The sequence below is a fragment of the Geotrypetes seraphini genome, chromosome 9, assembly GCF_902459505.1.
Source record: "Geotrypetes seraphini chromosome 9, aGeoSer1.1, whole genome shotgun sequence".
Lineage (NCBI taxonomy): Eukaryota > Metazoa > Chordata > Amphibia > Gymnophiona > Dermophiidae > Geotrypetes > Geotrypetes seraphini.
The window spans coordinates 119,028,364-119,995,187 of record NC_047092.1 but is presented as its reverse complement, the minus strand read 5'-3'; the positions used below and the strand labels follow the sequence as shown (position 1 = coordinate 119,995,187).

The 966,824-nt window shown below is 43.4% G+C and overlaps 2 protein-coding genes and 3 long non-coding RNA genes across 8 annotated transcripts; 1 reads left to right on the top strand and 4 right to left on the bottom strand.

Annotated features, from left to right (window-relative positions):
• Window positions 1-36,132: 36,132 nt before the first annotated feature.
• Window positions 36,133-663,208, bottom strand: KIF1A (kinesin family member 1A). 3 transcript variants are annotated; one of them, XM_033958697.1, is made up of 49 exons: window positions 663,099-663,208; window positions 597,124-597,283; window positions 532,955-533,031; window positions 532,052-532,231; window positions 526,462-526,527; window positions 520,694-520,872; window positions 501,779-501,890; window positions 499,336-499,413; window positions 479,842-479,907; window positions 479,640-479,657; window positions 477,585-477,660; window positions 465,098-465,176; window positions 443,906-444,048; window positions 434,977-435,003; window positions 428,568-428,701; window positions 410,269-410,348; window positions 409,752-409,827; window positions 405,149-405,228; window positions 401,025-401,125; window positions 392,277-392,360; window positions 391,640-391,820; window positions 391,179-391,251; window positions 379,324-379,417; window positions 379,014-379,162; window positions 368,780-368,958; window positions 367,003-367,140; window positions 366,029-366,256; window positions 277,960-278,078; window positions 269,411-269,496; window positions 254,152-254,287; window positions 249,813-249,981; window positions 240,208-240,298; window positions 228,009-228,127; window positions 222,947-223,002; window positions 205,997-206,105; window positions 192,756-192,822; window positions 192,559-192,643; window positions 188,473-188,578; window positions 120,520-120,634; window positions 115,098-115,231; window positions 100,288-100,349; window positions 96,238-96,383; window positions 95,449-95,661; window positions 90,176-90,253; window positions 86,169-86,293; window positions 78,299-78,448; window positions 57,405-57,597; window positions 53,258-53,376; window positions 36,133-40,700 (listed from the first exon to the last, which is right to left on the bottom strand). In XM_033958697.1, exons 2-49 carry the CDS (start codon window positions 597,227-597,229, stop codon window positions 40,658-40,660), a joined length of 5,325 nt encoding a protein of 1,774 aa, XP_033814588.1. In that variant the 5' UTR covers window positions 597,230-597,283; window positions 663,099-663,208; the 3' UTR covers window positions 36,133-40,657. The 3 variants fall into 3 exon arrangements, with proteins under 3 accessions (XP_033814588.1, XP_033814586.1, XP_033814587.1); XM_033958695.1 differs by lacking the exon at window positions 366,029-366,256; XM_033958696.1 differs by lacking the exons at window positions 366,029-366,256; window positions 434,977-435,003.
• Window positions 663,209-722,323: 59,115 nt separating this feature from the next.
• Window positions 722,324-896,646, top strand: LOC117366348 (allantoinase, mitochondrial-like). Of its 2 annotated transcripts, XM_033957620.1 has the most exons (14): window positions 722,324-722,514; window positions 766,745-766,915; window positions 770,920-771,077; window positions 773,449-773,600; window positions 795,382-795,496; window positions 803,316-803,462; window positions 826,659-826,704; window positions 837,256-837,349; window positions 849,002-849,188; window positions 864,231-864,369; window positions 880,117-880,289; window positions 880,663-880,695; window positions 894,238-894,375; window positions 895,590-896,646. In XM_033957620.1, exons 2-14 carry the CDS (start codon window positions 766,906-766,908, stop codon window positions 895,956-895,958), a joined length of 1,761 nt encoding a protein of 586 aa, XP_033813511.1. In that variant the 5' UTR covers window positions 722,324-722,514; window positions 766,745-766,905; the 3' UTR covers window positions 895,959-896,646. The 2 variants fall into 2 exon arrangements, with proteins under 2 accessions (XP_033813511.1, XP_033813509.1); XM_033957618.1 differs by lacking the exon at window positions 766,745-766,915.
• On the bottom strand, window positions 730,730-905,940 carry LOC117366350. The gene is made up of 3 exons (XR_004540564.1): window positions 905,862-905,940; window positions 901,514-901,521; window positions 730,730-730,808 (listed from the first exon to the last, which is right to left on the bottom strand). It is a non-coding gene; the product is annotated as an uncharacterized LOC117366350 (long non-coding RNA).
• On the bottom strand, window positions 731,156-731,907 carry LOC117366349. The gene is made up of 3 exons (XR_004540563.1): window positions 731,831-731,907; window positions 731,632-731,696; window positions 731,156-731,213 (listed from the first exon to the last, which is right to left on the bottom strand). It is a non-coding gene; the product is annotated as an uncharacterized LOC117366349 (long non-coding RNA).
• A 12,595-nt stretch (window positions 905,941-918,535) lies between the features above and the next one.
• Window positions 918,536-920,044, bottom strand: LOC117366550. The gene is made up of 4 exons (XR_004540607.1): window positions 919,993-920,044; window positions 919,807-919,841; window positions 919,259-919,346; window positions 918,536-918,632 (listed from the first exon to the last, which is right to left on the bottom strand). It is a non-coding gene; the product is annotated as an uncharacterized LOC117366550 (long non-coding RNA).
• Between the last annotated feature and the right edge of the window lie 46,780 nt (window positions 920,045-966,824).

The following is a 966,824-nucleotide window of genomic DNA, read 5'->3' as shown; positions in this document are numbered from 1 at the left end:
TCGTAGTAAAATAAAATTCTATCGAGAACCTAGCGCAGGAAAATTGCTGCTGGCTTATTCAGATTAATGAGTGTGCTAACTAATGCGGCTTTAATCTCGCTGCAATAATTTGCTTCTCAGAAGTCTGGCTTGTTTACTTGTGTGCCTGTCACTGACTGGCTCAGACACTGATAGGAAAATTGGCAGTGATATATATATATATATATATATAAAAGAAAAGTCCTCCATTGCAACCTCTAATCAAACCCAACCAATCGCCTGTTCCCCTCTTCTCCCCCCCCCCCCCCACCCGCAAACACATTCCTGTGGTCCAATGGACCTCCGAGCATCAGCCCAACTCTTCTTTAACCCCCAAATTTAGTAAATGCCCTGGTGGAACCTCAGACCCCCCCCCCCCCCCACAAATAAAAAAAAATGTCCTGGTTTTCTAGTGGCCCCTGACCCCCAAAACTTAAAAAATTTCATTGAGGCCCAGAACCACCCCCTCACCCCCAGCTGCAGTTATGATGTCCATTCACTCTTTAGGCTGTAAAGCTATTTCTACCTTCTATCATATCCTGCCAGATCATCGCTACACTTTCACCCCTCAATCCATGAAACACTGGGAAAATATGCTATCTACACCGTTACAAGATATTGTAACTATTATGGACAATGACCAATAGACCCTTGATGTCTTCTAGAATCTCACAATCCATGTTTTATGTTATGTGGCATGCCATTTGGACTCCATTCCGCATGTGTAAGGCCAAACTCAAACCGGATCCCAAATGTTGGCATTGTCTCGAAGCTGATGGCACAGTTGACCATATGCTTCTCCATTGTAAAAATGTCCATCCCTTCTGGTCCTGTATTTGGACCACCATCCAAGATGTCACATCTGTCCCTGCGACTTAACTTTTGATGTGATTATTAGCCAATCTCAACATCCGTGTTTTGCTCACTCTGATTGCCCTTCAAAACTGATAGATGCTATGATCGTAATGGCTATTATGCTTATATTGGAAATCAGCCTCCTTATTGAACTATACCTTTTGGTGGAGTTCATTATGCCTTTATAATAAGTATGAATCTTATGCTTTTGAAAAACGCTGTATTTCTAGATTGTCTCTTCAATCCTTTCCTCCACCTTCTCCTTGGAAATTCCTGGATCGTTTTATGCAATCTAGTTAGTCGACCACTTCTGTTGCTCGCTGCCTCTTTCTTTCTGTACTCTTTTCCTTCTCCTTTTCTTTCTTTCCCCTTCTCACATAGTTTATTTAGCCTCCTTTGAATTTGAATTGAACTTCCTTTGAATTTGTCTGATTACTAGAGGCTAACTACACAGTGGCTTGTAACTGTTTTTTTTTCCTAATTGCATTTTTATTGAACTGTATTTTCACTGTTCTTTGTGGTTCATATTTTTTGTTATTATACCCAAAATTCCAATAAAAATTTTGAACTAAAAAAATAAAGAAAATAAATGATCACTTGCTAGGCTCAAGAATCTCTGATAGAACATATATTGTAGCTCTGTAATTTTTTATAGCCATACACCATGTAAAATAAGATTGTAACTGTAATTTTGTATAATCATATAACCACGTAAGATAAGATGCCTCTCCATGCATAGTTCCAAGAGTAATCTTATGCAATTGTGCACTGTAATGCTATGACTACTGAACTGTAACCTATTCTGAGTTCTTTGGGGAGGACGGATATAAAATTAACTAACTAAATAAATAAATCTGCTCTGCGTTAAAGATTCTTATTTTTTTCTAGAAGCTCCCCTGTGCTTCATAGGCTCCCAGTAATCCTAGGAGAGGATACATACTTTTTAGTCTGTAGCTGGGAGGGCCACTCTTTTGAAGGAGGACCTGTCTAGGGTTCCCATATTTGTGAAGCCCAAAAAGAGGGCACATGGCCCCAACCCTTGCCCCTCTCCTCCCCTTGGCAGTTACCTGCTGTATGCAGTCAGGGTCATAGCAAGTTATAATTGCACTCCGTTTGACTTGCCATCCATGGTGCACCCATCCTTTCTTGTACTGCACCCATGATATATCAAACTTTCAGTTGTGAGTCTATAAAATACTAAGTGGAGTGGACCAACCCTTGAGTTGATAACCATGTGGAAACATTAAACAATCCTCCAGCTATAACATATCCAAAGCATATGGGGCAATTGCAAACACCAACTAAACACCAAAATAACAGGCTCTGTGGCCTTTATTTCAAAGCCTAGCCAGGGAAACTAGTTCTTTTTCATGACCATAGTCAAGTTCAGTACCTCACTCTCCCAACCTATTAAAAAAAATGGTTACATATAGCAAACAGCCTCAAAGGTATCAGCAACACATGCAGAGCACAAGTTACAGATTGTGACCTCCCCCTCCCCCCCCAAAAAAAAACCAACAACACCCCAAACCAACTATACTTATCTTAAATCTGTGGAGGGGCATAATTTAAAAAAAAAAAAAAAAAAGTTTAAATCCCCTTTTGGCCTAAGGCCTTAAACGGAAGTAGAAGTAGGAAAAATGTCCATTATAAAAAAAAAACGTCCAAAAGGAGGTTTTTTAAAAAAAATAATGGCCTGCCTCTACGTTCAGCTGTTTAAACGCCCAAACCACCACTACGTATAAACTTACACCAAATAATCAACCTAAAAAAAGCCTAAATCTCAAACGCCCAAAACAAGGGCTTTTAGGCGAAGGAGGAGCCAGTCCTTCGCCTAAAAGCTGGATTCTGTAATCGATGTCTGTCAAAAACAACACCGGTTACAGAATCAACCCCACCCCCACCCCCTACAACGATCGGGGCAGGAGGGAGCCTAAGGCCTTCTGCCCCAGAGACCCGCGACCCCTGCCAACAACATCGGGCCAGGAGAGAGTCCAAGCCCTCCTGGCCCCGCTGATTACGATCGGGGCAAGAGGGAGCCCAAGCCTTCTTGTCCTGGCGATCCCAAACCACCCCCCTGCCAATTACAATCGGGCAGGAGGGAGCCCAAGCCCTCCTGCCTGGTGGCACCCCCCCTGATTACGATCAGACAAGAGCAAGAGGGAGCCCAAGCCCTCCTGCCCGGCGAACCCCCTACCCCCACTAAGATACAGGCAGAAGGGATCCCAGGCCCTCCTGCCCTCGACGCATCCCTCTCCCATTATCCCTCCAAACCCCTGATCCAAACCCCCACCGACCCCTCGACCTCCCCCCCAATCCCACTCCCCATACCTTTAAACGATATCCGGCCGGACGGGTGCCAAGCCCGCCGTCCGGCAGACCAGCCATCTCACGAATGGCTGGCCTTAGGGCCTGATTGGCCCAGGCGCCTCAAACCCCGCCCACAGGAGGGGCCTAAGGCTACTGGGCCAATTCCGGTTGGTCCAGGTGCCTCAGGCCCCACCTGTGGCCAGGTTCTAAGTCGCCTAGGCCAATCAGGCCCTAAGGCCAGCCGATCGTGGGAGGGGTGTGTGTCGAGGGCAGGAGGGCCTGGGATCCCTCCTGCCCGTATCTTAGTGGGAGTGGGGGGTAGGGAGTTCGTCTGGCAGGAGGGCTTGGGCTCCCTCCTGCACGATCGTAGTCAAGGGGGAGGGCTGATCACTGCAGTAGATCTCCTGCCGCAATGGTGATCGCCAACCCCCCTCCCAACTGCGGCATTTCGGGATGAGGATTGCCGGCAGGGGAGATGCCCTGCCGTGATGCTCACCCCTAAGTGCCACGGTTCAGAGGGGGGTGGGCGATCACCATCGTGGCAGGGGAGATGAGCCATCTCTCCTGCAGCGATAGTTGCAGTAGGCGTTAGGCAGGTTGCTGGGGCCACTGAGCTGCAGCGATCAGCTCAGCGGCCCCTTTTTCAGCACTTATACCTGTTTTGACTTGGTCTAAGTCAAAATGTATAAGTGCCGACTAGACAACCTGCCTAAACTTTTGGTTATACCTGCTGTACCCCTAGGTGTAGGTCGGCCCACCTCCCGCTCACCTCCTGCCCTTTCCCCTCCTCTAAAATCGCCTCTTTTCGCTCTATGCGTTTAGAGGCAGGGGAAAGGCCTAAGCTGGTTTTTGATACGTCTAAAACCAGCTTTGATTATGGGTACTTGGACGATCAGGCTTTTTGATCGTCCAAGTACCCATTTAGGCCACTTTTTAGATGTTTGGTTTTTTTAAAAATTATGAGCCCCATAGCATCTGTTCCATTGGAATTTATTTCTTGAGGAGTTGGCAGCCTAACCAGAGCCTTTTCTTTTTCTCTTTCCCAGGGAACAGGCAATTGGTAGGAACATCCTGATAGCATCCTCCTTTCTTTGGTTGCCCCTAATCTTAGGACAGCATATTTTATTTTGTACCAACTTTAGGCTAACTTGGGCAGCAGAACACTGGTGTATTTGCATTGTCTATGCAGTAAGTCTCTCCTGGGCCCTGAATGGCCTCTTGACTCTTTCCTCCTCTTCTCGGGCCTCGGCAGATGCCGGCTATGTGCAGTGCAAAAGGTCAGTGGATGTGTCAGCACAGAAGGATGTGGCTTTCGGTTATTCAGTGCTGGTTGCAGGCTCATCTGTCTTAGCCTAGATTCAAGGGACTGTTTTGGTACCCTTCAGCCATAAGGAATCGGATGCTGTTTGCACAGGAAGGAAGGATTAGGTTCTTACCTGGATAATCCTCTTTCCTATATAACAACATATGATTCCTTATGCCCCGCCTTGTCAGATGTCTGTTGCATTAGATTCTAGTGTGTATTTCTACTACTACTACCAGTGTTCCCTCTAAGCGGGCGGGTGTTGTGAGCAAACTTTTTTCACCGTGAGCCAAAAATATCGGGCGCCAGCAAGTTATGAGCCAACTCGCCCGATTCTCCTCTCGCCGCCCTGCCATCTGCCGTACGCCTCTTCCGATTGTGCGCTGTGACGAGAAACGTGTGCGCTGCGATGTAATATTTTGTGCGCCAGCGCAGCTTAGCGGGAACACTGGTTCAAATGGTTTTATTTATTTCCCCAAATTTATTTTTGTTATACGCATTGAAAATATTTGATATTGCGTTTAAATCAAAATCTCAATAAACTTGAAACGAGTGCCCGTGAGATTGTGGGAGGGTTAAATACTCAAAACTTAGAAGTTTTTGCTACGCCAGCTTTCTGGTATCTTTACATACAGTGGCGTACCTAGCATATGTAACATCCGGGGCCCATCATTTTTTGGCACCCCCCCCCATCTGTAAGAAAAACATGATTTTTAGTAACAAACCACACGTCACACATGAGTACCTAGGAAAAGGCAGCATCTTACATATTGCAGTGAGCAGTACATCAATACACCCATTGTAAAACTAAACAAGCCAGACCAGCACAGATCAATCCTACACCGTCAATCCTAACAGAAAACACACAGAACACAGAAAACACCTTCGCCTAGTAAGGAATATGTAATCACAAACTAACCCCTCCCTCTTTTACAAAACTGTAGTGTGGATTTTAGCTACGGAGGTAACAGCTCTGATGCTCATAAAATTCTGAGCATCAGAGCTGCTACCACCAAGGCTGGTGCTATAAACGCTTCACAGTTTTGTAAAAGGGGGGATAAAATAAAAATACATAGACAAAGGTTAAATTGAACCAGCAAGAAGCTGGACTCTGCATACAATGCTTCACAGAAACAGTGACACATGTCTCCTAAAGCAATAAATAAATAGAAATTTTTTTCTACCTTTGTCTTCTGTGGTTTCTCCTTTCCTCATCTTCTTGTAACTCTCTTCCTTCCATCCACTGTCTGCCGTCTCTCTTCCCCTATATTGCATCTTCTCTCCTTCTATGCCCCTTCCAGAAACTGTATGCCTCCCCCTTCCATCTCTCCTTTCACCCCATTGGTCTGGCATCTCTCTCCTCGCCTTCCCTCTCCCACACCTCTCCTCATAGTCTGGTATCTCCCCTTCCCTGATTCTCTGGCATCTCTCTCCTTTCCTTTTCTTCCATCTTTCGCTCCCCCTCCATGCTCTCACATCTCCCCCTTCCTTTTCCCTTAGACTGGCATACCTTCCTCCTACGCTCCAAGCCCTGGCATCTCCTTTAATTCCCTCCCTCATCTTCCTTCTCCCTCCAGCTGGGTACCGCAACACTCTTCCCTGCAGCTCTGCACTTCCCCACAATTGCCATGCTTCGGTTCCTCTTCTTCCTTCCTTCCTCCCCCCCCCCCCCCCGCGGGACCCTGCGGCACCATCAACTCTTACTCCCTCTAATGTCGGCCCTGCAGCTCCAGACTTCCTCGCACCTTCTCCCCTCCCCCTTTGGATCGCTATTATTTTAAATGTTATAGCCGCGGAGCTGTATCCATCAGTGGAGATGTCTAACCTCGGCCTGCCCCGGAACTCTTACTGCAACAGTGACTTCCTGTTCCTGCCTAGACGGGCGGCTGCTGCAGTAAGAGTTCCGGGGCAGGCCGAGGTTAGACATATCCACTGATGGATACAGCTCCGCGGCTATAACATTTAAAATAATAGCGATCCAAAGGGGGAGGGGAGAAGGTGCGAGGAAGTCTGGAGCTGCAGGGCCGACATTAGAGGGAATAAGAGTTGATGGTGCCGCAGGGTCCCGCGGGGGGGGGGGGGGGGGAGGAAGGAAGGAAGAAGAGGAACCGAAGCATGGCAATTGTGGGGAAGTGCAGAGCTGCAGGAGCTGTTATAGCCGCGGAGCTGTATCCATCAGTGGAGATGTCTAACCTCGGCCTGCCCCGGAACTCTTACTGCAGCAGCCGCCCGTCTAGGCAGGAACAGGAAGTCACTGTTGCAGTAAGAGTTCCGGGGCAGGCCGAGGTTAGACATCTCCACTGATGGATACAGCTCCGCGGCTATAACATTTAAAATAATAGAGATCCAAAGGGGGAGGGGAGAAGGTGCGAGGAAGTCTGGAGCTGCAGGGCCGACATTAGAGGGAGTAAGAGTTGATGGTGCCGCAGGGTCCCGCGGGGGGGGAGGAAGGAAGGAAGAAGAGGAACCGAAGCATGGCAATTGTGGGGAAGTGCAATCCCCCCAATGCGTCCCCTTACCTTACCTCCCCTTACCTTTGCGACGCGTGTGTGCGCTGTGAAGAGAAACTTGTGCGCTGCGATGTAATATTTTGTGCGCGAGCACAGGCCAGCGCAGCTTAGCGGGAACACTGATACTACTACTATTTATTATTTCTATAGTGCAGAAAGACATATGCAGCGCTATACATTCTAACACACAATAGACAGTCCCTGCTCAGAAGACCTTACAATCTAATTTAGACAGGACATTTCAGGGTTGGGGAGATTATAGTGGGTGTTACTGTGAAGTCCCTCTCCTGATTTTAAACCTGCTACCCTTCTTGCTTGTTACATGTGTATTCTCTGTGTCTGCTGTAGTTGCCCTCTGTTCTTCTTTGCAGTGACTCGTCCCTTCGCAAAGGCGCATTCTCTAAGGCGAGCGCCTTTATCTCTCGCCTTCGACATACGCCAAATGGCTGAGCACCATTGGCTCCTCCCCTATTAAGGGGGAACTCCAGATCAGTGCTTGGCTGATGTCAGAGGGGTGGGCGGAGCTACCGCTCACCACTGTTGCCCCTCACTCTCACCTGCCCTGCTTCTCTGTTCTTTCCCCTCTTACTCCTCTGTCTCCGTGCCCGATTCTGCTCTTTCTCCTGCTCCCCTGCCTCCCGACTTTCTCCTGCCTGCCCTGCTCTCTGGGCTCAGCTGTTAACTCGTCATTTGCTCCTCCCCTATTAAGGGGGAACTCCAGATCAGTGCTTGGCTGATGTCAGAGGGGTGGGCGGAGCTACCGCTCGCCACTGTTGCCCCTCACTCTCACCTGCCCTGCTTCTCTGTTCTTTCCCCTCTTCCTCCTCTCTCTCCACTCCCGATTCTGCTCTTTCTCCTGCTCGCCTGCCTTCCGGCTTTCTCCTGCCTGCCCTGCTTTCTGGGCTCAGGATTGGTTTGAGGTAGCCTAAAAGGCAAGAAGGAACTTATTCTGGGGCTGTCAAACAAAGCCAAAACTAGTTGGAACACTTGATTTTTGGAGAGCTGCACAAGTGTTAGTGCAAGTTGCACACAGATAGGTGGCTTGTTTGATTCCACCTTATTTATATTATGTTGCAATGGTTGTTTACTTCTTTTTGTTTTACTATTGTGGAGCAGATCAAAATAACTATGATTGGGGAGTTCCCTGAACTCCTCATTGTTATTGTTTCCTCTTATAGGGGTTATCACATGCTTTGGTACGAACTGAAGAAAAACGGCACTACCCAGAGAGGCCCAACCCGACCATGTGCCTCAGGCCGCGCCCCCAGGTGGGACCTAAGGCTCCAGGGCCTATTCTGATTGGCCCACGCGCCTTAGGCCCCACCAGTAGGCGGAGCTTTAGGATGGATGGGCCAATCCGGCCTCATTCCTTCGTTGGCTGCCTGCCGGACAGGCGGGTTTGGCTCCCGTCTGTCCGGCCAACTACCAAAGGTACGGGGAAGGGGGGTGGGGGGGTCGTGGGGGTCGCCAGGGGGGTCGCGGGTCGGCTGGGGGGGCGGTCGGAGGTTCTTGGGGGGGGCGGTCGTTGGGGGGGAGGGGGGTTTGCGTCGAGGGCAGGAGGGCCTGGGATCCCTCCTGCCCGTAATGTAGTGCGGGGTGGGGTTAGGGGGTCGCCGTGGCCAGGAGGGTTTGGGCTCCCTTCTGGCCCAACTACCAAAGGTACGGGGAAGGGGGGTGGGGGGGTCGTGGGGGTCGTCAGGGGGATCGCGGGTCGGCTGGGGGGCGGTCGGAGGTTCTTGGGGGGGGGCGGTCGTTGGGGGGAGGGGGGTTTGCGTCGAGGGCAGGAGGGCCTGGGATCCCTCCTGCCCGTAATGTAGTGCGGGGTGGGGTTAGGGGGTCGCCGTGGCCAGGAGGATTTGGGCTCCCTCCTGGCCCGATATTGTTGGGGAGTCGGCGGTCCTTCGGGGGGAGGGATGTATCGGACGTCGGGGGGGGCATCAGGCTTTCAGGATGGGGACAGACCTTCAAGGGGGGACAGTGCACGGAAGTCAGGGGGGGTGAACGGAGAGTCGGGACAGCGCACGGAAAGTCAGGGCAGTGCACGGAAGTCAGGGGGGGGGTGAACGGAGAGTCGGGACAGCGCACGGAAAGTCAGGGCAGTGCACGGAAGTCAGGGGGGGGGTGAACGGAGAGTCGGGACAGCGCACGGAGAGGCGGGGCAGTGCACGGAAGTCAGGGGGGGTGAACGGAGAGTCGGGCAGCATGCGCGGTATAATCGTGAGCGCGTTATACCAAAGTTTTTGTGCTTATCATCGTGATTTCTGCGCGCTATACACGTGTGCGCGTTTTATACGGGTGCGTGTTATTTGCGTGAAAATACGGTACTCAAAAGGGTCCAAAGAAGAGCAACTAAGATGATTAAGGGGTTGGAGGAGCTGCCGTACAGCAAAAGATTAGAGAAACTGGACCTCTTCTCCCTCGAACAGAGGAGATTGAGAGGGGACAAGATCGAAACATTCAAGGTACTGAAGGGGATAGACTTAGTAGATAAGGATAGGTTGTTCACCCTTTCCAAGGTAGGGAGAAAGAGAGGGCACTCTCTAAAGTTGAAAGGGGATAGATTCCGTACGAACGTAAGGAAGTTCTTCTTCACCCAGAAAGTGCTAGAAAGCTGGAACGCTCTTCCGGAGGCTGTTATAGGGGATAACACCCTCCAGCGATTCAAGACAAAGTTAGACAAGTTCCTGCTGAACAAGAACGGGCGCTGGTAGGGCTAGTCTCAGTTAGGGTTCTGGTCTTTGACCAGAGGGCCGTCGCATGAGCGGACTGCTGGGCATGATGGACCACTGGACTGACCCAGCAGCGGCAATTCTTATGTTCTTATGATAAGTAAGGTGTTAGATCTGGTTTGGAAGGCTAAAAAGGAGGGAACAGAATGGGTGGCAGTCTCGGTCGATGCTGAAAATGCATTCAACCGACTAGAATGGAAATTTATGGAAGCAGTGTTAAGATATATGGGATTTGGGAAAAGATACATGGATTGGATATTTACATTATATAATAGTCCATTAGCATGTGTTAAAATAATGGGCACTATTCCCCCATATTTGAACTTCAGAGAGGGGCAAAGCAGGGGTGTTCGTTGTCCCCCTTGATCTTTGCACTAATGATCGAGCCCTTGGCACAGAAAATCAGACAATCTCAACAGAATAAAGGTATGAGGGTGGCTAGTGAAGAAGAAAAACTATCTCTGTTTGCTGATGACATTTTGGCTATTGTTAAGGCTTCAGAGATGTCTTTGATTGCCCTTAAAGATGCTTTGGGTGAATATGGTTAACTATCATGATTTAAGGCTAATTTATTTAAGACGAAAGTGATGAATATATCAGCATATTCGGAAAAGCTTAAGGAATTGTAGAAATCAATGTCTTTGAGATGGGTAAATGGACCTGTTCGCTACCTAGGAATAATATTGGGAATAGATTGGACACTCTTGTTTCAGAAGAATTATATATCATTGGTAATGGGTATCCAGAGGGATTTAGAAAGGTGGAATAAGATGTTTATCTCATGGCTAGAACGTATGGAAGTGTTTAAGATGATAATTTTTCCCAGATTTTTGTATCTATTTCAAGTATTACCGATAGAAATTCCAAAACTCTACTTTAAAAAATGGAATAATATGATAATGAGATTTATTTGTGGAGGAAAGAAGTCAAGGGTCGGAAGATATGCAATGTTTAAGTTTAAGATGGAAGGAGGATTAGGTTTACCTTCTTTGGAAAATTATTATAGAGCAGCTCAATTGAGAGCGAAAGTTGAATGGCATTTGAACCCACCTAAATTATGGGTAAGGGTAGAACAGGGAATGTTAGATGGAATAGAGCAGTGGTCTCAAACTTGCGCCCGGGGGCCACATGCGGCCCGCCAGGTACTATTTTGAGGCCCTCGGTATGTTTATCATAATCACAAAAGTAAAATAAAACAGTTTCTTGATCAAAAGAACATAAAATTTACCACTGCTGGGTCAGACCAGTGGTCCATCGTGCCCAGCAATCCACTTACGCGGTGGCCCTTAGGTCAAAGACCAGTGCCCTATTTGATTCTAGACTTACTTGCGTATGTTCTGTTCCAATAGGAACTTATCCAACCTTGTCTTGAATCCCTGAAGGGTGCTTTCCCCTGTAACAGCCTCCGGGAGAGTGTTCCAGACCTCCACCACTCTCTGGGTGAAGAAGAACTTCCTTACATTTGTACGCAATCTTTTCCCTTCTAACTTTAGCGAGTGCCCTCTCGTTCTCTTCACCTTGGAGAGGGTGAACAATCTCTCTGTCTCTACTAAGTCAATTCCCTTCAATATCTTGATATCTTGTGTCTTTAGCTATAAATTACAATATTATTATTAAGACTTAGCCATAAGCAAAGATTTATAAACTATAAAGAGTTTTACCTCCTGCAAAATTGTCATTTCTTTAATAAGACATTAATTTTTTATTTTTTTTGAGGCCCTCCAAGTACCTACAAATATAAAATGTGGCCCTGCAAAGGGTTTGAGTTTGAGACCACTGGAATTATTAGGGATTTGAAATATCTACCATGGGTTTGGAGGGATAAAGAAATAATGAATATAAGTAATCCTTTTAGTAGATGTTCTATGGGAATATGGAAAAGTGTGAGGAAAAAACTTTTAGGAAAAGAAAAAAGTATTTTTTATTCTCCTATACTATATGCGCAAGATTTTATACCTGGAAGGGAGGACTTAGATGTTTTGGCCAATTTATGAAGGACGTCCACCACCGAAGCTCCGCTTTAAAAGGGGAGGGGCCAATGAAGCAGAGTTGATCTGAGTAGGAGAGAGCAGGAGAAAAGCAGCTACAGAGAGAGGCAGAGGGAGAGAGAAGCCAAAGGGGGGAAAAAAGCCGATAAAACAGCAGGAGAGAGAAGCAGAGGCAGGAGACCAAGAGGGGAATTGATGAGTTAGCTCCACCCCCCCCCGCCCGACGTCCACCACCGAAGCTCTGCCTTAAAAGGGGAGGGGCCAATGGAGCAGAGTTGATCTGAGCAGGAGAAAAGCAGCTACAGAGAGAAGCAGAGGCAGAGAGAACAAAAGGGGGAAAAAGCAGATAAAAGAGCAGGCGCAACCACAGCAGACCCAGAAGGCATCCGCAGCAGACTGGCAAGCAGACAGCAATGGAAGCAGCAGATGGAAGCAAGATGTTGAGCTACCCAGTTTTCTGCATCGTCTGCCATATGTATGATTACCTCCCCTCTGGGATGCAGTCTTACGTATGCGCCCGATGCAGAGAACTGGAGAGCCTGAAGAGACAAGTCAGACTCCTGGAGGGCAGAATATTGGAACTGGAGGCACTTCAAGCAGGGGAGGAGGGAGACAGAGATGCAGAGAACGTCCAGACAGAGGAAGCAGAGAACAAAACAGAAGACACCATTGAGGAAGAAGTCCGAGAGCTGGAGAAGTTCATAGAGGAGGCATACAGGGAGGCCGTGGAAAATCACCAGGAACAGTGGAATTGCCGAAAGACACCTACAGAGAGTGTGGACCACCCGACAGACAACCACCAGGAAGAAATGGGTGATACAGTAGCAAGAACGAAGGATACGGACCTGCGGCAGGAGAGATGGACATACACCAGGGACACGGACCTGAGGCTGGAGAATCAGGAGAAGATAGAGAGGACAGCAATCGTCATGGGTGACTCCATCATCAGACAAGTTGACAGCCACATAGCGGGAGGAAGACTTGATCGGCTGGTGACCTGCCTACCGGGAGCCAAGGTAGAAGACATAGTGAGCCGCATCGACAGGATCCTCAATGGTGTGGAAGAAGAAGATACGGCGGTGGTGATCCAAGTGGGGACGAACAACTTGAGCAATAGGAACTACAACAGGGAAGTACTGAAGGACCAGTTCCGGATGCTAGGAAGGAAGCTGAAGACCAGAACGCAGAGGATAGCATTCTCGGAAATCCTGCCGGTACCCAGGGCAGATGAGAAGAGGCAGATGGAACTGCAAGCAGTCAACGCGTGGATGCGGCGCTGGTGTGAGGAAGAAGGATTCCACTTTGTGCGCAATTGGACAACGTTCTGGGGGAAGAGCAAGCTCTACAGGAAGAATGGACTCCATCTCAGCAGAGACGGAATGAGGCTACTTGCAAGCAACATCAAGAGAGAAGTGGACAAGTTTTTAAACTAGGAAGAAGGGGAAAGCCGACAATCGACAGAGAGAGAGAGTCGATGGTTCGGGAACTGGTATACCCAGAGGATACCGTGCAAGAAGAAAGAGGGAAAGACTCACCGGATTACAGGCAAGAGAAATCGAAAAAGACACAAGAGGGAAGGAAATGCAAGAAAGGAAAAAGCTGCAAACTCAAGTGTATGTACACAAACGCAAGGAGCCTTACAAATAAGATGGGTGAATTAGAAGCCATAACACAAAAAGATAACGTTGACATCATAGGCATCACCGAAACATGGTGGACTGAGGAAAACATCTGGGACACTGTGCTACCGGGATACAAACTATACCGCAGAGAAAGAGTGGCTCAAAAAGGTGGGGGCGTTGCCATATACGTCAAAGAGGAAATTGAATCTGCTGGAGAGAACACGCCACCACTGACGGATAAGTTAGAGTCTCTATGGGTCAAAATTCCAGGAACAAATGGCCTGGAAACAAAGATCGGCATCTACTATCGACCCCCAGGGCAGTCCAAAGAAATTGATGGAGGAATGACAGATGAGATTAAACGCAACTGCAAGGAAGTTATCATGGGTGACTTCAACTATCCAGGAATAGACTGGAACCTAGGCACCTCCGTTTGCATTAGAGAGACCAAGTTCTTGGATGCTGTAGGCGATTGCTTCCTGGAACAACTTGTCAAGGAAAATACTAGAGGAAATGCAAGTCTGGACTTAATTCTAAATGCCCTGCGAGGATCAGCACAAGATGTACAAGTAGAAGGGACACTGGGAAGCAGCGATCACAATATGATCCGCTTTGATCTGGACGCAGGGGAGAAACATCGGTCCAAAACGACAGCCACGGCACTGAACTTCCGAAAAGGGAATTACGAAGGGATGAGACTCATGGTAGGGAAGAAGATTAAGAAGAGGATAAGTACTGTAAAAACGCTAGAGCAAGCTTGGTCCCTTTTTAAGGACACAGTCACCAAGGCGCAAAATATATATATACCGCTATCAACAAGGAATCCAAGAGGAAAAAGAACAAAGAACCGGCGTGGCTCACTGTAGAGATGAAGGAAGCGATCAGAGACAAGAAAACTTCATTTAAGGAATGGAAAAGGTCAAAAATGGATGAAAACTGGAACAAGCACAAACAACATCAACACAGGTGCCATAAGGCGGTAAAAGGAGCCAAAAGAGACTACGAGGAAAAAATAGCCAAGGAGGCGAAGAACTTCAAGCCTTTCTTTCGATATATTAAAGGGAAACGACCCCCAAAGGAAGTGGTGGGACCATTGGATGACCATGGAATAAAGGGAGCACTAAAGGAGGACAAAGCAATCGCTGACAAACTGAACACATTTTTTGCATCTGTATTTACCGAAGAAGATGTACACAGCATACCGGAACCCATCAGGTATGCTGGAAACGAAGACGGAAAGCTGACAGGATTGACGGTTAGTCTAGAGGAGGTATGTAGGCAGATTGATAGGCTTAAGAGCGATAAATCCCTGGGACCGGATGGCATCCATCCGAGGGTTATCAAGGAACTGAAAGGGACCATAGCTGAACTGCTTCAACTAATAGCCAATCTGTTGATCAAATCGAGAAAGATTCCGGAAGACTGGAAGGTGGCGAATGTTACACCGATCTTCAAGAAAGGTTCGAGGGGAGATCCGGGGAATTACAGACCGGTGAGTCTGACCTCGGTACCGGGAAAGATGGTAGAGTCACTGATAAAGGACAGCACGGGCTGATGAGGACCAGTCAGCACGGTTTTAGCAAAGGCAGATCGTGTTTGACAAACTTGCTGCACTTCTTTGAGGGAGTAAACAGACAGATAGATAAGGGTGATCCAGTCGACACTGTATATCTGGATTTTCAGAAGGCGTTCGACAAGGTTCCGCATGAATGACTACTTCGAAAATTGCAAGCCATGGAATTGAAGGTGAAATACTCACATGGATTAAAAACTGGCTGGAGCATAGGAAACAGAGAGTGGGGGGTAAATGGACAATACTTGGACTGGAAGAGCGTCACCAATGGGGTGCCGCAGGGCTCGGTGCTTGGATCCGTGCTCTTTAACATCTTTATAAATGATCTGGACATAGGTACGACGAGCGAAGTGATTAAATTTGCAGATGATACGAAGTTATTCAGAGTAGTAAAGACGCAGGGGGATTGCAAAGATCTGCAACGTGACATAATCAAGCTCGAGGAATGGGCATCGCCATGGCAGATGAAGTTCAACGTGGATAAGGGTAAAGTGATGCATGTTGGTAACAAAAATCTCCTGCACGAATACAGGATGTCCGGGGCGGTACTTGGAGAGACCTCCCAGGAAAGGGACTTGGGAGTTCTGATCGACAAGTCGATGAAGGCGTCCACACAATGTGCGGCGGCTGCAAAAAGGGCAAACAGAATGCTAGGAATGATAAAGAAGGGGATAATGAACAGATCAGAGAAGGTTATCATGCCGCTGTACCGGGCCATGATACGCCCTCACCTGGAGTACTGTGTCCAGCACTGGTCGCCGTACGTGAAGAAGGACACGGTACTTCTCGAAAGGGTCCAGAAAAGAGCGACTAAGATGGTTAAGGGGCTGGAGGAGCTGCCGTACAGCGAAAGATTAGAGAAACTGGGCCTCTTCTCTCTCGAACAGAGGAGATTGAGAGGGGACATGATCGAAACATTCAAGGTACTGAAGGGGATAGACTTAGTAGATAAGGACAGGTTGTTCACCCTCTCCAAGGTAGGGAGAACAAGAGGGCATGTAAGGAAGTTCTTCACCCAGAGAGTGGTAGAGAGCTGGAACACTCTTCCAAAGGCTGTTATAGGGGAAAACACCCTCCAAGGATTAAAGACAAAGTTAGACAAGTTTCTGCTGAACAAGAACGTGCGCTGGTAGGGCTAGTCTCAGTTAGGGTGCTGATCTTAAACCAGAGGGCCGCCGCGTGAGCGGACTACTGGGCATGATGGACCACTGGTCTGACTCAGCAGTGGCAATTCTTATGTTCTTAGATCTCCAGGATCAATATCAATTGGAAGCAAGAGATCTTTTCCCTTATTTACAGGTGAAAAATTATATTATGACATGTAAGGGGACAGAAAAAGAAGGCCTAAGGAAATCTGAATTTGAAAAGGGTTTGGGGAGCCCAATTGCTAAAGGGTGCATCTCCTGGTTATATAAAGTTATACATGAGAATAAGAATATGAAAACAACTTATATGAGAGCAGCTGCTCTGGTGGAAAATGCTATTAAACTTTTAGCAAGATGGTATATCACTCTGGTTCTAATTAGTTAATGTACTAAAGAGAAAAATGATCTTTGTTGGAAGGGATATGGGGAAAGAGGTACATTCTGTCATGGTGGCAAGTCAAATGCACGCAAGACAAATGTGCGCATGTGGTGAGAATGTTAAAAGATCCAGAAATATTGGGAGCAAGTATTTTGTTATGTGAGTAAATTAATCCAGATTCCTATTGATATGAGTGCTGACAAGGCATTGTTGGGAATCGGAGTAGAGGGTCTATCATCCTCTTAACTTAAACTCATGGACTTGACATTCATAGCTGCTCGACTAACATTGGCCCAGCAATGGCGTACCCCAAATATACCCACTATAAGAGATATAAGAGATTGCTTAGGAATGGTATGTGAAAAATATAGATTGTCGGCACTTTTATCAAATCAATGGGCGAAGTTTACAGATATAATAATAATAATAATAACAATAACAGTTTATATACCGCAGTACTGTTCTATGCGGTTTACAAAAGATTCAAAGAAGGATACAAATTGATTGAACTTAAAAGAGGTGAAAGATGATGGTTAATAGGTCAAGAGAACCATTATTGAGGAGGAGGAGATGTACGGGTCAGCTGTCTAGATACTTCAGGAACAGATGTGTGTTTAGGCGCTTCCTGAATTCCTCATAAGTACTGGATGAAAGCAATTGTTCTAGATCTTTACCCCATAATGCTGCCTGATGTGAGAGAAGGTGATCATGGTGTTTTTTCAGTTTATAACCCCTAACTGGGGGGAACACGAAGTTCGAATGTGAGCTTCTCTTGTGTCTGTTGGCTGAGAAGGAGAAAAGGTCAGTTATGTATTTAGGGGTATAGTACTTTAAAGCAGAGGCAGGTGAACTTGAACATTACGCGTGCTTCCATCGGTAGCCAGTGCAACTGTCGATTGTAAGGTGTCACATGATCAAATTTCTTTAGCTCAAAGATTAATCTGACCGCTGCATTTTGCATCATTTGTAAACGTTGCATATTCTTTGGGGAATTTGCTAAATAGGCGATGTTACAGTAAACAAGTTGACTTAGAACGAGAGATTGTACCAGGATTCTGAATGCTGATGTATCAAAATATGATTTAATGGATCTAAGTTTCCAGAGAGTGTAAAAACCCTTTCTGATTAAGGAGTCCACCTGGTCTTTCATGGTTAGGCATTGACCCAGGGTTACACCCAGTATCTTCATGGTAGACTGAATAGGGTAACTAAGTTCATTGATGCATAGTGGTGTTTTGGTGTCGAGCGGATGTGGCGAAGCAACGAAAAATTTCATTTTTTCTGAATTAAGTTTGAGCTTGAAGTCAGTCAACCATTGCTCCTTCAAATTTATAGCTTCAGATACCTTGGGAATAGTTTCCGAGATGAGTTAGCAAATTACATTACATTACATTACTGGCTTATATTCCGCCTGTACCTTGCAGTTCTAAGCGGATTACATCAGAAAGATAGCTGGACATTTCCAGGAAGAGAAATACAATTAAAGAAGTTGGACCTAGTACAACAAAGAAGATAGCTGGACTTTTCCAGTAAAAGGAATACAGTTGAAGGCGTAAGGTCTAAAGCAATTTTGATGAGATGAATCTAAGAGGGGGTAAGAGGGGAAAAGGGAGGGATTAGGACGTTTGGGTGAATTTCTTGAATAGTAGGGTCTTGATTTCTTTGCGGAAAGCCTTGAGGTCAGTTGAAGCTGTCAGTAGGTTGGTGATGGTGGGATCCAATTTAGCTGCATGTGTTGCTAGTAAGTTGTCATACATCTTTTTGCGTTTAGTTCCTTTAAAAGGGGGGGTAGGAGAAAGGGGATTGGGTTCTCCTCTGTCTGGTTGAGAGGTTCCTGTTAAGACGGTTGTTTAGGTGGGCGGGTGCCGTTCCGTTTAATGTTTTAAATAACATGCAGTCTAGTTTGAATTGGATGCGGGCTTGTATTGGAAGCCAGTGTGAGTCTAGGAAGGCGTTGGTGATGTGGTCAAATTTTCCAAGGGAATAGATCATTCTGAGGGCAGTGTTCTGCACGGTCTGTAGTTGTTTTATTAGGTAAGTGGGACAGGAAAGGTAGAGGATATTGCAATAATCCAATAGACTTAGGATTAGGTATTGGACTATGAGTCTGAATTGTTCTTTTTCAAAGAATTTTCTGATTTTGCGAAGGTTGCGCATGGTGAAGAATGCTTTTTGTGTGATTTTGTTGATTTGCACCTGAAGAGTGCAACCTCTGTCTACTGTTACTCCAAGGAGTTTGAGAGTGGGTTGTAAGGGATATTTGGTGGTTTTTATTTCTAGCTCAGTTATAGAAGGGGTTTTGTCCTTTTCAAGCAGAAATTTAGTTTTATCTGGGTTGAGCTTCAGTTTGTGTTCTGTCATCCATTTTTCCACTGCTTCTAGAGTTTTTTCCAGGATGCCTGATTTGGTGGGGTCTTGTGTGTCAAAGGGGAGGAGTATGGTGATATCGTCCGCATAGCTGAATGAAGTTACTTTGAGTTTGTCTAACAGGGTACCGAGGGAGGAAATGTAAAGATTGAAGAGCATGGGTGACAGTGGGGAACCTTGGGGTACTCCGCAGGGATTGGTCCAAGGCTCCAATATAAGATCCTTTGTTTTTACTCTGTATGTTCTTGATTTAAGGAATCCTTGAAACCAGTTGTATACTTTGCCTGAGATCCCTATTGCTTCTAATATCTGAAGAAGTATAGTGTGGTCGACCAGGTCAAATGCGGCAGAGAGGTCGAGCTGAATTATCAGCATCCTTCTTCCTTTGCTAAGGTGCTGTCTGGCTATATCTAGAAGGGAAACTAGCAGTGTCTCAGTGCTGTGGTTTGATCTGAACCCCAATTGAGTTGGGTGGAGTAGGTTGTGGTCTTCAAGGTAGTTGGTGAGGTATTTGGCAACCAGACCTTCTATTAGTTTAACATATAATGGAATTGAGGCAATGGGTCGGTAGTTGGAGGGGGTGTCTATTGGTCCTTTGGGATCTTTCAGTATTGGGGTGATTATGATTTCCCCTAGGTCTTGTGGGTATTGGCCTTCCGTGAGAGTTGTTTGGATCCATTGCAAGAGGCAAGCTCTAAATTTGGGGGATGCATTTATCAGTAAATATGAGGGGCAATTGTTCAGGTCGCATGACGCTCGACTGTATTTTCTGTAGAGTCGGTTCATGTCCATCCATTGCACCTTTGTAAAGTTGGACCAGTGCCTGTCAGCTGCAGTGGCTTCATCTGTTGTAGGGTTTATTATGATCTCGTCTAGGAGGGTTGGTGAGTTGTTGAAGGAGGCTCTAATATTGGCGATCTTGTTCTTGAAATGGTCCGCTAGTTGGGTGGCCGTTGGAGGGTGGATTCCTTGAGTGGTTAGGAATGGTTGAGTGTCGGTGAGGTTCTTCACAAGTTGAAAGAGTTTCTTTGTGTCTAAGGATTCTGTGCCTATTAGTTTGGAGTAATAAGCTCTTCGTTTTTCCTTAAGTTTGATCTTGTATTGTTTTATTAGGTTTCTCCAAGCTACTTTGGTTGGTTCTTGGTTCTTTTTTTGCCATGCTCTTTCGAGTTGTCTGCAGTGTCGTTTTAGTTGAAGAAATTCTGTGTCGAACTATTTGTCTGAAGATCTGCAGAGTTTGTGTTTTGTCTTTTCTGGGGCTAGTCCGTTCAAGGTTGTTTCGCTCAGGGAACGCCACTGGTGAATGTGGTCTACGGAGGCGATTGAGGGGTCTACTGTGGTCCAGAATGTAGAAGGGTCGATTTTTGGTCGGGTTTTGAAGGAGGTTTTGTGGGTTTCGTGCTTGTTTGTGCTTTGAGTCCAGTTGATGTTGAAGGTGAATTTGAAGTGGTCTGACCAGAGGGAGGGGTGCCAGGCCCCCTTGGAGATATGAATGTTTGGTGCGTGGGGGTGTTGGGACATGTAAGCTGCAATATCAAGTTGGTGGCCTTTTTCATGAGTGGGTTGAGGATACAGAATTTGGTAGGAGAGTGCATTGAGGTATGAGATTATGCCAGCAGCTTGTTTGGAGAAGGTGTTTTCTAGGTGGAGATTTATGTCTCCGAGGAGCAGGTTGTGTGTTGAGGTTAATGAATTCCGGAAGATGAAATCTTCAAGATCGTGTTTTGTGGTGTTCCATTTTCCTGGAGCTATATAGCAGAGGATGCAGGTTAGGGTGTCTTTGAGTGAGTTACTGGAAAGTTGGACGGCAAGCAGGTCTGATTGTGGGGTGGAGTGTTTGTCCAGGACAGTGATGGTAAGGTTGTTTTTTACTAGGATGGCCAGACCGCCCCCTCGCTTTTTTCTCGGCAGACTAATTCAAGTTTGTTTCTCTTGGGGCAAAATTCTTTAATGCTTGGGTCCGAGTAGCAGGATAGCCAGGTTTCGGATAGGAAAAGGCAGCCTAACTGTTCATTAACTATCCAGTCTTTTATTAGGTCTGCCTTTGGGCTGATTGATCTTATGTTCATGTACGCACAGGGGATTGAGAAACGATGTTTGTGATAGTTGGGGCTAATCTGTGGGTGAAGGAGGTTCTTGGGTGTATGGGGGAGTTTGTGACCCGACTTCTTTGTGTTGGGGGGTGGTTTTTGTCCCCGTGTGGGTGGGATGCTTTCTTGTGAGGCTGTTGTGCATTCTATCAGGTTTCTTGTCTGGTGAAGTTTCTTGGGTGATTGTGTCTGCCTGTATGTTGTTGTCACTATTGGTATTGGCGAAAAGTGGTGGCCTGCTGTTCTCCAGTTTGTTGAGAGTAGGAAGAGAAGTAATAGGGTGCATAGGAGTTTGGTAGTGGGGGGTGACATGTTGGTTAGTGGCTGGAGAGTGACTGGAAGGTTCAATGCAGGAGCAAAGAGGAGAGCTGAGGGAGAGCTGGAACTGAGGACAGTTGAGAACCGGCCAGTAGCCCTTCTCTAGTTGAAATCCGCGTGGTTTCGTTGACCTGGGGGGGGGGACAGAGCTGGCTCACAACACCCAGTTAAAGTTGGGCAGAGGCAACCAGATAAGAGACCTGCACTGGCAGGAGGCTTTCGGCGATCCCCGGTGGCTGGAGGAAGCAGGGGCTCTAAGAGAGCAGCGTCCTCCTACTTGAACGGCGTCGGGCGGAGGAAGGAGGGACAAGATGGCAGAAACTTCCTCCTTCCTCTGCCTAGAATGTCGCTGGGGGGGAGAGGTTTTTGGTGGCCCTCAAGGGCTGAAGAAAATCTGACGCTAAAGTCGGGCTGAGTCGGCAATCCCCGGTGGCTGGAGGAAGCAGGGGCTCTAAGAGAAGAGCAGAGTCCTCCTGCTTGAACGGCGTCGGGCGGAGGAAGGAGGGACAAGATGGCAGAAACTTCTTCCTTCCTCTGCCTAGGAAGTCGCTGTGGGGAGAGGCTTTCGGTGGCCCTCAAGGGCTGAAGAAAATCCGTAAGGGGTAATAAGTGGCAATGAGAAACAATGAATCAAACTTGGTAGCAGGATATTAACACGTAGGGGTAATAAGTGGCAATGAAAAACAAAAAATCAGAACAACTGGAGATCAAGGTAAAAATTGGGTAAATAGGCAACTGGATGATGTAAAGTCATCTGCGTAACTGAATAATTTTATCCCTAGCTTAGTTAATTGCACACCCAGTGAGGACATGTAGACATTGAAAAGCAATGGGGATAGTGGTGACCCTTGCAGCACACCAGAAGGATTGCTCCAGGTATTAGAGAGATCATAATTGAAATGTACCTGATAGGTACGGGACATAAGGAAGCCACAAAACCAGTTCAACACCTCATCCCTGATACCGATAGCGTCTAGGCATTGTAGCATTTTCCCATGGTCTACTAGATCAAAGACAGAGCTCATATCAAATTGCATGATCAGGGCATTGAGACCCTTGCTAAACAATAGACACAGATTATCTAAGATAGCCGCAATTACTGTCTCCATACTGAATAAAGGTCTAAAACCAGATTGGGTTTCATGTAGGAGAGAGAACTGATTAAGATATTCCATCAACTGGGTGTGTACCAATCCTTCCATGATTTTTACAATAAATGGAATGGATGCTAGTGGTCTATAGTTGGTTACTAGAGCTGATGATTCTTTACTATTTTTTAGGATTGGGGTTATTATTATGTGACCGTTATTAGTGAGGAACTTCCCATTTTTTAGGTTTTGGGCTAAGTAGTGCAGCAACAATAGTTTAAATTCTGATGGTGCCGCTTTCTTAATTTCCGGGGGACATGAGTCCAGAACGCAATATGATTTAGAGTATTTGTTATATAGTTTGGTATAGTTATTCCATTCTAAGTCTTGAGAGGAACTCCAGATCATATCTGCTGGTATTTCATTTCCTTGTATGTGAGTTATTTGATGAACAGTTTGTTGAACAGTTGTTTGTTGAACAGTTGTTCAACAGTTGTTTGTTGAACAGTTGAACAGTTGTTTGTTGAACTGTTCATTTGTTGAACAGTTGTTTCTTAGGTTTTTAATTTTTAAATCGAAATGTAGTGCTAAATCATTCGCAGAGAGAAACTTAATGTTGTGTACGGGTGAAGTTAGTGAGTGGTGTCGAATAAATTCATGATCAAGTTAAACAGCTCTTTTGTATTGATTCCTTGAGAACCGTTGCAAGATAAGTTGATTTTAGTGGAGTAGAATGCTTTACGTTTGTCTTTTATCAGTTGTTTGTAAATTTTTATGTTAGCTCTCCATTTGTTGAAATCTGCCAATTCTCCTGTTTTTTTCAAAATTCTTTCGAGTCATCTAGCTAGTTGCTTCGTTTTTAGAAGTTCGGTGTCAAACCATTTGTTATATTTGTTTGCACTACTTTTTCTATTACGTTTAGGGGCAATTTTATCTAAAATGGATGTGCTGGTTGTCATCCAGTGATCCCAGAAATCAACTCGTTCATCTATCTCCGCTTGCAGTACATATTGTGACCAGTATTCTTCTGGATTAATATAACCTCTTGTTTGGTGTTCTCTTTTTATCATCGGACGTGTTTTAGAGTTTCGATGAGACCAGATTAACTTGAAATAATAAGTAAAATGGTCAGACCAGATATCGTGACACCAGGTGCCTTCGGGTAGAGAGATGACAGGGTCTAGGATTTCCTTTGTGAACAAGGCTACAACATCTAAATGATGGCCTTTTTCATGTGTTTGTGTGGGTAGTTGAGTAGGGAAAGAAAGTTTTTAAATTATTTCGTGTCTGTGTTGTCCTCTTCATCTAGGTGTATGTTTATGTCTCCTGCGATGATATTGTAGGAAGGATCAATTGAATTATGTAGGGCAAATTCACAGAAGTCCTCTTTGGCTTTTGGCCAGCTTTTTGGTGGGACATAGAATAGTATTCAAGATAGGGATTCTTCTAGTTGATTGTTACTGATTTTACAGGCTAAAATTTCTAGTTGTTTGGTCACTTTGGAATCTAATAGTTCAAACTCAAATCCTTCTTTAAGAATAATTGCTAATCCTCCTCCTTTTTTCCCTCGCAGTTTAGCGTAAGGATTTTAAAATTATCTGGTAGGAGATCAATTATTATTGGATCATCTTCATTGATCATCTTCCGACAATAGCCATGTTTCGGTTAGAAAAAGGCAGGCTATTTGCTTGCTGATGATCCAATCTTTAATTAGGAAAGCCTTATTCCTGACAGATCTAGTGTTAAGATATGCACAGGGAATAGATGCGGATGTGATAGGTTTGGTAGAGGTAGTGGTTATGATAGGTTTTACTTCCCTTATTCTTTTTTTATGGGCTCGTTGATGTCTTCTTTTGTTTGAGATAACATTAATGTGATTTATTGTTTCTTCTTGTGGGTTAATGATGTGCATGATTGATAGATCAGGGTAGTGGATTGATTGTAATTGTGGGTAGAGTGAGTTAACCTCTTTGATGCTACTGCTTATCAGATAGATCAATAAGATCAGAAGGAGATTCATGTTTGCAGGGTAGTGTGTCTCTTCCTGTCACAACAACTGTATTAGTTTCCCTAAAAATCTCAATTTATAGTTTATATGGTTATTAGGCGGGTTCATATGGTTCTTAAGATGACCTAAGTGGATATAGTTCTTAAGATGTAGTTAGAAGTTGGTAATGGTGGTAGATATATGGGAAAAATATATTGAATTGGAAAAAAAGATTTTTGAAAGATCTGTTGTCTATTATTCTATCCTTATGGTTGAAGCACTGATCAAGGATAGCATAGTCCGGCACCTAGATACACACGACTTGATGAAACCCAGTCAACATGGGTTCAGGAAAGGGAAATCATGTTTGACGAATTTACTTCAATTTTTCGAGACCGTGAACAAGCAAATTGATAGTGGAATGCCGGTGGACATAATATATTTGGACTTCCAGAAAGCATTCGACAAAGTTCCACATGAAAGGCTTCTCAGGAAACTACAAAGCCATGGAATAGAGGGAGATATACAAAGGTGGATAGGCAAATGGTTGGAAAACAGAAAGCAGAGAGTGGGCATAAATGGAAAGTTCTCAGACTGGGAGAAAGTGACTAGTGGTGTGCCCCAGGGCTCCGTGCTTGGGCCGATCCTATTTAATATTTATATCAATGACCTGGAAGACGGAATATCCAGTGAGATCATTAAGTTTGCAGACGACACAAAGCTATGCCGGGCAATCAGATCGCAGGAGGATAGCGAGGAACTCCAGAGCGACTTGTATCAGTTAGAGAAATGGGCAGATCAATGGCAGATGAAGTTCAACGTGGAGAAATGCAAAGTAATGCATTTAGGTAGTAAGAATAAGGAATACGAGTATAGAATGTCAGGCGCAACTCTGGGTAAGAGCGAACAAGAAAAGGACCTGGGTGTACTGATAGATAGGACCCTGAAGCCGTCGGCACAATGCGCGGCAGCGGCAAAGAAAGCAAACAGAATGTTAGGCATGATAAAGAAAGGAATCACGAGTAGATCGGAGAAAGTCATAATACCGCTTTATAGAGCAATGGTCAGACCACACTTGGAATACTGTGTCCAACATTGGTCTCCCAACCTAAAGAAGGATATAAAACTGTTAGAGAGGGTGCAGAGACGAGCAACGAAGTTAATAAGAGGTATGGAGAACTTGGAATATGAGGAACGACTCAAGAAACTAGGACTGTTCTCCCTTGAGAAGAGAAGGCTGCGAGGGGACATGATCGAGACGTTCAAAATGCTGAAAGGCATCGATAAAATAGAGCAGGAAAATAAATTATTTACATTGTCCAACGCGACACGGACAAGAGGACATGGTTTGAAGCTAAGGGGGGACAAGTCCAGGACAAATGTCAGGAAGTTCTGTTTTACGCAGCGAGTGGTAGACGCCTGGAATGCTCTCCCAAAGGAGGTTATCAAGGAATCCACTGTGCTGGGATTCAAAGGCATAGAGGCATGAGAGGCATAGAGGGATATGGGTGACTAAAACTACATCAGGTGTATACCTGACTGGGCCTCCGCGTGTGCGGATCGCCGGACTTGATGGACCATGGGTCTGATCCGGAGATGGCAGTTCTTATGTTCTTATGTTATGAAAAGAGATACCAGGCCTCCTGAAGGCGGGGAGGGAAGAGGTAAGGGATGGAGGTGGCTTTTATTTTTAATGTTTGAAGGCTAAGATATATTATTTCAAAATGTATTCATCTATGAATTATGCTATTTATGTTAATGTAATCTACCCGTGCCGAGACCGACTCTCACCAGAGCTCCCGGCTACCTGCTTCTTACTGGGCCAGCCGTGTGAGCTTGCTCTCCCCCCCCCCCCCCTCCAGTACCTGCCAGAAGAACCTATCTTAAATTTACAACAGCAGCAGGAGCCATCTTCAGGCCTCGCTGCCCTGCCTCGCCAACGACCCGCACCAAGACCGACTCCCACCAGAGCTCCCGGCTGCCTGCTTCCTACTGGGCCGGGTGTGTGAGCGTGCTCCGCCCGCCCCAGTACCTGCCGGGAGCACCTAACTTAAATTTACAACAGCAACAGGAGCCATTTTCAGTCCTCGCTGTTCTGCCTCGCCAACAACCCGCACCGAGACCGACTCCCACCAGAGCTCCCGGCTGCCTGCTTCCTACTGGGCCGAGTGTGCTCCACCCCCCAGTACCTGCCGGGAACACTTAAATTACAACAGCTGAATGGCACGTCGCCGTTCAGCGTGCCGTCTAAGGCACACGACAAAGGTGCGTGCCTTAGCATGCGCCTTTGCGAAGCAACCAAGCGGAGCGCAAAGAAGCCTCATAACACCATGCCACCTCCCACCCAGCTACCAGATCCTGCCCTATGTGGCCATAGGAGCCTACTGCTGATGACCGACTTCAAACACCCTACCTCCTGTTCTGAAGATCCTATCCGTAGCTCTGACTGGCCAAGCAGCTAAGTATTTGCATGCCCGACTAACTCAAGTACCTGCATGTCTCGATAATATTCTAATAACTTGCATGACTCCAGATAATCAATTGCATGCCTCTAGTTAGTCAGGACAACTCGAATACTGACATGTCTGGATAACATACTATTTACTTGCAAGCCACCAGTTATCTCAAAGCTATACTAAGTTCCTAAATGTCTGGCTATTCTATTAACTAGTTAATTCCAATAACATCTGGTCAATTCTATTAACTAGTTAATTCCAACAATTACTGGTCAATTCCAACCAATACTTGCAGGGCCAACCAACTACCAGCTCCATTAGTTTTCTTCTAGCCCTGACCCAACGCGTGGCCATCTTTCTCTCCAGCTCTGTGAAGGGTAGGGCAACCAATCCGTTCCCCTATCCTCACAGAATATAGCCTGCTCCACTTCCCATCGATTGGCAAATTACATAGCTCCATTCTCTTTAATTCTTTCTTTCAATCACAGGGCCAACATGTCCGACTTCACAGGAAAGCTTATAGCCTTCCTCCTTCTCTACCTACTTAGCACAAGAAATTGGATCTCCAGAGCCTTAGCATTTGAACCTATCCCAACCTACTTCATATGGGACAGAATCACTGGGCCTGAAAAATCACTTCGCCCCCCTCGTATCCTCCATGACTACATAGAATCAGGTCCCTTACCAATCTCCCTGGTTAATGCCACCCGAAACTCCTCTAGACTATCGCACAAAAGAAAACGACTTCTAAAAAACTTACAACGCACTGAGCCCTCAACACCTTCCGAACATCACATTATTTCTGGTGCATATCTGAACATCTGCTCAGTTAGGAACAAAGCTCAATTGATCAAAGACTGGCTAGAAGAAACCCACCTAGACATCCTACTCTTAACCGAAACATGGCTAATATGCGATCAAGACGCTATCATAGGTGACTTACTACTTTCAAATTACAAAATTATTCCTTTATCAAGAAACTCAAAGAGAGGAGGTGGTTTAGCAATAATCTTCCGAGATCACTTCCAGTTTTAAACTCTTGACTCTAAATTAACTATTGACCTGGAAATTCTCACCTGCAAAATATCCAAAGAAGACTGTAAAGATAATCTGATCGTTACAGTATTCTACACCCCCCTAACAAATGGAACTTAGCAAAAGAAAATCTCTATGAATTCCTTCTCACAAACTTGGTAGCTGGCGCCTACAATCTTCTAGCCGGTGATGTCAATCTACACCTCGAGCAGGAAGAGAATTCCAACAGTGCAGATCTACTTTCCTTCCTCATATCTCTAGGCTTTTCCAAACCACCTCCGACAAAAACCCACAGGAAAGGTCACCATTTAGATTTGATCACATTTCTTTCAAATGCCCCAGTATAAGCGTTAAAGATGAAACCTGGGCCAACACCCCCTGGTCAGACCACCTATGTAATTTTAGCTTACACTGGCTCAAAAAACAAACCAAAAGGCAACCAAGGATCAATCATAAAGAAAAATCGATATGGACAAGGGGACAACTAAACCCAGTAGAAACTTAATATCCATCCCTGACCTAGACCCAAATTTCATCATAGGATGGAAAAACTTCAGCAATCAAGTTCTAAACAACATTGCACCATTGAAAGTATGTAAAAAAAAAAAGACACTGTTTGTCAGCCTGCTGGTATGATACTTACCTATCAGCATTAAAACGAGAAGTACATAAACTAGAAAGAATATGGTGTAAATCAGGAAAAGATAATGACAGATACACTTGGCGACTAAAAGTTAAAGAGTACAAAAGAATGATCAAAGATAAGCGTTGCAAATATTACTCACAAACAATCAATTCTCCTTCACTGAACAGCAAAGAACTCTTCAGAATAGTCAATGCCTTTATTTGATACTAGTGTTTAAGCCCGTTAGTAAAGCCTCCTTCCCTCACATGTCCCCTATTTTCAGCCCCAGCTCCAAACCAATTTTATCCCCCCAGCCCCCTTCTCCCCCGGCCCAGTAGCACCTCTTCCCTGCTCCCACTGTACCTCTTCCTTGGTCCCCCGGCCCAGTAGCACCTCTTCCCTGCTCTTCCTGTCCCTCTTCCTTGCTCCCCCGGTCCAATAGCACCTTTTCCCTGCTGCCCCTGTCCCTCTTCCTTGCTCCCCCAGTCCAGTAGCACCTCTTCCCTGCTCCCCGTCCCTCTTTCTTGCTCTCCCGGTCCAGTAGCACCTCTTCCCTGCTCCCCCTGTCCCTCTTCCTTGCTCCCCTGGTCCAATAGCACCTCTTCCCTGCTCCCCCTGTCCCTCTTCCTTGCTTCCCCGGTCCAATAGCACCTCTTCCCTGTCCCTCTTCCTTGCTCTCCTGGCCCAGTAGGACCTCTGCCGTGCTCCAGCAGCACCCCTTACCTGTTTCGCCGGTCCAGTATGTAGCGTTGTGAGCATTGCGGCCGGCTTTTGTGAACCTCGTAGGCCGCTCTGCTCCTCAGAAGTACATTCCCTCTGACGCGATCGCATACGTCAGAGGAAACTTCTACTGAGGTGCTGTGCGGCCTGCGAAGTTTAGTAGAGCCGGCCACGAACCCTCACTGGAGCAGCGCCCGACCCTCAGCGGCTCGAAGCCCTCCTCCCAGCAGCCGCCGCCAGCACCACTGCACAAAGCCTTCCTCCCGGCAGCCACCACCAGTGCCACTGCACGAAGCCCTCCTCCCGGCAGCCGCCGCCAGCACAGCTCCACACCGCCTCCTCAAGCTGCCGAATATGGCTGGCTTCCTCCAGCGGTTGGTGAGTGAGGGCGGGAGGAGGGGAGTGGCCAGAATGTTCCCTGCTGCTGGGTTCTAAAATGGAACACGGCCATGGATCACACACCACAGCGGCAGGGATCACGCTGTTTTCAAAGCGCATGTGCCGGTAAGCTTTTATTATATAGGATAGATCTACACAAACGTTCCCACACAGATCTCCCACCCTCGGCTGCAAACCTAGCCAACTACTTTGCCACAAAAATTCATAATTTGAAAACGTCTATCGCAGCTACAAGCACAGACCCATCAATCAATCTACCTGCTCTAGAAAACGAAGGCTCAACTGCTGACATGATCTGGAATCTTTTCGAAAACCCGGATTGGAACCGATTCCTCAAGCTCTACTCCAAATATGCTAAATCCAACTGCCTGCTAGATAACTGTCCACCGACAATCATGAAAACAGCCCCCTTCCCATTCAAAGCTGAACTTTTCAACTGGGTCTCTTTTTGCCTTTGACCTCGTCGACCATCACATTCTGATCAGATGCCTCGATTCTATAGGCATTTTGGGGCAGGTACTAACCTGGTTCACAGGCTTCCTAAAAAACCGCACCTACCAGGTCCACAGTGATGGAACCTTTTCCCATTCTTGGAGTAACCCCTGCGGAGTTCCACAGGGCTCCCCTCTCTCCCCTTCTCTGTTCAACATCTACATGGCATCACTGGGACATATGCAATCTGATTTAAAATTGTAATCATACATATATGCAGATGACATTACAATTATCATCCCCATAACCTCACTGACACAAGAGACTGAACAACTCACCTCATCTATTCTCACTATGGTAGAACAATGAACTACACAGTTCAAACTAAAATTAAACCCAGAAAAAATTAAGCTTTTCCTCACAAGTCCCAACCACAAACTAACGAATACCTCTCTGAAATTAAACGGGCTAATTTACCCTATCAATTCCACCATTAAAATCCATGGAGTCATCCTGGACCGATGCCTGACTTTTGAAGACCATACGAATGCTCAGGTTAAAAAATGTTTTTGCACCCTCTGGAAACTCCGTACCATCAAACACTACTTTAACTTCCTCTCATTTCGATTGCTGGTTCAGTCTCTAATCTTAAGCACCTTAGATTACTGCAATATCATATATTTGGGATCCTTCAAGAAAGTCATCAAACATCTGAGAATCATTCAGAACACTGCTGTCCGTCTCATTTATGGTCTTAAAAAGTCAGATCATGTAAGCCTGTTCTACAGAAAACTTCACTGGTTGCCAATGGATGCAAGGGTCATCTTCAAGTTCGCCTGCCTTTGCTTTAAAACCTTAACGGGTTCATCCCCAATTTACCTGTCGCGCCATTTTGTGTTTCCAAGCACCACTTGCACACGTAGTGCCTATCTGTTTGCCTTCCCCTCCCTGAAGGGCTGTGTCTACAAGAGATTCCTTGAAAGAACACTGTCATTCCAAGCTGGCAACTGGAATAAATGCCTAACCACCCTCATTTCAATTGCACCCTCCTACCAATCTTTCAGGAAATCAATTAAAACCTATCTCTTTGATAAATTTCTCTGACTCCTTCCTACTTTGTTATATCACTTAAATACCTGCTGTATCTCTGACATTTTTCAAAATTATCAAAAGAAAAAAAAAACAACAACCATACAGTCTTAGGTATTTATCTTCACCTCCCAGAAGTGCCACAGTTTCTACAAGCCTCTGGCTAGTTCTATATATTGCCAGGAAAAACCAGGGAGTGATAGGTTTTGCACACAAACAGTCATTAGTTTGACTCTCACAATTCCCACCCAGGATAACAGCAAAACCTCTCCCCATTAATCACTCCCAAGCTTGTAAAAAGAAAAAAATAGCCAGAACACAAAAAGAAAAAACATTCTCTAAACAGTCCAGCATCCAAAATCACACTCACTGTTTAGAAATGGAGGCAAAGTCCACCTGCATTGCTTCAGGGACTTGAGGAGCAAATTCTGACCAACCTTCCTCCAATTCCATAGGTAGCTCTCCAGGGAACACAGGATCTTCAACCTGACCTTCCTCTAGCACCTCCATTGGAACGGGGCCATTGCTCCTGCTTGGCTGAGAGGACTCTTTAGGGAGGAAAGGATTAAACCTCCTCCCTAGCTGGCTTCCCTCTCTGTTCTTACACACAGGTTTAAGTACCTTGGGGAAACGCCCTGCTTTGTCAGCCCTGGCAGTGTTCCAAGGGCCTCTTGGGCTCCCCCGGTGGACAGTGTTATTATTATGTTCAGGAACTACCTGTCCCTTCCCAATTCCTCTCCAGGATTTCTTTTCTTCTCCTTTCTCCTCTGTCCTAACTGGGACCTGAGCAGGGAGAATATCTGGCTGGTCACAATGTGGAGGGACAGTATAAATAAGAGATCATTTAGAGATTGCAGTGTTCTAGAAGGGGCATGTGCTTTCAAAGAATTAGAGAAATAAGCACGTGTAAAGACTTAAGGAGCAAATTCTATAAATGGCATCCCGATTGTAGGTAGCAGTAGGCGGCCTACTGCTGTCTAACCAGCCAATCAGGATACACGTTAAAAAAACAAACAAGCAAACAAAAAAAACACCCCAAGGCAGGCTGCTTACATTGTAGGCATCTTTGCGAGCCTAGGGAGTCGCATAAGGCTGTCTAAGCTCACCCATGGCTAGGTGTGGGTGTGGTTTCACCTGGAAGTGGCCTTAGGTGAACTTAGGCAGCCCTAGGCATCTCCCTAAGGCTGCGATAGGTGCCTGAAATATAGGCCAGCAAAATGCTGCCCTACATTTCAAATAGACGCGACTGCTGAACTGATCGCAGCAAGGGAATCTCCCTGCCACAATCAGTTTAGTGGCCACGGCAGGGAATCTGTCCCCCCTGCAAAGGCTACCAGCAGGAGGGATGCCCAGTCCCTCTTGCCGGTCCCCCCACCCCACACACACACACACACAAATCATCAGCAGGAAGGATGCCCAGTCCCTCTTGCCAGTCCCCCCCCCACACACACACACACAAAAATCATCAGCAGGAGGGATGCCCAGTCCCTCCTGCTGGAAACCGCCCCCCCTCCGAGATGGCTTCTGGCACTCCGACCCCGCCCAGCCTACCTGAACCCCTCCAGTACCTTCTTTAATTGGCTGGCCGGAGAGATGCCTACTCCCTCCAGCCGGCAGGCCTGCCTCCACTGAATGGCGGGCCTTTCCCTTTCCTGATGCATTGTGGGATGCACTGGGAAGGGCTTAAGGCCCCTCCCATAGGAGGAACCTTAGGCACCTGGGCCAACCGGAATCTTAGGCCTCTCTCCCAGTACATTCTGGGATGCACTGGGTGTGCCTAGGATTCCGATTGCAGACTAAGTCAAAAATAATAAGAGGTGAAGAAAAAGCTCTCAAAAATATGCAAAAGAGAGAAGTCAAAATCAATGACAAAAATATAACTAGAACCAAGACTTCTCAATGAATGAATAAAATAGTGAAACTTAAATATGAATGTTGAAATTGTAAAATAAACCAATTTTTCACATACACTCAGATTTGTGTAATCCAACCAAGAGCTGTGGCTCCTATAGCCGAACCCACCGTCCCATGACTTTGCTATACAAACAAGTGAGTGAGGTTACGTGCTCTATTGATTATTAACTTTGTTCTCAATGGCAATAAGAGGAAAAACCACTCCATTTAGCTTTAAGATGTATTAGCAGGTCCCAACATGGACCATGTTTCAAGGGTCTGTTTCAAGGAACCCAAAGGAGAAATGCAAAACTTCAAATGCCAGAGAAATAGTTGCTATGTGATTCGGACAACAGCTTGTGTTCATAATTATGAACACAATTTGAAACAGCTTGTAGGGCCTGAAAGCAGAGGTACAGCATTAGTAGGAGAGGAAAAGAAGAGATATTAATGGTGTGAACTAGCTGGAAAATAAAATGGAGACTGGTGAGGACTAACTGGGGATGGGAAGAGAGGCTGAGGAGAAAGAAAGGGAGAGAAAGAGTCTGAAATGTGTGGGATCTGGTGGGGAAGAAAGATAGACTGCTGGGAACTGGCTAGGGGTGAAAAAGACAGACACTGATTTAGACAGGGAATGAGAGGGAGATAGAGGGCTGATGTGTGCAGGCTTGGTGTGACGGGATGGGGGTCAAGGAAGAGTGGTAGGAATGAACTATGGCCATAGAACATTATAGAAAAAGCAAGGAACCCCTGCTCCATAGTGCATCACACTGATGAAGCTGATTTTTGTGGTCAGAGGCTAGTAGATGCATACTTGCCAAGTCTCCCTGCTTTGCTCTCTGGTCCTCCACCCTCCAACATGCCTTTAGTTGCTGGTGGTGACAGCATTCCATGCAGCCTTTCTTTGGCCGACTTGTGGAGCCTTTCCTCTGTGGCTGTGAACCACCTCTCTGAAGCAATTTCCTGTTTCCAGTGGGTGGTTTGCCGTTTGCGGCAAAGAAAAGGTCTTGCAGACTGGCCAGAGAAAGGTTGCGTGGAGTGCTGTTACTGCCAACAACTGAAGGCATGTTGGAAGGTTGCAGGGGATGAAAAACAAAGCAGTGAGAGTGAGAGATACTGGAAAGGGGGAGGGGTGCAGAGACCACAAGAAATACTGGGGGGGGGGGGGATGACAAAGCAAGGAGAGTGAGAAATGCTGGAGGAAGGACAGAGAGCAAAGCAGAAAGAATGAAAGATGCATAGCTGGGGAGGGCTGGCTGGTTGGCTCAATGGAGAGGAGATATTCTGACACTGGGGTGGGGTGGTATGGTGAGAGAGGAACAGAAGGAAAGGATATATGCTGGTCCTAGAAGGGTGAAGCAGTGTCACAGAACTGGAAAAAGTGAGGGGATAAACTGGACATTGGGATAAAGATACAGAGGAGCAATGCTCAACATGGGGAGGGTGGGTGCAGAGAGGCAATACTCAATATGGGGAGGGGAATAAGGATAGCAAGGAGTGATACTGGACATATTGGGGGGAGCATAAGGACACAGAGGAGTGACATGAGAGGGATAGGAATACCGAAGAGCAGTGCTGGAGAAGGCAAGAAGAGAGAGAAGGTCAGAGATTAGAAATGCTGAATATGGTGAGAGGAAATGGGTAGAGACACAGTGGAGGTGCTGGACAGGATGGATAAAATCACAGAGGGGGGATGAATGGTGAACATTGAGAGAGAAGAAATGCAAAATGGACACAACCACGACAAGAGAGTTAAGAAAAGACAGAGGAAAACAGAATTTAAAGAGTGAGACCAAAAAGATTAGAAAAATAAAATGACGAGACAACAAAGGTAGAAAAAAGAATTTTATTTTCTATTTATTGATTAGAATGTTAGTTTATGGAAACCATATCTTCTAGAGCTGGTGGCAGATATTAGAAATGGCTGGGTCCTGTGAAAAAAAACCTTCATTCATAAGAACATAAGAGTTGCCATATTGGGACAGACCAAAGTCCATGAGGCCCAATAGCCTGTTTCACACTGTGGCCAACCAAGGTTACAAGTACCTGGCAAGATTCCAAAGAATAAAACTAATTTTATGCTGCTTATCCTAGGGATAAGTAGTAGATTTTCCTAAGTCCATCTTTATAATGGCTCAAGGACTTTTGTTTTAAGAAATTATCCAAACTTTTTTAAAAATCCCTGCTAAGCTAACTGCTTGCACCACATTCTCTGGCATTGAATTCCAGAGTTTAATTACTGGATCCCTGTCTGCCTCAGACAAATTGCTTTTAGCTGTACCCTTCTCCTCCACTTTCAGTTCCAGACTTTGTTCATTTCAGTGTACTGTCCCGTATACATGGAATAAACTATCTGAGTCCCTCCGCTCCTTCCCTTATTCAAAAGTAGGCTGTAAACCTACCTTTTTGAGACAGCTTTCAACTCATAACCTTACTCCTCTCTGCTCACCACCTTAGCCAGAAATTTAACCATCCCCTCTAACTGTAACCCCTACCCTGGAATCTTGCTTGTCTGTCTAATTGTTTAAATTGTAAGCTCACTCAAGCAGGGACTGTCTCCTTTGTGACTGTATAGCATTGCGTACGTCTGGTAGCATTCCAGAAATAATTAATAGTAATAATAGTAGTAATTGGTCATGCCTGTTGCAAGTCCCTATTGACCATTGCATGTTGTTTTTGGTGTGTCTGGTAGCTACGGATTCCCTGTGTGGTAACATGCATATTCTGCTTGTCCTTGGAGAAAGAGAAGTTACTCAATGCAGGCATTCTCCGAGGACAGCAGGACACATATTACTACGTTCCCTCCCACTTTCCCTAGGAGTTGTATTTTCTAAACTTTTGGAAGTCAACTGCTGGTCATATGTGACTGAGACAGGCAGAAAAGCATGCAGTCGGGGCTGTAGAACGCTTGGCAAGGTCTGCACTAGAGCTCCATCAGTGATATCATCCACATGTGGTAATGTGTGTGTTCTGCTGTCCTAAGAGAACACTTGCTAAAGGCGAGTAACTTCGCACTTGATTCTTTACTTATGAAATCCTAATAGATCCTATCCCAGCCCTAATAAAGGAAGTATTCAGTTTTTAACATCATGGAATTCTATGATATTCAACCCAGCTGTATGTAATATTTTAGTGATACCAGGATTTAACTGTGTCCAACAACTACACCACAAAATCATTAATAATTAAAATACTAAGCCATGAATGTCCAGTAATTGCATAAATGCCACATTTATTTAATAAATGAACAATGCCTTAGGTGTAACAGTAACAGTTTTAAGACCCTAACTTTCAACATTTAAGAATTTTCTAGAAGACATCAAGAGAACTAGACACATCACATTGGTATTGTTCTTAATGTCGCACTAGGGATAGGGAGGGCCGTACCCACAGCAATCACATATATACAAAGCAAGAGAAATGATCGTGGCATTTGGGGGGTGGCATCACAGGAAGAACTCTTGGACGAAAATTAGTCAATGGAAGCACAAGAGAAAAAAAAATAAACCACAGCCTTGTTTCATTTCAAATTGGAACAAATTACAACTTATAGATTAAAAATAAATTCTTGACAGGAGAGCTATGAATGCAATGAGATTTAAAGGAGAGAAGTGTTATATTTAGGCTTACTGTTCACAATTTTATATGTAGCAACACCCATCACCACTCTACCTCCAAGCAACACTTTTGTTAACAGGCAGGATGGTCTTTGGCCTCGTTTTTCATACAGTACATGTATCTCCCACAAAAGCTGCAAATTTAGTGAATGTAACAGTTATATTTTTAGTATACACATATTTAAATACATGTGTGGCATACAGAAATGGTACCTAAACACACTCTCATCACTCAATGTGTTACCCAGTTCTTAAATTGGTCCTTAGTTCTCCAATAGCCAATCTGGTTTGCAATATATCTATAATGAGTATGTATGCACTGCCTCAACTGTACACAAATATACTGTATATATCATGCTCATTAGCAATTTCCCTCTCTTCCCCATCCTAATTCTCAAAATATCTGAATTCTTTTACCTTGGTCAATACTTCTTGCAGTCAGTTTTGAAAGCTCAATAGACTCCTTAGATCTACAGTATAATGATAAGATAGCCAGCTAATAGACAATGCTGGTAATGAACTATCATAGCCTTTCAGGATGAGTTCTATTTTTCCTTACCCTGACTACATCTTAGATCACTCTCTCAGTTAATGATATGCTCTGTAGGTTGATTGGCCCCAGGCACATCCTGACTCTGATCTTTCAGAATCAGCGGCTTCTCTTTTCCCATGACCATACTCTAGGATGGCTAACCTAAGGCATGGTCCATAATATTTAATTCTTAGATACATTCTTAAGTAATAAAGGCCCTTAATCTAATCTCTATTACCATAAAGTTTCAGCTTTTGGCAGTCTATATATACTGTATAGAATCTCCTCTTAGCTTTCTTAAACTATAGGTAAAGGAAAGTGATATGCTGTTTCTTTTGGTATTTTGAACCTCTCTCTCCTTTAATGCTCTGAGATAAACTCTGGGTTGCAAAGTATTACCTGGCAATGCTAAAGATGGTGCCAAGCTCTATTTCATATGAATTTCACACGCCAAAGAAAGAAGGGGGATTCAAATTCCAGACACCTTTGTGTGTGTGTCATGCAAATGTTTGCTTATAAAGTATAGTTCTTGTCCTATGGAGTTTCTGTTTCCATTTAAAGAAATTTAACTAATGTTTAATATATAGGAGTATAATGAAAGCAAGTTTCTTTGTTAAAATGCAGGATAAAGAAGCATGTTGCCATCTAATGGTACAATATGACATTTTTTAGTGGACATATCCTACTACATTATCTTCATGACCAAGCCAATAAAATGGAATAAAATGAAGCAGGTATTTAGATAAGGAGAAAAAGAAGGTGATGGGTTTGAGATATGCCCCAGCAGTCTATTGCATTGTACTCTACAGTGAACTTAAAAGTGCTAATTTTTTGCAGTGCCTTGGGAATCAGAGAGAAAACATATTTACTTATAACATGGTCAGATATCTTCTGCCCAATGTCCTTATTATATAGACTCTACAGTATACCACCTTCCCAGTGATTCATATGTTTCAGTCTTTCAATTCTTCCTCCCTTTGCTAATTTTACATATATAGAGACCAAAGTGCATAGCTCACCTGCACTGAAAACCAAACATACTATACAGGACTTGACAAATATACAATAAGAGAGATTAAGAAAGTGCCAAGCGGAATCTATGTACAACTGTGAATTTAGTTTTCAATATGTGCTGTTATATTACATATCAAGATTGTATTTTCATTGTTTAGTTTAATCTGCCTTGACAAATTGCCCAAAGCAGGTACAAGTCTAAGTAAGTAAATAAATAGCTAATTGTTAATCAACAGCAGATAGGCATACCTTTTGGAGGTTCTCTTATTGGCCTGTAATATTCAAGAGACTGAGGAAGTCTATTAGTGCTTTCTGAAGAAAGGGGCTGAATTAGCACAAGTTGGAAATGTATGAGCAGCAGCAGCAGCTTTTTTGTGTTACACACACATCAGGTAGGGCAGGCAGAAATTCATAGTGACAGCAGTCATCTGCTAATTATTTTGGGACTTCAATTATGCTGAAAATTTAGGACGAGCTAACTGAATAACCAATTTTTTTGCATTGAGGAGTTGGTTAACAATGTTCTTACTTGGAGTGCTATGAAAAAGCCCTGTTCCTTAATGAAAATAAATGTGTCTGATCATAGGTAGTGGGCAATGCATTTAGAAGTACCTCCTTTCTGTGGTATAACCAAAGTGGTTTACATATTATATACAGGCACTTTCTCTGTCCCTAGTGGGCTCACAATCTAAGTTTTTGTACCTAGGACAACGTGAAAGATAAGTTAGAGAAGATGGTAAGGATATGTTATTCTAGAAAGTTAAAAAAAAAGTCAAAATGTACTCTACCCATATACCATGCATGCCATAAAAATCATATTATCCCGCCCCTGCCCCATTTTCTCAGGCGCAGTCCAACTGCTTTAATCTCCACCTCATTGCTTGGAAAAGGCAAAGCCCTTAGAAGTGAGTCAGCCAGACGTTTTAGAAAAAAGATAGAAATGTGTTTATGAAATTCAACTGTTTAACACAAGGTTAATCTTTCTTGACTCTCCTCCTTTGGGAAAACAGATACAAATGCAAAAGCACATCAGTTGGTATAGGTCCTAGTACAAGCAACTCATATTCAAGGGCCTTGTTCAGTCAGGCCAACTGAGCCAAGGAAGTGGTGTGCTTAATGCTGGGAAAGGTTGAAAGATAGTGTATGCTATTGCAAACACCAAAGTAGCAGTACTGAAGTTAACTTTTGGAGGAAATGTTCTGCCCTCCTGGCTAGCAAGAGTATTCATGTTACTCAGGCATGCCGCTTCAGAGGAATATAGTATCTATACAAAGGGAACGTATGAGAGATAAAAAAAAATATATAAGAAAATACTTGTACCACAGTGTAAGCATATTTATATACCTGTGCAATGATAATGTGATTACATATGTGTGCGACAATATATCTGTGCTAGTGATGTGCATTTGGCTGGTTAGCATGCCTTAAAAAATTAGTGCACTCAAAACTGATTTAAAATGTGCAATAAATTATGAATTTATATGTGTACACTCGATTTGAGTACTTAAAATTTTTTTGTTAAATCAAATGTGTGAATTAAAAAAAAAAAAACTTTGAAAATTTCCAAATATTTAAAAAATACCTTTTGGACATGCACATCCCTACTATGTGCCGCTGCACGAGCACTTTGTGATTCTATATTTGCAAACCTGAATAAGTTTGTGCATATGTGTGTGTAGATAGCACTTAATAGCACTCTTTATATCACTTAATAGCATTGTTTGTGAGCAACTAACTGACTGCAAGTTAAAAGGAATATAGTGGCAATCTAACCTTCCTCTCAGTTTGATTTAAATGAGGGATATAAAAGAGCAGCAGTTAGTGAAATGTTATATGTGCAGCAGAGCAAACACACTTGTGTATATGTGTGAATAACCTTACACATTCACCTATAGGGCTGTGAGAAGGGGATGAGATTCTGAGAATACAGTTGGACCCTCCTTGTGTTTCCAGTTCCACCATGTCCATATTCCAAGATGGACTCTTGCTCTACAAAAATGAAGTAGGTGATTCTGCATAAAGCAATAAAACAGGATTAAGCAGCTCTAAAGCTTTTATGGAATTAAATATAAATGTACTTTATAAATATAACCTTAAATTATTCCATCTTCTTTTCTAATAGTTTAGAATTTGGTTATAGTGACCGGTATTCCATAAGTTATATAGCGATTTGTTTACGAGTAGAAGCAGTTCCTTGTGACCTGTACCTTCTTTGGAATGTCCTCAATTTCTCCTAAACCTGAAGGTCCCTGCTGTCAACTTCTCTCTTCTTGTCATGTGACACTATCACCCAACCATGGATTAGAGAGAACATCACGTGATCACACGAGAGATGTTCAAGGCAACTGTCACAGGTTTGGCCGCAATAAATGAAATTAATTTTCTCTCTACATGAAGTGTACAGCATGAGTCCTCCAGTAGATTGGGTGGTAGGGGACAGGAAGGCAATGTGGTAAATTCAAAGTTAAGATGCTTGATGGGATGTTGTACAAAGTCAGGCTTCTGGATGCCACTGGCAGATGAAAGTTGGAGTGGTAGAAGATGGGGCACAGACAGTTTCCTGCTAGATTCTCATCTGAGCTGTTCTCCTTCTGGATAGTTTGGATCTGTTTTTGGAAACAGAGGAAAGAATTCAGTGGTTAGTTTAAAAATGTGCATTTATGAGGTCTTGATATATCAGAGATAGAACTGATGGAAAACAATAACACTAGGAATTATAACTGTCAAATATAGGTCAAAGTATGAAAAGGGATAACTAGAGAAAGAGTAATCAGACCATAATTATAGGGTTATTAGATGCAGAAAAAAATCCTTAATATAGTTACACGCAGTCACTGCAATAATTCAAAGGTTTATATTTTTCTTAAGACATAATTAAATACTTTATGTAGAAAACCAAATTCTAAAAACTAGAAAATGTGTAAATAGCGTGTGATCCATAATGTCTGAACAGTACCATTAATCACTTAGAAAATCCCACCAAGCTCTGAATATACCTTGCCTAAACCTCTGCATATGCTTCTACATTGGTGGCCATCCATCTACAAGTTGGTCCCTCATTTACCCTGGACACAAACATTATTAATTAACCTCCTCCTTTATTAATGCATAGTGTGGGTTTTAGCGCCGGCAGTAGAGGTAACTGCTCCGACGCTCATAGAATTCTTATGAGCTTCGGAGCAGTTAACGCCGCTGATGGCGCTAAAACCCGCACTACACGTTAATTAAGGAGGAAGTAAGTTATTTATGCATTATTAATTAAATGATTTATTTATTTCAGAAAATATGGTGGTAAACAAAAGGTATGTGCAACAGAACAGACCTGTCAATAGTAAGCACCGAGGCCTTGAAGGAGAAAGAGTAGTAGCACAACATCTACTGATGGTTTCTAGGGACACTGTGACCTTACAAAACCCAGGGATCACACAGTACCTAGAAATAACACATGCGCCAAATGATCAGCATTCTTCAGCCAGTGTGCTGCTCCCAAATGTGCCGTGGGAGTTTTCTGCCACTCCTGTCCTGTCCCCAGCCAGCAACTCTGAATTATAAGATTTCTTCTGTAGTGGTCAGCGGCAGCAAGAAGTAGTTCAGACAGCTTGCTAGCACCAACCCTCGAGTTTTCTCTCTGATATAACTTCCCACTTCCTCATAGGCAGCAAATATCACAGAGAGCTTGGGTTGGCACAAGCAGGCTATCTGAATTGTTGCCTGCTACTATTGCTGTTGCCGCCCACTACTGTCGCTGACCATTACAGGAAAAAAGTGAGGGAAAACCAGACAGGTTAAATTCCCTAGTCTGTGTACTCAGATACCATGAGGAAGTTAATGGAACCTTCATACTAAATATACTTAAATTTGGCCATACATTATTAACTGGAGACAGTACCTTCAAAAAAGATATAAATAGGATGGTGTTAGTCCAGAGGACGGCTACATTAATGGTCAGTGGTCTTCATTATAAGGCATACAAGGACAGACTTAAAGATCTCAAAAATGATTGCTTTGGAGGAAATGCAGGAGAGGGGAGATATGATAGTTTAAAATACCCACATGGCATATGAAAAGTTCTCAGCCCAATCAACCAACTTCTCAAATTCTGAGCGTTATTTTGCCACTGTAGTTGAAAAGAATGTTATCTTATTTTGTTAAGTGCCAATTTGTAAAAACAAAATTCTATGTTTTGACATTGCTTCATATCCACATCATTCTCTTCTTGGCTGGGCTGAGAACTTTTCAGCACCCCTTTGTAAATGTACACGAGGCAAGTATCTTTCAATTGAAAGGATGAAAGTGAAAGGGGGTAGACTCAAGTAACCTCATAAAATACTTTTTCACGGAAAAGGTGGTAAATGTTTGGAATGCGTCTTGGCGGAGGTGGTAGAGACAAAAAGTGTATCTGAATTCAAGAAAGCTTGGGATAAGTATGTAGGATCTTTAAAGGAGAAAAAAGGATAGTAGATGGCATGGTTAGGCAGATTAGATAGGCCATATGGTTTTTATCTGCCTTCATTTTTCTTTGTTTCTTAACTGGCTCAATCATAGCGAGTCCTTGAGTTTGATGTGTGTGTTCCTGTGGCAGTTTGCTAGTTCTCATCACAAATTTTAAACCAGATTATTACATAGTGAAAATTGTATAATGCTCAGATTGTGTCCATTTGGCATGATCTCATTATTTTGGACTAGATGCACTAAAGATACTGACTCGATTGCTCTTGGCCGATTCTCTGGCCGATTCTCCAGCAGCGATCGATGCACTATCAAGATTGCATGCAAATAATTTGCATTCACACGCGACCGATCAATCGCTCAGTGAGCGAATGACACATGCACAGAGCCCTAACAGCAGTGACAGGGGAAGCAGCCTCCTGTCACTGCTGTTAGGGCTTTTTTTTATAGCACAGATATTGTGGGTGTGTTACACATGCACAATCTAACCCATTAAAAAAAGAAAAAAATCCCCCCCGTGCCATGCTCCCCCCTATGCCAGGCACCCTCGAGCCATGTCATGCATGGGGAGGGGCCTAAGGCCCTGATTGGCTCAGATGCCTCAGGCTCCTTCCCTTGGGAGAGGTTTTAGGTGTCTAAGCCAATCAGGGCCTTAGGCTCCTCCCCCTTGTATCCGGGATACAATGGAAGGAGCCTAAAGAAGTCCCTGATTGGCTTAGATCCCTAATACCCATCCCAAGGGGAGGGGCCTGAGGCTTCTGAACCAATCAGGGCCTTAGGCCCCTCCCTAGGCATCACATGATGCACCAGGAAGGGAAGGCCCAGCATTGTAGACTTTTGGTCTGGGCAGGGCAGGATTAACCAATAGGCCAAGTAGAAACATGCCTAGGGCCCAAAATGGTCAGGGGGGGCCCAATGAAGGAGGGCATCAACATTGTTTTTTCCAAACGGCGATGGGCCCCTCCAGCATTGATCGGCAACGCGGCCCCCCTGATCAGGACGTCCTGCGTGATTGTACGTGGTGAGGGTGTTGTCGAGGCAGTGTCTGACTTAGGAGAGGAGAGAGGTGAAGTCGCACATGCTCATTCAGGATGGCGGCCGGTTTAGATGGGAGTTGGAAGAGCGCTGACGGACGACAGAGGCATTGCCGAAGCAGGAGGGCAGCCGCATGGGGAACCCGAGGCAAGGAAGGCACCACTTTCGAATCGCTGTGAAGCACACGTAGGCAGATACCCCTGGGCCACCATTGCTAAGTGCTCGTTTATTGGGGCAGTGCTCGGTTTACGAGACAAAAGTTTGCTGAGTGTTTTGCTCGTCTTGCAAAACGCTCGCAAACCGGTGCACTCGTAAACTGAGGTACCACTGTACTAAAAAACCCAAACAAAACTAGACAAACGTAAGTATTATTCCGAACAAATCGGAAAAGGAAAACCAGATTTGAAAATTAACAACCAAATCAACAAATACTCCAACAGCAGATGAACTGGCAACATTTTTCAAAGCAAAAGTAGATCACATCAGAACTGACGCTACCATTAGAAGTAAAGTGGTACCTTAGTTTAAGAACATAATTCCTTCCAGAAGCATTCTCATAAGCCAAAGCACTCGTATATCAAAGCAAAGTTTCCCATAGGCCATAATATAAACCCAGACGATTCATTCCACAACTAAGGTTTGCTATGGTAGCCCAGGGGTGGGTACCTGCCTGTGGGTGCCACAGTCCCTTCAGCGGAGTGGCTTCCTTCCCTCGGGGTCCCCATGAGGCTGCCCTCCTGCTTGGGGTGATGCCTCTGCTGTCCTCCAGCGCCTCCCGGCTCCCGATCCAAGCCGACTACCATGCTGTGCAAACATGCGCACAACCTCTCAGCTCCCGAGGCAAGCTGGCCGCCTCCCCGACATCACGCATGCCACATGCAAGCACACACAACGTTCTGTGCTTATCAACGTTGTGCATGCTTGCACATGGCGTGCGCGTTGTCAGGGTGGCGGCCGGCTTGGCTCAGGAGCTGAGAGCTTGTATGGATGCTTGTACAGGATGGCGGCTGGCTTGGATCAGGAGCCGGGAGGCGCTGGCGGATGGCAGAGGCATCATCCCAAGCAGGAGGACAGCCACACGGGGACCCCCAAGGGAAGGAAGCTACCCTGCTGAAGGGGCTGCGGCACCCACAAGCAGGTACCTACTCCTGGGCCACCATAGCTGAGAGCTCATTTAGCGAGTCAATGCTCAGTTTGCGAGTCACAAATTTAGCAAATGTTTTGCTCATCTTGCAAAACACTCACAAACTGAGGTTTGACTGTACTAGGAAACAGCACAAAATCAAAAGAGAGAGAATACCCACCACAAACAAAATGCCCAGCAGATAGGTACTGGAAGAAATTCTCCCCAATCATTGGAAAGAGTTAATAAGATTATTACCTAAATATATCAAATCTCAATGCTCATTAGATGTATGTCCAATTATTCTACAAAAAATCAATTTAAAAAAATCAAAAATATACTACAACTATCTATTAGACTGGCTGACTGACTTTCTAGAAAAAGGAATATTCTTCAAACACCTAGAAAAAATAATTCTAACACCCATCCCAAAAGATCAAAAAATAGAAATGAACAATACCAAGAATTACAGACCAGTAGTTTAAATCCCACTTCATGTCAAGCTATTAGAAAACATGGTAACAAATCAAATCGCAATGTACTGGAACACCATAAACTACTACACACCACACAATCGGGTTTCAGAAAACATTATACGTAGCACTGAAACACTACTCAGTGCCCTGGCATCCGAGATTAGAACACACATGCGCACTGGACAGCAAGTCCTTGCACTACAATTCAACTTAGCTAGTGCATTTGATGTGGCAAACAACACCCTTTTGATCTTTCCAATTGCCCCACATTATACACTTCTCACTCCATATTTGCAGTTTCAGCATTCGTTGTTTCGATTATTCACGGTTTTTAGCTTGCTGGCTCCTCCCCCCAAAATTACATCAGCTTACATAGAGAAATCGCTGATTCCAAGCATTTACTGAGAAAATTGCTGATTCCCAGCACTTTCTTCACCGTGTTTTGCCTCTTCTTCAGGAACAGGCCAGGTCTCCCACCATATTATTCGTGGTTTCACCATATTCACAATGGTTTTTAATAGAAAACAGCGAATAACATACGAGAAAGTTATTTGCGGTTTTTCTGTATTTGCGGTTCTGTTAATCCCCTCTATCACAGAGAATACGGAGGGAGAAGTGTATAGATTTAGCCCCTCTTCAGTCTTGTGTGTCTATTGTTGCAGATTGGTTGTCATTTCATGGTCTAGTTATTAATGCGAAAAAACCTACTAACTGTTAGATTAGTGGAATGCTTCCTGCTTCTACAGATCCTATTAAATTATTGGACGTCGATTTGATTCCAGTAAAGACATTCTGTTATGTTGGAATTAGAGAATGACACGAGGACTGCAGTAAACCGTGGTCACCGCAGTAAATCCACAGGAATGGGGACAAGACCTTTTACCGCCCCATGGGAGCGGTGAAAAGTCTTGCTCCTGTGATAAAAAAAATTGTGCCCTTGTCAGATTCGGCATCTCCTCCCCAGCTCCTCTTGCACCTATTTTACCTTCAGGAGCTAGCCATGCCACGATGAAGACAGAAGGAACCCAAAACCAAAGCCTGAGATCAATGTGATTTGAAGAATAAAATTACCAGACAACAAAAGGTAGAAAAAAAATAAATCTGTTTTATATTTTGTGATTAGAATAGTTCAGATTTGAAATATATTATGTATCCTGCTAGAGTTGGTATTAGACTAAGTGAACATATGTCCTGTTTTGAATGGGACCGTCCTGTTTTCAGACACTCCCCCTTCCCGTTGTACCCACACACATCTTCGGGACACCGAAATGTCCCGTTTTCAGGGACAGCGTCCCGAAGCTGTGCACTTCCTGGTCCTCCCTGTCGCGCAAAAAAAAAAAAAAGACTTCCTCCTTCCTTTCCCCAGGTCCGCTGCTGTCTTACCTCCCTGCTGCTGCTGCTGCTAATCACTGACAAGAAGTCTTCTTTCCGACGTTGGTGATTAGCAGCAGCAGCAGCAGCAGAGAGGTAAGACAGCAGTGGACTGGGGGAAAGAAAGGAAGGAGGTTTTTTTTGCGCGGCAGGGAGGGAAGGAGGTAGGCAGGCAAGCTGGCTGGCTGGCTTTGGGGGTGGGGGGGACAAAGTCTGGAAGGCAGTGAGAGGGACATAGGAAGGAGGCACTGGGGGCACTAAGGATAGAGGGAGGGAATAGAAAGGGACAATTGTTGGACCTGAGTGCAGAAAGAAAGAAATGAAAAAAGATACACAGTCAGAAGGAAACTCAACCAGAGATTCATTTTCTCTGCATATAGTGTGCTTTCTAGTTTTTAAAAAAATTTTATGGTTACCATTATGAATTAATAAGATATTATGGAGCTCATAATTAAAAAAAAAAAAAAAGTCTAAAAAAGTGGCCCAAATGGGTACTTGGACGATCAAAAAGCCTGATCGTCCAAGTACCCATAATCAAAGCTGGATTTAGACGTATCTAAAACCAGCTTAGGCCTTTCCCCTGCCTCTAAAGGCACAGAGAGAAAAGAGGTGTTTTTAGAGGAGGGGGAAGGGCGGGCGGGAGATGGGCCAACCTAGACCTAGGCATGCAGCAGGTATAACCAAAACTTTAGGCAGGTTGCCTAGTCGGCACATACGTTTTGACTTAGACCAAGTCAAAACAGGTATAAGTGCCGAAAAGGGGCTGCTGAGCTGATCGTGGCTGCTGCAATCAGCTCAGCGGCCCCAGCAACTTGCCTACCCCCTACAGCAATGATCGCGGCAGGAGAGATGGCTCATCTCCCCTGCCGTGAACCACCCTTCTACCCCCCCAGACAACAATCAGGGCAGGAGGGAGCCCAAGCCCTCCTGCCCTGCGGCATCTCTGAACCCCCGATGAATATTGGGGCAAGAGGGAGCCCAAGCCCTCTTGCCCTGCGGCACCCCTACCTCCCCGACACTATCGGGGCAGGAGGGAGCCCAAGCCCTCCTGCCCCAGGCACCTCCAAACTCCCCAACAGGATCGGGCAGGAGGGAGCCCAAGCCCTCCTGCCCTCGACGCAAGGGCCCAACCCGGCCCATGTGCCTAAGGCTCCGCCCACAGGAGGGGCCTAAGCCTACTGGGCCTATTCCTGTTGGCCCAGGCGTCTCAGGCCCCACCTGTGGGCAGGATTTGAGCCGCCTGGGCCAATCAGGTCCTAAGGCCAGCCATTCAACGGATGACTGGCCTGTCGGATGGACGGGCTTGGCACCCGTCCGTCCGACCAACGTTATTGAAGGTACGGGGATGGGGGGTCGTGGGGTCGTCGGGGGGGGCAATCTGGGGTTCAGGGGGGCCCTTGCGTCGAGGGCAGGAGGGCTTGGGCTCCCTCTTGCCCCGATGTCGTCGGGGGGGGGGGGATCGCGGGGAAAGAGGGCTTGGGCTCCCTCTTGCACCGATGTCATCGGGGGTAGGGGGGTGGATTCTGTAACTGGTGTTTTTGACAGACACCGGTTACAGAATCCAACTTTTAGGCGAAGGACTGGCTCCTCCTTCGCCTAAAAGCCCTTGTTTTGGATGTTTGGGGCTTAGGCTTTTTTTAAGTTGAATATATGGTATAAATTTAGACGTAGTGGTGGTCTGGGCATTTAAACAGCTGAACGTAGAGGCAGGCCATTATCAAAAAAAACCCTTTTGGACATTTTTTTGATAATGGACATTTTCCCTGCTTCTACTTTCAACATTTAAGACCTTAGGTCAAAAGGGGACTTAGACCTTTTTTTTTTTTTTTTTTATTATGCCCCTCCACGTGTACATGAAAAATGAATGGAAGAAATTGGGGTGGGATTGGGGGCGGGGCTAGGGCAGGATTGGGGTGGGGCTAGGGCAGGGCTAGGGTGGGATTGGGGGCGGGACTGACAATTAATAAATGCCCCTTTTGATGAAAAAAATAAATGGTCACATTATATTAGATATAATTGGGGACTGCAAAGCCCAGGCTGTGCTTCTTTAGCTTCCTGCTGGCTTAGGGCTCATTCTCTCTGACCAGGGAGCAGTTGCCCAAGTTGCTCTCCCCTAACACTATTCCTGCCATGTGTGACTGAAGTATTCTGTTAGCTTGATTTTTCTGTGTAGCATTCTGTAGTAATTTGGTTTGTTCAGTTTTCACAATAGTGGAGGGGATATTTGTGAAAAGGAGGGGAGACAGGGGTTTTGTTGATCCTTGCTCTGTTTTATTTGTGTTTATAAAATGACAATTGTACAGAATATTGTCTCTTTTTATACTTTAATAAAATAAGTTCAGTATAAAATCATAACTATTCGAGGCTTATGTGGATGAGATTTGACAGTTTGCAGGGAAGGGACGGGACAGGGATGGGGCCTGAGCTCACGGAGACAGGGCAGGGACGGGAACTGAACTCGCAGGGACGGGGCAGGGATGGGGATGAGTTCATGGGGACAGGGCGGGAACGGTGATAAATTTTTTCCCTGTGTCATTTTCTACTAGGAATCTTATTTGATAATAAACTTTCCTTTGAACAGCAGATAGGCCAAGTATTAAAGAAAGGCTATTACTAGCTTGACATATTCGTTCAGTCAGCAACACTAGCGGCTGCAGCGCGGTAACAGCCCCAAAGCCCATAGAGATTTAAAGGGCTTCGGGGCTGTTGCCATAAGGCAGCCGCTAGCACTGCTTTGTGAAACAGGCCCTTAGTCATTGATTCCATTCATACATTAATCCATGCCTCTGTATAATCAAGGTTGGATTATTATAATTCAATGTACTATGGAATCAATGCAGCATTATTACATAGGCTACAGACATTACAAAATTCAGCAGCCAGGCTTCTTTTTAAGGCTAAAGTATACGATCATGCCACCCCTTTTGATAAGTTTGCATTGGCTGCCCATACATTTATAGACTTAAATTTAAAATTTTTTGTCTGACTTTTAAAGCTTTAGATTATGTAGCTCCACCTTACTTGGCTGCTATAACCATTTCATACACTCCAACACATACATTACAGTCAGTTGACTCTCGGAGATTGGTACTTCCTTCACCAAATGTGGCTCATTATGAATCAACTCGTAATTCTGCTTTTATCTTTTTATCTCCATTCTTATGGAATAACCTTCCACAAATTATTCAAAATGAACTCTCATTTCCAAAATTTAAGTCTTTTATGAAAACTTTTAAATTTGACTTAATTTTAGACATCGCGGGCATCCCCCCAGCTTTCCCGTAAACTCTCCTATCTTAAAATGTTGGCCAGCCGGAGGCATCCTTCCTGCCTCCAGCCGGCTGGCCTGCCTTCTCACGAATGCACCGGGGAGGGGCCTTAGGCACCTAGGCCAACCGGAATCTTAGGCCCCATTCACAGTGCATTCTGGGATGCACTGGGAGTGGCCTAAGATTCCAGTTTGAAATAGTCAAGCAATTGTTAGTGAATCAATCGCTTGACTATTTTGCATGGGGCTTTACTAATTTGCATGGGAGGATCGGATCGCTACAGGCGTTAGTGAATGGAGGGAAATTTGGTCGCAAAGGGCTCGCAAACCGATTGGTACACAATCAGTTTGCTTAGTGAATCTAGCCCCATATCCTTATACCCACCTAAAAGGTATTTCTATAACATAAGTGCCAAAATTTATGTGCCAATTACATGCATAAATGTATAAAATAGAGTATTTTCATACATGTGTATACATATGCACTTAACGGCCAAAATTTTGCCCGTGCCATTCTGTAAATGCCTACTTAACTCACATTGTATGTATTTGCAAAGGGTGTACACATGGAGGCAAAATCTGAACAAGATTAAAAACAAAAATTACTGAATAAATCAATTGTGGAAATTAGATATTAGGATCATATTCTTCCTCTTTAAGGTATTAATCATTCAAGGGTCAATTCTATTCCTTCAATCCTCTGCCTACTATGATCCATGGTGAACATGAGGTTGGTTTAATGCACCAACCAGTGGCGTACCAAGGGGGGCGGGCGGTCCGCCCCGGGTACCAAGCCCTGAGGGGGTGCTCCCGGTCCGGTCCAGTTCCCCCCCCTGCGCCGGGTGTCGCGTCTGGAAACAGCCTGCAGCAAGATCGCGATGCCAGAGATCTTTGCCTGCTTCGACTGTTTCCTCCGCCACGGTCCTGCCCCTCCTCTGATGTCAGAGGAGGGGCGGGACCGCGGTGGAGGAAACAGCCGAAGCAGGCAAAGATCTCTGGCATCGCGCGATCTTGTTGCAGGCTGTTTCCCCAGGGCAGTAGCGTACCAAGGGGGGCGAGGGGGAGGTCCATCCAGGGTGCCGCCTTAGGGGGGGGGGTGCACAGCTGGCCCGGTCCCTATCGCGCTCCTACCCTCCCAGCGAAAGCAGCATCGACGCCATTATCGAAAAAGGTAATGGCGCCAGGCCTTGGAGCACCAAGGCAGACCGCTTCTCCCCCCTCCCAGCCGAAACCCCGCTGACCATCCTATCTCTCCTCCCCCAAGTGAACCTTTCCGACCCTCCCAGCGAAAGCAGCAAACCTCCCTCCAGTAGCGTCGGCTTTCTCCTCCCTCTGCCACATCACTGATGACGTCATCAGTAACGCGGCAGAGGGAGGAGAAAGCCGCGAAGGAGGTTTGCTGCTCTCGCTGGGAAGGTCGGAAAGGTTCACGGGGGGTGGGAGAGATAGGAGGGTCAGCGGGGGTTCGGCTGGGAGGGGGGAGAAGCGGACTGCCTCGGTGCTCCATTACCTTCTTCGGGCAGCAGCAGCGTTTACAATTCGCTGCTGTTGCCGGCTTCAGGCCTTGTTCTCTGCCTGGTCCTGCCTACTTCCAGTTTTCATGAAGACAGGACCCGACAGAGAGGAAGGCCTGAAGCGGGCAACAGCAGTGAATTGTGAATGCTGCTGCTGCCCGATGAAGATCAGGACATCGGGGAAGGAGCAGGGAGAAATCGGCTGCTGGCTTGGGGGTGAGGGTAGGGAAAGAATCGTGGAAGTGGAGAAATCGGCACGATGGCTTTGTGCGGGCTAGGGGGAGAGAGAAAGAAAGGAAAAAAATAAAGAGGGGGGGCCAGGGGGAGAGAGAAAGAAAGGCAGAAATAAAGAGGGGTCAGGGGGAGAGAGAAAGAAAGGCAGAAAGAAAGAGGGGGACCAAGGGGAGAGAAAGAAAGGCAGAAATAAAGAGGGGGGCCAGGAGGAGAGAGAAAGAAAGGCAGAAATAAAGAGGGGAGCCAGGGGGAGAGAGAAAGAAGAAGGACCAGAAGAAGGACCAGAGACTCATGAAATCACCAGACAAAAAAGTAGGAAAAATGATTTTATTTTCAACTTAGTGATCAAAATGTGTCCGTTTTGAAAATTTATATCTGCTGTCTATATTTTGCACTATGGCCCCCTTTTACTAAACCGCAATAGAGTTTTTTAGCGCAGGGAGCCTATGAGCGTCGAGAGCAGCGTGGGGCATTCAGCGCAGCTCCCTACGCTAAAAACCGCTATCGCAGTTTAGTAAAAAGGGAGGGGGAATATTTGTCTATTTTTGTATAGTTGTTACTGAGGTGACATTGCATAAAGTCATCTGCCTTGACCTCTTTGAAAACCCGCGGAATATAAATGATAATTAACATTTTCTCTGCGTACAGCGTGCTTTGTGTTTTTAAAATTGTATTGTTGGTAGATCATTTTGACTTGGCCACAAAGGTAAGGGGGAGGGAGGGAGGGGAACTGCTGAAAGACATCTAGTAATCCTTGCAGGCTTGACTGCAGGGAATTATTTTTGTAAAATCATGTTTTGTTATGTGACTGGCATTATCTAGACTTTAATTTCTATGAATGAATAGAATGAAAATGATATAAAATTACTTGCTTGTTTTTATGTGCGTGCGCTGAAGGAAAGTGGAGAGAGAGTGGGCTGAGGATGCTGAAGGGAAATGGGGAAGAGAGTGGGGAGAAGACGCTGATTTATAAATTGACAATTGTACAGAATATTGTTTCTTTTTATACTTTAATATAAACAATTCAAGGCTTGTGTGGATGGAATCAGGTGGTTTGCGGGGATGGGGACCGAGCTTACGGGGATTAGTCCAATAAAATGGTATTTTTTTATTTCTCATTATTTGTTTTATTTTTATTTGTTAATTTATAAAGTGGTGATTGTTATGTATCAGGTTTTTCAAATTTACATCTACTGTCTTTATATTTTGCACTGTATTAGAGGACATGTGTTACTGTTTTTTGTGGTGTTGCATTGTATCCAGGGTCTGGTTTCTTGGTGGATCAGTTTAACTTTTGTCTACATATTTCTATTTTTAGTTTGTGATTATTCCATTTTGGGCGAGGGTGTATCTCTGTTCTGTGTGTTCTGAAAAAGACATAGTTTTCAGTTGGCATTGACTACAGGACCAATTGACTGTGCGGGATCTGGCTTGTTTAGTTTTACAATGTATGTGTTGGTGTTCTAGTGCTCACTGCAATGTTTAAGATGCAGCCTTTTCCTAGGTACACTCTTGTGGTACGATATGTAGATTGGTACTAAAAATCATATTTTTCATATAGATGGGGGGGGGTGTCAAAAAATGATGGGCCCCGGGTGCCACATACCCTAGGTACGCCACTGGCACCAACTATCATTATGAGCAAGTTTATTTCATGTGAAGTCACAAGATGGACAGAAACTGCTGCTCTTACCGTATTGATCCAGCAAGTAGGGGATTAAATGCATACAGCCAGTCATGCATTTCTTTATCATTGCTTGCCTGAAGAAGGATTCCACGATGCTCTGTGCAAACTGCAAATGTATTGGGGGTCTGTAACAGATAAACTCCATGTCAGAAGGACAATTTTTTTTCAGGATATGACTAAGTAACTGTAGAGCCAAACAAATGGAAGGAACTCTGCTTCTTGCGAGCATCTTTTGCAGTCTGTTGAAACTCAGGCAGCAGTTAAGACATCTTTATCCAGAAAACTGCTTTATGGTCCTTGATATATTCTAAGGCTTCAGAATAAAAAATATTGGGGCTCATTTTCAAATCAAATAGATGTCTCAAAATGGTCAAAAAAAGACCATCCCCCCAAATCGTCCAAATTGTTATTTTGGAATGGCAGAATTTGGATGTCCTATATTGAAGTTCATCCAAATAGCAAGGGGGCAGGTTGTGAATATGTTGTGGGTGGGATTAGGGAGGGCCCAAAATTAGGATGTCCAGCAATGATAATTGAAGGGGAAGAAATGTCCACATTTTTTAAAAAGGATGTTATTATTTAGACCTGTTTTAGACACATCCCGGTTACAAGATGGTGCTCTAATTGAGCAGCTGATCACTGGAAAGATTAAGGCATGACCCCTCATGAATTCCCCCCTTTCCCCTAAATGTGAAACTGTAAAGGAATACCAGGCTTTATGATAGCTTGGAAAAATATCCCTAACTGTCCAATAGGTTCACAATCTAACTAAAGCACCTGTATTTACAATTGCTTACATACCAAGAATACAAAAAAGAATACCAAAGAACAAAACTGAATTAAAATAAAAACAAAAAGAATTAAAGTTGAATAAAAATAAAAATAAGACCCTGTTAGATTAAAACTACCCACATTCAGTTTCTAGTTTCTTTTAAACAAGCCGTAAAAGAGCCAGATGACAACCAGAAACATGATGTGACAAGGATTCTCTATGCCAGCTCCAAGCAGTCCAACCAGAGCCATCTCTACCTCCTTGAAGATCTATCTCAGCGCAAAACAATAAGATATTTATATAATCATAATTAAAATGTAATTGGATAAATAAACTAAATATTAATAAATTGATTAATAATTAAGAGGATTTTAAAAAATGTAAAGAAACAAAAGGATACTTAATAAAGCATACAAAATAATACTATACCAACCCTATGAAACAAAATAGAGACAAAAAAATTCAGATAAATTAACAAATAATCATTAGTCCATGTCCACCACGAGCAGGCTTTAATGTACCTAATGTACCTAAATATTTGACACCTGCAAGCCTTGAAGTGGTGTTCAGTCAGGTACAGTAGGTATTTCACTGTTCCAGGAGGACTCAGCATTTAGCTGAAGGGGGATACGAACCTGGGTGCCCTGATTTGTAGTTCACTGCACTGACCATTAGACTGTCCCTTTGAGCTGCAAAGATGTTTGTGTGGCCATTTTTGAAAAAAATGCTGCCAGACAACCTTATCTCTGTTTTTTTGGCATTCATAATTTGGATGTTTCAGTTTGTAAAATGGCTTGGAAGTTCTCACATATTTTTGAACACAAAATCCTGACGTATTTCCTGTTCCAACATGGCTGCGAGATTAACTTTTTATTGGACTTTATGAGCAGGATGCTCTTTTGAAAATACCAGTTATTGTCTCCCTTCCTTTTTCATCTTGTTAGTTTCAGTACGAGGGGCTGTTAAAAAGTTCTCAGACCAACCACGAAGAGAATGATGTGGAGCCATGAAACTTACAAGTTATTCCACACTTTTCTTGATTTTTTTTTTCATTTTATAGCATTGAAACAAAAAGGCCCTGATTCTCTAAAGTGCGTCCCGATTTTAGGCAGCTGTAGGCATCCTACAGCTGTCTAATCAGCCAATCGGGATGCACTTTTTTAAAAAAATGCTCCCCAGGCAGGCCGCCTATATTGAAGGTGCCTCCAGGAGCCTAGGGAGACCCGCAAGACGCCTAAGGGCCTTAGGCGAACCTAGGCGGCCCTACGCGTCTCCCTAGTAGAGGAAGAGATGCTTACAATGTAGGCCAACAAAATGCTGGTCTACATTGTAAGTAGATGCGGCCGCTATACTTATTGCAGCAAGGGATCTCTCTGCCGCTATAAGTATAGCGGGCCACGGCCCCCTGTCTGATTGCAGGCAGGAGGGTGCTCAAAACCTCATGCCGAAAGATGCTCCCCCCTGACACTACCGACTTCGGCGGGATGGGCCAGGAAGGGGCGGGCCCACCTCATTTCGACGAGGCGGGCCTGCCGGCTGGACGGGCAAGACCCATCTGGCCAAAAGAAAAGGTTAGTTTGGTGGGGGGAGGTTTGGCGTGGGGGGGGGTGCATCTTCGGGCAGGAGGGATTGGGCACCCTCCTGCCAGCGATCGGTAGTGTCGGGGGGGGGCATCTTCTGGCAGGAGGGTTTGGGCACCCTCCTGCCAGATCGGTAGTGTCGGGGTGGGAAGGAGATAGGTAATGTCGGGGGGGGGCGGTCAGTAGTGTCGGGGGGGGGGGGCGGTCGGTAGTGTCAGGGGGAGCATCTTTCGGCATGAAGTTTTGGGCACCCTCCTGCCTGCAATCGGACAGGGGGCCGCGGCCCGCTATACTTATAGCGGCAGAGAGATCCCTTGCCGCGATAAGTGTAGCGGGCCGTGTCTAATCTAACCCGATTCTCTAACCAGCGTCTGTAACATGGACGCCGGTTACAGAATCGGGGTTTAGTGTAGGCCCGATTCTGAATAGGACACCTCTCCCGGGCATCCTATACAGAATCAGGGCCAAAGTGTCTAGAAAAGTATAGAATAACTTGTAAGTTTCATGGCTCCACATTATTCTTTTTGTGGTTGGGCTGAGAACTTTTCAGTGGCCCTACGTATATATACCCTAACCTTTATCCCATCTCTCATCATGTCAGCTGCATTCTACCTGTCTGAAAAGGTTAAAGATGGGTTTTCTACCTTAATTTTTGCAATGCTGTCTCCAAACACTTTGAGGTCAATATTGATCAAAATTTGTGAATTCTACATGTATATGGATATTCATAAGAACATAAGAGTTGCCATACTGGGGCAGACTGAAGGTCCATCAAGCCCAGCATCCAGTTTTCAATAGTGGCCAATCTAGGTCATAAGAACCTGGCAAGATCCTAAAAGAGTAAAACAGATTTTATGCTGCTTATTCTAAAAATAAGAAGAGAATTTTCCTAAGTCTATATTAATAATGGTTTATGGACTTTTCCTTTAGGAAATTATCCAAACCTTTTTAAAACTCTGCTAAGCTAGCTGTGTTTACCACATTCTCTGGCAACAAATTTCAGAGTTTAACTACATATTGAGTGAAGAAATATTTGTTTTAAATCTACTACTTAGTAGCTTCATTGCATGCCCCCTAATCCTAGTAGTTTTGGAAAAAGTAAACAAGTGATTCATGTCTGTTTCATTTCACTCAGCATTTTATATTAAATATCCAGGTAGAGTTATCCAGGTAAATTTACTAGATCACTTTAGGCTGCTATTTAGAAAGACCAATTCTTTTTTACAGAAATTTAATTAGAAAGTACTCAGTATGATGATATCCAGCTAAATAATGCCCCCCCCCCCCAACACACATACTTTTATTAAGTGGCGGTGGAGGTTTATACCTTGGCCTGGAGAGCTAAATGCACCAATTCTATGAGTGTTGGAGCAGCATCGGGGCATTTAGTGCTTCGGGCTGCACAGTATAAGAGGGGGTGGAGGAGTAAAGTTAGCTCAGCCTCATCCTTTTTTGGTTTGGGTAACTTTCACTGCACAAATTTTTGTTCAGGAAGTTAATCAGACAAAAATGGTGAATATTTAAAGGACAAGATTATCCTCTCCTTTTACAAAGCTGCATTAGGCTTTTTTATTGCAGGCCATGGCAGTATTAGCTCCAATGCTCATAGAATTCCTAAGAGCATCAGAGCTAATACTGCTGCTGCCAGTGATACAAAAAAAAAGTCTAACATGGCTTTGTAAAACGGAGGGGGGGGGGGGGGGGAAGTATGTGATTTAAAATTCAATTGTAGTCACATAAATCTTTTGAATATGGACTTCTTAGTTCTAAGTTCATATGGTAGTTATGTACTCTTCCTTACCTTAAGCATAGCCTGCTGATCCTCACTGTATTCCACCTGAGCTGTTGAGAGGTTGAGGATAGCCCTCTCCACAGAGTCCTTGTCACTATTGTAGATGTAAACATAGGGTCGTCTAACTACAACATATCGTTTTACCCAGCCATTGGTATGAGGCTCTAGGAAATGAAGGGTTCCTTTCTTTGAAACAATTGGGCTGAAGGTGAAAATGAGATAAAGATAGAAAGAATAATAATTACATCATATATGATAAATATGTGATAAATGCAATTTTCTAAGAAAAAATCTAGCAAAACCAAACAAATGTTAAAACAAGACTTTAAACTAGGCTAAAAACTTTGTCCACATTGTAGGCAAGACCTTGATGCAAAGTTGGAAGAAATGGAAGGTTCTCAATCTATTTCTGGTAGTGATGATCCTATTAATAATAACTTTATTCTTGTATACCGCAATACCATGGAAGTTCTATGCGGTTAACAATAGAAGAGACTGTACATTTACAGCGAAGTTACATATTACAGCGTTGTTACATTTACAGCGATGTTACATAAATGGCAGTGAAAATTAACAGCGAAGTTACATACATTTACAGTAAAGTTACATATTACAGCGTTTTTACAATTAAGGCGATGTTGCATATATGGCAGTGAAAAGGCATGTGCTAAGAAGAGGCTGTACATTTACAGTGATGTTACAAATTATAACGGTGTTACATTTACAGCGAAGTTGAATATAAGGCCATGAAAAGGCATAAGCTATGGAGGCCTGAGGGGCCATTAGGTCTAAACCGAGATTGGGTAAGAGTGGTCATATCAAGGTAGGGAGGGAGCAGGGAAGGAGGGAAGGCAGAGTTAGCGGAATTTGTCGAAGAGGAAGGTTTTTAGTGACTTCCTGAACAGGTGATAAGGCGGGGAGTTGGAGATGAGGTCAGTTAGGCAATTGTTCCATTTGCCCGCTTGGAATGCTAGGGTTCTATCAATGAATCTCTTATAGAGGCAGCCTTTTAGGGAGGGAAAGGTGAATAAATGGGCGTTTCGTGTGCGGGAGGGGCCTGCTATTTCAAGATGCTCAGACAGGTAGATTGGGGAGGAGCCAGTTAGAGTTTTGAAACAAAGGCAGGCGAACTTAAAGATGATCCTTGCCTCAACTGGGAGCCAATGGAGTTTGGTGTAGTAGGGGCTGACATGGTCATATTTTTTGAGATCGTAAATGAGGCGGACGGCTGCATTTTGGACTATTCTTAGACGTTTGATGGTATTTTTATAGGTTCCGAGGTAAATAATGTTGCAGTAGTCTAATATGCTTAACACCAGAGATTGAACGAGTAGTCGGAAGGCTTGGTGGTCGAAGTAGCGTTTGATGGTGCGCAGTTTCCAGAGGGTGCAGAAACATTTTTTCACCAGGGCACTGGTATGGTCATCCAAGGTTAGAGTGCGGTCCAGGATGACTCCAAGGATTTTTATGGTGGGTAGGATAGGGTAATCTAGTCCATTCAGTTTAAGGGAGGTGTTTGTTAATTTATGGTTTGGACTCGCTAGGAAAATTTTGGTTTTTTCAGGGTTCAGTTTTAATTTGAATTTGGAGGTCCATATTTCTAACTTGGTGAGAATAGAAGAGATGAGTTGTTCCGTTTCTAGAGTGAGTGAGGTGATGGGAACAATGATGGTGATGTCGTCTGCATATATGAACGATTTTAGGTTTGAGTCAGCTAGGGATCGTGCCAGAGGGGCCAGGTAAATATTGAATAGGGAGGGGGAAAGAGGAGAGCCTTGTGGGACTCCACAAGGGTTACGCCAATGGTGGGAGAAGGCTCCATTACTATGGACCTGGTAGGTACGGTTAGTTAGGAAACCTGTGAACCAGTTTATTACTTGTCCGGAGATGCCGATGGAGTCAAGGCACCGGAGCAAAATTTCGTGGTCGACTAGGTCGAAGGCGCTGCTCAGGTCAAATTGGAGTATCAGGGCGCTTTTGCCCAGCGAGAACAGGTGGAGGAGGTAACTTGTCAGGGCAGTTAAGATTGTTTCAATGCTATGGTTTAGTCTGAAACCGGACTGGGAGTCGTGAAGAATGTTGTACTTGTCAAGGTATTTCGTGAGGTCGTTGTTGACTAGGCCTTCCATGAGTTTTTGGAAGAGTGGTATGTTGGCGATGGGTCTGTAGTTGGTGATGGAAGAGATTGGTTCCTTGGGGTGTTTAGGGATAGGGGAGATGAGGATGTGGCCAAGTTCAATCGGGAAGTGTCCAGTGGATAGGCATAGAGATACCCAGTTGAATAGTTCAGCTTTGAATGAGGGGGGGGCGGATTTCATGATGGTGGGAGGACAGGTGTCTAATAGGCAGTTGGAGTTGGCGTATTTAGAGTAAAGTTTGAGGAATAGATTCCAGTCAGGATTTTCAAAGGAGGTCCAGGACATGTCGGCTCTTGAACCTTCAGTATCTGTTGTAGGTAGGTTGAGTGGAGGTTCGGGGCTGGGGGTTATAAGAGACAGTTTTAGAGTGTGGATTTTGTTGGCGAAGTGGTCGGCTAGAGTGATAGCGGAGGGCGGGAGGACGGAGATGGGGCGTTTGTGAGAGTCTATATCGAGTAGAGAGTTAACTAGTCTAAAAAGTGCTTTACTGTTTAGAGAAGGGGAGTTTATTAGTTGGGAGTAGTGTTTGCTGCGCTTATCGATGATCAGTTTTTTGTATTCTTTGACTTTTAGTCGCCAGGTGAGTCTGTCTAAGTCAGTCCCTGATTTACACCAGGTTCTTTCAAGTTTCCGAACTTCTCGTTTTATGGTCAGGAGGTCCGCGTCAAACCAGCTGTTTGAGGGGCGAGTTGTTTTCGAGCGAAGTCTAAGAGGAGCAGTGGTGTTAAGGACTTGGTCGCTAAATTTTTTTTTTTTTTCCCAGTTTAGGTGGAAATTGGGGTCTACGTCGGAGTCGGAGATGAAAGTGTAGTGTGACCAGAAGTCTGCTGGATTTAGTTGTTCTCTTGTCCATATGGATTGCTTTATATGGTTGGGGTTAGGCTTTTTGTCAGGTTGTTTTTTGTGCCAGGCTATATCAAAATTGCACAGGAGGTGGTCGGACCAGGGGGTGTTTGACCAGGTTTGGTCTAAGAGAGTTATATTGGGAGTGATGTTGGAATTGGAGAGAAAGGTGATAAGGTCAAGGTGGTGTCCTTTGTTGTGGGTTGTGGTTTGGGGGGGTTTGGTGAAGCCTAGCGATGTGAGGAAGGAGAGAAGATCAGTGACGTTTGAATTTTCTACCTGTTCTAGGTGTAGGTTGATGTCTCCTGCTAAGAGATTGTAGGTGCCTGCGGAAGAGTTCGTGAGTAGGTACTCATAGTAATCCTCTTTTGCTTGATTCCATTTATTAGGGGGTATGTAAAATAGCGTGACGATTAGGTTGTCTATGCATTCTGTTTTGGAAATTTTACAGGTGAGGATTTCTAGGTCGTTGGTTAATTTGGAGTCTAGGACTTGGAAGTGAAGGTGGCTTTGGAGAATGATAGCGAGGCCACCTCCTCTTTTTGAATTTCTTGAGAGAGTGATAATTTTGTAATGTGGAGGCAGAATGTCTCCTATGATGGTGTCCTGGTCGGAAATGAGCCATGTTTCGGTTAGGAGGACCATATCTAAGCGAGTTTCTTCCAGCCAATCTTTGATGAGCTGGGCCTTATTTCTAACTGAGCGGATGTTCAGGTAGGCACAAGGAAGAATGGTTTGTTGTGGGGGGCAGGAGGGTATCGTACGTTGCAAGTGTTTTAGAGATCGCTTTCTTTTAGGTGATGGTCTGGGAGGGTGGCGAGTGGTGTTGATCACAGGAATTGGGAAAGGACCTGCTTCTGAGCAATCATGTAAAAGTCGGTGGGGGCGGAGGAATTTGTCAGAGCCGGGGATTCTATTCACAGTGGAGTAGGTTGGGATTGGTTCAAATGCTAGAACATTTGTGATTAAGCCTCTTGTGCTAAGCAGGTAGAGGAGGAGAAGGGCAGTGAGATTATGAGTGAGGCTGGTCATGTTGGAAATTGTTGGTCTGGGGTAGAGGCTTAGTGAAGGGCGGAAGAGGAAGGCCTGGGAAGTGGGAGAGAGAGGAGAATAAAGGGGTACAGCGGGATGGCAAGGAAGGATAACTCAGAGGAGAGCTGTAAGCTTATGGAGGTTATACTATGTTCAAGGAGAACTGGGGCAAAGGGGGAATTCAAATATAATTCTAAGACAGGAATGAGATATAATTATGGCCAAGTATTAAATGATGATGGGCCAAAGTTAAATGAGAAAGGTTATCAATGAAAATAAGAGTCAAAATTATTTGGTCAAGAGTCCGCGGGTGGTAGGCAATGACTCTGCTAGTCCATGGGTGGTAGTCCAGGGGATTGCTAGGAGGCCCTAAATATTCTAGGAAAGAGGAACTCGGGCCGCTGCTGCTGAATCTCTCCCCCGCAGGTTCGGGGGAGGGGTGAAACGGCACTCGCGTGCCTAGTTGGAGCGGGCTCCCAGGAAAATGGAGCTCGGGCCGCTGCTGCTGAGTCTCTCCCCCGCGGGTTCGGGGGAGGGGTGAAACGGCACTCGCGTGCCTAGTTGGAGCGGGCTCCCAGGAAAATGGAGCTCGGGCCGCTGCTGCTGAATCTCTCCCCCGCGGGTTCGGGGGAGGGGTGAAACGGCACTCGCGTGCCTAGTTGGAGCGGGCTCCCAGGAAAATGGAGCTCGGGCCGCTGCTGCTGAGTCTCTCCCCCGCGGGTTCGGGGGAGGGGTGAAACGGCACTCGCGTGCCTAGTTGGAGCGGGCTCCCAGGAAAATGGAGCTCGGGCCGCTGCTGCTGAATCTCTCCCCCGCGGGTTCGGGGGAGGGGTGAAACGGCACTCGCGTGCCTAGTTGGAGCGGGCTCCCAGGAAAATGGAGCTCGGGCCGCTGCTGCTGAATCTCTCCCCCGCGGGTTCGGGGGAGGGGTGAAACGGCACTCGCGTGCCTAGTTGGAGCGGACTCCCAGGAAAATGGCGCTCGGGCCGCTGATGCTGAGTCTCTCCCCCGCGGGTTCGGGGGAGGGGTGAAACGGCACTCGCGTGCCTAGTTGGAGCGGGCTCCCAGGGAAATGGAGCTCGGGCCGCTGCTGCTGAATCTCTCCCCCGCCGGTTCGGGGGAGGGGTGAAACGGCACTCGCGTGCCTAGTTGGAGCGGGCTCCCAGGAAAATGGAGCTCGGGCCGCTGCTGCTGAATCTCTCCCCCGCGGGTTCGGGGGAGGGGTGAAACGGCACTCGCGTGCCTAGTTGGAGCGGGCTCCCAGGAAAATGGAGCTCGGGCCGCTGTTGCTGAATCTCTCCCCCGCGGGTTCGGGGGAGGGGTGAAACGGCACTCGCGTGCCTAGTTGGAGCGGGCTCCCAGGAAAATGGCGCTCGGGCCGCTGCTGCTGAGTCTCTCCCCCGCGGGTTCGGGGGAGGGGTGAAACGGCACTCGCGTGCCTAGTTGGAGCGGGCTCCCAGGAAAATGGAGCTCGGGCCGCTGCTGCTGAATCTCTCCCCCGCAGGTTCGGGGGAGGGGTGAAACGGCACTCGCGTGCCTAGTTGGAGCGGGCTCCCAGGAAAATGGAGCTCGGGCCGCTGCTGCTGAATCTCTCCCCCGCGGGTTCGGGGGAGGGGTGAAACGGCACTCGCGTGCCTAGTTGGAGCGGGCTCCCAGGAAAATGGAGCTCGGGCCGCTGCTGCTGAATCTCTCCCCCGCGGGTTCGGGGGAGGGGTGAAACGGCACTCGCGTGCCTAGTTGGAGCGGGCTCCCAGGAAAATGGAGCTCGGGCCGCTGCTGCTGAATCTCTCCCCCGCGGGTTCGGGGGAGGGGTGAAACGGCACTCGCGTGCCTAGTTGGAGCGGGCTCCCAGGAAAATGGCGCTCGGGCCGCTGCTGCTGAGTCTCTCCCCCGCGGGTTCGGGGGAGGGGTGAAACGGCACTCGCGTGCCTAGTTGGAGCGGGCTCCCAGGAAAATGGAGCTCGGGCCGCTGCTGCTGAATCTCTCCCCCGCAGGTTCGGGGGAGGGGTGAAACGGCACTCGCGTGCCTAGTTGGAGCGGGCTCCCAGGAAAATGCAGTTGAAAACCTCAATGCCACTCTACCAGGATGAAAGAAGAGTATAAGGCTATCTCTTTAGTCTTGGAAAAGTTAAATTACCAAGAACATCAATGGGTGATTTGTATAGATGAAGATGGTTAATTTTATTCTTGGTCAACAAAGTGGCTACACAAGTATTCTTGCTTTTAATGCCTTTGGGATAGTAGAGCCAAACATGAACATTGGGCAAAAAAAGATTGGACTCCTAGGGAATATATGGTAGTTGGAGGACAAAATGTAATCAATGAACTTTTGGTAGCACGAAATAGAATCATACTGCCACCACTACATATAAAGCTAGGTATGATGAAACAATTTGTAAAGGCTTTGAATAAAGACGGTTTGTGCATTGCAGTTATCTGGACTTACCATGGAAAAACTGAAGGCAGGAATTTTCAATGGTCTGCAGATCAGACAACTTATAAATGACCCACATTTCAAAGCACCAATGAATGAAATCAAATCATGTGCCTGATCTTCATTTGTTCTTGTTGTGAAAAACTTTCTTGGCAACAAGAAGGCAGACTACACACAATTAGTAGAGGATATGCTCTTTCATTTCAACAGGCTTGACTGTAACATGAATATTAAAGCCCATTATCTGCACAATCACTTAGATTGCTTTCCAAAGAACCTTGGTGACAAGTGAAGAGCAAGGTGAAAGATTTCACCAAGACATAAAAACAATGAAAGCCAGATATCAAGGAAGATGGGATGCACAAATGATGGCAGACTATTGTTGGAATCTTAAGCGGGATTGTCCTGGCAGATCCCAAAAGGAGCTTCTTATGTGCCAAATGACTGGAAAGTTTGTATCATAAACTTGTGCTTTTGGTATGAAATAAGTAAATTTTCATGTTCTACACTTTTCTTTTAATTTTTAATATGCTTCCTTCATGCTTAAAAGAAATGAATTTAAACAGTACATTAAAATATCCCGATTTTTTAATGGGCAAGCAGAGAGAAGAGTAGTATATGGCACATGTTCTTTATCTTAAACACTAGAGCTGATAGGAGAAAACTGGTGCCATTTTTGGAATCAGCAGGTAAAATATACCCAGAAACATTTGAGGCACCAAAATGAGTGTTGGCCAGTGAATCAGTTGGCTACATAAGCATAGCTTTCTAGTTTTTAAGCACTTTGCGATTCTGTGTAATCACTGCAAACACATACTTTCACTTCTAGGGTAGAATATACACAACTATTTCCATAGTAAATGAGAGACCGGTCTCAAACAAGTCTGCCCATTCGAAGAACACTCCCTCAACAAGAACCCTTCCTCTGAGACTTTCCTGGAGTGAAACCACTCCAAGAACCCTTCCTCAACAAGAACCCTCTTTTTTAAGCATTTCCCCAGAGCGAACCTTCATGTTTATCTCATCATCCCTTGAAGTCGAATATGATACTGGCCTCAACTACCTGATGTGGAAAACCATTCCATCGATCAACCATTCTTTCGGTGAAGAAGTATTTCCTGATGTCACCATGAAATCTTCCACCCTTGAGTTTGAGCGGATGCCCTCTAGTTGCCGTGGGACCCGTAAGGAAGAAGATATCTTCCTCCACCTCAATACGGCCCATAAGATATTTGAATGTCTATCATGTCACCCCTTTCTCTGTGTTCTTCGAGATAATATAACTGCAGCCTGCTTAGATGTTCTTCATATGGTAGATCCTTAAGTCCTGAGACCATCTTAGTGGCTATACGCTGAACTGATTCCATTCTCTTCACATCCTTTTGATAATGTGGCCTCCAAGGAAACAATTTGTTTTATTGATGACAGTACAGAAAACAGTGAAAGAACAACAATCGACATAATACAGAACTCGTCATCCAGTTTTTCTCCCCCACACCTGGCAACCCCCCCCCCTTCCCAATAATATAAGGCTAAAGGCAACAGACCAAAGCAAACCAAAGTCCCGGCTATAATCAGAAAATACCCCCCAAAACACCTACAAAACTAACTAGAAAAAGCAGTACATAACCAGTATCCAGTCACCTGGGTAGTAGCATGGAGAATCAATACAACAAGTGCGTTTGCTACTGCAACTGAACCCAGGCCCCACCCACTCAGCCATAAGTAAAGAAATGAAAGATAGGTTCCAAGACTCTGGATTCTTATGAGTCCTGGAAAAGCCAGCGGGCAGGCTCGAAAACTGGCCACCCAGCTTCAAATTGTAGCGAGCCGGGAATACTATGGTTCAAAATGATAAAGAGAAGAATCCCCCCCCCCCCCCCAAGAATGAGAACAAGAAAATAAGAAAACCCCAAAAGGAACCAGAAGGAAAAGAAAAGGAAAAAGAAAAGAAAGAATGAAAAGGGAAAGGAATCTGCATCTCCCGTGCACTCCCCAAGAACCTCCCCAACCAACCCCCCAATGTAACAAATCAAAGGACATTAAGGATATCACTTCGAGCCCGGGGACTCAAAGATTGAATGTAGGGGAGCCAGATGGATAGAAACAACTTTGTCCGCCTAGGGGTAGTACGTGCTCCCAAAAGGAAGGAAGGGAATCTCCAACCCACACGGAAAGCACTTCTTTTTTCCCCAACACTCCCACTTTCCTCAAACACATTGAGGAAAACAAAAAGCCTCGTATTTATCCAATAATAGCCCTGCAGCTGATAAGGGGATACGCCGGTTCAAAATGCTGGCAACATACTCAGTAATCTTTTTCCAGAAGATCTGAATTTTGGGACATGTCCAAAAAGCATGAATAAAAGAATGGGTGCCCAAACTGCATTTCTGACAACCAGAAGACTCACTATAGCCTGATTTATGCATGTGTTCTCTGGTAAAATACGCCTTATGCAATACTCGAAATTGACATTCCCGAAGATCAGCATTAACTGAGATTTCCAGCATATGACTAAAATCCAGGGGAGTGACCGCGATACCAACCTCCACCCTCCAATAAGCACATAAAGTGTCACGGTCCACCCTAGGGACCAAATGTTGAAGAGATTTATACAAACCCAACACCTGAAAACCATCGTCTAAGAAAGGTTCCACAAATTCCCTAAGTTTCTTTTCAATGGGAAACAACAGATCCTGATGATCCAAAGAGCGAACATAATGTTGCAGTTGCTTATAGGCCGAAAAATCCCCCAGTTGAAAATGGTAAGTTTGACAAAAATAACCCCAAGAAAACAATGTACCATCTTCCTGAAAAACCTGGGAAAGCGTCCGAACACCCGCAAGAGACAATCTGCGAAAACTAACATTCTCCGTCCCTGGTAAAAAGTATAGATTTCCCAGAATGGGTAAAATACCTGTGGATCGACTATTACCCCGCCACAAAGCCACCAGCTCCACCCAGGTCTTTCGAAGAGACTGCAACAATAGGCTAGACTTCGCTGAAGAAGGCAATGCAGTAAACAACACCTGAAGAAGAGATAATATACTCCAGGGGGCCCAAAGAGCCATTTCGAGAGCCTTGGGGGTGAAATCCTGATGATCGGAAAACCATTCGCCCAAACAACGCAACACACAAACCAAATTGTAGAGGCGAAAATCGGGAATACTCAATCCCCCCCTTGACCAATTCCCCATCAAATATTTAAACGCTAACCACGGCTTTTTCTTATTCCAACAGAATCGCGAGAACATCGAGTGCAACCGACGGATATCCCTTGTGTTCAACCAAAGTGGTAACAGCTGCAAAGTGTAAAGCCATTTGGGAAATAAAGTCATGGCAAGAAGCTGGATACGGCCATGAAGCGATATAGGCAAGGGGGCCCAGCGAGACAAACACTCCTCCATATATCGAAACAAGGTGTCTGTATTCCGTTTATATAAAGTAGAGACAGAGGCGGTAAGCTGGTTACCCAAATAATAGAAAAAGCCTGAGGCCCATTTAAGTGGGAAAGAACCCATCCAATCGCTCTGTACCCTTGGCATGGTAGCTAATGCCATTGATTTATCCAAATTCAGGCGAAACCCTGAATAATCACCATATTCCTGAAACGCTTCCATGAGACTAGTCAGGGAGTCCTCCGGATTCCGCAAGTGAACCAAAAGATCATCCGCAAAAGCAGAAATTTTAAATTCCGAAGCACCGATCGAAATACCCTGAATATCTGAACTAGCGAAAACATCTCGAAGCAAAGGATCTAAAGTTAACACAAATAAAAGAGAGGACAAGGGACAACCCTGCCAAGTGCCACTTGCTATCAGGAAAAGCGAAGAACTGAGACCATTCACCCAAACCAAAGCCTGAGGCGTTCGATATAACACCCGAATTGCCGATTGAAAAAAGCCAGTAAGACCATACTGGTCCAAAACTGAAAACAAAAAATCCCAGGAAACCCGATCAAACGCTTTTTCGGCGTCAAAACTGATAAGTAAAGAAGGGAGCGCTTGCCGTTCAACAAGTTCCAGGGAGGCTAAGATCATACAAAGATTTTTGGTGGCATGTTGCCCTCGCACAAACCCAGCCTGAGGAGAAGCCAATAACGCTGGTAAGCTGCCAGCTAGTCGGTTGGACAAAATATTTGCAAACAGTTTGGTCTCTACATTGAGCAGAGAGATCAGGCGATAGGAAGCCGAATGGTCTGGATCTTTATGTGGTTTCAGTAATACAATGATTTTGGCAACATTAAGAGAATCCGGGAGTTCCCCAGATGACACAAAATAGTTAATTGTACGGGACAAAAGAGGAGCTATGGACTCCTGGAGCAATTTGTAAAATTCTAGATGAAAGCCGGGAGCCTTAAGCAAAGCACCCGAACCAATAACCATGGATACTTCTGCCTCTGAAATAGGTCTATTCAACTGAGCCCGATCCTGCTCAGTTATCTGGGGCAAAGAAAGATCATCCAAATACACCCCTCCATCCATCAAATCAGACGGCTCTGAATACAGCGCTCGATAGTAATCATAAAAGACCACATTAATAGTTGTATCAGAGCGGACCTTCGCTCCCTGAGTAGAATGCAGTTGCAGAATATAACTTGGTCCTCTCGTTTGCTTGACTGCATTAGCTAACAAGCAACCTCGGGAATTCCCAAACAGATGATATTTATACTTGTAATAAGCCAAAGATTTACGTGCTCGAGCATGAAGCAGTGCCTGTAAAGCAGTCTGACTGGCCACCAGCTGAGCTCTATTTTGGGAGGTCAGACACCTATAATAACTCTTACGATCATCCTTAAGTCGAACCTCCAACCAGAGGATCTCGGCGTCTCGCATGTTTTTCCGGCGACTCGAATATGCCAGAATCCTGCCCCGCAATACCATTTTTGCCACTTCCCAATACAGGATAAGAGAGTCCCAATGAGGTGCATTATGAAACTGGTAATCTGCCCATTTTTGCAACAAAAATTCCTTAAATTGAGGATCCGAATACAAATAAAGCGGAAACTGCCATCGAAAAGACCGCTGCACAGTTGGATCCATCTCAAGCATAAGAAGAATCGTGGCATGATCCGATGCATCAAACGATCCAATCTCTGCCGAGTGTACTGCAGAGAAAAAAGACCTGGAAATCAACCAATAGTCCAGTCTAGACATCGTACCGTGAACCCGAGAAAGATGGGTGAAGTCCTTTTCTCCAGGATGTAGCACTCACCACACGTAATGAGATCCAGTGCTCTTCACAACACAGGCAGCCCACAGCAAGCACTCATGCGCTCTGTGGGCGAGGGGTGATATTTATCCACCATCGGATCAAGGACCCAATTGAAATCTCCCCCCAACATAAAAGGAAGATGTGAATATGGTGCCAGCAGTGTGACCAGGGTATTAAGAAATTGCTGATCATGGTTAGCCGGAGGATAATGTGGCCTCCAAAACTGAACACAGTACTCCAGATGAGGTCTCACCATCGACCTGTACAACGGCATGACTTCAGGCTTACGGCTGATAAAACTTCTCCATCTGCAACTTAGCATTTGTCTAGCCTTGGCTGAAGCTTTCTCTACCTGATTGGCAGTTTTCATATCTTCACTAAAGATTACACCCAGGTCTCGTTCTGCGATGGTTCTTGTTAAGTTTTCACCATTCAGGGTGTATGTTCTACAGGGGTTATTGCTACCAAGGTGTATCACCTTACACTTTTTGGCATTAAAACTCAGTTGCCAAGTATTAGACCATTGTTCCAGTAAAAGTATGTCCTGCCTCATAGTGTCTGGCACGGTTGCGCTGTCGGGTTCGGTTGTGCTGCCCACAATGTTGCATAGTTTAGCGTCATCCGCAAATAACGCAATTTTACCTCAAAGTCCTTGAGGTAGATCCCTTACAAAGATATTAAATAGTATCGACCCAAAACCGAGCCCTGTGGCACTCCACTGGTCACTTCCAACATTTCCGAGGGAGTACCATTTACTACCACCCTCTGAAGTCTGCCACTAAGCCAGTCTTTAACCCATGCAGCCAATGTATCTCCCAGACCCATCGTATTCATCTTGTTTAATAACCTATGGTGTGGGACACTATCAAAAGCCTTACTGAAGTCTAAATACACGATATCCAGGGATTGCCCCCATCCAGTTGTTTCGTTACCCAGTCAAAGAAGCTTATCAGATTGGTTTAACAAGATCTTCCCTTTGTAAATCCATGCTGGTGGGGATCCCTCAGTCTTTCGTCGTCCAGAAACGTATCCAATCTGTTTTTAATCAACATTTCCATACTATTGATGTGAGACTCACCGGTTTGTAATTTTCAGCCTCCAACCTGCTTCCCTTTTTGTGAAGCGGAATGACATTAGCAGTTTTCCAGTCCAAGGGGACTTTTCCCTTGCTTAGGGAAAGATTGAAAAGCGTGGCTAACTGTTCCGCCAGGACATCTTTTAATTCCCGAAGTACTGTGGGGTGTAGATTATCCGGCTCCATGGCTTTGTTTACTTTTAGCTTCGATAGTTCGTGATAGACGTTGCTCTTGGTGAATTCAAAATTTCAGAACGGGTCCTCCGAGCACCCCCTTGTCTGTAGCTGCGGTTCGAATCCCGACGCCTCATGGGTAAAGCCCAGTAGTCATAGTTCACAGCACAGCTTTGCATAGTACAGAATCTCTACTACTGGAACTAATATCTAAGGCAAAATCTTATCTAAGTAAAGGTAAACAGACTGTACTAAGTACTGCGCTTTGACATTTTGGCTGCATTTGATGCAGTAGACTATTCACTAATACTTCATAAATTTAGTGAATTAGGCTTACATGGAACAGTATTAAAATGTTTTTCAGAGTTCCAAGAGAAGAGATCATACGAGGTAAGAAAGGGAAGGTCTGTGGTACTTTGCATCAAAGTGGACTGACAGGTACTGTTCCCTCTAAGCTTAGTGTGAGTTCTCCACCAACATCAGTAGACCACCAGTGGGTGGTGCTATTTCACTGTACAATTTTCAATAGTGAGGGACAGGCAAGCTCTGCAGGACTCCAGGAAAACAGCCTGTCCCTAGTGATTTAAAACATGATAATGAATCATTATCTTCCACTGGCAGTTGCAAAACTCCTCAATTTAGAGGGAACAGTGCTGACAGGCAGCAATGGAATATAGTGGCTGTGTTGTGTGCACCCTCATGCTTGTACTTACCTGCATTATGCTGCACTGTTATATGGCGGTATGCTTAGTATTAAATTAGTATTTAAAATTACATGTGTAAGCCTAAAATCTTTTGGTGGCCCCCCAGAGCTTTCTTGTGTTCAATTTGTGGCTCTTTACATGGAAAAGGTTGGCGAACAATGGCATAAGCTATAAGCTCCTTCTGAACCTCTCTATCCAGTTGATACTCTGTAGAAGCTTGCAATTAGTTTATGGTGCAATAACTATTCAAAAGCTTTTAATTACATACACATATAGGGTCACAGTTCTCAGTTCAAAGTAGGCACAATATGGTCCAGTCCAATATCGGAATATCCAATAACCAAATGTACAACTCATTTCAGCACCAAGCCTCAGATTTCTTTATCTGATTTCTCTAGCACAGCTCATTAGTCCTCAAGTTGCTGAGAAAATTTTTTTTGTCCACAGCAATACCCTTCAAAGGCTTTGGGATTAAACTGGTTCCTCAGGGGCAAGTCTATGTTCCTCCCAATGAAGGATGAAAGGGGGTAATTCTATAACAGGGTGCCTTTGTTTGACAAATTTATTTCCTAACCAGATTTTCTCCCCCCGGATCAAAGCTACCGCTCATCATACTAAATTCATTACTCCTCATTATCACTACTCTGTATTCTTTGACTGTACAATGTCTTCCTCACAATTTGTGCTCAGTTATGCGCTGACTTCTAACCATATGCAATGTAATCTGTCAAAATTATATTGTAACCTATGTAAATCTACCTCACAATTTGTACTCAGTTATTCACTGACTTCTAATGATTTGCAATGTAACATGTCAATATTATATTGTAACCTTTGTATATCTTTCTTCTTGCCAATTTGCACCATGTAATCACTGACCGCTCAGTGACCTCTTCTCTATTTGTACACTGTAATTCGCTGACTGTACAGCTATTCTTCATTGTGAACTGCCTAGAAGTCGTAAGATTATGGCGGTATAGAAAAAATAAAGTTATTATTTTATTATTATTATTATTTACATAGGTGCCTATTCTATAAAGAAGGTACCTACTTTCTTTCATTCAGAGGGATCTAGCTTAAAGAGTGTGGTGTATCCCTATTCTAAGGGAACAAACCTCGTACTCTGAATCCTTCATGGGAATAGAAGATCCTGATCTGAGTTATAGGTGTAAACAAAAGTCATTGCAGAAGAATTATGTGTCAGATGCCTTTCCAAAGGAACCCAGCCATGCGAAGGAGAAAGGAGACATAAGAACATAAGAAACGCCATCTCCGGATCAGACCTTCGGAGATCCGCACACGCGGAGGCCCAGCCAGGTGTACACCTGGTGTAATTTTTAGTCACCCATATCCCTCTCGTAAGGAGATGTGCATCTAGTTTGCTTTTAAATCCTAGGACGGTTGATGTTGGGAGAGCATTCCAGGTGTCTACCACTCTTTGTGTGAAGCAGAACTTCCTGATATTTGTCCTGGACTTGTCCCCCTTTAGCTTCATTCCATGTCCTCTTGTTCGTGTCAAATTGGACATTGTAAATAATTTTTTTTCCTGCTCTATTTTGTCGATTCCTTTCAGTATTTTGAAGGTCTCGATCATATCCCCTCGCAGTCTCCTTTTCTCAAGGGAGAACAATCCCAGTCTCTTAAGTCGTTCCTCATATTCCAGTTTCTCCATACCTTTTACTAGCTTCGTTGCTCGTCTCTGCACTCTCTCCAGCAGTTTTATATCCTTCTTTAGGTTGGGAGACCATTATTGGACACAGTATTCCAAGTGTGGTCTGATCATTGCTCTATAAAGCGGCATTATAACCCTCTCCGATCTACTCTTGATTCCCTTCTTTATCATGCCTAACATTCTATTTGCTTTCTTTGCACCGTCGCGCATTGTGCCGACGGTTTCAGGGTCAAATCTATCAGTACGCCCAGTTCCTTTTCTTGTTCGCTCTTACCCAGAGTTGCTCCTGACATTCTATACTCGTGTTCCTTGTTCTTTCTGCCTAAGTGCATTACTTTGCACTTTTCCACATTAAACTTCATCTGCAATTTCTCTGCCCATTTCTCCAACTAACACAAGTTGCTCTGGAGTTCCTCGCTGTCCCTCTGCGATCTGATTGCCCGGCATAGCTTTGTGTCATCAGCAAACTTGATGATCTCCCTGGATGTTCCTTTCTTCTAGGCCATGCTCCACCAAATAGCCATATACAGACACAGACTTCAAGTCTGCCCAGTACTGGCCTTAGTTCTTCAATATTTACTATTATTTTCTGATTCTAGATCCTCTGTTCATCCTACGCTTTTTTGAACTCCATCACCGTTTTCATCTCCACCACCTCTCTCGGGAGCGCATTCCAGGCATCTACCACCCTCTCCGTAAAGAAGAATTTCCTTACATTGCTCTTGAGTCTACCACCCCTCAACCTCAAATTATGTCCTCTGGTTTTACCATTTTCCTTTCTCTGGAAAAGATTTGTGTTCTACGTTAATACCTTTCAAGTATTTGAACATGTGAATCATATCTCCCCTGTTCCTCCTTTCCTCTAAGATATACATGTTCAGGGCTTCCAGTCTCTCCTCATACATCTTTTGGCACAAACCTGCTATCATTTTTGTTGCCCTGCTCTGGACCGCTTCAAGCCTTTTTGTGTCCTTCACCAGATACAGTCTCCAAAACTGAACACAATACTCCAAGTGGGTTCTCACCAACGACCTGTACAGGGGCATCAACACCTTCGTTCTACTGGTTACACCTAGCTTTTTATACAGCCAAGCATCCTTCTGGCAGCAGCCATCGCCTTGTCACACTATTTTTTCGCCTTTAGATCTTCGGACACTATCATTATGTTCTTTCTGCCTAAATGCATTACTTTGCACTTTTCCACATTAAACTTCATCTGCCATTTCTCCGCCCATTTCGCTAACTGACACAATTCACTCTGGAGTTCCTCGCTATCCTTCTGCGATCTGATTGCCTGGCATAGCTTTGTGTCGTCTGCAAACTTGATGATCTCACTGGATGTTCCTTCTTCTAGGTCATTGATGAAAATATTAAATAAGATTGGCCCAAGTACCGAGCCCTGGGGTACACCGCTAGTCACTTTCTCCTAGTCTGAGAAATTCCCATTTATGCCCACTCTCTGCTTTCTGTTCTCCAGCCATTTGCCTATCCATCTTTGTATATCCCCTTCTATTCCATGGCTTTGTAGTTTCCTGAGAAGTCTTTCATGTGGAACCTTGTCGAACGCTTTCTGGAAGTCCAAGTATATTATGTCCACCGGTTCTCCACTATCAATTTGTTTGTTCACGGTCTCAAAAAATTGAAGTAAATTCGTCAAACATGATTTCCCTTTCCTGAAACCATGTTGACTGGCTCTCATCAGGTCGTGTGTATCCAAGTCCCAGACTATGCTATCTTTAATCAGTGCTTCAACCATCTTTCCAGGGACAGATGTAAGACTCACAGGTTTGTAGTTGCCCGGTTCTCCTCTTGATCCTTTTTTGTAAATTGGCGTGACATTCACTGTCTTCCAGTCTTCCGGTATCTGTCCAGTTCTAATTGACAGGTTGGCAAATTTTTGCAGTAGTTCTCCGATTTCAACCTTCAGTTCTTTTAAGATTCTCGGGTGAATTCCATCCGGTCCAGGAGATTTGTCACTTAAGTTTGTCGATCTGGTAGTATATATGGCCCAAATCCACTTCTACTGTGGTGAGGCTGTGTTCTATTACTCCTTTGAACACTTCCACTGCTTCTGGCATTTTTGCGGTGTCCTCCTTCATAAAGACAGATGCAAAGAAGGAATTTAGTCTGTCTGCAATTTGTTTGTCTTCCTTGATGTACCCTTTTCTTCCCTGGTTGTCCAGCGGTCCCATCGCCTCTTTTGCGTTTTTTTTCCCTTTTACGTATCTAAAGAAGGGCTTGAAGTTTTTGGCTTCTTGCGCTATTTTCTCCTCATAGTCCTTTTTGGCATCCCTCACCGCCTTGTTACATTTCTTCTGATCATCTTTATGTTTGTTCCAAGCGTTGGTTCTTTTCGTGCGTTTCCATTTTTAAAAGAGTCCTTCTTTTCTTTTATGGCTTCCTTCACCTGTCTAGTAAGCCATGCCGGTTCTCCTTTGCCTTTAGTTTTCCTTTCTGTGGAAATCCGCGGAATGTAGAGATTTTGTGCTTCCGTGATAGCATTTTTCAGTAGGGACCATGCCTGATCTACTGTTTTAACTTTGTCCACCTTATTTTTGAGCCGTTGTTTCACCATGGCTCTCATGCTATCGTATTTACCCTTTTTAAAGTTTAAGGTCGTGGTTAAGGTTTTGGTAAGAACATAAGAACATAAGCAGTGCCTTCGCCGGGTCAGACCACAGGTCCATCCTGCCCAGCAGTCCGCTCCCGCGGCGGCCCAAACAGGTCACGACCTGTCTGAATCACCAGAAGGGGCCCCCTTGCCACCTTGGTTTCTCATTGAAGTCCTATCTTCCCATCGAAGTCCTAACCCTCCAGTCTTGCACATGCATGTCCTGGTTGGGTTTCTATACTTATTACCTGGTTAGCTTTTTATACTTGTGTTACATCCCAGTACCTCTCTCAGTATCCCACGATCCCTTTATCCCTCAGGAATCCGTCCAATCCCTGCTTGAATCCCTGTACCGTACTCTGCCTGATCACTTCCTCTGCTACGTTTCCCTTTCCCGATGTCAAGTTGATCATGTTGTAATCGCTCGTCCCCAGCGGGACCGTGACTTCTACTTCTTTTGTCGGTCCCATAAGGCCATTTAGGTCCAAGACAGCTGCTTTTTAGCCAGTACTTTGTTCAAAGAAGTGCAGAACAGAAAAGGAGAAGGAAGTAAAAAGAAGAGCAGAGAGCAAATGGATAAAAGTTACCACAAAAGTTTCTTGGGGGAGCTTAGAGTATAAAAGGAAAGTGACCTAGAACAATGTTCTTCAATCGTCGGTCCGTGGAAAATTCCTGCCGGTCCGCACAGGGCCAGTGAGATCAGATTGGGGCCATCAGCAGCGTCTGGGCTGCAATGGTGATGAGCAGCATCGGCGCCCCCCACGACGCAATTCAAGATCGGCAACGGGCCCCCCCCTGGCACTCAAGACCGGCAACGGGCCTCCCCCCCTCCCATGACAGCACTCAAGTTCGGCAATGGGCCTCCTTCTCCCCAGCATCAATAGCACTTCAGATTGGCAATGCGGTGATCATCCCAAAGCTTCCCCTCTGACTCAGCTTCCTGTTTCTGCCCAGGCAGTTCGAGTCAGAGGGAAGCTTTGTACTGAGCACCGCATTGCCGATCTGAAGTGCGGTTGATGCCCAGGGGAGAATGAGGCCCGTTGCCAATTTTGAGTGTCATCACTGGGGGGGAGGGGGGGGCGTTGCCGATCTTGTTGCCGATCTTGTTGCCAAATTCAGAAAGAAAGGTGAGAGGAATGGAGAGAAATGGGCCTGTGGTGAATGGAGAGATTGAGAGAAGGGGGAAGATGATGGAAGTAGGGAAAAGAGAGAGAAGGGGCAGATGATGGAAGTGGGGAGAGAGAAGAGGGCAGATGATGGAAGCGAGGAGAAAGAAAAAGGCAGATGATGGAAGTGGGGAGAAGGGGCAGATGATGGAAATGGGGAGAAGGGAGAGCAAATGCTGAATGGAAATGGAGAAAGAGAACACATACTGGATGGAAGGAGGGATAAAGAAAAAGGACATATGTTGGATGGGGGAAGACGATAGAGTTAGTGAGATAGTGGAGGGGTAAAGGAAAGGGGTGGCATGCTGTGGGTAGACATAGTGAAAAGAGGGAAACTGAGGACTGCATAGTAAGAAAGAATTTAATTTAGACAGAGGCAGAAAATAAAGAAGGAAGACCAGAGAAGGAAAGGGAAGAGAGAGAGGAGAGAGAGATGCCAGAGAACGGGGAAGGAGACAGAGATATCAGATCTGAGCAGAGGAAATGAGAAGAGAGAGATGGGAGGAGAGGGAAAGAGAGATGAAAGGAGAAGGATGCCAGACCATGAGGGAACAGAGGGAAGATGATGGATGCCAGACCAAAGGGAGGGGGGGGGGTCTAGAGGAGAGATGGCAGGGGGAGACAGTTTCTGGAAGGGGCAGATGCTGGAATGAAGAGACAGGGAAGACGCTGGAAGGAAAAGAGTGAAAAGAAGATGAAAGCAGAAACCAGAGACAACAAAAGGTAGAAAAAAATCATTTTATTTCTATTTTGTCATTAGACTATATCAGATTTGAAATATATATCCTGCTAGAGACATAACTGGGGACTGCAAAGCCCAGGCAGTGCTTCTTTAGCTTCCAGCTGGCTTAGGGCTCTCTCTGACCAGGGGGCACTCCCCTAACACTATTCCTGTCATGTGTGACTGCAGTATTCTGTTAGCATGATATTTCTGTGTAGCATTCTATAATAATTTGGCTTGTTCAGTTTTCTTGATAGTAGAGGGGATATATGTGAAGGGGAGGGGAGACAGGGGTTTTGTTGGTCCTTGCTCTGTATATTTGTATTTATAAAATGACAATTGTATAGAATATTGTTTCTTTTTATACTTTAATAAAATACGTTCAATATAAAAAGGCTTGTGCAGATGGGATCAGATAGTTTGCAGGGACCGAGCTCGTGGAGACGGGGCAGAAATGGGTTTTTAAAAATTTCAGTCTTAGATTAGTAGTTTGCCGGTCCGCAAAATAATTTTTTTATTTCTGCCGGTCCACGGGTATAAAAAGGTTCAAAAACACTGACCTAGAAGAATATGCCAGCAAATATTATAAATTCCTATTCTACTTTGTAACAATATCCTGTGAAACTTGCAACTAATACTTTTACCACGGCCTTTTTCTATGAAGAAATTTGCCCAGTAAAGGCGTCTATTTTGGATGCCATTCGAATCTCCTAGCTTGCCTGAATTTCTACCAGAGCTGTCTTGTAGCTTGGAGTCAAAGCACTGGCCTCCCATCTAAGCAAGTCCTTAGTTCAAAGCTAGCCAGAGCCTTGACCTTACTTAGAGTTTAGTGGGAGTCCTGGTGCATGGCTCCCTGATGAGTACTATCATTATAATGACTGCACTAAGTGAAAACTCCTTCAATTATTGCACTTGAAGTCTCATGGTACTAGATCTAGTCAACCTGTAAGCCTTAAGGAACTGGAGGATACAGCCAAGTCACATAATAGAATTAAAATATTCAGCATTCCTCTTGTCAGTTTCTTCATTTTGCCCTTTCTGCTTTCATCATTGAAGCTCATGGACCTTTCACGTTATTGGCCTCTTACTTCAGTTTCTTTCCAAGTCCAATGTCCCTACCTGACGCGGATCTCTTGAATATCAGGGACAAATATACGTTGAGAGCTTTTTTCATCTTCATTGCTCATAGCTGGGGATTTTTTCTGGTCTCCATCCTGTACCACCAATTCAAGTTCTGGACTAGCTGCTCGAGAACAGGAATGAGGGCTTCTAAAAGGAAGAGAATAATAATGTAACTTTCAAACTTATACCTTGACAGCATCAATATGTTCGAAACAACCTTGGTTCATATTAGGGATGTGCATTTGTTTTCTAACAAAATGAAAAGCATAATGAAAATTAATTTTATTAGAGAATGAAATGATAATAAAACCCTTCTGATATTTTTTTTAATTCCTTTTATTTTTAAGGTTAAAAAATGTTCTTTTTCATCCACCAGAGCAGTCGTGAACTGACAGGTTATGCCCAGTAAATGGAGACAGAGCCTAACGAGCGCCAAACTTCAGCCTAAAAAATGCACCATGTCTCCAGGAGATGGTGATGTATGCCTCGTGCCTGGCAGGGTTGCTTTGAAGAAGGCTCCTGGCTGAGAGGGAGCTACATGGTTGTGAGAAGCTGAGTGACTTCTGCCCCTCCTCCACCCCACCCCCCTCCCAAGACATTGTGCTGGGAGAAGCTCAGTAGCACTGGTAGGAGTGTGACAGGAAGGAGTGCTGAAGCCATACAGGAGAACTCAGGATGCCTCTTGTGATGGGGGGTCGTAGCATGGCCTCAGCTAGCTTTTGGCAGTAGGACTGACCAATGGGAGTGGCAGGGAGGCATGAAGGGTTTGGGCTTACTCTCTGCAGAGCTGAACTCCAGAATCTGGATACAATGGAGGAAGTGGGTCCTAGATGTGGCACCTTGTCAGAGGCACCAGTAGACAGTTAAGCTGGGTCGCTGTTGCAGGGATCGCCACAATAATGGAAGTGATTATGATGCCTGCCAGGATGGCCCTGTGAAGCCCTTATGAGCAGGGGCATGGCTGTGGCCATGAGAGTTCACCATCATTTCTTCCTCTGGTTCTGAGATGGCTCTTCCCCCCCATGCTTACAACTCTCGGCTACTCTCTATGACAGGCCTCTCCCTATGACCTCCTTCCCCCAAACCTTGCTTACCCTATCTGTGAGGTTGCTAGTCAAAATAGGATAGAAAGCAATCCCTAGTCACTCCTATTATGCTGGATCCCATTTTCAAAGAGGTGGTTGTTGCATTTTCATGTACACCCCCCCCCTCTTTACGAAGCTGTGTTAGACTTTTTTATCGCTGGCTGCAGAGGTATTAGCTCTGTTGCTCATAGAATTCCTATGAGTATCGGAGCTAATACTGCCATGGCCAGAGATAAAAAAACTTAATGCAGCTTCGTAATACAAGAAAAAGGCATCATTTTGAAAACGTGGCGCAGAAGTGACTATGACAGCTTCATGGATGGGGTTAAAGTCTAGAGCAAGAGAGGAAGCATAGGGGAAGGTCTTTTGTTTAATTTAGATTTCTCTTTTTCTTTTTATGGATGGAGTTAACTTTTATGTATATCTCTTTTTTTTTTTTTAATAAAGTTATAGAATAAACATCCACCAAGATAGAACAAGAACTTTATTCATGCGCAAAATCTGGACCAGCTAGTATATCAAAGGGCATTTCTATAAATTATAGAATAATAGCACTTGTATGTGTGATTGGAGTTGGCGGGTGGGGGGCCAATCAGGGGTTCGGGGGCGATCATGGGAGGGGGTGCATTGAGGGCAGGAGGGCTTGGGATCCCTTTTGCCCATATCTTAGTGGGGGTAGGGGGGTCACCTGGGCAGGAGGACTTGGGCTCCCTGCTGCCCAGATCGTAGTTAGCTGGGGTGTGGGTCACCAGGCCAGGAGGGCTTGGGCTCTCTCCTGGCCTGATCGTTATCAGCCAGGGTGGGGGTCGCCAGGCCAGGAGGGCTTGGGCATCTCTCCTGCCACGGGTCATGGCAGTTCGGGTAGAGGGGTGATCGCCATTGCGGCAGGGGAGATGAGCCATCTCTCATGCCGCGATGGTTGCTGTTGGGGGGTGGGTAGGTTGCTGAGCCGCTGAGCTGATCGCAGCAGCCGCCATCAGCTCAGCGGGCCCTTTTTTGGCACTTATACCTGTTTTGACTTGGTCTTAGTCAAAATGTATAAGTGCCGACTAGGCAACCTGTCAAAATCTTTGGTTATACCTGCTGTACGCCTAGGTCTAGGTCAGCCCACCTCCGGCCCTTTCCCCTCCTCTAAAAATGCCTCTTTTCGCTCTATGCATTTAGAGGCAGGGGAAAGGCCTAAGCTGGTTTTAGATACATCTAAAACCAGCTGTGGTTATGGTTAGGCCACTTTGTAGACTTTTTTTTTTATTATTATGAGCCCCTAAATGTATAAATAAAATAAATCAAGGATATTTTACAGTTAAAGGTATCACTTACAATCACAAATAAATCAAAAGCAAGGATATTATATAATTACAATGTTCCTTGTAATCAAATCATAGATTCAACGGGGACTAAGGCATCTATCTATGTTGTCAATCCAAAGTTTGTATAAAGTCATTTATTCACAGACAGTTATAAAAACTCCATACAGACCAGCTATTAGATCATATTTTGATCACAAAAACCTACTAAGTTTATTTATTTATTTATATAATATATTGTTCATAATAAAACCAGTTGGAAAATATTAGATTGAAAAGAAAATTTTTTATTGGTGACCAAATTTTATTATATTTGAAGCTTTTGTTTCCAATTTACACACATAACTTATAGAATGCTATCTTGGCACCCATATACCATTATAGAACTGACAGTAAGACCCCAGACCCCGCTCACCTCTGTGGGCAGGGACGGACTGACCATTGGGACAATAGAGTGATGCTCAAGGGCCAATAGCAGCAGGGGGCCACTCTCCCCTAGCCTCCATTTAGTTTAGTCACGTTTGAAAAGTGGTTAGGGGCCCATGATCCTTATTGCCCAGGGGCCCAGATAATTGTCAGTCCATCCCTGCCTCTAGATCTATCTGGTGAAGTCTTTGATGGTCTAGGGCAGTGTATCGCAAACTGTGTGCCTCCTAAGAATCCAAGTGTGCAGTGGCACACTGAGGAGGAAGAAAAGCGCCGGCCAGCTGACTTGCCTCTCACTGCGAGAGGCACCTCCAGAGGCACGCCAGAGGTTCCCGTGCCAGTACTGCATATCTACAGGCAGCATCTTCCTACTGTCGTTGCATTTCTCTCTGCACTACCACCCTCCCTCCCTGACCAGCAGCGGCAGCTCGGTATGCTTTTAACTTGGTCACACAGCTGTCACTAGGATTAATTTAGATGCAGTTTCATCCAGGAACATCGGGGCCTTTGCTAGGCCGACCCACCTTGACAAAAGAGGAAGTTGCATCATCGAAATGGGCCAGCCTAACAAAGGCCCCGAGGCTCCCGGATGAAACCACATCTAAATTAATCATAGTGGCAGCTGTGTGACCAAGTTAAAAGCACACAGTAAGCTGCCGATAGAGACAGGAGAAGTACTACTGGACAAGGGAGGAGGGAAGGGAGAAGGGGTACTGCTGGACAGGGGGAAGGGGGAGGATGGAAGGGAGAAGGGGTATTGCTGGACATGGGGCAGGGAATAGGAAGGGAGAAGAGGTGGTGCTGGATCTGGTAGAAGGGGAGGGAAAGGAAATATGCTACACACTGGAGGGGAGGGTGGAGATGGTGGATGGGGAGAGAGCATATTAGCTGTGAGTGGGGTTGGGGGGAGGGAAGGAAGGAAATTGTTACAAGAGGAGTGAGTGATGAGAGGGAGAAATAGACATGGGGTGGAAGAGAGGGAGAAATTATGCATAGGGAAAGAACATGGGTTGGGGAGTGGGAAGGAAGGATATCACTTGAGGGATGAAGCAAGGAGAGAGAGAAAAAGTGTGCAGGAGGCAGAAAGGGTTGGACTCATGGAGAGAGTGAGATGGATGGGGAGGACAGAAAGGAGGGAAGGAGAAATGTCACACTCAGGGTAAAGGATGAGAGGGCAGAGAGTGAAAAGTTGGACTTACAGAGAGAGAGAGATGTTGGTTAGGGGAGGGAAGGAGGACCGGAAGAGAAGACGCATGCAGGAGGAAGTGAGAAAGAAATGTTGGACTGGTGGAAAGGAGGAAGAAATGGACTGGGAGCAGGGCCAGAAAGAAGGAAGAGAAGGGAGATGGACTGCAGGGGGCAGAAAGGAGGAAGGGAGAGAAAAATGTTACATTGGGGGGGAGGGAGGGGGAGAGGAGAGATGACTAAAGGAAGGGAGAGATACCAGACCAGGGAATAGAAGGGAATGTTAGCAGTCTGGTAGCGCTATAGAAATAATAGTAGTAGTAGTAGAGAGAGATGCCAAACTGGGAAGGGGGAAAGGAAGGAGAGAGATGTTAGACCACTGGGATGAGGGAGGGAGGAGACAGATGTCAGACTACAAGGGGGAAAGGAGGGAAGGAGAGAGATGTCAGACCATGGAAACGGTCTGAGAGAGAGGAAGGGAAGGGAAGACATGGAAAAGTAGATTTTGAGAAGAAAGCAGAAAAATGGAAATATTGAATGTTAAGTTAATGCCAAAGATGGATGAAATCCGTGGGAGTGTCTATTTGAATATATGAGCTGCTTTAAAGATTCAAATCATCTTCTGCTGCCTAGTATATTCTGTTTAATGCGGCTGGACTCTAAGCTGTTTGGTTTCCTGAAGCAGGAGCACGAAACGTGTTCATGTTGAAACCAAGAAACCAAGCTTTAAGTTAAGAACTTTTGAACTTTTTGAATTGTTTGCACTAATTTGGAATTAATTTTGGCATAAATTTGGCACTAATTTATGCTTAAAAGTATGGAAGATCTAGCAATAATTGGGTGGTGAGTTGTTATAGGGATTTTTCCTTCTGCAAAACCCCTCCATGTCTCTGAGCTGATCTTTACATAAGTATAGCATTATTAAACACTCTTCAGGGTGTAGTGTTCTTTGACCATACAAAAATTCCTTCACTCCCACTTTTTGTACTAGTGGTATATATATATATATATATATATATATATATATATATATATATATATATATATACCCTTTCCCTGTATATATTTTTGATTTAAAGATGGATGCAAGGTAGAAAGTGAAGAAGGAGAGAAAAACAGTCAATGGATAAGAAGGCACTGGAAACATTGTTGAAACACAGATAAATATAGTCACCAGACAACAAAGGTAGGATAGTGATAGAAATGTGTCAGTTTTGAGAATTTATATTTGCTGTGTATATTTTGAGTAAATGAAAAATGAATGGAAAAAATTGCATTACAATTAGTAAAGGGGGTGGGATCTGGGGAAGAGCTTGGATGGGTGGAGCTTGGGAGGTCTGTGGTTGGTGTACTCAATTGATATTTGTTAGACTTCCATGCCCTGCTGGCATTTCAGGGCCTGTCTGGAGGGCCTCTGTGCATGCATGGATGTCGAAGTGATGATGTCACACATGCACATGATGTCATCATGGTGACTTCCATTCACTTCCGGGCACCTCAAGCCGAGGCCACTACCTTTAGTTTGCCCTAGCTTGAGAAAGTTTGAGAGGGGAAGGCTGAGAAGTAAGGAATCAAGATGGCGTCGAGGACAGATGCTTGAATGGGAGGCAGTGAGTTGTGGAGCTTCTTTTTTGCCTTTAGGCCACTTACCACTAAAGCACAACTCTAACCCGGCATGGGAAAAAGAAAGGGGACTGTTCACTCTAACCCTCCGGTGTCCAGGACCCCGCAGTGCATGATTCAGCTGATGATATTGGCTGCCTTTGCCTGTTCAACCATGGAGACCCACTCTACTTCGGGGGTGAACCCGGAGTTTTCGTGGCATCTTAGCGCAGGAGCTGCCCGGGCATTTCTGAGCCCGGAGCAGAGGTCAACTCTTCCCCAACCCGGTAGTTCGTTGGTGCAAGGAGCTGCAGGAGCTCAGCAGCCCAGTGAAGGAGGACTGGACTCCAGCAGAGGAGGGACACCAGCACTGGAGTCTCAGCAGGACGGTGCTGGAGATGTTGGCCAGATAACCCCTATCACCATGGAAGGAGAGATGAGAGGAACTTCTGGAGGTAGAAACATTAGTTTTGGGGAACTGAAAAGACCGGAGAAAATTGATATGGAGGCGCTTTGGCAGGCAATATCTATCATGGACGCCAACCTTAAATTGAGTCTTTCAACTATTAAAACTGACTATGGAATTATCTATTCCAAGGTGGAGCAGCAAGGAGTGCAACTAGCTAAACTAAGTGAGGAATTGGAGAAACAAGAAGAAAGTTTGAAGGAAGTAAAGACTGTCTAATTGGAATTGGTTAAGGAAAGATACTTTATTTCTTGTAAATTGGAGAACTTTGAAAACTCACTTAGGAAAAATAACTTAAGGTTTTTGAATTTTCCTAAATGTCCTGTCATCTCTCCAATTGAGATGACGAGAAAATATTTTCAAGAAGTCCTTGCCATTCCATTGGAAAATTTACCTCCAATTGTTAGGGCTTATTACTTAGATATTAGGAGATCTCAGGGGGAGTCTACTCCTAAGGAAAAATCTAAGATAATGTTGATTTGTCTTTATTTCTAGAAAGTTCTCTTGAGGTAATTATGGATAGAACCACTCTATTATTGACTCTAGCCTTGGAAAGTGATAGGGAATATGTTTTACGTTTATATTTCCATCATATCAATGACAAGTTTTTGGGCTCAAATGTTAGAATTTTTCCAGATTTAGCTCAGAAAACCCAGAAGCGCAGAAAGGAGTTCCTGGCCTTGAGGCCAAGAGCCCTAGCACTCGGGGCTACTTTTTTGCTTAAATTTCTAGCAAAATGCTTTATTTCTTATCAAAATAAAATTTTCTTTTTTTGAGCCCAAACAGCTATTAGATTTTATAGGACCAAAGAAAGGGTTGGTTTCTTAGGGCTCCTTTTTCAAAGATGCGCTAGCATTTTTAGCTCATGCACCGGATTAGCACGTGCTATAATGTGCGCTAGCCGAAAAACTACCGCCTGCTCAAGATGAGGCGGTAGCGGCTAGTGTGCGCTATTCTACATGTTAAGGCCCTAACACGCCTTCATAAAAGGAGCCCTTAGTCTATTGATGAATGACCTGTTAATTGGCTGTAGGATGGATAACCATTACTGTTACTCTAATCTGAATAATTTTGTTCAATTTATAGAAATTTATTTCCTTTCTTGATTCCAATATTATGGACTAAATAATAGATAGTATTTCTAAAATACACTTTTGTGTATTTATATGTTAAACTTTTTTTCTTATATATTCTGATCTTTTTCAATATTGTAATGCTTGATGATTGTAAAAGCTTATAAATAAAAAAAGAAAAGAGAAAAAAAGATAGTTTGAGAGACACTGGTCTAGGGGGAAATCAGGCAGGAGCAATTCCCACTCATTCCTGCCAGACACCGGCCTGAAGTCCAAAATGTCTCTATTGAGCCAGACAACCTGATATCCAGCCAATACTTAACAATTACATTTAAGAGGGAATTCGGGACATTCTGGGAACAGAATGGATCCAAATAACAGTGATATGCAGTTGCAATTTAGATAAATATATTCATTTAGGGGACTGTATAAATAGGAGTATTAACATTTAAATTTAGCACTGCATATTAGCAGTTGTCCTAAACAAGAGCTGCTGAATATTACACATAAAGATAAGCAGATAGCTTTGCATACTGACCCAAGTATCTTTGTGAAAGACAGAGTGTTATGCTGAACAGCTGAACAGCAAGTCACTCATTTCTTGCAACTACAGTGTGACTGCATGCAGGATTTTGCCAGTATATCTATAGGAGATAAGTCTTTTTTCATTCCTTATATGTGGGGCATTGAACTGTAGGGATTTTTTTTTACTTTGTCTTTTACCTGAGCTCATTATTAGTATATCTTCCTTCCACCAGTGAAGGGCAGGTGGATGAGGGTGTGAGGGTGGTCATGCTTAGAGCAGGAAGTGAGGGATCCCTCAGTAGGGTTACTGACATCTCTGATAACTGCAAAACAAGTACACAATATTTTATTGCTAAACATTTTGATAAGATAAAGCATGCAAGATGTATGTTTTCAAAATGATAACAGGACAACACAATAAATTGTCTACTGATAAAGCCCACCGCCAGAAGCATGATTGTGTAAGTAATCTTGGAGGTATTAAAGGGCATTAGTTTTAACATCTGTATTAAAGCAGACATTAGTTAATGCATGTATAATGTGTTTTTTAAAGCTTGTTAGCATCTTTGCTATTTCTACAACAGTAATAGTAATGTGCCTGTTGGCATCTAAATACTCAAAGACTGAACTCATGTACCCCAGCTACAGTGCATGTGGAATGCAAGACCTACTGCAATTTATGCAACCAATGTTAGTTAGGCAATGTTTCCATGGTTACCTTAAAGAAGGTACGGTCATGGGAACACTGATGCATTCTACATTTCATTATTTTGTGAACTGGGCGTTAAAGACCAAAGCATTAAAAACCAATGTAACACTAACATTAAAACCAGGTGGTAACAGACGAGTTCAGTTCTTGAGGCTGCAAACTATGTTCTCTCTAAGCTGAGCACATGAGCAATCGCTCATATATTTTAGGAACATTGCTCTCAGATTTTACATCATTGCTCTCAAAAATACTTGCAAATCTGGAAAATTGTTGGTTTTTAGAACTTGTGGCTCACACGAATATGTTTTTAGAACTTGTCGCTTAGATGAAAAAAAAAATTGGCATGTACTCGGCCAATTCTTAGAGGAAGCATTGAGAGCAAATTGGTTGAGTTTTCAGAATACTTTAAATGAATATGCTTGAAATAGATTTGCATGAAAATGAGGTAATAGGTATGCAGATCTTTGTCTTGCATATTTATTAAGGGTATTCTGAAAACATAACCAGTTTGTGTCCCTGAACCTTTGCACTCCTGTACTAGAGAATGGAGGTAGCAGATAGAAGCAGATGGATTCCAGATGTCAATCCCAATGAAAGAATGAAAAGAGTGTGGGCAATAAGTAGATTATGAATTTTTATTATCTGCAGCATATTAGAAGAAAATTAATGAGGTATGAAACTATACAGAATATATGTTTGAGTTCCTGAATGTAAAGACCGCTCAGACAATCTCGATGATAGGTGGTAGATAAGTAAAAAATAAACTTGGAAACTTGTTTAAAAAAAAGTCTTTATCTTTTATCTTTATTGGAAGCTTCTATACTACCACTAATGACTGGGCAGTCAATTCATAGCGGTTTAAAAAGACATCTGTAATGGATTTTAAAATAACAGATTCAAATGGATTCCATTGTGATTGTTGTCAGTCTCCTAGCTGCTTCACTAGGGTACCACGGTTGCATTTGTATTATTACATTATCATATATGTGTACTATGTTTACACAAGATTACAATTAACCCTTCTAAGGGCTGAATGCACTAAAGTTTCCAATCGTCTAACGATCGTCACTAAACCAGTTTGACTGGTTTAGTGACTCATTGTATTTGCTGACCCAATGCCCAAAAAGGCTTACCACGTGGTTTTCTGTGCAGTCCTACATTCTCTGATTCATGCAAATAAGGTCATTAATATTAAAACCAGGCATCCGATCGATGCCCTAAACTTGCATGCCAGAATTGGGTTGATAGGACTGATCTGGAAAAGCTGACAGGTCTAGACCTGTTGGCAACTGTGTTACTGATAGGTTTGCCTGTTTTTTTTCATTGTTGTGTGCCCATTAAAAAAAATGTCATGCTGTGCCACCGACCCCCCCACCACCACCAGATGAACAACCCAGGTATCAAAAAATCAGCAGGAGGGATGCCCACTCTCTTTTGTACTCTCTGTTGTATGTTTAGTGATGGCAGAGAGTATTGTGTTGACCACCAGAGGCAGGAATGAATCTCTATCCTGCTCAGGCAAAGGGTACAAATGCACCATCGACTTAGCTAGGTGAAAAGGAGCATTAGGAGCATTCCACTGGGCCTGTATGATATCCCTAATATCCTGATGTAATAGGAAAGAATGAGCAAACTTCCTGATTCCCTTAATCAAAGGATCCACTGTGTGAGGAGCCTCCAGAGGACCTTTCTCAAAGACTAAAGACACCTGACCAATAAGCTTCTGCAGCTCATCCCTGTGAAGCACATGTACCACAGAGGAATCCTCGCCACTGGAATTTCCTCACTCCAATTCTCCACATCTTGAAGATCCATGGGATAATCCAACTGTCCTCGCGCTTCTCCTAGCTCTGAAGATGGGGAACCGGACTCCAAAGGGTCCTTCTCCATCCAGTTCAACTTCAGTCTCTTGGGGACTGATCCCAGAGACCGAGGAGGTAGGGGAGGGGGTGGGAAGGAGGGAGAAAAGGAGAGAAAGAGAATGCCGAGACCCTAGCAGGTCCCCTAAAGCTGAATCCTTCCCCTGTTTGTGTATACAAAAAGCAGAATATTTTACTAAAATAAAATTAGGGGGAAACTCGCAGAAAGAACCTTGTGGGCTCTGAACTCCGGTGGTAGAACTGCTGACATAGGACTCGGGGGGAAAATACAGAGGATGATCAGATGCCGATGCAGCAGCCAACATGATGGAAGTTCTCGCCAAAACTTCTGACTCAGAGACCACAATGGCACTAGAAATTGAGGCCTCCCTGTGTAATTCTACCTGCTGCTGCCCAGAAAACAACTCCACCACTACTGCAGAACCCTCTCTAGATCTGACCCTCAAACAGTCAAATTTATAGATTCCAGCCAGATCAACACCATGACAGGAGCAAGCAGGGCACTTTTTCAGACTTTTGCGGTCTGAACTCATTGTGACTGGGTTTTTTGTTTTTTAAATCAAATACTCAGGTTCCAAGGAAAAAAAAAATCCAAACAGTGCTGCGGCGGGGGTGTGGGTGGGGGCTTTACCACTTGATCTCCAACACTGCACAGACAACTTCTCTACTCTCTTAGATTTATTTTTTAATTGAATAGGCAAGAGCAATCCACACAGGCTTTCTAGACCTGCTGTCTGTTTCAGCAGCAGAGGAGCACAGTTAAGGCACACTGACAAATCCCTATGGGAGAGGGGCGAAAGGACCTGGCCACCCAGTTTGACACCCCCAGGGCTAGAGAGACCCCTCTAGGCCTCAATCCCAGTGCAGCGCAAGTCTGTCAAAAAAGGGAAGCTGAGGATGGTATGGGCAATAAGTTCCTCAATTGGGGTTGCAAATTTGTACCTGACTGGAACTGCACAGATACAATGTCTACCACCTGCTGGAGACTGAGAATAACTGGCTGGCTCAGGGACTGCACAACTTGTATATAGCCAGGATTCTCAATTTAGTTTATTCTCAGTCTCCACTTGCTGGTCGAGGGCACATACCCTATCATTTGCCTTGGTAGGTCACTTGTCTACTGTGTCCATTACCTGAGTTAAAATCCCATACTGGGATTTCTGTTAGGTAGCCGGCTTCTAGCTTGACTCAGCCTCTATTCTGTAAATGAGTACTCAGTTTTAGTTGGGGGTGGGGGAGGATATACATGACTGTGTAAAGCAATAGTAAACCACCCTTCTAATAGTCTGTCAACAAAACATCATGCAAGTGGCAGCCCCCTTAAGTCATTCATAACCTGATACTGGCAAATATTATGCTTCTTGATATCAAGCTTTTTGTACTATAAAATATATCACCCATACTATTAAGTGTATCAACTGTTGAAAAATTAAGCAACTCCATAAACCTGCTATCTAGTGGAAATTTGAATTTCAGGTGAACCTCCGCCTAGAAGCTTTTCAGAAGTTGAAACTATATATTTCTTTCTTTAATTAACATATGCAAGTTTTGATATAGTGTAAGACATTATATGAAGTTGGAATTTGTAAGAATGCCCATTAGATTGACCATCTTACCTTACTCTCACTGGCACTGACACAGACATGGCTATGACTGTACTCTCGGTTGAAAGTATGTGTGAGTAAACGCAGGCACTGAATAAGAGAAGGGACAGGTTGTAAATTCCATTCATGTATTTGTGTTCACTGTAAAGAGACACTAACAGAGAACAATAGCAAAAGGTATAAAATGATAGAACACAGAAAAATACTTTAGCCAAATCTTAACTGACTAAGGGGGGGGGGGGGGCAATTCTTTAACTAGATGCTTCCATTTAGGGGCCCCATGTACCAGTGCCTATTTAATAATAGAACCTAGGTGCTTAAGTTCCATGCTAGAAACTAGCATAACCCAGAATTGAATACCCTTAACATTTAGGGGTCCTTTTATCAAGCCGCGCTAGCGGGGTTAGCGCGTCGGACAAAATCTATTAAAAAAACCCAATAAAAGAATAAAACAGTAATTCAAATTAACAGAACCAAGTCAATTATTGCTAAATCCTATAGTCACAGTTTGCTTCCATAATATTGCTGAAATAATTCTGTTTTCAACCGCTTACAAAATGATAAATATGACAAATCAAAGAATTTGTGAAACAAAGAATTCCATAACGCATGACCTACATAAGAAAAAGCTCTGCTTCTTGTGAGAGACAACTTTATGATACCTAAACCTGGCAATGAAAATAGCTCTGTGCTTCAAGAGCACAAGGATGTCTGTTGACTATATCTTACCAACTTGTTTGCCAAATACAATGAAGATTTCAAATGCCATGCCTTGAATATTATACACCAGTGTTTCTCAACATGCGAGGGTACGTGAGCCGCTTATTGGGGATACGTGGTAGTGCTGCCTGACTCAAGTGAATGGATTCGTTCCCCCCCGAATCAGCAGCAGGCAGCTTGTGAGAATTGCTGCTGATATCGCGACAAGATTCAATGCTGATTCAGCCTGCCCCCTGCCTCCTGCCTACACCTCCAACCTCTGGCTCTGACCTAAAGTAGCAGCTCCTGGCTGCTCCTGGCCTGCCTGCTGGGGGTCTTCCCTCTGCCGCATCACTGATTACATCACTGTTGACACGGCAGACGGAAGCCCTGGCAGGGAGGCTGATGAGCAGCCTGTTTGCTGCTGCTGCTTTAGATCAGAGGCGGAAGCGGGTGAATCACCATTGAATCGGAGGCGGGGGGAGCAAATCAGCACTGAATCTCATTGCGGTGTCGGCAGAAATTCCTACATGCTGCCTGCCGCTGACTCGGAAGTCTCTCCGCAGCAGAGGAGAGACTTCTGGGTTAGCGGCAGGCACATGTGAGAGTCACTGCCGATGCCGTGACCTGAAGAAGCAAGCCTTGGAGTACAGGGAAGGAGAGGAAGGATATCTGATGTGGAGGGACAAGGGAAGAGGAAGAAAATCTGGTGGCACAGGGGGAAGGGAGGGTGAGAAGAAGGGAAGTTGGGGGAGTAGATGGAGACATGCATGTGAGGGGAGAAGATGAAATTGTAATTAATGGAGGAGAGGAAGGGAAAATGGTACATGGAGGGGGGTAGAAAGATCTGGCACAGGGCACAAGAAATGGAGAAAGAGAGGTGTTGGACATGGGAGCAGATGAAAGGGAGGGAGAGAGAGATACACAGGAGGTGGAAGAGAAGAAGGAGGGAGATGTTGGATCCAGGAGCAGAATGAAGTGATGGAGAGATGCACAGAATTCTGTCAGGAGTAAACAAAGAGGTAGAAAGGGGTGAGAGGGAGAAATGTTGGATATGGTGGTGGAGAGGAAACAGAGACAGACTGAAGTAGATGCAAGGGGGAGGAATGTTGGACATAGTGATGGAGGGAGAGATGTGGCATGGTGATGGAGAGGGGTGAAGAAGGAAAAATTGGGTTGGTGGGCAGTGGTGAAAGATGCTGCATATGATCTGGGGAATGCGAGAGGGATAAATGTTGGACTCATGAAGGGACAGAGAGAGATGTTGGTTGGGGAAGGGAATGAGGTCTTGGGGAGAGGAAGTGTGCAGGAGGCATAAATAAATAAATAAATATTGGATGCACAGTCAGAAGGAAGTGCAACCAGAGACTCATGAAATCACCAGACCACAAAGGTAGGAAAATGATTTTATTTTCAATTTAGTGATCAAAATGTGTCCGTTTTGAGAATTTATATCTGCTGTCTATATTTTGCACTATATTTTTCTGTTTTTCTATAGTTGCTACTGAGGTGACATTGCATATTTTATAGTAATCTGCCTTGACCTCTTTGAAAAAACAAAACCGAATATAAATTATAATTAACATTTTCTCTGTGTACAGTGTGCTTTGTGGGTTTTTTTAATTTTGTGGTTACCATTATGTATTAATAAGATTATATTGTGTGTACCGGTATATGAAATATGGATGGACAAAATTGCATTACAATTAGTACTATTATTATGTGGGTGGGGTCAGGGGCGGAGCCTGGGCAGGTCTGGGGCGGAGCCTTGGCAGGGGTACTCTCTTGATATTTGTTAGACTTAGGGGGTATTTGGCTTGAAGAAGTTGAGAAACACTGCTATACATAATAGTTTGAACTTAGGGCTCCTTTTACCAAGGTGCGCTAGGGCCTTAATGCATGTAATAGTGCGCATTAAATTCCCGAGTGCACTAGCCGCTACTGCCTCCTTTTCAGCAGGCGGTTGATTTTCGGCTACCGCGCACTATAGCGTGTGGTAATATTGTGCATGCGCTAAAAACCCTAGCGCACCTTTGTAAAATGAGCCCTTAATGTGTTGGGCTATAGGTAACCAATGAAGTTTATATAGAATCGAAATGATATGGTCTTTTCTTTTGTTACTTGTTAAAAGCCTTGTGGCAGTATTGTGATCTAACTGAAAATGATGTACATTGGCCTGACTTAATCCTGAATAAGTGGGGAGTTCTGCTCATGCGCTGGCAAAGAGAATGCTTATATTGCAAATATGCTTATAATGGTTATAATATGCTTATAATGCTTAATATGCAACTAGTTGCATATTTACAGAATAGTACTTAGGCAGCATCAGTTGCTTACCTGGAACTCAGTGGGCCCTCTCCCACCCTGCCGGGGGATGTATCAGGGTGGTGGCGGCAGGAGGAATTCAGCACTCCTCCTGCTGCAGACATTTGGGGGTGGGGAGCTTCAGGGGTTCCAGCAGGAGGGAGTGGGCATCCCTCCTGCCAGTCATCTTCGCTGGGGGGGATGAGTTCCCTGTTGTAGCTGCTAAACTGATCGAGGCAGGGAGATTCCCTTACTGCGATTCTCTAACCTGCGCCTGTGATGTGGATGCCGATTAGAGAATTGGAGTGGTTAGACGTATGTCCATCAGGACAGACATGATTCTATATAGGACACCTGTGTGCAAATCTCAAAAGCTGCTTAGGCAGCTGCTGAGACCAGGCTTCCTATATAGAATTCGGCCCTGTGGGCTCTAATCTCTGATTTCCCATTGCTTCTTTTATTATTTGTTATGTTAAAGCTCAATGCCCATTATTCGTATTCAGTATTCATATTTTAACAAATTTTTCAAATATGTGCACCTACTTTCCAGAGTGATTTATAAAACAGGTATAACATATGTCTATGCACATTTCATATCAAATTGCCCCGTCATAAGATTAACCTCTATGTGACTGCTTACAACTTCTAAAAGACATCCCATGTCGTTGTCCAATTAGTTAATTAAATCTCCATTGCTTTAAAACAGGTACTCGTGTGATATTGTCCAAGGTTAGGGTAATGGCAGCATGGTCTGATATCGAGATTTCCTCAGTGGAGGCATCTTTTATAAATTGAAAAAGAGAATGGCTGGCGATAAACATGTCAAATACGTGAATACAAACAGTGTGGTAAAGAGTAGAATGAGAATTCTTTTTTTAATGGATGGAGAAATTGCCATATATCTTTTAAATCAAGGTGCAACATAATGTCCTCAAGCATAGACCTGGCCTTGGATATTATGTAGGTCGCATTCGATAATCTGTCTAAATAAGAGTTCATTATTATGTTATAATCACCAGCTATAATATGATGTAAAACATTAGAAGCAACTAGTTTATTAACAATCTAAACTAAACTAAACCTTAAGTTTGTATACCGCATCATCTCCGCAATCGTAGAGCTCGGCACGGTTTACAGGAAAAGGTGTAGAGAAGGAACTCCAATGAGGGTAACAGGACAGTAAAGAGAAAGTTTAGAGGGACTTAGTAAAGTAAAGAGGAGGACATATTACATTTTTGAGAATAGCCAGGTTTTCAGATGTTTTCGGAAAAGTTGGAGGGCGCCCAGATTACGAAGTGGGGTAGAAAGGTTGTTCCAGAGCTCAGTGATTCTGAAGGAGAGGAATGACCCTAGTTTTCCAGGATGGGATATGCCTTTTAATGAGGGGAAGGATAGTTTGAATTATTGTGTGGCTTTGGTGATGTTAGGATTCGAGGAGTTCCAAGATAGAGGGATAAGGGGAGGAAGGATGCCATCTTGAAAGTTAGGCAAGCGCATTTAAAGTGGACCCTAGAGACTACTAGAAGCCAGTGAAGTTTGGACACGAGTGGGGAGACATGATCAAATTTACTTTTTGCGAAGATTAGTTTGGCCATGGTATTCTGAATCCGCTGAAGTCTTTGAAGGCTTTTCTTTGTTAGGCTTAAGTAGATGGAGTTACAATAGTCCAATCTGGAAAGGATGATGGATTGTACGAGGACAGCAAAGTGTTGAAGATAGAAACAGGATCTCGCTTTCCTCAGCAGGTGAAGGCTGAAAAAGCATATTTTTTTACCAAGGAGTTGAAGTGGTCATCTCCTTGAAAAACTCTGGGGAGTCAATTGTAGGAGCGTAAATGTTAGTTAAGGATATGATGGAATTATTTATACTCAAGATAATATGAACCCATCTGCCCTGAAGATCATTGGATGCAGATAGAATTGTAATATCAGAGTGTTTTTTTGACTAAGATATAAACACCATTCTTGATTCCCACTGCTGGAGAAAAAAAGGATTGATGAGCCCACCCAGGGTTTATTCTAGCCGCCTCAAATGCATTGAGGTGAGTCGTTTAGAGTTTAGATAACTTCTAAAATCAATTGTACATTTTGTACATTATCAACCTCAGTTCGACAGGTTTTGCACATGTAAAGGAATAGCCTATACAAATCAAATAATGGACAATAAGGATGTGTGCATTAAACTGGAATGTTCACATTGAATGCATCCAAATGAAATGACTATAAAATGATAGGTAGTAGAACTCAAATCATCAAAATGGATGCAGACTCTTGCTTTGTTACCTTAGCTGCCAACTCTTTCTGTCGGTCACTGGGACTCTCCTGGGGAGAAGGTCTGTCATCAAGAACACCATCCCCAGAGAGATGGGAAGAGAAGGAAGATGTACTGTTTGTTTCTGAATCCTCACTGGAACAGGGGGATACAGAATCAACTCCCAGTCTCAGCGTCATCTCCAGCTTCTCCCTTAGGAGAAGATAGTGCCTTGTTTTTTCAACCTATAGAAGGAAAATAGCAAGAACAAGATTATCAAAATTCCACACATGCTGCTCCCCTCTCATTGCAAATGTTTCATCATTTCCTGAACCTATTTTGTCTCTCCTCTTGAGATCTATTTACTTACAGTCAATTGCATATTGTAAGGGGCCTTTTATTCACATGACAGTGTTTCCTCGCCCCTTGGGTCTCCAGCTTAGTTTGAACCAGGAGGCTTAGGGAACGAATGGAATGATTGGAACCCAGGTATGAGGCTCTCTCTCTCTCTTTTTTTATTTTTACTATTTGTTGTTACTGTTTGTTATATGTTATTTTGTATACTGAGATTTTGATTAGGATAATGTAATTTGGTTTTAATGGCAACTTTTGTGAATTGCTCTGATTTTGCAATAGAAGACTTGTATATCAAGTACAAGAAAGAAAGAGGCTTGGGGAAAGATTGGAGCCCAGTATGATCCCTTCCTTCCTTAACATAATCAGAGCTGGAATGATAGCAGTAGATCTGATTTTCAAAATTAGAAACTTTAGATGCTTAAAGTTTTCTGGTGAAATGCAAAGATTTATAGATTTTGACTTACTTCTTGCAGGAGACTCAATTTCTCCAATTCCCACTGGTGATCCAGAATGAGACTGTCACTACGGGGTCTCCAGCCAGCTAAATTCTCCTCACCCCGCACATAAGCAACAGATGTATCCAGCACACGCCTGCGTCTCCTCTGCATACCTGAGAGAAAACCACCATATCAAAGAGAACAATTGAGTTTTACATTGTGTTTTGTCCACATTATAAAGACTATAGAGTGGTGCTGTGCCCTCTGGACATGCTATTTGCAAACACTAAAATCATGGTGTTCCTGAAGCTCACATTCTAAGCATATTCCATCAACAAACACAAAGTGATCTCTCTCCTTAATGCCATGTAGAAATACCCTAGCAAAGGCGATCATTCTATTGTTAAAATCACCTATTGTAAAATACTATTAAGACGAACATGGTACAGATTTTCAAAATCTGAATAGCCTGGTTAGGGAGGTGGGTTAAGAATCAGGAAGACAGGTTTCAGATCGCACTGCTGCTCTTGGGCAAGTTACTTAGGACTACTTTCAGCAAATGGTGCCCAAATTTGGGTGCAGAAAAAAAATGCACATTAACACCCAGATTCTCTAAATGGAGCTGTGGCCAGCGGCCGCTGATCGTATGTCAATCACATGATGGTGCATTTAGAGAATTGCGCTTCCGGGAAAGATAGGCATCAGAAATGTAGGCCAGGGTTTTCAAGACCTACATTTCCGGCACCTACCTATGACATGAATCACACCTCTGGAAGTGCCTACTGGTGCCTAATGCCACTTCCGGTGTTAGCCACACCTACAGTGGTATTAGGCGTGATTCCAGCACTGTTTGTTTAGGCACCTTGAAATTTTATTTAAGTACCGTTTAAAACAGCATTTTCCTCCTAACTTAGGCACCAATAGAGTGGCTACCAGCGCCTAAGTTAAGGCACTGTTTGTAGAATTTCCGCTTTAGTGCCATTCTATAAATGGCACTCTGAGTTGGGCATCATTTATAGAATAGTGTGTAGTGCTGGAATCTATGCCCAACCTCAGATGCAAGGATTTACACCAACTGAAGCATGGTGTAAATCCTTGTGCGTAAATTAGTTGTGGATCCTCCCTAATTCTATTATACTGAACACATTTTTAGTGAATGCCCTGACATGCCCATGGCTATGCCCCCTTTTCAGTTATGCGCTAAAAGATTTATGGAAGCATCTTTATAGAATAGCGCTTTGCAAGATGCACATGCAAATTCAAATTACTGATAATTAATTCACCAATAATTGATTAACACCCAATTATTGACACTAATTGACTCACTACTTGATTAAATTGCGTGTGCACCCAAATTTGTATGCGAAACTTTGGGCACCAATTATAGAACCTGAGTGTTAATCCTTTCTTGCCATAGGTACAGACTTACCACCACCACCCCTTTTACATAACCGTGCAAGAACTTTTTAGCATGCTGAATGCTCTGTGCTGGCGCTGCTCCGATGCTCATATGAACTCTATGACCGTCAAAGGTGCACAGAGCATTCAGCATGCTGGCGCAAAAAACCTCTTGCCCAATTTTGTAAAACAGGGGGGGGGGGAGTTAGATAGTAAGCCCTCCGGGGATTTGAAATACTATACCTGCTGGACCTAAATATTGCTTACCTTAAATTTCCACTGTAAGAAAGAAAGGTGTGTACTAATTCTTATACCAGTAGATATGCTATTCTTCAGAACGTTCGTGAAATATAAAAAAAACCCAAGAAGAGGAGAGCAGAAAGGACTACAGGGTGAAACTGAAAGAAGCCAAGAGAGAGATACGTCTGGCGAAAGCACAGGCGGAAGAACAAATGGCTAAAAATGTAAAAAAGGGAGATAAAAATTTTTTCAGATATCTTAGTGAAAGGAGGAAGATGAAAAATGGAATTGCTAGGCTAAAAGATGGGAACCAATATGTGGAAAGTGATGAGAAGAAAGCGAATGTGCTAAACAAATACTTCTGTTCTGTGTTCACAGAAGAAAATCCTGGAGAAGGACCGAGATTGTCTAGCAAAGTTACACGAGAAAATGGAGTAGATTCTGCGCCGTTCATGGAGGAGGGTGTTTATGAGCAACTTGAAAAACTGAAGGTGGACAAAGCGATGGGACCAGACGGGATCCATCCCAGGATACTAAGGGAGCTCAGAGAGGTTCTGGCGAGTCCTATTAAAGACTTGTTCAACAAATCTCTGGAGACGGGAGTGATTCCTGGGGATTGGAGGAGAGCGGATGTGGTCCCTATTCATAAAAGTGGTTGCAGGGATGAAGCAGGAAACTACAGGCCGGTGAGCCTCACTTCAATTGTTGGAAAAATAATGGAAGTTTTGCTGAAAGAAAGGATAGTGTACTTCCTTGAATCTAATGGGTTACAGGATCCGAGGCAACATGGCTTTACAAAAGCTAAATCGTGCCAAACGAACCTGATTGAATTTTTTGATTGGGTGACCAGAGAGCTGGATCGAGGACATATGCTAGATGTAATTTACTTGAATTTCAGCAAAGCCTTTGATACAGTTCCTCATAGGAAGCTGTTGAACAAACTTGAAGGGCTGAAGTTAGGACCCAAAGTGGTGAACTGGGTCAGAAACTGGCTGTCGGACAGACGCCAGAGGGTGGTGGTTAATGGAAGTCGCTCGTGGGAAGGAAAGGTGAGTAGTGGAGTCCCTCAGGGATCAGTGCTGGGGCCAATCTTGTTCAATATGTTTGTGAGTGACATTGCTGAAGGGTTAGAAGGAAAAGTGTGCCTTTTTGCAGATGATACCAAGATTTGTAACAGAGTAGACACCGAAGAGGGAGTGGAAAATATGAAAAAGGATCTGCAAAAGTTAGAGGAATGGTCTAATGCCTGGCAACTAAAATTCAATGAAATTCAAAGAAATGCAGAGTAATGCATTTGGGGATTAATAATAGGAAGGAACCGTATATGCTGGGAGGAGAGAGGCTGATATGCTCGGATGGGGAGAGGGACCTTGGGGTGATAGTGTCCGAAGATCTAAAGGTGAAAAAACAGTGTGAAAAGGCAGTGGCTTCTGCCAGAAGGATGCTGAGCTGTATAAAGAGAGGCGTAGTCAGTAGAAGGAAGAAGGTGTTTATGCCCCTGTACAAGTCATTGGTAAGGCCCCACTTGGAGTATTGTGTTCAATTTTGGAGACCGTAGCTGGCGAAGGACGTAAGAAGACTTGAGGCGGTCCAGAGGAGGGTGACGAAAATGATAGGAGGCTTGCGCCAGAGGACGTATGAGGAGAGACTGGAAGCCCTGAATATGTATACCCTAGAGGAAAGGAGAGACAGGGGAGATATGATTCAGACGTTCAAATACTTGAAGGGTATTAATGTAGAACAAAATCTTTTTCAGAGAAAGGAAAATGTTAAAACCAGAAGACATAATTTGAGGTTGAGGGGTGGTAGATTCAAAGGTAATGTTAGGAAATTCTACTTTACGGAGAGGGTGGTGGATGCCTGGAATGTTCACCCGAGAGAGGTGGTGGAGAGTAAAACTGTGACTCAGTTCAAAGAAGCGTGGGATGAACACAAAGGCTCTAGAATCAGAAAATAAGATTAAATATTGAACTAAGGCCAGTACTGGGCAGACTTGCACGGTCTGTGTCTGATTATGGCCGTTTGGCGGAGGATGGGCTGGGGAGGGCTTCAATGGCTGGGAGGGTGTAGATGGGCTGGAGTAAGTCTTAACAGAGATTTTGGCAGTTGGAACCCAAGCACAGTGTTGGGTAAAGCTAAGAAGAAAAACATTTAAAAATTTAAATTGAATCAGGTTGGGCAGACTGGATGGACCATTCGGGTCGTTATCTGCCGTCATCTACTATGTTACTATGTTAACAGTGTTAAATGGTGTTTTCTTTATAAGTATACAGTATCTCTGAAATGCTGACCGTGGTATTAGTGGGGAGGAGTTAAATACTGGGCAAAAGTAAATCAGATAACTAGATTTAGATTCGTAGGCAATCTGTGACTGTGGTTATAGTTTAGCCAGGTAACAGTATAACACTATTCAGACTGAATTAATATTATGGATCCCACCTGGACTGCCGGCATCAGCTACATGGCACAGACTGAGCTCATAAACCCCTGTTACACGGTTACTGCAATAAAACAGAAACCATTGTAGGAACATGTTAGCAAAATGCATTCATTTGTTTTCCAACGCATTCAAAGAAAAAAGAAAGATTGTTAACTGGAGATCTCGACCTAAACACTGGAGCATCCACATTTTTTTACAATAGTGAGCCATATGTTCAGAATACCATGAGTGTGAAAGCCACATGAATAATTTTATAGTGACAATGACTGGAGACGAGTCTTTATTGACCCAACATGAGCCGTGTTTTGGTGCACAGAACCTGCATCAGGAATCAACCACAGTGTGGCAATTCTTATGTTCTTACTTTGCACTAAAGTGTTGAGAGACTGAATGTAAATGTTAGCGTCCCGATTGTATTACTCTCAATGCTTTACATTTAATGATCAAATTTCAGAGTTAATGAGAAAGAGTTTTTGTGTTCTCTAATTGCTTCATTTTATTATTTTGATAATAAAAATGTTCACACACTAATACTTGCTTTTCTCATTTCTAGAATTGATCATTGAAATATTGTTTATGCTGGATTATCTAAGTTTAATATTCGGCGGCTTCAAACGTTACAAAATACTGCAATAAAACTTCTTGGTCATAAAAGCAAATTTGATCATGTTACACTGTTGTTTCTTTTTTTCATTGGTTATCAGTATCATATAGCAGGCATGTCCAACTTCGAACAGGTCATGATCTACTTTTTCCGGCCAAAAGTGCTGGTGATCTACCAACTTGAAAATTAAGTTTCAAATTAGTTTAAAATTAAATTTTAACCCAATAAAGTTGGAGGTTTTCCCCCCACCCCCTTTTTTTAATAAACTTTCTGTCATTTGCTTGGATGTGATCAGCTGTTAAGCAAATTAAGCAAAAACAAAACAGAGAGACGAAGATCCAGTAAGAACTGCAAGGGGAAATGGAAAGAACATTTTTTCTTAAAGTTTTATTGAGTATTAACGTTCTTTAACTATCTTAATAACTTTCTTTAACTTATATTGAATAATTTGTGTTAAATTTAGGTCAAGTATTGATCCAGGCTGATCTTGTACAATCTTTAATATTTCGCTCTTGCTTATTAGTGAGATGTCTGAGCCTACATTTCATCCACCAGCTTTTGGAAGTTGGGTGAGTATTGCGTGAGGGCCAGTTTCAGGGAATCCTGGAGATGTTCATCTGTCATATTGGAACGTTGTAAACTCTTTGTCATTTTCGGATGGGAAAACGCAGATTCACACAAATAAGTTGAACCGAAACAGGAGTGTACAGCTTCACTGCATCTTCTCAAATTGGGAAATTTGTCTCGAGGCACTAGCTTCCAAAATGATTCTTGCTCAGCACGGGTCTTGAGAAAAATGTCATTTTTAAGGGTTAATATTTCGTTTTCAAGAGATGGCTTGTTCAATGAGTAATTTTTACTGATAAAAACTGCAGTTTCTTTAATGTTCACATCTACTTTGAATCGGTATGGCAAGTACTCCTCAACTGTTTCAATTTTTTGGAAATCACAGAATCTATTTTCGAATTCCTGGATAACAGAACAGATTTCTGTCACATACTTCTCATTCTGAAAAACAAAATTTGGATATTGTCCCAGATGGTTCTGCGTATTAGGAAAATGATCAAAAGTGTTGTTTGCAAGGTCAGTCATCATTAGCTCAAATTTGCTCTTGTAGGATGAAACTGTACTCATCTTCTTGCCAATGCATTTGTTTTTACTTTGTAGTTCAAGGTTCATATCACTTAGGGGTCCTTTTATCAAGGCACGGTAGGGGTTTAACGTGCGGAATACCATGCATTAAACCGCCTGCTGCACTAGTCGCTAATGCCTCCATTGACGAGGCGTTAGTTTTTTCGCTTGCCGCAAGGGTTAGTGCGTGATGAAATGTCCGACGCGCTAACCCCCATAGCGCGCCTTACTAAAAGGAGCCCTTAGTTTGCCTGTAAAGTCAGCGAGAAATGCCAGATCACATAACCATCTCTGTTTGGTCATCGCTCCTCTCCTTCAAAAAATTTCTTATTTCATTCTGCAAATCACAAAAACTTTGCAAAAATTTGTGCCTACTTAGCTACCTTACATCTGTATGAAAAATGATTTCCACTGCCTCTTCATTGCCTACAAATCTAAAGATTGAAAAGCCGTCTTTGAAGTGATCTTCCACGAACTGAATTTACAATTTTGAAAGTGATGTTCATGACAGTCTTTGTATTGAGTCTCTTGCTTGCCAAAACTTGCTGGTGAATGATGCAGTGCTAAGAAAGGAAATCTGGGAAGTCGTCATGCTGTCTACAGAGGGCTATGAAACACTTAACCTCACCTGTCATTGCTTTTACTCCATCAGTAGTGATGGAAACAAGTCTATGCAATGGAAGATTACACTTTGTCACAAAAGAATGGAAAGAACTGAATATTTCCTGACCGGCAGTTCTCCCTTGCCAAAAAATCATTCAAAGTAGTTCTTCTTTAACACTGGTCTTCAAAAATCATCTGGATAAAGACTAGTAACTGGGCTATGTCTCTTATGTCTGTAGATTCATCCAGTTGGAGTGAGAAAGCAACACAATTTGAAACATCCTCCAACAATTGTTCAGTTGTATCTCCACCAGTGGCGTACCTAGGGTATGTGGCACCCGGGGCCCATCATTTTTTGACACCCCCCCCCCTCATGTAAAATATTTTTTTTTTTTTTTTTTTTTTTTTGCAATAACCATGAAATGGAATAAATGGTCAGAATAGAAACAGGCAGTGAAAATTTTCTTTTTTTTTTTTTTTTTTTTTTCCAAAGTATTTTTATTGAGAATGGCAAAAGGTCCAGACAAGCAACCATGGTCTGTACAGAAACTTATACATTATCAAAAAGAACACAGAATGAGAGTAACAGCAACAACAAGCATGAACAAGCCTCTCCCAAGAGAAAATTGCCAATGAGAGGCATAGCAATACACAACAAAAGGCCAAAACTTGGGGCAAGCAAACAAATCCCACCCCAGAACCCACAAGAATAATAAGCCGGACTAGACCCTCAGCCATATTTTATAATGAAAAAAACCCCCACAAGCAACAACACCCAGACCGCTCACCAGACACACCAATCCGCACAACAAGCACCCAAGAAACACCCAGCCACCACCCAGACAAAACTACCAGACACACCTACCCCACCAAGCCCAGACCCAACCCCCCCTCCCCAGAGAGTGCAAGCGCAAAGTGGACCGTGAAAAGGGCAGCTGCAGAAGTGGAAAGCCCCAGATAAGTAGGTTAGCTAAAGAAAGCCCACAGACAGAAGAAATCAGGATAACAGAAGTTCCAACAAATGCTCCCACAGAAAATTTTCTTTTATTGAACCTCATTTATGTAACCATTATTCCAAACATAACATAACATAAATTATGTCTGAATTGTCATGACATCAGAAGTACATATGGAGTAGTTGCAGGTGATGCTTGGGACAGTTCTGATTATGTTAGTTTGGTTTTATGTGTTTTTTTAATAGAAGGGCTTTTATTTCTTTTTTTAAGGTTTTGTAGTTTGTGGTCGAGGTCAATAGGTTGTAGAGTTGGGGGTCAAGTGTTGCAGCTCGAATGGCTAGGAGGTTGTCGAACAGTTTTTTTCTTTTGACGTTTTTGGTTGGAGGGTGTGTGAATGGTGCGTGAGTTCTCCTATGTCTGTTTGAAGTGGATTGAATTATTTAGCTGAAGAAATTAGTTACCCCCCCCCCATTCCACACACATTAATTCTCTTCCATTTTTGTTCCCATTATAAAAAAACACTGATAAGTTCCCAGGAAAAAAATACATTAAAATAAGAAGTGAAAACAAAGGCCCCTACAGATGAGAACATAACATAAGAATAGCCTAACTGGGTCACACCAATGGTCCATCATGCCCAGTAGCCCATTCTCATGGTAGCCAATAGTGCTGCCCGATTCAGAGAAAAATATTTCATTCGATCCGATTCACCCTGTTGAATCGATTTTTCGATTAGATTCACTGTTAATGACACCGCTTTTTAAGTTTAAACAAAGTATAACAATAAATTTCACAACAACAATAAATTTCACAAAGTACTTAAAAAAAAAAAAATCACATTTTTCCATTAAAGCAGTTCTGGAGACATTTGCTTGAACAGTCTTTTTTCCCAGTCCATAAGCAAGCAATATGAAAAAGATTTCCTTAATTATCTACTCAAACATTTTTGCTATTTACTTTCATTGTACCTATACTATTATTCAGTAGAAAAAATGGACTTAACTGTGCAGGAAATGAATCTCCTCATACACCCACCATATAGTGCAAAAATGTGCAAAGGTCTGTTTTTTTCTTTCGATCACTACATAGCCTAATGCCACACAAGCAGCGCTGTTACAAACATATTCTGAAGGTCAATGCTAAGGTTGACAAAGTTTCCTTCCTTGGACCAGAAGGAGATACTGACAAACCACTGGAAGAGATTCTAAAACAACTACCCAGAAATAACACCCAAAGACCCACTCAGTGTGTGAACCAGTTGAGTGGAGTGGACTAACTGGGGGTGGAAATGGGCCCAGAGTTTGCTCAGCAGAATTTCCCAGACTACCTCTTCCTCTCAACACACTGACATGCTACCACCACCACCAACACTAGGAACACCTCACCGAGTATGCCAGCAATGCTTATAAACTTTATAAAACACATTATTATATTTTCTTATAAAGCATATATTTTAACTGAACTCAGCCTTGCCATTCACAAAAATAGAAAAGTTCCCATTTCAAGCTGTCTCATGTACACTTTTCAAATCTAACATATTGTAATCACAAAACAGAAAATAAAATTATTTTTTCTACCTTTTGTTCTCTGATCAATATTCAAATCTTGTTGGTCCCAGGCTCTTGTTGTCTTGCTTGCCAGGGTCTCCTTTCTCCGTGCTAACCATCCGTCTGCCATCTCTGTTCTCCCCTTCCGTTTCCCTTCCCTCTCCCGGAGATCTGGCATCTTTCCTTTTTTTTGTCTCCATCCACAGATTCACCTTTTCTCAACTCCCCACCACCCCAGGATCCACCATCTCTCCCTTTCTGTTCCCAACTATCCTCCTATCCAGTATCTCTATCCCCCCTCCACACCATCCCCTGTTTCCAAGTTCTCTCCCTTTCTGTTCCTTCCCTCCCTAAATCCCATTATGCACCATCTCTCTCCCACTCCTCTGTTTTTAGACCCATTATTTCTAACCTCCAAAGTCTGGCATATGCATGTATCTTTGAACCCCCCCTTCCCTCTCTCCCTCTGTGTACTTTTACACCAGGACCCCCCTCCCCCGAAGGTCTGTCCCCCCTCCGAAGGGCTACACCCCACCCCTGAAGACCTGCACCCCCCGAAGGACTTTACCTCCCACCCGAAGGTCTGTCCCCCTCTGAAGGCCTAAACCCCACCCCTGAAGGACTGCACCCCCCCCCCGAAGGCCTGCACTCCCTTGAAGGTCTGCACCCCCCCGAAGGCCTGTCCCCCCCTTGAAGGCCTGTCCCACCCCCTTGTAGGCCTGTCCCCCCTTTAAGGCCTGCCTGCCTGCCTTTCCCCCCCTTGAAGGCCTGTCTCCCCCTTGAAGGCCTGCACCCCCCTTGAAGGCCTGCACCCCCCCTTGAAGGCCTGCACCCCCCCTTGAAGGCCTGTCCCCCCCCCTTGTAGGCCTGTCCCCCCCCCCTTGTAGGCCTGTCCCCCCCTTGAAGGCCTGCCTGCCTTTCCCCCCTTGAAGGCCTGCACCCCCTTGAAGGTCTGCACCCCCCCGAAGGCCTGTCCCCCCCTTGAAGGCCTGTCCCACCCCCTTGTAGGCCTGTCCCCCCTTTAAGGCCTGCCTGCCTGCCTTTCCCCCCCTTGAAGGCCTGTCTCCCCCTTGAAGGCCTGCACCCCCCTTGAAGGCCTGCACCCCCCCTTGAAGGCCTGCACCCCCCCTTGAAGGCCTGTCCCCCCCCTTGTAGGCCTGTCCCCCCCCTTGTAGGCCTGTCCCCCCCCCCTTGTAGGCCTGTCCCCCCCTTGAAGGCCTGCCTGCCTTTCCCCCCTTGAAGGCCTGCACCCCCTTGAAGGTCTGCACCCCCCCAAAGGCCTACACCCCCCCCCCCCGAAGGTCTGCACCCCCCTGAAGGCCTGCCTGCCCCCCTTGAAGGCCTGCACCCCTTGAATGTCTGCACCCCCCCCCGAAGGCCTGTCCCCCCTTGAAGGCCTGCCTGCCTGCCTGTCACCCCCCTCCCCCTTGAAAGCCTGCTTGCCTGCCCGCCCGCCCCACCCTGAAGGCCTGATGCCCCGACCCACCCCGAAGGACCGCTCGCCCCCCTGGCCTCCCCGCACCACCTATGAACAGCCGCAGCAGGATCGCGAAGTCAGCGTCGGGTACCAGCCCTAAGGGGGTGTTCCCGGCCTTGCCGTTCAGTCCCCCGCCACCCCCGAAGGACCGCTCGCCCCCCTGGCCTCCCCGCACCACCTATGAACAGCCTCAGCAGGATCGCGAAGTCAGCGTCAGCGATCCCTGCTGCTTCCTGCGCCACGGTCCCGCCCCTCCTCTGACGTCAGAGGAGGGGCGGGATCGCGTCGTAGGAAGCAGCGCAGGGATGCTGACGCTGACTTCGCGATCCTGCTGCGGCTGTTCATAGGTGGTGCGGGGAGGCCAGGGGGGCGAGCGGTCCTTCGGGGGTGGCGGGGGACTGAACGGCAAGGCCGGGAACACCCCCTTAGGGCTGGTACCCGGGGCGGCCCGCCCCCCCCCGCCCCCCCCCTAGGTACGCCACTGATCTCCACACATCTTTTCTATTCGCTGCACAATGGTATTTCATGACAATTGTACATCTTGAATAGCAGCTATGACCTCTTTCTTATTTTTAAATCCTTCAAAAAGACTGTCAACTGCTTCAAGAAAACATTTTTTTACAAATTCCCCTTCAGTGAAAGGTTTGCATTTCTTTGCGATCAGGTTGCTAACCTTGAAGGATGCTATGGTTGCATTGACCGAATGTGACTTTGGCTTCGCCATCAATTGTTGCTGAGCAGCCAATTTCGATTTAAGTTCTTTGAGCTTTAGTTTACGAATTTCACTTTTGGATGGGAAATAAGCATCAAACTTATTGCTATGCAGAGCCTTATAATGACGTTCCAGATTACCCCTTTTTGGGCAAGAATACTGGGACATTACAAATTAGACAACAATACTTGTCTTTCACCATGATGAAGCAGTCCATTTCCCATTCATCATGAAAGTGGTAGGTTTTGCTCTTCGTTATACTGAGGTGGCTGGATGTAAGAAGGCCAAATCTGCTAAGTTAGTATAAACACTGGCTGAATCTGGTCCAAAACTGTCACTGTCCCAAAGTATTAAAGATCAACAGAAACTGAAGTCCTCTAGATGGTGTGCAATACAAGGACTGGAGATGCCAAAACCACACATGCAGTTCTAAAAGTAAAAATAAGAATTCATCATACTGGCACCAATAATCAAATACCACCAAATAATCATCAAAAAAATTCAAATACCTGTCCAGCAAACCAGATAAAATCAAATACCGCCAAATAAGTTCAAATACCACCACATGCAATTTAATAAATTCTGCACACAGTGTAGAATCAGCGCAAAGGCAAGGCAAAATAAAATTGCAGTGTAGAATCAATGCAAAGGCTAGGCAAAATAAAATTGCAGAGGCAAGCAAAAGTCACAGTGGTTTGAACAAATTCAAAGGCAAGGTATAGGCAAGTTGGAACAAAATTGGAAAAGCCCACCCAAATCACCAAATTCTTGACACTTTGTTGTGTCTGCCTGAAAAAGTTTAATGAAAGTAAACTATAAAGCGACCAACGACTAGCACATGACACAACTAATACAGTAAGTGTATTCAGGTAATGACCGGGCGAATGGATATTGCCCGGTATATAACACACTTCTAAGGGGTGTTGGGGCGGGGACAGGAATAGGTGATTCTTAGAGGCAGGAGACCAGGTATGATGCTGGGCCTGTGGTATATCGTCACGGGTCATGGGCGGCAGCCCTCTGGGGTACCAACAAACTATTGGCATGAAAACAACAAGCAATATACCTGCAGACAGGGAAAAAAGACAGGCAAAGGATCAGCAGTGGTGGCAAGCCCTCGGCAGATGACCTACTGGCATGAGCTCTCTCCTAGCAACGGGGTGAGCTGCTGGAGAGATGGAGCCAAGTGGGGCTGGCAATCTACCTCTGAGCCCTCCGCAATCTATCTGTTGGACATGCCTGTCATTTAGGGTTCAATTTAAAATCTTGATGTTGACACACAAAACATTTCATTTGCAATAGCCAAGTTATTTAAACTCCTTAACTATTCCATATTCTCCATTATGCACATTAACATCACTACAAGATAATATGTTGCTAATACTGGATTAAGTGGGATTTTACCCATTCCAAGGCTTTTTTCTATCTAGCACCTAGTTTATGGAATCAGCTTCTGAGCCAGATTTGCTTGGAATCAAATTTAAAGGCCTTTAAAACACTCTTGAAAACGTATTTTTTTTAGTTTGGATTTTGGACATGACATTCCACAAAACGATCATATTTACTGATCTTTTTTGGTAACTTTAAGGGATTAATCTGAAAACATAGCAAGACAGAATTGTATTTCTTTGTTTCAGTTAGGTCTGTCCTAATGAAGTACTTTTTTTTCTTTATTAATTTACACTTTTATATCACCAATGCTTTGGAAACAAACAGAAATTCTTGAAAAAAAATAAAATAAAGTTGAAAATACAATAATAAATAATTAACACCTTTCACCCACAACATTTAGGTAATTGTGATCCAAAATTAGGAAAAGGAAAATAAATAAATAAAGGAACACAAATGCATTGAAAGGTCGCTCTGAGACCCTACCCCTCGCCAGTCTACAGTGAAAGTATGGGGTTTACACTATGACATTAATTTCTTCTCTAGGATTTAAAAATTCCTCAAGCTGCTTAGGGTCAAAGAATTGAAATTGTTTGCCTTCTTGAACAATATAATAATTATAAGGAAATCTTAATACAAAGTTAGTAGATAAAGCCTGAACCCTAGAAACTGAGAATCCAAATATCTAAAGGAAAGCTTCAAAACATTGTTACGTTATTTTTCTTTTTCATATATTTTATTGTAAACTGCAGTTGTATGCTATATTTTATTGTAAACTGGTTGTATGCAGTTGTATGCAGTATATCAAATTGTAATAAACAAAAACAAATATAATGTTTGGTTATTCACCACATATTTTTGTTGGCCATTTCTATATACTAGAAATTTGTGGTTAGCCCATGATGCAGGCACTGTGCATCGAAACATGGCTCAAATTAAGGTCAATAAGGACTTGTCTCCATTCAATGAAGCACTTTGGGCATGATTCTGTATAGTTTCAAGTTTATTAGGATTTTATATACCGCCTATCAAGGTTATCTAAGCGGTTTAAAATCAGGTACTCAAGCATTTTCCCTATCTGTCCCGTTGGGCTCACAATCTATCTAACGTACCTGGGGCTATGGAGGATTAAGAACATAAGAACATAAGAAGTTGCCTCCGCTGGGTCAGACCAGAGGTCCATCGCGCCCAGCAGCACGCTCCCGAGGCAGCCCATCAGGTCCATGACCTGTAAAGTGATTCTTTGTCTGAAACCCTTCATTCCCTTTTTTCCTTCTATCTATTAACCTTCATAGTTCTATCTCTACCCCTGTCTGTATTCCTCAATCCCTGAGTCCTTCAGGAATTTATCCAATCCCTCTTTGAAACCCTATAATGTACTCTGTCCTATCACATCCTCCGGAAGTGCATTCCAGGTGTCCACCACCCTCTGAGTGAAAAAGAATTTCCTAGCATTGGTTCTGAACCTGTCCCCTTTCAATTTCTCCGAGTGCCCCCTTGTTCTTGTGGTTCCCAATAGGCTGAAGAATCTGTCCCTCTCCACCTTCTCTATGCCTTTCATGATCTTGTATGTCTCTATCATGTCTCCTCTGAGTCTCCTCTTCTCCAGGGAGAAGAGCCCCAGCCTTTCTAACCTGTCTGCGTATGAAAGGTTTTCCTTACCTTTTATCATTTTTGTCACCCTTCTCTGAACCCTCTTAAGTATCGCCATGTCTTTCTTTAGGTATGGTGACCAATATAGGACACAGTACTCCAGGTGCGGGCGCACCATCGCACGATACAGCGGCATGATGACTTCCTTCATTCTGGTTATGATACCCTTCTTAATAATACCCAACATTCTGTTTGCTTTCTTTGAGGCTGCTGCACACTGTGTCGTTGACTTCATTGTTGTATCCACCAGCACACCCAAGTCTTTTTCAAGGTTACTTTCCCCTAGTACTAATCCCCCCATTTTGTAGCTGAACATCGTTTTGTTTTTCCCTATATGCATGACCTTGTATTTCTCTGCATTGAAGTTCATCTGCCATTTGTTCGCCCACTCCTCCAGTTTGTTCAGGTCCCTTTGTAGGTCTTTACATTCCTCCACGGTTCTAACCCTGCTACAGAGTTTAGTGTCATCCGCAAATTTTATAACTTCACACTTCGTCCCTGTTTCTAGGTCATTTATAAATACATTGAACAGCAGCGGTCCGAGTACCGACCCCTGCGGAACACTGCTCGTGACCCTCCTCCAGTCCGAGTAGTGTCCCTTCACTCCAACCCTTTGCTTCCTGCCTGCCAACCAGTGTTTAACCCATCTGTGTACATCCCCTTCCACCCCGTTCCACAGCTTCCTGAGTAGCCGCTCATGAGGTACCTTGTCAAAGGTCTTCTGGAAGTCGAGATAAATGATGTCTATGGGTTCTCCTTTGTCCATCTGGCTCTTTATCCCTTCAAAGAAGTGCGGTAAGTTCTTCCTTTGCAGAAGCCATATTGGCTCGCTTTCATTAGTCCATTTTTTTCTATGTGCTCACAGATGCTGTCTTTTATCAGTGCTTCTACCATCTTGCCTGCAACTGAAGTCAAGCTTACCGGCCTGTAGTTTCCCGGGCCACCTCTCAATCCCTTTTTAAAGATAGGTGTAACATTTGCTTTTTTTCCAGTCCTCCGGGATCTCCCCAGTTTTCAAGGATAGGTTGCAAACTCTTTGGAGTATTTCCGCTATTTCGTTTCATAGTTCTTTTAATACCCTTGGGTGGATTCCATCCAGGCCCGGTGATTTGTCGCTTTTCAGTCTATCTATTTGTTGGAGGACATCCTCATGGCTTACTTCTATTGTCGACAGTTTTTCTTCTTAAGTGACTTGCCTAGGGTCACAAGGAGTAGCGCGGGTCTCAGAAACTGATGGGCGTCCTATACAGAATCGCGCCTACAGTGAACCTAATTCTCTAACTGACGTCCATGTTACAGATGCCGGTTAGATAATCAGGTTCACTGTAAGTGCGGACACTGAGCTTATTGCGGCAAGGGATCTTCCTGCTGTGATAAGTTTAGCGGCTGCACCTATGGCTGCCAAATGAACACGGCAGGAGGGATGCCCAATCTCTCCTGCCAGAAAAACCCCCCACCCACCCCTTGTAGATCGCCGGCAGGAGGGTGCCCAATCCCTCCTGTTGGGACATCCCCTGCCCTCCCCTTTGAAGATTGTGGCAGGAGGGATGCCCAATCCCTCCTGCCTGAAACTCCCCACCGTAGATAACCCAACGCAAATGATTTGCACCTCTGTGCAAATCATTTGCATGCAAAAAATATAGTGAATAAATCGCTGTTTTAAAATTGGCCAGGAATCAGCCAACAGTGATTGACTCCCTATCTTTAGTGAATCTGGGCCCAGGTTAGCACAGTTTCTATAACACCTATTTCTTGAAGATAAATCAAGATAAATCATTAAGACATTCTTAAAATGATCATATGCTTTATGAATGTAAGATGTAATACCTATCAAAGCAGTTTCAGTGTTATGATGATGGCAGAAAGCTGTCTGTTGTGGATGTAAAACATATGTTTTATCCACAAAATCTTGTAATTGTAAATGTACGATAGCTTCCACAATTTTTGACATGAATGTGAGATTAGCAATAAGTCAATAATTACTCAGATCTGATACATTCTTTGAGTCATTCTTTAGTTTTGGGCATAAGAATATATGTTTTTATAAATCTGGAAAACTACCTGTCTGAAGACTAGATAAGACCATCAAATGTATAAATGGTAATAGTGATTGGAATGATTGTTTAAGAAGATTTTATGGAATAGGATCAGCTGGGGAAGTTGTAGTATGAAGTTTGGATATACCGGTAACTCTAGAAAGTCGTTGTTGAGTTTGTCCTGTTACATTATCTTATGAACCTAATATCTGAGAATTAGCTCAAATCCTCTTCTTTATATTTTTTATTTTATTTAGGTAGAAATTTGCTAGATCTTGAGCAGTCAGTAGTAGTTTATTTTGTACTTTAATCTCATGATATATTGTAAAGGTTTTTAAAGTCTTCTATAAAATTGATGGATATGGCGCTTTTTAAAATTTTATTTGAATAATAAGATTTTTTTGCTATCTTAATAGCTTTATTATATGAACTGGCTGTCAATTTAAACAAAAGAAGTGTACACTGAGTTTGATGGTGATGCCATTTATATTCTGCATGTCAAACTTGTTTTTTTCAAATCTTTTTTTTTTTATATATATATAATTTTTATTGAAAAAGTAGCCAAGACAATGAAAAAGCAACAACAATTATGGTATATGAAAATTCAAGAGCAATGCAAACAACCCTGGAAGGGGAACAAGGAGTCCAACATGGAAACAACAATCAAGAATGATCAGCATATACAAGGCCCACAGAAGGAAAGATTTTGGCTATAATCTACTGATTATTAAGTAAAGCCACAGATGGTAATGGCCAAAAGGAAAACATTGAGAAGTCACCTTCCTGGAAAACCAAGAAGGGCTGCAATAACCTTCTTTTAAAATAAGAAACACAAATTCCCACATGCATTCCCATCCATACCATCAGACAGCATCCAACAAACCATACCATACCATCCACACCAAACATACCCCGGACAGATCACATACACACACCAACCATAGCGTCTTGAGAGTAAGCAAACAATGAGGATCCCTGGGAGCCCAGCAAGACAAAGTCACCGCTGGGCAGCAGAGATAGCTGCCTCGGCTGCTGATAAAAACGCCCACCCCAGGGACACATACAATCTTTTATCGCTAGATAGAGCAGAGAGGTGAGTTTGGATCTCAAATGCAGCAACCTCCTTCATCTTCTGTATCCACTGGTGAAAGGACGCAGAGGTCGGCTCTACCCAATGTTGTAATAAGAGCTTTTTCCACTAACAGGAGGCTAATGTATAGTAACTTCCTATGTAGCAGAACAAATCCCCTTTGAAGGAGGTCCTGTTGATCCCCTGTGGTCCCCGGGCCGTGAGTTTGAGACCACTGTCTTAGATCAACCTTCTTAGATAGAGTTGCTCCACAATTACCATGTGCAGAGCATCAGACACAAATCTTAGAAACCCATGGTTTACAAAAGTTCTAATAGATTTGAAAAAAACAAGCTGGGAGTAAGGCTTGTGTTTTTTTCAAATCTAATAGAACTTTTATAAACCATGGGTTTCTAAGATTTTGTATCTGATGCTCTGCACAAGGTAATTGTGGAGCAACTCTAAGGTTGATCTAAGACAGTGGTCTCAAACTCATGACCCGCTGCCCCCCCTCCCCAACCTCCCCAAAGCATTTATGAAAAGCAGGTTTTCAAGACTTCCTCATAAACTTAATTCCAGGAATAACTAACAGAACTTCCTTCTGTGAGTGCTGGGACCTCTTTGGAACATGAGTGGTCAATCTTGACACCAAATAGTTTGGCACCTGATCGTACAAAATCTTAAAAAACAATCTGAAAACCTTAAACAAGGTTTGGAATCAAATTTGCAGCCAATGTACTTGGATTAAGGCTGGTGTGACATGATCTTATCAATTCAACCCTTTAATATATTTTGCCACGGTGTTCTACACCTATTAAAGTCACTGCACATCCTTGTATGACAAACCTAGCAAGAATGAATTACAATAGCCAAATCACAAAGAAATTAAAACTTTCATAACCTGTTCCACATTTATTTCCAATAGATGTGGGAGTAACTGCCAAATGTGACCCAAGACCAGGAAAACTCTGCACACTAGCCTAGAAATATGGTTTCTCAGATGCAAACCCACAAACGCACAAAATTTGCTGAGTGGTTACACTAAAAAGTTTGTAACACTGCTGTGTTTAAAGATAATCTCCTTTCACTTACCACATACATGTAGATAGTAGGTTCCATATGTGACTGCACTGAACCCAGAAATTCAATGTCGGTGGTCAGATACGGCCCTGGCATTGAATATCTGGTTTTACTGCTGACAGTGGAAGGTAGCTTTGCTGCCTCTTGTGGTCTAAATATCGGCCCCTAAGATTTTGTGAACTTCAAAAATAGCAGAGGACATATTGTACATGTTGCTAAAGATCACTAATCCTGTGAATTGATTCTCCCATTCCCCAATGTGTTACTGGATATAATGTGAATGTTTACAGCCTTGCAATTTGGACAGGTTCCTACTCAATCATCTATACAAAAAATCCCCAGTTAACTTAAATTTGTTAATGCTTATTGTCTTCCTCCAGCCAGAGGTTATTTTATTTATTTTGAATTTCTTTTCCATAAAATCTCAAGATGCATTATTACATTGAATAACTATGGCAGTAAACATTGATTTCTTGAAAACTTCTCAGAACTGCCATTCCTACTTCTTTCACCCTTGCATTATATACAAATTCTTGATAACCCAGTCCTTACCTCTCTGAGGCCCTCAGGCTCCCACTGCCAAAGAGGTTACGGATAGAGCGAGAGGCTGGCAGTTTTGCATCTCTGGAGTAAAATACCATGCAGAAATCTTTGGTGATTACAGCAGGTTGAGTGCAATTGTCCATCTGAAATAGGTGAGAAGGAGAAGCAGAGGAAAGAGAAGTCAAACTAAGGAAAAGACACACGCAAACAAAAAAATTAGATATAAGATCTAAGAAGAGTTTAACTCATGCCTTCTTAGTACTATAACTGCAGCATTACAAGTAAAACACATTGGTAATCAACCTATATGATTAAAAGTCTTGCCTATCTATATGCAAATAGATTGGAAAAATAATTAGTTTGGAAGCAATCATGATCACATGGCTCTGTAACTTCTAACCCATGTACTGCTCATAGTAACAGCAGAAATCTGTCTTTGTAATCGGATCATAATCCATAATCCACAAAATCTGCCTTTGTCCCATGCTTCTCATTTCTCATTCAGTTTGTCTGAGATTTGTTCACCATGAATGTCTACTTCAAAACATGGCGAGCCATGGAATCGAGGGTGAAATACTCATGTGGATTAAAAACTGGTTGGCGGATAGGAAACAGAGAGTGGGGGTAAATGGACAATACTCAGATTGGAAAAGTGTCACGAGTGCCGCACTGGAAATTGGTATGACGAGCGAGGTGATTAAATTTGCGGACGATACAAATCTATTCAGAGTAGTGAGGAGACAGAAGGATTGCGAAGACCTACCAAAAGACATAAACACACTCGAGGAATGGGCCGCAAAATGGCAAATGAGGTTCAACGTAGATAAGTACAAGGTGATGCATGTCGGCAACAAAAATCATATGCACGAATATAAGATGTCTGGTGCTGTACTCGGAAAGAGACCCCAGGAAAGAGACTTGGGAGTACTTGTAGACAATACAATGAAACTGTTTGCGCAATGTGCGGCAGCGATGAAAAGGGTGAACAGAATGCTAGGAATGATTAAGACAAGGATCACAAACAGATCAGAGAATGTTATCTTGCCGCTGTACCTTGGTGTGCCCACACCTGGAGTACTGTGTCCAACACTGGTCGGTGTACATGAAAAAGGACATAGTACTGCTCGAAAGGCTCCAGAGAAGAGTGACAAAAATAGTTAAGGGATTGGAGGAGTTACCGTACAATGAAAGGGTAGAGAAACTTGGCCTCTTCTTCCTTGAGAAGAGGAGACTGAGAAGGGACATGATTGAAACATTCAAGATATTGAAGGGAATTGACTTAGTAGAGAAAGAGAGATTGTTCACCCTTTCCAAGGAGGAGAGAACGAGAGGGCACTCTCTAAAGTTAAAAGGGGATAGACTCCGTACAAAAGTTCTTCTTCACCCAGAGAGTGGTAAACATCTGGAATGCTCTTCCAGAGGCTGTTATAGGGGAAAGCACCCTACAGGGATTCAAGAAAAGGTTAGATAAGTTCCTGCTAGAATAGAATATACGCAGGTAAAGCTAGACTCTAGAAGGGCACTGTTCTTTGACCTAGGGGCCGCTGCGTGAGCTGACTGCTGGGCACGATGGACCACTGGTCTGACCCAGCAGAAAATCTTATGTTCTTAGGTACTTTTTCAGGTCAAAACCATGCATGTAAGTGTGCCTTCTTCAGCCCAATCCTGTACACAGGAATACTTTTGTGGTTTGCCAGTAAAAGGACAAGTACTTTTTGGATGTGCATCCTATTAACATAGAGCATGGACAATATTCAAAAAGATGAAGTTTGCTTTTAAAATACTTCTTAACCAGAAGAAATGATGTTAAACATTGCCCTGTCTGCTAATAAAGGGATCAGTATTCAAAACCATTTATCCTGATAACAGCACCTGATTGTTGAGATATTCAGCAGCACTATTTGGATAATCCCTTTGAATATTCTTACAGATTGCCCCAGCACTATCTGTTATTTGATATACAGCTTTTTTCTACATAGCAATCATGATGGTTAACATAGTAAAATAGCATAAAATCCATTTTACAATCATAAACATTAAGGGGCATGCTTACTAGAATAAAAATGGCTTACCATGGGGTGCGCTGAAGCATCTAGTGGTAATTTTTGGATGTGTGCATTTATTTTTTAGTGCTGGGGGCAGGTCTGGGGCAGAGAGTGGGATTGTTCTGTGCTGTTTAGCAAGTGAACATTGCTGTGCACAGGCATTGCCATGTGCTAACTGATTAGCATAGATTTAGCGCATGAATCCCTATCACCTAACCTGGTGGTGTTAGGAGCTCACACACTTAGGGCCTGATTCTGTAGACCACACAAAACCTAATGGCTCCTACAATGTTAGGCGCCTACCCAAAAATTGGTTTTTAATGGTGCTATTCACTTAATAGAGCAGATTGATCCAATTAAAAAGTTAAGGGCCTCTTTTATGAAGCTGTTTAGCATGGGTCACTGTGGTAAATGCCCCAAAGCACATAGGGATTTAAAGGGCTTATGGGCTGTTGCTGTGCAGCTTTGTAAAAAAAGGGAGGGGGGAGGGTAAGTTAGGCACCTAGATTGGCTAGGTGTGCTGATCTAGGTGACTAACAGTAGATACTTTTTATAGAATCAGGTCCAAATTCTCAAAGCTGCGCTAAAAGTTAAGCAGTTGTAAGTGCCCACCACCTAACTTAAGTGGTTTAATTGGTGCTACACGATGCGGTATACCACAATTATGAGTTTGGTGCCGAATTCTTAGGGCATCTAGTGATGCCTAAGTCAAGGTGTCATCTGATGCCTACCTGAAAATTAGGCATGGTTAGGAGTGGAGAATAGGTATGGTTAATTTAGGCGTTGATAGGTATCCAAGTTAGGTGCCAGTAAATTAGTCCTAGTAAAACCTGGCCTAATATACCAGCAACCACCTCCAGGACACCTAGCAATGCCTGGGCACCACTAGGCCGGATTCTATAAATGTCACCTAGCGGGATTTATTTATTTATTAAAAAAAAAAAATTATAATCTGCTTACAACCTAAGCAGCTAACAAGCAAACATACACAATCATTAACAAAAATATATAATAAACTTTACAAATCATTACTGGACCCAGCAAATAATAAAATCAGGAGAAAAACCATCCTTCAAATCTTGTTTTCCTTTCTTCAAAAAGCAGGATTTGCAGGTATTGACATATCTCACTTCATCTCTCTTTCGTACATCTAGGAGCATACTATTTTCTGATCTTGGTTTATACATTTCTTTCTCCATATTCGCGGGGGTTAGGGGCAGAGCCAACCTGCAAATATGGAAAAATTGTATACCACATCATTTAACACCAATTAAAATCTAATTTAAAAAAATGTAGGTGCTTGCAAGTACCTACAAACGATGGTGGACAACTCCCATCCACAGAGGCACCTAGCAGCGCCTACATCTAAAATAGGCATGCTTTATGACGGAAGTTGAAGTAAGCACCTCTATGACATGATTCTCAGCGAAAGTAGAACCAGAAATGTAGGCCTGTAAAACCCTGGCATCTACTTTCGACGTGGCCACAATTCTCTAAACGGTGCCGTTGCATGATTTACATGTGTTTTTCTAAGCAGCTGCTGCTGGCGGTGCTATTTAGAGAATCTGGCTCTCAAGGTCTGAGTGCCACATGGCCCATAGGTATAAAACAGAATGTGCAGCATTTAGCGTGCACTATCGTTCATTAGTGCAGGCTAAACATTAATAAAAGGGCTCCTTAGTTCTACTAAATAAGAGGCAGTTCCATGTTCATTTTTTACAGGTCCCACACACTAATGGAAAAATTAGTGCAGGGACTTTTATAAAAACAAAACCCAAATTTTGTAACTGCCATATTAAAGCTAAAACAGATACAAGACCAAAGTTATACTTTTGACAAAGCAGAATTAATTTTAAATTCAGCTCATACTTCCTAGTTTTGTTAGGAAGAAGGTAGATATTGTGAGATGATATGCAGTACCATGTTCATTGATGAGGCCACATTACAGGTTATAGCCGAAAAAGTACCCTTCAGGTGATAAGAAAAGATAACCATGTTTTCATTGTAGTTGGGATATGGTCAGCTATTGTATGTCATACAATATCATCTAGCCATTTCTCATATGTGATGGATATAACACTGTCTTCATAGTCTTCCTTGCATAAGATAATTTTGAACTGAAATAATTATTTTGTCCATATACTGTGTTTTTAAATCAGCCTTCCAGCCTATAGATTTGGACATAGCAGTAATGACATTCTAACTTTAGCTTTTTATCCTAAGGTTATAGCTTTGGGCATACCCATATACAGCATTTTGTTCAGTTCATTAGCCTTAATTCTACATTATCAGTTCACTTAAAAGGCATATAGCTAACACTTTAAGGACAATTATATAAGCAGGTGTCATACAGTTAGAAGTCCCTTGCAGGCATTATTGGCACTTACACATGCAAGTGCACTTAGGCCTGAACTCTCTACACAGCGCCAATATTGGAAGCTGCCTAAAAAGCAGCAGCTGAGCGCTTGTCAATCACAAGACAGTGCCATATATAGAATTGCGCCTCTAGGAAAGATAGTTTTTTTAAGTTTTTTTTTTAAGTTTATTAGGATTTTATATACCGCCTATCAAGGTTATCTAAGCGGTTTTACAATCAGGTACTCAAGCATTTTCCCTATCTGTCCCAGTGGGCTCATAATCTATCTAACATACATGAATTATGTCTATGTAGGTGCTTTATGGCATCTAATGCCACTTCTGGTGTTAGCTACACCCATAGTGGCATTAGGCACTGGTAGGTACCTCCAGAGGTGCGATTCTGGTGCTTTTTGTTTAGGCGCCAGTAGGCACTTTAAATTTAATGTTAATTACCATTTCAAATGGTGTTTCCCAATTAACTTAAGTGCCTAAATTTAGGCGCCATTTATAGAATTTTCCTCCCTTAAACTGCACTTACACGTGCCAACTGGTATTAATGAGCATGTCTAAGGGGAGAGTTGTCAACATAGGCTACCATTAAGTTTGGTTATTTTACCACAAGTCATACTATTTTATCACAGAGTCTCATTGAATACAATAGCTCAATTTGTGGTAAAATAACTTCTCGTAATGGTAATGATACCTTCCCCCTTAAATGTTGGCACGTTGATGTTGACTTACTGATAGCCTTCTATAATGGAATCTTGGTGCTAATATGCTGTTGTAGAACTGGCGCTTGGTGAATGACCTGAGGTGCCTACCTTAAATCACCAAGTTATACAATTGCCTCCTTCGTCAATACCTAAAAAAACATTGATTGCATCTTCCTCTTCAGAAGTCTTTTAAGCTGTTATTTTTCCACAAGTCACTGTGGGCAAATATAATAGGCCTGCAATCATGTCTGCTTAGTCCTGTTGAACAGATACACCCACACTAGTTATAGAGAAAGACTAAGTATCTAGTTTTACCTCCACATAAGCAGAGAGTGTTATATAGATTTTTTCTCGGTAAGGTGTAACTCGATTCAACAGCAGGGAGTTATGCATGGAGCTGTCCCATGCAGCTTCAAACCGATAAAATGTCCTGAAAAGAAACAGGAAGAGGCCTTTAGTAAAATGTTTAAAAAGTGTATGATCATATACATACCCAAATAGGCCACAACCATACATTGTATACACAGCAAGACTACCAAAGGATACAGCCAGTCTGGAGTATGTGGGAAAGAAATACAAAGCCCTCTTGTCCTTCAAATTAATATGAACAAGGAGGTAAGAAAATTCTTCCCATGTCTATAATTTCAATCAGAAATTCTGTCAGATAAGTTCTAGCAAATCTACCACATTTGCACATGCTATTCAATAATTTTTATTATTTAACACTGCATTAGAGAAGGAATGGGAATAAGGGAAGGAAAAGAAGGTATGGGAAAAGGGCATATAATATTGCAAGAGTAAAATAAATTACATAAAAGGCTAACAAAAAGAGTGAAAAGTAAATAAAAATGTTATGAGAAACAAAATACCAAAATATTAAAGGGAGCATTTGAGTGGAAAAAAAAATCAAACAGAAAAGGAATACATAGAAGAGGATTAGAAAAAAAGAGAACTTAAAGTGAGTATGAAAAATGCACAAAGGCTTACTGGATGTATCTGATAGAATAGTTGGATGAGTTAGAATAACAGTGCCATCTACTGTACATTATACAGTGTCACCTGTAAGGCATAAAATACTCTAGTGGCTATACCTTTCAGTAAAACAAAACAAAAACGTCTCAGGGAACAAGGACTGTTTATGTGAGCATGTTCAGAGCAGAATGGGGAAAGGATGATGAGAAAGGCAAACAGAACTTCTCAATGTTACCAGATAACCAAAGGACAGATTTGAGGGTACTTTATTTTATTGTTTTAGATAGCAACTAAATAACCCTGATTCTTCTCTAATGCTACAGGAAATTATTCAATGCTGTCTCCTCTGTATCTTTGAAAACAAAAACTGTGGATACAGATGTTCTGGAGATAATTTATTAAACACTGACATATAAAACCATGAAAATTCAATTAAAAAAGTACAATGATAAAAAATACTGTGATAAAAATACAACCAGACCCTACACAGTCTGTGTTTCGGCGAACACGCCTTCCTCAGGGGTCCAATGGTTTGCAACCTCACATATAAAGAATTGGACTGAAAACAGTCTATTGTCTTTAAACATGTGAGCAAAGAACACCGCAGAAAATCTAAAATATTTTCTGATGACAGGCTGCTGTAATGAGCCACACACTCCACTGTGTCCCATTCTCTGGAGGACTCTTTCACAATTTTCAGGAAAATCTTTTAGGCATAAAAATGATACTCTTCAAGAAATCACTGAAACACTCTTAACATCACAAATACCTTCCCTCCTCCCCCTTTCTTCCCGCCCCACAGATACTACCTGTTCTTCTCCTTAACTTCTCTTGAATTCACCAATGATCTTCCATTGTAACCCACCATTTATAACTCTTTTGTAATCCGCCTTGAACCGCAAGGTAATGGTGGAATAGAAATCTCTAATGTAATGTAATATAATAATATAATAATGCATTCCATCAGATCTGCTGTTTCTCACTTTCACTTTTTCTGTCAAAGGATACTGCTGGATGGGAGAGGAGAGACAGAAATAGTAGGAGTGGAGATGGGAAGGAGAGAGCGGGGTACCTGTGTGTGTGTGTGTGTGTGTGCAGGGGGGGAGGGGGGTTGGAAGGAGAGAGATTGAGAAAGAAAGAATGAAGTACCCACAGGAGAGGGAGGTTGGAGGGAGAGAAAGAGAGATGCAAATGTGGGGGAGGAGTGTTAGAAGAAGGGAAAGAGAAGCACTAAAAGAGTACAGAGGATGTGAAGGGGGACCAAGGAAATGGGTGTAGAAAATAGTATGCTCTGAGATCCAACAGAAATAGGCAAAGACTGTGAAAGTGAAGATTTGGAAGAAACCTGATAAGAACGTCCCTAGAGAAAACCACATAACACTATACCACAAATACTAAGACTGGAGATGGTGACGGAATGACCAATATGATCAAAAGCAGCAGTTAAATCCAATGATACTGAAATTATAGAACAGGATTAGTCTAAGCCATTCTGATTTAATTTGATAGGATGATCTGCAGAGATTCTGTATTATAATCACATCTAAAGTCTGCATGCCTTCCCAAGAAGCCAGTCAGAATGTGCTTGTAGAAAACTGTCCTGGACAGTTCATCACACTCAATAGTACAAATGTCTGAGTAAAGGCCATGAGATTTTTTTTTCTTAAGGTGTCTGTGTCAAGTAGTTTTCAAAAGATCTAGCAAGAGATTTTCTAAACTTGCCTGTCCAGAAAGAGTAAGCCCAAGCTAAAAGCTGACCTTAAAGCCTAAGGCAAAGATCCATGGAGCTTACCCTAGACATGCTGCAGGGCTGGCTCAAATCAGATGATATGACTTGAAGCAGGGACAAATCTAACCTCCACTCCCAATTTAACTACACAAGAACCTGAAAGACTCAACTTGTGAATCAAAGGAAGTGAACATGAAATAGGTGTTCTGATGCCTTGGCACGTCTCATTGGCGCATGGCTCAGCAGATACACTGAAGCAGCAGTGCCTATAGGATCATCCAACCTTCTGTAATAAGAGAAAACTGGAATCTCAAGAGTCATCCACCAGGCTTTGCAAATATCTCTGCTCAGATATCTCAAGAGGCAACCACCATGCTTTGCAAATATCTCTGTTCAGTTATCAACATTGCCATTTGCGATGCATGAACAAGGTATATAAGATAATTATTTGACTGATAACTCAGAGGCTCCAAAGTACATACGAGTACCTCAGTTCATGTGGGTGGATGGCATTACCTACTTCCAGTAACATCACCATGTACATGAGGCACATTGATTTGGGTCTTCACATCTGCACTATCCTTAAATACACTAAGGGGCTCATATAATCAAAACATAAACATATCTAAAAACCTACCAAAGTTGGCACTTGGACGACCTAAAAGACAGGAAAAAGGAGGCATTGATGCCCCTGTATAAGACTTTGGTGAGACCTCATTTAGAATATTGTGTGCAATTCTGGAGACCGCACCTTCAAAAAGATATAAAAAGGATGGAGTCAGTCCAGAGGAAGGCTACTAAAGTGGTATGTGGTCTTCATCATAAGGCGTATGGGGACAGACTTAAAGATCTCAATCTGTATACTTTGGAAGAAAGGCGGGAGAGGGGAGATATGATAGAGATATTTAAATAGCTACATAATGTAAATGTGCATGAGCCGAGTCTCTTTCATTTGAAAGGAAACTCTGCAATGAAAGGACATAGGATGAAGTTAAGAGATGATAGGCTCTGGAGTAATCTAAGGAAATACGTTTTTACAGAAAGGATGGTAGATGCATGGAACAGTCTCCCGGAAGAGGTGGTGGAGACAGAGACTGTGTCTGAATTCAATAGGGCCTGGGATAAGCATGTGGGATCTCTTGGAGAGAGAAAGAGATAATGGTTACTGTGGATGGGCAGACTAGATGGGCCATTTGGCCTTTATCTGCCATCATGTTTCTATATTGCCCTGAACTTAATCATCCTGCAGGGATAATTGAATGTTTTACTAGACATCCTGGACGAAACTTAAACGTGAGTTAGACAATGTAAAAACAGGTATAAGTGCCGAAAAGGTATCCAAAGTGATCAGATAACCACTGCAGAGACAAAGTAAAGACCCACACACACTCCCTCAGTGTTTGATAACCCCCTCACACCCGAATAAATATCAGAATAAAAAAGTACATACCTGTCTCCAGAGCATCAGCACATGGTATAGGAAAGCCTAGTAGAGCTGCATACAGATGTCTTAAATAGTCTGGGGGGTTGGGGGCTAGTGAACTATAGAGAGGAGAACCAAGACCCATAAGCCACTCTAACTACTACATTTATGGTGGAACATGTGCGCCCACCAAAACCCCCCAAAACTCTACTCTCTTGCCATATAGGTGCCACCTGTAGCCATAAGGGCTATTGGGGTTGTAGACAGGTGGGTATAGTGGGTTTTGGAGAGCTCACCATAACCTATAATGGAGTTCTGGTGAGATGTTTATCTGGCACCCTTTTTGTAAAGTTCACAGTAGTGCCCCGAATGATGTCCCACTGTTCTGTTGCCATTACATGATTGGCCCCTCCCACATCCAAATGGTCTTGTTCTTGGTGTTTGGGACGTGGACAAAATTTAAGCAAAAAATGTGGTATAATGATAGACATCCTGGCGGTCTGGACGAACAATAGCCTGGACATTGCTAAGGCAGTCAAAGATAAACTAGCTGAGCCTAGGAAACCCAGGCAAAACAGGCAAGGGAAGCCTGCAGTGAAACCAAAGCCCATCCCCCTCTACAGGTTGAAGGGGATTGGCTGTGGGCTGATTAAAAGCAGGCTGAAGCAAACAGCAGGGGGAGGAGAAAGTGACTGGGCTGAGTCAGTCCAGCAGCCCAGAGCAGAACAGGAGCCATAGGATAAGGAAGCAAAGACAGAGGTCCCAGATTGGCTAATGCAGGAGGTGGAAGAAAGCCTCCCCACTTCTGCCTTCCAGATTCCAGAATGTGTGGAAGGGATGGAAATTCAGGAAGCTGGCCCTGTTCCAGAGAACCAGACAGAGCTTATGGACATTAACTGAAAACAGTGAGTAGCCAGGAAGCAGCTGGTGTTTTTTTTCTGAGCCAGAAAATGCTTTATGTATTTGCTGCTTGCCTGTGAGCTAACCATTATTTTTGGTTCAAGAAGTTTACTTACCTGCGTGGTGATAACCTGCTTTTTTAAAGTGAAGTTTGGGTAAAAGAACCTGTGAGCTGTATGAATGGTTTTTAGTTTAAAACCTTACTGTGTGTGCCGTTTGCTGGTAATACAATTACAGGATCCTCCTCAGCTGTGTTGCCTTCCAAGAGGAAGCTACAGTGTTAGTCAGCCCTGTGCAAAGTTGTGCTGCTGCTTGCTGCCTAAAAGAGTATATAATCTTTGCTGCTATAAGAGTTATCTGGACTTTATATGAATGCTGGGAATCTCTCTTTCATGCCTCTGAAACAACTACTGCTGAGAGATAGTTTGTTTGTTTTTGTTTTGAATACCAATATGATTTCATTGCTGAGCCAGAGTGAATGAACTCAGGCAAGACAAACTGTATGTGGTTTCTTTTGTAACTTTATTTTTCTTTGAAGCTGGATTTTCTTTGGTGAAATGCTGCAGATATTTGCCTATGTGTTACACCTTTTGGACCGCTGAAGTCAAAATAAAACTATTAATTTTTGAAGAATTCTGTCTGAGTTTTGGTGATTTGAAGCCAGTACTTACTCTTTCTCTCCCAGGCCTAGGCAGTTTCCCAGGGCCAATCAAAAGCTGAGGATACCCTGGTCGTAGGGCACACCAGGGCATAAGGTTTGTCACGGTTTAGCTCCGCTCTGAGGAGTGTTTATGACAACATCCAGATAAATAATTTTCAAAAAAATATTCTAGATGTATTTTTCGAAAATGTGCATTTTCCCTCTGCCGACTTTGGGAGTCTAGCACCATATGCCCAAATAAAATTTTAACATATGTTTTGATTATTCCCCTTAATAAAATTAATTGCATCATTGATCATCACTCCCTCAGTTCTGCACAGGCTTGTAATTACATTTGTGCACTTGCACCTGCCACCATTTATTTAGCCTCTTGAAAAATTAGAGTCAGATGAAACTATGGCTTTGAATATAATTCCACCGACAGTGTTTCTGATGAGAACTCATCTCCAAACTACTCTTCAGAGCCTTTTCATGACATCAGGGAATTGTTGTTTCCACAGAAGTTATTTCCTTGTCTCATTAGCTTTTCCTCTTCTCTAACATATCACAAAGAATTCCATTTATTTGGAAGTTTCAGAAGAATCCAATACACCTGTAATTGGCCTCCTGATATACCCTGATGCACCTAGGAAGATGGTGGCATGCTTGGTTACCCTATTCTCCAGAACAACCAAAAACCACTTGTAAGATAGACAAAAATTTTAAATCCAGGCAACTCCAGAATTCAATCATTCTAAGGCCCCACATTAAAGCATGGGGGCGGGGAGGGGGGGGGGGGGTAGTCAAATCTACTTTCAAGAAAGACAAGTCAAACAATTTTAGTGGGGTAATTAAAAAGTAATAAAAACTGTTACCCAGATAAAATGGGGAAGGAACTGGAAATTGTTCTCTTTAAATTAAAAAAGGATGAGTCTGGGGTTGGGAAAGAGGGCAAACATGACGGACAATGCATAGAGATTTAGGGCCCGATTCACTAATCTGCTCGATCGTGCCCGATCTGTGTCTGATCTGTGGCAGGCCGACCAATTCAGTACAGGCTAATATTTAAATGGGGGCAATTGGAGGAACGCCCACCACCGATCGCACGTCTCGCTACTGAGCGATCCTGACGCATGCGCAGACCATCTCTTTCCATGTCGATGGTCTGCGCATGCTCTCTCCGTGCAAGGAAGACACTTTTGCAGGGAGGAAGGCAGGCAGGGAGGAGGGGGAGCAATCAGCCAGAACATGTGAATCCTACTAAGCCTTAACCCACCTGACTCTCCTACTCTCTGCCGCCTTCCTTGCAGTGCGAGCCCGCGGGTTTAAAGTGGGGCTGCACAGCGGCATGTTCTGGAACATGCCATAGTGCAGCCCCGCTTTAAACCCGCAGGCTTGCACTGCAGGGAAGGCAGCAGAGAGAGCTCGGGGCAGAGAGCAGGGCATGATCAGGACAGAGAACAGGGCAAGATCAGGACAGAGAGCAGGGCTGGAAGATCGGGGCAGAGCTTGGGTCAGAGAGCAAGGCAAGATCGGGTCAGAGATCAGGGCAAGATTGGATCAAAGAGCAGGGCTAGAAGATCGGGGCAGAGTGCAGGGTGGTAATGGAATAGGAGAGTCGGCAGGGACATGTGCGACTGGTCCTCAGCAGTCACTTCTTCTGTTGATCGGCCAGCCTAGTTGGTATCCCAGATTTGTTTAGTGAATCGCGTCCATGCCTACTTTGCAAGCCGTTTCCCCTCATTTGAATGCACGGATCGGATGCAGATTGGAGGAGAGGTTAGTGAATCAGGTTGGAGGGAAATTGTGTCGCAAAGGGATCACAAACTGATCAATACACGATCGGTTTGCTCAGTGAATTTAGCCCTAAATTCCGAAATTCTCATGCATAGTTCACATCTGTAGACATCTTCTTACTGCAAAGCAGGTGCAAAGACCATGGGTACTGATGTACCCATGATGCAGCCAAGCTTTTTAAATTCAAAGGGAAACTGTTTGGGGGAGTATGCCTTTGAAAATATGCTTGCAGGCCCTGTGTCTGATTTTAAAATTTTACCCCCCCCCCCAATATAAAAAAATTCCAAGAAGACTAGGAGGTGTGCATTTATACTTCTATTTATCCAGTGGTTTCCACCTCTGTCCTCAGGGACCACTCAACCATTTGGGTTTTCAGAATATCCTCAATGAATATGCATGAGATATACTAGCATGCATTTCCTCCATTGGGGGTATTCTGAAATCCCAACTGGCTAGGTGGTCCCTGTACCGATCTGATTCCGATCCATGCATGCAAATGAGAGGAAACGGCATGCAAAGTAGGCAGGGACACGATTCGCTAAATTTTTTTCTTGAACACCGATTGGCTGGCCCATCAAAAAGAAGCGACTGCTGGGGACCAGTCGCTCACGTCCTTTCCGACTGTCCTGCCAGCCCTGCAGTACTGAAATAAACTCTGCCTCCCCAACTCTCTCTCTGGCTTCCCACTCTCCTCCTCTCTGCCGTGACTTGCTCTTTGCCTCCCCCGACTCTCCTGCTCTCTGCCGCCCTTTCCTGCAGTGAGTAAAAAAAAGTAAAATAAAAACCAGACAGCAAACACATGCGCAGACCATCTACAGGCAAAGTAGATGGTCTGCCCATGCGTCGGGATCGCTACCTAGTGATCCGTGTCAACGGATGGGGGCGTGCCTCCAATCACCCCCATTAGAATATTCTGGCTTCCGGAATCAGTTGGCCCTGCCCGGATCGAACACTGATCGGTCACAATCAGGCAGGTTAGTGAATCAGGCCATTAATATATTAGACATTACTAGGAAACTAATGTTTCTGAAAATTCTTTGGGCAATTTTGAAACTAATCAGGAAGCTTTAAAGCAGGGCTGCCCAAGTCCAGTCCTCGAAATCTATGGCAGGCCAGGTTTTCAGGATATCCACAATGAACATTCCTGAGAGAGATTTGCATACCAAGAAGGCAGTGCAGGCAAATCTCTCTCATGCATATTCATTGTGGATATCCTGAAAACTTGGCCTGCCAGTAGATCTTGAGGACCGGACTTGGGCAGCCCTGCTTTAAAGTAACCACAGATCTGCAAACAAATTTTCAAAGGAAAATGCCTAAAGAAGACAACATTGAAGATGTGAAGGCTGGGTGTTTTTTTTATCTCATTGATTGGGGGGAATTCATCAAGGGGTGCTAACCAATTTAGCACACACTAACAATTAGTGCATAATAAATGCTAAGACCCATTAGAACAGGGGTCTCAAAGTCCCTCCTTGAGGGCCGCAATCCAGTTGGATTTTCAGGATTTCCCCAATGAATATGCATGAGATCTATGTGCATGCACTGCTTTCAATGCATATTCATTGGGGAAATCCTGAAAACCCGACTGGATTGCGGCCCTCAAGGAGGGACTTTGAGATCCCTGCATTAGAATAATGGACAGCTTAGCATTTGGTATGCGCTAATCATTAGTGTGGGCTAAAACAGTAAACATCCCTTGATGAATTCCCCCTAGGTGTTGATTGCTTATACGTAGGAGCTAAATATTTGTAGTGTTATATAACTAGGATGTATTACATTCATATGACTGACTTGGATGTCATGATATGGGCTAAGTTTTGGTTTGCGCATAAACTGATGTGTTGTTTGAGCTCAAGAACTGTTTGAGTTATTTTTGGTGACATGAATCCCCCAAAAGCAGGTCTGAGGTACCGAAACGCTAATTCACTATATAGCGGGAATAAAAGCTTCTAGTGAACATCAGTGAATGCCAGTATCGGGAGTGCAAATATAAACCAGCGCTGGAGTCCTTTTGGACAGCTAAGTGGTTGCTTAATTACTCAGTGAGTTTTGCATTTTTTTGAATATTGGGATTTAATCACTTGGTTTATTGACAGTTTATTTAAAACTATGAAGGTTGAAAGCCATATGATTGAAGACTTGGACTTTTTTTGACCAGCACCTAGAATAACTGTGTTATAGGAGACCCTGTGATCTATTAGGGCCAGATTCACTAACCTGTCCAATCGGACCCAATCCGGGCCCGATCCAGGCAGGTCCGACGAATTCTACACAACTTAATATGCAGATGGGGGCGATATACAGATGGTCTGCGCAAACCTCGGCAGCGTTTTCTGTTTTTGTTCTTTCCCTTACAGGAGCGGAGAGGCAGAAGGGAAGGCAGGAGGAAGCAGCCAGAGCAGGCTGTTAGACCGGGGTCGCGGCGAGAGTTAGCTCCGCCCACCCCCACCCGCGTCACAGGTTGCATCAGGCCCAGGCTCCCCCTTTAAGAAGAAGGGAGCCAGGGCACGAGGCAAACCTCGGCAGCGTTTTCTGTTTTTGTTCTTTCCCTTACAGGAGCGGAAAGGCAGAGGGGAAGGCAGGAGGAAGCAGCCAGAGCAGGCTGTTAGACCGGGGTTGCGGCGAGAGTTAGCTCCACCCACCCCCACCCGCGTCACAGGTTGCATCGGGCCCGGGCTCCCCCTTTAAGAAGAAGGGAGCCAACGGCACCCAGCCGTTCGGCGCACGGCGAAGGCGAGCGGCAAAGGCGCTCGCCTTAGCAAGAGTGCCTTTGCGAAGGAGCCTTGAGAAGGAGCCCAGGCAGCAGCAGCAGCAGCAAAAATCTGACCTCTTAAAAAAAAGGGGACTTTTCTTCTCTCTCATTACTCTCTTCTCTCTCTACCCTTTCAGCTAGCTGCACGCCGGACACCACCCATACACACCGAGGGAACATAGGAGCAAGGAAAAAGAAATGGAGGCTGCAGGAACCCAGCGGAGCTACCCAGTGTACTGCATCGAGTGTCACATGCATGACTACCTCCCCTTCGGGAGGCAGGCGTACATATGCGGTCGATGCCAGGAACTGGATAGCCTGAGGAAGGAGGTCGGAAGACTGCAGGCCAGGGTCCAGGAGCTGGAAGGACTGTGCACCTTAGAGGGACCATGCTGGACAACGGAGGATACCACCGGAGAGAGTCACGTCACGGAGCAAGTAAGAGAGCTCGAGAAATTCATCGAGGAGGCCTGCAGGATGGTGGCGGCACAGGACAAACAGCACATCAGAGTGGAACCAACAAGTGGACGACAGAATCCACCAGACGCCATGGGAGTAGGACCTTGTGGAGGATCTGGACAGACAGAGGAGATAGTGACCCAACAGAACCCAGAGGAAAAATTAGCGGATCACGCCACTGACACGGACCTGAGACTAGAGAGACAACTGAGGAAGGGGAAGTCTGCAATTGTAGTGGGAGACTCAATCCTGAGAGAAGTGGACAGTCACATAGCAGGAGGGAGAGAGGACCGACTAGTGACATGTCTCCCGGGGGCGAGAACGAAGGACATCATTGACAGAATAGAGAGAATCCTGGACGGAGCTGAGATAGAGGAGACAGCGGTGATAATCCACGTTGGAACCAACGATGTCAGCAGGAGGAGCTACAACAGGACTACACTAACCGAGCAGTTCAGGATCCTGGGGAGGAAACTGAAGCTGAGGACAAGGAGGATAGCCTTCTCAGAGATCCTGCCAGTACCGAGGGCGGATGCTAAGAGGCAGACCGAGCTGCAAGCAGTAAACAGTTGGCTGAGGAGATGGTGCGAAGAGGAGGGTTTCCACTTTGTATGGAACTGGTCAGCTTTTTGGGGGAAGAACAAGTTCTACAGGAGGGATAAGAACATAAGAACATAAGAAGTTGCCTCCACTGGGTCAGACTGAGGTCCATCTCGTCCAGCGGTCCGCTCCCGCGGCGGCCCATCAGGTCTGCGACCTGTGAAGTGGTTTCTGACCACTTTTATAACCTACCTCAAGTTCTATCTGTATCCCTCTATCCCTTTATCCTCCAGGAACCTCCAGGATGGACTGCACCTGAGCACGGCTGGGACGAGGTTGCTGGCACGCAACGTCCAGAGCGGCATAGACTTGGCTTTAAACTGAGGAGAAGGGGAAAGCCGACAGTCGACCTGACCTCGACACATCGGACCAAAGTATCGAACAAGGATACTGAACCAGAAATTTGTAAAAGAGGGCTCGGGACTGAGAGGGATCTTTTGGGAAAAGGACACAAGGACGCAATGCGGGGAGACAATGCACAAACGAACCTAGCAAGCAGGATTAAGAGAGAACATCAGGAGCCAGAGGGTCATCCAAACATGGGGAAACAGGCTGAGGACGACATAGACACACCGCAGGATGGGGATGAATACAACAATGCTCGGGGGCTGGCAACCCATGAGGAGGTTGGCAGGGGCGCCAAACCACAAGGAGAACCAGCGGAAAAGGCAAACAACCAGGACTTAAATTGCCTATACACTAATGCTAGGAGCCTAAGAGCCAAAATGGGAGAACTAGAAGTCATAGCCAGTACAAAGGACCTGGACATAATTGGAGTCACAGAAACATGGTGGACTGATGATAACAAATGGGATGTGGCCATACCAGGGTACAAACTCTACAGGAGGGACAGGACACACAAGAAGGGTGGAGGAATAGTGCTTTATATAAAGGACTCCATACCTTCAACCAGGATGGAAACAACAGTAAGGGCGGACGACTTGGAATCACTATGGATTAAGCTACCTGGAGGAACTGGAGCAGACATAAAATTGGGTCTGTACTATCGCCCACCCGGACAACCGGAAGCACTCGACCAGGACCTGGAGGCTGAGCTGAGGCAGGTATGCAAAAGCGGAAGTGTGATGGTGATGGGGGATTTCAACTACCCTGGGATAGACTGGAGTATTGGACACTCAAACTGCATAAGGGAGACCAAATTCCTGGAAACCACGAGGGACTGTTTCATGGAACAGCTGGTCACGGAACCAACACGGGGGGATGCCACTCTTGACCTAATCCTCAATGGGCTAGGGAGACCTGCAAAGGAGGTGGCGGTGCTAGGACCCCTAGGAAACAGCGATCACAACATGATCCAGTGCAAGCTGGAAATTGGATCATCAAAGGTGAAAAGAACCACAGCGACAGCTCTCAACTACAGAAAAGGGAATTATGATGGCATGAGGAAAATGGTGGGAAGAAACTCAACGGCAGCGCAAGGAAGATGGAGTCTGTAGAAAAAGCCTGGTCCCTACTCAAGGGCACGGTGCAAGAGGCACAGAACCTGTACATCCCCAGATTCAGGAAGGGGTGCAAAAAAAACCGAACAAAAAACCCAGCGTGGATAACAACTGCAGTGAAAAAGGCGATAAGTGACAAGAAAGCATCGTTCAAAAAATGGAAAAAGGACCAAACAAAGGACAACCAAAAGGAGCACAAAGAACACCAAAGAGAGTGTCACCGTGTGGTTAGGAAAGCTAAAAGAGAATATGAGGAGAGACTGGCGGGGGTAGCAACAAACTTCAAATCGTTCTTCAGATATGTGAAGGGGAAGCAACCGGAAAGGGAAGAAGTGGGGCCATTGGATGATGGAGACAAAAAAGGAGTGGTAAAGGAGGAAAAAGAGATAGCTGACAGGTTAAATAAGTTCTTCACGTCAGTCTTCACGAGGGAGGACACATCCAATATTCCGGAACCGGAGGACATCGTAAATGGGGATCGGGATGAAAAGCTGGTCCAACTAGAGGTAAGCCAAGAGGATGTCCTCAGGCAGATAGACAGATTAAAGAGCGACAAATCGCCAGGTCCGGACGGCATTCACCCAAGGGTACTCAAGGAACTAAGGAACGAAATAGCAGAGCCACTTCGCCAAATATGTAACCTATCCTTAAAAACTGGAGAGATCCCGGAGGATTGGAAAATTGCAAATGTCACGCCCATCTTCAAGAAGGGTTCAAGGGGGGACCCGGGAAACTACAGGCCGGTGAGCTTGACCTCGGTCCCGGGAAAGATGATGGAAGCACTGATTAAGGACAGTATCTGCGAACACATAGAAAACAATGGACAGTTAAAGTCGAGCCAACACGGCTTCTGCAAGGGTAGGTCATGCTTCACAAACTTATTGTACTTCTTTGAGGGGGTAAACAGACAGGTGGATAAAGGGGAATCCATTGACATCAATTACCTTGACTTTCAAAAAGCCTTCGACAAGGTACCGCACGAAAGACTGCTTAAAAAGCTGTGGAAACACGGGGTGCAAGGGGAGGTCCACCGATGGATCAAAAACTGGCTGGCAGACGGGAAACAGAGGGTTGGAGTAAAGGGCCATTACTCAGACTGGCAATGGGTCACGAGCGGAGTTCCGCAGGGGTCGGTGCTGGGACCGCTCCTGTTCAATATATTTATAAATGACTTGGAGGCGGGAACAAATTGCGAAGTTATTAAATTTGCGGATGACACCAAACTCTACCGCAGGGTTGAAACCATGGAAGACTGCGAAGATCTGCAAAGGGACTTAACGACGCTAGAAGAATGGGCCAAAAAATGGCAAATGAATTTTAACGTAGGGAAATGCAAGGTCATGCATGTAGGGAAAAAGAACCCGATGTTCAGCTACAAAATGGGGGGATCACTGCTAGGGGTAAGTAACCTTGAAAGAGACCTGGGAGTGATGGTAGACACATCTTTGAAGGCGTCGGCACAGTGCGCCACAGCCTCAAGAAAAGCAAACAGAATGTTGGGTATCATTAAGAAGGGTATCACGACCAGGACAAAGGAGGTCATCCTGCCACTGTATCGTGCAATGGTGCGACCTCATCTGGAGTACTGTGTCCAGTACTGGTCGCCATACCTCAAGGAGGACATGGCGGTACTTGAGGGAGTCCAGAGAAGAGCAACTAAACTGATAAGGGGTATGGAAAACCTCTCGTATACTGACAGACTGAAAAAGCTAGGGTTGCTCTCTCTGGAAAAGCGGATACTTAGAGGAAACATGATAGAAACCTTCAAGATCCTGAAGGGTATAGAAAAGGTAGACAGGGACAGATTTTTCAGATTATGGGGAACCACAAGTACAAGGGGACACTCAGAGAAATTAAAAGGGGACAGGTTTAAAACAAATGCCAGAAAGTTCTTTTTCACCCAGTGGGTGGTGGATACATGGAACGCGCTTCCGGAGGCTGTGATAGGCCGGAGCACGTTACAAGGCTTCAAAGAAGGTTTGGATAGGTTCCTAGAGGATAAAGGGATTGAGGGGTACAGATAGGAGTAGCGGTAGGTTATAGGGATAGTCTGGGACCATTGCTCAGGCAATGGGCCTGATGGGCCGCCGCGGGAGCGAGATGGACCTCTGGTCTGCCTCAGTGGAGGCAACTTCTTATGTTCTTATGCCTGTCTGAGATGCGAACCTTTTTTAAAAAAAACTTTTAAGTTTTTAGCCCTGTGAGCCTGTGGTTTTAACCCACTTTAAACCCGCAGGTTAAAACCACAGGCTCGCAGGGTGGGGAAGAGTAGGAGAACAGCGATGCAGTAGGAGAGATTCGGGGAAGATTGAGGCAGAGAAGAGCAGCATTTGAGGGGGAGATCGGGGCAGAGCAGGGCGGCATGCGGGGCGAGCAGCAGGAGAGAAGTGAGGCAGAGCAGGGTGGCATTCGGGGCGAGTAGGCAGGAGAGATTGCAGAGCAGGGCTTCCAGTCGGAAAGACGTTTTCGACTGGTCCCCAGCAGTCGCTTCTTCAGTTGATCGGCCAGCCCAGTCGGATCAGATTGATTGTGTTGTGAATCACGTCCCTGCCTACTTTGCATGCTTATCTCCTCATTTGCATGCACAGATTCGAAGCAGATCACAGGAGAGGTATGTGAATCAGGCCGGAGGGAAATTTGGTCGTTAAGGGGTCGCAAACCGATCGGCACACGATCGGTTTGCTTTCTGAATCTAGCCCTTTGTCCTTTAAAGTTCTGATGCCTCTCTCTTTCTTATTTGACTATTTTGAGCCTTTTTTGACTCTCTCAGTTAAAGAATTCAGCATTCTAAGTGATCTTTAAATTCAAATGATACTGTCTCAATAATATTTATAATGTTTTGGGATTTCAGATGAGACAGGCTGTGCACATGAGTGAAACTAGGAAAGCCAGAGTTTACAAGATTTAGAGGAGACATGGAAAAATATGTTGAGAGGAATAAAGAAAAATCAGATATGTGAAATACTTCTGTTTGGTATTCACTTAAGAAGGAATTAAAGAAGGATTACCAATTGCTGGTAAGAGTGCCTATTATATGTGATGTGTGTATGAGGGTAGATAGTGATACTATGCTATTTATGGAAGAGATTGTATATATAGAATTAGTAGAACTTACTGTATATACTAAAATATAAACCAATCTGAATATAAACTGAGATAACATCCCCCCTCTTTTTATGGTAAAAATGTTAACTCGAATATAAAACAAGGGTTTATATTCAAGTACCAGCTGGCTCTGTATCCACCTACTCCTCCCCTTCCAAGACCGACCATAGGCCTCTCCCCAGGCCTATCGTAAGCCCTGGTGGTCCAGTGGTAAACCAGGACAAGAGTGATCCCTCCCTCCCCCGAGATAGTGTTGGGTTTTGACCTGCATCTACAACACCTCCACTCCCATACCCTGTGCTAGCCTCTCTCTGGGCAGACCTTAAGCCCTTGTTATCACAAAATCACCAGATCCAATAACCAGAGCAGCACATTGTTTAACATCTGACGCTCCTTAACCTCTAAAAATGACTCCTCTATTCTCCCCTCCTCTCCAGCAGTGGACGACCTAGCAAAATTCTTCAACGAAAAGGTTGCTACTATAAGAAGCTCTTTTCCATCAGCAGTCACTTACAATTCTCTGGTGCCCAACGACACTAACCCTGTCCCAATAGAAAGATCCTGGACAGTCTTTAAGCATGTATCCGAAGTCCAGGGCTCTAAACTGTGCCACATATTAAGATCCTGCAAATGTGCCCTGGACCCATTCCCTTCCTACCTTTACGAGAAAATTTCCACACAGGCTATTTCATCTCTCACCAGACTTATCAACTCAGCCTTACTATCTGGCCTATTTTCCGTACAAATGGGACACATTGCCCTGACCCCACTACTGAAAAAAGCTGATCTAGACCCATCCTCCCCTTCCAGCTATCGTCCTATAGCAAATATTCCTCTCCTGACCAAAATGCTCGAGGCTATTATATCCATTCAGCTCTCATCTTACTTAGAGAGATTCTCCATTCTATTGCCTTGCCAATATGGCTTCAGACCCAATTTCAGCACTGAATCCCTGCTGGCCTCTTTAATCTCAAAGATTCAACAACTTCAATCTCGTAATAAGTTTGCTATCCTACTACAATTCGATCCATCTGCGGCCTTTGATGTTGTCCACCACGATATCCTAATTTACCAACTTTCTGAGATAGGCATTGATTCCACAGTCATAGACTGGTTCTCAAAATTTTTACAATCCCGCTCTTACACTGTTAACATGAATGGAACCATGTCTTCTCCTTGGAGACCGCTATGTGGTGTTCCCCAGGGATCACCCCTGTCCCCTATTCTTTTCAACATTTATATGTCTTCTTTGAAATTCTTCCATCTATCTCCCTCTGAAACTCTATTTACATATGCAGATGACATCCTTGTCCTTCTCGAGATAGATTTGAACCTCATTAACCTCACCGAAAATATAATAGCTTGCATGACGAAACTCCAATCCCGGGCCCTCTCTGTACAAATGAAGCTGAATGAGTCCAAAACAAAACTACTCTGGCTTGGCCCAAAATTAGATCAGTTACCCACGCTCATTCCACTACCTTCTGGTCCCACACTGCAGATCGAATTCTCAAGAAAAATTTTGGGCATCATTATTGACTCTACACCAGGGGTGTCCAATGTCGGTCCTCGAGGGCCGCAATCCAGTCGGGTTTTCAGGATTTCCCCAATGAATATGCATTGAAAGCAGTGCATGCACATAGATCTCATGCATATTAATTGGGGAAATCCTGAAAACCCGACTGGATTGCGGCCCTCGAGGACCGACATTGGACACTCCTGCTCTACACTTTCCTTTAATGATCATCTCAACTCTATGGTTAAAAAAACAAAATGTTTTTTTAGTCTTTCTTCAATAATGGGAAACATCATGTTACCATAGCTGCTGCTTGGGTTACAGCTTCTGTCTATGCAGACAGAAAATGTTACCAAAGCAGAGGCAGTGGTTCCATGTGCAAGTTGTCTTCAGCTTGAATCTCTCATGAAGGAAGTAAAGGAACTGAAGAGAGGAGGTGGCAAGACTGAGAAGCATCCATGAGAGGTACATCAATGAAATGGTTCATGAGGCATCAAAAATTTCCAACAGTGGGAAAGAAGAGACTGTGCTGATGAAAGACAGCTGGAATCAGATTAGGAACCCTGCGAGATTGGTACTGTGACTCCACCCGCTCTTGAACTGAAGAACCAGTATGCTGCCCTGGAAATGGAGGAGATGAGAGCATCCCAGGGAGAAGAAGGACCAAAGCTTTAAATCCCCAAAATTGCTGGATCCATGACCACTAGGAGATGTAAGGTAGTGGTGATTGGCGATTCCCTTCTGAGGGGTACAGAGGCATCCATCTGCAGATAGAGGTATGCTCTCTGCCTGGTGCCAAGATCCAAGATGTTACAGAGAGTTGCCAGGACTCATCAAACCTGATGACAACTATCCAATGCTGCTCATCTGATACTGCCAGGTACTCCTGCAAATGTATCAAAAGTGACTTTGAGGCTCTGGGAGAGAAGGTGAAGCAGTCAGGTGTGTAGGTGGTATTCTCATCCATTCTCCCTGTGAAGGGTAATGGCCTGGTCAGAGAAGCACGCATCCTGGAGATGAATGCATGGCTGTATGGATGCTTCCTGGACCATGGGATGATGTTCCAAGGGCTGCTGAGCAGGGATGGTATACATCTATCAAAGAAGGGAAGAAGTATCTTCGGCAGCAGGCTGGCTAATCTACTGAAGAAGGTTTTAAACTAGAAGCAGTGGAGCAGGGTGAGCAAAGCCTTTGAGTGAGCATAAGCCCTCAGGTAAGAAAATCACTAAATACCTCTACACAGTTGGGAAAAGGGGGCAATGTCTGGAAAGCAGTATATACTAATGCTCAAAATATGGGAATCAAGATTCTGGATCTAAAAGCTGTGATGGAAGAAGGTGAGTTGGATATAGTGGTGATCATGGAGACTCATGACTCTTCAGGAAAGACAAGGTAGGAAGAAAAGGAGGAGTAGCATTATATGTCAAAGATCATATTAAAGCCATACAATTGCTGATCTGCAGGGTAAAGAAGAGGCACTGTGGTTTAATTTGGAAAGAGGGAATGATAAATATATTTACATTGGTGTGATATACAGTCCTCCTTCAGAGACGGAAGAAGTTGGCATAAATTTAATAGTAGACATTCAGAATATATCTTAAAAAGGGATTTTAACATGCCAGATGTTGATTGGGGTATCTCTATTGTGGGGTCTTCTAGAAGTAGAGAGATCCTGGATTCTCTACAAGAAGAACTGTTCCAGCAGTTGGTAATGGAACCCTTTCAGGATGGAGACATACTGAACTTAGTGCTTACAAACGGGGAAAGTGTTTCTGATGTTACAGTGGGTGATCATCTGGCATCCAGTGATCACTGTATGGTATGGTTTAATATTAAGACGGGTATAGAGAGGGCTTATTCAAAAGTAAAGGTTCTAGACTTTAAAAAAAACTAACTTTGTTCAGATGGGAGATAACGTCAAGGAATTGTTGTCTGGATAGGAATGTCTGGAAGGAGTAGAAATGCAGTGAGCAGAACTGAAAGGAGTTATTGTAAGGACAACAGACCTTTTTGTGAGGCAAGTAAGTAAAGTAAGAGGAAAGAAGGGTGCTTTGTTTCTCAAAAGTAGTAGCTTTGGTTCTCAAAAGTAGTAGCTGAGAAGGTAAAGAATAAGAGGTTAGCTTTCATAAACTACAAAAGATTGCAGAAACAGGAAGACCAGCAAAAATATCTGGAAAAGGCTGGTCAAGTAGTTAAGAAAGCAAATATGCAAATGGAAGAAAAAAAAAACAAACTGACACAGTAAAATGGGGAGACAAGAGATTTTTTAGATTTATCAGTGATAGGAAGAAATACAAAAGTGGCATTATGAGACTCAAAGGTAAAGGAGAGAAATATGTAGAAGCTAATACAGAAAAAGCTGAATTGCTTAACAAATATTTATGTTCTGTGTTCATGGCTGAAGTGCCAGGAGCGGGACCACAAAAGACAAAGGTGATTAGGAATGGAGGAGTCATAGACCCTGATCGAATTTCATAGGGTTGTATTCATGAGGAGCTAGCTAAATTAAAGTTAGGCAAAGTTATGGTGTTGAAGGAAGTTAGGGAAGTTCTGGTGGCTCTACTGACTGCCCTTTTCATAAGAACATATGAATAGCCTTATTGAGTCCGACCAATGGTCCATCTAGCCCAGTAGTCCATCCTCATGGTGGCCAATCCAGGTCACTAGTACCTGGCAAAAATTCAAGAGTAGCAATATTCCATGCTACCGATCAAATGCTTCTTTAGAGTCAGTAGTGGTACCGGAGTACTGGAGAAGTGTGGATGTGGTCTCTCTATACAAAAGTGGAAGTAAAGAAGAAATAGGAAATTACAGGCTGATAAGTCTGACTTTTGTGGTAAGCAAATTAATGGAACTCTTTTAAAACAGAGAATGGTGAAGTTTCTGGAATCCAGTGGATTACAGGACTAGAGGCAATGTTCATTCACTAGAGGTAGGTCTTGTCAAACAAATCTGATGAATTTCTTTGACTGGGTGACCACAGAATTGGATAGAGGGAATGTGCTAGATGTGGTGTATTTAGATTTTAGCAAAGCCTTTGACAGTGTTCTACACAGACATCTAATAAATAAACTGAGTTCCCTCGGGATGGGCCCCAAAGTGACGGGCTGGGTCAGGAACTGTTTGCGTGGAAGACAATGGAGGGTAGTGGTCAATGGAAATCACTCTGAGGAAAGGGATGTTATGAGTGGTGTGCCTCAAGGTTCTGATCTTGGGTCTGTTCTTTAAAATTTAATAAGTGATATTGCTGAAGGGCTGTCAGGTAAGATTTGCCTATTTGTAGATGATACCAAAATCTACAATACAGTAGACACCCAGGATGGTGTGAATAACATGAAGAAAGACCTAGTGAAGCTTTAAGAATGGTCTGCAATTTGGCAGTTAAAATTTAATGCTAAGAAATACAAGGTCATGCATTTGGGCTGCAAAAACCCGAGGGAACGGTACAGTTTAGGGGATGAAGAACTCATGTGCATGACAGAAGAGCAGGACTTGGGTATAATTGTATGTGATGATCTTAAGGTGGCCAAACTGGTTGAAAAGGTGATGTTAAGCCAGAAGGATGCTAGGGTGCATAGGGAGAGGTATGACCAGTAGGAAAAAGGAGGTATTGATGCCCCTGTATAAGACTTTGGTGCAACTTCATTTAGAATATTGTGTGCAATTCTGGAGACTGCATCTTCAAAAACATATAAAAAGGAAGGAGTTGATCCAGAGAAAGGCTACTAAAATGGTGCATATTCTTCATCATAGTGTTTTGGGACAGACTTAAATATCTCATTATGTATCCTTTGGAGGAAAGGCAGGAGAGGGGAGATATGATAGAGACGTTTAAATACCTATGTGGCGTAAATGCACATTAATCGAGTTTCTTTCATTTGAAAGGAAGCTCTGACATGAAAGGTCATAGGATGAAGTTAAGAGGTGATAGATTCAGGAGTAATCTCTTAGGAAATATGTTTTTACGGAAAGGGTAGTAGATGCATGGAACAGTCTTCCAGAAGAGGTGGTGGAGACAGAGACTGTTTCTGAATTCAAGAAAGCATGGGATAGGGATCTCTAAGAGAGAGGAAGAGATAATGGTTACTGTGGATGGGCAGACTGGATGGGCATTTGGCCTTAATCTGTCATCATGTTTCTATGTGGTCTGACAGATCAAAGAACTCTGAGGCTATTTAGCTGGCATTATGGCAGTTAGATAAAAGCAAATTTAGAGCTAGTTCAGGAAAGGTACAAAATGTGTGTTTTCTACAGGAAGAAAGGAGAATATGGGTGATGGTTTGTTTGTGGATTCTCAGATTAACATTCTCTTGTGCTAGCACAGAACAGGCTTACATGGCCCACCTGTGTAGTTTATTGGACTGATATCATTAAAGAACATCAATTACAGAGAAACAATTATGTTGGAGGAATTCGGTGTCCATATCTGTTCAAATTCAAAATTCATTAGTTTTAATCATCAATTTGTTTCACCAAATTTGAATAATTCCAAACAGAGAAAAAATGATTCCCCATATACAGTAAAATCATGTTTTTTTTTTTTTTTTCTTTCTTTTTTTTAAAGCTATCCTTTAGAACTTATTCAAGAAAAGAACTCTTGTGCTAGAAACAATAGGAGCTTTCCATTCATCCACTGTTGTTCCAATGAACCTAAACTCTCTTTAATGATGATTTTCTTCAGAAGGGAATTTAGATTCTCTGTTTATTGATTTCTAACTCTTCCATGTGTTTACTAATGGGGAGCAACTATTTTACTATCCCACATCTAGAACAAGCAAACTTAGAGGCCCTTTTACTAAGCTGCAGTGCACGCCAAGTGCCTTATGGCCCAAAGGAATATAATGGACTGCATGGCATTTAGGGGCTGACTCTGAAAGTGGCACCTCCCACAGCAGGTCATTCATGAACAGGTGCTGCTTCTAGAATCGCGATGAACAAGGACACTACGTGCCTCAAATGAAAGCTATTTTTTTTTTTTAAAGGACGGTTTAATTGGGTTTTAATAGCATGACCAATTATCGTGCCACTTAAACCCAATTAAACCAGTTACGTTAAGGCGACTTGTTTGTGAATCTGGGCCTTAGCACTTGCTAATCATTAGCACACACTAAATCCATTAGCACATCTTAGTAAAAGGACCTCCTTGTGATCAGTGTGTCCTTGATTTTCAGCTATGCACTCCACGTAGACCTTTACAAAACAAATCCTGTAGGTTTCCTTTTTTGAATAATTTTATGGTCAATAGCTTTGCCTGTTATTTTGATACATTTGTAACAGAAGATTCCATCATGTGGAAAATAGTTTAAAAAAACCAGGAGTCAGTTTGTTGTGTTACTCTGTCCCATCTTCCTGTACTCCTATTTCTGTCTGATCATGCTCAGGACAACATGGTTTACTATACAGAGATTCCTTCACCACAGTTCACACACATATACAAAAATTGAGGTCCATTCTCTTAAAAACAAAATGAAAAAGAAGAACCCTCAGTAGTATAATATCCTCATTATATCCTTGTGTTGAAAAAACATATGGGATAATTTTATAAAGCATTCCCATGTACAAATTTAGATGTAGAAAATTGCTCTTGTAAAATTATATATATGAATGTAAGAGCATACATAATTTTATACAATCTGCATGTATTCCCAGGGCATAGTTTAGGTGGAATTATACTGTACACATGTATTTTATAAAATACAGGCATACATGCATAGAATGCACAAATAAATTCTCTCATAAATTGGAGCAGGTGTTATTTTTTGTGACAGCATTTGTGGGATGTTGGGGATTATTATGGGAATCAATTTTATAAAGGCATGTAAGCAATTATCTTGCTGTTATAATATAAGCACTTTTTGAGAATTTTTTATAAGCACCTTGTTATAAAATTACCCCCATTTATGTCCAGATAAGAGGGTTCTTATTAAAACATTAACGACTCTTTTTATGTGTTTTGTTGTGACTGTATTGGGCTTAACACATTTTCAAACACTATAGTATTTATTACTGGAAACTTGAGAATTCAAGACCAGGACCAGTTTTAAACACACAATTCACAAGGGGATGGGAAAGTTTTAGAAGGAGGTGGGCTAGAGGGCCAGGAAAGAAGAAACACAAGAAAACAAGGACAGAGAGAGAGTAGTGGGTATGAGAGACAGAAGTGAGTTCAAAAAGTAAAGTGAGAGAATACCTAGTATCTGTTCCAGGTGTTATGCTACAAGTGGGTAGTAAACCCCGAGGACAAACATACACACACACACAAAATAAAAATGCAGTTGTCAGAAGGTATTATGCACAAAAAACAAAGAAGGGGATAGTCATAATGATATTTTAATTTATGTTTCTGAGAAATCAGATGATAGAGGAAGAAACATAACTTAAAAGGGGGAATTAAGTTCATATTTTCTTGCAATCCCAAACATCACTCACACCTAATTCATCAACAAAATTCTTTTCTGGCTTAAAATTGCTGGGAATGAGGATACACCAGCCTTTGAGGCTGATGTGTTAAAAGTGCATATTTTTGCACACAAGAGCCTACATGTATAAAAATGCACAAAATGGCCTGAGATGTACAGAAAGAGAAGCACTTTCAGCTTTTGTGCATTTTTACTTGGGACTCATTGGTAAAAATACATGCACAATTTGGCCAGTCCTCACAAACTTTTATGTATAGTTTGCAACACATACAAGTTTTTGAAAACCCATTAATAATGAGCTGCTGCAATACAAAAGCATTCAAAAGGAGCTCATTGTGTATCATTATTTTTTGGGAAACCAGCCCATAAAAACATCTTCACAGGCATCAAGCTTAAGTGCATAAGTTTTTTCTGGGCTTATGAACATAGAACATCTATGCACAGAAAAACAGTACTAATGCATGAAATTTGGCACACTTTGGTACACTGGCTAATTCATATTACAGGCTTTGCCAATAAACTCATCTTTGATTAGAATGAATTTTATTTTTCTGAAACAAAGTAATTGTTCACGTTGACTCTAACTAATTCCTTCTTAGCTAACAGCACCTGTCCACCTCTACACTGCTCCATTAACAGATACAACCTACTTTACAGGAACTATCTGGCCCAATATTCAAAGCCAGTTGTACATTCCCTGGCAGTCAGTGAACATTTATCTGGCTTACCTGTAGATTTTCAGACCGTCCATGGAAAGTATTGGGCTAAAAATCTGACTGAATGGCCCATACTATTCATGTAATAAAGGACCTGGTCTGAGACAGAGTGCAGACAGGCTGGAAAGTTATCTGGGGAATGGTGATATATTCAGCCGCCATCTGGATAACTTATATGTTCAGTGTAGATCTGCTGAACAGCAAGCCTAAATGGATAGGGCTGGCGAAGTGTCTGTAGTATCTGGATATTCAGTGGCACTGGAAATGTAGTTGGATGCCAATGCTAGCATTTTACTTAAGCTAGTTTGCAAGCTGACCTAAAATTTGCCTCAGTTTTCTCTTATAGTGAGAATAATTCTGCTTAACTGGGCTATGACCACTGTGTCACTGTCCAGTTAGTAGCATTTTGATGCATGGGCAGAGCTAGCATTTAACTGGTTAACTGTTATTCAGTCTGCTAACTGGTTAACTAACCCCCTCATTTACTAACACATAGTATAGGTTTTAGCGCCGGCAGCAACGGCAACCGCTCTAACGCTCATAGGAATTCTATGAGCATCGGAGCAGTTACCGCCGCTGCTGGCGCTAAAGCCCATGCTACGCATTAGTAAAGGAGGGGGTAAGTGCATAAAGGGACTGTTTACTAAGGCATACTAGCAAATGAGCTTAGTGCATCATTACATAGACCTTTCCTGCACAATATCACTAAGCCTATTTCTAGTGCTGTTGCAAAAGAGGAAATATTCTATTTCTTGAATATATGTCCATGCACTGTTAGCATTAGCATAAAGCTGTTTAAAAAAACTTACCCCCCTCTTTTACAAAGGTGAGCTAAGCTTTTTAGCCTGCGCTATTGCTAATGCATGCATGTTATCCTATGGACGCATTAGCGGTTAGCACATGTGTTGATTTAGCATGCGCTAAATCTGCGCTAAAACGCTTAGCACGCCTTTGTAAAAGAGAGCCTTAATGCAGGAGCACATACCACCTCCTAAGGGCCAAAATCTGTAACAGGCACCATTGTCGGCGGCCACCGTAAAAGTGGCCACTGATCGCGTGTCAATCATGTGATGGTGCCGGATACAGAATTATACCTCTGGCAAAGGGCTGCCAGAAATGTAGGTCAGGGTTTTCCAGGCTTACATTTCTGGCGCCTACCTTTGATATGAATCGCACATCCATAGGCACTTCAGGCCGCCTAATGCCACTTCTAGTATTAGCAATGCCCACAGTGGTGTTAGGCAGCCTAAAGTGCCTAGGGAGGCATGATTTCAGCGCTGATTTTAGGCACCGATAGGCACCTTGAAACTCAGTTAAAAGCATTGTTTAAACAGTGTATTCTACTGAGATTGGGTGTCTAAAAAATTGGCGCTGGTTAGAGAATCCTGGCCTAAGGGCTCTTACATTATGGCCTATTCCCTTCCTCTGACATGTCCACTTCCACCCCCACCCCCTCCACCAAATACAAATACCATGTGCTTAGCAAATGCATGTGCAAAACTAGAGCAGAATATTGTAGCAGTTCTGTTTTTTAGGCCATTTTTTCTGCATTAGAAACGCATCAGTCATTTATGCAGCTTAGTAGAAGGGTTCTAAAGTTAGGACAGTCAAAAGGCTGTCCTAACTTTATCCACAAAGCTAAACAATCACTGATATAAATATTGGCTGGTGCCCAGTTAACTTCCATGTGACTTCACTGACCCAGATATTCAAGGCTGAAGCCCAGATATGGCCTGGTACTGGATATCCTGGCTTAATTCAGTTTGCAGCTATCAGTGGCTTAAAAACCATTGACCACCATGGGCTGAATGAGCAAAATATTGGGCCCAGCATTATTAAAGCCAAATGTTAATGATTCCGGAACTTGGAGCCTAAGAGGATGGCTGGTTAACTGCTGAGCTCCCTCTCATAAGCAATATTTATTTGTTTTAATTAACAGATATTTCTTCAATTTAATTCAAAATAGCAGGAATGTCCTCAAATAAGCAAAAGATACCAGAATCTCAAGCTAAATCAACAGGAAAAACCAAAAGACTAAAGGAGGATCTGCAGTCTTCAAGTGAAATTCCTCTTCCTATGGATGCCCTGGACTTAATTGAGGTATTGGAGGAAATAAGGAAAGTTAATATGAATATGATAGAAATGAAACAAGAGTTGAACATGATGAACAGCAAATTTGATATATTAACTAGCAAAATGGAAAAGTTGGAAAATAGAATTGAAAAAATTGAAAATGTTCAACAAAGTAATAAAGAAGATCATAATAAACTATTTGAATTAAATAAAAGAATAATTGACATGGAGAATAGATCTAGGAATCAAAATTTAAGAATGGTTGGTTTAAAGGAAGGAATTGAGGGGAAAGACATGATTGGATTTTTAGAAGAAATAATACCAAAAATTCTTCCATTTTAAAATAAAAGGATCATTAGCTATTGAAAAAGCTCATAGAATTGGTGTGAGGAAAAATCAAGATAAAGATAAGCCAAGAACTGTTATTTTTAAAGTAGTTAGATTCCAACATGTATTGGAGATTTTGAAAGCAGCAAAAGAAATAAAACAGGGGTGTCCAATGTCGGTCCTCGAGGGCCGCAGTCCAGTTGGGTTTTCAGGATTTCCTCAATGAATATGCATGAGATCTATTTGCATGCACTGCTTTCAATGCATATTCATTGGGGAAATCCTGAAAACCCGACTGGACTGCGGCCCTCGAGGACCGACATTGGACACCCCTGAAATAAAAGATGTGTTATATAAAGATTCCAAGCTTATATTCTTTCAAGATTTTGCAAAGGAGACTGTTCAAATTAGGAAGCAGTTTTTACAATATAGACAACCATTGAAAGAAATGGGTGCTAAGTATGGACTTTATTACCCTGCGCTAATGAGAGTCACTTATAAAGAAAAATTTTATCAATTTGAGGATCCAGAGAAACTTAAACAGTTTTTATCATCACAAGAAGTACCCATGAACTAAAAATTATTTATGATAGAGAAATAAAATGTTAGGTAATGGGTAGGGAATTTTAAATTTTCCTTGAATAGTGTGCATGAAAGTTTGAAACTAAATGAATTAGGGACTTCCGGTTTGAGCTTAGACAGCATGGCTGCGTGAGCTTTTAGCTCCCACTTCCTGTTCGGTTTATCGCTATTTCTCGCTGATACCGACTACTATTTTGATCTTCCTGCACATAGAGAATCACTTTACGGTGCATTCCGTATATTATGGCTACAAAAAAAAACAAAACTGAGGCTCTACCATCAAATAAACGCCTCAAATCCGCTCCACCTTCCCCGGACAAGAACAACTCTGCCTCAGACCTCGTGGAGGAGTGTGACCCGGTTATGACAGAATTACAACAAATTAAATCATTGATGAAAACACATCTTGATATATCGAAAGATATGCGTACCGAGCTTGAAACTATTCACTCACAACTGGCCGCCTCACAACAGCACTTCGACTTACTGGCTAACAGAGTCTCGGCAGTGGAAAAAGATGTCCCGACGATCCGAGCTAACTCTACGGCCATTTTGAAACTTTCGACGGAGCTCGAGGATATGGCTAACCGTAGCCGAAGATCTAACTTACGTATTCTTGGAGTACCGGAGGGGGCTGAGGGAAGCGACACACTCTCCTTTATAACATCCTGGCTTCCTAAATTCTTGGACCTTGACCTCAACCCAGCTTTGGAACTCGAGCGGGCTCACCGCTCGCCTTCTACCCCCCAACAAGGTGCCAGACACCCTCGGCCTATCATAGTTAAAGTGCTCCGTTTCCAACAGGCACTGCTGATCCTGACAACATCTAAAGGAAAAGCCTCAATGCTATACCAGGGTAGGAAAATAATCATCGTTCCGGATCTTGCTCCTGCAACTGCCGCGAAACGCAAAGCCTTGCTCGCCCTGCGCCAAGATCTCAAAGATTTGGGTGCACAATACGGCCTCTATTATCCGGCCCGGCTCAGAGTAACTTACCGCAACAAGACTGATAACTATTCTGATCCTGAAGTTCTGCGTTCCTGGATCCATCAGACAAAGATGGGGTGAACTGTGTTTTCTGCCGCTTCAACCCCTATCTTTTCTGCAGTCGAAGAGGCATCCCCACAGTCCTTGCCTGTATTAGACTTCGTAGATGATCGGCTCCTGCTTGGGACTTCTTTTCTGAACGTCATTTTTTGCTCCATCAACAACGCATTTTTTTTTCTTTTTCTTTAAGTTTTTTTTAAGTTTTTAAAGTTTTTTTAAGTTTTAAGTCTCATTTAACAAACCTCCCTCTCCTAATAAATTGATTGCAATTTTTTGTATATCTATTTCCTCTACATTGGATCTCTTCTCTCTCTTTGATCTCTCTCGGCTTTGTTTCTGTCCCAATACTACGTGTCTCCTCGTGCTTTGTCTGTTTGCTGTGTTGTATATGCAGGCTACGCCATCTTTCTTTTACATGTGCTATCTTCTTATTTCATTTTGTACTGCTTACACTTTATAACTTTCTGTTCTCATGATGAAATGATATTAACCTTCTTGATATGATACTGCATCTTTCTTCCCTCTAGTTTTGCTTGTACCTTTGTAATGAAATGTCTATATTCTATTGATTCTCCATTTAGATTCTCTCTATGATTAATAGCAACCGATTAACTATACCCAGTTCGTTTGACAAATTATTCTTTTATGCCCTATTACCCTAATGAACTGTACATCTTAATATGAACTTTGCTTAGATCCACGTCCTGATTAATTGCTCTTTGCTCGATTGATGAATTTTTTTCTTATTACTAACGTATCTGTCTGCTTTTACTATGAACTCTTTCTTCTGCCAAACTATACTCTATATAATCGATGTATCTTATTTATTAACATGCTCCTTTTAATCCCTATGCGATATAAATTGTCTTTACCATTTTTCTATGAAGTTATACCCAATCTGATTGACCAATTGTAAATTTGGGTTTTATTACCCTAATGTATTTTCCTTTTTATTATGATCTCTGCTTAGATCCATATACTGATTCATTGCACCATGCCAGACTGATGAACTTTCTCTTATTATTTTGCTTCCATGCATTTTTGGCATAATGAATTGTTAATTCTTTTTATGAACTAAAGCTTAGCTCCTTCCTCTGCTTAACTGTATTTTCTACAATTGATGGATTTTATTTATTGCTATGTTTCTTTTTTCTCCTTGGCATAATGAATTGTCCTTTTCATTACTCTTTTTTGTTTCTGATCAACTTTACCCAATTCATTTGATGAATTGTATGTTTGTATCTTATTACCCTAATGAACTGTTTATTTTATTATGAACCTTGCTTAGACCTACGCATTGATCAATTGCACCTTGCTATAATAATGAATTTTCTCATTTTAATGCACCCTCAATGCACTTTTGACATAATTTATTGTTAGCTTTTCTTATGAACTAGTGTTTGCTTTTTCTTCTGCTTAACTGTATTTTATACAATGGATGGATTTTATTTGTTACCATGCTCCTCTTGTACCCTTAGCATACTGAACTGTTTTTCCAAAACGTTGATGGAATATTTTTTCACCCCCTTTTCTTGTCTCACGTTTGTTTTGCATATGTGATAGGGTTATCATCTACATTGACAATTGACATGCTTTCTACTTGTGGGGATTGCTTCTAGTGATTGTTATGTTCTTTTACATACTAGTTGCTCTCCCTCTGTTCCCTCTTGCCGATGTATCTTTATTGTTATATAACACATCAATCTTTTTCTTATTGAAATGGTTAAATGTTTTTTCCCTTTTCCATGCTCACTTGACTGTTACCATACCTCCCGGGTTTGGAAGGTATTTCATTATCATACTTACCATTGTTGGTATTTACTCAGTTCTCCTACACAATTACATGGTTAAGATTTACTAATTTTTATGCAACTGTTTAATATGTTGTTTCTCCTTTACTTACCATTGTTGGTATTAGTGTTACTCTCTTTGTCTTTATAGTGGGTGGCTTGTTCCCTCGCCACTGCTTCTTCGACAAACGGGGGGGGGGGGGGGGGGGGGGGGGTCGCCAGGCCAGGAGGACTTGGGCTCCCTCCTGGCCCGATATTGTCGGGGAGATGGGGAGTCGGCGGGGCAAGAGGCTTGGGCTCCCTTTTGCCCCGATCGTGTTGGGGAGTCGGGGGGGCAAAAGGGCTTGAGCTCCCTCTTGCCCCGATCATGTCGGGGGTGCCACGGTTGGCTGGGGCAAGAGGGCTTGAGCTCCCTCTTGCCCTGATCGTGTCGGGGAGTCGGGACCGCCAAGAGGAAGCAGCAAGACACCGGTAGGAGCTTCTACATGATGGGGGGGGGGGGGTCGGGAGGCTGTGGGGGTGCGAATGGTCCTTCAGGGTGGGGGTGCAGGTGCGAGTGCGTGCGAGCGGTCCTTCGGGGTGGGGGTGCGAGCGGTCCTGCGGGGGGGGGGGGGGGGTGAATCGGACATCAGGGTGGGCATCAGGTTTTCATGGTGGGGACAGGACTTCAAGGGGGAGAGGAGAGTCGGGGCGGGCGAAAGGAGAGTCGGGGTGGCCAGAGGAGAGTCGGGGCGGGCGAAAGGAGAGTCGGGCGGTGACGGGAGAGTCGGGCAGTATGCGCAGTATACGGGTGTGCGCGGTATATAAAAATTTCTGTACATAAATCTGTGTTTTTCGCGCGCTATACCCGTGTGCACGTTTTACACAGGTGCGCGTTATCTATGTGAAAATACGGTACTCTTATATTCCACATTTTCTCCAGAAGATTCAGTGTGGATTACATCAAAGAGGTCTCTAACACTAAGGGCTCCTTTTACGAAGCTGCATTAGCGGCTTTATCGCACATGACTTTTTATCAAGCGCTAACCCCCGCGCTAGCCAAAAAACTACCACCTGTTCAAGAGGAGATGGTAGTGGCTAGCGCGGCCAGAAGTTTAGCGTGTGCTATTACATGTGTTAAACAGCTAACATAGCTTCGTAAAAGGAGCCCTAAGAGATATAGCACAGCAATAAAAGAAATTAACATGTCTCAAATAGTTGCTCATCACTTGACTTGAGAAACCCCATTTATAAAATAGATATGTTTTTAAAAAGTTTATGGATAAGATGTAGACAATCTAATAAGAATGGGCAAGCTATTCCAAACTTTTACTCCATAGTAATTAAATGACAATTGATAATACTTTTTTTTATACTTTACCCCTTTCATTGATGGAAAGGATAATATATTTCTACTAATAAATCGCAATTCATTACATAAGAACATAAGAACATAAGCAGTGCCTCCGAAGGGTCAGACCATAGGTCCATCCTGCCCGGCAGTCCGCTCCCGCGGCGGCCCAAACAGGTCACGACCTGTCTGAATCACCAGAAGGGGCTCCCTTGCCACCTTGGTTTCTCATTGAAGTCCTATCTTCCCATCATAGTCCTAACCCTCCGGTCTTGCACATGCACGACCTGTTGGGTTTCTATACTTATTACCTGGTTAGCTTTCTATACTTGTGTTACATCCCAGCTCCTCCCTCAGTATCCCACGATCCCTTTATCCCTCAGGAATCCGTCCAATCCCTGTTTGAATCCCTGTACCATACTCTGCCTGATCACTTCCTCCGGTAGCGCATTCCAAGTGTCCACGACCCTTTGGGTGAAAAAAAACTTCCTTGCATTTGTTTTGAACCTATCTCCCTTCAGTTTCTCCGAATGCCCCCTCGTACTTGTTGTCCCCTTCAGTCTGAAGAATCTGTCCCTATCCACCCTCTCTATGCCCCTCATGATCTTGAAGGTCTCTATCATATCTCCCCTGAGCCTCCTTTTTTCCAGAGAGAAGAGCCCCAGCCTATCCAACCTCTCGGCGTATGGGCAGTGTTCCAGCCCTTTTACCAGTTTCGTTGCTCTCCTTTGGACTCTCTCAAGTACCGCCATGTCCTTCTTGAGGTGCGGCGACCAATACTGAACGCAGTATTCCAGATGTGGACGCACCATCGCTCGATACAATGGCATGATGACTTCCCGCGTCCTGGTTGTTATGCCCCTCGTTATGATGCCCAGCATCCTGTTGGCTTTTTTCGAGGCTGCTGCGCACTGTGCAGATGGCTTCAGTGATGCATCCACCAGCACACCCAAGTCTCTCTCAAGTCTGCTGTCTCCCAACAATGCCCCCCCCCCCAATTTGTAGTTGAACAACGGGTTCTTTTTCCCTATATGCATGACCTTGCATTTTTCTACGTTAAAGCGCATTTGCCATTTGTTTGCCCAGTCTTCCAGCTTGTCCAGGTCCCTTTGCAGGTCCTCACACTCCTCCCTGGACCTAACTCTACCGCACAGTTTGGTATCGTCTGCAAATTTTATAACCTCGCACTTTGCCTCCTTTTCCAGGTCATTGATAAATATGTTGAAGAGTAACGGCCCCAGCACCGATCCCTGTGGCACACCGCTCGTGACTCCCCGCCAGTCAGAATATTGGCCCTTCACTCCGACCCTCTGCAGTCTACCCGACAACCAGTGCTTGATCCATCTGTGCACATCCCCTCCCACCCCGTGGTTCCACAGCTTCCTAAGCAGCCTTTCATGTGGTACCTTGTCAAAAGCCTTTTGAAAATCGAGGTAAATGATGTCTATGGGTTCCCCATTGTCCACCCGACTGCTTATTCCCTCAAAGAAGTACAGAAGGTTCGTTAGGCACGACCTTCCCTTACAGAATCCGTGCTGGCTTGTTCTCAGTAGGCCATTCCTCTCGATGTGCTCGCAAATGCCGTCCTTGATCATAGCTTCCACCATCTTCCCTATAATTGAAGTCAGGCTCACCGGCCTGTAGTTCCCGGGGTCACCCCTCGATCCCTTCTTGAAGATAGGTGTGACATTCGCCAATTTCCAGTCCTCTGGTACCTCACCAGTTTTCAAGGATAGGTTGCAAACATGCTGGATTGTGCCCGCTATTTCTTGTCTTAGTTCCTTCAGAACCCTTGGTTGGATCCCGTCCGGGCCCGGTGATTTACCGCATTTTAACCTGTCTATCTGTTTGAGGACATCCTCCTTACTTACCTCTATGTGCTCCAATTTTTCGGCCTGTTCCCCACTCATGAGCTCCTCTGAGTCCGGTATATTAGATGTGTCTTCGCTCGTGAAAACCGACAAGAAGAACGTGTTCAACCTCTCAGCTACCTCTTTATCCTCCTTAATCACTCCCTTCCTATCCCCATCGTCCAACGGCCCCACCTCCTCTCTCGCTGGTCGCTTCCCCTTTACGTAACTGAAGAATGCCTTGAAGTTTTTCGCCTCCCTGGCCAGCCCCTCTTCGTATTCCCCTTTCGCTTTTCTAACCTCTTGGTGGCATTCCTTTTGGCATTTCCTGTGCGCCTGGTGATTTTCCTCCGTTGGGTCCTTTTTCCATCTCCGTAAGGATACTTTTTTGTCATTTATTGCCCTCTTTACTTCAGTTGACATCCAAACCGGGTCCTTTGATCGCTTGTTCTTGCAGCCTTTCCTGAAACTGGGGACGTACATTCTTTGTGCTTCCTGCAGGGTGTCCCTGAATAGGGTCCAGGCGCTTCCCACAGTCTCCATCCTAAAGATGTTTCTGAGCTTCCTCCCCACCATTTCCCTCATAGCAACATAATTCCCTTTCTTGAAGTTGAGCGCAGTTGTTGCGGTCCTCCTTACTATGGGTGTCCCCCTTTCTAATGTGAATCTGATCGCGTTGTGATCATTGTTGCCTAGTGGTCCTCCCACTTCTACCCCTCTTGCAGGCCCTCCTAATCCGTTTAGGATGAGGTCAAGAGTAGCACCCCCACGCGTCGGTTCTTTGACTAGTTGCTCCATGAAGCAGTCCCTCACAGCTTCTACAAATCCTGTTTCCCTAGTGCAGTTGGAGTGACCCGTACTCCAGTCTATTCCCGGGTAGTTGAAGTCCCCCATCACTGTTACACTTCCAGTCCTGCATTCCTGTCTCAATTCCGCTTCCAAGTCGTGTCCGACTCCTTCTGGCATACCAGGTGGGCGATAGTACAGCCCCAGTTTTATGCCTGCACCCTTGTTTCCCGGCAATTTGACCCATAGCGATTCCAGCCCCTCTGCCTTCGTTGCCATATCCATCCCGACCGAGTGGATAGAGTCCTTTATATATAGTGCTATGCCTCCCCCCCTTCTTGTGGGTCCTGTCCCTCCTGTAGAGCTTGTACCCCGGCAGCGCCACATCCCATTGATTTTCCTCTGTCCACCAGGTTTCTGCAATTCCAATTATATCTAGGTCCTCCCCCTTGGCCACGACTTCTAGTTCACCCATCTTGGCCATGAGGCTTCTTGCATTTGTGTATAAGCACCGCAGGTCCCGTAGGTCCCGTCGTTTTTCCTCCACCTCTGCATTTACCTGGGCCGCCTGCCCTTGGATTTCGGGCAGTTCTCCCATTCCCTGTGCTTCTGCTTTGCCCTCAGCCTTTACCCTCTTAGCTTTTAGCTTCCCCACATTCCTGCCACCCCACTTCCCCGCTTTTCCTCTGGGTTTTCTAGCCCTACCGGCCCCCTCCTGGGCTATCATCCCTTGAGCCTCTGTTTGATCCCCCTCGCCTTGTGGTACCTCCTATATTGCCCTCAGCTTTCGCCCTCGTGCCACCCAGTCCCCCTGTGTCACCATGCCCCTTAGTCTTCTCCCAGCAAGCTCCCTTTACCTGATGTTTCCCTCGCTGTCTGATCATAAGATCCTCCGGTCCCTCTGCTTCCTCCCTGCAGTCAGCCCGTTCAGCATCTGTTCTGGATACTGTTGTCCGAAGCGTCAACATCAGATCAGCTGTCGGCTTTCCCCCTCTCCTCAGTTTAAAGCCCTCTCGATCTCCTTCCTCACATTGGCTGCCAGTAGTCTAGTTCCCGCTGTGCTCAGGTGCAGGCCGTCCCGCCGGTAGAGCTTGCTCTTTCCCCAGAAGGACGTCCAGTTCCTCACAAAGTGGAAGCCCTCCTCCTGGCACCATCTCCTCAACCATGCATTCACAGCCTGGAGGTCTGCCTGCCTCTTTGCATCTGCTCTCGGTACAGGCTCTCCGAGAATGCTATCCTCCGTGTGCTCCGCTTCAGCTTTCGTCCCAGGACCCTGAACTGGTCAGTCAGTGTGGCCATGCTGAAGTTCCTCCGGCTCACATCATTCGTTCCAACGTGGATTATTACCGCAGTCTCCTCTGTCTCTGCTCCGTCCAGGATCCTCTCGATCCTATCAGTGATGTCTCGTGTCTTGGCCCCTGGGAGACAAGTCACTAGCCGGACCTCCCTTCCTCCAGCTACGTGACTGTCTACCTCTCTAAAGATCGAGTCTCCCACCACAATAGCAGACTTCCCTTTCCTCAGCAACCTCCTCTGCCTCAGGTCCGTGTCCTTGGTGTAGTGCGGTGTCTCTCCCTCGGGGTCCCGGTGAGTCGCGGTCTCCTCCTCTTGCGTGGTTCCTCCGCTAGGTCCTTCCCCGGTGTCGCCTTGTGGATCCTGGGTCTCGTCTGCCGACATCCGTCTGTGCAGCTGCTGGTCCCGTTCCTCCACCTTCCTATAGGCCTCCTCGATGAATCTCTCAAGGTCTCTCACCTGGTCCACAATGGGGCCTGCTCCGTCTGTGTTCTGGGTTGACCAGCTCGTCTCCTCTGTGGTGCGCAGTCCCTCCAGTCCCTCCAGTCCCTCCAGTCCCTCCAGTTCCTGGACCCTGACCCTCAATCTGCTGACCTCCTTCCTCAGGCTTTCCAGTTCCTGACACCGACTGCATATGTACTCCCGCCTTCCCAAGGGGAGGTAGTCGTACATATTGCACTCTGTGCAGTATACCGGAAAGTACCTCTGGGATCCTGGGTCCTCCATCGCTCTCGTAAAGTGCTGGTGTGCTCCTGCTGATTGGAGCCTGTTATTTTGTTAACTTCAGAATCCAACTGTCGTCACTGCAGGCTTTTTATAAAGGTGCGCCGAACGGCTGAGCGCCATTGGCACTGTGCTCTTTTAAATGTTCCCTTTCGGTCAGGGAGGGGGGCGGAGCAGGGCTCCTACGCTGCCTCTCTTCGGGAACAATCTGGATACAAGCTGGTACAATTTTAGATAAGATGACAATAGTTACTTATAACAGATGGATTTTGTGCTGACAAAGAGTTAAATACAATACAAGCAATCTTAAATATTATTCTAAACTGAATTGATAACCAATGAAGGTCTTTCAGAAGAGGGAAAGCTCTATCAAACTTTTTTGCCCTACATATTAACCTTGCTGCCATATTCTGCTCTGCAGTCTTCTTTGGCATTTCAAAGCAATGCCTTCATACAAAGAAGTGGGGTAACACTGTAAAATAGCTTGAGAAATAGTCTGAAAGCTAGAAGAATCCAGATAATTAAAAAAAATAATAATAATTTAACAAGAGAATTTATTTGATCTGCCATAGACAATTTGGAGTCCAAAATAACCCCCCAAACTTTGGATTTATTATAAATCTGAAGGATTACCCCAGTACTCAGAGTAAAATTGTTTCATGGGACTAAATCATAATTACCAAACCAGACAACTTTAGGCCTCCTTTTATCAAGCCGTGGTAGAGCATTTTAGCGCTGGCCAGCAAGGTAAATGATCCAATGCTCATAGGAATTGAATGAGTGTCGGAATGTTTACCTCTCCGGCCTGTGCTAAAACGCTTTACCGTGGCTTGATAAAAGGGGGTCTTAGTTTTCTGTTCGTCTAGGTGTCTACTACATTTATATTATTCTATAGTAATTCAAGGGTTAGAGAAAAGAATCTAATACTGGTAGATGTAAAATAGTAGTGAGCACAGAGGTGAGTCCTGTGGCACACCACAGTGTGGGCAGAAGAAGTTGATAAATTGTATCAAAGAGAAGGCCAAAGAGTGGTGGCTCTTTTAACATATCTTTCCTGAGAAGTTGAACCTTTGGATAATTGGGCTGGGGATGATTAGGAAAGAAGGTATTATCAGCCTTTGTACTGCATTTGTTGGGCTTTGCCTGAGCACTGCTATTAAACTATGATGGAGGGTATGTTTTGACTAAAAAAGTGGGAATGGGTTGAAAACTGTGGTTTGTATTATATGTATCATGGGGTTGTTTTGGAGGAGGAAGGGATGGGGACCCCAGGGTGCTGGGGTATGTGATAAGATGGACTGTGATGGGGATGGGATATTTTTATATTATTTTGGCATTTCATTTGTATTATCTTATATTATTTTTCTTGCAATGTCTTTCATTTATTAACTAGTATTGTAATTGGTTCAAGCATTTTTCAGTAAAGTGTGTAGTGAAATAAAACAATAAAAAATAGTTTAATAAGAACTGAATTTAGCAGGAAGAGGTAATTAAGATAGCACCTTAACTGAGATTTACCCAAGCTTGACACTAGGGGCTCCTTTTACAAAGGTGCGCTAGCGGTTTTAGCGCGTGCTAGCCGCTACCGCCTCCTTTTAAGCAGGGGTAATTTGTCAGCTAGCGTGCGCTAATACAGTGCGTGCGCTACAAACGCTAGTGCACCTTTGTAAAAGGAGCCCTAAAAGAAAATACCAGGACAACCAAAATCAAAAGGTACAACAAACAACAAAAGATTGATCAAATGGGCAGGGAAATGGATTCCCAAGAAACTGCATAATCAAATTCTACTTTCAGGATTTGAAGTAATTGTAGGCTTGAACTAGTGATCACTTCTCTGGTTTCTAAATTTTGCTATCTAGTATTTATTTGATATATGTATATATGCCAAATCTTAAGCAATTGACCTTTATTTTAAGAGCTTCTTCAAAAGTTAAGTCTCATTCTTTAAGGAAAAGTTGAATGGCCATCCACACAGCTGTCCTTGAATTTTCCAGAAGCTGTAGAAAGCTTAGGAATACTCTTTGGGCTCCTTTTACAAAGCTGCGGTAGTAGCTGCTGCTCCAGTAATCGCTCTGACACCCATATTGATTTAATGGCCATTGGATGTTTGCCTCAAGGCAGATGCAACTGCAGCTTTGTAAAAGGGGGGAGGGGAAGGGGGTTATGAACATGTACAGAATGTCTGTTCTGATGCCAATGTATGGGAACACCTTACATTTGTTTACATTCATGATGTATATTTGAAGCATTCCTTTTTTCTTTATACTGCATTAGTTTTGAACTTGCTGCATGTTATAATCTGTATTATAGCACATTGAGCTGAAAAATTTTAGGGACAAATTCATCAAACTGTGTTAGGATTTTAAGTCAAATTATTTGTCTCTTAATGTACATAACATAAGTACATAAGTAGTCGCCTCCGCCGGGGCAGACCAGAGGTCCATCCAGCCCAGCGGTCCGCTCACGCGGCGGCCCATCAGGCATATTGCCTGATCAGCGGTCCCTGTCTAATTTTATGCCTACCTCTACACTTATCTCTAAACCTTCCACTGCTCTTATCTGTACCCCTCAATCCCTTTGTCTTCCAGGAACCTATCCAGGTCATCCTTGAAACCCTGTACTGTGCTATTTCTTATCACGGCCTCCGGAAGGGTGTTCCATGTGTCCACCACCCTCTGTGTGAAAAAGAACTTCCTTGCGTTTGTTTTAAACCTGTCCCCCTTCAATTTCATCGAGTGACCCCTTGTTCTTGTGGTTTCTTTCAAATTGAAAAATCTGTCTTTGTCAACCTTTTCGATGCCCCTCAGGATCTTGAAGGTCTCTATCATATCTCCTCTGAGTCTCCGCTTTTCCAGGGAGAACAGCCCCAGCTTCTTCAGTCTGTCAGTGTATGTAAGGTTTTCCATACCCTTAATCAGTTTAGTTGCTCTTCTCTGGACTCCCTCAAGCATTGCCATGTCCTTTTTGAGGTACGGTGACCAGTACTGTACACAGTATTCCAGATGCGGGCGCACCATAGCCCGGTACAGTGGCAGGATGACTTCCTTCGTTCTGGTCGAGATACCCTTCTTAATGATACCTAACATTTGGTTTGCTTTCCTCGAGGCTGTGGCGCATTGTGCCGACGCCTTCAATGTCGTGTCTACCATCACTCCCAAGTCTCTTTCCAGATTACTGACCCCTAGCATTGATCCCCCCATTTTGTAAGTGAACATCGGGTTCCTTCTCCCTATATGCATGACCTTGCATTTCCCTACATTGAAGCTCATTTGCCACTTTTTCGCCCATTCTTCCAATGTCGTAAGATCCCTTTGGAGATTCTCGCAGTCAACCGTGGTTTCAACCTTGCTGAATAGTTTGGTGTCATCTGCGAATTTGATGACCTCGCATTTTGTTCCCGCCTCCAGGTTGTCAATGAATATGTTAAACAGGAGCGGTCCCAGCACCGATCCTTGAGGAACCCCGCTCGTGACCCCTTGCCAGTCCGAGTAATGGCCCTTTACACCAACCCTCTGCTTCCTGTCTGCCAGCCAGTTTTTGATCCATCGGTGGACCTCCCCGCGTACCCCATGATTCCATAGCTTCCTGAGCAACCGCTCATGTGGTACCTTATCGAAGGCATTCTGGAAGTCTAGGTAAATTATGTCTATGGGTTCACCTTTGTCCACCTGGTTATTTACCCCCTCAAAGAAGTACAACAAGTTTGTGAGGCACGACCTACCCTTGCAGAACCCATGCTGGCTCGACCTTAGCTGTCCATTTTTTTCAATATGGTCACAGATGCTGTCCTTAATCAGTGCCTCCATCATCTTTCCCGGGACCGATGTGAGGCTTACCGGCCTATAGTTTCCTCGAACCCTTCTTGAAGATGGGCATGACATTAGCTATTTTCCAGTCCTCCGGGATCTCTCCAGTTTTTAGGGATAGGTTGCATATTTGCTGAAGTGTCTCTGCTATTTCATTCCTTAATTCCTTGAGCACCCTTGGGTGAATGCCGTCCGGACCTGGCGACTTGTTGCTCTTTAGCTTGTCTATCTGCCTGAGGACATCCTCCTGGCTCACCTCTAATTGGACCAGCTTGCTATCTTGATCTCCATTTTCTATTTCCTCTGGTTCCGGAATGTTGGATGTGTCCTCCCTCGTGAAGACCGACGTAAAGAAGTCATTTAACTTGTCAGCTATTTCTTTTTCCTCCCTCACTACTCCCTTTCTATCCCCATCATCCAAGGGCCCCACTTCCTCCCTCGCTGGTTGCTTTCCCTTTACGTACCTGAAGAATGATTTGAAATTTTTTGCCTCTCCCGCTAGTCTCTCTTCATATTCCCTCTTTGCTCTCCTAACCACTCGGTGGCACTCCTTCTGGCTTTCCTTGTGTTCCTTTTGGTTGGCCTGCATTTGGTCCTGTTTCCATTTTTTGAACGATGCTTTCTTGTTACTGATCGCCTTTTTTACAGCTGCCGTTATCCATGCTGGGTTCTTTATTCGATTTTTCTTGCACTCTTTTCTGAACCTGGGGACGTACAGGTTCTGTGCTTCATGCACCGTACGCTTGAGCAGGGTCCAGGCGATTTCTACGGACTCTATCTTCCTTGTGCTGCCGTTGAGTTTCTTCCCCACCATTTTCCTCATTGCATCATAATTCCCTTTTCTGAAGTTGAGCGCTGTTGTTGTGGTTCTTTTCACCCTGGATGATCCCAGTTCTAGTCTGCACTGGATCATGTTGTGATCACTGTTCCCCAGTGGGTCTAATACCACTACTTCCTTTGCAGGTCCCCCCAGTCCACTGAAGATTAGATCAAGAGTAGCTTCTCCTCGTGTAGGTTCCGTGACCAGCTGTTCCAGGAAGCAGTCCCTCGTGGCTTCCAGGAATTTGGTCTCTCTCTCGCAACTTGAGTGCCCGATACTCCAGTCTATCCCAGGGTAGTTGAAGTCCCCCATTACCACCACACTTCCATTCTTGCATACCTGCCGCAATTCCGTCTCCAGGTCCCGGTCGATTTCTTCCGATTGGCCAGGCGGACGATAGTATAGACCCAATTTGATGTCTGCTCCAGATCCTCCTGGTAGCTTAACCCATATTGATTCCAAGCCTTCCGACCTTACTGCTGTTTCCATTTTGGTTGAGGGTATGGAGTCTTTTATGTATAGCGCTATTCCTCCACCCTTCTTGTGTGTCCTGTCTCTCCTGTAAAGTTTGTACCCTGGTATGACCACATCCCATTTATTGTCATCAGCCCACCACGTTTCTGTGATTCCAATTATGTCCAGGGCTTTTTGACTGGCTATAATTTCCAGCTCTCCCATTTTGGCCCTGTGGGGGAGAATGTGGTACAGTGGCTAAAGCTACCGCTTCAGCACCCTGAGGTTGTGGGTTTATACCCACACTGCTTCTTGTGAAACTGGGCAAGTAACTTTATCCCCCCATTGCCCCAGGTACATTAGATAGATTGTGAGCCTGCCAGGACAGACAAGGAAAAATGCTTGAGTACCTGAATAAATTCATGTAAACCATTCTGAGCTCCCCTGGGGGAACAGTACAGAAAATTGAATACATAAAGATAACTTAAAGGACTCTAATGCAGCCCAACTTAATTTCCGACAGTGATATTTAAGATGCATGTTTTGCATCTCATTACAATTCAAAAACCCTAACACATTAGTGCCCCCGAAAAATCATAGTAAAATAACCCAAGCGTTGTGCTGGGGTACTTTCAATGCCTTGCCCCCTCAAAGGAGTCTTTAGAACACTCATAGTCCAGGAGGTTCTTGGGTAGGAGCGATGAGTTGGACTAACTGGACAGTCTGGTGCAGCTGCAAAATGGCACCCCTTGCTTGCTCGACTACTACTCGGGGCCATGTTTCCTTATACGAAAAATATTTGTGAAATGCAGTATTTAAGATCACTAAACTTTGATTAATGATGTCTGTGTATACTTTTCATGTTCTCATGAGCCACAGGTTATCCACCCCTGCTTTATAGGATACTAGCATTACTAGGCTTATACAGACATACAGTGGAGTGCAAAGGTTAAAAATTTATATCAGGTGTGGATGTTCAAAACAGAGCTGACAGTGGGTCATTTTTTGTGACCCATAACCCATGTAACCCAAAATGCCTTTGACCAATGACCCATACCCATGAATCGTGGTGTCAGCAGTTAAGGCTAGAATTGACAAATATAGGCCTCTTGCTAACTGGCACTGCATTGTTAACTGCCAAACAAGTTCTAATTGTGACAGCAATGGTGCAAGTTCTCTTGTTTTATTTTTATTATTTATTTTTTATGATTGCTTACTGTATGCTAGGTCCATCCATTCATAAACGGCAGAAATGTACATCACAACTGTAATGGTCACAGTACTACTACGTGCGAGTTGTGTATCATGCAACTGCAATAACAAATATCTGTACTGTCTGCCTGAGCCAGTCACTGTTCCAAAATCACTTGATCAACTTATTTTTGTACCCCTCAAACACGATCGAAATAGCCTCAACAGATTTAGGATACATGCTACTATGCCATAATTATGTGTGGAGCATTGAATGCACTGAAGTGTCTCTCACATTCAGCTGAAGACAATGGAATTACATAGTCTTCATAGTAACATAGTAAATGACGGCAGATAAAGACCTGAACAGTCCATCCAGTCTGCTCATAAGTTATACTCATTAAAAATACAGTGGAACCTTGGTCTGCCAGCATAATTTGTTCCAGAAGCATGCTCGTAAACCAAAGTGTTTGTATATCAAAGCACATTTCCCCATAGAAAACAATGGAAACGTAGGCGATTTGTTCCACATCCCCCAAAAAACTCCTTCCCCCCAAGGCCACTAGCGCACTTCTACCCTACCCCACCTCACCACATCCCCAAAAGGCTCCCACACCCCCGAGGCCACTGGCGCGCTTCCACCCCACCCATGCCGGTGCCCAAAGAGCCTTCCACCTGCCGCTTGCTGCTGATTCTGCTGGGCCTTGAGCATCTGCGCATTTGGCATCTGGCTCCCGCTCTCTCCGAGAGGCCAGAGCAAGCAGTAGATTGGTGATATTGCTCATGCTGGCGAAGAACCAAGCATGCACGGACCTCCTCCCTGCTCGACACAGCTTTTCAAAACCCGGACAAAGTGCCAGGCTTTGAAAAGCTGTCCGGACCCCTGGACATGTCCTCAAAAGGAAGACACATCTGGGGAAATCTGGACGTCTAGTAACCCTACCTACAACGCATATTCTCAAATACTTGTATACACACACACACCTACTACACACAAAAAAAATTACATATATCCCTGATTCCAGCGATGTTTCATAACGGAAACATCTTGCAACAGAGACCCCATCACTTCAGTGCATCAAAGTGAGGTTGAAGTGGGTTCGCTTCTCTCTCATAATCTCTCATTTCTTCGCCAACTCAGTTCCAGTATGCACCAGGATTCTTGGGTCATGTTACCGGCACTATACGTATACAATAAATACAAGGGGACTGATTTTGTATAGGACACTGGTCTCAGTGCCCACCCAAGAAGCGGCTGAGAATCACATACTGGCAGAATTGCATCTGGCAGAATTGCATCTGCCCTAACATAACATACCCCTAACCTCCTGATTCTCTAACCAGCGCCCAGAGCTAGTTAGAAACCTTTGTAAAAGTAGACGTAGCCAGTTGAGCTGATCGCGGCAAGGGAATCCCCAATCAGCTGATCTGGCAGGACTCCCTGAAGCTGCGGCTTCAGAGTGGTGTCAGCTCAGCTGATCGGGGGAGAAATACCCCTGCCACGATCAGCTCAGCCAGCTGCGGCAGAGTATCCCCCAACACCAATCCCCTGAAATTGGTAGGAAGGATGTCCACTCCCTCCTGCTGTTGGCCCCCCCACACTCCTGACACCCCTGAATTGCCAACACCCCCCAAACCACAATACCCTTCCCGACACCCCTGAACCCCCTACTCTGACACCTCCAAACCTCAACACCCACCCCAACACCCCTAAGCCCACCCAACCCCCCACCCCTACCTTCTGTACCTTTCAAAAGTAAGGAGGGCCGCCTCTTCAAAATAGGAGGAGCCTTGGGCACCTGGGTCAATCAGGGCATTAGGCCTTCTTCCCAGTGCATCCTGGGATGCACTGGGCATGGCCTAAGACTCTGATTGGCCCAATTGGCCAATTGATCCTTTGTCAGTTGTGCATGGTGTATCATCCAAATTCAGTCCAAGTTCTGTGAGAGTAGTGTCAGTGAAGTTCTCTATGTTCTTTGCTGTGTGTTTCTCAGGAAAATACTCACAATTATACATTGCATAATGCAGAACCCAGTTAATAACCCAAAACAGTGAAATTGCTGTAAGAATTCTTGATGATATCATCAGTTGTCATATCTGTGCAAAATGACACAGCTTTATGGACAGAACTTGTCATAACTTGTTTCTTGATCTCCTCATAGCATTGCTTCATTTTTTGGGGGAGACGGCTTCCCTTACTGTTAGGTGTCCATACAATACATTTATCAACACTTATATTTTCATAATTGCTGCCTATTAAAATAATTTGCTGGGCAAACCAGTGGTGTACCTAACATATGTGACACTTGGGGCTCATCATTTTTTGACACCCCCTCATCTATATGAGAAACATGATTTTTAGTAACAATCCACATATCGCACAACGAGAGTGTACCTAGGAAAAGGCAACATCTTAAACACTGCAGTGAGCACTAGAACACCAACACACACATCGTAAAACTAAACAAGCTATACAAGCCAGATCCTGCACAGTCAACTGATCACATACAATCAATGCCAACAGAAAACCATGTCCTTTTCATACACACAGAACAGAGATACACCCTCGCCCAATATAGAATAATCACAAACTAAAAATAGAAATATGTAGAAAAAAGGTAAACTGAACCGCCAAGAAACCAGGCTCTGCACACAATGCAACACTACAACACCACAGAAACAGTGACTAATACTGTGCAAAATATAAAGACAGTAGATGTAAATTTGAAAAAAACTTATACTTAACAATCACCACTTTACAAATTAACAAATAGAAATAAAACAAATAATGAGAAATAAGAAAATACCATTTTATTGGACTAATCCATTTTTCAATTAGCTTTCAGAGGCCAAATCTTTCTTCAGAACAGTACAGTATACTGCTGTTATGGTATCCTGTCCTGACCTGAGGAAAGGGGTTTAGTCCCCAAAAAATTGCCTTATTTCCATTTCCTATTTATAAACTTTTATCAATACAATTACAATACTACCTGATTCTAAATAAAGCAACAAAAAAATCTTTCTACCTTTTGTCATTTCTGCTTTAATCATCTTCTCTTCACTCTCTTCTTTCTATACAGCGTTTGTCCTTTCTCCCTTTCATGTAACATCTGCCCTCTCTTTGCCCCTTCCAACCAGCTTCTGCCCTCTCTCTCTCTCTACCCCTTCTATACACTGTCCACCCTCTCTCTCTTCTATATAGTATCTTCCCTCTTTCTATGTCCCCTCAATAAACTGTATATCCTGTGCCCCATCTCTCATTTGTACATAATTAATTCAGCTTCCCCCCTCTCCCTTTTTCTGTCCTACCCCCTCCCCAATGCTCTGGCATCTCTCTCTTCTCCTTTCCTTCTTTCCTTCCTTCCCACTCGACCCCATGGTCTGGCATCTCTATCTCCTTCCCCCTTCCCCATGCCCTGGCATCTCTCTCCTTCCATGCTCTGGCAACTCCTCTCCCTCTGGTCTGGCATTTATCTCCTTAGTTTCCCTTCCCTCCCCCCATGCCCTGGCATCTCTCTCCTCTCCTTTCAACTACCCCTCCCCTTCCATTATCTGGCATCGCCTCTCCTTCCTCCCCCTCCCTCCTTCCTTCCTTTCCCCTGCTCTGGCATCTGTCTCCTTCCCTCCCCCGCCATGCCCTGGCATCTCTCCCTTCCCCTCCATGGTCTGGTATCTCCTTTCCTTTCCCTCCCTCCCTCCTATGAACTTGGTATATCTTGTTTCTCTCCTCTCCCTTGTCTTCCTTCTCACTCCTTCCCTTTCTCTCCCCAATTGGGTGCAGCAGCAGCAGCATTACTCTTTCCCCTTCCTCCTTCCCTCCCTGTCTCACACACTTGTCGGCCGCGCAGCATTAACAACTCGCTTCTCTTGCTTGCTTCAGGCCTTCCTCGCTGCCAGACCCCACAACTTTCTGTGTCCACAGAAGAAGGCCCGAAGCAAGCAAGCAAGAGCAGCGAGTTGTAGGTCTCTCTTTCTCTTCTGTGCCTTCCTCTGGCAAGTGTTTAGTTTCTGGATGGCTCCCTTGTAGCAGATTTTCCATTCAAAGACGCAGGTGGAGGTGGTGGCTCTTCGTGCGATACGCAGCTGTATCGGAAGCCTTCTCTCTGATGTTGTAACTTCAGAGGGAACACTTCCGATGCAGCCATGGATCGTGCAAGGAGCTGCCACCAGCAGCTTTGAGCGGAAAAACAACTGCAGCAAGGGAGTCAGCCAGAAGCTAAACACCCGCCGGAGGGAGGCACAGAACAAAGGAAGAGAGAAGGTTGTGTTGGGACTCGAGAAGAAGCACAAGCTGGGCCGTGGGCTGGACATCCCTGATTTAAAGTTTACTTCCGCTGCTGCTGGTTAAGGAAAGCAGCAGCAGCAGAATATGGAGGATGGTTCCAGACCGGTGGGCCAGCTGTACACCCCTTTAGGACGTACCATTCGGACAATTTCATACCCGAACTTTCAACAACAAAGAATGATGATTCATCATCCTCAACAACTAGATAGATGCATTTCAGCACTCTTCACAGCAGCTCTATCTCCTGGTGAAATATTTGTACCAGGAACCTTTGTTACAAACTGATCAATCAGCATTTGCCCGCCTAGTCTGATGACAGCACATGACTTCATATGATCTGTCATATTTTTAGTCCTATACTGTTTCATCGATCCTTTGACCTTAACTTAAACAGTAGACAACTCAAATTCACGCAGGCCACCCAGCCAAAAACCTGCTCACTATTTGCAGTTTCAACCAATTTGAACATTTTCCAACGTTCAGTTTTGCTGTCTGCATTTTCTTTCAGAACAGAACCTTTTCGAATCACGTTATACATACTATCTGATATCCACAATTGAGATGGTTTAGACATCTTGACTGATATTTCACTACTCTTACACACAGGGCCAGACTTTCCCAAACCCATTCAATCTCACATCAGACCAACAATTGGATTCCTACCCGCAGTCAGTCCAGTCCTACACAGCTGCACTCAGCAACAGCCACCAGTGCACAGAACCAACGTTTTTACTGGAAATTGGGGAGTATACGTCGGCGTTGGGTTGTGCCTGCTCAGGCGTCTCATCATGGTTTTCTTTCTCCCCATGGGCACGACTAAGTTGTGCAGGCCATTATCTCTTTCTCTCTCTAAAAAATCCGACTTGCCTATCTCAGGCTTTCTTGAATTCAGACACAATCTCTATCTCCAACACCTCTACTGGGAGACTGTTCCATACATCTACCCCCCTTTCTATAAAAATATTTCTGTAAGAGTCTATCACCTCTTAACTTCATCCTATGCCCTCTCATTCCACAGCTTCCTTTCAAATGAAAGAGACTCGACTCATACCTATCTCAGGCTTTCTTGAATTCAGACACAATTTCTATCTCCAACACCTCTACTGGGAGACTGTTCCATACATCTACCCCCCTTTCTATAAAAATATTTCCGTAAGAGTCTATCACCTCTTAACTTCATCCTATGCCCTCTCATTCCACAGCTTCCTTTCAAATGAAAGAGACTCGACTCATACCTATCTCAGGCTTTCTTGAATTCAGACACAATCTCTATCTCCAACACCTCTACTGGGAGACTGTTCCATACATCTACCCCCCTTTCTGTAAAAATATTTCCGTAGATTACTCCTGAGTCTATCACCTCTTAACTTCATCCTATGCCCTCTCATTCCACAGCTTCCTTTCAAATGAAAGAGACTCGACTCATGCGCAGTAACATTATGTAGATCTTTAAACATTTCTATAATACCTCCCCTCTCTCACCCTTCCTCCAAAGTATACAGATTGAGATCTTTAAGTCTATTCCCATACACCTTATTGTGAAGACCACATACTATTTTAGTAGCCTTCCTCTGGAGCAACTCCATCCTTTTTATATCTTTTTGAAGGTGTGACCTCCAGAATTGTACACAATATTCTAAATGAGGTTTTACCAAAGTCTTATACAGGGGCATCAATACCTCCTTTTTTTCTACTGGCTATACCTCTCCCTATGCAACCTAGCATCCTTCTAGCTTTTGCCTTCACCTTTTCAACCTGTTTGGCCACCTTAAGATCATCACATACAATCACACCCAAATCCCGCTCTTTTGTTGTGCACATAAGTTCTTCACCCCCTAAACTGTACTGTTCCCTCGGGTTTTTACAGCCCAAATGCATAACCTTGCATTTCTTAGCATTAAATTTTAGCTGCCAAATTTCAGACTATTCTTCAAGCTTTGCCAGGTCTTTCTTTATGTTATTCACACCATCATTATTCTTTCCTTCAGCAACATTTACATTATTTTTCGAATAACTGAAGTGAGGCTTACTGATCTGTAGTTTCCCGCTTCATCTCTGCAACCACTTTTGTGAAGAGGGACCGCATCTGCTCTTCTCTAGTCCCGTGGAACCTCTCCTGTCTCTAAAGATTTATTGAACAATTCTTTTATGAGGATCCGCCAGAACCTCTTGGAGCTCCCTCAGTATCCTGGAATGGATCCCGCCTGGTTCCATAGCTTTGTTCACTTTCAGTTTTTCAAGTTGTTCATAAACAGTTTCTTCCATGAATGGTGCAGTATGTACTCCATTCACAAATGTAACTACTAACCAATCGAGGTCCTTCTCCCATGTTTGCTTTCGTCCTCATCATTCTCCACATAGCTTCTTTCAGTCTCGTAATTCCATTTTTTGTCTTTGTCCTTTCACTAATATATCTGAAAAATTTTTTGTTTCCTTTTTTAAAATTTATAGCCATTTGCTCTTCTGCTTGTGCTTTTGCCAGATGTATCTCTCTCTATTTTTTTTTTTATATCTTTATTCATTTTAAAGCTAAAAATTAAGTGCAACATAATATACAGTTTACACTTTAACAGCACTTAAATTCTATCAAATTATATTTCATAACAAATATCATCCCCCCTTCTATATATCCAACAATTGCACTTAACCATAATTCAATTAAAAGTATTTTCCCACCCACCCTGGACGTGTATGTTCAAAGAACAAAATTAACAATCACTTCTTACAGAATTTTATCAATGGCTCCCATACATCCTTAAATATCTTATAATGTCCCTGTTATATGGCAATCGTATGTTCCATCTCTCTCTTGAAATCTTTCAGCTTCATCTGATATTCCTTTCTGTACTCCTCTTCTTGAGTTTTTTTTATATTTCACAAACACCAATTCTTTTGCCTTTATTTTTTCCACCATTAGTTTGGAGAACCATATTTTTTCCTTTTTCTCTTATTTCTCTTTTTCTCTTAGTGGGAGAGTGTGACGCAGTGGTTAAAGCTACTGCCTCAGCACCACTGAGGAAGTCACTTAATCCCCCCATTGTCCCAGGACAGAGAGGAAAAAATGCTTGAGTACCTGAATAAATTCATGTAAACCGTTCTGAGCTCCCCTGGGAGAATAGTACAGAAAATTTAATACATTTATATTTATTTTCTTCATATAAAGGTCAGTAGCTCTTTCTATTGAACCTTTCAACTTGGACCACTGGATGTGCGCTAGATGTGTATTTAGATTTTAGTAAAGCCTTTGACAGTGTTCCACACAAACGTCTAATAAATAAACTGAATGCCCATGGGATGGGTCCCAAAGTGATGGCCTGGATCAGGAACTGGTTGAGTGGAAAGAGAAAGAGGGTAGTGTCAATGGAGATCGCTCTGAGGAAAGGGATGTTACTAGTAGTGTGCCTCAAGGTTCTGTTCTTGGGCCTGTTCTTTTTAACATTTTTATAAACAATATTGCTGAAGGGTTGTCGGATTAAGATTTGCCTCTTTGTGGATGATACCAAAATCTGCATTAGAATAAATATGCCAGATGGTGTGAACAACATGAAGAAAGACCTGGCGAAGCTTGAAGAACGGTCTGAAATTTGGCAGCTAAAATTTAATGCTAAGAAATGCATGTATTTGGTCTGCAAAAACTCGAGGGAATGATACAGTTTAGGGGGTAAAGAACTTATGTGCACGACAGAAGAGCGGGACTTGGATGTGATTATCTTAAAGTGACCAAGCAGGTTGAAAAGGTGACGGCGAAAGCTAGAAGGATGCTAGGTTGCATAGGGAGAGGATGGCCAGTAGGAAAAAGGAGGTATTGATGCCCCTGTATAAGATTTTGGTGAGACTTCATTTAGAATATTGTGTACAATTGTGGCGGCTGCACCTTCAAAAATATATAAATAGGATGGAGTCAGTCCAGAGGAAGACTTCTAAAATGGTGTTTGGTCTTCGTCATAAGGTGTATGGGGACAGACTTAAAGATCTCAATCTGTATGCTTTGGAGGAAAGGCGGGATAGGGGAGATATGATAGAGATGTTTAAATACGTACGTGGCGTAAATGCACATTAGTTGAGTCTCTTTCATTTGAAAGGAAGCTGTGGAATGAGAGGGCATAGGATGAAGTTAAGAGGTGATAGGCTTTGGAGTAATCTAGGAAATATTGTTTTACAGAAAGGGTGGTAGATGCATGGAACAGTCTCCCAGAAGACGTGGTGGAGACAGAGACTGTGTATGAATTCAAAAGGGCCTGGGATAGGCATGTGGGATCTCTTGGAGAAAAAGATAATGGTTACTGCGGATGGGCAGATTAGATGGGCCATTTGGCTTTTATCTGCCATCATGCTTCTTATGTTTCAGATACTCTCCCGTGCTACTAAATTCTGTACGTTTGAAATCCATATTTGAATATGTTTGAGTTTTGAGTCGCCATCCTCCACTTTTGGCTGCTATATTAAACCAAGCTGTATGATGATTGCTACTTCCCCTACTCGGACAATAGACACACTTTCTCCATTTGTGAGCACTAGATCCATTATCACTTTTTCCCTTGTGGGTTCCATTACCATTTGGCTGAGCATAGCCCTTTGAAAGGTATCCACAATCTCCCTACTTCTTTCCGATTCCACAGATGGAACTTTCCAGTCCACATCCGGCAGGTTGAAATCACCCAGCAAGAGCACCTTCCCTTTCTTTCCCAACTTTTGTATATCTGTAATCAGATTTATATCAATTTGTTGTGATTGAGTCGGAGGTCTGTAGACAACACCCAAGTGGATTGAAGTTCCATCTTCTCTTTTCAAAACAATTCATATTGCTTCTTCCTTTCCCCAGGCCTCCTGCATTTCAGTCGCTTGGATTTCTGTTTTTACATAGAGAGCTACTCCTCCACCTTTTCGACCATCTCTGTCCTTCCTAAAAAATTATAGTCTGGTATGTTAGCATTCCATCAATGGGAATCACTAAACCATATCTCTGTGATAGCAACAATATCCAAGTCTGCCTCTAACATCAGGACTTACAGATCCTGATTTTTGTTGCTTAAACAGTGTGCATTTGTGTTTATTGCTTTCCAGGTACTATTCCTCATCAATCTCATTTTTGTATAGTTTTTCATTTCAGCTCATTTCCTGTTGCATCACTAGGAAGTAAATTGCTAATATTGTTGTTTTCATTGCTATCTTTATAATCTTGAAACCTGGGGGTTTATGCTGGGGGTAGCCACCAGAAGTAACCTCCATACATGCGCCACCCCCACCTCGTAGTTTAAATGCCTAGAATCATATTTCCTGATTTTCTCAGCTAGGATTCTTTTTCCTGCCATGGTAATGTGCAGCCCATCATTACAATACAGTCTCTTATTTTTCTATGTATTGCCCCATCCTCCTATGTACCTAAAGCCTTCTTGATGACACCAGGCTTTGAGCTACCCATTGAAGTTCTTAGTATTTTGTACTTTCCTCTCCCTTTCCATAAGTAAGCAGACTAGGAATTTATTTGTTACCCTACCTAGGCAACTGGCTACTAAAGAGCATACCAAAGGAAGGGGTACAAGAATCCATGTGTAGAATTATTTGGGTGCCAGAGCTACTATCCTATCCCATCTAAACCATATGGAAAATTGCAGTTCATATGACTCAGGACAGAGTTTATTTCCCCAGTCCATCACACAAAAACCTTAATTTCCATGCTGCTGAAGGTTCAGCAAATGGTGAGCTTGCTGGCCACATGGTCTAAATTATCCATGCTATACCCATGGCATACCTCCATTTGAGGACAGCCCAATGAAATCTAGCTTTCTAGTTGTCCCAGGCCATGGGGAATGTAATAGAAACATAGAAACATAGAAACATAGAAGATGACGGCAGAAAAGGGCTACAGCCCATCAAGTCTGCCCACTCTGCTTACCCACCCCCTTTCTATGCCCTAATGACCCAATTTCCTTATCTTGACCCTCGTAGGGATCCCACATGGGTATCCCATTTATTCTTAAAGTCTGGCACGCTGTCTGCCTCGATCACCTGCACTGGAAGCTTGTTCCAATGATCAACCACTCTCTCTGTGAAGAAATACTTTCTGGTGTCGCCATGAAATTTTCCGCCCCTGAGTTTGAGTGGGTGCCCTCTTGTGGCCGAGGGTCCCTTGAGAAAGAAAATATCATCTTCCACTTCGACACGTCCCGTGAGGTACTTAAATGTTTCGATCATGTCTCCCCTCTCCCTACGTTCCTCAAGAGTGTAGAGCTGCAATTTGTTCAGTTTCTCTTCGTACGAGAGACCCTTGAGCCCCGAGATCATCCTGGTGGCCGTCCGTTGAACCGATTCAATTCTGCGCACATCTTTACTGTAATGTGGCCTCCAGAATTGCACACAGTATTCCAGATGAGGTCTCACCATGGCCCTGTACAACGGCATTATGACTTCAGGCTTTCGGCTGACGAAACTTCTATTGATACAACCCAATATCTGCCTTGCCTTAGATGAAGCCTTCTCCACTTGATTGGCAGTTTTCATGTCTGCACTGATGATTACTCCTAAATCTCGTTCTGTTGAAGTCCTAGTTAAAGTTTCTCCGTTCAAGAAGTACGTCCTGCATGGATTTCCGCTTCCGAGGTGCATGACCTTACATTTCTTAGCATTGAAGCCTAGCTGCCAGGTTGAGGACCAACTTTCCAATGTAAGCAGGTCCTGCACCATATAATTCTGTAAACTGCATTCACTTACTATATTACATAGTTTGGCGTCATCGGCGAATAGTGTTATTTTACCTTGAAGCCCTTGAGTCAGATCCTCTATGAATATGTTGAAAAGGAGTGGACCCAGGACCGAGCCCTGCGGCACTCCACTGGTCACCTCCGATGTTTTAGAGAGGGTGCCATTAACCACCACCCTCTGAAGTCTGCCACTCAGCTAATCATTGACCCATGCAGTTAGTGTCTCTCCTAACCCCATCGATTCCATCTTGCTTAGCAGCCTGCGGTGTGGGACACTGTCAAAAGCTTTATTGAAGTCCAGGTACACGACGTCCAAAGACTCTCCCAAGTCCAACTTTCTTGTTACCCAGTCAAAGAAGCTGATGAGATTGGATTGGCAGGACCTACCCTTGGTGAATCCATGCTGACTGGGATCCCGAAGATTCCCTTCATTCAAGATCGTGTCCAATTTGCTTTTAATTAGTGTTTCCATGAGTTTGCACACTATTGATGTGAGACTCACCGGTCTATAATTCGCAGCCTCTGCCCTGCAACCCTTTTTATGCAGAGGAACGACATTAGCTAATTTCCAGTCCAGGGGAACTTTCCCCTTACTTAGGGAGAGATTGAATAGCTCAGCCAACGGTTTCGCCAGGACATCGCTCAATTCTCTGAGCACTCTTGGGTGCAAATTGTCTGGTCCCATGGCTTTGTTCACCTTGAGTCTTGCCAGTTCACTGTAAACTTCACCTGGTGTGAACTCAAAATTCTGAAACGGGTCTTCTGTGCTTTGTGTTGCCTTCAACTGCGGACCGTGTCCCGGTGCCTCACAGGTGAAGACTGAGCAGAAGTATTCATTCAGTAGTTCGGCTTTATCGGAATCTGCTTCCATGTAACTTCCGTCCGGTCTTCTAAGGCGTACTATCCCGCCTGTGTTCCTTTTTCTGTCACTAATATACCTGAAGAAGGATTTGTCCCCCTTTTTAATGTTTTTTGCCAGAATTTCTTCCACTCGAAGTTTTGCCTCCCTAACTGCCATTTTGACAATTCTACTTTTGCCTCTTTTCTCCGTGCGCTTGTAGGAGAGAAACGCTTTTTTCTTCTCCTTAATGAGGTGCGAGATCTCCGCGGTGAACCATTGGGGTTTATTGTTTCTTTGTCGTTTATTTACTGATTTACTCTTTCCCTCAAGTGATCTCTGTCTTGGTGGCTCATTTGCAGCAATATGGCCAAGGAACTACCATTCCAAATTCCTTCACCTTACAAGACATTGATGATGATGATGCATCTAACCTACACTGGGACACTTATGTAAATTGGTTCCATACCTAGGGTTAGTGGTCTATTCAGAAGCGACAACACCAAAAAGTGTTAAAGGCCATAAGGAGCACTCTGAAGGCTTTCAGAAATAGACTTCATCAAAATTTTCTCATTTAAACAATCAGATGCTAATGTCCCCTCAGAATTTGCTTTTGTAACCAGGACATTGATATTTTGACATTTACCTTTTTTGCAGAACATTCCAGATTGATTCCAAGCTAAGTAAATTTAGGGGCCCTTTTACTATGGCATAGTAGGGTTTTGCCTCAGTGATCTGGCGCCTGCCAGCAGCTGTTTAAAAATCTGAGAACTGTTTCTAATTCCCCCTTGTGCCACGAAAGGGGAGAAAGGGAGGCAGGGGGAAGGGGAAGGAGGAAGCTTTGCTGTTTGTCGTGCGCACCTCAGCCCAGTTCCAGGAGAAGCCTGCCTCACGCGCGCACACGCTGCACTCTGGGAGCCAGCAGGGTGGGTGAGCTGACGTAAGCTCTTTGGATGTAGCCAATCAGAAATGGAGAACCAGGGCTGGAAGGGGCGTGATGACACCAATTGGCAGTCACCCTAGCCAATAAGATGTCAGCACTCCGGGACTAACTCCGTGACAGGAAGGAAGAGGGAGGGATGAAAGGCTTGACAATCGGAGCTTCCTGCAAGCCAAATGCAGGAGGAACAGCATGCCCTCTGACAGCCAGGCCAGGGAAAAGTAGGTTCATTGCTGTGGGCATGGGGCTGGGGCGGGGGAAAGCCATCAAAACAAAAACCACGAATAATCAAAATTGTGAGTGTAGAAACTGTGAATACAGAGGGAGATGTGAATAGAGATCTTAAGCCCACCAATTCAGTTCAGTTCCAACTGTCTAACCCCCTCTTCTACAAAGGTACGCTATGATTTTTAGCGCTATAAATATTGCACGCTAAACACGCGCTAAACGTTAATGCATGCATGTTATCCTATGGCCGCATTAGCGGTTAGCGCATGCGTTGATTCAGCACATGCTAAAACACGTGGTAAAACGCTTAGCGCACCTTTGTAAAAGGAGCCCTAAGTGGTAACATAACTGCATTGTTTTAGATGTCATACAGAGGCTACAAACATCTGGCAGATGCGTTTTGCTATGTATGCAGCTAATTTATCAAGACAAGAGGGAAAAAGTATTCCATAGAAGCATCTGCTAAGACATGTGATGCCTACAAGGCATATTTCGGCAAACTTGTTGGGGATCAAGACAAACCTTGGGCACCTCACTTCACATGCAAGTACTGCCAAAAAACTCTGGAAAGTAAAACAATTTTATTTCTCATTAAGATGGTGGAATTTTGTGCTAAAAGATTTCTTTAAATTGTTTAATTTTTAAAAAATATTTTCATTTAAAAATTTTCAATGTTATTTGATAATATATCATATATGAAATATGTTGAAAATATTTCAAAATATGAAATATGTTGCGAGAATCTCATACACATTAATCATAGGTGAAATAAATTTATTGCATTCATTACCGCAATTTCATTTTGTTCTTCTACAGGATGCTACAGAGGGGAAAAAAGAGCCATGAAGTTTGCTATCCCATGAATTTGGCAGGAACCCACTAACCAAGTTTCAAGTTTATTTGGGATTTGATAAAATTACAAAGTGATGAACCACTAAAGTAACTGCTATTTCTGCATGGTGGACCCTTCTAAATGTTGAACTAGAAACATGCATCTACAAACATATTTCTAGACATTCCTTCATCCATTGCCCTGGTGCCTCATTGCCCTGAGCTCCCCATATCCATTCACCCAGAGGGAGCAGCTGTCTTCAGAAGAGAGCAGCAAGTCAGAAAGTGAGGGAGATGTCATTGTTCCAGTTTACAATATCAATGGTGCAGTTATGAGAGAAACCTATACTATCCAAACCAAAAATACCTTAACAACTCTTTCAGAGATCTTGGTCTCACCATATCCATTGTCAAGTTTTTGACGTCTAGGCTTAATCAGTGGAACTTGGATGAAAGTGTGCAAGTCACAGAGCAGAGGAAATGTCACCAAGCCTTATCCACCTTCGTCATCCATCAAGATGGGCTCTGATTCTGCCACAATGTAACCAGTCTGTTTGAGGCAATTGGAATCATCTGTAACCCAAAAGAGTGGCATCTCTTGACAGCTCATCCAGAAGCATCAAAGCCATGATGCTCCATAACAGGAACAAGTACCCATCTCTACCACTGATTCATTCAGTGCACTTCAAAGAGGATTACAACAGCATCAAGACCTTACTAGGCACCTTGACATATCATGAGTATGGCTGGGAGGACAACGGAAACTTCAGAATGGTGGCATTCTTAATGGGTCTCCAAGGTGGTACTATTTCTGTTTCTCCCTACAGTGCATCTTTGTGACCCTGCTGTCCCAAAGGCAGTGTCAAATGGGAACCACTGGTGAACCTAAGGAATGTGCTGATGCCACAACTGCACATCAAATTGGGCCTAATGAAACAATTTGTAGAGTTCAAGACATCTTCACTAATCTGGCTGAGGCAGAGGTCAAAGCTGGTGTCTTCATCGGACCACAGATAAAGAAGATCCTGGAGTGCAAGGAATTTCCCAAGAAGTTAACTAGGAAGAAGAAAGTGGCTTGGAACAGCTTTGTCACAATGGTTCAAGCCTTCCTGGGCAATCACAAGGCTGAAAAGTAAGTGAAGTTGGTTGAGAATCTGGTGAAGAATTACAGTAAAATTGGCTGTAGGATGTTTCTTAAAGTCCATGTCCTTGATGCTCATCTTGTGACATTCAAGGAGAACTTGGGAGCATACTCAAAGGAGCAAGGTGAATGCTTCCACCAGGATATACTGGACTTTAAATGCTGCTACCAAGGACAATATAATCAGAACATGATGGGAGACTACCTCTGGGGGCTGATTCATGAAAGTGACTTACAGTATGATTTGCATAATCTCAAATTTCAGAAAACTACTTACTTTTAAATCTTTTGTGGTCATCTTTGTATAACTTCAATATAAATACATGTTAATTGTGATTCATATGTTGCTTTTTATGACTTCAATAAGAATGAAAATATAAAAATTTGGTCTTTTCACATTTTAAATAGGAAAATTGCAAAATCTGACTATCCTGGTCACAAAAGCAATGTTTTATGGAAATAACAGACATTCTCTATACTTTTTAGGCATGAGCAATTAGGAAATTACATTTACTTCCCAGGAACAAAAATTGTGTTACATAGGGCTCCTTTTACTAAGCTGCGCTAGCGGTTTTAGCGCGCGCTGTATTGCCATGCACGCTAGATGCTAATGCCACCATTGAGCTGTCATTAGTTTTTACGCATAGCGCAGGGGGCAGCATGCACTAATCTGCAGCTCGCACTACAAACGCTAGCACACCTTAGTAAAAGCAGCCCATAGTGAAGCTGTTTCTGCAGAAATGAGCTTTTATAAAGCTGTGCTCCTAATGTACAGGTGCATAGAGACCAGTGGCGTAGTAAGGGGGGAGGGGAAGTCTGCCCTGGGTGCAGTCTTGGTAGGGGCACCGGCACCTGTCCTCCTCTCTGCCCCCCCCGCTCCTTAACTTGCTGCCCATGTTGGTGCTGCCTTTCTCTGATGTCACTTCCAGGCCCTGCGCCTAGGAAGTGACATCAGAGGTATAGCTGATGCGACATAGACAGCAAGTTGTTGCTCCTGCCTGGAAAATTAAAAAGATACAGGGGAAGGAAAGGGGCCATGCGCACAGCAGTAGGGGGTTGGGAAAGAGCGGGTGATGGGGTGGAGAAGAGGGCGGGGGAGGGGTGCCACTGCCCTGGGCACCACTTGTCCTCACTACGCCACTAATATAGACTATTGGATGTCCTTCTAAATACTATAAGTGGCAATATTCCTGAGGTAGGTTTGGGAAGGGTTTTACACTTATACACATCATTTTTCAAAGTTGAAGCATATGTGAGTATGCGTTAGTGGCTGCTGCATGGCAAACATTCCGATGCCCATTAAATCCTTATGAGTATCAGAACAAAGGCTGCAGTAGCAGCCACTGCCATGACTTTGTAAAAGGAGCTCTATGTGCACCAAATAGCAGATGTCTATGGGTAGAGTTTTTCAGGGATAATTTTCAAAATAAACTTACGTACATATTTGTGCTTTGAAAATCCAGCAAAATTTGCATAACAAAGAAGACACATGTACTGCTTGCTGATATGGCCAGTCATAAATTACATAACATAGTCCCTATTATGGTTATGAAGTAAAGAAAGAAACAAATGACATTTTGGAAACTTTAGGTTTGCATACTTTTTACATTAGAATTAAACTACCCCCAAATATAGCTCTTCTAAGACTATATTTTGAATTTGCCACTGGAAACCTTATATGCCATTGAAAAATTATGATTCAGATAGTGATTACACTAACTTCTTCAAATAGAAGGAAGAGCCCTTGGAACCAGGCAGCTATTGTGTGGAACTCAAGGTAGTTATTCTAGTTTGTTTTCTACTGGAAGTTTGCTTTGATAGCATTTCAGGATAGTTTGTCAGACCTTGAACCAGCATGGGAAAAGTAAACTAGGGTTACCATATGGCTTCAGAAAAAGGAGGAAGGACTGAGGCATCCGGGTTTTACATCCATTGAAAGCAATGGAAGTAAAACCTAGATGTCTCAATCAGTCCTTCTTTTTCTGAAGCCATATGGTAACCCTAGACGAGAAAGGTTTTATCCTGTATCATGCTTTAGCAGAAAATCAAAATATGACCGTGTCAGATTAGATAACAGTGAAAAAGGTCATCACACTTACAACATTCCAGTTCTGTACTAATGACAAACTTATCAAGGTAGATTTAGAATACAGTTCATGTATCATAGCATTGACGATCACAGGGCTCCTTTAATGAGGTGATATCATTATAGACTAGACTACTGAATTGGAAACTAGACAACTGAAAGAAGATCCTCCTTTCTAATATGGTAAGAGGTGATCATACTGGATTCTAAATGGAAAACCTGACAATAGAGCAGACACATTACTGCTGACAAAATCTTGAAGATGTCTGGGGGAAATGCCTAATGGGCTTAAGAAATTCTTCTATATTTGTTTCACAAAAGTTAAGTAATCATAAGACCATATGAATTACTATACTGGATTGAACTAAGGGTCCATCTAGCCTGGTATCTTATTTCTAACAATGACCAATCCAGGTCAAAGGACCTAGTAGAATCCCACAAAGTAGCAAGATTCCATGCTCCTTATCTCCAAGGATGAGCAGTGGCTTCTCTGAGTCTAAATTAATAATGGTTAATAGGCTTGATCAGCCAATACTTTTTAGCTTTATCTTCCCTCTCAACCTTTTCACTTCTTACCTATAGTTTCCCATTATATTATCTCAGCAACCCAGTTAAGCTCATAGACACTAAGGGTTTCTTTTACTAAGGCAAGCTTAGAATTAGTGTATGTTACTTGTCATGCAGGCCATATGTGTACAAAGGGCTGTGTGGCATTTAGCATACTCTAAATCTGTTGGCATGACTTAGTTAAAGGACCCCTAAATAAGCTAGAATTGTTTATGGGACATGGCAGATGCAAGGATAGGAAGGGAGGTGTTGGACAGAGAAGATGGAGGGAATAGAGCACACCTTGGCAGGTGGAGCAGAGCATGTCTTGGAAGGTGCGGAGAGCATGTCTGAGTATATGTCAGAATACTGCAACCACAGCAACAATCAATGTTAAAGGAAGAATGTAAGAGGCATATAAAAAAAAAAAAAAAAAAATGAAGAGAATAAAGTTTGAGCTTATGATAAATAAAAACAGAAACATCACAGAAAAGAAAATAGGGCAAAGGCATGGGAAAGGATGGGAGGAGGCAGGGGAAAGGGAATAAAAAAAATGCACACAAATAAATTATACCTAGGCATATCCGAATCAAGAAACTGCCTGCAAAAACAGAAAATAGTCACATGGTTAGTGGGTTAGAATGAACGGCAGCAGCAGGCAGGCAGGAGCAGCAGCAGCACTTTCCCTATGATGTGATTTAGAGGACCCTCCTGCTGAAAATGGAGCACAGCAAAGCATCAGTTGGTACCAACTCAGATAGGAGGTCGCTTAGCAATGGAGGCCCATTGGGCATCCTGGGCTTTTCTCAACTTCCCACCTGGGTAATAATGTACAGTAAATGTTACATATGTTCAGATTTATTAAATAACTGAATAATTCATACATCATGTCTGACATATACCTTGCTTGACTTTAATTAAGCACAAGGATAAGATATACATCTCTCTCCCCTACTGTAGAAAAGTCTCATGTCTTATTCATCATTATCCCCCTTTTACTAAGCCACGATAGAGATTTCTACCATGGCCCAGAATGCTAAATGCTGCTCCAACACTCATAGAATTCCATGAGCGTCAGAGCAGCATCGGAGCATTTAGCACCCTGTGATGCGGAAGAAACCTCTACCATGGCTTAGTAAAAGGAGGCCTATAATTGTTACTTCTCTGTAGTGCATTAGAAATTTAGTAACAATTTAGAAACATCTCATTCAGACAGTCACATCTGAGGCATATGCACATCATTTTTCAGTAATTGAGTACTGTGGACATTAGGATACAGATGCTGTTTCCATCAGGTTATATACATAGAACCACAGGAGACAATTTATCATGCCAAGAGTCAGAAGTAGTAGTAGAGCCAGGAGGATCTAGGGGGGGGGGGGGGGAGCAGAAGCCTAGAAATCAAGATAAATCTGGGACCTTGTTCTAATTTTAATATTAACTTGATGAGTCATTTTTTTCTTCTTGTGCTATAATTCACCTAACTAGGTAACAACTATCTTTCCTATCTTTGGAAGCTGGCATCTGTGATTCACTGGTGAACCTTCAACCCAAGAATTGGATACATGCATGTTTCTGAAACATATACAGCACAAAGGCATTTTGTTTGGGATGATAGATGCCTTATAAATTGAAGTTCTGATTTATGGCACAAAGAGCCTATGCTCAGTAATGATCTATAAATCATAAGGAAGCAATTGCTTTGGGCACCAGTTCTGATACAAAGGAATTCAAGATAAATGGAGCATCTTTGAATAGTGCATGGAAATTGGGGGGGGGGGGGAGGGGGGGAGGAGGTAATTATATAAGGGGCTACCTAGTTTTAGGTACCAGAAATATGTATAATTCCCCTTATAAAATACCTCCTAGAGAAAACATTACACACCATGATTTTATAGTGTGCATTTTGCTGGAGGGCGTGTGCAGTGTAATATATGAATACTCATTGTTAATATTGAATCTTCTTTAAATGTTATCTGTGGTATGCTGATAATTGGAGAGGGGAGAGGAGGGAAGTGTTTAGCATTATTTAAAAGCAAATTTCCAATAAGAGCTTATTGTCATAATCCCTCTATTTCTATAATGTTAAAGGTTCAATATTCACACTGAATACAAATATTAAACTTAGAATAGGATTTGTAGACTTTCTTAGGTTGGCAATGATTTGTCTCCCTGACAGTATGTTTGCATCTATGCTAAATCTGCTTGAAACTGCCCTTAAACAGCATTATATAAAGGAGAAGGCTGTTGGATCTGATTATATTAATTTAATGTATTCAGTCACTTGTACTCGTAAATTCAGACTGTAATATGTGTAGGGAGCTTGAAGGATAGAGAGGATGGTGTTTTGTTTGACCTGCTATCTGTGATGGAACCTGAAAACAGAAGAGCAAAGCAGGTGGGAAGAAAGCAGTTTATAAAAAATGCTCAGATCAGCCTCTACCCCACTCGATCACCTTCCTTCTTAAACTGCCCCACCCTCCCAGTAAGCCCTCACTACCTTCCCATTGAAATTTAAGCTAAAAGCCATAATCCTTGTGTGCATATGTGCATGATTTCTTCAGCTGTCATTTTAATCCCTGTTTTGCTTGTTACATTCCTTTGCTCTTACTGGGCCTGATTCTATAAACAGCACTTAACTTCTAGGCGCCAGTTGGCACAGCTGTCAATCAGCCACTAGGCACCACTTATAGAATCATGCTTAGGCATCACTAGGTATCCCTCTGGTAGGCATCAGTTTATTAGGCCAGGTTTTACCTGGCCTAATGTACTAACTCCTAACTACAGCACCTAAGTCAACTACAGCTATTCTCTACCCCTAATCATGCCTACTTTTCAGGTGACACCTACTGTTAGGTGCCATAGGATGTCTTGACTTCGGTGTCACTAGTTGAACATTACTGAGCCATTTAAACCAATTAAAAACAATTTAGTTCTACACAGAATTAAGTTAGGCGTCATTAGGCATCTGTGATTAGATTGCCTAGCAGTGCCTAGCCTAGGTGCCGTTCATAGAATCAGGCCCACTGTGCTTTCCCCTTATGAGATGTGCCTGCAGGAAAAAAAAAAAGCAATGCCAAAACCTAAGCATTACAGTTATGCCCAAAACAAAGTAAACATGAATGTTCATTCTAAATCTAAAAAAGAACTCCAGTTACAACTCAATTTTGGGACTACAACCAAAGGCTGTAAAGTGATTCCGTCTTATCCCTGTACTCTTCTACTGCCTCCAAGTAAAGGCCAATGTCCTTCCCCTGGAATAGTGCTTTTTAACCCTCTCCTGGAGGCATACCTAGCCAGCTGGATTTTCAGGATTGCTATAATGAATATGCATGAGACACATCTGCATACAATGGGCCTCCAGTATATGCAGACTGATTCCATATGGTGATCCTAAAAACCTGACTGGCTAAGTATACCTTCGGGAAAGAGTTGAGAATTAGAATACTCCATAGTAGTGCTTCTCAACCCAGTCTTAAGGACACACCTAGCCAGTCAGGTTTTCAGAATATCCACTATGAATATGCATAAGATAGATTTTCATAAGATAGATTTGCATGCACTGCCTCCATTATATACAAATGTATATTGTGTTTCCTGGAGGTATACATACTGAAAACCCAACTGGCAAGATGTGTCCCTAGGATTAGGTTAAGAACCCCTGCTCCATAACAATATATTAGCCAGCCATTCACATTTCCATATTTTGGTTATATTGTTTCCTAGATCATGTGCCAGTATATTTTCTGTTATATCTTTTATTAGTCACAGGGAGGGAAATAGGCAAAAAGTAATTAAGAATGGGTAAATTTCTCAGGCTGAAAACTGCCTTCCCTTCAGAGGCAAAAAGTACACATTATTTCATAATGCATAGATTTCTTGCCATGCAGGAGGTTGAGTTAGGATGGGGAAAGTCAAGTGTGCATGGAGATTTCATTTTGAAATCTCCGCACCCACTGCACTGTTCTTACTTTGCAACTGCTCTAAAGCTGATGCCAAGTTTGCAGGTACAGTGGTACCTCGGTTTACGAGTGCACCGGTTTGTGAGTGTTTTGCAAGACGAGCAAAACATTTGCAAAATTGGCACCTCGGAAACCGAGCGTGGCTTGATTTACGAGCGCCCCCTCCCCCCACGATCCGGTATCCCCCCAAAGTGATCTGGCACCCCACCCGCCGCGATTGGGCACCCCCCCGCCGCGATCGGGCTGTGATTGTGCACCCCCGCCGCTTCTTAGAGTCATCTGGGCACCGGCACCGGCATGTCATGTGCTTGGTGCCAGTGCCCGAATATCGGCCTTCTCTTCTGCTGGGCCTTGAGCATCTGCGCTCTGAACGTGAACTCGCAGGCCTTGAGCATGCGCAGATGTTCGAGGCCAATCTTCGGGCACCAGCACCAAGCACAGGACATGCCGGTGCCGGTGCCCAGATGACTGTAAGAAGCGGCTGGGAGGGGTGCCCAATCGCAGCTGGGAGGCGTGCCCAATCGGGGGGGGGGGGGGGCGTATCACGGGGGGGAAGGGTGCTGGATCACAGGGGGTGCCTTCGGGGGGAGCAATGCTGGTTCTCGGGGGGGGGGGGGAACGTATCAAAGCGAGTTTCCATTATTTCCTATGGGGAAACTCGCTTTGATAAACGAGCATTTTGGATTATGAGCATGCTCCTGGAATGGATTATGCTCGTAATCCAAGGTACCACTGTATTTTGCATCCATGGTCTCTGCTGGTCTTGAATTTTCATGGGACATTCCTTTTGAAAATTAGCTTGCAGACCAGCATCCATGGGTCAAAGAAATCCCTGCAAGATATAAAATCCCCCCCCCCTAGTCTTCCTGTAACCTTTGGTTCAACATACTAGGCATTCCTGACAACTGTCCTACCTCCCAGCTCATTACAATTGTCGGTTTTTCAGGTAGCCACAGTAATAGTCACTTGCTGTTTTCATCTTTTTCCTTCCCCTTGACTCATTTGCTAAGTGTCAGGAATGTTACATATTCCTTCCTACTGACATTGTAAAACAAGGACAGTTAAATGATCTATAGCTTCTGCTGCATGAGGCTACTAAAACTTCAAAACTCTATGACAGACTTTGCACTTGACTATGATCTTAGACTGTATCATCTATAATTGGAAAGCACTGTTGGTGTACCGCTAAAGAAGAGAATTGTGAATACAGTAGCTGAAAGCCAAAATGGGAAACAATTCAATGCTCCTTAATATCAACAATGCAAAAATGGCAATTAACTTATACTGGAGGCTAAAGCCTGGGAAATGATATCATACTTCTTCCTGATCATTAACGCCCCTTTTACAAAACCACAATAGCGTTTTTTAGTGCAGGTCAGCACGCTGAATGCTCCGTGCTGCTCCCGACGCTCATAGGAACAGGAGCAGTGCAAAGTATTCAGTGCGCTGGCCTGAGCTAAAAAACACTATTGCGGTTTTGTGAAAGGTAGGGGGGTGGGGAGGTAAAACAGGTAAACAATATTTAGGACACTTTTTCATAGTTTATCAAAACTAATAATTATCCTTTGTAATCATCCATTTTGCAATTTGGACACAGCACACTGCAATATTATCTCTGACTTCAGAGGCACGTACTTGTATTTTTCACGGAAAATGTCTAGATAGATCCTGAGAAAAATCTCTTTTCTCCTAGCTCTTACATCTTGATGCTGGCTTTCAATATGGCCAAAAGTCTTCTTTGACCACTTGGCATTCTCTAATAATACTGAACTGAGCACTATTCAGCAGTTAGCAAGAAGAAAGCAAGGACAGATCCAGAAAACCCATGAAACATTTTCAAGATTCATGCCACCAAGAAAAAGATTGAAAATTTCAAAGTTTCTGGCAGTTCCATGCACACACTGAGGTCAGTGTTGAAAGTGCAGTGAATGGGATATGTCAAAATATGCTCCTCCTATGTAGAACTGTGCTTTAATATATAGAGATATTCTTATTACATAAATATTATAATTTGGCCAAGGCTTATACAAGAACAAACTAGCCTGTGTTGATTTCTAAAATATGCCTTTATTTAGGAGAGAAATATTAGATATTGTGCCTAGAATTTTTGTCTTGGAAGTTGTAAACTAAGGCTGACCAAATCTGTCCTGGTGACCCCATGTTTAATTATTTTTCAGTGTATCAACAATGAATATGTATAAGATAAGTTTGAGCATATTAGGGGCTCCTTTTACAGAAGTGTGCTAGAGTTTTTAGTGCATGCACAAGATTAGAGCGCGCTATAGTGCGTACTAGCTGAAAAATTACTGCCTGCTTAAAAGGAGGCAGTAGCGGCTAGTGCGCGTGGCAATTTAGCGCACGCTATTCCGCGCGGTAAGGCCCTAACGCACCTTTGTAAAAGTAGCCCTTGGTCTCCAATATATAAAATGAACATAATGCATATTTGTTATGGACGTCCTAAATACCTGATTGTAGAATGAAATTGGATAGGTTTAAGAAGCCCTGATGAAAACAATGGACTTATCACATTTACTGGGTTTGAAACCTGTTATATTGTGCAGTAAGAAAGAGCTCTTATGGTAGACGACTACCCAAATTTTATTAAGTTGGATCTGATGGGGAAAAAAGGACAATTACCGGTACAATAAATTACTATCAATATTTTGCATAGGATTTGTCTTATAAGAACTAACGCTGGGTTTTACTAAGCCGAGGTAGAGGTTTCTGTCGCAGCCCAGAGGGCTAAATACTTCAATGCTCATTGAATTCCAATGAATGTCAGAACAGCATCAGAGCATTTAGCACTCTTGGCCACGGTAGAAACCTCTACTGTGATTTAGTAAAAGGAGCTCTAAGTTAGATTACTGTTAAGCATAGTTAGGAGTCTTCATCATTCCCAGATTATATATATATAGCACCCAGATTTAGGCACCTAAATTTGCATGTGAACCCAAGATGCACATGCAACTTAATTGGCTATTGAGCTGTTAACGAGCAATAATTGGCTTTGTCATATATTACAACGCATGATGCTCCAACCCATCGGGAGCAACTCAAAAGGGGGCATGACTATGTGAGAGGCAAGGGCATGTCAGCAGCATTCCTAAAAGTTGCAAGCGTTGTTATAGAATAATGGGTCTCCATGCCCAACTTGGGTGTCAGTGTTTACACCAGGTTTCAGCAGCTATATATCTGGCACTCAAAATTGGGGCGCAGAAAAGATTGGCACTAAGCACAATTCTATAGAGGGCATACACCTTTTTTAGAATCACCCTAAGCGCTGATCTTTTCTCGCACCCTTTTTGAGTGTGATTTATAGAATCTGGCTGCCTATTTATTTATTTGGATTTATGTATTCAGAGAGTTGATAAGCAAAGATAGGAAAGCCTGAGTACACTGAACTGCATAATATATTAGAAGCATGCTTTTTCAGTAACTCGAGGTAGTATAATGAAATGTGAAGAGCAATGCCCTGATGGCTAAAGTTAAGCATTGGTATCGATAGTGGCACTTAACACCTCGTAAATAGCTTTAATTGGACTTAATTGAAAGTTAAGTATCTGACTCGAAAAGCTCAATTCTATAAAAAGTAGGCACCTACCCAAAGCACCTATAGTGCACTAAAAGTGGGCATGGTTGATCATGGGCGTGTTTTTGAGTTAGGCGCCTCTTTCTGAATTAGAAGGCGTTAGGCTCCAATATCAGCACCTAACTTTAGGTGAAGAAACCCTGGCATAAATATGATGTGCCTAAATGTTCGAATGATTCGTGTCACCTAAGCACGCTCAGGCGGTGTTAAGCATGATTCTATAATGGGTGCCTAACTTTTATATAGAATCACATTTAGCGCTGCACAAAATGGTGCAGCTATCTATGTCTAACTTTAGGCAGACTTTATAGAATCAGGGCCCAAAAGCCAATCTGATCTAAAACATGATAAGCTTTAAATACTGGAGGGGGATATAGGGTTTTGTCCTCTTACCCTCTTATTTAGGAAGTTTCACTCTTGTTGGTTTCTTTAATCTGACAGAAAATACTCATATCCTTAAAGACCCCTAAGGTCAACCAAAACCCAGCTTGGAGGCAATTTAGCTGCTATGTTCTAGAGAAAAAAACTGAAGAACAGATGTATAGTCAGGAAGAAAACTCACCGATCATCCTGACTAGGACGAATGTATCCAGATGATAGGATGTTCAGTGACAAGATATTAGGGTCAATAATAGACTCATCTGCTTCTGGAGTGTTTCGGATCCGACCTGCAAAGCATAGAAAGCAAGATATCTTCAGATGGACAGTTTTATGTACCATAGGATGGCACCTGCAGAGGCTGTGAACCTGGTAAAGAAATGAGAACATGCAAACTTTTCTGTTTTGTCAAAAGATAGTTCGATGATATTTAAATTAACGTGGGGTCCATTGACAAATTTTGTTAACACTGATTAGCTGAATTATCCTATTTGATTTGCACATCCGGGGGTGGGGTGGGGGTATTATATTTTATTATACTAATTGACCAAATGAAAGAGTTCAGGTTCATGAATGGGGGGGGGGGGATGTTTTGTAGTACTCTATTTCTTTGAACGATTGTAAGTGCCATCTTGAAGTCAATTGTATGTATAATTCAACGCACTGTTTTCATATGGAAAATTAATAAAGACATTAAAAAAAAAAGAAAGAAACTTCAAGACAGTGTTCAGGGATGTTTTGATGAGACCTTTTTGTTATGTATTTGCAACAGTGTTTTGTTGTGTGAACATTAGAAGAATCGCTTTTCACAACAAATTTGTATATTGAAGGGGGTCATTTTATAAGCCAGGAAAAACAATGTTTATATGCAGAAATATGCAGTAATTGCCTAGAGGCTATATACTGGTATAAGTATGTACTAAGCCTCTCAGCACATTTACTCAGTATGAGCATGTATGTTCCTGGAAGTGGAACTAACACCTTCACACATATTTATGTTTATTTAAAAAGCTTAATATACCGCCTGGATTGATATACTCTAAAATGTTTATTTTGGTTTTTTTTTAAAGATTCAGAAGGTCTAAGGAGGGGGGAAGAGAGAGGGAATAGTGCCACTCTTACACCACTGGCCCAGAGGAAATGGAGAAATAACCAAGATACCTCTGGGTATTCCTTCAATCTGGCTCTGAGAATGGACCCTGAGATCCGTTCTATCTTTCTAGCCCAATTAGTTAACTAGTTATCTAACTGATCCAGGAGCTAAACAGTCCAGAACCTCATCCATCACAATGGACCCTTCAACTCTCTGTTAAAGACTGAAAAATACTACTGAGCTGCAGTTTTCACGATGCCCTTTATAGGGCAGAGCTGGCAAGTAATTGGCTTTGCCTCCCATAAACTGGTTAGCAGGTATAATGCTTGTTCTGAATGGTCTGCTAGTGCAGATAATGAATTCCACTTTTAATTTTGAGGACTGGACCATTGGTTTGACCCAGTAAGGCTATTCTTATGTCTTATGATTTTAAAGAATAAAGTGAATCTTATTATAAAGTACACAACTGACCTTACTGGTCAGACCAATGGTCCATCAAGCCCAGTAGCCTGTCCTCATGGTGGCCAATCCAGGTCACTAGTACCTGACAAAAACCCAGAAAGTAGCAACATTACATGTTACAGATCCAGGGCAAGCAGTGGCTTCCCCATGTCTTTCTCAATAACAGACTACGGACTTTTCCTACAGGAAATTGTCTAAACTTTTCTTAAAATCAGCTACGCTATCTGCTCTTAACACAACCTCTGGCAATGTGTTCCAGAGCTTAACTATTCTCTGAATAAAAAAATATTTTCTCCTATTGGTTTTAAAAGTATTTCCCTGTAACTTCATTGAGTGTCCCCTAGTCCTTGTAATTTTGGATGGCGTGAAAAATTGATCCACTTGTACCCGTTATAATCCAGGATTTTGTAGACTTCAATCATATCTTCCTTCAGTTGTCTCTTCTCCAAGCTAAAGAGCACTAAGCTTTATAGTCTTTCCTCATATGAGAGGAGTTCCATCCCATTTATCATCTTGATTGTTCTTCTTTGAACCTTTTCTAGTGCCACTATATCTTTCTTGAGATAAGGAGACCAGAATTGAACGCAATACTCCAGGTGAGGTTGCACCATGGAGCGATACAGCGGCATTAAAACATTCTTAGTCTTATTAACCATCCCTTTTTAAATAATTCCTAGCATCTTGTTTGCTTTATTGGCCTCCGCCACACATTGGTCGGAAGGTTTCATCGTATTGTCTACAATGACACACAGATCCCTTTCTTGGACATTAACCCCCAAGGCGGACCCTAGCACCCGGTAACTGTGATTTGGGTTATTCTTCTCAATATGCATCACTTTGCATTTGTCCACATTAAATTTCATCTGCCACTTGGACACCAAGGCTTCCAATTTCCTAAGGTCTGCCTGCAATGTTTCACAATCAATGTTTCACAATCAATGTTTTAACAACTATGAACAGTTTAGTGGCATCTGCAAATTTAATCACCTCACTCGTCATTCCAATTTCCATATCATTTATAAATAAGCTAAATAGCACCAGTCCCAGTTCAGATCCCTGCGGCATTCCACTGTTTACTCTCCTCCATTGAGAAAAATGACCATTTAACCCTACATTCTGTTTTCTATCTGATAACCAATTCCTAATCTACAACTGAACTTTGCCACCTATCCCATGACTCTTTAATTTTCTCAGGAGTCTCTCATTTGGAACTTTGTCAAAAGCTGTCTGAAAATCTAGATACACTACTTCAACCGGCTCACCTTTATCTGCATGTTTATTCACACTTTCAAAGAAGTCATGCAACTTGGTGAGGCAAGATCTCCCTTGGCTGAACCCATGCTGACTCGGTCTCATTAAACCATGTTTGTCTATGTGTTCCACAATTTTATTTTTTTATAATTGTTTCCACCATTTTGTTCGGCACTGAAGTCAGGCTTACTGGTCTGTAATTTCTCAGATCTCCCCTGGAACCCCTTCTAAAAATCAGCATAACATTGGTCACCCTCCATTCTTCATTGATGAACTGATAAAGAGTGGACACATGAAACTTAAAGCAATGAAAGACTTGAGCTTTGAGTGGTGTCGCTAAGGTTCATTAGAGTTGGAAAATAAATTTGATAGGAGGGCTAAATATCAAATATGCACTGTTAAAGAATACATTTGCATATTTACACTGAGGTGTGAATGAGATATCTCAAGTAAACTATATAGCCTAAGTTGAATAATTGCTATATTTCTTAAAGCAGGTTGTTCTTGTATATGTACTTTTAAAATCTAATAAATAAAAAAGTAAAAAAAAGAATAATAAGCCAATTAGCTGCAAGAATTGGCCACTAACAATCAATTATTGGCGCTGACTGGAAACAATTTACATTTATGCATACATCTTCCTAGTCGGTATTCTATAAAGATACTTGTGTAAACTTTCAAGCAAGGATCTTAAAAGGGGGTGTGGCCATGGGAGGGACATGGGTAGGTCAGGGGCGTTCCTAGCATTTGCACACAGTGTTAAAAGATATGGCAGATCCATGCTTAATTTATGGGCGCAGATCCCGACGCTATGTGCTATTCTATAAATGGCGCCCAAATTGGAGCTCCATTTATAGAATAGTAATTAGCATTCTTTTTTTTTTTCAGTGCCCCAATTTAGGAGCCATTTAATGAATTTAGGCCAATGTGTGTAGGGCTGAGCCCTCTTCCATTTTGTTTATATTTGTATAGGTTTATTTGTATAATTATTTCTAATGTATTGTTCATTCTCTGCATAAAACTTTTGGGATTTGCAGGTTTTTAAATTTCCAAAATAAATTAAGGGCTCCTTTTACAAAGGTGCGCTAGTGTTTTTAGTGCGTGCTGAAGATTAGTGCGCGCAAACTATGTGCTAAACAAAAAATACTAACACAAGCTCTATGGAGGTGTTAGCGTTTAGCACGCGCTAAAACCGCTAGCGCACCTTAGTAAAAGGAGCCCTAAAAGAAATGTTCTTCATCTTTTCAGTCACAGGTAACAGTAGTTTTATCAATATTGCTCACTCATAGGACAAACCACGAAAATTACTCTGATAAATTTGATCAGGCAAAAAAAGGAAGGACAAGTGGAAAAGAGAAGACACAAGAAAAGAGGAGGGGAAAGGTAATAAGAGAGGGAAAGAAAGGAAGACAGATAGGAAAGACATTTTCAATTTTAATCACATCAAGAGAGTTTTCAACTTACCCACCACCAGCTCTTTCACTTCTTTCCAATGAATATCACTTCCAGATTCATGCACTAGAGTGACCGTAATTCGTCTCTGGATCCCCTTTGTGTAAAAAGGAAAAAAAAAGGCAATGAGATAAAGCCCAGAGATTTAACCTAGAATGCAGAAAATGCATGCATAGAGAGAGAAAATAAATAAATAAATAATGCAGTACCTGGTGCAGCAAGAAAGTCCCATGACATGGCATCCCTCCACGATGATCCACAACAGCAGGGATATAACTGTGAAAAAGAGAATGAGACACAAAAGCAGCAAGAGTAAAAATCATATCACAAAATCTGCAGAAAATAAGCTAAAATGGATTCATCGAGAACATACTATATAGCTTTCAAGCAATATGAGAGGGTGCTGAAATTTATTTATTTATTTATTTATTTATTTATTTTATTTAAAAAATGTATAATCTGCTTAAGTCCTAAGCAGCTTACAGATAAACATACACAATTATAGTCCAAGTTTTACAGTACACTTTACATTACATTACAAGACCTACATGTAATAAAAATGGGGAAAAAAAACATCTGCCAGCCTTATTTCCTTTCTTTAGAATTCTGAGTGTTATTTTGCTACTGTAATTAAAAAGAGTGTTATCTTATTCCTATGTGCATCGGAGCTTTTACTGCCATGTCCTGCGATAAAAAAATCCTAATACAGCTTGATAAAAGGGGGCCTTCATTAAGTGCCAATTTACAGAAATAAAATTCTCTGTTTTGACATTGTTTCAAATCATTGATTGAAGTATATACACATCATTCTCTTCTTGGCTGGACTGAAAACTTTTCAACACCCCTTCGTAAGATGTGCTCAGAAAAAAAAAATGTTCATTACTTTGTTTCATTTGAGGGATTATTTTAATTGTGTTTTAGTGCTTGACATTTTGCTCTAGCACATACTAATATAAAATAATTACACCAACTATGTGCTAACATGAATATTGCATGTTATTTCATTTTAGTACATTCTGAATGACATAATAAGAGATAAAATGAAACAAACTGAGCAGAACGAAAATGCCCAGCCCTACAAATCGATCTATTTATAAAGAAGCACTGTAAGTACAAGACAATTCGTTGTAATGCAAATGTGTGCTTTCTATTGCTATTCATTTAAGCAATTCATTTTAAACTATTATGCAGAGCCTTTTTAACTAAAGCCACAAGCTCATGACATTTTTGAATACTCATTTTTTTTAAAAACTTCATTTTAATGAGCTACTTTGCACAATTTTGCACCACAGTAACTCATTTAGGGAGGAAATTCATCAAAGGGTGCTAGGCACATTAGTGCACACTAACCACTAAAGATGCCCATAGGAATATAATGGGCATCTTTAGTGGTTAGTGCGTGCTAACGTGTTACGTGCATTAATGTGATTGCACACTCTTTGATGAATTCCCTCCAAGTGTGTACTAGACCTTGTATGAAAAATTTATAAAATGATTGTAAAACTAAGGGCTCCTTTTACTAAACATAGAAACATAGAAATATGACGGCAGATAAGGGCTACAGCCCATCAAGTCTGCCCATACCATTGACCCCCTTTTAAGTCTACTGGCCCCCTTAACTCTACTGACCTGCTCTATTAAGTCTATATCCTAGCGACCCTATTCATTGGTATGACTCTCGCAGTGATCCCATTTATTCTTGAAGTCTGGGATACTGCGGGTCTCGATCACCTGTACTGGAAGCTTGTTCCAATGCTCTATCACTCGTTCCATGAAGAAGTACTTCCTGACGTCTCCACGAAACTTCCCTCCCCTGAGTTTGAGCGGATATCCTCTTGTGTTCGAGGGTCCTTTGAGAAGAAAGATATCTTCCACCTCGACCCGTCCCGTGATGTACTTAAATGTCTCAATCATGTCTCCCCTCTCCCTACGCTCCTCGAGAGTATAGAGCTGCAATTTGTTCAGTCTCTCTTCGTACGAGAGACCCTTTAGCCCCGAGATCATCCTGGTGGCCATCCGCTGAACCGATTCAATTCTGAGCACATCTTTACGGTAATGTGGCCTCCAAAATTGCACACAGATGAGGTCTCACCATGGCTCTGTATAATGGCATCATGACCTCAGGCTTCCAGTTGACGAAACTTCTCTTGATACAACCCATCATCTGCCGTGCCTTGGATGAAGCCTTCTCCACTTGAGTAGCAGTCTTCATGTCTGCATTGATGATCACTCCCAAGTCTCGTTCTGCTGTAGTCTTAGTCAAAGTTTCTCCATTCAAGGTGTAAGTTCTGCATGGATTTCCATTTCCGAGATGCATGACCTTACATTTCTTGGCGTTGAAGCCCAGCTGCCAGACAGAGGACCAACTTTCTAAAGTACGGAGGTCCTGTTCCATAGTATTCTGCAGATTGTAGCCGTTTATGATATTGCATAGTTTGGCATCATCAGCGAATAAGGTTACCTTACCTTGAAGCCCTTGAGTCAAATCCCTAATGAATATGTTGAAGAGGAGTGGACCCAGGACTAAGCCCTGTGGCACTCTGCTGGTCACTTCCGACGTTTTGGAGAGGGTACCGTTAACCATCACCCTCTGAAGTCTGCCACTTAGCCAATCTTTAACCCATGCAGTTAGTGTTACTCCTAACCCCATCGATTCCATCTTGTTCAGCAGTCTGCGGTGTGGGACGCTGTCAAAAGCCTTGCTGAAGTCAAGGTATACGACGTCTAAGGACTCTCCCGAGTCCAGCCTTCTTGTTACCCAGTCAAAGAAGCTGATAAGATTGGACTGGCAGGACCTACCCTTGGTGAATCCATGTTGACTGGGGTCCCGGAGATTCCCCTCATTCAAGACCGTATCTAATTTATGCTTAATTAGTGTTTCCATGAGTTTACACGCTATTGAAGTGAGACTCACCGGTCTATAGTTCGCAGCCTCAGCCTTGCAACCCTTTTTATGCAGAGGAATGACGTTGGCTGTTTTCCAGTCCAACGGAACTTTCCCCGTGCTTAGTGAGAGATTGAAGAGCACGGCCAACGGTTCCGCCAGAACATCTCTCAATTCTCTAAGCACTCTTGGGTGTAAATTGTCCGGTCTCATGGCCTTGTTCTCCTTGAGCCTTGTCAGCTCACTGTAGATGTCTTCAGGTGTGAACTCAAAATTCTGAAACGGGTCTTCCGCAATTTGTTTTGCCTTCAACTGTGGTCCGTGTCCCGGTGCCTCACAGGTGAAGACTGAGCAGAAATATTCATTTAGTATTTCGGCTTTTTCAGAATCCGCCACTGCGTAGTTTCCGTCCGTTCTTCTAAGGCGTACTATGCCGTCTGTGTTCCTTTTCCTATCACTAATATACCTGAAAAAAGATTTGTCCCCTTTTTTAATGTTTTTTGCCAAAGTTTCTTCCACTCAAAGTTTGGCCTCCCTAACTGCTGTTTTGACCGCTGCAGACCTGGTCTTATATTCTACTTTAGTTTCCCTTCTCTGCGTACGTTTGTAGGAAAGAAATGCTGTTTTCTTCTCCTTAATGAGGTACGAGATCTCCTCAGTGAACCATTTGTCTACCGATTTTATGTAGCGATTAGTAGCTTCGTGTATGGATGATTTCAGGTACGATCACATAGCTTCCACATTACCGGTCTCTGCTTGGTCCTGCAGCGTCTGATGGATGAAATCTCCCATGCGTGTGCCCCGGAAGTTAAGTATCTTTGTTTTTGTGATTGATTTAGGGAATCCTTTCCTAAGGTTGAACTATACCATGTTATGGTCGCTGGAGGCTAGCGTATCTCCTACCAAGACCTCTGAGACGCTTTCCCCGTTGGTGAGTACCAGGTCAAGGATCGCCTGGGCCCTAGTGGGCTCTGTTACCATCTGTTTTAGTTGTGCACCATTTATGGAGGCCAAAAGCCTCTTGCTGCTACTGGTGGTTGCTGAAAATGTGTTCCAGTCTGCATCAGGCATGTTGAAGTCCCCAAGCAGTACAGTGTCGCCCCGTAGAGTGATATTCTCTATGTCCTCAATTAATTCTAAGGTGCGCTAGCGTTTTTAGTGTGCACTACATTGCCCCGCACTCTAACTCTGCGCTACGCGCCAAAAACTAACGCCAGCTCAATGGTGGCGTTAGCGTCTAGCATGCGGCAATGCAGTGCACTAAAACTGCTAGTGCAGCTTAGTAAAAGGAGCCCTAAGTCTCCCATGAAAATAGGACAAATCCCTGAAAATTTGGTGGGGTTGTGCATTTGTGGTCGTTTTGCATTATTTTCTACATACGGTCCATCTTTGTGAAGCCACTTCACACTTCACTACATCAGCCTTTGAAATTTAAATCTTGAGGAGCAATTAGTACTTAAAACATTTGGGAGCTCTTTGCAGATTCTTAGGGGGAAGATTATCATCATGGGCTACCATTAAGACAGGTTATTTTACCACAAATTATGCTTTTTTAGCACAAATCCCATTTTATACAATGAGACCTCATTAGTAATAACCCAGGTTAAAGTTAAAATAACCTATCTTAATGGTACCCCATACTGATAACTTCCCCTATAGTCACTTCTACTATTCTGAATCTAAATAAAACAGGATACTCTTATACTGAACCTCACTGGAACCTTGTGAAACATCGCACAGAAATGTGAATAAATACTGAGTGAATTTAGCAAAGGCAAGTTTTAAATTTGGGATCAAAGCCATAAATATCATAATTTAATTAGATTAAAGGCAGGGGCATAGTTACCATTGAGCAAGCCCAGAAGAATGCCCAGAGCTGCCCATTGGTAGGGGGCCACCTACAGATGAACCCCCCCCCTTCTTCTCCCACCCTGTGCTCAAGTCTGCTGTTCCTTATTCACCCACCCATCAGTCCTCCTAAGGCTGCAGTGGGTCATGGTAGACAGAGGCTGAAAGCTGCCTCTCTATGGCCAGAAGGGATTTTTCTCTGTACGTCTCACCTCTCTGATGTAACTTCCTGTAGGTGGGACGTGGCAGAGGAAAAGTTCTGTTGGCTAGATAGAGGCAGCTTTCAGCCTCCTCTATACCACAACTCACTGTAGCCTTAGAAAGACCAGCAGGTGGGTAAAGAGGAGCTACAGCAACGTTGGACCCAGGTGCAGGGTGGAGGGGACCTGCAGTGATGCTGGGCATGAGGAAGGGAGTAGCTGAAGTGATGCTGAGCAGGTAGAGGAGCTGGAGCTGGAGTGATACTGGGCTGGGAAGCAGAAGAAAGTGAAAGAAAGAGAGACCGTGACCAAAGGAGAGGGGGAAAATTCCCTGCGCTAAAAACTGCTATTGTTGTTTAGTAAAAAGGGAGGGGGGTATTTGTCTATTTTTGTATGGTTGTTACTGAGGTGACAGTGCATAGAATCATCTGCTTTGACCTCTTTGAAAAAACCCCGGAATAGGAATGATAATTAACATTTTCTATGCGTACAATGTGCATTGTGTTTTTTTTAATTTTATTGTTGGTAGATCATTTTGACTTGGTCATTTTAAAAGTAGCTCGCGAGTCAAAAAAGTATTGGCACCCCTGACCTAGATTAAGGAGAGAGAGAGAGAGAGAGACACCGAGACCCTGAATCAAGCCTTCAGTCTACCTGTGATGCAGCATTTATTTTGTATTTCACTGTTTCTTTGAAATGCTCTTCCAGTTTTGCTTCATAAGGAATCATCTTTAAAAAAAAAATCAAAACTTTATTAAAAACTAATTTTTTTCAGAAGGCTTTCAGGGACTTTCTCGGATTGTTGGACTCTTAGGAGTTGTAAGTGATTTATTAGATTTTAACATTTGTCCCCCTGTCCAACCTGAGGCAGATCAGTAGTGGCAGGCAGCTTTTGGCTCTGGTCAGCTCTGTGTCTGGAGGTCAGTATTCCCTCTGCCCGGGAAGTCATTCCTTTGTTGAGTGAATGTGGCAGGCTGTGTTTAATTTATGGTAGGAAGGTACGAGAAGAATGTGTGTCGAACTCATCCAGCCGGCTCTCACCTCTGTGTGAACTGTCATTCTTAGAGAGAAATAATTCATTTGGTTATTGGTCATGTGAACTCTGGACATGTCCAGAAATCCTCTTCTGTAATCCGCCTTGAACTGCAAGGTAATGGCGGAATAAAAATCACTAATGTAATGTAATATAGTATGATTGTTCTCTTTGGTTGTGTGATAAATTTTATATATGAATTATGATGTTCCTTTCTACTCTGCTTTTTATTTTAATATTTTGTATACTGCTTTGGCCTGCTTGTCAGTAAAAGCAGTATATAAAGCATATATAAACATAAACGAAGAGGTGGGAGGCAGTGGCGTACCAAGGGGGGGCGGTCTGCCCCGGGTGCCAGCCCTAAGGGGGTGCTCCTGGCCTTGCCGTTCAGTCCCCCCCCAACCCCCGAAGGACCGCTCGCCCCACTGACCTTCCTGCACCACCTATGAAGCAGCCCGCAGCAGGATTGCGACGTCAGCGATCCCTGAGTTGCTTGGGCGCTGCTTTCTGCCCCGCGTTCCCGCCCTTCCTCTGATGTCAGAGGAGGGGCGGGACCGCAGCGCAGGAAGCAACGCCTAAGCAGCGCAGGGATCGCTGACGTCGCGATCCTGCTGCGGCTGCTTCATAGGTGGTGCGGGGAGGCCAGGGGGGCGAGCGGTCCTTCGGGGTGGATCGGGGCATCAGGCCTTCAGTGTGGGGCGGGCGGGCAGGCAGGCAGGCTTTCAAGGAGGAGGGGGGTGACAGGCAGGCAGGCCTTCAAGGGGGGGGCAGGCCTTCGGGGGGGTGTGCAGACCTTGAAGGGGTGCAGGCCTTCAAGGGGGAGGGACAGGCCTTCAAGGGGGGGGGCAGGCAGGCCTTCATGGGGGGGACAGGCCTACAAGGGGGTGGGACAGGCCTACAAGGGGGTGGGACAGGCGTTCAAGGGGGGGGACAGGCCTTCGGGGGGGTGCAGACCTTCAAGGGGGTGCAGGCCTTCAAGGGGGGACAGGCCTTCAAGGGGAGGGGACAGGCAGGCAGGCCTTCAAGGGGGGGACAGGCCTACAAGGGGGGGGACAGGCCTACAAGGGGGTGGGGCAGGCCTTCAAGGGGGGTGCAGGCCTTCAAGGGGGTGCAGGCAGACCTTTAAGGGGGGACAGGCCTTTGGGGGGACCCTGGTTTAGAAATACATGGAGGGAAGGGGGTGTTCAAAGAGACGTGCATATGCCAAACTTTGGGGGGGGAAGAAATAATGGGTCTGAAAATAGAGGAGAGGGAGAGAGATGATGGACCATGGGATTTAGAGAGGGAGGAAAGGAACAGAAAGGGAGAGAAATTGGACACAAGGGATGGTGTGGAGGAGGGATAAAGATACTGGATAGGAGGGTAATTGGGAAAAGAAAGGGAGAGCTGGTGGACTCTGGGGTGGTGGGGAAGGAGGGAGAGATGCCGGATGAAAGGGTAGTTAAGCTATCCATACAAGCACGAATCCAATTCAAATTCTACTGCCTGATATTCAAAACATTACACGGCTCTTCCCCCTCCTATCTAAACAACCGCTTAAACCAAATCTCCACCTCAAGACACAGAAGAACCTCGAACCCTTTCGCCTTCCCCCCACTCAAAGGCACACAACGCAAGAAAATGTTTGACAACCTTCTGGCAACACAAGCAGCAAAAATCAACCATTCCATCTCCAATCTTATGACAATATCAGACAACTTCAAAACATTCAGAAAAGAAATCAAAACCCTGCTTTTCAAAAAATTCATCCAAATATCTTAACCCCTCCTCTTTTACCTCCAGAAGATTCACCTACCTTCAGATAACCTTCCCCCAAATTACCCACCTTAACACCTTCCAATTAAACAAATACCATAAATAGATTGTAACCTACCCTCTCTAACTGCATTCCATATGTATTTTTCATACAGTTCTTCACTGTCAGTTTAATTTCCATCCTATAAGTTCACATAGAATTTTTCTTTTTTCAACCATCTTTATTTTCTCTTCTTTATTAATTTCCAGGTACTTTAGTTAGATTGTGAGCCTTCGGGACAGTAAGGGAATTTTTTAAGTACCTTCTTACTTCTCATTTATAATCTTAATGTATATTTTCTTCAAACCGCTTAGAACCTAACGGATGTAGCGGTATATAAGAAATAAATTACATTACATTACATTACATTAAGAAAAGGTGGATCTGTGGAGGGAGATGAAAAAAAGGAAAGATACCAGACTTCCTGGGGAGGGAAGGGAAATGGAAAGGGAGGACAGAGTTGGCAGATGGATGGTTAGCATTCAGAAAGAAGAAAGAAGGAGACCCTGGCAAGCAAGTTATCAGAAGAAAACCAGAGCCTTGGACCAACAAGATTTGAAATATAACCAGACAACAAAAGGTAGAAAAATTAATTTTATTTTCTGTTTTGTGATTACAATATGTCAGATTTGAAATGTGTATCCTGCCAGAGCTGGTGTTGGACTGCAAACGTGAGCTAGGATTTAACAGAGAGAGGAAAAGTCCTTTTTGTTTCTTTATTTTATTTACACCACAGCGCCAGTGTGGTTAGGAGAAGCCAAAGGTGGTGAAAAAGCTATAAAACCCACCAGGAGTTTTGAAAAAAATCACCCTACTGGGCAGGAAAATCGAATTGAAAAACCAATTCAATAGGCTGAATCGAATCAAAATTTTTTTCCCTGAATCTGGAAGCATTAGTTTGCGTTACTGTCTTAGACTTTAGGACCTGGGATTGGGGAGAGATGGCATCCTCAGTACTTTATAATGCAAGTGAAACGAGGATTTGGTCAGACTTTTGAAGGGTCTGCAGAAAAAAAATATTGTATAGGCCGGGGACATGAGACAGCAGGAAATGGGAACTTTTCTTCCTTCTATTTTTGTGCATGGAAAGGCTGAGGATGTCAGAGAGTTCAGTTAAAATATGTGCTTTATAAGAAAATATAATAATGTGTTTTATAAAGTTTATAGCATAGCTGGCCTACCCAGTGATGTGTTCCTAGTGGTGGTGGTGGCAGCGTGTCCATGTGTTGAGAGGAAGAGGTGGTCTGGGAAATTCTGCTGAGCAAACGCCGGGCCCATTTCTACCCCCAGTTAGTCCACTCCACTCAACTGGTTCACACACTGAGTGGGTCTTTGGGTGTTGTTTTGGGATCTCTTCCAGTGGTTTATCAGTATCTCCTTCTGGTCCAAGGAAGGAAACTTTGTTATCCTTAGCATTGACCTACAGAATATGTTTGTAACAGCGCTGCTTGTGTGGCATTAGGCTATGTAGTGATCGAAAGAAAAAAACAGACCTTTGCACATTTTTGCACTATATGGTGGGTGTATGAGGAGATTCACATTTCCTGCACAGCTAAGTCCATGTGAAGTTACCTTGTGCTGTATTTGACATCTAGCAAGGTCTCTGTTTGAAAGGAAAGATCTAAACTTAAAAATGAAGTGGCCAGAAGTTATGGTAAAAGCAGATAGTGTAGCTGGTTTTAAGAAAGATTTGGACAAATTCCTAGAGGAAAAGTCCATAATCTGTTATTAAGACATGGGGGAAGTGTCTGCTTGCCCTGGATCGGTAGCATGGAATGTTGCTACTCTTTGGGTTTTGACCAGGTATTAGTGTCCTGGATTGGCTACCATGAGAATGGGCTATTGGGCATGATGGACCATTGGTCTGACCCAGTTAGGCTATTCTTATGTTATGTTCTCATCTGTAGGGGCCTTTGTTTTCACTTCTTATTTTAATGTATTTTTTTTCTGAGAACTTATCAGTGTTTTTTATAATGGGAACAAAAATGGAAGAGAATTAATGTGTGTGGAATGGAGGGGTAACTAATTTCTTCAGCTAAATAATTCAATCCACCTCAACCAGACATAGGAGAACTCACACACCATTCACACACCCTCCAACCAAAAACGTCAAAAGAAAAAAAACTGTTCGACAACCTCCTAGCCATTTGAGCTGCAACACTCGACCCCCAACTCTACAACCTATTGACCTCGACCACAAACTACAAAACCTTCAAAAAAGAAATAAAAACCCTTCTATTCAAAAAACACATAAAACCGAACTAACACAATCAGAACTGTCCCAAGCATCACCTGCTTATGTACTCCATATGTACTTCTGATGTCATGACAATTCAGACATAATTTATGTTATGTTATGTTTGGAATATAAGAAAATTTTCACTGCCTGTTTCTATTCTGACCATTTATTCCGTTTCATGGTCATTACAAAAAATATTTTTTTACATGGGAGGGGGGGTGTCAAAAAATGATGGGCCCCGGGTGCCACATACCCTAGGCACGCCACTGGTGGGAGGAAAGAAAGAGAGAGAGAGTGAACTGAGACCCTGGACCAAGGAAGAGAGAGAAAGAGAAGGGAGTGAAAGAAGAGATGCCTGAATGTCCCTTTTGAAAGAATCACACGAATCCTGCAGCACATCCATATGTTCCTCATTTATCCATCTCTTCCTGCCGCTCTTTGATGGTCCCAGTTTCCTGTTTGATTAGGCAGTCCTTTGTACTCAGCAACTGTGCTGTAATCATCTTCTGATTCCTCAGAAAGTATTGGCAACATTTTACCCTCACACAGCTGCAAACACCACTCAAATCGCTAATGCTGAGCTCACCCCAAAGAAGCAGTCCACACTTACAACTCAAGTTTCAAGTTTATTATGTTTTGATATACAGTCGACTCCACCCAAGTGCACGTTGGTTAAGCGCACGCTTTGGTTATCCGCAGCCTATCACAGTCCCATTTTTCTTACATTAAAGTCAATGGACGTAAATTCTGGATATTTACAATTCGGATAAGCACACAATCTGCTTATGCGCACTGATGTTATAGATTCAACCTCTATTCTTTCATGTTACGTTCACTCTGGTTAAATGAAATCACATTCTGACTGGGAATGGCTAGGCTTTACACAGCAGCTTAAGTGCTGAGACAGCTGGGAAAGTGAGTGCTCCACTTCCACTCAAGCTGTAGGGCATAGCTTTCCTGTACTTTAGGCCCTCGCGCCATATTTAAACTGAGCCGACTTAACTACAGCCTCCCCCTACACTCCCCCCCACTCCTATTAAGCACACGTGGAGACCCAGTCCGAAGGGTGTGCACTTAAGCAGAGTCGACTGTACCGCTTTAATACCAAAGCAGTTTACAACATAAAACATTTTTTATAATAAAAATGATTAAAAACAAGGGAAAGAACATATATATGTAAATTTGAATTGTCACAAGAGGAAAAAAGGGGAGGGTTTCCAATTTATAAAATAAAAAATTGAAAAGGTAATGGGAAGAACAATATGGAGAAGGGGAAGAACAATATGGAGAAGGGGAAGACTTAGGTAATCCATTTAACTAAATCTCAAAAGCATCCTTAAAGAGAAAGGTTTTAAGGTTAGTTTTAAAATGATTAGAGGTAGTTTCCAGTCTTAATGCTAAGGGGACGGCATTCCATAGAGTGGGAGCGACAAACATTGTCTTTTCTCCTTGATTGACTTCTGTGTTGGCGTAATTCTCCCTGGTTATGTTTGTCTAGAGTGGCATGAACTCCAAAAACAAAAGTTCTTCATCATCCCAGAGGACAGTTGCCATGGCTTTGTCTGCAGATTTTTCTGTCTTGAACTTTTTTTGGGGTGGAGGATGACTTGTACTTCCACTGCATTGACTCCATTTTGGACTCAGGATCTCTATGATAGACCTAAGTCTTATCTCCAGTCACCAAATGATGAAAAAAAAAAATTCACTTGGTCTTCACAGAGCATCTCCAAGTTCTCCTGACAGCACTGGAGCCTTGTAACCTTCTGACATGGCATCATCATTCTTGGAACCCATCTTGCACTAACCTTGGACATGCCCAACCTTTCATGAATTATTTTCCAAATTGTACCTGCCAAGATGCCCATTTCTTCAGCTATTCAGGAAACCTTAATTTGTTTGTCTGACAAAATTAAATCCTGCAGTCATGCATTCATGGATCTCCTTTGGTTTTTTTCCCTTCTTTTGTGAGAAATTTTAACAATGAATGGTGTTCCAAATCTAGCAGTTTCTTACTTGATTCACACGAGGACTCTCTTGACATCCAGTCTCTTGGAATGTTAGACTCGAACTGAGTTGCAACTGTGCATGAGTAACCTTGAGACATGTCACAATATACACAGACTTGTTTCAACATGCTTGCTACATTCTTTCATATGAGAATTCACGGAGCCAGTCAAGAAGCTGCTCAGCACCGAGCAGGAGTGCCAAAGCGCGCTCCTGCTCAGTGCCACTCAATGGCTGAAGAAGCCAGAACTCAGGGCAGCCACGGAAGCGACCGACCGACCGGGTTAGCAGCGGGGCAGGAGTGCGGAAAGCTCGCTCCTGCCTGCTGCACCTCAAGACCACCAAGGATTCCAGCAGCAGAGGAGGTAGGACAGACAGGGTGCAGATTTCATAATTTAGAATATCATAATTTAGATAATCGGCGTATAAGACACATCCCTTATTTTAAGTTTATTTTGAGGGGAAAAAAGTGCGTCCTATATACCAGCAAATATGGTACTTATCATCCTTCCATCTGATCTCACTTTCATTTCTAGCATCTCATGTTTCCCATGAGTTCCTTATACACATTTACTCTTTTAGATTGCACTTTGTCCTTAGCATTCCTCATTATCTGTACGCATTCACTCTTTTAGTTTTTACTTCGTCCAGATTGATAACTTCCCCCCTAACTGAATATATTGACTATTGTTTTTGCATATGATTTTATGGCTCTTTCAATGTACTCCACTTAGATCAGGTATTAGCTATAATAATAATAACTTTATTTTTCTATACCGCCATAGTCAGACGACTTCTAGGCGGTTCAACATAAAAAAAAGCTGGACATTCAGCGAATTACAAATGCATGAGGGGAAAGTTACCGAAGAAAGGGTTGTAGTGGAGCTGTATTGGCAGAAAATAAAATGAATAAATGATATACTGTATAATGTGCCAGTTCTTGGGCCGCATACTGATTCCATCACTGATTGACATTGCTGCAAACCTTTTCCAAAAATTCTGCTGTCTGAAGATGTGTGCCCCAAAGCTTCCTATACCCAGTGGTATAGTAAAGAGGGGGGGAGGGGGGGCAGGACCTCCCTGATCACTGTCTTCACAGAGGACGCCGATGCTTCTCCTCCTCTTCGCTCCTCTGCATACTTCTTTACATGTTTGCCGGCATAAGCAGTATTGTTCAGTTGCCACACTGGTGAACATGTCAAGCGGTACGCAAGGGGCAGGAAGCACTCAAGAGTGGGAGGGGCGCTCAAACGGCAGGGAAGAGTGGGATGCATGGCGCAGTGATGCCGGGTGCCATTACCCTGGCTGCCAACCCCCCTTTTTAAGCCACTGCCTATATACCCTTCCACTAATTCAGCTCTGCTAAGGTGTTTCCCATCTGCACGATGAGCAGGAGATACAACGTTCTGGAAAGGTGATAAAAGTCAATGGAGAAACTGATACTCACTCGCCGTTGGCTTCCAGTTCACAGATCTCAAAGAACACCATTAGGTCATATTTGCAGTGGCAAGGACCGACATTGGGACGAGTCATGTTGCTCAGTTTTGTTGCAGGCACTGCAACAAATTTAAAACAAGACTTATGATAAGAGAAAAAGCAAGACAGGATTCATAAGAAAGAAAAAAAGAGAGAAAAAAGAATAGCAAACATCTAACTGCAACCCACACAGAGAGAATATTCACAGACATCATTATGTGTGTACTGTATAATGAATGTGTATAGAGTAGGGCTCTTATTTTTAGAAGTCCTGGTTACAGTTTACACATGTATATCAAATAAATGTTGAAATGTGAGATTTATGCAAGTAAATCTGCAACATGCACAAATGGCAAGGGGGCAGGGCTGGGCGTATGTGAATTCTCCATTTCAGAAGGGGCATGCATGTCTATGATCAACAAGATGTTGAGATTTACAGCTGCACCTGGGTATATAGAGGTTTTGTGAAAGTGCTCACTTTAGGGCTGATGCTCAAAATCTAACACTGGCACTAAAAACAATTAGCATCAGCATTGCGCACCAACTAATGCTCTAATGGTTTCAGCGCAGACTGCATTTAAATGCAGTGGTGTAGCGAGGGTAGGAGATGCCCGGGGCAGCAGCATGCCCCTGCCCGCTTCTCTGCCCTCACATTCCTTCCCCACCCACCCCCACCCCCGCCACTTGTGCACCTTTCCTTTCCCTCCTGTACCTCTTTGGCTCTTTGCCAGCATGCCAGCCTCGGCTCTCCCTCTGACATCACTTTGTGTCCCACACATACTTGATGACATCATATGCATGTGCGGATGCCTTCCAGATGCAGTCCCAAGCTCAGGCAGAGCAGGGGCCTTTCCTGACGCCTCCAACCATTGCCAAACTAGTCTCCAGTGGCTTGCAACAGGAGTTCTTGATCCTGAACCAACTGATGTGTCTCCACCTGTGGGTGACCCCCATTGCCTCCTCATTACTCCCAGGCCCCCCCCTGAAGGTAAAACAAAATTTAGGCTGGACTCAGAGGGAGTCCAAAACCCAGACAAACTGCCGGGTTTTAGAAAACTGTCTGGACACCAGACAGTCCTCTCAAAAGAGAACATGTCTGGGTAAATCCAGACGAATGGTAACCATACATAGAGCAGGCAGGATAAACCGCTGTCTTGTATCCAATTTTTTCTGCATTGCTTTAAACATCTTAAGACCAATACGCATAAGAATTTATGCAATTATCTTTGGAATTAACTGCATAAATTGGCTCAGTACTGCAGATTAGTGACTTGTGCATTAGATTTCATTTTGCATTGCTTCAGCCAACAACACTGTGCATTCCTGAAAGCAGCAACACAATGACATGGTAGGTTACCAGCTGTCCAGATTTCCTCAGACATGTCCTCCTTTTCGAGGACATGTCTAGGGGTCCGGAAGGCTGCTCAAAACCCAGCACTTTGTCCGGGTTTTGACAAGCTTCCTCCACATCGCGTCGGGCAGGAGGGCATCTGCGCATGCCCTCCTGCCTGACGAGAGCAGGCAGCAGGTGGCAGGCCTGGGTGGGGCTAGGGCGGGATTGGTGCCGGACTGGGGCATAATGGGGTAGGGACGGGTGGAACTGGGCAGGCCTGGGGAGGGGGGGAGCGGGTCTAGGAGTCCGGGTTTGACTAATGTAAAATCTGGCAACTCGTCAGGCCTACTATTTACAGTGACAGTATTGTGAGTCAAATAATTTCCATCCTCCCTAAACAATTCCCTACATCTCCAAAAGTTCCAATAACAAGCCCATCCCTGAATTCTACTTAATTCCATGCCCCCAACAACAGCCCCTTTAGCACATCCTCCTATTCCACTGATGTCAAAGCATCTGCTGGGAGTTTCATTGGCTAGTGGGTAGGCAGAAGAAATCCCCAGCTACTCCTCTTGCCTTTCATGTTCCCAGATTCAAAGCGGCATCACTCAATCCTTCAAAACAGTTTCAAAATACAACTATAGGAAGCAGACAGACCTCCAAATCATAACAGGCCATTTGCGATTGGATATCTCATATGAAACAGTCTTCACTTTTGCAGGACCATACTTAAGGAATTCCCTACTATTAGAAATTAAACTGGAACTCTCATATCCCAAATTCAAAAAGCATTAAGAGCAGGTTGAAGATTGGTTATTTCAACACACTTTCAAAACTTAAAGAGTAGTTATTCTTCCCACTTTTTTTTAAATTCCAAAACTGCATTTTTGCTTCTTTTATATTTTTTCTCTCTCTCTTTCATTATTTCTTCTCTTCTCTAGAATCTCTAGAATTGTAAACTTCTTAGCTGCATTAGTAATATGATTGGTGACATATCAAACTTTTATACATAAATAAAAAATAAATACAACTTGCCTGATTGATACACAATAGGGATTAAGGAGGATTCTACTCTTAACCCCTCCTGTAAGGGGTTGTCTGAATTCAGCAATTCTGAAAAACTGGACCATGAAAAGAAGCAACTGCAAATCCTGATGCTGAAATATTAAGACATACGAGTGCATTCTCTTTCTGAAATAGCAAATACATGTGCAGATTTTGGTGCTGTCTAAATCCCATCCAGGTCCTGCTCAAACTAAATCCCCTTGCAATCTACATGCAATGTGAATGGCCAAAAGTTTCCGCACTTTCATATTTTGGTGGAAAATGGTTGGGGCAGGAGAAGTGATAAAAGGGCACATTGTAGAATGTCATGTGACTAGTCAGTCAGGCAAACTAGCTCACTTTGCAGGTAGTGATGTAATTTGCTTTTGAGATATTTAATAGTGTTTAAAAAAATAAAAGTGTGGAAACTTCTTGAAGATCCCTTGTATAAAGTGGCTTTCTGAAATTGGTATGTACTAGTGCTGCCCGATTCAGGAAAAAAAATTTTGATTCAATTCAGCCTATTGAATTGGTTTTTCGATTTGATTCAAATTTGATTTTCCTGCCCAATTGGGTGGTTTTTTTTCAAACATCCTGATGGGTTTATTTTATAGCCTCTTCACCTCCTTTGCCTTCTCCTAACCACACTGGCGCTATGGTGTAAACAAAATAAAGAAATAAAAGGACTTTTCCTCTCTCTGTTAAATCCTAGCTCACGTTTGCAGTCTAACACCAGCTCTGGCAGGATACACATTTCAAATCTGACATATTGTAATCACAAAACATAAAATAAAATTAGTTTTTCTACCTTTTATTGTCTGGTCATTATTAAAATCTTGTTGGTCCCAAGCTCTGGTTGTCTTCTGATAACTTGCTTGCCAGGGTCTCCTTCTTTCTCCATGCTAACCATCCATCTGCCATCTCTGTCTTCCCCTTCCTTTTCCCTTCCCTCCCCAGGAGGTCTGGCATCTTTCCTTTTCTCATCTCCCTCCACAGATCTACCTTTTCTTAACTACCCTTTCTCCAGCATCTCTCCCTCCTTACCCACCACCCCAGGGTCCACCATCTCTCCCTTTCTTTTCCCAACTACCCTCCTATCCAGAATCTCTATCCCCCCTCCACACCATCCCTTGTGTCCAACTTCTCTCCCTAAATCCCATTGTCCATCATCTCTCTCCCTCTCCTCTATTTTCAGACCCATTAGTTCTTCCCCACCCCCAAAGTCTGGCATATGCACGTCTCTTTGAACACCCTGCTTCTCTCCCTCCGTGTACTTCTACACCAGGGCCCCCCTCCCCTTAAGGTCTGTCCCTCCTGAAGGCCTGCACCTCCCCCTGAAGGCCTGCACCCCACCCCTAAAGACCTGTGCCACCATCCCTGAAGGCTTGTTTCCCCCTTGAAGGCTTGTCCCCCCCCTTAAAGGCCTGCATCCCACCCCTGAAGGCTTGTCTGTCCCCCATGAAGGCCTGTCCCCCCCCTGAAGGCCTGTCCCCCCCTTGAAGGCTTGTCCCCCCCCTTAAAAGCCTGCATACCATCCCTGAAGGCCTGTCCCACCCCCCACCCCGAAGGACTGCTCACCCATCTCTGGAAGGCCTGCGTTTCCCCTGGCCTCCCACTGGTATCCGGCTTTCCCCCTGGCCTCCCCGCAACGTTTACCTTTGACGAGAGCCTGCAGACAAGATTGCGGTGCTAGCGATCTTTGCACTGCTGTTTCCTCTGCCGCGGTCCCACCCCTCATCTGATGTCAGAGGCAGGATCGCAGTGGAGGAAACAGCTCTGAAGCAGTGCAAAGATCGCTAGCACCTCGATCTTATCTGCAGGCTGCTCCTCAAAGGTAAACGGTGCAGGGAGGCCAAGGGGGGAAGCTGGACGCTAGGGGGGGAAGCCGACAGCAGCACTTCCCGACTGACCCTCCCCCCTCACCCTCTAAAGCAGGTGCAGCAGCGGCCGGCCAGCAAGAGCAGCGCTGCCGCTCCTGCTTTAGGGGGCAGGGGGGGAGGGTCAGCCGAATCGGGAAGCCAATTTTTTTTTGTTTTGAATCGATTCAAATCGATTCACCCATAATGAATCGGTGAACCGATTCGAATTGTGAATCGGGCAGCACTAGTATGTAAATGTGTATTTCATGTACATGTAAATGCTACTATTTATACACAGAAATTACAAATAGGACTTCTAAAATAAGGACTATAGAAGAAATGTTTAAAAAGATTCCTAGTTTATAAAGGCTACCCATAGACTCTGTTTCTAGACGGAAAATAGACCGTAAGTTAGTTTATTTTCTGAATGTACCCTATTTTGATGATCTAGCTAATATCCCATGTCTATTACTGTATGTATATATGTGCCAGAGAGTGAAGGATATGTTTGGATGGTCTGATTACACTTTCTCTGGGCGAATTGGGATCAGTTGGATAATTTATAAAGGAAACATGAACACACATGTGCTTTTATAAAATAAGCTTTGAGAACTTAATGTTTATATCATATCTTTTCAGTTTACAAATTCTCTCACACAAATTTTCATCTGCTCCAAAGGTGTATGTGTGTACAAATGCATAGCAAAATGTTGTCTTACATCCATTAAACAACACACCTAGGTCCACCTAAATGCAGATCATGCAATAGTATGTGTTGTCTGGTCAATACATATCTTACCTGTGCATATCCATGCACAATTTTATAACCAATTTTCACATGCAAAAGATGCTTTATAAAATTATCCCTATACTAAACAAAGACTGAAGATCTCTAAGGGAGAGTCGATGACATTGATGGGCAAACTGGATGGTCCATATGGTCTTTATTCACCTTCATATTTCTATCTTTCTATATTAAGAGTAGACACATGGGGACCGATATTCAGACTGTAGGAGGCAGCCTAGCTACCACCTGCAGTCAGCAGTGAACCCAGAAATTCAATGCCAGGGTCACATCTGGCCACTGACATTGAATTTCCGGTCTACGTTCAGCTGTGGTAGACACAGTTGGTCAAACTGATATTCATTGGCCAATATTCCTTGACCAAAGATAGACCTTCTATTTAGGTGGGTCTATCTGGCCACTAGACTTAGCTGGTCAGCCAATGAATATTGGTGCTGACCAGCTATGTCACTGACTGGATGCTCAGCAGGAGATAGCTATTTCCTGCTGGATATCAGCAGTTAGTTGACTTAGCGCTATTTAGCTGACCAGGAGCCATTTCCAGCCAGTTAAATAGCACTGAATATCAGATGACTGCTCTACTGTACAGTTTATTGATTCACAGTTCCTCACGAAGTTCATCTGTTTAATACAGATCAGGCTTTCAGGAGGTCTGATTAAAGCATGATTACTTCATTGGGTTTTTAATTAAAATGAGCTTTATGGTTTTAGGTGATAATTTTTTAAAGGTATTTCCATGTTGCATGCATAGAAAAGAGAATTTATAAAATTATGCAACTGTTTACATGTTCACTAAAAGATATGTGGTCTTACACAGCCAGACTTTAAATAGACATTCTCTGAATCATGTTCAGGTTGATGAAGAAAATTAATACTCATACATAAATTGGATGTTCAAATTTATATGCATTATTTTACATTGAAATTTCACTCACTTAAAAAATAGATATAAAATCCATGAGTACTTTATATTACATGGACAGTTGGGTGTATATTTCCTTTGAAAATATGTATGAAATTTTGAGGTATATGATAATGACCTTGTATCTTGGAATACAATTGAAAATTGCTCCTTAAAGGATCTGTTCACTGATGAGCAATTTTGCAATTTCAAACCAAAAGCATGCAGAGATGTGAAAAAGTTATCACACAGTTCACTAGCATATTATCAGGACATTCCTTTAGACAACAAAGTTTTGGAGCAAACTGAAAACATAAAAAATAAAAATAAAAAACTGACGTAACTGAAGGGAAATAGGCTTATTTGTATGCAAATGAATCTAATGAAATTACACATTCATTTGGTATTCATTAAGCCATGATATAGCCGAGTACACTAAAAAAATTGCAAATTTTCCATAACATTTTTTCTCCACCTTGAAGTAGATAAAAGTGCGTGGATAGTGTATTTTTAATGGGTAAAAATGATTGTGTATTCTTATCAAGAAGATGCAACAATGCAAGCATGTCTTTGTATGGTCATCAGATCAAGCAGAGCAAGAAAAACTTTGGCAAGCATGGCACACAAACAGCATTGAACCACAACAAACTGAAACACTGCCAAGGAGAAAATGTCCAGGCACTTGGGTATAGCATATGCGCATGAAAAAAATGTTTATAAAATTACTTCCCTAATGAGCATGCTTTTTCTCAAATCCCCGGTGCTGACTAGACAAAAACAAAGGAGCCAGTTAGCACAAGTAATTTCATTCCCCCAACCCCCCATCAAGAATGGAGGCCATGAGCAAGGTCTTTAAGATACTCTCCAGATATTGCACAACCCTTGCTGAGATAATCCTGAACTATTAAAGGAGTTCCAACCTACCTCTAAAATAACCTTGATTCCCTCTAAAACAGCCTTAGCCTCCCCAAAGTCAGTCCCATCACCCAAATATACCCCCTTCTTTTCACTAAGCTGCGGTAAAAGTTTCTACCACAGCCCAGGGCACTAAATGCTCTGATGCTCATAGGAATTCCATGAGCGTTGGAACATTTAGTACTCTGAGCCACAATAGAAACCTCTACTGTGGCTTAGTAAAAGGTTATGGATAGTGGTAGTATTTTTTTTTTTTTTTTCAAATTTAAATATCATTTCAGAACCATTTAAGACAAAAATGTATTACAGAACAATATTTGATAGTTCATCCTTAAACCCTGGATAATTCGTGCTATAGGAATCAAATCTCTTTGATTAGCTTTGCTTAAGAGTTTCATGTGCAGGATTAAAATGGCTTTATAAATAATAATAAAAATAAGACCACTAAGGGCTCCTTTTACTAAGCTGCGTTAGGGCATTAATGCGCGGAATAGCGTGTGCTGAATTGACGCGTATGCTAGACCTTACCGCCAGCATTGAGCTGATGTTAGTTCTAGCTGCGTAGCGCACGGTAATATCCTGCATGAGCTAAAAACACTAGCGCACCTTAGTAAAAGGAGCCCTAAGTTACATTTTATGTGTGTTTGATCTATATATTTGTGTTTATGATCTATATATTTCAAAATAAATTAATTCAGTTGAAAATTGAAGGTCATGATTTTGCCCCACAGTTGTGCAAAAGAACACCATAAGGTTCATTTTAACTAGCAATTCAAATATAGTTTTGTATCACCTTAACTGTAGACTTGTAAAATCACAAACACAGTTAATAACTGAGTTGGATCATAGTCTTATTACCTGAAGTTGAATATAAATAAAATGAAAGTATTCTGTTGTGGCCCTCCCTCCAGAGCGATGGAATTGTTATTCATAAGAACATAAGAATAGCCATTCTGAGTCAGACCATTGGTCCATCTAGCCCAGTATCCTGTTTTTACAGTGGTCAATCCAGGTCACAAATACCTGGCAAAACCCATATAGTAGCAATATTCCATGCTACCGACTCTCATTTCTGTCTCAATAGCAGACTATAGACTTTTTCTCCAGGAATTAGTCCAAACCTTTTTTAAACTCATCTACATTAACCGCTGTTACCACATCCTCTGGCAACAAGTGAAAAAATATTTTTTCCTTTTGGTTTTAAAAGTATTTCCCTGCAACTTCATCGAGTGTCTCCTAGTCTTTGTAATTTTTGAAGGAGTAAAAAAAATTGATTTACTTGTACCTGTTCTATATCACTCAGGATTTTGCAGACTTCATATCTCCCCTCAGCTGTCTCTTTTTCAAGCTGAAGAGCCCTAACCATTTTAGTCTTCCTTCATACGAAAGGAGTTCCATCCCCTTTATCATCTTGGTTGTTCTATATCTTTTTTGAGAAATGGCAACCAGAATTGAATGCAATATTCAAGGTGAGGTTGCACCATGTAGCAATATAGAGACATTATAATATTCTTAGTTTTATTTATTGTCCCTTTTCCAATAATTCCTAACATCTTCTGTGTTTTTTTGGGGCCGCCAACGCACATTAGGCAGAAAGTTTCAGCATATTGTTTAAGATGACACCTATATTTTAGAACTTTTTCTTGGGTGCTGAATTGGATTATTCTTCCCAGTGTACATTACTTTGCATTTGTCCATATTAAATTTCGTCTGCCATTTGTATGCCCAGACTTCCAATTTCCTAATGTCTGCCTGCAATTTTTCACAGTCCGCAAGTGTTTTAATACACTTCCCCCTCAGTATTCGCGGTTTCCGTATCTACTGATTCGATTATTCGTGGTTTTGTAACAAAAAATGCTTTTTTCATTTTTTGGGCAGTTAAGCCCTGTAAGCCCCCCCTTAAGCCTTACCTGGTGGTCTAGCGGGTTTATGGGGCAAGAGCAATCTTCCCACACTCCTGCCCCATGCAGATCGCTCACAGGAAATGGCTTGAGAGACTACGGGAACTCAAGGCAGCTATTTCCTGTGAGCGATCTGCACAGGGCAGGAGCGTGGGATGATCGCTCCTGCCTGAAAACCCACTACACCACCAAGTAAGGCTTAAGGGGAGGGGGCTTTCAGGGCTTAAAATAGCCGGGGGAAGCGGTGGTTAGGGGAAGAACCGGCCCAAATATTATTCACGGTTTTTAATATTCGTGGGCTGGCTCTGCCCCTAACTTAGAAAAAGAGAGCATTTAAGACTATCACTGGTCCTGCTCCAGAGAAAATTAAACAAGCAGAGAGAAAACCCACAATGGGGAAAAAACTCTCCAGCTAAAAAAACAGGCTTATATAGAAGGCTTAAATCATTAAGGAGCCCCTGCATTAAGGCATGAAATTATCAGGAGGTAAGTAATCAAAAAACAAAATTTCCAAAATAGCATCTAAACATCAAACTGGCAATGAATGCTGAAAGATTTAGTCTTAGCTTTACTGCAGATCTTATCGGCTGTCCATTCAGTGTAGTATGCCGCCTCTTAACCACAGACCAGCTGTAGGCTGCCAAAAACCAGGGTGTACTTTAGTTCTTCAACAAGAGAATCCTTGTTTCGCCATCTGGTTGCTGCATCAGGAAGAGCCAACCTCTTTGGTAATCACTGCACTAAGGGCTCCATTTACTAAGGTGCGTTAGTGTTTTTAGCTCACACAGCAGATTAGTGCACGCTAACCCCACGCTACACAGCTACAACTAATGCCAGCTTAATGCTGGCATTAGCATCTAGCATGTGCGGCAGTATAGCGCGCGCTATTCCATGCGTTAATGCCCTAACACAGCTTTGTAAAAGGAGCCCTAAGTGTGGGAGAAGTGAAACGTTGTAAAAAAAAGCCCAGATGATGTTGTTGAGGCATGAAAATTTCAAATAAACTTAAAGAGACAGAGATCTACAAAAACATACCGAAAAAGTCCTCAAGGTAAAAAATGGTTTCAAAGGAAAGAGAGCCACTGCAAACAGACCCTTAAGGATAGAGCCCAAAAAATCCAACTTTTTATTTTATTTTTTATTTCATTTTGAGTCATTTTTATTTATAGTTTTTAATTTTTAAAACATTCTGACCCACAAAAGGGAAATATCAAATAACAAATCCAAAAAGGAAAGTATCATTCCATTCTATCATCATGTTTAAATCATATGGTTCTGTAGTTTGTAACTCAAAAATTAATCTTTGTTCTTTTCTACGTAACCATTTTTTAATGTCAACCCCTCTTTTTGACATCCATAATTGTTGGAGGATAGTACATCGGAGGTAATCAAATTTGTGTCCTGACTCTAAATAGTGTCGAACCAGCAGGGCCTCCAACCTTTCTCTTCTTATGCAAGAATGATGTTCTATCATTCTTGTATTGAAGGAACGAGAGGTTTGGCCAATGTAGGCCTTTTCACTAGGGCATTTAATCAAGTAGATTACATTCTGTGAATTACAGGTAAAAGATCCTTGTATCCGACTACTTTTATCGCCGTGTGACCAGACAACGATCATACCTTCAATGGTGACATGGCAAATGGAACAATGGCCACAGTTCTTAAATCCCTGATAATCTTGGTTAACTCTCGGAGTCCAAACATCAGCATTGCATAGATGGTCTGTTAGATTACTATTTCTTGCATAAGTAATCATGCAATGATGTTGGGCAAGCAGAGGGTGACTAGAAAACATCCTCCAATGTTTACGAATGATGAAAGCAATTTCATGTGAGGATGAAGAAAATTAAAGGTTGCAGGTGAAATTAAGATGATCTTGTGATCTAGTGCAGGAAGTTAACAGAAGATCTCGATGATTATTCAATGCTCATTTATAAGCATGTGAAACCACTTTCTTAGGGTACCCACATTGTAAAAAAATTTGTTTCAATCCTTCAGAGGGGGGCTAAGGGATTTTATTAATGCCATTTGTATAGAATGATTGAAATTTAATTATTGTACTTCTACTTTTGTTTCTTCATGAACTCAAGTGGCATGTTTGAAGATTTCACTTTAATTGCACAGAGCAATTTTGGTTTATTTTTGTATGGGATTATACAAGGGTTAAAGGAGGGTTTTGAACTTGACACAATTTTGAACATTTTGTTGTATGTGGAGTTTTTTCTTGACCTATGATAGAAAGTGAGTCTGCCCTTTCCAGTTCACCTCAGAATAAACCAAGAAGGGGAAGGCCTGCCATTTTCAAGAGGCGGGCCTGCAGGCAGGAGGGAACTGGCATCTCTCCTGCTGGTCATCTAAATAAGGTAAGAGGGGGGCAGGTTGGTGTGTGTGTGTGGGTCCAGATGGCCAAGGGAGGAGAGAGTGGACATCCCTCCTGGTGATCTTCACAGTGGTGGTGGTGGGGGGTACGTGTGGCCAAGGCATGAGTTAAGATGGAGTGGGCATCCCTTCTTATAATCTTCACCGGATGGAAGGTGTCATAGCGAAGTGGATTCTGGGTGACTGAGGCAGGAGGGAGTGGGCATCCCTCCCGCCATTTTTTTAAGTTCAATAATAATAATAATAATAACTTTATTTTTCTATACCGCCATAGTCAGGCGACTTCTAGGCGGTTTACATTATAAGAAGGCTGGACATTCAGCGAATAGCAAAAATCTTAATACAATACAACATCATAGATCCACTTACAATACAATACTGTGAGTCTAAATACAATAACATATAATACAGTCTAAATACAATAGTATATAATACAGTGAGTCTAAATACAATAACATATAATGAGTCTAAGTATGATACCGTACCAGGAGTCTTAATGCAGTACGATAGTCTAAATGGGAAACTTACGTGTTAAATTGGAGATCTATGGGCAAGGAGTATCTGAGAGATTTAGGACATCCATAAGTTGGAGTTCTAAGGGTAGAGGGGATCTGAAAAAGAGGGGCTTCTTGAGAGAGAGAAAGGCGTTTGTTGGGGAGGGGAGTCCTAGTGGGGGAGGGGACTGTTTTAGTCAATGAATTTTGCGAATAGGGCGGTTTTGATCGATTTGCGGAATGCATTATAAGTCGTATTGGGTTCGTTTATGTGGTTTTTCAGCCAGATTTGCTGTCTGTTCGCTTGGAACTTAAAGGTTCTGTCCAAGAAGGATTTGTATCTGCAGCCTGTAGTCTTTGGGTAAGCAAAGATGTTTTTGTTTCTGGTCGTTCTAGTGGGGTTGTGTAGGCTGAAGTGAGTTTGTAGGTATGATGGTGCTAGTCCCCAGGCTTGCTTGAAACAGGTGCAAGCAAATTTGAAAAGAATTCTCGCTTCTATTGGAAGCCAATGCAGCTTTTTATAGTAGGGGCTGATGTGGTCGTTTTTTCTTAGTCCGAAAATTAGGCGGACGGCGGTGTTTTGTATTAATCTCAGTTTTTTTATTGTCTTTTGTGGGATGCCCAGGTAGATGATATTGCAGTAGTCAAGGAGGGATAGGGTCAGTGCCTGTACCAGCAACCTGAATGATGTAGGGTCGAAGTATTTTTTTATGGTTCTTAGTTTCCATAGCGTGTAAAAGCATTTTTTCACTAGTGAATTTGTGTGGTCAGTCATAGTTAGGTGAGTGTCAAGAGTGATACCCAGTATTTTTATGTTTTTGGAAATTGGGTATTCGTGGTTGTTTATTTTTAGCGATGTTCTTGTAATAGTGTCATTAGGACTAGCCAGGAAGACTTTTGTTTTTTCTGCGTTTAGTTTTAGTTTGTAATTAGTGGTCCATTTATCGATTTCGGTCATTGTGTTTGAGAGGTTATCTACAATTTCTTTTGTGATGTCGTTTAAGGGTATAAGGATGGATATGTCATCCGTGTAAATGTAGTGTATTAAATTTAGTTTTAGTAATAGGTGACCTAGGGAGGCGATATAGATATTAAAAAGAGTGGGTGATAGGGGGGAACCTTGAGGCACGCCTGATGGGTTTTTCCATGGTTTGGAGAAGTTTCCATTGCTGATTACCCGGTAGGATCTGTTTGTTAGGAATTCTTGGAACCATTTCTTTGCCTTTCCTGAAATTCCCATTGCTTCAAGGCACCGTAGCATGATTTCATGATCTACCAGGTCGAACGCGCTGCTGAGATCTAATTGTAGGATGGAGGAGGTGGAGGAGGGGGCAGTTGTTGGGGTAAGGGCCTGGCATAACTTTTAATTTTTTTTTAATGGGCACAAATGTTGTACATGTGTAACATACACACATCTGTGCCCATTATAAAACAAACAAACCTACTCTTCCTGCCTGAACAGCTCAACAACAGCAGATTGCTTTGGGGTTTCCTCTGCTGGCTCTGTGCATGTGCGGATGACACAAAATTATTCAGAGTAGTGAAGACGCAGGGGGATTGTGAAGATCTACAATGTGACATAATCAGGCTTGAGGAATGGGCATCGATATGGCAGATGAGGTTCAACGTGGATAAGTGTAAAGTGATGCATGTCGGTAACAAAAATCTCAAGCATGAGTACAGGATGTCCAGGGTGGTACTTGGAGAGACCTCCCAGGAAAGGGACTTGGGAGTTCTGATCGACAAGTCAATGAAGTAGTCTACGCAATGTGTGGCGGCGGCGGCGAAAAGGGCAAACAGAATGCTAGGAATGATAAAGAAGGGGATCACGAACAGATCGGTGAAGGTTGTCATGCCGCTGTACTGGGCCATGGTGCACCCTCACCTGGAGTACTGCATCCAGCACTGGTCGCCGTACATGAAGAAGGACACAGTACTACTCGAGAGGGTCCAGAGAAGAGTGACTAAGATGGTTAAGGGGTTGGAGGAGCTGCTATATAGCGAAAGATTAGAGAAACTGGGCCTCTTCTCCCTCGAACAGAGGAGATTGAGAGGTGACATGATCAAAAGATTCAAGGTACTGAAGGGGATAGACTTAGTAGATAAGAACAGGTTGTTCACCCTCTCCAAGGTAGGGAGAACGAGAGGGCACTCTTTAAAGTAGATAGGGGATAGATTCTGTACAAACGTAAGGAAGTTCTTCTTCACCCAGAGAGTGGTGGAAAACTGGAATGCTCTCCCGGAGGCTATCATAGGGGAAAACACCCTCCAGGGATTCAAGACAAAGTTAGACAATTTCCTACTAAACAAGGACATACGCTGGTAGGGCTAGTCTCAGTTAGGGCGCTGGTCTTTGATCAAAAGGGCCGCCACGTGAGCAGACTGCTGGGCATGATGGACCACTGGTCTGACCCAGCAGCGGCATTTCTTAGGTTCTTATGTCAGCTTCCCCTGCTGGCTCTGCATATGTGTCAGTCACTTTCTCCAATGACTGATTGGATGGGATTATGGCGGACCTCTGCAAAACTCATTTGCATGTGAAATTGTTTCAACATTGATCACCATTTTCAAATCAGAGAATTTACTGGCACCACAGCGACCCACAGGATTTTAATGGTAATTTTAGAGCATCTGGCTTTTAATACCATTTGCATGTGCTAAACTTTAGTAAAAGGGCCCCTTAGTTCTCCTCACATCCATATCTGGATCACAACTATGCTCCTATCGACTGACCACATTCAAAGTACAGTCAAAGCATATATTTTAGTTTTCAACTGAAAATAGACTTTAAAGTGTTCCTTTTTGCAACGAAGGGTCATAATTTAAAATTCATATAGTTGTCTTTCTGCTTATGACATTTGGCAATATTAATAGGCTATCTGATGTTATCAGCAGGGACAGTAGAATGTGAAATTTGCCTTTTTTTAGTTTCTAGGAGAAAATACAAGAGAAAATGATATTAACCAATGAAATATGAATATCGCATAGCAGTGCATCTATTTTTTAGAGGATGGATTTTATTCTTATTCATCAAATGTATTCAACAAGAGAACTTGTTGAACCTACAGTATGAAATGTTGTAGAAACCCAAGTGCCTGGCCACCTTTTCCAATAACGAACCATTAATCTGTGCTTTTTTCACAACACAGCTCATGATAGATGGCAAGGGGATGAGTGTGGACTCCTCTTCTGCTTCACTTAGCAATGAAGTGGCCAAATTAGTGGCAAATAAGGCATGCCCAGACAACACATCAAGCAGAGAGTCATTCAAGACATCAGGCAGCAAGTGTTTAAGCATCTGAAGGGACTTCTCATGATCTTCAGGAGACAAATTGGAGATCAAAGCAAACAAATATCACAATGCAAATGCTACATAGAAAATGCAAATGGCATCAATGGGAAGATCAAATGCTGTTGCCCTGTATAAAATGCAAAGTTAAGGAAGTACAAGCTACACAAAGAGGGAATAAGATAGACACAATCAATGAAGGCCACCTATATCTTCTATGAAGCAACCTAAGCTAAGGGATGTATAGTATAAAAAGCAGCCTAAGCTAAGGGATGTATAGTATAAAATCTTGTTCCAGGTCATATGACTGATATAGAGAAGATTTATTCAGGTAACTTTGGGAGCTACTTTTAATTTTGCTTATCCCATCCAGTGGTGTACCTAGCATATGTGGCACCCGGGTCCATTGTTTTTTTTACACCCCCCCCTCCCCATTTGTATGAAAAACATGATTTTTAGTAACAGTCCAAACGTCACACAATAGTATACCTAGGAAAAGGCAGCATATTACATACTGCAGTGAGCAGTACATCAATACACCCATTGTAAAACTAAACAAGCCAGACTAGTACAGATCAATCCTGCAGTCAATCCTAACAGAAAACTATGTCTTTTGAACACAAAAAACACAGAAGACACCTTCGCCTAGTATGGTAGTGTGGTTTTTAGCCATGGTGGTAGAATTCTGAGCATCACAGCTGCTACCATCACGGCTGGCACTAAAAAACGCTCCACAGTTTTGTAAAAGGGGGGAAAAGATAGAAATACATAGACAAAGGTTAAATTGAACCAGCAAGAAGCTGGACTCTGCATACAATGCAACACCACAGAAACAGTGACACGTCTCCTAAAGCAATAAATAAATAGAAAATTTTTGTTCTACCTTTGTCTTCTCTGGTTTCTGCTTTCCTCATCCTCTTGTTACTCTCTTCCTTCCATCCACTGTGTTCCTTCCATCCACTGTTTCTCTGCTCCTATATGGCATCTTCTCTCCTTCTATGCCCCTTCCAGAAACTGTATGCCTCCCCCTTCCATCTTTCCTTTCACCCCCATTGGTCTGGCATCTCTCTCCTCTCCTTCCCTCTCCCATAACTCTCCTCTGCAATCCCTTTCCCTTTTTTCCATCATTTTCCTTTTCAATTTATTTTCTGCATCCGTCTAGATTCCTTTTTTACTGTCTACCTACAGCTCACCACCTCTTTCCTTCACCTCCTCCAGTATTTCACTAATTCAATCCTTTTCCCCCATCATGTGCCCTCCTTTTATTTATACCCTCCTTCCATCATGTGCCCTCTTTCTCTACCCCTTCCATCTAGTACCTTCTCCTCTCTCTGTCCACTTCCATCCAGCATCTGCTCCCCTCTTCTCTCCTCCCATTTCCTTCCTGCATTTGCTCCCTTATCTCTCCCATCCGCACTTCCATCTAGCATAGGCTCCCCCTCTACCCTCCCCACTACCATCTAATGCCTGCCCTTTCTCTCTCCATCCACCCCTCTTCAATTAGCATCTACCCCCTTTCTTTCCCTCCAATCCAATTCCATCCAATATCCTTTCCCCTTATGCCTCTCTTCCCTTTCCCTGCACACCAATTCCATCAGTACCACCCTTCCCCCTTTCTCTCCCTCCACCACTCTTGAAGGCCTGCTCTCTTCATGCAGCAAGGTCCTGCGATGAGTACGTCTGCCGGCTCTGCTCCGGAAGAAGTAAGTTACGTTGGAGGGGGTGGACCCGGCAGATGCAGTCATTGCAATTCCCTGCGTCTGCCGGGTCCACCCCCTCCGAAGTAACTTACTTCTTCCGGAGCAGAGCCGGTAGACGTACTCATCGCGGGACCTTCCTGCATCTCAGCGCAGCTGCCGACTCTGCTCCAAAGCATGTGTTTAGTTTATTTTTATGATATGTTTGATTGTATTCATTGAGGACAATGTCAGAATCTAATACATTAATTCCTTTCTTATTAATATAAAGCTTATACTTTATAGAGAAATGGTTATGATCTACCTGGTTTAGAGAGTGGCATCACCCGAGGGAAGTGACGTCGGGATGGCCTTAGTGGACTGTGTAAAAAAAAGCAATACTATGAATAAAAAGCTAACATTTCATATAATGCAATTTAATAGAAAAGTCCTACTTTGAATTTGATAGAATATTTATTTCTTACTGAAAAGTTTCAATGCAGTGAGATTTTGTCTAATCAGAAATATAACAAAGTTACTTATTGATGACAGATGTTCTTTGAAGACAGCAGGATCGCATAGGGTAAATCATCTGACAGTACTGATCCAAAACATTTCAGATAAACCTCTGGAAAAAGCTTATAAAAACTATACCTAGCATATATGGATATTCTTGCACATCCTTATCAATCCCCTCCTTTCTAGCTCAGTATCATATACAGTACTAACAAAAACCATAACCATATGTGTAGAAGGCCACAAATTTCCTCTATGTGGAAGATGAGGAAAATTCTGAAGCCACTACTTCCAGCTATCAGATCAGAGTGATATAATGGGGAAGGGTTTGTGTGCTTATATAAGAAAGTTGATATTCCCAGTTTGATTTTTGGAGAGAACTTTAAAAAAGTGTTGCATTGAAGCCTAATGGGGGTTTGGATTTTCTACTACTTAGGGGCAGAAGTGGGAATTTCTTCTTTCCAGGGCCATCTGGGCCTGGAATACAGAAGGAGGTTTCATAGCGAGCTAGGCTTAGCTATAGTGAAGGGAAACTAAGAGGAACATAGACCAGAGATGGTCTGTAAGTATGCCCATCCAGGGAAGCTGAATAGTTTTGGAGCCAGTAAGAAATTTGGTAAGATATCAAGGACATCTCAAGGAGGATTAGTGATGTCACACCTGGAAGAACTGAAATCCTGTGATAATTAGAATTCCTTTTCTTTGTGCCAATGGCTTATGCAGCTCTTGTCTGTCGTAGGTGCTCAGGCAATCAGAGCAGGCTGTCCAGAGTTTGTACCTGCATCTTGCTCCAATTTTGCTTGAGGAAGCTTTCAGAAGCCTATACAAGTGTTTGAAGGATGTTCCTGGTGACAGTAGGAACACCCCAAAGTAATTTAAGCTCTTGCTTTGCCAGCCAAAATTACCTTTGGTACTCTCAAGCCTCTGACCTTCTATTTTATTTTCCTGCCAAGCCTGCCACAGATTTTACTTTTTCTTTTTTTTTGTTGAGAATCAGCTTGCCTAAACCTCCACGGGAGGTCAAACGAAGGCATTTATTTTTGGAACAAGGATTCAAGAGTTCCTGGGCCAGAACCAGAACTAACCAAGTTGCTGCCTGACACTGTGTAGTGGTATGGAGAACCAATGCACCACAAAGAAAACCAAGAAAAGGAAACAGAGAAACAGGATGGCAGATAAAGGCCAAATGGCCCTTCTAGTCTACCCTTCTGCAGCAGCCACTATCTCCTCCTCTCCCTAAGAGATCCCAAGTGCCTGACTTGAATTCAGACACAGTCTTTATCACCACCACCTCTGCCAGGGTACTATTCTACACATCTACCACCCTTTTTGTAAAAAAGTATTTCCTTAGATTACTCCTGAGCCTATCACCTCTTAACTTCATCCCATGCCCTCTCACTCTGGAGTTTCCTTTCAATTGAAAGACACTCGCCTCATGCATATTTATACCACATAGGTATTTAAACATTTCTATCATATCTCCCCTCTCTTGCCTTTCTCCAAAGTATACATATTGAGATATTTAAGACCTTTAAAAATGCCTTATAATGTAGACCATCAAACATTTTAATAGCCTTCCTCTGGATTGAATCCATCCTGTTTATATCTTTTTTTAAGGCGTAGTATCCAGAATTGTACACATTAGTCCAAATGAGATCTCACCAGAGTATTATACAGGGGCATTAATACTTCCTTTTTCCTACTGGCCATTCTTCTTCCTATATACCCAAGCATCCTTTTAGCTTTTGCCGTCACGTTTTCAACCTGTTTGTCCACCTTAAGATTATCACATATTATCACATCCAAGTCCTGCCTCTCTTTCATGCACAAAAGTCCTTCACCCCCTAAACTGTACCGTTCCCTCAGATTTTTGCAGCCCAAATGCATGACCTTGCATTTCTTAGCATTAAATCTTAGCTGTCAAATCTCAGACCATTCCTCAAGCTTCACTAAGTTCTTCCTCATGTTATCCACATCATCAGGGGTATCTACTCTATTGCAGATTTTAGTATTCATCTGTAAAAAGGCAGATCTTACCAGACAGCTCTTCAGCAATATCGCTTATCAAAATGATAAAATGAACAGGCCCAAGACCTGAACCTTGAGATACACTACTGGTAACATCCTTTTCCCCAAAGGAAAAGAAGATTTATTTAAGCAGTTCATTTGCATCTAGGCTACAGCTATTTTTCAAAGATGCCTACAACTTCTGATTACTTCCATTTCAATTAGAGTCCAAGCAGTTTTATTCCATGCAGTTGGTTATATTAAATTAAAATACTTCTTTTGAAGCAAACACTACCCCACCCTCTTGTTTCAATCCCCTCCCTCTTTTGGGTTTTTTTTTTAATCCCGATGTATTTATTAACGTACCAGTTCCTACCTCTCCCTTATTGGTTCCAGTAAGTCAGTTTGTATTGTTCTCCCTTCTAAATTTCTTTTTATTTTTTTTTAATAACATTGATAATTGTTAACCGTTTAGGTATATATTTGATAAACGGTATATTAAAGATTAAATAAACTTGGTTACATCTCAGGCAGTGGGAGATTTATTTTCACTGTTCCAACTATGTTAAAGGCAGGCGGCTTATCAGTTACATCTGACTACTTGGAAGTAATCATCATTGCCAGCTGTGTTATCCATGAAGGTACAATCTCTACTGAATTGTAACACCTGTAACTAACATCTTTAAAAATATTTCTGTGCTGGAGAAAAGGAGAACTGGTGTAAATATTTGGCCACATGTAGTTTTTGAAGTTGCTTCATCAATTAAAAGTAATAGTAAAATTGTGCTTGGTTCAAGATAAAGGGCCCCTTTTACAAAGCTGTAGTATCGATTCTCCTATAGTAGATGCACCAAAGCCCAAAGGAACTTTGGTGCATTTATCGTTGGGGACTCACTACTACAGCTTTGTAAAAGGAGCTCAAAACCAGGAGCCTAAAACTTCATGCAGGAGTTACTAGTCCGATGCCAAGCTTGTCTGGCCTCTCGCAAATCCTGATTCCAGCCTTAGTGCTTAACAAATAAATTATTTGTGTCCTTTCATCCCACCATTCTGGGCAGTGACTAGACAGTCACCTCATCTACTTCATAACAAGGTTTGGGGTTTGTTTTTTTACATAACCTTTACCCAATGAAAATGTGCATTTTGGCGAGTTGTAACCATTTAAAAGTGCCTCAGCAATTTTTTTATTTTGGGGATAACCCTAAAATATGTGAAGCCATATGGTTGGTTTTACTGGCCAATACAGAAGACTAAAACCCTAAGGGGCTTATAATCGAAAGAGAAAAACGTCCAAAAACCAGCCTAAGTTGGCACTTGGACGAACATTTCTCAAAAACATCCAAGCGCCAATAATAAAACCGGGTTTTGGACATATTTCTAAAAGACTTAGGCCTTCTTAGTGCCGCTCAACGTCCAAAGCTAAATGGGGTGTTTTGAGAGGCGTGTCGAGGGCGGGAGTTGGGCAGGACATGGGCCGGCTTAGACTTAGTCGTACAGCATGTATAACCGAAAGTTTAACAACAGAGCCTAGACGGAACTTGGACATTGTGACTTAGACCTTGTAAAATATGGTCTAAGTCACAAAAACCCACCTAAACTCAACAAATAAGCACTGAAAACACATAACACAGACCCCCACACACACTACCCCAGTGATCACTAACCCCCACACCCCATAAAAATGTTATTCACAACTTTAAAATTCAGCCTCCAGACCATCATCACCTGGCCGCCTGGCATAGGAAAGCCCAGAGGCAGCTTAAGTTGTCTTGGGGGTGGATTAGGGACCCATAGAGAATAGGACCCATGCCCATAAGCCCCTGTAATCACTGCATTGATACTGAAACATGTGCACTGCCCTATACATCATCAAAACCCTTTTTTACTGGCATATAAGTGGCTCCTGCAGCCATAAGGGCTATTGGGGTGGTAGATAAGTGGGTCTAGGGGATTCTGGAGGTAGTTTGGGGGGCTCACCGTCACCTATAAGGGAGCTGTAGTGAAGAGAAGCCATGGCACCCTTTTTGTGAAGTTCACAGCAGTGCCCCGTAAGGTACCCCACTATTTAGGTGCCATGTCTGGGTGTGCAGTCCATCACTTTGCAGACCCCTCCCACTGCACTAAGTCGGGCCTTACCAATCAGGAGCTGCTTTGACACGCAGCTCCTGATTGGTAAGACCCGACTTACTGCAGAAAGAGGCAGCCAGAGCATACAGCGCACTCGCCGGTGCTCTGGCTGTTCTCTCCTGCCTCTCCAGCTGTCCTCTCTCCTTGTTGGCGGTTCGCCTCTCAGCTGTTCGGGCTTACCCTATTGGCTTTGCACATGTGTGTGAGTCACTCTCACAGTGATCCATTGATTGGAGATTCAGGGATTACGGCGAACATCTGCATGAATCATTTCCATGCAAATGTTTTAGTGCATTAATAGCTCTTTCTGAATTGGCCAAAAAATCAGATCGGGGCAGATCCACACGGTGTTACCGATCCTCTTGGGGCTCCTTTTACTAAGGTGTGCTAGCGGTTTTGGTGTGCGCTACAATGCTGTGCACACTAGACGCTAACATCTCCATAAAGCTTGTGCTAGTATTTTTCATTTAGCGCGTGGTTTGCGCGTGCTAATCTTCAGCGCAGGCTAAAAACGCTAGCACACCTTAGTAAAAGTAGACCTAAATCCTCTAATGCCTCAGATACTTGCTTAGATAGTAAACCCTCCAAAGACAGGAAAATATCTAAAGCTACTACTGAAAAAGGTGTGAGCAAAATTAATAAATAATTAAAATCATTGATAGTACTGTGTCAGAATAAGTCTATGTCCTTCTTTCCACTCATTTTAAATGACAGTGTTAATATGAGAATTTAGTTACCTGAGAACATCCTTGCAGAGAGGAGGAAATGGGTGCTGCTGATAATGCCCAAAAACCTCAAACACAATTGGCTGACTTTTAATGTATTCAACAAAAGACTTTGTTACCTCCACAGCAATCTGCAAATAAGAAAATTCCACATCATCACCAGGGAAAAAAATAAACTACTGTACTATCATCTCTAGAAACTATGAAAATCCCAGTCTAATTTTATCACTAAATAAATATTGGTGTTTTACAGGCAACAAAAGACACAAAAATTGTTTGGATAGTCTAATATATAGAAAATCTAGGGGACTCTTTAATAAGATCCATTAAGGAGCTAGCAGTGGACACACATTAACAGCTACCTCATGTTAAAACTAGTCAGTGTGTAAAACCTCAAGCTTGCTGCTTAATGCAGGCAACAGTGGACTGTGTACATGACAGAGGTGGGAAAGAGTCGTGGCAAGCTGTGATAGCTAGTACACAAGTCAATGCTGTGATAGCTGTTATGACTGCTGATATCGATAACTGTCAAAAAATATGAAGCCATGGTGGCAGCTATTCGCACCCTTCTAAAATCTGCCTAGAACAAGTACTCCTTCTTCTGATCTCCCCCCTGTCAGGCATTCTCCCTTCTGATCCTCTCCTGTCAAATATTCTACTACTACTACTACTACAATTCTGCAAATTTTATAAGAAATGTGCTAACTCTTACTGCAGATTAGATTGCTGCCCCCCAAACATTATGAAAGTTGCCCTAGTTACCTTCAAAGCCAAGCTATATGATCGTGTCTCTTCTTTGTTACTGGCTGGCATATTTCCTGAGGATCTAGGCCGGATTTTGATTACTCTGATTGTAAAAAAAACCCCCAAGGAATCCATTAAGTTGACATCAAACTACAGACCTATTGCGAGTATCCCCTTATTTGTCAAACTGATGGAAGGAATGGTTAACTTATATCTAGTAATGTATTTGGATAAATTCAGTATACTACAAGATAATCAATCAGGCTTCCGGCCTGGTTTTAGTACTGAAACAGTTATTGTATCATTACTAGACTTTCTTCTTAGTCTGTTCAGTCAAGACACAAGTGCTCTAGTTTTGCAATCAGATTTAAGTAGTGCCTTTGATCTAGTTGATCATATTATTCCGATTGACTGCTTGGAGTCAATTGGAATTTCCGGTAATGTGTTGAAATAGTTTCAGGGTTTTTTGGGTAAACGATCGTATCAAGTTTGCATTGATAATAAGCAATCCCGCAGTTGGGTAAACTCTTGCGGAGTTCTGTAGGGTTCTCCTTTATCCCCTACTTTGTTTAACATTTATATTGCCTCTTTAGGGAACTTATTGCAAAGTTTAAAGGTAAAATTTTATATCTATGCGGACGATATCACTATAGCTATAGGACAGATGAGCCAGCCAGTGGAGAACCAGGTTCAAATTCATTGTTGGGTAAGGCAGCCGCAAAGGAATAACTATAGTGATATCGTCCGTATAGATATAAAATTTTACTTTTAAACTTTGCAATAAGTTCCCTAAAGAGGCAATGTAAATGTTAAATTATTATTAATTATTTCTATAGTGCTACCAGACGTATGCAGCGCTGTACAGAGTCACAAAGAAGAAAACAGTCCCTACTCAAAAGAGCTTATAATCTAAACAGCCAAGACAGACATACAGGATGTCATGGATACGGTTAAGGGGAATGGTTAATCGGTTGGCAGGCAGTGGAGGGAGGGTTTGTGTAGGGAACCCCCGCAGTTAAGTTAGTACTGTTTGTGCTGCCGTTGGGTGGGGAACCTCCCATTATAGAGGGAAGAGGCGTTTTTCCCTTTTTATAGGGAAAAACGCCAATTTCTTTTGTAATGTGTGTGTGTGTGAGGGTCCGCCCCACACTCCCCCCATGGCAGCAGCCCCATGCAGATCTGCTTCCTGAATGATTGCTGTGAGTTCTTGCAGCAACCTTGTGAGTTCCTGTCATCTTGCGGTTGCTGTGAGAGCTCGCATCAGCCATTTAGGGAGTGGATCTGCATGGGGCAGGAGCATGAAAGATTGCTCCTGCCTTGGTTCACTGCTGGACCACCAAGGAACTGAAAGGTACACATGGGAGGCAGGAGGGAGGTAAACATTGTCACAGTCGGCCAGGACAGGAGGCGGGATGGATCTCTCCTGCCCTGGCCCACCACTGGATCACAATGGAACTGAAAGGTACACGGGGAAGGGGGGAGGGAGGTAAACATTGTTGCAATTGGCTGTCCAAGCCCACCGCTGGACCACCAGGTCTTATGTCAGGCCTGTGGAGGTCTGCAAGGCATCGGGAGGGAGAGGGGACATGGGGCAGAATACAGGGCAGGGAGGGGGAGGGAGGGGGGATAGGGAGCAGAGCCTAGCATAGCAGGGAGGGAGGGGAAGACTGCAAAGCCTGGCAGGGGAGGGAGGGAGGCTGGTGCAGTACCTTGTAGGATAGGGAAGGGCACTTGAATATTAACCCTCCAATTTATGTCTGAGTCAACCTTTTTTCTTCCTTTATAGGGAGAAAAGGGTTATCTCAGTTTATATTTGGGTCAGCTTATATTCGAGTATATACAGTAGTTTCTTGATAACTTGACATGACCCAGAATGTGGCTTAGAAATTAGAATTTGGCCCAGCAAAACCTTCTGTCATAGATACATATATGCCGAGTGACCAGACATAGACAGTCTATGAAATAGGCAAGGGAACCCAGACTACAAACAGCCAGAACCATTAGGGGGGGTTGGGAAGTGGCTAATATGAAAGCCAATGTCTGCCAGATATGGAGTTGTCTTGCATACACCAAAATAGAACTGCATATCACCTTCAGAGAGAGAGAGAGCTGAGTACTACAGATGAGGATGGAGCAGCACTCCACATATAAAGATACAGAGATAGAGTGGTACTTTATATATAGAGAGAGTGGCTCAGTGGTTAGAACTGCTACCTCAGCACACTGAGGTTGCAGGTTCGATACCTGTGTCATACCTTGTAACCCTGGGCAACCCTTGGTTGCTCCAGGTACTATAGGTAGATTGTAAGCCCAATGGGACAGATAGGGAAAAATACTTATACAGTATCCAAATGTAAAAGCTGCCTTGATGGTCTAGTGAAGGGTGATATATGAGTACCTTAATAAACATAAGCATACTAAGCCTATGGGTAGGAAGTCCAGAGGAGGTTTCAGCTGTGGTAGCATTAGGAATAGCTAGCTGCAATTGTATTGTATTGAATTTGATATACCGCTTGAATATAAGTATTAAGTGGTTTACAACATAGTAACATAGTAAATGACAGCAGATAAAGACCCAAATGGTCCATCCAGTCTGCCCAACCTGATTCAATTTAAATTTTTTAATTTTTTTTTCTTAGCTATTTCTGGGCAAGAATCCAAAGCTCTACCCTGTACTGTGCTTGGGTTCCAACTGCCGAAATCTCCATTAAAACTTACTCCAGCCCATCTACACTCTCCCAGCCACTGAAGCCCTCCCCAGCCCATCCCCCACCAAACGGCCATACACAGACACAGACCGTGCAAGTCTGCCCAGTATTGGCCTTAGTTCAATATTTTATATTATTTTCTGATTCTAGATCCTCTGTGTTCATCCCAAGCTTTTTTGAACTCAGTCACAGTTTTATTCTCCACCACCTCTCTCGGGAGCGCATTCCAGGCATCCACCACCCTCTCCGTAAAGTAGAATTTCCTAACATTGACTTTGAATCTACCACCCCTCAACCTCAAATTATGTCCTCTGGTTTTACCATTTTCCTTTCTCTGGAAAAGATTTTGTTCTACGTTAATACCCTTCAAGTATTTGAACGTCTGAATCATATCTCCCCTGTCCCTCCTTTCCTCTAGGGTATACATATTCAGGGCTTCCAGTCTTTCCTCTTCTATGTCTATGTCTATGTCTTCTTGCGCAAGCCTCCTATCATTTTCGTCGCACTCCTCTGGACCGCTTCAAGTCTTGTTATGTCCTTCGCCAGATACGATCTCCAAAACTGAACACAATACTCCAAGTGGGGCCTTACCAATGACCTGTACAGGGGCATCAACACCTTCTTCCTTCTACTGGCTACGCCTCTCTTTATACTGTTTTTTCGCCTTTAGATCTTCGGACACTATCACCCCAAGGTCCCTCTCCCCATCCGTGCATATCAGCTTCTCACCTCCCAGCATATACGGTTCCTTCTAATTATTATCATGCTTTTTCAGCCTTCACATGCTGAGGAAAGCTAGATCCTACTTCAGCCAACAACACTTTGCCATCCTTGTCTAATCCATCATCCTCTCCAAACTAGATTACTGCAACGCCATCTACTTAAATCTATCAAAAAAAAGTATTCTAAGACTCCAGCTAATCCAGAATACTGCAGCCAAACTGATCTTCTCAAAACGCAAGTCTGACCATGCCTCCCCACTCCTTGCCAAACTTCACTGGCTCCCAATAATCTCCAGAATCCATTTCAAATGTTCCTGCCTGGCTTTCAAGATCATTCATGGAATCCTGCCTCCTCTTATTCCACTGTCTTTCAACTCCTCCAGTCCCGACTCCTCCAGAACTGCTCAAAGGCTTAAACTAGCCTTCCCTTCTCCACGCGGCATCCACTATTCAGGCAAACTGGAAAAATCCCTTCTCTTCAAAATCACAGGTCTTTGGAACGACCTCACCACCCCGCTGCGGAACCTGAGCTCCCTTCAGTTATTCCGCAAACAACTGAAAACCTGGCTTTTCAGCAAATTGTAGCTCTATCCTTCCCCCCTTTCTCTCCCCCTTCTACACATAAGTTCATGTAATCCTTTTTCTTCTTCTCTACCCACTATTTTAAGTTCTTGTAAACCGTGTCGAGCTCCATTCTCATGGAGATGATGTGGTATATAAACTTAAGGTTTAGATTAGATTAGATTAATCCCCAAATGCATTACACTGCATTTCTTTGCATTGAATTTTAGTTGCCAGGCATTAGACCATTCCTCTAACTTTTGCAGATCCTTTTTCATATTTTCCACTCCCTCTTCGGTGTCTACTCTGTTACAAATCTTGGTATCATCTGCAAAAAGGCACACTTTTCCTTCTAACCCTTCAGCAATGTCACTCACAAATATATTGAACAGGATCGGCCCCAGCACCGAACCCTGAGGGACTCCACTACTCACCTTTCCTTCCTCCGAGCGACTTCCATTAACCACCACCCTCTGGCGTCTATCCGACAGCCAGTTTCTAACCCAGTTCACCACTTTGGGTCCTAACTTCAGCCCTTCAAGTTTGTTCAACAGTCTCCTATGAGGAACTGTATCAAAGGCTTTGCTGAAATCTAAGTAAATTACATCTAGCATATGTCCTCGATCCAGCTCTCTGGTCACCCAATCAAAAAATTCAATCAGGTTCATTTGGCATGATTTACCTTTTGTAAAGCAATGTTGCCTCGGATCCTGTAACCCATTAGATTCAAGGAAGTATACTATCCTTTCTTTCAGCAACACTTCCATTATTTTTCCAACAACTGAAGTGAGGCTCACCGGCCTGTAGTTTCCTGCTTCATCCCTGTGACCACTTTTGTGAATAGGAACCACATCCACTCTTCTCCAATCCCCAGGAACCACTCCCATCTCCAGAGATTAGGCACATTGAACTCCCATCTCTGTTCCAAATGGGCTCACATTCTAAATTCAAATGCCTGAGAAAGAACATCACTTATATAAAAATGATAAATAGAAAGAAGGAAGAAGACACCCTAGAGAAACTTCAGAACAATTAGTAACAAAGAACCCAGAAGATCCAAGAAGAATAAAAATATATATATAATACCTGGAGTGACATCACAAAAGAAATCTACTGTAGAAACATTTAATTTTTGAAAGGCGACTATGATAAAGTGAAGAAAATGGTTAAAAAGAAGCTAAAAGGATCAGTTGCAAAGGTTAGGACTATAAACAAGGCATGGATGTTATTTTAAAACACCTTCGTGGAAGCCCAGACCAGATGTATTCCATGTATTAACAAATGTGGAAAGAAGAGGAAACGAAAGCTGGCATGGTTAAACGGTAAAGTGAAAGAGGCTATAAGAGCCCCCCAAAAAAATTCTTTAAAGAATGGAAAAAGGATCCAAATGAAGAAAATATTAAAAGAAACAAGCACTGTTAGATGCAAGTTAGATGCAAAGCATCTTAGATGCAAGTTAGATGCAAAGCACTGATAAAGAAAGCTAAGAAAGACTATGAAGAGACACTTGCCAAAGAGAAAAAACTAGTAACAATTTGTTTTAGATGCATCAGAAGCAGAAAACCTGTGAGGGAATCCATGGGACTGTTGGATGATCAAGGAACAAAAAGGGCACTCAGGAAGGATAAGTCCATAGTGGCGAGACTGAATGAATTCAAGTTTCAAGTTTAACCTTTATTTGATGAATCGCTTATAACAATATCTAAGCGATGTACAGTTTAAAAACCATCAGAGTGTGGTAATACATTTAGTTTACAAAAATCACTTGAAGGACAGACATACATTTAGTTTACAAAGATCGCTTAAAAGACAGACAGAGGAGGACGAACAGGAAGGGTGGGAAGGAAGGGAAGAAGTTACAATTTTGTTATCTGTTGGAGTTTGACATCAAAGGGTAAACCACATTGGGTAGTAATGGGTTAAGATGAGAAAGAATGAATATGGTAACCTAAAAAGACTTTATTTCATAAGTCAAATGCGTCTTGGAATAAATATGTTTTTAAAATTTTCTTAAACGCAACGAGGTCTGTTTCGTTTTTGATAAAATTTGGAAGGGAGTTCCACAGTGTAGGGGCTTTCACAGAGAATATATCGTTACGTCTTGTGCCTATGATTCTTAGCGAAGGGACTGAGAGTAAGTTTAATGAAGAGGATCTTAAAGAACGAGAAGATTTGTGTGGGACAATCATTTTTGCCATATGTTGAGGTTCATTGAAGCTCAATGTTTTGTAAACCAAAAATAATATTTTAAAGGTAATTCGATGGGTTATAGGGAGCCAGTGTGATTTGATTAGTAAGGGGGTAACATGGTCAAATTTCTTTGCATTGTAGATTAATTTGACTGCTGTATTTTGGATGATTTGGAGACGTCTATTTTCTTTTTGGGTTATGTTAATTAGGAGAGAGTTGCAATAGTCCAGTTTAGAAATAATAAGAGAGTGAACTAAGATATTGAGTGATTTAGCATCCAAAAAAGTAGAAATTGAACGTAAGAGCCGTAATCTGTAAAAGCAGGATTTAACTATTGCGCTGATATGGTCGTGAAAAGATAGATCAACATCGATTATTACACCGAGGATTTTCAGCTTAGATACCGTTTCTAGAGGAGTGTTATCAAGTATGAATGGTATTTTTTGAAATATGTCTCCTTTCCAAGTGAAAAGCATAGTTTTTGTTTTTTGGGTGTTTAAAGCCAGTTTGTTATTTTTTAACCAGTTTTTCATTTTTTCTAATTTGTCATTGATATTTTTTATTTCTTCTATGTTTTCTGGGTTTAACGGGTGCAGTAGCTGAATGTCGTCAGCGTATGAAAAAGTTGTAAATCCTAATGACTGTGACATGGTGATAAGTGGGGATAGAAAAATGTTAAATAGAAGAGGGGATAATATTGATCCTTGTGGAACTCCAAAAGATGAAGAGAAGTTTTCAGAGTAGGACTCATTTAATTTTACTCTCGAGATACGATTCGATAGAAAGGATGTTAGCCACTGTAAGACTTGGTCCTCTATCCCTAGTGATTGCAAACGATTGAGAAGAATTTCATGATCTATGGTATCGAAAGCTGCGGATAGGTCTAGAGAAAAGAGTGCTACAGATTTATGATGGTCAAGAAAGTAATGAATATTTGTAACAAGACCGATCATAGAATATTCAGTGCTGTGATGTTTTCGAAAGCCTGTTTGGTTGGGATGTAATGCGTTAGAGGATTCGATGAATTCTGAAAGCTGTTCAAAAACTAGTTTTTCAGTCAGTTTCATTAGGAATGGTAAGTTTGAAATGGGGCGATAATTCTTTACTTCGATCTTTATGTTAAAGGCGCTCTTTACGTTAAAGGCGATCTTTGCGTTAAAGGCGCTCGCCTTAGCGAGAGTGCCTTTGCGAAGGGGCTTTGAGAAGGGACGAGCCACCACTAAGGAAGACAAGATGGAGATGCAGAGGACATCTAGCCAAAGAGACCCAGCAGGTAAAGAGGCACACAACCAGGCAGACACAGAGGACATAACAAGTGTAGAGGACAGCCACAGCAGGCACAGAGGACACACAACTAGGCAGACACTGAAGACATAACCAGGCAAACACAGAAGACACAGCAGGCACAGAAGACATCCACAGCTGACACATAAGATATCCACAGCAGACGCAGAAGACATCTACAGGAGACTGGCGAGCAGGCAGCAATGGAAGCAACAGACAGAAGCAGGAAGTTGAGCTACCCAGTTTTCTGCACTGTCTGCCATATGTATGACTACCTCCCTTCTGGGAGGCGGTCTTACGGATGCGCTCAATGCGGAGAACTGGAAAGCCTGAAGAAGCAAGTCAGACTTCTGGAGGGCAGAATACTGGAACTGGAGGCACTTCAAGCAGTGGAGGAAGAGGACAGAGATGCAGAGATCATCAAGACGGAGGACACCATCGAGGAAGAAGTCCGGGAGCTGGAGAACTTCATAGAAGAGGCCTACAGGGAGGCCATGGAAAGACACCAGCTGCCAGGATATGCCTTCAGAGAGTGTGGACCACCAGACGGACAGCCACCAGGAGGAAATGGGGGACACAGCAGCAAGATCTGAAAACAACGGAGGGAACCCACATGAAGATGAACGTCAGGATGAGAGGAAATGGATAGGAACAAAGGGCATGGACCTATGGCTGGAGAGATGGGCATACACCAAGGACATGGACCTGTGGCTGGAGAATCAAGAAGATAAAGAGGACAGCAAACGTCGTGGGGGATTCTATCATCAGACAAGTGGACAGCCAAATAGCGGGAGGAAGACTGGATCGACTAGTGACCTGCCTACCGGGAGCCAAGGTAGAAGACATAGTGAGCCGCATCGACAGGATCATCAACAGTGTGAAAGAAGATTTGACAGTGGTGATCCATGTGGGGTTGAACAATGTGAGCAACAGGAACTACAACAGAGAAGTACTGAAGGAACAGTTCCGGATGCTAGGAAAGAAGCTGAAGACCAGAACGCACAGAATAGCATTCTCGGAGATCTTGCCGGTACCCAGGGCAGATGAGAAGAGACAGATGGAGCTGCAAGCAGTCAACGCATAGATGCTGCGCTGGTGTGAGGAAGAAGGATTCCACTTTGTGCGCAACTGGACGGCGTTCTGGGGGAAGAGCAAGCTATACAGGAAGGACGGACTCCACCTCAGCAGAGACAGAACAAGGCTACTTGCAAGCAACATCAAGAGAGAAATTGAGAAGTTTTTAAACTAGGAAGAAGGATAAAGCCAACAGTCGACAGAGAGAAAGAGTCGATGATTCGGGAACCGGTATACCCGGAGGATACTGTGCAGGAAGATGGAGGGGAAGACTTACCAGATCGCAGACAAGGCAGACCGAAAGGGACACAAGAGGGAAAGATGCGCAAGAAGGGAACAGGCTGCAAGCTTAAGTGTATGTACACGAATGCAAGAAGCCTCAGAAATAAGATGGGTGAATTAGAAGCTGTGGCACAAAAGGATAACGTTGACATCATCGGCATCACAGAAACATGGTGGACTGATGAAAATGTCTGCGACACGGTTCTACCAGGATACAAACTATACCGCAGAGACAGAGGGACTCAAAAAGGAGGAGGCATTGCCATATACGTCAAAGAGGGAATTGAATCTATTGGAGAGAGCATGCCACAACAGACAGATAAGTTAGAGCCTCTATGGGTCAAAATTCCGGGAACAAATGGACCGGAAACGAGGTTAGGCATCTACTACTGACCCCCAGGGCAGTCTGAAGAAATTGATGGAGAAATGACGGATGAGATTAAACGCAACTGTAAGGGAAGCAACGCAGTTATCATGGGCGACTTCAACTATCCGGGGATAGAAATGGAACCTCGGCACCTCCGGCTGTGCTAGAGAGACCAAGTTCCTGGAAACTGTAGGCGATTGTTTCCTGGAACAACTTGTCAAGGATAACATGAGAGGAAATGCAATTCTGGACTTAATTCTAAATGGGCTGCAAGGTCCGGTGTAGAAGTAGAAGGGACGCTGGGAAACAGCGATCACAATATGATCCGCTTCAATCTGGAAACGGGTAAAACAGCAGTCCAGATCGACGGCCGCAGTGCTAAATTTCCAACAACACGCTCACCATGTACAAGCATGCAAGACGTCGTGCTTGTACGTGGTGAACATGTTGTCGGGGCAGTGGCTGACTTAGGAGAGGAGAGGTGAGGTCATGCGCATGCTCGCAAAGGATGGTGGCCGACTTGGATCGGGAGCCAGGAGGCGCTGACGGACGGCAGAGGCATCAGCCAAGGCAGGAGGGCAGCCACATGGGGACCCCAAGGGAAGGAAGCCACCACTTTGAAAGCGCTGCAGCACCCACAGGCAGGTACTCGCCCCTGGGTCACCATTGCAGACTTTGGTTGTGGAAAGAATCTTCTGAGTTTGCATTAGGGTCTATGGGGAACTTTGCTTTGATAAACGATCGTTTTGGATTACGAGCATGCTCCTGGAACGGATTATGCTCGTAAACCAAGGTGCCGCTGTATATATATATTAATACTGTATATATTGTGACAGGTCTCTGTTCCCTAAAAGAAACTTTAAAGGTGGCCCAGAGCCCTGACAAAGTTAAGAACCGGGGAGGAATTGAGAACCATCATTAAAAGAGGGTGGTGTAGGTTCCTTATTCCCCTGCCTAGAACCCAGCGGGTTAACTTGGGGAAATACCTTATTCAGGGAGTCAGGTGCTATTACTTCCTGGAGTGCCTTTAAACCTGCAGGCTGTATTAAAAGCCCTACAGAGAGAGAAGGAGAGTGGAGTCAGTGCTGGGAGGCCACCAGGGAGTCCTGGATTTGTGAACTCTAAAGCCTAAAAGCAGCAAGGATTGAGATACAAGTGGCAGTTGGACTTTGCCTGGCTGGAAGCCGGTTTGGACATTTTTTTGGTTTTTATTTCTTCTTTTGTTTATGCTGGCTTCTTAGAAGTGTTTATCAGAGAACAGAATTGGGACTGACCTAGGCAGCTGCCTAGGTGACTTGTATAAATGGAATATGCAATGTCTGCTAATAAAAAACATTTTTTGCCACTACCTAATTTTATTTTATTTTTCTGCTGCCACTATTCAGTGGTCTCCATAAAACCACTCGGCTATGCGCCTGTGATGGGAGCTGGGATGAGGGAGCGCTAACCAAATTCCTCAGCCCCGTCACAATATATAATATAAAAAACTTCTACATAGCACAACAAATATCAGAATTCTTACTTTCATCATAAATGCAGAGCAAGTGGGAACTTCTTTCTCTCTTTTGCCATTGAAAATTAGTTGAGCATTTGAACAGTATGTTCATTTCAAGCTCTTTTTCAAAATAAGTCATACACAGTGATGGGGCGGTGGGTTTGGCTGTAGGAGCTAACGCTCTTGGTCAAATTTCACAATTCTGAGTGTATGTGAACACTTTACTTACTTTATAAGCCAGATATATATTTTGCTTATTTGTATACTGAGAAGTTATAGAGTACAGTTATACAGTATTACTTTTGACTTCCTTGCCCTTTAAGCTACAACAACTCACACCCTCTACTATATTCAGTGTACCCAGTAGATGGTGCCAATAGACATAGAATCGAGAAAAATTGAGGATACATGCAAAGAGTCTAAAAAGGGTCCTGTCATCTGGCACATAGGGCTCCTTTTACTAAACTGTGATAGCATTTTTAGTGCGCACTAAACCCGCGAAACGCGGCTAGAACTAATGCCAGCTCAATGCTATCGCAGCTTAGTAAAAGGAGCCCAAAGTGGATAAACAAACCCGATCAAAGAAAATGCTGCGATAATTGGAATCGCCGCTAGGTGTATACTTGTGCAAATTTTAACTGGAATTTTACATTTCAAATAAACAAAGTTATCCACACAGTGGTTTGACCAGTGTCTCTTGCCCATTTCCTTTTCTGTTCTTTCAGTGTATACAGGAACCATGAGCTCAATGATTAGCATTAAATTTGACTCAAGAAATACTCACATTCTGCACATGGTAAAATCCAAGAGGAGGTCCCCGGCCAGTGTTTTTTAGGGGCTCTGTGGAGAAGGCCTCATCATGACGGTGAATAAAGCTAACAAAATAAATTTACATTTAAAAATAGTCCTGGAACATCAACAGAGTAGTTTATAAGAATAAATTAAAAATATACACAAATGAAATCAGAGGAGTTACTCAGCCCACTATGGATATTCAGCACTGGTTTGAGAAGCCCTGTTTTATCCTATAGAATTAATGTCAAGAGCTAGCGATTACAGATGGCGTGTTGGAATGGTCAGGGGCATTTTTGAGGATTTTTTGGGTGTGCATAAAGGGGAGGTATCAACAAAGAAACAACTGCAGCGCAGGTGCCTCAGGGGTTGCTCTTGTCCCTCGTGATTTTTAAGATAATTTTATGCAGCTGATGTGAGTTAGTGGAGTTTTGGGGGTTTTTTTGTATGCAGATGAAATGTGGGTAGTGTTTCCTTTTGGAGGTAGAGCAGGATTTTCTATTGCTAAGCTCAGTACTGCCTTTGAAGCACTTGTGGATTGATTGCATAAAAGTATATTAATATTACATATACACTTCTCCCTCCGTATTCGTGGTTTCAGCATTCGTGGTTTCGATTATTCACGGTTTTTAGCTTGCTGGCTCCTCCCCCAAATTGCATCCCTTGCGTAGAGAAATCGCTGATTCCAAGGATTTACAGAAAAAAATTGCTGATTCCCAGCACTTTCTTTACCGTTTTTTGCCTCTCCTTCAGGAACAGGCCAGGTCTCCCACCATGTTATTCGCAGTTTCACCATATTCACGATGGTTTTTAATAGAAAACAGCAAATAACATGTGGAAAAGTTATTCACGGTTTTTCTCTATTTATGGTTCTGTTAATCCCCTATCACAGCGAATACGGAGGGAGAAGTGTAGAAAAAAAATTAGATGTGTCCTACTTATTATGGAAATGTTGGCCCACCACAAAGGTATAGAGACTGCAGGAATAAATACACAAGTCACAGTAGACATACAAGACTTAGGGGTCATATATTAAAGACACATGTCTCCCAGTCCTTGCTGGGTACTAATGGGGGAAGAAGCAGGGAAGGACTCAGCCACCCAAGTTTAACACCCCCAGGATCCTCAGCTCCAGTCAGTAAAGAGGGTACGGACAGAGCACAAGCTAAGGTACAGAATTTGTCTTTTCATTTGTTTTTATTAATGCAAGATAAAGGGCAGAAATAGAAAAATAAAGAAATCTTAGAGACTAAAGGGCTCACTGCATCCACCAACTGCTAGAGACTAAGAAAACTGATTCTAGCAAGGACAGTGCAGGGTTCTTATTGGCTCACTCAAGAATCAGATTTCTCAGTCTCCACCTGCTGGTAGGTGTGAACAACCCATCAGTTTTCTCTGGGCCGGTCTGGAGGAACGCAAAGGAAAGGTCTATTTTGGATAGGATGTTTATAGAACAGATAAAGGATGCCCAAATTTTACAAAAGTGAACACCAAAGCTTTTGTAAAATGTATATAAGGATTCACATGAATGTATGTGTATTTGCTGATACTTAAGCTATAGCAGCCATTTTACCTAAAAAAAAAAAAAAAGGCAAAGAAAGAGCAGCTTCATTTGAGAAATTACACAGATAAGTGGTAGTACTTAACATGTTAAGTACTGATTATACAATATTTGGTAAAGCTACTTGTACAAGAGGAGCCAATTAAGGAGAAGAATTCTAAAATGTAATGTTTTTGACTTTTTGAGGTTTTTTTTTTATGGCCAGAGAGATAACTACATTTGCTTCTTCACTCATTCCTGGAAACCCCAGGTCTGCATGAGATTGGCCTTAGGAATCTGGCCAATTGGAGTTGTAGTCACTCCAATAAGTCACGCCCAGTGCATCGCAGATTGCACTGGGAAGGAGGCCTAAGATGCCAGTTAACCCAGGTGCCAAAAGCCCTTCATATGGAAGGGGCCTTAGATGCCTGGGCCAATCAGGGCCTTTAGCCCCTCCCTAGTGCATGCCAGGATGCACCAGGAAGGGGAAGGTCCGCCATTCTGAAGAGGTGGGCCTGCCGGCCAGAGGGAGTGGACATCCCTCTGGCCTGCCTTCCAGATAAAAGTATGGGGTTGGGTCCGGGTAGGTTTGGGGGGATGGGGTGTTTGGAGGGTGCCAGCAGGAGGGAGTGGGCATCCCTCCTGCCAGGGATGTTGTGAGGATGACGAAAGGAGGGATTGGGCATCCCTCCTGCCGGAGTTGTTAGTGGGGAGATAGCGATGGGAGGAAGTGGGCATCCATCCTGCCAGCTGACTTGCAGTAGGGTTTGGGGGTTCCCTGCCGTGACTGCTCAGCCAATCGCAGCAGGGGAATCCCCCTCCCACCCCATCAGCTGAGTGGCAGGGACTTCCCAAAGCTGTGATTTTGTAACCAGCACCCTAGAATGATTGACAGGCAATCTGATTTGGGCGCCAGTTACAGAATCGTGGCTTTGGGGAGTTCCTGCTGCTCAGCTAATGGAGGAGGGGGGAATACCCCTGCCGCGATCGATTGCTGCGGTCTAGTGGCAAAGATAAGCAGCTGAAATGTAGGCAGGGTTTTCTAGGCCTACATTTCAGCCACCTATCCTAACTGAATAGGCACGATTCTGTAATCAGCGCTCTTGAATGCTTGACAGGCGATTGACGGTTACTTTTATGGCAGCCACCGACTTGGGCACCGGTTTCAAAATCCGGCCCTAAATGATTTATTTTGTCCCCATTCTGCGTTTTTGATTTTGCCTTAATAAAATAAATTTGGATATTGGCACTTTTTGGAAGTCTCATACTGGTGCACTATTATGAAATTAGCCCCCACGTATATTGTTTGAGACAGTTTTAAGCTGCATGGAGCTTTTAAAATTAGTTTCTTATACCATCTTGAATCTGCTCATAATGGAAGCCAGGAAAGCAGTTTATTATCTATGCCTGATTTGTGGTACATACAACATGCTGTGACTACTCACAGTTGTTTTTTGTAATTAAGGCTAAGCTGTGGAATACTCTTTCAGTGCCTCTAGCTGCTGCATTTCCTTTCTGCACTCTAAAAAGCTGTTAAATACACATTTGTACATAAAAGCTTTTCTATTGGCAGACTAAGCATCTCAAGACTGAAAGAATCTATGCAAAAGATATGTTAAGTTGTAAAATGAATTTTTGCTGTTCTGTTTTTCTTTTATTATGTATGTTCATATTATACGCCATTTAGTTATAGATGAGTTATAAATGTGAAAAATAAATAAATGAAATGAAATAATGCAAGAGGGAAATGGCATACTAAGGGCTCCTTTTACTAAGATATGCTAACGGTTTTAGCGCGTGCTACAATACTGCGCATGCTAAACGCTAACACCTCCATAGAGCTTGTATTAGTATTTTTTGTTTAGCACGTGGTTTGCACATGCTAATCTTTAGCTTGCGCTATAAACGCTAGCGCACCTTAGTAAAAGGAGTCCTAAGCTTTTACTTATAGGCTTAACAGTCAGCTTGCAAGCTAATCTATGAAAAGCAATTCTGTAAACTGGGCATGCATTCTGCACATAAATATACAGAATACTGTCATATACACACATACTGAGTTTACTGGAGAGAATATGCCGGAAATGAAAAATAAGGTAGAGTCTCTATGGGCCAAAATTCTGGGAACAAAAGGAACGGAAACGAAGATCGGCATCTACTTCCGACCCACAAGGCAGTCCGAAGAAATTGATGGAGAGATGACAGAAGAGATTAAACACAACTGCAAGAGAGGCAATGCAGTTATCAAATGCGGCAATTCAATTATCCGGGGATAGACTGGAACCTAGGCACCTCCGGCTGCGGTAGGGAGACCTAGTTCCTGGATGCTATAGGCCAGTGATGGCTAACCTTTTTGAGCCCGAGTGCCCAAACTGCCGCACAAAACCAAAGAATTTCCTTAAAGTGCCAGCACGTCAATTAAACCTTAATAACAAGATTTTAGTATCTAAAAACTCTTTATAAAGTTGCCTGAACTATGTAACATCATTTTTAAAGGTTGGAATCTTTGTATTGTCAGAGAATTAATTTGATTCACAATCCTTTGGTTTTCATTTCAATTTATTGGCAATTTATAATGTTTTAATGATTTCATTCATGGGCCGAATACACACATACTTTTCTCTGTCGCCGCACTCTTTGACCAAAAGATTTGTAAGCCTGCAACCCCGTCAAGGTAGACTCTTTCAGCAGCTCCCCTCCCTCCCCCTTACCTTTGTGGCCAAGTCAAAATGATCTACCAACAATAAAATTTTAAAAACACAAAGCACGCTATACGCAGAGAAAATGTTAATTATCATTTATATTCTGCGGGTTTTCAAAGAGGTCAAGGCAGATGACTTTAGGCAATGTCACCTCAGTAACAACTATACAAAAATAGACAAATATTCCCCCTCCCTTTTTACTAAACCGCGATAGCGGTTTTTAGCGCAGGGACCTGCGCTGAATGCCCCAAGCTGCTCTTGAAGCTCATAGGCTCCCTGCGCTAAAAAACGCTATTGCGGTTTAGTAAAAGGGGACCATAGTGCAAAATATAGACAGCATATATAAATTCTCAAAACGGACACATTTTGATCACTAAATTGAAAATAAAATCATTTTCCTACCTTTGGTAATTTCATCAGTCTCTGGTTGCACTTTATTCTTCTGACTGTGCATCCAATATTTCTTCCCTTTTTTCAGCCTCCTGTATGCTTTCTCTCCTCCAGACCTCATTCCCTCCCCAAACTTTTTCTTTGTTTCACCCTGCCCCCTTCTTTCTTTTTCTCTTTCTCCATACCCCCTTTCATTCTGTATGTCTGTCTTTCTCTCTCTCTCCGTGCCCCATTTTTCTTTGTTTCACCCAGCCCTCTTTCTTTTTTTTTTTTTTTGGCTCCCTGTCCCCCCCTTTCTTTCTTTCTCCTTGCCCTCCCCTATACCACCACCATTGGGAAAATGCTGCCACCGCCACTGGGGAATAGGCTGCCACTGCCGCTATCGGGAACAGGCCGGCGCAGAGTTCACCCTGCTTCTCTTCCCCACGGGGCCGACCAACTCTCGCCACTCGACGTCAATTCTAACATCGGAGAGGACGTTCTGGGCCAGCCAGGCAGCGATTGGCTGGCCCAGAATGTCCTCTCCGACATCAGAATTGACACGGGTGGCGAGAGTTGGTCGACCCCACAGGGAAAAGCAGGGAGAACTTGGCACCGGCCTGTTCCCAATGGCGGCGGTGGCACTCAAGTGGTTAAAGAGACGCAGTTTGCCAGCCTAGGGAGAACACTGGAGGGTGGCCAGCTGTGCACCCTCTTGGGGCGTAAAACCGGGGCAGACCGCCCCCACCCCCACCTTGGTATGCCACTGTCTGTACCTCACTCCCTCCCTATGACCAGAAATTCTCCTTTCTTCTATTCCCCGTGTACACAACCATCTCTTTCCCTCCCTTTCTCTCTCCCAAGTCCTTGCCTTCTGTGTCCAAAAACCCATTCCCTCCCCCACCTCAGCATCTCTTTCCCTCCCTTCCTCTCTCCCAAGTCCATGCCTTCTGTTTCCAAAAACACATTCCCTCCCCCACCTCAGCATCTATTTCCCTCCCTTCCTCTCTCCCAAGTCCATGCCTTGTGTCCAAAACCCCATTCCCTTCCCACCTCAGCATCTATTTCCCTCCCTTCCTCTCTCCCAAGTCCATGCCTTGTGTCCAAAAACCCATTCCCTCCCCCACCTCAGCATCTCTTTCCCTCCCTTCCTCTCTCCCAAGTTCATGCCTTGTGTCCAAAAACCCATTCCCTCCCCCACCTCAGCATCTATTTCCCTCCCTTCCTCTCTCCCAAGTTCATGCCTTCTGTGTCCAAAAACCCATTTCCTCCCCCACCTCAGCATCTCTTTCCCTCCCTTCCTCTCTCCCAAGTCCATGCCTTCTGTGTGCAAAAACCCATTCCCTCCCCCACCTCAGCATCTCTTTCCCTCCCTTCCTCTCTCCCAAGTTCATGCCTTCTGTGTCCAAAAACCCATTCCCTCCCCCACCTCAGCATCTCTTTCCCTCCCTTCCTCTCTCCCAAGTCCATGCCTTCTGTGTGCAAAAACCCATTCCCTCCCCCACCTCAGCATCTCTTTCCCTCCTTTCCTCTCTCCCAAGTTCATGCTTTCTGTGTCCAAAAACCCATTCCATCCCACACCTCAGCATCTCTTTCCCTCCCTTCCTCTCTCCCAAGTTCATGCCTTCTGTGTCCAAAAATCCATTCCCTCCCCCACCTCAGCATCTCTTTCCCTCCCTTCCTTTCTCCCAAGTTCATGCCTTGTGTCCAAAACGCACTCCCTCCCCCTTTTGTGTTCCCCGTTTGTCTCCCAGCCCATCTTAGCAACTTTCTCAGCAAAATGTAGCTCGAGCTGCGTAGGCTTGTCTTCTATTTCCTGCCTGTCCCACCGCGCACACATAGCCGATCGGAAATCTTCACCGACTTCAGCGCTGACGTCGGAGGGCGGGCTTTGCTTAAGCCCTCCCTCCGACGTCAGCGCTGACGTCGGGGAAGATTTTCGATCGGCTGTGTGAGCTGCAGGGCAGTCGGAGTAGAAGACGAGCCTCGCGGCTCGAGTTATATTTAACCCTGCGGGTCCCCCATTGTCCCCGTTCAGCTCTCTCTCCTGTGCACCCCCTGGTAGTACTGCCCTGATGGCGGCCCTGCGCGTGCCAGCTGCAAGGCCTTCGCGTGCCTTCGCCATCGCTGCTATAGGTGATTGCTTCCTGGAACAACTTGTCAAGGAAAATACGAGTTGCCTTACAGTGAGAGATTAGAGAAACTGGGCCTCTTCTCCCTTGAAAAGAGGAGACTGAGAGGGGACATGATAGAAACATTCAAGATAATGAAGGGAATAGACTTAGTAGATAGAGACAGGTTATTCACCCTCTCCAAAGTAGAGAGAACGAGAGGGCACTCTAAAATTAAAAGGGGATCAATTCCGTAGAAATGTAAGGAAGTTCTTCTTCACCCAGAAAGTGGTGGAAAACTGGAACGCTCTTCCGGAGGCTGTTATAGGGAAAAACACCCTCCAGGGATTCAAGATAAAGTTAGACAAGTTCCTGCTGAACCAGAATGTACGCAAGTAAAGCTAGTCTCAGTTAGAACACTGTTATTTGACCAAAGGGCCGCCACGTGAGCGGACTGTTGAGCACGATGGATCACTGGTCTGACCCAGCATCGGCAGTTCTTATGTTCTTATATGCATACATACCCACATATACATCAATAATCTGCCTCTGCTAGTCTGTAAATGTGCAACTATCTTGCATAGTGGGCATTTGCAACAGAGGTGTACACATAGGATGTCGCATAATAAAGGAAGGGGTAAACCATCCAATGAGCCATCTTGGTGGGAGCACCTGCACCACTCTGCCCCTCCCCCATGCCATGCTCGTACCCTCCCTTTGCCTACACCATAGCCCTTTATAATCTTCACCAGCACAAGCAATTACTCTAGTGGGCTGCTCGCACTGGCCTGGCTCCCTTTGAAATCACTTTTGGGTTGCGGGACCAGGAAGTGCCATCAGAGGGGAAGCCAATGCCAGCACGAGCAACAGGCCAGATAAGCTGCTTGCACTGGCGAAGATTTAAACAGGTATGGGATGGGAAGGGAGGGCGCAAGTGTAGCATGGGGGCAAGGAAGAAGCGGAGGGATGGCGCAGAAGGAGTGAGGGGGTGGAGAGGGCGGCACCACCACCCCAGACGCCTCCTATCCTTGCTATGACACTGCACATAGGCAAAGCATGGACCAGACAAAGGTAAGGCTCCCACTTACCTGGATATCTTACAGAATATTGTAAGTTACATATGTCCTTGCTGCATTTAGTGCTCACAGTTACGTAAGCTCTATGGCTGGTATAAGTGTAGACATATAAATGATGGATGTGCCAATAGTAGGGTTACACTAGCATTCTATAATGAACCTAGGTTCCTACCACCCAACCTCAGAGTGTCTGAATTGTTTTCTTAGTGCAAAGGCCCATAAAATGTCAGCCAGTTGCCAACAGAGGAATATGACAAATGGTTTAAGAAGCATTCAGGGCCTGATGCTCAAAACCTAAAACCAACTTTAGAGGTACCAGTAGTTAGCACCAAAACAGTGTGCATGTTAATGTGCACAGATTGTTCAAAGGGCACAAGTGCGGTGATCAGTGTGTGCACAAAAGATAGGCACAACTTGTATTTAAATGGATGTCAACAGGTCATTAATCATAAACTACTGACACTGGCCTAAAAGACCATGCACTCTGGATTTCCATTTTACTTAGTTGCTTTTCTTATTCCTTATAGACCCAACCGCTCCCTTTGTTCTTCAACTGCTCATCAATTGGCCATCCCTTCTGTTCATATGGTGAGGCTTGTTTCCACTCAACATTATGCTTTTTTTGCAAGAATTCCCTTTTTTGTGGAATGTGCTCCCTGTAACCAATTGCACAGAACTCTCCTATATAAAATGTTGTGCCCTTCTTAATATCTATCTTTTTTCTTTGGCATTCTAATTGAAGGGCTGAGACTATTGCTGCCATGGGAATGCCGGTGTTCTGACAATTATTTTTTATTTTTACCTGTTTCTGTCTTTTTATTATTGTAGTTCTTTTCCTCCTTTGAAGTTTTGTGAACCCCCTTGATGTTCCCATGAGGGGCGGTACATAAGCATTTTAATAAACATAAACACAACCATTCAGTATTCCCTCCCAATGCTAAAAAGATGGTGTAGAAGAAAATACTGATCTTAATGCTGAAAATGTCCTGCAGAGATAGAATTCAAAGTTTCAAGGACAGGATTTCTTCTGTATTATGAGGTGACGCTGTAAAGTTCTCAGCCCAACCAAGACAAGAATGATGTGGAGCATTGAAACCTGCAAGTTATTCCACGCTTTTTCTTGACACTAGTGCTGCTCTTCCTATGAAACTTTGTGCACATGTGCCAGACACGTCCCTCCTCCTCACTTTCAGTTTACTAGCACACATACAATTTGAATGCCATTTGTTTTAAGCACTGGAGGTATAGGTTTCTGCATTGTTTTTGCACTATTGGGTTTGTACTGTTGGTTTTGCACCAGAGCTTAGAGCATCGGGGCTTCAGTCCAGAATGAGCCTAAGTGAACTGATTGAAATGAGTATACAGAGAAATTACTACTGTATAACAATGTCGCTAGGGTTACCAGACGTCTGGGAAAATCTGGACATGTCCTCTTTTTAGAGGACTGCTTGAGTTCCCGGACAGACGTTCCAAAATCCGGCAGTTTGTCCAGGTTTTGGAAAGCCCCGACGAGCTCCAGCCGCATCTGGAGGGCCTCTGAGCATGTGAGGATGACTCATACACATCTGTGCATGCGCAAGGCCCTCCAGATGCAGCTGGAGCTTGTCGGGAAAGAAGATGAGGCTTTGAGGGGGCGAGGCTGGGGTCAGAATTGGTGGGACTTGAGGCGGTACTGTGTGGGGCTGGAGGCGGAACAAGGCAGGGATGGGGCAGAATGGAACAGGGCCATGAGTCCAGGTTTGTGAGGCTCCAAATATGCTAAACTTACCTATATATGACAAAGAAAAAAATAATTCACTTACTTGAACTGACAAAAGATGTCAGCATACTCTGCTGAAATACTGGAGGCCTGAAGAACAGTCACTCGAAAAGTAAAAATGCTTCCAAGTTTCAAGTGATCCAGAGCCATCTCTACAGATCCATCTAGGAGACTTTTGTCTGGACTGTCTAACAGAAGGTCTTCAGGGGTTACTAAAGAAGATATCAAAAAGTGAATGATTCCAAAATATTCATAGAGTTAACATTAGGCATGATACCAGTTACATGGTGGTAATTCTATAATTGTGTACCTATTCTATTAAGGAAAGTAGACATTAACTTTCCCTCAAAGAATATTAGGGAAACCAGGTACAGTCAACTCCGCTTAAGTGTACACCCTTTGGACCGGGTCTCCACTTGCTCTTAAACGGAGTGTGCACTTAATAGGAGTGGTAGGAGGAGGCGGTAGTTAAGCCGGCTCAGTTTAAATATGGCGCATGGGCTGCTGGAGCCTAAAGTATAGGAAAGCTGTGCCCTGCAGCTTGAGTGGAAGCAGAGCACTCACTTTTCCAGCTGTCCCAGCACTTAAGCTGCTGTGTGAAGCCTAGACATTCCCTGTCAGAACATGATTGCATTTAACCGGAGTGAACGTAACATGAAAGAATAGAGGTTGGACCTATGACATCAGTGTGCATAAGCGGATTGTGTGCTTATCCGAATTGCAAATATCCAGAGTTACGTCCATTGACTTTAATGTAAAAAAACCCAGGACAGTGGTGGTAGGCTGTGCGCTTAACCGACGTGCACTTAGGTGGAGTTGACTGTGGTGCAAGCACTTATACCAGACATTCAGCTGACATTAATACCAGAGCTATACATGTAATTCACCTAGACTCTGCCTTTCTGTACTACACCTGTAAACTACACACTATGGAGTCATTTTACAAAGATTTAGCATGAATTACATGCTAAGAAGCCCATTATATACCTATGGGCTTCTTAGTATTTAGCACGCACTAAGGATTTTAGCAAAAGGGCCCTTAACTTTGAGCATATTTTCAGTGTAACTCTTAGGTGGGTTTTTGACATTTATATGTGTATGCATACAAACACACAGTTGCATATGTTGTATTTATTCTAATAATTTATGTAACATGGAGTGGAATTTTTGATGGTGCATCTCCAACACTCCTCCAAAACCTACAGTATCCACCTGTCTCTCAATAACCCTTATGGATGCAGGTGTCATTTATATGGCAATACAGTACATTTTGTGTGTGTGTTGGTGGGCTCATACTTTCCAGCATAAATGTAGTATATGGGAATCAGACAAAGTTGTTCAATCTCTCCTTTTCTTTTCAATATTGCATTAGAACCATTTTTAATAGCTATTCGATCTCCTGATATTAAAGGTTTTTAGTATTAATCATTTTGATATTAAATTGTCTGCATATGCAGATGATGTTTTGGTGTTCATTACTGAACTGAAGTTTCTCTCTCTAAATGTTTTCAGTTGGTTGATGAATTTTCTTTAGTCTCGGGATTCAAAACAAATTCTCAGAAAACAGAAATTGCCCCATATAATCTTGCCCATATAATCTTGCTTGGTCTTCTAAATATATAAAATACTTAGGAAATATTTACAGTGGCGCTTATGAGCGGGAGGAGGAGGAGCACTGCTGCGACTCCTCGGTGTCAGTGAGCGTGAGGCGGACAGGGACGATGCTCAGTATTAGGCGCGCCGAGTGATATGGAGCCGGAGTCGATCATCGATGAACACTGCAGTAATTGAAGGGTTGTCCGAATGATTTAGGGCTCCGAGGGCACACTGAGAGAAAGAGCAGAGATAGAGAGGCACCCTCACAGCTGCAGTCATCACGGGACCTTGGTGGTTTGGAGGGAGAAAGAAAGGAGCATAAAAGGTTGGTGGAAGGAGAGAAAGGGGGCAGGGTGGTATGGAAGGGTGGTGGAGGGAGAGAAAGGGGACAGATGCTGATGGCATTGGTATGCAGGGAAAGGGGAGAGAGACATAAGAGGGAAGAATACTGGAAGGAAATGAATTGGAGGGAAAGAAAGGGGGCAGATGCTGATGGAAGTGGGAGGGGGAGGGAGAGGAGAAAGTGAAATGCCAGACCATGGGGATGTGGGAGAGGGAAGGGAAGGAGAGGAGAGATATGCCAGACCATTGGAGAAGGGAAGGGAGAGATGGAAAGGGAAGGCATACAGATAGTGGATGAAAGGAAGCGAGTGACAAGAAGATGAGGAAAGCAGAAACCAGAGAAGATAAAGGTAGAAAAATAAATTATATTTATTTATTTTTTGCTTTAAGGGACGGCATGCGTCACTGTTTCTGTGGTGTTGTATTGTATACAGAGTCCAGCTTCTTGCTGGTTCAGTTTAACTTTTGTCTACGTATTTCTATTTTATCCCCCCTTTTACAAAACTATTGAGCGTTTTTAGTGCCAGCCGTGGTGGTAATAGCTCTGATGCTCAGAATTCTTTGAGCATCTGAGCTTTTACCACCGTGGCTAAAACCCAGTTTTGTAAAAGGGGGAGGGGTTAGTTTGTGATTACATGTTCCATACTAGGCGAAGGTGTTTTCTGTGTTCTGTGTGTTCAAAAGATATGGTTTTCTGTTAGGACTGACTGCAGGATTGATCTCTACTAGTCTGGTTTGTTTGGTTTTACAATGGGTGTATTGATATTGTACTGCTCACTGCAGTATGTAAGATGCTGCCTTTTCCTAGGTACACTCTTCTGTGACATGTGGATTGTTATTAAAAATCATGTTTTTCATACATATGGGGGTGGTGTCAAAATTCTTACACATGAGGGGGTGTCAAAATATGATAGGCCCAGGTGTCACATATGCTAGGTACGCCACTGGGCTATAGGCATAAGGGTAGATAGGTGAGTACAGTAGGTTTTAAGGAAGATTTGGAGGACTCACCATATAATGTTCTGGGGTTATGGTGAGATATGTACCTGGCATCCTTAACGTGAAGTTCACAGCAGTGTTCCCTAGGGTGTCCCACTGCTCTGCTGGTATGTCTATGCAGCCAGTCCATTAAAAATGATGGCCCATCTTACATGCAAATGGTGTTTTGGACGCTTTTAATTTGGACATTTTTTCAATAATGGCAAAAAAAAAATTAGACATCTAGGAGTCTGTGGTAGAGTTACTATATTTTTCTCCGGGAAACCCAGAATCATGACCTCGAACCCATTCTGCCTCCACCCCCACCCCGTTCTGTCCCAGCCCTGCCTAGTTCTACCTCCAGCCTAACTTAGTTCTGCCTCCAGCCCCACCCAGTTCTGCCTCCAGCCCCACCCCTACAAAGTCTCCTCTCTTCTTCCATACGAGTTCCAGCTGCATCCAGAGGGCCTGGAGCATGCGCGGATGTGTGTGATGTCATCTGTGCAGAGGCCCTCCAGATGCGACCAGAGCTCGTTGAGGTTTTCCAAAACCCGGACAAATGCCGGGTTTTGGAAAGTCCGGCCGGGAGCCTGGCAAGTCCTCTAAAAAGAGGAAATATCCAGGTTTTCTCGGACATCTGGTAACCTTAGTCCATGGTAGGTGCTGGTAAACTAGGACAGGAAAACCCTGGCCTAATGTACTGGCGCCTATTGTTAGGATGTCTCACAAAATACTATTTTAAGCGTCATTAGACACTTGTTAACACCTAACACAACTTAGTGAAAGGGCTCCTAAGAGTATAAAATACTATTCTATACACTCAGGTCACTTATAAAATTCTCCCTTCATGCAATAAGGACTACTCTGCAATTTAGCTGGTACAGTTTTATTTCAATTTCTAAAGTAAATTGTGGGCCCAGTATTCAAAAGGGTTTAACCAGGTGTATGCGCGCATTTAAGTGGGTAATGTTGCTGAATATTGCCTGTGACCACTGCAGCACTGTCCATTTAGTGCCAGGGAGGTCGGAAGCACAGCCAGCACTTCACTGTTTAAGTTAGTACATAAAAATAGGACAGCAAAAAGGCTTTATCCATCAAGCTAACTGAGTATCAGTCTCAATATCAACTGGTGTCTGGTTAATTTACCTGGATATTCAATATATGGCTCACAGCAGTCAGTGGCTTATAAACCACTGACCACCAGTGGGCTAAATATCAAGCCCTTTATAATTGCACTCTGGTAAATATAACTCTGTTTTGGATCTCATGCTTTCTAATGGATAACTAAAATTAAGTTTACTTTCTGGATTTATTAGGTGAAAGTTTTCTTGGGCGCCTTCACAATTTTTTTTTGCGCCAGTAGGGTTTACATAGGGTGAATTAGATAATAATGCACATCATTTCCTTTCAATTTGAAACACACGTTCCTCTTCTACCACTGACACACACTGTTATTGCTCTCTAACCTGCACAGGTGTTGTTGTTGACTTCATCTGCTGATGGTCCAATATCCGTGGTCTGTCCTTGCCCTTCAACAATCCGCAGCTCTTCCTGTGAGGTCCCCGAACGGGACATTCCTGTGGAGCAGGACTCGGATTGGAACTGTATAAAGTGAAGATTAAATATAAAGAAATATAGACCTTTTTAAGAAGATAAATTTTATAAGGAGGCACCTATTATATGCTTGAAAGGAGGTGCCTTAGTAAATAGGCACCTACATAGTACATACTTAGGACCTCTTTTATGAAGCTGTTTAATGTGGGTCAATGAGGTAACTGCTCCAAAGTCCATACGGATTTAAAGGGCTTTGGGATAATTGCTGCATGGCTTTATAAAAGCATACAGCATACACTTTCAATCCACTTATGCAGTGACTTTTTGCATGTTTGATACAAGAAAAAGAGAAAATTTATCATCATATTTTGAATTAGTGAAAAACTTTCTAATTTTACTTTGAATTACCCAATCTTTGAGCGTGATCAAGAAATATTTATGAAATTGCAATGACTGGAAGGTGAACTCTTCACACAGGGAGGTTTTTCAGCCTTCCCTTCAGAGTTTCATATCTCTGAGCGTTTTATAGAGTTCTCTGATCACCCTCTATAGACAGTTTATTTTCAAGGGTCAGTTCTTTTGTTTATAAAGATGGATGTAGGGCAGAAAGTAAAGGAGAGAAAAAGCAAATCGATAAGCAGGCCCTAAAACAGAGTTAAGGGCACAGACAGAAGGAAGTGGAACCTGAGTCAGGGAAAAGATGTGTAGAATAATAAAATCACCAGACAACAAAGGTATGAGAATTGATTTTATTTTCAATTTAATGATTGAAATATGTTGGTTTTGAGAATTTTGTACTGTTCAGGAAGAAATGCATTTGTTTCTATTTCTCTGGTGTTGTACTGCATGCATGCAGAGTCTGGCATTAGGGTTTCATCTGTGTTTATTAGGACTTTTAGCTTGTGGTCTTGCGTTTGCATAGGGTTTATCTGTGTTCTGCATGTGTGATCAAGGCGCCCTAACATGCATAGGGTTTATCTATGTTCTGCATGTGTGATCAAGGCGCCCTAGAATAATTGACAGGCAATCCGACTTGAGTGCTGGTTACAGAATTGCAACTTGGGGAATCCCTGCTGTTCAGCTGATGGGGGAGGGGGGAATTCCCCTGCCATGATCAGCTGCTGTGGTCTAGCAGCAAAGATCGGTAGCTGAAATGTAGGCCAGGGTTTTCAACCGCCTATCTTTAGCTTGCCTAGCGCCACTTCCGGTGTTGGCCATGCCTACTTTGGCATTCCGCGGCAACCTAGTCACGATTCCAGTGGCCATTTCAGCTACCTTTTATTTAGGCATTGGTAGGTGCTTCAACACTGCCATTTCTGACTACATTTTTCAATTACTTAGGCATTGTCAGGGCATCTAATGGTTATAAAATTTTCCCCTAACTGTACAGGAAGGGTCTGTACTAATCTGGTTTCTTTAGTTTTCCAATAGGTTTATTGATGTTCTAGTACACATTGTAGTGTTTGATGCTGTGTTTTTCTAAGTAGGTACTTGTTACGTGACTCATGGATGCTACTTCTATTATGGTGTAGTAGAATTGCTCTTCAGATCCTGAGTGACATTTGTAGTGTTCTGTTACTTCATAATATGCCTTTTACTGTATTTTGGGTTTAGATTTAGATCACACCTTTCTCAGTAATAGCTTAAAGCAAGTTTCATTCGGGTACATTAGGTATTTTCATTATCCTGGTCCTGGATAGCTTACAATTTAAGTTTTGGACCTGATTCAATGGATGGTTGAGTGACTTGTCCAAGATTTGAAGGAGCAACAGTGACATCCCTGGTTCTCGGCCTGCAGCTCTATTAGATACAGCTCATACAGAGAGCACATATAATCTGTACCTAATCTTTGGTAACTCAACCCCTTACTAAAGGCTAGCAGAGCTGAAGCCTGGTGGCCATTTGGCAACATACCAAAAACACTAAGGTTTATGGTTGCTAGTAACCTCAGGATTTTTGGTTAGTACTGCCGAAATATCGCTGTTTACATGGTTAACAGGAAGACGCTGGACTGGCAAGCTAAGGGGTCCTTTTACTAAGGCGCGCTAACTGATTTAGCACACATTAACTGATTTAGCGCACACTAAATGCTAAGGTGTCCATAGAATATAATGGGCGCCTTAGAATTTAGCGCGTGCTAATTATTAGCATGCACTAAATCGGTTAGTGCGCCTTAGTAAAAGGACCCCTAAATGTTAAAATATCCCCAAATATTTCCAGAATACTGCAAATATTATTCTTTTCAAAATGTTGTTTTTCTGTTCATTGTTTTGACTTTTTTTTTTTTTTAATACATAATTCCTTTGAGTGCATAATTCAATCAGTAACAGAAGTACTGTCCCATTTTTTTTAAAGAGTGGTGCTCATACAGGGGGGAGCAGTATTATTTTTAATCTGCACTAAACATCCAGTATCTGAATTTTATTTAGAGTAACTATAAACTACATACAAATAAGTAGGGAAGCATGCAGAGTATGGCATTCTTTCCAATTTCCTTGCGAGTGTTTATATCTATCTATTTAAAATGTTTATTTGCAATGCTCTAGGCTCATAAAATTGCATAAAATCATGTGGAAATTGCAGAAGAATGGGATTTGGGAATGGGTTGAAAATTACAAGGTGATGATACATTTCTAAATTGTCCTGGGATGTGAATTTTTGTGGTTTGATTAACCAATGTTTTTGAGCACTGAAGATACTATTGTATTTTGTGTTTATTGTTTAGCCAAGGGTGTTGTAACTTTTTGTTTATTATATCATTTGGTTATTGTTTCTCATCTTGTTGTTCTTTCTTACGCAAAATATTCCCATACATCTTATATATGGCTTTAACTTTTCTAATACTTAATGTTAAAGGTCTAAATAATTTGATTAAAAGAGGGAAGATTTTGGTTATATATTTAAATTCTATCCAGATATAGCACTAGTACAAGAAACATATTTGTCATTTGTTAGTAACATAGTAAATGACAGCAGATAAAGCCCTGAACGGTCCATCCAGTCCACCCACCAGTCATACCCATCAAAAATTCATGATTAAATTAACTTGTCTCTTCTTTGATATGTCAGGAAAACAGACTGCAAAGTCCAGCAACATCCCCATATTCCAAGTTAGTAGAGTTCCCATTGATGCTCTCCCCAGCCCATCCCACACCAAATCACTACACAGACCGCACAAATCTGTCCAGCACCAGCCCTAGTTCCTTAATTTACATCCTTCTTTAATTTACATTCTTTGTTCTCTAATTATAGATCCTTTATGTTTATCCCATGCTTTTTAGAATTCCATCACCGTTTTCTTCTCCACCACTTCCCTTGGGAGGGCATTCCAGGCTTCTCCCACCCTCTCTGTAAAAAAAAATTTCCTAACATTGCTCTTGAGTCTTCTTCCTTGCGACCTCATATTATGCCCTCTAGTTTTACCATTTTATCTTTTCTAGAAAAGATTTGGTTCTATATTAATTCCTTTCAGGTATTTAAACATCTGTATTATATCTCCCCTGTCCCTCCTCTCCTCCAAAGTATACATATTTAGGTCTTACACTCTCTTCTCATACTACTTTTGGTTCAAGCCCCTTACCATTTTCATCTCCTTCCTCTGGTCTGCTTCAAGTCTTTTTATATTCTTCACCAGATATGGTCTCCAAAACTAAACACAATACTCCAAATGCAGCCTCACCAAAGACCTATACAGGGGCATCAACACCTCCTTTCTTCTGTGGGTTATTCCTCTTTCTATACAGCCTAGCATTCTTCTGGCTACAGCCACCACCTTATCACACTGTTTAGATGTCTTTAGATCCTCAGACACAATCACCTCAAGGTCCCTCTCTCTGTCAGTGCTTATCAGCCTCTCGCCTCTGAGCACATATGGTTCCCTCAGCTTTCTACCCCCAAAATGTATCACTCTGTACTTCTTCACATTGAATTTTAGCTGCCAGACTCTAGACCATTCTTCTAACTTTTGCAAATCCTTTTTCATATTTTCCACTCCCTCCAGGGTGTCCACTCTGTTACAAATCTTGGTATCATTCACAAAAAGGCTAACTTTACCTTCTAACCCTTCAGCAATGTTGCTCACAAACATATTAAACAGAATCGATCCCAGCACTAATCCTTGAGGCACTCCACCAATCACCTTTCCTTCCTCCGAGTGAATTCCATTAACCACCACCCTTTGGCGTCTGTCCGTCAACCAGCTTCTAATCCAGTTCACCACTTTGGGCCCTAACTTCAGCCTATGGAGCTTGTTTAAGAGTCTCCTATGAGGAGGAACCAGAACCAGTGAAGATAACTTGTGAAGATAAGCACCCCAAAGCACATATAAAAAAGCTCAAGATAAAAGAACTGAGAAGGAACCAGAACCAGTGAAGATAACTTGAGAAGTAAAGCACCCCCAATGCAAAGGATAGTGAAATTTTTACAATCTAATGGGCTACAAGATCCGAGGCAACATGGATTTACTAAAGGTAAATCGTGCCAAACGAATCTGATTGAATTCTTTGACTGGTGACCAGAGAATTGGTCAAGGACATGTGCTAGGTGTAATTTACTTAGTTCTTTTATTTTGAGCTTTTTAATACGTGCTTTGGGGTGCTTAACTTCACAAGTTATCTTCACTGGTTCTGGTTCTTCCTCAGTTCTTTTATTATGAGCATCAGAATGCTCCAGTGGAGCAAAGGGATTCTTTAGGAGCAACAATTGTGAAGGTAGATGTTTCTGTGTCACATGCCCAGTCTACCTGAGCCTAATCTATTTTTTCTGGGTTGTATTATTCTTTGGAGTAGTGATGGTAAATTGGTATATTTGTGGGGGTGATTGTAGCTGCTTTAATTGCCTCAAATTCCTGCTTAAGTTTACAGAGCTCCTCTTTGATACTAGGAAGTTGAAGACAGATGGGGCAAGCCTTGAGCCTCCAGATGGTATGCCTGGGAACTAAAACACCACAATGATTGGGAATTGGGATTGGGAATGAATGGCTGGAATTGGGATTGACATTGACTGAGACTTCTTGATTATTGGGCTGTCTATATATGAGTTGCAGACCCTGGGGAAGGTGGGGTGTGGGGCAGGTGGCAGGGACTAAAGTCCCAGTGACTCACCAAGATTCCTATCAGCAGTTCTATAGGAGGGCCTAGCAATTGAAACACTATGATACAATTTCTGCTGGATCTACCTATTTCCCTTTTTTTAAAAAACCTAAATATTCCCAATAAATCTAGCTAGCAGCTTCTGAGCTATAATCTCCAACTACAGATTAAAACTTAAGTGCTTTCTGGTCTGACAATGTAAAATAAAATAAAATAAACCTTGCCTGCAGTATAAAAGACAAGAGTTAGTCAGAAGAGTTCTAAGCAGAAAAAGAAAAGGAGGGAAGTATTGGGTTTTATGTGTTTTGTTTTGTTTATAGGTGGGGGGAGGGGGGCCTAGATTAGAAGACAGAAGAGTTACACCACACTATAGACAAACAAAATGGTCATTGCCAGTTTATTTTTCCCCAGCTGATGGTATTAAGAACAGGGTTGCTATTTTAATACGGGATCATCCAGAGATATCTAATCACAATGATTTACATGGTAGATGTATTAAAGTAAATTAGCTAATTAAGGAAAAAGCAATTTCAATCTTAAATATATATGCCCCTAATGGGGATGACCCCATTTTCTATGAAGATATAGCTAATGCACTATTAGTTGATAATGAGTCGTCATTAATTATAGGTGGTGACTTTAATACCATTTTGGATCCAGCCTTGTATAGAAAATCTCATTGTCCATTTAAGAAAAATCGATCTTGGCAGAAGTTACAAGATTTACTTGTGCAATTCAATCTGATTGATCCTTGGAGAACTATTTATCCTGTTGAGAAGGAATTTACTTTCCAATCTATCCCACATGTAACGTTTTCTAGAATTGATTTTTTTCTTGATTAGCAAATCTCTAACATTTTAAAGATATTTTAGTGTCTGATCATGCTTTAGTACTATTGCAGCATAAAGGGTTATGTAAAATTCAGGCAAGAGGCCCTTGGAGATTTGATGCTTCTCTAATTCTTCAGGAAGATTTTGTTACTAAAATGAAAGATGCAATTCAGAATTTTTAAAAAAATTAAACAAGCCTTCTGACTCTCCTTGGCATTTTATTTGAGACTCCTTCAAGGCCTACATTAGAGGGATTATCATTTCTTATTCAGCATTCTTGAATAAAGAAAGCATTAAGCATTTGGATAATATGGAGATTCTTATTAAAGATTTAGAGAAACAATCTCAAGTAAACTCAAGTAATATTTTAACCAATTTAGCGCACGCTAAATGCTAAGGTATCCATTATATCCTATGGCCATCTTAGCATTTAGCACACACTAATCTTTAACACGCACTAAGATGAAAGCAATTTGCAGGATAGTATGTTTACTGTCTAGGACCTTCTTACGTTGGAAAACTGGTCCTCGACATGGCAGCTGGGTTTCAACGCTAAGAAATGTAAGGTCATGCACCTCGGTAGCGGAAATCCATGCAGAACTTACACCTTAAATGGAGAAACATTAGCTAGGACCTCAGTAGAACGAGATTTGGGAGTAATCATCAGTGCAGACATGAAGGCTGCCAAACAAGTAGAGAAGGCCTCATCCAAGGCAAGGCAAATGATGGGATGTATCAAAAGAAGTTTCGTCAGCCGGAAACCAGAAGTCATAATGCCACTGTACAGAACCATGGTGAGACCTCATCTGTAATACTGTGTGCAATTCTGGAGGCCACATTACGTAAAGACGTGCTTAGAGTCGAGTCGGTTCAGCGGATGGCTACTAGGATGATCTCGGGGCTCAAGGGTCTCTCGTACGAAGAAAGACTGAACAGATTGCAGCTCTACACTCTAGAAGAATGCAGGGAGAGGGGGGACATGATTGAGACATTTAAATACATCACAGGACATGTCGAGGTGGAAGATGACATCCTCTTTCTCAAAGGACCCTCGGCCACAAGAGGGCATCCGCTCAAACTCAGAGGGGGGAAATTTAGTAGTGACACCAGGAAGTATTTCTTCACGGAAAGAGTGGTAGATCACTGGAACAAGCTTCCGGTGCAGGTGGCCGAGGCCACCAGCGTGCTTGACTTCAAGAATAAATGGGATATCTATGTGGGATCCCTACGAAGGTCGAGTTAAGGAAATGGGTCATTAGCATTCGGACTTATTGGGGTGGGTCGGTAGAGTGGGCAGACTTGATGGGCTATAGCCCTTTTCTGCCGTCATCTTTCTATGTTTCTATTTTACTAAGGCGCGCTAGCCAATTTAGCGCGTGCTAAATGCTAACATGTCCATAGAATATAATAAGTACGTTAGCGTTTGGTGCATGCTAAATTGGCTAGTGCGTCTTAGTAAAAGGCCCCCTAATTGATTCGGTTAGCACACCTTAATAAAAGGATCCCATAGAGGTTTTGAATCGATTACAAAAGGGAACTTATTCTTACAATTTTGCTCTTGCCAAGAATGCTAGTTGACAAGTATTTATGCATCATGCAGCTTATTATACAAATAATAATAAATGTGGACATCAATTGGCACAATACCTTAAAGCTAAAAAGATCACCACTTATGTCCATGCTATACAAGATAAACAAGGAGTAAATCGGACTCTGAAATATTGCATTGTTTTGGGGATTTTATCAATCATTATATACTTCTGAGATGAATGAGAATATTGTTCCCTCTACTTTTCTTGAAAATCCTGAGCATGTCACATTGTCTGACAAATTCTGTGAAATGTTATCTAAAGATGTGAATAGCGAAGAAATTTTTGAAGCTATAGGAAGCATGGGCAAAAGTAAATCTCCTGGTCCTGATGGCATAACCTCAGAATTTTATCTGCCATTTCATGAGTTGATAACACCCCATTTGGTAGCCTATTATTCGTATCTATTTAACACTGGGGTAATTACAGGTACATTTACTAAGGCTAATATCATTGTGATACCAAAGCAAGGGAAAGATAGTTTACAGGTTCAAAATTACAGACCCATATCCCTCATTAATGTAATGTAATGTAATGTAATTTATTTCTTATATACCGCTACATCCGTATGTAGATGCTAAAATATATGCTAAAGTGTTAGCAAATAGACTACAGAAAATCCTGTCTACTTTGATTCATACGGATCAAAGTGGTTTTATGACTAGAAGGTTTTCTTGTGATAATACATGAATGTTCACCAATATAACATTGCATGCATCTATGAATAATACCCAACGGTTATTAGCGATGAGGCTCAATACTGAGAAAGCATTTGACTGAGTGGAATGGTCATTCATTTTTGAGGTATTGAGGTGCTTTGGTTTCCCTGAGAAATGTATCCAGCTGATTAAAATTTTATATACTGCTCCAATCACTAAGATATGTATCAACAATAAGATGTCAGATCCCATTTATCTGACTTGGGGTATGAGACAAGGCTGTCCCCTCTCACCATTGTTGTTTAACTTGACCTTGGAGCCTTTATTGATGACAATTCACAGTAGCTCTAATATAAAAGGAGTACATGAAATCAAATTTGCAGTGTATGCTGACGATGTACTATTGTACACTTCTCCCTCCGTATCCATGGTTTCCATATCTGTGGATTCGCTTATTCGCGATTTTTCTGAAACTGACTCCGCCCCCCCAGAATTCCATCATCATTTAAGTTCTTTTTCCTTTTACTGTACCGATAAAAAAGTGTTATCACTTACCATTCACTCTGAAAATCGCTGCTACCATACTTTCTCCCACAAATTTGCTGTTTCCATGCTTCCCAGTGTGCACTGAGAAAAATGCTGCTTCCCAGTATGCCTGCCCAGAAATCGCTGGTTGCTTGCCTGCCCAGAGATCGCTGGTTACCTTCCCAGAAATTGCTGCTTGTTTGCCTGCCCAGAAATCGCTGGTTGCTTGCCTGCCCAGAAATCGCTGCTTGCTTGCCTGCCCAGAAATCGCTGGTTGCCTGCCCAGAAATCGCTGGTTGCTTGCCTGCCCAGAAATCGCTGGTTGCTTGCCTGCCCAGAAATTGCTGCTTGTTTGCCTGCTCAGAAATCGCTGGTTGCTTGCCTGCCCAGAAATCGCTGGTTGCTTGCCTGCCCAGAAATCACTAGTTGCCTGCCCAGAAATTGCCGCTTGGTTACCTGCCCAGAAATCGCTGGTTGCCTGCCTAGAAATCGCTGGCTGCTTGCCTGCCCAGAAATCGCTGCTTGCTTGCCTGCCCAGAAATCACCGTAGAAAAGTTATTCACAGTTCCAATAATAAAAATGGAAGGCTTTTTCTAAAAACTGCAAATAACATTTAAAGTTATTTGCGGTTTTTCCATATTTGCGCCTGTGGTCCGCCCACATCCCCCGCGAATATGGAGGGAGAAGTGCTGAATTTGATATAACATATCCTGAACATTATTGGCAGTTTTTAAATTAAACTAAACTAAACTAAACTAAACCTTAAGTTTGTATACCGCACCATCTCCATAAAGATAGAGCTTGACACGGTTTATAGGTAATTCAATAAATGAGGGAAGGACATAATAAGAAGGTTATGAAGAGGATAGCTAGCTTTAAGTTTTGGAGAAAAGCCAGGTTTTCAGATGCTTTCTGAATAATTGAAATGAGCCTAGGTTCCGCAGCGGGGCAGGGAGGTTATTCCAAAGCTCAGTAAATTTGAAGAAAAGAGATTTCCCTAATTTACCTGCATACATGACAGTTTTTCTTCTGTTTCTGGATATAAGTTGAATACTACAAAAGCTGATGTTATACCTTTAAATTGTCCAGATGTGGAATATTTGATTAAGGCAGACATTTCAAACTCTGGCCCGTGGGCCAAATCTGGCCTGCGGTGTGTTAAAAATTGGCCCGCCAGACATTTTAAATTTTATAGTAAATTTGGCCCGCTGGCACTGTCGCCACTGCTGCTCTTCACTCGCGTCTGCCTTCACCTGATCTCTTCTTCAAAGCAGCCTGCTGAGGATTACTGGCTGGCTGTAGCGAACCTCGCAGGCTGCTGTCCACCTCGGTAGCATGTTCCCTCTGATGCGATCCTGTACGTCAGAGGAAGGACGGGATTGTGGCAGAGGGAACGTGCTACTGAGGTGGACAGCGGCCTACGAGGTTCGCTACAGCCGGCCAGCGATCCTCAGCAGGTTGCTTTGAACAGGAGGCCAGGTGAAGGCAGACGCGAGTGAAGAGCAGCAGTGGTTCATGCCGGCAGGCCAGAGGAGACCAGGAAGCCGGGATGGAGGGAGGGTAGGAACGGTGGGCCAAATCTGAAGGTGAGACCGGGAAGAAGAAGGGGGGGAAAATACAGGCCTTCGGGACAGGGGCTGGCCCTGGTGTAGAAGTTCCTGGAGGGAGAGAAGAAGGGGTCCAGATGTGCATATGCCAGACTGAGTGGAGGGTGGGGTGGTGTCATGGTGGGGTAAAATAGACACAATCATGATGATGGTCATGCCTGTAATCAAATGCACCCTTAGTATGCTACCCGTTTTATTAGAAAGATCAATATATCATAAGATGGAAAGCCTACTTGCAAAGTTTCTATGGAATAATAAACCTCCTAAGATAAGTTTAAAGAAACTAAAGTGTGATAAGGATTGGGGAGGAGTAAACTTTCCAAGTTTTTACAAGTATCATTTGACCTTTATTCTTCGGCAAAGTTCAAGGTGGATATTACTAGAGTTACATATATTATTGCCTGCTTGGATTAAGTATGAGGAAACAGTGTTCAAAATACCATTATGGCTGATTCCATTTACAACAATTACAGGGGATTTGTGTATGAACCCGATTATCACTGCTACTAAATCTGCTTTTCAAAAATTCAAAAAATTGGTCAGTATTAAATGGAATGAAACATCTTGGGCTTCAATAGGGAATAATCAAATATACAAGATACAAGGGTCCATTCTTAACTGGGAAATTTGGAAAAGAGCTGGTATCTTTTTTGTTTTTATTTATTATTTTTTTTATTTATTCAATTTTCTATACCGTTCTCCCAGGGGAACTCAGAACGGTTTACATGCATTTATTCAGGTACTCAAGCAGTTTTCCTTGGCAGGTCAGGCAATTACTTCATCATCAACCCCCCTCTTCTACTAAACCGTGCTAGCGTTTTTAGTGCGGGGAGCCGCGCTGAATGGCCCGCGCTGCTCCTAACACTCATAGAGTTCTTATGAGCATCGGGAGCAGCGTGGGCCATTCAGCATGGCTCCTTGCGCTAAAAACGCTAGCGCAGTTTAGTAGAAGAGGCCCCAAGACTGGATACCATTTTCTGATATTGTAGAGAGTTATGGACTACCTAAACACCAATACTATTGAAGGATCCAGCTTTTACATAGTATTAAATCAGTTTACCCTCAAATCAGGTCACAGGAGGGGCAATCGGATTGCAAATTGCTTTGCTCTGCATTATTAAACAGTAAAGATGCAGCTGCCCAATGGTATAAGCATTTGAAGTTGACCATATGTAAGGCTCCTATAAGGACTCAGGGAACTTGGGAGTTTGATTTGACTAAGCATCTGGATGAGTCTCAGTGGAAATTAGTTTGGAAATCTATCACTACTTTATTACACTCAGCAAGTTTAATAATAATAATAATAATAATTTATTTATAACCCGCTATAACTTAACAGTTCAGAGCGGTTTACAACAAAGAGAATTTGCCAGAAGTAAATGAAATACAAATAGATTTATATAACTAGTATGGATGGGTTTCTTTAGCCAAAATTGTCATACAAAAGAGATTTCACAGGTTTCCTTAAACATTTGGTATAGGAAAGAATTCACAGAAGAGGTTTCTCAATCAAATTTGTCATACAAATAAGATTTCAGATTTCCTTTAATGCAATCTTCCTTCTTTTTAATGCATAAGGCGCTATGGACCCTGATTAAATTATCAAAAATTACATCAAAAGGGAAATTCTGTTGGTCTTGTAAAGATGCAATTGGTACATTGGAACATATGCTATTTACATATTCTTATGCAGCTTCTTATTGGGGTAAAATTTGATCAATAATTTCAATCTTGCTTTCTTTATCAGAACCATTAACTTATCTGATAATTATATTGGGGGGTTTGGGGTTAAAGTCTACATTAAGTTCTTATAAAACACAATTATTGGAGAATTTACTTATGATAACAATGAAAACAACTTTAATTGGAAGGTTTTTTTTCTAAATTAGATTATAATATGTGGTGGAAGAAAATTAGATTATAATATGTGGTGGAAAACGTTATGTCTGTACAGTAAATATGACAAAACTTTTTCACTTAAATGTAGTAATTTGAGGAAATTTAGGAAAGTATTGGATTGCTTACTTAAGTTTAAAGATTAAATGATATTGTATTTAATTTGGATTATATGTTTCAACACCCTATGACTTATTTTTTCTTTTTCTAATATTGTGTTGATATTTTTTTGTTTATTTGTGATGGATTTTCTTCAAAATTTCAATAAAATATTTATGAATAAAATAAAATCATGTTTCTGCTTTGAGCGGGGAGAAAATTAAAACTGTGGGATCGGGGAGGGGATGGGGTTGAAAACTGTGGGGACGGGAAGGGAACAGGAATGAAATATGCACTTCACTACGGGGACAGGGAGGGGATAGGGATGAAAATGTGGGGACAGGGAGGGGACATGGATGAAGTTTTGTCCCTGCGTCACTCTACTGTAAATCTTGTAGCTACAGGAGGTAAATAGATAAAATATAATCCTTCTGTGTAGTCTCTAAAACAAGAGACACACTTCTTACATAGCTCTTTCATAAGAACATAAGAATTGCCGCTGCTGGGTCAGACCAGTGGTCCATCGTGCCCAGCAGTCCGCTCACGTGGCAGCCCCCGGGTCAAAGACCAGTGCTCTAAAATGAGTCCAACCTCACCTGTGTACATCCCAGTTTAGCAGGAACTTGTCCAGCTTAGTCTTGAAACCCTGGAGGGTGTTTTCCCCTACAACAGACTCCGGAAGAGTGTTCCAGCTCTCCACCACTCTCTGGGTGAAGAACTTCCTTACGTTTCACACTTTTCTTGATATTTTTCATTTCAATGATATGAAATGAAACAAAATGTGTCGAGAAAAATGTGGAATATTTTGTAAATTTCATGGCTCCACATCATTCTTTTCTTGGTTGGGCTGAACTTTTCAGTGACCCCTCGTAATTAGCACGACTTTGCTGGAGCTTGCTTCTAAATTATAGTCCCAAAATTTATTAACTTGTAATTCTTTTCATATCAACAAAGGACTTCAGTTGTTCAGGGACAAATAAGACATACATATTTGTTTCTGCCATGCCTAACCAAACACTCGCACAGGTAAACTAACAGAAAAGATGCACCAAGACTTAGGGCTCCTTTTACTAAAGTGCGCTAGCGTTTTTAGCTCATGCATGAAACTACTGTGCACTATACCGCGCGGTATGCTTCTAGAATAACGCCAGCTCAATGCTGGCGTTAAGGTCTAGCGCGCGTGGCAATTTAGCACGCGCTATTCCCTTAGTGCTCCTTTTACTAAGGTGTGTTAGGGCTTTAACGCGAGGAATAGCATGCGCTAAATTGCCGCACATGCTAAATTGCCGCATGCGTTAGACCTTAATGCCAACATTGAGCTGGCATTATTCTAGAAGCGTACCGTGTGGTGTAGCACGTGGTAATTTCGTGTGTGCGCTAAAAACGCTAGCGCACCTTAGTAAAAGGAGCCCTTGTGTCCTCTCTTAAAGCCAGAAAAAAATCTTTTCTACATTCTTGTGTGGTTTTCATGATAGCTGAGTAAATCCATATTCTTTGACCATAGAATAAGGTTTGAAGATTACAAAAATAAAATTTCATAACAGCATTTAAGTCTTACGCAAATACAAAAGCAACAAGGTATCTCTTACAGCTGTATCAGTTATGGATTCCTCTAGTATCACTGATATAGTCACAACATCAATTTGGGTTCCTTTTACTAAGGTGCGCTTGCTAGCAAGCCTTAGTAAAAGGACCCCTTTGTTTTTGTTGTACTTGACCCAAATTGTTCAGACTCTGGGATCATTTAGAGGTAACTGAAATATACTTTATTTAAAGGGGGAACAGCTTCAGGGGAATTTCAAAATTTCTATCAAGTATTTTTATTTTTTTTTTACATTTTTGAAGCAGGGATCCCTGTGGCTTTAGGAACATTCAAGACCCAAAGATTCTAATTTAATACCTAAGCTGTTATATTCAGTTACTAAGGGGCCTGTTTTCTGAAGTTTAGCACATGCTAAATTCTAAGAAGTCCATTTTATACCTATGCATTAGTAAAAGGGTCCCTAAATATGTAAATCAGGTGGCACAAATAGACATTACAACTTATATTTGGACATTTGAACTTATATGTGAATATAAGCAAGATTACAGAATACATGTGACTGTATAGGCCCCCTTTTATCAAGCTGCATTGGGTATTTTTTATCACTGGCCACTGAGATAGAAGCTCCGACATTCATAGAAACATAGAAAACATTAAAAAATGACGGCAGAAAAGGGCCACAGCCCATCAAGTCTGCCCACCTAACAGACCCACTCACCTAGGCTTACCTTCCCAGAGATCCCACTCATAGCATCGGAGCTTTTACCGTAATGGCCAGCAATTAAAACCTCTAATGTGGCTTGATAAAAGGGGGCCATAATTTGAAACCATCTAACCTAGATGTTAAATTAAACATTTTCTTTGTGGCTACCTGTGTCTGTGCTGCAACTTTTATGCGTATATATTCCCCAGGGAGATTTTACAGAAACCTACTTGTGCATGTAAAACACTGTTCTAAATACTCAAGTCACTTATAAAATGACCCTAAAGTAAACAATTTTGTTTTCTTGCTATCATCCATTTTCTATTAATTTAGGGGGATGTATAAAGACAAAGTAGTGTATTTTATGCCAGTATATGCTTTTTATTACCATCATGACAAAAGCAGAGCATGAGAAAATACCGTATGTAAAGGTCATCACTGCTTCTGAAAATACTAAGCAGAGAAGAACCAAAGATTTCCTTATAAGCCTCATATTTAGCACTTCTGCTGAAATATTGCATCCAGAGCAAAGTGTTCACAAGTGACGACAGACTTGATCATTCTATTCACTTTATACTGTATCTCCAATTTAAATAGGACAGCTCTTTAGAATTTTGATGGTATTTGTACCTTTTCAAAATGTTGATCCTCAAAAGAAATTTTTGCAGTTCCTGACTGTCGAACTCCTGAGCCATAATCTGGAGCTTCTTCATCAGCTGAAAAGAGAAATATAATGAATAAAAACACACATTCCTAGATTCTGTAGAAGAAAGTACAATGAGACACTGCCATCAGAACTTCATTGGCATCAATGTTCCAGGAATGCTCAGGTAGTTATGCAAGTCAAATGTACAGAGAACAAAAATATATAGATGAGAAGTTATAAAGCTGCATTAGGGTTTTAAGTTGCATTATGACCCCTACAAAGCAACTTAAAAGGTCCTGACATGGCCCAACTTAATTTCCCATGGCAAGATTCAGTTGCCATGGATTACATGGCATGAGATGCAAAACATGCAAATGCATGTTTTCACCTCATTATTACGCAAATACAATAACATGACTTGCAATGAAACATTACAAGTCACATTAAGGTCATAAAATCACAGTAAAATATTATTTCCACAGCTAGGAGTATCAGAAGTACTGGGCCATGGGAATAACTTGGCTTGCAAGCAGTTATTCTTTTAAAACAGGATTCAGAAACCTTCTGTACTGAGATCCTGAAGGTTGCTGAATATGGTGGTAAATCAAGGTGCAGTAAGAGGCGATCTTTTACCCCACACTGACTTATATTGCAAAAGACTCTATGAATGATGGGACCATTTATGACACATTAGGAGAAAGAGTTACTATGTTATGAAGCTCTTGCATAGAAAATATACATGCTACACAAGAATAGGAATTATTTTGTCCTGAAATAGCCACTTTGAAGATAATCAACATCACTGCATGCAGTTTTGGCATGCTAAATCAGAGAGCTATATAGATATGTTAAAAGACCATACAAGAATCTCTCATTTAAAACCCCAGAGCTCTAGCTTTATAAATATGCTTTTTGTCTTGCTTAGGTGTTTGTCATAGCTGTTCAAGAAGTGGCAGAGACATGACACTTGACCTATTTAATAAACATTATAAAATTTGACTTTTAATCATACAAACTTCAGTTGGGATAAATGTGTATTTTGAATAAAGGAGGTCATTTTAGAACAATTGTGTGGCATTTGCATGTGTAAATGGTACATACATTTACACTGAAGAAAAGCCCAAAAGGCCTCTACGAGGAAAGCAGCAAGACAAACCACAGAGTCATGAGGAAGAGATGTTAGTTACTCAGCTGTGGATTGTTCAGGATACACTTTATTGATAGAAGCAATATGTAGACTCAACACTGACAGTGTTTCTGCTTAAATGCCTTTGTCAAGAGTCAGATATAAAATGATCCTCTGACAGAAGGTCCTCTCATAAAATACTAAGGTACAGACTAAATGGTGTAAAATAAGGTGGCTATGTAGTAAAAGAATCCTCTTCTGACCGAAGCAAAGTTTAGAGTCAAAAAGTGACACAGCAGAGGAAAGGCCATGCTAGGGCTGGCCAGACGCTGTCTGTTTAACGGCGCTTCCTCTGCTTGCTGGCTGCTGCTACTGCTTCAGATGAATGAGGGAGGGAGGGATTGAAGGTGGTTTGTCAGGACACTCTGCTTCTTTGGGAACAGAGGATTGTCAGGACCGGCTCTACTGCTTCGGGAACAGAGGGAGGGAGTGGGAGGGAGAAGGGGAGGAGAGAACGTGGGAAAGAAGGGGGGGGGGAGAGGAAGAAAAGAAGAACAGATGCTAGACCTACAAGTAGGGGGATGATAGAGTGAGATGGGAAGGTAGACCAAACTTAGTGTTACAGTAACTCAAGCAACCAGAAACTACAGTTATCTGGCATCTACCAATCCCCATTGGTGCTGGATAACTGAGATTCTACTGTACTGTATATCACAGTTCTTCAACCGCCGGTCCGCGGACTGGTGTTGGTCCGCAAAAAAATCTTGCCGGTCCGCAAAGGATTCGTTCCCCGCCGCAACGAAAGGCCGGTGTCAGCTGACTTGTAACTTCCTGTTGCAGTCGCTGTGCCGGGACTCCTGCCTTCCACCGCGTTTGCCTCCTGCCTTGTGTCCTCACCTCCAGACCACCAGCAGCAGCTCTGTGTGCTTTTAACTTCAGCACAGAGCTGCCCCTAAGCAGTAGTTTAGCGCGGTTTCATGAGGCAGCCTCGGGGCCTTTGCTAGGCCGGCCCACATCACATCATCGAAGCGGGCCGGTCTAGCAAAGGCCTCAAGGCTGCCTCATGAAACCGCGCTAAACTACTCCTTAGGGGCAGCTCTTTGCCGAAGTTAAAAGTACACAGAGCTGCCGCTATTGGTCTGGACTCTTGGGCCGCTGAAGGAGGGCAAACAGCAGCTGTCCTGGAGGTTTCCCTTCCTCTCGCCTTTGCAGGTCCCTTTTTTCCACCTTTTTTTTCCTTCAAAGGCCAAGGGGCCCCAGCATTGACATCAATCAAGTAAGTTCAACTGTTCCTTGCAAGCGGTTCTGCTCGGCCAAAGCTTCCCTTCTGACATGAGCCACCCTCAGGGGAAAGAAAGTGACCCACAAAGGTGAGGGGAAGGGGGGCAGATGATGGAAGTTGGGGGGGGGGAGACAGAGAAGGGGCAGATGATGGAATGGAGGAGATGAGAGAGAGAAGGGGACAGATGATGGAAGTGAGAAGAAGGGAGAGAGAGAGAGCAGAAGGCAGATGGATGTCAGTTGAGAGGGGAGAGCAGATGCTGAATGGAAGTGGGAAAGAACACATACTGGATGGAAGGAGGAGATAAAGGGGGAAGAAAATAGTAAGATAATGGAGGGGTGAGGGAAAGGGGTGACAAGCTGTGGGTAGACACAGTGAAAAGAGGGAAACGGGACTAAATAGTAATAAAGAATTTAATCTAGATGGAGGAAGAAAATAGAGAAGGAAGACCAGAGAAGAAAAGGGAAGAGAGAACAGAGAATGATATCAGATCTGAGTGGAGGAAATGAGAAGAGAGAGATGCTAAAAACCACAGGGGGGGGGGGAAGGACAGAGATGCCAGACCATGAGGGGAACAGAAGGAAGATGATGGATGCCAGACCAAATTGGGGGGGGGGGGCAGGAGGAAAGATGGCAGGGAAAGACAGACAGTGAATGGAAGGGGCAGATGCTGGACTGAAGAGACAGAGAAGGTTATCATGCCGCTGTACTGGGCCATGGTACGCCCTCACCTGGAGTACTGCATCCAGCACTGGTCACTGTACATGAAGAAGGACATGGTACTACTCGAAAGGGTCCAGAGAAGAGCGACTAAAATGGTTAAGGGGCTGGAGGAGTTGCTGTAACAGCGAAAGATTAGAGAAACTGGGCCTCTTCTCCCTTGAGCAGAGGAGATTGAGAGGGGACATGATAGAAACATTCAAGGTACTGAAGAGAATAGACTTAGTAGCTAAGGACAGGTTGTTCACCCTCTGCAAGGCAGGGAAAATGAGAGGGCACTCTCTAAAGTTGAAAGGGGATAGATTCCGTACAAACGTAAGGAAGTTCTGTGGTAGAAAGCTGGAACGCTCTTCCAGAGGCTATTATAGGGGAAAACACCCTCCAAGGATTCAAGACAAAGTTAGACAAGTTCCTGCTGAACAAGAACGTGTGCTGGTAGGGCTAGTCTCAGTTAGGGTGCTGGTCTTAGACCAGAGGGCCGCCGCGTGAGCGGACTGCTGGGCATGATGGACCTCTGGTCTGACCCAGCAGTGGCAATTCTTATGTTCTTAGGGCAGACACTGGCTGGAAGAGAGTGAAAAGGCAATGAAAGCAGAAACCAGAGACGACAAAAGGTAGAAAAAAATAATTTTATTGTGATTCAAATATATCAGATTTGAAATATGTATCTTGCTAGACATAACTGGGGAGTGCAAAGCCCAGGCAGTGCTTCTTTAGCTTCCAGCTGGCTTAGGGCTCTCTCTGACCAGGGGGCAGTTGCCCTAGTTCCACTCCCCTAACACCATTCCTGTCATGTGTGACTGTGGTATTCTGTTACATGATATTTGGGTAGCATTCTGTAATAATTTGGCTTGTTCAGTTTTCTTGATAGTAGAGGGGATATATGTGAAGGGGAGGGGAGACAGGGTTTTGTTGATCTTTGCCCTGTATTATTTGTATTTATAAAAGACAATTGTATAGAATATTGTTTCTTTTTATACTTTAATAAAATATGTTCAATATAAAATCATAACTATTTGAGGCTTGTGCGGATGGGATCAGATGGTTTGTGGGACCGACCTCGCGGGGATGGGGCGGCGATGGTTTTTAAAAAAAAAATTTCGGTCTTAGTAGTTTGCCGGTCCACGAAATAATTATTTTATTTCCGCCGGTCCATAGGTGTAAAAAGGTTGAAGAACACTGCTGTATATGATATGGTCCATAATGCCAAAAGCTGCTGATAAATCGAGCAGTACTAATACTAAGGCAAATCCCTTGTCTCAGTTTCTGTGAAGATCATTTAGGTGGGATACAAGGTCTGTCTGAATCTAAACTGACATGTTAGCTGATATGTGTGACTTGCAGCAGGTGGAAATATAGACAAGCAATTTTTAAAAAATATACATTTATTAGTTTTTTAGCCCATTACATTAGTGGGTGCTAGAATAGATGTGTAAACTTAGGCATTTCTTTCTTTCTTTCTTTCTCTCTGCCCCTTGTCTGTCTGTCTTTTTTTTCTTTCTGTCTCTCTCCCCCTGCATGTCTTTCCTTCTCCCTTACTTTTACCTCCCCCCTGTCCAGCAGCACCCCTTCCCTACTCCCCCTGTCCAGTAGTACCCCTTCTCCCTTATCTGTTCACTGTCCAGCATCCGCTAGGCTGGGCATCTTCGGGGCTTTTGCTAGGCCGGCCCACCTCGCATTATCGAAGTGGGCCGGCCTAGCAAATGCCCCGCAGCTGCTGCCACTGCTGGTCTGGGGGTGAGAAGGAGAGGCGTCGGAGATCGGGGCAGGAATGTTGCAGGGGAAACCGCCGCAACGCATCGCAAACCGCTGAAGGCTCCTACTGCGCATGCGTTGGCATGGAGCCACAGATCATGGGTCAGGGATCACAGCTGCACAGAGTTTCAACTGTGCATGCACGCTAAGGGTTTTATTATAGCAGATGGCCATTGCAAAGTAGGAATCAAGACACAAAGAGCCGGATTCTACAAATGGCGCTGGTATCAGTGATCGCCTAAAAGATGGCCGCCAATCCCATGTCAATCATGCAACGGCACTGTTTGTAGAATCACGGCTACCTCAAGCATAGGTGCCAGAAATGTAAGCCAGGGTTTATGAGGCCTACATTTCCGCCACCTATATTTGAGGTGAATTGCATCTATGGTGGTGCTTATGAACACCTAAGGTCGTTTCTGACATTAGCCATGCATACTTCGACCTTAGGCATCCTTAGGTGCCACAGTAAATGTGATCTAGGTGCTAGTTTTGTAGATGCCTCTAGGCACCAACATTTTAGGTTTTAAACAATTTTAAGGTTACTTTTAAACAGCTTTGCTGCTTAAGTTAGGCTCTGATTGGACGCCTAATGGCACCTAACTTATGGCCCTGTTTATAGAATATGGGTGATATTGTATTTTTCAGGCCTGCCCACACCATGCCCCCTTTAAAACTGTACGTCATGAATATACAGTACACCAATAAGTTTCCAACTTTTCTAAAATTGTTATTAGACTGTTAGGGCCATATACATGTCTGCACCCACTATTTACTTGTGAAGATGTTGCACAAACCTTCTGAAATGACCTACAACACATTTAGAGCAGCATTTTAGAAAGGTCACACAAAGGAGACTTGAGTTGTTTAGGTCAGGACGCCCCAAGTTCTGCTAGTTTGATTTGATTTATGGACTTTAATGTATATACTGCTCTTTGCAAAAACAAGTATCTTTAGAACAGAATCTGCAGACACAGAGCTTGTTCTAAAATACATGAAGAAATGGATGTTTATGCACCAGCTGCGTGTGGCAAGAACATCCATTTTAGAAAAATGGATATTCCAAATATCAATGGGGAAAGTTGGAGCATGAACATCCCTGTGGCAGCACATGGACAGACATTCATGTTCTGAAATGGCAACAAAAATCTATGTTCTGGAACATAAATGTTCATCATAAAAAACTGTCTCCACAAGTTTACTTCTATAACTTAATTTACATAAATAAATAAAACTACAAAAATCCTAAATAAAGTGCACTGAGTGCTTTCAAAGTGTTGTAAAAATATCACAAAGTTCTCAGTCACCAACCAAAAAATGCAGTAGTACCATCAGATGTACCAGCGCTGGTTGTAATGAGGGGAAACAAAAGCAGAGCGGAAAAACGCTTTTGTTTCCCTCTTTGAGGTTTCCGCGGTTCTACTGGCCGCTTAAGAAAGTTTATATATATACTTTTAAGTGATTTTTTTATTTTTCTACTTTGACATATTAAGATTTCCATGATAATAAATTAATAACATTTAAAAGTTTATGAGTTTTTTTAACCAAGAAGTCAGAGTTTATAGCTAATGTTTTTTGTTTTTTTACTTCCTTTAGTGCCCCCTTCCTGACGACGCTGTTGTGAAACTCGAGTCAAAGGGAGGCCAGCTTTTAACAAAACACGGGGGTTGTTTTGAGCATTCATACTTTAATGAACTGAATGAATTGGTTTCAATGTTGTACCATTGCCTCCAAACTTGAATATCTTCTGTTTTAATCAGATAAGTAATGAAAGTATTTTACAACAATACATTACAGTATATTTATTGTTTTCTGATAGGCAGTAAGAGGGACTTTATAGTGCAATGATGGTCCCTCATTACAACCAGCGCTGGTACATCTGATGGTACTACTGTACTTTTTGGTTGGTGACTGAGCACTTTATGATATTTTTACAGCACTTTGAAAGCACTCAGTGCACTTTATTTATGATTTTTGTAGTTTTATTTATTTATTTAAATTAAGTTATAGAAATAAACTTGTGGGGACAGTTTTTTTTATTATTTATGATCTAACAAGTAATTACAGTAGTTGCTCCTTGAGTTGTTTTAGTACAAAAATGTTCATGTCAACCATTTTGGAAACAAAAGTTTATTTTTCTTGAAGCTGTCACAGAACCCATTTCCCTTGCCAGGGTTGCTTCTAGGGAGCATATCAAGGAGGGAGTATTAAGGAGGTGAACTCTCCTAATCCCTCCAGTGGAGCACTGTTCAATAGGAGCATTTTCTGACACTTAGGGGTGGGTTACCATTAAGACATTATTTTATTGTTAATTCCACTTATTAGTAAAGGTATTATTGCATAAAATGGGATCTGTGCTAAAATAGCATGAGTTAGTGATGAAATAACATGTCTTAACAATAATCCATGTTAAGAACTTCAAACAGAGCTCTCAGGTAGCAGGTCTAGAGCCCAACATCCATCATTTGGGACATAGATATTCATTTCCCTTCTGTAATATGATATGGAAAATTCATTTTATAGGCCCACCCAGAAATGTTGACACATCTTCTTGCCATATGGATGTTCTTTAGTTTTAGATGTTCATATTCCAGCTTTGTAAATTGACAATTGGACATTCATGCACTATGAACATCTAAATGCCAATTTATGGATGTCTAAAACATGAATAGTGCATCTAAATTAAGCATCTTAACTAAATAAATCACTTGATTCAGTCCTTTTAAACTATTTTAAAAAACCCAGCCTTTCTTATTACCAGTACATGTTTCCTATTATTGTTAATGCTACAGGACAGGCACTCAAAGAACTATCTAAGGTGCAGTTAGAAGAGCCTACCTTCAAACAACTAGTATTAGCATTTAAACGCTTTCATGACATGACACCTGACTATGTAGTGAGGAAACTCCCAATATACCACTCTCAATGACCCCTCCGTTCACAACAGGAACTCAGACTTTCCAACCCTCCAGCAAACAGTCTGAAAGCGATCATATTCCTATAGCATACCTAAATTATAGAATCAACTCCCTCCTGCCATTAGGGCAATTGATAACCTACTACCCTTCCAGAAAGCAGTAAAGATGCTTCTTTTCATGGACCGGATCAATTCTGGTCTCAAACTTTAATAGATCTTGCTTCGATGTACCTTACCTCAGAACACCTGTGCCTGCCAATCATTTCTTCTACGTTCACTGCAAATACGTTAATACCCATTCATGACTCTATGGTTTCATTTTCTTAGATTCTGCAAAGCATGTGTTTCTTAGTCACATTCTCTATAACAGTGGTTCCCAACCCTGTCCTGGAGGACCACTAGGCCAGTTAGGTTTTTAGGATAGCCCTAATGAATATGCATGGAGCAGATTTGCATGCCTGGCATCTCCATTATATGCAGATCTCTCTCATGCATATTCATTAGGGCTATCCTGAAAACCTGACTGGCCTGGTGGTCCTCCAGGAGAGGGTTGGGAACCACTGCTCTATAGGTTGTAAGTTATTGATTCTCTAGCTTTGTGACTTGATCCTGTAGCATGATATTGAGTCTGTAGCATACGTAACTCTGTTCCTGAAAACTCTGTGTACGTATCCTTGTAACCCATTCTGGGCTCCTGGGGAGGACGGGCTATATAAATGAATAAATAAATAAATACCTGAAATTGCTTGGACTGCCACACGGAGAAACCCTTTCACTTCTCCCTTCTCACTGACAATAGCAACTCGGTGGACCAGAGGCACGGGATAAAGCAGGTTACTGAGGTATACAAAAGCTCTGCAATATAGAAAACAGCAAAGTGTTCACAAATGAGGCCTCTGCTCTCCAAATACCTGCTGGGCGGCATGTCAGGAACAGCTGGGCTCACATCACAACATGGAGCTGCAAAGCAAAACTAAAAGGGAAGGCAGCCAGGACCAGCCAAAGGGGGGCAGCCGTGCTCAGAGTAAGGAGCTTTTGACAGAAAGCAAAGTCAACGTTTGGTGCAGCTTCCACAATGGAATGAAAGTTGTGGTGAGTTAGCAGACACAAGCAAAACCTTTCAGTCTTTGATCGCTCAAAAACAGCAAGTGTCAGTGGTAGAAGGGAAAGAAAAGGGAGACTGCACAGCTTAGACATGGAAGCTAAAAGAGCTACACTTCTCTCATTGAAGGTTCTTGGACCAGTGTTTCTTAAATGTGGTCACTAACAGAGTTTTATGGATGAAAGAACCAATCAGAGTTAACTGACTTTGGGGGAAATTGTCAAAGTGGTTACCAAGAAATTTGTTATGAGAACCTCTATCCTAGGGCTGCAGAAGTCATAGAAGAAGGATGGGTGACAGAGAAAAGTCAATATGTTTAAAAAAGGATAAGAGAAGATTCAATGTTATTTATCATTTTTCATCAACAATTTTTGAAAACTTAGCCAAACATATACCGGAGGCAATGTACTATTCCAGACATGAAGTTTAAGTTCTTTTTCAAAAATAACACTGATGCTCTGCACTAGTTCAGATCTTCAAGGGAACTGGATATGTTTTAGGCTTATTTGAGGTAAAAAGAACTTTAGGAACTCATAGAGGACAAAGACATTCAGTCAATGGAACAAAATGATGGTACTCTAATAGTCAAAATTTGTATCAATAATCAGGTTCACTGATGGCTCCTCAGTTGGTAGAGCCCTTAGTCAGAGGAGAATGATGTCCAGCTAGAATGGCATTCAATTATTATTTTTTTCTTCTACATATAGACTTAGGGAATTGTTAAGGCTCAGGCAGAAGTACAAAAATATACAAAAAGCCTACAAGATTGTACAGTTTAAAAAAAATACATAAATTGGCTATGGTTTTCATTTCTTCAAACTAAGAAATACAAAATAAAAAATCATTAAAAATGTACAAGATAAATTGTTCCATAAAAATACTGTTGAGAATAGAGGTTGCCTTAAGAGCCAAATTCAAAGTTATTTTTAAAATAAATTTTTAGTATTTTGACATTTTTTCCTCTCCAGATGTTGCAAGAAATTTGGGCAAAATACTTACTACTTCAACATTGTGCAAAGGACGGATGTGGAAGATCAGTGACAGTGTTGTGCGCTATCATGTGGAGGGCCTAAGTTCAGTTCCTGGTTGGAGTAGGAGATACTACAGAAATAACATTCACAGCTCTTGGGGGGGGGGGGGGAGTCTCATTTTTACAACACTTAAGTGGCCAGATTTTGGGTCCACAATTGCAGAGATCTGAAGGGAATCCTGATGCATGTTCTGTGGCTGAGGACTGTCACAGTAATATATTGAATTGGGAGGGGGGAAGGGAAGATAAAACAAGGAGGAAAACCTCTGCATGGTTGAGAGTGAAGGCACATGGTATCACATTCTAACAGAGGCCAATTTTCAGTTGATCTGGAAGGAGCAAGAAGAAAGAACTAGCTCTTTAAAAAAAAAAACAACCCTATGCAAAGTGACTTGCAAGATTTTTGCACTTTGTAGCCTAAAGGCCATATTCTATATATAATGCCTAAAAAATCTGCGCCTGAAAGGATGGCGCTTAGCACAATTCTATAAAACACCTTTGAAGTTAAGTACAGTTTATAGAATCATGCTTAACACCCATACACATGACTAACATTTAGGCATGCCCATTTAGACCAATGAAAATCAGGCCTACATATCTGCATCTAAACTGTGTACAGATCAGGCATATTCTATAACAATGCGCCTAACTTTTAGGAATGCTCATGACCCACCCATTCTCATTTTCTGGCCATGCCCCCTTTTGAGATCTGCACATTAGCATTTATGCTTATGTTTAGAGGAGCAGTTAGAGCAGCTGCCTCAGCACCCTGAGGATGTGAGTTCAATTCTCCTTACCCTTTATGTTTATTTATATGTACCACTTTATAGAATATGCTTAGAAAGTTGTGTGCGTAACTTCTAATTATTGCCAATAATTACTTACTTGCCAATTATCAGCACTGATTAGTTTGTTAAACAATTAAGTTGCACTTGTAAATTGGCAATGCGCACAGATGTGAGCACACAACTTTGGTTGTAATATGGTGAATGAGTAAGGTAACCATTTATTTTTTTCATCAAAAGGGGACATCTATTAATTGTCAGTCCCACCCCAGCAATTGCCTGGCCCAGAACGTCCTCTCCGACATCAGAATTGATGTCGGAAAGAAGACTTCTTGTCGGCGATTAGCAGCAGCAGCAGGGAGGTAAGATAGCAGCGGACCAGGGGAAAGGAAGGAGGGAGGCTTTTTTTTTTTTTTGCACGGCAGGTAGGGACAGGAAGTGATCGCCTGTCCCGTTGTCCCTGAGCACAGTTTAGGGATGCTGTCCCTGAAAACAGGACATTTCGGCATCCCGAAGCTGTGTGTGGGGACAACGGGACAGGGGGGGGGGTCTGAAAACGGGATGGTCCTGTTCAAAACGGGATGTATGTTCACCTTATGAATGAGCAGCAAAATGCCAATCACACTGAATGTTAGTTTGCTTTCTATGTTTTTCAGATGTGTGAAACTGGGAAGTAATTTGCAGTTCAAACTACAGCCAGTGGCATAGTAAGGGAGGGGCAGGGTCGGTCCGCCCCAGGCGCCCAGCAGCACCCATCCTCCTCTCTGCCCCCCGCCTCTTCCCATTCCTCCCACACCCTCTTCCCTTCCCCCACACCCCTAGCTGTTCCCCATCACGAGCAACAACTTCAATGTGCTTCTCATGACCACGTTAGAGAATGACACGGTGACAAAATTCATCACCGTTCCCGTCCCCGCGGATAACCGCGGGAAATAAACCCATGTCATTTTCTAGTGTCTATTTCATCCTCTGTCCTTCTACACCAGCATTATTCAAAGCAAAGCTTGCAGGTCAGTGGTTGTGGCCATTCATACTCTGATTCTTCCCTCTTTCCTTAAAGAATGACATGAAGATGATTTCCCGCGGTTATCTACGGGGACGGGGACGGTGATGAATTTTGTCACCGTGTCATTCTCTACACGTCATCTCTCCTGCTGATGTCACTTCTGGGCGCCGCACATAGGAAGTGACATCAGAGGGAGAGCTGATGGGGTTGCGAGGAGCATGTTGAAATTCTTGTTGCTCGCACTGGTGAACAACTAGAGGTATGGAGAAGGGAAGGGGGCATGCAGGTGGCAGGGGGGATTGGGGAAGGAGCAGTTGGGGGGCGGAGACGAGGGCAGGGGAGGGGTGCCACTGCCCTGAGCACCTCTCACCTTCACTATGCCACTGACTACAGCATGTCTATATTCAGCTGGTTTCCAGCTTTCAATTTTAATTTACTTTTGGAATCAAGCAGATTGAAAAACCATTAAAGAAATGAGAAGCCACATTAAATACTTTGCTACAACACTCCCTCCCCTCAAAAAATGTTAAACAACTGGGGAAACAGCATTCTTTTTCACTTAATTCTATAGCAGTGTATCACAAACTGTGTGCCCTGACACGCTAGTGTGCCCCGGCAGATTCCAGATATGCCCCAAAATGCTAGTGAAGAGAAGAGATGCCGGCACCGGCTAACTGCTTGCCTATTGCGGCGAGAGGCGCTTGTGCCTCTCCACCTCTGCAGCATACACCCCTCCCCCCGGTGGTAATAGGAGGGTCAGGGCCACGGCTGGAGGACATCAATGCATTTCTGGGTGCCCTCCAGCCGCAGGCCCGAGATTAGTGTGCTGTTCTATACCACTCTAATGGTCTGCAACAAATCTAAAAGTGCATACAGTTATAAAAAAAGTGCATACAGTTATACAGTTATTTTTACTATGTAAAAATTCTAGGAGGGATAATTTGAGATTGCCTTAGATAGCCCAGGTAGAATCAGTGGCGTACCAAGGGGGGGGGGGGGGGGGGGGCGGTCCGCCCCGGGTACCAAGCCCTGAGGGGGTGCTCCCGGTCCGGTCCAGTTACCCCCCCCTGCGCCGGGTGTCGCGTCTGGAAACAGCCTGCAGCAAGATCGCGATGCCAGAGATCTTTGCCTGCTTCGACTGTTTCCTCCGCCACGGTCCTGCCCCTCCTCTGATGTCAGAGGAGGGGCGGGACCGCGGCGGAGGAAACAGCCGAAGCAGGCAAAGATCTCTGGCATCGCGCGATCTTGTTGCAGGCTGTTTCCCCAGGGCAGTAGCGTACCAAGGGGGGCGAGGGGGAGATCCATCCCGGGTGCCGCCTTAGGGGGGGTGCACAGCTGGCCCGGTCCCTATCGCGCTCCTACCCTCCCAGCGAAAGCAGCATCGGCGCCATTATCGAAAAAGGTAATGGCGCCAGGCCTTGGAGCACCAAGGCAGACCGCTTCTCCCCCCTCCCAGCCGAAACCCCGCTGACCATCCTATCTCTCTCCCCCCCCAAGTGAACCTTTCTGACCCAGCGAAAGCAGCAAACCTCCCTCCAGTAGCGTCGGCTTTATCCTCCCTCTGCCGCATCACTGATGACGTCATCAGTAACGCGGCAGAGGGAGGAGAAAGCCGCGAAGGAGGTTTACTGCTCTCGCTGGGAAGGTCGGAAAGGTTCACGGGGGGGGGGGAGATAGGAGGGTCAGCGGGGGTTCGGCTGGGAGGGGGGAGAAGCGGACTGCCTCGGTGCTCCATTACCTTCTTCGGGCAGCAGCAGCGTTTACAATTCGCTGCTGTTGCCGGCTTCAGGCCTTGTTCTCTGCCGGGTCCTGCCTACTTCCAGTTTTCATGAAGACAGGACCCGACAGAGAGGAAGGCCTGAAGCGGGCAACATCAGTGAATTGTGAATGCTGCTGCTGCCCGATGAAGTTCAGGACATCAGGACATCGGGGAAGGAGCAGGGAGAAATCGGCTGCTGGCTTGGGGGTGAGGGTAGGGAAAGAATCGTGGAAGTGGAGAAATCGGCACGATGGCTTTGTGCAGGCTAGGGGGAGAGAGAAAGAAAGGAAAAAATAAAGAGGGGGGGGCCAGGGGGAGAGAGAAAGAAAGGCAGAAAGAAAGAGGGGGACCAAGGGGAGAGAAAGAAAGGCAGAAATAAAGAGGGGGACCAAGGGGAGAGAAAGAAAGGCAGAAATAAAGAGGGGGTCAAGGGGGAGAGAAAGAAAGGCAGAAAGAAAGAGGAGGGCCAGGGGGAGAGAGAAAGAAAGGCAGAAAGAAAGAGGGGGACCAAGGGGAGAGAAAGAAAGGCAGAAATAAAGAGGGGGGTCAAGGGGGAGAGAAAGAAAGGCAGAAAGAAAGAGGGGGGCCAGGAGGAGAGAGAAAGAAAGGCAGAAAGAAAGAGGGGGACCAAGGGGAGAGAAAGAAAGGCAGAAATAAAGAGGGGGGTCAAGGGGGAGAGAAAGAAAGGCAGAAAGAAAGAGGGGGGCCAGGAGGAGAGAGAAAGAAAGGCAGAAATAAAGAGGGGAGCCAGGGGGAGAGAGAAAGAAGAAGGATCAGAAGAAGGACCAGAGACTCATGAAATCACCAGACAAAAAAGTAGGAAAAATGATTTTATTTTCAACTTAGTGATCAAAATGTGTCCGTTTTGAAAATTTATATCTGCTGTCTATATTTTGCACTATGGCCCCCTTTTACTAAACCGCAATAGAGTTTTTTAGCGCAGGGAGCCTATGAGCGTCGAGAGCAGCGTGGGGCATTCAGCGCAGCTCCCTACGCTAAAAACCGCTATCGCAGTTTAGTAAAAAGGGAGGGGGAATATTTGTCTATTTTTGTATAGTTGTTACTGAGGTGACATTGCATAAAGTCATCTGCCTTGACCTCTTTGAAAACCCGCGGAATATAAATGATAATTAACATTTTCTCTGCGTACAGCGTGCTTTGTGTTTTTAAAATTTTATTGTTGGTAGATCATTTTGACTTGGCCACAAAGGTAAGGGGGAGGGAGGGAGGGGAACTGCTGAAAGACATCTAATAATCCTTGCAGGCTTGACTGCAGGGAATTATTTTTGTAAAATCATGTTTTGTTATGTGACTGGCATTATCTAGACTTTAATTTCTATGAATGAATAGAATGAAAATGATATAAAATTACTTGCTTGTTTTTATGTGCGTGCGCTGAAGGAAAGTGGAGAGAGAGTGGGCTGAGGATGCTGAAGGGAAATGGGGAAGAGAGTGGGGAGAAGACGCTGATTTATAAATTGACAATTGTACAGAATATTGTTTCTTTTTATACTTTAATATAAACAATTCAAGGCTTGTGTGGATGGAATCAGGTGGTTTGCGGGGATTGGGACCGAGCTTACGGGGATTAGTCCAATAAAATTGTATTTTTTTATATCTCATTATTTGTTTTATTTTTATTTGTTAATTTATAAAGTGGTGATTGTTATGTATCAGTTTTTTCAAATTTACATCTACTGTCTTTATATTTTGCACTGTATTAGAGGACATGTGTTACTGTTTTTTGTGGTGTTGCATTGTATCCAGGGTCTGGTTTCTTGGCGGATCAGTTTAACTTTTGTCTACATATTTCTATTTTTAGTTTGTGATTATTCCATTTTGGGCGAGGGTGTATCTCTGTTCTGTGTGTATGAAAAAGACATAGTTTTCAGTTGGCATTGACTACAGGACCAATTAACTGTGCGGGATCTGGCTTGTTTAGTTTTACAATGTATATGTTGGTGTTCTAGTGCTCACTGCAGTGTTTAAGATGCAACCTTTTCCTAGGTACACTCTTGTGGTGCGATATGTAGATTGGTACTAAAAATCATATTTTTCATATAGATGGGGGGGGTGTCAAAAAATGATGGGCCCTGGGTGCCACATACCCTAAGTACGCCACTGCCTGCAACTACTCCATATGTACTTCTAATGTCATGACAATTTAGACATAATTTATGTTTTGTTATGTTTGGAATAATGGTTACATATATGAGGTTCAATAAAAGAAAATTTTCACTGCCTGTTTCTATTCTGACCATTTATTCCATTTCATGGTTATTGCAAAAAAAAAAAAAAAAAAATTTTTTTTACATGGGGGGGGGGGGGGGGGGGTGTCAAAAAATGATGGGCCCCGGGTGCCACATACCCTAGGTACGCCACTGGGTAGAATAACAGGTTTTTATTTATTTATTCTATTTATTATCTACTTAAAAAACCTAAGCAGCTTACAATAAGACATATACATATACAACTTGACATACAACTTGACAAACTTAAAAATTACCTAGCAATTTTGACCCTCTTATTGCTGTCTATAAACCCAGTTCTAACAACATATCCTGTCATACTTCTGTAGAAAACACATTCTTATATAATATTAAGTACAACTCGTGAAAGCTTGTATGGAAAAAATTAGTTTTCAACAGTCTTCTAAATTGCAACATATTGATCATGGAATGGTATTCCATAATACAGGTCCAATAGCAGAAAATGCATCTTTTGCAGTATGTTTGTATCTCACTTCCTGACTCTTCCTGACTTCTAACAATGCAAGGTTTTCAGATCTTAATATCCTTTTAGCCTTATACTAGCACAGGAATCCCTGCAAATAACTAGATAACTGACCATAAACTCCTTGGTGAACTAATTTTAAAAATTTATGCTATACATGACTGTGTATTGATAACCAATGGAGGTTCTTAAGTATTGGTATTACATGTTCAAACTGTGATAAATGTGGAGCAGAATTTTGCACGATCTGTAAGGCTTGCCTTCAGTGCCTAGAGTCCTTGGTAGCTGCAATTCTATCATGGCGCCTGTCTGTGATTGACATAATGTAACCACGGTTAAAAGTTTAAAAGTTATCTGAGTGAGAAAACCAGGGTTTAAAGAAGATTTTAAAGCAGTTTTTGAAGCAGAGAAGATCTGGAATGTAAGAACTGTGTTTTTTTCCCCTGTTTTGAGAGGTTTGGTTTGTGTGTCTTTTGTATTGGTGCAGTTTTGGTTTTCTGTTGTTGATTTACTGCACAGGTTCGCTGTCCTCATGCAGAGATCAGCATCAGCTGTATGAACATTCTAACTGTCAGATTTGACAGTTGGGAGGGTGACTTGGATCTGTATGGAGGTGTTTTGGTTTATCCCAGAACAAGCAGGCAGGTATTCTCACATATGGGTGACGTCATCGATGGAGCCCGGATGCGGACGCCTCACAAGCAGACTTGCTTGAAGAAACTCGAAGTTTTGAGTTGCCCGCAATGCGCATGTGCGAGTGCCTTCCCGCCCAGCGCAGGGTGCGTCTCCTCAGTTTTCAGTTTTCCGCGGAGCCGAGAAGTCCATCTTTGACTCTCTGCACTTAACTTCATTACTTTGTGCCTTCTCTGAACCACGGTTTGTATTTTTTTCCTCACAAATCGCTGTTCTTATTTTATTTCTTTCATTTTCAGTTTAAAAAAAATATATATTTTTTTCCCTCTTCCATCCGTTTCCTGGGACAGGCCGCTCAGCCGCAGCCCGAGGGCTTCGATCTTGCAGCGGCTATTTTTACTTCTATGTCCCGACCTGTCACGGGCTTCAAGAAGTGTAGCAAGTGCCAGTGTGCGATTTCTCTTACGGACCCACACCGTCGCTACCTCAAGTGCCTTGGGCCGAAACATCATCCGAGATCGTGCCTGCGCTGTGCTACGCTTCAGCCTCGAGCCTTCAATTGTCGTTGTATTTTGGTGGACAAGCTCTTTGAGATGGATTCTTCTTCTGATCCCTCGACTTCAAAGGCGACCTCGGCCTCGACTCCTACCGAGGTTCCTCCTTCTTCTACTGCTTCCACCTCAAGCCTCATCAGACCTTCGTCATTTGCAGCGGCTCTTTCTTCTACGACATCTGCTGTATCTTCCCCTGTTTCCTCAGGTCAGATAGCTCAGCAGACAGTTCCAGCGGTAGTGATTAAAGTGCCTAAGACTTCCAAGTCGAAGCACACTCACACTACCTCGAAGGAACCTCCAGCCAAAGCAGGTGGTCTGGTTTCAGACGCGTATCCATCCTTGCTGGCTTCTTTCCAGACCATGTTGGAGAAGCAATTTATTCAGTTCCTTACTAATATGGGACTGAAGCTTCTTCCTCTTATCCAGCCTGGGCATTCAGCAGACTCCCGCGAGGTCGAGCCGCTTCCCCTGCCTTAGTCTGAACTTACACACTCTTTGCAGGGAGCAGAGTCTCTGTGAGTGTCTGGTCTGGTATCCAAGCACTTACAGCAAGGAGCAGAATCTTTGCAAGTGCCTCGGAAGGAATCCTCACACTCTATACATGGAGCAGAGTCTTTGGGAGTACATCGAGGTTCCTCCACCAAGCCTCTGGAGCTTCGATCTACATCCTCCAGTCATATACCTTCTCTGATACCATTGGCTGCTTCTGTCTCCGAGGCGAAGTCTCCTCGAACTTTGAGATCTGCTTCCAGGCACAGTTCTCATTGACGATCGAGGCCTTCATCGAGGCATCCTTCCAGGCATAGTTCTTCTTCTAAAGAAAGACTTTCTTCAACTAAGCCTCGATCTACCCCAACTTCGACTAGACCACCGACTCCTCGTTTGAGGTCTCCAATGCCGGACCTCGAGGATGTCCCGGTTTCGATTGCCTCGTCCAAGTCACCATATTCCTTTGATGCCTTTTTTCCTGCCGAAGCTTCATCTTTGACCCAGGCTGCCTCGACGTCCTCGAGTCCTTCTCGAGGCAAAGCATTGGCAGATCAGCTATCTTTCTCATCTTTTCTTCGTCAGATGGCTGTGGACTTGGATCTTCAATTAGATACTGGCTCCAAATACTCTAAGGAGTATCTAGAAGTCATGCATCTTCCTCAACCTCCGGCAGCGTCACTTAAGCTTTTTCTATACCAGCTGTTCCAGGAAAATTGGACTCTAGGTAAAAAACTGTGCCTCACAAAGGGTTTGACAACTCACAGTTATCTCATCAATCCCTGCTTGTCGAGTCTTCCTTAAAGAGGTCCCATCCTTCCAAGGTTTATGCTACAGTTCCTCCTGGAAGGGAAGGGAAAACGATGGACAAATTCGGATGTCACATCTATCAAAATGCCATGATGTCCTCTAAAGTCCTCAATTATAATTTTCAGTTTATTACTTATTTTGAATTCCTCATTTCTCTTTTACCAAAGTTCTTGACTTATTTGGATACTCAAAAGCACTTTGAATTTCAAGAAGTCCTTGCTTCTTTATCTCAACTCAGATTACATCTCCTACAGTCATCTTATGATGCCTTTGAGTTGTCTGCCCGAGCAGCTGCTTGCTCTGTAGCTATGCGTCAAGTTTCAAGTTTATTAAAATGTTTGTTATACCGCTTATTCAAATTTCTAAGTGGTATACAGCAATAAAAAATAAAAGTTTATAAAACAAAACATTTAGTATTAAAATATTAAAAACAAGACAGTGTTAATCTAATAGGGGTTGAACAGAGAGCACGTAAGTTGACTACACACAGGAGGGAAGGAGGGAAGAACTCCAATATTTTAAGTATAGAGAACATTAAAGGTAAAAACACAAGGTAGGTAGGGAGACTGACATAGTTTAATCCTGAAAAGGACATTTTTATCCAAAGGCATCCTTAAATAAAAAAGTTTTGAGGTTTGCCTTAAACTGCTTTATTGAAGATTCCATCCGTAAATGATGAGGCAGTGAGTTCCATAGGGTAGGCGCGGTGACAGGGAAATTATTGATTCTTAAAGTATTGATAATTTTGAGAGATGGAACAGTTAAGAGATTTTGTGATGTAGAACGAAGAGATTTGGCAGGGTAATAGGGAATAAGTAGTCGGTCAATAAATTCTGGTAGACTGTATGAACGAGTGGTGAAGATTAATAGTAAAATTTTATAGCTAATTCTATGTTCGACAGGTAACCAGTGGGCATTAATTAGAAGGGGGGAGACATGATCGTATTTCCTCGCACCGTAAATGATTTTAATAGTAGTGTTTTGTATAACCTGGAGACGTCTTATTTCCTTTTAGGTGATGCCCTTGTAGAGGGTGTTACAATAATCTATACAAGTAATTACTAAGGAATGAATTAGTATATTAAGAGATGAAAGATTTAACAGTTTGGAAAAAGAACGTATCATCCTGAGACGGTGAAAACATTTCTGGACCACTGTACTAATGTGGTTATGGTAGGAAAATTTACAGTCAAAAGTAACTCCCAAAAGTTTGAGAGTAGAGACTACTTTGATTGGAAGTGATTCAAATTTCAGGGGTGCCTGAAGAGTTAGTCCCTCTTTAAGGGGGAAAATCATCAGTTTAGATTTGTTAATGTTGAGTGACAACATGTTGGTATCGAGCCATAATTTAATTTTTTTGAGTTTTAGGTTAATAGAGGCAACTTTGTCAAAATTATTCAGATCAATGTGGTGTATTAGCTGCACGTCATCAGCATATGCGAAAGTGGTAAAGCCAATAGATTGGCCCACCGTCAAAAGGGGAGACAAGAAAATGTTAAAGAGGAGACAAAATAGATCCTTGTGGAATCCCATATTTAGTAGAAGAAATGGAGGAAGAATCATTAACTGGCCTGGCTTTGTACCATTGACATGGATCCTAATCTTTAAGACCACTTGGCTAATATCCCTTGTGAAGGCAATGACCTCTTCGATGAATCCATCGAGGCAGCCACCAAGAAATTGTCTGACCATGAAAAATCCTTTGCTTCTATTGTCAAACCCAAGCCAAAGCCAGCTCTTGCCAAACCTGCACACCCTGCTCCTATCTATCAGCGGCGTTTTGCTCCAAGGACGGCTCCTTATAATCGCCCTCCTCTAAAGAAACAGCAGTCTCAGAAGCAACAAAAACCTTAACCTTCTGCTGCACCTAAGGCTACTCAGCCTTTTTGACTGTTTAAAACAGAACATAACCTCCACCGTTCTGACTCTGTCTTCTTTTCCCCCTATAGGAGGTCGTCTCCATCTTTTTTTACCATCGATGGATGACAATTACATCCGATCTCTGGGTACTTTCCATCATCAGGGATGGATACTCTCTTCATTTCTCTCAGATTCCACCAGAGCTTCTTCCAAGAGAGTATCCTTCCAAGCCATCCCAGACCACCCTTCTTCTTCAGGAAGCTCAAGCTCTCCATGCCATCGAACCAGTTCCCTTGGAACAGCAGAACAAGGGGTTTTACTCCCGTTACTTCCTTGTTCCGAAGAAGATGGGCGATCTGCGGCCCATTCTGGATCTCAGGGCTCTCAACAAATTTCTAGTCAGAGAAAAGTTTCGAATGTTGTCCCTGGCATCCCTTTATCCCCTTCTCGAGCAGAACGACTGGTTATGCTCTCTGGATCTCAAGAAGGCCTACACTCATATTCCCATTCATCCTGCCTCCCGTCAATACCTCAGATTTCGGGTGGGGAACCTGCATTATCAATACAGAGTACTACCCTTCGGCCTGGCCTCGTCTCGCAGAGTGTTCAACAAGTGCCTGATAGTGGTAGCAGCAGCTCTAAGGAATCATGGTCTTCAGGTATTTCCCTACCTCGACGACTGGCTCATCAAAGATTCCACATCTCAAGGGGTTATTGTAGCGACCTAACGGACTACCTGGTTCCTACAAAGTTTGGGATTCAAAATCAACTTTTCCAAATCTCAACTTGAGCCCTCACAGAATCTACAATTCATTGGAGCTGTTCTAGACACTGTCCAACTCAAAGCATTCCTTCCACAACAACAAATGCAAGCTCTTCTTCAACTCTGTCATACAGTGTCTTCCCGCTCTTCCATCTCAGCGAGACACATGATGGTACTTCTGGGTCACATGGCCTCCACAGTACACGTCACTCCTTTTGCAGACTTCACCTCAGAATTCCTCAGTGGACTCTGGCATCTCAGTGGACGCAAGTTTGCGACCTCTTTCTCGACACTTATCAGAAGCTTCTAAAACATCTCTTACAGATGGAGAAAACTGAAGAGGGGTTATGTTGAGAGGTACCAAGCTGTCAGGTGTAGAGACTGCAGGTTGGGATGTAGCAGACATCCTTGACTCTGTGTAAGCAGAGAAGGAAAAACTGGTAGAAGGTATGGCTTCCTGCTGCTGAGTTGAAGTAGAAGGGAGTACCAAGGTTGTCTTGGCCACCGAGGAGCAATTAGAATCATGGTAGCATGATCGTTCTTTAGCTTGACCAGAGTCTTGAGAATGAGAGGGAATGGAGGGAATGCATAGAGGAAGAGATTTGTCCATTCCAGAAAAAAAGCATCTGCCTCAAGGCAATGATGAGAGTATATCCTGGAGTAGAATTGAGGCAGTTTGTAGTTGTGGGGAGCTTCAAAGAGGTCTATCTGAGGCGTTCCCCACTGTGAAAAAATGTGATGAAGAGGGGAGGAATGGAGTGTCCATTCGTGAGGTTGCAGTAGACGACTCAAGTTGTCCGCTAAGCAATTCTTCACTCTTTGAATGTAGACAGCTTTGAGGAAGGTGTTGTGGTGGATTGCCCAGTCCCAAACCTTCAGAGCTTCTTGACAAAGGGAGGATAATTAGCTCCTGCCCAGTTAAATCACTAGTGACTGCTTAAGTGCTCATATTCAGTGACCTTTAACTAGACAGTGGCACAGAATATCAACATAGACTACCCCTGCACTTTCTGGTTGCTGCTAGGCAGAGTTTGGGCGAAGCCTGGGAAAATCTGGCATTTAAAAAACAGTTAACAGCCATATTCAAACCACTAATCAGTGGCTAAAATTAAGACAGTAAAAAGGCTGTCCTAAGAAGCTGCTAACTGGAAATTGATCTCAATTTAGGTCAATACCAGGTTAATTTCTGGATTGTGGCATCAGCTTTACAGGTGTCCTTTCCTTCTCCCTCTCCCTCTCCCTTGATCCAGATTTCCCCCCCCCCCCCAGCCTACATAATAGAGTCTTCATAGTCAATGTAGTGGGATCCAAATGACAGAAGCAATGCCCTCGTTCATGCCTGTCAAATCTCCTTTTACAAAATGACTGTCATGACTTCTACTGGTAGTTTCAAGTTATTCTGCAGCAACAATTTTATGAAAGGAGTCACTAGGGCATAAGAACATAAGAATAGGCATATTAGGTCAAACTAGGGTTGCCAGATTTTCCAATCAGAAAATCCGGACCCCTAGACCTGCCCCTTTCCACCCATCCCCACCCTGTAATGCCTTAATCCCACCCCCAATCCCATCCTAGCCCTGCCCCTGCTGCCTGCTTTTTGTCAGGCAGGGAGGAAGTCTGAGCATGCATGGATGTCATGCAATGACGTCATGCACACGTGCACATGACAAAATTGTGTGACATCCGCGCATGCACAGACTTCCTCCCTGCCCTGAGTGATTTGAGGAGGCTTTCAAAACGCAGACAAAGTGCCAGGTTTTGAAAAGCCATCCAGACCCCCGGACATGTCCTCAAAAGGAGCACATGTCCGGTGAAAATCGGACGTCTGGTAACCCTAGATCTAGAGATACTGTTCTTTTGCAAGTTGAACAGTGTTTGATTCATGATCTAAACACCATACATCCCAATGGTCTAAATACAGATATTGACTAAAGCAGTATTCTTCAACCACCGGTCCGTGGACCAGTGCCGATCCACAGAAATTTCCTGTCGGTCCACAGGGCCAACACATGCATCAGGCCCAAAACAGTGTTCTTCAACCGCCAGTCCACGGTGTGATCGATGTGGCGTTATCTTCGAGCCAGCTCCATCTTCCTCACTGATTCAGTGTGCAAAGCCACGGGCAGTGGTTACTATGCGCGTCCTGCGCCTGGACTGGAAGCCTTGGCTTCCTGATGAGGCATGGGACGCAGAAGGAGCTGCTACCCACAGTTTTGTGCACTGCATCAGTGAGGAAGAGGGAGCCGGCCTTAAGATAACACTGGGGGAGGGGGGGGGGGCGGCGGCGGCATAAAATGGCCAGAAGGTAAGGCATAGCATGGAGGGAGGGAGGCAAGAAAGGTAGGGGGGAATGATTTTATTTTTGAATTTAATGATTGAATTATTTCAATTTTGAGAATTTACATCTGCTGTCAGTGTGCTTTGTGTAGTTTAATTTTGTGGTTAACCATTATGTCTTGTTAATAAGATTATATTGTGTGTCTCTATGAAAAATGAATGGAAAAAATAGTATACAATTAGTACTATTATGGAGGCGGAGTCTGGAGTGGAGATTGGGTAGAGATGGGTGGGGTTTGGCCCAAGACTTAGCCCAGTGTTCTTCAACTGCCAGTCCGTGAAATAATTATTTTATTTCTGCCGGTCCATAGGTGTAAAAAGGTTGAAGAACACTGGACTATAGTGTTTTCTTATGAACTAATGAACATCTCCATTTATGTTGCCACCTTCATAGGGCCTTTTGATTGTATACATGTACCTTTATATATGTCTGTCATGGTATATGTATATCAGAAATGTGTACAAGGTACTGTATTTTTATATGCTTTGCACATGTTATCCATTACCTTTGCAAGGTTGTTTTCGATTGTATACATGCACTTGATGCCATACCAAACCGTATATGGTTTAGTATATCAGAAGTGTATATAAGGTATTTTTATATGTGTACAAGGTTTTTTTTATATGCTTTGAACATGTTATTCATTACCTTTGCAAGGTTGTTTTCGATTGCATACATGCACTTTATGCCATACCATACCATGATACGTTCCTTGGTTGTTCCATTCAACATTGTATCAGAATTGTATATTTATTTCTTTGCCCCCCTTTTTTGTAACAAACATGATATTCAATATCATATTGTTTTCGTCCCATATACCATTTAATATTTTTCTGTCGTTTCCTTACTTGTTTTTTTTTCTTCTCATTGACATATACTATCGTACACACTTTTTATATGGTTGGTTTTCTCATTTTATATCTCTCAGTTCCCCATTTGAAGATTTTTATGTGATCTACCCCGTTCTTTGTTATGTAGAACTCAGGGTTTTTTTCAACTTCAATCTGACTCATTTGTTCAAGTTTCCCTTCTCTCAATCCTATATGGCCTTGGTGCCGTTTTCTCCCCAACGATGTGCCCATGTGACTTGTGCCAGTTTACCACTTTCATGCCACTTCCGCCCATGTGACCAGTGCCGGGTATTAAAACTCTTCAGTTTTGCATCACTTTTACTTTTTCTTTCACAGCCTTCAGCTCATCACGGATCTTTATCTCTGCTTTAGGTAAGGACGCATCCCCCCTTTTCAAGTTTGGTTGGGTTTTTTTTTACACTCTTGTTTAGTTTCCATTTTGCTTTGGTTTTTTAATCTTTATTGAGTTTCTAAAGCTAACAAAAATGCAATATAGTATCTATACAAATAATAGTAATCATATATGCACTTATAATCAATCAATCAGAATTCATACAACATTAACCTCCCCCCCTACCCAACCAACATTTTCTTAAGGGAATAGAACCATACAAAAGAAAATACCCCCTCCCTCCCCCTGGGTATGTATGTATTATACCAACAGAAATAAAGGAAAAGACAACTATAATGAATCCATAAAAGACGTCAATGGGCCCCAAATTAACTTGAATCTCTTAGTATGCCCCAGCATATCTGCATTGACATTGACATATGAGGTAGTCATATGTGGGATGATATTACATCTGAAGTCCTCATTGGACAGATATAAAGGTCAGCTTTTCCGTTTAGTTTCCATTTTGACTCCGGCACCATTTCCCTCTGTTTAAACATACTGTTTATCTTGCCTGTTCCTCTTTACTTTTTGATTAACGTATATTTCATGCTTAATTTTATCACGATGTTCTGTCATACCACCACCGTCCCTTTTAAAACCTTATAATTTCTCCATGCCATTTTTACTTTTATATTTATTTTTCAATCTGTCCTATAATGATGTGCACACAATTTTTGTCGTTCAAGATAGCATTTTAATATTTTTTTCTCCTGCATCTTTTCTCTGCTCTTTATTTTGTTTGCTCTTTATTTTGTCTTATTGTATAATTCAATGTTCCAAAACAGACTGTGAGGTTATGATTGATCCCATTATCATCATTTTCATCAGCTTTTGTTATATATATATATATATATATATTTTAATGGTACATTTTTTTTAACAATGTATTCTGGTGTACTTGTTTTATATATGGAATTGGTTATATACTGTTTTTCGCTTTTTATGTACATTAGCTTATGTTTTTCTCCTATTTTGGTTTTATGTTTTACATATGTTATTGGTTATATTTTGTTCTATGCATTTGGATTTCCATGTTTTCCCAGTTTTGTTCTTATGCTTTTAATGTACATTGGCTAACACTTTTTATCTATCTTGGAGTCATATTATATATATGTTTTGGGGCTATTGGACTATTTTTTGTTTTATGTATTTGGTCTCCCTTGGTTTTAAAATACCATTTATGCATGCATCAGGTTTTTCATTTATTTTGATATTGCGCTTTGTTATTTATTAACATATTGAGCCATATCATTAATTTATATATTGTTTCATGCATTGACTTTTATGTCTTTTCCCCATATTTCCCCATATTTGCATGATTCTTTTTCGTCAGTGCTGCTACCTAATCTTTATTTGTGTTTATGATGTTTATATTATATTATGCTTTCTTTTGGCACTTTTACTAGTTCTTTATGTGTTCTTTTATTTGGTCTATGTCTATGATTATATCCTCTATTGTCATTTTAATATGCAATTTTGTTCTTATGATCTTATATGTTTTTATATGCTATTTTGTTTTTTATGATATTAATGTGTTCTCTTTAAGTTTCAAGTTTAAGTTTCAAGTTTATTAGGATTTTTATATACCGCCTATCAAGGTTATCTAAGCGGTTTTTACAATCAGGTACTCAAGCATTTTCCCTCTCTGTCCCGGTGGGCTTACAATCTATCTAACGTACCTGGGGCTATGGAGGATTAAGTGACTTGCCCAGGGTCACAAGGAGCAGCGTGGGGTTTGAACCCACAACCCCAGGGTGCTGAGGCTGTAGATCCAACCACTGCACCACACACTCCTCAACATTATATGTCAACATTTAGGGCTCCTTTTACTAAGCTGCGATAGCGATTTTAGCATCTGCTTAGTGCGCGCAGAATTGCCGCACGTGCTAGTTCTAGCGCCAGCATTGAACTGGCATTAGTTCTAGTTGCGTAGCGCAGGTTTAGCGCACGCTAAAATTCTGCGCACGCTAAAAACACTATCGCAGCTTAGTAAAAGGAGCCCTTTGTGTCCCCTGTAGAAGGCGTTTTTTTTTCAAACACCGAAACTGGGATCCTTGTTGAGATTTTTTATACATTTGGTTATTTTAATAAAGACTTATTTTGGTTGATTTAGACATCCCCCTTGTCTTCTTTTTGTTGTTTCATCTTTATCCCAAGACAAGGGGTTCTTCTTTTTTTGCCTGCTTGTTCTTTTAACCCTAGATCAGACCAATGGTCAATTTAGCCCAGTATCCTATTTTCACAATGGCCAATCCAGGTCCCAATACCTGGCAGAAACCCAAATAGTAGCAATATTCCATGCTATCAATCCCAGGACAAACAGTGGCTTTCCCCATGTCTGTCTCAATAGCAGACTATGGACTTTTCCTCCAGGAACTTGTCCAAGCTGTTTTTAAACCCAGTTACACTAACTGCAGTAACTGTTGTTACTGCTTCCTCTGAGTTGCAGAGCTTAACTATTCTTTGAGTTAAAAAATATTTCCTCCTATTTGTTTTAAAGGTATTTCATGTAATTTCATTGAGTGTCCTTTAGTCTTTGCAATTATTGAAAACTGGTTTACTTTTTAAAATTTTTTTACACCAGTTGGGATTTTGTAGACCTCAGTCATATTTCCTGATCAGAAGGGTTACCTTCAGAAGCTAATTAAAAATGCATTAACCCCCCCCCCTCTTTTACAAAAGTGCAGAAGAGGTTTTTAGCGCCCACCGGCGCGTTGAATGCTCTGACCTGCTCTGACGGTCATAGAGTTCCTATGAGTGTTTGAGCAGCCCAGAGCATTCAGCATGCCAGCTGCTTCTAAAAACCTCTTCCACACTTTAGTAAAATTTGGGGGGAAGGAGGGGTGGTAAGCTAGTCCAATAAAAAAGGTTATCACCTTATTTCATTTATTTATGCTATATTTCTATATTTTACCCAACCATTTTATGCTATAATGGAAAATTTGGAATTCAAGAATGATAAAACTCTTTTTTTTGTTGATGTGTAGAGTCTGATGGGTACTCATAGACTATTAACACTTTTTGGAGCTGAATTACTCTATTTGGGTCTTGTTATGGGGTTGTCTCATACTGAGCAAGGATTATATTTGTGTTGCTTTATTACTTTGTAAGTCTACTATACAATGTATATCAATCTGTAAAGTGTGATTCAAACACAATTTATATTAAGGAACAAAAGCATCTACTTGTCATCTTATTTAAGGCAGTCATCTACTTTGGCAATGTAGGTTTTAACACTCCTAGGTTCTTAATTAAGTATGAATAAGTAGCATAGTAAATGACAGCAGATAAAGACATGAACAGTCCATCCAGTCTGTCCATAAGTTATATCAATTAAAAAATACATGATTAAATTAACTTGTCTCTTTTTTGATATTTCTGGGTCTCTTCTTTGATATTTCTGGGCCGTAGACTGTAAAGTCTGGTATTATCCTAGGTTCCAAATGCTGAAGTTGCCGTCCAAGCTCACTCCAGCCTATCCAACCATCCCATTGTTTGCAGGATATCTACTGCAAAGTCTTGCCAGTAATATCCTCCTGTTCCATATTAATGGAGTTCCCATTGATGCCCAAGCCATTCTACACCGAATCACCATATATGGGACACAGACCATGCAGGTTTGTCCAATACTGGCCTTAGTTCTTTAATTTACATCCTTCGTTTTCTAATTAGAGATCCTCTATTTTTATCCCACAATTTTATGAATTCCATCACCATTTTCCTCTCCACCATCTCCCTCAGAAGGGCATTCCAGGCATCTTCCACCCTCTCTGTGAAGAAGAATTTCCTAACATTGTTCCTAAGTCTTCCTCCCTGTAACCTCAAATTATGCCCTCTAGTTTTACCATATTTTGTTCTCTGGAAAATATTTGGTTCTATATTAATATCTTTCAAGAATTTAAACATGTATCATATCTCCCCCTATCCCTCCTCTCCCCCAGAGTATACATATTTAGGTCTTCCAGTCTCTTCTCATACTTCTTTTTGTTCATACCCCTTACCATTTCGACGCCATCTTCTGGACCGCTTCAAGTCTTTTTATATCCTTCACCAGATACGAACTCTAAAATTGAACACAATACTCAAGTGTGGCCTCACTAATGACCTATACATGGGCATCAACACCTCCCTTCTTCTGCTGGTTACTCCTCTTTCTATACAGCCTAACATCCTTCTGGCTACAGCCACCACCTTATCACACTGTTTAGATGCCTTTAGATCCTCAGACACAATCACCCCAAAGTTCCTCTCTCCATCTGTGCTTATCAGCCTCTCACCTCCCAGCACATATGGTTCCCTTGGATTTCGACCCCCCCCAAATGCATCACTCTGCACTTCTTTGCATTGAATTTTAGCTGCCATACTCTAGACCATTCTTCGAACTTTTGCAAATCCTTTTTTCATGTTTTCCACCTCTCCGGGGATATCATCCATACAAAAGCTAACCTTACCTTCTAACCCTTCAGCAATGTCGCTCATAAACATATTGAACAAAATCGGTCCCAGCACCAATTCTTGAGGCACTCCATTACTCACCTGACCCTCCTTTGAGCAAATTCCATTACCACTACCGTCCGTCAACCAGTTTCTAATCCAGATTACCACTTTTGGCCCTAACTTCAGCGAATTTTGGGGGAGTACTATATTGTCAGCACTCCATGTTTGTCTGTTTTGATTTATTAAATTATACATCGCTTAGTAAATTAAATAAGCGATCCATTAAATACCAATAAAAACTTGAAAACTTGAAACATGAAACTTGTTGTTTTCATTGCTATCTTTAACATCAGATCTTGTCTTTTGCTGGTGGTGGCCACTGTAAGCAATTTCCATACATACACCACCCCCACCCTCTAGTTTAAATGCCTAGAAGCATATTGCCTAAATTTCTTAGATAGGATTCTTTTTCTTCACATGATAAGGTGCAGCACATCATTACAATATAGTCTCTTGTCTTTCCATGTATTGCCCCATCTTCCTATGTACCTAAAACCTTCTTGATGACACCAGGCTTTGAGCTACCTATTGAAGTTCTCAGTGTTTTGTACTCTTTCCACACCCTTTCCATTAGTAGGCAGTACTTCTGAAAAAGCTATAGTCTTTACAAAATGTTTTAACCCCTCCCCCAGATCCCCAAAAGCTTTCTATACTGCAGGTAGGTTATTGTTGGCTAGGTCATTTGTTCTGAGGTGGATAACAACATCAGGGTTCAAAATATTTGCTTCTTCCCTAATTACAGTCAATATTTGTCTGGCATTTGTGGGAGCTGAGGATCCTGGAAGGCATTTCATCTCTTTAAGTTCCTTGTCCTGTGTTCCAAGGTTAATCCCTAGCAGTAATATTTTTCTGGTTAGAACTTTTTTATATGTGCTTTGGGGATGTTTTTCTTCACAAGTTTTCTTTACTGATTTTAGTTCCTTCTCAGTTCTTTTATCATGAGCTTTTCTATATGTGCTTTGGGGTGATTTTTTTCAGAATTTAACTTCATTGGTTCTAATTCCTCCTCAGTTCTTTTATCTTCAGCATCACACTGCTTTAATGGAAGATTCTTTAGAGGCAAAAATTGTGAAGGTGGATGTTTCTGTGTCATATGCCAGTCTACCTGAGCCTACTATGATCCATTTATTCCTGGGTTGTTTTATTCTTTGGGGGATTGTGGGGTGATTGTAGCTGCTTCAATTGCCTCCAATTCTTGGTTAAGTTTAAAGACCTCCTCTTTGATAATATCAAGTTGAAGACAGATGGGGCAAGCCTTGAGTCTCCAGATGGTGTGCCTGGGAACTAAAGCACCACAATGATTACACTGAATTAAATTCATCTTGATTGCTTGGAATTGGGATTGACTGAGACTTCTTGATAATTGGGCTGTCTATATATGAGTTGCAAATTCTGGATGGGGAGGATGGATGGGAGAAACTAAAGTCACAGTGAGTCAGTAAGACATAAGAGCATATGAATTGCTGCTACTGGATCCATTGTGCAGAGCAGTCCGCTCACGCGGCGGCCCTTTGGTCAAAGACCAGTGCTTTAACTGAGACTAGCCTTCAGCCTTCAAGTTCAGCAGGAACTTGTCTAACTTTGTCTTGAATCCCTGGAGAGTGTTTTGACCTATAACAGCTTCCAGAAGAGCGTTCCAGTTTTCCACCACTCTCTGGGTGAAGAAGAACTTCCTTACATTTATACGGAATCTATCCCCTTTTAACTTTAGAGAGTGCACCTTGGAGAAGGTGAACAACCTGTCTTTATCTACTAAGTCTATTCCCTTCATTATCTTGAATGTTTTGATCATGTCCCCTCTCAGTCTCCTCTTTTCAAGGGAGAAGAGGCCTAGTTTCTCTAATCTCTCACTGTACGGCAACTCCTTCAGCCCCTTAATCATTTTAGTCGCTCTTCTCTGGACCCTTTTGAGTAGTTCTGTGTCCTTCTTCATGTACGGCAACCACTGCTGGATGCAGTATTCCAGGTGAGGACATACCATGGCCTGGTACAGCGGCATCATAACCTTCTCCAATCTGTTCATGATCCCCTTCTTAATCATTCCTAGCTTTCTGTTCTCCCTTTTCGCAGCCGCCATACATTGCGCGGATGGCTTCATTGACTTGTCGACCAGTACACCCAAGTCTCTTTCCTGGGGGGGTCTCTCCAAGTACTGCACCAGACATCCCATATTTGTGTATAAGATTTTTGTTACCGACATGCATCACCTTACACTTATCCACGTTAAACCTCATTTGCCATGTCACGGCCCATTTCTCAAGCGTGTTTATATCATGTTGCAGGTCTTCGCAATCCTCCTGCATCTTCACTACTCTGAATAACTTCGTATCGTCTGCAAATTGAATCACCTCACTCGTCGTACCAATTTTTAGGTCATTTATAAATATGTTGAAGAGCACGGGTCCAAGCACTGAACCTTGCGACACTCTACATATGATGTTTTTCCAGTCCGCGTATTGTCCATTTACCCCCACTCTCTGTTTCTTATTTGCCAGCCAGTTTTTAATCCACGTGAATATTTCACCCTCGATTCCATGGCTCGCAATTTTTCAAAATAGTCATTCATGCGGAACCTTGTTGAACACCTTCTGAAAATCCAGATATACGATGTCGACCAGGTCACCCTTGTCTATCTGCCTATTTACTTCCTCGAAGACGTGCAGCAAGTTCGTCAAGCAAGATCTTCCTTTTCTGAAGCCGTGCTGGCTGGTCCTCATCAGATTGTGTCCATCAAGGTGATCAATGATGCAGTCCTTTATCAGCGCCTCTACCATCTTTCCTGGTACCGAGGTCAGACTCACCGGTCTATTGTTTCCCGGATCTCCCCTCGGACCTTTCTTGAAGTTCAGTGTAACATTTGACACTTTTCAGTCTTCTGGAATCCTTCTGATTTGATCGACAGATTGGCTATTAGTTGAAGCAGTTCAGCTATAGCCCTTTTCATCCGGTCCGGGGATTTATAATTTTTAATCCTATCAATCTGCCTGCATACCTCCTCTAGACTACCGTCAACCCTGTCAGTTTCCCATCTTCGTTTCCTGCGTATAGCCTGTTGGCTTCCGGTATGTTGTGTATATCCTCTTCAGTAAATACAGATGCATAAAATGTGTTCAGTTTGTTGGTGATGGCTTTGTCTTCCTTTAGAACTCCCTTTAGTCCATAGTCATCCAGTGGCCCCACTGCTTCCTTCGCGGGTTTTTTCCCCTTAATATATCGAAAGAACGGCTTGAAGTTTTTTGCCTCCTTGGCTATTTTTTCCTCGTAGTCTCTTTTGGCCCATCTTACCACCTTATGGCACCTGCTTTGATGTTGTTTGTGCTTTTTCCAGTTTTTGTCCGTTTTTGACCTTTTCCATTCCTTAAACGAAGTTTTCTTCTCTCTGATCACTTTCTTCACCGCTACAGTGAGCAATTTCGGTTTCATGTTCTTTTTCCTCTTGGATCCCTTGTTGATACGTGGTATATATAGATTTTGCGTCTCGGTGACTGTGTCCTTAAAAAGTGACCATGCTTGCTCTAGTGTTTTTATAGTTCTTATCCTTTTCTTAATCTTCTTCCCCACCATGAGTCTCATCCCTTCATAATTCCCTTTTCAGAAGTTCAGTGCCGTGACCATTGTTCTGGATCGATGTTTTGCCCCTGTGTCCAGGTTGAAGCGGATCATATTGTGATCACTGCATCCCAGAGTCCCTTCTACACCTTGTGCCGGTCCTCGTAGTCCATTTAGAATTAAGTCCAGAATTGCATTTCCTCTCGTATTTTCCTTGACAATTTGTTCCAGGAAGCAATCGCTTACAGCATTCAGGAACTTTTTCTCCCTACCGTAGCCGGAGGTGCCTAGCTTCCAGTCTATCCCCGGATAATTGAAGTCACCCATGATAATTATGTTGCCTCCCTTGCAGTTGCGTTTAATATCATCCATTATTTCTCCATCAATTTTTTTGGACTGCCTTGGGTGTCAGTAGTAGATGCCGATCTTTGTTTCCGTTCCATTTGTTCCCAGAATTTTGACCCATAGAGACTCTACCTTATTTTTCATTTCTGGCGTGTTCTCTCCAGTAGACTCAATTCTCTCTTTGATGTATAGGGCAATACCCCCACCTACTCTATCTCTGTGGTATAGCTTGTATCCCGGTAGCACAGTGTCCCAGACTTTTTCCTGAGTCCACTATGTTTCTGTGATGCCAATGATGTCAAGGTTATCATTTTGTGCCACAGCTTCCAATTCCCCCATCTTATTCCTTAGGCTCCTTGTATTCGTGTACATACACTTGAGTTTGCGGCCTGTTACTTTCTTGCATTTCCTTCCCTCTTGTGTCCCTTTCGATCCGTCAGGATTTCTGTCTTGCCTATGATTTGATGAGTCTTCCCCACTATCTTCCTGCACATTATCCTCTGGGAATACCGGTTCCCAATCTAATCGACTCTTGGTCGACTGTTGGCTTTCCCCTTCTTCCTAGTTTAAAAACTTCTCAATTTCTCTCTTGATGTTGCTTGCAAGTATCCTCATTCCATCTCTTCTGAGGGGGATAGGAAAGGAGTGGTAAAGGAGGAAAAGGAAGTGGCGGACAGATTAAACACGTTCTTCTCATCGGTCTTCACAAAAGAGGACACATCCAATGTTCCGGAACCGGAAAAATTCTTCAAGGGGGACCAAGAGGAAAAATTATCGTGCATGGAGGTAAGCCTCGAAGACGTACTCAAACAGATAGATAGGCTAAAAACTGACAAATCGCCAGGCCCGGATGGAATTCACCCAAGAATACTAAGAGAACTTAGAAACGAAATAGCGGAGTTACTGCAACAGATTTGTAACCTATCCCTGAAAACAGGGGTAATACCGGAAGACTGGAGGATAGCAAATGTTACACCTATCTTCAAGAAAGGAACCAGAGGCGACCCGGGGAATTATAGACCGGTCAGCTTGACCTCAGTTCCGGGGAAGATGGCCAAATCATTGATCAAGAACAGTATCAGTGAGCACATAGAAAAAAATAAGCTGATGAGAACAAGCCAGCATGGTTTCTGTACTGGAAGATCCTGCCAAACAAACCTACTGCACTTCTTCGAGGGGATAAGCGGACATTTGGACAAAGGTGACCCCATAGATATAGTATACCTAGACTTCCAGAAAGCCTTTGACAAGGTACCTCATGAGCGCCTTCTAAGGAAACTGTGGAACCACGGGGTGGAAGGGGACATACACAGATGGATCAAAAACTGGTTGGCAAACAGGAAACAGAGGGTAGGAGTAAAGGGACACTATTCTGACTGGAAAGGGGTCACAAGTGGCGTCCCACAAGGGTCAGTGCTGGGACCGCTGCTATTCAATATATTTATTAATGACTTGGAAACAGGGACAAAGTGTGAAGTTATAAAATTTGTGGATGACACAAAACTCTCCGGTAAGGTTAGATCTGTAGAGGAATGTAAAAAACTCCAAAGGGATCTGGACAAACTGAGTGAGTGGGCAGATAAATGGCAGATGAGTTTTAATGTGGAGAAATGTAAAGTTATGCACATAGGGAAAGGGAACCTGATGTACAACTACATGATGGGGGGGATGACATTGGGAAAAGGCAACCTAGAAAAGGACTTGGGGGTTTTGGTGGATAAAACAATGAAACCGGCAGCACAATGCGCAGCGGCCTCAAAAAAGGCGAACAGAATGTTGGGCATTATCAAAAAAGGTATCACTACCAGAACCAAGGAAGTTATCCTCCCGCTGTACAGGGCAATGGTGCGACCGCATCTGGAGTACTGCGTCCAGTACTGGTCGCCGTACCTAAAGAAAGATATGGCGATACTCGAGAGGGTCCAGAGAAGAGCGACAAAAATGATAAAGGGCATGGAAAACCTCTCGTATGCTGAGAGGCTGGAGAAGTTGGGGGTCTTTTCCCTGGAAAAGAGGAGACTTAGAGGGGATATGATAGAAACTTATAAGATCATGAAGGGTATAGTGAAGGTAGAGAGAGACAGATTCTTCAGACTGGCGGGGGCAACAAGAACTAGAGGACACTCAAAAAAATTGAAGGGAGATAGGTTTAGAACAAATGCTAGGAAGTTCTTCTTCACCCAGAGGGTGGTGGACACCTGGAATGCGCTTCCAGAGGGGGTGGTTGAGCAGAGTACGGTTTTGGGTTTCAAAAAGGGATTGGACGAATTCCTGAGGGGTAAGGGAATCCAGGGGTACAATTAGAGGGTTACTATACAAGACAAAATGCTCTTGAGTAATAGATCACTACAGGTCATTGACCTGGGGGGCCACCGCGGGAGCGGACTGCTGGGCATGATGGACCTATGGTCTGACTCGGCAGAGGCCATGCTTATGTGAAAGGTGGAGTCCATCCTTCCTGAATAGTTTGCTCTTCCCCTGAACGTCGTTCAGTTGCGCACGAAGTGGAATCCTTCTTCCTCACATGAGCGCCTCATCCATGCATTAACTGCTTGCAGCTCCGTCTGCCTCTTTTTGTCGGCCCTGGGTACCAGCAGGATCTGCGAGAACGCTACCTTCAGCGTTCTGATCTTCAGCTTCCCTCCTAGTATCTGGAACTGGTCCTTCAGTTCTTCCCTGCTGTAGTTTCTGTTGCTCACGTTGTTTGTCCCCAAGTGGATCACCACCGCCATATCTTCCTCTGCCATACTGTCGATGATCCTGTCGACGCGGCTCACTATATCGTCTACCTTGGCTCCTGGTAGGCAGGTCACCAGCCGATCCTGTCTACCTCCCGCTATGTGGCTGTCGACTTGTCTGATAATGGAGTCCCCCATGACGATTGCTATCCTCTCTATCTTCTCTTGCCTCTCTAGCTGCAGGTCTGTGTCCCTGGTGTATGACCATCTCTCCAGCCGTAGGTCCGTGTCCTCTGTGCACTTCCATCTTCCCTCATCCTGGCATTGGCTTGCACCGGACTCGTCTTCCTTGTGGTTGTCCTCCAGGTGGTCCTCACTCACTGTAGGTGTATCAGCAGTTCTATAGGAGGGTCTAGGAATTGAGACACTATGATACAAATTCTGTTGGAATCTACCTTTTTTCCCTTTTAAAAAAATTCTATATAGTCCTAATAAGTCTAGCTAGCAGTTTCTGTGCTATAATCTGCAATCAGATTAAATCAGATTAATCCTTAAAGCTGCTTTCTGTTCTGACTGGCTATGTAAAATAAATTTTACCTGTAGCATGAAAGGTAAGAGTTAGTCAGAAATGTTTATCCCCACTAATGACAGAGCTAAGTAGAAAAAGAAGAGAGAGAAAAAATAGGGAAGGCTTTGGTTTTTTTTTTAGGTGGAGGTGAGGTGGGGGGTTAGGTTAGAAGACAGAAGAGTTACACCACATTATAGATATTCATTTAAGTTGAAGTCCCAACAATTAAACAATAAAGTTTGTGCTCAGGTCTAGAGAAACAGTCAACAGTTTTAAATCTCAAAATTAAATAAATACTAAGGTTTGTGCTCAAGTCCAGAGAAACAGCAGTTTTAAATCCTAATAATTTAAATATTAAAGTCAATGATCATCTCTAGAGTAAAAATATTTCATTTAGCAAAAACCTATTTCCAATCAGTTGAGATAGTTAAGAATAAAATCAAAGGCACTTAGCAATTTTCCAGTTCAGCTCTTAGTAGAACAGCACATAGAGGTCAACAACTTCAAGGTATGCTTTGTTTCACTGTTCAGAGATAATTCTGAGATAGGTAATTCCATTGTCTAAAATAGTGTCTATTATTTTGGATTAAATGGTCTTCTCCTTTTAAATAAAAGCTTCTGTCTTGGGTGAGGCAATACTCAGAGTGGAGGTTTCTATCAGACGTCCTGGCTGAAGGAAAATCTTGTAGAAAAAAAAGGTTTCCAACTTTATCTTTAGGGTTACAGTATCTAAGTGAAGATCTCTGAATGCGGTCTTTGGCAGAAGTTAAGATTGGCAATTTTCTCTCATAAACATTAATCTAAAATTTTCTCACTTTTATTTATTTACTTGGAGACCCAAAATAACTCCCAGATTTTTGCTCCATTAATACTGAAGGGCGAAAAACTGCTGTACATACAAGAGGAGTTCAAGTGCTGTGCAAAATAACTGCTTTTACAAAGCTACGCTGCAAAACAGCGCACACTAAAAGATGGACCACCCATAGGAATAGGTCAGGCACCTCAGTATTTAGGCCTGGATTCTGTAATCGACACCTATGTCGGTTACCTCCGCTGATCACGTGTCAATCACTTGACAGTGCTGATTACAGAATCGCGTCTGACCTACATTTCAGTGCCTATCTATGCTGCTGCAGGATCCTAAAGCCAGCCCGCAGCCATAAAATGATCACGGCAGGGGTAGTTATCCCTGATCAGCTGAGTCAGCAGGGTTCCCCAAAGCCGCAGCTTTGGGGAGTTCTGCCGTCTCAGCTGATCAGGGGGAAAATACCCCTGCTGTGATCAGCTTATGGCTGATGCGAGTTGGCTTTAGGATCCCGTGGCAGCATAGATAGGTGGCTGAAATGTAGGCCAGGTTTTTCCGGCCTACATTTCAGCCATTTATCTTGCCATGAATCGCAGTTAAGTAGCCGCCATAGCCCACCTAATGCCACTTTTGTTGTTGGCCATGCCTACTTTGGCATTCCGCAGCCTAAAGCAGCTACCTAGCAGCGATTCCAGCCACCTTTTATTTAGATGTCAGTAGGTACTGCTGGTATTTTTCAATTAACTTAGGCATCGGCAGGGTGCCTACTGATGCCTGAGTTTAGGTGCTGGTTATAGAATTTCCCTGTGAGCGTGCACTACTCAGCAGTACAGCTTTGTAAAAGGGCCTGTCAATGAATTATTGAGGTGGTGTTAGCCACCTCAAAGGTTAATACAATTGCTCCTTCAATCACTGGTGGAGACCATAGATCAAACAAACAGGTAACTGGTACAAAAGTCAAAGTGGTCATTTTTAAAATTTTACATGAATTCCCATTGTAAAATAGGAACCACACATACAAGTACAGTTTTTTGAGTTTGCCCAATCTATTCCCCTTTTAATCTCTATTTCTCAGAACATCTACACCTGTATATAGCAGTTTTCTGAAATAGACATTCCCACATTATGCAATCCACAAATGTAAATAGTGCTGTTTTCACATGGAGCTGCTTCTATAGATTTAGTCACTACAAAAAGCTTCCTAAAAGGGTCACTTTATCAGATTTATGGGTGTCTAATAAGAAAAGTGCAGATGTCAATGACATGGGGCTCCTTTTACTAAGGTGCGCTAGCGTTTTTAGTGCGCGCTACAATGCTGCGCGTGCTAATACCGCGCTACATGGAAAATGCTAATGCAAGCTCTATGGAGGCGTTAGTGTGTAGCGCGCGCTAAAACCGCTAGTATACCTTAGTAAAAGGAGCCCATAGTAATTTATTAGACACAATCAAATGATATGGACATGCCTTAAGGTGTTACATGTCAAGTGAGAGATCTGGCCTGGGAACAACCCATTTAATAAAATTAAATAGATTAGAATGGTGAAAGAGCGCCCTCAGTGTGGGCTTCCAAGCTCTAAAGGGCCACTACAAGAGTAGCTCTGGTGCTTTATACAGGCAGAGCCAGCAACGCCAGCTGCATACCATCATCAGGGCACTCCCATGTGAAAATTAATGTGATTGTAACTAGTGAAAAAAATGTTCACATAAAGTGCCAAAAATAATAAAGAATCTCACTTGGCATGTAAAGCCTCTAGTGTAACCCCACCCGCAGACCCAAGGCAGTAAAAATTAGAGAATGACACGGGGAAAAAATTTGTCCCCGTCACCGCCCCGTCCCCGGCCGACTATCCTCTGCACCGCCCCGTCACCGCCATTCCCTTCACCGCCATCCCTTTCACCGCCCCGTCACCGCCACTGCCATCCCATTCACCGCCCCGTCACCGTCACCGCAGCATGCATAAAAGCCTCAAACAGGTATGATTTTATATACTTATCTTTATTAACGTATAAAGGAAACATTCTTTACAACTAAGTTAACTATACAAAAACAAAACACAACCCGTACTTTTAATTGTCCTTATTTTTTAACCCGTGGATGAACAACAAATCATCTGCACAAGTGGGTTAAAATGCAAACCTGCTACCATGAAATCTGATTTTTAAGGGCATGCATTCGTGCAATTGTGCCACAGCAAATGGACTTTGGTGCATTTGCCAAGGGAGAATCGCTACTATGGCTTTGTAAAAGGGGCCCTTACTGAGTGAAGTCCATAGTAACCTAGACCAGTGTTTCTCTCAACCAAGTTTCCCAGGCCAATCTCCACCCCTGACCCCCATCCCCATCATAATAGTAAATAGTACTAATTGTAATGCAATTTCTTCCATTCATTTTTCATGTACACTACTGTATAATATTAATTCATTATGGTAACCACAAAATTAAAAGAAACACAAAGCACACTGTATGCAGAGAAAATATTAATTAATATTTGTTTCATTTTTCAAAGAGGTCAAGACAGATGACTAAAATATGCAATGTCACTTCAGAAACAACTATAGAAAAATAGACAAATATAATGCAAAATATAGATAACTGATATAAATTCTCAAAACTGACACATTTTGATCACTAAATTGAAAATAGTCATTTTTCATACAATTTTTCTATCACTAATCTTCCCCCACCCCATATATATTCCGCAGGTTTTCAAAGAGATCAAGGCAGATGATTTTATGCAATATCACATCAGGAACAACTATACAAAATAGACAAATATACCCCCCTCCCCTTTTACTAAATCACAATAGATGTTTTTAGCGCAGGGAGATGCGCTGAATGCCCTGCACTGCTTTTGATGCTCATAGGCTCCCTGTGCTAAAAACCGCTATTGCGATTTAGTAAAAGGGGGCCATAGTGCAAAATATAGACAGCAGATATAAATTCTCAAAGCAGATACATTTTGATCACTAAACTGAAAATAAAATCATTTCTCCCACAAGTGGACATACTCTATGGCTGCTTTAACTGTAAGGCGCCTGAATCTAAGGCTATATGCTACCATTCTGTAATGGAACCTGGGAGCCCATTCACTGCTATAGAATAGGCATTCCCTGTACAGTCTCAGGGTGCCTATGAGGAAGAACCCACTTGGAAAATTGCCCCTTATTTTTTAAGGATTATAAAAACAGAAGCAATAATATGAAAAACAAAACCCAGCCTTAAAACAGGCTGAATTAATTTGTGAACCATTATTTAAAGGATACTCAGAAAAAATTTGTGAACCATTATTTAAAGGATACTCAGAAAAAATGAAATAAATATATTCCTATCCATCATTTGACTATAGCTAAGAGCAAAAGAACCTCATAGAGCTGCAGTGAAATAGAAAAGTGGTTTTGTTTTACTGTAATCTCTGCATTAAGTAGATTTGCACACCCCAAGCTCCTTAAATCCTGATGCACTTCTAGCTTTTCCTGTATCAGACTTTGCAAGATTAATAAATGGAGCATTCTTCTGCCTGCCAGTTAAAGGATGAAAAAAAAAAGCCTATAAAGTTCAAATCACAGCTTGACTAAACTCGAACTTTTTTGATTTCATTCTTCCTGGCTGACCACAATAAGCACCAAGGTTGGGGAAGGGGTAAAACGCGGACCTCATGGACCTGACGGACCTCGCGGATCTAAACCCGTACCGCCTTAAAAATCTGAGGTCCATGTCGGTCCGTGTCCATGGCGAGAGCAAGCAGAATCAGGTCCGACGTCCATGCGTTTTTTTTCTCAAATGGTATACCACTACACTTGCTGCTTTTACTTGCTTCGGGCCTTCCTCGTTGCTGGGACCTGCCTACTTTCTGTTTCCGCGAAGGCAGGACCCGGCAGCGAGGAAGGTCCGAAGCAAGTAAAAGCAGCAAGTTGTAAGCTTCCCTCCGGGGCTCTATTGTGTGCGTGCTGGCTTCCCTTCTCTTCCCTCCGAAACCAGAAGTAGCGACCCGGGGGGGGGGGGGGGGAAGAGAAGGGAAGCCGGCACGCACACGATAGAGCCCCGGCCCGGAGGGAAGCTTACTACTTGCTGCTTTTACTTGCTTCGGGCCTTCCTCGCTGCCGGGTTCTGCCTTCGCGGAAACAGAAAGTAGGCAGGATCCGGCAACGAGGAAGGCCCAAAGCAAGTAAAAGCATGCTGGCAAAAAAAGGCAGGCGTCAAACAAAATTTTCGGCGGCAAGTTAGCCCGGGAAGGAGCATCGGCGGCAGCAGCAGGATTAGCTGGGTGGTCATCTAAATCAGCCGGGGAGAACACTTACTTGTACCTGACGAAGTGAAACGAGTGAATCCAAGCGAGGCAGCGACTGCAAACAAAATTCAAATCCTGGGCTTGGCTCCGAAATCCAATCGCTATTGCTGCACTACAACCCATTAAATATCAGGTGTGGCAGTAGCGATTGGTCCCCTTCTTTGAGCAAAAAGAACTGACCAATGAAGAGCCTATATATTAGGGGGCAGAGTCAATGCGGCAACATGCAAGTCGGGTAGAGACTAGAGAGTTGAGGAGACAGACCACGCGGAGACAAACATGGCCGCCGGAAAAAATCTGATACCCGGTCCCGAACTAAAGACTCACGGTGAAGACAAGGTAAATAGCGGTACATAGAAAGGGGTACATTTGCCTGCGGGGACAAATCTTTTCACCGTTTTTGCGGGCGGTGAAAACTTTTGTCCCCGTGTCTGCGGCGATTTGGCTATGGAGTCTCCAAAGCCCGCAGCCAAACCGCAGCCATGCCGCGGCTCCCTGCGGGGATCGCTCCCCGTGTCATTCTCTAGTAAAAATAGCAATAGAATCAACAAGTGGCAAAAAACCCCAGGTATTTAGCTGAATGCGCTGTTTCAATCAACAGTTGCCGTGGAAAGTCAAAAAGTCCTCAATGTTTCCAGATTAAAGAAGGCAATCATTCCTGGACTGTAGGAATGATTGCCTTCTTCAATCTGGAAACATTGAGGACTTTGTGACTTTCCATGGCGACTGTTGATTGCAACAGCGCACTCAGCTAAGTACCTGGGGTTTTTTGCCACTTGTTGATTCTATTGCTATTTTTACCACCTTGGGTCTGCGGATGGAGCTATACTTGGGGCTTTACATGCCAAGTGAGATTCTTTATTGGATTTGGCACTTTGTAACTATTGAAAAAAATGTTCACATAATCACATTGAGGTATATCTTCATAGTCCACATATCTCATGTTTGTTGGTGGTCAGTTTCACCTGGAATCAGATTTGGCCTTCACATTTTTTTTATAGATATAAAAATGTGTTGATTGTTAATTTAAAAATTAAACTGCTTCTTGAAATTCAGAAAAGAATGAATGTGTTTCTTCAATACCAAAGCTTTACAATTAAAAGTTGTTTTATATTTACAATTTCTGTTTAAATATACGGTATTTGTTTGTATTTAGCTCACATCGTTCATTGATAGCTCAATGCCATTTACATACAGGCATGGTAAGAAGGGGTGCTGAAAAGTTCTCAGCCCAACCAACCAACTTCCTAAATTCTGAGCGTTATTTTGCCACTGTAGCTGAAAAGAGTGTTATCTTATTTTGTTAAGTGCGAATTTATAGAAATGAAATTCTATGTTTTGACATTATTTCAGATCATTGCCTGAACCATATCCATGTCATTATCTTCTTGGTTAGGCTGAGAACTTTTCAGTACCCCCCTTGTAGGTAGGTACAATGGGTTTATTTGCTAACTAAGGGATTGATTTTATAGAGGAATTTTGTGTGTACTGTATATCTCTTTAGAAGGCATGTTGGGACATACAATTTGGGTGGAATGCAGGTGGAATCATAATTTACAGATGTACTTTACACATGAACATTTACAACTACTCCCAAGCGTGACTAACCCCCTCTTCTACTAAACCGCGCTAGCGGTTTTAGCACGGTGAGCCATTCTGAATGGCCTGTGATGCTCCCGACGCTCATAGAAACTCAATGAGCGTCGGGAGCAGCACAGGCCATTCAGCGCGGCTCCCCACACTAAAACCACTAGCGCAGTTTAATAAAAAAGGCCCTAAATGTTTGTGACTTAACTATAGCTGCAATTTCTGCATCTATGGGGTAATTTTGCAAATATACATCCAGGGTCAGATAAACATTATATTGGGCCCCAAGCAAACATATTTGTGGGCTCCCTACTGGGATTTACCCTCCCCCCTCCCAACATTTCATTTCTCCAAAAGTAGCAAGGAATGTGCAGAGCCTGTCTGTGGACATGGTGTCAATAATTCTTTGTGGGTGAGCAGGAGGACCCTGCCAAGCATATGCCTCAAATGGAGAGGCTTAATGGTTAGAGCTACTGTAAACAGCTGTCAAGTTACTCAATTCCAGGAAGGAGATTTTGAACTAGTTCTGTATTTCTGCATCCTTATCCTGGTATATTATGAGAGGAGATGGTAAGCTTGGAGCAGAGCAAAGAACAGTCACTACTCCCTAATCCAGCCTTGGCTTCCTGGCTCCACAGTTCCACTTCCTTTTTATCTACAAATTAAGCCCTGATAAAGAATGTTAGTTTGTGCTCATTTTATAATTATATAATAATTTTTATTTTTGTATACCGCCATACCCAGGGAGTTCTAGGCGGTTCACAACAGATAGATGAATTACATACAGTGCGGTTGAAATTGAAGAACATAACAAAGCAATCATAGAGTCAAACTAGTTTACATTTACAATTAAGGTGAGGGAAGGACTATATACAGAGCATATACAGTGTATACGGCAAGAGAATACAATTGAATTTAAGAGAAGGGAACAAAGCATATTAGATGAGTGGAGGGAGCAACAATCTTAGAAGGGTGGGGAGGGAAGAGGTGGAAAAAGTTAAGGAAGAGGTGGGAAGTAGAGAGTTGCGCGGGGACAGAAATCCCACCCGTCCCCACCCGTCCTCGCCAAAGTCCCACCCGTCCCCGTGAGGACTCCCACCCGTCCTCACCCGTCCCCGCGAGGAATCCCTCCGTCCCCACCCGTCCCCGCGAGGAATCCCCTCCGTCCCCGCCCGTCCCCGCGAGGAATCCCCTACATCCCCACCTGTCCCTATAAACTACAGAAATAGTTATTTCATTTAATTATGCTACTGAATTAAAGGCTCTGGTAGAAACCCATTTTAAAATAAGCAAAAAGACTTTATTAATTTGGAAATATTAATTGGGAAGAATACATACTTTGTAAACGGGTTTCTACCAGAGCCTCTAATGTTTATAAATTTTTATCAACACAACTAATATACTACTTTATCCTTAAGCAAAAAAAAAAAAAAATAATAATTTTTTTCCTACCTTTATTGCCTGGTTTCTGCTTTCTTCATGTTCTCATTCAATTCCTTCCATCCACTGCCTCTCTTCTATCTGTGTCTTCCATTTGCTCTGTTACTGTGCCTCTCCCTTTCTCCCCCCTCCCAAATTGGTCTGGCACCCATCTTTTTCCCTCCGCTCCCCCCATAGTCTGGCACCTCTGTCTTCTTCCCTGCCAGTGTCTTCTTCCCATTCCCTCTTCCCCATTTCCTTTCAGTGTCCTTCTCCCCAACCATCTTCCCCATGTCCTGTCAGGCAGCATCCTTCTCCCCTCTCTGCCTTCCCCATGTCCTTTCAGCGGCCTTCTCCCCCCTCTGTCTTCCCCATGTCCTTTCAGTGGCATTCTCCACCCCTTTGTCTTCCCCAGTGCTTTCAGGGTCCTTCCCCCCCCTTCCTCCCGTTTACCCCATGTCCTTTCAGCGGCCTTCTCCACCCCTGTTTTCCCCATGTCCTTTCAGCGGCCTTCTCCACCCCTGTTTTCCCCATGTCCTTTCAGTGGCATTCTCCACCCCTTTGTCTTCCCCAGTGCTTTCAGGGTCCTTCCCCCCCTCATCTCCCGTTTACCCCATGTCCTTTCAGCGTTCTTTTCCACCCCTTTGTCTTCCCCAGTGCTTTCAGTGGCCTTCTCCCCCATTAAGCGTCTTTTCTTCTCCACTCCACCTTTCCTCCCTCCCTGCCTCCACCTTTGTGGCGCTTTTGCACCCGACCGACAACAGAACAGGCCCGGTCGGACAAATCTCCCTGTCCTGTAGCCGCGAATCTAAATTACCTTCTTACAGCAGCTGGAGTAGTGAAGCTGCTGTAAGAGGTAATTTAGATTTGCGGCTACAGGGCAGGGAGATTTGTCGGCCGGGCCTGTTGTCGGTCGATCGGGGGACCTGACCGGCTGTGCACATTCTTCGGGGTGGACCGCCCCCTCCCCCCTCTTTCGTTCGCCATTGCCTTCTCCCTACCTGCCCTGCCGCACACAGCCGACCGGAAGTCTTCCTGATGTCAGCGCTGACGTCGGAGGAAGGGAGGGCTTTGCTTAAGCCCTCCCTCCGACGTCAGCGCTGACATCGGGAAGATTTCCGTTCGGCTGTGTGCTGCGACAGGGCAGGTAAGGAGAAGGAGACTACCCTCGCGGCTCGACCAACCCCGCTGCGATCCAACCCCGCAGGAACCCCGCGACCCTCGGAGGCGTCCCCACGGGATCCCCGTGACCCTAGGGGGCGTCCCCACGGGATCCCCGTGACCCAAAGGGGGAACCCGCGGGATCCCCGCGGGTCCCGCGGGATTCCCGTCATCCCCGTTCCCGTGCAGCTCTCTAGTGGGAAGTGTTGAGGAGGGGATAGGGAGCGTTAAGGATTTGGTCTGTTGCAAAGAAGAGTTTTGATCTGTTTTCTAAAGTGGAGATATGAAGAGGCGTCAAGTATAATTTGGGCGAGCCATGAGTTTAGTTTGGCCGCTTTAAAAGAGAAGGTTCGTTCAAGGAATCTTTTATAAATAGATATTCATTATGCTTAGACTTTTTCCAATATATCCTAAAGCTATACATTACTGTAATGATTTATATTACCTGGAATTCAAAATATACCAAAATAATTTATAAATATATCTAAAGAAGAGGTCTCACATTAATATGGCTTAGTTTACTGTAATTTTACTGTATATTGATTAATGCAGGAATATAATGTGGGGTGATTTAACTAGGTGGGCGCGACCTCGCCTACAATATTGCATTCAATTCTGGTTGACTTATTTCAAAAAAGATATAGTGGAACTAGAAAAGGTTCAAAGAAGAGCAACCAAGATGATAAAGGGGATGGAACTCCTCTCATATGAGGAAAGATGAAAGAAGTTAGGGCTCTTCAGCTTGGAAAAGAGATGGCTGAGGGGAGATATGATTGAAGTCTACAAAATCCTGAGTGGTGTAGAATGGGTACAAATGGATTGATTTTTTACTTCATCAAAAATTACAAAGACTAGGGGACCCCAGAGCTGCCCGATTCAGGAAAAAAATGTTCAATTTGATTTTACCAATTGAATCGATTTTTCAATTTGATACAATTCGATTTATTTCTATGATATAGCTTTAAAATTATCTGGTGGCTGTATTTTGCAGCCTCTTCACCTACCCCCCTCCCTTTCCCTCTCCAACCCCAATACAAATCTCCAAGCCAGATTAGTACAGATCGATCCTGCATAGTTAGTGCCAAAAAAGAGTATTTTTTTTTTGCATACCCAGAGCACAAATACACTCTCACCCAATACAGAATAAGTAACTGCAAACTAAAAATAGAATATGTAGACAACAATGAAACTGAACCCTAAAATACCAGATTATGCATACAATGCAGCTCCACAGAAATGGTGGTAAATGTCCCCTAATACTGTGCAAAATATAAAGACAGCAGATGAAAATTTGAAAAGACTGACAAATACCAATCACCACATAGAAACATGTATTAGTCTAATAAAATGATATCTTATTTCCATTTTTGTTTTATTTCTATTAACTTTCAGAGGCCAAAATCTTTTTCCATAGATAAGTACTGTATACTACTGACCTGAAAAAGCTAGTCAAAAATATATTAAAATTAATCCAATTAAAAAATCACCTTATTTCCATTTTCAAATTATAAACATTTATTGACACAGCTATACTACTACCGGTACTTTATCCTCAAGCAAAAGCAAAAAACTTAACTATCTTTGTCTCTGGGTTTCTGCTCTCCTCATCTTTTCTTCACTCTCTCATTCCTTCCAGTGTCTGCCCTGTGTTCCTAACTATCCTCTTTTCAGCATTTCCACTCTGTATCCCTCTTGCCCCTTCTCTTCTCTGTGTTACTGTTTGTCTCTATTTTTAGCTTATCCCCTCTTTCCTTGTTTCTGCATCCTGTAGTCAGCATCTTTTCAACCTCCCTCCTCCACCCAGCGTAGTATGATATCTTTACCTCCTCTCTCTTTTTCTCTCCCTCCCCATGGTATGGCATCTTTCCCGCCTCTTTCTCTCCCCCCCCCCTCCCACGCAGAGTCCTGCATTTGTTCCTTTCCCTAGCACCTGCACCCACACCCCTTTCCCTGCGGCCCTCTTCATCGACTCAGTGGTAACGATTAAGACAGGATGCCGGTGTCGGGGCCTTCCCTTTGTGAGTCCTGCCAGTTTTGATTCAACTTCCCTTTTCCATGTAGGTGGGACTTGCAGAGGGTAGCTCCCGATGCCAGCAACCTGTCTTAATTGCTGCCACTGCTGAGTTACTGAAGAGGGCTGTGGAGAAGGAGTAGGGGGTGTGGGTGCAGGTGCAAGGGAGAGGGAGAGGGCCAGATATAAAGGCTGACGGAAGAGGAAGGAGCTCCTGGAGCACAACACTGACCCCAGAAGCACACCCATACAGTCTGCACTCGGAGCGGTCCGCCCCCCGGTGTGTCACTGGTGACAGCAGAGAAAGTAGAATCCCCTGCATGGGTCCAATAGTGCAAGTGGCGCAGGCAGTGCCCCCCTGAGGGTCCGACAATGACAGCAGAGGAAGCAATACAGCGCAGTACAGCATCTCACTCCGGCAGAATGAAATCCTGAATTTCTGAGTCTGATTTTTTTCCAAAATAAACCAATTTGAATTGATTCAGCCAAACTGAGTCGGTGAATCGATTAAAATCGTGAATCAAGCAGGACTAAGGCACACTTAATGAAGTTTCAGGGAAATACTTTTAAAACCAATAGGAGGAAATATTTTTTCACTCAGAAAATAGTTAAGCTCTGGAATGCTTTGCCAAAGGATGTGATAAAAGCAGTTAACATAGCTGATTTTAGAAAAGGTTTGGACAAGTTCCTGGAGGAAAAATCCATAGTCTGATATTGAAACAGACATGGGGGAAGCCACTGCTTGTCCTGGATCAGTAGCTTGGAATGTTGCTATTATTTGGGGTTTTGGCCAGAAACCTGTGACCTGGATTACTTAGGCTTCCTAGTCACTGTATGTCCAAAGTTTTAGAGGCATGTTATGGGTGAGCTTTGGGCAGGCTTAGCAGTTGGACATCTGGTGGTGATAATAAAACCTTTCCCAAGACATCCAGGATGCAACTTAAGATGTTTGGAGCTAGACCTGTCTTAAAAGCGTCTAAGTGTGTGACAAACCTAGCTCTCATACAAGCTTTGTCCCAGGATTTAGTAAAAGGAATTGTAAACCCCTGTGCTGGAGAGCTGACCAGGTTAGCCCTGCTGTGTATAATAGCGCTGACCTCCCTTGCACTAGTGAAGATGAACCAGAGAGAGATTGCCAGTTAGAGCACAGACAAGCTATAACACAGTATTTTAAGCCTGTTTGCAGTCCAGCTAAAACATTGGAATCTAAAAGACTGCATGTCCCAGTAAGGTAGAGAACCAGCAGGAAGATGACACTAGAGCATTCACAGCTACAGAGGGAGCTTTCTCCCTTTCCCCTCTCCAGGTTGGGGAGGTGTGGTTTGGAGCCAGTTAAAGTGAGCGAGTGAGAGCCATAGGAGAGGAGGAGCAAAGAGGGCTGAAAGGAGAGCCTCAGAGAAAGCAGTGTTTGTCTCCCCAGCTGAACTCTGATGAGGTGGAGAAAGACTGGGAAATGGTGGACGTTTAGGATGTGCCTTATACTACAGCTGAGAGGCAGCTAGAAGGCTTTGAAGCCATGGACATTGGTAAACCGTTTGTTCCAGAAGGGAGAATGGAAGCCAAGGACCCAAGCTAAGAAAGGTTGTGAGTGTTTTTTCTGTTTTTGATTCTTACCTTTTGCCTGGAAGATTTGGGCCCTGCCTTATTTTTGTATCCTGAGTTGTTTGAACTTCCCAGAGCAAGTCTCTGAAGAATTAAATTGCATAGACTTAAGCCTTGAATTGTTCAGCATTTCAAAATATGTATGCTCTGCTAATCCCAGCGTTTTTTAGCCCAGCTGGAGGCTGATTAGCTAGTGATAAGCAACTGCGGGCTGAACTAGGATACCTAATGCACTGTGGATTCCATTTGAATGAGTTCCCTACTGTATGCATTCTGTGTGAAAAGATTTAGAGTTAGTAAACTCACTTGCTTAACAAAGCTCTCCTAAAGTCTTGTCTAACGTGACCATTTATTTTTTCATCAAAACGGGACATCTATTAATATTCAGTCCCGCCTCCCCCAATCCCGCCCTAGCCCCGCCCCAGCTCCACCCCCAATTTCTTCCATTCATTTTTCATGTACACATGATATCTTATTAATTCATAATGGTAACAATAAAAATTTTAAAACCCACAAAGCACACTATACGCAGAGAAAATGTTAATTATCATTTATATTTGGGGGGTTTTCAAAGATGTCAAGGCAGATGACTTTAAAATATGCAATGTCACCTCAGTAACTATAGAAAAATAGACAAATATAGTGCAAAATATAGACAGCAGATATAAATTCTCAAAACTGACACATTTTGATCACTAAATTGAAAATAAAATCATTTTTCCTACCTTTGCTGTCTGGTGATTTCATGAGTCTCTGGTAGCTTTTCCTTCTGACTGTGTATCCTTTCTTTCATGACTTTCTTTCTGCACTCAGGCCCAACAATTGTCCCTTTCTATTCCCTCCCTCCTTCCTATGTCCTCAATGCCCTCAGTGCCTCCTTCCTATGTCCTTAGTGCCCCTTCCTATATCCTTAGTGTCCTCAGTGCCTTCTTCCTATGTCCCTCTCACTGCTTTCCAGCCTTTGTCTCCACCCCCTCCCATATGCTTTGGCATCTCTCTCTTCTCCTTTCCTTCCTTCCCACTCCACCCCATGGTCTGGTATCTCTATCTCCTTCCCATCTCTCTCCTCTCCTTCCATCTCCCTCTCCCACTCCATTATCTGGCATATTTTCTTCCTTTCTCTCCTTCCTTCCTCCTGGTCTGGCATCTGTCTCCTCTCCCTCCCCCCATATACCCTGACATCTCTCCCCACCCCTGTCCATGTTCTGGTAGCTCCTTTCCTTTCCTTCCTCCCATGGTCTTGGCATCTCTTTCCTCTCCTCTCCCTTCCCTTCCCTTCCCTGGTCTTCCTTCTCCCCTCTCTCTCCCCAATTTGGTGCAGTAGCAGCACCTCTCTTCCCCTATCTCCTCCCCCCTTGGGTGCAGCAGCAGCAGCTTTTCTCTTTCCCTATCCCCCCCTTGGGTGCAGCAGCAGCAGCTTTTCTCTTCCCCCGCCCCTTGGGAGCAGCAGCAGCCTTTCTATTCCCCCCCCACCTTGGGTGCAGCAGCAGCATTTCTCTACCCATCCCTCCCATCATCAGAGTTGCAAGCTTCCCTCCATCGCTGACCTATCTTCCATAGGTCAGCGACGGAGGGAAGCTTACAACTTGCTGCTCTTCCTTAATTTGGGCCTTCCTCCTTGCCGGGTCCTACCTTCGTGGAAACAGAAAGTAGGCAGGAGTCGGACCCGGCAGCGAGGAAGGCCCAAAGCAAGTTGTAAGCTTCCCTCCGTGTCTCCCTTAGATTCCCTCTGTCGCTGCCTGTAGCGAACTCCTGCTCCGGGGCTCGAACGTGTGCGTGCCGGCTTCCCTTCTCTTCTCCTCCCCCTGGGATGTAACTTCTGGTTTCGGAGGGAAGAGAAGGGAAGCCGGCACGCACACGTTAGAGCCCCAGAGCATGGGTTCAGTTTGCATGCTGGAGTCAGCCTGGGAAGGAGCATCGGCAGCAGCAGCAGGATTAGCTGGGCGCAGAGAACACTGCGGGGGTTTGACGCTGGAGGGACCATTCCCTTGTCCTCGTGCACAGCTTCGGGATGCTGTCCCTGAAAATGGGACATTTCAGCATCCCGAAGCGGTGGCTCGGGACAAGGGGACGGTCGGTCCAATTCCAATAACGGGACGGTCCCATTGAAAACGGGACTTATGGTCACCTTAGTCTTGCCCCTTAAAGGGGAGAATCTGTCCAAGAGTTTCTGGAGAAGATTCCTTTTGCCTTTTGTAAAGCTTTATTTTTTTGCAGCATGTATTTTGTTTGCTCCTTTTTCCTGTTCATTTACAAAATGAGAGTGATGCTAAGACAATCCTAACCGTACTGGGGCTGGTGAAGAGAACTAGTAAAAGGAAGACTGAAAGTCCAGTCACTGTTTTGTGTGGTTTTTGTTTTGAACTAGAGCCAGGCTGTATAGTGTGTGAAGCCGGTGTGGCCAGGTTGGCTCAGAGCTTTATTTTTGTTCTTTTTGCAACTGTATTGAAAAGGTACTGCAACCTGCTGACAATATCGGGGCAGGCTGACCAGGGGTCAGAAATAAAAGTACTGTACACATTTTTTGTGCATTCCTGGGTGTGTTTTTTCCTTGCCTGTTACGCTATGGTCATTTACCTGACATTATTCACCATAGGCTGGTGCCTAGAGAAGAGTCTGAAGGGTTCCTTGGTAGGAAGAACACGCCAAGACAGTATCTGTCGCAAAAAGCCCGGTTCGCTGCACTTATCAGGAGCCGTGGTTGCGACAAGTGCCAAAAAGGCACCCAAACTGACCAGATGAACACTGGAGAGATTAAGTAATGACCTCCTACACTCCCCCAGTGTCACTGACCCCTTCCCACCCCCCAGTGCATACCTGTCTTTAGAACAGTAGCACCTGGTATGAGAAATCCTAGTAGCGCAGTGCTCTGTTGGGATGTTTATGCGGTCATTCCATTACAATGCTGGATGTTTTGAACTTGGACGTTTTTGTATTCAAAAATGCCCCCAAAAGTTATGCTTCCTAAGGTTGGACGTCCTGTTGGCCAAAATGTCTAAGTAGGTGATATTCAGAAAAAAAAATCGGACATCTAGTAGCTTCAAAAATGGGCGTTTCCCTGCCCCTGCTTTGGACATCTTGCGGGAAATGTCCAAAGTCGAACTTAGTTGTCCTATCTAAAATAGCCCTCCACATTATTCTGTCTAGGCCAGAAGCAGATACTCAGGGACACATAACTGGAGAGTGCTGCAGAATAGGTGCTCTAACCACCGTGGCACTCTCCAGATAGTGCCAAACAGTCCAGGGTTGGAGTTGGAGCAGTCCCTGAAATTATCCAGGCACCAGCGGTATTCAGTTTTGGTGCTTAGTTAACTATCTGAACAAGTAGGAGCACATGAATAGCAGTTCTAAGTGCCTTGATAATTATCCAAATACCAGTGAATATTGCCAGTACCCAGACTTCTGTGAGATGGTGGATAGGGGCTGGCACCTAATATTCAGGCATAAATCTGCCCATTATGGTCAGAATTTATGAAAATACCAACACTAACTGAATATTGATGGGGTATATCTTCAATAAAACATATTTCTATTCTCTGGTATGCAAAGTACCAGTTTCTGTCCTAAGGCTAAGGACTTAATTTTTATGACTGTGTGCACTGATAAAAAGTACCTTCATACTTGTCTCTGTGCAAAGTTTGTCAGATTTTCAAAGTATATCTACACATGTACACCTGCTTTGAAAATATGGGGCACACAAGTTTGCTAGGCTAGATTATGTGCATACTCTAGAGCAGGAGTTCGTAACCTGGGTCCATGGACTCCTAAGGGATTCATGGATGGATTTCAGGGGGTTTGTGAGGGTCAGATAAAAATTAACATTTATATTTGCAGCCCAGTACTGCTGACTTTTCGTGCAGATAACGAAAGAGTAGATGAAGTAGCAACATATTCATAGGAGACCTGATGCAGGGGCTTCAAGGTAAAATAGCATTATTCACCGACAATGCCAAATTATGTAACACTGTAAGTAAAAATGATTTGTCAGACAGCATGAAGCAAGACCTGCTTTTACTAGAACATTGGTGCACGACCTGGCAGCTGGGCTTCAACGCGAAAAGATGCAAGATCATGCACCTTGGCAACAATAATCTGTGCAGAACATACACACTGAATGGAGAGACCTTGGCTAGGACCACAGCAGAGAGGGATTTAGGGGTGATCATTAGTGGAGACATGAAAACAGCCATTCAAGTGGAAAAGGCTTCATCCAAAGCTAGACAAATGCTGGGTTGTATCCGTAGAAGCTTTGTTAGCCGGAAGCCAGAGGTCATAATGCCATTGTACAGAACCATGGTGAGACCTCATCTGGAGTACTGTGTGCAATTCTGGAGGCCACACTACCGTAAAGATGTGCTGAGAGTTGAGTCAGTTCAGCGCATGGCCACCAGGATGATCTTGGGGCTCAAAGATTTCTCATACGAGGACAGGCTGCATAAATTGCGGCTATATTCTCTCGAGGAGCGCAGGGAGAGGGGAGACATGATTGAGACATTTAAGTACATCACTGGTCGCATAGAGGTGGAAGACAACATTTTCTTTCTTAAAGGTCCCTCGGCCACAAGAGGACATCCGCTGAAAATCAGCGGCGGGAAATTTCATGGGGATACAGGAAGTACTTCTTCACAGAAAGAGTGGTAGACTATTGGAACGATCTCTTGGAGCAGGTGATCGTGGCCAGCAGCATACAAGATTTTAAGATTTTAAGAAAAAAATGGGATGCCCATGCCGGATCTCTACGAGGGTAGTGTAGAGGTGATGCCACCTGTGCGTGACCTCTTGGAGGGTACTTTAGGGAGAGATAATAGAATGGGCAGACTTGATGGGCTATGGCCCCCTTCTGCCGTCATCTTTCTATGTTTCTATGTTTCTAATGATAGTAGAAAACGTAGTAACAGAAGATCTGTTTTAATTTGCACAAGAAGATTGTATTAGAACATAAGAATAGCCTTACTGGGTCAGACCAATAGTCCATCAAGCCCAGTAGCCCGTTCTCACGGTGGCCAAACAAGGTCATTAATACCTGGCCAAAATTCAAGGAGTAGCAATATTCCGTGCTACCGATACAGGGCAAACAGTGGCTTCCCCAATGCCTTTCTCAATAACCGACTATGGACTTTTCCTCTGGGAACTTGTCCAAACCGTATCACCATCCAAGATTAAACATGACCAAGACTGAGCTCCTTATCTTTCTACCTAAACCCATTTCTCCTCTTCCCCCTTCTACCTAAACCCATTTCTGTGAACACCCTCATAAGAATAGCCTTACTGGGTCAGACCAATGGTCCATTTAGCCCAGTAGCCAGCCCAGGTCACTGTATCTTGCAAAAACCCAAAAGGCAGCAACATTCCATGCTACCAATCCAGAGCAAGCAGTGGCTTCCTCCCATGTCTGTCTCAACAGACCATGGACTTTTCCTCCAGGAAATTGTCCAACCCTTTCTTAAAACCAGCTATGTTGACCATTACTTTTTGCATGAGAGAGTGTTTTTTAAAAATATTTTTTTACTTTAAAGTTTAATAATACTTTGTGTATGTCATATATGCTTGCAAAGTTGTGTTTGTGAATATTTCTGGGGCAGAGGTCCATAGCTTCCATCAGATTTTTAAGGGGTCTATGACTCATAAAAGGTTAAGAATCACTGCTCTAGAGATTCAAAATTCTGTACATAAGTGAAAAGCCCTCCCTAATCCTGCCCTTGGGAACATCTTTTCAAATACTGGGCAGCGGTGCAGAGCAATTTTGTAAACTAAGTGCTAATATTTATGGCATTAAAAATTGTGTTTGCAAATTTGAGCACATGCCCAATTTGCGTACACAATGTAGTTGAATAATGAGACAATTAGCATTGATAATTGAGCTCTTAATCAATAATCATTGCTAACGTGAATCAATCAAAAGTTACCCTCGCATGTTTACATGCCCAGATCTGCACATAAGTTTTTCGCATGGCTCCAAAAAGGTGACATGGCTATGGGATGGTTATGAGCAAATCGGGCATTCATGTAAATTATGTTCACTATTCTAGAATAAGAGAGATCTGTGCCATTAGGTGCAAGGATTTACACCATGGTTTATTGGGTACTGGACCTAACTTTAGGTGTAGTTCCCGGCACCAAATTCTCTAAACAGCGCCTAATAGTGTTTGGTTTTTTTAGTCAACACTGATTTTTTGGCGCCATTTATAGAATTCAGTTCTATATGTATAAACATTTAGAGTACTAATATTTGCATGTATATATGTGCATGTATGTACATAAATGCTAAGGTGTTGCCTACTATTCTATAAAAGATAACATTGGAGCTTATGTTCCTATTGAATAGGCTCTTAATGCAAGATTTCAAGATGCATAGAATTATTCCCTATATGTTCATAAGTTACCCAACATTTTGAGCTAGGAATTAGGCTATACAGTACTGTTTCACTAAAAAAAGCCTTTGAAATATACACTGTAATAATATAATTATCAAATGTTTTATGCATACATGGAATATGATACTGCTGTGATTTTCCAGGAGAGAGACTTTTTTTAATCTGTCTTGAATCTGAACAGTCACCCTAATGCAATGTGGTGTAACATTTTGAGAAATTCAGCATAATAAATGCATGGAATTATCCCTGCTGTTCCTATTTTTTTTTCCCTTGTGCCTATTTGCTATGCGGCCCTGTTTGCATAGGTGCTCAGCCAATGAGAGCAGGTTTCCTGGACTTGGTGCCTGCGTTTTTTCTTCCCATTTTTAAAAGCAATCCTAAAGCTACTAGGATTTCCTTTTATGAACTTTTAATCTGTTGTTTTTCCTGTGCTTCCTGCATCTGTTTGAAAGCTCAGACCTTCTGGCATCAGAATCTTTTGGAGGTTGGGGAAATCTACAGAGGCTTATGGAAGTGAAGTGAGGGTTTGAGCTTGAGTGATGTTCCTGGTAGCAGAAGGAACACCCCAAAGTAATTTAAGCACCTGCTTTGCCTGACAAAATTGTCTTTGGTACCCTCCCGCCTCTGACCTTCGATCTCGGAGGGACAGCCTAGGGTTACCATATGGCTCCAGAAAAAGGAGGATGGTGTGTGGTCTTCGTGATAAGGCATATGGGGATAGACTTAAAGATCTAAATCTGTATACTTTAGAGGAAAGGCGGGAGAGGGGAGATAAGATAGAGACATTTAAATACCTACGTAATATAAATGTAGTCCTATAACATTTAAATACCTACATAATATAAATATAGTCCAATAAATGTGCATGAGTTGAGTCTCCTTCATTTGAAAGGAAACTCTGCAATGAGAGGGCTTAGGATGAAGTTAAAAGGTGATAAGCTCCGGAGTAATCTGAGGAAATACTTTTTTTATAGAAAGGGTGGTAGATGCGTGAAACAGTCTCCTGGAAGAGGTAGTGGAAACAGAGGCTTTAATTCAAGAGGGCCTGGGATAGGCACGTGGGATCTGTCGGAGAGAGAGGCTATGTCTGAATTCAAGAGGGCCTGGGATAGGCACATGGGATCTGTCAGAGAGAGAGAAAGAGATAATGGTTACTGTGGATGGGCAGACTCGATGGGCCATTTGGCCTTTATCTGCTGTCATGTTTCTATGTTTCCAAGACATCTGGGTTTTACTTCCATTGCTAGGAATACCACATGTCTGGGAAAACCTGGGCATGTCCTCTTTTTAGAGGACAGTTTGTCAGGGTTTCGGAAAGCCCTGAGCTCCAGCTGCATCTGGAGGGCCTTCAACAAGCAAGCGTGGATGACATCAAACACATCCGCGCATGCTGGTGGCCCTGCAGATGTGGCATGGAGATTGGCAAAAAAGAGACAAGACTTTTTGGGGTTGGGGCTGGAGGCAGAATGAGTTGGGGCTGGAGGCAGAATAAGGCGGGCTTGGGGGCAGAATGGGATGGGGCCATGCGTCCAATTTTTCCCCATCCTGAAATATGGTAACTCTATCCATTGCTTTCAATGGAAGTAAAACCCGGATGTCTCAATCTGTCCTCCTTTTTCTGGAGCCATATGGTAACCCCAGGACTGCCCCTATTTTTATTTTTCCGTTCAAGCCTGCCACTATTTTGCAGTTTTTAAGAATCAGCCTGCCTATACCACCATGGGAGGGCAAACAAAGGCACTTGTTTTTGGAACAAGGATTCAGGAGTTCCTGAGATCATAACTAACTAAGTTGCTGCCTGGCACTGCATAGTGGAATGCGGAGCTACTGTAAGCAATGCAATTTAATCTAGACATCAGCCTTTTTCATCTAAAAGACTGGTTTTATCTAAGGTAGCAGAGGCATTTCTGTTTATGTAAGCCTAAGTAAGGGAAGTTTAAAATGACTTCAGTTGATTCAGAATATGGCGGCAAAGCTGATATTTGGAAAGAGAAAATTTGACTATGTATTTCCTTTGCTGAGACAACTCCATTGACTCCCAGTTTACTTTAGAATTTAGAATACAATTTAAATGTGTTTGTGTAGTATTCAAAATCATACATGATATATTTGCATTCCTATTACCTCTATCTTTGAATGCACAATGATCTGTTGACTCAAGGTTCTTCATCAAAGTATCCCATCCTACTTTTCAAATCTGATACAAATTTTCTTTTCCATCTTTTAAGGGAATAAAATCAATCGGTAAGATTGTTTGATCTTATATACTGTATATACTGTAGATTCACAGAAATCTGGAATGAAATTCCATCTGCTATTAGAATTCTTGTTTCCTTTCAGACCTTTTGTAAATCTATGAAAACATTACTATTCCAACAGTATTTAGATAACTGTCTCAGGGAAAACAAATAATTTTGTTCATCAGTCGACAGTGAATCTAACAGGAAATCTTTGACTAATTTAGTTTATTCAATTCACAGACATCTGTCTTGTCTGATGCTTATTTTGTTAACTGAGTCAAGCTTCTTTTCAGGAGATGATATCGTATATAAATCTAAGTTTTAGATTAGTTTAGACATTTAATTTACTGTTTCAGCAAAGCTATATACTGGTAGCAGATCCTTTACATCTAACTATTGGGAGTTATCATTATTGCTGGTTGTGTGTTTTTCCATCAAGGTACTACAATACAGAACTGTAACATCTGTAACTAAAGGAACATTAATATAACATCTTTTAAAAGTATTTTTGTGTTGTAAATAGTTGGCCATATGTACTGAACTGTTTTTGGAGTTGCTTCATCATTTGAAAGCAATAGTAAGCTTGTGTTTGTTCAAGGTAAAACTTGGTGTGGACTACTAAGTTTCCAATGAGTTAACAGTCTGATGTCATGTTAATCTTGATCCCAGCCTTGATCCTCAACAAATAAATTCTTAGTGTCCCTTCATTCCACTATCCAGGGCAGAGACCAGGCAGTCACCTAACCCATATAATAAAGTGGCGGGGTGGGGGGGGGGGGGTTACAGTGGTATTTATACTCCCCGATTCTACCCACAGTGCATCAGGGCACTGTAGTTAGAAATCCATAACTAGCTTAAAATCTCCATCCTGGCAGCTGTGTTTGAATCTCCATCTTGGCAGCTGTGTTTGAATCTGATATGTTATAGGATTACATAGCACTGCTAAAATAGTTTCATATGTACAATGTAGTTATGAGATCTGCAGCAGCCATTTTGACAAAGCAGCCACTAGATGCAGGAACGAGTGGGCTTTGCTCCTGACCCTATCATCCCACTGGACCACCAGGGAGATCAGGAAGGCTGGGAGATAGGAGCAGTGGCGTACCTAGGGGGGGGCGGGCCGCCCCGGGTACCAGCCCTAAGGGGGTGTTCCCGGCCTTGCCGTTCAGTCCCCCGCCACCCCCGAAGGACCGCTCGCCCCCCTGGCCTCCCCGCACCACCTATGAACAGCCGCAGCAGGATCGCGAAGTCAGCGTCAGCATCCCTGCGCTGCTTCCTACGACGCGATCCCGCCCCTCCTCTGACGTCAGAGGAGGGGCGGGACCGTGGCGCAGGAAGCAGCAGGGATCGCTGACGCTGACTTCGCGATCCTGCTGCGGCTGTTCATAGGTGGTGCGGGGAGGCCAGGGGGGCGAGCGGTCCTTCGGGGGTGGCGGGGGACTGAACGGCAAGGCCGGGAACACCCCCTTAGGGCTGGTACCCGACGCTGACTTCGCGATCCTGCTGCGGCTGTTCATAGGTGGTGCGGGGAGGCCAGGGGGGCGAGCGGTCCTTCGGGGTGGGTCGGGGCATCAGGCCTTCAGGGTGGGGCGGGCGGGCAGGCAAGCAGGCTTTCAAGGGGGAGGGGGTGACAGGCAGGCAGGCAGGCCTTCAAGGGGGGACAGGCCTTCGGGGGGGGGGTGCAGACATTCAAGGGGTGCAGGCCTTCAAGGGGGGCAGGCCTTCAAGGGGGGAAAGGCAGGCAGGCCTTCAAGGGGGGGACAGGCCTACAAGGGGGGGGGGACAGGCCTACAAGGGGGGGGACAAGCCTACAAGGGGGGGGGACAGGCCTTCAAGGGGGGGTGCAGGCCTTCAAGGGGGGGTGCAGGCCTTCAAGGGGGGTGCAGGCCTTCAAGGGGGGAAAGGCAGGCAGGCCTTCAAGGGGGGGACAGGCCTTCGGGGGAGGGGGGGTCCTGGTGTAAAAGTACACAGAGGGAGAGAGGGAAGGGGGGGTTCAAAGATACATGCATATGCCAGACTTTGGGGGTTAGAAATAATGGGTCTAAAAACAGAGGAGTGGGAGAGAGATGGTGCATAATGGGATTTAGGGAGGGAAGGAACAGAAAGGGAGAGAACTTGGAAACAGGGGATGGTGTGGAGGGGGGATAGAGATACTGGATAGGAGGATAGTTGGGAACAGAAAGGGAGAGATGGTGGATCCTGGGGTGGTGGGGAGTTGAGAAAAGGTGAATCTGTGGATGGAGACAAAAAAAAGGAAAGATGCCAGATCTCCGGGAGAGGGAAGGGAAACGGAAGGGGAGAACAGAGATGGCAGACGGATGGTTAGCACGGAGAAAGGAGACCCTGGCAAGCAAGACAACAAGAGCCTGGGACCAACAAGATTTGAATATTGATCAGAGAACAAAAGGTAGAAAAAATAATTTTATTTTCTGTTTTGTGATTACAATATGTTAGATTTGAAAAGTGTACATGAGACAGCTTGAAATGGGAACTTTTCTATTTTTGTGAATGGCAAGGCTGAGTTCAGTTAAAATATATGCTTTATAAGAAAATATAATAATGTGTTTTATAAAGTTTATAAGCATTGCTGGCATACTCGGTGAGGTGTTCCTAGTGTTGGTGGTGGTGGTAGCATGTCAGTGTGTTGAGAGGAAGAGGTAGTCTGGGAAATTCTGCTGAGCAAACTCTGGGCCCATTTCCACCCCCAGTTAGTCCACTCCACTCAACTGGTTCACACACTGAGTGGGTCTTTGGGTGTTATTTCTGGGTAGTTGTTTTAGAATCTCTTCCAGTGGTTTGTCAGTATCTCCTTCTGGTCCAAGGAAGGAAACTTTGTCAACCTTAGCATTGACCTTCAGAATATGTTTGTAACAGCGCTGCTTGTGTGGCATTAGGCTATGTAGTGATCGAAAGAAAAAAACAGACCTTTGCACATTTTTGCACTATATGGTGGGTGTATGAGGAGATTCATTTCCTGCACAGTTAAGTCCATTTTTTCTACTGAATAATAGTATAGGTACAATGAAAGTAAATAGCAAAAATGTGTGAGTAGATAATTAAGGAAATCTTTTTCATATTGCTTGCTTATGGACTGGGAAAAAAGACTGTTCAAGCAAATGTCTCCAGAACTGCTTTAATGGAAAAATGTGATTTTTTTTTTTTTAAGTACTTTGTGAAATTTATTGTTGTTGTGAAATTTATTGTTATACTTTGTTTAAACTTAAAAAGCGGTGTCATTAACAGTGAATCTAATCGAAAAATCGATTCAACAGGGTGAATCGGATCGAATGAAATATTTTTCTCTGAATCGGGCAGCACTATTGGCTACCATGAGAATGGGCTACTGGGCATGATGGACCATTGGTGTGACCCAGTTAGGCTATTCTTATGTTATGTTCTCATCTGTAGGGGCCTTTGTTTTCACTTCTTATTTTAATGTATTTTTTTCCTGGGAACTTATCAGTGTTTTTTTATAATGGGAACAAAAATGGAAGAGAATTAATGTGTGTGGAATGGGGGGGGGTAACTAATTTCTTCAGCTAAATAATTCAATCCACTTCAAACAGACATAGGAGAACTCACGCACCATTCACACACCCTCCAACCAAAAACGTCAAAAGAAAAAAACTGTTCGACAACCTCCTAGCCATTCGAGCTGCAACACTTGACCCCCAACTCTACAACCTATTGACCTCGACCACAAACTACAAAACCTTAAAAAAAGAAATAAAAACCCTTCTATTAAAAAAACACATAAAACCAAACTAACATAATCAGAACTGTCCCAAGCATCACCTGCAACTACTCCATATGTACTTCTGATGTCATGACAATTCAGACATAATTTATGTTATGTTATGTTTGGAATAATGGTTACATAAATGAGGTTCAATAAAAGAAAATTTTCTGTGGGAGCATTTGTTGGAACTTCTGTTATCCTGATTTCTTCTATCTGTGGGCTTTCTTTAGCTAACCTACTTATCTGGGGCTTTCCACTTCTGCAGCTGCCCTTTTCACGGTCCACTTTGCGCTTGCACTCTCTGGGGAGGGGGGGTTGGGTCTGGGCTTGGTGGGGTAGGTGTGTCTGGTAGTTTTGTCTGGGTGGTGGCTGGGTGTTTCTTGGGTGCTTGTTGTGCGGATTGGTGTGTCTGGTGAGCGGTCTGGGTGTTGTTGCTTGTGGGGGTTTTTTTCATTATAAAATATGGCTGAGGGTCTAGTCCGGCTTATTATTCTTGTGGGTTCTGGGGTGGGATTTGTTTGCTTGCCCCAAGTTTTGGCCTTTTGTTGTGTATTGCTATGCCTCTCATTGGCAATTTTCTCTTGGGAGAGGCTTGTTCATGCTTGTTGTTGCTGTTACTCTCATTCTGTGTTCTTTTTGATAATGTATAAGTTTCTGTACAGACCATGGTTGCTTGTCTGGACCTTTTGCCATTCTCAATAAAAATACTTTGGAAAAAAAAAAAAAAAAAAAAAAGAAAATTTTCACTGCCTGTTTCTATTCTGACCATTTATTCCATTTCATGGTTATTGCAAAAAAAAAACAAAAAAAAAAAATTTTACATGAGGGTGTCAAAAAATGATGGGCCCCGGGTGCCACATACCCTAGGTACGCCACTGGATAGGAGGGTCCTATCCTGAGTGGTAAGTTGGAGGTGGGGATGGGAGGAGGTATGGAACTGAAGGGACAGTATCTGGGAGAAAGGGCTATGCACTACCTCGGGGGGGGGGAGGGGTGGTGGTGGTGGTGGGGGGAGTCTATGGACCTCATCAGGGATTGGAGGGGAGGTATGAAGGAAGTGCAAACTTTTTTTTTTAGTGCCACAATATCAGGGGCTAGGCAGACACAGGTGATTTAAGTGGGTAGGAATCTGCTTGAATTACTTTGACTATCAGGGGGAATATTTTAATAGCAAGTAATAGTATTTACAGAGGCATATTTTGGCTGCTTTGAAAATTGGTGCAGTGTCCATGAGTAAAAATACTCCTTGAAACAGTTTAAAAATTGCCCCATTCCAAAAAGACTTTCCAAACAATAGTGTATAATAAATTCTAATTTGATACAGCAACACGATAAAAGGCCCCTATGATTAGGGTTACCAGACATCTGGGAAAACCCAGGCATATCCTCTTTTTTTGAGGACTATCCAGGTGCCCAGATGATTTTTAAAAATAGTGGAGTCTGTCCGGGTTTAGCCAGCTCACTTGACTCCCCCATCTACCTACTCTCCTGGGTGAGGGGGGGAAGGGAGTCAGGAGCTAGAGAGGTCATGAGGTGAAGCAGTGTGGGAGGATGGAAGGGAGGGGAAGGGGCTGGAGAAACAATATGGAGGGGGGTCTGAAGAAGTAGCATAAATGGAGGGAGGGCTGGAGAAACAGAATGAAGGGAGGGAGGGCTGGAGAAAAAACATGGGGGAGGGTCAGGGGGAAGCATGGAGAAAAGGGGCTGGAGAAAAAGGGGGAAGCATGGAGGGGTCTGGAGAAACGGCATGGAGGGGGCCGGAGAAACGGCATGGAGGGATGGAGAGAGGAAGGGAGAAACAGCATAGGGGGAGGGAGGAGGGCTGGTGAAGCATTATGGAAAGGAGAGAGTGATGGAGAAAAGAGCATGGAGTAGAGTAGTATAGGATGGGAAGGGAAAAATAGAAACAGCAGGAGAGGAGGTTGAAAGGAGACAGAGGGTCACCCACAAAGGGGGGGGGGAAGGTTGGAAAGAAAGAAACACCCACAGGAGAGGGGGGTTGGAAGGAGTGTGAGAGAGAGAGAGAGAGAGAGAGAGAAGGACCCTTGGGAGAGGAGGAAGGGAGAGAGAGTAAAGCACTAAAAGGGTACAGAGGATGGAAAGAGGGACCAAGGAACTGGGTGGAGTGTGGGTGGGGTTATGTGCCCTCATTTTTGTCTTCACAAATATGGTAACCCTACCTGTGATGGCTGACATTATCAGAAGATCTCTTGGATTTTATAAGGAATTCCTCATGCTAAGCAGGTGCTACAGAAACTTCACTGGTAAGAATGAAGGAGCAAGAGGTTGGCTGCAAGCAATGTAGTCACTGCGTGCAGACCCCACAGCTTCCATTGGTGCTGATCTGTTAGGCATGGGAAGGGAGTTTTAGAATTAGCTCAAGCCCTCACCTACCCCTCCCTGGCCTCCACTAAGCTAATATGGGTAGGGTTTGGGTGACCAGTTGTTCCTCACTTGGGCCTTTTGGGCTTGCTGCTGGGCAAGTGCCCAAGCATACTATCAAGGTTATGTGGCCTTTCCTCCTAATATTGGAGCTGGCCTGTTCCTAAACTGGACAAGGTGTATTTATAGGTAGTTTTATATGAAGATACTGTACAAATTTTCATTAGGACTACTGAAATGCTGGAAGTTTTTTCTTTTTTTTATATTACATAAAATTTGGAAGAAGGGGGGTGGGGATACTTATCCCAGTCACAGGTAATACTGATATGTATATTTTCCATCCAAAAACTCTAGTTGTGCTGGCCATACATATTGAAGAATAAGGTTCAAGAAAGACCATTCCCGGGACTGTAGAGTTCATGATTAAATGACTGATGAATTCTATAGGTAAGGAGAGGGTGAGGTGACCCAGGGAACTACAGACCGGTGAATTTGACTTCGGTTCCGGGGAAGATGGCGGAAGCGCTGATAAAAGACAGCATGGATGAGCATCTAGAAAGGAATAAACTGATGAAACCAAGACAACATGGCTTCTGCAAGGGAAGATCGTGCCTAACAAACTATTTGCACTTCTTCGAAGGAATAAACAAACGGATGGACAAAGGGGACCCCATAGACATCGTATACTTAGATTTCCAAAATGCCTTTGACAAGGTACCCCATGAACGCCTACTAAGGAAACTGAAGAACCATGGGGTGGAAGGAGGCGTACACAGATGGATCAAAAAGTGGTTGGCGGTTAGAAAGCAAAGGGTAGGAGTGAAGGGCCACTACTTGGACTGGAAGAGGGTCATGAGTGGTGTTCCGCAGGGGTCAGAACTCGGACCGCTGCTGTTCAATGTATTTATAAATGATCTAGAAACAGGGATGAAGTGCGAAATAATAAAATTTGCAGACGACACCAAACTATTTAGTGGAGTTAAGACTAAAGAGGACTGCGAAGACAAAGGGACCTGAACAAACTAGGAGAGTGGGCGACGAGATGGCAGATGAAGTTTAATGTAGAGAAATGTAAAGTCTTGAATATAGGAAACAGAAACCCGAGGTACAGCTATACGATGGGAGGGCTGGTAATGGGTGAAAGTACCCAAGAAAAGGACTTGGGGGTAATAGTGAACAAGACAATGAAGCTGTCGGCACAGTGCGCAGCGGCCTCTAAGAAAGTGAATAGAATGCTAGGTACTATCAAGAAAGGCATTACAACCAGAACGAAAGAAGTTATCCTGCTGTTGTATCGGGCGATGGTGCGCCCACATCTGGAGTACTGTGTCCAATATTGGTCGCTGTACCTTAAGAAGGATATGGCAATACTTGAGAGGGTTCAGAAAAGAGCGACACGATTGATAAAAGGTATGGAAATCCTTTCATATGCTGAAAGATTAGAGAAACTGAGGCTCGTTTCCCTAGAAAAGCAGAGACTTAGAGGGGACATGATAGAGACTTACAAGATCATGAAGGGCATAGAGAAAGTAGAGAGGGACAGATTCTTCAAACTTTCGAAAAAAGAACAAGAGGGCATTCGGAAAAGTTAAGAGGGGACAGATTCAGAACCAATGCTAGGAAGTTCTTCTTTACCCAGAGGGTGGTGGACACCTGGAATGCGCTTCCAGAGGGTGTGCTAGGACAGAATATGGTTTTGGGGTTCAAGAAGGGATTAGACAATTTCCTGAAGGAATAGGGGATAGAAGGGTATAGATAGAGGATTACTATACAAGTCCTGAACCTGATGGGCCGCCGCGTGAGTGGACTGCTGGGCATGATGGACCTCTGGTCTGACTCAGCAGAGGCACTGCTTATGTTCTTATGCCCTATTTAGAACAACGTTAAGAGAATGGCACAATGATTTCAGGAAAACAAAACAGGAGTAACAGCAGCGATAAAGCCTGGGACTATAATTGGGAAACGTTGGTAAAATTTACAACACTACAAATCTTAACAATAGCTATTTGAGAACAGCAGTATATATCAAACTTTCTGTGGACACAACCCCATTACTGAGGCCACAGAAATCCTGGAGGTGTGGGCCAAAGATGTTTGTATTTACACCTCATCCAGATTGTGTCTCCAAATGTAGGTTTTCAACCCTATTTAGAGCTGTAGCTTACAGTTTGTGAATTCCTGGAATAGAGACCTCTAAGGTTCCACCTTGTTTAGATGGTAGAGAACTTTAGTGGCTCTATTAAAGTATTGCATTGTATTTCTGTTCAATTTCTACAACATGGAACGGGCCCTTCTGATCAGTGAGGTAATGGTGGGAGGAGGTTTCTTTTGGAAGGAAACTAGAATTGGTATATAACACCAGTCCCAAAGGTAATCTGATTCTTTGGCAAGACAAGCTATTGTATCATCAAGGTGAATGTCCAGGACTGTCTACACCCGAAGCCCAGAAGGGAGTCTGTGGCTAGATAAGCCAGTGCACCTTTACTAACAGAGGAATGGAGGACTAAAGGAAAGGAGACAAATATGAAGGAGAAGCATGGAACCCTACTCATGGAAAAGAAGGAGATGTTATAGAGGATTCCCATAAATCTTGACCAGGAGCTGCCACAGCACCGCACCTGTGATTGACCACATCTGCATTTAGATTCAACTCTATGACATATTCTGGAGATGTAGGGGTTCTCTATCTGAAAGGGAGTATCCAATCATAATCAAAGTAATTGCACATTCTTTTCTCCTTTGCCTTTATTGGAGCATTGCTAACAATAAATCTTTGGTTCAGAAGAATATCTGGTTTGGACTGACTTAGTGAGAAGGTGAAGATGTAGAGTGAATTAATTTTGGTGTAGGGTTATCATATGGTTCCAGAAAAATGAGGACGGATTGAGACATCCGAGTTTTACTTACATTGCTTTCAATGGCAGTAAAACTTAGATGTCTCAATCCATCTTCTTTTTTCTGGAGCCATAAGGTAACTCTATTTGGGTGCCAACGTCCTCCCAGTTTTACTGGTCCCAGTCTGGAAAGCAGAACATATCCCCAGACAGTTAAACCTGCAAGCCAGTGCTACTTTCCTGACGATGTACCTCTGGTCTGCTATACAGCAGAAAATAGCAGCTGAAACGCATTTGTACTTTTTGCAGAGTTGTAGCTGTTGGTGATATCTCTAAATGGGATATAGTGAGATCACTTGATTTTCCTTAATTTTGGTATAAAGAAGCACTCCCATTATGACAGCATAATAGTTTCACTTATAATTTTTCTCAGAACCAAGAAATAAAGCCAGCAAACTGCACGGGACATGAGAAAGGGGTGAAAGAAAGAGAATAAAAGGCAAGCATCACTGTGTGTGAAAATAGAAAAATGAAAGAAAGGCAAATCAGGGAGACAGAGGGAAACTGTAAAAAGGAAGAGACATTAACAACAAGATTGGTGAGGTGCAAAGATAGCATGCTCAGACCAAAGAAAAGCCTCTGAAATAGAATACCAATATGAAAGAAACCCCTATTTTGCAAAAGCTTTAGAGAAAGAAAGAAACAGCAGCTAACCAACCCTACCTCTATCCCTCCCCGAAAAGTTATAAAACAAAAGGCACAGATCCAAAAAATGAATCAAAAGGAAAAACAAAAAAAAGCACACTTCACAAGAAATGTGAGGTCACAGCTGCTGCAAGAGCACAGAGAGCCAATTCTGTAAAAATAAAACATAATTAAAAATATATATTACAAAATGAAAGAACTTCCAAGGATCCTTTGGAATGATTTTACTTTATTTACCAGAGACCCCCAAGAGAAATAAAAATGGAAGAATCCAGCTCTTTCGATTTGAGACTGCAGGAAATCCCCCTCCCCACCAACCATCTCCTGCCACCCTGATCTCCATCTCCATATCTTTGACTGTCCTATTCTGATGAATAAAAATATACCTTACCTCTCTGTTCTACCATTTTAGTCTTTTGTTTTTGTAATGCAGTTGCATAAATGGTAAATATATTTCCTTTTCTTCCCAGCCAAGATCCCCTTCAAAGCAGCAAGACTAAACATAAGACTCAAAACACCATCTTGTCTACAGATTTAGTTTTTCCCACAATTAATTGTTTTCCTTGTTTTCTTATCCAGCTACTATATTTTTACGAGGGTGGTTTGAAAAGTTTAGTAAAAAATCAAGTTAAACAACATAGTCTTAATCGAGGGCTATAGACTTAATCCAGTGAGTTTTCAGTTTTTTCGTATCGTAGGAAAAAAAGCTTACGAAAAAACTGAAAACTCACTGGACTAAGGACTCTTTTCTACTAAAGTGTGCTAGCATTTTTAGCGTGTGCTGCATTGTTGTGCGCGCTAACCCCATGCTACACGCCAAGAACTAACACCAGCTCAATGCTGGTGTTAGAATTTAGCGTGCACAGCAATGCAGCACGTGCTAAAACCACTAGCACAGCTTAGTAAAAGGAGCCCTAAGTGTATAGCCTTTAATTGGAGATTATCAGCCTCTTTTAAAAGCCGCGTGTCAAAAGCCCCAAAGCCCTTTACATCTCTATGTGCTATTAGCTTATATTTCTGATGATGAACAGCACAGGAACATCAAGAGTTAAGTTAATACCTGTAGGTTGATCTTACAAATATTTTATGCAATTCTTTTAACTTAGAACAAATAAATGCAAATTGCATTTTTCCACTAAAATTTAGATTTGCTCTTGATTTAGATTGGAGCTGTCTTCCTAAATTTAGCTGCTTATTGCTGAAGATCAATACTGACTGGTGAAATTGAAATGCTATCTGACCAGATAGATTTGTGCATCTTAGTTAGTGGAGGAGTATTTACTCAGCTATCTTCTGAAGTTATTCTAATATAATTAGTGTATATGCTACTATGTAAAGGTATTATAAAACATTCATATAAATCATAGGGTTGTGAAGTTTTGTTCCAATCATCTTATTTTCCTTTTAACAAGCTCTACTTTGTTTAGCACACACTAATTAGCACATGCTTAATAAAAAAGTTATTTGTGCAAAGTTATACTGGCACTAGTTCACTGAAACTGTTTATACCAGATGACTACAACATAAAATTATTATGAAAAGGATAATTTTGTTGTACTGATTTGCACCCTAGAGCCTGGCTTATATCTAGAATTTAGTAAGACACCACCAGATGCAGGCTAACAGTGATTTGGACCCCCAGGCAATAAGAGATATGGTCCCCTAACTACCCATCCGACATATATTACTGGTTAGTAATGAGATGGTGGGCACTATTGATCGACTGGTCAGTCTACCTGAACACCACTCAGGAGCCAATATAATAAAGAGCTTTAGGCTTTGAACACAGCTTAGCTCAGCTTTTGTGCTATCATTGACACGCACTGTTAAAATAAGTTTTGTGCAAGAGCAGTGTGCAGACTGCAGTAGACAGTGCACAGCTCATTTAAATCCCAAAATAATGAAGATATTAACCAATCAATGCAAATTCAGAGAAGTGCACTGAAGACCAGAAGGCTGAGCACAGGGTTTTCTAATGCTGGGTATTTCATGCAAGGTCTGAAGAGGAAAGAAAGATTCTTCTGTAGTCAGGGATAATGAGGATTTCATGCCCGTTTCTTCTCTTTTGAGCATACGGGACCTGTAACTTTGTTTTTGCTTCATTGAAGAGAATGAGTCAAAGCAAAGGGATGAGGAGTTGAGGGGAAGGTACCTTAGAACAGAGTGCTCGAGTACAACTGTGGACATGAATGTTGGTACTGCAAAAATTGTGCTGCTAGTTGTGCAGACCCCTGTGCGCATCCAGTGAGCTCTCATCTGCTAGTGTTTTTTTACACACAGTTCACTTGCATAATTTTGGGATTGCTGAATAAAGTGCAAATCCTTTATTTTACTGGTGGATTAGAAACCCTGCACTGAGGTTTAGTACAGAGCTCTAGTGCATGGCTTTCTGCATTGGCCCTTTAGTGTCTTACCCATGCTAATAAGAAATGCTCAAATATCCCAAATATCATTAAGGGGCAATTTTCAGCAGCTTGCATTGGTGCAAAGTCCTGGGTTACCTTTGTGCTTTATAGTTAATATTAGCTACAAGGTTCATGAGTGCAAAAGTAATTCATGGATCTTGCACCTGCTACTTCTGAGAGTTGATTGTATATGCTTTAAAATATATATTTGCAAATCAAATCTATAAGTGAATTTCCTTCCTCCATCTCATCTTCAACTCGGAGATAGCCCATTTTTGTCAAGAAGCAAAGTAGCTAGATTTGACAACATTAAGGAGCCTATTAAACTGTGATAACTGTTTAATGTAGAAATTACCACACACTTAACAGGCAGCAGGGCTCCACACTATGTTAGCATGCGCTAATTCCCGTATTAAACAGCTAATGTGGAAAAAGTCAATTTGGGATGGGGAATAGATGGGTAGTACACTTTATGGCTGATACAGAGGCTGTTACTGCAAATGATTAAAATGACAGATAATTCAGAGCAATTAATATCATCTCAAGAGGTGTAGCTAACTGTATTACATAGAATGTTGAAATTTTATATAGAGAAGTTCAGAAGGTACCTGCTTGGCACATGATCTTTATAGAATCATAGAATAAGAACATAAGAATAGTCTTACTGGGTCACACCAATGGTTCATCAAGCCCAGTAGCCCATTTTCACGGTGACCAAAACCCAAGGAGTAACAACATTCCATGCAAGCAGTGGCTTCCCCCATGTCTTTCTCAATAACAGACTATGGACTTTTTCTCCAGGAAACTGTCCAAACCTTTCTTAAAACCAGCTACACTATCCGCTCATACTACAACCTCTGGCAACGCATTCCAGAGCTTAACTATTCTCTGAGTGAAAAAATATTTCCTCCTATTGGTTTTAAAAGAATTTCCCTATAAGTTCATGCATATGCACTGCTTGTACCTAGTTCTGGGAGATAATCAAGTAACATATAGTATTCTTTAATAAATAAATATGTGCCAAGCCTATACTCTACCCAGAAACTGCCCATGTGTATGGCCACCTGTAATACATTCTATCGGAGTTGTATGCATAGTTACAGAATAGTGCTTGGGTGGAATATTGGCATGTATGTTCATTTACGTGCTTAACTGGTACATAAATATTGGCACTTACTTTATTGAATTACCCTCTATCTGCCATGCAGCTAACATGCTTGATAGTAAACATAGTAAATGATGGCAGATTAAGACCTGAACGGTCCATCCAGTCTGCCCATAAGTTATACTCATTAAAAATACATGATTAGATTAACCTGTCTCTTCTTTGATATTTCTGGTCCGTAGACTGTAAAGTCTGGCATTGTCCTAGGTTCCAAATGTTGAAGTTGCCATCCAAGCTCACTCCAGCCTAACCAACCATCCTGTTGTTTGCAGGACATCTACCGTAAAGTCTGTCCAGTAACATAACAATAGCCTCACTGGGTCAGACCAATGGTCCATCAAGCCTAGTAGCCCATTTCCATGGTGGCCAATCCAGGTTCCCAGTACCTGGCCAAAATCCAAGGTGTAGCAATATTCCATGCTACTGATACAGGGCAAGCAGTGGCTTCCCCCGTGTCTTTCTCAATAACAGACTTTGGACTTTTCCTCCAGGAACTTGTCCAAAGCTTTCTTAAAACCAGCTATGCCCTCCGCTCTTACCACATCCTTTGGCAAAGGTTTATAGAGCTTAACTATTCTCTGAGTGAAAAAATAATTCCTCCAATTGGTTTTAAAAGTATTTCCCTGTAACTTCATCGAGTATCCCCTAGTCTTTGTAATTTTTGACGGAGTGAAAAATCGATCCACTTGTATCCATTCTACTCCACTCAGGATTTTGTAGACTTCAATCATATCTCCCCTCAGTTGTCTCCCTTCCAAGCTAAAGGGCCCTAAATGTTTTAGACTTTCCTCATATGAGAGGAGTTCCATCCCCTTTACCATCTTGGTCACTCTTCGTTGAACTTTTTCTAGCGCCACTATATCTTTCTTGAGATAAGGCGACCGGAATTAAATGCAATACTCCAGATAAGGTCTCACTATGGAGCGATACAGTGGCATTCTTGTATGATCCCTCTGGAGGCTAAACTAGTGGGTAGTGCATCTATTCCAGCCTTGGCTGCAGGACTTAAAAATAAAACCAACCCCCTCTGCAAGGTCTCCTGTGCGGCCACTCCCCTTGAAGTTCAGTTTGTTTCTGCAGCCTTGCTGAGAACTTCTAGTTTTCTTCTGCTCATGATTTTATTTCTCAATTTCTAGTCTTTTATTTTCTTCAGTACTGCGGGTTTGCCCACGTGCGGCGGATCAACTCTGTGCGAGTGATCCTTCAGTGGGAGATCGCAGACATTTTAAAGTTTGTCTGCTTCTGGAGGGTGCTCTGTAAGCCTGAAACTGCAGTAAGCCCTCTGGACAACTTGCAGATTGGATCGGGTCAGTGGCGTACCTAGGGGGGGGGCAGTCCGCCCCGAGTGCACGCCCCAAGGGGGTGCACAAGACAGAGCTGAACGGGGACGACGGGGGACCCATGGGGTTAAATACAACTCGAGCCGCGAGGCTCGTCTTCTGTTCCTACCTGCCCTGCCGTGCAAACACAGCTGACCAGAAGTCTTCCCCAATGAAAGCGCTGACGTCGGAGGGCAGGCTTTGCTTAAGCCCTCCCTCCGACGTCAGCGCTGACATCGGGAAGACTTACAGTTGGCTATGTGTGCGCAGCAGGGCAGGTAGGAACAGAAGATGAGCCTCGCGGCTCGAGTTGTATTTGGCTGAAAAAGTTGCTAAGATGAGGGCTAGGAGGCAAACGCGGAACACAAAAGGGGGGAGGAACTGCATTTTTGGACACAAGGCATGAACTTGGGAAAGAGGATGGAGGAAGGGAGGGAGAGAGGTTGGGGAGGGAGTGCGTTTTTGGACACAGAAGGCATGGACTTGGGAGAGAGGAAGGGAGGGAAAGAGATGCTGAGATGGGGGAGGGAATGCATTTTTGGACACAGAAGGCATGGACTTGGGAGAGAGGAAGGGAGGGAAAAAGATGGTTGTGTACACGGGGAATGGAAGAAAGGAGAATTTTTGGTCATAGGGAGGGAGTGAGGTACAGACAGTGGCATACCAAGGTGGGGGGGGGGCAGTCCACCCCGGGTTTACACCCCAAGGGGGTGCACAGCTGGCCACCCTCCAGTGTTCTCCCTAGGCAGGCAAACTGCGGCTCTTTAGCCACTTGAGTGCCACTGCCGCCATCGGGAACAGGCCGGCGCTGAGTTCTCCCTGCTTTTCCTTGTGGGGCCGACCAACTCTCGCCGCCCACGTCAATTCTGGCGTCGGAGAGGACGTTCTGGGCCAGCCAATCGCTGCCTGGCTGGCCCAGAACGTCCTATCCAACGTTAGAATTGACGTCGAGCGACGAGAATTGGTTGGCCCCGCGGGGAAGAGAAGCAGAGCGAACTTGGCACCGGTCTGTTCCTGATGGTGGCAGTGGCAGCCTATTCCCCAGCGGCGATGGCAGCATTTTACCAATGGTGGTGGCATGGGGGAGGGTAAGGCAGGGAGAAAGAAAGAAAGGGGGGGACAGGGAGCCAGAAAGAAAGAAAGGGGGCAGGGTGAAACAAAGAAAAATGGGGCATGGAGAGAGAGAGAGAGAAAGACAGACATACAGAACGAAAGAGGGAATGGAGAGAGAAAGAAAGAAGGGGGCAGGGTGAAACAAAGAAAGAAATGGGGCACGGAGAGAGAAAGAAAGACAGACATACAGAAAGAAAGGGGGTATGGAGAGAGAGAAAATGAAAGAAGGGGGCAGGGTGAAACAAAGAAAAAGTTTGGGGAGGGAATGAGGTCTGGAGGAGAGGAAGCATACAGGAGGCTGAAAGAAGGGAAGAAATATTGGATGCACATTCAGAAGAATAAAGTGCAACCAGAGACTGATGAAATTACCAAAGGTAGGAAAAATGATTTTATTTTCAATTTAGAGATCAAAATATGTCCGTTTTGAGAATTTATATATGCTGTCTATATTTTGCACTATGGTCCCCTTTTACTAAACCGCAATAGCGGTTTTTAGCGCAGGGAGCCTATGAGCGTCGAGAGCAGCATGGGGCATTTAGCACAGCTCCCTGCGCTAAAAACCACTATCGCAGTTTAGTAAAAAGGGAGGGAGTATATTTGTCTATTTTTGTATAGTTGTTACTGAGGTGACATTGCATAAAGTCATCTGCCTTGACCTCTTTGAAAACCCGCGGAATATAAATGATAATTAACATTTTCTCTGCGTACAGTGTGCTTTGTGTAAAATTTTATTGTTGGTAGATCATTTTGACTTGGCCACAAAGGTAAGGGGGAGGGAGGGGAGCTGCTGAAAGACATCTAGTAATCCTTGCAGGCTTGACTGTGCAGGGAATTATTTTTGTAAAATCATGTTTTGTTATGTGACTGGCATTATTTAGACTTTAATTTCTATGAATGAATAGAATGAAAATGATATAAATTACTTGCTTGTTTTTATGTGCGTGCGCTGAAGGAAAGTGGAGAGAGAGTGGGCTGAGGACGCTGAAGGGAAATGGGGAAGAGAGAGTGGGGAGAAGACGCTGATTTATAAATTGACAATTGTACAGAATATTGTTTCTTTTTATACTTTTATATAATAAGTTCAATATAAAACAATTCAAGGCTTGTGTGGATGGAATCAGGTGGTTTGCGGGGATGGGGACCGAGCTTACGGGGATTAGTCCAATAAAATGGTACTTTTTTATTTCTCATTATTTGTTTTATTTTTATTTGTTAATTTGTAAAGTGGTGATTGTTATGTATCAGTTTTTTTCAAATTTACATCTTCTATCTTTATATTTTGCACTTTATTAGAGGAAATGTGTTACTGTTTTTGTGGTGTTGCATTGTATCCAGGGTCTGGTTTCTTGGCGTTTCAGTTTAACTTTTGTCTACATATTTCTATTTTTAGCTTGTGACTATTCCATATTGGGCGAGGGTGTATCTCTGTTCTGTGTGTATGAAAAGAACATAGTTTTCAGTTGGCATTGACTGCAGGATCAACTGACTGCGGGATCTGGCTTGTTTAGTTTTACAATGTATGTGTTGGCGCTCTAGTGCTCACTGCAGTGCTTAAGATGCTGCCTTTTCCTAGGTACACTCTTGTTGTGCGATATGTGGATTGTTGCTAAAAATCATATTTTTCATATAGATGGGGGGGGTGTCAAAAAATGATGGGCCCTGGGTGTCACATATGCTAGGTACGCCACTGGATCGGGTCTCTAGGATCGAGAGTCATCTTTCCCCTGGTTCGTCCGCAAAGGGGTAGAGCGCAGGCTGCTGCGGTTCTGAGGAGGTACCCCGGGATCAGAACCGCATTGCGTGTCTTTCCTGATTTCCCTGAGGGGTCACAGGGAAGGTGAGGTGGTCAGAAGACCTGAAAAATACAGTTTAATCAGCTCCTGGGGTACTGATCTCCACTGTGTATTACTGACTGCCATTGAAATGCATTGCAGCACATGTCCCTGTGTTGTCTGTGAGTCACAGAGTTTGCCGATTTTTTAGGGTGCTCAAATTGGGGTTATGGGGGGTTTCCCTGCAAGCCCTGGTCCCCCCCTGTAAAATCCTAAAATCACAATTTTTCGCTTTTTCCTGCGTTTTTAATGGGCGTTTTTTAAGCAAAATCGACACCCCTGGTAGCCATCTTGGATTTTTTTTTTAAGTTTTTAAAAGTATATTTTTTGGACTTAGAAGCTTCATTTTTGCTCCAAACTTCACAGATGGCCACCTCAGTACAGGATGGCATGGATTCATGCCTTAGATACAGCGGATGGCGGCTGGATTCACGGCTGTGTATCCCGTGTGCTGTGGGCCGTGAGGGGGGGATGAGACGTGTGAGGATCCCACGCGCCCTCCTCCTGAGAGGCCCTAATGTCTTTTAATTCCACCGGAGTCGCGATTGCTGTGATTGGGGCACCTAAACTGGGTGCAGATGGCATTTTTGCGAAACGCAAGCACAGTTCTGGGAAAAAGTCTCCTTAGTCTGCTAATCCTGTGAGATCTGAGATGCACAGAGCGGTTCCGGCCGCCGGTCCTGCTGACGGTGGATTCAGCTGTGGCTCAGGTCGCCAAGCGTACCTCTTTCTCCTCAGATGGAGGGATTGTCCTGCAGGATGTTTTGATCTCCAGCATCTTTCTCTTTCCACTACGGTGGGAGGGTGAGCTGAGGCGGCCACTTCCTTGTAGCCTGGGCATTTCTGAATTTTATGCCCGACGCACTCTGTAGCATCTTGAATTAAGCTGGGAGCTTCAGACTCCGCTCGGTGAATGACTTGGATTCACCAGTGGTCGGGTGCTACTTCAGCTAAAGGCTCCGTTTAGCAGGTTCCCTTTTAAGGGTTCACTCCTATTTGGCCAGGGTTTGGATGACCTTATGGTCAGTGTTCAGGTCTGTAGCCTGAGGTGCTACCTGGCTCTAGAACTCGTCCGACCAGGGGTGTGGGATGGCTGGATTTTCATCTCTGCCAGTCACTTCTCAGTTCGCCAGACCCCTGGCAGCGGGACAGTGTTTCAGAGCTCCCTCCAGTCCTTGCTTTAGAGGTGCAGCGCACCAACAGTTTTCCTACTCCCAGCCTTCTGCCCCTCCCTAGAGAAAAATATGACACCAGGTTTCTGGTGGGTCCCTCCCCCCAGTTTTGGCCTTCCTTCCGGAATGGTAAATGGTAATCTCGGCCCAGTGAGTCCTCATCGTGCTCAGGGAAGGCCTTTGACTACAGTTTTTCCGGCCTCCACCAGAATTCTTCCTGTCCCCTCCTATGGGAATTCCGGACAGGGCCAGCCAGGTGCAAGCCACAGTGAGCAGGTTGCTGGATCAGACGGCTATAGAGCCTGTCTCAAAGGGAGACTGGGGCACCGGGAGATACACAATTTACTTCATCATGCCAATGAAGAATTCCAAAGATTGCAGACCAATTTTGGACCTGAAGGCAGTGAATGCCTTCCTGTGAGTTCCGCGTTTCCGGCTGGAAATGGTGCGTTCAGTAGTGGCAGCAGAGGCACCCAGGGAGTTTTTGGCTTCCTTGGACCTCTCAAAAGCATACCTCCACATCTTGATTTTTTTTGTTTTTTCCAGAACATCGGAGGTTCCTGAGGTTTCATGTTCTCGGGAGGCACTTCCAGTTTGCAGCGCTGTCCGTCGGGTTGGTGTCGATGCCCAGATCATTCACCACAGTCATGGTGGTGGTGACTGTCCATCTGCGCTCGCTGGGTGTGAAGGTCCATCAGTACCTCGATGACTGGCTGATCAGAGCTCCCTCTTTAAGGCCCTTGGCGCTTCGCCAAGCAGTGACTGCTGGACAGTCTCGGCTGGGTGATCCATCTCAAGACGAGTCGCCTCGAGCTGCCACAGGACTTGGAGTACATGGGAGTCCAGTTCCATGGGCAGGAACCAAGTGTTTCTAACAGAATCCTGGAAGCTCAAGCTTCAGAGTGCAGTTCGGGACATGTTAGCGTCTCCAGCCCCGTCAGCCTGGCAGTATCTGCAGGTATTGGGTCTCATGGTGGCGACCATAGTTGTGGCCATGGGCAAGAGCTCGCATCCGTCCTCTTCAGTTGTCCCTTCTGTCTCAGTGGAATCCTTAGCAGGATGCGCTGGGGTGAAGTTGCCATGATTAGCGATGGCTGACAGCTATATGGTGTGGTGGTTGAACCTGGTTACTCTGTACAGAGGGCTCCCTCTGCGCAACTTGGATTGGGTGCCCCTGGTGATGGATGCGAGTCTCTCTGGTTGGGGAGCAGTTTGCCAGTCGGTGGACTGTATTAGAAAGCAGATGGTTGTTCAAATGGCTGGAGATGCGTACGATCTGTCTGGCCCTGCTTCGATTTCAAGGGAATCGCCACGTATTCTCAGACATTGCGATGGTGGTTGCCTAAGTCAACTGTCAGAGGGGCATGAGGAGTCCCCTGCTGAGCCTAGAGGCTCGGATACTCGTTGCCTAGATGGAGAAGTGTCCTCGGCTCATGTGGCAGGGGTGGACGATGTGCCAGTAGACTTCCTCAGTTGTCAGATTCTGGACCCAAGAGAATGGTCCCTGTCTGGGCTAGCGTTCGCAGCCATGTTTCGTCAGTGGGGTCGCCCCGCCTTCAATTTGATAGCGTCCTTGGGGAACTAGAAGGTGGACAGGTTCTTCAGCCGCTGACGGGAGGTCAGCAGAGCTGGGCTCGGTTCAACCATGGATGGATGGGGAACTTATGTATGGCTTTCCCTATGGTCTATGATAGGTGCGTTCTGGGCATCTCACGCAGGTGGCCCTGGACTGGCCCAGACGTCCTTGGTACGCAGACCTGGTGCGGTTGAGCTCAATGCGGGGTCTGCATCTTCCTTGCCATCGGAGATTGCTCAAGCAGGGCCTGATAACCCTTCAAGTTCCGGACGGCTTGGTCTTGCGGCCTGGCACTGTACGCATAGCCTTGAGGGCTAGGGGGTTTCTCTTCTGCTGTCATCACCATGTTTCTTCATGGCGACAGGAATTTGATGGGGTTGGCCTCCACGAAGGCCTATAGATGCTTTTTGGTCTGGTGTGCAGTAGTTCACGTGGATCCCTTGGCCCCATCAATGGCGCATGTTCTGGCCTTCCTGTGGGCTGTCCTCAGGAAGGGTCTGGCGGTTTCTTCTTCCAGGTCCCCATTGCGGGACTGTTGTGTTCAGGTGCCTCTTCTCTTGGGGGTTTACTGTCATCTCCCCAAGATTTTGTACGCTTCTTATGGGGGAGGGAGGGAGGCTGCGGCCTCCCTTGCAACTTCCGTGTCCTCCTTGGGATCTGTCTGGTTCTCCACTCGCTGGCTCGTCTGATCTATGAACCCTTAGATGGGATTTCTTTGAGAGATGTTGCCCTCAAGACCGCTTTCCTCGTTTCGATCGCTTCTGTTCAGGGTCTGTCGGAGTTTCAGGATATATCATGCAGGGATCCTTTCCTCTGCATCACGGAGTCTGCAGTTGTTTTGAGGACTGTGTCTTCTTTTCTTCTACACGTGGGGTCAGCAGTCCACATCAACCAGGTAGTTCAGCTACCCACTTTTGTTCTGTCGGGTTCCAAGTCTAAGACCCGTGTTTTCGGTCTCTGGAGGTGTGGCGTCTCCTTTTGAGATACCTTGAGGCTACTAACGACTTCCGTCTGTCAGACCATCTGTTTGTCCTGGAGGTCCCCGTAAACAGGGATCGGCCTGCTTCCGAGGCTACCTTCTCTCATTGGATATGTGCAGGCATTTCCATGGCGGCAGGGAAGCAGCCTCCCCTTGGGGTGAGGGCTCACTCTCCTGAAGGAAGGGCTTCCTTATGGGCTGACTTGCATATGATCTGGCCTGAGGAGATTTATTGGGCAGCCATGTGGCTTTCCCTTCATCTTTTTTCCGGGTTTTACCGGCTTGATGTGGCAGCTATGGGTGATGCGGCCTTTGGCCCTTCTGTTCTGGCGGTGGATTCATTGGAGCCCCCCCTGAGATTTGGGACTGCTTTGATACATCCCGCTAGTTCAGGCTCCAAAGGGATTGTACAAGAATAAAAGATTAGGTTTCTTTCTTACCTCTGCTAATCTTCCTTCTTGTAGATCTCCTCTGGAGGCTGAACTCCCGCCCATCTTTTTTGTCCAATTCGCAGATCGCCTGCCAGTAACTGATAGGTTGGCTTTCTCTCTTTGACAAGCCTTGCTATATTTTCCCTGAGTGTCCCTGAGTGTAAGCTTATGGGGTTTAAGGGTCCTGTGGTGATGCCCCTTCTGCTCTTTAGACTGTGTCTTCTTTAGTGACCTGTTCCTCAGTTTTGCAGATGTGAAATGTTTCAATTTCTTATTAGCCTAACTTGGCCTTTTTTGGTGGTTGTTGATTATGTATTTGGTTATCATGAGCAGCATTGATTTGTAGTGGGGAGTCCCCACACCCCCCTCTCTTTTTCTTGTGTTTCCTGTTTGTATTAGATACTCCTGGCTTTGCTACCTACTGAATTTCAAGGGGAGTGGCTGCACAGGTGACCTCACAGAGGGGGTTGGTTTTATTTTTAAGTTCTGCAGCCAAGGCTGGAATAGATGCACTACCCGCTAGTTCAGCCTCCAGAGGAAATTTACAAGAAAGAAGATTAGCAGAGGTAAGAAACCTAATCTTTCATTATAACATTCTTAGTCTTGTTAACCATCCATTTTTCAATAATTCCTAGCATCCTATTTGCATTTTTGGCTGCCGCCGCACATTAGGTGGAAGATTTCATCGTATTGTCTACGATGACACCCATATCCTTTTCTTGGGCGCTAATCCCCAAGGTAGACCCTAGCATCCAGTAACTGTGATTCAGGTTATTCTTTCCAATGTGCATCACTTTCCATTTGTCTACATTAAATTTCATCTGCCATTTGGACGCCCAGTCTTCCAATTTCCTAAGGTCCACCTGCAAATTTTCAAAATCCGCATACGTTTTAACAACTTTGAACAGTTTAGAGTCATCTGCAAATTTAACCACCTCAGATCTTGTAATTCATTAGATTCTAAGAATTTCACTATCCTTTCCTTCAACAATGTTTCCATTATTTTTCCAATAACTGAAGTGAGACTTACTGGCCTGTAGTTTCCCGCTTCATCTCTGCAACCACTTTTGTGAAGAGGGACCACATTCGCTCTTCTCCAGTCCCATGGAACCGCTCCTGTCTCTAAAGATTTATTGAACAAATCTTTAAGAGAATCTGCCAGAACCTCTCGGAGCTCTCAGTTTCCTGGGATAGATCCCTTCCAGTCCAACTTCAATTTTTCAAGTTGTTCATAAACACTTTCTTTTGTGAACGGTGCAGTACCCATTCCATTCTAAGGTATAACATTGCTGACCAATTGCGGTCCTTCTCCCATGCACATTTGCTTTTTCCTCACCACTCTCCACATAGCAGTTCATACATTCTTTCAGTCTCTTAATTCCATTTTTTGCCTTCTTCCTTTCATTAATATACCTGAAAAAAATTTTGTCTTCCTTTGTTATATTTATAGCCATTTGCTCTTCCACTTGTGCTTTCACCAGACATATCTCTCTTTTGACTTCTTTCAGTTTCATCCGATATTCCTTTCTGTTCTCCTCTTCTTGAATTTTTATGTTTTATGAACGCCAGTTCTTTTTCCTTTATTTTTTCTGCCACTAGTTTGGAGAACCATATTAGTTTCCTTTTTCTCTTGTTTTTATTTATTTTCTTCACATAAAGGTCAGTAGCTCTTTTTATTACACCTTTCAACTTGGACCACTTTTTTTCCACTTCCCTTATGTCTTCCCATCCAATCAGCTCTTTCTTCAGGTACTTTCCCATGCTATTAAAGTCCGCACGTTTGAAATCCAGGACTTTGAGTTTTGTGCAACCACCCTCCTATTTGGCTGTTATATCAAACCAAACCATATGATGATCACTACTTCTTAGGTGGGCCCCCACGCGGATATTAGAGACACTTTCACCATTTGTGAGCATCAGATCCAGTATCGCTTTTTCCCTCGTGGGTTCCATCACCATTTGTTTGAGCAGAGCTCGTTGAAAGACATCCACGAGCTCTCTACTTCTTTCCGATTCCGCAGATGGAACTTTCCAGTCCGCATCCAGCAGGTTGAAATCAACCAGAAACAGCACTTCTCCTTTCTTTCCCAACTTTTATACATCCGTAATCAGATCTTTGTCAATTTGCTACAATTGAAGTCTGAGGACTGTAGAAAACACCCAAGTGATGTCAGTTTTTTCTCTGTGTTAACTACAAATGCTGGGAACTGTTAACTTGGGGTGTTTTCAATTGCTGTACATTAATTTTGGCAATTACTGTGTGGTAACTCCAATACCTTACCACATTTTAGTAAACAAGGAACCAAGGTGTGCATTGCTCACCCTGAGCATTCAAGCCACGTAACACTTTAGTTACACAGTGAAACTCCATTGATAAAAACGCTCTAAGGACTAGATTCTACAAATGGCACTGAAAAAGAGTGCTTAGCACTCTCTAGGTTCAAACAATTTTTATTGATGCAAACAACAAGAACACAGTAGCAAGGCACCCCGAAGGTGCACAATACCAAACAAATCTGCATCATATAAATAGTATAACATACAAGGACAAAACAAGAGGAATATCAACAAACTCCTCCTTCCCCCCCTCCCCCCCGCACACACCACTTAGAGCGTGCAGTGGAAGAAGAGCGGAAAGGCACCCCGAGACCCTGGACTCTGATGAGCCCCGAGGAAGCCACACCACTCCCCCCCTCTCCCTCCCTGAAGCGCTGTTTATAGAACAGCGCTTGGCACTGGGAACTGTGCTCTTTAGGCTTGGCCATTTACACCAACTGAAAAGTAAATCCTCTTGTCTAATCAGGTGCGGACCCCCCCTCTTATTCTGTAACTGCACATGTAAATTGCAGGAATGTCCACCCGTTAACATCCCATGACCATTCCCTTTTTGGAACTACATGTAAAATCTAAATGCTGATTCCAAACCTAAAACTACATGCATAAATTTTAATTCATTTTAATTATCATCAATAATTGCTTGCTAAGATCCCAAATAGGGATACCTAACAAGTAAATCTGACTCTACTATAAGTACATATAAGGACCTACTTATTAAGCTGTGCTAACTGTTCAATTCTGCATTTTATATTGTGAGAGCAAATAGCACAGCACTACAAAAACCTCAAAAACCTTTGAACAGTATAGTGACGCATAAAAAGTATGGAACTATTTCACTATAGCCATGTCCTGGCTCACCACTCAAGTATAGCATACATTTGCTTCTTAACTTTACGCTGTTCAAATACTCGTAGTTGATTAGTAAACACCCAGATCTGTTTTGCTTCAAGAAATATTAGACTTTAGGCACTGTCTTGCCTGTTTACTCAAAATTGTATTATATTCATAATTTCTAAGTTTCCAAGTTTATTGAGATTTTAAGATACTGCCTGATAAAGAACCTTTGGTAATTCAAAGGTGAAAAGGAAATACATCAGCAAAATAGGAAAACAAAAAGAAAAAGCCAGAATTAGAGCTAAGTACCAAATGCATATATAAAAAAAGGCTTCATTTAAGTTTATATAGGGAATTCTCTAAATGGAGCTATTGGAGAAGAGAATTCCAGAGCGGAAAAGTCACTAAAAAATACAGGTCCTGAAGATTTTATAATTTTTGTAGTTCAATAATACCCTTTCTCCATTAACTCAGTGGGAAAGTTTAAAAGTAGTACTGAGGAGTAAAATTCTCTCTCTACAAGTTCACCAAGCAAACAGAAGCAACTCTTCAGAAATTTACTCATTGGAGGCTTTGGGTAAGCAAAGGAGGGGCTCTAAGACTCAACGGGCAGTGTTATACAATGCTCATCTGCAATTGCATGAATTGGAGAAAGTTATTCAGGATAGGTTAAGCTGACTAAGACAATAATTTTTTGAGTTTAACAATAAAGCCAGCATAATGCTGGCTCATAAACTGAAATGTAAAGCAAAACAAAATACTATCTATACAATCGAGGATGAGTTGTTTCAGCAACATATCAATGATAATGAAATTTATCAGGTCTTCTTCATCTTTTATGAGAAGTTATACACGCCTGTGTCTTCTCCGATGGAGGAGTTGATTGACGCCTTTTTAGAATCCATTCAATTACCATCTATATCTCCTGAAAATGAGGATCTTTGGGCCCCTTTCATTGTTGATGAGGTCTCTCAGGCAATATGGCATCTCCCAACTGGAAATGCTCTGGGTTTACAATAGATGGCTATAGTAATAGGTTTTATACATGTTTCCATAAAATATTAACTCCACTGTTGGTTCAGATGTTTAATTCTATAGGAGATGCTAGCATTCTTGCACATTGTTGGCCCTTGGCAGCAGTAACAATCTCATTAAAGCCAGAAAAGACTCCGCTTAAATGTGGGTCCTACAGACCTACCTCGCTTCTAGGGGCCGATTATAAGATCTTTACTAAAATCATGGCTACTCATTTTCAGCGGGTGCTTCCAAAGGTACTTCATAATGATCAAACAGGATTTATATAGGGAAGACAAACATTCAATAAAACAAGGTGGGCGCTATATCTTATAGAAATTGCTCAAAGTATGGGGTCTTCTTCCCTGTTGCTCTCTTTAGATGTGGAGAAGGCCTTCGACAGAGTGTATTGGACATATCTAATGGCAGTTTTATGAAAGTTGGGCCTGCTGGGGCCTTCTCCGCACACGATACAGGCATTATATAGAAAACACCTAGCAACTTTAAAGATTAATGGCTCTTATACAGCTTCATTCAAGCTGAAGAGAGGCACCAGATAGGGCTGTGCCCTGTCTCCATTACTTTTTGCTTTGTCGATTGAATTGCTAGCCTGCATGATTAGAGCTGATAAGAATACAACTGAGATAAAGGGAGGGAATGGATCATTGAATAATGCTTTTTGCTGATAATATTCTGTTAACTTTGACAAAACCCTCTCAATCATTGCTATAACTTTGACGAGACCCTCTGAATTGCTGCTATCCATGTAACTTTTGCTGAAAACCTTTGGAGCGGTGTCCAGCTTTAAAATTAATATGCAGAAATCAGAGATCTTAAATATTAATGAGTCTGATCATGAGGTCTCTTCTTTATAACATACTTTCCCTTTTCATTGGGCACAATAGTATATTTGGTATTTAGGGGTACATCTTTCTAGCTCTATGAATAATCTATACAAATTAAATGTTCCTCCTAAATTAAAAGAATGGTTTCTAAAATTAGATTGTTAAAATGCTATGCATATTTCTTGGGTCAAATGAATATAAGCACTAAAAATGGCTCTACTACCTAAATTACTGTACTGTACTGTATTCTCACTGGGCAGCAGCTTCCTTATGCTTCCTTGGCCAAGTATGGGAAGAAGGAGAGCTTAGTTCTTTCCAAGAACTACAAGAGGAGTATGGTTTAGAAAATAGGGAAGCCTTTCAGTACTGACAAATAAGGGATTATATTCTCTATACAGCTTATAGTGAATTAAGTCTAGGTGAAACTTCTCTTGAAGGGGCCGTACAATCAGGCACTAGGAGAGGGAGTATCTATTACATATCTATTACATATATACAGCTCTCCTCTGAATAGCTATACCTTTAACACAATGTACTGCACCTCGCAGTACATTGTGTTAATGGTATAGCTATTCAGAGGAGAGTGGAAATTGGGGCAAACTTTTGACAATAAATAATGGCAAAACTTTTTTCAATACTTGTTAAAAATATCAGTAGTGACCCCATTAATTGAAAATGCATTTAAGATTCTTTATCAGTGGTACTATATGCTGGAGTGGTTGTTTAAAATGTATAAAGTGGGAAATGGACTGTGCTGGTGTGCATGTGGATAGAGTGGCACGCTGTACCATATTTGGTGGACATGGCTATTTGTTTCTTTTTGGAAGGAAATCATTGTTAAATTCAAAGATTGTGCATCAATACAATATCCCATAGGGGAGGAAGGGTGTTTATTACACAAGAAACCAGAAGGGTTTCTAGAGAAATCCATTGAATAGTTACTCATATATTTACAACTAAGCTGGAAAATGCCTTCTGTTCTTTCCTTAGAGAAAATGTATAAAAAAGTAGATTATTATTGCTTGATATTTCAATTAACAGCAAAAAAATATGAGAGGATTGTCCTTTATGACAAGACGGGATATCTATATGAAATGTAGAGTGTAAATATAGGTTGTGTAACTATAGGCTCCTTTTACGAAGCCACATTAGCGGTTTAACGTGCATAATAGCGCGCGCTAATTTGCCAGCCGCGCTAGCTGCTACCGCATCCTCTTGAGCAGGCGGTAGTTTTTCAGTTAGCGCGGGGGTTAGCGCACGCTAAAAATGTGCGTGCGATAAAGTGGCTAACGTGGCTTCAAAAAATGAGCCCTATGTTTTTGAGGTAAACATTCTCTGGATCATATGTGTGATATCTACTTTCTAGGGGGGGGAGTTGTTGAGTACGGGGCTCATAATTAAAAATTAAAAATTTATTTAAAAAATTTATAAACAGCTTTAAATCAAAGTGGTGTACAACATTAACAACAAAAATGGAGGAACTGGAGAAAAATATTCAAATAAATCTGCACTGGTGGCAAAAGTGCTCAATACCTTAACCCCTTGTCAACACTAGACTTCATTTTCAAACAAATATAGCTGATTCAATGAGGAAGCAGCAGCCACGTTAAGAGAAAGATAAATGCTGTTTTTTGTACTATCATACATAGCATAATACAGGGGTTGTTTCGCCAATAATAGAATGCTGGAGGGGAGTTAACGAGCAATTTAAGCTCCCCTTCATAGCTCCAGAGCAACGTGTGCCCTGCAGCTTCTGAGGCGTTTTCCCCTATTCAGCTATAATTGTTTGAAAATGAAGTCTACTGTTCACAAGGGGTTAAGATATTGAGCACTTTTACCACCAGTGCAAATTTAAACTATACCATTTGATTTATTTGTACAAAATTAACATACATAATATAGGAAAAACCATCATAAGTAGTCCTAATTCTTTGAACATCCAAGTGCTGATTTTCAAAGCTGTTTTTCTGGACGACTAGAGAAGTGTTTTGCCCTCTGTGCTTCCAAAGTTTCAGGGGACATGTTGGAGGTGTGTTATGGACATGTATAGGGCATGCTTTGAGTGTGTTTAACTTAGATGTCTTGCAGTGATAATCAAACCTTTCACAAGACGTCCTGGAAGAAACTTAGACATTTGGAGCTATACCTGTTTTAGAAACATCTAAGTGCCACAAAGGTACCCAAACTAACCAGATTGGAAAACCAGATGACCGCTGCATATATGAAGGTATGACCGCCACACACACTCCCCTATTGCTCACTGACCCCCTCCCACCCCAAAAAAATCTGAATGAAAGAGTACATACCTGTCTCTAGAACAGCAGCACTTGTTATGGGAAAGCTTAGTAGAGCATCACACAGGTGTCTTAAGTAACCTGGTGGATGGGCTAGTGAGCCATAGAGAGAAGGATCCAGGCCCATAAGGCAGTCTAACCAATACATTTTTGATGGAAAGTGTAAGGCCACGAAAACCCACGAAAACCCTACTATAATGCTGTATAGGTTCCACCTGCAGCCGTAAGGGCTATTGGAGTGGTAGACAGGTGAGTATAGTACGTTTTGGGAGAGTTTTGGAGGGCTCACCATAAATTATAAGGGGGATAAGGTGAGATGTATTTCTGGCACCCTATATGTGAAGTTCACAGCAGTGCCCTCTAAGGTGTCCAACTGCTTGGTTGGCATGTCTATGTGGCCATCATAATGATTGCCACTCCCATGCCCAAATGGTCTGGATTTGGACGTTTTCAACTTGGATGTTTCTGTGGTTGAAAATGGGGTATAAAGTTAGGCGTCCTAAGGGTTGAATGTCCTGTTGGCCTAGATGTCCAACTAAGCGATTTTCAAAAAAAAGTTTTTATGTCTAGTGATTTAGGTTTTGAAAATGGATGTTTCTGTGCTTCCAACTTTGGACTTAGATGTCCTTTTCGAAAATGGCTCTCCACATGTCTATAACTACAAAAAAGTTCTAGTATACAATAATCTGTTTGTACATTAGAGATGTTTGAAAAAATATATGTTCTGACAGTCAAACAAATATACCTGAGTGAAGGAACAACAAATAAATTTGATTGTGAGAAGTAAAGAGTATGCACAGTATGGTATGGGAGCAAGAGGACAGAGAGATAAGGCTTTTTCACAACTGCAACAATCATTCGGTATTACAAAGTCTCAAGCATATAAATGGTTGCAGTTGAAGCAGGCCATTCAGAAGGGGTTCCCTGATTGGTAAAATTTAAATAATCAGTATAGCTTGCCGGGCCTATGCTTCCAGACAAATTTATTAGGACATCAGGCTGCCAAGTGGTATAAATTAATATTGGAATATTTGAATAAAAAACCTAAAATTAGTCTAAAAGATATTTGGAGCATTGAGATTAAAGCAGATTTCTGCTACTCAATGGCCATGGATTTGGTCTTGGAGGATGAAATGTACAGTGTCAGCATCTATGAGACAAACTTGGTTTTTTTCCTGTTACATAGAGTTTTCTGGACCCCAGTTCGTTTGCAGAAGTTAGTTCTAAGTCTAATAGATTCTGCACTGTCATCTTGAAATAGGGACACTAGATCATTTATTGTTCTATTATCCTTTGATACTCAATTTTTGGAAATCGATATGGGGACATATTAATAACATACTAGAATCATCGATTCCATTAACCTATGATGTAGTCATCTGTGGAACATTATTGCAGACTAAGCCCCCATTGGACTGTTATAAAAGCTGGCTTTTCATCATTATGAACACAAGAACATAAGAATTTCTGCTGCTGGGTCAGACCAGTGGTCCATTGTGCCCAGCAGACCGGGATTGCCATGCAAACGGTTACTCAAAATTGGAAAAGCTGGGATCGGCTTAATTTTTCTTTTTGGTGGGCAAATTTATGTTTATGTTATAAGTATGAGAAAATGAACTCGGATATGTTGGGGCATAATCATTTATTCAGATTAGTTTAGGGTCCATTAACAACTTTTGTTACTTCGGTATAGTTGTCTCTTACTTTTAATTTCCTATTGATTTACACACACATCCAAGTAAGGGTGGGAGGGGGGATTTCTCTTTTGTTTTATTCCTTGATTGGATGTACTGGAAGGGAGGGGGGGGGGATATTTTGTACTGTTATTGATTGATTGTAAGTGCTGATTCTGATTATTAATGTATGTATAATTTTATGCACTTTGTATTAGCCTTGAAAATTTAATAAAGTAAAAAAAAAAAAAGACTTAGTAGCTGTAAAAGGCAACAAGTGTCTTTGGTGTATGTATATGTCTGCTTTTTAGTGTCTCTAATTTCCTGGGTAAGAATTCTTATTTTATTGGTTTCAAATGTGTAAATCAAAGTAAATATTTACTGTATCTCAGAAAATAGAATGATCCATAATATCAGTCTCATTCCAAGCCCCAAATTTCTCTGTCCACTGAGGGATCTCCTGCCAGAATGCGTCCTTAGATACTGTCAGTAACCCATTGTTGAATCGCCATGGTCTGAGACCCAATTCCACAAGCTGAATGTGGAATAAGATAGGAATTGCTCCATTGTTGGCTACCAAAATGAGTTGGATCATATCTTCCATGACCATTGGTTACAGCTCTTTGAAAATAAATAAAGTCCAATTCTGGAATTTGTTTAATGGAAAGGAAAGAAAGAGTAAAATATCTCCCACAAGGATTAAGTAGTCTCCAGAGGTCTACCCAACCAAACATAGGGACTCTTTTTTAAAAAGCTACACGAGTGCTGCATAGCAAATGCTCCAACGCCCATTCAATCCTTATGGGTGTTAGAGCATTTACCGCATTGGCCCATTCTATTTGGCTTTGTAAAAGAGAGGAATAGCTATCCAACCATGCAATACCTGGAGACCTTTAAAAAGTTCTAACCTGTATGTGGATTGCTGATCTAGCACTGGGTCTAAGGGTAAACTAAAGTTTTCAGACTTCCCCCTCATATTATCATTGTTAGGAGCATATACATTATTTTTTTTTTTTTTTAGTTCAATCATTTTTATTGAAAATTTTTAGCTTATACATACAAGGAAGGCAACAATGACCGATACAATCTAATCTAATCTTCCATTTGTGAGTCGCTCATATCTTTACAGGCTCAAGGCGACAGATCAAAGAGGAAGGGGGAAAGAAGGAGGGGAAGAGGACGTGCCTCCATTTCCTGAACTAGAGCTTTGATAAAGAACTGTTAATCCCAATGAAATGGTTTTGTCATAATTTGATGGTTAAGAAGAGCACCAAATAAAATAACCAACCAATTCTTTTTAACACTGTCGGTTCCCACTAAAACCGTAACTCTGATCCAATCCATTTTACTTAAAGACAGAAGGACTGGACTATAACAAATAAGTTTCCCGGGGTTATATTATAATTAGCAAGTTGGAGTTTAAGGTATTTAGATATTTTGGACCATTTAATGGAATTATTTAGTCCTTTAAAGATTAAGGGAGAAAATATTTAATACCATTTTATATCAAGGTGACAACCTTTTTCAACTGAGTTTGAAATCCAACAACTAAAATGTAATTTAGTGCATAACATTCACCGAAGATCAATTATTTACTTGTATTTTATTTATTGGCATTTATTAACTGCCTTTAGGATGAGATTCACCCAAGGCAGTGAATTATAGATTATCATGACTTTGTGTGTATAACTAATAATAGGGTTACCATATTGCTCCAGAAAAAGGAGGACGGGTTGAGACATCTGGGTTTTACTTCCACTACTAAATACCCTAAATTCCAAAAGATTACTCTTCAGGTTCACTTGCTCCCTGTCTGACTCCACATACAATTCAAACTCCTCTTACTGACATTCACGTATACTCACTCTGCAGCTCCTTAGTATCTATCCTCTCTTATTATTCCCTATACTTTCCCTGGGAACTCCATTCATCAGACAAGTCCCTCCTGTCAGTACCCTTCTCCTCTACTGCCAACTCCCATCTCTGTCCCTTCTACACTTGCTGCACTGCATGCTTGTAACAACCTGCCTGGCTCGTTACATCAGGCTTCATCTTTGGCAGTATTTAAATCCATGATGAAAGCCCACTTATTTGAAGCTATGTTTAAATCCTAACCCTACCAACGTATCTGTCTGTCATCCCCTCTATGGTCCCCTACCACCCCTTCAGCCCTATCTAATTCCTTACATGAGTACTAAGTTCAAACTCTCCTATGTTATTCTGTCTCATCAGCCCCTCTCTAATTCCCTATACGAGCACTATGTTCTCACTCCCCCTTTTGTCCTGTGTGTCTGTCATAATTAGATTGTAAGCTCTTTTAAGCAGAGACTTTCTCTTGCAGGTCAAATGTATAGTGCTGCATGTACCTGATAGCCCTATAGAAATAATAAATTGTTGTAGTCTTTAAATGAACATATTTCACTAAAGGATAGCCAGGTTTCAAAGACAATTGATAACGTGAATTAGTACGATTAGTTGTAAAAGAAAGATAATTATTTACCAGAAAGCAATCATGTTTTCCCTAATATTTTTAAAGAAAATCATTTTTGCAATACCCTCATCAACACATTATTGGTTCTACTAAACAAGTTACAAAAATACCTGCATTATTGAGTCAGCAAGCTGAGATGCATGCCTAATGTTTTATGCTCTTACTAGCTCACACACATTTATTTAGAAGGACTGAAACCTACGTACTGCAGTACATAAAAGCCTCATCTCTTTGGAATGGACAGCCACTGTGATCCCTACCACAGGTTTCTCTAGCAACCAAAATGAGTCAGTTGCTAGGTAATTGCCTCAATAAGCAAGATAACACACCGCTAATGTCTCTCATTTCACAGAAAACTATTTAAACAAGACAGCAGATATGACTAGTGAGAAAAAATGCCTTACTGACTACAAGTATGTATGTAACAGACTAGAATACTGGCATTTCTGCATCTTCTTGTTACATAAATCCTAGTGGCTCTTTATAAAATCACCCCTGCATGTGAAAGTTACACATGGAAGTTGGAGGATATAAGTTATGGCAATTAAGCAGGAGAATTGGACTAAACGAGCAGTTTTTCCATATCTACACATGCATGGGAGCAACTGTAGAACCTGACAGTAATATATCAGGCTATATAGGGGCATTCCATTTTTGAAATGGGGAATACGGATAGAGATTTGCATATGTAAATTAGAAAATAACAAGGGGACAAATTTGTCCCCATCCCTGCAGGATCTATCTCCATCTCTATCCCGTCCCTGAGAGTTCAATCCCTCTCCCTACCCCATCCCTGCAAGCTCTGTCTTCATCTGCACAAGCCTTGAACACTTATGATTTTAAAGTTTGTGAGGCTTGTGCAGATGAGGGCAGAACTTGCAGGGATGGGGCAGGGACTGGACCTGCAGGGACAGGACAGAGATAGAGATACTCGGGGTTGGGACAAATTTGTCCCTGTGTCATTCGCTATTGTAAATACCAACTTTCTGAAACTTGGTTTTACATGTGTATGTGATCATGAGTAGGGCTTCTAAAATAAGGGCCATTATCTATTTCCTGCTTGGATCTGGGAAAGGTCACCTTAATGTATATCTGAAAGGACCCCATTCAAACATTTGAGCCCTATAGATGTGCTAAGTTTGCCTTTAATCCTGCCCAGCTTACATCTGGCTTGGATTTTTTTTTTCTTGTTTTCTAAATAGACTTATGCCATCAGCACCACTGCCAACTATTTATTTAATTTTCTATACTGTTCTAGGGGAGCTCAGAATGGTTTACATGAATTTATTCAGATACTCAAGCATTTTTCCCTGTCACGGTGGGCTCACAATCCATCTAGTGTACTGGGACAGTGGGGGAATTAAGTGACTTACCTAGGGTCACAAGGAGCAATTTGGGTTTGAACCCACAGCCTCAGCATGCTGAGGCTGTAGCTTTAACCATTGTGCCACACTTTCTCCCTGCTCTCCCCATAAGTCCTTTTTAATATTGCCTACTAGATAATCCAAAGCAACATGATTCATAATGTATAATCCTAGTTTTTATTAAGATGATAGAGCCATAACTAATCTATATATAGTAACATCAACATATGCAAGGGCTCATAGGTGGTGCTGTGCACTGCAATACAAAAGATGCCCTTATTAGATCCCTGATTTGGGTCTTTCAATCTCCAAATTGATAGAGGATGCTCTGCAGACAACAATCACAACCCTTATGGGGGCAAGTCATGATCATTAATGCCAGTAATACCTAGTGGTTAAATTTATACTTCATAATATAGACTTCCAGAAGGAGCTGTGGTGTATGTCTCATGGCCTCAGGATCACTGCTGTGGTGGCTAGATGAAGAATAGTGGGAGGGTGCTTCTATTAAATATAATAAAAATCCCCACATTTTGTAAATGAGTGGGGGGGGGGGGGGGAATTAAAAGTGGAAGCTACTGAGCTTAAAAAAATGATGCCTAAAACAGATGAGGTACTTGTAGGGTCATAACCAGAAATGCAGTTCATTGTAATTATTGGGGCCGGTATTCTAAGTGATTTAACTGGCCAGAAATGGCTCTTGGCTGGTTAAATTGCTTGTCTGAAGCTAGCTTAACTGCTGAAAAAGACTGGCTAGTGCCTAGAGCAAAACTGTCTATTCTGGGGGTGTTTCAGGGGCGGAGTCAGCACTTGACCATTTAAGTGCCAATATTCAGCATTTAATTTGCCAAGATCACAATATAAACCGGACTACATAAAAGTCAATCTTTTCTATGTGTTGTCCCATAGCCAGTTAAATGCTGATTATTGCACATAACTGGCTATGTCATAGCCAGCTCCAGAAACCTAGAGATTCAATGCCAGAGTTCAGACATACTCCAGCATTGAATTTTTAGCCATAACATCAGTAGAGGTCAGCAAGATGCTGAGTGTCGTCGCCCCACTGTGTTTAAAGAGAACATCCTACTGTCATGTAGCATATATACCCAGTGAGAACTGAGACAAACATTACTAACGCACTATTAAGTTAGAGGTTTCCACTAAAAGGTTAAGATCACTGCACTTGAGGATTGATCCCTTCACTAACAGCTGTCAAATGAAGGAACCAATCCTCATTCAGAAATCTGTTCTGAATGGGGATTGGTCCCTTCAGCTCTGAATATCTTAATATCAAGTGCTGATACTCCTGAAAACTGTACTGGCACACAGTATTCAGACCTCTGACAAGAGGTAAGAGCTTATATGTGTGCCTCCCACTGGGCTTTTAAGTGACTTTGCAGATATAGAAGGATGTTGTGAAGCAGATGGTTAAGGGTAAGGGAAGGCAGAAGGGAAGCTCCACTATGGTGGGTACATTTTTTTCCACTGTCTTAGTGTGGCATGAGATTGAGCACTTGGCCATAACCACTTTTCCCCAGTCTTGATGGTAGAGGGAATCTGGTCATGATTACCCTATCTTGGAGAGGGGGGGGGTGGGAAATCAGATGCTCCTCCATGTATACATTTTTTCTCATTTTGGAAGGGAAAGGAAGAGATGGGACACTTACTAGGCTGCTTTTTTTTCTAATAGCTAGGAGAATATTTTATGCAGGTGAGAAAACTACATTAAGTTAACCAGCAGTTAACTTCCAGTTAACATTTAGCCCTACCCTGAAAATGCCTGTTTCCCATTCTACACTTAAATGGATAATTTTTTTCTGGTATGAGAGTATTGCAAGATTATTCCTAGGGTTCATAGGCACCATTTAGGAACCTAGAATTGAAAGAGCAGGAGCAAATGGAAATAGGGTCAGAGGGTGTGTGTGTGGGGGGGGGGGGCATGGGGGGTGAATTGTTCATACTGAAGGAGGAGTTAGATGGAAATACTTCTTGATAGTGCGAGGGGAGGGGGGACTGTGCAATTGGAGGTTTATTAATGCCACAAAGGTTTGTCATGAGTGGGATAGTTGATGCCAAAGGGAGCAGTGTGTTATGGGGGAATTACTGATGCTGTGGGAGTGATGGGGTGGGACCTGTGCAGCTGCATCTCACATGTGTGGGGTGAGGTGATACATTTTTTCTCCAAGTACAGGTCTGAATGTACTTACATGTCTTTTACAAGAGACTCTGAATTTAGCAGAGCCTTTGTAAAATACATTGGAAATAGGGACATCTCTGTTTCCATCTCTACATCCTTTCTAAAATGGGGGTCACAATGCCTGCTTTTTAATTCTATAGAGCTGTCTAAAACTAGGCAGTATGTATGCATATAAATGACAGTATTCTAGTCATGTATGCACATATCTGAACACTAATGTATGTAAATGAAAGGGAAAGAAAAGGGGATGGGACTTGATATACTGCCTTTCTGTGGTTAATATCAAAGCAGTTTACATATTATATATAGGCACTTATTTTGTACTTGGGGGCAATGGAGGGTGGAGTGACTTGCCCAGACTCACAAGGAGCTGCAATGGGAACTGAATCTAGTTCCCCTGGTTCTCAGACCATTGCACTAATCTTTAGGCTACTTTTCCACTCCATGATAATAATTTGTTGTTCTGTAAGTATGCACATGTGTTTGCTAGCACATATTTGCAGCTGGGTGTTCTTATGATCAGAGTCTGGGTTAAGTGTGGTTTAGAAACATATTTATGCACATAACTTAAGGAATAGTGTAAGTTACACACTTATATCCAGAACCTAGGGACCAGCATTTACACTAGCTCCAAGTTTGGCATAAGTGCTCATGTTTATGTTTATTAAAATTTAACAGACTGCTTACCTTGTATAGATCAAAGTGGTTTACTACAGTGGTTTTCAACTGGTCCTTGAGTACTCCCTTGTCAGTCAGGTTTTAAGGATATCCACAATAAATATGCATGAAAGAAATTTGAATATTCATTGTGGATATCCTGAAAACCTGACTGGCAAGGGGGTACTCCAGGACCAAGCTGAGAAACACTGATTTACAACACGTATAAAAACAAGTAAACAAAAAACAAACAAACCCTTAAGCCTAGCTACATACAGGAATATACATCCTAAACCAGTGTCTAGTTTCTTTTATAGAAAAGTTTTCAAATAAGTGTTCTTTAGGGGCCAAAATAAAGGCACTCCTTTATTGAACTGCCCTCCATACTTTTTAAATATTTCTGGCAGTGGTGACTAATGCTAATGGTGTCTTATATACTGCTATATCTTTTGGATTCAAAGCGGTTTACAAAGTAGAAAAGACTTAAAATGATAGGCCTTCTTTTACTAAGCGGTTCTTTTACTAAGAGGTTTCTACATTGGCTCAGGGAGCTAAATGCTCTGATGCTCATAGGAATTCTATGAGCGTAGGAGCATTTAGCGCTCCGGGCCATGGTAGAAACTTCTAACATGGCTTAGTAAAAGGGAGGAATAGATATTAATACTAAGCATCATGGATGAAGAGTAGACAACTAGGCAAAGTGGTGGCAGAATTGGCACTTATATGCAGTTTCACCTATTCTCTCTGGCCTATCCAGGCACACAATTGTACTTGGCTTGTAACAGACATAACTTTGTTAGCCTGCTTTCCCTGGGTAATTTTATATAGGCATATAGATGTATTTGTTACCTTTTTAATATAGGCAGATCTTATCTAGGTGCTTTATTAGCCTAAGTACCCTATTGTAAAATTACCCTCCATATAAAATTGCCTCACAGCATTAATTTTATGCGGCATTATTGTTTTTAAAAGTGAATTTATATATTTCCTAACTATCCCCTGTTATATTTTATTAAGAAATTCATGACTCCTGAGTTTTGTTACATAAAGGTTGATTTAAAAAAATGTCTGCCTTGAACAGAAGCTTATTAAGCACCAACTAAAAATATCCCCTATAACTTAGTGTTTTAAGAATTGGTGTCTTTGATGTAATTTGGGCAGTTACCCATACGAAAGAGCTAGTTCCTTCCCAGCATGCTCTCCTAAAACCTCACCAACCTTCCCACTAAACAGAACAGAGGGAAGCGGTCGTAAAATGGATCCTGGCCATCAAACAGCGAGCACTCCGGAAAGATGTCTTCCTCCAGGTCCTCCTCCTCCTCCTCCTCCTTCCCCTCGTGCTGCTCGTCAGCAGGCTCGGTGATGTCGGAGTCGGGGTTCGAGAAGGTGGGGGAGGGGGTGAGATCAGCCATGCGCTCACTCATGCATGTGTTGAAAAGAGGAGAGCTGTTGCAGCCAGAGATATCGGAACTGGGGTTAGTACAAGACAGAAGAAAGATTAATACAAGCTGTTCAATACATTGTTGGGGAGAGAAAGAATACTGAAATAATAAAGCCTTGAAAAAGTGCTAATAACATGGATCAGTTACTAAACCATATTCCATGATGAGAGCCTTACTGGTACCAGTGGTGACTTCCAGTTCATTTTATGGTCATGAGGCTCAATGTGCTTGTAATCTTGGAATTAGGTCCTGGTTGTTTTGGGGTTTTTTTCCAGATTGCAAAATTTCAATCCACTGCCTTTTACAGAACTGTTTTTGTTATTAAATTAGTATCTTATCAAGAAAAGTTGCTGTTTAGAAGGGAAGAACAGAACTCCAAATGTTTTTATCAACTATAATAGTAATTGTTCAAAAATGATAGTTGGTAGACAGAGCCCAGGGGTTCATATAAACTCTCAATCTGGAAGACATTAGGACACATTGCTGTAGATATGCATATGTATTAATTGACAGACTTGCATTACACAATCATACAGATGGAGATGCAACCCTGAATGATGTGGGGTTTTGAAGTAATATGCTCATGATTTGAGACAAAACACATTACCCAACTACTATATCATTGAAAAGAAGGATTTACATTACTGGTATTGTACAGTTCAGAGCCAGCCAACTTTATGATAATGGAAGGCTTGCTCATTTCTATTCTGATTTTTTTTCACCCTTGTTGCAAAGCAAAGGCAGTCTTACCTGCCAACAAGTCGGAACCATGGGAAACGGTCGTAGAAAGGATCTCCACCAGTCACCACATTGTCACAATCTTCAATGACACTAGAAGGTACTTCAGCTGCCCTGTCATACATTTCACGCATCAGGTCCAACCTTTGTCTATACAATTAAAAAGTAACAAAATAATTTATTCATTTGGATTTAGCTCACACTTTATTCAGGTATTCAAGGTGAATTACATTTAAGTATATTTAAGATTTACAATCTATGGGTGCAATTCGATATCTTAGCACCTGAAGCTCGGCATCTTGATGCTATACACTGAGCACCAATTCTACAGTATAATGGGATCTTAGCATCAAGTAATGTAAATTGGCATCAGTGTGCCTACATTTAGGCACACTCACTTATACTAGGTCTACAGTTATTCTACAGTGTACACAACATGTGGAGGGGCATTTTCAATAATGCATCTAAATCCGACTTTGGATATTTCCCACAAGAAGTCCAAAAGTCAGGGCAGGGAAACATCCATTTTCGAAAACACTAGATATCCAATTTTTTTTAAATGACCTATTTGGATGGCTTGGCCCTTAGGAAGTCTAATTTTTGGGGCCATTTTCAAATACATAAACATCCATGTTCAAAATTTCCAAATCAAACCCATTTGTACATGGGAGAGATCAACATCTTAATGGACTGGCCTTGTAGACATCCCAACAGGGCAGTGAGGCACCTTAGGGTGCACTGCTGTGAACTTCATATATATGAAAGAGTTTCTGAGGTTAAAAGTTAGAGTTTTGGCTCTAGAGGCATCTTTCTATTTGAAATTTCCATGTAAATGCTTAGTCAAACTAAAAGATGTCGAATATGTTTTTTGGGATCCTATTCAACTACAACAATTTTTAGTTGCTCGAGAACAGAAATAAGTTTAATTTTTCTTATTCAGTTTCATCACTAAGAAATGTGAGGAGAAATCAATCCCCATTACAGTAAGGAATGATTCAAGGTTCGCATAGGTGATCTGAGAATTAATTATTTTATACTTTTCTGTTGTAAATGTATCATGTCTCCCCTTTTAGTGGGATTAAAAAGGAATTACCGGTATGTATGATTGATTTATGTACTTTGTTTAGAGATCCCTTTTTTACCTTTATATCATTGGATAATGTATTATTCAAATTATAATAAAAATTTATTGAACTAAAAAAAAAAACAAAAAAAAAAACTTCATATAAATGGTGCCAGGTAAATATTTTACTAGAACCCCCTTTTAGTGTATAGTGAGCCCTCAAAAACTCCCCCAAAATCTACTATACCTATTTGTCTACCACCCCAATAGCCCTTATGGCAGCAGAAGCACCTATATGGCAGTATAGTAGGTTTTGGGTGGGTTTTGGTGGGCTCACACTTTCCACTATAAATGTAATGGTTAGAGTGACTTATGGGACTTCTCTTTATGGTTCACTAGCCCACCCACCAGCCTACTTAATACACCTGTGTGCTGCCCTACTAGCACCAGTCAAGAATTGGATATGAGAGTCTCAAAGTGACAAATTGGCTGAGAGCGGACAATAAACTAGAAGAATGTGAGTGTTTAACTGGGCGTGTTCCTCCCCCCTTTACCACTGATCCTCAACACAAACAGCGTGCATATAATTTGCATGCTGTTTGTGTTGAGCATTACCCACTAAAATAAAATCATTCTGTAACCCAGTGTTGTACTGGTTTGCAGAGTTCTGTGCATCTGACTCTAGGGGGGCAATATAGAGCATCTCACTTTGGTATTCTTCTCTACCTGAGTTTCTCCAAAGTCCAGTAGTGTGTTGCTCCATTCTTCTGGTCTTGCACCTCCACAGCAACAATGGTTCGTGGAAAGGGTCGTTTCTCTCTATCCTTGGCAGCATCAGGAGGCATCAAATCAGGTGGCAGAGGTGAGTAAAGGGTGTCAGTGAGGAGTACAAACTGGAACTGTACCTAAGAGTATAAGAATAAATTAAAATTAGGCATGCAATATATAGAGCAGTGGTGGTGACCCCCATGGAGCATCCACCCTTGTCCTGACCCCATAAGCAGGGTTTGTGACCACATTTGAGGCCCTGACCTACAGTTTGGAAAGTTCTGGTGTAGAGCACTGTTCATCAGTATAAGGTCTGCTAGCCAATGGTGTTGGAGTTGGGGTTTGAAAATGTGGGGGAGGGTGAGACTCCTATGATGGCCCAGGATGCACTAGGAAGGAGGCCTAAGACTCCAATTGGTCAGATAACCATGGGGAGGGGCCCGCTATTTTGGAGTGGTGGGCCTGCTGGCCAGAGGGTGTAAGCATCCCTCCATCCAGACTTTCTTCTATGAGGTATGGGTGGAGGGATGCTGTAGCTTTCGAGGGTTGTCGAGGGGTTAAGGTTTATGGGGTATCATAGTTTATTAAAATTTGATTAAACACTAAACATAAGATTCAAAGCATTGTACAATTAAAATTATTCATGGTAGTTCGGGGGGGGGGGGGGTTGGGGAGGCAGGAGGGAGTGGACATCCCTGCTCCTGCTGGTCTTCAACAGTGGGGCAGGGGTTTGGGAGCAGAAGGGAGTAGGCATCCCTCCTGCTCGGCTGCTTCAGGGGAGGAACAGGGTTTCATAAGCAGGAGAGAATGGGCATCTCTCCTGCCCAGCTGCTTCGGGGGGGGGGGGGGGAGTGTTGGCAGGAGGGAGTAGGCATACCCCCTGCCAATTTCAGCAGAAATTGTAGAGGGTTCCCTGCCGCAGCCACTCAGTTGATTGCAGCAGGGGGATTCCCTTGCCGCGATCAGCTCAGCGGCAGCGACTATTTGAAATGTAGGCCAGCATTTTTCTGGTCTACATTTCAGGTGTCTGTTGCAGCCCTAGGTAGATGCCTATGGCTGCTTAAGTTCACCCAAGGCCATTTCTGGGTGAAATCACACCCAAGCCTGAGTGAAACCACGCCCAGCCTTGGGTGAGTTTAAGTGTCCCAACGCATTTCCCTCGACCGCGACAAATGCCTACAGTGTAGGCATCCTGCCTCGGGGTTTTTTTTAAAAAAAGTGCATTCTGATTGGCTGCCACTGACCACAATTGGGATGCTCATTTTTAGAATCAGCCCCAGAATGGGGGCTAGGGGGAGTGCCAAAAGAAGACAGAGTATACAATAACACTACTGCAGATGAATAGTATGAAGTAGATAAATGTGGGAAGGCCTTCAAAAATAAATACTTTTATAGCAGTAATTTGAATTTTAAAAATTGAAAGCTTGGCTCAGATTCTATAAATGGCACCTGAAGTTAGGCGCCTAGATCAGCAAGCCTAGCCAATCTAGATGCCTAACTTAATTTTCTTAATTGGCTTAATCTGTGCCGTTAATTGAAACCACCATTAAAAAAATTAACAAAACATTAAAAATATTAATTAGCTAGTAGGCGCCTAAATTGATAAGTGCCTAGCACTGCAAGGCAAGTGTCTACTCCAAGGCACCTACCAGCAAGTAGGCATGGTTAGGGAAAGACTCTAGGTGGATTTGAGGTGTGCTTTGATTTAGGCGTGCTCATATAGGCCAAGAAAACCCTGGCATAAATGGGATTGTGCATAAAGTTTCAACACCTACCGATGTCTAAGACTTTTTAGCTGGTGCCAGGTGCGATTCTATAAACAGCACCTAGTGGATGATAGACAACTGTGCTCAATGGCACTGTTTATAGAATCAGGGTCTTTGTGCCTAAGTTCTGGAGTTGTTGCTTCATCTTTCTGGAATGCACTTACTGAGTAACATGATTTACAAGCTAAATGAGATTTAATTTGAATGCGAGGGATAGTAAATAAATTTTGTTGCGAGGAACATAGAACATGCAGTTGAGACTAAAGTAAAAGGTAACTATTGAGAAGTAATGGTACACCTGCATGTGAGATTTGGAGGGCAAGTAAGAGAATTTTATATATTCCAAGAACATAAGAAACATAGAAACATGACGGCAGATAAAGGCCAAATGGCCCATCTAGTCTGCCCATTCGCAGTAACCATTATATCTTTCTCTCTCTGAGAGATCCCATGTGCCTATCCCAGGACCCCTTGAATTCAGACACAGTCTCTGTTTCCACCACCTCTTCCGGGAGACTGTTCCACGCACCTACCACCCTTTCTGTAAAAAAGTATTTCCTAGATTACTCCGGAGCCTGTCTCCTCTTAACTTCCTCCTATGCCTTCTCATTGCAGAGTTTTCTTTCAAATGAAAGAGACTCGACTCATGCACATTTATATTATGTAGGTATTTAAACGTCTCTACCATATCTCCCTTCTGCCGCCTTTCCTCCAAAGTATACAGATTGAGATCTTTAAGTCTATCCCCATATGCGTTATCACGAAGACTACACACCATTTTAGTAGCCTTCCTCTGGACCGACTCCATATTTTTTATATCTTTTTGAAGATGTGGCTTCCAGAATTGTACACAATATTCTAAATGAGGTTTCACCAAAGTCTTATACAGAGGCATCAATAACTCCTTTTTCCTACTGGCCATATCTCTCCCTATGCAACCTAGCATCCTTCTAGCTTTCGCTGTCACCTTTTCAACCTGTTTGGCCACCTTAAGATCATCACATGCAATCACACCCAAATCCCGCTCTTCTGTCATGCACACAAGTTCTTCACCCCCTAAACTGAGGAGAGACTGCCGGGGGAAGCAAGAAACTTCAAACCATTCTTCAGGTATGTGAAGGGGAAACAACCAGCCAGGGAGGAAGTGGGACCGTTGGACGATGGAGACAGGAAGGGAGTGGTAAAGGAGGAAAAAGAGATAGCTGACAGGTTAAACAAGTTCTTCTCGTCAGTCTTCACGAGAGAAGACACATCCAATATCCCAGAACCCGAGGAGATCATAAATGGAGTCCATGATGAAAAGCTGGTCCAACTAGAGGTAAGCCAAGAGGATGTCCTCCGACAGATAGACAGACTGAAGAGCGACAAATCACCAGGTCCGGACGGCATCCACCCGTGGGTACTAAAAGAGCTGAGAAACGAAATAGCTGAAACACTTCGCCAAATATGTAACCTATCCTTAAAAACTGGGGAGATCCCAGAGGACTGGAAAATAGCAAATGTCACGCCCATCTTTAAGAAGGGATCAAGGGGGGACCCAGGAAACTACAGGCCGGTGAGCTTGACCTCGGTCCCGGGAAAGATTATGGAGGCACTGGTCAAGGACACAATCTGCGAACACATAGAAAGCAAGGGACAACTGAAGGCGAGCCAGCATGGCTTCTGCAAGGGAAGGTCATGCCTCACGAACTTACTGTACTTCTTTGAGGGAATAAACAGCCAGATGGATAAGGGGGAATCCATAGACATCATTTACCTTGACTTCCAAAAAGCCTTCGACAAGGTGCCTCACGAACGGTTACTTAAGAAGCTGTGGAGCCACAGGGTGCAAGGGGATATCCACCGATGGATCAAACACTGGCTGGCAAGCAGGAAACAGAGGGTTGGAATAAAGGGCCATTACTCAGACTGGCAATGGGTCACGAGCGGAGTTCCACAGGGGTCGGTGCTGGGACCGCTCCTGTTCAATATATTTATTAACGACCTGGAGACGGGGACGAAATGTGAGGTTATTAAATTTGCTGATGACACCAAACTCTGCAGCAGGGCTAGAAGCACAGAAGACTGTGAAGACCTGCAAAGGGACCTAACGAGACTGGAAGAATGGGCAAAAAAGTGGCAAATGAGTTTTAACATAGAGAAATGCAAGGTCATGCAATTAGGGAAAAAGAACCTGATGTTCAGCTACAAAATGGGGGGATCATTGCTAGGGGTGAGCTACCTTGAAAGAGACCTGGGGGTGATGGTGGACTCAACATTGAATGCATCAGCACAGTGTGCAACAGCCTCAAAGAAAGCGAACAGAATGTTGAGTATCATTAAAAAGGGTATCACAACCAGGACGAAGGAAGTCATCATGCCGCTGTATCGTGCAATGGTGCGCCCACATCTAAATACTGTGTCCAGTACTGGTCGCCACACCTCAAGAAGGACATGGCAGTACTTGAGGGGGTCCAGAGAAGAGCGACTAAACTGATAAAAGGTATGGAAAACTTTTCATACGCTGACAGGTTGAAAATGCTGGGGTTGTTCTCCCTGGAAAAGCGGAGACTTAGAGGAGACATGATAGAAACCTTAAAATCCTGAAGGGCATAGAGAAGGTAGACAGGGACAGATTCTTCAGACTGTGGGGAACCACAAGTACTAGGGGTCACTCGGAGAAACTGAAAAGGGACAGGTTTAAAACGAATGCTAGGAAGTTCTTTTTTACCCAGAGGGTGGTGGACACATGGAACGCGCTTCCGGAGGTTGTGATAGGTCAAAGCACATTACAGGGGTTCAAGGAATTTTGGATAGGTTCCTAAAGGATAAGGGGATTGAGGGGTACAGATAGAAGTAGAGGTAGGTTATAGAAATGGTCAGGAACCACTTCACAGGTCATGGACCTGATGGGCCGCCGTGGGAGCGGACCGCTGGGTGCGATGGACCTCTGGTCTGACCCAGTAGAGGCAACTTCTAATGTTCTTATGTTCTTATGTCTGTGCCAGCCCAAATGCATGACCTTGCATTTATTAGTATTAAATTTTAGCTGCCAAATTTCAGACCATTCTTCAAACTTTGCCAGGTTTTTCTTCATGTTATTCACACCATCCGGCGTGTTTACTCAATTGCAGATTTTGGTATCATCCATAAAGAGGCAAATCTTACCCGACAACTCTTCAGCAATATAATTTATAAAAATGTTAAAAAGAACAGGCCCAAGAACAGAACCTTGAGGCACACAACTGGTAACATCTCTTTCCTCAGAGTGATCTCCATTGATTACTATCTTCTGTCGACTTCCACTCAACCAGTTCCTGACCCAGCCCGTCACTTTGGGACCCATCCCAAGGGCACTCAGTTTATTTATTAGATGTCTGTGTGGAACACTGTCAAAGACCTTGCTAAAATCTAAATACACCACATCTAGTGCATATCCTCTATCCAATTCTCTGGTCACCGAGTCAAAGAAATTGATCAGATTTGTCTGACAAGACCTACTTCTAGTGAATCCATGTTGCCTCTGGTCCTGTAATCCACAGGATTCCAGAAACTTGACCATTCTCTGTTTTAAAAGCATTTCCATTATTTTGCTTTCCACAGATGTCAGACTTACCGGCCTGTAATTCCCTACTTCTTCCTTCCACTTTTGTGGAGAGGGACCACATCCGCCCTTCTCCAGTCCTCCAGTACCACTCCTGACTCTAGAGACTCATTGAAAAGGTCAGGGAGTGGAGCTACCAAAACTTCCCTAAATTCCTTCAGCACCCTCAGATGTACACCATCTGGCCTCATCGTTTTGCTACCTTTTATTTTAGCTACCTCCTCACGGACACAATAGCTTTAGTAGGTCAGCCCAATGGTCCATCTAGCCTAGTATCCTGTCTTCACAGAGGCCAATCGCAAGTCACAAGTACCTGGCAAAAACCCAAGTAGTAGCAGCTGATTCCTCCTTTTCTCTGGAGAATGTTTCTGTCCTTTGTTCAGGTTCTGTAGCCACCTGAATAATAGAGAGGGCATTCCAGGCATCCATTACCCTCTCCATGAAGTATTTCCTGACGTTATTCTTAATAACCTAATATTAAGTTCTATGGTTTTTGCCACTTCTCCATATCTGAAATAGATTTGTTTGTAGATTAATACCCTTCAAGTGGTTAGACATCTGTATCATAGCTCTTCTTTCCTTCACGGTATACATATTCAGGTGTTCAAGCCTCTTTTCATACGTCTCTTGGTGCAATCCCAATATTATGTTTATCGCCTTCCTCAGGACCGCTTCAAGTGTTCTTACATCTTTAGAAGGTATGGCTTCCAGAACTGAACACAATATTCCAAGTGGGGCCTCACCAACAACTTTACAGGGGCATCAACACTTCTCTTTTTCTGCTGGCGATTCCTCTCTCTAAGCAGCCCTTCTGGTTATGACCACTGTTTTGTTACATTGTTTCGCATCTTTGAGATCCTCAGACACTATCATGCCAAGGTTCCTCTCCCTGTTCGTGCATATCAGTTTCTCATACTGAAACACTAGACATTAGACCATTCTTCCAACATTCTCAGATCTCATGTTTTCTATTCCCTCTGGCATGTCTACACTGTTGCAAATCTTCATGTTATCTGCAACCCCCCCACACACATATTTTTCCTTCCAATCCTTCAGCAATATCACTCACATACAGTATTGAACAGAACGGGCCTCAATACCAATCCCTGAGCCACACTGTTACTCACCTTTCTTTCCTCCAAGCAAATTCCATTCACCACCACTCCCAGTCGTCTGTCTGTAAACCAATCTAATCTAATCTAATCTAGTATTTGTGTGTCACGCATACCTAAATAGGCTCTAGATGACTTGAGGAAAGAAAGGGGAAAAGGGTAAGGTGGGAGGAAGGAGTGGAGCGGGGACAGGAAACATAAAACTTAGGAGAATTAAGTAAGGTCAGGTGCTTAAGATGATCTTAGAAGAATTCATTGTCAAAGAGTGAAGTTTTCAGTTTCTTTCGGAAGAGGGTATGGTTGGTTTCCATTCTTATAGTCTCTGTGAGATTGTTTCAGATTTTGACTCCAAGGAAGGTGAACATGGACTGGAAGATTTTTTTATTCTTGAGATTTTTTGTCAAGGGGAGGTTCAGTTGGATCCTGTTGAGAATTCTGCGTGAGCTGGACCATGCATCAGTTAAAAGTTTGATGAGTGGGACTGCAATAGATGATACTGGCTGTTTTGAATTTTATATGAGTTGTGATGGGTAGCCAGTGGAGTTGTTTGTAGTGGGTTGAGATGGAGTCGTATTTTTTTCAGACCGAAGATGAGTCTTACTGCAGTGTTTTGAATAAGTTGCATTTTGTGGGTGAGGGTGGTGTTGATTCCCAGGTAGGCAGAGTTGCAGTAATCCAGTTGGGATAGAATCATCATCTGGACAATGATGGCAAAGTGATGCTGGTGGAAGTATGGCCTGATGAGTCTTAGCTGTTTCATGGTGAAGAGGGCTTTCTTTGAAGATGGGATACTTGAGGTTTCATGGATAATGTGGAGTCTAGTATACAGCCTAGAATTTTAGACTTCTTTTCTACAGTAAGTATGCTGCCCGATTGGAGCGTGATGCTTGTTGGTGCTGTTTGTTGGGCTTGTGGAAATGGAGGTCCTTGGTTTTGGTGGCATTTAGTTTTAGTTTTTGAGCGGTTGCCCATGCTTGGATTTTTTCTATATTATCAGAGATTTTCTTGGGAGTGTTAGCTTGATTTTCTGCCACCGGTATGAGGAGTAAGATGTCATCCGCGTATGACATTATGCTCTCATCTTCAAGTTGGATGTCTCCAAGTGAGCTCATGAACAGGTTGAAAAGAATAGGTGAGAGTGGTGATCCCTGCGGAACTCCACAGAAGGCCCTCCAGGTGTTGGAGTAAACGCTGTCTTTTTTGACAGTATTTTCTCTATTCATGAGGAAGTCTGTGAACCAGCACAGTACCATACCTGTTGCACCTATCTCAGAGTTTTGTTAGAAGTAATTGATGATCAAATGAGTCAAATGCTGTGGATATGACGAATTGAAGGAGCATGGCCTGACGGTCTGTACTTAGCAGTTGTTTGATTTTGGTTAGTAAGGTCAGGATGAGGAGTTCCGTTCTGTGCTGTTGTCTGAAACCGAATTGTGTCTGATGAAAGCATGAATGTTGCTCTATGTTTGCTGTTAGTTGTTTGCTTATGTGGGTTTCAAGAAGTTTGGTGAGAATGGGGATACCAGCGATAGACCTGTAATTTGAGGGAGTGGTGAAATCTGTGTTAGATGATTTAGAAATTGGGGTTAAAGCTATTTTTCCCATTTCTTCCCGAAGGCATCCTTAGTTTAGGGATTTGTTCAGGAGGGAGTTGATCCACATGATAATTTCCTTGGGCACTGATGTGAGGAGGTAGGGGGAGGGGACAGATGTCTAAGGGGCTGCATTGGGTGACCAGTTTGCCTAACAGTTATTGTGTGTCGGAGATGGACAGGGTATTGAAGGTGGACCAGATGAGATCAGCCTTGCTGGTTTCTGAGGATTGTTCAGGAGCCAGTCTGGGATGTGTTTGTGCTGGTGGCTTGCTAGCTACTTCTGTTTGCACAGTTTTGATTTTGTTCAGGAAGTAATCTGCTAGCTCTTGGGCTGTGGGGGTGTTGAGGTGATCTGTAGTGTTTTGTTTTGGGGGGAGGGGTTAGCTGTTTTACCAGAAGGAATAGTTTTTTGTTGTTGGTGATATCCATTCCTATTACGTTGGCGTAGTAGCATTTTCTGGCTTCTGATATGTTGAACTTATATTTGATTGCTGCTCTCCATAACGCTCTGTGGTTCGGCATTTTGTTCTTTCGCCATCTCCTTTCTAGTCGTCTGCATAGTTGTTTTTCTCCTCTTAGAGATTCTGTGTACCGGGGGAGGTCCAGCTTTGTATTATTTGGCGGGGGAGTAGAGGGGAGAGAACATCTAAGGCACAGGTGTCAAACTCAAGGCCTGTGGGCCAAATCCGGCCTGCCTGGCCATTTTATACGGCTCCCGGTGTGATGCCCTCAGTGTTATCTTCTGGCCAGCTCCCTCCTCCTTCTCCTTTTCTCTGGGGCTGTATTGCATGCAGTCTTGAATCTTAGGGTTTCATTTGTATATTTTAGTACTTTTAGTTTTTGGTTCTGTATTTGCATAGGGGTTATCTGTGTTTTGGTAGGAATGTTGAGAAGCATACAGTGTGCTTTATGTAGTTTAATTTTGTGGTTAACCATTATGCGTTGTTAATAAGATTATATTGTGTGTGTATATCTGAGAAATGAATGGAAAAAATGGTGTTACAATTAGTACTATTATGGGGGCGGGGTCTGGCCATGACTTAGCCTGCATTTTGGATTTCAGCCCCTTAATGTGATTGAGTTTGACACCCCCGATCTAGGGTATCGATTATGAACTTGTTCCAGTTTGCTATTGTATTCTTTGAACATCATCTCTTTTGCTTTTTACATTTTTCTCTTGGTTTCTATCTACTTTCTTTATTAAATAGAGTTCAGTTGCCATTTTTATAGCTCCTTTCCGATCGGACCATAGTCTTTCTACTTCCCTTATATCCTCCCATCCTATCTGTTCTTTCTTCAAGAATACTCTCATTTTATTGAAAACAACAAGCTTGAAATCCAGGACTTTGAATTTTGTATGTCCATGATGCGCTTTAGCTCTTAAATCAAACTATACCATATGATGATCACTATAACCAAGGTGGGCACCTGCCCAGACATTAGACACACTTTCTCCATTTGCGAGCACCAGATATAGTGTCGTCCCTTCTCTTGTTGGTTCTATCACCATTTGTTTGAACAGAGTGCTTTGAAGGGCATCCACCATCTTCTTTGCTTCTTTACGATTCTGCAGTGTGCATCAGGAAGGTTGAAATCTAGTAAGAGCAGCTCCCCTTTCAGCTTATAGATGTCTGCAATCAGCTTTTTGTGCAGCTTTTCCGTTTGTGTCAGAAGCCTATAAATGACTCCTGTGTGTATAGAGGTTCCATCTTCTATCTTCAAGCTGATCCATAATGCTTCCTTCGTTCCCTAGGACCCCTGTATTTCAGCTGCTTTACTATTGTTTTATACATATAACACTCCACCTTTTCGACCATTTCTATCCTTTCTAAAAAGATTATAGCCCATAATGATTACATCCCACTCATGGGAATCATTGCACCATGTCTCTGTGATAACAACAATATCTAATTCAGTTTATAACATCAGGGCTTGCAGATCCTGAACTTTATTAGCTAAACTACGAGCATTTGTGCTTATAGCTTTCCAACAACATTTTACTGGTATCTTCTATGTAGTGTGTTTTGCTTACTCTCCTATTCCCCTTTGTTGATGATGGTGTTAGCATTAGCTTTCCCACTGCTTCCCCACTTCATGGCAAATGTTGAAGATAGGAGCCATAAGGAAATTTCTTACCTTTTTCTTAAGTTCTACACTGATAGCATTCGCCTCCTTTAAGAAGATGGCATTTCCCCACAGCAAGTCTCGGAGTGAGGTAAATTGGTACCACTTCCATTTTCTGAAAGCCCAGAGTGCTAGTTCAAACTCCCGTTCGGTCCATTGTACTGAGAAGACAAAGATCCAACAACAATCAAATAAAATTACTTACATTTGTAACCATAATTCACTTCACATTCCATTTCTCTTCTTCCACATGTATTTTCATTTCTTGTTCCCTTGTCTCTTATTTTCATCTTTCTTGAATTCCTAACAAGTCATAGCTTACCTTCATCTTCAGGCTCCTCCTCTTCCTCTGCCACCTCTGTATAATATCTAGAATCCATCTGTTTCTGCAGTGCCTCCAGTTTACTTTCATAATCCTAAGAAATGGAACAGAAAGAAAAAGAGAAGGAATTTACAGTCAGGATAATATTTAAAAGATGTTATATATTCACCAACAGTAGGTAAATGTATAACTTCTCTATTCATAGATTTTTAAATCTTATAAGGCCTTATATTACTCTTATAAAAGGGGTCTGTGTTTGGGGTGGGCAGGGATGGTGCAATGATATTAAATACCCCTAGGGCAGGGGTGAGCAACTCTGGTCCTCGAGGGCCAGAATCCAGTTGGGATTTCAAGATTTCCCCAATAAATATGCATGAGATCTATTTGCATGCACTGCTTTCAATACATATTCATTGGGGAAATCCTGAAAACTCGACTGGGTTCCAGCCCTTGAGGACCGGAGTTGCCCACCCCTGCCCAAGGTGAACTTTTAATCTTATGTTCCCCTTGAACCCTCCCTCCTCCTCAATCCAGCATCTCATCACTCCCTCACTTTCCCCCATAGTTTAGTATTTTCTTGCTTCCCCCCACCTGTGGAGCAGAAATCCCCCCTCTTTTCTTTTGCTTTTTCCCCCAACAGTCCAGGATCTGTCCCATAATCCAGCAACCTGGGTACCCCCTACCTAGAGGTCCAACATCTCCTCTTTCTCTTCCTCTGTCCTTTGCCACTGTGTCAGTGCTGTGGCAGGAACAAGCAGGGAAACAAAAAGAAAGTATAAGGCAGGGGTCCCCAAAGTCCCTCCTTGAGGGCCGAATCCAGTCGGGTTTTCAAGATTTCCTCAATGAATATGCATGAGACCTATGTGCATGCACTGCTTTCAATGCACATTCATTGGGGGAAATCCTGATAATCCTATTGGATTCGGCCCTCAAGGAGGGACTTTGGACAAAAGCAGGCTGAAAAATTATGGGCCCAATATTCAGACAGTTTCAATCAGCATTTTGCTGACCACCACTGACATTAAACCTGGAAATTCAATAATGTGCTATGTCCAGGCACTAGCATTGAATTTCTGGAAATGGCTACCCAGAGCAAGTAAGGTGCAATATTTTGCACTTAGCTGGCTATGGGTTACCATATCAAGATAAGACTGATTTTTATGCAGTCCCATTTATGTGTTTGACTTAGCTGATTATGCTTCTTCAGGGTATAAAGCAGTTTTGTACTTATAGCCCCTTGCCCAAAAGATTTGTGTTAGAGGAAACTCTACCTCAAATACAGCGCTGAAAAGTCAGCATGGCATGCTGAGAATAATGTCGTGTTCTACACTATTTTCCTGAGTACTAATTGGCTCAGGTACTAATAAGAAAGTTGACATTTTAAAACAACAACAAAAAGAACTCAGTCACATCACTTCTACTCTCCTGCTTTTAAAATATGGCCCTGTCCCTCAAAACTCTAGCCCTGGTTTTCCAGTGGGACCAGCCCAGGCAGGCCTAGACCCTAACCTCGACCCAAGCCAGGCCCAACGTTGACACTTCGAGGCAGGCCCAGAGACACCCCAGTCCCCACCATAAGGCAGGTCTGACGATGACATCCCCTTTCCCTGAGGTAGGCCTAGAGACACCCCCCCCCCTAGTAGCCTAGATGCTCATCCCACAGCTCTGACATATCTTAACATCTTTTCCTTCTTGCTGCAGGGCGTTATCATCAAAATGGCAGCACCCAGACCCACCCTGTAAATTTACATGCACTGGGTGGAGCCTAACTACTAAATAAGGGAGTTTTTCCCTTATTTGGTAGTTAAGCCTTGCCCAATGCATCTCAGAATGCACTAGGCAGGGCAGGGTGCTGCTATTTTGATGATGACACCCCGGAGGGAAGGATGCCTTCTCCTTCCTCCCTGCCTCTGGTTTCATTAAATAAGTCAGGGCCACAAGATGGGCCTCAGGGGTGTCATAGATCATGTCTATCTCGTGACGGGTGTGCCTCAGAAACAGAAACAGAAACAGAATATGACGGCAGAAAAGGGCCTACGGCCCAACAAGTCTGCCCACTCAAATAACCCTCCCCTCTAAGTTCCTCTTTGAAATGAGCCCACGTGTTGATCCCATTTGATCTTAAAATCAGTCACGTTACTGGCCTCAACCACCTCAAGTGGAAGATTATTCCAACGGTCGACCACTCTTTCGGTGAAGAAGTACTTCCTAGTGTCACCATGGAATCTCCCGCCTCTGATTTTCAGCGGATGCCCTCTTGTCGCCGTAGGGCCTGTAAGGAAGAAGATATCTTCTTCCACCTCAATGCGGCCAGTAACGTATTTGAACGTCTCTATCATGTCACCCCTCTCTCTGCGTTCCTCGAGAGAGTAAAGGTGCAACTTACCTAGTCGTTCTTCATAAGGGACATCCTTGAGCCCTGAGACCATCTTGGTGGCCAATCGTTGAACCGATTCCATTCTTAGCACATCCTTCCGATAGTGTGGCCTCCAAAACTGTACACAGTACTCCAGATGTGGTCTCACCATGGACCTGTATAGCGGCATCACCACCTCCGGCCTTCGGCTGACAAAGCTTCTCCGGATGCAACCCAGCATCTGTCTAGCCTTAGATGAGGCTTTCTCCACCTGATTGGCTGCCTTCATATCATCACTAATGATTACTCCCAGGTCTCGTTCTGCCACAGTTCTGGTCAAGATCTCACCATTCAGAGTGTAGGTTCTGCATGGGTTTCTGCCACCAAGGTGCATTATCTTACACTTTTTGGCATTGAAATTCAGCTGCCAAAGAGTAGACCCGTGTTCCAGAACAAGTATGTCCTGTGTCATAGCGTCAGGCATGGTATCTCCGCTCACTATGTTGCACAATTTAGCATCATCAGCAAATAATGCAATTTTTCCCCGAAGTCCCTGAGGCAGATCTTGTATGAAGATATTAAATAGGATTGGGCCCAGGACCGAGCCCTGCGGTACTCCACTGTGCACTTCCGACCTTTCAGAGGGGGTACCTCGGGATGGGGGGGGTGGGACTCTCTGTGCCTGCCTTGGGGGTTGGGATCAGGATCCAGGCATTTCTGAGGGGTTTTCACTGGACCACCAAGACTAGGGCTTTCAGGGAAGCCGGTTCAGGGCAGGGTGGTCAGGTTGGATGCTGCCCCGGACCTGGCATTATTTTTTCCAGTGTCAAACGGGCCTGACAGCAATTTTTTTTTTCATGCTGTGGGATATTTAATGACCACATTTAAATGCAGTCTACACTAATAGTTTCACACCAGTTCTGAAACAATTAGAGTATTGGGCAGCACACTAACATCGGCGCTAATCGCCTTTAGTGTCAGCATTAGGTTTTGAGCATCAGGGCATTAGTTTTATATTGTCCTGTATTTCTATGAGAATGTGCACTGAATCTGATAGGCCCTTTCTTACTGCACTGTCTATCATTGGTAAGGGGCCATACTGGAGTACTGCAGAACAATGGCAAACTTATAGTAGTCAAAAAACAAAAATTCTCTCAAAAATTAAATATCAAGAACACAATACAATCAATTTATCACACGGACAAATGCGCTAGTGCTTAGGAAGAAACCTACAATCATTAACTTTTCCCATTATGGAACTGTATGAAGTACACTGAAATAAGGAGAATCTTGGGACATATTTTAGCCATGATCTGGACACTGATGGGTATAGATCAGGGGTAGGCAGTTCCGGTACTCAAGAGCCACAGGCAGGTCAGGTTTTCAGGATATCCACAATGAATATGTATGAGATGGATTTGCCTGCATTGGGTGAATAAGAAGCTATGGCACAAAAAGATAACCTTGACATCATCGGCATCACAGAAACATGGTGGAATGAGGAAAGCGTCTGGGACACTGTTCTACCGGGATACAAGCTATACCGCAGAGACAGAGTAGGTCAAAAAGGTGGGGGTATTGTCCTATACGTCAAAAAAGGAATTGAGTCTACCAGAGAGAACATGCCGGAAATGAAAAATAAGGTAGAGTCTCTATGGGTCAAAATTCAGGGAACAAATGGAACGGAAACGAAGATCAGCATCTACTACCGACCCCTAGGGCAGTCCGAAGAAATTGATGGAGAAATGACGGATGAGATTAAACGCAACTGCAAGGGAGGCAACGCAGTTATCATCATGGTTGACTTCAATTATCCGGGGATAGACTGGAACCTAGGCACCTCCGGCTGCAGTAGGGAGACCAAGTTCCTGGATGCTGTAGGCAATTGCTTCTTGCAACAACTTGTCAAGGAAAATATGAGAGGAAATGCAATTCTGGACTTAATTCTAAGTGCAAAGTGTAGAAGTAGAAGGGACGCTGGGAAGCAGTGATCACAATATGATCCGCTTCAACCTGGACACGGGGACAAAACATCGATCCAGAATGATGGCCACGGCTCTGAACTTCCAAAAAGGGAATTACAAAGGGATGAGACTCATGGTGGTGAAGAAGATTAAGAAGAGGTTAAGCACTGTAAAAATGCTAGAGCAAGCATGGTCCCTTTTTAAGGACACAGTCACTTAGGCACAAAATCTATATATACCACGTATTAATAAGGGATCAAGACGAAAAAGAACAAGTAACTGGCGTGGCTCACTGTAGCAGGGAAGGAAGCGATCAGAGACAAGAAGACTTCGTTTAAGGAATGGAAAAGGTAAAAAATGGACGAAAATTAGAAAAAGCACAAACAACGTCAAAGCAGGTGTCATAAGGTGGTAAGAGGGGCCAAAAGAGACTACGAGGAAAAAATGGCCAAGGAGGCAAAAAATTAAAGCCATTCTTTCGATATATTAAGGGGAAACGACCCGCAAAAGGAAGCGGTGGGGCCATTGGATGAGCATGGAATAAAGGGAGTATTAATGGAAGACGAAGTCATCGCCAACAAACTGAACACATTTTTTTGTCTGTATTTACCGAAGAGGATATACACAACATACTGGAAGCCAACAGGCTATATGCAGGAAATGAAGACAGGAAACTGACAGGGTTGACGGTCAGTCTAGAAGAGGTATGCAGGCAGATTGATAGGCTTAAAAATGATAAATCCCCGGTACCGGATGGCATCCATCCAAGGGTAATCAAGGAAATGAAAGGGGCTATATCTGAACTGCTTCAACTAATAGTCAATCTGTCAATGAAATCGGGAACAATTCCAGAAGACTGGAAAGTGGTGAATACTATGCCGATCTTCAAGAAAGGTTTGAAGGGAGATCTGGAAAACTACAGATTGGTGAGTCTGACCTCAGTACCAGGAAAAATGGTAGAGGCGCTGATAAAGGACCGCATCATTGATTACCTTGATGGACACAATCTGATGAGGACCAACTAGCACGGCTTCAGCAAAGGAAGATCTTGCTTGATAAACTTGATGCACTTCTTCAAGGGATTAAACGGGCAGATAGACAAGGGTGACCCGGTCGACATTGTATATCTGGATTTTCAGAACGCATTCGACAAGGTTCTGCATAAATGTCTACTTTGAAAAATTGCGAGCCATGGAATTGATGGTGAAATACTCACGTGGATTAAAAACTGGCTGGTGGATAGTGGGGGTAAATGGACAATACTCGGACTGGAAAAGCATCACGAGTGGGGTGCCACAGGGTTCAGTGCTTGGACCCATGCTCTTCAACATATTTATAAACGACCTGGAAATTGGAGCAATGAGTGAGGTGATAAAATTTGCAGACGATATGAAGTTATTCAGAGCAGTGAAGGCGCAGGAGGATTGCGAAGACCTGCAACTTGACATAAAAACGCTCGAGAAATGGGCCGTGACATGGTAATTGAGGTTTAACATGGATAAGTGTAAGGTGATACATGTCGGTAACAAAAATTCTTATACACGAATACAGGATGTCCGGTGCAGTACTTGGAGAGACCCCCCAGAAAAGAGACTAGGGAGTACTGGTCGACAAGTCAATGAAGCCACCCGTGCAATGGGCGGTGGCGGCGAAAAGGGTGAACAGAATGCTAGGAATGATTAAGAAGGGGATCACGAATAGATCAGAGAAGGGTATCATGCCACTGTACCGGGCCATGGTATGCCCTCACCTTGAATACTGCATTCAGCACAGGTCGCCGTACATGAAGGACACAGTAGTACTCGAAAGGGTCCAGAGAGGAGCAACTAAAATGGTTAAGGGGCTAGAGGAGTTGCCGTACAGTGAGAGATTAGAGAAACTGGGCCTCTTCTCCCTTGAAAAGAGAATACTGAGAAGGGGACATTATCGAAACATTCATAAGAACATAACATAAGAACATAAGCAGTGCCTCCGCCGGGTCAGACCATAGGTCCATCCCGCCCGGCAGTCCGCTCCCGCGGCGGCCCAAACAGGTCACGACCTGTCTGAATCACCAGAAGGGGCTCCCTTGCCACCTTGGTTTCTCATTGAAGTCCTATCTTCCCATCGAAGTCCTAACCCTCCGGTCTTGCACATGCACGACCTGGTTGGGTTTCTATACTTATTACCTGGTTAGCTTTCTATACTTGTGTTACATCCCAGCTCCTCCCTCAGTATCCCACGATCCCTTTATCCCTCAGGAATCCGTCCAATCCCTGTTTGAATCCCTGTACCGTACTCTGCCTGATCACTTCCTCCGGTAGCACATTCCAAGTGTCCACGACCCTTTGGGTGAAAAAAAACTTCCTTGCATTTGTTTTGAACCTATCTCCCTTCAGTTTCTCCAAATGCCCCCTCGTACTTGTTGTCCCCTTCAGTCTGAAGAATCTGTCCCTATCAACCCTCTCTATGCCCCTCAAGATCTTAAAGGTCTCTATCATATCTCCCCTGAGCCTCCTTTTTTCCAGAGAGAAGAGCCCCAGCCTATCCAACCTCTCGGCGTATGGGCAGTGTTCCAGCCCTTTTACCAGTTTCGTTGCTCTCCTTTGGACTCTCTCAAGTACCGCCATGTCCTTCTTGAGGTGCGGCGACCAATACTGAACGCAGTATTCCAGATGTGGACGCACCATCGCTCTATACAATGGCATGATGACTTCCCGCGTCCTGGTTGTTATGCCCCTCTTTATGATGCCCAGCATCCTGTTGGCTTTTTTTGAGGCTGCTGCGCACTGTGCAGATGGCTTCAGTGATGCATCCACCAGCACACCCAAGTCTCTCTCAAGTCTGCTGTCTCCCAACAATGCCCCCCCCCCAATTTGTAGTTGAACAACGGGTTCTTTTTCCCTATATGCATGACCTTGCATTTTTCCACGTTAAAGCGCATTTGCCATTTGTTTGCCCAGTCTTCCAGCTTGTCCAGGTCCCTTTGCAGGTCCTCACACTCCTCCCTGGACCTAACTCTGCCGCACAGTTTGGTATCGTCTGCAAATTTTATGACCTCGCACTTTGCCTCCTTGATACTGAAGGGAATAGACTTAGTAGATAAAGACAGGTTGTTCACCTTCTCCAAGGTCAGTGGCGTACCAAGGGGGGAGGGGGGTGGGGGCGGTCCGCTGCAGCCTTAAGGGGGGTGCACAGCCGGCCAGGTCCGGATCTGGCCGGCTGTGCGCCCCCTAAGGCTGCCATCGGAGAGGAAGTTTGGGCCAGCCAATCACTGCCTAGCTGGGCGGAACTTCCTCTCTGACGGCAGAACTGACGTCGGGGGAATGCTGGTCAGCCCGATGGTGGGAAGCAGAGAGAGCTTGGGGCAGCCGCGGCGGTGGCTTTGGGGCCTGTTTCCCCCGATGGTGGCAGCAGTGGCTTTGTGGAGGGTAGGGAGAAAGAAAGGAGGCAGGCAGGGAGACAGAAGGGAAACAGAAAAAAAGAAAGGGGGCATCAAGAGAGAAAAAAGAAAGAAAGGGCAGGGAGAGAGGAAGAAAAAGTTAGGGGAGGGAATGAGGTCTGGAGGAGAGGAAGCATACAGGCTGAAAGAAGGGAAGAAAGATTGGATGCACAGTCATAAGATGAAATCACCAGACAAAGTAGGAAAAATGATTTTATTTTAAATTTAGTGATCAAAATGTGTCTGAATTTATATATGCTGTCTATATTTTGTACTATGGCCCCCTTTTACTAAACTGCAATAGTGTTTTTTAGCGCAGGGAGCCTATGAGCGATGAGAGCAGCGCCGGGCATTTAGCGCAGTTCCCTACGCTAAAAACTGCTATTGTGGTTTAATAAAAAGGAAGGGGATATATTTGTCTATTTTTGTATGGTTGTTACTGAGGTGACAATGCATAGAGTCATCTGCCTTGACCTCTTTGAAAAAAACCCAGAATAGGAATGATAATTAACATTTTCTCAGCGTTTAGTGTGGTTTGTGTTTTTTAATTTTATTGTTGATAGATCATTTTGACTTGGTCATTTTAAAGTAGCTCGCAAGCCCAAAAAGTTTGGGCACCCCTGAGCTAGAGCGTTGAAGCTGTGTCTTTCTATTTTATCCCCCCTTTTATAAAACTGTGGAGCATTTTTTAGCGCCAGCCGTGGTGGTAGCAGCTCTGATGCTCAGAATTCTATGAGCGTCAGAGCTGTTACCACCGTGGTTAAAATCCACGCTACAGTTTTGTAAAAGGGGGAGGGGTTAGTTTGTGATGACATATTCCATACTAGACGAAGGTGTTTTCTGTGTTCTGTGTGTTCAAAAGACATGGTTTTCTGTTAGGATTGACGGTGTAGGATTGATCTGTGCTGGTCTGGCTTGTTTAGTTTTACAATGGGTGTATTGATGTACTGCTCACTGCAATATGTAAGATGCTGCCTTTTCCTAGGTACTCATGTGTGACGTGTGGCTTGTTACTAAAAATCATTTTTTTCGTACAGATTGGGGGTGTGTGCCAAAAAATGATGGGCCCTGGGTGTTACTTATGCTAGGTACGCCACTGTCCAAGGTAGAGAGAACGAGAGAGCACTCTCTAAAGTTAAAAGGGGATAGATTCCATACATATGTAAGGAAGTTCTTCTTCACCCAGAGAGTGGTAGAAAACTGGAATGCTCTTTCGGAGGCTGTTATAGGGGAAAACACCCTACAGGGATTCAAGACAAAGTTAGACAAGTTCCTGCTGAACCAGAACGAACGCAGGTAAGGCTAGTCTCAGTTAGGGCACTGGTCTTTGACCTAAGGGCTGCCGTGTGAGCGGAGTGCTGGGCACGATGGACCACTGGTCTGACCCAGCATCGGCAATTTTTATGTTCATATCCCCTGCCAATTGCGCGTACCCTTTCCCTACCCCATACCTCTTTTAACTTCCCTGGCATGAGCAGCATCACTGACTCTCTGCCCGCCTTGGCTCTCTCTCTCTCTCTGAAGTCACTTCTGGGTCCTGCACCTAGGAAGTGACGCCAGAGGGAGAGACAAATCTGACGCAAGCAGTGAGTTGGTGATGCTGCTCGTGCTGGGGAAGGGAGGCAAAGAGGGTGGGGGAAGGGTGCCACCGCCCTGGATGCCTCTCACTCTCGCTTTGCCATTGCTTGCAGGAGCTTCCTTCCACTTTGAAATTCAATCAAAATTGGCAGATTTTAAGGAGTAAATAATGAGAAATCTTCTCTCCAAACACCTCAATGCCAGCTTCTAGCTGGTGTCAGGTTTCCAGCCATCAGGACCATTTTGTTTTATGCACTATTCTCTGAGCATTGGGAAGGGAATAGGAAATGACCTAATTAGCATCCCTCTGACTACATTTAAGTACTATTTATGCTCATCTTTGGTGTGCATGTTTTTCCTGAACTAGAGCACTCTAAACATTCTGCACAGATTAACCATGGTGCTAGTCCAGTGCTAATAGGTTCTGAGCATCGGCCCATGAATCTTCTAGTCTTGCTCATAGGTTCAGTTCCAGTTCAGTCTGGAGAGTGATTAAAAGGCATTTCCATATAAAGAGCAAAAGCAAACCCTCCAGTTGTACTGCAAATGCACAGACTACAAACACACTATACAAATCTCAACAGACACTCCACAGGCACACCATCACACACATTCAAGCACGCACCCCTTATGTTGGAACTGCACCTGATGCCCCTGAAATGGGAAGAAAGAAAGAAAGAGAAAGGGAAATCAGAAAAATAGGGCGATATTCCGTTTCTTTATTTCTTTTCTGTATACTGCCAGTTGGATTTACTACTCAGTTTTGTACCTCTTCTGTGCCTTGTGTCCTTGTACTGTTGGATTTCTGTACACTCTGTGTTGCACTCGCTAATAAAAATTATTTCAAAAAAAAAAAAAATAAAAGTCATTTCCATCTGAAAGCTGCTGGATGGCATGGTTTCTGCAAGGGAAGATCGTGCCTAACGAACTTATTGCACTTCTTCGAAGGGATCAACAAACGGATGGACAAAGGAGACCCCATAGACATCATATATCTAGATTTCCAAAAAGCCTTTGACAAGGTGCCCCATGAACGTCTACTCCGGAAACTGAAGAACCATGGGGTGGAAGGAGACGTACATAGATGGATCAGAAACTGGTTGGAGGGTAGAAAACAAAGGGTAGGAGTGAAGGGTCACTACTCCGACTGGAGGAGGGTCACGAGTGGTGTCCCGCAGGGCTCGGTGCTCGGGCCGCTGCTATTTAATATCTTCATAAATGATCTAGAAACAGGAACGAAGTGCGAGATAATAAAATTTGCGGACGACACCAAACTATTTAATGGAGCTCGGACTACAGAGGACTGCGAAAAGTTGCAAAGGGACTTGAACAAATTAGAAGAATGGGCGGCGAAATGGCAGATGAAGTTCAACATTGAAAAATGTAAAGTATTACATGTAGGGAGCAGAAACTCGAGGTACAACTATACAATGGGAGGGATGTTATTGAATAAGAGTACCCAGGAAAGGGACTTGGGGGTAATGGTGGACATGACAATGAAGCCGTCGGCACAGTGTGCAGCGGCCGCTAAGAGAGCGAATAGAATGCTTGGTATAATCAAAAAGGGTATTACAGCCAGAACGAAAGAAGTTATCCTGCCGTTGTATCGGGCGATGGTGCGCCCGCATTTGGAGTACTGCGTCCAATATTGGTCGTCGTATCTTAAGAAGGATATGACGTTAGTTGACAGGGTTCAAAGGAGAGCAACACGTCTGATAATAGGTATGGAAAACCTGTCATATTCTGAGAGATTGGAGAAGCTGGGTCTCTTTTCCCTGGAGAAGAGGAGACTTAGAGGGGATATGATAGAGACTTACAAGATCATGAAGGGCATAGAGAGAGTAGAGAGGGACAGATTCTTCGAACTTTCGAAAAATAAGAGAACAAGAGGGCATTCGGAAAAGTTGAAAGGGGACAGATTCAAAACAAATGCTAGGAAGTTCTTCTTTACCCAACGTGTGGTGGACACCTGGAATGCGCTTCCAGAGGACGTTATAAGGCAGAGTACGGTACTGGGGTTCAAGAAAGGATTGGACAAATTCCTACTGGAAATGGGGATAGAGGGGTATAGATAGAAGATTACTGCACAGGTCCTGGACCTGTTGGGCCGCCGCGTGAGCGGACTGCTGGGCACGATGGACCTCGGGTCTGACCCAGCAGAGGCATTTCTTATATTCTTATGTTCTTATTTGGTCTCCGTTCAGTTTCCAATTAATTGGTATCCATAGCAATCAATCCATCATCACAGTTTAGCACTAATTGGCATTAGTGCTGGGAGTCTCACTAGAGGTGCTAATAGTTGCACAGGCATGCCCACTGAATTCATTCTGAAGCTTAGAGAGAGTCCCTCCAGAGCAGGATAATTAGGAGTGATTTGCACTATTTATTGGCAGGGGAACAACTACTGTCACAAGTGCTGCAAATTGTTCTGTATATAAACAGGGAAATCTACTTTCCAGTTCTATTAATCTGAAATCTTTCAGAGGTACCACATTTACTAAAAAATGAAAAGTTCTAAAAGCGCTCTCTTACATACCAATCTCTGCTGCTCCAGCAGGTAGGTGGCTTCCTCCCGCTCCTTTCTGTACTGGTCTTCCAGCTCTTGAAGCCTGTGAAATTTAGATGGGAATCTGATATGATCATATCAACAAAAAAGCCTAGAAAGACAAAATCTATGAGCTGATTCATTTCATAACCACAATGAAAATCACATTAGTAGGACTAAAAAAATGGACAATACCTTGAAGATTATTAGATATTGTACTCATATAATATGCATTCAGTTTTTCAAAGAGAGTACAATCATAACCATCTCGCCTGGAAAGGACTGTCATTATTCCCAATGTGTTTTCCATCATGGCAATTGCATGACATGAGAACTTTGCCAGTATCACCCTTCCAAAATTATTTAACAGCTACCACTCGCCCTCTTCCTTTCTTCTAGCTATGAAACCAAAAATATACTGATACCATTTTCTCACTCTCATTTCCTCTTACCTCTGTTCCATTTCCTGTTTCATGTCAATGCCCTGTTTCTCCAGTAGTTCACGTTGTGCAAAAGCCCAGTCTACTGGCTCAACTGGGGTTTCTGCACAAGGGGTCCTCTCTCGTTCCTGCCTTGCCTGCTCGGGGTGGTTAAATCTGAATACATGGCTCTTTCCCATAATGATACGATTTCCTATAAGGTGAGGAAGATAGAGAGCAATCAGCAGATTCCTCTGTCTTCTAATTAATGAAATACTGGACAGCTCAGTTATATGACATGTACCAAAGTGCATTACTGGAAAGGGAGACTTTCCCATTTCCCATCCTGTCTTTCTCTCATTCCTGCTCCATCACCATCACACTACAGAAGCATAGAAAACAGTCACCCAGGCTGAATTTCAAGCATCACTACTTTTGAAATGATAATACATAGAAATAAAATAAAACATAAGGAATGGAAAATAAGGTGATGCATTTTGTATTGAACTAGCTTAAGCTTTTGAAGGCAGAACCTTTTTCTTCAGGCCAGCAATAAGCAAAAGATGACAAAATTAAAATATATGTAATTGTGACATGAAAAGCATATTACATCCACTTCTTGCAAGTCATACCCATTTAACTCTTTTTACTTTCCAAAGGCATCACATACCGGAGCGCAAAATGGTGGGCTCTGACAATTTCTTGCCATTGACATAAGTGTTTGCTCCTTCACATGGTTCCAGTGTTACCACCACTACAGTATGCAAGAAGAAAGAAGAATTTTAAGACTAGGAAGCACAATAATGATTATATCACTAATTTCTTGCTATAAGATTCATCTATCATCTTTAAAGACCACATCTTTATTGAGAAAGGGGTATAAGAGAGCAGTACTTCAAAAAGACAGAAGATCTTTGAAACTATATTTTGTTTAGGATCTCAGAGATTCCATCTACCTTCTGGCCTCCCAATCCCTACCTCTGGTTATGGAAGAGCCATTACAGATTTGGGACTTGTGACTAATTATTGCTGATGTTCATACTGTAAATTAGTAGTGGATTTAGCATAATAACATGGAGTGGGATTTTAGAAACAATTTTCAACTTAGAATTTAGATGTCCAAGACTGTATGTGAGATATAGACATCTATTTCACAGGATTTCAGAACAGAATTTGCTGCCATACAGCTTGTTCTAAAATGCATGAGAAATAGACTTCCAAGCAATGGCTATGTCCAGCATGAACATCCATTTTACAAACTGTAATGTCAAAACTATGAACAGGGCAAAATGATGTCTGTGTAGCACCTTATAAATATCCTTATAAACTGGCCACTCAGCTACTCATGTGGTAAAGTAGCCTAATGGTTAGAGCAGCCAGCTGAGAACTAGATCCAAGGATCAGAAATTGCAGATTCATATCTCACAGTAGCTGTTTATAATTTCCTTTACTTTCCTTCATTTTTTTTAAATTGTGAGTCCTCCTGTGATTTTCCTTACTCTCATCAATGCAGAACTGCTCAGTTAGAGCACATTTTCTGTATCCTGCATGTGCCAAGTACCAGGTCTAAATATGGACATCCATCCTTTTGAACATAAGTGTTTCTTCCCCTTCTGAGAAAAAAGTTGGATGTTAATGTTTTGGCCCCTCCCTTGTACCACTCAAAACACACCAAGATTATGTCCCCTTGCCATATAGACACATTGCAGTTAGTGGCATAGTAAGGAGGGGGCAGACCGCCACAGGCACCATCTTGGTGGGGGCATCACACCTCTCCACCACCCCCCACGCTACGCCCTCCCTTCTCCACTCCACTGTACCTCTTTAAAATCTTCACCAGCACAAGCAACTACTCCATCCTGCTGCTTCCAGGTCACAGGGCCAGGTAGTGACATCAGGGGGACAGCAATGCCAATGCGAGCAGCAGGCTGGAGAAGCTGCTTGTACTGGTGAAGAATGTAAAGAGGTATAGGATGGGAAGGGAGGGCGCAAGTGGTGGGGTGCAGAAGGAGTATAGGGAGCATAGAGGAGGCATGGGGGGGGCACTGCCTCCCTCACTACGTCACTGACTGCAGTTTTAGATATTCATATCCTAGCTTTATAAAATTGGGATTTGGACATCTAAATGCTGGTTTTTAAATATCCAAAACAGGTATAGAGCTTCTAAAATAACCTCCATAGTAGATGATGGCAGATATAGATCTGTACAGTCCATCCAGTCTGCTCAACTCCATAAGAACATAAGAATAGCCTTACTGGGTCAGACCAATGGTCCATCAAGCCAAGGCTTCCCCCATATCTTTCTCAATAACAGACTATGGACTTTTCCTCCAGGAAATTGTCCAAACCTTTTTTTTTTAATTTTTTATAAAAGATTTTAGAAATATAATAGAATGGGGGGAGGGGAAGGGATGCTAGAGTGCCTGAGAGGAATGGCAGCCTGATTGAGTTGCTCTCCCCATGGCGTTAATAACTACTAGAACTCTCTAAGTATTCTCTTTTTGCACTTCATATTATTATTTTTAAACATCTCTACTACAAGAATGTCTGAATACCTGGGTAAGATGGCTACTAACAAAGCAGGGAAAAGGCACAAACCTGATGTGCTGAGATCTCCTTCAAAGACACCGTTGCCAAGCTCAGAAAATGGCGGCAATTCTGAGATTTTAGAGGAACTCAAGACACTGAGGGAATTATGACATTCTAAAGAGGAAATTATGAACAAAACCAAAGAAATCATAGACGAGTTGGCTAACTTGACAGCTAAAATGAGCCAATTTAAACTTCGGGTATCTGATCTTGAGGTTAAATCAACTGCCACTGAGAAACATATTAAGCAAATCAAAGGGCAAATCAAAAAAATCACGATTTCGGAACAAGAAATTGATGATGCTAGTAATCGTGCCTGAAGAAATAATTTGCGGACCCTTGGTTTACTGGAGGGAAAGGAGGGCACCAACATTATCAAATTTGTTTAATCTCTGATACCGAAGGTGCTCGGTATTACTTTCGAGTGGGAATTTGAAGTGGAATGTGCACATCGCACTCCAGCAACGAATTCTCCTAACAGCAAATATCTGAGACCCTTGATCTTGAAAATCTTGTGGTATCCACAACTACTGCAAGTAATGCAGAAGGCAAGAGAACTGCCGAAGCTTGGAAGAAATTAATAATAATAATAACTTTATTCTTCTATACTGCCATAGTCAGATGACTTCTAGGCGGTTCACAGTGAAGAGGGCTGGACAATCAGTGAATTATAGAATGCAAAAAATGAGGGTACAACATATTATATAAGAAATAGACATAAGGAAAATATGGATCTCAAGTATGTAATATGGATCTCAAGTATGCAACCCAAGGTAGAAAGCTGGGCAGTTAGCAAATTACAGAATGCAAAAAGTGAGGGTACAACATATTACACAAGAAATAGATAGATGGAAAATATAAATTTATGAATTTAGTGTGGCTTCTGTTTAGGAGATGAATCTGTCAAACAGTACAGTTTTGATTATTCTCCAAAATGCGCTGTAGGTCAGCCTGGCTCCATTGATGTAGTTACCCAGCCACTGAGGCATGGTTCACTGTGGTTAGATGTTCGTCCCACACCTAACCCTCCTATTTGGCTACAATTGGAAAAGAGTCTACACGGAAGCACTCGCCTTGCTTTTGTGCTATCCACCCCTCTACAATGAAATGATAAAAAACAACCAATCTATTATTCTACACTTGTTGTGCTGAAGGCTTACGATAACCTGATGGAAATGGCACGAGTCTCGTTGGATATTGTTGTGGCATAATGACTGCATCAAGATACAGGATGGAACTCTTAACTGGAAATCGTGGCAGAATTGTGGTATCTGGACTCTTCAGGACTTAATTAAGAGCTCTCAATGGATGTCCTTCGCTGACTTACAAGCATGCTATAACCTACCTCACCATCAACATTATCGCTGGTTACAACTGAGACACTGCTTGACTGCTCTCTTCCAAGATGTAGGGCAGTTAAAAGATATTCCAGACCTATTTTTGCAGATATCTTTAATTAATAATAACAAAAAGGGGTCGCCTCTCGATGGTATACTGCTATGTGAAAGTCTTACTCCCTCATTAACCAGCATGATGAACGCTTGACATGAAGACTTGGGCCTTTTGTTTACCACAACCCATGCCACCACTTAATATCGACCCATATCTGTTGAACTATGTTAGCATAATTCAAAGCGTATAGTTGGGCTACATCCCAATAGAATCGAATTCCCAAATAACGAATGTCCCTGGGAGCCCATCAAAATGGATAGCGCTCCGATAACTGTTAAATATCACTATCCCCCAAAGTAGCTCCTGTCCATGTTTACTTTGAAACCCGACACCGCACCAAACTCCAAAAAAAGCTCCAGTAAAATAGGAAGGGAGACCGCTGGGTCCCGCACATAAAGTAAAACATCGTCTGCAAACTCTAATCCCCAACTCTAATCCCCACAACTCCTAATGCTCCCTAATACAAATAGCCAGGGGTTCCATCGAAAGGGCAAACAAGAGTGGGGAAAATAGACAGCCCTGCCGCATCCCATGCTCTATAGGAAAGAACTCCATGTATCCCCCATTAATACGAATAGTTGCCCGAGGCGCCTTATAAAATGCCTGTATCCAGTCTATAAAATAAGACCCAAACCCATTCTGTCCATCACCTGCCACAAAAACTCCCAACTAACAAGGTTAAAAGCTTTTTCGGCATCAATAGTCAAAAAAGCTATTTTATCCGAGGCCTAACTAGCGGCCCATAACAGATGCAGAGTCCTCTGAATATTATCACTAACCTGCCGGTGCTGGACAAAGCCAAATTGATCCCGATGTACCAAGATGGGAAGAAACCACCCCAATTGTAAAGCCAAAACTTTAGCTATAATTTTAGCATTGGTGTTCAAAAGCAATATCGGTCTATAAGCACCGCACCCCAAGGGATCCTTCTCATGTTTAAGTAACAATGAAATACCCGCCTCCCCTATGCTCGAAGATAGAGATGCCCCGCACAAACCCCAATAGCTACCCGCACCAATAAAGGAGCCAAAGACTCTCGAAATTGCTTGTAAAACTGATTTATGTAACTGTCAAACCTCGGCCATTTTCCTGCCTTCAACAGTTTAATAACCCCCCAGAACCTCACCGAACAAAATGGGAACATTAATAAACTCACTATCCGCTGATGATAACTTAGGCACATTCACCGCATTCAAATAAGCGGTCAGAACCCACCCTTTCCTATGCACTATAAAGGTTAGTATAATAAAGAAAAACTCGCACAATGGCCCAATCAGTACGATGATCCCCACCTGCTGAATCTATGATACACGTAATGGTTACCTTGTCTTGGTGGAATTTGATAAATAGCGCCAGCTTCGAGCCCACCTTATTATGCCATTCATATACCGATTGCCGAAGTCGAGAACACAAAAATTCCACATATTGCATCTGCAGAAGAGAAAGCTCGGCGCGCACCTTTTGAAGCTGCGCATAAACACGAGGGTCCTGATGTCTCTGATGTATACTCCCAAGAGTCAACAACTGCTCCCTAAGGACAAGAGACCGTTGTGCTTAAAGTGCGCCCCCCATTTAATGAACACTTCCCAGTTCACCACTTTCAATGCATTCCATAGAGTAGCATCACTGACTGCGTCATTATCATTATGTTGCAGATACAGGGCAACAGTGGCATCCACTTCCCACACTACTTTGGGATCCTTTAACATAGACTCATTAAGACACCATAAATGTAGACCCCCCCAAAAAAAACCTCCCAAAATCCCACACAAGAAATCCACATTAGGGGCATGATCTGGTATCTGAATTTGACCGATCAGAGCGTGCATTACCTCCCACCCAACACACACACACACACATATCATGATGAGCCCATATGTCATCTATTTTAGCATACGATTGGTGGGCATGGGAATAATGCATATAAGTCATTTGAACAGGATGTAGTAACCTCCATCAATCCACCAATCCCAACGAGACCAACAATGAGAGCAATGCCCTATGATGGGTCTTAAAAGGCACTCTCGACCCCTCCAGTGTAGTTATCAAGATGGACATCAGGTATAACATTAAAATCACCCCCCAGATAAACAGGACCCTCCACAAATTCCACTAAAGGAGCCTTAATAGAGTAAAATAAAACCCCAGCTTGACCCACATTGGGAGCATAGAGATTAATAATCGTAATATTGCGGCCCTGCAATGAACCCTGAAGAGCCAAACATATACCATCCCTGTCACGAAACACTCGATGAACTACCAAACCCTTCCTAACAAGTATGACAAGCCCCCTTACCTTCTTACCCACCCTCTCTTCCAGAGGCGACCAAACCTGATCAAAATGAGGTGAACGCAACACAGCCTCATCTCTGGGTCGCAAGTGCATCTCCTGGAGCAAACATATATCCCTGTTCATCCTCACCAGTTCTCTGTACACAATACTTCGCTTACCCAGACTATTCAACCCATTAACATTCCATGACCCAATGTGTAGAAGTTTACCAGCCTCCCTCCCCCCCCACCCCGGTCTCCGGGTTGATCCCCACCCTTAGAGACCAGCAAGCCTGAAGAAAATGCAATCCTCTACAGAAGGCTACCCACACACAATCACTTCCCCAGTGACACTCAAAAGTAGCCCTCTCTCCCATACTTGACCCCTCCCCCCTACTATCCCACCTCTCCATATCCCAATAACAGGAAACCACACAGAACTCCTGTATAACTAATGAAAGTGGATCATCCTAGGGGGGAAAATCCAATCCCAACTGCTTCCACCCCCGGGAAATCCACGAGTAAAAGACACTTCCACATCCCCAACCCACACATTCTACTACACACCCACACTCAGTATCCCATGCACCCAACAGTAAACCCACTCAATTAACCAATACCCCAATAGGATTAACAAAGTATACAGGCAAGATCTAACATACAATACTACCACTGCAACTCTTGTCCACAATAAGCAAAGCAAAAATAGCAAAGGAACAAATCTAAAGCTTCAAGTGACAGCTTTGGCAGATTTCTTGCCCGATCCCTCTCAAGCTGGAGGTGGTAGCCACAGCCACTACATTAGAAACAGCAGGGAGATTCTCACAGCCCAATTCCCGCAATGCAGACCATGTTTCTACCACAGTGCTCACTCTTTGGGACTTGCCATTAAAAGTCAGCCATACTCCAAAAGGGAAGAGCCAACAATACTTATATCTTCCTACTCACAGAACCTGGGTAACTTCTTTAAAAGCTTTGTGTTTCTGCAGCGTAGACCAAGCCAGGTCCTGAAACACTCCCACTGCAAGATCCTTCCACCGAAAATTTGCCTGCCTCCATGCCACTAACATAATGCGCTCTTTTAGGGTATAATCCCTGAAGCAGGCGATAATATCCTTAGGGTCCTGTCCACGAGCTGGACCCAAGCTGTGATGTGCTTGCAATAGGATCACACTGTCCAGCACATCTGCTCCATCGGCCAACAGTAGTTGCTCACAAAACTCCCACACCACCAGTTTACAGTCTCGATGTGCCTCCACCTCCATTATGCCTTTAAATCGCAAATTGCAACTTTGGGATCTATTTTCGAGGTTTTCTACCTGGGCTTGATCTTGTAGTTCGGTGGACAGACGATACGTTGACTCAGGTAGGCCCAACACTAAGGTGATAGTTGCCACATGGTCCTCCGAGGTTGAAACCTGAGCCCCCAACTCGTTAACCTTGAAATGAAGCTCTGCAAGGGCTGTCTTAACATCCACGCAGACACCATCTTAGCTTTCAACTCCTGGAACCATGCGTGCATTAATTTCTTTAATGCCTCTCCCTCCTCGAGTGTGTGGTCAGGAATACCTTCATCTTCTGACTCCGAGGCTGCTGACTGCGCCTCCGCCATCTTTCTTTTTTCCACCACACCGCTAGCAACCTCTGAACTCGATTTTTCCCCCACATCTCCAGCATATTTAAATTTCTCAAGTCTTTTCCTTGTTGCTTTAGCATCACTGACCCAATAGCACCCGAAGTAAGAATTTAGCAGAGCTCTGGAAGCTATGAACACTACAATTCTCTTAAGTCTAAACGAAGCTCCCGCTCTAAGCAGCCATTCTCCAGAATAACATCACTTCCTTCTTCCAAACCTTTCTTAAAACCAGCTTCGCTATCCTCTCTTACTACAACCTCTGGCCATTACTATTCTCTGAGTGAAAAAATATTTCCTTCTATTGGTTTTAAAAGTATTTCCCTGTAACTTCATCAAGTGTCCCCTAGTATTTGTAATTTTTGATGGAGTGAAAAATCGATCCACTTGTACTCGTTCTACTCCACTCAGGATTTTTTAGACTTCAATCATATCTCCCCTCAGCCATCTCTTTCCAAGCTTAAGAACCCTAACCTTTTTAGTCTTTCCACATACGAGAGGAGTTCCATCCCCTTTATCATCTTGGTCGCTCTTCTTTGAATCTTTTCTAGTGCTGCTATATCTTTCTTGAGATAAGGAGACCAGAATGGAACGCAATACTCCAGGTGAGGTCACACCATGGAGCGACACAGATGCATTATAACATTATTAGTTTTATTAGCCATCCCTTTTCAAAAATAATTCCTAGCCTATTTGCTTTGTTACACTCTTTTATGACTGAATATAAACAGGACACTGATCAAGTGGGGAGATGAGTGAATTATAAAATTATTAATAGTTGATATTATATATTTCACACTCTGGTCATGCTTGTCTTAGAAATACAGAGAACAGGGATTCTCCAGGCCTGTGAATGGCATGTGAGGGCCCCATGGCATATCAGATTTTCAGTGCTTTTTTGAAAGTTTTATGAGCCAGACATATGCCTTTATAGATAAACCAGAGATGGGAAAGGGAGGTGGGCTCCAGATTCCTACAGTCAGAGGGTCATAAAATTCCTTTTGGTGTCAGCAGATATTTTCACATTGGGACCAGAGGTAAGGAGAAGGGAGAATTGAATTTGATTACCATGGGACCAAGGTAATAAATTGACTTTGACAAAATGCAGATGGGAAAAGGCTATAAAATTCATAGTGTGGAGCCTGGTCTTTGGTCTGGAAGAAAAAAGATTCAGCAGATTGGTTTTAATCTCCATGCAGCCCAACTCACAATCTTGGGTTTTAATTTTTTTTTTTTTTTAAGTGAATCTGGTTTTTTTGTATTATTTTGTATTACATTTAATTTTGTGAAGTATAGCTGCATAAAATTTGAATTTACTTTAAATATATGATTTACCAAAGAAAAGGTAAAGATTAGAACAGTTCTTATTAGTAACAGACCCTGAGTTTTAAATTGATTTCTTTTTCAAGGAAAACACATATTATTTGGCCATAGCAGCTGGTCAGCAGTAACAAGCAGAATGATCGTGAATACCTTCACCAGAAAGTTTGGTGTCACTCCGGAATATACAATGTTCCTCCTTTATGAAGTGTCCACTTAACACAATGTCTTGTCTCCTTTCCTCTCGGCCAACCCTACAAAAAAAGACACTGATTGTCTGGGCAATAATAACTAGCCAAGAGCCATCTTAACCACTAAGATATGTCATAATCTACTTTAGGGTCTTTTTACTAAGCTGTAGTAAAAAGTGGCCTTAGAGCGCCCTTATGTGGATTTTTCTCAATGCTAAGGCATTTTTTCTATTTTTTTCTATTAATGGCCATGCGTTAATGTTGTCAATAGCATGCAGCCATTAGAAAAAATTAGTACATGAGCCCTTATTGACACCTAGTTTGTAATTAGTAAGGGTTCACTTAATAATCCTGCACTAATCAGATAGCAAATGCTGTGCTGTGCTGTGCTAACTAGTACAAGAATGTCCACTCTTTGCTCCTAGACATGTCCTGCCATCAAAAATTAAAAAATACTTTTTAATGCATGCTAATTTGCACTGCAAGATACCTGACAGCATTCTACGGTAAGTCATTTTAAGCTACGGTTTGCATGCGCTAACGTTTATTGCAGCTTAATAAAAAGGCCCTTTTGTTATTATTTTGGGCATAGTTACTAAACATTAGCTTGCATTATGTGCTGCCACCCTCATGTTATTCCAATAAATGCAGTGGCAGATAGTGCATGCTAATGTTGAGTGAATAAATATCTTTGTATATAAAGAAAATATATAATTAAGATTCAGATCATCCTTGTTAATTGAGTCTGTAAAATGTAAAGGCACAGAGTGGCACAGCTAGGATTAAAACACGACAGTCTCACACTGCCTATTTACAAATATTGCTTCTGAACTCTAAGGGCTCCTTTTACTAAGGTGCGTTAGCGGTTTTAGCACGCACTTAGCGTGCACTACAATGCTACACGCGCTAGACGCTAACGCCTCCATAGAGCTTGCATTAGTATTTTCCGTGTAGTGCGTGGTTTGTGCGTGCTAATCTTCAGCGCGTGCTAAAAACGCTAGCGCACCTTAGTAAAAGGAGCCCTAAGCCCACACTTGCTGCAGGAGCAGGAATCTTATTGTATGCAATTCTGGTGTACCTTTCCTCCATACTGATCTATAGATAAGATGATCAGCAATTGCAAAATAGATGTGCATTTATTTGCATGTATTAGGTTTGTTTAGATGCCTAAAACTTTTAATGCATACAAATCAACAATATGTGTGTATATCTATGAATTAATATAGATAAAATGAATTTGCATATATAAATTAGTTTTAGTTTGCATAAAATTGAAAACATTTTTAGGGTGTTTTCTTGAACAACCATGACTATTTGTATTGCACAAATATGAGGGGCTGCTGAAACGTTCTCAGCCCAACCAAGAAGAGAATGATGTGGAACCATGAAACTTACAAAACTTTTCATATAGTTTCATATAATTGAAATGAAAAGTGTCATGAATAACTTATAAACTTCATGGCTCCACATCATTCTCTTCTTGGTAGAGACTTTTTTTTTTATGTACTTGTTGGATGATATTCTAGCTTCACTGAGTGAACCTATTAGCCTGTTCTAATCGTTCCAGAAAATAAAGGGTTAGTGGTATACGTACTATAGCATTCCTCACTACCCTACTCGGTTTGGAACATTATGGACCACCACACTGAAGGCTCAAGCAGCATAGTTTAAAGATTGCAAAAAGCCAATATATCAATTTTGTTATCATAGTTTGGAATTAGAATGCCATGTTAGTGTATTGGGTCTCATTAAATTATATAATACTAGAGAGGCTATGGGGCTCATTTTCAAAACAGTGGTTCTTAACCCTGTCCTAGGGGACGCCCAGCCAGTTGGGCTTTCAGGATATCCCTAATGAATAGTAGGAACGGACAATGAACACTCCAATGAAGATCACTGTTGTAAGACCAACTTGTTTATTTCAGAAAAGGACACAAGCAGAAGCTGTGGACCCGACACAGCACTGTGTTTCGGCGTCTGAGGAGCGCCTGCATCAGGGGTCACTGTGGCGTATATGTTCACAGATGAAAGGTCTGGGATAAAACAAAGCTCGGTCCAACCAACATGCCAGAGTAACTTTTTGGTGTTTACTATCCCTAATGAATATGCATGAGACATATTTTCATGCCTGTCTCCTCCATTATATGCAAATCTCTCTCACCCATATCCATTAGGGATATTCTAAAAACCCAACTGGCTAGGCATCCCCCCAGGACAGGGTTAAGAATCACTGGTCTAGATGTTTTTGTATGCTTTTTCTCTGCAGCACATCTAAATCTCAAGGGGACATGTTGAAGGCATGTTAAAGACAGGATTTGGACAAGCTTAGCACTTGGACATTTTGCAGTGATAATCAAACATTTTATAAAACATCCAGGGCACAATTTGGACATTTGGGGCTAGACTACAAGTTTTAACTATAAGTTTATTCAAAATTTGATTAAACGGCTATCTTAAATTCTAGGTGTTTTACATTAATAAAAATGGATTACAAAATTTAAAATTATAGACATGGATAATCAAGATACGCGGACTTGACATACAGTTAAACCAAATGGAAGAGGGGAGAGCTACAATATAGCAAAGAAAAAGAAACATTCAAGAATAAGGGTCAAAAAGGTATCCAAACTGACTAGGTGACCACTGTAGGGATGAAGGCATGGCTCCCCACACTCCCCCAGTGGTCATTGACCCACTCCCCAAAGATCTGAATGAAACAGTACATATCTGTTTCTATGACAGCTACAGATAGTATGGCCAATCCTAGTAAAACAGCAAGCAGGTATCTGCTGTAGTCTGGTGGGCAGTGCAGTGAACTCCAGAGAAGGAGACCCAGGCCCATATCCCATCCTAACAAGTACACTTGTGTGGGACAGTGTGAGCCCACCAAACTCACTGAAAACTTACTGTTCCTATATATAGGTAATACCTGCAGCCATAAGGGCTAATGGGGTGGTAGACAGGTGGGTCCAGTTGGTTTGGGGGTGTTTTGAAGGGAACAGTATATAATGTAAGGTGGTTCTGGTGACATGTACACCTGGCATCCTTTATGTGAAGTTTACAGCAGTGCCTCCTAAGGTGCCCCACTGCACTGCTGCATGTCTGTGTCAAAATGGTTTGGTTTAGGATGTTTTGCATTTGGACGTTTTCAATTTCGAAAATGACCAAAAAACAATAGACGCACTAAGGGCCAAAATATCTAGATAGATCTTTTTTTTAATGATAGATGTCTTGCAGTTTCGAAAATGGACATTTCCTCCACCCAAGTTTTTCTCAAAATGTCCAAAGTCAGACTTAGCCATCATATCGAAAATGCCTTGCACATTATGGACCCAGCAAACATTTTTACCCAGAAATATTTGGCACATGAGATTTCATATGTTCACATCTTCAAAGTTTTCTTTTGTTGGTCCATGCAAAGATATTAGAAGCTCCAGTGTGTCCTTCCATGAGCATACCTTTGATACAAGGCTTCAATTTCCTGTAACTTCTGTAGAAGTAGCAAAACATTTCACAGGAAAACAATTGTGCAAGCAAAAAAACCTTATACAAACAGCAGGTTAATTTCACCCAGTGAAATTAACTACAATATGATAGTACCATAAACAAGAAAAAAGTCCCCCCAAAATATAGGGGTCCTTTTATCAAGCTGCGCTAGCGGGGTTAGCGCGTCGGACATTTTATCACATGCTATCCCCTGTGGCCGGATATAAAACTAACGCCTGCTCAATGCAGGCGTAAGTAGCTAGCGCGGCAGGCGCAGTATTACATGCGTTAAACTCCTACCGCAGCTTGATAAAAGGACCCCATAATGTTCAGAAAAAAAGCTCTTTATTCAGCCTATAAACACCCTTGACTGACAAACACAGCACCCAACATGCCTATATTTCACCTATTAAGGCAAAATATGGGTATGTCAATAGAGTCAACAGGAATCTTATGGCATAAATCTTCCAGTAGGAAAATTACCCTCCCTATCTGGCCCTACATTCCCTTCTAAGCATTGCTCAATAAACTGCACTATTCATCAACTTATTCTGTCCATGTAGGATAATCAAGTTCTCAAAAACAAAATGATTTTCATACCTAGTTATGCCATCCTTAATGTAATACAAAAGGCACTCTGACATCAGTGGGTCTTCATTCAGATTGACCAGATGCGGAGTCTGTCGAGAAAAAAAACAATGTATTTCATAACAATGTATTTCATATCCTAGAAGGATTCTGCTGAATCTTTGTTGATTCAAATATTTCCATTTACTTATTTGTTGACCATAGTTTCAGATTTTTGGAAAGAGAGCCCACATCACTGGCACTCAGATTGTCCTATTGTAAAGCATCTCACCAAGAGACAATAGTAACTGAACACAACATGGGATAGTGCTGTGAGAGACCTCACTCTGTCTGAGTTATAGATTTCCTTCATAGGTCATTGTTAGAAGAAATGTCATACTTCAGAATCAAAGGCCATTCGGGTAGTTGGAGCTCTAGATTGCATGAGCGAGCATTCTTGGGCAGCCAGGAATAAGGCAGCACTTACTAACGCAGCTCACTAGCACTTTGAATTCTCAACAAAATTATGTTATTCACAAAGTAAAACCTAAGAAGGTTCTACTGTGTATATTTTGCAACCCAACCCCATGCAAAAGAAGTTGAAATATAAAGGGATGAAACTAACTCAAGCAAAGGCTAGGAAGAATAGTACAGAAGAGTTATATCCATGCCTAATACCACCACGCAGAGAGAAAAAATATCAAGAGTTCCCACACAGTTCAGAAGGATACTGAATTAACAAAGGATACTAAATTAACACAGCAGCATATACAGTAGTAGTAAATGATGGGAGATAAAATCCTGTATGGTCCATCTTGTCTGCCCAATAAGGTGTACCCGCCTCTCTGTGCAGGTTATATCAATCTCTGATTTATTGTAGGGTTGTGCTTGCCTCTCTGTGCAGGTTAGACCCATATATGCCTTAGTTTAGGGTTGTACCTGTCAGACCATTTTAGGTGTGAAGGTCATTTAAACTTTGCTTTGATTCCCCTCTCTTTCTATATAGGGATCCTTTGTATTTTTCCTACATGTTTTGGAATTCTGTCACTGTTTTTAACCCTGCCACCTCTCCCAGGAAGGTATCCATGCACCCAGCACCCTCTCCAAAAACATATTTCCTGATGTTACTCCTAAGTCTACCTCCCTGCAATCTTAATTCATGCCCTCTAGATCTACGACATTCCCATCTCTGAAAATGGATCTTCAGAATACCAGCAAAGTAGTATAACTTCAGCTGGCTGGTATCGTCATTGATCCGAATACTGGAGTGTGCAAAACATTTTATAGTTTTTTCTTTCTTTTTATATTTTTTCATATCCTTTATGTGTAGCTCCTTTACACCCATGTAATTAATTTTTCTTCATTTTACATAAATATGTTAAAACCAAGCCATGATAGATGATGATAGTACTTAGCTTAGTGCTTCCAATACTTCATCCGACGAACATTCGTTTCAATCTGCTTTTTCAGGGCTGAGGATTTTTGAAGCCGGTACAACGGCCCCTTATGACCTAAATGAGGATAATGATTGGCTAGCAGTGTTAGACTAAGTTTTCCTGGTTACCTGCACTTTTTCAAGAAGATTGCAGTGCAGGCTGCTGTTGATGAATAAATTGCTCTGTATAATCTGTCAGCTGAAGATGTTCGCGGGCACTTTGCTTTTTTAGCCGCTTGTGTGAAGCTTGTGTGAAGCTTTGCGAGGCAGGATGATTCATTATGTGCCAGCTGTTCAGTTCTTAAGTGAGTGCACGCCGTGGCCATTTTTATTAGTGATTTTGTAACAGACAGGCGGATAGAGCAACGTTATAAGGTAGGCTCTGCCTGATAGAACGATAGGTAATGAAGCTCTGGGAAGGTTTTAAATCTTACTTTATTTGCTTTGCAGCGTGTTATGTTCTAAGATTCACCTCAGCCCTGAAGAAGCAGATTGAAACGAATGTTCATCGGATGAGGTGTCGTTGCAAGCACTAAGCTAAGTACTATCATTAACTATCATGGCTTGGTTTTAACATATTTATATAAAATGAAGAAAAATTAATCACTTGGGTGTGATTTAAGGAACTACACATAAAGGATAAGAAAAAATATAAAAAGAAAGAAAAAAGTAAAAAATGTTTTGCACACTCCAGCGTTTGGATCAATGACGATACTACTTTGCTGGCATTCTAAAGATCCAGCTGAAGTTGATGCTATAGTTGCAAAATTTGAAAATCATTTTGCTTTATTTTGGTATATTTATTGATTATTTGATTTATTTTCAAAGACATCCTTTTCGAAAATGGCCCTCTAAGAATACTACATTGTGATTTTTTTTTTCCATTGGAATATGAACATGGAGTTTACCAACTCACTTCTGTAGATCAAAGGTTCTACAATTTTGTGCCTATCTCCTGAGCTATCCAGTCCCTTAGACCCTATTCAAGATCTTTTCTTCCTCTCTGATCATCCTTCTTCCCAGGTTTATTTATTGCTATGAAGATCACAGTATCCTCTGTGTATATGTTATGCAAGTCTCTACTCCCTCAATAGTTGAATATGTTAAAAATGAGTTAGCATTCATGTCACTCAAAATCAAACCCTTGACCAACCTCCTTGGGGGAATAGACCCCAACTGTTTCTGGGAAGACTTCCTTGGGTTTAACAGGAAGCTGCTAAAAATGAATAGGGAAAGACAGCAACAGACTCAAAAACTAGAGAAAACAGATCTGAGTGAAATAAAACCATATCCAAAGTAATGTCAAACACAGTGGGTCACAAAATACCAAGTCAGCATGATGATTCAGATAATGTTTTGTGCAATATTGTATGGTAGACCCTGGTTCTGACTCTGAATTGAAAAGATCTTTAACTTGCACTAGATGGGGGAAGGGACTGAATGGTGACAGAAAACTACTATTCAGATGTAGATCTTTTCCAGTTTTGATGGAGGCATTCATAGATACTGAAAATAGCTCTGGCATATGAATCTACAAAGACTAGCAGTCTGAAGCCTGGTCTTGGATAAAAAGGAAAGTAATGCCATATTTATTTTCTTATCATTTACTTGAAAAATCCTTAACTTGTGAATGATGTCAAATCCACTGGAGGGGACTCGCTGTTCTATGGTAGTCTTAATAATTGTGCCTTTACTATTTCTCCTTCATGTAGAGTTTTGTCCCTCTCAGCTGAAAGAGGAGTATGTAATGAGTTTCTTGGATTTTCCTCTACTTTACCCCTCATTCTGTTTTTCTTATGTAAACCATGGGAAAAGTCTATAAAGAATATTAACCACAACACATGCACAGCAGCTGTTCCCATTTAAAAAACTAAACTACACTAAATTAAAAAACCCTGATGCTTCAAGCTCCCCAAACCCATGCCCCATCCTTTAAAAAAAATTGGTAGGATGGATGTCCAATCTCTCCTGCCAATGGTCCATGACCCTTGACCTCCACCGACCCCCTCCCCCCCCATACACCTTATTCTGATCATAGGCATGATGGATGCCCACTCCCTCTTGCCTCTGGGGGTGCCTCTTCAAAATTGCAGCCCTGCCCCTTCCTGGTGCATCCTGGGATGCACTGTAACTTCATCGAGTGTCCCCCTAGTCTTTATAAATCTTGATGCAACAAAAATTCAATCCACTTGTACTCATTCTACACCACTCAGCATTTTGTAGGCTTCAATCCTCTGCCTCATCTTTCATTTTTGTATGTTTTCTGGTAATTTAGCTTAGTTTAATTTATTACTTATATTCTGCCCTTTCTCGAGGTAGAGTACAAAATACATACATAATTAAAATAAACAATCTAATAAAAATAAACAACACAATCTCCGATAACACAGGTTATCACTGTAGAATATAAAATATAAAGCATGTTGGAACAGATATTAACATCTTTTAAAAAAAGAACCTGTATCACGTTGCTGTTTAATCACCAAAGGAACATGGCACTTTAGTACAAGTGGGTTTATGTGAGCTAATTCATCCATTCATAAAGAGTATCAAAATAATATCTATTGTAAATGTGCTCTCACAACTTATGAGGGTCTGCTGAAAAATTCTCAGCCCAATCAACAAAGTTGGGGCAGTTTCCATTGAGGGCTATACATTTATTCCCCCTTTTACAAAACCGTAGTACAGTTTTTAGCACTGGCCACGGTGGTATTAGCTCCGACGTTCATAGAATTCCTGTGAGCAGCGGAGCTGTTATCACCGCGGCTGGCACTTAAAATTACTCTACGATTTTGTAAAAGGGGGTGGTGATTTTCCTCTTTTTTCATTCCGTCGGAAAAATATAGAATGAAAAAAGTAGAAAATCACTGGACTAAGGGGTCCTTTTATCAAGCCGCGCTAGCGGGGTTAGCGCATCGGACATTTCATCACGCTCTAACCCCCACCCACGGCCGGCTAAAAACTTCCACCCACGGCTAACCCACGGCCGGCTAAAAACTAGCACCTGCTCAATGCAGGCATTAGCGGCTAGTGCGGCAGGCAGTTTAACGCATGGTATTACGCACGTTAAACCCCTACCGCAGCTTGATAAAAGGACCCCTACATGTATAGTCCTCGATGGAGACTAGGCTGAGAACTTTTCAGTGGCCCCTCGTACTTTTACTAGATTAGTGGGAAGGGATTGGAGCAGGAAGTCCCTACCTTTTTAGGAGAGAACACACCCAAAGTGCCTCCATCTTCTCGCATTGCTACTCCCATTTCTGCTAGCAAAGCCTCTCTAGAAAACAATAGGAATAGGAAAATCAGAGATCATTAGCAAAGTGGTATGCAAAGGTCAAAAAGATCTGAAATAGGACCCAAAGGATATAGGTCACTTATGATCAGATGTCACCTGCTCTGAAACTAGAAATGTGTTTTTCAAAATTTTTAGTCATATCAAGTGAAGGATCAAGTGGTCCAAAATGGTGGGTGTTATGTAAAGATGCATCTGCACCTAAAAGATATATAGTGGGTTTGACCAATCTTCTATTGAATAACTTCAATAATAAATTATTCTATAAAAAACTAAGTATGACTTGATTTTAATCAAGCAGCCAACATGCAGAAGTGAAAAAAATAAATAAATAATGGTTATTAGCTGCATCTAAAAGGAGAAAGACCTAATAGCTGAAGATGCCTGAATACTGTAGCTGGGGGGATGCAGCTGGTTGGGACTCACCTATCCATACGGATTGCCTCTGTCCTCCTCAGTTTTTCTTCCCAGGTCTCATTCAGTTCTGCAATGATCTTCTCTGTCTCCTGTGGTACATGATATTTGGAAAATGTGAGATACAGCAAGTTCAAAGGCGCAGAGAGGACAATGCAGAAAAAATACAGTATAAAAAAGTATCCATTATATAGACACATACATAGAATATTCAGAATGACTGAAACCACTCCCATCCTCCTTGAGTTATATGGAGCACCTAAAACAGTAAAAATCCCAGTGGAGGACATTTACATACATGTCAATATTCAGCTGCTGCAGTCAGTGGATTTTTTAAATGCTCACTGTGGCTGGTGATCAAAAATATTTGGTATCACTATCTGGATACTGCCCAGTATTGAATATCTGAATAAGGTAGTCAGCGATGTAACTTTTCTGGATAATGGCAATATTCAGTCCAGTATCTAGACAACTTAGGACAGTCTTCTATCAGTCCTACATTATCTAGATTGTGGACTGAATATTGCCACTATCCAAAAATTTTAGAATGCTTCAGATAAGAACATATGATCTCTAAGAGAGAGGAAGGATAATAGATGGCAAAGACAAGCAGACACAATAAGCCATTTGGTCTTTATCTGCCTTTATTTTTCTATATTTAACTTTGCCTGGATTTTCAAAGCAACTACATTTGTAGCTGAGTTACAAAATAAATCTAACTGTACAAACTAAGATTTGAGCTCTTTGTGGGCCACACTTGGAACACAAGTTTAGCCAGTTAGCACTGAATATTTCACCAACCAGCTACCCCCTCCCCCTTTATTTCACCAACCAGCTACCCCCTCCCCCTTTTACTAAGCCACAGTAGAGGTTTCTACCGCAGCCTGGAGCGCTAAATGCTCCAATGCTGCTGCGACACTTATAGAATTCCTATGAGCGTCGGAACATTTAGCACTCCGAACCGCGTTAGAAACCTCTACAGCTTAGTAAAAGAGTGCCTAAATTTGGAAATGCAATAGAAGCCACTCTTTTGTCTGGCTAAATCTGTGCTCAGACAATTTTTATTTAGACTGGAATGGAGTAGTGAATATTTAGCTGGCTACATTTATGTAGTTAAAAGCTAATTTTGTCCACTTCAATCTTTTGGATACTTACTCATCTGTCTGGCATGCTGGATGGCCCCTTGTGGCTCATAAAAATGTATCAGAATTTCAAATTATTTATCCTAATACACCCACCCATTTACTAAGCCATGGTAGAGGTTTCTACCGCAGCCTGGAGCGCTAAATGCTCTGACGCTGCTGCAACACTTATAGAATATCTATGAGCGTCGAAGCATTTAGCGCTCTGGGCAATGGTAGAAACCTCTATCAAGATGTAGTAAAATGGGGAGCAGTTTGTGATTTTTTATGTATATCCTGCTGTTTTATAGATACGAGCAAGAAAAACAATTTAAATTGATTTTAAAAATGAAATAAATGTATTTTAATTTCCTTCTGATATTCTTTTGAATTCTTTTAACAAACAGCTGTAAAGTGAAAGTTCCATACTTGTAAAGAGATATTCTACGAAGGCAGCAGTCTACCAATCACACACAGGGTGTTACTATCCATCACGCATTTACTGGAATTAATTGATCGATTTGGCAAATTTTCGGGATACAAAATAAATTGGAGCAAATCAGAGGTTCTTCCATTAAATGTGCATTGTGTGAAAGGTTTAATTGATCCATTCCCATCCCTTTGGAAAGAAGAGGGAATAAAATATTTGGGTATAATGATTCAAAAAAACATTGGAAGACACAATGACAGTAAATGAAAAATCTTTATTGCTGAAAGTCAAAGAAATGTGTGAGCATTGGAACCCACCACATCTTTCTTGGTGGGGGAGAGTCTAAACAATCAAAATGATGATTTTGCCTGTAGTTTGTTACCAAATGAGTATGTTACTGGTTTATTTTCAAAGTTCCTTTTATATGAAATTAAATGGGATTCTTACAAAATTTATTTGGCTGGATAAAACTGCTAGAATAGCCTTAGTATCTTTGCAAAAGTCACAATCGGCGGTGGGGGGGGGGGGGTAAATTCTCCAAATTTTTATACGTATCATCAAGCCTTCATACTGGATGCCTTGGGAAAGGTTTGATTATTACCGCAAGATGTCCAAGTCTAAGCATGTCCAAATCCTGTCTGTAACAAGCCTCCACTATGGCCCCCCCCCCTTGAATTTTGGATGCACAGCAGCTAGGAAATCTAGCAAGATGTCCAGAAAGTCAGTTTCAAAAATCGGCATTTAAACATTTTGGTAATTAAGACATCCAAGTGCTAGTTTATCCTGGTTTTGGTTTTTTTTTAGTTCAAATCTTTTTATTGGAATTATATGCAACAATACAGAAAAAGAAAGCAATACTTATACAGAACAAACAAAGCAAAAAACTGCAGACCTTGTACACGATGCAGGCAGGCTTTATTATGACAAGTAAATTTAGGTTAAAAACCTTTTACCAGGTGAGGGACCCAACACGGTCCGTGTTTCGGACTAACCTTCGTCAGGGGTCCAATTTTGGTAAAGCAGAAAATTATCAAAAGAAAAAAGCCTTGGGTGATTAGCCGATAGGTGACATGCTGAAAAAACCGCCCCCTTTCCACCTACCTTTTTGGGGGTGGAAAAAGTGTGTCTTATGGTCCGAAAAATACAGTATTTCATTTTCTATCTCGCATTCCCCAGAGCTCAGAACGGGTTACAGGTTAAACATACATAATGTACAGTTAGGCGTTCCCATTTAACTGTATCCATGACATCCTGTTTGTCTGTCTTGCCTGTTTAGATTGTAAGCTCTTTCAGAAATTATAATTTAACCGGTCCCAGTTTTTCCAGTTCTTCAAAATAAGTTGTATGGCAACTCCTGTCATGATAAAGAAAAGTTTTTTGTTATGGGAAGTTATTGGGCTTTTAGTCATCAATACCGTGCCAAATAGCACCGCATCATATGTCAATTTCAATGGGACGTCCAGTATTCTATTAATTTGACCCCAAATGGATCGCCAAAATCTAAGTATCAAGGGACAAAAGAAGAGCAGATGATCCAGTGTCCCTATATCGAGATGACAGTACCAGCATCTATTTGACTTAGAACTATCTAATTTTTGTAATCTAACAGGGGTTCAAAAACTTCTATGCAACAAAAAACCCCAAGTTTGCCTCATAGATGCTGACGCTTTACATCTCATCTTCAAAGTCCAAATCCATGGCCATTGAGACACAGAAATCTGCTGCGTAGTCTCAATGCTCCAAATGTATTTAAGACCAGTTTTTGGCTTCTTATTCAAAAATTCAGATATTAATTTATACCACTTGGCTGCCTGATGCTCCAGGAAATCTGTCAGGAAGCACAGGCCCGGCAAGCTATACTGAGTTTTTACATTTTTCCATTCAGGAAACCTCTTCTGAATGGCCTGCTTCAACTGCAACCACTTATAACTTTGAAATTTAGCAATACCAAATGATTGTTGCAGTCGTGAAAAGTCAAGCAGTTTTCCATCTGGTACTACATCATCCAGAGTACGTATATCCAGTGGTTTACATAGCATATGTGACACCCGGGGCCCATCATTTTTGACCCCCCCCTCCCCTCTCATCTGTACTAAAAACATGATTTTTAGTAACAAGCCACATGTCACACATGAGTACCTAGGAAAAGGCAGCATCTTACATACTGCAGTGAGCAGTACAACATCAATACACCCATTGTAAAACTAAACAAGCCAGACTAGTACAGATCAATCCTAAACCGTCAATCTTAACAGAAAACCATTTCTTTTGAACACATAGAACACAGAAAACACCTTCGCCTAGTATGGAATATGTAATCACAAACTAACCCCTCCCCCTTTTATAAAACTGTAGTATGGGTTTTAGCCACAGTGGTAAAAGCTCTGACGCTCATAAAATTCTGAGTATCAGAGCTGCTACCACCACGGCTGGTGCTAAAAAACGCTCCACAGTTTTGTAAAAGGGGGGATAAAATAGAAATACATAGACAAAGGTTAATTTGAACCATCAAGAAGCTGGGCATAAGAACATAAGAATTGTCACTGCTGAATCAGACCAGTGGTCCATCATGCCCAGCAGTCCGCTCACGAGGCGGCCCTCTGGTCTATGACCAGCACCCTAACTGAGACTAGCCCTACCAGCGCACGTTCTTGTTCAACAGAAACTTGCCTAACTTTGACTTGAATCCTTGGAGGGTGTTTTCCCCTATAACAGCTTCTGGAAGGCCGTTCCAGCTTACTACCACTCTCTGGGTAAAGAAGAACTTCCTTACGTTTGTACGGAATCTATCCCCTTTCAACTTTAGAGAGTGCCCTCTTATTCTCCCTACCTTGGAGAGGGTGAACAACCTGTCCTTATCTACTAAGTCTATCCCCTTCAGCACCTGGAATGTTTCGATCATGTCCCCTCTCAATCTCCTCTGTTTGAAAGAGAAGAGGCCCAGTTTCTCTAATCTTTCGCTGTACGGCAGCTTCTCTAGCCTCTTAACCATCTTAGTCGCTCTTCTCTGGACCCTTTCGAGTAGTACTGTGTCCTTCTTCAGGTACGGCGACCAGTGCTGGACGCAGTACTCCAGGTGAGGGTGTACCATGGCCCGGTACAGAGGCATGATAACCTTCTCTGATTTGTTCATGATCCCCTTCTTTATCATTCCTAGCATTCTGTTTGCCCTTTTTGCTGCCGCCGCACATTGTGTGGACGGCTTCATCGACTTGTCGATCAGAACTCCCAAGTCCCTTTCCTGGGAGGTCTCTCCAAGTACCGTCCCAGACATCCTGTATTCGTGCATGAGATTTTTTTTACCGACATGCATCACTTTACACTTATCCACATTGAACCTCATTTGCCATGTCGATGCCCATTCCTCGAGCTTGATTATGTCACGTTGCAGATCTTCGCAATCCCCCTGCGTCTTTACTACTCTGAAAAACTTTGTATCATCCGCAAATTTAATCACCCGCTCGTTGTACCTATGTCCAGATCATTTATAAAGATGTTAAAGAGCACGGGTCCAAGCACCGAGCCCTGCGGCACCCACTGGTGACGCTCTTCCAGTCCGAGTATTGTCCATTTACCCCCACTCTGTTTCCTATGCTCCAGCCAGTTTTTAATCCACGTGAGTATTTCACCCTCAATTCCATGGCTTGCAATTTTCCGAACTAGTCGTTCATGCGGAACCTTGTCGAATGCCTTCTGAAAATCCAGATATACAATGTCGACTGGATTGCCCTTGTCTATCTGTCTGTTTACTCCCTCAAAGAAGTGCAGCAAGTTCATCAAACACGATCTGCCTTTGCTAAAACCGTGCTGACTGGTCCTCATCAGCCCGTTTCCATCAAGGTGATCAATGATGCTGTCCTTTATCAGTGACTCTACCATCTTTCCCGGTACAGAGGTCAGACTCACCGGTCTGTAGTTCCCCGGATCTCCCCTCAAACCTTTCTTGAAGATAGGTGTAACATTCGCTACCTTCCAGTCTTCCGAAATCTTTCCCGATTTGATCGACAGATTGGCTATTAGTTGAAGCAGTTCAGCTATGGTCCCTTTCAATTCCTTGATAACCCTCGGATGGATGCCATCCGGTCCCAGGGATTTATTGCTCTTAAGCCTATCAGTCTGCCTACATACCTCCTCTAGACTGACCGTCAATCCTGTCAGCTTTCCATCTTCGTTTCTAGCATATAGCCTGATGGGTTCCGGTATGCTGTGTACATCTTCTTCGGTAAATACAGATGCAAAAAATGTGTTCAGTTTGTCAGCGATTGCTTTGTCCTCCTTTAGTGCTCCCTTTATTCCATGGTCATCCAACGGTCCCATCACTTCCTTTGCGGGTCGTTTCCCCTTAATATATCAAAAGAACGGCTTGAAGTTCTTCGCCTCCTTGGCTATTTTTTCCTCATAGTCTCTTTTGGCCCCTTTTACCGCCTTATGGCACCTGCGTTGATGTTGTTTGTGCTTGTTCCAGTTTTCATCCGTTTTTGACCTTTTCCATTCCTTAAATGAAGTTTTCTTGTCTCTGATCGCTTCCTTCACCTCTACAGTGAGCCACGCCGGTTCTTTGTTCTTTTTCCTCTTGGATCCCTTGTTGATACGCGGTATATATATATTTTGCGCCTCGGTGACTGTGTCCTTAAAAAGGGACCAAGCTTGCTCTAGCGTTTTTACAGTGCTTATCCTCTTCTTAATCTTCTTCCCTACCATGAGTCTCATCCCTTCGTAATTCCCTTTTCGGAAGTTCAGTGTCATGGCTGTCATTTTGGACCGATGTTTCTCCCCTGCGTCCAGATCAAAGTGGATCATATTGTGATCACTGCTTCCCAGCGTCCCTTCTACTTCTACATCTTGTGCTGGTCCTTGCAGGCCATTTAGAATTAAGTCCAGAATTGCATTTCCTCTAGTATTTTTCTTGACAAGTTGTTCCAGGAAGCAATCGCCTACAGCATCCAAGAACTTGGTCTCTCTAATGCAGCCGGAGATGCCTAGGTTCCAGTCTATTCCCGGATAGTTGAAGTCACCCATGATAACTGTGTTGCCTCCCTTGCAGTTGCGTTTAATTTCGTCTGTCATTTCTCCATCAATTTCTTTGGACTGCCCTGGGGGTCGGTAGTAGATGCCGATCTTCATTTCCAGGCCATTTGTTCCTGGAATTTTGACCCTTAGAGACTCTAACTTATCCATCAGTTGTGGCGTGTTCTCTCCAGCAGATTCAATTTACTCTTTGACGTATATGGCAACGCCCCCACCTTTTTGAACCACTCTGTCTCTGCCGTATAGTTTGTATCCCGGTAGCACAGTGTCCCAGACGTTTTCCTCAGTCCACCATGTTTACGTGATGCCTATGATGTCAACATTATCTTTTTGTGCTATGGCTTCTAATTCACCCATCTTATTTGTAAGGCTCCTTGCGTTTGTGTACATACACTTGAGTTTGCAGCTTTTTCCTTTCTTGCATTTCCTTTCCTCTTGTGTCCTTTTCGCTCTCTCTTGCCTGTAATCCGGTGAGTCTTTCCCTCTATCCCTTGCATGGTATCCTCTGGGTATACCGGTTCCTGAACCATCGACTCTCTCTCTCTGTCGACTGTTGGCTTTCCCCTTCTTCCTAGTTTAAAAACTTGTCCACTTCTCTCTTGATGTTGCTTGCAAGTAGCCTCGTTCCGTCTCTGCTGAGGAGGAGTCCATCCTTCCTGTAGAGCTTGCTCTTCCCCCAGAACGTTGTCCAATTGCGCACGAAGTGGAATCCTTCTTCCTCACACCAGCGCCGCATCCACGCGTTGACTGCTTGCAGCTCCATCTGCCTCTTCTCATCTGCTCTGGGTACCAGCAGGCTCTCCAAGAATGCTATCCTCTGCGTTCTGGTCTTCAGCTTCCTTCCTAGCATCCGGAACTGGTCCTTCAGTACTTCCCTGTTGTAGTTCCTATTGCTCACGTTATTTGTCCCCACATGGATCACCACCACCATATCTTCTTCTTCCACACTGTTGAGGATCCTGTCGATGCGGCTCACTATGTCTTCTACCTTGGCTCCCGGTAGGCAGGTCACCAGCCGATCAAGTCTTCCTCCCGCTATGTGGCTGTCAACTTGTCTGATGATGGAGTTGCCCACGACGATTGCTGTCCTCTCTATCTTCTCCTGATTCTCCAGCCTCAGGTCCGTGTCCCTGGTGTATGCCCATCTCTCCTGCCGCAGGTCCGTATCCTTCGTTCTTGCTACTGTATCACCCATTTCTTCCTGGTGGTTGTCTGTCGGGTGGTCCACACTCTCTGTAGGTGTCTTTTGGTAGTTCCACTGTTGCCTCCCTGTATGCCTCCTCTATGAACTTCTCCAGCTCTCGGACTTCTTCCTCGATGGTGTCTTCTGTCTTGTTCTCTGCTTCCTCTGTCTGGACATTCTCTGCATCTCTGTCTCCCTCCTCCCCTGATTGAAGTTCCAATATTCCCTCCAGTTCCAATATTCTGCCCTCCAGGAGTCTGACTTGTCTCTTCAGGCTCTCCAGTTCTCCGCATCGGGCGCATACGTAAGACCGCCTCCCAGAGGGGAGGTAATCATACATATGGCAGATGATGCAGAAAACTGGGTAGCTCAACATCTTGCTTCCGTCTGCTGCTTCCATTGCTGTCTGCTTGCCGGTCTGCTGCGGATGCCTTCTGGGTCTGCTGTGGTTGCGCCTGCTCTTATCTGCTTTTTTCCCCCTTTTGTTCTCTCTGCCTCTGCCTCTCTTTCCATCATGTGCCCTCTTTCTCTACCCCTTCCATCTAGTACCTTCTGCTCTCCTTGTCTACTTCCATCCTCTGCTTCCCTCTTTCTCTCCTGCCATTTCCTTCCTGCATTTGCTTCCTTATCTCTTCCATCCGCACTTCCATCCAACATAGGCTCCCCATCTACCCGCCACACTACCATCCAATGTCTGCCCTTTCTTTCTCCATCCACCCCTCTTCAATCACCATCTGCCCCCTTTCTTTCCCTCCAATCCAATTCCATCCAGTATCCTTCCCCCTTATGTCTCTCTCCCCTTTCACTGTACATCAATTCCATCAGCACCACCCTTCCATACCACCCTGCCCCCTTTCTCTTCCTGCACCAGTTTTTCATTCCAGCAGTCCTGCTCCTTTCTCACGATGACTGTAGCTGCCGGCTGCCAGTCCACCCCACTCTGACGTACTAGCTCTGGAGCAGAGTCAGCAGCCACATGCTGGAAGGTCCCGCGATGACTCGTCTGCAGGCTTTGCTCCAGAAGAAGTAAGTTACGTTGGAGGGAGTTGGCCTGGTAGGAGTTTTGGGCTGAGCATCGCGTGGCCGATCTGAAATTCTGTTGATGCCGGGAGGAGAAGGAGGCCTGTTGCCAAAATTGAATGCTGTCACGGGGGGGAACGCCGATGCCACTGAGTGTCATTGCAGGGGGCGCCGATGCCGCTGAGTGCCGTCATGGGGGGGGGGGCGCCGATGCCGCTCATCGCCGTTACAGCCCAGACACTGCCAATGGCCCCAATCCGATCTTGCCGGCCATGCATGGACTGGCAGGAATTTTCTGCAGACTAGCACCTGGACCTGGCCCCCCCCCCCCCTTGGTACGCCACTGCTTATGCCCGCCTGCAACCAGTGCTTCCAGAGGATCTTAGACTCGCCAATTTGAATCTTGGAGTTCAGGGACTGACACGTGGATTTATGAATCGGAATAGAGATTAAATTATTAATAAATTTTAATGTCTGCCACGTGTCTAATAAAATTATATTGTCCTTATACATCCTAGGTAACTTGATACTTAAAATGTGACACAATTTCAATGGACATTCACACTAAAGATGGCACTATTTAAATCTATTTCATTTATGGTTGGGAATCATATAACACAACTCTCCAATGTTTTACCCAACTTCCAAAATATCCAGCGTTTCCCTCCGTAGTATTACAAATTGTTAAACATACTCTCGTGTATTTCAAATGTACCTGAGGCCACATTTTGTTACATTTGAAATACATGAGAGTATGTTTAACAATTTGTAATTCTACGGAGGGGAGCGCTGGACAATTTTAATGGAGACAGGAGTTGCCATTCCAATCTTAACCAGTCCGGAAGATTTTCCATGAGCTCGGGGAGGAACCAATACATACCCTGACGCAGTATATAGGCCTGATGATACCTATAAAAATTGAGAAAATTTACCCCACCCACCACAATTGTTTTTTGTAAAGATACTAAAGCAATTCGAGCAGCTTTACCCAGTCAAATAAATTTGGGGAGAATACTATTCAATTTCTTATAAAAAGACCCTTGAAAATAAACTGGCAACATACCCATTTGGTAGTAAACCACAGGCAAAATCATCATTTTAACCGTTTGGACTCTCCCGCATCAAGACAGAAGTAATGGATTCCAGTGCTCACACATTTCTGAGACCTTTAGCAATAAGGATTTTTCATTTACTCTCAACGTATCTTCCAGCGCTTTTTGAACCAAAATACCTAAATATTTTATACCCTCTTCTTTCCAAAGAAAAGGAAATGAGTCAAATAATCCTTTTATACAGTGTACATTTAGCGGAAGAACCTCTGATTTACTCCAATTTATTTTGTATCCAGAAAATTTTCCAAATCTGTCAATCAAGTCTAATAAATGCGGGATGTCTAGGAGCCGTTGACAAAATTCTGTAAGGAGTGACTATTGATTTTAATTTTAGCCCTTTGAATATGTACGTCCAGGGGTGGGTGGGAGGGGGTGGGGATATACCATTAATTTAACTTGGGAAAGGTTATTGAAGGAATCTATGTATTTATGTTTTTCTTGATTAGTCATTTGGGTGGGCGGGAGGGGTCAAAATGATTGCTTATGTATTTCTGTAAGATGAATGTGCATTTCTTGAATTATTATATGTACATCTACTTATTTATTGCACTGTTGATAGTTGGAAAATCAATAAAGAATATAAAAAAAGATTGTAAGCTCTTTCGAGCAGGGTGATATTTTCTTACTCTTTGTGACTCTGTACAGCACTGTGTGCGTCTGATAACACAATAGAAATAATTAATTAATAGTAGTAGTAGTACAATTTGCCATAGATTCAGTACAAATTTTACGATACAAGTTTTTATTCTAACTTGACACATACTAGGGATCTATTACCAATATACATAATATACAGTTTACAGGTTAAATTTCTCATAGTTACAGTGCAAGATTTTTTGATACCGGGATCAAGTACCAATGTACATTTCTTTGTAATCCTTTTTTCTTGGCAGGGGAATTAGATGAAGAGGTATGTTTTATTGCTTTCGTTCAGTTGAAGAGTCCTTCAAGAAATCTGATCTGTGGGGGCTTGGTATGAAGTGGGAGTAGGAAAGTCATTTGGTGGTTTGCAGTTGAAGGGTACGACCAGGGGACGTTTTGAGGTGTATTTCATCCTGGGAGCAGAGGGACCTGTTTGGCACGTACGGAGGGAGCTTGGTCATCTCGTAGTTCAGTGCCATGTCATGCAAGGATATGAGCACAAGGCCCTTGAAGACACAATGTACGGCTAAGGGCAGACAGTGAGCTGCAGTAGACCTGGGAGAAAGAGTCGTTGAAGTGGAGGCTTTTTAGAAGACTGATTGCTGCATTTTGTACATGCTGGAGATGTACATTCTTCGCCATGAGACAGTTGAATCTAGAACCTTGACCTCACACCAGTTAGCAATCTCTATCCATTTTTAACAACAAAACCTTGTAATGGATTCTCTCCTAAATGCCAGAACTACTTGACATTTCGAATCAGAGATATCATAGTGATGTTTTACTTCACTTTCAACATCCAGGTAACTCAGTTAGAATGGACTTTTTCATTATCCATACAAACTTCGAAAAAAAGGTCTTCTGGTTAATAGAGATCTGAGAGAGTTATAAATTCCTCTTCAAAACCAAGCTCCTCTGATCTGAAAGAGAATCCCTATGACTATCATAATCACTCAGGGCCAATCATCAACAAGAATCTGATACAGCCTCCTTTTCCAAGACTATTCAGCTTCAGTTTAGGGCACTAGGCACAAAGATTGATTCTCAACATATGAAGCTTGATGTCAGTATTAAGACACTCAGGGCCAAATTCTGTAAACAGCGTCTGCATATGGAATGGCTACATACACAGTGCTGTCCGCATGTCAATCAAGCTTAGGCGCTGTTAACGGAATTGTGGCACTGATTATGAGGCCAGGGTTTTAATGGCTTACATTACTAGTACCTAAGTTTGATGGAGAATCACAGCTAACGGCGCCTAAAGTCATCTCCAAACCTAACCATGTCTATTTGACCTTAGGTGCTGTTAGGTGCCATGCTTAGATGTGATTCCAGTGCTTACTTTTTTTTAACAAGCTTTTAATCAGTTTTGTAGTCAATTACTGTGCCGATTAAAACCAAATAAAGTGGGGTCATGTGATGCAGCTTGCCTGATCGGTCGCAGGTGAGGGGAGGTTCACCCCACCCCAACATCCGGGTCTCCCGTCTGGCGTCTGGCGTCCGGATTCCCCCCCCCCCCCCGGCCTCCCCGCAGCATTTCCTAGAGAAGCAGCCTGCAGCAAGATCGCAATACCAGCGATCTTTGCGCTGCTTGGGCGCTGTTTCCTCTGCCGCGGTCCCGCCCCTCCTCTGAAACAGTGCCGAAGCAGCGCAAAGATCGCTGGCATCGCGATCTTGCTGCAGGCTGCTTCTCTAGGTAAATGGTGCAGGGAAGCCAGGGGGATGAACAGTCCTTTGGGGGGGCAAGCAGTCCTTGGGGGGGGGTGGCAGCAGGCCTTCAGGGTGGGATGGGCAAGCAGGCCTTCAGGGGGGAGACAGGCCTTCAGGGGGAACATGCCTTCAAGGGAGGGACAGGCCTTCAAGGGGGGGACAGGCCTTCAAGGGGGACAGGCAGGCAGGCCTTCAAGGGGGGGACAGGCCTTCAAGGGGGACAGGCAGGCAGGCCTTCAAGGGGGAGACAGGCCTTCAAGGGGGACAGGCATGCAGTCCTTCAAGGGGGGTCAGGCTTTCAAGGGGGACAGACAGGTAGGCCTTCAAGGGGGGAAGGCCTTCAAGGGGGACAGGCCATTGGGGGGGCAGGCCAAGGGGGGGGCAGGCCAAGGGGGGCATAGGCCTTTAGGGGTGGGATGCAAACCTTTAAGGAGGGGACAGGCCTTCAGGGGAGGGGGGGGACAGGCCTTCAGGGGAGGGGGGCCCTGGTGTAGAAGTACACGGAGGGAAGGGGGAGTTCAAAGAGATGTGCATATGCCGGACTTTGGGTGGGAAGAAATAATGGGTTTGAAAATAGAGGAGAAGGAGAGGGAGAGAGATGATGGACCATGGATTTTAGGGAGGGAATGAACAGAAAGGGAGAGAAGTTGGACACAAGGGATGGTGTGGGGGGGGGATAGAGATACTGGATAGGAGGGTAGTTGGGAAAAGAAAGGGAAAGATGGTGGACCCTGGGGTGGTGGGAGAGATGCTGGATGAAAGGGTAGTTAAGAAAAGGTGGATCTGTGGAGGGAGACGAAAAAGGAAAGATGCCAGAACTCCTGGGAAGGGAAGGGAAGGGAAGGGAAATGGAAGGGGAGGACAGAGAAGGCAGATGGATGGTTAGCATGCAGAAAGAAAAAAGGAGATCCTGGCAAGCAAGTTATCAGAAGACAACCAGAGCCTTGGACTAACAAGATTTGAATATTGACCAGACAACAAAAGGTAGAAAAACTAATTTTATTTTCTGTTTTGTGATTACAATATGTCAGATTTGAAATGTGTATCCTGCCAGAGCTGGTGATAGACCGCAAACGTGAGCTAGGATTTAACAGAGAGAGGAAAAGTCCTTTTTGTTTCTTTATTTTATTTACACCACAGCGCTAGTGTGGTTAGGAGAAGCCAAAGGGGAGTGAAAAAGCTATAAAATAAACCCACCAGGATGTTTGAAAAAAACACCCAATTGGGCAGGAAAATTGAATCGAAAAACCAATTCAATAGGCTGAATCGAATTGAAATTTATTTTCCTGAATTGGGCAGCACTGGTTTGCGCTACTGTCTTAGACTTTAGGACCTGGGATTGGGGAGAGATGGCATCCTCAGTACTTTATAATGCAAGTGGAACGAGGATTTGGTCAGACTTTTGAAGGTCTGCAGAAGAAAAATATTGTATAGGCCGGGGACATGAGACAGCAGGAAATGGGAACTTTTCTTCCTTCTATTTTTGTGAATGGAAAGGCTGAGGATGTCAGAGAGTTCAGTTAAAATATGTGCTTTATAAGAAAATATAATAATGTGTTTTATAAAGTTTATATCAAATTCAACATCAGTCATACAATCCTCATAAGAAATAACATAAATTCTTAACGATCCTCAGAGGGTTTAGAATGTCCCATAGGTTCTAATGATAATAATCACCAGGTCCGGTGATTATTATCATTAGAACCTATGGGACATTCTAAATCCTCTGAGGATTGTTAAGAATTTATGTTATTTCTTATGAGGATTGTTTGACTGGTGTTGAATTTGAAATAAGTATGCTAGAGTCCAGTCTGGAATAGCCTACAATATAGATTTTGATTTGACATAATTATAAAGTTTATAAGCATTGCTGGCCTACCCGGTGAGGTGTTCCTAGTGGTGGTGGTGGTGGCGGCAGCGTGTCAATGTGTTGAGAGGAAAAGGTGGTCTTGGAAATTCTGCTAAGCAAACTCCGGGCCATTTCCACCCCCCAGTTAGTCCACTCCACTCAACTGGTTCACACACTGAGTGGGTCTTTGCAGGGCAGGATTAATTCGTCGAGGGCCCCTAGGCATACAAGTACTCTGGGCCCCCTGTCCCGCCCCACCCCACTATGCGACCAGGCGGAAACAGGAAGCTGCGTCAGAGGGAAGCTTTGGGCAAGCAGCACCGCTTGCACAATTACAGTTCCCGTTGCCTTTCTTACCCGTGTTGCTTGCTTGTCTTACTTTTCGTTGATGGGGGAGCCGTGTTGCCAATCGGGGTGGGGTCCGCGTTGCCGATCGATGCTGGAGGGGCCCATCGCTGTTTGGAAAAAACAATGTTGATGCCCTCCTTCATCGGCCCCCCCTGAACATTTCGGGCCCTTGGCACGTGTCTACTTGGCCTATTGGTTAGTCCTGCCCTAGGTCTTTGGGCGTTGTTCCTGGGTAATTGTTTTGGGATCTCTTCTAGTGGTTTGTCAGTATCTCCTTCTGGTCCAAGGAAGGAAACTTTGTTAACCTTAGCATTGACCTTCAGAATATGTTTGTAACAGCGCTGCTTGTGTGGCATTAGGCTATGTAGTGATCGAAAGAAAGAAAAAACAGACCTTTGCACATTTTTGCACTATATAATAATAATAATAATAACTTTATTCTTATATACCGCCAACAATCTTGCGACTTCTAGGCGGTTTACAATAAAGAGAAACTGTACATACAGCGAATTACAGGGTATAGCAGTGTACATCTAATAATGGGAACCTTAATGATAATAACAACAGTTCGTATGCTACAGGGCCTAGAAGTGCCATGCGGCTTACAAAGAATTAGAAAAATTCCATAAATTGATTGGGCTATTCATAGTTTGTGATTGGGGTTAACGGTTTACAAATTCAGTTTTGGGGATGATATTGCAAAGGGGCTATTGTCCTGGTTCATTACCTAGGTGTTTCGAGTACAGGTACGTTTTTAGGTGTTTCCTAAATTCTCCATAGTCGTTTGTGTGAGTAATTAGTTTTTCTAAGTCTTTGCCCCATAAGGCTGCTTGATATGATAGAAGTTGTTGGTGGTATCTCTTATATTTGCATCCTCTAGCCGGTGGGGAGACGAACTTCAGGTGTGTACTTCTCTCATGTCTGTTGGATGGGAATGAGAAGAGGTCTGTTATGTATTTAGGGGCTAGACCATATAATACCTTGAAGCAGAGACATCCCAGCTTGAACTTCGTGCGTGCCTCCATTGGCAGCCAGTGCAGGAGTTGGTAGGAAGGGGTTATGTGATCGGACTTCTTCAAGCTGAAGATCAGCCTGACTGCTGCGTTTTGGTGGGTATATGAGGAGATTCACATTTCCTGCACAGCTAAGTCCGTGTGAAGTTACCTTGTGCTTTATTTGACATCTAGCAAGGTCTCTGTTTGGAAGGAAAGATCTAAGCTTAAAAATGAAGTAGCCAGAAATTATGGTAAAAGCAGATAGCATTGCTGATTTTAAGAAAGGTTTGGACAAATTCCTGGAAGAAAAGTCCATAGTCTGTTATTAAGACATGGGGAAAGTGTCTGCTTGCCCTGGATCGGTAGCATGGAATGTTGCTACTCCTTGGGTTTTGACTAGGTACTAGTGACCTGGATTGGCTACCATGAGAATGGGCTACTGGGCATGATGGACCATTGGTCTGACCCAGTTAGGCTATTCTTATGTTATGTTCTCATCTGTAGGGGCCTTTGTTTTCACTTTTTATTTTAATAATTCTATTCAAAAAATACTTCCCATCACTCTAACCACCACCTATTAACTCATGGTTATTCCCTCGGGATTACCACCCCTATAGTAACACCTAGTCAAATCTTCAAACTAATCATCTCTTCAAACTATATCACCAACATATATTAAGAAACCTAAATAAGCAATCACCATCTGTAACTAGAAAACTTATTCCTTCAACGTTATGTCATATATTAAGAAACCTAAATAAGCAATCATCATCTGTAACTAGAAAACTTCTTCCTTCAATGTTATGTAACCATCTTCTGTAACTTGAATGTGTTATTATTCTCTACTGTAACCTGTAATATACTCACTTCCTGTTATGCAATTCTACTGGAAATGCCCAGATATCTTCTAAATTGTAATCCGCCTAGAACCGCAAGGCACAGGCGGAATAGAAATCACTAATGTAATGTAATGTAATGTAAACCGCTCAGACATTTGATGTGCAGTACAGGTATATCAAGCTTAAATAAACTTGGAAACTTGGAGGTAAATACTCCAATGCTCATAGGAATAGAATGAGCGTTGGAGCATTTACCTCACTGGCTCATGGTAAGAAGCACTTCCGCAGTTTAGTAAAAAGAGTCCATAGGCATATTTTAAAAGATCAACAATTCACAAAATCCAAAAAATAAAGAGGACAAAATAAATCATAAAATCACCAATATAGCCTGTATTGAGCCAACAATTTGCTGTCCATTTTTTGCCATTTATGAAATGTGTCCTTATTGCAAAATTTATACTGGGCAGACCACTCAACAAGTTAAGATTAGACTAGCCAAACATGAGTAAAAGGAGACAGGCTCATAGTCAAAAAACAGACGTCCAAAAAGCATCCTAAATCAGCACTTGGATATCCTAATCGCCAGGACATCCAAGTGCCGATAATCAAAACCATCTTTCTGTACGTCTAGTGAAGTGTTCCATCCTTTGTGCGCCCAGAGCATGAGATGGGCATGGTAGAGGCATTTTATGGACAGGCTTTGGGCAGTCATCATAGGTTGGTTAGACATGGACATCTTGCAGCGATAATCAAACTTTTGTAAGACATCCTGGACGTTTGGAACAAGACCTGTTTTAGAAGGGTCTAAGTGCCACAAAGGTGCCCAAACTGATCATATGACCACTGCACGCATCAATGTAAGACACCCCTACACTCCCCCAGTGCTCACTGACCCCCTCACATCCACAAAGATTGGAATACAAACATACATACCTGTCTTCAGAACATCAGCACCTGCATAGCAAAGCCTAGTAGAGCTGCACACAGGTATCTTAAGTAGCCTGGTGGGTGGGCTAGTGAACCATAGAGAAGAAGACCCATGCCCATAAGCCACTCTAATGACTACATTTATGGTAGAATGTGTGAGCCAACCCAAACCCTACCACGAGTGCTATTGGAATGGTACATAATAGGTTTGGCACAGGAGGGTATAGTAGCTTTGGCACAGAAGGGAGGAGTGGGGTTGAAGGGCTCACCATAAATTATAAGGGGGTTATGGTGAAATATACAGCTGGCACCCTTTATATGAAGTTCACAGCAGTGACCTCTAAGGTGTCCCGTTTCTCTGTTGGGATGTCTATGTGGCCAGTCCATTACTATGCTGGACCCACCCATGTCCAAATGGTCAAGATTAGTACGTTCCAACCTGGATGTTTTTCTGATTGAAAATGGGGTATAAAGTTAGAAGTTCTGGTGGCCAAGGCATCTTAAGTAACTGATTAAAAAAAAAAAAAAAATTATATTTGGACATCCAGCAGTTTGCCATTCCAAAATGGCCATTTTTCTTCCTTCAACTTTGGATGTTCAGCTGGAAACATCCAAGTTGGATTTAGATGTTTAAAAAAAAAAAAATGCCCTTCCATATACTCAAATCCTTCCTACTACACTAGTGGCTCATTATATGGAATTTAAACATACTTTTCAAAATCTGAGGTGGTTGATTACTGAATTTAGCTGTTTCACTGTGAAGAGGAGACATATTGCCCTTTAACATATAGAAAAGAGTATTCCTCACTAAATCACACCAAGGGAAAACTGTAGTTAGAATGCTGTCAGCAGAAAAGAGTATCCTTTACTTTCTGCAGAGAACAACAAACTACAACACACTGTTTTGAGTACATGAATAGAGGAATTGCCACTCAAGATAAGAAGAATTCAGAATTTTCATTAAAGCTCTGGTAACATGGCCTTTGTTAGTGCTGGTGAATGACAACATTACATCAATTACTTGCCCTCAGAGAAAAAAGATTTTGTTGTAAGAGGTGGTGGGAATAGGGTAGGGGAAGGAAAGAAGCTAATTTTATGGGTTCTTACCTTTAACCTCTCAATGGCTTCTTCACTGCCTGGAGCAAACATGATACGCTCATGGAGACTTGAAATGGAGGCAGCCCGGCTAGATAAGGCTGATAATGAAGACGATGGACTAATTCCAGTCATAGCATTGGCCACTGTGGAGAGATTGTCATGTCTTTGATTCAGGGATGCCACCCTACGATTACCATTATTGTTGTCAAGGTCGGACATGTCTACAGGGAGGAGGGAACGAAAAGGAGACAGACAGAGACAGAAAAGATGGGGAAGTAGGAAAAGCAAAAAGACAAAGAAGGAAGGAAGAGAAAATGTAGAGAAAATAGATATGCAGTTGGGACTATGACTACAAAATGTAGTGAGGAGAACATAAGAGATTACAGAACAAAGAAAATATGAATTTATGACACATATAGATTAGTAGCCGTGGAGTGTTTGCATAGCACTAGGAACCAGCAATATTCTATATACATATATTTATTTTCTTCTAACCCATTCTTTTTGTGTAAGTCCTTCTTGTCTTACATCTACTCAACATTGGTACACATTTAATTTATTTGCTTTCCAGGCATATCAATGCTAGTTTATTTTCTCCATAATTCCATCAGAATGACTGAATCTCTTTATTTGTTTCTATGCATTCATGACTGGTATGTCATTTTCATACTTTGCCAGACCATTTTGCATGACTTATCTTCTCCTCCCTTTCACCATTGGCCTTGCTTTAATCCACCCACTCTCTGTAACCCACACTACAGCTGACAATAATATATCCTTATCCACTGTTATACATTAAATTGGGGCACTTTTCATTTTTGTCTGACAGTTCTCAAAATTGTAATTTATTTTCCTTATTTTATATCTTTTGTATTTCCTCAGTAGTTTTCTTCTTTCATTGACTCCCTTGCTTGGAATTCCTAGCAATTAGGAGATGGCTGTTAGCGGTGATATTTAATATCCTTACACAGTTAAGAGCCACTGAATATTGGTGGCCAGCTAGCATGGTGAGCTGTTCGGAAAAAATGCATACTCTTCTGAAAGAGCATACACGCTGCAAATATTGCACACTTTTTCAGAAAGCTGTTCACTTTTGATGGCATTTTTCAGAAAGCTGTTCACTTTTGATGGCATGTGAAAAAATATGAACTTTCATTATTTTTTTCAGGTTGTTTTTGTTTGCCAGTGATATGAAATCACAGAAGAAATATCGTTAAGAAATTTCCCAGGCCAATAACTTCACTCAAGGGGATAAATATTCAAACACTTTCAGTTTTCTCCATTTTTATACAATAACCACCTCATATATAATAATGAAACTTCACTGAACCTCAGCGATACTACTTAGGGCTCAAAATCTTTCATGGGAGTAGCATATGGGATCTGGCCAATCGGAGTCTTAGGCCATTCCCAGTGCATCCCAGAATGCACTGGGAGAAAGGCCTAAGATTCCGGTTGGCCCAGGCACCTAAGGCCCCTCCTATGAGAGGGGCCTTAAGTGCCTGGGCCAATCAGGACCTTGGGCCCCAACCCAGTGAATCCCACATTGCACTGGGAAGGGGAAGGCCTGCCATTCTGTGGAGGTGGGCTTGCGGCTGGAGGGAGTAAGCATTCCTCTGGCTGGCCAACAAAAATAGGTACTGGTAGGGTCCAGGTGGGCTTGGGGTGAGATGGGAGCATGCCTTCTGGTGGGGGGGAGGTTCTGGCAGACAGGACTGGGCATCCCTCCTACCAATTATCTTAGGACAATGTGTGTGTGTGTGTGTAGGGGGGGAGGGTGATTCTGGCAGGAGGGACTGGGCATACCTCCTGACAGGGAATGTCTGGGGTGGGTAGGTTTCTGGCAGAAAGGAGTGGGCATCCCACCTGCTGGTTGTCTTTGTGAGGGGGGACGGACAGGTTCCCTGCTGCGGCTTCTAAACTGATCATGTCAGGGAGATTCCCTTGCCGTGATCAGATCAGTAGTAACGCGATTCTCTAACTGGCACCTGTGACATGGGCGTTGACGGACAGACACGATTCTAGATAGGATGCCTGTGTGCGATTCTCAAAAGCTGCTTAGGCAGTTGCTGAGACCGGGCATCCTATACAGAATCCATCCCATAAAGCTTAGGGCAATGAAAGATTTTGAGCCCTGTGGTGTCATTGAGGTTTAGTGAAGTTTCATTATAATATATGAAGTAATTATTATATATACTTGGGGAAAACTGAAAGAGTATAAGAACTATTGTTGACATTTTCAGTGTCATTTCAGATGAAAGCACATCCTAGTAACTAAACTAAACAAAAATGGATTCTGACTGGATTTGATAGAGCACTGAAAAAAAAAAAAAGAAGCATTGAATAAAGTAGCTTCTACCATGCAAGCGAATGCTTTGTCAGTCAGTAACTACGGCACAATATTAGTATCACTACCAGTTCAATATCCCTAAATGGATACGAACAGCAACAGCAGTGTCAATGCTAATAACTATTATAACCTGTACTGTTCACTATAATTATACACAGATACAGAAATCATAACGTAGTTAGTTAGGGGCTTCATCGATGCCAGAATTAATGATTAGCTAAAGCAGCAGCAACAGCAGAAGCAGCAATTGCAAACATAGTTACAGCATGGGGAAAGTGTCTGGAAATGTTGAACAAGACAAATAGGACACCCCAAAGTGAAGAATGACAAGTTGCCTAAGGTAAAGTGTTCCTTATTTCCAGGTAATATGGGGAAATTGTAAGCTATGACCATAAGCGATACCTTTTTAATTTCAATCTGTTATCTAATATTGAATATTGTAAAGTACATAAGCACATATGTATAAGTACTTAAGCACCATTTGATGTAACTGAAAATCTTGCCCAAGATTCCAAAGGGCACTTTGAGTCAGTGCTAATGATAATAACTACTATATGGGATATGGAAATATATTATTTATCAGGCTTAAACTATATTAGCAGATTTATTTGAGGGTTTAGTGCTAATGTAGCAAGGTTAGTGCATGTCATGCTGATGTCCAGATACAGTACTTTGTGGGGATTTAGGAATGGATTAGCAGCAGCTACCACAGATCAGAATAAGCTAGAGCTTTATGAATCCCAAAGCTGGAATTGTAGGCACTGTTCCCTCCAAGCTGAGTGGGTGACCTCCAACTGCATTGCTGCCAGTAGGGGGTGGTGCTTCAATATTGTATTTTCAATATCTAGGGTCAGGCAGGTTCCCTGGAGACCCACAGAACTTGCCTGTCCCTCACTATTGGAAATGTGATAGTGAAATAGCACCCCCCTGGCAGGATTGTAGGTGGAGGACTCCCACTCAGCTAAGAAGGAACAGTGATTGTAAGGAATCTTAAGGTTAAAACTAAGATGGGCTGATAGCACTTTGAGGGATAAAATACATGGAAGAGGGAGGTTTTACATTGCTTGATTTGATTTATTAATTTGTTATGCCACAATTGTAAAATTTCAGAGCAGATTCGATACAATATCATGTAATCATAAAATAAATATAATACAGTAAGAATAATTTGAACATCTAAGTAATCATTACATTACATTAGTGATTTCTATTCCGCCATTACCTTGCAGTTCAAGGCAGATTACATATGGAGTTATTTGGACATTTAGGAATACATAAGATGTTATCTGGACATTTTCTGTGGTATTATGGAGTGGAGCGGGTTGCAAGTGGAGATTGAGATGATTCTTGCTGTGTTAGTTTGTCTTTAAGGATTTCTTGAATAGCAGGGTTTTTATTTCTTTTCTGAAGGTTTTGTAGTCTGGGGTTGTGATCAGTAAATTGTAGAAAGAGCAAGATCCTGCTTTCTTAATAAAATGTAATTACCGTATTTTCGCGGATATAACGCGCGCGTTATACGTGATTTTACGTACCGCGCATACCCCTCGCGCGTTATATGCCTGAGCGCGGTATACAAAAGTTTTTAAACATAGTTCCCACCCCGCCCGACGCCCGATTCACCCCCCCAGCAGGACCGCTCGCACCCCCACCCCGAACGACCGCTCGCACGCGCTCCCACCCGCACCCGCATCCACGATCGGAGCAAGAGGGAGCCCAAGCCCTCTTGCCCGGCCGACTCCCCGACGTCCGATACATCCCCCCCCCGGCAGGACCACTCGCACCCTCACCCCGAAGGACCGCCGACTCCCCAACAATATCGGGCCAGGAGGGAGCCCAAACCCTCCTGGCCACGGCGACCCCCTAACCCCACCCCGCACTACATTACGGGCAGGAGGGATCCCAGGCCCTCCTGCCCTCGACGCAAACCCCCTCCCCCCAACGACCGCCCCCCCCAAGAACCTCCGCCCGTCCCTCAGCCGACCCGCGACCCCCCTGGCCGACCCCCACGACACCCCCACCCGCCTTCCCCGTACTTTGTGTAGTTGGGCCAGAAGGGAGCCCAAACCCTCCTGGCCACGGCGACCCCCTAACCCCACCCCGCACTACATTACGGGCAGGAGGGATCCCAGGCCCTCCTGCCCTCGACGCAAACCCCCCTCCCTCCAACGACCGTCCCCCCCCAAGAACCTCCGACCGACCCGCGACCCCCCTGGCCGACCCCCCACCCCCCTTCCCCGTACCTTTGGAAGTTGGCCGGACAGACGGGAGCCAAACCCGCCTGTCCGGCAGGCAGCCAACGAAGGAATGAGGCCGGATTGGCCCATCCGTCCTAAAGCTCCGCCTACTGGTGGGGCCTAAGGCGCGTGGGCCAATCAGAATAGGCCCTGGAGCCTTAGGTCCCACCTGGGGGCGCGGCCTGAGGCACATGGGCCAAACCCGACCATGTGTCTCAGGCCGCGCCCCCAGGTGGGACCTAAGGCTCCAGGGCCTATTCTGATTGGCCCACGCGCCTTAGGCCCCACCAGTAGGCGGAGCTTTAGGACGGATGGGCCAATCCGGCCTCATTCCTTCGTTGGCTGCCTGCCGGACAGGCGGGTTTGGCTCCCGTCTGTCCGGCCAACTTCCAAAGGTACGGGGAAGGGGGATGGGGGGGTCGGCCAGGGGGGTCGCGGGTCGGTCGGAGGTTCTTGGGGGGGGGGCGGTCGTTGGAGGGAGGGGGGTTTGCGTCGAGGGCAGGAGGGCCTGGGATCCCTCCTGCCCGTAATGTAGTGCGGGGTGGGGTTAGGGGGTCGCCGTGGCCAGGAGGGTTTGGGCTCCCTTCTGGCCCAACTACACAAAGTACGGGGAAGGCGGGTGGGGGTGTCGTGGGGGTCGGCCAGGGGGGTCGCGGGTCGGCTGGGGGACGGGCGGAGGTTCTTGGGGGGGGGCGGTCGTTGGGGGGAGGGGGTTTGCGTCGAGGGCAGGAGGGCCTGGGATCCCTCCTGCCCGTAATGTAGTGCGGGGTGGGGTTAGGGGGTCGCCGTGGCCAGGAGGATTTGGGCTCCCTCCTGGCCCAATATTGTCGGGGAGTCGGCGGTCCTTCGGGGTGGGGGTGCGAGTGGTCCTGCCGAGGGGGGAGAAGAATCGGACGTCGAGGGGGGGCATCAGGCTTTCAGGATGGGGACAGGACTTCAAGGGGGGACAGGCAGATCTTCAAGGGGGACAGGCAGACCTTCAAGGGGGACAGGACTTCAAGGGGGGACAGGCAGACCTTCAAGGGGGGACAGGCAGACCTTCAAGGGGGGACAGGACTTCAAGGGGGACAGGCACGGAGAGGCGGGGCGGTGCACCGAAAGTCAGGGCGGGTGAACGGTGAGTCGGGGCAACCAGAGGAGAGTCGGGGCAGTGCACCGAAAGTCAGGGTGAGTCGGGGCAACCAGAGGAGAGTCGGGGCAGTGCACCGAAAGTCAGGGTGAGTCGGGGCAACCAGATGAGAGTCGGGGAGGGCGAAAGGAGAGTCGGGGTGGCCAGAGGAGAGTCGGGCAGCATGCGCGTTATATGCCTGAGCGCGGTATAGAAAAGTTTTTGTACATATCATCGTGATTTCTGCGCGCTATACCCCTGTGCGCGTTTTACAATGGTGCGCGTTATATCCGCGAAAATACGGTAGTCTCTTCTTTCAACTCCAATGGAAGCTTATTCCAAATAATGGGCTTGAATACAAATAACTGCTTAATCAAGCTGCTTCATACTCTGAAATGTATAATTTTTTACCATCACTGTTGCCTCTCAAGTTAAAGACTGAATTCATACAATGGAAGATTAGGCAATAGTAGTACTGTGTCATGAAGAGACAGAGAGGGAGAGAGTCGACATTTTGTAACTTGACACATGAGGGAGGAAATAACTCTAAACATTCATTACATTCTTCACTTAATAAGTTGACAGGAATGAGACCTTAGAATCAGGGGAAGGGATGGGGATGACAGACAGAGGTTCCCCATGCTGTATGTATGTTCCCTCATTGAGGATTATCCTTCAGAAGCAGTGAAGCAGAGTATACCAATAAAAGATTAAATAAATACACACATTTGATGCCTTCTGGAACAGTGTTAGCTACAAGAGAACATGAAAAGACAGACAAAGTAATCATGTTTATTTTTAAGGCATAAACAAATAGCCTTGAGTATTATCCCTTTGTTGTAAATCATTGTGCAATAGGAGAGGAATGGCTGAGTTGCACGTCATAAAGTGATAATGGATCAGGAAACAGAGTGGGAAAGAAGGAAGGTTTCTTATTTACTTCCCCCCCCCCCCCCCAATATTCAGCATTATTTAACTGGTCAGGAATGGCTTCTAGTCAGTTACGAGAGCCAGCTAACCATTAATATTCAACGCGAGAGAGTTCATTATCTCCACTGAATATTTGCAGTTAGCGGCTAGCAATTTAGCCAGCTAGCTGTGAGTATTCAGCGCTGATCAACTAAGTTTAGTGGGCAAATTGGACTGCATAAATAGTAGTCCCATATTTTCCTCATTATTAACTTAACCAGGCAGTGCTGAATATTCACTTAGCTGGTTAAGTTAGAGCCATCCCCAAACAAACCCTGGACATTCAATGCCCTTCCCTGGAAACAGCCCGGCACTGAATATTCAGGTTGAGTGCTGGCATTTGGCAGAAAGCATGCTGCCCAGCATCAGCTGAAAGTCTTCTGGTATATTACTGTCTTTAAACCAGCAGAGGGGCCTTCACGAGGATGCAGCTGAATTCTCTTACCCTGAAATTCCTTTCTACTATTCCTATAATCAGAACTGATGAGTACCACTACTCAGAGAATTTAATATAGCTGTTGTGACTCCTCTTACTTCTGGCTATATCCCATCCTTCTTAAATGTAGATAACTACAACAGACATAGGATGGCAAGAGATCTGAAAAGATATAAAATACCAAAACAAACAAAAGATCTCTAATATAAATCAGCAGAGCTGATAAAACATAATTGATAGTGTTTAAATTAGAAAAGGATTTCAGAATTCTTCTCAGCCACTCTTTAATTTTTAGATGTCTGAGACTTACAGATTAATGATTTCTTTCATTGATCCTAAAAATCTCCTTGTTCAGTGAAATCAGTGCATGAAACATTTCCAAGCCAAATTTTAATAAATGTTTATAAAACTTTTATATACTGTATATGCATATATGTATTCACAGCATAATTAACAATGTAAAAATGTATATATGTATAAATAGCATAATTAAAGTCTGAACTTATCTTAATCTGATTTATTTTAGAGATCTTTTGTTTATGTTGGTATTTTATATGCCATTTTTCTGCAGTCCGATCTCTTATAGAAAAATATCAATTCTATACAAAAATCTTCTGCTAAAATGGACTTATATCTGTCTTATCCACAACCTTCCTTTGTGAAAGCCTCCGAAATCTCCCCGATATGCCGATCCACTATGTAATATCAAAATGTATGCAAAGCTAGCAACTAAAGAATATGAGAAAATAAATCAATACTAGATGAGACAATTCTGACTGTGCTAGAAGCTAATGAAAAGAAAAGGGACATAAGAAAATTACTTTTGTATTACACAATTAGAATTAGAATGTATGGATCTCCCATATCCCACATCTGCTGATACTCAATAGTCCCATTTATCGTTTTTGTAAATGTACGAAGAAACCTCTGAATGTGGGTGGCATCACAGTCATCTATGGTACTCCCTCCAAGTAACCGAAGTATTAGTCATTGTATCCCATCCAAAGGTGTTGACTATAAGAATCAAAACAAATGCCTGGCTATATCTCTCTGTGTTTTATTGCACCCTTCTCTAGCTATTGATCAACAGAACTTATATCATCAATCTCTTATCAACCTCTTTCTTCGCTATCAGGACCTGTTAATTTTAGGGGACTTTAACACCCATGTTAGCATTCCATCTCATACCCAGGTCACTTTTTTTCTCGCTTCTCTCTGAAATGAATCTGTTCCAGTGCGCCACTTCTTCTACTCATCAAGCAGCTCATATTTTAGATCTGGTTCTTTCTACTATATCAGCTACTTTTACCTATACCGCCATGTGTTGGTCAAATCACTATCTGATGTCTTTTTCATCCAGTTCAACCTGGATCTTAGGAGCCAAGCTGAATATAGCGTATTATTCATGTAGATACTACCAACCTTCCATCCATAGCATCTTCCTTCTCAACTGATTTCATGGCTCTTTCTCTTCATGACAAATGATGAGGACAAAACTATAATAAGTGGATTTCTTACTAGACCTCAAACACCCAAGGCACTACTTGTAATTCTATTTGTGTCCTTGCTGGGGTGGTGTTTTCATCATTGGTCTTAGCAAATAGCATGTGCAATAAATATTTTTGTAAATTTTCAACAGGCTCTATATAAATTATAAAGTGCATAGAGTGCTGTAAAAGTGCTCTATAGTGCTGTAAAGGAAAAGCGCAAAGATAAGTGCCTTTCCTTTACACCACTATAGAGCACTTTTAAAAAAAAAAATCTTTATTCATTTCAAATCTTAAAACAAGTACAATAATTACATTTATCAATTTAACTTTCAAATACATTTGAAATCTTACAATTGGTCCTCATATTATAAAATAATATCCCCTCCCTTATTCAATTATGCACTTTATATAATTTATATAGAACCTGTTGAAAATTTACAAAAAGATTTATTGCACATGCTATTTGCTAAGACCAGTGATGAAAACACCACCCCAGCATGGGCACAAATAGAATTACAAGTAGTACCTTGGGTGTTTGAGGTCTAGTAAGAAATCCACTTATTATAGTTTGTCCTCATCATTTGTTATTTATATCTATTGGACATTTCTTTAAGTTTCCTTATTTAGTTGATTTGTACATCAAAGAATCTTTCTCTTCATGACCAAGCAGATTCTTGGAACACTACATTAAAAAATTACCTGCGATACTTTGACTCAATGATCATCTACAACTTATTCTACCAAATTTAAACAACCCTGGTATCACACAGATTTGTGCCTACTTAAATGTCAAGTCTATCAGGTAGAACGTACTTGGAAAAGATCCCACTCTTCAAACACTCTTAAACTTTGTAAGAATCAATGCCGTGATATTAACTATCATATGAAAATAGCTAAATAACACTATTTTTCTAATAGAATCTTGAAAGCTAATAATCCCACTAGAAAACTCTCTTCTACATTCCATGCAGTGACTGGAGGTACTGATACCAAAAGTGTTTCTTCCATGCCCTCTGCTATTTGCCTCACAGATTTTTTGATAAGAAGATTGCAGTTTTGAGATCCTCACTGCTATAATCATCACCAATTTCCTTATTTCCATCTTGTTTCAAGGTAAGTTTCAACTCCTTCCCTGGTCATGTCCATCTGGGATAAATTTATTTTGCAAACAATTAATTCATTAAACACCCCTACCTCCTTTTATAAAGCCATACAGCTGAGTGTCGCATGGCAAATGCTCTGACAACCAGTCAATTCCTATGGGTGTCAGAGTATTTACCATGCCAGCCCACACTGTCGGCTTTAGTAAAAGGACCCATAAATAAGGTTCTTTCCTCTATGAGACCTAAATCTTGTATCTTAGATCCTATACCTTCACCCTGGCTCAAGTTGAGTAATTTAGAATTGTTCCCTTTCCTACTGTCTATGATCAACCAAAGCTTGAGGACAGGCTCTGTTCTGTCTCATGGAAAACAGCTGTTGTCAGACCAATATTGAAAAGAGTCACTCTTGACCCAACCATTTTTTTATTTTATTTTTTTGCATTATTGTCCAGTTTCAAATGATATTTTGTCTCAAAGATTGCAGAGAAAATTGTGTATAAGGGGGTGCTTAAATGTTCTCAGTCCAACCAACCAGCTTCCTAAATTCTGAGCACAATTTTGCCACTGTAGCTGAAAAGAGTGTTATTTTATTTCATTAAATGCTAATTTGCAGAAACAAAATTTTATGTTTTAACATTGTTTCAGATCATTGTCATGGACTTGGATGGACTGAGAACTTTTCAGCACCCCCTCGTACTTGTAACTTCAACAATTTTTAGTCAGAATTTAGACAACATTGTAGTACTGAAAGTCATTACATCATTTCTGAGTGCCAATCTGGATATAGGTAACATTTCTATGGCAATATCTCTGGATATATCAGCTATATTCGACTTTTACTTACCAGACTACAATCACTAGGGCTTTCAGATACAGTATTAAAATGGTTCCACTCTTTTTGTCAGGCAGGTCTTTCAAAGTTTTCACTCCTACTTCTGAAACAATTCTCCTGTCTGCTTGCCGACCTCAAGCATCTCCTTTCACACCAATGCAGATGATGTCTTATTACAGTATCACACTAAACCAATTCATCTAGATTTAGCTCCATTACAGAGGTGTCTTAATTCAATTGCCCAATGGCTGACTGACCATCTTTTAGTACTCAATAGAGAGAAATCAATCACTTATTGATTTACTAGATATCATCAATGCCCATCTATCCCCCTTTCAATGTTCAGTACAAATATTCTTCCTATAGATAGCTTTCGACACTTAGATATAATTGTGATCTCAACTTTCATTCACACCTCAAATCTCTTCATTATTGAAAACAGGTTTCTTGGTTCTACATCAGTTACATTTGATTTGATCATACTTCAACCATGATACGTTTCATTCCTTCATGCTTACACTACTCATAACTAGAATAGACTAAAAATATAAGAACATAAGAATTGCCGCTCCTGGGTCAGACCAGTGGTCCATCTTGCCCAGCAGTTCGCTCACATGGCAGCCCTCAGGTCAAAGACCAGTGCTCTAGATGAGTACAGCCTCACCTGCATACGTTCAAGTTTAATAGGAACTTGTCCAACTTTGTCTTGAATCCCTGGAGGGTGTTTTCCCCTATAACAGACTCCGGAAGAGTGTTCCAGTTTTCTACCACTCTCTGGGTGAAGAAGAATTTCCTTACATTTGTATGGAATCTATCCCTCAGAGAGTGCCCTCTCGGTCTCCCTACCTTGGAGAGAGTGAACAATCTGTCTTTATCTGCCAAGTCTATTCCCTTCAGTATTTTGAATGTTTCGATCATGTCCCCTCTTAGTCTTCTCTTATCAAGGGAGAAGAGGCCCAATTTCTCCAATCTCTCACTGTACAGCAACTCCTCCAGCCCCCTTAACCATTTTAGTCGCTCTTCTCTGGACTCTTTCGAGTAGTACCATGTCCTTCTTCATGTATGGCGACCAATGTTGGACACAGTACTCCAGGTGATAACCTTCTCCAATCTGTTCATGAGCCCCTTCTTTATCATTCCTAGCATTCTGTTCGCCCTTTTCACTGCCGCCGCACATTACACAGACAGCTTCATTGACTTGTTGATCAGAACTCCCAAGTCTCTTTCCTGGGAGGTCTCTCCAAGTACCGCCCCGGACATCCTGTATTCATACATGAGATTTTTGTTACTGACATGCATCACTTTACACTTATCCATGTTGAACCTCATTTGCCATGTCGATGCCCATTTCTCGAGCTTCATTATGTTACGTTGCAGATCTTTGCAATCCCCCTGTGTCTTCACTACTCTGAATAACTTCGTATCGTTTGCAAATTTAATCATCTCATTTATCATACCAATGTCCAGATCTTTTATAAAGATGTTGAAGAGCACGGGTTCAACCACCGAGCCCAGCGGCTCCCACTGGTGACGCTCTTCCCGTCCGAGTATTGTCCATTTACCCGCACTCTCTGTTTCCTATGCTCCAGCCAGTTTTTAATACACGTGAATATTTCACCCTCAATTCCATGGCTTGCAATTTTCTGAAGTAGTCATTCATGTGGACCCTTGTCGAATGCCTTCTGAAAATCCAGATATACAATGTCAACCGGATTGCCTTTGTCTATCTGCCTGTTTACTCCCTCGAAAAAGTGCATCAAGTTCGTCAAACAAGATCTGCCTTTGCTGAAAACCTGCTGGCTGCTCCTCATCAGACTGTGTCTGTCAAGGTGATCAATGATGCGGTCCTTTATCAGCACCTTTACCATCTTTCCTGGTACCGAGGTCAGACTCACTGTTCTGTAGTTTCCAGGATCTCCCCTCAAACCTTTTTTGAAGAACTGCATAACATTCAACACCTTCCAGTCTTCAGGAATCTTTCCCGATTTGATCGAAGGAATTGGCTATTGGTTGAAGCAGTTCAGCTACAGTCCCTTTCAGTTCCTTGATGACCCTCAGATGGATGCCATCTGGTCTCGGGGATTTATCGCTCTTAAGCCTATCGATCTACCTGCATACCTCTTCTAGACTGACCATCAACCATCTTCATTTTGTAGCATATAGCCTGATGGGTTCTGGTATGCTGTGCATATCCTCTTCGGTAAATACAGATGCAAAACATGTGTTCAGTTTGACGGCGATTGCTTTGTCCTCCTTTAGCACTCCCTTTATTCCATGGTCATGCAACGGTCCCACCACTTCCTTCGCGGGTCGAAAGAACGGCTTGAAGTTTTTTGCCTCCTTGGCTATTTTTTCCTCGTAGTCTCTTTTGGCCCCTTTTACCACCTTATGGCACCTGCGTTGATGTTGTTTGTGCTTAATCCAGTTTTCGTCTGTTTTTGACCTTTTCCATTCCATACATATTATTGTATAGTATTGCTGACATGTTATTTCAAATGCCTAGCCATTCTATAAAAGGCAATGTACCGTAAGTGCCTTTATTAAATAGACACCTAGAATCAGCCCTAATATCATGCAAATGCCAAGTGCAAATTTACACCTTTTCCATTGATTGAATAAATATAGGGAGAGAGTGGCCTAGTGGTTAGAACTGCTGTCTCAGCACCTTGAAATTGTGAGTTTGACCCCAGCCTGCACCCTGTGACTCTGGGCAAGTCACTTAATCCCTCCATTGCCTCAGGTACCACAGTTTTATTGTGCGCCTGCCAGAAGAGATAGGGAAAATACTTAAGAGTACCTGACTACTATTCAATGTGAATCTCTTCATGAAAAAACAGGTAGTAAAGTCCAAATAGATAATAATGCATGTACTCTACACATGTGCTTTTTTTAAAAAAAAATAAAAATAAAAATATATACATACACTGCAGTTCCACCTCTGCTCCAGCCAAACCAGACCACTGGAAATATCTTTGCATAGATTAGACAAAATTACATGCAATCTTTTTTTGCAAATAAATTTGCAGCCACAAATTTTATAAAAGCCTTTCCACATATAAAACAAGATTTATACACACAAAAAGAAAACTTTATAAAGTTACCCCTGATGGATATAGGCTTTCTGGGGCAGAGACTGGAACAATTTATACTGGCACCTACAAGCACAAAATTATTCCTGCCTTGAAGCAGGTGTGACTTTTGTGGGAGCTTTCAGGAAGGCTAATTTTTAATCATGCATTGAGGCATTTTTTGATTTAAAGACAAAGGGACAATCTCTTTGATATTCAACTTTACTTAGCCGGTTGGTTGGCTAGGCACCGCTTAACCAGGTATCTGCCAATATTCAGTGGGAGATATCCAGTTATCTTTCATTGAATATCTGATTTGTCAGATTGGCAGACTGGTGATCAGCTATACACCACCGATATTCAGCAGCTGGTCGACCAATGGTAGCAGCTAGAGAGATTCACCTAAAAGGTAAGTCTATCTTTGGTCACCATGCCTTAGCTGGTCAACTGATAGCAAAATTTGACCTGGATATTCAATGCCGGTGACTGAATACAGCCCCAGCATTGAATATCCGGGATTGCTGTGGACTGCGGAAAGTAGCCAGACTATCTCCTGGGGTCTCAATATTGAGTCCAATGTACATTTGCCTATATGCCTTCCTTGCCTGTGTCAATAATTGTATAATTGTAACTCCATGGAATCTGTTGAATTTTTAAAGCAACAATATCCCCACCCCCTCCCCAATATTCAAAGTTATTTAACTGGCCAGAAATGGCCACTGACCAGTTAAATAGAGTTTAACCGCTTAACCACAAATATTCTGCCTAAGATAATCAGTTATCTCTGCTGAATATTCACAGTTAGCAGCTAACAGTTAAACAGTTATATTACACAATAGCTGGCACTATTCAGTGCTGACTAGTTAAGTTTAGACTTAGAGGGCAAATTGGACCGCCTAAATAGAGTCTTATCTTTGCCCATTATAACTTAACTGGTCAGTGCTAAATATTGACTTAACAGGTTAGGTTATAGCCAGTTTAAAAAAAAAAAAATAAACAGATATTCAAATGCCGATCACCGGAAACAGCCTGGCATTGAATATTCAGGCTCACTACTGACTGCAGGACATAGGTGGGATGCTTCCTGCAGTCTAGATATTGGGCCCTATGAGTATACTTCCACTTTCAAAAGTGTCCTAACTTACAACTGCCATCTGGGTTGCACAATTTTTTATGGTTAAAATATCTGCCTCTATTTAAATTTTCAAAACATATGTGCATGAAGTGCAAACCTGTCCTCATCATGCCCCCCCCCCCCAGGAGTACATTCACAAATGGTAACTAAACTTCTGTATATAGTATACAGTCTATATGCATTAATGTTTACTTGTATAGTAGGTAGGCAATTTCATAATATGCTATTTTCACAGCTAAAGTATTGATTTGCCTGTTGGAAATGGTACCTCCCTTACCACAGTAAAATAGAAGTTGCCAGGGCAAAGAACAGAAAATGTATGTCTGCTGTTGGAGTCATGATGGTGAACAGTAATATAATATTGGTGAACAGGGCTAGATTTAAGATTATGGTGCCCATAAGCAGAGGACTAGTAGGGAAAGGAATCTTTCAATGACTGGAAAATGGGGAATCCTGAGCCACAGTTCTTAGTAATCTTCAGAATTTGGAGTCCTAAGTGTATACCCATGTTGCTTATGTCTAAATCCAGCTTTGTTAGTGAGTAACATGTAGAAAGAATGAAAATGAAACCCTGACAACAAGCTGGGGTGGAAAGAATGATTAAACTTTGAATAGTACATACTGTCTATGATGTCTCCCAGTCCCTGAGCATAAAGGAGGTCTCTCAGACGAGCCACTTCATCTTTCAATTCCCGAATCAGTCGGTTGTTGGGATCCTCATTAATAACAGCATTGCACCTAATCTGCTTGGCACGATCAGCATACCTACAACAAGAATAGACAGCTATTATTTTGTTATATTTTATATCTGAATTCATTGTCTGACTTTCATTTCACCATAATATCTTGTTTTTAATGTATATCTGATGCATCCAACCAGTTCGCAAAAAATTACTTAAAGGCTCTCTAGCAGAGCACATCATTGAACACCACGTGTCTTTGATGGAAATATACCAAGGTTAGATAATGAAGGACAACACATCAGCAAAAAACTGTGCAGCAAGAATTGTGCAGCTTCATATAATCTAAACAACAATACCCAGTAATGGTATGCTTCAACAAGACTATTATGTCCTTAATAAGCTTTGAATGAATGTAGAAGCCTAATATAAGGTCTTTTTCATTCATTGATCTAAAAAATTCCTTTTGTTTATAGACACTATCAACACTTGTAAAATATTTAAGAAGCCAAAAACTTTACTTAGCTTTATTCTTTACTTTTTTGTCAACACCAATTTGGTATCCCCCTTCACCCTCTACAAGCCCAGCATATGCCTTTTCCTTGTACACAGTGCCCAGGATACTCATATTACCATTATTCTTTTCCCTCTCCCTGGTCAGCAATATTCTCCTCTTTCTCTATCACAGCCTGCCACCTCTATGCCCCCTTATAATAATAATAATAACAGTTTATATACCGCAATACCGTGAAGTTCTATGTGGTTTACAAAGATTAAGAAAAGGTACAAATTGATTGACTTTAAGAGGGGAGGAAGAAAGAGGGTTAATAGGACAGGAAATCCATTTTTGAGGAGAGAGTGATCAATAGAACAAGTTAATCGCTATAGAGGGGAGAGAGAAGAGAGGATCAGTTGTCTAGATACTTTAGGAACAGGTGTGTTTTCAGACGTTTCCTAAATTCCTCATAAGTAGTGGGCGAAAGCAATTGTTCTAGGTCTTTACCCCATGATGCTGCTTGGTGCGAGAGAAGATGTTCATTGTGTTTTTATCCCAGTGCCCATGCTCTTTTTCGTCTCACACTCCAAATGCCAGTGCTAGATTAACCCTATAAGCAAAGTAAGCACATGCTTAGGCATCAAGGGAAGGGGGGCACCACATAAATTTTTTGTTGCCGAATTTATCATTTAAATTATTAAGTTTTATAGCCATTTTCAAAATTTTATGAAAAATGAATAAGTTCTGTTTATAAAGCGTTCTCTTGTGTCATCATGTTTATCCTGCAAAATAAAGTACACTGTGCTCGCAGATTGGAAGCTATACAAATTTTGAACAAGTCTAGATGCATTTGAAACAGCGCAAGTGACGGGTTATAGCTCATAAGAAGTTCTTAGTTTAGTTGCCAACTGTCACTGGTGTTAATTGCAGGTGCATTCATAACCTCTTCTTGCTTTCAAAGTCTCAAAGCCTCAAACAGCCTCAAAGTTGCTTAATGACTATTCCAATAGCACACTCAGTTCTGGCTCTTCAATCTTTAATATATATAAAATATATTTATATATTTTGAATGTGTTTAATTCTATTCTTGGATATGAACTCAGACATTTTGGCGCACTCACCTAATGGTGTCGTGTGCCAAACATGCCTTTGTGCAAAATGTGATCATGTCCACTCATGTTGCACAGTCTACTATTTCAGTACTATTTAGTTTTGTTTATCCCAGCCTTTTTTGATAGAAAATAGTTAAATTTATTTCAGTTTATTTGTTAAACACAAGTTTTACAAGTGTTTTTATTTAGGAGTATTTCTGAAACACCGATGTATTCTGAAATTCTGAAACAAAATCTCTCTTTATTAATTAAAGCACATGATTCAGCATCAGCAGTAAGCTGGGAATTAAATTGTCCGTATTATTCTGCTTATGAAATGTGTAATTATGTTGAATGCCGCATAATAATTCAAACAAAATATTATTTTTATTTCTATATTTAACAGATCCCAAGAACCAAGATGAAATGGGTTCAGTTAAGTGGTGCACAAAAACAAAAACTATCAAACAAGAAACAAGAGAAGACTTTAGAATAGAGAGTTGCGCGGGGACAGAAATCCAAAGTCCTCCAAAGTCCCACCCGTCCCCGTGAGGAATCCCTCCGTCCCCACCCGTCCCCGTGAGGAATCCCCTCTGTCCCTACCCGTCCCTATAAACTACAGAAATAGTTATTTCATTTAATTATGCTACTGAATTAAAGGCTTTGGTAGAAACCCATTTACAAATAAGCAAAAAGATTTTATTAATTTGGAAATATTAATTGGGAAGAATACATACTTTGTAAACAGGTTTCTACCAGAGCCTCTAATGTTTATAAATTTTTATCAACACAACTAATATATTACTTTATCCTGAAGCAAAAAAAAAAAAAAAAAAAGAATTTTTTTCCTACCTTTGTTGCCTGGTTTCTGCTTTCCTCATGTTCTCATTCAATTCCTTCCATCCACTGTCTCTCTTCTCTCTGCGTCTTCCATTTGCTCTGTTACTGTGCCTCTCCCTTTCTCCCCCCTTCCAAATTGGTCTGGCACCCATCTTCTTCCCTCCGCTCCCCCCATAGTCTGGCATCTCTGTCTTCTTCCCTGCCAGCGTCTGTTCCCCACTTTCTCTTCCCCATTTCCTTTCAGCGTCCTTCTTCCCCCCCATCTTCCCCATGTCCTGTCAGTGTTCTTCTCCCCCCTCTGCCTTCCCCATGTCCTTTCAGCATCCTTCTCCCCCCGTCTTCCCCATGTCCTTTCAGCATCCTTCTCCCCCCGTCTTCCCCATGTCCTTTCAGCTTCCTTCTCCATCCCTTTGTCTTCCCCATGTGCTTTCAGCGTCCTTCTCCACCCCTTTGTCTTCCCCATGTCCTTTCAGCGTCCTTCTCCCCCCATCTTCCCCATGTCCTTTCAGCATTCTTCTCCACCCCTTTGTCTTCCCCATGTCCTTTCAGCGTCCTTCTCCCCCCCGTCTTCCCCATGTCCTTTCAGCTTCCTTCTCCACCCCTTTGTCTTCCCCATGTGCTTTCAGCATCCTTCTCCACCCCTTTGTCTTCCCCATGTCCTTTCAGCGTCCTTCTCCCCCCCCCCATCTTCCCCATGTCCTTTCAGCGTTCTTCTCCACCCCTTTGTCTTCCCCAGTGCTTTCAGCGTCCTTCTCCCCCCTCAGTTTTACCTTAAGCGCCTTTTCCTCTCCACTCCACCTTTTCTCCCTTTCTCCCTCCCTGCCCCTTACCTTTGTGGCGCTTACCCGCCTGACTGACAACAGAACAGGCCCAGTCCAACAAACCTCCCTGCCCTGTAGCCGCGAATCTAAATTACCTTCTTACAGCAGCTGGATTATTGAAGCTGCTGTAAGAAAGTAATTTAAATTCGCGGCTACAGGGCAGGGAGGTTTGACGGTCCGGGCCTGTTGTCGGTCGGTCGGGGGACCTGGCTGGCTGTGCTGCACCCGGGGCGGACCGCCCCCCGTCTTGTACCACTGCCTTTTCCCTGCCTGCCCTGCCGCAGCACACAGCCGAATGGAAGTCTTCACGATGTCAGCGCTGACATCGGATGGAGAGAGGGCTTTGCTTAAGCCCTCCCTCCGACATCAGCGCTGACATCAGGAAGACTTCTGTTCGGCTATGTGTGGCAGGGCAGGTAGGGAGACGAGCCTCGCGGCTCGCAGGAACCCCGCGACCCTTGGAGGCATCCCCACGGGATCTCCGTGTCCCGAAGGGGGAACCCATGTGATCCCCGCGGGTCCTGCGGGATTCCCATCGTCCCCGTTCCCGTGCAGCTCTCTAATTTAGAATTAGAGCTCAAGACTGCAAACCTAACTGATTTCTTCACACAAGTTCACACACATGAGAAAACAAAAATGCTTCTAGGAAGCGATACCTTGTCCTTTCCTTCCGTTTTACCCTCCCCTTCTTCCTATAGCGACAACTTTCAACTTCAGGAAAGGAAACTATGAAGCAATGAGGGAAATGGTAAGGAAGAAACTTAGGAACACTTCCAAAAAATGGCAAACGGTAGAACTTGCCTGGTCTTTTCTCAAGAACATGGTGAGCGAGGCACAAAATCTGTACATCCCCAGATTCAGAAAGGGGTGCAAAAAGAGTCGAACAATGGACGCGGCATGGTTAAGCAAAACAGTGAAGGAAGCGATAGGCAATAAGAAAGATTCATTCAGGAAATGGAAAAAGGACAAAACTGAGGGGAACTGGAAAGAGAACAGGAAGTATCAAAAGGAATGTCACCAAGAGGTTCGAAAAGCCAAAAGAGAGTATGAAGAGAGGCTAGACAGGGAAGCACGAAATTTCAAACCGTTCTTTAGATATGTTAAAGGGAAGCAACCGGCTATGGAGGATGTGGGACCTCTGGACGACAGAGACAAGAAGGGAGTGGTGAAGAAGGAGAAAGAAGTGGCAGAAAGACTTAACGTGTTCTTTTCATCTGTATTTACAAACGAATACACATCCAACATACCGGAACTTGAGCAATTCTTCAATGGAAATCAGGCAGAAAAATTAACATCCATGGAAGTGAGCCTTGAAGATGTATGCAGGCCGATAGAAAAATTAAAAACAGACAAATCCCCGGGTCTGGACGGAATCCATCCAAGGGTTCTGAAGGAATTAAAGGAGGAGATAGCGGAACTACGGCAGCAAATTTGCAATCTATCCCTGAAAACAGGCGTGATCCCGGAGGACTGGAAGATAGCCAATGTTACGCCCATCTTTAAAAAGGGATCAAGAGGTGACCCGGGAAACTACAGACCGGTGAGTCTGACCTCAGTTCTGGGAAAAATGGCAGAAGCACTGATAAAAAAAAAATCGATGAACATTTTGAAATAAACGAACTTCTGATAACCAGCCAACATGGTTTCTGCAAGGGAAGATCTTGTCTAACGAACTTATTGCACTTCTTCGAAGGAATTAACAAACAAATGGACAAAGGAGACTCCCATAGACTTCATATATCTAGATTTCCAAAAAGCCTTTGATAAGGTGCCCCATGAACGCCTACTCCGGAAACTGAAGAACCATGGGGTGGAAGGAGATGTACATAGATGGATCAGAAGCTGGTTGGCGGGTAGGAAACAGAGGGTAGGAGTAAAGGGCCACTACTCGGACTGGAGAAGGGTCACGAATGGGGTCCCGCAGGGCTTGGTACTCGGGCCGCTGCTATTTAATATATTTATAAATAATCTAGAAACAGGGACAAAGTGTAAGATAATAAAATTTGCGGACGACACCAAACTATTTAGAAAAACTTGGACTAAAGAGGACTGTGAAGAACTGCAAAGGGACTTGAACAAACTAGGGGAATGGGCGACGAGATGGCAGATGAAGTTCAACGTTGAGAAATGTAAAGTATTACATGTGGGAAACAGAAACCCAAGGTACAACTATAGGATGGGAGGGATGTTTTTAAATGAGAGTACCCAAAAAAGGGACTTGGGGGTAATGGTGGAGATGACAATGAAGCTGACGGCACAGTGCACAGTGGCCACTAAGAAGGCAAATAGAATGCTAGGCATCATCAAGAAGGGTATTACAAACGTACGGACTTTAATGCAATGGGAAAGTACCTGAAGAAAGAGCTGTTAGGATGGGAGGACATAAGAGAAGTGGAAAGACAGTGGTCTAAGCTGAAAGGAGCGATAAAAATGGCTACGGACCTTTATGTGAAGAAAATCAATAAAAACAAGAGAAAAAGGAAGCCAATATGGTTCTCCAACCTAGTGGCTAAGAAAATAAAGGCGAAAGAGTTGGCGTTCATGAAATATAAAAAAAAACCCAAGAAGAGGAGAGCAGAAAGGACTACAGGGTGAAACTGAAAGAAGCCAAGAGAGAGATACGTTTGGCGAAGGCACAGGCGGAAGAACAAATGGCTAAAAATGTAAAAAAGGGAGATAAAAATTTTTTCAGATATATTAGTGAAAGGAGGAAGATAAAAAATGGAATTGCTAGGCTAAAAGATGCTGGGAACAAATATGTGGAGAGTGATGAGGAGAAAGCAAATGTGCTAAACAAATACTTCTGTTCTGTGTTCACAGAAGAAAATCCTGGAGAAGGACCGAGATTGTCTGGCAAAGTTACACGAGAAAATGGAGTAGATTCTGCGCCGTTCACGGAGGAGGGTGTTTATGAGCAACTTGAAAAACTGAAGGTGGACAAAGCGATGGGACCAGACGGGATCCATCCCAGGATACTAAGGGAGCTCAGAGAGGTTCTGGCGAGTCCTATTAAAGACTTGTTCAACAAATCTCTGGAGACGGGAGTGATTCCTGGGGATTGGAGGAGAGCGGATGTGGTCCCTATTCATAAAAGTGGTCACAGGGATGAAGCAGGAAACTACAGGCCGGTGAGCCTCACTTCAGTTGTTGGAAAAATAATGGAAGTGTTGCTGAAAGAAAGGATAGTGTATTTCCTTGAATCTAATGGGTTACAGGATCCGAGGCAACATGGCTTTACAAAAGGTAAATTGTGCCAAACGAACCTGATTGAATTTTTTGATTGGGTGACCAGAGAGCTGGATCGAGGACATATGCTAGATGTAATTTACTTGGATTTCAGCAAAGCCTTTGATACAGTTCCTCATAGGAGGCTGTTGAACAAACTTGAAGGGCTGAAGTTAGGACCCAAAGTGGTGAACTGGGTCAGAAACTGGCTGTCGGACAGACACCAGAGGGTGGTGGTTAATGGAAGTCGCTCGAAGGAAGGAAAGGTGACTAGTGGAGACCCTCAGGGTTCGGTGCTGGGGCCAATCCTGTTCAATATGTATGTAAGTGACATTGCTGAAGGGTTAGAAGGAAAAGTGTGCCTTTTTGCAGATGATACCAAGATTTGTAACAGAGTAGACACCGAAGAGGGAGTGGAAAATATGAAAAAGGATCTGCAAAAGTTAGAGGAATGGTCTAATGCCTGGCAACTAAAATTCAATGCAAAGAAATGCAGAGTAATGCATTTGGGGATTAATAATAGGAAGGAACCATATATGCTGGGAGGAGAGAAGCTGATATGCACGGACGGGGAGAGGGACCTTGGGGTGATAGTGTCCGAAGATCTAAAGGCGAAAAAACAGTGTGACAAGGCAGTGGCTGCTGCCAGAAGGATTCTGGGCTGTATAAAGAGAGGCGTAGTCAGTAGAAGGAAGAAGGTGTTGATGCCCCTGTACAGGTCATTGGTGAGGCCCCACTTGGAGTATTGTGTTCAGTTTTGGAGACCGTATCTGGCGAAAGATGTAAGAAGACTTGAGGCGATCCAGAGGAGGGCGACGAAAATGATAGGAGGCTTGCGCCAGAAGACGTATGAGGAGAGACTGGAAGCCATGAATATGTATACCCTAGAGGAAAGGAGAGACAGGGGAGATATGATTCAGACGTTCAAATACTTAAAGGGTATTAACGTAGAACAAAATCTTTTCCAGAGAAAGGAAAATGGTAAAACCAGAGGACATAATTTGAGGTTGAGGGGTGGTAGATTCAGGGGCAATGTTAGGAAATTCTACTTTACGGAGAGGGTGGTGGATGCCTGGAATGCGGTCCCAAGAGAGGTGGTGGAGAGTAAAACTGTGACTGAGTTCAAAGAAGCGTGGGATGAACACAGAAGATTTAGAATCAGAAAATAATATTAAAGATTGAACTAGGCCAGTTACTGGGCAGACTTGTACGGTCTGTGTCTGTGTATGGCCGTTTGGAGGAGGATGGGCAGGGGAGGGCTTCAATGGCTGGGAGGGTGTAGATGGGCTGGAGTAAGTCTTAACAGAGATTTCGGCAATTGGAACCCAAGCACAGTACCGGGTAAAGCTTTGGATTCTCGCCCAGAAATAGCTAAGAAGAAAAAAAAAAAAAAATTTAAATTGAATCAGGTTGGGCAGACTGGATGGACCATTCGGGTCTTTATCTGCCGTCATCTACTATGTTACTATGTTACAACCAGAACGAAAGAAGTTATCCTGCCATTTTATTGGCCGATGGTGCGTCCGCATCTGGAGTACTGCGTCCAATATTGGTCGCCGTACCTTAAGAAGGATATGGCGATACTCGAGAGAGTTCAGAGGAGAGCGACGCATCTGATAAAAGGTTTGGAAAACCTTTCATACGCTGAGAGATTGGAAAAACTGGGACTCTTTTCCCTGGAGAAAAGAAGACTTAGAGGGGATATGATAGAGACTTACAAGATCATGAAGGGCATAGAGAGAGTAGAGAGGGACAGATTCTTCAAACTTTCAAATAATAAAAGAACAAGAGGACATTCGGAAAAGTTGAAAGGGGACAGATTCAAAACGAATGCTAGGAAGTTCTTCTTTACCCAACGTGTGGTGGACACCTGGAATGCGCTTCCAGAGGGCATAAATTCTTTTAGAATTTATTGACTGGCTTAACAGTAAGGATAGTAACATCCAATTTACAATGAATCAATCTACTCTGGGGATTAATTTCTTAGACACTTGGGTTAGTATTGTGGGAAATCATCTTGAGTCTAAACTTTACGTTAAACCCACTGATACTACGAGTTTGCTGCAGTATGACAGTTGTCATCCTACTTCTCTTAAGAATAGCTTACCTTTGGCCCAATTTTTGCGCTTTAGGCATGTTTGTACCCATATGGCTGATTTTAAATCTTCAGCCAATAGGTTAACAAAAAATTTAAGAAATAGAGAGTACCCTGAAAAAGTGCTAAAAAAATCATATCGTAGGGCAAAGTACAATCATCCTGAATGGCTTTTACAGCCATCCACTGCAGCAAGTTTTGGTAATACCCAGAGGTTGGATAATACAAGCGAGCTCACTAGTGCTGAAGAGTTTCAAACATTCATTCTCAGATATAATGTAGAGTCTGAACATATAGCTAGTATAGCGCAACCACTGGAGAATAGTCCAGAGAAGTCCTTGCTTTGAAGACTCTAAACTTCGTTTGACTTATTCAAGATCGCGTAATCTCAGAGAACATCTTAGATTAAAACCGGATCCATCACCAGTAATGAGGAATAGCAAAGGGTTCCACTCAAGATGTGGTAAATGTCAAGTCTGCCCTCTAACTATTCAGGAAGATGTATTCAAAAATCCTGTAAATCACAGACAGTATCAATTGCGACACATTACTACATGCAGATCTGATAATGTTATTTACATCATTAAGTGTCCTTGCCAAAAAATTTACGTGGGTAAAACCATTAGACAATTCAATATTCGAATGGCGGAGCATAAATCTTGTTTAAAACTTCAGAGAAAAGAGGCCCCGCTAGTAGCACATTGTATTGAACATAAACATTCTTTTGACCAACTTAAATGTATGGTTATTGACAAAGTTGTGGCATCTGTAAGGGGAGGGGATAGAGGGAAAAGTTGTTACAAACGGAACAGAGGTGGATTGACCGCTTGCGTAGCTTACAACCTCAGGGTTTGAATGTGGCTATCAATTGGCAGGTCTTTTTCTGATTTGGTTAGGTCATTTATTTATTTAGTTATCTATTTTTTCATTTATTTAATCAGTACGTTTCTTTCCATTGGGCTATGACTGAATGTATGCTTGTCCTGTACTGTTTAGATTCAGTATCGCTAAGTAATGTGTGTGTGGGTGTGGGTGTCGGTTAGGTGATGCCGGTTAGGTGCTATCCGGAAGTGACGTCAGACGCTCCCAATAGTTTAAAGCCTTGCAATATGACCTTGTGCTGTTTTTTGACCCTTTAAGTTGCACGGAGCAGTCTCTTCAATATATCAGCTCAGATATCTTTGCAGCGCCAGGGGGTCAACAGGTACACTGTGTGAATGAGTCTTTTTTATATTTGTCTGTTCGCTGTGGCTAGGTCCTTTTCCAGTTTAAGTTGAGAGTTTTGGCATGTAGGTTACAAAAAATCCTTAATAAGATTCTAAATCACTGTAAAGTTTTACCCATTAGCAGCGTCTTGGAGCCCTGTTTAAAACATGTATTTAGTGCTCACTAATGTGATTGAGTACGTTAGTATTGTTTTTAATTTTAATAAAATTAAAATAATTTTAAAATTTAAAAAACATATAAAAGTTGTTATGCTTTATTTTTAGTGCTGCCTTTGGCGTTTTCCTGATGAAGCTCCTGTTTAATGAATAGGAGCGAAACGGAGATCTTCCGTCGTTGTTGAAAAGAAAATTGATATATGATACTTTCAGCCAAAGAACATGAAAGCTAAGTAATTTTCATTAAACGGAAGAGCAATATATTAGTAATTCAGCTGTGCTAAATGTAGAAAAGAGCACAAAAAAAGCATAAAAAAATATATATAAAAACATAAAAAGATAAAAACAACTATAAAATATTGGTATAGAGAGTATAAACGGGACCGATGATAGCTCACCGAATAAGCCACTAGCTTTGTAATATACATCGGGCTTCTGGCTGGGAGCACTTGAGACCCCTGGTTTCTCTCTGAAATACCTGTCTATGTGATTATATATTTGTGTGACAGCCTATTCTTATAAGATTTTAGTGTGATTCACAAATTTTGGAAAGTGGGACTATTGTAAACCGACCAGATACACGTGATGGTCGGTATATCAAAATACTAATAAACTTGAAACTTAAACTTGATATATAGATTCCGGGTCAAAACCAATCTCTGACATCAGAAGTGGACACAAATACAGCATCAGAAGTGGACACAAATACGACAAATACCACTTTGATCACTTTAGAATCAAAATGTGATGACGTTAGAATCACCAGGGTGTCACAAGCAAGTTCATCTAGCACATGTCTCATAACTGATCTCACTTTGCCTATAAATTCTCTTGATATGGATACCTCTACTGCAAATATTGATTTGAATGACTTTACAATACATTTTGGAGCTCAAACAATTGCTGAAAATGAAGGGTTAGTGGATCACGGCGATGGCAGTGAAATTATTCTATCTGTCAAAGCTGAAGAAAATTACAATTTAGCTAAAGATCCAGGGTTGTGGCTTGATTTCTCTGCTGATGATGTGGCTTATTGGATTGCTTGTGGGCCCAGTAACTGTCAACATCACAATGGGCCATTTGACAAGTCTTACCGACATTTTAGTAGTAGCAAATCAGTAAGGTATTGTTGACAGAAACTTTTTAATAGGACAAAAGCCAATGGTGAGAAATACAGAGAGTGGTTACTGTAGTCACTATCAACAGGATCAGTTTATTGTTTTGTTTGTAAACTGTTTGCTTCTAAAAATTTCTTGAATTTTGTTATAAGAGAAGTCAAAATACTACTGTAATTGATAAGCATGAGAAAAGCACTACTCACCAAGACTATTTGCTAATATATTTAACTCGCAGGCAAGGTTCGGGGTTGAAGTCATGGTTGGAGAAACAAATTCAGGAAGAGTGTGATTACTGGGAACCAGTGTTCCCTCTAAGCGGGCGGGTGTTGTGAGCAAACTTTTTTCACTGTGAGCTAAAAATATCGGGCGCCAGCAAGTTATGAGCCAAATAAATATGTTGCTTTCTACCACAGAACTTCCTTACGTTTGTATGGAATCTATCCCCTTTCAACTTTAGAGAGTGCCCTCTCGTTCTCCCTGCCTTAGCTACTAAGTCTATTCCCTTCAGTACCTTGAATGTTTCTATCATGTCCCCTCTCAATCTCCTCTGCTCAAGGGAGAAGAGGCCCAGTTTCTCTAATCTTTCGCTGTACGGCAACTCCTCCAGCCCCTTAACCATTTTAGTTGCTCTTCTCTGGATCCTTTCGAGTAGTACCGTGTCCTTCTTAAAGTACCAGTGCTGGACGCAGTACTCCAGGTGAGGGCGTACCATGGCCCGGTACAGCAGCATGATAACCTTCTCTGTCTCTTCAGTCCAGCATCTGCCCCTTCCATTCACTGTCTGTCTTTCCCTGCCATCTCTCCTCCTGCCCCCCCCCCACCCCCCAATTTGGTCTAGCATCCATCATCTTCCTTCTGTTCCCCTCATGGTCTGGCATCTCTATCCTTCCCTCCCCCCTGTGGTTTTTAGCATATCTCTCTTCTCATTTCCTCCACTCAGATCTGATCATTCTCTGCTCTCTCTTCCCTTTTCTTCTCTGGTCTTCCTTCTCTATTTTCTGCCTCCATCTAAATTAAATTCTTTCTTACTATTTAGTCCCGTTTCCCTCTTTTCACTGTGTCTACACACAGCTTGTCACCCCTTTCCCTCACCCCTCCATTATCTTACTATTTTCTTCCCCCTTTATTTATCTCCTCCTTCCATCCAGTATGTGTTCTTTCCCCACTTCCATTCAGCATCTGCTCTCCCTTCTCAACTGACATCCATCTGCCTTCTGCTCTCTCTCCCTTCTTCTCACTTCCATCATCTGTCCCCTTCTCTCTCTCTCTCATCTCCTCCATTCCATCATCTGCCCCTTCTCTCTCTCTCTCCCCCCCCCCCAACTTCCATCATCTGCCCCCCTTCCCCTCACCTTTGTGGGTCACTTTCTTTCCCCTGAGGGTGGCTCATGTCACAGGGGAAGCTTTGGCCGAGCAGAACCGCTTGATTGACAGTGGAACTTACTTGATTGATGTCGATGCTGGGGCCCGTTGCCGTTTGAAGGAAAAAAAAAAGGTGGAAAAAAGGAACCTGTAAAGGCGAGAGGAAGGGAAACCTCCAGGACAGCTGCTTTTTGCCCTCCTTCAGCGGCCCAAGAGTTCAGACCAGCAGCGGCAGCTCTGTATGCTTTTAACTTCGGCACAGAGCTGCCCCTAATCAATAGTTTAGCGCGGTTTCATGAGGCAGCCTCGGGGCCTTTGATAGCCGGCCCGCTTCGATGATGCGATGTGGGCCGGCCTAGCAAAGGCCCCGAGGCTGCCTTATGAAACCGCGCTAAACTATTGATTAGGGGCAGCTCTGTGCCGAAGTTAAAAGCATACACAGCTGCCGCTGCTGGTCTGGAGGTGCGGAGACAAGGCAGGAGGCAAACGCGGTGGAAGGCAGGAGTCCCGGCGAAGGCAGGAGTCCCGGCACAGCGACTGCAACAGGAAGTTGCAAGTCAGCTGACGCCGGCCTTTCGTTGCGGCGGGGACCGAATCCTTCGTGGACCGGCAAGATTTTGTTTGCGGACCGGCGGTTGAAGAACTGTGCTCTACACTGTGTGCGCTGCGACGAGAAACTTGTGCGCTGCGAGGTAATATTTTGTGCGCGTGCGCACGTCAACGCAGCTTAGCGGGAACACTGCTGGGAACATGTCTTGAGGCATGTCATAGCTGTTATTTGTATGTTAGCTGAACTTGGCTTGGCTTTTTGAGGAGCAGAAGAAAGGTTTGGATCATTGCAAAATGGGAATTTTTTTAGGGCTGCTTGAACTCATAAGCCAGTTTGATACATTTTTAGCAAGCCACATTTTAAAGTATGGAAATTCTGGCAAAGGAAATCCTTCTTACCTGTCAAAAACCACCTGCGAGGAACTTATTCAACTAATGGCACAAAAGGTCTATGCGTTCATTGTTGAAGAAGTTAAATCTTCTGGTTATTTTAGTTTGTCTGTTGATTCAACACCAGATCTATTACATATCGATCAGTTAAGTACTTAGGTACTTAAAAGATGGACAGCCTATTGAACGCTTTTTAACCTTTCTGGAAATAGAAAGCCACACCAGCAAGAAAATGGCAAACCAAGTGTTGCAGTACTTACATGAAGCTTATAGACTAAAATTTTAAAAATATAGGGGTCAGTCTTATGACAATGCTGCTAACATGTCTGGGCGTTATAAGGGGATGCAGCACAAATTTTTTAGAAACAAACAAGTTTGCTATATATGTGCCATGTGCAGCTCATTCACTAAATTGGGTTGGCCGAAGTGCTGTTGACTGCTGTCAAGAGGCTAATTTCTTCTCTACAGTACATTTACTCTATATCTTTTTTTCAGCCTCAACTAGCCGGTGGAAAAATTTTAAATATCGTATTAAAAATTAAAGTGTCTTAAAATCCCTCTCTGATACAAGATAGGAGGCACATGCTATGGCAGTAACAGCAATTTTGAAATCTCTCTTTGAAATTTTTGAAGCATTAGAATATATAGCCGAAGACCAGTCACAAAAGGGAGATGCTAGAAGAGAAGCAAATAATATTGCAGATAAGATGCAAGAGCTAGAATTCGTTTTTATGTTGAATTTTTGGAATAAGATTTTGCAGAATTTTCACAGAGTAAACAAAGTTCTACAAAATGAGGATGTGAGCTTAAAAACATGTGCAGATCTGTATGTATCATTAGCTGACCAACTGTGTACTTTACGAGATGAATTTGAAAAAATATTAAAAGGATGCAAAGAAAATGTTACCAGATGTTGATTACAAAGCTACAACTTGTAAACGTATCAGAAATAAGCTACCCAATGATGGAGATACACCAGAAGTATATCTGAATGCCAGAGATAAATTTCGTATCAGCACCTTTTGCACAATTCTTGACAAACTTGCAACTGAGATGAAAAGAAGAGGAGAGATATACAAAGAAATAGCGGAGACATTTTCTTTTCTAAGTGATGTGCCCAGTGGCGTACCAAGGGGGGGGCAGGGGGGGGCGGTCCGCCCCGGGTTCCAGCCCTGAGGGGGTATTCCCGGCTTTGCTGCTCATTCCCACCCCACGCCCGAAGGACTGCTCGCCCCACTGACCTTCCAGCACACCTATGAAGCAGCCCGCAGCAGGATCGCGACGTCAGCAATCCCTGAGCTGCTTGGGCGCTGCTTCCTGCGCCACGGTCCCGTCCCTCCTCTGACGTCAGAGGAGGGGGTGGGACCGCGGCGCAGGAAGCAGCTCCTAAGCAGCGCAGGGATAGCTGACGTCGCGATCCTGCTGCGGCTGCTTCATAGGTAGTGCGGGGAGGCCAGGGGGGCGAAAGGTCCTTCGGGGTGGGTCGGGGCATCAGGCCTTCAGGGTGGGGCGGGCGGGCAGGCAGGCAGGCAGGCTTTCAAGGGGGAGGGGGGTGACAGGCAGGCAGGCCTTCAAGGGGGGTGCAGGCCTTCGGGGGGGGTGCAGACCTTCAAGGGGGTGCAGGCCTTCAAGGGGGGGACAGGCCTTCAAGGGGGGGGACAGGCCTTCAAGGGGGGGACAGGCCTACAAGGGGGGGACAGGCCTACAAGGGGGTGGGACAGGCCTTCAAGGGGGGGGACAGGCCTTCAAGGGGGGGTGCCGACCTTCAAGGGGGTGCAGTCCTTCAAGTGGGGGGGACAGGCCTTCAAGGGGGGGACAGGCAGGCAGGCCTTCAAGGGGGGGACAGGCCTACAAGGGGGGGACAGGCCTACAAGGGGGTGGGACAGGACTTCAAGGGGGGGACAGGCCTTCAGGGGGGTGCAGGCCTTCGGGGGGGTGCCGACCTTCAAGGGGGTGCAGGCCTTCAAGGGGGGACAGGCCTTCAAGGGGGGGACAGGCAGGCAGGCCTTTGGGGGGGTGCAGGCCTTCAGGGGGGGTGCAGACCTTCAAGGGGGTGCAGGCCGTCAAGGGAGGGGACAGGCCTTCAAGGGGGGGACAGGCCTACAAGGGGGTGGGACAGGCCTACAAGGGGGTGGGACAGGCCTTCAAGGGGGGGACAGGCCTTCAGGGGGGTGCAGGCCTTTGGGGGGGGTGCCAACCTTCAAGGGGGTGCAGGCCTTCAAGGGGGGGACAGGCCTTCAAGGGGGGACAGGCAGGCAGGCCTTCAAGGGGGGGTCAGGCCTTCAAGGGGGGGGACAGGCCTTCGGGGGGTGCAGGCCTTCGGGGGGGTGCAGACCTTCAAGGGGGGGACAGGCCTTCAAGGGGGGGACAGGCCTACAAGGGGGTGGGACAGGCCTTCAAGGGGGGACAGGCAGATCTTTAAGGGGGGACAGGCCTTTGGGGGGGACCCTGGTTTAGAAGTACACAGAGGGAAGGGGGTGTTCAAAGAGACGTGCATATGCCAAACTTTGGGGGGGGGAAAGAAATAATGGGTCTGAAAATAGAGGAGAGGGAGGGAGATGATGGACCATGGGATTTAGGGAGGGAAGGAACAGAAAGGGAGAGAAATTGGACACAAGGGATGGTGTGGAGGAGGGATAGAGATACTGGATAGAAGGGTAATTGGGAAAAGAAAGGGAGAGATGGTGGACTCTGGGGTGGTGGGGAAAGAGGGAGAGATGCCGGATGAAAGGGTAGTTAAGAAAAGGTGGATCTGTGGAGGGAGATGAAAAAAAGGAAAGATACCAGACTTCCTGGGGAGGGAAGGGAAATGGAAAGGGAGGACAGAGTTGGCAGATGGATGGTTAGCATGCAGAAAGAAGAAAGAAGGAGACCCTGGCAAGCAAGTTATTGGAAGAAAACCAGAGCCTTGGACCAACAAGATTTGAAATATAACCAGACAACAAAAGGTAGAAAAATTCATTTTATTTTCTGTTTTGTGATTATAATATGTCAGATTTGAAATGTGTATCCTGCCAGAGCTGGTGTTGGACTGCAAACGTGAGCTAGGATTTAACAGAGAGAGGAAAAGTCCTTTTTGTTTCTTTATTTTATTTACACCATAGCGCCAGTGTGGTTAGGAGAAGCCAAAGTGCGTGAAAAAGCTATAAAACCCACCAGGAGTTTTGAAAAAAATCACCCAACTGGGCAGGAAAATCGAATTGGAAAAACCAATTTAATAGACTGAATCGAATCAAAATTTTTTTTTCCTGAATCTGGCAGCATTAGTTTGCGCTACTGTCTTAGACTTTAGGACCTGGGATTGGGGAGAGATGGCATCCTCAGTACTTTATAATGCAAGTGAAACGAGGATTTGGTCAGACTTTTGAAGGGTCTGCAGAAAAAAAATATTGTATAGGCCGGGGACATGAGACAGCAGGAAATGGGAACTTTTCTTCCTTCTATTTTTGTGAATGGAAAGGCTGAGGATGTCAGAGAGTTCAGTTAAAATATGTGCTTTATAAGAAAATATAATAATGTGTTTTATAAAGTTTATAGCATAGCTGGCCTACCCAGTGAGGTGTTCCTAGTGGTGGTGGTGGCAGCGTGTCAATGTGTTGAGAGGAAGAGGTGGTCTGGGAAATTCTGCTGAGCAAACTCCGGGCCCATTTCCACCCCCCAGTTAGTCCACTCCACTCAACTGGTTCACACACTGAGTGGGTCTTTGGGTGTTGTTTTGGAATCTCTTCCAGTGGTTTATCAGTATCTCCTTCTGGTCCAAGGAAGGAAACTTTGTTATCCTTAGCATTGACCTACAGAATATGTTTGTACAGCACTGCTTGTGTGGCATTAGGCTATGTAGTGATCGAAAGAAATAAACAGACCTTTGCACATTTTTGCACTATATGGTGGGTGTATGAGGAGATTCACATTTCCTGCACAGCTAAGTCCATGTGAAGTTACCTTGTGCTGTATTTGACATCTAGCAAGGTCTCTGTTTGAAAGGAAAGATCTAAACTTAAAAATGAAGTGGCCAGAAGTTATGGTAAAAGCAGATAGTGTAGCTGGTTTTAAGAAAGATTTGGACAAATTTCTGGAGGAAAAGTCCATAATCTATTATTAAGACATAGGGGAAGTGTCTGCTTGCCCTGGATCGGTAGCATGGAATGTTGCTACTCTTTGGGTTTTGACCAGGTATTAGTGTCCTGGATTGGCTACCATGAGAATGGGCTACTGGGCATGATGGACCATTGGTCTGACCCAGTTAGGCTATTCTTATGTTATGTTCTCATCTGTAGGGGCCTTTGTTTTCACTTTTAATTTTAATGTATTTTTTTTCTGGGAACTTATCAATGTTTTTTTATAATGGAAGAGAATTAATGTGTGTGGGATGAGGGGGTAACTAATTTCTTCAGCTAAATAATTCAATCCACCTCAAACAGACATAGGAGAACTCACGCACCATTCACACACCCTCCAACCAAAAACGTTGAAAGAAAAAAACTGTTCGACAACCTCCTAGCCATTCGAGCTGCAACACTCGACCCCCAACTCTACAACCAATTGACATCGACCATAGACTGCAAAACCTTAAAAAAAAAAAAAAAACCTTTCTATTCAAAAAACACATAAAACCGAACTAACACAATCAGAACTGTCCCAAACATCACCTGCAACTACTCCATATGTACTTCTGATGTCATGACAATTCAGACATAATTTATGTTATGTTATGTTTGGAATATAAGAAAATTTTCACTGCCTGTTCTATTCTGACCATTTATTACATTTCATGGTCATTACAAAAAATATTTTTTTCCATGGGGGAGGGGGGTGTCAAAAAATGATGGGCCCCGGATGCCACATACCCTAGGTACGCCACTGGATGTGCCATATAATGTCACTTCATCATCTACTAACATTGAAAGATATTCTCAGTGCTGTAAAAAGATGATTGATGCTTACCCAGAGGTATCAGAGGTCAATAGCAGCACTTAACTCAAGCCCAATGGGGGACTTCTGTTTCATGTATTTAAAGATATGGTGTCTGACATATGCAGCGCCATTTTTTTTTTAATGTCTTGAAGATTCAGTCATAAGTAATTAGAACGTGAGTTGTATTGAAAGTAATTTTCTCGGTTTAAGTTGAAGTACTTTTTTTTGGTCTTTGAAGGTTCACACGAATTGAAGAATATGCAGCGAGCCCTTGACAAAGCTCTAGTATGGGAGGGAAATGGAGGTCCTCCTTTCGGCTTGAGTTAAGTGCTGCTATTTTGCTTTTGTTTTGGGTGCACATTGTTTAGATTTTGAGATTGTATATTGATCACTTTGAACAAATACTGGGAGTTTTTGACCTCTGATAGAAAACTGACCTACGATTGTGAAAGGTTATAGAAAACAGTTGCAAGCCTTTCTGTGAAGTCTCTGGGGTCTTTTATCCCGTAATATATTTTTTGTTAGTAAATTAATTCCTCACAAAGCAATATTATTTTAATTTGATATTAACCAATGACCCACCAGGAATGGAAACACTCTTTTCAGAGTGATGTACCATAAGTAACCCCTTTAATAACCAGCTGCCACTGTGTGAGGAAAAGAGTTAATTTTTATAAAAACAGACCCACAAAATCTTTTTTGTGCATCTGTTATCAATAATAATAAAATGCTAGAGGCGCATGCACTCTTGAAAATTTGTGAGCGCTGGCGCCCTGAGGTGTGTTTCTGTGGCAACATTCTAAACCTCAGGGCGCATGCAGGGGCTGGAAGCGTGCGACTGTGGTGCATTTGGCGGTTTGCAGTCTGCCGCTGATTCGGAGGGGGAGGGGGGCACAGGTGCACCTGCCAGGATCTTATCACCCTCCTCACCCACCCGCCGTGGCTCCTCTCTCGAACCGCACCAGGTGAGGACAGACTCCTGTCTCTGGCTGCCGAAGCCAGAAACGAAGCTTCCCAGGGGGGGGGGGGGGAGGACGGACAGATGGCGAGGAAGGAGTGGGAGCAGGCTGCAGAGGCTGTCGGTGTCTTCAGGCCGCGGCGGCTTTAGGCAGATGTCGGTGGAGGTAAGGCTGCTGGACATGGGAAGAGGTGCTGATGGATGGGGGGGGGGGAAAGGAAGGGAGGCCTACTGCTGGACAGGGGGAACAGAAAAGAGGTACTGCTGGACAGGGGAAGAGGTGCTAATGGACGGGGGGGGGCAAAAATAGGAAGGGAGGCCTACTGCTGGACAGGGGGAGCAAGAAAGAGGTGCTGCTGGACAGGGGGGGAGTTAAAACAAAGGGAGAAGGGCTGCTGCTGGATAAGGGGACCAGTGAAGGGGTGGTGGTGGACAAAGGGGAAGAAAAAGGAAGGGAGAATGGACAGGGGGAGCAGGCAAGGGGTGGTGGTGGACCGCCGCGGAAAAAGAAAGACAGAAAGAAAGAAATACAGAAACAGGCTAAGGAGAGAGAGAGAGAAAGAAAGAAATACACACACACATACATATTCTAGCACCCGTTAATGTAACGGGCTTAAAGACTAGTTGAATATAAGTACATTAATGAGTTGCTTTACATCAGTTCGCATTAATGTGGCATTTACAAAAACTTTTATATGAAGTAGACCATGCAAATGTTTACTACAAAAAAGGCTTTCTATAGGAAACATTTTTCTGAATAGGGATTTTTGTCTTTAACACTGCAAAATTGTTAGTAGTTTTGCATTTTACTGGCATTTTTGCTCTGTTTAATACAGTTTTGCACTTTAGTACATAAACCCAAAGATGCTAAACTATTCACATTCAAAAGACTACTTTATAAATAAAATATGACTAAATGGGACATGCCCAGCAGTCCAGTGGGAGCAAGTTCATGGCTTAATGGTTAGTGTTATATTTGCATTGCCAAACAGAAGTCTTCAAGGACATAAGAATAGCTTTACTGGATCAGATCAATGGTCCATCAAGCCCAGTAGCCCATTCTCAAGGTGGCCAATCCAGGTTACTGGTACCTGGCCAAAACCTAAGGAGTAGCAATATTCTATGCTACCGATCCAGGGCAAACAGTCCTTGATTCAGTTCCTTGCTCAGTATATATCTCAAGCTAACTAGGGAAGAATCAAATTTAAGGGGACAAAAAATGGACAATGACCTGGGACCTTCTAACTTAAAAAATCAACTGTTTTTCTTGTACAGGTAGTTCTAACAGTGTCAGAAATACTGGAATTCAACTTTTCATCTAGTGTCTGAAAACAATGCATAATAACAGCTGTTCACTGGGGTAAAATATTTATGAGGTGATTTCTATTTTTATAACCTCCCTGAGGCAATTGAGGGCAAGTCACTTAACCATCCATTACTTCAGGTACAAATTTTAACTATAAGCCCTCCAAGGACAGGAAAATATCTGAATGTAACTTACCTCGAGCTACAACTGTAAAAAGGTGTGAGCTAAATTCAAATCTAAATATCTACTATGACTGGTAGTGCTGTTAAGGTAGGATGTAAAAAGCTACTGTTCTTAAAGCAACACTCAGCAGCTACAGGAAAAGTGCCTCTAAGGGGAACAAATTGTGCTTGATGGAAAATCACTGGCCCATATACAGAAAATGATGAGAGAGAAACAGGAAATCAATGATAAATGGCTGAACTTAATGGATCTCTGATGAAGGCTGGATGTGAAGGAAAGAGTGAAGAAAGTTTTAAAGTAGGGGATATAATAAATGGCTAGCATGCAGAATTCTAGCAGAACATGGAAACAGAAATGCAAAGGTCCCTATTAACTAATAGCAAGAAGTCTGCAGGCTGTCTCACCTTAAGGTGCTGAGGGTTTCATCATAGTTGATATCAGCTGGACTGAGTGCAGCTACCATTGCTGTCCGGGAGTTGCCACCTGTTCGACAAAAGTTCAGATAATATATAATTGTCTCTTTGACATCTTATTCCCTCTTTTTCATGAAATGATTTTTTTTATATGTACAATCAATCAGCCTCCCTCTCGTTTGCAATCAAATATTATTCTTGCAGTCACTTGCACCAAGATCCAGGCCTAACATATTTAATCTAGCCCAAGAGTACCCTGTTGGTTTTAGACATTAGTGTCACTGTAATCAAATGAAACAATTGGCCAATGAAAGGTCAATTCTATAAACTGGGTGCTAACATTTATGTGCCCATTGTATGTGTAAATGTTTAGGTTACTAAATGCACATAGGTATGCACTTATGCATTTATATCTCAGAATGCCGCCTAGACGCTATTTTGTAAAACATGATGTGCATTTGTGTGGGAAACATACACATGGGTTGAGCATGGACAGGACAAATGCGGGGCTCCCACTTATGTATGTAACTTCTAGAATACTGTAAGTCACGTGTCACTACCAAATTTAGGCACATGCACTTACATCAGCTCTGAGGCTTGTGTAAGTGCAGGCATCTAAAAGTTACATGTACCAATTCCAGATTATGCATCACTGTACTGGGATAACCATCAATCCCAATATCTTGTTTCTAACAGTGGGGCCAATCCAGGCCACATGTACCTGGTGATCCAAAATGAGTAAAATAGATTTCATGCTGCAGCATATCCCAGATATAGACAGTGGATTTTCCAAACTCTGCCTTAATAATGGTATGTGAACTTTTCTTTTAGGAACTTGTCCAACCCTGCAACATTAACCACTTTTACCATATTCTCTAGCAACAAATTCCAGAACTTAATTACACACTGAGAATGGTAATTTCTAATGTGGAACCTTGCATCATGTAACTATGGTTTGGGTTGCTGCTCTCTAAGTGCATCACTTTCCACTTGCTCACATTAAATGTTATCTGCCAATCATTTTTCCGCACACATCTTGTGATGAACAACTTTGAATAATTTTGTGTAATCATCAAATTTGATCACCTCACTTGTTACTCCTGTTTCCAGGTCAATTATAAATTTGGTAAAAGTAGCAGTCCCAGCCCAAATCCCAGGAGAACCCCACTATTTACCCATTTCCTTTAAATAATCTGTTAATGGTCCCCCAAACATCATGAAATTTACCAAAATATCCTTTTTGTGTGGCTAATATTCTTTCCATTTTATATTACATTACATAAATAATTCCACCAAAAACTGTAATTTAATCTGTTCCAATTTTTCCAATTAAATGTAATCTGTTGAATGGCAACTCCTGTCATAATAAGTAAAAGCTGTTTTCTATCTTTTAACCAGTTTTTTTAAAAGTAATTTTTATTGAAAGTGCCAAAGAGAGCGCCTACACACAAAGAGTCAATACAAAGCACTTCCCTAAATGGGAGGGTAAACAAAGCAGCACAGATAGACAAGATAAACAGAAATAAAGACATCTCATGTGTAGTACACCCTCTCCACACACCCATATATTTAGCATATAAGTGCAATCAAACATGCCAGCCTGGCACAAAACAAATCCCATACTGTTCAAGGGCATAGCCAACAGATACTACACACAGACATCCACCCAAGCCACCCCCTACCAACTATCTCACCCACCACCACACTCAACTCCCCCCCACCCACCCACAACACATACAAGAGACTGTAGCAGCAAGAATTAAAACAGCAAGGGGACCTCCAATTCCTCCCCTTCACTCCAGAGGTTGGCACTCTAGAAAATGAGACCAAATGAGATCTCTTAGGGTGGCGTGATGCTCGATAGGACTTTGGATCTCAAAACTGGCTAGTTCCCTCATACACGACACCCATTGACATAGGGGCGGGGAGTCCTCAGAAAACCAATGGGTCAATAGCAACTTTTTAACCAGGAGGATAGAATTGTACAGGAACATCCTTTGTGGCACAGAATAGCCCTGGGCAATTAAGGATCCCTGAAATCCCAGTAGCAAGACACCACACTCCCAGTCTACCTCCCGTCTGAGGGTAGTGTCTAAAATCGGTAGCACTCCCTTCCAAATATGCAGGATAGGACACTCCAAAAAGGAATGTATATAGTTGCCCCAGGCATCTTTGCATTTGATACATACATCCTGTGCCCAGAGACCCATTTGCGCTCCCCTGTGTCTGGTACTGTAATATCTATGCAAAAGTTTAAATTGAGTCTCCTGCAAATCGTCAGACTTCACAAACTCATAAAAATGAGAAAACAGCTACAAAAATTGAGCTTCGGGGATAGTCCGATGTAACTCAGTTTGCCATTGCTCACATAATTTAGGGGAGAAGAGGCGGCATGCATTTTGAGTTGCCTATATCCAGGGCATGATTAATTCGTCGAGGGCCCCTAGGCACACAAGTACACTGGGCCCCCTGCCCCGCCCCACCCCACCATGCGTCCAAGCGGAAACAGGAAGCTGTGTCAAAGGGAAGCTTTGGACAAGCAGCACCGCTTGCACAACTACAGCTCTCATTGCCTTTCTTACCCGCGTTGTTTGCTTGTCATACTTTCCGTCGATAGGGGTGGGGGGCCGCATTGCCGATCGAGGTGGAGCCTGTGTTGACAATCGGGGGGGAGGGGCCCGCATTGCCAATCGATGCTGGAGTAGCCCATCACCGTTTGGAAAAAAACAATGTTGATGCCCTCCTTCATCGGGCCCCCCTGACCATTATGGGCCCTAGGCACGTGCCTACTTGGCCTATTGGTTAATCCTGCCCTGCCTATACCAGTACAATAGGGAATTGAGAGCAGCCAGAGTCCTTATAAACACCTCATCCAGTCTCCCACATTCCCCCGCCCGTGCATGCATTCTACTCACAGTATGCCAGTAATGATGGATCTGAAAATAAACACTTATGGCAGGAGGACAGCCCCCATCTGTTCTAGATTTGAAAGAAAGAGGGAAAGGTGCCCAGAGAGAGCTGTAACAAGTGAGACAACATCGTACATTCTTGTGCCACCCATTCCCGAAACAGTGATCTACCCCACCTAGGAAGGAAGTTAGAATTCCCCTCGAGAAACAAAAAAGGGGAAGCCACAGCTCCTAAACCCTGCCGTCATCTCCACCATTTCCAAGCCCTCCGGAATGGAGCCACAAATCTAAATGTATCCTTATACGCCACTACCCGGCCATCTTGCGCATGGAGCAGTTGAAGAATTTAAAAGGCGAACTCCATTCCTCAATCCAGCCAGGCGAGAAAAAACCTTCACAGATTCAGCGCATCAACACATATACAGGATTTCCAGTGCAGTACTTGGAGAGATACCCCAGGAAAGAGACTTGGGAGTATTGGTCGACAAGTCAATGAAGCTGTTCGCACAATGCGTGGTGGCGGCGAAAAGTGTGAACAGAATGCTATGAATGATTAAGAAGGGGATCACGAGCAGATCGAAGAAGGTTATCATGCTGCTGTACCGGGCCATGGTACGCCTTCACCTGGAATATTGTGTCCAGCACTGGTTGCCATACATGAAGAAGGACACAGTACTATTCGAAAGGGTCCAGAGAAGAATGACTAAAATGGTTAAGGGGCTGGAGGAGTTGCAGTACAGTGAGAGATTAGAGAAACTGGGCCTCTTCTCCCTTGAAAAGAGGAGACTGAGAGGGGACATGATCGAAACATTCAAGATAATGAAGGAAATAGACTAAGTAGATAAAAGGTTGTTCACTCTCTCCAAGGTAGAGAGGACGAGAGGGCACTCTCTAAAGTTAAAAGGGGATAGATTCCGTACATATGTAAGGAAGTTTTTCTTCACCCAGAGAGTGGTAGAAAACTGGAACGCTCTTTCTGAGGCTTTTTATAGGGGAAAACACCCTCCAGGGATTCAAGACAAAGTTAAACAAATTCCTGCTGAACCAGAACGTATGTAGGTAAGGCTAGTCTCAGTTTGGGCACTGGTCTTTGATCATAAGGGCTGCCGCGTGAGCGGACTGCTGGGCTCGATGGACCACTGGTCTGACCCAGCAGCAGCAATTCTGATGTTCTTATGTTCAATATTATAAAGGCATATATCCGAGATATTCAGGCCCTCCTGAAATTGATCCAAGGTTAACTTGGTCAAGCTGAGATGTAGTGCTTTTGCTCTCCAAATGAAATGACTAATAATTGCTTTAAATTGGGATTCCTCCTATCTCCACAACCAAATTGGAATAGTTTGCAAGGGGTAGAACATGATCATTTTCACCAATGAGATGCGGCCCAGCATGGATATTTTTGTTATAATTTATATTAAGTTGGTATGATAAATTACTTTAGGGTTGGTACTGAGATAGATTTCCAAATATCTCATAGGCTTCACGGTCAGAGGGTTGGGCAACGAGGCATGCCAAGATTCCGTGGGTCCAACGCCAAGAGCATCAATTCAGATTTGCCGCAATTAACTTGCAAGCCTGATATCTTCCCAAAGTCCTTTACTATGGGCAGTGCCCACGGGAGGTGCACCTGAGCCTGATCAAGGTACAAAAGGATGTCATCAGCAAAAAGGCTAATCTTGTACTCTGTCCCCCCCACCACTATCCCCCGAACCTCCTGCGCCTGTTGTATTTTTATAGATAAGGGCTCCATGGCAAACAAAAACAATAAGGGGGGAAAGGACATCCCTGTCGAGTACCCCTCTCCAACCCGAAACTCTCCGTTAAAGAGCCGTTCACCAGTAAACGAGCCCGGGGACCATTATACAAAGCTCTTACCCACATTAAGTACATACCCTCCATCCCATATTGCCCAAGAACCCAAAAAAGATACTCCCAGGAAATACTAACAAACGCTTTTTTCTTGTCTAACTAGGCTATGGCTGACATACCTTCCCCCCTCCCTCCATGAACATGGAGTACCTTCAGCAGATTCATTTACACATATTGCCCTGGCATAAAACCCACTTGGTCAGGATGGATAATATATGGGAGCAATTGATTCAGTCTCCTTGCCAATGTGGCTACCAAGAGCTTGACATCCTGGTTCAGGAGTGATATGGGCCTATAAGACCCCACTAGTTACTGTTTTTTATCCGACTTGGAAAAAAGCACCACATGGGCCACATTCTCCCGGAGCATTACACATGTCACTAAGCGGCTGAGACAGCAGGTCTGGCATTAGTTTGTAGTACTTCGGACCATATCCATCTGGGCCCGGTGACTTCATTAAGTGTAAGACCTTAATACTAGCTGCTAATTCAAATGGGGTCAGAGGTGTGTTAAGGAGCACTTACTGGTCCTCTGTGAGCCGGCACAAAGAAAGAGTTCTGAAAAAGGAATGAACATACTCCTCTTGCAGCTCACGTTTGGCATATAAATTTTGATAATACTGCACAAACTGATCCTGGATATGGGCCGTGCAGGTATAACGCGCACCATTCCCATCCCATATCTTCATGATAAGCTGAGTCTTTTTTGGGGGAGCACACCAGATTGGCCAGAACTTTACCTGCCTTCCCTCCCCAACAGAAAAGGAGATATTGTTGAAAATAAAGGGATTGCTCCATTCTAAGTGTAAGAAGCTGGTCTATAGCTTGCCTAGTGTCCCGATATCAGATTCTATCACCCTCCAATATGGTCTGTAAATACTGTTTTTCTGAGGGTCTGTAACTGAGCGGTAAGATTGAGCGACCATCGGTCAGTCTCCCTCCGCTTCCTAGCCACATAGGAGATAATATGGCCCCTTAAGACTGTATTAGAAGCGTACCAATAGATCACAGGATCCACCACCAGGAATGCATTGTCCCTGTTATACTCCAACCACCAGGCTCACAGGAACACGTGAAAATCAAGATAATGATACAGGTGCGGAGGAAGACGCCAAGAACGAGCTTTCGTAGAAGTCATGAGAGCCAAGGACACCCCCACCATTGCATGATCTAATACAGTGTACTTATGAATCCGCGCCTCCCGCACACTAGGGAACAGATAGGAGAGGGTTATCATGCCGCTGTACTGGGCCATGGTGTGACCTCACCTGGAGTACTGCGTCTAGCACTGGTCACTGTACACGAAGAAGGACATGGTACTCGAAAGGGTCCAGAGAAGAGCGACTAAAATGGTTATGGGGCTGGAGGAGTTGCCGTACAGTGAGAGATTGGAGAAACTGGGCCTCTTCTCCCTTGAAAAGAGGAGACTGAGAGGGGACTTGATCAAAACGTTCAAAATACTGAAGGGAATAGACTTAGTAGATAAAGACAGACTGTTCACCCTCTCCAAGGTAGGGAGAATGAGAGGGCACTCTCTAAAGTTGAAAAAGGATAGATTCCATACAAACATAAGGAAATTCTTCTTCACCCAGAGAGTGGTGGAAAACTGGAACGCTCTTCCGGAGTCTGTTATAGGGGAAAACACCAGGGTTTCATGACAAAGTTGGACAAGTTCCTGCTAAACTGGAACATACGAAGGTGAGGCTGTTCTCATTTGGAGCACTGGTCTTTGACCAGAGGGCCGCCACGTGAGCGGAATGCTGGGCAGGATGAACACTGGTCTGACCCAGCAGCAGCAATTTTTATGTTCTTATGTTCTATGGCATCCCCCAAAGTAAGATGAATAAACCTCCCCCACCCACTGTCTCCGTAATTGACCATGTTCAACCTGTAATAGGTGAGTTTCCTGAAGAAATTTGATGTCAGCACGAGCTTTCTTAAGACTAGACAAAATTTGAGATCATGTAATTGGGGACCATACCACATCAACATTAAGAATAACAACCTGCAGTTCAGCCATACCCTGTAGTACTCCCCAGATGCACACAGCTGGTACCTAGATATACCCTCTGGGTCAGAGCACCCCAGCTAGACTCCCCAACACCAGACACAAATGTAGATCCATGATCTTTCCCATCAGGCCCCTGTACTGAAATCAAAGAAGAAAAGCCCCCACCTGCTCCTTCACTCAATCAAGCCCCCCACACTCGCCTTCACTCGCCAGACCTCCCTCACTCCCCCCATGCCCACCTCTTACCCCCCCCTCCGGGGTCCCCCACCCCGGTACACATACCCATGCACTCACAGAAGCACCACATCCCACAGCACTACTCGCATGCGATCTTCCCCTACCTCTCCCATAGAACCCAGCTCATACAACAAACCTTCCCCGATGCAAAATACCAAATATTTAATACAAAGTACAAAAGAATAACGAACTGCGCTGAGTTCCAATCCACACAGTAAAAGCCCCGGAGGCTAGGGCAGCTATCAGCAGTCCCACCAGCCCCACTCCAAGGTCGCAAAGCAGGATACTGGGGGCTGCAGTACTCTAAGGGTGCTCCATGGAATGCACCGCCATCATAAACACGATGCAGCTCCCCGTGGAGCCTCCACACTCAGCATACTGCCCCTCCTCCCGTAAAATGGATCACCACCATGGGGCTTCCACGGTGCTGTCAATGAAAGTGGCCATGAGGACTCAGCAAGTAATAACAGGGACCTGCCAGCCAGCAAGCCGCAACAGAACCAAACAAACAAGAGTGCTGGTGGAGATCAGTGATTGTAAGCTAGTCTGCAGGGATCATCCAATCCACATCCAGCAGGCCGTTAGTGGGGTACATTCAGGGTGGCCAGAAATGCTCAGGCTTCCTCTACTGTCTGCAAAACCGCTGATTTACCAGCATGCCACACCCGCAACTTGGCGGAAAAGAGTCTGACCTCTGTTCCGAGGAAAATGGCGGAAGCACTGATAAAAGAAAACATCGATGAACATTTTGAAAGAAACGAACTTCTGATAACCAGCCAACATGGTTTCTGCAAGGGGAGATCGTGCCTAACGAACTTATTGCACTTCTTCGAAGGAATTAACAAACGGATGGACAAAGGAGACCCCATAGACATCATATATCTAGATTTCCAAAAAGCCTTTGACAAGGTGCCCCATGAACGCCTACTCCGGAAACTGAAGAACCATGGGGTGGAAGGAGACGTACATAGATGGATCAGAAACTGGTTGGCGGGTAGGACACAGAGGGTAGGAGTGAAGGGCCACTACTCAGACTGGAGGAGGGTAACGAGTGGGGTCCCGCAGTGCTCGGTGCTCGGGCCGCTGCTATTTAATATATTCATAAATGATCTAGAATCAGGGACGAAGTGTGAGATAATAAAATTTGCAGATGACACCAAACTATTTAGTCGAGCTCGTACTAAAGAGGACTGCGAAGAATTGCAAAGGGATTTGAACAAACTAGGAGAATGGGCGACGAGATGGCAGATGAAGTTCAATGTTGAGAAATGTAAAGTATTAAATGTGGGAACCAGAAATCCAAGGTACAACTATACAATGGGAGGGATGTTAGTGAAAGAGAGTACCCAAGAAAGGGACTTGGGGGTAATGGTAGACATGACAATGAAGCCAACGGCACAGTGCGCAGCGGCCGCTAAGAGAGCGAATAGAATGCTAGGTATAATCAAGAAGGGTATTACTACCAGAACGAAAGAAGTTATCCTGCCGTTGTATCGGGCGATGGTGCGCCCGCATCTGGAGTACTGCGTCCAATATTGGTCGCCGTACCTTAAGAAAGACATGGCGTTACTAGAGAGGGTTCAGAGGAGGGCGACACGTCTGAAAGATTGGAGAAACTGGGACTCTTTTCCCTGGAGAAGAGGAGACTTAGAGGGGATATGATAGAGACTTACAAGATCTTGAAGGGCATAGAGAGAGTAGAGAGGGACATTCTTCAAACTTTCAAAAAATAAAAGAACAAGAGGGCATTCAGATAAGTTGAAAGGGGACAGATTCAAAACAAATGTTAGGAAGTTCTTCTTTACTCAACGTGTGGTAGACACCTGGAATGCGCTTCCAGAGGACGTAATAGGGCAGAGTACGGTATTGGGGTTTAAGAAAGGATTGGACATTTTCCTACTAGAAAAGGGGATAGAAGGGTATAGATAGAAGAGTATTGTGCGGGTCCTGGACCTGTTGGGCCGCCGCGTGAGTGGACTGCTGGGCACGATGGACCTCGGGTCTGACCCAGCGGAGGCAATGCTTATGTTCTTATGGCACATTTTTTGCTTAAGTCAGAGCAAAAGGGACTCATCAGCTTATGCTGGGCTGCCACCCAAACAGAATAATTGTTAAAGAGCAGTATTATGGCCCCATCATAGTCCCGTCAATACTCAGGCATCCAGGGATTTTCAGATAGCCACCCGAGTAGTAGGCTGGGAGTAATGAGGATCTCACCACCATGAGTTATACTACTCGGGTGGCTATCTGAAAATCCCTGCATGCCTGAGTATTGACGTGTTTATAGTGATATATTAACATCGATTCTTTATCATCTGTGGAAGTAATATATTTTGTGATTTGATGAAGTGAATAAGAGCAAAGTACATTGAAAAATGGCCCATCATAACCCAACAGGCCCTTCTTCCAATATGCCCCGAGGTGTTCTTCCTTCTCCCGCCAACTACAATAGCAGGCAATAGTCGGTATTGGGTGATTTGCTCCCAATTGCTTAGGTCCCACACGATGAGCTCTTTCACATCCATATTGTGCATCCACATGCTGCAAGCCAAAGGTGGTTGGCAACCACCGACTAAACACCCGATATAAATCCACATCAGCAATAGTTTCTGGTAGCCCTATAATCCGCAGGTTATTGTAGCGACTATGGTTTTCTTACTCCTCTACCTTATTTTGGAGGTCTTGCAGGGCCTTCTGGATAGTAGTAATCTTACTGGCCATGGCTGTGCTCTGATCTTCCTGCGCAAACACCCTCTGTTAGTCTCCGATTCTATGAATCAAATTTCTCATTTAATTTGTCCACTGCTGACTGGAGTTTATTAAGGCTGTCAGCCAGAGCCGTCATCTCCAATTTAGTAATTTCTTGAATCCAGTCACCCACGGGCACAGTGAATGAGGCAGCTTCAACCATTTTGGGTTGAAGGGATTTGATCTTATCCTTGGCACTCTTTGTAGATTTCACCAGCATGCCAGGTGGTATACCCCTCCAAAATCTGCACAACCAATGGCAGTACTCTAGTCGCCTTTACAACTCCAAAAAAATCATGCCGGTAGAAGGTAAACATCCTAAAATAAGCAGGTCTTTAGCTGGGGGAAGAGGAGCCTCTAAACCACACGTTCTACCAAGCAGACTGCATCACAACCCTCCCTTAACCAGTTTTTAATCCACAATAGCAAATATCCTATCCTATAACTTTTTAATTTCCTCAGGAGTTTATCATGAGGTGATTTGTCAAATGCATTCTGAAATTCAAAATATATGATTTCAACTGGCTCACACAAAATTTTCATTGGTTAAATCCACAATGGCTTTGTCTCATGAATCCATGTAATTCATTCTAATAATCTCTACCAGGTCACCTTGGCACAAATGTCAGGCTCACCAGTCTATAATTTACCAGGTTATCATCTGGGTTCCATTATATAATAGACTTTTAGGGGAAGATTCTGTATAGGACGCCTGTCTCATCAGCTGCCTATGAAGCAGCAGAGAATTGCACACCGGCATCTTATACAGAATGCACTGGGGAAGGGCCTAAAGCCCTGATTGGTTCAGATGCCTTAAGCCCCTCCCTAGTACATCCCAGAATGCACCGGGAAGGGGAAGGCCCACCATTTTGGAGTGGTGGGCCTGCCAGCTGGAGGTATCCCTCTGGCCGGACTTTCTTCTTACAGGTATGGGGGAGGGGAGGTTAGCTGGGTAGAATCAGGGGTATCGGGGGGAGTCAGATTTAGGGGGGTGTTGGGGGGTTCAGGTTTGTGTGGTGTCGGCAGTTCTGGGAGAGTATCAGGGGTTCCAGGGGCGGTTCTGGGGGGTAGCGGCAGGAGGGAGTGGGAATTCCTCCTGCCAGTCTTCAACAGGGGAGGGGGGTCTTTCCTGGGCAGTGTCGGGGCTTCTAGAGGGGTGACAGCAGGAGGGAGTGGACATCTCTCTTGCATGTCTTCAATCGGGGGGAGAGTTCGAGGGCAGGAGAGAGTGAGCATCCCTCCTGATTGGCTGCTTCAGAGGGGGGCAGGGGTTCAAGGGCAGAAGGGAGTGAGCATCCCTCTTTCTTATCTACTTCGGGGGGGGAGGTCGGGGGCAGAATGGAGTGGGCATACTTCCTGCTGATTTTGGCAGGACTTGTGGAGGGTCTCCTGCTATAGCTGCTCAGCTGATCACTATAGGGGGATTTCCATGCTGCAATCAGCTCAGCACCTGCATTTATTTGAAATGTAGGCCAGCATTTTGCTGGCCTACATTTCAAGCATCTGCTGTGGCCCTAGGGAGACTCCTAGAGGTACTTAAGCTCGCCCAAGGCCACTTCCAGGTGAAACCATGCCCATTCCCAGCCTTGGGCAAGCTTAAGCGTCCCAACGTGTCTCCCTCGAATGTGACAAATGCCTACAGTGTAGGTAGCCTGCTTCAGGTTTATTTTTAAAAAAGTGCATGCTGATTGGCTGCTAGACAGCTGTAGGCCACCTACCGCTGCCTACAATCATGATGCCCCTTTATAGAATCAGACTCTTACTGTGCAGCCTCTGGGTGCCTAAATAGAGGTACCCAGTTATACAATTACCCCATAAATGTTGTGTTATGCCATGATCTCATTCAGAGAGAGTCAGTAGGGAAAGTGAGATGTCAAATGCTGTTAACAATACATATTTGCAAAACTCCTGGAAATGTGCAAAACATCAAAATAAGAGCTTTTTGCACAGTTTTGCCTGTGTTGAATCTTATCTCAAAATGTAGTCTCTGTTACAAAACTTTTGAGTGCATTCAGCTAATGCACCAAGTTTATAAATAATGAGCTCTGTGATGCTAGAGTATGCAAAGCAGCTTATTAGGATGTGTTTGAAACTGGCACATGAAAACCGTTCATGTAGGGTTACCAGATTGTCCCAAAGGAAAATACAGACCCATGGCCATGCCCCCAGGCCCGCCCTGTTCTGCCCGCATCATACCCATCCCCACCCCCCTGTCCCACCCCTCTTAACATGTTCATGCGTCGGGACAGCATCCACGCATGCACGGATGCAACACGATGACATCGCGCTGCATCCGAGTGTTAGTGGACGATGTCCCAATGTCGGAAGCTTTTGAAAACCTGGATAAAGTGCCGGGTTTTGAAAAGCCATCCAGATCCCCAAACATGTCCTCAAAAGGAGAGCATGTCCATGGAAATCCAGAAGTCTGGTAACCCTACATTCATGAGCTGGTATTTGCAAAAATATATTTCAGTAAGATGTAGTTGTTGTTGTTGGTAGGACCAGGAACAAATTTTTTTGTAAGTTTGCTACACAGCTCATTTGAGTAGCTAACTTTTGTGTTGAAAAACTTACAAGCCTGTAGGAAATCCTGAAGGTCAGTTTATCAGCCTCTTAGTTAAGAAACCCCAAACCCAAGTAGATTTTTGCAAGTCAAAAGATTCGGGGTTGGTACTTATTTGGGGAAAGGAAGCCATTCTTACCTAGGTTTTCTCGCAGAAGCCAAGTGAGCACCGAGTCTCTATAGGGAATGAAATCATTTTTCTTTTTCTTTTTGTTCTGTAAGAGCATTTATAGAGATTATTAAGCATAAACCTGGTTTCTGTTGGGCAACAGAAATACATACAGACCAGTCATACCTTCTCTTCTCTTTCCTAAGCCACACGATGCATAAGTAAGGTGACCATGCGTCCCGTTTTGAATGGGACCGTCCCGTTTATAGATCCCCTGTCCTGTTGTCCCCACATACAGCTTCGGGAGGCTGAAATGTCCCTTTTACAGGGACAGCGCCTCAAAGCTATACACGGGGACAACATGAGCGGCGATCGCTTCCCCTTCTTCCCTGCTGCGCCAAAGCTAGACTCCCTCCTTCCCTCCCTCCAGCGCCCGATTCAATCCCCCCCACAAGGTCCGCCACTGCCTACCAGCTTACCTCCAGCATCGATTCAAACCACCACCACCCAGGTCCGCCACCGCTGCTGCATGCCGCCCAGAAGCCTTCTTCCTGACGTCAATTCTGATGTTGGAGAGGAAGTTCTGGGCCAGCCAGGCAGCGATTGGCTGGCCCAGAACTACCTCTATGATGTCAGAATTGACATCAGGGGGAGGGGTGGAAAGAAGACTTGTAGGCCTGGCGCTTGTGCAGTTCAGTCGCTGCACGCCCCTTGATGTTGCTGGGTCAGGGAAGCAGGGTGCGTGGGGTCAGGGAAAGCCGGGTGACTTGGCTTGGCTTGTCGGGGGCGGGGAAGGCAGGGTGCGTTTGGGAAGCAGGGTGGCTTGGCTTGTTGCGGGGGGGGGCCAGGGGAAGCAGGCTGTGTTGGGGAAGCAGGGTGGCTTGGGGGGGGGCAAGGAGAGAGAAAGAATGAGAAAGAAATGAAAGAGAGGATGCATAATCAGAAGGAAGTGCAACCAGAGACTCATGAAATCACCAGATAACAAAGGTAGTAAAAATGATTTTATTTTAAATTTAGTGATCAAAATGTGTCATTTTTGAGAGTTTATGTCTATATTTAGCACTATATTTAATGGGATCTGGAGGATCCGGAGGGGGGTGAGGGTGGGGGGGGGGGGAATGGATCCGGAGGACCTGTCCCGTTTTGAGGAAAAAATAAATGGTCACGTTATGCATTAGATGCATTGGGAGGGGGAAGCCCCATTATGTGCAGCATGTGGGCCCTGTGCAGGAGTGAGCTTCCCTCCATTCATTTGCCCTTCCGAAGGTACGGTGGTGGTAGTGGTGGGGCCCAGGAATGTTGGGGAGATGTAGGGGCGGAGATGTCAGGCCATGTCAGGAGAGGTCCAGGATGTGAGGGGGTGTCAGGGAGAGGATGTCGGGTATGTCAGGGGGAAGTCAGGGATGTCAGGGGAGGGGTGTAGTGCTCAGTTGATCCTGGCAGGGGGAAACCCCATCAACTGAGCCACCAGGTATCCCCAAAACTGGCTCAGCTGATGGGGATTCCTACTGCCGCAATCAGGCAAGGTAGTTGGTGGGCACGTCTACAAAACTTGCTTTTGTATGTTTTTCATATAGACGTTTTTATTTTTGAAAATGGACAAAAAAGGTAGACGTCCTAAGGACCAAAACTTATACCTAGCTCATTTAAAAAAATGAAAGATAGAAGTTTGACAGCTTTGAAAATGGACATTTTTCCTGCTGGGTTTGTGAACATCTTGCACAAAACGTCCAATCTCAGACTTAGGCACATTTTTGATTATGCCCCTTCACATCTACATATATAGAGAGAGATGGATAAAGATATATATTTTATGCTATAATTTTATGCTTTGTTTTGATGCTGTTGTATATTTCTTTATTATGCCAATGTATGTTTCAGCTGAAATCTACCTAGGGGTAGGCAGAATACAAAAGATATAAATAAATAAAGATACTATAAGAGAGTTTGCATGAATGTCTAGGATCAAAAGAACATTCTATGTTTGAGCGAATATTAGCTGAAAAGCAGTACTATTACTAAGTGGAGATCAGAGTGGCCTTATACCACAAAGTGTTCATACAGAAATTATACAAAAAGCCTCACCTTGTTTGGCCCAGAATCCTAGAAAGAAAAAAGAAGCTAGATCATCAAGAGATCACAAGTTATTGCAGAGCATGACTATTAGATCTGATTTATGCCAGGATTCATGATAGCATGTAGTGTAAGAGTACTACCTCCTGTGAACAGCACACTCCCCCTCCCCTGAAAAAAAACCCCAGCAACAAACAAACATAGGAAAGCTTACCATCTCAGCTAGTGCAGAAATCACTTTCCCCAGTGTAGTCAATGACTTGTTGATGTTTGCACCTTCCTGTTAATAAGTGAGAAAGAAATGAAAGAGTAAGAGAAAAAGGGGCAAAAAACAAATAGGAGATATTTTATAAAGTAGGCACTAAAATTTGTGTGTAAATTACTCTAGTAGATAAAACAGTTATTCACTTGTAATGGGTATTATCCGAGGACAGCAGGTAGATATTCTCACACGTGGGTGATGTCATCCATGGAGCCTGGTACTGTCACTTAAAAAAATTTTCATAGTCTTGAGACTGCCTATACCGTGCATGTGCCAGTGCCTTCCTGCCCAACATCAACTCATGGGACCATCAGTTCAGTAAGAAAGCTAAGAAGCTAACTAGGGGAGGTGGGAGGTTTGTGAGAATATCTACCTGCAAGCAGGCAGCATATTTTCACATGTGGGACTCCCTAGCTGTCAGGGTCATGCCTCTGAGCCTGGCATATGTAAAAAAAAAAAAAAAGGAATGGAGGAAACTTGGCATCTAAATGGAGAAAATATTTTATAGAACTGCTTGGTCGAACTGACTATCATGGCTGGAATGATTCTCCAAACAGTAGTGGGATGTAAAAGTATGAAGTGGCTGCTTTACAGATGTCCTCAACGAGAGTAGATGAGCTACTTAAGTTGCCATTGTTCAAACCTTATGTGCAGTGACACAGCCGTCCAGTGTCAGCCCAGCCCAAGCACAGCAAAAGGAGATAGTCTGCTAGCCATGTTGAGATGTTTGTTTGGGTCAAAAGGCTAGAACAGTTGAGCTGAAGTTCTGTGAGATTTAGAGTGATGCAAATAATAAACAAGAGTACGTTTACAGTTCAATGTGTGGAGAGCAGCATCACCAGGATGAGAATGTGGTCTTGGAAAGAAGACAGGAATGTACTGTTCAAACTGGGAAAGCTGATGTACTAGAGATTTCAAGCAGAACATGGAACTTTGAAAAATTCTACAACCAAATTTGTCTAGTGTTCTTCCCTCTCGGCCAGGTGGGTTACTGACATAGGTTCTGGAACAATTGGACTGTTTCAATGCAGATCCCACCAGAAACAGAAACAGACTGGAATGGAAAACTTGATCAAGTTCATCATTGGCTGGATAAAAACAGACTGGCTCTTAATATCAAAAAAACTAACGTTATGCTCTTTCCATGGAAGGATAGTTTTCCTCTTGTTACTCCTATTTCAATTCAAAACGTTCCCCTACAATCAGTCAAAAATACAAAAATTTTAGGGGTAATCTTCGATAATAAACTTACTTATCATGATCACATCAGTAACATTGTGAAAACTACCTTTTATAGGTTACGCAAAATTCGCTCCATCTCTAAATTTCTTTGTCCCAAAGCACTTAATATACTGATTCACTCTTTGGTGATGTCTAAAATCGACTACTGCAATTTTTTATTTAAAGGAATTGCGTTACACGAAATAAAACGATTACAAATTATACAAAATGCATCAATTAAATTAATAACCAAGTCTAAAAAATTTGATCATGTAACACCACTTCTCAAAAATGCTCATTGGCTACCAGTCATTCACAGAATTACTTATAAACTATGTATAATTATTTTTAAAACCCTATATAACAAGACCCCTGCATTTTTATTTAGGTTTCTAATTCCATATACTGAAAAGAGAATTTTACGATCTAGTGAACAAAATTTATTATCTATTCCCTCACTAAAAATTATTAATACGAGACGACAATTTATCTTTTCTTGTACTGCACCGCAGACTTGGAACGCCCTCCCTATTTTTTTACGGGAGGAGAAGGAGTTTGGGAAATTTAAAAATGAGTTAAAAACCTTCTTTTTCAAAGATGCCTTCGCAACCTAATTTTACTATTTTATTGTCTTATTTAACTTTGCTATACTTTTGTTAATTATTACCCCTTTGTATTTTCCCTTAATGTCTTTTCTTTACTTTAAGAATTGTATTTCTTCCCTCCTTACCCATTGTTTAGTAATGTTAAATTTAATGTAAATTAGCCCTATTTAAGTATTTGTACGTTTTGTTTTGTCCCCTAAACAAATGTGAATTTTAAAGTGTACATCGCTTAGAAATCCTGATTAAGCGATTAATCAAGTCACCTAATAAACTTGAAACTTGACACATTTTGATCACTAAATTGAAAATAAAATCATTTTTCCTACATTTGTTGCACTTTCTTCTTCTGACTTTGCATCCAATATTTACCCTTCTTTCAGCCTACTGTATGCTTCCTCTCCTCCAGACCTCATTCCCTCCCCCAACGTTTTCTTCCTCTCTCCCTGCCCTTTCTCCCTGCCCCCTTCTTTCTGTCTGTCTTTCTGTCTCCCTGCCCCCCTTTCTTTCATTCTCTCTCCATGCCCCCTTTATTTCTTTCTGACTTCCTTTCCCTCCTTTCTTTCTGTTTCCTTTCTTTCTTTCTTTCTGTCTCCCTGTCCCCCCTACCTTTATTTATTTCTGTTTCCCTTTCTTTCTGTCTCCCTGCCTACCCTCTTTCTTTCTCCATGCCCTCCCCCAAGCCACCGCTGCCCTAATATCTCCCTGCTTCCTGACATAGAAGTGTAGGGCTGAACAGCATTCCTCTCCACGACGTCAATTCTGACGTCAGAGAGGACGTTCCGGGCCAGCCAGGCAGCGATTGGCTGACATGGAACTTCCTCTCCGATGTCAGAATTGATGTCAGGGAGAGGAAGGCTTATTGGCTTGGAGTTTCTGCGTCCTGTTTACGGGGTCGGGATACAGGTAGAACACGAAGGCAATGTGAGTCTATCACGGAGCCTGGGATGGGCTCCACGATCGACTCGTGTTGCCTTTGCAATCTACTAGTCGATCGTGATTGACCTTTTGGGGATCCCCTTCCCTTGTCTATCTACCTGTTAACTCCCTCGATGAAGTGCAGCAAGTTTGTCAAGCAAGATCTTCCTTTGCTGAAGCCGTGCTGGCTGGTCCTCATCAGATTCTGTCCGTCAAGGTGGTCAATGATGCGGTCCTTTATTAGCGCCTCTACTATCTTTCACGGTACCGATGTCAGACTCACCGGTCTGTAGTTTCCCGGATCTCCTCTCCCCTTCTTGAAGATCGGCGTAACATTTGGCACTTTCCAGTCTTTCAGAATCCTTCCCGATTTGATCGACAGATGGCTATTATTTGAAGCAGTTCAGCTATAACTTCTTTCAGTTCCTTGATTACACTCGGATGGATGCCATCCGGTCCAGGGGATTTATCATTTGTAAGCCTATCGATCTGCCTGAATACCTCTTCTAGACTGATCGTAAACCCTATCAGTTTCCCATCTTCGTTTCCTGCATATAGCCTGTCGGCTTCCGGTATGTTGTGTATATCCTCTTCAGTAAATACAGACGCAAAAAATGTGTTCAGTTTGTCGGTGATGGCTTTATCCTCCTTTAGCACTCCCTTTATTCCATGGTCATCCAACGGCCCCACCGCTTCCTTCGTGGGTCATTTCCCCTTAATATATCGAAAGAATGGCTTGAAGTATTTTGTCTCCTTGACTATTTTTTCCTCATAGTCTCTTTTGATCCCTCTTACCACTTTATGCTTTGTTGTTTGTGCTTTTTCCAGTTTTCGACCATTTTTTACCTTTTCCATTCCTTAAACAAAGTCTTCTTGTCTCTGATCGCTTCTTTCACTGCTACAGCAAGCCACGCCGGTTCCTTTTTCCTCTTGGTTCCCTTGTTGATACGCGGTATATATAGATGTTGTGCCTCAGTGACTGTGTCCTTAAAAATGGACCATGCTTGCTCTAGCGTTTTTACAGTGCTTATCCAAAATTCTGCCTAAATACTATTCGTTAAATATGTGCATATCTTACACAGCACAAATTTAATAGATGAGCATATAAAGTATAATTTATAGAATACAATGTTATGCATGCATCTCCTCCATTTGGGCATTTGGGTAGGAATAAGTGCTTGTAACTAACTGCATATATACCCTGATAAGTGTTTACCATATATGCTCGAATATAAACCAATCTGAATATAAATCAAGGTAACCTTTTTTTTTTCCTAAAAAGGGGGAAAAAAGGTTGACTCAGTGGCAAAGTGAGAGGTAGTTTCAAGTTCAAGTTTCAAGTCAAGTTTCAAGTTTATTTTTAACTTGTTGAATCGCTTAATTTAAATTGCTAAGCGATTTACAGATAAAAAATAGATACAACAGAGTAATTATAAACGTATACATAAATTTAATACATTATCATAAAATCAAACAAACTAATTAACAGACACATGGGGAAAGAAAGGGTAGAACTACAATCGTATATATTAAAGAGAACATAAATGGAAAATACACCAGGTAGGGGAAATCACAGGGGAATAAAAAGATAAAAAAGTAAAAATTTTTATAAAAATCCTTAATAAAATTCACACATCAAACGCATCTTTAAAAAGGAAACTCTTTAAGCTGCTTTTAAACTGTTTCAGATCGCTTTCTATTCTAAGATACTGGGGTAAACTGTTCCATAATTGTGGGGCTATAACGGAGAAAATATCAGTACGACGAGTTCCAATAACTTTTAATGATGGAACCGTTAGAAGTTTTTGATCAGTGGATCTTAATGAGCGTGAAGTACTATATGGAATGAGTAATCTATTAATGAATTGAGGTTCATTTGTAAGTAATGTTTTAAAAACTAATAGTAAGATTTTAAAAGTAATACGATGAGTTATAGGGAGCCCCTCCCACACCCCTTTTCCGATCCCCCCCTGCTGTGCCTGCCCCCTTTCTCTTCCCCTGTATCTCTAGTTGTTGACCCTCATGAGCAACAACTTCAATGTGCTCCTCGCGATCACGTCGACTCTCCCTCTGACATCACTTCCTATGAGCAGTACCTGGAAGTGACATCAGCAGGAGAACTGACATGGTCACGATGAACACATTGAAATTGTTGCTCATGACAGTGAATAACTAGAGGTATGGGGAAGGGAAGAGGCAGGAGTGCAGAGGAGGAGGGGTGCTGGTGACCCCATCAACATGGTGTCTGGAGCAGACCTCCCCCCTTACTACACCACTGTCTGCACCCAGTCCCCTTCCTTCCCTCCCTGCCATGCCCTGCATGGATCTACATCCAGCCCCCTTCCTCCCCCCTATTCATCTGCTCTGCTAGGCTCTGCACCCTGTTCCCCCTCCCCTGAAGCCTTACAAACCTTTCTCCAGGCCTGCCGTAAGCTCTGGTGGTCTAGTGGTGAGCCAGGACAGGAGGGATACCTCCGACCTCCTGTCCCAGTAAATTCTAAAACATCTCATCTCCCTCATGCCTCCCAGACCTCTAGAAACCCTACCTTGAAAGCCCTGGTGGTCCAGCGGTGAACTGGGGCAAGAACGATGTTCCTATACTCCTGCCCCATGCAAGCTGCAATCTAAAATGTCTGCTGCAAGTTCCCCTCAGCAAACCTCTTGAGACCAAAGCAACTTGCAAGAACTCACAGCAACCATTTTAGACAGTGGCTTGCATGGGGCAGGAGCGTAGTAAGAACATTCCTGCCCTGGTTCACCACTGGACCACCAGGGCTTTTAAAGTAGGCATTCTAGAAATTTGGGAGGCAGGAAGAAGGGTGGGATGTTATAGAATCGGCCGGGAAAGGAAGTGGATGGGATCCCACCTGTCCCAGCCCACCGCTGGACCACCAAGGCTTACAACAGGCCTGGGGGAGGCTTGCAACAGGTCCAGGAGGGGTCGAGTAGGCACCACATTAAATATAAACAGGTACCCATTTTGGCCCATTTTTTTGGCCCCAAAATCTTGGTTTATGTTCGAGTATATACAGTAACTTTTCTTTATAGAATAGACACCCACATTAGTATCTTAAATTATATTAGAAGAAATAAAAATGGATAGACATTCTAGAAGCAACTTTCAAATAATGTGCATATATATAAAGTCTGCAAGTATTTTCCACCTGCTGACTTGACAAGTCTTTTTGAAGGAAAACATTTCTCTTTCAAAAATTACTCTGGAAAGTTATTTGTACAGATTATTCGGAGGGCCTGGGAAAATCCACTGCTTATTTCTAGGATAAGCAGCATAAAATCTGTTTTACTACTTGGGATCCAGCTAGATACTTGGGACCTGGGTTGGTCACTGTTGGAAACAGGATGCTGTCCCAGTATGGCAATTCTTATGTTCTTAATTTTTTGAATTTTGGAAATCCAAAGATCTGTGCCAGGAGTAGATAGAAGATTCTAGCACCTGTAGGTAGCCATGGGAGCCCCTGGAGACGGGAAAGTATGGGTGAGGGTGTTGGGCTTCTTTGAACTGGCACCAGTGGATGGTCCTAGAGTAAGTGCGATAGAGTACATGGCAACTTCAACATTTGGTGCCTTAGGCAGTTGACTATATTGTCTATGCCTAAATCTGGGCCTGGTTAGCACATAAGTGCACACTCTGCCTCGATCTTGTCCCTGAGAACACTTCTCTGATATGCATCTACATTTAGGTTTGTATTGCTTAGTGCAGAGTCAGTAATTTGTTGAACTTTGCACCTGTTTGTTAACATGTGAGCAAGAAACGAGAGTAAGAGGGAAAAGGACATTAAACGGATAGGTGGTAAATCTATAAAGTGGGCACTAGCATTTACATATATGGACCCTATTTATTAAGGAGTGTTAACTGTTTAACACAAGAATTTCCACATGCTAACAGCACATGGTACTTACCGCTTTTAACAGCTAACAAGGAAAATGCCATTTTGGGATGATGGGAAGGACCTGCACCTTACAATTTAATGTGGAAGCATTTGTCGCATATTAACTACTATTACAACAGATAATGCAATGCAGTTAATGCCATCTCAAGAGATGTTTCTAATTTCATTATGTATTCTTTGAGGACAAGTAGGGTGACAATATTCTTACTACTTTTGGGTGTCATCATCTGCTGGATCCTATCATGGCAAGTGATCCTCAGTGTTCCTTCTTAAAGCTTTTGGAAATGGCCTACCCCACATGTATGTTTTCCTGCTTGCCATCATTGTTTGGGAATAGCTCAGCCTTGATTTTTAGATGGAGCAGTGTGGACAGGTTCATCATCTCTCTGCAAAGCTAAATCTTGAGTAGTATTTTTTTCAACGTGTTTCACAGTTTTTTGTTAGCTAGCCAGTTCTTATGTAAGTGTCTCACAAGGGGCCGGTGCTCTTCTCCCTTTTATTTCTTTTAGTCAAGTTTTCAGCACTTTTCATCAACCTGTTTGATTTTGCCTTGGCTATTTTTCCTCATATGTTGCAGAAAACTCCAAGTAACTTTAAAACATGAACCTGGTAGAATAGGACCAAGCCCCTCAATGAAACACATTATTGGTGTCTGCAGTGCTTGGGGTCTGATCATTAGTCCCTCTTCTTGTAAAGTCCATTCCTAGATTTCAAGAAGAGATATTAGAGGTTGAGAAAAGCAGCACAAATGAATTTTTGGCACTGAGAGCCTGGTCTATTGACTTTGGCATCAGACACATTAGTCTCAATACTCCCAGAGCTGCATTGGACAATGGGGATGCATCAGCATTGAGAGGGCCTCCACCTTCTTCAACACTATGCACCAACAGTGACCATCAGGATGGGGCATCCTCCAGTCATCTTCTGAGGGCAGAGAAGGATTTGTTATTGTTCTTATTATCTCTGAAGGACTCCAATGACATGTCAGGGGGTGGCCAAAATATTGGAATCAATTCCCCTTGAGGTACGATGTTGAGAACACCAAAGTTTATCCGCCCTTCTGGGAACCAGAAGAGGCTCAATAGTTCCATCAAGCCAAAACTAGGTCACTCATACTGCCCGAAAGACTTAAAGGACTTGACCATTCCAGCCAAACCCCAGTGTTCATTGATGACAGTCCTCAATGAGAAGCTCTGGGCCATGCTCCAGGAAAAGACAGGGTGCCTTCTTGTCTGGCAAGAGGCTATGGCATTGAGAGCTTGCTTTTCAAGAGTTCTAACCAATTCTGAAGACCCATGCACTACCTGTAGGGAACACATTGACACAGGATTATTGAAAAACAATCCCAAGGCCTTTGGAAGTCTTGATGTTGGTCTCCAGTACCTTGGGGAGGGAAGAAGAAGCCTTCTTGGAGGACCAAGGATTTCCAGTGTCTCAACACTCCTGGTCCTGATCAGAATGTCAAATGTGTAAGGTAGGCGAATACTTCTATGAGTCTGATTCTGACTGCTCCTGGGTGTCTGAGGACACACCTGAGAGCATCTTAGAAGAAAGGTCCCTTGGTCTTCCCTCAGACCCCTCTCCTCTCTATGAAAGGACAAAGGTGCTTCCCGAAGAGCTCTTTTTTGATTATATAAGGGAAATGACTAAATCTGTCCCAATTGCGAGTAGTTTTGCAATCCATTTTTGAATGGTTACATAGAAACATATAAATACAATGGCAGATAAAGACTAAGTGGCCCATCCAGTCTGTCCATCCATAGTATCCATTATCTCCTCTCTCCCTAAGAGATCCCATGTGCCCATCCCACATTTTCTTGAATTCAGACACAGTCGATGTATGTTGAATTAAGAATAAAGAATGTTGTGGAATATTTAGAGTTCACCAGTCTTTCTTTGGACTTATTCACTCCATCGTGTCTGAGTGTTGATCTTGTGGATTTGACTCTCCTGTATTTTTCCTGTACCATGATTCTTGACATTACCTCCTTGTTTTGTTGTCTTGACATTACCTGAAATCTAGATTGCAGCCTTATGTCCCCAAGAACATTGCATTCTGCTACAGCTTGAAATAAAGGGGAATAGAAGCTAGGAGGGGGAATAGCATTTAGGCTGTCTTCATAGAGATAGACTCAAGTGTACAATAGCTTAATGGAAGGATCAGATATGTTAAATTGTAGCAAAGTTGTCATTGAAAATGTCAGGCAATATTTTGAATTTAATTAATGAGGTTTCAAATCTAAGGAAAGTGGGGAGCACATTCCATAATATGGGTGCAGTTACTGAAAATATGTGCTGTCATGTTATGTGATAAGTGATATGTGGTGAGGATGGGATTACTAAGAGATTCTGATGAATGGAGTGAAGCATCTTGGATAGAGCATAAGGGATCAACATATGATCTAAGAGGGATGGGGAACATATCTGTCTTATTTTATAAACTAATAGGAGAGAGGTCATGTGATGCAGTGAGGAGCACAGATGCAAAATCTGAAGTTCCCAGACCCTCGCTTGCTCCCCTATCTTTTCAACTTACGTTTAACTGATCTGCCAGAATTTTGCGGGCTGCCTTTGCCTCAGATTTTGTATGGACCAGTTTGTGTCCAAATCTAGTGGCGTTATGACCAGCAGAACTGCCAAACATGACAGAGACAAGCCACGGCCTGCAGAGGACAAAATGGCGGAGGCAGGGACCTCGCACACGGCGGAATTTACTGATGTCCAATTACAGCAGCTCACCTCGGCTGTTATGACGGCACTAGCACTGCAACTGGAAAGGCTCTCCAGCCAAATCCTCCATTTTGAAACCTTGTTGGGGACACAATCACCCGCACCACGGACCTGGAGATGCGAGTCTCCATGAGTGAAGACTCTGCACAGGCCATGGGTTACCAGCTAGCTAGTCTGACGAAGCATCTGGAGGATAGTGAATGCAAATTGGAAGACCTTGAAAACAGGTCTAGGAGGGATAATCTCCAGTTTATTAGTGTTCCAGAGACCCTATCTGATCAGCAGTTTGGCTCTGTATTTCAGGAGTGGCTTGCTGCGAAGTTCCCTTTACCAGCAGGCATGGTCTCCCTGTGCCTTGAATGGGTTCATCAGGTAGTGGTGGAGCGCCAGAGGCCCCAAGTTGTGGAAGCAAAACTCCACAATTACTTGCAAAAGGTAAAGATCCTGAGGCAATAGCAGCTCCGAAGAGATACCCTCAAATATGATGACACGCTAATCCGGATCTTCCAGGACTACTCTGTTGCGCTTCAGGACCGGCATCAGAAGTTTCAACCCCTGTGTGCTGCATTGGCAGAGAAAAAGATCCGGTTTCTGTTTTTGTACCCAGCAATCCTCAAGATTCACTCAAATGGAGTATGGAAGTCTTTTGATACCATAGAGGCTGCGCAGGCATTTATGGCTAACTTTCCCTGAAAATCTGTTTCTGGGCCTATCGGCCTTTGTTGGGCTGTTCTTCTGTTTTCCTAGTCTCTGCTGGTTTGTGCTGGACTTTGGGACTGTGAAGAGGTTGGTTCTTGCTGCTGACCTTTGCTTTTTTTCTGTGTTGCTTTGGTGTGCATCATGATAACTGGGGTATGGATTGGGGCCCTTTGCATTTTGATGACCTCTTGGGGACCCTCATGGATAGGGGACCAGTTGAAGGATGTTGCTGTTGAGGAGGTATGTGGGTTTGGGGCGAGGAGGGGGGTGGGGAGAGGGGTGAGTGTTGTGTTTGCTGGAGGTCTTGTGTAGTGTTTGCTTATTAGTTTGTGAGAGCTTTTGCTTTTGCTTTTGCTTTTGCTTGTATTGTGTACATTGGGTTTCTTGTCACTGTTCTACTCTGGGGGAGGCTGGGCTCCCAGGGTTTGTTCACTTTCAGTTGTCTCTTAGTCTATTTTTATGGACTGATGATGGGCACTCCGTTTAGACTGGTCTCCTGGAACATGGGGTGGGGGGAGGGGATATTACTTCTACACACTCACTAAAGAAAAGGACATATATAATCACTCCTCCTAACAACTATGTCCCAAATGGAAACACAGGAGACCTCAAAGACACTGCAAGGCTGAACACCCCACCCCACCCCCACAGGCTCATGCATACACAACCTGAGCACTCAAAAACAGAAAAGTAGAGAAAAAGCCTCAGTTCAGCTTCATTTGGCTATTATACAGATCTTGGTCACACAATTTGTTTTTTTTTATTTTGGTGAGCCTTTGTATGAGGGCTGCTACAGTGCTGGCTTTTCCACCTATAATTACCATCACATGTGTGCAAGTATTTCCAACCTTTGAGTGTTTTCTAGAAAGTGGAGTTTTTTGCCAAATGAAGCTGAACTGAGGCTTTTTCTTTGTTTTTTTTTTTTTTTTCTGTTTTTGAGTGCTTGGGTTGTGTATGCATGAGCCTGTGTGTGTGTGTGGAGGGGGTGAAGGGTATGTGGCCTTGCAGTGTCTTTGAGGTTCCCTGTGTTTCCATTTGGGATATAGTTGTTAGTAGGAGAAGGTATTACATCTCCCTTAAAGCGGTAGAAGATCTTAATAGCGTTGCAGCGTACTAAAGCGGATCTTTCATGCCTCCAGGAGACCAGGCTAACCGATGAGGAGCACCTCAAGTAAAAGAGATCATGGTTGGGTGAGGTATATTTATCCTCTAAAAGGATGTAGAAGATGAAAGTGTGAGGCAAATTGGAAACAACCACACACCTCACTGATTCGGGTTCAATTATAGGATGGCAAAAAGGCCTTTGACGCATTTACATCAATATGGATGACTATCCAGCTTTGGCTCATCCAATTGCCTCCTTTTTAAATGTATCTTGTTTTCTTACTGCTGTATGATTTTCTATCGTGTTTCAAAAATAAAAACTAAACAACAGCATATATTTCTTTTTTACTTATCCTTTTAATGCAGTCTCTCTAGCATGCCCTGACAGGACCCGTTTCGCCCAAAAAGGCTTTTTCAAGGGTTCATAAAGGAGCTCTTTCTCAGCGTCCTTTCTCATTTGGGGCTAGAGTTATTCTGTGTCGAAGGCCCTTTTGCCATCCTGTAATTGAACCCGAACCAGTGAGGTGTATATGTTTCCTCCCCTAAGGGACGGCATGGTGGGGTTGCAGCACTGGTCCAAAAATCTTCTCCTCTTGTTGTGCAAATCTTGGACAAAGATGCTGCTGGGTGATATTTGCTGTTGAATGTGCAGGTGGGGGACTCGCGATATCTTTTGCTAGTGGTCTATGGGCCTAATTCTGCGGAATTCACCTTCTTTCAAAGATTAATTGCGCTTCGCTCAAAATAGCCTAATGACCCTCTACTACTGTTGGGGGATGTAAACTTGGTCATGGATCCTGACCTCGATAAATCCTCATGCCCGCAGACCCCCTTGGGTCCTAAGGGTCTTTTGCTCCAAAATTTTTATTCAACACTTGATTTAATAGACCCCTGACGGCTCTCTTCATCCGGAGGTCAGAGACTATATTCATTTGTCTCGTGCTCATGGCTCCTGGTTGCATCTTGACTATGTCCTCCTATCTTCTTCCTTGTTTTCTCAAGTCACTGCAGCCCGAGTTGGTTCAGTTCACATCTCGGATCTTGCACCGGTATGGGTCAATATTTGTTTGGATGCAAGTTATGCCCATTCCACTTCTTGGCGTTTCCCAGTGTATTTGAGTCAGGACCCTGAGTTTCAAAATTTTTTGTTGGAACAGTGGGAGGACTTTGTTCAGCACAATGCGCAACACCAGGAGGACCCACTTTTGTTTTGGGAGACTGCCAAATCTGTTTTAGCTTTTACTTGTACTAGACTCGGAGGATAAATAAAGCCATAGTTACACTGGAACGGGCATTGCAGGTGGCTAAGTGGGTGCATGTGGCTCACCCATCAGCGGCCACTCGGGAACAGTATCTATCTGAGCAGACGGCCTTAAATTCTTTGCTCCACTCCCGTAATCAGTGGCAGTCTGTCTTTCGTAAGTATCACTTTCAGCGTTACGGGAGCAAACTGTGAAAATTGCTTGCTAAACTGGTATATGCCCATGTGGGTCGACGGCCTATTTTGGCCATGCGTACTCCTGAGGGGGCATTGGTCTCCTGAACAGAGGATATAGCTCGGATTTTGCATGACCATTTTGCCTCTCAATACAAGGATTCCCCTGCCTCCCCGGCGGCCCTGGTCAATGATTATCTGGCCTCGGGGATGCCGCGTTTGCAGGAGGCTGACATTTGTCACTTGAATGGACCCCTGCAGGCAGCAGAGCTGCAGAGGGCGACACAGCAGTGTCTACGAAGAGCTATCAAGACTCAAGGTGAACAAAGCTATGAAACCGGACAAACTACACCCCAGGGTGCTCAGGGAGTTGAGTGAGGTCCTGGCAGAACCGTTATCTGCGCTCTTCAATCTTTCCCTAAGTACAGGAAGAGTCCCGTTGGATTGGAAAATGGCTAACGTCATTCCACTCCACAAAAAGGGATGCAGGACGGAGGCTGAGAATTATAGACCGGTGAGTCTCACATCGATAGTGAGTAAACTTATGGAAACACTAATCAAACGCCAATTGGATACGATCCTGAACAAAGAGAATCTACAAGATCCCCATCAACATGGTTTTACGAAGGGAAGGTCCTGCCAATCAAATCTGATCAGCTTCTTTGACTGGGTAACAAGAAAGCTGGATATAGGGGAGTTCCTGGACGCCATGTACTTGGACTTCAGCAAAGTGTTTAATAGCGTCCCACACCGCAGGTTATTGAGCAAGATGGGTTCGATGGGACTGGGTGAAACATTAACCGCATGGGTTAGGGATTGGCTTAGAGGTAGACTTCAGAGGGTAGTGGTAAAAGGTACCCTTTCCGATACGATGGAGGTGATCAGCGGAGTGCCACAGGGCTCGGTCTTGGGCCCGACCTTTTTAACATCTTCGTAAGAGACTTGGCTGAGGGGCTTTGAGATAAAATTACATTATTCGCCGATGATGCCAAACTATGCAACATAGTAGGCAACCGCACAATAGATGAAAACACATTGCCCGACAAAAGCTCAATGCCTGACAGTATGACGCAGGACCTATTCCTGCTGGAGCATTGGTCAAAGACTTGGCAACTAAGTTTCAATGCCAAAAAATGCAAGGTCATGCACCTTGGCGGCAAAAATCCATGTAGGACTTACACCCTAAATGGTGAGATCCTAGCAAGGACTGTAGCAGAACGTGACTTGGGGGTGATTATTAGCGAAGACATGAAGACTGCCAATCAAGTGGAGAAAGCTTCATCCAGGGCTAGACAAATCATGGGCTGTATCCGTAGAAGTTTCGTCAGCCGTAAGCCCGAGGTCATAATGCCGTTGTACAGATCCATGGTGAGAACCCATCTGGAATACTGTGTACAGTTCTGGAGGCCGCATTATTCGGTTCAGCGAATGGCCACCAGGATGGTCTCAGGACTCAAGGATCTCCCGTATGAGGAACGACTGAGTAAGTTGCAGCTGTACTCACTCGAGGAACGCAGAGAGAGGGGAGACATGATTGAGACGTTCAAATATGTCACGGGCCGTATCGAGGTGGAAGAGGATCTCTTTTTCCTTAAAGTACCAAGGCAATAAGAGGGCATCCGTTGAAATTTCATGGCGATACCAGAAAATATTTATTCACCGAAAGGTTGTTTGACCGCTGGAATAATCTTCCACAACAGATAATTGAGGCCAGCAGCGTGCCAGATTATAAGAAAAGATGGGATTGGCATGTGGGATCTCTTCATGGAGGTAGTTAGGGGGTGGGCCATTAGTGTGGGCCATATGGGTTTTCAGAGGAACTGTACTGTATTCTTAAGACTAAACTTTGTGGTCCCCTGTTCATGTACTACAATACCACAGTGTGTACGGGGGCTTTTCCATGTTTTGCTAACCATGCCTCCATAGCTTTGATACCAAAACCTGGTAAATTGACTGATTCCCCCAGGTCGTATCGTCCCATCTCCTTGATCAATGTGGATCTTACACTTTTTTCAATCATTCTTGCTGACTTATTGCTTCTTTATATCCCCACTTTAATCCATGGGGATCAGGTGGGTTTTGTCCCGGGGCGGCAGTCAGTGTTAAATGTTCGCAAGATCTTGTTGGCCCTTGCTCATGCTCAGTCTGCAGATGTTCCGACCTTGTTTGTTAGCTTGGACGCAGCCAAAGCATTTGACAATATTTGTGGTCTTATTTATTTCACACACTGGAGTACATTGGTATCTCGGAGTTCTATCTGGCTGCGATACATGCTCTTTATGCCAATCTGACTGCCACTCTTTGGTCAATAGAGTAATCTTGGATACTTTTTCCATTAGGCGTGGAACATGTCAGGGCTGCCCCCTTTACTCTTCATTCTTACCTTGGAGCTGTTTTTGTGCACTCTGCGGCAGTTTGACGAGGTCAGTGGGTTGAGTATAGCAGGTCAGGAACTTAAAACCTTGGCATTTGCCAATGATTTAATGCTTATTCTGATGAATCTGGCCCATTCTCTTGCAGTGGCATTAGATCTCATTGCTGAATACAGGTTTTATTCGGGGCTTACTATTAATTCTCATCTGGCCCTTCGTCAACACTGGGGGGGAGGGGTACTTTTCCTTTGCAGTGTTCCTTGGCCGCCTTTAAATATCTAGGTGTGCTCATTCCTTCTGATCTTGCTATCTTATATGTCTTAAACGTGGAGCCATTAGAACATAAGAACATAAGAAGTTGCCACCGCTGAGGCAGACCAGAGGTCCATCTTGCCCAGCGGTCCGCTCCCACGGCGGTCCATCAGGCCTATTGCCTGAGCAGTGGTCCCTGCCTATTTCTATAACTTACCTCTTACTCCTATCCCTTTAACCTACCTCTACTCCTATCTGTACCCCTCAATCCCTTTGTCCTCTAGGAACCTATCCAAACCTTCTTTGAAGCTCTGTAACGTGTTCCTGCCTATCACAGCCTCCGGAAGTGCGTTCCATGTATCCACCACCCTCTGTGTGAAAAAGAACTTCCTAGCATTTGTTCTAAACCTGACCCCTTTCAATTTTTCCGAGTGCCCCCTTGTACTTGTGGTTCCCCATAATTTGAAAAATCTGTCCCTGTCTACTTTTTCTATGCCTTTCAGGATCTTGAAGGTTTCTATCATGTCTCCCCTAAGTCTCCGCTTCTCCAGGGAGAAAAGCCCCAGTTTTTTCAATCTGTCAGTATATGAGAGGTTTTCCATACCCTTTATTAGCTTAGTTGCTCTTCTCTGGACTCCCTCAAGTACTGCCATGTCCTTCTTGAGGTACGGCGACCAGTATTCCAGATGCTGGCGCACCATTGCACGATACAGTGGCAGGATGACTTCCTTCGTCCTGGTCGTGATACCCTTTTTAATGATACCCAACATTTTGTTTGCTTTCCTTGAAGCTGTGGCACACTGCACTGACGCCTTCAATGTTGTGTCTACCATCACTCCCAGGTCTCTTTCAAGGTTACTTACCCCTAGCGGTGATCCCCCCATTTTGTAAGTGAACATCGGGTTCTTTTTCCCTACATGCATTTCCTTATGTTGAAGCTCATTTGCCACTTTTTGGCCCACTCTTCCAGTGTCATCAGATCTTTTTGGAGATCTTCGCAGTCTTCCATGGTTTTAACCCTGCTATATAGTTTGGTGTCATCCGCAAATTTAATGACCTCACATTTTGTCCCCGCCTCCAGGTCATTAATAAATATATTGAACAGGAGCGGTCCCAGCACCGACCCCTGCGGAACTCCGCTCATGACCCATTGCCACTCTGAGTAATGGCCCTTTACTCCAACCCTCTGTTTCCTGTCTGCCAGCCAGTTTTTGATCCATCGGTGGACCTCCCCTTGCACCCCATGGTTCCATAGCTTCTTAAGCAGTCTTTCGTGTGGTACCTTGTCGAAGGCTTTTTGGAAGTCAAAGTAAATGATGTCTATGGATTCCCCTTTATCCACCTGGCTGTTTACCCCCTCAAAGAAGTACAATAAGTTTGTGAGGTATGACCTACCCTTGCAGAAGCCATGCTGACTCGACTTTAGCTGCCCATTTTTTTTGATGTGCTCACAGATGTTGTCCTTAATCAGCGCTTCCATCATCTTTCCCGGGACCGAGGTCAAGCTTACCGGCCTGTAGTTTCCTGGGTCACCTCTTGAACCCATTGTTGCGTTCCTTGACAGCTAAACTGCGTTTGTGGCATACCTTTCCTTTGTCCTCGATGGGATCTGTTGCATTACTTAATATGATCGTGATCCCTACTTGGCTTTATGTTTTCCAGGTGCTCCCTTCATATCTGTTGCACCGGGATGAGACTAAATTCATTTGCTTAATTCAGCATTTTCTTTGGTGAGTCCTTGCTATAAAGGGGGCCTAGGTTTGTTGAATCTTCATTACCTCACTATTGGCTGTGGCATGTGCCACATCAATGATTTTTTCCATGGCACTACTGATTTTACCAACACGCCTTTGGAATTATTTTGTTTCCAGAGGGAACATTTTAGTTTCCTCCTCCCAGTTTTCCAATATGATGTTGTGAGTCCTCTACCTGCCCTTGTCATCCCTCTTGCCTATTAGATTAAATAGGGCTTTCTTACCAGGCATGGAGGGCTCTTGGTTCCTGCGCTGGGAGGCAAGGGGGGTTGAAATTTTTGTTTCATCTGGTACAGAAGGATGGCATGATGAAATCCTTTGAGCAGCTGTGTTGAGGTCATGGTGTAGGTGGTGCAGACTGGTTTGCATACCTGCAGATCCGGCACTATGTGGTCTCTTTGCAGAAAGAAAATCTGTGTTATAGTAGGCAGGAATTGCTGTCTATGGCTTATACCTTTGGCTCCCAGATGAAAGTACCCCTCAAATTCCATCATCGGTATTTGATGGATGAGACTCCCTTGCCTGACCTAGCTAAATTATGGGACTCTTGGTCCCAGGATCTTAACGCACTTTTACCTGCCGACATTGTATTGCATTGATAAATAAGAGACTGACTGTGGTAATATTGAATACCAGTGGGAAGAAAGCCAATGACTCCTAAAAACGCTCAGAAAAGTGAAACTCTGAAAGGGAGGTGGATACCTCCCCTTGGGGCAAGAGTTTACCGTCCAATCATTGCATTTGCTTTATAGAACATCACTTTCTGGCCACTGGTAAAAACTAGTATTTGTTTGAATAATCTCTATTAAATTGACAAAAAAGTTCAAAATAATTATGCACAACTCTTGCTCATTGGAACGGTGATACCATGCACTTATCTGTACCAACTTTAAAGTTTGTAGTTGTAAGGGCTCTTTGGGGGTCTCAACGCGGCCCCGTTTCGAAAATTCTGCTTCAGGAGACCCAATGCTACAACGCTACACACTGTTAAACGTATCTGTCCAAGAGGTGATCGTTTGTAAAACTTCAAAAATTCCAATCGTATTGCATTGTATTGCAGGCTATAACTAAATTGTCCTCTTTGCGGAAATATATGTATTTTTGGGAAATGCATTATAAATTGATTTTTCGCCTCTATATATCGCCTAGAAGGGCCTGTCATGCTCAGTTCAGACCAAATGCAACTTGTGATAAATGTGGGCCATATGTTTTGGTCATGTCCAAAAGTGCACGCTTTTTGGTCCAGACTTTTTTCTTATGTTGGCAACATCTGGCAGCTGAATATTCGCTTTACACCTGCACTGTTATTTGAGATGCTCCTTTCTTATCATCCCAGACAGCTTGGATTGAGTGCCTTTCTCAGATGGTCTGTTTTGATAGCTTTAAAATGCATCTTATTGCGTTGGATGGAACCGGAGCCCCCGACCTTCTCACTTTGGAGGACTCAGATAATTGTCCTATTGACCTGAACGCAGAGGTATCTTGGACCTTTCTACTGTACAGGGCTTGTGATTCACGGCCACTTGGGAGCCCTTCTGGAACCTCTGTGGCCCGGATTCGTATTTTGAATTGCTGAGTGTGTTCTATGTTTTTGGCAAATCCAGTTTCGTTGCTTGTGTTTTCTTGTTCTCCATGTTTCCCTATACACTATATTGTAATTTTAGTGCTGGCTGGGACTCCGGATTTTTTTTTTTTTTTTGTTGGGGGGGGGGGCATTGCATTGAAAAATTGAAATTTTTCTGAGCCTTGTTGTGTTGGTTTACTGCTTTGTTTGTGTATTGTTATTGGCTCAATAAAAATTATTTAAACATAAACTAATAAGAGAATTTTGGAAGGTGATTCAGCGAGTTATTGGAAGTCAATGAGCTGATTTGAGGAGTGGTGTGATATGGTCGAATTTCCTAGATCCATTGATTAATTTTATTGGTGTGTTCTATATTAACTGAAGATGATGAAGATATATTCCTAAATCCTTGATGGAATGTGTTGCAGTAATCCAAGTGATTTATGATGAGTGACTATTTATTTGAGATCTGCTTTTTTTATTTTCAGCCCTTAATACTGTATCTAAGTAAATGCTTGGCTCTGCAAGTTATATAACTTATCTTTTCAGAAAGATCTCATGCAGGGCTATATAAAAAAAAAAATGATGTTATAACTTTAGTTTGATTTTGGGGGTAGAGTATTATCACAGTGATGAACTTTAAAGAACATTTCTTGGAGATGGCAACTGAATTTTATGATGTTCTACTGTTTAAAAAAAAAAATCCCATTTTCATATATTCAGCCTTTATGGCTCTAGAAGTGGGAGCCACACAATTTTTAGGGTTCCAAGTATATGATAGACTTGTACTACTGTGAAGACTATGTTAAGCTCCTCCATTCTTTGAATGCAATATTCAGGAAAAAGCAGTGACTTAGCGGCTGACATACGTACATACACCTTACCTTTAATCTTGTGCCCTTTGCCCCTGTTGAATCTGCTCGTTCACTTCCAGCCAGATCAACCAGGCTGATTTTGCTCACCTGTGTGAAATAAATTATAGGAAGAGGCTCATAGAGAAGAACAGAAAGCCCAGAAGTACAAAGTATCAGTGTACTGTATGCTGTAAGTGACCATGCATGTGTGATTTATATATACGTACATATAGATATATGAATGTACTGTGCAGGTCTTTATCTGCTGACATTTCCTGTGTTTCTATGTTATATTCCAGGACTTCATTTCTTAATTGGCTGCACTTATATGTACAAGTATTTGGAATACTTGCTGGCATAGTTGCTGGCATTTATATGTGGCAACAGTCAAAATCAAAACTTCCAGATATAATTGCCAGCACTTACACATGGAAGATACTGAGCAATGCTACTCTCTACATATGAATGAGTACAGATAGGGGTATGCATTCATTTAAAATGATATAGGAAATGTCAATTACCCCAAATGACAGGAAATACTATGGCGCTCCTTTTTTGAGGCTTTTATAATGTGCAACATTGTGCACTGCTCATTGCTTAATAATGCACATTATTTATCAATATGTACCTCATTGCAAAACAATGAACTCTACTGAGTAATATTGTCCACAATTTGAGCAGTAGTGTGCATTATTGTACAATAGTGAGCACTACTGATGACACTGAGCGTCGGAGCTAATATCATTATGGCTGGTGATAAAAATGCCTAATGTGGCTTCAAAAAAGGGGGCCTAAAGGAGGGGGAAATAAACAAAAATGGAAAAGATAATACCATTTTTCAATTAATTTTTCAGAGGACAAATCCTCTTTTCTCAGGTAAGTAAAGTGTACTGCTGTTAGGGTATCCTGTCCTGACCTGAGGAAGGGGGTTTTGGTCTCTGAATTAGTTAAAAATATATTACAATTAGTCCAATAACAGGATCACCTTGTTTTCATTTTCTATTTATGAATATTTATCAACACAGCTAGAATACTACTTAATCCTAAAGCAAAAAAATATATATATATATTTTTTTTTCTACGTTTCTCTTCTCTGGTTTCTGCTTTCCTCATCTTCTCATCACTTTCTTCCTTCCATCCACTATATGCCCTCTTCTCATCATTCTCTTCCTTCCATCCACTATCTGCCCTCTCTCTGCCCCTTCTATGTGGCATTTTCTCTACTTCTATGCCCCTTCCAGAAACTGTCTTCCTCCACCTTCCATCTCTCCCTCTACCCCCATTGGTCTGGCATCCATCTTCTTCCCTTCCCTCCCCTCCCCCAATGGTCTGGCATTTCTCACCTCTCCTTCCCTTCCCTCTCCCACACCCCCATCATCTGGCATTTCACTCTTTACTATCCCTTCCCTTTCCTTTTCTTCCCTCATCTTCCTTCTCAATTTATTCTGCATCTGGCCAGATTAAATTCTTACTATCCAGTCCTCAATTTCCCTTTTCACTGTGTCTACCTACAGCTTGTCACCTCTTTCCCTCACCCCCTCCAGTATTTCACTAACTCTGTCCTCTCCCTTCCCCATCCAACATGTGCCCTTTTTTATTTATCCGCCTTCCATCATGGGCCCTCTTTCTCTACCCCCTTCCATTTAGCACTTCCCCTCTCTCTCCACTTACATCCAGCATCTGCCCCCCCCTCTACTTCCATTCAGTGTCTGCGTCCCTATTTTTCTCTCTCTTCCCTACTTCCATTCAGCATCTACTCCCTTCTCTCTCTCATCCCCACTTCCATCCAGCATAGGCTCCTCCTCTCCCCTCCCCACTAACATCCAATGTCTGCCCTTTCTATTTCTCCATCCACCCCTCTTCCATCATCATCTGCCCCTTCTTTCTCCCTTCACCCCACTTCCATCAGCATCTGCCCCCTTTCTCTTCCTCCAATCCAATTCCATCCTGTATCCTTCCCCCTTCTGTCTCTCTCTCCCTGTCTCTGCACACCAATTCCATCAGCATTTGCACCCTCCACCACCCTTCCATAAGAGTATTCTGCTCCCTTCGCTCTCCCTCCACCCCAATGCCATCCAGTATCTTGCCCCCTCACCTCCATGCCACTATTGTATGTTTCTCAAATCAGCATCAGTGGCTGTAAACTTAAATGCAGTCATCATGGGACCTTGCTGCACCTCCCCATGGCTGCCAGCTCTGCTCCAGAACAAGGTCACTTCCTTGTTCTAGAGCAGAGCTGGCAGCTGTAGGGAGATTCAGGAAGGTCCCATTATGACTGAATTTAAAGTTTACTTCTGCTGCTGCTGGTTCAGGAAAGCAGTAGCGGCAGAGTAGGGTGAGAGGTTCCAGATTGAGTGTTCCAGGCTGTACACCTTCTTAGTGTGTGCATCCGGGGTGAACTGCTCCCCCCCCACTTGGTACGCTACTGGGAACAACTGTAATCATTATTCTCCGTCCTGTTTTCATAACGTACCTTTTCAGTGGTGTTGTCTGTCTCAGCATCATGACGTTTCTGTGTGAAAATAATGTTGAACACGGCATGTGAGCGGCTGCTGGTCTCATTCATATTAGTGGCAGCCACTGTCCTGTGGAGATATTGAAGAATGAGAAGAGTGTGAAACTCAAAACAGAAGCACAAAACGTCAAAATTAGAAACAAATGAGCACTTACCTAAAAATTGACTGATCACTGATTTTAAACTCACTAAGATAATATGAGGGAGAAAAATCACTGGTGAAATCTGATTGAGTTTTCAAGGTTAGAAAACAAATTGCAGAAAAAAATGGTCTCTACTGGCCTACCAATCTTCAGGACCCAGTGCCCAGGATGAGTTGTATCATTTTGTATTCCACTTTCAAACCAAACAGTAGGCAACATCATTCCTGCAAATCCAGATTACTGACCCAATATATCAGCTCCAAGCAAAAAAACGAAAAGAGGGAACTACCTCACGTTCAACACAAAGAAAAAGCACAAGGAGTGAGGTAAGGAAGGAACCAAACAAAATATTCAAGTGATGACATTTATTCCTTCACTTCATTAATTTGAAGACTCACCCTTCAGTCCATAATCCTACTCTCCACTGCCCTCCAACCCAGCCAACAGATTAACCGTTCCTCTTAACTATATCCATGACATCCTGTTTGTCTGTCTAGCTTGTAAGCTTTTTCAAGCAGGGACTGTCTTCACTGTGACTTTTCAGCACTGTGTATGTCTGATAGTGCTATAGAAATAATTAATCAGTGCCTTAGGCTCCTCCCCATGCATCAGATGATGCGCTGCGGCGGGGCTTAGGGCTGCTATTGCGCAGCAGCGGCCTGGGGAGCAGGAGCAGGAGCAGGAGGACTTTCCTCCTGCTCTCGAAGATCAGTGTAGGAGCAGGAAGGTTCAGGCACCCCTCCTGCTCCAGAAGATGGAGGAAGCCTTGTCGGAAGGAGCAGGAGGGACCAGGCACCCCTCCTGCTCCCAACTATTTTAAAGGTACCGGGGTGGGTGGGCTAGGCCCGACTGCCTGGGCCGACCAGGGGTGGGCCGGGTGTGGGAAGCCTAGGAGCAGGAGGGACTGAGCACCCCTCTTGCTTCCAACTTTTTGATGCTGGGGGTGGGTGGGCTGTGCGGGAGGTGGGCGAGGGCCGTGCTAGGAGGGGGGCAAGGGTCATGCCGGTCGCGAGGAGGGAGGGTGAGGGAGAGATCAGAGCACAGTAGGTCAGACAGGAGAGATCATGGCCTGGGTGGGTGTTGGGCAGGGCCGGTGTGTCGGGCCGGTGGGTGGGGCTAGTGTAGGCTCTCCTGCCTGCCCTGCTATGCCCCGATCTCTTTTCCCTGCTCTCCAGACTCTCCTGCTCTCTACCGCCATTCCCCACAGTGCAGGCCCACTTTAAAACCATGGGCTTGCACTGCAGGGAACGGCGGCAGAGAGGAGGAGAGTCCGGGAGCAGGCAACAGAAATCTGGGCAGAGCAGGGCAGGCAGAAGAGATTGGGGCTGAGCCGTGACAGCAGTGACAGGAGGCTGTTTCTCCTATCACTACTGTCAGGGTGTACGCATGAGCGGGGATTGCTTTCTACTGATCCTGACCGTGGGTAGGGGGCGTGTTAATGATTGTCCCCATTTGCATGCAGGCCTTTACTGAATTCGTCGGCCGGCATGCAAACTGAAACGGATCGTGCACGGTTTGGAGGTTTAGTGAATTTGGGCCTATTTTTGCAGTAGCCAACCTTTTTGATAATGCCATTTGTTTCAATATACAGCTTCTTACCAATATTTTTGTTTATTCAATGCCTCATCTATCAGAATAAAATGCTTTACTGACACATTTTTTTGAGGTTTGACTTCTGATGCAGGCATTGTTTTTGCTGAAACATCGTTGTGTTGAGTCTCCATATTCGATCATTTTCATGAAGTGTGAATCTTCAAATCATTGCTTGGACATTTGGTTTGGTTCCTTCCTTACCTTACTCCTTGTGCTTTTTTTTTTTTTTTTACAATCTCCAATGCTTCAAATCCCAAAATTGCTACACCTGATTTTCTCATGAGTAGATGGTTAGATCTGATCCTACTTTTCCTCCACAGATGATGACTGAATGCCATCAAATTCATTCCTTCTGTACCTTTCAGACAGCAGATCTGGGCACAGGGATCAGAAGTTAGCAATTCTATTCTCATCCTTCCTCCTCAGAGTCACGTAGCATGGTTGAAAATGACTGAGGCTTAGATTCTCAAAAATAAAATCAGCATTTAACGTGGTCTTTAAACTGGTTTCCGACGGTTTAGCCTTCATGTATTTTAGCGGCGCATTATCAAAACGACTTATGGCGGTCTTTTGCAAGTTTTCTTGCAGTCTCGAACACTGCCATGTAAATGGGCTCTTTAGCATTCAAACGAGCATCTCCGGTGGATTCTTAAACATAGCCGAGCCATTATCGAAGAGTGGCATCAGCTTTTGGTGATCTGTGAAAAACACATTTCTGGCATGTGTTTTGAAAAAAAAAAAATCCCAAACTGAAGTTCGGCAGGAGAGATGCCCTCTCTCCTGCTGCGTCACCACCAACCAACACCCCCAAACTCCCCTCAGCAACGGGAGAGTTGACCACGCTCTCCTGCCCAACCAACACCCTCACAGTGGGAAAGATGCCCAATCTCTCCCTCCGCCAACCAACACCTCCCAACTCCCCTCGGCAGTGGGAGAGTTACCCACGCTCTCCCATTGCCATGCAACCCCTCCCCTTGCCTCTGATGACCCTTTTTCCTCCTGATCTGATTCTCTCCCTTACTTTAGAGAGTGGAATAGCAGTCTGGTTAGTTCCAGCAGCCTGAAAACCTGGGGAACTGGGTTTGATTCCCACTGTAGCTCCTTGTGACTTTGCCCAATGCCGCTAGAGCAGGAAAGATCAGCCCTGCTTCAGCTCACTTTCTGAGCACCCTCTTCTCTCCAGCCCTTTCGAGGGCCGCCGAAAGCCTCCCCGACTGCAAGATCGATCGGGCTAGAGCAGGAAAGATCAGCCCTGCTTCAGCTCACTTTCTGAACACCCTCTTCTCTCCAGCCCTTTCGAGGGCCGCTGAAAGCCTCCCCGACTGCAAGATTGATCGGGCTAGAGCAGGAAAGATCAGCCCTGCTTCAGCTCACTTTCTGAACACCCTCTTCTCTCCAGCCCTTTCGAGGGCTGCTGAAAGCCTCCCCGACTGCAAGATTGATCGGGCTAGAGCAAGAAAGATCAGCCCTGTTTCAGCTCACTTTCTGAGCACCCTCTTCTCTCCAGCCCTTTCGAGGGCTGCCGAAAGCCTCCCTGACTGCAAGATCGATCGGGCTAGAGGTGGAAAGATCAGCCCTGCTTCAGCTCACTTTCTGAGCACCCTCTTCTCTCCAGCCCTTTCGAGGGCCGCTGAAAGCCTCCCCGACTGCAAGATTGATCGGGCTAGAGCAGGAAAGATCAGCCCTGCTTCAGCTCACTTTCTGAGCACCCTCTTCTCTCCAGCCCTTTCGAGGGCCACCGAAAGCCTTCCCAACTGCAGGATCGATCGGGCTTGACTTTGCCCACTTCAGCATCCTGCTCCTCTTCAGCCCATTTGAGGGCCGTCGAAAGTCTTCTCTCCCCTACGACTCTACAAGGCAGAGGAAGTAGGAAGCTTCCCTCCATCTTGGTGCCTCCTTCCTCCGCCTGACATCACTTATGCATGAAGGATTGGCCTTGTCTTACCACGATTAGACTTAATACTAAGCTTTACCATGTTCAACTTCTAATATGAATCTTTCTACATGTTAACTTATGCTCATTGCTTAGGATTAGGCTCAGTGCCAAGTGTTTTCTTACCTAGAAGCTAAGTTCCACCTCTGATCTCACTTTCTCACGAAACTATCAGATATTAGCAGGGCATAGCACTAGTTCTATCCTGATCAGTTGCCCAGTTCAAGCTCTCATGTGAAACTATTTTGATGTTAAGTTGTGCTCAATGCTAAGGCTGGGCTCAGTGCTAAGGTTGGGTTTTTTTTCCTTGTTTAGATGCTAAGTTCCACCACTGATTTTGCTCTTTCACGAATCTAATAGATGCCAGTTGGTCATAATGCTAAGTTTTATCCTGATTAGATACCCTGTTCAAGTTCTTACATGAATCTATTTAAATGTCAAGTTCTGCCCAATTGCTAAGGATCGGGCTCATTGCCAAATCTTTCCTTGTTTTAGATGCTAAGTTCCACCTCTGACTTTGCTCTCCCACGAAACCAAGGATCAGGCTCATTGCCAAGTCTTTCCTTGTCTTAGATGCTAAGCCCCACCTCTGATTTTGCCCTCCCACAAAACTAATAGATATTAATTAGACATATTGCAAAGTTTTACCCTGATTAGAGGCCCAGTTCTACCTCCGATCTAGCTCCCACTCAATAGACGCTTAATTTTTCACCTCTGTTCTCGTCTTATCATCAGCAATTAATTTAGGTGCCAAGCTGTCCTCCTGATTTCAACCACTGCTCAGAGATTAAATAAATCCCAAGCTCTCTCCCTGAGTTGACACTAAGCCTTTCCCCTGTTCATGCCTCCCAGCCCTCCCAAAGACTTCCCCCAACCCCCACCATAAAGCCACACCCGTGGATTTTTCTTCTCCTACTCTGCTCATCCTTCAATATCACCCTCTGCCTGAAACCTCCCTCTCCCAACTTACTCGACCCCATAAATGTCAGTAATATTTGCCCTGGCCTCAGTATCCCCACGCTATTGCGCACCAGAAGTCATCCCTTCAAAAAACACCCTTGAAGAATCAGTCATGCCTCTTTAAAGCCCATTCCCGCAGCCAACCTTCCCAACCATGCCTCTGACTCTTTCACCCCAGTCCCACTTTACTGCAGCGCCAGATCTGCAGCAACAAAACCCAAATTTTGAAGGACCTACTTGAGGATCTTGACCCCGGATTCTTATTCATACAGAATCATGGATTGCAAAAGACGACGTATTTACACAAAACAAACTCAGTTCTCACGGTTACCAAGGCCTCTTCTCCCCCAGAATTAACTGAAAAGGAGGTGGCTTGGCACTCCTCCACAAATCATTCTTCGATGTCCAGCTCCTCGAAAAGAGTAGCCATACCTCTCTAGAATATATGCTAGTCTCAGTCAATGACGAACTCCACCCTCACTCACTGGGTATCCTGCTATTATATCGTCCACCATCCCCCTGGAACAAATCCTCCGAACCTGTCCTCAAGACCATAACAAACGCCTTCCTTAAATTTCAAAGATTATTGATCATTGGGGATATTAATCTCCACCTAGACAATACCACCAGCAAGGATGCAACTGAATTCAATAACTTCCTCACTTCTCTAGGTCCCCCCTCACCCGCATACTCTCCAACCCATGAAAAGGAGCACACGCTAGACATCATCAGCTTCCTCGATCTCACCGATTACAAAACTTCAGTCGATGACACTCGCTGGGAACACGTCCCTTGGTCCGACCACTTCTTAGGGGCTTTTTGCCTCCCCATTTTCATGTCGCATCTCAGGACCCCACCCCGTACCTCAAACTTCATTACCTTCCGAAAAAAAATTGCTAGTGAATTGTTCTGGACCAAATTCCTCAACCAAATCTCTACCATTCCTAACCCTCTAAATCCTGAAACCAACTGGTACAACTGGATCACCCTCTCTGAGACCAACTACCACTCCCTCGCCCCACTATCCACTAAAACTGTCTCCTACTTCCATAAGGCCCCTTGGTACCTTCCAAATCATAGAGAACTGAAGCAGAAATGTCGAATACTGGAGCGCAAATGGAAAAAATCTAAATCCCCCACAGATCGACAGTCCTGGAGGGTCAATATTAAGTTCTACAATACTGCACTAAAAAAAGCAAGGAAAAACTACTACGGTGACAAAATTTCCAACAATCAAAGTAGTACATTGTTTAACATCTGACGCTCCATATCCTCTAAAAATGATTCCACCATACTCCCCTCCTCTCCATCTGCCGACGATCTAGCAAAATTCTTCAACGAGAAAGTCACTACCTTAAGATGCTCATTCTCACCAGCAGTCTCTTACAACTCTCTGGTGCCCACTGACTCCAACCCTACTCTAACCGTCTCCAACCATATCCCAGTTGACAGATCCTGGACTGCCTTCAAGCACGTATCTGATTCCCAGGTCTCTAAACTCTGCCTCAAACTGAAATCCTGCAACTGTACCTTGGACCCTTTCCCCTCCTACCTATACAAGAAAATTCCCGCATAGGTCATATCATCTCTCACCAAACTTATAAACTCTGCCCTACTACAAAGCCTACTAGGCTTTGTCCCCACTACTGAAAAAAGCTGATCTAGACCCCTCCATACCATCCAGCTATCGCCCAATAGCAAATATTCCTCTCCTGACCAAGATGCTAGAGTCCATCATATCTACCCAACTCTCATCCTATCTTGAGAGATTTTCCATTCTCCTACCTTACCAATATGGCTTTAGACCCAACTTCAGCACCGAATCCCTATTGGCCTCATTAATCTCAAAGGTCCAACAACTTCACTCTTGCAATAAGTTCGCTGTTCTTCTTCAATTCGACCTTTCTGCAGCTTTTGACATAATCCATCATGATATACTAATTTTCCAACTTTCTGAAATTGACATAAATTCGACAGTCTTAGACTGGTTCTCAAAATTCTTATGTTCCCGCTCTTACACCGTTAACATGAATGGCACCTCATCCTCCCCTTGGAAACCGATTTGTGGAGTTCCTAGGGTTCACCTCTATCCCCTATTCTTTTCAACATCTATATGTCCTTCCTGAAACTCCTCCAACTATTCCCTATGGAAACACTTTAAACTTACACTGACAACATCCTTGTCCTCCTCGAGACCAACTCGAACCTCACTAACCTCTCTGAGAACATTTCTTCATGTATAACGAACCTCAAATCCTGGGCTCTTACCGTACAAATGAAACTAAACGAGACCAAAACAAAACTACTTTGGCTCAGCCCAAAATTAGATCAGCTACCCACCCTCATCCCACTGTCCTCTGGAAGCACACTGCAGCTTGAGCTCTCAAGCAAAGTTCTGGGCATCATCATTGACTCTACACTGTCCTTCAATGACCACCTCAACTCCTTGGTAAAAAAATGCTTTTTTAATCTTCACATGCTAAGGAAAGTGAGATCCTGCTTCCATCAACAACACTTTGCTGTTCTCGTACAATCCATCATTCTTTCCAGACTGGATTACTGTAACTCCATCTACTTAAGCAGCGGATTCAGAATACCGCGGCTAAACTAATCTTCGCAAAAAGTAAATTTGACCATGTCTCCCCGCTTCTGTCTAAGCTTCACTGGCTTCCAGTAATCTCTAGGATTCACTACAAATGCACCTGCCTAACCTTCAAGATCCTACATGGCATCCTTCCTCCCCTTTTTCCACTATCTTGGAATTCCTCGAATCCCAATACCACCAGATCCACTCAAAAATTCAAACTATTCTTACCCTTATTAAAAGTCATATCCCATGCAGGAAAACTAGGGACATCCCTTTCCTTCAGGATCACTGAGCTGTGGAATAGCCTTGCTGCCCTGCTTCGGAGTCTGAGCTCCCTCCAACTCTTCCGAAAACATCTGAAAATTTGGCTATTCTCTAAAATGTAATACCTCCTCCCTCTTCGATATACTAAGTCCCTCTAAACTTTCTCTATACTAAGTCCTTCAACTCTTCACTGGAGTTCCTTTCTATATCAATTCCTGTAAGCCGTGCCGAGCTCTACATTTATGGAGAGGATGCGGTATACAATCTTAAGGTTTAGTTTAGTTTGATCACACTCTCCTGCACAACCGACACTCCCACAGTGGGAAAGATGCCCAATCTCTCCCTCCGCCAACCAACACCTCCCAACTCCCCTCGACAGTGGGAGAGTTACCCACACTCTCCCATTGCCACTCAACCCCTCCCCTTGCCTCTGATGACCCTAGCCCTCTCCCCCTTACCTTATTTTCAAATGGTTGGCTGGAGGGATGCCTATTCCCTCCAGCCAGCAGACCCACCTCTTCAAAATGGCAGACCTTCCTCTCCCCAGTACATTGGTCCAGGTTGTTTAAGGCCCCTCCTTTGGGTGGGGCCTTATGTGTCTCGGCCAATCAAAGCCCCGATTGCATCCAGGGAGGGGCCTAAAGCTCTGATTGGCTCATACTCATAAGGCCTCAAACATAGGAGGGGAAGGTCTGCCATTTGAAGAGGTGGGCCTGCTGGCCGGAAGGAATAGGCATCCCTCTGGCCTGCCATCTGAAAATAAGGTAAGGGGTAGAGGGCAGGGGTTGTTGGAGACATGGGGAGGGGTTGCGTGGAGGCGGGAAAGCATGGGCAACTCTCCCACAGCTGAGGAGAGTTAGGGGGGGTGTTGGTTGGTGAAGGGAAAGATTGGGCATTTCTTCTGCTGGGGGTGGGGGTGGCAGTTGGATGGGAGTTGGGGGAGTTTGGTTGGCGGCAGGAGATATTGGGCATCTCTCCCGCTGCAAGTGGTGTGTACCGGTTAGGGGTGGGAGAGCGTGGGCAACTCTCCTGCTGCCAATGGGGGGGTTGGGTATTGGTTGGTGGCGGGAGACATTGGGCATCTTTCCCGCTATTGTTGTGGTGGGGTTTTATTGTTTATTCTGCGCATGTGCCCATCGCTATAACTAGCGATGGACACATGCTAATTTAGCGAGTCTCTCTGCCAACCTCTTTTGAATGAACTTTTTTGGAGAATGACTCACTTTTTTAAAATTGCTACTATAATGGCTGCTGCCAATGGGGGGGTTGGGTATTGGTTGGTGACGGGAGACATTGGGCATCTTTCCCGCTATTGTTGTGGTGGGGTTTTATTGTTTATTCTGTGCATGTGCCCATCGCTATAACTAGCGATGGGCACATGCTAATTTAGCGAGTCTCTCTGCAAACCTCTTTTGAATGAACTTTTTTGGAGAATGACTCACTTTTTTAAAATTGCTACTATAATGGCTGCAATAGCAGCCTCTTATTTTTTAATGTGTTTTTTTTGAAAATCTAGGCCTGAGTGCTGACTTGTAAGGGGAGACATTGGATAAAATGATGCCCTAGCCATCAGTTGCTTTCAGTGCCACTTTTCCCTTTCAAGCTTGCAAGCTTACAGTTTGACAAACTGATTCAAAATATAGTCACCTCTCTTGCCTATATTTTGTGCAATGGCCCTACAGGCATGCAGAGGCTCTCTATTCCTTCCTTAGGGAAGAAAAGAACCAACAGATCCACTAAATCCTTGAACACATTGTTGTAGGAAGTTTTGCCCCCCACATTTCGCCCCCAGGCACATTTTGTCCCCAGAATTTTCACCCCACACACATTATGCTCCCGGGATCTTTGCACCTACACATTTTTCTCCTGGGATCTTTCGCCCCCAACATTCACTGCAGTACGAAATTGCAATATCATTATCATTAAGCATTATCATCATTACAATTTCTGTTGGCTTTGCTCATTTGAATATGCCTTTGAATATGCCACTTGAGTAAATTTTTGTGGCTACACAGTTTTTTTCATTGTGCACATTTCAAATCTTTTACAGTATTTTTTGACCCACAATGAAATTTTATTTTATTTTTCATCAAAAAGTCTAAAATCAAGTAACAAAATCGTAAAAGTAAAAAATACATAGTAGACATTAGGACAGTTTCATCACGGCTGTTTCAGCATGATGAACTGTCCATGATTAATCTGATTCTCCTCTCTGCCCTCAATATTGCAGCATTACCAGTGCACCCCTCCCGGTCATGTGTGTGTGTGTGGGGGGGGGGGGCAATGCCCCTACTCCCCTCAAGATATGAAAAAATTTCATTGTTATCTTATGAATGGATCAAAAATTCTGGGTCAAGTAAACAAAGATTACAATAGTATGTTCAGATGAACAAACATTTGCAAAATTAGAGGTCAATGCTGGGTCAATAATGATTACGATATTGCAATTTAGTGCAATAGTAAATGTTGGAGGCAAAATGTACCTGGGGGTTAAATGTGGGGGGTGAAACTTCTGAATGCCGAACAAATAGTAGTACAGTACTAAGTATTTCAGAGTTTCCCTCAGAAAGTGGTACAACTATGGCTCTATCATTTCAAATTAGTATCATGTGTAGTCAGCAGCATTGAATAAAAAACTAGAAGAGTCCTAATGTGTAGAGGGTAATTAGTTGTGAGACTAATGAAGTTTCTGGTAACAGACTTACAAATCTAATCACTGTTTTAACTAGATCAGTATACCTTAAGCCAGTGGTCTCAAACTCGCGGCCCAGGGGCCACAAGCGGCCCGCCAGGTACTATTTTTAGGCCCTTGTATGTTTATCACAATCACAAAAGTAAAATAAACAGTTTCTTGATCATATGTCTCTTTTGCTATAAATTACAATATTATTAAGACATAGAAACATAGAGTATGACGGCAGAAAAGGGTCGTCGGCTCAACAAGTCTGCCCACTCGAATAACCTACCCCCCCTAAGCACTTCCTCGAAGTAAACCCACATGTTTATCCCATTTATTCTTAAAATCGAGCACGTTGTTGGTCTCTACTACCTGAAGTGGAAGATCATTCCATTGATCAACCAGCCTTTCGGTGAAGAAATACTTCCTAGTGTCACCATGAAATCTCCCACCCCTGATTTTTAGCTGATGCCCTCTTGTCGTCGTAGGTCCTGTGAGGAAAAAGATGTCTTCTTCCACCTCAATACGGCCAGTAACATATTTGAACATCTCTATCATGTCTCCCCTCTCTCTGTGTTCCTTGCGAGTGTATAGCTGCAACTTACCTAGGCGTTCTTCATATGGGAGATCCTTGAGTCCTGAGATCATCCTAGTGGCCATTCGCTGAACTGATTCCATTCTCAGCACATCCTTTTGATAGTGTAGCCTCTAAAATGCTGTACAACAGCATTACCACTTCGAGCTTTCGGCTGACAAAACTTCTCCGGATGCAACCCAGCATTTGTCTAGCCTTGGATGAAGCTTTCTCCACTTGATTGGCCGTCTTCATATCTTCACTAATGATTACTCCCAGGTCCCATTCTGTAACAGTTCTAGTTAAGGTCTCACCATTCAGAGTGTAAATTCTGCATGGGTTTCTGCTACCAAGGTGCATAACTTTACACTTCTTGGCATTAAAACTCAGTTGCCAAATAGTAGACCATTGCTCCAGTAAAAGTAGGTCCTGTATCATAGTGTCGGGCACGGTACCTCCGCCCACTACATTGCATAATTTAGCATCATCGGCAAATAATGCAATTTTACCCTGAAGTCCCTGAGGCAGATCCCGTACGAAAATATTAAATAGGATTGAACCCAGGACCAATCCCTGCAGTACTCCACTAAACACCTCCGACGTTTCGGAGGGAGTATCGTTTACCACTACCCTTTGAAGTCTGCCACTGAGCCAGTCTTTAACCCATGCAGTTAATGTTTCTCGTAGTCCCAGCAAGCTCATCTTGTTCAATAATCTACGGTGTGGGACACTATCAAAGCCTTACTGAAGTCCAGATACACTACATCCAGGGACTCTCCCTTATCTAGTTTTTTTGTTACCCAGTCAAAGAAGCTGATTAGATTGGATTGGCAGGACCTTCCCTTTGTAAATCCATGCTGATGGGGGTCCCTCAGCCTCTCGTCGTCCAATGACGTTAGCTGTTTTCCAGTCTAATGGGACTTTTCCCGTGCTCAGGGAAAGATTGAAGAGCTTGGCTAACGGTTCTGCTAGGACATCTCTCAATTCCCTAAGCACTCTGGGGTGCAACTTATCTGGTCCCATGGCTTTATTCACTTTGAGCCTTGACAATTCTTGGTAGATGCTGCTGGTGGAAAATTCAAAATTCCTGAACGGGTCTTCTGAGCTCTCACTTGTTTGCAGCTGTGGACCAGATCCCGGCATCTCACAGGTAAATACTGAGCAGAAGTATTTGTATAGTAGTTCGGCTTTATCGGAGTCCGATTCTGCAAAGTTGCCATCGGGTTTCCTCAGGCGCACTATCCCATCAGTATTCCTCTTTCTATCACTACCATACCTGAAAAATGATTTATCCCCTTTTTTAATATTCCTAGCTAAATTTTCTTCCATCCGGAATTTGGCGTTTCAGACCTCTGTTTTAACAGTTCTAGATTTCTCTAGATAAACTTCTTTGGCTTTTGGTCATTGTGATTGTTTGTAGGATACAAATGCTCTTTTCTTCTGTTTTACGAGTTCCGAGATCTCCGCAGAGAACCATTGGGATTTGTTATTTCTCCGCCGTTTACTCACGGTTTTTATAAAGAGGTTGGTTGCTTCCTGTAGAGTAGATTTCAGAGCTGACCACATTAGCTCCACATTATTTGTTGTGTCTTGGTTTTGCAGCGCCTCATAGACAAAATCTCCCATACTCTCGAAGTTAGTGCCCTTAATGTTAAGGACCTTCGTTGACGTGGTCGACCTCGTGGATCCCTTCCTGAGGTAAAACCACACCATGTTGTGGTCGCTGGAGGCCAACGCCTCACCTACCGAAACCTCTGTGACGCTATCTCCATTGGTAAGTATCAGGTCCAGAATTGCCTGATCCCTGGTGGGCTCCATTACCATTTGTTTGAGTCGTGCTCCTCGTAAAGAGGTTAGTAGCCTTCTGCTGCTGCTGGTCATAGCTGAAAGTTTATTCCAGTTTACATCTGGCATGTTGAAGTCCCCCAACAGTACAGTGTCTCCACGCAGAGTGATGGTCTTGATGTCTTCGATTCTTTGTCTATGTCGTCCTGTTGTTTAGGAGGTCTGTATACAATGCCCAGATACAGGCATTTGCCATTTCCCCTGGCAAGGTACACCCAGAGGAACTCCCCTGTATACTTGATCCCTGTGATTATGGTAATTTTGATTTCCTCCTTGATATATAGCGCTACCCCTCCTCCGTTTTTGCCTACCCTATCTTGGCGGAGTAAATTATATCCTGGTATAGCCATATCCCATCCGTGGGAATCCGAGAACCAGGTTTCAGATATTGCCTAATACACCCAAAAAATTCTGTGACACACACAAGACTTACTTGAACTTATGGCTAAAGTACAAGTTCATATATCCAAAGAGAACTACAACTGATCTCAAGTGCTCACAGGCTAAAAGTCCGATGTATATTTCGGACTAATAACCCAATCGTGAGCTATCATTGATCTTATTTGTTCTCTTTTTCTGAGTTCTTTTCTCAAGTTTTTTTATGTTTAGATTTTTAAATATATTAAATTCTTATCAGTCAGTTTAACTTTTTATTTCTTATTTCTTATAAACCAGTTTCAAGCGCTGGTCTTCGGTCTTCCTTTAAGTAATAACCAATGTATCCCTTTCAAGACTAAACTTTATAAAGAACATTAACTTCATGAAAATAGGGTACTTAGCTTCATAGCATAGCTTCACAAACTACGACGGAAGATCTCCGTTTCGCTCTTATATAGTTCTCTAAGAGCTTCGTCAGGAAACCACCAGCATTCATACTAAAAGAAGACAAAAAATACTATTTAAAACCTAAAAAATTTTTCTTTTAGCTTGCACTCATATACGAACGCACTATGGTGAAGCTACGGGCCCTAAAATTTAAGACCAGAAATTTATTAGGAAACAATTCACATTAGACCTACCATATCTTAGCACAAGAATTAGTACAAGACAAAGGCTGCTCTTTAAATCCTATATTGCAGCACACCGCAAGAAACACAGTATCTTAGATCTAAAACCATTAATAAGGCATAGAAGCACTTAGTAAATTACCTCTAGGTGCTGATGGAATCATGAGGACACACACACCAGGAATAACCTGGACCTCTGAATGCGAAATGCAAAAAGACCTCTAGGGATATTGCCTCTCGATTTTATCGCCGGCTTAAATGTCCGCCCAAGCTCAAAGAAAAAGAAAGGATATCACTCGAGTTGCGGTAAATGTCAAATCTGCCCTCTCACTATATCCGGGGCTGTGTTTGTAAATCCTTTGAATCATCGACAATATGATTTATGGCATGTTACCACATGTAAGTCAGACTTTGTGGTTTATTTGATTGAATGTCCATGCCATAAAATTTATATTGGTAAAACTACTAGACAATTCAATATTCGTATGGCGGAGCATAAATCGTGTTTAAAACTTAAGAGAAAAGAAGCTCCGCTAGTAGCTCATTGTTTAGAATTTAATCACTCTTTTGTGGATTTACGATGTATGATTATAGACAGAATAGAGGCATCAATAAGGGGAGGGGATAGGGGGAAAAAGTTGCTGCGATCTGAGCAGAAATGGATTGATCGTTTGCACTGTATACAACCATATGGTCTGAATGCTGCCATAAACTGGCAAGTGTTTTTTTGATGAGTAGAATTTGGTTTTCCTTTTTTATAGAATGTTGGGTCGGTTGGTATGTCTGTTGCGGGATATGATTGATTGAGCTGTATAAGTATATATGGCTTTGCTTTTATGAATGTGTCAAATGCAGTAGATTCGTTTTAGGTTACTCTCTGTTTAAATGGGCTCCGTTGTTTATAGAATAAATTGCCCCGCTGAGCTCTGGCGATACCGGATATGACGTCAGACGCTCTCATATATTTTGAATTGAGCTTGGGCGGACATTTAAGCCGGCGATAAAATCGAGAGGCAATATCCCTAGAGGTCTTTTTGCATTTCGCATTCAGAGGTCCAGGTTGTTCCTGGTGTGTGTGTCCTCATGATTCCATCAGCACCTAGAGGTAACTTACTAAGTGCTTCTATGCCTTATTAATGGTTTTAGATCTAACATACTGTGTTTCTTGCGGTGTGCTGCAATATAGGATTTAAAGAGCAGCCTTTGTCTTGTACTAATTCTTGTGCTAAGATATGGTAGGTCTAATGTGAATTGTTTCCTAATAAATTTCTGGTCTTAAATTTTAGGGCCCATAGCTTCGCCATAGTGCGTTCGTATATGAGTGCAAGCTAAAAGAAAAATTTTTTAGGTTTTAAATAGTATTTTTTGTCTTCTTTTAGTATGAATGCTGGTGGTTTCCTGACGAAGCTCTTAGAGAACTATATAAGAGCGAAACGGAGATCTTCCGTCGTAGTTTGTGAAGCTATGCTATGAAGCTAAGTACCCTATTTTCATGAAGTTAATGTTCTTTATAAAGTTTAGTCTTGAAAGGGATACATTGGTTATTACTTAAAGGAAGACCGAAGACCAGCGCTTGAAACTGGTTTATAAGAAATAAGAAATAAAAAGTTAAACTGACTGATAAGAATTTAATATATTTAAAAATCTAAACATAAAAAAACTTGAGAAAAGAACTCAGAAAAAGAGAACAAATAAGATCAATGATAGCTCACGATTGGGTTATTAGTCCGAAATATACATCGGACTTTTAGCCTGTGAGCACTTGAGATCGGTTGTACCGGTAGTTCTCTTTGGATATATGAACTTGTACTTTAGCCATAAGTTCAGATATTGCCACCACATCTAGGTCAGCGCTCCTCATTTCCATCTCTAATTCCAGAATTTTATTGCCTAAACTGCGGGCATCAATGCACATAGCCTTCCATACTTCGTGTTTGCCAGGTCTATGTGGAGATTTTCTCGTTTGACTTAGTTTTTCCCTTATTTCCCCGTTTGAGTTAGTTTGTCCCTTTTGAGTTAGTTTGTCCCCTGCAGTACTGTCTGCAACGTAAGTATTTACCTCAGACTCAATAATGGAGTGGTTACTTATCATACTGGGATGGTTACTTACCACACCAGGATGAGAGTGGGTGCCCTCCCCCAACTCACCTAGTTTAAAGCCCTTTGGAGCAGGCGAGCTAGTCGTCTACCGAAGACATTCTTTCCTCTTCTGCTCAGGTGAATACCGTCCGATCCCTGTAGTCCTTGAAGTGCTTCTCCATGGTCCAGGAAACTGAAGTTCATCTCTCTGCACCATCCGTGTAGCCACTCGTTGGTCTTCTGGATACGATCTTCACTGGCTCTACCCTTGCCTCTCATTAGAAGGATGGAAGAGAAGACCACCTGCGCTCCCATCCGCTTCAGCTTCTCACCCAGGGCTCCAAAGTCTTCGGGTATTCTCTCCAGTGTGTTCCTGGCGGTGTCGTTTGTCCCAACGTGGATGAGAAGCATTGGATAGTGGTCTTGGGCATTTATCAGTTTTCCTAAGTTGGTGGTCACATCCTGGATCCTGGCTCCTGGCAGACAACAAACCTCTCTTGATTGTGGATCCGGTCTACATATTGGCCCCTCGGTGCCCCGTAGCAGGGAGTCCCCAATGACTATCACTCTGCGCTTCTTTGGGGGGAGCTGATCCGTTGCCCCCGGAGCAGGAGTCATCCGCTGGAAATCCTCCTGAAAGTCGTCCTGAAAGTCACTGGCTGGTCCTTCCTGTAGAAGCTGGAACCTGTTCTTTAAGGTGATCTGTGGGGTTGATGTTGATGTGAAGCAGCTCTGTTTGCCTGAAGAAGAGGAAGGTCTTCTGTAGAGGTAACCAGCTGCCAGGAGTCGTCTCTAGCCTTTTCTTGCACCCCAACCATTACTTCCAAGGATGCAGGTCTGGTCGGTTTGGGTGTCTCAAAGATGGTCTTGTCTCCTTGTGCCTGCTCGGAGACTTGGGACAGCTCCTGGAGAACACCATCGATGAAGGCCTCATCTTCCCTGATGCTTCTTAGACGCTTCACCTCTTCCCTCAGGCTCATCAACTCTTGCAGGATGTCTCTGTCAGGCTGTTGCTGGTCGACCACTTCTGTCTGTACTGAGACTGAAGACTTCTGCTGTGGTACAACTTCGGTCTGCACAGAGACCTCCATCCTCCGTCGTGGGTCATCCTCTGCCTGCACGGAGGCTGTGGTCATCCTCTGGATCTCTTTGGTGACTGGAACATCAGTCTTGATTGCAGTCTTGTTGCTTCTAGTTCTCCCTGCCATTATTGAGCTTCTCACTTGCAGGGTGTTTTCCCTGGTCCGCCTGCTAGTTGGTTAGCTTTGTGTTCTCTTGGTTAGCTTTGTGTTCTCTTGGTTAGCTGGTAAGTGTTGTAGTCTGCTGGGACCACCTACTTGCTAGGTGTTTGCTCTTGTCCGCCTGCTAGTTGACTGTGTGAGTCTGCCTGTTTGCTAGGGGTTTTGCTCTATCACTTTCTGTTGCTAGTGTGTGCGTGAGTTTCCTCTGGGGCCTATCTCTTCTTTATCCTGTGATTCCTCTGGGGCCTACCCCTTCCTTATCTTGACTGTCCTTTGCTTATCTTCTATGCCTGTCGCCTCTTTTTGTTTGTTGTGCATGTGTCCCCTCTTGGGCCTACCTCTTCTTTATCCTTAGGGCCTGATGCTTCTTTGTCTTGCTTTAGCTTGTGTGTGTGTTCTCCTCGGTGCATGCTAATTCCTTATCTTGCTGTCTTTCCCCAGTGTCCTTGGATGTGTCAGTTCGGCCCTTCTCAAGGCCCTTCGCAAAGGCGCTCTCGCTAAGGCGAGCACCTTTGCTGCGTACCTTCTCTGCACGCTGAATGGCTGCACGTCGTTGGCTCCCCCTCTTCTAAGGGGGAGTCCGGGCGATGGTGTTGCTGACGCGGTGAGGGCCGGCCGAGCTTCCTCTTGCCGCTACCCCTAGCTCTCTGCTCCCTCGCCGGCTCTTTGCTCCCTTGCCGGCTCCCTTGTTTCTCCTCTCCGGCTCTTCTCCTCTCCTCTCCTCTCCTGCCTCTGTCTCCGGCTCCCGATCGAGCCAAAAGGAAAGATTTATAAACTATAAAGAGTTTTACCTCATGCAAAACTGTCATTTCTTTAATAAGACATTAACTATTTTTTTCTGAGGCCCCCAAGTACCTACAAATCCAAAAGTGGCCCTGCAAAGGGTTTGAGTTTGAGACCACTGCCTTAGGCTATATAGATAATTTAGGGCAAAGACACTCACAAAATGTTTTGGGGTGTACAGGCAAAATGATTTCCTGTGTCATTTGTAGTTTTTTCCCCCATTTTGTTTTGTTTTTAAATATTCATTTCAGGGCAATTTTATAATTTCATATAAATAGTGTGCACTATTTCTCAACAGTGTACACAATAGGTAAACTATTTTCCGATAGATATCTATTGATCACTTTAATAGGGGCCTTATTTAGCAAAAGTGAACAGTATTATTGACACCAGAAGAAAACAATGGGCTAGATTCACTAACCAGAGATCCGTGTGCGATTGCATGCAGGCTGACGAATTCACTAAAGGCCTGCATGCAAATGGAGGCGATCCTTGGCACGTCTCCCCCTCAGACCACATGGATCGCTGGAGAGTGATCCTTGAGCATGCGCAGACCATCTTTCTTGACTGTAGATGGGCTGCACATGCGCTGGCCCTTCGTGCCTGGCAGAGCTTTTTTAAAAACTATTTGACTGTTTTTTTAACTTCACGAGCCCATGGTTTTAACCCGCTTTAAACCCACGGGTTAAAACCATGGGCTCGCACTGCGGGGAAGGGCAGGCGAGTTGGGGCTGAGCAGGGCAGGCGAGTCGGGGCTGAGCAGGGCTGGAGAGCTGGGGCAAAGAGCAGAGAACAGGGCGGCAAGAGCAGGAGAATCGGGTCAAAGAGCAGGGGTTTAGCACAAGTGACTGGTCCTCACCAGTCACTAGTTTTTTGATTGGCCAGCCAGTTGGTGTGCCGGAAGAAAGTTTAGTGAATCGCGTCCTTCCTGCTTTGCATGCCGATTCCCCTCATTTGCATGCATGGATTGGGATCGGATCAGTACACAGGTTAGTGAATCAGGTCGGAGGGAAATCGGGTCGCAAACAGATCGGTACACAATCAGTTTGCTTAGTGAATCTAGCCCAATGTTCTCATTTCCCTTGTCATTACATCCCTGGTATGTAATTCCCAGAGGCAGTGCCTTTGAAAACATGCAGGCACAATTGTCAGCCTCTCCCATTGCCTCACATACTCTTTGTCTTTACCTGGCCTTGTTTCCGGAATCCATGAGATCCTGAATGTCATTATAAGAAGTCACTGCAAGCTTGGAGAGGTCTTCAACATATGGTCCCAGGAGGGGATGCTCCCTCACCCGTAGATTCCCCTTGTTTTTGGGGTTCAGGAGGTCCCGTACTCGCTCACAATAAATCTCCATGTAGCTCACCTATCAGAGAACAAAAAAGGATAAGTGAGTCTGTACTGCCCTTTTTCTTATTGCAGAACAATCATAAGATATGAGAAATTAAATGAACTGTTGAAAGGTCACATGTGGTTGTCCAGAAGAAATCACAAATTCTTAAAAGGGTCCATGAAACCTCTTTTAAAAGCTAGGAGTTCTTCATATTTCCGAAAGGCCCTACAAAATTCAATTGTTATTGTTACCAGGAGCTTTATTATGTGGTAGCTCTATCATTGCATCATGAACTTGATTTTATTTTTATGTATTAAATAAGTTGTCTCTGAGGGGCCCTTTTACTAAAGCTTAGTGCACGCTATCAGAATTAGTGCATGCTAAATGCTAAGGGGTTTTTTTATTACTTGGCGTGCTAGCCAATTTAGCATACGCTAAATGCTAACGTGCCCATTATATTCTATGGACGTGTTAGCATTTAGAGCGCACTAAATTGACTAGCACGCGCCTTAGTAAAAGACCCCCTAAGAAAACTATAGATATAAAATTGACTTCTTAGCATTTAACAAACATTAAGGGGTCCTTTTACAAAGCTGCGCTAGCGGTTTTATCGCATGCACCGGATTAGCGTGCGCTATAGCATGCGCTAGCTGGAAATCTACCGCCTGCTCAAAAGGTAGCGGCTAACACGTGCGGCAATCTAGCGCGTGCTATTCCGTGTGTTAAGGACCTAGCGTGGCTTTGTAAAAGGAGCCCTAAGCTTTAGTTACAGAACCCCTTATTTAGTTAACTAAGGAGTACTTTTACTAAGCCACTAAAAGTGGACTTAGCACACCCTTGCATGGGTTTTCCCTGTGTGCTAAGACTATATTAACCACAGCTACAGAATGGTGCTTTTCTATTTTTTGTATTAATGGTCATGGGCTAATGTGACCATTAAATAAATTACCACATGAGCGCTTACTGCTACCCATTTTGTAGGTGGTAAGGGATTAGGTGGTAATCCTGTACTAACCAGTTAGAGCATGCTAATGGGGCCACATTCCATCCCTGACACGCCCTCTAAAAACAATAAAAAATATTTTTTAGTGCATGGTTGATCATATTCTATAGTATGAAATTTTAAGCTAAATTAGATGCATATTAGTACCTAATGCAGCTTAGTAAAAGGGGCCCTGAGTTTCAGCAAACACATAGTCCACTTATGCACAATTATTAAGAAAAAACATTCAAAGAATAAGACCTAACTGAGGGAAAGATTCTCTAATGTTCACAGTAAAATCTGACGGTCCACTATCACGGCTGCTATTATAACAGTTTCAAAAAGGCAAGTCATTCTTACAAAACCGTGCATGCAAATGAGGTTCATGGAGAGTTGGGGAGGGTTGCTAAATTTGCTGGTAATAGTGATCGACATATGTGCAGAATATGCCCACAAATATTTAGTGTAAAAAAAACCCCTAAATCGAAGATCATCAGGAGGGATGCCCACTCCCTTCTGCTGCTGCCGTCAAGCAACTCCCCTGACACACAGCGGCAGGGATGCCTACTCCAAGCAACCCACTCGACACACACACACACACATACACCCGGCACCTTGACATACACACACCCGGCACTGGGAGGGATGTTCACTCCCTCCCACCACCGCATCAAGCAACCCCCCTGACACACATACCCCCAACAGTGGAGGAATTCCCACACCTTCCCGTCACTGCTGTGAAACAACCTCCTCCAAGCACCCCCCCCAGCAGCAGGAGGTTGGCAAGAGGGATGCTTACTCCCTCTGGCCAGCAAGCCTACCTCTTCAAAATGTCGAGCTGTCCCCTCCCCAGCACATCCTCAGATGCACCAGGGAGGGGCCTAAGTCTCTGATTGGCCAAGGCACTTAAGGCCCCTCTCCAGATGCCTAAGGCACTGATCAGAAAGTAAGGCTATGACAGCTCAGACCTGCTGGAAAATTTTGCCCGTAAATGTAGGACAGCGAGGTTAGTTTTATAGCCCATCCTCCCCAGGAGCCCAGAATGACCTGGACTGCTCATTTAAATATTAATGACCTCACTGTAATACATTTGCATGGCAGAGTCAGAATCTGCCAGGAAGCTCGAAAAAGACCATGGTGAGCCCTTTTGGGAATTGGCCGGTAGAATACTTCCACACTAAACCAGCTGGTTTAGTAACCATTGTTAAAGGCATAATGGGTTTTGAGAATCTTTCCCTGAAAGAAGGAACAATCTATTTATTTATTTAGATTTTTATCCCGTCCTCCCAGTAGCTCAGAACGGTCTAACAAGTGAACATACACAATGGAGCGAAATTAGACATATAAGATATACAATAGGTTTAAATATTTGGGCATACAAGACTGTGTAGTAGTTCAAATACAGGGAGTATACAGCCATTAAGAGTAGAGTTGAAGTATAAGTAGTTTAGTTTAGTACAAGTTATTTGAGTTTGGATACAATTTATCAGAGTACAGACTGAGAGAGGGCTATACTGAGATTTAGGGAGAAGATGGACAGGAGAGAGAAGAGAGAGGTGGGGCTTGAGGGGGGTGGAAGACTGAGGGTGATCTTTAGTTGAAGAGGATGGTTTTTACCATTTTACGGAATGTCAGTAATGAGTTCTGTTGTCTGAGTTGAGGGGGAAGTTGGTTCCAGAGATGTGGAATGAAGGGGCTGTAGGATCATTTACGGGCAGTTTCTGAGAGGAGGGACCTTCCGGGGGAATGCATAAGCGTATCTCTGATTTTGAGCAGAGGGTGCGGGTGGGGGTGTAGATGGGAAGCTTGGATTTTATATAGGAGGGGGTGGTGGTATAAAATCTCTTGTGGGCTATTGCCAGGGCCTTGAAAGCACAGCGCTGGCTAATTGGGAGCCAGTGTTCAGCGCGGAGTGCTGGGGCGATGGGATCATGGTAGTTGAGGTTGTGTAGGAGGCGGATAGCTGCATTTTGGACCCGTTGGAGGCGTTTGAGATTATTTTTGGTTAGGCCATTAAATAGGGAGTTACAGTAATCCATTCTGGAGAGGACATATGCGTAGAGGAGTTGGGCGAGGTCAGGTGTGGAGATGTAGGGCTTAATCCTTCTCTTAATCTAGACTTTGGCTGAATATGGATGAATGAATTTCCCATCATTAAACATGTGAAATCTGGAAGTGAGAAACTGATTTCTTCCCACATTTTAATATTTGCTATGAAACATTAGCTGCCTAATATTCAGTGATATTTAGCTGGCCAGGAACAATTCCCAGCAGCTAAATAGCACTAAGTTGGCTAACTGTCACTAAATATCCTGCTGAATATCCCAGTTACTGGCTACATCACATGTCATAGCTGGGCAGTGCCAATATTCATTGGCTGACTAAGCCTAGCAACCAGATCGATCCACATAAAAAGCAGGTCTGTCTTTAGCTGCTATGACTTAGCTGGCCAGCTGATCAATATTGACTTGGTGGCTATGTCATACATTGCTGAACTTAGCCTGGAAATTCAGTGTTAGTGGCCAGATAGCCCTGACATTGAATTTCTGGGTTTGCTGCTGACCACGGGAGGTGGTGGGACTGCCTCCTATAGTCTGAATATTGGGCCTTAGGATTTCAGCATTGTGGAACTTAAACCCCATAAAACTAATTCTTTGGGTTTATGTTTTCTCTCTCACTGTCATCCCTCCTTTCTGTTATATTCTCAACCTATCACTCTCTATGCAACTATCACATGTTTTCAAACATGCAGTAGTTAAACCTCTCCTTAAAAAACCTCAATAGACCCTACATGCCCCTCCAATCAATGGTCTAGTAAGGGGGTGGGTGGACCACCTTGGTCACTGTTTTGGTGAGGGTATCTGCACCTCTCCTCTTCTCTGCTCCCCTCAGTACCTCTTTGGCTCTTCACCTGTGCGAGCAGAATCTCCAAACTGCTACTCATGCTAGCCTTGGCTCTCACTCTGAAGTCACTTTCTGATCGTGGGGCCAGGAAGTGATATTAGAGGGATAAGCGAGGCCAGTGCGGGTAGCAGATTGGAGATGCTGTTCACGCCAGTGAAGTGATAAAGAGGTACAAGGGAGAAGGGAAAGCATGCACATGGTGGGGGGCAGGGAAGGGGTGGAGCTGCCACCACCCCGGGCACCGCCTACCCTCGCTATGCCACTGCCTCCAACTATTGCCTTATCTCCCTCCTCCCCTTCTTATCCAAGTTTCTTGAATGTGCTGTTCACCACCATTGCCTGGACTTCCTTTCCTCTCAAGCTATTCTTGACCCACTTCAATCAGGCTTTCGTCCACTCCATTATACTGAAACTGCCTTTGCTAAAGTGTCCAATGACCTGTTTCTGGCCAGATCCAAAGACCTCTACTCTATCCTTATCATTCTCAATCTATCTGCTGCTTTTGACACTGTTGATCACTACCTGCTCCTTGATACACTGTCATCACTGGGATTCCAGGAATCTGTTCTCTCCTGGTTTTCTTCTTATTTCTCCCATCACACTTTCAGTATATGCAATTATGGATCCTCTCCACTGCTATCCCACTATCAGTTGGTGTACCTCAAGGCTCTCTCTTGGGACCTCTTCTTTTCTCCATCTGTACCTACTCCCTCGGTGCACTGATCACCTCCCATGGTTTTTAGTATCACTTCTATGCCAACTCTCAGATCTACATCTCCACCAGATATCTCTACAGGAATCCAGACCCAAGTATAAGCCTATCTGTCCGATATTGCCGCCTGAATGTCTCACTGCCATCTAAAACTGAATATGGATAAGTCTGAGTTCCTTATCTTTCAACCTAAACTCACCTCCCCCTTTCCCCCATTCTCTATTTCTGTAGACAACACTCTCATTCTCTCTGTCTTGTCATCTCACAACCTCGGGTCATTTTTGACTCCTCTTCCTCCTTCTATGCTCAGAGCCAACAAACTGGTAAAGCCTGTGGCTTATTACTAAAATCTGACCTCTCCTTTCCAAGCACACTAACAAAACCCATATCCACACTCTCATCACTTCTCACTTAGACTATTGCAACTTGCTTTTCTTAGGTCTTCCACTCAATCATCTCTCTTCCCTTCAATCCGTTCTTGTTTCTGCTGCATGACTTGTATTCCACCAGAGCCGCCATACTCACAGTACCCCTCTCCTAAGTCACTTCATTGGTTCCCTATCCATTTTCAAATACAGTTCAAATTTCTCTTATTGACAAGTGCATTTATCCTGCAGCCCCTCAACATCTCTCCTCACTTATCTCCCCTTATGCTCCACCTCGTGAACTCTGTTTATTGGGTAAGTCCCTCTTATCTGAACTCTAGACACCGTCCCTTCTATCTTGCTGCACCGTATGCCTGGAACAGACTGCCTGAGTCAATATGTTAAACTCCGTCTCTATCAGTATTCAAATCCAAGCTGAAAGTCCACTTTTTCGAGGCTGCTTTCAACTCCATTCTCTCTGTAAGAAACTCCCCATCCCCTATCTGTCCTATTTGTTCTTTCTGTCCTAATTAGATTGTATGTAAGCTCTTCTGAGCAGGGACCATCTATTACATGTTGAATGTACAACACTGCATATACCTTTCAGTGATTTAAAAATTATAAATACAAGTAGTAGTTGTGGTAGTTATATACTGTACCTCCACGGAATAGGACATGTTATCATTTGTTGTGTCACTGATTCGGGAAAAAAGATCTTCACATAGCTAAAAAATAAAAATAAAAATCTTTACATTAACATCTGGGCAACAACACTTTATGGAACAAGTTTCACTATTTTTTTGTTTGTTTGTTTGTTTTTGATATCTTAAAGATAATTTTGGCAGATGCTGTGTAAACAGTATTGTACTATACATTTCCAAAGTATCTCAGATCTGATCAGCACTGCCTTGTTCTTTCCCCATGGCTACCAGATCCTGAATTATGACAGGACTGAGCACCAATCAGCGCTCTATCAGTGTGCCTCACCCCTGTACTACAGCAGCCCCTGCTGTTCTATTACTGGACTCTTACCATACTATCAATTTACCTTATTAAAAAAATAACAGCATTCCTGGGTTTTTAGTAATTCTGTCAATCTCCCTTAATCTGAAACTGAAGCATGATCTGCTATTTCAGCACCAGTCAATCAGCAATATAGAATTTCTGCAGAATTGTAGTCACATGGAATTCCCATTTTCCTATGCAGAATCTCCTTCTGTGATGGTGTTGCTTCATCGGGTCGAAGTATTGGCAGCGATTCCCACATACTGCTTGCCGTTAATCTGGAAGCCTTTCTGTGATAGAGAAGAGGCTTCCGGATTAGCAGCAGGCAGTGTATGGGAATTGTTGCCAAAGCCACAACCTGCTGAAGCAAGACTTACTTAAGGAGCAAGAGTACAGGGGAGTGGAGGAAGGTATAATACTGGCATGGAGGAGGAGAGGGGTGGAAGGAAAGAAAAATGCTGGCACAGAAGGATAGGAGGGAGATATACATGATGAGGAGAGAGGGTAAAATGTTGCTTATGATGATGGAGGGAAGGAAGAGAGAAGTGGTGCATGGAGGGGGATAGAGAGGTTTGACTCAAGGCACAAGGCAGGGAGAGAGATGGTGGACAGTTGGAAAGAAATATAAATGTTGGATTTGGCAGTGGAAGGGAGGAAGAGAGAGAATACTACAGGGGGGGAAGATGCAAGGGAGGGAAAAAGAGAGGTGTTGGACATGGGAGTGGATGAGGAGAAGGAGAGAGATGTTGGATCCAGGAGCAGAATGGAGTGATGGAGAAATGCCTGGCAATGGGAGTGAGGGAAGAGAGTTGGATAAATACTGGACCCTGGGAAACAGGCAGGAGGGAAGAGAGAGATGTAAGTCAATGAGAATGGGGAGGGAAGAAAGAGGAAGCAGATGCTAGACTATAAGGTGGAGGAAGGTGCTGAGAACAGTAGAACCCTGAGGAGGAGAAGAAGGTGGCAAGGAAATAGATGAGGGGATAGATATTATAGAGGGCAGAAATATGGTAAGGGGGTACATTGAAGATGAAAGGGAATGGAGGGCTGAGGAAGGAATGAGATGAGTATGGGAGAGAAGATGGAAATTTGATAGGTAGCTGAAAAGTAAAAAAGAGAAGAAGGATAAGAAAGGCAGAAAAGAGCTAAAATGAAATGATCAATATGTCAGAGGCAGGTATAGTAGGGGAATAGATAGGAGAGAGAAAAAAGATAAATAGATAGCAGCTGTTTGAGGGAGAATTAGCAGATGACAAGGAAGCAGAAAAGAGAAACTGGAACCAACATAAACTAAAAGGTCCAGACAACAAAGGTAGAAGTAAAACATTTTATTTTAAATGGAATATGGATAATAATTAGTAAAAATATTGTTTAAATTTGACAAATAAACTTACAGAATTTGCAGCACTTGCTAATTTTGTGTGCAGAATTTTGAATTTTTTGTGCAGATTTCCGCCAGGAGTAAAATGTATTTAATATACTGCAAATCACAACAGCTAAGAGAGTGCAAAGTCATAAAAATGATCATCTTAAAATTTATGCTCATTACTGAAGTTAAAATACATGTATTGTTTCACAATGCACATACTTTTAGCCACATTTATGAGAAGGCATGCCTTAGATTTCAGCAAGGCTTTTAACATAGTTCCATATAGATGACTTATACTTTAAATAAACTGAGTGTCCATGGTAGAGGCTCTAAATTGACTGACTAGGTTAGAAACTGGTTGTGTGGAAGAGAGTAAAGAGTATTGATAAATGGAGTTCACTCTGAGAACAGAAGTGTTATTAGTGGTATGCTACAGTTATTCATCATTTTTGTGATTCAATTCTATTCATCATTTTTGTTGTCATGTTAGATGAAATATGCAACAGGGAAACACCCTAAAGAAGAATCTAACAAAATCTGAGGAATGTTCTGGAGAGTGGCAATTACAATTTAATGGTAAAAAAAAAAAAAAAAAATGCAGGTTCATGCTTTTGGAATGCAAAAAAAAAAAAAAAGGACTGGGATAGCATGTGGGGTTGGGGTGGGGGGAGGGAGGAAGTTTTTCTGTTCACAAAAGAAAAGTGAGATCTGGAAATGATCCTATCTGATAATTTTAAGGTGGCCAAATAGTAGATAAGATGGCCAAAAACAAAAGAAAATGAAACAGGAGGATGCTTGGATGGTTAGGAAAAAGAATAGCCAGCAAGAAAAAGGAAGTGATAACGCCTCTTTATAAGTCTCTGGTGAGGCCTAATTTGGAGTTAGAAACATAGAAACAAAGTATGACAGCAGAAAAGGGCCGACGGCCCACCAAGTCTGCCCACTCAAGAACCCTCCCTCCCTCGAGAATCCATCTATTAAGCATTCCACTTGAGCAACCCCACCTGTCTGTCCCATCGTCCCTTGAAGTCAAGCATGTTACTGGCCCCGACTACCTGATATGGAAGACCATTCCATCGATCAATTACCCTTTCGGTGAAGAAGTATTTCCTGGTGTCCCCATGAAATCTTCCCCCTCTGAGCTTCAGTGGATGCCCTCTTGTCATCGTGGGACCGATAAGAAAAAAGATTTTTTCCTCCACCTCAATGCGGCCTGTGATGTATTTGAATGTTTCTATCATGTCCCCCCTTTCTCTGCGCTCTTCGAGAGAATACAGGCGTAGCATGCTCAGACGTTCTTCATATGGGAGATCCTTAAGTCCAGAGACCATCCTAGTGGCCATTCACTGAATCGACTCCATACTCTTCACGTCCTTCAGATAATGTGGCCTCCAGAATTGAACACAGTACTCCAGGTGAGGTCTTACCATGGATCTGTATAACGGCAGTATAACTTCAGGCTTTCAGCTGATAAAGCGCCTTCTGATGCAACCTAGCATTTGTCTCGCTTTTGCTGAAGCTTTCTCCACCTGATTGGCAGCTTTCATATCTTCCTGGATGATTACTCCCAAGTCCCGTTCTGCTACAGTTCTTGTTAGGTTTTCACCATTCAGGGTGTATGTTCTACATGAATTTCCGCTACCAAGGTGCATCACCTTACATTTCTTGGCATTAAAATTCAATTGCCAAGTACTGGATCATTGTTCCAGTAAAAGCAGGTACTGCTTCATAGTGTTGGGCTTGGTTGTGGTGTCTGGTTCTGCTGCGTTGCCCACAACGTTGCATAGTTTAGTGTCATCAGCAAATAATGTAATTTTGCCACGAAGTCCCTGAGGCAGATCCCCTACAAAGATATTAAATAGTATCGGGCCCAAGACCGAGCCCTGCGGCACTCCACTGGTCACTTCCAATGTTTTTGAGGGAATACCGTTTACCATCACCCTTTGAAGTCTTCCACTAAGCCAGTCTTCTACCCATGCAGCCAGTGTTTCTCCTAGGCCCATTGCATTCATCTTGATCAATAACCCACGGTGTGGGACACTATCAAAGGCCTTACTGAAGTCCAGATACATGATGTCCAGGGACTCTCCCCCATCCAGTTTTTTTGTTACCCAGTCAAAGAAGCTGATCAGATTGGATTGACAAGACCTTCCCTTCGTAAAGCCATGCTGGTGTGGATCCCTTAATTTTTCATCATCCAGAATCGTGTCCAATCTGTTTTTTATCAATGTTTCAATGAGTTTACACACTATTGATGTGAGACTCACCGGTCTATAATTCTCAGCCTCTGATCTGCATCCCTTTTTGTGGAGTGGAATAATATTGGCAGTTTTCCAGTCCAAGGGGATACAAATCAGACAGAACTGGTCCAGAGGGCAGCCATAAAATGGTCAATGAATATTCATCATGAAGCATAAATGGACAGACTCAAAGAGTTAAATATGTACACTTTGGAAGAAAGGCAGAATAGAGGAGATTTGATAAAGATTTTTAAATACCTCAAGGTATAAATGAAGAGGAGGTGGCTATTTTTCAATAAAAATGGAATGACCAAGGGGCATATGATGAGGGTGAAACGGCCACGGTCAGACTCTGTGCAGAAATATGTCTTTAGATTAACATGTGTCTTTAGATTAACATGAAAGGAATAGTGAATGCATGAAACAGCTTCCCATTTGAGAAGGTGAAGACAATGTATGTATATGAATTCAAGAAACCTTGGGACAAGCAAGGATCTCTAATGGATAGGAAGGGATTGTAAGCTTAGTGGTTAGTGTAGATGGGCAGAGTAGATTTTTTTCTTCTTCTATATTTCTATGAAATTGATATTCAAAACAAGTCATACTTTCATCAGTGCCCAGTGAATGCATAATTTGCCTATTTGTAGATTTTCAGCTGTCATACAGATACTGAGTCAAAAATCTGTCTGAATGGCCTTATACTATCTGTACAGTATAGCGCTGTGTTTGGGTAGAACAGGGGCAGGCTTTCAAATTATCTAGGTGGAGGCTTTCTCCAGCCATTATCCAGATACATTTCAAAGTTAATTATCAGTAAACCAGCTGTGAATAATTGGAAATGTCCAATCTAGACATTTAAAATTGTTCATATACACAGTGGTACTATATTTATAACTATTGCTACCAAATATCTATGTATAAATTATTCATATCTTCTACATATAGAATATAAATATAAGACCCCAAATATTGACCTGCACTCCAATACTGTGCCTCTTGCCCCTGCATCCTGTCCCTTCTGATGACTTCCTTTCAAAAGGAGTGGGATATGCAGCACTCGAATGTGGGCCCTAGCATGATTATAAACCAGGAGAGCCTCCCCTGCCGTGCTTATCTTGTTTATGTACCATGTTCCACTGGCCCTGGGTATTTTGTCTCATGGTGAACAGTATAAAGGCCGTCTTGTAAAGATTCAAAAGTACCATAAACTCTAATCTAGTGGTCTCAAACTCAAACCCTTTGCAGGGCCACATTTTGGATTTGTAGATACTTGGAAGGCCTCAGAAAAAAATAGTTAATGGCTTATTAAAGAAATGACAATTTTGCATAGTTTATAATTTTGCATAGTTTATAAATCTTTCCTTTTGGCTAAGTCTTAATAATAATATTGTAATTTATAGCAAAAGAGACATATAATAAGAAACTGTTTTATTTTACTTTTGTGATTATGATAAATATACCGAGGGCTTCAAAATATTACCTGACGGGCCACAGGTGGCCCGAGGGCTGCATGTTTGAGACCAGTGCTCTAATCAATGACATCTAGTTTCAGTGTTTATTTATAGGATGATAAACAGGTCCTATCATCTTCCACAAATTTCTAGGCAACTACCATAATCTAGTAGCTTTATTTACCTGTGGGATGATGCCTTGTTGATCTTTCTCCTGTTTTCCCATCATGGTATAAGATTTCCCAGCTCCTGTCTGTCCATAGGCAAATATGCAGACATTATAACCTTCAAAGGCATGCTGTAACATCTCCTCACCAATGTCCTGATATACCTGCTTCTGGGATGCATAGTTAATGTCTTGAGGCTGAGAAAAACCAAAGAGAAGGAAAGAGATGATATTAGTGCTTTATTTCTTATTTATCAGCAGAACATCAAGCATAACAGGCCTGATTCTATAAATGGCACAATAGCCAATTTCTACACGGACCCTAAAATTTTTTAATTGGCTTAATCGACGTGATAATTGAAAATGCCATTAAAAGCCAATTAAAGAACAATTTTAAAATGATTAATTTAATTTCTGCATGGAAATTAGAGCAGCGCCTACATCAAGGTGCCTACTGGTGTTTACATGAAAAGTAGGACTGACTAGGGGCAGAATTTGGGTGTGGAAAGCGTTAGGCATCAGTATTTTGGCCAGGAAAACCTTGGCCTAATATACTGGCACCTAGGTTGTAGACACCTTCTGGTGCCTAACTTGATTAAGAAGCCGGTAGTCATGATTTTATAAATGGCGCCTAAATTTTATTGGCATACGGTAGGCAACATTTCCCTAGGTACCTATCAATTTACGTGCTGTTTATAGAACCAGGCCCAACAAACATACCCAAAGAATGCTAATAAGTACTTCTTCCAGTACTTCCAAATTTTCTCCTGCCAATGAAGCATGAGCTAAGAACATATTATGCTAGCTAACACCAGATTATAGATGCCATTTTTGCTTTTGACATTCCCTGTCAAGAAACTGTTAATGCAAAGCAGCTGCAGATCTGTACATTATCGCCATTTCCAATAATACTGCACTTACCGTAGTGTGGGACCAATAAGAATAGTCAAAGTTGAAACTTTTGGGTGTCTCTTTTGGCTGCTTCGGGTTTATGATGGCTAAGAAATAAAAATGAAACAGAATAGTGAGTATCCTGTCAATAAAAGACTTGAAGAAAGGAATAAGAACAGTTTCTGAGTTTTTACAAATAACACTATACTTTCCCATTGCTAACATGAGGCAGAATTCAAAAAGCCAACAAACTTCCAATTCCTTAATAAACATGAACTAGTACATGGGAGTGCGCTGGGTGACCCTCTCCCCAAAAATAGGGATGAGCTTTAAACCAGAGGTGTCAGACAGCAGACATGGAGGGTTACAAACAGGATAGGCTTTCAGGATATCCCTAATAAATATGCATTACTTGGTACTCCAACACTACAATATAGGGCACAATTAATCTAACTGCCTCCCAAGAGTAATTTAATACATATAATATAACAAGATATCAATACAATCTCTTTAATAAATAGCTTTAATTATAACATCTTTTTACTTAATAAATAGAATAAATGGAACCATATTACATTTACAATTAATCACAGTCATTAAAATCTATCTAAACCACCTAAACCAGTGTTCTTCAACCTTTTTACACCTATGGACTGGCGGAAATAAAATAAGTGAGGAAGAAGGAGCCAGCCCGAAGATAACGCCCCATCGATCGCACTGCGGACCAGCGGTTGAAGAATACTGTTTTAGGCCCGAGAAATAAGAACTAGCTTAACACAGGTTAGTCTTAGGATAGCTGTACAGGTTGTTTTACTTCCTTAGATTACTATAACTCATTGTATTACAGTATCACTGAAAGGGAATATAAGAGACTACAGCTACTTCAGAACACGGCAGCTAAGTTAATTTTCTGAGTAGGCCGATTTGAGATGGCAAATTCATTACTGGAACCCCATAGTTAAAAATCAATTCAAAAGTTGTTAAAAAAAAAGTAGACACCAGGATTGTATCTAAGCATGGCACTTAGCGGCGCCTAAGGCCAAAGTAGGCATGGTTAGGGGCAGAGCTGAACTTAGATGCTGCTATGTGCGATTCTCCATCAAACTTAGGCGCCGGTAATGTAGGCCTTAAAAACCCTAGCATACATTACTGGCGCCTAAGTTTTTCAGCAGCTGCAATGCTGTTAACGGCACCTATGCGTGATTGACACACAACTAGTACTGTAATTTGAAGATGCCGGCCAATGCAAGCTCCGTTTACAGAATCTGGGCATGAGCGAATAAGCACATGTATTTTTTTAGTTCATGCCTTTCCAGCGGTAGTTCAAGGTAAGACATTCATGTACAGAAGGTATTTCCCTGTCCCCTGAAGATTTTATATCTGAGGCAATGGAGTGACTTGCCCAAGGCTACAAAGAGTACCAGTAGGATTCAAACCCTGGTTATTCAAGCTTGCTGCTCTAACTATTGGCTATGCCTCCACACAAGTGGCAGATAGCACTAGAAGAGACAGTGTGTGTGTATAAGTCTGTCTGAGAAGTGCATAAGTATGCCTGAAGAGTGAGTGCATGTACCTGTGTATCTGAAGAGCAACCTTATGTACGTGTGTGCATATATACAGTACTGTATAGGTCTGAAGAATGAGAGCATGCATGTGTGTGTCTGCAGAGTGAGAATGTGTACATGTGAATCTTTGTGTCATTGAAGAATGAGGGAGTACATGTATGTGACTGAAGTATGAGAGTGCATGTGTGCATATATTATCATATAAATAGAATGCATGTACTAAGTGAAGGGAAGGGTTCAGCATGGGGAATTTACCCAGCAAATTATTAGGTTACCTGGGCAAACTCCATTTAAAATGATCCTAATAATGACGCCCTTTTATCTATATCCTTTCAGAAGCATCATAGGAAACTAAATATCATCTTATTTATTTATTTAATTTTCTATATTGTTCTCCTAGGGAAGCTCAGAATGGTTTACATAGATTTATTCAGGTACTGAAGCATTTTTCCCTGTCTGTCCAGCAGGCTCACAATCTAATATATTTGGGGCAATGGGGGACCAAGTGACTTGCCCAGAGACACAAGTAGCAGTGTGGGTTTGAACCCTCAACCTCAGAGTGTTGAGGCTGTAGCTCTAACCCAGTGACTCTCAAACTGTGTGCCGCGGCACAGTCGTGTGCCCCAAAGAGATTCTGGGTATGCCACAAGAGATTCCAGAATTTTACATTATTTTTAAAAATCCCCTTCATAGAATAGATGACATGTACATCACATATGCAAGAGTCTGTCAATGTTATGAGCGTCTATGTGCGTAAGGATACAATCGCCCAGACAAGCCTCATTCTTTGATGTGATTGGTCCTTGAATACTAACAGCAAGTAGTTTAATTTACTTATGTTTTTTGCAGTAGTTATTCTAACTCGAGCAACAAAGCAGTCAAGGCTTTGTTACCATTTGGATCTTCTTATCTTTGCAAATTTTGATTTTGAACTCTGACAGAAATTAAATCAAATAAAAGAGAATGACAGTAGATGGTGGATGATAAAATGTGTGTTTTTCAACTATTGCTCTATCCAAATGTATGTCCCTCTTGCACTGACATGCCATAGTACTTACATGCACCCTTTTAGAATAAAGTTTTGGGCACATACAAGTTAATTATCTCTGTATTATGTGTACAGTGGTGCCTCACACAACGAACTTAATTCGTTCCAGGAGCAAGTTTGTTATGCGAAAAGTTCGTTATGTGAAATGCGTTTTCCCATAACAATACATGTTAAAAAAAATAATTTGTTCTGTAGCATATAATATGCTAAGATGACATAAAAAAAGATACATTTTTTGTTATTATTTTTATTTAGATACATCTAAAAACATAATTTTTTTTTAAACAAACACACATTTTTTAAATTTTAAGACAGACTAAGTAGAGTCTACCGAATCTTGCACATCTTCATCCATTTTCTGCTTTTTGGCTGATGGTTTCATGAAAAACCTGTCCAAAGTCGTTTGTTTTTCTCTTTTCTCTTTTCTCCAACATCTGCCGGAAATAACGGACAAGAGTATCGGAGTAAAGATCGTTGATCCTGTTTGCTTCAGCTGAATCCGGATAGTGGGCATTGGTAAACTCCTGAACTGCTTTCCATTTGACCAGGATGTTCTTGATGTCAGCAGTTGGGATTGGTTGATTGTTTGATTGTTGCTCCTCGTTATCAGATAACGCTTCCCTTTGAGCATTGTCCTGTTGCTGGACCAGAAGTGCTTGGAGCTCTTCAGTTGTCAGCTCTTCTTCGTGTTCCTCAATAAGCTCCTCTACATCCTCTTCCTCTACCTCTAATTCCAACCTTTGGGCCACTGTGATGATGTCCTTCACCACTTCTGTGTCATCAACTACTGCTTCTTCCTGGGTCCACGAAGGCACAAGCATCTTCCAAGCAGAAATTAGGGTCCTTTGTGACACTTCTTCCCAGGCCTTCTGTATAAGTCGTATTGCCATAAGGACATCAAATTTCTCCTTCCAAAACTTTCGGACAGTCATATTGTCTCCACCAAACTCGCATTCTTCAAACACCTTATTAAAGAGGGCTCTAGTGTAGAGTTTTTTAAAGTTCGCAATAACTTGCTGATCCATTGGCTGAATAATGGATGTGGTGTTTGGTGGCAAATACTGCACCTTGATAAAAGGATAATTTTCCTGCAATATTTACTCTAGGTCTTTTGGGTGAGCAGGGGCATTGTCAAGTATCAGCAGGGCTTTGAGCGGCAGTTCTTTTTCCAGCAAGAATTTCTTCACGGCAGGAGCAAAGGTTTCCAGAATCCATTCGTTGAAGATAACTTGGGTCACCCAGGCTTTTTGATTGGACTTCCAATGGACGGGCAGTTTGGACTTAATAACGTTATTTTTCTTGAAAATTCTTGGATTTTCAGAGTGATAAACCAATAGAGGTTTGATCTTGAGGTCTCCGCTGGTATTAGACGAAAACATAAGGGTAAGTCTGTCCTTCATGGCTTTGTGTCCTGGCAATTTCTTCTCCTCTTTTGTAATGAAGGTTCTGCTCGGCATTCTTTTCCAGAAAAGACCCGTTTCATCGGCATTGAACACTTGTTGTGGGCAGTATCCTTCATCCTTAATACATTTTGAAAGTTAATAGAGAACTTTTCTGCTTCTTTCTTGTCAGCACTGCCAGCCTCACCATGCATAGTAACGCTGTGGATTCCACACCTTTTCTTAAATCTAAAAAACCACCCCTTGCTGGCTTTGAATTCTTCTTCATTAGCTTGATTGCTGCTACTTCCAGGGACGTTTTTCTTTAGATCGTCATAAATTCTCTTGGCTTTGTGACAGATAATATCTTGGGTTGTTACGTCACCTTTCACCTGCCTGTCCTTAATCCAAATTGCTAATAGCCTCTCCATTTCCTCGTGGATTGAAGACCTATGTTTTTCATGAAATAGTTTTGATACTCCTTTGGCTACTTTGGCTGATTTGATTGCATCCTTATTTGTCAAAATGGTGAAAATGGTGGTCTTGCTGAGGCCAAACTCTGTGACGAGGTCACACTGTTTTACCTCACATTCACTCCTTCTAATTATTTCCCGTTTCATTTCAACAGAAATCACCTTCCTGCTTTTTTTAGAAGCCATGATATAAAGTATATAAAAAATATTGAGTTTATCTTAACAGGACGACTGTATACAGTGAGAAAACTGGGACTTAATTTTTCTTTTTTTTTTTTCTAGCATCGGGGAAGCGGCGAGAGTAGCTCCGCCCCCCCCCCAACGCATCAGCAGTAGGCGCCGGGCCCCTCCATAAAAGGAGGCGAGCCGACGGTCCGCCACTGCACAGGGAGCCAGGCGAAGGGCTGTGAGAGAGGGCAGTTAAGCGCAGTGAGTAACGCAGCTCGGGCGACTTCGTTGTGTGAAACGAAGTTCGTTGTACGAATCAAGACATGAAGTTCGTTGTGTGCAGCGTTCGCTGTGCGAGGCATTCGTTATGCGAGGCACCACTGTACAAGGTACAGAATTGCTTTTCATGCTACTCCATTCAAAGCATGTGCTTGCCTAGGTCCCATGGACACTCACAAATACTGCAGTCACATCTGCGGTTATGCTCTGCACTTTTCCCCTGTTGCTTTTGGAAAAGTGAAATGTATGAGAAGGTCATGAATGAAAATGAGTTTGGAGCAGGGAATACAAGAAAAATGAATGTGACTCTGGGGATAGGAGAGAGAGAGAAAAGAAGTAAATGGTGGTTCACATATGTATGTTTGACTATGGATCAATCCAGGCCTGGAACATTTCTATTTGCAATGATAAAAAGTGCAAAGCAAGAAAGCCAAACATTGTAGCAAAAGAGAAAAGCAGAAGAAAGGCATTAATAGAAGTTACTCTGTAATAAGTGAGGTAAAAGGGAAGTTTCTCAAATACCAAAAGGTACTTGTAGAATTAGAAACAAGCGATGATCATAAATCCATTTATAAAATGGAAAGAACATTAGCTATTCAAAAAGGGAACTTTGATAAATTTCAGGATGTGTGGGGGCCATTATCAGAATATTGTAAAGAATAAGTATATATTTTTTTGCTCTGATTAGTACAAATGAAAATAGGGTGGGGTGGGGGAATTTATTTTTGAAAAAATGTTTTTATGAAATTTAAAAGGATGGGAGGGAAGGGGATAAATTTAATTTGTTAAGATTAATTGTAGAATTTCAAGTGTTATATATACAGTATGTTAAAATGATAATACCAATGTTGATGTAAGTTATAAAATGAATAAAGAATTAAAAAAAAAAAAGAAACAAGGAATGGGCAGCTCAAAACTTTTATTTTATATTTTTTGCCATTTCATTTGTTGCATTGTTCATTTTGGTTGGTCTTCATTTTTGTTTGGGGGGAATGTAACCTTTTTGCAAATAGTATTTTGGAAACCCCCCCCCCCCACACACACACACAGAAAGGACTCAATTCTATAAATGGTGCTGAAAAATCAGCATCAACTAAAAACCGTGCTAAGTGCTTTTAGATTAAAAAACACTCACAGTTAGGTGTCATTTATAGAATAGTTTTAATGCCAGAATCTACACCTCATTTTAGACGCAAGTATCTATATCAACTAAACCCTGGTGTAAATTCTCCTCCGCGGGCACCCACAGCTGCAATCGGCAGCAAACTCTTCTCGGAGCCGGCTCCTCCACGGAGCCTCCAGTGAAACTCCCCTCCTCCAATCCGGGCGTGTGAGCCAGCTCCGCCCCCCCCATTGGCGAAACCTAACAACTTGCCCTGAGACAACGGAGCGGCCATTGCTGAACCTGCAGCCAGCAGAGTTTGCAGCTTTCGGGCCCGGTTCTCCACAGAATCCTCCACCGGCACCCACAGCTGCAATTGGCAGCAAACTCTTCTCGGGTCCGGCTCCTCCACGGAGCCTCCAGTGAAACTCCCCTCCTCCAATCCGGGCGTGTGAGCCAGCTCCGCCCCCCCATCGGCAATACCTATCAACTTGCCCTGAGAGAACGGCGCACAGCCATTCGGCGCGCCGGCCGTGCGCCTTAGCATGCACCTTTGCGAAGCGTCTGAATGAAGTGTCCAAACCCAGAACAAACGATAAGTACTCCTTTAACTTGACCTTTAACTGTTTTTATCTACAATTAGAATCTGCATGTATAGACTGCTCTCATAGCCAGCATATATAGCCTATTACTGCATGAACAATAACTTATACTGCCTGCCCCGCACGTATAGCCAGCTTGTACAGCCTGACACCACATGTACAACGTGTAACTGCATGTACAGCTTACTATTGCATGAAAAGCCTGTGACCGCATGTATAACCTGTTATTCCAAGAACAGCCTGTTTACTACATGATCAGCTACATGTCTAACTGTATGTATAGCTACTGTATGTATAACCTGTTACTGCACGCTTAACCATTCAATACCTGTCACAACTATATACTGCATGTCCATCATTCTACCCCAGGTACAATCTATTTCTACACACACACCTTACGCCCTCCCTAAACTTAACTTGCTACCCAAGTTATAACCCACTAGATAGAACATTAGATTCTGGACTACCTGAAGGCCTCTAGTGGGTGAAGTTTTTCAGATTAATATCTCAAAGCCCACACTTTATCACATAAGCATCTGTGAACTCAGCCAAAATGAAGGCTGCAAACAATATACAAATAATACTGTGCATAGTCTACTTAATCTGTTACAGAAGCTGGTGTAACGATGAAAGGCCCCCTGAACCAATACCAGTCCATATCTCTTGGCAAAAGCCAATCAAAATGAACAAACCTACGGGTTCACCCCAATTCCTATACAACTGTTCTGAACTTGGCCCATCACAAATCCCCATAGCAAACACCATTCACAAACCTTCCAAATTGCACAGAAACAAGACCAAAAACAGAAGTAGTCTAAAAAAGTTAAAATCCACCAGAACCCCTATCTCAACACAATATAGGAACTTCAAGGGATATTATTTGAACACCCGGTCCGTGAGAAACAAGGCTCAAATTATACACGACTGGATCGAACAAATGAATCCAGACCTCCTATTTCTAACTGAAACATGGATGGTCTCTGATACTGATGTCATAATGAAGGAAATGTTACTGCAGGGGTACAAAATCGTACCACTATCTAGAAGCTGGAAAAAAGGAAGAGGTCTAGCAATAATCGTAAAAAAAATTCTTGGAACTTAGTAGAATAGATTTTAATACTACAGAAGAATTGAAAATCCTAACTTGCAAGATCACTAACACCGAACTGAAAGAACTATTACCGTATTTTCGCGGATATAACGCGCACCAGTGTAAAACGCGCACAGGGGTATAGCGCGCAGAAATCACGATGATATGTACAAAAACTTTTCTATACCGCGCTCAGGCATATAACGCGCATGCTGCCCGACTCTCCTCTGGCCACCCCGACTCTCCTTTCGCTCTCCCCGACTCTCCTCTGGCCACCCCGACTCTCCTTTCGCCCTCCCCGACTCTCATCTGGTTGCCCCGACTCACCCTGACTTTCGGTGCACTGCCCCGACTCTCCTCTGGTTGCCCCGACTCACCGTTCACCCGCCCTGACTTTCGGTGCACTGCCCCGCCTCTCCGTGCCTGTCCCCCTTGAAGTCCTGTCCCCCCTTGAAGGTCTGCCTGTCCCCCCTTGAAGGTCTGCCTGTCCCCCCTTGAAGTCCTGTCCCCCTTGAAGGTCTGCCTGTCCCCCTTGAAGATCTGCCTGTCCCCCCTTGAAGTCCTGTCCCCATCCTGAAAGCCTGATGCCCCCCTCGACGTCCGATTCTTCTCCCCCCTCGGCAGGACCACTCGCACCCCCACCCCGAAGGACCGCCGACTCCCCGACAATATCGGGCCAGGAGGGAGCCCAAACCCTCCTGGCCACGGCGACCCCCTAACCCCACCCCGCACTACATTACGGGCAGGAGGGATCCCAGGCCCTCCTGCCCTCGACGCAAACCCCCCCCCCCCAACGACCGCCCCCCCCCAAGAACCTCCGACCGTCCCCCAGCCGACCCGCGACCCCCCTGGCCGACCCCCACGACACCCCCACCCGCCTTCCCCGTACTTTGTGTAGTTGGGCCAGAAGGGAGCCCAAACCCTCCTGGCCACGGCGACCCCCTAACCCCACCCCGCACTACATTACGGGCAGGAGGGATCCCAGGCCCTCCTGCCCTCGACGCAAACCCCCCTCCCTCCAACGACCGCCCCCCCCCCAAGAACCTCCGACCGACCCGCGACCCCCCTGGCCGACACCCCCACCCCCCTTCCCCGTACCTTTGGAAGTTGGCCGGACAGACGGGAGCCAAACCCGCCTGTCCGGCAGGCAGCCAACGAAGGAATGAGGCCGGATTGGCCCATCCGTCCTAAAGCTCCGCCTACTGGTGGGGCCTAAGGCGCGTGGGCCAATCAGAATAGGCCCTGGAGCCTTAGGTCCCACCTGGGGGCGCGGCCTGAGACACATGGTCGGGTTTGGCCCATGTGCCTCAGGCCGCGCCCCCAGGTGGGACCTAAGGCTCCAGGGCCTATTCTGATTGGCCCACGCGCCTTAGGCCCCACCAGTAGGCGGAGCTTTAGGACGGATGGGCCAATCCGGCCTCATTCCTTCGTTGGCTGCCTGCCGGACAGGCGGGTTTGGCTCCCGTCTGTCCGGCCAACTTCCAAAGGTACGGGGAAGGGGGGTGGGGGTGTCGGCCAGGGGGGTCGCGGGTCGGTCGGAGGTTCTTGGGGGGGGGCGGTCGTTGGAGGGAGGGGGGTTTGCGTCGAGGGCAGGAGGGCCTGGGATCCCTCCTGCCCGTAATGTAGTGCGGGGTGGGGTTAGGGGGTCGCCGTGGCCAGGAGGGTTTGGGCTCCCTTCTGGCCCAACTACACAAAGTACGGGGAAGGCGGGTGGGGGTGTCGTGGGGGTCGGCCAGGGGGGTCGCGGGTCGGCTGGGGGACGGGCGGAGGTTCTTGGGGGGGGGGGCGGGCGTTGGGGGGGGGGGGTTTGCGTCGAGGGCAGGAGGGCCTGGGATCCCTCCTGCCCGTAATGTAGTGCGGGGTGGGTTTAGGGGGTCGCCGTGGCCAGGAGGGTTTGGGCTCCCTCCTGGCCCGATATTGTTGGGGAGTCGGCGGTCCTTCGGGGTGAGGGTGCGAGTGGTCCTGCCGGGGGGGGGGGATGTATCGGACGTCGGGGAGTCGGCCGGGCAAGAGGGCTTGGGCTCCCTCTTGCTCCGATCGTGGATGCGGGTGCGGGTGGGAGCGCGTGCGAGCGGTCGTTCGGGGTGGGGGTGCGAGCGGTCCTGCTGGGGGGGTGAATCGGGCGTCGGGCGGGGTGGGAACTATGTTTAAAAACTTTTGTATACCGCGCTCAGGCATATAACGCGCGAGGGGTATGCGCGGTACGTAAAATCACGTATAACGCGCGCGTTATATCCGCGAAAATACGGTAACTGTGACACTATTCTACATCCCCCCCAAAAAATGGTCAAGTGTCAAAGAAGAATTCTTCGAATTCTTCTCAGCCAACACCATAAGAGGTCCATATAATATGTTGCTGGGAGACATAAACATACACTTAGAACAAGTGGAAAAAAAAGGAAGTAATTGAAATCGACACTTTCCTAACTACCCTAGGCTTCATAATACCAGACCAGGAGGAAACACATGAAAAAGGACACCAATTGGATGTTGTCACTTTTTCTCACAAAGACATCTCCGTACCGAAGATCCAATATTGCATAGGTGCTTGGGAGAAATGCACATGGTCAGACCATTACATTTGCAATTTTGACTTACGCTGGAAAAAGAAACATCCATTTAAAAAACATATAAGCAATTACAGACAGAAAACAACAATCACATGCAGAAGCACCATAAACCCTTCAGAATTCTGGACGCATTATGAATCATATCCCAATCTGGAGGAAGAACAAGATTTCCCTACCAGATGGGGAAAGTTCACCAAAGAAGTACTAAACCAAATAGCACCAGCCCAAACATACAAAAAGAATAAGAGGGTATCAAAAGAGTGGTTCGATGCTGAACTACTAGTACTTAAACAGGAACTGAGAAAACTAGAAAGAATATGGCTCAAAACAGGCAAAGAGGAAGATAAAAGAAACTGGAAACAAAATATGAAAAAATACAAAACCCTGATAAAAGAAAAACAGACACTATACAGGTCCTGAAAAATAACAATGAACAGAGACCATCAGTCGACAGCCTTGCCATCTACTTCAGCAAAAAAATTTTAGACTTAAGAGCTACTCTACCAACTTCCTCACCAGATTTCGAACCCCAATTCAGACCGCAGGAAAGGGAGCCCAGTGTTGACATGACCTGGGATCAATTTGAGCCCCCTAATTGGAACCAATTCCTCACCTTGTTTAACAAATACGCCAAATCATATTGCTTACTAGACGAATGCCCATCTAAGATCATGCAAGTTGCAGTACCAGAGTTCAAAAGGGATCTATTTAACTGGACAACATCCACTCTTATAAGTGGGACTTACCATGAGGATATGGGACACATACTGATCACACCCATCCCCAAAGACCAGAAGAACTCAATCGCATCGACGTCCAATTATAGACCCATAGCGAGTACCCCCTTATTTACCAAACTACTGGAAGGGTTGGTCAACCTGGAACTAGTAAATCACCTAGATAAATTCAACCTCCTCAACGAACATCAATCAGGTTTCAGAAAAAGGGTTCAGCACAGAGACAGTCCTAGGCTCTATCCTCAATCACATATACAATCTCTTCAGTAAAGGTACCAGCGCTCTGATCTTACAACTAGATTTTAGCAGCGCATTTGACCTAGTGGATCATGAAATAATGCTGAATTGCCCAGATGCAATGGGCTTCTCGGGAAGAGCCTGGACCTGGTTCCAGGGCTTCTTAACAAAACGATCGTATCAAGTAGTCCACGATGGAAAATACTCTAATTCTTGGAAAAGCCCTTTGGGAGTTCCTCAAGGTTCCCCTCTTATTCAATATCTATACCTTATCCTTAGGTCACCTATTACAAAAGTTAAACTTAATATAGTATATATACGCAGATGACATCTCTATTCTAATTCCAGTGACTAACGTGACAAATGACACCCTAAAACAAATCTCCCAAATCATGACTGAAATAGAACAATGGACTATCAATTTTAAACTGAAACTAAACTCTGAAAAGACAAAAATCTTCTTGGCAAGTCCAAAGGAAAAAAAACACTACAACAGCAATACACCTAAATGGTCATGATCACCCAATATCTAAAACTATAAAAATACTAGTAGTCACCTTAGACACCCACCTGACCTTGATCGAACACACAAACTCGGTGACAAAAAAGTGCTTCTCCACACTTTGGAAATTAAAAACTATCAAAAAATATTTCGATCCACTATCCTTCAGACTACTGGTACAATCATTGATTCTATCCACTCTAGACTACTGCAACATCATTTATGTGGGTATTCCTAAAAAAACCGTGAGAAAACTAAGAATAGTGCAAAACACGGCCATCCGCTTAATATTCGGACTAAAGAAAAGTGATCACATTAATCCCTACTACAAACTGCTACACTGGTTGCCAATCGAGGCACGAATTCTATTCAAGTTCTCTTGCTTTTGCTATAAACTGGTGTGGGGGATGGCCCCCAATTATCTATTACTTCACTTCAAACTGTACACCCCCAAAAGGACAACCAGAAATCACAACCTCTTTGCTTACCCGAAGATCACAGGTTGCAAATATAGAACCTTTCTGGATACAACTTTCAAATTTCAAGCCGGTAAACAGCAAACCTGGCTAGTCAACTTCATTGACAGAGCCAAGTTAACCTAAGGTGCCTTTCGGAAAGAAATCAAGACCGCTCTGTTCAATAGATTTAATTCCTAGTCAGAAAACGCCCCCCCTTTTTTTTTTTTTTTTAAAGCTATTACTCTTCATGCTGATACCACGCATTTTCTCTAACTGTATTCTGTTTTCACTGTCTATTTAGTGTCTTCTTCACCATTTGTATTCTGTAATTCGCTGGCCATCCAGCCCCTTTTAATGTAACAAGTTAAGATTATACTGTAATCCATTTATATCTTTTTCTTGCTAAATTGTACACTATAATCACTGACTGCTCAGTGACATCTGCTCTATTTGTACACTGTAATTTGCTGATTGTACAGCTCTCTTCACTGTGAACCGCCTAGAAGTCGCAAGATTATGGCGGTATAGAAAAAAATAAAGTTATTATTATTAAATTAGGCGCGGATTTCCCTTATTCTATAAAGTGTACATAAATTCCAGAAATGCTCCTGATTCATCCATGACCCTCTCATGGCCATGCCCTGTTTTTGGAACATATACATACTGACATCTAAAAATACATGTGTAAATTTTAATTAATGCCAATTAACATAGATAATTGATTATTTGTACCCAATTATCTATGCTAATTGGCTTGTTATTTAATTAAATAACACTTGGAAATTGCGCCCAAATTTCCATATGCAATTTTTAGCATTGTTTATGGAATTAGGTTGATAATGTGATTTTTTTTTTTTTTTTTTGCTTATTCCCCCCCCCCCCCTTTTCTTTTATCAAGCTGCACTAGAGTATTTTAGCATGGGGTTGATGAGGCAAGTGCTCTGACGCTCATAGGAATTCTATGGGCATCAGATCATTTACCATGCTGACTCGCGCTAAAAACCTGTAGTGCAGCTTGATAAAAGGGGCCCTTTTTTTGTTAATGATATGGGATATTCATTGACATTTTCTATGTCATTGCAAATGACAGACCATCCCTATTAAAGATCAAGAAAATGTGGTTTAAAGGTACAGAAACTGTCTCAATTGTACATAGAGTGCAGCCAGCCTGAATAAAATGAAATTCCAAGTACACCTCTGCATATTATACCTTATGAACTCCAGAAGGAGGCTCTCTTCGGAACAATGCAAATGCAGAGACAAGCATTAGCAATAAATCTGAGAGATCAAGATCATCTCTAGCAGACCATGGCTTTGGAGTGAGATTCATCCTGTCATAGTATGTGAAAAACTGACTTATTTGAAGACATTACCTTAGGGAGAATTACTTCAGCATAAGAAGAATGATTAAAAAAAAAATACCTGATGCAAGTAATCAAAACTTGTATTGTGCTGGTCTGTATTAAACACTCTTTAGCAGTATTAAGCTCTTATACAGGTCTATCTGAAGGGCAGATTTTATGGATTGCATATCATAGAAAAAGGATTTGCCAGTTGCATGAAGTGCCAAAAACTTCCTATTGCCCTTGGCACTCTCTCTTTTCTATAATAGGCCCAGACAAAAATAAGTAGGCCAATAATCAACAGAAAAATACAGAACAAAAAAAAGTAGAAAATTGCTTGATACGCATTCATGTGATATCATTGCATCACATTCATATATGCTCAGAGGCTCCTCAGATGTAGCCCTGAGTTTGGGGACTTCAAAAAACCTGGACAAACTACCAGGTTTTGGAAATCTATCCAGACACATGGACAGTCCTTTAAAATAAGGACATGTCTGGGTTTTTCCAGACATCTGGTAACCCTACTTAAATGCACATGAGGTGAGTGTCTTTCAATTGAAAGAAAACTTTGGAAGGAGGGGACATGAGATGAAGGTAAGAGGGAATAGTCTAAAAAGTAGTTTCAGAAAATACATTTCACGGAAAGGGTGATGAATGCATGGAGCGGCCTCCCAATAGAGGTGGTGGAGACAAAAAGTATATCTGAATTCAAGAAAGCTTGGGACAAGTACATTGAATCTCTAAGGGAGAGGAAGGGATAGTAGATGGCATGGTTAGGCAGACTAGATAGGCCATCTGGTTTTTATCTGCCTTAAATTTTCAATATTTTTCTATGTTTATCTAGTCATGATACAGGTCAGCTCAGATGAAGGACCAAAATCTTAATCACAAAAGCTTGCATGTGCTTCTGTACAACAAAGGATAGAAACATAAACACTTTATTTTGTACCAAGAAACCATCTCCAATGGGACTGCATGGAATTTTTGATGGTTATCCTCTTATGGTAATAAGATATGAGGTAACAAGGAAGAAAGCTTTCTTTTGCCTAGCTCCAAGGTTATGGAATGACCTTCCTAAAGAATTGTGTTTAGAAGCAAATTTTTTAATAAGTTTAAAATTATGCTTCAAACTTATTTCTTTTGTCAAGTCTTCAGTGTACATGATGATTAGGTATAAAGAACTATTGATAAAATTTGCAATTGTGAAAAAGACAAATCTTTGTATGTAAATATTCCCAGATGTGAAAGAGATAGGTCTTTTCTATTTTCATTATGTTCCTTTTTTCATGTGTATTATGTTTTATTGTTAAACCAAACAAAAACTGCAGACAATGTACACGATGCAGGCAAGAATTTAGTGTATCAAAGTTAAAATGCAGTAAGATAAAAACCTTATTACCAACCAAGGGACCCGACATGGTCCGTGTTTTGGACAACACGCCTTTGTCAGGGGTCCTAATAAATGAAAATACAATACTGAAATGATATAGACAATATAAAAAAAAGTGTAAAGTGAAATAAAAGAATGATGTTGTCATACCATGCTTAAAGAGAATGTGACATGAAAGGGGTAAATAATATGTGTTAAAGGACAACAGTACAGAGTGCAAAATAAAAAATGATAAAAAATTGATACACTAAACACCAAAAAATAAACATGCAGTGAACTAAAAATTAAAAATAAAATATAAAATAAAAAGTAAGGATGAAAACTGAAAAAAGAGGAGAAAACAAAAGAACGAACAAAAGACGTGACATAAGGACAAACAAGTGAATCTCTTTATAAAAGGTGCCAATTTGTAACATTAATTTGTGATAAAAAGAGAGCACCTACCATTGTAAATAAGGTATAAAATATACAGCATGAAATGAAGATAACTATCATAAAAAACATAAGAACATAACATCATATAAAAATATAAAACCATATAAAAGCATCATATGAATATACTTAAAATAAAAACACTTTAATAGAATCAAAACATACTGTAAAAAAATGAATGAAAATCACAGCTACCATAAAAAACATAAAACATAACAGCATATAAAATGTATGACCTGCGGTTAAAATAAAAACTCATTAAGAGAAATCAAAATCATAGTCATATCATATAGTGGGGGGAAGTTGCCTCAGGTATGCTTATATTACAAAACATGTCAATAGCATAAGGAGAGTGAAAGAAGCACAAAAAATGGAAAGCAAAACATCATATCGGGAGTGAAAGACATGAATGTTGGCAATGAGAGTATATAATATGTGAAAAATTTATAAGCTGGGATGACTAATGTATAAATAAAAAATAAAAAATAAATATTGGTATGAAGTGATCTTGATGGTATGAACGCTCCTGGGGGATATTATATACAATATATAACAAAAATACTTGGGTTAGACATACGAAGCAAAATTGTAAGCAATGAGATTGACTGACAAGCCTCCAAGCTCAACTGTCTCTAAGCCACATGCTAATCGGGTGAATGAAAGGCATAAAAAAAAATAATAATAAATAAATAATAGTACAGCCTTAAAGATTAAAGGGGCGTGAGTTTGAAAAAATGAAGAAACATAGATTGTATGGTCTTATGAGAAAACCCAACACACGGCAATATGTATAGCTTAGTGTAATAAATTGCGAATATAACCTGAAAAGTAAAACGGACCACGAACAGAACTATAGTATGTGACATAACGTAATAAATAATAATGCTGCCTGAAAGTTTTAAACAATCATAAAAACTAGCCAAACGAGCCAAATTTGAAAAGGACTTACCAAAAGCCTGACTGTTGAATACGCCAAAACGCTGCCAAAAATAAAGCCACTCACAAGTGGAGCAAGTGAAAACAATGCTGCAAAACTGTTGAGATTTTAAGGGAACCCAATTGTGATGAAATGGGAGCAATGGGTGGATGGACTTGTCTGTTGAATACGTGGCTCAGAAGGCGAGAGAGTAACGCATGGGACGCAGTCTAAAAAAGGAAGAGCAAATAGGCATGCTCGTGGGCGTGTCCCAAAGATGACAATGTAGTGCTTTAAGGAACTGAACTCAATCCCATTGGCTAGCAAATGTATTACAAACTTATAAAGGGGAAATAAAAGGTTGCAAAATAAGTATGAACACATAAGAGAAAAATTTAAGTAAAGGTTATGTGGCAAATCGTGAGACTAAAAATATGGATCTATATATAGCGGAACCAGAAGCCATGATCTGATGATTTTATTATATAGCTGCTCTTATCTATGTGAAATTAAAAGTATATGTCAATAAAGAAAAATTAAATTTGTGTAACAGCTCAAAGGACAGGGCTCTTAACATTTCAAAAATGAATAGATGAATGCTGATGCGTGCTGCTGTGCCCTTGATCAAATACCAACATAAGTGATGAGATGCCATCTTTGTAATCTGGGCTACAATGGAATAAACAACAATAAATAAAAGAAATGAAAAAATAATGTACATAAAAGAAATGATATTGACATCTAATGTAAAAACAAACCATAGAAACTTCAAAGAATCATAAATAATAATAATAATGATTAAAATGTAATGTTAAAACAGCATGAAAAAGTATCATAGAAAAGGACGATAATCTATCTCCAAATTCAGACCAGCAGGTGTAGTGGTGTTGAGCTCAAAAATTGTTCTCTGTTCAGCTTGCAGCAAGATGTTATCTATATTGCCACCTCTCCAGCTGTATTTAAAGGTCTTGAATACAATGAAACGGAGGTCATTGATGGTATGGGCTAACTCTATCCAGTGTTGAACCAAGGGTGCTGTCACAATCTCCCTCAAGATGCAACTTCTGGGTTCAATAATTCTTGTTTTTATTTTCCTCTTGGTTTTACCAACATAGAGGAGATTACAGGGACAAATGATGATATAAACCACATACTGGGTATTACAATTGCTGCTGAAGTTGAGATGATACTTCTTGCTAGTGCCGGGGTGTGTGAAGGAAGTAGCTACAAGAGAATGTCGACATACTGAACATGAAGTGCAAGATTGATGTCCTGTATGTATGCTTCTCACTGCAGGAAGGGCAGAAGGCACCAATTTGTCTTTGAGGTTAAGATTCCTTGATATGGCAATTATAGGTTTCTTGCCTCTGAAGCACTGGTGTAGTTCTAGAATCTGCCAATTAGCCATAATAATACGTTTCACTTCGCTGGAGAGGTGTGAATGTTTCAAAACACAGGTAAAATCTGGAGATGTGCGAGTTTTATTTCCAGTCTGGAGCAGGTCTTCACGGTGTTAGACCCGAGATCGTTGGTAACAATGGTATATCTCAGAAAGAGGGTAATCTGTTCTTGCAAATCTATAGGCCATCTGTTGAGCTTGTTTTTCAAATTTCTCTACTGTGGTATATAACCTTTTGAGTCTAAGAAATTGACTGTAGGGAAGATTTCTTTTTAGAGGACGTTGATGAAAGCTTGAGTAGTGTAAATAATTATTTTTATAAATGGTAGTGTGGAAACCATAACGTTCTTTAGATATCATAATATCCAGGAATGCTATGTGGTTATTATGAAATTCCATTTTGAATTTTAGATTTTGGTCGCATGTATTTAACCATTCTAAGAACGAGTGAAGTTTAGGGATACTACTTTTCCACAGGATGAATATGTCATCTATGTATCTTTTGTATAATCTTACCTCATCTTGGTATGTGTATGTGGTGAGAAACTTTTCTTCGAAGTCTGCAACATATAAATTGGCAATATCGGGAGCCATAGAGGCCCCTATAGCTGTACCCTTGATTTGTAGATAGAACTCATCCAAAAAACAAAAATAGTTTTGCGTGAGGGCTATGGTTGCCGCAGTTATAATAAACCTATTAGGTATGCGTTCAGAGGTGTTTCTTTTACTCAATGTTTTCTCAATGACACTTATTGCTTCCATTTGGGGAATATTCGTGTAAAGAGATTCAATGTCAAGGGTGACGAGAATAACTTCTGTAAGATCTCCATCAAAAGCGTCCAAAGTATTAATCATATGGGATGAATCACGAACATATGAGGATATCAAAGGTACATGAGGACGTAAGAAAAAAATCTGTGAAATCAGATAGAGGTTCTAAGATAGAACCATTTGCTGATATAATTGGCCTCCCTGGGGGATCTACTAGTGTTTTATGAATTTTAGGCAAAATGTATATGGTTGGTATTACAGGGTGTTTTATTGTTAACTGCTTTGATCTGAATAAGCTAGGTGGTATATAATGCTCTTTCTGGGTCTATTGAACCTTTCAGGATCTTGTGATAGGAGAAAGGGTTGAGAGATGGGGGCAAATGACAGATCACATGCAGGGTGGGAGGAGGGAAGAGCAAAGAGAAAGATTTGTGTCCTCCCACTTTGGGCTCAGGCCTACCCATAACTGGCTGTAGGGCTATGCCACTGCTGTATAAATTGTTGCTGAGTGGGAAATGGGCAGTTATGAATCTGGGGTAAAATGGATTGTGATTGCAATAAGTCATGGAACCTTTTACTACTACTATTTATTATTTCTATAGTGCCACCATATGCATGCAGCACTATATATTAACTATAACTGTGGGAACATGTTGCATTTGTAGCCATGGGTGAATATTATGCACTGGGTAAGGAGTATATGGTGCATATGCTTGCCATGATTGCTAGTGTGGTATAAATGTTTGCAGTGCCGTAGGTATCAACTAATTGGGTGCAGACCCTAGGTTTTAGGGCTGCCTATGATAAAGGGTGATAGTATATTAAGGAGGTTTATATCAGTAACAGTGATTTAAAATGGTCACTGCTGTTTCCAGTTCCAGGTATTAGCACTACAACGGTTTGTGACAACTGGGTTTGAAAAGTCTGCACTTGAACAAGTTTGGTATGTTTCAGACATGAACATCATATGAACAGTTTGGTGTGTGTCAGACATGCTGGCTCCTGTGAAACTGCCAGGCTCTCTGTTCAGTGAGGGGGTGCTGGGAGATCCTAGAAGTTCAGTTTATAGCTAGACTAATGTCTCGCAAACTTTGCCAAGCCGTGGCACACTAAACGTGGTGGCCACGGCTAGAGGCATCCAGAAGTGTGCGGACATCGATGCGATGACATCACACGCATGCATGAAGACCCTCAAAAGGGGCCCTGAGCTGCCAGTGGGGATGCTGGAAGGGAAAACGTAAGGAGAGACACTGGCACCGGCTGACTTCCTACCGGATGTGCATCTCACTGCGAGAGGCACATCCTTTAGGCAGTTAGCTGGCAACAGTGCCTCTCCTCCTCCCCAGCATCTCGTGGCACATTTGTAATCTCGGACAGCACACTAGTATGCCATGGCACACAGTTTGCGATACTCTGAGCTAGACCAAGGTAGCTTTTGGACTCCCTGGAGGGTGATCTTGAGGAATGACCTCACACTAGAGGAGACTTAAGATCTGTCCTTGAGCAGGAGATTTGAATTTGGGGAGATACTACTACTACTACTATTTATTATTTATATAGTGCTGCCAGACAAACAAAGTGCTGCACATTAAACACACAAGAGACAGTCTGCTCAAAAGAGCTTACAATCTAATTATGACAGACACACAGGATAAAGGGTAAATCAATATATACTGCTCATGAAGGGAATTACAAAGGGATGAAGAGGTAAAAAGGGTAAGGGGGGAGGTACAGAGAGAATGAGAAACAGATAAGGTTTATTACTGGTTGGAAGTGTTAGGACTAGAGAAAGACACGGTGAGCGATCCCTGCGGGATGCCGCGGTGTGCTGCGGTTTGACCGTGGGCTATGAAGACTCTATAGCCAAATTGCCGCAGACACGGGAACAAAAGTTTTCACCGCCCGCAAGAACGGTGAAAAGATTTGTCCCCGTAGGTAAATTTTTCCCCTTCTTTGTGACCGCGATTTACCGTGTCTTTACCGTGTCTGATCCTTCTTCAAGTTTCTTCCGGTGGCCATGCTGTCTCGGCCATGCTGTCTCCAACTCTCCATCACCGACTTGCGCATTGCCACATTGACTCCGCCCCCTTCAATATACTGGCTCCTGATTAGTCACTTCTTACTGCTCAAGCAGTGAGGGGACCAATTGCTACTGCCACACATGATTTGAAAATCCCATTTAATGGGTTGTAGTGGCACAGCTATAGCGATTGGGATTTTGGAAACATTTCGGAGCTGAGAGGATTGGAGTTGCTGGAGTCACTGCCTGGACTGGAGTCACTGCGGACTTGGAGGAGCTGAAAACTTCGTTGGCGCTACAACTAGTTGTAAGAGGGAAGATGGGCTGCGTCCCCACACTTTCCTTCTGCTTGCCTGCCCAGGGTTCCCGGGGGGGGGGGGGGGGGTTGTTCATTCTTTGCTCCGGTGACCTGTTGGAGTCTGGTTGAGCTGCTCTTGCAGCACGGAGCTGGTTCTTTTTTTTTTTTTTAATCTACTAGTGTATCCATTCTCATGGGTTACTGAACACGTGGTGCAAGACTGGAGGAATCCAGCACGTGTTCAGTAACCCATGGGAATGAATACACACTGCTTTCGAGTTTTAACACGTGGTGGATCTCTCTGATCCTGTGCGATCCTGGGAGAAATTGTTGCATCCTTCCCTGCTCCCTGGAAACTTGGGTAAGGTGGGCCGCATCCCCACACTTTCTGCTTGCCTGCCCAGGATTCCCGGGGGGGGGGGGGGGGGTTCATTCTTTGCTCCAGTGTCCGGATGAGCTGATCGCAAGGGAATCCAAGATCAGCTGATTCCCTGGCATCAGCTCAACCAAACTCAGGAGCAAGGAAAGAACACCCCTCCCAACCCAAATCTAACTCCCCTTTTTGATCTTGTGGTTTGTATCTTTTTTTTTTCCTTCCTCTCCTTCCCTCCATTCTCTATGTATGGTACAGCCTACAATTGAGAGATTTCTTTATAATAATTATGAGGAGGATCTCAGATATGGCTAAGGAAGACTAATGGACTGGTTACAGTTAGAGCTGTGCTAATGATAAAGCTTATTGTATGGCTGAGAAACTGCTGATATTTGCTCTTTCTATCATAAGTGGACTAAGTAGTGATTCTTGTGTGTATTTGCTCTATGCTGGTATTTGCTCTCTCTATCATAAGTGGACTAACCCCCTCTACTTATTAAGTATATAAAATCATACCTGTTTGAGGCTTTTATGGATGCTTCGGGGACGGTGACGGGGCACTGAATGGGATGGCGGTGACGGTGATGGGGCGGTGAAAGGGATGACGGTGACGGTGATGGGGCAGTGAAGGGAACAGCGATGATGGAGCGGTGCAGAGGATGATGGGACGGGGCAGTGACGGGGACAGATTTTTTTCCTGTGTCATTCTCTAGTTAGGACTAAAACACAGCTTCCAAGTACACCTCTGCATATTATACCTTATGAACTCCAGAAGGAGGCTCTCTTCGGAACAATGCAAATGCAGAGACAAGTTTGGTATGCAGAGAAAAGAGGGCTTTGAGCCTGGATTTGAATATTGCCAGAGACAGAGCCTGGCATACTGATTCCGGCAGGTTGTTCCAGGTAGGCGGAGCAGCAAGGCAGAAGGGATGGAGTTGGGAGTTGGCAATAGAAGAGAAGGGTACAGACAAGATTCACTTACCTGAAGAATTGAGTTCTCGAAGTGGGATATAGGAAGAGATAAGAGAGGAGAGATATTGAGGTCAATATGAGGAGTTTGAACTGTATTGTGACAAACCTATGGCCAGCTTTATTTCTGTGGTTAATAAAAACAGAACACGGTCCCTGATCAGGAGAGCTGACCAGGTGAGGAGCAGGGATATAGAAATGGCTGACTACCCCTCAGAAATGGCTGACTACCCCTCAGAGGAAGAGAAAGAAAGGTATGAGCCTAAGAATAGTCCGCAGAAAATACCATACCAGTTTAAATATAATAAAAAGTATGCTAGGATTTTTACTATGAAGTGGAATCCTGATCCTGTAATGTATTCAAAGTATTGTCAGCCTAGGAGAAACCAGGTTCCTCTCCCTAGGGATTTTCAGCCCAAACCCCCTCCTAGAAGAGAGGGGTGGAACTCAGTGGCGTACCGAGGGGGCGGTCCACTCCGGGTGCACACCCCAAGGGGGTGCACAGCTGGCCACCCTCCAGTGTTCTCCCTAGGCCGGCAAAACTACGGCTCGTGAGCCGCATGCGGCTCTTTAGCCACTTGAGTGCCACCGCCGTCATCGGGAACAGGCCGGCACCAAGTTCTCCCTGCTCTTCTCAGCGGGGCCGACCAACTGTCGCTGCCCGACATCAATTCTGACATCGGAGAGGACGTTCTGGGCCAGACAATCGCTGCCTGGCTGGCCCAAAACGTCCTTTTCGACATTACAATTGACATCGGGCGGCGAGGGTTGGTCGGCCCCGCGGGGAAGAGAAGCAAGGTGAACTCGGCGCAGGCCTGTTCCCGATGGTGGCAGTGGCGGTGGCAGCATTTTCCTAATGGTGGTGGCATGCGGGAGGGGAGGGCAGGGAGAAAGAAAGAAAGAAAGGGGGCAGGGTGAAACAAAGAAAAAGAAAAAAAATGGGGCACAGAGAGAGAAAGGGAAAGACAGACATAGAGAAAGAAAGGGGGCATGGAGAGAGAAAGAAAGAAGGAGGCAGGGTGAAAGAAAGAAAGAAATGGGGCACCGAGACAGAGAAAGACAGACATACAGAAAGAAAGGTGGCATGGAGAGAGAAAGAAAGAAGGGGGCAGGGTGAAACAAAGGAAAAGTTGGGGGAGGGAATGAGGTCTGGAGGAGAGGAAGCATACAGAAGGCTGAAAGAAGGAAAGAAATATAGGATGCACAGTCAGAAGAATAAAGTGCAACCAGAGACTGATGAAATTACCTAAGGTAGGAAAAATGATTTTATTTTCAATTTAGTGATTAAAATGTGTCCGTTTTAAGAATTTATATATGCTGTCTATATTTTGCACTATGGCCCCCTTTTACTAAACTGCAATAGCGGTTTTTAGCGCAGGGAGCCTATGAGCATTGAGAGCAGCGTGGGGCATTCAGTGCAGCTCCCTGCGCTAAAAATTGATATCGCGGTTTAGTAAAAAGGGAGGGGGTATATTTGTCTATTTTTGTATAGTTGTTACTGAGGTGACATTGCATAAAGTCATCTGCCTTGACCTCTTTGAAAACCCGCGGAATATAAATGATAATTAACATTTTCTCTGCGTACAGTGTGCTTTGTGTTTTTAAAATTTTATTGTTGGTAGATCATTTTGACTTGGCCATGAATGTAAGGGGGATAGAGGGAGGGAAACTGCTGAAAGTCATCTAGTAATCCTTGCAGGCTTGATTGTGCAGGGAATTATTTTTGTAAAATCATGTTTTGTTATGTGACTGGCATTATTTAGATTTTAATTTCTATGAATGAATAGAATGAAAATGATATAAAATTACTTGCTTGTGTTTATGTGCGTGCACTGAAGGAAAGTGGAGAGAGTGGGCTGAGGACGCTAAAGGGAAATGGGGAAGAGAGAGTGGGGAGAAGACGCTGATTTATAAATTGACAATTGTACAGAATATTGTTTCTTTTTATACTTTAATATAATAAGTTCAATATAAAATAATTCAAGGCTTGTGTGGATGGAATCAGGTGGTTTGCGGGGAAGGGGACCTAGCTTACGGGGATTAGTCCAATAAAATGGTATTTTCTTATTTCTCATTATTTGTTTTATTTTTATTTGTTAATTTGTAAAGTGGCGATTGTTATGTATCAGTTTTTTCAAATTTACATCTCCTGTCTTTATATTTTGCACAGTATTAGAGGACATGTATTACTGTTTTTGTGGTGTTGTGGTGTTGCATTGTATGCAGAGTCTGGTTTCTTGGCAGTTCAGTTTAACTTTTGTCTGCATATTTCTATTTTTAGTTTGTGATTATTCCATATTGGGCGAGGGTGTATCTGTCTGTGTGTATGAAAGGGACATGGCTTTCTGATAGCATCGACTGTGCAGGATCAATTGACTGTGCAGGATTTGGCTTGTTTAGTTTTACAATGTATGTGTTGGTGTTCTAGTGCTCACTGCAGTGTTTAAGATGCTGCCTTTTCCTAGGTACACTCTTGTTGTGCGATATGTGGATTGTTACTAAAAATCATATTTTTCATATAGATGGGGGGGAGTCAAAAAATGATGCTAGGTACGCCACTGGAGGGACTATGACATGCTTAAAAACAGAGCCCTGAATCACAGTAGGGAGAGACAGGGGAAGCAAAGCAGAGGCCCCAACATTTGCCATGCCCAAGAAGGTGAGAGGAAGAGTCTCTCTCCTCAGCCTCAAAGCAGGGAGGACATAGAAATGGCAGAGGACTTGCCTAAGCAGAGACCCACTGCTGAGAGCTTGGCAGGAGAGGAGGCAATGGATATTTTTGACTTACCTCCAGATGCCAGCTAGAACCAGGCTATAATGGAGGTTAGTTCCTAAGCTAAGGAAAGGATAGAACTTGCCTTGCTAATATCAATCCTGAGGGTTTTTTTTTTTGTTTCTGTGTGCTTGATAACTCTCTGCAAGCAGGGATCAGGTGACCTTGATTAACAGAGAAAGGAAAAGCTTTTCCGTTTTCTCTGTGACTGTTCTTATATTTCTGTATGCTTAGAAGCTGTAAATTTAAACCTATGAAGTTTCTGTGATAAAGTCTCTGCAACCATAGGCCTAGATTCACTAAACATCCAAACCGTTGGCTTTTCTTCATTTGCCAGCACTAAAAGACTGATTGCTTGATTTATTATTGCCACCGTGATTGCCAGCCTGAGATGAAATTCAAGAGACTGGACTTTACAAGTTTTGGTTTAATTTGTTTTCTGGGAACTTGTTGATTTGCATTTTAGCCTCTTTGTGGACTTATGCAATGTTAGTTTATGCTTTGCCTGATTGCATCTTTCATCCTGTTTGGACTCCTGTTTTTGTACCCTGATTATCTCTAATCTGAACGGATTCTTTCCATTCATTTCTTGTTGCCTGGCTGAAGTGAAGTGCACTGAAGGAGGAGTTCCAATACCAGAGCTACATAAGGCTTCATGACTTTATCCCAGCCATCCTGAGATTTCTGAAATGGACAGTGCAATGCGAAATATCTAATGTGTTTCTCTGGACTTCCATTTTAGCCTATGAGCAAGACCTAATAATGTTTGCAATCAATCAGGTCTGCACCGTTCTAAGCCTAAAATACTGCAGTTGAAAGTTTTGTTAATTTATTCCCCTAGAGGGGTAGCTGCTTAACTGGATAAAACCATTAATTTTCAATTGTACGCCCAATGTTCAAATTTTTCAGTTGTTTCTGTGCTTAATGTTTTTGTTTGTTTTCTCTTGCTTTTATGTATTATTGTTATGGATATTTTGTTTTATATGGCTTATTCTGATATCATGAGTCCTAATGAAGCTGGCATCATATTAGATTAAGGGTGGTAGTGACGATTGCCTTCTCAATTTTACTAAACTTGATTTTTGAGTATTTCGTCCTTTCCATTTTTCTGAATGTAAAAGACTTTGTGGTAACAACAACAAACCTTATCTATACCCTGATCTTAAAGGGGTGAAGCCGTTTTAGGCTTCGAGAGGGGAATGAGGACAAATCAGGGGAGAATCAGGAATAAGATCTGCATGAAAATGTAGGCAATGAAGGAGAATCTGAAGTAAGACCTGCATGAAAATGTAGGCAGAAGAAGACGCAAGCATAAGACCTGCATATATTGTAGGCGAAGACCCCTGAAAACCCCAAATAGTTATATTTCTAAGAGAGACATTGTGCATATGAATTCAAACTTCTAAGCAGTCATTTTCCTCTCTGCTAGTAAGAGAGAGATTCACCTTTGCTCCAGAAACTAGCAGTCAGATTTCCTGACTGTGACATCACTGTTTTGGGACTTTTCAAAACAGTACAATACATGATAAGAGGTCCTCCTAAGAAGTACTAGCGAAGGACAGTGTAACTCAGGAAGGTGGGGGCTTGCTCTCTGAAGTTATTAGCCTTAGTATTGGGAATGCATTTGTCAGGGAAATATAGAAAGGTCAGTTTTGGCACAAGGTGACGTCACGCTTCAGTATGGCTCCATGATAAGTATATACACCATATAGCCAATAAAAATGCTGAATGTGATGTAATCTGTAACTAGGTGGTACCCTGGGCTACTATAAATATTATGCCAATGGGTATAATGAGAGGAGAGAGTAAGGAGTCAGACCCAAAAAAACATCAGATTGCTATTTCATATGTATGTTTTCTGTCACCTGCCGGGGTCTCCAGAAGCTTGCGAAAGACCACCGACAGGTGGCAGCATGACCCTGGCGTGGCTCCCAATGTGGAAGACCTCACTGATGTCCCAATACTTTGGGCTTCGCAACAATAAAGCACAGCGAGCCAAGTCAAATAAAAAACAATGTCCAAAGTTTAATTTGTCTCCAAAACCCAAATGATTAGAAAACCAAAAATCATATAAGGAAGCACTAGCGCATAAGCTTCTTTTTCCTCCAAGAAAAAACAGATTTTTATCTCTCAAACCGTTCAATGAAAGAACAGCAGTGTTTAGGTTAGGAAAGTTCACAGTCAAGGTTCTAGGGCTTCACCCTGCCCTGAACCACATTCTCAGTAAGAGCACACAATACTAGTCCCCCAAAAAAATCCTCAAGAATACTCTTGAGTCCTGGACTTTCAATCCAAAAATCCGGTTTCTTCACCAGGCACTCATATTTCACATTGTAAAGCACTCTTCAATCATGAAAAGAAAAAAAAAATAAAACCCTACTGCAGGCTCTTGTTATTCCAGCAATAATCAGTTTCAGTCCTTCCCACTGTTGGGCCACAGAATTGCTGGTTCCCCTTTTTATTACTCAGCTTTAGCAAGCTCCCTCTGAATCCCAACCCTCAGATCTTCGGGGCTCCTACCCCAATTCTGTAAGTCCTTGGAACTTAGATAGCTAACAGGGAAACTGCTTCACAAGCCAGAAAGCTTTCTTCAGTTTCTCTGGGCTTTTGCACAGCTGGAGTGCAGCAACATAATCAAGCTGGTGCAGCACTGCTTTGGGCTTGGTTTTACACACCAAACAAAAATAGTTTCTATCAATCTTCACCACTATATTATTATACACTTCCGTACCTGCAGTACTTCCGTACCTGCAATACAGAGGGCGAACGACTGGCTGCGAGGATGGTGCAAGGAGATGAACTTCGGGTTTCTGCACCATGGAGAAGCATTGCAAGGACTACAGGGACACGATGGGCTACACCTGACCAGAAGAGGGAAGAATGTCCTTGGACACCGTCTAGCCCACCTACTCCACAGGGCTTTAAACTAGGTAAGTCGGGGGAGGGTACAGGCACAAACAACATACCTGGCGAACTAAACTGCCAATACATTTTTGAGGCTGAGGTAAGTAATCACCGAAATTCTAGGTCTGGGTCAGGGGTGGGTGCACACACTTTCGAGTCGGGAGTAGGGTCACATCATATTTATGGGTCACATTGTAATTCCGGGTCTAGGGGAAGTACACACTGTAGTTCTGGGTATATGGGGAGTACACATTGTGGTTCTGGGTCTAAGGTAAGCACAAATAATGCTAAAGGTGTTCAAGTAGCTCAAGCAGGAATATCCCCATTGAGACGTAACAAAAATACAACATGGAGGGCTATGTACGTCAACGCACACAGTTTAGGAAACAAGATCCTGGAATTGGAAACGGAAATAAGGAATGCCGACCTGGATGTGGTGGCGATATCCGAGACCTGGCTCACAGACTCCCACGGGTGGGACATGGTCATACCGGGTTACAACTTGCTTCGCCGGGACAGGGAGGGCAGAATGGGAGGAGGTGTAGCATTATATATTAAAGATGACATTAAGGTCATGAGAATCTCAGATGTCCAGTATACTGGGGAATCCCTTTGGGTTAATTTGGCCAGAAGGAAGGACAAATGCTTGTATCTTGGCGTAATTTACAGACCCCCAAGACAACAGGATGACCTGGATATGGAAATAATCGGAGATATAGAAAATATCACCTTGCGTGGGGACACAGTATTGCTGGGTGACTTTAACATGCCTGATGTGGATTGGGTTACTCTTACCTCTGCTTCCGGCAGCAGCAGGAGGCTATTAAACTCTATGAAGGGAGCAAGACTCAGGCAACTGGTGTTGGAACTAACAAGGGATCAGGCAATACTGGACCTGATACTTACCAATGGAGAAAGTGTCACAGAGGTCTTGGTGGGCGACACATTGGCCTCCAGTGACCACAACATGGTATGGTTCAATCTCAGGAAAGGTTTCACTAAATCTACCACACTGACCAAGGTCCTCAAATTCAAGGACACAAATTTCAAAGAAATGGGAGACTTCGTTCACCAGGCGCTACAAGGCCAAGCAGAAACCGATAACGTGGAAGATATGTGGTCGACTTTGAAAGCAACCATACAAGAAGCAACAAACCGCTATGTTAAATCAGTAAGTAAACGGCGAAGGAACAATAAGCCACAGTGGTTTACTGCAGAGATCTCAGACCTCATCAAGGAGAAGAAAAAAACATTCATCTCTTACAAACAATCGGGGAAGCAGGACTCTAGAGCAGACTACCTGACCAAATCAAAAGCCGTCAAAACAGCAGTCAGGGAGGCTAAATTCCACATGGAGGAGTCTCTAGCAAAGAACATCCAGAAGGGAGATAAATCCTTCTTCAGGTATATCAGTGATAGAAGAAAAAACTCAAGCGAGATTGTACGTCTTAGGAATCCAGAAGGAGACTATGTGGAAAAGGATTCGGAAAAAGCCCAACTATTAAATGAATACTTCTGCTCAGTGTTCACCCGAGAAGAGCCAGGGCTCGGCCCTCAGCTACAGACAAGGGTTGGCTCAGTTGACCCTTTTAGTAACTTTGAGTTTACGTCCAGCAGAGTCTACGGTGAGCTGTCAAAGCTCAAGGTTAACAAAGCAATGGGGCCGGACAACCTGCATCCCAGGGTGCTAAGGGAGCTAAGTGATGTCTTGGCGGAGCCACTGTCCATGCTCTTCAACCTCTCCCTTAGTACAGGCAGCATCCCGTTGGACTGGAGGACGGCTAATGTCATTCCACTCCACAAGAAAGGCTCAAAGATGGAGACAGCAAACTACAGACCAGTGAGTCTAACATCGATAGTGAGCAAACTAATGGAAACTCTAATCAAACGCCAATTGGATAAGATCCTGGATAAGGAGAATCTACGGGATCCCCGACAACATGGATTTACTAAAGGGAGATCATGCCAATCCAACCTGATCAGCTTCTTTGTTTGGGTGACGGGGAAGCTGGATATTGGGGAGTCCCTGGACATCGTGTACCTGGACTTTAGCAAAGCATTCGATAGCGTACCACACCGCAGGTTGCTGAGCAAGATGAGTTCTATAGGATTAGGCGACACACTGACGCAATGGGTTGGGAACTGGCTTGGAGGTAGGCTTCAAAGGGTGGTGGTGAACGGCACCCCCTCCGAAATGACGGAGGTGATCAGTGGAGTGCCACAGGGCTCAGTCTTGGGCCCAATCCTATTCAACATCTTTATAAGAGACTTGGCAGGATACCTGAATCCTTAGAGAGAAGCAGACCTGTGCCAACCAGGATTCAGAGGACAGAAACCAGTATTCCACACAGAAAGCAAGGAGTAAACCTCAGGACTGAAACTTCTAATTATTCTTCTGAAGGCCCTTCTGCTTCTCTAAGGATCCGCCGCCGCAAAGCGGCGGCCCCGAAGACTCCGCCCACTTGGCAAGACCGGCCCTTCCGCTTCTCTAAGGATCCGCCGCCGCAAAGCAGCGGCCCCGAAGACTCCGCCCACTTGGCAAGACCGGTAGCGTTACCTACATATTCCCCTGTTTGCGGCGCACGCCTATTGCTCTGTTTACATGCTTGCTGTTTGCTGACTCACTTTACCCTCCTGAATCACCTCTACAGACCACTACAAACTGTTTACCTGGGATTTTGGTTTTTATAATTTGATTTTAATTATTTTAACCCGTTATATCGTTTCTGAGTTTTTGTTTAAAGATCTTACTTGTTTTAATCAGTTAAGTATTGCTTTGAACTGTTTTTATCTGTTTTTATCTGTTTTATTTGTTAACTCTTGACTCATCGTTCTCCACTTTTAATATATTAAACACTCTATCATATTTTATACCCTCTTAGCTCACCTTGCCTCTTCCTGTAATTTCAGCTCGTTTCTTGTCACTCTCTTTCTTTTTTTTTTTTTTTTTTTAATGTCTGTCCCCTTCGATTCTTACAGGCCCTTCCGCTTCTCTAAGGATCCGCCGCCGCAAAGCGGCGGCCCCGAAGACTCCGCCCACTTGGCAAGACCGGTAGCGTTACCTATATATTCCCCTGCTTTGCGGCGCACGCCAAAGGAGCGCACCTAAGGAGCAGGTCCTGCTCCTTTATGCGCTCCTTCATGCAGCTACTTCACCTTTTTACCTCTCTTCTTGTTAATACTTCTTGTTAATACTTCTTTCACTATAACAACTTTTTCTCTCTGCTCAGACTCCTACTTCTTATATTTTGCCTCTTAATCCCCTCTTTTCCAATCCTTTCCACTCATTTTCTCAGTTTCTCTCCTCTCATACTCACCAGTACAAATACAATGTCTTCTATCCCCACCATTTGGGGTCGCCGACCTCCCAAGCACACATCCATCTTTACCCAAAATGCAACACAATCCAGATATTACATCACTATACCAACATATTCTCCTTTTAACTCTTCTCTGAATCTACCCAACCCCCCTCTTAAACTTAACATAGGATTACTAAATGTACGTTCCATAAAAAACAAATACCATTTAGTTCATGATCTCATCACTCAACATAATCTCCAAATTATTTGTATCACAGAAATCTGGTTAACTCAGGGTGAAGAAGCATACATTACCCAAGCCTGCCCTCTAAACTATAAAGCATTCTTTCAACCTCGCCTTAACAAAAGAGGAGGCGGCACAGCTATTATCTATCATTCCTCTATTCCTTTACAACCTAATACCTCTAATTCATTCTCTATTACTCCAATTGAAACTCTCCATTTCACCTTAAAATACTCTTCTCCTCTTAACTTTCTCCTTATCTATCTTCCCCCGCCAGTATCTAAAACCTTACTTTCAACCCTCACCTCTATTATATCTGACTTCAATATCGCTCACCCTGATTCCATAATTCTCGGAGATTTCAATATCCATTTTAACTCTCCTAATCATCTCATCACCTCCGAACTTCTTACTCTTATTTCTGACCTATCTCTATCCCCTCTTATCTCTATGCCTACACACTCCGCTGGCAATATTCTCGACATGATTTTTTGTCCCACCTCAATTAATCACCTTTTCCACAATTTCCAATACCATTTAATTCCATGGTCAGACCACACTCTTATCACCTGGTTACTTGACCCTCAAGTCCACCCCAGCCATAACCAACAACATAAAAATACTCAAATCACTCGTAATTTTAATAACATAACCCTTTCAGCCATTCAAACCTCCTTTAATCTAAATCTTAAAGACTTTTCTTCCCTCTCTATTACAGAACAAACTTCTTTATGGGAAATATCAACAAAATCATTATTAGATTCTTTGGCATCCAAATCAGAACAAAAAATAAAAAAACCCACCTCTACCCTATCTTCAAGGAGACAACAACCTTGGTATAATGACAAACTAATTCTCCTCCGTCGACAACTTCGTTCATCTGAAAATAAATGGCGAAAAACATGCCTTAATATTCATCTTATTCTATTCAAAGAAAAAGCTATTCACTACAAAACAACTATTCAACAAACAAAAAAAGAATACTATTCAAAACTTATCTCCTCCACTCGTAATTCCTCTACTCTCTTCAATATTGCTCACTCTCTTTCGCAATATTCCAAAAAAACCCAAAACTCTCATATTTTAACTTCACCATCCGCTGACGAACTATCTCTGTTTTTTGATACAAAAATTAAAGACATCAGATCTCACCTCGGACCATCTATACCTACCCCCATCTTTAAACTCTCCTAATAATCTCTTAGAGAGCATTCCACCGTTCTTACTTAAAAAATTCTATTCCTTCTTCGGCCCATTCATCTGGGAAATGATTTCAAAATCTCTCTCCGAAAGCCTAGTACCCAAAACTTGGAAAACAGCACTTGTCTTCCCAAAACTCAAACAATACAACTCAGATCCTTCTCTCCCCAAAAACTATCGTCCTATCGCAAATCTTCCTTTACTCTCCAAAATTACGGAAAAAATCATTCACTCCCAATTAACAGAATTTCTCAAAAAAACTCACGCATTACATCCTTGCCAAACAGGCTTTCGCTCTTCACATTCTACAGAACTATCACTACTAGGCCTTATCTCAACCATACAATACTACCATGAACACCAAAAATCTGTTATTCTAATCTCTCTAGACCTTTCCGCAGCTTTTGACACCATCGATCACTCTCTTCTTATCTCTAGATTAAAAGACTGCCACGTTTCCGGTTCTGCACTCTCTTGGTTCATATCTTACTTTCAGGAACGCGGCTCTAAAGTCTGCGTAAAAAACGAAACTTCCTCAACTATATTTCAAACTTTCGGAGTCCACAAGGTTCTATACTATCTCCATTATTATTCAATGTATTCCTCTCTCCTCTCCTCACATTAGCCCAATCCATAGGATTTACAATCTTCGCCTATGCGGACGATATTCAACTTCTTCACCCTATTAACACCACCAACATCTCTGACATAAAAGATATAAATAATAAACTAGATAACATAAACGATTGGTTATACACAAACAAACTTTCACTTAACATCGACAAATCCTGTGGGCTCCTACTCCCCATCAAAAAATCCGAATCATTACTAGGAACTATCTCCATCAAATCTATCCCACTACATATGGAATCTAAAATTAAATTACTCGGCGTCATTATCGATAGAGATCTCTCCTTTCACAATCATATTAGCTCCGTCGTAAAAGTCTGCTTCTTTAAACTCCGCATCATCAGATCATTAATTTCCATACTGAATACTGACTCTATTACCATCTTGACCCACTCTTTAGTAATTTCTCACTTAGATTACTGCAATTCTCTCCTTAATGGCCTCCCTCAAAAAGAATTACGACGCCTTCAACTGATACAAAATACCGCAATAAAACTTATCTATAAGAAAAGCAAATTTGATCATGTCACTCCTCTCTTAAAGGAAGCCCATTGGTTTCCTATTTCCTACCGTATCACTTATAAAATTATCCTACTCACTTTCAAAATCAAACTCTTACATCAACCTACATTTCTTGACAAACTCCTTATTCCTCAAAATTCCACTCGTACATTAAGATCATCAGACCACAAACTTCTCTATAGTCCATCCCTAAAAGACTTCTATTATACTCGCAAAACAAATTTCGCTATAACCGCCCCTACATTATGGAACTCACTTCCACAATACCTCCGCGACGAACAACAATTAGCCAAATTCAAGATAAATTTAAAGACTTTCTTATTTCGAGACGCTTTTAATCAAACCTAAATTCTTAATCAAACCTAAATTCTTTTTTTTTTTTTCTCTCTCTCTCTCTCTTTTTTCTTTCTATCACCAGGCTAGCATTCATCATCTACACGCATCCCCTTCCCTTCGTTCAATCCCCCCCCCCACTTTTCCCATTTCTTCTATACAATGTAACTTTTTCCCTTTCCTCCCCTATTGCCCTCACACTCCAGTATGTCAAGTCTTTGTCATTTACGTTTAGACTTCTTCATGCACATTCTACTACATTTAAACTCTTTATTAATTTTATTGTTAACCGGCCAGACAATTGTTTGATGGTCGGGATATTAAAAACTAATAAACTTGGAAACTTGGCTTCGAGGTAAAATAACATTATTCGCCGATGACGCCAAACTAAGTAATGTAGTGGGCAAATGCACAACAGACGAAGATTCAATGCCCGACAACATGATGCATGACCTACTCCTACTGGAGCGATGGTCTAGGACATGGCAACTCAACTTCAATGCCAAAAAATGCAAAGTTATGCACCTGGGCAGCCAAAATCCATGCAAGTCTTATACCTTTAATGGCGAGATCCTAGCAAAAACGGTAGCAGAACGAGACTTGGGGGTAATCATCAGTGAAGACATGAAGTCTGCCAATCAAGTGGAACAGGCTTCGTCCAAGGCAAGAGAAATCATGGGCTGCATACGAAGGGGTTTCGTCAGTCGTAAGGCGGAAGTCATTATGCCATTGTATAGATCCATGGTGAGGCCCCACCTGGAATACTGTGTGCAATTCTGGAGGCCGCATTATCGCAAGGATGTGCTGAGACTGGAGTCGGTGCAGAGAATGGCCACCCGGATGGTCTTGGGACTCAAGGATCTTCCGTACGAAGAACGGCTTGACAAATTGCAGCTATACTCGCTCGAGGAGCGCAGAGAGAGGGGAGACATGATCGAGATGTTCAAGTATCTTACGGGCCGCATCGAGGCGGAGGAAGATATCTTCTTTTTCAAGGGTCCCACGATAACAAGAGGGCATCCATGGAAAATCAGGGGCGGGAAACTGTGAGGTGACACCAGGAAATTCTTTTTCACTGAAAGAGTGGTTGATCGCTGGGATAGTCTTCCACTACAGGTGATGGAGACCAGCAGCATGCCTGATTTTAAGGCCAAATGGGATCGGCACGTGGGATCTATTCACAGGGCAAAGGTAGGGGAGGGACATTAGGGTGGGCAGACTGGATGGGCCGTGGCCCTTATCTACCGTCTATTTCTATGTTTCTATGTTTCCATGTTACTTAGTGAGAAGCTTCCAAGCTCACATCCATGGCTTCCTCGATGTCAGCTTCAGGCATTGTCCATTCATCCGTGTCCATATTTTCTGGAATACCCAGCTGCCCTGTTGGCTCCTGAGCAATGGAATCCTCACACTCCATGGGTTCTTGAGCGAGGTCTGGCCTTTGCCTGGCCCAGAGAACCTTCTCTGCCAGGTCCTCGTGTGCAGCCTGTCTTACTGCCTTGGAGAGCTGCTTAAGAGTCTTTGGGCCACACCCTGTACTAGGTGTTTGTGTGCCTAGCTTTCGTGCTCTTGGGCTCCCCCCCAGGTTGCTGGGCAAAATACATCTGGGAGCCTGATTAAACCTCTTAATGTAGCTGGGGTTTTTACTGGGCCCTGGAGCTAACTTGTATTCTGGCTCCTGATCAGGTTCAGATGGCTCAGGATAGGCAGCTCTGCTTTCAGTATCCCCTGCCTGATCATTCTCGGTCAGTCTCTGGTCTCGGGCACAGGATTTAGGCTGGGGTTTCACTCTGACATGACCGTCTCGGGGAGCGGAAATGTCACATTTCCTTATAGCTAATATGCTGTACTTTGCTATTTCATGTGAATTGCCTTTTGCTTATTGCTAATAAACCTATCTTATTGTAACTGTCACTGTCACGAAGTCTTTATTATAGGCTGATGATAAGATCTGCAGCCAATCTTATCATTTTGCAGCCCCTATATTCTCTTGCTCTGCCTCCTTTCTGTGCAGCGCAAGCCTGTGGTTTTAACCAGTGGTTTAAAACCACAGGCTCGCGAGTAAAAGTAAATTAAAAAAGTTTAAAAGAAAGCATGGACAGCAAACGCATGCGCAGACCATCTACAGGCAAAGAAGATGGTCTGCGCATACGTCAGGATCGCTCAGTAGCGATCCATGCGGTCAGTGGGGGGCATTCCTCTGATTGCCCCATTTGAATATTGTCCCATCGTGAATTGGTCGGCCTGCCATGGATTGGTCACAATCGGGCAGGTTAGTAAATCGGGCCCATAGTTGGATTTTGTTAAAGCAACCAGAGTTTGTTTAAGCTAGCACCCTTTCTATGCTGAAAGAGTAAAAGATCAGTTGGAGTTTAAAACCTTTGGTGTGGTCTGCCTTTTCTTGGAGGAGAGAGAGACGGTGTGGAGTGTGCTTACTATGGCCTGCCAGCGCATAGTTGGTCATGGCCCAAGGCCCGAACCAAAAAACAAATACCGGTACTTTGTGTGACCCCTTCCCAGCTGCTGGGTAACAAGGTGCTTACATAAATCTTAAGCATTAGAATCATTAAAACTTTAGACACATTGGGCTAGATGCACTAAAGTCAGCGATTGTCACTAAACCTGTTTTCACAGCTTTAGTGACGATCACTGTTACTGACCCGATGTACAAAATGGACCACTGCGTGTTTTTCTCGTCGATTGCTAATTTTCCAATCCGGCCATGCAAATTAGCTAAAACCCCATGCAAAATAGCCAAGCGATTGATGCACTAACATTGCTTGGCTATTCCAAATGGGGTTTTAACGATTGTAAAAACTGATTTGTCTATACCTCCTGCCCCTCCAAAATGGCAGGAGAGATGCCCACTCCCTCCTGCCACTGGATGCCCCCCCCCCAAAACCTTCCCCATACCTTTTTAAAATGTTGGAAGCAGGAAGCCCATTCTCAGGCTCCTGCTTCAAGCTCGCCTGTCTAAATGCCTTCCCAGTGCATTATGTGATGCACTGGGAGGGTGTCAAAGGCCCTGATTGGTTCAGATGACTAAGGCCCCTCCCAAGGGGTGGGGCTATAGGCATCTGAGTCAATCAGGCCTTAGGCACCTCCCTCTGGTGGGGGGGGGGGGAGGCATCCAGTGGCAGGAGGGAGTGCTGAGAATATATATTTGACTGCTGGTTTTGGACTTTCAGGTATGTTTTGCAAGGCAGCATCTCTAACTGTGGAGCTGACTGTCGTTTATGCAATGAGTGTGGTTTGGGAGATATTTGGAGTTATTGGTTTGAGGGACCAGGGACCTAGTGAATGCTGTGGGCTGGTGAGGTAAGTGCTTAGACACTGATAGGAATTTTATGAGCATCAGAACATTTAATGCGCTGGCCCACACTAAAAACCTCTAGTGCAGCTTGATAAAAGCTGGCCTATTTGCCCTTTTTTTCACCATATCTCAAAACGTTTAGGGAAAATTTAGAGCAGTTGAGATTGAAGCAATGTAGACATGTAGGCCCTGATTCTATAAACAGTGTCTAACTCCTAAGTGTGGTTGAGTATGATCGTCAGTCATCTGCTAGTCATCATTTATAGTATGCCACCTAGCAGTGCCTAAGCAGTCTCAGGCACTGGTAGTCATTGAAACCTTAGGTTCACTCCCATTTAGGCCAGGGTTTTCGTGGCCTAAATGAGTACTTCTATTCAAGGCTGAACATAACATAACATTCTGCTTATATACCACAGGACCGTGAAGCTCTATGCGGTTTACAAAAGAGAAAGTTGTTACAATTGAATAGAATAACTTAGTTTCCTATATTTGTTCACCAAGTATATAGGAAACTAAGTTATTCTATTCAATTGTACCAACTTTCTCAATTGTAAACTGCATAGAGCTTCACAGTCCTGCGGTATATTAGCAGAGTGTTATGTTATGTTATGTTTAGCCTTGAGGTTTGCGAGTGTTTTGCAAAATGAGCAAAACAGTCCCACAATTTTTAACTTGCAAACCAAGTGTTGAATTAATATGCAAGCGTGTACGTCAATGAGCGCAATCCTATCTGGATATTTGGACGTCTTGGAGAATCCTGAATAGCTAACCTGCTCAGCCACACAGGTGGTGACATCACATGGACAGAGTCTCAAGGCCAGAAAGCCCTCTTCTGACGCTACTTCCTTTTTCTGGCAAAGCAGGATGCCTTATAGGAGAGAAATTGTAGCAGGCAAATGGGCCACCAGAGAAGGAAAGATGTTAAAAGATGTTAAAAAGATACCCAGAGGGAAAACAAAAAGCTCGCGCCAATGGTGCGAACAGCAAAAAACACCAACGAGGCCAGTCAGGGAGAGAAGAACTTGTCTGCAGTGTCGCAGCAAGGAGAGCTCTCGTGCACATGCCGTATCCACGAACCTTTGGCTGGGAGTAGGAACGGGATTGTCGGTGGGCAGCCTCATGTATGTCTGAATGAATGTGTCACAGATATGTAGGTGTCATGGGTCACATCCCAGGTAGTAAAAACTTCCCCCCCGATCCCCCCCCCCCAAAGTAAGCGGCTGTAGTAAAATCTGTTTGGGAGAGGGAGAGAAGGATGAAAGCTAATGTAGTCACATAACCAGTCATAGCCTATGTGTACATCTTACGCACACAACTTCTCCCTCACACCAGCTAGTTTTGGGGATGTGGAATAAATCGTCCAAGTTTCCATTATTTCTTATGGGGAAATTCACTTTGATATTCGAGCGCTTTGGATTACGAACATGCTTTTGGAACAAATTATGCTCACAAACCAAGGTACCACTGTACTCATGTAGGCCTCTCTTGTTTACATTGGTTGCCTGTACATTATAGATCTAAATTTAAAATTCTTTCTCAGACTTCTAAAGTTCTACATTATGTAGCTCCATCATACTTGGCTGCTTTAACCATGCCATATACTTCAACACATACATTACGGTCATTCGACTCTAAGAGACTAATACTTCCTTCACCAAAAATGGTTCATTATGAATCAAGTCGTAATTCTGCTTTTTTTTTTTTATCTCCATTCTTATGGAATGACCTTCCACAAGTTATTCGAAGTGAACTTTCATTTCCAAAATTTAAGCCTATGTTGAAAACTCTTTTTTAAAAAAAATTTGGTAATTTAGAGATTGTCAGTGGACATGAGAAGACTGCATTATGAGACTACAACAGAAAGAGTTTTATTTTTCTCTCCTCGGTATTTAGGTCTTTCCTATTGATAATGGCATTCTTTACTTATTTTAACTGATTTTATTGTGTTTTGTAAGCTGCATTGATCTGTTGTAAATTGCAGGATACCAAATGTTAATAAATGTAAATATAAAGTCAAACCACACCCAAAATCCACCTCAAATCCACCCTAACTACACCTACTTGCTGGTAGACGCCTCAGTGTAGACATCTACATCGAAATAGTAGGCACCTACCAGCTAATTAATTTTTATAATAGTTTTTAAATTGTTTTGTAATGGTGCTTTCAATTATCAGCACTGTTTAAGTCAATTAAGAAAATTAAGTCAGGCACCAAGATTGGCTTGGTGCCTAACTTTAGGTGTCATTTATAAAATCTGGGCCATAGTACTCCAAGACATTTCTTATCTTTACAGAAATTAAAAGATCTCCCTTAACAAAAGATTATCTCAAATATTTTCAGGCTCAAGACTTTTTACTAAATGGCGATGTGAAACAGACCCATTATCTAGAATCCACTAAATTAGAACATATTTTTTATTTAAAGATCCATTGCTCAAAATAATTCTCACACATATTTATAAGACTTTGGGGATGGAACTGGGATCTCCACCACAACCACACAATCATGCATGGGAGAAATGGCTAGGCAGATCTTTGTGGATATAGGTTTGGAAGCAAGCTTATTGGTTTATGCATCCCAGCTCATTAGTTACAAACTACCGTATAAGTAATTACAATATATGATAACTAGTCTTATAGCCCGTTACATTAACGGGTGCTAGAATATATGTGTGTGTATGTGTTTTTTTATTTCTTTCTTTCTCTCTCTCCTTAGCCGCTTTCTGTATTTCTGTCTTTCTTTCTTTCTGTCTTTCTTTTTCCTTGGCTGTCCACCACCACTCCTTGCCTGCTCCCCCTGTCCATTCTCCCATCCTTTTACCTCCCCTGTGTCCATCACCACCCCTTCACTGCACCCCTTATCCAGCAGCAGCCCTTCTTCCTTTGTTTTACCTCCCCCTGTCCATCATCACCTCTTTCCTGCTCCCCCTGACCAACTGTAGGCCTCCGTTCCTTTTTCAAGCCCATTACATTAACGGGTGCTAGTAAAGCCTCCTTCCCTCACATGTCCCCTAATTTCAGCCCCAGCTCCAAACCCATTTTTACCCCCCCAGTCCCCTTCTCGCATCTTTTCCCTTTCAGCCCCAGCCCCCTTTTCTCACCAGCAGCATTTCCCTCCCCACTACACTTCCCTGTGCAGTAGCAGCAAAAGCATACCCTCCCCCTCCATTTCCCTGTGCAGCAGCATTTCCCTCCCCCACCCCACTTCCCTGTGCAGCAGCACCTCAGCAAGTCACCAGATTCACTTGGAGAAACATTTGCCACAGTTCCTCCTCATGCACATCCCTGCCCCTTCTCGCCTACTCCCCCAATCCGTATTCATCTTAAAACCCCTTGCCTAAATCCTTCCCAGACATCATCTGCAAAGATCTCTTGCCCCTCTTCTCTGCACCCAGTGTTTCCCTGAAAACCGTTTTCTAGCCCTTTTTCTCTATCCCAGCCCCTCCTCTCCTTTGATCGAACCCCTCCTCCTTAACCCATTAATTTGGAGAGTATACTATCGTAACCCCTCCTCTTCTGACTTGTGCACTAACTTCAAAAAGCCCTCTCCTACCACATCCCTTCACACCTCCTGTGCTCACCTGGAGAAGCCCTTGCCGCAGCTCTGGCAATGTATGGTTTGCCCACGGAAAACAAAACCAAAAAAAAGAGTGAAGCCTTATATAAATGGTTTATGGTTTATTAATCTTATTATACCGCTTATTCATTTTACTGGTTCACGCAGTTTACATCAGTGGTTCCCAACCCTGTCCTGGAGGACCACCAGGCCAATCGGGTTTTCAGGCTAGCCCTAATGAATATTTATGACAGAGATTTGCATATAATGGAAGTGACAGGCATGCAAATCTGTTTCATGCATATTCATTAAAGCTATCCTGAAAACCCGATTGGCCTGGTGGTCCTCCAGGACAGGGTTGGGAACCACTGGTTTACATAATACAATCAAATAAAAACAAAATAAAAAAAGAACTCCATTGTTAGATAGAATAGACCTAACTCACACAACAACAAACATGCAGGATAAAATTAACTCCTAAATAAAACAATAATATAATATTAAGATTCCACAAGAGGGGAGTGTTGGAGAAAGTGCAGCAGGATAGGCACTTTTGAACATTTACGGTGGGTCTGTCTTTGTAAATAAAGATTTTGGAAGACTGTGTGGGAATTGGGATCATATTAAAGGGTGAATAGGGAATGATTAGAGAACTTCCTCCTGGGAGGAATTAGAAGTGCCATTACTTGCATGGAAGCCAAATAAAGTTGAAAAATTGGTATTAACCCCCTCTTTTACTAAGGTGCGCTAACCGATTAGTGCACGCTAAATGCTAACGTGTCCATAGACTAACATGCATGCGTTAGCGTTTAGCACGTGTTAGCAAGTTTAAAGCTGTCAAAACAGCAGTCAGAGAGGCCAAACTCCGAATGGAAGAGAATCTAGCAAAGAACATTAAGAAGGGGGATAAATCCTTCTTCAGGTATATTAGTGACAGAAAAAGGAACACAGATGGGATAGTATGCTTTAGGAAACCAGATGGGAATTATGTAGAATCGGATTCCGATAAAGCCGAACTACTAAATGAATACTTCTGCTTAGTCTTTATCTGCGAGGCGCCAGGGTCCGGTCCAGAGTTGCAGACAAGGGAAAGCTCGGAAAACCCATTTTGAAATTTCGAGTTTACGCCCAGCAGCATCTACTGTGAACTATCAAGACTCAAAGTGAACAAAGCCATAGGACCAGACAATCTACACCCCAGGGTGCTTAGAGAGTTGAGTGATGTCCTGGTGGAACCGTTATCCGAGCTCTTCAATCTTTCCCTAAGTATATGAAGAGTCCCGTTGGACTGGAAAACAGTTAATGTCATTCCACTCCACAAAAAGGGATGCAGGACGGAGGCTGCGAATTACAGACCAGTGAGTCTCACATCAATAGTGAGTAAACTTATGGAAACACTAATCAAACATAAATTAGATACGATCCTGAATGAGGAGAATCTACGTGATCCCCATCAACATGGATTTACAAAGGGAAGGTCCTGCCAATCCAATCTAATCAGCTTCTTTGACTGGGTAACAAGAAAGCTGGATATGGGGGAGTCCCTGGACGTCGTGTACATGGACTTCAGTAAAGCTTTTGATAGCGTCCCACACCACAGGTTATTGAGCAAGATAAGTTTGATGGGATTAGGTGAAACATTAACTGCATGGGTTAAAGACTGGCTTAGAGGTAGACTTCAGAGGGTGGTGGTTAATGGTACCCTCTCCAAAACATCGGAGGTGATCAGTGGAGTGCCGCAGGGCTCGGTCTTGGGCCCGATCCTATTTAACATTTTCGTAAGAGACCTGGCTCAGGGGCTTCAAGGTAAAATAACATTATTCGCCGATGACGCCAAACTATTCAACATAGTAGGCAAAAGCACATTGCCCAATAGTATGACACAGGACCTACTCTTACTGGAACATTGGTCCTCGACTTGGCAACTAAGCTTCAATGCCAAAAAGTGTAAGGCCATGCACCTTGGCAGCAGAAATCCATGCAGAACTTACACCCTAAATGGTGAAACATTAGCTAGGACTGCAGCAGAACGAGACTTAGGAGTGATCATTAGTGAAGACATGAAAACTGCCAATCAAGTGGAGAAAGCTTCATCCAAGGCTAGACAAATGATGGGTTGTATCCGTAGAAGTTTCGTCAGCCGGAACCCTGAAGTCATAATGCCGTTGTACAGATCCATAGTGAGACCTAATCTAGAATATTGTGTACAATTCTGGAGGTCACATTACCAAAAAGATGTGCTGAGAGCTGAATCGGTTCAGCAAATGGCTACCAGGATGGTTTCAGGACTCAAAGATCGAGGAACGGCTGAGTAAATTGCAGCTATACTCACTTGAGGAACACAGAGAGAGGGAAGAAATGATTGAGACCTTCAAATATATCACGGGCCGTATCGAGGTGGAAGATGATATCTTTTTTCTTAAAGGACCCACGGCCACAAGAGGACATCCGCTGAAAATCAGGGGCGGGAAATTTCATGGCGACACCAGGAAGTATTTCTTCACAGAAAGGGTGGTTGATCATTGGAATGATCTTCCACTGCAGGTAATTGAGGCCAGCAGCGTACCAGATTTTTTATAAAAATGGCATGTGGGATCTCTTAGTGGAAGAAGTTAGGGGTGTGGATCATTAGAGTGGGCAGACTTGATGGGCCATGGCCCTTTTCTGCCGTCATTTTCTATGTTTCTATGTTTCTAATCGGTTAATGCACCTTAATAAAACAGGGCCTAAGTCTAGTGTTAGCTGCAAAAATATTCATATCCTATTAATGGAAGGATGCTAATATCTTATTTATTAAATCTGGAAGAACATTTGTGAAGAGATGTATAATATGAAAAAATTACTACCACATTTGCAGGGGTGGGGAGGATCATGCTTCTTATGATGAAAATGGGCCTGCATTGCATGGTAATGACTTGCATGGTAATCCTCTATAATAAAATCCTAAGCATGCATGCACACTTAGGAGGCTGTGATCCCTGCCGCCATGATGTGTGCCTCTGTGGCCGCATTCCATTTGCGGTGCTTAGGGCAGCTTGCGGCGCATACAGCTTGGAGCGCATGCAGAGGATTGAGCAGTGGTTTGTCTCAACAACGACTGCGAGGTGTCCCATGCTAGTAAGAAGTGGAGGAGGAGAGGGATTGGGGGCTGCTTTTGGGGGGAGGAGTGTGCTGGGGGGCAGACAGCAGTCATGGTTTGCTCTGGGAGGGGGGGAAACAGAAGGGGGCCATAGAGAGACAGGCAGGCATGGCGCAACAGAGAAATACAGGCAGGCAGGGGGCCAGGGAAAGAGGCAGACAGACAGGGGGCCAGGGAGAGAAACAGACAGAAAGAATGACAGACAGACAGACAGGGGGCCAGAGAGACAGACAGAAAGAAAGACAGACAGACAGGCAGTGTCCAAGGAGAGAGAGGCAAATAAAAAAAGACAGACAGCAGCCAAGAGAGAGAGACAAAGAAAAAAAGGCAGACAGACAGCAGCCAAGGAGAGAGAGACAAAGAAAAAAAGACAGACAGACATACAGCATCCAAGGAAAGAAAGAGAGAAAGTCTGACAGACAGGGGGCCAGGGAGAGACAAAGACAGAAAGAATGACAGACAGACAGGGGGCCAGAGAGACAGACAGAAAGAAAGGCAGATAGACAGACAGAGAGCGTCCAAAGAGAGAGAGAGACAAAGAATAAAAGACAGACAGACAGCGGCCATGGAGAGAGAGAAAGAAAAAAAGAAAGACAGACAGATAGCGACCAAGGAGAGAAAGACAAAGAAAAAAAGAAAGACAGACAAACAGCGTCCAAAGAGAGAGAGAGAAAGAAAAAAAAATGACAGTTGTTAAAGCTACAGCCTCAGCACCCTGAGGTTGTGGGTTCAAACCCACGCTGCTCCTTGTGACCCTGGGCAAGTCACTTAATCCCCCCATTGCCCCAGGTACGTTAGATAGATTGTGAGCCTACCGGGACAGAGAGGGAAAACTGCTTGAATAACTGAATAAAAAGCATGTAAACATTCTGAGCTCCCCTGGGAGAACGGTATAGAAAATTGAATAAATGCAAAAAAATACATCTCTTCTAGCACCCGTTAATCTAATGGGCTTAAACACTAGTATGTGTTTAATGTATAAGGTATATCCTGTTGTTTGAGGATTACAACAATGTATAAATTATCATTCCCTTCTTTTAGAGGACTTAAATGTACTGGGAAGCTTAGTAAATCTTTGGCATTTAAATTGGTTGAAATTTGGAATAAGCTTCCTGACAGGTCAGTTACAACAATTCCGGAAAGATTTAAAAACTTGGTTGTTTATACATCTTAAAAGTTCATCCGCCGAAGTGCTGTAATAACAGTATATTTTATTCTTTTAGTTTTAATTTTATTTCTTCAATTTTAAGTATTAATGCTGTTTCTGGAAATGATACACCAACAGCACTGTCTCTTTTAAGCCTACTATTATGTCTTTCTAATTTTAATCAATTGTGAACCGAGTAGAACTTCTTAGGGAGATGACCTGGTATATAAACCGAAGATTAGATTAGATGTCTGTGATGACTGGGAAGGTCATAGTGAGAAAGGGTTGAGTGGAATGGGTGGGGGATGGACTGTAGGAGGCAGTGGCATACCAAAGGGGGGGCAGTCCGCCCCGGGTGCACAGCTTAGGGGGGTGCACAGCCGGCCAGGTCTGGGTCCTCCTGCCCTTCCTATCCCCTGGTCCGTGCCGCTGCAATCTTACCTCCCCTCGCTGACAAGAAGTATTTCTGACGTCAATTCTGATGTCGGAGAGGACGTTCCGGGCCAGCCAGGCAGTGATTGGCTGGCCCGGAACGTCCTCCACGACGTCATAATTGACGTCGGAAAGACTTCTTGTCAGCAGGGGAAGGTAAGATTGCAGGTGCAGCCCGGGGATAAGGAAGGGGAGAGGCGCTTTTTTTCCTTTATTCCGCAGCAGGGAGGGCAGGTTGTAGGCAGGCAAGCTGGCTGGCTTTAGCGCAGCAGGGAGGGAGGGAGAGAGATAGGTAGGCAGACAGGTAGGCTGGCTTTGGGAGTGGACAAAATCTGGAAGGCAGTGGGGGGACATAAGGAGGCACTGGGGACACTAAGGACACGGGAAGGAGGCACTGGGGGCACCATGGACACAGGAAGGAGGCACTGGGGGCATCATGGACACAGGAAGGATGCACTGGGGGCACTAAGGATACGGGAAGGAGGCACTGGGGGCACCATGGACACAGGAAGGAGGCACTGGGGGCACTAAGGACATGGGAAGGAGGCACTGGGGGCACTATGGACACATTAAAAAGGCACTGGAGGCACCATGGACATGGGAAGGAGGCACTGGGGGCACTATGGATACAGGAAGGAGGCACTGGGGGCACCAAGGACACAGGAAGGAGGCGCTGGGGGCACCATGGACACGGGAAGGAGGCACTGGGGGCACCATGGACACGGGAAGGAGGCACTGGGGGCACCATGGACATGGGAAAGAGGCACTGGGGGCACCATGGACATGGGAAGGAGGCACTGGGGGCACTAAGCACGGGAAGGAGGCACTAGGGGCACTAAGGACATGGGAAGGAGGCACTGGGGGCACTATGGATACGGGAAGGAGGCACTGGAGGCACCAAGGACACAGGAAGGAGGCACTAGGGGCATCATGGACATAGGAAGTAATTAGGGAGGGAATAGAAAGGGACAATTGTCGGGCCTGAGTGCAGAAAGAAAGGATACATAGTTATTTAATAGATGTCCCCTTTTGATGAAAAAAATAAATGGTTACATTATCTCTGACTTACTTTTTATGCAGCAGAGTCGGCAGCCGCGCTGAGGTGCAGGAAGGGCCCACGATGACTCATCTGCCGGCTCTGCTCCAGAAGAAGTAAGTTACATCAGAGGGGGTGGACCCGGCAGACGCAGTCATTACGAGACTTTGCCACAACATCTTGCGTCTGTCGGAGCAGAGCCAGCAGACGAGTCATCACGGGACCTTCCAGCATGCAGCTGCTGAGTCCGCTCCAGAGCAAGTACGTCGGAGTGGGGTGGACTGGCAGCCAGCAGCTACAGTCATTATATGACCTTGCTGCATGAAGGGAGAGAAAGGAGCAGGATTGCTGGAATGGAAGAGTGGTGGAGGGAAAGAAAGGGGGAAGGGAGGTATGGAAGGGTGGTGCTGATAGAATTGATGTACAGAGAAAGGGGAGAGACATAAGTGGGAAGGATATTGGAGGGAAAGAAAGGGGGCAGATGCTGATTGAAGAGGGGTGGATGGCGAGAGAAAGGGCAGACATTGGGTGGTAGTGGGGAGCCTATGCTGGATGGAAGTGCAGATGGGAGAGATAAGGGTGCAAATGCAGGAAGGAAATGGGAGGAGAGAAAGAGGGGAGCGAACGCTGGATGGAAGTGGACAGAGAGAGGAGAAGGTACTAGATGGAAGGGTTGGAGAAAGAGGGTACATGATGGAAGGAGGGGATAAATAAAAGGAGGTCACATGATGGGGAGAAAAAGATTGAGTTAGGGAAACACTGGAGGGGTAAGGGAAAGAGGTGGCAAGTTTTAGGTAGACAGTAAAAAAGGACATTGATGAGAGGGTAGTAAGAACGTAATCTAGACAGATGTAGAAAATAAATTGAAAAGGAAAATGAGGGAAAAAAGGGAAAGGGATTGCAGAGGAAATGTGTGGGAGAGGGAAGGAGAGGAGAGAGATGCCAGACCAATAGGGGTGAAAGGAGAGATGGAAGGGAGAGGCATACAGTTTCTGGAAGGGGCATAGAAGGAGAGAAGATGCCATATAGGGGCAAAGAGATGGCAGACAGTGGATGGAAGGAAGAGAGTAACAAGAAGATGAGGAAAACAGAGAAGACAAAGGTAGAAAAAAATTATTTATTTATTGCTTTAGGAGACATCAGACATGTGTCTGTTTCTGTGGTGCACTGTATGCAGAGTCCAGCTTCTTACTGGTTCAATTTAACCTTTGTCTATGTATTTCTATTTTATCCCCCCTTTTACAAAACTGTGGAGCGTTTTTTAGCGCCAGCCGTGGTGGTAGCAGCTCTGATGCTCAGAATTCTATGAGCGTCAGAGCTGTTACCACCGTGGCTAAAATCCACACTACAGTTTTGTAAAACAGGGAGGGGTTAGTTTGTGATTACATATTCCATACTAGGCGAAGGTGTTTTCTGTATTCTGTGTGTTCGAAAGACATGTTTTTGTGTTAGGCTTGACTGCAGGATTGATCTGTACTAGTCTGGCTTGTTTAGTTTTACAATGGGTGTATTGATGTTGTACTGCTCACTGCAGTATGTAAGATGCTGCCTTTTCCTAGGTACTCATGTGTGACATATGGCTTGTTACTAAAAATCATGTTTTTCGTACAGATGAGGGGGTAGGGGTCAAAAAATGATGGGCCCCGGGTGTCACATATGCTAGGTATGTCACTGGTAGGAGGTAGATGGGGGAGGGAAGTCTTATCTCTTAAAAAGCGCAACCAATTTGATAAAGCTATTTGTACGATTTTTAATTTATAGTTGTGCTTTTATTTTTTGTACTGTTACTTTTGTTTGTACCAAAACTGTAAGATTGCTTAATAAATACTGAATAATTAAAGAAAAAAAGGTAATTTGTCAATCTAGTTTTCCTGATCAAAAATTAATTGTAATTAAACATTAATCTAACTTTATAGCCAGGAAGGAAATTCTACCTTTGCCCTTCCCAGCCCCCCAGCACTCTTGGTGCAGGCCAAGTTACAAGGATAGTTTTTAGATGTTGTTAATAATGCTTGCATTATGCTTTTAGTTGACATGTAAAAAGAGATAAACTTAATTTGTGATATCACTAAGATAATAGTAATATCTGCATCACCACCTATGAGTGAAAAGGGTCTATGCATTTCAAGCAGTTGCATCTTTCTCCACAATGAAATCCAAGAATTTCCATTTCACCCTCATGAAAGAAAAGTTAGTTTATTTAAACTGCAATGAGATCTGCTTTCTTCAGGTATGAATTATCTCTGGTATTACATTCCCACTGGCCATGTTGTGAATTAATAATGAGAACTTCTTGTACAGGGTACAGTTGTTAGGAAATTGCGCTGAAAACTTCATAGCAAGGACAACATAAAGAAAAAGAATGGGATACTGACAAATTCAGAGTAAAGGTTTTATGAAGAAAAGGATGCAATATTATACTGTATAGCACTGGAAGGGAATGAAAGAAATTGAGGGTTTTGATCTTCTAGTGCAAAAAAAAAAAAAAAAAGCAATCACATTTTTAAATTTTGGATGTTTTGAAATATTTCTAAGGAAGTAACAAAAATATTTAGAAGTATTTTCAAATGCACTTTTTTTCAGACTTCATTATGTGGTACATATACTAAAACCACTCTATTTTAGGACTTACTGTGGGCTACTTGCCAGTAAGAGCATGCAGTAAATCAGTCTTTAATGGATGCAGAAGGTAGTTTTCTAAAGGCTCCTTTTACTAAGCTGTGTGGAAAGCATTAATGCATGCTTGCTGCATCTTAAAAGGACATATTAAAGCATTCTATGGTAAGTTTTGAATGTACACATGCAAATTGCAAACTAAGGCCCTCTTTTACTAAGCCTGGTAGAGATTTCTACTGTGGCCTGGAGCGCTAAATGCTCTGACGCTGCTCTGACGCTCATAAGAATTCTATGAGCATTGGAGCAGTTAGTTCTGAGCCATGATAGAAAGGGGGAGGGGGGAATAAAATATTTTAAAAATGTAACCGCTGGCCTCCTATAGCTGGTTATGTACACAGGTGGCAGGCCAGAAGAACACTATCAGGTAAAAAGAGGGTAACTACGACAAATAGAAATTCCCCCTTTACAAGTACAGTAAAACCTTGGTTCACGAGCATAATTCATTCCAGAAGCATGCTTGTAATCCAAAGCACTCGTATATCAAAGCAAATTTCCCCATAGGAAATAATGGAAACTTGGGCAATTCGTTCCACAATCCAAAAACTTTAATCCGAAATACTATACGTACTTGTGTTGCAAGACCTCCCTCACTCATTTAGAACAGTCACTACACGCCTGCAGCGTCAGAGAGAGAAGAACCATCGGCTCAGTTGTAATGCGTGTATACTGTACGTACTCATATTGCAAAACTTTTCTTGTTTAGAACAGTCACTACACTTTTGAAGTGTCAGAGAGAGAATCATCGACTTAGTTGTGATGTGTGTATACTGTATGTACTTGTAGTGCAAGACATTGTTTGTATATTAAGTTAAAATTTAATAAAATGGTTTGCTTGTCTTGCAAAACACTTGCAAATCCAAGGTTTTACTGTATATTCAGGGGTCTGGGACACTGATCTCCAGAGTTATATGGATAGAGATAACCTCCCTCTTAATCCTGGGTGCTGGGCATATGTTTAATTAGTTTTTGCATGAATTCTGTCCTGCTTGGCTTCAAGAAAATAACAAATTGGCATGACTCCATTTATAATATTAAGATACGATTCTCTTAATTCAAGTGTTGCATACATTCTTGTTAGGTAGACCAACATAGAGCCCCATTTTACATAGAACATAAAGACTGGACTTACATGCTAAGTTCTGAAAGTGCCAATGCAAATCCTTTTCTAAATACTTGCAGGAATGCAAATGTATTTACTGGCTTGTTCAGTGACAGCAGCAATTTTACTACAGGGGTTCAAAAATGAACAGCATGGTCATGGCAGCTTCCAGGTGGAGTTGTCATTATAGAAACTTATTTATAAAAATACTGCCAATTAAGTAGTGGGCCGATTTTAATTTGGTTTCATTATGGAGGTAGAAATAAACTACATAGGACTAAGGACAATGACTCCCTTAATCCCTCATGTAAAGCCTTGGCTAAAACAAGTACTTTTGCAAGAAACCATGTCTTCAAAATGGTGTAAAGCCCAACAAGGACACTTTTTCCCTTACATGCTTATTTCCTTTATAAAATGGGAAACATACATATAGATTTTAATTCCACCACTGCCACATCCAACTTAACCCCCTCTTTTACAAAACCATACAAGAGGTATTTATTGCCGACCAGTGTGCTGAATGCTCTGTGATGCGCTAAAAACCTCTTGCAAAGTTTTGTAAAAGTGGGTATAAATCTCCACATGTAAATGGTGGTTTTCTAAGCTTGGTATTTACACATGCATGCGATCTACATACCGTATTTAAATGCCATCTTTTACAAACAGGTATTCTTCTAAAATAAGGACTATAATGTATTTTGTTTTGAGTGTTGCAACATAACTGATCTATATTTTCATTATAGATTCTTTTTGTTTTAACATCACCAGGAAAGCGGAATCATGCTGACTGCAGGAACATTCTTCATAAAGAAAGAGTGTGCATTTGGACTATAAAGAGGGCACTTAATACTGAACATTGGAAGCATACCAAAAGCATTTTAGAAAGCTCTGAGAACAGTTAGGTTTTGTTTAAGGACATGAAATATGGTAAGCAGAGTTTAGGCTCATTTTTAGAAGCAGCCTAGTAACCTAATTAGCAATAGGGGTACACTGTCTAAAATGTTTTGGTTTTGTTTCATTTTGTTTGAGCTTAAAAATATATGCACTGATGGGGGGGGGGAGGGGGGAGCGATTATTTCAGACTAAACCCCACATGAAACACCATGCGAAATGTTATTGACATTTTCCCATATTGTTTCAAATGAAAGCACATCTCAAATTGGCAGTTGAAAGTTAACCCAAGCCTAATCATGCATAATATCGCCAGTTTAAATCAAAAGATAGGTGCCTATCACATAAGAACATAAGAATAGCCTTACTGGGTCAGACCAATGGTCCATCAAGCCCAGTAGCCCGTTCTCACAGTGGCCAATCCAGGTCACTAGTACCTGGCCAAAACCCAAGGTGAAGTAATATTTCATGCTACTGATACAGGGCAAGCAATGACTTCCCACATGTCTTTCTCAATAACAGACTATGGACTTTTCCTCCAGGAACTTGTCCAAACCTTTCTTAAAACCAGCTACACTATCCACTCTTTCCACATCCTCTGGCAATGTGTTCCAGAGCTTAACTATTCTCTGAGTGAAAAAAATTTCCTCCAATTGGTTTTAAAAGTATTTCCCTGTAACTTCATCGAGTGTTCCTTAGTCTTTGTTATTTTTGAGAGAGTGAAAAATCGATCCACTTGTTCCCGTTCTACTCCACTCAGAATTTTGTAGACTTCAATCATATCTCCCCTCAGTCGTCTCTTTTCCAAGCTGAAGAGCGTTAACCGTTTTAGTTTTTCCTCATACGAGAGGAGTTCCATCCTCTTTATCATCTTGGTCAATATTCTTTGGACCTTTTCTTGTGCCACTATATCTTTCTTGAGATAAGGAGACCAGAATTGAACACAATACTCCAGATGAGGTTGCACCATGGAGCGATACAGGGGCATTATAACATTCTTAGTCTTGTTAATTACCTCTTTTTAAATAATTCCTAGCATCCTATTCGCTTTTTTGGCCGCCGCTGCACATTGGGTGGAAAATTTCATCATATTGTCTACGATGACACCCAAATTCTTTTCTTGGGCGCTAATCTACAAGGTGGACCCTAGCATCCGGTAGCTGTGATTCAGGTTATTCTTCCCAATGTGCATCACTTTGTATTTGTCCACATTAAATCTCATCTACCATTTAGACGCCCAGTCTTCCAATTTCCTAAGGTCCGCCTGCAATTTTTCACAATCCGCATGCGTTTTAATAACTTGGAACAGTTTAGTGTCATCTGTAAATTTAATCACCTCATTCGTCGTTCCAATTTCCAGATCATTTATATATTAGTTAAATAGCATTGGTCCCAGCATGACGTCTGACACCACAGTAAGCAAGTTTAGGGGTGGTGAAAGACTTAGGCGCTGCTAGGTATGATTCTCTAAGGATGTAAGTATCTATAATGTAGGCCTTTAAAACCCTGGCCTATATTACAGGCACCTAAGTTTTAAGTTAGGCGCCACTAAACACGATTCTGTAAGTGTGATTGGTGGTGCCAATTACAGAATCTGGCCCTTAATGACTTAGAGGGTGCTAAGCAGGTGAAGGGCAATTCTATAACAGGGTAACCATATTTATATATACATATACTATAAATATAACAGGGTGGGGTAAAAAGCCACACTTGTTTATTGTAGAGAAAAACCTTAGATGCCATAGGACCCAACATGGTCCATGTTTCAGCAATTTATACCTTCCTCATGAGTCTAATCTTCTAAACATAAAATCAAACACCAAGGTTTGGAATCAGCTGGGCCACAGAGCAGCACAAACAATTACTTGGATCTTTCCTTTCTTCAGGTTAGATTCATTGTCTCAAATTTGTTTGATTCTATGTTTATAAGTTGCTGCTTAAGAATGTGTATAAATGCCAATATTGTAGTTATTTGCATGCATGTGTGACCACTGATACAGGTAAATGACCTTTTATAAAATACCAAGTAGTGGGAAAGCGCATTTGTAGGTTTCATAGCAGATACTTTCACTGGGGGCATGCAGAGAGAAAGGATTTGGGCGGAGCATAGGTAAGTCCACACTTAAGTGTCTAGGTTATAAAATTTCATTGAGCTGGTATAAATATTGTATTTATTTATTTAGTAGGATATATTTACCACCTTTTTGAAGGAATTCACTCAAGGCAGTATACAGAAAGAATAAGTCAAACACAGGCACTAGACCAGGGGTGTCCAACCCCTGGCCCATGGGCCGCATGCGGCCCCGTGAAGTATTTTGTGCAGCCCCGCTCAAGGGTCGAGGATGATGCGGTGTTTTCCTCTGCCACCCCCGGGTGTTTATCATCTTGCTGGCTCCCTCCTCTGTCTTGCTGCAGCATTTGCTCAAAGGCGCGGGCAGCGGATCCTATGTGCCTCTTGCGGCCGACCCGGAAGTATTCCCTCTAATGTTGTGACGTCAGAGGGAACACTTCCAGATCAGCCGCAGGAGGCGCATGGAAGCTGCTACCCGTGGCTTTGAGCAAATGCTGCAGCAAGTTGGAGGAGGGAGCAGGCAGGACGGTAAACACCCGTGGCACAGAAGGGAAGGAAAAGGGTGTGTTGGGACTTGAGAGGGAGGCGCTGCCTGCGGCTTTAGCAAAAAATGACTAGCAGTGAGGAGGGAGCCGGCCTGAAGGTAAACACCTGGGGCAAAGGAAGGGAGGGAGAGAGAAGAGCATGAGACTTGAGAGGACATGAGAGGGAAAGAGTACAAACTTAGGAAAAATGATGGAAGGAAGGAGGGAGGGGCATGAACTTAGGATACAGAATGAAGGGAAAGATAGAGGGGAGCATGAGCCATGAGATTGAAGAATGCAGGGAGTGAGGGAAAGAGATGCAGAGGTGAGGGAGATAATAGAAAGGGAGAATTGGGTACCTGAGAGAGGGAAAGAAATGGTGCAATTGGGGAGATAAAGAAAGAGGAGAACTGTTAGGCAAAGAGAGGAGGGATTATTGGACATGGTGATGGGAAATGAGTAAGATAGAGATGCATGGGCGCAGAGAGAAGGGGGAGAACATGTGGGCTGAGGAAGCCTCCTGGACTTTTTTTTGGGGGGGTGGATTAAAAGATTGGATGTGTGGGGAGAGCTTATGGGACCAGAAATAGAGGATAGAGAGAGAGATGGTGGGCAATGGCCTGAAGGGAGAGAAGTTGGACCTGGGTGGTGTGAAGGAAGAGGGAGATACTTGAAAGGAGAACTGTTGGGAAGAAAAAGAAAGAAATGGTGGACCTGAGGAAGGGAGGCAGGCAGGCAGGGGGAGAGATGGGATGGGGGGCAGTTGGGAAGAGAAAGGGAGATAAGTTGGATCTGGGGATAGGAGGGAGAAATATTAGGCCTATGGATGGAAGGCAGAGAGATGCAGCAACTCTCTTTTTTTTTCTCCATTTTATTGTTTAGCATCAAGGTGGGAGGGAAGAAGAACAACAGAAAAGAGAGGGAGCAAAATATTGGACCATGGAGATAGAGGAGGAGAGATGGAACCATGGAATGGCAGGAGGGAAGAGAGCTAGGATAAGATGATGCTAGGGGATGGAAAGAAAGGGACAGGGAGTTATAGCCTGGAGGGAGGGAGGGGGATTCTGAAAGTGGTGAGCAATGTGGATGAGGTCAAAAGAGAGATGACAAGATGAGTGAGAGAGCAGTGAGTACAGTGGTAGAAATGTGGTAATGGGGAGTAGATAGAAGGGAATAGGAGGCTGGGAAAGGAGTGAGATGGGAAATGAGAGAGCTAGAGACTGAGAGAAGATGGAGAATTGAGAGGTAGCTGAACATTTAAAAAGAAGAATGGTGAGAAAGAAGGCAAGATTTGAGTGGACAGAGGCAGAAAAGAAAAAGTTAAGAAAGCTGAAAGGGAAAAATCAATATGTTGGAGACAGGCATAAAAAGGAAATGGAACGAGAGAAAAGGAGAAAAAAATGGACAGCAGACACTGGAAAGAGAATTAGTTGAAGATAGAGAAAAAGCAGAAAGAGAAACTGGGACCAAGATGATGGTAAAACAAAACATCCAGACAACAAGGTAGAAAAAATTGTTTTATTTTGAATTTATTAACTGGAATATGTTAGCTTTGGGATATGTGCATCACAATTATTTTTGTATTTAGTGGCGTAGTCATATACAGCTGATTTAGGGTAGGGACTGGAGCCCAAAATTAGTGGATGGGCACCAAAGTTTCTCCCTGCCTGAGTGCAATTTATAAATACTTGAGCTAGTGGGGATTCCAAAGCCTTGCCAACTAAAGACATCTTCCTCCAGTCTGGCAACTCAAAATCTCCAGGCTTTGAAGCCAATGGCAATATCCTCAAGCTGCCCCTGCTTTCATGCATGCATGAAAGCAAAGGGGGGGCAGGGAGGAGGGAAGGCAGCAGCTCTGCAATATTGCTGCCAGCTGCAGAACTTGGGAAGTTGGAGGGGGGAAGAGGTGACTGTCAGTTGGTGAGGGAGCCTAAGCTCAAAATGGGAGGCCCAAAAAAGCAGTATTTACCCTTATTTAACGATCCTCCACGTGCGCTGATGACAGCTGATTTAGCATCCCCACTCTGATAAGGCTCACCTCTGAAGAGGCTCACCGTAGCTGTAATAAAAGTGAATGGGAGAACCAGGAGCGCACATCTCTGCTCATCAGAATGGGGATGCGGAAGCCTGTGGCTGCTCCCACTGTCAGCGGTGTACATGGAGGATCACTCAGTCAGGTTAAGTATTACTGCTTTTTGGGGTTCCTCAACACAGTGTCCCTTTAATGAAGGTTTGTTATTAGCTACATACATCTTCTATATTAGTGATTGCAAATTTGGGACCTACTCAAACTTTTTTTTGCTCATCAGCTAGTGTTAGTGTTTGTGTGGCCCCAGAAAATTTTTTTTCAGTCAATGCATCCCAGGGAAGCCAAAAGGTTGGACATCCCTGCACTAGACAATTACAGCAGTAAAAATATTCAAACAATATAAGGTATGGCATAATATGCTACATTACAATGTCAACACAATAAAACATAGATAGCACATAAGTTGTATGCAAAGATGGAACATACACACACACACACACACAGATAGATAGACAAGATAAGATTGAGTAACAAGAATAAGAAAATAAGGGAAGTTACACATGACATCAGAAAGGTGCTTGAAAATTATCTTAGCTAGAGTAGGAGTGCATAAACATTTCCCACTGTAGTATGTGCAGTCAGTGTTACTCCTTGTGTGTGTATGACTACCAAGTTAGTTACTTCTTTCATCAAAAGCCTGGTTGAAGATCAAAGCTTTCACCTATTTCCTGAAGTAGAGATAGTCTTATGTTAAGCGAAGCCTTCCAGGGGTGCATTCCAGAGTGTGGGAGCTACTCCAGAGAAAAGAGCAGTTGTGGATGTGTTACACAGAAAATTGTCACCAGACATGGGCCAATTACTAAGATTACCAGAGAGGATTTGGAAACTCTCAAACTATGTGACCATCTAAGATGAGGATGATGTCACTTCCTCCATAGTATAATTATTCATTCATATGAAACATTCCTATATTAACCAATAATACTCTTCTAACAATGGGTAGAGAGTAGTAGAATGTTTCACATTACAATTCAACAACAAAATAAGAGATCCTCTTCAAATTCTAATGTCACATTAGTGATAGCAATATAAACTACTCCACTGCTAAATACTGATGAGCCAAGGAAGGCAGGCCATTCTCCTTCAGTTCGACCTGTCTACAGTGTTTGAATGGTGAATCATTCTCTTCTTATAGACACCTTGTGAAACTTGGGATTAGGTGAGTCAGTGTTGAACTGATTAAAAAAATATTTTTTGAAATGTTGATCTTTTGTTGTTAAATTGAATGGACAACTGTCTCAATTTCAAACTCCAGAATATGGAATCCCTCAGGGCTCACCCATTACCCCCTACTGTATATTTTTTAACATCTGTTTGATTATGTTAGAAGATTGTGAATCAATATACTTGTATACAGATGATATTTTCATCCTTCGGGAAGTTAGTTTGAATATCCAGTTATCTCTTGCTAGAATATCTAGATCAGGTATCTCAAAGTCCCTCCTTGAGGGCCGCAATCTAGTTAGATTTTCAGGATTTCCCCAATGAATATGCATGAGATCTATGTGCATGCACTGCTTTCAATGCATATTCATTGGGGAAATCCTGAAAACCCAACTGGATTGCGGCCTTCAAGGAGGGACTTTGAGATCTCTGATCTAGATGTATCTCTAAACTAGAAAGGTGGTTGTTAATCTCTGAAGTTCAGCCCTGACAAGACTAAATTAGTTTAGTCAGGACCTCATTCTTCATCTTTTCCTAACAAAGAAATATTAAACAGTGACACACTTCAATTCATACTTCTTCTAAAGTTTTAGGAGTCATTCTAGATTTTATGTTAACATTTAGTCTTCAAGTGAATGATTTAGTAAAGAAGTGCTTCTTTAAATTAAGAGTGAAATGGTGTGATAGCCATATTAGTCCACTGTTTTTTTTTTCTGATCTGAAGAATAAGGGTTACTTTTGAAAGCCAATCAAACAGTGCACTGGCCCCGCCCCACCCCGCCCCCTCCTTTTACTAAGCCACGATAGAGGTTTTTACCGTGGCCCAGAGCACTAAATGCTCCAATACTCATAGAATTCCTTTGAGAGTCAGAGTAGTATCAGAGCATTTAACGCCCTGGGCCATGGTAGAAACCTCTACCACTGGCTTAGTAAAAGAAGGCCTAAGTTAGTCTAATAAAAAAGGTATTACCTTTGTTCCTTTTGTTTTATTTCTATTTAATTCTTTAAATTAAGACACTTAAGAACGTTCTGATTTTATTTTGCTATTTTAGTTCAGTCCTAGTTTTTATCATAATTAGACTATTGCAACTCTTTTCTTGGAGGTCTAGCTTTGGGTTTACTAAAAACACTGCAACTTATTAAAGTGCTCAAAGTATGACTATGCAAGTCCTTTCCTTTATGACCTTCACTGGCTACTAATCCAAGAGTGTATTACTTTTTGTTTCATTTTTTTACTTTTCAATAGATTGATTCCTGAATACTTTTTTATTGCTAGTTAATTTTTCCTCCTGAGTTAGAAAGTTTCAAAATCCTACTTTTGGACTACCACTTTTTCCTTCTTTCAAAGCAGTTCATTTAAAAAATATACTGGATGATTTCTTTTTTTTGCCAGTCTGACCATCTGGCTCTGAAACTCTCTTCTGGCCTCCATCTACCAGTCTTATCCAAACATGTCATTTTGCCATAACTGGAAGACATATTACTTAGGAAAAGGTTTGACCCTACTTTGAACTACTCTTTTGTTATAATGTTGTAAACCACTTTGGGCTCAACTCCGGGAAGAGATGGTATATAAGTGCAAGAACTAGCTAACTATATAGGTTCTTACAGGGTACATGATATGAGCATATTCTATAAAGTGTAAGTGGCTATACATGTGACTGTGCACATGGTCCTTGATATAAATGATTGCATGTAATTGATATAAATGATTGCATGTAAGTGCCATGGATGAGAGTCATACCCATGATCCATCCAGACTATCTAAGTTTATGCTAACCTGTCAATTATACACTATGCAACAAATGCATTTACAGTATTTATAGAATAATGATTAGGTATAATTTTGGCATGTTTGAGTGTATATGACAGTTTTCTAGTCATTAATGTAAAGTATTAGCACTTACTTTACAGACTTATCTCTTATGTAAAGCAAGACCAAACTCTGCAAATGTATACTCAGATGCTTAAAATATTATACCAACACTGAGTCCAAGATCAAACTGCACCATAGTCATTTTGTCTATTTCTGGTTTGTATGCAGGGTTCTTGTTTCAGCCTGAGGGAAGCAAGTGAGCGTTTTGCTGACAGGAATTTCAATGACTGCTTTTGTTCACTGAGAAACAGAAATTCTGCTGTCACCAGGTCTCCGCAATTTTCTGTAAAGAATGCTGTTATTTTTGTGAAAACTTCAATAACCAGATAAAAAAATAAAATAAAATAAAGAAAAGTCTGCAGGCAGCATACGATCAATTATATTTCTATAAGAACACTGCAGTCCAGTGCAGACCTGAGACAAAATAGTGAGTTTTATTTAGCGAAGAATAAGCTGTAAATATGACCCGACCCCCCCAATACTTTGAAATATCTAAATATCTGTATATATATGCGAGACATCTTTAATATTAAGAAGGGAGGGATAAAATGTATGCACTGCCTAAAGAGATAGATACAGTATAATGGGCATCTCAGAGACCTGGTAGAAGAAGGATAACCAATGGGATACTGTAATACTAGAGTACAAATTATATCAAAATTATAGGGTGGATCATATTTATGGAGAAGTAGTTATGTATGTTAAAGGGGGCATTGAGTCAAACAAGATAAAAAGTTCTGCTGGAAACAAAATGCACTGTATCCATGCACTTTATGGATAGAAATTTCGATATATTTGTCTTGCGCACATTTGATCAGCCACCAAATGTTACACTCCCTACCCTCAAACCACAACCATGCCATCTTGGAGGGGGGCCTCCACAGTTGGAGTAATATTCAGGCAGTAGCACAAGCTCTCCTGGTGGGCTTCAGGCAGCATTAGAATATGATTGTATTTTTTAAACCGCCTAGGAATAGGCGGGTAAGAAATTTTTTAAATAAATAAATATATGATTCCCAACTCACCTGCTGCCACAGCCCTGTACACACACAATGGTCCCATCTGTGCATCATCACTGGACCACCTCACCCTCTGTCACACACTGCCACTCATCAGGGTTCTATACTATGTCATCTCATTGATGCCACCACTCAGACCTGATTCCCTGGTGCCTGAAAAAAACCCAAATACCTGTTCCATTCTGACCTCCTGAACCTCAGCAGCACTACTATGCAACCCACGTATAATGTGATCACCCTAACTCTATGTCTTTACCACACACAGGCCAATGTAATGAGGAAATGGAGGCAGGCCAGCAGGGTGAAAGCAAGGAGGCTGAGCAGGAGGCAGCCCAGGAGGTAAAGTAGGTGGCCCATGAGGTGAAGGTAGATCGGGGTGCTGGGAGATACCAGTCCAGGCACAGATGACTCCTATGCAGATATGCCACTCCCTTGGGGGGATGAGGAGGAAGAGGTAGAGGAACCTACCCAGCCCCAAGGACCTGCTGCTGTGGCAGTGCCCCCTACAGGGCCCACAGCCCCTTATACAGCTCCTGCAGCAAGTTTCAGTTATGCAGAGAGACATGCTGCAGGAGCTGCAGCAACAAGGTCAGGTCCTGGACCAAATTGTGGGGCTCCTGTAGCAGCTGCTGTAGGTATGTCAGCAGCCTTGTTAACAAACTGGCCAGAGGGACACAACAGTGGTGAGACTGGACAGGTCAACCATCCATCGAGGGCCAGATCCTGTTTCAAACTGTGGCCAATCTATCTCACAAGTAGCTGGCAATATCCAAATGACTGAAAAAGACATCACAAGGCCTATCCTTCTCATATCCTGTGGACTTTACCAATTGCATTTTAGATTTAGTCCTTAGTGGAATGCAAGGCATAGTACAAGAGTTAACTCTGTTTGGTCCACTGGGAAACAGTGATCATAACATGATCAAATTTGAGCTGATACCAGGAGTGACGTAGAGGCATTTAATTTTCAAAAGGCGACTTTGATAAAATGAGGAAAATGGTAAAAAGAAGCTAAAATGATCAGTTGAAAAAGGTTAGGACCCAAACCAGGCGTGGATGTTATTTAAAAATGCCATTATGGAAGCCCAGACCAGATATATTTCACATATTAGCAAAAGTAGAAACAAGAGCCGGCATGGTTAAAAGGTGAAGTGAAAGAGGCTATTAGAGCAAAAATAACAACAACCAAAAACCACCCTTTAAAGGATGGAAAAAGGATCCAAATGAAGAAAATAAGAAAAGGCACAAGCACTGGCAAGTTAGATGCAAAGCACTGATAAAGAAAGCTAAGAAAGAATATGAAGAGAAACATGCATAAGAGTCAAAAACTCATAACAGTTTGTTTTTTTTATAGGTACATCAGAAGCAGAAAACCTGTGAAGGAATCCATGGGACCGTTGGATGATCAAAGAGCAAAAGGGGTGCTCAGGGAGGATAAAGCCGTAGCAGAAAGACTGAATGAATCATTTGCTTTGGTCTGTACAGAAGATGTAAGAGATCTACCAGAACTGGAAATGGTTTTCAAGGGTGATGGTGCAGAGGAACTAAAAGAAATCTCGGTGAATCTGGAAGATATACTAAGCAAATCAACAAGTTAAAAAGTGATAAATCACCTGGACCGGATAATATACATCCCAGGGTACTAAAAGAACTCAAACATGAAATTGCTGACCTGCTGTTAGTGGTCTGTAACCTGTCACTAAAATTGTCTGTAGTACCTGAAGATTTGAGAGTGGCCAATTTTACGCCAATTTTTTAAAAAGTTTCCGGGGGAGATTCGGGATATTACAGGACAGTAAGCCTGATTTCAGAGTTGGGCAAAATGGTGGAAACAATTATAAAAAATAAAATTGTGGAACACAGACAAACATGGTTTAATGCGCCAGAGTCAAAAAAACTTGGTTATTGTGAAAAATCAATAATATTGAGAAAACACTTTCACATGAAAAATGCACAATGTCTGATGGATAGAAACAGCACAGCTCAGGCTTAATTACAATGTGCAATTGAAAAACAGGAGGAAAAAGCCTCAGACTAGGGCCCTCCCACCGCCACAAGAGGTGGTTGAAGGTGGTTGGGCGTTAACCTCATGAGCAAAAAACCTCCATTTCACTGCAAAGGATAAAAGCCTTGTGCGGTGCTATTTTGTGCTAAAAGATAGAAGAAAAGACTTTCAACTTATCTTCTGGTTGATCGGTATGCCAACAGTGGCCAGCGTTTCACAAGTCTGGAGGTGCGTTTAGGCATCCCATTTGAAGCTTGATTGGATACATTACACCCTGAGGCAGCAGACTTGTGAAATGCTGGCCACCGTTGGTGTACCGATCAGCCAGAAGATAAGTTGAAAGTCTTTTCTTCTATCTTTTAGCACAAAATAGCACCGCACAAGGCTTTTATACTTTGCAGTGAAATGGAGGTATTTTGCCCATGAAGTTAACGCTTAACCACCTTCAACCACCTCTTGTGGCGGTGGGAGGGCCCTAGTCTGAGGCTTTTTCCTCCTGTTTTTCAATTGCACTTTGTAATTAAGCCTGAGCTGTGCTGTTTCTATCCATCAGACATTGTGCATTTTTAATGTGCCAGAGTCAACATGGATTCAGCCAAGGGAGATTTTGCCTCACCAATTTGCTTGACTTCTTTGAAGGTGTGAATAAACATGTGGATAAAGGTAAACCGGTAGATGTAGTGTATCTAGATTTTCAGAAAGCTTTTGACAAATTTCCTCATGGGAGGCTCATGAGAAAATTAAAGAGTCATGGGATAGGTGGCAAAGTACAGTTGTGGATCAGGAATTGGTTAGATCGGATAGAAAACAGAGGGTAAGATTAAATGGTCATTTTTCTCAATGGAGGAGAGTAAACAGTGGAGTGCCGCAGGGGTCTGTACTGGGACCGGTACTATTTAACTTATTTATAAATGATCTGGAAAGTACTCCATCAAAAATTACAAATATTAGGGAACAATCGATGAAGTTATAGGGAAATAATTTTAAAACCAATAGGAGAAAATATTTTTTTTCACTCAGAGAATAGTTAAGCTCTGGAATGCATTGGCATAGGTTGTGGCAAGAGCGAATAGCATAGATGGTTTTAAGAAAGATTTGGACAATTTCCTGGAGGAAAAGTCCTTAGTCTGTTATTGAGAAAGATATGGGGGAGTAGTAAGAAAAAAACAAAGATACAAATGGAAGAAAAAATAGCCAACAAGGTAAAATAGGGAGACAATACATTTTTTTTAGATATATTAGCCTTAAAAAGACCCTGGGCTAATCAGAGCCTCAGGCCTCTCCCTGGATGCATCAGGAAGGGTCCTAGGGCTCTGATTGGCCCAGACACCCGATAGGCGAGGCCTTAGGCATCCGGGCCAATCAGAGCCTTAGGACCCTTTCTGATGCATCCAGGGAGGGGCCTGAGGGTATGATTGGCTCAAGATGTTTAAGGCCCCTCCCATAGGAGGGGCTTTAAACACCCTGGACCAATCAGAGCTTCAGGCCCCTCCCCGGTGTATCCCAAGATGTACCGGGGAGGGGGATACCCAGTTAGATGACGCAGCAGCAGCAGCTGCAATGAGGATGTCCGTCTCTGTCCTACAGGCTCATCTTTTTAGGTAAGGGGGAGGGGTGCAGCAGAGAAGGAGAAGGGGGGGTCACTACTAGCAGGAGAGAGTGGGCATCTCTCCTGCTGCCGAGGGGAAGGGGGGGCTGTTTGGGTTAGGTCAGGCAGGATTTTTTTAATTTATTGCAGATGGGTTTTCTAGCAGTCTCTGACACTGACCGGCACCCCTGAATCAGTCATTTTTTTTAGTCTCCAAAAGCCAACGCCACTTTTTAAAAATGGCTCAGCATTTTTTAGGAATCCACCAGAGGGCTCATTTCAATGTTGAAGAGCCCATTTGCATGTTAGTGTCGGAGATTGCTAGAAACCTCGCTAAAGATGAAGATAATCTGTTTTCATAATCTGCCGCTTAACTGTGTACAGGCTAAACCGCCAGAAAAGAGTTTAACGATGGCGTTAAACTTTTGAGAATCTTGCTCTGGGTCTCTAGGCTAGAGGAAGTCTCAGAGGCCAAACAGAAAAAAGGCAATCTAGCAGTGAATTAATGCTATCAGATAAAGAAGTCATAATAATTTACTCACTGGTTGTGTTTCCTGACATCTGAATGATGCATTTGGATTCACGTCCAATCTCTCTGGAGTTAAAGGGACGCACTCGCACAGCCACTTTTACTGAAGCTCCTGCCATCTTGATAGTTGTAAAGGAAGAGATGTACAGCTAGGAGCTTTGCTCTGGTGTGCCCTGGAGGAGAGAAAAACAATATTAAAAGAGTGAATATAAATCATGAATTTGCTGTTTTGACTGTTGAGTACCTCAGATTTGGTAAATACTCACTCCCTAGAAACAATGATCTGAAGGTCTAGTGCACCAACAAAGATGATATTGATATGATATGTTTTATAAGTGAAGTAAACTACAACAGTGTGCACTCACAAAAAGTAAAGAAAACCATCCAAACTGATTTCACATGTGAGAATGAGATCAAAAGACCTATAAATGGATAAAAAATGTATAAACTTAGTACTCTGAATTCTTAATTTATTAGAGGAGAAAAGCATCTTTGAAAAATAAATCCACTAATTAGTGGAAGACATCATTAGTAAGAATACCTTTTATTAAATACACTTCTCCCTCTGTATTCACGGGGGATGCGGGCGGACCATGGTCGCGAATATGAAAAAAATACAAATAACTTTTTATATGTTATTCATTGTTTTTTGTAACAGCCAGCATTTTTGCAATTGAAACCGCAAATATCTAGAGCTGAAAGTACCTGTGAGTGTGCCGGATACCGAGTATGTGAGCAGCTCTCTCTCTCTCGATCTCGCTGGTTGGGCTGGCTTGGCTTCGTGCAGGCTCTGCTTCCGCTCCATATTGAAATGAGAGGGGATGGGACGGGGATCTGTGTGAAGGACGCGTCTGTTTTTAAAGCGCTTGGCACTTGTGTTTCCTGTGCTGTCTTCTTCAGTTCTGTGCTGTGAGAGGCGAGAGCAGCTGGCGGAGGAGATGATGTGTTGGTGGAGGAGATGATGCATTGTTTCTGGGTAGGAACTTTAATCATGATGTAATTGGGGGGGGCGGAGTCAGCAGCCAAAAAATCGCGAATAAGCAAATCTGCGGATATGAAAACCACAGATATGGAGGGAGAAGTCTACATTATTTTATAATTGGTCATAAAAATCTCCTTTATTAACTTATTTGTGAGGGAGTATATTACATTACATTACATTACATTAGGGATTTCTATTCCGCCATTACCTTGCAGTTCAAGGCGGATTACAAAAGAATTATCCAAGATGTATTACAAGAACTTACCAAAAAAAAAAAAAAAATTGGTCATTTTCAAAAGGAGTAAAAAATGGGTAAGGTTATTTGTTTGGGGTAGTTGGCTTTAGTGAGAGGTGGAGTTTGAGACTTGCGGTATTATTTCTTTTTTCAGAGTTTTCTTGAAGAGTATGGTCTTTATTTCTTTTCTAAAAGTCTTGTAGTCGAGGGATGCTGTCAGTAGATTGGCGATTTGGTTATCTAGTTTGGCTGCTTGAGTGGCCAGGAGGCCATAATATAGTTTTTTCCATTTGACCTCCTTAATTGGGGGGTATGAGAATGGGGTGTGAGTTTTCCTATGTCTGGTTGCGGTGTTGTGAATGAGGCGGATATTCAGGTAGTTTACAGGACACAACCACTCCCCCTGCTGCATACTCACTCACAGTGTCAGAGTCACCTTAAGTTCCATAGCCTCTCCCAAGGGGAAGAGACATGGGAGGGGTGGAGCCAAGAAAACAGCTGCCAGTAATATAAAAGGCAGGGCCAGATTTGGGTTAAGGAGGCCCAGGGAAGGAAGAAGTGGATCTCCCATGTTTGCTTTCACTAGGGTTACCAGATTTTAGTTAAATAAAATCTGGACCCATAGCCCCGCCCCTAGGCCCACCCAGTTCTGCCCCAGCCCTGCCCCCTCAAACTGTTCTCGTCAGTCAGGAGGGCATCCATGCATGCGGAGATGCAACATGATGACATCACGTACATAAGCACGTGCACATGACGTCACCACATTGCATCCACGCATGCGCAGATGACTTCCCGACATAGTCCCAAAGAAGAAGCTTTTTAAAACCCGGACAAAGTGCCGGGTTTTGAAAAGCCATCCAGATGCCCGGACATGCCCTCTAAAAAGAGGACATGTCTGAGTAAATCCAGACATCTGGTAACCCTAGCTTTCACCAACTATATGTAACTACCACAATTTGGCTGAGGTAAACCAATTCTTAATTTAATACTGGAAAGAAAAGTTGTGGTCTGACTGGAGTACTTAAAAGAGACTGTAATATATGTGTGGGGCCTGTCAGCCATAGGTCCTACTCAGATTTCTTTGGATCTATAGAGACCTTAATCCTTCAATCCTGAACTAATGATGTAACACTTTACCCTTCTGAGTTCATTTTACCTTTATGACTGTGTCTGGCTAGGCACCCACAGTAGACTCACCTAGGGTGACCAGCTGTCCGAATTTACCCAGACATGTCCGGGGGTCTGGACGGCTTTTCAAAACAGAAAATAAATTATTCAGAAAACAGACTGTGCAATCACAAAGAAAAATAAGAATGTAAAGTCATCCCTAATATGAAACTAATGTCTGAATGGAGATTTTACAGCCAAATCTGTTATGTAGCTCTCTGTTGCAATTTGCAAGCATTGAAAAGTCTTTTACTGTTATAACAAGACAGGTACAGTCTAGTACTAAGAAAGAGCACTACTACATAACAAACCACCTAGTTTTAGGCAACAAGAACATGTGTAAACGATGGTTCCCATATTTGAATTAGTTACACTCATTAAGGGCCTGAGTCTGAAAATGGTGCCTGTTGCAGTAGGGTCCTGCAAAACGGGAGCCTACCGCATGTTAATTACCAGTAGGTGCCACGTCCAGAATTGTGATTATTTTTTGTACAGATGCCTTAAGTCATCTGACTTGCATGTACGGAAGCACCTAGGCATGCCTACAAACACCTAAGGCCACTTCTGGCATAAGCCACGCCTATGCTTTCTTTAGGCATCTGCAGCTTGCCTAGGTGCTTCCATAGGTGCAAGTCAGATGCCTACATTGTAGGCGTTGCTTGCCACATCAATTTTTTAAAACACATGCATCCTGATTGGTCTATTAGACTGCTGTAGGACGCCTACCAACGTCTACAGTTGGGACACCGTTTTGAGAATCTCTTACAAAACACCAACCAGCCTGAAAATATGCACTGTGACAGGGAAGCTCCTGTCACGGCTAAAAAGACTGCTAGCTCAGTCAAAAATACAGCCCTCAAACCTGCAATCCCTAAAATAAAGCCTGTAGACCCTGCTAAAAGCCCTAGTTTAGTACAGAAAGAAAGAAAAGAGAAAAAGGGGTACTTGGCTTGAAGAAGTTGAGAAACTCTGGTGTAGTCAACTATAGAGATGGAGACTTAGGCCCATATCCCACTCTAACTACTACACATCTATTTTGTGACATGAAGTATGGGCACTGAGTACTTTATTTGCTGTATTTCTATGATATGTTGATGAAATTTATATATGTCTATTTTAGGTCTGTTTTGTAATATTTTATTGTGAATGTGGTATTGTAACCCACCTTGTTAAAGGGGGGCTACAACCAAATAAACCATAAACCATATGGACCTTCAAAAATTTAATCCAAATCCCACTGTACCTACATATAAGTGACACCTGCAGGCATAAGGGCTATTGGTATGGTGTACAGTCGGGTCCAGTAGGTTTTGGAGGGCTCACTATACACTAAGAAGGGGTTTTGGTGAATTGTGTACCTGGGCCTTTTTTTAATGAAGTCCCACTGCTCTTCTAGGATGTCTTGTGTATCAATTCTACTTGAAATGCTCCATTGGGTTGTTTTCTGTGATTTCTTTTGAACATATAATTTTTCAAAAATAGTTCAAAAAGATAGATACACCGAAGACAAGCACATCTAAGAAATGGCCATTTTTGAAACAAAAAGATAGATGTTTTTCTCTTTTGAAAATGGGCATGTTCACTACTGTTCTGCAAAATATCCAAACTCAGACTTCGAAAATGCCCCTCTGTATATTATCTGGTCAATATTTAGCCAATGGTGGTGAACATTTTTTTGAATACTTACTGTTACCAGCTCAGTTAGAGCAGGATAGTCAATGCTGGGTCATATGTGGGTACCAGTATTGAATATCTGGGCATGAATGAAAAGAAGGTAGCCAATGGCTATTATGCGGGTCTTAGCTGATATTCAGCTGGGCATCTGCATAAGACACTTATGGATGTCCTGGTTAAATATCATCTAGGACCTGAATAAGGGTATCTGGCCAGGTGTGCCCTCCTCCAAGATTGTGATCCTCCTTCTCCTCCCAAATAGCATAGATTCCACCAATAAGGATCCCTCATCCACTCTAGCATCCCCCCCAACACTAAAAAAGACCTTCCTAGTGATCTAGCAGACAAAAAGCAGAAATAATGCTTATTAATTTCTGTCCATCACAGTTGTTGATGAGTTGTTCTGTGGCTTATTCTTGCTTTGAAGTTTTCATTGGACTGGGTATTGGGTTGTTCAACAGGTAGGGTATTATTCATTATTTTGATAGATTTTTATTTGCATGAGGTGCACTCTCTGCATTCTTCTTTCAATCAGTAAGTCAGCCAGGCCAGAATGTAAGTTCCAAACCAAAAGGTTTACTAATACTTGAATTCTTCAGGCATAAAATAGGACAACACTGATAGAGGCAAAGAAAAATAGTTTCAACTCTTAGTGCAGGGGTAGGGAACTCGGGTCCTCAAGAGCCATATTCCAGTCGGGTTTTCAGGATTTCCCCAATGAATATGCATTGAAAGCAGTGCATGCAAATAGATCTCATGCATATTCATTGGGGAAATCCTGAAAACCTGACTGGAATACGGCTCTCGAGGACCAGAGTTCCCTACCCCTGACTTAGGGCTTATTTTACAAAGCCACGCTAGAGACTGCCGCGCAGCAAATACTCCAGTGACTTCTAACCATTTGCAATGTAACATGTCAATATTATATTGTAACCTATGTATATCTTTCTTCTTGCCAATTTGTACCATGTAATCACTGACCGCTCAGTGACCTCTTCTCTATTTGTACACTGTAATTCGCTGACTGTACAGCTATTCTTCATTGTGAACTGCCTAGAAGTCGCAAGATTATGGCGGTATAGAAAAAATAAAGTTATTATTATTATTATTAATTCCCTATGGACGTCAGAGCGATTACCACAGCAGCAGCCGCTAGCGTGGCTTTGTAAAAAGGGGTGGGGGATTTAGTTATTTAGTTCCTTTAGGGCTCTTTGTATTTTTGAGAATGCTAAGGAAATCTGAACTCCTAAATTTATGCTTAATTTAGCCTCCTTAAGTTTGGCCCTATTCTCAGCCAAACTTAGAGCCATTAAAAATCCATGTTAATTTGGGAGTTTAAAATTTATGCTCATAGATTTAGGCCTGCCAATCATTTGTATAGATTTACAGGCCTAGTTCTGAAAATCAGGCTATGCTCTTCTTTTCCTCACCCTAAATCTACCCCTGTTTTCACCTACTTTCTATGCTCTTGAATTTAAGTTTAGCAAAATTTTGAGTAAAAATGTTTGCATTCAACCCTAATACATTTATAAAGAGGTAGGGTTACCAGATGTCCAGGAAAACCTGGACAAGTTCTCTTCCAGGTTTTGGAAAGTCATGAGCTCTAGCTGTGTCTGGAGAGCCTTCAACATACACAGTGATGTCACATCTGCACATGCTGGAGGCCCTTCAGATGTGGCCTGGAGGTTGGAAATAAGAGATTCAGCTTTGGGAACGGGGTAGAGGTAGAACAGTGCAGGGATGGAGGCAGAATTGGGCAGTTCAGAGATGGAACGGGGCAGGGATGGGGGATAGAACTGGGTTGGGCCATGTGTCTGGGTTTCTCTGTCTTTAAATATGGTAACCCTATAAAATGGTCAATTTATGAGCATAACTCTCAAAGGGGTCTTTCTCTTAAGCTGCAGTAAGCACTGGAACTTAAAAATGACTTTGCTGTGAGGAGTTGGACTGCCATTTGGGCGTAGACCACCCCACAGCGCTTTTTGTTTCTTCTTTAGTGTGTGGGGAAAACCCATGTAAGGATACACTAAGGCCACTTTTTACCACAGTTTAGTAAAAAGTCCCATAAGTTAGCAGCATAAATCTTTTGAATATTGGGCCCAAAGTCTTTATCTGATGGTTCATCCCCAGAGGGGAGCTATGGTATAAGTTTCTTTATAGTGATAAATCTCAGACATCTCTCTTTTTCCCTTCTGCTTCCTGAGGTTGAATCTTCTGTAAAAAGACCTGCTCTCGATTCTTATGAAGCTTGTTGAGACTGAGGGTACCTGAGCACATTGAATGCACTACACTATGTTTATTACCCAGTGCCAGGTGTGCAATCAGTCAGTGGAAACTTTTTCCAATCAATGGAAAGTTCACCTGGGTATGTTCTAGCATGCTACACCGAAGTGCTGAGCCGGGTTAACCCACAAACATCATAATGCTCACCTTTGGACTTATAAATTAATTTTCATATGAAGATTCTCTTTTTGTATATATATATATATATATATATATATTTATTTATATCAAAAATCAATAAATATCAAATAAACTCAATAGTACCCAAAGTGCCAAGTGCATAACAAGCGTTAAGAATTCATAAACATTAAATAATGTTGTAATATATAGCTAAAGAGACATATGATCAAGAAACTGTTTTATTTTACTTTTGTGATTATGATAAACGTACCGAGGGCCTCAAAATAGTATCTGGTGGGCTGCATGTGGCCCCCGAGCCACGACTTTGAGACCACTGCCCTAAGCCTAACAAATATCAAACGAATACCTCTGCCCAAGCTCCACCTCAGACTTGCCCAAGCTCTATCCCAGACACCACCCCCATAGTAATAGCACTAATTGTAATGCAATCTCTTCCATCCATTTTTCATATACACACAATATAATCTTATTAATACATAATGGTAACCACAAAATTAAAAAAAACACAAACCATACTGTATGCACAGAAAATGTTAATTATCATTTATATTCGGCTTTTTTTTTCCAAGATGTCAAGGCAGATGACTTTAAAATATGCAATCAGTAACAACTATAGAAATATAGACAAATATAGATCAAAATATTGACAGCAGAAATAAATTCACAAAACTGACATTTTGATCACTAAATTGAAAATAACATCATTTTACCTACCTTTGTTGTCTGGTGATTTCATGAGTCTCTGGTTGCATTTCCAATATTTCTTTCGTTTTGCCTCCTGCACGCTTCTTCTCCTCTGGGCCCCATTCCCTTCCCCAAACAGCATCTCTCTCTCTCTCTCTCTCTCTCTGTCCCTCCATGAGTTCAAATTTTCTTCCTCTCGCCTCCACCCCTATTGGCAATATGTCTCTCTCTCTCTCTCTCTCTCTCTCTCTCTCCCACTGTCCATCTCACTTGAGAGATCCAGGCATCAGTGGCGTACCTAACATATGTGACACCCGGGGCCCATCATTTTTGACACCCCCCCATCTATATGAAAAATATGATTTTTAGTAACAATCCACATATCGCACAACAAGAGTGTACCTAGGAAAAGGCAGCATCTTAAAAACACTGCAGTGAGCACTAGAACACCAACACATACATTGTAAAACTAAACAAGCCAGATCCCGCACAGTCAATTGATCCTGCAGTCAATGCCAACTGAAAACTATGTCCTTTTCATATACACAGAACAGAGATATACCCTCGCCCAATATGAACAGAGATATACCCTCGCCCAATATGGAATAATCACAAACTAAAAATAGAAATATGTAGACAAAAGTTAAACTGAACCGCCAAGAAACCAGGCTCTGTATACAATGCAACTCCACAACACCACAAAAACAGTAATACATGTCCTCTAATACTGTGCAAAATATAAAGACAGTAGATGTAAATTTTAAAAAACTGATACATAACAATCACCACTTTACAAATTAACAAATAAAAATAAAACAAATAATGAGAAATAAGAAAATACCATTTTATTGGACTAATCCCTGTATGCTCGGTCTCCATCCCCGCAAACCACCTGATTCCATCCACACAAGCCTTGAATTGTTTTATATTGAACTTATTATATTAAAGTATAAAAAGAAACAATATTCTGGACAATTGTCAATTTATAAATCAGCATCTTCTCCCCACTCTCTCTTCCCCATTTCCCTTCAGCGTCCTCGACCCACTCTCTCTCCACATTCCTTCAGCGCATGCACATAAAAACAAGGAAGTAATTTTATATCATTTTCATTCTATTCGTTCATAGAAATTAAAGTCTAAATAATGCCAGTCACATAACAAAACATGATTTTACAAAAATAATTCCCTGCACAGTCAAGCCTGCAAGGATTACTAGATGTCTTTCAGCAGCTCCCCTTCCTCCCTCCCCCTTACCTTCGTGGCCAAGTCAAAATGATCTACCAACAATAAAATTTTAAAAACACAAAGCACACTGTACGCAGAGAAAATGGTAATTATCATTTATATTTCACGGGTTTTCAAAGAGGTCAAGGCAAATGACTTTATGCAATATCACCTCAGTAACAACTATACAATAATAGACAAATGTACTCCCTCCCTTTTTACTAAACCGTGATAGCGGTTTTTAGCGCAGGGAGCTGCACTGAATGCCCCATGTTGCTCTCAACACTCATAGGCTCCCTGCGCTAAAAACCGCTATTGCAGTTTAGTAAAAGGGGGCCATAGTGCAAAACATAGACAGCATATATAAATTCTGAAAACGGACACATTTTGATCACTAAAGTGAAAATAAAATCATTTTTCCTACCTTTGTTTGGTAATTTCATCAGTCTCTGGTTGCACTTTCTTCTTCTGACTGTGCATCCAATATTTCTTCCCTTCTTTCAACCTCCTGTATGCTTCCTCTCCTCCAGACCTCATTCCATTCCCCAACTTTTTCTTTGTTTCATCCTTCCCCCTTCTTTCTTTCTCTCTCCATGCCCCCTTTCTTTCTGTATGTTTGTCTTTCTCTCTCTCTCTCTCTCTCTCTCTCCGTGCCCCATTTCTTTCTTTCTTTCAATCTGCCCCTTCTTTCTTTCTCTCTCCATGCCCCCTTTCTTTCTGTATGTCTTTCTTTCTCTATCTCTCTGTGCCCCATTTCTTTCTTTCTTTCTTTCACCTTGCCTCCTTCTTTCTTTCTCTCTCCATGCCCCCTTTCTTTCTGTATGTCTGTCTTTCTCTCCCTCTCTCCGTGCCCCATTTCTTTTTTCACTCTGCCCCTTCTTTCTTTCTCTCTCCATGCCCCCTTTCTTTCTGTATGTTTGTCTTTCTCTTTCTCTCTCTCTGTGCCCCATTTCTTTCTTTCTTTCTTTCACCTTGCCCCCTTCTTTCTTTCTCTCTCTATGCCCCTTTTCTTTCTCTATGTCTGTCTTTCTCTCTCTCCGTGCCCCATTTCTATCTTTCTTTCTTTCACCCTGCCCCTTCTTTCTTTCTCTCTCCATGCCCCCTTTCTTTCTTTATGTCTGTCTTTCTATCCTTCTCCGTGCCCCATTTCTTTCTTTCTCTCTCCATGCCCCCTTTCTTTCTCTATGTCTGTCTTTCTCTCTCTCTCCATGCCCCATTTTTATCTTTCTTTCTTTGTTTCACCCTGCCCCCTTTCTTTATTTCTGGCTCCCTCTCCCCCCTTTCTTTCTTTCTTTCTCCCTGCCCTCCCCCATGCCACCTCCATTAGGAAACATGCTACTGCCACCATCACCACAGGGGAAAGGCCGCCATCGGGAACAGGCCGGCGACCATTTCTCCCTCCCTGCTTTTCTTCCCCGTGGGGCAGTGATTGGCTGGCCCAGAACGTCCTCTCCAATGTCAGAATTGACTTCGGGTGGCAAGAGTTGGTCGGCCCGCTGGGAAGAAAAGCAGGGAGGGAGAACTCAGCGCCAGCCTGTCACGATGGCAGCAGTGGCAGCTTTTCCCCAGCAGCAGCCTATTCCCCAGTGGGTGGCCAGCTGTGCACCCCCTTGTGGCGTGCACCCAGAGTGGACTGTCCCTCCACCCCCCATTGATACGCCACTGTCAGACATCTCTCCCACCCCTATAATGCCACATCCAACATTTCTCCCTCTCTCATCCCCCAGATCATGCGCAGCATTTTTCACCACTGCCCACCAGCCCCATGCCCATTTCTCCTTCTATCACCCCTCTCCAGCACAATGCCACATTTCACCCTCTATCTCTATGTCCAACATTCCTCCCCCTTGCATCCCCTTCAATCTGCCCTCTCCACCACCATATCCAACATTTCTCCCTCTCATCCTTCTATTCCCCATGCATCTCTACCTCACTCCTCTCTCTCTATGCCCAGTTTTCCTTTCTTCCTTTCCCCATGTGCACCATCTTTCACTCACACACTCATGCTCAATTCTCCCTTTCTATTCCCTCCCTCCTATGTCCCAAGTTAGTGCCCCCATGTTCATGCTCCTTCCCTTCCTTCTGTGTCGAGTTTGTTCCCCCTCCCCTGAAGCCAACCCATCCACAGAAGCTGCAGGTGCCATTGGGGATGTCTCCTTGCCTGCCCGCCAACTGCATCACACCCCACCTCTGAAGCCAACCCTGCCAAATCACCGGAGCCAACAAGCTCCATCCCCCCAGCAGCAACTCCTACTGCTGGAGAGATGGACATACACCAGGGACACGGACCTGCAGCTGGAGAATCAAGAGAAGATAGAGAGGACAGCAATTGTCATGGGGGGTCTCCATCATCAGATAACTCGACAGCCACATAGCGGGAGGAAGACTGGATTGGCTGGTGACCTGCCTACCAGGATCCAAGGTAGAAGACATAGTGAGCCGCATTGACAGGATCATCGACAGTGTGGAAGAAGAAGATATAGTGGTGGTGATCCATGTGGGGACGAACAACATGAGCAACAGGAACTACAACAGGGAAGTACTGAAGGACCAGTTCCGGATGCTAGGAAGGAAGCTGAAGACCAGAACACAGAGGATCGCATTCTCGGAGATCCTGCCGATCGCATTCTCGGAGATCCTGCCGGTACCCAGGGTTAATGAGAAGAGGCAGATGGAGCTGCAAGCAGTCAACGCATGGATGCGGCGCTGGTGTGAGGAAGAAGGATTCCACTTCATGCACAACTGGCCAACGTTCTGGGGAAAAGCAAGCTTTTCAGGAAGGACAGACTCCACCTCAGCAGGGATGGAATGAGGCTACTTGCAAGCAACATCAAGAGAGAAATTGAGAAGTTTTTAAACTAGGAAGAAGGGGAAAGCCGACAGTCAACTGAGAGAGAGAAAGTCGATGGTTCGGGTACCGGTATACTCGGAGGATACTGTGCAGGAAGATAGAGAGGAAGACTGGATCACAAGCAAGACAGATCGAAAGGGACACAAGATGGAAGGAAATGCAAGAAAGGAACAGGCCGCAAACTCAAGTGTATGTACACGAACGCAAGGAGCCTAAGGAATAAGATGGATGAATTAGAAGCTATGGTACAAAAAGATAACGTGGACATCATCGGCATCACGGAAACATGGTGGACTAAGGAAAACATCTGGGACACTGTGCTACTGGGATACAAACTATACTGCAGAGACAGAGTGGCTCAAAAAGGTGGGGGCATTGCCACATATGTCAAAGAGGGAATTGGATCTACTGGAGATAACATGCCACAACAGACGGATAAGTTAGAGTCTCTATGGGTCAAAATTTTGGGAACAAATTGCCTGGAAACAAAGATGGGCATCTACTACCGACCCTAGGGTAGTCCAAAGAAATTGATGGAGAAATGACGGACTAGATTAAATGCAACTGCAAGGAAGGCAGCACAGTTATCATGGGTGACTTCAACTATCCGGGGATAGACTGGAACCTAGGCACCTCTGGCCGTGCTAGGGAGACTAAGTTACTGGATGCTGTAAGCGATTGCTTCCTGGAACAACTTGTCAAGGAAAATACAAGAGGAAATGCAATTCTGGACTTAATTCTAAATGGACTGCGAGGACCGGCACAAGATGTAGAAGTAGAAGTAACGCTGGGAAACAGCGATCAAAACATGATCCGCTTTGACCTGGGTGAAACATCGGTCCAGAACAACGGCCACGGCATTGAACTTCTGAACAGGGAATTACAAAGGAATGAGACCCATGGTGGAGAAGAAGATTAAGAAGAGGATAAGTACTGTAAAAACACTAGAGCAAGCTTGGTCCATTTTTAAGGACACAGTCACTGAGGCGTATCAACAAGGGATCCAAGAGGAAAAAGAACAAGGAACCGACGTGGCTCACTGTAGAGATGAAGGAAGCGATCAGAGACAAGAAAACTTCATTTAAGGAATGGAAAAGGTCAAAAACGGACGAAAACAGGAATAAGCATAAACAATATCAATGCAGTTGCCATAAGGTGGTAAAAGGGACCAAAAAAGACTATGAGGAAAAAATAGCCAAGGAGGCAAAAAACTTCAAGCAGTTCTTTCGATATATTAAGCGGAAACGACCCGCAAAGGAAGCGGTGGGAATAAAGGAGGACAAAACAATCGCTGACAAACTGAACACATTTTTTGCATCTGTATTTACCGAAGAGAATATACACAGCATACCAGAACCCATCAGGCTATATGCTGGAAATGAAGACGGGAAACTGACAGGGTTGATGGTCAGTCTAGAAGAGGTATGCAGGCAGATCGATAGGCTTAAGAGCGATAAATCCCCGGGACAGGATGGCATCCATCCGAGGGTCATCAAGGAACTGAAAGGGACCATAGCTGAACTGCTTCAACTAACAGCCAATCTGTCGATCAAATCAGGAAAGATTCCGGAAGACTGGAAGGTGGCAAATGTTATGCCAATCTTCAAAAAAGGTTTGAGGAGAGATCCAGGAAACTATAGACCAGTGAGTCTGACCTCGGTAATGGGAAAAATGATAGAGGTGCTGATAAAGGACCGCATCATTGGTCACCTTGACGGACACGGTCTGATAAGGACCAGCCAGCATGGTTTCAGCAAAGGAAGATCTTGTTTGACGAACTTGCTGCACTTCTTTGAGAGAGTAAACAGGCAGATAGACAAGGGCGGCCCGGTCAACATTGTATATCTGGATTTTCAGAAAGTGTTCAACAAGGTTCTCCGTGAACAACTACTTCGGAAAATTGCAAGCCATGGAATCGAGGCTGAAATACACACATGGATTAAAAACTAGCTGGAGCATAGGAAAGAGAGGGTGGGGGGTAAATGGACAATAATTGGACTGGAAAAGCATCACCAGTGGAGTGCCGCAGTATTGACCCCTGTGGAACACCGCTCGTGACCCTCCTCCAGTCCGAGTAGTGTCCCTTCACTCCAACCCTTTGTTTCCTGCCTGCCAACCAGTGTTTAACCCATCTGTTTACGTCCCCTTCCACCCCGTGGTTCCACAGCTTCCTGAGTAGCCACTCATGGTGTACCTTGTCAAGGGCCTTCTGGAAGTTGAGATAAACGACGTCTATGGGTTCCCCTTTGTCCATCTGGCTGTTTACCCCTTCAAAGAAGTGCAGTAAGTTCGTTTGGCATGATCTTCCTTTGCAGAAGCCATGTTGGCTCGCTTTCATTAGTCCATTTTTTTCTATGTGCTCACAGATGCTGCCTTTTATCAGTGCTTCTACCATCCTGCCTGGAACTGAAGTCAAGCTTACCGGCCTGTAGTTCCCCGGGTTACCTCTTGATCCCTTTTTAAAGATAGGTGTAACATTTGCTATTTTCCAGTCCTTCGGGATCTCCCCAGTTTTCAAAGATAGGTTGCAAACTCGTTGGAGTATTTCTGCTATTTCATTTCTTAGTTCTTTTAATACCCTTGGGTGGATTCTGTCCTGGCCTGCTGATTTGTCACTTTTCAATCTATCTGTTAGAGGACATCCTCATGGCTTACCTCTATTGTCAACAGATTTTCTTCTTGGTCTCCATTTAAGATCTCTTGGGGTTCTGGTACATTGGATGTGTCCTCGCTTGTGAAGACTGATGAGAAGAACTTATTTAACCTATCAGCTATCTCTTTTTCCTCCTTTACCACTCCCTTTTTGTCTCTATCATCCAATGGTCCTACTTCTCCCTCGCTGGTTGCTTCCCTTTAACGTATCTGAAGAAAGATTTGAAATTTCTTGCTTCCCTGACCAGTCTCTCTTCGTATTCTCTTTTTGCTCTCCTAACCACTCGGTGACATTCTTTTTGGTGTTTCCTGTGTTCCTTCCAGTTTTCCCCAGTTTGGTCCTTTTTCCATTTTTTCTTGTCTCTTATCGCTTTCATCACTTCATTGGTTATCCATACTGGGTCTTTTGTTTGATTTTTTTTTGCACCCTTTTCTAAACTTGGGGATATACAGATTTTGTGCTTCTTGCACCGTGTCCTTGAATAGGGTCCAGGCTTTCTCCATGGTCTCAGTTTTTCTTGAGCTGTTTCTGAGTTTCTTTCTCACCATTGCTCTCATAGCATCGTAGTTCCCTTTCTTGAAGTTGAGCATTGTTGCTGTGGTTCAACTCACTTTTGATGTTCCTATTTCTAATTTGTACTGGATCATGTTGTGATTGCTGTTTCCTAGTGGTCCTACTACTTCCACTTCCTTTACAGGTCCCCCTAGCCCGTTGAGGATTAGGTCGAGAGTGGCATTCCCTCTCGTTGGTTCCTTGACGAGCTGTTCCATGAAGCAGTCCCTCACAGCCTCTAGGAATTCTGTTTCCCTCGTGTAGTTGGAGTTTCCAATACTCCAGTCTATCCCGGGGTAGTTAAAGTCCCCCATTACCATCACGTTTCCGTTTTTGCATTCCCGCTTCAATTCTGCTTCCAGTTCTTTGTCATTTGCTTCTTTTTGTCCAGGTGAACGATAGTAAAGTCCCAATTTTATCTCAAATCCATTTCTTCCTGGTAATTTAACCCATAATGATTCCAATCCTTCCGCCTTTGTTGCCGTATCCACTCTGGTCGAGTGAATGGTGTCCTTTATATATAGTGCTATTCCTCCACCCTTCTTGTGAGTCCTGTCTCTTCTATAGAGTTTGTACCCTGGCAGTACTATGTCCCATTTGTTTTCCTCATTCCACCATGTTTCCGTGATTCCAATGATACTAGGTCCTCCTTTTTGGCTGTGACTTCCAGTTCTCCCATTTTGGTCTTTAGGCTCCTCGCATTTGCGTACAAGCAATTTAAGTCCTGGTTTTTCTTTTTCCTGCTGTTTTTCCTTGTGATTTGCTCCTCTTGCCGTCCCCCTCATGAGCTGCCAGCCCCTGATTTCTGTTCCTTTCTTCCTCTTTCTTTGGCGCGTCTTTTTCGTCCGCAACCTGTTTCCTCATTTTCACCTGTTCTTCTAGCTCCTGCTGTTTGCTCTTCTTTTTGTTCTCCAGTTTCTCTTGTTCCTTAGACTCCTGTTGTTCGTCTTTTGTTTCTTCCCAGCATTTTTCCCGCTCAGTATCTTGTTTTGGATGCTCTCATCCGAACTGTCGACGTCAGGTCGACTGTCGGCTTTCCCCTTCTTCTTAGTTTAAAGCCTGCTCTATTCCTCTCTATAATAATACAGCTTTCAGCCACTCCAGTACTGGGGAACCAGTACTAATCAGCAAAGTCTTCTCATCAACATTGGAAGATGAAACATTGAGCTCTATATACAAGGCCACGCTAGTGATTCCTGCTTGGTAAATGCGATAAAGCTTCATCACATTTGCCACACATATCACATAGCATAACACATAGCACAGCTTTGTAAAAGGATCCTATTAACATCTATGGCTAGGCCAACAATTTAACTCTCATACAGTAGTTTACTAAGGGGGGAGCAGGGGGGGGGGGCGGTCCGCCCCGAGTGCAAGCCCTGAGGGGGTGCTCCCGGCCTTGCCGTTCAGTCCCCCCCACCCCCGAAGGACTGCTTGCCCCCTGGCCTCCCTGCACCACTTATGAAGCAGCCCGCAGAGAGATCGTGATGTCAGCGATCCCTGAGCTGCTTCGGCGCAGGAAGCAGCGCCGAAGCAGCTCAGGGATCGCTGACATCACGACCCTCTGCGGGCTGCTTCATAAGTGGTGCAGGGAGGCCAGGGGGGCGAGCAGTCCTTCGGGGTTGGGCGGGCAGGCAGGCAGGCAGGCCTTCAAGGGGGAGGGGGGTGACAGACAGGCAGGCAGGCAAGCCTTCAAGGGGGGGGGGGACAGGCAGGCCTTCAAAGGGGAGACAGGCAGGCAGGCCTTCAAAGGGGGGATAGGCCTTCAAGGGGGGGACAGGCAAACAGGCTTTCAAGGGAGGGACAGGCAGGCCTTCAAGGGGGGGGACAGGCCTTCGGGGGGTGCAGGCCCTCAAGGGGGGGACAGGCCTTCAAGGGGTGGATAGGCCTTCAAGGGGATCAGGCAGGCAGGCATGCAGGCCTTCAAGGGGGGGACAGGCAGGCAGGCCTTCAAGGGGGGGGTGCAGGCCTTCAAGGGGGGGTGCAGGCCTTCAGGGGGGTGCAGGCCTTCAGGGGGGGGGCAGTGCAGGCCTTCAGGGGTGGGACGCAGACCTTTAAGGAGGGGACAGGCCTTCAGGGAGAGGATGCCGGACTTTGGGTGGGAAGAAATAATGGGTCTGAAAATAGAGAAGAGGGAGAGTGATGATGGACCATGGTTTTTAGAGAGGGAAGGAACAGAAAGAGAGAGAAGTTGGATACAAGGGATGGTGTGGATGGGGGAGGATAGAGATACTGGATAGGAGGGTAGTTGGGAAAAGAAAGGGAGAGATGGTGGACCCTGGGGTGGTGGGGAAGGAGGGAGAGATGCTGGATGAAAGGGTAGTTAAGAAAAGATGGATCTGTGGAGGGAGACAAAAAAAGGATAGATGCCAGACCTCCTGGGGAGGGAAGGGAAACGGGGAGGACAGAGATGGCAGATGGATGGTTAGCATGCAGAAAAAAGGAAGAAGGAGACCCTGGCAAGCAAGTTATCAGAAGACAACCAGAGCCTTGGACCAACAAGATTTGAAAAATAACCAGACAACAAAAGGTAGAAAAACTAATTTTATTTTCTGTTTTGTGATTACAATATGTCAGATTTGAAATGTGTATCCTGCCAGAGTTGGTGTTAGACCGCAAATGTGAGCTAGGATTTAACAGAAAGGAAAAGTCCTTTTTGTTTCTTTATTTTATTTACAGCACAGCGCCAGAGTGGTTAGGAGAAGCCAAAAGGGGGTGAAAAAGCTATAAAATAAACCCACCAGAATGTTTGGAAAAAAAAAAACCAAACACCCAATTGGGCAGGAAAGTTGAATCGAAAAACCAATTCAATAGGCTGAATCGAATCGAAAAAAAATTTTTTTTCTTGAATCGGGCAGCACTAGTTTGCGCTACTTTAGGACTTGGGATTGGAGAGAGATGACATCCTCAGTACTTTATAATGCAAGTGAAACGAGGATTTGGTCAGACTTTTGAAGGGTCTGCAGAAGAAAAATATTGTATAGGTCGGGGACATGAGACAGCAGGAAACAGGAACTTTTCTTCCTTCTATTTTTGTGCATGGCAAGGCTGAGGATGTCAGAGAGTTCAGTTAAAATATGTGCTTTATAAGAAAATATAATAATGTGTTTTATAAAGTTTATAAGCATTGCTGGCCTACCCAGTGAGGTGTTCCTAATGGTGGTGGTGGTGGCGGCAGCAGCTTGTCAATGTGTTGAGAGGAAGAGGTGGTCTGGGAAATTCTGCTGAGCAAACTCCGGGCCCATTTCCACCCCCCAGTTAGTCTACTCCACTCAACTGGTTCACATACTGAGTGGGTCTTTGGGTGTTGTGCCTGGGTAGTTGTTTTGGGATCTCTTCCAGTGGTTTGTATCTCCTTGTGGTCCAAGGAAGGAAACTTTGTTAACCTTAGCATTGACCTTCAGAATATGTTTGTAACAGCGCTGCTTGTGTGGCATTAGGCTATGTAGTGATCGAAAGAAAAAAAACAGACCTTTGCACATTTTTGCACTATATGGTGGGTGTATGAGGAGATTCACATTTCCTGCACAGCTAAGTCCTTGTGAAGTTACCTTGTTCTTTCTGTATTTGACATCTAGCAAGGTCTCTGTTTGGAAGGAAAGATCTAAGCTTAAAAATGAAGTGGCCAGAAATTATGGTAAAAGCAGATAGCATTGCTGATTTTAAGAAATGTTTGGACAAATTCCTGGAGGAAAAGTCCATAATCTGTTATTAAGACATAGGGGAAGTGTCTGCTTGTCCTGGATCGGTGGCATGGAATGTTGCTACTCTTTGGGTTTTGACCAGGTATTAGTGTCCTGGATTGGCTACCATGAGAATGGGCTACTGGGCATGATGGACCGTTGGTCTGACCCAGTTAGGCTATTCTTATGTTATGTTCTCATCTGTAGGGGCCTTTGTTTTCACTTCTTATTTTAATGTATTTTTTTTCTGGGAACTTATCAGTGTTTTTTAGAATGGGAACAAAAATGGAAGAGAATTAATGTGTGTGGAATGGGGTGGGGTTTACTAATTTCTTCAGCTAAATAATGAAATCCACTTCAACCATGCACCATTCACACACCCTCCAACCAAAATTGTCAAAAGAAAAAATACTGTTCAACAACCTCCTAACATTCGACCCCCAACTCTACAACCTATTGACCTCGACCACAAACTACAAAACCTTCAAAAAAGAAATAAAAACCCTTCTATTCAAAAAACACATAAAACCGAACTAACACAATCAGAACTGTCCCAAGCATCACCTGCAACTACTCCATATGTATTTCTGATGTCATGACAATTCAGACATAATTTATGTTATGTTTGGATTAATGGTTACATCTATGAGGTTCAATAAAAGAAAATTTTCAGTGCCTGTTTCTATTATGACCATTTATTTTTCAAGGTTATTACAAAAAATATTTTTTTACATAGGTGGGGGGGGGGGGTCAAAAAATGATGGGCCCTGGGTGCCACATACCCTAGGTACGCCACTGCTCTCATATTTTTAGAGTATCAGTTTCATAGATTTGTTCTTTTAGAGCTTACCCAGGCTACCTCAAGTTGAGATAATATTCCCAAAGGTGGAGGGGAAAGAGAGAAAAGGACTAAGAAGTCACTAATAGGGATGCAAATCTCAGCTCCTGTGGCAAATAGCGATGAACATTTAGGACATGATATAAAATTTTTGCATACTTTTTTTTTTTTTTTACATAGGAATCCATTAGGTCCATATACCGTGGATTAGATTCCCAGTCTAAGGGAAAGCCTTCTTCTTCCACTTCTGTTTCTCCATTCTCAAACAAGACACATAAGGGAAAAATAATTATAAATCACTCGCATGACTCCATGGAGAAACAGTTAGGCACAATGGCGCTCTTTTATTAATCTGCCTACTAGTAAATTAAACTAAGAAATTGATTTTTTTTCTAATTAGAAAATATATTTTAACCAATCCCATGGCTCAGTGACTGCTATGTGAAAGGAAGACAGTTTAATTCTCAGATCTAGTCTTCTGTTTCTTCAATTAGCCATGGCTGGGGATGCTGATGAACCAGTGTTAGACTCTAGGACAGGGGTGCCCATAAAGTCGATCGTGATTGACCAGTAGATCGCGAAGGCAACGTGAGTCAATCGCGGAGCCCATCCCGGGCTCCGTGATTGACTCACGTTGCCTTCCGTTCTACCTGCTTCCCGACCCTGTAAAGAGGACACTGAAGCGCCGGGCCAACCAACGTTCCTCATTCGACGTCAATTCTGATGTCAGAGAAGACGTTCCGGGCCAGCCAATCGCTGCCTGGCTGGCCTGGAACTTCATCTCCGATGTTAGAATTGATGTCGGGTGGGGAAGGTTGGTCGGCCCAGTGCTTCACTGTCTTCTTTACGGTAGTGGCAGTGGCTTGGGGGAGGGCAGAGAGACAGAAAGACATACAGGGAGACAGAAAGAAAGGGGGGCAGGCAGGGAGACAGAAAGAAAGATGGAAAGAGAGAAAGAAAGAAAGGGGAGGAGGGCAGGGAGAGAGGAAGAAAAAGTTGGGGGAGGGAATGAGATCTGGAGGAGAGAAAGCATACAGGATGCTGAAAGAAGTGAAGAAATATTGGATGCACAGTCAGAAGAAGAAAGTGCAACCAGAGACTCATGAAATCACCAGACAACAAAGGTAGGAAAAATGGTTTTATTTTCAATTTAGTGTTCAAAATGTGTTCATTTTGAGAATTTTTATCAGCTGTCTATGTTTTGCACTATGGCCCCCTTTTACTAAACCATAATAGCGTTGTTTTTTTTTAGCGCAGGGAACCTATGAGCATTGAGAGCAGCGCAGGGCATTCAGCGCAGCTCCCTGCGTTAAAATCCACTATTGCAGTTTAGTAAAAAGGGAGGGGTTATATTTGTCTATTTTTTAGTTGTTACTGAGGTGACATTGCATAAAGTCAGCTGCCTTGAGCTCTTTGAAAACCCGCAGAATATAAATGATAATTAACATTTTCTCTGCGTATAGTGTGCTTTGTGTTTTTTTAAATTTTATTGTTGGTAGATCATTTTGACTTGGTCATTTTAAAAGTAGTTTGCAAGCCCAAAAAGTGTGGGCACCCCTGCTCTAGGAGGAGGAAGTCCCAGTCATAATTGTACAATGGTTAGACCTATGGCTGAAAAAGAGCTGTAGTCTGTAGACCCTTGTTGAGGACTATCTTTGTGATGGCTGGACTAGCTGGGTGGTTATACAATTATGAAAAATACCTAAGCAGTTTGTGAATCAAGGCTTTTGGCACCTGTGAAGAGAGGAATGTATGACACCTAAAAATCTGACAGAAAAGGTAATGAGAAATATAAAGGAAGCCTATGTCATGAATATATGAGCCTCAGGAAGGAATACAGTTTAAAGTATAAAGAGAAAACACTGGCCATAAAGGCAAGAGGAAAAGGAGTCAATGAATAGGAGGAACTGACCTCTAGCCCCACCCCTTAGAAGAAATAGAAATAAGAAGGAAGAAGAAATGGAAAGTGAGGATAGGGTACCAGAGATATACAGCTAGAAGGACCACAAAGAAGGAGTGACTGGTATTTGAGGAAAAACTCACTTCCTTTCTGCAAAACAAAGGACCATCTGAGAGAAGCCAGGGAAGGGAACTAGAGGTGAAAACCCTCAGACTGAACTGAGTCTCTACATGGGAAATGAGAAGGTTAACATGCGTAGCCTGACATCCAGTTGGCAAAGACCCTAATATGGGAAGTTAATACCTGAAAGAAGTTGGGTTTTCTTCTATTTAACATGAGTTGTATGACAGTCTTGATCCACTTAGGTGTAAGCAGATTATAAATACGGAAAATAAATATATTAATAAATAATAAAGTCCTTAAATGTTGTTATTTATTAATAAAAACTTTAGAGAGACAATGAACTGTGTGTCAAGTACCATAGTCTGTGACTTAAGAGGTATACTATAGCTACTACACAAGACTATCACAGTACCATAGCCCACTACATGGAGGTCACAATGGAATTAGAAGCTCTAAACGGTTTTAAACGGTATAGAAAATGTTAAAATAAATAAATAAAGAGTAGGAGGAATCTTCCAGTACAAATTTATGCACAGATAAATCTGCTGCAAGTGGTTCCATGCTTTGTGCCAGTAGTATGTTTAAAAATGAAAATATGTATATCCCACAGAACAGCATACTTTTATTTTTAATTTATGGTCCATGAAATGTTTGATCTATTTGATACTTCTAAATCAACAGTACCTTGAATAATTAATTTTGTTTCCATTTTCAGACCTTTAGCTAGCTGAAGTTGGGAACGCGGGAAACATTTCACTGACAAAAACAAGGGGGATTCCTTGATACAGCCAATGGCAAAACATAGTCCTATATCGGAAGTTTAGACCCCTAAGCCGCATTTTTGCATTTAAGATGAGTATTTAAATTACAGTGGTGCCTCACACAACGAACTTAATTCGTTCCAGGAGCAAGTTTGTTATGCGAAAAGTTCATTATGTGAAACGCGTTTTCCCATAACAATACATGTTAAAAAAAATAATTCGTTCTGCAGCATAAAATATGCTAAGATGACATAAAAAAAGATAAATTTGTCAAAATGGTGGTCTTGCTGAGGCCAAACTCTTTGACGAGGTCACACTGTTTTACCCCACATTCACTCCTTCTAATTATTTCCCGTTTCATTTCAACAGAAATCACCTTCCTGCTTTTTTTAGAAGCCATGATATATAAAAAATATTGAGTTTATCTTAAAAGGACGACTGTATACAGTGAGAGAGGGCAGTTAAGCGCAGTGACTAACGACTGCCTGCAGTGCCTGCGCGGAAGGATGCAATACATCGGCAGCTCGGGCGACTTCGTTGTGTGAAACGAAGTTCGTTGTGTGAAACGAAGTTCGTTGTGTGAAACGAAGTTCGTTGTGTGAAACGAAGTTCGTTGTGTGAATCAAGACATGAAGTTCGTTGTGTGAAGCGTTCGTTGTGCGAGGCGTTCGTTATGCGAGGCACCACTGTATATCTAAACTTTATAAAATAAGAATATTTATTTCAATAAGTTTGCACTATTGAGCACTTTATAACATTAAATAGAAAATATAAATAAGACCAATAACGACTTTGGTGTGTATAGTCTGCGTGTGTTGAAAATTTCTACTACACACAGCAACACCACTGAGGTCTGAAAACAGAAACAAAATTAATTATTCAAGGTACTGTTGATTTAGAAGTGTTTGTTTATGGAAGACCTTGAAAAAGTTGGAGTAAAGTCTGATGCATATATTATCTATGTTCTATTTGATGACATATGTTCTACACATTCTAATGAATGTTGTATTACTTACTTTTGTTCTATTTTGAGTAACCGATAAAGATTAAAAAAAAAAAAAAGAGAACGTATATAACATAGTAACATAGTAAATGACGACAGATAAAGACCTGAACAGTCCATCCAATCTGCTCATTAGTTATTCTATCATAACTACATGATTAAATTAACTTGTCTCCTCTTTGATATTTCTGGGCCATAGACTAAAGCCCATCAGGTATTGTCCTAGGTTCCAACTATTGAAGTTGCCATCTAAGCTCATTCCAGCCTATCCAACCATCCCGTTGTTTGCAGGATATCAACTGTAAAGTCTGGCCTGTAACATCCTCATGTTCCAAGATAGTGGAGTTCCCATTGATGCCCTCCCCAGTCCATCCTACACCAAATCACCATATATGGGACACAAACCGTACACGTCTGTCCATTACCGGCCTTAGCTCTTTAATTTATACCATTTGTTTTCTAATTAGAAATCCTCTGTGTTTATCCCATGCTTTTTTGAATTCCATCACTGTTTTCCTCTCCACCACCTCCCTCAGGAGGGCATTCTAGGCACCCACCATCCTCTCCGTGGAAAATAATTTCCTAACATTACTCCTAAGTCTTCCTCCCCACAGCCTCAAGTTATGCTCTCTAGTTTTACCATTTTCCCTTCTCTGGAAAAGATTTGGTTCTATATTAAATACCTTTGAAGTATTTAAATGTCTGTATCATATCTCCCCTGTTCCTCCTCTCCTCTAGAGTATACATGTTTAGGTCTTCCAGTCTCTTCTTGTACTTCAAACCCCTTACCATTTTCATCGCCTTCCTCTGTACCTCTTCAAGTCTTTTTATATCCTTTGTCAGATACGACCTCCAAAACTGAACACAATACTCCAAGTGTGGCCTCACCAATAACCTATATAGGGGCATCAACACTTCCCTTTTTCTGCTGGTTATTCCTCTTTCTATACAGCCTATCATCCTTCTGGCTACAGCCAACACCTTATCACACTGTTTAGATGCCTTTAGATCCTCATATACAATCAACCCAAGGTCCCTCTCTCTGTCTGTGCTTATCAGCCTCTCCCTCCCAGCATTTACAGTTCCTTCAGATTTCTACTCACCAAATGCATCACTCTGCACTTCTTTGCATTGAATTTTAGTTGCCAGATATTAGATCATTCTTCTGACTTTTGCAGATCCTTCTTCATGTTTTCCATTCTCTCTGGGGCATCCAATCTGTTACAAATCTTAGCATCATCTGCAAAAAGGGTAACCTTTCCTTCTAACCCTTCAGCAATGTTACTCACAAACATATTGAACAGAATCGGTCCCAGCACTGGTCCTTGAGGCACTCTACTACTCACCTTTCCCTCCTCCGAGCAAATTCAATTAACTACCACACTCTAGCATCTGTCCATCAACCAGTTTCTATTCCAGTTCACCATTTTGGGCCCTAACTTCAGCCCATGGAGTTTATTCAAGAGCCTCCTATGAGGAACTGTGCAAAGGCTTTGCTGAAATCCAAGTAAATTACATCTAGCACACGTCCTTGATCCAATTCTCCACGATCAAAAAGTAAAAAGTACATGAGGTCTTTATCCCAAATGGAACTAAAAATTTGATGCCACTTAATTTAATTGTATTACATTAATCAAAAGAAGACAAGCATGTTCAGAAACCTTCAGCTACCTTTAGAGGATAATTTTCAAAAGGATTCTCTGTGGATTTATCTATGGAGAAGGAACTTTGAAAATGGTACTTCATCCTTTCTGAGGGAAACTACTCATGTTCTGCATACAATAGGTAGCATTTCCCATGCAAGAGAGATGGTTCTGGGTACAAAAGTAAATTTACTCTGTAAACTATAGCATACAAATAAATCCCCTAGTACCTGCCAGCCTTATGATTTTTAAAGAGATATTCTACAGGGAGTTTCCATTTAAAATCCGCCTTTTATAGATACATTAAGTAGTATCTGGTCTGCATGCTCAAGGATGAAACTCAAAATTACCCTCTAAGCAATATTGCCTGTGTAACACAGATAATGTCTTCTGAAGATATTATTAATATCCCAAATTGAAGTTAAAGAAATTTAATAAACCCACAATAGGTGTAATCTTGTTACTTCTAAAAAAAATTAACTAATCTTTCTAAAACATTGCATTTTAAGAGTAAAATACAGTAAACACAACCTTTCAGTAGCATACCAAGAGGGGGAGGTGGGGAGATCCGCCCCGGGTGCAGCCTTAGGGGGGGTGCATAGCCGGCCCAGTCCCTATCATGCTCCCACCCTCCCAGCGAGAGCAGCAAACCTCCCTACAGTAGCGTCGGCTGCTTCGCGGCTTTTTCCTCCCTCTGCCGCATCACTGATGATGTCATCAGTGACGCTTCACCGGCAGGAGAAAGCCGTAAAGCAGGCAATGCTACTGGAGGGAGGTTTGCTACTCTTGCTGGGAGGGTCGGAAAGGTTCACTTGGGGGGAGAGATAGGAGGGTTAGCGGGTGTTCGGCTGGGAGGGGTGAGAAGCAGTTTGCCTCGATGCACCAAGGCCTGGCGCTATTACCTTCTTCGGGCAGCAGCAGCTTTTACAATTCACTGCTGTTGCCGGTTTCAGGCCTTCCTCTCTGCCGGGTCCTGCCTACTTCCTGTTTTCATGAAGACAGGACCCGACAGAGAGGAAGGCCTGAAGCGAGCAATAGCAGTGAATTGTGAATGCTGCTGCTGCCCGATGAAGTTCAGGACACCAGGCCTTGGCTGACAGAAGGAGGAAAGGGAGCAGAGGGGGAGAGAATTGGAGAGAGTGTTGCTGTACCCAACTGGAGGGAAGAAGAGACGCAAGGGCATGGAGGGAAGGAGGAAGGTATGCTAGATCATAGGAAAAGGAAGGGGGAAAGGAAGGAGGAGATGTCAGAGCATGGAGGGGGAAGGAAGAGATGAAAGAAAAGGAAAGGAGAGAGATGCCGGGAATCAGGGAAGGGATGATGCCAGACCGTGAGGTGGGAAGGAAAGAAAGGAGAAGAGGGAGATGCCAGAGCATAGGGGAGGGGGTGGTGACAGAGAGAGAAAAACGGAGAGGTTACAGAGTTGAAATCAATCATGTACAAAGGAGAGAAGGGGTACGGGATAGATAGTTTATGGAAGGAGCATAGAAAGAGGGAAGATGCCATATGGAAGAGAGAGAGAAAGGGTGCACAGAGGGCAGTGTATGGAAGGGGCGAGATAGAGGGTGAGCAGTAGATGGAAGGGGAAAAGAGAGGGAAACAGACACTGAATGGAAGTGTGGGGGAGAGGAAGGACAGCTGCTGAATGGAAGTGTGAGGGAAAGGGGGAGCAGATGCTGGAAGGAAGTGGGGAGGAGAAAGAAAAAAAGAGCACATGCAGGATTGAGGGAAGAGGATAGAGTTAGTTACTGGAAGGGGTGAGGGAAAGAGGTGGCAAGCTATAGGTAGACACAGTGGAAGAGGGAAATTGAGGACTGAATAGTAAAAAAGAATTTAGACAGAGGCAGAAAATAAATTGAGAAGGAAGACCAGGGAAGAACAGGAGGAAGGGAGCGGAGAGAGAGATGCCAGAGCAGGGGGGAAGGAGAGGAGACAGATACCAGATCAATGGGGGTGAAAGGAGAGATAGAAGGGGGAGGCATACAGTTTCTGGAAGGGGCATAGAAGGAGAGAAGATGCCATATAGGGGAAGAGAGATGGCAGACAGTGGATGAAAGGAAGAGAGTAACAAGAAGATGAGGAAAGCAGAAACCAGAGAAAACAAAGGTAGAACAAAAATTTTCTATTTATTTATTGCTTAGGAGACATGTGTCACTGTTTCTGTGGTATTACATTGTATGCAGAGTCCAGCTTCTTGCTGGTTCAATTTAACCTTTGTCTATGTATTTCTATTTTATCCCCCCTTTTACAAAACTGTGGAGCGTTTTTTAGCACCAGCCATGGTGGTAGCAGCTCTGATGCTCAGAATTCTATGAGCGTCAGAGCTGTTATCACCGTGGTTAAAATCCACACTACAGTTTTGTAAAAGGGGAGGGGTAAGTTTGTGATGACATATTCCATACTAGGCGAAGGTGTTTTCTGTGTTCTGTGTGTTCGAAAGACATGTTTTTCTGTTAGGATTGACTGCAGGATTGATCTGTACTAGTCTGGCTTTAGTTTTACAATGGGTGTATTGCTGTTGTACTTCTCACTGCAGTATATAAGATGCTGCCTTTTCCTAGGTACTCATGTGTGACGTGTGGCTTGTTACTAAAAATCATGTTTTTCGTACAGATGGGGGGGTGCCAAAAAATGATGGGCCCCGGGTGTCACACATTCTTGGTACGCCACTGCAACCTTTATTTCATTTTATTTTTCAACAGCTATGTTTTTAATGCAGCAGGATTCACTGGGCTTCCAGTATAAGATCATGCAGCTGGATCACACAACCAATTGGCTGAAAGAATTGGTTCATTGTTTAAACCGCAGCATATTGCCTGGCAGTGCTTGCACAGGGTAAGAAAATGTAAGTACTATCTTCTTAGCTAACAATCATTCAAAGTAGTTAACAATACAAGGCATTAGAATATCTTCACTGTGTTAGAAAACAACACATGCTCCTTCAACTGACAGATACTATTGATTAAAACAGATGACACTACTGCAGTGCTTCTCAAACCCATCCTTGGCACACACCCAGCCAATCGGGGTTTTGGGATATTTACAATGAAAATGCATAAGATAGATTTTCATACAATGTCTCCATAAACCTTCTCATCAAAGAGTGACACAGTAACCATTATCACGGTAATGGGGACTGTGTTGGGAACAAAGGAACACAGAAAAAGAAACATGATGGCAGATAAAGGCCAAATGGCCCATTCAGGTTGCCCATCCACAGCATCCACTGTCTCCTCCTCTCCCTAAGAGATCCCCTATGCCTGTCCCATGCTGTATCTCAAAAAGATATAACAGAATTAGAAAAGATTCAAAGAGCAACCACCTCTACTGGGAGACTATTCCATGCATCTACCACCCTATCTGTAAAAAAGTATTTCCTTAGATTGCTCCTGAGCCTATCACCCCATAACTTCATCATGTAACTTCATCATGTACTGTCCTTGCATGCGCAGACTTCCTCCCTGCCTGACAAGAACAGACAGCGGGGTGCGGGGCTAGGGAGGGATTAGGGCGGGGTGTGCATAACTAGGCAGGCCTGGGGGTGGGGCTAGGGGTCCAGATTTTCTGCATGGAAAATCTGGCAACCCTATACAGAGTCAATATCTGATGGTGAATTTCCACAGATTTCACTCCCTCTGCCCCCAAAAAGTGCACTACTGCACATTGTTCTTCAATGGTGCAATCTTGCAATGGAGCGTCCATGTTTCTGACCTTGTGGCTGCCACACGACTAAAGGCCAAGTGCTGCACTGGGCATGAACAAGCTATCCAACAAGCAATGTATGAGTATATATGTTGCATTTCGCTAGCTCTGTTCTAGTTATGGTTCAATTTAACAATTGCCTTCAATTTTTCATTTGCCCTCCTATTTGTTTAAAGGTATTTCCATGTAACTTTACTGAATGTCCCTTAGTCTGTAATTTTTGAAAAAGTAAAAAAAAAATGATTCATTTTTACCCATTCTATACCACTTGGGATTTTGTAGACCTCAATCATTTCTCCTCTCAGCCGTCTCTTGTGCAAGCTGAAGAGCCCTAACCTCTTTAGCCCTTACTCTTATGAGAGGAATTCCTTTCCCTTAATCATTTTGGTTGCTCTTGTTTGAACCTTTTCTAATTCTGTTATATCTTTTTTGAGATACAGTGACCAGAATTGAACACAATACATGAGGTGAATTCACATGATAGAGCGATACAGAGACATTATAAAATTTGTGGTCTTATTTACCATCCTTTTCCTAATAATTCCTGTTTGCTTCTTTGACCACTGTCATACACTGGGTGGACAATTTCAATGTATTTCTACAATGACACCTAGATCTTTTTCTTGGGTGCTGACTCCAAAGGTGGACCCTAGCATCTCTCCCCCCAATCCTACCTACTTTCCCTCACCTTCAAGTCTGTCTAGTTAATGTCTTTGGTGTGCACTTTTATTATTTTTTTTAAGTATTTATCTCTTTTTAAAAATTTTTTTATTGTAAACCGGCCAGACACTTGTCGATGGTCGGTATATTAAAAGTCAATAAACTTGAAACTTGATCTGATAACTATGATTTATTGTTTGTTAAAATTTACTATAAACCCATTTTTATGTATGTTTCTAAAAGATATAAACTTGCTATAATGTTATACCGCTGTAGCTAGCTAGCAGATCACAACAGTTTACAAAATAAAACAGGTAGAACAAAGCAGAAAGAAAGAAACTATATCTGATTGATAGGAAAAAATACAACAATCGAAACTGAGAACATTCATACCTAAAGATGACATGGGGGGAGGGGAGGGAAAGCAACAGATTAAGGACATACCCTCCTAGCTACCAGCAACGTCTGCAGTGCCAAATGTCTGGGTATATAACTAGGTCTTTAGTGCAGATTTAAATTTCTTACATGATACTTCTACCTGAATACTGAGAAGAAGTGAATTCCCCAAAAAACGGTGGGGCAAATTTTTTTTTTTTAAAGTACAATGTCTGGTTGATTCTAACTGAGCAAATTTTGGAACACAGAGTACCAAGCTGTGATCATTAAGTGAGCGAAGAAGGCAAACTGGTGAGTAAAGAATAGTAAGGGAGGATAGCTAAGGTGGGGAACCTGCCATATGAGGTTTAAAGATTAGTGTTAATAGCTTAAAGACAATTTGCTGCTCTATGGGAAGCCAATGATATTTTATGAGTAAAGGGGAGATATGGTCATGTCTGAGCATGGCAAAAGAGGTTAATGGCTGTATTCACTAGCGACTTTAATTTATTAAGATTAGTTTGCATGTGAAGAAATCACTGGAGACCCCTTAGAACGTTTTTCAAAAGATAAGTGAAATCTATCTAGCCTTCCAGTGATTTCTTACAGGAATTCTCAAAAATACTGACACGTTAGATTCCCAACAGGGACCCTGTTATGCGCAAACTGCCTCAGGGGAACTTCTGGAAAGGTATCTCAAATTCAGCATTCAATGATTTTCACAGGTTTCCCTGAGGCAGCATGCACGAAACAGGGTTCCTGTCGTATATAGGGGCAGAGTGTGAGGTTTTTTTTTATTTTGTTTTTTAAATAGTTTTTATTTAAGTTTTTGGTTATACATTCAACATCACAACAGCAAACTATAAGACAACAGCAGAACCAGAAAGGACTTCCGACGCAAGTGGGGATTCGTGAGAGAAGCTGCTGCCATGTCTTTAGTGTCATACCAAGGGGGGGGGGCGGTCCGCCCCGGTTGTGCACCCGCCCTAAGGTTGCAGTCGGAGAGGAAGTTCGGGCCAGCCAATCGCTGCCTGGCTGGGCGGAACTTCCTCTCCGACGGAAGAATTGACGTCGGGGGATTGCTGGTCAGCCCGGTGGGAAGCAGAGAGAGCTTGGGGCAGCCGCGGCGGTGGCTTTGGGGCCTGTTTCCCCCGATGGTGGCAGCAGTAGCTTTGTGGAGGATAGGGAGAAAGAAAGGGGGCAGGCAGTGAGACAGAAGGGAAACAGAAAAAAAGAAAGGGGGCATCAAGAGAGAAAAAAGAAAAAAAGGGCAGGGAGAATGGAAGAAAAAGTTGGGGGAGGGAATGAGGTCTGGAGGAGAGGAAGCATACAGGCTGAAAGAAGGGAAGAAAGATTGGATGCACAGTCAGAAGATGAAAGTGCAATCAGAAACTAGAGAAAGATGAAATCACCACACAAGGTAGGAAAAATGATTTTATTTTAAATTTAGTGATCAAAATGTGTCTGAATTTATATATGCTGTCTATATTTTGCCTATGGCCCCCTTTTACTAAACCACAATAGTGTTTTTTAGCGCAGGGAGCCTATGAGCATTGAGAGCAGCGCTGGGCATTTAGCGCAGTTCCCTGCGCTAAAAACTGCTATTGTGGTTTAATAAAAAGGGAGGGGGGTATATTTGTCTATTTTTGTATGGTTGTTACTGAGGTGACAATGCATAGAGTCATCTGCCTTGACCTCTTTGAAAAAAAAAACAGAATAGGAATGATAATTAACATTTTCTCAGCTTATAGTGTGCTTTGTGTTTTTTAATTTTATTGTTGGTAGATCATTTTGACTTGGTCATTTTAAAGTAGCTCGCAAGTCCAAAAAGTTTGGGCACCCCTGAGCTAGAGCGTTGAAGCTGTGTACTTCTATTTTATCCCTCCTTTTACAAAACTGTGGAGCGTTTTTTAGCGCCAGCCGTGGTGGTAGCAGTGCTGATGCTCAGAATTCTATGAGCGTCAGAGCTGTTACCACCGTGGCTAAAATCCACACTACAGTTTTGTAAAAGGGGGAGGGGTTAGTTTGTGATGACATATTCCATACTAGGCGAAGGTGTTTTCTGTGTTCTGTGTGTTCGAAAGACATAGTTTTCTGTTAGGATTGATGGTGTAGGATTGATCTGTGCTGGTCTGGCTTGTTTAGTTTTACAATGGGTGTATTGATGTACTGCTCACTGCAATATGTAAGATGCTGCCTTTTCCTAGGTACTCATGTGTGACGTGTGGCTTGTTACTAAAAATCATGTTTTTCGTACAGATGGGGGGGGGGTGCCAAAAAATGATGGTCCCTGGGTGTTACATATGCTAGGTACGCCACTATATGTAAAGATACCAGAAATCTTGCGAAGCTAAAACTTTAAGTAAATTGTTATTCTTCTAAGTTTTGAGTATTTAACCCTCCCACAATCTCATGGGGACTCGTTTCACGTTTCAAGTTTATTGAGATTTTGTTTTAAATGCAATATCAAATATTTTCAATGCGTTTAACAAAAATAAATTTTGGGAAATAAATAAAACCATTTGAACAATAAACATACAAACATATCCATAGATGATTAAAAATACATAAGGAGTACAAGGATAAACTACATTTGTTTAAAAATGCGTCCTCCGTGCCTGCTCATAAATTTGTGGAATATGTAACTTGTCGCTCATGCATATTTTTTTTTGCACACACCTCATCAATCCTTAGAGGGAACATTGATCCAAACCCCTCACCAAAGACCCCCCCCCCCAAATCCTAAACCCCCCACGTCCCCCCCACTCCTGCACTCCAGTGTCAAAAGTTCAAAGGCAAACTTCTAGATTTATGGGACAGTCCCTCCCAAACAGGAGCCCAAATTCTGTGAAACTTCCTCCAGGGACCAGGATCACCCCGTCGAACATCCAGATATTCAAATTTTAACAAAGTAAACAATTCATTTCTCCACATGGTAATAGTGGGCGCCTCAGCCTGACGCCACCACAATAGAATACATTTCCGGACCAGTAAAGAGGCTTTCTGCAGTAACAAATTTCCTTCTCTTGACAAACCCAGGGTTACAACCTGAGAAAAGAACAGAATAGCTGCCCTCAATGGAATGCGCTTACCCAATACAGTTTGTAAATATAGCATAACAAAAGACCAGAATGTCTGAATGCAGTCACAAGACCAAAACATGTGAAGTAAACTAGCAGGGGTGGACTGGCACTTAGGACACCGAGCATGAGAGGCATATTCAGAAATATATGCCCGGTAAGGAGATACATGTAGCTGCAGAAGAAACTTAAATTTCTGCTTCTGCAGTACAATGGAACGGGTCAGCCGAGGAAGATGTTTCACAAGGAGATGAATTCCATTCCCTATAACCTGTTCAAAAGGGGAAAGATCTTGGTTCCACACAGCTGCCACAACCTCATAGTCCCAAGGGGTATTAAAGCTACCCAAACTGACTTGATGAAAGAATAAACTCATCCGGGTCAATCTGGATAAAGTCAAGGTCTCACACACCATGTCCGCCTTGTCTTCAAAGTAGCAGCATCCAAAGATAGAAGATAATGAGACACCTGGCGGTAAAATAGTCAGTCTCTAGCCTCCAAGTAACCCTCCACCTGTAGATCCTGGAAAGAACATGGCACTCCTGCTGCGGATATACAAAGTCTCCGAGTGCTCCAGCGCTGCAGGTAAAGTTTGGAAGCATCAGGATCCAGGTCTCGGTTACCCTGCAATTCCTGTAAGATGCCAAACAGTACTATTTCTACCATCTCTATTTCCCCATAAGGAAAGAGTGCCGTAAACAGAGATATTTCAGGAGACCTGTCCTCCTGCCTTCTAGAAGTTAAATATTCGTACATTTTATGTGCTTTTTGTTTTTTGAAAGACTGTAGTTTATTGACAAAGTTTTTTGCACTTTGAATGTTATTTAATATTAATCTTTATTACAGATAGAGGGAAGAGGACATTCTTTTTCTGAGAGGAGAAGAGTAGAAGACATATCTTTGGGTAAGTATACATTATTTTGCTCTGAGCTTTGATATGTTTGGGGAGAAAAGCTCAATGGTAGATTCCCTTCTAAAGAAAGTTTAGATCTCAAAAGAACAAACTTTATTTAGCTAGTCTCCAAAGGATAATAGCCTTTTATAGTTCTACAGTTTTGTAAGCTTGAACCTGCTGATAGAGATAGTTTTCAGGCAGGCAGAGCAGGGTCTGGCTTAGTCTCAATTCCCTCCCTCCCACCCACCCCCTAGTTCATTTCTATACTTATAGTCTTAACTTATTGTCAATTATTCTAATTAGGACAACAGGAGAACTCTTTATATTTTATTGCTAGTAAAGGAGCTAGCTAAAATAAAGGTAGACAAAGTGATGGGGCTGGATGCTGTACATCCAACGGTGCTGAAGGAACTTAGGGAAGTTCTGGTAGCTCCGCTGACTGATCTTTTCAATGAGTCTCTATAGTCGGGAGTGGTACCAGAGGAGTGGAGAAGAGCGGATGTGGTCCCTCTCCACAAAAGTAGAAGTAAGGAAGAAGTAGGGAATTACAGGCCGGTAAGTCTGACTTCTGTGGTAAGCAAATTAATGGAAACATTTTTAAAACAGAGAGTGGTCAAGTTTCTGGAATCCTGTGGATTACAGGACCAGAGACAACATGGATTCACTAGAGGTAGGTCTTGTCAGACAAATCTGATCAATTTCTTTGACTGGATGACCAGAGAGTTGGAAAGAGGATGTGTGTTAGATGTGGTGTATTTACAGTTTAGTAAAGCCTTTGACAGTGTTCCACACAGACGTCTAATAAATAAACTTGAGTGTCCTTGGGATGGGCTGCGTCAGGAACTGGTTGACTGGAAGGCGACAGAGGGTAATGCTCAATGGAGATTGCTCTGAGGAAAGGATGTTACCAGTGGTGTGCCTCAAGGTTCTGTTCTTGGGTCTGTTATTTTTAACATTTTTATAAATGATATCGCTGAAGGCTTGTCAGGTAAGATTTGCTCTTTGTGGATGATACCAAAATCTGTAATAGAGTAGACACGGCAGATGGTGTAAATAACATGAAGAAAGACCTGGCGAAGCTTGAAAAATGATCTGAAATTTGGGAGCTAAAATTTAATGCTAAGAAATGCAAGGTCATAAAAATTGCCACCGCTGGGTCAGACCAGTGGTCCATTGTGCCCAGCAGTCCGCTCATGCGGTGGCCTTCTGATCAAAGATCAGTGCCCTGAGACTAGCCCTACCTGAGCACGTTCCGGTTCAGCAGGAACTTGTCTAACTTTGTCTTGAATCCCTGGAGGGTGTTTTCCCCTATGACAGACTCCGGAAGAGCGGTCCAGTTTTCTACCACTCTCTGGGTGAAGAACTTTCTTATGTTCATACGGAATCTATCCCCTTTCAATTTTAGAGAGTGCCCTCTCATTCTCCCTACCTTGGAGAGGATGAACAACCTGTCCTTATCAACTGAGTCTATTCCCTTCAGTACCTTGAATGTTTCGAGCATGTCCCCTCTCAATCTCCTCTGTTCGAGGGAGAAAAGGCCCAGTTTCTCTAATCTTTCACTGTACGGCTTAGAGGATGAAGAACATATGTGCACGACAGAAGAGCGGGACTTGGGTGTGGTTGTATGTGATGATCTTAAGTGGCCTAACAGGTTGAAAGGGTGATGGCAAAAGCTAGAAGAATGCTAAGTTGCATAGGGAGAGGTATGGCACGGAGGTATTGATGCCTCTGAATAAGACTCTGGTGAGACCTCATTTAGAATATTGTGTACAATTCTGGAGGCCGCACCTTCAAAAAGATATAAAAAGGATAAAGTTGGTCCAGAGGAAGACTACTAAAATGATGTGTGGTCTTCGTGATAAGGCGTTTGGTGACAGACTTAAAATCTCAATCTTTGGAGGAAAGGCAGGAGTGGGGAGATATGATAGATGTTTTAATACCTACGTAATATAAATGTGCATGAGTCAAGTCTCTTTCATTTGAAAGGAAACGGCAATGAGAGAGCATAGGATGAAGTTAAGAGGTGATAGGTTCCGATTACAGAATCCCCCCCACAACGATCGCAGCAGGAGAGATGGCTCATCTCCCCTGCCGTGATCGCAATCCCCACCCCCTGACCTGCCACGACCCACGGCAGGAGAGAGTGGGCATCTCTCCTGCCGCAGGTGGTGGCAGTTCGGGGGGTGGGGATCGCTATCACGGCAAGAGAGATGAGCCATCTCTCCTGCTGCAATCATTGTGGGGGGATTCTGTAACCGGTGGTGTTTTTGACAGACACCGGTTACAGAATCCATCTTTTAGGCGAAGGACTGGCCCCTCCTTCGCCTAAAAGGTCTGTTTGATAATCTGTTGTAAGTTTAGACGTAGTGGTGGTCTGGGCGATTAAACTGCTGACTGTAGAGGTAAGCCATTCTCAAAAAAACCCTCATTTTGGACTTTTTTTTTTTTTTTTTTGAGAATGGACATTTTCCCTGCTGATACTTTCAGCATTTAGGGCCTTAGGCCAAAAGGGGACTTGGACATTTTTTTGATTATGTCCCTCCAGTGCTCTCTATACTAGTCTAATATATTCCTTGTAGCTTAATAAGGTTAATTAATTAATCAGCTCAATAACAAGATGCAGACAGTAGTCCAGCAGCAAGAGGGTTGATATCCAGTCTTTTGCATTAAGTATCACATGTATGACTTTCTTCCGGTTGACGAGAAGTTATATGCGTGTGCTAGCTGCAAAGAGCTCCTAGCTCTCGGAGAACAAGTACGTTCCCTTGAGGCTAGAGTAGCAGACTTGGAGGAGTTGAGGGAAACAGAGATCTTCAGGGATGTTGTACAGAACCCCACCTCCAGTCTGGTAGCCCCTGCACTGCCTTAGAGGAGAGAGGTTTCCTAGAAGGACAGCAGCACCCTGGTGAAGTAGGAAATAATCCTGTAGCTAGGACCTGCCCACCAGGGAATGCAATATCCTCTCGCACCGAGGATGTGTCTCCAGGGGCTTCTGCCCAGGAGGGAAAAGTTAGAACAGCAGTTGTAGTTGGTGATTCGATTATTAGCCATGTAGATAGTTGGGTGGTTGGTGGGTGTGAGGATCGCCTGGTCACTTGCCTGCCTGGTGTGAAGGTGGCAGACTTCACACGTCAGAAAGGATTTTGATAGTGCTGGGGAGGAGCCAGCTGTCCTAGTACATGTAGGTACCAATGACATAGGAAAATGTGGGAGGGAGGTTCTGGAAGCCAAATTTAGGCTCTTAGGTAGAAAGCTGAAATCCAGATCCTCCAGGTTTGCATTTTCATAAATGCTCCCAGTTCAAAGCGCAGGACCCAAGAGGCAGGTAGAGCTCCGAAGTCTCAATGCGTGGTTGAGACGAGCAAGGATGAGGTGCAGGGATGAAGGATTTAGATTTGTTAGGAATTGGGCAACCTTCTGGGAAAGGGGGAGCTTGTTCTAAAAGGACAGACTCCACCTTATACGGGATGGAACCAGGATGCTGGCGCTAATGTTTAAAAAGGAGAGAAAGCGGATTTTAAACTGAGATGTGGGAGGAAAGCCAACAGTCACCCAGGAGCGGATGGTTCGGTGTGAAGTATCCTTGGAGGATACTATTGAAACAGGATATTTAGTGAGTCCCGGTAGATAGGTTCCAATAATGGTGAAAGAAAGCCAGGAGGGTTTAAGAGGAAGGCAGAGTAAAAGACTCAAATTTTCCCTGTCTTCTCAGCAGCCTGTAACTTCAAGGAAAAAACACAATTTGAAGTGTCTGTATACAAATGCTAGAAGCCTAAAAAATAAAATAGGAGAGTTAAAAGTATATAGCATTGAATGATGAGATAGATATAATAGGCATCTCGGAGACCTGGTGGAAGGAGGACAATGAATGGGACACTGTGTTACCTGGTACAAATTATATCTCAAGGATAGATTAGATCAAAATTGGAAGGGGGTGCATGTGCTATATGTTAAAAAGAGAATTGAATCAAATAAAATAAACATTCTGCATGACATAGATAGCTGTGTGGCATCCTTATGGATAGAAATTCCGTGTGTGAAGGGAAGGAATATGAAGGTAGGGTTATACTACCGTCCCCCGGGACAAAATGAGCAGACAGATGAAGAAATGTTTCCAGAGATTAGGAAAGCTGGAGAAGGGGGCAGAGCCTGACAGCCACGGAGAGTAGACGCAAGGGGTAATCGCTCTTCCACACTGATATCTAATTCAAGATTATTGCGGCTATTTTAGGTGTGCATTTCATTTTCAAACGATTACCTGCGATCACTTACATCTACGTTCATGACTCCTCCGAAAACTAATAAAGGCGACCCTTCTTCACCTGCTCCATCCAGCGGTAAGAGGCCTAAAATGGACCCGAGCACACCGGACAAAATGGCGTCAAAACACGAGGATTCGCAGCTCGACATCCTGATTAAGGAAATGCGCTCAGTTAAACTTGTTATGCAAGAACAAGCTGAATAAACCAAATTACTGCGGGTGGAGATAGAGGCGCTTAACTCACAGTATTTAGATGCTAGACAGTGCATTGACGCTCTTGAGGAACAGACCTTGTCCCTGCAAACAAAAATCTCCCTGGTTGACAAACACGACAAGTTACTAGTCTCCCTCCAGCATGACTTGGAAGATCTATCAAATCATTCTAGGAGGAATAACATTAGAATCATTGGTTTGACGGAGACTTCGGAGGGCTCGGATGTTGCTGCTTTCCTGTCTGATTTCCTTCCTAAAACCCTGGGCCTTACCTTCTTGTTCCCTCTGGAGATAGAAAGGGCGCATTGAGTGCCCTCAAAACCCTCTGCGCACCTGACTACAGCACGGCCCATAGTGTCGAAACTTCTGCGATTCCAGCTTGTGCTTCAAATCATCTCTGTGGCAAAATCTCACCCTCAACTACTGCATCAGGGTAGAAAATTATTCATTGTCCCCAATTTGGCTAAATCTACAGCACTCAAAAGAAAAGCATTCCTCTCTCACCATCAGGAGCTCAAAGATCTGGGCGCGAAATACGGCCTCGTACCCAGCCAGAATGAAGGTGACTTATAATAATCGTACCACTTCCTACACGGATCCCGAGGAGCTCGCCTCTTTTCTTGAATCTCTGAGAATGCAATGAACTATGTTTTTGATGATTGCATTCTTGCTTGTGTTCCATGTTCTTTTTCCCAAACCTGAATAGCCATATATATCTGCTGGTATTATTAGGTGTGGAGTTGATTTAGATTGCACTTTGTGTCTCTCACTGTTCCTGCAGAAACACCTGCATACTGTTTTGTTCCTAAGCATGATTGCATGGTCTTTTTCTCAATCATACTTTATGCTACTGTGTTTGATTTCTTTCCTTTCTTATCTGTTTCTCCTCATCTTACATTTCTTAAAAGAGTGGTTTGGTTGCTGCTGTTCATTACATTACACTCATGGAATTGTATATGTTTGATTACTTCATTGTGAAATCCTATGTCTTTGATTTACATGTTTTCTCCCTTAATGTCAATGGGCTGAACCATCCAATCAAACGCAAAAAGATTGCTCATTATATTAATACAAGGAAACTCATCTCCCCTCTGCTGCTGCATCTAAACTTAACCTCAAAGGATACTCCTCCCATCTTTTCTCTCCTGCTACTCACCGTAAAAAGAATGGTATACCCATTTTATTTAATGATAAATTACAGGTTACAATTCTATCCCATAAAATTGATGCAGAGAATTGGTGCCTGGCTCACATTGCGATGCGCTCAGCTGAATTTGTATTCTTGAATGTATATGCACCTGTTCTAGATCATCCAGAATTTTTTAGGGAGCTTCACACTACCCTATTGGATTATGGATCTTGTCCTTTGATCATTGGAGGTGACTTTAATCAAACACAAGATCTTTATTTGGACAGATCGTCTTCCTTTAAACGTCCAAATCTAAATCCTCCTAGAACTACATGCTCTTAAGGATAAATTCTCTCTTGTAGACCCATGGCGATTATTGAACCCCAAAGGCAAGGAATATTCATATTTCTCTCCTCCACACAATACATACTCCAGAATTGATTTTTTTCTTCTCTCTCCTTCTCTTACCCAAAACATAACTAATTCCATCATACACCTGATCACTCTCACAGATCATGCCGTGCTCACTTCTACCTCATCCTGGAGACTCTAAAACCACCTTCTCCTCGAAGAGATTTCTGAAAAGATTAAACTTTTTACTACCAAATTTTTTGCCCTTAATTCTAAAGATCCTGAGGTTTGTCCCTCTTTCATTTGGGAAGCGTATAAGGCCTCTCTTAGGGGTGAACTAATCAAACTTGCCTCTTGAGAAAAAAAAGCTCACCCTGCAAAAATAAAAAGATCTCGAACTCTCTATTAAACAGTTGGATCTGTCTCATATGTCTACCCCTATGAATAATCCCTTCTCATATCACCAATTTTAAAACTTAAATACGAATATAATTCTATTCTTTCTTATAAAGCCAGAAAGACTTGTTTTTGCACTCCTCAGGTCATTATATGGGTGACAATATTATAGGAAGACCTCTAGCTAAATATTACATTACATTACATTAGGGACTTCTATTCCGCCTATACCTTGCAGTTCAAGGCGGATTACAAAAGAGCTAACTGGACATTTCCAGTGAAGTTACAACAGTTTTGGGGTTTTTTGGGGTTTTTTTGGTTACAAGGGAAGAGAGGTACCTGGATTAATTCTGGAAGAACTTGCAAATTGGATATTAAATTGACTGTATGTTACTGTGTGATATAACAAATAGATTACAGTTAGAGTACAAATAAGATTACGTAACATTTCAGGGATCTGAATACTTGGTTGGTGTTTTGGGGAGGAAGAGATTATTTAAGTGGAGGTTTTGGGGGAGAAACAAAATCAAAGAAGTTACATATTTCATCTATCCAAAATTCTACTGGTCAAATTCTTACTACTCAAGATCAGATTTCCTCACAGTTTGAACAATTTTATACTAATATTTATCAATCAGAACTCTCGTCATCGAACTCAGATATTGATTTTTTTTTAGACCAAATTGATCATCCTCAGCTTTCTAACACCTCTAAATCAGAATTAGACATTCCTATCTCTGTTTTGGAAATTGAAACTGCAATTTCCTCCTTGGCTAATAATAAAGCTCCCGGTCCTGATGGATATACTAATGAGTTTTTCAAAAAATTTCACACTCTCCTAGCCCCTCATCTTCTTAATTATTATAACATTCTTCATCTGACTCCTGAAAAGCAATTGAACTTCACGGATGCTACCATTTAGTTTTTTCCAAAACCTAACAGGGACCCCACCTTTGTTAAACTTTAGACCAATATCCCTTTTGAATTTGGATTATAAGATCTTGGCGAAAATTCTCTCACTGAGACTGAACAAAGTAAGTTGGTTTCATTAAAAATTGTTACATTGGAGACAATCTACGACTTTTTCACAATATCAATGTACATGTAAAATCTATTCGGGAACCTTCTAGTGGATCTGGCCATAGATGCTGAAAAGGCATTTGATTATGTTGAGTGGCCTTTCCTGCTATGGGTTCTTCGATGGTACAATTTTGGTTCCTATTTCACCAATTGGATCAAAACTTTATTGGCAACCCTCCTCACGTATCTTGATTAATAACTCTATCTCCAATAAATTTCCCCTACATAGAGGTACCTGACAAGGCTCTCCTCTTTCATCTCTATTATTTAATTTGGCCCTCGAGCATCTTCTAGCTACAATTCAACAATGTACTTCCATCAAAGGCATCCCTTCCTCTTCTAGACAAATCAAGCTCGCAGCTTATGCTGATGATATTCTACTCTTTATTCGAGATCCTATTAACTCCCTACCTACTCTCATTGACATAATCTCAAAATATTCCTTACTTTCGGGTATCTTATAAATTGGGATAAATCTGAAATTTTCTCCTTAAATGATCTCATAACCCTCTCTGATCTGTCCCACTTCCCTTCCAAATAGTTCAATGAGGCTATCAAATATTTGGGAATACTAATTCATAAAGATCCCACCCTTGTCAAGGAACTTAATGTGTCTAAACTAAAAAAAATGATAATTCAAACAACTTAAGAACATAAGCCGTGCCTCTGCTGGGTCAGACCTGAGGTACATCATGCTCAGCAGTCCGCTCACGCAGCGGCCCATCAGGTCCAGGACCTGTATACTAGCCCTGTATCTATACCCTTCTATCCCCTTTTCCTTCAGAAAATTGTCCAAACCCTTCTTGAACTCCAATACTGTCTGCTCACGTGGTGGCCCATCAGTTCTAGGACCTGTATATTAGCCCTCTATCTATACCCTTCTATCCCTTTTTCCTGCAGAAAATTGTCCAATTCCTTCTTGAACTCCAATACCGTACCCTGTCCTATCACTCCCTCTGGAAGCGTGTCCAGTTGGGTGAAGAAGAACTTCCTAGCATTGGTTCTGAATCTGTCTCCTTTTAATTTTTCAGAATGCCCTCTAGTTCTTGTAGTTGTCGAAAGAATCTGTCTCTCTCCACTTTCTCTATGCCCTTCGTGATCTTATAAGTCTCTATCATATCCCCTCTAAGTCTCCGCTTCTCCAGCGAAAAAAGCCCCAGTCTCTCTAATCTTTCAGCATACGAAAGGTTTTCCAAACCTTTTATCAAACACATCGCTCTCTTCTGAACCCTCTCGAGTATCGCCATATCCTTCTTTAGGTACGGCGACCAATATTGGACGCAGTACTCCAGATGCGGGCGCACCATCACCCGATACAACGGCAGGATAACTTCTTTCGTTCTGCTTGTAATACCCTTCTTGATTATTCCTAGCATTCTATTTGCTTTCTTAGCAGCCGCTGAGCATTGTGCTCTATGCTTCCGTCTCAATGCAAAAAAATCTCTCTTCCAATGGATTAACATCTAACTCTCTAAATTTATTTGGAACAATAAAAAAACCTTGAATCTCTCTCACAAAATTTAAAGCCTCTAAAATTCATGGGGGAATGAACCTTCCTTACTTTTATCTGTACCAAGTTGCTTCATTTGCTAAATGTGCTCACTGGTTCCAAAGATTTCCCTCACCAGATTCTCCCAACATTTCATTTGTATTTCATACCCTATTTTTGTTTTTGCCACTGTTTTTTTTTTATGTTTTATGTTTATTTTATTAATTTGATGAATCACCTATCCATAATTTACTAAGAGATTTACAATAAGATATATAAGCATTTTTAAAAAACATACAAATAATATTAAGTAAAGTTAAAAAACAGACTCATAAACAGATGAAAACAAGAACACATAATGATAAAAGGGGAAAAGTTACATAATAAATGTTTTGAAAAGAAGAAGGGGAACATTCAAGGAAAAAACATAAGGAGGGATGACTTAACTACAGTAATTAAAAGTATTTGTGTTAAAGATTAAAAGCATCTTTAAAAAGTAAAGTTTTTAATTTATTTTTAAAGAGACTGAGTTCCTTTTCATCTCTTATGTATTGTGGCAAATTGAATATTCCTAAGCATTTTACGAGAATACACCTTGCTGAGTGCAACGCAACAAGGTGTGCGTTATCTGGATGCTACGGCTGATATATCTTTCTGTAATATGTCTATCTGGAATAACTCAAAATTCAAATATAGTGGCAAAACCTTCTGCTGGAAAAACTGGCAAAAAACTGGCATATGGACAGTAGAACAATTGTTAACCTCAGACTCGATCATTCCATTTACATCATTATGCTCTCAATTTCCACTACTTCTCAATGGTTTCTCCTAACCTCAACAATTTCCAATGTTTCACTGCTTTTCGATGATAAAGCATCGATGAACACTGTTCAATGTTGGTGCACTTTAGTACTCACCGGTGGCAAAGCTGTCTCTATTTTCTATCATATCCTACAGGATCATCACTTCACCTTCTCTGTCCAGTCTTTGAAACACTGGGAGAATATGCTTTCCATACCTCTGCATGATATCGACTGGGAGCTTCTATGGTCAGCGACGAATCGGCCCTTGATGTCTTCCCGAGTCTCCCAATCTATGTTCTATGTAATGTGGCATGCTGTTTGGACACCATTTTGTATGTGGAAGGCCAAGCTTACAGCGGATCCTAAATGTTGTCATTGCCTGGAAGTTGATGGTACACTTGATCATATGCTGTTTCACTGCAAAAACATCTTTCCATTTTGGTCCCGTATCTGGACTACCATCAAAGCCATCACGTCGTGCACCTCTGAACTAACCTTTGATGTTATTATTATCCGATCTCAACATCCATGCTTTGCTCATTCTGACTGTTCTCCCAGGCTGATTGATGCCATGCTTGTAACAGCAATTATGCATATTCTTAAAACTGGAAATTGGCCTCTTTGTTAGATTGTACCTTCTGGTGGAACTCACTATGCTTTTATAATAAATATGACTCTTATGCTTTTGAAAAACGCTGTATCTCTCGAATGTCAATTTGCTCTTCTCAACCTCTTTCACCATGGAAATTTCTGGATCGTTTTATACAATCTAGCTACTGACCACTCCTGCTACTCGTTGCTCCTTCCCTTTCATCTTCCTTTTTTATTTCTCATCTTTTTATCCCCTCTACCTGCCATATTCTGCCTCATTTGTATTTGTATGATCTAGCTCGAATTGTTTAGTTACTTGGGGCTACTTTGTGCAATGAATCGTAGATACGATGTGTAAACATTTTTTCATGTTGATTGTATTTTTTGTTTTTTATCATTCCCAAATTTTTCAATAAAAAATTTGAACTAAAAAAAAAAGGAAAGCAAATGCAGAGAAGTGCTCCTGGCAGATACCAAATGTTTAAACACAAAAGTGAAGTCAAGAATCACTGGGAATGTATAAAAGTGTGGAGAAAAAACCTCAGTTAGGTTTCATGGGTTTTTGAGGAAAAAAAATTCCACCTACACTCCAATTCTCAGTGATTCAAAAATACACTTATCTAGATTATGCATATTGATCAAACAGATAAGTTTTTAATTACCTTCTAAAAGCCTGGTAAGAAAAAGAATAAGAATTTAAGATCAAACCACTAAGGGCTCCTTTTACTAAGCTGCGCTAGTGTTTTTAGCATGCACTGAAGATTAGCGTGTGCTAATCCCCATGCTACATGGAAAATACTAACGCCAGCTCTATGGAGGCGTTAGCGTAAAATGCTAGCGCAGCTTAGTAAAAGGAGTCCTAAAACTTTTGTTCCAAAGTCTTGCCTGAAAAGATAGGGTTCTATTAAGAAATCTTTTGTTTATACAACCTTTTTATTGAGGGGAAAAAAATAATAGCGTTTATTGCCAACTTTTAGGCACGAGGATTTACACCAAGTAAAATCTGGTGCAAAGTCTCGCATCTAAATTATGTGCGGATCTCTCTTTTTCTATAAAATTGCATGTAAATTCTAGGAACGCCCTGATCTGCCCATGCTTTACCCATGGCCATGCCCCCTTTTAGTATCCATGGATAAATTTTATACGTGGATCCTGGCACCTAAAAATGCACACATATGTTTTAATTAAAGCCACTTGGTGCCCAATTCAGTGCTAATTGTCTTGTTCAGTTAAAATGTGCGCAAATTGAATCCTCACCCAAATTTCTGCATGCAATTTTTAGCGCTATATATAGAATTAGGCTATTACTAAATGTCTAAAATATTAACATAGGCATCACAGACACATAAACATGTAAACATATATGTGCTGGAAAATACATATGTATATATTGAAAAAGTAACATACACATATATGTAAAAACATATATGTTATAGGTCATATTTATCAACATGGCTACTCTTAACCTAAGTTATTAGTAACTTGGCCTCATTATGTAAAATGGGACCTGTGTTAAAATAGTATGTCTTAATGGTAGTCCACATTGATAACTCTGTCCCTATATATGAGTATTTTCCCAAAGCTGTCATAGAGCACAGGATTCCTTGATAGTTTTGCTTTCAGGGGGGACTAGGGAATTGAGTGGATAACCTCCCCTAATCCCTTCAGGGAAGAGCTCCTCAATACAAGTATTTTTCTGAAACCTATATGTAAATCACAATGTTGATCTGTTTGGACATAGATGTGCATCCCCTTCTGAAAAGGAGAACACATATTTATTTTTTTCAGCCTACCCTAGTCCTAACCACAGCACATCAAAATGTTGCCTCTTTGTCACATGCATGTTTTTGAGTTTTAGACATGTACATCCTGACTTTGTAAAATGTGTATTGCAAAATACATATCTAGATACTGGTCTATGTACATATAAATATGAATATTACTACTAAATAACTGCCATAATGTTTGCTGATGAAATAATGTGCCCACTCTATACATATACTTATGCACCTACTGTAGTCATATCGGTGCAGATATTGGACATCTATATGTCTAGCATATCTGTTTGCGCTATACACACCAGGCTACACCTGGCCATGGCATGTCCAGCATAACCAGATATGTTAGCCAATAGTGTCACAGAGAACCTCCTGTGAAGGCAAAGGAATCCTTGAAGTGCCCCAGAACTGATGAGCAAAGTAGGGAATTGTCCCAGGAGAAAACAGTAGATAAACCTAAAATTCCTCCTAGGGCACTTCCAAGAAAGAAAATGCTTTTGCATAGGAATGCACAGAAGGAGATAGACTCCTCATGCCTATTTACCTTTTTCTAAGCAGCAAGTGAAAAGCAAGGTAACAGGACTACAAATCCCATCAGGCCAAGGGCAGATAATTCCTAAAGCCAGGACTGGAACAGCTCCAGTGCCTAGCAAATCCAGAACTGATTTGAGCCAGCTCAACAAGCACCTAAGCTCAGAATTAGTCAGAACTAAGGGCACACCTGCACGCCAACACAGGCAGTTAGCCACTGAGAGAAAAAAGGGTGGGGCTCCTAGTTACAGGCAGACATTGAACCACACACTGAGCCACACAGGAGAAACCCAGCAGGGAGAGAGAAGGGAACCAGACCTTCTCTGCCAGGAAACAGAAATACGCCAAAGACTTATACTTCAGAAGGGCAGGTAGGACCTCAAGATTGGGAGGACTCATTCATAAATGAAGATGATATAGAAATGAATGAAGCTCAGAGTATGGAAGAAATGAGTGAGGATTTTTCATATGCTACTGACCCTGATTTAATGGAGTGGGGCTGAGGAACCGTAGAAAAGTTTGGAGTCTATCAAAGGGAAAATTATTGGTGAAGATTCCAGACTAGCCAGGCTGTATTATTTAAAGCCTCTGGCTGAAATAGGGTTGTTTTTTTTTCCATTTGTATGGAACTTGCAGGGAAAACTGCACAGCCTAAAGACAAGCAGGACTGAGTTTTGTTTTCTGTTATGCTGTTTGGAGCAGTGCAGGAAAATTGGTTACTTAAAGCAGTGTTCTTCAACCTTTTTACACCTATGGACCGGCTGAAATAAAATAATTATTTTGTGGACCGGCAAACTACTAGGACTGAAATTTTAAAACCCCGTTTCCGCCCCGTGTCTGCGAGCTCGGTCCCCGCAAATCATCTGATCCCATCTGCACAAGCCTCAGTTATGATTTTATATTGAACTAGTCTTTAAGCCCGTTACATTAACGGGTGCTAGAATAGATGTGTGTGTCTGTCTGTCTTTCTTTCTCTCTCTCCCCTTGACCGCTGTCTGTCTGTCTATGTTTATTTGTTTTTCTCTCCTTGGACACTGGCTGTCTCTCTGGCCCCGTGTGTGTCATTCTTTGTGTCTATGTCCTTGTGTCATTCCCCCGCCCCCCAGAGCAAAGCTGTCTGCCCCCAGCATACCCCTTTCCCTCTCCCTAACCCCCTTGTGTCTTCCCCCTCCCCCCGCGAGCAAAGCTGTCTACCCTCCAGCACACCACTGCAACAAAAGCATCCCCCTGTACCTGCAGCATTGGCATGACACCCTTCAGCCAATCGTGAGTGCTCAGACCGCGACAGGGAGCGGGGCCTGCAGCTTCTTCGGCGTCGGTGAGAAAGGAGAAGTTGGCCCAACTCTCCGCAGGGGCTTTGGGGACAGTCTTGTGCGGCTCGAAGCCCTCCTCCCAGCAGCACTCCATACTGCCTTCCTCCCGCCGCCCAGAATAGATGTCTGTATGTCTGGGGTTTTTTTATTTGTCTCTCTCTCCTTGGACGCTGTCTGTCTGTCATTATTTGTGTCTGTGTCTCTCCCTGGTCCCCTGTCTGTCCGTCTTTCTTTCTGTCTGTCTCCCTGGCCCCCCTGCTTGCCAAAGCAGCCCCCTTTCCATCTCCCCCTGTTCTGCAATGCCTAACTGCTCCGTGGCCCCCAGCACACCCCTCCCCCCAAAGCAGCCTCCTTTCCCTCTCCCCCTGTTCTGCAATGCCTGCTCCATGGCCCCTTTCTGTTCGGGCCCCCTCCCCCCCTCCATGATTGCTATTTGCACAACCCTCCCACCAAAACAGCCCCCTCTCTTGCCTGCTCCATGGCCCTTCTTTTTCCTCTTCCCCTCCCTCCAGTCACCGCTGCCATTCCTATTTAAAACGGCCTGCTGAGGTTCGCGGCCGGTTGTAGCGAACCTCGCAGGCCGCTGTTCACCTCAGTAGCATGTTCCCTCTGACGCGATCGCGTCAGAGGGAACGTGCTACCATGTGGAGAGCGGCCTGCGAGGTTCGCTACAGACGGCCGTGAACCTCAGCAGGCCGTTTTAAATAGGAATGGCAGCGGTGACTGGAGGGAGGGGAAGAACAGGAGCGGTAGCGGTTGTTGCGGGAGGGGGGGAGGCGGCGATGTGCAGGCCGCTGTAAACAGGAACGGCAGCGGCGGCAGGACCATGAGCCCTCCTCCCGCCATCCGCTGCCAGAGTCGCTCCTGTCGCGCGATGCAGCTAACTGGCGCATACGCCGTTTGGCTGTGAGTTCGGGCATGCAATGTAAGTCTGCATGTGGTTCTGTAGGGTCATGAAATAGTTAACTGTTGTTTAAAATATTGCTCTGGCCTACATAGCTGAAAACAGTGTATAATCTATTGACTGCATCTGCCTAAAATGTATGTCCCTACCTTACCACATTGTAAGCTGAATAGATAAGAGTTTGAGCCATGATGTACCCTGCCCTTCTGTACATTTAACTGTAAGAGTTAGATAGGTGTCCTGCTAGTGACCTGCTAGTGTGAGCTTAGAACCAATGAGTGTTAAGAAAAGTAACACGTGAAAAGCTTTTTCTAGAATTCAGTTGTATAGCCAGAAAAATGAATAAATATCTCTGTAACTTCCTGGTTTCGGCACTTCTGAGCCAGCTTGGAGCTCAGGGGTCCAGCATGCATGCTGTGAATAAAACTTGTACTTTCTTCACGCCTCTGACTTTGTGTGTCCAAGTGACCTTTCATTTGGCTTCCGAACAGGGACTTGAAGGTCTCTTGACCACTGGTTACTCGATTGGTCACTTGTTTCTGGTCCTACGGCTGATATGTCTGCTTAGCCGGCTGCCTTCCTTTTGGGGGGTTGGCAGACCTCAGGACGTTGGACCGCTTCAACTGACTTATCTAGTCTCAGTTTAAAGTACAAGAATCTGTATCTGTATCTGTATCTGTACCTGGAGTGGCCACTATCTGGTAAGTGGGGATTGATCATCCCTATCCTGTCTCTCGTCTCCTGCCTAGTAAGCCACGTGATCTGTCGCTGAAAAGTTGTGGGAAAGGGATTCTAGGAACTGTTATTTTCTGGTTGAGTAACTGAACTGAAATCTGTTGTGTTTTGTGTGTTTGAGAGTGTCTGAGACGTCCTTGAGGATGAAGCGAGTGTGGACCTGTTAGTACTGCGTTTCCCTAGTCCGGAGACGGGCGGGGCCAGGAATTCAGGGAAGTGTTTTTGTCCTCCATTGCACAATGGGGGGATGTCAGTCTACCTGTGGGGATCCCTTGATATGTTAGCTAATTTTAAAAAAGGAATTTGTCTTTGATTATACTTAACAAATCAACCCTTATTTGTCTGTGCCAGTTAGAATGGCTGATATTTGGTGTGGGCTGGCCCCCTCTGGCTCCCTGGAAGAGGACATAACTCGTCAGGTTTTTATGCATTCGTTTGCTGTCAGTTCCTCTTCCAGTCAGCCAATTTTTGCATTCCAATGGAAAAACCCTTCCACTGGACAAACCTCCTAAGTAACCTGGACCCGTCTACCCCAGGGCTTTAAAATTAGCCCCTCTCTATTCAGCACTGCCCTTGCTTCAGACCTTGCCAAATTCTTCCCTTCATCTGATTCCCAAGTCCTGCAGTATCCCGGGTTCTTTATGACTTCTGTCTGTTCAAATGTATCAGTGAAGTTTAAACTGTCAGTTGTTCACAGCATGAGAGGAGAGTACTTTTCCTTTTGTGCTGATAAGGGCCATGAAGTGTGTAGCACTTCCAATGTGGTTTCTCCTGAAACAGATAAGTGGTTTTGCATTTGAAGTTTTTGGCTATGTTATAAAATGTATATGCATATTCAGAAATGCATATAAACGAAAAATATGATTTCTGGAACTTATATTCCATGCTAAAAAGAAGTTCTTTGTCCAAATTTAGTAGTTATTTGTCTAAATTTAAAAGTTCTGAAAAGGACTACATCTGTAATTTGATCTCTTTGATCTTTAAGCAACTCTCTCTCCTTTGTGAAATTCTGTAGGAAGGGGGAGTAAGTCTCTACTGAGACCCATGTTGATTGTAAAAAAAAAATAAAAATGAACAATGTTTAAACTTGTGAGTACAGTAAAACTTTGGTTTGGGAGCATAATTTGTTCCAGAAGTATGCTTGTATTCCAGGGCACTAGTGTACAAAAATATACATACTTGTATTGCAAGCCCTTGCTCGTTTGGAACAGTCACTGCATTCCTGCAGCGTCATATAGAGAGGAACCATTGGCTCAGTTGTGAAAATGTGATGCTTCTATACTGTATGTACGTGTATTGCAAGACGTTGCTGGTATAGCAAGTTAAAATTTAATCATTGCTTGTCTTATAGAACACTTGCAAACCAAGTTATTTGCAATCCAAAGTTTTACTGTATATTCCAATCTTTGTTTTGTATTTCTGTATATAAAAAATGTAAGTTTAGGTATAACAATGTAATTTTTAGGAATGCTTTTATAAGGAAGTAAATATTTTTGCCAGTCAGCTGATAGTGAAGGGACTGCTGCTTTAGAGAGCGCTTGTGTCAGACTACCCTGCTTAGTGGGTGGATCCAGAACTGCATTTAGCTTAATTTTATAAGTCAGCTCTTTGGGGTAGGAACCTGATATAGAATAGGGATTGAGAACAATTCTTATGTGTTAGTACACATCTTAAGTTCAATTATTTGGACCTTCTCTAATCTTTTGTAAACCACATAGCTCTTCACGGTATTGCGGTATATAAACTGTTATTATTATTATTTATCTGAGTCTTTCAGATAGTGGGTCTGCCTTTTAAATTTTCCTGTGGCCATATTTACATTGATTTCAAGTATGCCTTCCTCGTGTCACCTACCTTGGCTTTCAAATCTCCAAGGGTACCAGGTCCCTTCCTACACCGAGGTCTAGGCTGTCTGTAGTCTCCCTGTCCCTGATAACTGCAAGGCTCTGAGCACCTTTCTCAGTATTGCAGGATACTGTCCCATCTGGATCCCTGATTTCTCTACTATTGCTCGTCCTCTGTATGATTCCACCAAAGGCGCTGACTCAGCCCCTTTTGTCTGGACCCAACTTCAGGAGCGGTCTTTTCGCTGCCTCCAAAAACTTCTGACTCAGGCCCCTGCCTTCTGGCCCTTCTGCCCAAGAAGCTGAGCTTTATGCCCTCACTTTTGCCCTGCGCCACTCTGCCTCTCAGTCTTGCAATATATATATACTGACTCCAAATATGCTTTCCTTAACTTGCATTCCCATAGGGCCATCTGGAAACATCGAGGTTTCATTATAGCCTCCGGCCGCCTGATCCATCATGCTCCCCTCATTCTTGACCTTCTTGAGGCCGTACAACTACCCTCACGTGTTTCTGTTATGCACTGCCATGCTTACAGACGCGTGATGGACCTTGTCTCTCGTGGCAATGCCCTTGTAGACCGCACAGCCCGAGCTGCCAGTCTCTGCCCCCTCTTTCAGCTCCTCTGTATACAATCATTCCTTTTCTGGATTCCCTTACACCCCAGTACGCTTCTCAGGAACAGACTTGGGCATGCATTATTTTGGGCCAGTCTGTCCTGAAAGGGGGGTGGATACAAAATGCGCCAATTCAAGTGCCAATCCAGACCCACACACTGATACTTCAAACGCAAGCACAACACCCTCATAGTTATTCCTCAACACCTGGCCCTCACGATTGTCAAAAGATGCCATGATCTGGCACACTCTGGAGAACCCGCTATGAAAATTGACTCTCAAGAGACATTTCTTTATCAATCACCTTGATCAGCTAGTCCGGAATATGGTCCGACAATGTGTTGTCGGTTCTAGAATAAAATTCCCAATCAGATGACTGCCACCTCTTGGATACCAACCTATTGGAACATATCCGATGCAGGTTCTGTCTGTAGATTTTACCCACATGCCCATTTCCCGTTCCCTCAGTCACTTCCTAGTCTTCACAGACACCCTGACTAGATGGGTCAAAGCCTTCCTTACTTGCATTGAACACGCCAGAGACGTAACCAAACACCTCCTGAATAATTCCGTGCCTTGATCTCCTTGTTTTTATAGGCAGTGACAATGGCCCTGCTTTCATTGCCGATGTTGTCCAACAAATTGCTCAGGCCCTCCAAATTGAATAGAAATTATATGCTGCTTACCATCCTGAGAGCTCTGGTCAGGTCGAAAGAATAAACAGAACTCTTAAGACCCTTCTCACAAAATGAATTGAAGAAACTAATCTGTCCTGGCCTGTCCTGCTGCCTTCTGTTCTTTTTCAGATTAGATGCATCCCATCTAAGCCCCATTTGAGCTCATGTCCGGCCGGCCACCACCCATTGTGAACCCAGATCCTGGTTCCTTTGCTACTCTGGGATCAGAGCTAAAGCCCTTTAAGAGCTCCACAAATGGGTCCTGGAAAGGGCCCCACTATCGATAGCTACACAAGTCCATGGGTATGTCCCTGTAAATACAGTATGGCTAAAACTTGGAAGTCAGACCCCCTGAAACTTAGGTGGATAGGTCCTTTTACTGTAATAATTTCTTCTCTTACAGTTGTCAAGGTGTCCAGACATGAAACTTGGTTCCACTACAACACGGATCTTCAGCTGAAGCTTTCTAAGACCTCAAAAGTTCTGAATATTTACCACTGTACTTAGCAGGTGTTCTGAATATAATTCTTTATAAGTGTTTGAGTTTAATTGACTGCCTGTGGTTCACACTGCCTTTAGCAAGTGTCTTGAGTATAACTGTTTGAAGTTTTCTAAGTTGTGCCTGAAAGAAAAATGAGCTTCCTATGTTAGTATATATAGATATGATATTTGTGTTGCCCTCACTTATGTTTCTTTCTTCTGTATTTTGTACTTAACAAGTGCAGCCCCTTTGCCTGATGTTTGTTTGCATGAAGGAGTTAAGTACAGAAAGTGTCAAACATTTGAGGGTATTTTCTGTTTCCAACCTACTGGTGATGAAGTTTAAAAGTGGGCGGAAATCTGCATTGATGATGTTGAGGGTCCACTTATCAACTAGACTCTTATTGTAGACCCCACTCGCCCGGTGTCTTTGTATTGTGATACATGTGTGCTATTTGATGTTTCTCAAGGTCATGGTACTACCCCTAATTCAGTTTTGTGTGGCTCCCTAGATTGGCAGCGTTATTATACCAAATGTGCTAAGTATATAGGTCTGTATAACCTGATGCCTTTAAGAACTGCCCCTATGAGGAAACCTTCACTAATGGTGGAGCCTGTCCTTTATGAGAAAGAATACCCCATCTGCCTCCCTTACTATAGGTCCTAGCTCCGGCCCCTTGTGTACTACAGGCTACTGTAATCCCATGGTTTTCACTATCACTGACCCATATAACTGGAATGCCAATGTCCAAGTCCAGAAGGCCAGAGACTGCATGGCATTGTATATTGATGGTAAAAGGTGAGACCCAGGTACTGATGTATATGTCCGAATTGTATCCCACTCATGTGCTCCTGTCTGTGGTGTTTCCCCAGTTTTATGAAATTATGAAAGTAGATACTAATATCCTGTAATCACTAGAAATCTGTTTAGATAGTTTGCTGAAACTATAGGTCAGACTCTTAATGTTAGCAATTATTTTGTATGAGGAGGGACTGGTATGGGAGAACAGTGGCTATGGGAGGCAATGCAACTGGACATGTTAAACCTGACTTCACAGACCCTCACTTTTACGTCAGGTCCACGACCTTCACGATGGGCCTTGTGAACCTCCATTGTTGCTTCCCACTGTCTTCAGCCCTTCAGACACTGCTTAATGGAACTTCCTATGAATTATGGTCAGCTCTTGATAGTTGATATTGGCTCTGTGATCCGTTTGCCTACTCTTGGTTGCCTGCTTAATGGACTGGTACATGTGTGCTTTGCATGATCCGTCCCAGCTTCTTCCTGTTACCGCTGGCCGATGGTGAACACCTGGGAGCCCCTGTATTCAACACCAGAGGTCGCCAAAAGCGGTCTACTTCCACCAATTCCCTTAAAATAGGTGAATGGGGTGATGACTGGCCTGCAGAACGGATCATTGCTGCTTATGGACCTGCCACATGGACCGAGGATGACACCTGGGGCTATCGGACCCCAATCTATATGCTGAACTGCATTATTTGTCTATAAGCTGTACTTGAACTGATAACCAATGAGACCTCCCGAGCTTTGAGTACCATTGGCAGAGCGAATGCTAAAATGTGCACTGCTATTTATCAGAATCGTCTAGCTTTGGACTATTTACTAGCTGCTGTGCCTGTGATAAATTCAACCTCTCCAACTGCTGCCTTGAACTTGAGTAAAGTGATTGAGAACGATGTGGATCGTATCACCAAACTGGCTCATGTTCCTGACCAGACCTGGCGTGACCTTACTGCAGACTGGATCTCTGGTACCTTCATCTCCTGGTTGCCCTCTGGTTCAGCATTGAAGATCATCTTGCTGGTTGCTGCCCTGTCTTCTCTGCTCCTTTGCTGCCTGCCCTGTATGGTCCCCATAGCCATAAAGCTGCTCCACTGAACTATGGACTCTGTTGTCAAACGTTCCACTGCTGCATTGGCCCTCTCCCAGTATCGTCCCTTACCCACTGGGGACCCCGACTTTCCTGACTCCTAACTTTATTTTGTCAGGCTTGGCTCCTTAGGTACGCCAGCCTGAAAGGGGGGAATGAAGGGTCATGAAATAGTTAACTGTTGTTTAAAATATTGCTCTGGCCTACATAGCTGAAAACAGTGTATAATCTATTGACTGCATCTGCCTAAAATGTATGTCCCTACCTTACCACATTGTAAGCTGAATAGATAAGAGTTTGAGCCATGATGTACCCTGCCCTTCTGTACATTTAACTGTAAGAGTTAGATAGGTGTCCTGCTAGTGACCTGCTAGTGTGAGCTTAGAACCAATGAGTGTTAAGAAAAGTAACACGTGAAAAGCTTTTTCTAGAATTCAGTTGTATAGCCAGAAAAATGAATAAATATCTCTGTAACTTCCTGGTTTCGGCACTTCTGAGCCAGCTTGGAGCTCAGGGGTCCAGCATGCATGCTGTGAATAAAACTTGTACTTTCTTCACGCCTCTGACTTTGTGTGTCCAAGTGACCTTTCAGTTCAAGTTGTGTGCATCGTCGGTCTGGAGGAGTGGATCGAGCTGGGGCTCCCGTGCGATATTGCAAGTTCGGCTGCGTGGGAGTTTTGGTTTTGTGAGGAGCCGGCATAGTGTTTCGGGTGGGGAAGAGTCGCGGTTCCTTTTTTGTTTTGGGCCCGTGCAGGAGGAGCTGAAAACAGGGCTGGGGGCTCGGTAGGTGGTGGAAGAAGGCTGGGGAGCCGCTCGATGGATCGCAAAAAAATGAGGAGGGGGTGGGCACTCGGAGAAGGGAGCCGTTTTCAAAGGCGCCCCCGCGGCTCCTCTCATGAGCTGCAGTTGCGTCGGAAGATGAGAGAGGAGTCGCGGTGGTGGCTTTGTGGGTCCGTAGTCAGAGAGAAGTAAAGCTGGGGACTGGCGCATGCGCAGTCCTGCGGCCACAGACCTACAGCGCACGGAACACGCAAATAGGACTTCGCATGCGCGGCTAGCTCTTTATTATATTAGATGTATTTTATTAAAGTATAAAAAGAAACAATATTCTTTACAACTGTCATTTTATACAGAGCAAAGATTAACAAAACCCCTGTCTCCCCTCCCCTTCACATATATTCCCTCTACTATCAAGAAAACTGAATAAGCCAAATTATTACAGAATGCTACACAGAAATATCATGCTAACAGAATACCGCAGTCACACATGAGAAGCATAGTGTTAGGGGAATGCAACTAGGTCAATTGTCCCCTGGTCAGAGAGAGCCCTAAGCCAGCTGGAAGCTAAAGAAGCACTGCCTGGGCTTTGCAGTCCCCAGTTATGTCTTAACACCAGCTCCAGCAGGATATATATTTCAAATCTGATATATTCTAATCACAAAATAGAAATAAAATTATTTTTTTCTGCCTTTTGTCATCTCTGGCTTCTGCTTTCATCTTCTTTTCACTCTTCCTTCCAGCATCTGCCCTCTCTGTCTCTTCAATCCAGCATCTGCCCCTTCCATCCACTGTCCGCCCTCTCCCCCCCTTCCATATGGTATCTGTCTTCTTTCTATGCCCCTCTCCCCTTTCCATACAGCCTGTGCCCCCTCTCTCCTTTTTTTACATGATTCATCCCAGCTTCACTGCTCTCTTCATTTTTATCTCTCCTACACCAGATCTAGCATCGTTGTCCCTCCCTGTTTATTTCTCTGCTGACCCCTTCCCATCATCAATCTCTTTACTTTCTCATGCCTGTCTCTCCCCTCCTCTAATCTCCCTGCCAGCCGTTTCCTTCCTTTTTTCTTCTCCCTTCCCTCCTCCTCTTGTCTAGCAGTAACTCTCTTCCCTTTCCCTCCTCCCCTCCCAGCAGCATCTCTCCTTCTCCTTCCCTCCAGGTCCACTAGCAGCTGTCCCTTTTTTTCCCTTGTCCAGCAGCTTCCCAGCCCCCAACAGTGGCTTTCTCCCCTCCCAGCAGCTCTCCTTACTTGCCAGCGCAGCGATTCACTAAGGCAGCCTTGGGCCATTTGATGGGTCGCACCACCTCTAAGGAAAGAGGAAGTTGCATCATCAGAGGTGGCCGCAACTCAGCAAAAGCCCCAAGGCTGTCTTAGTGAATCACTGCACTGGTAAGTAAGGAGAGCTGCTAAGAAGGGAAAAAGCAACTTTCGGAGGCTCCCTATGATCTTGCCGACTCGGCGCAGACCTGCTGGAAATTACATCTCGTCGATCTCGTCGGCCCTGCGTGAACCGGCAAAAATTTATTGCGAACTTGCGGTTGAAGAACAGTCACTTAAAGCACTGCTGGCCACAGGACACTGGGGAACTTTCTATTCAAAATCTAGTGGGATCTTGGTTAGGTATTTTAGCTAGGAAAACCCCAAGGTAAACTTTTCCCTAGTGAAAAGACTTTTATAAGAGATCATAGCAGAAGCTGTTTGAACAAGCCAGGTGGCAAACAGTGGCTGGGTCAGAAGGGCCTAGCCCAGTGTGGCAGGTGTAGGCCTGAGAGCCCCTGAGAAGGCCACTGAAAGGCTGAAATAGAAGCCAGTGGATGGCAACAAGCCAAATATAAGAAACAAATGGATTGTTTTTGTTTGGTATTTTTTTTGTGCTAGGACGATTGTTTGCTTGTATTTTGGAACTCATTTTGAATTGCTACTAACTTGAGTTAAAATGTACCAAGTCTGGTGTGAAATAAAGATTTCTTTTGTGGCACACAAGTATTTTGCACTATTTTTGAACTTTATTGCAGTCCTTCCCACCTACCCCTACCTCGCTTTTGCTTGGCCGTGTGGCTTAGGGTATTGGCTCCTGGACATGTCCAATCGGCCATGCCCAGCCACAATAGGCACACACCACCCAATATTCAGTGGTACTTAACTAGCTGGGAATGGCTCTCAGCCTGCTAAGTACTAATAAGCCATCTAACCACTGATATTCAGCAAAAGATAGCCAGCTATCTCCTGCTGAATATCCCATGGAGAGTGTAGCGCAGTGGTTAAAAGCTACAGCCTCAGCACCCTAATGTTCATGTAACATAACTGGTCACTGTCAATATTCATCTTATGTTTCCACTATCAACAGGGACAATGTAACAAAACTAAGAGTCAGAAAAGATACTGTGTAAACAAAAACAAACCGACTCTATAATGGTAACTCAACCCACGAGAAGGACCCGTTGTGTTAAAATTTAGCTCAGAGGTATAAAACTCTAAAGAGGAGGAGGTAACCCCCTCTTAGGAAAAAGAGTTTATTTTCCAATCATTGCTTCATAACAAACGAGTCCAACTCAAAGGTTTGAATGATTGTAAGGTATATATGTCTCGCTAATGATGCAATATGCATTCAAAACATTTTTCAAAAGATAATCAGAATTTCTGCATTCAGGTAAGCACTAAACAATTTTTGCATTCATATAGTAAATGCTCAAAAAAGGTACTTGTCAGGGTCCCGACGTGGCCCCGTTTCGGTGTCTACTTCAGGAGACCCCGTCTGGCTGATTAGCTTGCTTACAAATTGACAACCATGTAACATTTGAAAAAAGATCGTTCAGCAGATGAAAAAAGCACAAAGAATTTTTTCATCTGCTGAACGATCTTTTTTCAAATGTTACATGGTTGTCAATTTGTAAGCAAGCTAATCAGCCAGACGGGGTCTCCTGAAGTAGACACCGAAACGGGGCCACGTCGGGACCCTGACAAGTACCTTTTTTGAGCATTTACTATATGAATGCAAAAATTGTTTAGTGCTTACCTGAATGCAGAAATTCTGATTATCTTTTGAAAAATGTTTTGAATGCATATTGCATCATTAGCGAGACATATATACCTTACAATCATTCAAACCTTTGAGTTGGACTCGTTTGTTATGAAGCAATGATTGGAAAATAAACTCTTTTTCCTAAGAGGGGGTTACCTCCTCCTCTTTAGAGTTTTATACCTCTGAGCTAAATTTTAACACAACGGGTCCTTCTCGTGGGTTGAGTTACCATTATAGAATATTCATCTTATGGCATGTGGCCAGATAGAACTGCTTTTCAGTCGAGTCTATCTTTGACAGCTATGCCTAGCTGGCCAGCTGATGAATGTAGTTTGGCCTGCTAAGTCTGTAGCAGCTAACTTTAACCTGAAAATTCAATGCTGGTTGCTGGATATGGTCACAGCATTGAATATCTGGGATAGTTGCAGACTGCAGGTGGTAGCTGGGCTGCCAGAATCTTCACCTATACATAAGGTGACCATACGTCCCGTTTTGAACAGGACTGTCCCCTTTTGAGATCCCCTGTCCCGTTGTCCCCACGCACAGCTTCGAGACGCCGAAATGTCCCGTTTTCAGGGACAGAGTCCTGAACTGTCTGTGGGGACAACGGGACAGGTGATCGCTTCCCCTCCCTCCAACACCGAAGCTGAGGCCTGCCCTCCCACCAAGTCCGGCCCCTGCTGCTGCTGCCTTCCGCCGCTTCAAACACCCCCCCCCCCCCCCGGTCCGCCGCTACAGCCGACCGCCGCAACTAAAGCAAAGTAAGGTCCAGGTGCCGGCCCACAAACCTTCCCGAGGTCAGTTCTGAGGCCCAGTTTCTCTAATCTCTCACTGTACGGCAACTCCTCCAATCCCTTAACCATTTTAGTCGCTCTTCTCTGGACGCTCTCGAGTAGTACCGTGCCCTTCTTCATGTACAGCGACCAGTGCTGGACGCTGTATTCCAGGTGTAGGCGTACCATGGCCCGGTACAGCGGCATGATAACTTTCTCCGATCTGTTTGTGATCCCCTTCTTAATCATTCCTAGCATTCTGTTCGCCCTTTTCGCCGCCGCTGTGCATTGCGCAGATGGCTTCATTGACTTGTCGACTAATACTCCTTTCCTGGGGGGTCTCTCCAAATATTGCACCGGACATCCTGTATTCGTGTAAAAGATTTTTCTTACCGACATGTATCACCTTACACTTATCCACGTTAAACCTCATTTGCCATGTCATGGCCCATTTCTTGAGCATGTTTATGTCACATTGCAGGTCTTCGCAATCCTTCTGCGTTTTCGCTACTCTGAATAACTATGTATTGTCTGCAAATTTAATCACCTTGCTCGTCGTACCAATTTCCAGGTCGTTTATAAATATATTGAAGAGCACATGTCCAAGCACCGAACCCTGCGGCACTGCACTTGTGATGCTTTTCCAGTCCGAGTATTGTCCATTTACCCCTCGGTTTCCTATCCGCCAACCAGTTTTTAATCCACGTGAATATTTCACCCTCGATTCCATGGCTCGCAATTTTTCGAAGTAGTCATTCATGTCGGACCTTATCGAACGCCTTCTGACAATCCAGATATACAATGTCGATCGGGTCACCATTGTCTATCTGCCTGTTTATTCCTTCGAAGAAGTGCAGATATTTCTTTTTCGAATCACTAACTGTACCAACACTTTTATTTTATTGGCAATTGAAAATAAAATGGCACAGTACCTTCAAAAATGCTACTGGATGAGCCTGGCAACAGATACTAGAGATGCCTCTTATTTAGGGTTACCATATGTCTGGGAATACCTGGACATGTCCTCTTTTTTGAGGACTGGATGGGGATTTTGTGGGGTTTTTTTTTTTTTAATTATGGAGTGTGTCTAGGTTTGGCAGGGCCAGCTTACAAAGAATCTGGTGGCTCTCCCCCTCTTAACTCCTTGGCGCTGCAATTCTATTTTACATAAGAACATAAGCAATGCCTCCGCTGGGTCAGACCTGAGGTCCATCGTGCCCAGCAGTCCGCTCACGCGGCGGCCCAACAGGTTCAGGACCTGTGCAGTAATACTCTATCTATACCCCTCTATCTCCTTTTCCAACAGGAAATTGTCCAATCCTTTCTTGAACCCCAGTAACGTACTCTGCCCTATTACGCCCTCTGGAAGCGCACTCCAGGTGTCCACCACACGTTGAGTGAAGAAAAACTTCCTAGCATTCATTTTGAATCTGTCCCCTATCAACTTTTCTGAATGCCTTCTTGTTCTTTTATTTTTCGAAAGTTTGAAGAATCTGTCCCTCTCTACTCTCTCTATGCCCTTCATGATCTTGTAAGTCTCTATCATATCCCCTCTAAGTCTCCTCCAGGGAAAAGAGACCCAGTTTCTCCAATCTCTCAGTGTATGAAAGATTTTCCATACCTTTTATCAAACGTGTTGCTCTTCTCTGAACCCTCTCGAGTATCGCCATATCCTTCTTAAGGTACAGCGACCAATATTGGACACAGTACTCCAGATGCGGACACACCATCGCCCGATACAACGGCAGGATAACTGCTTTCATTCTGGTTGTAATACCCTTCTTGATTATACCTAGCATTCTATTCGCTCTCTTAGCGGCCGCTGCGCACTGTGCCATCGGCTTCATTGTCATGTCCACCATTACCCCCAAATCCCTTTCTTGGGTACTCTCATTCAATAACATCCCTCCGTATAGCTGTACCTCAGGTTTCTGCTTCCCTCATATAGTACTTTACATTTCTCAACGTTGAACTTCAGCTGCCATCTCGTTGCCCATTCCCCCAGTTTGTTCAAGACCCTTTGTAATTCTTCGCAGTCCTCTTTAGTCCAAGCTCTATTAAATAGTTTGGTGTCGTCTGCAAATTTTATTATCTCGTACTTCGTCCCTGTTTCTAGATCATTTATAAATATATTAAATAGCAGCAGTCCGAGCACTGAGCCCTGCAGAACACCACTCGTGACCCTCCTCCAGTCTGAGTAGTGGCCCTTCACTCCTACCCTCTGTTTCCTACCCACCAACCAATTCCTGATCCATCTATGTACTTCTCCTGGCAGCTCAGCAATGTGAGGGGACAGGCCAATGGCAGCAGGCTTCCGTTGTTGAGCTGCCGGCAGCCTGAAGAAAATAGAATTGCAGCTCTAAGGAGTAAGAGGGGAAGAGCCACTGGATTCCTTGTAAGAGGGCCCTGCCAAACTCACTTCTAAGGGGCTGGGCCTGGGGCAAGGTGATGGCAGTGCCGGGGGTGTCCTTTTTTTCAAGTTAAAATTATGGCAACCCTACTCTTATTAGAATAGTGGGCTTTAATCTAAGGGCAACTAGAGCATTTTCTTCAGAGTATTTATGTAGGAGTTTCCCATTCTGGTGTATCAGACACCAGCAATCAACCAATTCCCAGCAGGGGACTTCTTATTCCCACCCTTTTATTCTGGTGTATCAGACACCAGCCATCAACAATTCCCAGCAGGGGACTTCTTATCCCCACCCTTTTTCAGTGCAGATAGAAACAGAAGCCTCACCACAGCAGAATCACTGTGTGTGTGGAGCTGCATAGCAGTAGGGATTTCAGGAACAGCAATAGCTTTTGTATGGTATAAGATAAAACCCTAACCAAAAAAAAAAGAGCCTGTATCCTAGCACTTTTAATGTCTGATCAGGAGCATTGTCCACAGTCACAATCGGGCTGGTTTTACTGCAACACATGAGCAAGCTATTGCGTGAGATAGATTGCAGAGCTTATAATGGATATTGCTTTCACTATAAATAATTCAATAAGGTAAATGCAGCACTGAGAAGAGTAAAAAGGTTTTGACATCACCAAAGCTCAGAGTGACACTGTTAATGTAATTCATGTCATCCTAAGACAGAGACTAGAATATAATGGCAAAGGAGTCAGAAACCTGGGGCCAGATGGAAATCTCAGGATAGTATGGAATTATGTTGGGGTATGATGAGACTGGCAGGCAAAACCAGCTCATCTTAAATGTGCCACCAAGAGCTAAATCTCAGGAACACATGAGCAGTGTTAAGAACAATGGCAGAAATGAGTTTTAGGAGGATAAAGTGCAGCCCATGACATTTAAATCAGAGAAGATTTTGAAATGACAACCATCTGCCTGATCCTCAAAGTGATTTTAAGCAGGTGGGAGAGACTCTGATAGGCCATCAAAAAAAAGTGGACAGGTAAAGGAAGGGGTTGAAGAAGAGTTAGTAGATACGCAGGTGATGGCACCCGCATAAATAAGCAGACAAACTTTGGACAGCTCAAAAGTCGGGTGGGTGGGGTGGGGGAGGTCCTGTTCTGCATGAAGGAGGTATGGGAGAGGACTTGGGAATTTTGCTTGATTGAGGCAAGTAGGGTAGGGGGCTTAGTATCACTAGGGGGAGGGGGAAATCAGGACCTGAGTGGTTATGTGGCTAGAACATGTGTTATTAGCCATGAATATTCAGCGCTGTTGACTGGACATGGCCCAGTACTGAATATCTAGGGCTAATGTAACCGGTGACTGTTAGCATTTAAAAAAAAAAAACAACCCAAAATAGTGAACAGCTGGCTGCCACCAGCTGAAAAGCAGCTGGCAGAAATTTAACAGAAGGCAATTTTACAACTGAGCACCTCCATTTGAGCACCCAAAAGACATATGGTTGGAGCCTATTTTACATAAGAACATAAGTACTGTATAGCTATTCTGGGTCAGACCAATGATCCAACTAGCCCAGGTATCCTGTTTCCACAGTGGCCAATCCAGGTCAAAAGCACCTGGCAGAAACCCAAGAAGCAGCAACATTTCATACTTTCAATTCCAGGGCAAGCAGTGGTACCTGGTCACTAATGTTCCATTCTAAAATACTAGCCTAACCCTATATTGGCATGTCTAAAATTTAGACGCCCACAGTTACACCAGTTATAGACCTGTAAACATAGGTGCCTAGATTATAGAATACATCTTCTTACTTTGTGAAAGACACTGTAATGAAAAGGAAGAACATTCAGAATATCTGACGCTCACATCAAAAGAATGGAGAGTGTGCAGTGAATCAATGGCTGCCAAGAGGAATGTGTGGTACAGTGGTTAATACTACAGCCTCAGCACCCTCCAGTTGTAGGTTCAAACCCACACTGCTCTTTGTGACTTTGGGCAAGCCACTTACTCCCCCCAATGCCCTGGGTACATTAAATAGACTGTGAGCCTACCAGGGAAAATGCTTGAGTTCCTGAACAAATTCATATAAACTGTTCTGAGCTCCCTTGGGAGAATGGTATAGAAAATTAAATAAATATCCCCACCATGGTGTCACACATAATTCAGACCCTATTGGTTTGCAAGACAAATGGTAAAAATCTACATCCAATAGATTGTCTTTCATTCCTTTACATAACTCAAGTCAGGTTTTCAGGATATCCACAATGAATAGGCATGAGATTGGTTTGCATATATTGCCTCCATTGTATGCATATTCATTGTGGATATCCTGAAAACCTGACTGTCAAGGGGGTACTCCAGGACCAACTTGAGATACATTGATATACATTGCCCTTTCCATTAAAGAAGAACCCAATTTCCCTTTACTAATGAAGTCATTATCCCTCTTGATACCCAACTAGGTATCTGGTCTCAGAGGAAATCACCCTTATTTCAAGGTTGTATAACCCCTTGTGATCCCTGTCAAGAAAGTCCCATGTTTGTTTGTTTTTAAAATTTATTTATTAATGAACCATAAACAAACAGTGGAGCAACTAGCCATATATATTTTAAGGCTTTCTTTTCTTTTTTCATCAGGGAATTCATGAGTAACTCTTTCAAAATTAGCTGAGTTGATTTTTGATTCACCTCTAATTCAACCTCCCTGCTACATATCTATGAAGACTGTAGAAACAACCTGAATACACACTTGCTACCTCTTACTACACAGTCATTAACATTGTTGACTTAATTAAACAATACTTGTGATTCTTAAGTAGTCTCATATCCCCAAACCAGGACCACATGTACATGTGTATAGGTATTTGAAAATCAAAGACCTCTTTGGGGCAGGTAACATCCAAACTTTCAGAAAATATTTAAAAAATCTATTGCTCCTCGCTGTTTGCAAATGAAGTGGGATAAGAATGAAACCTACATAAAAGGTATCATACAATACAAAGGAAAAGAATCACAACCCCTACATAAAAGGTACATGCTTCTTAAAAATATTATTTAATTTCTACTCTTAATCAACGCACTCATTGCAATTCTATTGCTGGAAATATTCTCCAGGTATGGAATTCAACATCATTATCCCAGCTGGCATCAAGTGATCTTGCACCTTTAAAATGGCCGACATCAAAGATACAATCTTTAAGCCAACGTGTACACCTTGTCACCCAGATTCCCATGAAAGCTGTCTTCATGAGGACTTTCAAAACCAAAATGTGCCTTAATATTAAAAGATCTTCTCTGAATCATATACCCGTTCCTTTATAGAAAACCTTAAGAGAAACCCTAATCTATCTGTATCTTCTCAATATTACTCTTTCTCATCTCATCTTAACAGATGCAATAGACTGGTCTAACCCCAGTGCTAGACTCTTCTTTTTTTCTCCTGCTCTTTAGTAGTCAATCAAAAGACAAGCAGAGCTGTACATTGAACACAAGAAAATCAGCATACTGGGAGAGAAAGTGGTCAGATAAAAAGACGGACATTTTGAATGCATCCACTGTGTTCTTTCTGAAATGCCAAGGTGCAGGAATGAAAACAGACAATGATTCCTTAGGCACTGTAGTGCTGAATCATTCAGTGGCCTAAACACACTTTCATCCCTTTCTCTTTAAGTCCATGCCATGACTGTGCATTCTCTTGCACGCACCCTGTGCCATTTAGTCATTGGATAACAGGGAGGGGAGAGATTGTTAATTATCTTAGCAAGTTAGATTTTACAATCTGCTTTTAGCTGATTTATTTTCATACACAAGCAGAATCAGAAGGACGAATGTAAACAACATATCCAGCTTTCTCCTGGCCTTGGGCTGAGGCTCAGACATGATTTTGTTTCCAAAGGGAGAGAAAAGGTGGGTCAATGCTTTGTATAAACAGGGAAGAATAAGAGGGATAAGGACAAGCAAGATTCATAGAAAGAAGGGATAACTAGAAAGAGATGATGTTATAAAATGCAGGAGGGATTAAGGGACTAGATATTAATATAAGTGCATTATTAACAGAGAAAGCCAGCAGATTTACATTCCCAATCCAGTTTACCAAAGGAATGAAGGAGGTCACAGATACACTACCAGACTCTATTTCTCCCCCCAAATCATGAAAAAAGCAGTCTGGTAGACACATTTCACACATAAGAAAAGACAAACGGCAAAGAAATACCATCCAATTCTGCATCTTTTTATCTTTAAGAGAATATATCCTATTGCCACTAGTCTCTCGCCTTCTTCTTCTGCTAAAGGTCCGTCAATTCCACCTTAGACCCAGGTACAAGTGCAAGAAACTGACAGGTTTTTCAGTGACATCACTCATCAGCTGATCTGCTACTGTATTCCCTCCCCTAGGAACCTTGATGTCATTTGCTTAGCAATAATAATAATAAAAGGCAATTGCTATGAATATAATACAATACAAAAAGAACTGGGGGAATAAAAACCTCTCCAATCCACTTTCCGATTAGAAAATGAATCTCTTTCTGGCAAGGGAATAAAGTGATGCTAGCCCGAGAGGCAAATTCATGCAATGTGAAAAAACACAAAGGGCTGATTAAATATGACTCGCCTGCATTATTCCCTGCTGAAACAGAGCCAAGTGGAAAAACAATAAGACAAGGGAGGGGTCAGAGTAAAACATATCGAAACTGTGTGTTTTGTTCAAATAACAAAGCCATAAAATCAGTTGATGATTCCAGCCCCCGTTTCCCTACCCACCCACCTTTTTGGTGCTCTGCACCTAGGGATCTAATACCCATAGGAAGCCTGAACTGAAGGAGCTCTGAAAATAGAAGAGAGACAGATGTGACAGTACCTTGGGCTGCTTCTGGGTTAACGATTCTCAGAGATGACTGACATTGGGAAGGTTTTTGGCTCCGTACTAAGATACACTGCCTTTCTTCAGCTTTCAGCAGCTGCTGCTTCGTCCTTGCTATATTTGCATCTGTCTTTCTTCTTGTTGCCCTGCCCTGAGCTGGTTGGTTCTCTGAGGCTATGCTGTCTGGTGACAAGAGATGGGAGGAGGGACCTCTCTGAGGTGCTGGTGCTGATGATGGAGCTCTGACATCACCATATGCAGAAACTAGTTCATCACTGCAGAACTGCACACTGCCTCAGCATCAGAGAAATATAAAATAGAGATGTTTCCATAGAAAGAAAGATGCCCAGCTCTTACAGTACGTTCTCTTTCATTAACATTTCAGCAATCAGTCAGTGGTAGAGATGGGGATGACATCCCCTTTCCCTTAATGGTCTATTCCAATATTTGTATTTATCTACCAAATAATTCTAAAAACATATTCTACATTATAATAATTTGCAATACATTTTAACCACCTCTCGCCAAGGAAAAAAAATCTATCAAATTAGGCCTAACAGAGCACTCACAAATCCAGATAATTTATTCCACTCTTCTGTGAAATTTGTCTATAGGAAAAACAAAACAGCATCACTCTTTAAACACTTAGGAGGGGGAATTATCAAGTGGGCTACTGTTAAGATGTGCTATTTTACTTTTAACTGAGTTATTAGAAACTAGGTCTCAATGCATAAAATGGGACCTTTGCTACAATAACACAAATTAATAGTAAAATTACCAGTCTTAGTGATATTTTTTTTTCCTTTATTTGTTTGACCTCACTGTTCCTTTACCTGCTTCTCCTCTGCCACCACCTACAGAAAGACACAAAAGTCACTTCTAAGTATATTGTGCAGTGGTAATGCTGGTAAACGTTTTCAAAATACGTTAGTTGGCAGTTAAAATCATTAAGATTTCCCTTTATTGGGATGACATTTTAATCCAAATGAATTATCAAGGTTTAACATTTCTAAATGTTTCCTTCCACTCAGTTGCCCCCGCTCTGTGAATAAATCAGGGCACTGCTGGCCTGCTTTCCTCAGACATCACATTGATGAGGATGGTACAAATAGTTTAAGAGTGTACTCTCTAGGGAGTTTTTAAAAGTGGGAGGTAGTTATAATAATTGTTTGATTCCAAAACCGTATCTAAAAGATATTAGTAGAGAAACAGGAGACATAGTAATTAACACCAACTGCAATTAATAAATAAAAAGAAATTTGGCAGCTAAAATTTAAGGCTAAGAAATGCAAGGTCATGCATTTGGGCTACAAAAATCAGAGGGACCTCTATAGTTTAGGGGGTGAAGAATTTATGTGCACGACAGAAGAGTGGGACTTAGGTGTGATTGTATGTGATGATCTTAACATGGCCAAACAGGTTGAAAAGTTGACGGCGAAAGCTAGAAGGATACTAGGTTGCATAGGGAGAGGTATGGCTAGTAGGGAAAAAGGAGGTATTGATGCCTCTGTATAAGACTCTGGTGAGACCTCATTTAGAATATTGTGTACAATTCTGGAGGCCGCACCTTCAAAAAGATATAAAAAGGATGGAGTTGGTCCAGAGAAAGGCTACTAAAATGGTGTGCGGTCTTTGTGATAAGGCGTATGGGGACAGACTTAAAGATCTCAATCTGTATACTTTGGAGGAAATATACGTAATATAAATGTGCATGAGTCGAGTCTCTTTCATTTGAAAGGAAACTGCAATGAGAGGGCATAGAATGAAGTTAAGAGGTGATAGGTTCCGGAGTAATCTGAGGAAATACTTTTTTATGGAAAGGGTGGTAGATGCATGGAATAGTCTCCCAGAAGAAATGGTGGAGAAAGAAACTGTGTCTGAATTCAATAGGTTCTGGGATAGGCACGTGGGATCTCTCTTGGAGAGAGAAAGAGATAATGGTTACTGCGGATGGGCAGACTAGATGGGTCATTTGGCCTTTATCTGCCGTCATGTTTCTATATTTCTAAATTACTATTACTACTATTTATCACTTACATAGCCCTGAAAGACATATACAATGCTGTACATTTTGACATTTAATAGACCCTGCTTGGAAGAACTTACAATCTAACATGGACAGACAGACATGACATATAGGGTTGGGGATATAGAACCCAAGGTGAGAGGAGTTAGGAGTTGAAAGCAGCCTCAAAGAGGTGGGCTTTTAACTTGGACTTGAACACTGCCAGAGAAGGAGTACACCTTAGGGATATGGACAGTTTGTTCTAGAGAACTCCGTTCCTCAGATAAATCACTCTTAGCGTTACCCTTCTCATCCACTGCCAATTCCAGACTTCGTTCCTTTCATCTAGCTGCCCCCTATGTCTGGAATAAATTACCCGAGTTTGTCCGTCAAGCCCCTTCCCTTGTTTAAAAGTAGACTGAAAACCCACCTTTTTTATATAGCTTTCAATCCTTAACCCTTCTCCTCTGCCCTCTAACCCAGACAGCTGATTAACCGTTCCCCTTAACAGTATCTATGACATCCTGTTTGTCTGTCTTGCCTGTTTAGATTGTAAGTACTTTCGAGCAGGGACTGTTTTCTTACTCTTTGTGATTGTGCAGCGCTGCGTGCGTCTGGTAGCGCTATAGAAATAATTAATAGTAGTAGTAGTACAGCAAAGCAAGATAGAAAAGATGGAGTCTGGACTTGGCAGAGAAGGAGAAGGGACTTATCAGCTGAGTGTAGCTCATGGGGGGAGGGGTTCATAGGGGGAGATAAGTGAAAAGAGATAGTGAAGGGCAGCCGAGTGAATACACTTGTAGGTCAGTAAAAAGAGTTTGAATTGTATTCAGAAACGGATGGGAAGCCAATGAAGTGACTTTAGGAGGGGGTAACATGAGTATAGCGGCTCTCACAGAATATGAGTCATGAAGACTAATTCTGTATGGATTGAAGGGGAGACAGATGGCCAAGAAGGAGACCTGAGAGTATTGAGTTGTAGTAATCCTAGTGCGAGGTGATAAGGGCATGGATAAGGATTTTGATAGTGTGCCCGTAGAAGAAGAATCGGATTTTGGTAATATTGTAGAGGAAGAAGTAGGGTTATCAGACATCTGGATTTACCTGCACATGTCCTTTTTTTAGAGCACTGTCCGGGCATCTGGCTGGCTTTTCAAAACCCAGCACTTTCTCCACATTCACAGATACAATGCATGCATGTGTGTGATGTCATCGTGTCAAATCTACACATGTACAGATGCCCTCCCGATGCGGCTCCGAACACAAGAGATTGAGGGTGGGGCTCGGGTAGAAGTGGGTGGGCCTGGGGCGGGGCCATGGGTCCATATGTTACAATCGTAAAATATGGTAACCTTAGGAAGAAGCAAACAGGCAAATTGGTATTTTAAATAAACTAACAAACATTGCATTGCCACCATTTAATACCTCAGCTATTCAATAATCCTACCTGTATTTACGTACAATGATTAGACTACATGGTATTCTGTTCTAGTTATCTGTCCTCCTGACTAAGGTCCTCTTTTACTATGCCATGGTAGATTTTCCACCTTGGCCCGAGGCGCTAAATGCTCCGATAATTCTCTGATGCTCATAGCAGTTCTATAAGCATCAGAGCATTTAGCACTCCAGGTCACGGTAGAAACCTCTACCGCAGCTTATGAAAAGGGGGAAGGGGTATGTGTGCATTTATTTGAAACAACATTTAAAATGGCAACAACATTCTTCACATAGTTTCAAGGATGTCCGGGGTGGTACTTGGAGAGACCTCCCAGGAAAGAGACTTGGGAGTTATTATCGACAAGTCGATGAAGCCATCCAAGCAATGTGCGGCGACGGCGGCAAAAAGGGCGAACAGAATGCTAGGAATGATAAAGAAGGGGATCACGAACAGATCAGAGAAGGTTATTATGCCGTTGTACCGAGCTATGGTGCACCCTCACCTGGAGTACTGCGTCCAGCACTGGTCGCCATACATGAAGAAAGACACGGTACTACTCAAAAGGGTCCAGAGAAGAGCGACTAAGATGGTTAAGGGACTGAAGGAGTTGCTGTACAGCAAAAGATTAGAGAAACTGGGCCTCTTCTCCCTCGAACAGAGGAGATTGAGAGGGGACATGATTGAAACATTCAAGGTACTGAAGGGAATAGACTTGGTAGATATGGACAGGTTGTTCATCCTCTCCAAGGTAGGGAGAACGAGAGGGCACTCTCTATAATTGAAAGGGGACAGATTCCGTACGAATGTAAGGAAGTCCTTTTTCACCCAGAGAGTGGTAAAAAACTGGAATGCTCTTCCGCAGTCTGTCATAGGGGAAAACACCCTCCAGGGATTCAAGACAAAGTTAGACAAGTTTATGCTGAATCATAACGTATGCAGGTAGGGCTAGTCTCAGTTAGGGCGCTGGTCTTTGACCAGAGGGCTGCCGCGTGAGTGGATTGCTGGGCACGCTGGACCACCGGTCTGACCCAGCAGCGGCAATTCTTATGTTCTTATGTTATTAAGTAAAATGACCAGAAATAAATAGAGCAGAAAAATTTCATGCTTTTTCGCATGTCAATAATAGAGTGTACTCTTTCAAATGAGCACATACTCTTTCAACAGATTGAGCCCTTTATGCAAAACATGTATGAAGGATGTGCATCTTTTTGGAATGGGTGAGTACTCTTTCTAACTAGATCTTACCATCAAGACAGTTTTCCTCGTTGCGGTCACTTCTGCATGTAGAGTGTTGGAGCTTCAGACTCTGTCTTGCAGAGATCCTTTTCTCCGCATCACGGAGTTTGTGGTGGTTTTGAGGACTGTGCCTTCTTTTCTCCCGAAAAGGGGTTCCTCATTCAATGTCAACCAGGAAGTTTGGCTGCCTGCCTTCGTTACCTCGAGCTCCAAGTCAAAGGACCTTATTTTGTGGTCTCTAGATGTGCGGCATCTCCTTATGAGATACCTGGAGGTCACGAATGACTTCTATCTCTCTGATCATCTCTTTGTCTTAGCAGGTCCTGCACACCGGGGTTGGCCTGCGTCCAAAGCTTCCATCTCTAGATGGATCTGTGCGGTCATTTCCGCTACCTATGTGTTGGCGGGGAAGCAGCCTCCCCTTGGGGTGAAGGCTCACTCTACCTGAGGCATGGCTTTCTCGTGGGCAGAATTACATGCCGTTTCACTTGAGATTTGTAGAGCAGCCACATGGGCCTCTCTTCATACATTTACCAAGTTTTACGACTTGATGTGGCGGCTAAGATTGATTCCATTTTTGGGGCTTCTGTTCTTGTGATGGGCTCATCGCCCCCCCCCCCCTGATATGTTGGGACTGCTTTGATACATCCCTCAAATTCAGCCTCCAGAGGAATTGTACAAGAATGAAAGATTAGTTTTCTTACCTCTGGACGAGTTCATGAAGGAAAAGGGGATCCATGGGTACAATTAGAGGGTTACTATACAGTACAGAAGGCTGTAAATTAATAGAGTAGTAGAGAAATAGATCACTACAGGTCATTGACCTGGGGGGCCACCGTGGGAGTGGACTGCTGGGCGTGATGGACCTATGGTCTGACTCAGCAGAGGCAATGCTTATGTGCTTATGCTAATCTTCTTTCTTCTGGAGGCTGAACTCCCGCCCGTCTTTTCTGTCCAATTCGCAGGTCGTCTGTTCAGTAACTGGTAAGCTGGATTTCTGTCTTTGACCAGCCTCACTAAGAATCACATCAGTATCCTTTTATGTAAGATTAAGATGTTGAGGGATCCCTGGTGGTGGCCCCTTCTGATCCTCAGGCTGTGTCTCCTTAAGCATGAAGTTATGCTATTTTGTGGTTTATAAATGTTCAAATTTATTGTTAGGCAAATTTGGCCTTATTGGCATTTGTTGGTTGTGTATTTGTTTATCATGAACAGAATTGACTTGTAGCAGGGAGTCCCTGCACCCCCCTCTCTTTTCTTGTGTTTCCTGTTTGTACTAGATCTTCCTGGCTTTGCTACCTACTAAGCTTCGAGGGGAGTGTGTAGCGAGGGTGAGAGATGCCCCTCCCTCACCTCCGCCCCCCGATACTGCTTGCTGCGTGTGCCCCTTCCCTTCCCCCAGACCTCTAGCTGAAGTTGTTGCTCGCGGAAGTCAACAACGTGCTCCTTGCGCCCCCATCAGCTCTCCCTCTGACGTCACTTCCTTTGCACGGCACCCGGAAGTGACATCAGCGGGAGAGTTGATGGGGTCACGAAGAGCAAGTTGTTGACCGCCACAAACAATTCTTCAACTAGAGGTATGGGGGAGAGGGGATGGATTTGTTTGTAAGTTCTGCAGCCAAAGCTAGAGTAGATGCAAGAACCCTCGAGTTCAACCTCCAGAGGAGATTTACAAGAAAGAAGATTAGCAGAGGTAAGAAACCTAATCTTTCGTTAGTCCTTGTGTGTGTGCCCAGCAAGTTAATTGCTTCTTCTGTTTAAGGCTTAGGAGAAGGGCCAAGTGCGTGGTTAACAATACTCGTTGAGAGGGCCTTAGTGACCTTGGAAGTATAAAGAAGAAGATTCCTCAAGTACTCTGATCCATTTCCTTTAAAGCTTTGAAGGTATGACCTCCCCTCCCCCTTGGAAAATGCTTCTGCCGAAAAAGTAGTGGTAGTGGATGTTTTCAGGGGTCATTGAATATTGACTGTGGCTAGTGAAACTTTGTGGGAGGAGCTGGAAATCCCTTTTCCAAGGAGGGATTGGGGAAGTTATAAAAGAGATGGAGAGAGTATAAATTAGGCTTTTTGGTTGTTCCTTTCTCCCACCAAAGCCCAGGATGCTTTCAAAACATAGAAAATATTATTTACCAAGTACTAAATCTTTAGTCTTTAATGAGTCTTACGAGTAGGTTGCCAAAATATTTTTATGTTACTTTATATGCTCCCACCATATATGTCTTTTCCTAAATGTTTCTTTCTCTTTCTTTAAAGATTGTAGTTCATCCCATTCGCCTTTTGTACCAGTTTGTAATAGAACGTGAATAATTTGTTTGCAATATCTTGTTTTGTCTTCCCCATTTTTTTATTTTTATTTTTAAAACAATTGTTATACGCATTGAAGTATATGATATTGCGTAGATAACAAATCTCAATAAACTTCAACTTGAACTTGAGACTCCCAGAGAGATTTTGGAGGGACCTAACAAGAAATTGTACAAATAGTTAAATCCAAGGTAAACTGGAAGTGATAGGAGGAAATCTGTTGATGGAACCAAAGCATCTGCCTTTAATGCTGAAGAAAATACTCAATCCAGAGTGAATTGGAAGTGACAGGGGGAAGTCTGCTGATGGAACTAAAATGTCTGCCTTTCATGCTGAGTGTCTTGTAAATAGTTTGGAGACTGTTCTGTGATTAACTTCAAAAAATGTTCCAGTTTGGTTCACTTACATCTCAGACTAAGCTATCATTTCATCAGAAAGGAGAGTGAAGATTTTGAGTGGAATGAGTGACGTTCTAGAGTTGCCCATACTCTGACCTACCAGATCTGTCCTACACCTGCACCCAAGCTCAAGTGTGATCTATGAGTTTGTGAGTAAGAACATAAGAATAGCCATACTGAGTTAGACTAATGGTCCATCAAGCCCAGTAGCCCGTTCTCACAGTGGCCACTAGTACCTGGCTAAAACCCAACGAGTAGCAACATTCCATGCTACCGAATCAGGGCAAGCAGTGGCTTCCTTCATGTCTTTCTCAATAACGGATTGTAACCACCTGTGCATCTATCTGAGTTTCATCTTTTTGTGAACCCTAGTATCAGGCAGGTGAACCCCCAATCCATAGAGCTGGCCAGAGACCCCACACCATGTGGAGGTGCGGGTGGTGGGGGCTGTATGCCAGGGCTACAAAGGTCAGACACAGAGTTTTAAATTTAGTCCTGTATTGTATTGGTAGTTAGTAAAGCTTTTGAAGAAATGGTGTGATGTGGTTGCATTGCTTACAACATGCTTTCAGTCTTGCTGCAGCATTCTAAATCAACTAGAGCTGATACAAACCCTTTGCTCAGGCCAGTGTAGAGTACATTGCAATAAAATAGTGTTGATGTTATCATGGAGTGAACCATTGCGACAAGACTTACCTTCTTAATGTATGGAAAAAGGCAGCATAGTTGTCACAAATAATAGAAGCAGCTCTTGAAGTTGTTTGGATTTGGAAGGTCAGTGTAAGTGCTGAGTCTAACAGTTTTCCAAAGTTCCAGATTTGTGATTTCAGAAAGAGTTTGTATATCCGAAAGTAGATTTTGATGTCAGGTCTGTGCCCACTCATGTTAGGATCCCACAGGTGCTAATTTACTTGGGTTCAGGCAAAGTTTTTTTTCGTTTTTATCCAATTCTTGAACTGATGTTAGACAAGTAGTCAGTTTATTCAGGGCTGTAGGCAAGTCTGGTTCAAACAGTATTACTAGCTGCACATCAGCTGCATGGATGTAGTACTGAGTATCCATCAACTGAATCAGCTTGGATAGTGACTTCAGATACATATTGAACAGAATAAGGGACATTATCGATCCTTATTGTACCTCACAGGTCAGAACTTATGGAGACAATGAGGTACCACCAAACAGTATGGTCTGTTGCTTATCAGATAGATAGGATCTGAACCAAGCATATACTGTAACACTGTTATCCAATCGTGCTAGCATGGTATTGTGGTCGACAGTCTCAAAAGCTGCTGATAAATCTAGAAGTACTAACACCACGATTTGTGTGAAGATCTTCAAGTAGAAATATGAGAACTGTTCCATAACTGGGTATTAATTCAGACCAAGATAGATCTAGCCAGTTTCTCTCTTCTGGTCAATCACCGAGTTGAGCACAGACTGTTCTATAAATTTTGCTAGAAATAGGATGTTAGATTCTAGCCAGTAACTTTCAAATTTGTCCTGGTTAGTGTTCTTTAGCAAAGGATGCACCACTGCTAATTAGAAAGTTTCAAGTTTCCTACATTATTGATACACCGTCTCTCAATACCATCTGAGCGGTGTACAATATAACAATTTAATTGGGGATAAGGAAGAAATTAGAGTAAAGTGGTAGAAGGGAAGAAGTATAAAATGAAGTGGGAGGAAATGCAATATTTGATAGGAAAGAGCATCAGAAAATAGGGACGGAGAGAGTTCACACACAAGCTAACCTCATAAATGAGACATACTGCTCAACTCAATGCAGGGGAAAAACCATGCCCTTTGGGTAAAAGAAGAGTTTGTGATATAGGCATCTATAAAGAGAAAGGTCTTAAGAGTTGTTTTGAATTTATCCATGGAATTTTCCAGACGAAAAGTTGGGAGTGCATTCCTAAGGGTGGGAGCAGTTACTGAGAATATGCTGTGTGAGTTGTATCATAGTTGATGTGATGTGAAAAAGGTATTAAGACATTTTGCTGAAGAGAGCGAAGAGTTCAGGATGGAACGTAAGGTACAAGCAGATTTTCTAAGAAGGATTATCTTGAACTCTAAGATCCCTAAATCAAAATTGTTTAGTAGTTCCTACTTTTTGAGAAATATTTCTGGATTCTATACGTAATTCAATTTTTTCCATTCAGGGTTCAGAATTATGGAATACTCTTCCAAGTCATCTCAGACTTTAGATTTCCTTTGATACTTTTAGAAAAGATCTCAAAACTTTTTATTTTCCGATGCTTTTTTACAAGTATCGGTTTCTATAATCTCTAATACCAATCACAACAGATGAAGCATATAGACCGTTCCCAGATCTCGTGTGTTACCCTCCCCCTTGCTTTCCTATTATGCATTGTATTTCTTCCCCCATCCTCTTGTGTCACACATTGCTTTTTTATAATTATTTTATTTTTAACATTACTAGTTATTTGTATTTATTTTTACTGTAAGCCTCTTAGTTATTATATGATTTGCAGGATATCAAGAATTAATAAACTTGAAACTTGATGGGGTACATGTATGTCTTATTTTGAAGACTATAACAAGCCTAAGCCACTGTTATGGTACTTCAAAAGACCCAATGTAATATGCAAAGTGCAGCATATATCAATGAGAACCTGTGCTTGAAGAAAAATAACAAAAAACATATAAAGTAATATTAAATAATATTGTGAATCCTCAATGTGAGGTGAAGAGTTATGTGGAGTCAACCTCAAAAAGAGGCCAAGACTCCAATACTCCACTAGGCACTGAACTTTTTACCGGCGTGAGACCTTACTCATATTTTCAGCCACACACCATCATAGAAATTCACACATGTGCAAAATATGTTGCGATTAATGTGTAATGTGAGTATAATAAATTAACAAAATAATTTTTCAGTGTCCACAAGCACAACCCCGTGATATCAGCCCAAAGGTTGAAACGAGAACAGTGTTTTATAACAGCAGAGATGGTACTTAGCTTATGTAGAGCACTGCGTCATTGATTCACTACAGCGGTCATGATCCATTCATTAAAAATATTTTTCATGTCCATTGCTGAAAAAATTCAATGGTTCGAGCAGGCTTAGTTTCAGGTCAAAAAGCCCTTTCTTCAGAAATCCTGCAAAACAATTATTGTTCCAATAAGCTTCTCGTTGATATATATTGCACTTTGCATATTACGTATATTGGCTATTTTGAAGACTAGGAACAGGATTTTGTATGTGATTCTGTGAATAACTGGAAGCCAATGAGCAGATTTAAGAAGCAGAGTAACATGGCCAAATTTCTTGGCTCCTAAAATTAATTTCATTGAGGTATTCTGGATTACTTGCAGTCTGTGAAGATCCTTGTGCCTAACACCCTGATAAACTTATGACATGGGAATGGACCAAAATATTAAGGGCATTTATCAAGAAGTGGTGTGCGGTAATTGAGTGGATCATGTGCAGCACCTTTGTACAACTGAGATTTGCTGCTGAAGATTGAATCTTTTGTCTAGGATAATCCTGAGAACTTTGATTACTGGTACTATTGGAACTAGTGTATTCATGAGGAGAATATGGCCTGCCTGATCATTATGATTATTACCAGAAATGAGTACTGTACTTTGGATTTAGTGGGTCTTAGCTAAGTGTACAGTATATTCCAGATATCATAAGAAAGTACTGGAGCACACCAATGGTCCATCTAGCCCAATATCCTGCTTTCAGCTGTGGCTAATCCAGGTGACATATAATAATAATAGTAATAACTTTATTCTTGTATACCGCAATACCATGGAAGTTCAATGCGGTTAACAGAGGAAGAGACTGTACATTTACAGCGAAGTTACAAACATGGCAATGATAAGACTTATAATATATAGGTGTAACAAGGATAGACCATTTAGATAAACAGAATCGATTATGAGAGGCCATATAGTGGCAAGGTAGGAGGGTTCAGGGTTTGGAGGCAAATCAAGGTCAGGGGAGGGGGAGGGGAGTTAGAGGAATTTGTCAAAGAGATAGGTTTTTAATGACTTCCTGAACAATTGGTAGGGCGGAGAATTGGAAATGAGGGCGGTTAGGCAATTGTTCCATTTGCCCGCTTGGAATGCTAGGGATCTATCGAGGAATCTCTTGTAGAGGCAGCCTTTTAGGGAGAGAAAGGTGAACAGGTAGGCGTTTCGTGTGCGGGAGGGGCCTGCTATTTCAAGGTGCTCAGACAGGTAGATAGGAGAAGAGCCGGTTAGAGTTTTGAAGCAGAGGCAGGCGAATTTAAAGATGATTCTTGCCTCTACTGGAAGCCAGTGGAGTTTGGTGTAATAGGGGCTTACATGGTCTTATTTTTTGAGATCGTAAATGAGGCGAACGGCCGCATTTTGGACTATTCTTAAGCGTTTGATGGTGTTTTTATAGGATCCCAGGTAAATGATGTTGCAGTAGTCTAGAATGCTTAATATCAGAGATTGGACAAGTAGACGGAAGGAAAGGTGGTCAAAGTAACGTTTGATAGTGCGAAGGTTCCATAGGGTGCAGAAACATTTTTTCACCTGGGCGTTGGTATGGTCATCGAAGGTCAGGGTGCGGTCCAGGATGACTCCGAGGATTTTTAAGGTAGGGTGGATAGGGTAATCTAGGCCATTCAATTTCAGGGAAGTGTTTGTTAATTTATGGTTGGGACTTGCCAGGAAAATTTTGGTTTTGTCAGTATTCAATTTTAATTTGAATTGTGAGGTCCAGAGTTCTAATTTGGTGAGGATAGAAGAGGTGAGTTGTTCTGTTTCTTGTGTTAATGAAGTAATGGGAATGATGATGGTGATGTCGTCAGCATATATGAATGATTTTAGGTTTGAGTCTGCTAGAGTCCGTGCCAGAGGGGCCAAGTAAATATTGAATAGGGAGGGGGATAGGGGGGAGCCTTGTGGGACTCCACAGGGGTTGCACCAATGGTGGGAGAAGGTTCCGTTACTGTGGACCTGGTAGGTGCGGTTGGTTAGGAAGCCTGTGAACCAATCTAATACCTGTCCGGAGATGCCGATGGAGTCAAGACAGCTGAGCAGAATGTCGTGGTCGACCAGGTCAAAAGCACTGCTCAGGTCGAATTGATGTAATAGAGCGCTTTTGCCCAGTGAGAACAGGTGGAGGAGGTAATTTGTCAGAGCGGTTAAGACGGTTTCTGTGCTATGGTTTGGGCGGAAACCGGACTGGGAGTCGTGAAGAATGTTGAACTTATCAAGGTATTTTGTGAGGTCGTGGTTAACCAGGCCTTCCATGAGTTTTTGGAAGAGTGGTATATTGGCGATGGGTCTGTAGTTGGTGATGGAAGAGATTGGTTCCTTGGGGTGTTTTGGGATAGGGGATATGAGGATGTGGCCAAGTTCTGTCGGGAAGTGGCCAGTGGACAGACATAGAGAGACCCAATTGAAGAGTTCGGCTTTGAATGTGGGGGGGGGCGGATTTCATGATAGTGGGTGGGCAGATATCTAATAGGCAATTGGAGTTGGCGTATTTAGCGTAGAGTTTGAGAAATAGGTTCCATTCAGGGTTTTCGAAGGAGTTCCAGGACATGTCGGCTATTGAACCTTCTGTACCTGCTGCGTGTTGGATGAGTAATGGTTCAGTGCTGGGGGCTGCAAGAGATGATTTTAAAGTGTGAATTTTGTTGGCAAAATGGTCGGCTAGTGTAGTAGCGGAGGGTGGGAGGTCTGAGATGGGGCGTTTGTGAGAATCTGTGTCGAGGAGGGAGTTAACTATTCTAAAAAGAGCTTTACTGTTTAGAGAAGAGGAATTAATTAGTTGGGAGTAATGTTTACTGCGTTTTTCATTGAGCAGTTTTTTGTATTCTTTGACTTTTAGTCGCCAGGTGAGTCTGTCTATGTCAGTCCCTGATTTACACCAAGTTCTTTCTAATTTCCGTACTTCTCGTTTTATGGCCAGGAGGTCTGCGTCAAACCAGCTGTTTGAGGGACGAAGTGTTTTCCTGCGAAGTCTTAGAGGGGCGGTGGTGTTTAGAACTTGGTCGCTAAATTTTTTCCAGTTTAGGTGGAAGTTGGGGTCTGCGTCGGAGTCGGAGATGAGGGTGTAATGTGTCCAGAAGTCAGCTGGGTTTATTTGTTCTCTTGTCCAGGTCATCTTCTTTGTATGGTTGGTGTTAGGCTTCTTATCTGGTTGTTTTTTGAGCCAGGTTAATTCGAAATTGCACAGGAGGTGGTCGAACCAGGGGGTGTTTGACCATGTTTGGTCTGTGAGACTTATGTTGGGAGTGATATGGGTGTTGGAGAGAAAGGTGATCAGGTCGAGGTGGTGGCCTTTGTTGTGTGTTATGGTTTGGGGGGGCTTGGTAAAGCCTAGCGACATGAGGAAGGAGAAAAGGTCTGCAACGTTTGAGTTCTCTGCCTGCTCAAGGTGTAGATTGATGTCTCCTGCTAAGAGATTTTAGGTGCCTGATGATGAGTTCGTAAGGAGGAACTCATAGTAATCATCTTTTGCTTGGTTCCATTTATTAGGGGGTATGTAGAATAGTGTGACGATTAGGTTGTCTATACAGTCCGTTTTAGAGATTTTACAAGTGAGGATTTCCAGATCATTGGTTAATTTAGAGTCTAGGACTTGGAAGTGAAAGTGGTTACGGAGTATGATAGCAAGGCCACCTCCTCTTTTTGAGTTTCTTGAGAGGGGGATAATTTTGTAGTGTGGGGGGAGAATATCCCCTATGATAGTATCCTGGTCGGAAATGAGTCATGTTTTGGTTAGAAGGAGAATATCTAAGTGTGTTTCTTTCAGCCAGTCTTTGATGAGCTGGGCCTTATTTCTAGCTGAACAGATGTTCAAGTAGGCACAAGGAAGAATGGATTGTTGTGGGAGGGACAAGGGTATCGTATGTTGGTCTGGGAGGGTGGCGAGAGGTGTTGACTACAGGAATTGGGAAAGGACCTGCTTCTGTGCAGTCGTGTAAGAATCGGTGGGGGTGGAGAAATTTATCAGGACCTGAGATTCTATTCCATGTGGTATAGGTTGGAATAGGTTCAAAGGCTAGAGCTTTTGTAATCCAGCCTCTTGTGGTGAACAAGTAGAGGAGGAGAAGGGTAGTGACTTTACGAGTGAGGCTGGTCATGTTGGAATTGCTGATCGGTCGGGGGAGGGGTGGTTGAACTCAGAGGGGGGGGGCAGTCAAGAAGGGGCTGGCGTGGGAGAAAGACACAAGCTTAAGAGGGAATGTCGGCTAGGTTGATTAAGAGGGAGATTGAGTGGTGAGTAAGTTTGGGAGCTTGTACAAAAAGAGAGTCTATGAACAGATAAGAAATATAAACCTATAAGCCTAAAAAGGTAATGCTGTGGTCAAGGAGACCCGGGGCTAATATGAAATATAAGTTTATGAACAAATATGAAATATAAGTCTATGAACAAATAAGAAGTATAAGTCTATGAGCAGATATGAAGTATAAGTCATGAACAGATATGAGGAATAATACTATAAACTCAAAAGGTAATGCTGTGGTCAGGGAGACCCAGGGCTAATACGAAATATAAGTCTCAGAACAAATATGAAAAATAAATCTGTGAACAGAAATGAAATATTAGTCATGAACAGATATGAAAAATAATACTATAAACTCAATAAGGAAATGCCGTAGGCGGTGGTTTTTAAAGAAGAAACTCGTCCCCTGCTGGATCGGGGGAGGGGAGGAGCGTGCTCCCACGCTCCACCGAGAGAGACCCGAAATCCCCATTCGACTGCAGGTAGTTGGTGCGGGGGTAAAAGGGAGGAATCCCGAAGGCTGTTAAACCTGCTGGCTCGGGGGAGGGGCAGAGTGGTGCTCGTGTGCCTCTCCGGAGCTGGACTCCCGTCGAAAAGAACTCGGCCCGCTGCAAACTTTAGCTGTTTCCCCGCTGGCTCGGGGGAGGGGCAGAGCGGTGCTCGTGTGCCTCTCCGGAGCTGGACTCCTGTCAAAAAAACTCAGCCCGCTGCAAGCTTTTAGAGTTATCCCCGCTGGCTCGGGGGAGGGGCAGAGCGGTGCTCGTGTGCTTCTCTGGAGCTGGACTCCCGTCAAAGAACTTGCCCGCTGCAAACTCCCAGTACTATCCCCGCTGACTCGGGGGAGGGGCAGAGCAGTGCTCGTGTGCTTCTCCGGAGCTGGACTCCCGTCGAAAGAACTCAGCCCGCTGCAAACTTTTAGTGTTATCCCCGCTGGCTCGGGGGAGGGGCAGAGCGGTGCTCGTGTGCCTCTCCGGAGCTGGACTCCCGTTGAAAGACATATACTTGGCAGAATCCCAAACAGTAGCAAGATTCCATAGTACCAATCCCAGGGACAGCAGTAGCTTTCCCCATTTGTTTCTTAATAGCAGACTATGGACTTTTCTTCTAGGAACTTGTCCAAACCTTTTTTTTAAACCCAGAAACATTTTTTTACCACGTCCTCTGGTAACGAGTTCCAAAGATTAACTAATTATTGAGGTGAAAAATATTTCTTCCTGTTTTAAAGGTTTTTTTCTTGTAACTTCATTGAGTGTCCTCTAGTCTTAGTACTTTTGAAGAAGTAAACAATTGATTCATGCTTCCTGTTCTACGCCACTCAGGATTTTGTAGACCTCCATCATATCAAAAGAACATAAGAAATGCTGCTGCTCGGTCAGACCAGTGGTCCATCGTGCCCAGCAGTCTGCTCACGTGGTGGCCCTTTTGGTCAAAGACCAGTGCCCTAACTGAGACTAGCCTTACCAGCATACGTCCTTGTTCAGTAGGAACTTGTCTAACTTTGTCTTGAATCCCTGGAGGGTGTTTTCCCCTATGATAGCCTCCGGGAGAGCGTTCCAGTTTTCCACTACTCTCTGGGTGAAGAAGAACTTCCTTATGTACGGAATCTATCCTCTTTCAGCTTTAAAGAGTGCTCTCTCGTTCTCCCTACCTTGGAGAGGGTGAACAACCTATCCTTATCTACTAAGTTTATCCCCTTCAGTATCTTGAATGTTTCGATCACGTCCCCTCTTAATCTCCTCTGTTTGAGAGAGAAGAGGCCCAGTTTCTCTAATCTGTCACTGTACGGCAGCTCCTCCAACCCCTTAACCATCTTAGTCACTCTTCTCTGGACCCTCATCCATCTCTTTTCCAAGCTGAAGGACCCTAATCTCTTAAGCCTTTCTTCTTATGAGAGGAGTTCCATTATCTTAAACATATTGGTTGCCCTTTTTTAAACCTTTTCTAAGTAATTCTGTTTTATTTGTTTGAGATATGGTGACCAGAATTGTACACAAGACTACCAGCAACAACATGTCTCAGCCGCTGGGAATATACCTTTTAACGAACTGCTAGGAGGTTCGTGAGAGATCTCTTTCAGCCCAGGTACACTTTATTTTCTGCCCCTGCGACTTGGTTTCCAAGTAGGAAGTAGATTAATTGTGATTTCCGTTGTTTTTTGCAAGTTGGGAGGGAGGCGGAACAAGAGAAGAGGTGCAGGGAAATCTGCTTGAAAAAGGAGAGGAGCTGGCATGTCCGAGCTCCAGGCCCCTGTGAGCCTTAGAAAACATTACCACCACGAACAATGGAGACATAAACCAGGAAGCGGTTTGATCAGGACAAAAAACAAGTAGGATTTTTATTTTACAAAGAAAACAAGCACACACAAAAACAAAAGAGAAGGGAGCTTGAATCCGGCATGTGCAGCCCGTCACTAGGAGGCGGAGGAGGAGTAGCAGCGGTAACAGCCGCCCCAGGATGTTCACTCTGCCCAGTTAAGAGCCCTGTCATGGGGACTGGTGTTACTGTATTTCTAGTGCTTGAAAATTGTCTTTGAATTCCCTCCTCTCCCGAGTAAAATTTTTTAAAAAAGGGAAAAGACACATCAGGCTGGGCCCACAAAGCGAGAGAACAGCCCCCCCCCCCAAATCGAGGTGAATTTGAACCCGCCTTTGCATAACTGCAGCGGCAGCATCGGGGCCTGAAACGCGGCGAGCAAACGGCAATCTGAGGAGGGGCGGCGAAAAGAGAAGCCTTTACGGGAGGAAAAAGAAGAAGATCCTCTCGGCCCATACTGGTTGTTGTTGTTTTTATTATTTATTCTGGATTTCTGTCTTTGTTAAACACAGTTGGGAGTTATGAGTTCATCCGATCCCTCATTAGTCTCCTTCACCTTGACCGAACAGGACTACAAAACTGGCAGGGATTAGTGAGCGACTGTGGCAGATAATTATCAAGGAAAAGACGGTGTCCATGATCGAGGGCTATGTGTTTGATTCGGTTGGCTGCCACGAAGTGCATGTGGAATATGCAATAAGGCCTTAAGTAAAGAAGTGCAACAGATATTTCTGGCTGAGGGAAATGACCGACTGAAACTGACGGTTTTATTTAGTGGTGAAGATGATGAAAAGTTGTGACGTGCAGCATCGGGAGCCCTAGCAATGCTGACATTGCTCCTCCTGAGCTTTGTATAAAAACTACACAAGTTGTTCTGTTGGAGATTGGTTTGTTGTTGGTAGTGTATGGATGTTTAAGGAAAATCTATGTAGAGTGGGGTGGGGGTTGAGATGAATGGTTTTGTAAGACGGGTTGGAGGGGATGGAAATGGAATATAATGATTTTTCTTTAGTTTCTTTGGATTATCCACTCATTTAATATTAATTTATTCATTTGGGTTTGACAGTGCATGAATGTGAATGAAAGCTTTTTGAGTGATTTTTTAAAAATATATATTTATTGACTTCTACTGTTGGTTATTAATTTAAGATGATGATGATTTAATTTTGCGATGGTGATTGGAGTATATGGAACAAATTGCTTGGTATGTGGAGGACTTGTTTTGGTTGGCTGTGCTATAATAGATCAGATGCAGGGAATGATATATATTATTGGCCATACTGGTTGTTCTGTTGTATGGGGCTTGAGTGGTAGAGGTAATGTTGATAATATTAACTGAATATAATGGAGGTATATTGGAATGATATTGAGAGGGGGGGTTCTGTGGCTCTGTTTAAGGATTGTTAATTATTTATAGAGATATAGGGCTCCTTTCACTAAGGTAGGCTAGCATTTTTAGCGCACATACAAGATTAGCTGAAAAATTACTGCCTGCTTAAAAGGAGGCGGTAGCGGCTAGTGTGCACTATTCTGCACGTTAAGGCCCTAATATACCTTTGTAAAAGGAACCCATAGTTTTTAAGATTTTCAGAGCAATAATTTATTTTGGGATAAATTGATTAGTTATAAAGATTATCTCATATATATTATAAATTATTAATCAGTAGTGTCATGTGAGAAGTTGATTCATGTAGTAATCTGAAAGGGATACATGGTTGAATTTGGAAAAGAGTTTAGAGAATGCCTGAGAGGGTTCTTTGAGTTATTGAACTAAATGGGTGCTTTCAAGCATTCGTATTATATATGGGGTAGGGGGGAGGGACTATTTATAGGGGTATAAGGATGTGTAATGTTTATATAATGCTAGTAAGGGTTAAGTGTGTTGGATTATATTTTAGGGTCCCATCTTAGCTAGAATATACATGACTCTGAAATTGTTCTCACTAAATGTCAATGGCCTTAATCATCCAATTAAGAGGAAATAACTCTTAATTTCTTGAAACAGCAAGATGTAGATATATATTACATTCAGGAAATGCAATTAAATGCCTCAGAATCGAGTAAATTAGAAAAGGGATGAGTTAAACATTGCTTTTATGCTCCTGTGGTGGGCAAGATGGCGGGAGTGGCTATTTTAATTAATAAAAAATGTTTGGCTACATTTAAATTCCTTTCAGCTGATCCTTTAGGTAGATGGGTTCAAGTAAACATGAGTCTGGGGAATCATACGCTGAAGCTCATTAACATATATGCCATTAATTCAAATCAAAATGAATTTTTTAAGACTCTGCAACAGTTGATTCTACCATTGAATGCCTCTGATTTAGTGGTGGCGGGGGATTTCAATGCTGTAATGGATCCATTGCTAGATAAAAAAACCTAGTAGGATGTTAAAATCATTAGGATTGGATAATTTGATTCAATCTTGTGGATTGAAGGATATATGGCGGACTCTTCATTATAATGTTTGGGAGTTTTCCTTTTATTCCCATATTCATAAATCATTTTCACGTATAGACTATGTATTTGTATCAGATACATTTGTACAACAGATTACAAAAGCCATTATTAAGCCAATCATTTTGTAAGATCATGGTGGAGTTTGGTTTGAATTTAAAGTTGAGGAGCAAGAATATACTAGACCTGTCTGGAGATTTAATAATACATTGCTTGCAGATGCACACTTTGTTGAGTAATTTCAATCAAAACTGAAGGATTATTTTCAAATTAATGCCTCAGAGGAAATCTCTTTAGAAACAATTTGGGATGCTTTTAAAGCTACCATGAGAGGGCAAATTATCTCATATTCGTCTTATGTTAGGAAACAACTTAAATTAGAATTCTCTAATTTGGAACAAAATATCAAGGACTTAGAGTCACAATTGGCCTTGAAATGGGAACAAAATACTTTACAGGCCTCTTAAAAGTTAAATATAAATATAATGAGATTGCCTCTCAAATGGCTAGAAAAGAGTTGTTTTCTCAGTAAGCTCTGTATTATGGAAACTCGAATAAAGTGGGAAAAGTATTAACTAAGTACCTTAAAGCTAAAAAAAGAAAAGTAAAAATTGTGGCTATAAAAGATGAGAATGGGGAAACTCACTCTCCAATTGGAAATATCTTAAAACATTTTTGAAATACTATAAAGCTTTATATTCTTCTGAGCTCTATTCAAATAAAGAACTTGATGGATTTGAGTTTTTAAAATTAATTAAGAGACCTAAAATTCCTGAGCATATAAAAGAAACTCTGGAAGCGCCTATTGTACTGAAAGAATTACAAACAGCGTTGAAGTCCCTTAGAATTGGATCCATTCCAGGTGGTGATGGTTTCACTGTAGAGTTCTAGAAATCATTTCAAAGTACCCTATTACCTCATCTATTAAATTTATATCATGCTCAACTGACTAAAGGTTGCATGTCAGGTACTACGGCAGAATCTTTAACTATAGTTTTGCTGAAGCCAAATAAAGATCCTATGTTGGTTTCAAACTATAGGCCTATCTCTTTGATTAATGTAGATGGAAAACTTCTGGCTAAGTTATTGGCTTTACGCTTGGCTAAGCTCTCCCTCATATCATTGGTTTACACCAAACGGGGTTCGTGGCTCAAAGACATTCTTCAAATAACACCAGATTGGCTTTTCACATGCTAAACTTAACAAAAGCCATGGAAGATCCGGCTTTCTCTGTATCATTGGATGCAGAGAAGGCCTTTGAACGGGTAGAATGGACCTTCATATATCAAACAATGGATTGGTTTGGTATTGGTTCTGGATTTATACAAATGATTCAAAGCTTGCATAGTTCCCCTTTTGCCAGATTATATATTAATAATACTTTTCAGACAGTTTTCATCTGGAGAGGGGAGTTAGATAAGGGTGTCCGTTTTCTCCTTTACTGTTTGACATTGTTTTAGAACTCTTGTTTTTTGTTTATTAATTAAATCTTTATTGATTTTCAATTTAAGATTCAAGCATAACACTTGTACAGAAAGCAATAATAGTAACATAAAGAATAGCCCGAGACCCCCGTGTCGATGGGCGTAAGATAACACGGGGCTGGCAGGCCTGCGTGTTGCCCATCGGCTGGGGGCGGTCGGGGGGGCGGCGAGTGTGAGGGGCGGTGCGATTGGCTGGTAGGCAGGAGAGTTTTAAAATGATTGGTGGCAGTAGGAGCGCGCGGTGGGGGGGGGGGGAGGTGAAGTGATAAAAGGCGGGACCGTGGAGGACTCAACCGTCGTGGGTCCTCCTGAGTCGGTTTTTGTCTCACCTCGTGGCGTTCCGGGTCCTCCTTCCTCGTCGGGTATGGCAGAGAGATTGGCAGCAGTGGAGGAGCAGGAGCGCGACGTGGCCGAGATCTCCTTTCGGGCGGGGGACTCGTTGGTCGAGGACCCGGGAGAGCAGGTGGGTGTGGAAGGCGGTTTTGAACGGGGCAGGCCGGTGCGTCGCTCGAAATGCGATGCGCTTTCAGCGATCGCTCTGGCTGGCTCAGCGGGCCTGGTGAGTGGGCGGGCTCCGAGGGATCGGCCGGACCGCGTGGCTCCTCAGAAGGGGGCGGGGCCCAAAAAAGGAAAAGCAAAGTCGGGCGGGCAGGCGTCTGCCCGGCCTGGGGATCGCAGCTCTGCAGTGCCTAACGTAGTGCAGGAGCCGGTGAGGGAGGTGCGAGGTGCGGGGCCAGCCCTCTGTGCCGCGTCGGGGCAGGCTGGGTTTCTGGGTGAGGCTTCAGGGTCTGGACTGGGGGACTTGGCTACAGCACCTGAGTTGGGGGTTGAGGGGTTGTCCCATGGGGAAAGGGGCAATTCGCAGCCGTCGCCACAGCCTTCTACCAGCTGGGGGTCGGGTGTTTGGGGTGGGAGTCCCATGGGTCCGTGGGGGTCACCGTTTGGCATGATTCCTTGGTGTTCTGGGCCTCAGGGTTGGGGTTCAGGTTCTGTGCCCCCCTTTTGGGGGGGTAGTGGGACTCCTGGATGGATGGGTGGCTCCTGGCCTTTTGGGGTTGGGGGTTCGGGTTGGGGTATGCAAGGGGGTGGTGTTCCGGGCTCTGTTTCTGGTTGTGGTTTCTTTTCACAGAGTCCAGCAATGGTTCCAGAACACCAGCGGGGTGCTGCAGGAGCGGCTCCAGGTCCCCCTACCGGCAGCGTGGATGGAATCTCCGATCTGCAGAGTGGCGGGCGAGTTTCGGTGACGTCGGCGTTGGAGTCAGCGGCTGTTGGCGGAGGCGTCGCTGGTCCATCTTCGGGTGCGGCGGTTGCTGGCCGTGGCGTCGCTGTTGTGGAGCAACGATCGGTGGCGTCTGCAGAGGCTGCTGCGAGTGGCCTCTCCTTGGAGGAGGCTGGACCTTCAACGTCGGGTAAGGTTGCGCCTGCTGTGGTTTCTGGGGCGAAATATGGGGGGAGGAAGAGTAAGGGGAAGCGGCGGCGTAGAAGGGATTCATCATCATCGAGTCGGTCTTCCTCTTCGTCTTCTTCTTCCTCATCGGCGTCTTCTTCTCCTCGGGCCGGGGCGGTTAAGGAGGGGGGCCCGGGGGGAATGGGGGGTGTGATGCAGCAAGGGGATGGTAGAGGTGTGCCGGCCTTGGTCGCTCTGACCGAACTCTGGGAGCGAGTACCGCGCGACCTACGGCGCAAGATTAGACGACGTGCCTGTATCGACATTTTTCGTCTCCTGGAGGGTAGAGCACACCGGCGTAGCAAGAAAAAATCTAAACGTGCGGGGGGTGCAGTGAAACCGTTGCCAGTCTCACGGTCCATCCTTAATTGGATACGGGCATTCATGCGGCTAGCCAGTGTTTGGGGAAGGTACCGTCCGGAGGATTATGGTTTATTGTTAGCGTACGCTGATTCTGTACTAGATGCATATCAGCGTTTTGGTGGGTGGACCTGGTTAAACTATGACGAGGCTTTTAGGGACAAGATGGAGGAGAACACACATATGTCATGGGGCACGCAGGATGTTAATCTGTGGCTCACCCATATGTCCTCAAAAGCTGGGGCAGCCCCGGTGGGGGTGGGTCGTGCGTCAGCTGTTACTCCGGGCGGGGGGCGGCCCTTTCGGCCCGGGATGGGGGGGGGTCTGGCGGAGGTGGGCTCGGTGATGTGTGTTGGAGATTTAACAAGTCCAGCTGTTCCTTCACAGACTGTAGATTTCGACACGCGTGCTCCCAATGCGGGCAGCCGCATTCCCTCCTTAAGTGCCCCAAGAAGCAAGCGGGAGGTCCTTCAGGGGTCGGCAAGTAGTGGTGGGCCGCGAGCGGTTCCTACTCCGGTCTTGGTCGGTATGTTGCTCCCGTGGCTTCGTTGTTATAGGCCGGTGCGTGTGGCTCTGCTCTTGGAGAGGGGGTTTTCTGAGGGTTTTGAGATTCCATTTCGGGGGGAGTTGATTGGGGTTCGGGCACGTAATTCGTCCTCTGTTGCGCATTTGGGTGCTGTGGTCCGCCGCAAATTGGAGGAGGAATTGCGGTTGGGCCGGATTGCAGGTCCTTTCCGGGAGCAGCCTTTTCCGGTTATGATGGTGTCTCCTCTAGCGGTGATTCCTAAGAAGGAACCTGGTAAGTTTCGCCTCATTCACAATTTATCTCGGCCCGTTGGGTCTTCCGTGAATGATGGTATTCCGAGGGATCTGTGCACGGTTCGTTACTCATCTGTTGATTGTGCCCTGAGGCTCATTCTTAGGGCGGGCCGCGGTGCTTTGTTAGCTAAAGTGGATATCGAATCTGCTTTCCGACTGTTGCCAGTTCATCCGCAGTCTTATCCGTTGTTAGGTTTCCGTTTTGACGGTGCGTATTTCTACGATCGTTGTTTGCCTATGGGTTGTTCTATCTCGTGTTCCTATTTTGAAATGTTCAGCTCCTTCCTGCACTGGGTGGTGGTTCGGCGGGCTGGGTTGGATGCGGTCGTTCACTATCTTGATGATTTTCTGTTCATAGGACCGGCAGATTCGGATGACTGTTCGCGTTTGAAGGGCGCCTTCGAGTCCATGGCTGCCGAGTTTGGGATACCGTTGGCGAGGGACAAGTCTGAGGGTCCGGTGTCGTCTTTGGTTTTTCTAGGGATTGAGCTGGATTCGGAGAATTTGATGACTCGGCTTCCGGTGGGTAAGGTTCAACAGCTGCTTGGTTTGATCGAGCGTGTTTTGTCGGCGCGTAAAACTACCTTGCAGGTAGTTCAGTCCTTGATCGGCTCTCTTAATTTTGCCTGTCGAGTTTTGCCCATGGGGCGTGCCTTTTCACGTCGATTGGCGGCGTCCACGGCTGGGGTTAGGGAGAAGCGACATTTTTTGCGGCTGTCTGCGGGAGTTCGAGCTGATCTGTGTATGTGGGCTTGTTTTTTACGCGACTTCAATGGCTATTTACCTATGCAGGCTCCTGAGGTGTCTAATTGCGACTTGGAGCTGTTTTCGGACGCGGCTGGAGGGGTGGGATTCGGTCTGTACTGTCAGGGGGCGTGGTGTGCGGAGCGCTGGCCGCAAGCTTGGGTAGAGAAGGGTATTACGCGGAATATTACACTCCTGGAATTGTTTCCTTTCATTGTGGCCTGCGACTTGTGGGCGGATAAATTACGGGATAGGCGGGTAGTGTTTTGGTGCGATAATCTTGGGGTGGTGGAAGTGGTCAATAGACAGGTGGCGCGTTGCCTAGCGGTGAATGGGTTGGTGCGTGCCTTGGTTTTACGGTGTCTGCGTCTTAATTTGTATCTCAGAGCGCGACATGTCCCTGGTTCGCACAATGGAATTGCTGACGCTCTTTCTCGTTTCCATTTCTCACAGTTTCGTCGGCTGGCGCCGGAGGCGCACGAAGACGGTGCTTCGATGCCGGCGCATTTGTGGAGCCTGGTCGAGAGGGAGTGTGGGACATGCTCCGCCTGTCGGTAGCGCCTGCTACTTGGACTCATTATTCAGCGGGGTTCCGTTCGGTGGCTACCTTTCTCTGCAGCAGAGGCTGGACACCTGGGGACGTGGCCGAATCCTTGCTGGAGGATTTCGTGTTGGATTCCTACAGGACCCAGCTTTCCCGTCGAGTGGTTCAGGGGCGTTTGGTTGGGTTTGCCTTTTTCTGTCGGGCATTGGGCTGGTCATGTCCTGCATCGGGTTTCCTGGTGCGGCGCCTGCTTCGAGCTTTGGGGAGAGCGGTGCCTTGTAGGCCTGATTCTCGTTTACCTATTCAGCATGCCTTGCTGGTGCAGCTGTTGGCAGTCTTGCCAGATTTGGCCTACTCCCCTTATGAAGCTGGTATGTTTCGAGCGGCTTTTTCCCTTGCTTTCTTTGGTGCGTTGAGAGTGGGGGAGTTGCTGGTGAGTGCAGCTGACAGGGCTAGGGGGCGTGGTTTGTGTATTCAACATGTGCGGTTAGGTGATACCGAGGTGGAGATTCATGTGGTTAGCTCCAAGACCGATCAGGCGGGACGCGGGCAGTGGTTAGTGCTCAATAGGCTTGCGGGTTGTATTTCGTGTCCGGTGTCCTGTTTGCGGGAGTTTTTATTGTTGCGAGCGGTGGGGTCCCCGATTTTGTTCGTGCATGCTGATGGGGTTCCTCTGTCTCGGTTTCAGTTTCTAGCGGTACTGCGCCTGGCCTTAGCACGTTGCGGAGAGGATCCGAGTTGCTACGGCACGCATTCTTTTCGGATTGGTGCGGCCACTAGCGCTAGTGCCGCTGGGATGCCGGAAGCCGGTATCCGGCGGTTGGGGCGTTGGGCTTCGGGAGCCTTTCGCTCTTACATTAGACCGGCTGAGTCGGGTAGAGGGCAGAGGGGGAGACGGGAGAATCAGTAATTGGGGGAATGTTGTGTAGCACGTGTGTAGAGTCATAGTTCTGGACTGTTGCAATTTGTTGTTTGCTTTTCAGGTGCGGTCCGGAGCAGTGCGGCAGTATGGATCATTGGCCATTCCTTCATTCATTGGGCCAGCGAGAGGGCCTCGTTGCGTCCTGGAGGTCGTCATCTTGGGCTGGGACATCTGGGCATCCGGGTATCCTGGTGGGGGCAACGGGGTATGAGGTGGCATCAACTTTTGCCGTTTCTGTCTCGTTTGCGGTCATGCCCTCGTCGTCCGGACGTGCTTATCCTACATTTGGGGGGTAATGATGTTGATACATTGCCAGCTAGGCAGTTGCTCAACATCATTAAGGATGACTTACGAGTTGTTTTTGACTGGTTCCCGAGTACACGGGTTGTTTGGTCAGATGTCATTCCGCGGCCTCGGTGTTTGGCGTCTCGACGTTGGACTCGGGGACTGGCCAAGTTTAATCGGCAGATTGGAAAGTGGGTAGTGTCTCAAGGTGGTAAGCAGATTTTGCACGGATGGGTCGAGGTCGGTTGCGCGGGGCTTTTTCATAAAGATAGGGTTCATTTGTCTGCGGTTGGGTGGGACCTGCTTTTAGATGACTTTGCGGTGTGTTGTGAGAGCGTTCTGGGTTTATGTTAGCCGCGGCTTGGTTTCTTGGGGGGGGGGGCCTGTGGGATCTCAGGCCTGTGGCGGATCTCCCGAGCTACTGGGTCATTGGGGCTCATCCGGTGATGAGCGGTGGGCCGGCGGGGTGCCGTGCCTGGTGGGTCAGGTGACCCGGATAATGGGGCATGAGGGACATGCCACCCCTCTGACCCTTGCTGGGGTGGCAGGGTCGAGGGCAATGAAGTCTATGGGTAGCTCGGGAGGAGCTCTGGGAGTTTATGTTAACTATGTTATAATTGAAATTATGTTATGTTAAGTGTTTTGATTAATAAATTGAGCTGCGGCTAATTACCAACAATTGTAGTCAGAGTGTTTTTGGGGTAATGCTTGGGGAGTATGGGGAAGGAGAGTCATGGTGTTGGGGTTATAGGGCAACAGGGGACGTGTCCAGATCCCGCTGTTAAGCAAGGCAAGCAGGAGAAAGCAGAACAGAGGGAGAAACTAGAAGGACAAAAGGAAGGGAGATAAATTGAAGCTGAGAAGGGGAGAGAAGAGGCAGGAGACTAGGGGAATCGAGAGAGTTAGCTCCACCTACCCCCGACGTCGACCATAGAAGCTCCCCCTTAAAAGGGGAGGGGCCAATGACTGGAGCGCATTGCAGCTTAGCAAGGCAAGCAAGAGAAAGCAGAACAGAGGGAGAAACTAGAAGGACAAAAGGAAGGGAGGCAAATTGAAGCTGAGAAGGGGAGAGAAGGGGAGAGAAGAGGCAGGAGACTAGGGGAATCGGCGAGAGTTAGCTCAGCCCACCCCGTTGGCCATCGAAGCTCCCCCATAAAAGGGGAGGGGCCAATGGCACTCAGCCATTCGGCGCGCGTCGAAGGTGAGTGTCAAAGGCACTCGCCTTAGCGAGAGCGCCTTTGCGAAGGGCCTTTAGAAGTGATGAGCTACCTTTAAAGGAGTGCAAGAAGGGGACCACAACAGGCGCAGAAGGAGACCACAGCAGGCGCAGAGGACAAAGCAGGTACAACACACAACCAGGCATACACAGAGGGTACAGAGAACACACAACCACGTGCCACTAAAAGAGAGCAGAAGGAGGAAACAATGGACACCAGCACTAACCAACACAGAACACTACATTAGTCAACACTAGTCAAACTATTAATAGGGAAGTAGCAAACAGCAAGCACAGAAGAGAACACACACACAAGCAAAAAGATATCAGTGTAATAACAGAAAGTACTCCATAAGGCGGCAGCAATAGAAGCAGAAAGAATCCAGAAGATGAGCTTTCCAGTGTTCTGCACAGTCTGCCATATGTACGGCTACCTCTCCTCAGGGAGGCAGTTGTATGTATGCGGGCAGGAGCTGAAAAGCTAGAAGGAAGAAGTTAGGCAACTGAAGGACAGGATACAGGAACTGGAAGGACTTTACATTGCAGAAGACCATATCAGGACATCTGAAGACTTCATGAGAGAGAGACACATTGAATAGAAAGTCAGGGAGCTCGAGGAGTTCATTGAGGAGACCTACCGGAGGAGAATGGAAGAACACGAACATCAGAGGAATGATGAAGATACACCCACAAGGAATGGAGAACAAGAAGAAGATGACTCCAAGGAAGAAACCCACAGAGGATTCCTGCAGGAAGGGGAGGCAAGGTCTTGCCGATACCTAGAAGAGGAAGCAGCGAAGTACACCGAGGATGTAGACCTGCGACCGGAGCGAAAACTGTGATCCTAGTGGGAGACTATATCCTAAGGCAAATAGCAGGAGGAAGAGATGATCGACTAGTGACCTGCCTCCCAGGAGCTAGAGCAAAAGACGTCGTCGTCGTCGTCGTCGTCGACAAAATTGAAAAGATCCTAGAAGGAGCAGAGATGGAAGAGACTGCAGTGATGATCCACATCAGGACAAATGATGTCAGCAGGAGAGACTACAGTAGAAATGCACTAATCGAACAGTTCAAGATTCTGGGAAGTTGAAGATGAGGACTCAGAAGATAGCGTTTTCAGAGAACCTACCAGTGCCGAGGGCAGATGTGAGGAACTGGACAACGTTTTGGGGCAAGAGCAATCTCTTCAGGAGAGATGGACTGCACCTGAGCGTGGCAGGAACTAGACTTCTAGCAAACAACGTCAGGAGAGGAATAGAGCAGGCTTTAAACTAAGAAGAAGGGGAAAGCCGACAGTCGACCAAGTGTCGACAATTCGGAAGAAGGTATCCCGTGAGGAAACTGAGTGGGAAAAATGCTGGGAAGACACAACGGGCAAAAAAACAAGAGTTGACAGATCAAAAAGAGGATGACAAGATGATCGTAGTACAGGTAAAGGAAATAAAGATCGTAGCGCAGGCAAAGAAAAGGAAGACAGAAAAATACCATGACTTAAATTGCATGCATATTAATGCAAGGAGCCTAAGGAATAAAATGGGAGAATTAGAAGTCATGGCCAAAAAAGAGAACCTAGACATCATTGAGGTTTCTGAAACATGGTGGAATGAAGAAAACAAATGGGACATAGCACTGCCGGGGTACAAACTATCACGAAGACAGGTCAGGCCAGAAAGGAGGAGCAATAGCCTTATACATAAAGGAAAACATACACTTGACCAGAGTGGACACAGTAGGGACAACCAACAAATTGGAATCACTATGGGTTAAAATACCGGTAAGGAAAGGGCCCGAGATAAAGATGGGCCTATACTATCATCCACCTGGCAAACCGAAGCAAACGATGAAGACATGAAAGCCGAGTTGAAGCAAGAATGCAAAAACAGTAACATGATTGTTATGGGAGACTTCAACTATCCCGGGATAGACTGGAGTCTTGGAAACTCACAATGCGCTAGGGAGAACGGATTTCTGGAGGCTATACAGGACTGCTTCATGGAGCAGCTTGTCAGAGAAATGACGAGAGGGAATGCCACTCTGGATCTAATCCTTAATGGGCTAAGAGGACCTGCAAAGGAAATGGAAGTAGAGGGACCGTTGGGAAACAGTGATCACAATATGATCAGGTTCAAAGTTGAAGTAGGAATATCAAAGGGAAAGAGAACCACAGTGACAACTTTTAACTTCAAGAAAGGAAACTACGAAGCGATGAGAATAATGGTAAGGAAGAAACTTAGGAACAGCTCAAAGAAATGGCAGACTGTAGAGCAAGCCTGGTCTTTATTCAAGGACACGGTGAGCAAGGCCCAAAATCTGTATATCCCCAGATTTAGAAAAGGATGCAAAAAGAGCCGAACAAAAGACCCGGAATGGATAACTAAAGAAGTGAAGAAAGTGATAGGAGACAAGAAAAATTCATTCCAGAATTAGAACAAAGATAAAACCGGAGAGAACTGAAAAGAGCACAGGAAGCATCAAAAAGAACGTCACTGCATGGTTAGAAGAGCAAAAAGAGAATATGAAGAAAGGCTAGCCAGGGAAGCACGAAATTTCAAACCGTTCTTCAGATATGTTAAAGGGAAGCAGCCAGCAAGGGAGGAGGTGGGACCGCTGGATGACGGAGATAGGAAAGGAGTGGTGAAGGAGGAAAAAGAAGTGGCAGATAGACTAAACATATTCTTTTCATCAGTATTTACAAAAGAGGACACATCCAACGTGCCGGAACCTGAAAAAAATCTTCAAAGGAGATCAAGCAGAAAAATTAACATCCATAGAAGTAAGCCTTGAAGATGTACATAAGCAGATAGATTAAAAACTGACAAATCTCCGTTCCTGGACAGAATCCACCCTAGGGTATTGAAAGAACTAAAGGAGGAAGTAGCGGAACTACTACAGCGGGTTTGTAATCTATCCCTGAAAACAGGCATGATCCCGGAGGATTGGAAGATAGCTAATGTTACGCCCATCTTTAAAAAAGGATCGAGAGGTGACCCGGGGAACTACAGACCGGTAAGTTTGACTTCAGTTCTGGGGAAGATGGTGGAAGCGCTGATAAAAGAAAGCATCGATGAGCATCTAGAAAGGAATAAACTGATGAAAACAAGCCAACATGGATTCTGCAAGGGAAGATCGTGCCTAATGAACTTATTGCACTTTTTCGAAGGAATTAACAAACAAATGGACAAAGGGGACCCCATAGACATTGTATATTTAGATTTCCAGAAATCCTTTGACAAGGTACCCCATGAACGCCTACTACGGAAACTGAAGAACCATGGGGGTGGAAGGAGACGTACATAGATGGATGGGTAGGAAGCAAAGGGAAGGAGTAAAGGGCCACTACTCTGACTGGAGGAGGGTCACAAGTGGTGTTCCGCAGGGGTCGGTACTCGGACTGCTGCTGTTCAATGTATTTATAAATGATCTAGAAGCAGGGACAAAGTGTGAAGTAATAAAATTCGCAGACAACACCAAACTATTTAGTGGAGTTGGGACAAGAGAGGATTGTGAAGACTTACAAAGGGATCTGAATAAACTAGAAGAGTGGGCGACGAGATGGCAGATGAAGTTTAATGTAGAGAAATGTAAAGTCTTGCATTTAGGAAACAGAAACCCGAAGTACAGCTATACGATGGGAGGGCTGGTAATGGGTGAAAATACCCTAGAAAAGGACTTGGGGGTAATAGTGGACAAGACAATGAAGCTGTCATCACAGTGCGCAGCGGCCTCTAAGGCGGATAGAATGCTAGGTATTATTAAGAAAGGTATTGCAACCAGAACAAAAGAAGTTATCCTGCCGTTGTATCGGGCGATGGTGCACCCACATCTGGAGTACTGCGTCCAATATTGGTTGTCGTACCTTAAGAAGGATATGGCGTTATTCGAGAGGGTTCAGAAAAGAGCGACACGTTTGATAAAAGGTATGGAAAGCCTTTCATATGCTGAAAGATTAGCGAAACTGGGGCTCTTTTCCCTGGAAAAGCTGAGGCTTAGAGGGGACATGATAGAGACTTACAAGATCATGAAAGACATAGAGACTTACAAGATCATGAAAGACATAGAGAAAGTGGAGAGGGCCAGATTCTTCAAACTTTCGAAAACTACAAGAATGAGAGGACATTCGGAAAAATTAAGAGGGGACAGATTCAGAACCAATGCTAGGAAGCTCTTCTTCACCCAAAGGGTGGTGGACACCTAGAATGCAATTCCAGAAGATGTGAAAGGACAGAGTACGGTCTTGGGGTTCAAGAAGGGATTGGATGATTTCCTGAAGGAAAAGGGGATATAAGGGTATAGATAGAGGATTACTATTCAGGTCCTGGACCTGATGGGCCACCGCGTGAGCAGACTGCTGGGCACGATGGACCTCTGGTCTGACACAGCAGAGGCACTGCTTATGTTCTTATGTAACATTAACTATGCTCAAGTCCTCTCTCTAGATCCAAGTTTTAGAAACAGCGAAAAAAATAACAAAAACAAGGAAAAATACAATATATTATAGCAAGATGCTGGAAGATATAGCAATGAAAGTGAGGTCTCATATTAATCAAATTATAGGGTTCAAGATATTCTTCCATCCAGACGAGTCATTGACACAAAAGTTGTCAATTGAGATGGATCAAAGAACATATACTTAACAGAGCGGTAACACACAATACATTTACATGGATGTCTCAAATAAAAGGTAGCCCCCAAAGATGTAACCCCAGGTTTAAAAAGAAGAAATTCACGGCCGCGCTTCTGTGTCTCCTGTGTAAGATCGGAGAACATCTGTATTTTACAACCAAGAAAATTTTTTTGTCTATTTTTAAAGAAAAGTCTTAACAACCATGTTTTGTCTAACGAAAGTGCAACAGTTATAATCAAAGTTGCTGGTGATGCTAAGTCTTTGTCAGAGGTCTCTAATAGTTCTGAAACATTTAAAGTTTGTTGAGCCAAATTTTTTTGCTGTTCTTCACGAGCTTTAACAGGTAAATAATAAACACATGAAAATAGTGGAATTTTTAGAAGTATCAGAGGAAATGTTACCACCAAGTATCTCTTAAGTATATCTCTGGGAGTTACCATCTTAAGCTTAGGAAAATTAATTAATCTTAAATTGTTACTACGAGAATTGTTCTCAAGCATTTCAACTTTCCTTCTCAAGTTGGTATTATCTTTAATTAAAGTCTCTTGAAGTTGTTTAGACATGCAGATTTCCTTTTCAAATTTCTGTATAGAGGCATTTGAATTAGTCATTTCCTTTCTTAAATTAGTCATTTCTTTAGTATGTTCTGTAATTTTCCCTTTCAAATATTGAAATTTAGGGGTAATAGACTTCGCAAAGCCAGCAATAAGATCCCATAAGGAATCTAAAGTTACTTCAGCAGGTTTAACTAATTGGAACTGAAACTCCAGATTCAAAAGTACTCTTCGATCTTGTAAGAAAAGTCACTGACACTAAACCTTTCCTAGCCACCCAAGGAACCCAATTTCCTTCAGCCCACCACTTAGCAGACTATTTCAAGCACAAAATCACCACTATCAGAACCACCTTCAACAACTCATTAACCATCCTCGATGAGATTTTAATAAACCCAACAATGGATGAAGCCTTAGTAGCAGACAGAACTTGGTCTAACTTCCCTAAAGTACAATGGACCGACTTGAACCAACTATACAACAAATACAGTCAAAAATCATGTGATCTGAATAACTGCCCATCGTACCTGCTAACAACCCCATCCATCAAGTTCAAAGCCAGCCTCATGAACTGGATACAATCTACCCTCACTGATGGCCAGTTCCCATCAGAACTAGGCGAGATAATTATCACCCCAATACCGAAAGACCTCAAAGCCCCAACCAATAACCCAGCCAACTACCGACCCATCGCCTCAATCCCATTATATGTCAAACTAATAGAAGGTCTCGTAGCTCAATATCTCTCCAACTACCTAGAAGACCACAACATACTTCATCCATCACAATCAGGATTCAGAAAAAACCACAGCACAGAGACACTGCTTGTATCTCTAATGGATATAGCCCGACAGCACCTCAGTAAAGGAAACAGAATACTAATCATCCAACTAGATCTCTCAGCAGCTTTCGACCTAGTAGACCACTCCATTCTACTCCAGATACTAGACGCCATAGGGATCTCAGGTAGGGTGCTCAACTGGTTCCAAGGATTCCTTAAAACTAGAACTTATAAAGTAAAGTCAAAAGATCTAATATCGGACCCTTGGTCCTGCGGAGTACCGCAAGGATCTCCATTATCGCCCATACTTTTCAATCTCTTCGTATCCTCCCGAGGCACAATCCTAGACACCCTAAATATAGTATCATTCAGCTATGCAGACGATATAACAATCCTTCTCCCCTTCAACATTCAAGACCCCAACTCATCAGGACGCCTGAAAACAATATTGGAAACCGTAGAAACATGGATGACAAACCACAAACTGAAGTTGAACACGGATAAAACCAAATTCCTTCTGCTAGAAAAAGACAAAGAACCAACCTTGAATTGGTGGCAAATGCAATCAAATACTCAATACAGCCCGCGCTTAAAATTCTGGGAGTATCGATAGATTGGTGCTGCACAATGCAGATACACACCAACAAAACTATCCAAAAAGCTTTCTTCACCATGCGCAACCTGCGGAAAATAAGAAAATTTTTTGACAAAGCACAATACAGGATCATAGTCCAATCACTAGTGCTAGGACTTGTAGACTACTGCAACATCCTTTATCTACCTTGTCCCACTTACATGATTAAACAACTACAGACAGTATAGAACACAGCTCTCAGACTCATCTATTCGCTAGGAAAACATGATCACATCACCAATGCCTATCTAGACTCTCACTGGCTACCGATACGAGCAAGAACACAATTCAAACTATACTGTCTACTATTCAAAGTACTAAACGGAACTGCACCTATCTACCTAAACAGCCGCCTACACCGAAACATTTCACCCAGAATAAGGAGAACCCAGATCCCGTTCACCTACCCTCCACTCAAAGGCACCAGACGAAAAAACTATACGACAACCTACTTGCTACACAGGCGGCGAAAATTGACCCCACTATCTCCAAACTGCTGACCACAACTACTGACTATAAAGCATTTCGAAAAGATATCAAAACCATACTATTCAAAAAACACATACCAACAACATAATCTCCAATCATCTCCTATCCCCTCCGCACCTTCCCTGCAATTCCTCCCCTCAGGCAACATCTTATAAAGTCGCTATGACGATACGTCAATACATACCCGGAAACATTGAAACCACCAAATATCTCAAAATGACCGATACCTCCACCTATAAACAGAATCTAGCTCTCTGTAATGTAAAGTTATGATATGTAAAATAACGTAAGGTAAAGTTATGTAAGTACTGTAAGGTAATGTAAAGTTATGCTATGTAAAATAACGTAATGTAAAGTTAGGTAAGTACTGTAAGGTAATGTAAAGTAAAGGAATGTAAAACTACGTAAAGTTATGTACAAAAAGTCATGTAAAGTAAGGTATGCAAAATTTGTAAAGTAATGTAAAGTATTGTATTGTCATCGCCTGGAAATGACCAGCCATCTTCTAATGTAATCCGCTTAGAACCGCAAGGTACAAGCGGAATAGAAAGCACTAATGTAATGTAATTAACCAAAGAAATTGAAACTTGTAATATAGTAGAGTTCTCACCATTCTGTGGATGTTCTTCGGGGCATGCCTCCTGGCCATCATCCCCTTTTAAAGTTGAATTATCCCCAGGTATATCCATTAGGGCTCCTTGACTGTGAGCCCCAACCTCCAGACCTTCTCCTAGATCCAAGCTTGCCTTTGAGGAAGAGAATACCACGGGCTCCGGGGTTTCCTCACCCCTGGGAGAGCTGGTGATCTGAGGTTGTGGGGGGCGGCGCCCTTACATCAGGGTTCAGCGTAACATCATGCCCAGGAGGAACAGCTATGGGTTCACCTCCCTGTGTCCTCAGCAGGCCGCCATCTGATATCCGCGAGACCTCTTGCATTCGCCTCAGGAGTTCATCAAGTTACCAAGAGGGGGAACTTCGGGACGCCGCAAGGCAGCATCAGCGCTCTGGCCTCTTCTCTTAGGCATAATGGTAAGTATACAGCGTGAAGAAAATTTTCCGGCTAGAGTTGCTAACCTGACGCAAACAGCTCAGCCCGTCTAGGTTGCAGCAGCCATCTTGGATTGGAACCCTTGTTATTGGCTATTTAACAGTCAAAGGAGATTCAGGGTATTCTTTATGCAGGTCGGGAATATAAAGTCTCTGCTTATGCAGATGATATTTTGCTTCATTTGAGGAATCCTGAAACTACCATTCCACATTTACTGGATTTAACTGACCGTTTGGGCAATTTTTCTGGCTATAAAATAAATTGGAATAAGTCAGAAGTTCTTCCACTGAATGTGTATTGTCCAAAAGGATTATTTGATACATTTCCCTTTCTCTGGAAGGAAGAGGGTATAAAATATTTAGGTAGTTGGATAAAAAGTACGTTGGAAGAAACGATGAAAGTAAATGAAAAATCCTTGTTGCTAAAGGTCACAGAAATGTGTGAGCAATGGAACCTCTTACATTTATCTTGGTGTGGGAGAGTTCAAACAGTTAAGATAATGATTTTGGCTGTGGTTTGCTACCAAATGGGTATGTTGCCAGTATTTTTTCAGAGTTCTTTTTACAAAAAAATAAATAGTATACTTACCAAATTTATTTGGCTGGGTAAAGCAGCTCAAATTGCTTTAGTATCTTTACAAAAACCAATTGCGGCGAGTGGGGTAAATTTCCCAAATTTTTATAGGTACCATCAAGCCTATATAATGCATCAGGTTATGTACTGGATCATCCCCAAGCTCATGGAAAATCTTCCTGATTGGTTATGGTTGGAATGGCAACTCCTGTCTCCATTGAGATTGTGTCATGTTTTAAGTATCAAGCTTCCGAGGTTATATAAGGACAATAGAATTTTGATGGACACATGGCAGACATTAACATGTATTAAAAATTTAACACCTATTCTGATCCATAAATCCACTTGTCAGTCCCTATGGCTGAACTCCAAGATTCAAATTAACGGGTTTAAGATCATCTGGAAGCATTGGATAAAGGCAGGTATACATACTTTGGATAATGTAATATCAGATGGTAAGCTGCTTGACTTTTCACGATTGCAACACACATTTGGTCTTAATAAATCACAAAATTATAGATAAGAACATAAGAATTGCTGCTACTGGGTCAGACCAGTGGTTCCTCCTGCCCGGCAGTCCAGCCTCACCTGCATACGTCCCAGTTTACTAGGAACTTGTCCAGCTTAGTCTTGAAAACCTGGATGGTGGTTTCCCCTATAACAGACTCCGGAAGAGCGTTCCAGTTTTCTACCACTCTCTGGGTGAAGAAGAACTTCCTTACGTTCATACGGAATCTATCCCCTTTCAACTTTAGACAGTGCCCTCTCGTTCTCCCTACCTATTCCCTTCAGTATTTTGAATGTTTCGATCATGTCTCCTCTCAGTCTTCTCTTGTCAAGGGAGAAGAGACCCAGTTTCTCTAATCTCTCACTGTACAGCAACTCCTCCAGCCCCTTAACTATTTTAGTCGCTCTTCTCTGGACCCTTCCGAATAGTAGCGTGTCATAAGAACATTAGAACATAAGAAATGCCTTCACCGGATCAGATCGAAGTCCATCTTGTCTGGCGATCGGCGCACGCGGTGGCCCATTTAAGTACACCTTTTGGGAGACCCGGATTTCCCGTATCCCTCAATATGGTTTTCAAGAAGATGTGCATCCAACTTGCGCTTGAAACCCAGAACAGTACTCTCTGCCACAACCTCCTCCGGGAGAGCATTCCAAGCTCCAACCACTCGCTGTGAGAAACAGAACTTCCTGACGTTTGTCCTGAACCTGCTTCCACTCAGTTTCAGGCTGTGACCCTGTGTCCGTGTGACTTCCGAAAATGTTAACAATGCTGCTTCCTGGTCTATTTTATCAAATCCTTTTAATATTTTAAAAGTCTCTATCAAATCCCCTCGCAGTCTTCTCTTCTCTAGGGCGAACAGTCCCAGTTTTCTGAGGCGTTCCTCGTAGCTCAAATTCTCCATACCTTTGACTAGTTTCGTGGCTCGTCTCTGCACCCTCTCCAGCAGAGTTATATCCTTCTTAAGGTATGGAGACCAGTGTTGGACACAGTATTCCAAGTGAGGTCTGACCATTGCTCTGTAAAGTGGCATTATGACCTCATCCAATCTACTCGTGATCCCCTTCTTAATCATGCCCAACATCCTGTTTGCTTTCTTCGCCGCCGCCGCACATTGAGCTGAAGGCTTTAGGGTTCTGTCTATCAGTACCCCCAAATCCCTTTCTTGTTCGCATTTGGCTAATGTCACCCCCAACATCTTATACTCATGTTCTTTGTTTTTCTTTCCTAGATGCATCACCTTGCATTTATCTACGTTAAAATTCATCTGCCACTTTTTCGCCCAAGTTTCCAGCTGGTTTAGATCCTTCTGGAGATGCTCGCAGTCCCCTAGAGAGCCAACTACCCGACATAGTTTTGTATCATCTGCAAACTTCGTTATATTGCATGTTGTTTCCTCTTCAAGGTCATTTATAAAAATATTAAACAAAATAGGCCCAAGAACCGAACCCTGGGGCACGCCGCTAGTCACTCTCTTCCAGTCCGAGAATTGCCCATTTATGCTCACCCTTTGCCTTTTGTTCTCTAGCCATTTGCCAATCCATCTGTGCACTTCTCCTCCTATTCCATGGCTCAGTAGTTTTCTCATAAGCCTTTCATGCGGAACCTTGTCGAACGCTTTCTGGAAATCCAAGTAAACTATGTCCACTGGATCTCCACTATCCAATTGCTTGTTCACCTTCTCGAAGAATTGAAGCAAATTTGTCAGACATGACTTCCCTTTCCTAAAGCCGTGTTGACTAGCCCTTATTAAGTTGTGATCTTCCAAGTGTTGTACAATGTTGTCTTTAATTAGTGCTTCAATTATCTTCCCAGGAACTGATGTGAGGCTCACAGGTCTGTAATTTCCTGGTTCACCTCTTGATCCTTTTTTGAATATTGGTATGACGTTTGCTATCCTCCAGTCCTCTGGTATTTGCCCGGTTCTAATTGACATGTTAGCTAAGGATTGCAATAGTTTGCCAATTTCTATCTTAAGTTCCTTTAATACTCTCAGGTGAATTCCATCCGGTCCAGGGGATTTGTCACTTTTTAGTTTATCGATCTGAAAGTATATCATGTCCAACTCCACATTTACTTTTGTGAGGTTTTCCTCTATGTCTCCGGTGAATATCTTCCCTATGTCTGGCATTGCTGTTGTGTCCTCATTTGTGAAGACAGAGGCAAAGAATGCATTTAACTTATCTGCAACTTGTTTGTCTTCTTTGATTGACCCTTTCCTTCCTTGGTCATCGAGAGGGCCCACTGCCTCTCTTGTTGATTTCTTTCCTTTTATGTATCTAAAAAAGGGTTTGAAGTTTTTGGCTTCTTGCGCTATCTTTTCTTCATAGACTTTTTTGGCATCTCTTACCACTTTATGACACTTTTTCTGATCGATTTTGTGACAGTTCCAGGCCTCCTCCGTTTTTTCCCGTTTCCTTCTTCATGTACAGCGACCAGTGCTGGATGAAGTATTCCAGGTGAGGGCACACCATGGCCAGTAAAGCGGCATGATAACCTTCTCTGATCTGTTCGTGATCCCCTTCTTCATCATTCCTAGCATTCTGTTCGCCCTTTTTTGCCGCCGTAGCACAGCGCATTTTGGACCCCAGTTCGTTTACAGAAATTGGATAGTTCTAAGTCTAATAGATGCTGGTACTGTCATCTCGAGGTAGGGACGTTGGATCATTTACTGTACTATTGTCCATTGATACTTATATTTTGGAGATCCATCTGGGATCAAGTGAACAATTTATTGGAAAATCCGGTGGCATTGACGTACGATACCATCTTATTTGGTATGTTCATGAGAGCTAAAAGTCAAATATCTGCTCGGAATAATAAACTTCTCCTTATAATGACAGGGGTTGCCATACAGCTTATTTTAAAAAATCGGAAGAACTGGGATAGGTTGAATTACACATTCTGGTGGGAATCCCTCTTTTATATTTTTAAAATGGAGCGTTTCATGGCCATACAGCAGGGACGTTACAGGAATTTTATGGATGTTTGGGAGCCATTGGCTAAATTTTGTAAGGAATGATAACTGTTTTTATTTCATTGACCTGTAAACATACACATCTAGGGTGGGTGGAGGGGAGGGGAGGGAGAAGGGAGTTGCATTGGAATTTGATTCAGGGAATTTATGAAGGTTTTTTATCTTATTTGAATATTAGGTGGGAGGGTGGGAGAAAATATAATTGTACATTAATGTCTAAAAGTTTATTGTGCTTGTCTTGTAATATTATATGTATACTAGTCTTTAAGCCCATTACATTAACGGGTGCTAGAATAGATGTGTGTGTGTGTCTTTCTTTATTTCTTTCTCTCTCTCTCCTTGGCCGCTGTCTGTTTGTCTTTTATTCTTTGTTTATCTTTCCTTGGATGCTGTCTGTCTTTTTTTCTTTGTCTCTCTCTCCTTGGCCGCTGTCTGCCTTCCTTTCTGTCTGTCTCTCTGGCCCCCTATCTGTCTGTCATTCTTTCTGTCTGTCTGTGTCTCTCCCTAGCCCCCTGTCTGTCTGTCATTCCCCTTTCCCTGGCCCCCTGTTGTGCTATGCCTGCCTGCTCTGTGGCCCCCTTCTGTTTCCCTCCCTCCCAGAGCAAAGCATGATTGCTGTCTGGCCCCTAGCACACCCCTCCCCCCAAAGCAGCTTCCTTTCCCTTTCCCCCTGGCCCCCTGTTGTGCCATGCCTGCCTGCTCCATGGCCCCCTTCTGTTCCCCCCCCCCTCCCAGAGCAAAGCGTGATTGCTGTCTGCCCCCTAGCACACCCCTCCCCCAAAGCAGCCCCCTTTCTCTCTCCCCCTGGTCCCCTGCCTGCCTGTATTGCTCCCATTCTTACCCTCCCTCCATCCAGGCTTCCTGGTGTCTTCTGGCCCACCAGCACGAACCGCTGCCGCCCCTCTTCAAAGCAGCCTGCTGATTGCCGGCCGGCTGTAGCGAACCTCATAGGCTGCTCTCCACCTCAGTAACACATTCCCTCTGATGCGATCCCACCCCCTCCTCTGACGTATGGGATCGCGTCAGAGGGAACATGCTACCGAGGTGGAGAGCAGCCTGCGAGGTTTGCTACAGCCGGCCAGCAATCCTCAGCAGGCTGCTTTGAAGAGGAGCAGCAACGGCGGCGGCAGCGGTTGGTGAGTGAGGGCAGGAGGGGGGAATCACTGGCGTGTTATCCTTGCCTCCATGTATGGAAATCGAATTTGGCACGGAGGCAGACACCACAGTGGCAGGGATCACAAAACCCTAAGTGTGCATGCGCACTTAGGGTTTTATTATAGAGAATGGATTACTTGTTGCACAATTGTAGTTTGAAAATTCAATATAGATATACAGAATTGTACACAAAACTCAAGGTGAGATGGCACCATGGAGTGATAGAGGCCATTACAGAGGCATTATAGTATTCTTTGTTTTATTTTTTTATCCCTTTCCTTATAATTCCTAGCTTTTCTATAGTGCTGCCACTGCAGACTGAGTAAATCTGTTCTGACATTGCAGTTGTGTTTTCATCCACATGGGGATAATTCAAGGCCTCTAGGAATTCTCAACAGTCATCTTTTTCTTGTCTCTAATCTCCCTCCAAACTCTAGGAGGTGCCATTTGTTTTAGATGGCTACATAAAGAAAATGTGATTATTGTTCTGTCCATGATAGAGGCAATATTTCAATACATTTACTCCAGTATTTTAGGATGTCAACCCGCTTGTGGAAGACCAAGTCTAGTATTTGACCCTTTTCATGGGTTGGAGTGCTGTCATCAAGTTCATGAACCCTATCCTAGGGTTATTCAGGGTCACCCCTGTAATCAGATCAGATCAAGGTTATATAGATAACCAAATTTAGTAAGTGGTGCCCAAAAACAGACATCTGAAAAATCCATACTCAATGCTGTTCTATAAAGAACACTCCGCATAGAACTTCACGGTATTGTGGTATATAAGCTGTTATTATTATTATTATTATAATGTGACAAACCTAAGTCCGTTTTGAGTTTTATCTATGACAAACCCAAGTCTGTCCTGGGTTTTGTCCCAGAGATAGTGAGAAAAAACAGAGCCCCGATATAAGAGAGCTGATCAGGTAGAATGCCAATCTACAGAATTAGCTGAATACTGCTTAGATAGAGAGATTGTGTCAGATGAGGCATGGCAGGAAAAGGATGTGCAGAAAAGCTTTACTCAGTTTAAACCTGTTCCTGCCATTGCTATAGGTTTGCTACCTTTCCAGCAGCCTGTCCCTGTTAGAGCCAGGGCTAGAAAGAATCCTGCCTGTAATTAAAGGGAGCAGACTAGTATTTGGAAAGCCCTTCCTTCACCCAGGCTCAGGGGGCGTGGCTCTCCACAGCTTAAAACAAGTCTCTTCAGAACAGGAAGAGGAGAAAGACAACTGGGAGAGAGGCAAACGGGAGAAAGACAAGCAGGATAGAGGTCAGCTGGAGCTTTGCTGAGCCAAGAAGAGAATAAATTCCTCTCTCCCCAGCCAGAGAAGGCTGGTGACGCAGACTGGCAAATGACTGATGCAGAGGAGATGTCTTCTTTCTTTGAGCTTTGGGAGCAGGATCAGGGAGAAGCCATGGACATTCAGGAAAGCCCAGTAGGAACTGAGTCTTGTCCAACAGCTATGTACAGTGAAGCATAAGAGTTTTGTTTGCTGCCTACTGTCTTTGATCTTCCAGTTAAACTATATGTTTCTTTTGAAGAGAGTTTAGTATCTCTCCTTGAAAACTGAACTCTGAAATCTTACCTTAAAGCATTGGAGTGTTTGTGTCCAACAAACGTGTGTATGGTTTCCTTGCTTGTTGCCAAGCTGGATAATTGCGTTGCTCTCTCTCAGCTGTGGGTGGTTACTGCAGCAACGTTTTAGAGGGAAACGTATGTATGATACCAGCATTTAACCAGGACAGTGGTTTTGAATGAAAACTTCCCTACAATATAAGGCTGGGATAAGGTTTACAGTACCTAGGTTTCTGAGCTTTAATTCTGTTCATGGGAAAACTGCTTATGCACAAAAAAAATATGCCAAAGTAAAGCCATGTGAAATTCCTGCTTGCTTTGTTTCTTAGTCTTCTGGGAGGTTTTTTTTTTTTCTCTTCCAGTTCATTAACTAGCCAAGTACAGGTAGTGCTCTTTGAATGGACTGTGGGATAAATGTTGCAAGCCTAAAATAAATCTGCTCTGGTGAAGAGGACTGAGTTGTATTACACCAGGGGTGTCCAATATCGGTCCTCGAGGGCCGCAGTCCAGTCGGATTTTCAGGATTTCCCCAATGAATATACATGAGGTCTATTTGCATGCACTGCTTTCATTGTATGCTAATAGATCTCATGCATATTCATTGGGGAAATCCTGAAAACCCGACTGGATTGCGGCCCTCGAGGACCGACATTGGACACCCCTGTATTACACTGTTAAAGCCCAGAAGCAGGGGACTACACTTAAACCATTGCTGACCAACTTGAGCACTTTGATTTTGATGTTTTGTTCTTATATGATTTCATGGAATGTATGTTTTTCCTGCAACTGCCAGGCTGAAGCCTGTATTTTGGTTTATTGGTCCAGTGGCCAGAATAAAGCGATTATTTTGCCATTTCTGACTAGAACTCATTACCTGCATGCCCTATTGGCTTTTGCTGTTGCCTTTTCTACCTCATTGGTTATCTTATGATTTTCAGTTATGATCCCCCCTCCCAAAGTCCTGCTCTTTAATGCACAGAAGTACTTCACCTTTTCACCCCTTATGCTATACCAGTGCCTAGTATGTTTTTCAGTGAAAATACATGATCCTGAATATTTTAGCATTAAATCTTAGCTGCCAAATTCTACAACATTCTTCAGAGAATCCAGGTACAAACTCTCCTAGATATGTTGCATTGATGAACATGGGATCTCCAGATTACTTTAGTGAACCCCTAACTGAGAATTCCAAACCAGCACCTATTGTAAGCCTAATTTTTGTGAAATAGGTTTTTAGATTTAGCATCAATAAAACATAAATGCTGATGCACAAATCTATACCTGTTCCAAAGGTGTAAATTTGGGTGTGCACTCTGCATACACATGTATTTTATAAAATATGTGCACACATTGCAACTGTGCCTCTTCTCTGCTCAAACTACCCTTCTCCATACATGCAGATGTGTATGAGAGGCAACCAAAAAGTTCTCAGCCCAACCAAGAAGAGAATGACATGGAGCCATGAAATCTACCAGTAATTCCACTTTTTTTGACACCTTTCAATGATATGAAATGAAACCAAAAGTGTGGAATAACTTGTAAAGTTTCATGGCTCCACATCATTCTCTTCTTGGTTGGGTTGAAAACTTTTCAGCAGCCCCTTGAACAACCGCGCACTTTCCATGTGTGTAGAGTTCAGGGCTGCCATCAGGGCAGTACTACCAGTCCTGCATTCAGGGGCCCGGAGCTGACAGGGGGCCTGGGCTTCCCCAGGGTCGCAAACATAGTCTCCTCTCCTTCTCCTTACCTGCCCTGCCGCAGCACACAGCCGAACAGAAGTCTTCCCGATGTCAGCGCTGACGTCGGAGGGAGGGCTTAAGCAAAGCCCTCCCTTCCTCCAACGTCAGCGCTGACATCGGGAAGACTTCCGGTCGGTTGCTTGCGGCAGGGCAGGTAGGGAAAAGTCAGTCGTGTTCCGAAGGGGGGGGGGCGGTCCGCCACAGGTGCAGCCATGGGGGGGTGTGCACAGTCGGTCAGGTCCCCTTAGCCTTGTGGCGCTTCCCCCGACCGACCGACAACAGGCCCGGCCGACAAACCTCCCTGCCCTGCAGCCGTGAATCTAAATTACCTTCTTACAGCAACTTCAATACTACAGCTGCTGTAAGAAGGTAATTTAGATTCGCAGCTACAGGGCAGGGAGGTTTGTTGGACTGGGCCTGTTCTGTTGTCAGTCGGGCAGGTAAGCGCCACAAAGCTAAGGGGCAGGGAGGGAGAAAGGGAGGAAAGGTGGAGTGGAGAGGAAAAGACGCTTATGGGAAATGGGTAAAACTGAGGGGGGAGAAGGCCGCTGAGAGCACTGGGGAAGACAAAGGGGTAGAGAAGGACCCTGAAAGGATATGGGGAAGATAAAGAGGTGGAGAAGGACGCTGAAAGCACATGGGGAAGACAGAGGGGGAGAAGGACGCTGAAAGGACATGGGGAAGACAGGGGGGAGAAGGACACTGAAAGCAAATGTGGAAGACAGAGGGGGGAGAAGGATGCTGACAGGACATGGGGAAGATGGGGGGAGAAGGACGCTGAAAGGAAATGGGGAAGAGAGAGTGGGAAGAAGACGCTGGCAGGGAAGAAGACAGAGATGCCAGACTATGGGGGGAGTGGAGGGAAGAAGATGGGTGCCAGACCAATTTGGGAGGGGGGAGAAAGGGAGAGGCACAGTAACAGAGCAAATGGAAGACGCAGAAAGAAGAGAGACAGTGGATGGAAGGAATTAAATGAGAACATGAGGAATGCAGAAACCAGGCAACAAAGGTAGGAAAAAAATTCTTTTTTTTTTTTTGCTTCAGGATAATGTAGTATATTAGTTGTGTTGATAAAAATTTATAAACATTAGAGGCTCTGGTAGAAACCCGTTTACAAAGTATGTATTCTTCCCAATTAATATTTCCAAATTAATAAAGTCTTTTTGCTTATTTTTAAATGGGTTTCTACCAGGGCCTTTAATTCAGTAGCATAATTAAATGAAATAACTATTTCTGTAGTTTATAGGGATGGGCGGGGACGGAGGGGATTCCTCGCGGGGACGGGCGGGGATGGGCGGGGATGGAGGGGATTCCTCACGGGGATGGGTGGGGACGGAGGGATTCCTCACGGGGACGGGTGGGGATGGGTGGGAGTCCTCACGGGGATGGGTGGGAGTCCTCACGGGGACGGGTGGGACTTTGGCGGGGACGGGTGGAGACGGATGGGATTTCTAACCCCGCGCAATTTAAACATGCACCTTTCTTCCTCCATCCCATAACACACACAGCCTGGTGATGATGATTATCAGATTGATTCATGAATATATAATGATGTTATGAGTGTGCACCTCTTCCTTCCCATCCTCCTTAGCATGTCACATACAGCATGTTACATTACACAAAGTCTGTGTAATGTAACATGCTGTATGTGACATGCTGAGGAGGATGGGAAGGAAGAGGTGCACACTCATAACATCATTATATATTCATCCATAGCTGCATGTTAATGATGTGCTCATATGCACTTATTTATCATCATAATATATACATCATCATTAACATGCAGCTGTGGATGTGTAAGGACAGGCTGAGGAGGATGAATGGGAAGGAAGGAAGGTGCACATATCAACATATAGTACATTTTTAACATGCATGATGCAGCTATAGGCAAGCTGAGGAGGATGGGATCATACAGATGTGTATGTTCAGATATGCGCTCAGTTGTGTATGTTCAGATATGCGCTCACATATACGGTCTGATGTGTATGTTCAGATATGCGCTCAGATGTGTATGTTTAGATATGCGCACACATATATGGTCAGATGTGTATGTTCAGATATGCGCTCAGATGTGTATGTTCAGATATGCGCTCAGATGTGTATGTTCAGATATGCGCTCAGATGTGTATGTTCAGATATGTGCTCGGTCAGATATGTAAGGGTTAGCAGACACATTAATTATTTTGTCAGATCAATCAGTTCTGATCAATTAAATAATCGATTGTAAATAATTTTGCACATTTTAATTAATCTGTTTGATCAATATCGATCGGAATTCTTTTTCTCTTCGATGGTATCCGATTAGAGCAGCTAATCCTGCAACAGAGACCTCCAGTGCAATTGTGATCTACTTCTGGCCTACAAAGGTCAAAAGAAATCCTTAACTGAGATTTTACATTCAAAAGTGAATTATAGCTACTAGCACTATTATTTATTAGTTATTTATTATGCAGATGTTTGTTTGTTATTAGTTCAGTATTAGACATATGTTAGTTTAGAATAGATAGGTATAGATTAGTTTAGTTTAGGTTAGGTTAGGGCCTTGACGTGGTTGCAGGCTTACAAATCTACCTTGACGTGGTTGCAGGCTTACAAATCTTTTGGTCAAAGAGTGCGGCGACAGAGAAAAGTATGTGTGTATTCGGCCCATGGAAGAAGGGGGGGCCGGGGGGGGGAAGGGGTGCGTGGGGGGCCCAATAGGATTGCTCAGTAAGGGGCCCAGAAATTTCTGATGGCGGCCCTGGTAGAGTTTATGCATGTACTGGGTTGCACAATTTTATAAAAGTAATTTTCTCTCTGTAAAACAAGCTTTAGATGTAGAAAAAGCTTTATAAAATTATCCCTGTGTATTTAACTCAAATGAACACTTGTTAATTTAAAAAAAAAAAATCTCTTAAATGAAGGCCATTGTTTGCAAATTGATATACTTTAAGGGCTCCTTTTACTAAAGTGCGTTAGGGCTTTAACTTGCGGAATAGCATGCACTACATTGCCCTGTGCACTAGACCTTAACGCCAGCACTGAGCTGGCGTTAGTTCTAGAAGCGTAGCGTGTGGTAATTTCCTGCATGCACTAAAAACGCTAGCACACCTTAGTAAAAGGAGCCCTAAATGAAATAAGAAAACAATATTTTGGCACTTTTAAAATTTTGTTTTGAAGCCTAACAATGCCAAGCATGCCGGTTTCATTCAATTTTTTATTTCATTTGTTTTGTTTTATTATGTTTTGTTTCTCCCAATATTTTAATGGAAGAAACAATTAACAAGCTAGTCACACACATAAGGATGAATACCAGCTGCACAATTATCCACTCCTACTCTAGCTGTGATCATTTCCACATATTTTCTGATACCATGCACAATTTTTTTTTTTTTAGGTTAATCTCCCTTATCAGCTACGAGATGGTGCTAAAAGGTTCTCAGCCCAACCAATCAACTTCCTAGATTCAGGGCATTATTTTGCCACTGTAGTTGAAAAGAGTAAGAACATAAGAATATCCTTACTGGGTCAGACCAATGGTCCATCAAGCCCAGTAGTCCATTCTCACAGTGGCCAATCCAGGTCACTAGTACCTGGCTAAAACCCAAGGAGTAGCAATATTCCATGTTACCAATACGGGGCAAGCAATGGCTTCCCCCATGTCTTTCTCAATAACAGACTATGTACTTTTCCTCCAGGAACTTATCCAAACCTTTCTTAAAACCATCCAGTTTACAGAAACAAAATTCTGTTTTGACATTGTTTCAGATCATTGATTTGACCATATCCATGTCATTCTTTTCTTGGTTGAGCTGAGAACTTTTCAGCACCCCCTCATATCTAACTCCTGTTATTCTATCTTGTCTCTCTACAAGAGGCAGCTGAAAAGTTCTCAGCCCAACCATGAATGACGTGGAGCCATGAGACTTACAAGTTATTCCACACTTTTCGTTCAATGATATGAAAAGAAACAAAAAAAAATGTCAAGAAAAGTGAGGAATAACTTGTAAGTTTCATTTTCTTCTTGGTTGGGCTGAGAACTTTTCAGCGGCCCCTTATATATTTTCCTTCTCCACTTACATCCTATGCTATTATGAAGTTTTAGTGTGTATTAAGAGGTTTTAATTAGAGAGCTGCACGGGAACGGGGACGACGGGAATCCCGCGGGACCCGCGGGCATCCCGCGGGTTCCCCCTTTGTGTCACGGGGATCCCGTGGGGACGCCCCCTAGGGTCGCGGGGATCCCGTGGGGACGCCCCCTAGGGTCGCGGGGATCCCGTGGGGACGCCTCCGAGGGTCGCGGGGTTCCTGCGGGGCTGGATGTACTCAGTCGCGCGGCTCTTCTCCCTACCTTCTCTGCTTGCAGCACAGAGCCGAACGGAAGTCTTCCCGACGTCAGCGCTGACGTCGGAGGGGAGGGAGGGCTTAAACAAAGCTGGATGTACTCAGTCGCGCGGCTCTTCTCCCTACCTTCTCTGGTTGCAACACAGAGCCGAACGGAAGTCTTCCCGACGTCAGCGCCGACGTCGGAGGGGAGGGAGGGCTTAAACAAAGCCCTCCCTCCCTCCGACGTCAGCGCTGACGTCGGGAAGACTTCCGTTTGGCTCTGTGCTGCAGGCAGTGCTGGTAAGGAGGAGAGTAGCCTCGCGGTTCGAGTGGCTACCAAGGGAGGGGGGCGGTCCGCCACGCCACACCCCGCCCCGCCACGCCACACCCCGCCCCGGTTGCAGCACAGCCGGCCAGGTCCCCTTACTTTTGTGGCACTTCCCCGACCGACCGACAACAGCCCCGGTCCGACAATCCTCCCTGCCCTGTAGCCGCGAATCTAAATTATCTTCTTACAGCAGCTGTAATAAGGTAATTTAGATTCGCAGTTAAGGGCAGGGAGGTTTGTCGGACCGGGGCTGTTGTCAGTCGGTCGGGGAAGTGCCACAAAAGTAAGGGGACCTGGCCGGCTGTACTGCACCCGGGGCGGTAGAGAAGGAGTGGGGAGAAGGACGCTGAAAGGCCATGGGGAAGACGGGAGGAGGGGGGGAAGGACTCTGAAAGCACTTGAAGACAGAGGAGGGAGAAGGACGCTGAAAGCACATGGGGAATACAAAGGGGTGGAGAAGGACGCTGAAAGGCCATGGGAAGGGCGGGGGGGGAAGGACTCTGAAAGCACTTGTGGAAGACAGAGGGGGGAGAAGGATGGGGAAGACAAAGGGGTGGAGAAGGATGCTGAAAGGACATGGGGAAGACAAAGGGGTGGAGAAGGACGCTGAAAGGCCATGGGAAGGGCGGGGGGGGGAGAAGGACTCTGAAAGCACTTGTGGAAGACAGAGGGGTGGAGAAGGATGCTGAAAGCACATGGGGAAGACAAAGGGGTGGAGAAGGACACTGAAAGGACATGGGGAAGAGGGGGGGGGGTGGAGAAGGACGCTGAAAGGCCATGGGGAAGACAGAGAGGGAGAAGGACGCTGAAAGGACATGGGGAAGCAGAGGGGGGAGAAGGACACTGAAAGCACATGTGGAAGACAGAGGGGGGAGAAGGACGCTGACAGGACATGGGGAAGATGGGGGGGAGAAGGACGCTGAAAGGAAATGGGGAAGAGAGAGTAGGGAGAAGACACTGGCAGGGAAGAAGACAGATGCCAGACTATGGGGGAGCAGAGAGAAGAAGATGGGTGCCAGACCAATTTGGAAGGGGGAAGAAAGGGAGAGGCACAGTAACAGAGCAAATGGAAGATGCAGAAGGAAGAGAGACAGTGGATGGAAGGAATTGAATGAGAACATGAGGAAAGCAGAAACCAGACAACAAAGGTAGGAAAAGAATTATATTTCTTTTTTTTATTTTGCTTCAGGATAAAGTAGTATATTAGTTGTGTTGATAAAAATTTATAAACATTAGAGGCTCTGGTAGAAACCCATTTGCAAAGTATGTATTCTTCCCAATTAATATTTTCAAATTAATAAAGTCTTTTTGCTTATTTGTAAATGGGTTTCTACCAGAGCCTTTAATTCAGTAGCATAATTAAATGAAATAACTATTTCTGAAGTTTATATGGACGGGCGGGGACGGAGGGGATTCCTCGCGGGGACGGGTGGGGACGGAGGGGATTCCTCGCGGGGACGGGTGGGGACGGAGGGATTCCTCACGGGGACGGGTGGGGATGGGTGGGACTTTGGCGGGGACGGGTGGGGACGGGTGGGACTTTGGCGGGGACGGGTGGGGACGGGTGGGATTTCTGTCCCCGCGCAACTCTCTAGTTTTAATGTGTACTATGCTACAATGTGCACTATTATTAGAATATCTATTACTGTAATTGCCTAGGTCTGGCTTATTTGTGCTATATGCTGCCTTGGGAGAATTTCTTTAAAAAGGCTGTAATAAAATCCTGATAAAATACATTTCAAAATGAATGCACATCCCTGCTTTCTGGTTGGCTCAACCTCTGCTTGAGCTTGCTCCCATATCCTTGTATTCTGCAGATGCCTGAAATCCTTTTGAACTTATGTAAGTATTGCTCTCTGCTCTTCACCATTTCATCATTATTTTTGGGGAAACAGGGTAGATGCCAGATAAATATAGTTTCTGGTTGCTTGAGAATTACTATTAAAAATAGGCCTAACTGATACTATACCCCATACTATGCCATACCATAAATTGTTCCAGACAAACTACCAGACATGGGAGGCAAAACATGGGTGTACTCGGGTATGGCTAACGTGACCATTTATTTTTTTCATCAAAACGGGACATCTATTAATATTCAGCCCCGCCCCCAATCCCACCCTAGCCCCGCCCCTAATTTCTTCCTTTCATTTTTCATGTACACACAATATCTTATTAATTCATAATGGTAAACATAAATTTTAAAAAAAAAACACAAAGCACACTGTACGCAGAGAAAATGTTAATTATCATTTATGAGTTTTGAGTTTTTTTCAAAGATGTCAAGGCAAATTACTTTAAAATATGCAATGTCAGTAAGTATAGAAAAATAGACAAATATAGTGCAAAATATAGACAGCAAATATAAATTCTCAAAATGCACACATTTTGATCACTAAATTTAAAATAAAATCATTTTTCCTACCTTTGTTGTCTGGTGATTTCATGAGTCTCTGGTTGCATTTCCTTCTGACTGTGCATCCAATCTTTCTTTCTTTCGCATCCAATATTTCTTTCACAATCCAGCCCTTTGTGTCCAGGTCTCTCTCTCTTTTCCCTCTGTTACCCTCCCCAGATCCAGTGTCAGTTCTCATTTGTACCTTTGTTCCAGGTCTCCCTCTCTCTCCCTCCTCTGTTATGATCTCAAATCTCCCTGTAGGAGACCCCCCCCATTTACAATCTCTTCACCTTCTCACTCTTTCTCTCACCAGGGCAGCTCCACATCGACTCCACATCTGACTTTGAAGAACAGATTCCAGGTCTTGCAGGAAGAAACTACCAATGTGGACATGGAACAGGAACAACAGGCATCTCCAAGGACAATGGATCGGCACCCCCAAAAGAGGCATAGAGTGATAGTCATTGGGGACTCCATGTTGAGGGGCACCGAGGGACCAGTATGCAGACCGGATATGCAGTCAAGGGAGGTCTGCTGTCTACCCGGAGCCAGAATACAAGATGTGACCACCTGTCTGGATAGACTTCTCGGGCCCCAAGACCACTTCCCCATGATGCTCATTCACGTTGAGACGAACGACACTGCCAAGAACTCCCTGGAAGACATAGCTAGAGACTTCGGAGCTCTGGGAAAGAGGCTAAAGCAGACAGGAGCACAGGTAGTATTCTCCTCAATTCTTCCAGTTAGGGGCAAAGGAAGGGACAGGGATGAACGTATCCTGAAGACGAATGAGTGGCTACAACGATGGTGCCAGGAAATGAACTTCGGATTCCTGAATCACGGAGAGGCACTACAGGGACTATAGGGAACAGACAGACTCCACCTGACCAACAGAGGTAAGAATGTCTTCGGACACAGGCTAGCCCGCCTACTTCGAAGGGCTTTAAACTAGGTAAGTCGGGGGTGGGTACCCACTTTTACACCGGAGCAGTAAGTAACAATCCTGATGGGGCGAACCAAATCTCTGCTTCTAAGTCTGAGGTAAGTACCCTTGTTGCAAAACAATCACTAGGTGACACTTTAATTCAAATGGATGGCTCACTACAGGAGCCTAGCAGACAGAAAGAGTGGAGAGCTATGTATGTTAACGCACACAGCCTAGGGAATAAATTTCTAGAACTAGAAACAGAAATAGTTAATGCAGACCTAGACGTAGTAGCAATATCCGAAACATGGTTCACAGACTCTCATGGGTGGGATATAACTATGCCAGGATACAACCTGCTTCGAAAAGACAGAGAGGGTAAGTTAGGAGGAGGGGTTGCACTTTACATCAAAGAGAACATCAAGACAACCAGGATCACGGATGTCAAGTATACTGGGGAATCCATCTGGGTGAACCTGGCCAGAGGCAGAGAAAAATGCCTGTACCTTGGTGTGGTATACAGACCCCCAAGACAATCGGAGGACAAGGATACAGAATTAATCGAAGACATTGAGAATATCACCTTACGGGGGGACGTCGTTCTGATGGGAGACTTTAACATGCCTGATGTAGACTGGAACACACTCTCAACGAAAACTTGTGATAGCAGGAGGATCTTCAACTAAAGATCCCCCTCTGTCTTCTCCCCCCCTTAAACCCCCTCTCTCCTCTCTCCCCTGCCTATCTTCTCCCTAAATTTCAATATAGTCCTCTCTTAGTCCTTACACTGACAAACTGTATCTAAACTCATAGAACTGTTCTTAAACTAAACTACTTATATGTAAAGTCTACTCTTAATTTGCTTATTCTCCCTTTATTTAAATTACATCACATTCTTATAGTCCAAACATTTAAACCTGTTGTACTTCTTATATGTCAAATTACTCTCCATTGTGTATGTTCACTTGTAGACCGTTCTGAGCTACTGGGAGGACGGGATAAAAATCTAAATAAATAAATAAATAAATAAATATTAACATCCATGAAGGGAGTACGGCTCAAACAAATGGTACTAGAGCCCACTAGGGCCCAGGCCATCCTGGACCTGGTACTTACGAACGGGGAAAGCGTCTCGGAGGTCTCGGTGGGAGAAACGCTAGCCACCAGTGACCATAACATGGTATGGTTTAACCTTAAGAAAGGCTTCCCCAGGTCACAAACAAAAACAAGGGTACTCAATTTCCGAGGCACCGACTTCGCACGCATGGGAGATTTCGTCCATCAGACGCTGCAGGTTCAAGAAGTAACTGATGATGTGGAAGCTATGTGGTCAACCTTGAAGTTGACCCTTCATGAGGCAACTGAACGCTACATAAAATCGGTAACCAAACAGCAAAGAAAAAAGAAACCCCAATGGTTCACTAAAGAGGTCTCTTACCTCGTCAAAGAAAAGAAAAAAGCATTTCTCTCATACAAACACACGGGAAAAAAAGAAGCAAACATTGAATACAGGACAAAGTCTGCAGAGGTCAAAACAGCAGTCAGAGAGACCAAACTTCGAATGGAAGAAACTCTAGCGAAGAACATTAAGAAAGGGGACAAATCCTTCTTCAGGTACATTAGCGACAGGAAAAAGAACACAAGCGGGATAGTACGCCTTAGAACGCCAGAAGGAAACTATGTGGATACAGATTCTGATAAGGCCAAACTACTGAATGATTACTTCTGTTCAGTCTTCACCTGCGAGGCATCAGGGCACGGGCCACGGCTGGAAGCAAAGCAAAGCATGGAAGACCCATTTCAGAATTTTGAGTTCACACCAACTGATGTTTACAGAGAACTGTCAAGACTTAAGGTGAACAAAGCTATGGGACCGGATAATTTGCACCCAAGAGTGCTCAGAGAGCTGTGCGATGTTCTGGTGAAACCGTTAGCCATGCTCTTCAATCTCTCCCTAGGTACGGGGAGAGTCCCCCTAGACTGGAAAACGGCCAACGTTGTACCTCTGCACAAAAAGGGCTGCAAAGCAGAGGCTGCGAATTACAGGCCAGTGAGTCTCACATCAATAGTGTGTAAACTCATGGAAACCCTGCTTAAAGGTAAATTAGACACAATATTGGATGAGGGAAATCTGAGGGATCCCTGTCAACATGGATTCACTAGGGGCAGGTCATGCCAATCCAATCTTTTTTTTTTTTTTTTTTTTTTATCAGCTTCTTTAACTGGGTGACAGGTAAGCTAGACTCGGGAGAGTCTCTAGACATAGTGTACTTGGATTTCAGTAAAGCTTTTGACAGTGTCCCGCACCGCAGATTATTAAACAAGATGAAATCGATGGGGTTGGGTGAGAAACTAACTGCATGGGTCACTGATTGGCTGAGTGGAAGACTTCTTTAACTGGGTGACAGGTAAGCTAGACTCGGGAGAGTCTCTAGACATAGTGTACTTGGATTTCAGTAAAGCTTTTGACAGTGTCCCGCACCGCAGATTATTAAACAAGATGAAATCGATGGGGTTGGGTGAGAAACTAACTGCATAGGTCACTGATTGGCTGAGTGGAAGACTTCAGAGAGTGGTGGTCAACGGCACCCTCTCTGAGACATCAGAGGTGACTAGCGGAGTGCCGCAGGGATCAGTCCTGGGACCATCCCTTTTCAACATATTCATAGGGGACTTGACCCGGGGGCTTCAGGGTAAAGTAACACTGTTCGCTGACGACGCCAAACTGTGTAATATAGTAAGTGAAAGCAATCTCAAGGACAGTATGATGCAAGATCTGATCACGTTGGAAAACTGGTCCTCGACATGGCAGCTGGGCTTCAACGCTAAGAAGTGTAAGGTCATGCATCTTGGCAGTAGAAATCCATGCAGAACATACACCTTGAATGGAGAAGCACTAGCTAGGACTTCAGAAGAACGGGACTTGGGAGTTATCATCAGTGCAGACATGAAGGCTGCCAAACAAGTAGAGAAGGCCTCATCCAAGGCAAGGCAAATGATGGGATGTATCAAAAGAAGCTTCGTCAGCCGCAAACCTGAAGTCATCATGCCACTTTACAGATCCTTGGTGAGACCTCATCTGGAATACTGTGTGCAATTCTGGAGGCCGCATTACCGTAAAGATGTGCTTCGAGCCGAGTCGGTCCAGCGGATGGCCACTAGAATGGTCTCCGGACTCAAGGGTCTCTCATACGAAGAAAGACTTGGCAAATTGCAGCTCTATACTCTAGAGGAGCGCAGGGAAAGGGGTGACATGATTGAGACATTTAAATACGTCACAGGTCGTGTCGAGACGGAAAACGACATATTCTTTCCCATGGGACCCTCGGTCACAAGGGGGCACCCGCTTAAACTCAGAGGAGGGAAATTTAGTGGTGACGCCAGGAAGTACTTCTTCACGGAAAGGGTGGTGGATCATTGGAACAAACTTCCGAGGCAGGTGATCAAGGCCGCCAGCGTGCTCGACTTTAAGAATAGATGGGATATCCACGTGGGATCCCTACGAGAGTCGAGCTAAGGAACTAAGTCATCAGCACTCAGACTTAATGGGGTGGGTCAGTAGAGTGGGCAGACTTGATGGGCTGTGGCCCTTTTCTGCCGTCACCTTTCTATGTTTCTATGTTTCTATATAAAAAATGGAATTGATCTGTAGATAAGAACATAAGAATTGCCGCTGCTGGTCAGACCAGTGGTTCATTGTGCCCAGCAGTCCGCTCACGCGGCGGTCCTTAGGTCAAAGACCAGTGCCCTAACTGAGACTAGCCTTACCTTCATGATAGACATGGACATATTGGATGAAAACACAATATGCAAAGTAGGACAGTTCTTTTTTTAAATTTATTTATTTGTTACAAGATATAACACCTTCAAGCAAAGAAAACAATTCAAAGAAAATACTTCAAACTAAAAAAAATCTTATCAAGTCCACATTATAAAGGGGCTGATTATCCTGAAGGAGTCACCAAGAAATTAAAGGAATAAGAAAAGAAAATCAAAATTTCATAATCTTCAAGTCAGGCAAGAAACAAACTTCTATTTTCATGGCAGACAAGGTGAGCTGCTCACATAGAGTGGTCTTGGGAAGGCAATTGAGGTTGTGGGCCATATATGGTAAGATGTGTGTCATATGTGCACAATGCTACCACTCCTACTACTGTGTACAATTTCTATAGTGCAGAGAAGTATATGCAGTGTTGTCCATATAACATTGAAAAAGCGGTCTCTTATCAGAAGAGCTTACAATGTAATTTGGACACACATGACATCTCTGATATCATACTGAAGGCTGTTATATCAAGTGAGAAAAAAAAGGAAAAAGGTCTTAAATAGGTCTCCTCCCATTAAGCATGCATACAGAATAGATGCACATGGCTGTGTTACCAAACAAACCCCCTCTTTTACAAACGCATAATGGGGGGTTTTGTGCCAGCAGCAGAGGTACCTGCTCCTAGGCTCATGGGAATTCTATGAGCGTTGGAGCAGTTATCACCGCTGCCGCATCTAAAGCCCACTCCCTGACTCTGTTAGATTGATAGGTCATCTACAACAATTCCGTAAAATTCCAAAAACATTATTGTTTTCACAGTATCTTAATAACTTATCTTCTGAATCGACGAACTTAGTGTTTTAACACCTTCTTTTCATGTTCACATTATATGGTACCTGATTTTAATTATTTGTGAACCAAGTCGCGCTCTCCCATGAGATGAACCGATATATAAACTGAAGATTAGAATAAACTATGCATTTGTAAAAGAGGGAGAATGTGTCTGTCAGTATCAGCAACACATTTGTAAGCAGGGTGTATTATATAAGCACTTCCACCAGCAATGATTCTATTTTGCAGGATGTGTTACCTACCTACCTACATACATTAATAGCAAACCCCCCATTTTTCTTTTGTGTATTTACAACCACCAGAACACACCACCAGCCTCAGCAAGGAGAGGCAAGTGGGGAGGCAGCAGCACCAATGGGGAAGCAGAGGGGGAAGCAGCCACCACCAGCACCACCAGGGGGCAGGAGCTACAACGGCAGTCCCCCCAACCATCACTGTGTTGGCAGGGGCACCACCGGCAGCCGCACCCACCACTGTGCCGGCAGGGGCAACGACACCACCACCACCCCCAACGACCACTGTGCTAGCAGGGCCGGCAGCACCAGCATCCCCCCATGCCAGGAGCAGCACCCCCATGTGGAGGGGGAACCCCATTATGCCGCCACTCCTACATACAACATGCCTCCCCTGGGGTCAGTCAAGGGACAGCCCCCCCCCCCTTTTGGGAACCCCGGAAGGAGATTTGGATGCTGCAAAGGAGGAGCTAGGTGTGATGGAGGGCTGGTTCCCTACTCTCCCGGGCCAAATTTGTGCCCTAACGGCAAACATCCAGGCCTATCACCACCAATACGCTGCCCTCATGGCCCGACTGGACCAACATCATGTGGCCCTCAGCAGCAGCATTAATGCCCATGATGCTGCTGCTGAGGACTTCATATTGTCCCTGGAGGCCCGCATAGTGGCCCTGGAGGGTCTCATGCTAGCCCTGGATTGTCGCATGGTTGCCCTGGAGGGCCGCTGGCAACAGAGGGGCTCTCCCCCTAGCCGTAAGCCTCCTAGGGAACCAGCCATGCTCCCCCTGTGCATGGCAGGTGCTCCTCCTTGCGAGGGGGGGTATCATACTCCCACCCCTCCCTGCCCCCTCCCCTGGCCTATCCTCCCCCACTTTTTGTAAATAGTTTTTGTTTAAAAAGTTTAATTGTTTTATATTTTTAATTATATTTTTATCAGTTTTGAAACAGTGTATTCTATATTAATTTCCAAGACAAAGTGAATTCCTCCGAGTGCAGCTGGTTTGCACTCACTTGCTACACATAAACAACACTTGCCCATATATAACAAGTTTACCACAATGCAGCCTGAGGAGAAATGGGTGAGACTCTCTGAAAATGTGGCCTCCCATCTGCAAAGGCAGGCTTCCAGCTCCCTATAAATTGATCAGGGGAAAAATGCCCTACAAGTATGACCTCACCCTTTAAACCCCCTCCTACAAAAGGTTCTACCAGCTTTAAATGGCCTCTTAAGCTCCTCATTGGGTACAATCTTCTTGCAATGCCATGAATAGCAGCCCAGTTGTAGAAATCAGTAAGACTATGGGCCAGATTCATTAAAAACAAACCAAAACTGCAGACTTGTACACGGTGCAGGCAAATTTTATTTTGACAAATAAATCTTAACTAAAAACCTTTTACCAGGCGAGGGACCCAACACGGTCCGTGTTTCGGACAACCTTCATCAGGGGTCCATGGTGATAAAGAAAAAAAAGAAAAATATAACAAAAAAGCCTGGAAAGATAGCGTTTAATAGTACACCGGGGAATCGCCAAATGCAATAAAAGTTTGTCACAGGGAGGGAATTGGTTTGAGTTACATTTAGTATTGTAAAACTGACAATGGTTGCTTTATTAGAGTTTGTGACAGGGCCAGGGGTAAGCCTAGCGCTGGCAATGCGTCTCCCGCCCCAGGTACAAGAATAACTCTCTTTGGAGGACCACTCTGGAATAAGCACAGCAGAAAAAAAAATACCTCTCCACCAATAATTCACAGTTCCAAGTTTTTAGCCAGTCTACCTTGCACTGGTTCTAATACAACCACATAGGCTGAGGATGCTTGGAAGGAAATTGATTACAAACAGAAATTCTCTTTTACAGCAACTTCTTGCTTCAATCAGGAAAGATTAAACCCCAAAACATTTCCCTTTAAACAGGGTTTCTTTCTCACAGTGCTGCTGCCTTGCTTTGCACAGTTCTGGGCAGCATTCTGGTTTCAATAACTTATATACAAGACCTCCTGAGGACCAGCCAGCCATAGGCTTTAGCTGCATGCCTTCTAGGCTTCCTTATGAAAATCAGGGATGTTAGTTATCAAAAAGAGGAAGTCAGAAAGATGTTTGATATACAACAAGGAAAAACTGACTTCACACGAAAAACTGTCTATGGAGAGTGATCAATTAATTGTGTAAAATGCTCAGAGACATGAAACTCTGAAGGGAAGGCTAACAAACCCCCCTGTGATAAAAATTCACCTTCCAATCATAGCAACTTCATAACTTAATGATCATGCTCCAAGACGTGGTGAACAGTGTATATAGATTTCAAAAATGGTTTAAATCATCAAAAATGAGAGCAATATCTTCAAAAGCTATTGGATGAAAACACAATAAGCAAAGTAAGACAGTTCTAAACAGAACTTCAAAATTAGCTTTTTTTTTTTCTCCTCCTATTTATGATCCTACAATCCTAATAGAAAATCCTGTTTTTTATTCTAAGATTAAGTTGGTAAAAGATTAACTCAGAAAGTTCATCTTCTATCTGCCTGCCTCAGTGCAACAGAATGAAGGACAGACAGATCGCTGCTCTTTCTGTGGTGAATACTAAAGCCAGTGCCAGGGACCTGGACAGCAAATAAAAGGAACTGTAGAGAAGCAAACAGGCAAAGGTTGAAAGTATTTTTCCTGTCTATTGCTTCATGAAAACAGCAAGTGCGCATTTCTAATGTCTCACAAAAGACTGGACAGAAGACAGCTAGGTGAGTAATATTCTAATGTGATCCTAATGGATTAAAGACTAACACTCTGATAAAATTCTGGTAACAGTGTAATTAGTACTGTATATCTTAAATAACTTTTGTAAGGAAACTCATTGCTCATTGTGTGAATGGACAAACTAAAGGCAAAATATACTGTATGTATAGTTGAGTAAGACATGAGGAACAAGGTCTAGAGCAGTGGTCTCAAATTCGCGGCCCGGGGAACACATGCGGCCCGCCAGGTACTATTTTGCGGCCCGCAGCCTCTATTAGTGCTGCTCGCTCTTTGCATTGTCCTCTGGCTTCCCCCTGGCCTCCCACTCTTACCTTCAGATAATTACCGCAGCCTGCAGAGAGGATTGCCGGTGCTGCAGCGATCCTTGCAGGCTGCTGTGGTCCTCGGCAGCATGTTCCCTCTGCCGCAATCCTGCCCCTGATGTCAGAGGAGGGGCGGGATTGCGGCAGAGGGAACATGTTGCAGAGGCCGATGGCAGCCTGCAAGGAATATTCCAGCACCGGCGATCCTCTCTGCAGGCTGCGTTAATTAGCTGAAACTAAGACTGGGAGGCCAGGGGGGAAGCTGGAGGACGCTGCAAAGAAGTGGGGCACATGCAGGCCTTCAGGGGAGGGGAGGGGAGGAGAGGAAGATTTATAAACTATAAGGAGTTTTACCTCATGCAAAATTGTCATTTCTTTAATAAGACATTAACTATTTTTTCTGCGGCCCTCCAAATACCTACAAATCCAAAATGCGGCCCTGCAAAGGGTTTGAGTTTGAGACCACTGGTCTAGGGTGTGCATTAAGCTAGCCCAGAGGGAAAGTGACTCAGGCATTGCTTTAGAGAAGTTGTGTTCAGTGCTTTAGAAATTTAAAAGTGATAGCCAATCTATATGTGCCTTTGAGGAACAGTGAACATCTGAGGTGTCTGCTAGTATGCATCAGCAGCCTGGTAGAGCAGCAGGCAAGTGTTGCATCAGTTACACATGCAATGGTGGAGAATGGGGGCAGGAGACTCCAGATGGACTCAGAGAACTAGTGATATAGCATATGTGTACAGGGTTATAGTAAGATATGCGTGGGCAGTGTGGCCGCAAGGGAGGCAGGGGCTCCTAAACTGAGTCCTGTCCATTGCCTTCCCTGTTTGGCTGTGAGTCAGTGGGCAGGATAGGAGCTCTAGGGGGGGGGGGGGGGGTCGCACGGGGCATGTTTCCAGCATGGGACAATCATGCATGTGCAACAGATAGGGAGCTCCAAATGTTTCCCATGTGCATTGCAGCTGCTCTTTCAGGCTGTAAGCACCAAGTTTGCTAGTGGCTGCTGTTGATTTGTTGTCTGGTGACAGAAGGGAGAAGGTTGCAGCTTTGTTTGGACAATTTTTAATGTCCAGTGATTGTATCCAAAGCTGTTAATTACTCATTTCCAGACATGAACATTTTTTGGCCATTTCTGGTTTTAAACTTACATTACAAACAAGTGTGATATTTGCAGTCACTGAGTCTACCCATTGAACTCAGTGCTGCAGGTCTCATGATACATCCAAAAATCCAGGACTGTCCTAAAATGTCCCTTCTGGAACTGGATAATGTGAATGCTCTGAATAAAGGTTTAAAAAAAACTGCAAACAAAGTCAGATATATTTAATATCCAGAACAATGCAGATGGCATCTCTGTATCCAAGTGCACTGGGAACCTAAGTTACCCAGTTCCAAGCTAGAAATATTTGACCAGGCATGGTTTTAAACATACTGTACTTCTTAAAGCAGTGTGGGATTTTTAGTGCCTTGTTTAGTCCAATGAAATAAGCACTGCACGTCCCATAATGTAATAGGATGGTCAGAAATCCAGGACTGTTCAAAAATCTTGATTTACGGTCTAAAGCTTATAAATATGTACATTAGTTTATTATGTAAGAACTGCTGGAGGTACTATGTAGTTACTGGTGAGGTAACTTCGAGTTTAACTTTCACTTTTCATTCTTGTGTGCACATATTAACTTGATTATAATGTTGTGACTATTGAGTCATGAATTGGTGCTACTTAGATTTTCCTGCTCTTTTGGGCCCTAAGAGGTACATAATCAAAAAGAAAATATGTTTAAAAACCCACCTAAATCAGCACTTAGACGATTAAAAAGCCAGGCATTTTCACTGCCTCTGGGTGCCCAGAGTGAAAAAGGGCATTTTTTGAGGAGTGGGAGGTGGGCCAATCTAGACTTAGTCGTCCAGCAGCCATAATCGAAAGTTTGACGAGGTTGCCTGTACAGAACTAATACGTTTTGACTTAGACCAAGTCAAAAAAGGTATAATTTCTGGATCGGGCCGCTGAGCTGATTGCAGCTGCTGTGATCAGCTCAGCGGTCCAGGCAACTAATTCCCCCTCCCCCATAATGATCATGGCAGGATAAATGCCCAGTCCGGCTGGCCAGCTAAAAAAAAGTTAGGGGATGGGGGGTCTGGGAGGGGCTAGGAGGGTCCTGGTAGGGGTGGCCTGGGAGGGGGAGTGGAGGGTCCTTCCTGCCAGTGATCATTCAAGGGCAGGAGAGATTGGGACTCTGTCCTGCTGGAGAACTATCAGGGGTCATGGCGTGTGCTGGGCAGGAGGGACTTGGCATCCTTCCTGCTGTGATCATTCGGGGGGGGGGGGGTTGTGTCTGGTGCAATCATTGTTGGGGGGAGGTTCCACAATTTTCTAACAGGCACTTATGACAGATGCCGGTTAGAGAATTGTGCTTGTAGGCGAAGGCTGGTCCCTCCCATGCCTAAAAGGTCTTGTTATGGGCGTTTGGGACTTGGGTGATTTTTTTTTTTTTTTCCAAGAATAGGGTTTAAAGTTATATGTAGTGGTGGCCTGAGCGATTAAACGCCTGAATGTACACGTAGGCCATTCTTGAAAAAAAAAAACCAATTTGGACGTTTTATTTTGAGAATGGACATTTCCCTGCTGCTTACTTTGGGCACTTAGGGGTAAATTCTCTATACTACGTCTAACTTAGGCGTGCTTTAGACGTCCAGGAAACGCAACTGTCAATCAAACGGTGGCCGTGCTTAGATGCCAGATAGATGTCTGTACGATGTTTTTTTTGTTTTGTTTTGTTTAATTATACTGATTTTTATATACTCTTTACTGATTTATTATCATTCATTCAGCATTGTAAGCTTTCACATAATTAACCCAAAGTATAGGATGATGAAAAGGATAATCAAAACACAGTATACCATTTTGTAAACTATATATTTTCTGTAATATATGAGTTTTAGTGGGAGTTGATCTGGTAGGGAATGGCAGACAGAGAACACTGCTGTGTTGTATTTTTTTCCTCTATGATATCAGAATTGTAGAGTTTACCATTAATAGAACGTAAAAAAATATGTTATGTTTGAAAGGAGAACTAGAAGATGAAACGTACCGAGTGGGTATTCAACCTACATTATCAGTATGGAAGGTTTCAAGTTTATTATTCAAGTTTATTAAAGTTTTTGATTAATCGCTTAATCATGATTCAAAGCGATGAACATACATAATAAAAACATTTAAAATTACAATATTAAAAGTATTACCATATTTAAACATAAACATTAAATTAAACTAGACTATCTACAAACTTAACAAACAGGAATAAAAAGGCAAAGGGGATTTGAACTACATATTATTATAGAAAGAGTAGTCGGGGAAAAACATTAGGTCGGGAATTTAAAGTGCATGGTCAAATACAACATTATTAATAAAACCAAGATTAAGAATTATTACTCAAAAGCATCTTTAAAAAGGAATGTTTTTAAATTAGTCTTAAATTTATCAATATTATTTTCTTCTCTTAAATAAATTGGAAGAGAATTCCAGATTTGTGGGGCAGTAACGGAAAAGATAAATTGTCGTCTAGTGTTGATGATCTTGAGAGAAGGAATTGTCAATAAATGTTGTTCATTTATTGACAAGGTGGGAAACTGTAGATGTATGCTACACAGAAAGCTGTACAATAATGTTATACTCACCTCCTATTAGAAGTGGAAAGGATAGGACTTTGAACACCATATAGGCTTCTGATAAACTTAGTTTAAGTTCCACAAAGACTGGCAGGAAAGGCACCCTAAGTCATCCAATAAGCTTTCTCTGGATTTCCCAGAGACATTATTTCAGAGAGGATAGTTTAGAAGTGATATCTTGCTCTAAATAACACTCTCCTGGTCTTAAAACATTGCTACAATCAGCTCATTCTTCAGAACAAAGGTAAATCCCATAATTTACACTGGCCCAACTTAGAAACAGAATCAAAACACAGATCAGACCTGAATGTGGCTTCTAGTTCATAGGAAGAGGAAGTAGCCAGCAGCACAATGCTGACCTCATTGTGACATCATCAAGGTGCACCTGGAAGGTAGATATGCCACAAGTAAAAGACAAGCCTGGAGTTGAACTCACAACCTCCGGATGATCGATACAGCGCTTTTACTCACTGAGCTACAGCACCTTTCACGCCAGTGTCTCTGGCTCCCCTGTCATAGCATACCTTAGTGATGTGCTAAGGTATAATCTACTTATCTATCATCTCACAATCAGTTGCGGCAAAAGACTGGCAGCTCAATGGTGTAAAGCACTGCTGTCACGGATGCAAAACCCATATTCTTGAGTATGGGTCAATAAATGTAATACAGAGTCAAATTATGCTGTTTATTTTATCAAACCCAAGCTCAATTTTGTAATGTATTGTGTATAGTATTGCTAATGTGTTTGAGATGAAAATAAGATGCGATAGGTCTATATCCTATATAATAAAACCCTAGCCGCGCATGCGCACTTACCTGCGTGCCTCTGTGATCTCTGATCTGTGATCAGTAGGTCTGTGGCCAGCAGGAGTGCAGATGCGGCAGCCACCCAACTCGCAGATACACAGCACAGCCGGCGACTCCCCCCTCCCGCCCTCACTCACGACCAAAACCACCACCGCCAAAGCCTCCTCCTTCTGCCCAGCCGGGAGGAGGGCTCCGAGCCGCTGAAGACTGTCCTTTCCCTCATCCTCCCATCTGTCTCTCTCTCTCCTGAGTGTAGCTCTTGCAGCTCCTCCTCGTCCTCCAGCCAGGCCACAGCCAACTGCCGCCGTGGCTTGCCACAGCCAGCAGGCACTACGGTCTGCAGCCACCCACAGCTGCGGCGGCCAACATCCACTTCCAGGGATTCTATCCGAGGCTGTCTGCACCGACGCCGGCTGCCTCATCCCACCTCAAGTCACCCTGGACCTGGACCACTCCTGGCATTGCCGCCATCCATGCTGTGCGGGAAGGTGGGCTCCATGAGAATAACACTAGAATGAACAGAAGCAAAAGTAAAACAATTCTCAGCAGCCTGTTCTCTGTCATCCTAGACACCCCCTGCAACACCCCAACACACACTTCTGCAGCATAAAACCCTAATGTTATAATCAAGGTGCTTCTGGAAGGTAGATATGCCACAAGTAAAAGACAAGCTGGAAGTTGAACTCACAACCTCCGGATGATTGGTACAGCGCTTTTACTCACTGAGCTACTGAGCCCTAACCCTAACCCTAACCCTGAAAACAGCAAAGTCCACCATATATATACTCCTTTGAGAGCTAATAGGTAACAGTGCAAAAGAGGGATGGTGAGAGTGGGAGTTGAACCAGTGACCTTGAGAGGTCAGATCAGGCACATTAATGTGGTGAACCAAAAATGCTTTCTTTGAGCTGAGTGTGACATGATAGCTAATGAGATGATACATAGGCAGCTCAATCAAGTATGATATGAAAGGGCAGTGAGATGCATCTCAATAGAAGCTGGTGTAGCTTGATGGGTTAGAAGCCTGTGCTAGTCATACAGAGGTTGTGAGTTCTACACCCAGCACCTCTTTTTAATTTTGGCATACTACCTTGAAGGTGCGGCTTGATGATCTCACAATGAGGTCTGGTAGGAGACAAAACACTGCAGTTTTATATATATTGTCTTCATGATTTCAGAATTGTATACCTTCACATTATAAAAACTAACAAAATATGCTATGTTTAAAAGGAGATATATAAGATGAGTTGAACTCAAATTATCAGCATGGAAGTTTAGTTTTCATGCTACACAGAAACTTGTACAGTAATGTTATAATCAACTCCTATAAGACGTGGAAAACATCATCAAGGTGCACCTGGAAGGTAGATATGCCACAAGTAAAAGACAAGCCGGGGGTTGAACTCACAACCTCTGGATGATCGGAACAGCGCTTTTCCTCACTGAGCTACAGCACCTTTTACTCTAATATCTCTGGCTCCCCTGTCATATCATACCTTAGTGATGTGCCAAGGTAGAATCTGCTTAGCTATCATATCAGAATTAGCTGGCACAAAAGAGTGGTAGCTCAATGGTTTAAAGCACTGCTTTCACTGAACCCAAATCCATATTCTCAAGTATGGTTGAATACATGTGACATGGAGTCCAAAACTGCTGTTTTGATCACACGCAAGTTCAACTTCTCTAATGTTTTGTATCTGGTATTGCTAATGTGCTGTTTCAGATGAAAATGAGATGTGATTGGTCTGTATCTTGTAATTTTATTCAAATGAGTATTGTGTCAGCTGAAGGAGTTGAGGGAGTCAAAACCAGACCATGCTCACACACTATATACTGTGCTACTGAATGAATCTATTCCGTTTAGGCATTGCATGCGGAAAAGAGGCGTTCTTTGCGCTTAACGTTCGGCGTCCTACATGCTGCAATAATGGCATTACAGCGGATCTAGAAGCACGCCTAGGGTTTGTTTTTTTTCAGCTAAAATTCAGACTTGCTAATGACCCTGGGGAATGGAGAAATAGTTAAAGGATAATCACCAAAAGAAGAAATCAGTTTTGCCTCCTAACAAAGACACCTAAATAGCTACACAAACATAAAAATCTGATTGGCCAAACACCTGACTTTTAATCAATTCCTTCCCTTCTCAAAGATATTACTAGAAACCAGTTGTCATTTGCTTAATCTGTAGCAGCTCCGTTACCAACTTCTAAATGAAGTTCCCTCTCTAGCTCTATGCCTTAAAGCACTGCATTTGTCTTCAGTACATCAGGGGTTCAGGTCTTGAGTGTGGTTAGCGCATATTTGATATTCATTTTTCTACCAGAAAAGAGCACTTCTCAAACCCCCCTCCCCCACTCCAACACACACTCCTGCAGCATAACACCACAACCAGCCAAGCTGAAGTGAACTCTTCTATCTGTTGCCCTGTGCAGATATTGCATAGCAGGAAATCCATTCCTACCACAATGGCTTGTAGCTGAGAGCAAATGAATGTATCTGATGCACAATGCTGATGAAAAACAACAAAGTCCACATACATACATACTCCTTTGATAACTAATAAGGAGCTGTGCAAAAGAGGGATGGTGAGAGTGGGAGTTGAACCGGTGACCTTGAGAGGTCAGATCAGGCGCATTAACCTGGTGAGCCAGAAATGCTTTTTGTGAGCTGATTGTGACATGATAGATTTATACTGGTTTATATGTTTCCTGTGTGGGTTTCTCAGATGTATAATCTAACAATGAGGGTAATGTTATGCAACTGTAGCTAGATGAGGTGTAAGCAGAAGGCTATGTGTGGAACAGAAGAGTAGTGAAACCCAGGTGTGTAAGAAGGAAAATATTTCCCTACAAACCACAAGATGGAACAATACCACCTTGTCCGTCCTCCCTAGTAATGCCATCTTCTTAATTATGCTATTTGCAGGCTCTGAGGCAGGGATCTCAAAGTCCCTCGTCGAGGGCCTCAATCCAGTCAGGTTTTTAGGATTTCCCCAATGAATATGCATGAGATCTATGTGCATGCACTGCTTTCAATGCATATTCATTGGGGAAATCCTGAAAACCCGACTGGATTGCAGTCCTCAAGGAGGGACTTTGAGATCCCTGCTCTGAGGTCATGTCATTGGACCGGTGAGCAAATGGGAGACATGACAACCCCTAGTTCTCTCCCCCCCCACCATTTCTTACCTTTCCAACCTGGCCCTCAGACAAAGATCAATGTGATAAGAGTGATCCATTTACAGCGGTACCTAAGGAAATAATAATGCCTGTGCATTACTCAATGTATCAGACTGGGCCCTGGCATTTCTTTGGTAAGTAATCACAACATCCTTAAATGGTTTAAGATTTTTATTGTAGAATATCATGTCATTTCATTGACACTCAAAAGTCCAGAAAAGCGGTGTGAAATTGTAACATCATGCAACTACAGTTCGCTGAGATGTATCACAGCTACACCGGTATACAGAGTAAGCCACTCCTAGGTCCAAATCAACTCCCAGCCTACAGGAGGAAAGGGTACAATGTCAGTGCCTGTGAAATATTAAAATTTCCTCATGGTAGGGTAAGGCAGGTTGTAGGAAAAGGAAGACAGATTCAGAGATGTAGAATGTTCTTCGGTGCACTGGAAGAAAGGAAAGTAAGGAGGTCAGAGAATAAAGGCCAGAGGTTTCTGCCATAGAAGCAAGGGAAATAAAAGCCGTCCTCCTTGTTACAGAGTCCATATGTGAGCTAAGAACCTACACACACTGTTTGGAATGTTGAAGGTTAGTAGAAGTGAGCACAAATGTCTCATACCTACCTATGCACAAGTATCAGGAATACGTCACAGGATACGCCTGTATCACAGGAACAGCTTCACGATGAGATGCTAGCCACAGGAGGAGGAGGTCAGCTGGGCCCGAACACCTGCAAAAAGGGGAAGCATGTTAATACATTGGAAAAGTCCCCCACCTCAAACTGTCACAATAACTACAGTTACCCTATAGCTTCAGTTGAACTTGAAGTACCAGCATGGAGAAGGGGGGGGGGGGTGCTATAGTCTTATGCTACACAGAAACTTGTACACCAATACCATCATTAACTCCTACAAGATGTGGAAAGCTGAGCAGCATATAGGCTTCTGATAGCCATAGTTTAACATTTTAGCAGTATAGGTCATCCAATCGGCTTTCTCTGAGCTTCCACTATAGATATCATTTATACCTAAAACTAAGGGGGTGTTCAATCAACACACATGCTAACCTAACACCAGCATGTGTCGATATACGATTTGTTGTTGGTAAAACAACAAAAAACCAAGAGGTCCTAAACTGCTAACTCTTACCAGGCCATCGAGAAGCACATTACGATGCCCTTGTATGGTGACGATGAAAGTCTTGGACATCCAACCTGAAACAAGAGTATAAAAGCTGTTAGCTATTTGACATGTGGGCAATTCATCATAAAGCCTGCTAATGGAATGATATATAGGAGCAACATAGTGGATGAGGCCAAAAACAAAGATAGCTATATTCGATTCTTACCTATTATTCTACCTTTAATACTTGAGCTGCTACCAATAACTTCTTGCTTTGGTGGTCAGGGACATCTGAGCTTTAACTGCTGCCTAGAGAAAGAGGCATCATCACATTCACTCACATGAGACAGAAACAGAGACAGACAGAGAGAGAGAGAAGCTGTTTGGGGTTCACATAAATATACTCACCATTATCCCAAGAAATGGGCTCTTATTAGGTTGTCCCTGACCACCTGCCCTCTCCTACGCTCCTCTTGCTCAGGTAGAGGCCTGCGTCTAGGTTGGATGTCCTCGTCATCGTCACTGTCTTGGACCGGCTCAGGAGGGTCTGGCATCCGTCTTCTCAGTGCTAGGTTATGTAGCATGCAGCAGGCAACAAACATCTTGGACACCTTGTCGGGCCTGTACAGCAATTGCCCTCCTGAGCAGTGTAGACATCTAAAGCGGGACTTGAGAAACCCAAACGCACGTTCTACGATGGTCCTTGTGGTGTTCAGGGCCCGGTTATATCGCTCCTCCTTTGGCTGTTGGGGACGCACAATTGGGGTCATCAACCACGTTCTCAGAGGATAGGCACGATCACCTGCAAGGAGAAACAATATTAGAAAAGGGGCACATATCTGTTGTCCATTGTTCTGCATCATCCTCCAAAGTTAGCCATGACCCTGTGGTAAAATGAGAGAAAGGCGGTTAATGTAGCAAAGCTTTATCTGCAGTAGTACGTTAACTCACCAACCAGCCATCCACCGTGGATTTCACCCCTCTGGAACCTGCCACCTAGGCCGGACTGGGCCAGGATATAAGTGTCGTGGCAGGACCCTGGGAAGCTGGCACACACATCCGTCACCTCCATGGTAGCACTACAGACCACCTGCATGTTCATGGAATGATATGCCCTCCGGTTCCTAAATTGCCTTTCAGTTTCAGCAGGTGGTCTGAGTGCTACGTGTGTGCAGTCTATAGCTCCCAGGACAGAGGGGAAACGTGCCAGTTGAGCAAAACCCCACATTGTGCGTCGCCGCTCTGCCTCACTCATCGGAAACTGGATATACATAGCAATACGCCTTAAAAAGACTTCCAAAAACTTATTGATTATCCTGGATACAGACGATTGACTGATGCCAGCCCCAGCTCCCAGGGGCATTTGGAAGGTTCCTGTAGCTAAAAGCCCCAGGGCTGTAGTTACTTGTACATAAACTGGAAGGGAATGTCCCCTAAGAGTGGTGCGCTCCAAATCCACCTGCAGTTGCTCACAGAGATAAACTATGGTCTCCCGATTAAATCTAAAGAGACCAATACACCGCTCATCTGTCATATCAAGGAAGTTCTCCCTGGGCCTATATACCCTGGGGGCCTGGCGTCGGCGTCGGCCTGGGCCTCTGCCTCTAACCTGGCCATGCCCCAGGGCCAGGTCCGGACCCCTTCCTCTGCCTCTAAGCTGGCCACGCCCCAGGGCTGGGGCCAGACCCCCTTCCTCTGCGCAATAATCTATTGCGGGCAGCCACACGTACAAAACCCTCAAAGTCGTCAGCCATCTCTCAAACCAACACCAGACCAAAGACACCAACTGACAAGTACACAACAAAAGGGAGAAGATGGGGGAAAGGAGAAACAGTGAGATCACAGCACAAAGTCACAGTATCACAAATCAAGCACCAGAAGCACGAACGCATGGGAGTCTAAAGGAGACAAAATAATGCTGTTTTTTAGAGTGCCTTATATACCATGGCAGCCTAAGTAGCGTCTGACGTCATAGAAGCCGTTAGAATTTTCAAATCTGTTTGGACGTTCATTGGGTGTTCTCTGATGAAATACACCTGTAGACATTTGCAATTATTGCCCTCACTTGTCAAGTCAAAGCTTTTACCTAAAGCCATTTCTGGAGACTCTCATTCCCTAATCCCCAGCATAGCTCAGTGCTTAAGAGCACTGCATATATCTTCCAAAGGTCAGGTGTTCAAGTCCTGACTACATTTACCAAAGACATAATATTCTGTTTTTTGCACCCAAACAAACATGCATACTGTTTTGAGTTGAGCTTTCATTATCAGCAGCTATTCTCAGATTATTAAAGCAGCCTCTTGTGGCACATTTTGAAACCCCTCACCCGTACCACGAGTGCATATCCTGAAAACCTGACCTGGCTCTGGAATTCCCTACACTTATGAGAGCTGGCACACGAAAGTGCCTTAGTTAGCTAAAATATGTGAACTTCCTGAGATTATGCCTATTACTTCCCAATCTTCATTTATTTCATTTATAACTTGTCATTGTGTTTGTTCAAATGTAGATTGTGTGAACTTAAATACATGGTGGGAGGTGAAGTCCCATCAGGTTTATATGGTAAGCTTCTAAGCGTTCTGCTATACTTGTTTTGAATAACAGCGATATCGGCGTGGTATAGTGTATAATCTACAGTGTTGATGTAGCACGGAGCGGATGCTGCAAGCACACCCAAGCGGCACAAAAAACGTCATCGCGTTTTTTTGCGTTGTGACGTCATAGAATCGCCCGTTCTTCATACGCAGTTATTTCTCATAAAATGGCTGCCAGGAGACAGCCAAATTTCAGCACTGCTGTCACCAAACTCCTGGCTAGGCTGTTCTTGGTGCACGAGCACCACTATTTTGTGGTGCCTGGCCACCGCAGGTCATACCTGCAGTTCAGGGAATCCTGGACCCGCCTGACCCGGCGGTACAACAGAAGAGCCTCCTGTCCCAGGGAAGTAAGTATTCCAAGTCAGGCCCTCACAAATAATTATGTAAAAAGTAATGATGATTGAAACCTGTCTCAATCAAATTGTTCATGTTTTTGTGGGTAAATATTGATTCCTTTTTAAAACTACAATTGTGCATAATAAATCTTTTACATTGAATACTAAAATGAAAGCACATCCCAAAGGAGCTGTAGTAGGATTTCAAATGACAAATTCAGCTCCTAAAAGACATCTATTCCATTCACAACATGCACACAAGTAATTTTAGGGTCATTAGCATGGCATTTGTAATAGAAACATCTTGAAATCAACTTTGCCAAAGGAAAACAAATATATTAAAGTGCTCATATGTCATTTCAAGTACCTACAACTTTCCTTTCCCGTATGTATCAATCTGCTGGTCTAGGGAGATAGTGGCATGACGTTTAAAGTGACAGCGTCAGTACCCTGACATCAGGGGTTTCAAGCCACGCTGCTCCTTCTGACCAAACTATTTTATTGCCCCTGCTGCATGATTGTAAGCTCACCAGGACAGGAAATATTGCTTGACTAGATGAATAAAGTCATGCAAACTGTAATGTGGGGCAGTGCTGATAGGCTACAGCCTCAGCACCCTGGGGTTGTGAGTTCAATCCCACACTCCTCCTTGTGATGCTGGCCATGTCACTTCACCCCCCCCCCCATTGTCCCAGGTACAGTAGAGAGATAGCGATGCCTCCAGCACAGAAAGGGGAAAATGCTGGAGTACGTGAATGCATTCATGTAAAACATGTGGCAGAAGGGGGTGGAGGCAGGCAGCAAAGCGGATAGGGGCTCTTGGAGAGCAGCGTACTCCATTTTTATGTGCTTATAGAGGTCAATACTTAAGTAAACATGTTATGCCACAGTGCTAGATGGTAGAGAATGACACGGGGAGCGATCCCCGCAGCGAACCGCTGCGTGGCTGCGGTTTGGCTGCGGGTTATGGTGACCTCATTAGCAAATCGCCGCAGACGCGGGGACAAATCCTTTCACCGCCCGCAAAAACGGTGAATAGATTTGTCCCCGCAGGCCAATGTCCCCCCTTCTAGGAACCGCTATTTACCTGTGTTTCACCTGCACGTTGCCGCATTGACTCCGCCCCCCAATATACTGGCTCCTCATTTGTCAGATCAACCCTTCCTGCCAATAGAACCCGCCCCCCCCCCCGACGATCGCCGGCAGAAAGGTGCTCAGCCCTTCATGCCGACAGAACCAGCCCTCCCCAACGATCGCGGCAGGAGGGTACCCATCCCCTCCTGCCTACCCCAACCCCCCCCAACGGCCCTCCCGACGATCGCAGCAGGAGGATATCCAACCCCTCCTGCCAGCTCCCCAACAGCCCCCCTATGATCACTGGTAGGAGGGTGCCCAACCCCTCCTGCCGGCCCCCCCAACGCCCCCCTATATCGCCAATAGGAGGGTGCCCAACCCCTCCTGCCGGACCCTCCCCCAACAAACCCCGCCATCCCGAAACACCACCCTTAGTCTTACTTTCCAAGTTGGACCGGACAGCTCCTCGCTCGTCTGGCCAGCAGGCCTGCCTCCGTCCAAATGAGGCGGGCCCACCCCTCCCCTCCCCTGCCTAACCCACAGGATCCTAGGGCCTGATTGGCCCAAGCACCTAAGGCCCCTCCTATAGCGGGAGTGGCTTTAGGTGCCTAGACCAATCAGGCCCTAGGATCCTGTGGGTTGGGCAGGGTAGGGGCGGGCCCGCCTCATTTGGACGGAGGCAAGCCTGCTGGCCATACGTGTGAGGAGCCGTCCGGTCCAACTTGGAAAGTAAGACTAAGGGGGTTCCGGGGTGGGAGGGTTCGTTGGGGGAGGGGTCCAGCAGGAGGGGTTGGGTACCCTCCTGCCGGCGATCTTAGGGGAGGCCATTGGGAGGACCGGCAGGAGGGGTTGGGTACCCTTCTGCTGCGATTGTCGGGAGGGCCGTTGAGGGGGGTCTACAGGAGGGGTTGGGTGCCCTCCTGCCGTGATCGCTGGGGGGAGGGGAGACTTGCAGCCGTAGCCGCGGTCACTATGCTAATCACGATTAGCATAGTGACCGCGATTAGGTACACGATTTGGTACACGATTAGGTACACGATTTGCCGCGATTAGGTACAGCGGCCGCGTCTACTTACCATGTAGGCTAACATTGTAAGCATTAAAAGTACATGTCGTGTTTGTTTTTGTATAGTTATTAACTAATATTTAACTAAGTTTTAAAGTTTTAAAGAATGTTTCCTTTATACGTAAATAAAGAAAAGTATTTAAAATCGTACCCGTTTGAGGCTTTTATATATGCAGCGGTGACGGTGACGGGGCGGTGAATGGGGTTGCAGTGGCGGTGACAGGGCGGTGAATGGGGTGGCAGTGGCGGTGACGGGGCGGTGAAGGGAATGGCGGTGACGGGGCGGTGCAGAGGATGGTGAGACGGGGACGGGGCGGTGACGGGGACCAATTTTTTCACCGTGTCATTCTCTACTAGATGGCACTCATCATATCCCTCCCTCTCCGTTCTTTCTCTCTCTCTCTCTCTATAATCCAGGTTGAGGATCTCAGGAAACGGGGTTGGCTGCTGAGGCGCCAGGAGCGGGCCTTCCTTGAGGGGGTGAGGGAGGAATTGCGCGCTGAAGCCGGTGATTAATGAGTCCAGCGTGTGTTTCTTTGTGATCAGCCTACCAGAATAAATAGATGAAAATGCTTGAGTAGCTGTAAACCATTCTTAATCATAAAATCTGCAGTAAAGCTGCTATTGTGATATCATGTCACAATGGCTTTATGGTGTTCTACTTGCCTCACTTACTTACGCTACATTTTGATGTTTACAGTGGAGTAGGTGCTTTGCATCCTGTTATTAGCATTTGAAGAAAATAAAGTAGTAAAGAATGTCATGTTCAAAAGTGTTGTGGACATATCTAACTGCATCCTGTTTCCCTCTTCTCAAGCAGCAGCGCAGGCACCCCCTCAGGAGGTGGCACCAATGACCCCACCCTGGGCCCCGGAGGTGAGGGAGGGGGCTCTGCCCTGGTCGTCGGCGGAGGAGAAGGAGGAGGGGGAAGAAGAGGAAGATTCCCCTTGGCAGCTCGCTGAGCCACCCACACCGCCTGCCCCACCACTGCCCCCTGGACCTCCACCGCCTGCCCCACTACTGCCCCCTGGACTGCCTGCCCCACCACTACCCCCTGAACCCCCACCGCCTGCCCCACCACTACCTCCAGGACCCTCACCACCATCCCCTGTTGGACCTTCCCTTTCCCCCACCCATAGCCCTTCCCCTCACTCTCCTGCCCTTCCTGTTCCTGATCCCATCCCACCCCCTTTCCTTGCTGTCCCCCCCCAGGAGCAGCCCGACCAGCCTCAGGAGGGGGCGGTCAGGGATATGGAGCCCTTCTCTGCCCTCTTGGAGGAGGTGCAGTTATTGAGAGGGTGTGTGGAGAAGATGGAACATGCCCTCTTTCGGCTGGTAGCCGAAAGAGGGCATGGTTCCAGCAGCCATAAACCCTCTCAATGACTGCACCTCTTCCGCCCCCCTCGCCTGAGGTAGCTCAAGCTGCTCTTGGGAGACACCCACCCTCTTTCCCTGCGTTATATGTTATATGTAAATAGTTATTTTTACAAAAGTTTAAGATTTTAAAAGTTTTATATATTATAATAAAAAAATTGGTTTCTACTTACTTTAAACTTTCCTGTGTGTTTTTGCATTATAGCATCATCAGTTTAGTGGACAGAGTCCAAGGTAAATAGGGGTTCAGGAGGGACTGCTGAATGGGCCCTTTTCAATATAACAACAAGGTGACATATAGAAAGTTTGACAATCTTTATTGGGGTCTGTCATTCATTCTATTACCTGCTAGCCACTCTGATGTAAAATCATTGCAGAATCTAGGAAAGAAGCAAGTGAGTGTAAGGATATATGCAACTGTAGGTAGATGATGACGTCTCAGCCATGATGTGCAAAGTAAGCCAGTCCCTGTTCCAAAGTAAATGGCTACATAAGGAAGAGAATATAAGTCACTGTGGTAGATTTGTTGTTGAGGAATAGGGCTACTGCTAGTAAGAGTTGGCTCCACACCAGGAGAATCCAAATGAGACATGTGGGTTTTTCTTCCTTTCACTGAAGGTGATGGAAGTAAAGGCCAGATACCTCAATCTATCCTCCTGGTTCTGGAGCTGCACTATTTTGGTTAAGCAGGTGTGGAAACCACAAAGATGCTCACAGCTGCACTGCTCTCAGTAATACAAAACTCCATCTGACAATACCGCAGGAAGAACTACAGTTGCCTGTCCAGGACACCTGAAAACAGAAAAGAGGAGAAGCTGGTTTACACAAGGTTCACAAACAGGGCGTTCAACCCCCAAGGTCCATATCTGTCCTCCCTTCCCTGAAGCAATGTGTTAACCTCATTTATGTTGAGCTGCTTAGATGTCACCGTAGTATAGTTGTTAAAGCAATAGCCTTAACTCGCTGATGGTGTGGGTTAATATCATCTGTAATCCTCTACCGCTACAGGTCTATTACATAAAGTTGGGATAAATGTTTCAGCACCTGTTTAGAACTCATGTGAGGGAATAGACTAACTGAAAACAAAGTTTGTGTGCATATAACAGCAGGAATGCGTGCCATGGTGTTCTATGAGGCCAACATTATCAATTTACTATTGTTCCTGAAAGTCATCAAGGATACCTGTGTGAAGAGAACAATAGAAGTGTGAAACATGTTAGCTTTGTGAACATTTATTTCACTCATCAGAAGAGTGACTCAAGTGAAGAATAGTAGAGTAAGCAAATAAAGGTTACCATATATCATTCTCACCTACAACTGTTTGGCCAGGTGCAAGCTGGTGTGCTGAGCTGCTCGTCTGGTCTCTCTCTGGCAAACACACTAGGGTGATGACCATAGTCAACCTGAAATGAAGAATAGAGAGAAACATGTTAACAAAGACCTATGTCTCCAAAATTAAACACTGAAGTTGTGGCAGAACACACACCTAGAAGTAACAGAGGTGCTAACATACCTTTAGACTCCTTATTAAAAATGGCAGCTACAGCTGACCCCTTTTGATAATGCCTAACCCATTAGGCACTCATTAGGAGTTTTCCACCTGAACCATGTACACTGATTGGATGTCCACTGAATGGCAATGTTTCCCCCCCCCCCCCCAACACACCCGACCTATTCTTATCAATGAGTTAGTACACAGAACCATTCCTCACCTGATTTTAACTTGCCTGTAATTTGATTCTACAAAGAATTAACTTTAGCCCTATGAGTAAACCTTCTCAGATGTGTGAACACATCCATTTTACTTACATATCCATTTTTCTGCCAGCAAAATTTCTACCAGCATGGTCATTGTTAGTCTTATCAGTCATTTTTGTCAGCCCTGTGGAATGGAGAGTAGGAGATATCAGAAATAAAATAACTATTATAAACAATAGCACACAATGAAAGCCCATAAAGAGAAGTCAGTTCTTGCTGGTTGGTTTCTTTGGTTCTATCATAAGGACACCTAAGTAGCTTACAAAATATCATTCTCACCTTGACTTACTATCTGAGCTGCTAGCTAGCAAGCTGCTTCTAGAAAAGATAAAACAACATATTAGAATGACATGTAGCTTGTTAATGGCTCTGTGGAATAGAGAGAAAGGGGAGGCAGAGATAGGAAAGAAAATGTAAAAGACTAAGACAGAGTAAAGTCTCAAACGTCTGCATAAGCAATAGGACAGAATAGAAAGGAAACACTGCTCACCTGGACCTTCTTTTATCCATGCACGCCTGACGTCAATATGGCGGGAAAACGGTCTCTATGCTTATTAGGCGCCGTTCGGGTGCGGTTGCTTGTCCCGCTTCCTAACCACGCCCATCACACCTCATTGGGTGTCCTATGGGGGTGTGTTTGAACATGTTCTACAAGTAGCCTGAAAAGCTGGCTGCACCTTGCAACATGGCTCCAGAACGGAAATCAAATTTTTTGCATGGAGAGTTGCAGATCCTTGTGGCCCAAGTCGGGGCCAACTATGATTCCCTCTTTGGGAGGGAAGCTGATAGGAATGGGACAGAAGGCCAGCAGGCTATCTGGAGAAGAATCTGCAATAACATAGATTCAGTACACCATCAAGGCCATGATATAGAGGCTCTGAAAAAACGGTGGCGTGCTCTGCGGAGAGAGGTCCGGTGGAAGCAAGAACAGATCGATGCGCAGGGTCCTTGCGGCAATCTCCAACTGACTGTCCTGGAGAGTGAGGTGATGGACATAGTGGGTCCTGGAATAGCACCTTTTGTGGGAGGCATTGATACTTCCCTGGGCACCAAGGTAAAATCACTTTACATAGAAGCCATTGACTTGTTGGTGTTTTAACTCATATTTTATATCTTTCTAAACTATCTTTTCTAAACTACAACAGTACTATACAACCAATGCAATTCATAGTAATACAATAAAAGCCATTGCCTGTTTTGATACTCTTGGCAGCCTAACATGTGGAATAAGTTGCAAATGTTCCATATGTTAGCCTGCATAATACCTTGTAAATGACCAGATGTACAGTATTGTGACCTGTGATGCAATTCAAATTATGTTCTCAGATGTTACCGCTTTCAACTAATACCAATGTGTATTTTCTTGTCTTTTTGCAGAGGCGTCCCATCCTCCTTCTGCTGCTGATAGAGATGAAGGGGAGGAGAATGGAGGAGGAGGAGGAAGCAGTGGCTGGCCCATCGTACACCACCCCTCTTCCTCAGAACAGTTATATGCAACCTGCACCGGCGCCCCCCCTTCATCCCCACGATGACAACAGGGCAGTAGATGAGGGGGAAGAGTTGGAGGGGGAAGAAGAAGTGGGTGAGGTCGGAGCCCTGGGGGAGGAGGATTTCATCAGGGTGATGAGCTGGAGGCCCCCCCTGATGAGGTGACCCGTCAATTGGTGGAGTGGGTGACCACATCCACCAAAGACAAACTTTGTTCATCAGGGAGGTGGCTGAGATAAAAGAATCCACACATGTCATGAACCAGCACTTGGCCTCCCTGGTAGCAGAGCAGGCTGCGACACGAGCCCAGCAGGCTGCCATGTTGGAGGTGCAGGCTGGGATGCGCCGTGCTCTGGAAGACATGTGTGGCATTCTTACACACTTTCTCCCCCAGCTCATCACCCAGACTGCCTCCCCTGGGGATCCTGGAGCTCAATCCACCTCCCAGACCTCCTCCAGCCAGGCCCCCACCAGGCAGGGTTCCCCCCCGGACACCCGTGCCCGGGGTCGAGGCCATGGCCGGGGAAAGGGAAAAGGAAAGGACCCCCATTAGGACCCACTATGTCCTCTGAACACTCCCAGGCCAGTCATGCCGCATGGACCCTGGGGCTCCGCTGGACCTCCTCTGCATGTACACGCCACAGCCTCTATATCACGGTTCAGTCACTGCAGATCTTTCGTCCAGATAGCCTCCTGGCCTGAGTGCCAATCTTCATCAGCTTCAACTCCCATCGAGGGCATCATAGTTGGATAATAACTATTACACCCTTCCAAGGATCTGTAGCTCTCCAGGAGCCATGTTGCCACCTTCATTCACCACTCCAAGTGCAACCTGTGCCATCTCTTTGCACCCTGGACATTTGCCTCACTTCACCCAGCTGCTACCTGTGCCATCTCTTTGCACCCTGGACATTTGCCTCACTTCACCCAGCTGCTACCTGTGCCATCTCTTTGCACCCTGGACATTTGCCTCACTTCACCCAGCTGCTACCTGTGCCATCTCTTTGCACCCTGGACATTTGCCTCACTTCACCAAGGTGCTACCTGTGCCATCTCTTTGCATCCTGTATTATGCATTTTACCATCTATCGTGTAAAACAGCAAGCCAATGGATTGATGTTTTACAATAAAATCCATCAAATAAATGAAACCTATATAGCTGACAGTGTGTTTGTGTTTCAGCTTATATTGTATTCGTTAGGTGCTTCACGGAGCTACATTGCTGTATCAAATGGTTTACAGAGGTATGTCCCAACAGTGTCATGAACGACCACTAGGCCAGTTAGGGTTTGAGGATACCCCTAATGGATATGCATAGTGGTAGATTTGATGGCTGACACCTCCATTAGATGCTGGTCTCTCATGCATGCTCATTAGGGCTATCCCTTACAATCCTCTTATCCCACCTTTCACAACCTAGCTCCCTATGCATCAACATCTGTTCCTCTCTTTTCAGTTATTTTCCTTGATGCATACCAAGGGGGGGGGGGGGGGGGCGGGAACCTACATGCCATCTCTCCATTCCACCTCAAAACCTAGTGTTTCTCCCTAACCTCCTTCCATCCCCAGTGTCAACCTTTCACCCTTTCTGTTTGCAAATACTCTCGCATCCCTAATCTCTCCTTGCCTCCATGACACCCTCCACCTCTTGCTTTTATCTTTTCTCATTCCAGACTACTATCCAGCATATCTCTCAGTCTCTCTCCCCCCCCTCCCCCAAGTCTGGCCATTTCTAGACACCTCTCCTGCATTCAACTTAAGAATCTCATTAATATGTATCCCATTTGGTGCAGTAGCTGCCTTGGTTGATGACATATTTCCCATGTTTAAACACAGGTTCCCATCCATTCCACTTGGAGTTAATTGAAAGTTGTAGGCCCCCCTCTGCTCTTTCTTTTTGGTATACTCTGCTGATATGGAAAATGGAGGTGGGGCAGACCATGACATTATAAAAGCAGGGAGAGTGGTGGGTGTGGGCATCTGTGTGTTACCTGGCCTGGCCCCTTCTTTTCCCTAACAATTGATTCCCCTCCACACTTAACACAAAACCTAAGTCCTCAACAATCCCTCACACCAACACCCAGAAAACTCCATAAACTAAAGAAATACAGATAATGGGGGTGGGGAGGAGTGGAAAAGGCAGAAGGGAATATAAAGGAGAACAGGCAAGTCATAGTTCAAAGTTTCATCATTGAGGAAACGGAACACCACAAACACCAACTCACATGAGGGGTCTTACATAGGAAAAATGGCTTTGCCAAAGCTTTCTATATACTCAGCACGCCTAATTAGCATCTGACGTCATAGGAACCGTTAGAATTAAAATCTAATTGGACGTGCATTGGATGTCGTTTTGCCATAAACAGCTGTAGTGACGTTGTAGTCATTTCCTTCACATCTCTAAGCTTTGATACGAAGCTCTATGTTCTAAACAAAGTTACCTCTATAGCTCTATGCCTTAAGGCACTGCTTTTTATCTTCCATACATCAGGGGTTCAAGTCTTGAGTAAGGTTAGCAAATAGTTTATATTCATTTCTCAGCCAGGACACCTGGTAACTCTTTAGCCTTGCCTTTACATATAAATATTTTGCTTCAGCTTTTATTATCTGCAGCCATTGTCTAATTTTTAATGCAACATGTTCTCTCTCATGCTGAACACCCTCCCCCACCCCAACATCCCCCCCTAACTGGATCATTCTTCAACACCTGTCCAAGCCCTCTGAAGTTTGATTTAACTCATAGCTGTTGGCCAATGCCTATATTGCATCAAAAGAAACACATTCCTACTAGAATGGCTTGTAGTTGGGAACAAATGAAAGTATCTCATGCACCTGTGGCTGCAGAATGCTGATGAGAAACAGCAAATTCCACCACTTCTGAGAACTGTTAGGATGCAAGGAAACAAAAGTGAAGGTGAGGATGGGATTTGAACCAGGGGGCTTGAGAAGATGGACAAGGCGTAATAGAGCACATTAACCAGGCGATTCACAAATGTCATCTTGCTGTCAGAGGAAAGGTTTCCTCTCATCACTGCTTAGGATGTCCGAGCCATGGTAAGTTGAAAATAGATTTGCCTGGAAAGGGAAATGTGCACCTTACAAATGGCAAAGTCCACCATGTAGACCCTGTTATAATAGCTAATAGGAAGCTGCTAGGACCTTATTAAAATGAGCAAAGGTGGGAGTTGAACCGGGGAGTTTGAGAGGTCAGAACAGGCGCATTAACCTGTTGAGCTAGAAATGCTTTCTTTGTGCTTATTGTGACATGATAGTTAATGAGATGATACATAGGCAGCTCAGTCACGTATGATATGAAAGGGCGGTGAGATCCGTCTAAGCAGAAGTTGCTATAGGTGTATGGGTTAAACTCCTGTGCTAGTCGTACAGAGGTTGTGAGTTCTACACCCAGCACATCTTTTAATTGTGGCATAATACCTTGAAGGTGCTAGATAACAAAGCGTACAATAGCAGTTTTGATTTGCTTATACCGCTTCTTATAGGCAGTTAATTCTGCTAGGAGACAAAACACTGCTGTTGTATATATTGTTTCTTCACGATTTCAGAAATGTATACTTTACCATGATAAAAACTAACAAAGTATGCCATGTTTAAAAGGAGAAATATAAGATGAGTTGAACTCAATTTCTTAGCATGGAAGGGGGAAAAGTTTATTTTTCTGCTATACAGAAAGTTGTACAGTAATGTTATAATCAACTCCTATAAGAAATGGAAAGCATCATCAAGGTGCACCTGGAAGGTTGATATGCCACAAGTAAAATACAGGCCGGGAGTTGAACCCTCAAACCCCGGAAGATCGGTACAGCACCTTTACTCACTGAGCTACAGCACCTTTCACTCCAATGTCTCTGGCTCCCTTGTCATATCATACCTTAGTGAACTGCTAAGGGAAAAGGAGCTTAGCTATAATGTCATAGTAAGCTGAGACAAAAGAGTGGTAGCTCAATGGTTAAAAGCGCTGCTTTCACTGAGCCCCAAACCCATATTCCCAAGTTTGGTTGAATACATGTGACGTGGAGTCCAAAAGTGCTGGATGAGACGATGGTGCGAAGACGAAGGCTTCGACTTCGTGCGAAACTGGACGGCGTTCTGGGGAAAAAGCAAGTACTACAGAAGGGATGGACTACACCTCAACAAGGAAGGAGCAAGAGTTTTGGCAGGCAACATGAAGAAAGCAATAGAGAAGGCTTTAAACTGAAGGACAGGGGAAAGCCGACAGTCGACCACCGGTCGATGGTATGGACAACAGGATGCCCCGACGTAGGAACAAAGGACTACTACTCATACATAAGAGAGGTCGACCTCACAGCCAACAAAGGAGAACAAGCAGGAAGGGACAACTCAGACACAGGAGGGGATGACCACACAGCAAACATGGAAGATAACACAGGAGCAGTAAAGGATACCGTAAATAAAACTGTAAGGACAGCCAAGAGTAGAAGGTCCAAAAAGGTAACACGAAGGGAACTTAGATGCATATATACAAATGCTAGAAGTATAGGAAACAAAATGGGAGAACTAGAGATGATAGCAAGACAGGAGAACATGGATATCATTGGCATAACAGAAACATGGTGGAATGAAGAAAACAAATGGGACACAGTACTACAGGGATACAAACTATATAGAAGGGATCGAGAAGGGCAGAAAGGTGGAGGTATTGCCCTATATGTTAAGGAAGAAATAGATTCTGTTGGAATGATTACAACAGACAGGAAAGAGAAGCTGGAGTCCCTCTGGATCAAAATTCCTGGTCAAAATGGCGCAGATACAAAAATTGGCCTTTACTATCGTCCCCCAGGACAGGCGGTAGACACTGACTCAGAAATGATGGAAGAAATTAAACAAGTATGCAGGACAGGCAATGTAGTTATATTGGGAGACTTCAATCTCCCAGGAATAGACTGGAAACTAGGAGCCTCCAACTGCGGCAAGGAGGCCAAGTTCCTGGAGGTGCTAGGGGATTGCTTCCTGGAGCAAATGGTAAAAGAGCCGACAAGAGGCGACGCCATCTTGGACTTAGTCCTAAATGGTCTCAAGGGACCGATAACAGAAGTAGAAGTCAGGGCTCCATTGGGAACGAGTGATCACAATGTAATCAACTTTAAACTGGACATCGGGAAAAGGAAACATGCCAAAACCTTAACCACCACCTTAAACTTTAAAAAGGGTAAATACGATTGCATGAGAGCCATGGTAACAAAACGACTCGAGAAGATGGTGGACAAACTTGAAACAGTAGATCAGGCATGGTGCCTATTGAAAAATACTATTGCAGAAGCACAAGATCTCTACATTCCGAGGATTTCTAAAAATCGGAGAACTAAAGGCAAAGGAGAACCGGCATGGCTTACCATACAGGTGAAGGAAGCCATAAAAGAAAAGAAGGACTCTTTCAAAATATGGAAATGCACGAAGACAACCGAAGCCTGGAACAAACATAAAGATGAACAGAAGAAATGTCACAAAGCGGTGAGGGATGCAAAACAGGACTATGAGGAAAAAATAGCCCGGGAGGCCAAAAACTTCAAGCCCTTTTTTAGATACGTGAAGGGGAAAAAACCTGCAAAAGAGGCAGTGGGACCCCTGGACGACAAGGGAGTAAAAGGGTACATCAAGGAAGATAAACAAATCGCAGACAAACTAAATTCCTTCTTTGCCTCCGTCTTTACGAAGGAGGACACCTCAACAATACCTGAAGCGGAGAAACTGTTTACAGGAGAAATAGAGGACAGCCTCACCACAGTTGAAGTGAACTTGGATCAGATATACTACCAGATCGACAAACTTAAAAGTGACAAATCCCCTGGACCGGATGAAATTCACCCGAGAGTCTTGAAGGAATTGAAGGTTGAAATCGGAGAGTTATTGCAAAAACTTGCAAACCTGTCAATCAGAACAGGTCAGATACCAGACGACTGGAAGAAAGCAAACGTCACACCAATTTTCAAAAAAGGATCGAGAGGAGAACCGGGCAACTATAGACCTGTGAGTCTTACGTCTGTCCCCGGCAAGATGATTGAATCACTGATCAAGGATAGCATTGTTCAGCACTTGGACACACACGACTTGATGAAACCCAGTCAACATGGATTCAGGAAAGGGAAATCGTGTTTGACGAATTTACTCCAATTCTTTGAGACCGTGAACGAGCAAATTGATAGTGGAAAGCCGGTGGACATAATATACTTGGATTTCCAGAAAGCGTTCGACAAAGTTCCACACGAAAGACTTCTCAGGAAACTACAAAGCCATGGCATAGAGGGAGATATACAAAGATGGATAGGCAAATGGCTGGAAAACCGAAAGCAGAGAGTGGGCATAAATGGGAAGTTCTCTGACTGGGAGAAAGTGACTAGTGGTGTACCCCAGGGCTCGGTACTTGGGCCGATCCTTTTTAATATTTATATCAATGACTTGGAAAACGGAACATCCAGTGAGATCATCAAGTTTGCAGACGACACAAAACTCTGCCGGGCAATCAGATCGCAGGAGGATAGTGAGGAACTCCAGAGCGATTTGTGTCGGTTAGAAAAATGGGCGGAGAAATGGCAAATGAGGTTCAACGTGGAGAAATGCAAGGTAATGCATTTAGGCAGTAAGAATAAGGAATACGAGTACAAAATGACAGGTGCAACTCTGGGAAAAAGTGAACAAGAAAGAGACCTGGGTGTACTGATAGATAGGACCCTGAAGCCGTCGGCACAATGCGCGGCAGCGGCAAAGAAGGCAAATAGAATGTTGGGCATGATAAAGAAAGGAATCTCGAGTAGATCGGAGAAAGTAATAATGCCGCTTTATAGGACAATGGTCAGACCTCACTTGGAATACTGCGTCCAACATTGGTCTCCCTACCTAAAGAAGGATATAAAACTGCTGGAGAGGGTGCAGAGACGAGCAACTAAACTAGTGAAGGGTATGGAGAAACTGGAATATGAGGATCGACTTAAAACACTGGGATTGTTCTCCCTTGAGAAAAGGAGACTGCGTGGGGATATGATCGAGACCTTCAAAATACTGAAAGGAATCGACAAAATAGAGCAGAGAAGATTATTTACATTGTCCAATTTGACACGGACAAGAGGACATGAAATGAAGCTAAGGGGGGACAAGTTCAGGACTAATGTCAGGAAGTTCTGCTTCACACAGAGAGTGGTGGACATCTGGAATACTCTCCCAGGGGAGATTATTGCGGAATCGACAGTCCTAGGCTTCAAAAGCAAACTAGATGCATATCTCCTTGAGAAAGGCATATAAAGATAGGGTGGCTATAAAATAAACCAGGTGTATACCTGGCGGGGCCTCCGCGTGTGCGGATCGCCGGACTTGATGGACCGAAGGTCTGATCCGGAGATGGCGCTTCTTATGTTCTTATGTTCTTATGCTGTTTTGATCAAACGCAAGCTCCATTTTTCTAATATCCAACCCAGACCATGCTCACATGCTAATCTTCATTCTAAGCACTGTACTAATGGATGTATGACTGTAAGTAATCTGTTCCGTTCAGGCGTCATACTCGGAAAAGCGGTGTTTTTTGCCCTTAACGATCGGCGTCATTTGTGCTGCAATTCCTTAATACATATTTGATATTTGTTTTCTACCAGAAAACCTTCCAAATCTTTAGGCATTCCTTTGCTTAAACTTATTTGAGTTGATCCTTAAAATGATCTCCACGAATTCTCAGCAGCCTGTTCTCTGTCATCCTAGACCCCCCTCCCCCACCCCAACACACACTCCTGCAGCATAACATCCTAACCCTAACCCTGAAAAACAGCAAAGTCCACCATATATATATATGCTAATAGGAAGCTGTGAAAAAGAGGTAGGCTGATGGTGGGATTTGAACCGGTGACCTTGAGAGGTTGGACGAGGCACATTAACCTGGTGAGAGAGAAATGCTTTCTTTGAGTTGAGTGTCACATGATAGCTAATGAGCTGATACATAGGCAGCTCAGTCAAGTATGATATGAAAGGATGGTGAGATGGACCTAAGTAGAAGCAGCTGTAGCTCTATGGGTTAGGAGCCTGTGTTAGTCATCCAGAGGTTGTGAGTTCTACACCCAGCGCATCTTTTAATTGTGGTATACTACTTTGAAGGTGCAGATTGATGAGGTCACAATGAGGTCAGTTTTGTGCGGCTGAAGACCTCCATTTTGCAATGAGGGAAGCTGAATGTTAAGGTGTGTATCTGTTTATTCTCTTTTTAAGTGCTGAGAAATGAAGTAATGTGAGCAATAATGATATGTGTTTGCTGTTCTTTCTTTGCTTTCAAAAGAGAGACGATTGCAGTGCTGTTTGTTGAGAAAAAAAAGGGGGTTGTTTTTAAACAGGAAAGCCATGTGTAAATTATATTATTGTTTGGGCAGAAATGTAGTTTGTTATCCATGCAATATAATGTGTTCTATTGATATGGTGTCATTAAATTTATTAGGACAGAGAAAAGATGAAAATTACCTATTCAAACTCACTATTGGAATTATTGATGGAAAAACACAGCGGACGTCTAATAAAGAGCCGCAATTAAGAAAGTTGAAAGTTAGACCAGGGTTTCTTATGCCTACATTATACACGATATTTAGACGCAGTCTGCTGCTCAAGTAGCGCCTAACTAGCGCCTGCCATTGTCACGCCCATGTCACGCCCACGGCACGCCCACGTCTCCATATGAAGACGCGACTATGCTTTCTATAGACGCCTCTCCCTCGTCTAACTTTTGGGGACGTCTATTTGCCGTCTACCTACGTCTAACTGTCAATTAACACTAATTCAGACCCTTAACTCCGTAATTATTCAATTACGGTGGACGTCTAAAGCACGCCTAAATTTAGACGTAGTATAGAGAATTTACCCCTTAAAGCATTAGGCCAAAAAGGGACTTAGACCTTTTGTTTTATTATGTCCCTCCATGGATATAGATAAGGAGTGTTCTGCCCTAATGTAGTAGTTTTTGTAAGTTTAGGCCTAAGAGAAATTCTTCCATTTCTAGGATGAATCTTAATGACTGCTGACGCCTCCTGCATATTTCTCCTGCACATTTCTCCCCTAGCCCACCCTAATGCACTCAAAGCCTTTGCTCCAGGTGCCCAGTGGCGTACCTAGCATATGTGACACCCGGGGCCCATCATTTTTTGACCCCCCCCCCCCATCTGTATGAAAAACATGATTTTTAGTAACAATCCACACGTCACACAAGAGTGTATCTAGGAAAAGGCAGCATCTTACATACTGCAGTGAGCAGTACTTCAATAAACCCATTATAAAACTAAACAAGCCAGACTAGTACAGATCAATCCTACACAGTCAATCCTAACTGAAAACCATGTCTTTCGAACACACAGAAAACATCTGCGCCTAGTATGTAATCACAAACTAACACCTCCCCCTTTTACAAAACTGTAGTGTGGTTTTTAGCCATGGTGGTAACAGCTCAGATGCCAAAGCTAAAAAACGCTGTACAGTTTTGTAAATGGGGAGATAGAATAAAAATACATAGACAAAGGTTAAACTGAAGCACCAAGAAGCTGGACTCTACATACAATGCAACACCACAGAAACAGCAATGCATCTCCCATAAAGGAAAAAAAAAAATTAAAAAAAAATTAAATAAATAAATAAATAGAATTTTTTTTCTACCTTGTTTTCTCTGGTTTTTGCTTTCCTCATCTTCTTGTCACTCTCTAACTTTCATCCTCTCTCTGCCCCTTCTATATGGCATCTTCTCTCCTTCTATTCCCCTTCCAGAAACTTTATTCCTCCCCCTTCCATCTCTCCCTTCACCCCCATTGGTCTGACATCCATCTTCTTCCCTTCCTTCCTCCAATGGTCTGACATCTCTCTCCTCTCCTTCCCTCTCCCACACCCCCATGGTCTGGCATTTCACTCTCTCCTCTCCCTTCCTCCCACTTCCATCAGCATCTTCCCCCTTTCTCTCTCTCCACCACAATTCCATACCACCCTGACCCTCCTTTCTCACCCTTCACCATGATTCCATACCACCCTGACCCCCTTTATCACCCTTCCATACAACCCTGACCCCCTTTCTCACCCTCTACACCCTTCCAAACCACCCTGATCCCCTTTCTCACCCTTCACCATGATTCCATACCACCCTGACCCCCTTTATCACCCTTCCATACCACCTTGACCCCCCTTTCTCATCCTCTACACCCTTCCATACCACCTTGACCCCCTTTCTCACCCTTCACCATTCCTCCATACCACCCTGACCCCCTTTTTTCCTTCCACCACCCAAATCAGCAAGGTCCCGCGATGACTGCTTGTGCTGAATGAAGATAAATCATCATTTTAACAAAGTGGATTAAGCAACCCCTTAACCACCAGTGTCCCTGCGGCGCTCCACATCCAATGCTTACAGTCCACCCAATAACAACAAAAAGTATTTCCAAAAACCACGTGGTACCGCGCGACTCCTACCTGCCAATCAGCAGAACAAAGCGGCACAGTGTCCCACATCCCTTTCACCGGCAATCCGCAGCGCCGCAATTCCGTCAATTCTCCAGCAGGAAGAAGAAATAACCATTCCGGCCACTTCGCGTCTTTGTAGAGATCCAACCAAGAAACCTGAACTCCTCTGCTCTTAGTCCCGCGATAACTAAGGCTGCCAGTCCCCCCCTCCCCCCCACTTACCAATTCTGGAGCAGAGGCAGCAGCGCGGGACCTTCCTGCACTTCAGCGAGGCTGCCCACATAAGTGTGACAGCCGCGCTGAGGTGCAGTTCAGAGCAGCGCAGGAGGCTCCGGAGTGTGGACCCGGCTGGCTGTGCACCCCCTTGGAGCGTGCACCCGGGGTGGACCGTCCCCCCCCCCCGCACCACCCCTTGGTACGCCACTGCAGGTGCTTGCTCTTTCTCCTTCCCCCTCTTCTAACTCCATGGCTCCTGTATACCTCCTCTTCTTGATGCTGACTTTACCAATCTCTTTCTCCATCCCATACCACTGAACTCCTCAAGACCATGCCACCCACTTTTTGAATGTATCACCTCATCTTCCCTTTTGTCTTCTACCTTCTTCTCAGCTCTAAAGCTTTATCATTTTCTTCTTCTCATTCAACCATCCCCACTTTGTCTGTGTGCATCTCATGTGCAGCACAGTCATCATGTCTCTTCTACTCTTGTCCATATTCTCTTGCATCTGTTGCTTTCTGCCAGGGATATCAATCCAAATCCAGGGCCTCCTCATCAACTCTCACCGTACTCATGCAGGTGGAACCCCTGGCCTCCTATAGTACCCTATGGCTGGTTATGTGCACAGAAGGCAGACCAGAAGAACATTGTCAAGTAACAATAGGGCAAATAGTAATGATAAATGTCTTCATGTGCTTACAGAAGATGGCTCCCAAACACCAGAACATCTCACTAAGTGAACCATCTCGATTGCTTCATTCAGATGATCATGGGGATTTGTCTGTTCCCTCTGTACGGGACTTAAGACTTTCATCATATAGGAATAGTGTTTTCCTTTGTATCGGTCCCAGAAAATGGAACAAACTCCCAGAATATATTCGTCAGCAGCAAAATTTACTGGACTTTAAAAAAGTACTTCAAAGACACTTGTTCTGTATGATGAAATAAAGAGTCTGAGATTGGCTGAGGGAGGATGAGTGTTTCTGTTGTGCTGGTAACTAATGTATTCCATGGTCTGGTCTGTTTTAGAAGGTAACTTATATGTGACATGCAATTTTATATTTTGATGCACTTTACGATCTGGCCAGTTTTTAGGCTACATTGATGTTTGTCATTGAAGCGACTTGCATGGTTCATATATTTTTATATCTTGTATGTATGTGTGTATTTGCTTTATGGTGATGTTTTTGTTGATATGTATTGAATGTAAACTGTACTGTTGTATTTTGTATGTAAATGTATAACTTGCCCTGGATAAGGGCGAGGAATAAATAAACAAACAGAAATTTCCCCCTTTATCAGTATATTCAGGGTTCTAGGACATTGAACCCCAAAGCTATATGCATAAAGGTAGCCAGCTGTTTAGAGAAATTTTCTGCCAGCTCCTGCATATTAACCAGAGAGCGACAAGCTGCTTTTCCCTACTCCAAACTTCTCCCTTCTCTCTTCTTCTTCTCATTCCAACTGCAGTTCTGTCTGTCTCTACACTGTTCTGAGGCTGAAAAAAACCCCTTCTGAATTTTTCAAAACAGCAAATAGTAGCTCTCTGCTTATCCCAGGACAAGCAGGCAGCCTATTCTCATTTATGGGTGACGTCATCAGCGGAGCCCGGATGCGGAAACTCGCAAGCAAACTTGCTTGAAGAAACTCGAATTTTCTAGTCGACCGCAATGCGCATGTGCGAGTGCCTTCCCGCCTAGCGTAGGGCGCATCTCCTCAGTTCTCAGTTTTCTGCGGAGCTGAGAAGTCCGTCTTTGACTCTCTGCATTTAACTTCGTTACTTCGTGCCTTCTCTGAACCACGGTTTGTATGTTTTTCTTCACGAATCGCTGTTCTTCCTTTATTTCTTTTATTTCTAGTTTAAAAAAAAAAAATTTCAATCTTCCGTCCGTCTGCCGGGCTAGGCCGCTCGACAGCAGCCCAAGGGCTTCGATCTTGCAGCGGCTATTTTTCCTTCTATGTCCCGGCTTGTCATGGGCTTCAAGAAGTGTAGCCAATGTCAGCGTGCGATTTCCCTTATGGACCCACACCGTCGGTGCCTAAAGTGCCTTGGGCCGGAACATCACCTGAAGTTGTGCGAGCCCTTAAACATCGCCATCTTTTGGTGGAGAAGCTGTTTGGAATGGATTTTTCCTCCGATCCCTCGACATCGAAGGTGCCCTCGGCCTCACCTTCGACCGAGACTCCTCCTGCTTCTACTGCTTCCACCTCGAGCCTCATCAGACCTTCGTCATTTGCAGCGGCTCTCTTCAACGACATCTGCTGTATCTTCCCCTGTTTCCTCAGGTCAGATAGCTCAGCAGAAAATTCCAGCGGTAGTGCTTAAAGTGCCTAAGACTTCCAAGTCGAAGCACATTTACACTGCCTCGGTGGAACCTCCAGCCAAAGCAGGTGATCCGGTTTCAGAAGTGGATCCATCCTTGCCGGCTTCTTTCCAGACCATGTTGGAGAAGCAATTCATTCAGTTCCTTACTAATATGAGACCGAAGCTTCTTCCTCTCATCCAGCCTGGGCATTCAGCAGACTCCCGCGAGGTCGAGTCGCTTCCTTTGCTTCAGCCTGAGCTTACACACTCTTTGCAGGGAGCAGAGTCTCTGCGAGTGTCTGGTCTGGGATCCAAGCACGTGAAGCAAGGAGCAGAATCTTTGCAAGTGCCTCGGAAGGAATCCTCACACTCTATACAAGGAGCAGAGTCTTTGGGAGTGTATTAAGGTTCCTCCATCAAGCCTCTGGAGCTTCGATCTACAGCCTCCAGTCCTATCCATTCTTTGGTGGCATCGGTTGCTTCTGTCTCCGAGGTGAAGTCTCCTCGATCTTCGAGATCTGCTTCCAAGCATCGTTCTCACTGACTATCGAGGCCTTCATCGAGGCATACTTCCAGGCATAGTTCTTCTTCTAAAGAACGTCCCTCTTCAACTAAGCCTCACTCTACTCCTACTTTGACTAGACCGCCGACTCCTCGCTCGAGGTCTCCACTTCCGAACTTCGAGGATGCAGCGGATTTGATTGCTTCGTCCATATTCTTTTGATGCCTTTTTTCCTGCCGAAGCTTCATCTTTGACCCAGGCTGCCTCGACGTCCTTGAGTCCTTCTCGAGGCAAAGCATTGGTGGATCAGCTATCTTTCTCATCTTTTCTTCGTCAGATGGCTGTTGACTTGGATCTTCAATTAGATGCTGTTCCAAATACTCTAAGGAGTACCTCAAAGTCATGCATCTCCCTAAACCTCCAGCAGAGTCACTTAAGCTTCCTCTTCACAAGCTTTTGTCTCAGACTTTTGGTTGATGCCTGGAGACTCCTTATACCATACCGGCTGTTCCAGCAAATTGGACTCTAGGTATAAAACTGTACATCGCAAAGGGTTTGACAACTCACAGTTATCTCATCAGTCCCTGCTAGTTGAGTCCTCCTTGAAGAGGTCCCATCATTCCAAGGTTTATGCCACCGTTCCTCCTGGAAGGGAAGGGAAAACTATGGATAAATTCGGACGTCGCATCTATCAAAATGCCATGATGTCCTCTAAAGTCCTCAATTATAATTTTCATTTTATTACTTATTTTGAGTTCCTCATTTCTCTATTACCAAAATTCTTGACTTATTTGGATACTCAAAATCACTTTGAATTTCAAGAAGTCCTTGCTTTTTTCTCACAACTCCAATTACATCTCCTCCAGTCATCTTATGATGCCTTTGAGTTGTCTGCCCGGGCAGCTGCTTGTTCTGTAGCCATGCGTCACCTTGCCTGGCTTCGTACCATTGACATGGACCCTAACCTTCAGGATCGCTTAGCTAATATTCCTTGTGCAGGCAATGACCTCTTTGATGAATCTATCGAGGCAGCCACCAAAAATTGTCTGAACATGAAAAATCCTTTGCTTCTATTGTCATACCTAAGCCAAAGCCAGCTCCTGCCAAACCTACACGCCCTGCTCCTATCTATCAATGGCGTTTTGCTCCGAGGACGGCTCCTTACAATCGCCCTCTTCTTAAAAAACAGCAGCCTCAGAAGCAACAAAAACCTCAACCTTCTGCTGCACCTAAGGCTACCCAGCCTTTTTGACTGTTTAAAACAGAGCATAACCTCCACCTTCTGACTTTGCCTTCTTTTCCCCCTATAGGAGGTCGTCTCCATCTTTTTTACCACCGATGGATGTCAATTACATCCGACCTCTGGGTACTGATCATCATCAGGAAAGGATACTCTCTTCATTTCACTCAAGTTCCACCAAAGCTTCCTCCAAGAGAGTATCCTTCCAATCCTTTCCAGACCGCCCTTCTTCTTCAGGAAGCTCAAGCTCTGCTTCGTCTCCATGCCATCGAACCAGTTCCTCTGGACCAGCAGAACAGGGGTTTTTACTCCCATTACTTCCTTGTTCCGAAGAAGACGGGTGATCTGCGGCCCATTCTGGATCTCAGTTCTCTCAACAAATTTTTGGTCAAAGAAAAATTTCAAATGTTATCCCTGGCATCTCTTAATCCCCTTCTCGAGCAGAATGACTGGCCTCCCATCAATACCTCGAGCAGAATGACCGGCCTCCCGTCAATACCTCAGATTTCGGGTGGGGAATCTGCATTATCAATACAGAGTGCTGCCCTTCGGCCTGGCTTCCTCTCCTAGAGTGTTCACCAAATGCCTGGTTGTAGTAGCAGCAGCTCTAAGGAACCATGGTCTTCAGGTATTTCCCTACCTTGACGACTGGCTCATCAAAGATTCAACATCTCAGGGGGTTATTGTAGCGACCCAACGGACTACCTGGTTCCTACAAAGTTTGGGATTCGAAATCAACTTTCCCAAATCCCATCTTCAGCCCTCACAGAATTTACAATTCATTGGAGCTGTTCTGGATACTATCCAACTCAGAGCATTCCTTTCACAACAACTTCTGGAAGCTCTTCTTCAACTCTGTCATACAGTGTTTTCCCGCTCTTCCATCTCAGCGAGACACATGATGATACCTCTGGGTCACATGGCCTCCACAGTACACGTCGCTCCTTTTGACAGACTTCACCTCAGAATTCCTCAGTGGACTCTGGCATCTCAATGGACGCAGGTTTGCAACCCACTTTCTCAAAACATAGCAGTCACTCCTTCATTGAAGCAGTCTCTCTGTTGGTGGATGCTCTCTTCTAATCTTTCCAGAGGCTTGCTTTTTCAAATGCCCCCCCATCAGAAGGTCCTCAGAACAGATTCTTTGACCTACGCTTGAGGCGCTCATCTCGATGGTCTCCATACCCAAAGCCACTGGACCAGTATGGATTGTCAGTGTCATATCAATCTATTGGAACTCAGAGCAATCCTCAAGGCTCTCAATACTTTCCAACATCTTCTTCACGACAAGGTAGTCCTCATTCGGACGGACAACCAAGTCGCCATGTATTATATCAACAAACAGGGAGGGATGGCATCTGCCTCCCTTTGTCAAGAAGCTCTGAAGGTTTGGGACTGGACAATCCGCCACAACACCTTCCTCAAAGCTGTCTATATCTAAGGGGCGAAAAATTGCTTGGTGGACAACTTGAGTTGTCTTCTGCAACCTCACGAATGGACACTCCATTCCTCACCTCTTCATCACATTTTTTCACAGTGGGGAACACCTCAGATAGACCTCTTTGCAGCTCCCCACAACTACAAACTACCTCAGTTCTGCTCCAGGATATACTCTCCTCATCGCCTCGAGGCAGATGATTTTCTCCTGGAATGGATGAATCTCTTCCTCTATGCATTCCCTCCATTCCCTCTCATTCTTAAGACTCTGGTTAAGTTAATGAACGATCAAGCCACCATGATTCTGATTGCTCCTCAGTGGCTGAGACAACCTTGGTACTCCCTTCTACTTCAACTCAGCAGCAGGGAGCCATACCTTCTACCAGTTTTTCAATCTCTGCTTATACAGAGTCAGGGATCTCTGCTTCATCCCAACCTGCAGTCTCTACACCTGACAGCTTGGTACCTCTCAGCTTGACTCCTCTGCAGTTTTCTCAACCTGTCAGACATTTTGGAGGCTTCTAGGAAACCTACCACTAGACAATGCTTCACAAAAAATGGACTAGATTTTCTACATAGTGTATTTCTCATGATAAGGAGCCCCAACATTCCTCCTTATCTTCTGCTTTGGATTATCTTTTGCACTTATTGACTTCTGGCCTCAAGTCTACATCGATCCGAGTCCATCTCAGTGCAATTGAAGCTTTTCATCAGCCTATCAAAGGGAAACCCCTCTCTGCTCATCCGGTGGTTTCCAGATTCATGAAAGGACTTTTCAATGTCAAACCTCCTCTCAAACCGCCTCCTGTGGTTTGGGACCTCATTGTTGTCCTTGCTCAACTGATGAATGCTCCATTTGAACCAATTGACAAGGCTCATCTGAAATATTTCACTTGGAAAGTGGTCTTTCTCATTGCCCTCACTTCTGCTCGACGAGTCAGTGAGCTGCAAGTTTTAGTTGCTGATCCACCTTTCACAGTATTTCATCATGAGAAGGTGGTCCTTCACACTCATTCTAAATTCCTCCCTAAAGTGGTCTCGGAATTTCATCTCAACCAATCCATTGTTCTTCCAATCTTCTTTCCAAAGCCTCATTCTCATCCAGGAGAAATAGCTCTTCATACTCTGGACTGTAAATGTGCTTTGGCCTTCTATTTGGAATGCATCAAATCACACAGAACTATTCCTCAACTTTTTGTCTCTTTTGATCCCAATAAGTTGGGACATCCTATCTCTAAGCGTACCATCTCCAACTTGATGGCTGCTTGTATCTCATTCTGCTATGCCCAGGCTAGATTACCCCTACACAGTAGAGTCACAGCCCATAAAGTTAGAGAAATTGCAGCTTCAGTAGCTTTCCTCAGATCTACACCTATTGAGGAAATTTGCAAGGCTGCTACTTGGTCCTCGGTTCATACTTTCACTTCTCACTATTGTCTAGATACATTCTCCAGACGGGATGGACAGTTTGGCCAAACAGTATTATAAAATTTATTCTCTTAAATTGCCAACACTCCTACCATCCCATTTTGGTTAGCTTGAAGGTCACCCATATGTGAGAATAGGCTGCCTGGGATAAAGCACAGTTACTTACCGTAACAGGTATTATCCAGGGACAGCAGCAGCTATTCTCACAACCCACTCACCTCCCCTGGTTGGCTTCTCTGCTACCTATTTGAACTGAGGAGACGTGCCCTACGCTGAGCGGGAAGGCATTCACGCATGCACGGTGCGGTCGACTCAAAATTTCGAGTTTCTTCAAGCAAGTCTGCTTGCGAGATTCTGCATCTGGGCTCCACTGTTGACGTCACCCATATGTGAGAATAGCTGCCTTCTGTCCCTGGATAACACCTGTTACGGTAAGTAACTGTGCTTTTTGGCAGTGGGAGGAGTCTAAATAATGTACAGACAGTTTCTTTGTTGCTATGACATCAGAGGAGTGTTTGCTGAATTCTTGCACTTTGAAAGAGTCATTGTACAAGGGTTTTGTTTTGTTTTTTGTAGGGGAGGGTTTACTGAGCATGTGCGAGCTCCACCCCCTGGTTACTCAGTTATGTTACTAGCTTAGGAAACAAATTGTATAGAGGGGATGGAGGATGGGCAAATGTGGCTGCATTACCCTGCTGTCTACAGAGAACCTCTGTTACAGGTAAGCAACTTTGCTTTCTCCGGACCACAAGCAGGAGAAATGCAGGCACACTTGCTGGTGAGTCCCTAGCTTCAAGCAAAATTGGGAGGAGGAGGAAATAAATTATAGAGCAAACAAATTGCGGAGGACTGATTGTCCAAACTGAAGATATTGCACTGAACTCTGATCCAAACAAGTGAGTGTATGAACTGAGGACCAGGTTGCTGCTTTGCAGATATCTGGAATTGGGACCTAATTCAAGTTTGCAATTGAGGAACCTGTGGCTTGTAATTTCTTTGTATAGTGAGTTTCATGGGGAAATGTCCTAGTTCTGCTCTGCACCCATCATTGGAGGAGGGCTAGGAGTGTTCTGTGGATGCAGAATTTATTTGCCTTTAACACCATATGGGTGTAAGCCCCTTTTTTATTTGGGTATCTAGATGAATTCCTAGTTCCTGCCTGGATGATAGCAAAAGGGGAAAGTAAGAATTTCATTGTCAGGACCAGGGCTGGGTACAACTATAAAGTTGGTAGGCTGGACAAACTATGCATCAAACTATTCACTGTCTCACACCTCTAGGGTCCTCGGGTTCAAGTTTTAAGTTTTATTATGGCTTGACATACTGCTTTAAATTCCAAAGTGGTTTACATCAGTGTTCTTCAATCTTTTTACACCCGTGGACCGGCAGGAAAAAAAGAATTATTTTGTGGTCCGGCAAACTACTAGGACTAAAATTTAAAAATCCCATTTCCGCCCCATCTCCGCGAGCTCGGTCCCCACAAATCATCTGATCCCATCCACACAAGCCTCAGTTATGATTTTATATTGAATGTATTTTATTAAATTATAAAAAGAAACAATATTCTGTACAATTGTCATTTTATAAATACAAATAATTCAGAGCAAAGATCAACAAAACCCCTGTCTCCGCTCCCTTTCACATATATCCCCTCTACTATCAAGAAAACTGAACAAGCCAAATTATTACAGAATGCTACACAGAAATATCATGCTAACAGAATACTGCAATCACACATGACAGGAATAGTTTTAGGGGAGTGCAACTAGGGCAACTGCCCCTAAGCCAGCTGGAAGCTAAAGAAGCACTGCCTGGGTTTTGCAGTCCCCAGTTATGTCTAACACCAGCTCTAGCAGGATATATATTTCAAATCTGATATATTCTAATCACAAAACAGAAATAAAATTATTTTTTTCTACCTTTTGTCGTCTCTGGTTTCTGTTTTCAGTCTTCTTTTCACTCTCTTCCTTCCAGCGTCTGCCCTCTCTGTCTCTTCAATCCAGCATCTGCCCCTTCCATCCACTGTCTGTCCTCTCCCCCTTCCATATGGTATCTGTCTTCTTTCTATGCCCCTCTCCCCCTTCCATCCAGCTTGTGCCCCCATCTCTCCTTTTTACATGATTCATTTCAGCTTCACTGCTCTCTTCATTTTTATCTCTCCTACACCAGATCTATCATCGTTGTCCCTCTCTGCTTATTTTTCTGCTGACCCCTTCCTATCATCAATCTCTCTACTTTCTCATGCATATGTCTCCCCTTCCCCTCCTCTAATCTCTCTGCCAGCTGTTTCCTTCCTTTTTTCATTCTCCCTTCCCTCCTCCTGTCCAGCAGTAACTCTCTTCCCTTCCTCCCCTCCCAGCAGCATCTCTCCTTCTCCCTCTCCAGTAGCAGCTGTCCCTTTTTTTCCCTTGCCCAGCAGCTTCCCAGACTCCTTTCCCTCCTCCCATCCCAGCAGTATCTCTCCTTCTCCTTCCCTCCAGGTCCAGTAGCAGCTGTCCCTTTTTTTCCCTTGCCCAGCAGCTTCCCATACTCCTTTCCCTCCTCCCCTCCCAGCAGCATCTTTCCTTCTCCCTCTCCAGTAGCAGCTGTCCCTGTTTCCCCTTGCCCAGCAGCTTCCTAGACTCCAATAGTGGCTTTCTCCCCTCCCAGCAGCTCTCCTTACTTCTCAGCGCAGTGATTCAGGAAGGCAGCCTTGGGTCCTTTGTTGGGTCGCGCCGCCTCTGAGGAAAGAGGAAGTTGCATCATCAGAGGCAGCCGTGACTCAGCAAAAGCCCCGAGGCTACCTTCGTGAATCGCTGCGCTGGGAAGTAAAGGAGAGCTGCAGAGAGGGGAGAAAGCCACTGTCGGAGGCTCCCCAAGATGTCTCCAGCCCAGCACAGACTTCAGCTGTTGATCTTGCCGGCCCTTCGCGGACCGGCAGGAAATTGAAGGGAGTCAATCTTGCCGGCCCTGCGCAGACCGGCAAAAATTTCCTGCGGACTGGCACCGGTCCATGGTCTGGCGGTTGAAGAACTGTGGTTTACATCATTCAAATTCTAAAAATTCTTTTTTTTTTTTTTTAAAAAAAAGGGTAGTGACATACATAGTAAAAGTTTCTATTGACTAAACATGATACAAAAGAATAATGGGTAGGGTTACTTTGCTAATAATAAAAATTAAATGGTATAGGGAAAAACATTAGGGAGAGTGGGTTAGTCTGGGTTGTGCCCTTTGTCTAGATCTCATACGTATCTTTGAAGAGAAAGGTTTTTAACTTGGACTTGAAATTATATGTTAGTTTTCTGTCTCAGGGCTATGGGGAGAGAGTTCCATAGAGTGGGTGCAACTACTGAGTAAGTAGTTTTGTGTGTTGTCATAGAATAGCTGTCAAACAGAGGAGACTATAAGAAGATATTGTTGTGATGATTGAAGTGATCTTAAAGAGGTTTCATATGGGATCAAAAGTCTATCAATAAATTAGGGGGAATGATTACTTTGAATGCAAGAAAAATAGTTTGGAACATAATTCTATGGGAAATGGGCAACCTGTGGGCATTTTTTAGAAAAGGGGTTATATGGGTTAGTCTGCATGGCCTTAACTTGCATATCTCTTGAAACAGATACATTTTCAAGTTATGTTTGAAGCACGTAAATGAAGCATCTTGTCTGATATCCTGAGAAAGTGCATTCCAGAATGTCAGATCATGCTAAAAATTCTGTAGCATTGAATGGCATTTGGTATGCATCCAAAGGAGTCTAAAGGAGTAGGGTTACCATATTTCCTCTTAAAAAAGAGAACACCTGACCCCGCCCAGTTCTACCCCCAGCTCCGCCCTGTTCTATTCCCAGCCCTGTCCCCATACAAACCTCCTGTCTCTATCCCCAAGCTTGGGGCCATGTCTGGAGGGCTTCGGCACATGCATGGACGTTGACACAATGACATCACATACGTGCTCATATGCATGTGATAGCATTGCATTGATATTTATAATCCAAAAATATAGATGTGGATTAAAGGAAATAAGCATAAACCAGTCTTGCCAAAGATATTCATGCACTTGGTCTCAGTGGCTCGGTGAGAGTCAACACGAGGAGGAAGAGGAGCAGTAAAGTGCTGCTGTCAGGTTTGGTCAACATTTAGCCTCTGTTCATTGTTCCTTAGAGCCGTGGAATGTGGAAAGCTGCGCCGACCCCCAATCGACTGCAGCTTCGGAATAAAACACGAGTAGCTTTGGCAAGACTGCAGTCGGGTTTTATGCTTATTTCCTTTAATCCACATCTGTATTTTTGGATTATAAACTTCATTTAGGATCCCTGAGGAAAGCTTGTTCACCGAAACACGGACCATGTTGGGTCCTTCTCCTTTAAGATATACATTAAGTGGATTGTTATTGTTCAAACTTCCAATGAAATAAAGCCTGCCTCAAGAACACCTTTCTCCACAGTTTCTTTTGTTGATAGAGTTAGGACTTACATGTATATTTCTTGATTTTCCAAAGTATATGCATAAATTTTCTAAAATACAGTGTATGTTGTGCATATAGGAGGTCTAAATATATGCAAATAGTTTTAGTATAACCATATTTTCAAAGGAAATATATGCACTGGAGGATGTTACTAGCCAGACTTTACGGTAGATATCCTGTAAACAACAGGATGGTTGGATATGCTGGAGTGAGCTTGGATGGCAACTTCAGCATTTTGAACCTAGGACAATACCAAACTTTACAGTCTACGGCCCAGAAATATCAAAGAAGAGACAAGTTAATCTAATCATGTATTTTAATGAGTATAACTTATGGGCAGACTGGATGGACCATTCAGATCTTTATCTGCTGTCATTTATTATGTTACTATCCCCCTCTGTTACTAAGGTTCGCTAACCAATTAGCTTGAGCTAATCAAATTAGCGTATGCAAACGCTAAAGCATCCATAGACTAACATGCATGCGTTAGCATTTAGTGTACGCTAATCGGTTAGTGCACCTTATTATGTACAGTACTTACTTTCCCTTTGGAAACTGCACAAGATAGGTGAACTGTTATCAAAAGGGTCCTTTTACAAAGCTGCAGTAAAAATTGGCCTTATTGTGCCCTTACATGGGTCTTTTCCATGTGCTAAGGATATTTTTACCACAGCCATACAGACCTAATTTTCTATTTTTTCCATTAATGACCATATGCTAATATTCTCATATATAAAACATATATCACTTAATATGGGAAATACACTACCTAAGCAGCATAATCCTATTCAGGCCTCAGATTCGGAGCATACGCGTAGTCATATCATGGACTGAACAGTCAGTATAATGTTATAGCTCCATACTCCAGTCATAGGCCAAACAACTTGAACTTAATTTTTTTGAAACTTTTTCTTAAGTGAAGCTTAAATAATGTGATTTAAAAGTCCAATCCTATAAAATTTAAACTTTTAAACTTTAAACATATTCACAGTGCATTTCTCCCTTAATAGGCAGCTGAGTTACTTATCTCAAGCAGTTTTCATTGTTGCTTGAGCATCCCATTCATTGTTTAGTGTGATTGCCTGTTTAATGCCTGAGCCAACGCGACCAGCGTTTCGTGGACAATGTTTTAAGTCCACTGCGTCAGGGCAAGTAGCCAAAGGACATTAAGGCATCTACAACAAAATAAAATAGTTAATATCATATCAAAACTTAATTTAAACAAAAAACAGAAGAGTACTCACTGTGTGCTAGGACTGCCAAATTTTCTCAAGCATTGACAAAATGGCGCCAGCGTTCATTTTATACACTTCCGGCAACGTAGCAACACATGCGCATTCACGCATTAAAGTGACAATACAAGTACTAGTTAAAAGATATACTAGCAAAAGTATATAGCAGTTTCAAGGTAGCCAACTCATTTAGTAAAAATGTTGCCACTCTAAATTAGCATTAAGGCCCTCAGGATCTAAAGTGCCTAAACGATTTATCCAGCGTTGTTCGTGCTGGGCTAAATACCGTTTGAAATCACCCCCTCTACTGCTCTGGGTAACAACCTCAATGATAACCCCTTTCAATGAAAAAAAAACCCCATGATTTTTATCTATACAATGACAAGCTAAAGGGGCTCCTATTTTTTGATTTTTAATATTACTCTTGTGTTCCACCAGACGAGTACTGAATTTCCTCGAAGTTTGCCCTACATAAAATAAATTGCAAGGACATTGTAGGATGTAGACAACCCCTTGTGTCTTACAGTTAGAAGTTTGTCTTAATTTATAAGTTTTATTATCTCTGGGGTTAGTGAAAATATCTGTATTCATCATTATTGTGCACTTTTGGCATCCCCCGCAGCTAGTATGTCCTTGAAAAGCCTCTTCGGTGTGCTCAAACTTAGCAGATAGAGTAGAAGGGCAAAGAATTTCTTTAAGATTACGCTTCCTACGATACGCTATACGTAAGTGGAAATCTTGAAATACTCCAGAGATTTTAAGGATATCCCAATGTTTTCTCAGTGAACGGACGGTCTGATGACAGTCATTTGAATAGGTTAAGACAGGTTATCACTCGTTCCTCAGGTTGCAAAGATTTATGATTTTTTGGGATCAACAAATGTTCACGATGGTTAAAAAGAGCTTTTTTATATGCTGTATTAATAATTTTTAGGGGATATCCACGTTGTAAGAATTTTTTCTTCAATGACTTTGCTTGCTGCTTAAATTCTAGTGTAGAAGATTCTCCTGATTCTCAAAAATTGAGAGTATGGTAAACTTTTCTTTAGTGCAGGAGGATGAGCGCTTGAGAAAAGGAGGGCAGAGTTGCAAGCTATAGGTTTAAAATATACTTCAGTATGAAAGCTACCATCTTTTATTGTAATCTGAACATCTAAAAATGAAATTAACTTATTACTGTATGTGTGAGTGAATTTCACTTTCGGATGGCATAAGTTGATAAATCCTAAGAATTGCACCAGATCCTCTTCACCTCCATTCCAAATTATGAATATATCATCTATATATCTTGTCCATATTTTGATCTTATCAAAAAATTTTGAAGGATATATCCATAAACGTTCAAACTTATCCATAAATAAATTAGCCACTGAAGGGGCCATAGTGATCCCCATGGCTATACCTGATTTTTGTTGAAACAAGGAATCCTCAAACATAAAGAAACTCTCAGTAAGAACCGTGTTCGCTAATTGAACTAAAAATTCCGTAGGTACTTTAGGGCATACTCTTTTGTCTAAGGTTTCTTTAATAACATCGATTGCCTCATTGTGTGGAATTATTGTATATAAAGATCATACATCAAATATTTGTAAAACATCAAATATTTGTAAAACAAACAGCTGCTTATATTTAAGACACTACTGAATTTCTTAGAAAGCTAGATAATATCAACCCGGACCCGCAATCCATAATGGTAACGATTGATGTATGTTCTTTATATACAATAATTCCACACAATGAGGCAATCGATGTTATATGATATGCTTTTCTACTCTCTATATGCTGTCTCCCCCGCGTTGTGGCTGAGTGGCCTTACATGCTGTTTACTGAGTTGCTGATATGTTGATAACTTTATATTTTACTATATTCTGCTGTTTGAGATGTTCCTGGTGTGGGACATATTTGTTCCTCCTCTCTTCACGAGTTCACTATCCCGTGGTTAACTTCCCATACAGATAGCGAGATGATATTTCTATGTATGTTTTTTATTCTTTTTGACAGTCTCTGGTATTTCACAGTCATACTTTTCTCTCCTACCTTGTTGCAGCATGACTTATGGTTCTTGAATATTAATAGGTGGTATATCACATGCCATTACACTGTTTAACTCTTAATGTTAAAGGGTTGAATAACCCTATCAAGCAGAAGAAAATACTTGCTTACTTATCCAGATTTCAGGCAGATGTCATTTGTTTGCAGGAAACACATCTCACTGAACCAGAAGCCAAAAAGTGGTTCTTCCCTTGGGCATATCCTGTTCTATGTTCTCCTGCCCTGGGGAAGAAAAATGGTGAGATGATGTTTATAAGGAGGCGTCCTGACATCTCCATTGTGTCTCACCGCACTGATTCTGCTGGCAGATGGATTCAGGTAGTTCTTGACATTGCTGATTTTAAAATCATGTTTCTGAATGTATACGGTCCTAATGTTGATGATGTGTCTTATTATGCTGACATAGCTGACATTAAACACACATAGGGATCATCATTGCATCATAGGTGGTGACTTTAATGTCATACAGGATCCCTTGAAAGATAGAAAATCTAGTATGTCATACAAAAAGTCCAAAAATTGGTTTTTACTACAAGACATAATTTCCCAATTTCAACTTCTTGACCCATGGAGGATTATCCATCTTGATGATACTGAATTCACTTTCTTCTCCACACCTTACAATTCCTACTCCAGACTAAACTATTTTCTGGTGAGTCCTTCACTTATGAGATTCATTGATTCTTCTGATATCAAAGAAATAAGTGTGTCAGACCATGCCCTCGTGCAACTTAAACTCACTGCATTTGGTTCTAAAGTTTTTTCTTCGAGCCCATGGCGATTTAATAATACACTTCTACAGGACCCTGCCTTTATTGAATATCTATCTAAGGCGATTGAGGAATTCTTTACCTTTAATGTTTCCACTGAATCCAAATGGACCTATATTTGGGATGCTTTTAAAGCTTACGTCAGAGGTCTTATCGTCTCTTTTTCTGCTTCTAAACGAAAACCTGTCATGGCTGACCTTCTCACACTGGAGATGGAGATAAAGAACCTTGAACGTTCTCATTACCTATATCCCAATAACATGGTCATATTAGGCAAATTACAGGCCTCTCGTTATAATTACAATATTTCACTGAGCAGATCTGCTGCCAAACAAGTGTTTGCTAAATCTGCCACTTATTATGCAGAATCAAACAAGTGTGGGCATAGCCTTGCTAACTATTTAAAAGAAAGAGTTAATAAGACTAATATCTCAACGATTCGTTCTGTGGATAATCTGGTATTGACTGATCCGAAAGACGTACTTTCTACATTCCAATCTTTTTACAAGAAGCTGTACACGGCCGAAATGGACTCTGCCATGGATGCTGCTGGATTCCTTACTCATTTACCACATGGTTGTGTTGAAGACAACTCACTCTTATGTCAACCTCTCACTATTAGTGAATTACAGGAAGTTATCATATCTATGGCAAAGGCTAAAACGCCCGGACCGGATGGTCTCACAATCAAATTTTACTCAGCCTTTGCTGAAAAGATATTACCTTATCTTCTAGATTTTTTCAAATATCTCATTTCATCAGGAGATGTGTGAGGTTCCTTTACTGAAGCTTCCATTATTGTACTACTAAAACCAAATAAGGACCCTCTTGATGTTTCCAACTACAGACCTCTATCGATGATCAACACTGACGCCAAAATATACGCTAAATTGCTAGCCTCAAGACTTCAGAGGGTTCTTCCCAAGCTCATCTCTGAGGACCAGAATGGTTTCTTAGCCAACAGACTATCTAACAATAACACTCGTACATTTATAAATGTTATAGCTCGTGCTCAATCTGTGGCTGAACCTATGGTGGCAATGAGTCTCGACGCAGAAAAAGCGTTCGATAGGATTGAATGGTCTTATTTATTTCAGGTTCTGCACTGGTTTGGCTTCCCATCTACTTTTATTGACATGATCAGGGTCTTATATAAGGCTCCGACTACGTGGATATATATCAATGGTTCCTTTTCTACTCCTTTTTTTCCGGCATGAGGAACCCGCCAGGGATGTCCCCTGTCACCTTTATTGTTTAATATAGCATTGGAACCCCTGCTTATTGCACTTAAAATACATCCTAATATTCATGGAATAAAATGTGCAGAATGAGATTTCAAGCTATCGGCCTATGCGGACGATGTGTTGTTATATGTTACAGTTGACTCCATTTAATACGTATTGAGAACTATTGATTCTTATTCTAGTATTTCGGGCTACAGACTGAACCTGTCCAAAACAGAAGTTATGGCATTGAATTCACCTGAGGCCTATGATACCATTCAAAAACTTGGTCTACGCTGGATGGGAAGGAAAATCAAATATCTTGGTGTTTATTTCTCCCCTTCTATTGAAGAAACGGTGAGTTGTAATGCGGAACAACTAGTTGCTTCTGCAAACAGTCTTACTAATCGCTGGTCACTTCTCTGTCTATCGTGGTGGGGTAGACTGGACACGATTAAGATGATGATCGCTCCAGTAATAAATTATACTCTGAATATGATTCCTGTTTACTTACCTAGAGCCACCTATAAACACATTGAAACGCTACTCTCCAAGTTTTTGTGGAATAACTCAACATCCCGCATTAGTCTTCAAAAATTGAAAAAAGATAAATTAGATGGCGGCGTTCGATTTCCTAGCTTCTATGAATATCATACAGCCATGTTGTTGGGTCAGGGTTCTCACTTGATTACCAGGAGTCTTCCTTGAACAGGCCAGCCTGGATATTACTTGAAAATGACCATAAGGATGTTGACATTTTTTGTTCTACTTTCACTGAATTGACTGTGTCTACTTTCCCTGAACCACTTAATTCCACTAAATTGGCTCTTCGATTTATGGATCAATTACTAAAAACGAGGTGGGAAGACACTCTATGTCTACTTGTGGAATAATGCCAAAATTAAAATACAAGGAAAACCTGTCAACTGGTCAATATGGAAGATAGCTGGTATTGCTTTTCTCAATCATTTGTATTGTGATAGCTCCTGGATACCTTTTGACTCCTTACGCCAAACCTATAATCTACCTCAATCTCATTATTACAGATGGTTACAATTATGCCATGCTATTAAGGCAGGTTATAACCTGTCTGTATCCAAGAACATAAAACCTTCCATCTGGAGATTATTTGACTTAATGGCATGTAAACCTAAGGGTCATTATGCTGCGTGGTATGCCATCTTGAACGATTTGAAAACTAATTCAACTTTGAGCATATGGGATGCATGGTCACAAGATACTGGCCTCACCATTAATCACTCGACTAGACCCAAAATTTGGAAAGAAATTTACTCTTCACTTCACTCTTCATCAATTCAACAATCTTTGTTTTATTTAATGCACAGAGCCTTTTGGACACCTTCCAAGCTTGCTAAACTCCCTAACTCTGATGTCTCTTGTTGTTGGTCATGTAAGTCTAACAAGGGATCATTGGATCATATGATCTTTTACTGCCCTCCTGTCCATACGCTCTGGCTTAGAATATGGAGAACTGTTTCTGTGATCTTTGGATTACAGGAGGAGTTGTCCTTGGCAATAATAATATATAGTAGATATGGCTTGCGTGCTCAACTAGATGACTATGCTGCCAAGTTGCTGAGGGGTTTATTAATGGTTGCCTTAAAACTTGTGATCACTAATTGGAAATCTGTCTTATAACTGGAAATCTGTCTTATAACTTATGGTGGAATAATGTTTGCTTAATAATGAGATATGAAAGCCATTTTGCTGAAAAAAAGAGGTACTTCACGTTCTCATGATGCTGTTTGGCATTTATTGTCTTCTTACTGCGACTCTTTAACTCAACTACACTGAAGTGTGATATTGTTATTACTGGTATTTTGTGCTGCAATTGCTCATGGTCTGATTACCTGTACTATTAATATCTTGTACTTTCGACTGTTGTTTTTACACCTTTGACTGTCTTTTCTTCTTTTTTTTTATTTTATCTTGTTATCATTGTGTATGAATCGGTCAAGTATTGATTTGCTATTAAATTGAAAATAAATAAACATATTGAACGTAAAAAAAATCGATAAGTGTTAAATTTTCATGCATGTAGTTAGAAATACTGTTTCAGAGAAAAGGAGCATTAACAGAAAAAATTGTAGTCCTCATTGTGCTGATCTGTTTCAATGAGGGAACAGTAAGGAGATTGTGAGCAGTAGATCTTTAGTGCTATTCAGCTATATCAAGTTGGACATTTATTGTTGCATGCCATTATAAGTAACCAACAGCAGTCCAGGCTACAGTTTGTAATAGATTGTGACTTCCTATGTGATTCCATACATAGAAGACTTCCCTAATCCATGTTGTTTGTTTCTATTAGGCATGCCCATGATGACAGTGGGATCTGAGATCAACATTGTAAGGAGTAATCGGGTAATTTTGAACAACACCATCTGCCCTGCAGAAATCATAATAAGGAATGGAAAGATTACTAACATTGTGCACAAAAAGAGTCTAGCACCTTCCAGGGGAGAGAAGGTAATTATTTATTATTATTTCTAGAATTTATATCTAGCATTGTCAAACTTATCTATGCAGATTACAAAGGAATATACTTAAATCATAAAAGTGTACAAAATACATGGACTCTTAAAAAAATCATAAAATACAAAATCATGACATCCTGTGAGATATAACACAGTTACTTACCGTAACAGGTGTTATCTAAGACAGCCAAGTAGCACCTCCTTCTTGCCTTTCAGCTGCACTTGCTTTTTCATAAAGTCACAGGCAGCAGTTCCTACATGCTGTCCGTGGCTGACCCAGAAGCCTTCCTTCTCATGTCAGAGCTGATGCCCCTCTTTTTCTTAGTAAACACTTAACACCTTACACCCCTTTGCATCTTCTAAGATCTACTAATCACAATTGCTTGACTGTTCCTACGTTCAGAGAGATTTTTTAAGATTCTGCTAGCAGCTGTCTTTTTTCTATACAGGGGCCTGATTATGGATTTTGCTCCCAAACCATCTTAGATTTCAAATCTTGCTTAGCCTTTTTAAATAAGACCTTAAAACATTTTTACTATATTCCTGGGCTTATCCTATTGAGCATCTAGACCTTTCCTTTGTGTTACCCCTTTTATCTTTCCTATCATATATTGTAATTTTCCCCTTTTCTTTTTCCATTTTATGTTTCCCTTATTTTCCATTTTTAACTTATATTGTAAGCTGCTTAGACATACTTTGATTTGTGGGATATCAAATTATAGTAAACTTGAAACTTGGAAGGCTTCTGGGTCAGCTGTAGGCAACATGTAGGAGTCACTGTCTGCAGCTTTGTGAAGAAGCAAGTGCTGATGGAAGGCAGAAAGAAGGAGACCTACTTGGTGTCTCTGGTACATACTCACAGGAGAGGGGCATAACATTGGGACACAGAAAGAAGAAAGGGAGGGAGGGATGGGAGTACAAACTTAGAACAAAGGCTGGAAGGCAGGACGTAAGGGGCACAAACTAGGAACATAGAAGGTAGGGAGGCACAAACTTATTTTTCTGCCTCTGTCTAGATTTAATTCTTTCCTACTATACAGTCAACAGTTCCCTCCCCCCCCCCCCACCTTTTTTATTTTTTATTGTGTATACCTACAGGTTGCCAACTCTTTCCCTCACTTTGGCTCTCCTATTTCACATCCTCTTATTTTTATTTATTTATTTTATTTCCCAGTCTCTCACTAACTCTTTTCTCTTTCTTCTCCCCAACCAGCATTTGACCCTGTCTCCCACTTCCATCCAGCATCAGCCCCCTTCCATCTAGTGTCTATACCCTCTCTCTCTCTCTCCTCCCTTCCATTCAATCCCTGACACCTCTCTCCCCTCCCCTTCCAAACAGTGCCTAACCTCCTCTTTCCCCTCCATTCATCATCTGCCTCCTCTCTCCCCTTCCATTCAGCATCTGCCTCCTCGCCCCTTCTATCCAGAATCTGCCTCTCTCTCTATCTCCTTTTCATTCAATGCCTGTCTCTCTCTCCCTTCCTCTCCCCTCTGTCTACCTTCCCCTTCCATCCAGTGCCTGACCTCCTCTCTCCCCCTTTTCATCCAGCATCTGACCCCCCTCTCTCCCCCTTTCCATCCAGTACCTGACCCCCCTCCTTCTACCTTTCATCCAGCATGTCTTTCTCCAGTGGTGGCAAAGCAAAGATAAAGGCATCATGGGACTGCTCTATTCATTCTTGTGGCTGCCGACCCCACACCTTCAGCCATCACTTTTAGTTCCAGGACAGAGCCAGCAGCCATGAGGATGAATAAAGCAGCACTGGACATTTTTATCTTTGTTTTGTTGCTGCTGAAACAGCAGCAATGGTAGTGGGGTGTGGGGAGCTTTTTAGAGGTGCTGTGGCCCCTGTGGCTTCTCCCCATTCCGATGCCCATGGTTGGATGATTTCTTCTACTTGTCTGCATTATTAGTCCTGCTTTCAACAGAAACACCTGTTACAGTACATGTGAGCAACGTTACTATAAAATAAGGTGTTTGGGTTTTAATACATGAGATACATTATAGGAGCGAATTGGCCATTGAGACAGTAGGTCAGTAGCTGAAGGCCGCAACAGTAGAGGGCCCACTCTCTTCTAAATTCTATCAAGTTCAATCACTTTTGATAGGTGGTTAAGGCCTGTGATCCTTATTGCCTGTGAGCTCAAATCATTGTCCATCCATCACTGGGAAATTACCTAATGTGATTGCACAATCTTAAAATAAGTTTTAGAACTATAGCCCTAATAAATGAAATTGCCAAAATAAAGTTCACACTGCCTCTTAAGTATGTTCCACTGTTATTCTTAGATAGGAGAAAGTTAAGCTATATGCTGATTCAAAATTATGCACAATGATAAAAAAGCTATTTTCTCCTTTGTAGGTAATGGATGTGGGTGACCTAATGGTGATGCCTGGGATTGTAGACACTCATGTCCACATCAATGAACCAGGGCGTACAGCTTGGGAGGGTTTCCAAACTGCGACAAAGGCAGCAGCAGCAGGAGGAATCACTACCATTGTGGACATGCCACTGTACGGTGATGCAAAACATTAGATAGAAGAGAGTGATCGGGATGCAATCCCATTGCAAATTTTAAAAATTTAGGGGAGAAGTTACAAGATATGGTAAAAAGTCAAGCTTTTACTCTACCTTGATTTACCATGGTAGTTAGCAACCAGGGTATCAGAATCCTACAGGTTGCTGACTACCTTGTTGAATGAAAGACACCATCCTTGCAAGCAATGCTATTCTAATGGCTCAGAGCATTGGGACTTGGAGCTGTCCATGACCTGATGTTCATAGCCAGAGGCCATGGTGCTGCCACCTGATCCCCACCTAGATCAGAACAACATTTCAAGTTCCCCCTCCCTTGAGCAAGCATGATCTGTGGGGGATTTGGTCTGGGGGAGGGCTGATAAATGGTGGTCTTCATCAGAGGCTAATGGCTGGCGGGAGGTGAAAGCACCCCTGGAAGTGTTGAGTGGAAGCATCTGGCCATGGCTTTGCAACTTTTAAACTGGGGGAAGGCGGACAATCACTCAAAACAGTATGGTTTGGAACAAGGTATCTTTAAAAGATATCATCATAAAAGAGAAGACAGAACACCCCAATAGCGAGATTGCAATATAGGCAGTAGACCAGGTTTTTTTACATACAGAGCAGGCTGATTTTAAAAATTGCAAATTATCCATGCCAACTGCTGAGAAAATTGTAAATATATATGACAAACATTGTTTGAAATATTTATATGCAAATACCAGAAGCCTAAGAAACAAGATGGAAGAGTTATAATATTTTGCATTACATGAAAATAATCTATAATAAAACCAAGCGCGCATGCGTATTTAGGAGGCCGTGTTACCTGCCACCGTGGTGTCTGCTTCCATGGCCATATTGGATTTGTGGTGTGTGGGGCAGCTTGTGGCGGCTCGTGATGGCTCGTGGCTCGTGATGGCTTGAGGCACGTGGACAGATTTGATCAGCGGTTGCGGTTTGACTCCTGCGCTGCCGGGATGTCTCTTCTCACCCCCGGACCAGCAAATGCAGCAACCGCGGGGCATTTGTTAGGCCGGCCCACTTTGATAATGTGAGGTGGGCAGACCTAGCAAAAGCCACGAGGCTGCCCGGGCTTCCGAATGCTGGACAGGGGAAGCAGGGAAAGGAGAAGGCCTACTGCTGGACATGGGGATCAGGTAAGAGGTGCTGCTGGAAAGAGAGGGAGGTAAAAGGAGGGGAGAAGGCCTACTGCTAGACAGGGGGAGCAGGGAAGAGGTGCTGCTGGACAGGGAGGGAGGTAAAAGATGGGGAGAAGGCCTACTGCTGGACAGGGGGAGCAGGGAAGAGGTGCTGCTGGACAGGGAAGAGGTAAAAGGAAGGGAGAAGGACTCCTGCTGGACAGGGGGAGCAGGCAAGGGGTGGTGGTGGACAGCCGAGGAAAGAGAGAGACAGCGGCCAAGGAGAGAGAGAGAGACAGAAAGACAGACACACATACCTATTCTAGCACCCGTTAATGTAACAGGCTTAAAGACTAGTATAGATATAATAGGCATCTCTGAGATCTGGTGGAAGGAAGATAACCAATGGGAAATTATCATACCAGGATACAAACTAAATTGCAGAGATAAGGTGGATTGAATTGGTAGAGGTGTAGCATTATATGTTAAGGAGATCTTGAATTGAATGGACTGAAAATTCTACAGGAGCAGAAACACACCTTGGAAACTCTTTGGGTAGAAATTCCATGTGTAAAAGGGAAAAGGTAGTGATAGGAGTGTACTTCCATCCGCCTGACCAAGATAATGGACAGATGCTGAAATGTTATTGGACATTAGGGAGGCTTTTTTATTTTATTTTAAAACTTTATTAAGTTTCAAACAATCATAGTGCATAACAATTATACACATATATAATATTACAATAAAAACACTTTGAGCTAATAAATATACCTAAACAATCATTTTAACTCTTCCACCCTCTGATTAATAACCAACAACTAATAACCAGCTTATAATCATCCTGTAAATCCCTCCCCCCCCCTCTTCCTGGATGTGTATAATGAAATGACCAAAAAAAAGATCAATCCTTACAATAATTTATCAATGGCTCCCAAACTACCAAAATTTTTTTATAATTTCCCTGCTGTACAGCCAACACCCGCTCCATTTTAAAAAATATAACTCCCACCAAAAACTGTAACTCAATCTATCCCAGTTTTTCCAATTTCTCAAAATCAATTGTATTGCAACCCCAGTCATTATAAAAATAAGTTTATCATTGTGAGATGACATTTGACTTTTAGCTCTCATCATTGTGCCAAATAACACTGTGTCATATGTTAAAGCTACTGGATTCTCAAATAATTTATTAATTTGCTCCCAAATAGATTTCCAAAATTTGAGTATCAGTGGACAATAAAACAGTAAATGATCCAATGTCCCTGCTTCAAGATGACAGTGCCAACATCTTTTAGTTTTAGAACTATCTAACTTATGTAGCTTAACAGGGGTCCATAATGCTCTGTGTAACAAGAAAAACCAAGATTGTCTCATAGATGCTGACACCGTACATCTCATTCTCCAAATCCAAATTCATGACCATTGAGATACATTAATCTGATGTTTTATCTCAAAGCTCCAAATGTCACAAAGACCATTTTTTGGTTTCTTATTCAAAAGACCAGATATTAATTTATACCACTGAGCGGCCTGATGACCCAGGAAATTTGTAAGCTATAATAATTATTAAAATTTCGCCAATCAGGGAACCCCGTCTGAATGTCCTGCTTCAACTGCAACCATTTATAATTTTGAGATTTAGCAATACTATATTTATGCTGCAGTCGTGAAAAGTCAAGCAGCTGTCCATCTAAAGTACAAATGCCCACCTTCATCCAATGCTATATCCGCCAATTTGAATCTTGGAGTTCAGCCAAAGGGACTGATATGTGGATTTATGAATTGGAATAGATGTTAAATTATTGATAAATTTTAAAGTTTTCCAAGAGTCACATAAGATTCTATTGTCCTTATTTAACCTGGGTAACTTGATACTCAAGACATGAAACAACCTCAGTGGAGACAGGAGTTGCCATTCCAACCATAACCAATCCGGAAGACTTTCCATGAGATCTGGGAGGATCCAATACATAGCTTGGCGCATAATATAGGCTTGATGGTACCTATAAAAATTTGGGAAATTTATCCCTCCCTTCGCAATTGATTTTTGTAAAGATACTAAAGCAACTCTCGCTGTTTTCCCCAGCCAAATAAATTTGGTAAGAATACTATTCAATTTCTTGTAAAAAGACCCTTGAAAAAACACTGGTACTATACCCATTTGATAACAAACCATAAGCAAAATCATCATCTTAACTGTTTGAACGCTCCCCCCCCCCCAAGAAAAATTTAAAGGGTTCCATTGCTCATTTACTTTCATTGTTTCATCCTCTGAATCCAAACATCTAGATATTTTATACCCTCTTCTTTCCAAAGAAAAGGGAATATGTCAAATAAACCTTTTGGGCAGTGGACGTTTAACGGAAGAACCTCTGATTTACTCCAATTTATTTTATAGCCAGAAAATTTGCCAAATCTGTCTATCAAATCTAGTAAATGTAGAATGGTAGTTTCAGGATTTCTCAAATAAAGCAAAATATCATCTGCATAAGCAGAGACTTTATATTTCCGACCTGCATAAGGAATACCCTGTATCTCCTTTGCCTGCTGAATAGCTAATATCAAGGGTTCCAGAACAATATCAAACAGCAAAGGAGATAATGGACATCCTTGCCTAACCCCCTCTCCCCCTTTTAAAAAGTATTATCTACTATAACAAAATGATCAGTAGGTACCCGGCAGGTAGGAGTGCGCTTAGGGTTCTGTTTTCCTGTAAGCACACTCGTGGACCTCAAGGTGCTGTTGTTTGGTCTGGCCTGCTCCCTGCTCTAGTGCTGCCCGATTCCCGATTCGAATCAGTTCACCAATTCACTTCGGGTGAATAAATTCGAATCAATTTAAATTGGCTTCCCGATTTGGGCCCTCTCCCCTCGCCCCCTAAAGCAGGAGCGGCAGCGCTGCTCTTGCTGGCTGGCCGCTGCCGCACCTGTTTTAGAGGGCGAGGAGGGAGGGTGTGTCGGGAAGTGCTGCTGTCCGACTTCCCTCCTGGCCTCCCTGAAGGACTGCCCCCCCCCCCGAAAGACTGCGCATCCCCCCTCCCCCACGGGAAGGCCTCCGTGTTTCCCCTGGCCTCCCCAAACCGTTTACCTTATAGCTTTATCCTGCAGCCGAAGATTGAGGTTATAGCGTCTTTGCAGTGTTTTAAGCTGTTTCCTCCGCCACGATCCTGCCTCTGACATCAGAGGAGGGGCGGGACCACAGCAGAGGAAACAGCTCAAAGCACTGCAAAGACGTTGTAACAGCGATCTTCGGCTGCAGGCTAATGTTATAAGGTAAACGGTTCGGGGAGGTCAGGGGGAGCACGGAGGCTTTCCTGGGGGGGTACGCAGTATTTTGGGGGGCAGTCCTTCAGGGGGGCTGCCTTTTGGGGGGGGCAGTCCTTCAGGGGGTGGGACAGGCCTTGGGGGGTGCAGGCCTTTAAGGGGGGAACAGGCCTTTAAGGGGAAACAGGCTTTTAAGGGGGGGACAGGCCTTCAAAGGGGGGAAGGCCATGGATGGTGGCATAGGCCTTCAGGGAGACAGGTAGACCTTCGGGGGGGGGGGGCAGTCCTTCAGGGGGTGGGACAGGCCTTGGTGTGTGTAGGCCTTCAAAGGGGGAACAGGCCAGGGATGGTGGCATAGGCCTTCAAGGGGGACAGGCAGACCTTTGGGGGGGCAGTCCTTCAGGGGGTGGGACAGGCCTTGTGGAGTGCAGGCCTTTAAGGGGGGGGCAGATCTTTAAGGGGGGTCAGGCCTTCAAAGAGGGGACAGGCCAAGGATGGTGGCATAGGCCTTCAGGGGGGACAGGCAGGCCTTCAAGGGGGGGACAGGCCTTCCGGCATGGGGGACAGGCCTTCCGGGGGGAGGTACAGGCCTTCAGGGGGGACAGACCTTCAGGCGAGGGGGCATTAGTGTAGAAGTATACGGAGGGAGGAAAGGGGGGTTCAAAGAGACGTGCATATGCCAGAATTTGGGGGGGGGGAATAAATAATGGATCTAAAAATAGAAGAGAGGGAGAGAGATGATGGACAATGGGATTTAGGGAGGGAAAGAACAGAAAGGGAGAGAAGTTGGACACAAGGGATGGTGTGGAGGGGGAAATAGAGATACTGGATAGGAGGGTAGTTGGGAAAAGAAAGGGAGAGATGGTGGACCCTGGGGTGGTGGAGAAGGAAGGAGAGATGCTGGATGAAAGGATAGTTAAGAAAAGGTGGATCTGTGGATGGAGACGAAAAAAAAAAAAAAGATGCCAGATCTCCGGGGGAGGGAAGGGAAATGGAAGGGGAGGACAGAGATGGCAGATGGATGGTTAGAACGGAGAAAGAAGAAAGAAAGAGACCCTGGCAAGCAAGTTATCAGAAGACAACCAGAGCCTGGAACCAACAAGATTTGAATAATGACCAGACAACAAAAGGTAGAAAAACTAATTTTATTTTCCATTTTGTAAGTACAATATGTCAGATTTGAAATGTGTATCCTGCCAGAGCTGGTGTTAGACCGCAAACGTGGGCTATGATTTAAGAGAGAGAGGAAAAGTATTTTTTGTTTGTTTATTTTGTTTACACCACAGTGCCAGTGTGGTTAGGAGAAGGCAAAGGGGGTGAAGAGGCTTTAAAATAAACCTACCAGATGTTTGAAAAAAACACTCAATTGGGCAGGAAAATCGAATCGAATCGAAAAACCAATTCAGTAGGCTGAATCGAATCAAAATTTTTTTTCCTGAATCGGGCAGCACTACCCTGCTCCCTTACTGCCTTGCCGTAGTGTAAAGTTCTGGCTACACAGCGGGAAGGAAGGGAAGAGGGGTAGGAAGATGTGTTTAAGGAAGCTGTTTTCCTATAAGCACACTTGCGGACTTCAAGGTGCTGTTGTTCAGTCTGGCCTGCTCCCTGCGTGCCTTGCCGTAGTATATTTTTAAGTTCAAAGACATGGCGGCGGCTCCTCTCACAATCCCCATCTGCGTCGGAAGTCCGACACAGGCGGGGATCATGAGAGGAGCTGCCACCGCGTCTTTAAACTTAAAAATACACTACGGCAAGGCACTAAGGGAGCAGGGAGCAGGCCAGACCGAACAACAGGACCAACTTACAAATAATTCTGCCAATGGACTAAAGCAGCTGGCCAGACAGCGGGAAGGAAGGGAAGGGGGAGGATGTGTTTAAGGAAGCTGTGGCTCTCATTGAACTACCAGTTGGCCGGCTCCCTTGCCGGAGTTATTTTTCAGTTTACAGGTGCCACGGTGGCTCCTCTCACGAGCTGCACCTGCGTCGGAGAAGACTTCCGATTTAGGCGGGGATCATTAGAGGAGCCACCGCGGCACTTTTAAATTTAAATATAACTCTGGCAAGGGATCCAGCCAGACCGCGGGAAGAGAAGGGGAGATAGAGAAATGCTGCTGCTGCACAGGGAAATGGAGGGGAAGGGAATGCTGTGGCTGCTGCACAGGGAAGTGGGGGGAAGGAAAAAATACTGCTACACAGGGAAATGGAGGGGGAGGGAATGCTGTGGCTGCTGCACAGGGAAGTGGGTGGAGGGAAAAAATGCTGCTGCACAGGGAAATGAAGGGAGAGGGAATGCTGCGGCTGCTGCACAGGGAAGTGGGGAGGGAGACAGAAAGAAAGGAAGAAAGACACAGGGGCAGGGAGAGAGACAGAAAGACAGACAGACAAAGGGGGCTAGGGATAGAGACAGAAAAAAAAAGACAGGGGTAGTGATAGAGACAGACAGACATATATTCTAGCACCCGTTAATGTAATGAGCTTAAAGACTAGTCTAATATAATAAAATGATAGGCCGCGCATGCGCATTAAAAAAACGTGTTCCCTGATCCCGTTGCGGAAAACACGAGTGCGCATGCGCGGGTTCACGTCACAGCCACCTCACAATATGGAAGTTTCTTCACACGCTGACGATCGCCTCCACAAGCCTTCTCCCAGCCAGCCGACAATCGCCTTCACAAGCCGGGACTGGGGTACAAAGACCGCCTCCTCCCTCCCCCCGGGACGAACCAAAAAACTGATCCCGCCGCCCGGGACCCAAGTCCTTTGCCACCCCACCCTTCCCTTCCCGCAGACCCCAGGAGGAGTCGGTTTCCGTGTCGTCGTCGCCCCATCCCCCCCGGCCCACACGAACCCCTTCAAGCGGTCTGACCGCTACCCTTACTCCCTTGCCGCCCCCCTTCACACGGTCCCCACAAACCTCTCGCCTGTAGCAGCAGCCGCAGCACTCTACACACGCTGCTTCGCTGCCTTCAACTGCCCTGATTGCTCCACCGCGTCCCTGATGACATCATCAGATATGCGGCAAATCAAATCAGGGCAGTTGAAGGCCGTGAAGCAGCATGTGTAGAGTGCTGCGGCCGCTGCTACAGCCGAGAGATTTGTGAAGAGTTGCTGCTGACCAGGGGAGCAGGGAAGCGAGACCGGGGGAGCAGGGAAGATGTGCTGCTGAGCTGAGGATCAGGGAAGAGGGACCAGGGGAGCATGGAAGAGGTGCTGCTGACCGGGGGATCAGGGAAGAGGGACCGGGGGAGCAGGGAAGAGGTCCTGCTGACCAGGGGAGCATGGAAGAGTTACTGCTGACCGGGGGAGCAGGGAAGAGGGACCGGGGGAGCAGGGAAGATGTGCTGCTGACTGGTGAAGCAGGGAAGAGGGATCGGGGGAGCAGGGAAGAGATGCTGCTGACCAGGGAAGCAGGGAAGAGGTGCTGCTGACCGGGGGCGCAGGGAAGAGGTGCTGTTGGACCGTGGTGGGAGGGAGGGGCGTAAAAATGGGTTTGGAGCTGGGGATGAAAATAGGGCACATGTGAGGGAAGGAGGCTCTACTAGCACCCGTTAATGTAACGGGCTTAAACACTAGTTAATATATAATCTGGCATAAGGGAAGCTATACAAGGTTTGAATCATTTGTATAAATCCAGAACCAATACCAAACCAATCCATTGCTTGATACATGAAGGTCCACTCTACGTGATCAAAGGCCTTCTCTGCATCCAAGGATACAGAGAAGGCCGGATCTTCCTTGGCTTTTGTTAAATTTAACATGTGGAAAGCCAGTCTAGATTTATTTGAAGAACATCTACGAGCAACGAACCCCGTTTGGTGCATACCTATAATATAAGGGAAAGACTAAGCCAAGTGCAATGCCAATAACTTAGCCAACAAATTTCCATCTACATTTATCAAAGAAATAGGCCTGTAATTTGAAACCAACGTAGGATCTTTATTTGGCTTCGGTAAAACTATAGTAAAAGATTCTGCTATAGTACCTGTAATGCAACCTTTAGTTAGTTGAGCCTGATATAAATTTAATAGATGAGGTAGTAGGGTAATTTGAAATGATTTGTTATACTCTACAGTGAACATAGTAACATAGTAACATAGTAGATGACGGCAGATAAAGACCCGAATGGTCCATCCAGTCTGCCCAACCTGATTCAATTTAAATTTTTTTTTTTTTTTTTTCTTCTTAGCTATTTCTGGGCGAGAATCCAAAGCTTTACCCGGTACTGTGCTTGGGTTCCAACTGCCGAAATCTCTGTTAAGACTTACTCCAGCCCATCTACACCCTCCCAGCCATTGAAGCCCTCCCCTGCCCATCCTCCTCCAACGGCCATGCACAGACACAGACCGTACAAGTCTGCCCAGTAACTGGCCTAGTTCAATCTTTAATATTATTTTCTGATTCTAAATCTTCTGTGTTCATCCCACGCTTCTTTGAACTCAGTCACAGTTTTACTCTCCACCACCTCTCTCGGGAGCGCATTCCAGGCATCCACCACCCTCTCCGTAAAGTAGAATTTCCTAACATTGCCCCTGAATCTACCACCCCTCAACCTCAAATTATGTCCTCTGGTTTTACCATTTTCCTTTCTCTGGAAAATATTTTGTTCTACGTTAATACCCTTTAAGTATTTGAACGTCTGAATCATATCTCCCCTGTCTCTCCTTTCCTCTAGGGTATACATATTCAGGGCTTCCAGTCTCTCCTCATACGTCTTCTGGCGCAAGCCTCCTATCATTTTCGTCGCCCTCCTCTGGACCACCTCAAGTCTTCTTACGTCTTTCACCAGATACGGTCTCCAACGCCAGATACCCATCACCACCTGGAGCGGATCCAACTCTAAAGGATTTCAACGCTGCTTAAAGTTCTTTCAGTGATATAGGCATCTCAAGAGTTCCTTTTATATGCTCGGGAATTTTAGGCTCCTTGATTAACTTTAAGAACTCTAAACCTTCTATTTCTTTATCTGAATAAGACTCGGAAGAATATAAAGTTTTATAAAAGATCAAAAATTGTTTTAAAATGCTTCCAGTTTGAGAATGAGTATCACCCTTCTCATCTTTAATTGCAACAATCTTAACTTTTCTTTTTTTAGCTTTAAGATAATTAACTAATATTCTTCTCGCTTTATTTGAGGTTCCATAATACAATGCCTGCTGAGAAAATAATTCTTTTCTAGCCATTTGAGAGGAAATTTCATTATATTTATATTTAGCTTTTAAGAGGGCCTGTAACGTAGGTTGTTCCAATTTCCTGATCAATTGCAACTCCAAATCCTTAATTTTCTGTTCTAGAGTAATAATTTCCAATTTTAGCTGCTTCCTAATATATGCAGAATATGATATGAAGTGCCCCCCTCATGGTAGCTTTGAAAGCATCCCATAATGTTTCTAATGAGACTTCCTCTGAAGTATTAATTTGGAAATAATCACTCATTTTAATTTGAAATTCATCAAGAAAATTTGAATCCTCAAGCAATGCATTATTAAATCTCCACACAGGTCTACTACATTCTTGGTCATCAAACCTAAACTCAACTCACACTCCTCCATGATCTGACAAAATTATTGGTTCTACAACCGCTTTTGTTACCTGTTGTACTATATTATCCAAAACAAAAATATAATCTATTCTTGAAAATGAATTGTGAACATGGGAGCAAAATGAAAATTCCCGAGCATTATAATGAAGGATCCTCCATATATCTTTTAGTCCACACGACTGTACCAAATTCTCTAAACCCATAGATTTTTGTAACCTGCTGGGTTGTTTATCTACCAATGGGTCCATAACTGCATTGAAGTCCCCCGCTACTATTAATTTAGAAGTAGCCAGTGGTAAAATCAACTGTTGAAGAGCCTTAAAAAAATTCAGCCTGATTCACATTCCCCAGATTTCATGTCAACTTTAAGCCATCTTCCCAAAGGATCCGCATGATCAGATTTGATATAATCCCTGGATTAAGTTCACACAAGAAATTCAATACAACAGCATTTAACTTTAAAAAATGAGACCATGATAACCTGAGGAGAATGGTAAAAATGAAACTCAGAGGAGCAGCTGCAAAGGTCAAAAATTTACATCAGGCTTGAATGTTATTTAAAAATATTATCCTGGAAGCCCAGACCAGATATATTTCATGTATTAAAAAAGGAGGAAGGAAGACCAAATGGCAGCTGGCATGGTTAATGAGTGAGGTGAAAGAAGCTATTAGAATAGTAGTAGATGAAAAATCTGACTGAAAATAATTGGAATCAGCACAATTTATTTATTTATTTTTGTATACCGTTCTCCCAGGAGAGCACAGAACGGTTTATATTAATTTATTCAGGTGCGCAAGCATTTTTTCCCTTTCTGTCCTGGTGGGCTCACAATCTATCTAATGTACCTGGAGCAATGGGGAGATTAGGTGACTTGCCCAGGGTCACAAGGAGAAGTATGGGTTTGAACTAGAGAGCTGCACGGGAACGGGGACGATGGGAATCCCGCGGGACCCGCGGGCATCCCGCGGGTTCCCCCTTCGAGTCACGGGGATCCCATGGGGACGCCCCTAGGGTCGCGGGGATCCCGTGGGGACGCCCCCTAGGGTCGCGGGGATCCCATGGGGATGCCTCCGAGGGTCGCGGGGCTCCTGCGGGGCTGCATGTACTCAGTCACGCGGCTCTTCTTCTCCCTACCTTCTCTGCTTGCAGCACAGAGCCAAACGGAAGTCTTCCCGACATCAGCACTGACGTCGGAGGGGAGGGAGGGCTTAAACAAAGCCCTCCCTCCCTCCGACGTCAGCGCTGACGTCGGGAAGACTTCCGTTCGGCTCTGTGCTACAGGCAGGGCAGGTAAGGAGAAGGAGAGTAGCCTCGCGGTTCGAGTGGCTACCAAGGGAGGGGGGCGGTCCGCCCCGCCCCGCCCCGCCCCGGGTGCAGCACAGCCGGCCAGGTCCCCTTACTTTTGTGGCACTTCCCCGACCGACCGATAACAGCCCGGGTCCGACAATCCTCCCTGCCCTGTAGCCGCGAATCTAAATTACCTTCTTACAGCAGCTGTAAGAAGGTAATTTAGATTTGTGGTTAAGGGCAGGGAGGTTTGTCGGACCGGGGCTGTTGTCGGTCGGTCGGTCGGGGAACTGCCACAAAAGTAAGGGGACCTGGCCGGCTGTGCTGCACCCGGGGCGGTAGAGAAGGAGGGGGGAGAAAGACGCTGAAAGGCCATGGGAAGGGCGGGGGGGAAGGACTCTGAAAGCACTTGTGGAAGACAGAGGGGGGAGAAGGATGCTGAAAGCACATGGGGGAATACAAAGGGGTGGAGAAGGACGCTGAAAGGCCATGGGAAGAGCGGGGGGGGGGGAAGGACTCTGAAAGCACTTGTGGAAGACAGAGGGGGGAGAAGGATGCTGAAAGCACATGGAGAAGACAAAGGGGTGGAGAAGGACGCTGAAAGGCCATGGGGAAGACAGAGAGGGAGAAGGACGCTGAAAGGACATGGGGAAGATGGGGGGAGAAGGACACTGAAAGGAAATGAGGAAGAGAGAGTAGGGAGAAAACGCTGGCAGGGAAGAAGACAGATTCCAGACTATGGGGGGAGCGGAGAGAAGAAGATGGGTGCCAGACCAATTTGGAAGGGGGAAGAAAGGGAGAGGCACAGTAACAGAGCAAATGGAAGATGCAGAAGGAAGAGAGACAGTGGATGGAAGGAATTGAATGAGAACATGAGGAAAGCAGAAACCAGGCAACAAAGGTAGGAAAATAATTCTATTTCTTTTTTTTTTTTTTTGCTTCAGGATAAAGTAGTATATTAGTTGTGTTGATAAAAATTTATAAACATTAGAGGCTCTGGTAGAAACCCGTTTACAAAGTATGTATTCTTCCCAATTAATATTTTCAAATTAATAAAGTCTTTTTGCTTATTTGTAAATGGGTTTCTACCAGAGCCTTTAATTCAGTAGCATAATTAAATGAAATAACTATTTCTGAAGTTTATAGGGACGGGTGGGGATGGAGGGGATTCCTCGCGGGGACGGGTGGGGACGGAGGGATTCCTCACGGGAACGGGTAGGGACGGGTGGGATTCCTCGCGGGGACGGGTGGGGACGGGTGGGACTTTGGCGGGGACGGGTGGGGACGGGTGGGATTTCTGTCCCCGCGCAACTCTCTAGTTTGAACCCACAACCCCAGGGTGCTGAGGCTGTAGCTTTAACCACTGCGCTGATAAGGAAGGCAAAGAGAGACATCGAAAAGAAGATTGTACTGGATGCAAAATCACTAGTAAAAACGTTTTTAGGTATATTAAAAGCGTGGATGTGTGTGATGTCATCTGCGCATGCTCAGAGACCCTCTATATGCGGCCAGAGCTCGTCTGGGCTTTCAAAAACCTGTACAAATGCCTGGTTTTGGAAAGTCCATCCGGGAGCCCGGACAATCCTCTAAAATGAGAACATCTCTGGGTTTTTCTGGACATCTGGTAACCCTACCTATTGTCATCTTTCCTAAATTAACTGAAACAAAATATTTTCTGTGGAAATCATGTGATCTCAAAAATGCATATTTTTCTACAGAATTTTAAAATTTATTTGTGCGTTCCCCTAGGGATATCTCTAGAAGTTGAGATAATTACAATTATTCATGTTTTACTCAGAGAAAATTATTTTCAAATACTTGTAAACAAGATAAAGAAATTATGATTAGCCAGTCATTATTTACATAGATTAGCTGTGGTTGAACTTGGCCATTGGCTATAAGATTCAACACTATCAAAACTAAAAGGAATGAAACTGAAACTGAATTCAGATCTTTGTATCCTTCATGCAAACATGGGGCCTAATTCTATAAATGGTGCCTAACTCCTAGGCACTGCTGAGTGCAACTATCAATTATCTGCTAGGCACTATTTATAGAATCATGCCTAGTGGTGCCTAAGCGGTCTTAGGTGCTGGTAGGTGTTGAAACCTAAAGGAGTGTGCCTAAGTTAGGCACCTACTGGTGCTTAAGTCAAACCATACCCAAAATCCACCCATAACCCATTCTAAGGGTTACCAGAAGTCCAGATTTCTCCAGGCATGTCCTCCTTTTGAGGACATGCCTGGGGGTTTGTACTGCTTTTCAAAACCCGGCACTTTGTTCGGGGTTTGAAATGCTTCCAACGTCGGGATGGCATGCTGTCCCAACACACGAACAGGTTAAGGGGGATAGGGATTGGGCTGGAGGCGGGGATGAGGGGCAGGGATGGGGGTGTGATGTGGGTGGAACTGGGCGGGCCTGGGGCATGGCCATGGGTCCGGATTTTCCTTCGAGAAAATCTAGTAACCTTACCCATGCCTACTTGCTGGTAGGCACCTTGGAGTAGGTGTTTATCTCAAAGTGGTAGGTGCCTACTGAGTTAGACGCCTACCAGTTAATTAATTTTTTTTAAATTTTTAATTGTTTTAAAATTGTTTTTTTTAATGGCACTTTCAATTAATGATGCTAATTAAGAAAATTAAGTTAGGCGCCTAGATCAGTTAGACATACTGATCTAGGTGCTTACCTTTAGGTATCATTTATAAAATCGGGACAATGGTGCCTGCTGAGAATAAGGCTTCTTTGCATTTTTAAATGTTTCATGCATGGGATTTCTTTTCTCCTGTATTCATATATGCTCAGCTTTAATGTCCTTTATTAGTGAAGGTTAGAATTTCAGCTTTTCTTTCTCATCTTTGAATACAGAAACTTTTAATGTCTTTCAAGCAAGGAAAAATATTTTGCTTCTCCTGCATGTTTTACTGTGCAGTATTCAACCTGGCTTTCTGTAAAAGAAATGTAATTATATTTCCAGATTTTCCTTGGAGCTAGTTTAAAATGCTGGCTCTTCCTTTTTTAAACAAAGGCCTCTTTTTATCAAACAGCATAGGTTTTTTTTTATTGCTGGTCACTGCGATAAAAGCTCCGATGCTCCTAGGAATTCTAGGAGCGTCGGAGCTTTTAACGCAGTGGCCTGTGATTTTAAAAAAAAACCCTTAAGCAGCTTGATAAAAGGGGGCCAAAGTCATAGTTTAGGAAATTAGCCAATGGCAAAATTTTTTAGTTATCCTTTTGTTTTCACTATCTCCTCCTTTTACAAAGCTGCGTGGCAATGGTGCAATTACCGTGGGCTGCTGCAGTAATCGGCTTTGTAAAAGAAGAACTATGGCTCAGATTCACTAAAGTCAGCAATCATCACTAAATCTGTTTTCACAGGTTTAGCAATAATTGCTGCTAACCGACCTGATTCACAAAACGGCCCACCGTATGTTTTTCCTCTTGATCGCCCATTTTCTGATCTGGCCATGCAAATTAGTAAAACCCCATGCAAAAAAGCCATCCCTCCTGCCATATTCGTGCAGAGGGGGGAGCGTCTGGTGGCAGGAGGGAGTGGGCATCCCTCCTGCCATTTTTTTGGTTCGCGGAGGGGCGCTTTGTCAGAGGGGGGTGCTGTTGGGAGCCATTTTTTATTGGACAGATATTTTGCATGTGTAATACACGCAAAATATCTGTGCCATTAAAAAAATAAAAAAACAAAAACCCAGCAGAAGCCCTGGCAGCAGTGACAGGAGGCTGTTTCTCCTGTCACTACTGTCAGGGCTCTGCACATGTCTTAGTGGCTCACTGAGTGATTGAGTCGGTGGGTTTGCATGCAAATGATTTGCACTTTTGTGCAAATTATTTGCATGCAAACTTAATAGTGAATTAATCGCTGTTGGCAAATCGGCCAGAGAATCGGCCAACAGCAATTGAGTCGCTATTGTTAGTGAATCTAGCCCTAACGTCGGGGAGGAAGTTCCGGGCCAGCCAATCACTGCCTTGCTGGCCCGGAAGTCCCTCCCCAACGTTAGAATTGACGTTGGGTGGCGAGAATTGGTTGGCCCCGCGCTGGGGAAGATAAACAGGGAAAGTTAAGACCTCGGCGCGGCCTGTTCCCCAATGGTAGTGGCTTGGGGGAGGGCAGGGAGAAGTAAGAAGGGAGACAGGACACAGACAGAAAGGGGCATGGAGAGAGAAAGACAGAAAGAAAGGAGGCACGGAGAGAGAGAGAAAGAAAAAAGGGGGCAGGGTGAAAGAAATAAAAAGTTGGGGGAGGGAAGGAGACAGATGCCAGACCAGGGGAAAGGATGGAAGGAAGGAGAGGAGAGAAAGGAAAGAAAGAGATGGAAGATCATGGAAATAGGGACAGAAGAAGAGAGGGAAGGTAAGACATGGAAACGTAGATTTTGAAAAGAAAACAGTTAATGCCAAAGATGGATGCAAGGCAGAAAGTGAAGATGGAGAGAAAACCAGTCAAAGGACAAGAAGACCCTGGAAACATAGTTAAATGCACAGACAACAAAGGTAGGGAAAATGATTTTATTTTCAATATAGTGATTGAAATGTGTCATTTTTGAGAAAGGAAAGATATTAAACTTTAAATGTGAGGGCTGCAGAAAAAATAGGGTACTTGGAGGGCTGCAGAAAAAAATAGTTAATGACAATTTTGCATAAAGTAAAACTCTTTATAGTTTACTAGTCTTATAGCCCGTTACATTAACAGGTGCTAGAATATATGTTTGTGTGTCTCTCTTTATTTCTTTCTCTCTCTCTCTCTCTCCTTAACCGCTTTCTTTCTTTCTGTCTTTCTTTTCCTTGGCTGTCCATCACCACCCCTTGCCTGCTCCTCCTGTCCATTGTCCCTTCCTTTTACATCCCCTGTGTCCACCACCACCCCTTCACAGGTCTCCTTATGCAGCAGCAGCCCTTCTCCCTTTGTTTTACCTTCCCCCTGTCCAGCAGCACCTTCCTTCTCCCCCTGTCCAACATTAGGCCTCCGTTTTTTTTCTTCACCCCCCTGTCCATCAGCACCTCTTTCCTTCTCCCCCTGTTCAGCAGTAGGCGTCCCTTCCTTTTTCTCCCCCCCTCTTCCTTCTTATCCCTATGATACACTTACCTTGCTCTGCCCGTGATCAGAGGCTCCCGACAGCCACCCAGTTGCACCCATTGGAAAAGTTCCTTCTGCGGCATCCCACACTCCTCCTGACGCGACTCCCGCTGTCCCGCACCTGCCCCTGTGTCTTTCTTCTTGTCTTTCTGTGTCCCTTCCTCCCTCTGTCTGTCTGTCCAAAGCAGCATTTCCTCCCCCACCAGTTCCCTGTGCACCTGCCCCTGTGTCTTTCTTCTTGTCTTTCTGTGTCCCTGCCTCCCTCTGTCTGTCTGTCCAAAGCAGCATTCCCTCCCCCCACACCAGTTCACTGTGCACCTGCCCCTGTGTCTTTCTTCTTGTCTTTCTGTCTTCCTTCCTCCCTCTGTCTGTCTGTGCAAAGCTGCATTCCCTCCCCCCACACCAGTTCCCTGTGCCTGCATTAGCGTTTCCTCTACCCTCTTTCCCTTCCCACAGTCGTGACTACAAACGCAGGCCCGAGTCCTTTGCCGCCCCCCCCTTCCCTTCCCTTCCCGCGGGCCCGACTACACATGGCGATTCAAGCAGCGTGTGGAGCACTCTTCACACGCTGCTTCGGACCCTTCTACTGCCCTGATTTGCTCCGGACGTGCCAGAGTAAATCAGGGCAGTAGAAGGGCCCGAAGCAGCGTGTGAAGAGTGCTGACACGCTGCTTAAATCGCCAGTCGGGCCCGCGGTAAGGGAAGGGGGGGCGGCAAATGAGTCGGGACAGCGGAAAGTTGCTGGGCTCCTCGGTGGGGGCGCTGAGTGGCCGCGATCCCTCTCCTCCCAGACCCCCCCCCCCCCCGGAGGAACGGAGATCGATTTGCCGCCATTTTGAAGATCGTTCTGCCCTGCTCCTTGCCTTAGTATATTTTTAAGTTGAAAGACATGGCGGCGGCGGCGGCGGCTCCTCTCAAGATCCCCGACTGCATTGGACTTCCGACGCAGGTGGGGATCCTGAGAGGAGCCGCTACCTGGTCTTTCAATTTAAAAATATAGTAAGGCAAGGAGCAGGGCAGAGCGAAAAACATTGATTCCCATAAGATCATCCGCCTCGGGGGAGACAGCCGCCGCGTCCGACATCAGCCTCGGAGGAGGAGAGAGGACTTCAGGCAAGGAGCAGGGCAGATTAAAAAACAGCAAGGGCCGACAGCCGCCGTGTCCGACATCCGTCTCGGGGGAGGAGAGAGAGTGTTTCGGGCGCATGCGCACTCCTATCTGAGATGCTGTACATCTCAGGGAAAACGGACGCACGCAATGGAACTGCGCATTCGCAGCCTAGCGTTTTATTATATTAGATAAATCTTTCCTTTAACTTTAAATTTTTTTTCTGCAGCCCTCCAAGTACTACAAATTCAAAATGTGGCCCCACTAAGGGTTCGAGTTTGAGACCACTGATATAGTGGGAGGGCATTCCATGTCTGCGGTGCAATAACCAAAAATATGCTTTTCCTGCGTGTACCAATAATTTTTAATGATGGTACTGTAAGAAGATGTTGATCCATGGAACGAAGTGTATGTGTTGGGGTGTATGGAGTTAGTAAATTATATATGTATTGAGGCTCCTTAAAGAATTGCGTTTTGAATGTCAGTAGTATGATTTTATAGGAGATTCTATGCATAATTGGGAACCAGTGAGCTTTTTGCAAAAGAGGAGTAACGTGGTCGTACTTCTTAGCCTTTAATATAAGTTTGGCTGTATTTTGAATGATCTGAAGTCTTTTTTTATCCTTATGGGTTACACCAATAAATGAAGAGTTACAATAATCGAGTTTTGCTATGATTAACGAATGGATTAGAATGTTTAAAGATTTAGGTTCCAAAAATTTTGCTATGGATCTAATCATGTGCAGATGATAAAAACAAGATTTTGCTACTCCACTGATGTGGAACGACAGTCGCTGATCTAAAATAACACCAAGTATTTTCATCGATGACACTTCTTGTAAGAGAACGGAGTGAAATCTAATTGGTATAGGCAGAATAATTTCTTGTTTCCATGAAAACAGCATCATTTTGGTTTTGGTGACATTAAGTGCTAACATATTGTTGAGTAGCCATGTTCTGACCTTTTCTAGTTTATCGTTGATTTCTGCTATTTCGTTAGTACTGCCATGGTTGAGCGGATGTAAAGGTTAGATATCGGCTGTGTAGGCAAAGACTGAAAATCCAATGGATTGACATAGTTCAAGAAGAGGAGCCATGAAGATATTAAAGAGGAGAGGGGACAAAATAGAGCCCTGTGGAATACCATGCTTACACTCATGTGTTTCAGAATACAAGGGAGACCAAATTCCTGGAGGCCACGAGGGACTGTTTCATGGAACAGCTGGTCACGGAACCAACACGGGGAGATGCCACTCTTGACCTAATCTTCAACGAGCTAGGGGGACCCGCAAAGGAGGTGGCGGTACTAGCCCCACTAGGAAACAGCGATCACAACACGATCCAGTGCAGGCTGGAAATTGGATCATCAAAGGTGAAGAGAACCACAACGACAGCACTCAACTTCAAAAAAGGGAATTATGATGCCATGAGGAAAATGGTGGGGAAGAAACTCAACGGCAACACAAGGAGGATGGAATCCGTAGAAAAAGCCTGGACCTTACTCAAGGGCACGGTGCACAAAGCACAGAACCTGTGCGTTCCCAAGTTCAGGAAAGGGTACAAAAAAAATAGAACCAAAAACCCAGTGTGGATAACAAATGCAGTAAACAAGGCGATAAGTGAAAAGAAAGCATTGTTCAAAAAAATGGAAAAAGGACCAACAAAGGACAACCAAAAGGAGCTCAAAGAACACCAAAGGGATTGTCACAGAGTGGTTAGGAAAGCAAAAAGAGAATATGAAGAGAGGCTGGTGGGGGAAGCAACAAACTTCAAATCATTCTTCAAGTACGTTAAGGGGAAGCAACCAGCAAGGGAGGAAGTGGGACCCTTGGATGATGGAGACAGAAAGGGAGTGGTAAAAAAGGAAAAAGAGATAGCTGACAAGTTAAATCAGTTCTTCACGTCAGTCTTCACGAGGGAGGACACAACCAACATTCCGTAACCCAAAGAGATCGTAAAGGGAGATCAGGATGTTAAGCTGGTCCAACTAGAGGTAAGCCAAGAGGATGTCCTCAGGCAGATAGACAGGCTAAAGAGCGACAAATCACCAGGTCCAGACGGCATTCACCCAAGGGTACTCAAGGAACTAAGGAACGAAATAGCAGAGCCACTTTGACAAATATGCAACCTATCCTTAAAAACTGGAGAGATCCCGGAGGACTGGAAAATAGCAAATGTCACTCCCATCTTCAAGAAGGGTTCAAGGGGTGACCCAGGAAACTACAGGCCGGTGAGTTTGACCTCGGTCCCGGGAAAGATGATGGAAGCACTGATTAAGGACAGCATCTATGAACACATCGAAAACAATGGACAGCTAAAGTCGAGTCAGCATGGCTTCTGCAAGGGTAGGTCATGCCTCACAAACCTATTGCATTTCTTTGAGGGGGTAAACAGCCAGGTGGATAAAGGGGAATCCATAGACATCATTTACCTTGACTTCCAAAAAGCCTTCGACAAGGTGCCACACGAAAGACTGCTTAAGAAGCTGTGGAATCACGGGGTGCAAGGTGAGGTCCACCGATGGATCAAAAACTGGCTGGCAGACAGGAAACAGAGGGTTGGAGTAAAGGGACATTACTCAGACTGGCAAGGGGTCACGAGCGGAGTTCCGCAGGGGTTGGTGCTGGGACCGCTCCTGTTCAGTATATTTATTAACGACCTGGAGGCAGGAACAAAATGTGAGGTCATTAAATTTGCAGATGACACCAAACTATACAGCAGGGTTAAAACCACGGAAGACTGCGAAGATCTCCAAAAGGATCTGACGACACTGGAAGAGTGGGCCAAAAAGTGGCAAATGAGCTTCAATATAGGGAAATGCAAGGTCATGTATGTAGGGAAAAAGAACCCGATGTACACTTACAAAATGGGAGGATCACTGCTAGGGGTAAGTAACCTTGAAAGAGACCTGGGAGTAATAGTAGACACAACATTAAAGGCGTCGGCACAGTGCGCCACAGCCTCAAGGAAAGCAAACAAAATGTTGGGTATCATCAAAAAGGGTATCACGGCCAGGACGAAGGAAGTCATCCTGCCACTGTATCGCGCAATGGTGCGCCCACATCTGGAGTACTGTGTCTAGTACTGGTCACCGTACCTCAAGAAGGACATGGCAGTACTTGAGGGAGTCCAGAGAAGAGCAACTAAGCTGATAAAGGGTATGGAAAACCTCTCATACACTGACAGACGAAAAAACTGGGGCTGTTCTCCCTAGAGAAGCGGAGACTTAGAGGAGACATGATAGAAACCTTCAAGATCCTGAAGGGCATAGAAAAAGTAGACAGGGACAGATTTTTCAAATTATGGGGAAGCACAAGTACAAGGGGGCACTCGGAGAAATTGAAAGGGGACAGGTTTAGAACAAACACTAGGAAGTTCTTTTTCACCCAGAGGGTGGTGGATTCATGGAACGCACTCCCGGAGGCTGTGATAGGCAGGAGCATGTTATAGGGCTTCAAAGAAGGTTTGGATAGGTTCCTAGAGGACAAAGGGATTGAGGGGTACAGATAAAAATAGACGTGGGTTATAGGGATAGGAGTAGAGGTAGGTTATAGAAATAGTCAGGGACCACTGCTCAGGCAATGGGCCTGATGGGCCGCCGCGTGATTGGACCGCTGGGCGAGATGGACCTCTGGTCTGCCTCAGCGGAGGCAACTTCTTATGTTCTTATTCCTAGCATGTGTCATGCTCTGGCACTACTCCTCATTCTATAATCTGCCACGGAAAATTTTGTGACAGTTTGGTGTGCAGTTAGGTGTAATGGATGGGGTTAAATTCCATATGGCACCTAAACTGACAATTATACATGTAACTGCATTTAGCTCTATTCTTTAAGATAGCACCTAAGTGCTAGCACATGTAACTACAAGGAGGCCATGCATGTAGATGGGGCCTGGGCAGGATGCACACTTATGCATGTAACTTAAACATGTATAGAATTTTATAAGTTATGCCCTTAAGGGTACTATTTAGGCACCTATATTTATGCTTTGCTATAGACCAGACATAAGTGCTTGCACCAAAATGTTGGTGCATAAATGTTAACTTAGGCTCCATTCTATAACGGCATCTCGACCCTTAGATTGTGGGCCTAGATTAGTGTCCAGCATTTTGGTGCCTTTTTTTGGCACAGTACTGAATTTGCCCCAGTCTGTATGAATTTTCAACAACAGTATCCAAATAGTACTGCTGAAAATTCCCAGACAGGACACTCTGTTCAGATAAGTGCTTTTGAATAACAGGCCTAAAGGTTATTTTGCTTGGATTCATAAATATTAAATGGAAAACACAATATACAAACTTTGGGAAAGCTAAAAATGATTTAACAATATGCTTATCTTTGCTTGGCCTTCAGGAACAGCCTGCCTCCCACCACTACTCTTTCCAACTTCAATAAGAAGCTACAAGCTGCTGACGGAAAATGCTATGTGGATATAGCCTTCTGGGGAGGAATTATCCCAAATAATCAGGTTGGCTTTTCATGTTGAATAACATAGTGAAAATATGTTGTAAATTATCCACCCTTAAATATTTCCAAAATATAACAAGTAGCTTACATGTACGTACCATCTCTGTGTCTAAAGGTACAAAATACATTTATGCATCTAAGTGTACAATTAGAAAACATCATTTTGGTGCCTAAGTAGTATGCTACAAATTGGCACTGAAATGGCATACATGCATTTATAAAGGGAGTGTTCACATGGGTTGAGCATAGGTGGGCCATAGTCGGGACAAATATTTAGATGGGCAACTTTCAGAATACTGTAAGTCAGTGGCATACCTAGGGTATGTGACACTCAGAGCTCAGAGTTAAGGACATTTTCATGGATGTTTCAGGTAACTGTACCATCAGTTTTGCTCATAGTGACAATGACTGCATTGTTTGCTGTCACTTCTATTTGAGTATGCCAGAGGATGTGGTAAGAGTGATTAATGTAGCTGGTAATAAAGAAAGGTTTGGACAAGTTCCTGGAGGAAAAGTCCATAGTTTACTGTTCAGACAGACATGGGGAAGCCACTTCTTGCCTTGATTGGTGGCATGGAATGCTGCTACTATTTGGGTTTTTGCCAGATACTTGTGACTTGAATTGGCCTTTATGAAGACGGGATACTGGGCTAGATCGACCATTGGTCTGACCCAGTAAGGCTATTCTTATGAAGGAATGGGTGACAAGGCAAAGCTTATTTTATTTTGTTGCATGTACTCTGGAGGTCATGTGTCTGTTGCCTCTTGTATTTGGATCTACAATAATTTGCAGCTTCAGTACTACTCAAAGTATTTTTTTAATGGAATCTGCAGTTCTATACCATCTGAAGCTATTATACAGCTGGTACCCCCTTTTAGTATCACAGGGAAGGGACAACCATTACTGGGGATCAGTGGCGTACCTAGGGTATGTGGCACCCGGGGCCCATCATTTTTTGACCCCCCCCCCCCCTATGTAAAAAAATATTTTTTGTAATGACCATGAAACAGAATAAATGGTCAGAATAGAAACAGGCAGTGAAAATTTTCTTATATTCCAAACATAACATAACATAAATTATGTCTGAATTGTCATGACATCAGAAGTACATATGGAGTAGTTGCAGGTGATGCTTGGGACAGTTCTGATTGTGTTAGTTCGGTTTTATGTGTTTTTTGAATAGAAGGGTTTTTATTTCTTTTTGAAGGTTTTGCAGTCTGTGGTTGATGTCAATTGGTTGTAGAGTTGGGGGTCGAGTGTTGCAGCTCGAATGGCTAGGAGGTTGTCGAACAGTTTTTTTCTTTTGACGTTTTTGGTTGGAGGGTGTGTGAATGGTGCGTGAGTTCTCCTATGTCTGTTTGAAGTGGATTGAATTATTTAGCTGAAGAAATTAGTTACCCCCTCATCCCACACACATTAATTCTCTTCCATTTTTGTTCCCATTCTAAAAAACACTGATAAGTTCCCAGAAAAAAAATACATTAAAATAAGAAGTAAAAACAAAGGCCCCTACAGATGAGAACATAACATAAGAATAACCTAACTGGGTCAGACCAATGGTCCATCATGCCCAGTAGCCCATTCTCATGGTAACCAATCCAGGTCACTAGTACCTGGTCAACACCCAAAGAGTAGCAACATTCCATGCTACCGATCCAGGGCAAGCAGACACTTCCCCCATGTCTTAATAACAGATTATGGACTTTTCCTCCAGGAATTTGTCCAAATCTTTCTTAAAACCAGCTACACTATCTGCTTTTACCATAACTTCTGGCCACTTCATTTTTAAGTTTAGATCTTTCCTTTCAAACAGAGACCTTGCTAGATGTCAAATACAGCACAAGGTAACTTCACATGGACTTAGCTGTGCAGGAAATGTGAATCTCCTCATACACCCACCATATAGTGCAAAAATGTGCAAAGGTCTGGTTTTTTCTTTCGATCACTACATAGCCTAATGCCACACAAGCAGCGCTGTTACAAACATATTCTGTAGGTCAATGCTAAGGATAACAAAGTTTCCTTCCTTGGACCAGAAGGAGATACTGATAAACCACTGGAAGAGATCCCAACACAACACCCAAAGACCCACTCAGTGTGTGAACCAGTTGAGTGGAGTGGACTAACTGGGGGGTGGAAATGGGCCCGGAGTTTGCTCAGCAGAATTTCCCAGACCACCTCTTCTTCTCAACACATTGACACGCTGCCACCACCACCACTAGGAACACCTCACTGGGTAGGCCAGCTATGCTATAAACTTTATAAAACACATTATTATATTTTCTTATAAAGCACATATTTTAACTGAACTCTCTGACATCCTCAGCCTTTCCATTCACAAAAATAGAAGGAAGAAAAGTTCCCATTTCCTGCTGTCTCATGTCCCCGGCCTATACAATATTTTTTTTCTGCAGACCCTTCAAAAGTCTGACCAAATCCTTGTTTCACTTGCATTATAAAGTACTGAGGATGCCATCTCTCCCCAATCCCAGGTCCTAAAGTCTAAGACAGTAGCGCAAACTGATGCTGCCAGATTCAGGAAAAAAATTTTTGATTCGATTCAGCCTAGGCCCTATTGAATTGTTTTTTCAATTCGATTTTCCTGCCCAGTTGGGTGATTTTTTTCAAAACTCCTGGTGGGTTTTATAGCTTTTTCACCCCCTTTGGCTTCTCCTAACCACACTGGCGCTGTGGTGTAAATAAAATAAAGAAACAAAAAGGACTTTTCCTCTCTCTGTTAAATCCTAGCTCACGTTTGCAGTCCAACACCAGCTCTGGCAGGATACACATTTCAAATCTGACATATTATAATCACAAAACAGAAAATAAAATTAATTTTTCTACCTTTTGTTGTCTGGTTATATTTCAAATCTTGTTGGTCCAAGGCTCTGGTTTTCTTCTGATAACTTGCTTGCCAGGGTCTCCTTCTTTCTGCATGCTAACCATCCATCTGCCAACTCTGTCCTCCCTTTCCATTTCCCTTCCCTTCCCAGGAAGTCTGGTATCTTTCCTTTTTTTCATCTCCCTCCACAGATCCACCTTTTCTTAAATACCCTTTCATCCGGCATCTCTCCCTTCTTCCCCACCACCCCAGAGTCCACCATCTCTCCCTTTCTTTTCCTAATTACCCTCCTATCCAGTATCTCTATCCCTCCTCCACACCATCCCTTGTGTCCAATTTCTCTCCCTTTCTGTTCCTTCCCTCCCTAAATCCCATGGTCCATCATCTCTCTCCCTCTCCTCTATTTTCAGACCCATTATTTCTTCCCCCCCCCCAAAGTTTGGCATATGCACGTCTCTTTGAACACCCCCTTCCCTCCGTGTACTTCTAAATCATGGTCCCCCCCAAAGGCCTGTCCCCCCTTAAAGGTCTGCCTGTCCCCCCTTGAAGGCCTGCACCCCCCTTGAAGGCCTGTCCATCCCCTTGTAGGCCTGTCCCCCCCTTGAAGGCCTGCCTGCCTGTCCCCCCCTTGATGATCTGCACCCCCCGAAGGCCTGCACCCCCCCGAAGGCCTGTCCCCCACTTGAAGGCCTGTCCCACCCCCTTGTAGCTTCTCCCCCCCTTGTAGGCCTGTCCCCCCTTGAAGGCCTGCCTGCCTGCCTTTCCCCCCTTGAAGGCCTGTCCCCCCTTGAAGGCCTTCACCCCCTTGAAAGCCTGCACCCCCCCGAAGGCCTGCACTCCCTTGAAGGTCTGCACCCCCCGAAGGCCTGTCCCCCCCTTGAAGGCTTGTCCCACCCCCTTGTAGGCCTGTCCCCCCCTTGTAGGCCTGTCCCCCCTTGAAGGCCTGCCTGCCTGCCTTTCCCCCCTTGAAGGCCTGTCTCCTCCTTGAAGGCCTGCACCCCCCCCCCCTTGAAGGCCTGCACCCCTTGAAGGTCTGCACTCCCTTGAAGGTCTGCACCCCCCCGAAGGCCTGTCCCCCCCTTGAAGGCCTGCCTGCCTTTCCCCCCCTTGAAGGCCTGTCCCCCCCCTTGAAGGCCTGCACCCCCTTGAAGGTCTGCACCCTCCCAAAGGTCTACACCCCCCCCCGAAGCCTGCACCCCCCCTGAAGGCCTGCCTGCCCCCCCTTGAAGGCCTGCACCCCTTGAAGGTCTGCACCCCCCCCCAGGCCTGTCCCCCCTTGAAGGCCTGCCTGCCTGCCTGTCACCCCCTCCCCCTTGAAAGCCTGCCTGCCTGCCCGCCCCACCCTGAAGGCCTGATGCCCCGACCCACCCCGAAGGACCGCTCGCCCCCCTGGCCTCCCCGCACCACCTATGAAGCAGCCGCAGCAGGATCGCGAAGTCAGCGTCAGCGATCCCTGCGCTGCTTCCTGCGCCACGGTCCCGCCCCTCCTCTGACGTCAGAGGATGGGCGGGATCGCGGCGCAGGAAGCAGCGCCTAAGCAGCGCAGGGATCGCTGACGCTGACTTCGCGATCCTGCTGCGGGCTGCTTCACAGGTGGTGCAGGAAGGTCAGTGGGGCGAGCGGTCCTTCGGGGGTGGGGGGGACTGAACGGCAAGGCTGGGAGCACCCCCTTAGGGCTGGCACCCGGGGCGCACCGCCCCCCCCTTGGTACGCCACTGCTGGGGATCAAGGAGGTATCATGACCAGTGCTCCCTCTAAGCGGGCGGGTGTTGTGAGCAAACTTTTTTCGCTGTGAGCTAAAAATATCGGGCGCCAGCAAGTTATGAGCCAACTCGCCCGATTCTCCTCTCGCCGCCCTGCCATCTGCCGTACGCCGTGCGCTGTGACGAGAAACTTGTGCGCTGCGATGTAATATTTTGTGCGCCAGCGCACGCCAGCGCAGCTTAGCGGGAACACTGAAATGACTTAATCCCTCTAGTGGTCAGCTGTTCAAGCAGAGTACCTTTTTATACCCTGGATATGACTTAAATAGGTCTAACTTAGGATATCCTTCTTTTTAGGCTTGGACATTGCTGGACAAGTTCTGTATCACTACCACATTTCTCAAATCTATCCTTCAGAGTTAATATGGTAGTGATACAGAGCTTTGTTTCTTTACATCAATACATAAATCAAAAGGAGAAGTAGCAAATGTTATAGGTGGCTTTCAGAAAGAGACCAAGACGTGATATTGTTCAGCACAAACAGAAAGCACGTTAACCTTGGTTAAGGATACATAGTGCACTAATAGCACAGGAGTGTCCAACTTCAGGCCTCACAAGCATCTGTCTAGTCAGGTTTTCAGGATTTCTCCAATGAATATTCATGAGAGTATTTGCATACACTGCCTCCATTGTATGCAAATAGATCTCATGCATTGAAACATAGAAACATTATGGCAGAGAAAGGCCAAATGGCCCATCTAGTCTGCCCAACCGCAGTAACCATTAACTCTTTCTCTGAGATCCCACATGCCTATCCCAGGCCCTCTTGAATTCAGACACAGTCTATGTTTCCACCACCTCTTCTGGGAGACTGTTCCACGCATATACCACCCTTTCCGTAAAAAAGTATTTCCTCAGATTTCTCTGGAACCTATCACCTCTTAGCTTCATCCTATGCCCTGTCATTGCAGAGTTTCCTTTCAAGTGAAATAGACTTGACTCATTGCACATTTATATTATGTAGGTATTTAAACGTATCTATCATATCTCCCCTCTCTCACCTTTCCTCTAGAGCAGGGGTGCCCACACTTTTTGGGCTTGCGAGCTACTTTTTAAATGGCCAAGTCAAAATGATCTACCAACAATAAAATTAAAAAAAAACACAAAGCACACTGTACGCATAGAAAATGTTAATTATCATTCCTATTCCAGGGTTTTTCAAAGAGGTCAAAGCAGATGACTCTATACACTATCACCTCAGTAACAACCATACAAAAATAGACAAATATACCCCTTCCCTTTTTACTAAACCACGATAGCAGTTTTTAGCGCAGGGAGCTGCGCTGAATGCCCAGCGCTGCTCTCGACACTCATAGGCTCCCTGCGCTAAAAACCTCTATTGCGGTTTAGTAAAAGGGGATCTTAGTGTAAAATATAGATAGCAGATATAAATTCAGACACATTTTGATCACTAAATTTAAAATAAAATCATTTTTCCTACCTTGTCTGGTGATTTCATGAGTCTCTGGTTGCACTTTCTTCTTCTGACTGTGCATACAATCTTTCTTCCCTTCTTTTAGCCTGTATGCTTCCTCTCCTCCAGACCTCATTCCTTCCCCCAACTTTTCCTTCCTCTTCCCTGCCCTTTCTTTCTCTCTGCCTCCCTTTCTTTTTTTTCTGTTTCTCTTCTTTCCTTCTGTCTCCCTGCCTGCCCTTTTTCTTTCTTTCTCCCTGCCCTCCCCAAGCCACTGCCACTGCCATTGCCATCGGGGACCAGGACCCAAACGCCACCAATAACAGGCCCCAAGCTCTCCCTGCTTCGGCCAACCAGCATTCCTCTCCCCGACGTCGATTCTGCCGTCGGGAAGAGGAAGGCTGATCAGTCCAAGATCGTGATCAACCTACTGGGGGAAATGCTGCCGGGTCCTGCCTTCGCTGAAACAGAAAGTAGGCAGGACCCGGCAGGAAGAAGAACAAATGCTTCACTAACCTGTCTCCCGCATTAGCCCGTAGCGAACGCTTGCTTCAGGGCTCTCAACATGTGCGTGCCGGCTTCCCTTCTCCCTCCCCCCCCCCGGACATAACTTCCGGTTTCGGAGGGAAGAGAAGAGAAGCCGGTACGCACATGTTAGAGCCCGGAGCATAAGTTCGCTACGGGCTGAAATCTCCAAGCCGGTTTTTTGGGTTTTTTTTTAAATGTTCAGCAGCGGCAGATGACAGCTGGGCGGACCGCCCAGCTAAAAGGCCCTAGGGAGAACACTGGAGAGGAAGGCTGATCGGCCCTTAGATCAGGATGGCAACACGAGTCTATCACGGAGCCCGGGATGGGCTCCGCGATCGACTCATGTTGCCTTCCTGAGCTACTGGTCGATTGCGATCGACGCATTGGGCACCCCTGCTCTAGAGTATACAGATTGAGATCTTTAAGTCTGTCCCTATATGGCTTATCACAAAGACCACACACCATTTAGTAGCCTTCCTCTGGTGAAGGCTGAAGTTGGTCACCTCTGGTTTAGCTCATCTACTGAATCCCCTGCTACAAATACTACCACATGCCACTGACTAGGATCCAATTATATCTTCAGTAAGAGTTGAATGAGTGCCTGCTTAAGAAGCATCCTAGTCCGAGGAAACCCCATTGTTTAAGCCCTGTTTAGCCATTTTCAGTAAATTCACACAGCCTGTATCTAGGATGCATGTTCAAAATGTTAATATCTCCATTTTGGATGCTGGTTTAAATTGATACAACAAATTTACTACCAAAGGAGTGGTTAGCAGATAGATTACTCCATCTATATTGTTTCCTTTTTCAAGGCACATTGGCCCAGATTCTCTAAACCGCGCCGTGATTGACAGCTGCCCAGAAAAAACACCGATCACATGTCAATCATGTGATGGCGCCATTTATAGAATCACAGCTATGTCACAGATAGATGACTACGGAGATGCTTACCGACGCCTACGGGAACTTCCGGCGTTAACCATGCCTATTTTACCCTTTATACCCTATTTTACCATTTATAGAACTTGGGCCATTCCGTATATCATGGCTTATCCTTGGTGCAAGAAGAATTAATGCAAAAATCTTTGAATGAATTTGCTGAATTGTATTTTCAAAGAAGGTTGGCAAATGGTGCAGTTTTCACCTGTAAACTCTCAAGACCATGATTTCAAAGACTTTTTTATTCCTTTATCGTATATAAAATAATCTAAATGGTGCTAGTATTGAATACCTAGTTATTAATCAAGCATTCTTGCCCTTCTACAATTCTAGGCTGAGCTGGTGCCCATGCTAAATGCTGGAGTGCCTGGCTTTAAATGTTTCATGATTGCAAGTGGAGTGGATGAATTTCCCCATGTTAGTTGCATGGATCTGCACATGGCAATGAAAGACCTAGAAAATACAGAGTCCATCCTGCTGGTAAGAATTTTTTCTTTCTGATAGATTTCAAGCTGTATCTTACTGTAGAGCAGTAGGCTGAGAACCCAGAGAAACATGGGTATCTGCAGAATACTTTCACTAAATACAGGACACATTCAGTGGCTCCTGATCTGGATTTTTAGGAGAATATTCAGACTCTCCAAGTCACTTAGGTAATGAAAAAACATGGTACCACCTCTAAAGAGGTCTGCTCTCCTCTCCTAGAGATTCAAATATACTAAAATTGCTTTTCTCAAAGCATACAATAATAATTCCTTCTAGCAAAAGTTAAACATAACATAATGTAACTTTATTTCTTTTATACTGCCATAATCAGTAGTCTCAAACTCGCAGCCCATTGGCTGCATTCGGCCTCCCAGATCCTATATTGCGGCCCGTGATCTGTATACGATCTCACACACTGGGCAGGAAGAGAGGCTCCGACATCAGCTGACTAGAAACTTCCTGCTGCCGTCCCGTATGCCAGGACTCCTGCTGTCGCATATCTGCCGGGACTCATTATCTCCTTTCTCTAGCCTGCCGCTGCTGGTCTGGGGATGCGGAGACAAGACAAAGGCAGGAGTTCCGGCAGATATGCGAAAGCAGAAGTCCCGGCATATGCGCCGGCAGCAGGAAGTTTCAAGTCAGCTGATGTCGGCGCCAGAGCCTCTCTTCCTGCCCAGTGTGCGAGATCACGTAAAGACCACGGGCTGAAAAATAGAGGTATTGCTGGGAAGGGGAGGAAGGAAGGGAGAAGGGGTACTGCTGGACAAGGGGAGCAGGGAAGGGAGAAGGAGTACTGCTGGGCGGGGAGAGATAAATGGAAGGGAGAAGAGGTGCTGCTGGACCTGGCAGGAAGGGATGGAAAGGAAAGGTGCTACACACTGGAGAGGAGGGTGAGATGATGCATGGGGAGAGAGCATGTTGGGTTGTGGGTGGGAAGGAAGGATGCCCCTGAGGGAAAAGGCAAGAACAGAGAGAGAAAGCGTGCAGGAGGCAAAAAGTGTTGGACTCATGAAGAGGGCAAGATGGATGGGGAGGACAGAAAGGAGGGAAGGAGAAATGTTATACTGGGGAATGGGGAGAGGGCAGAGAGTAAAAAGTTGGACTCAAGGAGAGAGAGAGAGAGAGAGAGATGTTGTTTGGTTGAGGGAAGGAGGATCAGAGGAGAAGCATGCAGGAAGAAGAGAAAAAAATATTGGACTGGTGGAAAGGAGGGAGAAATATTGGACTGGGAGGGGGGCCAGAAAGGAGGAAGGGAAGGGAGATGGACTGCAGGGGGCAGAATGGAAGAAGGGAAAGAGAAATGTTACACAGGGAGGGGGGGAAAGAGAGAGATGTCAGACCATGGAAATAGGGAGGGAAGGAGAGAGAGAGATAGGAAGGGAAGGGAAGACATGGAAAAGTAGATTTTGAGAAAAAAGCAGAAAAATTGAATGTTAAGTTAATGCCAAAGATGGATGCAAGTTTGATCCAAACAGACCAGGGATTTTAAATTACAGTCCACTTGAGGGTGCAATACTTTCAAAATAGAACAAAACGCAAAAAAAATCCTCTCATCAATACTGGGCAAGTTTCTCAAATAGTATCTTCATATAACATTTAAAGGCTTTTAAATATTTAAATGTGCTCATAAGCTCTTCAGCAAGGCGCCACAGCAGCGGTACAATGTCGCTGGAAAGGTGCTTGAATTTTAATCATAACACATTGGATGGAGCAAGGATACTTGCTTCTACTGGAGTGGAAAATGTTATGGTCTACAAAAGTTGTTTAACAGTAGACCACTTATCTGAAAATCATGACTTCTTAAAGAAATTAACTATTTTTTCTGCAGACCTCACAGTTAAAGTTTAACATCTTTCCTTTCTCAGAACTGACATATTTCAATCACTATATTGAAAATAAAATCATTTTCCCTAAATCTTTGTTTCTGGTGACTTTATTTTGCTGTGCTTTTAACTGTTTCCAGGGTTTCTTGTCCATTGACTGTTTTTCTCTCTGTCTTCACTTTCTGCCTTGCATCCATCTTTGGCATTAACTTAACATTCAATTTTTCTGCTTTTTTCTCAAAATCTACTTTTCTATGTGTTATTAAAGAAATGATAATTTTGCATGAGGTAAAACTCTTTATAGTTTATAAATCTTTCCTTTGACAGTTAAAGGAAAGATTTATAAACTATAAAGAATTTTACCTCATGCAAAACTGTCATCCACTATAATAGAGCTTCAATGTGGAGAAATGTAAGATCTTGCACATGGGGAAAGGGAACCCCATGTACAGCTATACGATGGGAGGAAGGGTGCTGGGGAAAGGCACCCTAGAAAAAGACCTGGGGGTATTGGTGGATACAAAGAAACAAACAGAATGCTGGGCATTATCAAAAAAGGTATCACTACCAGAACGAAGGAAGATATCCTGCCATTGTATCGAGCAATGGTGCGACCATATCTGGAATACTGTGTCCAATACTGGTCACCGTACCTTAAGAAAGACATGACGATACTTGAGAGGGTCCAGAGGAGAGCAACTAGGATGATAAAAGGAATGGAGAACCTTTCATATTCCGAAAGGTTAGACAAACTGGGGCTCTTTACCCTGGAAAAGCGGAGACTGAGAGGAGACATGATACAGACGTATAAAATCATGAAAGGCATAGAGAAGGTGGAGAGGGGCAGATTCTTCAGACTAGCGGGGACAACAAAAACAAGAGGTCATTCAGAAAAACTGAGAGGGGACAGATTCAAAACGAATGCAAGGAAGTTTTTCTTCACTCAGAGGGTGGTGGACACCTGGAACACGCTTCCAAATGAGGTAATAGGACAGAGTACAATACTGGGTTTCAAAATGGGACTGGATGACTTCCTGGAAGTGAAGGGGATTACAGGGTATAGATAGAAGGTTACTCTATAGGACATAAGCGAAAAGCGTATGACAGTTTTAGGGTATGAGCACTATCAGGTCCTGGACCTGAGGGGCCGACGCGTGAGCGGACTGCCGGGCACAATGGACCTCCGGTCTGACCCGACAGGGGCAATTCTTATGTTCTTAGCACGCATGTGCACTTTAATCTCCACGTGCCGTGATCCATATTGCCATGCCGCCGCATGCCCAGTAGAAGGAGCCTATGGCGATTTGCGACGCGTGTGTTAGTTTCTCCAGCGGTGGTGGCAGTTTGCTATGTGTGCAGTAGTTTCCCCAGCTGAAAAAGGAGCCAGCTGAATAAGGAGCCTGCGGCGGTTTGCGTGTGGCTGTTTCCCTATCGCTAGAAGGAGCCTGCGGTGGGTCCTGGCAGAGCTGCTTCAGAAAGCACGGGAGATTTATCAGAGAGGTAAAAGTAAAGGAGAAGGGCTACTGCTGGACAGGGGGGGAGCAGAGAAGGAGTGCTGCTGGACAGGGGGAAGGTAAAAGGAAGGGAGAAGGTCTACTGCTGGACAGGGGGAGAAGAGAAGGGGTGCTGCTGGACAGGGGGAGCAGGAAAGGGGTACGCTGGATGGGGTGGAGGTAAAAGGAAGGGAGAAGGGCTGCTGCTGGACAGGGGGAGTAGTGAAGGGGTGCTGCTGGACAGGGGAGAGAGGCAGAAAGCAAGAAAGACAGACAGCGGGCATGGAGAGAGACAGAAAGAAAGAAAGAGACAGATAGACAGGGGACCAGGGAGAAAGAAAGACAGACATATAGAAAGAAAGAAATGCCTAAGTCTACACATCTATTCTATCACCCGTTAATGGAACGGGCTAGAAAACTAGTTTCATTAATAAGCCATTAACTATTTTTTCTGCGGCCCTCCAAGTACCTACAAATTCAAAATGTGGCCCTGCGAAGGGTTTGAGTTTGAGCCCACTGGTCTAGATGGTTGAGAATGACCTGGAGATCAAGATCTCTATACTTCAGATTTGGGTATTGAGTGGTACAGCTGGGATGTAGCTCTTTGGCTCTCCCTCACTCAACAGAGTAAAAGTCACTCATAAGACAGCTGGCCTAGTGTATTCTTGATTTAAGTCTTTAGGATTAGGTCTTTCCTAATTCCTCCTTCTTCTACAGGCTGTCTCATAGACAAGCTGGTTTCTAAACTATGGGTTGGGACTCCAAATTGGGTTGCATCATAAGTGAATGATGTCACAGAAACAGGGCTGCTCCCCCATTATCTGGACCTCCATTGTGACCTATGTTCAATAGTGACAGTTAGCATGGGCCTGTGAATCAGGGAATATTCACAGGCCCTTCCCTCTCCTGTTAGTCTAGTAACCCATGCAGAAAACTCTACGACAACCTCCTGGGGACACAGGCAGCTAAAATAGATTCTGACATCTCAAAATTACTGACCAAAACAACAGACATAAAAGAGTTCCGCAAAGAAATAAAAACACTACTGTTCAAAAAATATCTCCCATCACTCTAACCACCACCCAACGAGTTCCCAACCAACGACTTCGGAAACACCCATCTATACTATCTCTTTGTCTGTGACCTAAAATGTAATGTAACTCTTCTACTTTACACCTGATTTAAACGATCGAGTTGCCATGTATTACCTCTGCAAAATGCAATATCTTCTGTCATATGTAATAACTTCTGTGACAAGTATTATCTTCTGTGAACTTGAAGTATCATAACTCTTTACTGTTACTGTAATATACTCCTAACCTGAAATGTAATTCAACTGGAACTGTCCAGATATCTTCTATAATGTAATCCGCCTAGAACCGCAAGGCACAGGCGGAATAGAAATCCCTAATGTAATGTAATATATGTAAGAGAACAAGCTATTCAGGTTCCTGTGCTGACTTCTGCTACTCTTGCCTTTGCTGATGCTATCTTCATACTCTGTTCACGCTACACAGGGAAAATGTTGTAACAAAAAGTCAGTCCAAAATATATGTGATAAAATCTAAACAAGTGCTCAGAGAGTGACAAGTGCTTTATAAGGTATGCTCAGAGAAGTGAGACTCTGAAGAGGGGGTGAAAACCCTCTCTTAGGGAAAGAATCTACCGTCCAATCACTGCATACGAAGTTCAAAGTCACTTTCTGAGAACTAGGAAAAAATCCTAAAAATTTTTGTTATTCTTTTCAATACTGTATTCAAAAATTAATAAATCTCACTAGATCATAAATGTGCTGTAAAAGTATGCTTAACTTGTAAACTTGTTTCTCTGGGGTCTCGACGTGGCCCCGTTTCATGGTCTGCTTCAGGAGACCCAAAAGACAATCTTTAAAGTCCTGTAGACTGTAATACGCTGAAATGAGCTGTAAAGCGGTTCAAATGAAAAAATCCTTGACAGGATCAATGAGATGATCTGAAATACAAAAATTAATATCAGAACATAGCACAGACAGTTCTCTAAATCAGCTGCGCTTACTGGCTAAGAGGGAGAAAGGAAGCAAAAACTGTAAATTCAAAAGCATACCGATTGCAGGAGGAGTTCAAAGATTCCAAGCAACAAAGAACGCTGCCGATCCCGCCAAATTTAACCCGATGCGGGAGGGGGGAGGGGAACCTCCGTGCAACGACGCGATGATGTCATCATGTCGGCACACGAAGGAAAAACTGATTGAATGAGAGAGCCACTGTCTAAAAGGAATCTTTAAAAGTGCATGAGATTAAAGAAAGGCAACCCATTCTAGTTCATTATTCAACCCATGGGAGATAGTGTGTTCAACTCATAAATCCATTTCTGCTCTCTTCTCCAGAGCAACTTAGCCATATCACCTCCTCTCGTGGTTGATACAGTGTCAATAACTGAAAATTTAAGGTCCGACAGGTCATGTTGAAATTGAAGCCAATGTGAGACCAATGGGGCTTCTTGTATGTTGGTTCTAATCCTGCTGATATGTTCACTGATCCTAATCTTGACACTGCGGACTGTACACCCTATGTAAAGTAAGCCACAAGGGCATTGTATGATATATACTACTTGTTTGGAAGTACAGTCTGTATTTAGGGGAATATGTCTTCTCTTGATGTTAACATGCATCTGGTGCAGAGGCACACTGTACTGACACCTTTTACAGTATGACAGTTTTCATCCAAGACATTTGAGGAACAATATCCCAGTTGGGCAATTTTTGAGGCTCCGCAGACTTTGTACCTCTGTGAATGAATACATCTCTAAAGCAGTAGTTATGAAAGAGCGATTTCGGGAGAAAGGATATCCTGTTTCAGTCATTCATAAAGCTTACAAGAGAGGTCTATATGCCAATCGCTCTTTGTTACTTGAGTCTCGCCCGAAGTCTGAAGAACAACCTTTGGTTTGTATGTTACCTTATTCACATCTCGCGTTTCAAATCAAGTACATCATCAAACGTCACTGGCATATCATGCAATACCATCAAGAGTTTCAAGAGTTGCCCCGCTTTGCTTTTTCTAAGAATCAAAATCTCAAGCAAAGATTGGTTCATTCACAATTCATCAACAGATCTCAAGAAGTTATTCATACCATGGGGAGTCACAGTCCGTGTGGGACACTGTAAAATGTGTCAGTACAGTGTGCCTCTGCACCAGATGCATGTTAACATCAAGAGAAGACATATTCCCCTAAATACAGACTGTACTTCCAAACAAGTAGTATATATCATACAATGCCCTTGTGGCTTACTTTACATAGGGTGTACAGTCCGCAGTGTCAAGATTAGGATCAGTGAACATATCAGCAGGATTAGAACCAACATACAAGAAGCCCCATTGGTCTCACATTGGCTTCAATTTCAACATGACCTGTCGGACCTTAAATTTTCAGTTATTGACACTGTATCAACCACGAGAGGAGGTGATATGGCTAAGTTGCTCTGGAGAAGAGAGCAGAAATGGATTTATGAGTTGAACACACTATCTCCCCATGGGTTGAATAATGAACTAGAATGGGTTGCCTTTCTTTAATCTCATGCACTTTTAAAGATTCCTTTTAGACAGTGGCTCTCTCATTCAATCAGTTTTTCCTTCGTGTGCCGACATGATGACATCATCGCGTCGTTGCACGGAGGTTCCCCTCCCCCCTCCCGCATCGGGTTAAATTTGGCGGGATCGGCAGCGTTCTTTGTTGCTTGGAATCTTTGAACTCCTCCTGCAATCGGTATGCTTTTGAATTTACAGTTTTTGCTTCCTTTCTCCCTCTTAGCCAGTAAGTCTTGACTTATTCATAGTGCAGCTGATTTAGAGAACTGTCTGTGCTATGTTCTGATATTAATTTTTGTATTTCAGATCATCTCATTGATCCTGTCAAGGATTTTTTCATTTGAACCGTTTTACAGCTCATTTCAGCGTATTACAGTCTACAGGACTTTAAAGATTGTCTTTTGGGTCTCCTGAAGCAGACCACGAAACGGGGCCACGTCGAGACCCCCAGAGAAACAAGCTTACAAGTTAAGCATACTTTTACAGCACATTTATGATCTAGTGAGATTTATTAAGAACATAAGAACATAAGCAGTGCCTCCGCCGGGTCAGACCATAGGTCCATCATGCCCAGCAGTCCGCTCCCGCGGCGGCCCAAACAGGTCACCTGTCTGAATCATCAGAAGGGGCCCCCTTGCCACCCTGGTTTCCCATTGAAGTCCTATCTTCCCATCGAAGTCCTAACCCTCCGGTTTTGCACATGCACGACCTGGTCGGGTTTCTATACTTATTTCCTGGATACTTCTCTCAGTATCCCACGATCCCTTTATCCCTCAGGAATCCGTCCAATCCCTGTTTGAATCCCTGTACCGTACTCTGCCCGACCACCTCCTCCGGCAGCGCATTCCAAGTGTCCACGACCCTCTGGGTGAAAAAAAACTTCCTTGCATTTGTTTTGAACCTATCTCCCTTCAGTTTCTCCGAGTGCCCCCTCGTACCTGTTGTCCCCTTCAGTCTGAAGAATCTGTCCCTATCCACCCTCTCTATGCCCCTCATGATCTTGAAGGTCTCTATCATATCTCCCCTGAGCCTCCTTTTTTCCAGGGAGAAGAGCCCCAGCTTATCCAACCTCTCGGCGTATGGGCAGTGTTCCAGCCCTCTTACCAGTTTCGTCGCTCTCCTTTGGACTCTCTCAAGCACCGCCATGTCCTTCTTGAGGTATGGCGACCAATACTGCACGCAGTATTCCAGATGCGGACGCACCATCGCTCGATACAATGGCATGATGACTTCCCGCGTCCTGGTTGTGATGCCCCTCTTTATGATGCCCAGCATCCTGTTGGCTTTTTTCGAGGCTGCTGCGCACTGTGCAGATGGCTTCAGTGATGCATCCACCAGCACACCCAAGTCTCTCTCAAGTCTGCTGTCTCCCAACAATGCCCCCCCCCATTTTGTAGTTGAACAACGGGTTCTTTTTCCCTATATGCATGACCTTGCATTTTTCCACATTGAAGCGCATTTGCCATTTGTCTGCCCAGTCCTCCAGCTTCTCCAGGTCCCTTTGCAGGTCCTCACACTCCTCCCTGGACCTAACTCTGTCGCACAGTTTGGTATCATCTGCAAATTTTATGACCTCGCACTTTGCCTCTTTTTCCAGGTCATTGATAAATATGTTGAAGAGTAACGGCCCCAGCACCGATCCCTGTGGCACACCGCTTGTGACTCCCCGCCAGTCAGAATATTGGCCCTTTACTCCAACCCTCTGCAGTCTACCCGACAACCAGTGCTCGATCCATCTGTGCACATCTCCTCCCACCCCGTGGTTCCACAGCTTCCTAAGCAGTCTTTCATGTGGCACCTTGTCGAAAGCCTTTTGAAAATCGAGGTAAATGATGTCGATGGGTTCCCCATTGTCCACCCGACTGCTTATTCCCTCAAAGAAGTACAGAAGGTTCGTTAAGCACGACCTTCCCTTACAGAATCCGTGCTGGCTTGTTCTCAGTAGACCATTTCTTTCAATGTGCTCGCAAATGCCATCCTTGATCATAGCTTCCACCATCTTCCCTACAATTGAAGTCAGGCTCACCGGCCTGTAGTTCCCAGGGTCACCCCTCGATCCCTTCTTGAAGATAGGTGTGACATTTGCCAATTTCCAGTCCTTTGGTACCTCTCCAGTTTTCAAGGATAGGTTACAAACATGCTGGATTGTGCCCGCTATTTCCTGTCTTAGTTCCTTCAGAACCCTTGGGTGGATCCCGTCCGGACCCGGTGATTTGCCGCATTTTAACCTGTCTATCTGTTTGAGGACATCCTCCTTACTTACCTCTATGTGTTCCAATTTTTCAGCCTGTTCCCCACTCATGAGCTCCTCTGAGTCCGGTATATTAGATGTGTCCTCTCTCGTGAAAACCGACGAGAAGAACGTGTTCAACCTCTCAGCTACCTCTTTATCCTCCTTAATCACTCCCTTCCTATCCCCATCGTCCAACGGCCCCACCTCCTCTCTCGCTGGTCGTTTCCCCTTTATGTAACTGAAGAATGCCTTGAAGTTTTTTGCCTCCCTGGCCAGCCCCTCTTCGTATTTCCCTTTTGCTTTTCTAACCTCTCGGTGGCATTCTTTTTGGCATTTCCTGTGCGCCTGGTGGTTTTCCTCCGTTGGGTCCTTTTTCCATCTCCGGAAGGATACTTTTTTGTCATTTATTGCCCTCTTTACTTCTGCTGAGATCCAAATCGGGTCCTTTGACCGCTTGTTCTTGCAGCCTTTCCTGAAATTGGGGACGTACATTTTTTGTGCTTCTTGCAGGGTGTCCCTGAATAGGGTCCAGGCGCTTTCCACAGTCTCCATCTTAAAGATATTTCTGAGCTTCTTCCCCACCATTTTCCTCATAGCAACATAGTTCCCTTTCTTGAAGTTGAGCGCAGTTGTTGCGGTCCTCCTTACTATGGGTGTCCCCCTTTCTAATGTGAATCTGATCGCATTGTGGTCACTGTTGCCTAGTGGTCCTCCCACTTCTACCCCGCTTGCAGGCCCCCCTAATCCGTTCAGGATGAGGTCAAGAGTAGCACTCCCTCGCGTCGGTTCCCTGACCAGTTGCTCCATGAAGCAGTCCCTCACAGCTTCTACAAATCCTGTTTCCCTAGTGCAGTTGGAGTGACCCGTACTCCAGTCTATCCCCGGGTAGTTAAAGTCCCCCATCACTGTTACATTTCCAGTCCTGCACTCCTGTCTCAGTTCAGCTTCCAAGTCGTGTCCGACTCCTTCTGGCGTACTAGGTGGGCGATAGTACATCCCTAGTTTTATGTCTGCACCCTTGTTTCCCGGCAATTTGACCCATAGCGATTCCAGCCCCTCTGCCTTCTTTGCCATATCCATCCCGACTGAGTCGATAGAGTTCTTTATATATAGTGCTATGCCTCCCCCCTTCTTGTGGGTCCTGTCCCTCCTGTAGAGCTTGTACCCCGTCAGCGCCACATCCCATTGATTCTCCTCAGTCCACCATGTTTCTGTAATTCCAATTATATCCAGGTCTTCCCCCTTGGCCACGACCTCTAGTTCACCCATCTTGGCCCTGAGGCTTCTTGCATTTGTGTAGAAGCACCGCAGGTCTCGTCGTTTTTCCTCCACCTCTGCATTCACCTCTGCATTCACCTCGGCCGCCTCTCCTGTTCCCTGTACTTCTGCTTTGCCCTCCGCCTTTACCCTTGTAGCTTTCAGCTTCCCCACATTTCCGCCACTCCACTTCCCCGCTTTTCCTCTGGGTTTTCTTGCCCCCTCCTGGGCCCCGGCCTCTGTTCGATCCCCCTCGCCTTGTTTAGCCCCTATAATGCCCTCAGCTTTCGCTTTCTTGCCATCCAGTCCCCCTGTGTCTCCATGCCCCTCAGTCTCCTCCTCCTCCCAGCAAGCTCCCTTTACCTGTTGTTTCCCTCGCTGTCTGATCATGAGATCCACCGGTCCCTCTACTTCTTCCTTGCAGTCAGCCCGTTCAGTATCTGTTCTGGATACTGTTGTCCGAAGCGTCAACATCAGATCAGCTGTCGGCTTTCCCCCTCTCCTCAGTTTAAAGCCCTCTCGATCTCCTTCCTCACATTGGCAGCCAGTAGTCTAGTTCCCTCTGTGCTCAGGTGCAGGCCATCCCGCCGGTAGAGCTTACTCTTTCCCCAGAAGGACGTCCAGTTCCTCACAAAGTGGAAGCCCTCCTCCTGGCACCATCTCCTCAACCATGCATTCACAGCCTGGAGGTCTGCCTGCCTCTTTGCATCTGCTCTCGGTACAGGTAGGATCTCTGAGAATGCTACCCTCCGGGTATTCCGCTTCAGTTTTCGTCCCAGGACCCTGAACTGGTCAGTCAGCGTGGCCATGCTGAAGTTCCTCCGGCTCACATCATTCGTTCCGACGTGGATTATCACCGCTGTCTCCTCTGTCTCTGCTCCATCCAGGATCCTCTCGATCCTATCAGAGACGTCTCGTGTCTTGGCCCCTGGGAGACAAGTCACTAGCCGGTCCTCCCTTCCTCCAGCTACGTGACTATCTACCTCTCTCAAGATCGAGTCTCCTACCACAATAGCAGACTTCCCTTTCCTCAGCAACCTCCTCTGTCTCAGGTCCGTGTCCTCGGTGTAGTGTGGTGTCTCACCCTCGGGGTCTCGGTGAGTCACGGTCTCCTCCTCTTGTGTGGTTCCTCCGCTAGGTCCTTCCTCGGTTTCGCCTTGTGGATCCTGGGTCTCGTCTGCCGACATCCGTCTGTGCAGCTGCTGGTCCTGTCCTTCCACCTTCCTATAGGCCTCCTTGATGAATTTCTCGAGGTCCCTCACCTGGTCCACAATGAGGCCTGCTCCGTCTGTGTCCTCGGTTGACCAGCTCGTCTCCTCTGTGTTGCGCAGTTCCTCCAGTCCCTCCAGTTCCTGGACCTTGACCCTCAGTCTGCCGACCTCCATCCTCAGGCTTTCCAGTTCCTGACACCGACCGCATATGTATGCCCGCCTCCCGGAGGGGAGGTAGTCATACATATGACACTCGACGCAGTAAACTGGGTAGCTCTGCTGGGTTCCTGTAGCCTCCATTTCTTTCTCCTTGTTCCTACGGTCCCTTGGTGGTTGAGAGTGGCTTTCGGCTTGCAGCTAGCTGAAAGAGTAGAGAGAGAGAGAGAAGGATGACAAGCTGAAGGGTTGAGAGAGAGAGAGAAGAATGAGAAGCCTAAAAGTTAGAGAAAGAAGAAAATAGTGAGAAGAAACAATTTTTTTATTTTATTTTTTTTTTTTTGTTAAAGTTAAAGTTAGGTTTGTTGCTGGGCTGCCTGGGCTCCTTCTCAAGGCTCCTTCGCGAAGGGGAGCCCGGGCCGATGCGACCTGTGACGCGCGGGGGTGGGCGGAGCTAACTCTCGCCGCGACCCCGATCTGCCTGCCTTTGTGTCCTTCTCCCCTCTGTCCGGCTTCCTCCCTCTCCGGCTAAGACCTGCAAGAGAAAAGGAAGAGAACCCCCTCTAGAGACGCCGCCGCAGTTAATTTTTGAATACAGTATTGAAAAGAATAACAAAAATTTTTTAGGATTTTTTTCCTAGTTCTCAGAAAGTGACTTTGAACTTCTTATGCAGTGATTGGACGGTAGACTCTTACCCTAAGAGAGGGTTTTCACCCCCTCTTCAGAGTCTCACTTCTCTGAGCATACCTTATAAAGCACTTATCACTCACTGAGCACTAATTTTCAGTATAGTCAGGTCTTATTTAGATTTTATCTTCATACTCTGGGCCAAAAATAGGATGTAAAAGTGGAGGAGATAGAGAATGGAGATCAGCTGTTATGTTTTCATCATCATCTGGGGTCCTGCGACTTTTTAATTATGCAAAATAGGTTATATTGGATAAAAAGCTGAGAATCATTAGCCTAGACCACAGGTGTCAAAGTCGGTCCTCGAGGGCCAGAATCCAGTCGGGTTTTCAGGATTTCCCCAATGAATCTGCATGAGATCTATTTGCATGCACTGCTTTCAATGCATATTCATTGGGGAAATCCAGAAAACCCGACTGGATTGCGGCCCTCGAGGAGGGACTTTGACACCCCTGGCCTAGACCTACAAACAGTTTCACTAATTAGCTGGTGTTAGGCCTAGCTAGCTTAAGGGTAACAGCTCTCTCTGGACCCTCCTACAGATGCTTTGGGAGGCGGATCATTAGCCCCTAGGGACAAGACCTTTTATTCTTCTCTTCAAAAGCATTATTGTTTATTGTACAGAATTTGTTAACTCTGCTTAAAGCAGTGTCTCTCAAACTTTCTCGAGCTGGGGCACACTAAAGGTAGTGGCCAAGGCTTGAGGCACCCAGATGTGCGCAGATGTCACCATGATGACATCACACGTATGTGTGACATCATCACGTTAACATCTGCGCATGTGCAGAGGCCCTCCAAATGGGTCCTGAGACGCCAGTAGGAGGTACCAGCAGGTAAGAGGGCCAGAGAGGAGAGGCACTGGCGCCAGCTGATTGCCTACAGCAGTGTTTCTCAACTACTTCAAGCTAAGTACCCCCTAACAAATATCAACTGAGTACCCCAACCACAGACCTCCCTGGGTCCATACAAGCTCTGCCCCAGATCCCATCCCCTTTACTTTGTAATGCAATTTTTTCCATTCATTTTTCATATGCACACAATATACACAGCAGATATAAATTCTCAAAACTGACACATTTCAATCACTATATTGAAAATAAAATCATTTTACCTAACGGAGATCTTTGCTGGCCTACATTGTACGCATCTCCCACTGGCCTAGGGAGACATATATAGCTGCCTAGGTCCGCACAAGGCTACTTCTGGGGCAAACCATGACCACGCCTAGCCTTAGGCTAGCTTAGACGGGCTTGCGCGCCTCCCTAGGGGGCCTGCCTCAAAACATGCATCCCAATTGGCTGGTTAGATCAGTGTTTTTCAACCGCTGTTCCGCAACACACTAGTGTGCCGCGAGATGTTGCCTGGTGTGCCGCAGGGCCGCCATCAGGGCAGTACTACCAGTCCTGCATTCAGGGGCCCGGAGCTGACAGGGGGCCCGAGGCAGGGGCGCCAGTAGCTCGCCAAGGCAAAGTGAGTCGGTCACCCAGGACTCACTTTGTCTTGGCGATCTAATCTATCGAGCCGATAAGTCTTCTTCTCCCCGACGTCAATTCTGCAGTCGGAGAGGAAGTTCGGGCCAGCCAATCGCTGCCTGGCTGGGCGAAACTTCCTCTCCGATTGCAGAATTGACGTCAGGGAGAGCATGCGTCGGCGTCGGCTTTGGGGCCTGTTATCCATTGGTGGGTCCTATTCCCCGATGGCAGCGGCAGTGGCAGTGGCTTGGGGAACGGCAGGGAGAAAGAAAGAAAGGGGGCAGGCAGGGAAACAGAAGGAAAGAAGAGAAACAGAAAGAAAGGTCAGGGAGAGAGGAAGAAAAAGTTGGGGGAGGGAATGAGGTGTGGAGGAGAGAAAGCATACAGGCTGATAGAAGGGAAGAAAGATTGGATGCACAGTCAGAAGAAGAAAGTGCAACCAGAAATCACCAGACAAGGTAGGAAAAATGATTTTATTTTAAATTTAGCAAAGTGGAGGCAGTATTACCACAGTTTTCAAAGGAATTTGCCCAAATAACTTAATAGTTAACTGGGTAAATTCCCAGAGATGAAAACTTCCCTTCACTTACTATGCACAGTTCTGAATTTATATCTGCTGTCTATATTTTACAATATGGTCACCTTTTACTAAACCGCAATAGTGGTTTTTAGCGCAGGGAGCCTATGAGCGTCAAGAGCAGTGCTGGGCATTCAGCGCAGCTCCCTGTGCTAAAAACTGCTATTGTGGTTTAATAAAAAGGATGGAGGGTATATTTGTCTATTTTTGTATGCTATAAAAACCAAATACAGAGAGAGACTGAGAGCTGTTGACGAAGAGCTACGTGTGTGTCTTTCTTCGATTCCAGCCAGAATATCAGCTTTGTGTTCAGCCAAACAGGCCCAGGTTTCGCACTGAATAAAGTATTTTATAATTTTTCACTATTCTGTTTACTTAATATTTCATAATAAAGTAATTATAAAATACTTTCTTTGTGTTTATTTGATTCCTATTCAAGAGAATTACTTTATATATAGTCAATATAGGCACAGAGTTAAATTTTTTAACATTTTCTAATGGTGGTGTGCCTTGTGATTTTTTTCATGAAACAAGTGTGCCTTTGCCCAAAAAAGGTTGAAAAACACTGGGTTAGATAGTGGTAGGACGCCTACCGTCGCCTACAATCGAGACACCGTTTATAGAATTTGCCCCTAAGTGTACAACTATCAGGGGATATACATGCTTGCGGAACATGGGCATGCCACCAAACATCACATGCAACTTATAGAATACACTGTCACAAACCCGATTCCAATGTCGGCCTTGTGCCAGTAAAGACCCTTAAAAAACAGCCCCTGAAACTAGTCCGGGCTAATCACTTTGTCCCTGTTAGGCAGGAACAGGAACAGGAAGCACAGGCTATGTTCAGACCTGCTTTAGAACATAGCCTGGTAAAAACTGGCAGGGCCCCTTTAAATCCTCCATTTTGTAAGAGGCTGGCTAAACAGGGCAGTAGGCAGCCTCAGCTGAAAGGAGTCCAGCCCCTGAGTAGGACTGGGCGGGGCACAGCAGCCTTAGAACACTTGGAGAGCTGGCTGTCGACCACAGACGTGGAAAAGTTTGACTCAGAGTCAGACCAGCAAGCACCGGAGACCCAGGTACCAGAGGACACGGATTGCAGTTCCCTTCCAGAGCTGGAAGGTGTGGAAGCCATGGAAGTAAGCTGAACTGGCTGGGTGTGTGTTTTTCAAAGTTGGATTTTGTTATGGACTTTTTTTGTGTGCTGGGTGGCTTGCTGCAGGAACTGGGCTTAAGGACAATTAAGCCACATGAGCAAAGCATTACTGGGGAGAACTGTGAAAACCCAGAAGATTGGGAATCAGTTTGCATGACTGCCGGATAGTATGTTTGGGGGTTATATTTTTCATTTGTGCTTTGCTGTACCAAGGAGCTGTATAGGTAGAGCTCATATCCTTCCGCTCTTGTATGCCTGAAGGGAAGGGAGAAGCACGGCTACATTTTGACTGCTCAGAGTTTTCTTTGTTTGAGAGTTAAAGGCTGCCAGAGACTCTATTATATTTTGGACTGTTCTCACTACTTGCCAGTAGAACTTACCTGGGACATTAGTAAAACTGTGGGAGAATTAACCAGACCAGGCTGGTAGGCACAATATTATTTTGTTTGCACTATTATTGCCATGACTTTTTGAGACTGTTACCTTTCATGCCTTTTTTGTTTGGATCTGTTCGGATGAACAATAAATTTGAGTTCTTTCTTTTGAAACCTACCTGTGTGAAGCCATATTGTTTTTGGATACAGGATAGTTTATCCACAACAGGGTCTTTCTCCCTCTTGGGGAAGCACGCTAAAGGAATTTTGTAAGCGTGTGCCGGTTACCGCTAGTCTTGAGGGCTGGCCACGCGACAACACTCAGTTGCGTGTGTTGTATTGTGCGCTTAGGCACACGCACTTACACCAGCAATTGGATTGTTGTAAATGGGTGTGCCTACCTTTTGTTGTGCCAATATGCCTTTGTATTAGTAAGTGGCTGAGGCATGTTGTAAGTTCTGATATAAAATTCCCACTAAGCAAGCATTTTTGCAGCTTCTAAAATGAAGTTCCATTTTATTGTTTATCATTTATTAAACTTGATGTACTGCCTTCGTTGTAATGCAATTCAAGGTGGTTTACAATAAAAAAATTTTTTTATAAAAACAATAGAACAGAAACAGACAATCACACCAGAAACAGAAACATTCACATCCTGAAGCTACAAAACTACTCTCCAATAATTCTGCTTTCACAATTAATAGTAAGAGAATGCTTGTTCAAAAAGATAAGTTTTTAAGGATACATAGAACTTAGTAAAAGGTGGCTCTAAACTCAGATATGAAGATAATGATTTCCATAATGCTGGTGAGATAGAAAAAAATGCTGAATGTCTTGTTGTTTCCCATTTTGTTTTTGAGGGGTGAGGAATAACATGTCTGTTATCAGCTAACAAATGAAGGGTATGTATTGGTGAATAAAGAATAATTAATGTAGCCAGATAATTTGGAATACATAAATGGAAAGTCTTATAAGTCAAATTAAGAATTTTAAATTATATATGGTAGTATACTGGAAGCCAATGCAATTGTTTCAGTAGGTCATATATTTCTCTAGCATAAAGATTTTCAGGTGGCTATCTCATAAACATAAGTTTCATAGAAATAGGAACTTCTTCCTTATTTCAGCTAGCGACCTCTTATAAGAATCTTCTTAGGCCCTCAGCATCGCCACTCAAAACTCAAACTTATCACTGTTCTGAGCTTTATGTGACTAATCGTCACTGGGTCTAATTTTTCATTTCAGCTTTTATCAAGAGCTTCAAATACTTGTACTTTCTAAATCTTTAAATAATTTAAATATAATTTTACTTAGCTTATATTGCAGTTGTCTCTACTTAGAGATGTCTATGTCAAACAGGGTGTCACAGCCGACATGTTTCGCAGGAACCGCTTTATCAAGGCTCCACCCCCTAGAAGAAATTAGTAAGACAAACTTTCAATATCTGCTCTTGTTAAAAAGGCTGAGATATCTACCCTCTTCTAGATATACCAGACTTATTTAAACTATCCTTCTCTCTTACCCCTTTTACTGTCGACCTCCTCGAATGTTTTAAAGAGGAGCCGGCAGCGTTCTTCCATTTTAATACACTGGACCAGCTTAGAAGACAGGCCCACTTAATGACATGAGTACCTGACGTCAGAGGACGGCCCCTTACAGTATTCGAAAACTTTAATAGATCCCTCCCCCATTCAATTGTACGAGATCACACCAAAGACGTCCACTCTAGTTCTAAGTTTAACCCGTGTGGAATTACTGTATTCAACGTATAAATCCAATGTTGCTCCTTATAGTTCAAACATTCTTCTATCAGAGAGAAGGATAGTTTAAAAGTCTGGTATATCTAGAAGAGGGTAGATAGCTCAGCCTTTTTAACAAGAGCAGATATTGAAAGTTTGTCTTACTAATTTCTTCTAGGGGTGGAGCCTTGATAAAGCGGTTCCCGCAAAACATGTCGGCTGTGACACGCTGTTTGACATAGACATTTCTAAGTAGAGACAACTGCAATATAAGCTAAGTAAAATTATATTTAAATTATTTAAAGATTTAGAAAGTACAAGTATTTGAAGCTCTTGATAAAAGCTGAAATGAAAAATTAAACCCGGTGACGATTAGTCATGTAAAGCTCAGAACAGTGATAAGTTTGAGTTCTGAGTGGTGACGCTGAGGGCCTAAGAAGATTCTTATAAGAGGTCGCTAGCTGAAATAAGGAAGATTGCTTCAGTAGGGGCATTACGTGATCCAATCTTCTGGCATTACATAAAATTCTAACTGCAATATTTTGTAATATTTGTAGGTGCTTCAGTTGAAATTTAGGCAAATCTGCATAGATTACATTGCAGTAATCCAGTTGGAAATTTATAAAAGGGGAGAGTGTGGCGCAGTGGTTAAAGCTACAGCCTCAGCACCCTGAGATTGTAGGTTCAAACCCACGCTGCTTCTTGTGACCCTGGGCAAGTCACTTAATCCCCCCATTGCCCCAGGTATATTAGATAGATTGTGAGTCCGCTGGGACAGAGAGGGACAACTGCTTGAGTACCTGAATAAATGCATGTAAACCGTTCTGAGCTCCCCTAGGAGAATGGTATAGAAAATGGAATAAATAAATTAAAAAAAATAAATAAAAAAGTTTAAGTAATGATTATTTTGTAATAAGATTTAGAACTGCCCTAAGTCTATGAAGGGCAAAAACCAAAAAACCCCAACTGATTTTATCACAATGGATATTTGTGTAGCAAATGAAAGAGCTGAATCAATAGTTATTTCAAGATTATGAAATGAATTCACTGTTTGTATTGGATCATTAAAGAGGTTCAGTATTAATGAAAGGACTGAATTAGTACTTGTTACCCAGCATGTGGTGGTTTTATCTTAGGGCTCCTTTTACAAAGGCGCGCTAACCGCTACCGCCTCCTCTTGAGCAGGCGGTAGTTTTTCGGCCAGTGCGAGGATTAGCGCGTGATGAAAAGTCTCGCGTGTTAACCCCGCTAACGTGCCTTCGTAAAAGGAGCCCTTAGTTAAGGACCATATGATGTTCCTCAAGCCAGAGTTCCACCTTTGACAAATACGGTATGTTTGCAGCGGGAAAAGATCAGGAGAGTTTGGTGAAGTATAATAGAACAATAATATGTCATCAACATATGAAAAGAATCTTATGTTACAGCCAAAGGGCTAAGAAACAAATTGAACAAGAGTGGTGACAGAACAGACCCTTGTGGAAAGCCACATGTTATTTTATGATTAGATGACACATTACCAGTATGTTCCATAAAGAAAGCTCAATCTGATAAAAATTATGTAAACCAGCTTAACACTGCCTGTTATGCAGTGATGTGAGCAATCTTAAAAGTAACAAATGACTAGCTAAATCAAAAGCTGATGATAAATCTAATGAAACAAGTAATACTATTTGACCTGAATCAAAATGACCATGAAATTCACTAAGGGCTCCTTTTACTAAGGTGCGCTAGCATTTTTACCACGCGCTGCATTGCCCTGCGTGCTAATCCTGTGCTACGCACCAAGAACTAACGCCAGCTCAATGCTGGCGTTAGCGTCTAGCGCGCGCTAAGACCGCTAGCGCAGTTTAATAAAAGGAGCCCCAAATAATGCTTCTACAATAGTTTCAATACTTTGTTCTATTCTAAAACCAGATTGTCTGGAATGAAGACCATTAATGGACTCAATTTGATTTTGTAACTGGTCAAATTTCTAAAATTGCTGCCTGAGTCACTTGCCCAGAGTCACAAGGAGCTTCAGTAGGAGAAGCAGGATTTGAACCCTGGTTTCTCTGGTTCTCAGCTCACTGTTCTATTAGGATACTCCTCCATTAAGTTAAATATATTTTGTCTGTAAATTATTTATTTATTGGCATTTACTAACTGCCTTTATGAAGAGATTCATCCAATGTGGTATACAGCAGGTATAATTCAACATAAAACTTACAATTTTGTTAGCAGCATAACTGTAGTAAAAATACCAAAAATATACATAAATAAAATGAATGAGGTAAAGTTAAAATCAGTAAATTGAAACTTAATAGGACTACCTTGAAACAGTTTCAAAAATATACTTAACAGCACTGAAATTCAAATGAGAGAGATACAGTATAATACAGTGATCTCAAACTCAAACCCTTTGCACAGCCACATTTTGGATTTGTAGATACTTGGAGGGCTTCAGAAAAAAATAGTTCATGTCTTATTAAAGAAATGACAATTTTGCTTGAGGTAAAACTCTTTATAGTTTATAAATCTTTTGGTTAAGTCTTAATAATAATATTGCAATTTATAGCTAAAGAGACATATGATCAAGAAACTGTTTTATTTTACTTTTGTGATTATGATAAACATACTGAGGGCCTCAAAATAGGACCTGGCGGGCCGTATGTGGCCCCCAGGCCGCATGTTTGAGATCACTGGTATAATACATACTAAAAGGGAGCCATAATACTTATGCAGCATCTAATAAACACAAAGCAGAACATTCAGATAACATAGATATGACACTAATGCTTTTCTATAATACAGCTTATCTTATAGCCAAGGGGTCAAATTCAGATATTAGATGGGGACACGATGGGTGGTACAGAGTGCTTTGGGATAAACAGATGGGAGGCTAAACTCAAGGCAAATTGTTTATGCAGTTAAACAAAAGTATAAGGAACTGATTTAGTTAGTGTGTGTGTGGCAAGCTAGTACTGGTGCAGAATGAGTGTATAGTCAATCACTCTATGTCAGGGGTGTAAAAGTCCCTCCTCGAGGGCCGCAATCCAGTCGGGTTTTCAGGATTCCCCCAATGAATATGCATGAGATCTATTAGCATACTTTGAAAGCAGTGCATGCAAATAGACCTCATGCATATTCATTGGGGAAATCCTGAAAACCCGATTGGATTGCGGCCCTCGAGAAGGGACTCTGATACCCCTGCTCTATGTATTAAAGGCTTGGGTGAAGAGCCAGGTTTTACCTACTTCCTGAAGTGGAGGTAGTCTAGATTTGGATATAGCCCTTTTAAGAGTAAATTCCGGAGCGTGGGGGCTACTCCTGAGAAGGCTCGCTGGCAGATACCACATTATATACAATTTTTTTTGATGAGATGCTCCTTGAGAGAACCTCAGAGGTCTTGACGGTATATAAAGGTCTTTAAGTATTCTGGACCATTTTGTCTGAAGACCTTGAATATCAAACATAGATATTTAAATTTAACCCTGTAAGGTACTGGTAGCCTGTGTAGTTTGTACAGGAAGGGTGTGATGTGGTTAGGCCTCTTGCAGCCTTCTATCAGTCGTGCTGCAACATTCTAAGTTAGTTGCCGTTGATTCAAACTCTTTTTGGTTAGACCAGTGTACAGGGCATTGCAGTAGTGATGTTATCATGATATAGACAACTTTGGTCAGATTTGTCTTTTCAATATATGCAGAGAGATTTTGTAGCTGCTGAAGATGATAGAGGCAATTTTTAAAGGTTGTTTGAATTTGCAGGAATAGAGTGAGTGATGAGTCTAGCAGTATCCTGAAATTCCTGACCTGTTATTTTAGGGAGCGTTTATACTTCCCAAAAAATCTGAAGTCAAGTATTTGCCCACTTGTGTTAGAAACTCAAAAAATCTGTTTTGATTGGGTTCAGGCAGTTTGTTGTTGTTTGCCCATTCCTGAGTTGCGGTTAGACAGTTTACTCAAAGCTGTGGGTAGATCTGGTTCAATGAATAAGAGTAGTTGCACATAGAAACAAATGGCCCATCTAGTCTGCCCATCTGCAGTAACGATTATTTATTTCTCGCTCTGAAAGATCTCACGTGCCTATCCCAGGCCATCTTGAATTCAGACAGTCTATGGCATAGATAAAGAATTTTGTATGCAATGACCAAAGCAGCTCAGTCAGAGAATTAAGGCAGATATTAAATAAAATGGGAGACAAAATGGACCCCCGTCTGACAAATAGGATTTGAACTATGTAAATCCTGTGCCACAGATACCTATTTCTACCAGTCTTGTACGAATGATATGATCCACAATGTTGAAGGCTGCTGAAAAATCCAGCAACACTAGTATCAAGACAGATCCCTTGTCACAGTTTCTGTACAGATCGTCAAGAAGGAACACAAGAACTGTCTCTCTTCCATACCCAGGTTTGAAGCCAGATTGATATGTGTCTAGGCAATTACTTTCAGTTTGCCAGTTGTTGAGTTGAATAAGTTTTTCCAGGAAATAAATGTTAGAGACTGGTCAGTAGTTTTTGATATACAGTATATTTTCATTGCCGAATAATTAGAAATTAATATGAATTATAAATCACAATAACCACAGCCTACAGAAAAGTTTGTAAGGCAAAGTTCACAAAACTTTGATATATATCTATAGATAGATAGATAAAATGTGGTTATTTCGCCTCAGAATATGGAGTTATAAACCCCATCCGGGATTTTGTTGTGTAAACATACATATTCCTGTTGACGTCATGGGCAACCAACCACATCCTTATTTTAATTATGAACTTTTTTCTTTATTTTAATTTAGTAAACTACTTCAAACTGGTGTCTTTATAAAGGCAAAAGAAGCCTAATTCAGCTTGTACAGCTTTCACTCCTATCAATTGCTTTCCATTATCACAGCCTATCTAAATGTGCCACACAAATTATTTCAGTAGGGAATCGGCAGACAGTGCATTGTATATTTAGTTTAGATTATTTCAAAGCGATACTTATCTTGAAGATTCTAGATTTGAACAGTTCAGCTGTATGGCTGGTTTAAACTGGGACTGTTGCTGAAAAATTTTAAATACAGTTCAATTCACTGTTGGTCCGACACAGCCTGCATTTCGCGGGGCCGAATTCACTCCCACTGCGTCAGGGCTTTTAGTGCAATGGTAACTTAACAGCAGCAACACACCACTTCTCTGCTGATTCTAGTTAACCATTTAAATAGGGAGGTGGTTGGTTGCCCATGATGTCAACAGAAGTGTATATATACACGTCAAAACTTTGGATGGGGTATATAAAGTTTTGTGAACTTTGCCATATAAACTTTTCTGTAGGCTGTGGTTATTGTGATTTATAATTCATATTATTTTCTTAACCACGAGGAGTATTTCTATTGAATAAATAGAAACTCACACTTTTTGAGCACTCACACATATAGTCTACATCATCAGCATTAACTTTCATTTTATCTATTTTCTCTCTAGTTCCATGCAGAGGTGGATGTGAACCAAGGAAGCCCTGTGCTGGAAGGCAAGTCACCCACGATACCAGAAATGTCAAATTTCATAGAGCATTGGTGAAAGGTTTGTGGTGAAAAGTACCTGCAGACCTTGCACCTATGTGCATCATTTTGAAGACTATAATGTATATGACACAAGCCAAAGAGCTCATTTTGTTTATCCCTTCTTTCATTGTTTTCTCTCCCTGGGTCTGTTTTCCCTCTTTCTGAGTTTTTGTTCTGTGCATTTTTCTTTTAGTTTTAGTTTATCGTATGTTTACTTTTTGTAATATAGTTTAATAATTTGCTTGGTATATTTTTAGTTATGTTGTTAGTGAATACTGGCTATATTCACCTTTGTAACACTTTGGGGCCAATTTTCAGAGCATTTTAAGTGAGCTAGAGAGAGGCAATTTCGTTGTATATTGGCTCTGACTGGCCAACAAAAGTGGGCTGTCGGGGGCGGGCCAGACGGTTGGGAGGAGCCTTAAGTGTACACTGGCAATATTTGGGGCCTGCATAAGATAAGCAGGTAAATTTAGGACAGTTCAAAAGCTGCTTATCTTATTTAGGCCCTGATTGAATATCTGGCTGGGGCCTGCATAAGCATATTTTTCTAAATAATAAAAAAGACCCCTGGAGCCCCTGATCCCCTCCCAACATCCTAACAATGTTCCCTTCCACCTCTCTCCAACCCATGCCATACCCTCTCATCCCGCAAGGCCCCCCTCACCTTGCCATGCTCAGGTTGACCTCCCTCAGGACTACCTAAATACCTAGTGGTCCAGTAGAGAGTCATTGGGGACAGGTGTGCAGCCCCCTTATTCCTGTCCCTTTATTGGTGATTCCCAAATGGCTTTGCGACCTCTCATGGCAGATCATGGTACTACATGAAAAACCACAAGATGCCATGAGATGAAACGACGGTAGGGGTGAGAGTGGGGGGTGAAAGGGTATGATGTGAGCTGGGACAGGGGAAGGGAACATTGTTGGACAGGCATTGGGAGGGGGATCAGGGGGCTCCGAGGTTCTTATTTTTAAAAAATGCTTATATAGGCCCGGCATTCAACCGGGATTCGCATAACTCTTATGTGAGGACCGGTTGAATATCAGCCTAGGCATCAGCATAAGCTCTGGGCGGCCATACTGTCCAGACATATGTTCTGATATTCAGTGCCAGTGTCCAGCATTGAATATCAGGACATAAGTAAGTGTTTAAAAAATACTAACCGCCACTGGCTGAATGGGGGGGGGGGGGGGTTGCACTTAGTTTTGAGAATTGCTATGATTTTGGCACAAAATCCCCCAAAAACAATAGGAGGAAAATCTCTGCAGTGTTGAATCCAGTAAAACAGTGGTGATGACCAAGGGAAGGGAAGAAATAGCTAAGGAGTCCAAATACATGCAATCCAAACTTTATTGAGAAAAATCAGATGTTGCTGGTGTACAAATTACCCAACATAGCCGTGTTTCAGCATGGGTTCACTCATGTCACTCCTCTCCTTAAATCACTTCACTAGCTTCCTATCTGCCTAAGCTCCTATTGCTGACCTACAAGTGTGTTCATTCTGCTGTCCCTCAATATCTATTTTCTCTCTCCTTATACACTTCCCAGAGAACTCCTTTCCTCAGATAAGCTGCTCTTAGCTATACCCTTCTCCTCCACTGCCAATTCCAGACTTTGTTCCTTTTATCTAGCTGACCCTATACCTGGAATAAATTACCCGAGTTTGTCCACCAAGCCCCTTCCCTTACCTTGCTTAAAAGCAGACTGAAAACCCACCTTTTTTATATAGTCTTCAATCCATAACCTTACTCCTCACTCTCCCCTAACCCGGCCAGCAGATTAACTGTTCCCTTTAACTATATCCTTGACATCCTGTTTGTCTGTCTTGTCTGTTTAGATTGTAAGCTCTTTTGAGCAGGGACTGCCTTTTTTATGACTCTGTACAGTGCTGCGTACATCTGGTAGCACTTTAGAAAATAATTAATCGTAATAGTAGTAGTGTTTCCAGTATCAGTTGTTTGCTGTATCCAAAATGGCACATACGTATGAGAACCAGATCCAAAACACTTCTAAACATCATTTATCCAGTCAGAAAGTACAGCCACTGTTGCTAAAATAATAGCATTCTTTCAAAACTCAGCAATATGATTACTGTATGGGTTAGATAAGTGCAAAACATGTGACACCTTTTATTAAGAAATTATAATGGTTGCCTGTAACATAAAGAATTCAATTTAAATTCCTTTTGATGGTGCATAAGAATACCGTTATTTTCTCTCTGAAAATATTCATTGCTATGTACCAAGAAGGTCACTTTGTTTGGAAGACTCTTATAAGTTGGTTGTACCAAGTTTTAGGACCATATAATTGGGGTATAAGTGTAAGAGGAACTACATTATAGCAGACCCAATTAAATGGAATAGACTGCCTGTGGAGTTGTACCAGCAGAAGAATCTATCAGCATTTAAGCTTATGTTGAAGCAGCATCTATTAATGCAGGCTAATTTTCAATAAATCACAATACTTTGGACTCTTGACATTTCGGTCTGTTTTGTTTTTGTGATTGTTTTTAGTGTACATGTTCTTTTACTGTATTTTACCTTGGAATAAGGTGGGCTATAAATTTTAATAAAGAAAATGAAATGAAATTCAACAAGCATAAAAATGTAGGGGTCAATATTCCAAAGTGATTTAAATGGTCAGAAAAAGCTCTTGGCTAATTGGGCATATTTAGTGGTACTTAACCACTGCTGAGTATACACGGTTAGCACCTAAGCCAAAACTGTTATTTTGTGGATGATCCAGAGGCAGAGTCAGCACTTAGGCAGATAAGTGCCGATATTCAGTGCTTAACCGTATAAGGCAAGGAAGGGCAGCGAGGGCTGCAATCTGGTCAAGTTTTCAGGATTTCCCCATTGAATAAGCATGAGATCTTTTTGGATAGGAAAAGAACTTGCAGGTATGGGGCAGGAAAATGAGTTCCTGCGGGGATGGGGAAAAATTTGTCCCCGTGTCATTCTCTAATCGTTAGCTATTATAGCTTTTGATGGTCAAAACTTAGTTTCTTTATGAGTTAGTTAAAATGCTTGGGTAGTTCATGCATGAAGATCAAACATGGACTGGGACTCTTAGTGCATATAATTTACTTATTTGCCACTACTTTTTATGTATTTATTTAAAAATATATATACTGCATACAACTATGCGGTTTCCAAGTCACATACATAAAATCTTGTTTCCCTACGATTTCCACAAATAACATAGACACGTCTGGACATCATAGACATCTCTCCAATATAAAATATCAAAAATCAAGGTAAAACCACATGCACATCAAATCAAATGATCAATTCTAAGGTAGATAGCCACACCAATTCACATTAGCATGCAAAGCAAGTCTAATACCATCAATTCAGAAATACAACATGCTTTAAATCATACATTACTGACAGGGAAATTTAAAGAGGATATTATCAGAGGACTAAGCATTACCATTAGCATAGGAAGGCATTGGCAAATAATTGCGTAAGCATTTTATGAATTTATCAGTGGGAACAGCTTAGCTGCTATCAGGGGGCAGCAGATGCCACATTTGCTACCAGTCTGAGAAAGATGCTTATTTAAGATCCAAGCTGTGGTTTTTAAAGTGTTTTGTACTAGTAAGCCAATATATTTAAAGACAACTTTTTTCTTATTACATTAACCAGCCCTTGTGATCGATTAATGGAACATTCTTGTAGTCCTATATTTACAAGAAGTTATGAAACCATAGTGTGGCTTCAACTAAATGGAATGAACTACCATTGGACCTGAGAAATGAAATTAATCTTTTGAGTCTATTATAATTTTGTAAACCATTTTGAACAGATATTATTCAATAAGATGGTACATATAAAACTCATTAAATACATATATATATATGAAGTTTCCTTCATATGGATTGTTGTCTTCTCTAATTATTCCACGGTTTTGTTCATTTATATTCATTTACATTTTAGAGTTCTTAACTTTAGAATTATTGCTATATATATATATAATATTTCTTTATTGAGCAAACCATCAAACATAAAACAGAACAGTGCACAAGAACATCCAATAATCCAGCACAAATCGCCCAGTCGGGCGTACACAAAGCAAATGAGGATAAACACTTGGAAGATCAGATTGCTCAGAAAACAAGTGGTGCTCAATACAGTTTCCGTATAACACCCTCCAAAGTCCCCCAAGAACACAATGGGGCACCTCAATATCAAAACCCATTGCAAATAACCTCTATAACCTCAGGGAAGCCCCCCCCACCCCCTCCCCCCCCCCGTCCCTGCTCCCGACCTGTGAGAAACATATAGGAGATTTACAGAGAGGCAAGAAATAGACAAACATTGACCAATTATGTGTCATAGAAAAGTAGAAAAGAAACCTACAAGTAAAAGGAGAACTAAAAGAGTAGAAAGGGAAAGAAAAGGAAAAAAGAGACCCGTATTATGATCTACAGGAAAAAGAGCCTAAAGTGGTGAAATACAGAGGAGGACAAAGGACCCAAGAGAGACTAACAGTTTAACAGGAGACTCCGCTCACGATGAGGAAGGGTCAGCCAATACTCCTCCCAAACGTCTTGAAATCGAGACCAACTGCGTTCGTCCCTAGTGCCCGCAGTCCGTCTTTCCAAGAGAGCTAGATCATAAAGAGATCCCTGCCATCGAGAGAAAGAGGGAGCATGCGGCTCACGCCAAAAAGTCAAAATGGCTTTCTTAGCCAACAGTAGTGCCTTAGAAATCATCTGCCGCTGTCCAACAGTGCATCCCAGAAGCTCCGCCTCCTGGTAGAAAAGAGCTACACATGGGCTACAGCTCGGCATCCCCGGAAACAATGAAGACAAGTAGGACCAAACGCGCTGCCAAAAGGTTCCCACTGAGGGGCAGTCCCAGAACATATGCCCCAGGGAAGCAGGATTTGTGGAACATTTAGGACACCCCGCGTGATCTGCAATACCGGCTCGGTGCGCTCTATGAGGCGATATAAAAGCCCGGTTAATGAATTTGTATTCTTGTTCCCTATGTAACATATTGCATGAAATAGCACGCACAAGGACAAAACAGCGAGATATCAATTCAGACGAAACCATACAACCCAAGTCAGCACTCCACGCCCCTGCCAACCAATCAGCCCGTTCAGTTAGTAAGAGGGGGCCCAGAACATTGACATAATATCGAAGACGTGGTGCCTGATCCTCCCCCATCGCCAAACACTTCCCCAGGCTCCGGGCCACCTCACCGCTCAAGTGCTCTCCAGAGATGCTAAGAACATAATGTCGAAGCTGTAGGTAGCCGAAAGCATCCAGCCTATACAGCGACCCCATTTCGGCAGGGGAGAGAAGAGCGCCTCCATCAGAAAGAACATCCCCCAGTCTCCGAATTCCATGTGCATGCCAAGTCCGAAATACCTTGCTGTGACTGCCCGGTTTAAAATGCAGATTACCCACCAACGGGAGTAGAGGAGTGATATTAGAGTTGACGCCCAACTGTTTACATAGTAATTTCCAAATGTGTCTCATATAGGCCCATACAACATGTCCCCTGTAGACCAAGTCCAACTGGGCAGCAGGGGCGTGTAACAAAAACAACCCAGAGATGGGGTGTAGAAAATCCTTGTCCACAGAAAACATTAGAAAAGAGGAGCTCTCCATACACCAGTCCCGAATCAATCTAGTCCCACATGCCAGATTATAGGCGCGGATGTCTAGCAGTCCAAATCCCCCCTGCGGCTCAGGCAACATCAAAATGCGTAGAGAGAGCCGAGGCCTGCGCCCATGCCATAAGAAAGTCCTCAACGCCCCGTATAACCGAGCTAAGTCCCCGGTCCTTAACCACAGCGGAAGAGTTTGAAGCAGATAAAGCCACCTAGGTACAATCATCATATTGTATAGAAATATTCGCCCCGCAAGAGAGACCGGCAAATCACCCCACAAGCGGAGGAGTCCCACCGTGTCCCGAAGTAGGGGCTTTACATTGATCTCATAAAGTCGAGAGAGGGACGACGGAATCAAAACCCCCAAGTATTTTACCTGTTGTGGAGCTTCCCGGAGCGGGAAATCAGCCCACGTATGCGGAATACTAACATGAAGTGGGAGCGCCTCCGATTTAGATACATTGAGTTTGAGGCCCGAGAGCTCCCCAAACCGGCCAAACATCTCTAATAATTCAGGGAGGCCGGAAACCGGGTCAGTCAACATTACCATAATATCATCGGCAAAGGCCATACATCGCAAAGAGGAGTTCCCCAGCTCTACTCCCACTAACTGAGAAGTACCTCGGAGGGAAATCAACAAGGGTTCCAAAAATAAAATATAAAGGAGAGGGGACAAGGGGCAGCCCTGACGAGTGCCCCGCTGAAGCACAAAGTCCGAAGTCGCCAGTCCATTAACCAATACGGCCGCCACTGGATGAAAATAAAGGGCCCCAAGAGCTCTCATAAAAAAAACCCCCAGCCCATAGTGGCGCAACAAGGGGAATAGGAAGGCCCACTCTACTCTATCAAAGGCTTTTTCGGAGTCAAAACTGATAGCCAGCGCAGGTTGTTTCCGAGAATCACAATGAGCCAAAGCAATGAGGAGCTTCCTAACATTATGGCAAGCCAAACGCCCCCGCACAAACCCTACCTGATCTGCACCTACCAGAGAAGGAACAAACTGGGCCAGACGGTTAGCCAGGACCCGAGCTAAGATTTTGAGATCAACATTAATAAGCGAAATAGGTCTATAGGAGCTCACAAGTAGTGGGTCTTTACCCGGTTTAGGTAATACAGTAATTAACGCTCGATTTGCTCCTAGAGGAAACTGCCCAGCCTCTGCCGCACTTGCAAAATAGCCCCTCAACGGATCAGCCACATGCCCCTGTAGGAGACGATAGAATTCCCCCCCAAAACCATCCGGGCCTGGAGATTTACAAAGGGGAAGATGCTTGATAACCCCCAGCACCTCCTCTCTGGTTATAGGGGACGCCAATACATCCGAATCCGTCTTCGATAGTTTAGGTAGGGGCAACGAGTCCAAAAAGGCCTGAATCCGAGCCTCTTGGCCTACTACTTCCGCTGTGTATAAAGATCTATAAAAAGTAACAAAGAGCCGCTCCATCTGAGGCTGCTCCGTGACCATCCTTCCCCCATCATCTTTAAGCGAAGTAATTAAGGTGGCACCCCGCCTCGTCTTAGTTAACTGGGCCAACATTCTACCCGGCCTATTACCAAAGCGATATAATCGGTACTTATAATAAAAAAGGGATTTATGGGCTCTCTCATGAAGGAGTGCGTGAAGTGCTGACTGGGCCGCCTGAAAAGCATGTTTATGTGTTAGGGTAGGGTTCCGAAGAACCAGAAGTCTACTGTCCCGCACCTTGCGTTCAAGAACCAAGATTTTTTCCGCGAGCAGTTTCTTACGCCGTGCACAATAAGCTATCACCGCCCCCCGAAGCACCGCCTTAGCCGCCTCCCAAAACAGAGTACCATTATCTACATGGTCCCCATTAAATTCCACATAGTTCCGCCACTGCTGCTCCAGGTAAGGTTTAAAATCCGGGTCCAAATATAGCGCAAGCGGGAATCGCCAGTGCTTTCCTCCCCCCAAGGCTCCCCCCGAGAATCCGATGTCCATCCACACCAAAGTATGATCCGAGATAGCCAGTATTCCAATCTCAGCCGCATGAACCGCAAAGAAGGATGATCGCGAAAGAAAGATATAATCTATTCGAGAGGAGGAACCATGCACTTTAGACGTATGGGTGAAATCCTGCTCCCCTGGGTGTAGGGTCCGCCAGACATCCACAAGATCTAAGGCCTCCAGCCAAGCTGCAAGCCCATTATCGGACCTACCGGAGGTGGAAGAGGATCCCTTAGAGGAATCCAAAAGCGGATCCAATATCGAGTTAAAGTCTCCCATAAAGATTTTCTGAGACTCATGGATCAGTGAGACAGACAGCAGTACCCCCAATAATTTCCTATAGAAGGACCGCTGTGCACTGTTGGGAGCGTAGACAGACACCAAAATTACAGGACGCTGATGGAGGGAACCCTGTACAATAACATAGTGGCCTTCCGGATCAGAAAGGACCCTGGAAGCAGTGAAAGATACTGATTTGCGGATCAGCAGCGCCACCCCTGCCTTAGGTTTGGAAGAGGAGGCCGAGTAACACTGTCCCACCCAGGATTGACACAATTTACCATGTTCCCGTTCAGTGAGCTTAGTCTCCTGCAGGCCCGCTATGTCAGCCTTATGTCGAGCCAGGCATTGCAAGATCTTAGTTCTCTTGATAGGAGAGTTGATACCTGAGACATTCCACGACACACATCTCAAACCCCTCTTAACAGGCATAGGAAAGAAAGAAAAAAGAACCAGAGATACCAAAAGAGAAAAAGAGCACAAAACAGCTGCCGGAGGTCCCAGCCCACCCCCCAGCAGCCCAGTCTCCACTGTAGAGCCTCACAAGAATCAATAACAGGCACACATGTCAGGAGCCTCCCCCCTCCCCCCCTCCTGAACTCCCAACTCCCTCCTCCCACCCAAAATACCAAGGCCCACAACCACAACATCCCCCACACAGATCCCCCCAGTCCCACCCACCCCCGGACCCCCCTCCCCCCACCCCAACCCCCACTCCAAGCACCCCCTCCCCCCTCCCGCACCCTCAGACCCACACCATACCACCACTCCAGAGGGGGGAAGAACAAAGGGCCTACAGTCCCACCCCCGCCCCAACACTCCATAACATCCACCAAGCCAGAATTAGGTAAAAGAGACCCAAAGAGAGAACCCAGGTGCTTACATGTGAATCATAGAACCAGGAGAAAGAACAAAATCATACAGGACCCAGCCCGGAACCAATGTCATATAGTCTTACCCTCCTAAGGGAGGAACCACAAACCAATTACAGGCGCAACATGTGCCAAGTAACAGTACCAAAGAGGATAGCTCCCGCTTTTCGCAGGCTACCCCACTCAAATCAAACTGAGATAATAGAGGTAGTGTCAAGAACCCTCAGGTGCCCGACCCCAGATCAGGGTACCATTGAAGAACTTGCGCTCTGGCCGCTGTACTGGAATCAAAAAGATGGGGCTGGCCATTATAGATCACCCGAAGTTTAGCAGGGAACTGCAGCGTGAAGCGTAGCTTTTTCTCAGTGAGTTGCTTGCAGACAGACGAAAAGCCCCTTCGCAGTGAGGCCACCTGAGCAGAATAGTCCTGAAAGATGAGGATACGCTGGTTCTGAAATTGTAAATCCTTGCGCTGACGATAATTGCGGAGGAGAAGGTCCTTGATGGCGAAGTTCAATATGCGAAGAATCACCACACGCGGTCTGGTCGCTCCCTCCTGTCTTCTACCCAGCCGATGCGCCCGTTCTATGCGCAAGGGTCCCAGACTCCGCGTTCCCAGCAACTCTGTCGCCAACCAGGTTTCCAGCGTGATAAGCAGGTCTCCGTCTTGCACAGATTCAGGGACTCCCACCAGTCGCAGATTGTTCCGTCTGGAGCGATTCTCCAGGTCCTCCAGTTTTTCTTCAAATAGTCCCACCTTGCTTTGCAACTGCTGAACTTCAGTTTGCAGTGTATTAATGGAGTCTTCCGCAGTGCCAACCCTCTGTTCCACCTCAGTGATCCGGGAGTTAAAGTCTGATACCGTCGTGGACAAAGCATCCAGAGAACCCTGCATTTTGTCCAGGCGCGTCCCTAGCGCTAGGACAACTGCTTCGGTGAGGCGCGCAATCAAATCCGCTCCCCCTGCAGCCGCCGAATCGCCCGGGTCCGCCATCTTGTCCTCGTGGCTGGGACCCGATTTCGCCCGTTCCCGATCTTTTTTGCCTACCTTGGAGGCCATATCCACTGTTCCCTTGTGAATGTATCTGTCCATGGGCCCCCAAGGAGCAAAGGAAGGCGCTCGGTGGAGTTGATAGTCGCTGATTTTAGTGCAGGGAAGCCGGGGCAGGGGAAGAACAGCGGAGCTCAGGGAAAACGCGTCCTCCCTGCTCTCTGCACGGCCACGCCCCCCGAATTATTGCTATATAATATGGAGTAACTTTAAAATGGATTTGTATGTATTAGTATATGTGCATAAAGTACCACTTAAAATCATCCTCTACTGTACAGGTATTTGTGATTTTCACCTATGGTGGGCTTTTATTGTATGAGCAAAAAATAAGAAAAAATTGAAGATCAAAATGTACAAGATGCAGGCTATGTTTATTTGTACCAAATATTAATGCAGTTACTGATATCACCTTACTACAAACTAAGGGACCCAACACGGTCTGTGTTTCGGAGAAAAAACCTTCTTCAGGGGTCCATGATTGTTAAGGTTTAAGATAAACCGCAATGAGAAAGGTATAAAACAGAAGCCTGTGTGAATGAAACGCAAGTCGACAGTGCAATGCCAAAAGTGAAGTTAAAAAGCCATCTTTCTGTATGCTTCAGCCTTTCTTGGAAAGTATCTTGCTAATCAGAATGAATGCATGTTTAGCAATAGTTAGCATCTGTGATTCAAGAGTAATGAATCCAGTTTCAATATTCCTGACTTGTCTGTCTTCCTCCATAGACCCCTCAGAATACAATACATTCCTGAAAACTCGCCCAGACATCATGGAAGTACAAGCTATCCAAATGGTTGCTGAGCTTTGCTTGCTGTACAAGTAAGAATATATCCTTCCTTGACTTCCTCTCCCCCATTAAAAAAAAATGGATAGGTATGTTTTAATCCTTATATATGTTCTTTGAATGAAGCAGAACCTTCCAAATCTGATCAATTAAGAAGATTATTTTCAGGAAAAAAACATTACTTCTTTCAAGCAAAACAGTTTTGGACTTTTCATCTGAAGGCTTTAAGTGCCAGATTCTATAAACAGCACCTAGTGGTCCATGCTTCCTCTAAGGAGTGGCCGGATGTGTTAAAAATTTTTTCATGTGTGACAAGTACTAAAAATCAAACAATTTTTGATCCCAGTATTAGCAATACATTTCTGTATATAGTACAAAAAACCCCATCCGACATGTTTCACCCGAAGCTTTTTCAAGGATACTCTCCTATGAAAAAATTATTATAAAAATTACATTCCTTCTTACATATTTACTCATTTAACACCCCAAAATCTCATATTCCTACCAGAGCTATCTTCGTCATCCAACTTGGTTACTTAATCCAGTCAGTTTTCAGTTTAGATATAAAACTCATAAAAAAATGCTGCCACCATCTTGACTGGATTAAGTAACTAAGTTGGATGACGAAGACAGCTCTGGTAGGATTACGGGGTTTTGGGGTGTTAAGTGAGTAAATATTGTTACCGTGCGTCACCAGGCCAGGCCACACCCAAGGGGGTATGGCCGAGAGAGCCCACAGCACACGATGGCTGACCAAGCGTTTAATCAGTTCCCAATTGGAGTGGTGGATTAAGTAATAAAAATACCTGGATTGATTCCAACTTCAAGTACTTTATTGCATTTGGACCTTCAATTTTCAAAAACCCCCAAAATAACATTCATGGTTCAAAAGAAAGCTTGGCTTTCAAAGATATAGTCCAAAATGGCCTCCCTTGAGTTGTGTCACTCCTGGTCCATTCAAACGTCTGACAACAGGGACTCCTTACTCTTCCCAGTGTTATATTCAGCTGGTTTAAAGAAAAAAAATGCTTTCCTATAGTTTCTTATTCAATTTCTTTTTCAAAATTATTACTGGCAGTGTCAGACTGGATCTTGCCTCTGATCTCTTCTGAATGTAGAGATCAGGGCAGAAGGGACCTCCTCCCACAGTGATCGTTGATTAAGGTCCCTTCCCACAGGACCCACAATCCAGTCTAAATGAAAAACCAAAAAGGAAAAATATTCCAAAAAGACTACTGTCAGGGCTGTGCAGTGCAAACTGCCACAGCCTAGAAAAACTCAGATTCTTTCAAAAGAAGCTTGCAAGAACCTTCACAAGGCTTTAAGCATTACAGTAAACTTTCCAAACTTGAGTTTACTGGGGAAGCCAGCCCCTTTACTTCCTCAACAAATTAGCAAGCCATTTTAACTTCTAAGTTTGCTATTTTTGCAACGTTCCAGCATGACCTCAATTTAACCACACTCAGTTTCCATGTCTGTTTCAGTATTTCCCTCATTAAAGTCCATGCCTTCTTCAGGGTCTAAATACTCTTCATTCTCAGAAGCTTCACTCACAAAATCCTCTAACATTTCAGACTCAATATGGTTAGATCTGATCTGTGTATTCTGTTGAGGTATGCTGCTTTGGGTCTTAGGAACTGGTCTTCCTTCACTACCATGTTTTCTCTCTAGTGTGGGTTGGTTCAGTAGCTGCCTCCCTTCTGAGTAATGCTGCTGGCCCCTATAAGCCTCAGGATAATGAGCTACAGGTGCTGCTTGTTCCTGGCTAAAGTGGAGACTAGAATGTTCTTGATGTCTCCTTGAATTGGGTCCCCCATGAATGTTGTGAGTTGCCTTGTAAACCTTCCCCCTAGGAACACTATTCTCAGCACTATTAGTTCCAACTGCACCTTGTTCCCCCTTCCTTAATTCAGGTGAAAACAAATAGGTATTTTCCTGCTCCTGACTAAACCTTCCCTGCCTGGTTCTAGTTCTGGGTTGAGGTGTTGGTAGGGTTTTTCTACTTTGGGACAGTACTTTCCCTTGCCTAGCCCTAGGCACCGGCGTTTTCTCACTACCCTTCTCAGTCATAGGGTCTACCCTGTGACAATATGTAAGAAGGAATGTAATTTTTATAATTTTTCATATGGGAGTATCCTTGAAAAAGCTTCAGGTGAAACATAACAGATACTAAGCTCCCAGAGTGCTGTATCAATAAAGCCTGAAGTTAAGTAATGATTATTTCATATAGATGGAATTTTAAGTTTTGTGAAATCTCCAAGTAGAGATTGATTAAAGTATTGAAAAATTTATAATATAAAAGATAAAGGGCCAGTGATGAGATGGCACATAAAGCGTACCATTGGCTTGGTGGAGTCTTTAGAGGGAAAGTCTGCTTGTCTTTCCTTGAGACTAAAGGGTTCCTACATATCTGATGTTCTTGAAGATATTCAAACAGAGTTTGCCATCAGACAAATGATTAAAACTTTATGAAAGCTTTCTTTGTAATTGGACAGCATGACAATGATAATGAAGATACAGTACAAGTAATGAATTAGATAGATCTACCTAATGCAGATGATAATGACAATAAAGTATTTCTTTTCAAACAGAAATTCCCTTGATTAATACCTGCAGATAAAGTCAGAAGACATCAGTAATACTGCAATTTAACTTAAATTGAAGGAACTTTTTTAAAAATCAGACTGAGCAATCAACTTTGTGCTAGTTCAGTTGTTACACAACCTTTTAATTGTACTGGATTAATGAATTACAAGCACACTTGCATAAGTGATAGTTATTTCCTGAAATTTAGTTTTACTAAGAGCTAAGTGGACTGAACTTCAGAACAATAAAGTTGCTGAAATAAAAATATTAATACTTACAGTTGTATTCATTGTAGTTGTAATACTTTTACTTTTTACTCAAAAAGTAATATATTAGTCCCCTCTTTTACAAATCCGTGATAGTGACTGCTACTCTGCAAAAGATCAGAAGTCCTTTAAAACCCTATGGGCTGACCATGTTGAGCAAGATGGCGGTGGGGAGGTCAGACGCTAACTGAGCTGTTGGGTTAGTGAAGATGGGCAAGAAAAGGAAGGGCCAGGTGAAAGTGCCTACTCACCTGCCCTGGCCCAGTCTTGGTCAAAACCTCTATCCGAGGCTTTTTGTCATCTGCATCTAGTATGGAGAGTTCGGAGGACTCCAGAGCGACAATTGTAGAGGCCGCTCCAGCGTTGTTGGAAACTACAATGCATCCCGAACAACGCGAGACCTCTCTGAGACCAGGTTTCCCGGCTGCAACGAAGGGATCACCACAGAACTTGGATGCGGAAGTGCATATAGTGGCTTGTGGTGGTGGTGGGATCCCATCGCCTTTAAATGCTCCAACCTCACAAAGTCCCCTCTTGTTATCCCCTGAAGAGGTGACGAGTGGAGAGGACCAAATGATTTCTAGGGGAACTCTAGGCACTGTAACAACAGAGGATATGAGGTCTGATGGGATAACAGGCACATTAAAGAGGTATAAGCAAGATTCTGTCTTCTTAGGAGAGGTTTGTAAAGCAATTTTAAAAAATGGAGCGTTCAGTGAGTCAGGGTTTGGATAAAATTGGTGCAGGGTTGCTTTTCCTTCAAAACCAGGTTGGGAAACATCAAGAGCATCTGGATAAGCATGAGAAAATTCTAGACTGTCAGCAAGAATTAGTTAAAGATAAATTATGGATCCATCAAAAGGTGGAGACAATTGAGAATTCTAATAGAAGATTGAATTTGAAATTTGTGAATTTTCCCCAAACCCCTCTCTTGTCACCGATAAATATGGTAAAAAAAAGTATTTTAAGGAAATTCTACAGATTCCTAAGGATTCTATACCATCTTTAACCAGGGCCTTTTATTTAACCTCTGGTTTGTCGGAGAAGGAAAAAGATGAAAAGAAGAATGAGTGTCTAGCCTTGATTTTACTTTTTTGTTTTTCTTTAAAACTCTCAGTCTGTGATTATAGCTGCTAGGTTGACACTGATAGTGACTTTTGCCTTAGAATCCGATAGAAATTGGATTTTGAGACTGTATTTTTGATATAAGGATGTTAAATTCTGTGGCTCAAATGTGTTGGTTTTTCCTGATTTGTCCAAGGTAACACAGAGCAGACACAAGGCCTTTTGGGGTTTGTGTCAGCAGGTTGTATCTTTGGGTACTACTTATTTCCTTCAATTTCCTTGTAAGTGTATCATGAAATATCAAAGTCATACCTATGTCTTTTTAGAGCCATCACATTTAAAAAAATTTTCTGGAAGCTAGAGTAGCTCCAATTCCAATTGCTATTTTCTCTCATTTAGGTTGGCTCATATTGGATTGATATATACTTGCTATATGTGAATTACCAGCTAGTTCTCCTTTATGGCCTTTATGGGTTTTTTCTTCTTTTTTGAAAAGATTATCTCCATTATTCTTTTCATTTCCATCATTTTGCTCTCTTATTGTGGACTCGGACATGCATTGATATGTAATTGCAATTATGATAATTGTTTTCCTGTTCAAAGTTTTCATTGATGTAATTGTCATACAATTCAGGTGTTGACCTGTGTATTTTCTTTTGAAAATATGCAAATAAAATAAATCCCTATGGGCTTTAGGGAAGTTATCACAATGGCAGCCACTAGCGTAGCTTTGTAAAAGGGTGTGTGTTTGTGTGGGGGGGGGGGGGGAATAAGTGATAATATTTTCACTTAAGTAAAATTTTTAATGTGTTTTTCATTGTATTTTTACTTAAGTATTAACATATACATATATTTTTATTTTACTTATAAGGGAGTGCTGAAAAGTTCTCAGGCCAACCATTGGCATAGTGAGGGATGTTAGCGCTCGGGGCGGTGGTGCCCTGCATCACTGCGTCATGCATCCCCATTCTTTCTTGACGCTTGAGTGCCTCCCCCCAGTCTTCCCACCACTAGAGCACCCCACCCCTGCGTACCTCTTGAAATGTTCACTGGCATGGGTAGCATCTTCCACCTGCTGTTTGTGCTGGCCTGAGATATCTTCTGACATGAAGTCCTGGTCTTGCAACCAGGAAGTGATGTCAGAAGGGAGCGGAGGCTAGCGCGAGCAGCAAGTGGAAGATGCTGCTCATGCCAGCAAATATTTAATGAGGTACATGGGGGGATGGAGAGGAGGAGAGGTGCCGGTACCCCCCCCCCCCATAAAGATGACACAGGGGGCAGTCTGCCCCCTTTACTACACCACTGAGCCCAATCAAGAAGAGAATGACGAGGATATGGTTCAAACAATGATCTAAAACAATGTCAAAATATAGAATTTCATTTCTGAAAATTGGCACTTAATGAAATTAAAAATACTCCTCAACTACAGTGGCAAAATAACATTCAGAATTTAAGGAGTTGGTTGGTTGGGCTGAGAACTTTTCAGCACCCCCTTGTAAGTACTTTGACCTAGTGCTTTAAACAACACTGCCTATGAATCAACCCTTTGCCCTCTGCATAGAAAGTACATACCACTTAGCTACTGAAACCAGCCACGTGAGTTCTATTTTTGATCAGTCTATAGGGGCATTGTTTCATAATCTGTCTAATGGTGGATATAATTCACAGATGAAAGGTAGGAGAATCAATTCAGGGCTGAAGATCAGAGGCCTAGCAAAATATAGCAATATGAAATGTGGCCATCATATTTATTGTTGATGTATTTTTCCTGAGAATTAATGTTTTGATATGGCTGCATTATTTGAGTTGTTGAGGATGGGCAATTGATTTTTTTTTTTTTTAATTCTTCCCAACTCAACATAGTTTGGAAAGAATTATGCAAAAGGGGTCAAGAATATCATTTGTCTGTCCATCTGTTTAGGGTCAAAATAGCTCTTCAAAAATATAATAGAATGGGATGAAACTTGCCAAGTTGGGGAAAAAAATCCCAATAAAAAGAAACATCTGGTTAAAAACGTATAAAAATGGATCAGGTTCTAAAGAAATATCCCCCTTCCCAAAAATGATCCAATGCATTTCTATGGGAGCAGGTGTGGGGGCAAAATAACTCAAAAATTAGCATAGTGGGATGAAACTTGTCTTATGGGAAGAACTGGTAAAAACGTACATTGAGTTTGAAAATAGGCCATATTGGACTGAAAGTTAAAGATAAATACCCCCCTAGTCTCACAACTGCCTCACCACCCTGTAAGTTGTCCCATTAAAAAATTCTATTCCACAACTGCCCTGCATCCTGAAAATTGTCCCACCCAAAAAATAGCCCCTCAACTGCCCACCACTCTGCTAACTGCCTCTGCCTGCAAAAACTATGCTCCCCCCCCTAAAAGTAACCCCTGAAACTTCTTCTACCATCCTAAAACTACCCTGATTCTTCCCTGCAAACTATACCACAACTCTCAGCTACCTCCCACCCAAAAGCAAAATCTGGCCGATAATCAGCACTATTTAACTGGCCAGGAGCTATTCCAGGCCATTAAATAGCACACATTTGGCTAAGCGCTAATAGTGCAAAAATCTGTGAAATTTAAAGCACTAGCTGGCTATGTTTAGTGGCCAAATCAGGATGCGTATATAGCTAGTCTGTTGTTGACTTCTATAAACTTAGCTGGCCAGTGCTGAATATCTACTTAGCCAGCTAAGTTTATAATTGCCAAAAATAAATTGGATATTCAATTCCAGTCACCAGAAATGGCTCGACATTGAATATGTGTGCTCAGTGCCGACTACGGCTTTCTCCCACAGTCTGAATATTGGCCCCAATACATATAGAGGAGGATTAGACTATTGATTAAAAATGACTTGTAGTTTTACAACCACACTCAAAGCACTTTACATAAAGGTAATTTAAGCATTTACCCTATTTGTCCTGGTGGGCTCACAATCTATCTAATGTACCTGGGGCAGTGGAGGATTAAGTGACTTGCCCAGGGTCACAAGGAACAGTGTGGGGTTTGAACCCACAACCTCAGAGTACTGAGGCTGTAGCTCTAACCACTGTGTCACACTCTCTAGAGGAGCCTGGTTTAAATCCCACAGGTACTCCTTGTGGTCTTGGGCAAGTTATTTAACTCCATTGTTTTAAGTACAAAATTAGATTGTAGGCCCTCTAGGGACAGGGAAACACCTATTGTGTTTCTCCGAAAATAAGGCATTGTCTTATATTAATTTTGGGCCCCCAAAAATGCACTAGGTCTTATTTTCGGGGAAACACGGTATTTCAAAGGTAGCCATTTCAAAGGTAAATTAAAAATCTGAACAATGAAAAATTGTCAGGTGCTTCTCATAACAACCTGCTTATCTGCTTCCCCCTGCCCCACCTCTCAGCTGGTGGGGCTTGGGGATCCCCTCTAGCCATTGCAAAGGTACCGCGATTTTAGGTGAACCAGGACCCATTTGTGACTCTCCACTACCTCTCACGTCCATACCTCCCTCCAGCCTTCAACCCAGTGTCTCTATTTCTCTCATATATACCTAACGTGACCATTTATTTATTTCATCAAAATGGGACATCTATTAATATTCAGACCCGCCCCAATCCCACCCTAGCCAACCCCCCACCCCACCCTAGTCCCACCCCCAATTTCTTCCATTCATTTTTCATGTACACACAATATCTTATTAATTCATAATGGTAAACATAAAATTAAAAAAAAAACACAAAGCACACCACGCAGAGAAAATGTTAATTATCATTTACGAGTTTCGGATTTTTTTCAAAGATGTCAATGCAGATGAATTTAAAATATGCAATGTCACCTCAGTAACTATAGAAAAATATAGTGCAAAATACTATAGACAAATATAGAGCAAAATATAGACAGCAGATATAAATTCTCAAAATGGACACATTTTGATCACTAAATTTAAAATAAAATCATTTTTCCTACCTTTGTTGTCTGGTGATTTCATGAGTCTCTGGTTGCACTTCCTTCTGACTGTGCATCCGATCTTTCTTTCTTTCGCATCCAACATTTCTTTCACAATCCAGCCCCATCCCCTTTGGGTCTAGGTTTCTCTCTATTTTCCCTCTTACCCTCCCCAGATCCAGTGTCAGTTCTCATTTGTACCTTTGTTCCAGGTCTCCCTCTCTCGCCCTCCTCTGTTATGATCTTAAATCTCCCTGTTCTTCCCCAGGGTCTCTCCCCCTCTGTCTGAACTTCCCATAGTCCTGCATCTGCTTCTTGTCTTTCCCCTGTGGTCCAGGCCTTTCTCTCTCTAGTCTTTCTAATCTGCTTACCACCCCCACACTTTCTCTGCCTCTTTCTCACCTTCCTCCCTCCTTCCCTCCCAGCAGATTTTAGCTTATCTCTCTCCTCCTTTTCTCCTCTCAGATCTGGTATCTGTCTCCTTCCTCTTTTCCTCCTCCTTGGTTTGGTATCTGTCTCCTCCCTTTCCCCCTGTTCAGGCATCTCTCTCTCTGCTCCCTTCCACCTGTTCTTCTTTCTCAATTTATTTTCTGCCTATGTCTAAATTCTTTCTTACTATTCAGTCCTCAATTTCCCTCTTTCATTGTGTCTACCTATAGCTTGCTACCTCTTTCCCTCACCCCAACCAGTATCTAACTCTATCCTCTTCCCTCAATCCAGCATGTGCCCTTTTTTCTTTCGCCTCCCCACTTCCTTCCAGCATCTGCTCCCCCTCTCCCCCACTTCCATTCAGTCTGCCCCCCTCTCCCCCACACTTCTATTCAGTGTCTGTCCCTCCTCTCCCCACATTTCCATTCCGCATAGGCCCTCCTCTCCCCTACACTTCCATTCAGCGTCTGTCCCTCCTCTCCCCTACACTTCCATTCAGCGTCTGTCCCTTCTCTCTTCCACACTTCCATTCAGTGTCTGTCCCCCTCTCTCTACCTTTTCCATCTACTGTTCACCCTCTGTCTCACCCCTTCCATTCTCTGCCCTCTCTGCCCTTTCCATCCAGTGCCCGCCCTCTCTCTCTATTCCATATGATATCTTCCCTCTTTCTACATGATTCATTTCAGCTTCCCCCCTCTCCATTTTTCTGTCTCCCTATGCTCTGGAATCTCTCCTTTCCTTCCTTCTTTCCCACTCCATCCCATGGTCTGACGTCTCTATCTCCTTCCCTCCCCTCCCCCATGCCCTGGCATCTATCTCCCTCCTTTCCCTCTGGTCTGGCATTTGTTTCCTCTCTCTCCCCCCATGCTCTGGCATCTCTCCCTCCCCCTTCATGGTCTGGTATCTCATTTCCTTTCCCTCCCTCACATGGACTTGGCATCTCTCGTTCCTCTCCCTTTTCCTTCTATCTCCTTTTGTGTCCAGCATCTCCCACCTGCCTTCCTACTCCTCATGTCTGTTTTTTTTTCCTTCACCCTACAACCTTTATGTCCAGCATCTTCCTGTGTTCCTTTTTTTCTTCCTTATCTGATTTAGCAGCTTTATCCCCTTTCCTGAGCCAGCCAACCCACCATCTTCTCACATCCCATTCCAGTACTTCACCTCTTTATCCACAGGGAATCAGCCCTTAGCTTAATTTAGAGGCAAGTGTTCTAGTGCTGCTGCCAGACTGGAGGCGATTCATAGCTGCCATCAGCCCTGCCTTCGGCTGCGCCGGTAATGCTAAACTGCACTGTAAAACCAAAGAGAGAAGCCACGGGACTTTCCCACTTGCCTGCATTGCTCAAAGTTCTGCCACTCTCGATCTGCCCCTCAAAAACAGGAAGTCACTTCAGAGGGGGGCGGGATCAAGAGCGGCAGAACCTAGAGCGATGCAGGCAAGTGGAAAAGTCCTGCGGCTTCTCTTTTTGGCTTTACCGTGCAGTTTAGCATTACCGGCGCAGCCGAAGGCAGGGCTGATGGCACCTAAGTGAGCTGCCTGGATCACAGGGCCCCCTTGCCATCCCCGATAATAGGGAGGGTAATTTTGGACCTAGCAGGCCCCCCTGACCATTTTGGAGCCATAGGGAAGGAAGGAGGGAGCAGGCTTTAGCGCAGGAGGGGAAGCAATCGCCGGTCCATTGTCCCCGTGTGTTATGCCCAGGGAGTAAATGGACTCAGCATAATACGTGACATGTCTCCTCAAGTCTGCTTATCTGACCTCTTTGTCCTGAATGTTACCTTGACAACACCAAAAGGATGGCCTCTAACACCTTCTTGATAGCATCAAAGAGACAGTGCAACACCTATCCTGACTTCCTTTATTTGAGTGACAACTGGATAGCATCAAAGAGACAATAAACTGCAACACCTCCTTGCTTATTTGAGATCCTGACCTCTTTGATCTCCACAGGACAGTAAGACCAGATGGTCTCTACAATAACCTTGCTTATCTGAGATCTGACCTCCTAGATCTCAAAAGGACAGCTGAGCTAACATCCTGACCTCATTGATCTTCAAAGGACAGTAAAACCAGATGATCATCAGTAAAGACAGATGGGAAACTACATCAAAAAGAAAGGGACAGTGACAAGTATCTGCTATCTTGACCTTTTTGACCTAGGAGTTGCCAAAACAGATAACAAAAGACCAGAACCGGCTGTCTTACTAAGAGGGCAGCAGTTTTTCTCTATAAAAGAGACAAACTCAGCCCATAGAAAATGAATCCAGTTTCGTTGCAACCAAGGGACAGCCCGATTCGGTTCTCCTCTCCTATCAATCGTTGTGGATTCCCGATTGTGAGGGATGGTGATGTCCGGAAATACGGTGATGATATTCTATTTTTATATTTATCTATGCATGTAATAAAGTGTTATTGTTTAGGCTTTATATAGTCTGTGTGCTTTTCTGAGTGTCACTGATCATCCCACTTGACAGAAATACGTGGCGGAACATCGTGCACAGCTTCAGGACGCTGTCCCTGAAAACGGGACATTTTGGTGTCGCGAATCGGTGGGTCGGGACAACGGGACGGTCGGTCCCATAACGGGACTGTCCCATTGAAAACGGGACGTATGGTTACCTTATATATACCCCATACCTTCACTCAGTCTCTCTCTCATATCCCCCTACAGTCACCCTGTTTCACTCTCTTATATCTCCTTCCAGTTTTCTCTTTTTGCGTGCGTCTCTCTCATTCACACATCTCCACTCCAATCAGCCTGTCAGTCTCTTATATCGCTCTCCAGTCTTCACTGTATCTCACATACACATCACCCCCTCCCTCCAGTCACCCTGTCTCATTCTCATATCCTCTTCCAGTTTTTACCACTTACTCTCCTAACCTTGTAAATAGCGCGTTTACTTACCTCCCTGTTGCTGCCATTCCACTCCCTGTTAGCTTGAGTAGCGTGAGAAGTTTGGGCAGGTCTCGCGGTTTAGAATCTTGCGAGACTTGCCGAACTTCCTGCATTGAGAGGCTTAAGCGGTCTGATAGGATGGGAGGGAGTTATGGAAGGGTAGGCCGGGCTGGGGGGCAGGGGGAAGTGCTGCTACCGGCGAATATAGCGCTTCAACTAGGGCTTATTTTTAGGGTATGGCTTATATTAAGACCTACCCCGAAAATTATGCTAGGGCTTATTTTCGGAGTAGGGCTTATTTTCAGGGAAACACAGTAGTATACCTGAATGTAACTAACCTTGAGCTACTACTGAAAAGGTATAACTTGTTTATGCCAAACATTGCTATACCAATGATGCTTTATAAATGAGGGTGACTTGATACATCTAATTAAAGAGAGAATATTGCGGGTGAATGCAGCAAGATATTTAGTCAAATCGTTCACTTCCACTGTCATATTCACTCTTTTTCATTCTAGTGTTCGGTGCCACATTGTTCATCTTTCATCTGCTAAAGCTTTACCCATCATACGAGAAGCTCGCCAGGCAGGGGCACCACTTACTGTGGAGACCACTCACCATTACCTGACTCTGACCTCTGAGCACATTCCCCCAGGAGCCACATACTATAAATGCTGTCCCCCCATCAGGGGGAAGGACAACCAGGTAATGTAGTGGAAACAAATGATTTCAGGTAAGCTCAGACAGTGGAAGGAAGATAATAATAATAATACATTTATTTATATATACTGCCATACCCAGGAGTTCTAGGCTGTTCACAACAATTGGATAAGATACAAACAATACAAGTTATTTAAAAAGACAGCAATTAAAGGCAGATGAGGTAAAAAAAAATACATAATTTATAAAATGCATGCTGTATAAAAGAATGCGGAGATCAAGGCAACATATCCCAGTTACAGTAAACATGTTGTGGTTGGTGAAGGTATAAACCATTTCCCAAGCCCTGTCATATGAGGTTTGCCACAATGTTGTTGTTTTTTCCATTGGATTAATATAGTGAACATAGAGTTTTCTAGAAAGAAAGAAAATTACCACCTAGAGACAAAGTGGAAAGGAGAGTGGAAAGGAGAGAAGGCTGTCCCTTGCAAAATAATTTTATTTAGCCCCTCCTCTGATTTGTATTGAAGGAGCTCTTAGGCCTATGTTTCTTGCTATTATGAATTGGATAATCATAGTCAGACAAGGTTACAGAGAAAGAATATGGGGGAGTCAGTAGCCAGTATTCACTGATTCTCACTGAAGGCCATTTCTGATATACAGAAAGGGGATCTGCAGTTCACAGAAATGAAATGAGATGATCACATCATAGTTATTTAAATAACTAGAATGTATCCTATATAAAATACCTCAGTTCATGTATAATGGAATTAGCATTACAAAATGAACCAGTTATCCCAGACTTAACTACTTTTTTATTTACTTTTTAAAGCTATTTTTAGCTTTTTTCTAAAGGTGGAAAAAGGCCTCAGAAATAGTGTACGGTATATATTTTCTGGTGTTGGTATCCAGCTTATTAATCGTTCTTGCTTTCAATGGCCAAAACCACCATCCTACCCTCTTCCTCTTTATATATTTATTTATTTTTTTCTCTATTGTTTTATATATATTTTCTTATCTAAAAACTTTCATATCTGTTATTCTCAAAAAGTCCTGAAATCGGGGACAAGCCTGAAGGTAGGATTATGCCAAAGTTCTTCAACAAACAAAATAAACAAAAACAAGAATCTGCAGACAATTAGACAAGTGGTTTGACTACTCAAGACAATGCAGACAACAAGAAAGAAAATGGAGAAAAAGTAATCAAAAGCCCACTAACACAGCATGGAGAAAACTAAACCAACAATACAAACAAAAACTGAAAGAAAAAAGAACATATTACTCAAACCAAATAGGAAGAGAATCTCAAGACACAAAAAAAACCTATTCCAACTACTAAAAGAACTCACAGACACCAAACCCCACCTGACTAATAACGACACTTCCTCTCCCTCAGCCACCCTTTTGGCGGAATTCTTCAAAAACAAAATCGCAAGTACCAGGGCTACTTTCACTGGAACCCTACCCACCTAGAAGAGATCTCAATACCCCCTACAGAAGAAGAATCAGTTGCAGCAGACAGAATCTGGTCCCACTTCTCCACTATACACTGGTTAGACCTAAACAAACTCTACAATAAATACAGCCACGCAGCCTGTGACCTCATCCACTACATCCCATACCTGTTAAAGACCACCAGTACGTTATTCCGCCCCCTCCTTTTACAATGTATACAAACCTTGCTCACAGACAGCCTTTTCCCGCAGGACCTCAGCGAAATCATCATCACTCCGATCCTAAAAAACCACAAAGGAGCAATAGATCAACCCTCCAACTACAGACCCATAGCTTCAATACCACTTTACGTCAAACTAATGGAAGGCCTCATAGCTAAACTCCTAACCGTATACCTAGAAAACCACAACCTACTCCACCCTACACAGTCTGGTTTAAGAACCAATTACAGCACTGAGACACTACTAGGGTCCCTCATGTATACTGCTAGACAACACCTCAGCACAGGCAAAAAAAAAAAAGCTAATTATTCAACTTGATTGTTTATTGTTTATTTTAATTATTTGATTAAACGCCTTATCGATTCTACAAAGCGTTGTACAGAGTAAAAAAATTTTTTCCTTTAGACAAACAATATTACAATTAATACATACTTTTTTTAAAGAAAAAAAGAAAACTACAGACGAACTATAATACATACAAGGTTGTTGTGGACGAACGAACAAAAGACACACAAGGTAAAGAGGGGAGAAATACAATAGTTATAGTAAATGGAAGAGACATTAATGGAAAGAACAAAAGGGCAGGGAGATTAATTAAAAAAAGTAAAAAAGAGATTAAAATTAAGACGTCAATTAAAATTAAATTTAAGATAAAGTAAAACTTCAGTTAAAAGCATCTTTAAATAGGAAGCATTTTAATTTGCTTTTGAATGATGTTAGATTATTTTCCATTTTTAAATACAACGGAAGAGAATTCCAAATCGTTGGGGCTGTTACCGAAAAAATGGTAGTACGACGTGTGCCAATCATCTTCAGTGAAGGGATATTAAGGTTAGATTGGGTTATGGATCTCAAAGATCTTGGTGGGTCATAAGGGATCAATAATCTATCAATGAACGCTGGAGAATTAGTTTGCATGGTTTTAAATGTTAAAAGAGCAGCTTTTGACTTGGCAGACCTACTTCAAATATTAGACTCAATAGGAATCACAGGCAAAGTACTATCATGATTTAAAGGATTCCTACAATCCAGAACTCACAGAGTAAAGAAAAATCAGAACCAAGGTCCAATCCCTGTGGCGTACCCCAAGGATCACCTTTATCTCCCACACTCTTCAACCTATACATTGCTTCCCTCAGCACCTGCCTTGACAAACTAGGCCTGACCTCCTACAGCTACACAGATGACATCACCATCCTCCTCCCTTTTGACCAACCAGCACCCTCCATGACGGGCACACTGCACAGAACACTAGAAACAGTAGCAACATGGATGATAGAGCATAAACTGAAACTAAATCCTGACAAAACAAAATTCATCCTCCTTGAAAATAGCAAAACCCCAACCTTAACAAACCTTGTAATAAACTCTATCATATACCCCATTCAACCCACTCTAAAACTTCTGGGAATGCTGATAGACAGAGGCTGTACCATACAGCCACAAATCAACAAAACAATACAAAAATCATTCACAGTCATGAGAAACCTAAGACAAGTTTGAAAATTCTTTGACAGAAAACAATTCCAGCTAGTGGTCCAATCCCTAGTCCTAGCTCTACTAGACTACTGCAACATCCTCTTATCTCCCTTGCCCCGCAACCATGATAAAACAACTACAAACAGTACAAAATACAGCTCTAAGACTTATCTACTCACTGAGGAAATACGACAACATCACAGCAGGATACCTCGACCTCCCAATGCAAGCAAGAATACTCTTCAAATTCTACTGCCTACTATTCAAAGCCATAAATGGAGACAGCCCAGCCTACTGGAACAACCGACTAATTCAAACCACCACAACCAGACATAGGAGAACCCACGCACCATTCACGCACCCTCCAATCAAAAACATCAAACGAAAAAAAATGTATGATGACCTCCTAGCCACCCAAACAGCAAAACTAGACCACCAACTCTCCAATTTACTGATTTCAACCGCAGATTACAAAACCTTAAAAAAAGAAATAAAAACCCTGCTATTCAAAAACTACATAAAGACAAACTAACACAGCAAGATCCATCTCAAGCCCCATTTGCAATCCACTTCACCCTTTAGCACCTCCGAAAATGTCCAGACAACTCCTAATGTACTCCTAAATATCCTGACAACTCATATGTAATCCGCCTTGAACTGCAAGGTAATGGCGGAATAGAAATCACTAATGTAATGTAATCTATCATTTCTCAAAGTCCTTCAGTATTCTTCAAACATACAGTCATTTAACTCACATTGGTATGTATGGCACTTTTACAGACGAGAAAAGTCAGCAAAAGCAACAGTACTTATCTTATCTGTTGCATTTAGAAGTAGACCGCTATCGATTTATGTGCAGTCAGTAGCTTTCACAGCATAAGACGCCTCACAGTTTTCCAATGCAGCCAGCGTTTTGCGAGAAATTCTTTTTCATCTGCTGCATCAGGGTTTATTCATGTAGGAGCGCTAGTCTAAATCAAAGAATATTGACAATCACTTTTAGTGTTTTCCATATATTCACTGCACATTTTTATAGGTTTCACACACCTCTCAGGCTTCAGAGTGAATATTTTTTTTTAATAATATTTATAGAAAATGCTTTATTTCAAGAGAAATGCTGCAAATTAAACCTGTTTACGGGCTGTTGAGAAGGATGTGAAAGAAGATAATGCTGAGTTTGTGTGAATTGTGGGTCAGGAACTTATCTGATACCTTCTGATTTTCATGATTAATTTAGATTTCTAAACTAAGTTAGGAGTTATATTTCAAAGGAAAATTCATAAGAACTTTTAAAATATGTTTCAGAGTTTTAATTGGATTTTGTGACTCCTGTTGCTAAAAGGATATATTAAGTACTAGGAAATAGAAAATTGTAATCCCTTCACTGTGTAAAACCACTTATTCAACTCAGATTGTCTAATATTATTGGTATTCAGTGGCGTACCAAGGGGGGGGCATGGGAGGCGGTCCGCCCCGGGTGCCAAGCCCTGAGGGGGTGCTCCCGGTCCGGTTCAGCCCCGACGTCTCGCATTGGAAGGGAAGGGGGAGGGGTTCAAAGAGACATGCATATGCCGGACTTTGGGTGGGAAGAAATAATGGGTATGAAAATAGAGGAGAGGGAGAGAGATGATGGACCATGGGTTTTAGGGAGGGTAGGAACAGAAAGGGAGATAAGTTGGACACAGGGGATGTTGTGGAGGGGAGGAATAGAGATACTGGTTAGGAGGGTAGTTGGGAAAAGAAAGAGAGAGATGGTGGACCCTGGGATGGTGGGAAAAGAGGGAGAGATGCTGGATGAAAGGGTAGTTAAGAAAAGGTGGATCTGTGGAGGGAGACGAAAAAAAGGAAAGATGCCAGACATCTGGGGGAGGGAAGGGAAACGGGGAGGACGGAGATGGCAGATGGATGGTTAGCATGCAGAAAGAAGGAAGAAGGAGACCCTGGCAAGCAAGTTATCAGAAGACAACCAGAGCCTTGGACCAACAAGATTTGAAAAATAACCAGACAACAAAAGGTAGAAAAACTAATTTTATTTTCTGTTTTGTGATTACAATATGTCAGATTTGAAATGTGTATCCTGCCAGAGCTGGTGTTAGACCGCAAACGTGAGTTAGGATTTAACAGAGAGAGGAAAAGTCCTTTTTGTTTCTTTATTTTATTTACACCATAGCACCAGTGTGGTTAGGAGAAGCCAAAGGGGGGTGAAAAAGCTATAAAATAAACCCACCAGGATGTTTGAAAAAAACACCCAATTGGGCATTAAAATCGAATCGATAAACCAATTCAATAGGCTGAATCGAAAAATTTTTTCCTGAATCTGGCAGCACTAGTTTGTGATACTGTCGTAGACTTTAGGACCTGGGATTGGGGAGAGATGGCATCCTCAGTACTGTATAATGCAAGTGAAACGAGGATTTGGTCAGACTTTTGAAGGGTCTGCAGAAGAAAAATATTGTATAGGCCAGGGACATGAGACAGAATGAAATGGGAACTTTTCTTCCTTCTATTTTTGTGAATGGCAAGGCTGAGGATGTCAGAGAGTTCATTTAAAATATGTGCTTTATAAGAAAATACAATAATGTGTTTTATAAAGTTTATAAGCATTGCTGGCCTACCCGGTGAGATGTTCCTAATGATGGTGGTGGTGGCAGCGTGTCAATGTGTTGAGAGGAAGAGGTGGTCTGGGAAATTCTGCTGAGCAAACTTCGGGCCCATTTCCACCCCCTAATTAGTCCACTCCACTCAACTGGTTCACACACTGAGTGGGTCTTTGGGTGTTGTTCCTGGGTAGTTGTTTTGGGATCTCTTCCAGTGGTTTGTCAGTATCTCCTGGTCCAAGGAAGGAAACTTTGTTAACCTTAGCATTGACCTTCAGAATATGTTTGTAACAGCGCTGCTTGTAATGTAATGTAATATGAGGTTCAATAAAAAAAAATTTTCACTGCCTGTTTCTATTCTGACCATTTATTCCGTTTCATGGTCATTACAAAAAATATTTTTTTACATTGGGGGGGTGTCAAAAAATGATGGGCCCTGGGTGCCACATACCCTAGGTATGCCACTGTTGGTATTTAAAGTAAATGTTTTATATTTAATTTAGTATTCAGCTGTTTTTTTTTCTGCTGTACTGTTGGAGTGCATTCCTGCAGTCTTTTCTGATTACTAATTTGCAGAGACCTTAACCAGTATACACTCCTCCCTCTATATTTGCGGGAATCAGGGGCAAAGCCGACCCATGAATAAGAAAAATTTATGAATAACTTTAGGGCAGACTCTGACCCACCCCTGCCTCCCTTCTGCCTCCTGGACTCCTCCATTTTTAAAGCCTGGTGGTCTAGCAGTGAAATGGAGCAGGAGTGATCTGCCTAAGCTCCTGTCCCATGCAGAGCTGTGAACATAAATGGCTCCATGAGTTCCCACTAGTCTCGCAGGAACTCACAGCGGTCATTTGTTTGTGGATCTGCATGATGTAGGACATAGGAAGATCGCTCCTGCCCCACTTCACCGCTAGATCATCAGGCTTTAAAAAGTAAGTTGTGGAGGGTCCAGGAGGCGGGAGGGAGGTGGGAGTGGGTCAGAGTCAGCCCTAAGTAAGTTGTGGAGGGGTCTGGGAGGTGAAACGGAAGCAGGGGAGGATCAGAGTTGGCTCTAAGTAAGTTGTGAATGCTTTTCAAAATAAGTTGTAGTGAGGTTCGGTAGGGGGATAAAAACCGCGAATAATTCTATTTAATATATTTATAAATTATCTGGAAATCCAGGGCCGCCATCAGGGCAGTACCACCAGTCCTGCATTCAGGGGCCCGGAGCTGACAGGGGGCCCGGGCTCCCCCAGGGTCCTAGGCCACAGTCTAGGGGGAGGGGCGGTCTGCCCCACATGGACAGGAGAGAGCTGGACGGGGGACCCGCGGAGTTCAATACATCTCGAGCCGCGAGGCTCGTCTTCTGTTCCTGCCTGCCCTGCCGCTCACATATAGCCGATCGCAAGTGTTCCCCGATGTCAGCGCTGACATCGGAGGGAGGGCTTAAGCAAAGCCTGCCCTCCGACGTCAGCGCTGACGTCGGATAATACTTCCGGTCGGCTATTTGTGCAGGGCAGGCAGGAACAGAACACGAGCCTCGCGGCTCGAGATGTATGTAACTCCGCGGGTCCCCCATCCAGCTCTCTCCTGTCCACGTGGGGCGGACCGCCCCTCCCCCTAGACTGTGGCCTAGGACCCTGGGGGAGCCCAGGCCCCCTGTCAGCTCCGGGCAGGAAACAGAAGACAAGCCTCGCGGATTGAGCTTCGTTTTGCTGAGAAAGTTGCAAAGATGGGCTGGGAGGCAAATGCGGAACACAAAAGGGGGGGAGGGAGTGCGTTTTGGACACAAGGCATGAACTTGGGAGAGAGGAAGGGAGGGAAAGAGATGCTGAGGTGGGGAGAGAATGGGTTTTTGGACACAGAAGGCATGGACTTGGGAGAGAGAAAGGGAGGGAAAGAGATACTGAGGTGGAGGAGGGAATGAGTTTTTGGACACAGAAGGCATGGACTTGGGAGAGAGGAAGGGAGGGAAAGAGATGGTTGTGTACACGGGGAATAGAAGAAAGGAGAATTTTAGGTCATAGGGAGGGAGTGAGGTACAGAAAGTGGCATACTAGTGTGGGGGGGGGCGGTCCGCCCCGCCCCGGGTTTACGTCCCAAGGGGGTGCACAGCTGGCCACCCTCCAGTGTTCTCCCTAGGCCGGCAAACTGCGGCTCTTTAGTCACTTGAGTGCCACCGCTGCCATCGGGAACAGGCCGGCGCCAAGTTCTCCCTGCTTTTCCCTGTGGGGCCGGCCAACTCTCGCCACTTGCGTCAATTCTGACGTCGGAGAGGACGTTCTGGGCCAGCCAATCGCTGCCTGGCTGGCCTAGAACGTCCTCTCCGACGTTAGAATTGTCGTCTGGTGGCGAGAGTTGGTCGGCCCCGCGGGGAAGAGAAGCAGGGCGAATTCGGCGCTGGCCTGTTCCCGATGGCGGCAGTGGCAGCCTATTCCCCAGTGGCGGTGGCAGCATTTTCCCAATGGTGGTAGCATAGTTGAGGGCAGGGAGAAAGAAAGGGGGGACAGGAAGCCAGAAAGAAAGAAAGGGGGCAGGGTGAAACAAAGAAAAATGGGGCACGGAAAGAGAGAGAGAGAAAGACAGACATACAGAACGAAAGAGGGTGTGGCGAGAGAAAGAAGGGGGCAGGGTGAGAGAGAGAAAAACAGACATACAGAAAGAAAGGGGGTATGGAGAGAGAGAAAAAGAAAGAAGGGGCAGGGTGAAACAAAAGAAAAAGTTTGGGGAGGGAATGAGGTCTGGAGGAGAGGAAGCATACAGGAGGCTGAAAGAAGGGAAGAAATATTGGATGCACAGTCAGAAGAATAAAGTGCAACCAGAGACTGATGAAATTACCAAAGGTAGGAAAAATGGTTTTATTTTCAATTTAGTGATCAAAATGTGTCTGCTTTGAGAATTTATATATGCTGTCTATATTTTGCACTATGGCCCCCTTTTACTAAACCGCAATAGCGTTTTTTAGCGCAGGGAGCCTATGAGCGTTGAGAGCAGCGTGGGGCATTCAACGCAGCTCCCTGCGCTAAAAACCGCTATCGTGTTTTAGTAAAAAGGGAGGGGGAATATTTGTCTATTTTTGTATAGTTGTTACTGAGGTGACATTGCATAAAGTCATCTGCCTTGACCTCTTTGAAAACCCGCGGAATATAAATGATAATTAACATTTTCTCTGTGTACAGCGTGCTTTGTGTTTTTAAAATTTTATTGTTGGTAGATCATTTTGACTTGGCCACAAAGGTAAGGGGGAGGGAGGGAGGGGAACTGCTGAAAGACATCTAGTAATCCTTGAAGGCTTGACTGTGCAGGGAATTTAATCATGTTTTGTTATGTGACTGGCATTATTTAGACTTTAATTTCTATGAATGAATAGAATGAAAATGATATAAATTACTTGCTTGTTTTTATGTGCGTGTGCTGAAGGAAAGTGGAGAGAGAGTGGGCTGAGGACGCTGAAGGGAAATGGGGAAGAGAGAATGGAGAGAAGACGCTGATTTATAAATTGACAATTGTAAAGAATATTGTTTCTTTTTTATATTCATCCATAGCTGCATGTTAATGATGTGCTCATATGCACTTATTTATCATCATAACATATACATCATCATTAACATGCAGCTGTGGATGTGTAAGGACAGGCTGAGGAGGATGGATGGGAAGGAAGGAAGGTGCACATATCAACATATCGTAAATTTTTAACATGCATGATGCAGCTATAGGCAAGCAGAGGAGGATGGGATCATACAGATGTGTATGTTCAGATATGCGCTCAGATGTGTAGTTTTTTCTGATATATTTATTAAGCTTACAGTATTTATAAAAACACATTTAATACTTGTTACAAAAAATATTGTGCAATTGTGATCTACTTCTGGCCTACAAAGGTCAAAAGAAATCCTTAACTGAGATTTTACATTCAAAAGTGAATTATAGCTACTAGCACTATTATTTATTAGTTATTTATTATGCAGATGTTTGTTAGTTTGTTATTAGTTCAGTATTAGACATATGTTAGTTTAGAATAGATAGGTATAGATTAGTTTGGTTTAGGTTAGATTAGAGCCCTGCTGAAAGAGTCTACCTTGACGTTGTTGCAGGCTTACAAATCTTTGGTCAAAGAGTGCGGCGACAGAGAAAAGTATGTGTGTATTCGGCCCATGGAAGAAGGGGGGGTCGGGGGGGAAGGGGTGCGTGGGGGGCCCAATAGGATTGCTCAGTAAGGGGCCCAGAAATTTCTGATGGCGGCCCTGTGGAAATCAGAACAATAAGTGAAATGATTAAATTTGCACTTAGGTCCTTCCAAAATAGATTCACACCATTGACACTTTCCATATTTCAAATGCACACCTGTATCCTTACTTTGCTTAAAGGTTAAAAATTCTCCATATTGTTTTGCTTCTACGATGTGCTGTAATCGGAGGTTCAGAAAATATCTGATGTAACGATAAAACATCAGTGTTTATACACGTCAATGCTATGTTTGTGCAATCAAATGAGCTAATGTAGAATATGATATATATCCAATACAACTGCTGGGTAAGATTTAGACAAAAAAAGTTCCCAAAGGTCTTATAATCAAACCAAACCAAAATAAAGGGACAATAAACAATGAAAACCTTGTTAACCGAGAAGGTGCTAAGAACCAATGGATGATAAGAAAATCACCCAACCAGGGACAAGGCCCTGTAAATGCTTTCAAGAGTCTATCACTGCACCAACTTCAATCGGTAGAAAGGTTTAGATTGTGTTTAAATAATTGTGTCATTTTAAAGTGTCTGTTTCTTGGTAGACTGTGATTTTGAATAAATTAAAGTGCAAGCATTTTAAAGAACTTAACTTGATATTAAAGGTGAGGTAGTTAGGAAGTTGTCTCACTCAAGCGGGTCCTGAAGCGTTTCGCCAGTGGCTTCCTCAGAGAACCCTCTCATGCTGGCTGTAACAGATGAGTAAAACTCCTTCCTAGCAAAAGAAGATGGAGAAATCCATTTAAATTGTGAAACACAAGAATACTTCTAACAAACTCATGACGCTGTTGGTGGAGTACCTCACTCTTCGCCCATAATTACTATACTTCCTGTTGATGTCACTTTCAGCTGATCAGCTGGTATAAATGCTTCACTAGATGTCAATCTTCAATGCAGGAACGCCCACCACTCCACTTCGCGATTCAGTCCTGTCAGAACCAATATCTACCAATGGAAAATCTATGATTGCTCTTTTTTCCATAACCAAGCCTGCTTGTTCCCTCCTCTCTTTAAATTTGGAGCTTCCAGCACCACAAATTTAAGATCTTCTAACACAGTGTTGTTCAACCTTTTTACACACGTGGACCAGCAGAAATAAAATAATTCTTTTGTGGACTGGCAAACTACTAAGACTGAAATTAAAAAAACACATTTCCGCCCCGTCTCCGTGAGCTCAGTCCCCACAAACCATCTGATCCCATCTGCACAAGCCTCAGTTATGATTTTATATTGAACGTATTTTATTAAAGTAAAAAAAGAAACAATATGCTGTACAATTGTCATTTTATAAATACAAATATACAGAGCAAGGACCAACAAAACCCCTGTCTCCCCTCCCCTTCACATATATCCCTTCTACTATCAAGAAAATTGAACAAGCCAAATTATTTAAGAATGCTACACAGAAATATCATGCTAACAGAATACTGCAGTCACACATGACAGGAATAATGTTAGGTGAGTGCCCCCTGGTCAGAGAGAGTCCTAAGCTAGCTGAAAGCTAAAGAAGCACTGCCTGGGCTTTGCAGTCCCCAGTTATGTCTCTAGCAGGATTTATTTCAAATCTGATATATTCTATTGACAAAATAGAAATAAAATGATTTTTTTTTACCTTTTGTTGTCTCTGGTGTCTGCTTTTATCTTCTTTTTACTCTTTTCCTTCCAGCGTCTGCCCTGTCTCTTCAATCCAGCATCTGCCCGTCCCATCCACTGTCTGCCCCTTCCAGAAACTGTCTGTCTCCCCCTGCCATCTCTCCTGTAGACCCCCCCCTTTGGTCTGGCATCCATTATCTTCCCTCTGTTCCCTCATGGTCTGGCATATTTCTCCTTTCATCTCTTTCCCTCCCCCTATGGTTTTTAGCATCTCTCTCTTCTCATTTCCTCCGCTCAGATCTGATATCTCTGTCTCCGTTCTCTGGCATCTCTCTCTCCTCTCTCTCTTCCCTTCTCTGGTCTTCCTTCTTTATTTTCTGTCTCCGTCTAAATTAAATTCTTTCTTACTATGCAGTCCTCAGTTTCCCTCTTTTCACTGTGTCTACCCACAGCATGCCACCCCTTTCCTTCACCCCTCCACCATCTAACTAACTCTATCTTCTTCCCCCATCCAGCATATGTCCTTTTTCTTTATCCCTCCTTCCATCCAGTATGTCTTCTCTTTCTCCATTTCCTTTCAGCATTTGCTCTCCCTTCTCCCCACTTCCATCATCTGCTCTCTTCTCTTTCCTCCTTCTCCCCACTTCCATCATCTGCCCCTTCTCTCTCTTTCCCCCCACTTCCATCATCTGTCCCTTTCTTTCAATCCATCCACCACAGGCCTCTTTCTCCCTTCCTCTCACCTTTCTTTCCGATTTTGGAAGCAAGATCGGCAACCTCCCCCCCCCCTGATGACACTCAAGATCGGTAACAGGCCTCCTTCTACCCCCGGCATCAACAACACTTCAAATCGGCAACACGGTGCTCAGTCCAAAGCTTCCCTCTGATTCGAACTGCCTGGGTGGAAACAGGAAGCCGAGTCAGAGGGAAGCTTTGGGCTGAGCACCGCGTTGCCGATTTGAAGTGCTGTTGATGCCGGGGGAAGAAGGAGGTCTGTTGCCGAACTTGAGTGCCGTCGTGGGAGGGGGGAAGGCCCGTTGCTGATCTTGAGTGCCAGGGGGCTGTTGCCAAACTTGACTTGCATCGCGGGGGGGGGGGGGGGGGGCGCTGATGCCACTCATCGCCGTTGCAGCCCAGACACTGCCGATGGCCCCAATCAGTTCTTGCCGGCCCTGCGCGGACCAGCAGGAATTTTCTGCGGACTGACATCAGTCCGCGGACCGGCAGTTGAAGAACTGTGTTCTAACATATGAGACTTAGTTTGCAAATGTTGAGTAAGTGGAGCCCCTGAGTCACCCCGACGGATCATACTCAGATGTTCCATGACCCATACCCAAATGCTTCTGGTAGTGTGCCCTATATATAGTAACTGGCACGGACAGGAAATCATATACACAACCCCTTGTGTGTCACAATCTGTATGCTGTTTTAAAATATATATTTTGTGTAAGAGGGGATGTGTAACCTGCTGCGTCTCCATAACATAAGAGCATATGTTACAGCGGCCGCATTTGTAGTGACCACTCGGGGATGTTCGGGGCTAAAATCTACGCTTAAAAATTGAGAAGAGGTTAGCCAATCTCACAGGTTCTTATGCCTGGAATAGGCAAACGTTGGAAATTGGTAAAACCCTTTATGCACTTGTAAAATATGCCAATGGGACTTTATGATTTTCTTAATTTCAAAAGCCCTGTAAGAATATGGTAAAGGACATACTATACAAGGCTCTGCAGGAGTGGCCGCACTTGCCAAAAGGTGAACCCGTTGGGCATATAGAGCCCTTTTGTATGCCTTTTTGATGACTCCAATAGGGTACCCCCTTTCTGCAAAATGTTGCCACATATCTTTGGATCTCAATTTATACTCCTCCATTGTGCTGCACAGCCGTCGTAGCCTCAAAAATTGACCCACAGGAAAATTCACTCGTAATGTCTAGGATGGTAGCTATCAAAGCACAAAAGGTTATTCCTGTCAGTGTCTTTGCGGTGTATCATTGCCTGGGTAAGATTAATCTCAATGTCCAAAAATGAAATTTGTGTGTGAGAGGTAGACGCCGTAAACTGTAAATTGGGGTCACAAGCGTTCAGCCATTGCAAAAACAACTGAAACTGATCCACCGTGTTGGTCCAAACTATGAAAATGTCATTAATAAAGCGTTTCTATGTGTGGATGTGCTGTCGAAAATTTGAAACGTGTCAGGACCCGCTGGAGTGAGACAACTTCCTAACTACCTCGCCTTTAATGTCAAGTTAAGTTCTTTAAAATGCTTGCACTTTAATTTATTCAAGATCAGTCTACCAAGAAACGGACACTTTAAAATTACATAGTTATTTAAACACAATCTAAACCTTTCTACCAATTGAAGTTGGTGCAATGATAGACTCTTGAAAGCACTTACAGGGGCTTGTCCCCGGCTGGGTAATTTTCTTACCATCCATTGGTTCTGAGCACCTTCTCGGTTAACAAGGTTTTCATTGTTTATTGTCCCTTTATTTGACTGGGAAGTATTGACGGAGGTTTTAGCTAATTTACATTGTTTGTATGCATACTTAGTAAGTGGATAGCATAAATACTGTTATTTACAATGTTTAAGAATAATTAAAAAAATATATATATATTTTTCTGTCACTTATAGTTTTTAAATTGCAGCTATATGCCCCAATGACAAATAGACCTGGTGGACAAATGAGAAATCTAAAAATTTCTTAAGACCACTACATGCAAGAACAAATAGGAAAAATATAAAAACTTATAATAAATCAAAGAAACAATAGATATAAAAGTTCTCATGGTAACTTTTTAGTAAATTGTTTTAACTATTAAGTCTCCACATATATTCTAGCACCCGTTAATCTAACGGGCTTAAACACTAGTGATATATAAACATCAATCAATCTTGTGTCCCTTTAACTCAGGGGTGTCCAATGTCGGTCCTCGAGGGCCGCAATCCAGTCGGGTTTTCAGGATTTCCCCAATGAATATGCATGAGATCTATTAGCATACAATGAAAGCAGTGCATGCAAATAGACCTCATGTATATTCATTGGGGAAATCCTGAAAATCCGACTGGACTGTGGCCCTCGAGGACCGATATTGGACACCCCTGCTTTAACTGCATAATTCAACTTTTGTGTATATTTGACTCATAACTATACTTTTCACAGTACTATAATAGGATAGCATCTTTGCTGAAACTGTGTCAAATATTGCTTAGCTTGCAACTTAAATTTTTTCCATAGATGCACAAATTCAATGAATTTGAAAAAATTGACTAATTGGAAGACTAGCTGCTATGCATGGAATTGATGTGCAATTACAATGTTTGTATTTTAATGTAGGTGTATACTCGTATGTATGTAAACATGGGGGAATATATTTGCATGTTAATTTGCCTTTGTGTTTGTGCTTCTTTGTTTGTCTTTATATGTTTGCATGTTAGTACGCATCTATATTGGCATGTATGTCCTGTTCTGGCAGCTTCTGGTAATATGTAACTGGAAATTACATGTTGCTTTTCTGCAGGAGGCGCTCTGGGCAGCTCTTCATAACAGAGATATTGACATGGTGGTCTCGGATCACTCTCCCTGCATCCCAGAAATGAAATTGCTGGAGGATGGAGACTTTATGAAGGCTTGGGGGGGCATAGCCTCTCTACAGTTCGGTAAGAGATTTCTACACTAGCTTTTCTCAGCATTGCACTCTGCAAGTATTCATTAAAAATGTGGTAACTGCTTCATGACTGGTCCCTGGTAGCAGTGGAGGGAGGGGATAAGGAAAAAGTGATCAAGAAATAAAGAAGGCAGTTCTATAAAGTATGCTGTAAGAATAGTACACTAATTTTATGCGTGGAGGAACATTTTTGATAGAACGTCTAAGTCCGACTTTGGACATTTGCCACAAAACATCCAAAATTGGACTTCCAGAAAGATCCATTTTCAAAAATACTGGATGTCCAAAAATTTTGTTTTTTAATCGTGTAGTTGGACATCTTGACTGCCAGGACATCCAACTAGATGTCCAACTTCAGGACGTCTAACTTTATTCCCCATTTTCAACCACAATACAATTCAAGTTGAAAATGTTCAAATGAAGCCTATTTGGATGTGAGAGGGGCCAGCTTTGTAATGGTCTGGCCACATATACATGCCAAAAGAATATAGAGAAAAATTAGAAGGCACTGCTGTGAACTTCACATAAACAATGCCGGAAGTACATCTCACCATGACCCCCTTATAATGATTGGTGATCTCTCCAAAACTACCCCAAAACCTACTATACTCACTTATCCACCACTGCAATAGCCCTTATGGCTGCAAGTGATACCTCTATGACGGTATAGTAGGGTTTTGGTGGGCTCACACTTTCCATCATAAATGTAGTGATTAGAGTGTCTTATGGGCCTGGCTTCTCTCTGTGGTTCACTAGCCAACCCATCTGACTACTTAAGACACGTGTGTGATGCTCTACTAGGCTTTCCCATACCAAGTGCTGCTGTTCTAGAGCCAGTATGTACTGTTTCATTCAAGTTTTGGGGGATTGGAGAGAGTCAGTGACCACTGGGGGAGTGTGTGGGGCTCATTACTTAATCTCTCCAGTGATCATCTGATCAGTTTGGGTACCCTTTTGACACTTAGATGCTTCTCAAACAGGTCTCTGGACATGTCCAGAAATCCTCTTCTGTAATCCGCCTTGAACCGCAAGGTAATGGTGGAATAAAAATCACTAATATAATGTCTAGTTGAAAACGTCTAAGGTCCATCTAGGACATCCTGGGAAAGGTTTGATTATACCTGCAGGATGTCCAAGTCTAAGCCCACCTTAAGCCTGACTATTCTATACTCATCAAAGATTTAGCTAAGAAATACTTTCTTTCCTGCTAAACAAGCAACCATATTGTGATTTTTACCGACCCTCAGTGGCACCACTCAGGACTCAAACTTTTCATTGTCCTGAGCTTTACGTGTCTGCTCGTCACTGGGTCTAACAATCTTTTTAGAGCTAAATATTTTTAGACTTATTTATATTTTTTTATATATGTTTTATGTTTTTATACTTAGCTTAAAACTGTGGCTAAGTCTTCTTGGCTTGAGATGTCAGCGTTTATAAGGGATGTCCAAGCCGACATGTTTCGCCTAAATAGCTTTTTCAAGGCTTCATCCCTCTTCACCACCGACTACCACTGTAACCGCCAATTTGGATGAAGCCTTGAAAAAGCTATTTAGGCGAAACATGTCGGCTTGGACATCCCTTATAAACGCTGACATCTCAAGCCAAGAAGACTTAGCCACAGTTTTAAGCTAAGTATAAAAACATAAAACATATATAAAAAAATATAAATAAGTCTAAAAATATTTAGCTCTAAAAAGATTGTTAGACCCAGTGACGAGCAGACACGTAAAGCTCAGGACAATGAAAAGTTTGAGTCCTGAGTGGTGCCACTGAGGGTCGGTAAAAATCACAATATGGTTGCTTGTTTAGCAGGAAAGAAAGTATTTCTTAGCTAAATCTTTGATATATGAAGTAAGCACCTAGAGTCATATACAGTGCTTTGGGTTTGATATTCTATACTCATGGCAAACCTACCAACACACCCATTTCTACTCTGGATGCACAATGGGTAAGAAGTCCCGCTAAACATCCAAAAAAGCCCACTTGCACTTTTTGACTAGTGCCAGTTTTTGCAGCCTTTTGGATGTCTATCTTTTTTTGAATATGAGCCCTATAACTTATAAGAATAGTGATATATACAGTATACGAGCATTTAAGTACACACATATGTAAAGTAGAGGTCTGCACGGGAACGGGGATCGCGGGGTTCCCCCCCCTGGCCCACAGGACTCCCACGGGGATGCCCCCCTGACCCACGGGACTCCCACAGGGACGCCCCCTGGCCCACGGGACTCCCACGGGGATGAAAACAGCCTACCTAAATTCTGGCGATGCAGGCATGCAGCTTACAAGCCCGGCATCGCGGCAGGAAATAGCCATGCTGAGCAGTGAGCTCAGCACGTACACAGATGAAAGCCTTGCTTGCTGATTGGTCCGGCGGCCCCATGCCGCCGGACCAATCAGCAAACAAGGCTTTCATCTGTGTACATGCTGAGCTCACTGCTCAGCATGGCTATTTCCCGCCGCGACGCCGGACTTGTAAGCTGCACGCCTGAAAAAGAAATCATCCTGGCCGGGGTCGGTGTCATGCTCCGGAGCTTCTACAGCCTTCCTATCTCCCTCTCCCTTCTACCTGCTTCCGGCCACACCCCCTGCTCCGCGGCTCTCTTCGGCAACTCAGCAGCAGCGATCGACACAAGCTTCTGATGTCGGGGCCTACCCTCTGCGAGTCCTGCTTGTTTCAACTTCCTTTTTCCATAAAGGCGGGACTCGTAGAGGGAAGGCCTCGATGTCGGCAGCTTGTCTTGATCACCGCTGCTGACGAGTTGCTTAAGAGAGCCGCGGAGCAGGGGGGTGTTGCCAGGTGCAGGTAGAAGGGAGAGGGCCAGATGCAGGACTCGTGGGTGAGGGAGGAGAAGAGAGAGAGAAAGAGAGAGGGGAGGGAAACAAAAGAAATATTTCATACTGGGCTGGGCCAGAGTGGAGGGAGGGTGGAAAGATTCTGGCTACAGGATGCATTAACAAAGGAAAAGGGGGGAAAGCTGAAAATGGAGATAGTGACACAAAGAAGAGAAAGGGTAAGCAAGACCTACTGAATAAGGATAGAGATACAGAGGGGACATGAAGAGGAGGTGAAATAGAGACAGAAGTAATGCTGAAAAAGTGGGGGGGGGGGGAGATAAAGACATTGAAAGGGCAAATGGTGAACATGGGGTAAAGACAAGGACAGAGACAAATGAAGATTCTAAAAAAGTGGTGAGATAGGGATATAGGTGAGATGGACACAAAGAAGGGTGATGCTGGAAAATAGGTGGAATGGTAATTCTGACAAACACAGAAGGGAAATGCTGGATCAAGGAGAGATGGGGCTCAGGCTGGATGGAATGAGGAGAAATGCCTTGTTGGCCCGGAACTTCCTCTCCTACGTCAGAATTGACGTCAGGGAGCGGAATGCTGGTCAGCGCGACGCTTCTGCAGGGAAAGCTTGGGACAGCGGTGGCTTGGGGGCTATTCCCCGATGGCGGTGGCAGCAAACCGAGTGGCTTGGGGGAGGGCACGGAGAAAGAAAGAAAGGGGGCAGACAGGGAGACAGAAAGAAAAAGTTGGGGGAGAGAATGAGGTCTGGAGGAGAGGAAACATACAGGAGGCTGAAAGAAAGGAAGAAAGATTGGATGCACAGTCAGAAGAAGAAAGTGCAACCAGAGACTCATGAAATCATCAAACAGCAAAGGTAGGAAAAATGATTTTATTTTCAATTTAGTGATCAAAATGTGTCGGTTTTGAGAATTTATATCTGCTGTCTATATTTTGCACTATGGCTCCCTTTTACTAAACCGCAATATCGTTTTTTAGCGCAGGGAGCCTATGAGCATTGAGAGCAGCGCGAGGCATTCAGCGTAACTCCCTGTGCTAAAACCTACTATTGTGGTTTAGTAAAAAGGGAGGGGGTGTATTTGTCTATTTTTGTATTTTGTTACCGAGGTGACATTGCATAGAGTCATCTGCCGTGACCTCTTTGAAAAAACCCGGAATATGAATAATTAACATTTTCTCTGCCTTTCATTGTGCTTTGTGTTTTTTTTAAATTGTATTGTTGGTAGATCATTTTGACTTAGTCATTATAAAGTAGCTCGCAAGCCCATAAAGTGTGGGCACCCCTGCTCTTACTCTGGGGCACCAGACCTCCCTCACGGCACACACACGGCAAATGGAAGAAAGAGGAGAATTTTTGGTCGTAGGGAGGAAGGTACAGAATGTGATAGAGAAGAAAAAGATGAGAGCGAGAAATGTGGCAAGGGAACAATGGGACAGATTGAAAGGGATGCAAGAGGGAGGAATATTGGACAGTGGTGAAGGGAATGGAGGGAGAGATGTGGCATAGTGTTGGAGAGGGGTGATAGAAGGAGAAATGTTGGGCATGGGGCTGGTGGGCAGGCACGAAAGATGAGAAAGAGATAAATGCTGGACCATGGTAGGGGGAACCAATGGACAGCAACAGAAGAATTTACAGAAGATGGGAAAGCGGAAAAAAGAAACTTTATGGAAAAATAAGTCTCCAGACAACGAAGGTAAAAAACGGAATTTATTGACTAAAATATGTTAGCTTTGGGAAATGTATATGGCAGATGTCTTTGTTTTGTGTTCAAAAGAAAAGGAAATGCATTTCTGGTTTTATTTCTACAGTGTTGAAGTACTTGTTGACCCTTGCTGTGACTGGTGGGGATCCCCAAGCACCGCCAGCAGAGGACCTCCTCTAGAGATGGCCAGAACTCCCCTCCACCAAGCGCAGCAGTCGCTGGCAGCATCCATGAGCCACTGAGGTGCCAGCATCTGTGACTCAGGGACGCTACTGCTGCCTGCCAAGCTTGGCAAAAGGGACCCCCGGCCAACTGCAAAGGAAGTCCTCAGCTGACAGTTTGTGGGTTCTCATCAGCTGAGTATTTATATTTTATATTTACATTAGAGGTTCTGGTAGAAACCCATTTACAAAGTATGTATTCTTCCCAATTAATATTTCCAAATTAATAAAGTCTCTTTGCTTATTTGTAAATGGGTCTCTACCAGAGCCTTTAATTCAGTAGCATAATTAAATAAAATAACTATTTCTGAAGTTTATAGGGAAGGATGGTGATGGAGGGGATTCCTCGCGGGGACGGGTGGGGACTAGGGGATTCCTCGTGGGGACGGAGGGATTCCTCACGGGGACGGGTGGGGATGGAGGGATTCCTCACGGGGACAGGTGGGGACGGGTGGGATTTTGGCGGGGACGGGTGGGATTTCTGTCCCCGCGCAACTCTCTAATGTAAAGTCCAAAATTCTACCTTAGTTCTAGTCTATAAATATGTGCATATCTTAACATATATTTAATTAATGGGCATACATACAGTATAGGTGGAATCTGGGCAGAGCATGGTATGGATTTGTATTTATATTTAAAGTGAGTTAACAATGGCTGCTGACTGGTTTACTCGCTTGTTCATAGTTATTTGGTCATTTTCAGTGGTACTTAACCATTTGTGCCGGTGAAAATGGCTGGCTAGTGCTGAACTTGAAGCCAGCTATGTCAGGGGCATATCAGGGGAGGAGTCCTGTTACGTTCCAATATTCAGTGGTAACCGGCTAGGTTTTGCAGATAAATAAGACTTCATAAATAGCTGTCCTATTTTTATCTGCTAATCCATGGCCAACTAAGTCTGAATATTAACTTTAATTAGTCATGCGCTAGCTGTCTTTAAAATGCCTGGACAGGGCCCGACATTGAATTTATGTTTGTTTATTTGGCATTTATAGACCACATTTTGCTTTAACATCAATGTAGTTTACATAAAAACAGTAAGGAAAAAAATGCCATTTCATAAAAAATAATAAAAAAAAGGTTTAATAGTTGCAGCAAAACAAGATCTTAAAAATATCTCTAAGGAAAAGCTAAATTAAAAAGATAAGTTTTCAGAAGGTCTCTAAATTTAGAATAGTTCAGAATGGATTTCAAGTGGGAGTTCCATAACAACAGGACGGAAGCAAATAAAGGCAGAATTATGAGTAAATGTTAACTAAATGCACTGAAGACAATGACAATTGATAAGCATTGGCTGATCTCAGATTCTGGACTGGACGATATTGGACCAAAATTTATGACAAGTAACAAGGTTGGCCTGAAATTATAGCCTTAAATGCTAAAGTTAGAGCCTTATGGATTAGTCTATATGTAACTGGAAGCCAGTGGAGTAATATGGTCTTATCTATGCACATTAGTAAGAACTCTAATAACAGTACAGTCAAACCTCGGTTTGTGAGTAACGCGGTTTGCGAGTGTTTTGCAAGATGAGCAAAACATTTTCGCAAATCGTACCTCACAAACTGAGCGTTGACTCGATTTGCGAGCCCCCCCTCCGCTTGCGAACCCCCCCCCCCCTGCGATACAGCATCTCCCGCCCACGCACCCAAACACAATCCCTTACCCTGATCTGGCACCAGCACCAACCCACAGGACGTGCCGGTGCCCAATGATCCTGCCTCTTGCCTGGGCTGGGTTAGTGCTGGTGCCTGTGCCAGATCGAGGTAAGGGATTGTGTTTGGGTGGGGGATGCCGGATCATGGGGGCGTTCGTGAGCAGGGGAGTGGTGATGCCGGTTCGTGGGAGGGGGTGTGTGTGGAAGCGTGCCAGCAGCCTCAGGGGTGGGGGTGAGGTGTAGCAGCGCCAGTGGCCTCATAAGGGGGGCGGGGAACGAATCAAGTGAGTTTCCCTTACTTCCTATGTGGAAACTCGCTTTGATATACGAGCACTTTGGTTTACGAGCATGCTTCTGGAATGAATTATGCTCATAAACCAAGGTTCCACTGTATTTTGCAGAGTGTGCAATTTTTTAATTACTGCTGTTAGAAGCACGGTATAGATAATGTTACAATAATCTAGAAGTTTGATATAAGTCTGGATGGATCTTATGTTACGAAGAGAATAAAAACAAGATCTAACAACTCAAGTTATCTGAGGATGGAAAGTTAATGCATAATCTAATTGTCCTCCAAGATATCTCATAGTATTCAATAATTGAACGGGCTGGAAACATAAGAAAGGTGCAATAGATGGAGAGTTAGAAGATCCTGTAATCCACATCCCTGTAGTTTTCTGTGGGTTCAAAACCAATTTATTGTGAAGTGCTCATTCATCAATCATATCAAGACATTGTTGAAGTAAACCTAAATTAGGATTAGTAAAATTTGGGGGGAAAACCCATGAAATATCATCAACATAACTTTTAATCTGAAACTCCTGAATTCTTAAAGCAAGTGGACTTAAAAAATATTAAATAACTAGTATTTAAGCCCATTAGATTAATGGGTGCTAGAATAGAATCACTCCCTGGCCCCCTCCCCAGCACACCCCTCCCCGCAAAGCAAAACAAGATTGTTCCTTTTCCCTTACCAAGAACACCCCTCCCCTAAAAGCAAAGCAAGATCATTTCTTGCCCCCTAGCAAGCACACCCCTCCCCCAAAAGCAAAGCAAGATCACTCCCTGGCCCCCTCTCCAGCACACCCTCTTCACCCAAACCAATGAAAGATCAGTCACTGCTCCCCCAGTACACCCGCTTCCCCCAAACCAAAGCAAAATTGTCTTCTTAGTCACTGTATGTCTGTCTGTCTTTTTTTGCTGTCTGTATCCTTGGCCGCTGTCTGTCTGTCTGTCTCTTTTTTTGCTGTCTGTCTCCTTGGCTGCTGTCTGGCTGTCTTTTTTTCTGTGTGTCTCCTTGGCTGCTATATGTCTATCTGTATTTTTTTTGCTGTCTGTCTCCTTGGCCGTTGTATGTCTGTGTCTTTTTTTGCTCTCTGTCTTTTTTTGCTGTCTCCTTGGCCACTGTCTTTTTTTTTTTCTTTCTTTCAATCTCTCTCCCTGGCCCCTGTCCTTCTGTGTGTGCCTTTCACTGCCACCTTCTCTGTCAGTCTGTCAATGTCCCGTCTGTTTGGCCTCCTGACCTTCTGTGTGTGTGTAGAGATGTCCGGGGGATGTTGGGGGAGGTCCGGGATGTCGGAGGAATATTGGGGATGTTAAGGGGATGTCAATTATTGTGCCCCTTCTCCCACCTACTTTTTTTTTTTTTTTAATCAAGCGGCAAATGGCAACCGGCACAGAATAACCACTGCTGGGTAAAGTAAACCGCCACTCACAGCAAATCAAATGTGCGCACCAAATGCGCGCACACACCGAATGCATCGCACACACTGTGACCAGGCAGGCTCCGTGCCTACCTTGGTCAAAGTGGTTTCCCGGCTGTTCACCAGGAGGAGCCAGAACAAAGCTAGAACTGAGAGCCCTCAGAGAAACCAGTATCTAGGTTACCATTGGGGGAGCCCAAGAGAGGAGCATAGCCTTGCTGACACCCATGAAGGTTGATGATCCTGGAACCTCTCTACATTTAACAGCAGCTGATAGGGGACTCCCATGGAAATTCAAATGGAGCTTCCTATTGAAGGGGTATGTGGAGCCCTGGAACCAATGGAGGTGGGAGTAACAATCAGCTTGGACTAAGCAAAGGCTGTGAGTTTTTTGTGTTACTAATTTTTGTGACTGGATTCTTTTACCTGCTCCCAGTCATCTTTCTGGACTGTGTTTTGCTTGTGAAACTCAGAGAGAGTTAGGGGGGAGAAGTTTGCTGACACCCAGGAGGGAGTTTTGAAAGCTGTGTGTGCACTTTTTGGAAAGGCAAACTTAGACCACTCCTCTGTACCCAGCCCGGATATTTTATCAGGCTGGAGGTTTCTTTTTGGTTTATGGTTTGAGACCAAGAAGACTGAAAGTTGGAAAACTTAATTTTACAGGAACTGTTTGTAGTGTGGTGAACTGCACTTACCTTAGCGCTGCTTGGGAGCAGACTTAGGTGAAAAGAAAACTTTGGGGAAAGTGAGAAATCCTGAAAGCTGCCAGAGTTTTTCCTCTGGTCATTTTTGTTTTGGACATTTATCTGCTTGTTGTACTTTGAGCCATTCTGATTTGTGGAACATTATGATTATATTTTGAACAGTAAATTTTTTTTATATTGCCATTCTACAGCCGTGTCTGTGGTTTGATTTCAGTTCCTTTAGAAAACCTGCAAGGTGACTCCAGTCCGGGTCACATGCCAGTGCACGTTTTGTTAGTAGCCACAGAGAGTACTGCTGAATCTCAGCCTAGGTCTGCAGTGGGGCTAAAACAGGCACGCGCTGCACGCTTTACCAACTTCTCTGCTACAATACAATTTCTCTGCCGGTCACGGAGCTATGGACGCACGGAGCCACCAGGTTTGAAGTGCGTGCTAAGGGAATTATTATAGCGGATAAAGGGGAAAGTACTGAGCCTTGTGTTACCCCACACTTAAGTTTACAAGGAGATGAAAAAGCCGAAGAAAAGAACACTTTTAATATCCTGTCAGACAAAAAAGATTTAAACCAATTAAGAACAGTACCTGTAATTCCAAATTATTGTAAACAAGATATGAGTAAAGAATGGCAGAAAAATCTAAAGATATTAATACAGCATCACCCTGATCTAATGAAGTATGAATGTCATTCATTAAGGTTTGAAAAATTGTTTCAGTCACATGAAACTTTCAAAATCTAGATTGAAATGGATGGAGCAAATAAGAAGATTCTGAATGCCAAGACAACTCCTGGAATACTAAACAATATAATTTTAGAAACAAATAGAAGATTAGATATTGGTAGGGTTACCAGATATTCCGGAACTAAAATCTGGACCCATGGCCCCAACCCCAGGCCAACCCAGTTCCGCCTGTCCCCATCCAGTTCCACCCGAGTCCCACCCCACTCCGCCCCCAGCCCCACCCCAGCCCGCTCCCCTCAACCTGTTCACTCGGGAGGGCATCTGTGCATGCACTGGTGTGACACGATGATGTCATACGTATGCACACATGCACGTGACATCACCGCATTGCATCCGCCCGTGCACAGATGTTTAATGAATCATTTTATTTCATGTAACATGTTTACTTTTATAACTTTTTGTAAACCGCGTTGAACTTCTGGTTATGCAGTCAATAAGCACAATGTTATGTTATGTCTCAACATCCCAACTTTGCTCCTAGCTGAAAGCTTTTCAAAACCTGGACAAAGTGCTGAGTTTTGAAAAGCTGCCACTATTACTACTATTGAAATTCTCAAATTTTTATTACTATATACAGCAATATCTGTACAGTCATATTTCCAGGGCAAACAAAAAGTTCAATACTGAGAGTTCAATAAAGTATTGAATGTTCAATACTGGAATACCAGTATTGTACTGTACTGTATACAGCACAGTACTGTACTATACAATACTCAGGCAGTGTCTTCAACTTCATCATCCTGTACAAGTTACAGGAGGAGGAGCCGAAGAGGATAAGTGAGCACCAGGGGCCTCCTCATGCAGTAGAAGTGGGTCTTTAGTAGGAGGAAGACGAAGAGACAAAGGGGATGCCTCCTCATGGGTGGAACAGGTGGATTGAGAGGCACTGACTCTAGGTATCCTTGGGAAATACATTGTGATTTCTGTCTGGGTCTTCTGCTTCATGTATGAAACCTTCCGCCCAATGTGTGACTGCGGCCAAAAAAGCAAACAGGATGCTAGGAATTATTTAAAAAGGGATAGTTAACAAGACTAAGAATATTATAATGCCCTTGTATCGCGACCTCATTTGGAGTATTGCATTCAATTCTGGTCTCCTTATCTCAAGAAAGATATAGTGGTGCTAGAAAAGGTTCAAAGAAGAGCGACCAAGATGGTAAAGGGGATGGAACGCTTCTCGTATGAGGAAAGACTAAAATGGTTAGGGGTCTTCAGCTTGGAAAAGAGACGGCTGAGGGGAGATATCCTACAAAATCCTGAGTGGAATAGAACGGGTACAAGTGGATCGATTTTTCACTCTATCAAAAATGACAAAGACTAGGGGACACTTGATGAAGTTACGGGGAAATACTTTTAAAATGAAAAGGAGGAAATATTTTTTCACTCAGAGAATAGTTAAGTTCTGGAACGCGTTTCCAGAGGATGTGATAACAGCGGATAGCGTAGCTGGTTTTAAGAAAGGTTTGGACAAGTTCCTGGAGGAAAAGTTCATAGTCTATTATTGAGAAAGACATGGGGAAAACCACTGCTTGCCCTGTATCGGTAGCATAGAATATTGCTACTCCTTGGGTTTTGGCCAGGTACTAGTGGCCTGGATTGGCCACTGTGAGAACGGGCTACTGGGGTTGATGGACCTTTGGTCTGACTCAGTAAGTCTATTCTTATGTTCTTATCACCAAGCACTATAAGATTTGAATATTGAAGAGCCAAAACAGTAAAGAAAGATAAAACTGAGTCCTGAACCTGTGTTGAAAGAGCAAGAGGAATATAAATTAATAATAGAAGAAGTTCTACATCAAGGAGCCAGAAAAGCGTGGCTTCCAACAAAGGAGGCAAAGAAAGAGGTATCTGAATAACTGAAATAGCCATAGGAATCAAAAGAGCTAATCCACCACCTCATGAACCGTAACTCCTAGGAGAAGAATAAGTGGAGTAGTTATCTGGTAAACATTGAGTTAAAATTATATCCTTACCTTCCCGAAGCCAAGTTTCAGTAAGAAAAAACAAAGAATGTGGTTGACATTCCAAAATATTTTAAAACATATTAATGCTGGCAGTGGACAAAAAACAACAACTAACCGGTCCACTTCAGTTGAGTATCTGAGAATGTGTGTGTGTGTGTGGGGGGGGGGGGGGTCTTTATTACAGTTTTGATAATGAATCTAGGTCAAACTCATATTAACCCATTACAGTGTACTGTGTTTCATAAAACCATATTTGCCACTCTTTATTTTAGTTTGGATTACACAGTATGCAAGATGTGAATTTTAAAAAAATAAACAGAAATCTGAGAAACTCAGATCTTCTGGAATTTCACTGGACTAGAGTACTGTCAACCCAGAAATGTTATCTGACAGCTATGGAGCCATGGAAGGGGGAAGCAGTGGTTTTAGGATCCATTTCCTAAGCCCAATACTGTCCCCATAAGGAATTGATATGGCTTCTGTACCCATACTGTCAGAGAGAGCCTCAGACCGAGTCTGGTTGGTGAGGAGAAGAGAAGCTACCATGGGGAACCATGCAGATCATGCCATTAAGAAACTGGTATGAAGTCTGTGGAAGATGTGGTACTTATACTCCAAAGCAACAAAACCAAAGGAAACAGGGGGTCCAACCTTGTCTGCAGTGAAAAACCAACCAGGAGCAAACAAATCAAAACTGCAGACGTGTACAAGATGCAGGCAAAATTTATTGTGACAAATAAATTATATCTAAAAACTTTTTTACCAAACGAGGGATCCAACACGGTCCGTGTTTCGGACAACCTTCATCAGGGGTCCTACTAAGTACAGATATAATACAAAATATAATATTAAAATTATTTATAAAAAATATAATGTAATACAAAATATTGATACAAAGACATGATGATATTGTTTAACCATGCTATCAACAGTGATAATCTGATAACATGAAGACAAGTGTGTAGTAAATGGAAGGATTGCGTGCAATGTAAATAGACTGCATGCAGAAAGCACATGAGACAACAAACCGAATCATGGTGAATAATGATTGAAAACAATAGTAAACATTAAAATAGCTGTAAAAAAGGTGAGAAACAAATGACAACTGTGATAAACATAAATGTAGCTATGAAAAAGCTGTAAGGTACATAAATGACTGTGAAAGGGTAATAGAAAGAGTGAAAACATAAAGAATGTGACCTGAAAAGAAAAAGGAAAAGGAAGTGAAAAACTAAGAAAGAAGTGAAAAAATATATATAAAATACGTACCATGGCAAAAAAGGGAAAAAAGTATGTCACAAAAATACTGGAGAAATAACTATCATGAAACATAAAAAGGAAACGAGAAATTAGCATGTAGACTTAAGATGGTATGCAAAAATAGGCATATAGACTTAAAATGATATGCAGAAAATAAACAGATAAAAAATATATATATAACATTTATCATAAACCATATAAAATATAATATATAACATATAAAATTAATCAAACATTAATGCAGCATCATTTGACACATATATAGATACCATATACAACCTAAAACAAAGATATTAATATAAAATATATAAAACAGGTCAATGGATAGTAATTGACATAAGGAACTAACCATAGTAGATTACTGGGCAAACAAGAACCTTATATATGAAGTCTCCTACTTAATAAAAATGGAAAAAACGTATACTAACTAATAATCATAGATAAATGAGTTAATATATCATACAGCCAGAAGGGTTTGTAATTATACAAGGTCACAAGTAATCTAAGCTTGAAGGCAAAACTCTTTTAAAGGAATATGTATAGTAATATTGGCATAGGAAATGGCTATATGCACCCATGATTATCTTGCACAAAGAGAAAAAGAAAGGAATATCGTGGGTGATATGGCAAATAGACCTTATAGTCATCGGTAATAAACCTAAGAGTAAAGAATGGTGGCAATCAAAGTGTAATAATAAAAAAGGAAGCAAAAGATGGACATATGTTACATTTTGTCACATGTTGTATTGTGGATATCTTAGCAAAAAGTAAAATAAAGAAGTAGGTTAAGAAATATGTGCCGAATCGGTTTTATAAAACATGTGATAATGAGATAAGAAAATATATAAGAAACTCAGAATAAATGGTTATGCATGGTCATAATCGGCTAGAAATCAAACAATATGCATCTAAAGATGTCTATCACATCAAGGTATAATGTATAAATCTACTGATGGATCGTGCAATTATACCAAATCGGGCCTACACTATAAACTTTAAGGATATAAAAAGAGTCGTTGGTAACATATGAAAAAGAAGGGAGTTACCAGCAGAGAACAAATGCATATGTGAAATAACAAATAAATACCAGCCAACAAAATTGAATATAAAATGAAATATAAGTGAAGAAATATAATACGCTAACCAAACTGTCCATGTGTAAGTACATCTTTAAAACGGGCCGCAAAGGGAGCGAGCATGGTCGCAGCAAGGAAGGGTGTAAAATAACAATAACCGAGTGAATAAAACAAAATAAAACAAAACAAATAAAAAATGAAAAACTTACCGGAATATATGTTTTGCCGAGAGTCGCAAGCTACTATGGATAGTCACCAAAGTAAAAAATGCTATAAAGTTGCCGTGAGATATAAATAAACTAGAAACGTAAGGGAACGTTGTAAATTGTCGCAAAATGTTGAGAAATGTACACGTAAAGGGACTATGTTGGTGGAAGGGCAAGCCAGCCAATCGGCCTAAATGTGGGTGTGTCTCCTTAGCGTCAAAGTGAAAAAATATAGTGCTGAAGGATACCGGGGGGAAAAACAAATGATAAATAAAAAATAAGTAAAAACTTATGCGGTGGTTAGCAAACATTTGAAGAGTAAACAGATACCGACTTCGTATGTATATAATGAAGGGTAGATAAAATGAAAAAATAATTAAAAATGTGTGTAAACAGTTGTGTGTGACCTAATCTCTGAATGAAAAGTTATAAAAAGAGTAAAAATGTAAAGTGGCTACATAATAAAAAATATTATAGAGACTTATATATAAATTCGGAATGGTAAATAAATTTCATGTAAATAAATGAAACAAATCAAGTGTGTACATGGTATAAAAAACATAAATGACAAATGGATATATATATATATATATATATATATATATATATATAATAAAAACTATAAAAAATGTGAGACATAAGAAGCACATAAAAGTACAATAAAAAATACATAATAATAAAATGGCTGATAGGTCAAAGTTCGCTATACATAGAGTAATATCTGTAAATCAAAATATAAGCTCTAGGTGCCTGGGCCAATCAGGCCTTAGGCTTAGTGGGGATGGGCGGACCCGCTATGCCTAAGGCCTGATTGGTCCAGGCTTCTAGAGCCTGGGCCAATCAGGCCTTAGGCTTCGCGGGAAGGGGCGGGCCAGCCTCATTTCGACGAGGCCGGCCTGCCGGCTGGACGGGCAAGACCTGTCTGGCCAACAAGTAAAGGTTAGTTTGGTGGGGGGGAGGTTTGGGGTCTGTTAGCGCAGAGGGGGGTTGCGGAGGGGGTGCGTCTTCCGGCAGGAGGGATTGGGCACCCTCCTGCCAGTGATCGGTAGTGTCGGGGTGGGGAGGGGCATCTTCCGGCAGGAGGGTTTGGTCACCCTCTTGCCGGTGATCGGTAATGTCAGGGGGTTAGGGGCATCTTCCGGCAGGAGGGTTTGGGCACCCTCCTGCCGGCGATCGGTAGTGTCGGGGGGGGGATCTTCCGGCAGAAGGGTTTGGGCACCCTCCTGCCGGCAATCAGACAGGCGGCCGCGGCCGCTATACTTATAGCGGCAGAGAGATCCCTTGCCACGATAAGTATAGCGGCCGTGTCTACTTACAATGGAGACCAACATTTTGTTGGCCTACATTGTAAGCGTCTCTTCCTCTACTAGGGAGATACGTAGAGCCGCCTAGGTTCACCTAAGGCCCGCCTAAGGCCCTTAGGCGAGCTTAGGCGTCTTGCGGGCCTTCCTAGGCTCCCGGAGGCGCCTTCAATATAGGCGGCCTGCCTGGGGAGCATTTTTTTTAAAAACCTACAGCTGCTTAAAATCGGGACGCACTTTGTAGAATCAGGGCCAAAGAGCCTGGATCTGGGAAGAAATCTATAATCGGATAAGGTCAGATCCCACTTATTCAGATTTCAGCCTGGAGTTATTCATTACAAGCCAATGGTATGTGAGCACTGTTGAATTTTCTTTACATTTCATTCCTAATTACAGGTCTTCCACTGTTCTGGACTGCAGCAAAACAAAGAGGATTCACCATTCATGACCTGGTCCATCTGATGTGCAAAAACACAGCCAAGCTATGTAATTTGACAGAACGCAAGGGGTCATTGCAGCCAGGATGGGATGCTGACATGGTGATCTGGGATCCAGACAAGGAGTTTGAGGTACCTGGAATTGGGCATGCTTGGAATATGCAGCATGTGCCAGCCAAATAGAAAGTATCCAAGACTAAGAACTGAGTAAGAGATCAAATGATAAATTCAGAAAGTCTACTCTTCCACCCCAGAGTGCATTGTACTGCATTGTGTTATAACCCATACTTGAGTGTAGGGAAGAAAGGGAGAAAAAATTGAGGGATCTTACAAAAATGCTAAATTATTTGAATGAAATGAGGGGAATAAAATAACATCAATAGGACAATTAATGGCCTATTTTTAGTTAGAGGCTAATTAAAGGGGTTCTTGGAAAGAATATGAATGAGTTCTGGTACAAGATAAATCACAGAACAATCAATTTACAAGAATTATTGTCTTTCAGGTGCAAGAACACATGATTCATCATAAAAACAAGGTATTGTAAAACTTTCCTCCCCTCCCTCCTTCCCATCCCTCATGCAGCAGGACCCTTGCCCAGCTTCCCTTCCCTCCCATCCCTTGTGCAGCAGAACCCTTGAGCGAGCACCCCCCCCTGCAGCCAAACTCCCATCCTAACCCCGCCGACCGTGAGCGAGCCCTACATACCTCCCAAAGCAGCGTCGGGCCAGCAGCACTCTAAACAGGCTGCTTTGGCCTTGTCCGCCCATGAATTCACTCTGCCACGTTACTGACATCAGTAATGTGGCAGAGTGAATTCATGGGCGGACAAGGCCAAAGCAGCCTATTTAGAGTGCTGCCGGCCCGACGCTGCTTAGGGAGGTATGTACTAGGGCTTGCTCGTAGTCGGTGGGGTTCGGATGGGAGGGAGGGAAAGATGGGGCATCAGCTGCACGGCGGGGGCGGATGCTCGAGGGGGTGTGCTTGCTCAAGGGTTCTACTGCACAAGGAATGGGAGGGAGGGAAGGGGAACTGCTGGCGAATCCCAGGACTAGGACTTATTTTTGGGGTAGGGTTTATATTAAGACCTACCCCAAAAATCTTGCTAGGGTTTATTTTTGGGGTAGGTCTTATTTTCGGAGAAACACGGTATATGAAACCCATGAATGGCTTATGTAAGTAGTAGGGATAAACAGCCAGAAAATATTCAGTTTGTGTTGTTTTCCATGTCATTTGTAGAAACTTTAATTTTATTTGTGGGGTTTGGCCATTTTGGGTCTGATTCTATAACCGGTGCCCAAGTCAGCGACCACCTTAAAAGCGGCCACCGATCGTTTGTCAATTATTCGAGGGTACAGTTACAGAATTACGTCTATTTAGTCACGATAGGCAGCTGAAATGTAGGCCCATAAAACCCTGGCCTTTATTTCAGTCATTTATCTTTACCGCTAGACTGCAGCAGCCAATTGCGGTAGGAGAATTCCCCGCTTCCACATCAGCTGAGCTGCAGGGACTTCCCAAAGCCCTACAGTTTTGGGGAGTCCTACCGCTCAGTTGATGGGGGGGAGGGAATTCCCCTGGCACGATCAGCTGAGCCAGCTGCCGCAGACAGAGACCCCCCCAACCGGCAGGAGGGATACCCACTCCCTCCTGCTGGAACCCCCAAAACAATCCCTGAGAGGTGGGATGCCCAATCCCTCCTGCCGGCACCCCCTCTAACATCACTGGCAGGAGGGATGCCCACTCCCTCCTGTTGACATCCCACTAAAACCTGACCCCCCTGATCACCCCCCCCCCACGAAACCCACCAGGACCCCCCATACCTTTATCTGCAAGACTGACGGAGGGATGCCTACTCCCTCCAGCCAGCAGGCCCACCTCTTCAGAATGGCGGGCCTTCCCCTTCCTCTCGGAGTGGCCTTAGAGACCTGGCCAATCGGAATCTTAGGCCACTTCAAGTGCATCCCACAATACACTGGGAAGCAGGCCTAAGTTTCCAGTTGGTCCAGACACCTAAGGCCCCTCCTAGGTGTGGGGCCATGGGCACATGGGCCAATAAGGGCTTTAGGCTCCTCCCCAGTGCATCCTGAAGAGGTAGGCCTGCCGACCAGAGGGAGTTTATGTTTATTAAAAGTTTTAACTGCACTTTGGTTTATCAACTGCATGGTGTACAAAATATATTTTTTAAAAAGAAACGAAAGGAACTTCATAAATAATATGAAAGCAAAAGGAAAAAGATAATAAAGAAAGAACAAAACTAAAATAAAAAATTAATTAAATCTAATTAATCTAAATAATTTTGTTTAAATAGTTGCCCCCCCCCAAAAAAAAAAAAAAAAAAAAAACCAAGGATCCCATTCATCCAGTTTCTCATAAGAATGCTAAACCAAAGAGATGCATCTTAACTATTGATCCGAATTTTACATAGGAAAACTCAGAACGAATCATAACTGGGAGAAAATTCCACAAGCTAGGAACAGCTGCAAAAAAGGCAGACTTTTGTGTAGATGCCAAACGTACCAAAAGAACTGCAGGCAAAGCCAATTGGTGAGCAGTCGATGAACGTAGGGCAAGAGTAGGTTTATACGGAACTAATAATTTTCCTAAGTTGTCTGGTTGATCTGATTGTAATGCTTTATACGCAAGCGTTAAAGCCTTATGCTACGGCAAAATTTGACAGGAAGCCAATGGTACTCCTTTAAAAAAGGAGAAATGTGATCACATTTCCAAGCATTAACAAAAACTCTGATGGCGGCATTTTATATAGTTTGCAATTTCTTAATAGACACTGGTAATCCAATATAAACACTATTGCAGTAGTCGAGTTTGGAAGTGACTAGGGCATAAATGAGAGACTCACAGCTCGATGTATCAATGTAAGTACGAATAGAGCGAATCCTACGTAAAAAAATAAAACAACAAGATTTCACAAGAACATAAGAACATAAGCAGTGCCTCTGCTGGGTCAGACCAGAGGTCCATCCCGCCCAGCAGTCCGCCCCCGTGGCGGCCCAACAGGTCATGACCTGCCTTAATCACCAGAAGGGGCCCCCTTGCCCCCTAGGTTTCTCATCGAAGTCCTATCTTCCCATCAATGTCCTAACCCTCCGGCCTTGCACCTGCACGACCTGGTGAGCTGTCTATACTTATGCAACACCCCAGCACCTCCCTCAGTACCCCACGATCCCCTTTTCCCTCAGGAATCTGTCCAATCCCTGTTTGAATCCCTGTACTGTACTCTGCCGGATCACTTCCTCCGGGAGCGCATTCCATTTGTCCACGACCCTTTGGGTGAAGAAAAACTTCCTTGCATTTGATTTGAACCTATCTCCCTTCAGTTTCTCTGAGTGCCCCCTCGTACCTGTCGTCCCTTTTAATCTGAAGAACCTGTCCCTGTCCACCCTCTCTATGCCCCTAAGTATTTTGAAGGTCTCTATCATATCCCCCCTGAGCCTCCTCTTTTCCAGAGAGAAGAGCCCCAGTTTATCCAGCCTCTCGGCATATGGGCAGTTTTCCAGCCCTCTTACCAGTTTCGTTGCCCTCCTTTGGACTCTCTCAAGAACTGCCATGTCCTTCTTGAGGTGCGGCGACCAATATTGAACGCAGTATTCCAGATGTGGGCGCACCATCGCTCGATACAGCGGCATGATGACTTCCCACGTCCTGGTTGATATGCCCCTCTTGATGATGCCCAGCATCCTGTTGGCTTTCTTCGAGGCTGCTGCACACTGTGCGGATGGTTTCATGGATGGATCCACTAGCACACCCAAGTCTCTCTCAAGTCCGGTGTCTTCCAGCAATCTCCCCCCCATTTTATACTCGAACAACGGGTTCTTTTTCCCTATGTGCATGACCTTGCATTTATCTACGTTAAAGCGCATTTGCCATTTGTTTGCCCAGTCCTCCAGCTTATCGAGGTCCCTTTGCAGTTCCTCACACTCCTCCCTGGTCCTAACTCTGGCGCAGAGTTTGGTATCGTCTGCAAATTTTATAACCTCACACTTTGCCTCCGTTTCCAGGTCATTGATAAATATGTTGAAGAGTAGCGGCCCCAGCACAGATCCCTGCGGCACACCGCTCGTGACTCCCCGCCAGTCAGAATATTGGCCCTTTACTCCAACCCTCTGTAGTCTACCTGACAGCCAGTGCTTGATCCATCTGTGTACATCCCCTGATGAAATTTGTAAATGAAATGTCCAAACGAACATGTAAATATTTTAAATGGTTTGAAAGCTTTATGGGTTGGGAACCCAAAAGAGGTGATAAAGATGATTTTGTGATGAACCAGCAACCTATATCCCAACTGTTTTCTGTGGATTCCAAATCCAGCTGGACTTGCAGATAAAGGTACAGGAGGGAGGTCTGGGGGGGAGGGGTTCGAGGGGGGGGTGTCAGGGGATCACCATAACTAGAATCCAGGGGTAAGAGTGTGTGTTGTTTCAAAAGAGTGTGCACTATTTGCAAAGATAGTCCATCCCTAGTAAATGGTAAAGTTATTGTGAGTTTCACAAGTACTTCAAGCTGCTATGAGAGGTTGCAGCAGCCATTTGCAGAAGGCAGCTACAAGGGGTACTACTACTATTTATCACTTCTATAGTGCTGAAAGGCATACGCAGCACTGTACATTTGACATTTAACAGACGGTCCCTACTCAGAAGAGCTTACAATAATAATAACTTTATTTTGTATACCGCAATACTATAAGCAGTTCAGAGCGGTTTACAGAGGAAGAGAATGTACACAGACAACGATGTTACAGAAAATATTTTCAATTACATTAGTAAGCCGAGAGTAGTAAGGTATATCTGGAAGTATGTCAGAGATACAGCAAGTATTTCAGAGATAAAACAGGCAGGAAGGAGTCAGAAGTTTATAAAAAAAAAAAAAAAAGGTTTTAATTGATTTCCTGAAGGATTGGTAGGAGAGTGAATTAGAAATGAGGGTGGTTAGACATTTATTCCATTTGCCTGTTTGGAATGACAGTGATCTCTCTTGTAGGTACAGCCCTTCAGGGAGTGGAAGGCAAACAGATAGGCATTACGTGTGCAAGTGGTGCCTGGAAATACAAAATGGTGCGACAGGTAGATTGGGGATGAACCTGTTATGGTTTGAAGCAAAGGCAGGCAAACTTGAAGATGACCCTTGCCTCCATCAGCAACCAGTGTAGTTTTCTGTAGAACGGGCTTACATGATCCGACTTTTTGAGACCATAGATGAGACGGACGGCAGTATTCTGAATGATTCTCAGTCATTTGATGGTTTTCTTAAAGGATCCCAAGTATATAATATTGCAGTAATATTGCTTAAGATTAGAGATTGAACCAGCAATCGAAAAGAGAGGAACTCAAAATAGTGTTTGATGGTACAAAGTTTCCAGAGGGTGCAAAAGCATATTTTAACCTGAGCATTAGTGTGGTCTTCAAAAGTTAGGCATCAGTCCAGGATGACTCCAAGGATTTTGATGGTAGAATTGATTGGGTAAATTAACCAGTTTAATTTCAAAGAGGTATTCATTAGCTTGTGGTTAGGACTTGCCAGGAAAAGCTTGTTTTTTTCTGGGTTCAATTTTAGTTTGAATTGTAGACATGACATATAGGGTTGGGGATGTAGAACCCAAGGTGAGAGGAGTTAGGCATTGAAAGCAGTCTCGAAGAGGTGAGCTTTTAACTTGTACTTGAAGACTGCCAGAGACACAGCCCACCGTTATGATTGGGGCAGTTTGTTCCAAGCATAAGGCGCAGCAAGATAGAAGGGACAGAATCTGGAGTTGGCAAAGGAGGAGAATGGCACAGATTCTATCAGGAACACTACTCATTATTGGTACAGTCCACTGTGCTTGCTCAGTTGGATTATTGTAACTCTGTTTATTTGGGTATTAAACAGGGTAGTCAAGATCGACTACTGCTGATAAAGATTACAGCGGCTAAACTTATCTTTGGAAAAAGAAAGTACGATCATGTATCCCCATTGTTAAGAAAGGTTCATTGGCTTCCAGTTTGTCACAGGATACAGTATAAGTGTGCATGTGTTGTTTTTAAATTCCTTCAATCCCTGCAATCCCTGTATGTTGAAATGCTATTAGATCCTGTCACTCAGCATCTCGCTTTTGCGGTATACAGTTGGATCACATTGATTGCTTTAACACAGGGTTTGTAAAACAAAGGGTGACAATAGTTACCGCATTTTATATTTGGTTTAATAAACACAGCCTGCATCTTGTACATACTGTCTGCAGTTTTTTCTTTTGTTTTTTGTTTGCTGTTCTTGAATTGCAGACACCGTTGGATTTCCTTGTTGTTTACTCAAGGATTACTACAATTTATAAATTATCATTTCCATCCTCTAGAGCAGTGATTCCCAACCCTGTCCTGGAGGAACACCAGGCCAATCGGGTTTTCAGGCTAGCCGTAATGAATATGCATGAGAGAGATTTGCATATGATGGAAGTGATAGGCATGCAAATTTGCTTCATGCATATTCATTAGGGCTAGCCTGAAAACCCAATTGGCCTGGTGTTCCTCCAGGACAGGGTTGGGAACCACTGCTCTAGAGCAGTGTTTTTCAACCGCTGTTCCGCGGCACACTAGTGTGCCGCGAGATGTTGCCTGGTGTGCCGCAGGGCCGCCGGGCCCGGAGCTGACAGGGGGCCCGAGGCAGGGGCGCCAGTAGCTCGCCAAGGCAAAGTGAGTCGATCACCCAGGACTCACTTTGTCTTGGCGATCTAATCTATCGGACCTATCAGTCTTCCTCTCCCCGACGTCAATTCTGCAGTCGGAGAGGAAGTTCGGGCCAGCCAATCGCTGCCTGGCTGGGCGGAACTTCCTCTCCAATTGTAGAATTGACGTCAGGGAGAGCATGCGTCGGCGTCGGCTTTGGGGCCTGTTATCCATTGGTGGGTCCTGTTCCCCGATGGCAGTGGCAGTGGCTTGGGGAACGGCAGGGAGAAAGAAAGAAAGGGGGCAGGCAGGGAAACAGAAGGAAAGAAGAGAAACAGAAAAAAAGAAAGAAAGAAAGAAAGGTCAGGGAGAGAGGAAGAAAAAGTTGGAGGAGAGAAAGCATACAGGCTGATAGAAGGGAAGAAAGATTGGATGCACAGTCAGAAGAAGAAAGTGCAACTAGAAATCACCAGACAAGGCAGGAAAAATGATTTTATTTTAAATTTAGCAAAGTGGAGGCAGTATTACCACAGTTTTCAAAGGAATTTGCCCAAATAACTTAATAGTTAACTGGGTAAATTCCCAGAGATGAAAACTTCCCTTCACTTACTACGCACAGTTCTGAATTTATATCTGCTGTCTATATTTTACAATATGGTCACCTTTTACTAAACCGCAATAGTGGTTTTTAGCGCAGGGAGCCTATGAGCGTCAAGAGCAGCGCTGGGCATTCAGCGCAGCTCCCTGCGCTAAAAACTGCTATTGTGGTTTAATAAAAAGGATGGAGGGTATATTTGTCTATTTTTGTATGCTATAAAAACCAAATACAGAGAGAGACTGAGAGCTGTTGACGAAGAGCTACGTGTGTGTCTTTCTTCGATTCCAGCCAGAATATCAGCTTTGTGTTCAGCCAAACAGGCCCAGGTTTCGCACTGAATAAAGTATTTTATAATTTTTATTTCGTAATAAAGTAATTATAAAATACTTTCTTTGTGTTTATTTGATTCCTATTCAAGAGAATTACTTTATATATAGTCAATATAGGCAGAGAGTTAAATTTTTTAACATTTTCTAATGGTGGTGTGCCTCGTGATTTTTTTCATGAAACAAGTGTGCCTTTGCCCAAAAAAGGTTGAAAAACACTGCTCTAGAGGATTTAAATGTGCTGGGAAGCTCAGTAAATCTATGGCATTTAAACTGGTGGAAATCTGGAATAAACTCCCAGATTCTTTAAGATTGTTAGGTCAGCTACATCAATTTCGGAAAGATTTAAAAACTTGGCTGTTTACGCAATAGTTATCTAAGATCACCAGTCGACGAATATTAACTAAGTATATTTTATCTTTTAACTCTTTAAATATCTAGCTAATCTTAACTAATAGTAGTATTCTCTCCATATGGCCTATTAGTTTGTTACTTTATTTTTAATGAACTGTAACCCAAATCAAATTCCTTCAGTATATAAACTGAAGATTAAATTAGATAGGAGGGATTTAACTGCTGAGCAGAACTTGGGGGGGGGGGGGACATAAGGGAAGATAAGTGAGGAGAGATAGTGGAAGGCAGCCGAGTGACTGTATTTATAGGTCAGTAAGAGGAGTTTGAATTGTATTCAGAAATGGATGGGAAGCCAGTGAAGTGTCTTTAAAAGAGGGGTAATGTGAGTATAGCGGCTCTCATGGAATATGAGTCATGCATCTGAATTCTGGACAGATTGGAGTGGGGAAAGGTGGCAGAACAGAAGACCTGAGAATACTAAGTTGCAGTAATCTAAGCTTGATGTGATGAGGGCGTGGATAAGGGTTTTGGTGGTGTGCTCAGAGAAGAAGGGTTGGATTTTGGTGATATTATAGAGGAAGAAGCACAGGTTTTAGCAATATGTTGTATCTGTGCAGAGAAGGAGAGAGAGGAGTCAAAGATGACCCTGAGATTGCAAGCAGACAATTGGGCTTTACTCCTACCCCTATCGCACTTTATTTGAAACACCAGGGCTGCTGGTAGGCCAAGGAAAACCTACTCAGACCATGGGGGGGGGGAATGTTCGGGGGGGATGAAGAGTATATACAGGTTGGTGGGGGGAGGAGAAGTCAGACTGGTTTGCATGTCCTGGCCGATATACACCTGGGTCCTGTGTAATTGTCTTATGTGGGGCCTGACTGAATATTGGGCAGGTCTTGCACAAGCTCCGGTGGCCATCACAGCACCATTTAGCCTCAAATATTCGGTGCTGGGGCACACACATGGTTTGGCACTGAATTTAGCTGGCAATGGACAGTGTTTACAAAATCACTGCCTGTTCTTGGCTGAATATCTATCCCATTGTTCACAATACACTAAGGTGGGGAGGTAGGAGATAAGTGAATCCCAGCCTTTGCACAACAGTAGGATATATGTGTGGAAATTAGGATATATGCTGGATTCCAAAGAGACAAAAAATATGACAGGGGTAACCAGTTCAAATACACCGTTGGTATTATAGAGTGACTAAAGAGATCAGTGAAACAAAAAAAGTCACTGCTGGATCATCAAAACAGTGTAAATTGTGAATTCAAAAAGACTCATAAACAATTCTTAGAACTCTGCTCAGAGACATGAAGGCTGATTACTCTGCCTCACCACCCAATCATTGCAGTGTTCAAAAAGATTTTTTTGACTGAAAGACTTTCAATAACTAAAGTGCTAGCCCAAACAGCTATGCTAACACTGTAAATGCTTCAATAGATTTTATATTTTTAAGAGATGACTTAACTTGAAAATTTATTTTCAAGTTAAGTCATCTCTTAAAAATATAAAATCATTATCTGCTTATATTAGGAAACAGGTCAAATTACAACATTCTAATCTGGAAAAAAGAGATTAAGGTCTTGGAATCGAAATTGATTAATAAATGGGAACACTCTACATTACAAGCTCTTTTAAAAGCTAAATGTAAATATAATGAGATTTCTTCTAAATTGGTTAGGAAAGATTTATTTTCTCAGCAAGCTTTGTACTATGGAAACTCAAATAAGGCTGGAAGATTATTGGCGAATTATCTTAAAGCAAAAAAAAAAGAAAGACAAAAATTATTGTAATTAAAGACGAGAAAGGGGATACTTACTCTCATGTTGCACCTATTTTGAAACAATTTCTAAATTTTTATAAAGCTCTTTATTCTTCTATGCCTTATTTAGACAAGGAAAAAGATGGTTTAGAGTTTTAAAAATTATTAGAGGGACTTAAAATTCCTGAGCATATAAAAGAAAGTCTAGATAAGCCTATATCATTAAATGAATTACAAACAGCGTTGAAATCCCTGAAAGCAGGATTCGCTCCAGGTGACGATGGTTTTACAGTAGAGTTTTATAAATCATTTCAAAATACCCTATTGCCATATTTGTTAAATTTATATCAAGCTCAACTGAATAAAGGTTGTATTACAGGCACTATGGCAGAGTCATTAACTATAGTTTTGCCAAGGCCAAATAAAGATCCCATATTGATTTCAAACTACAGGCCTATTTCTTTAATAAAAGTAGATGAAAAACTTTTAGCTAAGACGTTGACTTTACGCTTAGCCAAGACTCTCCCTTTTATAATTGGTATGCACCAAACAGGGTTTGTTGTTGCTCAAACACATTCTTCTAATAACACCAGACTGGCTTTTTATATGTTATGTTTAACAAAAGCCATGAAAGATCCAGCCTTTTCTGTATCCTTGGATGCAGAGAAGGCTTTTGATCGAGTAGAATGGACCTTCATGTATCAAGCGATGGATTGGTTTGGCATAGGTTCAGGATTTATACAAATGATTCAAACCTTGTATAGCTCCCCTGCCGCTAGATTGTATATTAATAATAATTTTTTGGAACGCTTTAGTTTTACAGAGGGGGTTTAGGCAAAGTTGTCCCTTGTCTCCTTTGCTTTTTGATATTGTATTAGAACCCTTGTTATTAGCTATTCAGCAAGTGAAGGAGATACAAGGTATTCCTTATTCAGAACGGGAATACAAGGTCTCTGCTTATGCAGATGATATACTGCTTCATTTGAGAAATCCTGAAACAACCATTCCATGCTTATTGAATTAATAGAGAAATTTGGAAAAATTTCAGGATATAACATAAATTGGAGTAAATCAGAAGTTCTTCTACTTAATGTGCATTGTACAAAAGGTTTGTTTGACTCATTTCCCTTTCTATGGAAAGAGGATGGAATAAAATATTTAGGCATTTGGATTAAAAATACGCTGGAAGAAACAATGAAAGTGAATGAAAATTTTTTTTATTAAAGAAGGTAACAGAAATGTATGACCAATGGAATCCTTTACATCTATCTTGGTGGAGAGAGTCCAAATGATTAAAATGATGATTTTGCCTGTGGTTTGTTATCAAATGAGTATGATACCAGTTTTTTTCAGGGGTCTTTTTACAAAAAGTTAAATAGTATTCTTACAAAATTTATTTGGCTGGGTAAAATTGCTAGAATTGCTTTAGCGACTTTACAAAAGCCAATTACTGAGGGTGGGGTAAATTTTCCCAATTTTTATAGGTATCATCAATCCTATATTATGCGCCAAGGTATGTATTGGGTCCTCCCAGAGCCCATCGAAAATATTCCAGATTGGTTGTGGTTGGAATGGCGACTCATGTTTCCTCTGCGATTAAGCCATGTTCTTAGTATCAAAATGCCTAGGATATATAAAGAAAACAGTATATTAGTAGATACATGGAAAACCTTAAGATATATGAATAATTTAACACCTATTCCAATACATAAATCAACAAATCAAACTATATGGTTCAACTCCAAGATTCAAATTGGCAGATTTAAGATCATCATTGGGTGATGGCAGGTATATGTATTCTAGACGATGTTATATCTAACTAGTGTTTTAGCCCATTACATTAGTTACAGTAACGGGTGCTAGAATAGCCCCTGACCCTGACTCTGACCCCACCTATGCCCCGCCTCTATCATGCCCGGACCCTGCCTCCCACTGATCCCAGTCCCATTACCTCACCTTTCACCATTTTCTTTGTACCCTTTTGGCCCTCCTGACAGGATCTTTACTTACCTGAGGCGGCAGCAGCAGTCCTGACGTACCAACCTTTCCTCCCTTAGTGCCCCAAAGCAGCAGTGGTCCTACCATTTCCATCTCTCCCTTTCCCCCTTTCACACCCTCTACCATCTCTCTCTGACCCTGTTTCACCTCTTTTGCCATCTTTTCCTTTCCTGTCCCCCTCTGTCCTTCCCCAAGACCATCTCTCTCTCCTGCCCCCTCCACACTCCCTAAAGTCTATCTCTCCCTATCCCCTACCATCTCTCCTGGTCCCCCTAGTAGCCCCTCTGTCCTTCTCATCCATCTGTCTCTGTCTCTCTCTCCTCACTTTCTGCCTCTGCGGAGCTCTCGCAGCTCCTCCTTGTCCTCCTCCAACCAGGCTTCAGCTGACAGCTGCTGCAGCCTTCCGCCGACGACATCCGCCTCAGGGGATTCTCGCGCATGCACACTCCTACCTGCGGTGCCCTACAGCGCATGGAAAACGGGAGCACGCAGGTGGGAGTGCGCATGCGCACTTAGGGCTTTCTTATATTAGATTTTACTAAAACTGGATATAAACAGATAATTAGAATTCCCTATTCTTTATCCCACCCAAGCTTTTATAAAACTTCTTTATTACTTCTGATAATTTTCTGAATCACCCAAAATATAATATGAATAGGTAATCATTACCAAGATTAAAAATATATTTAAACAATACTGATCAACAACGGCTCTTCTTCCAATTTACCCTGACACTTTATAACTTCCACCTTTAAAACCTAAAGTAAAATCCATTTTAAATCAAGCAGTAGTATACCATAACAAATACCAACTTAACCAGCTTCAAACCACCAGACAAATGCTTCAAACCACCAGACAACTCTCCTTACACACCGGCAGTTTAGGACTTTTAGAAGCACTGCTGACTTCTTCACTTAGAAATCCAACCTGGTGCAGAACTGCTGCCGACAGCCGCCTCAGGGAATTCTCACGCATGTGCACTCCTACCTGCGGTGCCCTACAGTGCACGGAAAATGGGAGCACGCAGGTGGGAGTGTACATGAGCGGCTAAGGGTTTTATTATAATAGATGATAAGCTGCTTGACTTGTCATAGTTGCAACATAAATTTGGTCTTGATAAATCACAAAGTTTTAGATGGTTGCAACTGAAGCAGGCCATTCAGGCGGGGTTCCCTGAATGGAAAAATATTAATAATCAATATAGTTTGGAGTTCTTATGCTTTCAGGTGGACTTCCTGGGACACCAGGCCGCACAGTATTATAAATTGATATATGGATTTATGAATAAAAAACCAAAAACTGGTCTTCGAGACATTTGGAGCATTGAGATTAAGCATCAAATTACTGTGTCTCAATGGACATGAATTTGGTCTTGGAGGATGCATCTATGAGACAAACTTGTTTTTTTCTGTTACATAGAGCATTCTGGACCCCTGTTCGTTTACAAAAATTAGATAGCTCTAAGTCTAATAGATGTTGGCATTATCATCTCGATGCAGGGACTTTAGATCATCTATTATTCTATTGTCCATTCATTTTGGCTTTTTTGAAATCAATAGTGGACCAAATAAATTGTTTGCTAGAAAATCCTGTGGCTTTATCATATGATACTATATTATTTGGCATATCAATGAGGGCGAAGAGTCAAATTTCTTCAAAAAATAATAAGCTTTTACTTATTATGACAGGAGTTGCCATACAACAGATTATATTTAATTGGAAAAATTGGAGTAGATTGAACTACAGTTTCTGGAGGAATTCTTTGTGTCATATATATATAATGGAAAGAACATTAGCCACACAAAAAGGGAATTTTAGTAAATTTCAGGATGTCTGGGGGCCATTAACAGATTATTGAAATGAGTAGATAACATTTTTATCCTAATAGTACAGTTGCAAATGAGGGTGGGGGAGTGGGGGTGGGTTTCTGATCTTTTATTAAATGTTTAGATTAGTATAAAAGAATATATTATATGATATACGTGATTGCATATGTTATGGTAGGGGTGGGAGGGAGGGGGTTAAATTTCATTAATTTAAGTTGATTATGATAGAAAATCAAGTGATGTTTCCAAGTTCAAATGTCATTTCCTGATACACTTGTTGTAAGTTGTAAAAACGAATAAAGAATTTATAAACAAATTAATAAAGATTCAGTTAATCTCAGCTCTGGATATTCATCCTCTTGTCTCCTTTTCCATCATGAAGAGTAGTTTAGTGGATCTGGGGAAGATTCTGACTGGGCTAAAAACTTACATGTGAAGGAAGGTGAGCAGGGAAAACAAGAACTGAAAAACATTGTTTCATTTTGTGAAGGCGAAATGTGAAAAACCAACATTGTTAACTCTGAATGTTTGATTTCTGTGCTTGTTTTTGGCACCAGCTGACACCATATCTGAATTTTCATCTTCATGGGACGGTCTTTGCCACCATCGTACAAGGTTGCCTTGTTTATCAGGAAGGGAAGTTTTCACCAAAACCACAAGGCGAGCTACTTTTGATCCAGCAAACAAAAGCCAAGGAAAGTACTGGTCCTTACTACTAACAAGAAAGAGTCAAAGCTCTTCCGAACAGCCTGGAAGTATTGTGCAAAAGAGATTAAGAAAAACAGAAAACTGCATCTGAGAGAAAATGGAGAAATGACAAATGATGAGAACTCAATTTTAAATTAGCATTTTTCATCAGTGGTCACATATTAAGTCATTCTAATAACACATTAAGCTTCAGATAACACCATTCAACTGCCATACTCTATCTTTAACCAGACCTACTTTCAAAATCTGTTCTCTATAATTTCCTTCTATCTATCTCTTTAAATAAAATCCATTGGAACAAATAGATGTAGTGTTGGTACTTCAATGTTCTTTATAAGCAGACCTTTATAAAAGCACTTGGCCCAATATTTTGTAGCCTATAGAGCTCCAGTTTATCTGCTCACAATTCCCCACTGGCAGCAACTACCATAAGACCGTATTTTTCACTCCATAAGACGCAACTTACCATAAGACGCACCCTAGATTTAGAGGAAGAAAACAAGGAGAAAAAAAAAACATTCTAAACCAAATTCTCCCTGCCAGGGTGTGTGTGGGTCTGTTATGTGTTTGCAGTGCTTATCTAGTGAATTTAGGTGGATTTTTGTGACTTAGACCATGTTTTAAATGGTCTAAGTTACAATGTCCAAGTTCCGTCGATTCTGGACTGCATAACTTTCGGTTATATATGCTGTACGACTAAGTCTAAGCTGGCCCACGTCCCGCCCAACTCCCGCCCTCGTCACTCCTCCTGAAACGCCCCATTTAGCTTTGGTCGTTCAGTGGCACTATGAAGGCCTAGGTTGTTTAGAAATACGTCCAAAACCCGTTTTTATTATTGGCACTTGGACGTATTTTGACAATGTTCGTCCAAGTGCTGACTTAAGCCGGTTTTTGGACGTTTTTCTCTTTTGATTATGAGCCCCATACTATATAATCACTCCTACTAATAAATCTAGACATCACACCACACAAGGATGCTATCACTTATATTAGTGGGTTTACCTGGTAGCTGAAACTAACTGGAGGAAGAAAGTTTCTTTATGCATAGAAGGTATGGAGGGGCATTTTTAAAAGAAACATCCAAGTCAGAATTGGGATGCTGAGAGAAACAAGATGCTGAGAGAAACAACATATTAAAAACCTGTTTTCAGCACTCAGTCTTACCTTGAATTTCTTCTGTCTAAATTTGTTGCTCCTTCAGGAAACAGTTATTATTCCCCACAGCAAACGCATGGGTTTGCTCCAGATGGACCCCTCTACATCCAGACAGGCAACGATGGAGCGCGTTCTGGCTAGTTCTCCATCTGTTCCTGGAGTTGAGTTGCCTGCCTTTATCTCGATGGAAGGAGCCCTCGAGGTTTCAGGGCTGGAAATATCATTGTCTCCTCCAGCTGCCCGATTACCACCTCAGTCGGTGCCGGAAAGAACTGAAAATGTGACTGCCGAAGCCCAGAAATATTTGATGCAACCACTCAGCAGGGGATTTCACTTGGACCAGCAAGCCGAAAGCACAAACAACCTGCGAGCGGGAGAACCCGGCTCTTCAACGGTGACACTGGAAACTATATGAAACACTCTTCAAAAACTCGAAGCTACGGTTAATAAATCCTCATCTGAAATTTATACAATTGTGAGTAAACTAGACAATTTGTCAGAATCTGTTCAAGCCATAAAATCTGAAATTGACCTAGGAACTAGCTTCATTACAAAAGTTAACTGATAACTTTGTTCAAGATTGCCTTTCAGAAGAAATTTGAACAGATTGAGAATTATAACAGAAGACTCAATTTGAGAATTGTTAATTTTCCTAGGTGTCCAGGTGTTTTGCTTGGGAACATGTTTAATAAATACTTGATTGAATGTTTGAAAATTTTCCCTGAAGCAATTCCTCCTTTAAATCGAGTCTTCTATTTACCCAAAAAAATCTATTGAAGTAAATCAAGGTGATAATCCTCAATCAATGGATTTAAATAATTTAACAGAAATTTTGGAAAATTTCTCGATTCAAGTTGACTCTTGATGTACGTTGCTAATTTCATTCATCTTTGAACAAGACCTAAATGCAATAATGAGATTGCTTTTTTGTTTTTCACAATCCTTATTTTTTGGTCAAAGAATATGGATTTTTTCTGATGTTGCAAAGACAACTCAAGAATGAAGGAAACTTTTCCGTAATACGAGACAAGAAGTAAAGAATCTGGGAGATACTTTTTTGTTAAGTTACCCCTGTAAATGCTTGATCAAATATACTCAATGGGGCTCATAATCGAAACAGAAAAACATCTAAAAACCAGCCTAAATTGGCACTTGGATGATCAGTAACAAAAAACATCCAAGTGCTGATAATTGAACCGGGTTTTAGACGTATTTAATAACGACTTAGGCCTTCATAGTGCTGCTGAACGACCAGAGCTAAGAGGGGCACTTTAGGAGGAGTGGTGAGGACAGGATTATGCCCCTCCATATGTATAGCAAAAAAACACTACCCTCAAAGAATAATAAAGATCTATCAATACCAGCTTTACATATGATAGGAAAGCTCAGAGACATGGAGGGGCATCAAGGAGGAAAATCCCTCTAACCACCTCACCACCCAATCATTGCTTAATCCTTCATACATTTAAGCTGATTTTTTTAGAAATTTTCAAAAAATTTTGGGTGAATATCTCAAACTTATTAAATATGTTCAAAAAAATGGCTTAGCTAAAACTTGGTTTCTTGGTTTCTATGTGGCACTTTTCGTTACTCTGCATCAGGAAACCAACCAGCACTATAATCAACTGTTCTTGCTACAGGAACAGCAATGAATGATGTACTTCTCTCATAAAGTAGGGCATTCCTCAAAGATGCTCTCAGGCTGAGAGCACTACTTTTTGAGAGAAAAACACCATTCTTTGCTGTTCCTTTAGCAAGAGCTGTTGATTATAGTGCTGTTGATTTATTGTCAATGTCTAACATTGTTTTACCATTGTAACTATTTTATTGTACACCGCTGAGAAGTCTGAACGGTATCAAAATTTTTTAATAAACTTGAAACTTGAATTAGAGGATAGCCTAGAATGATGGAAGGAGGAATAGAAAAATGTAAATGAGGCTCTCTAAACCAGATCTCATGATCAAAGGTACACAATAGAGAGTCACACTGGGACAAAAATTCAACCTCGTCTCCTCACCATCCCCACATTTTCATCCCCATCTCCGCGGTGAAGTATATTTTTCATCCCTGTCCTGTCCCCATCCCCACAGTCTTAATTTTCTTCCCCGCATCTTCCCACTCAAAGCAGAAAGATGATTTTATGCAATTTTATGGGCCTAAGATATTGCAAATAAACATTTTGGGGTAAATTCTCTATAATGCATCTAAACTTAGGTGTGCTTTAGACGTCCATAAAGTGCAAGGATCAATTAGAGATACTTAGACGTCTCCTAGACGTCTGTATAGACGCTGAGCACAGGTTAGATGCGGCTTTCTGAAACGTCATCTAGACATCTCTACATGGCCGTGCTTAGACACCAGATAGACGTCCCTACGATGTTTTTTTTATATATATAAAGAAGTACTCTTTACTGATTTATTATCATTCTTTCAGCATTGTAAGCTTTCACATAATTAACTCAAAGTATAGGATGATTAAAAGGATAATCAAAACACAGTATACCATTTTGTAAACTATATATTTTTTGTAATATATTAGTTTTAGTGAGAGTTGATCTGGGAATATCAGTGAGTATATTTTAAAGGACGACATGCTAACCGCTGTGCTAGACAACGAACCATGCAATAATAGCTATTCTGATTTGATTATGCTAAGCCTTATAGGTAGGGAATGGCAGTTAATTCTGCTAGGAGACAGAAAACACTGCTGTGTTGTATCTTTTTCCTTTATGATTTCAGAATTGTAGAGTTTACCATTAATACAAACTAAAAAAATATGTTATGTTTAAAAGGAGAACTAGAAGATGAAACTTACCGAGTGGGTGTTGAACTTAAATTATCAGTATAGAAGGTGGGAAACTGTAGATGTATGCTACAGAGAAAGTTGTACAGTAATGTTATACTCACCTCCTATTAGAAGTGGAAAGGATAGGACTTTGAACACCATATAGGCTTCTGATAAACCTAGTTTAAGTTCCACAAAGACTGGCAGGAAAGGCACCCTAAGTCATCCAATGAGCTTTCTCTGGATTTCCCAGAGACATTATTTGAAAGAGGATAGTTTAGAAGTGATATCTTGCTCTAAATAACACTCTCCTGGTCTTAAAACATTGCTACAATCAGCTCATTCTTCAGACCAAAAAGGTAAATCCCATAACTTACACTGGCCCAACTTTGAAACAGAATAAAAACACAGATCAGACCTGAATGTGGCTTCTAGTTCATAGGAAGAGGAAGTAGCCAGCAGCACAATGCTGACCTCATTGTGACATCATCAAGGTGCGCCTGGAAGGTAGATATGCCACAAGTAAAAGACAAGCCAGGAGTTGAACCCACAACCTCTGGAAGAGCAGTACAGCATTTTTACTCACTGAACTACAGCACCTTTTACTCCAATGTCTCTGGCACCCCTGTCATAGCATACCTTAGTGATGTGCTAAGGTATAATCTACTTAGCTATCATCTCACAGTTAGTTGAGACAAAAGACTGGTAGCTCAATGGTTTAAAGCACTGCTGTCATGGATATAAAACCCATAGTCTTAAGTATGGTTCAATAAATGTAACATGGAGTTAAATTATGCTGTTTTTTTTATCAAACGCAAGCTCAACTTTGTAATGTATTGTGTGTAGTATTGCTAATGTGTTTGAGATTAAAATGAGATGCGATAGGTCTGTATCCTATATAATAAAACCCTAGCCGCGCATGTGCACTTACCTGCGTGCTTCCATGATCTCTGATCTGTGATCAGTAGGTCTGTGGCCAGCAGCCAGGCAACTCGGAGACACACAGCACAGCCGGCGACTCCCCCCTCCCGCCCTCACTCACCGCTAAAACCACCACTGCCAAAGCCTCCTCCTTTGGGAGGAGGGCTCTGAGCCGCTGAAGACTGTCCCTGATCAGCTTACACGGTCCCTAAAAAATGAACCTTTTCATCTGAGGCGCGAGGCTGAGGTGACCTTCCTCCCCCGGCTCACTAAGGTTCCGTGTTGAGAAATTCAAATGTGTTGTTGAAAAAGCAAGTGACTGGAGGACACTGGGAGAGAAGTTGAGCGGCCTGACAAAATGACATCGAGGCAGTCCGACTCTGAAGAGGACAATGATTTGCCCCGCGTTTTCAGTGATGATGAGGTCATTAAAAAGGATTTCATTTTCTGATTCCGTGCCCTAAAATCTGAAATGAAATAGGTACCTATGAATGTTGAGGCTGCTTTGATAGAGATTTGCCAAAAATTGAGTGAGATTGGCAGGACAGTTGAGCAGGTGGAGAATTGTGTGGATTTAGTGGAACACCTATCTGACATCATTTATCTAGGCGCCTTCAAGAAAATCACCAAGAAGTTGAGATTGGTCCAAAATACCGCCATCCGCCTTATCTTTGGCCTGAAGAAATGGGAACACATATCCCCTTTCTACCACAAGTTGCACTGGCTGCCATTCGAATCCAGAGTCCTATTTAAGTTCTCTTGCATCTGCTACAAAACCGTATCTGGTATGTCACCAGACTATCTTTACTCCCACTTCAACCTGAACTATAATAATAAGAGCTCCCGCAGAATAACTATGTTCACTTTTCCCTCACTGAAATCGTGTCATCTTAAAAGATTCCTCGAACGAACCTTCTCTTTTCAAGCGGCCAAACTAAATTCATGGCTCGCCCAAATTATACTTGATGCCTCTTCATACCTCCACTTTAGAAAAAAGCTCAAAACTCTACTTTTCAATGGACCAAATCCTTAATGCTCCCCACTTCCGCCTTAACATTAGAAAACAGATCAAAAACTCTTCTTTGCAACAGATCAAATCCTTAACCCTCCCCTCCCCCTCCTCAACGCTTCCCACCTCTTCCTTTACTTTTTCCCCCTCCCCCCACCCTTCCAAGATTGTTGCTCCCCCCTCTCTTCTAATATGCTTAGTTCCCCCTTCTTAAAAATCCAATTGTATTCTCTTTCAGTACATACTGTATGTGCTCTGTATTAACCCTTCCCTCACCTAAATTGTCAATGTAAACTAGTTTTGACCTTTTGATTGCCTTGTTATGTTCTTCTTTTTTCAATCGCACTGTATGTAATTCATCTAATTGTTGTGAACCGCCTAGAACTCCCTGGGTATGGCGGTATACAAAAAAATAAATTATTATTATTATTTTTTTTTTCCCCATCATCAAAAGGACTAGCAGTCATGGAGAGAGACAGACAGATAGATAGAAAGGGAGACAGAAAGAAAAGAAGAAAGACACAGGGGCAGGGAGAGACACAGAAAGACAGACAAAGGGGGCCAGGGAGAGAGACAGACAGAAAGAAAGACAGCAGGAGGGAGAGACAGACAGACATATAATTCTAGAACCCGGCGAGGGCTTCTTTTAGCCGAGACATCTGCTACTTTTGATGTTGGGTGAGAGCCGTCACTTGCTTGGTTTAGAAAAGTATGCAAGGCTTACAGGCGTGCCCATTTCTGCCTTAAAATATCAGCATGAGAATAAGTGGCCACTTCATAACACTTTGGGGAGAGGCTTCTGTTTTGGGTGTGGGGGAGGGAAGTGGAGGAATGCCAAACTTAAGATTTCCATTTTTGACCCTTTTTTTTGCCTTTTTTGTCAGGGGGGAAATAAAACAAAGGAAGAAGGGCTGCTGTTGGATAAGAGGAACAGTGAAGGGGTGGTTGTGGACACAGGGGAGGTAAAAGGAAGGGAGAATGGACAGGGGGGAGCAGGCAAGGGGTGGTGGTGGACAGCCAAGGAAAAAGAATGACAGAACTATAGAAAGCGGCTAAGGAGAGAGAAAGAAATAAAGACAGACACACACGCATATAGTCTAGCACCCGTTAATGTTACAGGCTATAAGACTAGTGAAGTATACATTTGTAAGTATTGTTCTGATTCACATAGGCGTCAGATGCGGAAAATTGGCGTTATTTGTGTTTGCGATCAGCGTCATTGTGGATCTCTTGTCTCATTAAATCTTCTAAAACCTATGCACCTGTGATGGGGGGGGGGGGGAAGTGACACGTGTTAGTATTGTGAGAATATAGATAACTAGTTTTCTAGGCCGTTACATTAACGGGTGCTAGAATATATGTTTGTGTCTCTTTATTTCTGTCTCTCTCTTCCTCCCGCTGTATGTCTCTCTCCTTAGCCCCCTTTTTCTGTCTGTCTTCCTGTGTCTCTCTTCTTTTCTTTCTATCTGTCTCTCTCCTTGCCTTCTATGCAGCAGCATTTCTCTCCCACCACTTCCAGTTCAGCAGCCACAGCAGCAGCATTCCCTCCCCCTCCATTTCCCTCCACCCACACCACTTCCCTGTGCAGCAGCAGCAGCGTTTCTCCTACCCCTTTTCCTCATCCTCCCATCTGTCTCTCTCTCCTCACCTCCTACCTCTGTGTAGCTCTCGAAGCTCCTGCTCGTCCTCCTCCAGCCAGGCCACAGCCAACTGCCGCTGCCAACAGCCACTGTGGGCTGCCGCTGCCAACAGCCACTATGGTCTGCCGCTGCCAACAGCCACTGTGGCATCAATGCTGTGCAGGAAGGTGGGCTTCATGAGAATAACAACTAGAATGAACAGAAACAAAAATAAAACAATTCTCAGCAGCCTGCTCTCTATCATCCTAGACCCCCCTGCCGCACCCCAACATACACTTCTGCAGCATAAAACCCTAAGCCCTAATCCTAATGTTATACTCAACTCCTATAAGAGGTGGAAAGCATCATCAAGGTGCACCTGGAAGGTAGATATGCCACAAGTAAAAGACAAGCTGGGAGTTGAACTCACAACCTCCGGATGATCGGTATAGCGCTTTTACTCACTGAGCTACAACCCTAACCCTAAACCTAACAACAGCAAAGACCACCATATATATATATACTCCTTTGAGAGCTAATAGGTAGCTGTGAAAAAGAGGGTTGGTGAGAGTGGGAGTTGAACCAGTGACCTTGAGAGGTTGGACCAGGCACATTAACCTGGTGAGCCAGAAATGCTTTATTTGAGCTGAGTGTGACATGATAGCTAATGAGATGATACATAGGCAGGTCAGTCAAGTATGATATGAAAGGGCAGTGAGATGCCTCAATAGAAGCTGGTGTAGCTCTATAGGTTAAAAGCCTGGGCTAGTCATGCAGAGGTTGTGAGTTCTACACCCAGCACATCTTTTTAATTGTGGCATACTACCTTGAAGGTGCGGCTTGATGATCTCACAATGAGGTCTGCTAGGAGTCAAAACACTGCTGTTTTATATATATTTTCTTCATGATTTTAGAATGGTATACCTTAACATTATAAAAACTAACAACATATGCCATGTTTAAAAGGAGATATATAAGATGAGTTGAACTCAAATTATCAGCATGGAAGTTTAGTTTTCATGCTACACAGAAAGTTCTACAGTAATGTTATAATCAACTCCTATAAGAGGTGGAAAGCATCATCAAGGTGCACCTGGAAGGTAGATATGCCACAAGTAAAAGACAAGCCAGGAGTTGAACCCACAATCTCCAGAAGATCGGTACACCACTTTTACTCACTGAGCTACAGCACCTTTTACTCCAGTGTCTCTGGCTCCCCTGTCATAGCATACCTTAGTGATGTGCTAAGGTATAATCTGCTTAGCTAGCTATCATCTCACAGTTAGCTAACACAAAAGAGTGGTAGCTCAATGGTTTAAAGCGCTGCTTTCACTGACCCCCAAACCCATATTCTCAAGTATGGTTGATTACATGTGACGTGGAGTCCAAAAGTGCTGTTTTGATCAAACGTAAGCTCTATTTTTATTTTCTTATTTTTTTTCTCATCTATCTCTATTTTATTTTTTCTACTAATTTATATTACTATATTTATATTATATTTTCTACTATTTTATATTACTCTACTAATTGTCATTTTTCCAGGTACTTTAGTTAGATTGTGAGCCTTCGGGACAGTAAGGGAATATCTAAGTACCTATTTTACTTATAATTTTAATGCACCTTATTGTCTATTTTTTTCTGTAAACCGCTTAGAATCCTAACGGAGTTTAGCGGTGTATAAGAAATAAATTACATTACATTACATTACATATTTCTATAATGTTTTGTATCTGGTATTGCTAATGTGCTGTTTGAGATGAAAATGAGATGTGATTGGTCTGTATCTTGTAATTTGTATTCAAATGAGTATTGTGTCAGCTGAAGGAGTTGAGGGAGTCAAAACCGGACCATGCTCACACACTAATCTTTATTTACTGGGCTACTGAATGAATCTATTCCATTTAGGCGTGTATACGGAAGATCGTTCATTGCGCTTAACGATCGGTGGCGTCTATGCTGCAATAACGGCGTTACTGCAGATCTATAAGCACACTTAGGGTTTGTTTTTTCCAGCCAAGACTCCTGGAAAGAATTATCATCATTATCTCAGGAATGGAGAAAAAGTTAATGGATAATCACCAAAAGAAGAAATCAGTTTTGCCTGAGCTTTTCTCTAACAAAGACACCTAAATAGCTACCCAAATATAATTCTCAACTAGATTTGTTCCTACAAAGATGAAAAAGGTTAGACAAACATCAAAATGATGTCATAGGCACCGTTTGGACTTCCCACCAGAAAACATTAAAATCTGAATGACCAAACACCTGACTTTTAATCAATTCCTTCCCAGTTGTCATTTGCTTAGTCTGTAGAAGCTCTGTAACCAACTTCTAAATGAAGTTCCCTCTCTAGCTTTATGCCTTAAAGCACTGCATTTGTCTTCCGTACATCAGGGGTTCAGGTCTTGAGTGTGGTTAGCACATATTTGATATTCATTTTTCTACCAGAGAACCTTAAAACTCCTTAGCCATTCCTTTGCGTAATCATATTTGAGTTGATTTTTTAAATGATCTGCAGCACTTCTCAGCAGCCTGTTCTCTGTCATCCTAAACCCCCCTCCCCCACTCCAACATACACTCCTGCAGCATAACACCACAACCAGCCAAGCTGAATATACCAACCGGAATGTCTCTAGGATACATCTCAAAAACATGTACACCTTCCTACAATACCTGTCCATGCCCTCTGACACTTTAGTAAACTCTTCTATCTGTTACCCTGTGCGGATATTGCATAGCAGGAAATCCATTCCTACCACAATGGCTTGTAGCTGAGAGCAAATGAATGTATTTGATGCACAATGCTGATGAAAAACAATAAAGTCCACAAACATACATACTCCTTTGAGACCTAATAGGAAGCTGTGAAAAAGAGGGTTGGTGAGAGTGGGAGTTGAACCAGTGACCTTGAGAGGTTTAACCAGGCACATTAACCTGGTGAGCCAGAAATGCTTTCTTTGAGCTGAGTGTGACATGATAGGTTTATACTGGTTTATATGTTTCCTGTGTGGTTTTCTCGGATGTATAATCTAACAATGCAGCAGGCGAGGGTAATGTTATGCAACTGTAGCTAGATGAGGTGAGATGATATGCAATGTAAGCAGAAGGCTATGTGTGAAATGGAAGAGTAGTGAAACCCAGGTGTGTAAGAAGGAATATATTTCCCTACAAACCACAAGATGGTCCATCCTCCCTAGTAATGCCATCTTCTTAATTATGCTATTTGCAGGCTCTGAGGTCATGTCATTGGACTGGTGAGCAACTGGTGAGACATGACAACCCCTAGTTCCTCCCCACACACACATACACACACCTGTTTGCTACCCCACATCTTACCTTTCCAACCTGGCCCTCAGACAAAGATCAATGTGATAAGAGTGATCAATTTACAGCGGTACCTAAGAAAACACTAATGCCTGTGTACTACTCAATGCATCTGACTGGGCCCTGCCATTCCTTTGGTAAATAATCACAACATCCATAAATGGTTTAAGATTTTTATTGTAGAATATCATGTCATTTCATTGACACTCAAATGTACAATCCTTGCACAGTCCAGAAAAGCGGTGTGCAGTGTAACAGCATGCAACTGCAGTTCGCTGAGATGGATCATAGCTACACCGGTATAAAGAGTAAGCCATTCCTAGGTCCAATTCAGTTGCCAGCCTACAGGAGGAAAGGGTACAAATGTCAGTGTGATTTTAATTATTAAGGTTTCCTCACGGACCCCCCGGTAGGATAAGGCAGGTTGTAGGAAAAGGAAGATGGATTCAGAGATGTAGGATGTTCTTCAGTGCACTGGAAGAAAGGAAAGTAAGGCGGTCAGAGAATAAAGGCCAGAGCTTTCTGCCATTGAAGCAAGGGAAATAAAAGCCGTCCTCCTTGTTACAGAGTCCATATGAGAACTAGGAACCTACACACACTGTTTGGAATGTTGAAGGTTAGTGGAGGTGAGCACAAATGTCTCATGCATAGGTAGGTACAAGTATCAGGAATAGGTCACAGGATCCGCCCGTATCACAGGAACAGCTTCACGATGAGATGCTAGCCACAGGAGGAGGTCAGCTTGGCCCGAACACTTGCAAAGAGGGGAAGCATGTTAATACATTGGAGAAGTCCCCCACCTCAAACTGTCACAACACCTGCAGTTACCCTATAGCTTCAGTTGAACTTGAAGTACCAGCATGGAGAAGGAGGGGGGTGCTATAGTCTTATGCTACACAGAAACTTGTAGACCAATACCATCATTAACTCCTACAAGAAGTGGAAAGCTGAGCAGCATATAGGCCTCTGATAGCCATAGTTTAACATTTTAGCAGTATAGGTCATCCAATCGCCTTTCTCTGAGCTTCCACTATAGATGTCATTTATACCTAAAACTAAGGGGGTGTTCAATCAACACATATGCTAACCTAACACCAGCATGTGTTGATTTACGATTTGTTGTTGGTAAAACAACAAAAAACCAAGAGGTCCTAAACTGCTAGCGCTTACCAGGCCATCAAGAAGCACATTACGATGCCCTTGTATGGTGACGATGAAAGTCTTGGACATCCAACCTGCAACAAGAGTATGAAAGCTGTTAGCTATTTGACATGTAGGCAATTCATCATAAAGCCTGCTAATGGAATGATATACAGGAGCAACATAGTGAATGAGGCCAAAAACAAAGATAGCTATATTTGATTCTCACCTATTATTCTACCTTTAATACTTGAGCTGCTACCAATAACTTTTTGTTTTGGTAGTCAGGGACATCTGAGCTTTAACTGCTGCCTAGAGAAAGAGGCATGATCACATTCAGTCACATGAGACAAGAGACAGACAGAGAGAGAGAGAAGCTGTTTGGGGGTTCACATAAATATACTCACCATTATCCCAAGAAATGGGCTCTTATTAGGTTGTCCCTGACCACCTGCCCTCTCCTACGCTCCTCTTGCTCAGGTAGAGGCCTGCGTCTAGGTTGGATGTCATCGTCATCGTCACTGTCTTGGACCGGCTCAGGAGGGTCTGGCATCCTTCTCAGCGCTAGGTTATGTAGCAAGCAGCAGGCAACAAACATCTTGGACACCTTGTCGGGCCTGTAGAGCAGTTGCCCTCCTGAGCGGTGTAGACATCTAAAGCGGGACTTGAGCAACCCAAACACATGTTCCACGATGGTCCTTGTGGTGTTCAGGGCCCAGTTATATCGCTCCTCCTCCGGCTATTGGGGACGCACAATTGGGGTCATCAACCACGTCCTCAGGGGATAGGCACGATCACCTGCAAGGAGAAACAATATTAGAAAAGGGGCACATATCTGTTGTCCATTGTTCTGCCTCATCCTCCAAAGTTAGCCATGACCCTGTAGTAAAATGAGAGAAAGGCGGTTAATGTAGCAAAGCTTTATCTGCAGTAGTACGTTAACTCACCAACCAGCCATCCACCATGGATTTCTCCCCTCTGGAACCTGCCACCTAGGCCAGAATGGGCCAGGATATAAGCGTCATGGCAGGACCCTGGGAAACTGGCACACACATCCATCACCTCCATGGTAGCACTACAGACCACTTGCATATTCATGGAATGATATGCCCTCCGGTTCCTAAATTTCCTTTCAGTTTCAGTAGGTGGTCTGAGTGCTATGTGTGTGCAGTCTATAGCTCCCAGGACAGAGGGGAAACGTGCCAGTTGAGCAAAACCCCTCATTGTGCGTTGCCGCTCTGCCTCACTTGTCGGAAACTGGATATACATAGCAATACGCCTTAAAAAGACTTCCAAAAACTTATTGATTATCCTGGATACAGACTATTGACTGATGCCAGCCCCAGCTCCCAGGGGCCTTTGGAAGGTTCCTGTAGCCAAAAACCCCAGGGCTTTAGTTACTTGTACATAAACTGGAAGAGAATGTCCCCTAAGAGTGGTGCGCTCCAAATCCACCTGCATTTGCTCACAGAGATGAACTATGGTCTCCCGATTAAATCTAAAGAGACCAATACACCGCTCATCTGTCATATCAAGGAAGTTCGCCCTGGGCCTATATACCCTGGGGACCGTCGGCGGCGTCGGCCTGGGCCTCTGCCTCTAAGCTGGCCACGCCCCCAGGAACGGGGCCGGACCCCTTCCTCTGCGCAACAATCTATCGCGGGCAGCCACACGTACGACAAACTCAAAGTAGTCAGCCATCTCTCAAACCAACCCCAGACCAAAGACACCAACTGACAAGTACACAACAAAAGGGAGAAGATGGGGGAAAGGAGAAACAGTGAGATCACAGCACAAAGTCACAATATCACAAATCAAGCACCAGAAGCATGAACGCACAGGAGTCTAAAGGAGACAAAAATATGCTGTTTTACAGCCCTCTATATACTAAGCACGTCTAATTAGCGTCTGACGTCATAGGCGTCGTTAGAACTTCCCGCCAAAACATTCAAATCCGATTGGACGAAATTTGGGCGTTGTAAAACCTTTCACATGAATGAGGGTTAGGGTTCATATAAAACCAGGCAAGACTGGAACCTGCATTTGAAAACTGAACTTTTCAATTTTGTGTTGTATTACTAATGTGTTGTTTGAGATGAAAATTAGATGGGATTGCTCTGTATCTTGTAAGTCTTATTAAAAGAAGTAATGTGTAATCTGAAAGACGAGTGAGTGGAATGGAAATCATTCTGACAGGGTAACTTTCATTAGAATCTGTGTGCCATTATAAATTTCACTCTGTTCCGCATAGGCGTTGTATGCGGAAAAACGGCGTCCTTTACGTTTTGCAATCAGCGTCATTGCGGATCTATAAGCACGCCTATGTGGTACCGAGTGACGTCATGCCGTTTCAGCGTTGTGACGTCACAGAATCGCCGATTTTTACAACGCAATTGATTTTGCAAAACATGGCTGCTAGAAGAAGCCCCAACTTTAGCACAGCTGACTCCAGGATCCTAGCAAGCCTGTTCCTCCAGAAGGAACATCATTTTTTTAAGGTGGAAGGTCGGAGGAAGACCTTCCTCCAGTATCGTGCCTCCTGGGAGCGGCTGACCAGGAGGTACAACAGACTGGCATCCTTTCCCAGGAATGTAAGTATTCATATTCAAGTGATCAAAGAATAAAGTAAAAATATTTTCTTTACATAAATCTGTACCGAATATTGCTTTCTTTTTAAACACCCCCCCCCCCCAAAGGTGGAAGAGTGGGATGTGAACTTACAACCTCCAGTTCTTAATCATGGTCATTCATAAAGTGCACTTTTTAATCTTTGTGCCACATGTAAGTGATTCCAAACAGCTCATTTATAGTACAAACTTATTGAAGTATTCAAGTGTGCCTGCCTGATTACATATGTACCTGTAATTTCTCTTTGCCATATGTATACAGCAATATATCCCAGCACACCCTCAGCACCTTGAGCTTGTAAGTTCATAACCATGCTGCTGCTTCTCATCCTAGCCAACCCATTTTATTGGCACACCAGGATAAGAGAAGAAGCCTGAATGCATTTATTTAAACTATTGCCATAATGTTGTACAAACCTAAATTTACTCATGTTGCTTCCTATAGCCCAGGCCGCAGCATTGTGGCCTGCTAACATCCATGTGTGCTCCCTATCCTATTATCACTGAAGGCCAGCAAATCTTGTCACCCATTTTTCTGTGTTAGAGGTCAAGACGTAAATAAGACAGTTAGGTCACACTGTGATATGACACTCATCCTCTCTCTCCCCCTCTCCTTCTCCATTATGCAGATGTAGGACCTCCGCAAACGTGGCCAGCTCCTGAGACGGGAGGAGCAGGCCTTTTTCCAGGGGGTGCGGCGTGAACTTGCCGCTCAAGCTGGTGAGTAATAATATTGGAAACCATTCAGTGAGCACAGTAGACATTACCTTTTCATGAAATCATCTAATATAATAAAACCCTAAGCCGCGCATGTGCACTCCCACCCCGTGATCCCGTTTTCCATGAAATGTAGGGCCCCAAAGGTAGGAGTGCACATGTGCGCTTAGGGTTCTGTTTACCGTTTGTTGTTCAGTCTGGTCTGCTCACCTAGCCGTATTGTACTTTTTAGTACAATACAGCAAGGCGAGCAGGAAGCAGGCCAGACCAAAGCTACAAATTTAACTGCACGCATGCACGTGGATCTCCTCATTGTCTCCCAGATGTCAGCTTGAGGCGGCTGGAGGGCAGACGCGAGATAAGGGGTGCTGCTATACAGGGGAAGAGACAGGGGGGGAAGAAAAAGGAAGGGTGGCCTCTGCTGGATAGGGGGACAGAAAAGGTGCTGCTGAACAGGGGGAGATTAAAAAAAAAAGGGAGAAGGACTGTTGCTGGATAATGGGAGCAGTGAAGGGGAGGTGGTGGACACAGGGAAGGTAAAAGGAAGGGAGAATGGGTGGACAGACGAGGAAAAATAAAGACAGAAATACAGAAAGCGGCTAAGGAGAGAGAAAGAAACAAACAGACACACATATATTCTAGCACCCGTTAATGTAACGGGCTATAACACTAGTGTCCAAAGATATGGCCTCATCAAAAACAATATGCATGAGAGAGATTTGCCTGCACTGCCTTCTTGGTATGCAAATCTCTCGTGCATATCCTGAAAACCTTGTCTACAAGGAGATGTCGAGGACTGCAATTTCCCACCCTCTCTCTTAACCCCTCTTTTTTTCATGGCCAAACATGGGCAAGGTGTAATAGTAGAAATCTAGTAGAACTCATTGTCCGTTGTCAAGACTTTAAGATTATGTCTCATTCCTCACAAATAAGCACTGCTTCGGCACAAGTAGAGCTAGCAGCAGGGCTTGCAGACATCACCGGGTATTGCCTGTCTCCCAAATGTTTATAAAGTTCCTTTTAGGAGGTGCATGTTTTGCAGTTTTATTAATATTTCAAGGAAAGAAAGCAGTAAAATAATGCCATGTTCAAAAGTTTATTTCACCTACCTGATGGTATCCTGTTTCCTTCCTGTCTAGACGAAGCAGCAGCTGCACCAACACCCCCTGAGAGTCCAGGAGCCGGCCATGAGGTGGCCATGGAGACTGAGGAGTGGGAGGCTCCAGAGGGAGAGGCTCCGGTGGCAGAGGAGCAGGCCCGGGAGGAGGAGCAGGCCCGGGAGATGGCAGAAGCCTGGGAGGCGGAGAGGCTGAGCCCAGGAGAGGGCAGAGGCCTGGGCGAGGGCACTGCCCCAACAGCAGCAATCCCACACCCCTTCCCCCTCCTCTCTGGCCTTTCTATTTTTAGACCCCACCCCATCCCCTTCCCTCTCTGGCTCCCCTCCAGAACAGCATGACCAGCCTCAAGGGTAGGCCGGCCTCCTCCATGCGCCCTCAACCTCTCCAACCCAGATGGTTCTAGGATTAGGGGCTGTGTTGGAGAGGTTGAGGGTGATTGAGGAGGCCCTGGTCACCCTAATGAGGGAGATCCAGTCATTGAGGGAATGGCTGGCTAGGGTGGAGCATGCCCTGGGACTCCAGGATGGGGAGGAAGGGCATGCATCCACCTATGTGCCACCGTCCTCTCAATGACTGGCCTATTTGAGACCTCCCGACTCCTCCTGAGGTAGCTCAAGCTGCTCTTGGGGGGTTCACCCACCCTCTCTTTTCCATCCCTCTCCTCTCCTTTGTATATAGTTTTGTTTTCATAGTTTTAAAAGATATATTTTATATTTAATAAAAAAGTTTATTGGTTTATATGTTTCCTGCTTGGGTTTCTCTTTGGAGGTAGTGCTGAATGGGCCCTGCCATTCCCTTTCAAAATAAGAACAAGGTGACTTGAAGGTACCTTTTAGGATAAGGCCCTCCGTTAGTAGTGCAGAGACTTGAGCCAGAGACTGAAGAGATGTAAAAAGGCTTTTATTAAACAAGCATATATGCTGGACTTCTGGGCAGAACTGGCTGCATAAACAGAAGACCCTGAGGATCTCGGACACAAAAGTTATATAGTGTCCTAACCAGTTCAAACCAGTTCTAATCAGCTCTGACCAAAAGGTAACAGCAGAGAGAAAAACAAAACCATAAATCCATCCTATAATCTATACAGCAGCATCCTGTTGCCTCCTAGCCGTGCCAGGCACTAAGACAGATACATAGAACAGGCCTGTATGTATACGTGATTTCTCAGAGCAATAAAATGGAGTCACAGGTTGCTGTTTTTAGTTTTACTACCCACTGATCTAAGATGGAGTTTTTCATATACACCGTGACCCAGGTATGTCAGCTAGCTAGGGATCCTTCATTCCCAACTTTTCTTCTGTAGGCTAGCTGACTAGCTGGGTTATGGGAGGTCAGGGCCATCTGTATCAGAGGTGGGGACTGGGTGATAGGAGGAAAGGGCCAGGACTAGGGCGGTGGTACTTTTGTCAATCGTAGTCCTAATAGTATGGTTAAGGGTTTTTAATAAACATGGTAACAGGCAAGGAAGAACACAAAATATGACAGAGAATACCAGGAAAATTATGGTGAGGGCTTTAAAGAGTCCTGGTTTGGAGGCCCAATCAGTCAGTGAGTTGAGTCCAAACATATCATCATCAGCCCAAGTAGCAGGACCGTAGACAGCAATGATGCGCTCCGGGGGCCAAGTGTCTCCCCATTTACCAATCTCCAGGCTTCTTTCAGAACGGGCCCGTTGATCGAATACTGGGACAGCCAGATGTTCTCCTTCGGATAACGGGAGGAGGAAGAAGGCTGGTTTGATAGTGCCCAGAAAACAAGTGCCAGTCCAATTTGAGGGTAGAGTGGGGTATGCCATTTTCCCACAGATCCAGTAGTATCCTTCCGGTGCAGCCCAAGGGGCAGAAGCAGGCAGGTTGAGGTAGACATTTAATGTGGTAGCATTGCCAGTAGTATTCCATCGTCTGGGTATTTTTAACTTAGGATCTCCGGTCCAATAAGTCCATCCGGGCTGAGAGGTGCTGTATGCAGTGTTTTGCCAGAATGGAGTTTTTCAGAGGCCAGCTGGGTGCCCCCGCAGACATAACAGTTTGTCAGATTTAAGGTGGCTCCTATGGCTTCAGCGAACTGTATGAAAAGGTTGCGGGTGGTGGCAGAGGGCACAAAGTCTTGTTGGTCTAGTTTCATATGTTCATAAAAGTCAGGAAACACAATGCTGTGTTGTTCAGGGATCCGATGTCTCTCAATGAGTTTGATGTGCAAGACAGTACCAGGGTCTGTGCCCTTACCGTATATCTGTAGGCCCACAAGATAGCGAGCTTTCCGGAGGCTATCATCGAGGTTCCATTTAAACGGCTGTAGGATAGTGAAGTTAAGTGGATTACAGTTCTGGAGGCCACAGTCAGAGGTAGTCACCCCTTTGGATAATATGGCTCGGGTGGTAGGCAGTCGGGTCATACCCCAAGTGGCCCAGGATACACATCTCCAGTAGTTACAGTAGTAGTGTTCGGAAGACCCTTCACAGTGGGACGGCTTCTGTCCCGCCAGGCACATGTATTTATCGTTGTGCATATATTCCCTCCTCCATGCTAGGGCACCACAACGTCCAAGGAAGGTGGGGTTTTGGTCCATGGCATGGCAAGCATCAAAGAGGACTGAGGCCGGGACATGGGGATTAGTGACCAGGGTTTGTTGAATCAGGGGGCCCTGATCCCAGACTGACCTGACCTCTATCCAAGTATCCCTATTAGTTGCTTTGGGGTCAAAACAGATCTGTGAATCTCCATTATTACATATAGAATATTCAACCTTGTTATATATACATACAGGGGTCACTAGTTGACCCTTACACTCATAATTAGTTTGAAATCTAATAACATTTTCCGTTTTGCCCCCATTGTCCACTAGTGCCACACAAGGGGCACACCCAGGCGTGGGAGGGGTAGGGGACATGGACAATGTTGGCAAGACGCAAATCACAAGTAGTATATACACAACAGAGTTCATATTAAATATCTTGACAGATCTCTGGATCAGACGTGCGTGATTACTCTTCCAGAGTGTGGGGCAGCCGCGTGATTTTCAGTTGAAGGTCAGTAGGCCCTTTTTCACAAATATACTCAGCAGCGGGCTTCACACGGCTGTAGTGAATCCAAGACTCATGGCGAGACAATTTGACAGCTGTGGGGGAAGCAAGTAAGACAGTGAAAGGCCCTGTCCAAAGGGGTTTCAGCGGTTCTTTCTTCCATACTTTTAGCCACACTTGATCCCCAGGTTTGTAGAGGTGAACAGGGGTTGTAATTGGTAACGGGGCTCTAGAAATGACCCAGTTCTGTAATTTCATAATGGTCTTTCCTAGCTGCTTTATCTCTGCGTCTGTGATAGCGTTCCCTATCTGTTCAAGAGACTCAGGGTCTGGGCTGACTATCGGCGGGGGTCGGCCATACATGAGCTCAAATGGGGACAACTGATTGCGTTTACCTGGGGTACAACGGATGCGAAATAGAACAGAAGGGATCAGTTTGGGCCATGGCAGGCGGCTTTCCTCTGCCGCTTTTCCGAGGAGGGTTTTAATAGTTCTGTTAATGCGTTCAACTTGGCCAGAGCTCTGGGGGTGATAGGCCGCATATAATTTCCAGGTGATTTGCAGAGCCCGAGAGACAGCTTGTGTGACTTGTGATATGTAGGCGGGGCCATTATCGCTGCCAATCACTAGGGGCAGGCCATAGCGAGGGATGATGTCATGGAGTAAAACCTTTACTATTTCCCTACTTTTCTCTGTGCACACTGGGTAGGCCTCTGGCCACCCAGTGTGGGAATCAATGAAAACCAGGAGGTAACGGAACCCATGGGAGGGGGGCAAGTGGGCAAAATCAGTAGAGAGGACTTGCATGGGGTGCGAACCGATAGGCTGGTGACCAGGAACGGGGGATCTGACAGAAGAGGGGTTGTGTCGGAGGCAAATGACACAGCGGAGTAGGACATGGGAGATGAGTTGAGAGAGATTCGGGATATAGAAATTCTGTCGGAGAAGGGTGCGGAGGGCTGGGTTACCGGCATGAGAAAAATCGTGTGCACGTTGGACAACAGTGAGGGCCAGGAGTTGAGGGACGTACAGGAGGGGGGTGGATGTGTGGGAGGAAGGTATAGTAATCCATCCGGATGGGAGGGTGCAATGGCCAGATTGCTGCGTGGCCCACTTGCGCTCGGGGTCAGTGTACTGGGGGGAAAGGGAATGAAGGAAAGGTTGAGGGGAGGAAAGGGATAACAGAAGAGGGGTGTGGGCGGACCTTGGAGGGCCGCCTGGCGAGCCAAGCGGTCAGCCAAGGCATTACCGCGGCTGATGAAATCACGGAGGCGACGGTGGGCCCGGCAGTGCATGATAGAAACTTTGGAGGGTAACAAGATAGCATCCAAAAGGTCCAGGATGAGCTGGTGGTGTTGGATAGGGGATCCAGAGGAGGTGAGGAAGGAGCGCTGGCGCCAGAGGGCAGCGTGGGCGTGAACAGCTAGAAAGGCAATTTAGATAGGAAAAAAAACAAAAATGCAAAAAGGGAGAGAAAAATCTCCAAAAATGGCCAATGGTATAGTTGGTTTCCTTGGGGCACCCCACAAACCAAACAGATAGACAACACAAAGATTACAGGGCATAAACAAACATAGAAAACAGAAAAGGCGTGGAACTTTTCTTCCAGCTGGCAAGGATTCAGAGCTGAACTTAGATCTGCAGAGAAATGCACAGTTATACAAAAACAAACGTCCATCATAGCACGAATCATAATTGTGTGCACACAGTGGCAAAGTAAAGTGCGATATAACACATGGCATAATAATCACATAATCATAAAAGGCATCTATTAATGGTTACTGGAACATCCGAAAGAGAAAACGTAAGAATGTGATCACTCTGGCTTGGTGCCCTGCCAATTACATTCATAAGGCAGACAGGGACGCAACTGCTAGGGTGAGCTTCAATCTTGAAAAATAAGCAAAACTTACTAGGTACAGTGTACAATGTTAAATATAGAGGTATTCTGAAGTATGGCAATGTCAATTCAAAAGGGAAAAAAAGAAACATGTTAAATGTTAAGTGCAAGGTCATTTCAAGGTTACTGAAAGCAGAACATTGTCCTCCTTCTCTGGGTAGAAAAAGGCTCATTGTAACAGGTCCAGAACAGCTCTGTATGTATGACTGCGAAGGAAAAGAAGAGACATTTTAACGTGACACCACCCCTGAGGTCACTTAGCCATGTTCCCTGCAGGCAGACCTGGAACCCTTGTCTGCCACCTGGGTCCCGCTACACTCTGAGGAGTGGGCACTGCTGCAGACTAGATGTAGCTACTTTACTCTGCACTGTCCTTACATAATAACTACCCCCTTCCTCTGGAGTTTGAGCTACCAAGTTTATTTGAAAGGTATTTCTGTTTCCAATTGTATTTAGAATCTGATTGATAATAACACTTTATACAAACATCCATGGGAAGAAAGAATTCATAAAGAACACCAGGATAAAGACACAATACGGGAAAGCAAGGGAGACTGTTAGCACAAAAGAAGTAATCTCAATCCATCCGTTATCAATAAAACTCATTCATAAAGGAAAAAAAAAAAAATTGACCACATTACACCGCTATTGATTAAGTCCCATTGGCTACCTATTAGCCACCAAATTACTTTTAAGATATTATTCTTGGTTTTTAAAGTTCTAGCTTTCAATGAGCCTCAATTCATGTCTAGAATGATCATTCCTTATTATGCCCCTCGTTCTCTACGATCATCATCACAAGATTTATTAACTGTCCCTTCCTTAAAAATTGTGGGTACAAGAAGAAATGACATGTTTTCTGTTACAGCGCCACAAACGTGGAATGCACTGCTACTGTACATCAGAAAAGAAAAAGATCTTATCTCTTTTATAAAACTCTTAAAAACTTTGTTATTTAACTTTGTACTTGTGTCTTAAAATTGTTTGTCCTCTAAAATGTTTTTTTTTTTTTTTTTTGTTCAGAGCTTAGAATGTTTGTATAGGCGATTCATCAAATAATAATAAAACTTAAAACTTGAACTTGAATTATCAAGCCCATGTTTAGCAAATATTTCAATTTTCAGAAAAATATGGATACTTAACCTCTATCATTGTTAGTCTTGTACTTTAAATCCCCCAACACTGGAATACAAAGGCAGGGATGTGCCCAACACAAACCCCACATGTCTGACAAACGGTCGCTTTTTTTTTTTTTCTTTTTTATTACCAGCAGACACACTTTGACAACTGCGAGAACACGTAAACTATCTGGCTCAACTTTCTTTAAATTACTCACTGTCTGTAACAAATCCACTGCACGCAACATATATCTAAAATCACAGTCCTTATTCTCGTTCATCAGTGCGAACTCACATTCTTAATTCTGTCTTGATCCACATGCATTTTACCCTGTTAAGCAACTTACACTATCCTGTCTGCAACTTTCGGCAAAACAATCATGCTGGCTTGCTTTACCAACCTTTCCCAGGTTTCCAACCTAAATGCTATTTCCATCTCCCCGGGTAATTTCTCAACATCACCAATTTCTCGTTCTCTGTGTCTTGTCAGGTGTCCCCAGAGCTTTTGTTTTTTTTTAATTTGACAAGTATGACAAAAAGTTGATTATATTCCAAATACTAAGCCTTTGACAACAATAAAAATAAGGATGAAGAAAACAATAAAAAATCTTAGGGTCGCCATAATCGCCAGAAAAGGCAGTTGTAAAATATTTAAGCATGATCTGAAGGGGCTCGATGGTGTTCTGACCCATATTATACAATCTATATATGCACCCAACAAAAGTTCCAATTTCCAGAAACCAGAATCCTATATACCTCTCTGTGCTTCACAACTGATTAAGAAGTTACTAGACAGAAGAGATAGAGACAGGATAGAGAAGGAATCAACTTCTCACTTACCAAGACAGGTCCGGTACCGGCACAACAAAACCAGGAGCCAGAAATCTCCACCGATTCGTTCCTTCTCGAGGTGCAATCCGTTGTCTTCGACGAGAAACCGTTCCTGGTCAACCACCAGGTTAATGCCGGCTATTACGGGTCTCGTAGGAGGCAAGGTTTGAAATCCTCTGAGGGAGACGATCGTGCCAAACAGGCTCAAGTCTGTAGATCAAGTCCCTGTTCGGCTGCGCCAAATGAAGGTACCTTTTAGGATAAGGCCCTCCGTTAGTAGTGCAGAGACTTGAGCCAGAGACTGAAGAGATGTAAAAAGGCTTTTATTAAACAAGCATATATGCTGGACTTCTGGGCAGAACTGGCTGCATAAACAGAAGACCCTGAGGATCTCGGACACAAAAGTTATATAGTGTCCTAACCAGTTCAAACCAGTTCTAATCAGCTCTGACCAAAAGGTAACAGCAGAGAGAAAAACAAAACCATAAATCCATCCTATAATCTATACAGCAGCATCCTGTTGCCTCCTAGCCGTGCCAGGCACTAAGACAGATACATAGAACAGGCCTGTATGTATACGTGATTTCTCAGAGCAATAAAATGGAGTCACAGGTTGCTGTTTTTAGTTTTACTACCCACTGATCTAAGATGGAGTTTTTCATATACACCGTGACCCAGGTATGTCAGCTAGCTAGGGATCCTTCATGACTTAGTAAAGGTGTATAGGCCCTGATATGTATAATCTAAAAATATATAAGCACAAGGTGAAAAATGGTATAAGATTTTAATTGGACAGGCCAGGAAAAGAGCATGTAAGTGGAATATCAGCAGCTCCAGTTCAATGAGATGGATGAAGAGATAGGAAGATGGATTCAGACAATGAAGTGTTGATTGGTTAATTTCTCTTTGTAAAAGAGAGCTTAACACTCACCCATGTACAGTTGTCTCACTAAATACCTGTGAAGGGAAAAAAAGTGTAGATAATTAATCACAAGGGCAAAGAAAGGTTGTATGACATCATTCTCACCTATTTTAGTTGTTGGTACTTGACCTCTGGCCTCTTGGAAAAACACAAGGCCACACTGTGCTGGGGACAGATAGCTTTGCTCTGGGGGGGGGGGGGAAGACAGCAGAGGGCCATGAAGAGACAGTTAGGGAGAGGGAAAGGGGGCTTCATTGGGGGGTAAGGTGTCTGCTAGGGGCAGACAGCTTTGCTCGGGGTGGGGGTGGGGACAGAAGGATACAGACAGCAGCCAAGGAGAGAGAGATAAAGAAACACAGACACATCTATTCTTGCACCCGTTAATTTAACGGGCTTAAAGACTAGTGACTGCATATAACAGCAGGAATGCGTGGCATGGTGTTCTATAAAGCCTAAATTATCATCAATTTACTATTGTCCCTGAAAGTCATCAAGGACACCTGTGTGAAGCGAACAATAAAAAAGAGTGAAACATGTTAGCTTTGTGAACATTTATTTCTCTCATCAGAAGAGAGACTCGGGTGTACCTCAGGTGTAGTTCTAACAGTCAAGTGAAGAATAGTAGAGTAAGCAAATAAAGGTTACCATATAGCTTTCTCACCTACAACTGTTTGGCCAGGTGCAAGTTGGGGTGCTGAGCTGCTCTTCTGGCGTCTGGCAGACACACTGGGGTGATGAGCATAGTCAACCTGAAATTAAGAATAGAGAGAAACATGTTACAAAGACCTATGTCTCCAAAATTAAACACTGAAGTTGTGGCAGAATGTCACCAACACACACCTAGAAGTAACAGTGCTAACATAACTTTGGACTCCTTATTAAAAAAAACAGCTACAGCTGACCCCTTTTTATAATAAAGATGCCTAACCCATTAGGCACTCATTAGGAGTTTTACACCTGAACCATGTACACTGATTGGATGTCCACTGAATGGCAGTGTTCCCCCCCACAACACACCCGAGCTATTGTTAACAATGAGTTAGTACACAGAACCATTCATCAACTGATTTTAACTTGCCTGTAATTTGATTCTACAAAGAATTAACTTTAGCTCTATGAGCAAAACCTCTCAGATGTGTGAACACATACATATCCATTTTGCTGCCACCATAATTTCTAACAGCATGGGTGCTCTTAGAACAAACACACCTTGACTTGAATGTGTTATCACTTTTTTGTCAGCCCTGTGGAATGGAGAGTAGAAGATATCAGAAGCAGAACTATTATAAACAATACACACAATGAAAGTCCATAAAAAGAAGTCAGTTCTTGCTGGTTGGTTTCTTTGGTTCTATCATAGGGACACCTAAGTAGCTTACAAAATATCATTCTCACCTGGACTTACTATCTGAGCTGACTAGCAAGCTGGTGCTGTGAAGCTGCTTCTAGAAAAGATAAAACAACATATTAGAATGATATGTAGCTGTTAATGGCTCTGTGGAATAGAGAGAGGTGGGAGGCAGAGATAGGAAAGAAAATTTAAAAGACTAAGACAGAGTAAAGTCTCAAACGTCTGCATAAGTGATAGGACAGAATAGAAAGGAAACTCTACTCACCTGGACCTTCATATATCCACTTAACCACGCCCATCACACCTCATTGGTTGTCCTATGGGTGTGTGTTTGAACGTGTTCTATAGGTAGCTTGAAAAGCTGGCTACACCTTGCAACTCTATGTTCTAAGCAAAGTTCCCTCTATAGCTCTATGCCTTAAAGCACTGCTTTTTATCTTCCATACATCAGGGGTTCAAGTCTTGAGTAAGGTTAGCAAATAGTTTATATTAATTTTTCAGCCAGGAAACCTGGTAACTCTTTAGCCATGCCTTTACTTAAAAAATATTTTGCTTCAGCTTTTATTATCTGCAGCCATTGTCTAATTTTTAATGCAACCTGTTCTCTCTCATGCTGAACACTCTCCTCACCCCAACATCCCCCCCCTAACTGTCAAGCCAAACTGCATTTACCAATACTAATGTGTGTAGGATCCATCTCACCACATGTATCATTCTTCAACACCTGTCCAAGCCCTCTGAAGTTTGATTTAACTCATAGCTGTTGGCCAATGCCTATATTGCATCAAAAGAAACACATTCCTACTAGAATGACTTGTAGTTGGGAACAAATGAAAGAAGGTGAGGATGGGATTTGAACCAGGGTGCTTGAGAAGATAGACAAGGCATAATAGAGCACATTAACCAGGCGAGCCACAAATGCCATCTTGCTGTCAGAGGAAAGGTTTCCTCTCATCACAGCTTAGGATGTCCTAGCCATGGTAAGGAGAAAATAGGTTTGCCTGGAAAGGGAAATGTGCACATTACAAATGGCAAAGTCCACCATGTAGACCCTGTTATAACAGCTAATAGGAAGCTGTTAGGACCTTATTAAAATGAATGATGGTGGGATTTGAACCGGTGAACGTGAGAGGTTAGACCAGGCGCATTAACCTGGTGAGCCATAAATGCTTTCTTTGTGTTGAATGTGACATGATATCTAATGAGATGATACATAGGCAGATTAGTCAAGTATGATATGAAAGGGCGGTGAGATGGGCCTAAGTAGAAGATGCTGTAGCTCTATGGGTAAATATGCTGTGCTAGTTGTACAGAGGTTGTGAGTTCTACACCCAGCGCATCTTTTAATTGTGGCATACTACCTTGAAGGTGCAGCTTGATGATGTCACAATGAGGTCAGCTTTGTGCAGCTGAAGAGCTCCATTTTGCAATAAGGGAAAATGAATGTTAAGGTGTGTATCTGTTTTTTCTCTTTTTAAGTGCTGAGAAATGAAGTAATGTGTGCAATAATGATATGTGTTTCCTGTTCTTTCTTTGCTTTCAAAGAAGAGCTGATTGCAGCGCTGTTTGTTGAGAAACAAAGGGGGTTGTTTTTAAACAGGAAAGCCAAAGGTAGTGTAATGAGTAAATTATATTATTGTTTGGGCAGAAATGTACTTTGTTATCCATGCAATATAATGTGCTCTATTGATATGGTGTCATTAAATTTATTAGTGCAACAAAACCTCCCCAACGTTCATAGATGATGTTTTTTGTATCTGGACGGGACCTACAGAACTATTATCTTATTTTGTTGATTGGTTAAATTCATTGGACTCCAATTTGAGATTCACCATGGAGTCCAATTTATCCCATATATCTTTTTTGGATGTATGGGTTACCAAGTCAGAACACATTCTGACTACTACAGTGTACAGAAAATCTGTTGAGGTCAACAACTATCTCAGTTATACTAGTTGTCATCCCACAAAACTAAAACTGTCCTTACCGGTCAGTCAGTTCCTCCGTGTCCGTAGGATATGTTCTGACATCAAAGAGTTCCGCTTTCAAGCGAGGAAACTTTACGCCAGGTTTAAGGAGAGAGGGTACCCTCACAACGTTCTACAGAATGCTTACAATAGGGCCCTTTTCGCCAACAGGGAACTCCTTTTATCGGCGATTCCCACACAAGAGGCGGATGGTACCACATGTATACTGACTTTTTCTAATCATGCTGCCCGTGTCGCCCAGAGCATCCGGAAACATTGGTCTATTCTACAGCTTCACCCGGTCTTCCAGGATTTTCCCCGCATAGCGTATTCTCGGGCAAAAAACTTAGGAGATTACCTGGTTCATTCTAGGTACAGCAAGAACAGGGGTCTCATTATGCGGGAAGGCCGTCACTCCAGATGCAGTGACACTTGTGACATTTGTCATACTACCATTCAGGGCAATCAGTGGCAACATCCTAAAACTGGCAGATTATATACTCTGAAGTCAGACACCACTTGTAAATCCATGTGGGCTGTTTATGTTATCATTTGCCCTTGCACCATGATCTATGTGGGTCGTACACAGAGAACTGTCAGAACCCGGTTGATAGAACATCGGTCACGGATCAACACTCAATCATTGAACTCTCCTATGGTCCCCCATTGTATTCAACATGGCCATACTTTTCGAGACTTACGCTGGTTCATCATTGAACACTTGTTTGCTGACTATCAGGGCAACAAAATCAAGTGGTTACAAAGAAGAGAACAATATTGGATATTCGAATTACAGGCCCTAACTCCTAATGGACACAATGATTATATAGAATGGCAACTTACATATTAGCTTTTCATCTTTTTTGCGAACTGATTTTTGATTAATTTCCTTTTTTTGCATATACAGTCCTAAATTGTACCTTCTGTGGGGCTTAATTTGCTGACATATCGTCACTTATATTTTTACTTTTCGTACCCAGGGAATTTCACTCTTTCCCTTTAAGAAGTTGGTCATCTGATTTTTTCATCCAATAATATTAGTGGCTGCAGTTTAAATCCGGAGGCGCTCTCCTCCGTTAGGTGCCATTTTCTGCCTCACTTTCCAAGCCACGCCGGAGGAATCACCAGTCTTACTACAGTCCAGTTGTTCCTGAAGAAGGGGGTGTGCACCCCCGAAACGGAGTCCCGTTGGACGGATGATGTCACACATCGGCTGGCTGTTCTACTGTCTAGAGAAGCTAAGTACTTCCATTCATTGACCGGCTTGGTTCTGATTTGGACAGATTTGGACACTTTCCTTCCTTGTTTGGCCCCCCTGACAAGGAGTAGAGACAAGAATTTCTTTAACCTTTCAGTGTGTTTTTTTGATTTTCAAAATCTTTTTTCACACGTAGCACTTTTTGGGGGTGCACTTGATTTATTCTCACTAACAGGAAGAACCCGGGGATGTTTCACAGTTTACACTCTTTCTAAGTGTTAGCCGGTGACAGCCTTTCCCTTATTGGGCGGCTGTGTTACTGAGGGTTCTCCTGTTTCACACCATGTGTGATTTGCTGGTTAATTTAGATTGAGGTTTTCTTTTTCTTGTCTCTCCCCCTTGTCAGTTGGTTTTCTTGGGGTTGGGGAGGTTTTGTTGCAGTTATATTTTTCCTCCCTATATATTTTTGGGTTCCATTTTGTGTTCATTAAATTTATTAGGACAGAGAAAAGATGAAAAATACCTATTCAAACTCGCTATTGGAGTTATAATTGCAAAAGCACAAAGGACGTCTAAGTTGCGTCTAACGGGGAGCTGGAATTATGAAAGTTGAAACTGGATTGAAATGAAGAAAAACCCACATTAGGCCGGCGTTTCCTACTCCTACATTTTAGACGATATTTAGACGCGGTCTGCCGCCTAAGTAGCGTCTAAGTAGTGCCTGCCCATAACCACATCCACGTTACGCCTACAAATTTAGATGCGACTATGCTTTACTTAAACGTCTCCCCTGCGCCTATCTTTCCTGGACGTCTAGATGACGTCTAGCTACGTCTAACTCTCAATTAACGCTTAAGACCCTTAACTCCGTCATTATTCCATTAACTCGGATGTCTAAAGCACGCCTAATTTTAGACGCATTATAGAGAATTTACCCCTTTAAATCTGTAGTGTGGTATTTTTCTAACTTTTATTTTGATTGAAAGAACATCGTTAAAAGTACAACTTGTGAGGCCAGCTGGGTTCTGCATTACACATAGAACATAAGAACATAAGCAATGCCTCTGCCGGGTCAGACCCGAGGTCCATCGTGCCCAGCAGTCCGCTCACGCGGCGGCCCAACAGGTCCAGGACCTGTGCAGTAATCCTCTATCTATACCCCTCTATCCCCTTTTCCAACAGGAAATTGTCCAATCCTTTCTTAAACCCCAGTACCGTACTCTGCCCTATTACGTCCTCTGGAAGCGCATTCCAGGTATCCACCACCCGCTGAGTAAAGAAAAACTTCCTAGCATTTGTTTTGAATCTATCCCCTTCCAATTTTTCCGAATGCCCTCTTGTTCTTTTATGTTTTGAAAATTTGAAGAATCTATCTCTCTCTACTTTCTCTATGCCCTTCATGATCTTGTAGGTTTCTATCATGTCTCCTCTGAGTCTCCGCTTTTCCAGGGAGAAGAGCTCCAGCCTCTCCAATCTTTCAGTGTATGAAAGGTTTTCCATGCCCTTAATCATTCGTGTCGCTCTCCTCTGGACCCTCTCAAACATTGCCATATCCTTCTTAAGGCACGGCGACCAATACTGAACACAGTACTCCAGGTGCGGGCGCACCATTGCCCGATACAACGGCAGGATGACTTCTTTTGTTCTGGTCGTAATACCATTTTTAATAATACCCAACATTCTGTTTGCCTTCTTCGCGGCTGCTGCGCATTGCGCCGTTGACTTCATTGTTGTATCCACCAGTACACCCAAATCTCTTTCAAGGTTACTTTCCTCTAATACTAATCCCCCCATTTGGTAGCTGAACATCGGGTTTTTTCTCCCTATATGCATGACTTTGCATTTCCCTACATTGAATTTCATCTGCCATTTATTCGCCCACTCCTCCAGTTTGTTTAGGTCCCTTTGTAGGTCCTCACACTCTTCCGTAGTTCTAACCCTTCTACAGAGTTTAGTGTCGTCCGCAAATTTTATAACTTCACAATTTGTCCCCGTTTCCAGGTCATTTATAAATATATTGAACAGCAGCGGTCCAAGTACAGACCCCTGCGGAACTCCGCTCGTGACTTTCCTCCAGCCCGAGTAGTGACCCTTCACTCCAACCCTCTGTCTCCTGCCTGCCAACCAGTGTTTGATCCATCTGTGTACGTCCCCTTCCACCCCGTGGTTCCACAGCTTCCTAAGTAGCCGCTCATGGGGTACCTTGTCAAAGGCCTTTTGGAAGTCAAGGTAAATGATGTCTACAGGTTCCCCTTTGTCCAACTGGCTGTTTACCCCCTCAAAGAAGTGCAGTAAGTTTGTTTGGCACGATCTTCCCTTGCAGAAGCCATGTTGGCTCGCTTTCATCAGCCCATTTTTTTCGATGTGCTCACAGATGCTGTCCTTTATCAGTGCTTCCACCATCTTGCCCGGAACCGATGTCAAACTTACCGGGTCTCCTCTTGACCCCTTTTTAAAGATAGGTGTAACATTTGCTATCTTACAGTCCTCCGGAATCTCTCCAGTTTTCAAGGATAGGTTGCAAACTCGTTGGAGTATTCCCGCTATCTCATTTCTTAATTCTTTTAGTACCATAGAAAGCCAAACATCAGCTCAATGTTAGTGATATTTTAGTACAGGCAGTAATTTTAGTTATAATTATTCATGTACAAAACATATCAAGAACGGCCTTCAGAATATCACACACAAATAACCCCTCTTTTATCAAGCCACACTACTGAGCAGCATGAGCTAAATTCTGATTCGCCCATTCTAATTCTATGGGTGGCTCAACATTTAGCTTGCATTGCTCAGCAGCGCGGCTTGATATAAAGGGGGGGAAGGGTTAGTGCTTTTTTTCCAGTGTAAAAGCAAACTAATAGCACATGGCTTAGTTCTTTTCTTAGTGTGAAGCCAAATCAAACCACATAAACACTATGGGGTTAATAATCAAAACAAGCGTCTAAGTCCCCTTTTGGCCTAAGTCCTTAAACGTTCAAAGCAGAAGAAGGGAAAGTGTCCATAACCAAAACAAACGTCTTTGTTTTGATTATGGCCTGCCTCTACTAAACGCCCAGATCACCACTATATCTAAAAGTACACCCCCACCCCATAATGAACCAAAAAAAGCCTAAGCCCCAAACGTCCAACAGAAGAGCTTTTAGGAGAATGAGGAGCCAGTCCTTTGCCTAAAAGCTGGATTTTGTAACCGGTGTCTGTCAAAAACAACACCGGTTAAAGAACCCTCCCCCCCACAACGATCTAGGCAGGAGGGTGCCCAAGCCCTCCTACCATGTCGAACCACAACCCCCCGACAACATCGGGGCAAGAGAGAGCCCAAGCCCTCTTGCCCTGCGACCCCCCCCCCCCCCGAGTACGATCGGGCCAGGAAGGAGCCCAAACCCTCCTGGCCCCAGCGACCCCCCCATGACTGGAATGGGCCAGGAGGGAGACCAAGCCCTCCTGGCCCCGGCGACCCCCTACTCCCCACCCCCACTACATTACGGGCAGGAGGGATCCCAGGCCCTCCTGCCCTCGACGCAACCCCCCTCACCCAACAATCAGCCCCCCCAGAACCCCAGATCACCCCCCCTGCTGACCCGCGACCCCCCCAGCCGACCCCACTACCCCCCACCCCCACCCTCCTTCCCCGTACCTCTTAAAGTTAGTCGGACGGACGGGTGCCAAACCCGCCCATCCGGCAGGCAGCCGACTCCAGAATGGGCCCGGATTGGCCCAGCCGTCCCATAGCCCTGCCTACAGGTGGGGCCTAAGGTGCCTGGGCCAATCAGAATAGGCCCGGGAGCTTTAGGCCCCTCCTGTGGCACATGGCCTGGGTTGGGCATCTCTCCTGCCGCGGGTCGTGACAGTTCGGGTAGAGGAGTGATGGCATCGCGGTAGGGGAGATGAGGCATCTCTCCTGCCACGATGCTTGAGGTGGAGGGGTAGGCAGGTTGCGTTTTCGGCACTTAGACGTGTTTTGACTTGGTCTAAGTCAAACACTTATAAGTGCCGACTAGGCAACCTGCCTAAGGTTTTGGTTATACCTGTTGTATGCCTAGGTGTAAGTCAGCCCCCTCCCGCCCACCGCCCGCCCTTTCCCCTCCTCTAAACACGCCTCTTTTCTCTCTGTGCGTCTAGAGGCAGGGAAAAGGCCTAAGTTGGTTTTGCATACATCTAAAAAACAGCTTTGGTTATGGGTACTTGGATGATCAGGCGTTTTGATCGTCCAAGTAGCCATTTAGGACACTTTTTCTTTTGATTATGTCTCTCCTCCTATTTCCAAGCAACAAAACAAAGTCAACAAATAAAGAAAAAAAAAGTTTTGAAAATCTAGCCTTGACCATTTGCTTTGGTCACAGTGTCTCTTTTTGTTTTTTCTCTATTTTTTTCTCCTCGTATCTTTGCAGTGTTTCCTGTCCACTTGATATATCTTCTCTTTCCATGTTCAACTTCCTTCTTCCCTCTGCATTCCTGTCTATCCTATCCAGCATCTACCCTATGTCCTTGTCCCTTAGTACTCCTGTGATCACTATTGCCCTTCTTTGTCTCCATCCCCTTTCCATCCAGCATTACCCCTCTGTGTCTCTGTCCTTATCCTCCTTCCATGCTTAGCATCTTTTCTCTGAGCATCACCTGTATATTTTCTGCCCACACCCCTGACCCTATGGCTTCATGTCTCCCTCTCTATTGCTTCTTCTCCCACTGTGGTCCACATCTCTACCTCCCTGATTCCAGTGTTCCCTCCTCTTCCCCTGATCCAGTCACTTTCTCTCTCCCCTTCCCCCAGTCCAGCAGCACCTTTTCCTCTTTCATTCAAGTTTATCAAGTTTATTTAAAATTTCTTATACCGCCCAATCAGCCTTCTAGGCAGAGTACAAATTCGTAAACAACAGAAAACAAACTTTAACTAAAATACAAGTTTGAGCTGACATTATGCCCCCAAACTATAACTATAAAAACTATTAAAAACAAAGACAAACAAGAACAAAAGGTAAAAGGTAAGAATTACAATATTCAAAGTAAAAGAGAACAATTAAGGAAAAAACAATAGGAGGGGCTGCTATCGATAACGTTAAACTCTGTAGTATTTATGCTCCATTGCCTTAAAAGGACAGTTAGGTCTCAAAGGCATCAAGGAAGAGAAATGTATTTAGCTTCATCTTAAAATTATTAAGATTTAATTCTTTGCGTAAGTAATTTGGAATACTATTCCAAAGAGAGGGGGCAGTGACAGAGAAGATAGTAGACCTCATTGTATATATAAACTTCAGTGACGGTATAGAGAAAAGATTATTAGCTGTTGATCTTAGGGTCTTCGAGGGATTATAACGGGTAAGATTATTAATAAATTCAGGTTGATTGTTTTGTCTAGTTTTGAATGTTAACAGAAGAACTTTGTAAGTGATTCTGTATTCTACTGGCAACCAGTGGACTTCTTGCAACAGGGGGGTAACGTGGTCGGATTTCTTTGCATTGAATATAATCTTTATGGCGGTGTTCTGTATTATCTGAAGTCTTCGTATTTCTTTTTTGGTTATACCTTTATAAAGGGCATTACAATAGACAATGCATGAAATCACGAGCAAATGAATCAAAATGTTCAAAGAAGTGGCATCTAATAGTTTGGATAATGACCTGATCATACATAGCTGATAAAAGCAACATTGGACCACTGTACTGATATGAAGATGATAATTAAATTTATTATCAAAAGTTACTCCAAGTAATTTGAGTGAAGATACGGTTTAAATAGATTGAGACTTGAATTTAAGAGGGGTCTGCATAGAAAGTTCTTCCTTTTTGGGAAAAATCATTACCGTATTTGCCGGCGTATAAGACGACTGGGCGTATAAGACGACCCCCCAACTTTTACAGTTAAAATATAGAGTTTGTTATATACTCGCCGTATAAGACTACCCCTTCTTCCGCACACCTTCTGCACAACAAATAAAACTTAAAAGAACATCAGAATTTATTTCAACAATTTTAATTAATTCACTAAAGCTGAATAGAACAATAAACCCATGGGAGCTGCCATGCTATTTGTTTTCTAAACTGTTAACCAAACTGAAACTGTCAATGATAGAAGGAAGATAACACAGAGGGAGAGAGCAAGTGCCGGGCAAGTCCCTAGCAAGTTTGCTGGCATGACAGTTTCCCTTTAAAAGCCTTCAAAAGCCTCCTATTCGCCCCCGCAACTTCCTTAAGGGCTAGACTCCACACACGGCCGCATGTGCGAGAGACGTAGTAAAGAGAAAAGGGGTGGGGCCAGAGCGCCGCTGCTTCCCGCTGCGCAGGATGAAGGAGCTGGCACCCTTGTCACACTGATGTCCCGCCATGGCCCCGCTGATGTCCCGGCAGGTTTACTAGTACCGTAAGCACCGTAAGGAGGTAAGGAAGGAGATGTTAGGGCATGTAAAGTAGAGAGTTGCGCGGGGACAGAAATCCCACCCGTCCCCACCCGTCCCTACCAAAGTCCCACCCGTCCCCACCCGTCCCCGTGAGGAATCCCTCCGTCCCCACCCGTCCCCACGAGGAATCCCCTCCGTCCCCACGAGGAATCCCCTCCGTCCCCGCCCGTCCCTATAAACTTCAGAAATAGTTATTTCATTTAATTATGCTACTGAATTAAAGGCTCTGGTAGAAACCCATTTACAAATAAGCAAAAAGACTTTATTAATTTGAAAATATTAATTGGGAAGAATACATACTTTGTAAACGGGTTTCTACCAGAGCCTCTAATGTTTATAAATTTTTATCAACACAACTAATATACTACTTTATCCTGAAGCAAAAAAAAAAAAAAAAAGAAATAGAATTCTTTTCCTACCTTTGTTGCCTGGTTTCTGCTTTCCTCATGTTCTCATTCAATTCCTTCCATCCATTATCTCTCTTCCTTCTGCATCTTCCATTTGCTCTGTTACTGTGCCTCTCCCTTTCTTCCCCCTTCCAAATTGGTCTGGCACCCATCTTCTTCTCTCCGCCCCCCCAAAGTCTGGCATCTGTCTTCTTCCCTGCCAGCGTCTTCTCCCTACTCTCTCTTCCTCATTTCCTTTGTGTCCTTCTCCCCCCCATCTTCCCCATGTCCTTTCAGCATCCTTCTCCCCCCTCTGTCTTCCACAAGTGCTTTCAGAGTCCTTCCCCCCCCCCGCCCTTCCCATGGCCTTTCAGCGTCCTTCTCCACCCCTTTGTATTCCCCCATGTGCTTTCAGCGTCCTTCTCCCTCCTCTGTCTTCAAGTGCTTTCAGAGTCCTTCCCCCCCCTCCTGTCTTCACCATGGCCTTTCAGCGTCCTTCTCCCCCCCTCCTTCTCTACCGCCCCGGGTGCAGCACAGCCGGCCAGGTCCCCTTACTTTTGTGGCACTTCCCCGACCGACCGACAACAGCCCCGGTCCCACAAACCTCCCTGCCATAACCGCGAATCTAAATTACCTTCTTACAGCTGCTGTAAGAAGGTAATTTAGATTCGCGGCTACAGGGCAGGGAGGATTGTCGGACCCGGGCTGTTATCGGTCGGTCGGGGAAGTGCCACAAAAGTAAGGGAACCTGGCCGGCTGTGCTGCAACCGGGGCGGGCCGCCCCTCTCCCTTGGTAGCCACTCGAACCGCAAGGCTACTCTCCTTCTCCTTATCTGCCCTGCCTGCAGCACAGAGCCGAACGGAAGTCTTCCCGACGTCAGCGCTGACGTCGGAGGGAGGGAGGGCTTTGTTTAAGCTTTGTTTAAGCCCTCCCTCCCCTCCGACGTCAGCGCTGACGTCGGGAAGACTTCCGTTCGGCTCTGTGCTGCAAGCAGAGAAGGTAGGGAGAAGAAGAGCCGCGTACATCCAGAAGACTGAGTACATCCAGCCCCGCAGGAGCCCCGCTACCCTCGGAGGCGTCCCCATGGGATCCCCGCGACCCTAGGGGGCGTCCCCACGGGATCCCCGTGACCCTAGGGGCGTCCCCGTGCAGCTCTCTAATGTAAAGTAAGGGCATGTAAACAGTACCCGGCGTATAAGACGACCCCCAACTTTGGGGAGGATTTTAAGGTACTGAAAAGTCGTCTTATACGCCGGCAAATACGGTACTTTGGATTTTTCAATGTTCAACGAGAGCATATGTACGTCCAACCAGGAGTTAATGTTTTCCAGTTTTTAGTTTATGAACTTTATTTCTGATTGATTATTTAGATCTATCAGATGAATTAGTTGGATATCATCTGCATCATCTGGATGCAATAGGTATCTCAGATACAGTATATTCTTGGTTTGAAGGCTTCCTAAAATCCAGAACCTACAGAGTAAAATCAAACAAAGAAAAATCAGATCCTTGGTCAAACCCTTGCGGCGTACCACAGGGATCCTCACTATCCCCTACTCTCTTCAACCTATACACTGCCTCTCTCAGAGCATACCTGGATAACCTAGGCATAACCACCTATAGTTATGCGGATGATATCACCATCCTCATACCATATGATCAGCCAAAGACCACCATGACAAACATAATACATCGAACACTAGAAACAGTTACGACCTGGATGAAAGAACACAAACTGAAACTCAACCCAGATAAAACTAAATTCATCCTCCTTGAAAATGACAAAGTCCCAACTATAACCAATTTAGAACTTAACTCAATCAACTATCCAATCCAAACCACCATAAAACTACTAGGAGTGACAATAGACAGATGCTGTACTATGCAACTGCAAATAAATAAAACCATACAGAAATCCTTCGCAATAATGAGAAACCTGAGACAAGTCCGGAAATTCTTTGAAAGAACACAATTCCAGCTTATAGTGCAATCCCTAATCCTAGGATTGCTAGACTACTGCAACATCCTCTACCTCCCCTGCCCTATCACGATGACCAAGCAACTACAAACAATCCAAAATACTGCTCTGAGACTCATCTACTCACTGAGGAAACATGATCATATCACAGAGGCCTACATCAACTCACACTGGCTACCAATCCAAGAAAGAATACTATTTAAATTCTACTGCATGATATTCAAAACCCTAAACGGAAACAGCCCAGCCTACCTAAACAATCGCCTCATCCAAGCCACCTCAACCAGATATAGAAAAACGCACTCCCCATTCACACCTCCCCCGATCAAGGAAGTAAAACGGACAAAACAATACAATGGCCTCCTAGCCACTCGAGCTGCAAAACTGGATAACCAAATCTCCAACCTACTGTTAACCTCCCCAGACTAAAAGATTTTCAGAAAATAAATAAAAACTATACTCTTCAAGAAATTCCTGAAACAGTCCTAACCACACCTACTCTTAACAACTCTTACTCTTAACAACACTTACTCTTAACAACTCTAGAAATGACAATTGATCGACTCTTTACAACTCTCTACAAATGATCTACTCTTTACAACGCTAGAAATGACTATTATTCTTCCATTGTAACCCCCATTCTTTATATCTTTTGTAACCCCCATTTTTATATCTTTTGTAATCCGCCTTGAACCGCAAGGTAATGGCGGAATAGAAATCTCTAATGTAATGTAATGTAATAAGCAAACATTGTAAACCCGATAGATTGCCCTAATGTTAAAAGGGAGGCCAGAAAAATATTGAAAAGTAAGGGAGATAAAATGGAACCCTGAGGGGTCCCATAATCAGTTGTAAATGAGTCAGACGATGTAGAATTAAATACTACCTTGGAAGAATGATCTGTAAAAAAAGATAAAAAACAGTCCAAGACCTGGTCTTTAATACCAATTTCACGCAGACGAGACAGAAGAAGCTTATAATCTATCGTGTCAAATGCCGATGATAGGTCTAAAGAGATATGTAAGACAGACTGGTGGTGATCGAGGTGATAGAGAATTTTAGTGGTCAGCCCAGTAAGTGAAAATTCTGTGGAATGATGTTGACGGAATCCGGTTTGGTTTGGATGAAGCACTTTTGTTTGTTCTACAAAATCTGAGATTTAGCGGAAAACTATCTTTTCTGTAAGCTTTGCCAAGAATGGAATGTTTGAAATAGGTCGATAGTTTGAACCTCTTGTTAACAGATTGTATAGTCTTTGATTATGGGATGAATAACTGCTTCCTTCCATACTTTTGCAAGGGTACCTTTACTTAAACTAGTACAGATCAGATTTAAAATATCGGGTCCAAAAAGTGAAAAAAAACATTTTAGAAAAATTGGTGGAATGATCTCTGAATTGGAACCCTTTATGTTTAATGTTCAGCAGCATCTTTCCTTCTTCCTCCTCTGATCTCTGTCCAGTAGCACTTCTCCCTTTTACCTCCTCCACCACCCATGTCCATCAGCACCTTTCCTTATCCCTCTTCCACTCCCAGTCCAGCAACACCTCTCCCTCTCACCTCCCCCATGACCCAGGTCCAGCAGCATCTCTTCTTCTCTCTCCTCTGCTTCTAGTCCAGTAGCACCTCTCCCGTTCACCTTCCCCATGATCTAGGTCGAGCAGCACCTTTTTCTCTCACCTCCACCCACTACCCAGATCCAGCAGCACCTCTCCCTTCCCCCCATGTTCAGCAGCACATATCCCCACACCCCTATATCCAGAAGAACCTATCCCCACTCTCCCAATGTTCAGCAGTACCTATCCTCATTCCCCCCACCATGACCCAGATCCAGCAGCACCTCTCTGTTCTCCTATCCCTATGTCTAGCAGCACCTTTCCTCCCGCCCCCATTTTCAGCAGCACATATCCCCACACCCCTATGTCCAGAATCACCTAGCCCCACTCCCCCAATGTCCAGCAGCAACTTTCCCTCTTCCCCATGTTCAGCAGCACTTCTTCCCCTTTCTCAGCAGTGCCTATCCTCACCCCCATATCCAGCACCTCCTACCCTAATCTCCAACTTTCCACGTCCAACAGCACCTATTTCCACTTTCCACCTCCCCATGTCCAACAGCACCTAGCCCCATCCCCACCCCTACCCCACCCCGACTAGCAGCTCAAAGCTGCTTTTACTTCCCTGCTCAGCTCCCTTCAGGCAGCCTTGAGACCTTTACTAGGCCAGGCCTACCTCCAAAGGAAGTTGTAGACCCATAGGCTTGGTTGATAAATGTAAATGAATTAATAAAATAAAAATAATTTATATGCACTTATACCTAGTGAAGGCAATTCCCAGAAGCTGTTTATTCAGGTAAATGGGTTGATTTAAAATTGCCCACCATTCCTTATGGTAAAAGTATCTGTTGTTGATTAATTCTATGTGAGTATTCTGCTACCCCCTAGGCAACCACCTAATCTGCCTGGTGGTCAAGCTGGAGTTGGTCTTTTTCCCCCCTTTCTGTATAACACACATAAAGGAGAGAAACAACTGTAGTAATGTCAGACTATTTAAATACATCTAGGAATTTACCAAACCAGGGCAACCCACAAAAGTTAAACAGTGCAATTCTCTTTTTGCTTCATTGGTAGATCAATAGGTTGGAAAGGCCTACATAAAAGTTATAGTCATGGGACATGCATTTGATATGCTGCTTATTTCTGCTATATCTAAGGCAGTTTACGTTAAATACAGGTACAGTACTTTATTTCTTCCTAGTAGGTTCACAGTCTATAGACTCATTTTTTATACATGCAGCTTTCTCCATGATATCTGAATTCGTTTATTATGCCAATTAATTGTCATAGGTCTTTTTTTTTTTTTTAAAGATACATTCTCCTTTATAGTCATCCACAAATATGTAACTACAGTAAGGTTGAAAATTGTATCTAGTATATCTAACCACTAGATGTCACCATTACTCTGTATGAATGTTCCAGCTATTTTCTCTTTTTTGCCCAGTAGAATACATTAGGACTTTGTGTATTGTAAAAGAGAGATGAGTTACAGCAGGTTTTTTTTTTTTTTTTAATTCCGTATTTGTCCATTTTCCAATAAACGTAAAGCAAGAATCCACTTGTTACAGAAACATGGAAGATACAAACTTTACAAAGAAAAAAAGAAACAGTAATCTCCTATATAGTTCACAAAAAGAGGTGGAGTGAACATGAAAAAGAAGTATCAATAGGAAATTTAATTACACACTATGGAGCTCATAAGCGAAACAAATATATGTCTAAAAACTCGCCCAGATCAGCAATTGGATGATCTAAAAGGTCGTCCGTGTGCCGATAATCAAAACGGGTTTTTAGATATATTCAGAGACTTTTTAGGCCTCTGAATTCCACTGTGTGCCCAGAGCTGAAAGGGGCATTTTTGGAGGTGTGATTAGGGTGGGATTTGGGGTGACCTAGACTTAGTCGTACTGCAGAAATAATTGAAAGTTTGACAAGGCTGCCTAGACAGAACTTATATGTTGTGACTTAGGTGATCTAAAACCAGGTATAAGTACCCAAAAGGTATCCAGAATGACCAGATAACCACTGCAGGGACAAAGTAAAGACCCCCCCAACTTCCCCCCCATACATACATACACTGTGTTTACTGACCCCATCACACCCCCACAAAATTCAGAATAAAAACGTATATACCTGACTCCGGAATATTAGCACTTGGTATAGGAAAGTCTAGTAGAGCTGCACAGAGGTGGCTTTAGTCTGGGGGGTAGACTACTGAACCATAGAGAGGAGAACCCAGGCCCATAAGCCATTCTAACCACTACATTCAGGGTGGAAAATGTGTGCCCACCAAAACCCCTACTGTACTGCCATTTAGGTGCCACCTGTAGCTATAAGGGCTATTGGGGTTGTAGACTGGTGAGTATAGTGGGTTTTGGGGGGCCCACCATGAACTGCAAGGGAGTTCTGGTGAGATGTTTATCTGGCACCCTTTTTGTGAAGTTCACAGCAGTGCCCTGTAAGGTGCCCCATTGCTATGATGCCATGTCCATCACTTTGCTGGCCCCTCCCAAATCAAAAAGGTCTTGTTCTAGGCATTTGGAACTTGGACAATTTTTTGGACAAGAATGTGGTTTAAAGATAGACACACTAGCAGTCCGAATGATCAAATGGCTGGACATAGAAGTAGACAATTTTCAGAAATGTATTTATTTATGTATGTATATATACAACTTATAGCCTAAGTGGTTTACATTTAGGTACTCATGCATTTTCCCTATCTGTCCCGGTGGACTCACACTCTATCTAATGTACCTGGGGTAATGGTGGGATTAAGGGCCCCTTTTACGAAGGTGCGCTAGTGGTTTTAGCGTGCGCTAGACACTAATGCCTCCATAGAGCTAGCATTAGTATTTTCCGTGTAACGCGGGGTTAGCGTGTGGCATTGTAGCGTGTGCTAAAAACGCTAGTGCACCTTCATAAAAGGAGCCCTAAGTGATTTGCCCAGGGTTACAAGGAGCACTGTGTATTTTGAGCCCACAACCTCAGGGTGCTAAGGCTGTGACTCTAACCACTGCACCACACACTCCCCACATACTTTTTGAGAATGGACATTTTGCCACTGCTGATTTTGTCGACTAGCGCCCTACATCCAAATCGGACTTAGATGTTTCTTTTGATTATGCCCCTCCACATCTTTACACAATTCCAGTGACAATACTTCTAAATCAACTTTAAACAATCTTCTTGAGGTCACTAAAGGCTTTCAACTGTTCAGGAATAAAGAAAATATAACTCAAACCACCCAAATGTATTAAGCATTTACATGGCTAGAACAGCTTGAATGAAGCCCCAAGATTTAAAACTTCCTCTCTAAGAGCTAGAAAAACCTTCTGGCGTTCTTGTGTTACTTTAGTCACATTTGGAAAAATCCAGATTTTTTTGTACCATGAAAAAGTACCTTTGAATTGTGGAAGTACATTTTCATAACATTATTCAGATCTTGTTAAAAAATAAAAGTGGCAACCAAAGTAGCTTGTTTCCATTACTGATTGCTCCAAAATCTCAGACAAATTATTCAAATCCAATCTCCGATAGTCAGGAACAACAAAATATTGTAATGGAGTATTATTTTCCTGGGTATTTCTCTTAGAAATTTTCAAATAAAACACTATTAATAGGAGGAATCATATCTGAGGAAAAATGTAACATGATGAGAAGAGGCAGACAGAGCTGCAAGCAGTCAACGTGTGGATGAGGCGCTGGTGTGAGGAAGAAGGATTTCACTTTGTGTGCAACTGGATGACGTTCTGGGGGAAGAGCAAGCTATTCAGGAAGGACAGACTCTACCTCAGCAGAGACAGAACAAGGCTACTTGCAAGCAACATCAAGAGAGAAATTGAGAAGTTTTTAAACTAGGAAGAAGGGGAAAGCCGACTGTCGACCAAGAGAGAGAGAGTTGATGGATCAGGAACCAGTATACCCGGAGGATACCGTGCAGAAAGATAGCGGGGAAGACTCACCAGATCTCAGGCAAGACAGATCTAAAGGGACACAAGAGGTAAGGAAATGCAAGAAAGGAACAGGCCACAAACCAAGTATATGTACACAAACGCAAGGAGCCTAAGGAACAAGATGAGTGAATTAGAAGCTATGACACAAAAGGATAACTTTGACATCATCGGCATCAAGAAAACATGAAAGGGTGACATCCAACCTCAAAAGCTCAGCAGCTTCCTCTAGTCATGCATTAGCAGGGTTTTCACCTCCAGTTTGAGTTGCTGGAGTCCCAGTGAAATATTTTTCAATGCTTTCCTACAATGGCAAGAAAGTGCAGTCCAGTGAGGCAGTAACCCGTGCAGTTCCTTTCCTTTTAGTTTGCAGACTGCCGTGGTCTTATTCTGCTTACAGGTATATTGAAACAAGTCCCTTGAGGGAAGGTTGGAAAGGGGATGGGATTTGAAATACTACCTTTCTGTGGCTACAATCAGAGTGGTTTACATATTATATACATGGACTTATTTTGTACCTGGGATAATGGAGGTTTAATAATAATAAATTTATTTATATATACTGCAATACCACAAACAATTCAAAGCGGTTTACAGAGGAAGAGAGTGTATACAGACAGCAATGTTACAGAATACTTTTGAAATTACATTTGCATGTTGAAGTTAGTCAAATTTGTCTGGAAGAGTTTTAAGAAACACATCAAGGCTGCAGTGGGGTCAGAGAAATTTGTCAATGAGATAAGTTTTGATAGGCTTCCTAAAAGTTTGATAAGAAAGTGCATTTGAAATAAAGTTGGTTAAACATTTATTCCATTTGCCTGCTTGGAAAGATAATGTTCTATCAAATAATCTCTTGTAGATACAGCCCTTCAAGGATGGAAAAACGAACAAGTAGGCACTTCGTGTGTGAGTTGTGCCTGGAAATTCAAAATGATGAGACAGATAGATTGGGGATGAATCTGTTATGGTTTTGAAGCAAGGGCAAGCAAACTTAAAGATGACCCATGCTTCCACAAGCAGCCAATGTAGTTTTTTGTAGTACGAGCTTACACGATCCAATTTCTTGAGGCCAAAAATGAGATGGACCACAGCATTCTGGACAATTCTCAGTTGTTTGTTTTCTTACAAGATCCCAAGTACCGTATATAATATTGCAATAGTCTAAGGTACTTAAGATCAAAGATTGTACCAGCAGTCGAAAGGAGGAGAAATCCAAGTAATGTTTAATGGTATGAAGTTTCCATAAAGTGAGAAAACATTTTTTGATCAGAGCGTTAGTGTTATCTTCAAAAGTCAGGCTTCCGTCCAAAATGACCCCCAAGGATTTTGATTGTAGAATTAATTGGGTAATCTGACCCATTTAATCTCAAGGAGGTGTTCATGGTTTATGGTTCATGTTCATGGTTTAAGTGACTTGCTCAGTCACAAGGAGCTTCAGTGGGAATTGAACCTGGTTCTCAGGCCATTACACTAACCAGGTGCTTACATGGTATATTGAAAAAAGGTCCCTTCTTAGAAAACATTTTCAAAATACAGTTTGGTATCAGATTTCATCCTTATTGTCTGCTCCATGGAAGAGACTATTGGCACTTGCTGATTTTGGATTTCAATTACCATGCACCATGACACATTTTGCCCTTTTTCAGGAAGTGGATTCAACCATCTCCTGAAGCTGCAAATGTCCTCTTTAATATTGCCAGCATAGCATGCTTGACAGTAGATGTTGCAAAGTTATAGAACTTTTATCAGTTTTTCTTCGAAATGTCAATGCAAACTGCAATTCATGTTTCATCAGCGAATAGAATGTGTCACCCAAAATTGAAATAATTCTTTATGTATTTCTTTGAAAAGTTCAGTTGAAGGCTCTGATGATGCTGAGGGGCCAATGCAGAAAGTTTTGCAAAAGCGCCACAGCAAAATTATCACTGCAAAACTACAGTGACATACTATAATCCAGGGATCTCAAAGTCCCTCCTTGAGGGCCGCAATCCAGTCGGGTTTTCAGGATTTCCCCAATGAATATGCATGAGATCTATATGCATGCACTGCTTTCAATGCATATTCATTGGGGAAATCCTGAAAACCCAACTGGATTGCGGCCCTCAAGGAGGGACTTTGAGATCCCTGCTATAATCCATGCATTTTATCACTATTTTAAAATTTTGACAATAATTCACATTTCAAAATGCTACCCTTCTTGTCAGTGCTTCAGCGGTGATTGGCACAGGCACTGACAGGAAACACTAGTGTCAAGCTGCTGGCATCTGCGTGTGCTCCATACCCAATGACTTTGCCCTTCTCTCTCTGACTAAAATAAATAAACCAACCCTGGTATATAGTAGCTCCCACTCACCTACCCTCCCACCACTCATTCCCTCTAGCAGCACCTCTCTCCTTCCCCAACTCAAAAAAATAATCCTGGGTGTCTAATGGCATCCCACTCTCCTGACCTCTCCAGATATATCTGATCCCCTCCTCCCAAGTTAAAGAAAACCCCACTTTAGCATGCCCTCGTCTCTCCCCAACTTAAAAAAATCCTTGGTGTCTAGTGGCACTCACTCACCAACCTGACCGCTCCACCAGGTACTCCACACTACTCCCTGTCATACCTTAAGAAGCAAGAGCAATGCCCACTCCCTTACATGGTAGACTGATCCCACCCAGTGCATCCCCTCACTGCATGAAAATGGCAGCACTGGAGGCAGAAGCGAGTGATCACTGCTCCTGCCTCTTAAGGTATGAAAGGGGAAAAGCATTGGGGAACCCGGGGGAGAGGACAGGTGGGTGGGTGGGTGCTACTAGACACCAGGGACTTATTTTTTGAGTTGGGGAGATAGAAGGGGATTCTGCTTAACATAGGGAAAGAGGGGAAGGAGGTTTTGGAAATTCAAGAAGGGAGATTGGGTCATCAGGGACCAATGCAGCAAAGAGTTAGGAGAAGAAAGGAAGTACAGGTAGGTACTCCTCTCAATCAACTTTTCCATGCTGCCCTGGACATGGCAAACTTTTTTCCTAGTTAGTTATGTGGCCAAACATTTTTTATTATTATTATTATTATATGTCATAGAATAGCTAATTATCACATTTGCATTTATTTTAATGTGGTGTGCAGTCAGGGTTTCCATGCAAGTTAACACTCAAACAAATCATTTCCACACTGTTAATCCCTGGTAAATCTATGTTAAATCCATAGTAACCATGTGGGAAATGTTCTACATTGGCCCCTGAATTAGCAGGGGTTTATGGGGAGCAGCTCAAAAAATCAACCCCATCTTCTTCAGGTGCCTATGATCTTTGCTAACTCCAATTTCTAAAACTGTTTGGTGCAGTTCTTGTTGAAGTTTTTGGCTGGACTTAGTGGGTAAACCTATAAAACAACAATCCTAATCGATCAAAGCTGACCTTGTATTGCTTTTGTCCATTGTCCTCAGTTCAACCTTCCTGGGGACACTGATCTTGTTTCACAGGGTTTCTAAAACAGAAAATGATAAAGAACCAAATAACCATACTTGTGGACAAATTACACAAGAAAAAAAGTACCGTACATAAGTAATCACAATTCTTCTCCTCTGAATAACTAATTCTGCTTACATTCATAATTGCTGAAATAGCTTCAACAGAAACATGCATTTGATTTGAAACTTGGCAGAAAAGTTCTAGCCTGTTACAATGACATGCTTCAGATCTTCTGAAATGTCTTCTAGCAGGAGCAGGGAAGAAACTGAATTTTTCTTTTAAGTTTGATTAATTTTTTCATTAAAATAAATAAAATACAAATTATCCCCCCTTTTACTAATGCGTAGCACCGGCATAGAATTCCTATGAGCATCGGAGCAGTTACCGCCGCTGCTGGCGCTAAAACCCGCGCTATGCATTAGTAAAAAAGGGAGTATGTTAATACTTTTTGTCACAATCACCAAACATTCATAAAAATTAAACCAAAACACAATGGGTATTATTATTACCCAAGGGGGCTCAAATATTTTGACCTTATTACTAAGCTACAGTAATACAGTGGTGCCTCGCATAACGGCCGCCTCGCACAGCGAACGCTGCGCACAACGAACTTCTTGTCTTGATCCGTACAACGGACTTCGTTTCACACAACGAAGTCGCCCGAGCTGCATCGCTTAACTGGCGCTACATATTTTAAACCTCCCCCCGCCGCCACCGCATATGTTTAAACCTCCCCCCGCCGCCACCGCATATGTTTAAACCTCCCCCCCGCTGCCTGGGCCTGCGCTGATCTCTGAATGGCTGCAGTCAGCTCTCGCGGGACTCACAAGAACTAACTGCAGCCATTCGGAGATCGGCATGGGCCCACACAGGCGTGCAGAGGAATTGCTCCTGATCTCTGCGCTTCTGGCCTGTACGCCACTGGCTGGGAAAGATGGGAGGAATTAAAAAAGGTACTGGGGAGTATGTGGGGGGTGATTATAATACACAGCAAGGATCAACAAAACCCCTGTCTCCCCTCCCCTTCACATATATCCCCTCTATATCATGCTAACAGCTCTAACAAGGTAAATTTATCTTTTTTTATGTCATCTTAGCATATTTTATGCTACAGAACGAATTATTTTTTTTTACATGTATTGTTATGGGAAAATGCGTTTCACATAACGAACTTTTCGCATAACAAACTTGCTCCTGGAACGAATTAAGTTCGTTGTGTGAGGCACCACTGTACTTACTTACCACAGTAAAAAATTGGCTTATTGCAGGGTGCACTGAGGCATTCTGAATTAATGTTTGGATATGCTTATGCTACCCAATGTGCTAAAAAAAATTAAATGTATTTTCTAGTGCTGGGCAGGTGAGTCTGGGGGCTGAGAGTGGGCATGCTCTGCACTAATTGGTTAGCACAGCTACATTGCCATGCACTAAGGGCCTCTTCTACTAAACCGCACTAGCGGTTTTAACGCAGAGAGCCACGCTGAATGGCCCGCGCTGCTCCCGACGCTCATAGAGTTCCTATGAGTGTCGAGAGTAGCACGGGCCATTCAGCGCGGCTCTCTGAGCTAAAACCACTAGCGCGGTTTAGTAGAATAGGATGTAAGACCTGGATTCTCTAACCGGGTGCCAATTTTTTAGGCGCCCAAGCTCAGAATAAAATGCTAATGACGGGGTGGGGTGGGGGGTTTCTGATCTTATATTAAATGTTTGGATTAGTAGAAAAGAATATATTATATGATATATGTGAATACATATGATATGGTAAGGGTGGGAGGGGGGATAAATTTCATTAATTTAAGATGATTGTAATAGAAATTCAAGTGATGTTTGTAAGTTTAAATGTTATTTCCGATTACACTTGTTGTAAGTTATAAAACTGAATAAAGAATTTATATATTAAAAAAAAGAATTAAATGCTATTTAAACAAAGTTTTAACTGTTTCAAGGTCCCTATCAGCGCCTAACAAATCGACACCAAAATCATGCCTCCATAGGCACTTTAGGCCCCTAATGCCACAAGTGGCGTAATTGGCCTAAAGTGCTTACGGACACGCATTTCACATCAAAGATAGGTGCTGGAAATGTAGGCCTGGAAAATCCTGGCCTACATTTCCGGCATCTACGTTTGGCAGAGGCACAATTCTATACACGGTACTGTTGTGGGATTAGCACGCGCTCGGCGGATGCCAACAACTGTACCAGTTACAGAATCCGGGCCTTACTGATAAGTGTGTGAGCCCTTACCACCTAAAAAATAGGTAGCAGTAGGGGTTCATATGCTAATGGGAAAATTAATGCATGGCCATTAATACAAAAATAGGAAAATTGACCATTTTACCTTAGTATGCCTTTATGCAGGTCAAGATCGTGTACCAATGTACAGTAGTGGCGACGGCCAAAAGCAAACAAAACGCTAGGAATTATTAGAAAAGGGATGGTAAATAAAACTAAGAATGTTACAATGCCTCTACCATTCCATGATACAACCTCACCTTGAATATTGTGTTCAATTCTGGTTGCCATATCTCAAAAAAGATATAGCAAAATTAGAAAAGGTTCAAAGAAGAGCAACCAAGATGATAAATGATGTTGATGTATTTCTGAATTGCCTTTTGTAATATCGCTGTCTGTAATGCAGGGGTTTTTTTTTAAATTGTAAACCGCTCTAAACTCTTTGTGGTATTACAGTACATAAAAATAAAGTTGTTATTATTATTATTATAAAGGAGATGAAACTCCTCTCATATGAGGAAAGACTAAAGAAGTTAGGGCTCTTCAGCTTGGGAAAGAGACAGCTGAGGGGAGATATGATTGAAGTCTACAAAATCCTGGGTAGAGCTGAATCAATTTTTTACTCCATCAAAAATTATAAAGACTAGGGGACACTCAAAGTTACAGGGAAATACTTTTAAAACTAATAGGAGGAAATATTTTTTTCATTGACAGAATAGTTAGGCTCTGGAACGCAATGCCAGAGGATTTAGTAAGAGCGGCTAACATAGCTGGTTTTAAAAAGAGGTTTGAGGAAAAATCAATAGTCCATAGTTATTGAGACAGACCGACCTGGGATTGGTAACATGGAATGTTGTCACTATTTGGGTTTTTGCCAGGTACTTGTGACTAGAGAATGACACGGTGGTTGTTACCCGCAGCTAGCCGCGGGTAACCCGCCGAAACGGGGAAGGCAAAATAGTGGTCTCTGTGGGGATGGGGACAAGGCCATTCACCGCCCCATGGAGCGGTGAATGGTCTTGTCTCCGCAGTGAGGCAATCACGGATCGCGTGGTCCATCAGCCTCACCCGCCCGATTGCAGCGTTCCGCCATTTCCCTCCCTTCACCTCACCTTATATTCAGAGTTTGCCTGCTTTCTTTTTCGCCCAGCCGCACGCGCGGCTGCTGGAGTTGATCAATCTTCTCCTCTCCTGCAACTTCCTGTTTCCGGTTGGAGAAGATTGAACAACAGAGCAGCAGTGCATGCGCAGCTCTTTGAAAGCGTGCGGCTGGGCGAAAAAGCAAGCCGGCAAACTCAGCATCTAAGGTGAGGTGGAGGGAGATGACGGAACACTGCATTCGGGCGGGAGGGGGCTGCTGGACCACATAATCGCGCGTGTTCCCGGCTCACATTAGGAAGGAGGGAGTGAAAGGGAAAGAGATTCTGGGCCAAGGGGATGAAGAGGGAGAGAAAGAAACCCACAGCAGGAAAGAAAGGGGAGGACAGGCAGGTGAGCCAGATGCTGGAAGCGGGAGGAAGAAAGAGGGAAAAATGCTAGATGGGGTTGAAGAGAAGAGACACATTGGTGTGGAAGAGGAAGAAAGGGGAAATCTGGACACAGGAAGGTAACAGAAACAGGGGAAATTATGTGCATGGGGGCATAGGGACAGAGTCATAAAGGGGACATACATGCCATGGGGATGGTATATGGACACAGGGGGAGGCAATGCCAGATACATAGGGGAGATATTAGAAATGGGGAAAATAGGAACACAGAAGCGAGATTGTTTGGGGACCGAGCTCGCAGGCTCCAGCAGCTTGCACAAATTACATTGTAACGTGTCACGTAAGTAAGAGGGAGGGAGGGAGGTAGATAGATAGGCCGTGCGAGAGGAGCTGAAGGGTGGTAGAAAGGAACAGATGGTGAAAAAGGGAGGGAAGTACGGTGGTAGAAAGGAATAGAACACACATTAAAGGAGGGTGGAGAGGAACAGACCCTGAAGGGAACTGTGGAAGACAGAGTGTGGAGAAGACGCTGGAAGGGAAGAAGACAGATGCCAGACTATGGGGGAGCGGAGAAACATAGAATAAGACAGCAGAAGAGGGCCGGAGGCCCAAGTCTGCCCACTCGAGAACCCTCCCTCCCTGGTGTACCCATCCTTTATGCATAACTCTGTAGCACCCCCACCTGTTTGCCCCATCGACTTTTGAAGTCGAGCATGCTACAAGCCTCGACCACATGGCGTGGAAGTTTATACCATCGACCAATCACCTGTTCGGTGAAGAAGTATTTCCTGGTGTCACCATGAAATCTTCCCCCCTTAAGTTTTAGCGGATGCCCTCTTGTTGCCGTGGGGCCCATAAGAAAAAATAATTCTTCCTCCACTTCAATGCGACCCATAATGCATTTGAATGTTTCTAGCATGTCCCCTCTTTCTTTGCGCTCCTCGAGAGAATATAGGTGCAGTCTGGTTAGACGTTCTTCATATGTGATGTCTTTAAGTCCTGAGATCATCCTAGTGGCCATTCTCTGGATTGACTCCATTCTCTTCACATCTTTTTGATAATGTGGCCTCCAAAACTGGACACAGTACTCCAGGTGAGGTCTCACCATGGATCTGTATAACAGTAGTATGACTTCAGGCTCTCGGCTGATAAAGCTCCTTCTGATGCAACCCAGCATTTGTCTAGCCTTTGCTGAAGCTTTCTCCACCTGATTGACAGCTTTCATATCTTCTCGGATGAGAACTCCCAAGTCCCTTTCTGCAGTGGTTCTCGCTAAGTTTTCACCGTTCAAGGTGTATGTTCTGCACGGGTTTCCACTCCCAAGGTGCATTACTTTACATTTTTTGGCATTAAAGTTAAGTTGCCAAGTACTGGACCATTGCTCCAACAAAAGCAGGTCCTTCTCCATAGTGCTGGGCCCGGTTGCTCTGCCCACAATGTTGCATAGTTTAGCATCATCAGCAAACAATGTAATTTTGCCTCGAAGTCCCTGAGTTAGGTCCCTAATAAAGATATTAAATAGCATCGGGCCTAAGACCGAGCCGCTGGTCACCCTTGATGTTTTTGAGGGGATACCGTTCACCATCACTTTTTGAAGTCTGCCGCTAAGCCAGTCTTGCACCCATGCTGTTAGAGTTTTTCCTAGTCCCAACAAGTATAACTTGTTCAATAACCTGTGGTGTGGAACACTATCAAAAGCCTTGCTAAAGTCTAAATACACGATATCCAGGATTCACCCCATCTAGTTTTTTCGTTGCCCAGTCAAAGAAGCTTATCAGGTTGGATTGACAAGACCTTCCCTTTGTAAAGCCATGCTGGTGGGGATCCCTTAATCTTTCATCATCTAGGAATGTGTCCAATCTGTTCTTGATCAACTTCTCCATGAGTTTACTCACTATTGATGCGAGACTCACGGATCTATAATTTTCAGCTTCTGACCTGCATCCCTTTTTGTGGAGTGGGATAACATTGGCGGTTTCCCAGTCCAGGGGAACTTTTCCCTCACTCAGGGAAAGATTGAAGAGCACAGCTAACGGCTCTGCTAGGACATCCCTCAGTTCTCGAAGTACTCTAGGGTGTAGATCATCCGGGCCCATAGCTTTGTTAACTTTTAATTTCGATAATTCTTGGTAGACTTCGCTCTCAGTAAACTCCATGTCCCGGAATGGGTCTTCCAAATTCCCCTTTGTCTGTAGCTAAGGACTGGATCCTGGTGCTTCGCAGGTGAAGACTGAACAGAAGTAGTTGTTGAGTATTTCTGCCTTATCAGCGTCTGAGTCTGTAAAGTTGCCATCAGATTTCTTTAGGCGCCCAATACCACTTGTGTTCTTCTTCCTATCGCTAACATATTTAAACAAGGATTTCTCCCCTTTCTTTACTTGTCTAGCTATGTTTTCTTCCATCTGTAGTTTGGCCTCTCTGACTGTCGTTTTAACTTTTCTGGCTTTGGCCAGATAGGTTTCTTTAGCTTCCGGTCATTGTGAATGTTTGTAGTTTACAAAAGCTTTTTTCTTTTGCCTTACTAATTCTGAGATCTCCGCGGAGAACCACTGTGGTCTAATTTTTCGGCGTCGTTTGCTCTCGGTTTTGATGTATATGTTGGTTGCTCCTTGCAGGGTAGATTTTAGAGTCGACCATAGTTCCTCTACCTTGTCTGTTGTGCTTTGGTTTTGCAGCACTTTATAAACGTAGTCCCCCCATGTCTTGAAAGTTAGTTCCCTTAAAATTTAGAACCTTAGTCGATGTGTTTGGCCTAGTGGATCTTTCTTGAGGTGGAACCAAACCATGTTGTGGTCGCTGGATGCCAAGGTGTCTCCCACTGATACCTCTGTGACGCTGTCACCGTTGGTGAACAGCAGGTCCCAAGATTGCCTGGTCCCTGGTGGGTTCCAATACCATCTGCTCGAGGTGTGCTCCTTGCATGGAGGCCAGTAGCCTCTTACTGCCGCTGGTTGTAGCGCAAGGTTTTTTCCAGTCCACATCGGGCATATTAAAGTCTCCCACCAGCACTGTATCTCCATGCAGTGTGATGGTCTCTATGTCATCCATTAGTTTGTCGTCGGCATCCTCCTTTTGCTTTGATGGTCTGTATACAACACCAAGATATAGGCATTTGTTATTGCCCTTGGCAAGGTTAACCCAGAGGGATTCTCCCGTATATTTGATGTCTGTGATATTAGTTACTTTTATGTCATCTCTAATGTACAGAGCCACTCCTCCGCCTGATTTGCCCTCTTTGTCTCGACGGAATAAGTTATAACCTGGTATAACCGTATCCCATCCGTGGGACTCCGAGAACCACGTTTCCGATATTGCCACTACATCGAGGTCAGCGTTTCTCATTTCTGTTTCGAGTTCCAGTATTTTGTTGCCCAAGCTACCGGCATTAACATACATGGCTGTCCATTCTATCTTTTTGCATGGAGTGTTTTCTGACTGAGATAGTTTGTCCCCTTCATTCTTGCCTCCATTCTTGCCATTGTCCCCCTCAATCTTGCCTTCATTCTTGCCTTTGACCTCTACGTTCTTGCCTTTGCCCCCTTCCATCCTGCCTTCAAGTTTTCCTTTGTCCCCTTCGTGCACGCCTTTGCCCCCTTCCATTCTGTTACTTACCCAACTTGAGTGAGAGTGGGTCCCCTCCCCCAGCTCACCTAGTTTAAAGCCTTCTGTAGTAAGTGAGCCAGGCGTCATCCCTGGACGTTCTTCCCTCTTCCGGTTAGGTGCAGCCCGTCCGGTCCCTGCAGTCCCTGCAGTGCATCTCCGTGGTCCAGGAAGCCGAAGTTCATCTCCCTTTGTCCCTTACCGGTAGGATGGAGGAGAAGACCACCTGTGCTTCCAGCTGCTTCAGTTTTTCTCCTAAGGCTTTAAAGTCTTCCTGTATCTTCTCAGGTGAGTTCCTGGCGGTGTCGTTTGTCTCGATGTGGATGAGAAGCATTGGGTAGTGGTCTTGGAGCTTGATTATTTTTCCAATACAGGTAGTCACATCTTTGATCTTGGCTCCTGGCAGACAGCAGATCTCTCTTGCTTGAAGATCTGGTCTGCTTACCAGTCCCTCGGTACCCCTCAGAATGGAGTCCCCAATGATGACCACTCTGCGCTTCTTCTTGGGGGGGGGGGGAAGAAGATAGGAGCCAGACCAATTTGGGGGGGGGGTGGAGGGGGGAGAGGCACAGTAACCGAGCAAATGGAAGACGCAGAAAGGTGACACACAGTGGATGGAAGGAAATGAATGAGAAGATGAGGAAAGCAGAAACCAGACAACAAAGGTAGAAAAAAAATTCTATTTATTTTCTTTTTTTTTTTTTTTGCTTTAGGATAAAGTAGTATATTAGTTGTGTTGATAAAAATTTATAAACAAAGCCCTGCCAGCTGAACATCTCTTTCTCTAGTTCAGCAGCCAGAACTTTGATTTATAAGGAAGGCATAAGCTAAATATTGCATTACTGAGGCTTATATGGATGCTGCGGGGACGGTGACGGGGCGTTGAATGGGATGACAGTGACGGTGACGGGTGGTGAAGGGGATGGCGGTGACGGTGACGGGGCGGTGAAGGGAATCGCGGTGACGGGGCGGTGAAGAGGACGGTGGGATGGGGACGGGGCAGTGACGGGGACAGATTTTTTCCCCATGTCATTCTCTACTTGTGACCTAGATTGACCACTGTGAAAACAGGATACTGGCCTAGATGGACCATTGAGCTAACTCAATAAGGCTATTCTTATGTTCCAAGTAAAAATGACTTGGTACCCGAGAATGACCTGCATAAGGGCATGCTAAGGCCACTTTGTACTACAGTCTGGTAAAATGGCCCCTCAATGAACGAGCAAAGTTGTTTTAAACTTGAAGGGGCTGATATTCAAACCACAGCTATCTCCTGCGGTTGGCAGCAAAACTGGAAATTCAATGCTGGCATTGAATTTCCAGGGGTTTTTGGGGGGCGAGCCAAACATAGCCAGCTAAGATGATATTCATCAGCTGTTCAGTTAAGTCCTAGCAGCCAAAGATAGATCTGTTTTTTAGGAAGGCCTATCTAGCTGCTAAACCTAGCCAGCAAGCCAAAGAATATTGACAGTGACTGACTATGTTGTGCATTTAGGTTCAATTTGTAATACACTGTGATCTCCTTTTATCAAGTTCTGTTAGGGATTTTTTTATCGCAGGTTGCTGCGGTAAAAGCTCTGACACTCATAGAATTCCTACGAGTATTGGAGCTTTTACTGCAGCGACCCGCAATAAAAAAACCCATAATGCAGCTTGATAAAAGGAGGCCTATATCTATTGCTTATTCCCTCTACTACTACTACTACTATTAAACACTTCTATAGTGCTGAAGTATGTATACATTTTGACATTAAATAGACAGTCCCTGCTCGAAGAGCTTATAATCTAACTTGGACAGACAGACATGACATAGAGGGTTAGGGGATGCAAAATCCAAGATGAGAAGAGTTAGGAGTTGAAAGCAATCTCAAAGAGGTGAGCTTTTAACTTGGACTTGAACACTCCTAGAGACGGAGCCCCTCTGTAGCCTCTATCCCAGGGGTGTCAAAGTCCCTTCTCGAGGGCCGCAATCCAGTCGGGTTTTCAGAATTTCCCCAATGCATATGCATGAGATCTATTAGCATACAATGAAAGCAGTGCATGCTAATAGATCTCATGCATATCCCATCATGAGCAACATATATTGATTCACCCTTTGTCCTGTGTTTTTGTTGTAATTAGATTGTAAACTCTTTTGAGTAGGGACTGTTTCTTGCGTGTTTAATGTACAGCACTGCGTGCATCTGGTAACGCTATAGAAATAATAAATAGTAATTATAGTAGACATAACCAATCCACCAAATGGGATTTTCAGCCGGAGACAGCCAGGATATCAGTGGAGCCAGCTGAATATCCGTGGCTAGCCAGCTATGTGTTATTTGGCTGGTCAAGAGCCTATTCTGGCTGACCAAATCGCGCCGAATATCAGCTAGAAGCAAATCCAATTTTTAAAGTTTCTTTTAGCGAAAAATAAAAATCACCATATTGTCATGAAATTAGCACAAAATACCATAAAACAATGCAGCATACTTCTACTGATGTGAAGGTTTGTTACAAATAAGCTAAGTTGTGATTTAAATAATTAATATACATGTCACTGATAATAGCATTTCCAATTAAAAACAGTAGCTTGTAAGTGATCACACATTAGAAACAGACTTGTGCAGGCAAAAAGTGGAGCAGATGCTCTAAGTCAGTGTTCTTCAACCACCGGTCCATGGACCAGTGCCGGTCCACAGAAATTTCCTGCCGGTCCACAGGGCCAACATGTGCATCAGGCTCAAAACAGTGTTCTTCAACCGCCGGTCCACGGTGCGATCGATGCGGCGTTATCTTCGAGCCAGCTCCCTCTTCCTAACCGATTCAGTGCACAAAGCCACGGGCAGTGGCTCCTACGGGCATCTTGCGCCTGAACCGGAAGCCTTCTCTCTGACGTTGCAACGTCAGAGGGAAGACTTCCAGATGAGGCACGGGACGTGCAAGGTGCAATTAGTACAATTATGGGGGCGGGGTCTGGGGTGGAGATTGGGTAGAGATGGGCGGGGTCTGGCCCACGACTTAGCCCAGTGTTCTTCAACCGCCGGTCCACGGACCGATGCCGATCCACAGAATAATTCTTTTATTTCTGCCGGTCCATAGGTGTAAAAAGGTTGAAAAACACTGCTCTAAGTCACAGGAGTAGGCAATTCCGGTCCTCGAGAGCCGGAGCCAGGTCAGGTTTTCAGGATATCCACAATGAAAATGTACGAGATGGATTTGCATGCATTGCCTCCTTGAGATGCAAATCTTTCTCTTGCATATTTATTGTGGTTATCCTGAAAACCTGACCTGGCTCTCGAGGACTGGAATTGCCCACCCCTGCTCTGAGAAGATGGGTTCTGACTGTAGTACAACACCAGAGAAATAGGAACAGAAATACATTCCCTCCTGTACTATGCAAAATATAAAATATCAGGTAAAAAGATATAAAATTCTTAAAGCTGACATATTCCCCATCAACATTCAACCTCCGGTGGTCAGTGTATTTTAAAAGTTGATTGCTGCAGGCAGAATTAGCCCCAGATATTCACTGTTGGGCCATATCTGCGCACCAGCATTGAATATTGTGGGACCGGGATCCTGGCGAAGCCTAGTAGCTCCACAGAATCCTAGTCTTGGCGCGAGCGTAAAAGTGGTGGAACACAGCTTGCCTGGTGTCTCCCATAAATTGCACACCAAAATGGCCTGGTTTGTCCAAATATTACACTTTTATTGAACATCAATGAAAGTTCCAAACAAAAAGGTCAAAATTTGGCATCAATAAAAAAACCAAACATTCCAGTTTTCTCTGCTGCTTCTTTTCTCATACATGCAAGTTCCAATCCCAGCACTGGCTGTGCTTTCAGAAATAAGTTCAAAACAATAATAACACAAAACCCAATTCATCCTATATGCCACCTTCAAGAACAGTGCTAGACCAGTTCATGCCTCTGGTAATGGTCTAGGATATAAGGCTTTTAACAGTATTGGCACTAATTATGTTTGTGGTAACCTTGAACAGCAATTCCCCTTAGTAGGAGCAGAGAGGCCGGTTCTCCTACAGGTGTTGCCACTCTTTCCAATCATCTAAGCTCAAGGTAAATTCTGCAGCTTCCAGCACAGGTTCAAAACAGTGTACAAAAATACTTTCAAAACACAAAAACTCCAAAAAGGAAAAACCATTCACAAAGGAAAAGAAAATTCAGGCTTTCCCAAACCTACTCCCATTCCATTGGGTGCTCTTCCCCTTGAGGCATAACATTGTTCTCCAGCCAGTCCATTTCACAAACCTCAGACTGTACTTCAGGATTTTCCATTTCCCAATCCTGGTGAAAACCTTCCTGTGCTGGCCATAAGTTATCTGCTCTAGCTGACTTCCTTCTCAGCTTTTCCTCAGCTTCCAGTCCCAGCTGCCTCTCCTCTCCTTCTGACGAGGGAAGCTCAGAAAAAGGGAGACTCAGCCAGCAACCACGCCCCCTAACAGCAGAGTCAGCTAAACTCTTAAAGAGCCCTGTCCTTTTAGTTCCTGCCTGAGCTCTGTGAACTTTTAAAGGGGCAGGCTCACTCTTGACATTGTGCACAGGATTTCCACTATACCCAGGATGTTTCTTCCACTTAGTCACTGGAACTTTAGTGATACTTACAGGAGCTTTTCCCTTGGCTTTATTAGGCCTAGCCGGATCCCTGTCACAATATCCAGTGCTAATTCATTATGGCCCTCCTTTACAAAGCCGTGCTAGCATTTTTAGTGCCAGCCGTGGTGGTAACAGTTCAGATGCTCATAGGAATTCTACGAGAAGCATTGGAGCTGTTACCACGGTGGCTGGCGATAAAAATTCTAGTGCGGCTTGGTAAAGGAGGGGGTATATGTTAGCCACAGGGTCTTATGTGGATCCAAGGTCAATATTCATCCAGGACCTGCATAAGATACTTATGTGGGTTCCAGCTGAATATCGTCTAAGACCCACATGAAAATTCTTAGCCACTCTCGAACTCTCCCCTCCCAATCTCTCATTCCTCTCCAGAACCTGAGATATTCCCCATTATGATTCTTCCTTCATTACCCCCCTCCCCAAAGAAAACCTAAACTGGCCAGTTGATGATCTTTCTGAATTTTGCACATGTAATCCCCAGCACATAGAAAGAAGGGTTGCTCCTGTTCCTGCTGGGGGTGGGAGCCTAAAAACAAAGTTTTGAACAGAAATGCAAAGTGATGCAAATGTTGATTATGTCAACATGCAAAGGTCAATCCACAAGCACTAGGGATAGGAGAACAGCTACCATTGATAAAGCCTTGGACAAAGCTCAGGGCCACCCAATGGTATTGTAGGAGCTGCATGATGTACCACTTTTATTTGCATTTGTTATCAGCCCTCATAGGTCTGTACTCTCTCTCCCTTCCCTGCCCCTTCCATGGATCTGGCATATTTCCTTCTTTTTCTCCTATCCTCTCCCTCTCTATGACCTTGTATACTTATAGTGAATCATTTGTAGTGATGCAAAGACACAATGCTTCCAGCTCACTTGCCCCTCATCTTATGCAGAGGGGGGAGCAGAGGGAAAAGATATAGTGAGACCTGACTGGGCAGAGGAGAGATGAAAAAAGATGCTAGGCCAATGAAGGGAGGGAGAAAGAAAAGCTGACTCTAGGGTGGGAATACAGGAAGAAGGGAAGAGAGAAGAACAGGGATACAGAAGAGATGTTGGACATGGAGGAAACAACGAGAACAGGATCCCTGAGAGATGATGCTGGACATGGGAGAGGAGTAGGGACACTGAAAGAACAGATGCTGAACATGGATGGGAAATGGAGACAGTCAGAGAGGAGATGCTAGTTGAGTGTCTGTCTGTATCATGCACATGTGACCAAGATGCAGTGTTCTGCTAGCATGTAGTTTCTGGAAGGTATTATATTAGTTTAGTTTAGTTTAATTTCAGTATAAGGATCTGTAACAGTCTGACTTTTTTTTCCATCAGGAACTATATTAGTATTCTATGGTGCTGCTTTGCATAAGTAGTGTTGATGCTATTTGAGCCCTGGACATTACTACTGTTTTTAATGACAGATTTTAATAGAGGTCTGGAATGTGTTTTGCTTTTGGCAGGGTTTGGTTGCTGGCGCTCTGAAGGGGTTCCCTCCTCCTCCTTGTCTGCAGCACCTTGGGGTTATAGGGGCCCATCCAGTCCTAGCTGTGTCATTGATTAGGGACCAAGGGCTAGATTCACTAACCTGCCCGATCATGACCGATCTGTGTCCGATCCGGGTAGGTCCAATGGATTCTGCAACCAAGAATATTCTAATGAGGGCAATCATAGGCACGCCACCATCTGGTGACACGGATTGCTAGGTAGCGATCCCAACACATGCGCACATAATCTATTTTGCCTGTAGATGGTCTGGGCATGTGTCTTCTGTCTGGATTTTTGTTGTTTTTTTTTTAACTTTTTTTTACTGGCCACGACTCTCTGCTCTCTGCCGCCCTTCCCTTAAGTGTGAGCCTGTGGTTTTACCCGTGGGTTTTAAGCGTGTTAAAACCATGGGCTTGTGCTGCAGGAAAGGGCGGCAAAGAGCAGGAGAGTTGGGGCAGGCAGATAGCAGGAGAGTTGGGGGAGCCAGAAAGAGTCGGGGCAGGCAGTACTCCGAATGGAACCTCACCCAAAAAATAGCAGGGCAGAGAGCAGAGAAGCCTGATCGGGGCAGAGAACAGGGCAGCCAGAACAGGAGAATCGGGGCAGAGAGCAGTTTTTAACACAAGCGACTGGTCCTCACCAGTCGCTTGTTCTTGATTGGTCAACCAGTCGGTGTGTCAGGAAAAAAGTGTTGTGAATCGCGTCCTTCCTGCTTTGCATGCCGATTCCCCTCATTTGCATGCACAGATTGGGATCGGATCGCTACACAAGTTAGTGAATCGGGTCAGAGGGAAATTGGGTCGCAAACCAATCGGTTTGCTTAGTGAATCTAGCCCAAAATGTTCTGATCTCTCCCACACTCAAGGGCATTTGTGTGGAGGTTGCTCTTCACCCTTGTGCAATACAATTACATTTTTTCATGCAGATTTAGTGAATAGACCCCTATATGTAAAATAAGATTTTGTGCTGTACTATCATTGGATATGACTCTGATTTACACTGTCCAAATCCCAGAAAGTAAACTCAAAGTTTGTTTATTTATTTATTGGCTTGTCTTCAGTCACTTACTACTTATTCACAGCAATTAATCTTAGCAGGTCTGACTGTGTAACAGTATAAGCAGAGAAAATGACCAAGGTGTGTTTGGGGATCTTATCAGAGTCTGGCTCAGAGGAAGGCAAAGAGGAATTTCTCCTTTGTTTAAATGTTATCAAAAATGGGGTTTCCAATGGGTGACTAGATAACTGCATAGGTGTTTTGGATAAATTATCCAATCAGTCCTCACTTTGGAAGAACTCCCTGTTTGTGTAATCTCAGACCTTCAGAGATAAACACAGCAGATCGGTCAATATTTACAGCAACCAACAGCAAAACCCAGAGGAAGAACTAATATTTGTAAATACACCAGACTAAAAGTATGTGCTGTTCCTTTTACCATCCCTGGATGTATTACTTTTTCTACTCAAATGAGCACATACCTCACACACCTTCCAGTGAAGTGCTAGTCAATAATAAGAAGGAATTCTTATCTGAAGATCCAGAGAGTCCTAGAAAAACAGTAGAGAAGTCTTGAAAGAGGAACAAGAAATTTCAAGAGCAGAACAGGAGTAAAGAAACTAAACTGAACAGGAAAATAAAGGAAGAAGCCTAACCAAACTTTTACTTTTATTTTGGCTGTTTGATTTTGCCTTCTAAGAACAACAGATGAACTTTATCTATTTCTTATGTTCACTCACTTCTTAGGCCCAAATAGGACATAAAGGGGGAGGTTTACTCCTACACACACATTGTTAAGACCCTGAAACATCTGCACACAATTCATACAGACAGAGATCCTTCCACAAAGCCGCTGTAGTGATTCACCCACAGCAAATGCACTGAAGCCGGTAGGAAATAAATGGGCTTTGGTGCATTTGTTGGAGGAGAATTGTTACTGCAGCTTTGTAAAAGGAGCCCATAGCTCATTTCAAGAATTAAAAAATGAAAAAGGGAAATTTTGTATTAGAAGCAAATCAGGGAAGTTCAGCAAAGTATCTTCCATCACTTTGTCACTGTAAGAACATATGAATAGCCTTACTAGATCAGACCAATAGTCTAGCCCAGTATCCCATGTTCACAGTGGCCAATCCAAATCACAAGTACTTGGCAAAAACCCAAATAGTAGCAGCATTCCATGCCACCGATCCAGGGTAAACAGTGGCTTCTCCCATGTCTGTCTCAACAGCAATTTATGGACTTTTCCTCCAGGAACTTGTCCAAACCTTTTTAAAACCAGCTACATTAACCGGCTCTTACCGTATCCTCTGGCAACACATTCCAGAGCTTAACTATTCCCTGAGTGAAAAAATATTTCCTCCTATTGGTTTTAAAAGTATTACTCTGCTGTATCACAAAGCCCACCAAATATCCAATTTATTTAAAAAGAAGTCTACAAATTAGTTGATCAAATGATATTTTTATTAGGCTAATGAACCTTCATCTGTCAGGAAGCAGCATATGGACTCATGACTCAGCTGCTTAGATTCTAGGGATTAACAGGATTGACTAATGCTGAGTATGCAGTTAAATATTAATAGCTGCAGGAGTGAAGAGTTGGCCAGGTTGCTGCTGTTTATGTGGTACAGAATTGGGGGGTGGATCAGTCAATTCAAGTGTAAGATAGGCTAACAGGCCTTCTGCTTTCTGTCTCTTGACACTGCTTGTTGTAGGTTGTAGCAGAGGTGTCTAAAGGCATACAATATCTCCTGGGTCAATTCATTCATTTGTCAAAGTTGTCCTTGGATTACCCTTTGAATTTTTTCTAGCTGGTCTGTGAGTATAGTGTACCTGCAGGTCTGTAATGCCACTGAATTTTTTAAAATTGTCCCTTAAATGGATATAAGAGGTCGTTGAGAGCAGTGGCGTGCGGTGACATTTAAAAAGAGGAAGCAGTAACCATGCCAAACAATAAGAGGTGCTTGGCACCCCTATGTGGTACTTTCCATTATCACAAAAACAATAGGGACTAAGCAGCCACTACACAGTACTTCCTACCATTGTTCCTTCTATTTCAACAGCAACACAAAGAGGGGCTTGGTGGTCCCAAAATAACAGGGTTATTTTGGGGGGGGGGGCACCGTGGGGGGGGGGGGCTCAGTGACCCTAATAAAACACCACCACCTGTATCACTTTCCAATCCTCTTTTCTAATGTAAATTGCTTAATCCTAAAATAAGCAGCATAAAATCTATTTTGGTACTTGGGATCTGTGTTGGCCATTGTTGGAAATAGGATACTGGGCTTGATGAACCTACAGTCTGTCCTAGTATGACAATTCCTTTGTTCTCTCCCTCTTTTTTATTTTCTCTTGCACCTCCCCTTATCTTTGTCTCCGATTCCTTTACCCACACACCCTTGCCCCTTATCCTGCTGTCTACTTACTTCCTCTATTTCCACACCCTCTCACTCCCTCTACTTTCTCTTCTCTTCCTGTTGCTGTATCTTCTTCTTCCTATTTTACCCTCACCCTTACCCTATACTCTTCTCTACCCTTTGTCCCTTTACTCTTCCCTCCTTGTGCCCTGAACTTTAGCGCACACTAAATACTAACGTGTCCATAGAATATGATGGATGCATTAGCATTTAGTGCATGCTAAATCGGCATGTGCGCCTTAGTAAAAGGACCCTTAAATCACTGAGGGTTTGGTTAGATGTTGGCCTAATAATGGACACAAAAAAAACTCCAAAGAAAAACTGCCAAAGGAACTTAAAGGAAGAAAAAAAAGAGTCAGTGAAAGTCAATGGGTTCCAAGAGAGGACTCCGGGGATAACCACTCGTGGGAACAATAAACACTCAATAACTAATTAAATAAAAATTAAGATAATAAAGATTTTTTTGTGAAATGGGGTACCCTCAGTGTGGGGGGTCCGCGAACGGAGGAAAAACCTCCAGCGTTAGGGCAGCAAACCCCTGCCAGTACACCATCCACCCTCATCCCAGCTGGCTTGTTGGATTTAATGTGTGACTATTGTTTTTTGTATCTTTAATGGGTTCCTGATGAAGGGACGCTGTGTTACCGAAACCGGGCTTGGTTGAACCCGGCCAGAGGGGATCTTCAACTGTGGCGATTTTTTGGATCTCTGTTCCATCGTGCCTCTTACACCTAAAGAGGAAGCAGCCTTTATCCTTCAAGTTAAGTTTAAGTTCAAGTTTATTTTGGGAGTTGGCTGGGGGTTCTCAGAGTGTTTTCTGTGTGATTTCACTCGTGTGATAATTAAATTATTTATCACTCATTGTTCACCTTAATTCTCACTGTATTATTTATGCACACGTGAGGTATTCGATGATAGTGTACTGGCAGGGGTTTGCTGCCCTAATCTAGTTGTTTTTTGCGCTGGAGGTTTTTCCTCCGTTCGCAAACACCCCACAAAAAAATCTTTATTATGTTAATTTTTATTTAATGAGTTATTGATTGTTTATTGTTTGCTATCCCCGGAGTCCTCTCCTAGAACCTATTGGCCTAATAATGGAAACTCAGGTTAATAATATGATTAGGCAAGTCTAATTTAAGTTATAATTGTATAGAATGAAACATTTCATACAAATTAATTACAAGTTATTGTCTAGTGAGTCTCTTGTATTTACTTCCTTGGATTCCTGTAATATTTGCTTGTTAGGTATTCCTACTAAACAGATGAAACGACTGCAGACTATTCAGAATGTTGCAGTTAAAGAATAGATTTTTAAAGTTTGATTTTTATTTTTAAGATTTTATATAGGTTATGTCCTAATTATTTGACAGATTTGATAATTGTATACTAATCAACAAGAAATTTACATTCCTCAGATTTGTGGTTAGCAATACCATTCGTTAAAGATTGTAAATTATTCTCCACTAGAAAGAAATGCTCCTGGGTAGAGTTGCAGAGCTATGAAATGTTTTACCCAATGAAATTAGAAATCTATCCAACATTGTTTTTTATTTTAGAAAGACAATAAAGACATGGTTATTTCAGAAGTATCTTAATTGATTAAGCTTGATGTTATTGACACTCTAAATGTACAGTATATTATCTTCTGATGGTTTTTTTAGATGTATTTTAATTGATTAAGATTGATGTTACTGACATTGTAAATGTATACTACCTGTTGAGGGCATACTTTGTTATAAGAAAATATTAGATGTTATATTTATATTTTAACTTGTAAACTGCTTAGAACTTTGTGGTTAAGTGGGCTATAACCCTAAAACTAGACATGTTTAGGGAAGATCTTATAGCCCTAAGTTGTTGTAGCTTAAAAATATTCTCCTAACCAAGTCATTGATTTGAGCTTCCAAGATAAGTTTTGCATCAAATATAACACCCTAGACAGTTTAGATCAGTGGTTCTCAACCCTGTCCTGGAGGACCACTAGGCCAGTCGGGTTTTCAGGATAGCCCTAATGAAAATGCATAAGAGAGATATGCATATAATGGAGGTGCCAGGCATGCAAATCTGCTCCATGCATATTCATTAGGACTATCCTGAAAACCCGTCTGACCTAGTGGTCCTCCAGGACAGGGTTGGGAACCACTGGTTTAGATGATCCTTCAATCTGAAGGTTCTCTCCAGAAGCCAAAATCAATCTTTTGTCCTTCAATTTATCGTATTAACCAAACCATACAATTTTAGTCATCTGTTTATTCAATTTAAGAAAATTTATAGATGCCCAGTTGTCTACCAAATGAATGTTACTTTGCAAAACTTGAATAGTTTTTTTATAATTGTTAAATATAGGATTTAAAACCAAAATATCATCAGCATAGCTCAGAACAAAGCTACCTATACTACGAGCATTAAACAATTTCCCAAGGGAGCTAATATAAACATTAAACAAAGATGGCGACAAAGAAGAGCCCTGTGGTACTCCACAACTAGCAGCCCATTTAATTGATTGAGAATACAGTACTTACTTTGTACACAATACTTTCTTTTGTTCAAAAATTATGAAAACTACTTTACTGGCTAGTCCCAAGGAGGTAAGCCTACATAACAACAAGGAGTGATTTATTTATTTATTCAATTATTTAGCCCGTCCTCCAAAGGAGCCTAGAACGGGTTACAAAGTGCATCCACAATATAATCGAGACAGGACAGAAATGACATAATTTACAATATGGACATGACAATAAAACATATACACTAAGCAGCATCTGGTAAGAGTAGGTGGCGTAGGTGCGTTGACTCTGAATGGCATTTCTGGGTGCATGTCCTTAAGGTGCTGGGTTTGTGAAGAGGAAGGTTTTCACGGCCTTCCTGAAGCTCCAAAGTCCATCTAGTGTTCTAACAGATGGGGGGATGGTGTGCCATAGTTTGGGTATGAAATGTGAGTAGGAACGTTTGCGGGCTGTTTCAGTTTTGAGGGAGTAGCCAGGAGGTATGGTCAGACATTTTTCTCATTTGGATCTCAGTGGTCGCTTTGGGAAGTAGATTTGTAGTTTAGTTTTCATGTAGTGTGGAATCATTTCATGGAAGATCTTGAAAGCGAGGACCAGGGCTTTGAAGGCGCAGTGTTTTTGAATGGGCAGCCAGTGCATGGAAGCTAATGCAGGGGTAACGTGGTCGTGGATGCCTAGGTTTTTCAGGAGGTGGATCGCAGCATTTTGCACCCTTTGGAGGTGGGAGAAAGTTTTGGTGGGCAGGCCCACTAGTAGTGTGTTGCAGTAGTCTAAGCGGGATAATAGGAAGCATATAGTAGTTGGGCGAATTCAGGTTCTGAGAAGTATGCACATATGGTTTTTAGCTGGTGGAGGTAGTAGAAGGAGGTTGATACTAGTTTGAATAAGTGATCTGTCATTGATAAATTTGAGTCGAGAGTTACTCCTAAGCTGCGGATGTTATCCTTGGGTGTAAGGGTTTTTGTGCCCCAGGAAAAGGATGGGGGTATACGCAAAGATCTTTGTGGATCCAGAGAAATTCTGTCTTGGACTCATTTAACTGTAACTTGTTCCCAGTCGTCAAGGTATTTATTTCAGTTAAGCAAAACTGGAGATTATTAATTTGTGTGCCTGGGTGTCAGCCTAGGGCAGGTGTAGGAAATTCCTGTCCTCGAGAACCAGAGCCAGGCCAGGTTTTCAGGATATAAGAACATAACATAAGAACATAAGCAGTGCCTCCGCCGGGTCAGACCATAGGTCCATCCTGCCCGGCAGTCCGCTCCCGCGGCAGCCCAAACAGGTCACGACCTGTCTGAATCACCAGAAGGGGCTCCCTTGCCACCTTGGTTTCTCATTGAAGTCCTATCTTCCCATCGTAGTCCTAACCCTCCGGTCTTGCACATGCACGACCTGTTGGGTTTCTATACTTATTACCTGGTTAGCTTTCTATACCTGTGTTACATCCCAGCACCTCTCTCAGTATCCCACGATCCCTTTATCCCTCAGGAATCCGTCCAATCCCTGTTTGAATCCCTGTACCGTACTCTGCCTGGTCACTTCCTCCGGTAGCGCATTCCAAGTGTCCACGACCCTTTGGGTGAAAAAAAACTTCCTTGCATTTGTTTTGAACCTATCTCCCTTCAGTTTCTCTGAATGCCCCCTCGTACTTGTTGTCCCCTTCAGTCTGAAGAATCTGTCCCTATCCACCCTCTCTATGCCCCTCATGATCTTGAAGGTCTCTATCATATCTCCCCTGAGCCTCCTTTTTTCCAGAGAGAAGAGCCCCAGCCTATCCAACCTCTCGGCATATGGGCAGTGTTCCAGCCCTTTTACCAGTTTCGTTGCTCTCCTTTGGACTCTCTCAAGTACCGCCATGTCCTTCTTGAGGTGTGGCAACCAATACTGAACGCAGTATTCCAGATGTGGACGCACCATCGCTCGATACAATGGCATGATGACTTCCCGCGTCCTGGTTGTTATGCCCCTCTTTATGATGCCCAGCATCCTGTTGGCTTTTTTCGAGGCTGCTGCGCACTGTGCAGATGGCTTCAGTGATGCATCCACCAGCACACCCAAGTCTCTCTCAAGTCTGCTGTCACCCAACAATGCCCCCCCCAATTTGTAGTTGAACAACGGGTTCTTTTTCCCTATATGCATGACCTTGCATTTTTCCACGTTAAAGCGCATTTGCCATTTGTTTGCCCAGTCTTCCAGCTTGTCCAGGTCCCTTTGCAGGTCCTCACACTCCTCCCTGGACCTAACTCTACCGCACAGTTTGGTATCGTCTGCAAATTTTATAACCTCGCACTTTGCCTCCTTTTCCAGGTCATTGATAAATATGTTGAAGAGTAACGGCCCCAGCACCGATACCTGTGGCACACCGCTCGTGACTCCCCGCCATTCAGAATATTGGCCCTTCACTCCGACCCTCTGCAGTCTACCTGACAACCAGTGCTTGATCCATCTGTGCACATCCCCTCCCACCCCATGGTTCCACAGCTTCCTAAGCAGCCTTTCATGTGGCACCTTGTCGAAAGCCTTTGAAAGGCTGCACACAATAAAAATGCATGACAGATTTGCATCTCAAGGACACAGTGCATGCAGACCCATCTCATACATATTCATTGTGGATATCCTGAAAACGTGACCTGGTTCTGGCTCTTGAGGACCGGAATTGACTAACCCTGGCCTAGGGGGAGGTAGAGTTGAAAGTCGTCTGTGAAAGAGTGAATTCTGATTTGGCGTTTTTCTATGTCCAGTAATGGTTTGACATAGAGATTGAAGAGGAGTGGTGATAGTAAAGCTCCCTGAGGCCAGGGCCGCCATCAGGGCAGTACTACCAGTCCTGCATTCAGGGGCCCGGAGCTGACAGGGGGCCCGGGCTCCCCCAGGGTCCTAGGCCACAGTCTAGGAAGGGGGCGGGCCGCCCCAGGTGCACAGGAGAGAGCTGGACGGTGAACCCGCGGAGTTCAATACATCTCGAGCCGCGAGGCTCGTCTTCTATTCCTACCTGCCCTGCCGCTCACATATAGCCGATCGGAAGTGTTCCCCGATGTCAGCGCTGACGTCGGAGGGAGGGCTTAAGCAAAGCCTGCCCTCCGACGTCAGCGCTGACGTCGGAGAATACTTCCGGTCGGCTATTTGTGCGCGATAGGGCAGGCAGGAAACAGAAGACAAGCCTCGTGGCTCGAGCTCCGTTTTGCTGAGAAAATTGCAAAGATGGGCTGGGAGGAAAACGCGGAACACAAAAGGGGCGAGGGAGTGCGTTTTGGACACAAGGCATGAACTTGGTAGAGAGAAAGGGAGGGAAAGAGATGCTGAGGTGGGGGAGGGAATGTGTTTTTGGACACAGAAGGCATGGACTTGGGAGAGAGGAAGGGAGGGAAAGATATGCTGAGGTGGGGGAGGGAATGGGTTTTTGGACACAGAAGGCATGGACTTGGGAGAGAGGAAGGGAGGGAAAGATATGCTGAGGTGGGGGAGGGAATGGGTTTTTGGACACAGAAGGCATGGACTTGGGAGAGAGGAAGGGAGGGAAAGAGATGCTGAGGTAGGGGAGGGAATGGATTTTTGGACACAGAAGGCATGGACTTGGGAGAGAGGAAGGAAGGGAAAGAGATGCTGAGGTGGGGGAGGGAATGGGTTTTTGGACACAGAAGGCATGGACTTGGGAGAGAGGAAGGAAGGGAAAGAGATGCTAAGGTGGGGGAGGGAATGGGTTTTTGGACACAGAAGGCATGGATGGGAGAGAGGAAGGGAGGGAAAGAGATGCTGATGTGGGGGAGGGAATGGGTTTTTGGACACAGAAGACAAGGACTTGGGAGAGAAGAAGGGAGGGAAAGAGATGCTGAGGTGGGGGAGGGAATGTGTTTTTGGACACTGAAGGCATGGACTTGGGAGAGAGGAAGGGAGGGAAAGAGATGCTGAGGTGGGAGAGGGAATGGGTTTTTGGCACAGAAGGCATTGACTTGGGAGAGAGGAAGGGAGGGAAAGAGATGATAGTGTACACGGGGAATAGAAGAAAGGAGAATTTTTGGTCATAGGGAGGGAGTGAGGTACAGATAGTGGCATACCAAGGTGGGGGAGGGTGGGGGGGGGCGGTCCACTCTGTCCCGCCCCGGGTTTATGTCCCAAGGGGGTGCACAGCTGGCCACCCTCCAGTGTTCTCCCTAGGCCGGCAAACTGCGGCTCTTTAGCCACTTGAGTGCCACCGCCGCCATCGGGAACAGGCCGGCGCCGAGTTCTCCCTGCTTTTCCCTGTGGGGCCAACCAACTCTCGCCACTCGCGTCAATTCTGACGTCGGAGAGGATGTTCTGGGCCAGCCAATCGCTGCCTGGATGGCCTAGAACGTCCTCTCCGACGTTAGAATTGGCGTCGGGTGGCGAGAGTTGGTCGGCCCCGTGGGGAAGAGAAGCAGGGCAAACTCGGCGCCGGCCTGTTCCCGATGGCCACAGTGGCAGCCTATTCCCCAGTTGCGGTGGCAGCATTTTCCCGATGGTGGTGGCATAGGGGAGGGCAGGGAGAAAGAAAGAAAGGGGGGGGACAGGAAGCCAGAAAGAAAGAAAAGGGGCATGGTGAAACAAACAAAAATGGGGCACGGAGAGAGAGAGAAAGACAGACATACAGAACGAAAGAGGGTGTGGAGAGAGAAAGAAAGAAGGGGGCAGGGTGAGAGAGAGTAAAAAACAGACATACAGAAAGAAAGGGGGTATGGAGAGAGAGAAAAGAAAGAAGGGGCAGGGTGAAACAAATAAAAAGTTTGGGGAGGGAATGAGGTCTGGAGGAGAGGAAGTGGTACCAGAGACTGATGAAATTACCAAAGGTAGGAAAAATGATTTTATTTTCAATTTAGTGATCAAAATGTGTCTGCTTTGAGAATTTATATATGCTGTCTATATTTTGCACTATGGCCCCCTTTCACTAAACCGCAATAGCGTTTTTTAGCGCAGGGAGCCTATGAGCGTTGAGAGCAGCGTGGGGCATTCAGCGCAGCTCCCTGCACTAAAAACTGCTATAGCGGTTTAGTAAAAAGGGAGGGGGTATATTTGTCTATTTTTGTATAGTTGTTACTGAGGTGACATTGCATAAAGTCATCTGCCTTGACCTCTTTGAAAACCCGCGGAATATAAATGATAATTAACATTTTCTCTGCGTACAGCGTGCTTTGTGTTTTAAAAATTTTATTGTTGGTAGATCATTTTGACTTGGCCACAAAGGTAAGGGGGAGGGAGGGGAGTTGCTGAAAGACATCTAGTAATCCTTGCAAGCTTGACTGTGCAGGGAATTATTTTTGTAAAATCATGTTTTGTTATGTGACTGGCATTATTTAGACTTTAATTTCTATGAATAAATAGAATGAAAATGATATAAATTACTTGCTTGTTTTTATGTGCGAGCGCTGAAGGAAAGTGGAGAGAGAGTGGGCTGAGGACGCTGAAGGGAAATGGGGAAGAGAGAGTGGGGAGAAGACGCTGATTTATAAATTGACAATTGTACAGAATATTGTTTCTTTTTTATATTCATCCATAGCTGCATGTTAATGATGTGCTCATATGCACTTATTTATCATCATAACATATACATCATCATTAACATGCAGCTGTGGATGTGTAAGGACAGGCTGAGGAGGATGGATGGGAAGGAAGGAAGGTGCACATATCAACATTTTTAACATGCATGATGCAGCTATAGGCAAGCTGAGGAGGATGGGATCATACAGATGTGTATGTTCAGATATGCGCTCAGATGTGTAGTTTTTTCTGATATATTTATTAAGCTTACAGTATTTATAAAAACACATTTAATACTTGTTACAAAAAATATTGTGCAATTGTGATCTACTTCTGGCCTACAAAGGTCAAAAGAAATCCTTAACTGAGATTTTACATTCAAAAGTGAATTATAGCTATTATAGCTATAATTATAGCTATATATAGCTATTATAGCTATTATAGCTATAGCACTATTATTTATTAGTTATTTATTTATTATGCAGATGTTTGTTAGTTTGTTATTAGTTCAGTATTAGACATATGTTAGTTTAGAATAGATAGGTATAGATTAGTTTAGTTTAGGTTAGGTTAGAGCCCTGCTGAAAGAGTCTACCTTGATGTGGTTGCAGGCTTACAAATATTTTGGTCAAAGAGTGCGGCGACAGAGAAAAGTATGTGTGTATTCGGCCCATGGAAGAAGGGGAGGAGGGGGCGGGGGGGGGGGGGAAGGGGTGCGTGGGGGGCCCAATAGGTTTGCTCAGTAAGGGGCCCAGAAATTTCTGATGGCGGCCCTGCCTGAGGCACTCCATAGTGGTGTGGTTTGGGTTCAGATATGGATTTTCCTAGTAGAACTCTCTGTCATCTGTCATTCAGGAATGAAGAGAACCATCGAAGTGCGTTATCACAGATTCCAATGGTCTTTAGCTTGGACAGGAGGAGAAAATAGTTGATGGTGTCGAAAGTGGCACTGAGGTCTAATAGTACCAGCAATGCATCATTTCCATTATCTAGGATTTTCCAGCAGTCATCTAAGATGTCCAAAAGCACTGTTTCTGTGCTGTGGTGTTTCCTGAAGCCTGATTGGAATATGGAGAGGGTGACATTTGTCTCCATGAAGTCTTGCAGTTGCATGATTACTGTCTTTTCCAATATTTTTGAGATGAATGGGAGGTTTGAGACAGGTCTGAAGTTGCTTGGGTTG

What these genes read in the sequence shown, in the direction of transcription:
- KIF1A (XM_033958697.1), bottom strand. Translation starts at nt 597,229, where the DNA reads ATGGCAGGAGCTTCAGTAAAAGTGGCTGTGCGAGTGCGTCCCTTTAAC. An exon ending in CAAAGGGCACAAGATTAAAG is followed by an intron (nt 479,908 to 499,335) that starts GTAAGGTGTATG and finishes ACTTATTAACAG; the next exon opens with GAAGGTGCAAACATCAACAA. An exon ending in ATTAAGGATGGCATAACTAG is followed by an intron (nt 401,126 to 405,148) that starts GTATGAAAATCA and finishes CTTTTTTTGTAG; the next exon opens with GGTTGGCCGAGAGGAAAGGA.
- LOC117366348 (XM_033957618.1), top strand. Translation starts at nt 722,481, where the DNA reads ATGTCTCACAAAAGACTGGACAGAAGACAGCTAG. An exon ending in ACCATTGTGGACATGCCACT is followed by an intron (nt 773,601 to 795,381) that starts GTACGGTGATGC and finishes CTTGGCCTTCAG; the next exon opens with GAACAGCCTGCCTCCCACCA. An exon ending in CATAGCCTCTCTACAGTTCG is followed by an intron (nt 864,370 to 880,116) that starts GTAAGAGATTTC and finishes TCCTAATTACAG; the next exon opens with GTCTTCCACTGTTCTGGACT.